This window comes from Lithobates pipiens, unplaced genomic scaffold, assembly GCF_037356315.1.
Source record: "Lithobates pipiens isolate NorthernLeopardFrog02 unplaced genomic scaffold, aLitPip1_a1.2 Scaffold_19, whole genome shotgun sequence".
NCBI classification, from domain to species: Eukaryota; Metazoa; Chordata; class Amphibia; order Anura; family Ranidae; genus Lithobates; species Lithobates pipiens.
In genome coordinates this window covers 204,142,848-205,100,159 of record NW_027507764.1, presented here as the reverse complement: position 1 = coordinate 205,100,159, position 957,312 = coordinate 204,142,848, and the positions used below count along the sequence as shown (strand labels likewise).

The window sequence follows — 957,312 nt, the reverse complement described above, 5'->3', positions numbered from 1 at the left end:
GGCGAAGACATGGAACAGTGGTGAACCTTCCCAGGAGTAGCCGGCCGCCCAAAATTACCCCCAGAGCGCAGCGACGACTCATCCAAGAGGTCACAAAAGACCCCACAACAACGTCCAAGGAACTGCAGGCCTCACTTGCCTCAGTTAAGGTCAGCGTTCATGCCTCCACCATCAGGAAAAGACTGGGCAAAAATGGCCTGCATGGAAGAGTTCCAAGGAGAAAACCACTGCTGAGCAAAAAGAACATCAAAGCTCGTCTCAATTTCTCCACAACACATCTTGATGATCCCCAAGACTTTTGGGACAACATTCTGTGGACCGATGAGACAAAAGTGGAACTCTTTGGAAGGTGTGTGTCCAAGTATATCTGGCATAGAAGGAACACTGCATTTCATAAAAAGAACATTATACCAACAGTAAAATATGGTGGTGGTAGTGTGATGGTCTGGGGCTGTTTTGCTGCTTCAGGACCTGGAAGACTTGCCGTGATAAAAGGAACTATGAATTCTGCTGTCTACCAAGAGATCCTGAAGGAGAATGTCCGACCATCTGTTCGTGTACTCAAGCTGAAACGAACTTGGGTTCTGCAGCAGGACAATGATCCTAAACACACCAGCAAGTCCACCACCGAATGGCTGAAGAAAAACAAAATGAAGACTTTGGAGTGGCCTAGCCAAAGTCCTGACCTGAATCCTATTGAGATGTTGTGGTATGACCTTAAAAAGGCTGTTCATGCTCGAAAAAAACCCTCTAATGTAACTGAATTAGGACAATTCTGCAAAGATGAGTGGGCCAAAATTCCTCCAGGACGCTGTAAAAGCCTCATTGCACGTTATCGCAAACGCTTGGTTGCAGTTGTTGCTGCTAAGGGTGGCCCAACCAGTTATTAGGTTTAGGGGGCAATCACTTTTTCACACAGGGCCATGATGGTTTGGATTTTTTTTCACCTTTAATAATAAACACCTTCATTTACAAATTGCATTTTGTGTTTACTTGTGTTGTCCTTGACTATTGTTTAAATTGGTTTGATGTTCCGAAACACTTAAGTGTGACAAACATGCAAAGGAACAGGAAATGAGGAAGGGGGCAAACACTTTTTCACACCACTGTATATAGCAGTGATTACTGTATAAATGACAATGGTCCCAAAAATGTGTCAAAAATATCCGATGGGTCCCCCACAATGTCGCAGTCACAATAAAAATCGCTGATCGCCGCCATTACTAGTAAAAAATAATAAAAAATTATTAATAAAAATGCTATAAAACTATCCCTATTTTGTAAACACTATAACTTTTGCGCAAAAACCAATCAATAATCGCTTATTGCGATTTTTTTTACAAAAAATATGTAGAAGAATACGTATCGGCCTAAACTGAGGGAAAAAAACGTTTTTTTATATATTTTTGGGGGATATTTATTATAACAAAAAGTAAAAAATAATGCGTTTTTTTCAAAATTATCGCTCTATTTTTGTTTATAGCGCAAAAAATAAAAACCGCAGGGGTGATCAAATACCACCAAAAGAAAGCTCTATTTGTGGGAAAAAAAGGACGTCAATTTTGTTTGGGAGCCACATCGCATGACTGCGCAATTGTCAGTTAAAGCGACGCAGTGCCGAATCTCAAAAATTGGTCTGGTCGTTGACCAGCAAAATGGTCCGGTCGGAAAGTGGTTAAAGACCGGTCAAAATCAATAGTGGCTTTGAGAGATTGGTACATTTGTAAATGGAATGAGCTGAAATAAGCCAAATTTGGAAGCTACACTAGGAACATGGACATTTTTATTTGTATACATAATCTTTGATGTGTATGTATTGGCCTTTTTTCATGTTATTGGAGGACCACACATATGAGTTTATGTATTATCCATTGTCTGCTCATCACGTTATTAATTTCATTTTTAATGTATGGGGAATTTTTTTGGAGCACGCTGATTGGAGTATACTAAGCACATCAGTACTTTATTGATTTAGCACTTTTGATTAATTATCAAGTTTTTGGGAGCTCATTAAGCACATCAGCACTTTAGCACATATTGGATTCATTATTAAGCACCCAGCACTTTATTATATTATTATTAAGCACATACGGTAGTACTTTTATAGGAAGTTGGGAATATTCTACATTGGATTACTAATGGCAATTTCAAGCACTTAGCACCTTATGTTTGCAAATTGGACATGGTCACTTTTATAAGAATTGTTATGCTGTCTATTTTGCACTACTGATGCACTAGGTGGGAAGTAGGGATGAGCTTCGTGTTCGAGTCGAACGTACGTTCGACTCGAACATTGGCTGTTTGTCCGTTCGGCGAAATCCGAACACTTGGTCCGTTCGCGTCAAAATTCGCATGGCGCTCACGGCCCACAATGCACTGCGATGGCGCAGTGCATTACTGGCTCATGATTGGCCAAGCATGCACTGTGACCCCGCATGCTTGGCCAATCGCAGCGCCAGCAGCGAGGAGAGCCATGATTGGCCACAGGCAGGATGCCTGTGGCCAATCATAGCTGAGGCTGTGTAGTGCACGCCCCACACTATATAAGGCCGCCATTGAGGCGGCCTCGTGTAGTGTGTTAGCATCTGAAGCAGTGGGTGTTCTGTGTACCTTCAACACAGTACACACCGATCGTTTTTGGCTGATTTCCTATCTTGCTGTTGTGTAGTGGTTATTGTCTGTGCCCTGACTGCAGTATACACCACTATATTCACTATTCACTTCACTATATTTATATATCTTTAATAATAGAGCTTGCAGTCAGTAGTGTTAGGAGATAGTGCGTGCTGTCTGCGTGCTCTGTACCCAGTACATACCGCTATAATCCACCTACATAGCTGTTCTCTATTTGAGCCCAATTGCCATCTGCAGGAGTTATTGGAAGTTGTGTGTGCCTCCAGCACAGCACAGTATACATCTGTATATACCCCTTTATCTCTGCTGTTTTCTGGTTATTGTCTGCGTGCCCTGACCGCAGTATACACCGCGATATTCACCTAACCTATATAGCTAGTGATCTATCGTTAATAATAGAGCTTGCAGTCAGTAGTGTTAGGAAATAGTGCGTGCTGTCTGCGTGCTCTGTACCCAGTACATACCGCTATAATCCACCTACATAGCTGTTCTCTATTTGAGCCCAATTGCCATCTGCAGGAGTTATTGGAAGTTGTGTGTGCCTCCAGCACAGCACAGTATACATCTGTATATACCCCTTTATCTCTGCTGTTTTCTGGTTATTGTCTGCGTGCCCTGATCGCAGTATACACCGCGATATTCACCTAACCTATATAGCTAGTGATCTATCGTTAATAATAGAGCTTGCAGTCAGTAGTGTTAGGAAATAGTGCGTGCTGTCTGCGTGCTCTGTACCCAGTACATACCGCTATAATCCACCTACATAGCTGTTCTCTATTTGAGCCCAATTGCCATCTGCAGGAGTTATTGGAAGTTGTGTGTGCCTCCAGCACAGCACAGTATACATCTGTATATACCCCTTTATCTCTGCTGTTTTCTGGTTATTGTCTGCGTGCCCTGACCGCAGTATACACCGCGATATTCACCTAACCTATATAGCTAGTGATCTATCGTTAATAATAGAGCTTGCAGTCAGTAGTGTTAGGAGATAGTGCGTGCTGTCTGCGTGCTCTGTACCCAGTACATAGCGCTATAATCCACCTACATAGCTGTTCTCTATTTGAGCCCAATTGCCATCTGCAGGAGTTATTGGAAGTTGTGTGTGCCTCCAGCACAATATAAACTACCCAACTGCTGTTTTACCCAACTCCCTTCAGGCCATTACCATGTCTGGAAGGCCAGCAAGGAGAGGCAGACAGGCGCGAGCCGATAAAAGAGGGCAAGCAGGCTTTGTGTCTAGAGACAACAGTGCTGGTCGTGGACGCGGTGCATTGTCATCAGCACGTGGCCATGGGACATGCTTGTCCTTCTTTTCGGCAGCTGGACATGTTGAAACGCAACATGCCAACGACTTGGTAGAGTGGATGACCAAGCCCTCTTCATCCTCCTCATCCTCTCTCACCCAGTCTCAGGGTAGTCGCAAAGCAGCTGCCAACGCATCGTCTTCCCTCCTCTCAATGTCATCATCAGTGACTCCTTCCCTAGACCCACCACGTCCTCCTGAGGAGTCTCCTGAACTCTTTGAGCACAGTGTTGGGTACATGCTCCAGGAGGATGCCCAGTGTTTGGTGGGCTCTGATGATGACACTCAGCTAGAGGAAGGCAGTAGCGTGAGCGCAGAGAGAGGGCATGCTCAAGAAGGACAGCAATCTGGCAGTCATGTTCCACAAGCTGCAGCATAGTGCCAGGTTTGCTACAGCGATGAAGAGGGAGGGGATGATGAGGGCACTGACTCCACGTGGGTGCCTGGAAGGAGGGAGGAGGAGGAGGAGGAGGAGGAGGAGGAGGAGGCACATGTCCAACGAGGCAGGATGCCCTCCGGGGGCCAGCTTAGGGGCAGCACACCGACTGAATCACACCGCAGAGCTCCGCCTGTGCAGAGCGCTGCCTCTGCGCGTTATTCTAAAAGTTCTTTGGTGTGGGCCTTTTTTGAGACGAGTGCATCAGATCGCACCGCTGCTATTTGCAACATATGTCTCAAGCGTATCTCACGTGGCCAAAACATCAGCCGCTTGGGCACCACATGCTTGACCAGACATATGTTGACCTGCCATGCAGCTCGTTGGCAAGCGTACCTCAAAGACCCACACCAAAGAACAAAGCGGACCTCTCCTTGCTCCTCATCAGCTGGCATCTCCAACCCCACTAGACCTTCAGTGCTCTCTGAAACCTGCTCTGAGAGGAATGAAGGTGTAGAATTAGGTGTGTCACAGCCAAGTGCTTCCGGGAACTCTGCTAGCGGTACACCCACGTCCGATTATAGCAGGCAAATGTCCCTGCCCCAGCTGCTGGACCGGCGGAAGAAGTTTACTCCCAGCCATCCACATGCCCAGCGGTTGAATGCTAGCTTGGCTAAATTTCTAGCACTTCAACTGCTACCTTTTCAGTTGGTAGACTCGGCCCCCTTCCGTGAGTTTGTACAATGTGCGGTTCCTCAGTGGCAGGTCCCCAAACGCCACTTTTTCTCACGGAAGGCGATTCCGGCTCTCTACCGGCATGTGGAAGGCAATGTCCTTGCCTCGCTGGACAGGGCGGTCAGCGGTAAGGTGCATATTACCGCTGACTCATGGTCCAGCAGGCATGGACAGGGACGTTACCTGTCTTTCACGGCCCATTGGGTCACTCTTCTGGCTGCTGGGAAGGATGCAGGACAAGGTGCAGTAGTGTTGGAGGTTGTTCCGCCACCACGCCTCCAAAATGCTACTATTGGTTGTGACACACCTCTTTCCTCCACCCCCTCCTCTTCTTCTTCCTCCATGGCCTCTTCCAGTGCTCTGTCCTCAGAACCAGCGGTGCTCCATAGGCGTTGCAGGGGCTACGCAAGTACGCAGGCAAAACGATGCCATGCCGTGCTTGCGCTGGTTTGTTTGGGGGACAGGAGCCACACTGGGGCGGATGTTTTGTCAGCTCTGCAGGGGCAGGCCGAGAGGTGGTTGATGCCACGCCAGCTTAAGCCAGGAATGGTGGTTTGCGACAATGGCACCAACCTCCTCTCCGCCCTCCGACAGGGACAACTGACCCATGTGCCCTGTGTAGCTCACGTCCTTAACCTGGTGGTGCAGCGGTTCTTGGGCAGGTACCCCGGCTTACAGGATGTCCTGAAGCAGGCCAGGAAAGTCTGTGTGCATTTCCGCCGATCATTTAATGCCTGTGCTCGGCTGGCTGAGCTCCAAAAGGAGTTGAACCTGCCCAAGAACCGCCTTATATGTGACATGCCCACCAGATGGAACTCAACATTGGCCATGCTGCAGCGGCTGCACACGCAGCAGAGGGCCATCAATGAGTACCTGTGCGACTACGGCACCAGGACAGGGTCAGGGGAGCTTGGTTTTTTCTCACCACGCCAGTGGGGCATGATCAGGGATGCATGCACTGTCCTGTCACCGTTTGAGGAGGCCACAAGGATGGTGAGCAGTGACAGTGCATGCATCAGTGACACTGTACCTCTTGTCCATACGCTGCGTGGAATAATGGACAGGGCACTTGAGGCAGAACAGAGGCAGGAAGAGGAGGACTTCCTTGCCTCTCAAGGCCCCCTTTATCCAGACAGTGTTCCTGCTGTGCCACCCATCACACAGGAAGAGGATGAGGAGGAGGAAGAGGAGGAGGAGGATGATTGTGTCAGCATGGAGGTGGAGGCTGGCACTCAGCATCAGCAGCAGCAGCAGTCTTATAGGGATGATTTACAGTCCCAAGAAACACGTGGACTTGTACGTGGCTGGGAGGAGGTAGCTGCGGATCATGTTGTCCTTAGTGACCCAGAGGACTCCGGACCGAATGCCTCAGCTAACCTACGCTGCATGGCCTCCCTGATCCTGCAAAGCCTGCGGAAGGATCCTCGTATTCTTCGGATCAAGGAGAGGGACCATTACTGGCTGGCCACTCTCCTTGATCCACGGTACAAGGGTAAGGTTGCCGACCTTATCTTGCCATCGCAGAGGGAGCAGAGGATGAGACATCTCCGGGAGGCCTTGCAGAAAGCTCTGTGCAACGCGTTCCCAGAGACTGGGAGGTTACAAACTCCTGGTCCTGGACAACGTGTTGCTGAGGCATCGGTCAGAAGGAGCGGTGGAGAAGGTGGCCGTCTGACTGATGCTTTCAGACAATTTTTTAGTCCGCAGCCCCAAGGTATGATTGGTTCCAGCACCCATCGCCAGCGTCTGATTTACATGGTGCAGGAATACCTAGGGGCAAGGTCAGACTTGGACACCTTTCCCACCGAAAATCCTATGGCTTACTGGGTCTTGAGGATGGATCACTGGCCAGAGCTTGCACAGTATGCAATTGAGCTACTGGCCTGTCCTGCATCCAGCGTTCTTTCGGAACGTACCTTCAGTGCTGCTGGTGGCTTTGTTACCGATCACAGGGTGCGCCTGTCCACCGAATCAGTTGATCGACTGACCTTCATCAAGATGAATCAGTCTTGGATCACCCACAGCTACCAAGCACCTGAAGCTGATGTAACCGAATATTTTTTTTTTAAATACCACATCCCTTCAAGACTGCCTATGCTGATGCTGAGTGACTGTCCTGTTATGTTGATTGTCTATCCTCTTCCTCCTCCGCTGATATGTTGGAAGAACATTTTTGGTTCTGGGTGATGCCAGCAGCCCAATTTTTCTGCCCCTGTTTAACAGGGGCGTTTAATTACAATTTTTGATGCAATGCTTTGCAGCAGGGCTAATTCCTGCAATAAAACTAGAGTATATGGCAGAGGTTGCAGTGTGGTGGCACCAGCACCAGTGCCTAAGGCCCAATTTTTCTGCCCCTGTTTAACAGGGGCATTTAATTACAATTTTTGATGCAATGCTCTGCAGCAGGGCTAATTCCTGCAATAAAACTAGAGTATATGGCAGAGGTTGCAGTGTGGTGGCACCAGCACCAGTGCCTAAGGCCCAATTTTTCTGCCCCTGTTTAACAGGGGCGTTTAAGTACAATTTTTGATGCAATGCTTTGCAGCAGGGCTAATTCCTGCAATAAAACTAGAGTATATGGCAGAGGTTGGAGTGTGGTGGCACCAGCACCAGTGCCTAAGGCCCAATTTTTCTGCCCCTGTTTAACAGGGGCGTTTAAGTACAATTTTTGATGCAATGCTTTGCAGCAGGGCTAATTCCAGCAAAAAAACTAGAGAATATGGAAGAGGTTGCAGTGTGGTGGCACCAGCAGCAGTGCCTAAGGCCACATTTTTCTGCCCCTGTTTAACAGGGACATGTAATTACAATTCTTGATATAATATTTCACAGGAGGGCCCCTTCCTGTGCCCACCCAGAGTAACGGTGAGGACTTATAGTGTTGTGGCACCAGCACCACAACCACCAAAGGTCAATTTTTCTACCACTGTTCAACAATGGCATGTAATTACAATTCTTGATATAATCGTTCACAGCAGGGCGCTCCAGCGCCCACCAAGAGTCACTTTGAGGGCTTACAATGTTGTGGCAAAACCAACACCTTGTTCCGCCATTTCTGCAGAGCATATAGGGCAGGCCCCTACTTTCAAACATCCAACTTACAAACATCTCCTACTTGCAAACGCAAGGAGACAGCAGCAAGTGAGATGAAAAAAGATGGACGACAAAACAAATTATACAGGGGTGATAACCCTTCCCTATGTTTTCCAAAAAGCTTAAAAATTGTTTTTTTGACTGGAGCTAGACTTTAAAAATGTACCAGTTGAAAATTACAAACAGATTCAACTTAACACAACAAACCTACACAGTCCCTGTCTTGTTTGCACCGCCTGTATACTGCTGTTCTGAGTATATAGGGCCTGGGGGCCACACGCATTTCCTTTTTTTAATCTGGGTACAGGGTTCCCCTTAATATGCGTACAAGACCCAAATAGGCTGGTAATGGGCAGGGAGGGCTACCCATGCCAATTTTCTGAATGATTTTCAACCATATTGCAGGAACTAGATATAACATTAAAACCGCAAGCAGTTTTAAATGGTGTTATTTCCGTTAAATGTCATTTTGTGCAGGGACTGTTCTAAACACGGGAAACACGTGGCACTTCACAGGCATACTACAGACACCCCACAGGCACCATATTTAAAGGAATATTTCACTTTTTTTTTTTCACTTTAATCGTCATTAAAATCAGTGCTCCCGCAAAAACGGCCGTTTTTAAAACTTTTTTTTGCATTGACCCATATCCCCTGGGGCAGGAGCCAGGTCTCTAAACCCTTTTTAGGACAGTATCTTGCATATTAGCCATTAAAATTAGCACTTTCCATTTCGACCGTTCGAGTCCCATAGACTTCAATGGGGTTCTAACGTTCGTAACGAACGTGGGGTCCGTTCGAAAGTTCTGGTGCGAACCGAACTGGGGGGTGTTCGGCTCATTCCTAGTGGGAAGATAATTAGAGCGCATCATTTGGAATTTTCAAAGGGCAGCTTTACCATCTGAGAAGATAAAGAGCCTTATCCATAAAATTCCACAAAAGACTTCAAGCTGTCATGGATGTTAAAAGGGGCAATACACGGTATTAAGACCTGGGGTATGTAAACTTTTGATCAGGGTCATTTGCTTAGTTTCTGTTGTGATTATGATTTAAGCACTTCAATACAGGGCTTCCTTCCCAGACCAATTTTTATCTTTCAGCACTCTCACACCTTGAATGACAAATACTCAGTCATGCCACATTGTACCCAAACCAAATTTTGATCATTTTTTTTCACAAACAGAGCTTCCTTTTGGTGGTATTTAATGACCGCTGGGTTTTTAATTTTTTGCAATATAAGCCAAAAAAGAGAGAAATAAAAAAAAAATAAAAACTTTTTTTTAGTTTGTATTGTAAAATTTTGCAAATAAGTAATTTTTCTTCATAGATTTGGGCCAAAATGTATACTGATACATATCTTTAGTAAAAATAACCCAAATTAGTGTATATTATGTGGTCTCTGTGAAAGTTATAGTCTTCAAGCTATGGTGCAAATCATTGAAAAATGATCACATCTGATCACACCTGATGTACTGAAGGCCTATCTCATTTCTTGAGACCCTAAGAAGCCAGGAGAGTACAAATACCCCACAAATTACCCCTTTTTAGAAAGCAGACATTCCAAGGTATTTAGCAAAAGGCATGATGAGTTTTTTGAAGTTGTAATTTTTCCCCACAATTCTTGGGATTTTTTTTTTTGCACAAAATTGTCATAATAACAAGTTATTACATACAGAGGCCAAACATTAAAATAGCACCGTCAGGCATTCTACATGCATAAATTACACATCTCATTTCTCAACCACCTATTACAATTTTGAAGGCCCTGGAGCACCGGCACAATGGAAACGCCCACAAAATGGCCCCATTTTGGAAAGCTAACACCCCATTGTATAATCTATGAGGCATAATGAGTCCTTTGAATGGTTTATTTTTTTCCGAAGGTTTTTGGAATATGTGTAAAAAAAATGAAAACATTTTTTTTTTTATACAAAGTTGTCCATTTATAAGATATAAACGCATAGCATGTACATAGCAAAAATAACGCCCCTAAATACATTCTGCTACTCCTTCCGAGTATGGCGACACCACATGTGTGAGACTTTTACACAGCCTGACCACATACAGAGGCCCAACATTGAAGTAGCACTGTCAGGCGTTCTACAAGCATAAATTACACATCTAATTTCTCAACTACTTATTACAGTTTTGAAGACCCTGGAGCACCAGGACAATGGAAACGCCCACAAAATTACCCCATTTTGGAAAGCTAACACCCCAGCATATAATCTATGAGGCATAATGAGTCTTTTGAATGGTTCATTTTTCTCCAGAAGTTTTTGGAAAATGTGGAAAAAAATGAAAACACATTTTTTTTACACACTGTTGTCAACTTATAAGATATTTCCAACACATAGCATGTATATAGCAAAAAGGACACCCCAAAATGCATTCTGCTACTCCTCCTGAGTATGACAATACCACATGTTTGAGATTTTTGCACAGCCTGGCCACATACAGAGGCCCAACATCCAAGTAGCACTGTCAGGTGTTCTAGGAGCATAAATTACACACATAAATTCCTGCCAACCTATCACATTGTTGAAGGCCCTTCATATTTCTAACACATAGCATGTACTGTACATACCAATTACAAACCAAAATACATTGAATGAATGAATGAATGAAATACTTGTATAGCGCACAATGCAAACTGAATCGCCTAATTCTGCTGAGCAAAGCATAAAGAAAAGATTACCTGCGGTTTTAGTAGAGCAGTGGTCCACAGAGGAGAGCATCAGTCCAGGCAGCAGGCAGGAACATGGACAGCGACAGCAAAACAGGCAGCAGGCAGGAATAGTCAGTACAGGTAGAGATGTTGTCAGCACAGCCAAAGCATTGGTCCAGATAGCAGGCAGGAATACTGTCCATAGTACATGCAGCAGGCAGAGGTATAGTCAGCACAGTCAGAGTATTTGCCCAGGGAGCAGGCAGGACCATCAAGCTTAGGGCATTGGTCAGGAAAGAATGGGGACAGGGGTAGAGGCTTCTCCCACCCAAATTGCTTTGAAGCCTCCGGACAACCAGACCCTGTTCTGGGAACACAGAAAACCAATCACTGGTTTTCTGAACTCAGAACACTATTCTGGAACCCCTCACATTTGTGAGACCCCTGTGTAGCAGGGTGATAGATCAGTCCAAGATGCAGGCAAAAACATGGTCAACAGCCAGAGGTCAGTGCAGGTAAAAGGCAGAAATAGACAGTAGGCAGAGGCATAGTCGATACAGTCCAGGGTCAGTTTACGTGAAAGGCAGAAACATGATGGATAAACAATGCAGACGGTAGGCAGAGGCATAGTAGAGAAACAGGCCAGGGTCAGTTCACATGGAAGACAATAATGTGGTTGGTTGAGGCAGGGAAATATTCAGGAAAGATTTTGAAAATCGGGAAATGGCAGCATTAGAAACATGGGCTAATATTTTTCCAGAGTGTGATATTGCTTGAAGCATTCTCTGATGCAAAGGCGGTTGGGAGGGACAGTCAGGACAATGGAAGCTGGTGTCTTTCCTAACTCCTCTTTTGGTGCACACCCAACATTTTTTTTGGCATTGTCTTCTGAATCCTGATGGTGCAATATGATCTGGAAAATGACGCTCATGTAGTCTGCTGACACAATCGGAGTGAATGCTTTCTGGGGGGTGATACTTGCTGGTAGATCAAGGAAGTGACAATGTCTTTAAAAAACTTTATGAAGGTGGTGGGTGTTTCTGTTGATTTTTGGTAGATGATGAAAGAAGGGCCAAATGAAAAAAGTAAATTGCGACTTTTTTGTACCAGAAGAGGGATTTTCTTGTTGAAAGATAGGGCTGCAACATTTGATCATTTAAATTCACCCCCCCCCCCCCATGAATTTACTGTACTCGTTGATACAGGAAGGCTTGCGAACGGGACATCCTGCGAAGTTCCACCGAGGTGTCATCGTGGATGGTGGACATGATGTGTACATCTTTCCTATCCCTCCACTTCACAGCCAACAATTCCTCGTTCCTCAAGCTTGCCGATTCCCCCCTTTGAATGGTTGTGGTGACAAGATGCTGTGGGAAGCTCTTTCGGTTTTTCCTTGTTGTACCACAGGCCAAATTTTTTTTTTTTGGTGCAGGTGGCGGAGAAGGGGCAAACTGGTGTAATAGTTGTCCATGTAAATATGATACCCCTTTTGGAGGAGTGGGAATGCCAACTCCCAAACAATTTTTCCACTTATTCCCATGTAAGATGGACACTCAGGGAGCTGGGGCTGGGAATCTTTGCCTTCGTACACGCGGAACAAGTGCACATAACCGGTGGTGCTTTCACAGAGCTTGTTGAGCTTCAAGCCATACCTCGCCCTCTTACTGGAGATATATTGCTGGATTCCCAGCCGGCCTGGGAAATGCACCAGGGATTTATCCACAGATATGTTTTTGTCAGGGACATAAAGTTCGGCAAACTTTTTGGAAAAAAAATGAATTAGGGGGTGAATTTTATATAGTTTATCAAAGTTTGGGTGATTTCGGGGGGGGGGGGGGGGGGGGCAGTGTGAGTTGTCACTGAAATGCAGGAAGCGCATTATAATTTTGTATTGGGACTTGGACATGGCCGATGAAAAAATTGGCATATGGTGGATGAGTTTGGTCGACCAATACTTATGCATTTCATTTTTTTTTGTAAACCCCATGTTGAGGTTTAGGCCTAAAAACTATTTAAGCTCCACCACTGTTAGGGGTCTCCATTCAAAAGTGGGGGCATAGCTGGAGCTGGGGTTGGTTGCAATGAATTGTTGGCCAAAAAGGTTGGTTTGGTGCACAATGCCTTGAACCAATTAGTCGGGGGAAAAATAAATAGAAAAAATCAATTTGGGAAAAACCTGCAGTGTTGACTTGCACACCTGGCTCTGCTGTAAAAGGGGGGATCCTGGCTGACCCTGTGGTAGAAGGCAGCCACAATGGGTTTGCCAAGGCATCTGAAATCTGGGTTTGGGCCCTAATTCTTTGACGTGCACTTGCACTTAGCCTTTCCTCCTGGAGTCTAGCAGCGCTTGTACTGGGCCTCTCCTCCTGGGGTCTACTGCCGTTGGCACTGCTGGTAGCTACCTGGTGTACAGACCATCTTCTTTTTGGACGGACTGCTTCCTCTTCCAATTCGGATCCTGATGTGCTGCCTTTGGGGGGCTTATATTCCGAACCAGAATAAGAATCAGGACTGAGCAGTGAGAACTCCCCGTTGCTCAAATCAGTCAGACTGAGTATTTGGTATGCCCCTTCTGGGGTGTACACCTTTCTGGACATAGTTACTGTAGGTACTCTGGTGGCAGGTACTCTGGTGGTAGGCAGGGAGGTGGTGGGTATTCTGGTGAGGTGGCAGGTACTCTGGTGGCGGGTACTCTGGTGGCAGGTGGTGAGGTGGCGGGTACTCTGGCAGTGAGTACTCTGGTGGTGGGTATTCTGGTCTGGGGGTGAGGTGGCGGGTACTACTGATGGACAGGTACTAGATGACAGGTACTCCTGATGGACAGGTACTAGAGGACAGGTACTCCTAATGGACAGGCACTAGATGGCAGGTACTCCTGATGACAGGTACTAGATTACAGGTACTCCTGATGGACAGGTACTAGATGACAGGTAGTCCTGATAGACAGGTACTAGATGACAGGTACTCCTGATGGACAGGTACTAGATGACAGGTACTCGTTATGACAAGTACTAGATGACAGATCTTCTTTATTTAGGGGAGGGGGGGGGCAATCTGGGCACAGTAGTACATATACTAGGATACAGTAATGTGTAATGTGTCTGTTAGCTGATCTCCTCCTCACACTGGATCTGTGTGTGAAGAGGAAAACCCAGCAACAGCAGTTAAACACAGTTTGTTTACATTTAGTGACTGGCTGTCATTGGACACATTTCATTGGCTCTTTACACTGATTGAGGCTGGGTTGTATCCAAGGGAAAAGCCTCAGCCCCGATCGCCATGCTGCTCACCCCTGGGGGCACACGCGGGCGCCATGCGCGCCGCTACCCAAGCAGCTCTGCCAAGTGACCAATCACAGCCGGTCACGCTGCTCCGTTACCTGCCGCCACCGCTCCAATACCCCCATTGGGGAACAGCTGTGTCCCGAGGGACACACCAGATCCCTGATTGCCGCTCTGCAGTCCCCCGGGGGCCCGCAATAGCGGCGGAAAGCCGAGGACGTCATATGACGCCCACCCAGGATGGGAGATCCCATCTGTGGGAGTCATTTGACTATGGCTGGGTATTGAAGTGGTTAAAAAGAGTAAACACAGTTGATTGATAATAAATTGCTTCAGTCAAACACTAACCATAAGTGAAAGAAAAGGTATTCATATTCTCTGAAAAATGGCCAAGAAATCATAAATTCTGCCAGGGTGTGTAAACTTATGAGCACAACTATATATATATATATATATATATATATATATATATATATACACACACACACACACACACATACAGTGTATATATATATATATATATATATATTGTGAGGGGTTAGCTCGGCAGCGGGTGTGTGTGACCCCCTGGATGGGTTCACAACACAAAATCAGGCACAGCAGACAGCGTTGTAGGTATAAAAAAAACAAAAGATGCGGTTTATTCATGCTACATGCAGTAAAAAATATAACAGCCAAAACAAAAGGAAAACATGAAAATAAATCCTGGTCAGCTTGACCTCTAAATACACACATAGATTCCCTGTCTAACAACTGAATGCAGCCTTGTGCTGCACCAGTCCCTGTCTCTGTTGTAGAGGTTTGCCACACAGGCGTTAACTCACCGCACAGAACAGGTGTCACACTCCCCAGTCTATACAACACAAACTGGTTCCAGGATGGAGCATCTCCCTAAGCATGCTGGGGTTTTTTGTAGAGGTCTTAATGAGCCCACTTACTTCAGCTGGGCTCATTAACTCTTCTCCTCTAGTTGTACAAGTCTGCATAAAGCCTGAATCTAGGGCACACATATTTCCCATCCTGGATACAACCAGGTGACTTTACCTGCCTGCTGCCACAATATATATATATATATATATATATATATATATATATATATATATATATATATATACTCACCGACCACTTTATTAGGTACAGCTTGCTAGTACTGGCTTGGACCTCTTTTGGTCCTTTGAGCCTTACTTCTTTGTGGCATAGATTCTACAAGGTGTTGGAAACATTCCTCAGAGATTTTGGTCCATGTTGAAATGCTAGTATCACACAGTTACTGCAGATTTGTCAGCTGCACATCCATGATGCAAATCTTCCATTCCACCACATCCCAAAGGCGCTCTATTGGATTGAGATCTGGTGACTGTGGAGGTCATTGGAGTACAGTGGACTCATTGGCATGTTCAAGAAACCAATGGTGAGATGATTTGAGCTTTATGACATAGTACATTATCCTGCTGGAAGGAGCCATCAGAAGATGGGTACACTGTAGTCATAAAGGGATGGACATGGTCAGCAACAATACTCAGGTAGGCCGTGGCATTTAAATGATGTTCAATTGGTACTAAGGGGCCCAAAGTGTGCCAAGAAAATATCCCCCACAACATTACACCACCAGCCAGAACCTATAATACAAGACAGGATGGATCCATATATATTTACTCTATATACAAGTATGTTTTCTTAACTCAAAAAACACCTTCTTTTGCTCTCAGCCAATCTTTTTTTTTTCTTGCTAGTGTGATCCAACTTGTTAGAGGGTAGCTATATTCATTTTCCATGGGCTCACTGTATGTAGAAACAAAGCCACTCCCTGTTGTTCGCTCCTGAAACGAACTAGACACTATGGACTATGGGATGCGTAGTGTGCATAGAGCAGTGCACCTGACCGCAGCTATTGTACACCACTAATTTCAAACAAATAAAAGCGAGGGACAAGGAGGCGTAAGGGAGCTCAGGGAGGACATTACAAAGAGTCAGAAAAACACAGTAAGCTACCATTTGAAAAAAAGATTAGAGTGCATTTAAGTAGTGGATGCGTATGGGTTCATTTTAGAAAATAAAGATATTGTTTAGTGTCACTTCAAACTGTACGTAAGCTCCAGTAGGGGGTGAAACATGTTAGAGGAGTGGATCCTGGGTTGAGAGTCCCTGTCTGTGCATGTGCCAAATAATAAAGTTGATTTTACCCCTTTGGAGATGGTGTGAGGCTCCAGGACTTTGCTAAATGGCATTTGTGAGCAACAGACCACAGAGGAGTGAGCATCTGCGAGCATGGAGTAAGAGCTTAGATCCTGGTGAACCAGCTGTATCTCAACAGAGGATGACACTTTCTTTTTTTGTAAATCCTTTAGAGGATGACACTTCTAACGCATTTTGGCTTGGGTTCTACTGATTGTAAAACTTGAGTATATGTGGAACTACAACTCTCAGCATGCTTGATTGTTTCACAAACCCTGAGTGAGAGAGAAAGAGAAAGAGAAAGAGAGGCGTATACACAGATTAGACAAAAACACAGATGGCAGGGGGATACTGTCACAAACTGTCACCAGGGGGTTACCGGCACAGACATGTCAGATACACATCAGAGAGATAGGAACAAAGAAACCTCTAGACGTCAGGTTGTAAGTAGGATGTCAGCAACAAGAGTAACATTAAAATGTATTATTTTACTAAAAGAGAAGTGGATGCTTGAAAATGACTTCTAGCAGAGGTAATGAATCAATAGTGTATTTAAGCTTTCTTGGAAGGAACCTTCAGAAATGTAAAAGACATCTAGGAAAGTGTAGGCTCCCCTGTTAGAAAAACATATTTTTTTGGTGATGCACTTTGCTTTTCATGAATGTAAGGCTTACACTTGCCCTCCATGAAAACAGCTAAATGTACTGTTGTATCTAACAAAGATCTTTTATTTTGGGAAGACATTTTTGTGACACACCCTTGTTGGTCAGGCGGTCATTCTGCTAGTTTTTGGTTTAGCATTTTTGCTTTCTGGTTCACTTCTCTGCTATTGGATAAAGGTGATAATGCTGATTTATTGTCTAATGACAGCTGTCCCTGATTTCGAGGGACTCTCCCTGATTTGGATAGACTGTCCCTGATTTTGAGCAATGTCCCTCTGTCCCTCTTTCCTCCGCATTTGTCCCTCATTTTGGTCTGATCTATATAGTTGTATATAAAATGCACTTTTTATCTTTCAAAAAGTGTTTCCCAGTGCTAAACCTTTCATCCAATTTCTAAATGGCTGCATTTGTACATTTTAAAAGCCAATAAATAGGAATAGTAGTGGTAAAAAACGTCCTTGTGGATTTAATTATTAATTATGTCCTATGCCTACATACATCTTTTAGTAGGTGTTCCTCATTCCCATCTCAAAATCAAAATGTTGGGAGGTATGGGGATGTCAAGAGGAAGGAAGTTGCACAGATGAACCAGGAAGTTGCATTACTAAATCAAATAAAGAGTTAAAAAACACATGAGGCAAAATCCTGACTGGCCTAATAATTTGGGCCAATCAGTTGAGGAGCACTGTCTCACCTGAGTATAAGGTGGGGCCCCCAATATTGAACCTGGCAATGTACCAAAATAAAACAAGGGGAAAGAACCCAAAAAGTGGTTCCACAAGAAAAGGGGGGCACACTGGAGACACAGCAGCGGCTGTTTCAGGGCGCTTTGCGGTGCAATGTCAGCCTGTGCTCATCAAATTAGCAGAAGGAGCCCAAAGGGTGGTGCTAAACAGCTGAAAACCACATAGTACGTCACTACGTTCATGTTTGTTTGTCAACAATTCCTTGCCGTTTGTATGCAAGACAAAATATAGGCACAGAGATAGAGATATGCCCCAGTTGAGGATCTATAGTGTCAAAACACGTCTGTTTGCTTATCGTATGCCTTCCACATTGCTGTTTTACTATCTGTTCCTGATGTATGATCTTAATAATTTTTTTGATTGACCTGCATTGGGAGCCATTCTTTTTATATTTTTTCTGCATACTTGGCTATTGTTGAGAACATCTTCTTCCACGGCCACGCTCTGGATCGACTCATCGGCTGGTCCATTGACATCATCTGATCGAATGGTCTGGAGCCCAGGGATACATTGTCCTGTTCCGTTTGGCTTTCGTAGCTGCATTCCATCAGAGAGCAAGAAATCAGTGCTCAGAGCCTACTTGTCCCACTGCCGTATGGTATGTGTGTCCATCACATCTGGAAGAGTATTCCATCATTCCATTTGACTATTGTGTTTGAAGTTCTCTACTTCCATCTGAGTCACTCCATTTGGTATTGTCTTCAAATATCCCAGTTTTTCACCGTCTCTGGAAGTGGATTTTCTTCACTGCTGGCATTCTATAGACTATGGTGTTTATGCTTTCGGATATGCACATCATGTGTTTTTTGATTGCTTTACAGTGAAATGTTTTCATTTGTATACACTGTTTTGTTTACATTTTTTATTATTTTTTGCACCATTTATTTTGCTTTGCGGTTCATGTTATGTTCATTCACAATCATTCTAAGTAGATGTTACATCGTCACTTTCATGTTACTGTGTATTAGCCCTGTTTGAATACAGAGGCATTTCACTTTTTAGTGCTACACTATTTACCGTATAGTCACTCTTATTTGGACTTTGTTTGTTTGAGTGTTGACAGCTGAAAAAAAAGAGTAAATAAAAACACACACACACACACATTTTTTTTTTTGTTTAAGTCTCATGTTGTAAATGCACTGTCAATTACATCACCCAGAAATGCAGATCCTCGTCCTAATCAATCACAATGCTTGACACCAGCAGATCCTCATCCTCATAAATCACAACGCTTGACGCCAGCTGACCAGCTGAAAGAATAAAGCCTGACAACTGCCGACATGATCTCTTGATGACTGCTTGCCGCAAACGATAACTCCAGTGATGACGGGTGGGCAAGGTCTCTGGGAAGATTTCATAGGCCCAATATAATACTGTCCATAGAACTTGGGAGCAGACCCCATGCCATTTTGTTTTGTTTTTGACTACAGATCCTCATCAAGGATGGGCTATTTTTGCATTGTGTCCCCCTTTGAAATTTATACCAGAACTGAGGAGCCACACCATTTATTTTTATTTTTGCATGGCCGTTTTCAGGCAGCATATGAAAGGGGTCCAGGTGCTATTCCGGATCCCTTCCTTAACAACCATTGACAGTGGAAGAATGGGATGGCCATTTATTTTACAGAGAGACAACCCAATGCTACATATGAAGTTTGGCTCTTGCTGATCATGCTAAAAGTCTAGCTCTCAGACAAACGCCCAAATAAGCAAAATTTGATCTGGACTTGTTTTTGGACCAAATTGGTATTTCATCCCTATCATCCCTTCTTCAACATATTTCATGGTGTACATATAAATAATCTATTGTAACTAAGGATGAGCCGAACACCCCCTGGTTCGGTTCACACCAGAACCTTCGAACGGACCAAAAATTTGTACGAACTTTAGAACCCCATTAAAGTCTATGGGACTCGAACGTTCAAAATCAAAAGTGCTAATTTTAAAGGCTAATATGCAAGATATTGTCCTAATAAGGGTTTGGGGACCCGGCTCCTGCCCCAGGGGACATGGATCAATGCAAATTTTTTTTTTTTAAACGGCTGTTTTTTCGGGAGCACTCATTTTAATGACTATTAAAGTGAAAAAAAAAAAGTGAAATATTCCTTTAACCACTTCAGCCCCGAACCATTTTGCTGGTCAAAGACCAGACCACTTTTTGCGATTCGGCACTGCGTCGCTTTAACTGACAATTGCGTGGTCATGCGACGTGGCTCCCAAACAAAATTGACGTACTTTTTTTCCCACAAATAGAGCTTTCTTTTGGTGGTATTTGATCACCCCTGCGGTTTTTATTTTTTGCGCTATAAACAAAAATAGAGCGACAATTTTGAAAAAAACGCACTATTTTTTACTTTTTGTTATAATAAATATCCTCAAAAATATATAAAAAAAACACTTTTCTCCCTCAGTTTAGGCCGATACATATTCTTCTACATATTTTTGGTAAAAAAAATCGCAATAAGTGATTATTGATTGGTTTGCGCAAAAGTTATAGCGTTTACAAAATAGGGGATAGTTTTATGGCATTTTTATTAATATTTTTTTTTTTACTAGTAATGGCGGCGATCAGCGATTTTTATTGTGACTGCGACATTATGGCGGACATTTTTGACAAATTTTTGGGACCATTGTCATTTATACAGCAATCACTGCTATATAGTGATTCCTGTGTAAATGACACTGGCAGTGAAGGGGTTAACCAGTGGGTGGCAGTGTAGGGGGTTAAGTGTTCCTAGGGGTGTGTTACTAACTGTTGGGGGCTGGGCTTTCATTTAGTGAACACTGATCTCTGCTCCAATCACATGGAGCAGAGATCAGCATCACTAGTTGCTAGGCAGAACGGGGAGATGCTTTTTACAATGGCATCTCTCCGTTCAGCCGCCCCGTGAGACGATCGCGGGTATGCCCACGGCGATCAAATCCGCGGGACCCGTGACCGGACTCACAGGGGTCCCGACCGGCATGCGAGAGCACCGCCGGCGGCGCACTCGCGATGGCAGGGTGGCAAATTTAAAGGGACATACAGGTACGCCCATTTGCCTGCCCGTGCCATTCTGTCGACGTACATCGGCGTGCGCTGGTCGGGAACTGGTTAAATATCGTGCCTGGGGGGTGTCTATAGTATGCCTGTGAAGTGGCATGTGTTTCCTGTGTTTAGAACAGTCCCTGCACAAAATGACATTTAACAGAAAAAAAGTAATTTAAAACTGCTTGCGGTTTTAATGTAATGTCTGGTTCCCTGTATAATGTTTTTGGCCGTCCGTCTTTTTTCATCTCACTTCCTGTTGTCTCCTTGCCAGTAGGAGACATTTGTAAGTTGGATGTTTGAAAGTAGGGGCCTGCCCTATATGTTCTGCAGAAATTTGGCCCTAAGGTGTTGCCACAAGTTAACACTGTAAGCCCTCAAAGTGATTCTTGGTGGGAGCGCCCTGCTGTGAACTATTATATAAAGTATTGTAATTACATGCCATTGTTGAACAGTGGTAGAAAAATTTGGCCTTTGGTGGTGGTGGTGGTGCGGGTGCCACAACACTGTAAGTCCTCACAGTTACTCTCGGTGGGCGCTGGAACGGGCCCTGCTGTGAAATATTATATCAAGAATTGTAATTACATGCACCTGTTAAACAGGGGCTGAAAAATTGGGCCTTAGGCACTGGTGCCACAACACTGCACACCCCTCACAGATACTCTAGATGGAGCGCAGGAATGAGCCCTGCTGCAAAGTATTGCATCAAAAATTGTAATTACATGCCCCTGTTAAACAGGGGCTGAAAAATTGGGCCTTGGGCACTGGTGCTGGTGCCACGACACTGCAACCTCTCCCAGATAATTTAGTTGGAGTGCAGGAATGAGCCCTGCTGCAAAGCATTGCATCAAAAATTTTAATGACATGCCCCTGTTAAACTTGGGCTGAAATATTGGGCCTTAGCCACTGGTGGCGGCACCCAGAACCAAAAATGTTCTTCCAAGCTATCAGCAGGATCATTGAGGAGGAAGAGGATAGTCAGTCAACATAATAGGATAGTCACTCAGCATCAGCATAGGCAGTCTTGAAGGGATGTGACATTTAAAAAAAAAAGCTTCAGGTGCTTGGTAGCTGGTGGTGATCCAAGACTGATTCATCTTTATGAAGGTCAGTCAATCAACCGAGTCGGTGGACTGGCGCCACCCTGTGATCGGTTAAAAAGCCTCCAGCAGCACTGAATGTGCATTCCGAAAGAATGCTGAATGCAGGACAGGCCAGTAGCTAAATTGCATGCTGTGAAAGCTCTGGCCAGTAATCCATCCTCAAGACCCAGTAAGCCAGAGGATTTTCGGTGGGAAAGGTGTCCAAGTCTGACCTTGCCCCTAGGTATTCCTGCACCGTGTAAATCAGATGCTGACGATGGTTGCTGGAACCGATCATACCTTGGGGCTGCGGACTAAAAAATTGTCTGAACGCATCGGTCAGGCGGCCACCTTCTCCACAGCTCCTTCTGTGACTGACCGAAGCCTCAGCAACACGTTGTCCAGGACCAAGAGTTTGTAACCTCCCAGTCTCTGGGAATGCATTGCACAGACCTTTCTGCAAGGCCTCCCGGAGATGTCTCATCCTCTGCTCCCTATGTGATGGCAAGATAAGTTCCGCAACTTTACCCTTGTACCGTGGCTCAAGGAGAGTTGCCAGCCAGTAATGGTCCCTCTCCTTGATCCGAAGAATACAAGGATCCTTCTGCAGGCTTTGCAGGATCAGGGAGGCCATGCAGCATAGGTTAGCTGAGGCATTCGGTCCGGAGTCCTCTGGGTCACTAAGGACAACATGATCCGCAGCCACGTACAAGTTCACGGGTTTCTTGGGACTGTAAATCATCCCTAAAAGACTGCTGCTGCTGATGCTGAGTACCAGGCTCCATGTCCATGCTGACACAATCCGCCTCCTCCTCATCCTTTTTGTCCTTATCCTGTGTTATGGGTGGAACACTGTCTGGGTAAAGAGGGCCTTGAGAGGCAAGGAAGTCCTCCTCTTCCTGCCTCTGGTCTGCCTCAAGTGCCCTGTCCATTATTCCACGCAGCGTATGCTCCAACAGGTGGACAAGAGATACAGTGTCACTGATGCATGCACTGTCACTTCTCACATCCTTGTGGCCTCCTCAAAGGGTGACAGGACAGTGCATGCATCCCTGATCATGCCCCACTGGTGTGGTGAAAAAAAAACAAGCTCCCCTGACCCTGTCCTGGTGCCGTAGTCACACAGGTACTCATTGCTGGCCCTCTGCTGTGTGTGCAGCCGCTGCAGCATGGCCAACGTTGAGTTCCACCTGGTGGGCATGTCACATATAAGGCAGTTCTTGGACAGGTTCAACTCCTTTTGGAGCTCAGCCAGCCAAGCACTGGCATTATATGATCGGCAGAAACGCACACAGACTTTCCTGGCCTGCCTCAGGAGATCCTGTAAGCCCGGGTACCTGCCCAAGAACCTCTGCACCACCAGGTTAAGGACGCGAGCCCCACAGGGCACATGGGTCAGTTGTCCCTGTCGGAGGGCGGAGAGGAGGTTGGTGCCATTGTCGCAAACCACCATTTCTGGCTTAAGCTGGCATGGCGTCAACCACCTCTCGGCCTACCCCTGCAGAGCTGACAAAATATCTGCCCCAGTGTGGCTCCTGTCCCCCAAACAAACCAGCGCATCTTTCTGCCTGCGTATTTGCGTAGCCCCTTGAACGCCTACAGAGCACTGCTGGTTCCGAGGACAAAGCACAGGAAGAGGCCATGGAGGAAGAAGAAGAGGAGGGGGTGGAGGAGATAGGTGTGTCACAACCAGTAGTAGCATTTTGGAGGCGTGGTGGCGGAACAACCTCCAACACTACTGCACTTTGTCTTGCATCCTTCCCAGCTGCCAGAAGAGTGACCCAATGGGCCGTGAAAGATAGGTAACGTCCCTGTCCATGCCTGCTGGACCACGAGTCAGCGGTAATATGTACCTTACCACTGACCGCCCTGTCCAGTGAGGCATGGACATTGCCTTCCACATGCAGGTAGAGAGCCAGAATCGTCTTTCATGAGAAAAAGTGGCGTTTGAGAACCTGCCACTGAGGAACCGCACATTGAACAAACACGGAAGGGGACAGAGTCTACCAACTGAAAAGGCAGCAGTTGAAGTGCTAGCAATTTAGCCAAGCTAGAATTTAACTGCTGGGCATGTAGATGGCTGGGAGTGAACTTCCTTTGATGGTCCAGAAGGTGGGGCAGGGAAATTTACCTGGTACAATCGTATGTCAGTGTACTGCTAGCAGAGTGCCCGCAAGTACTTGGCTGTGACATACCTAATTCTACACCTTCATTCCTCTCAGTGCAGGTTTCAGAGAGGACTGAAAGTATAGAGGGGTTGGAGATCCCAGCTGAGGAGGAGCAAGGAGAGGTCCGCTTTGTTCTTTGGTGTGGGTCTTTAGGGTACGCTTGCCAACGAGCTGCATGGCAGGTCAAAATATGTCTGGTCAAGCATGTGGTGCCCAAGCGGCTGATGTTTTGGTCACGCGAGATACGCTTGAGACATATGTTGCAAATAGCAGCGGTGCGATCTGATGCACTTGTCTCAAAAAAGGCCCACACCAAAGAACTTTTGGAATAACCTGCGGTGTGATTCAGTCGGTGTGCTGCCCTTAAGCTGACCCCCGGAGGGCATCCTGCCACGTTGGAGATGTGCCTCCTCCTCTCTCCTATCAGGCACCCACATGGAGTCAGTGACCTCATCATCCCCTCCCTCTTCATCACTGGAGCAAACCTAGCAGTATGCTGCAGCTTGTGGAACATGACTGCCAGATTGCTGTCCTTCTTGAGCATCCCCTCTCTCTGCGCTCACGCTACTGCCTACTCACCTCTAGCTGGGTATCATCATCAGAGCCTTCAAAACACTGGGCATCCTCCTGGATCATGTACCCAACACTGTGCTCAAACAGTTTGGGGGACTCCTCAGGAGGACATGGTGGGTCTAGGGAAGGAGTGACTGATGACATTGAGACGAGGGAAGAGGACGCGTTGGCAGCTGCTTTGCCAGTACCCTGAGCCTGGGTGAGAGAGGATGAGGAGGATGAGGAGGGCTTGGTCATCCACTCTACCAAGTCTTCAGCAAGTTGCGGCTCAACACGTCCAGCTGCTGAAAATGAGGACAAGCATGTCCCATGGCCACGCGCTGATGACGATGCACTGTGTCCATGACCAGCACTGTTGCCTCTAGAGACAGAGCCTGCTTGCCCTCTTTTATTGGCTCGTGACTGTCTCCCTCTCCTTGTTGGCCTTCCAGAAATACTAAAGCCCGCAAGGATATGAGAACACCAGCAATTGGGGGTAGCTTCAGGTGTATACTGTGCAGGAGGCCCAATACACCCACTGTAACTGCTCCAGATGCCTGTGGTATAGAAACAGAACAACAACAGCAAATGGGGGTAGCTTCAGGTGTATACTGTGCAGGTTGGACAATACACCGACTGTAACTGCTCCAGATGCCTGTGTTAGAGAAACAGAACAACACCAGCAATAAGGGGTAGCTTCAGGTGTATACTGTGCAGGAGGCACACTACACCCACTGTAACTGCTGCAGATGCCTGTGTTAGAGAAACAGAACAACACCAGCAATAAGGGGTAGCTTCAGGTGTATACTGTGCAGGAGGCACACTACACCAACTGTAACTGCTGCAGATGCTTGTGTTACATAAACAGAACAACATCAGCAATAAGGGGTAGCTTCGGTTGTATACTGTGCAGGAGGCACACTACACCCACTCTAACTTCTGCAGATGCCTGTGTTAGAGAAACAGAACAACACCAGCAGTAAGGGGGTAGCTCCGGGTGTATACTGTGCAGGAGGCACAATACACCCACTGTAACTGCTGCAGATGCCTGTGTTACAGAAACAGAACAACATCAGCAATAAGGGGTAGCTTTGGGTGTATACTGTGTAGGAGGCACACTACACCCACTCTAACTTCTGCAGATGCCTATGTTAGAGAAACAGAACAACACCAGCAGTAAGGGGTAGCTTCAGGTGTATACTGTGCAGGAGGCACACTACACCCACTGTAACTGCTGCAGGTGCCTGTGTTACAGAAACCAAACAACACCAGCAATAAGGGGTAGCTTCAGGTGTATACTGTGCAGGAGGCACACTACACCCACTGTAACTGCTGCAGATGCCTATGTTAGAGAAACAGAACACCAGCAATAAGGGGTAGCTTCAGGTATATACTGTGCAGGAGGCACACTACACCTACTATAACTGGTGCAGATGTCTGTGTTACAGAAACTGAACAACACCATCAATCAGGGGTAGCTTCAGGTGTAAACTGTGCAGGAGGCACACTACACCCACTATAACTGCTGCAAATGCCTGTGTTACAGAAACAGAACAACACCAGCAATAAGGGGTAGCCTGGGTGTATACTGTGCAGGAGGCACACTACACCGACTCTAACTGCGCTAGGTTAACAAGCAAAGATGATGGCCCACAAAGTTTTGGATTCGCCGAACAAGCGAACAGCCGGTGTTCGAATCAAACATGCGTTCGACTCAATAACCAAGCTCATCCCTAATTGTAACAATACAATATCCCCTATCTAAGGCATTCTAGGAAATATGGTATTTGCAAGAGCATTGACAGTAAATAATACTACATACTTTGGCACATCCATCATATTCTACCTCTGTGGTGTTCAGGGGGTTACCCAACACAATCAAGGTTTGAAAATATGTTGTTCAGAGCAGTGCTGTGGTATTGTTCATTATTCAGACCCTGAAATGAGATTTGAGGTACCTTTTTTGTGTACAACATTCAGCAGCTGCTCATTAGAGCAGTCATAACTAGTGCACAAAGCTGAGCTTTCTTGCTAGGGTCACGCAGACACTAAGCCACTGCTCAATGTGACAACCACGCTTGATACTAATTATGTCAGTCACATCAATACTTAAAGTTCTTTCTTTACCTAGGTCAGATGCTGATCTATTTGTTAATGTGCCCTCCACACTAAACTGCTTAAAAGGATGACTCCACTTTCATTGAAAAAATAATATAGCATATATTATTACTACACAAATCATGTTGTAATTTAATGTTATTAAAAATGACCTTTCATTTTTCATTTACAGCTTTGTAATTTTCTATAACATTCAAAGCAACACCTCCAAAAATGTAATTCCCTGCTTGTGTGATCAGCTCACTGATTTTCCCAGAAGTCTCCACTAAGATACTAAGTCAGATTTTAGGCATTCCCTACAAGACAAATATAAGTATTCGTTAGAGATTCCCCAAGGATTTATGACTTTTAAAGGAATGCCAACCCTCTTCTACAGATGATGCACAAGAAAGCCCGCAAACAGTTTGCTTTAGACAAGTAGACTAAGGACATGGATTACTGGAACCATGTCCTGTGGTCTGATGAGAGCAAGATAAACGTATCTGGTTCAGATGGTGTCAAGCCTGTGTGGCCGCAACCAGGTGAGGAGTACAAAGACAAGTGTGTCTTGCCTACAGTCAAGCATGGTGGTGGGAGTGTCATGGTCTGGGGTTGCATGAGTGCTGTCGGCACTGGGGAGCTACAGTTCATTGAGGAAAACCATGAATGCCAACATGTACTGTGACAACTGTGTAACACCACCAAAAGTGTAATTCCCTGCTTGTGTGATCAGCTCACTGATTTTCCCAGAAGTCTTCACTAAGATACAAAGTCAGATTTTAGGAATTCCCTACAAGAGAAATGTAAGTATTGGTTAGAGACTCCCCAAGGGTTTATCACTTCTAAAGGAATGCAGACCTTGCAGCTGTCCTTGTTAGAACACAGAAAGAGAATCAGCTGATTAATAATGAACCAGTCCCTCCCATTCAGAACGAGTGTTCAATCAGCCTGGTCACAGCAACAAAAGTTAGAAATCTGCTACAAAGTTTAGGAGCTGTGATGATGTCTGATAGGAAGAAACAAGTGTTGGGCAGAGTTTGAGCTTGGAGACATCATACACTGCTCTCTGGGTCTGACAATGGTGTCTCTTTTAGGTCTTCCAGCTAATATCTGTATTTTATTTATGTGGACGTTTTTATGATAAACATTTTAAAACTACACTATGAGAGCCTCTCTTTATCCTGCATGTCTGCTGTGCTAATGATTGGCATATTACCAGTGAGACAAGTAGGCAACCAAGGGATCTCAGTGTGGGAGCTGCTTAGGTTTCAGCTGTTTTGTAATTTGAACAGGGAGAGATCCATCCAGAGATGTCCAAGGATTGCTGTGTGAAAGCGATCTAGGCTTCAGCTGTAGTGTAACCAGAGCAAAGGGAGATCCATTCAGCCCGGGGATATTTCATGCACTGTTTACCTCTGCTTTTGAGGTTACATTCTGGGTGTTTGGTTCCATGTCCCGCCATATGCAAGATTTGCATATTACAGTGTTTTGTTTTACTTTCTTTAGTAGAAGATATGCGCTATCTGGATGGATTTACTTTATGACATGCTTCCTTTTTTTTTCCTATTAGTTTGACATTTGTTACACATTGCTTGTTTATTTGGTCTTCTCTTCATATATGTGATTTGTGGTCACTGTGATTTCACTTAGTTGGTAGGTGCTGCATTTGTCCCTGATCTGAATTTACATATATTGATTCCTTGCTAGCTGCCCAATTACCGCAGACTGTGTTCTATTTCTTTTTTGCTGCAAAGTTTGTTAAAATCCTTACAATGTACATTGATCACCAAGAGGGGTTAGTTTTTTTCTCATCCAAAGTGGATAAAGCCTACTTTCACACCGGTGCAACTTGTCATGTGACTTGACAGATCCAAATCACATAAGTCACACTCTAATGTCGGCAATGGAGCCATTCAAATGAGTGCAACTCCGACTTTGCAGTGTCACACCGATTGAAAAAAAGGTTCCTGCACAATTTTTTGCAATTTCAGGTGCAACTTGCATAGACATCTGGGCATGAAGTCACACAGATATCAGGCAAGTAACACCTAAAATCTCACTGTTAGTTTACTATTATATGTTGGAGATCAATTTGAAGCGTGACTCTTGTCGTCTTAAAAAAAGACCGAGCATGTATTTGTGTATAAAGGCTGTTGGGTGTTAGAGCAGTTTTACAAATTCTATGTGCCTCCTGCCATTTTAAATCATTATTATTTCTTTCATTTTTTTTTTATTGCTTGTAACAGGTAGATCAGAACTTCAATGGGAAAACCCAGCTGTTAACAATGCAAGAAAATGTCCTCTTTGGGGAATGAAGTGATATTACCACACATGATAATGTTACTTGCTACATGTGGCATAAATATGATACTGGATCTGGAATAACATGGCCCAGTATGGAAGGATGTTAATGTGCTGGTTGATTATATATGACATTCTACCTGCATAGCAGTTATCAATGGCAGATATAAATATACAATACAATATAGAACTAAAATTTCCAAGAACCACAGTACTGGGGGACTAAATAGCTAATAGCTAAATTGTACAGTCCCTGTAAAGGTTAAACATAAGTTTCAGTTGGTTAAAAAGGTTGTCCCCAGACAGGAAGGGTACGTTTCTCAGCAAAACAAACAGAAGGTTTTTTTTTTAAGTTGAAGAATAATTAAACCCCCAAAAAATACAACATAACATATTGCAGTTTACAGTCCTTTATGTTCAATTGGCCACATGATGGTACAATACACAACATATATTGTCTCTACGCTTTTCGTGGTGTATAACCACTCGTCGGGAGCAGGCTTGTGATGAATATATAATACGAAAAATGAAAAAAAATGGGTCTAAATAGTCTGTCATATAGAATAATAGGAGAGGGGAGACCCCCCCTACCACATGTTACTTACAGTAACATCCATCACGTGCCTGCTCCTGACAAGTGGTTATACACCACGAACCGCGTAGAGCCAATATATGCCATGTATTGTACCATCATGTGGTCAATTGAACTTTTCACAATCATGCTTATTTATATCCACTCTGACTGGGAATAGCAAGGCCATGGGCCATGCAGGCAGTATCTTGAAACGATGTTGTGTATATACATTAATTCTGGTGGATTCTGGTGATTTATTATGTCATGCAATTGATATCAATATTATTATCATGCTTACTATGTGGGATTCATTTCCCTATTCCCTTATATATATTATGTGTGTATATCGGTGTTTTGTACCAATACATATCTTCTAACATGTCCACCTAATTACTCAGTTGCTGGTACGTGTTTCATTTAAAGTCCCACCCTCTCTGCCCCTTTTTTCTTCCAGGGTGCAGATGGTAGTGGAGGAGAGAGCTGGGACACAGGAAGCGACCAGGAAGTCCAGGCTGCTCGACATGGACTACACAGGAGGAAGTGACATCACTGGATGGGTGGGACCAAGATTGTAGAGAAGAAGGGAGGATGGCTAGCTACGTGCTTGGAGTTCACAGCTCCTTCTACTGTCCTCTCCACAATCTGGGTCCCGCCCATCCGCTTCCTGGTCACTTCCTGCATCCCAGCTCTCTCCTCCACAGCCATCTTCACCCCAGAAGACACACTAGACAGTGGCAGACTCTGAGCATGATGCTTTGATTAATACAATGCGTGTGTTCTGTCTACATCTTGTAAGTGAAATGTATCTTGTGGAAAAATCTGTGTTACTAATACTACACTTAGGTGCGCCTCCCTCTCCCCTCCTTTTCTACCAAAGAATATATTCCTACCTAGATATTTTCTGTAATCTACCAATCACTATGCCCCCCTTTTAATGGAAATGGAGCGATACAGACATGCTTGTAGTCTATATCAAGGGAGAAGCCTAGGGTGACAACCATAGTTACATAGTTACATAGTAGGTGAGGTTGAAAAAAGACATCAAGTCCAACCTATCTGTGATTATATGTCAGTATTACATTGTATATCCCTGTATGTTGTGGTCGTTCAGGTGCTTATCTAATAGTTTCTTGAAACTATCAATGCCCCCCGCTGAGACCACCGCCTGTGGAAGGGAATTCCACATCCTTGCTGCTCTTACAGTAAGGTTAAACCTCTTTTCTTCTAATGTTAATGAGTGGCCACGAGTCTTGTTAAACTCCCTTCTGTGAAAAAGTTTTATCCCTATTGTGGGGTCACCAGTATGATATTTGTATATTGAAATCATATCCTCTCTCAAGTATCTCTTCTCCGGAGAGAATAAGTTCAGCAACCTTTCCTCGTAACTAATATCATCCAGACCCTTTATTAGCTTTGCTGCCCTTCTTTGTACTCGCTCCATTTCCAGTACATCCTTCCTGAGGACTGGTGCCCAGAACTGGACAGCATACTCTAGGTGCGGCCTCCATGGCTACCGCCAAAGAATGAGTGGATGAGTGAGGTAGTCATTCAGGAATAGGAAGTGTTTTATTTGCAGGATTAAGCTGCAAAATATTACTATTTTTTCTTTGTTTTGAATGTAGATACACTTTAAAGAGGGATTCCACCTACAAAAAATATATTAAAAGCCAGCAGCTATAAATACTACAGCTTCTGACTTTTAATAAATGGACACTCACCTGTCCCGTGGTCCAGCGATGCCAGCAGCCGGGGCCGAACGATCGCTCGGCTCTCGGCTGCTGCCGCCACCATTCTAGGTGAGGGAATCAGGAAGTGAAGCGAATCGGCTTCACTTCCCGGTTCCCTACTGCGCATGCGCGAGTCGCGCAGCGCAATAGGAATTGTCCGCGCTGCCTCTGGGACCCGTGTGTGTCCCAGCAGGCAGCGCGGCAGGACAGGAAGAGGCATAGACTCCCACGGGATTCTATGCCCGGAAGTGGGTGTAAATACCTGTCTTTGACAGGTATCTCCACCCCCCTCCCCCCTGAAAGGTGCCAATTGTGACGCCGGAGGGGGGGAGGGTTCCGATCAGCGCAAGTTCCACTTTAGGGTGGAACCCCGCTTTAAGTAGGTAATGCTAGAACATTGTCATGCTTTAAGATATTTTTTGTTTCCCTGTTGCAGATTTTCACTCATTTTCTCTCTAGTACAAGGTTGTCCTTGTCCCCAGAACAGAAAGTGTGTGTGTGTGTGTGTGTGTGTGTGTGTGTGTGTGTGTGTGTGTGTGTGTGTGTGATCTCTGAAACAGAGCTCCGGATAGCAGTAAAGCCTGACGGGCATTGTAAACTTTCCTCCTTCTAGCCAAAAAAAAAAAGTCCTGGGTAAAGATACACTTTAACTCACTCTTTATTGTGTTAGTTTGAAATATGAATAAAGACTTTAAAAAGCAGCCATAGGATGAAGTAGCAACTCTACTTTTCTGCAAATGACTACATTTTGTAACTTACAGCTGGGGAACAATTGATGATTATGATTGGAATTCATATTGATGGTGACTGAAATGGTACACAGCATTATGGGTGCATCTGATAATCATTACATTGTCACTGGACATAGTAAGTGCTAAAATGTAAGGAAGTATTATTCTCCCACTGCAAAACTAAACTGGTAAGGAATCATAATCAAACCTAAACTAAGTGGATTTGTTTGACTGCCAGCTCATTGGCATTGCTTCCTGCAAAGTAGCTTGATCCAAGTTTTAGGAAAGCGCTCAACTTATCAGTACTTAAGGGCCCATTTACACCATAGGTTTTGGACTGCACTGGGCTACCATGCTCATTGGAATCCTAATGCATGCACGAGGCAATTTGGCCTCCAGATCTATCTGACTTTAACATATCCATTACTATAAATGGTCCAATATGGAGCAGTTTGCAGGGGGGCCTCAACGAAGCAGTGAAACACATATGTTTGCAAATTTGTTTTTAACTCAAATTGCTAGACAATGTAATTTTGTTTCTTTTGCAGGCTAGCAGGTAAATTTGCTGGGAAATCTTTTATTTGTGCAATTTGGACATGCTCTACTTTTTTAGTGCAGCTTGTTGTGAGACCGTATACTACACCGCAGCCCACTGTGGTGAATAAAGATGAATAAAATGTCATTTTGGGAGATTTCAATAAAGTTGAAAAAAAAAATACAGAGTTTAATATGTAATTTACAATGTATTGCCACAGCTTCATTCACAGCACACGCCAGTCCTAAGCCAGAATACAAACTGATACAAAATGTCCAGTGCTTCAGAAGTATGCCATAGACAACACATAGATCCTTGAACTTGTCACTTTAGTTTTTCCACTGAAAGCCATAAATCGTGGAAGGGAATGTCTTTTGATCTGTATTCCTGGTGGACAACCTGATTCTGCTTATTTCTTCATACTTGGCCTCATAATTGACCAATGAGGCTGCCTATCATACTAATGGGCCAATAGTAGAAAGAAACAGGATGGGACACCGACAGGAGTTAAGAATAATCGGTCAGTTTCCAGGGGTCAAGACACAGTACTCACAATCTGAAAATTTTAAATTTTTTTATCCTTGGCTACTCAAAATGTTTAGGAAGAGAGGCAGCTATCTTGTGAACATTTGGTTGAGCTAAATAATCTACCAGCATGTCTTTGGAGTGTGGGAGGAAACAGAAAACCTACAAAAGCACAAAACAAAACATGCAGATAGGGTCCATGTCAGGATTCAAACCTGAAGGCCCTAGTGCTGTAAGGCAGAAGATATAAGCACTGAGCCACTGTGCTGCCCAAATTGTTAGATTTATTTCAGTTTTAATTTCATTACAAATTATTTTTGAAACCACTGCTGATCATATCAGCTTTTTCAGGATAAGATACTGCATATCCTTGTTTGTCTCATTGGTTTTAAATGAATGTGCTATACTTAGAACAAATCAGAATGTAGCTCAATCTTAGCTGATAAAAATAGCTTTAACTTGGTCATTACACTGAGGCAAATCTTGCTGTATACATGAAGCATGTACAATGAGCGGTAATTGCTAATTAACAGCATTTTAATATGAATTGCTTCATTGAATATGTCACTATTGAGGCTTTTCATGATCAGCATATTCACATACTGTATAGTGATGTTCACTGTATCCATGATATATCTGAAAGTGATGGCAATATATAGTCTATAATTTAATAATAGCAGTGTTTTGTGAGTTACATTGTATCTTAGTAGATTCTAATGATACGATAGATCAATTACTGAATTCCTATTTTGATTTCTTTCTTGTTTGAATTATGATTATGTGTCAACGAGCCTTGGGCTTCTAATTAACCTAATTGATCCTAAAAGTTCACATTTCCTTGCCATAGATATGATCATTTAGAATACGAGTGAGCAAATTTTGCAAATACTATTCCTGATTGACTGTGCATTTTTAAATAAGATATTAGAGGTTGCAAGCTATTTTTTTTTACAATTACTGAAAGCTCCAAACAAAATGAATTGTATTATTTTATTTGCAAACAATTTGCTAACATGATTTAAAGCACTTTGGTAGTATGAGTGAACCAAACATCTCGAAATGGCAGAACTATCTACCAATCATATGTCATGTACCTGATGGTAGAGCCTGATGTGAAAAGGAAGGCCTCGCTTACATCTCTGCTTCAAGGGCCACTGGTAGTGAGACAGTGGGCACAAGAGCAAGGCGAGTAATGAGTGCCTGTTGGCTGGCATGGACCAGTTAGGTAGGATACCAATCCAGAAGCACTTGGCAGACAGGTAAAGGCAGGATGCAGAGACTAATGCAGCGTACACACGACCAGACTTTTTGACAGCAAAGGTCTGACGGAACGAGTCAGACAATTCGATTCAATCTTATGTGGGCTCCATCGGGCCTTTGCTTGCAAAAAATCCGGCGGACTTTAGAAATAGAAGATGTTTTAAATTTTTTCCACTTGAACTCCGCCGAACTGAGAAATACGTTCGTGTGTATGCTAGTCCAACGGACAAAAACCGACGCTAGGGCAGCTATTGGCTACTGGCTCTGAACTTCCTTATTCTAGTCCAGTCGTACGTCATCACGTTAGAATCCGTCGGACTTTGGTGTGATTGTGTGTGGCCAAGTCCGTTCATTCACAAAGTCCGTCGGAACTCCGCCGAAAGTCCGTCGGAAAGATCGTCACACCTTGTCCCTCAAAAAGTCCGGTCATGTGTACGTGGCATAACACCTCAGGTCAGAAACCAATGAGCATATCAGTCATAAGCGAAAGGCAGAGGAGTAGTCAGGACACAGGCCAGGGTCAGCAGTGGTGGAGAAAATCAAGTAAGGCAGGAGGCAGAGGCAGATTCCAGAGGCGGGCGGGTATCAGGGTAGTGTAGCGATGGTCCAGCGGGGTTGCTATGTGTTACAACATCCACACATTTCACCCTGCTCCCAGACCTCCATTAGACATACTTTTCAGTCAATGAACAGTATTTTGCTTATTTTTGCTATTTTTATTACTGGATAAACTTGGTTGGGGAAAGGGACATAGGCTAAATTGTGCTTGTAGAATAAAGTAACTGCATCACACTTCTCAGAAGAACAAGATGGCTGACCCTAAACTTGACAGACATTTGCCTCAGAACACTTCTTCCTCCAACACACTACTTTACTAGTCTAGTAATCCTGTCACGCCATTAGAACATGACTAGGCCTCACTCTGAATAAGTCCCAGTGTCTTTATGGGGCCTGCAGTACCCCTTTGTTATTTACATCTTTGTAACATATATACACTGTACACTTCAACATACAACCCTAATTATAGGTCCTTGCAGCTAGACACATACACTTTGGAGCCTGAGCATTGCTTCCGCAGGAGGAACACTGTAACTCACCACATTTATTGTCCTCCAGAGCAGTGGAGATGAACAGCCATCCCATCTCTGGAGTTCCTAAGAGAAGACAAAAATGCACAATATCCTATTCCTAAACACTATCTGTACACTTTACATCACTACTGGAAAGGGGTTATGATCATCCCAGCAGAGAAAAATCAGATCCACATTCCCACATATATTTACCAGCTTGCCATTGTTCTGTCAGAAGGGGACTATTTAACCCCAAACAGAACAATAAACAAACATATATGTGAAACCAATAACAGTCCTACTTTTGCTCCTGAATGAAGGGGCCCCGTCTCGGACAACAGACAGCAAAGAGGTAGGCAGGGACAGTACACCCTAGTGTCCATGATCAACAGTCCTTCTATCCGGCACCTTGGGTGGCAGGCAAAGATTGTCCCTGTAAAAGAAAATGTCAGTGAAGAAAACCACAAACAAACAGGCCTAACTCGCAGCATAGGCCTGTTTAAATTTACCTGCACTGGCAGCTTACACAAAATACCCATACAGTTAGCACCTACTTAAGGTAGAGGGTGCTACAGTAGGTACCGTTCAAGCATGGGCAGAGATAAGTCAGGTCAGCAACAAGGAGTAAGCACAGTAACTGGTAACCGATTACACAGAAATGTTGTACATCAGAGAGAAATGAGCTAGTGCTACAGACTCATTTAATAAGGTTCATTTGGCACAGCATTAGTCACAGGTGTGCGCACACCCAGGCATGCGTACGCGCATATGCACACTCCTGCACACACCTGCTGGCCTGCGCCTGTTCACACGTATGCACCTCAGAGCATCATGTGTACTGTACACAGTCAATCACAGTGGTCACATAATTTGGCAGACCCACCACCCCACCCCCATCCATTCATGCAGCTCTGCAATCATCAGTGTATTTTTCTTTTATATGGAGGAAGTAAAAGCACCCTTTTTAAATTTTCCTGCAGGCCTACTAAATAATATACATAAAAATAAATTATTATAAAGATCACAGCACTAATAATTTTTTTTTTTTTTTCTCCCCAGAAGGAAGGCAACTTTTTTGCTCAGGCATCATTCAGAATTGGCATTGGCTTCCTAGATAGTGATGAACGAACATCTAACGGGATGGTTCACAAACGCGATCGTGCGGACGCGCACAAATGTTCGCAAACTACAGGTTCGCGGCAGGTCCCATTCATTTTAATGGCAGGTGAACATTAAAAACCTCCAGGTCATATTTGCAGCCACAAAATACTTACTAGCTGTGCACACATAGTCCCACAACATGGACACTGACATACCAGAAGTATTAAGCGAATCTGCAATCGACAACGACAAGCATTCTTTTTTTATCTGTGAAATTTCGTCAATTCAGGAGCGCATGAAGGCCATGGAGGAGAGGCAAGGCCAGGCCAGGCCAGGCTATGAAGGGGGTGCAGGAGATGATCCTGCTATTGTTAAAGTTGCCATCATTTTTTTTTAAGTTATTGTAGCGGTTATCCCAAATTTAGGGGTGACATGAGCAATAGTTGGCTCGGGTCTTCTAATTGTTTGGACTCTTCCTTGCTGCTGTTTCACCTGGCGTGCAGTTCCCCTTAGGTGTATAGGTGGTGCTGACACTTGTACCCAGGATTGAACCACAGGTGATGGAGTGGCTATTGGGTGTCCTCTTTCGGCAGCTGTGCAGTGGGCGTGGTCTACCCGCTGTACATGCCGGAAGAGGGTACAAAAGGGGCAGATGCCATTGTACTGGGTGCGAATACCCGGGGACCTGTACCCAGAGGAGTATACCCCCTCCTTGCTCCAGAGACTGCCTTTGCGGAGTGCTGCTAGCCTGCTATCTAAGGAGGGATCTCCTTGACTTTGTCCTTGGAGGGGACTAAGTCACTGTTCGAGCTACATGCCGGCTGCTAGTGCCATTGAGTGACTATCCGGGTGAGCTGTACCCACTTGGGACCGAGTGGCAATGAAGCCAAGAGTGTGCCTGAATCAGTTCTATCTGCTAACCCCTCTCTTTTCAACTCTCCGGTTACTGAAGCATAAAAGGAAAATAAACTCGTGTTGGAGTTGAAGCGTGATGTGAACATTGGCCTTCTTTGGGAAAGGTAAAGACTTGCCTCTAAACTCTAGAGGGGAGAACCAGTGGAAGGAAGCAACTCGCTGCAGGACCCAAAAATATGACACCGCTCAAGCTCTTCAAACAGGAAGGTACGGTCATATAGTACGGTGTGCTTTTTTTCTACAAGTGAGCCAAAGGTAGAAAAAAGTTCTGTGTGCTAGATTATATAAATCATTTATACAGTTATGCATATACATGGTCTACTGGCCACATGTGTTGAATTCCTCCGAGATCCATGCCTCATTTATTTTTATAAATGTGAGGTAGTGAACACTGTCGTAAACCTCCCTCCTGCGCTGAACGTCCTTTTGGACTGGACACTGGATGGGGGGAAACCCAACCGTTCCATTGCTAATTGTGCAAGCTCTGGCCAGAGGTCAAGCCTGCCCACCCAGTAGTCCAGGGGTTCATCACTTCTCAGGGCGTCCACATCGGCCGCTAACCCGATTTAGTCGGACACCTGTCTAGGCGTTCCCTGATGGGATCCGGATGACACCTGTCGATGGGTCGGCTGAAAGAATGATCTCATATCAGAAGTGACCAACACATCTTCAAACCACCCTCTTCTTGCAGGCGCTCTTGGATTGGTACCCGCAACTGTTTCTCTGGAGATGGAAATTCCTCTGCCAGCGTACGCAAAAGCAGAATGCAGCATTTCTCTAAGCAAGGCCTGGAAGTGCTCCATTCTGACAGCCCTCTGTGATGGTGGTAACATTTCCAGCATTTTTTGTTTGTACCGGGGGTCTAAGTACGCTGCCACCCAGTACTGGTCCTTGCCCTTTATATTTTTTATACGGTGGTCCCTCCTAAAACACTGGAGCATGAAGGCCCCCATTTGCACTAAACTGGAAGTGATGTGGTGGCCTGGCTCCTGCTCATCATCCAGGATAATGTCGTCCTTGTTCTCCTCCCCCCATCCACGGACAACAATGGGGATCCCAGAAAGGTTTAAAGCATGCTCTTGTTGTTCCTCCTCATCCGCCCTGGCACCATCCTCCTCTGACTCCTCTTCAGACTCCTGTTGTTGACTTGTCTCAGATAGAGTAGCCCCCCCCCCCCCGGGAATTCATCCAGCATTACAACTTCCTCATCTTCCTGCTCCTTGACGGCTTGATCAATGACATGACGCAATGCACACTCCATAAAGAAGGAGTAAGTTACGATGTCACTGAAGGCGCCATGACTGCGACTGACCAGTTTGGTGATCTCATCAAATGGCTGCAGAAGTCTGCATGCGTCGCGCATGAGCAGCCACTGGCGTGGTGAAAAAAAACCAAGCTCCCAGAACCTGTTCTGCCACAGAGTTTGTACAGGTAGTCGTTAACCGCGCGTTTCTGCTGGAGCAGACTATCAAGCATATACAAGGTTGAGTTCCATCGCGTCGGGCAGTCACAAATAAAACGTCTGACCGGCAGATAGTGTCGCCGGAGAATGTCAGCAAGGCGAGCCATGGCCGTGTAAGATCTTCTGAAATGGGCCAATATTTTCCTTGCCTGCTCAAGACGTCCTGGACCCCAGGGTATTTGACAACGAATCGCTGCACGACCAAGTTTAAGACGTGTGCCATGCATGACATGTGTGTAATTTTGCCCTGTTTCAACGTGCTCAACAGATTGGCACCGTTGTCGCACACCACTTAACCAACTGTCAAATTGAGTGGTGTTAGCCACTGATCTGCCTGTGAACGCAAAGCTGAAAGGAGTGCAGGGCCAATGTGCCTCTTGGCTTCCAGGCACAACAGACACAGCACAGCATGGCAACGTCTCACCTGGCATGTCGAATAGGTTCTGGGGATCTTGGGCGACGCAGTGGAAGAGACGTTAGCAGCGGAAAAGGACAAGTCAGCCAAGGAGGAGAGGGAGGATGGAGTAGGAGGAGGAGAAGAAGAGGCAGGCCTGCATGCAATCCGTGGCGGTAAAACCAAATCTACACGGGTGCCACGGGTTACATGCTTGACGGCCGTCAGAAGGTTCACGCAGTGGGCAGTAAAAGTTCTATACCTTCCCTGCCCGTGTTTGCTAGACCACGTGTCTGTGGTCAAATGTATCTTGGCCCCGACACTGTGTGCCAGAGATACATTCACTTGCCCTGAACATGGCCATATAGCTCTGGGATGCCCTTCTGTGAGAAATACTTCCTTCCTGGGACCTTCCATTGTGGTGTTCCAATGGCCACAATATTTCAAAAGGCCTCCGAGTCCACCAGTTTATATGGCAGTAGTAGGCGGGCTATCAGTTCTGACAAGCCAGTTGTCAACCGTTGGGCAAGAGGATTATCCGGCGTCATAATTTTTTTACGCTCAAACATTTGGCCCAGGGAAGCCTGCCTTTTTCCAGAAAAACATGAGGATGGCATTATGGAAGGTGGAGTGGAGGACAATTGTGAGAAGAGAGGAGAAGGAGAAGTAGAAAAGGCTGAACGGTGAGAGCCTGGAGTGTGGCTTTGTGGGTTCTGATGGCTTTGCTCTCACTGGGCTCGGTGATGGGAGTTCATGTGTCTTCTCAAGGCGATTGTCCCTAGGTGAGTGTTGGGCTTACCGCGACTTATGCGTTGACTGCAAAGGCTGCAGATGGCAACACTATTGTCAGCAGCAGACACGTTAAAAAAAAGCCCACACTGCAGAGCCATGTTCCGGTGTCCTGGGAGCGCCAGATGTGACCGTACATGGTTGATGGCTCGCTCCTGATACATTAGCAGTCTGGTTTGTCCCTCCTGTGCAATGTAATTTTCGCCTGCTTCTCCTCCCTATCTGCTGGTCCATCTCTCTCTCTCTGAACTCCCCTCCTCTTCCTCTCTGGTGGGCACTCACGTGATGTCCCTAGACACATCATCATCTACGTCACCTTCCCCACCACTATAATTGGAGATCTCGGAGTAGGCAGCAACAGCGGGGAACAACCTCCTTGGGCTGATCTGGGTACTGTCGTCAGACTGCTGAGTGGCGGTTGTTGCTACCTCATCTTCCTGATCGAGTGTCAAGAATGGCTGCGCAGCGGAAATGTCTTGTGATGGATCGGAAAATAATTCCCGTGACTCAAGTAGAGTGTATATGGTGGTGGTGGTGGTGTTGGTGATGGTGTCTTTGGGGGTACACAGCAGAGTGAAGAGGGTACAGATAGAGAGGATGAGGAGGGTGCAGAAGAGTAAGGCTGAGTGAGCCATTCAACCAAGTCTGGTGCGTCCTTTGACCAATCGAACGCAACCTTCTGCAACTTCCCACTTTAGCTCAAGCCTAGTGCTCCTGCCCTACCCTTACCACCCCTGCGGAAGGGCCCGCCTCTTCCTCTGCCTGTCATTTTTTTAAATGACCCTGTGACAAAAGTCTCTAGAGAAGTGCAGTATATGTGGAAGAAGGTATTTAAAGTGGAAGTAAACTCCCCTATCGTTTTCAGCCAAGGAAGCTGCCATCTTTGCCTCTGTTTAATCTTCAACTGCTATGGTGCTGCACATGTGATTCGTTATGACACCAGCCATTGGATGGTTTGATAGTTTGGCTGAGAGCACAGCCAATGTGCAGATAGCATTCCTGGCATGCCTTTTTTTTTAACTGTTTAAATCCATGGGTTTACTTCCACTTTAACACCCCACTTCAATCTGTCGTTTTGGGGGGTCACTGGTCTATCAAACCAGTTATAATACTTTTTTCTAATTGCGTTTGTCACTCTTTGTAGTATCGCTGCAGAACCGCCCAGCAGTCACAATGCTGCACAATAGAAATGCACTATAATATGCTTTCTATATTTGAAAGTATTTTATATGTGTATTACACCCCTATATGTTGCACACCTAATAGTACACCTATACCAGTCCTTCAAAGGACTTTTGTGGACCTATATTCGTTAGTGATTTGTGTCGCTACAGTCTGTCCCTGCAACACACAGCAACCTCTCCCTACACTGACAAAAGAGCTTCAGAACCGCTCAGTAGTCACAATGCTGCACAGTAGAAATGCACTATACTATGCTTTCTATATTTAGTTATTTATTTATTTATACAAAGTTACAATTTTGCAATCTGATTAATGGGGCAGAAGGAACAGAGGATATACTTTCTCCTGCCTGTAGCAGTTAGGTGACATCATCTCAGTGTAGAGAAATTCACTGGACTGGAAATCGAGAGTTGCTTTTTAATAATAAAAGCTAGAGTTCTGTAGCCACCCTGCCTTAAACAAGAATGTCTCTAAATTTAGTTCTGCATGGCTGCAGTCAGCCAATGGTAAATATACAACACATTATCAACAATGACAAGGACATTGCCTACAGGGTTGGAGTGCTGGACAAAAGACACAAGCAGTTTCTGCTTCCCTCAGCACTCCCTAATTCTACCACCTTCTGAAAGTGCATAAATCCCTAGAACATCCCCCAGGAAGGCCTATTGTGGATAGCACCAAGAGCTTCTTTAGTGGCCTTTCATAATATATAGATCTTTATCTTCAACCGATAGTGGCCAAATTACCTTTATACATTCGTGATTTGGGACACGTGATCAAGGCCATTAAGGCTTACTCATGGGAAGAGGACTACTATTGGGCCTCTCTAGATGTGGTATCATTATACACATCAATTCCCCATCAGGTAGGCCTGATGGCATTATGTTTCTCCCAGGTTCTGCCTGGAGCATAATTAATTATCCCGAAAAAATCTGATTGCCTCTCAGGATCAGGAAGGATTTTTTTCCCTGCTGTAGCAAATTGGATCATGCTTTGCTGGGGGTTTTTTTCGCCTTCCTCTAGATCAACTGTGAGTATATGGGATTGTATGATATTATATATATATATATTTTTTTTTTTATGATTGAACTAGATGGACTTTTTTCAACCTGACTAACTATGTAACTATGTAACTATATTTTTGTTTTTCTTGACCAATTCTCCCCACAAATACAAGGGACTGCAATGGGTGCCAATTTTGCTCCAGTATACGCCCAAATTACTATGGGCTATTGGGAGGAGATGTATATCTGGGCTAATCACATAGCCTTCTATGGAAGGTATATAGATTATATTATTATCATATGGGGTGTCCCTCCCCTAGAGGTCTTCCCACTGCAACAACAATCCCCAAGTTTTCCAGTTTACATATATGCTGGATACCGATAAACTTATTTTCCTTGATCTGTAACTGTCTCATGATGGTGGTGGATAATTATTGCAAACCAACAACAGGTAATTCTCACCTGCATTATTCTAGTTGACCCCCATCCAGCAACCACATCCCAGATACATAGTTCTAGGGAATCAGAAGAAATTGTTCATGTTGATTATGTTAAACATAGTAAATTGCTAACTAAAAAATTTTAAGAAAAAAGTTATCCAACATCGTTAATTAAGGAAACATAAGATAAGTACCTTTCCATTTCACCCAAGTTGCAGAGTAAGCGAGGCGAAAACCCCGCGGCAATTAGGTTGAGTACTGGATTTAATCACAAATATAAATCCATCTCCAATATCTTTTACAAACACTGGAATATTTTGCAACTTCATCCAAAATTGGGTCCAGTGTTACCCCAGCTTTCATGAACACCTAGATGGGCAAGTTCATTAAAAAACATCTTGGTTCCTATAAAACTAACTTCTCAATCCAAACATACATATTTTGACAATAGAACAGGGATATTCCAATGTAAGGTGTTGTTTGACATGTCATTTGCCATGGCCAGTCCAGTATTTTAGATAGCAAAGATAATGAATATTTTATTAGGCAATTTATCACTTGCTCAACTGAATTTGTCATCTATGTTTTGTGTTGCCAATGCAATTTGCTTTACGTTGTTCATACCAATCTTAAGCTATGAAAGTGTATAGGTGAACATTACCGGTCCATCAAGGATGGCTGTGACAAAATGTCCCTCGACATTTCCTTCAATACCATAATAAATATATTTATCTTATAAAAGTTATGGTAATTAAAAGCATCTGTGATAGGTCATTAACTTCCAATAAAAGACATTCCTTTCCAGGGCCACCATCAGGGGGGTACAGCCGATGTACCAGGCCCGAGCATCTAGAGGGGTCCGAGGCCCGGCACCCAGGAAGTGTGCAGGAGAAGGAGCCAGAGGAGAAATAGTGCAGGAGAGGCGCCAGAGGCTAAGCACAGTAAGATCGCAAGGCTGGGATTCGGTAGACATTATGAGGGAGGGACTTTCAGTTGCACATTGGCTGAGGAGGCAGCAGGAGGCGGACCTGCTGCCTCCTTAGCCAATAGTCACACAGAATGCACAGTCCATCGCTGCAGAGCCTCATGCTTCCTGTGTTGGTGGGAGGGACAGAATTCCTCTGCAAAGAAGCTGCTGCAGAGATTGAGGTGAATGAAAAAAAGTGTTTCCCTGAAGCTGCTAGAAGACATGTACAGTGCACAGCCTGTGCTCTCTGTTAATATCGGTCACTGTTAGGGATGAGCTTCGTGTTCGAGTCGAACGCATGTTCGACTCGAACATCGGTCGTTCGTGCGTTCGCCGAATTCCGAACGTTTGGGCCGTTCGCGGCAAAATTCGTGTGGCCCACAATGCACTGCGATGGCGCAATGCATTGCTGTCTCACGATTGGCCAAGCATGCACTGTGACCCCGCATGCTTGGCCAATCGCAGCGCCAGCAGCGAGGAGAGCAATGGTTGGACACAGGCATCCTGCCTGTGGCCAATCATAGCTCAGCCTGTGTAGTGCACGCCCCACACTATATAAAGCCGCCTTTCAGGCGGCCTCGTGTAGTGTTTGTTAGCATCTGAAGCAGTGGGTGTTCTGTGTACCTTCAACACAGTTACACACCAATCGTTTTTGGCTGATTTACTATTTTGCTCTTGTGTAGTGGTTACTGTCTGTGCCCTGACCGCAGTATACACCACTATATTCACCTCACCTATATAGCTAGTGATCTAGCTTTAATAATAGAGCTTGCAGTCAGTAGTGTTAGTGCGTGCTGTCTGCGTGCTCTGTACCCAGTACATACCACTATATACACCTACATAGCTGTTCTCTATTTGAGCCCGATTGTCATCTGCTGGAGTTATTGGAAGTTGTGCTGTGCTTCCAGCACAGCACAGTATACATCTGTATATACCCCTTTAACTCTGCTGTTTTCTGGTTATTGTCTGCGTGCCCTGACCGCAGTATACACCGTGATATTCACCTCACCTATATAGCTAGTGGTCCATCTTTAACAATAGAGCTTGCAGTCAGTAGTGTCACTCAGGAGATAGTGCGTGCTGTGTGCGTGCTCTGTACCCAGTACATACCGCTATTATCCACCTACATAGCTGTTCTCTATTTGGGCCCGATTGTCATCTGCGGGAGTTATTGGAAGTTGTGTGTGCCTCCAGCACAGCACAGTATACATCTGTATATACCCCTTTAACTCTGCTGTTTTCTGGTTATTGTCTGCGTGCCCTGACCGCAGTATACACCGTGATATTCACCTCACCTATATAGCTAGTGGTCCATCTTTAACAATAGAGCTTGCAGTCAGTAGTGTCACTCAGGAGATAGTGCGTGCTGTGTGCGTGCTCTGTACCCAGTACATACCGCTATTATCCACCTACATAGCTGTTCTCTATTTGGGCCCGATTGTCATCTGCGGGAGTTATTGGAAGTTGTGTGTGCCTCCAGCACAGCACAGTATACATCTGTATATACCCCTTTAACTCTGCTGTTTTCTGGTTATTGTCTGCGTGCCCTGACCGCAGTATACACCGTGATATTCACCTCACCTATATAGCTAGTGGTCCATCTTTAACAATAGAGCTTGCAGTCAGTAGTGTCACTCAGGAGATAGTGCGTGCTGTGTGCGTGCTCTGTACCCAGTACATACCGCTATAATCCACCTACATAGCTGTTCTCTATTTGGGCCCGATTGTCATCTGCGGGAGTTATTGGAAGTTGTGTGTGCCTCCAGCACAGCACAGTATACATCTGTATATACCCCTTTAATTCTGCTGTTCTATAAAAAAGGCATCTGCAGGAGTTAGTGGGTGTTGTGTGCCTCCAGCACAATATAAACTACCCAACCACTGTTTTACCCAACTCCCTTCAGGCCATTACCATGTCTGGAAGGCCAGCAAGGAGAGGCAGACAGGCGCGAGCCGATAAAAGAGGGCAAGCAGGCTCTGTGTCTAGAGACAACAGTGCTGGTCGTGGACGCGGTGCATTGTCATCAGCACGTGGCCATGGGACATGCTTGTCCTTCTTTTCTGCAGCTGGACATGTTGAACCGCAACATGCCAACGACTTGGTAGAGTGGATGACCAAGCCCTCTTCATCCTCCTCATCCTCTCTCACCCAGTCTCAGGGTAGTAGAAAAGCAGCTGCCAACACATTGTCGTCCCTCCTCTCAATGTCATCATCAGTGACTCCTTCCCTAGACCCACCACGTCCTCCTGAGGAGTCTCCTGAACTCTTTGAGCACAGTGTTGGGTACATGCTCCAGGAGGATGCCCAGTGTTTGGTGGGCTCTGATGATGACACTCAGCTAGAGGAAGGCAGTAGCGTGAGCGCAGAGAGAGAGGATGCTCAAGAAGCACAGCAATCTGGCAGTCATGTTCCACAAGCTGCAGCATACTGCCAGGTTTGCTACAGCGATGAAGAGGGAGGGGATGATGAGGGCACTGACTCCACGTGGGTGCCTGGAAGGAGGGAGGAGGAGGAGGAGGAGGAGGAGGCACATGTCCAACGAGGCAGGATGCCCTCCGGGGGCCAGCTTAGGGGCAGCACACCGACGGAATCACACCGCAGAGCTCCGCCTTCACAGAGCGCTTCCTCTGCGCGTTATTCTAAAAGTTCTTTGGTGTGGGCCTTTTTTGAGACGAGTGCATCAGATCGCACCGCTGCTATTTGCAACATATGTCTCAAGCGTATCTCACGTGGCCAAAACATCAGCCGCTTGGGCACCACATGCTTGACCAGACATATGTTGACCTGCCATGCAGCTCGTTGGCAAGCGTACCTGAAAGACCCACACCAAAGAACAAAGCGGACCTCTCCTTGCTCCTCATCAGCTGGCATCTCTAACCCCACTAGACCTTCAGTCCTCTCTGAAACCTGCTCTGAGAGGAATGAAGGTGTAGAATTAGGTGTGTCACAGCCAAGTGCTTCCGGGAACTCTGCTAGTGGTACATCCACATCCGATTATAGCAGGCAAATGTCCCTGCCCCAGCTGCTGGACCGGCGGAAGAAGTTTACTCCCAGCCATCCACATGCCCAGCGGTTGAATGCTAGCTTGGCTAAATTGCTAGCACTTCAACTGCTGCCTTTTCAGTTGGTAGACTCGGCCCCCTTCCGTGAGTTTGTACAATGTGCGGTTCCTCAGTGGCAGGTCCCCAAACGCCACTTTTTCTCACGGAAGGCGATTCCGGCTCTCTACCGGCATGTGGAAGGCAATGTCCTTGCCTCGCTGGACAGGGCGGTCAGCGGTAAGGTGCATATTACCGCTGACTCATGGTCCAGCAGGCATGGACAGGGACGTTACCTGTCTTCACGGCCCATTGGGTCACCCTTCTGGCTGCTGGGAAGGATGCAGGACAAGGTGCAGTAGTGTTGGAGGTTGTTCCGCCACCACGCCTCCAAAATGCTACTATTGGTTGTGACACACCTCTCTCCTCCACCCCCTCCTCTTCTTCTTCCTCCATGGCCTCTTCCAGTGCTCTGTCCTCAGAACCAGCGGTGCTCCGTAGGCGTTGCAGGGGCTACGCAAGTACGCAGGCAAAACGATGCCATGCCGTGCTTGCGCTGGTTTGTTTGGGGGACAGGAGCCACACTGGGGCGGATGTTTTGTCAGCTCTGCAGGGGCAGGCCGAAAGGTGGTTGACGCCACGCCAGCTTAAGCCAGGAATGGTGGTTTGCGACAATGGCACCAACCTCCTCTCCGCCCTCCGACAGGGACAACTGACCCATGTGCCCTGTGTAGCTCACGTCCTTAACCTGGTGGTGCAGCGGTTCTTGGGCAGGTACCCCGGCTTACAGGATGTCCTGAAACAGGCCAGGAGAGTCTGTGTGCATTTCCGCCGATCATTTAATGCCTGTGCTCGGCTGGCTGAGCTCCAAAAGGAGTTGAACCTGCCATAGAACCGCCTTATATGTGACATGCCCACCAGATGGAACTCAACATTGGCCATGCTGCAGCGGCTGCACACGCAGCAGAGGGCCAGCAATGAGTACCTGTGCGACTACGGCACCAGGACAGGGTCAGGGGAGCTTGGTTTTTTCTCACCACGCCAGTGGGGCATGATCAGGGATGCATGCACTGTCCTGTCACCGTTTGAGGAGGCCACAAGGATGGTGAGCAGTGACAGTGCATGCATCAGTGACACTGTACCTCTTGTCCACCTCTTGGAGCATACGCTGCGTGGAATAATGGACAGGGCACTTGAGGCAGAACAGAGGCAGGAAGAGGAGGACTTCCTTGCCTCTCAAGGCCCCCTTTATCCAGACAGTGTTCCTGCTGTGCCACCCATCACACAGGAAGAGGGTGAGGAGGAGGAAGAGGAGGAGGAGGATGATTGTGTCAGCATGGAGGTGGAGGCTGGCACTCAGCATCAGCATCAGCAGCAGCAGTCTTATAGGGATGATTTACAGTCCCAAGAAACACGTGGACTTGTACGTGGCTGGGAGGAGGTAGCTGCGGATCATGTTGTCCTTAGTGACCCAGAGGACTCCGGACCGAATGCCTCAGCTAACCTACGCTGCATGGCCTCCCTGATCCTGCAAAGCCTGCGGAAGGATCCTCGTATTCTTCGGATCAAGGAGAGGGACCATTACTGGCTGGCCACTCTCCTTGATCCACGGTACAAGGGTAAGGTTGCCGACCTTATCTTGCCATCGCAGAGGGAGCAGAGGATGAGACATCTCCGGGAGGCCTTGCAGAAAGCTCTGTGCAACGCGTTCCCAGAGACTGGGAGGTCACAAACTCCTGGTCCTGGACAACGTGTTGCTGAGGCATCAGTCAGAAGGAGCGGTGGAGAAGGTGGCCGTCTGACTGATGCTTTCAGACAATTTTTTAGTCCGCAGCCCCAAGGTATGATTGGTTCCAGCACCCATCGCCAGCGTCTAATTTACATGGTGCAGGAATACCTAGGGGCAAGGTCAGACTTGGACACCTTTCCCACTGAAAATCCTCTGGCTTACTGGGTCTTGAGGATGGATCACTGGCCAGAGCTTGCACAGTATGCAATTGAGCTACTGGCCTGTCCTGCATCCAGCGTTCTTTCGTAACGCACCTTCAGTGCTGCTGGTGGCTTTGTTACCGATCACAGGGTGCGCCTGTCCACCGAATCAGTTGATCGACTGACCTTCATCAAGATGAATCAGTCTTGGATCACCCACAGCTACCAAGCACCTGAAGCTGATGTAACTGAATAATTTTTTTTGAAATACCACATCCCTTCAAGACTGCCTATGCTGATGCTGAGTGACTGTCCTGTTATGTTGATTGTCTATCCTTTTCCTCCTCCGCTGATATGTTGGAAGAACATTTTTGGTTCTGGGTGATGCCAGCAGCCCAATTTTTCTGCCCCTGTTTAACAGGGGCGTTTAAGTACAATTTTTGATGCAATGCTTTGCAGCAGGGCTAATTCCTGCAATAAAACTAGAGTATATGGCAGAGGTTGCAGTGTGATGGCACCAGTGCCTAAGGCCCAATTTTTCTGCCCCTGTTTAACAGGGGCGTTTAAGTACAATTTTTGATGCAATGCTTTGCAGCAGGGCTAATTCCTGCAATAAAACTAGAGTATATGGCAGAGGTTGCAGTGTGATGGCACCAGTGCCTAAGGCCCAATTTTTCTGCCCCTGTTTAACAGGGGCGTTTAAGTACAATTTTTGATGCAATGCTCTGCAGCAGGGCTAATTCCTGCAATAAAACTAGAGTGTATGGCAGAGGTTGCAGTGTGATGGCACCAGTGCCTAAGGCCCAATTTTTCTGCCCCTGTTTAACAGGGGCGTTTAAGTACAATTTTTGATGCAATGCTTTGCAGCAGGGCTAATTCCTGCAATAAAACTAGAGTATATGGCAGAGGTTGCAGTGTGATGGCACCAGTGCCTAAGGCCCAATTTTTCTGCCCCTGTTTAACAGGGGCGTTTAAGTACAATTTTTGATGCAATGCTTTGCAGCAGGGCTAATTCCTGCAATAAAACTAGAGTATATGGCAGAGGTTGCAGTGTGATGGCACCAGTGCCTAAGGCCCAATTTTTCTGCCCCTGTTTAACAGGAGCGTTTAAGTAAAATTTTTGATGCAATGCTTTGCAGCAGGGCTAATTCCTGCAATAAAACTAGAGTATATGGCAGAGGTTGCAGTGTGATGGCACCAGTGCCTAAGGCCCAATTTTTCTGCCCCTGTTTAACAGGGACATGTAATTACAATTCTTGATATAATATTTCACAGGAGGGCCCCTTCCTGTGCCCACCCAGAGTAACGGTGAGGACTTATAGTGTTGTGGCACCAGCACCACAACCACCAAAGGTCAATTTTTCTACCACTGTTCAACAATGGCATGTAATTACAATTCTTGATATAATCGTTCACAGCAGGGCGCTCCAGCGCCCACCAAGAGTCACTTTGAGGGCTTACAATGTTGTTGCAAAACCAACACCTTGTTCCGCCATTTCTGCAGAGCATATAGGGCAGGCCCCTACTTTCAAACATCCAATTTACAAACATCTCCTACTTGCAAACGGAAGGAGACAACAGCAAGTGAGATGAAAAAAGATGGACGACAAAACAAATTATACAGGGGTGATAACCCTTCCCTATGTTTTCCAAAAAGCTTAAAAATAGTTTTTTTGACTGGAGCTACACTTTAAAAATGTACCAGTTGAAAATTACAAACAGATTCAACTTAACACAACAAACCTTCACAGTCCCTGTCTTGTTTGCACCGCCTGTATACTGCTGTTCTGAGTATATAGGGCCTGGGGGCCACACGCATTTCCTTTTTTTTAATATGGGTACGGGGTTCCCCTTAATATGCGTACGAAACCCAAAGGGGCTGGTAATGGGCAGGGAGGGCTACCCATGCCATTTTTCTGAATGATTTTCAACCATATTGCAGGAACCAGATATAACATTAAAACCGCAAGCAGTTTTAAATGGTGTTATTTCCGTTTAATGTCATTTTGTGCAGGGACTGTTCTAAACACGGGAAACACGTGGCACTTCACAGGCATACTACAGACACCCCCCAGGCACCATATTTAAAGGAATATTTCACTTTTTTTTTTTTCACTTTAATCGTCATTAAAATCAGTGCTCCCGTCAAAACGGTAGTTTTTAAAACTTTTTTTTGCAGTGACCCATGTCCCCTGAGGCAGGAGGCAGGTCGCCAAACCCTTTTTAGGACAGTATCTTGCATATTAGCCGTTAAAATTAGCACTTTCCAATTCGAACGTTCGAGTCCCATAGACTTCAATGGGGTTCTAACGTTCGTACCGAACGCGGGGGTCGTTCGCAAGTTCTGGTGCGAACCGAACCGGGGGGTGTTTGGCTCATCCCTAGTCACTGTATTGCCAGCCCTATTGTTGTCCTTTTAGCAGAGTGAAAGTAACTTTACACATGTGTAGCATAGTTGTCAGCTTATGTCACCATGTTAAAAGGACAACAATATGGGTAGCATTACAGTGACTGTTATTAGTCCAGGTTCACTAAACTAGCCAATGCTCTGAAAATCAATCCATGCAGATTCTTTTTCAGGCTCCTTTGACATGAATGGTCCGATCGGGTCCTCCTGTCCATTTTTGAGGCAAACCCGATCGGACCACCCAGTTGTTCTCTATGGAATGGCATATTTAAATGGAAATGTATCCGTTTACACCTGCCTACCTCAAATCTGATCTGGCAAATAAGAAAAAAGATGGAAGGGCCGCCATTCCCCTCCGTCTGGCCAGATCAGAGGGTAATTGGGGTGTAAACAGCATGAGTGTACACAGACCTGTCAGTTGCCCATTCAGCTCAGCAAGGGAACCATGACAGATCCCCAGATTGGGGATTGCAGCTAGAGTTAAGATAAGGCCAGCCATAGACGGTTTGAATCTTGGTCTGTTTAGCAGAGACTGGCTGAGATTCAAACTATGTATGGGCAGGCTGAATGTACCCAAGTTGATTGATCGTTCAACTTGAGTACAACCAGCCTGTTATATTTTACATACAATTATTGCTAGCAGCGCTTGTAGCCACTAGCAATAATCACTGTGTTTTCCTGGCAGGGGCGGTTTTCCTGCCCTCCCTCGAAGAGAGTACAAAATCTCCGCAGCAGGGATTCCCCCATCAACACTGTCTGTGTTGATGGGAGAATCGAGCAAATCTTTTTCCTGCAACTTGTGGGACACAGATGGGGGGAAAAATATAGGGGTTTTAACTCTTTCATAATTTGGCTTGCTTTATATATATTTTAGTTTTATACATAACTAGAACATCTATAATCATCATTTTTAAGCATTATGATATTAATGTGTGTTTTTTACTATAGAGTTGAAACTTTTTATGAGAATATATTTTTGCTATCAGGGCATTTCTGCTGTTGAGTTATTGTTATTTTTATTATTTTTTATTATTTTGTATTATTTATCATTCATCTTTGTTTTTTTTTTATTTTTTTATTTCTCATGTAAGGTTTCAGCTGCGGTGATTAATCATGTATTGTTTAAATGTTTTACTTGACATATTCACAGTATTATGGGTAAAGATGACAAGGGTAGCTTTAAGAAATTTCAAGCCCTCTTGACATCATTTCCTGTTAGCCCCTATAACTAGTCTCCCGTCAGGTTGCCAGGTGATCATCTCTCCAGCTGATTTCAGCCTCTTCCTTAAAGTCACCTGTTTATTCAGTGGTTCTCGTGGTGCCTAAGGCTGGTATGCTATAACTGTCATCTTTACAGTGTCACAGTGAGCTCTTTACCACAGCATCATGTATTTTAACCAGTTGCCGACCGCCGCACGACGATGTACGTCGACAGCATGGCACGGGCAGGCATATGGGCGTACATGTACGTCCCTGCCTTCCCGCGGGTCGGGGGCCCGATCGGGCCCCCGCCCGGTGCCTGCGGCGGTCGGTTTTCGTCCGGGAGCGATCCGGGACGAGGGGGCGGCCATTCATTCATGGCCACCCCCTCGCGATCGCTCCCGACGAATAGAAATCCCCCGTGACATCACTTCCTCTCCTGTAATGTAAACACAGGAGAGGAAGTGATGTATTCTCTCCTCCGTGTCGGTATTTTTCGTTCCGACACGGAGGAGAGCGGATCGGTGAGTTGCACCAACACTCTACACACACAGTAGAACATGCCAGGCACACTCACACCCCCCCGATCACCCCCCCAATTACCCCTGCCCCCCAGTCACAGTGACACCAATGTCATTTTTTTTTTTTGCATTGGTGTCATTTGTGACTGTAATAACTGTTAGGGCAGTTAGGGTTAGCCCCCTTTAGTTCTAATGTACCCCCCTAACCCCCCCAATAAAGGTTTAACCCCGTGATCACCCCCCGTCGCCAGTGTCACTAAGGCTGGGTTCACATTGCAGCGGTTTATGAGAACGAATGTGATTCGCACCGCACTGCAGTGCAAATCACATCCGATCTCTGTGCGATTCGAGTTCAGCCATTCGCCGCACCCGCCACACCCGCCGCACCCGCCGCAAATTCGCACGGGACCCTTTTTTTGGCCCGCAGCAGAATCGGATCGCATGGGTGTTCACACCATGCGATCCGAGTTTGCAGATCGCACTGCGGCCGCAGCTTTTTATAGCGCCAGGGACCCCCATATACTACCGCATAAAGCCCCCTGATTGCCCCCTAGTTAACCCTTTCACCAGTGATCACCATATAACTGTTACAGGTGACGCTGGTTGGTTAGTTATTTTTTTATAGTTTCAGGGCACCCGCCATTTATTACCTAATAAAGGTTTAACCCCCTGATCACCCGGCGGGTGTCATTTGTGACTAATAACTGTTAGGGCAGTTAGGGTTAGCCCCCTTTAGTTCTAAGGTACCCCCTAACCCCCCAATAAAGGTTTAACCCCGTGATCACCCCCTGTCGCCAGTGTCACTAAGGCTGGGTTCACATTGCAGCGGTTTATGAGAACGGATGTGATTCGCACCGCACTGCAGTGCAAATCACATCCGATCTCTGTGCGATTCGAGTTCAGCTATACAGATAGTATGGCTGAATTCGTGTCGCACCCGCCGCACCCGCCGCAAACTCGCACGGGACCCTTTTTTTGGTCCGCAGCAGAATTGGATCGCATGGGTGTTCACACCATGCGATCCAAGTTTGCAGATCGCACTGCGATATGCAAACTGATCTGGGGGTGTCATTAACATTTCACTGACACTCCCAGCAGTTCGCATAGGGCAGTGTGAACTGCCGCCGGGAGGCATGCGATGCGGGAACCCGCCGCGCATTCGTGGCGTTCCCGCATCGCTCCAGTGTGAACCCAGCCTAATAAGCGATCGTTTTTCTGATCGCTGTATTAGTGTCACAGGTGACGCTAGTTAGGCAGGTAGGTATTTAGGTTCGCCGCAGCTTTTTATAGCGCCAGGGACCCCCATATACTACCGCATAAAGCCCCCTGATTGCCCCCTAGTTAACCCTTTCACCAGTGATCACCATATAACTGTTACAGGTGACGCTGGTTGGTTAGGGTTTTTTTTATAGTTTCAGGGCACCCGCCATTTATTACCTAGTCTCACTAGTGTACCCCTAAATTTAGGGGTGTCTACTTTCCAAAATGGGGTCATTTGGGGGGGGGGGGTTTGTGCCATCTTGGCATTTTATGGCCTTCAAAACTGTAACGCCCTTAGAAAGCCTGAAGGCGGTGCTTGGTTTTCGGGGCCCCGTACGCGGCTAGGCTCCCAAAAAGTCCCACATATGTGGTATCCCCATACTCAGGAGAAGCAGCAGAATTTATTTTGGGGTGTCATTTCACATATGCCCATGGCATGCATGAGCAATATATCATTTAGTGACAACTTTGTGAAAAAAAAAAAAAAAAAAAAAAAGTTTGTAATTTTCCCGCAACTTGTGGCAAAATATAAAATATTCCATGAACTCAACATGCCTCTCAGCAAATAGCTTGGGGTGTCTACTTTCTAAAATGGGGTCATTTGTGGGGGTTTTGTGCCATCTTGGCATTTTATGGCCTTCAAAACTGTAATAGGTAGTGAGAAGTGAACTCAAAAATTTACGCCCTTAGAAAGCCTGAAGGCGGTGCTTGGTTTTCGGGGCCCCGTACGCGGCTAGGCTCCCAAAAAGTCCCACATATGTGGTATCCCCGTACTCAGGAGAAGCAGCAGAATTTATTTTGGGGTGTCATTTCACATATGCCCATAGCATGTGTGAGCAATATATCATTTAGTGACAACTTTGTGTAAAAAAAAAAAATTTTTTTTTTTTTGTCATTATTCAATCGCTTGAGGCAAAAAAATAAAATATTCAATGGGCTCAACATGCCTCTTATCAATTTCCTTAGGGGGTCTACTTTCCAAAATGGGGTCATTTGGGGGGGTTTTGTACTGCCCTGCCAATTTAGCACCTCAAGAAATGAGATAGGCAGTCGTAAACTAAAAGCTGCGTAAATTCCAGAAAACGTACCTTAGTTTGTAGATGTGACAACTTTTGCGCAAACCAATAAATATACAATTATTGACTTTTTCTTTACCAAAGACATGTGGCTGAATACATTTTGGCCTAAATGTATGACTAAAATTGAGTTTATTGGATTTTTCTAATAACAAAAAGTAGAAAATATCATTTTTTTTCAAAATTTGCGGTCTTTTTACGTTTATATCGCAAAAAATAAAAATCGCAGAGGCAATCAAATACCATCAAAAGAAAGCTCTATTTGTGGGAAGAAAAGGACGCAAATTTTGTTTGGGTACAACATTGCATGACCGCGCAATTACCAGTTAAAGCAGCGCAGTGCCAAAGTGTAAAAAGACCTCTGGTCATTTACCAGCAAAATGGTCCGGTCTGAAAGTGGTTAAAAGCCATTTTATCTGTTCTTATGTGCTGAATAAACCTTTTTTTAGGAACCCTATGGATACATGCCTTGTTTCATGAATTATTCACATAGTGTTTTAAGGTAGAATGATGTTTCCATAACTAAATATAACCCTAGTGGTCTCTTCTGTTACAAATCCCACTCCCTATCACTCAGCGCTTGTGTACACTGACCCAATCATGCTCAGCTTAACCGCTTAAGGACCACCTCCTGCACATATACGTCGGCAGAATGGCACGGCTGGGCACAAGCATGTACAAGTACGTTGCTCTTTAAGTGCCCACCGACCTGGTCCTGAACTCCATGACCGTCGCCCAGGACCAGCGGACCCGATCGCCGCTGGTGTCCCATGATTGGGTCACAGAGCTGAAGAACGAGGAGAGGTCTGTATAGACAAACCTCTCCTCGTGCTTCCTACTGAGCCTGTCACTGATCGTCTGTTCCCTGTTATAGGGAAAGACGATCAGTGACGTCAGATGACAAGCCATGCCCCCTACAGTTAAAAAAAACACACACACACTTAACCCCCCCCCGCCCTCCTTCACTGCCAGTGTCATTTACACAGGAATCAGTGCATTTAAATAGCACTGATTGCTGTATAAATGACATTGGTCCCAAAAATGTGTCAAAAAATGTCAGATGTGTCCGCCATAATGTAGCAGTCACAATAAAAATTGATGAATGCCGCCATTACTAGTAAAAAAAACAAATATTAATAAAAAATATGTAGAAGAATACGTATCGGCCTAAACTGAGGAAACAAAATGTTTTTATATATATTTTTGGGGGATATTTATTATAGCAAAAAGTAAAAAATATTGAATTTTTTTCAAAATTGTCGCTCTATCTTTGTTTATAGTGCAAAAAAATAAAAACCACAGAGGCGATCAAATACCACCAAAAAAAAGCTCTATTTATGGGAAAAAAAGGACACCAATTTTGTTTGGGAGCCACGTCGCATGACCGCGCAATTGTCAGTTAAAGCAACGCAGTGCCGAATCGCAAAAAGGGGCCTGGTCCTTTGGCTGCAAATTGGTCCGGGGCTTAAGTGGTTAATGTATATTTATGGCCATGACTGTGTTTCGCAGTCTTGCCACTTTTTCAAAGTCACCTGGCAACCTGGCCATGATGATGTGACCCCTGTGCAGGGGTGTGACATCATCATTGCCAAGCCAATCAGGCAACTGTAGCGTTCAGACCCCTGAGGAAGAACGAGAAAATAAGGAAGCTCTCGTGACAACTCAGGGCTGGAGGAGATTACTTGGCAGGTAAGTCTGCCATAAAGTGCTAAGATGCTGGGCATAATACTACCACAATATGGCAAAAAGCTCCCGGGGGGGGGGGGGGGGCATTTTTTCATTTTATATGCTTTGACTGCATTTTGGCCATTTCTTATATTAGCAGCTCTCTACTTCTGGACACAAAGCATGTGTTTGTGTTCATCCTCTCCTCTGCTTCTATTGGCGGCATAGTGGTGTAGTGGTTAGCACTCTCACCTAGCAGTAAAAAGGGTTGCTGGTTCAAATCCCAAATCCCAACCATGACACTACCTTCCTGGAGTTTGCATGTTCTCCCTGTGCCTGCGTGGGTTTCCTCCCACACTTCAAAGACATGCAGGTAGGTAAATTGGCTTCTGTTCAAAATTGGCCCTAATATATGAATGGGGACCTTAGATTGTGGGCTTCTTGAGGGTAGGGACTGATGTGAGTGAGTAATGTACAGGGATAGGGACAATGATTGTAGACACTCACTCAGGTTGAACTGGAAGGACTGGTGTCTTTATTCAACCTTACTAACTATGAAACTAATGATGCTCAGGAACAAACAGTGAGCTGAATGTGAAGGATTCACTGCATCTTGAGCTTTTTATTCCACATTTCATACCTTCCCCCAGTAAAGCTGAGAAAGCAGGAACAAAAATGAAAATGTATGCATATGTAGCTGTAAACCCTTACAACCAACTTTGACCTACAGGTAAGCCTAGATTAAGGCTTACCTGTAGGTCCAATAAATATCTCCTAAACCTACAAGGTTTAGGAGATATTTGGCGAAAGACAGGCACTGCTGTCTACGGCGCATGCGCCATAGACAGCGGCGCGCAGGCGCACTGAGCGCGCCGCGGTCAACAGCGATATGCTGCGAGTGGCAGCTCCCGTGCGCATGCAAGAAGATGGATGCGCCGTACTACATCGGACAGCGGTGACTTCGCTGGCTCCTGTGTCAGGTAAGTGACACATAATGGACTACTATGTGATGCATAGTAGTCCATTATGCTTTACCTTTGCAGGGAATGAAAGAGGAAGTAAACCCATCAGGGTTTACTTCCTCTTTAAGAAGCAAAGGGATATTATTCTTTTTTTTTCCTCTGAAAGATTCATAGGTTTTATAAGGGAAAGTGCTTGATAAAAATATGCATTTGTAAACCGCTTTCCCAAAAATGAGATCGAAGAAATCTCACATTTATTGTAACACTGCTGCAATACCATTTATTAATACTGAAATTAAGTATATTATATTCTCTACTTTATTTGATATGGCCTACTGTAAATCAATGTTGCTTTCATTTGTTTCACAAACAATATCCGTCTGCCATTGCCTCATGTCTGATGTGTTTGTTCTAGAGTTTAGTCATCTTTACAACACAATGTACATAACACTGAGATGTATAAAAGATCAATAACAATAACTTTATGAACAGTGCATAAGCAGCTGTCATTATTTGGTATGCATTTTCTTTTTGCTGCTAACCGGCACTACACAAATATTTGTGGTATATTATTTACATTGCTAATGTCTGATCTTTTTTTTTTAGTTTATGGTGGCATGAATCCAAGTAATACAGTACAACTTAAAGACCACAGAGACAGACAAAAAAAATCACATTAGCTTGTTACAGTGTTGCTAAACCCACAACAGTGAAATCTGTCTGTATGCAGTGAAGCATGCGCGTTATGCTCACTGTGAAACCTAAGGGGTTAATCCTATGCATTGTGTATTGCATTATGCATTGTGTAAAAATGCTGTTTGATCCAGTATTCTTTGATTCTCCTCTTCTTCCACTGTCCCCAATCCATCTCTTGATAATACAAAGCCTTGGGGGTACTCTGCACCTGTTCAGTTTGGTGTATATTGTAGAGAGTTTTTTTTTCTTCGGACGGTGCATGTGACTGTGCCCAGACAGAGTTTCAGGTGTCATGCAGCCTCATAGGACAGCCAGTGCAGTATGAAAACTCCTCCTACAAGCTTTAACCAGACACTGATAGAAGTCACAAGACTGCTATATACTGCTGATGGAAAGGGGTATTTAGCAGTTTATATTTACTAAAAAATAATTGCATTTCCATGTTTTATGTATTGTGGGAGTACAGATATAGTGAATGCAGGGTCCTGGGTTTAGTAACGCTAACACTTATAAGAAGGTATATATACAAGTTCCATAATATTATGCATAGTATCATACGTTTTACTTATATATATTGTTTGTGTTCTGGTTCATCAACAACAAATCATCAATAACAAATGAAGTCTATTAATCAAAGAAAAGGGTAATATAAAAAAAAAGGGATTAGAGATGAAATTCAGTGTCCCAATCAAATCCAGCAAGCGAAGGGTGAAAACGGAAAATAAAGACGCACATAGGAAAAAAACTGCTTCCCCAGGTTCTCCATGTGAAACACCTCCAAGGAAAAAAGATAGCAGCTTACCACAAAGTGTTGGCCTCCAAACTATTGGAAAAGCCAACAACGCAGTAGGGAAGATCGTTTCCCAGGACATATTACCTGGATGGCTTTTACCATCCAAGCAGGAACATCTGCCAAGTTTGAGAACCGATTACCCAGCTCATCGATCAAACTCTGATCATCCCTCAGACATAAATTGCAAGTATTCTTCCTCCCCAATTCTACCTTATTTCTTTGTTGGCTGTATATTGTCTTTATCTCTTTGAAACCTCTTTTTTCTGTAAATGTTGCACTGGCACCAACTTTGACCTTTTCATAATAAACCCTTCTGTCGAAAAGTGTTAACCTTGTCTCTAAAGCTCTTAATGCAAGCTATAAACGAACCTGCCTTTTAAAAGAGCTCTACTGTTTTAGAGCAAGACCTCTGAGCAGACCTGTCTGTGGCGGCAGTGTGTGTTGCAGAGGTTTAGTCTGAAAACATAATTGGTATTGCTAAATTCATGGGAGTCCTGACCCTTCCTAAACAAAGGTCAGTGGTGGCAGTTAAAGGGATAAATGCGTAATTAGCCCAGTGACGTTGCTCTTAAGCTGTTGGCACCTAGATTGTAGTCCTGCAAGCTGGAAAATCTTTGTGCTGGGTGCAGCAGAGAGTGGCATTGTTACGCAAGTGACAGCGTGGTGTGAGGTTGGCCAGTCCTTTGTCACAAGTTAGCGAGGAGGACAGGGATCTGACACCCATGTTCGTCACATATTGGGCCCAGGTAATATGTCCATGAAGGTACTGTTGGTATTGTAAATCCTGCATCACAGCCTCACACAGATGCATAAGCTGTACTGATGACACTGGCTGGGAAGGGGTTAACATCAGGGGCGATCAAAGGGTTAACTGTGTGCCTAGCGTGTGTTTTCTCACTGTATGGGAGGTGCTAGGGGGAAGACGTTGATCCATGTTTCTGCTTTGCAGGAACACAGGATCAATGCCTTCCCAGCTAACAGAATGGTAATCTGCCTTGTTTACATGGGCTGACTGCCGTTCTGCCTGTGTAACTAACAGTCGGCAGGTGCCGGTGGACATTGAGTCTGCAGTACCCGCTGATCGGCTCCCACTGTGGGCCCCCAACCGGGAAGTGCTGGATCATACTAAGTACGTGATCCAGTGCAGTAGAACCGTCTTGTTGCCATATATCTAAGTGTTACAGGTGGCAAGCGGTTAAATAACATTCCTGGGAGATACCGTGACCCTGCCTTTGAAATGCAGCATCTGTGTGATGTATACAATGTACTACTGAAAATCTGACTTTTACAAAGAAAAAAGTGTGTTTATCTACTTGTGCTCCTCAAGGTTTTACTCCATTCATAACCAGAGCATTTTTTGCTATTCAGCACTGCGCTACTTCTAACTGGCGATTGCATGGTCATGCAACACTGTATGCAAATTAAATGTATATATCTTTTTTTTTTCCACACAAATAGAGCTCTCTTTAGGAGGCATTTGATCACCACTGGGTTTTTTATTTTTATTATCCTCTTCAGCTCCGGAAGGTTTAAACCCCTTCCTGACCGGAGCAATTTTTGTTATTCGACACTGCACTATTTCAACTGGTATTTATATGGTCATGCAACGCTGTACCCAAACACAATTAATATATTATTTTTTTTCACACAAATAGAGCTTTCTTTTGGTGGTATTTATTTTTTATTTTTTGCGATATAAACAAAAAAAAGACCAAAAATGTTGAAAAAAAACTATATTTTCTACGTCCCGTTATAAAAAATATCCAACACACTTTAGTCATAAATTTAGGCCAAAATGTATTCTGCTACATGTCTTTCGTAAAAAACAAAAAAGTGTATAATAATTGATTTGGTGCTAAAATGCCAAGATAGTACAACCCCCGCTACCCCCCCCCCCTTTCAAATTACCCTTTTTGGAAAGTAGGGCCCCCAAGGAATTTGCTGAGAGGATTGTCGAGTCCATGAAAGGTTTTACTTTTTGCCACGTTTTTGGAAAATGACAAAAGAAATATATATTTTTTTTCACAAAGTTGTCACTTGAATTATATATTGCTCACACATGCCATGGGTATATGTTGAATAACAATCCATATATTGATCCGTACAAACACTATACCAGTAATGGCAGTGATCAGTGACCTATAGCGTAAATGCAATAGTGTGCGGGCAATCTAATGCTAACTGACCCTGACGCTATCTGATGTCGCTAGTGGCAGTAATACAGTAATACAGTGATCAGGTCTGGTCTCCCGGAAGTGGGGACAGGGTACCTGTAAAAAACAGGTATCTGCTCCCCCCAAAAGGTGCCAAATGTGGCACTGGAAGGGGGGAGGAATCAGATAAGCGGAAGATCCACTTTGGGTGGAACTCTGCTTTAAGGAAATTGCTCTCAACCACCTATGCAGTTACATGCTTTTCCAATGCAGACATTGTCACTGAGCACTATTCTCGCTCTATTCACAGTCAGGGTTTCCCTCTACTGATCAATAATTTTGTATGTTACCTTCACCTTGCATAGATAGTTCATTAGGCAGAGTGTGCAGGAGCTGGGTGATCACATAATAGGCTTTGTGGAGAAGAGCCATAGTACTGAAAGGGGGAGAAGTGTGTCCCTGGAAGTCTGTAAAGCGCATAATACACTGTACAATCTAATTTTACAATCTCCTTTAGATCCACCATTAACTAACAGTATGTAAAGCAATGGCCTATCAGATTGGATACAGAGTGATTGAATAGATAGGTGTGTCCTCCTATTATATAGTTTTGGGAAATCTAAACGAGATTGAATAATCATACTGTATTGTGTATGGCCACCTTTATACACCTAGCTTTCTGTGCCGTTAAGGGCACCCGGAAGGGGGAAGCAAACATGCATTTTGTAGAGTGCAAAAATGCAGGACAAATGTGCAGTAAAGAATGTGCAAACCAAACATGCCAAAATGCTTCAGAAACTACTTTGCTGAGTTTGTTGCCCGTAGGGCAGCCCATTGAAATCAATGGTTATGTCACAGTAAAAACTCTGTTTGCATGAGGCCTGAAAGTGAAATTGGTGTGTTTACACCCTTTCTCATCCCTGAGCTGGACACAGAATGCAAAAACATTGACATCTGAATGTCTCCTTCCCATGTAGTTGTATAAATCTGACCATACACTATGCAATCTGATTGTACAATCTCTGTACAATTTCCTTTAGATTTACCAAAAGTATGCAATAGTAGGACCCATCTGAACAATCCATTATAGTTGTATTAAATCAGGCAGGCTGTTGCACTGCATAGTTGAGGATAGATCTAAAGGAGATTGTACTGGTTGTATGGTGTATGGCCACCTTAAAGAACGAAGTAGAAAAGTGGGTGGAAATAAAAAAGAGGTCATAAATTAATAAAGGAGGTGTGATCCATAGTGGTAAAACACTCCCTATTCTGTGATACACTAAGGTGTCCGTTTATGAAGCAGTGATCAGTGGAGATCCAGAGGATCGCCACTGATCACAGCCCATAAACAGTTTATAAACCAGCGATAATCGGGGGAGAAGTGTTTGAACTTGTTCTCCCGCCGATTATCTCCACACATGGAGAATCCTCATAGACTGACACAGTAACGGCCAGTTTATGAAGCTGCGATCTCAGCGCTTCACTGGCGATCTGTGTCAGAATTCACACTCTACGATTCCCCAGCTCAGAGGTGGAGAACCGGGGAGTGAAGAGAGAATGTGGGGGGATCTGAGGAGGAAAGAGGAAGATGATTAACTTCCTTATGCCTCGTTCAGACCCCCCAACACTGTAACCATGTCCCCCTGTCATATGTATTTGTATACATATATATACATATATATATATATATATATATATATATATATATATATATATAATTGTATATGTATATATATATAATGTGTGTGTATATACATGTATATATAATGTCTGTGTGTGTATACATGTATATATTATGTAGGGGGACGCTTTATTTCACTAACATTAATCATACCGTGTGTCAGTGTATTGAGCTGTGATAATTTATCACTGCTTAATAAATTGACATCTCTGTGTATCGGTGAATTTCTAGTACTGTAATCTCGTAAAGTCTCACGAGATTCCAGTATTATGGGCTGTTCTCCAGTGTTAGAAGCGTTTGTAGATCGCTTCACTTCTCCAAGGGTGAAGCGATCTACTCCGCTTCATAAAGTGGCACACAGAGGAGAAAGATCTCCTATGTGAATGCCGGAGAATGAAGCAGTGAATAGATTTCACTGCTTCATAAAAGGACACCTAAGGCAGTGAATGATGGAATGTGATGTTTCCTGGATTGTCACATGATGATACAAGAAGTCAGAGCTCAGAATGCATTTTTTTTTCATTTTAACTGAAAGGTGAAGATTCAAAGCTGCCATAGACTAGGTAAGTGAGAGATAAGCACATTGGGATGACTTGGGCAGAGAAGACATTAGAAAAGGCTTCTATTTATTGTGAAAAGTGAAATTCTGCCTGAAAATGTGAACTTAGCTTTAAGGGTTCATGCACACTGGGCTTAAAAAAAAACGCTGCTCCTACAGGGTCAGAAGATAAGTGGGAGTGTTTCACTTTTTGCAAAAACAGGTCGATGCAGTCAAGGGGCCCCCAATAGATGTAAATGTGTAAATGTAAATGTGCCATGTTGTGAAAACATCTCTTGCTTTATGCCCTGTACACACGGTCGGACTTTCCAACGGAAAATGTGCGATTGGATCGTGTTGTTGGAAAATCCGATCATGTGTGGACTCCCTCTGACTTTTTCCGTCTGAATTTCTGACACACAAAGTTTGAGAGCTGGATCTAAAAGTGTGTAGACAATTCCGACGGACAAAGTGCCACTCATGCTCAGAATAAATTACGAGACGAAAGCTATTGGCTACTGCCCTCTTTATAGTCCCGTTGTACGTGGTTTACGTCACCTCGTTCTGAACGATCAGATTTTCCGACAACTTTGGGCGACCGCGTGTATGCAAGACAAGTTTGGGCCAAATTCCGTCAGAAAAAATCTGACGGAATTTGTCGTCGGAATGTCCGACCGTGTGTACAGGGCATAATGGACCTTTCATAGATGTTTATTATTCATTTTGGACCTTTATGTTTTGGTTTTGTTCACATTCAATTTTGCATTGCCTATTTTACCCTTCCAGTTGCATATCTGTAGGCCATGTTGGTCCCCTTGAAGTCTTTCTGTTTGCTGTCTCTCCCTGAAGAGTTCATCACTGGGAGAGGGACCTCTGGGTGAATCTGTGATGGAAAAGATGGGACCTTGGACTGTAGATCACAAAGCTGGCAAAAAAAAATGTTGCAATAAAAAAAAGACAGGTTCCAGAGATTATTCCATCCCTTTATAAAACACCGATTTTGGTCTTAAATATGCAGTTCAGTTGTTACCAATTCAATAAAAAGAATGTCTTCTAAATAGATAGAGTTCAGGGAGGGGCAACGAGATTGGAGGATCTCAGTTACAAAGATTGCATGTATACTAGGGAAGCTATGTTCACCATGCATAAATATATTGAAGGTGATTAGAAAAACTGGAACAACCTGTTTACGTTAAGGTTCCTAAAGGAAGACATGTGGCTACAATATACGATTTGATGAAGAGGTCAGAATGTTTACTATTCGTGAATACATTACATACTAGGATTGCTGAGCATTATGATGATACCGGTACTCCCATTGCAAAGAACATTTCAAATGTTTCTAAACATTTTAGGGATGTGCATCTTGCCAACATGAGCTCATTTTGTTTCAGTGGCAACATGTTGATACACCATGAATTCTCATTATAGCTCTTGTATGCTACTCATATCCTTTTTAACTATTTCATACCTTTTTTTTCAATAACTGATCTGCGTATATGTTTTACTCTCTTGTAATTCAGGAAATGACTTCCATCTTGATCAGAAGTGTTAAGCTAAATTTTCATTGTGGGCCGCATCAGCATTATGGTTGCCCCAAAAGGGCCGGTTGTATCTGTAAGACTAGATGTCCCGAGCATCCCACCTCTCCTTACATCAAATGTCAAGAGCTCCCCCACCATCAGAAGTCAAGAGTCCCCCATCCTCCTTTACATCACAGTGCACCCCCCTAACATTGTGCTGGTGTCGGGAAGAAGCTGGGGGGTGGAGCTGGGAAGCAGAAAGTGCTGGGTCTGGAGGAGGCTCAGAGAAGGTCTGGAGTCAGCTGGCTGAGACCAGGGGAGGTGGAGACGAGGGGATGCTGTGGCTGTACAGAGAGAAGCAGGATTTGTAGGAGGAGTCCTGTCTTCCTCTCCACTGTCGGCTCCTAAAATAGTGGGGTGTGGCAGAGACGAGCCTTTCCGGGTTGCATGGAGAAGCGCAGGATCTGGTAGAGGAGGTCTGTACTCATTTCTGATGCAGACTGTTGGGACAAGGTGGGGGTACAGATGAAAGGGGTGCCTCAGCTGCAGGAGAGGTGTGAGGGCCACATAAAATGGCCTGGCCCACAGGCCTTGTGTTGGACACATGCAATCTAGATACTCATACATATTAATTTCTTTGGGATATATTCCTGTACAAGCTTTTTTCTGCTGTTCTTTATTTAACTTTCAATGTTTTCTCTTTTTCATTCCTTGTCAGTCCTTTTTCATTCCCCTACACCTGTCAGGGATACTCTCAGATCAAGCTAATTGATCAACTGATTTGCCTAATTAATTTCATGAGCTATTGACAGGAGAGAGGTCCCCCCCCCCCTTTTACTTTATTGTATATACATGCTGTGTCCTGAGATGGCTTGTATGGCGATGATTAAGGCTTATTGCCGGAAAACGTAAGCCATTGTACTTTGTATACTCCACTCGACGTAATAACTAAAACTTCAACCGAAAAATAAGTTACTGTTAGACCAACAAAAATGTAGAACTCTGGTATTGGAGAAGAGTGTTGAAAAATGAAAAACTTTTAGATTCCTTATTTATCATAATATATTGGACTATTGGATCTACTAAATTTAATAGAACGTTTATCCAGGGGTTTCGATTTTTTCTTTATCCTCTTACAGCAAATTGGCCACTGCTTGTAGGGGTTGGGTTTTTTGCCTTCCTCTGGATAAATCAGACTCAAATGCAGGTTAAGCTGAATGGACCCTTGCCTTTTTCAACCTTATCTACTATGTACCTTTGTTAGAATGATTGGTGAACCAATCATTCTACACCTATAAATGTTCCTTTGTGTTGTGGCTTTGTATTGTTAAATGCTGCATTTTGTTAATGCTGAAAGGGTACTTCTACAGGGGATCTCAATTCATGTGTATTTGATTTTTTAAATAATGTAGTATGCCAGAGGCACTGCTTCAAAATCACACAGTATGCATAGGGATTGTGCACAGCAGATTGAGACATTCTGATGGAATGGTGGCAAGGAGAATAATACATTTCTTGAGGCAGAATAGTTGTACAGTACAGTGCTCATTAGGACAACATTAATTACTGTTCTTTGCCCTGGTGCTGGCATACACATACTGCTTAGTACTTTACAGCAATTCCAACTTTATACCTGTGATACCAGTGAAAAACATTGTTTAACCACCTAAGGACCGGAAAGATTTACCCCCTTAATCACAGGCCATTTTTTTGCAATACGGCACTGCGTTGCTTTAACTGACAATTGCGTGGTCGTGCAAAGTTGTACCCAAACAAAATGTATTTCCTTTTTCCCACCTTTTGGTGGTATTTAATTTTTGCGTTTTAAACAAAAAAGAGTGACAACTTTGAAAAAAACAATATTTTTAACTTTAACTTAGCTAGAATAAATATCCCCCCCAAAAATTCTTCATCAGTTTAGACCAATATGTATTCTTCTGCAATTAGCAGAAGAATTGATTTTCGGAAAAGTTATAGCATCTACAAAATAGGGGATAGATTTATGGCATTTTTATTATTTGTTTCTTTTTTAATAGTGTAGCGGCGACACTTTTGACAAGGTGTCCGCTATGTACAAATTTCTTTTTCCTCAGAGCAGTAAAGGGGTTCTGACGGTTGATTGTGCAGGTTTAACTTTGGCATCAGTTTGGCTGGGCTGTGTTAGGGTTCTGCCTGGTCATGTGCACAGTTAGGTGCACATGACAGGCCCAGAACCAGGCCTGGTTGGACGCTTTGAGTATCAGCATTCCCCGGAGCCAATCAGCGGGTGCGTCTGGCCCTCCTGAGGAGTCTGGGGAAGGGTACTTAAGGTGCTGAAGTCACATGTTCGGGGTTCTCTGCTCCTGAAGCAGGCCTGGGGTAGCCCCGCCAGGGGTCCCGATCACGGGAGAGTATGCCGCCCCGCAACATGGTCAGTTTGACTAGCCCCATTAGACCTGCATGGTCTGGGGTAAGGATCCATCTGTTCCCGAGTCTCGGAACCAGCTGGTCCGAAGCGAAGTAACTGAGGGAGGATTCAAGGCATCCAGGTGTGCTCTCGGCTTGGAGGGGCACCGCAGCTCACGAAAGTGACCGGGGTAGGACTCTTCAGAGGAGGGCCAACAAGCTGGCATCCCAAGAAGTGCCTGGTTGCTGGGTTGTCAAGGACACTAACGAATCCACGCTTTTCCGGTACTGCCAAGGAGACAGAGAACATTCCAGGTACTGAGGAAAGGTTCCTGTTCATTTTCGGTTGCAAATTTATTCAAGGTCAGAGACTTTGCAAGTTCCGGATTAAAGTGCTCACTGCCATAATCACTGGCTAGAGATTTGTTCAGCTTTGAAGTGCCCAGCTGCGAGTGGCTACTCTCTGGGTTGCATTAGAGACTTTCTATTGATTAGCAGTTCAAGGCGCCTGAGTTTCTTCACCCTTGTCCTCTGTTCCCATACGAGACTGTGTTTGTTGGATGTTACCCCTGCAAATAAAAACCTTTTTAAAGGACTTTTATCATGTCAGCGTCCAAAGTCGTTGGGTACTAACCCTCGGAACCCCTAGACCTGGAAGAACAAGCCAAGCGGAGGTAACCGGTAAGCCCAAAAATCAAGGCCTCCCCAACGAGGGTTATAACCGCTACACTAGTAATGGTCTGCAGTAATGATCTGTGATCATTATCAGGACTGCAACATTGCAGCGGACAGATCAGACACTTTTGTTGGGACCAGTAACATTTATAAAGTAATCAGAGCTAAAAATAGCCACTGATTACTGTATAAATGTCAATGGCAAGGAAGGGGTTAATACTAGGGGGTGATCAAGGGGTTAAGTGTTCCCTAGGAAGTAGTTTCTAACTGTGGGGGGAGTGTACTGACTCGAGGAGGAACGATCGCTGTTCCTGATCACTAGGAACAGCAGATCTATATTCCTCTATCAGAACGGGATCTGTTTGTTTACATACATAGATCCCCATTCTGGCTCTCTGTAGAGTGATTGTGGGTGGTCGGTGGACATCGCGGCCGCCAGCCACACTTATCTGCTCTGGCGTTGTGCACTCCCCTATCGCGGCCAACGTACATCTATGGAGATTTGCGCAGCCATGCCAACCTGCCGCAGTATAATGAGGTACTTGGGCACTTCCAGAAAACACATCCATTGTTGTGGTGGAAGTGATACAGATAATATTTTACAAGAAAACATCTTGCAATATTTAGCAATTTTCTGGAGGATAAATGGTTAGAAAGTCTCAAATGGCTCAACAAATAAAGTAAGCGTACCACTTCCCTACCAGGCCATAGTAAAATGATGTCCTTGACTTGTGGGGGATATCTGAATGATGCCTGCAGCTAGAGGCATCATTCAGATATCATTATTTTCAACTGCCGATTCTGTGCACGATAAGAATGATCATAGCGGCAGTTCCACCGCTTGATCGTTCTTATAGGCGACGGGAGGAGACAGCCCCCCTCCCGCCACCATCCAGTGCTTCTCCGTGCTCTCCCATGCCATCGGAGGCTCAGAGAAAGAATCTGCCCTGCGCTGGATGAGGATGATAGAGATTTCCTGGTCATCTCTATGAGCATCGGAGGCCTGGGAGCTACGTTATGATGTCACGCCTGGGTACCTGGAAATAAACGAAGCCGCGATCACCTAATTCGTAAATAGAGTCCACCTGTGTATAATTTAATTTCAGTATAAATACAGCTGTTCTGTGAAGACCTCAGAGGTTTGTTATGTTTTTGGTTGTAACATGACAAAATGTGGAAAATGTCAAGGGGTATGAATACTTTTTCAAGGTACTGTATATTACATCCGTGTATTTAGCTGTCAACCAAAATCATCTTGCTTATATTTCATCACATTCTCTTTAATTCCACGATCCCTCCAACTGCAGATGTATATCCACTTTTAAGTCTATTGTATGTAGCAAGGTCCCAGGCCTCCTTTAGTCTAATTAGAACCCCCAGAGCCAGGAACAGCTGACATCTTTCCATATAGAGTGGGTTGCAAAGTATGGCGGGTGTAATGTAAGGTAGATTCATGGGTGCCAGACACTTTTTGAATGCAAAGAGATTTTTTTTTCTCTTGAACAGAAATGTGGGAGAGAGGATTTAAGGCCAGGACACCCTTAGGTAGTTGCAATGTCATTTGGCAGACTCTGAGACTCCGTAGACAAACCATGCAGGGAAAGGAGCCCAGCAAGGTACCACACCCGCGTGTGCAGGAGCACTGTCTCCTATGGCAACAGTCTTAGAACAGTTCCTAACACAAATTGTAACAAACTCCTTAACTTTTATACAATCACTTCTTGTAGATTATCAGCTCACTGAGCTCCCAGTCTCTCTCACTATACTTGCTGATTCACTGCCACTGAATCCCGTGAGCTCTTCTAATCCTCTTACTTTACTATCTTCCTCAAGCGTCATCCCTGCATCTCTGCTGGGTCCCTGGTTTGGAACTCCATACACTCCTCAAGCGTCACCCTACTGGCTGGATCCCTGGCTTGGCTCCTGCTGAAGTTTGCCGACCCTGGTTGGTGAGAATACTGCTCCGGTACTTGCTTCAGCTACTCACAGCGATCCCTGGAAACAAGTTGGTTGGTCCTTAAGTGGCAAAACATATAGAGAAGGAAGGAGGGCACACCAAACTTGTGCATTACCAAAGATAAAATGTATTTAAAAATGTAACAGCAATAGTAATACTCACAAACAAACGTGATAAAAAAGGCTTGTCGGTACTCCAGCAAATGGAACCTGTCTCTAGACACCTGCAACCCGAACCCAGTGCTAGGGGGGACCAGATGGCATCGCAAACAGCTTACACATTACGAGGGAGGACCCTCTTCCTCATTGCCACAGCGGTAAAAGACTGGCCTTCTCCAGTTTTCTCTGTATATATATATATATATATATATATACGTTTACAGCGCGATCGGCGTGTCCAATGTGAGATGATCTCATATGTAAACATATGAGATCATCTCTCAGCGCTGCTCTCCCTCCTCACACAGACAGCGTGTGAGAGGGGAGAGATGAACAGCTGCAGCGGCCGTAAGTGTAAAAAAAAAAAAGTTAAAAAAAGTGCCATCCTCCCCCAGTGCCATCCTGCCCCAGTGCCATCTGCCCCAGTGCCATCCGCCCCAGTGCTACCTGCCCCCAGTGCCACCTGTTAGTGCTATCTGTCCCCAGTGCCACCTGTTGTCAGTGCTATTTGTCCCCAGTGCCACATATAAGTGCCATCTGTCATCAGTGCCATGTGTCATCAGTGCCACATATTAGTGCCATCTGTCAGTGCCACGTATCAGTGCCATTTGTCATCAGTGCCACCTGTCAGTGTCACGTGCCATCTGTTGTCAGTGCCACGTGTCATCAATGCCACTTATCAGTGCCATCTGTCATCAGTGTCACACGTCATCGGTGCCATGTATTAGTGCCATCTGTCATCGGTGGCATGTATTAGTGCCATCTGTCATCAGTGGCATGTATTAGTGCCATCTGTCATCAGTGCCACGTATTAGTGCCACATGTCATCAGTGCCACATATTAGTGCCAGGTATAAGTGCCACATGTCATCAGTGCCACATATTAGTGCCATCTGTCATCAGTGCCACGTATAAGTGTCATCATTGCCACGTATCAGTGCCACGTGTCATTGTCCTGGTGCTCCAGGGCCTTCAAAAGTGTAATAGGTAGTCAACAAGTTAGATGTGTAATTTATGCTCCTATAACACATGATGGCGCTCCCTGCATGTTGGGTCTCTCTATGTGGCCAGGCTGTGAAAAAGTCCCATACATGTGGTATTGTAATACTCAGGAGTAGCAGAATTTTTTTGGGGGTGTCATTTGTGGTATACACATGCCATGTGAGAGAAATAACCCATTACAATGACAATTTTGTGGAAAAAAATAAAAAAAATGAAAGATCTTAATTTTGCAAAGAATTGTGGGAAAAAAATGACATCATCAAAAAGCTCACCATGCCTCTTACTAAATACCTTGGAATGTCTACTTTCCAAAAAGGGGTCATTTGGGGGGGGGGGGGTATTTGTACTTTCCTGACTTGTTCGGGTCACAAGAAGCAAGATAGGCCACCAGTACATCAGATGTGATCAATTTTGTGCGATTCGCACCACAGCTTGTAGACTCTATAACTTTCACAAAGACCAAATAATATCCACTAATTTGGGTTATTTTTACCAAAGATATGTAGCAGTATAAATTGTGGCCAAAATGTATGAAGAAAAATTAATAATTTGCATAATTCTGTCACAGAAACAAAGAAATATGCGTTTTTTTTCCAAAATTTTCGGTCTTTTTTAATTTATAGCGCAAAAAATAAAAACGCCAGAGGTGATCAAATACCACCAAAAGAAAGCTCTATTTGTGGGAAAAAAGGACAAAAAATTAATTTGGGTACAGTGCTGCATGACTGAGTAATTGTCATTCAAAGTGTGAGAGCACCGAAAGCTGAAAATTGGTCTGGGCAGGAAGGGTGTTTAACCACTTCAGCCTCGGACCAATAAATACCTTAAGGACCAGAGGTCTTTTTGCAATTTCGCACTGCGCTGCTTTAACTGGTAATTGCGCGGTCATGCAATATTGCACCCAAACGAAATTTGCGTCCTTTTCTTCCCACAAATAGAGCTTTCTTTTGATGGTATTTGATTGCCTCTGCGATTTTTTTTTTTTGCGATATAAATGGAAAAAGAGCGAAAATTTTGAAAAAAAAAGATATTTTCTTCTTTTTGTTATAAGAAAAATCGAATAAACTAAATTTTAGTCATACATTGAGGGCAAAATTTATTCAGCCACATGTCTTTAGTAAAAAAAATGTCAATAAGCGAATATTTTTTGGTTTGCGCAAAAGTTATAGCGTCTACAAACTAGAGTACATTTTCTGGAATTTACACAGCTTTTAATTTATGACTGCCGATCTCATTTCTTGAGGTGCTAAAATGGCAGGGCAGTACAAATCCCCCCCAAATGACCCCATTTTGGAAAGTAGACACCCCAAGGAAATTGCTGATGGGTATGTTGAGCCCATTGAATATTTATTTTTTTTGTCCTAAGGGATTGAATAATGACAAAAAAAAAAAAAAATGATATATTGCTCACACATGCCATGGTTATATGTGGAATTGCACCCCAAAATACATTCTGCTGCTTCTCCCGAGTACGGGGATACCACATGTGTGGGACTTTTTGGGAGTCTAGTCGCGCACGGCACCCCGAAAACCAATCACCACCTTCAGGATTTCTAAGGGTTCAAATTTTTGATTTAACTCCTCACTACCTATCACAGTTTCGAAGGCCATAAAATGCCAAAATAGCACAAAACCCCCCCAAATGACCCCATTTTGGAAAGTAGACACCCCAAGCTATTTACTGAGAGGCATGTTGAGTCCATGGAATATTTTATATTTTGCCAAAAGTTGCGGGAATATTACAAACTTTTTTTTTTTTGCACAAAGTTGTCACTAAATGATATATTGCTCACACATGCTATGGGCAGAAGTCAAATTACACCCCAAAATAAATTCTGCTGCTTCTCCCGAGTACGGGGATACCACATGTGGGGGACTTTTTGGGAGCCTAGCCACGTACGGGACCCCGAAAACCAAGCACTGCCTTCCGGATTTGAATATAAAATGCTATAAAAAACAAACTAACCAGAGTCACCCGTAACACTTATACGGTGATCAGTGGTGAAAGGGTTAACTAGGGGCAATCAGGTGGTTCAAATTTTTATTAGGTAGTATATGGGGGTCCCTGGCGCTATATAAAAACCTGACGGGGAACCTAAATAACTAACTGGCTAACCAGCGTCACCAGTGACACTTATACTGTGATCGCTGGTGAAAGGGGGTGAAAGGGTTAACTAGCAGCAATCAGGGGGTTAAAACCATTATTGGGTAGTATATCGGGGTACCTAGCGCTATAAAAACCTGGCGGTGAACCTAAAAAAATAACTAGCTACCTAGCGACACTAGCGACACTGATGCAGCGTTCAGAAAAATGATCGCTTAGTGACACTGGCAAAAGGGGGTGAAAGGGTTAACTAGCGGAAATCAGGGGGTTAAAACCATTATTGGGTAGTATATCGGGGTACCTAGCGCTATAAAAACCTGGCGGTGAACCTAAAAAAATAACTAGCTACCTAGCGACTGTAGCGACACTAATGCAGCGATCAGAAAAACGATCGTTTAGTGACACTGGCAAAAGGGGGTGAAAGGGTTAACTAGCGGCAATCAGGGGGTTAAAAACATTATTGGGTAGTATATCGGGGTACCTAGCGATATAAAAACCTGGCGGTGAACCTAAAAAAATAACTAGCTACCTAGCGACACATGCAGCGATCAGAAAAATGATCGCTTAGTGACACTGGCAAAAGGGGGTGAAAGGGTTAACTAGCGGCAATCAGGGGGTTAAAAACATTATTGGGTAGTATATTGGGGTACCTAGCGCTATAAAAACCTGGCGGTGAACCTAAAAAAATAACTAGCTACCTAGCGACTGTAGCGACACTAATGCAGCGATCAGAAAAATGATCGCTTAGTGACACTGGCAAAAGGGGGTGAAAGGGTTAACTAGCGGCAATCAGGGGGTTAAAAACATTATTGGGTAGTATATCGGGGTACCTAGCGATATAAAAACCTGGCGGTGAACCTAAAAAAATAACTAGCTACCTAGCGACACATGCAGCGATCAGAAAAATGATTGCTTAGTGACACTGGCAAAAGGGGGTGAAAGGGTTAACTCTAGGGGCAATCAGGGGGTTAAATCTTTATTGGGGGGTGATAGGGGGCTACCCTGGACCTAACACTAACTGTCCTGACAGTTTTTACTGTCACAACTGACACTGAATGCATTGATCAGTAAAGAAATGATCAATGCAATCAGTGACACTGTGACTGGGGGGGGATCGGGGGGCGATCGGGGGGGGGATCGGGGGGGGTTTGTGTGCCTGTGTGTACCTACATGTCAGTGTAGTGTTGGTGCACACTTACTTTTACTGTTCTCCTCGTAGTCCGGTCAAAAAGACCGCCCCGAGGAGAATGACATCACTTCCTCCTTCCTGTGTAAACAATACACAGGGGAGGAAGCTTCTCATTGGCCAGGAGCGATCCAGAGGGGGTGGCCGAAAACCAACGGCCATCCCCTCATCACGGAGCGCTCCTGGACCGAATCGGACCGCCGTAACCAGCGGGAGGGGGTCCGATCGGACCCCCCACCCGCTGGAAGGCAATCACGTAGATGTACGTGATTATGCCTGCCTGTGCCATTGTGCTGACGTACAATGGCAATACGGCGGTCCTGAAGTGGTTAAGTGCCCAGTAAGCAAGTGGTTAAAAGTACAATTTATTCCAGACAGTATTTAATGTACTGTAAAGTGGGTCCTTTTAGTTCGGCAAGAGGAAAAGGTCTTTTAGCCGATGTGTTCAGGACCATCTGTACTAAATTGACATTTGGATGTTGACGCAAATCGACAGACATGTAGGTTTGAGGCACAATTCTCAACCCATGATTATTTTGTTTATCGCTTTGAATCGTATTTACCAGGAACCCTTTGGTGGGGATTTTAAAAATAGATTTTGGATCCACCACTGGATCCGGGTCTAAACAAAATAATATGCTAAGCTACAAACCTTTTCTGCAACAATATATATATATATATATATTTTTTTTTTTTTAAGATAAATGTGCCTCAAATCTTCTGTGTCTGTTGCCAATTGGTGAGATAATACATTGCCTGTAGTGGCTGAAATACTGAAAACTTTAACAAAGAGTTGATCATTCAGGGACAAAAATGTCCTCCCCTTTTTTCTTTTTTGTATACATGTTATTTTGTTTAATTTGTTGTGCTTTTTAATCGTATGCTATTTAATGTGTGTGACTAAGCTTCTTATGTTGCATGTTAACTCTTTTGTGTCTACTATATGTTTTGCTGCCTCCTTTTTGTGGAGCTGACATCCAGGCACCCAGCTGAGGTTTGGGCCCTATGTGGCCCCCTTATAAATGGAGGTTGGATTTGCCGCCTCCATCCCTGTGCAAGCTTTTTAACATCTCTATAGCCCCCTTCCCCCCTGGCTTGCAGGGCAGGAGATTACAATGATTGTAAAGGTAAAAGATTATTTAACTTTATGCAGCCTGTGGCAGTCAGCACTCAGAGAAGAGGAGTAACCAAGACTGGTTTGGCTCCTGCTGCTGTCAATCAAATCCAGTGAGCCCATCAGGAGATGTTGTCCCATTCTTGCCTGAGCATAGGCTAGTCTAAAGGATATATCTTTTAGCATTAATGATGCCTTTTCAGATGATGCAGGATTTTGAACTGAGAGATGTTAATAAGACCCCTTTCACATGGAGGCGGTTTTAAGGCATTTTAGCGCTAGACATAGCACCGGTAAAGAGCTTGAAAACTGCCTCCCATTCATTTCAGTGTGACTTTTCACACTGTGGTGGTGCACTTGCGAGACCCGAAAAGCCCTGCAAGCAGCATGTTTGGGGTGGTTTGGGAGCGCTGTATACGCCCTGTCCATTGAAATGAATGCCCAGCGCTTCTTCGGCCGCTAGCGGAGGTTAAGCTCCCCGCTAGCGGTCGAACAGTGGAAAAGCGCTGCTAAAATGAGCAGAACTTTTCCGCTAATGCTCGGCAGCCCCAGTGTTAAAGTAGTCTAAGCAGGAAGGTCCCTCTCCTCTTTAGTCCATAGGCCATGGTTACCAAAAAGAGAAAAATGTTGATTAATCTGACTATAGAAGTTTTCCACTTAGGATGAACAATTTTAAATGAGCTTTGGCCCAGAGAAGATGGTGGCTTTTCTGGATCATGTTCAGATATGGCTTCTTTTTTGCATGATAGAGCTTAAACCTACATTTCTCAATGGCACGCCAAACTGTATTCACAGACAGTGATTTTCGGAAGAATTCCTGAGCCCATGCAATAATGTGGATCACAGAATCATGCCTGGTTTTAATACAGTGCCATCTGAGGGCATCGACTATTATGTTTCAGCCTTGTCCCTTACACCCAGAGTTTTTTTTCCAGATACTTGGAATCTTTTGACAATATTATGTACTGTAGATGATATATTTTAAGTCTGGAAGAACATTATTCTGAAATTGTTAGACAATATTTAAGTGCAGCTTTTCACATCTTTCTTTTGAGATATTCTAAGATACTTTTTATACCCATATTACTGACCTGATGCCAATTAACCTAATTAGTTCCAAAATGTTATTACAGCTCTTCCTTGCTAGAACAACTTTGTCAGCTTTTTGTTGTTCTATCTCAACATTTTTTTTAGAGATGTGTTGCTGCGATCAATTTGAAAGTTAGCTTATTATTGTCTTAAAATGGTACATTTTTTAAGTTTAAACATTTGATATGTTTTCTATTGTGAACATATGGGTGTACGAGATTTGCAAATCATTGCATTTTTTTTTATGCAGATTTTTCACAACGTCCCAACTTTTTTGAAATTGGGGCTGTATATCTTCCTCGTTATTACCATGATACAGGATCACAATTTAAACTTCTTTGAGTAACAGTTGGTTTTAATCATTTGTTAATCATTTTAATCATCATAAACTTTGTATTGTATTTTAACCACATCATCTCCAGAATGTTGTTACCCCTATACAGAGTCCTGTGTTCCCTTTGTACAGGTTCCTTACATATACATGCATACACATATGTATATATGTTCCTCTGACTTTTTGTCATAAATATGACCATTCTGCCAGGTATTATTATTAATATATTATACCTGGTGTTATTAGTATTTAGGTTTTTCCTTCAGTTTTCTTTATTGTTGGTCATGGGCGGTTTAGCTTGGGTGACTTCATGAGGTTATTTGATATTCCATCACAAGAGTACAGTATAATGGATACATTAAGTAATGTGATATTTGTAACTATATAACTGTATGGGTATATGTTATTTGGTCCCTTTCTGGCGGATTTAACATTTATTGAGCCTCATGCACCAACATAAATACACATGTATTTGTCAATGCATGTGAGTTTTTTTATACATCAAAAAAACTTTTACATATGTTGCTCTTTTTTTCTAGGTTGCACCTGTGCCTTTCTTCCTAAACATAAGATCGATCATGTCTTTTATCATCATTACATGTATTTTCAATATGTTAGTTTTGAATAGGTGGAGAAGGTTCTTTCCATCCACTTAAATGTTAATTTTCAGACTTTGGATGTTCACAGGTGCGTTCTGTATTATTATTCACGATGCACGTGTTTTATCTATTTGTCTAATTATTCAGGTGTGCATATAGCTTTGTATGTATATTCTGCATATTAGCTATGACTAAGCACCGTGTTTGGTGTGAAACATGTCAGCGGCTGTGCAGTTAGTCTGTACCTAGCCTAGATGTCTTGATCTTTAAAAAAAAAAATTCAATAAAGGTGACTATCTGGAGTGCGGCTATCCAGCTACATATTTTCTCTATTCCCTTTATGCATTGCCACAAGTAGTTAAGCAAATTGTGTTTTGTAAGTTTAACATATGGTGCCTTAAAAAAGTCAATTTATTCCTTTTGGTAGTCTTCATTTTGATCAATTTAGGACATGACACCCATATTATTATTGACCTATAGGTTTAGTATATACGGTTTTAACCCTATTCAATATATTATGTCATAAGCGCTTTTTTGTCATTGTTATAGTTCTAATTTACATCAGTATCAATGCTTTGCATGTCTAATATACAGAAAACAAACTTTGTTTTCTCAGAACTTAATACGTTCTGGTCTGGGTCCTGGAGTCCAGAGACTTTGAACAGTTTTCGATGGCATAACACCTCCATACCTAGGTTCACATTTTACCTGCTAGCCAGACTTCCTTAATTAGCTGTGCACAGGCCTTTATATATGTTAACTGAGGTGCAGTGCCCCTCTGTCTGCTTTTGGGAGAAAATTGAAAGAACTCTAAAAAGGTAAATGTGCTGTTTGTTTTGGGGAACTAATGGGGGCAGCCTGTTAGTCACAAAAACATCTGCTCATGAGAGCTACTAATTAAAGAGGAAGTAAACCCTGATGGGTTTACTTCCTCTTTTTTTCCCTGCAAAGGTAAAGCATAATGGACTACTATGCATCGCATAGTAGCTCATTATGTGTCACTTACCTGACACAGGAGCCAGCGAAGTCGCCGCTGTCCCCTGTAGTCCGCCGCATCCATGTTGCTTGTGGCGTCTCGCAGCTCCGACGAATCACAGCGGCGCAACCGCGATGACGTCACTCCCGCGCATGCGCACGGGAGTCGCGCCTCACAGCTCCGCCGCTGTCATACGGCGAAGCCGCGATGACGTCACTCCCGCGCATGCGCACGGGAGTCGACAAATTTGGCAAATCCATTCTTGGATTTGCCGCATTTAGTGCGCCTGCGCGCCGCTGTCTACGGCGCATGCGCCGTAGACAGCGGTGCCCATTTTCGGGCAAATATCTCCTAAACCATATAGGTTTAGGAGATATTGCTTGGACCTACAGGTAAGCCTTAATCTAGGCTTACCTATAGGTCCAAGTTGTTTGGAAGGGTTTACTTCCTCTTTAAACATGTTAGTTTAATTAGTAGCTCTCATGAGCAGATGTTTTGTTCAGTTTTATGCTAAGGACTTGCTGTAAAAAGCCCTCCTAGATTGAACTTTGCTGAATAAAAGTGCAAGACACGCCTGCTTGGACTGTTCCTGGGTGTCGCTGTCTTGTGCATGCTTACTGCTGCTAAAACCAGTTGTCAGGGGTGACTTGTAGTCAATTCATTTACAGATCTCTGTTAAAAAGGGACATATGCCATCTGGAAGAACCACCTCAAAACCCTGCCTTAGGGATAGGGGAGGGGGTGATGAGTGGCTTGGTGACATGTTACACACTAAACGTGGGTGTAACATGTCACATGGTAAGAAAAGTGGAGTTAGTCTGTAACGATTACAGAATGGCATTAATTTGTGTATTTTATATCTTTCTAAAGTGCAGCCTTAAAGTAGTTCTAAAGCCAAAACATTGTTTACCATAATACATTTCCTGTATTAAGGTAAAAAACATGTTATAACTTTGTTTTCCCCTTCCCTGTGTGAGGGGGAAGAGGGGGGAGAAGTGATTCAGGATTGTGCACGGCTGCATCTCTTCTCTCCTCTCTTCCTCTTCACACAGTGACTTGGGAAGCAGCAGGAGACATTGGCTCCTGCTGCTGTCAATCAAATGCAATGAGGAGGAAGTGGGGATGGGGCTAAGCCCCACTGTGCATGTATGGAGGGCGGCTCCATAGACACACACAGCTTGGGAACGAGCACACACACACAAAGAAGAGCAGGAGCCAAGATCACCAGTGGGGGACCCCAGAAGTGGAGGTTCAGGGTCACTCTGTGGAGTTGCACAGAGCATAGTGAACCCGCAACACCTGGTGCCCCGCACAGCCTACAGAATTTACATATCTTGCCTTCTGAACTACAGAGTTGCTGAGAGGAAAGATATCAGGAGGAGGAGTCAGTACAGTAATCACTGCCTGCAGGCAGCAAGATACGTGGGATTTCCAGTGACCTATCCTAAGCTTGTTTGACTTACCGCCACTGGTGTGTGGGTCCACAGTTTCTGGTAAGAGTACCTACCCTCTCCTTTGGGTGGCGGATACACAGTCCCCGGTGTTCCTTCTACAGATGGGTTGCTCACCATTATTCTCATTGCACAGACTTTTGCCCCTATCTACTTATTCCCATCAGTGTGTTGTGAGATTTATCCCAATATGGATGTTGGTGGACTTTCCAATTTTAGTTGTATTCTCCAATTGTTGTCCAAATTTTGCAAATTTTTCCACTTATCACGTGCGCACTTTATTATGGGTACACATCATCTTCACATGTGTCTATTGTGTTGATATATTTTCTATATACCCCTATTCTGGATGTACCATTTTTTTGTTTTTAATTTGCACTTGTATTACTAGTACGTTATGCACTTTATTGTTGATATATAATATATTGTGTTTATACACACATGCCAATCTAGCGCCATACTTTTTTATTCATACTGTACCTTTCACACAATTTTGTCACATTGTAGTGTCAGCGGCTGTTTTTTTGGTAGCACAGTAAGTTTTACACATTTCCGAGTATAGCTTTAGAAATACTTTAATAATAATTGCATTTACTCTTTATAACAATGCTATCATATCTATACACATTTTCTTCATATAATCTGATTTTGTGGAATTGCAATAAACATTATACCATACCACAAATAAAAGCAATAAGACAGTTTGAGACTTGTGTTTATATAGAATTTAATCAAAAATACATACAGCCTCAGACACTGTTTCTGTAACAGCTCCTTCAAGATTTTAGCAGAATAGCTACTGGAAGTTGTTTTTTGTCAGCCAGTCAACAGAAGAACATTTATAGCAAAAGTAGAATACATCTCACACACATAGCAGCATCCTGAGATGCCGAAAAAGGACAAATTAGAGAAATGCTTCATAGCTCCAGGGTGTAGGGACATCATGCTACTTCTTAATGTCTAGGATTGCACTCCCAGGACCACGATGTTTTGCACTACAGATATTGCAGAAGTAAACAGGAGACATCTAAAAAAATAAAAAAATAAACACACAATCAATACCTAAAAATTTAAATAAAGTTTTCTAACTGATATATATTTTCCTTCCCCTTGATATTCAGTCTTTGAAGGTTATTTACAGTCCTTTACTTATACTTAATATTGAGCAAAGGGTCTGCCTGTCACACTTTGTAGTCAATAGACAGACGAGACCCACAGCACCAGAATGAGCGCTCTTGGTCAGTATTTGCCTTAGGGGAGCCCTGGAAATAAACTATGCAGACAGTTAGGCACCTGGGAGGTGCTCTTTTATCATCCTGCATCCATATTCATTTCGGTACAATTGATTGGACAACCTCTCATTGTTCAAAGTGGAAATAGTGACGTCCTTTATGGGCAAAGCACAGGCTTGCTTTAAAGTAGGTATAAAGTCGAAAGTTTTTTATTTTTACCTCAATGCATTCTATGCATTAAGGTAAATAAACCTTTTAGTAGTGGTTCCTTCATACTTCCTCCCTAAACACTTAACTGAGTCCTACATTGATCCAGCACTGTGCCCGTCCTCTCTCCCCTCTTTCACAGGCTTGGCTAAGAGCAGCAGGAACCATTGGTTCCTGCTGCTGTCAGTTGAATACTGTGAGGTGGGAGCAGGGGACGGAGCCAACCCTACACATGTGCAGCTTTCTATGGGGTCACACACAGAGTGGAGACAGCACCAGAAAGGGACCCCATAAGAGGTTAAAAATTGACTTTACAATTGCTTTAAAGAAATCAAAAATGTAGAAGGTAGTCAGTGGAAGACTGACAGTCAAGATACTGCTATAAAAACTGCCCAACCATTATTTTTGCTGCCATGTTCATGATTTTAAGGATTTGTATATACCAGAGTAGCTGACAAATGCAAGCTTTTACATTTGAAAATTGAGCAGCTCAAATTCAAATGCTTTTAACCTGCTTTTCCTGCAATGCAAAAGCATCTCCAATAGGGTATGCTGCATTTAGAGAAACACAACACAATGCAAAGCAGGTCAGATACAGGCCCAAAACTGTCATCCACATTGTACCATTGAGGTAAATGGAAACCTGCTGACCTGTGTTTAATATGAGCTTATTTTTCAATCATTTTTATTAAGGTTATAAACCATACAGATATAAAAACCATACAATACAGTATACAGAGAAGTGTTCTCAGACAATATTATTGACCTACAGCATTGGTCATTAAGGAACTGTTGTAGGGCTTTTTTGGGATATAACTATAGTTCTGAAGAACAGAAGATTGATCCTCTGAAGAAGAACTGCATGGTTGAAGGCACCTCCATCTAAGTTGAGGGGCCATCTCAGCCATGACTGATTACGTAGATAGTCATTATGTTTGAGTACACAGCTCACAAACTAGGAGTGGGCTAATGGCAACTGACCGGCGGTTACAGAAGACTCCTCAAACTGTCCAACGGTTTAATAAGTAGGGAGAAGGAGAAAAGAGGAAGAAAAACAAGGGATGAATGAAGGGGAAAGAAACAGAGAGCCTCTCCTGGGGCACTTAGAGTGTAGCCTCATATCTGACAAAGTTGACCCCGTCAGGTATGTAATCTAGGGGTCCTGGGTGTTCCATATGAGTTTCAAACTAACATCAAACAATGCTCATTTACAGAAGCCTTGAATTACTTAAACCTTTAGGAGCACATTAAGAGAATACTGTCACACCTGTAGAACCCAAATTATTCTTATAGGAATGTATAGAGCAACCATCACTAAATGACTTTGGTCCTGACCTGGAATGAGAAATAGGTCTGTACAGACTGCAGCGACTGCCTGGGTCCCCGATCTTTCCCACACACTCCATCCAATCTTGTCCCAAACACTCCCTTCCTCTGCCCTGCTGTGAAGCTGACACTATAATCTTTACTGCAGGGCAGAAAAGGGGAGGGCTGGCTGATCTGGATAGAAAATGGGAGCAGCCCCACTTTTTAGGTTAACTAGCCTTGATTGGTTGCTATGAGGCAGGGTGGTCCTAGAAACCAATCACCCACTAGTATTCAGGAAAAGTTGGAAAGCTCCCACTCTCCATTCAAGCCATCACAACTCCCCCCCCCCCCCCCCGACCTTCTATGTAAGGTAGGGCTGGGTGCAATGTAAAGGGAAGGCTGTAATTTAAAGGTGGGTTGTAATATAAAAGCAATACTGCAATATGAAGGGGGCATTGTAATGTAGGAGGGCTCCCACATAAAGGGGTAGCATGATATGTAAAAGGGGGACTGCACTGTAAAGAGTGATGCTGCAATAAATATAAAGGGACAGCGCCTAGAGGCGATTCAGTTCGCATTGTGCGCTATATAAGTATTTCATTCATTCATTCATTCAAGGGACATGCTGTGATGTATTTGGAGGGACTGATGTAAAGGTGGGCACTGTAATGTAATTGAGTTGTACTTTAAAGGGGGGCTGAAAAGTAAAGGGAGCTGTAAATTGAAGGGGGGGGGGGGTCTGTAATGTAAAGGGGAGCTGTATTGTAAAGGGGAGCTGTATTGTAAAGGGGAGCTGTATTGTAAAGGGGGGACCTTGATATAAAGAGGAGCACAGTGTGAAGACAGGCTCCTATGAAGTAAATAGGGTCTGTGATGTAATGGGGAGGACACTGATGTGAAGGGAATGACTGATGTAAAGAGGGGACTGTGATGTGAAGGATTTGAGTCATAGAACGTTACTGATCAGACCTCTGAATTTTAATTCATTACCCCTGGTACAGAGGTTAAAATACATGGAAATATGACAGCTCGCTAAACTCTTGTTCAGTACACTCTAATATTTTCTGCAGGAGAGAAACTTTCGAAATCCTATGTATCCTCTTTAAATGGGGGGGAATACACTCAAAATAAATATATGCTAATGTGTAAGGGTCATCTAACTCATTCTGGCTAGACATTCTATACACATACAAAAGCTTCATAGAAATAGTGCAGTCATTTAATCTCCTCTATTAGATGCTGCCTGATTGCGATGCCATCCCAGGGGTCATGTAAAGCACAGCAATTCTCTCACTGCCTATATCAGCTTATTTGAGATATTTGAAGTAGATTATGAGAGCTGCTTACTGTGTTACCAACAGGCAGACACTCTCTATGGAACATGTGTCTGCAGTGAAATACCACCACACCAAGCGGCTTAGAAGTATCTGAAAAGCAAAGGGAAAATATTGCATATTAAAACAGTGGAGCAAATGTTTCATTCAATAAGCATACACACTACTAATTTTGAAATATACAGAGATTTGATAATACTGTATCAAAAAGTGAAATAGGCATCTTTAAAGGGTTATTTCATATTTAGCAAAAACTGCCTAAGCATGCAAGGGGTGTTTATAGATAAAATCAAACTGTGCAGCTTTGACTGAAGTTGGATAATGCCCTTGCTATAGGAGTAGGTCATCTACACACCTCCCAAAGCCTGGTTGAAAAGCTTCAAGTAATACCATCTTGCCTTGTTGCTAGGATGTTACTAAACACTTCCAGCTGTTACTGTTCACCACCAGATCACAAGAGTAATCTCTTACACCACTGCACATGTGTGGTCCACTATCTCTTCCATTGCTGCTCTGCTAGGCTCAGGCTCAGGGCTACTGCAATGGGAAAGAGAGAGAGAGAGAGAGTGCATGGGGGTCAGTGGCAGCCCGTGCATTGTGTGCGAGTGTATGGGGGTCAGTGGGCGGACATGGCACAGAGCAGAGGAAGCTGAAAAGAGGAGAGGAGACGCCGGAGAAGAGGATACCTTACCAAGGTAAGCACCGGTCCTCCTGCATGGGGTGTCCCGTGATCCATCCACGCGTGGGGGGTGTGTTAGCGGACCGGGGTGTCCCTCGATCCATCCGTGTGTGGGGGGGGGGGTGCTGTGTGAGTGGAGTGTCACTGGCAGCATTTGATGGGAACACTGGCAACATTTGATGGGCACAGTGGCAGCGTTTGATGGCACAGAGGCTGCAATTGATTGCACAGTGGCAGCATTTGATGGGCGCGGTGGATGGAATTGATGATTTTTTTCAAATTTTTTTGCACCAGCTACCACTGATGGGGGTTGAATCAGATAAAGAGCTTGCTTTGATGGTGGGGGTGAGCAGTAACATCTGGGAGTGTCTTAGCAGTGTTGTAGCAAGGCTATGGGAGGTACAAAAATGTCCTACACCTATAGCAAGGGCATTATTCAACATAAGTTGATACAGCACAGTTTGTAAGTATCTACATGCACCCCTTACCAGCACAGCTAGTTTTTGGTAAAGGTGTACTAGCTCTTTAAAAGCAATTGGGCTTATGTAGGTGTCTAAATATTCAGTCTGTAGTTTTTATAACTGTGCTGGCTCATTATTAAAATGATACACGGACTCCATATTTACCTTTGCTACATGTCCCTGCACCTGACTCTTCATCTTCAAAAGCTTGCAAAACATAGCGACCTAGAGCAGCCAGGATTCACTTTACTAACTTGATACCAGTGCAATATGGTTTTCTGCTTGGTTGCTATGGGTATTGGCCCTTCTGTGTGCCTCTCACTTTTTTTTATCCCTTTATTACCTGAAGGAAAAAAAAAACCTAAAATGCTTGAACATAGGGTTTTGTAACTTTGACAGGTGTTAAAAAAAATATCTTTGCAACTATTTAGTGTATCCAGGTAGAATATATATTGTTTTTTTTAGGGCAAATTGGACCTTCTTTGGGTGGAAAATGGTAATGGATATTTTATTATCATCAAAGAAAAACTGGGCTAAAATGGTAAAATATTTTTTAAATTTTAGTTTATGATCATCACGACCCACCACCAAATAAAAGCCCAAAGAAATTATCCTAGTTTGTACAGGGAAATCAATTACATGTACATTATTTGTTATTTGTACCTGTAGTAGAACCGGAAAACAATTGTGCATTTTTGCCTGCCATGTGTGGGCAGGCTGAATGTACCAAGTTGATCGATCAATCAACTTGGGTACAACCAGCATGCTGTATTCCCATGTAATTTATCCCATTGCTAGTGCGTCCTATAACCACTAACAATAATCCCTGTATTTTCCCGACGGGGACTGCTCCCCCCCATCAGGAGCAGACTATTGCTCCGCAGGAGGGTTTCCCCTGTCAAAGTTAATGGGGGAATTGTGCGGATTTCTTTACTGCAAACCGTGGTTGCAGGAAAGAAATTTGCACCGTCTATGGCCTTCTTAATACTGACTTCAACACTAAGATCAACCCCTGATTTAACCATTTTGTCTTTACTTTAACAGATTTCTACTGTAAAAAGTAGCCTGGGGAGAAGATGACACCTGCTGGAAAGGGATGTAACATCCTATCCCCGAAAGGTGACTACCTTACAGAGTTTAGTTCTGCTTTTAGAAGCGATTACTGTGACAGACTCCTAAACAATTACTGCCACTTTGCAGATTAGGAATCTGGCAGTAATTAACATCAGCTCTTAGGTGGTGAACATAACAGAACTGGTGCTCAGACTGGGGCATGTCTATGCCACATGAATCACAGCTTCCCACACAGGGCTCTATTCCAGGCAAATTTAGCCATTGGGTGGGAGATTCCCTAATCAAAAGGTGAATGTAAATAAAAGGAGGGGGGAGACCGGTGTCCATATTTAGTAAATAATGAGTCACAGAGTGGACAGGCATGAAGGGGATCTGAAAGACCAGTCAGTTCCCCCATCAGGCCTGCATTGCTTCTGATTAACAGTGGGCAGCAGTGGGTGCCATAGATGTAAGAAAATACAAAGGGGACCCAATGTGAACTAGTCTCTCAGTTCCACCCCGCTACAAACCCCTGATGTGGGACAGGCGCACTGCCGGGGGGGGGGGGAGAGGAGGATACTGCAGAAGGGTTATCTATGCTGGACACTCCAAACTGAATGTCAGCCTCTGACAGAAACAGGTACATGAATCTGGTGCAAATGCTGACAATTTTGGTGCGGAGGCCCAATGGAATTATAAGGGGTGTCTATTACACATCCTGCTGTGGACATGCCTCATATATGCGGTGTCATGGAAGCAATCCCACCTGTGTGATGTTGCATATATTGCATATAACGTTGGTGTCAAGGGGTTATTGAATACGTTAGAAGTTGGTCCTGTGCACAGGGCAATGTAAGAACTACAACCCACTCCATGGGAATTAAAACTTCCTATATGAGGAAGTAAACAAAATTATTGTCATGTTCTTGACTTTTTCCTTTTTTTCACCGGAATAAGTAAACATACATTAAGAAAAAGATCATGGCCGTGTTTTATTTGCCACTTGTATCTACAGAAGAAAAAACACATCAATATGTGGAGAGAGAAGTGTGAGATGAAGTGTTTTTAACTGCATTTATAACATGAATACCAATAAGATGGTTGATAAACAACCTGCTTGGCAGTCTCACAGTATATTATGTTTGTGTTATCTCTCTAGAAAAAGCCCTACGGACAGTTTTTACTTTGGCAAGGCTTTCTTAATTCCTTTTCCCAATCTAATATACAATTGTGTTGCATGCTCGTCATGGGATGATGAATGCTAATTCTTCCAGACTGCAATGACAATGAATAAATACAGAAAAAACATTCTCTGCATAATTTTTATCCAGGGGAATAATCCCCACTTGCCAGATATTCATGTCATGAGCAGCAAAAAAAAAAGCTGGAGATCATTAGAGAGAATTAATTATTTCTATGCATGTCAAACACCAGTACAGGCAGACATGCAAGTGAATTACACACATTAGCTGACATTCACAGTGCTTAGAATGTTAAGATAATCATGTACCACTCACCGTTTATATAGACACAAAACCAAGAATGTTATGTAATGTAATATACTGCAGCTTACTAATCATTGGTGTGGTGGCTGCATTTGTTTTCTTTTTCCAACCTTCTTTTGATTTTCACCAGGTAACACACTTCCTGTTCCATGGTGCCTACATCACTCCTTTCATTTATGGAGGGAATCATGGTTGTAACCCTATGCTGCTATCCTGATATGGACTAAAAACATTTTCATATCTCTTCCTCTTCACTATCTACTAGGCAGGGCAATTGGCATGTTACAGAAGATGGCTAGGAAGGAACATGGAAGTGACAAGGACACTGCCTTTCTGGTATTTTGTGTACTTGCTAAAAATGTTCTTAAGAAAAAAGAAATGCAGAAACCACATGTATGCTGCAACATATGGCATTTTTTTATTCTTGGGTTTATTTATCCTTTATCTACATTTACTGATATTTTTCAATCTGTGAATGATCACAGAGTGGTAAACGTGATATGATTTGTTAACTATAAAAGGACAGGAAACACAGTACCTGTTGGCAGAATGGGTGACAAACACACTTCACAAATATTGTCCTCTGAAAAAAAAAAAAAAATAGAACATGTATTAAAAAAAAATCAATGAGCAATAACATATGCTTACTGGAGTAGATGCATTCTGCTCTACCTAACCTCTGAGTGTTACTGCTCCCACACATAGCAAATTACTTCATTAGTTATAAATGGTCAGGACTAAAAAAAAAAATAAAAAAAAATAAATGCATACATTAGGGGTCCCTTGGAGGGAAATACTTATTCTCCCGACAGAAACTCTTGGTATCAGCTGCTATCTCTCTTTTTGAGTCAATGTTTTGTTCTAATCAGGAGAGAATTTTGTATAATGGAAGTGTCTTGAGGCTGTTTGAACTGAACAGTTGAGAGTTGGTGCTGGGCTGTGAGAAGAAGACACTTTCATTGCCCCACACTAGAAGAGAATGGTGTCACCATGTAGGCCCAATTTGGGAAGTCCCCCACTCAGTGGAAGCACAAAACCATTCACGTGTTCCCCTGGTCTATCTAGATCAGGCCTAATATAAAAACACTTGTTTCTGATTGAGGTGATCTATATATGGAATTCAGACAGAGTGCAACAATGTCTCTAGAAAGAATAATATAACTGAGACTTGGATATTTATTGCTGTTCTTGTTGACATGAAACCGTTGAAATAAAACACACGTTTTTAAAACTGATGTTGCATTTCCAAATGTGTTGACAATCCTCTCATTTCACAGCACCATTAAAAGAACCTTTGTAAAGACAATACTGGAACAAGGTGGCAGTGTACATAGAAGGGTCTGGGGGTACAAGGTGGAGTGGATTATTAGTGGAGAATTACTGGAACCTGCCTCATGAAGAGAAATGAGTGGGAACTATGCAAAGATGTGAACGGTGTCATAACTTTTACCTGATGAATTGGGGATGAGAATCTGGTGAGGCGCTAGTTAATAGAGCAAAAATATTCTGACAACTAGTGAATGCCCTATCCACAACAAAAGACAGCATTCTGATTTGGGTTCATGAGTAGAGAGTTACTGAATGAGTCAGCAGATGAGTGACTTGTCCCTTTTTGGATAGTTTCAATCAGATATGCAATTTGATGTCTCATCAGCTAGTCCATAGTGCCTTTAGACTGCTGACCCATACTGCTTTACTCATTCATTTTGTTGCCCTTCTTTGGACCCTCTCCAACTCAAGCACATCTCTTTTGAGGACAGTTGACCAGAACTGGACGGAATACTCCAGATGTGGCCTAACTAGAGTTTTATTAAGATGGCAGGATTATAGTTTTATCTCTGGAGTATATCCCCTTTTTTATGCATGCTAAAATTCTGCTGGCTTTGGTAGCTTCAGCTCGACATTGCATGCTATTATGGCTCAGTCTGTCTTCTACTAGGACCCCCCAGGTCTTTCCCCATCGTTAATTCCCCCAAAGGTCCTCCCTCTAGTGAGTATTTTGCGTTTATGTTTTTAGCCCCCAAGTTCATTACCTTACATTTGTCCACATTAAACCTCATTTGCCATTTAGTCGCCCAACCCCATTATTTTGTTCAGGTCTTTCTGCTAAATTTCTATATCCTGATGTGTAGTTATTGCCCTGCTTATTTTTGTGTCGTCCGCAAAAACTGAGATTGAGCTATTTATCCCAACCTCTATATCATTTCTGAATAAATTAAACAGAATTGGTGCCAAGACAGAGCCTTGGGGTATCCCACTTACTACTCCAGACCAGTCTGAGTACACGTTATTTATCACCACCTTTTGGACACGCCCCTGTAACATTTTTTTTTGTATCTAAAAACAAACCTTATGGCCCATGCTTGCAGACCTCAGCTTGTAGATTAAGCTTTTTTGGGGAACTATCAAATACTTTTGCAAAGTCCAGATACACCACATTCACAGGTCCCTTACTTATCTAGATGGCAGCTCACTTCCTCATAGACTGTCAACAGATGAGTCTATCAGAAACGACCCCTCAAACCCATGCCAATTACTACTAATGATACAGTTTTCTTCAGAAAATTCTTGGATATAGTCCCTTATCATCCTCTCTGCCCTTTTTTGAATATCGGTACCACATTGGCTTTTCTCCAATTAGCTGGTACAATTCTGGTCAGTATGCTGTCCACAAAGATTAGGAATAATGTTCTAGCTATAATCTGACTGAGTTCTTTGAGGACTCCCGGGTGTAAGCCATCTGGTCCTGGTGATTTATTTGTGTTAAGCTTATCTAGTCTTTTCTTGACTCTGGCCTCTATTATCCACAGGGGTACGTCCTGTAATGTGTTACTAACAATACTGTCCTGGTCAGTATACCCCTCCTTTTCCTGTGTAAAATCTGAGGAGAAGAAATAATTTAGTACAGTTGCCTTCTCTGTGTCATCTGTAACCATCCTCCCATCATTTTATGTATGCAATGTGCTCTGATCTTGCTTTTTTATGGTTAATATATCTAAAATATGAATTGGGATTTTTTTACTCTCCTCTCCATCTCTTGTAGTCTCATTTTGCTGCACTGATTTTGTTCTTACACTTCTTATTGCATTTTTCTCTTCAATAAGACTTTTTACATTACGGTTTAGCCACCAAAGTTTAATCTTCACTCTTCTATATTTATTGCCCATTGGAATGCACTCTGTGATACATTTGTTTAATATGTTCCTAAAGTATTCCCATTCTTCTTCTGTGTTCAATGTTTCTAGGATTTGGTCCCAATTGATGTCTTGTAGTATTGAACATAGTTCAGAAAAGTTTGCACATTTTGAAATTTAGTGTTCTTGTGCTACCCTTGTGCCTCCTTTTCCTATGATTTATGCTAAATCTGATCATCCTGTTATCGCTAGATCCCAAGTTATCCTCTATTGCCACATCCGAGATCAGACTTGGATCGCTCATAATAGGAATCTTTCATCTGGACTTCAACAAGTCCTCTGGAGAGAACGCTCAGTGTCAAATGCACAATATACTGATGTGTTAAGCACTACACAGTGGCACTCATTACCAGTGGAGGCTCGTCCATAAGGGCTCCTGGTACAACACCCTCAACAGTTTGCAGGAAAAAAAATAAAAATAAACTATATATTTTTTCTGTCTTGTTTTTAACTATGTATATGTCTATTTTATATATGTGTCTCTCTCCCTCTCTGCTGTTGCTAGGCAGATTAGAAAAAAAAAAAAGGTCTAATCATGATTTTTTTCCTAGCCTGGCTTTTAAACTGTCATTAAGAAACACAGAGAAATTGTTTCTCCATGCTTATTTGTTCCTTGGCAGCTACCTATTGCTTTCAATGGAGTTCATTAGGACAGGCCGATATGTCGACCTAGCCCACCTATTGAGCTCCCCAATTCACACTAGGGGGCGTGGAGATCCGCCAGGTCCACCCCATCACACCAAGGCCGAGTTCTACATCATCCAGGCACTAGTGGCAGGCGGTGCAACCAGCACCCAGGTGACACCCGCAGAGGGGTCCTGGAGGCAGGGCTCTTCAACCGGGAACATGCTAGCCACGAGTGGAACTCCTCACTTTCACTGCTGCTGCAGCTGCCTTGACTTGGCTCCTTTCACTGTACACAAACCGACCACCCGGAGAGTGACAGAGTCTGAGCAACTCTCTGGGAGGCTGCACACTGAATTCTCCACTGCCCAGGTGCCGGAGGTGAGGGAGGACACAGCTCCTTTAATATTGGACCTTAGGGACGTCCCAAAGCAGTGTCAAAAAACGGGGGATGGAAACAGCAAAACATAACTTCACCCACAACAAAAGGAACTCCTCAACAGAGGAGTTGCCATCTTAAATGGCCGCCATCAAAACCAGCGGCCAACTTATGCATCAAAAGGTGCGTTTACAACAAACTTGTAACTTAAAGAAAGTGAAAATTGCAACCTTACACAGCCGCCTGCAAAACCTTGCAGCCAAAGCCAGCATCTGAAGATGCACTTACGTCAACTTTGTAGAATTTAGTGAAAGTGTCAACAGATGACCAAGTCGCCCCCTTACACACCTGGGAGACAGATGCTTAATGTCGGAAAGCCCAGGAGGTTCCAATTGCTCTGGTGGAATGTGCCATGACAGGAAAAGGGGGCCCCTGTCCCTTTAAAGCATAGGCATGAACCACAATCTGTCTGTCCGAGGGCACTTTACTATGGTGTGGCTCCTTACTCTTCCTGGACTGTGGGAGCAAAGTGCTCTTCCCACCGGTAACATTTTTAATAATGTCATCCAGCGAAGCTCCAAAAAGCCTCTCACCTTGGAAGGGCAAATCTTCCAGTGCTTTTTTAGATGCCTGGTCTGCAGACCAGCATTTCAGCCAAATCAGGCGCTGTAGCACCATTGCTGATATTGATGCTCTAGAGAGTGGGGGGACCATATCCAGGGCCGCATCACAGACATACTTAAGGCCATGCACCAACTGGTTTGCCAGCTCTATGCAGACCGGGGAGACTGTTGCTTCTCCAATTCAAGGTGCAACAACTTTGCCCATTCAGTAAGCGTCTACAACACCAAGGCCGTGGCAAGCACAGGTCATAACGCTGACCCCACTACCGTAAACATGGACCAGGCCACTGCCTCAGCCCTCCTGGCGGTAGGGTCCTCGAAGACATGAGTCCCTTCTACCGGAAATGTGGTTACTTTATTTAACATGGATACCGGAGGGTCAACGACCGGAGGAAACATCCATTTTTTCAGGAGGTTCTCCTCAAAGGGATAAGGCAGGCCAATCTTCTTGAGACTGAAAAGGCCCGCTGCGGACTTCCCCATTCCTGGTAGACGAACTTATCAAAATAAGTCAAATACGGAAACACCTTAGGCGCACGGGCCGGTTTGCGGGACCCAAAAGGGACCGCCACCTCAGCAGAGGTTCCTGCTGCATCCTGTATCTTCAGGGTATCCGACAGAGCAGTGATACGTGCTTCTACTAGCGCTTTTTCCCTTGCTAACCTAGACATTCTCACTGTCCTGGTCCACATCCTCTGACATGTCAGAACAGGGGCCCGCCAGTCACCGTGGGACCCGAGTCTGAATCAGAGCTCTCTCCAGAAGACAGGGAGGGGCACCCCCCTTGCACCCGCATGCTGCTTCCACATTGGCAACAAAGGTCTCCAGGACCACTGACAAAGCACCCATAGGCACCGCATTTTTTGCAGGTGAGCCGGTTGCAATAGCAGGGATGTCTGGGGAAGAAGCGCCAGCTTCTGATGCCATGCTGACCCTCACTCACCTGCCACAACTTAGGGACTTAAGGCAAGGTACACAAATCGCACCCTCCTAGCTGCTCACAGACTGAGGGGCCGCTCCGCAGGACTCACCACCCTGACCGAGTGCTGCGCTGTGCTCCCGCCAACCGCTCTGCCCTGTTTCAGTCGCAAAGTGCTCAAAGTGAAAAGCACGCTGTTCTCAGGTACACAGACCCAGCACTAGAGGTAAAAACGCACTGAGGCTACAAGAAAATGGCCGCCGGCCTTCCTTAGCACAAAAATCACCAAGAAAACGTCCGCCGGACCTTCTAGAAAATGGCTGACAGCCCATACACTGCATAGACTACAGGAAAATAGCCGCGGCCTCAGCAAAATGGCAGCGGCCTTTCCTGAGGTAAATTTTTACTCAGGCACCTCACAGCGAAGGAAAAATGTACAGAAAAATTAAAAATGGACCCTAACAGCGCAGCCCCGCGCCAAAGCCCCCCCGGCCTAGGTACATACACCGCACCTCATGCCCAGTCACACAGCGGCCCCAGCAGGGGGAGGAGGGAATGAGGGATAGGGAGAGAGGAAAGGGAGAGTGAGAACCTCCTACTCGACCTCCCAGGGAATGCCCAGCTGCTCTATCCTGCCGAGGCAGAGAGAGAGCCGTACTTACCGTTCCTGTCGGGATTGCTAGATTCATTCCACCACAGACCCATCACCCAAGCAGTACGGGGTGACTGTTGGCCACGGCACACAGCAGTAGCCCGGTTATATGTGTGCCCTGGAGCATATAGCTCTTTTGGCTGCCCCTGGAGCAGAAGGGGCATGTCGTGACCGACCCAGCGCGTAGCTAGGGTCTGCTCATGCTCAATGGCCAGGCTGGGGAGACTACAAGGATCTATGTTATCCAGCCTGTCACCCAGCCGCCTGTTGATTGTTGATCACAGGATCAAAATTTTTAGAAAAAATGAAAAAAATACCAGGACCAATTGTCCCCTCATGGAGCTAGGTCCTTCGCCTACACTAGGCACAAAAAAACTAATCTGCAGGAAGCAGGGTGAGGGCTTATAGCCAGAGGGACCACCCTGTGCTGTGCAGTCTTGCTGTTTTACATGTGTTACATATTCTGCCTAGTCCTCTCCTGAAGGTGGCGTGATAACCCAATGGTCAAGAATTAAAGGAGCTGTGTTCGTCAATGAACGAAAAAGAAAATTCCCTTTTGCAGAAAAGCTTAAAGACATCTACCCCTCTCTTGGGTGTAACAATCCTTTCAATAACTTGGGCCCCCACCACAGAAGTGTCCTCATCATGGTACTGGTTAAAATGTCAAGCGACATTAGTCCATGCTATAAAGATGCTCTTGAAATTTATCTCTAAGTCGCCTGGTGGGGTGCCCTATATACTGCACATTGCATAATTGATGACATAAATCACGTATTTGGTGTTAGTTATAGAATGATTGGATCCTATGTTCTCTTTCATTCGAGTACAAGTGTACCACATTACACACCCTGGTGATGTGTTTACATCAGGGGCAACTACCCCCTCAACACCCATAATTGCCCTTAAAATGTAACCACGTAGTGGACCTGATGGTACTAGAATTTCAGAGGCCGGGGGACAGGGAATTACGCAATGTGGGCTCGTCTTGAAATAAAATTGATGCAATCCTTTATGAGGTCTGCACAAATGTTTTCCAAAAGGATAGGTAAATATTTATGTACATTCTTGCGAATATCCCCAAATTCTTCACTGAAAGGCGTACTTGTCTGGCATATGACAAAAATTTCTGTCAAGCAAACTTGCCCTGTCGAGCATCCACTTGGGACATTCTCTTTGTATAAAACGTGAATACAAAGCCCGGGCCTCTTTCTCATGCCAATTTTCATATTTTTTTATTTTGATTTTATATATATATATATATATATATATATATATATATATATATATATATATATATATATATATATATATATATATATATGCACACACATGTGTGTGTGTGTATGTGTTCAGTCCATATAGCTTCTATACTCCATTGGTCTCTGTGATCAGTGTTTTTATCTGTTTGTGTTTAATATTTTTTATCTCAGGTGACACTGTTTATGTTTTTTTCCTTTCCTTTTTTTCTGAATGTTTTTATTTGTAAGTTTCTTTTTTTGTTATTTAGACTATGAAATATTTTTAACCCACTTGTACGTGAATGTTTATGTATATCAGCTGCTTCTTCTACATGGGTGGTTTTGGGTGTGGCTCAGTTTGGGAGTACCCTATAAATAACTGAAGTTGAAGCTATACCAATGTTGTGAACAAGCACGGTATACCCTTGTGAAAAGTTAACCTTGGTCCTGTATCTTTTGTCTAGCATACAAGAAAAATTTACGTCAAGCAAACTTCTCATTCCAGTGTGCAGCCACTTTCTTCTTTCCATATACTTCAGCAACGGTGGTGAGCCGGGAAAAGCACCTAGAGAGATATTGCACCCCCATGGCCTGAGCGGTGTATGTTTTGTGTTGTGGGGTCTGTACTTATGGAGGAGGGGGTGGTTTATTAGTGTATATAGTATTACATTACATTATTACATTATAGTGTATATAGTATTACACTGTACTATACACTAGACTATACACTACTATATACTATGGGTGGAAGCAAGTGGAATACAGTGGGCAGAGTCTATAAGGGGTGGGGCTTATGAGAAGTGTGAGGGGTCAAAAAGGAAGGGTGGGGTCTCTCGCCCCACCATCTTAAAATGTCGTCAGCCACCACTGCTTAGAATTCAAAGTACTCAGAAAAGAGCTATGATGTTCAATGCCTCGCTCATTTCTTATTTGTAAATGAAACAAAGTACATGACTCTCCTATAGTTCATGAACATCTTAAAATTATTTTTAATAGCAAGTATATGCTCCATATCCACTTCTGATCACCAGTTGTCTTCAATGTTGAATGTCCAGATTGTCACATCCTGCGAGCCCGGGTTGCCATGCACACACGCACTTGGGGTTCATCATTATGCAGCCCGGGCTTTTGAAAGAACGCCGCATAGAAAAGTCTTTGCGCATCCTAACATGAGCATTGTTTTCTGCAGCACTGAGGAAGGCTCACCACTGATGCTGGTGGAAAAGAATGACCCCACTTGTCACCTGAGTGACCAGAAAACACCTACAGTTTAGGTATGTAGGCAGAAAATGGTTTAAAATGCTGAAAATTATTAATTATTCTTATGCTGAAAATCAAAAAAAGGCATTTCAATTATTCAAGTCATAAACATGTTAAAAAAAAAATTGTGCACTGTACTTTCCGCAATGTGATCTTCAATCCATATAGTATTTTACCCCCTGCACATTAAAACTGAGAATATTAATAAAAAATGAACATACCATCAACCAGCATAGATCTTGACTGAGTTCTGTGCATTTTATTTAGCAGTGATAAGGAGTCCGATACTAATATTTTTTTGCACCCTTCCCTTAGAAGTATCTAAAGAAAAAATAACAAAAGAAAAAAAGACACAAACTATATAACAATACAATTCAGAAGAATATATTAACACATTTATTATATTATCTGATTATCATGTTTGTAAATAATAATAATAAAAAAAATGTAATTCAATATAATTTTCAATTGCTCCCCACTTCCCTATAAAAAAGAAAAAAAAAAAAAAACATTGGAAATAAATTAGATGTAACCCCCAACTAATTGAAATTTGGTTGGGTACATTATTTTATTATTGGGTATATTATTTTGTATCCTCTGTTGCATCTCAGTGGTGCTGATCTCCTGCAGCTTCCATCTTTCTACATGCGTGTACTCACTCCAGTGATGGCTGGATGGAATTAATGGTGACAACAGTGGATTATGCCTGCATTATTTGTGTTTAAATAACAACTTGTAGTCTCCCTATGGAGAGTGTGTGGGAGAGTAACAATGCAGAAAAACAATTCAGAGACAGGCACAGAGTGTAGCCACTTTATAACAGGAAGTGTTTGCACAAGAATCTTTATTGCAAGATTAAAACATATTTTGATGAAAGCTGGAGATTTTAAGATATTGAAAATGACTTTTGAAATTATGTTACCATGTTAAAATGTATATAAAATATAGTAATTGGGGTTATATATATATATTTTATTATCTTTCTGCACTAACTTCCTAAGTTTATACCATCAAGACTCTTTGTGCTTGCTCCCTTCCCACACAAACATGATGGTAATTTAATGGCTACTAAAACTGGTACTATAAAGTATTCATCTGTTATAGACAAACTATGGGGTTTGCTCTTGACAAATTGGTTAACAGGCTTTGGCATGCTTATTATATGCTTCTCCTATAAATATTTTGGTGATTATGCCCAGATTTCAGTTACTGCACTTTACTGACACCTCTCAAAAAGTTTCAGATTTTCTAATGTAGTTTTGTCATTAAAAACATATTTCATCTACTGTACATCCTAAAAATGTAAGTAGGTGATGTTGGAGCAGGTAGAGGAAGGGACTTTTCTATTATGGACTGGTGATCAATACATACAGGTGTATATCATAAAATTTGAATATCATCAAAAAGTTAATTTTAGTAATGCAATTCAAAAACTCATATTTTATAGAGATGTGTTACACACAGAATGATATATTTCAAGCATTTCTTTCTTATAATTTTGATGACAATGGCTTACAGCTAGCGAAAGGCCAAATGTCAGTATCGCAGAAAATATTAAAATTACATAACAATAAAAAGATTTTTAATACAGGCTTATTGAAAAGTATGTCCATGTATGGTACTCAGGGCTCCTTTTGCATGAATTATTGCATCAATGCGGCGTGGCATGGAGACGATCATCCTATGGCACGGCTGAGGTGTTATGGAAGCCCAGGTTGCTTTAATAGTGGCTTTCAGTTCATCTGCATTGTTGGGTCAGGTGTCTCAGCCGTCTTTTGACAGTACCCCACAGATTTTCTATGGGGTTTAGGTTTGAGCGGTAGCACGCTTCTTTAAGCTGTGTTTCCAGTGTTGTTATGCTGGAGACGGTGGCTGAGGGAGGAGTCGTTTTGGCACCAATTCTACCCTATTTAAACAGGGTGGAAGTCCACTTATCCCCACAGGCCATCCATGCAAGGACACCATCTCTTAGGACTGTTGCTTAGTGAACAGCAGATTGGATTTGAGGACATCTCTGCGTGTATTATTTTTTGGCATGTTCATTATCTTCTTGGGGAGATCCCTGGTGTTTTAGTTTGTATGGTTTGAGATTTGCATTGAAATCTATACATAGTAATGATGGGATATTTTCCATCTTTTCTTGCCTATTTGAATGGTACATGCCTGCTGTTCAGGTTGGTATGTTGACAGATGGTTTGGGTTGGCGGTTTTAGCAGGGGAATTGGAGTGGAGTCTGTTTTGGCTGGATAAGGTGATCTGAAGGCATCTTTTATCGCTCTGTTGGTATCTTAGATACATTATTTAGTGGGGGTGGTACCGCCTTTTTTCTTCCCCCTTCTGGGACACCGTTTGGTGGCCCTCTGGTAGAACACCTTGGTCTAGGCAGCCTTGAATGTCCTGGTCCATTTGATGCCTGGCCACAGGAAGTGAGAACCCTTGTTGGATCCTCGTTATCAATTTTAGAGTTGTAAGTCAATCTGTTGTATATGGGTATGAAATAAGGAAAAATACGTGAAAAAGATATGATGATGAACATGTTTTGTGATTGTATATTCTGTATGCATGTCCTTTTTCAGTAACCCCTGGTCACTACACCCCTTCAAGCCCTTGAAGTAGCCGATAAAGGTGAAACGCGTTGGTAAGAGTTATTCCCTTTTTGTGTGATATCATACATATACATAAAGTTAATTCATTAGTATATTGTTTACATACATAAAGAGGGGTCTCTACATTTTGGGTGCTATGGGCTTCTGACAATATGCTGATACTATGTTTTTACCACTAAAAAGGGGTATATATAAACCACCGTTGTCATAGCTTTTAACTAAATTGTACAATAAAGATTTTCTTAACTCAATGAATATGTTTTGACAATTATTCTGAGGGGAGGTTCAACACCCTTAAAGACCCATTTGTTGCATTTATTTTTTTTCTCACTGACTGTGGAAAGTTCACACTGGACCTCATACAACTTGGATTATGTGCCTCTCCACTCTTCCTCTAGACTCTGGGGCCTTGATATCCAAATGAAATGAAAAATTTTCTATAGTCCGTGATGATTTAGGGAGCCATGTCATCTGCTGGTGTTGGTCCACTGTGTTTTATCAAGTCCAAAGTCAGCGCAGCCCTCTATCAGGTAATTCTAGAGCACTTCATGCTTCCCTTTGCTGACATACTGATTTAATTTTCCAGCAGGACTTGGCACCTGCCCACACTGCCAAAAGTACCAATACCTGGTTTAATGATCATGGTATCACTGTGCTTGATTGGCCAGCAAACTCGCCTGATCTAAACCCATAGAGAATCTGTAGAATATTGTCAAGAGGAAGATGAAAGACACCAGAACCAGCAATGCAGATGAACTGAATGAAAGCCGCCATCAAAGAAACATTGGCTTCCATAACACCTCAGCAGTGCCATAGGCCGATTGCCTCCTTGCCATACTGCATTGATGCAGTAAATCATGCCAAATGAGCCCCGACCAAGTACTGGGTGAATACTATACTGTACATGGACATACTTTTCAGTAAGCCAACATTTCTGTATTAAAAAATAGTTGTATCGTTCTTGTGTAATATTCAGATTTTAAAATGTAAGTATTTACAATGGCTGCATTTAAAAATATATTTATTCTTAATATATAACTGCATAAACTACTGTTTTATTTATATCTAACCGGTGTTTGGCTTTAAATGCAAATCTGCTCAATAGCTACAGAACACAATGTTGCATTTCTCTGTAAAAATTTTAGCACCGAAGTCAAATATGAACACCAAACAGCTAAAGAGTTAGAATACACATATGTGAAGCATCCTATTTGCCAATGGATTTGGAATTCTGTCCAGCCACTTTGGTGATTCATACACTTCTCCTAGACAGCACAGCCAGGAAAGTGGTGACATGGTGGGGTTGATTTACCAAAATAGGCGAGTGCAAAATCTGCAAAATCAGCTTACAGTTTTTTTTTTGTCAAAGCTTAATGGAACAAACTGAACTTAGAAACGGATTGGCTACAAGGTACAGCTAAACCAGATTTTGCACTCTCAAGTTTTGTAAATCAACCCTAGTCTTCCTTACAAATAAGGAATACAATATTCTCACCTCCCAACCCATAGTCTGCTAAATGACAGGGACAATAAAGGATGAGCACGCTGATAAGTTATCGACTCTGCTCTCTCCCCTGTTGGCACATGTGCATGCAGCAGAACCTAGCTAACTATTAGTATTGTCTCGCCTTCCTGCCACTGAATTCATATTTAAAGAGATATATAACTTAAATGCTCTTTCAGTATCTGTCTAGAGTATAGTTTTATGTTATAGCTCAAGAAGAAAAAAGAACCCTTGCAGTGGAGGCCCACACGCTGCAAACGCTAAATGCTCCTTATGTCTAGTGGGAGATGAAAATTTGCTGGTTTGCTTGCGTTATCCCTGTTCTAGCCAGTTCTGGTGCTGTCCTCTTCTCCCTCTGGTGCTTAATGCTGTGGCCAGTCCTTCAACTTCATCACGTATAATATATATATATATATATATATATATATATATATACCGTATAAAGCATTGTAGGTGGAGGAGTGGCTAGCACCACCTTAGAGAGGAGGCTTTGTGGGACCAGTCACCAGACTGTGCTTGAGGGAGAACTAAGGTAAAGTTGTATCTTATTCCCCAACCCCTATGCAAAAACTTGCATTTAACCCTGCAGTGTGGAGGCCCAACTACAAGGGTAGATTTTTTTGTGCAAATGGTTGGGCTTTTAAAAGCTGAAAAAGTTGTCCTGAGGCCCTTTCACTCCAATGTGCATTCTGTAGTCAATTTATATTTACAAGGAGCAGCCGACATATTCTTAATATCAAAAAAACCTTGCAACTTCAGTTGTATTCTTTGAACCCCCCACCACAAAAAACAAAAACAAAGATGTGCATACAGGAATCTCTGAAGCATTTTGTTCACAGAAGGAACTGACGGTGAGAGAGACGGCCTGCTTATGTTTCCTAAAACATATAGTACTATTGGGTGGAAGTGCAATCTTTTGTCACGTGTTGTGCAACCTCCCTCTCTGAGAACTACAGAGGAACTGCTCTGGACCGGGGAACTCACTAGGCCGAACTTTCACAGGCCCAGTTCTGGAACCATTTACACGAATAGCATAGAATTTATTAACTCTGCAAATCCCTTGGCAGAAGATGAATACCAGTAGAAAATGCAAATGCAAAATACTTATGTCTGGCTGGAAAATAGCTTTAATTAATGTGGTTGGAATAGGCACTCATACAGTTTCTTTTCCCCAATCTGAGCAGAGCAGCTTCTTTGTAACATACTTCAAAACTTAAAGAATCTACAACATTTTACTGAAATATATTAGAAACTATTTGCCCAGATCTCATGATACAATGCATCAAGGTCCTACTTGAATAACTGCATTTCAATGAAGGAGGTCTGGAGTCCTTAGAGGCCTTTGCCCAGGCTATCACTCTAAATATGTGCATTATATTTTACAAGTGGCTTTGTGTGCCCCAGCGGTATTTTATTTTTTCATCAACTCGCTGCTATTCATCTTCTGACATGCTGCTATGCTTGCCTTGTACAGATAAGGCAAACATAAAATAATTAAATGGAAACAAAGTTTATTAGCGAATGTCTGATGTGAGTTAGAGAAGTTTCATGGCTAATTATATAGAACGTTATCTAAGAATATATGAAACTTTAGTATTATAATGCATAATAATGCATAATTTGCACCCACTGATGTTGAGATATAGATATTAACAAGTACCTATGTCACCTGTGTAACATAGTATATGCTTTCTCTATCTATACACACACATACACAGTTGTACTCATAAGTTAACATACCCTGGCAGAATGTATGATTTCTTGTCCATTTTTCAGAGACTATGAATGATAACACAAAAACATTTCTTTCACTTGTGGTTACTGGCTGAAGCCATTTATAATCAATCAACTGTGTTTACTCTTAAAACATAACGGCAACAGAAACTACCCAAATAACCCCGATCAAAAGTTTACATACCCTGGTAATTTTGGTCTGATAACATGCACACAAATTGACACAAAGGGGGTTGAATGGCTATTAAAGGTAACCTTCCTCACCTGTGATCTGTTTGCTTGTAATTACTGTGTGTGTGTATAAAAGGTTAGCAAGCTTCTGGACTCCTGACAGACCCTTGCATCTTCCATCCAGTGCTCCACCAATGTTTCTGAATTCTGAGTCGTGGGGAAACCAAAAAGAATTGTCAAAGGATCTGCAGGAAAAGGTAGTTGAACTGTATAAAACCGGAAAGGGATATAAAAAGATATCCAAGGAATTGGGAATGCCAATCAGCAGTGTTTAAACTGTAATCAAGAAGTGGAAAATGAGGAGTTCTGTTGAAACCAAACCACGGTCAGGTAGACCAACTAGTATTTTAACCACAACTAGCAGGAAAATTGTTTGGGTTACAAAGAAAAACTCAGGTGAAATACAGAACTCTCTGAAAACATGTGGTGTGGCTATTTCAAGATGCACAATAAGGAGGCACTTGAAGAAAGATGGGCTGCATGGTCAAGTCGCCAGAAGAAAGCCATTACTATGCAATAGTCACAAAGTATCCTGCTTACAATAAAGCCCCATACACACTATCAGATTATCTGCTGAGTTTTTCCTTCAGTTTTACCAAAACCATATAATATGAGGACAAACCTTAGGAGTTTCAATGTTTATGCAATCAGGCAGGCCCTTCTACTACATGGTTTTGGTAAATCTGAAGGAAAAACTCAGCAGATAATCTGATAGTGTGTATGGGGCTTAAGCTAAACAGCACAGAGACAAGCCTCAAACCTTCTGGCACAAAGTCATTTGGAGTGATGAGACTAAAATTGAGCTTTTTGGCCACAACCATAAACACTTCATGTGGAGAGGCGTCAACAAGGCCTATGATTAAAGGTACGGAGGTGGATCGTTGATGTTTTGGGGATGTATGAGCTACATAAATAGCTAAAAAAATAGGACTTTTATAACAGCTTACCTATAAAATCATTCTCTTGGAGTACATCATGGGACACAGAGCCTAGGTAATAACTTAAAGGGTATATAGGCACCTTCAGGTGATGGACACTGGTATACCCAATACAGGAATATCACTCCCCTATATAACCCCTCCTCTTTCCAGGAGTACCTCAGTTTTTGTAGCAAAGAAATATACTTAAACCCCAAAAAGAAGGGAGGGACCTCTGTGTCCCATTATGTACGCCAAGAAAAGGATTTTACAGGTAAGCCGTTATAAAAATCCTATTTTCTTTATTGTACATCATGGGACACAGAGCCTAAGTAATAACTTAATGGGATGTCCCATAGCAATGCTATTTGAGGGGAGGGAGACACAACCTGCAGGGTACCCCCAGACTTGAGGATCGCTGCCTGACTCAACTGGGCCAAAAGGCAATATCCTCATACCTCCTTACATCCACTTGATAAAACTTGGTGAAGGTATATACTGAAGACGAAGTTGCAGCCTTATAGATCTGAGCCATGGAGGCCTGATGGCACACGATCCAAGAAGCACTCACCGACCTGGTAGAGTGCGCTGTGACTTGGAAAGGGGGAATCTTGCCCCTTAAATTATAAGTCTGAATTATAACTTGACGAATCCACTTTGCAACAGTGGATTTTGACGCTGCCTGTCCTTTCTTAGGACCCTCTGGCAGAATAAATAAGACATCAGTCTTTCTAATCTGAGCAGTTGTCTTTAAATTGATTTTCACTGCTCTCACCACATCAAGACACTGCAATGACTTCTCTTCCCTGGAATATGGTTTTGGAAAAAAACAATGGCAAGACAATATCTTGGTTCAGGTGAAAACCTGAAACCACTTTTGGCAAAAAGTCTGGATGAGGGTGTAACACTCTGTCCTCATGAATAATCAAGTATGGCTCTTTACAAGAAAGAGCAGCCAATTCCAAAACCCCTCCTTGCTGGGGATATAGCAACCAAGAACACCAGCTTCCTTGTCAGGACGACTAAAGGAATATGCTGTATTGGTTCAAATGGCTGTTTTTGTAACACTGACAAAACTAAGCTCAAGTCCAAAGGGTTCAAAGGAAGTATGACTGGAGGATTAATCCGCATCACCCCTTGCATAAAACCCTGCGCTAAAGAATGTGTAGCAAGCGGTCTTTGAAATGAGACTGATAAAGCTGAGACTTGGCCTTTAATAGTACTCAAGGCCAATTTCATCTCTATCCCTAATTGTAGAAAGGCAAGAATTCTGCCTATGATATACCTCCGAGGGTGCTAACCCTTGGATTCACACAAGGAAACATAAGCCCTCCAGACTATGTAATATATAGTCCTAGAAGCCTGCTTCCTTGCATTAATCAAGGTAGAGATAACTGACCCGGAAATCCCATGTTTCTTTAGAATGTGGGTTTCAATAGCCTAGCTGTTAAATTTAGCATTCGCAAGGTAGGATGGAATATCGGCCCCTGTGAGACTAGGTCTGATCGTAGTGGGAGGGACCATGGACCCTCCACTGCCATCTTTACGATTTCTGCATACCATGACCTTCTCGGCCATGCTGGTGCTACCAGAATTACGGGCTTTTTTCCAGCTTGATTCTGTTAAGAAGTTGAGGCAGCAACTGAATAGGGAGAAATGCATAGATCAGTGAGAACTGATCCCACGGGGTCACCAACGCATCTGTTCCGCATGCGAGTTGATCCCTAGTCCTGGACACAAAGTTGATTAACTTCATGTTGAATCTGGACCCTAGAAGATCTACATCCGGAGTCCCCCATCTTTGGCAAATAGCCCAAAAAATGTCAGAGTGAAGAGACCATCCCCCCCTGGAAAAACTGCTGGCGACTCAAGTAGTCCGCCTGCCAATTCTCTACTCCCGGAATGAAGACTGCCGTTAGGCATGGAACATTCCTTTCTGCCCAAGTTAGAATATGGTTCACTTCTCTCTGCGCTTAGAGAATCTTGGTGCCCCTTTGGTGATTGATAAAGGCCACCGCTGTAGCATTGTCAAACTGGATCTTGACAGGACAATCCCGTAACCTGGAAATCCAGGCCTTCAGAGCAAAACACACTGCCTGAATCTCTAGGATATTGATGGACAAGGTTCTTTTGGCTCTTGACCACTGTCCTTGGACAGTTGTCTTTTCTAGTACTGCTTCACAACCTGAAAGGCTGGCATCTGTCGTTACCACTTTCCAGATAACTGGTCTGAAGGATTTTCCTTTCAGCAGATTCTGGGTTAGTAACCACCAACTGAGGCTTTGGGACACTCTTGGGGACAGCCAGATTGGCAAGTCTAAAACTTGAATTGTTTTGTTACAAGTAGACAGGATACTGTTTTGCAACAGTCTTAAATGGAACTGGGCATACAGAACCGCTTCGAATGAAGCCACCATTTTTCCTAGCAACCTCATGAAAAGGCGAATGGAGGGATCTCCTTTTGACCTGACCATCTGCACAAGCTCTCTTATGGAGTTGATCTTTGCCTGAGGCAAGAACACCTTTTTCTGGGCTGTGTCTATGATCAGACCCAAGTACACCAGCCTTTTTAACGGATTTAAGGAAGATTTCTCTAGGTTGAGAATCCAACCCAAACTTTCCAGGTAACTGGTTGAAATGCGCATGCTTTGCTCTAAACAAGCCACGACTGGTCTATTAGCAATAGATCGTCTAAGTACGCCAAGACTGTTATGCCCTTAACCTGGCTAAAGATGGGGCCAGAACTTTTGTAAACACAAGGGGTGCTGTAGCTAGCCCGAATGGCAAGGCTATAAACTGGAAATGCTGCTGTTCTACCTCGAACCGCAGAAACCTTTGGTGAGCGGGAAATATAGGAAGGTTTATGGCCTCAGGACTTCTTTTGAGCCTGGGCCTGACCCTGAGGTTTTCCTTTAGAGTCTGAAGGTGAAGGCCATCACCACAGCCTAGAGGCGGAAGTCCCTGGTGCAGGAGAAACAGCCTGTTTAAATGAAGGGCGTTTATACTTTATTTTGACTGGCAAAAGAGTACTTTTCCCACTAGAAATTGCTTGGATGTTTCCATTTTTTGGTGAATTTTTCCTCCATGGGATAGAGAAATGCTTGTCCAGGTGATCCCATTCAGCATAAATAACCTGTTCTATTAATACATGAACAGGAAACGCATGCAAAGGCTGTGAAGGTTTTAAGGAACCCAAGGAAGAAACCAAGCTTTCAGCAGACTCCGTTAGGGGTAGCATGAAAGTAGAACAAACCATCTCCGTAAGAGATTCTATCAGCAATTTCTCAGATTGTGAGGCTGAAAAAAGTTCATCCTCCACAGAGGAATCATTGGTTTGTCTTTTGTCCTGATCACTTGAGGGTACCACCTCATCTGATGCCCACTGTTCCCCTTGCAAAGGGTCTAAAGTGGGGGAGGGGGATCTAGCATGCTTCCTATCCATTTGAATCGAGGATGCCATTAAAGCTGCTAATCTTCCTTCCAGATCCTGCAGGGTGGAGGAAAAGACATCTTCAGTCACATATACAGGGGCTGAGATGTGAGAAGCAGTTGCACCATCAATCTGTTCCAATGGCTCACCCTGGCTTGCCATAATTGGCATTTCAGGAGAGGATGACAGTGTGGAGACACGACTGAACTCCTAACGCCTGGGTGTGAAATCTTGTTTTTTTGGTATGCATAGTACTAAGCACAAAAGCAGAGGCACTATTAAGTTGTACTAATCGTTGAACATAGTCATGACAGTGATGCCGCTGTTAAGTTCAGCCTAGTGCTGGAAAAAATCTTCCTGTATCAGGAATGCCACTTGCAGCCCTTACGTGCCCCACCGATCCTGTGTCCCAGTGTAGGCTGCTTGTTTCCTCCTCTCTACAGAGGAGTGACTGCTCCAGCGGATCATTAAGCGTCCGTGCATCCTCGTGGATGTTGCATGGCGCCGCACCTTGGCCCTGCCCCTTCATAAACCTGCCACCTCCTTTTCATTTTAAAATTATTCCCACGCTGACAGCTTTCAAGTCCGCAGACCCAACACAAAGGGAGGGGGGGGTCGGTGAGGGAGAGGCAGAGACCATGACAAAGCAGGCAGAGGAAAACAACTATTGAGGTAGAAATACGGGACCACCACACCCTCTGTGGAGGGGAGGGTATTACAAGTGGGGTACAACCACTACTGTTTCCCTAACCCTTCTGGTCCCTTTGGGGGGGGGGGGAGAAGCATGGCAGATCTCTTACCTTGAGAGGAATCCCCCTGGCACAAGCTGCTGCAGCCTTAGGACACTGGCAAAAAAACTGAGGTACTCCTGGAAGGAGGAGACGTTATATAGAGGACTGTATTGGGTATACCAGTGTCCATCACCTGAAGGTGCCTATATACCCATTAAGTTATTAATTAGGCTCTGTGTCCCATGATGTACGATAAAGAAAGGCACAGGAAATTTGGTCAAAATTGTTGGCAAGATGAATGCAGTACACAGTATATCCAAAAATACTGTGAGGAATATTTGAATTCATGAGGCAGGAAGTTGCGCATGGGATGTACTTGGACGTTCCAACATGACAATGATCCAAAACACAAGGCCAAGTCGACCTGTCATTGGCTGCAGCAGAATAAAGTAAAGGTTCTGGAGTGGCCACCTCAGTCTCCTGGCCTCAATATCATTTAGTTCATGCAAGATACCCCAGGAATTTACAGGAACTGGGGGCTTTTTGCCAAGAGGAATGGACAGCTTACCCTCTGAGAAGATAAAGAGCCTCACCCACAAATACCACAAAAGACTTCAAGCTGTCACTGATGTTAAAGGGGACAATGCACGTTATTAAGAACTGGGGTATGTAAACTCTTGATCAGGGTCATTTGTGTAGTTTCTGTTGCCATTATGATTTAAAAAGAGTAAACAGTTGATTTATAATAAATGGCCAAAAACTAGCAATGAGTGAAAGAAAAGTTTTTGTGTTATCATTCATATTCTCAGAAAAATGGGCAAGAAAGCATAAATCTTGCCAGGGTATGTAAACTTATGAGCACAACTGTATATGTATATTATATAGTCTCACACAGGGTGCTTATTATTAAACGGACTTATACTTAATAGTGATTTAAAAAATAAATAAATAAATCTGTTTAAAATACACACTGCTTTACCAAGTTTAATGCCATGCAGTTAGGGTGTACAACTACTTTACCATGCCTTTCTCTATCTAAAACAAAAATAAAAAAGCATGGCCTATAAATATACCTTAAGCTTGTCACAGCAGGCTTGGTAATCCCATTTGCCTTTCTATGAATGTATAAATTCACATAGCTGCGCTAATTCTAAAAACACACAATCAATTATTGTGACAATAAGTGCTCATGCACACGGACGTTTTAAAAAACTGGCTGCAAAGCTAGCTCCGATGCCTGGAAAAATCGTTGTTAAAAACGTGATTTTTACCGCGTTTTGCATTGGCGTTTTTGCGCGTTTTTTTAGCGTTAGCGTTAAGTAGCGTTTTTTAAAAAACACATCTCTTGGCTATAGCACTCAGAAAACAAAGAAAATATGTTGCGCGTTTATGCGCGTTTTTTTAGCGTTAGCGTTAAGTAGCGTTTTTAAAAAAACACATCTCTTGGCTATAGCACTCAGAAAACAAAGAAAATATGTTGCGCGTTTATGCGCGTTTTCCCGCGATTCGCGTTTTTACAGCTCTAGCTCCACGCCACGGAACGCACTGGTCCTGGGTTTTTTTTACAGCTTAAAAACGCCTATGCCATTTGCAGCTCAAAAACGCCTAGGTGGGCATGAAGCCATAGACTAACATGGACAGCCGTTTTTAAGCTGCAAAAAAAGCTCAAAAAAGTGGCTGTAAAAACGTCCGTGTGCATGAGGCCTAACACAATAAACATAAAACAAAAAAGAAAAAAAAAAAAGAAAAGAAAAGTATAAACAATAGTCCCAATGTGTTCCAATCAGTGTGCAAATAAAGAAATATGTCTTGTGAATCTGCATGCTTTTAACACCACCGTGCACCACCACCTGAGGTAAACAGGACTCCTACCGGAACACCAGGATCCTTTATATAAAAATAGCCAAATGTGTATGAGATATTGGTGTATCCTTTGGGGGATCTGATTTCACCTCCAGATCTCCATACACAATCAATGGAATATCCCATCAAGTGTAAGTGTAATCAACCACATCATAAAAGAGAATCAGGGAAAAATCTCATGAAAACCGTATGAATCTTTTTATTAAAAAACACATAAGTGGCCACTCGTAATTTTAAAATATAAAAGTGCTTAGTACAAATACCAATCTCGGGAATCATTCGAAACACTCCCTACTTTCCATGAACGTGGTGCTGTCACAAGCGTAAGCTCCCCCTACGCATTTCACCATAACTGCCATCATCAGGGCTGTAGGGCGGAGCCAACTCTTGTGACGTCACTACATGAGTTTATTTTTTAATAAAAAGAGTCATATGATTTTCACACTGCGAGAGCTTTCCCTGATTCTCTCTTATAATATGGTTGATTTCTCTGAGCCACTTGATGGTCTGTTCCATTAATTATGTATGGAGACTTGGAGGCGATATCAGGTCCCCCAGAGGAATTCTGTTTTGACACAATTTTCTATGATTGTAAAATGTTGGAAAAAGGACTATAACCACTGAAAGTGGACTCAAACGTTAACATGATCTGTTGAGGGGGGTGATGCGTGTTTCAACTTAACTGCCTTTTCAGATAACTTTTCCAATTGACTTATTTTAGTCATGTGACAAGTGCTAAGGGGAAGCCATATTCTGTAGAAATCATAACCATGAAATCTATTCAGTGTTGCTGGCTTCCCAACAAAGCCCTGCATTAGGCCATACCCCCTCTGATGCATTTCACCCCAATTTGGTCAAAGTTATAATAGGGACGTAGGAAGAGCTTTTGAAAGCCTGCACCAGATGCACAAAAGAAACAGAGAAGCAATATCTCTGAACTTGAAGCTGTGCAGTTTCTCTTTGAATATCTAAAGTGCTAAAGGGAAATTAGATTTACTACATTTTTTACCATTGCATCCTATTTTTAGGCCTCCAGTATGTACTGCTGATCTCCTCCAACCTGCTTCAGCCACTCTCTTTCTCCATGTATAGAGTGATGCATGTATGATAGTGACAATAAGGGACAATTCCTGTGCAATTTGTGTCAGCTTGCCTGCTTGTAGTCAGTTGTAACACTATAACAAAGTGCTTAAACAGGGCATTCATGGCAGAATCAACTTTTATTCTTTTAATGAAGGCCACTGACATGTTCATGTTTATATAATATTTTAGTGACTGGGTTAATATCCACTTTAAAACCCACGTAAGTTATTTTTTCCTGCCTGTGTCCTGTAAGGAATGATTTGCTTTGACTTTCTGTCCTTCAAACATAACAGACATTTTAACTTCTGTTATTGTGACAACCTTAAAGTAATTGTAAAGTCTTAGCTTTTTTTTTTACCTTAATGCATTCTATGCATATTTTAATCCTGGGTGAGACAAAATTGACAATCAGTAAAATTAGTTGTCATTCACGGATTGTACATCAGTGAAGTGCATTTTGCATAAACAATAAAAAGAGTAAACAAAGTTTCCAAAAATAATAGAATAAAAAAACAAAAAAGGAAAGGATGGGGTTTCAATCAGATTTATTGAGCATAATATTTCAGTTTTCAAAACCATAATATTAGGGTAAAATATTAACCACATGCCCTACAGAAGATTTACCCCCTTTATGACCAGGCCATTTTTTACAATGCAGAGCTGCGCTACTTTAACGGACAATTGCGCGGTCATGCAATGCTGTACCCAACAAAATGTATCTTTTTTTCACACATATAGAGCTTTCTTTTGGTGGGATGTGATCACCACTGGGTTTTTTTTTTATATATAAAAGAAAAAAGATTGACAATTTTGAAAAAAACTTTTTTCCCTTTCTGCTATAAAACATATTACATAAAAAAAAAAAAATAAGTTAAAAAAAAAAGAGTTAAAAAAAAAAAATCAAATCTCTAAATGATAGGTTTGTGTGAACGTTCTAGTGTCTAAAACCTATGGGATATATACTGGAATTTAAAATTATTTACACTAGTAGTGATGGCAATGAGCAACTTGTAACAAGACTACAATACTGCGGCAGTCAATCTGACACTAATTGGCACTGGGGGGAACTAGCTAACTGCCAATGACATAAAAAGTGGCATTATTACAGCGATAAGTGCTAATAATATGCACTGCCAATGTATTAATGACACTGGGCAGGAAGGGGTTAGCATCCACCTGCCTAACTATGTGTAATGTGTGTGTACTGTGTGCTTAGCAGGGAATAAAAAAACAACTAGATCCCCTGTCACTGAACACAGCTCTGTGTTGTTTACACTAAACAGAGCTGTGTTCTGTGAGACTCAGAGATGATCGCTGGCGGTCAATCCTACCCAGGAATGCAAATCATATACATGATAGATATATATCTATATATAGATATGCATCTCTCTCTCTCTAAAATCTATATATATCTATATCACAAAAGTTAGTTGAAGAATTTACATTGAAGAAATTACACTTTGCTACAATGTAAAGTAGTGAGTGTACAGCTTGTATAGCAGTGTAAATTTGCTGTACCCTCAAAATAATAAAACACACAGCCATTAATGTCCAAACCGCTGGAAACAAAAGTGAGTACACCCCTAAGTGAGCATGTCCAAATTGGGCCTAATTAGCTATTTTCCCTCCTTGGTGTCATGTGACTCAGTGTTACAAGGTCTCAGGTGTGAATGGGGAGAAGGTGTGTTACACTCACACTCTCATACTGGTCAATGCAAGTTCAACATGGCACTTCATGACAAAGAACTTTCCACGGATCTGAAAAAAAGAATTGTTGCTCTACATAAAGATGGCCCAGGCTATAAGAAGATTGCCAAGACCCTGAAACTGAGCTGCAACACGGTTGCCAAGACCATGCAGTGGTTTAACAGGACAGGACAGGACAGGTTACACTCAAAACAGGCCTCGCCATGGTCCACCAAAGAAGTTGAGTGCATCTGCTCAGTGTCCTATCCAGAGTATGTCTTTGGGAAATATAGACATAGGAGGGCTGCCAGCATTGCTGCAGAGGTTGAAGGGGTGAGGGGTCAGCCTGTCAGTGCTCAGACCATACACTGCATCAAATTGGTCTGCATTGCTGTCCTCCCAGAAGGACATTGAGGGAACCATGAATGCCAACATGTACTGTGACATACTGAAGCAGAGCATGACCCTCTCTCTTCGGAGACTGGGCCACAGGGCAATATTCCAACATGATAACGACCCCAAACACATCCAAGACAACCACTGCCTTGCTAAAGAAACTGAGGGTAAAGGTGATGGACCAGCCAAGCATGTCTCTAGACCTAAACCCTATTGAGCATCTGTGGGGCATCCTCAAACGGAAGGTGGAGGAGAGCAAGTTCTCCAACATCCACCAGCCTGGTGATGTCATCATGGAGGAGTGGAAAGGGACCCCAGTGGCAATCTGCGAAGCTCTTGTGAACTCCATGCCCAAGAAGGTTAAGGCAGTGCAGGAAAATAATGGTGGCCACACACAATATTGACACTTTGGGCCCAATTTGGACATTTTAATTTAGGGGTGTACTCACTTTTGTTGCCAGTGGTTTAAACATTAATGGCTGTAAGGAGTTATTTTGAGGGACAGCTAATTTACACTGTTATACACTCACTACTTTACATTGTAGCAAAGTGTAATTTCTTCAGTGTTGTTACATGAAAAGATATAATAAAATATTTACAAAAATGTAAGTGGTGTACTCACTTTTGTGAGATTATATATATATATATATATATATATATATATATATATATATATATATCTATACACACACACACACATATACACACACACACAATTCTGCACAGAGTGGCTACACTATAGCAGTAAAGCTACAATGGGTCGCTAAATTAACTGCTAGCCGACCAGCCGCCGCAGTTTTACTGCGGCAGCTTGGCTCGGCTGCGCGAATCGCTGTTATGCTACGTCGGTAGCATAAATGGGCACTAGGGGGCGCTGTAAACACACAGTTTCTGGTTCTCTGAACAGTTTCCCTGCACAGTCCCATCCCCCCTTCAGTTAGAACACTCCCTAGGATATATATTAACCTCTTCACTGCCCCCTAGTGTTAACCCCTTCACTGCCAGTGACATTTTTACAGTAATCAATGCAATTTTAATCACACTGATCGCTGTATTAATGCCAATGTTCCCAAAAATGTGTCAAAATTGTGCGATGTGTCAGCCATAATGTCGCAGTCACGATAAAAATCGCTGATTGCCGGCATTACTAGTAAAAAAAATTATTAATAAAAATGCCATAAAACTATCTTCTATTTTGTAGACGCTATAACTTTTGCGCAAACCAATTAATATAAGTTTACTGTGATTTTTGTTTACCAAAAATATGTAGAAGAATACATATCGGCCTAAACTGAGGGAAAAAAATTTTTACATATTTTTTGGAAATATTTATTATAGGAAAGTCAAAAATAATGTGTTTTTTTTTCAAAATTGTCGCTCTTTTTTTGTTTATATAGCAAAAAATAACAAATGCAGAGGTGATCAAATACCACCAAAAGAAAGCTATATTTGTGGGAAAAACAGGACGTCAATATCCAAACCGTAGAAAACACTCAAAGGTTAAGCGTTGAATTTTGTGCCTTGGTCGGAGGTGATTGTGGAGAGGTTGAATGTCTTGACTATGAAACTGTATCCAGATTGCCGATTAGCATAAAATGTATCACATTGACCTTTCTGAGTGAAGCACTACCATTCAGCCTCATTAATGCATTAACTTGCTAATCCATTCCCCCCATGGTGGGTGGGGCATTTTTCATAAGGCTGGAATGAGCCTTTTTTCCAGCATTAAGGAGATGTTGCATTATACTTTATAGACTTTCAATGACCAGAATATGTTATGAAGTATGAAGGGTCATTAGGAAGGGGATTTTCCAGGATTTGGGATATATATGTTTTAACATCAGTCCAAAACTGGGCACATGTAGGACACTTCTACCAAATATCCAAGTACCCTTTTCCCGTAACCTCTCAAACAAAGGTTTGATAGCATACGAGTACGGTAGATCTTTTATAATTTTGTAGGAACTCTATATTTGGGTCATTAAACTGCAGCAAGATTCCCGGGTTCTTGTGCTAATGGAATATGTGTGCTTGTTTGATGTAGGCAGAAAGTATGCGCCAATTCTCTTTCCATTCTTTAAGTATAGTTTAGAATCTGAAGAGGAATGCTAGAGCAGTGTATACATCTCTGAAAGTTTGCAAGTTATTTGCCTTTTATTACAGTCTTAATAGAGCATGTGAAAGTGCTCTATGTGATGTCACTGATTATGATGGAAGAGCTCCCAGTAAGATGGGACATAAATCACTCATAGCCAAACAAAAACTTAAGTATCTTAAGGTAGGTCAAATATGATGCAGCTTCCCAGCACTTGGGCCCTGGGGATAGACCTGCTTTTTTTTCAGAAAAAAAATAGCTGAACACGTGAATATATTTTTATTAGGTCTTATTTTACAACCCCGTTATGTACTTTAGTCAGCTTTTCATCTAATTCTAAATGAATTAATTTGGTTCAGTTGTAATTGGGAAGCATAATTTGTTAATTATCTAATTTCTTTATGGTTGGTAATTGTGAGGTCACCATTTATAATCTCAAACTAATGGTAATACAGCATTTTAATTCACGAGTTTCTGATTCTAAGGGAATTCACAACATTCAATCTTATAAAACATTTTTCATCTTATGAACTGGATGATCCATTGTGACAAAATGCCAGTACTCACCTGGAGGTTGTAGTCTTGCAGGATTTTTACAAGCGAGTCCCTCAGATTAGGAATCTCCATTCCTTCTTTAATGCGGTGAATCAGTAAGATTGGATCAACATGGGTCCCAATGTTGTTAAGTAATCCAGTTATGAATGCTATTATAGCAAAAGAAGGTAATTTATGTGAATGAATGTTAGTGGTGAAACAACAGCCTCATGACAACAGGGAGTTTTTTTTTTTCCTACCAAAATCCGGATGCACTCCCAACAATTCCCCATAATCCATGCAGTATACATCATCCACAGAAACTGCTTTGATCTGTTTCAACAAACGTAAAATGGTAGTAAAAGCTAATACTGTTTTTAAAAATGTCCCCTTCCCCCTCATCCTACCGATCCTGCAATGCCAGTATAAAAAAATATTTCTGTACTTACCCATTTAATTATTTTTTTAAATACTTTTTCTTTATTTATATATTCATATATTATTACACAAATAGCAAAACAATTTTAACAAAAATATAGCATCTCAAGCTATGATACCCAGTATTATGATATAACATTCTAATTTTACATTTAATTAACCACGCCCTCCCTCACCACCCATGCCCATCTCAACCCCCCACACACCCCATCCCCCCCCCTCCCCTCGGTCTTCAACCCTACAGCACCAAGCTATAGCAACCATTACATTATAGATATATTATTAAAAAAAAGAAAATAAAAGAAAGGAAGGGGGCGGGGAGGAGGCATAAAAGAGAGAAAAACAATCAGGAAGAAGGCAAGGGGAAATGCAATAAGCCTCACTCATCCTGTAAAGGAAAACCCATCTTATCCAGCCAAAGGCTCCACATTCTCACATTCTCTTAAACTTTCTATAGTTACCTTGTCTAATAAGAATCACTCTCTCATTCCCTACTACTGAGTTGACAGTCGCAGCCCAGTTCTCTCTACAAGCTGGGGGCTATTTGTTGCCACTGCTAGGAAATTAATTTCCTTGCTTGAAATAGGCATCTTAGCACTGCTTCAATGATGTCCTTCGGGACATCACCCCTCTCCACATTCCCCAGCAGGCAGGTTTTGACCGTCAGCTCAATTGAAATCTTGACTGTTTTATTTATCCTGTCTACAATCTCTATCCAGTATCGGAATAACTTCGGGCATTTCCATAGCATGTGGACAAAATCACCAGAAGCCCTACATCTGGGCCACTGGTCATCCTGTCGCACCCGAGTTTAAACATTTTTGTGGGGGTATAATATACCCTATGGATTAGGAACAGATGGGATACCCTCTGTGAGGGAGAGATCGAGACAAGAGTTCCTCTTCTGAGGATCTGATCCCATTCCACTGTAGTCATTGTGTGTGTAATATATATATATATATATACATATATATACACACACACACACACACACACACACACACACACTTGACCTCAGTCTTGTGGCTTACAAGTTAAAATGAGTGTATGTTAGTGTATGGTCATTGAGTTCTGCATGAGAACAGACTGTACTCCACTGGCACTGTAGTGTAAATAAGCTCTCACTGCCCATATAATCAGTGCATACATCACAAAAATTACCTTTGATTCTTACAAGCACATATAGTACATTTGAAATATAGTTGTACTTTATTTTATGTATTTTGCAATGTGATTGTAATATCACAGAATGTTGCATAAAGCAGCCATAGGAATGGGTTCATTAAATTTCTGTCTGTCAGGTTATTTATTACTAACAGGGCATGTCTAAAGTAAAATGACAATGCAGCACTTCTTACTGGCCTAAGTAAAGCTGGAAATGGCCCAAATTAGGTATTACATTCCTCTCTGATGCAGACTATGTTTAGTTAGAGATGCCCTTGACTGTCCTAATGGAAGAGCACACTGCAGGAAGCCACATGCATTGTTCACTGCTCTTACGTGGTTTATCAATAGAGTACAGAATAAGGTCCTCCCAAAGCTCAGCGTCATCCTGTTCTTTGGCAAACTCAATAGCTTTATCCACATCACGTAGTTCCTCCATAATCATCTGCAAGGCCCTGCGACTGTTCCCCATTCTGCCTATAAAACACAAAGTCTATGTGTCAAAATCATTGCAATAGCTATATACAGTGCAACAGTTGGACATATACAAGTCAGCTAACAGTAAACCAAGGTACAATATCTGATGTGATCTGAAAGAAAAGCATTTCAGTTACAGAACATCCGAGACTAAGTTTTGTAAAACACTGTAAGTTAACCAGGATAGCATCTGTATTAAAAATATGATTTTTATAACAGCTTACCTGTAAAATCCTTTTCTTGGAGTACATCACGGGACACACAGCCATAGTATTAACTATATGGGTATATAGGCACCTTCAGGTGATGGACACTGGTATACCCAATACAGGAAGTTCACACCCTATATAACCCCTCCACCTACCACGAGTACCTCAGTTTTTGTAGCAAAGCAATATACCTAAACCCCAGAAAGAGAGGAGGGACCTCTTTACCCGTGATGTACTCCAAGAAAAGGATTTTACAGGTAAGCTATTATAAAAATCCTATTTTATTTATCGTACATCACGGGACACAAAGCAATAGTATTAACTATATGGGATGTCCCATAGCAATGCTATTTGAAGGGAGGGGGAGACAACCCATAGGACACCCCCAGACTTGAGGTCCTATACTGCTGCCTGCAGCACACTGCGCCCAAAGGCGATATTCTCATGCCTTCTTACATCCACCCGATAAAACTTGGTGAATGTATGTACTGAAGACAAAGTTGCAGCTTTACAGATCTGAGCCATGGAGGCCTGGTGACACACTGCCCAAGAAGCACTATCTGCTCTGGTAGAGTGCGCTTTGACATGAAAAGGTGGAATCTTACCTCTTAAATCATAAGCCTGAATTATAACTTGCCAAATCCACTTAGCGACAGTGGATTTTAACACTACCTGCACTTTCCTAGGACCTTCTGGCAGCACAAAGAAGACATCAGTCTTCCAGATCGGAGTAGTTGTCTTTAAATAGACTTTGACCGCTCTCGCCACACCAAAACAATGTAGTGACTTCTCTTCACTAGAACATGGTTTTAGAAAAAATGATAGCAGGAAAACATCTTGGTTCAGGGGAAGACCTGAGACCACTTTTGGCAGAAAACTTGGACGAGGAGGAAACATGACCCTGGCCTCGTGAACAATCAAATATGGCTTAAGTAAGAGCAGCCAATTCCGAAACCCCCCTTGCTGAGGATATAGCAACCAATAAAACCAACTTCCTTGTCAGAAGGAGTAAGAGAATATGTTGTATTGGTTCAAATGGCTGTTTTTGTAACACTGACAAAATTAAGTTCAAGTCCCAAGGGTTCAAAAGTCTGACTAGCGGATTAAGCCGCATAACTCCTTGCATAAATACGCAGACCAAAGAACGCGAAGCAAGCGGTCTTTGAAATAAGACAGATAAAGCTGAGACTTGGCCCTTAATAGTACACAAGGCTAGCTTCATCTCTACCTCTACTTGTAGAAAGGCAAGAATTGTGCCTAGGTTATACTTCCGAGGGTGCCAACCCTTGGACTCACACCAGGAAACATAAGCCCTTCAGACTCTATAATATGAAGTTCTGGAAGCTGGCTTCCTTGCATTAATCAAGGTAGAGATAACGGACGCAGAAAGCCTACGCTTCTTCAGAATGTGGGCTTCAATAGCCAAGCTGTTAAATTTACAGTTTGTAAGGAATGATGGAATATCGGCTCCTGTGAGAGTAGGCCTGGCTTTAGTGGAAGGTTCCATGAATCCTCCAGGGCCATCTTTACGGTTTCTGCATATTAGGACCTTCTGGGCCATGCTTGGGCTACCAGAATTACCGGCTTTCTTTCCAGCTTGATCCTGCAAAGAAGTTGTGGCAGCAACTGAATAGGAGGGAATGCATACATCAGTGAGAACTGATCCCACGGGGTCACCAACGCATCTGTTCCGTATGCGAGTGGATCCCTTGTCCTGGACACAAAGTTGACCAACTTCATGTTGAATCTGGACGCCAGAAGATCTATGTCCTGAGTCCCCCATTTTTGACAAACAGCCCAAAAAAATATCGTGGTGAAGGGACCATTCACCCGGGAGCAACTGCTGGCGGCTCAAGAAGTCCGCCTGGCAATTTTCTACTCTCGGAATGAAAACTGCTGATAGGCATGGAACATTCCTTTCTGCCCAAGTTAGAATATGGTTCACCTCCCTCTGTGCTGCGAGACTCTTGGTGCCCCCTTGGTGATTGCTGTAAGCCACAGCTGTGGCATTGTCGGATTGGATCCTGACAGGACAACCCCGTAACCTAAATGTCCAGGCCTTCATAGCCAGACCCACTGCCTGTATCTCTAGGATGTTGATGGGCAAAGTCTTTTGGGTTCTTGACCATAGTCCCTGGACAGTTGTCTTTTCTAGCACTGCTCCCCAACCTGAAAGGCTGGCATCTGTCGTTACCACCTTCCAGATAACCGGTCTGAATGATTTTCCTTTCAGCAGATTCTGGGTTACCAACCACCGACTGAAGCTTTGGGACACCCTTGGGGACAGCCGCATTGGCAAGCCTAAAGTTTGAACCGTTTTGTTCCAACCAGACAGGATACTGTTTTGCAACAGTCTTGAATGGAACTGGGCATAGGGAATTGCTTTGAATGAAGCCAACATCTTCCCTAACAACCTAATGCAAAGGCGAATGGAGGGATCTCCTTTCCACCTGACCATCTGCACCAGCTCTCTTATGGAGTTGATCTTTGCCTGAGGCAAGAACACATTTTTCTGGGCTGTGTCTATGATCAGACCCAGGTACTCCAGCTTTTTTAGCGGTTTTAAGGAAGACTTCTCAAATGGGTCTGATGTCTTCATTCGGTTTTGGATTTGAATAAAACCCCAAACATGGTCTTCTGTGGGGAGTTGTATGATCACCCCCTGAGCCAGTAATCGGTCCAATGCCCGAAACAGAGATTGCCTTTTCCCTGGATCTTTGGGAACGCTTGACCTCAGAAAACGAGACAGTGGAAACTCCTGTAACTCTAGCTTGTACCCTAGAGTTATCGTGGAGATGACCCATCTGTCCTGAATTTCCTCCTGTAAGATTTCTAATTACTGCAGAAGCCTTCCCCCCACCCTGGCGAGCAGGGGCGTCCCTTCATAATGAGCCATAAGAATTCTGTTTTGCAGGTTTCCGCCCCAGGACTGCTTTTGTGCCTGGGCCTGACCCTGAGACTTTATTCTAGACTCTGATGGTAGAGGTTGTCACCACTGTCTAGAGGTGGATGCCCAGAGCGCTGGAGAAAGAGTCAGCTTAAATTAAGGGTGTTTGTTCCTTCTCTTAACTGGCAAAAGAGTACTTTTTCCCCACTTAAAATCTTTTGGATGTATTTGTCCAAATCATCCCCAAATAACCGATCCCCATGAAAAGGAAACCCAGTCAGGAGCCTTTTGCATGGTCCTTCGGCTGACCAATTTTTAAACCACAGGATCCTACGCATGTGTACTAGCACAAGCGCAAGGCGGAACGCCTGGTGAACAGAATCTTTAATGGTGTCTATGGCAAAACATAATGCCTTTGGTAGTTTGGCCAAATCCCGGGCTTGCTGTACAGGAACCTCCTTAAGGGCCTGTCTAAACTGGTCCTTTAGGGATTGACAGATTCCTACTATTGCAGCGACTGCAGGCTGAGTAACCACACCTGCCAAGGAAAACAAGGATTTTAACAGGAGTTTCAACCTTTTGTCTGTTGGATCCTTAAGCATTTGTGCATTGTCTACTGGACAAGTTAGACTTTTATTCACACTGGAAATTGCAGCGTCAACTGCTGGTACATTCAATCTTTTGGTGCATTTTTCCTTCATGGGATAGAGAACTGAAAATCTCTTTGGAGGGAGAAAATGCTTATCCGGGTGATTCCATTCAGCATAAATAACCTGTTCTAATAATGCACGGACAGAAAACGCATGCAAAGGCTGTGAAGGTTTTAAGGAACTCAAAGAAGAAATTGAACTTTCAGCTGACTCCATTAGGGGTAGCTTGAAAGTGGAATGAACCATCTCTGTAAGAGATTGCACCAGCAATTTCTCAGATTTCAAGGCTGAAAAAGGTTCATCCGTAGTTGTTTCCTCTGCAGAGGAGTAATCGGTTTGTCTTTCTTCCTGATCGCCAGAGGGTAACACCTCATCCTCTACCCACTGATCCCTTGATAAAGGGTCTAAGGTGGGGGAGGGGGATCTAACACACTTCCTATCCTTTTGGATGGAGGATGCGATTAAAGCCACTAATCTTCCCTCTAGGCCCAGCAGGGCGGAGGAAAAGGCATCTTCAGTCACGTATACAGGGGCTGAGATGTGAGAAGCAGCTGTGCCACCAATTGGTTCCAATGACTCACCCTGGCTTGCTACATCTGATATTTCAGGAGAGAATGACAGTGTGGAGGCACGACTGGAGTTCCCAGCGCCTGGGGGTGAAATCTTTGGTACCTTTTTTTTAGGTCTTTGTGGTGTCTTTTTTGGGAGCCACAGTGATAAGCACAAAAGCAGAGGCACAAAGTAAATGCACTACTTGCTGAACAGTCTAGCAATACAATGCCGCTTATAAAGTTCAGCTTGGTGCTGAGTAAAATGTATTTCCTATACTGGAAATTCCTGTATGCATTGCCTTACGTGCCCCCAGCGCTCCTGTATGCCAGACATCCATATTTTCCAGCTCCTAGCTTAGCAGAATCTGTTTTTCCCTGCTTGGCGTCCCCAGCGCCTGCACTGTTTGCTCCTTGTGGGCGATATGTCCCGCACACGGTGCCGAGCCTAAACCACGCCCCCTCCGCTCATTAACCCGCCCCCCCTTGTTTAAAACTACCAATAGTCCATGCGCGTGGCATTCGGGTCTGTCAGTGCAGACTCATTGAGAGGGTAGGAAAAGGGAAGGTTGGGGAGTCGGGAAACTAAGTTTGACAATTATGGGCTTCTGTGGGGACATAAAATCAACATAGGGAAGTACAAACTACTGTTGTACCTCCCAGCCCCCTAGTTCCCCCAGGGGGACAAGAACATGCTGTTGCAAACTTTGTTCTAGATCAGAGATATGCAATTAGCAGACCTCCAGATGTTGCAGAACTACAATTCCCATGAGGCATAGCAAGACTGACAGCCACAAGCATGACACCCAGAGGCAGAGGCATGATGGGACTTGTAGTTTTGCAACAGCTGGAGGTCCACTAATTGCATATCCCTGTTCTAGATGAAGAATCCCCGCTGGCTGTCTGAGACCACACACATGCTGTTAGCTGGGACACTGAGCTAACTGAGAAGCAACATACTAGGTATGTGCATTTACTCCCACTAGTGGAGACTTAAGGCATGACAACATTTTACTCATGGAAGAAAAAAATCGTAGGTGGACATTTACACTTCCTAGGCTTCTTCCTTTGCCTTATCCTCCACGCAGGATACTGCTGAAGACAGACAGATCCAAACTTCACCCATCGCGGCAGGCTGTGTTAGCAAACATTCAAGGACCGGATATCTTTTTTATCTGGGTTCCACTCCCTTAGACCTGTATTAGCACCCCACCAGAAAAAAAACTTTAGGTAATGTAAGCATGACCAAAAGCCCTGGGTCTCAGGGTCCAGCCCTGCAAGGAGAGGCGTTACAGGCAAAACCTCGTTCTTCGTATATGAGGCCCGGGTATCATCCACCTTGACCTCAGTGGCACTTTAGATGGATCTCGTCTGTGGAGGCTGTTTAAATCCAGCAAGGATCCCTCCAGCGGAGCTCTTCAGAGCACATCTTCACTCGTGACCAACACCTTAGACACTGGCGAAAGAACTGAGGTACTCCTGGTAAGAGGAGGGGTTATATAGGGTGTGAACATTCTGTATTGGTATTGGGTATACCAGTGTGCATCACCTGAAGGTGCCTATATACCAATATAGCTAATACTATGGCTGTGTGTCCCGTGATGTACGATAAAGAAAATACAATGTTTTCCTTTGACTTTATACATGCATTCTCTCCCTGTGCTGCTTAAATCTGTGCATGTTTTGCATGAGCTCTTTGATCATATGTGCACACTTCAGTGGTGGTCTAACATCCCAGTTTTGATGGGGTGACTAGAGAAGAATGTGCCAGCGCAATGGGCATTGTTGCCATGTAGTGCGATTCAGAAGTATGTAAGTAAAAGTATGGTTGCCACCCTAGGAAAGGAAGTGTCTATAGATGCACCCTGCTAGTTTGATTTTAAAAAGGAACCCAGATAGCAAGCAATTGATCTGCAAGTTTTAAAATTGACTTGCTAAGCTATTGCTACACTTGCCAGGCTTCACAAATTTGTTGCACAATTGCAGCAAGTCAGCATTGCATGACTCCAGATCAATTTTCTTTGGAAACATTCCGCAAGTCTGCTGCAAGTTCTGGTTCAATTATGTTGTGAAATAATCATCCCACCACAGGGGTCACTGTGGCTGAATTTTCATGCTGTAGACTGGCAGAACTCTTGCTGTAGAATTATCACTGCAACTTTGCTCTTGCTAGAGACTTGCCAATGAAAATGTGCAGCTAGTTAACAGACTTACAATTCAACACTGCCACAAATGTGTGGTAAGTTATTCTTGCTATCTGGAACTTCTTTCTAAAATACCCCCCCCCAAAAAAAAAATGTATTACTTGTCACTCTAAAAGAAATTGAAAAAACACACACTTACTAAAAAGAGGAGTCCATTGTTGCCTTGCATAAAGCCAAAGTTCCCATTTCACCCCCTTTCTCTTACACCACCATCTTCAATAGAGATATAGTGCATGTATAGAAACACCAAGTCTCTGTTGGTCTACGGGACCCCGCAGAAGGTCTGTGCATGCGCCGGATCCCTTGCTCACGCACAGACATTCCAGGGGTCACTGCCAAAGAGCTCATAGGTCAGCACTGTCATGTGTCACGCGACCAATGAGTGCTTGCTACTGCAAGCGTTATGACTGACACTCATTCTGGGGTTGTGTGGAGAAAGCTACATCAGCGAAAAGGGGCATCGTGGCTGCTATGTGTAGCGGGGTCTGGAGAGGTGTTCAGAATATTTAGAATTAACACACTTTTATTTTTCACTACAGGTATCATTTCTGTGTATTCAGAATTATAGAATAGTGTCCATCCAATTAAAGTAATCGCCCCCCCTCCCCCCCAAGCCTGGAGGAACTCACAGCCATGTACTGAATATATTGTGTTAAGTATGAAGGTACTGGAGGTAGGCAGCACTGTCCTGTCTGCTTTGTTAGCTGCCTACTATTACCATTTATAAGATTTATTGCTCCATGCTCACAACAAATATTCTTCTTAGCTAAAAATATGCCTAAATATCTGCTAATCCCTTATATGCAAAACGCATCACTTTATTCTTATAAATCTTGTTCATATTAAGCCGAACACGTGAATGTACTTACTTAACAAAAAAACTGTCTCTTCAACAAAATTTCTCTGAAGACAGATCTCAAGAGCCTGTAATTGAGGGGAAAGGAAATGAGATTTCAAATTTGATGATAAGAGTCTATTATAAACCACAAGGACAACCTGAAATTAAGTTACATAACAAGAAAAAAAAAAAAAGACAGTTTCTGTACCTGTAGATGGTGAAAACAACACTTATTCTTTTTGAAGCTTCTCTAAAGAGATTTCTTGAATCAGAAGGTATATTTTAAACAATTCATTTTTTGTACAAGATCAGTACTGATTATCTTTAATTGGTGGTGAAATACAATACAGGGGTGCAGCTGTACAGTCACAATTTTTGTTTCTGAGAATTACTGCATCTAATGATGAGACTTCAAACTTCTGAAGGATGGAAGTAACAATGGCAAGAGCTGCTAAGAGAAGGCTGCAGGAGGTGGAGACTCTCTGGATTGATTTACTAAAACTGGGGAGTGCAAAATCTGGTTCACCTGTGCATGGTAAACAATCAGCTTCTAACATTGGCTTTTTCAAAAAAATCTGAAAGCCGATTGGTTTCTATGCATAGCTGCACCAGATTTCGCACTCTCCAACCCCTCTGTGTCACTATATAGAGGAATCACAATGAATCGGGGGTTTCCATTTGCCTTTCTCTGCTCTGCATCATCCTATGTTTTGGGCACTGCCACTAGAGAAGTTGGTGTTCACGCAGTACATAGAATATGGACGTGTGTCAATGGGACTGAGGCCTCCCAGGGACAAGACTGCAAGTTCAAGAAATGTAGACTTGCTCTTTAGGCTAAAGCGGTGGTAAAGCATGTGTTACATTCACAGAAATCAATATAACCTGACTGTAGTGCAGACATATGGTGGCTGTTTTGTGTTATAATTTATTACATGGTGACCTTTGACAATAGTTCCACATTAAAGTGTATGTTGAGCTAAAAACCTTTTATCTAGGTATGAATAGAACTGGGAAGAATTAAAACCCTTGTTGCGTTTTACTGCTATCTGGGGCTGTGCTAGAAAGATTTTCCTTCCTTTTCAGTTTGGCGGACAATGACTCGCAACGGCAAGCACTTATGAGAAACACATCTGTGGCTTCTTGTGAGTTCCAGAAAAAAAAAAAAAAAGAAGCATTTCTTATTAGTCAGTGCGGTCACACTCATTCTGAGGCTGTGTATTGCAGTGTATGGAGGTAGCACAGGGAATCGGGGTCTGGAAGGGAAGAAAGCAGTGGCTGAACTACCAAGGTCGCACTTGTGATCAGTCCCTGGTTTTCCGCCACCATGGGGGGAGGGCGAAGAAAAAACGAAGGGGGCCCGCTCTGCAGAACATGTGAAAGGGTCTTGCTGCGGGAGCGTAATAAAGGGCCCTGCAATTAATATATCATTATTATCATTAGAGGAGTTCAATATGAAGGAAACACAGGGACAGAACTGGGAATTGTAGGTGTGGTCACTGCTCATGAGCCATGTGACTATGGCATGTCCTTACCCTGCACATGCTGTACTGAGGGGTGTATTTGGGAAGTTGTTGTTATTCTCCAATGAGGGGGATGATGGAAGCCTTGTAAAATTCTGTATATTGCCATAGTAACTGCATAGCAGCTCGCACACCCAGCCTCTCCACCCATTGGATAGAAGTTCACCAACAAAGATGGCAGAGTTTGCTGCTGCAGGCAGATGGGGCATGGCCATCATGGGGCGTAAACTGGAAGAGAAAGAATCTGATGCAGTACGGTCACCGATACCAACCCCTCCTCCCAGCACTGCCACTGATGCTATTCCCTGCCCCCCTTTTAGCACTGCCACTGATCCCATAAACCCTCCAGCACTGTCACTGTCTTGGTTTATGTTATTTTGCAGGTCCATTATCATCATTGTGACCTGTCGTGTGACCAAGTCATATCCTAAAACTACCTTTGTTGGCAATTACAGTTTGAAATTAGAAACAGAACTGTTTTACTGTTTTATATAATGAATTTTTTTTATTTGCTAAAAATCATGCTTTTTTTTTGAAGGGGGGGGGGGGGGGGGGCTGCATGGTTTCTTGCACCAGGGTCCTGCAGGTTCTAGTTATGCCTCTGGTAGAAAGTGGTAGAAAGGCTATTTGGGGTTAGTTTGCTCATACATTTTTCACAAAACTTACCCTTTGAGTAAATCCCTTTAATTGAGCTCTGTATAGCAGCAAAAAACAGACAGGGGTCAGGTTGCTTCCACACTTTTGGTGGAACATACACTTTAGGTACAACCTAGAGCTCAGTGATTTTAGAGTAACTTCCTAGGAAAGCATGAACGTGTGTTGGTACAATGTACAGCACATTTGGCTTTGTAAATACTGACATTCTTGCTTCATACTGAACAAACTGAGGTCTGTTAAAAGGCTTAATACACTTAGCTTGAGTTGACACTGATTGGTCACGATGGGTATTTCAATTTCAATTTTCAAAATGCTTTTAGGCATCTTTCCAAGTAGCAAATTTTATTATTTCTTCCAAGCACTTAATCAGAGGAAAAGCTACCGATACATAGCTGCCAAGTACTTTACCGTAATTCAGAATGCGGCTAGTTTCAAGTTCAAATAATACACTTGTTTCAGGTCTTGTAATGTAAACCTACTTTTGTCTTTGTAAAGTAGAGCAAATAGGATATCAACTACTACAAATATGAGGTGAATGCAGTGAATCTGACATTCACCAAACATTCTCTTCTGCATGTGAATCGTGCAGGTGCATACGTTTTCAAATGACAGTGATTGATTGACCATCAGTGAATGTTTGGTGAATGTCACATTCACTGCTTTAAACATGCCCCATATCGTCTTGTCAGAAAAAGTGCCAGCACGCGTACCGTAGTAGCAAATACAGTTAGTTATTCGCAAAAACTGCAAATCCAATGTAAATAAATTGCTTCATTTAGGACATAATGTTTGAATAAAAAGAACTGCTATTAACTCAATGCCCCCAGTTAGAGACAAATTTTCAATTTCAATTGATTATAATTGTTTTCCAGGAAATGATGATGGTCCTTATATTGGAACTTCACTCTCTCAATCAACACGATTTGTAATCCTCATGCCGCTAGCATTAGTAAACAGTAAAGTATTTCATATTTACTTGTTTTAATTTTTGTTTTTACAGTTCCTCAGTTACTTCCTGGTTCCCAGACCTGGGCAAATGATGTCATATATCCCAGGAGTCTTCAGGAGGGGAAAGGTTTTCTCAGCTAAGCACACACCCTTGCCTGAGCTAAGGCAGATGGATTCCAGGAAGTAAATGCTTCATGAATCAGCTGCCCTTTCTCAAGATAGCCATGGCCAGAAATATTAGGGGGCAAAATTAAATATGGAGACATGGATGGGTGAGTTTGTTTTGAATATTAAAAAAGGGATTAAAAGGAAAAGTATAGCCAAAGCTATTTTAGCTCACTTCCCCTATCAGTTAGTTCTGCACTCCTGTAACCTGTTTTCATCCAACAGACGGCTAAAGTCCGCTGTCGGCTGACATCACTCAACCGGTACAGGCTCAGGATCGATCCTGACTTTACAGTCAGTCTCGACCAAGATGCCTGGACCCGCAGCTGGCTCAGCCTCTTCGCGAGCTCCTGGGAGACTGAGCCAGCTGCTCCACCATCTCCACAGCCCAGTGCTCTAGTGAGCCGCTGAGTGACAGTCACCACACTCTGCTCAGAGCAGATCAGAGAACTGAGCGATCAGTGGCGTTTGATCGCTCAGTTCTCAGTGCAGATATGACAGGGGACAGATGCAGCATCAAATCGATGCTGCATCCACATGGGTGAGTATAAATGCTTATTTTTTTCCCAACACCTTACTTCTCTTTTAAATTATTTTAGGTTTGTGGTGCTCAGATGCAGTGTAGTTTTTCTTTCATGCTGATACCTGTATATATGAGATCATAGCAACGTGTTACTCATTGGCGTGAGTTCACTAAACATTCGGAGTTAGGGCCAGTTCACACCAAATGCAGTTCCGGTCAGTTTCCGCACCAGAAACTGACCGGAAACTCACCAGAAACTGACTGCTTCGTGTGAACTAGAGCCATTGGAATACATGGAAAACACTGTGCATGCATTTTTAATGCAGAACAAAAGCACACGGAACTGAACGGAACAGCGTCTGGTGTGAACTGGCCCTTACTTTTTTTGAGTTTGGTACTTTAACTAATGATCTTTTTTTTTTTTATATCAAATGATTTGTTTACACATTTATATTTAATGGCTTTTTATCTACTGAAAGCTTTTATTTCAAATGAAAAGTTAAAGTAGTTGTAAAGGCAAAAGTTTTTTTTTTTTTTTTATCTTCATGCCAATGGCTCCTGCTTCTGCCAATCACAGCCAGTGCGTCAATCAGGAGACGGAGCGGTAATCTACCAACTGCCCTGCGTTCCAGGTGATGAAGAGACATGAACATGTTTGTAGTCCATGCAGCACACTACTCCCTGGGTGCTGCAAAGTTGTTCATTACCTTTACATTAACAGGCCATGTTCTTCCTTCCCATGCAAAAGTTTCACAAACGCCAGACAGTCTTTATATTCTGTACAACTTTATTCTTGAACTTGAGTAGGTGTTACAATTGTGTAGAGGATATGAGCTGCCTCTATTAATTCTGCTTCCTGACTCTGATCCTGCGTACTTCCCTTTTGTGAACTGACCAGCATCACTCTGAATAATACTGTGGGTTGTAGATTCCAAAGTCCCAGGCCTCACTGCCTAAGACCCCATTCACACCTGAGCGTTTTGTAGCCCTACGCCTGAAGCTACAAAACGCTGGAGGGGGAAAAATACATTATTCTTAATGGAGATGGTTCACATCTCCACTCCAAGTCGCCTGAAGCCCTACGCCTGAAGCTCAAACAAGTTCCGGACCCTTTTTTGTTCGGGCTGATTTGGGCGTTTTCATTCCCATAGAAACTAATGGAAACGCTCGATCCGAGCGTTTAGCGCGACAATGAGCGTTTCTATGGGCGTTTTGACGCTGTATCTGCTCAATGCTTAACATTGGTGACCTTTTGCCCTGCACAAATTCGCGACAAAAAACGCAGCGAATCGCGGTAAAAACGCTGCAATCGCGGTAAAAAACGCAGTGAATCGCGGTAAAAAACGCAGTGAATCGCGGTAAAAAACGCCGCAAATCGCGGTAAAAAACGCTGCAAAAAACGCTTGAAAAAGCTACGCTCAGGTGTGAATGCAGCCTAATTCCTTGACTCTTGCAATCAATGTCAGTTCTGGAAAGTGTCTCTCACTAGGTCCTTGGACACATAGCAAGTTTACAGATAAGCACCACTGGGTTGCACTCCCTTTGCTCACTCCCAATCGACAGTCCATGTTTCCCACAGAAGGTCGATTCCCAGTTTCCCCCGTCCTCTTTACTCCTACTTCCTCCTCCGCATGGTCCAGCGCATCCCTGGCTGGGAAACCCGGTTTCTCCTCCGGACTACATAGCGACATCTGTTCAGGCTATCCGGCGCTGGGGTCTCTGAACCCCCAGGCCTTTAAGCCTGCTCCTGTTATCCAGCACTGGTGTCTCTGAACCCCAAGGCCTTCAAGCATGCTCCTGCTGCACTCTCTACATCTTGGGTTCTCGCCTCCTCCCCTGAAGCATGTGACCCCCAGCTTATATGAGAGTCCTGCCCCTGCCAATACAATTTAAAGATTGGTCCAGAGCTCTCCACATAAGCTGCCTGCCACTCCAGTCCCAAATCCTGCCTCCCTTCCATAATGTTTCCACTGAAAGGCTGAGGGGACTTCCTTGAGCCAGAGTGTAGGTGGCCACACCCCCCTCTATTCTAGCACTACACTCTCCAAAATAAACAACCAGGCCTAGAAAAGTGCAAAGCCCTGGCTAAATTTGCCTATCACTATTCACAAAAACCCTATTAAGCACCCACCTAAATAGGGTGGGTGGGCGCTACATCCATATCAGGAGAACGGTCTAGTGTGACAACTATGACTCCCTGCATAGATACAGTGAAAAAGTTACATAGCCACAAAGGGATAGGAAATGTGTTATTTGCAGGATCACAAGCTGATAAAAGCAAAACAAGACTGAAAAATGAATGCAGCCTCCATACCAAGGACTAGTAAACTGCAATATATGACATTTTTGCTTTTGTGTTCAGATACACTTTAAATTAGAACTAAACTCGCTACTTCGTTTTATAATGCACTGTACCTTCAACATGATTGCGTTATAATTTTGTTTAAATGTACAGTTTTTAACCTTCTTTGTTCATATTTTCCCTCTCTTAACTGTGGGCATCTTGAAGACCAGGGATATGCAATTAGTGAACCTCCAGCTGTTGCAGAACTACAAGTCCCATGAGGCATAGCAAGCCTCTGACAGCCACAAGCATGACACTCAGAGGCAGAGGCATGATGGGACTTGTAGTTTTGCAACAACTGGAGGTCCGCTAATTGCATATCCCTTCAGTAGACTATTTCTTATGAACTTCCTGTGCATGCAAGTGTGCTCCAACAGCAGCTGAAAATTACAGTTTTGCTGCAGCAACTCTCTGTGCATAGGCCAATTGTAGTCCAATTCAGGAGAATGCAGAAAAAGATGATAATGACGCAACTGAATTGAGAAGAGTCTAATTCACATGGGCAATACAGAGGCAGTAACAAGAGGCAGTTTAGCTTCGCTTTTAACATACCTCCCCTGACCTTCCACCTACAATGGCTGTATTGCATTCGGAATGCCTGAAAACCTTCACAGTCACCTCTGAAAAGCAACCCACATTGGATCGCTTTTAAGGGGTAGCGTTAACACCCATGTGAAAGAGGCCCAAATGTTACCACCCTAGGAAAGGAAGCATCTTTACATGCACTTTGCTTTTGGGATCACCGATATGTTTTAATTGAAAGCAGTAGATATGTTAAAATTCACCTTTTATCATTAAAATCAAAATTGTAAAAAATACCACTGATGTTTTCATAAGACTATGTATAAAAGATTAAAAAAAAAATGATATATGTACTGTACATCTACGCGTGTTTATGAAGTAGAATTATGCATGTAGAATCTTTTTGAAGCCTGTTACGTTCTTTGTTAGTTACACAGGCAAAGCAATTCACGTCTGAAAAAAAAGACTTATGTAGCCCATGGCCCTTGAAAAGTTTTGACATCCCCTGAAGAGTTGCAGAAGATGAGTTTATGCTACCAAAAGAACTGTCTTGCTTACCTTTTCTAGTGGGCAGTGAGTGCTGTCTCGAAGGAAAGGCAAAAGATTTGGTCTGTCAAATTCTGCATACAAGCTGATTTGTTTCTCATGGTACTTCTGTCCTTTGTGATGGTCCCTCTTGAAAAGTCTGTGCAAGTACTGGAAACAGAAAAAAGTTTTACTAAAAAAATAAATGTATAAACCATACTAACTTTTATAGAGAATCCATAGTCATTTTAATGGGTTTAGATATATAAATAATTAAATTATTGTAAAGTTAAAAAAATAAAAATAAAATAAAAAAACACAACTTGAGAAACCTGAACTGTGGAAGCTGTTCTGTGCTGAATACATGCAAGAAGACAGAGAAGTCACCTGTATTGACTAATCTTTCACAGATTACTGACATTTTATGTCTCATTGCACACTGTGTGTGGGGGACAGACATTTTGGTAGAGGACTATAGCTTTGCTTCTGCAAAGAGCTTTCCCTTCTAAATGCTGGTAAACAGATGCCTGGTGGGGGATGTTCAAACGAAAATAAATAAATAAAATTAGGAAAGGTTATAATACATTTCCTCAAAAAATATAAAAAAAATAATATTTTTTTCTGAAAATACATTGAATATATATCGCACTAGGCGTATATTGATTCGTTTGTGCAAAAGTTACAGCGTCTACAAAATAGGGGATAGATTTATGGCATTTTTAAAATTATTTTTACTTGTAATGGCGGCGATCTGGGATTTGTAGCGGGGCTGCGACATTGTGCCAAATCGGACACTTGACACTTTTTTGGGACCATTGACACAGCGATCATTGCTATAAATAGCCGATTACTGTGAAAAAAATTCACTGGTAGGGAAGGGGTTAACACTAGGGGGCAATCAAGGGGTTAAGTGTGTTCCCTGGGTGTGTTCTAACTGTAGAGGGGGATGGGCTGGTAGGGACATGACAGAGATCACTGTTCCTGATCACTGGGAAAAGTAGATCCCTGTCATGTCACCTGTCATAACGCAGAATTTCCTAATTTACAAAGGCAGTTCTGCGTACTGCCTCTGTAATAAAATAAGGTGATCGTAGATCGCGGTTGGAGATTGAGTCTGCCCAACCCATGGGCATGCACCTGGGCGAGGCTCCTCGTCGTCGTATAACTACAGCGGCTGGTCGGCAAGCGCTTAAAGAAGCAGATCTGTTGTGGTCTTAGGCTGCTACCTCTCTGATAGTGACAAAGTACTTGCCAGATGGTGTGTTAATTTTTGGATGAGTATGGAGAGCCTGGTACAAAAGTTCATCTTACTTTAAGACATTTTTGAAGCATTTATTAGTTAACAGCATCAAATACAGCCAACTCGTTTTTAGTGCCAGCTGCCTTAAGCGCAATCATGAGATGCTTGTTTTCATCAAGCCTTAACACATTACCGTTGTGATTTTAAAAACATGAAAATGCTTAAGCCCTGAAAAAGGGGGAGACTTTTCCCCCCAAACACATTGGCCGTATTTGATGATCTTAACTAGTAAATGTTTCAAAAAGACCTTCGAGTTAGATGAACTTTTGTACCAGGAGCTCTGTATACATTCAAGAATTTGCAGTGCACATGCAACACAGTTAATACTTCTGGCCCACTCCCAGAATCTGTAAAATGTTGGAGTTGGGTGCTGGGATAATGTAATTCCAGCTTGCATGCACAGGAGTGACATGAAAAGTAGCTATCCACTCCAGTGGTATATTTAGATTTTGTGCTGCCCTAGGCCTGGACTAAGCTAGTGCACCCCTAATTTAAATATGACCCACCCCTTCCTGTCAAGGACACAACCCTTTCCTGTTTAAGATCCACACTGTCATTTGTAAACCACACCTTCTTCTTTAGACTCCAACACAGCGGCTGGTGAGAATGGACCCTAAGCTTCTGTGTTGAGGGGCTTTTGCTTGCTTCAAGTAGGTTTACCATACCTATGCAAGTCTATTGGAATACAAAATCTGCACAAAGCACAGGTAAATGCAGGTAAGAAGGAGGTTGAGTGCACCTGTCAATGAATTCTAAATGACCACTGAACCATCAGTAATGCCAGAAAAAAATGAGAGTGCTAAGTGATAACAAAGGCACTTCCCAGTGGTGGAAGTGTTCATATTCACCTGCTAAAATCTCCCTAAATGACATCACATTGGGCCAGCAGATAGGATTGGGCTAAATCCATATTTGAGGATTATTGGACATACAATTCTGAGCTGACCACACAGGTACCGCTCTTGGCTTGGCCACTTATTCCAGGAGGAAGTCCGGGGATGGGGACCTGCCCTACTAATGTTCCATTTGATGGTGGTCATGTGACATTCACAAATCAGTTTCATATTTAAAGTGGTTGTAAACCCTTACAACACACTTTGACCTACAGGTAAGCCTAGATTAAGGCTTACCTGTAGGTCCAAGAAATATCTCCTAAACCTACACGGTTTAGGAGATATTTGCCGAAAGACAGTCACCGCTGTCTACGGCGCATGCGCTGTAGATAGCGGCGCGCAGGCCCACTGAGCGTTGCAGTCAACGGCGATATTCCGCGAGTGGCGGCTCCCGTGCGCATGCACGGGAGTGACGTCATCGCGGCTTCGCCGAATGACAGCGGCGGAGCAGCGAGACCCACCGAGAAGATGGATGTGCCGGACTACAGGGGACAGCGGTGACTTCGCTGACTCCTGTGTCAGGTACGTGACACATAATGGACTACTATGCGATGCATAGTAGTCCATTATGCTTTACCTTTGCAGGGAATGAAAGATGAAGTAAACCCTGATGAGAATTAGGACTCAATCAGGCCAAAAATGACCCCAAAATATATCAACACAGACTGAAAAATCTTTAACATGTATATGTTTTATTTAGCAAAATGTATTGTACTTAAACAGGATTAACTGGTATAAAGATGATCCTATAGAGAAAAACCTAAGACAAATCAGCAGGTTGCAAAAACCATGAGAAAAAAAAAAGTATACTTTCCAGGTTTACTTTTTATCCAGAAGACTACAAAAGCCCGGTATTTTCATTACACCAACACCAGAGCTCTCAAGATTTAACCCCATTAATTCCAGGACAGCAGGGAAAATTCATAAGACCCCTTTCACACCACACCGCCCATAGCGTCGGCGGTAAAACGCCGCTATTTTTAGCAGCGTTTTACCGCCGGATTTGCGGTGCATTTTGGCCACTAGCGGGCCGCTTTTACCCCCGCTAGCGGCTGAGAAAGGGTTGAAACCACCAGCAATACGCAGCAATAGCGGCGTTTTGCCAGCGGTATTACAGCGCTGTCCCATTGATTTCAATGGGGAGCAGCAGTGGAGGATCGGTAAACACACCGCTCCTTCACCGCTCCAAAGAAGCTGCTGGCAGGACTTTTCCCTGACATCCTGCCAGCGCACCTCTGTAGTGTGAAAGCTCTGTAGTGTGCAGCTTTTTTAGGGTGGATTGCAGGCGCTATTTCTAAAGCTATAGCGCCTGCAAAACGCCCTGGTGTGAAAGGGGTCCTAGTGCTCAAAGTATGACTCCCAAGGAAATAATCCCATAATCACTTTATAGATCTCTTAAAAGTTGTCCTGCTGCCAGTGACACACATACTAGTATTGGCGGTCACCAGTTGTATTAAGTGCGGCCCTGGTCTGTCCGAACATCAGGCCAGTCGCTGGCCGGTATTATCATACCAGCAGCAGTGCAGCTGCTTAATGGGAGCACCAGACTGATTTGCCTCCTGGACCCTGCCCCCCAACCTAGTCCACCCCATAAGACTAGCGCTACACTAAAAGCATAGCACAAGCTGGTAGGGACTCTTTTCATGCGTGAGCCGGGAGGAGGTTGTTTTTTTTATGTGGGGGGTGGCTTTTTTGCCACCCCCCTGCAAAGATACTGCATGGCATCCACTGGCTGAAAAGAGTAGACACCGAATCAGAAGAAGCAGTCAAGATTATTTTAGCGCTGGCAAATGGAGAAGCATCAGGGGTAGTGGGACTGTCAGCCATTCAGGAAGAGGAACCCAGAAGTAAGCCTTTCACAAAGTGCAAGTGTGCTCTGCAAGAGGCATCAACAATGCTTTAGTGTCTAGCTTTTTCACTGCCAGAGCTGTTTTTGCATTTTTTTTAAACCTGAAGATTTGTTAAAACCCCCAGAGAAACCCTGCAGAAAAAAAAGGTTGCATTCATGACAATACCGAAATATATGTGATGCAGTTAATTTTACTACTTAGGTGTACCTGACACATGTGTTTATTGTTTGTATGTGCCTGTATGTTGGGGTGGATGGCTTTAAAATAATTATTTCTATTGATTTACTGTACCTTCATTTTAAACTTTTTTTTTAACTTAACTTTATTTTTAATATATTGGAGTCTCATAAGCTCCCCTATGTAATAGTACAATGGTCATTACAGTTCCTCTCCAAGGAGACTTTAAAGGTATATTGATCAGCTTCTTCCCAGCCACAACAGCCAGTGAATGACCGCTATGAAACTGGAGTGGGAAGGAGCTCACTGCTTCATTTAGTGCAGTGGTGATCAGAGAACATGTGTGGAAATTATTGGGAATCTTCATAGTTGCCTGCCCTCCATGGTAGCAAAGCTGAATTCTGGGATAAGGAGATATTACCTATTATAAGTGACCTGTTCTCAGCTGCATAAGAGCTAGGGGAGGATAAACAGCATTACACTGAATGGACAAGTCTGATCATTGGAGGAGAGGCAATGAATTGGCAGCATAGCTATAGAACTGACCACGGTGTGTTCTCCTGCTTAGTGTAGTCAGTTTTAAATAGGGAAGCAGAGGAACTGGCAGGAACACCAGGAATTTCACACAAAGGAAGCAATACAAAGAGAACAGGATACTTGTTCATATAAGTACATGGTAGAGCAGGAACATGTCTGGAATACGAAATGTTGGGTTTACATATTCTTTAATTGTATCTTGCTGTCCTTTATGTAGTTTTTACAGATCTTTACAGTAATTTAGTGTAAAACTTTGCCTCTGTGCAGGGCAATTGGTCTTCCTTTCCCCCTTCCAGTCGTTTTGGGCCAGCCTGTAGTAGATGGACCTGCTAGGTCCCTTACAAAGAACTGCACAGGCGATGTTCAGCACAGTGGTAATGTTTCTGCCACTTTTACATGGTAATATTTGTGTTTCTAAAGGCTTTTGGTGCACACAAAGTGGATTTATATAATTTGTGGCTAATGAGAAATATATTTAAATTAAGGTTTTTATGTATGAAGTTCAGCTCTCTTTCTATGCAATGTTTATGATTATAATCAGTTGGATACCTATCCAAATGAGATATCCCATTTGTACAGGTACAGTGATATGTATATACTAGAGCTTGAAGCTACAGTAGGTCAGGAAAAGATGCATGGTAATAGCTGCTCTAGATAAGCCTAGTTCACACAAGCTGGTGCTGAATTATGTGTTATTCTGTGAATTTTTGTAGCTCGTTTTTGCATTTTTACATGAGTTTTTAATGTGTTTTCATGCTTCATGTTTATTTATGTTTTTTATTTTTCAAAGGGGAAGGGGACTTCATTTTATACACAAAACACTGTCAATATTGCACTAAAAACACACGTACATGCATTTTAATTGGGCATTCTATGCATTCCCATTGAAATCTAAAAAAGGACAAAACATGCCCTACACTGCACCAAAAGAAGCACCTGCACCTTTAAAAAAGAAAAACAAATGCACTTCGCTGGATTGATGTGAACAGGTACCATAGACAAGAATATCATTTCTATTGTCATGCAAAACCAGCGTGACAACACAGGAAAAAACACACTAGTGTGAATGGGGGCTTACTGTACTGTACAAATGTTTTGGAAGATCTGAAATGTTTTAAAGAACTATTGTGCTAGACCCCAAAAACAGTTTCACCCGTGTTTTGAGATCCAAAATACGTATCTTCCATTGTGATACTCTGCACATTTGACTATCTGAGTATTACAATTTTTACTAGCTCTTTAATCTAGGCATTAAAAACACAGCACTTTGTATAGTCTTTCTTGGATTAATGTTAGCAGTCTGAACATTTGATCGGCTTGGTTTATGAGTAATTTATTTTTGATTCCGGAAAACTACAGTGAATATGTTGCTGCTGCATACTGTTAATTAACTGAAATTGATGAAGCACTGGTACACTGTGCTATACAAAATGTATATAAAGTAATTCTGAGCAACCTCTCCATTAAAGCCTAATCCAGCCCCCAATTTTTTTCTGTTAATAGTTTTGATATTTGTAATTTACAAACAGACCAAGGTTATTGTACACCAGATTAAACTGAACCCCAGTCAAATGATGGCAGGGGATGCTTTTATTTGCGTCCCTGTTGTGTAGATGTACCCTTACTTCCTTGTCCTATTATGGTGATTATGGGGACACGAAACAAAGGAAGATCTGTATATTAGGGACAGAATATCCTAAAATTCGGTACTGCATATTTCACCTACCCTGACATTTCATCTGGTTTCAACCAATTCCAGAAGCCATCGATTTCCAGACTCTAACTTTCCAACCTAGTGCCACCATTCATCTTTTTTTTTCAGTAATTTTTGTAGTAATTTTCAGGTAACCTGCCTTTTTTTGCATGCATATGCTCCTTTACACAATAACCATTTTCACCCATTGCCTTCACCATTCATATTGATGGCATGTGACACTTACTGACCTTTAAAATTTTCCTCTTTACTTCACTTCTACATCACTGATTCAATCCCAATTTCACTATCTGGCACTATTTATCACCGTATGAATAGTGCAAGTGTCCTGCTTGCTTTACATTAAAACAGTTTTATTCAATTTTTTAGTAACAAAATCAAAACCATTATTCAATAAAATAAAACGATAGGTTCAGTACTACTGTGTTTGATGGTTCTAGTTCCCAGCATATAACGCATTGTATAGTACAGTTTGCATTCAATCACAATTACCATAAATTACAAGCTCCTAAAAAAAGAAAAAACATAAGAATTATTCAATTTTAAAATCAAAACTGTTTCAATCAAATGGTTCACATACCCCTATAATATGAATTATATAATGAATAGTTGCAATCATGCCAACAGGAATATTATATTGATATTTGAGCTTTTTTCCCCTTTGGAAAGAGTAAAAAGCGTTAAACAATAAGGAATTTAAGGCTGCCTTAGCAAGTAGTAAAGACACATTGTGAAAAAGCAATTTCATTCAGCTTTCCAGTGGATGATGAGTGACATCTAGAGACTTTATTCAAGAATGCACTACAGCAGAGAATCTTAGATGATAACTGTTATAAATGATAAATCTCAAAAAGTATGTGGGGATCCGGAGGAGAGAGAGAGATTGAGATATGTTTTTATTTCTTGTAATCAAGTTAATGAAGGGTATTTAAAAAAAAAAAAAAAAATCCTATAATTTATAAAAGCTCAATAGCAGCCATACTATTGTTTGTTTAATATTACAATGGGGAACGGTTATCGGTCAGATTTGTATCAGTTTGTCCCCTTGGAGGAATCTGCAATTACTACAACTCTCCAACATATACTTCTAACCAAAGCTAGATAAACGGTACATACTAGAACAATACAGGTAACCGACAGACATACTAACCCTGGCCTGTTTATTGATCACATTTGTGCTTGTTGCCTGAACAGATCCTTTGCCTATTTGCTGATCATGTCTCTGCCTGTGGATGGTGTTTGTGAGACACCAGTCCCAACCATCCCCTGCGACAACTGCACTCCTGAAACCACAGAAACGGTTTTGTTCCTCTTCCTCCTGTAACTCCTGCTGAACATTCCCGGGGGCATCTATGTACCAGTAGGTTAGGCTTGCTTGGCTTATAGGAACCTGGGATTGCAATACTGTAGTTGACACTACACTGAGCTATATTCCTAATCACTCCTATAGAGGCAACCTTTACAAAACATTGATTTTGATACAATTGGTTGATTTTTGTGATACACAAGATACAATGTCTGGTACATAACCAATCCAAAAATTAAAAGTCTCACACATGTGGAATCTCCATACTTAAGAGGAGCAGTCAAATGTGTTTTGGGGTGTAATTCTAAGCATGCCAACACTGTGTGTGAGAAATATCTTATTAAAATGACAACTTTGTGTACATTTTTGTATCAATTTTCATTTTCTTTCTGCATTTCCCAAAAACGTGTGGCAAAACAATGAAGTGTTCAAAAGACTCACATGCCTCATAAAATACCTTGGGGGGTTTGCTTTCCAAAATGTGGTCATTCTGTTGGTGTTTCCACTGCCCTTGTGCTCCGGGGTCTCAAAAAATTTGATGATAGGTAGTCAATTAGGTAGGTAAATAGGTAGGAAATTAGATGTGTAATTTATACCCCTAGAATGGCTAAAAGTGCTCCTTTAATCTTGAGCCCCTCTATATAGCTAGGCTGTGAAAAAGTCTCACAGAAGGGATACCGCCACACTCAGGAGGAGTAGCAGAATATTCTGGGGTGTAATTCTAAGTATACCTATGTTGTGTGTGAGAACTATCTTATTATATTTTCAACTTGGTGTAAAAAAATCATATACATTTTTTTTATGCATTTTCCAAAAACTTGTGGCAAAAAACAATTAAATTTAAATCCCACCATGCCTCTGCCTTTGGGAGTCATGCTTGTAATTGTCAGCCGCTTGCAAAGATCACAGGCAACAGCTGGAGGGCCACAGGTTGAGCATCCATGCTCTAGAATCACAAGGGTCAAGGGGTGACCCAGGGTGCTCTGAAGCCACAGGGGTCATGAAGCAACACTGAATTCTCAGGGTGCTCAGCATGAAGCATTGCTTGAACGCAGAGACACATGTTGCTTTGCAATTTAAAACTGGCATCAATTAACCACTTAAGGACCGCCGCATGGAGATGTACGTCGGCACAATGGCACCGACAGACACAAGTACGTACATGTACATGCTTGCCTTCCAGCGGGTGGGGGGTCCAATCGGACCCCCTCCCGCTGGCTGCGGCGGTCCGTTTTGCTTCAGGAGCGATCCGGAATGAGGGGATGGCCGTTGGTTTCTGGCCATCCCCTCTCGATCGCTCCTGGCGAATGAGAAGCTTCCCCCGCCTGTGTAGTGTAAACACAGGCAGGGAGGAAGTGATGTCAATCTCCTCGGGGCGGTCTTTTTGACCGGACTGCGAGGAGAGCAGAGATAGTAAGTGCACCAACACTACACTGACACGTAGGTACACATAGGCACACAAATCACCCCCCCCCCCCGATTTCCCCCCCCCCCCTAGTCACAGTGTCACTGATTGCAGTGATCATTTATTTACTGATCACTGCATTTAGTGTCAGTTGTGACAGTAAAAACTGTCAGGGCAGTTAGTGTTAGGTCCAGGGTAGCCCCCTACCCCCCCCCTAATAAAGGTTTAACCCCCTGATTGCCCCTAGAGTTAACCCTTCCACCCCCTTTTGCCAGTGTCACTAAGCGATCGTTTTTCTGATTGCTGCATTAGTGTCACTGGTGCCGCTAGGTAGCTAGTTATTTTTTATGTTCACCGCCAGGTTTTTATAGCGTTAGGTACCCCCATATACTACCTAATAAAGATTTTAACCCCCTGATTGCCCCTTGAGTTAACCCTTTCACCAGCGATCACCGTATAAGTGTCACTGGTGACCCTGGTTAGCTAGTTAGTTATTTAGGTTCCCCGTCAGGTTTTTATATAGTGTCAGGAACCCCCCATATACTACCCAATAAAGATTTTAACCCCCTGATTGCCCTAGTTAACCCTTTCACCAGTGATCACCGTATAAGTGTTCCGGGTGACTCTGGTTAGTTAGTTTGCTTTTTATAGCATCAGGGCACCCACTATTTATTACCCAATAAAGGTTTAACCCCCTGATCACCCGGCGGGTGATAACAATTAGGTTTTAGGGTCAGGGTCTGCAGTTTAGGGTTCCAAAGAAACGCATTGTTAGCGGGATCAGCCCAGATACCTGCTAGCACCTGCGTTTTGCCCCTCCGCCCAGCCCACCCAAGTGCAGTATCGATTGATCACTGTCACTTACAAACACTAAACACATAACTGCAGCTTTCGCAGAGTCAGGCCTGATCCCTGCGATTGCTAACAGTTTTTTTTTGGTAGCGTTTTATATTTAAATCCTGAAGGCGGTGCTTGGTTTTCGGGGTCCCGTACGCGGCTAGGCTCCTAAAAAGTCCCCCACATGTGGTATCCCCGTACTCGGGAGAAGCAGCAGAATTTATTTTGGGGTGTAATTTCACTTATGCCCATAGAATGTGAGAGCAATATATCAATTAGTGACAACTTTGTGCAAAAAAAAGAAAAAGTTTGTAATATTCCTGCAACTTGTGGCAAAATATAAAATATTTCATGGACTCAACATGCCTCTCAGTAAATAGCTTGGGGTGTCTAATTTCCAAAATGGGGTCAATTGGGGGGGGTGTTGTGCTATTTTGGCATTTTATGGCCTTGGAAACTGTGATAGGTAGTGAGGAGTGAAATCAAAAATTTGCACCCTTAGAAATCCTGAAGGCAGTGATTGGTTTTCGGGGTCCCGTACGCAGCTAGGCTCCCAAAAAGTCCCACATATGTGGTATCCCCATACTCAGGAGAAGCAGTAGAATATATTTTGGGGTGCAATTCCACATATAACTATGGCATGTGTGAGCAATATATCATTTAGTGACAACTTTTTGTAAAAAAAAAATTTTTGTGTCATTATTCAATCACTTGGGACAAAAAATCAAAATAAATATTCAATGGGTTCAACATGCCCCTCAGCAATTTCCTTAGGGTGTCTACTTTCCAAAATGGGGTCATTTGGGGGGGGGGGGGGGTTTGTACTGCCCTGCCATTTTAGCACCTCCAGAAATGAGATAGGCAGTCATAAATTAAAAGCTGTGTAAATTCCAGAAAATGTACTCTAGTTTGTAGACGCTATAACTTTTGCGCAAACCAATAAATATATGCTTATTGACGTTTTTTTTACTAAAGACATGTGGCTGAATACATTTTGGCCTAAATGTATGACTAAAATTTAGTTTATTCGATTTTTCTTATAACAAAAAGTAGAAAATATCTTTTTTTTTCAAAATTTTCAGTCTTTTTCCTTTTATATCGTAAAAAATAAAAATCGCATAGGCAATCAAATACCATCAAAAGAAAGCTCCATTTGTGGGAAGAAAAGGACACAAATTTCGTTTTGGAATGGTAAAGAGGAGATGCTGTTTGCAGAGACTAATTCTCAGTATCGGTTTTAATCTATATGTACCATTTCCCTGTATAATATGTGTAAATCGGTTTTTTTCTTTTATGTCCATCACTGAAGGCTAGGTAAAGGCTGTGGAAACTGTGGAAACTACTGGTTGATACAATGGTGCTCTACATAAAATTACTTTATGAAAAGTTCAAAAGCAGAAAAAATATTTTTCTACAGCTTTGTGAAATAGCCATTTTTGAAGAAAAGCAGTTATATAAGTCAAGAAGGAATGTGACTTACCACATGTTGCAGTTCTGGTCTTTCTTTCAATTCCACCACAACTTTATCAATCTACAATAAACGTAACAATAACACATTGATTATTTGATTATAATTAAAATACCCTCCTTATGACTATATTATCAAAATGTCTTTTAGGGGAAACAAATCTCAGATACAAGTTATCGGTGCGCTGCCATAGTAGCCCGTTTGCTATTCTTTATTTGTGTATTGGTATGTTTTCCTGTTGGTACAGCTTTTACCCAGACACTCCCAGCCTCACCATGCTGTTCAGCTTGCTTCACTTTACCCACAGAGATAGGCTTACAGGTAAAAGACTGATATAACACGCTGTTGTGCATGGAGTTTAAAGTGATGCTAAACATCCTCTTTATTCCCAAAAAATAATTCATACATGACCAATACTTAGTGGCCCTAAAATCTATTTTTCACGACGTTGTTAGTTACTGTGCTTTTCTGCCTCCGTGAGCTCTTGAACTTCTACCCCCTTTCAGCACTTCTCTATGCATATTACAAATCCCATAATTCATAGTCTACAGTTCTTCTCAGGAGCAAGCAAGAGAAGGTGGCTACATTCTTACTTACAGTGGAGCCATGGAGAATGAACATAGCCAGACCACAGCAGCAAAAAAAAAATAATTTGCAAAAAGCTGAGAACAATATAATTTACTTTTTTGGAGTAAAGAACACATTCTTGACTAGAATATTTTGAAACCAGAGTTTAGCGTCACTTTGTAAAATTACAATAATTCAACTTCTGCATCTTCTTGAACAGTTAAACTGCCTTTGGATCAGGTCAATCTGGCTAGTGCCATACTGTTTATGTAGACTGGGACTCAGGAGGCTTATCTTTGCATATATTGACATATGACACAGAACACAAAACAATGGGCAATTTCATCCTACCACATGCTTTTGGTCCTTTTGACACTAGCTTCTATAGGTGTGGTGTAGAGATTAAGCTGGTGCGATGCATCTGTGTGTTATGTAATATGGTATCTGACCAGGAGTGGGAGCATGTACCCATCAAAACCAGGTACACACTCCCCCGACCCACCCAAAAAGTGCAAATAGTTACTGTATGTATGTATATATATATATATATATATATATATATATATATATATACACACAGACACACGAAGTATATATATATATATATATATATATATATATATATATATATATATATATATATATATATATATATACACACACTATATTGCCAAAAGTAATGGGACGCCTGCCTTTACACTCACATCATAAACTTTAATGGCATCCCAGTCTTAGTCCGTAGGGTTCAATATTGAGTTGGCTCATCCTTTGCAGCTATAACAGCTTTAACTCTTCTGGGAAGGCTGCCCACAAGGTTCAGGAGTGTGTCCATGGGAATGTTTGACCATTCTTACACACACACACACACACACACACACACACACACACACACACACACACGTCACGTCACCCATTCTTTAAACAGGGAAAAGGTATAATGTACAAATTTACAAAAGGAGATACTTACAGAAATCTTGTCTTCATTGTCCAAAAGCATATCAACAGCTTTCTATAAAAAAACAAACAAAAAAAAACAAACAAACACACAAGACAGATTATAATTTCAATATACCTTACTTATACATATTGTCATGAGACCCTAGATAAAGCAGACCTAAACTCCTGAAGTAAAATTTTCATAAACCTGATTACACAGTTTTTATTTTAACATACGTCTCCACCTTGTACTAGCTTTATTAATACAATACAACAAAAGTAAATCACCAAAGCTCCAGGCCATTCCAAACCCACTAGCCTCATGTTGGACTATTCTTCATCTTGATCTGACATATCACTTCCAATGCGGCTGTCACATGACATTAGACAACCCTGGCATTCTCTAGAGGTATCAATTATCACCTTCTACAGCAGTGTTTCGCAATTCCAGTCCTCAAGGCGCACCAACAGGTCATGTTTTCAGGCTTCCCATTATTTTGCACAGGTGAATTGATCAGTTTCACTGCCTTAATAATTACCACAGCCATTTCATCTGAGTGGAATCCTGAAAACATGACCAGTTGGTGCGCCTTGAGGACTGGAATTGAGAAATACTGTTCTATAGCAATATATTATAAAATACAAAATGGTCATTAAAAGTTTTCTTTTTTTTTAGCTTCATAATACATTTGCACCCAATATGATTGTATACAAAATGATGGAGATTAGAAGATGCAGCTGTTGGGCCAACACGGTTTTGGTGACTTCTGCATTCATAAAGACTTTTTTTATTTGAACTCTTTTCTGATAGTATCCACATGTGCAAGTATCAAGAAGAAACAACTGGAAAGGAGTCAGGGTATGCTTAGTTTCAGGAAAGGCCGTTTTCAGTTGTCTAAGCCCACGTACACACGGTCGGAGATTTTGCCAACCAAATCCGTCGGATTTTGCCCGTCGGATTTAGTCCGACGGATTGTATCTGAAACTGTTGCATACACACGGTCGGGCCAAGTTGGCGAAAAATCCGATCTTTCAGAACGTGATGACGTAATTTTGTTACGATGGGACTACATTCAGGCTAGTAGCCAATAGCTTTGATGTAGGAATTTGATCTGAGCATGCGTGGCACTTGGTCCGATGAAAATGCTCTACACATTATCGGATTAGGTCCGTCCGGCCCAGTTGGTCGGGAAATATTTCCAACATGTTGGAAAATTGGGTTGGACGGAGATTCGGACGGAATCAGTCCGATGCATACCACACACAGTCGGATTATCCGACGACATGGTCCGATAGGACACATTCCGACGGATTCTCCGACCTTGTGTACAAGGCTTAACACAGTAGAGAAGTAAGCTAAGCTACATCTAATGTTTGCAAGCAAGAATTGGGTAACTACATAGTCATTGCAGGTTTCTTTAATCTGACCAACATGCTTAACCACCTCGCGCCCGCCCTATAGCCGAATGACGGCCGTAGAGCAGGCGCTTTCGTCCGGGTGGACGTCCCTGGACGTCCTAATGTTTACTTCCGCAATGCGCGCCGCCGCGGGTGCGCATCGGGGAAGTTCTGTGTTTGCCGTGTCCCCCGGGGACACGCAAACACAGATCGCTGTAAACGGCCAATCACAGCGGCCGTTTACAGCGCGATCGGCGTGTCCAATGGGAGATGATCTCATATGTAAACACATGAGATCATCTCTCAGCGCCGCTCTCCCTCCTCACACAGACAGAGTGTGAGAGGGGAGAGATGAACGGCTGCAGCGCCGTCAGTGTAAAAAAAAAAAAAAAAAAAGGTGTAAAAAAAAAAAAAAAGGTGTAAAAAAAAGTGCCATCCTGCCCCAGTGCCAATCCGCCCCAGTGCCACCTGTTAGTGCTATCTGTCCCCAGTGCCACCTGTTAGTGCCATTTGTCCCCAGTGCCATCTGTCATCAGTGCCACGTATAAGTGCCATCTGTCATCAGTGCCACATAGTGCCATCTGTCATCAGTGCCACGTATCAGTGCCATTTGTCATCAGTGCCACCTGTCAGTGTCACGTGTCATCAATGCCACTTATCAGTGCCACTTATCAGTGCCATCTGTCATCAGTGTCACGCGTCATCGGTGCCACGTATTAGTGCCATCTGTCATCGGTGCCACGTATTAGTGCCATCTGTCATCAGTGCCACGTGTCATCAGTGCCACGTATTAGTGCCACGTGTCATCAGTGCCACATATTAGTGCCATCTGTCATCAATGCCACGTGTCATCAGTGCCACGTATAAGTGTCATCATTGCCACGTATCAGTGCCATCTGTCATCAGTGTCACGTGTCATTGTCCTGGTGCTTCAAAAGTGTAATAAGTAGTCAACAAGTTAGATGTGTAATTTATGTTCCTAGAACACATGATGGCGCTCCCTGCATGTTGGGCCTCTCTATATGGCCAGGCTGTGAAAAAGTCCCACACAAGTGGTATTGTAATACTCAGGAGGAGTAGCAGAATTTTTTTGGGGGTGTCATTTGTGGTATACACATGCCATGTGAGAGAAATAACCTATTACAATGAAAGTTTTGTGGAGAAAAATAGAAAAAATTAAAAATCTTAATTTTGCAAAGAATTGTGGGAAAAAATGACAACATCAAAAAGCTCACTATGCCTCTTACTAAATACCTTGGGATGTCTACTTTCCAAAAAGGGGTCATTTGGGGGGTATTTGTACTTTTCTGACTTGTTCGGGTCACAAGAAGCGAGATAGGCCACCAGTACATCAGATGTGATAAATTTTGTGCGATTCGCACCACAGCTTGTAGACTCTCTAACTTTCACAAAGACCAAATAATATCCACTAATTTGGGTTATTTTTACCAAAGATATGTAGCAGTATAAATTGTGGCCAACATTTATAAAGAAAAATTAATAATTTGCATAATTCTGTCACAGAAACAAAGAAATCTGCGTTTTTTTTTCAAAATTTTCGGTCTTTTTTCATTTATAGCGCAAAAAATAAAAACCCCAGAGGTGATCAAATACCACCAAAAGAAAGCTCTATTTGTGGGAAAAAAAGGACAAAAAATTCATTTGAGTAAAGTGTTGCATGACTGAGTAATTGTCATTCAAAGTGTGAGAGCACCAAAAGCTGAAAATTGGTCTGGGCAGGAAGGGTGTTTAAGTGCCCAGTAAGCAAGTGGTTAAATACGAAGCAGCATTTGAAACTCTGGCTGAAAACAAAGCTACCTTTAAGAACATTACATGCTGCATTTTATCTAGAAATGTACATCACTTTACAGCACCAACAGAATGTTTTAATATAGTGCTGTTAGCAAATAAATGGTTACCTGGGTATGGCCTGGCTCCAGGCTTACTGTAGGTAACCCATAAAGAGAGTAACATATTTGATTTTTATGAAGAGGACCCCTTAGGCATTAGGACCCTTAACATGTTTAAACATTTTCACCAAAAATACAAACACAAAATACTAACGCTTTATGATTTTTTTTATGCTTTTGGATCTTTGGTAAGAGGTAAAGGGTGTGTTTCAAATGCCTACCAGCTGATCTGTTTAATGAATAATACAGCATTTAGACGCTGCTGTACTTGTAACATGCTGACACCATAGTTAATTTCTTTATTTTATATTTTAATATGCTGTTAGCAAGGAAAGGGTTACTGGACTGTGGCTTAGATCAGATACTGGTAACCTTTATAAAGCATCACTTTTCTGTGCTTTGGGAACAGTAAAGTACATATACACACACAAACACACACAAAAGTGAGTACACCCCTCATATTTTTGTAAATATTTTATTATATCTTTTCATGTGACAACACTGAAGAACTTACTCTTAGCTACAATGTAAAGTAGTGAGTGTACAGCTTGTATTACAGTGTACATTTGCAATAGGTTTTAGGTCTGGAGACATGCTTGGCCAGTCCATCACCTTTACCCTCAGCATCTTTAGCAAGGCAGTGGTCGTCCTGGAGGTGTGTTTGGGGTTGTTATGTTGAAATACTGCCCTGCAGCCCAGTCTCTGAAGGGAGGGGATCATGCTCTGCTTCAGTATGTCACAGTACATGTTGGCATTTATGGTTTCCTCAATGAACTGTAGCTCCCCAGTGCCGGCAGCACTCATGCAGCCCAAGACCATGACACTCCCACCACCATGCTTGACTGTAGGCAAGACACATTTGTCTTTGTACTCCTCACATGGTTGCCACCACATCATGCTTGACGCCATCTGAACCAGATAAGTTTATCTTGGTCTCATGAGATCACAGGACATGGTTCCAGTAATCCCTGTCCTAAGTCTGCTTGTCTTCAGCAAACTGTTTGCGGGCTTTCTTGTGCATCATCTTTAGAAGAGGCTTCCTTCTGGGACAACAACCATGCAGACAAATTTGATGCAGTGTGCGGCATATGGGCTGACCCCCCCCACACCTTCAAACTCTGCAGCAATGTTGGAAGCACCCATAGGTCTATTTCCCAAAGACAACCTCTGGATATGATGCTGAGCACTTGCACTCAACTTCTTTGGTCGACAATGGTGAGGCCTGTTCTGAGTGGAACCTGCCATGTTAAACTGCTGTATGGTCTTGCCCACTGTGCTGCAGCTCAGTTTTAGGGTCTTGACAATCTTCTTATAGCCTAGGCCATCTTTATGTAGAGCAACAATTCTTTTTTTTAGATACTCAGGAAGTTCTTTGCCATGAGGTGCCATGTTGAACTTCCAGTGACCAGTATGAGAGAGTGAGAGCGATAACACCACATTTAACACACCTTCTCCCCATTCACACCTGAGACCTTGTAACACTAATGAGCCACATGACAGCAGGGAGGAAAAATGGCTAATTGGGCCCAATTTGGACATTTTCACTTAGGGGTGTACTCACTTTTGTTGCCTGCAGTTTAGACATTATTGGTTGTGTAGTGAGATATTTTGATGGTAAAGCAAATTTACACTGTTATACAAGCTGTACACTACTTTATATTGTAGCAAAGTGTCCTTTCTTCAGTGTTGTCATATGAAAAGATATAATAAAATATTTACACAAATGTGAGGGGGTGTACTCTTTTGTGAGATACTAATATATATATATATATATATATATATATATATATATATATATATATATATACACACACACACACACACACACACTTACAAACTTGTGTAAAATGTTATGCTATTTACATTTAGCTATTGTCCTAAAAAGTGTTTGGGGACCTGGGTCCTGCCCCAGGGGACATGTATCAATGCAAAAAAAACTTTTAAAAACTGACGTTTTTTCAGGAGCAGCGATTTTAATAATGCTTAAAGTGAAACAATAAAAGTGTAATATTCCTTTAAATTTCGTACCTGGGGGGTGTGTATAGTATGCCTGTAAAGGAGTGCATGTTTCCCGTGCTTAGAACTGTCCCTGCACAAAGTGTCATTTCTGCAGGAAAGAAAGTCATTTAAAAGCAGTCGCGGCTATAATGAATTGTCGGCTCCCTGTAATACAGGTTACAGTCATTGGAAGTCTTTGATAAAAAAAAAAGCGTGGGGTTCCCCCCAAATTCAATTACCAGGCCCTTCAGGTTTGCTATGGATGTTAAGGGGAACCCCGCATTAAATAAAAAAAAATGACGTGGGGTTCCCCCCAAATATCCATACAAGACCCTTCCCCCGAATTGTACCAGGCTACATGTCCTCAACATTGGGAGGATGCTTTGGGGGTCTGTGACCTCTCAAAGCACCATAGCCCCGTGTTGATGGGGACAAGGGCCTCATCCCCACAACCCTGGCCGGTGGTTGTGGGGGTCTGTGGGTGGGGGGCTTATCAGAATCTGGATGCCCCCTTTAACAAGGGGACCCCCAGATCCCGCCCCCCATTTGAAATGGTACGGGGGTACAAAAGTACCCCTACCATTTCACAAAGAAAGTGTAAAAAATTGTTAAAAAAACACACAAAAAAGAAAAAAAAGGATTCCAGTTGTGGTAATCCAGCGATGGCTGATCTCTTCTCTGGGGTCCAGCAATGGGTGATCTCTCCCGATTGTCCAGCGCAGCGCATCCTGTCTCCACCGGAGACACTGCAGGAATCCCGGCAGCCTGACAGGTCTTAGCTGAGGAGGACAGGGCCACCCGTCACCTGACCCCACCCCCCAGGCTTCCCCAGTGATGTACGGGAGATGGGGGTTTCCGTTACATCAGAGGGGGGTGGGGTTACCCGCATGTCACTGGGGAAGCCCGGGTTTTTCTTGCGTCAGAAGGGGGTGGAGTCAGGTGACGGGTGGCCCCGTCCTCCTCAGCTAAGACCTGTACAGCTGCCGGGATTCCCGCAGCATCTCCGGTGGAGACAGGATGCGCCACGCTGGACCATCGGGAGAGATCACCCACCACTGGAACCCAGAGAAGAGATGGATTACCACCGCTGGAATCTTTTTTTAAATTCTTAATAAAGAACTTTTTCCAACGGTGTTTGTGTGTTTTTTTAACAATTTTTTACACTTTCTTTGTGAAATGGTAGGGGTATTTCTGTATCCCCTTACCATTTCAAACAGGGGGGGGGTCTGGGGGTCCCCTTGTTAAAGGGGGCTTCCAGATTCTGATAAGCCCCCTCACCTGCAGACCCCCACAACCACCGGCCAGGGTTGTGGGGATGAGGCCCTTGTCCTCATCATAATGGGAACATGGTGCTTTGCGGAGTCACAGACCCCATGAGCATCCTCCCAGTGTTGAGGGCATGTGGCCTGGTACGGTTCAGGGGGGGGGCGCTCTCGCCCCCCCCTCTTTTCCTGCAGCCTGCCAGGTTGTGTGCTCAGATAAAGGGTCTAGTATGGATTTTTGGGGGGAACTCCACGCCATTTAAAAAAAATAAATGGCGTAGAGTTCCCCTTAAAATCCATACCAGACCTGAGGGGTCTGGTATGGATATTTGGGGGAACCCCACATTTTTTTTTATTTGAAGCGGGGTTCCCCTTAATATCATACCAGACCTGAAGGGCCTGGTAGTTAAATTTGGGGGGGGGGACCCACACGCATTTTTTTTTTTATCAATGACTTTCAAGGACTGTTCTCTGTATTAAGGGGAGCTGACAATTCATTATAGCCGCGAGTGCTTTTAAATGACTTTTTCCTGCAGAAAATACACGTTATGCATGGACAGTTCTAAGCATGGGTTAAACCTCTTTTCTTATAATTTTAATGAGTGGCCACAAGTCTTGTTAAACTCCCTTCTGCGAAAAAGTTTTATCCCTATTGTGGGGTTACCAGTTTGTATTTGTATATTGATATCATATCCCCTATTAAGCGTCCCTTCTCCAGAGAGAATAAATTCAGTGCTCGCAACCTTTCCTCATAACCAATATCCTCCAGACCCTTTATTAGCTTTGTTGCCCTTCTTTGTACTCACTCCATTTCCAGCACATTCTTCCTGAGGACTTGTGCCCAGAACTGGACAGCATACTCTAGGTGCAGCCGGACCAGAGTCTTGTAGAGCGGGAGAATTAACATTTTATCTCTGGAACAAATCCCCTTTTTAATGCATGCCAATATTCTGTTTGCTTTGTTCGCAGCAGATTGCATGCCATTGCTGAGCCTATCATCTACTAGGACCCCCAGGTCATTTTCCATCCTAGATTCCCCCAAAGGTTCTCCCTCCAGTGTATAGATTGCATTCATATTTTTGCCACCCAAATGCATTATCTGGCATTTTTCTACATTAAACCTCATTTGCCATGTATAGTGCCTTGCGAAAGTATTCGGCCCCCTTGAACTTTTCAACCTTTTGCCACATTTCAGGCTTCAAACAAAGATATAATTTTTTTTTTTTTTTGTGAAGAATCACTAACAAGTGGGACACAATTGTGAAGTGGAACGAAATCTATTGGATTTTTGAAACTTTTTTAACTAATAAAAAAATGAAAAATGGGGCGTGCAAAATTATTCGGCCCCCTTGCGTTAATACTTTGTAGAGCCACCTTTTGCTGCGATTACAGCTGCAAGTCGCTTGGGGTATGTCTCTATCAGTTTTGCACATCGAGAGACTGAAATTCTTGCCCATTCTTCCTTGCAAAACAGCTTGAGGTCAGTGAGGTTGGATGGAGAGCATTTGTGAACAGCAGTTTTCAGCTGTTTCCACAGATTCTCGATTGGATTCAGGTCTGGACTTTGACTTGGCCATTCTAACACCTGGATACGTTTATTTGTGAACCATTCCTTTGTAGATTTTGCTGTATGTTTGGGATCATAGTCTTGTTGGCAGATAAATCTCCGTCCCAGTTTCAGGTCTTTTGCAGACTCCAACAGGTTTTCATCCAGAATGGTCCTGTATTTGGCTGCATCCATCTTCTCCTCAATTTTAACCATCTTCCCTGTCCCTGCTGAAGAAAAGCAGGCCCAAACCATGATTCTGCCACCACCATGTTTGACAGTGGGGATGGTGTGTTGAGGGTGATGAGCTGTGTTGCTTTTACGCCAAACATATAGTTTTGCATTGTGGGCAAAAAGTTCGATTTTGGTTTAATCTGACCAGAGCACCTTCTTCCACATGTTTGGTGTGTCTCCCAGGTGGCTTGTGGCAAACTTTAGATGAGACTTTTTATGGATATCTTTGAGAAATGGCTTTCTTCTTGCCACTCTTCCATAAAGGCCAGATTTGTGCAGTGTACGACTGATTGTTGTCCTATGGACAGACTCTCCCACCTCAGCTGTAGTTCTCTGCAGTTCATCCAGAGTGATCATGGACCTCTTGGCTGCATCTCTGATCAGTCTTCTCCTTGTCTGAGCTGAAAGTTTAGAGGGACGGCCAGGTCTTGGTAGATTTTCAGTGGTCTGATTCTCCTTCCATTTCAAAATGATCGCTTGCACAGTGCTCCTTGGGATGTTTAAAGCTTGGGAAATCTTTTTGTATCCAAATCCGGCTTTAAACTTCATGATGCTCTCTGCGCTTTCAACAGAACCCTGAGACTATCACAGAGCAGGTGCATTTATACAGAGACTTGATTACACACAGGTGGATTCTATTTATCACCATCAGTCATTTAGGACAACATTGGATCATTCAGAGATCCTCGCTGAACTTCTGGAGTGAGTTTGCTGCACTGAAAGTAAAGGGGTCGAATAATTTTGCACGCACCACTTTTCAGTTTCTTATTTGCTAAAAAAGTTTAAAATATCCAATAGATTTCGTTCCACTTCACAATTGTGTCCCACTTGTTGGTGATTCGTCACAAAAAATTAAAATTTTATAGCTTTATGTTTGAAGCCTGAAATGTGGCAAAAGGTTGAAAAGTTCAAGGGGGCCGAATACTTTCGCAAGGCACTGTAATTGCCCACTCCATTAATTTGTTCAGATCTTTTTGCAAGGTTTCCACAAAGTTATTGCCCTGCTTAGCTTAGTATCGTCTGCAAACACAGAGATTGAACTGTTTACCCCATCCTCCAGGTCGTTTATGAACAAATTAAATAGGATTGGTCCCAGCACAGAACACTGGGGGACCCCACTACCCACCCCTGACCATTCCGAGTACTCCCTATTTATTACCACCCTCTGAACTCGCCCTTGTAGCCAGTTTTCAATCCATGTATTCACCCTATGGTCCATGTCCCTCCTGTCAGGAGTTCCCTGTGCCTCCTGTGTCGCTCGGTCACCATGTTTTGGTTAAAAAAATATTCATATTTAAAAATAAAGACGGTCGCTTCATTCTGCCCCCTTGCATTTGCACCTGCACTGAGGACAACACACCACTGATCTGTTTGTCTCCAAAAAAAATGGCCACTCGTTACTCCACCTCTCTACCTATGATGCTATCGGACAATCGAACATGCGCGGTCAACGTCACCAGGGAAGATGGTGGCCGTGCAGCCACAAGGATGCTTTAAACAGAAAAAAAACAACGTGGCAAGAGCGTACATGCGGTCCTGGTGGCCGGGGCACAATAGCAGGCCACGCACAGTGAACTCAGACTGCCTAAAACAAATGCAGGGGAAAAAAGAAAGGGCACACAGCCAGCTCTAGCAGAAAAAACTGAACACAGCAACTCAAAAAAACTTCCTCCAAGGCACACATGAATTTAAAGTAATAGTAAACTTTTTTTTGGACTCCTACCTACACAGGTAAGCCTATAATAAGGCTTACCTGTAGGTACAGTGAATATGTCCTAAACTTGCGGTGTTTAAAAAATATTCACACAGCATGCAATTCGTGACGTCATTGGCGCATGTGCTCTGAAGGAATGGCATACCCATGCTGTTCCCTCAGAGCTGTGTGTCATGCCCGTGCGATGCATACTGGCACATTATGCCTTTACGTTGAAGGTTTTTTTTTCTAAACATGTTCAATTTTACTACCACTTTCAAAGCAGCAATAAAATGGATACCAAAAGCGGCTTACAGGAACTTGCTAAGCTCACCGCAGGATCTGTCTGGGAAGACCAAGATCCAACCTTCACCCATCATGGCAAGCAATGTCAAAGTAGACCCTCAGAAACTCGATCCCCTTTTCTTGGGGTCCTCTGCCCTGGAGCATTTTTCGGGAACGGAGCATTGTGTGTGCAATTCTACCACCATCAGTACTAATATTACAGAATATCTATTATCATCTGCTATAATAACTGCATTTTTTTTTATATATGTAAAATATTAAAATGTTAATAAATATAGTCATTCCTGAATAATTCTTACATACCTCAGTATCAAAATCCATGAGCAAGACAATTTTGTCCTTGATACAGTTGAAGAGGTTATGTTTGTTTATAAGTTCAAAGACCTCTTTGTGCCGAAGTGTTAAATAAATTTCAAGAGCTTTACTGTAACACTGATCATATACATGTCTGTGAAAAAAAGACATTAAAAGCTCATGAGCATAAGAATGAAAACGCTGCCATCTCAGAAAAAACAAATTAGTTTACTTTGGAGTTACTGAGCTTAGGCTCTCTGGTAAGATAATGGCACAATTTTGGAACATTGGCTTTGTATCTTTCAACTGAAAGGAACCATTTTAAGCTGGTTTACAGTAAATATGACTGTCCCCTGAAGGCCCCAGATCAGCTGTTCTAAACACAGCAAAATAAGAACAAGCAGACCTAGAGCACCTCAATGGGCTATATACACAAGCGCATGCTCCCAATCCGCCAGCATTTTGTCACATGACCTTGGCCAAAGGAGATTACAAAAGTGACATTCAGGCATAGCTAAACGGTTAATGGCTCTGCCTGAACTATAATCCTTGCCATCAGAAGAGGACACATCAGTGGACACTCGGACATGTAAGGAAGAATTTGCAAAAAAAATTGTCTCAACCTTTTCTACACACTACTAAGGAGGCTGCTGTTCTATAAAGTGTTCTATAAAGTACTAGGTCGCTCTAAGGAAAAGGGTCCACATTACATTATAAGCCATTATTCATTTATTACTATCCCTTCTTTCTCACAGATGAGCATCATTTTCCATCTTCCAGGAAATAAAAATGTTTGAAAACCCTTTCATAGTGAAGTATTTGGTTCAATCACATTATTTCATACTACAATCATTGCATTCATCTGAACAAAGGAACATATACTTCTTAAATTAAAGCCTAAAGAGGAACTGCAGTCTGCTCACATAATTTGTAATAAAAACATCTTTGCCATTCTGAAGCTTCCCTCCAACCACTTTGCATATTATTTTATATATACTGTGATTCTGTATTTGCCAAATATGCTTCAGAAATCTCCCTCCACTGAGTCTGGCTGCAACCATTTTAACTGTGGGCAGCTGAAGCTGCTGCCTGTTGACTTCCTGGATTTACACAGAGGCGAACCTCCAGCTGTGCAGCTCTCATTGGCCCTCTTAAGACTGACCCCCCCCCCTTCCTCCCAAACTCACGAGAGTGAGAGAGCTGTGCATGATGTCATAAGCCTAGGCTAGTGACCAGACAAGAAAGAGGAAGTGAGCTGTATAAGGTATTTACTGGTAGAAAGTCTGCTTTAAATGCAGCCAAAACCACAAATAGAGAAATCAGAGACATTGGTTTTCCAAAGTGAATGATATTCTTATATTCACGAGATGGAGGACCTTACAGCAGTTCTCAAAGACAAGATCTCTGATCAAATCAAAAAATATTATTGGAATGACCTTAAAGTGGTTGTATCCTCTGCTTGGTGATTTTTAGCTACAGGTAAGCCTATAATACAGCTTACCTGTAGGTAAAATGAATATCTCCTAAACCTGCATGGTTTAGGAGATATTCGCCCTGCATGCAGCCAGAAAACGATGTCAGCGACACATGTGCCCTGATGGTCTGGTGGATCATGCTGGAAATTAAGAGCTCCTTGCTGGAATGAAGGACTCCTGGAAATCTCCCGCGCATGCGTCATCACGGCTCCGGCCACTCACAGCGCCGGAGCCACGAACCCTGGAAGAAACGCAGAGGGAACATGTCAGCTCCCTCAGCAGTGAACGGGAGGCGGTGCAAGCGCTTTGTTCTAAGGAAGTATTTCATAATGAGCTAGTATGTGGTGCATACTAGCTCATTATGCCTTTGCCTTACAGGTTTAAAAAAAAAAAATTGTCAGGACATACAACCGCTTTAAAATTTATCTCTAGATGCCCACAATTACTTGGCTAAAATCGGCTAGAGATGTTGGGTCGATTTCCTGGCTTCTGGCCTTGTTACAAATTAGGATTGGGCTGGGATGACAGCCTGGGAAATGTTCTAGACACTGTTGATTTTTATTTATGTATTATTTTTATTTTATTTATTCGTTTATTTTTCCCTTTCCCCTATTATTGACAGTTTCCCTTGGGAAGAAAGCCATGTACCTCTTTCTTTTTCTTCTCAATTCTGTTCTTATTTCTCGCCATTCTAGGGTATTCCCCTTGGACACCCTATGTTTGCCCTCTCTCTGTATTTAAAAGCTGGAAAATGCTGGGTAGCATCATACTAACATATATTTTGCCACACTGCATGCTATCAGGCTGCTTGGTCCAACATGGGTGGTGGTGAATTTCAAGACCTCCCTACTGAAAGACACTATATGATCTTGCCAGCATTCTGTGGGTTTTCTTTCAGCTGGGTGTGCCTTCACAAAGAAGTATTCATTAACTACTTCAGCCCTAGAAGGATTTGCCCCAATAATGACCAGGCCATTTTTTGCAAAATGGCACTACGTTATTTTAGCTGACAATTGCATGGTCATGCAAAGTTGCACCCAAACAAAATTGATGTTCTTTTTTTCCCACAAATAGAGCTTTCTCTATGATGTGTGACATACACAGAATGCCTCTTCCACACTCGTGCATGAGATGAGGAAAACACCTGTAACTCACAGCAAGGGGAAATGGAGATCTGCCTTGTTTACTATGGCAGATCCCCATTCTGTCATTGTGGGGAATGATTGCAGAAGGCCGGCGGACATGGAGTCCGCTGGACCCGCTGATGGTTTCCTATGGGAGCTGTCTTAACTGGCCTGACTTGTGTTGGTCCAACACTGAAAAAGTTCCTGTACTACTTTGGTCCAACTGGGGCACCATTTCAACACATTGATTTGAATGCAAGTCGCATCTAAGTCGGATCATCATGTTAACTGATCCGACTTGTGCTCTGAGGATCTTGAAGAGGAACTCCACGCCAAAACGTAAAAAATAAAATGGCATGGGCCCCCCCACCCCAAAATCCATACCAGACCCTTATCCAAGTACGAAGTGTGGCAGGTCAGGAAAGGGTAGGGACGAGCGAGCGAGCGTCTCCCCCCTCCTGGACTATACCAGGCAACATGCCCTCAACATAGGGGGGTGGAGGAGGGCTCTGCACCCCCCACCCCAAAGCAACTTGTCCCCATGTTCATGGGGACAAGGGCCTCTTCCCGACAAGCACGGGCGGTGGTTGTAGGGGTCTGCAGGCAGGGGACTTTTTGCAATCTGGAAGCCCCCTTTAACGTCGGGAGAAGACATCAGCAGAGGGAGATGAACCAGCAGAAGCACCGGAAGAAGAAGACAGTGGAGGGAGATTAGCCCAGAGGAAGTAGACATCAGCGGAGGAAGAAGATATCACTGGAGGGAGAAGAACCAGAGGGAGAAGACATCACCGTAGAAAGAAGACTGGTTGGAGCTACAATGGGTGACATTCTTAATTTTTAACCACTTGCCGACTGGCTCATGCTGAAATACATCGGCAAAATGGCTCTCCTGCACAAACTGATGCATCTGTACGTCAGTCCGCAAAAGCAGGATGGCGCACCCGAGGGTCCAGCAGACCCTATGTCTGCCGGAGGCCCGTGGTCGCGTCGAGGAGAGGCAGAACAGGGAACTATGTAAACAAGGCATTTCCCTGTTCTGCCTAGTGACATGACAGATCTTCTGTTCCCTGTCGTTCACACTTTGTGGATGCAGCAGATTAAAAAACTTGAAACAAATAACATTTATCTCAGCCAACATAGCAGATTAAAGGTCAGGCATATGGGGGGGGGGGGGGAGTAGTCAATTACGCAAGTACAAGGCACTTATTTAGGTAAGTAACATGAGTAGTATATAACAAAAAGGTAAAGAAAGGCATTTAAATGGTATCTGGGCATCCTGGAATCTAAGGTGGGTACCAAGAGGTCCACGGTCCCCAACTGAGTTCAAGGGCACGGAAGGATCTTAGATATGGAGTCAAGGATTTTTCGTACAAGTAATGTTGTTGGGTAGTGAGCTCAGTTTTTTCACACTACATGGGCAACAGAGGAGGGACAAGGTTTAACAGCAAGAAGGACTGCAGATGTACAGAGGAGGAAGCCGATATGTGGGCCCTGTGCTCTCTCCTCCTCTGTGTCATTAAGCACTCCATCTTCTTTCTCCAGAGAAATTGGATAGCGGTGCAGGGAGAGAGGTCGAGCTATCTTACCATGCAGCTTAGCAACCCCTGAATACATTTTTAATAGGGACAAGTGCTATATGCACTGGGTCCCCTGGGGGTTTAACGTCTAATCAGACTTCCTCTTTAATATACCAGCCCTACTGTGCTATGATTCTACTGTTCAGTGTTACAACAGAATTGGGCACATATAAAATGAAAACAATCTTTTAAATGTCATAACCTCCCAAACCTTTGCTGAACACAAACTTCAGAAGTAATAAAAAGATTACTTTATACAATGTAATGAAGAAACATCTGTATATGTGAAGACTTAACTTACAATTCTGCCAGAGCCTCCAGAAGTATTCTGTTGTTTGGGTCTTTGTTCAAATGCCCCTTTAAAGCTTTTACTATGGTTTTGTTATTGTACAGGTCTCCAGGCCATTCTCTTATTAGTGTTGCGAATCCCTGTAAAAAATGAAAGATATCTTTTTATAAAAGGTTCGTGGCCTAGAGCTGGTTGTATAAAACATTTCAATATAGCAAAACTTTCACAGGTAGAGAATTTGCAACATTACAGTAACACAGACTTATAGTCAGCATTTAAACAGACATTCTGCTCCTGGAGTTGCAGTTATCGATTTAAAAAGAGTAGTAAAGTAATGAAGTAGTGACTCACTCCCCACTTTTTCAACGGATTTTACTTCTTTACAGTTCCCTGTACACATTTCAAAGAAAACACTTTGCTCATGTTATTCTCAGCTGCTGGCTCCAGGTTCAGTGTTATTTCCCCTGAACTTCCAGGTACGGGTAGCAGAGAAACTATGACAGTGCAGGAAGTCGAAGGTGTGCGAGGAGGGGGAGGCAGGGGGTACCTTCCCAGGACTCTGTGGTGCTGTAGATGTAAACAGCTTTATCTGAGCTGCCAGACAAGAGTGCGCATGCAGTAGTGTCACCATGCAACCCTGGAAGGAGATGGTGACACCAGAGAAAGCACTCAGGGGAATATTGACAAAATGTATTTCCAGCAATAGCAAGTCTAAAAGTAAAACTTTTTTTTAACTTTTGGATAGAGCAAGGGAGGGTTATAACCCCCATGGGGTTTATTTTTTGCCCTCCTTGTTCCATTGGGGAGATTTACCTTCACTTCAGTCACATAGCTAAAACTGGAAGTGAGAGGAATTTCCTGCAAAAGGTCACCAGAACTAGTGTCCCCATTGGCAGATTTCCCCTCTTACTTTTCTGGGGACAACCCAAAATTTGGGATTTTCTTTAACTTTCACCCAGGTGTTGAAAAACTTCTCCCCTCTAAGGAAAAATGAAAAAAGTTCTGCCTTTAGTTATATTTAGGAAGATAGAATGATAAAATAGATGTAAACCGCACTTTTCTCTAAGGCTTAACAACACATTATTCAGACTTCTGTAGTGAAACAGCACATTTTCAGATGCAAACATTTGTTGTGGTGACAGTAAACATTGCACCCAAGGTTCTGCATACGGGAGTTGGGGAATGCATTACCATAGGACACTACAGTTCAAATTTCTGCAGGTTCATGTAAAGTACAGTGGACAGGTGCTGTATATTTCACTGCAGTAAACTAATTTAAACAAGGTCCTAAAGAGAACCTGCGGCAAGGAGTTTTAATATTATTCAAGTATATTCTTAATTTATTCTTAATAAGTAAAAGAGTTTTAAAGCCAAATTTAAGTTTTGGATGCTGTAATGTAGTCAGGCCTAATACATAATAATCAATCGGTATGCTTTTTTTATATCTATGTACTATTGTGCTACAACTATGGTTCAAATGTGCTGGCAGCAAGCTAGATAGCCAGGCACCTACTAAACACAGGGAACAGCAGTCTGAATCTCCAGTGCCATGACAGCCCCCCCCCCCCTTCAATTAGCATAATTCTTGCTCCCTGAGCAGCACTGTTAGTTGAAAAACTGTGCAGGGAAGGCGTTTGACCGTTGCGCTTTGTGTTGAGCATCAGTTAGGATCTGTAGCATTTTTTAAGCCTAGTAGTGCATTAAAAAACAAACGTTTAAATTCAGGCTTCCTTGACTTAAGTGGCTGCAGTTTCTGGATACCAATGCATCTTAAAAGTTCACAAAATTCTCCCAGTAGCTTAGCTCACCCTGTTACAAACAGCAGAGACTTGGTAGCCTCCTAATCTTTGGCAAAATAGCTAAGGGCACATGCACAAAGGAATCCTTGCTTGCAGTGTTCAAAGCGCCACACAATATTAAACCCAAAAACAAAAACTAAAAATTTAATTTTTAGATGTTGTGGCTGCATTAGTTGTCTTCCGTTATTTTATTTTTTTCATACATTTTTATTGAAGCAAGAGAATAAACATGTAAGGCACATGTGGCACGTTAGGCAATTATGTATCAAAGCGCATAGATTACAAAATATTGTAGGAAGAGACAAAATACTCTTGTAAGATAAAACAGATATATATATATATATATATATATATATATATATATATATATATATATATATATATATATATGATTTCCATCTCTCTCTGATTTACGTCTTATAGGATGTGGACCACAGCTGAGAAATAAAAACAACCCTATAGAGGTATTAGCAGTAATATATATTTTAATGTTTTTTAATCATTGTCTACCTATATAGGGTGCTATTAGTGTCTATGACGAGGGCAAAAAGAGTTGGAAGAGGGAAATTGGGTAGAAAGGGGAAGGAAATCAGAGAGAAAAAAAAAAAGGGGGAGGTGAGGGAGAGGGAAAATGGTGGGGGGAGGGGTGAAGGATGCCCGCATTCCCTTTCTCCTCGCACATAGAGCTTATTGGAGTAATTGGTTTATTTTGCTTATAAGGTTTAGTGTAGCAAGTTATTGTATTCCTGGAGGAAGACGGAAGAAGGGGAAAGTGGGTATATATATGCAGAGAAGGCATATAAATGTATGATGTTATCACTCATACTGTGAGTAATCAGGTGTTCTTTTAAAGCGTTGTCAGCAGCGCCATGTTTGAGAGAATTAAGAGATCTTTTCTTGTGAGATGCTGATAAGCTCTTGTATTTTTTCTATATTGTTTAGTTTGTGAACCCATTCCTTTTTCTTTGGTACAATCATTGAACGCCAGTGGTTTGGTATGCAAATATCTGGCAGCATTCATCATAAACAGCGACTTAAGATATTTCTTTGGGATAGAGGTATGCTGAAGCAGATATTGAGCAGGAGGGAATTCAATGTTATCTGATGTAACTTGTAGTATAGACTTGTGTATAATTTTCCAGAATAATTCGATTTTGGGGCAAGACCACCAAATGTTGAGCATTGACCCATCAGGTGCATCACAACGTCAACATTTATTTGTGGTTGAGTTTGAGAATTTGTTTAGGAGGGCGGGGGTCCTGTACCATCCAGTGAGAACTTTGAAACAGCATTCTTGAGTGGCGACATTTGTTTATGTGTTTATGTGTGTGTTCATGTGTTTATGGGTGCAAATGGATTCCCATTTAGAGGCTGAGAAACTTACTGTTTAGGTAATTTTCCTATGCTGTGAATGCGGGAGAGGAGAAAGCTAAGCCCTCCTAAAAGAGAGAGGGGTAGACACACGATATAAGATGCCTTTGGGGTGACTTTTTGGAACATAGTGTCTCCAGTGTCATTAGTGGCCTTTTCCAATGGTGAACAAAATCCCATCTGGACAGGAAGTATTTCACCTGCATATATATCCAGAAGGGGATAGAGTGAGGAGGCTAGTTGTGCGTTGAGAGCCTCCCAGGATAAGAGAGAATCTCCCTGGTAAAAGTGAGTTGCTAAAACATCTCTATATGGCCAGATCCTCTGTAGAAAGTCATCATTTGTGCAAGGGGAAAATTCTAGATTTGAGCACAGAGGGGTAAGCAGACTAAACAAGGGAGTTGGGTTTGAGATCATCTTCATGTGTTTGAACACTTCCAAGGAAGGGCCGATGAGCGTGTGAAGTTTGATCTCAGGAGGAATGTGCCGTGGGTGCACCCATGATAGGGTTCTCAGACAGAGCGGGGTCATTCTGTGTTCTAATGTGACCCAGTCTTTGACTTTATGGTGGATATTCCAATTGACTATTCGGGTGAGGTATGTGGCCCAATAATATCGCCGTAAGTCTGGAAGAGCTATTCCCCCTTTATTTTATGGTGGAGTTAGTTGATCTAATTTAATTCTGGGGGCTTTGCCTCTCCATATAAAGGTTGTGCAAGCATGACAAAATTAAAAAAGTAATTTGGAAGGCAAATAGGTATTGTCTGCATTACATAAAGGAAGCGGGGAAGAATTGTCATTTTATGTAGAGAAGCTCTGCCGAACCATGAGACGTGTAGAGAGGACCTGAAATGCTGGAACTCTCGTTTCCTTTAGGATAGGGGTAAAATTGTGTTAGTAGAGATCCAATAGAAATTTGGGGATTTCAGTTCCCAGATATGTTATTTTCTCCTTGGCTCAGGAAAAGGAGAATTTTTTTTTGCATAGAGTGACCATGTCGGGGGTAGAGATATGTTAAGGGCATATCATTTTGAATGGTTTATTTTTAGATTGGAGAGCAGCTGGAATTGTTCTAGGTCTTTAAGTAAATTGGGCAGGGATAAGTGTGGTTTCCAATAAAAAAAAGAGAAGGAGGTCATCAGCAAAAGCAGCAAGTTTATATGATTGGTCCCTAATGTTGATGCCACTAATGTGAGGGTTTAAACATATTCTATTTAGCAATGGTTCCAGGGTTAGGACAAATAGTACTGGGGATAAAGGTAATCCTTGTGCAGTTTCATTGTGTAAATGAAAGGCGTTCGATAGGTGGCCGTTAATGTGAACCCTAGCTGTAGAGTTAGAATATAGGGCTTTTATATATGCTCTCATTGAGGCAGGAAGTCCAATGCAAGAGAGGAGAGCATCCATATAATCCCAGGCCACTCTGTTGAATGCTTTTTCGGCATCTAAGGATAGGAAGAAGTCTTCTTTTGCATTAGAGCTAAGCTAGTGATGGATGTTAAGGGCTTTTATTGTGTTATCCCTACCCTCTCTACCCGAGATAAAGTCAACCCTACCACTCCTCTCCTCTTTGTACTCTACCCGGGATAAAGCCAAAGTGGCTCAGCGAGATTAGGGAAGGGAAAAGTGGAAGAAGTCGGTTTGCTATTATTTTAGCATAGATTTTGATATCTACGTTTTTTTATCAGAGATATAAATTAATTTGTGATGAGTGTGTTCTCTTTTCCTTCTTTTGGGATCACAACAATGTGTGCTTCTAGGTGTTGGGAAGAGGGTAATGTGTCAGATTGGAATGTAGGAAAAGCTGAGAGAAATCTGTGTTTTAACACATCTGTTAAAGTTTTATAATATTGCAATGGTAAGCCATCTGGGCCTGGAGCTTTACCAACTTTCTTATCTAAGTGCTTTTTCTAATTCTTCTTCTGAGAGGGGCGAGTCGAGTTTTCAGACTGCTTCTGGTGAAACAGGCGAAGGGCCATAGATTTTAAGGAAGTCTTGGATACGTTTTGATCTTTCTGGAGCCAGTATGACATTTGGGATTGGAGGGAACGTTGTAAAGAGAATGGTAGTATTGTTCAAACTGGGTAGCTACAGTAGGTGCCGCCGATATTGTGTTTCCAGCACGATCCTGTCGCGCTGGTTCCCGGCGACAGGCTTCTCTAACGGCGTGGGGGCCCCCCAAAATCCATACCAGACCCCTATCCAAGCATGCAGCCCGGCCGGTCAGGAAAGGGGGTGGGGACGTGCGAGGGCCCCCCCACTCCTGAGCCGTACCAGGCTGCGTGCCCTGAACATGGGTGGGTGCTTTGGGGGAAGGGGTGCTCTGCGGCCCCCCCACCCCAAAGCACCTTGTCCCCATGTTGATGAGGACAAGGGCCTCTTCCCGACAACCCTGACCATTGGTTGTCGGGGTCTGCGGGCGGGGGCTTATCAGAATCCGGGAGCCCCCTTTAAGAAGGGGGCCCCCAGATACCGGCCCCCACTCTATGCAAATGGGTATGTACCCCTACCCATTCACCTGGTGAAAAAAAAGTAAATAAAACCCAACACACAAGGGTTAAAAATAGTTTATTGCACAGCTTCGGTGGTCTTCCGTCTTGGGGGGTCTTCTTGCCGCTGTCCGGGGGTCTTCTTCCGACTTCGGGGGTCTTGTCCCCCTCTTCGGTTCTTCTTGCCGGGCCTCCGCTTTCTTCCTTTAGCTCTTTTACTAGCAGAGGCCCGGTCTTCTGTCGCCGCCGCCCCTTCTTCCGACTTCGGGGGTCTTGTCCCCCTCTTCGGTTCTTCTTGCCGGGCCACCGCTTCTTATTCCAGCTCTTTTACTAGCGGGGGCCGGTCTTCTGCCGCCGCCTTCCGTTTTTCTGTTCTTGTTGTTCTTCTTCCTTCTTGAGATGTTGACTCAACGCTTTCTCTGGCCGCAATGGCAGGGATGCGGTGTGCGGCGACTTATATAGGGACAAGGGGTGGGGTCACCGGTTGATGTCACATGGTGACCCCGCCCCCTTATGATGTCACAGTCCCAGCATCCTCCGGGAAGAAGAAGAAGAAGGAGAAGAAGGAGGACAAGGACAAGGAGAAGAAGACCGGGCCACCGCTAGTAAAAGAGCTGGAAGAAGAAGCGGTGGCCCGGCAAGAAGAACCGAAGAGGGGGACAAGACCCCCAAAGTCGGAAGAAGACCCCCGGACGGCGCCGATGAGAAGATCCCCCCAAGACGGAAGACCACCGAAGCTGTGCAATAAACTATTTTTAACTCGTGTGTTGTGTTTTATTTACTTTTTTTTCACCAGGTGAATGGGTAGGGGTACATGGTACCCCAATACTCATTCACATAGGGTGAGGGGCTGGTATCTGGGGGCCCCCTTCTTAAAGGGGGCTCCCGGATTCCGATAAGCCCCCCGCCCGCAGACCCCGACAACCAACGACCAGGGTTGTCGGGAAGAGGCCCTTGTCCTCATCAACATGGGGACAAGGTGCTTTGGGGTGGGGGGGGGCGCAACTACTAAGCCACGAAAAACACTACTACCCAAATGAAAATAAACCAGAACTAATGCTTGAATTCCCCCATCAACACTGACTGAATCTCTCCCATGGAGCATTATGTGCTCGCTTCATGAACCAGCAGAGATTTGAAGGCAGATCTTGTTTTTTATCTTAATGCATTATATGTGATAGACACAGGGAGCTGTGGCTTGGCTCGGGTGCCCCAATAGCAAGCTGCTTGTTGTTGGGGCACTCAACAGGAGGAAGGGGCCAGGAGAACCAGTGAGGGACCCGAGAAGAGGAGGATCTGGGCTGCTATGGGAAAATCCACTGCTTAGGACCGGTAAGTATGTTATACATGTTTGGTATTTTTAATAAAAAAATAAAATAAATCATGACTTTACAATCACTTTAATTGTTTTATACCTGAATGCATTTCTTTGGATGCCTCTTTGGCTCTCCTGGCCCCTCCCTCCTGTTGAGTACCCCCACAGCAAGCAGCTTGCTATGGGGGCACCTGAGTTGAGCTGCAGCCCTGTATCCATTCAAGCAAGGAGCTGCCCCCTCTCTTTCCTCATTGGCTAACTGACTTTGACAGCAGCAGGAGCCAATGACGCTTCACTGCTGTCTGATGTCCAATGATAAGGGAGAGTCCCACACAGCCAAGTCTATCTTGAAACAATGCTGTATCGAGATGGGGCTCAGGTAAGTACTAGGGGGGCTGCTGCACACAGATTGCTTTTTATCTTAATGCATAGAATGCATTTGGATATAAAAAAAAAAAACACCTTCTGCCTTTACAACCACTTTAATATTTTGGGCACTTTTTAAGATACATGATTTCAGAATAAAAATGCAAGAGTCATGAAAATATTACATTTTTGGTTTGAAAGTAACAAAACCAATCAACATAATTAGATCTAGTGCTAAGTGGACAAACAATAAAGCAGTGGTGGTCAACATGTTACATTTAGGGGAACTCAACTGCAGCCCCTGATATCATCAAGCTTCTGCTTATAATATCTGACATATGTAATACTACAAAAGACCATCAGTGATGTAGATATGAAATCAGAGATGGTCCCAGACTGCATGAAAAAAATCAGGAGATAATAAGAGTCCGTGAACATACTAAAGGAGATGATCAGAGACTGCAGACATACTACAGGAGATGTTCAGAGATTGCAGATACAGTATACTGCAAGAAATTTCAAACATACTAAAGAAGATGATCAAAGACTGCAAATATACTACATGTGTGGGTGGAGATTGGAGACAACCAGCGACTTGGGACATATAACTTGATCACTGTCCTTACCGATGATAAAAATCAAAGCTCCCACTTCCAATACTGCTTGTGACCTGAGGACCACAGCGTAAAAACCAAAGAACTGCATTTGGCTGTCAAGCCACTGGTTGGGCACCAGGGCATTTCAAATGGTGCCTGAAGCAACATATTTCATGATGTATGCTCATGTGTAAAATATAGAACAAGATTAGATTGTACTGGGACAAAAAGTCTATTTTCACAACTATTCATATATACTAGCAAATATTTTTTTTATTTTAACGTAAACTTTAAAATCTCTATGGTAAGAATAACAAGATCAAAACTACAAATCAGAAATAACAGGGAGTTGAAATCCCATTGATGTGAAGATTCTGCTCCACAGAATTTCCTGTCTGAATAGAAATCTAAAACCTCTGTGCATTGTAGGTTAAGCTATCAAAACATAATCACAGTTGTGCTCTCAATTGCCGAAGGATCCACGGCTAGTTGGCTGTAAACCCCACTGGCTTTTAATCCACCTGGAAAGAATTCTCGGTATAATAACTAAGCCTCCTACTGAGTTACCCAAGAAAAACACATATGCAATATATATACATATATATATATATATACATATATATATATACATATATATATATATATATATATATATATATATATATATATATATATATATATATATATATATATATATATATTCAAAGAAAAACATAAAAAGGAAAAACTTTATTATTTCACAATAAAAAAAAGAATAATGTGTAAGCTTTAAGATATAAACTAAACATAAATAGATCTCTGGACTTTTTATCAGAGGGATGTTGTTTTAGTATCCACAGTAAGGAAAGGAAATCATCAAAGAAGTAGGTGGTCTGCATCTAGTGGTTCACATAACCAGTGTTATACAAGGACATCTAATACAATCAATACATAGAGACTGTAAAATGTAACTACAAGCATGCACTAGTTTTTTTTCAAAGCTCACTCCTTATTTACCTTTTATTATGCCTTGTATATGAACTATAGGAAATCCAATGCATTATTTAATCAAAACCTTTCAATGTCTCCAGTCTTCATTGTGTCCATACATGGGTATCTTACTGTTAATAAGATGGCTTCTTAACTTTTCCCAAGGCAACATAAGCGTCTTTGCCACCGCTTACGTGAAGACATTACTAGGAGAAATAAAGGCTGCCTTTCCAAACTTCCTTATGAAAGTACATGCTGTCTGGCTGTCTTTGACATCACTGCTCTCTGGGTCACTTATCAGGAACAAGAGAAGTCAAAACTCCTGTGCTGCACACTTGGATTAGCTACCCCCCACATAGGTCCCGCAAGCATATATATATATGGTGATTGCAACACCTATGTGAGGTCAGAGTAAGATCAATAACTCTAGTGCCGAGGCTTATGTTTCACTCTAAACTGGTAACCTGTGAAAGGCTTTTAAAGTGTCGACTATGGAGAATTTTTAGGTACTGCAGTTGCCATTTCATGGGCGTGTGACATAAAAAAAAAATTGCAGTAACCAACATTTTTATTTAACAGGGCCTCTGCTTTCAGAAAATATATCATGTTTGGGAGTCCGGAGTAATTCTGGCAAAAAAAAAAAAAAAAAGAAGAAGATTTTTACATACATGTGAGAAATGTCAAAATTGTTAAAGAGCCAAAGGTATTGGATCAGCATGAAAGACAGGTCATTTTCAAAAACAGAAAACAGCAATGATTTCCTGTATGTCTTACAACTACATTAATGAAAAACTGCATGAAAATCTGACATTTAAAAAGCCTGACTACTTAGTGTAAAATTAGTGAAGAGTGTAAAAACATGAAGAATCATTAGATCTGGCCACTGCATATTAAAAGGGCTACCATCTTAACACTTTAAAGTCAACCCTATATGCAGATAACTGAATGCAGGTAAGGCAGTGAGAGAATCTAACTACAATTTTAATCAACCACAAAACCTTTGTAATTTATTTGCGTTCAGTTTAAGGTGGAGTACAGCCTAAAAAAAAAATTTCAAAGTCAGCAGCTACAAAGGCTGCAGCTGCTGACTTCTAAGATAAGGACAATTACCTGTCCAGGGCGCCCGCGATGTCCTCACCTGAAGGCAACCCATCCCTCAGCTCCAGGTGGCTAGTAAGGGGATCAGGAAGTGAAGCCATGTTGCTCCACAGCCTGGTTCCCTACTGTGCATGACTGTCGCACTGCGCGTTCTGAGTGGTCCTTGCTGTCTTCTGGGACCTGCGTGGAGAAGGGGCCAAACATGGTGTAGATCGCCACGGTTACTGCTGCGATCTTTCGCCGTAAGTGGGGCAAATACCTGCCAGACAGGTATCTGCTCTCCCCCTCCCTCCTGAAAGGTGCCAAATGTTACACCGGAGGGGGGGGGGATCTGGACAGAAGTTAAATTTTTGGATGAAACGCCTTTTTAAGGCCTCATTCACACGAATGCAGACAGTGCATTCGGGGATGGCGACACGCACCCGTATGGCTGTGAAAATGGGACCTGTGGCTTTGTCCATGTAGCCATTGTGTCACAGTGGATATGAATAGGAATGCCTGCATACCAATGCACAGAACACCTGTGCATCCCATGCAGGTAAAGATGGTTCTTTGCTTGGGTGTACAGATAGGTACATAGGTACATCTGTGTGATTTAGACCTAAAAGGTATGAGTCGTCAGCTTTAGGTGGGAATAATCTCATTGTGGAAAAAAACAAGTGCAATTTTACATGTATTCTGGTCATATGATACATGATGTCAACATTCTCAATATTTACACTCTGATGCCATGGTGTCTGAAGTTTGTTGAGTACCGGTACATGAAATAATGGATCACAAGGACACAAAAAATAGTTTTGAATTACCTTTTTTTTTGTCATAGCAATAATATGGAATGTTTCAGGGCCAAACAGCCCTTAATCAAGCCAATAACTCTTAAAATGGTTGTAAACCCTCCAAGACAACTTTATCTTTTAGTAATGTAGATAGCACAGGCAGCTGATTTCTGCCTGTGAAAGTGTACTCACTGTTTTAGTTTCCATGAAAGTTGTCCTGCAATCAAAAGTGACGTCATGCGCTATTACGTAGTAGGCATTTTCATTAACGGCACTTAAAGCGTGCCGTTTCTATCTCCCCTGCATGCCGGGACATTTGTATGGATGAGCTTCCCCTCAGAACGGCACACAGGGAAGTCTCATTCTCCTTCCTGCTACTCTCCGAGATAAATATAGATATAGATAGATTGAGATAGAGGCTTGGTTATGGCGCATGCTTGAGATTTCCAAAGGGAAACAGCGTAAGGGCGGATGTGATGTCCAGAAAAGATTCAGAAAGCAGTAGAAGCAGTGGCGTGGCCAATACCGGAAATAGAGATATTATAAAGACGCTAAATAAGGTATTTACAGACCTCGTTTTAGACCAATTTTCATGTATTATCCTTTGTAACAAGCCGCTGAGACAGCCGCCCCGCCCCTCCACAGCTCAGTGCTCCAGTGAGCGAGGACTGGGCAGAGCAGTGAGCTGTGACTGACAGTCTACAGCTCTCTGCTTACAGAGCTCTGAAAACCGAGCGATAGGCGGTGTTCGATTACTCGGTTCTCAGTGTAGAGGCACCGGAGAACAGGTGCAGCATCAGACCAATGCTGCATCCACCGAGGCAAGTATGATTCAGGAAAAAATAAATCCTTTACTTCTCTTTTAAAGAATATGTTTAGGGGAAAAAAATATATCTGCAGCACATTTTCCTATGTTTTATCTCTACCCAAGACCTCGCAAGTATAGAAAAATACCTGTTGATCTACAAGAAATGAAATTGGCTCCTTATTTACTGCTGTGTCAACCCTGCCATTTTGTCTTCAGTGAAAGCAGACCTTCACCCATTAGCTATCACTTCTCTCCTCCCTTTCTCTACACCTGATGACCTCAGCAACAAAGATGGCTTTACGAGATCCAGGTAGTAACAGCGGCTCACAGAAGGACAATGATAGCTTCACTGACCGGGTGACTTTGAGAATTTTGCATAACACCGGCAAAAAGGTAAGGGGGAAAAGGAAAATCGGGGGGGGGGGGGGGTGTAGAATTGAGTGAAGTTCCCCTTTAACCCCATATGGACGCACCTGTATGTCCTTGGGTTGAAGTGGCTGTACCAGAATCACGCTTCACATGCAGCCATGATCCTGGTACCAAAATTGTAAGCCAGCTATGGGCTTTCTTGCAGAAGTGATCAAAGCAGCTCTATAGATATCCACTGTCACTTCTACAGGGCAGGGTGGACCCCTACCCCCGCCACATTTACTGGGCTCTGCTGTGTGATCGAGGTGCCCGGAACTGCTGCAGCTTGGTGAGCTTGTAAACTAAGCGGGGAGAAAGGTACATTTATATGCGCCTCCTCCTTGTCATGTAAAAAAACAAAAGCAACAAGGATTTTTTCACTTACTTACGGTTTGTTGTTTACAAGCTGTTACTGGCTTGTAAAGCATCTAATGCTTTTGAGGACACAAGATTTGAGGTCTAATAGAGCTCAGATCTCTCAGTAAAGAGTACCTGTTACTGTCAATGCTATTACAAGGGATGTTGTTCATCCCTTTTGATAGAAATAAAGTCAATAAAAACAATAATAAAAGGAACAGTGTTAAAAAAAAAGTTTTATATAAAAAATAATAATAAAATTATTTATGAAAAATAAAAAAAATCTAAAGTGCCCCGTTCCTCCATGCTCATGTGCAAATACAAATGCATATGTAGTTCCCGCGCACATATGTGAATGGTGATTGCACCACACATACACTGCATCCAGAAAATATTCACATCACTTTACTTTTTTCCACTTTTTGTTAGGTTACAGCTTTTTTCCAAAATGGATTAAATTAGTCATTTTCCTCAAAATTATACAAACAATACCCCATAATGACAACGTAAAAGAAGTTTGTTTGAAATCTTTGCAAATGTATTAAAAAAATAAAAACATTTAAAAAAAAATCATGTACATAAGTATTCACAGCCTTTGCCATGACACTCAAAATTGAGCTCAGGTGCATCCTGTTTCCACTGATCATCCTTGAGATATTTCTACAACTTGATTGGAGTCCACCTGTGGTAAATTCAGTTGATTGGGCATGATTTGGAAAGGTATACACCTGTCTATATAAGGTCCCACAGTTAACAGTGCATGTCAGATCACAAATCAAGCCATGAAGTCCAAGGAATTGTCTGTAGACCTCCAAGACAGGATTGTATCGAGGCACAGATCTGGGGAAGGGTACAGAAACATTTCTGAAGCATTGAAGGTCCCAATGAGAATAGTGGCCTCCATCATCTGTAAGTGGAAGAAGTTTGGAACCACCAGAACTCTTCCTAGAGCGTGCTGCCCGGCCAAACTGAGCGATGGGGGAAAAGGGCCTTAGCCAGGGAGGTGACCAAAAACCCAACGGTCACTCAGAGAGCTCCAGCACCTCTCTGTGGAGAGAAAAGAACCTTCTAGAAAACCAACCATCTCTGTAGCACTCCAACAATCAGGTCTGTATGATAGAGTGGCCAAACGCAAGCCACTCCTCAGTAAAAGGCACATGACAGCCTACCTGGAGTTTGCCAAAAGTCACTTGAAAGACTCTGAGACCATGAGAAACAAAATTCTCTGGGCCGATGAAAAAAATATTAAACTCTTTGGCGTGAATAGCACGCATCATGTCTAGAGGAAACCAGGCACTGCTCATCATCTGGCCAATACCATCCCTACAATGAAGCATGGTGGTGGCAGCATCATGTTGTGGGGATGTTTTTCAGGAACTGAGAGACTACTCAGGATCAAGGGAAAGATGAATGAAGCAATGTGTGGAGACATCCTTGATGAAAACCTGCTCCAGGGCACTCTGGACCTCAGACTGGGGCGAAGGTTCATCTTCCAACAGGAAGACAAGACTTGAACCTGATTGAACATCTCAGGAGAGATCTGAAAATGGCTGTGCACTGACGCTCCCCATCCAACCTGATGGAACTTGAGAGGTCCTGCAAAGAATGAGAGAAACTGCCCAAAAATAAGTGTGCCAAGTTTGTAGCATCATACATACTTGAGGCTGTAATTGGCGCCAAAGTTTCAACAAAGTATTGCGCAAAGGCTGTGAATACTTATGTACATGTTTTTTTAGTATTTTATTTTTAACAAATTTGCAAAGATTTCAAATAAACATCTTTCACATTGTCATTATGGAGTACTGTTTGTAGAATTTTGATGAAAATAATGAACTTAATTCATTTTGGAATAAAGCTGTAGCATAAAATGTGGAAAAAGTGAAGAGTTGTGAATACTTTGGGGGTGCACTGTATGAGGTATTGCCATAGCTGTCAGCGTGAGTGCAATAATTCTAGCAGAAGATCTCCTAACTGCACAATTCCAAACTGGTAACTTGTAAAAGGCATTTAAAGCGTTGCCTATGGAGATTTTTACGTACTGTCATTTGTACAATTTCCAAATGTGACAGGTAAGGTATCTATTTACATGCCATAACATCAACTTTTATATTTTACAATTACTTCTGTAAAAATGTCACTTCTGTAACTAGAGCACCCCTTAATCAAGTAAGGTTTAAAGACTACAGAGTGCAGTTGGTGCTCTTTATTCTAGAATGACCAATACAAACGTTTTACAAATCCTTTCATGCTAGCTCTGCCCATGTGCACCTTTTTTCGTTAAATGCTAGTTTTAAACTGATCTGGGTAGTTGCCATTGTTTCTTTAGCCTATGTAGTCTGTTGAGACCTTAGTGGCTCTACAAGCATTTCACATACACCAAAAAAAAAACTAAAATTTCCCATTTTGTAATTTTTTTTTTAACACATTCAGGTAGGTATATGTTATTGTCAAGAGCAGGTGTAAAAAACAAAAAAAAGAATACGTGATTTTTTAATAAACAAGTCATTTTAAAAAAAAACAATATTGATATACCTCATAATCAGTTATCAAAAATTCATCCAGGATCATTTCATAAATCGCAGGTCTTAGCCGTAAATCACCTCTTGGCAAATACTTGCTGATTGCCTGTAATAAATGCATAAGAAAAAAAAATGAAAATGTAAAAAACTTTTCATAATCTTATAACTGCAATAAGCTAACTGTTATACCAGTCTTAAAACACCTTCAACATTCAATAATATATGCCAAATTTAGCCTACCCATGGATTTATATACATTTAATGTAGAGTTATAAACAGTTAATATTACTCTAGCTAGCTATATTAAGTTTCTTATACAGTCTTGTCACATGTCACACTGCCAGTGAGGAAACAACGGAGATTAAAATGACATTGCCCTTAATGGAAGTCATTATGTGACTAACTAAAATGCTGTAGAAGTCACTAACCAATGAAATACCATTAGCTCAGGCAGAAACTTCATACAACAATGTAATTTGAAATTCAGTGGTAGAAAGATGATACAGAATCACACTATGACATAAGCCTAAGGGGCTTTATTAAAGCTAAAGGAAAAGAGTCATAGCATACTGAATAGGACACACTATCATCATAAAAAGCTACAGTCCAATTATATTTACTGTAGAGCTACACAAGAGAAGGTGCCATTGAAAGTAAAAAGAAGTTTAAAAAAGTGATATCAATGCAACCTGGTTATAGGCTAAAAGAATTTTGCCTTAAATTTTACAACTTATCAGCCAGCAGCATCCGAGCAGGATAAGGTTCTATAGGTCAAAGATTGTTTTTGTATTGTTATTAAAAAAGGAACCCAACGCATCTGGGGAGTCTACACATTCTGTCATTAGGAAAATCAATTATTACAAAACATTAAAGCAGAACTATATCTCTCCTAATCAACATTAACTCTTTTTAATCTTTATGCTGCTAGCATTAGTAAATAGATAGGAAGGTATATTATATTTACTTGTTTCAAACTTTTTCTTTTACATTTCTTTAGCCACTTCCTGGCCAAAATTATTATTATTATTATTATAATACAGGTTTTGTATAGCGCCAACAGTTTGCGCAGCGCTTTACAACATGAGGGCAGACATTACAATTTGGTACAAGAGGCATCAGAGGGCCCTGCTCGTTAGAGCTTACAATCTAAAAAGGAAGGGTCAATTGATACAAAAGGTAATAGCTGTGGGGGGATGAGCTGATGGAGGAAGTAAAACAGTGAAGCAGGATAGGCTTCTTTGAAGAGAAGGGTTTTCAGGGATCGTCTAAAGATGGATAGATTAGGGGACAGATTGGGGTAGGGAGTTCCAAAGGATGGGAGAAGCTCTGGAGAAATCCTGGAGGCGAGCATGGGAGGGAGCTAGAGAGCAGGAGGTCTTGGGATGATCGAAGAGAGCGGCTTGGTTGGTATTTTGGGACTAGGTTAGTGATGTAACTAGGGGCAGAGTTATGGATGGCTTTGTAAATTATTGTTAGTCCTTTGAATTTTATTCGTTGGGTGGGTGGAAGCCAGTGGAGGGATTGGAAAAATGTCATCATACATACCAGGAGACCTTGCTTTGTGCATTGATCCAAATCATTTGGTGGAGGGGGGATTATGGTGTGGGGCTGGGCTTGGCCCCATAGTTCCAGTAAGGGGAACTCTTAACCACTTAAGCACTGGACCATTTTGCTGGCCAAAGACCAGAGCACTTTTTGCGATTCGGCACTGCTTAATTTTAACAGAAAATTGCACGGCCGCGCAACGTAGCTCCCGAACAAAACTGACGTCCTTTTCCCCCCACAAATGTAGCTTTCTTTTGATGGCATTTGATCGCCCTTGTCGTTTTTATTTTTTGTGCTAAACAAAAAAAGAGCGACAATTTAGAAAAAAAATACATTATTTTTTACATTTTTGTATAATAAATATCCCCCAAAAATATATAAAAAAATGTTTTTTCCCTCAGTTTAAGCAGATGCTTATTCTTCTACATATTTTTGTTAAAAAAAAATCGCAATAAGCGTTGATTGGTTTGTGCAAAAGTTATAACGTTTACAAAATAAGGGATAGTTTTATGGCATTTTTAATAATATTTTTTTTCTTACTAGTAATGGAGGCGATCAGCGATTTTTATCGTGACGGCGACATTATGGCGGACATTTTTGGGGTCATTGTCATTTATACAGCAATCAGTGCTATACAAATGCACCGATTCCTGCGTAAAGGACACTGGCAGTGAAGGGGTTAACCACTAAGGGGCAGTGTAAGGATTAAGTCTGTCCTGGGGAGTGTCTAACTTTGGTGGGGGGGGGCGTGGCTACGTGTGGCACGTCACTGATCTCTGGTCCCGATCACAGGGAGCAGAGATCAGTGACACTGTCACTAGGCAGAACAGGGAGATGCTTGTTTACATTAGCATCTCCCAACTCACGGAGCTTGGCGCGCATGCGCCCGCAGGCTGCCTCTTGAGGGGCACCGTACAGGTATGTTAGTTTGCCTGTACGAGCCCTTCTGCCGACGTATATCGGCGTGAGGCGATCAGCAAGCGGTTGAAGGGTCATTCCACAAAAAACAAATAAAAACTGTTACTGGAAATTAAAACGAAGGCCTCATGTATACTGCTGCTGGTAAACGGATGATCAGAGGCAGTTGAATGCTTTTTTCAGCTGCCCCTGAACTCAGTGTTATATCATGTGTATATGTACACAGGTTCGTTTAATGTCGTTTTTAGGCAGTTGAGTTTAGAGGCCTTTCTTGGAAAGCAAAAAAAATTAGTTCAGATGCCGAGTTTAGAGGCATTTCAAGCGCCGGACGCTTCTAAACGCAGCAACTCGTGTTTAGCTGTGTTTCGTTTTTGGCAATTTCTAAAAAAATAAAAAATAATAATTTTCAAACACTTCTAAACGTGGCTAAATGTGGCATGTAAACACGGCAAAACGGACGTTTAAAATGTGGGTTACTATCTGTCAAGTTAAATCATTCAGGAGAAGTTGTAAAAATGTCCCGTGCACACTAAACCTAAGATTTCGCAAATACACTTCTCCAAGGCTGTTTCCAGTCCTCAAGCAGTGTCACTGTTTTCCTGATATAGAAGGGTTTATTTACTGTTCCTGCTGCAATCTTTTTAATGTATTGTAAAATAAATCAATGATCTCATCTAGAATATGTTGTTCCATTTTGGGCACCAGTTTACAATTTCCAAAAAGGATATCGGTGAACTGGAGAAAATACAGTGAAAGGCAACCAAACCAATAGGGATATGGAGGAGCTCAGGTATGAGGAAAGATTAGCTAAACTCAACTAACTATCTGGAGAAAAGGCAATTAAGGGGGATATGAACACAATGCAACAGTGGTTCAGTGAACTTGGTGTAGAATTATTCATTTTCGGGTCATTCAGTGGTCAAGGGAACACTCTCTGCAATTTAACCTTCACATAGGGAAAGGCTTCTTCACAGTAAGAGATATGAAAACATGGGATAGACTCTCTATCGGTTACAAAAATAATGGGATGCCTTTTCAAATGTACATAATATAACTGACTATTATAGGTAATAACACAAAGAAATGTTGATCCAGGGAATATCTGACTACCTGCCTCCCCTGCTGGAGGTAATTGGACCATGCTTTATTTGGGGGGGGGGGGGGTACCTTCCTCCTAACAGCTGGGTGTAGAATTGTGTACATGGAGGTTTCCCTATGTGTTTATTTGATGAATTAGATGGACTGTCTTTTTTCTTTTTTTTTTTAAGGTTTACAACATCTTAGTTATATAGACAAAAGCAATACAAAGATATCACAGAAGCGACGAGTGGAAATGATCAGCAATATCAGAAGTAGGATATTATCTAGTTCATGTTATTGTTAGTCGAACACGTCAAAGGCCTGAGGTGTAATTGTCGATGGTCTAGTAAACATTTAGGTCCATCTGTTGCTTAGAACTGCTTGTGGATAGTCAGCATGTTCGTTACGAGGATCTGATTGGACAATTGCTGGATCTGAGAATATTAGCCAACTTTGACTAGGTAGTTGTATCTAGGGGCTAAGCCGTCAAAGTCGGTTACATGACATTGCTTGGGAGCAGGGAGTTTTGTCAGATGGGGGAGATAGATGGTGGTGTAAACCCAGAGGGGGAGGAAGTACAGAGGGGGGGAAGAGAAGGAGAGAGGGGGAAGAGTAAAGATAGAGAGAAAAAAAAATAAAAAAAAGGGGGGGGGGGGAATGATCAGGGGGGGTTGGTTGAGGTTTGGGGTACCTCACAGTCTCCGCCACCAATCCCGGGGGATAGAAATAACGTAGGTAGAGGAATCTAGTCTGAAGATACTTGGATGTTCTTGAGGATAATTTGACAAGGGTCCTCCCTCTGTCTCCCCTTTTTTAGCTGAGGGAGGTCACTTGTCTCGTGTTTTGCTGCAAATACTTTCTAGATAAGGTGAGGAAATCATTGGGGGTCGTCATCATTTTGGGATGTGCTGTTGGAAGTGGTTTGGCTTGTCAGTAGTTTGTATTGGTCAGTAGTACGGAAATGGGTCCAAAAGGCCCATGTGCGGGAAAATTTAGTTGGACAGTCCTTAGCTATGGAGATTAATTCCTCAATTTCCGCAATTTTCCCCACACGTTTGAGCCATTCAGGGATGGTTGGGGTATGCGTTGTCCCCCAATGCAGCGGGATACATAGTTTGGCTGCGTTCAATAGTGGAGGAATTAGTGTTTTACGATAGTGGTGTGTCGGTATATCTGAATGGTGTAAAAGAAGTTGTGCTGGGGTGTGTTCTAGAGTGTATGAGGAGATTGTGGACATCTTACTTGAGTCCAGAATGGTTGGATAAGAGTACAGGACCACCAGATGTGTTCTAAAGTACCTGTAGTTCTGGCACATCTCCAGCATTTCTCCGAAAGGGCAGGGTTATATTTGTTGAAAATTGCTGGGGTTCTGTACCAGCGCATTAATAGTTTATAGTTGTTTTCTTGAATTGAGACATTTAGGGATCCTTTATGCGTTATCTGAGAAATACATTCCCATTGCGCTTCTGTCATGTCTATGTGCAAGTCCCTTTCCCAGCTTAGACAGGCTTTGTTCGATTTCATGAGACTATCAGAGGAGAGTATGTGATATATATTGGAAATCATATGTTGCTGGGGTGAAGATTGGGAACATAGCTGCTCGAATGGTGTTAGTACTCGAGAGACAGAGGCTACGCGATTAGTACTCTTAAGAAAATGTCTGATCTGGAAATATGTCCAAAGTGGAAGGGCATTATTGTCTGCGATGATTGGCAGGGAAGAACGTTCTAAGAATGAACCTGCGTGGAAAAAATGGTGGGCTAGCACCTCTGTGTGTTGCCAGGTTTCTGTAAGGAAGTTGGCAGTCATGCCAGGTGGGAACGCTGGATTAAATTTTACAGGTGTAAGGGGCCCGGGGTTGGACTGTCTTTTTTCAATGTGACCAACTATGTAAGGTATGTCTGTCCCATATGTTTATAACAGTTTTGGTCTCAGTTTATTTAATTTAATTTTTAGAGCTTAACATTTTTCAACAAGTCTTTTTATTATTAATATATATATATATATATATATATATATATATATATATATATATATATATATGTATACTATCTTTGTTCTACAAAGAAGATTCCATATATGACAAAGGATTCTGGGACCACTACGGGGCATATAAAGAGACAGCAGTAGCTGTCTGCCTTTTGGGTTGCTTTGTCTTAGAAGAATTTGTTTGACAAAGGATGAATCTGATTTAGGGCTGAAACAACTAATCGATTCATCGACAACTAATCGATTATGAAATTAATCGATTACCATTTTCTTATACGATTAATCGGCCAGTAACATAATGAGGTTAAAAAAAACTAAAATGAGCCCTTTATAGTACAAAAAGAGCAAATAATCGCTACTGTAAATATTACTTTCACTGTTCTACAGTAAAAAAATTAACCCCTTATAGTAGTGATTATCTGTTTTTTTCTACTATAAAGGGCTAATTTTAGTTTTTTTTAACCCCATTATGTTATTAAACGTCTTATGCCTTGTACACACGGTCGGACATTCCGACAACAAAATCCGTCTGATTTTTTTTCTGATGAATTTTGTCCTAAACTGGTGTTGCATACACACGGTCGGACAAAGTTGTCGGAAAATTTGATCGTTTGGAACGTTTGTTCGTTACGACTGGACTTTTCCTTCGGAATTTCCAACCGTGTGTACAGGGCATTAGACCTGGTTCACATATATGTGTTTATTGGTGCTTTTTGCAGAAATGCACTACAGTTCATTTACTTGGTTTCCTATGGGACACATTCACATGTAAAACGGTCAGGGAATTTTAACGCAAAATGGTGCTTTATTGGTTCAATATACTTCAATGGAGAAGCTGCAGAAAAGCATGTAATGCGTTTTTGCACCAATTTGTGTTTTTTAATCTGCCCAAAAAAAAAGCAAATTGCAGTAAAATCAGGTGCGCAAAAATCAAAACGTACCGCAAAAAGCACTGCAGAAACAGATCAAAAGCAAACTGCATAGGTGTGTACCGAGCCTTATGCTGGTCACACAGATCCATTTTCAGATGAGAATATTCAGACGAAAAATCTTTGTACATTCGCTGAATGAAAGAATTTTGTTTGAAATTTTCACTTGTTTTTAACATTCTGTTTTTAAAATGAATGTAATTTATGAACGAAAACCACATCCACTGTCTGAAAATTCCTTTGACTAAGAAGTTTTCTATTATTTCCAAATTTTCCCGTCACTGTGGTTGAAAATGAACGTCAATTTGACCTACTTTTTTTTTTAAAGGTTATTAACCAATTAATCGAAACAATAAATCGGCCAAGTAATCGATTATGAAAATAATCTTTAGTTGCAGCCCTAATCCGATTTATTCAAATATATACCAGTATATAAATGTCAGCTTGAGTAGTTAAGCTTAGTAAAATACTTAGTAAAAACTAACTACAGGAAAATATGTGATAATGAGCCAAAATGCTCCACCTGCTGGTTATGAATAAAAACATAAAAATGTTATTTTGCACAATTTTTTATATATTGACATATATATATATATTTTATACATGTATATGAACAAGAAAAAACATGGTTACAATGGCATCTGAAAGTTGGTAAGATGTTGTTCTTGAAGTTGATAAAAGCAGAAAATGGACATTGAAGTTTGTTGTGTATGGGTCTGTATAGTTGCAGATCTATCAGGTTACCCATACTGACCAGTGTCCCCAGCCAAAAGTGCCTACAATGGACACATGAGCATCAAAACTGGACCACAGAGCAATGGAAAAAAAGGTGGCCTGGTCTGATGAAATCACATTTTCTTTTACATTGTGTGAGGTTATGGCTGATTGGCGTACATTTTTTACAAGTGATTTATTATTTTAATATTTATTAAAAACTGAAATATAATTTTTGACTGGATCAATCCATTAACTGTTGAGGACACTGATTCTCAGGTAGTGTAAAAAAAAAAAAAAAAAAAAAAAAGACTGGTAAAACCTCCAAAAAATGTCTAGGGTATGAGACAGCAAACACAGTGGACATGTAACTCTGGAGCTCCACTGCGGCCCTGGCACATTTTCCCTCCTGCACTTCTGATTCCTCTTTGTAGCATGGGAGGTGCCTGTTTCACCTGCCTGTAACACAGCCATTCCAGAGGTTAATATTGGCAAGGAGACACTTGTAGCTACACTGTAATTGGACCCACTGTATAAGAACAACAATATGCTGAAGAGATTTCTGACTCAGTCAGCCTCTTCGGCACTTCCCCATCCAGCCTCTCCCTATGTGATCTTCTTGAAATATGTAGAGGAATTGTCATCAGATGATTCCATACCTGCACCATTACCAACTACTCCTCCTTCACCATACCTGATGGCGTCCATGCTGGATAAAAATCTACAACTGCTTCTTTAGCATAACTTGCAGTCTTCATGAAAAACTAACCTTGAAAAGAACTAGGCTTATCCTGCAAACCTTAACCCCATAGTCTTATTCAATTCTAAATTATAAGATCTTTACAAGAACCTTGGCCAATAGACTGACATTCATTTTTACCATCCCTCGTTGATAAAAATCAGGGAGGTTAGTTTAGTGAGCAAAACTTGCACCTTTGCTCTGTTATTAGGGATTTATGCTTAAAAGACAGGCTCAGCTGGCCATAAATAATTCACATCTTACAATACCTGAAATTTAAAAGTCATTCCTGAAAGCCATACAAGCAATGTACTCTCACCCTGAAAGCTCAGGTCAATTTACACAGGAAATGTCTAATCGTTTTTCCCTGCTCACTGGTACCCACCAAGGTTGTCCATTATCACTATTATTATTTATTTTATTTATTTCTCAAACCCCCGGTAGAGGCCATTAAAACAAATGTCAACATTCAATGCATTTCACGCCAATATAAGGAATATAAATTCTTTTTGTTTGAAGATGACATCCCAATAGAGCTTCCAAGCCCTCATCTGACCCTCCCTGGCCTACATGTTGAAGAACCTAAAATTATATTAGCCTATAAAATCCATTCTACCAAGACAGAGGTCCTGCTATTACAGAGATCTCCAAACTTTTGAAACAAAGGGCCAGTTTACTGTCCTTCAAACCTTAGGGGGGGGGGGGGGGGGCTGTGGCCAATGGGAGTGGCAAGTGCCCTGGCATCAGTGGGAGTAAACAATTCCATAGGCTTGGTGGTCAATGGGAACCAAAACATTGCACCATTGGTATCAGTTGTGAGAATTAGTTCCTCATCTCTGGTGTCAGTGGGAGGAATAGTGCCCCAAGGGCCGGTTAAATGAAAGCAAAGGGACATTCGGCCTGCAGTTTAAAGACCCCTGTATTATTACATATCTCCCATCCTAATTGATTAGGCTTAAAACAAAAGACAAATAACTACTCACCATACCCCTACCTATCAAATTCTGTATAAAGCTTACTTCCCCCTGCTTTTTCAAGAGATTCAAAAATTGCTCAAGGATTCTTACAATAATTCCACAATCACAAAAAAGATTCTTCCAAGAATCTTCTATTTCCTTGAGGCCCTACCTGATCTGGGAGAATGCTTCTAAATCCTGAAGAATTCATACATATATTGTCATGTTCTGGTAAAAATTACAATAGAAAAGACATGTCCAAGAAATAGAACTGACCATACCAAACACACGTATTTTGGACCTGACTTTGTCTTCTGACATGTATGCTTCAAGTATGAGATTAAGTAAAACATACAAAAAAGCTTTTCTGACATACTAAACACAATAAGCACATTTCCTAAAATAATATAAACTATTTTATAAATGTTCAAATAAATGTGCTTTCAAACTGTGTATAAACTTCCAGATTATAGACTGGATAGGGAAAATAGCAAACAGATAGCCGGGGCAGGTATACAAATGCACAGCAGTCAAAACAAAAACATGAAGGGAGAAAACAAGAAAGGGCTAACAAGCAGCCACGAAGATGTATTCTGCCTGCTTTAACTGGCAAATGAAATGGATACCAGGCCTGGAGGGGCATGCCTCCCTGATGCCTTATCACTTCAATAGGAAAAAAGACATTTAATCTCCATAGGTGAATTATTCATTTTCAGATGCTCAGCGCTATGAGCTGCATGTGTTATTCATAGAGACCGATATCTCTTCTTTGATGACTGCAGGCCAGCCTTAAATCTGGACATTAACTAGACAGAAATTACCTATCCACTTGTTACTATGGATTCTAGGACATTCAATAAAGAAAATCCACCATCTACCTGAACATTACTTTGGCTAAACAGGAATAACAAGCATAAACATATAAAAATAAAAAAAAATACTATACTTTCCAATACAAGCTTGTAAACCTTTATACAAATATTTTCAGAAATTTTGAAAACAATAACATTCACTAATATATATATATATATATATATATATATATATATATATATATATATATATATATATATACACACACACATACATACATACACACACACACACACACACTTTATTGCCAAAAGTAATGGGACACCTGCCTTTACACTCACATCATAAACTTTAATGGCATCCCAGTCTTAGTCTGTAGGGTTCAATATTGAGTTGGCTCATCCTTTGCAGCTATAACAGCTTCAACTCTTCTGGGAAGGCTGCCCCCAAGGTTCAGGAGTGTGTCTATGGAAATGTTTGTCCATTCTTCCAGAAGCACATTTGTGAGGTCAGGCACCGATGTTTCTATAGAGTGGGTATAGAAAAGAATCACCCCAATTTAAAAGGGGTTGTAAACCCTTATTGTTTTTCACCTTAATGCATTCTATGCATTAAGGTGAAAAACTTTCTGTAGTGCTGCAGCCCCCCAGCTCCTCCGTTTTACTTACCTGACATGGATCTTTCTCTGGCTGGGAACGAACACACCATCGGTAACTGGTGTCTCATGTCCCGATTGGATAGATTGATAGCAGCACAGCCATTGGCTCCCACTGTTGTCAATCAAATCCAATGACGTGGTGCCGAGTCCTGCATTCTGTGTGAATGGACACAGATGCGGGACTCAGGAGTGCACATGCACGGGTGTCTGCCAAGGAGAGCACTTCTCCAACGTGGACATTTGATGTGGGGAGAAGCCCACCGGGGGACCCCAGAAGAGAAGGTTTGGGCCACTCTGTGCAACACAAACTGCACAGTGGAGGTAAGTATGACATGTTTGTTATTTAAAAAAAAACAAAAAAAAAAAAAAAACAAGGGTTTACAACCCCTTTAAAATAATCACATTTTGTTGCTTTGCAGCCTTAAATGAAGAGACACAGTGTTTGCTTTATCCAGCTGTATTTAGTCAGTGCACCTTACAACATCCAAGTGAAAGATAGATCACCAACATGTCAGAAAAAAACAAAACAAAACAAACCCCGAATCACTGAGTTCAAAAAAAGAATCACCCCCCCCTCCTAAACATGACCTGGCATTATCAATGCCTAGAATCATAGTGAGGTCTATTATTCAGAAGTAGAAGGTACTTTGTACAACACAGACCCTCCCTGGATCAGGATGTTTCTCCAAACTGGATGAGAGAGCCAGGAGGAAACTGGTCAAAGAGGCTACCCAGAGGCCTAACTGAACTTGAGCAGTTCTGTAAAGGGGTGGGCAAATATTGCAACGTCTATATATGAAAAGTTAGTAGAGACATATCCCAACAGACTAAAGGCTGTAATTAAAGAAAAAGGTGGTTCATTAAAATACTGACACAAGGGGGTGATCCTTTTTCCAACTCAGTGATCTGTTTTTGATTTTTTTTTTTTTTTTACATGTTGATGTTCTATTTTTAACTTGGATGTTATAAGTTGCACTGAGTATATACAACTGGATAAAACAAACTGCGTGTCTTCATTTCAGGCTGCAAAGCAACAAAATGGGATTATATATATTTTTTTTTTTTTTATATACCCACTGTGTATATATCTAAAACACTCCATCCACATTTTAAATGACTGTCAAAAGCAGAGTAGAGAAAATGTACATCTTTTAGTAAAAGAAAAACTGTCATGTGTTTAAGGCCCAGACATGTGAGCAATGCTGAGCAACAGGTCACGTCGCCTGTAGTTAGGGATCACTATTCAGCAGATATATCAGCTAGCCAGTCACATTTGCCAGATACCACATTATCACTGGTCACAATAACCAGGCACAAAATTACAGTAAGTTTTCCACAACAAAAAAATAAATATTTTTTAATTTCAATCACAGCAAACACTGGGATATGAATACTTATTAATGTGGTATAGAAAGATGCATTTTTTGAAAAAAAAAGCATATGCCATAATTAAAGTATTAGATAAAATTACCTTCAACTGTCCAATACTCTTAAAGCGATACACCTCATCTTCCCAGAGTTTCATATTTTTACCGAGTATTTTCTGACATTTCCTAATAATAATCAAATTAAAAACTTTATTAAAATAACAAAATTATCAAGGCTTTTAGTAACGGAGTACCGAATGCAACAGTGCAAAGTTATTCCTGCAAACAATTGGGGGTGTATTTATAACAATTTGCAGCGCTATTTTTCCTGTGGAACTGCATGTACATCTGTGCTCTGTGGATGGGGGCAAAAACAAAAGTTATTAGGCTATTGTCTCTTCAGGTTAAATGCTCTTCATACAGTGAATCAGGAAAATATTGTAATATGGCCGCAAGATCACAACAGTAAAAATGTTACAATAATCATCAACTCCTGGCTATAATGCAGTATTTCCCTCATTCACTGTATTATGTAGGCTGAATAGAATTTTTCATGGAGAATAAACAACCTAAGATTCCTTTCACACTGGAGGCGTTTTTCAGGCAATTTAGCCAAGTAAAAAAAAAGCTCTGCAAGCAGCTTCTTTGAGGCGCTTTAGGAGTGGTGTACACACACTCCTAAAGCGCCACTGCCCATTGAAACCAATGGGCAGTGGTATTTTGCGGGTGTTTTCAACCCTTTTTTCACACGCTAGTGGGGATTAAAAGCACCCCGCTAATGCCCAAAAAGTGCCACAAAAATTATGGCCAAGGCGCTGGCAGTGTGAAAGTGCTCCATCATAAATCTTTACCCCCACAGAACAAATGTACAAGAACCTTCACAGGATGAATAGCTCTGCATTTTTTTTTTATAAATATACGGCATGGTTTACAACTGATTGGCTACGCTAAGCTGCAATGAAATTGTGATAGGCCGACATAAGCACAGGATGTTCGTTAGTACTGTTAGTAAGGATTTACTGACAACAGAACTATACTAACAAATAAATATGTGCAGCACTTATCACCTTCAATTCATCATCAATTCCTATACAGACACTATCTTAGAATAATAATATTCAAAACAAATATTCAAATAGTGAATGAATTAAGGTAAAAAAAATGTTTAGGCTTTGGAACCACTTTAACTGGCATGGTATGGTTGTATTTGCTGATTAACACATTTGGAAAAGCATAGTATTTTTGGTACTGGCCTTTAAAAAAAAGGCTCTTCCTACACATTGGGATAAATGTTCACTTTGAAGTGACCTTTACATGGAGCATCTCATTCTCTGCCCATAGAGTACAAGATCCTTAAACTGTGCTAATGATGGGATAGGTAGCCTCCTGCTGAGGACAGCATAGCCTGCAGTCAGGCAATTTACTTTTCTTAAGTGGACTGCACAGTCTAACAATTTAAACCTGACTTCAGAGTATCTGATTACATCTTTTATCAATAAGGACAAAGTTATGTTTAAGGTATAACAGCGAGAAGGAAAGCTTGCTCAAGCTCATGTTTCCAAAATGCTTAAAACTTGCTCCTAATTTACCAATCTCTATTCCTTCAGACCATAGCAAGTATAACAGAAGACATGGAATTCCATCTGTAAAACAAAGAACTAATACCATCTTTTACTATACCCCTTGTGGCTACGTCAATTTGTGTCTGGACAGCCAGACGGATATCAGAAGTGTGTTGGGAGAAGCACCGCTCATTAGTACATCTTATATACGCTGAAGATGAGATTATTAGGTCTGAATGAGTATTATTGTTAGATGTCAGCAGTGCTGTCATGGCCACAAAGGCACCATTACCCAAAGATATACACAACTCACTTTCTCTTAATAATCTAAAAAACAAAAAAAAACTGCAGAACACAACTGGCAAGAGGCTTCGTAGCCTAAAAGGACTAACACCACAGGATAACAGGCTGCACAGTAAATTAAAACACTAGGTAAAATATTCAGCTATTGTATAGGTATGGATTGTCACAGTGTGTTAAATATATGTAGAAAGTCATTTAAAAAAAAAAAAAAAAACAATTGCTAGAAGGTAAACTATTACTGCAGAAGAGACAGTCACCCCTACCAAAACAGATTCCGCCTTGCCTGTTAGCAGCACAAATTCAGTCAGCATCTTTGGTTCTTTTCCAAAGTACCATTTATTGGATCCCATTGACAGGATGACAAAATTCAGACTATTTGCAAAATAATAAACAAAAGCCTCCAAAGCCCCACTGTTGTGTCATGTATCGAGCGTATAGGTCCTCCACCCATACTGTAAAGAAAAGGCGGCTGGACGGCCACACTCCTATGCAATTTCTTTATTCAAGTGCCGCATACAAATATGAACTACAGGTATCAGCTTACATGTTTCACACCAAGGTCAGGTGCTTACTCATAGGGACCTTAAAAAATCCCCCAAAAGACCAGTTTTGCGGCACTTTTAAGGCACTGTGAAAAAAAATTAGATAAATAAATGCGGCGCTACCTAAAAAATGTATGAATAAATAAATAAATATTAAATAAATATTAATATAATATGTGTACCGCTGTATACCGCTGTGTATGTACAGTTATTTTTCTCCCAATTTCTGATACAACCGAATAATGTGGGGGTGGCAAAGCATTTTCATAATCTGCACCTCACGGAATATTTTTTTCAGATTTTCCCCATCTAGCTTGGTCTTGTCAATGATTTTTATGGCAACCTGGCTTGTTCTGGTCGCAAGAAATGAGATAGGCCACCAGTACATCAGGTGTGATTTATGCAGCTTGGCAACTCTTACTGTCCTCCATTTATGATTCCACCCCCACATTATTCGGTTGTATCAGAAATTGGGAGAAAAATAACTGTACATACACAGCGGTATACAGCGGTACACATACAGCGGTAGAATACTGAGGCTGGGTGGATAAGGATTCAGCAACATTTGATTACATACAGCGCTCTTTTGCCATTCATTGGAGGTGAGAGGCTGGGGGAAATAGGTGGTGCACATAATAGGCACTGAAGTTTGCAGTGGATTGTCACCTTTGGAAATCACTTCAACTCTTTTGCATGGACTTTGTTTAATCAATAATTTATGCATGGTTTTTTGGACAATCACTTTTTAATATTGCATTTTTTGCACATTGTCACTGGATTGGTATATATTTTCTCTATATATTTTTTCACTTTGTACTTTATATATTTTTTCCTGTAAGTATTTGGATCATGTATGCAGGGTTATAACTATAATTTATTGCATAGTAGATGCATCATATTTATTCTTTACTGTGTCACAATTTACCACTGTAGTGGGACAGAATCTTATTTGCACTTTAGCTTTATTTGGATATTGCACTTTATTTATTTATTTATTCATACATTTTTTAGGTAGCGCCGCATTTATTTATCTAATTTTTTTTCACTAGCTTTTGGTGTTGAGATCACCTTTTTCGTGCTGGCTGCTTCCTTTGCATTTATTTTAATATTTTTAGTCATTTAGTTATTAGGTAGGTGGAGCGCATTAGTATTTCTCATTACACTTTAACCACTTTCAGACCGGACCATTTTGCTGGTAAATGACCAGAGGTCTTTTTACACTTTGGCACTGCGCTGCTTTAACTGGTAATTGCGCGGTCATGCAATGTTGTACCCAAACAAAATTTGCGTCCTTTTCTTCCCACAAATAGAGCTTTCTTTTGATGGTATTTGATTGCCTCTGCGATTTTTATTTTTTGCGATATAAACGTAAAAAGACCGCAAATTTTGAAAAAAAATGATATTTTCTACTTTTTGTTATTAGAAAAATCCAATAAACTCAATTTTAGTCATACATTTAGGCCAAAATGTATTCAGCCACATGTCTTTGGTAAAAAAAAAGTCAATAATTGTATATTTATTGGTTTGCGCAAAAGTTGTCACATCTACAAACTAAGGTACGTTTTCTGGAATTTACGCAGCTTTTAGTTTACGACTGCCTATCTCATTTCTTGAGGTGCTAAAATGGCAGGGCAGTACAAAACCCCCCCAAATGACCCCATTTTGGAAAGTAGACCCCCTAAGGAAATTGATAAGAGGCATGTTGAGCCCATTGAATATTTTATTTTTTTGCCTCAAGCGATTGAATAATGACAAAAAAAAAAATTTTTTTTTTTTTTTACACAAAGTTGTCACTAAATGATATATTGCTCACACATGCTATGGGCGTATGTGAAATGACACCCCAAAATAAATTCTGCTGCTTCTCCTGAGTATGGGGATACCACATATGTGGGACTTTTTGGGAGCCTAGCCGCGTACGGGGCCCCGAAAACCAAGCACCGCCTTCAGGCTTTCTAAGGGCGTAAATTTTTGAGTTCACTTCTCACTACCTATTACAGTTTTGAAGGCCATAAAATGCCAAGATGGCACAAAACCCCCACAAATGACCCCATTTTAGAAAGTAGACACCCCAAGCTATTTGCTGAGAGGCATGTTGAGTTCATGGAATATTTTATATTTTGCCACAAGTTGCGGGAAAATTACAAACTTTTTTTTTTTTTTTTTTTTTTTAACAAAGTTGTCACTAAATGATATATTGCTCATGCATGCCATGGGCATATGTGAAATGACACCCCAAAATAAATTCTGCTGCTTCTCCTGAGTACGGGGATACCACATATGTGGGACTTTTTGGGAGCCTAGCCGCGTACGGGGCCCCGAAAACCAAGCACCGCCTTCAGGCTTTCTAAGGGCGTAATTTTTTGATTTCACTCCTCACTACCTATTACAGTTTTGAAGGCCATAAAATGCCAAGATGGCACAAAACCCCCACAAATGACCCCATTTTAGAAAGTAGACACCCCAAGCTATTTGCTGAGAGGCATGTTGAGTCCATGGAATATTTTATATTTTGCCACAAGTTGCGGGAAAATTACAAACTTTTTTTTTTTTTTTTTTTTTTTCACAAAGTTGTCACTAAATGATATATTGCTCACGCATGCCATGGGCATATGTGAAATGACACCCCAAAATAAATTCTGCTGCTTCTCCTGAGTATGGGGATACCACATATGTGGGACTTTTTGGGAGCCTAGCCGCGTACGGGGCCCCGAAAACCAAGCACCGCCTTCAGGCTTTCTAAGGGCGTTACAGTTTTGAAGGCCATAAAATGCCAAGATGGCACAAACCCCCCCCAAATGACCCCATTTTGGAAAGTAGACACCCCTAAATTTAGGGGTACACTAGTGAGACTAGGTAATAAATGGCGGGTGCCCTGAAACTATAAAAAAATAACTAACCAACCAGCGTCACCTGTAACAGTTATATGGTGATCACTGGTGAAAGGGTTAACTAGGGGGCAATCAGGGGGCTTTATGCGGTAGTATATGGGGGTCCCTGGCGCTATAAAAAGCTGCAGCGAACCTAAATACCTACCTGCCTAACTAGCGTCACCTGTGACACTAATACAGCGATCAGAAAAACGATCGCTTATTAGGCTGGGTTCACACTGGAGCGATGCGGGAACGCCACGAATGCGCGGCGGGTTCCCGCATCGCATGCCTCCCGGCGGCAGTTCACACTGCCCTATGCGAACTGCTGGGAGTGTCAGTGAAATGTTACTGACACCCCCAGATCAGTTCGCATATCGCAGTGCGATCTGCAAACTCGGATCGCATGGTGTGAACACCCATGCGATCCGATTCTGCTGCGGGCCAAAAAAAGGGTCCCGTGCGAATTTGCGGCGGGTGCGGCGAATGGCTGAACTCGAATCGCACAGAGATCGGATGTGATTTGCACTGCAGTGCGGTGCGAATCACATCCGTTCTCATAAACCGCTGCAATGTGAACCCAGCCTTAGTGACACTGGCGACGGGGGGTGATCACGGGGTTAAACCTTTATTGGGGGGGTTAGGGGGGTACCTTAGAACTAAAGGGGGCTAACCCTAACTGCCCTAACAGTTATTAGTCACAAATGACACCCGCCGGGTGATCAGGGGGTTAAACCTTTATTAGGTAATAAATGGCGGGTGCCCTGAAACTATAAAAAAATAACTAACCAACCAGCGTCACCTGTAACAGTTATATGGTGATCACTGGTGAAAGGGTTAACTAGGGGGCAATCAGGGGGCTTTATGCGGTAGTATATGGGGGTCCCTGGCGCTATAAAAAGCTGCGGCGAACCTAAATACCTACCTGCCTAACTAGCGTCACCTGTGACACTAATACGGCGATCAGAAAAATGATCGCTTATTAGGCTGGGTTCACACTGGAGCGATGCGGAAACGCCGCGAATCCGCGGCGGGTTCCCGCATCGCATGCCTCCCGGCGGCAGTTCACACTGCCCTATGCGAACTGCTGGGAGTGTCAGTGAAATGTTACTGACACCCCCAGATCAGTTCGCATATCGCAGTGCGATCTGCAAACTCGGATCGCATGGTGTGAACACCCATGCGATCCGATTCTGCTGCGGGCCAAAAAAAGGGTCCCGTGCGAATTTGCGGCGGGTGCGGCGGGTGCGGCGAATGGCTGAACTCGAATCGCACAGAGATCGGATGTGATTTGCACTGCAGTGCGGTGCGAATCACATTCGTTCTCATAAACCGCTGCAATGTGAACCCAGCCTTAGTGACACTGGCGACGGGGGGTGATCACGGGGTTAAACCTTTATTGGGGGGGTTAGGGGGGTACATTAGAACTAAAGGGGGCTAACTCTAACTGCCCTAACAGTTATTACAGTCACAAATGACACCAATGCAAAAAAAAAAAAAAAAAAAAAAAAAATGACATTGGTGTCACTGTGACTGGGGGGCAGGGGTAATTGGGGGGGTGATCGGGGGGTAAAGGGGGGGTGTGAGTGTGCCTGGCATGTTCTACTGTGTGTGTGAGTGTTGGTGCAACTTACTGATCCGCTCTCCTCCGTGTCGGAACGGAAAATACCGACACGGAGGAGAGAATACATCACTTCCTCTCCTGTGTTTACATTACAGGAGAGGAAGTGATGTCACCGGGGATTTCTATTCGTCGGGAGCGATCGCGAGGGGGTGGCCATGAATGAATGGCCGTCCCCTCGTCCGGGATCGCTCCCGTAGGAATTCCGACCGCCGCAGGCACCGGGCGGGGGCCCGATCGGGCCCCCGACCCGCGGGAGGCAAGGGACGTACATGTATGTCCTTATGCCTGCCCGTGCCATTGTACCGACGTACATCGGCGTGCGGCGGTCGGCAACTGGTTAAGGCACTGTGGAAACGCTCAATGGACAGGGGCATTTTTGGAGCGCTATTTACAGAAGTGCAAACATGCCCTAAAGATGCTGCTTGCAGGACTTTTTCTATTGTCCCGCAAGAGCCCGAGTGTCAAAGCACACATTCAAATGAATGGGAGGCAGTTTTTAGGCACTTTTGCAGCATTATTTTTAGCGCAAAAATGCCTGAAAACTGCTTTAGTGTGAAATGGGTCTTATAAAACTGCAAAAAACTAATTTTTCTTCATACATTTTGACCAAAATTTGATAAAGTGTCTACAAGCTATGGTGCCAATTATTGAAAATTGATCGCACCTGATGTACTGATGGCCATCTAATTTCTTGAGGCCCCAACATGCTAGGACAATATAAATACCCCCCCCAAATGACCCCTTTTTGGAAAGTAGACCATCCAAGGTATTTAGTAAGAGGCATGACACGTTTTTTTAGAGGTCTTGGATTCTTTGGAAATGAAGAAAATAAATATATATTTTTTTCTTCACAAAATTGTCATATTAACAAGTTATTTCAAGTTATGCTTGCAACTACACCCCAAAACACATTCTGCTACTCCTCCTGAGTATAGTTATACCAAGTGTGAGACTTCACAGCCTAGCCACATAGAGAAGCCCAACATCCAAGTACCTTCAGGCATTATCCACTTTAAGACCAGGCCGTCTACCCACACTGTTTACAAGTAAAAATCTGTATTTAGAAAATTATTTAGAACCCCCAAACATCATATATTTTTGTAGCAGAGTACCTAGAGAATATAATAGTGTTTTTCAAATTTTTGCGTCACACTGTATTTGTGCAGCAGTTTTTCAAACACAATTTTACACACTACAGCATGAATACAATTTACTGAATTTCAATGCACACGAAGACAATATAATACCCAAATCTTTGGTAAAACATAAAACATGGTGCTGCGCTGGGTAATTAGATACCAAACATGTCACGCTTCAAAATTGCGCAGGCTTGTGAGATAGCGTTAAAACTTTGGCATTTGAAAATCTCCATAGATTAAGCTTTATAAGCTTTTATTGGTTACCAGTTTAAAGTTACACAGGGGGTCTGGTGCTAGAATTATTGCTCTTGCTCTGACATTCTCGCCGATACCTTACATGTGCTGCAATTGTCGTTTACATACAGGACCTAAGTGTACATTTGCACCTATGCACAGGGGGATGGGACACTTTATATATTTTTTTGTATTTATTGGTGGGATGCTGGTACATTGACAGATGTTTTTGTGCAGTTGTACAGATGTTGATCGTTCCCCAGTGGATACTGACAGATGTTGATGCTGCAATGAAACACTACTGCAGATGTTGATGGGACACTGTGACAGATGTTTTGAGCACTGGTACAGATGTTCATGTAGCAGGGACAAGGACAGTGGTGCTTGTTGAAGTGTGTGGGGATGGCTGCAGTCTGTGTGATCTGTGACAGCTCTCTGTGTAAAATCATCCCTCACACAAAGAGCTGTCAGCACAGGCTGCAGCATCCCCTGCTTCCCCCTTCTACACTGAGCTATTACTGAGCTCAGCAGGGAGAGCCGACACAGACACGTGTCTCGGTTTACAGTGTAAAGGCTGTGATTAGACACAGCCATCACGTGATCAGGAGGGCCACTTAGAGCCCATATCCCGATCTGTAATGGGCTGTATCCAAAAATAACAGCCATCACAGGATCATGTGGCAGCATGCGGGCACCCATTCTGAGCGACGGGAACATCCATTTAGAACGAGGAAGCTCCCACCCAGCTGTTTATGTACAGTGGCTGGGTGGGAAGTGGTTAATCAACATTCATTAATTTTTTCACCAACACTTTTGAAAAAAAAAAAAAAATCTGTTATAAAATGTAGTAAATAAGTAATTTTTCTCCTTCACTGATGTGTGCTGATGAGGCTGCACTGATGGGCACTGATGAGGACGCACTAATATGCAGCACTGATAGATGGCACTGACAGGCATTACTGATGAGCACTGATTGGCTTACCAGCTCTCCTCATGCACTGTCAACACGAGGAGAGGAATGGCGATAACCGGCATTTTCTATTTACACTTTGATCAGCTGTGATTGGACACAGTTGATCACATGGTAAAGCACCTACATCATGGGCTCTTTACTGTCATTTGTGATGCGCTGGAGAAAATGGGAGGACACCATATGAAGTCCTCCCTGAACAAGGGAGCTCCTGTCTGTTTTCTTATAAGACAAACTGTGTACCATATAGTATTTTAAGAAAACAAGACAGGAATGAGTACATTCTTACATCAACCTTCCACCACCAAAAATGGATAAGTATTATAACCAAAATATCAACTACTGAGAATTGGGCGGAATTGCTGATATAACACACAGGCCGAAATCCTAGTAAATATATTTGAAGAGAAGGGATATAGTAAGTGTATGCCGAATAAAATAAAAAAGATATTGTATTGATATTTCATGAAACGCCAAAAAAATGTACGGTATGAAATAAAAAAAGGTGGATAAAATTAATATGGAGCAATTGGTAGCTGATATTTGCAAATGTAAAAAAGCAGAGGGAAATGATCTAGCATTCCATACTAGATTTAACAGACAGTATAAGGACATTGAAATAATTGTTACTAGACATTGGCCAGGGGGCGTGACTTGACGGCGCTCAACGAATTGCCGCCTAGAACGAGTGCTCCGCCGGCCAGGGGGAACTACGGAGTGACATAGCCTCACATCCACTTCTTAACCACGGCCATCCACTTTTCACACAGCACTGGATACTCAAAGAGCGATGTCAGGCAAGCGGAAAGGTGAATACCGGCCGAAAAAGCTCACGGCCTTCTTCCTGAAGCCAGCACCACAGGTCAGTGGAAATCAAAATGGCACCGGCATGGACGCCACAAATAACTCATACACATACCTCCCAGACGCCATCCCTGATGATACTGATGACATCTAGCCTCTGCCATCTGGCTGTGTCTGTACCAAGAGATGTGCTTAAGAGAGTGCACTTTTTCCATGCTAAGGAAAGCAACAACCAGACACAAACCTGCTCTCCCAGCTCCATTCGAAGGGATTCCCTTACCTCTTTAAATACACACTCCAACTGCAGCGACACCTGAACCTGGTGATGAAACCCATGAATAACCACAAGATTCCATACAAATGGAGATACCCTGTGACCATACTAGTCACCGGGAATAGAAATTCTCATACTATTTCCATCCTAACCGGAAGAATGAAACTACTCCTCGAATGGGGAATCATAGTAGATCCTCCACAAAGCAACAACCCATTCTCAGCGACGAAACATCCCCTACAGCAAAAGGAAAGGTACTCTGACAAACAACAAAGCAAGCCAGGCTAACATTAATGCCCAAAGGGCTTCCACGTTTGCTAAGAATGTTCTCTCTGGCCTCAGGCTCACACAACCTGTTACACCTGACTGTTTACCCCCTCACAAAGAATTTGCTGCTTCAGCCTATTTCTCCGTTGATTTCCACACTACGTTACAAATCATTGCCCAGAAACCTGTTCTTTAGTTTTTTTTTTTTACCTTTATTTTTACTTGTTATACAGTTTTTCTTCTAGACACATCTCAGCTGTGACGACCAAAACCACGGAAGAGCAAAGCCAATGTACCTCATCTCAAGACAACATCCTTTCACAACTGGACTTCCTACAGATCAAACTGTGAGTGACTAAACCCCACACACACACCACCAAACACAGTGAATATGCCACTCAATTTACTGTCTATCAATGCACACGGCCTCAATCATCCCGCGAAACGTCATTCTCTCTGGAAGACTGCCCAAGAACACAAAAGCAATATTCTACAGTACGTGTTCAGGAGACACATTTCTCTTCCGCAAACCCCACCCAAATATTCAAACAAGAGCTTCCTGCACATTTTCCAAGCCTCATTCTCTTCTCCACTCGGTACTAGACCCTAACGGCTGGTATGCAATACTACTCTACACCATCAACATAAAGTACACCTTACTAAATATATGCCCCTAACACCTACCTAATGCAGTTCTTAAACAAAGTCATGCACACACTCAAGCCTATTCAACAAGGTCACCTCATTGTGTGTGGTGACTTCAACCTGATACCCGATACACACCTGGATTCCACATCAACAGCCAAAAGGAAGGAATCCCCCCCTACAAAAAAATTTCTTTACACAAGAACTCTATGATGTCTGGAGATGTCACCATGGCTCTGAAAGGGACTATACGTATTTCTCACCTGCGCATAATTCCTATAGACCTCTTTCTGGTTGACAAATGGCTCTTAAAAAAAAACCCAATCATCTGATATACACACCATGACTTGGTCGGACCACACACCTATCAGCATTTCCATTGCAGATGCATCATTAAGTCCCCCAACATTCATATGGCGAGTAAATAACTATCTTCTGCAACAACCATCTCACACCTCAGACATTACAAATCACAGACAGACTTTTTCTCTCAACATGGGATCTGTGTCAGATCACTCCACGGTGTGGAACACGCACAAGACGTATATCAGAGGGATTCTGATACAGTTGGGTGCAGGCAAAAAGAGGGAGAGGACAGCGTATTGATTCACTTATGTCCCAGATCACAGATCTGGAAAAACAAAACTAAACCCCAAGATACCCACTCATTAAAGATCTTAAATCTTAGACAGGAACTACAGTTACTTCTCTTAGACTCATTCGACAAAATACAATGTAAAATAAAAGCAGTGTCATACGCTGCATCCAACAAAGCAGGAAAAACATTAGCACGCCATATTAAGGGTAGCTGCACTAAGAGTAAAATAGCCTACCTTTATCACCCCCACACTAAAGAAAAAGTAATAGACCCTCAACACATAGCAGACACATTCAGTGCATACTACAGTGATATATACAATCTCAGTCAAGACAAATCTACTCATCAACCTTCCCTAGATGATATTAATGCCTTTCTCAACCATGTTAAACTTCCCAAGATAACTAATGAACAGAAAAAATACTTAAACACACCCTTCACAACCTAAGAAATACAATCTAGTATAGCACAATTACCTACAGGCAAATCTCCTGGCCCTGACGGCTTAACAGGAGAATACTACAAGTAGGGCTGAAACAACTAATCGATTAATCGACAACGAATCGATTATAAAATTAATCGACTTCTATTTTCATAATCGATTCATCGGCCAGTAACATAATGGGGTTAAAAAAAAAACAACTAAAATGAGCCCTTTAGTACAAAAATATAATCACTACTGTAAATAGTACTTTCACTGTTCTACAGTAAAAAAAATGAACTCCTTACAGCAGTGATTATCTGCTTTTTTGTACTATAAGGGGCTAATTTTAGTCTTTTTAACCCATTATGTTACTAAACATCTTAGGCCTGGTTCACATCTATATGTTTATTGGTTCTTTTTTTTTTTTTTCAGAAACACACTACAGTTCATTTACATGGTTTCCTATGGGACACCTTCATATCTGTGCTTTTTTCAGCTGCTGCATATTTGGAAAGGGTCGGGGACTTTTAACGCAAAACGGTGCTTTTTTTGGTTCAAAATACTTCAATGGAGAAGCTGCAGAAAAGAATGTAATGTGTTTTTGCAGCAATTTGTGTTTTTTAATCTGCCCCAAAAAAATGCAAAAAACGCAAATTGCAGTAAAATCACATGCACAAAAATCAAAACGCACAGCAAAAAGTACTGTAGAAACAGATCAAAAGCAAAAACTGTAAATGACACTAAGGGGCTGATTAACAAAGGGTTTGTGCCATGAGTTGCAGCGCATGCCGATGTGCAGTGGCCGTTTTCGTATTCACAAAGCATTTGCGCCTGCAACACAGCGCAATTCCCCATTTACTATTAGCATGCCGGCGCATGGGAGGCGGCGATCTGTGCGCCGCTATAGACATGGCTCATGCATTCTTCAACTAAGAATTAAAAGAAGCTGGAAGTGCCAATATTTTGGGGGTGATCTGAGGAAGTATAGTTATAACCTGGACATAGAGTGCTCCAAGTTGAGGTGCACGGAAAGGAAGTTACTAAACATTAGGCGGTACTCCATTTCAAAATTTGGAAGATTAAGCTGTTATATAAGGCTCTGGGAATGTTATAATATTACTCCTTAGGAGTTACCAGTCCAACTCTACAGATGACCCATATTAACACTGGTAATTAGCGACAAACATCATACACTGTTTAGCGTTCCTATTAATTGCACTGTTTGACCGACCCTCTTTTTTCATAACTGCAAAAATGTATATTAGACTAGTGTTTAAACAACAAATGAAGTAAAGATCGGCCGTGTTGCCTCCCACCCTCGGACACAGCTTGATCCCATATTATTACATTTCTATTCTAGTTTAAAACGTAACTTCTGTGTTTCATTGTAACCAAACAACCTTCAATGTATAACAGGAATTGTTATTGTCTACCTATTTTTCTGTAATTCTTTTTATGAAACGTAATACAAATTATTGAATAAAAAAAAAAAAATAGACATTGGCCAGTGCTGAAAAGAGTTAAAGTTTTCTTTTAAGATGCTACTTAACAAACCCAAATTTATGTATCAGGAAGTGCCCAACCTCAGAAACCAATTGGTCCAATATGTGATCAACCCTCCAGTTAAGAGGGTCACATTTTTAGACCAAAAAATGGTTCTTGAAATTCAAAAGATGTAAGGCATGTAAAGTCAGCCATGGGAAGGGTAGAAAGAAGACTAGCTTGAGATCTTACATCACCAAAAGAGAGTACAATATTCGGGAATTTATCCCCTGTAAGAATAGGGGAGCATATAGATCATATCAAAAAAGGTTTTAAAGGACATAAATTTGTCTAGACATTTTAGAGATGATCATGATAGAGATCCTAGAGGTATCACTTTCTTCGTCATAGATAAAAAGTCACTGGAGAGGAATTAATATCAAAAGAGAAATACCCAAGAATGAAACCTGATGGATCTATTTATTACAGATGCTAGTACCATGTGGCCTTAACATGGACATAGATCAGAGAGGATTACTCATTTAAGTGAAGATTCCCTTTAATTAAGGGTGGAATCATTTCTTCCTCTTTAACCACTAGTCGACCAACCGCCGTTATACTGCGGAGGTTGGCATGGGTGCGCAAATCGCCGTAGCTGTACGTTGCTTCTTTTAGACGTCACAGCTTACTCGTGCGCATGCTTTGTGTCCCCAGAGCCGATGCACGATGACCGCTGGGCACCAGCGATCGCTCATGACAGAGTGAGAACTGGGATCTTTGTGCATAAACACACAAATCCTGGTTCGCTCAGGGGTGAGGAGACAGATCAAGTATGAACACCGATCTCTCTCCTCCCCTAGTCAATCCCACCCCCCTACATTTAGAACACACCTAGGGTACACAGTTAACCCCTTGATCAACCCCTTCCCTGCCAGTGACATTTATATAGTAATCAATGGCTATTTTTAGCTCTGATCGCTGTATAAATGTCAATGGTCCCAAAAGTGTCAAAAGTGTCCAATCCGTTCGCCTTAATGTTGCAGTCCTGATAAAAATCGCAGATCGCCGCCATTACTAGTAAAAAAAAAATAATAAAAATGACATAAATCTATCCCCTATTTTGTAGACGCTATAACTTTTGCGCAAACCAATATAAGCTTATTGTGATTTTTTACCATAAATATGTAGAAGAGTACATATCGGCCTAAACTGAGGAAAACTTTTTTTTTTTTTTTTTTATTTGGGATGTTTATTATAGCAAAAACTACAAAATATAGATTTTTTGCAAAATTGTCACTTATTTTTTTGTTTATAGCGCAAAAACGAAACACCGCAGGAGGTGATCAAATACCACCAAAAGAAAGCTCTATTTGTGGAGAAAAAAAAAAGGACATAAAATGTTGTCTGGGTACAATGTGGCATGACCGCACAATTGTCAGTTAAAGCAATGCAGTGCCGTATCGCAAAAAATGGCCTGGTTTGAATGAGGTAAATCCTTCCGGGGCTGAAGTGGTTAAGGATTTTATATATGAAGTTTGTAGAGGTATTTTTTAACAATGGGACTACCTGGGACTCCCAGTTTTGCTCATAAGTTTAAATACCCTGGCAGAATTTATGATTTCTTGGCCATTTTTCAGAGAATATGAATAACACAAAAACATTTCTTTCACTCTTGGTTAGTGTTTAGCTGAAGTCATTTATTATCAATCAACTGTGTTTACTCTTTCTAAATCATAATTACAACAGAAACTACACAAATGACCCTGATCAAAAGTTTACATACCCCAGTTCTTAATAACATGCATTGCCCACTTTAACATCAATGACAGCTTGAAGTCTGTGGTATTTGTGGATGCGGCACTATATCTTCTCAGATGGTGAAGCTGCCCATTCCTCTTGGCAAAAAGCCTCCAAGTTCCTGATGTTCTTGGGCTGTCTTGCATGAACTGCAGGCTTGAGATCTCCCCAGAGTGGCTATGATATGGAGGTCAGGAGACTGAGATGGCCAATCCAGAACCGTCACTTTATTCTTCTGTAGCCAATGACAGGTCGACTTGGCCTTGTGTTTTGGATAGCCACACCACGTTTTCAGAGACTTCTGTATTTCACCTGAAGTTGTATGTGGGTTATTCTTTGCATCCCAAACTATTTTCCTGGCAGTTGTGGCTGAAACTTTAGTTGTCTACCTAAACGTGGTTTGGTTTCAACAGAACCCCTCATTTTCCACTTCTTGATTAGAGTTTGAACACTGCTGATTGACGTTCTCAATTCCTTGGATATCTTTTTATATCCCTCTCCTGTCTTATACAGTTCAACTACTTTTTCCCGCAGATCCGTTGACAATTCTTTTGCTTTCCCCATGACACAGAATCCAGAAACACCAGTGCAGCACTGGATGAGAGATGCAAGGGTCTGTCAGGAATCCAGAAACTCATTGACCTTTTATACATACACACACACACACACACACACAAATTACAAGCAAACAGATCACAGGTGAGGATGGTTACCTTTAATAGCCATCCAAGCTCCTTTGTGTCAACTTGTGTGCATGTTATCAGGCCAACATCACCAGGGTATGTAAACCTTTGATCAGGGTTCATTTGGCTAGTTTCTGTTGTGATTATGATTTAAGAGTAAACACAGTTGATTGAAAATACATGGCTTCAGCCAAACACTAACCGTGAGTGAAAGAGAAGTTTTTGTGTCATTCATATTCTCTGAAAAATGGCCAAGAAATCATACATTCTGCCAGGGTATGTAAACTTATGAGCACAACTGTATATTGTAAACTAGGCATCATTTCACCCCTCCCTCCCTTTCTCAATCCCACGTAATATAAAAAGCGTAAAAAAATGTTTTTGTTGTTTACCAATTTTTTTTTTTTGTTAACATTCTAGGTAGGTTCTGCTCCTGGCCACCTTTCTGGTTTAGGACCGAATGACACCTGTGCTCTGAACCCTCCTCCCAGCAGTGGCAGAATTACCAGGGTAACAGTAGTTGTCCTTGTGACTGGGCCCTGGTGTTCTGCCATCGTGGGGGGGCTCTGGGTCCCTCAACCACCAAAATCAGTTTTAGACAGGCTGTGCTAATTCCCACAGCACAGTGCCAGGGAGCAAGCTCTAGCATTAAGCTCCAGTTCTCTGGCTAACTGGGTGCACCAGTGTGGGCACTTGTGACATCTGCCCCACATCTCTTGTGGGGTGCCTCGTGTCCCACATGCAGCGATCACCCCCCCCCCCTGTGGCAGCCGGCATGTCTCCACGCTAACTGGCTGCATATTTCACAGACCTCGCTGAAGCAGGCTCCTCCTCCTTGTCTCTGATGGTCTCCTGTACGTACACAGACAGGAAGAGCCGGGGAGGAGTAGTATAGAACTGGAAGAGCCACGCTGGTGAGGTATGTGTTTTTATGTATTCAGAGGGGGACAATAGAACTGGGGGGGGGGATTAACAAAAACGCACCTGGGAGTAGTGATGAATGGGCAGTAAGAGGATACAGTACGTGCTGGGTGGTGCATTAGGAAAGCAGAGAACAAGGTGCTGGGGAGTCAGATTAAGTCCTGTCCCCTCCCAAAGCACCCCCCCAGTACATATCCTCTTAACCCCCCCAATCCAAGATGTGCCATCTGTCTCAGAGGGGGCAATTGCAGCATCTGGGACCCCTGGCACCCTGTAAGAGATGCGGGGCAAGTGCCCCGGGTGCCCACTCTGAAACATTGGGGGGAGGGGGTGTGGTGTTGCGCTGGGAAGGGGGATTTAGAGAATGTGCCCTGCAGAAGATTAGAGGAGTGGAGACGATTTGTTCCAGGATGGAAAGGACAGGGGCGTATGTACAGGGTTTAAAATTGCAGCGTATAGAGGAGGGGCAGTCGATGTGGCATATAAAGCAACCAATCCCCTCAATTTTCTTCCTGCAGCCTCTGAAAGACACATAGCTGATGTCAACACAGCCTAGTCAGTTAATGGAATGGAGCTCAGTCTGCTCTCCCTCAATGATTAGACTGCAACACTGTAGCTCAAACGTCTTTCTTTTATTATTATTTATAGTAATTTAACAAAGAATTGCAAAGTACATTACAGGTTTATAAAATGCATCCTGTGTTACAAAAAAACAAAAATACAAACGCCTACATATAAATAAAAGGTGTGTCTCCCTGAACCTTATCATAATTACCAAGTACAAGACTTTTTCCCCCCGGAGGAGGCAAGAGATAGCATATGGAGGAGAAAACACCCTACCCGTAAATGCAAAAACTCTGGCAGATCTCCACATCCCCCCCAAGAACAAATCCAGGGGAGTTACGCGACTTCTCCATTTGATCTCTGCTCCCCCCTTTCATATATTCCCTAACCCTATTCACTATTCCAAATTACAGTGAGACGATAAGAAAAAAAAAATGGCTCCACCCTCCTTACAGTAAAAGCTGGTTGTGCCATTGCTGGGCCATTGAGTCGGTCCAAAAAAGTAGATGCTGACCCTGTATAGAACCTAAAAAAAAAAAAAATGGTTCCACCCTCCTTACAGTAAAAGAAAAGCAGGGACAATATTGTGGTCTGACAGATAATAAATACCTGTGTGTGCTTGGCATGCACTCACTAAACATGAAAAATACATTTGATGTTAAACCTAAGTACTTTAACTCCAGATAGACTGCTTAATACACAATTACATTTGTATCTTCAAACTGTTATTAAAGGAAAACTATAACATATGTTCAAGTGAGTACACATTCTGAATTATTAACATGTGAAAGAAATGTAAATGTGACATTTCTTCTTTTTTGCTTCTTAATATTTAATTACTGTATTTCAAATAGAGAATTGCAAAAGCTCCCTCTAGTGTTCTTTTGTATGGCTGGAATGTGATACGAATGTCTGTGTAAAGCAGCCTCTCTCAACTGGTTACTGGTCTTACTGGATCCTTGAGACTAGAGCAGTGGCAGATTGATCACCTGCCTACAGTGATCATCAGTGTAAGGGCACTCTAAAATGTTCACTGTCTGCATTTCTTCCCTTTATATTTATGTATTTCATTTTATAATTAAGGAAACCCCACTCATTTTAAACTTTGTGCATCCTGCTGCTCAGGCTAATGTACCGCATGTAGGTCTAAAAATTATTGTGTGGGTCCCTTAGACTCAAGAACTATTTTAGGGGTTTACTCAAGTTTGAGAAATACTGGATTAAAGTCCATCCTTGGATCATGTTACATTAGACCTGTACTTAGAGAGTTCAAGCAAATCCCCCCTCAAACCTTCCACTCCCACACAGCCATGTCATTCATTCACAGGGATCTATGAATGAAGACTACAAGTCCCAACTACCACCGCGGCAGACAGACTTGTAGTTCTCAATGTAAAACAAAGATAGGGGCATTGTTGAAGTAAACTGCATAACATGCATGCTTTTATGCCTTGTTTTATTAAATGTTATACAGTTTACTTCAGTGGCGCCTCTATCTTTGTTTTACATGTTCCTGGAGTTTACTTCTACTTCCCTCAAGAGGCTTGCCCTAAGTTCAGAACTATCCCTCATCACCATCACCGGATCACCATCTGCTTCCTGTTTTAGAGACTTATTCCCCCTATCTACATCTTCCACAGGTCTTACTCAGACTACTGACACCTGTATTGAGGATCCCTCGTCTCACAACCCCGGCCTCGTTTTCCATCATTTTGATTAACAGCTTGAGCCAGTATTACCCCATTGTATGTCTAATTGTAGTTTTCAATGGACTGCTGATGAGCGCAATCGTAGTCCACTGACACCTCCTTTAGCTTTCTAGTAGAAAGCCCATACAAAGCAAGAAAGCCGAAGGACGTGTAAGAAAAAATTATCGGTGCACATTTGGTTCTGCAAATATATGTGCAGTTATTATTTTTTTCTGAAAGGTGAACTTACCCTTCAAAGACTGGTTTGGTCAGCTTAGCCTTGAGGAGAGCTTGTTGTTTCCAGTTAGATCTAACTAGACACACAGAGAAGTTGCAGCCCATAGGGGGCCCAAAGCTGGTCAAAAAAAAAAAAGTCCTATAAGTGCACTGTGTACGGGCGCCGGATGCAGTGCACTATGGGTAGAGTGACGTCTATGCAATCATGTGCTTGCAGGCGACACGCTTCATTTGGCAGGTTTTGTGAGTGCTTGCGGTGCAAAGCTGTCCACCACAACACTCCCATCCTACAGTCATTGTCCTAGTTGTGGAGATTTCTATTGGCACCGCAGTAAGACATGGGCAGTGCTTTCCCCAGAGGCGTGTCGTCATTTCCACTTTTTCCTGGCCCCGCGTCCGCACTATGGCGGAGAGTGCAAGCACAGGAGGATTTGCAGCAGATCCACAGCCCAGTAAATGCCGGACCTCCCACAGGGGGTTCTTGTCCTCAGTGCTACAAGCCCTGTGGGGAGTCTGTGGTGACAGAGCCGCAAGTTCTGCAGGTAGGGGGGTCGGGGGTTGCTGTCAGAGCCGCTGTCTGGGGGGGGGGGGGCACCTGGTTACAGTGGCAGACTTAACATTTTTTCATCAATAAGTGCTCAAGGGATCTGGTTGACAATTCCCAGGCCACCCACCTGTTGCACCCTTTGGTGTCTTATTGGTAGCAATAGAGCACTGTATGGTTGCACCTGTTTCAGAGAGTTCTCTGCGGGGGTTGTGACAGGACAGGTGAGGGGTGGTTTTTGCTGCTGAACACAGCCATATTATCTGGAGGGGGGTGCTGTACTGATAAAGGGGGTAGTTTGTTCTGGGGGGGGCTGTACTGATAAAGGGGGTAGTTTGTCCTGGGGGGAGGTATCTGTACTAATGGAGGGGGTGTTTCTACAGGAGAGTGGTCTGTACTAATGGAGGGGGTGCTTTGTCCTGGGGGAGGGGTATGTACTAATGGAAGGGGGTGCTTTGTCCTGGGGGAAGGGGTCTGTACTGATGGAGGAGGGTCTGTACTAAGTGGAGGGCATCTATACTGAGGAGGGGGGGAACTAGACTTTGTGGAGGGAGGGAGTATACTCATTTGCTCATGCAGGCGCATGCCCCTGATTACTCAATGGGTGTGATCTCCCTGTACCATGAGGGTTCATGCATCTGGGCTCTACTGAACCATTGCTTTTTTTTGCAGTGCTGTTATAGCTTTGCAGGACTGTCTGCATGCCTAGCCCAGAGATGCAAGTGTCAAAAGGTACTCTTTTTCCCCTCATTGGATGCTAACTTATATACCCCTATCTGTAATGCTGAGCTGTATACCCTGTGTTGTGATGCTGAGCTGTATACACTGTCCTATGAAGCTAAGCTGTATACTCCTGACACTATGGGTGGAAGCAAGTGAAATACAAGGGACGGAGTGGGTGGATTCTATAATGAGTGTGGCTTAAGAGAAGTGGGAGGGGTCAAAAATGAAGGACATAGTCTGGCACCCCCCATCCTAAAACTTCACCAGCTGCCACTGGCAGAGTGTACAAAGTGTATTTAGTGTAAGGGAGAGGAGACTGTCACAGACTTTGGGCTGCAGGAGAACCATGGCCTGGAGAACTCTGTGTTATAATGTGTTCTTAAGTTATCCAGAGCTGGTCAATAATTGCTTGTGGCTTCTTATGCAAGTTAGTCCGGGGAGCCGGAATGTCTAAGACGGTCACTGTTATTATAATAGGACTAGCTCCACTGTGTGAGATAATGGGTATGGGGATAATTGTCTGAGATAATGGGAGTAGCCCTTATCTGATGGTTTGCTGTATAAATTCAGTGTGTTTCTAAAAATAAAGCAGTTCATTTTCTGGAGTACTCCAAGACTGGTGTTCTTTGGTCCTTGGGGTTTCTATAGCCAGATCCATTGGTCTTGTGTTTCAGAGGTTGGGAAGCAGCTTCCCAAGTCTTGGAAATGCCCAATAGTTTTTAGTTATGCTTTTTTTTTTTTTTTTTGAAAAACAGGTCCATGGGAGGAAGTCAGGAGACTTGTGACGAAATCGGCAGGAGGAGCCCGATTGTCTGACTTGTGGGAAGTAGGAAGTAGTCTGGAGAGTAGGTATAGGATATACCGAACGCTGTGTAACTGGGGCTCCAGATCCGGGATACAGATGACCCTATCCCCCCTCACTACTACAGCACTTTACAAGCAATGTTTTTATTATGCAAATTAGAGTTCAATGCATATTAAGTATTTTTCAAGATTTAATATTTTTAGACGGTATTACACTATTGTATGCCTCTATTATTTTCCTTATGTGGCATATGTTAGGAGGCTTGGTGGAAGTGACCAGGAGATACTGATATCCTTATAAAGCTGGGCTATTATCAGGAGCAGGAGTTGACCAGTTTGGAGCATCAGCATACAGCAGCCAGTATACAGGCCAGCCAGTAATAGGATACATCAGAAAGACCCTATCTGCTGATAACCACTTTAGGCTCAAATTTTCAGCCCTTAAAAAAATAAAAATAAATTATATATTTTTTTTAATTCACTTTTATGATATGCATTATATTTTATAGCACAGGTATTGATGGCTATTTATTTATAGCACTATGTATTGATGGTTAGTAGTAGCGTGGCACTAATAAATATATATATATATTTATTTTTTATTTTTTTCACATTGTGGGAAAGTGTGGGAAGTGCAGGCAGCTGTTTTTAGTTTCCACTTCACGGTAGTTTTGGCAGCTCATAAGGTTTCACCCATTTTGTTTTGCCTATAGATACTAAGGATGGTATGCATTTCTCTCTAAAGGATCTTCATGAAAGCGAGGCATTGATCCGTAAACCTAGGTCCTCTGCCTATTCCTGAGGAGGACCTTCGGATTCCAATTAGATTGCAAAGCTGCCCCTGACACCGGCCAAGATCTGGACCCCAGTACGCCAGAGATGGAAATCAGAGATGGAAATCCGTGGAAAACATCTACTACACCTCAACGGGTGGCTCCTTCCAGATTCCCTACCTGACAACTGAATGAAACTGAAAATTCTTCTACTTTTCCCACAAACATTCCACAATTGATTAGTCTGTGTTTGGGACTCTATTACGCGACTTCTTCATTTATACCTAGAAGATCCTTTCCCGCTCTCCTGAAGTTTTTTCTTCTGGTTAACTTCTCATCTCCTATTAAATCTGGTTATGTGCTCCCTACAGAAGACGGGACCCCACCGTTGGATCTTGCAGGTAGCCATGCACCTCACCAAAATTCAAGGCAAACGCCTTGGATCCCTGAAGATGTTTGTTTTTTCCTTCAGGCCTTCTACAATGTTTTTATTTCCCTTAATGTTGTTATTAACTTTTTAGTTTTTTATGTATATATATTGTTTTATATCTTTTGATATCTTTTCAGCAGGCTTTTTTTTGGCCTTCTCTGGGTTACTCGATGCACCCTCTTGTTGCATCATTTCAACAAACTAACCTCAATGTATTTTCTGTTCAATGCACCGTAGATTTGTGTCTATTTCTTATTATCTGAGCTAACATTGAAACTTCTAATGATTATGGCTCTTAAAGTAAAGTACTTTCCTGTAATGTGAAGGGCTTGAATTCCATTTAAAAAAGATGGATAGCTTTGAAGGAATTCAAGGCCTTAGGAGCAGATGTAATTATGGTCCAGGAGACCAATTTCTGACCTGGGGGCTCCTTTAACCACTTGCCGACCAGCGCACACCGATATACGTCGGCAGAATGGCACGGACAGGCAAATGGGCGTACAGGTACGTCCCTTTAAATTTGCCGCTGTGCCATCGTGCACGCGCCGGTCGGAAACTCTGAGTCCAATCGTGGGTCCCGCGGACTCTATCGCCATGGGGATACCCATGATCGCCTCACAGGGAGGAAGAATGGGGAGATGCTAATGTCAACAAGTATCTCCCCATTCTGCCTAGTGACAGTGTCACTGATCTCTGCTCCATGTGATCGGAGCAGAGATCAGTGACATGTCATACACAGCGACGCCCCCCACAGTTAGAAACCCCCCCAAGACACACTTAACCCCTTCACTGCCAGTGCCATTTACACAGGATCAGTCATTTGTATAGCAATGATTGCTGTGTAAACGACAATGGTCCAAAAAATGTGTAAAAAATGTCCGATGTGTCTGCCATAATGTTGCAGTCATGATAAAAATCACTGATCACCGCCATTATTAGTAAAAAAAAAAATGAATAAAAATGCCATAAAACTATCCCCTATTTTATAAACGCTATAACTTTTGCGCAAACCAATCAATCGCTTATTGCGATTTTTTTTAACCAAAAATATGTAGAATACGTATCGGCCTAAACTGAGGAAAAAAAAATGTTTTATTTTATACATTTTTAGGGGATATTTATTATAGCAAAATGTAAAAAAAAATGCGTTTTTTGTTTATAGCGCAAAAAATAAAAACCGAAGGGGTGATCAAATACCACCAAAAGAAAGCTCTATTTGTGGGAAAAAAAGGACGTCAATTTAGTTTGGGAGCCACGTCGTACGACCACACAATTGTCAGTTAAAGCGACACAGTGCCGAATCGCAAAGTGCTCTGGTCTTTGGCCTGCAAAATGGTCCGGGGCTTAAGTGGTTAAGTTTGCTTCCAAGCAATTCCCCACTACTTTTGTTGTGTCTGACCCCTCTGGGAAGGCCGGCGTAACGGTTTTAAAATGCTCAAGCCCAATTCAAATACTTTCTTCAATATTGGATCCCCACGGTTGTTTTGTGCTCCTGAAGTGTACCCATCTGAATATGTCCTTTACTCTGGCAAACATATATGCTCCTAATTCATTACAGATTGGTTTTCTCACAAAAGTTTTTGAAAAACTTCAGACTATTTCACAGCCCTTTATGGTTATAGGTGATTTTAATATGTGCATGTCCCCGGCCAAAGATAGATTTGCCTTATTTCAATCTACTCCACCGGCCCAAGCTCAAAAGCTATCCACCTCTTTTTGCAAATTGGTTTGCTCTTACAATCTTTAGGATACGTGGACAGTAAAGCATCCTACTCACAAACAATATACATTCTTTTTCCCTCCTCACAAATTATACTCTAGGTTAGACCACTTCTTTGTGACTGTGCCTTTGCTGCCATATGTAGTCACTTTGGAGATAAATTCTATCACATGGTCGGATCATGGACCTATTAACCTAGATATCATATTATCTGCCCCGACGTGCCATGTCACTGGCGTCTCAATGAGAAAGAAATCTGCTAAAAAATCCTGACTCTAAGATTTGTCTCCCACAAAAACTGTCAGAATTTTTTCAAATAAATGAGGGTTCAATGTCAGAGGCCTCTACCTTGTGGGAAGCTCATAAAGCTTTTTTTCAGGGGTGAGTGCATCTCGCTTGGTACTCGCTTAAAAACGGGACGCTGTCAAACTGAAAGCCGAGACTGTCTCTCAGCTACGAGCTGCTGAGACGAGCCTACTCCATTCCCCCACGGTCAAACGTCTACGAGTTGTTGTCTCTTTCTGGAATCGTATCAAGTCCCTGGATTTCAATAAGATTTCTAAATCATTGTTGTGGTCTAGACAAAAGTTCTATGAGTACGCTAATAAACCACACAGAAAGCTAGTGAATAGACTCAAGCCACACCCATTTCTGTCTATACTTAATCACTTAATGCAATCGAATGATACCTCCACTTATTGTCCTCATACCATGTCAATGGTGTTTGGGGATTTCTAGAATTGTCTGAGCTCAGGTCCTACCTCACATTTCACACAAGGTAAATTCAATGACTTTATGTCATCTCTACAACTGCCGAGATATCCCGTGAGCAACGCTCTAAACTTAATTTGCCTATTACGGCCAAGGAAATTGCTGAAGTGATCAACCTTTTGCTGTCCCATAAGTCTCCGGGACCTGATGGCCTCCCCTATTCTTACTACAAAACTTTCCTGTCAACATTAGGCGACATATACTGGCCATATTCCCATCATTGTTCGAAGGCACTCTTCCACATTCCCAATTTTTACATGCGTACATTACTGTTATACCAAAACCAGGCAGAGACCCCTCACTAACCGTTAACTATTGTTAAATTCAGACTATAAAATATTTACCAAAATTCTAGCCAACAGACTCTTGCTATTGCTGCCGTCTCTAATACATAAAGATCAGGTGGTCTTTGTTTTCCGACTAGACACACAGGAAACGCAAGACAATCCTCTGAAACAAAACGAGCTGCTATAGTTTCGAGCTTGGATGTTAAAAAAAAGCATTTAAATGCTTAAGCTGGCCATACATGTTCGCAGTACTATCCCAATATGGGTTTTCAGGCGCTTTCATTAATGCTTTAAAGGCTATATATTCACATCCCTCTTCCCAAGTCCAGCTGTCCTCTTACCTGTCGCAGTCCTTCCCCTTAAGTAACGATACCAGACAGGGTTACCCTTTGTTGCCATTGCTTTTTATTTTAAGTCTGGAGCCTTTAGCTGAGGCCATTAGGTCTCATCCAGACAACCGCAGTTTCGCAGCGACAGCGAGATTATAAGCTCTCGCTCTTTACAGACGATACCCTGCTAATGCTCACCAATCTCCACATTTCACTGCTTTCCCTACACGATACCCTAGCATCTTTTAGTTCCTTTATCATGGTTTAAAATTAATTTGACCAAAACAGAAGCCCTACCTATAAATGTCCCCCCAGAGCAACTCACTTCCCTCCAACATAAATTTTAAATACCACTGGTGTGCTCATACCCTTAAATATAGGGAATATTGGGGCATCCACATCACCCCCTCTTACTCTACTCTCTATCAGGCCTTTCCCCCCGATGTTCACAGAAATTACCCGACTGTTAAATCAATGGACCGTTCCTTTCGTTACTCCCATCTCTTCTTGGGAGATTTATGCTCTGTACACACGGTCGGACTTTCCAACGGAAAAAATGTGCGTTCGGATCGTGTTGTCAGAAAATCCGATCGTGTGTGGGCTCCATCTGACTTTTTCTGTCAGAATTTCCAACACACAAAGTTTGAGAGCTGGATCTAAAATTTTCCAACAACAAAATCCGATCGTTTAAATACCGATCGTGTGTAGACAATTCCGACTGACAATTCCGACTGCCACACATGCTCAGAATAAATTACGAGACAAAAGCTATTGGCTACTGGCCTCTTTATAGTCCTGTCGTGCGTCACCTCGTTCTGAACGATCGGATTTTCTGACAACTTTGTGCGACCGTGTGTATGCAAGACAAGTTTGGGTCAAAATCCGTCGGAAGAATCCAACGGATTTTGTTGTCGGAATTTCCGACCGTGCGTACAGGGCATAAATGTTCTCAAGATGTCAATATTTCACAAACTTCTTTATTTGAGACGCTCCCAGTGGCAATCCCAATTTCACATCTAAAGGCTCTCAAAAGTACCTACGATTTGTATGGAATAATGCCTCCCTACGCATCGCAAATTCAGTGGGTCTTGCTCCAAGAACTATGGGGGGGGGGGGGGGTCTAGCTGCTCCAGACATCATTAAATATTATTATGCATATCATTTGTGGGTACTGATATCTTGGAAGGCTCCAAAGAGATGGGCTGAAATCGAAATGGGGATTACCTCCCCTGTCCACCAATGCTACATATTGTGTCCTTCCTCGAGCAAACATATGCCACAATTGAGATCCATATGCCTAGGCCCAATGTTATGCACGTTATCCATATGGAGGAGATGCTCAGAACGGTTTTCTCTTTCCTCCCTCTGTTCTTTTTCCAATATGCTCTTTAACCAAGATATTCCCGATAGTTTATCCTACGAGCGGATGCTACCTTGGACTCAGGCAGGGGTTTTTCAGCTTTGACATCTTGGGAAACCAGTGACACGTTTGTCTTTTTCAGATCTTCAAGCAAAACACCAGGTCCCCAAGACACTTTTTTATTCCTACTTGCAATTTAACCACTTTCAGACCGGACCATTTTGCTGGTCAATGACCAGAGGTCTTTTTACAATTTGGCACTGCGCTGCTTTAACTGGTAATTGCGCGGTCATGCAATGTTGTACCCAAACAAAATTTTTATTTTTTGCGATATAAACGTAAAAAGACCGCAAATTTTGAAAAAAAATGATATTTTCTACTTTTTGTTATTAGAAAAATCCAATAAACTCAATTTTAGTCATACATTTAGGCCAAAATGTATTCAGCCACATGTCTTTGGTAAAAAAAAAGTCAATAACTGTATATTTATTGGTTTGCGCAAAAGTTGTCACATCTACAAACTAAGGTACGTTTTCTGGAATTTACGCAGCTTTTAGTTTACGACTGCCTATCTCATTTCTTGAGGTGCTAAAATGGCAGGGCAGTACAAAACCCCCCAAATGACCCCATTTTGGAAAGTAGACCCCCTAAGGAAATTGATAAGAGGCATGTTGAGCCCATTGAATATTTTATTTTTTTGCCTCAAGCGATTGAATAATGACAAAAACATTTTTTTTTTTTTTTTTACACAAAGTTGTCACTAAATGATATATTGCTCACACATGCTATGGGCATATGTGAAATGACACCCCAAAATAAATTCTGCTGCTTCTCCTGAGTACGGGGATACCACATATGTGGGACTTTTTGGGAGCCTAGCCACGTACGGGGCCCCGAAAACCAAGCACCGCCTTCAGGCTTTCTAAGGGCGTAAATTTTTGATTTCACTTCTCACTACCTATTACAGTTTTGAAGGCCATAAAATGCCAAGATGGCCCAAAACCCCCACAAATGACCCCATTTTAGAAAGTAGACACCCCAAGCTATTTGCTGAGAGGCATGTTGAGTCCATGGAATATTTTATATTTTGCCACAAGTTGCGGGAAAATTACAAACTTTAATTATTTTTATTTTTTTTCACAAAGTTGTCACTAAATGATATATTGCTCACACATGCCATGGGCATATGTAAAATGACACCCCAAAATAAGTTCTGCTGCTTCTCCTGAGTACGGGGATACCACATATGTGGGACTTTTTGGGAGCCTAGCCGCGTACGGGGCCCCGAAAACCAAGCACCGCCTTCAGGCTTTCTAAGGGCGTAAATTTTTGACTTCACTCCTCACTACCTATTACAGTTTTGAAGGCCATAAAATGCAAAGAAGGCACAAACCCCCCCAAATGACCCCATTTTGGAAAGTAGACACCCCTAAATTTAGGGGTACACTAGTGAGACTCACAGGTAAAAAAGCACCTAGGCTGTCAGCGACTGTATCAAAACGCTACAAGAAAAACTGTTAGCGATCGCAGGGATCAGGCCTGACTCTGCGAACGCTGCAGTTATGCGTGTTGTGTTTTGTAAGTGACAGTGATCGATCGATACTGCACTTGGGTGGGCTGGTCTGGGCTTGGCGGAGGGGCTAAACGCAGGTGCTAGCAGGTATCTGGGCTGATCCCGCTAACAATGCGTTTTGGGAAACCTAAACTGCTGGCGACGCTAATATAGATCTGATCAGATACTATATTACTAAGGGAGGTGTATGCTTTGTGCGTGGGTGTTCGCGGTACTGGCACTAACCTGACACTGCCTGGGGCGACGCAGACCTCATCTGACCCTCAAACTTATATCACCCGCCGGGTGATCAGGGGGTTAAACCTTTATTAGGTAATAAATGGCGGGTGCCCTGAAACTATAACAAAATAACTAACCAACCAGCGTCACCTGTAACAGTTATATGGTGATCACTGGTGAAAGGGTTAACTAGGGGGCAATCAGGGGGCTTTATGCGGTAGTATATGGGGGTCCCTGGTGCTATAAAAAGCTGCGGCGAACCTAAATACCTACCTGCCTAACTAGCGTCACCTGTGACACTAATACAGCGATCAAAAAAACGATCGCTTATTAGGCTGGGTTCACACTGGAGCGATGCGGGAACGCCATGAATCCGCGGCGGGTTCCCGCATCGCATGCCTCCCGGCGGCAGTTCACACTGCCCTATGCGAACTGCTGGGAGTGTCAGTGAAATGTTAATGACACCCCCAGATCAGTTCGCATATCGCAGTGCGATCTGCAAACTCGGATCGCATGGTGTGAACACCCATGCGATCCGATTCTGCTGCGGACCAAAAAAAGGGTCCCGTGCGAGTTTGCGGCGGGTGCGACGTGAATTCAGCCATACTATCTGTATGGCTGAACTCGAATCGCACAGAGATCGGATGTGATTTGCACTGCAGTGCGGTGCGAATCACATCCGTTCTCATAAACCGCTGCAATGTGAACCCAGCCTTAGTGACACTGGTGACGGGGGGTGATCGCGGGGTTAAACCTTTATTGTGGGGGTTAGGGGGGTACCTTAGAACTAAAGGGGGCTAACCCTAACTGCCCTAACAGTTATTACAGTCACAAATGACACCCGCCGGGTGATCAGGGGGTTAAACCTTTATTAGGTAATAAATGGCGGGTGCCCTGAAACTATAAAAAAATAACTAACCAACCAGCGTCACCTGTAACAGTTATATGGTGATAACTGGTGAAAGGGTTAACTAGGGGGCAATCAGGGGGCTTTATGCGGTAGTATATGGGGGTCCCTGGCGCTATAAAAAGCTGCGGCGAACCTAAATACCTACCTGCCTAACTAGCGTCAACTGTGACACTAATACAGCGATCAGAAAAATGATCGCTTATTAGGCTGGGTTCACACTGGAGCGATGCAGGAACGCCACGAATCCGCGGCGGGTTCCCGCATCGCATGCCTCCCGGCGGCAGTTCACACTGCCCTATGCGAACTGCTGGGAGTGTCAGTGAAATGTTAATGACACCCCCAGATCAGTTCGCATATCGCAGTGCGATCTGCAAACTCGGATCGCATGGTGTGAACACCCATGTGACCTGATTCTGCTGCGGACCAAAAAAAGGGTCCCGTGCGAATTTGCGGCGGGTGCGACGCAAATTCAGCCATACTATCTGTATGGCTGAACTCGAATCGCACAGAGATCGGATGTGATTTGCACTGCAGTGCGGTGGGAATCACATCCGTTCTCATAAACCGCTGCAATGTGAACCCAGCCTTAGTGACACTGACGACGGGGGGTGATCACGGGGTTAAACCTTTATTGGGGGGTTAGGGGGGGTACATTAGAACTAAAGGGGGCTAACCCTAACTGCCCTAACAGTTATTACAGTCACAAATGACACCAATGCAAAAAAAAAATGCAATCGGTGTCACTGTGACTGGGGGGGCAGGGGTAATTGGGAGGGGGTGATCGGGGGGTGAAGGGGGGGTGTGAGTGTGCCTGGCATGTTCTACTGTGTAGTGTCGTGTTGGTGCAACTCACCGATCCTCTCTCCTTGGTGCCGGAACGAAAAATACCGACACGGAGGAGAGATTACATCACTTCCTCTGCCTGTGTTTACATTACAGGAGAGTAAGTGATGTCACTGAGCATTTCCATTCGTCGGGAGCGATCGCGAGGGGGTGGCCATGAATGAATGGCCGCCCCCTCATCCCGGATCGCTCCCGAACGAATATTGACCGCCGCAGGCACCGGGGGGGGCCCGGTCGGGCCCCCCACCCGCGGGAAGGCAGGGACGTATATATACGCCCATATGCCTGCCCGTGCCATTCTGTCGACGTATATCGTCGTGCGACGGTCGGCAAGTGGTTAAACATTATTTATCTATAAAATCACCCTCACTGTCTCTGGAGAAACCCACTACTTTTGAACTCCTTTGTGCGAATGGTCCTTAAGAACCTCAATTAATTTTGTCTATATACAAAATTCTACATGACGCCCTCCCCCTAACTGAGTCCACCCACACATCTATGAAAAAATGGTACCATATTTTACAGCAACCTATCTCTTTAGAGGATTGGGGGAAAATATGGGAATCCACATCTAGAACCTCACGTTGTGTTGTGCAGAAAGAAACCACAATTAAGATTCTTCTTTTCTGATATAGGACTCCTGAAATTTTGCACGCTCGAAACCTAGAAGCCTCAAATTTATGCTGGAGATGCCAAGCATCCACAGGCACCCACTTTCATATATTCTAGGAATGCCCAGTTATTAGTTTGTTTTGGGGCCAGATTCAGGATTTTCTGCTAATCTACTGAATACCCCCATACCTCTCAACCCTATACATTACCTATTGGGTCTTCCTCTACCAGGCATCCCTAAAGCCTCAAGGAAACTTATGTCCTTTATTTTATTGGCTGCAAAGCGGGTCATACCTAGATGCTGGTTGTCCAAATCTCCCCATACCTTCCCACAATTTTTAGCTACAGTGACAGACATACAAAGGATTAAACATTTTACTGCATTCATTTACGGTTCATTACCTAAGTTTCTATAAAATCTGGAAGGCATGGAATGAATCAGTTCTCTCCGGAACCGATCCCTTCGGTGCCTTAAGAGTCCAGTGCACCTCTCACACTATGGTTCGGTAACGATTGTGACTATCTCCCTTTCCCATTCTGAGCTATTTTTTGAAATGAACAATTTCTTTCATTCACACAAACGAGGTGGATGGAAGAATCCTCCTGCTGGGGAACTGAATTCCGACACTGGAACTCTCTGTTGCCAGAATAAATGATATCTATATATATATAAAAATTAAATATAAAGAATATTACATTATAATGGTTTTCCAACATGCCTGTTGAACAAAAGTCAAACTAAAGATCGACTTCTGTTGAACAGGGACTAAGTCATTATAGTAAGGTATTCTAACACACCCTGCCTTACAATTAACGCCATTTGCATGTTTCTTACTCTTTTTAGTGGTTTTAAAATTCTTGCTTCCTGGGATAAGCCAGTGCCATGTTAGTATTGCCTTCTCCCTTTCGGCTAGGCCTTTCTGTTATCTCGCACATGTGCAATGGTTTCTTAGCCAAGCCTTGTTTTAGTTCCAGGATTACTATGGCAACCGTAAACAAAGAATAGTGCTACTACCCCAAGTTAATGAAACTCCTCCTGAGCTGTCAGGTGCAGGAAGTGCAGTTGCTCAGCTGCCAATGTGATGAATAGTTAAAGGACAATCCGCAACTCCATACATGCTCTTTAAATCAGTCCAAATGTATTGTATCTCCATAAAAAATAAAAGTAGAGCAGAGTTAGACGAGTTTCAGTCGCAACAGCCCTGTTTACTATGGCAACCGTGTCTCGCAGATCATAGCTGACCTGTTAGACACCATGATCCAGGTATAATATAAGGGGAAGGAAAGCTCTCTTTCCCTATATTTATACCTTGTGGAGTAAACAGGTGAGGTAACAATGCCACACATAATTTTCCTTGCTAAACTTATTTTGAGATTTAAATCATGCTATGCTGATATTTAACATTTAAAGTCACATGGGTTATATCAGAAAATTATGAATGAGACTGTAATCTGGAGGTATCTCAACGAAGTGCTGCAGAAAGTGGATATGATGGACATGGCATATTTTAATGGTCTGACAGCACAAAGAGCATGCCGTGAATCAGGGAAAAGATGCACATGCTCCAATAATGCCAATAAAAGAATGGGATAGATTACAAGCAAACGGAAATAGTAAGGTGACAACTACAAACAGTAATTTGAACTGTTTTTACTAATTATTGATATGTGCAAAAATGATGAGGGAGAGCTTACTACCACTTTAAAATGTGTGTTGGAGCTTATACAATGTTTTCTCTCACTAACATGAAAGTCTATGGGCCTGATCAACAGCTACTAAGATCCTGACGACTGAAGAACAGGTGGTCTCCAGACTAGAGGTCGACCGATATATCGGCCGATATTTGCCGTTTTTTAAATAATCGGCATCGGCCGATTGTGCTGATAAAAAGCCGATTTAGAACTACAGCAGGACTTTGAAATTACTTCTGTATAGAAGTCAGTGTGAGTTGCCTGAGTTGTCATAGCAACACTTTCCTCCTCTCTGGGCAGACTGCCAAGAAAAGAACTAAATGATACAATGTTTACACTTGAATGAATGAAGTCATCTCTGTGTGTAGAAGTTCTCAGTTTAACCATTTAAAGACTAAATCTTTTCTGACACTTGTTGCTTACAAGTAAAAATCCTGTATTTTCTGCCAGAAAATCACTTAGACCCCCCAAAAATTACATATATTTTTTTAGCAGAGATCCTAGGGAATAAAATAGCGGTTGTTGCAATATTTTATGTCACACGGCATTTGCACAGAGGTCTTTCAAATGCATTTTTTTGGGGAAAAAAATACACTATTTAAAAATAAAATAAAAACAGTAAAGTTAGCCCATTTTTTTTTTCGTCCAAAAGTTTTGACTACCTGTTTTTATTTAATACATAGGTTTTTTTTTATTTTTTTTATCTAAATCATACATACAAGTAAACTGATTGGAGGTTTTTTTTGTTTAATAAATGTTTAAATGTAAGAAATTTTCTGTATCACTTATGAAGGCTGCTTTCACACTGGAGCGTTGATGGTAAAACGCAAGTTTTAGCGGCTCTTTACCATCATTTTAGCGGTGCTATTTGGCTGCTAGTGGAGCACATATAACCCAGCTAGTGGCCAAGGAAGAGGTTAAATGCACCCATGAAGCACTGCTGCCAAATCGCATTGCATGCGCCGGCAACACGATCTGTCAGCCCTTCGTAACTCCACGCTAGTGTGTGGGAGGTCCCGGAATCTCGCGAAGTCTTCGGCTCCTCTCGCTGGACTCTCCGCTCTGGTGCTCCGTCACCCGCTCTGTGCCGCTCGACCCCGCCGGTCCACCAGTCCCAGCAGCCGGGCACCTCTCGGATGTAGGGGATGAAAAGGAGCCTCAAGAGGGGAGGAGAGGAGAGGATATGAGGATGGAGGCAGCAAGAAGGTAAGGCCTTTCCAGCCTTATGGGGGGTATCCTCGGATTTGCAGCTAGTTGGCCGTTCCGTCGTCCCCTTCTGAGGGGTAGGGAAGTCGGTCGTTCATCCCGCTGAGACTTCTTCCTAGCAAGGGAGGGGGGAGCGGCGTCGATCACTCACTCACTCGCACGCTCCTCTCCACCGGAAGTCCGGGGTTAGGCTGGATGCACGAACGGATCTTGTGGAGTAGGTTTGTGAACCCCATGCTAGCCTGGATTGCTGATATACAAGAGAATAGCCTGGAGAACAGCCCGGAGAACATCAGAAGAGAGGGTGAGAGAACTATTATTATATTCTCTATGGAAAAGTAATTTTGAACTCTGAATGAAGTAACTCTGAATACAGGTCTGACTCACCCTGAATACATATATAAAGGCTGTATAAATATATAAATATGTGTATAAAGGTGCATGGACTTTTGTGATACAATTTATAGGAACCGGGTAGCAGAGAACCCTAGCACATATCATTATATATATTTGTATGCTGAAAATCGTTTTCGGTTGTAGACATAGCTTGGCTATAAAAGAGGCTGGTGAGCAGTTGGAGAGCCCCCTCCCCCATACACCCGGGCTTCTTAAAGACCTGATAGAAGCACGGATGCATAGTATGGGGTAGCAAAGAGACCGGACATTAATATAAAGAAAATTAAAGAGATAACAAAGAATAAAGGAAGAGGGGAAGAGTAAGCAGCAGGAATGACAACACGCAGACGTGCGGCATTACAACCAGCAGCAGGCGGAAGCAGGAACTCGGCAAGTGTATTGCGAGCCTACCTGACGCCGCAAAAGGGAGAACGTCTAACAACCCGGAGCCAAGAGGGGAGACGGGGGAGCCTGGAGATGGCAAGCGGACATACAAAGGCTGGAAGAGGAGTATCAACATTGAACCATAATGAGCCAATAGGGTATGGCCGGGGGTTACAAACCACAGGCAAAGAGGAGCGGAGAGTAAGCGGAAATTACTTGGAGGGAAGGCAAAGAGAAGGAATACAAACCCCAGGAAGTTTGAAAGAGGATTGGAGGGATGGAGGCATAAGGGAGGAAAAAAAAAGACTCTCAATAATGGAAGGTACTGCAACAGACCAGGGAGTGGATTTACAAAGATCCCCTGACAAGGAAAGAACAATAATTAGTGAAGATAAGGTAACCCAATATACAACTGACAATGGAGGTAATACACATGAGGAAGAGCAAACAGAAAGAAGGGTGAAGAGTAAAGACCATAAGGGACCTCAGGTTGACACAAAAAGAGGTTCTGAGGGGACAGAGACGGAAAGCATAAATATAGAATGGGATCTAAGAGAGCATATAAAGGCCCTCCCTACGAAGGCGGACATTCAACAGCTAATAGCAACAGTAGAGAAATCATGCAAGCTAGCAGTAGAAGAACTAAGGGAAGAAGTGGTGGCAATAGGTAATAGATTGGAAGGAATTGAGAACACCCAAGAAGATATGGCACAGGCAGTAGCAGAGAACCAAGACACTATTAAACTCCACGAGGAAGTAATGAATAATTATAGAGATCAAATGGATGAATTTGAGAACAGGGATCGGCGACAGAATATACGCATACGAGGACTACCGGAAAAATATCATAGCAGCGACTTGCCAATGGTAGTCCAAAAGCTATTCTGCCAAATTATGGGAACAGCTGCGCCGGAATTCATTGAAATGGATAGAGTCCACCGTGTTACCTCTTTCGGTATTCAAAATAAAGACAAGCCTAGGGATGTGATATGCAAATTGCATAAGTACACAATAAAAGAAACAATAATCAGGATTGCACGAGATACCTCCACAATTGAATACGAAGGAGCTCATATCCTTTTGTTCCCTGACATATCCCGTCGTACATTAATGCAGCGCAGAATGGTCCGACCGTTATTGGAAGCTCTACAGGCAGCAGACATTAAGTACCGATGGGGGTACCCTTTTCGCTTAATAGCATCAAGGAATGGGAAAACAGCAGTACTACGCACCAGGGATGATTTAAAAGAGTTCTTAGAAATACTAGAACTCCCATTTGTGGACTTTCAGGATTGGAGAATAGCTAATATCAAGACACTAATTCAACGACCTGAGCCATGGTCCCAAGTGGGAGGAAAAGGCTAAGGAAAGACTATAGTACTCTTTAGTATAAAAGACCGAAAGCAGGGAAGAGAAGAGAGACTTAGGAAGTAATAGAAATGAGTAAAGCAAAGGGGGAAGGGGGGAAGTACGGGTTGGTGCTTAAACTTGTCACTTAATTTTATTGTAATTTTTGGTGTTTGTTTTTTTTTTTTTTGTCTTTTTTTTTTTTTTCCTCCAATTAGGCAGGTCCCGTGGAAAGGGATCGATAAACCTGCAATATGCAGGAAGGAGGGAGGGCTCGGGAGGAACAAGGAGCAACCAAGCGGGCCCACCCTACCGTTAGTTGGTACATTTTACAAAGTAAAGTGTTAAGTTGTGGATGGGGTCAGTATGGATTTTTTTTTGAAGTTTTTACCGCAGGTGTACATGGAGGCGGGGAACACGAGATGTGCAGCAACAGATTAAGAATGGTACATATTTACTCAGATTAAAAGAATGGCTAAAACGTTTAAAATAATGACTTATAATGTAAGGGGACTGTGCTCACCTCAAAAAAGGGGCCGCCTTTGGCAAGAATTAAATCATCAAGCTGTAGATATAGTATTTTTACAGGAAACACATTTCACGTCAGGATCTGTACCAAGGCTACCATTATTCCCATACAACCAGTGGTTTCATGCAGTATCGCCCATTGCGAGAGCTAGAGGAGTATCGATAGCCTTTGGGAACACGTGTCCTTTGACATCCATAGTGGTGAACACAGACTTAGAAGGGAGGTTCCTTTTTATTAAAGGAACACTGCAGGGACAAGTGTACACATTCGCTTCAATATATGCCCCCAACACACACACAGTTGATTTCCTGGGAAAAACACTAAAAGCGTTAGAAAAATTTAGGGAAGGGTTTTTGATTCTTGGAGGGGATTTTAATGTTATTGTTGATACTAAACTAGATACAACTACAGGGAAAACACCACTATCATTTAGAGCACTTAAACATGTTAAAAAATTATTTCAATCCTCACACTTGGTAGATAGCTGGAGGGCATTAAACGGAGAAAAAAAAAATTATAGTTACTACTCAAAGAGCCATAATACCTATTCCAGGTTGGACTGGATCTTGGTAGATCAATATTATTTAGAATATGTAAAAACAGTAAGCATAAAGCCAATAACGATCTCGGATCATGCCCCGGTGGTGGCGGAGATCTTCCCTATACACGCGGGTCACAAGGAACGAACGTGGAGATTAAACGAGTCATTACTGGATAATAAAATAATACTAGAGGACCTCCAACATAAATTAGAGGAGTATTTTGATTTAAATACGTCAGAAGAAGTATCGGAGCAAACAGTGTGGGAACCCCACAAAGCGGTAATTAGAGGAGAATTAATAGCACATGGAACGCGAGTAAAGAGGGAAAAAAGAAAAGAGATAGAAGATCAGTTGGAAAGAATAAAGGAATTAGAGAACAAACATAAAAGTACTTGCGAACTAGAAGATGCCAGGCAGCTGGGAATTATGAGGGAGGAGCTCTCCAGGTGTCTGGATAGAAGGGTCAGGGATAAATATAGATTTATAACACATAGATTTTATGAGCATGGGAATAAATGTGGCCGATTACTGGCTAGACAACTAAAAAAAAAGAGGGAATTATCCCATGTACATGAAATTAGAATAGAAAATAAACAAGTAAAAGATACAAAATCAATAGCAAAAGAATTTCAACAATATTATAAGAAACTATATAATATCCAACCCATTCTAGAGCAGGCAGAAGATAGGGGGAGGATAGAAGAAATGAGAGACTATATTAGTAGCTATACAATATCAAAGTTCCCCTCTAGGTTAATAGAAAAATTAGAAGAACCAATAACCAAAGAAGAAATAAGAAAAGCAATTGAGAACCTGCCGAGGGGGAAAAGCCCAGGACCCGATGGGTTAACCAATGCATACTATAAAAAGTTTGCCCAAATTTTAGAAATACCTCTGTGCAGATACTTCAATAATATTACTGCCTCTAACCCAATGTCCTCAGAAGCACTGCTAGCATATATAACAGTTTTACCGAAACCAGGGAAGGACCCACAGGAATGTGCTAATTACAGACCCATATCATTGCTTAATTCAGATACTAAATTAATGGCAAAAATCATAGCTACTAGAATACAAGAAGAGGTAACACAATTGGTCCATCGTGACCAAACGGGTTTCATGAAAGGCAGAGAAACCAAAGATAACACCATTCGAGCCCTACACATACTTTATTGGATGCAAAATGGCCCAGATAAATTACCCAGGACAATGCTATCAATGGATGCCGAAAAGGCATTTGATAGAGTGGACTGGGACTTCATGAAAGAAGTACTGAGAGCAATAGGAATGGGAGAGCGAATGATGGGATGGATAGAAGCCCTATACGCAAAACCCAGGGCAAGAGTGAAGGTAAATGGTATTCTATCAGGATGCTTTGATATACGAAATGGCACAAGACAGGGGTGCCCCCTGTCCCCAATACTGTTTGCCTTGACTCTGGAACCATTTCTGTGCAGGGTGAGAGAAAATAAGGGAATAAAAGGGATAAGAATAGGATCTGAGGAGCATAAGGTATCAGCATATGCTGATGACCTATTATTCTATCTTTCAGAACCACAGGGATCAATAATGGCACTAATGGAGGAGGTCCAGAGATATGGAAAAATGTCCAATTTTAAAATAAACATGGAAAAATCTATAATACTACCATGTCATGTACCCCCATTATAATAAGAAAATGCTAGTGCGCTCCACCTGAGATAACCTACAGGAAAGAAATAATGTATCTAGGAAGCAGCCAGCATAAAAAAGTGTTCTCTGCACCAGAATTAGATATATAAATTAGTAAAAATGCGGCGCTACCAAAAAATTGCTAAATAAAATCAGTGTATAATAATCTCAAATAAATGTGAATCAAATAATATACACTAAATATAAATACAATAAGTAATGAATAAATATCAAAAAATGTAAACAAATATACGTGTATACAATAGACGTGCAAAGATAGTGAATAGAAGTCCGTGACAAAATATTCAGACACCTAAACAGTCCACATAGACAATCCAGATGCAAACAAACATAATAGAATATCCAAAAAAATATTAGTGAAATAACGTGAAAAATAAATAGATATTTAGTCCATAATTAAAGTGCATTAGTGACTGATGCCATTGCAAAATTAATGGATAAAGTTCATGCAAAAATGTGATCAGACGATTCCCACAAGTGCCAAATCACTGCAAGCTTCAGTGCTTAATGGGTGCACCACCTATTTCCCCCAGCCTCTCACCTCCAATAACTGGTATACAGGCACTGTATAAAGGGTAACTGCTGGCTTCTACTTTGTTCACACTGCTTCACCGCTGATTAAGTTTTCACTGTGAGGATATATATTACTTGCCCTCCCAATAGCTCCAGGATATCCAGGCCATACAGGATAGAAAAACACAGAGGGCTCTCATGTGCAGTAACTTCGCTATTTTATTGAAAGAAACAGTAAAATCCACACTTACATTTAAGATATCAGCAAAATGTGCAGCAGACGCGGACTTCCGGTTTCGGCCGAAAACCGGAAGTGATGGGTCCGACACCGAATTCCTTCCCTAAATTTATTTGAGATTATTATACACTGATTTTATTTAGCAATTTTTTGGTAGCGCCGCATTTTTACTAATTTATGTACCCCCATTGATGTCAATGGTAATGAAGGATAACCTCCCATTTAAATGGGAAAAAAAATCATTATACTATTTAGGAGTACATATTACGGCGGAAACTAAATCTTTATATGAACTTAATTATGGAAATCTAATAATAGAAATAACTAGAGATCTAAATAGGTGGAAGGGTCATTCACTGACATGGTTTGGAAGGATAAACACTTTGAAAATGAATATACTACCTAGAATAATATATATTTTAAATACCGTACCTATAGCAGTGCCTCAGGTCTTTTTTAAGAGAATTCGTAAAATGTTTATATCCTTTATATGGAACGATAAAAACCCTAGAATAGCATATGATATACTGCGTATAAATAAGAAGGAAGGTGGAATAGGGCTCCCAGATGTCTTCATGTATTACAAAGCAATGTCTATGGTACGAATACTAAACTGGTGTCATGACTCCTCAAATAAGGCATGGGTTTCGGTAGAAGAAAGTATGGCGGGCAGAAATCTAGCAGGGGCGCCATGGATACAGGCCGCGAACAGAGCTTTAGCAAAGTGGACATCACCACTAACACGGAATACATTAGCAGTATGGGATAGAATGAACAAGAATGGAAAATATGCTCCACGCACATCACCAATGGCCCCATTAGGGGGATATCCATGGTTTCCACCAGGGGAAGAAAAGGGAGCATTAGGTTCTTGGGGCTCAGGGGGTAATACAAGGTGCCTAAGATATGCTCCATCGGGAAGCTTACTTCCTTTAACAGAATTAATAACATCACAAGGAGAAATACATATGTCGAGATGGAGATATTACCAAATGAGAGACTTCTTTAATAAATTAGAACCCCAAGTAAGACCGCTGAGCTCCCTTACGACATATGAGAAGATGTGTATGAAAATAGAAAAACCAAATAACTTACTATCCCAGATGTATAAATTAGTCCTTAGTGAACAAAGTAGCACAATCCCTTACTTTATAAGAGAGTGGGAGAAAGAACTAAAATGCACATTTAGACCAACACAAATAAAAAAAATTATGGAAATGACGCATGAGACATCAATAAGCGCAGCAATACAAGAAATGTCATACAAGTTTATAGCTAGATGGTACCGAACCCCGGCCAGAATAGTAGAGATATATCCAACAGCGGATGGGCATTGCTGGAGAGGATGTAAGGATAAGGGGACATACCTTCATCTATGGTGGGACTGCCCAAAAATTAGGATTTTTTGGGAGGGAGTGGCTAAATGGACAGGGAGGATAACAGCAAAACCAATAGAAATGACACCCCTACAATTTCTGTTTCATGGGACAGAAGGATCCATTAAAGCTTATAAAAAAGGAGTCACACCACATCTGTTGAATGCAGCCAAAATATTAATACCTAGATATTGGAAACAGATAACATGTCCCACTCTACTGGAATGGAAGGGGGAGGTAGATAAAATAATGGAAGCTGAAAAATGGATATACGATATAAAAGAACAACAAGAAAAATATAAAAATATATGGGCAGGCTGGAAGCATTATTCCCGAGAAATAGAGAAAGAGTAAATTATACCAGATTAAAAAACCCCTCCGGAGTCTCCCAGAGATCCCTGACAGGGAGAGGGAGAAAGGAGGGGAAAGAGAAAAAATTAAGAAGCTGCTGTGCAACCCGTGCACTCCAAAGGTACATCGTACAAGGGGTAAAGGGGTAATACGAACCCAAACCACAACTTATAAATTTTGTTGTCTGTAGTATGGTTGAAGGTATATGGGAAGTGAATAAATGATGGAAATGTAATTGGAGGGGGGGCCTGAGGGAAGGGGAAGGGAGGGGAGACAACCAGTGGGGGAGACACCAAAATAAACAACACAACTTTTAGGAAACATAAAGGAAAGCCGAGGACTCTCCTAAGCACAAAGCACAAACAACACACCAAGGGGTCACAAACGGAATAAAAGCACGCAATAATGACTAAATAAGAAAATAATATATATTTTTTTTTTTTATTATTAAATATATATATATATATATATATATATATATATATATAAATAAAAGGAACCACAAAGGCACAAAAAAAAACACATAAAGAAGGGAAATAACACTGGGGAGAAATTTAAATCCCACACCCACCTCTTCTTATTTTTTTTTATTTTTTTTTTCTATCCCTCTCCTACACACCGGTTGACTCCACTCCAAAATATCCCCTCCTCTCGGGCCACCACCTAATATTGTTATAGATAAGCAGTGGAAAGTACATATGTAAATGTGAAGACATTGGGGGACTTGTGTAAACCTCAATGCCTCAGGACTGAATGTAATTGTAATTGTCTGGTGAATTTTTTATATATAAGAAAATAATAAAGATGATTTAAAAAAAAAAAAAAAAAAAATCGCATTGCATGCGCTTCGGCAGTGGTGCCCATTCATATCAATGGGCAGGAGTGGTGGCGGAGCGGTATACACCACTCCAAACGTGCTGCTTGCAGGACTTTTTTTTAAGATCCTGCCAGCGCATCGCCTCAGTGTGAAAGCACTCTGTCTTTCACACAGACTGCAGGGGAGCCATTTTGCAGGCACTTTACAGGCGCTATTTTTAGCCCAAAAGCGCCTGAAAAACGCCCCAATGGGAAAGGTGTGTTAGATTAAGGGGGATTAAAAAAAAATAATAATAAATAAAAAAGGAAAAAAAATAAATAAATAAAATAAAATCGGCCTAACATATCGGGCCAAAAAAATCGGCATTATATATCGGCTATCGGCCGTCATGATTTCTAAATATCGGCATCGGCATCGGCCAGAGAAAAACCCATATCGGTCGACCTCTACTCCAGACCAAAAAGTTTTGGGTATTTCCAAAGACTCTGACAGATGAACTGAGTAAAGGTAAATAGGCAAACTGACAGATTCCATTTAAGAATCAATGTCAGCAATGGCAGCTCTTATATTACTATTTTCACAAGATCACTTTAAGCATGAATAAATATCTGAGAAGAAATGTTTGGAAAATACAATGCCCTATATATTTTTTATTAAAAATGAAACTAAACTGACCAGGTTATTTGTATGCCAGTATTAATAAACCACCCAACTATCACTGGTAAGCAATAAAGTCACTGTTTTGACATTGTGTAAAATGCAGAAGTCTGTAATAGAAATACATACTGTATATACATTTACCTACCTGGCAGCATTATCATAATCTTCTTTTTCTACCAGATGTGTTATATAGGCTAAACCAATATCCTAAAAAAAAGAAAATAAATAAAAAACAGATAAATGCAAACACATAATCTTACTGTTTAGTAGAGAAAATATACAATATTAGCAGTTGACCAAAAAAGTCATTATTTTTGAATGGTGTTTTAATTTAAAGGATGGAATTAATTTCATATACATTATTTAACCACTTCCCACCCGGCCAATGCACATATACGGCCGGGTGGGAGCCGTCTACTTCTGATAGGACGTTCAGGAACGTCCTTCAGAAGGAGCGGGATCGCGCCGCTGCTCGTGTCACCCGGACACGGCGCATCTCAGATCGGCAGGAGGGCTCTGTGATTGGCCGTGTCCAATCACGGCCGTCATGTGATGTAAACAAACAGCCAGTTGCTAGGCAATCGGCTCCTCCTCTCCTCACACAGAAGTCATCGCTGAGGAGAGAAGAGCAGATCGCTGCAGCCGGCTGATGATCAGTGAGTATGAGCTGCTTTTTACAGCTTTTTACTCACTGATCATCAGTCTAGTGTAAACACACAACACACCACACAGTATAAACACAGTCCCCACATATGTCCCCAAAACACACATGTCCCCAAAACATACATGTCCCCAAATAATAAAAACACATGTCCCTAATAATAAAAACATGTCCCCCACATATGATTATCTGCACACATATGTACATGATCATTTGCGTACATATGTCCGTGATCACACAAACCAATTATTATACACTTAACGGAATTTTTTTTACCAAAAACATGTAGCAGAATACATTTTGGCTTAAATTTATGACAAAATTTGATTTTATTGGATTTCTTTTAAAATAGAAAAAAGAAAATAGTTTTTTTTTTCCAAATTTCCGCTTTTTTTGCGCTTATATCGCAAAAAAAAAAAAAAAAAAAAAAAAAAAAACGGAGCCGTGAATAAATACCACCAAAATAAAGCTCTATTTGTGCGAACAAAATGATAAAAATTTCATCTGGGTACAGTGTAGCACGACCGCGCAATTGTCACTGAAAGCGCTAGAGCGAGAATAGCTGAAAATTGGGCTGGGAAGGAAGGGGGCGAAAGTGCCCTGTATTGTAGTGGTTAAGACTTTAAGAGGTGCTGGCATTTTTAGATACCTTTACCGTGGCCTCATGCTCTTCCTGCAGCGGAATTATGAAGTCACAATCTTTATACCATATTCTCCTTAATGAAAATAAACAAAAAAATCCAACATACTGGAATTTCACCAAAGGAGTCCTCAAAGTATACAAGAACCTGGTATTCAGCCAATCAACATGTAACAAAAAAGGAGCTTTGGGCTATTTGAAATCAGATGCATGATTCTGTATCGTCTATATTGTTTTATGAAGAACTAAGCAGCCGGTGTCATGCAAACCATATAAAGCACTTGAACGTTTCAGTGCTCCATCTTGTTTCAAAAAACACCTTCCTGAAAAAATCTGGAAGCTGACTTTGCAGACCTAATATTCTGCAAATGTTAATTGCCTGGCAGTGATGCTGAAACTCGTGCTTCTATACTTTCAGATAAGGATTTTTTTTACTCGTTTTACTTTAATAATATGCATAACTGGTCTAGGTGGGTAGCTCGGGCTGACTTCAATACCGACACATAAATCAATAGCACATATATCAATTTATTTATCAATATTTTAAGTTAAAAAAAAAAAAAAAAGTACCCAAATTATACCATAAATAAAAAATTCTACTTCCAAGATCTTTCAAATCTAAGCAAAGACTAGCATTGTTTGGGTTTTATAATACAGTATGCAGAAAGGTCTGTTTGGAATTAGACAGATCCTGACTAGCAGTGAGTTGGAAGGGCACAAACATGGCACAACAGTATTGAGCATAACGAAGAGCCTGAAAATGTAAAGAGACAACATGGATTCTCCCATATACAATTAGAACTGTTGAAGGAAATAATTGTAAGATTAATTGCAAAGCTGGACACAATAACGTGAACACCAGTATTATAGGGCTTCATTTTATTTGTGTAGGTTACACTTAAAGCAGAACTAAACCCCTTTCAGCAATGTGACAGTTACATCCCTTGCCATCTGCTGCCATCTTTTTCTTGGTGGCAGGTTTTTGGCATTTTGATTGGCCAGCAGGGGGTGCGGTCATGCCACGCATGAGCATGAAAGTCAGACATTCTGGCACATCCAGAATGCACACATGTGGTGGAAAATCTTGTATTATTGCAGAAGAGACATACAGTAGAATTTCTCTTCTGCAATAAAAAGATGCCCGCTCACAGTTTAACAAAAAAACAAAAACGTTTTTGTTTAAATGCGATTATCCTTTGCTTCATCCCATCTTTGCCTTTGCTCAGCTTCTAGCCTCAGCTTGTGCAGTTGAAGCAGTATAAACCCCAAAAGAAAACATTTATTATACTGCAGCTTACCAATTATACCAATTCTTAAGGCCGCGTACACACGGTCGGAGAATCCGTCGGAATGCGTCTTATCGGACCGTGTCGTCAGATAATCCGACTGTGTGTGGTATGCATCGGACTGATTCCGTCCGAATCTCCGTCCGACCCAATTTTCCAACATGTTGGAAATATTTCCCGACCAACTTGGCCGGTCTTACGTAATCCGATCATGTGTAGAGAATTTTGATCGGACCAAGTGCCACGCATGCTCAGATCAAATTCCTACATCAAAGCTATTGGCTACTAGCCTGAATGTAGTCCCATCGTAACGAAATTACGTCATCACGTTCTGAAAGATCGGATTTTTCCACAACTTAGTCCGACCGTGTGTATGCAACAGTTTCGGACACAATCCGTCAGACTAAATCTGACGGACAAAATCCAACGGATTTGGTTGGCAGAATCTCCGACCGTGTGTACAGGGGCTTAGAGGTGATGTCTGTATCCATTTCCTTATTTTAGGCATTCTTTCTTCTATTTTCATCTAGTGATCTGGCCAGTAAGTCTGTTTTTCACTCTAGCTTTCCAGCAGAATGTATCAGTTTATATGGAGGAGACAAACCACTTAACACTGGCAGGGGTGATTCAAATTATCAATCTATTTTTATCCATTCAAAAGCCTTTATCCCAAAAGGGAAAAAAAAACCTGTTTGCTGCAATATATTATAAAGTATGAGCTAGAGTTTGTATTCATTTAACACAACCCCCCCCCCCCCACCCAATACTGACAATGTTGTTGCCTGCTTTGTCCTCTGTGCTCATTCTTCCAAAGAAGGGGTTAAAAGCTCCCATGTTGCGGCACTTCGGAAGCGGTGTTTAGGTGCTTCGGAAGGGCTGCCCATTCATTGCAATGGGCATGGGCATTTTGGGAGCACTATATACAGCGAAGGGACTTTTTTTTTTTTTAATGACCTTTAATTATTTTATTTTATTGTATTGCATTTTAGTGTACATATGAGATCTAAGGTCTTTTTGACCCCAGATCTCACATTTAAGAGGTAATCATGCTTTTTTTTCTATTACAAGGGATGTTTACATTCCTTGCAATAGGAATAAAAGTGACACTTTTTTTTTTTTTTTTAAAGACCAGTGTAAAAATAAAAAATAAAAAGACAAACTAAATACCGGTAAGAAAAAAAATATTTATTTTTAAACGCGCCCTGTTCCACCGAGCTCATGTTTGGGAGTGAATGCATACCTGAGTAGAGCCCGCATATGAAAACGGTGTTCAAACCACACATGTCCAAGGTATCACCACGAGAGCAATAATTCTAGCCCTAGGCCTTCTCTGTAACTCAAAACATGCAACCTGTAGAATTTTTTAAATGTTGACTATGAAGGTTTGTAAGGGTAAAAGTTTTCTGCCATTCCACGAGCGGGCACAATTTTGAAGCTTGACATGTTGGGTATCAATTTACTCTGTGTGTAACATTATCTTTCACAATATAAAAAAGAAAAAAAATTGGGCTAACTTTACTGTTGTCTTATTTTTTAAATTCAAAATGTGTATTTTTTTTTTTAAAGTGTGCTTGTAAGACTGCTGCACAAATATGGTGTGACAGAAAGTATTGCAACGACTGCCATTTTATTCTCTAGAGTATTAGAACCCTCAAACATTGTATATATTCTTTTCTAAGTGATTTTCTAGCAAAAAACCAACAGTTTTTAACTTATAAACAGCAAATCTCAGAAAGAGCCTCGGCCCTTAATTGGTTAACATCAAGTTTGAATGTGATTGCTTAATTCTGAACACAGCTACATCCTCAGTATATGTGAACCCTTACCTTGTAAAACAACTCAGTTTAGGCAAACATTTTTGCCAATATCTCTCTCTCTATCTATATTGTATATATATATATATATATATATATATATATATATATATATATATATATATATATATATATATATATATATCTCGCTCTCTCTCTCTATATATATATATATTCTTCTTTTTTTATATTTATTTGCCTCACGTATTAAGCTCTGGAGCAACTGCACAGTATATTTGCCTTTAGTAAATCAACCCCGCAATCTTTGTTCTTAGCTGCATAAACACTGGAGATGGAGACTGCAGGGGTGTATGTAGGCAGGAGACAGAGAAATAGCAAAACACTGATCTTCCCAGTGAATGGCTGTGCAGAGGAGCATGTCAGTACAAGTCCATTGGAGGATAAGCAAGCTTTGCTATCAGTACAGCCAGAAAACTTACCATGCTGGGGAGGAGAAGAATGTACTATCATGCCTAGTGTGGTCAGTTTGAAATAGGAAAGCATGAGGACTGGCAGGATAACCAGGTATTTCACAAAATGAAAAAATACAAAGAGAAGAGAATACCTTTAAGTGCAAGTACATGGAAAAAAAAGACATCTAGCTGGAAAATAAAACACTGGTGTAACAAACACTTTAAATTTCAGTTCAGCCACGATTCTTTACCAGTGAAGCTTTTCTTTCATGCTTTATAGATGCAGTCACAACTATGGGTACTGTTGCTCTTGAAACACTGCTGAACACAATATGTAATACCCTAGCATGCAGCCCAAAGAGCATAGACAAGGAAAAGATAAACAAAAGATTTTTACAACTTTTTCATTTTCAGAGTACCCTACACAAATAATAATTAAAAAAAAGTCCTATGATACTGGTGTTGACATTATTGTGCCCACTCCCTGTACATTATGCTGACCAATTGACATAAAATCTTTAAAAACGATTATAGCTTCCTTCCACATGCTGCTGCAGATTCTGCTTTATGATTGCCCAGGGCAATAGCCCATACGTAACTCAACTTACCAAAACTTCATGTCGCTTAATATTTTTCTGACTGATTTCTGCAGCCATAAGAGCTTCCTAAAAAGCAGAAAAGGTATACAAAAAAGGTAAACAAGTAAATAACAAAACACAACATTAAAATAAAATAAAAATGTGAGGCCTGCTACAATATAACATCTTGGAGATTTCATATCAATTTTCCAGACGGAAAAACTTTCTACCAGTAATTCCGATTGTGTGTATGCAATTCCGACACGCCAAAAATCACGCATGCTCAGATTCAACTACAAGACGCTATTGGCTACTGGCTACTGAACTTCCCTTTTCTAGTCCCGTCGTACGTGTTGTATGTCACCGCGTTATAAACGATCGGAATTTGATGTGACTGTGTGTAGGCAAGACAGCTTGAGCCGAATTCCAACAGGAAAACAGCTTTTTCCGACGAGAATTCTGATCGTGTGTACGTGGCATAACAGTACCAATAAGTGGACTTATGCTCAGATTCAGGCCATTAAATTATGTACATATTCTTAAAAGAAAAGTATGTTTTTTTTTTCAGACTCTTACTTACCTAGGTGGATGCGGCATCGATCTGACTCTGACTCTGCGACTTTAGCTGACAGCAGGCTTCAGCACTGCATTCCTGTGACCCACAGGAGAAGTATAGCCAAATGAACTTTGGCTGTACTTTTCCTTTAATAAGCAGTAAAGTAAAATAGATTTAAAACATGTCATTACAGCCCTACCTAGCTGCTTTTAATTTGTTTTTAAGCAATTGCGAACGATTTATCGATCGAAAATCAAAAATTCCTGCATTTTGTGATGCCATTGATTTCGAAATTTGACCGACCAAGCCAAATTTGTGACTGGGAATGTTCTTTTCTTTCCAGGTCACAGCTGATTTTTCAATTATATTTGTGTACTAATATTAGACTGGCAGGCTGACAAGATCTGTTCTCCTATATAAAAACTAAGATTTCAATAGCTGCGTTATGAACTTTAGAACTTAATTTCTCCACAATGCTTATAAATACAGTGATGAATTTGTTTTAATGTGCTTTCAGCATCCAAACATCAACCAGGCCAATTTCTGCTAATTGTTTTACAAAGCTCATTTCTGTATGCATCCCGGCACTGCTGGCAGGGTGGAATCTATCCATTTAAAGTGTTTCCACTGCTTTTCCAGAATATATAAGTACTTTGGTGTGCATGGTCTGAGTACAGCTTCAGTTTAGGTAAGTTAACCATTTGCCACTCTTGTGAGCAGTCCTGAGAGTGCAACTGTTGGGGCATACTATTATTCCAGTCTGAGAACCATGAGCCAAACAGAGCAACAGTGGCAACCAAGTGCACAGGCTGAGCCAGCTGCCTGTAAGGCATCGCGGTGGATCCCGACATTGTATGGGTCCCCTCCATAGTCTGGAGTGGGTCTATGACTTCAGCTGATAGTGGACTTTAAGCCTGCTGTAAGTTGATTCTGCATCCCGGGAGAGTACAAGTGAGAATCATAGATAAAAGAACTTTGGCTATACTTCTCTTTTAAAGAAGGTGAAGTACCTCATATTTCTTCCTCCCAAGCAACCAGTCAATATGGTCATCTTGGTCTCTTTCTTTTGCCACAACAACATCTCTTGGGCTGATTATATAAAATAGGGATTCCCCTTCAGCATATTCTGGGAAAAAAGAAAACCAAAAAGAAAAAAGTTTGATACATTTTGGAGAGTCAAATGTCAGTAGAAGATCTCAAAGGCTGAATCATAAGGTACAAACACTGCTAGATGGAGCTTAGTTTTTAGCTTTTTACCTAAGCGATAGTCCCGACACTCATTTTCTTGAAATCCCCTGACCGTTATGGCATCTGAGGACACTTCTTCACAACAATCTGGATTTGGTTGAATTATATCAAGACGTGGTCTGGCACAAAACTCCTTATTCTGGAAAAAAAGAACAGCTATTAGAACAACTGAAGCGTTACTAAACCCACAACAAAAAAAAAATCTGTCTGTAAACATAGCATGCTTGTTATAATCACTGTGGAACTTAAGGGGTTAATCCACTGCATTGTGTAAAAAGGCTGTTTTATCCTGCATGCATAGATCCTTCCTTCCGGTCTAACTGGGGAAGGCCAGCTAACACACAGGAAGTAGCCAACCTGCACATGCTCAGTTGTGTCTTTTATGCTGGAGAGAACATTTACTTGTTCTCAGTGCTAGCCAGGTCACGATATTGACATCACACATGTGGGCATGTATACAGGCTGCAGGGGAAATCTCCTTCTATCTGAACTCTCAGCACTGGAGAAACTGATCATGGTATACAGATCATCAGAAAAGGTATATAGTGGCAATATTTTAATGTAAAAAGATTTATAAGCTGTGGGCACTGGGGGGGGGGGGGTAGATTAACTATTTTCATATTACTGGGTTTAGTAACACTAAGCTTATAATCACGTTAAGCTTTCAATTATATGCACACAATCAAACAGTAAGGAGCCTTCCCCTTAATTATTGTTGAGGTGACAGTGATTTTGACTGGAGTGTACCTCTAAATGGAAACCTGAAATCTATCCCTGAATTTTCCCTTCTTTCCAACAGAGATCAGGAGCTAGGAAATATTTTCTCAGGCAGAGTAAGGCATTTTCTGTTTTTGATACATCTAAACTGACAACTGTCCCTAAGGCAGGCCATGTATTATGTGATTTTCTTTCATGCGAAAATCGTTCCATTCCCCCTTCAACACAATCAGTATTGATTGGGAAATCCCTCCCGTGGAGCCAGGGATGTTGCTAGGTCTGCAAAAGATGTGGGGCAATTTTTTGCAGTCAATGGCTGGTGTTGGCTTCAATCATCATGGCATCAAGGTTGATATGGTGTTAGGGCTATTGAGGCACATTGTTTCTATTGTTACATTCTAATATATAATGAAGTGGTTCAACTCCACAAAATGCATAATCAGTGGGAGCCCTGGTGGAAGGCTGGCAGCACTGGTCCAATTAGTGAGGGCACAAGAGCAGTGATGCAGGGTGGGTAGTGAAAGATGATGTCATCTCTGCTCATCCAGCCGCTTGCTTCTCTCCTCTTTTTTAGAGTAGCCTCTGTGGCTGGGTCATCTGCTGCAGGGAAGGCAGAGAGGGAGTCGGTGTTGTTCTCTTCATGATCAGCAGGCTGTGCTGAGAGTGAAGCCCAGTTCTGCTTTTTAGCTGAGGGCAGCTTAGTGGGTGATGAGGCTGGGGAGACTGCAGCTCTCTTTGAGGGAGGCTTCAGCTGTGGACTTGTCCATGTCAGAGTCTGGGTGACAGAGTCTCTGGGCAGTGGCTGTGGTGAGGCAGGGCAGATGTTGTCTGCGGCGCCATCTTGGACTGCTGTGTGCGGCAGCTTCATGAAGAAATCTGTGAGGTCGCGGGCACCCGATGTCTAAGCGCCACTGGGTCATAGTCCACTGGTGTGCAGGGATCTTCTCCTCTATGGGAGAGACAGAATTGGTGGGCTGGGATGCAGAGAGCTGGGTTATTCACCCTGTGAAGCTGAGCAGCAGCGGATCATGCAGCCATACTGCCCGGCGACCAGGACACATCTGCCTCTCATGTAGCCCATTCGCCCGCTGGTTAGGCAGGGACCATGCGGCAAGAGACTCGAGGCTATGAGCCCCAGATTTGAGGCTATAGCTCCAATAGCCACCCCCTACAGATGCCACTACGCGGAGCCTCCTGTGTGCTTGCAATAACTATTGAGTACTTCTGGCAGGGGCAGTTTTCTGGACCCCCCCAACCCCCCCTGTCTAGCTGGTTGAAATAATCGCACGCTAGAGATCCAACATGCTGGTTGTATCCAAGTCCACTGATGGATTTACTTGGGTACAATCAGCCTGCCCATAGATGACTCAAGTCTTCGCTGGTCCCTGCTGAAGCGGCTGACATTCAAACCATCTATGGCCGGATTAAAAAGGCATGGTCACCTAAACCAGTATAGTTTTAACAGTGAAAATTTGACAAAGGACTAACTAGTAAAGTTATTGTTATCTATAAAGCTACACCTTGTCAGACCTATTGCCATGCTGAGAAACAGAATCCAAGAGGCAGAGGTAGCAAAGAAACAGTATAGCGGTGGATACCCAGATAATGGGCCTGTAGATGAGCAGACCTTCGAAAACCCTATCTTTTTGATTCTGACTGTAAATATAAAGTTATAGTTACCCCTTTATCTGAAGTCTCCTTTACAAAGAAGAGCATCACAAACTGATCACAGAGCGGCGCAATTCCACTGATGAAGAATTCTGTATCAAACTGTGAAACTAAAGCGAAAAAAAATTGAATCAAATACATAGTCACTGTGTATATCTAGCAGACTTTAAAAAATAACCCAGGGAAATGTAAAGAAATAATGTACTGTTCATTTATAATGAGTGCTCTGTGTAAATAGTTTTTTCTTAAATACATTTACATAATTCCCTGCACATAAGGTCAAATTTCAAACCAAGTAGCAGTTTACATCCAAACTCACTTTGGCAACTTTTTATGCAATACTCACCTTTAATCTAGAAGCTGTCCTTTGCTGTACTTCTTTTCCACCAATAGATATCTTCAGTCTTCTGACAGCATTGTTTAACCTACTTCCTCTGAGCCCTGGTTCCCACGGACCTGGCCCACCTGGTGACTGGACAGTGAAAGGAGAAGCAGTGTGGTGATGTGCACACCTCTGTCAATCTGCTTTCATCTCCTGTCCACATACTTCTTGACAAAACATGAAATTGGCACCTTGCATTGCTTCTTCCTCTAACATTGTGAGCAAAGTATATAAAATTCGGATACTTCTGCAGCTTGTGTAAAAAATAAATTTAACAATGTATTAATTGTAGAGTTGCATTAAAGGGGCCAATCCTCCTTTTCTGCCCTCCCCCGGCGCTTTAGGCTCCTCCTCTTCTCCGTGTGCCCCCATAGGAATCCCCTTCCTACGGTGGTGCACTCTCGTCCCACAAAGCCAATGGCTCCTGCTACTGCCTCTCTTTCCTGTGAGAGAGGGGAAAGAGGAGAGAGCCGCTGGATTGAGTAAGGACTCAGGTAAGTATTTGGGGGGTCTGCATTACAGTGGATGTAAACCCCCACATATACCCAGTGAAGTAAACAGCCTCAGATGATACACAGGGATGAAGCAAGTCTCCCTACATAAGATTTACATGTAGAGCTGGTGTCTTCAGCTTTTTATATTCTTTAGAAAGTGTACATAGTGTTACAGATTTACTCATCCCGCTGAGCACTGGGAGTGGATTCTAGGCATACAGCCAAGACAGCTGATTGGAGGAAAGGCACACCCCCCTCCCCCCTCCACATAGGCAAAGGAAGGAAGGAAAGAATGTGCAGAGCTGTGCAGTGACAAGACCAGCTCTCTGCTAATCTATGTATAGCAACCTCCCACAACACAAATTTAAGGCTGGTTTTATCTCAGTTGACTGAGAACTTGTCAGAAGTTATCAAGCTATCATGATAACAGAGAAACTGAACAGGAGAAAGACATGGGACTTAGTTCTTTGGAGAGGGATAAGAAAACACCACAGATATAAGTGCTTAGGTCGTATTTCATGAATTAGGTTCATATTCACTTTAAGGTAAAAAAAAAGTTTTCCTTCAGAATCACTTTAATCTGTGTATTTTATATCTGCTCATACTTCAGGTGCAATGGGTGAGAAAGCAAAGTGCTTGAGTGACCGACTTAGATTGGGTATATACACTAGTAGATTTTTGTTCAATATTTTTGGTTTTAAGTAGTTTCAAATTTCTAACTATTAGTGGGAGTAAATTGACATTTGATGGATCAAAATGTATTTTTTTTTTTTTTTTTTAACAAATTTCTATTTTTTATTATATGTAGCTTTAGTTTAAAAAGTACATTCACTCCAAAATCAAATGTTAAAGAAGAAGTATAGCCAAAGCTTGTTTGGCTGTACTTCTGTGGATCACAGGAGTGCACTCCTGTGATCCATTTTCAGCAGACAGTGGGCTGAAGCCTGCTAACAACTGATGTCATAGAGCCAGTCCAGGCTCAGGAAAGATTGCGACCATATGGTCAGGATCTGCCCACATGCCTGGACCGGCACCAGACTCAGCCTCTCAGTGAGCCACTGAGATCCTGAGCCAGCCTCTCCCACCGCCTCCACAGCGCAGAGCTCAAGCGAGCGCTGGAGGGGCAAAGCAGACGGTGGTGACAGACGGCACTAGCTCTCTACTCAGCCAGCTTTGAAAACCAAGCAATTAGCGGTGTTTAATCACACGGTTCTCAGCCTTAAAGCCGGCAGGGAACAGATGCAGCATTGGACCGATGCTGCATCCACCTAGGTATGTATGCTTCTAAAATAAAATAAAAATTCCCATACTTCTCTTTTAAAAGCAAACTAAATTTTTAACTACTTTTGATCAAAATTCATCTGTCTTTTATTTATTTATTTTTATTATTATTTTCCTGTATGGTTAAACTTTTCTTTTTCAGTGCCCACATTTTATAACCTTGTTTTTACATTAAAGGAATGAATAAAAAAAGAAATTCTCCCTTGCAGGAGAGAAGATTTTCAAACCAATGTCCCTGCAAAAATTCTGTACGAATATTTATAGGAACATTGGTTCGAAAATCTCTCCTGCAAGGGAGAATTTTTTTTTTATTCATCCTTTAAAGGTTATAAAATGTGGGCACTGAAAAAGAAAAGGTTAACCGTACAGGAAAATAATAAAAAATGATTTTACAGGTGAAGCAGCGGAAATGTTAAATGCTTGAGAATTTTATTTTATTTTTTTACTTTTTAGTTTTTTTATACAGAATCCAATTTCTAGGGTATAAAAATTAAGTTAATTTGCAAGCTGGCAACCCATGGTTCTGGTTATTGTAGAAATACAAATCACAGCGAGCATGCAGTAGTTCCCCAATAACCGAGAAGCCACAGGCATTCGACCTCTGAGCAAATGTAAAAATTAGCTGGAACTGTTCACAAACATTAAGTCAATCAAATCCTGCTGTCTTCAGTCAAACATAAGGCATAGTGGTGATTACACGCAGTATTACAGCATGAAAATAGCTATGTAGGAAATTCGACACCATTTCTTTTCATCATATTAGAAGGGCAGACATCAGAGCCGAGTCTTCTAGAATATTATTTATCCAGAGGCAATATTATACGGAGAAAGCTTTCTGACATACTATTTCACATACAGAAAATGTGTCTCACTTTCCAAATATTGCTTACAGACCATGAACAAGATATGATCGACAAAAGAATGTCAGAATCAAACCTCGACATTGTTCCAGCACAACAATACACACATAAGAATTTTGTCAGACTTTAAAAAGCAAAAGCTAAAAGCTATATCTATATGTGCAATAAAAGTAAATTTTTTTGGTTATAGTTTGAGTTATTTTGTAATTTTTAATATTTAAAATTATAATCTATACACAGATATAAATGTTATGTAGATATGGCAAAAAATAACAAAAAAATAAAATAAAAAGTATATGCTTCCGATGAGATAACAGGGCTTCTTTAATTCACCCTTGCCATCCAGGCCAATTTTGACATTTTTTACAGAAATACAATGGCTATAACAGGAGCATAAAAAATGATGCACATAATGCATCAGAAAGGGCTATATAGCCCTCAAACAGCTCTCAAACATCAATATAAATGTGTAGGAGTCCACTGGTCACAAAGTCCATGTTCAAACGAAACATATAACAAGGGAGAACATGCCAGATCTGGAGAAGAGTAGGGTTCAGAACCCGACTGAGGGAGGGCGTAAGACCACCTCCGAACAAAGAAGTCTAGGTGTGATAGAAAAAGGAGTATGCACCGGCACAGTAACGCTCTGGTGTAACTATAAGATGAATGGAAAAAAAGGGGGAGGGGGAAGAGAAGGAAAAAGCCAAAAAAGGAGAGAAAGAAGAAGAGAGGAGAAAAAAAGAAAACAAAAAGGAAAAAGGAGAGCGGGGGGAAAAAGGAGCCTTGAAATGCCACAACCAGCATAAAACCACAACCCCACACCCAATAAGGAAGGGGGAGTCACAGATAGTCTATCCATGGAGACCAGATTTTCAAGAACATGTCATACTTATCTTTCAACACAGCCGTCAAATTCTCATTAACCATGATGCCGTTCAGGCAGGTTTTACCATCCTGGAAGTGAGTACAGGAGATTTCCAGGAGTGGGCAATAGTTTGCTTAGTTGCAATGAAAAGAAAAGTGATGTTTGGTCTGCTTTTCGTGCACCGCCTGAATAGGCTTGGCTAACAGATCCTCAAACAGGTCTTTCCTAAGATTACAGTGCAGAAGCGTGTCAATCAGTGTGTATATCCTAATCCACAACCTTCAGACTTTCGGACAAGTCCACCATATGTGAGCACATTTTGCCATTTTTCGCATATACGTTAAAATCATCATTTTTTTGCTGGAAAAATACTTAGAACCCACGAACATTATTTATTACATACATATTATATGTTGCACAATATATGACAAGAAAAAATACACTTAAATGCATTCTACTGTGCACAAACAAACATAATACCCCATGTTTTGGTATATATATATATATATAACTCACCAATCTCCACATAACGATTTGGAAGGTCTCTTATTTCACTGGGATGTCGCTCTTTCACAGCACAAATCTGCAAAACAAAACATAGTAGCCTATTATTCCATGAACACACAAGATAACACTGTTGGACTACTGTACATGGCATCTGGAAAAACGACCATTATTTGTATCATTTAAACTTTTGTTGAATTAAACCTTTTTTTTTCCGTGTGAAGGTCTTTTCTCATTTAAATCACCTGGCTAAAAACGCTCCTTTAAAAAGAAGCATAATGTGTAAGCACAACTATGTCAAATTGTAATAACATTTACACAATAATGTGACAGTAGTAATTAGTCACAATCAAGTGAACTTGTTCTGTAATGTTAACGAGGTTTCATAAATACTATAAATACAAGTAGCTTTCTTAGGTCAGGTAATTTACTTTTTAGAACGGAGGAAATTAATTACTTATAAGAACAGCTAACCTTAAATATTACATTGGAATTAGTCCATGTGACTAACTACTATAAGCTATGATGTAGACACATTAATGTGTTAGATTTCCAAGGAATGTAAGATTAAGATGATACAGTTGGGAGTGACTATCAACACAGAACTGTTTTCCTGGCCAGTAGTTCCGAAGAAATACAGTCCTTTTGAAACCTAGTATAACCAGGTATGGGAGTGTATGAGTTTGTCAGATGTCTTCACCGTGTATCTTGTCACTTTGAAACAAAAAAGCAATGCCAAACCTACCATTCTGTAATGTACGTGTTACTATGCTAATAATATATAAAATAAATCACATACTAGTGAATTATTTGTACTGGTATAAAGTCTTTTTTTTTATCCATGTAGTACAACTCCTGAAATGTGAACTTTTAAAGCTATAAAAATCACTCAAATGGCAGAAAATAGTTTTGTTTTTTTTGGACTTTCTTTGATATTTGAGTGATACAATGTTTGATGGACTGGTGGGTATATACTGCCACCTTTGGGAGACTGAAAAAAGATTTTGGGAGGGGACAGTTCCACTCCTCCACTGCTATAGAGCTTCAGTAGTAGCAAGAAGTAAAGGGAAAAAAATGACTAACAGCCCAAAAAAACTAAAATAAGAGTGGAAACTGTGTCCAAAAAAAAATTAAGGGACACGGAGCTTAATATACTGATGGGGTGTTCACAAGCAAAACCCAGTGATGGACCCTGATGGAGTGGACATGACAAGCAAATGCAGATCCTTATGCTACAGAGCATAGACCTGAGGGATAGTCGCACAAATCAAGCTGGAGATGATCATCGAGGCTGCCACAAGAAATAGAGAGAAAAGAGAAATAAAGGAAGGCATAAGGAAGAAGTATCATTTAGGAAAACCCTGACAGCTCTGACTACATCCAAGGATCCAGGGGCATTTGTTATTGGCCATCTCTCCTCTCCCCTGAAGCCGCCGCTGGGAGACTATCATGTCACTTGATTAAAACACTCTGAGAATAGGTAAATATAAGAATCTTTCCTCCACAGGTGCAAAAATATGCCCTCTAAGTACATTAAGTACACTTCGCAAGAGGACTTGCATCAATATAGGAGAACCAAGTTCAAAAGCCCTTAATTAGTACCTCCTTTGCTTCAGCAGTTGAGATGCAAAGTGCAAGAATTAGTGTCTGCAAGAATATGAACCAGATCCAAGTGCCAGGCCTCCAGTACCAGGCAAGCACTTTAGGCAGGCCATCGTTCTGTCTGAAGTAGGGCTGTGGCACTGAAACACCTGATTTTCAGAATGATTAAGATGACACTGCCCTTGCCAGTTTACTGGGGAAAACACCAATATCTATATTACCTGCCCCTAAATGACCAAATTGTTGACTGAAAAGTAACCAGCAAAGTTGAAGACAAAACTCCCTTCTTCTCCAGGTCACTTACCAAAACTGATGGCTGTCTGTCAGGTTGGGGGGGGGGGGGGGGGGGCTATAGACGCCAGGAGGAGCTGGCCCTTCTGCAGGTGGCAGTGCAATTTATCAGACTGTCCCGTGTTGTGTCTTTCAATGAATGCTGGTGGAATGAATGTAAGGGTGCAATTGGAGCGGCTAAGAAAGACACATAGCGGAGGAGAGCCAAAAAAAATAAAATCCCCATACACACTATCAGATTTTCTGCTGATTTTTGTCTTCAGATTTACCAAAACCATGTAGTGCAAGGGCCGCCTGATTGCATATAAATTGAAACTCCTAAGGTTTGACCTCATATTACATGGTTTTGGTAAATCTGAAGGAAAAAATCAGCAGAAAATCTTAGTGTGTATGGGGCTTAAGTATATAAACAGTAAAAGAGGGAGGACAGACTATATTGGGCCCATAAAGAATGAGGAAGGGAATCTGGTTACAAAGGATGTTGGGATGGCAAAGGTATTGAATTTATTCTTCTCCTCAGTCTTCACAGGGTAATCAGGGAGCTTCGGTAACCTAAACTGTGGTGCTTATCCTCATGACACACCACAGGAAGCACCCTTATGGCTAACAGAGGGCAGAATTAGTAATAGACTTGAAAAACTTAACATTAATAAGTCACTGGGACCCAAGGGAACTCAGTCAAGTAATTGCCAGACCACTGTTCCTAATTTTTACTGACAGTCTACTGACTGGAATGGTACCAGCTGATTGGAGAAAAGCCAATGTAGCACCAATATTTAAAAAAGGGCCAAACTACATCCCTGGGAATTATAGACCAATTAGCCTAACATCAATAGTATTGCAAGCTCTTGGAGGGGATGATAAGGGACTATATATACAAGATTTTAGTAATGGAAATGGTATCATTAGCAGTAATCAGCATGGATTCATGAAGAATCATTCTTGCCAAACCAATCTATTAACCTTATATGAGGAGGTGAGCTGCCATCCAGATAAATAGGAGGCCTGTAGACGTGATGTATCCGGATTTAGCAAAATAATTTGACACGGTTCCCCATAAACATTTACTGTACAAAGTAAGGTCTGTTGGAATGGCAACAGGGTGAAGTACATGGATTGAAAACTGGTTCAGAGGGTAGTGATAAATGGGGAGTACTCAGAATGGTCAGGGTGGAAAGTGGGGTCCCCCAGGGTTCTGTGCTGGGACCAATCCTATTTAATTTGTTCATAAATGACCTGGAGGATGGGGTAAACAATTCAATCTCTGTGTTTTCAGATGATACTAAGCTAAGCAGGGCAATAACTTCTCTGTAGGATGCGGAAACCTTGCAACTAGATCTTAACAAATTAATGGGGTGGGTAAGTACATGGCAAATGAGGTTTAATTTGGAAAAATGTAAAATAATGCATTCGGGTGGCAAAAATATGAATGCAATTTACTTACTGGGGGGAGAACCTCTGGGGGAATCAAGGATGGAAAAGGAAAAGGGTACTAGTAGATCAGAGGCTCAGCAATAGCATGCAATGCCAAGCTGCTGCTAACAAAGCAAACAAAATAATGGCATGCAATAAAAAGGGGATTAACTTAAGAGATAAAGTGATAATTCTCCCGCTCCAGAAGACTCTGATCCGGCCTCACCTGGAGTACGCCGTTTAGTTATGGGCACTAATCCTCAGGAAGGATGTGTGGGAAATGGAGAGAGTACAGAGAAGGGCAACAAAACTAATAAAAGGGACTGGAGGACATTAGTTATGAAGAAAGGTTATGAGCACTGAACTTATTCTCGCTGGAGAAGAGACGCTTGAGAGGGGATATGATTTCAATTTACAAATACTGTTTTGGTGACCCCACAATAGGGATAAACTTTTCCACAAAGGGAGTTTAACAAGACACGTGGCCACTCAATAAAATTAGAACAAAAAAGATGTTTAACCTTAAATTGCATAGAGGGTTATTTACTGTAAGAGCAGCAAGGATGCGTAATTCCCTTCCACAGACGCCGGTTTCAGCGGGGAGCATTGATAGTTTCAAAAACCTATTAGATAAGCACCTGAATGACCACAACATACAGGAATATACAATGTAATACTGACATATAATCACACACATAGGTAGTCTCCTTTGCCGGGAGTACGTCTACTGACTTCGTCCCGTGCACGAGCTTCCTGCGCGCCCCCTAAAGGGGCACGCGCGGCGCGCTCTGTGATCGGCGAGTCAATGAGACTCGCCTGATCACCGATCCGAGCAAGGGGTCGATCCCGACCCCTTACCACGTGATCAGCTGTCAGCCAATGACAGCTGATCATGTGACAAAACAGAGCCGGTAATCGGCTATTTTTCCTCCTTGCACTGACAGCGCGAGGAGAGAAAAAAAAGCCAATCACCGGTGGCCGTGATTGGGACATCAGTCCCGATCACGGCCAGTGTATCAGTGCCCACCTGCCCCCTGCCAGTAACCCCCAGAGCATTAATAAAGTGCCACCCATCAGTGCCCATAATGCCATCCAGCAGTGCCATACATCAGTGCCCACAGTGCCATACATCAGTGCCCACAGTTCCACCTATCAGTGCCCACAGTGCCACCTATTAGTGCCTACAATCTGCCTCAACAACATTGCTGCACCTCAGTGCCACATATCCGTGCCCATCAGTGTCATCTACCAGTGCCCATCAATGCCCCTTAGTGCCACCCATCCGTGCCACCTATCAGCGTCCATCAGTGCCACCTTATCTGTGCCCATCAGTAGTGCCTTATCTGTGCCTATCGGTGCCACCTTATCTGTGCCTATTAGTGTCGCCTTAACTGTGCCTATTAGTGCCCACCAGTGCCGCCCATCAGTGCCGCCTCATCAGCGCATTTCAATGAAGGAGAAAAATGACCTGTTTGCAAAATTTTATAACAAACTATTAACCACTTGCTGACCGCCGCACGACGATGTACGTCGACAGAATGGCACGGGCAGGCATAAGGGCTTACATGTACGTCCTTGCCTGCCCGCGGGTCGGGGGCCCGATCGGGCCCCCGCCCGGTGCCTGCGGCGGTCGGTATTCGTTCGGGAGCGATCCCGGACGAGGGGACGGCCATTCATTCATGGCCACCCCCTCGCGATCGCTCCCGACGAATGAAAATGTCCCGTGACATCACTTCCTCTCCTGTAATGTAAACACAGGAGAGGAAGTGATGTATTCTCTCCTCCGTGTCGGTATTTTTCGTTCCGGCACCGAGGAGAGAGCATCGGTGAGTTGCACAAGCACTACACTACACAGTAGAACATGCCAGGCACACTCACACCCCCCCTTTACCCCCCGATCACCCCCCAATTACCCCTGCCCCCCCCAGTCACAGTGACACCAATTGCATTTTTTTTTTGCATTGGTGTCATTTGTGACTGTAATAACTGTTAGGGCAGTTAGGGTTAGCCCCCTTTAGTTCTAATGTGCCCCCCTAACCCCCCCAATAAAGGTTTAACCCCGTGATCACCCCCCCTCGCCAGTGTCACTAAGGCTGGGTTCACATTGCAGCGGTTTATGAGAACGAATGTGATTCGCACCGCACTGCAGTGCAAATCACATCCGATCTCTGTGCGATTCGAGTTCAGCCATACAGATAGTATGGCTGAATTTGTGTCGCACTCGCCGCAAATTCGCACGGGACCCTTTTTTTGGCCCGCAGCAGAATCGGATCGCATGGGTGTTCACACCATGCGATCCGAGTTTGCAGATCGCACTGCGATATGCGAACTGATCTGGGGGTGTCATTAACATTTCACTGACACTCCCAGCAGTTCGCATAGGGCAGTGTGAACTGCCGCCGGGAGGCATGCGATGCGGGAACCCGCCGCGGATTCATGGCGTTCCCGCATCGCTCCAGTGTGAACCCAGCCTAATAAGCGATCATTTTTCTGATCGCTGTATTAGTGTCACAGGTGACGCTAGTTAGGCAGGTAGGTATTTAGGTTCGCCGCAGCTTTTTATAGCGCCAGGGACCCCCATATACTACCGCATAAAGCCCCCTGATTGCCCCCTAGTTAACCCTTTCACCAGTGATCACCATATAACTGTTACAGGTGACGCTGGTTGGTTAGTTATTTTTTTATAGTTTCAGGGCACCCGCCATTTATTACCTAATAAAGGTTTAACCCCCTGATCACCCGGCGGGTGTCATTTGTGACTGTAATAACTGTTAGGGCAGTTAGGGTTAGCCCCCTTTAGTTCTAAGGTACCCCCCTAACCCCCCCAATAAAGGTTTAACCCCGTGATCACCCCCCCGTCGCCAGTGTCACTAAGGCTGGGTTCACATTGCAGCGGTTTATGAGAACGGATGTGATTCGCACCGCACTGCAGTGCAAATCACATCCGATCTCTGTGCGATTCGAGTTCAGCCATACAGATAGTATGGCTGAATTCGTGTCGCACCCGCCGCAAACTCGCACGGGACCCTTTTTTTGGTCCGCAGCAGAATCCGATCGCATGGGTGTTCACACCATGCGATCCGAGTTTGCAGATCGCACTGCGAAATGCGAACTGATCTGGGGGTGTCATTAACATTTCACTGACACTCCCAGCAGTTCGCATAGGGCAGTGTGAACTGCCGCCGGGAGGCATGTGATGCGGGAACCCGCCGCGCATTCGTGGCGTTCCCACATCGCTCCAGTGTGAACCCAGCCTAATAAGCGATCGTTTTTCTGATCACTGTATTAGTGTCACAGGTGACGCTAGTTAGGCTGGTAGGTATTTAGGTTCGCTGCAGCTTTTTATAGCGCCAGGGACCCCCATATACTACCGCATAAAGCCCCCTGATTGCCCCCTAGTTAACCCTTTCACCAGTGATCACCATATAACTGTTACAGGTGACGCTGGTTGGTTAGTTATTTTTTTATAGTTTCAGGGCACCCGCCATTTATTACCTAGTCTCACTAGTGTACCCCTAAATTTAGGGGTGTCTACTTTCCAAAATGGGGTCATTTGGGGGGGGGGGGGGGTTTGTGCCATCTTGGCATTTTATGGCCTTCAAAACTGTAACGCCCTTAGAAAGCCTGAAGGCGGTGCTTGGTTTTCGGGGCCCCGTACGCGGCTAGGCTCCCAAAAAGTCCCACATATGTGGTATCCCTGTACTCAGGAGAAGCAGCAGAATTTATTTTGGGGTGTCATTTCACATATGCCCAAAGCATGTGTGAGCAATATATCATTTAGTGACAACTTTGTGTAAAAAAAAAAAATATATATTTTTTGTCATTATTCAATCGCTTGAGGCAAAAAAATAAAATATTCAATGGGCTCAACATGCCACTTATCAATTTCCTTAGGGTGTCTACTTTCCAAAATGGGGTCATTTGGGGGGGTTTTGTACTGCCCTGCCATTTTAGCACCTCAAGAAATGAGATAGGCAGTCGTAAACTAAAAGCTGCGTAAATTCCAGAAAACTTACCTTAGTTTGTAGATGTGACAACTTTTGCGCAAACCAATAAATATACAATTATTGACTTTTTTTTTTACCAAAGACATGTGGCTGAATACATTTTGGCCTAAATGTATGACTAAAATTGAGTTTATTGGATTTTTCTAATAACAAAAAGTAGAAAATATCATTTTTTTTCAAAATTTGCGGTCTTTTTACGTTTATATCGCAAAAAATAAAAATCGCAGAGGCAATCAAATACCATCAAAAGAAAGCTCTATTTGTGCGAAGAAAAGGACGCAAATTTTGTTTGGGTACAACATTGCATGACCGCGCAATTACCAGTTAAAGCAGCGCAGTGGCAAATTGTAAAAAGACCTCTGGTCATTTACCAGCAAAATGGTCTGGTCTGAAAGTGGTTAAACGTGATTTTTTTTTTTTTGCATCTTTTTTTGTTTGTTTAGCAAAAAATAAAACTCCCAGCTGTAATTAAATACCACCAAAAGAAAGCTCTATTTGTGGGAAAAAAATGATAAAAATTTCATTTGGGTACAGTGTTGTATGGCCGCGCAATTGTCATTCAAAGTGCATCAGCGCTGAAAGCTGAAAATTGGTCTGGGCAGGAGGAGGGTTTAAGTGCCCAGTAAGAAAGTGGTTAAACGTCAGAGGACAAAAAACGGATATAAACAGAGTATAACTAAACACAGGATGGATATAAACTCAAATCTGTTTTTTCGTAGCAAAAACATGACAGAACGGATGATGCCCATGTTAAAGAGGCTTGATTGTATTGTTTCCATTTAAAAAGTACCCAGGTTAATTTTCTTCTAATAATGGACTGCACATCTTGGTTGGAAGTGTTGGAGAATGCTCACATACAGTTTAATTGTTTTGCAGGTGCAAATAAGGGAATTTAACATAATTAAAAATATAACAGTAGATTATGTCCAGACTGAACAATGTGAGAGTGTCCAATGTCACCAACATCGATCAGTAAAAAATATTAATTGCAAATCAGCAGAAAAAGTTTGAAAGTACTCGGTTACACCATAAATTAGAACGAGACCAACAAGAAAATTTAAGTCATACGTTACACAATTACCTTAACAGATTTTCCCCATCCAATGATGAGAGTCAGACTGTTTTTCCAAAAGAGACTGCAGGGGTACATGTCTGGGCGTAAGCTCGTATCATCTCTGGGCACATTAGTTATCCTTTGCCTTGTTATTATGTCAAGTATCTTTACACCCTACATACAACACACAATGATAAAACAGATGTCAAAGTTATTCAGCTATAACAAATTATGCACAAGAAAACTTCCATTTCAGTTTGGTATACTATATTTCTATTCAAATCACTTATATGTAAACCTCCCACTTGCAGATAAGCTAAAAAGCTACTTTACATACTGAAAAGACAGAACTACTTGGTAGAACTGCAGTTAATAACAGGTGAGGAGGAGGAAAGCAACAAAAAACATTTAGTTCCATTATTTACAAAGTACCGGGCAGGCTTTCAGCAGAATGCATGTTTTTAGACACAAAACTCTGGGATAAAAAAAGTTACTCGCTTGTTCTTTTTATATTTCAATGTGCTTCTTGATGATAACAATTTCCAGTTGGAAACATAAATGCAGCCACTACGGACTTCACTACGGACTTCACACTCTACTCACTCACTCACAAAATGCTAGTTGCCTGGCAGTCATGCTTTCATACTGTATGTTTAGTCTTTAAAGAGGCCCTGTCACCAAATCAAGCCTATTAAAAAACACTCACATACACATATTCTCTGTATTCTAAAAAAAAATGTATGCATGTGAAACGTGACACATGTCAGATGTAACTAAAAGGTTAGTTAAGGGGGGGGGGGGGTGCAATTCTTCCCTGACCACTAAGTTCAATGCATTTTCCCACTAATCCCCAATTAGCTTTAGTATTTGGTTCCTTGAAACATACAAATTTTTTTGTTTAAAGGGATCCTCTGAGGTAAAAAGGTTAAGAATGTTTATCTACAGCAGGGGTCTCCAAACTTTCTAAACAAGGGGCCAGCTTACTGTCTTTCATAGTTTAGGGGGGGACAGACTGTGGCCAGTGAGAGTAGAAAATCAGAATAGCGCCTTATTGTTGGTATCCATCCGAATAAAAGTGCCCCATTGTTGATATCACTGGGAGGAAAAGCACCCCATCATTGGTGTCTGTAGGGAAAATATTGCCCCACCACTGGTGTCAGTGGGAGGAATAGCACCCGATCATTGGTGCCAGTGGGAGGAATAGCGCCCCATCATTGGTGTCAATGGGAGGAATAGTGCCCTGTCATTGGTGTCAGTGGGAGGAATAGCACCCGATCATTGGTGTCAGTGGGAGGAATAGTGCCCCGTCATTGGTGTCAGTGGGAGGAATAGTGCCCCGTCATTGGTGTCAGTGGGAGGAATAGTGCCCCGTCATTGGTGTCAGTGGGAGGAATAGTGCCCCGTCATTGGTGTCAGTGGGAGGAATAGTGCCCCGTCATTGGTGTCAGTGGGAGGAATAGTGCCCCGTCATTGGTGTCAGTGGGAGGAATAGTGCCCCGTCATTGGTGTCAGTGGGAGGAATAGTGCCCCGTCATTGGTGTCAGTGGGAGGAATAGTGCCCCGTCATTGGTGTCAGTGGGAGGAATAGCACCCCATTCACTGGTGTCTGTGGGAGGAAAGGTTAGTTAGTATCAGTTGTAGTGCCCCAAGGGCTGAATAAAGGGTGGCAGTTTGGAGACCACTGATCTACCCAGTCTTGTTGTCTCTGGGTTGTCCCTTGCATTTATTGTATTTCAGTTCTTTCAATCATGTAGGCATTTCCAATACAAATGCAGCCTGCCTAATGGCCTGTGTACACAATTCAAAAATCTCCCTTTTTTTGGGTGCTAGTCTCATTTTATAGTTTACTAGAGTGATGAAAACTCTTGTACGACAGAATAAAAATAAGGATGTGATGTAATGTGTTGCAGTGCATTTGTATTGTATTTTCGAACAACTGTGCTGATTAAACAAAAATCGTACGAACCGGTATCGCACAAGAACAATTTTTGTTCTTGTCCCATCGGATAGTAATCGGCTCTCAAAAGCTGTGTAATAACAATCAGATTACTACGATCACTTCGAAAGCGGCAGTTGGAACGCGTGTACAGGTCATAAGAATGGCCACTTCTCTGGACTGAAATCCACTCGTCAAAGCATTTTGATAATTGCCAGCTCACAAATTGTATCAGGCAGCCATTATCCACCTGCATTGTTTAGAAAAGCACAGAGACCCAGTAATAATGCCATTGGGACTAAATTAAAGAGTAGGTAAACCCAGGCATTTTATATGCCTACTGTACCATGTACTTTTTAAGAAAAAGTGTCCTGTTCTCTTTCTATCGCTTTCTTTGTGTGAAATCCCTGGTGTTCTTGCCAGTCCTCCTGCTTTCCTAATAAAACGACGACATACTAAGCAGGGGAACACACCATGGTATGTTCCTTTTGCTGTGACGGGAACTCTCCACCAATGATCAGACTTGTCCTAACCCCCCCCCCCCCAAATGCACAGCCATTCACTGGGAAGATCAGTTTACTCTTACTTCTCCCCTCCCCAAGCTCTTATGCAGCTGAGAACAAGGGGAATGTGATCACTTATAAAAAAGGGGGGAAAAAGATATATTTTATTATATATATATATATATATATATATATATATATATATATATATTGTGACAGAGCGAGGCTCTGTCCCTATGAAATTAGAGGTAAAGGAGACACAGTTTGCATATCTGCGGACTGCAGGACTACAGAGTGTAGAGTTTAAATGGAGAAAACTGCTCTGTCAGTTTTCTCCAGGTTTTGCTAGCTCCAGATGGGATTCTGTAGTTTGGAGATCCCTGAGAGTTATGGGTGGGACGGGATCTCCAACCCTGTGTCCGGGTCTTGAGGCTAGCGAGCAGGGTGTGTGCCCAGCTGCACACAGCCCATATAACGAGGGGATTTTTGTAGGATGGTGGTGTGTGAGCAGCTTGCTGCTTGAAGCTGTGCATGTCCAAAGCTGTGTGAAGGACTTGAAGCTGTGTGCGTCCAAGGAGCCGTGTGCTGTGTGTCGAAGGGTTGGAAGCTGTGTGCGTCCAAGCAGTTTCCAGGACGGGGCAAGTACCTATAGCAGCAGTACTGCTGAAGAGTAGCCAGGTGGGCTAGCATTTTCGTTCTGATTTTGCTGTATTTAATTTAAGCTTGGACCCCTGCGTGGGATTACTGGATGGACTAATATTTTGTTTTCTTCTAATAAACGTGGGCTACCAGGCCCTTAACCATACACGCCTGACTGATGTGGACTAAAAAATGCATCTACCAATTGAGCTAATCACCCCAATGTCACAATATATATATATATATATATATATATATATATGCACAGTGTGTATATACATTAATTATATATATATATACACACATAAATATATATATATACACACACACATATACATTATACACACACACACACACACTATATTATATATATATATACACACACACACACACATTTGAGATTTTATATATATATATATATATATATATATATATATATATATATATATACATACATTACACACACACTTTTTTTTAGATCTATACAGAAATCTTAAGCTGAATGCATTGTTTTACAAGGTGATGAGTTAAAATCCTTTTAAGGATTTTAGTGAAAGGTATGTTTTATTTCATTTAAGAATTTCATTAGCATTTTGGTGCGGAAGGACCGAAGGAACCAGGGAAAGCAAAATATAAGCAGATTACAGCTTTAAGCACAATCAGTTCATAAAATATATAAAAAAAATATAATATTTCCAGTAAAAAAAAAAAAAATAGAAATGAAAGAAATAAAACTTTGTTGTTGGGCTCTTTGAGCCCTGTTTGGTGGCCCTAGCTTCAACATATGGATTCAATTTATTATTCAAACACTTTGATATAAAGGTAGGAGCCAAGATAAAAAAATGATAATGTATTTGAGCCAATACTTGAAAGTTTTTTCTCGGTCATTGAAGCAATCATAGCTGAATTATTCATGTAGAGGCAACCATGACTGTATAAATCATTTACTTAGTCATTGCCCATCATGAGGTTGTGTTGCTATTTGTGATTGAAGTGGAGACAAAGGGTACTGGCAGTGATCAGAAAGTGATCCATTATAACAATATTTATTTTGACTCAACATCACACTGTCATGTAAATAACAGCTCGTTCCCACAGCACTTCAGTAAATACTAATAAATAATTACTACTCAACAACTCTATAAAAAAGGTTCTGCATGAACCTGCAGACAATAAATTACTATAGTATTTGGAATAAAATGAAGACATGTAAACAGAGAGACTCCTCTAAACAAGCAGACATTATACATGTACAAGTGCTACTTATTAGTTGACAGCGTATTAACCAAGAGCCCGGGGGCTGCTTCCTCCCTTATTTCTTGAGTCCCAGAGTGGTTTTGGAGTCTTTATACCACATGGCATTTGCAGGCTACACGATCATACTACTATTTTTTTTTTTTAACAGATCTGTAGATATATTTTCTTTTTTTTCTAAATAGTGCAAAACTGGAAAATAAAAGTGTTTTTTCCTCTACTTTTTTCCCCAGACACATTTGTGAAATGTGTGCACCCCCAGATACTTACCCCCAAATCAAAAGCCTCAAAGTCACATTAAGTGGGATTTTTAGCAACATAGTGAAATGTTAACGCTCAAAGTGAAAGTTTGCATATTATTTTAATTTGTTCCCCTTTAATACTGCATTTTAACATACACAGAGGAAATAAATGATTTTACTGGCAACAAAACATTAAAGTGTTTGTAAAGTCTTAATTTTTTTTCCCTAACATATTATACTTAACTGCTCTGGAAAATGGAACTGCAGTGTGGCCCTGATCCGCCACCTTTGGGGTCCCACTGGTGCTCCTGGTTCCTCCACTTTTCCAGGCACCCCTATAGGAAACAGCTTCCTATGGGGGCACACATGTGGGCCATGCTGCCTGCATCCATAGACAAACACAGGTTTGTGATGACTCGAGTGAGAGCAGATGAGGGTACAAATTAGCACAATAATGACCTTCATTATTGATATTGCATTGCATCACTTGTACAGTAAATGAAAATATCATCCAGATCATCAACATGTCATTGCTGGGTCCTAGGTAATATTCTGGGGGGGGGGGGGGGGGGGGGTTAAATAAATATCTATCCATGGTATATTTCACTTTTTTCTACTTTTTATGTCACTTAACTCCCAATATAAACAAAGTACTGAAGTACTGTGTTTACAATGATCTGCTACAAACACTCCAGTAGAGCACTGTGTAGTAAGCTAACAATAGATCACTATGGGCACGATCTGTTGCTGCAGGGAGAGACCAGTAACAGCTGCTTCAGCTCTATCCCAAGCCCCCATACTTGGAGAAAGTGCTGTGGAATCACGTGTGATATCACTTTACTACACTATAAAGATAAATGAATTGTTACAAAAGCTCCTTTGGATCAGTGTGTAGCAAGATCCAAAATCTAGGAGCTGAAACAATTAGCTGGTAGTTCCCGCCTAAAGTTGTGCTCAGACCCTCCAGAGCCACCGATTCCCAGTGCCATTTTAAAATGGCGCCGGGACGAATACCCATTGCACCAGTGCCATTTTAAAATGCCCCCTAGGGCTCAAGTGTTTTTTTTTGTTTGTTTTATTTGTAGAAATTGGAAAGGTTACAACTTGCTTTTTTTTGTCCGTCTGAGATTCACCTTCACTACTAGTTTATTGTCTCTGATATAGAAAGTGACGGAAAACCAAAGTGTTAAAGTAATCGTGAGAATAGGAATTGGAGATCAGATGTAAAGGTAAGTACCCAAAGGAAAACGGAGAATAACAAAAAAAGTTGTTGTTTTGTATGCAAGCGCAGGTTTATTGTTATTTTATATAAACAATAAACAAAAAAAAGGAAAACATTTAATAAATTACCATTTAATATTTTGCTCCCCCCCCCACCACAAAAAAAAAAAGGGATGTTTAGTTGACATGCATTTCCATGCAGTAATGCAACAGTGTTTACTACAGGAAGATGGACTCTACTAAAACACAGCTTCTGGGTCTAGCTTTGCTGCTCCCATCATGCCAGTTTTATATTTCAAAAATTTCTCTTTTACTTGGCATAATCAAAAATGTGTTTTAGAACACACAAAAACTTGCATAGATGCCTGTTAAATTACATAATATGCATAAAATATGTTTGTTCTGAGTGTAGTGTGGGTAGTAAAAGGGTCATAAAATGTATTTGAAATTGGGGGTTTCCAGCATTCATGGACATACTTTTAAAGTGATTCTAAAGGCAGAAGGTTTCTTATCTTAATGCATTAAGATATAAAAAAAAAAAGATTGTGTGCAGCAGCTCTCCTAATACTTACCTGAGTCCGATTTTGATCCAGTGATGTTGCAGGAGAGACTTGGCTGTCCAGGACTCTCCTTCCCAATTGGCTGAGACACAGCGGGTGCCATTGGCTCCCACTGCTGTCAATCAAACTCAGTGAGGAGAGATAGGAACCAGGGCTGAGTTGTGGCTCCTTGTCTAAATTAACATATAGGAGCAGCGGTTCAGCGTGGGTGCCCCCATAGCAAGCTGCTTGCTGTGGAGGCACTCAGGAGGGAGGGGCCAGGAGCGCAAGCGAGGGACTCGAGAAAGGGAGGATCCGGGCTGCTCTGTGCAAAACCACTGCACAGAACAGATAAGTATGACTTGTTTGTTATTTTTAAGCAAAAAAAAAACAATACTTTAGTATCACTTTAAAGAAAACTATATACCAAGGTGAATAAAAACAAAAAAGAAACTTTGAAAAAAGAAATGTGCATAAACCAAAAGTAAAAATAAAAATGACAATTATTTATTTGAATTACAAGAAGCAGTAGCTCTACCGTGAGATATTTTTCACAGTAAATCCAAAATCACAATATATAATTTAGCACAGCTCGATGTATTGAGATCTAGTCAGGTACTTTGGCTGTCTTCTTTGGCCAACATGAGCAAAGTTTGTATATAAAGATAATCAATATCAGTAATAAAACATTGCAATAATATAAACTGAACAGAAAAAAAGATAAGCCTTTAAGAAATGTATAGGTGTCCACATTTTACCATATTATTGGCCCAAGCAATGAAATTCCCTCTCCACTTGATGTTTGTTATATTCCCTTCTCCTTCATGTAGGACAGTTGTTTTCCATCGGTTCAGCCACGTTCTTTCATATAAGAGTAACTAAAACAAATAGAGATAAAATGCATGAATCTGTAACACAATATAACAATGTTATTTTTGTCTGGAAACTTCTCAATCACAACTATGTCACATAGGGAATGGTTTAATGTTTTAGCTAGGCCCTGGTTCTGAACATACATTCTGTCAGCCTTAACCCAAATTTCAAATGTTCCTCATCCAAACATATTTTTTTGTCATGCCTTTAAAAAGCATAAGCTGGCACACAGCAGTAATCCTTGTTTACCTTCCAGTGCTATGTCAATGCTCCTCCAAATGTAAAAAAGTGCACCCATAACTTTCAGTCCCCATCCAAGCAGGTATCAGTGTCTGAGTCAGACATCACATCCAGTCATCAAAACTGACTGTGTATGATACCTTTATATTTGCACTAAAAGTGAATTTATCAGAAACAATTTCAGGGGTCTACTCCCTTTTTCTAGGTCCTAAACCTCTGTGTATTATTTGGACCTAGAATAAGGAGATGCTCCTAAGAAAGCATGTCCAGAAAGATGAACCGTTAGTGCATATGAAAAAGATCTCACATCCAATATTCAACTGTATTATTTTAAGTGTGCAAAAATGGCTACATTCAGCCTAAAACAGCAGAATCAAACATCCTGGACTGCCGTGATTAGGTGATATGGCGGAGTCCAGGGACCACACCAAATATACGTCATACCACCCAACCACGGCAATCTGGGACTTACAAGTATACCATAGTCATTGCCATGCCATGTTGACTTTTATGTTATTCTGCCCTTATCTTGTTTACATGTACAGATTCCTCTTTTATAATATATGTATTTAATAAAGTGATATATTTTTCTACAATTTTTTCTTATTATAACTTGTGTATTGCATATTGTGATTGATTCTTCAATCACTAGGGCCATTAAAGTCCCATTAAGGAGGAACATCTTTTCCACTCTCTTAGGTATAAATAACACTGTAGACAGAAATACAGTAAAATACACATCACAGCATAAATCAACTAAATGCCTCAATGCCATCGTGTCTTCAGAGATATTTGGTTAAATTAAGTAGCTTATTATGGTTCTTGGCTTTTCAATAAAAAGATTGTACAATATCTTTTACTCATCTTCTATACATGTACAGTGGGGGAAATAATTATTTGATCCCCTGCAGATTTTGTAAATTTGCCCACACACAAAGAAATTAAGGATCTATATTTTTTTTTTATCATAGGTGTAATTTAAATGACAGAGACAGAATATCAACCAAAAATCCAGAAAAGAAAAAAAAAACACAACATAAATGCTATAAATTAAGTTGCAGTTCTGTATGTGGAGGAAAAACAAATTGCGGATGATAAAAATGAAAATATGACATTTTGCCACAAGATGGTGCCAGAGTACAGCAATTAAAATCCACAATATCACTTGAGCAAGTAACAATACACATTTTCTATGCAGCACATAACACGGCAAACCTGCAAGGGTAACATCTTGTAATTTTGTCTTTGTCCAACTGTGCTCATCTTGTGGGTGTACTGTAGACAGCACTTACACCCATGGGTGCCTGAGCAAAATCATTACTGTGCAAATGACTTTTGGTCAGATCTTGTGAACTAAAGGTTTTAAAATATTGGTTCCATTTCACAGGGGTCATGGTCAGAGGACATTTCATGCAAATTGCTAAAGTGTTACAACTCCAGAAATACAAACTGATAGAGAAGAAAATTAGTGGATGAGAACCCATATTTTACACAGAGGAAAAAAAAAAAAAAACCTTTAGCCATTAACCTATAAAACGGTCATTAAAAAAAAAAAAAAGCAAAAAAAAAAAAAAAAAAAAAGTGTTACAAAGGCTTCTAGCATTCTCTGGGAGGGCTCTGCTTGAACAGCAAGTTTTTTCATAGCATGCAGAGAGAGTTCTTTAGAACATGATGAAAGGCTCTTTTTATTGCTACTTGTCGGACGTTAATTACTGGTTTAAAAAAAAAACAATTGGTATTTTTTCTAATATTAAAACACCTTTTATTTCCAAAATCGTGCATCTTGCCTGAAGAGATAATCACACACACCAAATTTCAACCTTGTACTCATGTCCATCTCTTCACCTAGATTTATATACAGGGGGTTGGACAAAAATATGGAAACACTACATCAGGGATATGCAATTAGTGGACCTCCAGCTGTTCCAGAACTACAAGTCCCATGAGGCATAGCAAGACTATGACAGCCGCAAGCATGACACCCAGAGGCAGAGGCATGATGGGACTTGTAGTTTTGCAACAGCTGGAGGTCCGCTAATTGCATATCCCTGACCTACATGATTTGCAGGTGTGAAAGTGAGAACGTTTTGCGTTGAAATCAGAAGCGATGTAACATTCTTTTGCTTCCTCTGTGTGATAAGACATCTAACTAATAGGTTGGATGCCTCACGTTCATCATTTACTGCGTGCGCTACTAGTAATACAGCAGTATCATGTCAGTTTCAAAGAAAGTTTCAAAGAGGGCAAACTATTGGTGCCCCCTTAGCTGGTGCCTCTGTGACTGAAGTTGCCAATTTGTTTGCAAAGGTTATGATAGCATATGCAGTTTCTGGGAAATGCTGTCTGATAAGCATAAGCACGGTCGATATGGTCAGCTGACCAGGATATTGTGCAGGATTTTAACCTGACATAAGAAAACAAATGCTGCTAAAGTGACTGCAGAGCTCAATCTCAGGCTTCAAAAGCCCATATCCACAAAAACTGTGCGGAGGGAACTCCTTAAGGAAAACATTTATGGGTGAGCTGCACTTACCAAAGTGACTGATATTAATGCTCAGAAGAGTAGAGAATGGTGCAACTCCCATAAATCATGGACTATCGATAAATGGAAGACTAATATGGTCCGATCGAAATTCACATTGTTCCCAACTACCAGATGTGTTTACGTTTGGCAAACACCATCCCATGCTTACGACCAGGACTGTCTTGTGCCAACAGAAAGCATGATGGTGGAAAACCATGGTTTGGACAGCCATATCTTGGTTTTCTGCAGGCACCATCATCACCTTGAAAGGTAGAGTCCCTGCCAGCAACTATGTATACATTTTGGCCAACCATGTGCACCCCATGGTGCAGACATTCTTTCCCGAAGACAGCACCATTTACCAAGACAATAATGTTCCAATTCACACAGCTAGTGTTCTTAAATCACAGTTTGACAAGCATGTAGATGAAGTCTTGCACCTTCCCTGGGCGCCGCAGGATGAATATCATAGAGCCATTATGGTCAATTTTGGAGAACAAGGTTCAGGCTCATTATCTGACTCTGGCATCTCTGCGAGATTTGGAATGATTTTTGCATGAAGAGTGGTATCAGAGTCTATTATCCATCATGCAGGACTTCTATTTGTCAATTCCCAGGGCAATTCAGGCTGTCTTGGATGCCAAAAGTGGTCCAACACCATATTAGATAACAATTTTGCTCTTTTACCTGGTGTTTCCATATTTTTATCCAACCCCTGTAACTCTTACATAACATGGAATCTTTCACAGAATACATAGAACTGTTCACTGCCAGATAACCCAAATGTGATATTTGAATTATATTTTGAGCATAGTGAGATGGGATAGACCCCCGACTCTACCTGGGAGATTTGCGTGCCCCTGCCCACCACTGTGTGCCCAACACCTCCTGTTGCATTCTCCAATATAGAATCTTTATTCTTATAACTAATCATTTGCTCTTTAAATGAGCTTGTGATGTGCTGACACTTTATGTAGAAGAATATCTTGAAGACTCCGGATGGTGGCGCTATTCACCTTTGGTTCATTTCAGTACTCACTTCTACTGGGCTACCACGTCATTTCCAGTGCACCATCCTCTGCAACTTTTCAGTTGTGTAAAGTCCTTGGTGTTAAATAAATCTCCAGAATCTACCAAGTCTTTAACATCCTGATAAAGGAACGAGTCAGATTACAAAGATATAATGTAGGCCTATATTCACTCTTGTGTCATGGACTCTTCAAGAACCCTCGGAGATGGCTAAAACAGGAAACTTGGAATGTTTTCTGACATGACCATCTGGCAACATATGTTGAAGGTTATCTGCAACTGATTTGTTGTTTATCTATAGTGTGACATACCATACCTGGAAATCTATCCCAAATCAGTTAGTATCTTGAATTTAATGCATTGGTTGAGTGGCAACCAATGGAGGGGTTTGCAGAAAAGACGCAGAGCGGTTTGTAAGGTGTATGAGCCTGGCAGCAGCATTCATGATGGACTGAAGGGGAGGTAGCCTATTTAAAGGTAAGCCAGTGAGTTGAGAGTTGCAGTAGTCGAGGCAAAAGATGACAAAGGAGTGAATTAGAAGCTTTGTGGTGACATTGGTTGAGGTTGAGATGGCAAGCTTTGGATAGTGATTGCATGTGGGTCCGAAAGGATAGTTCATAGTCCAGGAAAACACCCTTAGCTTGGGGGGGGGGGGGGCGATTTGATAGTTCAGCCATTGATTTGACAGAGAAATCAGGGGAAGAGGTATGTGGGGGAGGAAATATCATGAGCTCTGTTTAACCACTACAATACAGGGCACTTTCGCCCCCTTCCTTCCCAGCCTAATTTTCAGCTTTCATCGCTCTCGCACTTTCAATGACAATTGCGCGGTCATGCTACACTGTACCCAAATTAAATTTTAATCATTTTGTTCGCACAAATAGAGCTTTATTTTGGTGGTATTTATTCTCGACTCCGGTTTTTATTTTTTGAGATATAAGCGCAAAAATAGAGGAAATTTGGATAAAAAACAATATTTTCCTTTTTCTATTTTAAAAGAAATCCAATAAAATCAAATTTTGTCATAAATTTAAGCCAAAATGTATTCTGCTACATGTTTTTGGTAAAAAAAAATCCGTTAAGTGTATAAATAATTGATTTGTGTGATCACGGACATATGTACGCAAATGATCATGTACATATGTGTGCAGATGATCACGTACATATGTGCGCAGATAATCATTGGAACATGTGATTTTAGTGGGACATATGTGGGGGACATGTGTTTTTTTATTTGGGGACATGTCTTTTTATTATTTGGGGACATGTGTATTGTAGTGACGTGTGTTTACATTGTAGGTTTATACTAGACTGGTGATCAGTTAGTAAAAAGCTGTAAAAACAGCTCATACTCATTGATCACCAGCCGGCTGCAGCGATCTGCTCTCCTCTCCTCATCAACGACTTCCGTGTGAGAAGAGAGCCAATTGCCTAGTAACCGGCTGTTTGTTTACATCACATGACGGCCGTGATTGGACACGGCCGTAATGTGATCAGGAGGGCCACTCACAGAGCCCTCCTGCCGATCCGAGATGCGCCATGTCCAGGTGACACAAGCACATCTGGATCGCGCCGCTGCGCGGGCACGCGCGCGATCCCCCTCCTTCTGAAGGACGTTCCTGAACGTCCTCTCAGAAGTAGAGAGCTCCCACCCGGCCGTATATGTACATTGGCCGGGTGGGAAGTGGTTAAGATAGGTTGAGTTTTAGGAAGTGATGTGACATCCAAGCTGATATGTCTGTTAATAAGTTGGTGATGCATTAGGAGACAGATTGAGTGAGCTAGGGGGTGGAAAGATAGATTTGGGTGACGTCAGCGTAGAGATGATATTGAAAGCCACAGGAGGCAATCAGCTGACCCAGGGAGGAGGTGTAGATTGAGAAAACGAGAGGTCCAAGAACAGAACCTTGAGGGACCACGATGGAGAAAGGAAGAAGAGAGGAGGAAGTAGAGTTGCAAGTGACATGAAGGTACGATGGGATAGGTAGGATGAGAACCAGCGAAGAGTACAGTCACGGAGACCAAAAAAGTAGAGTTTTTTTGAGGAGGAGGGGGTGGCCACTGTTTCTAAGGCAGCAGAGATCTCCAGAAGTAGTACAGAGTAGTTGGTTTTAGCTGTTAGTAGGTCGTTGGCAGGTATAAGGAGAGCAGAGTCTTGAGGGTGAAATCCAGACTGAAGGGGATTAAGAAATTTGTTCATAGTCAGATGGTCGCTCAGTCAGTTGTAGACCAGTCTTTCAAGGAGTTTGGAGGAGAAGGGGAGTAAGGGGATGTGGTGTAAGTTGTTAAGATTGGTGGGGTCCAGTGAGGACTTTTTAAAGTGATTGTAAAGGTTTTTTTTTTTGTTTGTTTTTTAAACAAATGTCATACTTACCTGCTCTGTGCAAGGGTTTTGCACAGATCATCCCGGATCCTCCTTTTCTGGGGTGCCCCAGCTGCGCTCCTGGCTCCTCCTATTCATCGGGTGTCCCCACATAGAGCCGCTTTCCATAGGCGCACCCTTGCGGGCACTCTCACGAGCCCCGATGCTGCGTCCATTGACGCAGACAGTAGGACTCAGCCCCACCCCTGGCTCCTGTTTCACTGGATTTTATTGACAGCAGTGGGAGCCAATTGCTGCTGCTGCTATCAATCTATCCAATGAGGACCTGAGACAGCGGCTGGAGCCACTGGGCTTGTGCTCACTCCTGAAAAGATCAGGTTCAGGTAAGAAAAAAAGGGGGGGGGGGTCTGAAGCACAGAAGGTTTTTCACCTTAACCACCTAAGGACCGGCTCACGCCGATATACGTCGGCAGAATGGCACAGCTGGGCTCTTAAAGGGCAATGTACCTGTATGTGCTTGTGCCCAGCCGTGCCATTCTGCTGACGTATACCGGCGGCGCACTCGTGACCCAGTCCTGAGCTCGTGACCGTGCCTGTGGGACCTGATCGCCGCCAGTGTCCCGTAATTGGTTCACAGAGCTGAAGAACGGGGAGAGACAAGTGTAAACAAACCTCTCCACGTGTCGGCCATAATGTTGCAGTCACAATAAAAATTCACCGCCATTACTAGTAAAAAAAAATATTAATAAAAATGCTATAAAATTATCCCCTATTTTGAAGACGCTATATAACTTTTGCGCAAACCAATCAATAAATGCTTATTTTTTTATAATGGCAAAAAGTTAAAAATATAGCATTTTTTTTTCAAAATGGTCGCTCTATTTTTGTTTATAGCACAAAAAATTAAAACCACATAGGTGATCAAATACCACCAAAAGAAAGCTCTATTTATGGGAAAAAAAGGATGCCAATTTTGTTTGGAAGCCACGTCGCACGACTGCGCAATTGTCAGTTAAATCGGCGCAGTGCCTAATCGCAAAAAGGGGCCTTGTCCATTAGCTGCAAAATGGTCCGGGGCTTAAGTGGTTAATTCATAGAATGCTCTGTTCTGTGTGACTGCTGGGAATAAAGAGGACCAGTGTAAGCTATGTGTCAAGACTTAAAGTGACTGTAAACTTCAGACATGGAATATGAACAAAGCATATCCCTCTATAGTATGTACTTGTCTCAGTTAAGAGTAAGTATACTTCTTACTATTTGTACTATACTATTGCTCCCATCCTCCTCCAAATCTCCTTTTGCTGTCATGCCAGCTTCCTGTTAGAGTGTGGCTACATTTAGTCTACCTGGTCCCACTGTACGGAGGGAAAGTCATCCTCTCTTGCTCACTGCTGAGAAGGACTAGGGACTATGGGTTCTGCAACCTGTACAGAGCAGTGCATATGACCACAAGTAAGGTACATTGCTTGCTCTAAACAGGAATGAAGGAAAAAAAATAAGAGATTTGGAAGCTCACGGAGGATGTTACAAGGATGCAGAAAAACACAGTAAGAATTTTTTTCAAAATAGCTCACAGGATCATTAAATAGTGAATGTGAATGGATTATTTTTAGTAATTAAAATATATTTAGTGTCACTTTATCCCAATAATGCATTGCTTTGTAGACCAATACCATGGTGCCTTTATTATTGCCATAACAAGCAATGTCGGCATCGTTCCCAGCTCGGTAGGAGCAAACAGATTCACAAGCCAGGGGAGACTGACAGTTTGGATAAACCTGATCCTCAACTAGTCGGCGGTGTTTTTTTGAATTTTACCATGCACAGCAGATTCAGCATTTACAGCAACAATCCTGACTGCCTCTTTTCATAAATTGGATGATTCTGTGTAGACTCTTCAAAACCAAATACACGTGTTTAAAGAATCAGAGACTCTCCCTAGTCTGCCAGATTCATAGATTGATTCACGTATCTCCGTTCTTGACATCTCATATTAAATATGTCCCTGAGATAAAGTGATCTCTACCGTCTTTAAAGGAAACAAAGCAACTAGCTAAGAAAACACACATCCAAACCCAAATCCCATCCCCCCACACACACACACACATTTGCATTATCAGTTGACGATGGTGCCCATGACATTGTGGTGCAATTTAGGCACTTTTTATGTGTTTTAATGTGCATTTTCTGTATGCATTTTTCAGGTGGAGAAAAGTTCTCTGTGCAGCTTAAGGCCCCTTTAACACGGGACGGATCAGTGATCCGCTTGCTCAGCGGGGATCGCTCCATTGTCCCCGCTGAGCCGACGGCGGACTGGGCGGTCCCGGAACACTGTGCAGGGACCGCCCTGTCAGCTCTCCACTCTCCTCTATGGGCATTGGATGAGCACGGACGATCTGTCCGTGTTCATCCGATCCGCTCTGCAGACGGATAGAAAAATAGGATTTTCCTCCGTCCGGGGAAAAAAGAGAAGGCGACCAGTGTAAGCTCTGTGTCAAGACTTAAAGTGGTTGTAAACTTCAGACGTGGAATATGAACAAAGCATATCCCTCTATAGAATGTACTTGTCTCAATTAAGAGTAAGTATAATTTTTGTCTGTTGCTTCATTCCTCTGCTATCAGCATGAATCACTTCCGACAACTTTTCCTGACACCAAGAGAAAAATGGTGACAGGAGAGGGATCTCCAGCACACAGCCTGTGACTGACAGCCTCTGTGATCGACCTGTGAGAATAGAAATTAAGGAGATGTCATCGCTAACTTAAAGAAGCCGACTCTGGGTATCTCATGCAAATCTTGCTTTTCCTTATTTTGAACAAACATGCCACTATCACCAGTGAAATCTGTGAACTCCAGTCCTGTATGTTTTTTTTTATTTATTTTTTTTAATCAAGGACTCTCTGGGTAGATATGTTTATTGCTCATTCTTGTAGCCCTGATGAAGGAAGAGTGGTGTTGCCCCAAAATGTGTCAGCTGTTTTTTTATGACTTTTTTTTTTAATCCACAATTAAAATGACCTTGGACTCTTATCCTATTTTGGTTTGGCACTGCTTTTTGTATTTCTATAGTTTGAGCTCTCGGGGTAGTAAAGCCAGGATCATGATAAAGGTCCTTGGCTCTACAAAATGAAAAATCAAGTCAAAGAAGGCAGCAATTTTATTTCTATTATGATAGGCTCCCTTTAATCACACATGGATCTGCACATTGTAAACGAATAATGGGACATGTGGGATATACTTAAGCTATAGAATTCATCTGACAGGTGACCATTTAAATGTAAAGGATGCTTTAAATAAATTATGAAGCAAAGTACTTATAATGATTATCCAGGTTTACCAACCTACATTACATGGACACGCTGTTGTATAGGAAATTGTTTATGAGTTGTTAGAATCCATTTAAACATTCTAACCTAATGGATGTTGACTGGACACAATTTATATAGCCTGCTACAAGTGGTTAATGTTTTATTCCCCATCTAATGGGATCTATAGATTTTCTGCTTATTGATATTTCAAAACAGCTACATTATCAATTCATTTTCTACATAGATTTTGGTGCATTTGCGCAGCAGCAAAAGTTACACAATTGTATTTTTAGTTTATGATTATGCATATTGATGTTAGTCATTTTCCCCAGAACAGCAAGAAAAGCAGCTAGTTACCCAATAATAAAAAGGAAAAAAAATAGGCCTACATAGCACTGACTGATCCTCAAAATTTTTTCTAAACATCATTTTCCTTGGCTCACACTATACAGTATGTTTATAGTTGCTGCATTTACATACTTTCAGCTAGAGTTGACATGTAACCACTTTACTTCTCATACTAATAACTAGTCAAGATCCTCCAATAAACCTGATATAACAGTTAAAAGTACTGGAAGTGTGGATAAAACGACTGATCCAGAGATCCAGTGACAAATTGCATTCATCCATTAAATCCTGATTTTCGCACATCAGCACAACAGCACTGCAGCCAGATGCTGGAAGTGTACATCTTGTGGCACTGGAGAGATTAAATTCAAGCAGTAGGTGTGTTTACAAGGAGTTGTGCCAGGCCAAGACTGTATTTATGGGCATGGCAGCCCACTTTTATTACCCCCATCCCTAACCTGCTACAAGGCCTTAATTGCCAGGAGGGCGCCCATGTACGTCCTCCCGAGCATGCACTGTCGGGGAGACTCGGCTGATCAAGGATCGGAGTAAAGGGCTGATCCTGACCCCTTACCACATGATCAGCAGTCAGCCATTAATTTCCCACACAGGGGATTACTTTCACACAAAATACAAACAATAAAAATGCAGAGGCACCTGGCTCTCTTGTTGATAGCACTGCTGCTCCTTTTACCATTCCTTCTGTCCAGAACTCCTGGATCACTTGGCTCTCTTAGCCTTTATTCACAGTGCCCAGCTGCAGGGTCCACTCCTGGCCTATGAATTGGGGTTCTCCTGACATCCCGATAAAAGCCAACCTTGCTCCTGGAATGAGACCTCCCATTTCCTAGCCACTGGGGCACCTCTGCCCCCTCGGTGAGCCCCTCTGTCTCTTGGCTTCTGGCTGGGGCCCTCTGACCCCTTGGTGAGACCCTTTGTCTCGTGGCTTCTAGCTGGGGCCTTCCAGCGTGGGACACCTTCTGTCTCCCGTACTGGAAGTGGTTTCAAAACCAGAGGCTCTAAGCCACTGATGACAAACCTTGGCATCCCAGATGTATTGGAACTAAATTTTCCATGATGCTCATGCATGCTGCAGTGTAGTTGAGTATCATGGTAAATGTAGTTCCAAAACATCTGGGGTCCTAAGGTTTGCCATCACTGCTCTAAGCTATCCTCAGACCTGAGTATATAACGACCCTGCATACCTGTGTACTCACACAGATTCCAGGCATCTTGCAAAACCTGGACACAGAATTGAAAGTTCCGAACCAGAATTACAGAATCTGGAGAAAGTCAAAGATACAGCTTTCTCTGCTCAGAAATGATAGTCTTGATCTGCGCATTAACCCTAAATGCAAATCCTGCGTAACGTTTTCTTATATTCACACAGTGACAGGGCCTCAATCACAATCTGTATAATACTGTAAACGTCAAATACAATTACAGCATCAAAATAAAATCACTCTTAAATGACCGGGCCATTTTTTGCGATAGGGCACTGCGTCGCTTTAACTGACAATTGCGCGGGTGTGCGGCATTGTACCCAAACAAAATTGACGTCCTTTTTTTCCCCCACAAATAAAGCTTTTTGATGGTATTTGATCACCTCTGCGATTTTTTTATTTGCACAATAAACAACAAAAAAAAAATAGTATTTTTTACTTTTTGCTATAATAAATATCCCCCCAAAAAATAAAAAAAAGTCTTCATCAGTTTAGGACAATGTGTATTCTTCTACATATTTTTTGTAAAAAAAAAACAAAAAAAATCACAATAAGCGTATATTGATTGGTTTGCGCAAAAGTTATAGCGTCTAAAAAATAGGGGATAGATTTATTGCATTTTTTTTTTTTTTACTAGTAATAACGGTGATCTGCGATTTTTGGTGGGACTGCAACATTTCGGCAGACAGATCAGGAACTTTTGACACTTTTTTGGGACCACTGACATTTATACAGCGATCAGTGCTATGAAAATGCGCGATTACTGTGTAAATGTCACTGGCTATGATTAAGCACTACAGTTAGTGCGAAACGTCAGCAATTTTTCCTTGTTCGCTGTGTTTGTTGAGCTGTGATGTGATTTTCCAATAAAAGAAAGTGGTTTTCTGAAGAGTGCGGCATTCCAGAGCTTGCTTTTCGTCTTTCTCCCGGACATCGCACCTGCCAGCCACGCACATCGGGTCCCCCACCGTGCAGCGGCCATGCGCCTGCTATGGATCTTAAAGCCGATGTAAAGCTATGACGATTCATGGGAACGAGCCGACCTGCTGCCGAATGATGGCAACTGGTCGGCAAGTGGTTATAATAGACATCAAATTTCCAGAAAGATCATACAGCACCAACAGAAGTCCCGCAGTCATCAGCTACAGACCGGGTTACATAGATATGCAAATTCATCACATAATTGTCAAGGATACATGCAGCTGCTGGTAAATGTGGCCTCTGAGTATTTAGAAATCAATGAATTCTGGTCATCAGGAATTAATTTCATCAATGACTAAGCATGTAAGAACAGTAACCTTCCAGCACTATCTATGTGCAGAATTACTAGAGCCCCAACAGTAAAGACAAGGAGACCATGCTTCTGAAAGTTAGCCCCAGATGGAGCCTTTAAGAGACATAAGTAACAAACTGATAAAATGGAGAATTGAGGCCAAGATTTGACATTTTATTTATTTAATATGCTTCACCCCAATGTCTTTAAATGTGTATGGAAGTGTTGAACACACATCAAATTTTTAATCGCTAGACCTTTCCCTGAATAAAAAAAATAATAAAAAATCACGCAATAGCCCACTAATAAAGCAGGGACAATACACAGAATATTTTTCATTTGTTACGAAGAAACCTTTCAAATGTGAGTTTTTTTCTTGCTGGTGTTGTGACAGCATGCTGAGAATGTTTAAGTGGCCAAACAACCTCCAGATAAATTTACATCATTGTAGCACCGAGGTGCAGACATGGTTAAAAGCATGCTGCTTTATTTATATGCCTATCCACATTATAAAATGTTCCTTGCTATCTTTTTGACCCACTAATGCTAGAGGGCCAAGCATACCCAAACGCACACAACTGTTCATAATAATTACAGGAAGAAAATGTATTTTGCTTGTAGCTTTAAACAGGTCAAGCTAAATCAGCCCACTCAGTGGCATGTAATTCCAAAAGCATTTACACACTGACATTTCTAAGTTTACAAAACACGGCGTATTTCTTCTCTGGCATTTTTGTGTCCCTACATACCACAAAATGCCTGATTGTCATTATTTTAAAAATATAGTGTTGGTCCCTCTTAAATGCCTAGTATGCAGGAAAAAAGGTGGGGTGGGATGGGGGTTACTTGCCGAAAGGAATGGGGAACTATAAATCACTCCACTGGATCTCTATTTAAACTATGCTGTTCTATAAATGAACAGTTTTATATACTAAGACAGCAAAGACTCATATCAACCATTCGACAGCTCATTTGCAACTAAACTAGAAAAAAAAAAAAAAGAAAAGAAATACACCCACAACCCCTTTTCTCCAAGTAAACCCCTGTTTCTTGAACATGTCAGGATCCACGTGAAGCCAATGTTCCTTACAAGCATGTCAGAGCTAAAGTAGTGGGAGCATTACAAAAAAATAATAATACAGGTAAGGGTTTCAAATTAGTTGCTCTGCCATTGCAATTAAATTACATACACTGTTAAAATGTAAGTGGCGGGTGTATATAAAGGACCCTCATTTAAAGGGGTTGTGAAGTCAGAAGGTTTATCATCTTAATGCATTCTATGCATTAAAGAGGAGATCCACCTAAAAAAAAAATATATATATATTAAAAGCCAGCAGCTGCAAATACTGCACCTGCTGACTTTTAATAAATGGACACTTACCTGTCCCAGGGTCCAGCGATGTCAGCAGCCGAAAGTGGTCAACCGCTCGGCTCTCGGCAGCTGCTGCTGCCATCCTCAGTAAGAGAATCAGGAAGTGAAGCATTGCGGCTTCACTTCCGGTTCCCTACTGCGCATGTGCGATTCGTGCTGCACGTCCGAACTGGTCTCCGCTATCTCCTGGGACCTGTGTGTTTTCCCAGGAGACAGTGTGGGGGGGGGGGGGGGGAGTGGGGTGTTTGGGGAACGGGAGTCTATTCCCGGAAGTGGGTGCAAATACCTGTATTATACAGGTATCTGCAACCCCCTCCCCTCTGAAAGGTACCAAATGTGACATCGGAGGGGGGGAGGGTCCTGAAAAGCAGAAGTTCCATTTTTGTGTGAACCTCCGCTTTAAGATAAAAAGCCTTCTGTGTGCAGCAGCCTCCCCAAAACCCAATGCTTACCTGAGCCCCCTCTCTGTCCAGCGATATCCACAAGTGTCTCTGCCGTCCGAGGCTCTCCCTCCTGATTGGCTGAGACATAACAGTGGTGCCATTGGCTCCCGCTGCTGTCAAAGTCGGCTAGTCAATCAGAAGGGGGGGGCAGGTTGCGGCTGCTTGCTGTGGGGGCACTTGACAGGAGTGAGGGGCCAGGAGCACAGAAGAAGATGGACCTGAGAAGGAGGAGGATCCGGGCTGCTCTGTGCAAATCCACTGCAACAGAGCAGGTAAGTATATCGTGTTTGTTATTTTTATAGAAAAAAATTACACTTTACAATTACTTTAATTTAAACAAATATAATAAAGTGAGCCTGCATGGCCATATAGGGACTATGCTAATTTCAATCTGGCATTAGCTTTAAATATTGGCTGCTGCGATCTCCATCACAAGGTACAATATATATTTTTAATAATTATAGATACATGGTCACATTGAAATGTTTAGCACACTGAGTATAGTGGTAGGATTTGTTTTGAATATTTTTTAACACCTTATCATACTCACTTTTTCATAATTACATCATATTCAACATGATGCTTTTTGAGCACTTCATTTTCTAAATAGGTCCTCTATTTTATGGCCAACGCACCAGTATTTACACATTTACACATTACCTACCCATTCGTATTCATCACTTTTAATTATTTATCATTTTTTCACTTTCGATCCTATTTTTATTTTCTCATATTGACTGTGGTTTTGTCATTTATTTATAAGGATTATTCTTTTTTTATCATCTTCACTTTTTAGATTATTACCTCACATTTCATAATCTTATTCATATCCTTTCTCATTACAATTCGTAATTTTCATATGCATATTACTGCACATATTCACATTTATATTTTATACCATAATATATATATATATATATATATATATATATATATATATATATATATATATATATATATATATATATATATAAGATACCTCATTGATACCGGTGATAATTAATACACTACAAATTTTCAATCAGTTTATGAATCATGGCTTATCGCTATCTATTTGGATACTCATTCGGACCTTTGCCGCAGGTGTCCGGACCTCTCTTTCTTCCCCCATTCTTCGTTGGTTGCATTTCAGCGTGACTCATTGTTAGTCACATGGGAGCGAACTTCTCCCCTGGCGTGTGTGTGACACGAATGCACGGGATCATTGATTGACTTTTAAAGGAACTCTGGTCAGGAGATTGTCGATTTACACCCTTCATTGCTAACTATGCTACATAATTCTACAATCTCTCCTTGTGAACACAAGGTATTTTGTTTGTGGAAATGTATACTGTTAATTGTATATAAACAATGCTTGTATATTCTTTGACAGCAAATTAACCCCCTGAGGAAGACTGACCATGCATGCAGAAACGCGTTGGTAATTTGGATACCAGACTAAATAACATATACAGTGGTGTGAAAAAGTGTTTGCCCCCTTCCTCATTTCCTGTTCCTTTGCATGTTTGTCACACTTAAGTGTTTTGGAACATCAAACCAATTTAAACAATAGTCAAGGACAACACAAGTAAACACAAAATGCAATTTGTAAATGAAGGTGTTTATTATTAAAGGTGAAAAAAAATCCAAACCATCATGGCCCTGTGTGAAAAAGTGATTGCCCCCCTTGTTAAAACATACTATAACTGTGGTTGTCCACACCTGAGTTCAATTTCTCTAGCCACACCCAGGCCTGATTATTGTCACACCTGTTCACAATCAAGGCATCACTTAAATAGGAGCTGCTTGACACAGTAAGGTCCACCAGAAGATCCTTAAAAGCTACACATCATGCCGAGACCCAAAGAAATTCAGGAACAATTGAGAAAGAAAGTAATTGAGATCTATCAGTCTGGAAAGGGTTATAAAGCCATTTCCAAAGCTTTGGGAATCCAGCGAACCACAGTGAGAGCCATTATCCACAAATGGCGAAGACATGGAACAGTGGTGAACCTTCCCAGGAGTGGCCGGCCGCCCAAAATTACCCCAAGAACGCAGCGACGACTCATCCAAGAGGTCACAAAAGACCCCACAACAACGTCCAAGGAACTGCAGGCCTCACTTGCCTCAGTTAAGGTCAGCGTTCATGCCTCCACCATCAGGAAAAGACTGGGCAAAAATGGCCTGCATGGCAGAGTTCCAAGGAGAAAACCACTGCTGAGCAAAAAGAACATCAAAGCTCGTCTCAATTTCTCCACAACACATCTTGATGATCCCCAAGACTTTTGGGACAACATTCTGTGGACCGATGAGACAAAAGTGGAACTCTTTGGAAGGTGTGTGTCCAAGTATATCTGGCGTAGAAGGAACACTGCATTTCATAAAAAGAACATTATACCAACAGTAAAATATGGTGGTGGTAGTGTGATGGTCTGGGGCTGTTTTGCTGCTTCAGGACCTGGAAGACTTGCCGTGATAAAAGGAACTATGAATTCTGCTGTCTACCAAGAGATCCTGAAGGAGAATGTCCGACCATCTGTTTGTGTACTCAAGCTGAAACGAACTTGGGTTCTGCAGCAGGACAATGATCCTAAACACACCAGCAAGTCCACCACCGAATGGCTGAAGAAAAACAAAATGAAGACTTTGGAGTGGCCTAGCCAAAGTCCTGACCTGAATCCTATTGAGATGTTGTGGTATGACCTTAAAAAGGCCGTTCATGCTCGAAAACCCTCTAATGTAACTGAATTAGGACAATTCTGCAAAGATGAGTGGGCCAAAATTCCTCCAGGACGCTGTAAAAGCCTCATTGCACGTTATCGCAAACGCTTGGTTGCAGTTGTTGCTGCTAAGGGTGGCCCAACCAGTTATTAGGTTTAGGGGGCAATCACTTTTTCACACAGGGCCATGATGGTTTGGATTTTTTTTCACCTTTAATAATAAACACCTTCATTTACAAATTGCATTTTGTGTTTACTTGTGTTGTCCTTGACTATTGTTTAAATTGGTTTGATGTTCCGAAACACTTAAGTGTGACAAACATGCAAAGGAACAGGAAATGAGGAAGGGGGCAAACACTTTTTCACACCACTGTACTGTTGTATGGTTATATCATTGTAAAATTGACTGGTGGTACATATCTCTGACCAGAGCTCATATTTTAAATGTTTATGTGTTTATGTCTTGTTGCTATTTTTTCAATAAAAAACTTTTTTAAATCAACTTTTAATGATTGTAATTTCATGGCGGAAAACACCCACATTGTGACCCATTTGGGGCAGCAGCAATTATATCACTCATATTCATGTGTCCTTCCCATGCTATATAAAGTGAGCCTTTTTAGTAACTTTACAAGACTCAAAATCAGAGCACCCCACCCACCGTCATTTGTCTATACCACAGGTGGGAGGTGGTTAAAAATAAGTGCTTGAGCTCCCATCAAATTATTTTGCCAAAAGGAGATGATGTAATTAAGTTTGCTGCAGGCATAGGAAGCACTTCCTCAGTCTCCTCTTCCCCCAGTCACAAGGTGAGGGTACAACATGTCTGATATGTATCAGAACAACATGAATTTACATGACCGTCATCTCTGAGCCAGTATTTCAGCCCAGGGAACAGAGGCTTATCCTGGATGATGCCTGGACAAAGAGGATTCTATCTTTTTAGAAATGAATGTAGAAAAAGGATAAAGGAAGGAAAGGAGTACTGTAATCTCTAAAGGTTTATAAATGTTACACTTTCATATTGCTTAGCATGCATGCCTTGTGGAAACTAAGTCAGATGTTAGTTCCATTTTAATTAAATTTAGAAAAAGTCCTAGATTCCTCCAACTTCTTCACAGCTGCATTCAGCCTGGGAAGAGGAAGCGGCACCACTGTTAGCCAATCACATTTTACCGCATTGAATGTTGACATACTGTAAATCCAGCAAATAGAGCTTGGTGACTGGCAGGGGGGGCACAGAGGTGACCCTAATCATGCTCTTGCAGTTCCTTCCTTATTCATTCACATTCCTGACATAGCTGTACTGCTTTCATGACAATAGAAAAAAGTACATAGTTAAGACTTCATATGGTGTCTAGAACGGGTGTATGAATTAAAAAACTGACTAAACAGAAGTACATACTGGGGTTGATTTACTAAAACTGGAAAGTACAAAATCTGGTGCAGCTGTGCATGGTAGCCAATCAGCTTCTAACTTCAGCTTGTTCAATTTAGCTTTGACAAAAAAAACACCTGGAAGCCGACTGGTTTCTATGCGGAGCCAGAGTTGCTAACCGTCAGCAAATTTACTGACAGTTTGTAAAAATAAATGATTTTTATAGCCGTCAGTAAATGTCCATTTTTTATATCAGTTAAATCAGTCTTATTTTTTTTTTTTTTTTAGGGAGGTTAGTGTTGGCTTTGCAAGGGTAAGAAAGAACCCCGTGACAGATTGATGCAGCACCAGCAGCCACTTATGCAGAGTTTGGAGCCCGTTGGGATTATTTTTTAAATAGAAGTAAGCTGGAACTGGTTGTGGAAGAAGCAAGCGACCGCAGATCCTACTCCTCTAGTTCCTGCCGCAGAGTGATCTCAACTGGGCTCCCCCTGCCGCCTATCCGCATTGATAGGTAGTTGGAACCGCATACTTGTCTGCTGGCAACAGCCCCTGAACCCTGTTCCCATGGCTACACTAAACAGTCCTCCTTAGTAATTTATCCTGCTCTTCTGCAGCCCCAGTTCTCTATCAGGTACTGTCAAGGGGGGAATTTGGGGATGGGAGTAGAATGCTGTACTGGGGATGGGGTGATTTGGGGGAAAGGGGGGCACCCCTGTACTCTGTATACAGCACACTCTGGAAACCTGAACTCTGTATGCAGTGCATCCCTAAACCCTGCACTCTGTATACAGCCCACTCTTGAACCCTGCACTCTGTATGCAGGGCACCCCTAAACCCTGCACTCTATATGTAGCGCACACTTGGACCCTGCACTCCATACGTAGCGCATGCCTGAACGCTACATGCTGTACTTACCTCACACTCCTGGCATTTAATATCCCTTTAAGACCCTCCCACTGTTAGTGCAGGAGGGCATACTGCTGTCTCTTGAATGTGTTTTTTTTTCCCCCAGGGAATTAATCCAATAGGGCACACTGTCTAAGATGGCAATGGCCTTCACTTTGGAAGATTTCTTCTATCCTCCTTTTGTGTCTCTGGGACAGGAAGTAATAGAATATTGGAAAAGATGGTATACAGACAGAAAAAAAAAATATCAAGGTAGTAGTTTTAAGTTTTTCCTACTCTATCCGAAAAACAAAACCAAGAATTGTGACTATATATACACAGTATATATATATATATATATATATATATATATATATATATATATATATATATATATATATACATATATATATATATATATATATATATATATATATATATATATATATATATACACACACATACATATACACATATACATACATACACATATATACATATATACACACACACACACACACACACATAATGATTTCTTGTGTGATCCAGCAGCAAGACAGGTCCCGCTCTACCTACTGCTGGTAGAATTACTTGCAAAAAAAAAAAAGAAAACCCAGTAGCAGACAATAAGAAAATATTTTTCATCAGATGATAATATTGGCCAACGATGTATTACTTTTGGGTCTGTTCACTCACTAGGAACCCAAAACCACATTAGCTGTAAACACAGAGCAGTGTGGCAGTTGAACCCCCCATATTTAAAATGTTCCGTGTTGCATAAAGTATGATTATAAACTGCCCTTGAAGAAGGTTAAAAGCTGATTTACAGCAAGTGCTTATAGCTTACTATAATGCGTACCTTGTTATCTTTACCTTGCTTGACATTTGCTTGTCAACACATTTATGTAGTTTTATTGAACATTCTGATGGTTCTTGTACAGATAATTTAAGACCCACTGAGACCGACCATATGTTACATTTCTGGCTTTTTATTTGTGCTAGGCGTTATGTACATTTATCATGGTTTGGAAGTGACGTGATTAACAGCAGCAACAAAAATATTCTATTATACATAATAAATGGAAAAACAACTTTAAGCAGAATATGTTTATAGATGACAAGCGGCTGAATAGAAATACCAACACATACAAACAGCATATGAAAGCTTTCATAAAGAACATTTTTACACACTTACATAAAATTTGAATGTTCAGCCCAAAATGTTTTTTTTTTTTTTTTTTTTTTTTTAGTTTTGGATAGAGTAGGAAGGAATTAGAACTACTGTATACATTTTACTGCTATCTTGGGGAACCATTAGGGAGGTCTCCCCTCACCTATTGTCACAGTTAGAGCAATACAAAATGCTTTTACAATAGGAGATGGTTAGTACCCCTGTCAATACTTTATTGCTGCATTTCTGTTGCAGATATTTCAGACAAATCCCCTTAACAGAGCCCCAGATAGCAGTAAAATCCTGACAGGGGTTCCAATTCTTCCCTCCTCTTTCCAAAACTTAAGGGCTCACTCATACCACGCCAGTCCATTACAACGTGTTAATGTGTAATGCATTCGGATTGCTCATTCATTTGAATGGGCAGCCAATGCACAATAGACCAGAAAATGGACCTGCACCATTTTTAGCAACACATTGCTTTCCACTGAAAAAAGATTGCACTTAAAGCGGGAGTCCGCCGTTTATTTTTTTTTTAAAAGCCAGCAGCTACAAATACTGCAGCTGCTGACTTTTAAAATAATGACACTTACCCGCCCAGGGCGCCCGCGATGTCAGCACCCGAAGCCGATCTCTCGATCGTCTCTCAGGTGCTGCCGCTGCCATCTTGGGTATGGGAATCAGGAAGTGGAGCCTTGCGGCTTCATTTCCCGGTTCCTTACTGCGCATGCGCGAGTCGTGCTGCGCAATAAGGATGGTCCCCGCTGTCTCTGGGATCCGTGTGTTTCCCAGCAGACAGCGGGGGACCTTCGGAAAGGGGCGTAGATTCTGCAGAAAGGGGCGTGGCTTCTGCAGATATCTACGCCGGAAGTGGGTACAGGTACCTGCACCCCCCCTCCCCCCTGAAAGGTACCAATTGTGGCGCCAGAGGGGGGGAGGGTTCCAATGAGCGGAAGCTCCACTTTAGGGTGGAGCTCCGCTTTAAGCACACTAATTCATGCAAAGCATTTAAATGGAACCTAAAGAACATGTTTTGAGTGGGCATACACTTTTAACCACTTGCTGCCACAGTACATTTACTGTGAGTGGGCAGCACAGCCAGGTACTGCAGCATACGGGTAGATCACAATGTACCTACACCCTAGCCCCCTTCCCCCCCACCATCTCGCTCACCTTTGCTGTGATTGGACACAGCACAAGACTGTCAGCAGGTTACAGACAATTATGGCTGTATACCTGCTGATTGGCTGTGGCCAGCTACAGCCCAGATCTCTGTTTGTAAACACAGGCTGTGGATGGATTTCTCCCTGTCATTTGGAAATGAAAGCAAGAAGAGAAACCCAGCCAGAACAGTGGGTACAAGTAGCACAAATACAGTTGCATACAGTTGTTAGGCACATAGTTATCCCCTTGATTGACCTCCTGATCATCCAGCCAGTGCCATTAGTATGGTGACAGTATACAGTATTATCACTGTATTCATATCACTAGTCAGTATCCCCCCCCCCCCCCCCCCCACACCCGGCCATTGTCAGATTGCCCTCCACACTATCACAGTCACACTATAAGTTGCTGAACAACGCCATTATTAGTATAGTGTCTGTATGTATCAGTATCTTGATCACAATCAGAACTATACTAGTGTCCCCAAAAACGCAGTGCTAGCAGGATCAGCTTCAATCACTGCCAACACTTGTGATATGTAGAACAATACGTTTTGGCCTACATTTATGAAGACATATGCATTTATTGGAGATATTTTTAATAACAAAGTAGAATTATTTTTTACATTTTCTGTCTTTTTCGTTACATAATAAAAAATAAAAACCCAGTGGTGATTATGCCACCAGAAGAAAACTATTTGTGTGCAAAAATATAAAAATATATATAAATTTAATTTGGTTAGTGTTTCATGTCCAAGTGATTGCCAGTTAAAGCAGCACAGTGCTGATTAGCAAAAAATGGTCTGGTCACAAAGGGGGTAAAACCTTTTAGTGGTCAAAGTGCATTCACAGGAGAGCTGGATGTAGAATGGTATCCATAGCCCTTGTTCCTTACACTCCATTCAAGCCAAGCTGTCAGTTCTTTTTGTACAGGGGGTGATGGTCACTATGGAAATTGATTGTGAAACCCCAGTTCCTATGCCCATCCATTCTTTATAGCCAATTAACAGTTGTTTGAAGGGAAATGTTGAGATTAATAAATGAAAAATGTAAAGAACCTACCTTGTTTCCTCCAGTGACAAACTGCTTACAGTTAGATTTTCCAAACTGAGGATGAACGGCAACAATCTAAAAAGACAACACGTTGAGAAAATTATAAACACAGAGGCTAAAATTAGCACAAAAAATTGCTTTGCTTTGTGCTGCACTACCTGATTTGAACCACTGCTAACACATTTAACCCAAAAAATAAAAAGAGGAGAAATCTAGTGACAACTGTCTAGGTAGGGGTTTCCCTCACTTTGGAGAGATTTGTACTTCCTGTGGTGCAAATAAGACAAAGAAGGCCCCTTTCACACTGAAGGCGGTGGGTGCGTCAGCAGTAAAGCACCGCTATTTTTAGCGGCACGTTACCATCAATTTTGCAGCGTTATTCGACCGATAGCGGGGCACTTTTACCCCCCGCTAGCGCCCAAGAAAGGGTTAAAACCACCGCAAAGCGTTGGTGCAGCAGAGCTATGTCGGCAGTATAGCCGTGCTGCCCCATTGATTTCACCGCACCAAAGATGCTGCTAGCAGGACTTTTTTTAGTGCCCTGTCAGCGCACCGGTCCAGTGTGAAAGCCCTCGGGGCTTTCACATTGGAGAGACAGCATTATAGTGCCTGCAAAGCACCCCAGTGTGAAAGGGGTCGAAGTGAAGTGAAATTGATTAAATTAGGACACACCTGGCAAACAAAAACCTGACAGTGGAGGTCAAATCTGCCTCAGTTCAAGTAAGAACTAGCAAGCTTTTCTGGAACCCGGGTTGAAAATGGCTGCCCTACGCTAATCCAAAAAAAAAGAGAAAAAGATATGCTTTACATACACTTTAGTTTTTCAGTCTTGAATACATTTTGTAAAGTGAAACTTCACTCTCAATCAATATTGACTATTTGTAATCCTTAATTTGCTATTATTAGTAAATAGATAAGTAAATATGATATACTTTCCTATTTAAAACATTTTTTTACATTTATTTAGTTACTTCCTAGTTTCCATGCCTGGGCACATGATGTTATGCATCCCAGGAGTCTTCAGAAGGGGAGGAGGGGGTTTTCTCAACTAAGCATACCCTCCTGCCTGCATGTCTGTGCTAAGGGCAAATGGATTCCAGGAAGTAATTGCTATATGAATCATCTGCCCTTACTCAAGTTGTCCACAGCCAGAAATGCTAGGGGGTGTTTATCCAAGTGATTTCTCAGCAAAATAAAGCATAGAGACATGGATGGATGGGTGGGATTGCTTTAAATTATGGGTGCTCAACTTGTGGTCCTCCAGCTGTTGCGGAAGTCCCATCATGCCTCTGCCTTTAGGAGTCATGCTTGCAACAGTCAGCCTTGCAATATACCTCATAGGACTTGTAGTTCTGCAACAGCTGGAGGGCCACAGGTTGAGCACCCATGCTTTAAATGATAAAAATAAATTAAATGGCACTTTTAGTTTGCAGTAATGAGATACAGTGTAGTGTCACTTTAAGGCACGCGTCGTCTTCGCTTAATATAATTAGACAACAGTCAAGCTGATGGCAAAACACAGAAGATATCTTCAGTGCAATAAAAGGCTACTGAGTAGGTGAGACATCTTTGACCAACATCTTATATTTTTCCCATAATACAGTGTATGCCAGCCAAACTTTCTATTGATTTCATTTTGCATAGAGCCTAGTGCATTATTACCATTAGAATGTATTGAATAACAATCTGTAGCAGGGACACAGACAACAATGACAGGAAATCTAGCTTCCTCTACTCTGCAAAAAAAAAAAAAATATTTATGCTGTGTTGCTGTTGGAGATATTCCCTAATGCATATCTGGTGAGACTATGGGTTCCAACCTTTCCTCACTCTAGCATGTACAGTGCCTTGAAAAAGTATTCATACCCCTTGAAATGTTCCACATTTTGTAATGTTACAACCAAAAATGTAAATGTATTTTATACTGATCGTATGTGATAGACCAACACAAAGTGGCACATAATTGTGAAGTGGAAGTAAAATGATAAATGGTTTTCAAATTTTTCTTTTTACAAATAAATATGTGAAAAGTATGGCGTGCATTTGTATTCAGCCCCCGAGTCAATACTTTGCAAAACCCCCTTTCACTGCAATTACAGCTGCAATTCTTTTTGGGGATGTCTCTACCAGCTTTGCCCATCTAGAGAGTGACAGTTTTGCCCATTCTTTGCAAAATAGTTCAAGCTCTGTCAGATTGACAGGTGAATTCTTGCCACCGATTCTCAATTGAATTTAGGTCTGGACTTTGAATGGGCCATTCAAACACATGAATGTGCTTTGATCCAAACCATTCCATTGTAGTTCTGGTTGTATGTTTAGGTGCGTTGTCCTGCTGGAAAGTGAACCTCCGCCCCAGTCTCTAGTCTTTTGCAGACTAACAGGTTTTCATCTAAGGTTGCCCTGTATTTGGCTCCATTCATCTTCCCAACAACTATTTCATTGGGCAGGGCATTTTGGGAGCGGCGTATACACCCCTCCTGCCTCGCCCCAAAGATGCTACTTGAAGGACTTTTTTTCCCACCCTGCAAGTGCACCGCCCCAGTGTGAAAGCACTCAGGCTTTGACACTGGAATGGCTTGAGAGGTGCTTTTCAGGCACTATTTTTAACCACTAAAATGTCTGAAAAGCGCCCCAGTGTGAAAGGGGTCTTAAAGAGTAACTCCGAGGTCAGCATTTTAGCACCGATGACAAAGTGAAGCAAGCTGTCCTAGGATAGTTCAGGCGTACTGACGAAGCTTTCCAGGTATTAAACACTGGGATAAGTGTATAAATGAAGCAGGGGAGTATGTTGAAAAATAAATGCAGTTTCCATTCCTTGAAATTGTTTCTTTTATAATATAAATTCAAAAGTCCTAGGTTTGTCTTAAACACCATTCATAAAAAATAGGATTATTTGTACTCGCCATAAAATCCTTTTGTATCCTTCCAAGAAGATTTCTGTGCCCTCAACATAGTTGGGATCACAGAGTCTGATAGACCCCAGTTCCTCAACACCTGGCTCTCAATAGCCATGCCATTAAAGCCAGCGATGGTAAAGCAGGATGGAGAATCGGACCTTGAGACAGAAGGTCCTCTCGTAACGGCAGTCTCCATGGGGCGTCCGCCACCAGGCGTACCAGGTCTGCGTACCAAGGACACTGAGGCCAATCTGGGGTAATCAGTATTACGGGGATCCCCTCGACTTTCACTCTGCGAAGCAGACGTGGTAACAGTTTTAGTGGAGGAAAGGCGTAGTTCAGCTGGTATTGATCCCACGGAGCCACCAGCGCATCTGACACATTTGTCCACGGATCTCTTGTCCTGGACACGAATCTCGGCACCTTCTGATTGAGACGGGAGGCCAGAAGACACATGTCTGGTGTGCCCCACCTCAGGCACGCTACGCTACTGAGCTGAATACCACCTGATGTAACACCCATTCTCCTGGGTCCAGCATCTGGCAACATAGATAGTCCGTCTGACAGTTCTCCACTTCCGGGATGTAAATGGCCAACAAGGCCGGTACGCGTCGCTCTGCCCACCGAAGTATGTGAGCGACCTCCCGTGCAGCGGCTGAGCTTCTTGTTCCCCCTTGGTGACTGACGTATGAAACAGCTGTGGCGTCTGACTGGAGCCTGATCGGACGCCCCTGAAGTCTCATCGACCATGTGAAGAGGCACAGTCTGATCGCTCTTAGCTCGAGCAGATTGATCGGCAACTTGGATTCTTCCGCCAACCAGAGGCCTTGAGCCGACTGAACCCCCATCACTCCACCCCAGCCAGATAGGCTGGTGTCTGTTGTGATCACTGTCCACTTCAGAGGTAGGAACGACTTCCCGGACTGAATCACCAGGGACCTCAGCCATCAGATCAGTAAGCCTCTGACTGACTGGTTCACCTGGATCTGACAATCTAGAGACAACTGAGATTTGTCCCATTTTGTCAAAATCTCCTTCTGCAGGACTCTGGTGTGGAACTGGGCATATGGTACTGCCTCAATAGAGGCTAATATGAGCCCCAGGACTCGCATGCAGAAGCGGAGCGACGTCCACTTGCGGTTCATCAGCAGTTTTACCGTGAATCTGAGAGTCTGCAGTGTGTCTGAAGTCCAGCAGCAAGCCCAAGTACTCCAGACACTGGGTCGGTACAATCACCGACTTCTTTAGGTTCAACAGCCACCCAAATTCTTGCAGGGTCTGCAAGGTGATTGCCACATCCTCCTCTAATTCTGGGGTGGAAGATGCGCTCAGGAGGAGATCGTCTTCTAGATATCCCACGATCGCGATCCCACGCTGCCGCAGCAACGCCAAAACTGGAGCCAATACCTTGGTAAAGACTCGGGGGGTGATGCCAGACCAAAAGGGAGAGCCACAAACTGGTAGTGGGCTTCCCCGACTGCAAATCGCAGAAACATTTGATGCCGAAGGCATATGGGTATGTGCAGGTACGCATCCTGGATGTCTAAGGATGCCATGGAGTCCCCTTGATGGAGTGCAGCGACTACTGAGCGAACTGATTCCATTCTGAACCTCTGCACTTTCACAAAAGCAATTGAGGGCTTTTAGGTCCAAGACTGGAGTGGATTCTTGGGAACTACAAAACATATTTGAGTAGAATCCCTGGAAATGTTCCGATTCCAGAACCGGTACAACCACCCCGCGAATCAGCAGGTCCCTTACTGCCCCCCAAGAGGGCCTCCCCGGCGAGCCGGGGATATGGGTATGCTGGAGGGGAAGAATCTGTTTGGCGGTCAAGAGACAAACTATCTTGTAGCCGGAGTAAATCAGATCATAGACCCATTGGTCTGATAGTCGAAGGCGTCCCGAATGCGACCCCCCACCCGAAACATGGGTGGGGGCAAGCCTTCATTCGGTAGCACTTTTGTTCGCAGGCTTGCTAGGCTTGCAGTTCCAGGGACGTTTTTGTCCTTCCGTGGTCGTCCTGTCGGGCTGAGGACATTCAGCCGAAGCTCCGGGCAGACAAAAAAGTCGCTTGTGAGCAGAAAAAGAGGGCCCTTGCCTAGGGCGTGGCTCCTTAGCCTTCCTGGCCTGTGGGAGTAGGGTACTCTTACCACCAGTGGCATTTTTAAGAATGTCATCCAAAGAGGCTCCAAAGAGCCGGTCGCCAAGGAAGGGAAGATCCGCCAGGGCTTTTTTGGATGCCTGGTCAGCAGACCAGCATTTTAACCAAATCAGGTACCTCAGCACCACTGCTGACACTGAAGCCCTGGATAACAGAGGAAGAGTATCCAGGGCCACGTCACAAATGTACTTAAGGCCTTGCACTAGTTGATCTGCTAGGTCCACACAGACAAGAGAAGCCTATTGCTCTCCCAATTCGCGGCGCAACAGTTTTGCCCACTCAGTTAGTGTCTGCAACACAAGTGTGGACGCCAGTACTGGTCACACGGCGATCCCCACATCTGCAAACATGGAACGAGCCACTGCCTAGGCCTTCCTGTCCGTGGGATCCTTAAATGCAGGAGTCTCCTCTACTGGGATCGTGGTTACTTTATTTAACCTGGATACTGGGTGGTCTACGACCGGAGGAGCCGACCACTTCTTGAGAAGGCTTACCGAAAAGGTCCGTTGTGGGTGACCCCATTCCTTGTAAATGAACTTGTCAAAATAAGTCAGATACGGGAACACCTTATGTGAACGTGCTGGCTTTGCGGGACCCAAATGGGACCGCTACATCCGTAGAGGGATCTGCTGGCTCCTGAATCTTCAGGGTATCACGCACAGCTGTGATAAGTGTTCCAACAAGCGCTTTGTCGCGCACGGACCCAGACGGAGACTCATCCTCACTGTCCTGGTCAGTGTCATCTGACAAGACAGAGCAGGGGTCACCAGCCTCAGCAGGACCCGAGTCTGCGTCAGAGCTCTTCCCAGAGGACAGGGGGCAGGGGCCGCTTTTTTTCATCCTTTTTCTCACGTGCTGCCTCCATCTTGGCAACAAACGAATTGAGGACCGCCGTCAGGTTGTCCATAGGCACTGCGCAGTCCGCAGGCGACCCAATTGCAATTGCCTGGATTTCGGGGGAAGAAACACCAGTTTCGGAAGCCATGCTGACCCTACCCTGTCTGTCACCCGAAGGGGACTTAGGACAGTGAGTCCCACCCTCCTTACTGCCGCTGGCTGAGGGGCTCTTTCCTGCTGGACTCACCACCCTGAGGAGTTCTACGCTATTCAGCAGGTAGTGCCTGTAGTCCCTGTTGGTTCCCAGGTGCAGAGGAAACAGTGCTGTGTCGGTGGAACCAGCTGCAAATGGCGCTAAAACCGCTCTGAAGTGTGCTCAGGCTTCAAGAAAATGGCCACCCAGCGTCCAGCACAAGGACATAAAACACAGGGAAAATGGCTGTGAGGGCACAGGAGCACATGCTGCCACTAGAGAACACTCAAAAAGCGTGTTCAGGCTACAAGAAAATGGCTGCTGGTGTTCTGAAATCACCAGGAAAATGGCCGCTGAAGCCCAGGAGAGCATGCTGCCTTTGCCCACACCTAAAATGGCTGCCGAAAGCAGCTCCATGAGGTACAGGGAGAAATCAATGGTGGTGAGCACAGAGCTGCGCAGGACATCAGCATGGCCTCACAGACACCTTCCAGGGGCATGAAGAACAGGACCCAGGACACAGCTAGCCAGCGCAACCCCCCCAGGCGAGAGCCCCTGCATAGACACACACACACACACCGCTCAGCAGCCACATGCAGCATCCCCCACAGGGGGGGGGGGGGATAGGGACAGGGAGAGAAGAGAAGGAGGTAAGGGACCCCCCAGGGAATACCCAGCTGCTCGGCCCCGCTGAGGCAGGGAGACCAGTCCTGAAGAGCTGGAAAACATTCTATCACAGACCCACTCACTGATCAGTACAGGGTGACTGCTGGCCCGGCATACTGTGATGCAGACATCAGTAGCCGGTCATATGTATGCCCCGGAGCATAAAAGCTGACGACCACCTCTGGAGCTGGAGGTTTAAATTGTGGCCTGCCTAGCGCGTAGCTGCGGCCTGCACACGCTCACTAGCTGGACTGGGGAGACTATAAGGATAAGAGTATCCAGCCTGTCACCCAGCCGGCTGTTTATAGTAGCTCACAGCATCAATCATCTTGCGCAAAAAGTCAGGCTTCTGCACAAAAAAGCACGGATCGATGGGCCCGCAGGGTTCCTAGGTCCTTCTCCTTCACTAGGCAAAATAAAACTGATGACTGCTTGGCAGGCTGGAGGGTTGTTGCCCAAGGGACTGCCCCCTGGATGGAACTAAGAGTTCTGACTGTTGTATTACAACTAATGCCTAGTATCTCCTAGTAATAGGGCATAACAACCCAATGGCTAAGAGAGGAGCTGTGTCGGTCGGTGAATATAAGAAATAAAGTTTTAACTAGACATACTTTATTACGACTGACTTTATTATGCTGTTGGTGTTGTGGGAGTACATGCTTATAATGATAATAAGTAAATACTCATCACTCACAAGCTAGTGCGATTGGTAAAGCATTCAAAATTGAGTCAAGCTATGTAATTTTCTGTTTGTGTTGACCGCTACACTTTTTTCCTTTTTTTTCTTACAAATGGCTGCATTTTGAATGCTTCTCTGGACATAAACATTATTAGAACAGGTGTCTTTTCAGAGTAAGGTACTGTTAGAAATGCGCAACTCTATTCACCAACTCTCAGCAATAGAAAAAGATATCAAAACAGCTGCAATCATTATCGAGCAATGCTGTATTTATGGAACAGCATTATGTTTTATTGGAAATTTAAGAGCTGGAAATAAAGCAGAAAGAGCAGTACAATAACTAATGATTTTCTGTGATTATATCAGCTTATAGTTTTACATGTAGGAGATATTTCCATCATTTTCAATCAAAGCCTAATGTACTTGAAAGTTATGCTACAAATGATATACAAACTATTGAACAGCATTTGAGGAATTACATCTAACTGACATCAGCAAAGAACTATGAATTGTCTGGTTTTAAAACCTCTTAATGTTATACCTCCTTGCATAAAGGGAACACAAAATAAGATATAAATAGAGCATGATTCAATGTTCAACTCTATTAACTGTGGCACTAGCTGTCATCTAGCAGAGTATGGTCCCCTAATAATCTATAGATTGCTGCCACTAGACTAGATAGGTGAAAAATAATAATTTATAAATGTATATTCTAAAGTTTTGAGAATGGTGTTAAATGTTCTAAATTGCTCTGAAACAAATGTCATCACATCCTTTTTTTTCTATCAGAATTAAAATTACATTTTTTTTTTCTAAAATGATAGCACCATCATTTAGGTTGGTAATTTTATATATTCTTTCAAATGTTTTTCTTGTTTTAGCTAGGAATTCTTTTCAAAAGTTTTATTGGTAATGATCAAAAAACAGAAACAGTTACTGTTACACATAGTTTTGCTTAGAATGAGAATTTCTAACAGGGCAAGGCAAACGGCAACATACAGAAATACAGGGTATATATCTCGAGAGAACAGACAATCATGTATAATGAGGTAGATGGCAATGGTTCTATAAATGTTGGGGGCGAGGGCCCGATAATAACATTTCAACAGATCTAAGGGGGTACTCTGCTTGGGTCGGAAGGGGTAACAGCAACGATTGCATAATACACATTACAGGCGTCATTACTAGTGAGGTGTATCAAGTTGAGAAAAGGGATGGTGGGAGGGGATAGTGGGGTAGGGGGCAGGGAGGGAGGATAGTGGTGAGAGAGAGTTAGATTAAGAAAAGAATAGAAGCAGAGGGGGGAGGGTATTGGTCAGGTGGCTCGTGCATGCCGTGAATATTTGGGGTCAATCTCGGAAATATATGGTAGAGGGTCAGGGTTCCAAGAGGTGCCCATCAAAGTCAGGAGGGAAAAACTAGTCTATCCATGGGCGCCAAATTTTGAGGTGCCGGGGGATTTTATCCAATATCGTGGCTTCGATTTTACTGTGCATCATCGCCTTGGTAACTATTTTTTGTAAAATATATTAGTGCGCTAAGGGGGGCGTGGCCTGGCTGAGCTTGATGGCGGTCGCTTAAGCTCTTAGCTCCGGCATCCCAGGACGACAACCTCTGAATATCGCAGGTTATCCCCGCCACTGTGTTTCACCCAACGATGGGCACTGCTTCCCGCTCGTCCTCGGCATCCCGATCGCGTTCCCCGAGGGAGAATACAGCCGGACAACCGCCTCATAACATCCCGGAGATGTTCAGGTCACAGCGAGGGAACATGGCGCCCTCCCGCCACAACTCCTCTCAGGCCTCAGACTCTCGTCCTAACTCGCAGGGAACGATCACCCTATCTGACACCCTCCCGGCTGGGAATGCAACAACTCACAGGTCGAGCGAACCTGCGGCACAGGGGATGCCCTCCGCACAACCGATTAACATGCATGACCTGCGTTCAATCGCCTCCGACATCAAAGACACGCTTTCGGCCGCCATTGCGGAACTCAGAGTGGATATCAGAGGCCTGTCGGATCGTATGCATACAGTGGAAAAGATTACAGACCAACATGAGATAACGCTCCGTAAAGCCACGAGAAAACTGGACACCCACACCTTGCAAATGAGGGATATCCAACGCCATTTAGAAGATTTGCACAACCGAGGGAGGCGTCATAACCTGAGGGTTAGAGGCCTACCGGAATCAGTGGAGAATGACCAAATTGCCTCAGCTATCACCTCCATCTTTAATGAGGTACTGGACAGACAGCCTAACTCTACCATTGAATTCGAACGTGTCCACCGAGCTCTGAGACCCAAAGGTAGAGACACTGATCCTCCAAGGGACATTGTATGCTGTCTGGTCAACTATCGTCTTAAGGAGGATATTTTAAAAGCTGCCAGATTGAGACAAACTATATCGTTCGGTACTACATCTATTCAAATATTTCAGGACCTCTCGGGTATCACCCTACAGCATCGTAGAGATCTACGCCCCCTGCTGGACGTCCTGAAAACACGCGGAATACTGTACAAATGGAAATTCCCTTTTTGCCTCGCAGCTTCACATTTAGGTCGCACAGCACATCTGAAAGTACCAGAAGACTTGCCGAATTTCTGCTCCATCTTGAATATCCCCATGGTTGAAGTCCCTAACTGGTACTCCTCTTTCCATCCACTGATACCCAAGGCGCCTAGGCAACGCACGGACCCGATGGAAACTCAGGATTCTCCCTTCCGCAGACGGAGATCCCCCTCTGGGCCCAGAGGATTTCGCCCACCTGACATTGCTCGCTGGGATCACAGCCCCTCTGCATCTCCACGTGCTCGGCGAGCTAGAAGAGACTATTGAGTGAACTACTGCCGTGTTTTCTACTTCACTGCTGTGACGAGAATTCTACACTAGACTCTACGTCAGCCTCCTTTCCACCACGGTGAGAGACCTTCCTTATACTCCAGTGAAGTAAGTTGGCGCTGGCCGCACATTACCGGTGCCCTTGTTTTGGTTACTATTCTTTATTTTGCATTACGTTCGTTATGTTTACTACTTGACGCCATCCTTGGTTTCGGGGATCACTTACCTCAGCGTGGGTACGAATTTAGACCAGACCTGCTCTGTGAGACATGCTGCAGGTAACTTGACAGAAGGCCTGTCGTCATTCCCCGAACTGGCCCCCAAGCTGAACATGGAAATCTGCCATCACATACAACGCAACAGAAGGTCGCTTCCTTCGTTACGATAGACAACATTCTCTGTCCTGCCTGCACGACTCCCTGGTAGCTCTACGACCTTAAGAACTCCAGTTACCGTCAAACCTGCTCTTGGATACCCTGCAGTGCTTAACTACGCTCCAACGACACGCTCGCAGGATGCTGCACAGTTCGACATCTCGGCCTTGGGACAGCTAGATGTACTCTCCTTCTCACTGAACTGCGGATTGCCGCAACTCCAGGAGCCATTCGTAGACGTGCTCTGTATAACACAGACCCCCTCTGAGACACCGCAAAAACGAAGGATAGACTTGAATCACCGCAGGTCCCTCCCTGCGCCCATTTCCTGAGGCTGGTTCTTTGAGGGTTCCTAATAGATGAGTACCATTAATATGTTTGGCTGTTATGCTCTTTAGATTTATAGATTGCCTTTTTCCAGTTTGCAGCTCCCGGAGGTCTGATTTTCTAGGTGATTTTGCTGTTCTTATGTTCTTCTGTCCTCTGATGCTTCTGATACCCACACCAAACAGTTTGGTCTTCCCTTTTTGTCTTCGACACGTCTTAGGCTACATATACCACTCTTGCTTCTTATAGGTTACAACTGTCTGTAATGTAATTTGATTGTTGCCCATATGTTTGACACACTGTTGGTAAGCCTTGGTAAGCCTTGGTAAGCCTTGCGCAATTTTCCCACGCAGTGGGAATCTCTGAAGACTCTTATCCCAGTGTTAGTTTACTTTTTTTTTTTTTTTTTGCTTTGCCCACCACTGCAATTGTATACCTGCGGCTGCCAAACACGTCTCGACGTCCTGGGGTGCCGTACGGACACCCTCTAGACAAACTCTTTGTGATCCGCTGTTGGGCTGAGTTACAGCCAACCCCACTGTAGGGTGACATTCGGGACCCCCTCGTATAGAGCCATGGGCTCCCCAATTCATCTTACTCTGCTCTACTTCTTGTACCACTGAACTAGTGGTCTGCCACCTACACCCCCTCCCCATCCCACAGTACCATTAAGTTCACCTCTCTTTCCAGTAATTTTACAAATACAGGCCAGTCCCACTCTTTTTCTCCTCATTCCCACCCACGCCCTCCCTCCCCCCCCCCCTTTTTTCTCTTCCTCCCTACTCCTAACTTGCCCACATTACCCTGACTATGACGGACATGCACCTTTCACGAGATGACCACACACCTCTATCTGATTTGACCACAGGTACTAAACTCTATTCGATCAATATTAGAGGTTTAAACACTCCAGAGAAAAGATCAAAACTGCTCCACACCCTACACAGAGCACGCGCGCAAATAGCTCTCGTACAAGAAACTCACTTTAGGACCGACTCCATCCCCAAACTACAGGACTCGCGTTACCCTACTGTTTACCACGCCACGACGGCCGATTCGAAGTCCAAAGGAGTCTCTATACTAATTTCAAAGCACTGTCCTCTCACTGTCACGGCAGTCCAATCAGACCCACTGGGCAGATACCTCTTCCTCAAAGGACACCTTCACAATCGACCTATCACTGTAGCCAACATATATGCTCCAAACACAAGACATGTATCATTTTTCAGGGAGACCCTCTCCCAACTTACCGCCTTCCAGCAAGGGATGCTCATACTTGGGGGGGACTTTAATGTTCCATTTTTCCCGGCCCTGGACACATCCAACGGTACCTCCTGTATTACGTATAAGGCACTGCGGGCCATTAAGGTGGAACTTCAATCCCTTACCCTACACGACACTTGGCGTGTACTACACCCAAACACCAAAGACTTTACGTTTTACTCCCCTCCCCACAACAAATATTCACGAATAGACCACCTCTTTCTCACGCAAGCCGACATAGGCCACTTGACACGAGCCACTATTGAACCTGCGTTTTTATCGGACCACATCCCGATCACTATAACCCTTAATCTGACATCTGCACCTCAGCGCTCGTCTATCTGGAGGCTAGACGATTCGCTGCTTTTGGACATTGACAACAAACAAGCCATCCTAGACTGCTTACAACATTATTTCTTAGACAACTCTGGTTCGGAATTCTCTAAAGAAACCATCTGGGCTGCGCATAAATGTGTAGTGAGAGGTTTGTTCATCTCGATAGCCGCGAAACAGAAGAAAATTAGAGAGGCACGAATCGCAGCTTTGCACCGTCGAATACATACTTTAGAGCGGACACATAAACACACCCTTGCCAACTCCAGTCTCATTGAACTTACAACAGCCAGGGAAGAGCTCTTAGAGGAATTACAATTATCAGTTAAACGCAAATTTGCTCTCACGCACAAGTTGTATTATGAATTTGGAAATAAAGCTGGCAAATTCCTAGCGAAAGCTCTAAAGAAACGCAGAATGTTACACACCATACATAAAATTATGACCCCCTCTGGAAACTCTATTGTTGCACCTGATGCCATAGCGAAGCAATTTGTTCAGTATTTCCAATCATTATACAACTTACCTCAATCCTCCCATACCACAGATATATCGCTTAGGGCTGATGTTATACGTGACTTTCTATCGAAATATGCCCCATCACCCTTACCCACTCTAGACACGTCCTCGCTAGATGCCCCTATCTCATTAACGGAGATCACAGAGACCCTCAAACAATTGAAATCGGGCAAAAGCCCGGGCCCAGATGGGCTTACAACTGCATACTATAAGACCTTCCCTGATTTACTGTCCCCACACCTAGTCGAGACCTTTAATGCCCTGCCACAATCTCATAGAAACAATTCAGACCTTTTGGAAGCACATATTACTTTAATACCCAAGCCTGGTAAAGATCCTGCCTTAGTCACTAATTATCGCCCTATCTCCTTACTCAATGTTGATTTGAAAATATATGCCAAAATTTTAGCGAATCGCCTATCACCCCTACTCCCTGACCTGATATCCACCGATCAAGTAGGTTTTATCCCTGGCAGGGAAGCCAGGGATAACACCATTAAAGCTATAAACATTCACCATTGGCTCCCCACATCTCACACAGAAGGCTTTTTCCTTTCCCTGGATGCTGAGAAGGCGTTCGACAGAGTGGCCTGGGACTATATGATCTCCACCTTACAATATATTGGAATCCCTCCTCGGATGTTACAAATGATACAACTTTTGTACTCATCTCCCACAGCGAAGGTGAGGGTTAACGGCCGCCTGTCGAAACGCCTTCTCCATCACCAATGGCACGCGTCAGGGGTGCCCTCTCTCCCCGCTCATCTTTGTGCTCACCTTAGAACCGCTCCTTAACATGCTCAGGGAAAACCAAAACATTGTTGGGGTGTCGATTGACAACAAGACATACAAACTCGCAGCGTACGCAGATGATATCCTGCTTTTTCTCTCCAACCCTATCATTTCCATTCCCAATCTCTTACAGGATTTGGACACTTTCCGCACAATATCAAATTTAAAAATCAATTTCGATAAATCCGAAGCATTACCGGTCACACTATCAGATGGGCTTGTAACACAATGTAAAAGGAACTTTCCTTTCAAATGGGAACGTCATGCTCTAACGTACTTAGGTATTAAACTCCCAAACGCTCTCTCCCACTTATATGAATGCAATTTCAGCCCAATGCTCCTGAACATCAAAGAGGATCTCCTGAACTGGCATAACACGTCCTTTTCGTGGTTTGGGAGGATTGCCATTTTAAAAATGAATGTGCTCCCAAGATTACTATATCTATTGCAAGCTATACCTATTGACCTCCCTAAAACATTTTTTAACGCTTACAAACAGATGTGCAGAAACTTTATCTCGTCTCACAGATCCCCACGCCTAAGCTGGGCGAAACTCATCCTCCCCAAGGCAAAAGGGGGCCTAGGTGTGCCGGACATTCACACTTATTATTACGCCAACCTTCTACAGAGGATTGTAGACTGGCATTTGCACCATCACTCCAAAGCCTGGGTTCAGTTAGAGCAATCAATGGCTCCCCTCCCTCTAATCAATTTACCATGGATTCCTCAATCCTGTATCCCTGAGACGTGCAAAACACACCCCTTAATTGCACCCTCGATTCGTGCAATTAATCGAACATCAAACACGCTTGGCCTACATCTTCCGAATGGTCCAATGACTCCTCTATCTGCCAACCCCGACTTTCCACCGGATATTGTACCCAGAGATCCCCCTAGATCATCACAACGACAACCTCAGCCCACCTATAGAGCACACCAATTTTTCCATCATAAGACTTTGCTCTCCTATTCGGAGATGGTGACTAAATTCCCGGAGTTGAAATTACCGTTTTTTAAATATCTCCAAATACGACACTTTTTCCATGCGTCCAGACCACTTACGTGTTGGTGTAGGGACGTTACCTCCTTTGAAAACCTTTGCAACAGTACAGACCCCCAAACACATATTATCTCCCAGATGATTTCGATGCTCACTGCAGATAGTTCATTACACACCCCCATGCGGCAACTATGGGAGACTGAGCTTCGCACTACATGGTCAAATGAAGACTGGCTATCGATCTATAACCACACACACAAGGGATCTCTTAATGTTTCCACGCAGGAAAACAGATACAAGCTCTGTTCGAGATGGTACCGCACCCCCGACAAGGTCCACAAAATATTCCCTGATATATCTCCTATTTGTTGGCGTTGCACGTCAGCTGTGGGCTCTTTCCTCCATATATGGTGGGACTGCCCGATGATTCAAACATTCTGGGCACAAGTTCACGACAAAATCACACAAATAACAACATGTCAACTAGAATACTCTCCAGCCCAATATCTCCTACACCACACTCCCATACCTACCCGCAGTTATAAGCGTTCACTGGCTCTACATATGATTAATGCAGCTACACTATGTATTCCCAGACGATGGAAGTCGACATTGGCCCCCACACTAGACGACTGGTACCGACAGATCAACAGAACTGAGGAGATGGAAAGACTCATCTTCCAATCACACGACAGGCATGACAAATTTTATCAGATATGGGCATGCTGGATTCATTTTCGGTCCTCTTCTACCCCCTCTTCTCTCATTAACTCTGACCTGAGACGCTCCACACAAACGTAAGTCTGTCACCCCCTGCCACTATATGCATCCCCCCTAGTTCCCACGTCCTCTCTCCCCCCCCTCTTTTCCCGACACCTCCCACTATAGAAACCTGTTATGACCTTGAACACCTGTGTACTTTGATCCTTATTACTTTGTTTTTTAATGTTGCGTATTGGGTGGTTCACAAACCCACCAACCATTGCATAGAGACCCTGTCTTACGACCTACGGTTCACAGATGGTATACCTCTCGCCTCCACAGTGAGTTCCCATTAGGGGTGGATGGCTGAAAATGCACAATTTAACTGTTCATCTGTCCCGTTTCTATCCCGTTATTCTATTTTATTCAGATCACCCCATTAGTACCTCTAACCCCATACTTGCCGCCCCAAACGGGTTTATCTTACTGTACATGGTACTGGGGAAAATGTTTGCCTAGGATGATGATATTGTTAAACCTCGACTGTTATTCCCAATATATATTTGTACATGTTGGTTTATACACATGATTGTGCGTGTATGAAGCTTATTATTTTGAGCTTATTGTATTGACCTTGATTGTATTGCTCATTATATTTCAATAAAATGTTTGAAACAAAAAAAAATATATATTAGTGCGCTAAATTCAATCCTGAGCATACAGATCAAATCAATTATTATTGTATTTATACTCAATATAAATACTCAATGATCCAAATCTTCACAATAAAATATTATATCCCTGTGCATATAGATGCCTTAATAATAAATAAACCAAATTAATACCTGTGATTAATTTACATATAATGATGCCAATAAAAAGTGCTTACGTGCATAAGGATATGTGCAAAAACAAATTAATCCATATAAAGTGCTTGCGTGCACGGGGATATGTGCAAACCAAATTAATCCTTGTAATTGTATCGTATTTTTTTCTGCATCAGCACTTGAGTATTCTGTATATAATAACAATTTTTTTACTTCCACGATATTCAGGGTTGGAGTCTTCCAGGCTCTCGCCATCGTCTGCTTGGCAGCAGTAGTAAGTTGAAGGAGGAGACGTAATTTCGCCCTAGTATAGCCTTGTGGGGAATGGAGAGGTTCTCGTATTAGGGCAGAGGCCATTTGGAATATTGTCGCCCAGAAGCGGACACGTGCACCGTATGTGAACATGGGTGCCTTTCTCGCCGCAGCCTCTGAAGCAGTCAGGAGAGTAAGTTGGTAAGAATTTGGCGATCCTAATCGGGAACAATACCAATAGAGAAGAGTAGAACTTTATAGCTCGCTTCTGATGCGATAATATTCTGTGACGACAGCTTGGTATTTTCCCATATATTCAACCAATCTCCTGTGTCTAAATCAATGGTTAGGTCCTTAGACCATGCTGAGACATTCGATGGGAGTGAGGCGGGGGGAGATGTGAAGTGCGCATAGAGGCAAGATATACCCGGAGCATGTGGGTCTGAGTCGCATACACCCTCAAATATATAGACAGGTATTTATTTGATCCAATAATAGTTTGGGTGATGTTGGAGATTTGGAGGCATCTAAAGCACTCTGGGGGGGAGTTGGGTTTGTGCCTGTAAGGCTGGGAATGATTTAATGGTGCCATTTGAGATTAAGTCATGAATGCGACTCAGGCCAGCCTGGGTCCAGGCTTGGAAGGAGGCAGGTTCAGTATAGGCTGGATAGAAAAGTGGATGACCAAGAAAGGAAAGTAGGGGTAAATGTGGGGAGGCTAATTTAAATGGCCTACAAATCTTGTCCCAAATTTTTTTTTTTTTTTTTTTTTTCAAATATAAATTTTTATTAATTTCAAACAATGCCCAACATGGGCATGGACATAACATATAACATAGAAATGGGATACACAAAGGGGAAGGGAGGGAAAGGGAAATACATATTAAATATATTACCGAAAGCAAGAGGAAGGTAGGTATACAGTACACACTTACATGGCATACTAATCATAGCTCTATGGAAGACCGAAGTCAATCTGCCATCTGGTGATTACCGCTTATCCAAGCATAAAATCTCCATTAAGAAGCCAGAAGCGTATCCAAGAGCCTAAGTCCGTTCAGTTCCCTCATCTCTTGCCCTCGTCAGAATCTCAGTACCCCGGCAAAAACCCAGTGCCAGAGGGGAGAGGCCATCGGGAATGGGGGAAAGGGACATTGAAGGGGAGATAATGAGGGAAAGGGAGGGAGAGGGGGGAAGAGAAAAAAAAAAAAGGGGGGAGAGAGGGGGGGGGAATTCTGGTTAAATCAGGACTGCCCCGACCCATACGTAGTCTATAACGCTGACCATATTACACGGTCCTTAAGGATACTCCTTCGGATGAGAATATGAACTAGTGCCAGAGTGCCCATGTTTTCCTAAATTTTTCCTGCTGTTGCCTCCCCGTAAGCACCAGGTCTTCCAATTTACTAACGTCCTCCACCCTACGAATCCAGGACGCCACCGATGGAGGGGTCTGGCTTTTCCATTGGAGTGGTATACATGCTCTAGCAGCATTTACTAGGTGACATAGGATGGATTTTTTGTATCTTTTAGCGGACATGGTATTTACGTGCAGAAGGAAGAAAGCCGGGTCATTGGGGACATTGTATTCCGTAAACTTTTGAATAACGGTCCTGACCGTGGACCAAAAATGAGACAACTTCGAACATGACCAAAATATATGTAACAACGTGCCCTGCTCTTGTCCACATCTCCAACAAAGCGCAGAGACGCTCGGATAGAAGGAGTGTAGAGCCTGAGGGGTTAAGTACCATCTCGTTAGGAGTTTATAGTTAGTTTCCTGTATATTCGTGCAGATGGTAGACTTTAGGGCCAATGTTAGAATACTTTGAGTCTGACTCGGAGTAAATTTACAGTTCAGTTCCCCCTCCCATTTTGTCAGGAAGGTCAAATGGGCGTCGTCCACGGGTGTGATAAGAAGGTTGTACATTGTGGACAGTGTTCGCGGAAGCACCCCGGTACCAGAGCAGTATTCCTCAAAGTCGGTCAACGATTCGTCAAATCGCAGGGGGTTCTGGAGAGCCCTAAGAAAGTGTCTGAGTTGGACCGCGGTCCAAAAGGCTAGTTTATAGGGTCCCGATGTGTTACAGAGCGTCTCTATGGACGGCCAGTCCCCATGCGCCCGGAAGTGTCGTGCTTGTGTGCACTGTCTACTGGACATGGCCTGCAAAAGTTGGGTGTCTAGCCCTGGAGAGAATTGCGGGTTCCCTATAATAGGATATAGCGGAGAAGTAGGTGTGGACAGTGACTCTTTTGAGTATAGCTGTGATCCCACCCGGAGGGTCGTCCCCATCAGGGGATGCCTCTTCATATGGGCTGGGAGATGCTTATAACACCAGGCAGCTGCCCGTAGTGGCACCTGCGTCTGGGCCTGTTCCAGACGTATCCACAGCTTCAGATCTTGGTGTCGGCACCAGTCTATAATTCTACCGAGATGAACCGCTTGATAGTATTTTTTGACATCCGGAACGGCGAGGCCGCCATAGAGTTTGGGCATGGAGAGTAAAGTCCGGGCTAGTCTCGGTTTTCTATGTGCCCAAATAAAGCCGGTGAACAGAGCCTGTACCTGTCTAAAAAACATCGTAGGGACCGAAATAGGAAGTGCTTGCAGCAAATATAAAAATTTGGGCAAGATGCACATCTTAAGAAGATTACACCTGCCAAACCAAGAGTGAAGGCCCTTACTCCAGGATTCTAATAGGGTCTCGGTTCTGGCCAGCAGGGGAGGGAAGTTAAGTTTAAAAATATGATTTAGGTTTGCAGGGATAAAGGTCCCTAGGTATGACAGAGCTGTGGATGTCCATTTAAAATTAAAGCTGGAACGGAGCCTCCGTATGGTCGCTTGCGGCAGTGCTACCCCCATGGCCTCCGATTTAGAGTAGTTAATTTTTAGATTGGAGATCTGCCCGTATTCCTCGAATTCCCTGAGGAGATTTGGTAGGGATATCACTGGATTGGAGAGGGAAAACAGCAGGTCGTCCGCATATGCAGAGACCTTGAACTGGGCATCACCCCCGACAATGCCGCGGATATCGGGGTTATTCCTAACTTTACATAGAAAGGGTTCTAAGGAGAGGGCAAAAAGGAGGGGTGACAATGGGCAGCCCTGCCTGGTTCCATTTGTAATTGCCAAGGGTTCCGACAGGATCCCATTCACCTTAATTTGTGCCGTTGGGGCAACATATAATTGGGCTATCCACCTAGTCATTTTCTCACCTAAGCCTATATGGCGGAGGACAGTGAACATATACTCCCAGTTAACCCTATCAAAGGCTTTTTCTGCGTCTGTATTTAAGAAAACGGAAGGGGTCTGAGTCTGGTTCGCGATGTGGATCAAATTCAATACTTTAGTTGTGCTGTCTCTGGCCTCCCTAGTAGGGATGAACCCCACCTGATCTAAATGGACTAGGGATTGTAAATGTCCGGCCAATCGGGTTGCTAATATTTTGGTGAATAATTTAAGGTCAGTGTTCAACAACGAGATCGGTCTGTAGCTACTACAGGCCATGGGGTCCTTGCCCTCCTTAGGAATAACCGTGATATGGGCTCGAGTGGTATCGGTGGCGAGGGTGGCTGCATTCCCTATGTCATTAAAAAAGGTCACCATATGGGAGCTAAGGGTGGGGAATAGGGTCTTATAGTACGGGAGAGTAAAGCCATCCGGTCCAGGAGCCCTCCCGGGTTTAACCGTTTTAAGCGCCAACTCCAACTCTTCCGAAGTTATTGGGGCTTCTAACTCGGCTACGCCATCAGGTGATAATGTAGGGATCTGGCTGGAAGCTACATACGCCTCCATCAGAGGTCGTCCTCCCGGTGGGGATGGTAGGTTGTAGAGGGTATGGTAAAAGGTTTTGAATTCATCCGCTATCTGATGCGGGAGGCCGACATTCACATTTGCCGCCGACCTAATTTGGGGGACATAGGTCCGTGTCTTAATGTCCTTGACCGCCCGCGCCAGAATACGTCCGCACTTATTTCCGGATTCATAGGCTACCAATCTGCATTTTTGTAACGCTGCCTTGGCCTTGTAGCCAAGGAGGTCATTAACCTGGCTCCTAAGAGAGGAAAGTTCAGCCTCCACGGATGGATCCAGGGAGGCTTTGTGTTGCAGCTCCAAAACCTGGAGTTTGGCCAGGAGCGAGTCCAATTGTTTCCCGGTTGCCTTCTTAATGCGCGAACCGTGTTTAATCAGAACACCTCGAATAACTGTTTTGTGTGCTTCCCATACCGCCCCCGGAGAGGAGTCAGCCGTTGTGTTTGTCTGAAAATAGAAAGTAAGTTCCCTATTCACCTCTTCCAGTATCTCCGGTTTCTGTAACAAACTTTCGTTAAGACGCCAGAAGCGTGCCCTCCGTGATGAATCGGCGGACAGCTTGTAGGTCAATATAGTGGGGGCATGGTCCGACCATGTCCTTTGACCTATAGAGGAGGCCTGAACCGCATACAGTTGTCTATGGGGTATTAGAAAAAAATCTATTCTCGTGTATATTCTATGGGGAGGGGAATAGAACGTATAGTCCCGTTCACCCGGGTGTTGTAAGCGCCAGATATCTACCAGTTGTGACTCATGGAGACACTTGGTGATACGTTTACGGGCACTAATAGGTAAGGAGGACGAACCCGCCGAAGTGTCCACGTGAGGGGACAGAGGCACGTTCCAGTCCCCCCCCAGTAACAGTTGGCCCTCCTGAAAGTCAGTCAATTTAGTCAAAACACGTCGCACAAACGCGTCCTGGCCTTCGTTTGGGGCATAGACATTCGCTAGCGTCAACCGTACATCTCCCACTAGACCTTTAAGAAAGACATAACGCCCTTCCGGGTCTATCCTAGAATCCGTAAGAGTCCAGGGCACTTTACAGGAGATGAGGATGGAGGCTCCCCGGGATTTCGTCTTATTAGTGGAGTGGTATGTCAAAGGAAAGAATCTGTTCTTAAGGACTGGCAACCTATCCTCTTTAAAGTGAGTTTCCTGGATATAGGCGATATCAACTTTTGCTCTTTTCAAGTCGTGCATCAACATACGGCGTTTCTCTGGAGTGTTAAGACCTTTCGCATTCAAGGAGTATAGAGTTAGGCTGTCCATCCTCAACCAGAGAGGGGAAAAAAAAAAAAAAAAAGGGGGGGGGGGAAGGGGTTGGAAGGGAAGGTCTGAACAACGGGGGATAAGGGAAGGTTAGAAACTAAAGACAAGCCAGATGCTTGTTTGGCAAGTCTCTACCAGAAACGGCAGAGAGCGTGCCGGCCTAAGTGGGGAAGCGACCTGGAACAGCCAAGGAGGGGAGCCCCCGCCCCCCCCCCCCCGACCTCCCGGAGCCCTTGGAGATGTATGGGCACGGGCCGTCAGTATCCGCAAGCCCCCCCATCCCATCCCCCCGACCCCAAAACGGGGTGGCAGGGGGGAGGAGGGAAGGCAAACGGCAGGAGCCGCCCACTCCGCCCCAGAAACAGCCAACCATGCCCCCCCATCCCAGGGGTCACACAGCCGAGACCAACCGGGTCTATGTCATCAGAAAACATAGAGGACCACGGCAAATTTCCCACCTCTAGCCCCACAGTGAAAAATCCCCCGTTCCAGCAACCGAGAAGTCCCCTCTCGGTCTCTCAGCAGGCACGGGGGGGGGGATAATTTGCAGCGGCGTGGCAGGTACCAGGTGCAACGCACCCGCATCTGCACTCACCACCCCGCTCAGCTGGGCTTACTGCCTGGCGACCAATCCCCCCCAGTCATATATAGAGCAGTATCCGGTACATTCAGGGTTATAAATATGCGGAATCAGAACCCAACAGAAATCTATAAAAAACAGAGGCAAAACATAGAGGAAATCAATATAACATTAGGCATGAATCAGTAACAATCAGTTAACCAGGGGAACGCCCCAGCCAAAACATCCCCGTCCCCCACCAGCCGGGGGGGGGGGGCAGCCATTCCACCCGGAAGGAGGAGGGGGACCAAAAATAGCCCCCCCACCACCCCAGGAGGGCCGCCCCCCCCCAAGGCAAGAGAGGGGGAACCCGCACCCCCGGCACCCCGCATGAACAGACACAAAGTCGGGGCAACCCCCATAGTACATCAGCAGGTCCAGTATCCGGAATGTCACCTCAGTTGGACGCAGCCCGACAGTCCCTCCAAGGCGCCGGAGGCAGTGAGGGGGCAACATCCCACGGTCAGGGGGGGGGGCCCACGAGGCAATCCACAGAGCACAAGGGAAGAGGGACTCCCCCCCAGGGGCCCAGGTCCTCCAGGGAGGCGGGGCGGGGGGCGGATGGGGCAGGGGCGATCCACGGCACCCCGCCCTCTCGTGACGGGCAGCTATCCGTAGATAGTGGTATCACCCTGCCATCTAAGAAAAAGTGTTGAGGAAAGTCTGGAGCCAGCCCCCACCCCCCCCCCCCCAGCAATCATACATAGTCAGGACTCCAATGCATCCATGCCGGTATAAATGAAACCATCTGTGGGAAAAGTAGACTGGGCTCAAGGGGGACCGAGCACTATCCTGGCAAGGCTAACACCCGTAGCGAGGGTCCGGTCCGCAACCTAGAGGGAGAATCCCTCACAACTCACGTGTCCCCTCCGGAGTAGCCGCCCGTGACCTCCGGCGCTGCCTCTGAGATCTCGGCTGGATGCCTCCCCGCGTAGGGTGCGAGCCTGAATGCCCCCCCAATGGAGGCAGAAACGCCAGCCAGTTCTGCACTCTGATGGGCTCAATGTCCAGAAAGGCGAATAAAGCCGGCAGGTCCCGCGGCGTCCGGAGATGAAACGACCTTTGATCCCTCCGGAATATAACCGACAGCGGATATCCCCAGCGGTAGGTAGCACCTCTCCGGCGGGCCGCTTCCAGCACCGGACGGAGCACGGCTCTCCTCTGTAGAGTGGCTCTAGATACATCAGGAAGAACCTTGACCGTTGCGCCGTCAAAATCCGTCTCCCCCGCCTCCCATGCTCTGCGAATAATCAGTTCCTTATGCGAGTAGTGGTGGAGGCGGCAAATGACATCTCTCGGTCTGCTGGGATCCTGTGACTTCGGACCTAGCGCACGGTGAATCCGATCGAATTCCAGGGTCGGGGGTAGGGGATCACCCGGGAGCGCGCGGAAGATAGCAGTGGCAGAGGCCGCGAGGTCCTCCGGTCCGGTCGCTTCTGGAAGACCACGCAGACGGAGGTTGTTCCGCCTGCTCCTGTCCTCCATCTCTTCCTGGTGCAGCTGGAGCATCGTCGCGGCGTCGATATGGGCATCTTGCAGACGTTCCAGCGCGCTGACTCTGGTCTCTAGGTCTGCTGAAGTGGCTTCCCCCACCGCCAGCCTAGCAGTCACTGAGCCCAGTTCCTCTCGCACCTCCTGCATGTCCTTGCGGTGCTGTGTCTCGAGGCGGCCGATGAGGGACTCTATGTCAGTCTTTGTGGGGAGAGCCCTGAGAAGCGCCCACATCTCGGCCATACCCTCGGGCTCCAGGGAGCCCGCCCGCGGGGCTCCCGATCCCGATTGCAAAGCAGGGGGGATATCAGTAAGAGAATCCGACTCCACGGAGGCCGCTGGAGACGCCGGCTGACTCCGCCGATCAGTCCCGCCCACTCCACGCGGGTCCGCCATTGTAGATGCAGCGGGGGGGGGGGGGGGTCTGGGATCGCCGCAGAAATTGGTCAAGGGAGCCTCCTGAGTCCCGCAGTCTCACTTGTCCGATCCTTCCCCCCGTTCTCCGCTTCTTAGCTGGCATGCCTCGATCAAAGTTAGTAGGTTAGAGCATGGTAGGCTCCGGTGTTCAGGAGGAGGACGGGAGCCCGAAGCAAAAGCGTCCTCACTCAGCCATGTCCAGGCCACACCCCCTGTCCCAAATTTTTAGGGAATGTTGTGTTATCGGTTTTGTAATAGGTCCCCAAACTGAGGTGGGAAGCCAAAATAAATTGGTTATTGTAATAGGATGTAGATCTATCGATTCCAGGGCTACCCATAAAGGTGTTTCTGTTTTTGTGTGATAAAGAGTCAGTTGGGCTAACTGGGCTGCGTGGTAGTAGCGGAGAAAATTGGGCACTCCTAAACCTCCATTAAGTTTGCTACGAAGCAAGGTAGGTCTTTCATTTCTGGGGTTTTTAGTGCCCCATATATATTTAAACACTCAGCTCTGGATTGCCCTATGAAAATAAGGTGGGATTGTGACTGGGAGGACTCTATAAAGGTGAAGAAGTTTAGGTAACAAGGACATTTTTACAGCTGCGATTTGCCCAAGCCAAGAGACACAGAGGGGTAGCCAGGAATCAAGTAACGAAGATAGGTGTTTTAGCATTGGGAGGGTCATTAGTTAGTTTAATCCCCAAGTAAGGAATTGATGAGGTGGACCACGAAAAGGAAAATTCATTTGTAGGAGTTTGAGTTCTGCTTGGGGAAGGGACACTTTGAGGGCCCTAGATTTTGCTTGGTTAACCTCTAGTCCAGAGACCCTCGCAAATTTGTGTAATAGTTGCATAAGATTAGGCAGGGTAATGTGCAGAGAGGTAACAATTAGTAATGTGTCGTCAGCGAAAAGACATAATTTGTGGGATGTAGTGGGTATTTCTAGACCATGGATACTCGGGTTGGTTCTGATTAGGGCTGCAAGGGGCTCAATTACTAGGGCAAATATTAATGGGGACAAGGGGCAGTCCTGTCTTGTCCCTCTTTGTACCTGGAAGCACTCCGAATGAAACCCGGAGTACTTCACGTATGCCTGGGGTTATGTATATAAGCCATTCACCCATTGTAAAAAGTTTGGGCCAAAGCCCAAACGTTGCAAAATGTAGTGTAAGTAGGGGTTTTAGCTAGGTATTAGTGTAGTTATATTACCTGTGTCAAATGTTTGTCTTGCCTTGTAATGATGGACTCACAGATTGTGGCTGCAGTTTGTAATGTCATGGCTGATTGGTTCCCCTATCTATGTATTTATTCTACTAGCTTGTCCCTATTTAATTCATGGGACAGGCAACTTCTTGCCCTGAGTCGCACAGCATCCAATCCATGCCTTACCATTTACTCTGTGTTGAATCACAAATATGGGAGTGCTAATGTAATGAAAACCCCTATTCCCTTCACATCTGACCATTTATGGCTGTGCCAGATGTAATTACTATGCAGATTGTACCTGCAGAACACTAGACCAGAGACCCAGGAATTGCGGGATATTTGGTTTCTTCAAGGGAAGTGTCAGTTCGCAGACTACAGACAGAGGTCATGCATTACCTTGCACATGGTCTCATGTTTGTACACAAACTGTAGACAAAGGAATGTGCAGATTTACTCGACTATAGGCTGTTCGTACAAGACAATAAATAGTACCATCGAACTACATGATCACTGTACATATTATGTAGGTGAAAAACACAAGGTGTAGATAGTTAGGTTTACCACGCCTTTACATTTGTGTTTGTATTTTATCACCTGGAGACATATGTTTTACTATCCATATTTGTCATATGTACATTATGAGTAGGTTACCATACAACCATTCTGTGCCCTTGCAGAACAAGTTCAGGATGCCAAGATGGGAATCAAGATTGAATACACCCCCTGGTTATGTCTTACAGACACAGCTTTTCTAAATTGTCCCATTCAAGCATCCATCCAAGCCTACATAGACCAACTGACAAAATCACAGGGTTACAGGACAGATGTCCCATTTAGACATGTGTATTTATGCCTAAAATACAAGGGATAAGCAATAATGTTTTAATCAGCAGATTGATCATGTGGATTTTAGAGGTCATAACAGCACTCACCTTTATTGGACAGTCAAAAATTTCATGCAATCCTTCTCTTGAATACAGTCCAAACACTTGCACCTATAAACAGGGATAAAACATTGGCATTTACTGTACATAACTGGTACATATTACCGTAATTCACTTTAGCTTACCATAAACAAAAAAAACAAAAAAAAAATGTATAAATGGGATTTACAGATATGCATTTGACAGCATTAAAACAGTCTGTAGTGCACCTTTGAACTAAATTTAGACTTAAACTTATTCATTTAAGTAAGAACTTCATTCAGTTAAAATGATCATCTATATTTAAAGACTACTTTTAATTTCCAGGATTGAGAGTGCAGATAGGATGTCATCCATTAGAGATCTAAATACTTGTACACTAAGGCCGCGTACACACGCGGGGACTGTTCGCCCAACTTTGTCCGTCAAACAGTTTCGGCAAACAGTCCGCTCAAAATTAGCATGGACGGACATGGCCACACACGACGTACGAACAGTTTGCTGAAACCGTGCGCGATGACGTGAACGGCACGTACGACGGGACGAAAAATACGACGTCCTATACACTGCATTATAACTTTCGGCGTGTAAATCCTTTCTGAGCATGCGCGGAACTTAGTTTGACGAACAAGCCTACACACGAGGGGACTGTTCGCTGAAACCAAGTTTCAGCGGACAGTTTTACGGAAATTCCGAAAAACTTTGTTCGTCAGACTGTCCGCTGAAACTGTCCGCTGAAAGCCCACACACGAGCGGACTGTCCGCTGAAACACTGTTCAGCGGACAAAGTTGGGCGAACAGTCCGCCCGTGTGTACGCGGCCTAAGAGAGTAAGACACCTTGTCCATTTTGAAAAATAGTTCAGCAAACTTGGGTCTTCTCCAAATCATATACTTCCTCCTTTAAAAAAAAAACTTGTCCTGTAAACCCTGGTTACTTGTGTCAGCTATCCTCCAAACCTACATTGCTTGGACCAGCTGTCCTACAATTATTGGTCACTTGCTATTCAAATCTAACAATCCTCCTACGCATTTTAAAATGTATGCAATTTTTCCCATAACCTCTCATCTAGAAGAACAGGTCTTCCAAACCTTATTCAGACATCTGTGTGTATTGTGTGTGTATTGGAATTAAGCTATACTTCTGAAGGGATGGGAGGGGAGGGAGAAGGTATCTGTGTAAACTCTGGCTTTGGCTACTAAGCCCTGTAAACAGTCTTTTTTTACAACAAAGGGGCTACAGTAGCAAGCCTGGAAAACATTAAAGAATGTAAGGGCTTTGCATGAGTGTTGCATATAAAACACAAAATATTTTGATGACAGTCATTGGGAAGACGTATAGGACTACCCTTTCAAGCAGCTAATCTCCCTTATGGCCTGTAAACACGATCCAAAAATCATATGAAAAATACCGCTTTCAAAGCGATCGTACGATAATCAGATCGTTAGTACAGAGCTTTCAAGAGCCAATCACCTCAGTTCATCAGATATTCTCTGATTGGACAAATGTGAAAATTTCCAAATTACCAGATCGTACGATTTTCGTTTAATCAGTACAAGTGTCGCCCGAAAATACAATAGAAATACACTACAACACATGACATCACTTCCGATTTCCAAGTCTGTCGTACGAGATTTTTTTTTTTACTTTAGTAACCGCTCCATTTTTAATATGCGATTACAAAAAAAAAAAAAAAAGACGATCTGTCGTCCGATTTTCAGATCGTGCGTATGGGCTATTAGAAATAGGTAAATACAATTTAAAGAATAGCACAGGGCCTACTATACTCCATACAGACTTTATCAATTTGACCGGTCAGCCTCTCTGGCCTTTTGGAGGTGTTATCACTCTATGGGGGATTATTTACATATTTTCTGGACTTAATACAATTACCAGCACCTCCTTTTCCCCCACTCCAAGAATTTGGCTACTGGGTCTGGTGGATGATTTCGTCTCCATGATGGTGGAGAGGACTCTTCTGGGACTCATGCTTTTTTACGCAAGAAAGGCAATAACCCTCAGTTGGAAAAAGCCTACTCCACCTTCCCTTGGCTTTTGGCAGCAATTGGTGAACATTACTTTGCTTTTGAAGGATACTTATTTGAATAGAGGTTGTATAAAGAACTTTGACAGGGTATAGTCAAGATGTATTGAAAATGCTGCTACTGCTATGCCATAAGTATGTGTCTAACGTTTCTACAAAAACTTAAATAAATAGAATTGGAAACAAAAAAAGCATAAAATATTTATTGCCCATATTTAATTTTCACCAAATAAAAATAAAATAATTTTTAAGCATATTTTTTAGGCCCAACCAAAATAAAGAAAGCACATACAAAGGATGACTTATGCCGCGTACACACGACCGGACTTTGAGGGACTAGGTCCAACGGACTTTCGGCAGAGTTCTGACGGCCTTTCCGAATGAACGGACTTGGCCACACACAATCACACCAAAGCCCGACGGATTCGAACGTGATGAGGTACGTCGGGACTAGAATAAGGAAGTTCATAGCCAGTAGCCAATAGCTGCCCTCGCGTCGGTTTTTGTCCGTCGGACTAGCATACACACGAGCGGATTTCTCGGTAGGAACTGGGTCCGGCGGAAAAATTTGAAACATGTTCCATTTCTAAAGTCTGACGGATTTTTGCAAATCAAAAGTCCGCTGCAGCCCAGACACGATCGAATGGTCTGCCAGAATCGTTCCGTCGGACCTTTGATGTCGAAAAGTCCGGTCGTGTGTACGCGGCATAAGACTTAGCTCTGATGGTTTTGTTTAATTGTTTAGTTTGACACTTGAATAAGCCTGTGATACCCAACAAAGGACGTCGATACTAAACTCTGAAAACTCAACTAAATTTTATTGCAGACTCACAGTTACTTGATCTCTACACTGCAATACATGAAGTCATAGTCAAGATGTGCCAATACAATTTAGTGGTACTATGCTTCAACAAAAGCATGTTGGAGGAAAATTGGTATCACACAAATGTTGAATCAGCAAAGCAGTTTAATCACGTCAAGTGTGACATAGTTTCATGTGTATTCAAGACCAACATTTTACGCCCCTCGCCTCCATTTAGATAAAAGTAACCTTTAGTGGTCTGATGGTTAACTAGGTTTCCAGGAGACAAAATTCTATGAAACAAAAAAAGGAAAACTGAGGACTAGCTTTCACTCACAATGAAGAAGGACTGCATGTTAGAAAAAGACTGACAGTGTTTTGGAGCAAACTGCTGGAGGTCTGGCGTAGAAATAAGTAGCATGCTGGGATATGTGCTAAAACAGATGTCATAAGTGTCTGTGCTTCCAGGTTCAAGTGTCAGGATGACAAGCAGCAGTTCAGTGCAGTGAAACAATTAGAGAAGAGTTTGAGTTTTGTAAAATTTGGCACCATCATTGTCTCTACTAAAAACAAGCATATCTGATAAAAATTATAAATTGCAGTTAGATATTGCAGTAATAATTATTGCATTTTTTATTACATTAAGGCTTAATGTACACGAGACGTTTTAAAACCTCCCCTTAACTTGACAGATAGTAAACAATGTTTAAAACATCGGTTTTCCGCGTTTACATGCCACATTTGTGATTAGAAGCATTATTTTTTTTTTTTCAAATAGTCAAGAACGTATCTATATTAAAAACTACTGTAAACGAAACATGGCTAAGCACAAGTTAACACGTTTACAAGCTGTTACAGGCATTTGTAGTTTCAAATGCCTCTGAATATCTGTCCTGAGTGTATTTTTTTGCTTTCCAAAAAATGCTTCTAAAGGAAACTGCCTATAAACCAATAAACCACCCTGTGTACATGTACTGATAAGATAACATAGGAGAGTTGAGGGGCAGCTGGAAAAAAAAAAAAAACACCCAATTGCTCCTAAACCTCAGTTTACCAGCAGCAGCGTTCAGGAGGTCTTAGATTGTAAAATGGTGTTATCTGCAGGAGACACATTACTTGATGGAGGTAAAGTTCTTAAAGATTAATAAATATCTGTACTTTCCTAAAACTATCCCTTTAAATAGCCCAAATCTCTTATGCCCCGTACACACGGGCAGATTTTCCGATGGAAAATGTGCGACCGGATCATGTTGTCAGAAAATCCGATCGCGTGTGGGCGCCATCTGACTTTTTCTGTCGGAATTTCCGACACACAAAGTTTGAGAGCCGGATCTAAAATTTTCCGACAACAAAATCCGATTGTTTAAATTCCGATTGTGTGTGGACAATTCTGACGAACAAAGTGCCACGCATGTGCAGAATACATTATGAGACGAAAGCTATTGGCTACTGCCCTCTTTATAGTTCAGTTGTACGCGAGTTACGTCACCTCAGTCTGAACAATCGGATTTCCCTACAACTTTGTGCGACGTGTGTATGCAAGTCAAGTTTAGGCCAAGATATGACAGATTTTGTTGTTGGAATGTCGACCGTGTGTACAGGGCATAATACTTATTTGTGCACAATCACAGTAGATCGTAGTGTATATTCATTAAAAAAATAATCAAACGTATTTATAAATGGAGTACTTTATATACCAGGCTCTTGTCATTCCCTGTACAAAAGGCTAAGAAAGTGAGGAGCATTCTGCATCATGTGCTGACAAAAGGAGAAAGTTGATTTCATCTGTTCCTTCATTATCATCTAGGTGAGGAAGTAGTTAAAGGAATTGTAAACTTTAATCCAAAAATCCTATTAATGTATTCCGCCATTCATACTAAGTTATTTACATGTTCCTTTTTAATAATGCAAGTTTCATGATTAGCAGCAAATACCTACTGATCCTGAGAGTCCTATTTTTTTTTCTTCAAAGCATTTTTTCCATTTGGGTACCTGTCCAGTTTCTTTTATTGCTGTCCGTTTCCGCATTATGGAGATTCACCCTCTTGATTTGTCTTATCACAGAAAGTGAAAGTAAAAGAAAATTCAAAATTTTGGGTTGTCAAAAGCAGTAACAGAGGGGAATTCTCCCAATGGGGACACTAGGGACAATCAGGGATTCCCCCCACTTATGAGAGTATTTCTCTCAGTTCCTGTTTTGGCTATGGGGCAGGAAGTGAGGGGAAATCTACTCAATAGGACACAGGTGGCAAAAAGCCCTCCCATACGCCATTCAAAATAAAAAAAAATTAGAATTAATTTGGACCACACTAATCCTATAATCCCTGCTGACACGATAGGTTTGTGTCTTTTAGCTCCTAATTGGAGCTACAGGAAGCTGTGACAAGGCACGGTGCGCCTGTAGATCTATACTCAGCTTGGTTGACATGTCCACCCATCCAGCCCTGTTCAGGGTGATCAAAAGTGGCTCCCAGTAGCAGCCTTGCCATCAAACAACAGCTGCACTATACTATTGAGCAAGGGGAGCCGAAACAGTGAGACAGGTGGGCCGAAGACTATACAGGAAGAAACAAAAAACACTCTAGTAATGTATGTCACTCGGTCCTACATGTCACGACACTGTGCTTCCTCAGTTAGTGTAGCCATAGAATCCTTCCCACCCTCATTTGGGAAGATGAATGGGCAGAGATCCTGGGCAGTCAAGTGACTTCTGAATATAATTATAACTCTAATTGTTATATATATATATATATATATATATATATATATATATATATATATCACAGCCAGGTAATTAACCTTGTACTGGAAATGGAAACAGAGGTGCCACTCTAAGTGCAGTATTAAAAGGGTACTTTATTAAAACGTAAAATTCGGTACTCACAAAAGTACACTAGCAATAGGCGTGTAAACAAGAAGCTGCCAGTCATCCATGGAGTGGGTTCATTCTGTGAACTGGAGGATGGTGGTAATCGGTAAAAAGCAAGCTGGAACATGCACTGCTGACACTTCCAGTTGGTAGAACGCACGCCGACAACCAGGGGAATGACGTCACTTCCGGATGCTGGAGCGGATGGACGATTAGGCGATGCATTTACGGAGCTATGCTCCTTCCTCAGGCCTAACGTGGGGAGTGATTGGACCAGAGTTATATGGCCAGGGGAGGGCCATGATTGGACAAAAACCAGCGTTCGGATGCATGCTGATAAGAGCCACACTGGGTCACTCATGGATGGTATGCAAAATGGGAAAGCAGTAAACAGTCAATATGCAAGTGTGATTTACATGGAATACTTGACAATTATCTAAACAATTGTATATATTTATAGAAAATATTATATAAAAAGATGTGTACAGCGGATTGTTTCTACTTTATCAAATACAAATGATTGAAAACAAAAATGAAAATAAAAAAAAATAAAAATAAAAAATGTTTAACGATGAATGAAAGAAAATTTTTTAAAGTGAAAATGAAAATGAAGATTAATTGTTGAAACTACGATAAACATAAGAATGGACATTCATCACTGCACTTAGAGTGGCGCTTCTGTTTCCATTTACAGTGTTCCTAGAAGATTGCTTTGCTGCTTCTTAGTCTTCAAACGGGGCTGCCTTCTACAGTTGCTGGTTTTTCAACTACATGATATGGACTCTCATAAGCTATGACTTGTTTTCTTGTCATTATTCCTCTTGTGACTGTTCACATGCTATTTTAATTTGCCCCACCCCCTTCCTTATGAGCAATCTGATGGTGAAAAATACAGTATAAGATTTAGCGCTCATTCTACCCACCTGTAATTAACCTTGTACACAATGGGTCTATAACTAGATGTGATAAATCAGCACTCTGGGTCTTACTTTCTGCCTTATCGATTATAATCATAATCGGACCACCACTGACCACAACCTGGCTTGGTAGGTCTCTGCAACTATAAGGCTTAATGTGCACAGGACGTTTTACAACCCCGCCTAAACGATTTAACTTGACAGACAGTAACCAATGCATTTACATGTCGCATTTAGCCATGTTTGCGTTTTTTTTTTCAAATCATAAAAAAATTAAAAACGCCTGTAAACGAAATGCGGCTAAATGCTTTATACCACGTTTGCAAGCTGTTACAGGCCTTTCAAATGTCTCCGAACATCCGCACTGAACACATTTTTTTTCTTTCCAAAAAATGCTTCTAAACTCAACTGCCTAGAAACTACTATAAAACGACCCAGTGTACATGTACTGATAAGATAACAGAGGAGAGATCAGGTGCAGTGGAAAAAAAAACGCCCAACTGCCCCTAAACCTCCGTTTACCAGCAGCAGTGTACGTTAAGCCTAACCCAACCTCCTTTAGACATTTAAACAAGTGTACATTTCTGAACTACAATATATCCAGGCGTAAAAAAAAAAACAGCTCATCTTTCTGACAACCACAAAGCACACCATAAATCTCAAAATAGACTTGCAAAATTAAAACCTGGTAGTGGTTTTGTTTTACCGTTACCAGTCTAATTACAAAAGAAAACATTTAGTGTTTAGACAAAGACATATGTGCATTTAAGGCACCGATATCCAGGAAAACAATAAATATGTTTCTTTCTTTCCTTCCTTTTTTAATATATAAGCGTTCAAGGTATCTGCCACCAAAATGAATTGGAAACAAACCCCTCCATTCATTTTACCAGCAATAACCTGACATTAATATCTGCTTTTTTCCTGGCTGATTATGGCAACTGTCTGAGTAATGTCACTTTCCGTAACAGATTTAATGGGAAAAAAAGTTTAACAAGAATGGGATTTTTGTTTTTGAAAGAAAACAAACAAGGACATATGTGCTATGTTTGCACTGCTGTGAAATGTGGGATACATAGAGAAGCAATGTGTAATGCAATGCCATCAACTTCCAGGACAGATTATCAGCATTCATATTTTTCCACAGAGCTGCACTGCAAGTTACAACAAAATGGGCAACAGAGGATTGCTGAAGCCGGGCCATATATACAGCGGGTAAAATAAGTATTAAACACGTCACCATTTTTCTTGGTAAATATATTTCTAATGGTGCAATTGACATTAAACTTTCACCACATGTTAGTAACAACCTATGTAATCCATACATATAAATAAACCAAAACAAAAGTACAGAAATTATAATAAGTTACGTGTAATAAAACAGAATGACACAGGGAAAAAGTATTGAACACGCTAACTGAAATGTATTTAAATGCTTTGTACAAAATCCTTTGTTGGTAATGACATATTCAAGATGCCTCCAAGATGGAGAAACTAGTCGCATGCATTGCTCAGATGTGATTTTGGCCCATTCTTTAACACACAGTATTTAAATCTTAAAGATTCCGTGGGCCTCTTCTATGAACTCTGATCTTTAGTTCTTTCCATAGCTTTTCTATTGGATTCAAGTCAGGTGTTTGACTGGGCCATTCTAGCAGCTTTATTTTCTTTCTTTGAAGCCAATTGAGAGTTTCCTTGGCTTTGTGTTTGGGATCATTGTCTTGCTGAAATGTGCACCCTTGTTTCATCTTCAACATCCTGGTAGATGGCAGCAGATTTTTATCAAGAATGTCTGGGTACATTTTTCCATGCATTCTTCTCTCGATTATAGATATTGAAGTTTGCCCATACCGTATGCTGAAAAACAGTCCCACACCATGATGTTCCCACCTCTAAACTTCACTGTTGGAATGGTGTTTTTTGGGTGATGTGCAGTGCCATTTGACTTCCAGTGTGTATTATGGCATCTAAAGAGTTACATTTTGGTTTCAACTGACAAGACTAGATTCTCTCAGTATTTCACAGGCTTGTCTGAGGCTGGGTTCATACCACAGCATGGAGCAGCTCAAAGCAGGGGTCCGGTGCGTCCCTATTCACAGTTTCAAGTCAGATTCAGACCTGAAATGGACCAGACGATACACAGGACTCCTGTGCAATTTGCACCAGAGCCGCTCCAGAGATGTGTGGACTGGCTCCATAGAGAGCCCTTCACAATATCCTGAAACCCGCATACAATTCACAATAATGTGAACCAAGCTTAAATGGTGGACAGGCAAAGGGGCATATAGGTACGTCCCTTTAAATTTGCCGCCATGCTGGCGCGTGCGCATCGGGACCTCCGTGAGTACGACCGTGGGTCCCGCAGTCTCGATCGCCGCAGGGATACCCGCGATCGTCTCACGGGAGGAAGAATGAGGAGATGCTAAAGTAAACAAGCATCTCCCCATTCTGCCTAGCAACAGTGTCACTGATCTCTGCTCCCCGTGATTGGAGCAGAGATTAGTGACCTGTAAAACACAGCCATGCCCCCCACAGTTAGCAACACGCCCCCTAGGACACACTTAACCCCTACACTGCCACCTAGTGGTTAACCCCTTCACTGCCAGTGTCATTTACACAGGAATCAGTACATTTGTATAGCACTGATTGCTGTATAAATGACAATGGTCCCAAAAATGTGTCAAAATGTTCGATATGTCCGTCATAATGTCGCAGTCACAATAAAAATAGCTGATCGCCGCCTTTACTAGTAAAAAACAAAAAAAATAAAATAAAAATGCCATAAAACTATCCCCTATTTTGTAAACGCTATAAATTTTGTGCAAACCAATCAATAATTGCTTATTGTGATTTTTTTTTTTACCAAAAATACGAAGAAGAATATGTATCGGCACAAACTGAGGAAAAAATGTTTTTTTTATACATTTTTGGGGGATATTTATTATAGCAAAAAGTAAAAAAAGAATGAATTGTCGCTCTTTTATTTATAGTGCAAAAAATAACCTCAGGGATGATCAAATACCACCAAAAGAAAGCTCTATTTATGGGGAAAAAAAGGACATGAATTGTGTTTGGGAGCCATGTCGCACGACCGCACAATTGTCAGTTAAAACAAAGCAGTGCAGAATCGCAAAAAGTGGTCTGCTCTTTGGCCAGCAAAATGGTCTGGTCTGAAAGTGTTTAAACAATTGTACCTATAATTCCAGGTCTTCCTGAAGCTCTCCACAATTGGTCCTTGGCTCTTGGGCAACTCTTCTAAAAATTCTTTTCACTCCTCTGTCAGAAATCTTGCGAGGATTGTGGCAGTTCATGGTAAAATTATGTTCTTTCCACTTCCAGATTATGCTCACTGGAATATTCAGAAGTTTAAAAATCGTTCTGTAACCAATGCCATCAGTATGTTTTGTAACACTAAGGTTGCAAAGGTCTTGAGAGCTCTTTGCTTTTACCATTAGATGTTTCTTACATGACACCTTGGTAAAAAGACACCTTTTTATAGGACATCAGTTGAGCCAGTTTAGATTATTTGCACTGACAAGGGGCAGGGTTGCTTTCTAATTACTGATAGATTTCAGCTGGTGTCCTGGCTTTACATGCCTATTTGCACCTCCATTTATTCATGTGTTCAGTACGTTTTCCCTGTGTTATTCCATTTTATTACACATAAATGAATTTCTGAATTTATCAGTTTTTGTTTCTCTGTATGTATGGATGGTTGTTACCGACAATATGGTGAAAAAGTCATGTCAATTGCACCTTTAGAAATAGATTTACCTAGAAAAATGGTGAAGTGTTCAATACTTAATTTACCCGATGTGTGTGTGTATTATATTTAAATATACACACAATGAATGTTTGCTGTGGACCCTGAAATATGACCATGATCCGACCCTACCCTATAAGGACAAAATACAACACATTTTAAACATTTTTAGGTTTTAAACCAACCCTATTTGAATGCAAACATAACCGCAAAGCCATGCCTAATGGTGATCTCCAGGCAAACGGCTAAATGCATTGTAAAAATGTACATATGGAACTATATGATCAGCAAAAGTATTTGTACAAGTGTGCATTCAGTCCCAGGATTTACACAACCTGGTAACCTAGTTTTTCTTTAATGCATTTAGGCAATCAAGCAGGTCACTTCCCAACCCCCAGCATGTGATTGGACAGTGACTTATGACTGTTGTGTTTTCTCCTTCTGGTTCCTTCTGAGGCAACATTGGTTGCTTCTTTCTTCTTCATGGCATAAAATGAAGCATTACAGTAATGTATTACTATACCAAGGATATGGAAAATGCATAATCCACTTTGTTCAAGTCATTCTAATATTGATATAATATTTTTAAACCAGAAAATCTCCTGCTCCTAAAATTCAGTGGTACACTAGTAATTTACATTAAGTCTGGTTAGCAAATAATGCAAAGAAACATTTCACTTTGTGTCAGGGAACCAAGAACCTACCCGAATATCTGCAGATTACAGGTTAGTATGCAAATACGGATTCAAAAGATGTGCTGCACACTGGGTAAAGCAATATGCACACCCAAACAAATACATGCACTGTTAAACCCTTTAACTTTTAAAAAAATAGGATTTTTATACTCACCGTAAAATCCTTTTCTCTGAAGTTCGACGGACACAGCTCCATTAATCTTGGCCTTAGTGTTATTACGCCACCTTCAGGAGAGCACTAGGCAGAACATGTAATACATGTGAAAAACAACAGAACCATACAGTTCCACCCAGGGGGCGGTCCCTCTGGTAATAACCCATCAGCCTGCTTCCTGCAGCTCTGTACATCAACAAGCAGTATAAAATAAACCAATAGGAATGGAGGATGCTGTATCAGTCAATGAACTTCAGAGAAACGGTTTTTACGTTGAGTACAAAAATCCTCTTTTCCTTTCGATCATTGACGGACACAGCTCCATTAATCTTGGCCGTAGGGACGTCCCCAAGCAGTGTCATAACGAGGGGTGGGAAAAGCAACATAACTTCACCCACAACCAGAGGTGCTCCATAATGGGGGAGTCACCATCTGAACCAACCTTAACAGAACTTGCGGTCAACATATGCAGCAGAGTGCATTGACATTCAAAAGGGTAACTTTCTCTTAACAAGAAGAAAGAGTGTAAAATTGCAACATTACACGGCCGTCTGCAAAACTTTGCAGCCAAAGCAGGCATCAGAAGATGCACTTACATTCACTTTGTAGAACTTTGAAAAAGTGTGAACGGACAACCAAGTCACCGCCTTACACATCTGAACAACTGACGCTTGATGTCAGAAGGCCCAAGAGGTCCCAATTGCCCTGGTGGAATGGGTCGTGACAGGAAAGGGGGGCACATGCCCCTTCAAGGCATAAGCCTGGACCACGATCTGTCTGATCCACCTGGAAATGGTGGATGGCGAGACGGCCAGTCCTTTTTTCAGACCAGCTATCGAAGCAAACAGAGAATCTGACTTCCGTAAGGGAGCCGTGGCAGACAGATATACCACAAGAGCCCAGACCACATCCAGGGAATGGAGGGCCACCTCCTTAGGATGTGTCGGTTAGGGACACAGAGATGGTAACACAATGTCTTCATTGAGGTGAAAAGCCGAAACCACATTCGGCAGAAAAGAAGGTTGCGGACGCAACACCACCTTATCCTTGTGGATAACTAGATAGGGCGACTTGCAAGACAAGGTCACCAGTTCAGAAACCCTCCTGGCAGATGTAATAGCCACCAGAAAGACAACTTTCAGAGAAAGAGTCAACAAGGGAATTTCCCTGATGTTCTCAAATGGCGGTTTCTGAAGCTCCGATAGCACCAGGTTCAGATCCCACGAAGGTAGAAGCGGACGCACCGGAGGGACTACATGCTGGATCCCTTGTACAAAAGGTGCTCACTAAAGAGGGGTCATTGGAAAAAAGACAGCCAAGGCTGATATATGTCCCTTGATGGTGCTTAAGGCCAACTTCTGGTGTATTCCATGCTGTAAGAACAGCAGGACTCTGGACGCTGAGTAGGTGCGTGGACGCCACCCCATCTCCTCACACATGGAGATACAAGCCTTACACGTACGATAGTATATCTTCCAAGAAGAAGATTTTCGTGCCCTCAAAATAGTGGAAATCACAGAGTCAGACAGACCTCGGTTCCTTAGCAACCATGCCATTAAAACCAGCGATGGTAAAGCAGGATGGAGTATAGGACCTTGTGACAGAAGATCTTCTCGCATTGGTAACCGCCAAAGAGCATCCGCCACCAGGTGTACCAAGGACGCTGAGGCCAATCTGGGGCAATCAGTATCACTGGAGCAGACGTGGTTACAGTTTTAGTAGAGGAAAGGCGTATATCAGCCGGTATTGCTCCCATGGAGCCACCAACGCGTCCGACGCATCCGCCCAGGCATCTCTTGTCTTGGACACAAACCTCCACACCTTTCGATTGAGCAGAGAGGCCAGGAGATCCACATCTGGTGTGCCCCACCGCAGGCAAAGAAGCCTGAACACCTCCTGATGCAGTGACCACTCTCCTGGGTCCAGCATCTGGCAACTTAGATAGTCCGCCTACCAGTTTTCTACTCCCGGGATGTATATGGCCGACAGAGCCAGTACGTGGCGCTCTGCCCACCGAAGGATGTGAGCGACCTCCCGTGCTGCAGCCGAGCTTCTTGTTCCTCCTTGATGGTTGACATATGCCACCACCGTGGCGTTGCCTGACTGGATCCTGATCAGATGCCCTTGTAGTCTCATCGATCATGTGGAGAGGCATAGCCTGATCGCTCGAAGTTCGAGCACATTGATCAGCAACTGGGATTCCTCCCTTGACCAGAGGCCCTGGGTCTCAGCCACCAGAAAAGAGGGTCCCTGACTAACTGGTTCACCTGAATCTGCCGATCCAAAGGAGATTTGTCCCATTTTGTCAATATCTCCTTCTGCAAGCGACAACCACCTGCAGTTCATCAACAGCTTCACCGCGGCTCTGAGAGTCTGCCGTCTGTCTGAAGGAAGAAACAAACACTCTCGCTTCCACGGAGTCCAGCAGTAAGCCTAAGTACTCCAGGCTCTGAGTCGGCACAAGTACCGACTTTTTGAGGTTCAACACCCACCCAAATTCCTGAAGGGTTTGCATGGTAATCACCACATCTTCCTTTAATTTTGAGGCAGAAGCTGCCTCTCAGAAGGAGATCGTCTAGGTAACCCACTACTGCAATCCCATGTTGTCGCAACAAAGACAAAATTGGAGCCAATACCTTGGTAAAGACTTGGGGTGCTGAAGACAAGCCAAAAGAGAGAGCCACAAACTGGTAGTGGTCTGCCCCTACTGCAAATCTCAGAAACCTCTAAAGCTTGGGGCATATGGGTATGTGCAGGTACGCATCCTGGATATCCAGAGACACCAGGAAGTCCTCTTGATGGAGTGCAGCAACTACGGAGTGAACTGAATCCATTCTGAACCTCTGTACTTTCACAAAGCAATTGAGGGCTTTTAGGTCCAAGATTGGACATACCCCTTCCTTTTTGGGGACAACAGATTGGAATAGAATCCCTGAAACCTTTCCGTTTCTGGGACAGGCACCCCATGCCAGAGCAGGTCCCTTACTGCCCCAAACAGGGCCTCCCGCCGAGCCGGGAGTAAGGGTATGCTGGAGGTGAAAAATCTGTTTGGTGGCCAAGAGAGGAACTCTATCTTATAGCCCGATTAAATCAGTTTGCAGACCCATTGGTCGGACAGCCAAGAGGCCCACTGGGCTGCAAACTCCCAAAGGCGACCCCTGAGTGACGGGCGGGGGCAAACTTTCATGCGGTAGCACTTTTGCTCCTTGGCTTGCGAGTCCAGGGACGATTCTGTCCCTCAGTAGTCACCCTGTCAGACTGGGAGTGTTTTGCTGAAGTCCCGGGTGGAAGAAAAAGCCTCTTTTGAGTGGAAAATGAGGGCCCTTGCCTGTGGTGTGACTCCTTACTCTTCCTGGACTGTGGGAGCAAAGGTCTCTTCCCACCTGTGACATTGTTAATAATGTCATCCAGCGAGGCTCCAAATAGCCGGACACATGATTCAAAACCTGAACTGTCCGAGTGAATCCCGGACAGGTGGCAACCCTACTTCAGTGATTGATTTTTTAATTGTCCCTTGACCACACTGCTTGATAGCCACTCACTCTGTGCCCCCTATGCTGCCAGGATCTGTGGAATCATGTATGAGTCTTTGTTACGACTCTGTACTCTGGGTTTATGTGCAGCCACACACAGCCAATACAAGATGGATGCACAGCGGAAGAGTTTCTGTCCTAGGGTGAGAATGCTTGCTCATGAGGTTTCCATGAACTAACAGCATTATGGCCCTAGGCCAGTGATGGCGAACCTTGGCACTCCAGATGTTTTGGAACTACATTTCCCAGGATGCTGTGGCACTCTGCAGTGTAGGTGAGCATCATGGGAAATGTAGTTCCAAAACACCTGGGGTGCCAAGGTTTGCCATCAATGCCCTAGGCTGTTTTCTTCATTTGGACTATTAACACCCCCCCCCCCCCCCCCCTCATCTTCATTACATAGGAAGGAGAGGTTGTTTCGTTCACAGGTTCCTGGCTTTTTTTTTTTCTACCGGGATGGTGGTTACTTTATTTAACCTGGATACGGGGGGGGGGGTCCACGACCAGGGGAGCTGACTATTTTTTAACAAGGCTCTCCTCAAAGGGGTAACGCACCGCCATTCTCTTTGGGACCGAAAAGGTCTGTTGCGGGTTTCTCCATTCCTTGTATATGAACTCATCAAAATAAGTCAGATATGGAAACACCTTAGGTGTACGGGCTGGCTTACGGCACTCAAAAGGGACTGCTACCTCAGCGGAGGATCCTGCTGCATCCTGTATTTCTAGCACTTTGTCTTGCACGGACCTGGAATCATCCTCACTGTCCAATCGGTCCCAGTCAGCATCCTCTGACACATTAGAGCAGAGGCCGCCAGTCACTTCGGGGCCCAAGTCTGAGTCAGAACTCTCCCCGGAGAACGGGGGGGGCAGGGGCCACTTTTTACCGCCTTTGCGCCCGCACACCGCCTCCACCCTGGCAACGAATGTTTCAAGGACTGCCGACAAAGCTTCCAAAGGCCCTGCACTGTTTGCAGACGAGCGGGTTGCAATTGCAGGGAGGTCTGGGAAGAAACGCCAGTTTCTGACACCACACTGACCCACCCTGTCTGCCACCCTTGGTGACTTAGGACAAGGTGCTCAATTCCACTCTACTAGCTGCTGCAGACTGTGGGGCCCCCACCGCAGGACTCCCCACCCTGACCGAGATCTGCTGTTACAGATGCCTGTGTCCAGTGTCAGTTCCCAGGTGTCCAGAGCAAAAAAAACGCGCTGTTCTGAGGTACAGGAACCAACGCTGTGGAGAAAAACCGTGCTGAGGCTACAAGAAAATGGGCGCCGGGCACCCTGTATAGGGAAAAAAAAAATCACAGGGGAAATTATCATGCTTCTCACAGAGACAAACAGAAAATGGCAGACGAGTCATGTGTGTGCCCAGGAGCATTGCGCTCACCAGCCACCCCTGGAGCCTGAGGGGCATGTCATGGCCGACCCAGCGCATAACTAGGGTCTGTACACGCTCGATGGGCAGGCTGAGGAGACTACAAGGATCAATATTATCCAGCCTGTCACCCAGCCGGCTGTTGATAGAAGATCACAGGATCTTAAAATCTTGCACAAAAGGCAAAAATCCAGAAAAAATCCCCAGGACCGATCGTCCCGGCAGGGAGCCTAGGTCCTTCTCCTTCACTAGGCAGAAAAAAACTGAGCTGCAGGAAGCAGGCTGAAGGGTTATTACCAGAGGGACCACCCCCTGGGTGGAACTGTACAGTTCTGTTGTTTTTCACATGTATTACATGTTCTTCCTAGTCCTCTCCTGAAGGTGGCATAATAACCCTACGATCAAGATTAATAGAGCTGTGTCCGTCAATGAACGAAAGAGAAAATCATATTCTGAGGCTAGAGGATCTTTGGCATAGGTGTACCCTTTTTGCTTTTGACCTGTATCATGTCCTTTGGTGTTCAACCCAACCTGTGACCTTTACATCCTGGAAATCTTGCTTGCATTCTGACCCACAACCCTATGCCAATTGTGTTAAACCAGTTGCTTTTAACTATAATGAGCCTCTGTATTTGGTTCAAATCTTTGTTAACTTCCTCTCCCCTATCCACACTGTCATATGTGGTGCAAATCAGAGGGCCAACAACTTGAGTATATCCTGACAGTCAACTTTCAATTGTGTTTAGTAGGCAAAGTGAAATTTAGTTGCTCCTTAGACTTCATGTCTACCTCAGAAATCTTCACAGGTAAAAATATAGCTTTCAATACTCTTATCAAAAAAGAAATATCATGGGAACTTAAGAACTGCACATTGCAGGAGTTTGAAATATGAAATGATGGGTGTTCATGCTTAATTCCCTAAATTCTTTAAAAGCTATCATCAAGCAAAAATGAAATACATCTATAGATAACATTTTAAAAATTGGTCGATTAAAATGGTATACTAAAGAAATAAACAATTCTAAGTTTCCTTAAGCAATTTGCCCCTAACATCCTACTTGAACTTTCTATTTCTTTGTACACCTTTCATACACACATTGCAAAATAATGGCACCTTCTTATAAGTGGAAAATCAATCATTAGATCCCTGACATGTCAGAGCCCCACATTCCCTCGAAGCACTGATAATTGTTAGTTATATAGCATCCAAGATAAATGCACTCCAGCTGTAAAGGTAGACACCATTTTTTTGGCCATGGACTGTACATATATTGATTTTACATCTATTTAATGTGGCTGTCGCAAGATACTTTAATAGGCTGATAAACTACAATTGCTCATCAAAAGTCTTAATAATTCAAGGGAAACACACATAAGTGTTTGCCTGTGTCTTAATGTAAGACAGAGAACCTCAAGTTCAAAGAAATCCAATTTTGCAGATTTATAACAGGCAAGGCACAAGTCTACTATTGTATAGAAGCACAGAGCTCTGCAGTGCAATGCAAGGGGAAAAAAAATTGGATAATGGCTCAAACTAGCTATAACCTCTTATTCTTACTTTTCCTTTTTTCTACAGCTGTTAATCAACCTAATACAAATAACAATATTGACATTCTAGTAATTACTTTTCCTGGGGCAGATTTGAGGAAAAATATATTTAGATATAATCGGGGAAATTTCTGAGTGGAGCTCACAAGGTCTGATAATAACAGAGTCGTGGATTTAGGGAAGGTTGTCGCAATATTTCACTTCCTATCGGGTTGGTAGGTCAACTCATTGGTGCTGCAGAAAGCACAAGTACACATTTGTGTGAGTACTGATAGGGAGTAAGATGGCCTAGCAGTAGAACATTAAAATGTTTAAGTCACAGCTTAAAGGGGCACTAAACCTAAACCATAGACTCTTAATTGATATAAATTAAGAGATATTTCTGCTTTATGGAATTAGACCTTTTTAATAACACAAAGGCATTACCAGGCTGGCCCAAGACATTGTGCTGCCTGGGTCCAAGCATGAAACATCACTTCTATTGGAACAGGCACCTGCGTGTCATATAAGAATACAGTGGCTGTGTCCTTGCAGCCTCATGTCCCAGTAGAAATTAAAGGGGTGCTGGCTCAGGGATGTACACAACACCTATGTACCCAATCAGTGGCAGCTGATGCTCAAACTGAAAAATACTGGAGAAAAAAAAAACATCAATTGCAGTCTCACTGTGCCCATCAAATGTAGCCACTGTGACCCCCCCCCCCCCCCCATGTGCCCGCTGTTTGCCGGCAGCAGGTGACAGCGGTGAGCTGTGGGACGGGCAGCGGGTCAGGAGGAGGCTCCTGTGTCCTCCATGCTTCCCACCCGTCTTTGTTACTTCTGCTAGGCATCCAATAGGATCGCCAGTGCCTTCAGCCAATCAGGTAATGGGTTTTTAAGACCTGCGCTTCCTGATTGGCGGAGAGGCGATTCAGGGTTAGAAAAGCAAATATTTATTTGCTTTTCTAACACACCTGGGTGGGCTCCGATATTTATTTGCTTTTCTAACACACCTGGGTGGGCTCCAAGCACAGTGCTCTGCTCGCCGAGTCCACTTTTTTGAAGCCTATTAGAGCCTATGGCTCTAATCAGGTGCTTCAAAAAAAAAAACACCCCCACTGCTGTAATTCAGGCAACCAACATCTGAAAAGGGGCCGGATGTCTGAATAGGGGTGGCCATGACAGCCATTGATAGATTCATGTAATGCATGAATCTATCTATTCTACATATAGGGGGGTGGTGTGATAGAGGTTTTGTTTTGTTGTGATAGAGGGGGTGGCGCCCATAATAGACAGGCCATGCCTGTACCCTGATAAAAGACAGCCCTGTATGGGAGACAGGTTGTTTGCAACTCTTGTGAATGTGCATGTACTAAAAATAGAATCTGAAAGAACAGTTGTCTCCACAGCTATATCAGAGATATGAAGCCTGAAAGTGTGTTACCTGTTGATAAGTTAGTGCCAGCCTCAGCAGCACAGAGACAGAGGAGAGAGCACCACTCAGCTTGGTAGTAGGGCTGGAGAGGAGGGGGTCGGAGGGAAAGGGCACAGGAGGAGGAGTCACTACACTGACATGGAATGGGCTCTGAGATCGTCCAGATCAGGGAGAGGGAAAAAAAAAACAGGAGGCTAGTTATGTCACACGGACATTGGGACACAAAGAGAAAGTAGGAATCAGAGATGAAGGGAGAGGGGAGGGAGAAGGCAAGCAGAGGAGCAGAAAAGTTGTGTCCATCTAGAATCACTCAAGAAAGCACTAATAGCCAATGCCTTTCAAACCTCATGTGCTGTTCCACTCTACTCTTGCTAAAGGACCTAGTAGTACAGTGCACGGTGCAGGCAGGGGTGGGCGTAGTGCTAAAATCTAGCCTTCATGCAGGGACAAAGCCACTCACTGTCTACTATGCTGTATTAGGCAGTGTATTCTGTGCTGGGCATGGTTGTACCTGGCAAATTGCGCCTTCTTCCCACATTACCCTCATGTCCACCCTGGGAAATGTCCTGGCCCGGATGGGTTTTCACCTAGGTTCTATAAATCGTTCGCCCTTTTCTTGCCCTATTACCATCAGCGGTATTCACTTCTATAGATGATTCCCACTTGCCCTCTAAGGATCTTCTATCTGCCAACATCTCTATAATTCCTAAACCAGGCAAAGATCCATCACAGTGTAGTAGCTATCGCCCAATTTCCCTCCTTAACTTAGACATTCAATTATTTACAAAAGTTTTGGCCAACTGATTATCCCCAATTTTAACTGCAGTTATACATAAGGACCAGGTGGGCTTTGCGCCCCGGACGAGAGGCACAGGATAACACCATTAAAACCATCCATCTCATCTTTTACATACAGAGACACAACTTAAAAGCATGCCTTCTCTCCTTTGACGCCAAGAAGGTGTTTGACCGCGTGAATTGGCATTTCCTGCGTCTTTCTTTGTAGCAGATTGGTTTAGGCGATGCCTTTGTCACTAAGGCAATGTCATTATAATCCAGGCCCTCAGCATCTGTTCTGGTTAATGGCTCCTCCTCTGTACCATTTAATATATCTAATGGAACCTGACGATTCTATGGTAGCTATTTAGACACCCTCTCTACACCCTAAACTCTTGCATTATGCGGATGACCTACTAGTTTATATCTAGCAACCGCACATATCATTACCTTCCTTAATGCAGGAATTCTGTAGATTTGGGGAATACAGCAAATTTAAATATGTCTAAGGCCGCGTACACACGGGCGGATTGTCTGCCCAACTAAGTTCGTCAGACAATCCTACAGACAGTCCGTTCAACTTTTGAATGAACGGACTTGACCACACACGATGAACAGACAGTCCACTGAAAGCTTGCGCGATGACGTATACAGCACGTACGACGGGACTAGAAATACGACGTCCAATACACTGCAATGCAACCTTCGGCCGTGTAAATCCTTTCTGAGCATGCACCATACTTAGTCCGTCCAACTTGCCTACACACGAGCGGACTGTCCACTGAAACCAAGTTTGGACGGACAAAATTACGGAAATTCCGAAAGACTTAGTCCGTCAGACTGTCCGCTGAAAAAGTCCGCTGAAGCCCACACACGAGCGGATTGTCCGCTGAAACACGGTTCAGCGGACTAAGTTGGGCAGACAATCCGCCCGTGTGTACGCGGCCTAAGAGGGAAGCTCTTAGACATAAGAGTTTCCCTGATGAAGTCATGTGACACATGACGATACGCAACGGAATAGGAGGAATCAGGACACCGGAAGTGACGTCCGAGACACGAACGGAACGCTCGGCTGTGTTTTTGTGAATTACCTATCTGTTGTTGGTGAGTACCTCTCCACTCTTCTAGTTGTATTAATAAAAAGTATATATGTACTTCACCATTGGAGCCTCCCTTTCCTTTTCCTTACGAGACCCTGTTATTCCAACAATTGATGTGGGTATAAGATCCATGATCCGGGAGTAGGGACACATCGCCTGGATTGTTTGAGATTCTTTTTCTCTGCTGTTTACCTTACAGCAGTAAGGTAAGGGGCCACTTCACTTGATGTGTGTGGAACACTGAAGAGGCACAAGAGTGTGTACACACTGGTTTTCCTGGCACCCTGTACCTGGAGAAGCACTTTATGAATCACGCGTCACTTTATATATATATTTTTTTATAATTTTTTTAAAGAGACTTTGCGATTCTACTTTATTCAGGTGTTTCAATTGCACTGTGTGATTCACGTGTGTGTCATTATTGATACAGTTTTCTAGTTTGCTGTGTCAACTTTTTTTGAGGAAAGAGTTTGCTTGCACTATATACCCTCACTGGTTTATGTGATTGTGAACCTATGAAGCACTGGACACTTTAATATTGTGTATATATTGTATGTTTTATTTTAGCACCTGACACTTTATTCACTGATTACGTTTGGTCACGATAGCTGGGTTACACTATTGTTTAGTTATATGCAATTTGGTATGTAATTAATAGTAAGCACCAGGCACATTAGATTAATTTATTAATTTACTTATTTTAAGGTAGTGCAGCACCACTCATTTGATTTTGATACACGTCTTTCAGTGGTAGGGTCTATACCTCTGTCAGTGTTCTGCTGCAACCCGCCCCTAGCATTTATTCAGGTTATATATGATAGCGTGGGGATACTCCAATTCTATCTTAACTTATCCTTACCCCAAGGGTAGCTGGGGGTAAGGGTATCTCTTATATGGGGATAACGATTCCATCTAAACTATCAGACCTTTATGCCTTGAATTATGTCCCTTTACTGGCTTGCATTAGGAAGGATTTGAATACCTGGGTTTCGTCTTCCCTACCATGGTTTGGGCCGCATAAATATGCTTGCTCAAAATGGACACTCTCCCTAAACTGCTTTATCCATTTCAGACGGCTCCAATAACTGTTTCTAAACAATGTTTTAGCTCCTTGCAATCTATGTCTATCCGTTTTGTCTGGCATCAAGGCCTATCTCGTATCCGCCACATGTTACTCACTTACCCAAAGCTTCAAGGAGGTGTGGGTTTACTTGACTTTGAGCTTTACCATAAGGCGACCCTGCTGGCTCTGTTTTTGGAGTGGTTCCCTCGTCCTTTCACTAAGGCATCCACCATGGTTAAACAGGACCTATCCACATCCGATCTACGGGCTCTTTTTTGGGGTTATAGCCAAGGGCTACAGAGGCTATCCTCTTCCTCTCCCCTAACCACCGCTGGCCTCCACTGACCCTTCACTCACCTGGTTGATAACACGCGTTGCCTAAGGGTGTGGGTTCTTAAATGGTGGGTCCTTTTGTACGTTCCTCCTGGCCAGTGGCTGGGTCTTTCGTACACCCCAGCTCATGTGCGCCTATCATCCCGGATGGACAGGGTAATTTTCTTACTGCGCTCCGCCTGTCTTTCTTTTGTTCTGTTTTATTCTCTTGCTCTCAGACCCACAGGCCTATGACGGGATACAGGCAGCTGTGCTCTCTCTCGGAAACACCCAGACACCTACTGTCTTCCATTTATAAATTATTATATGCATTACTACATGATCAACATTCCCCATACACCCAGAGGTGATCCATGGAACTGGGGAAGGAGCTTACCTTGATTGACTGGCAAAAGTCGTTAATTTTACTTATAAATCCTCCATATCTTGTTATACACAAGAGAAAATCTCCAGATGGTATAGGGTCCCCCAACTCCTTACACAACATTTTCCCGTCGGTTCCCCCTACCTGTTGGTGGTGTGGAGCAGCTGAGGGGAGTCATCTCCACATATGGTGGAATTTCACAAAAATTCAACTCTTTTGGTCCCAGGTTTTTCCCATACACAGCGGCCTATATGATTGGCCCCTGACACATACCCCAGAAATGGCTCTTGTGTCTATGATTCCAGGTTCCATAGAATCCCAGAAAGGTAATTTACTGCGTTTTTTCCTGTCATCGGCTAGACAACTGATCCCTTTATTCTGGAAAAGGACCACTACTCCCCTCCCAGATGTTGGCTCTAGATAACGACACATTTGACAAGTTCAAGGTTCTTTGGCTTGTTTGGATAGACTTCTCCACTTCGGACTCTTGCTTTTACCCCTGGACTAATGTTACTCTCCACTGTGACCACCCCTTAAAAGGTTAAACCTATCATATTCCGTCAAACCTTCCTCTTCTCCACCCCCCCCCCCCCCCCCCACATACCTTTATTGATACGTTATCCCTGTTTGTATTGTACTCTTCCTACTTTTGATATAAAATGTATACTGTACCATTTGTAATGATGGATATAAGGATGTACCTCAACTGTTCTTATATTTTATTATGCACAATAAAATATATATTTGTCTCTCAAAATACAGCATAACATGTAACAAAAAGGTGTTGTCTACTTTTAACTTGACAATTGGGCTTTGACAGTTTTATTCATTATTGTTTACCAGTTCTGTTAGCCATAAAAGTTAGCAGCCATTCAAAACAAAATACAAGATGTTATACTGTCCTTCACAATAGTAATAGTAATTAAACATGATATACCTTGCCATCCTCTGCACAGATGCCTACATGTTCCCCGCTTTCATCCAGGCTAATCTGATTGATTTTCACAGAGCTCTGCAAGACAGAATACAAAATATAAGATCATAAAAAAAGGTCTTGCAAAGTAAAAAAATAAAAAATAAATAAAATCACCTATGGACACACATTTTAAATCTTGTGCCACCAATTTTAAATTGGAATGCAGATTTTTTTATATTTGTACAATTTTAACACACAAACACAAGCTCTAATGCACTGTCTATGACATAAAGAGGTGTTCAGACTCCAGGAAAGTAGGATACACTCTCTGCCAGAGTAATGGTTAACTGGGTAACTTCTCATGTATCCTTAATATTCGGTCAGTGCTTTCATGGGCACTTACAGAGATCAGAAACATTAACAAATCATGCCTTTGAATTGTAGTATAGGTTTAAGCTCAAATTAAATCACAGACATACTGTTTCTAGTCTTAAAGTGGCTTTAAAGGCAAATGATTACAAAGTCTTTTTTTCAATAACAAACATATTATACTTACCTGCTTTGTGTAGTGGATTTGCACAGGGCAACCAGGGTCCTCCTCTTCTTGGGTCCCTCTTCGTTGCTCCTGCCCCCTCCCTCCTGTCGACTGACCCCACAGCAAGCAGCTTGCTATTGGAGAAGCCAAGATGAGCTGCATTTCCGTGTGTCCATTCGGGCACAAAGCTGTGGTTTGGCCCCGCCCCCTCTCTCTCCTGACTGGCTAACTGACTCGTGGACATCGCTGGATAGAGATGGTGCTCACGCAAGTATTAAGGGGGCTAGGGGGACACAGGATTTTATCTTAATGCATAGATAAAAACACTTCTGCCTTTACAACCCTTTTAAGGTAATAAACCTTCATGTGTCTATGCCACCCATCCCCTTAAAGTGGTAGTAAACCCACAGCTTCTGGGGAAAAAAAATCCCTGTAAGGCAATGGGCATAATGTGCTAGTATGCATTACAGCTGCTTAGAGGGCTGACATCTGCCCCGTCTTCCTTTCGGGTTTGCGGGCCCTGGCTACACGAGTGGCTGGGGGCACGATGACGTCAATTCCGTGACTGCGTGCAGGAGCTGCTGTTTCCAGCAGGTGCTCTGAAGGTCCGGCACTGTAAGCTGGACCTTCAGAGTGCATGCGTCCTGATGTCACCGGCTGCATGCACTCTGAATATCTCCTAAACTGTGCAAGTTTAGGAGATATTTTACAGTACCTACAGGTAAGCCTTGTTATAGGCTTGTTATAGGCTTACCTGTAGGTACAAATGGTGTAACAGAGTTTACTACCAATTTAAATACTTACCTGAACCCAATCTTGATCCAGCACTGTATCTGCAGCAGCTATTTTTCCCTCTCTCTCTCTCCCTCTCTTCAGGATACTCGACAGCAGCTGGAGCCATTGGCATCTGCGGCTGTCAGTCAAATCCTGCGAGGAGGGAGTGGGGGCAGTGCCGAGTCCCACTGTGTGTGTCTAAAGATGCACACAGCCCAGCTTGGGATCAAGCCCACAAGTTTGGGGAGCAGACACAGAAGAGAGGGAGCCAAGATTGCTGGCGGGAGACCCCAATAGAGGGGGTTTGGGGCATCTCTGTGCAATACCACTGCACAAAGCAATGTAACATGTTTGAAATTTTTATTAAAAAACAAAACAAAAAAACCCCCAAAAAACAAGCTTTACAACAATCACTTGAAATCTTCTTTGAGATGCACAATGTGTTTAAACATGACTTTTAGGTTGAACAGCCTTTGACCACGCTGCCCAGAGTACCTCATAAGTTAACAGACCTGGTCAGACGCACCTCTTCCCTCATCAGCATACACTTTGTGCCTGTTGATTCTTGTGACAGAGAAATTTGGGTACTGTCCGTGATACTTTTTTTTTTATTTGCACTAACATACAATTTTTCAGGACAAGCTTTCGGGGTATGTCCCCTTCTTCAAGGTCCAAGCAGTACTGAGTACCGCTTGGACCTTGAAGAAGGGGACATACCCCGAAAGTTTGTCCTGAAAAATTGTATGTTAGTGCAAATAAAAAAAGTAGCACGGACAGTACCCAAATTTCTCTGTCACAATTGCACTAATACGGCTACAATCACATCAAGTGTGATTCATGTGATAAATGGTATAGAGGTTGCTCACTTGTGCCAGCATAGAAACCTGAAGTGGGAGAACAGGACATGCATTTTTTTCTTTTTTTTTTTAGAGCTATAAGCATTTTAATGTATTTCCTGTCAAAAATCAGCTAGAAATCATATTGTACTACAGTTCCAGAATGCAAAACAAAGGTGTGGGTTGTGTTACTCCGTCTCTATTGGATTTACTGTGGGAAAAATGTAGAGAACTGACTATCATAGCTGCAGGACATATGAGTTCCAGAGACCCTTGAAGGGAATATTTGGCTAAAACAATTTCTGATTACTCATGTCTGGATTTTTTTGTAATAATACGGTGAGCCTAGTGATTTATTTATGGTGTAGATCTAAACATACAGTAAGGGCTTAAGGCTTATCGCAGCTCCTTTGTTCTCTTAAGAATCATTTTATTTTTGCGCTGCCATTACACAAATAAAGCTTATTCAAATGCAACGTAAGCTTACTTTTGAAGAAGGCAATTCCTAGGTTCACTCCAACAGCATATGAATGACAATTCAATTGAATGAGGGAAAGCCTTTCCGCTGGGGTGCAGAGTAGGACTTTAATCTGCAATCATACTCTGAAAAGCAGGGACACAAAGGGACTAGAAGGTAAGGTATCCCTGCTGTTCATTTACCTTGGTGGATAGTAAACCCTACAACAGCCCCCAGGAAGTAGAATACTGAAATAACTGTTAAAAAAAAAAAGAAAAAAAAAAAGTAAACTGTACATACTATAATCACGCTGGATTAGCATGGTGGCAGTATCCCTTTAAGAACTTGGGAAATAAGAAGAGGGAGCAGAGCATTATATAAAAGTTTACTTACTGTACACATCCAGCATTTTACCATAATGGGTTATCCAAATGCAGCCTATATTAAATCATCCAAATGGTTAAAAATCACAGAAAGTAATAGAACCCAAACACGCCAGGCCTTCTGCCATTTTTTTTAATGATTTTGTAAAGGCTGCTATTTGATAATTCTGAGTGAACTCTATTCTGCTACAATACAGAAACAGAAATTCACTTTCTGTACAATACCTTTGAACTTTTACTATTCCCATCCAAAGTATAGATTTTTATATAAGAGGTCTTCTTGTTCCAAATATACGTCTCTCCTGAACTCTGAGGATTTATCCTCAGACTACTAAAAACATGTCTGCTGGATTATACAACAAACAGAAAATACATTGCCTTCATTTCTTTTAATGTGTATTTTTAGGCAAATGTTTTACTATTTTTACTTTAGGACACAGTGAATAAGCATTAGAGCTTTGACCAGGTTTTAAGGGTCTGTTTACACCAATGTGTTGTGGTAACACCTAAAAGTGGAACATCCACTGTAAGCACTCCCCGCCACCTTTGGCATGTCATTTTTTTTTGGGGGGGGGGTTCACATGTACTTCCTTTCCCACCTCCTGTTTATGTTGCCGCGCCCCCCCCCCCAGATGGCCCCTTTCTCTTTGCAATCTTCTGGGACACGTCACAGGTCCCAGAAGATTGCCTGGCCCCAGCTCCCAGAAGATTGCCTGGCACAGGGCAGTGCCCATCCATCTGTGAAGCCGTTAGCTGTCACAGCTGAGCACCCACACCTGCAATGATGGCGCCGCAGAGTGGAGTAGGGAGAGGTGCGAGGCTGCGGGTGGCCGCATCACTGGACTGTGGGACAGTGAGTGTCTTTTTATTAAAAGTCAGCAGCTACACTTTTTGTAGCTGCCAACCTTACAAATGAGTGGAATGCCACTTTAAGTGTGCTGCTGCACTGGGGTGCAAAGAATTGTGAATAGCGCCCCAAAGCTTCTTCCTTACAGTTGCAGCACACCACAACATGCGATTAATCACTACTTTGTGTTTCAATCCGCTGTTCTACTGAAAATGCTGCAGGAGCAACTTCTGACTCACTGTGGTGCATTATGCTATTTAAAAGAATGGATTGCCTTAAAGTGAAAGTAAACTTTCCTAACATTTTCAGCCAAGGAAGCTGCCATCTTGAAACTGTTAAATTAAAGAGAAAAACAAAAAATACAAAAAAAAGAAAAAGGTACAACGTACGTAAAATAATATAGGTAGGTTGATTTACTAAATGCTAATATACAGTGCATTTGCTCTAGATCATAGTGGAAGCTCAAATGAGGGGAAGCTCTGCTGGTTTCTATCACCCAATCACATACAAGCAAAAATGCTGTTTTTTTTTAAACCTTCCTTGCATGTGAGTATTCTTAGCAAAGTGAGGCTTTACCTCATTTACTAAGCTCTGGAGCAAGTGCACTTACACTGCACAATATATTTACCTTTAGTAAATCAACCCCATTACATCAGTAGAGCGGTCTGGAAAAATTTGCCCATATAACAATCCACAAAAAACTACCAAAGTTTATCTTAATGGAGGTGGGAGTGCTGGATAGTAGCCATCAAGAAAAACAATGAAGGCACTGTATTGTTGCCCAGGATGTATATACATTCATACACACATACAGTGGGGAGAATAATTATTTGATCCCTTGCAGATTTTGTACGTTTCCCCCCCGGGGCTGGCTCCCACGATGGGGCTTGCAGGGTGTCAATCTCGCCGATAAAAGTGGCAAGAATGACACAATATCGCTGGCACCTACTGTAACACCTTATCCTTGTGGATAACCAGGTAGGGCGACTTGCAGGACAAGGCCGTCAGTTCCGAAACCCTCCTGGCCGATGTAATGGCCACTAGAAAGACCACTTTCTGGGAAAGAGTCAACAGAGGGATCTCCCTGATATTTTCAAATGGCGGTTTTTAAAGCGCCGATGACATCAGGTTCAGATCCCATGGGGATAACGGTGGACGTACCGGAGGGACTACGTCTGTCACCCCTTGAACAAAGGTACTCACCAGTGAGATGCCAGGGGTCACTGAAAAAAGACAGCCAATGCTGATATGTGTCCCTTAATGGTACTTAACGCCAATTTCTGGTCTACTCCTTGCTGAAGAAACAACAGGATCCTGGATATAGCAAAGGAACGCGGATGCCATCCTTTCTCCTCACACATGGAGATGTAGGCCTTCCAGGTATGATGATAGATATTCCTGGAAGAAGATTTCTGTGCCCTTAGCATAGTGGGAATCACCGAGTCCGACAGACCCCTGTTCCTCAACACCTGGCTCTCAATAGCCATGCCGTTAAAGCCAGCAATGGTAAAGCAGGATGGAGAATTGGACCCTGAGACAGAAGGTCCTGTCATAGCGGCTGCCACCAGACGCACCGGGTCTGTGTACCAGGGACGCTGGAACCAATCTGAATTACTGGAATACCTTTGACTTCCACTCTGCGAAGCAGATGTGGTAACAGTTTCAGTGGGGGAAAGGTATAAATCAGCTGATACTGACCCCACGGAGCTACCAGCGCAGCCTGAATATCTCCAGATGCAACGCCCATTCTCCTGGGTCCAGCATCTGCCAACTTAGATAGTCCGCCTGCCAGTTCTCCACTCCCAGGATGTAAATGGCCGACAGGTTCGGTACATGTCACTCTGCCCACCGAATTATGCGAGCGACCTCCCGTGTGGTGGCTGAGCTTCTTGTTCCTCCTTGGCAATTGACAAATACCACTGCAGTGGTGTTGTCTGACTGGATCCTGATTGGACGCCCTTGTAGTCTCATCGACCATGTGGAGAGGCATAGCTTGAACCACTCTGAAGTGTGCTCAGGCTCCAAGAAAATGGCCACCCAGCATCCAGTATAAGGACATCAAACACAGGGAAAATGGCCGCCAGAGCATAGGAGCACATGCTGTCGCTAGAGAACACTGAAAAACGTGTTCAGGCTTCTAGAAAATGGCCACCGATGTCCAGTATAGGGACAACCACAGGTAAAATGGCCGCCGAAGCCCAGGAGAGCATGCTTTCCCATATCCAAGAATGCAAAACCAAGAAGGACAGGGAGAAAAACAATGGCGGTGAACACAGTGCTGCACAGGACACAAGCCAGCCTCACAGGCACCTCCAGGGACATGAAAAAAACAGGACCCAGGACACAGCCAGCCAGCGCCACCCCCCCCCAGGTGAGAGCCCCCCGGAGAGCCCCTGCACAGACACACACACACCGCTCTGAAGCATCCCCCCAGGGAGGGGGGAGGGAGAAAGGGACAGGGAGAGAAGAGAGGGAGGTGAGGGACCCCCGAATCGACCTCCCAGGGAATGCCCATTACAGACCCACTCTCTGATCAGTACAGGGTGGCTGCTGGCCTTGCACACTGACACAGACATTAGTAGCCCGGTCATATGTGTGCCCCGGAGCATAAAAGCTCACCAACCACCTCTGGAGCTGAGGTTTAGTTGTGGCCGGCCTAGAGCGTAGCTGCGACCTGCACACGCTCGATGACCAGGCTGGGGAGACTACAAGGATAAGGGTATCCAGCCAGTCACCCAGCCGGCCGTTGATAGCAGATCACAGGATCTATCATCTTGCGCAAAAAGCCAAGCTTCTGCAGAAAAAAAAAAAAAAAACACAGAACGATGGGCCCGTCAGGGTTCCTAGGTCCTTCTCCTTCACAAAGCAAAATAAAACTGATGACTGCATGGCAGGCTGGAGGGTTGTTACCTAAGGGACTGCCCCCTGGGGCGGAACTGGAGAGTTCTGTGTGTTACATAACAAGTAATACCTAGTATTCTCCTAAAGGTGGGCGTAACAACCCAATGACTAAGAGAGGAGCTGTGTCCGTCGGTGAATATAAGAGAAATAAAAATATATGGTTGCAAAAGTGTGCACACCCTTAAACTAGTACTTTGTTGAAGTATCTTTTGATTTTATTTTGATTTTATTACAGCACTCAATCTTTTTGGGTATGAGTCCAGCAGCATGGCACATCTTGACTTGGCAATATTTGCCCACTCTTCTTTGCAAAAAAACACTCCAAAACTGTCAGATTGCAAGGGCGTCTCCTATGCATAGCTCTCTTCAGATCGCCCTACATATTTTCAATTGGATTCTGGTCTGGGCCATTCCAAAACTTGAATCTACTTCTGGTGAAGCCATTCCTTTGTTGATTTGGATGAATGCTTTGGGTCATTGCCATGCTGAAAGATGAAGTTCCACTTCACGTTCAGCTTTCTAGCAGAAGCCTGAAGGTTTTGTGCCAATATTGACTGGTATTTGGAACGGTTCATAATTCCTTTTACCTGTTCCAGCTGAAAAAAAAAAAACAGCCCCAAAGCATGATGCTCCCACCACCATACTTCATTGTGGGTATGGTGTTCTTTTGGTGATGTGCAGTGTTTTTGCACCAAACACATCTTTTGGAATTATGGCCAAAAAGTTCAACCTTGGTTTAATCAGACAGAACACATTTTCCGTGCTTGTGGGAGACTTACAAAATTTAGCCAGGCTTGGATATTTTTTTTCGTACGAAAAGGCTTCCATCTTGCCACCCTATAGCCCAGACTTATGAAGAATACGGTAGATTGTTGTCACATGTACTACACAGCCAGTACTTGGCAGATATTCCGGCAGCTCCCTTAATGTTGCCATTGGCCTCTTGGCAGCCTCCCTGACCATTTTTCTTCTCGTCTTTTCATAAATTTTGGAGGGACGTCCAATTTATTGTGAAAGTGTTGTGCCATATTTTCTCCACTTGATCACTGTCTTTACTGTGTTCCATGTTATAGCTAATGTTTGGAATTTCTTTTGTAACCTTCTCGCGACTGATAACTTTTAACAATGAGATCCCTCTGATGCTTTGGAAGGTCGCTTTTGCTGTAGGATGCGACTAAGGAAATGTCATGAAAGACCTACAAGAACAGCTAAAAACTTTATTTGGGGTTAATCAGAGGCACTTTAAATGATGGCAGGTGTGTACTGGCTCCTATTTATCATGAGTTTGAATGTAATTGCTTACTCCTGAACACAGCTACATCCCCAGTTATAAGAGGATATGCACACTTATGCAACCACATTTTTTTTTTTTTTTCATTAAAGAGTTTATTGAGGCAAATAATAATACAATAGGAGCAAGAAACACAATGTGATCCACGGTTATACAATCAGATAAACTAAAGATTATCTACAGAACCATAATACAACGTACCAGGAGCTGGCACCAAAGTAGTAAAATATGATAGCTATCAACTTAGCCAAATAGTTCCACTTCAAGCGAGAATCCAAAATACTATAACAATGCTACTGAATAGAGTTAGCAAACAGAATTTGAATACCTCGTGCAGATTTAACCAGAAAACATGTTTCCATTGTGTTTGACAGAGATTAGGAGAGTTAGAGAGCCTCAGAAGAGAATTACAGATAGAATAGTTGACAGAGAATAGCAGAGAAAAGCTTGGGAAAGGGGGAGGGTAGGGGCCTTGGGGGGGAAGAAAAAAAGAAAAAATAAGACAAAGCGAATAAGTAAAGGAGGGGTGAAAAGAATAGAAGGGGAAAGGGGAAATCGGAAATTAGAAATTAAGGGTCAACCCCTAGAACCAGAGGGTTCGCCACCATGTAGCTTCGAGAGATGTGGATCTGTCCTTTAGGGCAGTGTACTGCCCCGACTTAGCCTGAGACAATCTCTGCCAATGTCGCAGAGTGCCTGAAAATAATCCATGGTTGCCAAGTTCCCAGGAAACTCTCCACCTTTTCATTTGCTTGAGCTCTTGTGTTTTCCATTTCGTAAATGTCTACAACTCTGTGTAGCCAATCCTTTACGGAAGGGACCAAGGAGGACTTCCAGTGCACTGGAATTAGGGACTTTGCTGCATTCAGTAGGTGTATGGTGAGGGAGTGCTTGTACTTCTTCAGAGACCAGCTGGATATGTGCAACAAGCAGCCAGCGGCATCCAGGGTCAAAGTGCTTTCCGCTATAGCTCTGATGTGCTTCCTCACTGCACCCCAAAAGGGAATAATCAGCTGACAGTGCCACCAGATGTGCAGTAAGGAACCCACCTCTCTCTGACACCTCCAGCAAATTTCGGGAACCTGCGGATTCCATTTATGTAACTTTTGGGGTGTCAGGTACCATTGTGTCAGTAGTTTAAAGGCCGATTCCTGAATCTTAGTGCTGACTGAGCACTTATGAGCTAACACACAGGCACTCCTCCACTGCTTCACACTGATTGTTACCTGTAGATCCTCCGACCATCGCCTCCTGGGCCGTCACCTGCTGGCTGTTTAGCCTCCTGCAACCACTCATAGGCTATTGAAGTAGCCTTGTTAATTTGTGTACCAGAGAGACACACCGACTCAAAGCTTGTCAAGCGCCTAGTGAACGTGCCTAGCTTCCCGTGTTTCTGGAGATAGCTCCGTACTTTCAACTCGTTGTGTGTGTAACAGTCCTTGGCTAGTAAGGGTCTACCTCCATTGGTGGTCTGAAGCTGTGGGTTACCTAACCCCGGTAAGAAGTCCGGGTTGTCGTGAAGTGGTGTCAAGGGTCCTCTGCCTGAAGTAATTTCGGTCTTTTGGTAGAGGTCCTGTATCAGTTTAAGTGTCGTCCCGGTTAGCAGGTGTCGTTTCAAGTCATCCGGATATGTCGCCCAAGGGATCCAGAGTGTGAAAGTCAGTGGTATTGAGATGATTGACATTTCCAGCACAACCCAATCCTTAATGTCGCCATGGCAGTGCCAATCTATGATTCTCGCTACATGTGCAGCCACATAGTAGTTGTGAAAGTCAGGTATTCCCAGTCCTCCATGTTCCTTTGACCCAATTAAAGATTCGTACTTAATTCTTGTTTTTTTATGCGCCCAGATGAACTTTATGATCAATGAGCGGAGAGCATGAAACCATCGCCTCGGGATCTTGATGGGGAGTGTGCGGAATAAGTAAAGAAGCCTGGGAAGAATTGTCATTTTAACGATCGCCGCACGACCAAACCATGAGAAGTTTCCTGTATGCCATCTCGTAAGGTCTTGTTCAATGGACTTAAGTATGGGTGTAAAGTTTTGATCATAGGCCTGGGAGACCCGTGGAGGCAATCTAATTCCTAAGTATTTCAGGGAATGGGATTCCCATCTAAAGGGTGAATTGGCTTTCGTCAAGATAAACGTCTGGGTCGGTAATGTCACGTTCATGGCCTCAGATTTCGTGTAATTTATTTTTAGGTTGGATATGTATCCGTATTGTTTAAAAGCTTTCGTCAAGTTCGGGAGGGACGTGTGTGGGGAGGTCAGAAAAAAAAGCCAAATTTTTTTTTACTCCCCACCCCCCCCCAAAAAAAATTTCAGATCGTTTTTTTTTAATTGAGTTGTACAGTTTATATGTCACATTAAAACGTGGAGAAATGATTTATCTTTGTCTCATGTTTTCACAGCCACTGCTCCAGCTGCACCTTCCTCTTTATTCTGCTCTCACCAGCCCCATGTTATATGAGCTGTGTGCACCTGGGCATACACCCTGATGGCTGTCCACAAGACCTGGACACAAGGCTGGAGATCCTGTCCCACCCAAGACCCAAGCAATATCCAGAGAAAACTGCCAGAGCAGTTTTCTCTGTTTCAAATCTATGCTCTGTAGCTCTGCAATCCGCCGATATGCAGACTACGTGTTCACTTCAACCCCATTTTCATAGGGACAGAGCCTCCCTCTGCCACATACACCCCCCCCCCCTCTTTTTTCGATCCTGAGGGAGAAACACCTGCACCCACCATAGCAGTTGGGACACCTCTGTGCTGGCCATCAGCCGAGTAGGCCCAACCCTTTTTTCAGGTGTGCTTCCAGGTACATCCCACCTTGGATCTTAACAGGGTCCTATAATTCTGCATACTCTGCCTTCCCTCTCTTCTCTTGGGGTCCCTGAGCACACTCTCCTCTCTTGGGTAAATTGTGCCTTCCCTGATCCTACCTTTCAGCTTACAGAAGTCAGTTTTATCTTTCACCACAGGTATTTCAGGTTCAAATACCTCTCTCTGGTTACCCACGGCAACCACATCACTTTTAACAGCACCAAACATTAGCAGATCATACATTTCAATGACACCCTGTCAAACACAATCAATGCCATCTATCTCAGTACTTGTTAGAACCAGACCTGAGGAGGGACAAAACACAAGCAGGTGATTACACCCCACGGGTCCATAGCACAGCTTCACCTCACCCGTTGGCCAACACTCCATGGGTAACTGATCTAACAAAGACACTGATCCAAGCACAAACTACTTCTTTCTGATGTACACATTACATTGTTGCAGCAACCAACATTAGCACTTTCCTTTACAGTGTCTCCGGATACTTTAAAGTGTACCTCTTTCCGAGTGATAGAAAGCATCTATGCTAGTGCTGCATCTATTTTGGGCCCTTCCTTCTCATGAGGTTTAGCAGATGAGACAGTATCCACGCCCTACTGACCACTGCTCAGCCGCACCTTGGACCATACCAGCAGAGGTTTCTAGTCAATGCACAAGTCAGAGAGACCTTTGATATAATGTGTGTGTTGCACTGCTATTGGTGCTGATACTAAGCATTTGCATGAATACTCGTGCAAATGCTCTGATACTAAAACCAGTACCTTCAAGTCCACAGATTGTAACCGCCACCTTTAAACCTGGTTCACATATATGCGAATTTGATGCGTTTCGAACCGCATCTGATTTGCATGACATGTGATCCTGCAGCCTTTTCAATGGAGCCAAGAACATTTGCGGGCTGGCTGCAGCATGCTTTTAAAGAGTCCAGTATGATTTTGATCACAGTTAAGGTGTGATTTTCATTGTCATACACTGACAATTTGCTCCTGAACCACACAACAAAGCGGAAGGCTGAAATCCCGCTGTCAAAGCTGGACCACACAGAACCCGGTCTTATGGAGAGAAGCTGTCACATGACAATAAAATTGGTATCGGTAATTGGTGAGTACTTGAGGAAAAGTATTGGTACTCGGTCTTAAAAAACTGGTATTGGTGCACCCCTAATATATATGTGAACATAAGGCACTTTCTTTTTTATAATGTATTTATTTTTTACATTGTACCCATATATATATATATTTTTTATCAATTTTATTGCCATCATAAGGGATGTGACAGGTCCTCTTTTATGAGATCCTGGAATCTATTAGACCCCAGATTAACTTTCTGGCCTCCAAAGCATCGGATCAAACCAAAATCAGTTTGATCAGATGCTGTTACAAGCCAGCTTGCTTATATGAGACCAAAATTGGAAGTGACTAATCTTTGTTGTTTCTGGTATCTGACATCACAGTGGGAGAAACATCAGTTCCTCTCACTGCGTCCAAAGATCAGACAGGAGAGCCTGCTAAAAGGTAATTTGAGGCGGGAGGAGTGACCCCTTTCTGCAAAGTGATCGAGCAGCTTTATATCTGCTCAAATAACTTTTACATTGTAGAGAATCATCCGCCGAAAAAACAATACCAGGATCGTGGTTGTAGCCGCCCTAAACCATGATCTCAGCATACCCACTTCAACCCTAGGCTGCTTAGAAATGGCCAAAGGATGGGAAGTGGTTAAAGTCAGAATCTGGACCAGCTCTGTGACATCAGCCATTAGCAGACTTTAGCCCACTGTTAGCTGAATATAGGTCATGGGAATGCAGAACTAATTGTACTTATGTGACCCACAGAAGTACAGTCAAAACAGCTTTGGTCCTACTTCTTTAAAGAATATAATTGACTCTTGGACAATATTTACTTATCCCGAAGTTCAGCTTTGAAGCACATTTAGGATTAATGCCCATAAATGTACACACCTTTGACCCAGCAGCAGCACAGCTAGCTTTCAGTCTGTGTATGAAGGTGTTTCCTTCTTAAATAATACTGTGATCTGTGAGGTGGGACTTGGGAGGTTTGGACTCTTTCTGTAGGTGTGACTGGGTGGAATTAAAACCTTTTTAGGATGTATTCATTCCCACTCACCATCAGATCTGTGAAAGAAATTACATAATTTACAGAGTCTGAAAGTCTACAAAGGGGAGTGTTACAGACTGTAGCTGCTGCAGGAAGTGACTGTGGAAGGTACAAAGTCTATCAGCAGGATATACATGACAAAGCCACAACTAAACCCAGATCACCAGGGGATCTGCAGGCAACAGAGTGACCTGGTACAGAGGAATGATCTATGCTGGGATTGATCATTCCATTCAGTTCTAGTGAAAAGAAAGTTAGAATTCTGCTTTAACTATAACATTGTTTCTAAACATTATCCAATGTAATCCTTTATAGGACCAGGTACCCCTTGCTGTGAATGTTTTCATCTTAAAGCAGAACTCCTGGCAAAAAACTATTTAGCATGTTCTCGTTGCTGATCTCCTATATTCACCAACTATGTCAGCCATGTTCTGTAGTGAGCTCTGTAGTTCCTCTGCAATAGCCTGAACTTGCTGAAAAAACGTTATTGCCTGATTATTTCCTGTTTGCAAGACCGCTGAATGAATGAAATTAGCGCACAATGCGAACTCTAGGCCTCCAGTAACCTCAGCCAGCAGTCTGACTCCCCCCCCCCTTGTAGTCCTTTGAAAGCAAGCAGGGAGTTCTAATTCTGCCTAGCTCACTGTAGTGGACGGAGGGGGTCTCACAACCCCTGGTCTGTGCCGCCCATAGATATGGCATCCTCCTCCTCTTCTACCTCCTCCACTCCACCCCCCCACCCCCGCCGGCCATCTGTCTCCAGTGCGGGGAGAGTTACAGATCATCGTGATGACAGAGCACATCTCTGGCTGAACACCGCTCGTGGTACAGCCCCACATCCCTGTACATTGGAAGAATGCGCTCTGCATTGTCCATCACAATTCCAGTACAGGGAGGCGGGTCTGTGCGGTGAGCGGTGTTCTCACATACAGACCTATCAGCCCGAGATGCGCTCGGTCATCCTGATGATCTGTAACTCTCCCCACACTGGAGATGATCCCGATGATCTGCAATAATGGGCACTGATAAGGCACTGGTGGCATCATAATGATGACACCGCAATGATGGGCACTGATAATCTGCACTGTCACACCGTACTGATCAGCACTGATAATCTGCATTGGTGGTCCCTGACATGCGGCACTGGTGGTGGACCCTGACATTCGGTACTGGTTTGCATTTATATTAAAATGCTTTGCATTTATAAGGCTGTAACCTATCATATTGTGTGTTATGTATGGCTTGCTGGCTGCAGAGTGAGGGGTGTGATTTATGTTGACGTGGGTGAGTTCACATTTACATGTACAAGACTCATGTACCTAACACATTCACTCCCATGCCAAGAAATCATGGGAAATGAAGGCCGATTACAGATAGAGAGAGAGAATAAGATAAGATGCAATCACAAGAGATCCTCCCTGCCAGAAAAGAGGATACATTTTTTGAATTACAGAGCTGACTTCCTGAAAATTAAATCAGTCATATCTCTTAAACGGTAAGAAATTTCACAAAATGTAATAACTGTTTAGTGTTGGGGGCGTGGCCTGGATGGCTAACTGAGTGGACGCTGAAGCTAGAGCTCTGCTGGCTATCCGGCAATTATCCTGAGTCCCACTGGATTTACATTTCCAAAACCTCCTCGGCTAGCCTCCGGATGTCCCGCAGGACCAGGCACAGGGGGAAAAAGCTTTATTTTCCTCTCGGCTTGTTGGAAACTACTCCGCGGGCGGATACCCACGCGGCGACCCCCTCTAAGGGAGCGCACAATATGACGTCGCAAACCGAGGTGGAGGAACAGTCGGGGGGAGACAAGGCTGGGCTTTCAGGAAGTGATGGCGGCAATTGCTACTTGCCAGGCCACGCTGACGAACAAGCTTGAGGCAGTTCAGCTGGATGTTGGGCTGATATGGCAGGACTTAGATAAGCTACTTTCTCGGGTCATGGAGGTGGAGCAGAGAGTGGGCCATGCGGAGGATGCCGTCCAGGAACTGGAGGAATAACCTTCGGATTGTCGGCTTGCCTGAGGGCGCGGAGGGGAGAAACCCTACTGTGTTTGTGGAATACCTGTTGAAGAGTCTCCTCCCTGCGGCACAACTTTCTCCGTACTACACAGTGGAGCGCGCCCATCGGATTTCCCTCCGGTTCCAGGGTTACCCGGGTCCCATCCGCACACACTGATCTTTCGTTTGCTCAACTTCAGGGACCGAGATGAGATACTTAGGGCTGCCTGGAAGGCCGGTGAGTTGAAATTTCAAAACTGCAATCTGCTTATTTTCCCGGACTACTCTATGGAGATGCAGAAACTCCGCCGATCCTTTGACCACATTAAATCGGGACAGAGCACGGGGCATTAAGTATAGTGTCCTTTTCCCGGCTAAACTGTGGGTACAGGACGGAGAGGCGGTACACTTTTTCACTGCTCCCCGGGATGCAGCAGTGTGGCTTGAATCCCTGCCGCCCCTTCGCTGATGTCTGGCTGTGGCTTATGTCACCCTATCTGACTGTGTGATCCTGCTGCCAAGTGAATTGTATTGAAATGGAGCCGAGTTTGTTAACTATATTGGAGCCCCGGTTGCCTCGCTTTTGGGATGGGCCTGTGTGGTTGTCTTTTGGAGGGACCCCATCCTGTCTGAAGATGTCCTGCGCCCCCCGCTTGGTTGGACAGCGGGGAACTTCTGCCCTGATCCGGGACAGACCCTTTTTTTGTTTCTGTTTTTTTCCATTTCCCGTGGAGAGGTCAGGGACACGGTTGCCTCCTGTGGCTATGACACCCAATGACCATTGAAATCCTTGGAGGGGGACAGAGTGGTAATGTGCCTGGGTGGAGTGGGGGGGAGGTTGGGAGGGCCCTGTATTATCAAGATATCAGGACTTTATTTCGCCGTGAAGGTGTCTCATCCGCATTTTGGGGTGGTCTCGATGCTACCCCCTCTCCCTTGGGGGGCCCCCTCCTTCGCCTAGCTCTAGCCCCCCGGTGGTTGAACTTCCCATCTCAGAGGATGACTTTTCTGCGGGGGAAATCTGGTGCCCCCCCCCCCCCCCGGGGGGTATGGGTGCTGGAGCTCGGGGCAACAGGGACATATAAGCAGGCTCTGGGGTGGGTGGTTTGCTTGGCGGTCCTGGGGGTGGGGAGAGGCAGACCTGGGCATGGACATTGATGACACCAGCTTGGCTGCTCATGGTCATGTGGTAAACAAATTCTGAGCCCCTGAGACTTTTCAGGAGACTGTTCAAGATGGCTACTACCAGCATTTCTATTGCTTAGTCAGAGGTTTTAGTTGCGACAAGCCTACGCTCTATCAGACTGTTCTAGTTATGGTTGGGGTAAGAAACGCCTCCTACGGTTGTTAGGGGTGCAGTTTCTGCCGTTGCAGGCAAAGGGGTACATTGTTTACAGGTTTTTAGAGGTCAGGAGATAATATGCTGCCTTCAATGTTTATTTCTTGCATGGTATACTGTTCACATGATGTTTTTCATGCTACCACACCTAACTTTTAATGACTCTGCCCGCCGGGCTCTGGGTGTGTCGGGGGGGGGGGGGGTGCCTGAGGACTACAACAAATTCTAATACTAGAGATTTATGGCGTCCATCTCTGTCGTCTCATGGAATGTGAGAGGATTGAATTCGGCCCCTAAGCGCTCCATGGTTTTTAAATACTTACAGAAATATAATCCCCATGTGTGCATCTTGCAAGAGACACATTTAACGGGTAGTATGATTCTTGGTCTTCGTAGAAGCGTGGGTAGGATCCCATTATCATTCTACGTACTCTACTTACGATAGGGGGGTGAGTGTTTTGGTCCGCAGGTCTCTACCAATTCAGATAATGGATGTCCGTACGGACCCGGGGGGTAGAAATGTGATTCTACATGTAATATTGTATGAACAGAAAATGGTGTTGGTGGGTCTCTATCCCCCCCCCCCCCAGTGGAGGGGCAATTACTATATGACATTATGCAAACTGTGATGAGTTTTGACACTCCGGGTATTTTTCTTTTTAGAGACTTTAATTTGGTGCCATCCCAGGACCTGGACAGACTGCACACGGTCGGCCGGCCTTCCTTGGTTTTTATACCTTTCATCTCACAGATGTGTGGCGCCACTTCCATCCCCGGGAGCGGCAATATACCTGCCACTCTGCCTCCTATCGAGCACTATCCCGCGTAGATTTGGCATATGCTTCTTCTGGGGCTTTGCGGTGGACAAGGGAAGCGGAGCATTTGCCTCGTGGGATATCGGATCATGCCCCTCTGCAGATCACGCTCTCTCTGGCTAAGCCTCCAAAATTTGAGGCTGTGGCGTCTGTCCAGGTTTTGGGGCGATGGATGATAGATTGCAATAAAGGAGGCCATATGTAACTACTGGTTGGTAAATGGGGAATCCGCAGCTCCTAATACAGTGTGGGATGCTTTTAAGTCGTGGTTAGGGGGTGCTATGTGTCCGGTATCTCCTCAATTCAGAGGGAGGCGGCTACTTCATTGGAGACGCTGGAGGGGAGGGAGCTTGGTTGTGAGGAGGTGTATGTTCGCTCTCGTTGCGACCCTGCTTATTCTGAATGGCAAAGGGCCCTGCGGGACCTGAATCTGCATCATGTTGAGCAGGCTAAAAAGGGTATGGTGTACTCGAAACAAAAGCTTTTTGAACATGGCAACAAGAACGGAAGGCTGTTGGCTTGGCTGGCGACGGCTCGGGGGGGGGGGGGTCCCACATTGCGGGAGTGCACACCGCCCAGGGCCAATTGGGGACTTCCCCGGAGGTCATCAATAATAGATTTTCAGAGTTTTTTCAGGGGCTTTACTCTTCTAGGGTGAACTATTCCTTGGCTGAACTACAGGAGTATATGGATAGGGTCCCCTTTCCTACCCTACCTGATGCAGATAGGATGGAGTTGGATAGGGATATCTCCTTGGAAGAGATTCAGGCAGCGATAGGGGGACTACAGGGTGGGAAGACTCCCGGGGTGGATGGTCTGCCCACCGAATTCTACTCCCAGCATGTGGATCTCCTGGCACCCAGGCTTGTGACTCTCTTCTCTGGACTCGCGGGGGCCGAGGCCATGCGCGAGTCCATGGAGGAGGCTGTTATTGTTTTAATACCCAAGCCTGGTAAGGACCCACAAGACTGCGCATCATACAGGCCTATCTCCCTAATCAATGTGGACGCCAAGATTCTGGCAAAGATATTGTCTACTCGCTTGTCGTCGGTCATATCCAAATTGGTTCATGTGGACAGACATAAATATTAGGCGCCTATTCCTTAACCTCTCTATGCCGCACGGGAGCTCTGGCTCCTGTTCCATTGCTTCATTAGATGCCGAGAAGGCATTTGATTCAGTGGAATGAGACTACCTGTGGGGGGTTCTGCAGCGCTTTGGGTTTGGCCCTGGTTTTATACACTGGATCCAGCTACTTTATCGAGCACCAAGGGCCAGGGTTCTTACCAATGATTGGCTCTCCGAGTCCTTTGCTCTGCATAGGGGCATGCGGCAGGGTTGTCCTTTATCCCCTGCCCTGTTCTCTCTTGCATTGGAGCCCCTTGCGATTTTGGTTAGGGAATCTCGGGAGGTTCGGGGGTTGTGGGTCGGCAGTGTGGAGGAAAAGATCTCCCTCTATGCTGATGACGCGCTGTTGTACCCTGGCGACGAGGGCCCGTCCCTCACAGAGGTCCTAGACTTGTTCGAAAAGTTTGGATCCTGGTCGGGTATACGTATTAATTGGGCGAAGTCGACCATTCTGTCACTGGACCCGCAGAGCCCCGCGGGGTCTGGCCACACTCCGCTTAGGAGAGTTGAGGAGTTTACATATTTTGGGATAAGGGTGACCAGATGTCCCTCCCAGTACTATCAATTGAACATCCTTCCCCTGCTCCGGTTCCTGAAGGAACACTGCCGATCTTGGGCTGGTCTTCCACTGAATCTGATTTGGCATATTAATCTTGTTAAGATGGTTGTTTTGCCCAGATTCAATTATTTTTTCAGGAATAGCCCAGTTTGGATACTGGCGGCCTTCTTTCAGGAGGTGGATGGGTGTATAACTTTGTTTATATGGGGGGGGGGGGACGGTTCCGCACTTGGCTAGATCCACTCTGCAATGGCCTGTCCATCTGAGGGGGTTAGCCCTTCCGAACTTCAGGGTGTACTGTTGGGCAGCAATGTTGGTCACAGTATACCGGTGGTTTGGAGCCAATCGCTCCAATGCAGCGGTGTGTGTGGAGGCGGCGAACCTAGGTTCCTTGCTGGAACTGCAAAATCTACCCTATCGGGGACTGAGAGCCTATGATGATTTGCCTGGCCCAACTAGGGCGACTCTTAGAGTATAGGGTGCTGCAAGGCGTAGGTTTTCCTTGGACGGGCGCTGGTCTCCGGTCCAGCCCCTCTGGGGAAATTTACCCCATTTTTGTTCAATACCGGATCCACAGGTGTGGGCTAGATTTGGCATTAAGGTACTGAGGGATATTATGCTATCCGGGAAGCTGCTGACATTCTCTCAAATGACTCAGACTTACTGGCTGCCTGGATGGATGTTCTTCCGTTATGCACAACTTAGACACGCTGCACGGGCCATTTCCCTTAGCGCCGCTGATTCAGCTGGACCCGATTGAGGACTTGTCTAAGCCCTTGTCTGCCTTATATGCCCCTCTGCTTCCTGTCGATTCGGGCAAGATGGATAGACTTTGGAGCATGTGGAAGGAGGATATCCCAGCTTTAGAGAGGGAGGACTTGGAGGACTGCTTAGATAGGGGACCTAGGTTGGTTATTTCTGCGGGAGACAAACTCATCCAAATTAAATTTCTCCATAGAGTCTATTTTACCCCGGTGCGCTTGGCCAGGATGTATCCTGGCCGGGACCCGGGCTGCCCAAGGAGTGGGGGATCCCCTGGGGCTTACCTGCATATGTTATGGACGTGCCCGGCCCTGCGGACCTTCTAGTCTGGAATATTTGGACAGCTAAACACCCGCTTGGAACTCTCTGTCCCCGTAACGCCTGAGTTGGCTTTGCTGGGGGTGGTAGATGATGACCAGAGGTCCCATCATAGCAAACTATTAATTTTTTACCTTCTGTTTTATGCAAAGAAAGAGATACTGTGTGGGTGAACATCCCCGAACCCCCCCCCCCCCCGTGTCCTGGGAGAAAAGAATAAATGCTGCCTTGCAGCTCTATAAACTCACATACATTAATCGTGGGTGCCCCTGGAAATTTGAAAAAATATGGTCACCTTGGACGGAGGGTTGAGCTGCCTCCCCTTTCCTCCCCCTCCCTTCTTTTTGTCCCCCCCCCCCTTCTGGGCTTAGTAGACAGGCTGGACCATCCGCTGCTGGCTTGGGTAATTCTTTGTTATAATGAACAGTTTCCTTGATGAGTGGGGTGTGAACATGAGGGGCAGTGGGTAGTCTTGGTATGTGTTATGTATATTTGATACATCATGCTATGTGCATGATTTAAGTCTGTATTGTGGATCTGTATTTTGCATTTTTCTTTTCCTTCAATAAAGTACTCCTGACTGTTAAAAAAAAAAAAAAAAAAAAAAAACTGTTTAGTGTTGTGCGGGGGTGTACTAATGGGTTTTTTTTTAAACTCCCAGAGTTCTGCTTTAAGTACTGTCAGGATTAAATGGATCACAATTAGAATTCCTTCCCCCCCCCGTAGCCCTTCTTCTGTAGTCTTGCAGTAAGCCATTATTCCTTGGCATGGTGCAAGACAAGAATGGAACAAGAGGAGATATGACTCTTTTACACCATTCACCGCCTAGATGAAGGCCCAGAAACACCCACATCAACTCCCAGAATTGGTTCAAGCGACTCCCATAGACCACCCTGAAGCTACAGAGGCTGTAAAGGATTCATGGGAGATGTAGTATCAGGACTGGAAAATGAAGGAAACAGGAAGTCATAGAACACAGAAATTCAGCCAGGAGGAGGAGGAGTGACATCACAGACACAGAACAAGCTAAAGGAGGCAAGTTACACAAACTGACAGTGGGATTGTGATGCATTTACACGCACAATGCAGCTGTTTTGTGGAGAAAAAGCTGCAGTTCATATTTAAAATTAACATAAATGTTCTGCATATTGGCACAGTGCTGCATTATGCTGAGGTTTTCTAATTTGATATCATTTTTTATGGCATCACTGTAATCTGGAATACCAAAAACCTGAACATCTGCAAGTGGATTATATGTAATCTACATATATAAATTAATTACGGATAGCTGCCCAAACAATGAAAAATCTCTTTATAGTTCTATGAGCAAAAAGATTCGACGGACACTGTGATGGCTATGCCATAGTAAAAATCATAGTTGTCCCCTCCCATCTACTTAAATCAGCACTTTAACACGATGGATTGACTTAGTGACCAGTGAGGCTTTTTTTTAATAACTATGCAATGTATCTGTTTAAACACGTTCTAGTGGAAGACTGTTCTATATTTTCAGAGCTCTAAGGGTCATCTCTTATGTCACATGAGGGATTATATAGCAGCAATTATACTAAACCTAAATGGTGTGTATTGCAGTGATTCCAGCGATTTTTTTTTTAGCTTTGTTGCGCAGAAAGTGACTCTTTGGGGGTAATTTACTAAAGGCAAATCCACTTTGTACTGCAAGTGCACTTGGAAGTGCAGTTGCTCTAAATCTAAGGGTAGATCTGAAATGAGTGCAAGCTCTGCTAATTTTATCATCCAATCATATTCAAACTAAAATGCTGTTTTTTTATTTATTTTCCTTGCATGTCCCCCTTGGATCTACAGCGACTTTACTTCCAAGTGCACTTGCAGTGCAAAGTGGATTTCCTTTAGTAAATAATCTCCTTTGCAATGTTTGGAGCAGCGTCAGCTCCGGTAGCTACTTGCATGTCATAGAGAAACATCATTGTCAGTTACAGCAGCAAATCTGTTGCTATCCACAAATCACCAGAGAAAAAAAAGCAGATTATGGCAGTGGCTTTAGGTCTCTGCTATAAAGTTGCTGGTAGTGCAAGATGCTTAGAGTAAAGAACTTTTCCTTTTTCCAATCCCAAGGGGTGTCCTTGTGTCTTTTATGGACTCACTTGAGTCTTCGTTTCTTTGAACGCAAAAACCCTTGATAATTTTTTTTGGTGCAGAATGGCACTACATGCTGATGTTAGGTTCATGGCTGTAAAGGGTAAACAATATGGGCAAGCATAAATCAGTGCCTTGAGCATCAAGGCAGAGTGAGCCCTCAGAGCAAGGCATTTTTTCAGAGGGAATCACTATAGCCTGGGCTGAGGGTTGTAAACCTCTGCAGAGTGTAAACCATGAAAGTCATCCAGGTATCCCAGAAGAGGAACCCCTTGGGTCTGCAGAAGGTCCAGGACCAGAGCTTACCTGTACTATAGGCTTAATTGCAAGTAAAAATCAACCACCCGACTTTACTGCCACTTTAAAATCAAACAGCGCTGCACAGCCGTGACTTACACTTCACCTTCACATCACTTAAGGACACTGGCAAAAAAAAAAACTTGAAGTTTTTCCTTTTCCTGTAGGAACCTGCAGGTAGCACATAAACCTGTTCGTAGGGATAACCAAGTTGCTCTGTGCTTGGTGATGTACAAAAAAAAGTACAGTTTTGTGCTGAACAGATAAGAATATAGTACATCTGACAGGGCAGTAGAGAGCCTGTTAAACTGTTTTACTTTATATAGACATGACCTATTTATAACTCACAAACCACATATCAGTAGATCAGATGGTATATTAAAATACGTTCCCAGTTTAAGAGAGTAGCTGGTATGCATAGATGTTCTAAAAGTTTCATACAATGCATTAGAACAGTTTCAAAATCTTGTGGGCATGGCATGAAGGTTAAACAAGTGACACAGAGAAGCAAGACTTTATTCCCTAGCCTGCCTATTAATTCTAATTCTATCATTTACAAAACCTTTAACATGGAAGTTCTGCTTGTTCTAACTATAGTGAAACTTGGTGACAGTACTAATACATAGCCCAAGACTGTATTAATAAATATCTCTCAAACTATAATTAGCACTGGAACCTACTTCCAAGATAACCCAAAGGGACATTTTCTGGCTTAGGTAGGCAAGTCAAACTTAAACAGAAAATAGAGTAGAAATGGGTTGGAAAACTTAGTAAAGGGTTGCATTAGTTCTACTGGGGGTTACACCTTGGAAGTTGGAAAAAAAATACTACATCAGTACTTTATGAATATATATATCAGTTGTAGAAAATGCAATTATTACAAGTTTACTAAGGCCCCTTTCACACTTGTGTGACTTGTCCTGCAACTTGGGACAAGCCCATAGACCTCAAGTTTACACAGGCATTCCCAGAAATTGTGTCAAAATCACGGCCACAAAATCGCACAACTTTTAAGTGTGAAAGGGGCAACACATTAATAACAGACATAAAGCACACATTCACTCTTAGGCCCCTTTCACACTTGTGCGACTTGTCCTGTGACTTGGGACTGCAAAATCGCATGACAAGTCGTTCCCCATGATTCCCCACGATTTCCAATGATAACCATTCATATATGTGCGACTTCAAGTCGTGCCGACTTCAAAGTTGCCCCTGTTCTACTTTAGTCAGACTTTCATGCAAGTGGAGGTCCCTAGACTTCAAGTTTACACAGGGATTCCCTAAAAAAAAAAGCATCAAAATCATGGCAGAAAAATTGCGGTAAAATCACGCGACTTAAGTTGTGGCAGTGTGAAAGGGGCCTTAGTAACACTGTCCTTTAACCACTTGCCTACTGGGCACTTTCATCTCCTTCCTGCACTGGTAAATTTTCAGCGCTGTTGCACTTTGGTCATGCAACACTATAAACAATTTACATTTTTATAAATTTTTTTCACAAAAATAGAGCTTTCTTTTGGTGGTATTTAATCACCACTGGGTCTTAAATTTTTTGCTAAACAAACGAAAAAGACAGAAAATTAAAAAAAAAAAAAAATTCATAGCTTGTTAAATTTTTTTCCAAACCAGTAATTTTTCCCCTTCACGGATGTGTGCTGAGGCAGCTGCACTGATAGGCAGCAATAATGAGCAGCACTGGTGGGCACTGATGGGACTGCACTGATAATCGGGACACTGATAATCAATGCCAATGTCACTTTAACAAAAGCCATATAACTGGTTTGTGTTGACATCCATGATCAGCTGTCATTGGACACAGCTGATCACGTGGTAAATCACAGAGCGCTGCTGCAGTGGGCGTGCGGGAAGCGTGATCACAGGAGGACATCAATAGTTGCCCTCCCAGCAAAGTAAGCCCACTCTGTAGCCATCATTCTGCTATAGCGCCGAAGGAACGGTGTCAAAGTTGAACTAAATGCAAAGCTGTTTTTTTTTTTTTCCATTTTGGATAGCGTAAGAGGATTATGACCCCTGTAAGGTTTATTTTTGCCATCTGTGTCCCATTGGGGAATATTTCCCTTCACTTCCTGTCTGATAGTAAAAACAGGTAACGGAAGAAACTCTCTCTAAAGTGAGGTAATCCCTGGTTGTCCCCAAAACGACTGTCCTTATTGGAAGTTATCCACACTAGGGATGAGCTGAAAACCCCCCGGTTCAGTTTGCAGAAGAACATGCAAACAGACTAAAAATTTGTGCGAACACGCAAACCCCATTAAAATCTATGAGACTCGAATGTGAAAAATCAAAAGTGCTATTTTTAAAGGCTAATATGCAAGTTATTGTCATAAAACTGAAAATTGTATCATACTTACCGTAATTTTCCTTTCCTGATGCCAATCCATGGCAGCATACTAGTGATAGGCTCCGCCTTTCTCCCCAACCTCAGGACCAATGAAATAGCATAAATTAAAGGCCAGTTAAGCCCCGCCCCATTCTTCGTAATTAGTTAGATACCGAAATGCACAAGGGTGGGTCCGTATGCTGCCATGGATTGGCATCAGGAAAGGAAAATTACAGTAAGTATGATACAATTTTCAGTTTTCCTGACGCCACCATACTAGTGATATCCTAGCTGACAGGGTGGGTTCTACTTAACAAACCAAAATTATATATATATTATATATAATTTTTTATTTTTTTAAATGGGACAGAAGACTGAATAGTCATTCCTCCGAAGCCCACTGATGACAAAGGCACCCAGATCTATTCTGTAAAGGTTGAAAATTTCTGCTGGGAACAGCATGGCACTTTCCTGTAGAATGAATCTATAGATGCTTTCAACTGGGCCGCCTATGAGGCCTCAACCCCTCTGGAAGAGGATGCATCCTGCCACTGAAGGAGGCTCACAACCCATCTCCCATCTGCACAACCAATCTTGCTAAAGTCCAGGAGGCAACCTCTCTTGCCTAATGAATTCCAGCTGGAACAGTGAAAGACTTATCATATGAACTGAAAAGAGCAATTGTGGACAGAAACCTCTTTCAAGCTCTGGGAATGACCAATTTGTGTGGTTCTCTTGCTTGAACATCTGGAAAGTTAGGCAATGGACAGATGATTGATAGATGGAGGGCTGTCGCTACCTCTGATATAAGCTGAGCTACAAAAGCAATATGGTTTCCTGAAGCTCTAAGGGCTTGAAACTCAAACAGACGCCTGTTTGGATATTTGTGCCAAATACTGGTTAGTAAGTGATGTCTTAAACCGAACACTGCCCTGTTGGAGTAAACAGTTAATTTGAAAACTCCAACGGTGTCAAAAGATTTTAAATATGAAAGATTCTCTCATACGGTTGACAAAATCTCTTGACTGTCTTCAAAATGTTCAAACTAAAGGGCTTTCAGCCAAATTAACCTTTGTTATTGCCGACACTTGCAACCTCAAAAGAGTATAGGGAAAGGTTCATGTCCAATCCGACCTACAAGAAGACCAGAATAGCTGTCACCAGAGGTGCAGTATGAATAATATCTTGCCATGCAAAATAGAAAAAAAAGACACGTTTGTTCCAGATCTTGGCATAGAAGTTGTTGGTAGAGTTCCTTTCGCACCCCTCAAAGTAGAGCTCACTCTTGGAGCAACTCTGGAGCAAGCTAGGTTCTGCGGCTTCCCCTCTGGTGTGTGCATGTGTGAAGGGGAATCAACTTCTGTATTCTGAAGCAGATAGCCAGGAAGCACCAAGACTCCTATGGTCAGAATGGAGGGGTGGTCATGACTACCATGCTCATTCTTAACAGCTTTAAGAGGAATTTCATTACGAGAGGAAATTGGGGGGGGGAAAAATAAATAAATACTGTAGGCTTGATTTCAGTTTCATGGAGAAACTCAGCATCTGTTCTCTCTGTTTTGGGGTGCGTAAACTGAGTCAGACCTCTTCTTAAATTGGCATTTGCTGTGAGAAGCAAAGAAACCTGTCTGTGGTAGGCCACCTGTGAACAAGCCACCCCCTCATGCTCTAGTAAGCTCGCATGATGGACAGTATGTCCATGTATTCCAGTCCCCTAGAAGGTAAATTGCTTCTGAAATTTGCTGGTGATCTTCCTACCCAGACATCCTAGGTTCTACCTCTCTCAATAGCATATTGCCACAAGATCCTCCCTGGAGCTGAAAAATATGCAATTGCTGTCCTGTTGCTCACTGCATGATGACTGGTCACCCTTGATTCTGTGTAGAAAGGTCAAAGTGAAAAAAAAAAAAAGGTTGCCTGACTTCCCAGCACTTTCGAGCCTACCCTCCTTGGCTAGCAATCTCTGCTTGCCTTGACCGACAGACCCTTGCCGTGCACCTTCCAGGCTGTCTTGCCTTTACGATTCGTCACATTGCTCTAGTCCAATTGTTCGTGACATCCTCAAGGTCTTTCCATCACCGCAGATCGCTATACATGCTGCGTGACACTGACTATAGTTGCGCCGGATCCTGTTTCCTCTGTTGAAGTTGAAACTGGCACAGGTGCCCATGCACCCAAGGAATCATTGGTATGAATGACAACATTACGGCCAGGAGGCTGAGACACCTAGAAGTCGTCCAGGAAGTAGAGGCACCTGACCTCAGAATTCTCCTCCTGACCATCAGCATCCTTTTCTGATGGAAGCAAAACAGAAAAACCAGTAGAGCCCCCATAGGCACTTTAACTGTTGAAAAGCCAAAGTTGGCTTTTTTTTGTAGAAAGGAATGACGCCCAGGTAATGGTGAACCGGGGGACCCTGTCCTCCAAGAGGAACCGATACGGCACTAAAGCCTCTGTGAACATTCTTAGAGATATTCATAGGCTAAAAGGTAGGCTGATAAAGCGGAGATGTGTCCAACTGATCGCCAAATTTACTTACTTTGGAATAAAAAAAGAAAGGAAACAATTTTAGGAAGGATAAGAATCCTGATGATCTAGCAAAAGCCTCTAGCCATTTGATGAAAGCAAATGCTCATCTCCAACCCCTGTGACCTAAAACAGGGGTGGGTAGGAAACCTACAATCCCTCCTGCGAGATGGGACCAGGACAGCTCTTCCCTGAATCTGAAGTGTCTAAGTATTTTAACCGCTGTGGTTGCGGTGGATCTGGCAGCTCTGTGGGAGAGAAAAAGGTCCCGAAGGAATAGTGAGGAATCCACCGAAGTGACCATGAGTGCCTATCCTCCAAGGATGTGCACAATACACTGTCCAGTAACACATGAAGTGTGCCATCTGGGACTTACCTTAAAAGTCTGTGCATGCGCCCGGAAAAAGGGTTTTGTGGGTACCTGCGGTAAACCCAAAGATTTTCATTTATGATAGTTTGCCCCTAGAGAAGTGTAACCTAGAGGGAGAAACACATTTCTCCCTTTATTTGTATTTATTTTTTTACTCTCCTGTTATGGGAGAAAAATGGACCCCCTCCTGTCATTTCCGACATGGCTGTCTCTGGTTTCATATCAAACCGAGATCTTGAGCTATAAAGTGACTATTCCAATTTGGACTCTAAAAAGTCAAACACAGCCCCGGATCTCAACCATAGGGTAACCCTAGCCATAACCGAGTATAGCATTGACTTGCCAAGGCACCAGGTTGAGACTATTGCTGCTTCCCCGTGAAATTTGCGGATACATCTTGGCCAGGACCTGAAGATATCAGCCCTAAGGATTTCCCCCCCAACGACATCCTGGGAGCAGAAACCCAAAATAACTGTCACCAAGGTAAGGGTCACTGTTGAGTGGTAGGCCCTTTCTTTTTTTTTTTTGCAAAGGACAGAGAACCTGTCTAGGGGGAGTAATGTACCCCGAACAGTGCCACCGCAGGAGGAAAAGAACAGGAGGTGCAGAAAATGACAGGAGACAAAGGCTCAGAGGGTAAAGGTAAGACGGATGCATAGCTGGCCTCCCCAAAACACAACAAGCATTACAGTCACCAACCTTAAAGGCAGATTTCATTCCTAAAGAGGAAAAACTGCACAGCTCCATCGAGACCCACAGAAAGAACTCCCAAGCTACTCTGGTGCATTTAGCAGCCTGATACTGGGACTTCACACTGGGAGAGGATTAACCCAGAGGACAGCTGCCTGGAGGCAGAGGGGGAAACATAGTACTGCTTACTCCTCACTGGTGCGTGGAGGTATGAGGATGAAAAGAAGAATGGGGCGGGGCCTCACTGGCCTTTAATTTATGCCATTTCATTGGTCCTGAGGGAGGGGAGAAAGGCGGAGCCTATCACTAGTATGCTGCCATGGTGGTGTCAGGAAAAAGTGTTTGAGGACCTGGGTCCTGCCCCAGGGGACACGAATCAGTGCAAAAACAAGGTTTTAAAAATGTTTGTTTTTTCGGGAGCAGTAATTTTAATAATGCTTAAAGTGAAACAATAAAAGTGAAATATTCCTTTAAATGTTGTGCCTGGGGGGTGCCTATAGTATGCCTGTAAAGTGGCACATTTTTCCCATTTTTAGAACAGTCCCTGCACAAAATTACATAATTTCTAAAGGAATAAAAGTCATTTAAAACTGCTTGCGGCTGTAATGTAATGTTGCCCTCCCAGCCCATTACCAGGCCCTTTGTGTCTGGTATGGATATTAAGGTGAACCCCGAACCCAAATTTTAAAAAAAGCCGTGGGGCCCCCAGGCCCTATATACTCTGAACAGCAGCAGTATACAACACTGCAACCCCCCACAGATACTCTTGTTGATCGCAGGAACGAGCCCTGCTGTTAAATATTTTAGGTCCTAAACAACTAATCGATTAATCGACAACTAATCGATTATGAAAATAATCGATAACTATTTTCATAATCGAGTAATCAGCCACTAATATAATGGGGTTAAAAATAAAAAAAAAATAAAAATTAGCCCTTTATAGTACAAAAAGAGCAAATCGCTACTGTAAATATTACTTTCACTGTCCCATAGTAAAAAATTAGCCCCTTATGCCGCGTACACACGATCGCAATTCTCGTCGGAAAAAGCTCTGATGGTTTTCCCGACGGAATTCAGCTCAAGCTGTCTTGCCTACACACGGTCACATCAAATTCCGATCATTTATAACACGGTGACGTACAACACGTACGACATGACCAGAAAAGGGAAGTTCAATAGCCAGTAGCCAATAGCTTCTGTCTCGTAGTTGAATCTGAGCATGTGTGATTTTTAGCGTGTCGGAATTGCGTACACACGATCGGAATTACCGATAGAAAGTTTTTCCGTCGGGAAAATTGAGAACATGCTATAAATTTTTAGCTGGCGGAAATTCGGACAGCTAAATTCCAATGGAGCGTACACGCGGTCGCATTTTCCGATGAAAAGCTCTCATCGGTCTTTTTCTGGCCGGAATTCTGATCGTGTGTACGTGGCATTACAGTTGCGATTATTTGCTCTTTTTGTACAAATATTTGTTTTTTTTAACCCCATTATGTTAGGCCTGGGTCACACCTCTGTGTTTTTTGGTGCTTTTTGCTGAAACAGTTCATTTACATGGTCTCCTATGGGACATGTTCACATCCATGATTCTTTCAGCTGCTGCGTATTTAGAAAAGACAAGGACTTTTTTTTTTTTAACGCAAGATGGTGCTATTTTGGTTTTTCGGTTCAATATACTTCAATGGAGAAGCTGCAGAAAAGCATGTAATAACACAATTTGTGTTCTTTAATCTGCCCAACAACAAATTGGCCAAAAAAAAATGTAAAAATGCAAATCGGATTTTGTTTTTTGTTAAAGGTTATTAACCGATTAATCGATTAATCAAAACAATCAACCAACTAATCGATTATGAAAATAATCGTTAGTTGCAGCCCTAAAATATTTGATCAAAAATTGTAATTACATGCCCCTGTTAAGCAGAAAAATTGGGCATTAGGCAGCGGTGGTGGTGCCCTGAACCGAAAATGTTCCTAGAAGCTATCATCAAGATTGAGGAGGAATAGGATAATCACTCAACATAATAGGATAGTCAATCAGCATATGCAGTCTTCAAGGGATCCCACATCCATAGAAAAATCTAATTGTTTACATCAGCATCAGGTGCTTGGTAACTGGTGATCCAAGACTGATTCATTTTTATGAATGTGAGCCGATCAACAGAGTCTGTGGACAGGCGTACTCTGTGATCAGTTACAAAGACTCCAGAAGCACTGAATGTGGGTTCAGAAAGAATGCTGGATGCAGGACAGGCCAGTAGCTCAATTGTATATTGAGCAAGCTCTGGCCAGTGGTCCATCCTCAAGACCCAGTAACCTAGTGGATGCTCTGTTGGAAATGTCTCCAAGTCTAGTTTTGCCCCTATATATTCCTGTAATTCAGATGCTGGCAATGGTTGCTGGAACTGATAAGACCTGGGCGCTGAGGACTGAAGAATTTTCTGAAGGCATCGGTCAGCCGGCCACCTTCTTCACCACTCTTTCAGTGACTGCACAAAGCCTCACCAACACATTGTCCAGCACCAGGAAATTGTAACCTCTCTTGCTGTGGAGCATGACACCTGCACAATTGAAGGGACGTTTCACGCCCCGCACATGCGCACTGGCCTCTTTCCTCCATCTGCCAGTAGGTGCCACCCACTGGACGTCTGATGTCATCGCGGTGACACTGGACGCCGCGCCGGCCGAGGGGCCACTGTTGGAGGGTCTTGTGTAGGAATAAATGGACGCCAATATGACACCAAGGTGCGGACATGATGTCTTCACATTTGGTGCATTATCCTATTACACCTGCTGACCCTTTACACTCCCTCTTTATACGCCCTTTATCTTTTATGAGCTGCAATTGGCTGCCATCCTCTGTCCATCTTTACTCCTCAGCTACTTTATTCTTACAGGTGCAGCACATGATTGCTGCACAGCCTAGGTGGTCATTTCAACTGCAAGAATTTGAGAGGAACAATACCAAAGGTAAGAGACAAGCCGTGTGTTTGTCTGCCCTGTATATACACTTTATATACTCCACCACTCTCTTTCTGTTTTAAATTCTAGCTTTTTGCTATATACTTTTGAAGTCTCTCGATCACTTTTCTGCTTTCAAGCTAGGAGATGATTCTTGCACAGCCAATTTCTGAGCACCTCTATAGATATGAAATGAAAAAAAAAATGAAAAACCCAGAGTTGATCAAATACCACAAAAAGAAAGCTCTGTTTGAGGAAAAAATGATAAAAAAAAATCATTTGGGTACAGTGTTGTATGACCACGCAATTGTCGTTCAAAGAGTGACAGCGCTGATAGCTGAGAATTGGTCTGGGCAGGGGCCGGGGGCGATGGTTAAGTGCCCAGTAAGCAAGTGGCTAATTATTCTTTTCTTTATTTTTGAACTGTCACTTTAATTTAATTTTTTTAATCACTTTGATTGCTGTCACAAGGATATTGACATCTTTACGGAGGCATCTGGAGTCCAAATCCTTCCTTTGAACTTGAAAGCATTCAAAATGTCATGATCTTCGTTTTTGAATACTTTAAATTTTCAAAAAATGTCACCGTAAAGATGCCATCGCTTCTGGGTTAACATAACGATCCCAGTGAGATGGGAGAGCCCGAGCCACAAAAGGTGGTGGTGGTGGTGGTGGTGGTGGTGGTGGTGGTGGGGGGGGGGGGGGGGGTTATAGCCGCTCTGGTTGTTATTACAAGAGAGCCGTCAGCTCTAAAACAACGGTAGCGGGGTGATAACTGAAGCCGCCAAAGATAGCAAATCAGGGTTGCTGCAGGTACACAGAGGGCTGGAGGAGAAGTTCCTGGGACTCCGTGGGCATAGGAAGGAAGTGATGTCAGCTTGGGTGCAGACCGCCTCCCCACATATCTTCCAGCCCTGTGAGCACCTTCAGCAGCCGCAATCTGCCATCAACGGCAGGCCCAGGACACCAATGTACATTATTTTGCATGTGGTCAAATATGTACTGTGAGCTATAACATTATTTAAACTGCCCACTAGATGCTTTTCCCTTTCGATACACACACAGGAGTAGTAGAGGAAAATGCATGCAATTTAGACTGGAATCGCACCAAATTCATGTTGAAACTGCATGCAATTCTTTGCAGTGCGAAATGCACCCATTTATTTTGTATTGATGCAAATCGCACCGCAAAGTATTGGTTTTGGTATGGGGAGCATTTGGGCAAGTACCAATACCCGGGCAAATGCTTGCAATCGGCACCGATGCCTATACTGGTATTGGTCCATCCCTAATTTAAAGTGGTATTTAAACTTAAAATTATGGTCTGCCACAAAGCAAATGTGTGGAAGATATAGGGCGACAGGCAATTAAAGTTCAACACCTTAGTAGGGAGCGTGAGCGCTGCTATTTGCAGCGTTATAGTTGACATAATGTGACAAGGCCAGGGGATTAGGGTGTTGGACCACTACAGAGAGACTATTGCTCTCACATAGAGTACAGGGGTCTTGATTTAAAGCCTAGTAGACTATTGCCATGCACAGACTTTTCCACGGGCCTGGGAGTCCTTTACCCAGAAATGGTGAGACAGTTTAGCATTACTAATTTGCTGCACCCAGATTTTTTTATTATTATTTCAACTTAAACTACAGTTGGACTCTAAAGGAAATTTTTCATTAGAGAAAATACTATAGCTGCTTATGTTGACATCCTCCAAAAAATGCCAGCTGCCTGGCTGTCATGCTTTTTTCTTGATCCTTTTTTTTCCCATAGTTCAGTTTCGTTTTCAACAGTTGCTCAGTTATTTTTATTTTCCAAACTTAAAGACAAGAAAATCAAACATGTAACAAATCCACCTTGTGCGATATTCAATTACCTAATGTATAATGCTGAAAACAAATACACTTAGTATAGATTCTGTCAGCTCTTCAATTAGGAATAAATTTAAGACTTGTTGAGGAGGCCTCTTTTAATTGTGTTCTTTTGTGGCAACTTCATCTCCCAGGAGGATTATCACCATCCTGCTTATATCCTCCACCCCCCAATGGTGAACTTGAGAAATCAATCCACTAATGTATAATTTGTAAAGCTTCCCTTACTAACAAATGGATAATTGATTCTTTCACAAATGTTGCATCCCAGCGGAACTGAAGTAGAGTGGATAAGAAACAGAAGATGGGAATGCACTTTGAGACTGACACAATGCAATATTTAAATTTAAACAATGTAATCATTTGTTTACAAATTACACATTTTATAGGAAAGCCAAGGCAATTTAACAATGTCCTGCATATATAAATCAACTTTTCTAAGATGTAAATCAGTAGGCATGTTACAGCAGCAGAAATTACTACTAGGCCAATGGGCCTAAAAGGACAGACAATTATAATCGAATGTTAAAAGGCTGTTTTTTTTTTTTTCAAACTATTATTCCAAAAGAGGAAGCATAATGAAGTGTTCATTAGCCAGAAGTGGCTTTCACTCTCACATTTGCTATACTGCATGAATAATAGGTGTTTTTACAAAAAATAATGTGCTAATGTAGTTTCTCAACTTTGTAGGTTAGTTGCTATTCAAAAACACCTCTAAACTCACCCTGCCACTATACGCCTGAAAAAGCCAATAGTGTACATGGACACACAGGCTAACATTGAGGGGAGTTTACAGGCTGAGAAAAAAAAAAAAAAAGCTTAAAGCTTTTTGAGCTGTGGTGTGCATGAGGCCTTATTGAATTCCCCTCCATTATATTAAAATGCTCCACTCCCCTACTGTTTTTAGAAGAACCTACTGATACATCCCCCAGGAACTGTACTTCTGTACATGTAAGCACCTGCTTAGTCCCATTATCACATTGTGATTGGACACAGCAGACCATAGATGAAAAGGTACAGAGTCAATTAGAGTGGCTTTGTACCAATGTGATCTCTGTGACCAATCACAGTGAATCACAAAGGTAAACAATGGCTGCAGTTGGTAGCTGGACCTCGGTTTCCTCTCAAACACACCAATCGTGCTGAGAGGAGATTGGAAGAAAGTTGCTAACTGTAGCCATTGATCAAAGTGTGCCACAGTGTCTGATCACGCTTTTACCAGCCAACTGACAGTGCCTGATTGCGTACAGTCAGTACAGTTCAAAGAGTGCCCAGTACCTGATTACATTCAGTCCCAGCCTAAAACCAGTGCCCGATTGCCGCCAGTATAAATATATTTTCATTGTCATTCTACATTTTCAGAAAACGTGTGACAAAAAAATGAAATCTTTAAAAGCCTTACTATGCCTCTGCGCAAATACCTTGGTGAGTCTGCTTTCTAAAATGGGATCATTTTGTTGAGCGTTTCTACTGTCCTGGCACTGTAGAGCCTGTAAACTTGTGGTAGGTACTCAGGAAATCAAATACATAATTTATAACCATTGAAAGCCTAAAAGTGCTCCTTGGATGTTGGGAAGAAAAAAAAAAAAAAAAAAAAACTCACATCCCCATTTTTCCAAAAATTGTGGCAAAAAATTAGATTAACAAAATATTCACAATGCCTCTTACGAAATACCCTGGTCTGTCTACTTTCCAAAAAGGGGTTGTTTTGGGGCTGTTTATACAGTCCTGGTATTTTAGGGCCTTAAGAAATATGATAGGCAATCAAAACATCAGGACTGACTAATGTCAGATATATACATCACAATTTGTAAACTTTATAGTTTTTACACAGAATAAATATACACTTATTTGGGCCTAAGTTTATGAAGAAATTACAAAGCTTATTTTTTGGACATACTTCTCTTCTGAGTCACAGTGCACTTATTTCTGCAGTCATGTGACCTGCTGTTGGCTGATGTCACAGATCTGGATCCACCCAGACACTCAACAGGCAGCTGGCTTAGCCTCTCAGCATGCCACTGGAAGCCTGAGTCAGCCACCCCTGCCCCCTCCACAAGCCGATGCTCCAGTGAGCACTGGAGGGGCAGAGCATAAAGCCAGTGACTGAAAAGTCACCACTCTCTGTTCAGTGAAGACTGAGAACTAAGCAATTAACAGATAAATACACATTAGCCAGCACATCATGAATCTTGAATTGCAGTCCAAAACTTTTATTGCAGAAAGATCACATCACAACAGGATACATTGCACTAATCCTGTTGTGATATTTCTGCAATACAAGTTTTGAAATGCAATTCAAGATCCATGGTGAGCTGGCGAACATATGTATTTATTTGTGATATATCCAGTGTCCAGCTGGTGATCGCTGCAGCACCCACTACAGATGAGTCTCTAACTCAGAAATGTGTGTAATAAGAATATGAACAAAGGTGAGCAATCAACAGTCATGTGATCACTCGGCTCTTGGTCCTAGAGCTGGTGGGGGATAGCTGCAGCATCAGACCAATGCTACAGTCATGTAGATGATTATGCTTTTTTTTTTTTTTTAAGAATATGCCACACTTTTTTAATACTGAAGGTAAGAAAAACAGTGTTTCCTTCATATAGAAAAAAATAAAAAGCCAAGTGATTATTAAATAATACCAAAAGAAAATGCTATCAGTCTTCGAAAAAATTCTATAAAATTCACTTAGAGCTTTGCAATTGTCAGTCAAACGATCACAGAACTGAAAACTAAAAAACGGCCTGGTAATGAAGGTTTTTATTTAATTTTTTTTTTAACAAAAGAATAGTTTTGCAAAGTGTTCAAATATAAGATTATTGTTGCCTAGAAACATTTTTATTTTGACTGAACCAAGTGCAGTTTACTTTTCTTTGGGAAAAGAAACAATTTATCAAACTACAATAAAAAGGAAAAACATAAAAAAAATTAAAAAAAGTTTTCTTTATGACACCTGTGTTGTCAATCTAAAAATGTTTAGGATCTTCCCAGCATTGTTTACTGTATATTATACATTATTATATACAATGTTCAACAAAATTATTTGACCTTTTTTTTCCCCCCACAGTTTTCAAGTAGGGAAGAAAGCCCCACGGATAAAAGTTAGAAAAAGTTTAAGGTAGATTTGGGGGAAAGTATAATCAACTTCATCCCAGCCTTGGTGGCTTTCCTGGATGCCCCTGGTGGAAGGAGAGGCTGGTTCCTCTTTGCAGGGAGCATCAGAAATAACAAAGAGGAAATCTAATGGAAGCAGTGGCTGAGAGGATGACACACAGAGCACAAACTATATCTAAACAATGAAGGGTTATCTGTTCGATGTACTGTACTGTGTATATATATATACACACACACACACACACACACAATAAATATATACAGTATATTATAGGTTATTAATATACATTATTATTTCTATAGGGCTAACAGTTGGAACTGCACTTTACAAAATACATTTCCCTACTCACGAGAGCTTACAGTCTAAAAGACTGATACAAAAAGTAATGATTGTAAGGGATGAGCTTGAGTTAAAGTAAGGCCCCTTTCACACATGCGGATGGTATGTCCGTATTTCATCCATCCGTTTGCGGATGAAATACGGGCCATACATTCATCCCTATGGGATAGCGGGTGTCTGCGGATGAGCATCCGCAGACACCCGCTATTGTCCGCCTCCGCAAATGTCCGATTCTGCAGACGGAGGAAAATCCTATTTTTCTGTCCGTCTGCAGAGCGGATCGGACGAACACGGACACACGGTCCGTGCTCGTCCGATCCCCATAGAGGAGAGCGGAGAGCTGACAGGGCGGTCCCTGCACAGTGTGCGGAGACCGCCCTGTCCGCAGCCGGCTCAGCGGGGACAACGGAGCGATCCCCGCTGAGCGAGCGGATCTTCACGGGGCGGATCTTTACTGATCCGCCCCGTGTGAAAGAGGCCTAAAGCTTATTAGCTGGAGGTGCAATAGGCCTCCCTGAAAAAACGAGTTTTCAGGAATCTCCTAAAAGTGGACAGAGTATGAATTAGTGACATATATTGGGGAAGGGTGTTTCAGAAGATGGGAGAGGCTCTGGTGACATCCTGGAGGTCAACATGGGATTGAGCTAGAGAACAGGAGGTTATGGGAGGATAAAAGGACGGTTTATGTTTACATCTGAGATGAGGGTGGTGATGTAGCTCAAGGCAGAGTTGTGGATAGCTTTGTATGTTGTTGTTCGTATTTTGAATTTTATTTTCTGGATGAGTGTAAGCCAGTGGAAAATTTGACGAGTGGGGTGTTGAACACTGTATGGCCGGTAAGGGGGATGAATCTGGTAGTGGCATTCATGATGAACTCAAGGCAGGATAGGCTATTCAACAGTAATACTAACTTGTCTTTCTGTAAAATTGCAAAAACCCAAAGTTCCCCAAATGACAGGTAACACCTGAAAAACACCACATACACACTACATTTCCCACCACTGCCCTCTGAGGGCAGTGGTGGGACATTCTCACAGCTAACTGGAGTGGGATCCTTGTTTGGTGAATGAGGAATAAGGAGAGAGCTTACACCGAGAAGGTAAAACCAGCTGTGATACAGTTATTACAGCCTGCATACTGCTGGCTGCCACTAGAGAGACCCAATGTTTAGCTGGTGGGACACACACACACACACACACACACACACACACAGGCAGATACAAATCTAGCAAACAATTAGGAGCAATCTAAGGGCTTTGGGGCAGCCAAGTGATTCCCACAGACGTCTTAATCTCCCCCCAGCTGTCCTGCAAGCTAGAATCCTGGCATTATCACTTTTGCTACTGCCTACACACACAGGGTAGCTTGCCACCACCTGCAGTTTGTCAGCTGACTGAGCTGCTAGGTGACCATATGCCAATACGCAGATCCTCATCTGGCAAATCTGCTAGCTTGGATACATTGACACCAATTTAAATGAAATCAGCAGCCACACAATTCATACAGATGAATAGTGAACTTATACCAAGCATACAGATACCAGAAACCAGATCTCTCTAAGATTATGAATTCTAAGCTTACTACACAAAAGACACGTTTTAATTTTAAAATGCATTTGTTCTAGGTGGGCAGAGCATAGAAATATGTACAAAAGGTAGAATTACAAAAATACAAGAATGAAAAAAGGATATACAAAAATTGGGTTATGTGCTAAAAAGGAGAGGAACAATAGAAAAAAAATATTGTTTTATTCGGTTGGTGGAAACTTTCAACATTCTGTAAACATGAGTCTTTGAATACACTCTCCCAGGGACATACAATGTTTGTTTTTCAGACTATTTCCTTCATATTGGAAAGATGTGGGAAGGACTCATCCACTATGGACAACCTCCTTACTGGTATTACCTCACCTTATGGACAAGAGACTTTACTTTCTGAAGTAGCATTAGGTTACATTGGCCAGCTGCTTCCTATGGCTAGGTCACATTAAGGATTTCTTATATTAGCGCATCAGCTGGATCACAAGTCAACACACCACATGGCTGCAACAATAAAGCTTCATATAACCAATTTCTTGTTTCCTAGAGGTTCGGTACAACTGGCACATACGGTTTCATATATGTACATAGGCTATAATGCATACTATCAGATTTATCAGTTTAATTGGGTCTAATAAACTCCCATTGCTTGGCCTATATGGCCTTTTCATTAAAGAGTCTTCTGAGACTGGGTCACAAAAGAGTCTTAGGCCATGGGTTCTGGACCTGTAAGGTGCCTTGCAGCTATTTAACACAGTACACAGTATTGAGAGCATCACAAGCAGAGCTCAGTGCCTGAATGTCACATTCTAGACAGACCCCACTACTATCCAGTCCAGTGGGGTCCAGGTATAGCCTTTAAAGCTGTTGCTTAGGATATGCCTCCAAAGATATTGCTGAGGCTACCCTGATAGCTACATAAAAAGACCAGCTCAAGCAGAAAGTATTGACTGAAGAAAGATTAATCTTGAGAAGTTTGAGGAATCATCATCAGCATTCAAACTGTATAAAGAATGCAACAAGCAATGCAAGGATGGAATTAGGGTGGCTAAGATAGAACACGAAAGACACATAGTGGAGGAGAGCAAAAAAAAAAAAATCCCAAGAATTTCTTTAAGTATGTAAACAGTAAAATAGGGAGGGCAGACCATATTTGCCCCATAAAGAATAAAGAATGAGGAAGGACATCTGGTTACAAAAGATGGGGAGATGACGAAGGTATTGAATTTATTCTTCTTCTCACTCTTCACGAGTTAAATTAGGGGGGCTTCAGTAACCAAGACTGCAGTGTTCATCCTCATGACACATCACATGAAGCACCCTCATGGCTAACAGAGGACAGAATTAGAATTAGTCTTGGGAAACTTAACATTAATAAATCACTGGGACTGGATGGCTTGCACCCGAGAGTACTTCGGGAACTCAGCCAAGTAATTGCCAGACCATTGTTCATAATTTTTACTGACAGTCTACCGACTAGAATGGTACCAGCGGATTTGGAGAAAAGCCAATGTAACAACAATATTTAAAAAGGGCCCAAAATACATCCATGGGTATTACAGGCCAGTTAGCCCAACATCAATAGGCCGCACCTGGAGTATGCTGTCCAATTCTGGGCACCAGACCTCATGAAGGATGTACTGGAAATGGAGTGAGTACAATGAAGGGCAACAAAGCTAATAATGGGTTTAGAGGACATTAGTTATGTAGGAAGGTTGTGAGCACTGAACTTATTCTCTCTGGAGAAGTGTCCAAATCCTACAATAGGTGGCAGTATAACCCAGTTGTTTCTGAATTCTTTGGCCCTCAATTAACAAGAAAGAAAATTGTATTTTAGAAAAGTAATTGAAAGTTTTTGTTTTTAGGATTAGATCTATGTTCAAGAAAAAAATAATAGACTTTTTTGCCAGCGGATTAGGCATTAATGGCTGTGTGTTGAATTATTTTGAGGGGACAGCATATTTACAATGCTATACAAGCTATACACTCACTACTTTACATTGTAGCAAAGTAATTTCTTCAGTGTTGTCACATGAAAAGATATAAAAAAAATATTTACAAAAATGTGAGGGGTGTACTCACTTTTGTAAGATTATATATTACACACACTATATATATATATATATATATATATATATATATATATATATATATATATATATATATATATATATATATATATATACACACACACACATATACACATATACACACACACAGTATATATAAACAAAGTATATCTATTCCCTTTTATAGCTATGATATAACAGGTTCATGACAGTCTACAGGGGCAGATGTTGCATATCTAAAATGGGCATTATATTGAAGGGTTTAAAACTCAAAAGCTTTTAGACATGCTTTATGTAAGTAATGCTCACACTAAACGTGTGAAAAGCAAAGCTGTGTACAAAATGTGTCGATTCTATTTATCATTTCATTTGGAAACATTATTAACAGTGGTTGTTTCTAAACCACATTCAATTCAAGGATAAAAACGAAGGACAATACAGGACAAGTACTAGGGGTAAAAATATTCACAGGAGAGGTGTCAGCATTTACTTAAAGTGGCCGTAAAGGTAGAAGGTTTTTTAACCTAATACATTCTATGCATCAAGGCAAAACACCTTTTGTGTGCAGTCTGCCAGCCCTCACTTATTCTTACCAGAATTCGATCTTAAAACTATGGAATCAGGTGGGAATGCCTTGCTTAACCAGGTTAACCACTTAGGCCCCATACCATTTTCCAGCTAAAGGACTAAGCCCCTTTTTGCGATCGGCACTGCGTCGCTTTAACTGACAATTGCCCGGTCGTGCGACGTGGCTCCGAAACAAAATTGACATCCGTTATTTCTCACAAATAGAGCTTTCTTTTGGTGGTATTTGATCACCTCAGCGGTTTTTATTTTTTGAGCTATAAACAAAAAAAAGCGACAATTTTGAAAAAAACAATTTTTTTACATTTTGCTATAATAAATATCCCCCAAAAATATATAGGCCGATACGTATTCTACAGATTTTTGGTAAAAAAAAAAAAAAAACACAATAAGCGTTTATTGATTGGTTTGCGCAAAAGTTATAGCATCTACAAAATAGGGGATAGTTTTATGGCATTTTTTTTTTTTTTTTACTAGTAATGGCGGCGAACAGCAATTTTTATTGTGACTGCGACATTATGGCAGACACGTCGGACAATTTTGACACATTTTTGGGACCACTGGCATTAATACAGCAATCAGTGCAATTAAAAATGCACGGATTACTGTAAAAATGTCACTGGCAGTGAAGGGGTTAACCACTAGGGGGCAGTGTAGAGGTTGTGTGTGTGTTTTTTTTTTTAACTGTAGGGGGCGTGGCTTGCCGTCTGGCCTCACTGATCGTCTTTCCCTATAACAGGGAACAGACGATCAGTGACAGCCTCAGTAGGAAGCACGAGGAGAGGTTTGTTTACACTCGTTCTTCAGCTCTGTGACCCGATCATGGGACACTGGCGGCGATCGGGTCTGTGGGTCCCACGGTCACGGCCATGGAGCTCAGGAACGGGTCGCGAGTGCGCCGCCACGGCTGGGCACTTAAAAGGGAAATGCACCTGTACGTGCTTGTGCCCAGCCGTGCCATTCTGCCAACGTACAGCGGTGTGAGGCGGTCCTTAAGCGGTTAAAAAAAACCTACAGGATGGGTTGGGGGGGGGGGGGTAAGAGGAGTTGTGCCAGAGTTGGCTATAAATAAAATATAAAGCTACAATATGAGGACGGCCAATTTGATAGGCCGAAATGCATAAAGACTGAGTCACGTTACTGTGACACACTTACGCCCACATGTCCAAATCCAGAAATCAAGCCTTCTCATGAAGTGGTAGCAGCTGTATGACTTGACGGGGCAGATTTCACAGACCTACTTATACCTGCTGTTCACTCCAAGTGCCAGGAAATCAGGCACTTATACATGCAAGTTGAACACCCTTTATTTTTTGGAATACACAGTTCTTTATTAACGGTACTGCGCAATGAGGCTTTCTCTATTATATTTATCTATATGAGGAGCACTTACCGTAGCCAACCACCGGTCCAGGGGATATCTACAGGTCTCACCCCACATACGCATTTGACCTAACTAGCGATAGTTGGCCCTTTCCCAAGGGTGAGTGCACATCTATCAAGGGGGCACCCTATCTAAGCACCTAAGAAGCACAGAATTATTCATCTTTAACCCAAGTCACAGCACTGTATATCAGATCTCCAACATTGTTCCACGAGCACTTTCTCACTGGGGACTGTTTTATTTATTTTATTAATTGCTGTTAGTATATCATATATACTTCATTACAGTACGTTCAATTTCCTAGTAACTAGCGAGGTACATTTTCTACCATTTATCAATTGTTTACACCAATTTCACACTGCAGCTGCTACAATCATGTGGTAAAGTAATGAGTTTTCCTTATCCATGTTAATAACACATACATGAGGTTTCTTTTCTGCTTTTTTTTTTCACTTATTTTCATTCTTTGTCGCTTTGGTCCTATTTTGTATAAAATCTATATTAGCCAAGCAGATTTTGGCTTCCATTACTAAAGGAATGACAGTGGGTTGTTCAATGGGACATGCTTCCTAAAATATATGCCAAACAATGCAAAAATGTCATTTAACCACTTCCCGACCAGCGCACGACGATGTACGTCGACAGAATGGCACGGGCAGGCATACTGGCACGGGCAGGCATATTGGCATCCCCGCGATCGTCTCACGGAGAGGCCGAATGGAGGAAATGCTGTATAAACAACATTTTCCCATTCTGCCTAGCAACTAGTGACGCTGATCTCTGCTCCATGTGATTGGAGCAGAGATCAGTGTACACTAAATGAAAGCCCAACCCCCCCACAGTTAGTAACACACCCCTAGGGACACTTAACCCCTACACTGCCACCCACAGGTTAACCCTTTCACTGCCAGTGTCATTTACACAGGAATCACTGCATTTATATAGCAGTGATTACTGTATAAATGACAATGGTCCCAAAAATGTGTCAAAAATGTCCAATGTGTCCGCCATAATGTCGCAGTCACAATAAAAATCGCAGATCGCCGCCATTACTAGTAAAAAAAATAATAATAAAAAATTATTAATAAAAATGCTATAAAACTATCCCTATTTTGTAAACGCTATAACTTTTGCGCAAACCAATCGCTTATTGCGATTTTTTTTACCAAAAATATGTAGAAGAATACGTATCGGCCTAAATTGAGGGAAAAAAATGTTTTTTTATATATTTTTGGGGGATATTTATTATAACAAAAAGTAAAAAATAATGCGTTTTTTTCAAAATTGTCGCTCTATTTTTGTTTATAGCGCAAAAAATAAAAACCGCAGGGGTGATCAAATACCACCAAAAGAAAGCTCTATTTGTGGGAAAAAAAGGACAGCAATTTTGTTTGGGAGCCACGTCGCACGACCGCGCAATTGTCAGTTAAAGCAAAGCAGTGCCGAATCGCAAAAAGTGGTCTGGTCTTTGACCAGCAAATTGGTCCGGTCTGAAAGTGGTTAAGATACACTTAAACTCAAGAATTACACCAGGAAATCATATGATTTTTATCTGTTGACCCTGACTCTCAACATTTATATCTACCAGGCATGACCTCCATCTGGCAGCAAGAGAAATTTTTGGGTTACGAAAGTCAATTTCCATCCTGGATATTGATGGATCTAATAAGTGTAAAAACACATATGTATCTGCGATCACTGATAGCCGTTTTAGTTCTCTGTTGGGTTGTTCCCAATAAATTTTTTTACACTGTGCTAAGTTCAATAGTCAGGTTTATGGAGGGGGCCCTTTGGCTGCATTGAGTAATTCCTGATGCAGACAAGGATCAGATGACCAGGAGCCTTTGCCATGGGTCTGCTGGGACATATAGCAAATACATTTTATTTTCTGATTCTAAGATAGATATAAAAATACACCAATGAATGCAGATATGCATTTATAAAAACACAATTAAATGTATTTTGAATGTAACTAGCATGCTTGAATTTGACATTTTTTTTTTTTTGGTTTGTTTTCAGCCTCTTGTAATCCCTTGTACAGGAGCATTCACAAGAGGAATGTGAAGTACTTGGGGTCAATCAGGTGTTGTGTATACATAAGGATATGGAGTCTGGTAACAGGTAGAAAGAGCAGTGAGAAGACCTCATGCAGTTGCTGTTACTTCAATGTCCAGTCACCTAACTTAAGCAACCTGCATGCAGGCAACATAAAGTGGTTCTGCACCTAAAAAAAAAAAAATATTAAAAGCCAGCAGCTACTAATATTGCAGCTGCTGACTTTTAATAAAATCACACTTACCTGTCCCAGGGTCCAGCGATGTCGGCGGCAGATGACGAGCGATCGCTCGTCTCGCTGCTGCCACCACCGCCATCCTCTGTCAGGGAATCAGGAAGTGAAGCATAGCGGCTTCACTGCCCGGTTCCCTACTGCGCATGCGCGAGTCGCGCTGCGCATCTCTTCAGATCCCCCACTGTGTCCTGGGAACTGTGTGTTTCCCAGAACACAATGGGGGGGGGGGGGGGCGTGGCGTCTGCCCGGAAGTGGGTGCAGATACCTGGATTATCCAGGTAACTGCACCCCCCTCCCCCCTGAAAGGTGCCGATTGTGGCACCGGAGGGGGGGAGGGATCAGATGAGCGGAACTTCCCCTTTAGGGTGAAGAACCGCTTTAAGGAGGCTCCATTCTGCCCCTCCCAACACAGCGGACACATCATTCCATTCTTGGTGCTCTAAATGTCAGAAACCATGAAATCAGACCATGACAGAAGTACAGTTAAATCACACTTGTTTAATAATAAAAGTAAAAAGAAAAAACCTAGCCAAAGTTCAGTAACTGTAATGGATCATCAGCCAAGCCAGGGATAAAAGTAGTGGAACAGCAAGCAGCATCTGTAGCCTGAAGGGATGTCAGCAAAGCCAGTCTTTAAACAGGAACGCAGGGGATAGTTTCTTGTGATGTGACCAAGGCAAAGGCAGAGCTCCTCCGGACTGGACGGCTGAAGTAGGCAGGACTGAAGAACAGGATCAACAACAGCTGGGTAACTGTGGAGAGAGATGGGAGCTGGCAATTAGCCGACAGCTGAATGGACAACTAAGAGAAGGAAGGGCTGAGCACAACCCTGACAGTAACCCATCCTCAACAACCCCTTCCCCTCAGAGGGCCACCAGGCTTGATGAGAAAATATCTATGGAAATCACGGAGGAGGACAGGGACATGTACGTCCGAGGATGAGACCCAAGAGCGTTCCTTCATACCATACCCTTTACGATGCACCAGGTACTATATGTGCCCATGGAACCTACGGGAGTCATCAATGTACTGTACTTAATACTCCTCATGGTTCTCAAACTGTACAGGGTGAGGATGTGACACCGAGGTGGTAAAGCAGTTGCAGACCAAAGGTTTTAATAAGGAGACATGAAATACATAAAAAATATGCATATTAGAAGGAAGGTCTAATGTGTAAGCCACTGGGTTAATCCTGCAAAGAATATGGAAAGGCCCAAAAAACCGAGGTGCGAACTTCAGTGAGGGAACACGAAGTCGGAGGTTGCAAAATGACAGCCAGAACCTGTCCCCAAACTGGTAGGAAGGTGCAGGCAGGCGTCTCCGGTCAGTATAGAGTCTATACCTATCATTAGCATGACGCAAAGCCACCTGGACTTGTTCCAAAGTGGAACGAAGACCACAGAGATGCTCCTCTAATGCAGGAATACTCTGCGGAACAAACAAATCAGGCAACATGGAAGGTTGAAAACCATAATTCGCCATAAACGGGGACAATCGGGAAGTAGAATTCAAGGCACTGTTGTGAGCAAACTCTGCCCGCGGTAATAGATCTGACCAGTTGTTATGATGGTCAGAAATATAGCAATGTAGGAATTGCTCCAAAGACTGATTGACTCGTTCTGCAGCCCCAATAGACTGCAGGTGATATGCAGAGGAGAAAGCAAGTTGAATTCCCAACTGCGTACAAAATGCTCACCAGAACCGGGACACAAATTGACTACCCCTGTCCGAGACAATCACCTTGTGTTGCCCATGTAAGTGAAAGATCTCCCGAGCAAAAATGGAAGCCAGTTCCTTAGAAGTGGGCAACTTCTTAAGTGGAATGCAATGACGCATCTTTGAGAACCGGTCAGCCACCATAAGGATAACAGTGTTGCCTTGGGAGTTTGGTAACTCCACAATGAAATACATAGACAGGTGGGTCCAGGGCCTCTCTCCAATGGGTATGGGTTGTAGGAGGCCCACTGGAAGGTGTCGTGGAGTCTTACTCTGAACACACATGGAACAGGCAGCTACAAAGGCAGTTACATCAGCAAGTAGACTAGGCCACCAGAATTGTTGGGAAATTACCCAAACGAGTTGATTATTCCCAGGGTGGCCGGCTGCCTTGAGAGAATGGTAAGTCTGGAGCATGACAGTACGGAGACTCTCTGGGACAAAGCAGCAGTTACAAGGTTTCTCAGGAGGAGCGAACCGTAGCCAGAATACGATCAGGAGGAATCACAGGAACCAGAACCAACTCCAACTTGGAAGTGGAGGAAAACTGTTGTGACAAGGCGTCAGCCCTTACCTTCTTAGTACCGGGTAAGAATGAGACAATGTAATTGAAACGTGACAAGAAAAGAGCCCATCACGCCCTTCTGGGAGAGAGGAGTTTAGCCTCAAACAAGAATGTGAGATTCTTATGGTAAGTAATAATGAGAACCAGCACAATGATACCTTCGAGGTACCATTCTTTCAGGGCTAAAATTAAAGGTCTCCATTCTTTCAGGGATAAAATGATCGGCAACAGCTCTGTCACCAATCCTGTGATTGCACTCCACAGGTGACAATTTCTTGGAAAAGTAGCAACAAGGATGCATAGTGCTCTCAGAGGTAGGACGTTGAGACAGAAGGGCACCAACACCAGTCTCAGAAGCATCAACCTCAAGGATAAAAGGTAACTTAGGATCAGGATTTGCCAACACAAGAGCAGAAACAAAGGCAGCCTTGAGAGTCTCAAAGGCCTTAATGGACTCCGGAGACCAACTCTGTGGGTTACTGCCCTTTCTGGTAACATCAGTCAGGGGCTTGACCAGAGACGAAAAGTTCCGAATAAAGTTCCGATAATAGTTGGCAAAGTCCAGGAAACGCTGCAGAGGATGTAAAGCCATGGGCCGGTCCACTGTAGGACTGCCGAAAACTTCTCTGGGTCCATCGAAAAACCAGCAGTGGAATGACATGCCTAGGAATTTAACCTGTTCACGATGGAACTCGCACTTTTCCAGTTTACAATAGAGATTGCTTTCTCTTAGTTTTTGAAGCATATGATGGACATCTCTGTGGTGGCTCTCCAGGGACTCGGAAAATTTTAGGATTTAATCGAAATAAACCACCACACAACTGCAACAAATCTCGGAGGACATTGTTAATAAATTCCTAGAAAATTGCCAGGGCATTGCAAAGACCAAAAGGCATTACGAGGTACTCATAATGGCCTGTTCTGGTATTAAATGCAGTTTTCCACTTGTCGCCCTCCTTGATCCTCCAGAGATTGTATTCCCTTCTCAAACCAAGCTTCGTGAAAACCGCTGCTCCCTTGAGGCGGTCATATAACTCTGTAAATCAACAGAATCAGATAGGCATTCTTAAATCGTGAAACGATTGAGATCCGTATAATCAATACAAGGTCTCAGTTCATCGCTCTTCTTCACAAAGAAGAAACCAGCACCAGCAGGAGACGAGGATTTGCAGATGAAACCTTGAGAAAGTGCATATACAACATACTCCTCCATGGCCTTATTCTCCAAGACCGACAAAGGGTAAACCTGGCCATGAGGGGGGTATGGCACCAGGTTGAAGGTCAATTGCGGAATCATACGACCGATGTGGAGGCAAACTACTGGCTGGACCTTTGTCAGAGACATCAAGACATCGCTAAAATTGTGGTGCTCCTCTAGCAGGGAGGAAAGTGAAGAGATGCACAGGACCTTGGCTACCTTCTGGAAGCATGTCTCACTGCATTGTGGTGACCAGGAGAGAACCTCAGCACGGAGACAATCAAGAGAGGGGTTGTGCCTCTATAACCAAGGATAACCAATAACCAGTGGAAACCTAGTTGAGGAAATAACTCGGAATTGGATTATCTCATGGTGAAGTTCCCCTACGGCCATGGACAACGGAACTGTCTTATGAGTCACATGGGCAGGCTGTAGAGGTCTCCCGTCAAGAGCCTCAATGGCAAGTGGAGTGTCATGAAGCTGCAGCAGAATCGAGTGCTTCGATACAAAGGCAGCATCAATGAACAGGCATGCAGCCCCAGGTCAATTAGAGCCTGAATCTCGATGGACGACTCAGCCCAAGAAAGGGTTACCGAAAACGGGCTTATCCTTCTGGATAACGAGGGACGAAACAACGCCACCTAAGGTCTGTCCGTGACAGGACCTTAAGGCTCAGGCGTTCCCTGGACAAGTAAGACAAGACTTTAAAAAGTGACCTGCCTGGCCACAATAAAGGCACAACCTCTCCCTCCTCCTAAAGGTTCTCTTATCCGCAGAGAGATACGTGAACCGACTTGGTACCAGGAGGCATGGGAGGTGAGGGAGGCATGGGTGGGACTGCAAAGCTCAGAGGCAAATGTACAGGAGGCTTCAGCAAGGATTCCTCAGAGTCTCTCTCTGAGTCTGGAGTCAATGAGGATGGCAAATATGATCAACTTCTCCAGCTCAGTGGGTATACCTCGGGCTGCTATCTCATCCTTGATGGAATCCGAGAGAACATGAGAAAAAGCAGCCACGAGAGCCTCATTGTTCCAAGCAACCTCTGCTGCCAGAGTACAGAATTCAATGGCGCAGTCGGCAACAGTTCTCATACTCTGTTTGATGGACATGAAGCACTTGGCAGCAGAAGCGCAGCGTGCGGGAATGTCAAATACCCTTTTAAAGGAGGCCACAAACTCAGGGTAACTCAAGACAACAGGTTTTTGCGTCTCCCATAGAGAATTTGCCCAGGCCAAGGCTCTCTCAGAAAACAGATATCACAAAACCTACTTTGCTACTGTCCATGGGAAATGCCTGGGGCAGCATCTCAAAGTATATCTCAACCTCACAGGGCTGTTTGCGGGGGATGGGAGGAGCCGTGGACACGTAGCGGCCGTCGGATCGCGTCCTTTCCCCCCGCCGCACCCGCCCATGCCTCCTGATCCACCCGCCCCGCCCACCCGCCGTCAGCTGTTCGCTTCCACGAGGCGAGCGGACGCCCCGGATCAAGCCAGGAGAGAGAGCGAGCGGAGAATGCTTCCTGTGAAGCGGAGACACAGCGGTGGGAAGGTGGCTCTGTAGGAAGCCTTACGCCCCCCCCTCCTTTCAGCGGAGCAGGCTTGACGGCACGGACCTTCTCTACCCTCCATAGGTCGGTAAGGCAAAGAATTAGAGGGTCATTGACAGAGTGGAGGAGCAGTGAGAGGTGAGCAACCGTATGGATGAGTGGAGGGGAGATGGCCCGCTGGAGATTTGGTCATTATCAGTGATCAGAAGTTATCATTCTAAAGACCTCTCTTTGAAAGCGGTAAGGTACATACATGTATAAGCTGGTTAACGATTGCTGCTAATGTGACGTCTACTACCTGTCTATCAGTGTACTACCAATATCGCCTGATTAGCCGGACACGGACCTTTCCACCCCTGCACAGGCCGGCAAGGCTATGAATGAGATAATCAGCGATAGAGTGGAGGAGCAATGATAGCTGAGCAATCTGTGTGAATGAAAGGAGGGGTGATGGTCGGCTGCATATCTTGTCATTATCATGGACTAGAAGCTGTTATTGTAATAACTTCTCTTGGAAAGTGGTAAGGCGGATATATACATAAGCACGCTAACAACTGCTCTTAATGTGACTCCTTCTCTGGAACTATCAGATTGTTACCAACACTGCTTGATTAGCTGGATATAAACCTTGCAGGGGGAGGAATGATGAGAGGTGAACAGATGGACATTTGAAGGATTGATAATCAGTAATGCTATGCAGAGTTTTTTCTTTTTCTTTTTTTCTTTTTTTGGTCCTCTATTTACAATGTTAGATAGAGGCATAAAATAGCGGTCGGGTTGGGGGCTCATTTCACAATTGTTGGTCCTTCGCCCATTGTGCACCCAGCACTCCCTGACAGCAATTTTGTCTTGTAGTTGCCTGCAGGCATACAGATACAAGGGAGTGAGGTATCCCGCCCCCAGAAAGTGATTTGAGCAACCCGGACCCCATAAGAGTCATAGGGAAAGGGACAGGGCCTGGATCTGGGTGTTAACCTGCAACAAAGGAGAATGCCGGGGAAGATGAATAAAAGGGGGGGTACGGGACCTGTTAGCCCGGGGGGGATACAACGATACTTAGTGGGGGAGACAAGTGTGCTGGAAAGCAGCCAGGAAACCCCTAGCCAGAAGACATCAAGAAAATCAGGTGCAGGCACGAGTAAAACTATAGACACGGGAGAAGTGCGGGGAGCAGGAAAACCTAAGGACGTAGGCCCAACTCGTACCAGGACGGGGGGGGTAAGCTCCCGAGAGGAAGATAAAGGCAAAAAAAGGGAAGAACTGGGGAGAAAAGGAGAGGCTACCCCCTACCCGAAATTCAACCTGAAATCCAACCCGAATTAGAAGGAGCCCTAGTGCTGGCAGACCCACAAGTGAGCCTGAGCATGCTGAGAGAGGTATTTACAGAGGCATTGACCAAGGTTGAAACATCACTTAAATCTGATATAGCCGGGATTAAGACAGATATTGGCCGAGTGCTAGGAAGGGTGGAAGAGTTGGAGGAAAGAATGAATGGATATGAACAAAATATGAGGGATCTAAAAGAACAAGTGAAATTAGCCCAAAAAACAAACAGAACGATCCTATATAAAATCGAGGACCAAGAAAATCGCGGAAGAAGGAAAAATTTAAGGATAAAAGGCCTAGAAGAAAAATTTAAAAATGAAGAGCTCCCTAGGGTGATGCAGGATTTGTTCAATCCCATTCTAGGCAGGGCGGAGAAGGACAAATTAAAAATAGACAGAGTACATCGAGTCACGGGATACCGCGCCCAAGCCACAGAAAAACCAAGAGACGTAATAATTAGATTCCATTTTTACGAGGATAAAGCGTTAGTGTTGGAGAATATCCGAAGGTTGGATAAAATTTTGTTTCAGGAGGCGGAGATACAGATATTCTCGGACCTAGCAGGGGAAACATTGAGGAGAAGAAGGCTCCTTAAACCTCTGACAGATCTGATGAGGTCACTAAATGTCCCCTATCAATGGGGGTTCCCAGCATGCCTTAGGGGAAGGAGAGATGGCCGCTCCGCAGTACTAAGGTTCCCAGAGGATTTAACGGACTTTTGTAATAAGTTAGAAATCCCCCCACCAGCACTACCAGGATGGGAGGAGGTGTTGGGGAACGAAGGAATTAGTAGGGTGGTGCAATGGTCTCGGGTCCAGGACGGGGGGGGAGGGAGGGGGTATAATTACCATCATTGGCGGGTGAGGGGGGGAGGTGTGGGCACGTGGACAGGCCGTGAATGAGGCGGTCCTCCCAAAGAATGCTAGGTGGGCAAAAGGTGACCTGTGGGTCACCGGGACACCTAAGCGAGGAACAAATGTGGAAATTGTTCACTCCTCCGAATGGAGGAGGGGGAAGGGGGGAGGGGGGATGGGAGGGGGGTGGAGGGGGGGTGGGTTAGGGGGTAATCTCTCTCTCAAACAGGGTTTAGGTGCTCTCTCTCCTGCTCTCTCGCCCCCCCCTTCTCTCTTCCCCCGCGTCGACCTCCGGTGGGGGGGGGATGTCTCCCTCCCGGGGGGGCGGGGGAGGAGGGGAGGGGGAGGGGATCAGTGAGATATGACAAGACTGAAATTGATAACATATAATGTAAGGGGTATAAGTACTCCCCAAAAAAAGTTCAGAGTTAATAGGGAGTTGGAATTGTATGGAGCGAATGTGGTCTGCTTGCAGGAAACACATTTATCACACGAGGCTACAGGGAGACTGACGTCCCGGGAGTTCCCAACATGGTTCTACGGTGACTCTACAACATGTAATGCCAGGGGGGTAGCAATAGGCTTTGAGAGAAGTGTGAGGTTTGAAGTCGAGAAACAGATGGCCGACCCAGAAGGGAGATTCTTGTTTATAAGAGGGAAACTATCGGATGGAATATACACCTTTGCGAATATATACTCCCCAAACAGGGACCCAGATAAATTTTTAAGGAAGGTTTTGGAACTATTAGCGGAGTTTAAAAAAGGTAAACTGATAGTAGCGGGAGATCTGAATATGGGCATCGACCCTCGGGTGGACTCCTCAGCCGGGTCCCCGCGTTGGCCGGAGCTTAGATATAAAAAAATAAAGGCCCTGCTCTTAGAATTTCAGTTGGTTGACGCTTGGAGGATTAAACATCCGAACAGCAGAGACTATACTTTCTACTCTTCGGTGCATGGGACATTCACCCGAATTGATTATGTTCTGATTGAACATCAAATGCTCCCAGCTCTCAAAGATACAGTAATAAAATCTATCTCCTTATCTGACCATGCTCCAGTCATGGTGCAGCTGGAGCTAGTAATAGATCAGGCTAAAAGAGAGACATGGAGATTAAATGAAGCTTTGATCCAGGACCCAGAAACTAGAAGCAGAATTGAAATAGAACTAGAAGAGTTTTTTATAAGAAATGATTCCCCTGGGGTTACGAGGAGTACGATATGGGAGACCCACAAAGCATATATACGAGGAATCCTAATAAGCATTGGGACAGGGAAAAAAAAGGAAATGGGGAAAAGGTTACAAGATCTAAATAAGGAGATTTGGGAACTGGAGCAACAAACTAGATCAAAGGGGATCCCAGAGAAAGTAGAGCTAAAAGATAAGAAGCTACAATTAGAAGAACTTATGGAGGAGGAAAGGGTGCGAGTTAACCACTGGGCAGAGAGCATAAGATACCAGGAGGGGAACAAACCTGGGAAATGGTTAGCGAGAGTAGTGCGGGAGAGAAGGAATTCGTCTTTCATACCCAAAATTAAAAATGAAAAGGGGGAAATGAAGCACTCCACTCCTGAAATAGCGACGGTCTTCCATAAATATTATAGTCTGTTATATAAGGTAGGACAGGGAATGGAGAAAAACAGAGATAAGGAGGATACTATTGAGTATTTAAAAGGGATAGATCTTCCTAAAGTCCCGGAGGAAGAGCTGGAAATGTTGGAGACCCCGGTCACGGTAGACGAGGTGGCGAGGGCAATAAGAGGGATGGCAATAGGGAAAAGTCCAGGCCCGGATGGGTTTCCAATTTTATATTACAAAAAGTTTGAAAAGATATTGGCCCCCAAATTATGTGAGTATATGAATGCAGTTGCAGAAGGGGAAGATCTGAGGGAAGAGGCATTGATGGCTTACATAACTTTGATATTAAAGGAGGGGAAGGAGCCAACAACCCCTGGGAGTTATAGACCAATCTCTCTTCTGAACACGGATGTGAAGATATTCTCAAAAGTGATAGCAGAGAGATTGAAACCGTTGCTCCCCCAATGGGTCCATAGGGACCAAACGGGGTTTGTTACGGGCAGGGAGGGGAGGGATAATTGTCTTAAAACCCTAATGTTGATTCATGGGGTGGAGAGCAGTGGACCCCCAGTCGCCCTGTTATCGGTGGATGCTGAAAAAGCATTCGACAGGGTAGACTGGGGCTTCATGTTTGAGACCTTAAGATATTTGGGGTTAAAAGAAAAAATATTACGATGGATAAAAGCATTTTATTCCCGCCCGTCGGCAAAAATTAAAATTAACGGTAATCTCTCCCCGGTAGTGAAGCTATACAATGGAACTAGACAGGGATGCCCCCTGTCTCCAATGCTGTTTATACTCGCCTTGGAACCCTTGTTGGCTTCAATTAGGAAGAATGGAGACATAAGGGGGGTGAGAATGGGCGGAGAAGAGTATAAGATCTCTGCGTATGCGGATGACATATTATTTTACGTTTCGGATCTCAGGGTGACTTTGCCAAATATAATCAGGGAGATCCATAGATATGGGAAGCTGACAAATTTTAAGATTAATATGTCAAAAACTGAGATTCTGAACATAACGGTTCCAAAAAAAGAACAAGAGGAACTCCAGAGGTTCTTCCCCTTCATCTGGTGTAGGGAAGATTTGAGGTACCTGGGAGTAAAAATCACACCCACATTGTCATCCGCATACGCAGCTAATTATACAGATATATTAAATAGGGTGAAAGAATGTATTAAACGCATGAGATATAAACCCCTGTCGCTAATAGGAAGAGTAAACGCGTTGAAAATGTTTATTTTACCAAAACTGATATATGTGTTCCAAATGATCCCAATAAAAGTTCCGCAAGAGTTCTTTAGGAAACTCCAAACCCTAATTTTAAAACATATATGGGGACGTAGGAATCCTAGAATCTCATATGCGACTCTGGAAAGGGGGAAAGTAGAAGGGGGATTAGCCGCCCCGAACTTTAGAAGATATTATCAGGCAGCAGTAATTTCACGGGTGGTGGATTGGGTGTATGATAAAGGCGATAAAGGGTGGGTAAATATAGAGAAAACACAAAGTGGAGTTAATCTAGGAAAAAGGATCTGGATACCTCGGGACTACCGTGACTTGGGGAGAAGCACTAACCCACTAACTACTAATCTGTTTAGAATATGGGATAAAGTGGGCGAATTAAATCACTGGCAGCACAATTCACCTTTAATTTCTTTATTAGACACAAGTTTTTTTAAACCAGGGAAGGAAGAATATGTTTATTTCACAAGATGGGCAAAAAGGGGTGATATTTTTTTGAAAGATGTGATGAATGGGGACAGAGTTTGTACTTTAGGAGAAATAAGACAAAAATGGGGATGTAGGAAATTAGACAGCTGGAGATATGCACAAATTAAACATTTTGTTCAGGCGCTACCCCGACCACTTCGCGGGGAAGGAGATCTTAGACCTATGGAGAGAATGCTTTCAGACCCGAGCTGTAAAAAAAAAAGTTTGTCCAAAATCTATAAAATTCTGGAGGAGGAAAAGGAACCAGGAGAACCACTGTTTTTGAAAAAATGGGAAGAAGAGTTGGGTACTCTGGGAGATAAGGAACGTAGAAAGAAGATTTTAAGAATAGCAGGTACAATATCTAAGGACAATATGTCAGCGGAAATGTCATTTAAATTAATGGCAAGATGGTATATTGTCCCACAAAGAGCGCATAAGAGAAGGCCGGACATATCAGCACTATGCTGGAGGGGTTGTGATAAGGTGGGAACTTTTGCACATATCTGGTGGGAGTGCGGTAAGATTGGCCCTTATTGGGAGAAAATAATAGGAAACATCTTCCAGATAACAGGGGAACAGGTAAAGAAGGATCCTTGGACATGTTTATTTCATGACACAGATAAAACAATAGGGGAATATAAAAATTCATTGATACCTCACTTATTGATTGCTGCAAAAAGCCTGATCCCAAAGAGATGGGGCTCTGTTGAACCCCCATCCATGAGGGAATGGTTAGCTAAAGTAGAGTGGTTAAGATCAATGGAGGAATCAATATTTAAAAGAGGAGATCAAGTGGAAATTTATCATAGCAAATGGGGAAAATGGTTGGAGTTTAAGAAACAAGGGAATGTCCCAGAATGAGTGGTCCCGAGGGGAGAGGAGGGGGAGGGCGGGAGAGAGAGACGGAGAGAGAGAGGGGGGGGTTGGGGAGGGAGATCTGAGGGGGAGGGGACGGGAAGATATAAGTTTATGGAATAGGAAGCATATTTTTGTAATATTCCTACTTTTTCGCAATTCTTATAAAATAAATAAAAATAAAATGGAGGAAGATGTTAAAAAAGAAAAAAGGAAAAAGGATTGCATGTGATGTCAAAGTAGCACTGTCAATAGGCAAAATAGTGGCGATGAGAAGAAGGGCACCAAAAATCACAAGGGCGTAAAACTTGCCACAAATTTGTTGACGAGAGATTATGGCGTGCTATAAACTGATGCAACTTAAAAAAAAAAAAAAAAAAAAAAAAAGTATATCTCAACCTGGTTGAGAAAACCCTTTGCATTGAACTGGATTGCCCCAAAATCACTGGGGAAGTGGAGCGAAACCAGGCATACCTCTTATAGAGGTAATACTTAAGGCGGGTGCTTGAACAGAGACTGGCGCAGCAGAAGGGACTGCCAGCAACTTAGGTTGTACTGGAGAAGCTACAGTGGGAAATTCCAGGTGAGCCGTGCGACTCAGGAGTATTTGTAACGCTATGGCAAACTGATCCATGCGGTGATCTTGCTCATCCAATATGGAAAAAATATTACCAACAAGTGGATTGACTGTATCTTCTGAATTCATGGCCTTCGCCTACTCTCAGAAACCATGAAATTAGACCGAGACAGAAGTACAGTTAAATCACACTTGTTTAATAATCAAAAGTAAAAAGGACAAACATAGTCAGAACATAGCGAAAGTTCAGTAAACTGAACGGATTGTCAGCCAAGCCAGGAGTCAGGGATCAAAGCAGTGGAACAGCAAGCAGGATCTGTAGCCTGAAGAGATGTCAGCAAAGCCAGTCTTTAAACAGGAAAGCAGGAGATAGTTCCTTGTGATGTGACCAAGACAAAGGCAGAGCTCCTCTGGACTGGACGGCTTAAAGGGGTTGTAAAGCTTTGTTTTTTATTTTCTAAATAGGTTCCTTTAAGCTAGTGCATTGTTGGTTCACTAACCTTTTCCTTCGATTTCCCCCCTTTTTTCTTTGTCTGAATTTCTCACTTCTCCTTAGTAAACTTCACACCATCATCCGAGTGGTGTTTAGTCAGCCAGAACAGCTTACTGAGGAGGAACAGGGAGTGAGAAATTCAGACAAAGAAAAAAAAACATTTAGAAGGAAAGGGTAAGTGAACCAACAATGCACTAGCTTAAAGGAACCTATTTAGAAAATAAAAAACAAACCTTTACCACACCTTTAAGTAGGAAGGGCTGACTAGCAGGATCAACAGCTGGGTAACTCTGGCGAGAGATGGGAGCTGGCAATTAGCCGACAGCTGAGCGGTCAAATCAGAGACAGAAGGGCTGAGCCCAGCCCTGACACTAAACACATCTGTTTGGGATTCTTCCCCATTTACCATCAGCAGTAGCCCTGAGAAAGGGGGATTCTTTGTTCCCCAGAAACAGATTGGCTTGTTAACTTGTAGCCTCTTTCCATAAGCTACAATTTCACCTTCCTACTTGCATTTCATTGACTATCGGCACCCCTTTCCACTTACCGTCACCAATACAAGCAGAAACAACCCTGAGGGGGTACCCAGGGGTAGCAGCTCAAGCACCTAAATAAAGAGCTCATCACCATCTTCCTGGTAAACTGGCAGAAATCATTGTAAGGGAACTCTTCCAACCAGCCCCAACCATCACTTACCCATTGACCTACTACTGATCGAGTCAGTCCAGTGCAATGTCCAACCCTAAAGAGCTAACTTAAGCAAGGAATAGCGAGGTCACCAGCTTGGCTAGGCTGTATGGATTCGACTGGATGGACAGAAATACAAAAAATTATAAAGTAAGAAAGTTCACAACGATGTATTTCAACTGTGTGTTTTGCAGTTCGGCTTTAACGGTTTATGTCTAGGTATACAATGCACTGACGGTAGGACCCTGTGCTACCTGGAAGATTGCTGGTTTACGCCAGATTTTGGAGAGAAAGGCACGCTGATTACACAGCTGTGTGCTGGGCTATTTAGTTTGACCTGGCTATGGCTCAGGGTTCCACCCCAACAGACAAAGTCTGTGCATGGGAGTCAGGTGGACTCCCATTCCTCAGAGGAGTCAGAGGCTGCATGGTTGTAGCCAGAGCATGCATATCTGCAGGAGGCAGATGTACTTGGTGACAGAGCAGCAAGACGCTGATCAGGAGTGAGCCAGGAGAAAGCTTAACTCTAGGAAACTCTTTTGGGTCTGAGGAGCAGACCTAAGGCCTAGGTTAAAGGCCTGAATCAGCCGTATGAGAAAAATGTAAGCCAGGAGGCTAAAGTATTGAGTGTGCAAGATACAGTAATGGTGGAACCCTCTGCGTGGGTACTGATGTCTTTGTGAACTTTTCTGTGCTTTTAAATAAAAGTGGGCTACCAGGCCCTTAAAAATACAGTTTTGCACTGGCGTACTCCCTGGAAAACGCACCTACCGTTTGATTCTGATCACCCCAATCTTACAGCACACATAGGTAAGTGTGACTATAGCAACTGGCATTTTGAGATTTTTGACAATTTTGATTGACAAGAACAGATTTATACAAAAAGAGACAAGTGTAACAATTTATGGCCATTTACTACTACTAAATAGACTCGCGGACTGATGGATGGACAGGAAGGCAGCAGTGGCTATTAACAATATTTTAACATTGTCAAAGAATGTCAAAAACATCTAGGTTTAGCAAAAGCGAGGTTACATAATTTGGCCCCTACGAAAAGGTGGCGGTTTGGACTTTTGATATATTAATATACAATATCTCATACTCGCTCTGTAGAAGATAAATTGTATGAAATAACGATATTGAAATATTTATTTGAATGCACTTGCCAGCAAGAAAAGTGTCATACATTGTCACTGCAAAAGTACAATACATTAATAACAGTTTGACAATGTTAAGAAACATAACTTTTTAATGGAACTTATTGTCACTTTTGCTTTGTTTGTGCATTTCACGCAGAAATAACAAAGTATACAAATTAATAATGGTCTAACATAAAAATTATATATAATATGTATTAGATGTCATGTTAAAACTGTCTAGCAATGTGTTTTGTATTTCAAGCAGTTCTAAAGGGTCCTTTTTTTTTTTTTGAACTTACAACATGTTAAACTTACCCCGAACCTTCTCTTCTGGGGTCTCCTGTCGGCGCTCTTGCCTCCTCTACTTCTCTGTGTGCCAGCACCTTTGACACAGCATGTCCAGGCCCCACTCTCCCTCCTCAAGGATTTGATTGACAACAGCAGAAGCCAATGGTTCCTACTACTGTCTCTGAGTCTATAAGCAGACAGAAAGTGTCCGGCACCGCTGCAGACGGGCAAAGTGCTGGATAGCTAAGTATAAAGGAAGGTGAGGAGGTGATACAACTAGTAGGACATTTTTTAACTTAAAGAGGTTGTAAAGGGAATTATTTTTTTTTTCTTAAATAACAAATATGTTATACTTACCTCCACTGTGCAGCTCGTTTTGTAAAGTGGCCCCAAACCTGGTCTTCGGGGTCCCTCAGCAGCCGTCTCGGCTTCCCCCCAAGTACCTCACGTTCATGCGAGCTACCTCGCATGGTGAGAAGAACTTGCGGGCGAGCTCCCGTGATACAGCCGGTGGCTATGGCCGCTCACTGTATCACTCAGCCCTGCCCCCTGGTGCGCCGCGTCACTGGATGTGATTGACGGCAGCGCAAGCCAATGGCTGCGCTGCTTTCAATCCATCCACTCCAGTCAATCAACGGCCAAGCTGTGCGGCGAAGAGGATGTCGGAGACGAGCGTGAGACTTTCGAGGGATCAGGTAAGTAAAAACGGGGGGCTGGGGGTGCCGGCACTGTCAGATGTTTTTTTTTCCAAAAAACTTTTACCTTTACAACCCCTTTAATGCAGAGAATTAAAGTGGATGCAAACCCTCACATATACCAGGTAAACAGCCTCAGATGAAACAAAGGGATGAAACAAGTCTCCCTACAGTTGTACTTGCATATGTGTAGTCTTCAACTTCCTAGACCAGTGATGGCGAACCTTGGCACCCCAGATGTTTTGGAACTACATTTCCCATGATGCTTATGCACTCTGCAGTGTAGTTGAGGATCATGGGAAATCTAGTTCCAAAACATCTGGGGTGCCAAGGTTCGCCATCACTGTCCTAGACTGTTTAGAAAGTGAACATTGTGTTAGAATTTTCTCTTCCTGTTTCAACACTGGGAGTGGATTCTTGGCATACACTGTGTGACAGCTGATTGGAGGAAAGGCACACACCCTCTCTCCACATTAGGCAGAGGAAGGAATAAATGTGCAGAGATGTACTGTGAATAGACCAGGTGTCTGCTAATCTATTTCTATGCACCATCCCCAACACAAATTTCAGGTTGGTTTTATCTTGGTTGTTGGAAAACATGTCAAAAGTTATAATGCTAATAACAGAAGAACCGAGCAGCAGAAAGACATGGGACTCAGGGCTTTGGAGAGGGATACACACTACAGATAGATGTGCCTATGTCAGATTGTATGATTTGGGTTTACATCACCTTTAAGGTAAAATAGGTCTAGTCTTTAGAACCACTTTAAAATACTTTAACATGCTCTTTTATTAATACATAACTCTCCTTTCATTAGTGACACTTAGGCTACATTCAGATTAATAGGCTTGCAATTTCGTTTTTAAAAAGGCACGTGTATGAACTTTTTTAACCATGGTGCCTTCTGGGTTTTTCAGGGGTGTCTGGCAAAATACCTAAAAATTGCCCCAAATTGCCAGTCTGAGCAAGCTTGCCTTTTGGTTAAACAAAACCACAGGTTTTTATTGTACAGCATTACAACCAGCTGCTGGTGTCCTAAATAGGGATGAATTCTGGCGTATTTGTATACTCCATGTGCAGAGCCCGCCAGGAAGTCAGCGCAGCACTGCGCTAATCACAGGCTGTGAGACATTGCCGATCTCTGTAGCCGCGCATCGGGGCAATGTCTCACTGCCTGTGATTAGCGCAGCGCTGCGCCGACTTCCTGGCAGGCTCTGCACTTGGAGTATGCAAACACGTAGGCGCTCATCCTTAGTCCTAACAAGCAATGACATAATTGGTTAAGAAGCTCGTAGGGTGCTCCCTGTTTTCCCCTCCCCTGTCTCTCTCTGTTAGCACTGGGGTCACATTAGCTGAATGAAGGAGATAAACTGAGGGAGAAGAGAATCACTGCAGTAGTAGTCAGTAGTGTGCAAATGTGTATTTTGCTTTGTAACAAAATCTCTAGGGTGTCTTGAGATTTTGTAGAATTTTAAAGGGTGCCATAACTGAAAAAAAGAAACATTGTACTAAGAGCAGGGAATTGCTTTGTAGATTAATTGTATTTATGATGTAAACCTGCGATAATTGTTGACAGCAAATGCGACTAGAATGTGTTTGCCAGGCCAACATAACTACTGAATGCACTTTATATTTATGCCAAAAGTTTTGATGGTTACCTGGTGAAGAATAAACAATGATTAGTTGCTTTCGAAATATGTCTCTGTTATTAAAGCTAATCGGCAGTATTTATAAAAGATAGATATTTTTACCTTTCTAGTGCATAATTATTTTGTGAAATATATTTATAACCTGTGAGATCCAAGGCTTTTCATAACTTCCCCCACTTACAGCCCATATAGGACAGCAGATAAATGCCAGGGAAAAGCTCCTGTGAAATAGATCATTGTAGCCACCAGCATCGACCCCCCATCTTTCAAAATCATTACAGGTAGAGAGACCTTATAGTAAGTGTCCCCGAGTCAGCAAACCACAGCCATGTGTTTTCCTGAATCCCTTCCCCAAACCAGTGTCTGTATTACTATTCTGCAACCAGACAACTTAGTAGGTGCCAATACTTGGAAAAAAAAACTGATGCGAGAAAAAGGTTGAAAAAATATAACACAGGAATGGCACTTTCTGAAACGAAAACACCAATCATCTCTACATAATATTTTTTAAATGGCTACAGTTTATATACTAAATCAAATCTGTAAAAAAAAAAAAAAAAAAAGCTTTTTAAACTGCAACTTGATGGACACTAGCTTAAAAATTAGTTATAAATGCACTCACCGCCCACTTTATTAGGTACACTGGTGCAATTGGTAACACAAATTGCTAATCAGCCAATCACATGGCAGCAACTCAATGCGTTTAGGCATCTAGACGCGGTGCAGACAACTTGGTGACATTCAAACTGAGCATCAGAATGGGGAAGAAAGGGGATTTAAGAGACTTTGAATGTAGCATGTTTGTTGGTGCCAGATGGGCTGGTCTAAGTATTTAAAAAATTGCTGATCTACTGAGATTTTTAGGTACAACCATCTCTAGGGTTTACAGATAATGGTCTAAAAAAGAGAAAATATCTAGTGAGTGGCAGTTGTATGAACAAAAATGGCTTCTTGATGTCAGAGGAGAATGGGCAGACTGGTTTGAGATGGTAGAAAGGCAACAGTAACTCAAAGAACCACATGTTACAACAAAGGTATGCAGAATACCATAGACCACACAACACATCGAACCTTGAAGCAGATGGGCTACAACGGCAGAAGGCCATACCGGGTGCCACTCCTGTCAGCCAAGAACAGTAAACTTAGGTTACAATTCTCACAGCCTCACCAAAATTGGACAATGGAAAATTGGAAAAACATTGCCTGGTATGATAAGTCTCAATTTTAGATGCAACATTCAGATGGTAGGGTCAGAATTTGACGTAAACATAAAAAAGCATGGATCCACCCTGCCTTATATCAATGGTTCAGACTGGTGGTGGTGGTGTAATAGTGTGGGGGATATTTTCTTGGTACACGTTGGGCCCGTTAGTACCAATTGAGCTTTGTTCAAATGCCACGGCCTACCTGAGTATTGTTGCTGACCATGTCCATTGCTTTATGAATAAAGTGTGCCAATCTTCTGATGGCTACTTCCAGCAGGATAATGCATCATGTCACAAAGTTCAAATCATCTCAAACTAGTTTCTTGAACATGACAATGAGGTCAATGTACTCCAATGACCTCCACAGCCACCAGATCTCAATCCAATACAGCACCTTTAGGATGTGGTGGAACAGAAGATTCACATCATGCATGTGCAGTCGACAAATCTGCAGCAACTGCGTGATGCCATCATGTCAATATGGACCAAAATCTCTAAGGAATGTTTCCAACACCTTGTTGAATATATCCATGAAGAATTAAGGCAGTTCTGAAGGCAAAAGGGGGTTCAACCTGGTACTAGCAAGGTGTACATAATAAAATGGCCGGTGAGTGTATATTTAATTAAATTTCTCAAACTATTCAGGACACAATGTGTTAACCCTGCTCTATAGCCTCATTCAAATTGTAATATATTCTCCTAATGGCTTTAAATGGCATTCTCAAAAGAATTGACAAACGAGTGTTTCGCATTGACGATGCACCAGTAAGAATACACTTTGAGATGGTTTGCTCTTGGCGAATATTAGCCACCTTCCCTTTGCATAAGAAAGTAAACTAACATAATATATACATAGCTGCCTGCAGTGATTTATTCACTGTAAGAATGAGTAAAACTCGAGGAAATGAAAATACAGATGCTAGCCATATCAGATTATAGTTTTCATTGTTCAAATATAGTCCATATAGGATGCGAATGTGGATTTATTACTAAATTGACATGGCATCGCTAGTTTTCTCTCTCTCCAGCTTAAAGTATAAATATACCCAATCACCAACATGTTGAAAAAAATATAAAAAAACACTTGCTGATCCTGCCATGAGGATCCTTGTCCAGGTACCTCATGTTATTGGCCGACAACTATCTTCTAATGTGGTGTGCCTAGCCTATTTGACACCTACATCAGATATTTTGCTACCAACAATTACAAAATTATTTGTAAATGAGTAAAATTCTTTCAATTAACTAAAACTGCAGAAAACAAAGGCAGATGATAAAAAAAATGGTATATCCCTTTAAACCGAGCATACAATAGAGAATTTAGGTCAACACCTTTCATTGTAAGGATGCTGTAAGAACATTTGTGGGAAAATCCCCCCTTGGTGGGATTTTAAAGGCCACCACACCACTGATATGAAGTAAAAAAAAAGCATGTATTAATACATGTAAAATTGGATCACAACACACCTTATGATCAGTTAAAAACATGACATAACAAAAAACAAAAGACAAGAACACAATGTGAATTCATAGCAAGCGTACAAAATGTATATATAAAATTGTATTGGTACTCTCCAGACTCCGAAACAACTCCTGTACCCGACGCATATCTGGTTCAAGCCCTTCGTCAGGGGTATTGGATAGGAGATTATGTAGTCATATTCATCTAATGAAGAAAAATCAAGAAAGGAAGACGACATAGCAATGTGACATGGATGGTGGCAACCACATGAAACATGGACACAAAACTGCTAATGGGACACCTACCAAAAGGTAAGCAAAACGCTGGTTCAAATGTATACTGCGCTATGCAAGCAGGAATGACAGTGGACACTGCAGAAGATGGCATCAATGGAGGTCTACTGACACTGCCCCTAGAAAATAAAAGGAGGAGTGTCTTACGACAGCCCTCCACACACTGGTTGGTCACAGATCAGGGTGATATAGGAGATACAGCAGGTTGTTATGTGAACTGCATATAAATGGAGAGAGGGGAGGAAAGAGAAGGGTATTGATAAATCTCTTTTGCTTAAGCAATGTGAAGACACATTCTACAGTAGGTGATTTAGCTGTCCATACATACAATATGGCGTAGCCACACAATGCTAGAAAATTCCTAAATCAGTATGCAGCTATAAAAGATCACAATGTTTACCATATGTTCAATGTGATGAATGTCAGAAGGTGTCTGAGCCTTGATGCCCCTCTTGGTCCATTAGTTGTGCAGTCAAAAATAAGGGATCTGCCCCCTTTTCCTAACATTAAAAGGCTCCATAGCCTGCATATAAATACATTTAGTGCCTCCACATCTATGGGGAACCTAAAGCACCCTCACTGTACCTATGGTCACCAAGAGAGGCTGCATCAAGGCTCAGACACCTTCTGACATTCATCACATTGAACATATTGCAAACATTGTGATCTTAGATTTTTATAGCTGCATACTGATTTAGGAATTGTCTATGCCATTGCGTGGCTACGCAACATTGTATGTATGGACAGCTGCATTGCCTAGAATGTGTCCTTACATTGCTTAAGCAAAAGAGATTTACCAATTCCTTTCTCTTCCCTCCCCTTTCTCCATTCATATGCAGTTCACATAACTACCCCGGTGTATTTCATATATAATACTGATCCAGTCTCTCAACCTTTTCAACACAGAGGTACCCTTGAAAATAGTTCTCCGGTCTCGAAGAACCCCTGCTAAAAATGAGAACTCTACAACTCCTGATACATTAGTGTGATGGTCAGTGAGAGGAATGGTCCTTACACTTGTGGTTATTGGGAAGAATGGTCCTTGGCAAAAAAAGATTAATGGTGTCAGTTGGAACTTATCTGAGAGGCAGAAATTGCCAAATGCTGTAGGAACCCCTAGCAACCTCTGAAGGAACCCTAGGGTTGCACGGAACCCTGGTTGAGAATCACTGCCCTGATCTGTGACCAACAAGTGTGTGGCGGGCTCTCGTAATATACTCCACCTTCTGATTTTCTAGGGCCAGTGTCAGTAGGCTTCCATTGATGTCATCTTCTACAGTGTCCCGCTGTCATTTCTGCTTGCATAGTGCAGTATATATTTGCACCAGCTTTTCCCTTACCTTTTGGTAGGTGTCCCATTAGCAGTTTTGTGTCCATTTCTCATGTGGCTGCCACCACCCATGTTACATTGCTATAATGCCTTCCTTTCTTCATTTTCTTTATTAGACAAATATATGACTACATATTCTCCTATTCAATACCCCCGACGAAGGGCTTGAACCAGAAACCGTTGGGTACTGGGGTTTTTTCGGAGTCTGAAGAGTACTAACAATTGTATATACATTTTATTTGCTTGCTATGAATTCACGTTGTGTTCTTATTTGTCTTTAGTTTTTTGTTATTTCATGTTTTTAACTGATCATAACGTGTGTGTGTGTGATCCAATTTTACATGCATTAATAAATGCTTTTTTACTTCATATCAAGTGATGACTGGGGGGGGGGGGGGGGGGTCCTTCCTTTTCCTATATACTAGGGATGTGGCACCACTTTGTGACACAGTGAAAACATTCATAAGAACATTTGTTTATTCTTTCTAATCATTAGTGAGTCAAACTGCCGCTCTTTTTCAATAACAGGTATGACGAAATTCAAAAGAGTAGGATGAAATTTTTTCTTGAATAGACACATTTTTAACAGAGTGGCTTTCATTTGGTAAGATCCAATCATTCCGAAATTGAATGTTAACTGCTTCCGGACCAGCCACTGCAGTTTAACTGCAGCAGGTTGGCTCCCCTGCGCGAAACCACATTAATGTTCGTGATCTCGCGGGTTCTGGATAGCAGGCGTGCGACCGGCACCAGAGGCACCGGGGGGTGCGCATGCTCGTGGCGACGGTCACGATGACCACTGGCCATGAGCGATTATGACCAGGAGATACAGAACAGGGACGAGTGTGTGTAAACGCACACTTGCCTGTTCTGTTATGACAGGAGTGACAGATTGTGTGGCCCTATTAGCTAGGAACCATAATCTGTCACTTGCTGTAGTTAGTCCCTCTCCCTTCAGTTAGAATCACCTCCCAGGGAACACAGTTAACCCCTTCACCGCCCCCTAGTGTTAACCCCTTCACTGCCAGTGACATTGTACAGTAATGAATGCATTTTTAAACGCACTGATCACTGTATTAATGCCAATGGTTCAAAAAATGTGTCAAAATTGTCTGATGTGTCCGCCATAATGTCACAGTCACGATAAAAAAAAAATTTAAATAAAAAAAAGAAAGATCACAGATCACCGCCATTACTAGTAACAAAAAAAGAAAAAGGTTATAAAGCTATCCCCTATTTTGTAGATGCTATAAACTTTTGCGCAAACCAATCAATATACGCTTATTTTTATTATTTTTTTGTTTTGTTTTTTACCAAAAGTATGTAGAAGAATACATATTGGCCTACACTGAGGGAAAAAAAAATAGGTTTATATATTTTTGGAGAAAGTAAAAAATAATGTATTTCAAAATTGACGCTCTTTTTTTTATAGCGCAAAAAATAAAATACACAGAGGCCATCAAATACCCCCAACAGAAAGCTCTATTTGTGGGAAAAAAGGATGTCAGTTTTGTTAATTTAACTAATAAAATTGTTACACTACAATAAAATCTTTCATCCAGGTAATTTCATTTCTTGTTTTAACTACTTCCAGCTCAGGCCAATTTTGGCATTTCTCCCAAACATGTGAAAATCATTTTTTTTGCTAGAAAAATTACCCAGAACCCCCAAACATTATATATATAAGCACAATATATAACCCAATTTTTGATAACCTATAAAAAAATTGTGCTACGGATACCAAACATGTCGCGCTTTATGGCGCCAAACTACGGTACTTAAAAAATCTCCATAGGCATTGCTTTAAAAAAATGTTTATAGGTTACCAGTTTAGAGTCAGGTCTAGTGCTAGAATTATTGCTCTCACTATAACAAATCACAACAACAATACCTCATGTGTGGTTTGAACGCCATTTACATATGCAGGCTTGACCTACCTATGCGTTTATTTTAATAATTTTTTTTAGAATTACACTTTCCATTGTGAATGTAAACATCCCTTGTATTAGGAATAAGGCATGATAGGTCCTCTTTATGGAGACATCAGGGGTCTGTAAGACCCCACATTTCTCCTCTATGCTGAAAAGCATTAGAAAAAAAAAAAGGAAGAACCCAGGCTTTCCAGCAAAAAGTCAGTGTTTACACCTGCTAGAGACTAAAGTGAAGTCACTTCCGGCCTCCCAAGGTCACAGAGATGGCCGGGGACCATCTTGTTCACGGCCAGCTCTATAGTAAACCAGCGGCAGCTCCCCAATCCCATGGGAGAGCCCAGAGAGGCACCCGAGGCCAGTGGGAGGGGTCATCCCCTCCCGCTGCCTATAAAAGCAATCTAGCGGCTAAATAGCTGCTAGGACAACTTTTACTACAGAGGGAATTGTCAGCTGAAGAAAAACATTTAGCTGCAGGCATCAAAATCAATGACGTCATATGATGTCCACCTAGGGACAGGGGTTAAAAGGTAAAGCTAAACATTAAAGGTAAAAAAAAAAAGCTTTTGTGGGTTTAACCAATTGCTTTTCAAGAATTCATTATTCCTGGTCTGCTTAACTGGGGGTGTGGCCTTTGCCTACACACGGCGCTCTTCTTCCCTTTGAGAAAGTTATGTGCATGAGGCGTCAAGACCCATTTTGATACTCCTTTGCATAGGAGTAAATAAGGGAAGTAATATAAAGGGTGAAAACAAGGCGAAGAAACATCACTTCCATAAAGCTGCAAAGTTTTATAAAAGTAAAGGAAGTGTTTAAGGGTCAAATACATTTTCCAAAAACTATTTATTTTTTAAAGCCTATTACAATTACTATGGCTTAAAAAAAAAATTATCTAAATTTTATTGTAAATGTTAATTTCATTCAATTAGTTCAATGAAATTCTTAATTCGATATTAAAATACATCACAGTTTTCCCTGCATTATCGGTTGAATAAAGACTTTCAGCTTATTTAGGCCTGATTATCCAGGCCAAAATGCAAGCCAATGAAGCAATATGATTGAACTTGACTGTAGCTTGCAGAAGAAGGTCGGCTTTGACTAAATAACATTGTGAAAAATGTCTGAAGGGCTTTTTCCTTGTGAATATTTGAAACAAGACAAATAATTAGATCTAGGAAACTTAACAAGTAAAACCTTTGACCTTTCACAAACCAGGCCAGCTGTGTCAGCGACCTAGCATGCGTCCTATTTCAGAGACAACAGATACTCCATAATAGATGTGGAGTATATGCTGACAGAAGCAGAGCAGCTGCCCACAGAGTGGATTTTAGCTAAGGTGCACCAGTATCATTGTACATAATGTGTAATTATCTCAAGCGCTCTCTTTATTTTAGTAGGGTATAGTCTATAGCCATGAAAAGACTTGAATTTCGTGATCATTTTTTACTGTTCTATCAGTATTTTTTTTGATACTATTGCTAATTTTAAAATACAGCCTTTCGCCAACAAAAATTCAAGGTAAAAGCACAAAAAGTCAAGTATTTTAAATGCCTACTTACAGTGTTTCCATTTTCCAAAAATTATTTTTATTCAATTATTGCAATGTGCCTTTGAACCTGATGGAAAATAGGACTACTTCAGGAAGAGTCAATTCTCTAGTCTCACAATCACTTTGCTCTATGCACGTTACAGCCTTCTCTTCTTTTGGAAGTGTTACTCTTTGGTCAGACAGCTCCTCCGCCCCTTCCCTCACCTCCTTAAATAAGCTTTAAATTATATGCTGCCATCACATACAAGGTAGATGTTCCTAGCAGCAGTTTTAGACCTTGGGGGTGTCAATGCATGGAAGGTTTTAACAGGTAAATAACGTGCATTAGAGCTGTACGATTCTGCCTAAAATAAGAATCACAATTATTTTGCTTAGAATAAAGATCACGGTTCTCTTACAATTTGCGCGGCGTAACATCTTTCACATTATAAAAAAATAAAATAAAAATTGGGCTAACTTTTCTGTTTATTTATTATTATTCATTGAAGTGTATTTTTCCCCCAAAAATTGCGTTGAAAGACCGCTACGCAAATATAGTGTGACATAAAATATTACAACGATCACCAATTTATTCCCTAGGGTCTCTGCTAAAAATATATATATAATGTTTGGGGTTCTAAGTAATTTTCTAGCAAAAAAAATACAGATTTGAACTTTGTAAGAAACAAGTGTCAGAAAAAGGTTTAGTCTTTAAGTGGTTAAACTGACCTCCTTTACACACAGAAGTGCATCCCTTTGAGCTAAGAACGAAAAGTTACAATGTTTCTAGTTATCTACCAGTACTGACAATGTTGTGAAAAACTTGGCAGCCCATCTTTTTTTTTTTTTTTCCTTCTTCTTTTGACAGCTGAGTGAGCAGAAAACTCTACACTTGTTACATGAATGAATCAGGAAATTCTACATAGAGATTGTGAGGGGGGTTGAATCGAGATCACAATTTTTCAAGGATTAATCGTACAGCTCTAACATGCATAAACAACAAGTTTCATCCGACACTGCGCCAGATGGCTTGTAGTTCACAATGAATTGCGAGGGTGCTGATGGTGCCCCCATAGTTCATTAACACTTCCTCCAGCTTCTAAACTGACAGCCCAAATGGAGGTATGGGCAAGAAATCTGAAGGCAGCTGCAGGAGGCCGATGGGTCTGGTTACCTACCCCTGGTTTACACAATCACAATCATGTACATTCTGGTGCCTATAAAGTAATCTTTAGAGTTAAACTCCAGGCACGCTATGAGTTAAGTCTAATGAGGTGCATGACATCTCCTTAACCTATCTCTATTAGTTATATCTACCATTATTTGGTTCTGCTGGAGCATTGGGGCTGTGAGAGGCACACAGAGCAGCTACGTCCGTCCTCACCTGCCCACTCAGAGAAGCCTGTTTTGCGAATGAGTTCACGTAGTTTCATAGTTTGTTAGGTTGAATAAAGACACCAGTCCATCCAGTTCAACCTGAGTGAGTGTCTACAATTGTCCCTATCCCTGTACACTTCACACTCACATTGGTCCCTACCCTTAAGGAGCCCACAATCCAAGATCCCCATTCATATACTATGGCCAATTTTTGACAGAAGCCAATTAACCTACCTGCATGTCTTTGGATTGTGGGGGGAAACCGGAGTACCCGGAGGAAACCCACGCAGGCACAGGAAGAACATGCAAACTCCAGGCAGGTAGTGTCGTGGTTGGGATACGAACCAGTGACCCTTCTTACTGCTAGGTGAGAGTGCTAACCACTACACCACTGTGCTGCCCAACACATACTACACAGGCTTCTGTGATTGGGCAGGAGGAGGGGAGGGGCAGGAATAGATGCACTGGTTCTAATGTTGAAGATGCTCAGACCTAAAGCAAGAGCGTCGGGCTCCCGGAAATACAGCGATAGCCGTCGTCTGGGAATGCGATAAATCTGTCAGATGTAAATAATATATATATGCCCAAGAGACGTCATGTGGACATCTCTTGGGCTTGGACTAACTCATAGTGAGGCTTCACTTTACACTTACAAAAGAGCTGAATTCCGCTTTAAATCTTAGGATCAGCCACCTGCTCTCACTATTACATAAAGTTAGGCCTTGTTCAGAATCTACCAGAGGGTGGTAAAAAACAGAAAATGTACCACTCTCTGGCTGCCTGCTAAAAAGATAGACAAGATAGCATTGCGGTCGGAGATGTGCTGTACACATTGCCACATACAGAAAATGAAAATGAAGTGCAGCACCACTGCTAAGATGTCCAGATACAACTTTATGCCAATACAAGTCAGGGGGTCAAGCAAAAGAATACCGATTTTGGAGGTCCAAAATTATCCCCTTCATTAAGGCTTGATTCAAAACAATGTGAATGGACCGATAGTGAACTGGACTTTTAAAGTTATTTATTCCAGTGTGATTACAAGCACAGGCCTGGTCAGCAGCTGGTTTGGATGCCAGGAAAGGAAAAAGGTAAGTATATTTAGTTCTCTAAAAGGTAATCGTCAACTTGAAATTTTATTTAGGAGACAGGGTCACTATTTTGATAAAAGGTGCCATTTTTTTTTTTATTATGCACAGGACTGCAGAAGCAAAATAGGTAAGCCACGGTTAAAAACTAGAGCATGGTTAGTAAACATTTTATGTAATCTGTGGGTATGTGATTTCACCCTTTGTCTCAATATATTGTGCAGTGCTACCTCTTATGTCCCAGACTGTGGGTAAGGATACAGTGGGCTCAGATATAAGATGCTACAAGAACCAGGAACTGGTTCGCATTTTTTGCAGTTTTCTAACTCAGGGCCATTCAAGAAAGATACTAGAAAGATGAATGCCAATACGAAGATTTAATTCAGTGTTTTTTTTTATCACCTGGAGTGTGCTTTTCTGTTCCAGAGCAGTTAACATTTACAAGTTTATGAAAAAAAAAATCATTATTGTGGTGACCGTATAAGGCAAACAAGACCGGTCGTACAGATTATGCATTTTTGTTAACATTATATAAATGTATTAGAAAGATTTAGGTTTATAATTCGTGTTAATGTATTGCATCATATTGTAACATGTTCACATGTTCTGTGCTGATTTAGTATTGGACTTCTACTGTTCTATCTTTGATAAATTCAATTAATGCATTTTGAAGCTTTAAAATAAATAAAATAAAAAAACAAAAAGAAAAAAAAATCTTGCAAACCCCAAATCACTGACTGAGGCCCTTTTAGCTACAGGTACAGACAAACCACACACTATCTACCACATTTCATTGTTATAGAAACAAGAAGTTAAGAAGGAAATCTTCAAAAAATGTCCTATAAAACAACAGTAGCAACAGCATGAGAAACATACCCATTGACCATAAAAGCAACTGTGTTTCCCTTCAATTAAGAGACAGTTCATTAACCAGTGTTAAAAAAAAAAATAGTGCAAAAAGCTCTCTCAAGCAATCAATACATAATGTTCTTATAATATAGCATTAAACACAGCACTTGGGAGCAGGATTTAAATAAAGGCAACCAGACCTGTCAAAAGATTACTTCTTATCACATGCCCATCACAACATATGCTTAGAGAACTATGAATAATTAAGTAATGATGGGCCTTGAAGCCGGTCTTTTGTGAGATGTGCATATTTAAAAAAAAAAAAAAGAAGGTGGTCAGTCTTTTTTTTTTAAACCTCATCAATAAAAGACATGGCATGTCTAGCAGTAATAAATACATAAGCACACATTTGTTTAATTAATGTGCAGAAAATACGTAGGCTACCAATGCTGACCTCCGTTTCTGATAATGCTATCATATACTGATCTATCATGCCTGATGCTTTAGCTTTAAGATCTCAGTGATCTGGGCCAAGTATAAATATAAGGAAATTTGACTTTTCGCCAACTTTGGTATGGAAGGTGATCTTTTCTAATTTTGAGTCTGTATGAGGACTCTAAAGAAATCACAGTGCATACTGTGCTGGAAGTATCATGGCATACAGTACATGCACAGAACACAGCCAGCGCACATACACAATTATTTATGTTATTACCATTGAGCGAGTTTAAAAAGGTAAACACCCATTTATATTCTGGCATTTTTGTTCCAACAGCACAGCTTTCAGGTATTTTTGACCTACTGCTTGGAGAATTTCATTGATCATTTTTCTATTTATTTTTTATAATTAAAAGTAAAATGCTGAGTTCCTCAGTGCACATGGGAAACAAAGTCTGCACTGTATGTAATGAACATCTGTTTTAGGTGTAAAGCAAGGACTGAAACACAAGAAAAGCAAGGTAAACATGTTGTCTATATCAGCGGTTCTCAACTACCAGACCATGGCCCACTGCCAGGCTGCAGCCTCCCTCCTTTCTGGACCTCAAGCCAGCTGCAGATTGTCTAACCTGCCACAGTGCCTCCCAATTCCAATAGTGAACCCAGCCTCCTATATTGGGCTACAGTCCACCTCAACTTCCCACAATGCCCCCCCAGGCCCCTGATAGTTCAACCCCATAGTGCTGTCCAACCTTCAACCTTCTACAGTGCCCCCAGCAAAGTACCCTAGCTTGCTATGAAGCCCACCCACGCCCACCTCCATATGCCCCTTAATTCCAACAGTGTCCCACAGTGCCCCAGCAGTGCTCCTACAAAGTCCCCAGCCCTCTCCAGAGACATATCCTCCACAGTTGTCCCCAACTCCCTTCAAACCCACCTCCCTGAGGGCCACCAAGGCAGCTAGAGCGTCCCTCATCTCCCACAACAAACCGCACCCATCACAATGACACCCAGCCCCATCTAGAGACTTTCAGAATTTCAATACATTTTTTTTTATTTCTATACCTTTATTGTGTCAGCATAACCCCCCCTTTACTGTTGAAGAAGGAAGATGGAAGATTTTGAAAGAAGTTACCTGGCCCTTGGCTCAAGGTTGAGAACCACTAATCTATATTTTTCTAGTGAGGGGTGGTTTATTTGGCATGCAAAAAGATATTGTGGAAAAACTTTCCATGCTTTTATTGTAAGATGGTGGCAAGTACATTTTTTCTTTATCGAGAACTTTTTTTTATTATTGTTCAAATATTTTATTTGGCAATTAAATAAAAGACATCACTTATACCATTTAAAATTGCATTTATTTAAGCAATTTTCCAAAAAGCTGCCTTACTTTGTCGTGTGGTGAGCAAGCACTCACATCCTTTCATGCTGTGAAAGTGTTTACCTTCAAGCTACTTCTGAAGTTCATCCTTAAGTTCACAGGTCATTGAATAAAAGCCTGTGTTTTGCCCATTTAACAGTACTGGTGCTTTTAGGTAAGAAGGGGAGTCAACCACACACTCCTCCATAACCTGATGCGCTGGCAAGTTACAGGGGAATGATAGAAAGGCGAGTATGTGCTGCTGGCAGGGGGCCCCAAAACAAATCTGTTGCTTTGCCTTGCAAGAGGAAAGTCTGTTTTTTTTTTACTTAAATGTATTCAATGTGGTTTATAGAATTTGGAAAATAGTGATAATAGGATTTTTTGTCATACTTATCTTTAAAATCCTTTTCTTTAAGTACATCATGGGACACAGAGTTAGGCTAATATTCATTACCTACTGGCTTATACGCAATCTCTAGGTGAATGGACACTGGTAGACAAAGTTACAGACAGGAGGTGACCCCCTATATAACCCCCCCCCCCCCCCCATACAGGAAGTACATCAGTTTTGTAGCAAGCACTGAATCCTCAAAATCTCTGTATCCCATGATGTACTCAAAGAAATGAATTTTACAGGTAAGTATGATGAAAAAATCCTATTTTTTTTCCATACATCATGGAACACAGAGTTAGACCAATATTCATTACCTACTGGTACATTCCAGGGCAACAGCCTTGAGGGGAGGAAGGCACCCTGCCAAACAAAAGCCATCAGACCTTATACGGCTACTCGAACATCTACTTGATAAAATTTTGTGAACGTATGCACTGAAGACCAGGTGGCAGCCTTACAAATCTGAGCCACAGAGACCTGATGGCAAAAAACCCAGGAGGTTCCTACACCCTGGTAGAGCGAGTTCTCATCCTAAAAAGGGAGGAGCTTTATGTTTCAGACCATAGGCCTGAATGACCAAATGACCAAATGACGGACCCAATTGACAATGGAAGCATTGGAAACTGCCTGCCCTTTCTTGGGTCCTTTGGATAAAACAAAAAAGGAGTCTGAATCTCAGATCACCACAGATCTAGACAAATAAATCTTGGCTACCAAGACAATGTCCATGCAATGCAGTCGTCTCTCTTACACCAAACGAGGCTGAGAGAAAAAAAAAAAAGGCAAAATACTGGAATTTCCTTGATAGGCTCAAATGGTTGTTTCTGTAACACAGACAGCACAAAGTTCAAGTCCCAAAGACAAATAGGTGACCTAATGGGGGGAAGCAAAAGGAGTTGCCCCCTGCATAAAGGTTCGGACCAGTGAATGGGAGCCTAAAGGCCTTTGGAAGAATACTGACGGGCGAAATCTGACCCCTGATTGTACTCCAAGCCAATCTGATTTCCACAGCTGACTGTAGAAACTAGCATTCTCCCAATCATGTATATCCGAGGATGCCCTTTTCTGTCTTCATACCAAGCAATACAAGTCTTCCAGACCTTATGATTGATCTTCCTAGTGACAGCTTTTCTAGCATTCACTAGGGTAGACACCACTGGTCCCAAGATGCCACGGTCTTGGCTTTGGGCGGCACAGTGGTGTAGTGGTTAGCACTCTCACCTAGCAGTAAGAAGGGTCACTGGTTCAAATCCCAACCTGCCTGGAGTTTGCATGTTCTCCCTGTGCCTGCTTGGGTTTCCTGCGGGTACTCTGGTTTCCTCCCACAATCAAAAGACATGCAGGTAGGTAAACTGGCTTCTGTTCAAAATTGGCCCTAGGATATGAATGGGGACCTTGGATTGTGGGCTCCTTGAGGGTAGGGACCAACATGAGTGTGCAATGTACAGGGATGGGGACAATTGTAGACACTCACTCAGGTTGAACTGGATGGACTGGTGTCTTTATTCAACCTAACTATGAAACTATGAAACTATGAATAGCCATGAAGCAAATTTTAGAAAGATTGTAAATAAATTGGGGTGGAACATAGGACCTTGAGACAGTAGATCGGGGTGACGTGGAAGTGTCCATGGCCCGACTATTGTCAGTCTCAATCTCCAGGAACCAGGGCCTTCTGGACCAGGCTGGTGCCACCAGAATAACTGGACCCCGCCCTCCCTCTCCAAATCCTGCGCAAAAAATGTGGAAGGAGAGGGATTGGAGGGAAAGCATAAATCAGGGAGTACTGGCTTCATGGAAATACCAAAGCATCTGCTCCAATTGCCAGATGATCCCTTGTTCAGGACAAAAACTATTGTAGCTTGTTGTTGAACCTGGATACCAATAGGTCAGCCTCTGGCCATCACCAATGCTGGAAAATTTCCTGGAACACCCCTGGTGTGTAGGGATCAGTCCCCCGGCAGATCTTATGGAAGCTGAGATAATCTGCCTTCCAGTTCTCTACTCCCGGGATATGGCTTGCCGAAAGAATCAGCACATGTCCCTCTGCCCTGGCTAGGATGTGCTTCACCTCCTTAAGAGCTGATCGACTCCTGGTACCATCTTGGTGGTTTATATAGGCCACTGCAGTGGCATTGCTGGACTGAACCCCGATAGGGCAGTCCTGAAGCTCCACCGTCCAGGACCATAGGGCCAGACGTACTGCCTGTAACTCCAGGATGTTGATGGGCAGTATCTGTTCTGTCCTTGACTATTTCCCCTGAGCCTTGAGCCCCTCTAGGGTTGCTTCCCAACCTAAGACTGGCATCTGTGGCCAGTACTCTCCAAGATACCAGGAGAAAGGATCTTCACTTTCGCAGGTTCTGATCCTGCAACTACCAGTTTAGGCTTACGCGTGCCTAAGGAGATAAAAACATTGGATAATCCAGGGCTTGTCCTCTCCTGTTCCAAGCCAACAAGATGTCTTGCTGTATAGGTCTGGAATGGAACTGGGCATAGGGCACTGCCTCTAAGGACACCATCCTTCCTAGAAGACTCATCCAGAGCCGAATGGAGGGTTGTCTGGTGCCCCTTATCGACGCACCTGATCCTTCAGGGCACAGATCCTTATGGGTGGCAAAAATACCCTTGCTTGGACCGTATCTAGGATCAGACCTAAATACTTCAGACTTTGAGCTGGTCTGAAGGCTGACTTTTCAGTATTTATGACCCAGCCTAAGCTTTCCAAATACTGCATTGTTATGCTCTGTTCTAGAGCCTGTAGGTGAGTGATCTCTGAGCAGGAGGTCATCCAGATACCCAAGCACCAAGATCCCTTGGGCCCTTAAAAGACCCAATACTGGTGCTAGGACCTTTGTGAACACCTGGGGAACTGTGGCAAACCCAAAGGGTAAAGCCACAAACTGAAAATTATGTTCCTCTACTGTAAATCGCAGGGACCTCTGATGAGGCTGAAAGATAGGCTTGTGTCCTTTATAGCGGTGGAGGATAGAAAGTCTCCCATCTAGAGCGAGTCTACAACTGAGCGGACAGACTCCATCCGAAAGGACTGGATTAGTAGATACTGGTTCAGGGATCTTGAATCTAAAATAGGCCTTGTGTCCCCGTTTTTTGAACCGTAAACAGGTTTGAAAAAAAAACTCTGTGCCCCTCTTGGATACAGGAATGTGTACAATCACTATTTGATGCACTAAATGATGTAGTGTCTGAAATAATATGTTTCTTTTCGGAGCATCCAAGCAAACGCTGGATCTTATAAACCTCTGAGGAGGAACCTCCCATAACTCCAGCTTGTAACCGCGGGATATAGTCGAGGTGAACCACTCGTCCTGAACCACTGTTCTCCAAATGTCCGCAAAAGTGCAGCACCCTACTCCCCATCCGATAGAGTAGGGGCATCCCCTCAAATGGGGGTCTTGGTGCCAGGTTTAGAAGAGCTTTCGACCCAGGGCTTTTTGCTGGCCCTGGCCTTGCGGCTTGCCCCTGGCTCTAGCGGCCTGTTGGCGGCGGACCTGCCTTACCGCTGAGACAACGGAGGAAGCAGTCCCTGAGATGCTTCTCTTTACAGGAAGTAGAGAGCTCTTCCCTCTGGAAATCTTTTGGATATATTTGTCCAAATCATCACCAAACAAAGGTTCCCCCTGCCAGGGAAACCTGCCAAAAACTTCATACAAGGAAGCTCGGCTGACCAGTTCTTAATCCACAAAAGTCTGTGCATATGTGCAGACAAGAGGGTCAAATGAGAAACCTGCTGTATTGAATCCCTTAAGGCATCAACAGCAAAACGAAGTGCTCTAGGAATATCTGTCTTATTTTCAGCAAGATCATCCTCCTGGTTAGGCCTGTCAGGTCGTCTGACCTGATCCTTTATGAACTGGCAGATACCAATTGCTGCAACAGCTGGCCAAATAGCTGAACTGGGCTAATAAAAGGAAGCCTTTAATAATGACTCCAGTTTCTTGTCAACAGAGTCATTTAACCCCTGTGCATCATCTACCAGACAGGTTAAGTTTTTGTTTTTGAAGAGACTGCTGCATCTACTGCTGGCATGCTCCACTTCTCAATTAACTTTTCATCCATGGGATATAAAAGGGAAAACCTCTTAGGAGAAACAAAAATCCTACCAGGATGTTCCCAATCAGCATACACCACCTGATCCAACAGTGGGTGTAAGAGGAAAGCATGTGCAGCCTGAAGAGGCCTCCGGGACAACAAAGAGGACCAAGGGGGCTCAGTAACCTCTGCAAGAGGCAACTTAAAGGCAGAACAAACCATGCCGGTAAGAGTCTGGATCAAAAGCCTCTGCAACTGAGTCAGACACCAACTGGATATCTTCTTGTCCAGATTGCTCAGAAGCAGACTCATCCGCCAGGCCCTCCACAGAATTCTGAGCTTTTAACGGTTCAACCTCAACTCATTCCTGCTCCAAACTAGGAGGCTCAGGGGAAGTAGATCCGTCACGCTTCTTGGCACCCTGTGAGATGGAGGCAATCACGCCAGCAATCCTGTGCTCTAACCCAGCTAGGGCTGAGGACAGTTCATCCTTGATAAAGGGTGAAGCAGCAGCGTTGACTGTAGGCAACATATAAGATAGGCGCATTGGCTCAGATTGCCCAGAAGCCTCTAGTACTTCAGGGGATACAACACTAGGGATACGACTAGGTTTATCAGGAGATACTGACGACATAATTGTGCCCTTCCCTGTAGTGTTAATCCCGCTCCTCTTTCTAGAAGACATTTATAAGCCACGAAAAGGGAGTACCTGGGTGTAGTATTAAAACAGACCCTTTAATAGGGCTCCCCAAGCTCCTATGCAACAATCCTGTCAAGCAACACCTGGTGACTCACGTGATCCAGGTAAGGAGAAATGAACTGCTGCAAATGTCTGGTTCAGAGCCTGCTCTGTGTCCCACAGCTGCCTTCTGAATGCACTGCATGCTTGGGCATACACAGCCTAAATAAGCTGGTTGTGCGCCGGGACATTCTGTGCATGCATGTGGGGCCCGGAGAGTGTGCGGCTGTATTCGCATATGACACAAATCTCCATGCGCCCAGATTAGGCTACGGCGCATGCATGGCTCCAGGTGCGCCAAACGCCTATGGCGAAGCTGTGTGCGCCATGGCCGCCAAACAAACTGCTGAGCTCAGCAGCGCTCTTGCACATGCACAATGGCGATCGAGGTGAAATGGCGCACCGTTGTGCCATCATGCAGGTAAAAAACAAGCAAAAAAAAAAAAAAAAAGGTACACTTTGCAAACACCCACAGCTAGCACAAAACTCCCCCGTATAGTCCCCGCACACAGGTGTCCAGCCTCTAGCTAGCTTGACTGAATGTTACAATCACTGCTACACCCCACAATAAGTAAATAAGGGGGTTTCACTTACCTGTTCAGGCACAGGGCAGCTTCCTGTCACTTGAGGACCTTCAAGGACTGGGTATCCTTTTCATGTTTAGGGTCCACCCCCTTGGACCTGTACAACACCCTGCATGAATGCCTTAGCGCTGTGGTGTCCAGGATTCAACTTCACAGGGTCCAGTGCCCAGAGATCACATTACAGGCAAAACCTTGCAGGATCTTATGTCCTCTTTGCGAGGCTCGGGTACCATTTATCTAAGTAAACAGAGCATGTGTCAAATGGATCCAGAAGGTCAATTGCTTAATTTAAAGCGGGAGTCCGCCGGGACTCCGCGTTTTTTTTTTTTTTTAAAGCCAGCAGCTACAAATACTGCAGCTGCTGACTTTTAAAATAGTGACACTTACCTGTCCAGCGCGCCCGCGATGTCGGCACCCGAAGCCGATCTCTAGATCGTCCTGTCGGGTGCTGCCGCCGCCGCCATCTTGGGTATGGGAATCAGGAAATGGAGCCTTTCGGCTTCATTTCCCGGTTCCCTACTGCGCATGCGCGAATCGCGCTGCGCAATAAGGATGGTCCCCGCTGCCTCTGGGATCTGTGTGTTTCCCAGCAGGCAGCGGGGCACTTGCGGAAAGGGGCGGCTACTTGCAGAAAGGGGCGTAATCTACGCCCCTTTCCGCAGAGAGCTATCCCGGAAGTGGGTGCAGAATACCTGTACTGTACAGGTATCTGCACCCCCCTCCCCCCTGAAAGGTGCCAATTGTGGCGCCGGAGGGGGGGAGGGTTCCGATGAGCGGAGGTCCACTTTAGGGTGGACCTCCGCTTTAAGGAACGTTTGTGGAACTAGAGACCGAGAGCTCAAACAAAACGTGCCCATCCACCTTCCAGACACTAGTAAAAAAAACTGATGTACTTCCTGTATGGGAGGGGTTATATAGAAGATCACTTCCTGTCTAAGACAGTGTCCATGCACCTAGAGACGGCGTATAAGTAATGAATATTAGCCTAACTCTGTGTCTCACGATTTATGAAAAAGAAATACAATCATGTCAAAAAGTAAATGCATCCTATTGACATTGTTGACTTTTTGTTATATTTGAATAGGAAAACATATCTTAATAATAAAGCAGAATAAATAAAAAGTAAGTACAACCTTCTCTTCATTAACTGGAACTGCAAAATTCGTTTCGTTTTAAGATTGTTGTGGGTATCTTACATGGACTCTATGTTTTAAATCCCCCACAAATTGTCAATGGGATTCACTAGACTAGTTCACAACCCTTCATTCTGTTTGAGTTATTCCTTGCTGGCCTAGCCATTGTGCTTTGGATCACTACTGTGTTGAAAGATCCATTTATGTTTCCACTTCAACTTTTGGACAGATAACCTCACATTCAAATCAAGTATGATTCAGAATTTGTAGCGGATTTGATGACAGCAAGCTGCCCTAAAGCAGCAAAGCAACCCCAAACCATACCATTTACATCACCTTGCTTCAAAACTGGTATGAGGTTCTTTTCCTAAAATGCTATTTTCCATTTGTGCCAAACATGTCTACCATTTATGGAGCCAAATGTCTTAACTTGTAATTCATCAGTCCACAGCACAATGTTCCAGAAGGACTGGTCTTTGCCTATATGATGGCAAACTGTTCTTTTTGGACAGCAAAGGCTTTTTTCTGGCACACCCCCATGCAGGCTGAATTGATGTAATCTGAAAGTAAATGCATGCACTTTGTCTCTAACTGTTGCAAGAGTTACTTGCAGATCCCATAATGACATTTTGGGGATCTTGAAGACTTATTTTCACATCGGTCAGCTCTTGGGCTGAACTTGCTGGGTCCGTCGGTTCTGGAAAAATTAGCAGTTGTTTGAAATCTACTCCACTTGTAGACTATTTTCTTAGACCACACTATGAGCTTAAAAATGTTCTTCTCTTACAAGAGTTCACAGCATCAAAAACATGGCAAAAAGCCACGTTTTTGCATGGGCAGCGAATGCGCATTTACACAACTGGCATTATTGTAGTCTATTGGACAGAATACTGCCCTTTAGAATGCATTAATAAGAACATTTTTTGTGTTTAAAAGCTCTTCCCTTGAACGCACAAGTGATGTTTTCTTTTTGCCTGTAGATGCCCTACCACTAAACTCCTGAAAAACAAATATAGTGTGCATGGACACAGACTAACATGGGGGATAGTTTACAGGCAGAGAAAAAAACAGCTCAAACTCTTGAAGAAAATAATTTTTTGAGCTACAGTGTGCATAAGGCCCTAAAGTGAAAGGACAGATTTAAAATAATTGGTCAATATTTTAAAACCTTTGTTAGACTCATGGGCATCCACACGCCTTTTTAGGGCCTTAGGCTGGCCATACACTATACAATTTGATTCTACCATCACCTGTGCAGTAAAAGGGTCTGCCTTTTTTTGATACAGGTTGAATAAATTGTTCAGGTGTGTTCTCATTTTACATGGTTTTGGTAACTCTAAAGAAGATTTAGATACATTGTACGTACAATCCGATGTATAGGGTATTGCCAGATAACTTTTTTGATCTTGGCATAATGATATCACCCACAACAATAGCAAAGGGAGCACCAGATCCTAGATATCTGAGTGTTTACCTGCATACGCCCTAAGAAGGTTCTAATCATTGGCATCTATTCCGGAACATCGCATTTTAAACTCATGAATTTGAAGTGGTGGTTAATGTAGGGGTGTATTTGCTTTTTTCATATGCCCAGTGTTAATTTTGACATCAAATATCGATTCAGGTTTAGTCATGGACATTGATTTACTAAAGGCAAATATACACTCCATTACAAGTGCAGTTGCTCTAGATTCTAAGGGGAACTCTGAAATGAGGGGAAGCTCTGCTGATTTCTATCATCCAATCATGTGCAAGTAAAAGTGCTGTTCTTTCTTTTCCTTGTACGTGATTGAGTATTCTTTGCTAAGTGAAGCTTTACCTCATTTACTAAGCTCTGGAGCCACCGCACAGCATATTTGCCTTTAGTAAATCAACCCCATAGTCTTTTGAATAATAGGCCATTTTAGATTTAGTCATCTAAATGGTTTTAGTTTTAGTCGTATTTAAGATACTAAAATCTCCAGTACCCACACAAACGTCTGCTTTCCCCAGAGCTCCTCCTGTCTGGTAAAGCCCCAGCCCCGACTATTGGCATTAGAGTTGCCACCTCATCCCTTTAACCCTTTCATGACTAAGTCTATTTTTGGAATTTGGTGTTTACAAGTTAAAATCCATATTTTTTGCTAGAAAATTACTTGGAACCCCCAAACATTATATTTTTTTAGCAGAGACTCTAGAGAATAAAACGGCGATTGTTGCAATATTTTATGTCACACGGTATTTGCGCAGTGGTGTTTTAAACGCAACTTTTTGGGAAAAGGGACACTTTCATGAATAAAAAAAAAGAAAAACAGTAAAATTAGCCCAATGTTTTTGCGTAATGTGAAAGATAATGTTACGCCGAGTAAATAGATACCAAACATGTCACACTTTATAATTGCGCGCACTTGTAGATTGACGACAAAGTACGGTACCTAAAAATCTCAATAGGCGACGCTTTAAAAAATTTTTACGGTTACCAGGTTAGCGTTACAGAGGAGGTCTAGTGCTAGAATTATTGCTCTCGCTCTGACGATCGCGGCGATACCTCACATGTGTGATTTGAACACCGTTTACATACGCGGGCGCGACTTCCGTATGAGTTTTCTTTGTTTCGCGAGCTCGCGGGGACGGCGGGTGCTTTAAAAAAAAAAAAATTTTTTTTTTATTTATTTTATTTATTTTAAAATGGCTAAATTGTTTAAAAAAATAAAATAAAAATTGATCACTTTTATTGCTGTCACAAGGAATGTAAACATCCCTTGTGACAGTAATAGGTGGCGACAGGTACTCTTTATGGAGGGATCGGGGTCTAAAAGACCCCCCCACCCCTCCTTTACACTTCAATGTATTCAGATCGCCGAAAAACGGCGATTCTGAATACCGGATATTTTTTTAAAACCGGCGCCATTGGCAGCCGAGTAAACGGGAAGTGAGGTCATGACGTCGCTTCCGTGTTTACGATGAGGAGACTGGAACGAAGCCGATTACGGCTTCGTTCCAGTTCCTCCGCAGCAGCCGGAGGCGTCGGATCTCTGATCGGTGCTCCCGATCGAGCGGGAGCACCAGTAACAGCGGCGAGAGGCGGCGGGAGGGGGGGACGTCCCCTCCCGCTCCTCCGGCATAACAGCCGAGCGGCTTTTAGCCACATCGGTTGTTATGCCTGGATAGCCAATCGCCCGCTGCAAAAAACGGTACCGGGATGATGCCTGCAGGTGCGGGCATCATCCCGGTATAACCCCCGGAAGCCAAGTACGCATATCTGCGTACGCTCGGCGGGAAAGGGTTAAACCAGAACACCTTTGAATTACACAAGTTCTGAGGCTAATTAAATGCACACAAGGCACCGAGTTTAAAGAATCACTAAAGAATTTTATTTTTTTAATAACAAACATGTTATGTTATACTTACCTCCACTGTGCAGCTAATTTTGCACAGAGTGGCTCCGAACCTGGTCTTCCGGGGTCCCTCGACAGCTGTGTCAGGCCCCCCTCCAAAGGACTCCACACCTTAATTCGAGCTCCCTCATGGTGTGGAGTGCTTGCGGGCGTGCTCCAGTGATACAGCCGGCGGCCATAGCCGCTCACTGTATCACTCGGCCCCGCCCCCGGTGCGCCGCGTCACTGGATGTGATTGACAGCAGCTCGGGCCAATGGCTGCGCTGCTTTCAATCCATCCACTGTAACCAATCAACGTCCAGGCTCAGCGGTGAAGAGGATGTCGGGGGCAAGCGCAGGACTTTCGAGGGGTCAGGTAAGTAAAACGGTGGGGCTGGGGGGGGGGGGGGGGCAGTATTGTCAGACGTTTTTTTAGAATGGAACAGAAAAAAACTTTTTACCTTTACAACCCCTTTAATTATCACCTTAATCAGCCACAGTACCTATGTAATATGTGTTTGGGTTTAAAGGGATGAGGCGACAACCATAATTGGCAAGCTGTATTGGTTGAGAGACACAAGCTCTCTCCCAGCAAGGTAGCAGTGCTTAGCACTGTGTAAAAAAACACCCTCCCCAAACTGTCCAGTTCTCTACCCTGTGTACTCCTTCGTTCCCATTTACTTTCCCATGTCCATTTGTAGGTCACCTCCCCATCCCCAAAGTATAATGCACGTGGCCCTGGGCACTCCCTCACTCCCATTTACCTCCCCATCCCCACCTGCAGACTGGCATTAAAGCCACCAAAGTTCACAGGTTTTTCTTTGTTTTTGTTTTTTATATTTTAAAGCTGCACTTATGTTTGTCAAAAAAAAATAAAAAATTTGTTTATGAAACTTGGTTTTATGTATAAAGACGTTATATATCACAACGGCTAAATTTGTGTCTGTAGTCAAACCTTAATACCATAAATAGTAACAATGTTATTAGGTTTTTACTCCTATATCTAAAAAGTTTGAAAATTCTAGAGAAATGCTTAAAGAATACATTATAACACAACTAAACCCATTCGATTTTAGTTGATGAAATAAAAATTTAAATTGATGTTCATCATAGTTTTTTGTTAAATGACAAATTTAAAAAAAAAATGTTTTTTTTTTTGTCTAGCTTTCGTCACTGTAAACATGCAGCTGATGAAAACTATGGCGAAAATATCTTTGATAACGAAATGAACACTGCATGTGACAAATCTGCATTTTCATTCATTTAGATTATGTAAAATTCAAGCAGCAGTAAAAGGCAAAACCGGCATAAGAAAAGCCCTTCCGAAAGAGCTCTATAGACCCAGAAGAGGATTCTTGTAAATCCTACTCTATACATACACTTTCATGGAATACTTACAATATCAAACTTCTGAGTCATGTTTCCTTGGATATCCAGCAAATAAACCTTTCCATTGTGAGTCCCCAAGGCCAGGAACTGAAAAAAAAAAAGAATAAAAAAAAAAAGGGTTATTACTTTTTTTTTTTTTAAACTCATTCCCCCAAGAATGGAAAGGTGCAGCATCTGAATTATTATTAGATGTTGGCGAGTCATATTACCATAACATTATCTATAGACACATAATGGCATTTTATTTGTTTAAATATTGCCTGCTGACAAATCATTAAAAATGCAAAGTGATCCCGGGTTCGCACTAAAGCGATGCGGGAACCAGCATGATTACAGTGCCGGTTCCCTCATCGCTCCTCTCCCGCAGGCACTGCCTTGTGCCAACCGCTGCGGGTGTCATTAACAAAAAAAAAGTTAATGACACCCCCAGTTTAGTTTACAGATCGCAGTGTAAACTGTGAATTCGCATAGGAATTGGATCGCAGAGAGAGAACACCCATGCAATCTGATTCTAGTCTGGGGAAAAAAAGTCCCTGCACTTTCTGTGCGACTCCAATGTGAGAACTCGCATTGCTCAGAGATCGCATGTGAAGGGCACCTGCAATGCAAGTGCGAATCCCATGCAATCTCTGAGATTGTGCTAGTGTGAACCCGGGCTTAATGTAGTGCTCTGGAAACAGATGCGAGTTTCCCCACATCCAATTCGCATGGCAGCAGATTGTGACCGTCTCTCTATGGAGACGTTTGCGAATTTGCACAGGGGTCATGTGCTTCTTTTGGTCCGATTCAAGTCTGAATTCGGCCCAAAAATTTGTGCTGAAATCAGACCTGAAACAATGAACGGGGACGCACCAGATCCCTGCTGTGAGCCGCATGCAGCAATAGCGTGAACCCAGCTTAAATATTTTGGCCAGGGCTGTAGTATGTTAATTATGGTATGAGTTTAGTAAAAAAAAAATATATATATATATATTTTTTTTTTTATCAAATTTCTTCATCAATTTAAGCCGATATGTATTCTGCTACATATTTTTAGGTAAAAAAAAAAAAAAACCCCAATAAGCGTATATTGATTGGTTTGCACAAAAAGTTATCGCATGTACAAAACAGATTGGACACTTGACACTTTTTTGGGATCAGTGACATTACAGTGATCAGTGCTAAAAATAACATTGTACTGACACCGGCAGGGAAGGGTTTAACATCAGGGGTGATCAAGGGCTTAACTGTGTTCCCTGGGTGCGGTTACTCACTGTATGGGGGATGGGCTGCCTGAGAACACTCAGATCCATCTTCATGCATAGCAGAAAGATAAGATCTCTGTGATCCCCTGTCAGAACGGTGATCTCCCTTGTTTACGTCCACAGAACCCTGTTCTGTCACTGCGGGGAACAATCCCAGGCGGCCGGCGGACAGAGTCCGCTGGACCCGCTGATTGGCTCCCCCACTCCCACAGAAAGCCGAGCTGGCATGTGACAGGAAGCAGCAGCACAAGGACCCACTCACTTAATTTGCAGACAAGAAACATGCTGATCAAAAGAGAAAGAGTGAGAGTAATGAGCTCAGAACTGTGCCGCTTTTCCTTTCATTGTCTATTCACAGGATGGGTACTGGTTGACGTGGGCTCAGAGGAAGTGGGTTGAATAAGTCTGGCTATCAGACTGAACATCTAGTAAAAGAAAAAAAAGCTGCAGAGGACATCTGTGGAGTGAGGCTAAATATTGCAGGTTTTATTTTCTCTTTAAATGGGCTAATTATTTTAACTTGTTATTTTGGCTGGATCTCTGCTTTAACTTAAAGCATAGTTTAATTCCATGTTGAAAGTCAAGGCCTAACATTGTGGAATGTTATAATTAATCTGCAAAATACCATAGTTACATAGTTAGGCTGGCCATACACTAGATTTACCAAAACCACATAATATGAGGTCAAACCAAAACCCTTTCCATTTGTATGCAGTCAGGCAGGCCCTTGCACTACATAGTTGAAGGTAAATCTAAAGGAAATTGAAAAAGAAAATTGTATAGTGTATGGCCAGCCTAAGTTAGGTTGAAAAAAAGTAATCTAGTTCAACCAATAAAAAAAAAAAAAAAAAAATCATACAATCCCATATACACAATCCTATACCCACAGTTGATCCAGAGGAAGGCAAAAAAAAAAAAAAAAAAAAAAACAGAAAAGCATGATACAATCTTCTCCAGCAGGGGAAAAAAAAATCCTTTCTGATCCCCCAAGAGGCAATCAGATATTCTCTGGATTAACTTTACCTATAAATGTTAGTATCCAGTTATATTAAGTGCATTAAAGAGGAAGTAAACCCTGATGGGTTTACTTCCTCTTTCATTCCCTGCAAAGGCAAAGCATAATGGACTATCGCATAGTAGCCCATTATGTGTCACTTACCTGACACAGGAGCCAGCGATGTCACCGCTGTCCCCTGTAGTCCGGCGCATCCATCTTTTCGGTGGGGTCTCGCAGCTCCGCTGCTGTCATTCGGCGGAGCCGCGATGACGTCACTCCCGCGCATGCGCACGTGAGCCGACACGCGCGGCAGCTCCATTGTTGGAAATGCCACGCTCAGTGCGCCTGCGCGCCGCTGTCTACGGCGCATGCGCCGTAGACAGCGGTGCCTGTCTTCGGGCAAATATCTCCTAAACCGTATCGGTTTAGGAGATATTTCTTGGACCTACAGGTAAGCCTTAATCTAGGCTTACCTGTAGGTCAAAGTGGTTTGTAAGGGTTTACAACCACTTTAAGCAAAAACTCAAGGCCTTTTTAAAGCAATCTAATGAGCTTGCCAGGACCACCTCCGGAGGGAGTATATTCCACATTTTCCATTTTCACAGATCTTACTGTGAAAAAACCTTTTCGAATTTGGAGGTGAAATCTTTTCCTCTAGACGTAAAGAGTGCCCCCTTGTCCTCTTTGATGACCTTAAAGTGAATAGCTCAACACCAAGTTCACTATATGGACCACTTATGTATTTGTACATGATGATCATATCCCCCTTAATCTCCTCTTCTCAAGAGAGAATGAATTCAGTTCCTCTAATCTTTCCTCATAGCTGAGCTCCTCCATGCCTCTTATCAGTTTGGTTGCCCTTCTTTGGTTACACTTTCTCCAGTTCCCCGATATCCTTTTTTGTGAACCGGTGCTCAAAATTGAACTGCATATTCCAGATGAGGTCTTACTAATGATTTTTACAGGAGCAAAATGATCTTTCTCTATGGGATCCATACCTCTCTTAATACAAGAAAGGACTTTGCTCGCTTTGGAAACCGTACCTTGGCATTGCATGCAATTAAGCTTATGATCTACCATGCACGGTACGCACATTATAGGGTGGCTTCCACCCACATTTTAAACTGCCACCAAAAATAAAAAAACAGAGTAGCCCAAATGTTCGAGATCTGGGATAATTAGAATTCACTGGGATCTTGCCTGAAGAATGGTGATGTTGGCCCTGCAGTAAAACACCATGATTGTGATTGGGCAACAACAATCAGAGAGCAAGAAATTCAAGAACAGTATTACTTTCCTTTTTATTCAGCTGTAGAGAAACAAGATGCGTACTCCTAATATATTTCTACTTTTTGACTGTGATTTAGGCGAGCAGCTCAAACATATTGGGGTTAGTTTCCTCAAAAAGAGCAGAGACTTAACTTTAGCAAAATGAATAATCACTTTTAAAAATTTCATTTTCATTAAAGCTCCACCCAAAAAGGGAAGCTCTGCTTGTTTGCACAATCACCCCCCACCCCCACTGCCACATTTGGTACTTTTTTTGGGGGGGGCGATGCCTGTTTTTGAAAGGTACTCACTCCCACTTTTGGCTCAGATCATAGTGAGGAACTAAGCCAGAAGTTTAGCTCCCCTCTTCCCCCCCAGAGTCTTCTGGGACATATCACAGGTCCCAGAAAACGACAAGACCATTCAAAAGGCGCAACACAGCTCAAGCACGCATAGTAGGAAACCGACTGTTAAGCTGCAAGGATTCACTTCATGGTTTCTTTAGTTCAGATGCCAGGACCTGCAGAAGAATCAGCTTAGATGAGGACATTGCTGGATCCAAGGGCAGGTAAGTGTTCTTATACTAAAAGTCAGCAGCTACAGTATTTGTTGTTGCGGAGTTTAAATTTTGGGGGAAGCCTGGAGCTCTGCTTTGATTTAGTGTGTAAAGTAAGGCTTCGTGTACACTGGCTGCTCCTAACTTGTGTTATTTTGCCAAAAATCCTAAACTCGAGTCCATAAAAGTCTAGGTGTCCAAAGGCTTTTAGTTTAGGAGCTTCTACATTTAGGTGAGGTTGATCCTCCCTCTCTTGAACGCAGTTCAGGATAGGAACGTGTTGACTGCCGGCCACGGGAAAACACAAATCATGGCAAAAACGCGGTTTGTGTTTTTTCAGTATTTCGCTTTATTTCCCATGGCAGCGGTCAGGGTAGGTTAGTGTGCATGTAGAATTAATCCGTGTTCACTCTGAAATCATGAATATATTTATTTGTTTGCACGTCATTGCATAATTAAAGTGAACACAACTAAATCACTCAGTTTATGCAAATTTGAGTTCCAAGTAAATGCACTCCAGTGTATCGTTCTAGCTGTTATATATTTAAATATGAAAGTCTTATTCTAAGGAAAAAAAAAACAACTACAACCTGTCCACTACATGTCCAGTCAATGTGCCATTTGCTATACAACAGACTGTAAAGAAAAAAAAAAATCTTTATTTGTAAATTCTTTAAATCTAGAAACACCTATTGCCGAGCCTCACAGATTATATTTAATTCACTGGTTTCAAGCATGGTTCATTGCCATCTATAATGAAATGCTCAATTCTTCAAAACTGCTAGCAGTGTCTCAAACACATAAATAAATGACCTTTAGAAAAAGACAGCAATGCACTTATACAGTAGAAATGGAATAGCTTTTTAGTGCAGAAATGGTTAGATATCCATTATATATAAAAAATAAAAAAAATCATAGATATAAAACATAATTATAATCATCATAATAAAATAAAATGTGTGCAAGCTGTTCATTATAAATTCATACCTTGCATTGGCTTTTTCTCCTGCAAGGTTGCCCTTTTTTTTCCCCAAGAAGAAAAAAAAGCAAAGTCCCCCGGGTAAAAAAATCAATAGTTGTTAATAAAACATCAGGTGTGCTGACATAACTAGGTATGACTATTCCAGAGCACAGGCCTGCTTGAATGCACCGGGTGCCATGACGATTATTCATCCGCGGCAGACAGCCAGCCTGGTGAAAATATGATGCTCTACAGCTCAAAGAAGAGGGGTAAGTGGGTAAACACAAACATAAAAATAATGCTAATTTGAAGACAGTATTACCAGCAAAAAGAAAGCAATCATTAAAAGAGAACCTGTCTTAATAGGTTTAAGCTACTGTGAAGTGAAATGATTCTAAACTCAGATGGCCTCCCGACAGCCATCAGCAGGCACACAAACACACCATATAAAATATTATAATATAGTCAAACTTCGATGTGTAAACTGCAGCCACCAATGACGAGCTATGATCTTCAACTGGACAATTTAGAATTACCTCCAGCCAATGATTAGCTTACAGAATTGATAAAAGCACATATGTAAAAGACATTGGACCTGTGCCAAAACGCTGTACATTAAACTATTACCAGATTCCTGATAAGCAGTAAAAACATTTTAAAACAGATCCTTATTCAACTCTGTAGCTCAAATCATTGTGGAGAAATGAATCTTCAAAATTCAAAACAAAGCTACTGAAGTCACATCTGTATTTTTTATGCAAGCAGAATCTTGGTGGCCTGCCAAGTGGTTCTAAAGCTTTATGGCCCCACACACCGTCAGAAAATCGTATGAAAAATAGTACTTTCAAAGCGATCGTACAATAATCTGATCGCTAGTACACAGCTTTCACCTTTCACGACAGTTCATGCTAAATTATCCGACGGGACAAGCACGAAAACTTTTATATGATACCGGATTGTACAATTTTAGTTTTATCAGTCCAAAAATACAATACAAATATATATTATACATATATACATTACTTTATCTTTTTTTTTTGCTCGCCTTCAAAACTTCTCCAGAGCCTCTCCTATCCTCTGGAATTCCCTGCCCCAGTCTGTCCGATCAGCCCCATACCCTGTCCACCTGTAGGAGATCCCTGAAAACTCATATATTCTGGGAAGCCTATCCCACACCCACCTAACTGTCCCTGAGCCACCCCCATCAAATCATTTTCTGCAGCTATTACCTTTTGTACCACCACCCCCTCCCTTTAGAATGTAAGCTCTACGAGCAGGGCCCTCCTGTACCTTTTGTATTGCACTGTACTGTAATTGTGTTGTTCCCCCCTATACATTGTAAAGCGCTGCATAAACTGTTGGCGCTTCCGAAATTTTATTCTGTTGTACGAGAATTTTCTTAAAGTGGTTGTATAGTCTTTTTTTTACAACTTTTACTTACAGGTAAGCCTATAAGGCTTACCTGTAGGTTAAAAAAAAAAAAAAAAAGAAGATCTCCTAAACCTGTACGGTTTAGGAGATATCCCCCTGGCAACATGCCGCTGACGGCAGCGGGGCATGCCGACAGGGGTTTCTCGGCTGAAAGTCCGGCAGACACCGGACCCTGCCGGAAAGAAATCTCCCGTGCTCATGCACGGGAGTGACGATATCGCGGCTCCGGTCACTCACAGCGCCGGAGCCGCGATAGCCGGAATACACGCCGAGGGAACATGTCAGCTCCCTCGGCGTGGATCGGGTGAGATGTCGGGGGGGCTCGTTCTAAGGTAAGTATTTTGAAAATGAGCTAGTATGCAGTGCATACTAGCTCATTATGCCTTTTCCCTTGCAGGTCAGAAAAAAAATAAAAATAAAAAACACGTCAGCGGGTTTACTCCCGCTTTAACTTTAGTAACCTCTTTTATTTTCAATATGAGAATAGCATACAATCATTAGTCCAATAACCTCATCGTGTGTACCGGGCATTAGGCTCCATGCACACAAAAAATGCTCCTAGCGCAGCAGCTTTTTTTTTTTGCTCTGCTTCTAGAAGCAAATAGTGTTATCCTTATATGTTCATGCACACCAATTTAGTCTAGAAGCCTAGACTAAATTGTAATAGTCTAGAAGAATTTTCAAAGCTTTAGCTTCTAAGAGCATTAAAAAAAAAAAAAAAACTCTTGTTTTTGCATTTTTTAGGATGCGATTTGCCAACAGAAAAAAAAACTGAAAGCTTTTAACTGCTGCTAACTGAGTTTTTCATCTAGCATTTTTCTGGCATTTTTTTTTACCTTATAGTGTTCGTGGAGCTTTAAAAGTTTTTTTGTTAAATGCATTCTATAAATTAAAGAGGAACTGTCTGCTTACATAATTTGTAATAAAAAAACATCTTTGCCATTCTGAAGCTTCCCTCCAATTACTTTGCATATTATTTTATATATACTGCGATTCTGTACTTGCCAAACATGCTGCAGAAATCTCTCTCCACTAAGTTACATAGTTATACAGTTAGTAAGGTTGAATAAAGACACCAGTCTATCCAGTTCAACCTGAGCAAGTGTCTACAATTGTCCCTATCCCTGTACATTGCACACACTCATCCATCCCTACCCTGCATCTATTTTAACTGCGGGCAGCTGAAGCTGCTGCCTTGATCACTTCCTGGATTTACACACAGAGGCACGCTTCCAGTTCTGCAGCTCTCATTGGCCCTTTTATGGCAATTTAGAAATCATTATTTTTTTACATTTTGCTATAATAAATATCCCCCAAAAATATATAAATAAAAACGTTTTTTCCTCAGTTTAGGCCGACACGTATTCTTCTACATATTTTTGGTAACAAAAAAACAAAAAACGTAATAAGCGTTTATTGATTGGTTTGCGCAAAATTTATAGCATTTACAAAATAGGGGATAGTTTTATGGCATTTTTATTAATTTATTATTATTATATTTTTTTTTTTACTAGTAATGGCCGGCGGCATTACAGCGCTGCCCCATTGATTTAAATGGGGAACAGCATTGGAGGAGCGGTAAACACACCGCTCCTTCACCGCTCCAAAGAAGCTGCTGGCAGGACTTTTTTCTGACGTCCTGCCAGCGCACCGCTGTAGTGTGAAAGCCCTCGGGGCTTTCACACTAGACACAATGGTGCAGCTTCTTTAGGGCGGATTGCAGGCACTATTTCTAACGCTATAGCGCCTGCAAAACGCCCTGGTGTGAAAGGGGTGTAATACACTAATCAGTGCTATATAAATGCACCGATTCCTGTGTAAATGACACTGGCAGTGAAGGTGTGAACCACTAGGCGGCAGTGCATGGGCTAAATGTGCCCTGGCGAGTATTTCTAACTGGGGGGGGGGGGGGGGGTGGCTACATGTGACACATCACTGATCTCTGCTCCTGATCACAGGGAGCAGAGATCAGTGACACTGTCACTAGGCAGAATGGGGAGAGGTTTATTTATATTAGCATTTCCCCGTTCTTCCTCCCTGTGAGGTGATCGTGGGTATCCCTGTGGTGAGCCGACACATGGAGCTTGCCGCGCGCGTGCTGGCCACCTCTTAAAGGGCAATGTACAGGTACGTGATTCTGCCTGTACGAGTCCTACTCCCGACGTATATCAGCGTAAGGCAGTCGGCAAGCGGTTAAGTGGTGTTCCGCCTGGGGAAAAAGGAATTAAAAGTCAGCAGCTACAAACACTCTAGCTACTGACTTTTAATATAAGGACACTTACCTGTCCAGGGATTAGAAAAAAATAGAAGACAAGCTGATTAGACTGACATAGGCAAACACTAGATAATTGGCACAAGTGAATACAATGAAATAAAATGCAAAATAAAAAGCAGGGTTGCCATACAGTGGCTATACTTTGATAATTACTTATTATAATGGACTAAATGAAAAGAAGCATCAGAGTGGAAGAGTTTACTTCCTCTTTAAGGTCTTAGGTCTAAATCCTTGTATCATCCTTTACATTTCAAACATGATACCGCTAAGGACCCTGTGTGAGTACTAGAAAATGAAAATGTACTGTATAAACAGTGAGAAAATTAAAAATAAAGATGTTATGGTAAATGCTATGTTATGTGCCTGTACTAAAGCATTTTACAACAATGGAAGGATGCTGAAAAATTTAGCGTGTATAGCAGAGAGAAGTGTAGCAGGACTTTTTGCCGTTGGCAAAATTCAGTTTACAACTACAAAGTGTAATGCATTTCCTGGTATTCCATTAACATTGTTGCTATTTTATTAAATATAAGCTTCCATTTATATTACAAACTGATGTACTACGCACAAGATGCACTTAACTAGCATAGATAAAAAATCCTCTTCAAATAAAATTGGTCTTGTACAATTTAAATCTGCTAATACATTCCATGTGCATTAGGAAAAAAAGTGTGCAAAGTCTTATAGTTGGTTTTCTGCAAAAAAAAAAAAAACTGTCACAATTGGAATAGAAAAGCCTGTCCCTGGCTAGCATGCTGCAGAGAAGAACCCTTGACTGCTGCATGTAAACAGCCGCCTCTCTGCAGAGCCCTGACACACACCCTCTGCTGAGTCCGAGCTAGTACTCTCTAACCATCATGGAGCATGAGCTTGGCTGATTATACAGCTATAAAGTTTGACTCTGTAGAGGACTTGGACCTCTGCAGAGAGGGTCCCGCTTCCAAGCAAAGAGAAGTGTACTAATCTGTAGCATTCTAACAGAGGATGGGCTTTTCTACTTGTGTGGTTGATTTCTAAAGAAATCCTACACTTTTTTTATTCTGCATTAAAAAGCATATGTACATAATACCAGTGCAGAGCTGTACGAGCATGTTATTATTCTAAATCTTTTTTTTTTTTTTTTTTTTTATTTGTTAGTATTGCTTTTATGTTTGCATGGTTTCTGTGTTCAATATTTAAAATCATATATTCATTTCCACATTGGATTTTATTGATTTCTAGCCTACTCCTATTATTCTGAACAATTCTGTGACACATATTCACTATAAACTGTGAGTGGGCACTGCTGTGTCAGACATTTCACAACCTGGCCGCTGAACATCAGAGGTGCTGAGAGGAGAAGTTTCAGGAGGCGGAGTCAGTACAGGAACTGCTGCTTATGGGTAGAAAGGTACCATGGGATATGTAGTGCTTAGAAATTGAAAGCAGAAGGGAAGCTGCAAAGCATGCATGGAGTACAGAACGTTAAGGAAAGAGATGTTCAGTAGACGGGCAGCACTCACAACATGAAAACATTTGTTTATATTGCTAAAACAATGCTGAGGTTATAAAATTGAAGTGCATGCAGTGGCCATGAAACTCCTTTAAATCATTGCATAAGTATCCTGTACTTATAAAAATCTGGCCCTACTTTCAAAGAACCCGTTTCTATTATAAACTGTAACATGAATGGTAGTGCAACACACAGCATCAGCCATCATATTCCCCTCAGCGGGCTCCCCCATCCTTCTTCATGGATAAGCCTGGAGGAGGAGGAAAGGAGGAGAGGAGAGGATAGGAGATCCTGTTGTGGGGAGCAGGACAAGGACTGAGCCACCCTAATGTCTTGGATCATTTATGCTCCCCAAACTTAAAGGGATTGTAAAGTTAATAATTTTTTTTTTTTAAATAACAAACATCTTATACTTGCCTCCACTGTGCAGCTTGTTTTGCACAGAGTGGCCCCACCAAACCTGCTCTTCTGGTGTCCCTCGCCGGCTGTCTCGGCTTCCTCCCGCTGGTACTTCTCACGTTCATGCGAGCTCCCTCGCATGGTGAGGAGCACCTGCGGGCGTGCTCCCGTGATACAGCCAGCGGGTATAGCCACTCGCTGTATCACACGGCCCTGTCATGGAGCTGGTGGATGTTAGAGACCTTGCGTTCCCCCACCTTCTGTTTGAGGATGTCCTACAGATGCGCCATAGTGTTTAGGTCTGGAGACATGCCTGACCAGTCCATTACCTTTACCCTCAGCTTCTTTAGCTAGGCAGTGGTCGTCTTGGAGGTGCGTTTGGGGTCGTTATGTTGGAATACTGCCCTGCGGCGCAGTCTCCGAAGGGATGGGATCATCCTTTGCTTCATGAAGTATGTCACTGTACATGTTGGCATTCATGGTTCCTTCAATGAACGCTAGCTCCCCAGTGCTGGCAGCACTCTTGCAGCCCCAGACCATGACACTCCCACGACCATGTTTAACTGTAGGCAATACACACTTGTCTTTGTGCTCCTCACCTGGTTGCCGCCAAACGCTTGACACCATCTGAACCAAATAAAGTTTATCTTGGTCTCATAAGACCGAAGGACGTGATTCCAGTAACCCATATCCTTAGTCCGCTTGTCTTCAGCAAACTGTTTGCAGGCTTTCTTCTGGGACGACAGCCATGCAGAGAAATTTGATGCAGTGTGTGGTGTATGGTCTGAGCACTGACAGGCTGACCCCCCACCCCTTCATCCTCTCAGCACTGATACGTTTATTTCCCAAACACAACCTCTGGAAATGACGCTGAGCATGTGCACTCAACTTCTTTGGTCGATCATGGCGAGGCTTGTTCTGAGTGAAACCTGTCCTGTTAAACAAAAAGGACTCTGAGGAAGCGCATATCGGAGCACATGTATAATATAGAAATTGGATATAATGACCATAGTGTGTCTCTTCATTTTAAGAAAACGCCACAATAGAGACCCTTCTTTACTAAATTTTTGGGGGATAGACAGAGTGTACTCAATCTGGCGTGGATCAAATATGGTCCAAAAAATTTCCAAGAAAGAATCCCAATGGATATACCGAATGAACACTAACTCCCAACGGATTGAACGTTGAATTAGACGTGAATTTTTTCATTAGTGATTTTTAATAAAACAATAAAATATTGTCGGTTGACTTATAAAAGTTGCGTTAATTAGTGGCAGATAAACATTTAAAGTAATAATGCGATTCAACTTAGCAAAATAGATTCCTGTTGGGGAGGGAGGGAGGAGCCTTATAGATCATTTGGGGAAATATATAGATCAAGATAGTAAGTGCAGTATAGCCTCTGTGAGTATGTGTTTAGAGGTTCTATCCAGTGGAACATTGGTGTTTTTATATACACACATATATATACACATTTTTTAAATATTTTTTTATATCTTTTTTACATATTTCTTTCTCTATATATATATTATATATATATATATATACACACACACACACATATACATATACACACACATACACACACATATGTATACTTTATAGAATTTGTGTTTAATATTGCTGTTTTATTGTGGTTTAGTATAATTGTATTATTACCCTATATATTTTTTTGATGTCTAATGATTGTTTTTACGAATATGGCTATATGTATGCCAAGGGTAGCCAGCGAATTATCGAATCATGTTGGCCTTTTATGTAATTAAGATGTTTCTTTCCTTTTTAAACTGATGCTAAATGAGGGAGGTTGTTCAATATATGAATAGTTCCGAATTTAATCCTTCCCTTTTAATATCTTTTATTTTGGGTGGGTGATCAAGATAAGTGGGGTGAATGCAGAAATATCCCGATTTTATGTAGTTTTAAGTATTAAATTTGAGATATACTAGCTAGGTAGAGCTATTTTAGAGAAATATGTAATCATCATGGCCCTCTGCTTGCAAAGAAATCTAATCTAGGATGAGCGATTAATATGAGAATTGATCCGGTCTCATGTAGTGTCTATAATAGACCCAGAGGAGAGATGTATTTATATATTAGCGGATTTACATTTAAGGTGCAGTTTATTATAACCGCTATGACTGCTAGTTGGGAACCTTCACTCACGATTGAGATCGTGTGATGTATGGTCTAACTTCAGAGAAGATGAATGTGGGTCCAGCGGAGGGGATTTTGTGCAAGCTAGGTGAACCTTTCCGTTGATAGGAAAAGGTGAAAGAACCATTTACTGAGCATGGTTGGATTTGATTGTCACCAAATAGTTGTAATCTTGTGCCTAGCGTTAAGCTGGATGATAAGCGGAGCATAATCATGGCCGCCTTCCCTATTGAGATTTGATTGAGGTGAATACTTTCCTATGTAGAGATTTTATATTTTTTTGAGGTGAATACTTTATGTAGAACATCTTTTTTGCATGACACACTCCAACCGCATTTAACCGGCAGCATGAACGGTATATCTCCGATTGTGCGATCCGATACCCCCGCACTGGTTAGTGAGGACATAGGATCGGGATTAATTGATATAATTGATATAAACGAGGATTGCATATTTTAAGTGAAGTTTGGGATGTTCTGTGTTTGTTAGTTAGTGAGAGAGCTGAATATGGAGTAGCAAGGTGCAGAGAATAATTAATGACAGAAGTCTATGAAGGGTTAATAACATTGGCCCTAGGTATATATAAAAAGGTGATGGGAACGTATGACTCCACCCTCAGATGATGTCAATACGACGAAACGCGTCAGTGTGGAACCATACGATATGAGCATAGCAGGACTGACAGGAGAGAAGAAAGACAGACAGCCAGACCGTGAGCTATTAGCGTGTAACAACTCATAGCTGTGGGTGGTAGGACTCGCTTTCATCCTGGTTGATTCAACAAGCTGTGCATTTAGAGTGAACCAATGCTTTTAAAGATTTTACGTTTGTGAGTGCAATATTTGTGTTTTTTTTTTTAAATTAAATAAAACTTTTGGTGTATGACGGAATTACACTATATGTGTTTTTTATGATTACCCTTCTCTGAGATTTTGAACACCTGGTATCTATGACGTGGATGGAACCCTGTACTAGGAGCCAGCAAGAGTGAACTATAAGGCTTGTGAAACCAGCTGAGTCTGGTAAGAGTAATACCAAAGGGGGATCTTTCACTTTCACATATCCTCCGGCGTGGCTTGTGTGTATGTCAGTGCACGTGTGGAGGTGTATTTCTGGCAGAGGGGCAATATACACCATATACCTAAAGAACTGTGGCAGATTTTTTCCCTGACTGGATTGACCATTAAGGGAGAATTATTGAACATTTGAGTTGAACCACAAGTTTGGATATATGTGCCGTTTTTATGAACTGAATGCACACTAATGACTCATGCATGATTAGTATATATAAATGTTTTATTTTGAACAGATTATTGCACTTAATTATCATCAATTGTAAACGCAGTATTACGCGCTGTTTCTCTATTGGTGGATTGGTCTATCGTTTGATGCACTGATTCCTTTTATAGATTTTTTATGTCCTGTTAAACCGCTGTATGGTCTTGGCCATCATGCTGCAGCTCAGTTTCAGGGTCTTGGCAATCTTCTTATAGCCTAGGCCGTTTTTATGTAGAGCAACAATTATTATTTTTTTCAGATCCTCAGAGAGTTCTTTGCCATGAGGTGCCATATTGAACTTCCAGTGACCAGTATGAAAGACTAAGAGCGACAACACCAAATTTAACACACTTGCTCCCCCCATTCACACCTGAGACCTTGTAAAACTAACGAGTCACATGACACTGTGGACGAAAAATGGCTGTTCGTTCCGTCGCGGGGAGGGGGCTTTCGCCCGCTGAACTGAGAAGAGGCTGAGACTCAGAGAGACTGTCTGGACCTCCCCATCCAGCTGACTCCAATCGAGTGAAGGGGAGGGTCTCTCTCTCTCTCTCTCTCTCTCCCCATGAGGAAAGGCATCCCTGGAGGCATTCAAGTAAGTGACTGACTATTCGAATTGCAGTGCAATCGAGCCATCCCAAGTCCTCCACCACCTCTGCTTCTTACTGATCCCATCCCTACCCACCCACCATCACTTCTAACACAGAGGTGATGGGGTGGGGATACAGTAGGGATGAGATCAGTGGTGGTGGGGGATGGGATCAGTAAGAGGCAGAGGTGGTGGTGGGAGAGGCTGGCACTACCACCGCTTACACACCCCCCAAAGAACAGCACCGCTGCCACCCCCCACCTCTGCCACCCGCTCCCCCCCAGTACCACCGCTGCCACCCCCTCAAGTACCACCGCTGCCACCCCTGTCACAGTTACTTTGCTGAGTAACTATTTTTCCAATGTAGTAACCGAGTTAAAAACGCAATTACTTTTTGGGAGAAGTAATTTGTAACTTAACTAATTACTTTTTTTAAAGTAAGATGACCAACACTGGTCACTAATAATTATTAATAATAGAAAGTAGAAAATACTGGGGGGGGGGGGTTTCATATTTTTTTATTTACCCAGTGGTGATCAAATATCACCAAAAGAAAGCTCTATTTATGTGAAAAAAAAAATTATACTAATTTAGTTTGGGTACAGCGTTGCATGACCGTACAATTACTAGATAAAATAGCGCAGTGCCAAATAGCAAAAAATAGCCTGGTTATGAAGGGGAAACAATCTTCTAGCGCTCACGTGGTTATTACAATGCTTATTCTACAGAAAATAAATAAAATAATAAAAAACACTATGGTATGCCTATAAATTAAATATGGATTAGATATATTACTGCAAAATATTTTATCCGGGTAATAGTGCTCCTGCAATAGAAAATCTAAAAATTGCCCTACCTGGCAACATGAAGGACATCTGTGCACTCCATTTTATACCTTTCTAAACAGAAGATCAACGAAAATAAAACTTTGCTCGTCAACAAAGCCACATCGCTGTTTCTGATGTTACAAGACCTTCATACTTTTAAGGAAAGAAAACTTTCACAGAGTGCATTAAACGTAACAAACAAGAATCACGCACTTACCACAAGAAACAATCTTTTCTACAGACAACCTCAATGGCATTAACAGACCGCCTCATATACCAAACCTTCCATGTCAAATCACAAAGAGTATTTTTAAGTTACAAGACATATTTTTAAGATATGAACATCCTTTTATTCGAACAGAAACAAACAAATGGCTGCTTTGAAAGCAAAGTCTTTCTATCAGTCAAGAAAACATAAACTGTTCATTTCAAGGTGACTAAGTGTCCTGGAAGACAGCCGATATCACACGGAAAAAAAAAATCCAAAAACAAGTGGAAAAGACAGGGCAAAAATAAAATTAATTTCAAAGTAGAAATAGCTAAGGGACAAAGAATGGGAAAAGTAGGTAGAGTAACTCAGAAAGTTTTGAGCTATTTATTTTTGGAGTGGAGATTTAAGATCTCTTTCTCATTCAGTGAAAGGCATTTTATCTCCCTTACTCTCCACCCAATAAAACATAACAGTAAGTAGAGCGGTACTGTAACATTCTTCCTTCTTGTCTATTAAATGAAATTCATCAAACGTTCAAGACATGCCCAGATGAAGCCCTCTAGCTTTCTGGGATTTTACTTTTTGCACTATACATTTAAAGTACAAGTGTGAGTTTATAGTTTGTTTATATTTTTTATGCAGGAAAATAGGAATTTTGCACTCGTGGTAAAGTCCAAGGACACAGAAATTCAGACACTGGCATTTTATACTGGCACCTACAGGAGATTTGGACACTCCTAAAAAAAAAAGTAAGCCATAGGAATACCTCCCTCTAACCAGCATGCCCCAGTTTGTAGCAAGGTCAATGCCCCCCGAATGTCCCAGAGTTGGGCAAATCAAGGAAACTACAAACTCCTCTTTAAGATACTGTCTTAAGCAAAAATAACGTACAAGGTCTCAAAACCATCTTTTGTTGTGTAACACCAGGGCAGAAGGTTTAAATTACAGGTGGCCACTGAAAGGCTACTTTCTGACACAAAGCCTGAACGGGGAACTCCAAAATGTTCTCAAATTAAGGCATATTCAGGGCCGCTAATAACTGGAGAGGAAACATGCATCACTCCCTGGATAAAGGCAGGTACCAAAAACGGTAAGAATGCTTGGCAAAACAAAACAAAACAGAATGGCAGCAATGGCCTTACTAGATTGTGTCAGTAGTACGGTCCAGCAATAAATAAGGCTGCCCAGCAGGAAAAAGAAGGCTAAACAAGGGGGTCTAACACAAATGACTACCTTTCCACCCACCTACTCAGTACAGTGAAGCCACAATCACTTACCCGTGGGGAATACGGAAGGCTGGAGGAAGTCCAAAGCCTTACTGCCTCAAACAGAATACTGGGGAAGGCAGTTGGGAACCACTGTACAAGTGTAATCTGGTGCAAGCACTACTGTATTTCAAACAAGGCTGTAGATCTTGATCAACTGTCCTTGTGTGCTCAATGGCTGAATTGGGGAAACTACAAGGATCTAGGCTATCCAGAGTGTCACCCATTGAGCTGTTGATTAAAGATCTTGGTAATAAAAAAGAAAAAAAATTACAATTAAATTAAAAAAAAGTCTCTAACCCAGGAGCTGGGTGAGGGATACCCTTCATTTTTGAATGCTAGGAAAGAAAAAGCTTTCGGACAAAAAGTGGCCAAGCTATGATTCTGGCCCATCAGGTTGCCTTTTTATGCACCTAGTGTCCTCCTACAGATGGTGATATAAATCCACACATCTAAGGCATCTGTGTGAACAATGGAGAAAGTCTGAATTATACTGCAAACAGAATCCATTGCTAGAATTGCAGATGCTGGAGTAGGTCTTTAAACATTGTGAAAAAAGTATATGATAATTCCCCAATAATAATTTGGAAACATTGGCAAAATATGCAACATGGCAGCTCTAATATGGCAGTGGTAAGTGTGGGTTTCAAAAAAAATTTCTTGCAAGATGTCAGACACAGGTTGCAGATGCCGACTTCACAAGTCGGCAACTGAAAACAATTTGAAAAACGCAAAGACTGTGTCCACCTCATAGGCCATGTTAAAGGTGAGAAAAAAATTAAAAATACACAAACATCCAGAATCAGGGAACACCATTGTGAAAATAATCAAGCAACCTGCATTGGGCCTCAATATCATCTTAGTTTACTATAATCAGGCCAGTGAAACACAGTGGTGGCATTTTGGGTTGGGGGAAGCATATGGCCAAGTCTTATACAGAGTGCTAAGAGTGGCTCATAAGGCTCCAATTGCCACACCTTCACATTTCTATTCACCAAAATAACTTGTTATAGAACTTAATCTTCTCTTCCTTCTCTGTGTGTCTTTGGAACTGCCAGACCAATTAAAGTAGGGGACAGATTTCATGGTTATCAAATAGTACAGTACACTTTGCACCAATGAGTCACTGCAGGCAAATTACTTTGCCTTCTAGTAAGTCTGGTGAATTTTAGGTTATTGTTCTACACAATACAATGTGTTATAATTTACACAGCAAGCATGGTGTGCTCTGTAACAAAACCTTAATTATTTGATCACAGCGTATGGCTCAGAGCAGTGGGAAACAAAGTCTTTGGAAGTTTGCAGTCAGGGTGTCCAAACTGAGGTGTCCTCCCACACACCAATAGACAAAACGGTCATCGAATAAAAGAAGCACCCGGCAACTCCATAACATCAAGCGTATTTATTTTCAAGTCTTCACAGTGAGTACAATCAGCAGCAGACTACTTTCGGCGATAAGCCTTGTTCACAGCACTCCTGTGAACTCCTGTGCTGTGAACAAGGCTCATCGCCGGAACTAGTCTGCTGCTGACTGTACTCACTGTGAAGGCTTGAAAATAAATAGGCTTGATGTTATGGAGTTGCTGGGTGCTTCTTTTATTTGAAAACCTTAATTATAACTATTCAGTTCATTAAAGAGGAGTGCCGGTTTAAAAAAAAAAAAATTAAAAGTCAGCAGCTGCAAACACTGTAGCTGCTGACTTTTAATAAGCACACTTACCTGTCCAGGGCGCCCGCGATGTCGGCCGCCCAAGGCTGACCCGTCCCTCGGTCTCGGGTCCCAGTGCCGCCATTTTGGCTAAGGGAAACAGGCAGTGGAGCCTTGCGGCTTCACTGCCCGTTTCCTACTGCGCATGCGCGAGTCGTGCAGCGCTTTGTGAATGGGGCGCGCTGTGTTTTGGGACACACAGTTCCCAGAACACAGCGCGACCCATTACCCAGAAGACGCCGCACGGAGGAGAGAAGATAGAAGATCTCCGCAGAGGAGGAAGAGGCAGATTAGGATGATGTGCCTAGCAACAGGCATTTCTGGTAAGTTAAAAAAAAAAAAAATTCAATTTTTTTTTCCAGATTTTTTTCTAATTTTTAATGTATTTTTTTTTTCAGGGTGGCCCTCCACTTTAAGAAAATTCCACAAGCAAGACTTACAGCGGCGGATACAAGTAGAATTACACTACTATGAAATTGCCCATAGATGTATACCAATCATCAATATAATTGATGAAGTTATCATTTGCTTACACTCATCTCTGGCAGTGCTGTTGCTTTAGCAGAAAGGTTTACTTCTGCAATAAGTGACCTTTCTGGCAATAATATAGAATTCAGCAAAAGCGCCAAACATCAGAATCCAAAAGTTTCATTGTTAATGAAAAAAATTGATTCATATCAGAAAAAAAACAAAAACAAAAAAAAACAAATGTGTTTTGGGGGCCAAACAGACTCCTCGGCAAGTCTTTCTCAGCAAGTATTTCAGCCTATGGTTCCTCTAGAGGTTGTTAAGGTTCCTGGCAGATTGATTTCCCGCCTGATGGTGCCTGTAGAGCTCTGGCAGCAATGGCATTTGGCAGAGTCTAACCTCTTAATTCTCGTTTAAGTAGCTACTGACAAAGATCTTTATAGTGGTTTGTGAGTGGGGCATTTTACTACACCGAGTACCAATATAAAAGGCATTTTTTTTCACTGCATTCCCCAATGCAATTGTGCAAATGCCTCATTAAACACTAATGTAGCAAGGCATTCTTTCAACTGACTACCAGTGTAACGTGGTCTTTGTCTCAATGACTTCCAATGTAAGAGAAACTTTTCCTACTAACCATCGATGTAGGGGAGCATTTTGCCAGTGACCACCATGTCAGCATCCCATTTTGATTTAACAAACAATGACCACCAATGTATGGAGAGCCGTCTCTACTGACATCAATGTAATGAGGCATTATTGTGGTCAATATTATGGGAAAGACTAGCCTGGAGAGTGTGCCATTATTGCATGCAAGCAGGAGAGAGGTCAGCATCTATAGGGGGCTTACATATGGACACTGAGCATAAAGGACAACTGTGCCTTTGGTACAAGCTGTCCTTTATTGAATACAATATTTACCTTGGTCCTTTAACCAGCAATATTCACTGTAAGGTCCCACTGGGGCACCACAATCTTACCTCTGAAAATATCCTGCTGGGTCCTCTTCAGCCTTTTCATGCATGCCATGGCCCTATTCAATCCTACCAAAAGAGCAATACTATGCAGGATGGCAAGAGGCCACAATAAGTGCAGCTACCAATAGGAATAAAAAGGCCACGGCATGGGGGGGGGGGGGGGGGGCGAGCCGGCAGCCAGAGCAGATGGAAGTGTGAGAGGAGAGCTCTGCCACAGCAGGTGACATACAGTGGCTCACCGCTCACATCCACAGAAAAAAAGCATACCTATAGACAGGGGATGGCGAGGGGCACACACCGATCAAGACGTTTAAGAGGAGGACCAAGAAAACTCATGGATTTGTTCCCTCCAATCCAAGATGGCGCCTGCACCGGGAACCATTCAACAGCCTCCACAGCACATGCGGCCAGCCATCCATCACCATCCATGAGTGAGTCAAGCTCCACTGTGAAACAGAAAAGGAGAATTGGGGAGGTGGGAGAGACCCGGGATGGCCCAGGAACAGTGGGGGAAGAAATGGAGGAATCCTCCTCATATGCCCAGCAGCTAGATGCATTCCCCACAGTAGGGCAGCCAATCATGGACACCACGATAAAAGAAATGCTGCTAACCCTGCGGGAGGCCCTCCAACATGGTATGGCAGCGTTTATGCAAACTACTAAATCAGAAGTGGCTGCTGTAAATAGCAGAGTGTGGAGCAGAAAATTGAAGAATTCACATTAGCACACAATGAGCTGGTAGATGCGCACTTTGAAGTTAAGGAAGAGATCAAAGCCATGCATCTGAAAATGGCGGATATCGAAGACAGGGCCCGCAGGAACAATGTCAAGTTTAGAGGTGTTCCTAGGTCGATCAAACCAGCGAAGCTTACTGCGCTCCTTCAAAAGCTCATGATGACAGCCCTACCATCTCTAGGCCCTGCGGATATTTTAATTGACAGGGCTCACAGGATACCTAAACCATCCGTCCTCCGTGACCAGATCTCAAGGGATATTATAGCGAGAATTCACTTTTACCACGTTAAGGATCAACTTATGCACTATGCCAGACAACATCCTGCCCTTCCTGATCCCGTTGCTGGAATCTCACTGTACGCTGATCTGTCGCAAGCCACACTAACGGCAAGACAAAACTTGATACCGATTACCAAGATCCTGTGTAATCACAAAATCCTGTACAAATGGGGCTTCCCTGGCAAATGAATAGTGGGAATGCACAACAAATCGCATGCAATCACATCACTAGAAAGGGGAATGGAGCTTCTAAGGAAATTATGTTTACTGGCAGCGGATGGGGAACCGGTGGAACCAGACCCCCTCCACGAAAAGACGCAACAACCACTGCCATAATAGGAGAAGCAAGTAGTTCCCCTGCCCAGGAGTGTACTACTATCTAGCAACTTCCCAACAGCGTAACCCCTGTATCAGGCCTGATACACACTTAGTGCCCTCAGTCTGCACAGCAAGTATAAGTTCTGGATCAAAAACTCGTTGTTGGGTTGTTCTTAACCCTATTTTTCTTTTTCCCCCTACGTAAGTTACGAGATGTCTTCTGTAACCTGTTACCCACAAAGGATGTGGCTTGTTTGTTTACAATTTCGAATTATTCAGTTTGTTTAGTTTCTGTTACTCTGAGTTTTCTGAATAATACAAAGGAAATACTACATCGGAGTCCCTGCATACTAGGCATACCAGGCCCCACTTAAAGGTCCTGGACCCTCCACCAGATGATGATGTTGCGCTTCCTACCACAGGTAAGGCTGAGCTCAGGTGTGTTCGCAAACAGCACGTGCAGAGCCTGCCAGGAATTCTGCACTGCACAGCGCTAATCACAGGCAGTGAGACATTGTCACGATTGGTGGCTGCAGAGATTGGGAAATGTCTCACTGCCTGTGATTAGCGCTGTGCAGTGCCGAATTCCTTGAGGGCTCTGCACGTGCTGTTTGTGAACATGCCTGAGCTCATCCTTAACCACAGGAATGAATCTTAAAATGATGACACTGGTTTACAGCCAGTGACACTTCTAAGAAAAATGGAGTACTGATTGCTATCAGAGACACAACTACTGTTTCTTTACTACAGGAACATACTGATTCGAGGACGCTTTATCATCCTGGTTGCAGAAATGGACCATTTCACCTACACCTCGGTAAACTTGTATGCACCTAATGTAAGATCAATGAAATTTATCCGCAAGGTCTTCCAAATGGCTAAAAGAATGCAAAAAGGTAGTTTACTTATCTGTGGTGATTTCAATATAGTTATGAATGTGGAGTTAGAAACGTCACAATGGGGGATGCTCCCCGACGATGATATGGTGTTCACATAAAGCGTTCGCTAGGGGTACCCTCATACAAATAGCCTCGAGAGAGGGGGGGGGGGGGGAAAGGCAGCGTATGTCACAAATCCAAGAAACAATAGCAGTCTTGAAGCAAAACACAAAAGTCCCAACACCAATTCCGCAGAAGTACTTAAACAACTCACTTCTTGTAGGGAAGAACTGCAGCAGGAACTCAGGGCAGATTATGACACATACTTTAAGAGACTGAAATTAAAATTACTACTCCTAAAATAATAGAGCAGGTAAATCTTTAGATTCCCAACTTCGGAAAAGACAGGCACACTCCAACCTCACGCAAATTAACCACCCCCATACTAACACCCTATTTTCGAACCCTAAAGATATTTCTAATGCATTTAAAGATTACTATGAATCCCTGTAAAAACATAAATAGAGATCCACTCACAAACCAGCCCACAGACAAGGAGATCAAACAATTCCTGCAAGGAGTTTGTCTACCCTCCTTGGACACACTATCACTGCAAAAGCTGAATACTACTATCACTTACCAGGAAGTTGAAGCAGTTATTAAATCCCTACCTATACATAAATCCCCTGACGCAGATGGCTTTTCCACTGAATATTACAAGGCATGAAAGTGAAAGTAAAATATTCAACATGACAGCCTCTTCGGGTACTTTCCCCAAAGAGATGCTCCAAGGCGTAATAATCACTCTAACAAAACCTGGCAAGGATGCGTTAATCCCCCAAAATTTTAGGCTCATATCACTCTTGAATTCGGATCTTAAAATCTACGCCAAAATTTTGGCAAATAGGCTAATGGATATCACCCCCTCCCTTATAGGGTTGGATCAAGTTGGCTTTGTAAAGGGCAGACAAGCACCACATGGAACGAGAAGAATGTTGAATCTCTTGCGACTGGCAGAGGACAACAGGACACCAAGCATAGCCTAAAGATAGATGTAATCATTCCCAAAGTAATTGATAGAATAGACTGAGTTCACAACACTGGTATGCTTGGTATGTAGGAGACACTCTGTACTAATAAAGAAATTACCTCTTGTTCTTAGTTAATGACAAACGCTCTGATAGAACTTACTATGCAATATACCTCCCATGACCCTGACCAAGGTACAGACGGGCTACTTTTTGACGGTGCAGCGGAAAGCCTGCTCACAGTGTGAACCCAAGTGGGGTGACAGGCCATACCTCCATTGAGGTCAGACTACTTAGATATATTTGTAGCTCGAGCACCTATAGTACTGTTAATGTGGTAAGATCTGAAATTACTGCTCACTTTGTACAATAGCTGTGCTGTAATTGCTGCTTGCTATGTTGTGTACATTGTGAAATTCAATAAAAATCTATTGTTAAAAAAAAAAAGGCCACGACCTGCATTAACTGACTAAAGAGGACCCAAGAAGGAGGTTTTCATATCTAAGGAGGTGTAACGCCCGTCAGGGTTACAGAATGAACATTGCTAGATCCAGGATGAAGATGAGTATCCAATCTGGTGGGCTGCACTCATCGGTCTACATTCATTAAAGCAGTGGTTCTCAACCCTGTTCTCAAGTACCCCCAACAGGCCATGTTTTGGGAATTTCTCTTTGATAAAATAGCTGTTCAAAATACCAAGCCATTTACTCTGATTTAAAGTACCTGTGCAAGATAAAGGAAAACCTGCAAACATGGCCTGTTGTACAATGTGTACCAAAGATACGGTTGTGCTTTACGATTAGAGATTTTGATTCTTGCAAATGCCTATTTTTCCACTTTTTTTTTTTTTTATTTGTTTTAACTGCATGCCCCTATGACACCCCCACCATTTGTTACAGCATGCTGCAATAGATAACAGATAACTGCCACAACGTGCCACAGGTCTTTCTAAAGCCCATCAACATGGCTAGTAAAAGACAAAAGTTCTATCTATTTTATCAGAATATGAAGCATAAATTGATGAGCTGCTAGGGGTTACTGCAATAAGCATTATTCAATCTTTTGGTAATTAGTAAGGGGCAGTTGCTCCTGACAGCCTGTTATTACTCCCAAACAGAGGAAAATACCACCGATTTATTTCACCTGCATCTTATATATAGGTTTTCATTGAAAATTTTAATCTAAACCAGGGATATGCAATTAGCGGACCTCCAGCTGTTGCAAAACTAGAAGTCCCATCATGCCTCTGGCTCTGGGTGTCATGCTTGTGGCTGTCAGAGTCTTGCTATGCCTCATGTGACTTGTAGTTCTGCAACAGCTAGAGGTCTGCTAATTGAATATCCCTGATCTAAACAATAATCAAAATAACAGTAGTGAAATGTTATTTCCACATGTTCTAGTTACCGTACATAAAAACATTAGTCAGGATGCAGATCTTGTGCAAATAACTTCACAGTAGCACTAGACTTAAGTCACTGTTTCAATATCCTTAAGATAAATGGTCAGTGGGCTTCAGGTATAAAAGGTAGTCATATCAGTATTTCAAATAACCTGTTCTGTTTTAAATTTACAATTGTTTTTCAATCATTTTCAACAGTCATATTGAGGGGAAAAAATGCCATCACCTATGCATCATAATCATTTCCTGTCTGTCAAGTGCAGACAACAGGGGCCCTTAAAAATACTGATCTCTGTAGCCCATTATTTGGATCTGCAATTTGTTAGAGCATTTTGTATAGGTCAAACCTGAAAGTGATACAAAGTCTGGAAAAGGCAGATGATGACAGCACTCTATTAATAAAGGTTTCAATGATACAGCCAATGGAAAATGGATTCTGTGAGCTCAGATTGAAGGTTTCCAAGAACAGACTCCATAATCCAAAAAATTACTGGTGAGCTTCTGCATTCTACAATTCACAGGCTTTTCAGTTTCTGATGAAATAAAAGGAATAGAAATGGAAAATGCTTTACTTAAATATAAGCCGTTACAAAAAAAAAAGAAAAAAAAAAAAAGGAAGAGTACTACAGTTAAACACCAGCTGCGTTTTCAGTGTCTGTACAAAGAACCAAAACGCTCAACTTTCTGCAGGATCTTAGGTTTATAATTAGAATAATAAGGGATTTAATGATTTCCCTTTCAAGCTGTGCTAAAAATTTACCCAGTTCAGAAAATAACAAATAAAAGAAAGTATCTTATGTCCTTACAACTTATTCTGTAGGCCGAGGCCAAAACACACCTCAATTACACAAGAAATGTAGTAAATCAAGATAGGTGACAGCTTGCTTGCTGTTCTTGAAAATATACGCCCAAGTGCTCGATCATCACACATCGCAAGCAGTCTGGCACATCAAATAATCAACACATCAGGAAAAAAATGACATTAAAAGCCTCTATTAACTTCTCTTGGATAACATTTAAAAATTAACACAAGATTTTTGGGTGCTTTACTTGTTACAAATAGGAGAGAAAGTGCTTGATACTGTTATATTTCAATGCACCATGATTAAGGCCATGTGTTGGCCGAAACGTGTTTTACATGTTTGATTCGTTACATCAGACAAGAAAATAATGAAAAGAAATACTATAAAAAGCCGCGCTAAGGTTATAGAGTTGGTTGCTGCCCCCTACAAATCCACAGCCCCCTAAAAAGAAGGCAGTGGATAGACAAGCATTTTAGAAAGAATATAGGGCCCAGGGCGCTACCGCAAAATTGTACACACCCAGTCGTGATAGAAGGGATTCCCAAAGACCTCTCTACCCTCTAAGAAGCGAGGGAGACAAATTTACAATATTATATGTCTTCTCTACTAGTTAGAACATGCTACTAATATTATATTAGACTATAGACTCCAGTAAGCCCACAATCATACACTCAGGGTACCACCCTTTTTATACGTGCACATGCACACCATACACTCAGAACCGCCGCTGAAGACGCCAATGACGAAACCCGTACGACGGAGCCACACACACTACGTCACTTCACCGTCACCAACTGGCTGCGTACAATTTTGTGGTAGCGCCGTGGGCTCTATATTCTTTCCAAAATTCTAAAGAAAATAATGAAATCTTACTTAAAGCGGGAGTAAACCCATTGATTTAATAGTTCCTGCCGGCATGCCGGAAATGCTAACTGTCAACCAAACTGTCAAACCATCCAATGGCTGGTGTCACAACTGATCACATGTGCAGCATCATGGCAGTTGAAGCTTAAACAGATGCCAAGATGGCAGCTTTCATGGCTGCAAAACGAAAGGAGGGTTTACTTCCACTTTAATACCAAATCACTTCCAATGTGGGATCCCCACATTGGAAGTGATTTGGTATTAAAGTGGAAGTAAACTGAATCTATACAGAACTGTATTACTACATACATTTACCAATACCGGTTTTTCTTTCTTTAATATTGGTTTTAAAGATATTCAAAAATCATAACAGGACATATACAATGATTAGAATAAAATTAAACTGTTCACAGTAATATAAAAACAGACTCTGTGCAACATTGTTCTATACTTGTACTGATCTTGGAATTTAGTTTTCATACGGGGTTTACACAACTATCACATATGATTCACATTTTTTTTTTTCTAATCTAATTAAAATTTGTGGATCTTGCCTGACTTGTTGCATAAATCTTGGAAAAAAAAAAAAAAAAACACACACACACAACAATAGACAGAACACAGTTTTATTTATTTTTCTTCCAGTCGCATGTGTTTAACCACTACAATACAGGGCGCTTATACACCTTCCTGCCCAGACAAATTTTGAGCTTTCAACGCTGTCACACTTTGAATGACAATTGCGTGGTCATGCTACACCGTACCCAAACTAAATTTCTATCATTTTGTTCCCACAAATAGAGCTTTCTTTTGGTGGTATTTGATCGCCTCTGGGATTTTTATTTTCTGCTAAACATATAAAAAAAGACCGAAAATCTTGAAAAAAAAAAAAAGTTTTTTTTTGTTTCAGTTACAAAACTTTGTAAATAAGTACGTTTTCTCCTTCACTGATGGGGCTGCAGTGATGGGCACTGATAAGGTGGCACTGATGGGCACCGATGAGGTGGCACCAATAAAGTGGCACTGACAGGAGGCACTGATATGCGACACAGATAGACACTGATAGGTGGCACAAATAGGCACTGATAGGCGGCACGGATGGGCATGGATAGGCAGCACGGATGGGCATGGATGGGCACTGATAGGCGGCTAGGATGGGCACTGATAGGCGGCTAGGATGGGCACTGATAGGCGGCTAGGATGGGCACTGATAGGCGGCTAGGATGGGCACTGATAGGCGGCATGGATGGGCACTGATAGGCGGCATGGATGGGCACTGATAGGCGGCATGGATGGGCACTGATAGGCGGCATGGATGGGCACTGATAGGCGGCATGGATGGGCACTGATAGGCGGCATGGATGGGCACTGATAGGCGGCATGGATGGGCACTGATAGGCGGCATGGATGGGCACTGATAGGCAGCATTGTAATTTAAAGTTTTGTAGGGATGGATGCCAGTGCCAAACAATAATGCATGCCAATCAGTGATGCCCATTGTGGGCACGAATTGACACCCATTATGGGCACTAATTGGCATTCATTATGGGCACTGGCTGGCATCCCTGGTGGTCTAAGGAGCCTACCTGGTGCTGGGCATCTCCTGGTGGTCTAGTGGCATCCCTGGAGGTCCAGTGTGGGCATCCTCGGGGGGGCTGTGCTGATAATCGATCAGCACAGACCCTCCCTGTCAGAGGAGCAGCCGATCGGCTCTCCTCTACTCACGTCTGACAGACGCGAGTGAGAAAAAGCTGATCACCGGCTCTTCCTATTTACACTGTGATCAGCCGTGATTGGACACGGCTGATCACGTGGTAAAGAGTCTCCGTCAGAGACTCTTTACCGAGATCGTAGTTGCAGGGTGTCAGACTGACACCCGGCAACAACGATCGCCGCAATGCGCGCCCCCGGTGTCAGACTGACACCCCGCAACAACGATCGCCGCGATGCGCGCCCCCGAGGGCGCGCAGCGGCTTAATATCCTGATCACGTCATATGATGTCCGGTCAGGATATTACAACCACTTTGCCACTGTCATTTTGCTATATGGCGGGCGGCAAGTGGTTAATGAATATTTTATGGAAAAAGTCAAGTTTTTCTATTTTTCTTTATGCCTCTGTTAAATATTTGGATATATGTTTATGTACACTATTAGTATATGGCCAAAGATTTGTAGACGCTTGACCATCACACTATATAAGCTTGTTTGTCATCCCATTCCATTACCATGTGCATGCCATAACCAGTAGTACTAAATGCTAGCCTGTCGTGTACTCTATTTACACCTAGTTAGGCTTAAAGGCTAAGTTCACCTTTTCCAGAATACAGCTAATGCAGTCAAGAGACCCCAGTAGATAAAAACTGTGCAGCTCTGTAAAACGTTCATTACATTTTTTTGTGAGCCATTTGGGTAATCTCTGAAACCTGATCGAAAAGCACCCAGTTGGCAATACCCATGTCTTGCCTTGTTGCTAAGACGTGAAAAATTTTTGATGCTCATTTCCAGCATTACAGGAGTGAAAAACTATTTTTTTTTTTGCATCTTTGCAACAGGACAGGATATGGGGATTGCAAACTGGTAATTTTTCAGCCATGCTTTAGATTTAGTTAAACTCAAAGAGGCACTGGGAACCTGTAAACTTGCAAGTGTAGACAAATGAAGGAAAACGTCAAACAAGCTTAACCAGTTCCCGACCGGCGCATGGCGATGTACGTCAGCAGAATGGCACGGGCAGGCATATTGGCGTACAGGTACGTCCATTTCTATATGCCGCCCTACCATCGCGTACATGCCGGTCGGGACACCCGTGAGTCTGGTCGCGGGTCCTGCGGACTCAATCGCCGTGGGGATACCCGCGATCGTCTCACGGGGAGGCTGAACGGGAAGATGCCGTTGTAAACAGGTTCTGCCTAGCAACAAGTGACGCTGATCTCTGCTCCATGTGATTGGAGCAGAGATCAGTGTTCACTAACACAAAGCCAAGCCCCCCACAGTTAGTAACACGCCCCTAGGAACACTTAACCACTACACTGCCACCCCCTGGTTAACCCCTTCACTGCCAGTGTCATTTACACAGGAATCATAGCACTGATTGCTGTATAAATGACAATGGTCCCATAATGTCACAGTCACAATAAAAATCGCTGATCGCCGCCATTACTAGTAAAAAAAAATATATATATATTAATAAAAATGCATTAAAACTATCCCCCATTTTGTAAACGCTATAACTTTTGCGCAAACCAATCAATAATCGCTTATTGCGGGTTTTTTTACCAAAAATATGTAGAAGAATACGTATCGGCCTAAACTGAGGGAAAACAACTTTTTTTATATATATTTTTGGGGGATATTTATTATAACAAAAAGTAAAAAATAATGCTTTTTTTCAAAATTGTCGCTCTATTTTTGTTTATAGCGCAAAAAATAAAAACCGCAGGGGTGATCGAATACCACCAAAAGAAAGCTCTATTTGTGGGAAAAAAAGGACCTCAATTTTGTTTGGGAGCCACATCGAACGACCGCGCAATTGTCAGTTAAAGCAACGCTGTGCCGAATTGCAAAAAGTGGTCTGGTCTTAAGCCAGCAAAATGGTCAGGTCTGAAAGTGGTTAATAGCTCTGGCAAGGCATCTGCCGAACAGCAAGGCTTCCCATGGTGGGCACCCAACAGTAGCCCAAACTATAGCAGTATAGAAAGTAGCGTAAGATGCAAGAGTCCAAGATATTTTTAAATGTTGATAGAAGGCATAAAACCATCCAATCTGTTTCAGGGGCAAACGTGGTGTTCTCCCGAAACACTTTGACTGTTTTTATATGACTAATTATCAACAATTAAAATGATCTAGGACTCTTATCCAATTTTGATCTGGTGCTTATTTTTGTATTTCTATGGGTGAAAGAAATTACACCACGTAAGATCCCTTCTGGTGAAAAAGCTAGAGCTTTCTTGTAAAGCAGGCATCACTAAATGGCGGCCCACCGTCTGCGTCTGGCCCAAGCTACCGCTCTTTCCAGATTGCCACGATCGCGCCATTTGGCTGCCACTTTTTTCCCCAGCCCAACGCAAACTTTTCACGTTAACCAGGCGGTGATTGGCTGCTAGGAGGTGGTCCTAGCAACCAATCACCAGCTTGCTAATATGAAAAGTTACCTGGCAGCTCCTGCACCCCATCCAGTGATGCTGTACCTTTGCCTTCAGTTTAGGATTGCCCCACCTACTGCTCCCTGCTCTGTTAAAGATAGGAGAGTGAAGGGAGGAAAGGACATGTGAACTTGTGAAGGATGGGGAGCAGGGGTTATGTTGTGTGTGTGTGTGTTGGGGGGGGGGGGTGATTTAAAGGAGGCAGTGCTGTGAGGGGAGTGTGAAAGGGGCAGTGCTTTGGGGGTGATATGTGAAAGTGGACATGAAGGGTGACAGTGCTGTGGGTGGGGGGGGGGGGGGGATGTGAAGGGTGACAGTGCTGTGGGCGGGGGGGATGTAAAGAGAGACAGTGCTGTGGGCGGGGGGTGAGGGTGTGAAGGGTGATAGTGCTGTGGGGGGGTGTGAAGGCTGACAGTGCTATGGGGGGGATGTGAAGGGTGACAGTGCTATAGAGGGGGGGATGTAAAGGGTGACAGTGCTATGGGGGGGGGGGGGGTGTGAAGGTCGACAGTGCTATGGGGGGTGGTGATGTAAAAAGGGGCACAGTGCTTTGTGCGAGGGAAGTGAAAGTGGCAGTGCTGTGGGGATAATATGTGAAAGGGGACAGTGGTGTGTGTGTGTGTGTGTGGGGGGGGGGGGGGGGGGGGTGATATAAGGGGGCAGTACTGTGAGGGGAGTGTGAAAGGGGCAGTGCTTTGGGGGTGATATGTGAAGGTGGACGTGAAGGGTGACAGTGCTGTGGGCAGGGGGGGGATGTGAAGAGTGACAGTGCCGTGGGGGTAGGGGGGTGTGAAGAGTGATAGTGCTGTGGGGGGGGGTGGGGTGTGAAGTGTGACAGTGCTATGGGGGGGATGTGCTGTGTGTGTGTGCGCGCGTGTGTGTTTTAGTGATGTAAAGGGGACAGTGGTGTGTGTGTGTGTGTGTGTGTGTGTGTGTGTGTGTGTGTGTGGGGCTGGTGATGTAAAGGGGGACAGTGCTGTATGGGGGAAGTGCTGTGGTGGGGATGATGTGAAGGGAGGTGTAACAAAAAGTAAGCGTAGGATAGTTTTGCCTTAGCGAGATGTGATGTGATCTGTAGAAGTAGTGTAATTGTAGATTTAGTTTAATTCTGGGTTATTAAAAATATAGTATTCAATAACAGTCATGCACATATCTTCTTTCATTAGCATTTGAAAAGGACAGAGCCAGTTTCTAGGATCAAAGTGACACCTAGATGCCAATAACAGTTCCCATTAGAGTAAACAGATTGCCACCTTCCTGAGGCTTCAAAGAAATCTGCGAGTCATCTTGGCTACACGGATCCGCATGGGGCAGTCGCAAGGCCCCCGGCTGGTCTGCAAACTTTGATTAATATCAACAGATCTAAGGAACCTATTTTATCTCTCACAAAGCTAAAATATTAGTGGCAGAGAGATGAAAATAATCCCTTTTGATCGTACGCGTGATGGGTTAGGTGTACATGTAACTCTGCATTTTTAGCATGCGCGAAATGCTAGAGAACCACACAAAACTGTTATATGACACCTGATTGCAGCAGGCAGGCAGTGATTGGTACTCTTGCGATCGGACTGATGCGCTGGTTTCGGAAATCCTATCCATGACCCAGCAATCGGCGCTGTTCTGGGCCAATTCCACTCTGGTAATTTCAGAACACAAAATATCCTGTGGGTTGAGATGGGAACCCCCCCCCAGGGTTGATTGGCCAAAGGCTAAAGTTCAGCCCACATCCATATTACAATAAATTGGGTAGCCTGAGATATGGACATCGTTCTTCCACTAAGCCAGTTCGAAACGGGGGAGTTCCCACATGTTCCAGGATGCTTCTACAATAGGATAGATTTCGGTAAAGTTTATTTCTGTTTTTCTCCCTTTTTATTTTCATAGCAAATTGCCAATTTGTGTGTCTTTCTGTATTTTTTGTATATTTTCTTGGTAAATCCTTTTTCTTTGTATATATTTTATGCTCTGCCCACTTTCAGGATATTAAATGATAAAACTAATAAGTGCCTTCTGTGTACTAAGCTAGGACTCATATCTCTGGAGAGGTTGGTGCATTTTAGTGCCGAAGTACTCGGTCTAAGTTACGTGCCAATTGGTATGCAATTGCACTGCATGTTGACAGACTGCATGCAGAGATCTGTGTGTGTGGTGGCTCAGCAGACCAATCTGCAGACAAACTGTTGGGTGATGGCAGGCTATCATTTGTGTGTCTGGTGTGTGGGGAGAGTGGGAAGAGTGATTAAGACCGGGGTTCAAGCTTGCAGGATAGCTGGAGGAACCCTAGAAGCATGTGCCAATTGCTAGACTGCTCCCCAACCCTTAGAGTGCACCAGATTGTATGTAAGATTCATATCTGCCTGTATGTGGTCAGCTAGCTGGATTGGAGTTGAGTCTCCCTCTAGTGGTGGCCAAAGGTATTGCGGGTTTTGAAAGCACCACAGCCAGTCTTACATGCTCAGTATAAGTTCCCCCTTATTCCCTTAGTTCCTCATACACCTGGTCGTGTAATACATGTCGCGGTTAGCTAGTCACCATGGGCGTGCGTATCCATGACAGGGGACAAACAGCTGCACACAAAATGAGGTGCTGCACAGAAAACATGCAGGGGTACCATTGACTTTTAAAAACGCACTGAAATACAAGGTGCAGTTTCCCGCACATGGAAATAGCATGGTACAAACGCAGCATGCAGTTTCCACGTGGTTGCATTTTTAAAAAAGGTACCAGGACCTTTTCACAGCAGAAAACGCAGGCACAGCAGCCCATTCAAATGAATGGGCTGTTGTGCCTGCACACCTTGGCTGTGATGTAAAGAATCATCGCACAAAAATGCGATTCGGATCTCTCTCTGGAAGCAAGTTTTACTAATCGGACCACCATGAATTTTAATTCAATACCCGTTGTAAAGGGTATGTCATTACAGATCCATGGAAAACGGACAAAGTACATTTGAAAACATCACAAAAATGTGTCTACCAAATCGGTAGAAGGGGAGATTTTACATACACTCCCAGATGCTACAGCAGCCGGTAGTATGTGTATATCTCACCATGCATTCTGTGTTGAAAAATCAATTCCTGCTACTTAAAAACATATGGACATCCACCTGAAAAAAAAAAAAAATGTTTGGTCAAGGTTGGCATAGGGGTGTAGTGGATAGCATTTTCACCTAGCAGTAAGAAGGGTTGCTGGTTCGAATCCCAACCACAACACTACCTGGCTGGAGTTTGCATGTTCTCCCTGTGCCTGCGTGGGTTTCCTCCAGGTACTCAGGTGTCCTCCCACACTCCAAAGCCATGCTGGTAGGTTAATCGGATCTAAATTGTTCCTAGTATGTATGAATGTGAGTTAGGAGCCTGAGAGTGTAAGCTCCTTGATGGTAGGGACTGAATGTACAGTGTATATGTAAAGCGCTGTGTAAATTGACAGCACTATATAAGTACCTGAAATAAATAAAAGATAAAATAAAAGGTCAGATTCACTACTTTAAAAATATCACTCTCCTAAAGTGGACATTCCGCTCATTGGAATCCTCCCCCCCTCCGGCGCCACAATTGGCACCTTTCAGGGGGGAGGGGGGTGCAGGTACCTGTACAGTACAGGTATCTGCACCCACTTCCGGCATAGCTATCTGCGGAAAGGGGCGTAGATTACGCCCCTTTCTGAAAGTCCCCCGCTGCCTGCTGGGAAACACACGGATCCCAGAGGCAGCGGCACCATCCTTATTGCGCAGCGCGACTCGCGCATGCGCAGTAGGGAACCGGGAAATTAAGCTGAAAGGCTCCACTTCCTGATTCCCATACCCAAGATGGCGGCGGCAGCACCCGAGAGACGATCGAGAGATCGGCTTCGGGTGCCGACATCGCGGGCGCGCTGGGCGGGTAAGTGTCCTTATTTTAAAAGTCAGCAGCTGCAGTATTTGTAGCTGCTGGCTTTTAAAAAAAAATAAAAAAATGGCGGAACTCCCGGCGGACTCCCGCTTTAAGTATTTTTTTACTTACTGTGTATATTGCATGTCTTTAGCATACTATATTTGGTAAGCATTTTTTACTTTTATTTGCCATGTTTAGGATATTATGCGTTTCTTCTTAGACCCATTTAGCAATCCAGTTTGGGTATTATTGCCACCCTTGCTTTGCCTGCCTCTATGATGGGTTTGTATATCAGGGACTAGAAATCTAAACGTAGTTCGCTACAAGCCATTAACTAAGATTGGTCGAAAGACGCCAACAGCAGTATGGCTTTTATCTTGCACTTGCTATAAATACATTTATACCGTGGATTTAAGAGTGCTGGCTACTTACGTTTAACCACTTTCAGACCGGACCATTTTGCTGTTAAATGACCAGAGGTCTTTTTACACTTTGGCACTGCGCTGCTTTAACTGGTAATTGCGCGGTCATGCAATGTTGTACCCAAACAAAATTTGCGTCCTTTTCTTCCCACAAATAGAGCTTTCTTTTGATGGTATTTGATTGCCTCTGCGATTTTTATTTTTTGCGATATAAACGTAAAAAGACCGCAAATTTTGAAAAAAAATGATATTTTCTACTTTTTGTTATTAGAAAAATCCAATAAACTCAATTTTAGTCATACATTTAGGCCAAAATGTATTCAGCCACATGTCTTTGGTAAAAAAAAAGTCAATAATTGTATATTTATTGGTTTGCGCAAAAGTTGTCACATCTACAAACTAAGGTACGTTTTCTGGAATTTACGCAGCTTTTAGTTTACGACTGCCTATCTCATTTCTTGAGGTGCTAAAATGGCAGGGCAGTACAAAACCCCCCCAAATGACCCCATTTTGGAAAGTAGACCCCCTAAGGAAACTGATAAGAGGCATGTTGAGCCCATTGAATATTTTATTTTTTTGCCTCAAGCGATTGAATAATGACAAAAAAAAATTTTTTTTTTTTTTTTTACACAAAGTTGTCACTAAATGATATATTGCTCACACATGCTATGGGCGTATGTGAAATGACACCCCAAAATAAATTCTGCTGCTTCTCCTGAGTACGGGGATACCACATATGTGGGACTTTTTGGGAGCCTAGCCGCGTACGGGGCCCCGAAAACCAAGCACCGCCTTCAGGCTTTCTAAGGGCGTAAATTTTTGAGTTCACTTCTCACTACCTATTACAGTTTTGAAGGCCATAAAATGCCAAGATGGCACAAAACCCCCACAAATGACCCCATTTTAGAAAGTAGACACCCCAAGCTATTTGCTGAGAGGCATGTTGAGTCCATGGAATATTTTATATTTTGCCACAAGTTGCGGGAAAATGACAAACTTTTTTATTTTTTTATTTTTTTTTTCACAAAGTTGTCACTAAATGATATATTGCTCACGCATGCCATGGGCATATGTGAAATGACACCCCAAAATAAATTCTGCTGCTTCTCCTGAGTACGGGGATACCACATATGTGGGACTTTTTGGGAGCCTAGCCGCGTACGGGGCCCCGAAAACCAAGCACCGCCTTCAGGCTTTCTAAGGGCGTTACAGTTTTGAAGGCCATAAAATGCCAAGATGGCACAAACCCCCCCCAAATGACCCCATTTTGGAAAGTAGACACCCCTAAATTTAGGGGTACACTAGTGAGACTAGGTAATAAATGGCGGGTGCCCTGAAACTATAAAAAAAATAACTAACCAACCAGCGTCACCTGTAACAGTTATATGGTGATCACTGGTGAAAGGGTTAACTAGGGGGCAATTAGGGGGCTTTATGCGGTAGTATATGGGGGTCCCTGGCGCTATAAAAAGCTGCAGCGAACCTAAATACCTACCTGCCTAACTAGCGTCACCTGTGACACTAATACAGCGATCAGAAAAACGATCGCTTATTAGGCTGGGTTCACACTGGAGCGATGCGGGAACGCCACGAATGCGCGGCGGGTTCCCGCATCGCATGCCTCCCGGCGGCAGTTCACACTGCCCTATGCGAACTGCTGGGAGTGTCAGTGAAATGTTACTGACACCCCCAGATCAGTTCGCATATCGCAGTGCGATCTGCAAACTCGGATCGCATGGTGTGAACACCCATGCGATCTGATTCTGCTGCGGGCCAAAAAAAGGGTCCCGTGCGAATTTGCGGCAGGTGCGGCGAATGGCTGAACTCGAATCGCACAGAGATCGGATGTGATTTGCACTGCAGTGCGGTGCGAATCACATTCGTTCTCATAAACCGCTGCAATGTGAACCCAGCCTTAGTGACACTGGCGACGGGGGGTGATCACGGGGTTAAACCTTTATTGGGGGGGTTAGGGGGGTACATTAGAACTAAAGGGGGCTAACTCTAACTGCCCTAACAGTTATTACAGTCACAAATGACACCAATGCAAAAAAAAAAAAAAAAAAATGACATTGGTGTCACTGTGACTGGGGGGCAGGGGTAATTGGGGGGGTGATCGGGGGGTAAAGGGGGGGTGTGAGTGTGCCTGGCATGTTCTACTGTGTGTGTAGAGTGTTGGTGCAACTCACTGATCCGCTCTCCTCCGTGTCGGAACGAAAAATACCGACACGGAGGAGAGAATACATCACTTCCTCTCCTGTGTTTACATTACAGGAGAGGAAGTGATGTCACCGGGGATTTCTATTCGTCGGGAGCGATCGCGAGGGGGTGGCCATGAATGAATGGCCGCCCCCTCGTCCCGGATCGCTCCCGGACGAAAACCGACCGCCGCAGGCACCGGGCGGGGGCCCGATCGGGCCCCCGACCCGCGGGAGGCAAGGGACGTACATGTATGTCCTTATGCCTGCCCGTGCCATTCTACCGACGTACATCGGCGTGCGGCGGTCGGCAACTGGTTAAAGAAAAGGAAGTCTGCAGCAACAGAATAGGGAGACTACCACTGCTAATCTCTGCTTCTGAAAATGTTTCTTGCCTGGTTGTCGATTCTGTTCAAAAGGCTTCAGTAATTTTTTATTTATTTTTTTCCATAAAATGTTTATTTATTTTCAAAGAAAAAGTATAACAAGCTGGACTTGATGTACTAAATAGGTAAAGTACAGATCGGTATCACAGACAGTTACAGTGAGAATAATAATACAAGTGAATAGTCAAACAGAACTTAGAGTCAAAGTTAGGACCTGAGGTGAATTTGTCCCAGCATCTCTTGTTCAAACTTAAATCAGTGTTATTCCCCCTACGTCTCTACACCTTTTCGTTTCCTCCCCGAGATTGCAATTACAGTAAGTGTTAAGGGGTGTCTTTTCAGGGGTAAGTCTCGTGTCTCGGGGATATTCAGTCGCCTATAGAAATCGGTCTGCTCCCCCGAGACGCAATGTAAGGAAGTGGTGAGTGGGCGGTAATGCATCAGCTGGAAGGGAGGCGTAGGGGACCAGAAAGGGGTTCACCTAGTCAGTAGGAAGCCATCAACCGTTCGAGGGGATGGGCGTCTGCGTCAAAGGTCGGCCCCCTGCGAGGGGGGATTCAGTAATTTTTTGTGCAACGGACTCAGAATAAGTACGCAAATTAGAACTTTTGACATCACTATGACATCTGCATCCTTACTTCAACTAAGCATGAGTACATAGAAAAATAGGACTTTTGTACTCACCGTAAAATACTTCTCTGAAGTTCATTGACGGACACAGCATCTTCATCTTGACATTAGGTTTATATCGCCCCGTTAGGAGAGGACTAGGCAGAAAGTGTTAAAAACAGCAAAACTGCACAGTACCGCCCAGGGGGCAGTCCTTCTGGCTATAACCCCTCACACTGCATCCAGCAGCTCAGTTCGTCAAAACCAGTACAAACATAAATAGGAGGGGTTGGAGATGTGGCCATCAATGAACTTCAGAGAACAGGATTTTACGGGGAGTACAAAAATCCTATTTTCTCTTTTGTTCATTGATGGACATAGCAACTTCATCTTGACCTTAGGGACGTCCCCAAGCAGTGTCAAAAAAAGAGGGGAGGGAACAGCAAGAAAATAACTCCACCCATAACAACCAGAGCTCCTCAACAGAGGAGTTGCAACCTTAAACAGCCGCCTGCAAAACCTTGCGGTTGAAGCAGGCATCCGAAGATGACTTCCATGCCCTCAGCATAGTGGAGATTAGCAAATTCGACAGACCTCGGTCTCTTAGCACCTGGTTTTCAACAGCCATGCCATCAAAGCCAGTGACGGTAAAGCAGGATGAAGTATTGGACCTTGTGACAGAAGGTCCTACCGCATTGGCAGACGCCAAGGAACATCCGCCCCCATCCGTACTATGTCGGCGTACCACGGACAGCGAGGCTGATCTGGGGCAATCAGACCCACCGGAATCCCCTAGGCCTCCACTCTGCGAAGCAGACTTGGTAGAAGTTTGAGCCGGAGGGGGGACGTGTCCGCCCAGGGAACCTTTGATCTGGTCGCAAACCTCTGTACCTTCCGATTGAGTCGAGAAGCCAGGAGATCCACATCTGACGTGCCCCACCTTAGACAAAGGAGCCGCAATACATCCGGATGTAGCGACCATTCCACTTGGTCCAGCATCTGACGCCTTAGGTAGTCCGCTTGCCAGTTTTCTACACCCAGAATGTACACGGCCGACAGAGCCGTCACGCGCCACTCTGCCCACCACAGAATGTGAGCGACCTCCAGTGCTGCAGCCGGCTCCTTGTTAGTTGACATACTCCACCGCCGTGGCATTGTCCAACTGGATCCTGACCGGACGCCCCCTGCAGCCTCTGTACCATGTGGAGAGACACTGCCTGATCGCCCAAATTGATCGGCATGCGGGATTCTTCCTGGGTCCAGCGACCCTGAGCCGGCTGTACGCCGCAACCCGCCCACCCCCCCACAACCGATCAGGCTGGCGTCCATTGTGATCACCGTCCAATGAAGAGGAAGGAACGACTTCCTGGACCAAAGGGCCAGCCACCTCAGCCACCAGAGCAGGGAATCCCTGACTGCCTGTTTCCCCCGAATTTGACAATCCAGGGAAAACTGAGATTTGTCCCATGTGGACAGGATCTCCTTTTGCAAGACTCGAGTGTGGAATTGAGCGTACGGTACCGCCTCGAAAGTGGCTACCATGAGATCCATGACTCGCATGCAAAAATGCAGCAACAACCACCTGCGGGACACCAACAACTTCACCGCTGATCAAAGAGTTTGCAGCTTGTCCGAAGGGAGAGAGACTCTTGCCTCTGAGGAGTCCAGAAGCAAGCCAAGGTACTCCAGACGTTGAGTCAGCACCAACACTGACTTCTGTAGGTTCAGTACCCAACCAAACTCCCGAAGAGTTTGCATGGCAATTGCCACATCCTCCCTTAATTCTTAGGCGGAAGTTGCGCTCAGAAGGAGGTCATCCAGGTAACCCACGATTGCGATCACTCGCTGCCTTAGCAAAGCCAATATTGGGGCTAGAAACTTGGATAAGACCCTCGTTGCCAACGCCAGGCCAAAAGGGAGAGCTACAAATTTGTAGGGCTCATCCCCGACCGCAAATCGCAGAAACTTCTGATGCTTGATGCATATGGGGACATGCAAGTATGCGTCCTTGATGTCCAGAGAGACACGAGAAAAACCCCCTGATGGAGTGCAGCGACCACTGAGCAAACTGATTCAGTCCTGAACTTTTGTACTTTCACAAAGTTGTTGAGGGCCTTGAAGTCAAGGACCGGATAGACCCCTTCCTTCTTTGGGACTACAAACAGATTGGAGTAGAATCCCTGAAACCATTCCAGCGTCGGTACAGGGACTATCACCCTGCGCAGCAGCGGGTCCTATACTGCCCCGAACGGGGCTTCCAGATGAGATGGAAGATGAAGGTTGGAGGGGAAAAAAAAAAAAAAAAAAACTTTTGGTTGGTGAATTACAGAGAAAAGGATTTTACGGTGAGTACAAAAATCCTATTTTCTCTTATATTCACCGACCGACACAGCTCCTCTCTGTAACTAAATGGGACGTCCCCAAGCAGTGCCAAAACGAGGGGTGGGAAAAAAACAGCATAAAAAACGTCATCCGCCATGGCAAGTGGAAACTAGTGAAACCAAACCCACAAAAAAAAACTGCAGTGTGTGGACAACCTCCACCATATAACCGGGCATCCTCAACAGGAGTGATCCCCAAAACCGCAACAATGCGGAAGTAATGCAACAGTGCATTTAACAAAAAAAACAGTACTGCATTTTCATTGAAAAACCAGGAGAAAAAAAAAAACTCAATTGCAACTACATGGCCGCCTGCAAAACTTTGCGGCCAAAACAAGCATCAGCTGTGCACTGACGTCTACCTTGTAGAACTTGGTAAACGTATGGACAGACGACCAGGTCGCCACCTTACACACCTGAGCGACAGACGCTTGATGTCGGAAGGCCCAAGACGTTCCGATTGCTCTTGTAGAGTAGACCGTGACTGGAAAGGGGGGCACCTGCCCCTTCAAGGCGTAGGCTTGGACAACAACCTGTCTGATCCACCTGGAAATGGTGGCCGACGAGACCGCCATGCCCTTCTTAGGACCAGCCATCGAAACAAACAGTGAGTCCGACTTTCGAAAGGGAGCCGTGGCAGACAAATACACCTTCAGAGCTCCAACCACAACGAGAGCGTGAAGGGCCACCACTTTGGGCTTAGGACACAACGATGGTAATACAATGTCCTCATTGATATGAAAAGCCGAAACCACCTTGGGTAGAAAGGACGGTTGCGGACGCAACACCACCTTATCCTTGTGGATGACCAGATAAGGCGACTTGCAGGACAAGGCTTCCAATTTCGAAACCCTCCTGGCCGATGTGATGGCCACTAGAAAAAACACCTTCTGTGAAAGGGTTAACAGGGGAATCCCCCTGATATTCTCAAACGGCGGCTTCTGAAGCGCCGACAATACCAGGTTCAAATCCCATGGGGATAACGGAGGACGCACCGGAGGGAATACATGTCGTACCCCCTGAACAAAAGGTACTCACTAATGAGTGAGACGCCAGGGGTCGCTGAAAAAAAATAAAAAATAAAAAAAAAGACAGCCAAGGTTGAAATTAGCCCCTTAAAAATGGTGCTCAACGCCAATTTCTAGTCCACTCCATGCTGAAGAAACAGCAGGATCCTCGATATAGAAAAGGAGCGCGGATGACACCCTTTCTCCTCATACATGGAGATGTAGGCCTACCAGGTACGATGGTATATCTTCCGTGAAGAAGATTTCCGCGCTCTCAGCATAGTTGGAATCACCGAGTCCGACAGACCCCGGTTCCTCAGCACCTGGCTCTCAATAGCCATGCCGTTAAAGTCAGCGATGGAAAAGCAGGGTGAAAGATTGGACCTTGAGATAGGAGGTCCTCCCGCAGTGGCAGTCGCCAGGGAGCATTTGCCACCAGATGCACCAGGTCTGCGTGCCAGGGCCGCTGAGGCCAATCTGGGGCAACCAGGATTACTGGAATCCCCTCGGCTTCTACTCTGCGAAGCAGACGTGGCAACAGTTTAGTGGAGGAAAGGCGTAAATCAGTTGGTACTGAGCCCACGGAGCCACCAGCGCATCTGACGCGTCTGCCCACGGATTCCTCATCCTGGAAACGAATCTCGGCACCTTCCGGTTGAGACGGGAGGCCAAGAGATCCACATCTGGTGTGCCCCATTTCAAGCACAGCAGCTGGAATATCTCCGGATGCACCGCCCATTCTCCTGGGTCCAGCATCTGACGACTCAGGTAGTCCGCCTGCCAATTTCCCACCCCCGGGTTGTAAATGGCTGACAGGGCCGGAACGTGTCGCTCTGCCCAACGAACTATGTGAGCAAACCTTCCGAGCAGTGGCTGAGCTTCTTGTTCCCCCTTGGGGATTTATGTACGCCACAGCCGTGGCGTTGTCTGACTGTAGCCTGATCGGACGCCCTTGAAGACACGTCGAGCACGTGTGGAGGCACAGCCTGATCGCTCTCAGTTCAAGCAGATTGATCGGCAACTTGGATTCCTCAGTCGACCAGAGGCCCTGAGCCGACTGAATCCCCATCACTCCACCCCAGCTGGACAGACTGGCGTCTGTAGTGATCACTGTCCAGTTCAGAGGAAGAAACGATTTTCCTGACTGAATCACCGGGGACCTCAACCACCAGATCAGGGAATCCCTGACTGGTTGGCTCACCTGGATCCGCCAATCCAGGGACAACAGAGATTTGTCCCATTTTGTTAATATCTCCTTCTGCAGGACTCTGGTGTGGAACTGGGCATAAGGTACTGCCTCAAAAGGAGGCCACCATGAGCCCCAGTACTCACATGCAAAAGCGGAGCAACGACCACTTAGGGTTCATCAGCAGATTGACCGCAGACCTGAGAGTCAGCAATTTGTCCGAGGGGAGAAAAACCCTCGCTTCCCTGGAGTGCAACAGCAACCCCAGGTACTCCAGACGCTGAGTTGGTACAACCACCGACTTCTTTAGGTTCAATAGCGACCCAAATTCTTGCAGGGTCTGCATGGTGATCACCACATCCTCCTCTAATTTTGAGGCGGAAGATGCTCTCAGGAGGAGATCGTCTAGGTAACCCACGATCGCGATCCACGGTGCCTCAGCAACACCAATACTGTAGCCAGTACTTTGGTAAAGACTCCAGGGGCTGATGCCAGACCAAAAGGAAGAGCCACAAACTGGTAGTGGGCTTCCCCTACTGCCAAACGCAGACATTTTTGATGCCGAAGGCAAATGGATATGTGCAGGTAAGCATCCTGGATGTCCAAGGATGCCAGGAAGTCCCCTTGATGGAGTGCAGCGACAACTGAGCGAACAAATTCCATTCTGAACCTCTGCACCTTTACAAAGTGATTGAAGGCATTTAAGACCAAGATTGGATGTACCCCTTCCTTCTTGGGAACCACAAACAGATTTGAGTAGAACCCCTGGAAGCGTTCCGATTCTGGAACCGGTACAATCACCCCCTGATTCAGCAAGTCCCTTACCGCCCCTAACAGGGCCTCCTGGTGAACCGGGGACACTGGTATGCTGGAGAGGAAGAATCTGTTTGGTGGCCAAGAGACAAACTATCTTGTAGACTGTGGAAATCAGATCGCAGACCCATTGGTCGGATAACCGGGAGGTCCACCGGGCTGCAAACTCCCGAAGACGCCCCCCCCCCGATAAGTGGGTGGGGGCAAACCTTCATGCGGTAGCACTTTTGGTCGTAGGCGTGCGGTTCCAGGGATGCTTCTGACCATCCGTAGGCATCCTGTCGGGCTGGGGGCATTTTGCCGAAGCACCGGGCGGACAAAAAGCCGCCTGCGAGTGGAAAAAGAGGGCCCTTGCCTGCGGCGAGGCTCCTTGGCCTTCTTGGCCTGTGGGAGTGGTGTACTCTAACCACCAGTGGCATTCTTAATAATATCATCCAACGAGCCTCCAAAGAGCTGCTCGCGAAGGAAGGGAAGATCCGTCAGGGCTTTCTTGGATGCCTGGTCAGCAGACCAGCATTTCAGCCAAATTAGGCGCCTCAGCACCACAGCTGACACTGAAGCCTTGGATAACAGGGGAAGAGTATCCAGGGCCGCGTCACAAACGTACTTAAGGCCTTGCACTAGTTGGTCTGCTAGCTCCATGCAGACAGGGGAGGCGTTCTGCTCTCCCAATTCGCGGTGCAAACGTTTTGCCCACTCAGTCAGTGTCTGCGACACTAGTGCGGATGCCAGTACAGGTCGCATGGCTGACCCCCCAACCGTAAATAAGGAACAAGCCACCGCCTCGGCCTTCCTATCCACGGGATCCTTGAATGCAGCAGTCCCCTCAACCGGGATCGTGGTTACTCTATTTAACCTGGATACTGGGGGGTCCACGACCGGAAGAGCCGACCACTTTTTGAGAAGGTTGTCCTCAAAGGGGTAACGCACCGCCAAATTTTTGGGAAATGAAAAGGTCCGCTGCGGGTGACCCCATTCCCTGTAGATGAATTTGTCAAAATAAGTAAAATACGGCAACACCTTAGGTGAACGTGCTGGCTTGTGGGACCCAAAAGGGACTGGTACATCAGCAGAGGGATCCGCTGGCCCCTGAATCTTTAGGGTATCACGCACAGCTGTGATGAGTGCTCCAACAAGCGCTTTGTCGCGCCCGGACCTGGATTGAGAATCATCCTCACTGTCCGAATGGTCCTGGTCAGCCACATCTGATAAGTCAGAGCAGGGGTCACCAGCCGCAGAAGGGCCCGAGTCTGCATCAGAGCTCTCCCCAGAGGATGGGGGGGGGGGGGCAGGGGCCTCTTACATGCACCTTTCCTTCCATGTGCCGCCTCTATCGTAACAACAAAGGAGTCAAGGAGACCGCCGTCAGGGTGTCCATGCGCACCGCGCTATCCCCAGGTGACCCAGTTTCTATAGCCTGGATTTCAGGGGAAGCAACACTAGTTTCTGAAGCCATGCTGACCCTAGCCCGTCTGCCACGTGCAAGGGGACTTAAGACAGTGAAGGTCCCACCCTCCTGCTGCCGCTGCATGGGGGGGTGGGGGGGTACTTAGCGCGAGACTCACCACCCTGGGGCGTTCTGTGAATGCCACTAGCAGTGCCTGTAGTCCCTAGGGGGTTCCCAGTTGCAGAGAGGAAAAAACTGTGTCAGCAGCAGCTGTTTATAACAGCGGTGAAACGTTCTGCAAAGCTAGCTTCAGCGTTCAGCAAGGAGCCATCCAGCGTCCTGTTCACACAGTGGACACAGGAAAAAGCAAGTGAGAGCACATGTAATGTTGCCACAAGAGAACTGCGGTGAAAAGAGCGCTCAGGCTGCAAGAAAATGGCCACCAATGTAACTAAATAGGACATCCTAAAGACAATGGCTGCTGAAGCTCACCAGGGGAATACAGGCTTTCCCACATCCAAGATGGCCGCCGGACAGTGGCATCCAGTGACAGAACAAAACTAGATATGTGCTGCCTGCCCACAGCCAGAACAACCGCCACAAACAGTTTTGGGATCCCCAGACCGGGACCAGGACCAACACCAGCCGCACAGAGCCCCCACAGGTGAGAAACTAGCGAACACACACACACACCGCCCGCAGCGCATGCAGCCACCCCCCTCAGAGGGGGGAAGGAGGGGAGATAGGGACTTGGGAGAGAAGATAGGGAGGTGAGGTGGCCCCCAAATCAACCCCCCCAGGGAATGCCTAGCTGCTCACCCCACCGAAGCAAGGAGAACCGTACTTACCAGTCCTGAAGAGCTGGGAGACATTCCATCACATACCTACTCCTGCGCAGTTACAGGGTAGCTGTTGGCCCGGTATACTGTGATCCAGACAGCAGTAGCCCAGTCATATGTATACCCTGGAGCATTGAAGTTCACAACCACCTCTGGAGCTGAGGCATGTTGTGGCCTGCCGAGCCTTAGCTGCGATCGATGGCCGCACTGGGGAGACTACAAGGATATAAATAACCAGCCTGTCACCCAGCCGGCAGTTGATGAAAGATCCTGGAATCTTCTATCTTGCGCAAAAAACATAAAACCTGCAGCAAAAACATGGACCAAGAGGGCCCGCAGGGTTCCTAGGTCATTCTCCTTACTAGGCAAAATAAAAACTGATGCTGCTGGGAGCAGTGAGGAGGTTTGATAGTACAGGGTCCGCCCTCCTGGGGCAGGACTAAAAGTTCTGTGTATTGTGTAACAATTTTGCCTAGTTCTCCTAATGGCAGGCTATACAACCCATTTAGTTACAGAGAGGAGCTGTGTCGGTCGGTGAATATAAGAGAAAGCTGGTTTTATTAAGCAGCAGGCCGTCCACGTCCTTAACAAACACGAGTCATCATCTGTCAGCGGGCTTCCCCACTGACAGATGAATGTAAAGATAACAATTCCGGCAGTTGCCCAGCAATAAAAAAAAAAAGTTACTTTTTTTTTTAAACGGCGTGGGAACCACACTAAGTGCAACAATAAAAGTCTGCCTGTAAGGTGGCACATATGTAGGATGAACAGAACATGCTGCAGAAAAAATTACATTTCTAAACAAAAACAAAATTTGTGAAATCACATTTAAATTGACTCGCGATTGCAATTGCCGGCACTTCGGGTATGGATTTTAAGGGAAACACCACGCCATAATAAAATGGAGTGGGGTCCCTCCCAAACTCCATACCAGACCCTTATCGGGGCATGTAGCCTGGCAGGTCCTGACCCATACCAGGCAACATGCCCTCAACATGGGGGGTGGGTACTTTGGGGCTCTCATATTGATGGGACAAGGGCCTCTTCCCGACAACCTGGGTTGTGGTTGTCGGGGTCTGTGGGCAGGAGGCTTATTGGAATCTGGAAGCCCCTTTAACAAGGGGGCACCCAGATCCCACCCCCCGCCTATGTGGATGAGTAACCCAAGCACCAAAAAAAAATGTCAAAAAAGTAATAAAACACAAGAGACAAGTTTTTCACAATTCCTTTATTAAAAAATAAAAAATAGTGGCCCTCAATTTAAATCCATCTTCAATGGCGCCAGAAAAAAAAAACATTTAGAAAACGCATCTGACTGGTTCTCTTTTATGGGGGGGGGGGGGGGGGGGGTGGACACTAAAGTGTGTAAAAAAAAAGCACAGTTAAGCCCCGTACAGGATTGTATTTTCGCACGGGAAATTTTGGATGTCAGGCTGCTGGCGGAAAATCCGACCGTGTGTATGCTCCATTACTGTTGTAAACTAGCATTCATAATGGAGAATTAACATTCTTGACGTGTCAAATTATGAAATCTCCAAATGCAGCGCATATTTTCTTCTTTAATGGGATAATAATGAAGCGGCTTTGCTGGTGATGCTGATGGAGTTATTGCAAACTAATTTTCAAAGGCTTTTTTTCTCTAGTGATATAAAGAATAAAATATATATATATATATATATATATATATATATATATATATATATATATATATATATATATATATATATATATATATATATATATATATATATATATATATATATATATATATATATATATTTTTTTTTTGGTTTTTTGGTTTTTTTGTGCAAGTTACCACAACACCATTATCCCGTAGTTTATAAGATCAAAGATACAACTATGTTGGTGTCCAATGTAAATTTTACATTGTATTTTTTAACCACTACAATACAGGGCACTTTCACCCCCTTCCTTCCCAGCCCAATTTTCAGCTTTCAGCGCTCTCGCTCTTTCAGTGACAATTGCGTGGTCATGCTACACTGTACCCAAATGAAATTGTTATCATTTTTTTCGCACAAATAGAGCTTTATTTTGGTGTTATTTATTCACGACTCCGTTTTTTTTTTTTTGCGATATAAGCGCAAAAATAGCGGAAATTTGGAAAAAAAACTATATTTTCTTTTTTCTATTTGAAAAGAAATCCAATAAAATCAAATTTTGTCATAAATTTAAGCCAAAATGTATTCTGCTACATGTTTTTGGTAAAAAAAATTCCGTTAAGTGTATAATAATTGGTTTGTGTGATCACGGACATATGTACGCAAATGATCATGTACATATGTGTGCAGGTGATCACGTACATATGTGTGCAGATAATCATTGGGACATGTGATTTTAGTGGGACATATGTGGGGGACATGTTTTTATTATTAGGGACATGTGTTTTTATTATTTGGGGACATGTATGTTTTGGGGACATGTGTGTTTTGGGGACATATGTGGGGACTGTGTTTGTACTGTGTGGTGTGTTGTGTGTGTACACTACACTGATGATCAGTGAGTAAAAAGCTGTAAAAAGCAGCCCATACTCACTGATCATCAGCCAGCTGCAGCGATCTGCTCTCTTCTCCTCAGCGGTGACTTCCGTGTGAGGAGAGGAGAGCCGATTGCCTAGCAACCGGCTGTTTGTTTACATCACATGACGGCCGTGATTGGACACGGCCGTCATGTGATCAGGAGGGCCAATCACAGAGCCCTCCTGCCGATCTGAGATGTGCCGTGTCCGGGTGACACGAGCACATCGGGATCGCGCCGCTGCGCGGGCGCGGGCGCGCGCGCGATCCCGCTGCTCCTGAATGACGTTCCCAAACGTCCTATCAGGAGCAGGCGGCTCCCACCCGGCCGTATATACGCAGTGGCCGGGTGGGAAGTGGTTAACGTGTAACTGCCTACCCACAAACGGTCATTTGAAGTAAAATACATAGCCGAGTATTATTCTACACTATTTTTTTATTGTGCATTAAAAAAAAAAAAAAGTAGCATGCCATCTGCCAATAGAACTTAACCAAAAAGTGCATTCTATGCATCCAAAAATATAGAAACTATACTAAATCAAATCATTCAACCAAAAAAAAGTCAAAAGCAATAACTGCAAGGCCAATAAAAAAATAACACGTTATCTCCTCCGATTCCGCAACATGTCTGGTTGACGAACAGCCGTTCAGAAGCGAACTGAAAAACGTGAAAATAAAAACGTGAATCACCACTCACCAAACTTCTAACACAAAATTAGCAGAAGGACCCCAAAAGGTGGCACTAAAGAGCTGAAAAACTACGTAGTATGTCACTACATTTGTAATTGTTGGCCAAAATTTGTTTGAGCCAACACCGTTCGGACAAAATTCCACGGTTTTGTTGTCGGAAAGTCCGATCGTGTGTACGTGGCACAACAATTAACTCTCTGTTCTCTGATTCTCCTCTTCACACAAATGGTGTGTGAGGAGAAGAAGCCAGGAACAGCAATTGTGTTTACAGCTGTGACTGGACACAGCAGATCACGTGGCAAGCAGCCAACTTCATTGGCCATTTACCCTGATCGGGGGATGGATCGAGGGACACGCTTCATCTCCATTTGCCGCACACTCCCAGGGGCACGCACTAGCAGCAAATCTTGAAGGATGTCATATGAAGCATGATCAGTCTAGCTGATCCACCTCACAGCCGTCATTTTGCTATTGGCTGGGCAGGATCTGGTTAACAGTGGACAGAAATGGCAATACCTGTATCCTTCATTTCTTCCTTAACCACTTCAGGACCGCCGTATTGCCAATGTACGTCAGCACAATGGCACAGGCAGGCATAATCACGTACATCTACGTGATTGCCTTCCAGCGGGTGGGGGGTCCGATCGGACCCCCTCCCGCTGGTTACGGCGGTCCGATTCGGTCCAGGAGCGCTCAGTGATGAGGGGATGGCCGTTGGTTTTCGGCCACCCCCTCTGGATCGCTCCTGGCCAATGAGAAGCTTCCTCCCCTGTGTATTGTTTACACAGGAAGGAGGAAGTGATGTCATTCTCCTCGGGGCGGTCTTTTTGACTGGACTACGAGGAGAAGAGTAAAAGTAAGTGTGCACCAACACTACACTGACATGTAGGTACACACAGGCACACAAACCCCCCCCCGATCGCCCCCCGATCCCCCCCCGCCCCCCCTCCCCCCCAGTCACAGTGTCACTGATTGCATTGATCATTTCTTTACTGATCAATGCATTCAGTGTCAGTTGTGACAGTAAAAACTGTCAGGACAGTTAGTGTTAGGTCCAGGGTAGCCCCCTATCACCCCCCAATAAAGATTTAACCCCCTGATTGCCCCTAGAGTTAACCCTTTCACCCCCTTTTGCCAGTGTCACTAAGCGATCATTTTTCTGATCGCTGCATGTGTCGCTAGGTAGCTAGTTATTTTTTTAGGTTCACCGCCAGGTTTTTATATCGCTAGGTACCCCGATATACTACCCAATAATGGGTTTAACCCCCTGATTGCCGCTAGTTAACCCTTTCACCCCCTTTTGCCAGTGTCACTAAGCGATCGTTTTTCTGATCGCTGCATTAGTGTCGCTACAGTCGCTAGGTAGCTAGTTATTTTTTTAGGTTCACCGCCAGGTTTTTATAGCGCTAGGTACCCCGATATACTACCCAATAATGGTTTTAACCCCCTGATTTCCGCTAGTTAACCCTTTCACCCCCTTTTGCCAGTGTCACTAAGCGATAATTTTTCTGAACGCTGCATCAGTGTCGCTAGTGTCGCTAGGTAGCTAGTTATTTTTTTAGGTTCACCGCCAGGTTTTTATAGCGCTAGGTACCCCGATATACTACCCAATAATGGTTTTAACCCCCTGATTGCTGCTAGTTAACCCTTTCACCCCCTTTCACCAGCGATCACAGTATAAGTGTCACTGGTGACGCTGGTTAGCCAGTTAGTTATTTAGGTTCCCCGTCAGGTTTTTATATAGCGCCAGGGACCCCCATATACTACCTAATAAAAATTTGAACCCCCTGATTGCTCCTAGTTAACCCTTTCACCACTGATCACCGTATAAGTGTTAAAGGTTTAACCCCCTGATCACCCGGCGGGTGATATCAATTAGGTTTTAGGGTCAGGGTCTGCGTCGCCCCAGGCAGCGCTAGGTTAGTGCCAGTACCGCTAACACCCACACGCAAAGCATACACCTCCCGTAGTGGTATAGAATCTGAACAGATCAATATCTGATCTGATCAGATCTATACTAGCGTCCCCAGCAGTTTAGGGTTCCAAAAAAACGCATTGTTAGCGGGATCAGCCCAAATACCTGCTGGCACCTGCGTTTTGCCCCTCTGCCCAGCCCACCCAAGTGCAGTATCGATCGGTCACTGTCACTTACAAAACACTAAACACATAACTGCAGCGATCGCAGAGTCAGGCCTGATCCCTGCCATCGCTAACAGGTTTTTTGGTAGCATTTTATATTCAAATCCGGAAGGCAGTGCTTGGTTTTCGGGGTCCCGTACGTGGCTAGGCTCCCAAAAAGTCCCCCACATGTGGTATCCCCGTACTCGGGAGAAGCAGCAGAATTTATTTTGGGGTGTAATTTGACTTCTGCCCATAGCATGTGTGAGCAATATATCATTTAGTGACAACTTTGTGCAAAAAAAAAAAAAGTTTGTAATATTCCCGCAACTTTTGGCAAAATATAAAATATTCCATGGACTCAACATGCCTCTCAGTAAATAGCTTGGGGTGTCTACTTTCCAAAATGGGGTCATTTGGGGGGGTTTTGTGCTATTTTGGCATTTTATGGACTTCGAAACTGTGATAGGTAGTGAGGAGTTAAATCAAAAATTTGCACCCTTAGAAATCCTGAAGGTGGTGATTGGTTTTCGGGGTGCCGTGCGCGACTAGACTCCCAAAAAGTCCCACACATGTGGTATCCCCGTACTCAGGAGAAGCAGCAGAATGTATTTTGGGGTGTCATTTCACATATGCCCATAGCATGTGTGAGCAATATATCATTTAGTGACAACTTGGTGCAAAAAAAAAAAAAGTTTGTAATATTCCCGCAACTTGTGGCAAAATATAAAATATTCCATGGACTCAACATGCCTCTCAGTAAATAGCTTGGGGTGTCTACTTTCCAAAATGGGGTCATTTTGGGGGGTTTTGTGCTATTTTGGCATTTTATGGCCTTCGAAACTGTGATAGGTAGTGAGGAGTTAAATCAAAAATTTGCACCCTTAGAAATCTTGAAGGTGGTGATTGGTTTTCGGGGTGCCGTGCGCGACTAGACTCCCAAAAAGTCCCACACATGTGGTATCCCCATACTCGGGAGAAGTAGCGGAATATATTTTGGGGTGCAATTCCACATATAACCATGGCATGTGTGAGCAATATATCATTTAGTGACAACTTTTTGTAAAAAAAAATTTTTTTTTTTTTTTTTTGTCATTATTCAATCCCTTAGGACAAAAAAATTAAATATTCAATGGGCTCAACATACCCATCAGCAATTTCCTTGGGGTGTCTACTTTCCAAAATGGGGTCATTTGGGGGGGATTTGTACTGCCCTGCCATTTTAGCACCTCAAGAAATGAGATCGGCAGTCATAAATTAAAAGCTGTGTAAATTCCAGAAAATGTACTCTAGTTTGTAGACGCTATAACTTTTGCGCAAACCAAAAAATATACGCTTATTGACATTTTTTTTACTAAAGACATGTGGCTGAATAAATTTTGCCCTCAATGTATGACTAAAATTTAGTTTATTCGATTTTTCTTATAACAAAAAGAAGAAAATATATTTTTTTTTCAAAATTTTCGCTCTTTTTCCATTTATATCGCAAAAAAAAAAAAATCGCAGAGGCAATCAAATACCATCAAAAGAAAGCTCTATTTGTGGGAAGAAAAGGACGCAAATTTCGTTTGGGTGCAATATTGCATGACCGCGCAATTACCAGTTAAAGCAGCGCAGTGCGAAATTGCAAAAAGACCTCTGGTCCTTAAGGTATTTATTGGTCCGGAGCTGAAGTGGTTAAGGACATTTTAGAGCAGAACTAGGTAGGGTAATCTGAATTCGTCAGTGTTTTTAGAAATTAAAACTGTTGCTAGAAACTGCAAAAATGCACTCGTCTCTTTAACCACTTCAGCTCCGGAAGGTTTACCCCCCTTTCATTACCAGGCCATTTTTTGCGACATGCCACTTTGTTATTTTAACTGACAAATGCGCGATTGTTCGACGCTGTACCCAAATAAAATTGATGTCCTTTTTTTCCCACAAATAGTACTTTCATCTGGTGGTATTTGATCACCTCTGTGGTTTTTATTTTTTGAGCTATAAAACAAAAATAGACCAACAATTTTTTAAATAAAAATTATATATATTTTTTTAACTTTCTGCTAGAATACACAGCCAATTAAAAAAAATAATAATAATAATATTCCTTCATAAATTTAGGCCAATATGTATTCTGCTACAAGTTTTTGGTAAAAAATAAAAAATAAAAAGAGAGAGGGTGTATAGTGTTTTTTTGCGCAAAAGTTACAGTGCCTACAATATATGGAGGATTTTTAGTTTTGTTTACTAGTAATGGTGGCGATCAGCGACTTATAGTGGGATGGTGACACTGCGGCAGACAAATCATACACCAAGTGACACTTTTTGGGGGCCAGTTACACTAATACACAGTGATCAGTGCTAAAACAATATGCACTGTCACTGTACTAATGACACTGGGAGTTATCATCAGGGGCAACCAAAGGGTTAAATGTGTCCCTAGGGAGTGCTTTCTGTGTGGGGGGAGTGTTTGTACTGTGGGAAGGCAGGGATCAGTGTTCTTGCATAGCAGAAACACAGGTTTTGTCTTCCCTTGTCACAGAACAGTTGTTTACATAGGCAGACAGTCGTTCTGCCTGTCAGGAACGACTGGCAGGTCCCAGTGGACATCAGGTCCACTGGACCCGCTGATTGGCCCCCCGCTGTGTCCAATCACAGTGGGAGCTGGACGCTGGCGGTGCGCATTACAAACAGGGAAGATCATGTACAAAAATATGCAATTTCGCCTGTAGGAGCCGCCGCCCCGTAGTACATATATGTGGGGAGGTCGGCAAGTGGTTGACTAGGCCATTTTCCGTTTTCAGTTCTGCAATAATTTGACCGAAAATTACGTCATGCAACGCTGTACCAAAATTAGTTTTATACCATTTTTTTTAAACAGATAGAGCTTTCTTTTGGTGGTATTTAATAACTGCTGTTTTTTTTTTTTCTTTTTTACTACTATAAGAAAAGACCAACATTTAAAAAATAAAACACTTTTCCCTACTCACTGTTAAAATGAAAAATTCCACAATAGTACTAAAACCTCTGAAATTACCCTTTTTTGGAAAACAGACACTTCAAGGTGATCTCCTTTTTTTCTATACTTTTTGGAAATGAAGAAACATGCTGGTACTTCGGGAGTTAAACATGGAGCTTGAGAATAGTGCACTAGATACAATAATGTAGCCACAGAAAGAGGCAGTGAAGGGATTAATGTACTGGTAACATACAGGGGCAATGGGGATGAAGGGGTTAACGATCAGATGGGTAGGATAAGGGAGGGGAGGGTTAATTTTACAGGAAACTAGAAACAGCATTATAGATAGTATGCATTAGAGAGGAGGGGAGCAGGAAAAGGTTAAAAATAAATAAAATGGATCACTGCAACAGAATTAATGGATCAGCACCTGCATGCAGTCGCTGATCTATTCAGTTTGTGCCTGTTCATATGCACTGATCTTTCTCCTTACCCTGTTGAAAGGGGAAGGGAGGAATTTGCACTGTAAGTAACACCATGTAGACTGCAGGGTACACAAAAGACACTGTACCCAGCCGATCCAATGACCATGATCACCCACCCAACAGCTGGTTTTCCAGTTCTTGGTAAATGAAGGGCTGACAATTCTTCAATGATAAATATACAATACACAACAGTACACAAGTAGATAAAGAGTATCTCTAGCCTAATCTTTTATGGAAGAGCTAGAATGTGTCAGCATGTTTGCTAGCTGTGCTTGTTTAGGAGATTTCCCTTTATTCCCTGCCCCATCGTAACATTGGCACTGTGAAGGAGCGTAAGGGGATTTGACGGAAATGTCCATCACCCAGCTTGGGTGCATCCGTCAAGATATAGCTTCCTCCAGTCTGGAACCAGGAACAAGGTATTGTAGCTGAATATTGCACCGAAGATACTAGAAAACACTAGCTTAGATGTAAACTAGAACTTATTTTATCACAACTCAGACACATACAGTACTTTATACCCTCCAGATGGACATCCGCCTCTTGGGGATATTAGCATGACAATGCAAACTGTAAACAGTAATGAACAGCCAACATAAACAATAACCTAATATACCACAACAGTTCGATAACAAGGCAAATTGGTCACAATATTAGTCAGATCTCCAAGAGATGATCAGACAGACAGAAACAATAGGCGAGTCAATTAACAATGGGAATGCACACTTAGAAGGCACACAATGGGAGAGACATACCTAACAATAAACACAACGCCTCAATAACCAGACTAAAGCAGGAGACCCCAGATCAGACTGTCAGGCATCAGTCTATGAGATCAACTCATACAATGTTCCAGCAGTCTGAAATGGTGGAGTGAATTTATCTTCATAGATTTGAGGGATATTGTTATTATTAATGTCCCAAGTGGTAAAGCCTCTACGATCAAATCTGCAGGAGGGCCCCCATATTCCCTCTGACCATTAACCTATACAAGATTAATGTTACACCTGTCCATCCACTCCAAAAGGAAAGCTATATTGTCCATATTCAAAAGAATTATTCTAGGCCTCGCTCTCAACGTTCATCATGTGGTTTTCCATCATTAGAGAATGATCTGCTCTCTCAAACGCCAGGGCCCTGTAGTCCCCTCCAAATGCCCGTCCTGGTTGGGTCTGTCATAGGTAATATCTAAAATGAGGTTACATACAAAACAGATTTCCCCTGGTGCATTGGGACAGAAATTATGGAAATTCCTGAATGGGACAAGAGAATAGACTGACCTTCGAAAAAGCCATTGATGTGATGGGGTTTACTTAATAACTACTTTGTCCAAACCTAAAAAGAATAGTTATTTGTAAACAGACGGTGCTCACTAATATTAGGAAATATGATTATGTTCAAAAGGATTTGTAAAACATGCTAAAAAGAATGAAGCCTCAATAGCTAAGCTATACCTTCTCGTGGACTGTCATGCAACTTGCTGCATCTTCCTGTAAGATGTCACTCACACCATTAGACAGTCTTTCATATTTCAACTTGGGTTCCTCTTCGCTCTCATCCTCCTAAATACAGAACAAAAGACATCATGTAAAAAGGATTGTCCTATGGGCACTACAATAATACAATTTACATTGTTTGGGGACAGAAACAAGGATCAAAAGTGGTAATTAATCCAAAAATTTTCTATACAGTATTTTTTATTATTAAATTTCACCTGGTAATCCAACCAGCAACACACTTCTTGTCATAGAGTGGCTCCAGACAATCTGGAGAGAGGGTAGAAAATAATCAAACAGTGCTGCGCTATAAAAAAAAAAAAAAATCATCAATAATAAAAGTGTAACTAAAAATGGTAAAATCAACAAACATATATTGCTGAAAGTTCATATATAGTATCTGTGACTGATTGAAGGTAATTAAAAAAAATCAATATATCAATGGTGCAAAAAGAGCTTGTACTTTCCTCCACCAGTCTCGCAGGCTGCTCACCTCTCATCTGCATAAAATCAGCAGTGGTCCCCTCTGGGGATAGAGAGGGCTGGTGTGGTGCTGGTAATCACTTTACTGCTTCAAATCGCTTATTCCCATGTGATAAACACCCGGATCATCTCACCAGATATGATGGATATGCAAGAAGGAAGGCAGAATCTAGTGCTCTCCCTTTAAAATGTTTAATTAATAAAAAAAGGTAAGGTATAAAAACTCACAAAAATGGCACTGTAAGCTGAAAACATTTCAGACACAATAGGTCTCAAGATGGCTGCGATGTAACATCAATACGCAGGCTCCGTCCCCTAGACACGTATCGTCAAATCATTGACTTCTTCAGTTGGTACCCCCACCAGCACCACGCCAGCCTTCTCTATTATCCCCAGAGGGGAACACTGCTGATTTTATTCAGATGTGAAGTGAGCAGCCTGTGAGACTGGTGGAGGAAAGCACAAGCACTTTGGATTTTTGCATCGTTGATATGTTGATTTTTTTTAATTCACGTCAATCAGTTACAGATTCTATAGTTGAACTTTCAGCAATACATGTTGATTACCATTTTTAGTTGAACGTATTATTATTGATTTTTTATTTAATTTTTTATAGCGCAGCACTGTATTAATTATTTGCTGCACCTTTTAAAGTGAAGTGAGTACACTTGCTAGTGATGGCAGCTATTATAAAAAAAAAAAAAAAAAAAAAAATTTACACAGGTTTACACAGCTTTACTTCACAGATTGATATTAACTTTATACACTTGGAGAGACGGTAGTGTTAGGATTTAGGCCCCATTCAAACCTGCACGTTTTGTAACTTTAAGGTCCAAAACGCTCAACATCCAAAATCCCATTAATTTCAATTGTGACTGAAGGAACTAGTAACTCGATGCTTAATGCTCCAAAAACTGCATGAGCTACAGTACTTTTCAGGCAGATATGGGCATTTTTGGCACAGACTTCAAAAGGGAACACCTGAAAATGCTTGAATTAAGTGTATACTTTTTTTTTTTTCTGGTGTATTTCAGGCATTTTAGCATGCAAGAACTGGTTTCCTCCCGCTAGCGTTTTCCATTGGCTAAAACAAAAACACCTGACGCTTGAATACGCTTTAAGCACAAGTAGAACAATTGAAAAACACTTCTAAAAAGGCTTAGATATGCACAAAAACACTTACCGGTAAATAGAAAAATACCTGAAAAACATTCTGCTCAGGTGTGAATGCCACCTTATATAAACTTTACTAATAAACTAAAGCAGAACTCCAGTTAACATTTTTTAAGCAGTTACAGCTTCCTCCGGATAAAGGTTTTACATTAATGAATTAAAGTTGACCATAGTAAGTCCCCACGAGTGCTTTTTTTTAATTTATTGATTCCTTTTTATTTTTATCATGCTTATTCCATACATAAAGCAAAAAGAAAGTTATTTTTAAGTAGCAGTGCAATATTATATATATATATATATATATATATATATATATATATATATATATATATATATATATATATATATATATAAATTACCATCATTTCACTTCTTTTTATACATATACCGTAAAAAAAAAAAAAAAAACAGTACGATCACCGAAAACCAAGATCCAAAAGTATGCTAACTGGACACAACACCAAACTTACTTATTTTCCAGTCTGTTTATATTATACACTACTCATCACTTTAATTTGTTATAGATAGATCTCCTCACCCCCCCCCCCCCTCCCCTTCACATGATCCATCATACAGTAAGTTACTAGATTCAAGCCAATAATACCAGATTTTAACAAATTTTTGAGGGGTTCCTCGATGTTTATATGCTAATCTTTTCTTTCTTAAAGTATAATTTATTACCCTATTGTTTATGGGTTGGAGGGGTATTAGCGACCCACTTTTGTAGAATAAGTTTGCAAGCTATATAAAGAAATCTACTGGTAAAACTCCATCTGGAATTATTCCCAGTAGTGATAACTTGGGGGTAGTTATTTCTGTCTGTGATATTGTATTTAAGGTCAAAAACATTTTCTCCCAATATTTACGGCAGTGTTTCTCAACTCCAGTCCTCAAGGCGCCCCAACAGGTCATGTTTTCAGGCTTTCCATTATTTTGCAGAGGTGATTTAATCAGTTTTACTGCCTTAGTAATTACCACAACCATTTAATCTGAGGGAAATCCTGAAAACATGACCTGTTGGTGCGCCTTGAGGACTGGAGTTGAGAAACACTGATCTATGGAGCTTAGGGCATCGCCATAGCATATGAATAAGGGAGCCATTGGATACAGAGCATCGTGAACATAAGGGCGAGGTGTATTTTTCCCAAGCAAATAATATTTGTGGGGTATAATGGGTTCTGTGTAGAATAAAAAGCTGGGGCAGTTGCTGGCAAGGTGAGATAGATACCTCAGGAAAGATTTCCATAGCTCGAAACCATTCATCTTCATTAGGATCAATCAGATCTTTTTGTCAATGAACAAGACTTTTAGCTTGTCCATCTGTCTTCACTATGTTTAATAATATATGGTAGATCTCTCCTATTAATCCTTGTTTAATAACCCATACTGAAGTAGCTTTCATTAAGATCTCTGATGGCTTGTATTGTAGTTGGAATGTTAGAGCTTGACTTTGTAAAGTATGGCGAATCTGAAGATATTGATAAGAGTTGCTCTTGATAGTTGGAAACGTTCTTTCAGTATACTGAATGGTAATAGGATATCCCCTTCAAATAATTGCTAGAGAAGAGTTAGCCCAGCCCTTTTCCATTCCAAGAATTCTGATATTTTGTTCACCTCAGGTAAGCAGTAATTCTCCCATATTGGCATATGTCTTGTATAACCCTTATGCTGCGTAAGCATGCGTATTGTTTCCCAAAGGCACGGGTAGGCACGGGTAGGCATATTGGCATACAGGTACGTCCAATTTTAAATGCCTCCCTGCCATCGCAAGTGTGCCGTCGGCGCCACGCTCGCGTGCCGGTCGGGACCCCGTGAGTCTGGTCGCGGGTCCCACGGATTCCATCGCCGCAGGCATACCCGTGATCGTCTCACAGGGCGGCTGAATGAGGAGATGCCGCTGTAAACAGCATCTCCCCGTTCTGCCTAGCAACAAGTGATGCTGATCTCTGCTCCATGTGATTGGAGCAGAGATCAGTGTTCACTAAAACAAAGCCCAGCCCCCCATAGTTAGTAACACGCCCCTAGGGACACTTAACCCCTACACTGCCCCCCACTGGTTAACCCCTTCACTGCCAGTGTCATTTACACAGGAATCACTGCATTTGTATAGCAGTGATTGCTGTATAAATGACAATGGTCCCAAAAATGTGTCAAAAATGTCCGATGTGTCCGCCATAATGTCGCAGTTACAATAAAAAAAAATAATCGCTGATCGCCGCCATTACTAGTAAAAAAAAAAAAATTATTAATAAAAATGCTATTCAAAATGCTATACCCCTATTTTGTAAACACTATAACTTTTGTGCAAATCAATCAATAATCGCTAATTGCGATTTTTTTTTACCAAGAATATGTAGAATACGTATCGGCCTAAACTGAGGGAAAAAAGTTTTTTTTATATATTTTTGGGGGATATTTATTATAACAAAAAGTAAAAAATAATGCGTTTTTTTCAAAGTTGTTGCTCTATTTTTGTTTATAGCGCAAAAAAAAAAAAAATGCAGAGGTGATCAAATACCACCAAAAGAAAGCTCTATTTGTGGGGGGAAAAAAGGATGTCAATTTTGTTTGAGAGCCACGTTGCAACGACCGCGCAATTGTCAGTTAAAGCGCCGCAGTGCCGAATCGCAAAAAAAAGTGGTCTGGTCTGAAAGTGGTTAAACAGGTGTCCAGCAGACAGTTGATTATAAAAAGGCATTAATTAAAGAAAACCCTATAAGGTAATAAAGGAACCATTTTGTTAAGAGACATCCATTTTGGGTAATGGAAAATTACTGTTAGCGTGACCCCGTGGAAACCTATTGCTTAAGGTCATATGTGTTTTTTAGAATTATCACAAGGTTAGTTGTTTGTACAGAACAGATGGATGCGGTTAAGCTACTTCCCTTTCCAAGAGCAGAAGTAACTTCATGGCGTTAGACCACAGGCCTATCTTGCATCACGCCTAAAGGACATTCTAAACCATATATATATATATATATATATATATATATATATATATATATATATTTAGCTTTTGCTGCTAGGCAGAAATATTGCTTGTGCAAAGAACCATGATGACGTAGTAAAATATACCATCTTGCATATTTTGTGTGGCGATCCCTGATTGGCTCAAACCACAGGGCTGTGCTTTAGCTCAAACTGCATAAAACTACTGTGTGTGCTCCAATAAACTCACAATCATTGTTCACGTACAATTGTGTGTATGTGTGGTGATTGTCCACCGGTGACCGGGACCTCCGCTAGGGTATATACACGGAAGACGAGCACCTAACAGAGCTGGTACCAGAAGTGGGGTCATCTTGTGATAGGTAAGTCATTTTGCTCCTTCTTACCTTAATGGTGAATAGGTGTAGATGCTTACTCTGTCCAGGTGACTACCATACAAATAGATTAGTTTAAAAAGCTACTGTGCCTTCGCGGCGGACTAGGCTGGTCCCTCGGAAGGTTAAAAGGGCTCGCAAGGAATTTATAGGTTTAGGAAAAAGTCCGACTAGGTGGGTCTGACTATAAACTATTGGTGATAGTTTTATTAACACGGGAAGTAAAAGAATACGCCCGTGACAAAGGGATTGGTCGAGCGGACGCCCACTTGAGAACTTTTAAAGTGCACTATAAATAATGAAATGCATCATGATGTGATTACTTGATAATGTACATGTAAAGTTTTAAAACTGAAATCCTAAACCATAAAAATATGTCTGTTTCTCTTTAGGTGCAAGCGTAAGTATATAGAGTATTAACGTTGTATAAGATATTATTATATAGAGTGGATATCTGTTTGAATAAACCCAACTGTTGTTAAATGAATACAGAGTATGAAGAACCAGATTGTAGTGAGGTAGCACCCGCCTGTTCACGCTGCACGCTAGGTTTACTTTTTCTTAGCATTGACAAAAGGTGGATTCTTTTGACCACCAGACCTACAGGCTTCTCTTGCAGACTTGGTGTAAGAGGGGTATATCCCGCCACCAGGAAAGGTACCCTTCATCGTATATTAAGGGTAAATCTTCACAGTTTTATTAGTCCATCTGACCTGGAAGATCAGGGAACTTACCCCCGCATTAGGGAACAAATTATTGACCAAACAGGCTGTTATCACCTCTGCCCACATACCAGGCATACTTTACCCAAATTACTAGATGGGGAATTCTGCAGCCACAAATAATGCACCCTCAGGCCCCCAATAGACCACCACCCAGAATTCCTATGCAGTGGCCATCCAATCGGCAGCCACCACCCCAATAGGGATGCCTAGAGTATGTCCCTTCCCTCAGCCTAGTGTGTTACAATCCCTCATGGAGAAGTCTTCCCCAAGTTGTATTACATGTAGATGGACAACGTGTCTGCTTTTTGATAGACACTGGTGCCACCTCTAGTTCAGTGAACGATGAGATTTTTAACACACCACAATTCACCGAGGGAAACTCTATTGGTATTAATGGGACACCTGTCACCCATCCCATCACTCCACCACTGACTGTAGCCACTCCAGAAGGACAGAAATTATGTACCCAAACTTTTGCCGTCTTGTCCTCATGCCCTGTGCCCCTTATGGGACGGGACCTCTTGGCACAACTGTGTATTACCATTAAGTTTAATAGAGAAGGTTCCCTTACCGCTAGTTCACCATTATGTGACTTACATGGCCCTAAGCGACATGCACACAGAGGTTTCTTTATGCTACTCCCCGCCTCTCTCGAAACACATGCTATCTGGGCGGAAAACAAAGGTAGCGTAGGTTTCATTAACTGTACGCCTTACTCGCCTCAGATGCGCCCTGACGCAGAAGCACAATATCACAAACAATACCCCCTGCCCCCCGAAAAGACCCAAGGCATTGCCCCCCAGATCAATGACTACATATCTAAAGGTATCCTAAAACTAATCATTAGCCCCTGGAACACACCCATTTACCCTGTAAAGAAGGCCAGTGGCGAGTGGAGACTCGTCCAAGACCTCAGAGCAGTAAACAAACAAGTGATTCCCCTCCCACCCCTAGTCTCAGACATCACTTTTATTTTCTCATGCATACCAGCAGACTCTCTATGCTACACAGTAATTGATTTAGCAAATGCTTTCTTTAGCATTCCCATTGCAGAGGAAGCCCAACCTATGTTTGCTTTCTCCTGGGCCGGGGGCCAACTAACCTGGACACGCCTACCGCAAGGGTATGTAGACAGCCCAGCCGCCTTCTCTATGGTACTCAACGAGACTGTCAAGTCTTGGACTTCTGAGCGTGGGTCGGTACTAATACAGTATGTGGACGACTTGCTCCTGTGCAGTCGAACTGCTGAAGATTGTGCGGTCGATTCGACATCACTGTTACAACACCTAGCTCACGCCGGGCATCTGGCCTCAAGGAAGAAAATACAATGGTGCCAGCCACAGGTAGAATACCTAGGGTGCATTCTAAAGGAAGGGACAAGGCTAGTGTCCCCCAAACGTGCCGCAGCCCTTCGAGCTCTCAGTCCCCCAAAAGACAAAGCTGCCCTACTCTCGTTCTTGGGTGCAATGGTATATTGCCGCCAATGGATTCCTGACTGTTCTCATTATGATAGTATTCTAAGAGAGGCTACTGGCTCGACAGCCCCTAAATTAATAGATTGGACTGAAGACAGACTACAAGCTTTTCAAGCTCTATTAAACAGTCTGTCATGTGCACCCGCCCTGGGATTGGTAGACTATGGTAAAGCTTTTCAGCTGTACTGTGTAGTTTCAGGGAACTCTTTTGCCGCGGTTCTCACACAACAACATGGAACAGGATACCGCCCGGTTTCTTACCTATCCAAGAAACTCCCTGTCCAGGTTCAAGGCATGCCGTCATGTCTCCAGAATTTAGCAGCCTGTGCTATGGCAGTACAGGACGCTAACAAACTGGTCTTCGGCCACCCAATGACACTTTTCACCACCCATTCTGTCACCCACCTCATACAGAACATGAACACCCAACACATGACCTCACAAAGGCTCAGCGGTTATGAGATTACCCTTATGAACACTGACAATCTATCTCTTAAATATGTTCCCGCTAGCAACCCTGCTGTCCGCCTCCTGCACTCCATGCTGCGTCTACCACAAGACCCAGACCAGCTTCATGACTGTGTGGAAAAAGTGGAATCCATCACATCCCCTAGACCTGATCTCACGGATACACCCATTATAGATGCGGAAGATGTTTTCGTTGACGGTAGTTGCTCCCGCCCCTCTGATTCCACTTTCCTAACAGGTTACGCGATAGTCCAATTACCAGACAAGGTGCTAGAAGCCAAGCCGCTACCTCCCTCTTCGGCCCAAGTAGCAGAATTAGAAGCTCTCACTAGAGCCTGCATTCTATTCACTGATAAAAAGGTGAACATTTACACCGACAGTAGATATGCTTTCGGAGTGGTGCATGACTTTGGTGTGATATGGGCTAATAGAGGTTTCAAAACCGCAGACAATAGACTAATTGCCAATTCCACACATATTATGGCTCTTCTCCAGGCCATCCTCCTTCCAAAGGAAATGGCTATTATCAAGGTAAAAGCCCATTCCTCGGACGACAGCAAAATATCCAAGGGTAACGCCCTAGCCGATAGAACTGCAAAGCAAGCTGCCGCCTCCTCCCCTAACCCCCCTGCCCCCACAACAGTTTTCTTTAAAGAACATTTCACTTCATCCAACTTCAAAACAATTGTAGCACAAATACAAACAATGGCCACAGACCAGGACGTTCATTTCTGGGTCGCTGCAGGATTGACCAAAGACCCCGAGGGTCTTTGGACAAAAGAGGGGAAGGTACTGGGAATACCTGAAGCAAGTTGCATTCTCATACTCGCATACCTCCATGGCCCAGGACACATAGGAGCTGCCCCTTTAACCAACCTGTATAACAAATCTTTTTGTACAAACAATTTGAATAAACAAATCCAACTTCTGACTAAAAGCTGCCTGACCTGTGCACAGAAAACTCTGACATTAACATTTATTCCCAACAGGAAATGTACGTGAAAAATCTGGTAAGTATGCTCCACGAAATAAACAAACAAGTTTCTGTCACCTTTTCTCCTCTTCCCACAGAACCAACGCATCCCTTCATCCCTGGGGATAAAGTGCTGATCAAACAATTAGCACAAAGAAAGAGTATCGGACCGGCTTTCTCAGGACCATGGAAGGTGGAAAAGGTATCAAGAACAGCAGTACTGACGGATATGGGGAACACCTGGATCCATGCCAGTCGTCTTAAAAGGTGCCCGCAGCCCCCCTCGACTCCGGACCCTCCAACCGAGACGTCAACATCCAACCGCCTTGTCCCTATCTCATCAGCCCGGGAGGAAGACAGCTTGTTCGAAGAAAGTGCATCCTTACTCCCTCAAACCCAAGAACAGCTCCAACTTACCTTGGATCAGAAGTTGCGAGAAGCCCAAAAAGGGATAGAACAAATATCTCTGACAGACTCTGATCCCTTCCAAAAAGACAAAACGGAGCTGGACACCCCGACAGGAAACGATGAAGAAGGACAAGACCTTAGATAGCCGGACACAATGATTCCCCTGTCAATGTCCATGAAGGCCTTGTGCCTCTTATCTTGTACAGCTTTAATTGTGTTCTTACCCACCTGGTTGATATCTAACTGTATCTATCACCCTGAAGATTTGGGACCCCTGTGCCAGCCTAAGCTTTGGCCAGGGAATACTTGCATGGTTAAAAAACACCGCCATGACTATAATAATGATACTCCTTTTTATTTTGTTCCTATATGTCTGTTATAGGTTTATAATGTGTATAATTGTTAAAGCCTCACATACCAGAAATGAAACTATTAAATTAGACGCATTTTCCCATGATCCTAAGGTATGGTACCAGGAAGAATGCGACAAATGGGATAGATGATATGTGATCTTCCTGTTTTCAACAGGATGATCAAAGGGAGGATTATAAGGTAATAAAGGAACCATTTTCTTAAGAGACATCCATTTTGGGTAATGGAAAATTACTGTTAGCGTGACCCCGTGGAAACCTATTGCTTAAGGTCATATGTGTTTTTTAGAATTATCACAAGGTTAGTTGTTTGTACAGAACAGATGGATGCGGTTAAGCTACTTCCCTTTCCAAGAGCAGAAGTAACTTCATGGCGTTAGACCACAGGCCTATCTTGCATCACGCCTAAAGGACATTCTAAACCATATATACAGTGGTGTGAAAAAGTGTTTGCCCCATTCCTCATTTCCTGTTCCTTTGCATGTTTGTCACACTTAAGTGTTTCGGAACATCAAACCAATTTAAACAATAGTCAAGGACAACACAAGTAAACACAAAATGCAATTTGTAAATGAAGGTGTTTATTATTAAAGGTGAAAAAAAATCCAAACCATCATGGCCCTGTGTGAAAAAGTGATTGCCCCTAAACCTAATAACTGGTTGGGCCACCCTTAGCAGCAACAACTGCAACCAAGCGTTTGCGATAACGTGCAATGAGGCTTTTACAGCGTCCTGGAGGAATTTTGGCCCACTCATCTTTGCAGAATTGTCCTAATTCAGTTACATTAGAGGGTTTTCGAGCATGAACGGCCTTTTTAAGGTCATACCACAACATCTCAATAGGATTCAGGTCAGGACTTTGGCTAGGCCACTCCAAAGTCTTCATTTTGTTTTTCTTCAGCCATTCGGTGGTGAACTTGCTGGTGTGTTTAGGATCATTGTCCTGCTGCAGAACCCAAGTTCGTTTCAGCTTGAGTACACGAACAGATGGTCGGACATTCTCCTTCAGGATCTCTTGGTAGACAGCAGAATTCATAGTTCCTTTTATCATGGCAAGTCTTCCAGGTCCTGAAGCAGCAAAACAGCCCCAGACCATCACACTACCACCACCATATTTTACTGTTGGTATAATGTTCTTTTTATGAAATGCAGTGTTCCTTCTACGCCAGATATACTTGGACACACACCTTCCAAAGAGTTCCACTTTTGTCTCATCGGTCCACAGAATGTTGTCCCAAAAGTCTTGGGGATCATCAAGATGTGTTGTGGAGAAATTGAGACGAGCTTTGATGTTCTTTTTGCTCAGCAGTGGTTTTCTCCTTGGAACTCTGCCATGCAGGCCATTTTTGCCTAGTCTTTTCCTGATGGTGGAGGCATGAACGCTGACCTTAACTGAGGCAAGTGAGGCCTGCAGTTCCTTGGACGTTGTTGTGGGGTCTTTTGTGACCTCTTGGATGAGTCGTCGCTGCGCTCTTGGGGTAATTTTGGGCGGCCGGCCACTCCTGGGAAGGTTCATCACTGTTCCATGTCTTCGCCATTTGTGGATAATGGCTCTCACTGTGGTTCGCTGGATTCCCAAAGCTTTGGAAATGGCTTTATAACCCTTTCCAGACTGATAGATCTCAATTACTTTCTTTCTCAATTGTTCCTGAATTTCTTTGGGTCTCGGCATGATGTGTAGCTTTTAAGGATCTTCTGGTGGACCTTACTGTGTCAAGCAGCTCCTATTTAAGTGATGCCTTGATTGTGAACAGGTGTGGCAATAATCAGGCCTGGGTGTGGCTAGAGAAATTGAACTCAGGTGTGGACAACCACAGTTATAGTATGTTTTAACAAGGGGGGCAATCACTTTTTCACACAGGGCCATGATGGTTTGGATTTTTTTTCACCTTTAATAATAAACACCTTCATTTACAAATTGCATTTTGTGTTTACTTGTGTTGTCCTTGACTATTGTTTAAATTGGTTTGATGTTCCAAAACACTTAAGTGTGACAAACATGCAAAGGAACAGGAAATGAGGAAGGGGGCAAACACTTTTTCACACCACTGTATATATATTTAGCTTTTGCTGCTAGGCAGAAATATTGCTTGTGCAAAGAACCATGATGACGTAGTAAAATATACCATCTTGCATATTTTGTGTGGCGACCCCTGATTGGCTCAAACCACAGGGCTGTGCTTTAGCTCAAACTGCATAAAACTACTGTGTGTGCTCCAATAAACACACAATCATTGTTCACGTACAATTGTGTGTATGTGTGGTGATTGTCCACTGGTGACCGGGACCTCCGCTCCTCCATCCTAGCCTAGGCTACCAGGGTATATACACGGAAGACAAGCACCTAACAAACCCCTTCCAATTTCATGCTGTCACCAAGAGCACCACATGGAAGAGAAATGAGAAATAATTAATTTACACAAGGTGAAGGCTACAAGGTGGTCAGCAAAGCTTTAGAGTCCATTTACACAGGGGCAACTTTGGATCCGACTTGAAGTCGTCCCAAGTTGCCTCAAGTCGCGCAACATGATAAAATCAATGTAAGTGAATGAGAGCCTTCTTAATGTACACTACTGAAGTCTCTCCAGCTTCAGAAAAGGTTCCTGTACTACTTCAATCCGACTTCTAGGCAACTTGTACACATTGATTTCAGTGGAAGTTGCCTCCAAGTCGGATCCCCTGTTTTAACTGAAGCAACTTTCCAGGAAGTAAAAATTGTTTACTAGGCAAACCCCTCCCTCCCATAGAGCTGATTATTATGTGATTGGCCACTGACAAAGTCCCCTTTCCTGGAGGCAACGTCAAGTTGCCTTGTAAGTTGCCTTAAGTCATGCTGCGATTCATATTCAAGTCGTGTCCAAGTTGCCTCCCAAAGTCTCCCCGGAAGTCATGTTGTCTCGCTGTTCCTGTGTGAACGGACTCTCACTCATCAGTCAGGATACAGTAGCAAAAGTGATACAAAAATGTAACAAAGATGCAATTGCAACCATTTCCCAGAGACGCCCAGGCCATCCACGTTCAAAACTAGACAAGAGCGTCTTCTGATGAAAAGGGTTGAAGAAAACTACCATGCAAGTACACTGCAGATAGCTAAAGTAGAAAGCCAAACTGGGCTGATTGTATCACGGGGGAAACAATACGGCATACACTGCAGAGGAATGGCATGCATAGGTTCTGTCCACAAAAGGAAACCTCTCCTAAAGCCCATGCACAAAAAAAAAAAAAAGTGTGCCTAGAATTTGCCAGGGCCTATGCTGAAAAAAATGACTACTGGGACTCTGTACTGAGTGATGAGATCAAGATAAAATGTTTTTTGGAACTGATGGCTTCAAAACTGTATGGCGTTGGAAAGGTGAGGAGTACAAAGAAAAATGCATGGTGCCTACAGTGAAACATGGTGCTGGCAATGTCCTTCTGAGGGGCTGCATGAGTGTTGCTGGAGTCAGGGGGCTGCATTTCATTGATGGTATCATGAATTCACAGACTTACTGCTCTATATTGAAAGAGAAGATGCTACCATCATTCTGTGCCCTTTGTTGTAATGCACTTTTCCAACATGACAATGATCCAAAACACATATCTAAGGCCACTGTTGCATTTCTGAAGAAGAACAGGGTGAAAGTGATTCAGTGGCCAAGTATGTCTCCTGATCTGAACTCAAACACCTATGGGGAATTCTGAAGAGACAAGTTGAGAATCACTCTGCATCCAGCATCCAGGCTATAAAAAAAAAAAAAAGAAGGTTGTTCTTGAAGAATGGAAAGAGATAGATGTTGCAATATGTCAGCAACTTATTCATTCCATGCCTAGAAGACTTGGTGCTGTCCTTACAAATCATGGAAGTCATACAAAATACTAGATGTAGTAGTTTTTTTTGTGGGTGTATTCATTTTTGCATCAACTAAATTTGAGTAAAACTAATGATTTTGTAATCGAAGTTATATTATTAACCTTCCTTACATGTAATGAGCTAAACAAATGTTCTATAAAAAAAAAAAAAATTTGGGCATTTGTTCATCGAGATATTGATTAAAGTCGTGCTTTTCAAAAGGGGTGTACTCGTTTATGCTGAACACTGTATTTACTGTACCTACAGGAGAGCCTCATTATAGGCTTACGCATAGGTAAACATAAACCACGTGAGTTTACTACCACTTTAACTGTATTATAGTGTATGTATAGCCAGAAGGGTATCTTTCTTGGATGGAAGAGTAAAAAGAGTTAAAAACAATATCAGGTTTATTTTTGCTGTATGCAATTCAACGGGAAGACTTCCCTTTACTTCCTGTGCTGGCGCAGGGAAGGGGTTAGCCCTTCCTTCACAGAGCTGGCTGCTCAGCTGTTGGCTAATTGCCAGCTCCTATCTCTCCACAGGTACTCAGCTGTTGACGATATCCCGCTTGTCACTCATGCTTACTTAACCACTTTCAGACCGGACCATTTTGCTGGTCAATGACCAGAGGTCTTTTTACAATTTGGCACTGCGCTGCTTTAACTGGTAATTGCGCGGTCATGCAATGTTGTACCCAAACAAAATTTGCGTCCTTTTTTTCCCACAAATAGAGCTTTCTTTTAAAAGGTATTTGACTGACTCTGCGATTTTTATTTTTTGCGATATAAATGTAAAAAGACCGCAAATTTTGAAAAAAAATGATATTTTCTACTTTTTGTTATTAGAAAAATCCAATAAACTCAATTTTAGTCATACATTTAGGCCAAAATGTATTCAGCCACATGTCTTTGGTAAAAAAAAAAAGTCAATAACTGTATATTTATTGGTTTGCGCAAAAGTTGTCACATCTACAAACTAAGGTACGTTTTCTGGAATTTACGCAGCTTTTAGTTTACGACTGCCTATCTCATTTCTTGAGGTGCTAAAATGGCAGGGCAGTACAAACCCCCCCCCCAAATGACCCCATTTTGGAAAGTAGATACCCTAAGGAAATTGATAAGAGGCATGTTGAGCCCATTGAATACCGTATATACTCGAGTATAGGCCGACCCGAGTATAAGCCGAGGCCCCCAATTTACCCCCAAAAAACTGGGAAACCTATTGACTCGTGTATAAGCCGAGGGTGAGATATGCCTGTCCATCCCTGTGTGTGTGTCCATCCATCCATCCATCCCTGTGTGTGTGTGTGTCCATCCATCCCTGTGTGTGTCCATCCATCCATCCATCCATCCCTGTGTGTGTGTCCATCCATCCATCCATCCCTCCCTGTGTGTGTGTGTGTCCATCCATCCATCCATCCCTGTGTGTGTGTGTGTCCATCCGTGTGTGTGTGTGTGTGTGTGTGTGGCCTTGTGTGTCCAGCCTACCTGTGTCCCGAGCCTCCGTCCGGTCCCGAGCCTCCGTCCGGTCCCGTCCCGTCCCGAGCCTCCGTCCGGTCCCGTCCCGTCCCGAGACTCCGTCCGGTCCCGTCCCGTCCCGAGCCGAGCCTCCGTCCGGTCCCGTCCCAGGATCACCGCTCTTCGTCGGCGCCCATTCCCCTGTTCAAATGCCGCGCCTCCCTGTCTGTGATAGGCGGAACACAATTTCCCAGCAGCCTGTGTTCCGCCTATCACGGACATCGTCTCATCCTCGTCCGTAGTACGAGGATGAGACGATGTCCGTGATAGGCGGAACACAGGCTGCTGGGAAATTCAGTGTTCCGCCTATCACAGGCGAAGGCGGAGCCGGAGGCGCGGCTTTTGAATTATAGAATGGCCGCTGTCTGTCTGCTCGACACGCTGATCGAGCAGGCAGACAGCGATGACTCGAGTATAAGCCGAGGGGGGCACTTTCAGCCTCAAAAAAGAGGCTGAAAATCTCGGCTTATACTCGAGTATATACGGTATTTTATTTTTTTGCCTCAAGCGATTGAATAATGACAAAAAAATAATTTTTTTTTTTTTTTTTTTTTTTTTTTTTTTTTACACAAAGCTGTCACTAAATGATATATTGCTCACACATGCCATGGTTATATGTGGAATTGTACCCCAAAATACATTCTGCTGCTTCTCCTGAGTACGGGGATACCACATGTGGTCGACTTTTTGGAAGCCTAGCCGCGTACGGGGCCCCGAAAGCCAAGCACCGCCTTCAGGATTTCTAAGGGCGTACATTTGTAATTTCACTCCTCACTACCTATCACAGTTTTGAAGGCCATAAAATGCCAAGATGGCACAAAACCCCCACAAATTACCCCATTTTAGAAAGTAGACACCTCAAGCTATTTGCTGAGAGGCATGTTGAGTCCATGGAATATTTTATATTTGGCACAAGTTGCGGGAAAATTACAAACTTTTTTTTTTTTTTCACAAAGTTGTCACTAAATGATATATTGCTCACGCATGCCATGGGCATATGTGAAATGACACCCCAAAATAAATTCTGCTGCTTCTCCTGAGTACGGGGATACCACATGTGTGGGATTTTTTGGGAGCCTAGCCGCGTACGGGGCCCCGAAAGCCAAGAACCGCCTTCAGGTTTTCTAAGGGCGTAAATATTTGACTTCACTCCTCACTACCTATTACAGTTTTGAAGGCCATAAAATGCCAAGATGGCACAACCCCCCCCCCCAAATGACCCCATTTTGGAAAGTAGACACCTCTAAATTTAGGGGTACACTAGTGAGACTCACAGGTAAAAAAGCACCTAGGCTGTCAGCGACTGTATCAAAACGCTACAAGAAAAACTGTTAGCGATCGCAGGGATCAGGCCTGACTCTGCAAACGCTGCAGTTATGTGTGTTGTGTTTTGTAAGTGACAGTGATCGATCGATACTGCACTTGGGTGGGCTGGGCTGGGCTTGGCGGAGGGGCTAAACGCAGGTGCTAGCCGGTATCTGGGCTGATCCCGCTAACAATGCGTTTTGGGAAACCTAAACTGCTGGCGACGCTAATATAGATCTGATCAGATACTATATTACTAAGGGAGGCGTATGCTTTGTGCGTGGGTGTTAGCGGTACTGGCACTAACCTGACACTGCCTGGGGCGACGCAGACCTTATCTGACCCTCAAACTTATATCACCCGCCGGGTGATCAGGGGGTTAAACCTTTATTAGGTAATAAATGGCGGGTGCCCTGAAACTATAAAAAAAATAACTAACCAACCAGCGTCACCTGTAACAGTTATATGGTGATCACTGGTGAAAGGGTTAACTAGGGGGCAATCAGGGGGCTTTATGCGGTAGTATATGGGGGTCCCTGGCGCTATAAAAAGCTGCGGCGAACCTAAATACCTACCTGCCTAACTAGCGTCACCTGTGACACTAATACAGCGATCAGAAAAATGATCGCTTATTAGGCTGGGTTCACACTGGAGCGATGCAGGAACGCCACGAATCCGCGGAGGGTTCCCGCATCGCATGCCTCCCGGCGGCAGTTCACACTGCCCTATGCGAACTGCTGGGAGTGTCAGTGAAATGTTAATGACACCCCCAGATCAGTTCGCATAACGCAGTGCGATCTGCAAACTCGGATCGCATGGTGTGAACACCCATGCGATCCGATTCTGCTGCGGACCAAAAAAAGGGTCCCATGCGAATTTGCGGCGGGTGCGACGCAAATTCAGCCATACTATCTGTATGGCTGAACTCGAATCGCACAGAGATCGGATGTGATTTGCACTGCAGTGCGGTGCGAATCACATCCGTTCTCATAAACCGCTGCAATGTGAACCCAGCCTTAGTGACACTGGCGATGGGGGGTGATCACGGGGTTAAACCTTTATTGGGGGGGTTAGGGGGTACCTTAGAACTAAAGGGGGCTAACCCTAACTGCCCTAACAGTTATTACAGTCACAAATGACACCAATGCAAAAAAAAATGCAATTGGTGTCACTGTGACTGGGGGGGCAGGGGTGATTGGGGGGGTGATCGGGGGGGGTGAGAGTGTGCCTGCCATGTTCTACTGTGTAGTGTCGTGTTGGTGCAACTCACCGATCCTCTCTCCTCGGTGCCGGAATGAAAAAAAACGACATGGAGGAGAGATTACATCACTTCCTCTGCCTGTGTTTACATTACAGGAGAGGAAGTGATGTCACGCCTCACTTCCATGCGTCAGGAGCGATCGCGAGGGGGTGGCCATGAATGAATGGCCGCCCCCTCATCCCGGATCGCTCCTGAACGGATACCGACCGCCGCAGGCACCGGGGGGGGGGAAATCGGGCCCCCCACCCGCGGGAAGGCAGGGACGTATATATACGCCCATATGCCTGCCCGTGCCATTCTGTCGACGTATATCGTCGTGCGGTGGTCGGCAAGTGGTTAAGCTGTTCAGCCCAGTGGATCTCTGCCTTCGCCTTGGTCAACATCACAGAAACTATCTCTTGCAATCCTGTTCAAGACTTGCTTTGCCGACATCCCTTCTGGCTCCAGATCCACTATATTGATTCCTGACTTCTGGCTTGGCTGACTATCTGTTCCGTTTGAACTTTGGCTGTTTTGACTACGTTTTTTCTTTTTACTTTTATTATTAAACAAGTGTGATTTAACTGTAGTTCTGTCTCTGACTTATTTCATGGTTTCTGACAGAGCCTGAATAAAATGTCCCTCAAAGTGAGACTCTTAGTTGTCACTGGAATGTCTGCCCAGTTGAGAGAACTTCCCCTTTCTTTGTCTTGGTGACACTGGTCAGCAAAAGAGGTCAACAGGGTGAACCTTTCCAGTAGGAACACAATCAGCAAAAAATATTTGGTCTTAACCCTTCTTTTCTATATCCAAAACTAAAAAGAAAAAAAGTTTTGCCTTTATATACAACACTAACGCAAGGTGTCCTTGCTTTTTATAACATTTTTTTTTATTTTTTATTTTTTTTATACATGTCACAAGCTGAAAAAAATAAAAAAATAAAATAAAAAAACACCTTAAAAATGAAGGCACTTTCCATCTACTTAATGGCAGCCAAACAAGCTATAATCTTAAAAAATTGTCATCAGGAAAACTTGAGAGCTGTATTACTTAGTGATCCTCGGTAACGAAACCAGAAAAAAACCTACATGTCAATTTTCAGTAGATTCAGGAGGTATAGACAGATACAGTTACATTGACATCTGAACCTTTCAAAAAAAGTAAAGCTTGATTCTGTGGATTTATGCTTTAACTGTAGTTAACCTTCAACACTTCATTTTTTTTTTTTTTTTTTATAAACCCAGTCTAAATTACGTAGGTTTGTGTCAGGTCAAATACATGTGTCTGCTTTGTTTAACAAAAGCATAAAATACAAAAGTATGAATATTTTTAAGCTATTCTTTTAAATAAGGAAGAAATGCAGCAGCAATTTGGTTCTCAGGCCCTATCATTACATGAGTCCAATATTGCCATTTATTGTACCATCTGCAAAGGGAGAGACATTGCAGGACTAATATAAATCGCCTAATCAAGAGGATAAACCTGTACCACCAACGTTGATGTTTGTCATCATTGTTGAGCCACTCATGTGTTATGGAAGTTAAAGTGGTTGTAAACCCTCCCCCACAACTTTGTCCCATGTAAATCAGCATAAAAAACCTTAATGAACACTGCTTGTAGATATCTCCTTACTTGCTTAGTATTGTTGTAATCCTTGTTGTTCTGTAGAATGAAGTCACTGAGCATGCCCAGATCTCCCCTGATTTAAGGCACACTCTCTATGTCTTATCTATCGGTTATCAGGACTTCCTACGGCACAACACTGAACTCTGCTAATCACTCAGAGCTTCCTCCTACACACCATGTGACCATGTGACATGACACACAGTCTAAACTTGGCCATTACTGCAGTCTTATCAGCTGAAGCTGATAAGTCTGACAAAGGGAAACATTAGACATCAGCACAAGTAAATACTATGAAATAAAGTAAGCTATGAACAGGGAAGCAGGGTTGCCATAGAAATGTTGGATTGAGAATGAGGCTTGGTTAACAGTACAGGAAGTGCTCAATGTAAGGGCGGAAATACACTCCACTGTGGACTCAGAAAACAATACTTAAGATGGTGCTGCCTAACCCCTGGAAGCAAGTTTTTTAAAGTTTCTTTAAACAGTAAGTAATATGCAATTTGGGCTGGATTACAGTGGCTATAGTCTGATCAAAATCAAAAATCGTATAAAAAAAAGTTCCAACTTTAGTTATATGTTAATATAATACTTTTTTTTTATTTTATTCTAGGATTTTGTATTACCCATCTGATCTCCTGAAGAAGCTGAACTTGATTCATGTGTTGGGATTGGGGTTTGTCTCACCCCCAGCTGTCAGATCTTGGATATTACTTATTCATAGTTACAGTAATTGATTATTACATTTATGCATGGGCTGGGAGTGCAACATAACCCTTCTAGATGAGGTTGAGCCATTTTGCACTAGGAGTTAAATAGTCTTTGGTTTTATGATCTGTGGGTATTTTAATATGTGCATCAATTAAAAAAAGCAATTGTTACTTTAAGGGTCTGTGAACACTGGGCATAAACAAACAATGCTGTGTATACAGTTTTCTTTTGGTTCAATAGACATAGGCTGACATTTAGCCCATGCGTACTTGACTCAAAGGGGGCACGACCAAAAAAGGTCCACTGATCAGCGCTCACAGCCAATAGCTGTGAACTAGTGTGTACTAGGCTTAATTGTCCTTGCACATTCGAGAGTCTGCAAGCACATTTGCAGAACAAAAATCCCATCAGAATCACGTTTCTGAGAAGAGCTTATGGGCAGAAAAAAAATAAATAAAATATTTTAAATAATGATCCCACTTGTACTCAGCAATCAGTAAGTCAGAAAGATGTAGAATCACACAAATAGCTTTTAATGAAGAACCCCATAATAAACAACTTCACTATCATCTGCTACTCATGAACTAGAAACCATAGACAACAGTGTTGAGCAGTGGCTCATAATGGGGGTGTCAGGGGAGTGGGCTGAACTGTTTCTGCTTACACATAAATTGGATTATCAAGTGCAAGCAATGCTTTTGATGATATGCAAACTTTGTGAGGGTTGTTAGATTCTGAGAAAGGGGACACAATCTTGAAATATGTAAATCTGAGACGCATGTTAGAAGGCATGAATTAGGATACAATCTTAAGAAAAACGAACACGGAGGAGAGATGGGTTTGCTTTGAGAGCATATTAAATATGGGCGTTAGCCAATGCATCCCATTTGGTAATAAATTTAAAAGAGCAAACAAAAGTCCTGCATGGCTTAACTCCAATGGAAAAATGCATATAAAAGCAAAGGAGAAGGCCATCAAAAAATACAGGGTTGAGGGATCATCATCAGCATTCAGATATTATAAAGAATGCAACAAGAAATGTAAGGGTGCAATTAGGGTGGCTAAGATAGAACATGTGACACAGCGGAGAAGAGCAAAAAAAATCCCAAGTAATTTTTTAAGTATGTAAACAGTAAAAAAGGGAGAACAGACCATATTGGCCCCATAAAGAATGAGGAAGAACATCTGGTTACAAAGGATGGGGATATAGGAGAAGAATAAATTCAATATCTTCGCTGTCTTCATGAGGGAATAGGGGGGCTTCAGTAACCAAAACCTCTGTGTTTGTCCTCATGACACATCACAGGAAGCACCTCCATGGTTAACAGAGGACAGAATTTAAAAAAATTAGACTTGGGAAACTTTACATTAATAAATCACTGGGACCAGATGGCTTGCATCCGAGGGTACTTGGGGAACTCAGTCAAGTAATTGCCAGACCATTGTTCCTAATTTATACTGACAATCTACTGACTGGAATGGAAACAGGTGAATGGCAAAAAGCCAATGCAGCACCAAAATGTATATATTGCTAACAAAGCAAACAGAATATTGGCATACATTAAAAAGAGGATCAATTCCAGAGATAAAACAATAAGTCTCCTGCACTAAAAGACTGTGGTCCGACCGCACCTGGAGTATGCTGTCCAGTCCTGGGCACCAGTTCTCAGGAAAGATGTACTGAAAATGGAGCAAGTACAATGAAAGGCAACTAAGCTAATAAAGGGTCTGGAGGATATTAGTTATGAGGAAAGGTTGCGAGCACGGAATGTATTCCCTATGGAGAAAAGACGCTTGAGAGGGGATATGACTTCAATTTATAAATACCGTACTGGTGACCCCACAATAGGGATAAAACTTTTTTGCAGAAGGGAGTTTAACGAGACAAGTGGCCACTCATTAAAATTAGAAGAAAAGGAGATTAACCTTAAACTACGTACAGGGTTTGTTACTGTAAGAGCGGCAAGGAGGTGGAATTCCCTTCCACAGGCAGTGGTGTCAGTGGGGATGCCTCGATAGTTTCAAAAATCTATTAGATAAGCACCTGAACGACTGCAACATACAGAGATATACAATGTAATACTGACATATAATCACACACATAGGTTGGACTTGATGGACTTGTATCTTTTTTCAACCTAACCTACTATGTAACTATGCATGTAATATGTTGTGGTAATGCTGGTTGTTCATGAGGTTTAGACGTGCACTTTCCTGGCTGTTGCAACCACAGTATATGGAGTTAAACTTTGCATATATCAACAATCATTCTACAAATGTGAGTGTTTTTAATGATTTTCTCTTAATGAGCTTTATACTTAAATAACGAGGCATTACCGGTATTTGGTATCTACTCATGATTTAAAATCTGGCAACTAAAGTATGTTGGTCATTATAAAAATTAAACAATACCAGGTCCAATTAACTAATTAGAACCGGCTTCCTCATGGACTATAAAAAAGATCCTCTTGATATTTTTGCTGCTCTACCCCTCTTTTTCATGTCAATATATGAGTTCATCACACTGATTGCAGGCTTTCTTATCTATTAATTTCCTTATTCAATTAAGAGAAGATGACACCAAGCCTTGGATTCTTTGTCACTTGTCTGGGTACTGCTTGGCATTGCTCTCGTACTGCTCTCTCCTGGATACCCACTCTTTTAAGAATGGTAATGGAATTTATATCTTTCATTTGTAAAATATTTGTGTGACTGTGGAAAATGGTGGCCCATGCTGCAAGAAAACATTTGGAACCCTTTCCAGTCATGTATGCCAAAACAATTGTTCCTATTAGCTACTCCACAATCCATTTTGATTGCCCTACGAAACACTTCAACAGACTTTTGTTATAAAGAGCAGGTAACCAAAACTATTTTTTTTTATTTATTTTTTTATATATAGTAGAGCAGGTCAAACCCCACCTGAACAGAATGGGACTCATGATTCCAATTACCCTATTTTCAAGATGTCATCATCCTGGAGGTTCACACATTTTTTTTCCATCATTGACCTTGATTTTTTTCACAAAATGTCAGTACATAGGTGATATATGGGAGGTGTGAAAGAGTCTATGATCATTTTGTGCTTTAATGGCACTTATCAAGACTCAGTCTTGACAAAGTGCTATTAGAGCATGAAGCAATTGTATGACTCCCATATATCTCCTCTGTAGTAGTGTTTTGTGAGCATGGCTTTTTCAAAAGCATAGTTTGTTTTATGCTGGGTGTCTTTATATGAACATTTTAACGATGGCATAAATGTTTGGAAGTAAGTGACATAAAACACTTCCCGCCAAAACTTTTAAACATCATCGTTTGTTAAAGGATAGATTTTTAATACTGAATCTATTAAAAAGTAATACACGAGATAGACAAAATAGAAACAGATTGAGAAACTAAACAAAAAAAAGTGTGTGGCACATACGTTGGATAAATATCCGTTTACAACGGATGCATATTTTTACAGGATTGCCGGCAATTAAAAAAAAAACTTACATAAAACTACCAATAACACTTCTTATACCAAAGTTTTAATCTTAAGTGTTTATTTGCAAGTTATTGGAGAATCAGAGCTTCAAACATGTCTATCTCCATCAAAGTGATGTAATTTTGCATCCCAGTAGGGAATTCAACTACTTGATCCCAGACTCTAAAAAGTTTGCAAATGTAACTCAGGACAGGTTTTTAGAATGCGTACTGTATATCTCAAATACAAAGGTGTTTGTACTTTTGGGGACAGTGTTTACGGAAAAAAAAAAATCATTCTTTAAAAAAAAAAAAAAAATTAAAAATTTAGTCAAGTCAATCTGTTTTTCCATCCAGAAGATTAAGGAAGCAAACAAGGAACGAATGACAACCGCGAGTTGCCATGGATCCTGCACCAGAGGCAGATTGTACATATGGTGTTACTCCAGGATAAGCACTTTTCAAAAGAAACAGATACCATCTGAAAAATTACAAAACTGCTTCCACTGTTAAGCAAGTTTGCTTAATGCCAAATTTCACAAGACCCAACTGTGCGTCCAGCAAATATGCTGCAACAGTAGTTCCCTTTGGTGCCTCACATGTTGAATCTCATCTCTTAAATGCTGTCCCCTAATTAAAATAATGTTATATGTGACCATCAATTAAACCACTAAAAACAATTCATATTGATAAAAATAAAAAAAATTACCAAAACATGTCTAAGATTAAAATTAATAATGCACATTAACTTTAAACATAAAGTAACCATATGTAATGAACACAAACATGTGAATGAAAACCACACTTTGAAATGCATTTTCAAATTTAATTGCACATAAATATTAGCAGGAAACATGCTGTCTACGTATGCGAGATGCTCTAATGAAGCCGTACACGAGTCGAAAAATTGTTTGAACGCATTTTCAAAAAACAAATAGTCATGAGAGCAAACGATATTGACATGATGTAATTTCGAACAATAAATTGTTCAATGAACATAAATTAATTTGTTTCTCATTCTTTTTTGCTTCTGGGTCACATATGCGCAATACCAACAGTGGCAAGAAACACATTGATCTTTCAATAAACATTGACCTTTCAATTTATTGTCCATTGGGAAGAAGTTTTCCAGACTTTTCCTTTGATTTTTTTTTAGGCTCAAAAATGTCACAACCGATTTTTCGATCTGTGTCGACGTGTGTGACGAAAAAAAATTACCAAAACATGTCTAAGATTAAAATTAATAATGCACATTAACTTTAAACATAAAGTAACCATATGTAATGAACACAAACATGTGAATGAAAACCACACTTTGAAATGCATTTTCAAATTTAATTGCACATAAATATTAGCAGGAAACATGCTGTCTACGTATGCGAGATGCTCTAATGAAGCCGTACACGAGTCGAAAAATTGTTTGAACGCATTTTCAAAAAACAAATAGTCATGAGAGCAAACGATATTGACATGATGTAATTTCGAACAATAAATTGTTCAATGAACATAAATTAATTTGTTTCTCATTCTTTTTTGCTTCTGGGTCACATATGCGCAATACCAACAGTGGCAAGAAACACATTGATCTTTCAATAAACATTGACCTTTCAATTTATTGTCCATTGGGAAGAAGTTTTCCAGACTTTTCCTTTGATTTTTTTTTAGGCTCAAAAATGTCACAACCGATTTTTCGATCTGTGTCGACGTGTGTGACGAAAAACAAACAAGCTGTCCATATGACAGATTTTTGGACGATTTTTCATCTAGTGCATGGACACAATTAATTCACAAAGGGCTTGCCCTTTCTCTGTCCTTATCCCTGTGTGAACCACCCATGCTGTGTATCCAACCTTCAGTCTTGTCCCTTTCTGGCAACTCTGTCAATGCCACATTCTACCCAAGCCATTTCCCCCCCACTACATCTATCTGCATAATCGTCTTGCTTACCTTCTGCATTACTACCATCTGTCCACTTTCAACCTCTGTCTAATTCCATTATGTATGGCCACTTTGCTTCTGTTAACATTCTTACAACAAACATTGTCCCAATGACAATTGTTTTTTGAAAAAATTGGTTTGTTGTGGAAACAAGCCTTGGTGATGAAGTATCAGTGGTGGAGACTCCTTTTTCCCTTGATAACTCTTACAGGAGTGAACTTCCCTTCCTAGGGGTAGATTTCCTCTCACTTCCTGTTGTGTCCCACTGTTTGTAAGTAGGAGCCCTTTGGGTGTCGGATGTTTGTAACTTGCCTATAAAACTCTTGTAATCAAAAACTTTAAAACTGTAAACCAAAAACAGCCAAAATCAGTGGGGCACTCTTCAAACATCCCTCTGGGGATTGGCAAAGACCTTCCTCAGCCTCCTGCTTAAATAGGGGTCCATGGGAGTTTCCAGAATGTTTTTTTGTTTTTGTGACCATAAATTACCCATCCAAGAGGACCCCCCCAGAACATTATAAAACAGATAACCCTTTTTGACCCATCACAAAACCCCACTGAAATCAATGGGGGGGGGGGTTGGCGGTTTGAAACTCTGAACACCACCATACCATGAGGGAAAACTTAAAACAGGCTATCCCCCCTTTCTTTACATTCTTTTGCTTCCACTGTGTTATGAGACACCTAGCCAACAGAACAGGTAGGAAGCCTTGTTAGTTTCCGGGAAAATGTTTGATAAGCAAAAGCACAGTTGGCCTGGTCAAATGCTCAGGATTGTGACCCGGAATATTATTTGTTCATTCCCAGGAGAATACAGGCAGTCCAACACCATGTTAGGTAAAGATTTTGTTATTTTACCTGGTGTTTCCATATTTTGTCCAACTCCTAAACACACACGCACCTTCCTTGCAGCACTTCTGTCCACAGTTTTAATTGAAGGACACTATCTGCATGGAGTTCATATGTTCTCACTGTGCTTGTGTGGGTTTCTCCCTTTAATAGTGAGTTTGTGACATCATCAGTCTTATGACATCATCAGTCTGTCTCCACCTTAGCCAATGTTGTTCCAGGAGCAGGAGGGAAAGTTCCCATCTCGCTGTTGGAATACAGTGCTGCATACAGCTTATACAGCACACACAGCCACTGGACCAGCTTGACCAGCTTGATTCCAACAAACTAAAGTTAACCACTTCAATATCAGACACTTAGACACCTTCCTGTCCAGGCCAATTCTCAGCTTTCAGCACTGTCGCAATTTGAACAATTGTGCAGTCATGTGATATTGTACCCAACAAATTTTTTTATCATTTTGTTCCCACAAATAGAGCTTTCTTTTGGTGGTATTTGATCACCTCTGCAATTTTTAGTTTTTGCGCAAATAAAAAAGAAAAAACATTTTTTTGGGAAAAATTGCACTCTCTGACCCTCTCCTGTAGTATGTGTATTGTGCTCCTTTACTTGCTCAATTACTTTTCAGTTAGAGAAAGGGTTTGCCTTTGCAATTTTGTTGATACACTTTAATATTAAAGTCACAGATTTTTTTTTTTTGGGGGGGGGGGAATCGCCCAGCCCTACTGATGACACTGATGGGTACTGATTGGCACAGGCTGGCCATTCATTTGAACATGTGGATGACCATGGGGTACATACCTGGCCATCCACATGTTGGCCCTTCCCTGGTGGTCCAGTGTGGTCATCCGAGGGGGGGGGGGGCTGTGCTGATAAGACGTCTGTCCATCAGAGGCTCTTTACAGAGATCAGTGTATCGGTGTGTCAGACTGACACACTTCACCACCGATCGCCGCAATGCCCACCCCACAGGGGCGTGGCGGCTGTTATCCTTAAGGACATCATATGACGCCCAGTCAGGATAACTGAACCACCGCCCGGCCATCATTTTGCTGGCCGGAAGTGGTTAAACAAAACATGGAGATCAGCTTTAAAGCAGGCAGACATCCATAATTTAGGTTTAAAAGGTTCCAACAGACAGACAAAGCTCCCCAGCCCCTATGGAACATCCATGATCTGAATTTGGATCATGATGCTCAAGATGTCTGCACAACAATTTTTCTTTGCAAGGCTTCATGTACACTTGGCACTGTGGAAAACCGCAAAGTGCGGCAAAATTGTGTAGTGGTTTTGCCACGCTTTCAATCTTCTCATGGTCGGAAGTTGAAAAGCTCCCACTCTGAATGCGATTCTTCTGCGTTCAGGAAAAAGGAGGTTGAACTCCTAAAGTGTGCTAAAAGGCTGTGTATACACTGACACATAGCCTGTAACGCAGTAGAGTGCAGCAGCAAGTAGAGCTGCACGATTAATTGTTAAAAAATCATTAGAGATTCAACCCCCCTCACGGTCTTAATACAGCATTTCCCCGATTTGTGTTATACAAGTGCAGAGCTGAGCAGAGCTGCAAATGTTTATCAACAGCGATAGAGAGAAACAATGTAGCTCTCGGTTATTTTAAATCAAAAAGGAATCTGTAAATCAAGTCAATTTAACAACTTAGAGACTAAATCTTTTTTGACACTTGTCGCTTACAAGTTAAAATGTATATATTTTTTCTAGCAGAGACCCTAGAGCAGTGATGGCGAACCTTGGCACCCCAGATATTTTGGAACTATATTTCCCATAATGCTCATGCACTCTGCAATGTATTTGAGCATCATGGGAAATGTAGTTTCAAAATATCTGGGGTGCCAAGGTTCGCCATTGCTGCCCTAATAAAATGGAGATCGTTGCAAAAATATACTTCAATTAATTAAAAATTAATTAAAAAACACTAAACTGTAAAGTTAGCCCAATCTTTTTGTATATTGTTAAAGATGTTACGCTGAGAAACGCGATCTTTATTCTAAGCAAAAAAGTTGCGATTCTCATTTTATCCAGAATTGTGCAGCTCTAGGAGCTAGGCAAAAAAAAAAAAATAAAAAAAAAAAGCCAAAAAGCTCCTAAACTCAAGTTTAGGAGCTGCTAGTGTACATGAAGCCCATTGCCCTGTACACATTGTCGGACATTCCGACGACAAAATCTGTTGGATTGTTTGACGGATTTTGGCCCAAAATAGTCCTGCAAAAACAGTCGCACAAAGTTGTTGTAAAATCCAATCATTCAGAACGAGGTGGCGTAAAAAAAGTACGTTGTGACTATAAACGGGCCAATAGCTTTCATCTCGTAATTTATTCTGAGAATGCGTGGCACTTTGTGCGTCAGATTTGTCTACACACAATCGGAATTTAAACAATCGGATTTTCTTGTCGGAAAATTTTAGATCCAGCTCTCAAATATTCTGTGTTGGAAATTCCGACGGAAAAAGTCAGATGGAGCCCACACACGATCGGAATTTCCGACAACAAAATCCGATCGCACATTTTCCGTCAGAAAGTCCAACCGTGTGTACAGGGCATAATAGTAGATATTCCCCATATCATTCAATCACAAATTTACTGCAAAATGATCAGAACATAAACGTTATTATCTTGGTTAAAGTTGACTACATACAAGCAAATTGTTTTTTTAAAACATTTTTCACTATTTACTCAAAATTTTAAATACAAGGACGTTCTTCATTTGTATATGTCAGAGCGTGTCTAGGTCAGAACAAATACTTTGTTGCCAAGGAATATAACGAGATGTCATGACCCAAAAAAGATAGCATAACAAAGCAGATGTTTGAAGGACAAAATACAGTATCAACCACATTCAACTACCCACACTGAATGATTATCTTATTTTAAAATGTATTAACTCCTTCAGTAAAAAACAAAAAGCAAAACAAAAAAAACATTAATAAGTATATCTAAAAAGGAAACCGCTGGCAACAAAAGTGATTAAACACCTAAGAGAAAATGCCCAAATTGGGCCTCATTAGCCATTTTCCCTCCCAGGTGTCACGTGACTCATTAGTGTTACATGGTCTCAGGATTGAAAGGGGAGCAGGTCTGTTAAATTTGATGTTATCGCTCTCACTCCCCCATACTGGTCACTGGAAGTTCAACAAGGCACCACATGATCTGAGGATCTGAAAAAAATAAAATAAAATTGTTGCTCTACATAAAGATGGCTTAGGCTATAAGGAGATTGCCAGGACCCTGAAACTGAGCTGCAGCACAGTGGCCAAGACCAAACAGCAGTTTAACCGGACAGGTTCCACTCAGAACAGGCCTCGCTATGGTCGCCCAAAGACATTAAGTGCACATGCTCAGCATCTAATCCAGAGGTTGTCTTTGGGAAATAGACGTATGAGTGCGGTCAGCATTGCTGATGAGGTTGAAGGGGGGGGGGGTTGGGAATCACAGGCTGTATACTGGAGATCCCTCCCCTGTCACCTTTTTTTCTCTTGGTGTCAGGAAAACTTGTCAGAAGCTACTCATGCTGATAACAGAGGAAGCAGACAGGAAACAGAAATTACACATAGTACTTTGGAGCAAGGCAAGTTAACACTATAGAAATATGTGCTTTGTTCAGATTTCACGTCTGAGGTTTACAATCGCTTTAGGGCTCCATGCACACTACGTTTTTTTAAGCTGCTAGAAGCTAAATCAAATAGTGTTAGCCTATGTTTCCATGCACACCACTTTAGGCTATTAGCGTTTTTTGAACTCAGCAATCTATGCATTAAGATATAAAAGAAAAAAAAAAAAACAGTGTGCAGTAGCCCAAGCAAGCCCCCCCCCCCCCAACCCCAATACCTACCCAAGCTCCTTCTCGATCCATCAATGTTGCACGAGAGCTACTAAAACTCTCCCTCCTGATTGTCTGAGACACAGCAGCAGGTGCCACTGGCTCCTGCTGCAGTCAAAGACAGTGAGCCATTGAGGAGAGAAAAGGACCAGGGCCGAGCCAAGGCTGTGTCTGAACAGAGACACAGAGCAGCAGCTCGGATGCCCCCCTTAGCAAGGTGTTTGCTGTGGGGGCACTCTGTAGGAGGGAGGGGCCAGGAGAGCCGGCGAGAGACCCGAGAACAGGAGGATCACTTTAACCACTTGCCGACCAGTCGCTGTCATTATACGGCGGCAGGTCGTCACAATCCCGCGAACCGTCATGGGTGTACAGCGGCTCCTTTAAGCGAAATAGCAGATGCGCCCATGCTCATGGCCGATGGGCACGAGAGGCAACAGGGACGTGTGTGTGTAAACACACAAATCCCTGTTCTGTGAGGAGAGGCAGATCGGGAGCTCCTAATAGCTAAGAATCACGATCTGTCATCTCCTATAGTCCCCCCCCCCCCCAGTTAGAACACACAGTCAGGGAACACAGTTAATCGTCAGTGACATTTACACAGTAATCAATGCATTTTTATAGCACTGATCACTATATAATTGTCAATGGTTTAAAAAATGTCAAAAAAGTGTTTGATGTGTCCGCCATAACGTTGCAGTCCCAATTGCAGATTGCCGCCATTACTAGTAAAAAAATAAAAAATAAAAATGCCATGAATCTATCCCCTATTTTGTAGACGCTATAACTTTTGCGTAATCCAATCAATATAAGTGTATTGCGATTTTTATTACCAAAAATATGTAAAAGAATACACATCGGCCTAAAATGGAGGAAAAAATTAGCTTTAAAAAAAAAAAAATTGGGGATATTTTATTATAGCAAAAAGTACAAAATATTGTGTTTTTTTTTTTCAAAATGTACGCTTTTTTTGTGTATAGCGCAAAAAAATTAAAAATGTAGAGATGATCAAATAACACCAAAAGAAAGCTCTATTTGTGGGGGGGAGTGTGCAGTTGTCGGTTAAAGCGGCGCAGTGCCGAATCACAAAAAAACGCCTGGTCATTGAGCAGCCAAATCTTTCGGGGCTGAAGCGATTAATATATGAATAAGGCTCCCTCAGGTTCCCAGTGTATGCTGGAGGTGCGGAAGGAACGATGAGGAAACGATGCTTCATATTTTTTGGAACTGTCCTAAAATTGGGCCCTTTTGGCATGAGGTGGTCTGCACAAACACCTTACAAATGTTGATTTGGAAGGGAACCCTATGGCCGGTCTACTGCACCTTTCACAGAGACCAATCAAGAAGCATAAGGCCTCCCTTACATTCCAGCTGCTGAATGCGGCCAGGGCATACATCCCCCTCTGTTGGAGATCGAAGAACCCTCTATCAAAATCTTTGTGGTTCTAAGGCTGGTTTCACATTGGGGCACTCAGCGCGCTGGTGGTAAAGCACCGCTTTACCGTAGTTTAAGCGGCGCTGATCGGCCGCTAGCGGGCAGTTTTAACCCCCACTAGCGGCTGAAAAAGGGTTAAAACCGCCCGCAAATCGCCTCTGCAGCAGCACTTAGCAGACAGGTTTGGAGCGCTGCCCCATTGTTTTCTGAGCGCACTGAGAGTCTCCTTCAGTGCGCTTTGCAGGCGCTATTTTTTAGGGATACACCGAATGGGTTTTTTGGTGCCGAAACCGATACCGAAAATAAATCTTCCTTGATCCGAAATCGATACTGAAACAACACTGACACCGAAAGTGACCGTTTTAAAAAACATTTTTATACAGGAGATGGTCAGCGACTGGGGACATGGTACATGGGATGGTCAGCGACTGGGGACATGGTACATGGGATGGTCCAAGGCTGAGGACATGGTACAGGAGATGGTCCGAGGCTGAGGACATGGTACAGGAGATGGTCCGAGGCTGAGGACATGGTACAGGAGATGGTCCGAGGCTGAGGACATGGTACAGGAGATGGTCCGAGGCTGAGGACATGGTACAGGAGATGGTCCGAGGCTGAGGACATGGTACAGGAGATGGTCCGAGGCTGAGGACATGGTACAGGAGATGGTCCGAGGCTGAGGACATGGTACAGGAGATGGTCCGAGGCTGAGGACATGGTACAGGAGATGGTCCGAGGCTGAGGACATGGTACAGGAGATGGTCCGAGGCTGAGGACATGGTACAGGAGATGGTCCGAGGCTGAGGACATGGTACAGGAGATGGTCCGAGGCTGAGGACATGGTACAGGAGATGGTCCGAGGCTGAGGACATGGTACAGGAGAAGGTCCGAGGCTGAGGACATGGTACAGGAGAAGGTCCGAGGCTGAGGACATGGTACAGGAGATGGTCCGAGGCTGAGGACATGGTACAGGAGATGGTCCGAGGCTGAGGAGATGGTCCGAGGCTGAGGACATGGTACAGGAGATGGTCCGAGGCTGAGGACATGGTACAGGAGATGGTCCGAGGCTGAGGACATGGTACAGGAGATGGTCCGAGGCTGAGGACATGGTACAGGAGATGGTCCGAGGCTGAGGACATGGTACAGGAGATGGTCCGAGGCTGAGGACATGGTACAGGAGATGGTCCGAGGCTGAGGACATGGTACAGGAGATGGTCCGAGGCTGAGGACATGGTACAGGAGATGGTCCGAGGCTGAGGACATGGTACAGGAGATGGTCCGAGGCTGAGGACATGGTACAGGAGATGGTCCGAGGCTGAGGACATGGTACAGGAGATGGTCCGAGGCTGAGGACATGGTACAGGAGATGGTCCGAGGCTGAGGACATGGTACAGGAGATGGTCCGAGGCTGAGGACATGGTACAGGAGATGGTCCGAGGCTGAGGACATGGTACAGGAGATGGTCCGAGGCTGAGGACATGGTACAGGAGATGGTCCGAGGCTGAGGACATGGTACAGGAGATGGTCCGAGGCTGAGGACATGGTACAGGAGATGGTCCGAGGCTGAGGACATGGTACAGGAGATGGTCCGAGGCTGAGGACATGGTACAGGAGATGGTCCGAGGCTGAGGACATGGTACAGGAGATGGTCCGAGGCTGAGGACATGGTACAGGAGATGGTCCGAGACTGAGGACATGGTACAGGAGATGGTCCGAGACTGAGGACATGGTACAGGAGATGGTCCGAGACTGAGGACATGGTACAGGAGATGGTCCGAGACTGAGGACATGGTACAGGAGATGGTCCGAGACTGAGGACATGGTACAGGAGATGGTCCGAGACTGAGGACATGGTACAGGAGATGGTCCGAGACTGAGGACATGGTACAGGAGATGGTCCGAGACTGAGGACATGGTACAGGAGATGGTCCGAGACTGAGGACATGGTACAGGAGATGGTCCGAGACTGAGGACATGGTACAGGAGATCAATGCAGCCTCACCAGTGCCCATCATATGCAGCCAGTCAGTGTCCCCAGTAGTGCAGCCAGTGTCCCAGCCAGTGTCTCCAGTAGTGCAGCCAGTGTCCCAGCCAGTGTCCCCAGTAGTGCAGCCAGTGTACCCATTAGTGCAGCCAGTGTCCCCATTAGTGCAGCCAGTGTCCCCATTAGTGCAGCCAGTGACCCAGCCAGTGTCCTCAGTAGTGCAGCCAGTGTCCCCAGTAATGCAGCCAGTGACCCAGCCAGTGTCCCCAGTAGTGCAGCCAGTGACCCAGCCAGTGTCCCCAGTAGTGCAGCCAGTATCCCAGCCTCTGATATGTTTCGGCGGCCAAAATGTCGGTGCATCCCTACTATTTTTAGCACTTTAGCGCCTGCAAAGCACCTTAGTGTGAAAGAGGCCTAAAGTAAACTTATTGAGAGACATGGAGGACCTCACCGCTACCTTGCGCAACCTTCCGAGAGACCTGGTTTCCTTGGAACCATTTTGTGTACACTGACTATCATCTTCAACAAGGTAGCACAATCGACCTGACCTCTTGAATTCAACTTCACTCCCTGGGCGAGAGGCCCTCCCTCTTCCCTCCTTATCCCTTTTCTTACCTGCTTTGGGGACATTCAATCCCTTAATCCTTTCCCCCTCTGGCTGCTTTCTCTCCTCCATCTTTCAGACTCCGTAATGGACTATATGTTGTTCTATTGTGTATATCCCTGCCTACATTTCGCCTTTTTACATTATCCCATTACAGGGCAAGAAAGGCCTTAGGGAAGCACCATCTCCCGTTATGTTAAAATGATTCTAATCCAAGTTACTCCACTTTACTGTATCTGAAGTATTATGTATTGGGTCTTCCATATAATTGTTTGTTGGGCTCCCCAGCACGATGCACTGACCCCTATTCGCACAACCTTAAAATCCCTGTCACACGGAGGTGCTTTCAAACTAAAAAAAAAAGTGCCTGAAAAGCTCAAGAAAACCTATTTCCATTAAAATCAATGAATGCTTTCACATGCTTTGGGGCAGTGCACTTGCAGGGTAGTAAAAAAAATAAAAAAAAAATAAAAATAAAATGCACCTCTCCATTGAAATTAATGGAAAGCTCTTCAAAAGCGCCTGAAAAGCTCTTCAAAAGTCCCCAGTGTTTTACTGGCAGTTTAAAAGTACCCCCCGCTAGCGGACGAAAAAGGGTTAAAACCGGCCACAAAGTGCCGCTGCAGCGACGCTTTGCATTGCTGCCCCATTGTTTTCTATGGGAAGCTGAGCTTTAGGAGTGGTAAATACACCGCTCCTACAGAGCTCCAAAGATGCGGCTGGCAGGACTTTTTTGACTGTCCTGCAAGCGCACCGCTCCAGTGTGAAAGCCCTCGGGCTTTTACATTGGAGACACAGCAGCGCCTCTCTCAGGGCACTTTGCAGGTGCTATTTTTAGCGCTGTAGCGCCTGCAAAGCGCCCCATTGTGAAAGTGAAGTTTCTTTATGACCAACTGTAATGTGCAGCACTGGGCATGATGTTCTATGTCTATGCGACCCTTCCTGTGCTTTTTTTGATTGTGATATTTGTTATTACATACCGCATTTATCGGGGTATAACACGCACCCCAAGTTTAGGAGGGCATTTTAAGGGAAAAAGTTTTAGGAGGGAAGTTTAAGGAAAAAAAAAATTACATTTAAATGCCCGTCAGTGCAGCCTTATCAGTGTGCATCTGCAGCCTTGTCCATCATTGCAGAATGATCAGTGTCATTTGCAGCTTGCCCAGCACTGTTTGCAGCTTTGCAGTGTCATTTGCAGCTTGGCCAGCGCCGTTTGCAGCCTTGCCCATGTTTAAATTTCCCGCCGTCGAGACAGACCGAGCGAGCGCCGCCGAATGAGACCGATCCGACTTGCTCGGCTCCGCTCGTAGTCCCACCTCCCTGCTGTTTCTCTAGCGAGCGCTGCCAAAAAAGACCGAGCCGTCTGTACTGTGTATTCGGCAGCGCTCGCTCCAGAAACAGCAGGGAGGCGGGACTACAAGCGGAGCCAAGCAATCGGCTCGGTATTTTTCGGCAGCGCTCTGTATTTTTCGGCAGCGCTCTGTATTTTAGACTCGCAGACAGTGGGGATCGGCGTATAACACCCACGACTTTCCCCCGATTTTAAGGGGGAAAAAGTGCGTGTTATATGCCGATAAATACGGTAATTTGATTATAACTTTTTTTGGTAATAAAGCAGCTATTAAAAAATAAATAAAAATAAAAGGAAGAAGGAGTTATGAATGCGGCATATGCCTATAATAAGGCTTACCTGTAGGTAAAAAAAAAAAAAATCTCCTAAACCTGTACAGTTTAGGAGATATTCCCCTCGCAATGAGCCCCCGATTCTCGGGGATGTGCACCGGGGATTCTCGGCTGAAAGTCTAGCAGATGGCAGACTCCAGACCCTGCCAGGAAGAAAGTAATGACATTGCGGCTCCGGCCTCTCACAGCGCTGGAGCCGCGATACCCGGAAGACACGCCGATGGAACATGTCAGCACCCTCGGCGTGGACCGAGTGAGATGCTGCGCCTCGTTCTAAGGTAAGTAATTCATAATGAGCTAGTATGCTGTGCATACTAGCTCATTATGACCTTTCCCTTACAGGTGTAAAAAAAAAAAAAAAAAAAAAAAAAAGTAAGCGGGTTTACTGCTGCTTTAAGGCCCCTTTCACACTGGGGTGCTTTGCAGGCACTACAGTGCTAAAAATAGCACCTGCAAAGCGTCCTGAAACAGCCGCTGCTGTGTCTCCAGTGTGAAAGCCCAAGGGCTTTCACAATGGAGCGGCACGCTTGCAAGACAGCCAAAAAAGTCCTGCAAGCCACATCTTTGGAGCGCTGTATTTACCGCTTCTAAATCACCCCCTTCCCATGGAAAACAATAGTGCAGCGCTGCAAACCCGCTTGCAAAGCACCGCTGCATCGCCACTTTGCAGGAGGTTTTAACCCCTTGTTCTTCCGCTAGTGGGGGTTAAACATGCCCCGATATCGGCCGAATAGCGCTGCAAAAGTGGCGGTAAAGTGGCGCTAAATATATCGCCGCTTTACCGCCAGCACCCGCAACGCTTCAGTGTGACATTCTGCAAATTTTCAAGAAAAACAAGCACTTCCAGTGTTAAGCCATACACGGCTTGACTGCGACAGGTGATCCTCATATCAAAGATTGATGGGTGAGGTAAGCACAACAGGTGCCTATGACAAAAACATAAAAAAAAAAAAAAATATTTAAAAACACCACGTGAGACATAATCAACTGCTTCGCAATTCACCAATAAAAATATGCGACCAGAAACTCTAAGGGAACTAAAGCAATTTCAACAAAAGGACCTTTAAAAAAAAAAAACGTCAACATATTCACTTTGAACATAAAGTCTGTTTTGGACACGAAGCAAAAGAGCGCCATTAATACAAATAAAAGCAACAATAAATATGCAATCTGTGATTTTGTAGAAATGCTAAAATGTTTTGTTTTGGGTTTTTTTGTGCGCACTGAAAGGAAAATTCTCCTCGGCGTGTCATTGTAATAACACTGCCCAGTTGATGCTTTTTAAACACGAAGGACTAATGCGCAGCCGATGTGAAAACTTAATTCTAGTCTTTGGGCTACTTTGCATAAAAGCACTCATACAGGCCATTAGATAAAGTTGATGTAAATAAGTTTTTTCGCTGGTCTCATTTATAATAAAGAAAAAAAAAAAAAATAAGGTAATAGTTTCTTTTACACAGACGAAAATATATGCTTTCAGAACTTAGTGCACTGAAGCATTTCGCCAGGCTGTAGAGCACATAAATACATTGAAGAACTTCAACAATTTGCCATGCTGATGCGCCATTTCATGTTCTGACAGGTATCTTTTATGTTAAGTTAAAGTCTGACTAACTGTGATTTTGGGAGGCATTTTATCTTGCTGTAAACAAAGGAAATGGAAAATGATTTGTAAAATACAATTCACTCAGAGTGCTCAATTGCTGAGGACAATACATCACATTCGAAACAACCAGAGGATGAAAAAAAAAAAAGCCAGAGTGAAAAAATATTTCTCTCAGTTAAAAAAAAAAAAAAAGAAAAGAAAAACCCTTTGTGGGCAGCATCCCCTTTATGGATATATTTATTTTATTTGACAGGAAAAGGCTTGCTTACACCGAGACTTCTCGGGTAAACTCAAGCCAGCATTAATAAAAAGAAAATCAATAATTTTTGTTAAATTTTAATAATCCAGAAAACCTACAAATAAAACCATCAGCGGCTTGAGTTGAGATGACAGCCCCGTTTCCATAGAAACGTGATGAAATAGTACAAGCCCTGACTTGAAGCAAAGCTCAGCCATGAACAGAGTGACATTTACGCAATACAAGAATACTCGCAGCTTTCCTTTCGAAAATCAATTTCTTAAAGTAGTTTTTTTATTTTATTTTTAAATTATATGGCAATTTTAATTAACCACTTCCGGACCAGCCGCCACAGTTGGCTCGGCAGGTTGGCTCGGCTCGGCAAATAGACTTTACCTTACGTCGCTTTTCCTTTAGGCCACTAGGGGTGGCATGCGCCCGCAGTGTGTCCGGAGCCAATGTGAGTGCCCGGTGGGTGCGATGACTGCCAGGCACCCGCGATCACTGGTGACAGAGCAAGAATCGGTTATTTCAGGGAGGTAGAGACAGATTGGTGTTCATACTTAGTATAAATACACATTCTCTCTCTCCTCCTAGACCAGTGGTTATCAACCATGTCCTCAGGGCCCACTAACAGGCCAGGTTTGCAAGATAACTGAAATACATCACAGGTGATATCATTTGCTGCTCAGTGATTGCAGTATTCTAGTCTCTCCAAGGTAATGCATAAAACCTGGCCTGTTAGTGGGCCCTGAGGACCGTGTTGATGACCACTGTCCTAGACAGTCTCATCCCCCCTACAGTTAGAACATGCTAAGGGAACACAGTTAACCCCCTTGATCGCCTCCTAGTGTTAACCCCTTCCCTGCCAGTGACATTTATACAGTAATCAGTGCCTTTTTTTTTAGCACTGATCGCTGTATAATTGTCAATGGTCCCAAAAATGTGCCAAAAGCATCCAATTTGTCCACCGCAATATCGCAGTCCTGATAAAAATGGCAGATCGCCACCATTACTAGTAAAAAATAATAATAAAAGTGCCATAAATCTATTGCCTATTTTGTAGACGCTATAACTTTTACACAAACCAATCAAGATACGCTTTTTGTGATTTATTTATTTTTTTACCACAAATATGTGGAAAACAAAGTGAGGAAAAAATAAGTTTTTTGTGAAAAAAAAAATTGGGATATTTATTAAAGCAAAAAGTAGTGTTTTTTTTTCAAAATTGTCGCTCTTTTGTTTATAGTGCAAAAAATAAAAAACGCAGAGGTGATCCAATAAGACCAAAATAAAGCTCTAATTGTGGGAGAAAAGGGAAATTAATTTTGTTTGGGCACAGTGTCGCACGACTGCACAACTGTCAGTTCAAGCGACACAGTGTTGAATCGCAAAAAATGGCCTTGTCATTGAGCAGCCAAATATTCCGGGACTAAAGTGGTTAAAGAAACAAGTACTTTAAATTTTATGTGAGATAACAAAGTGAACATAATTTTAAAGGCCCACTACCCCTCTTATAAAAATAATTATATGTATGTGGGAATGTATCTAATATATACGAATGAATAAATGGATGGACAGCATATATGACAGTTTTCTTATACAAAAAATTCCCTACATAACCATAGTTCATTTATACAAGCAGATTGAAAGTCAAATACCTTACTGAAAACTCCTACTGCAAACAATGCAATGCTCTGTTTTTCATGCTGAAAGTCTGAAATAAAAAATGTTATACTAAAGTCTATTTTATTTTCTTTAAAAATACCAAACATGTTACTTGCTTGCTCTGTGAAATGGTTTTGCACAGAGCAGCCTGGATTCTCCTCTTCTCAGATCCCTCTTCGGTGCTCCTGGCCCCTCCCACCCGTCGAGTGACTCCTCAGCAAGCAGGTGAATACAGCAGAATGGACAGTAATATAATCTATTGAGGACTGCCCTGTAAATACTTTGATTCATCAATGGTCTAGATGGGCCAGTAACGGGGTTGGGTCTGGGCGATGTATGACTGAAGTATAAAAAAGGCTGACCGAAACAGAGAGCTCTCTTTGTTACAATCGCCCCTTTTCCGATCTTGGCTCGCGCCTGATGGCTCTGAACCTCATGGCTCTCTGTTACCATCTTGAGCCCAGCTGATGAGACCGTGTCTAGGGGACAGCCCTTGCGATAAGTATCTTTGATGTTATTTTGTTGTATGCTCTATAGTATTTTCCTATTTTCTTGGGGAAATAAATAAGATGTTGTTTTATTAAGCAGTGTGTTTGTTTTCATAGCTAACCTTTTATTATTGTGCTATCAACAGTAACATTATCAGTGTTTTAATAGACTAGCCTAACTATAGAAATAGACAAATACATATATGGAATAAATAGAGGGAATCTGTAACCATCCTTGGTTAATATTTATTTTAGAATTTAGTTCACTGTGTGGGGGGTGGACTGACAGGAAGAACACAGAGATCGCTGTTCCTTATCGCTAAAAACAGAAGAAGATCTTCTGCCCTGCTGATTGGCTCCCCTCCGTGCAGTGGGCACCCACAGTATTTATTGCATGAAACAACATACAGGTACGTGGTTTCAAGCAATAGACCCGACCTGCCGCAGTATATATGCTGTGGGTGCTTTTTAAGTGGTTAAAGAGCAATTAAAAGTTTAGCTATCAATTATTTTGTGAAGTGTTGTCAAGCTTGGACCAAAGTATGTACAATATCTGGCCGATTATTGTGGAAGCTGGATATCACTGTAGTAGGCACCACTGCTACTGATCTCCACTGTCTTCTGGTTCCTTAACAAACACAGGATGTTCACTTAGCAAAGGCACCATGTAAAGAACACTTAATTTTCTCAATGAATGCAAAAGTCGGAGAATACCAACCAGCCGTTTGGCTAATAGAAATGTGCATGCACAAAGACGTTTGGCTAATAGAAATGCGCATGCGTGCAAAAATCTTGCAAGAACTGCTAACAGGAGTGCGCACATCCAAACGGGCGCATGCACAATGTATGTTGGCACCAGGCGGAGTATTTAAGGATGCTTCTGCCTCTGCTCTAATGCCGACTGGTCTTTAGCTGTTCCCTGTGTCGGGTATACCTCCAGTGTTTTCCCTTGGTTTCAGACCCAGCTTAATCCTGACCTGAGCGCCAATCCTGCTTCTGTCTTGTCGCTAGTTCCTGACCCTGCTCGTTCCGGACCTTGGCTCTGCTCTTGATATGGTACCTCATTGCTCGCCTGTTGATGACCCTGGCTAATCCTATGACCAAGCTTCTGTCTCTAATTCTGGCCTACAGCCCCGTTCGAGTGTGCTGCTGCAGTAGTTCTACACCCCACTGAATGTTCCTGCTGCAAGTCTGCTGAGAGATCTGACAAGCCGCATGTCCTGGCCCCCGTAGCGCAAGTGGAGTGCCTCCTTAGCTGCTGATGAACTACTGTGCATGGCTACTGTTCCTGATCTGATGGTTCTCCTGCTGCCTTAGAACCACATCTCCTGCTGATAGTTCCCTGATCTACATCTGCAGGCACTCATGTTCCTCCTGTCCCTCGGCGTCCTCTGTTTCACTCCCAGTGGGGCCTGGACTGGAGATAGAGAGGTCGACCTTGTCATTTCAGTCTCGTCTCAGGTACATGACAGCAAAGCTTTCGCTTACTGGAGGAGGAGGAGAGCCAGGGAAGCGATGTCAAGATTTCCACCACAACCAGAGAATGTTTTGCATTTATGGAGAAAATGCAAGGTGTTCTCTGAATGGTGTCCATACTGAGCAAACAACCTCCTGTGTTTACCAAGATGAGTCCCCAGAAGACAGCTGATATCACCATATTAGTAGTGCTTACTACTGTACACCAATTTTCAGCTAGCAGGCTTCTATGGGAGTTCCTGCATTGGAGTGTGGTCTCTTACCTCATTGGTGTGCATGTTCCAGTGTGTGGTGGAGAGGCTGCATTAGGTTTGGGGAAAGGAAGATGCTTGAACCAAGGAATATATTGGGTTGCCTTTGCACAGGATCATATACATGTCTGTTTGGAATATAATACCACCAAACCACCAGAACAGAAAAGTTGGACTGCCTCGCAATGTGCTGTACTTTTCTCAGTGCACCATGCCTGCACACCCCCACAATGCAGTGGTGGAAAACAGACACATACTGTAGGAGACAAGACATTTTAGCCGCCCAATGCCATTCTACTGCGCGTGGTGTGGTGGGAACGTAACCTAAAAGTCCTCCTAAAACGTGTGTTAAATTGTTTAATAAAAAAAAAATAAAAATTCAAATCTAATCTGAGCAGCTGCCATTGTTGCATTTACAGCGAAGGTCCGCCCACTGCTGCAAAAATTAAAAGCTAGCAGCTACATATACTGCAGCCGCTGGCTTTTAATAATAGCATACTTACCTGTCCTGAAATCCAGCAATGTAGGCACTGCAGCTGGCGTTTCCATAAGCTGTCAGGTGCTGCCGTTGCCATTGCAGGTAAGGAAACACGGCAGACTAGCCTTATGGCTCCATTCTGGGAACCCTATTGCGCATGCACGAGGCTCCACTCCTCTCCCCTACTGGCCCGGCGTCTGGGGGAGGAGGAGGGAGCCGAGCGGTGACGTTGTCAATAGCCGCGACCGTGGCTCCCGGAAGTGGGAACAGGAGATAAACCCCCCCTCCCTAAAAAGGTGCCAAATGTGGAGGAGTGGAGGAGTGGGTGGGGAAAAGACAAATGAGCGGAAGTTCCACTTTTGGGTGGAACTCCGCTTTAATGCAAAAGCATGATGGAAATCTTCAGCTATAATGCGAGATGTTGAGCTTCTGGTGTGATGTAACTTTAGGGCTAGTTTTTTCCACACTGGATCAATGTCAGTCACTGCTAGGGCACATAGAAAACAATTGTTTTCTTAGAAGAGGAAAACATGCTGCTTTCAGCTGGGAACGCAGTTTTGATTTAGGGACCGCACTCGACATGGTAGTGTGGCTTCTTAAAGTGATTGTAAAGGCAGAAAGCTTTGGATCTTGATCTATGCATAAAAATAAAAAAATAAAAGCCTTTTGTGTGCAGCAGCCCCCCCCCCCCCTCAGCCCTTGAACACTTACCTGAGCTCCCTCTAGATCCAGAGAAGTTGTACAAATGTCTCAGCTGCCACGACTCCACTCCTCATTGGCAGAGACAGCAGCAGGGAGCCAAAGTCAGTCAGCCAATAAGAAGAGAAAGGAGGCAGGGCCAGGCCATGGCTCCTTGTCTGAATGGACACACAGAGCTGTGACTCAGCTTGGATGCCCCCAGAGCAAGCTGCTTGCTCTAGGGGGCACTCAACAGGAAAGGAGGGACCAAGAGCAGCGAAGAGGGACACGAAAAGAGGAAGATCTGGGCGGCTCTGTACAAAATCACTAAATAGAGCAGGAAAGTATAACAAGTTTGTTATTTTTAAAATAAAAAATAATTAGACTATCATTTTAATTTCAGACTTGCAGCATGAAAAATAGAGTACTCCATTGTTCGCAGTAAAATATTTGACTTTCAATACGCGTGTATACATAAACTATGATTTTATGGGGAAACTTGTGTCTAAGAAAATTGTCATATATGCCATTTACCCATTCATATATATTAGTTACATTCACAAATACATATCATATTTTATTTTTTTTAGGTTAAAATAACAGAGAGACTTTACAATCAGTTAAAGTATTTGAGAATGCAGTCAACAAAAACGTACATTTTTAAAGAAGAAACCGAAAAACCAGTTTGAAATACCGTGGTTTAAAAACACAACAGTCGGCAACATAAGCATTCTAAATGAAATGCAGAAATGTCAAAATACAATTATCAGAAACATAAGCAGTCTGAACAGAATGGATGGCGGGAATGTAGAATACAACAGTCAATAATATAAGCATTCTTAACAGAATGAAGAGCTTTAAAGTACAAGTATTCTAAATGAAATGCGGTGGTTCAAAACACATCAGTACCATAGGAATTTCAAATAGAATGCATCAAATAGTATCCTTTAACATGTGGTCATAGATACAGTTGTGCTCAAAAGTTTACACCCTGGCAGAATTTATGGATTTCGTGGCCATTTTTTCAGAGAATATGAATAACACAAACTTTTTTCCCACATGGTAAGAGTTTGGCTGAAGCCAATTATTATTAATCAACTGTGTTTACCCTTTTTAAGTCATAATGGAAACGGAAATTACCCAAATGACCCTCATCAAAAGTTTACATACCCCAGTTCTTAATATTATGTTTTGTCCACTTTAACATCATCAATGACAGCTTGAAGTCTTTTGTGGCATTTGTGGATGAGGCTCTATCCCCTTAGATGGTAAAGCTGCCCATTCCTCTTGGAAAAAAGCCTTCAGTTCCTAAATTCTTGGGCTGTCTTGCATTAACTGCACATTTGAGATCTCCCCAGAGTGGCTCAATGATATTAGAGACGGAGATGGCCACTTCAGAACCTTCACTTTATTCTGCTATAGCCAATGACAGGTCAATTCGGCCTTGTGTTTTGGATCATTGTCATGTTCGAATGTCCAAGTACGTCCCATGTGCTGCTTCCTGGCTGATGAATGCAAAAATGTTCCTCCAGTATTTTTTGTTATCATACTGCATTCATCTTGCCAACAATTTTGACCAAATTTCCAGTGCCTTTGTAGCACACATCCCCAAAACATCAGAGATCCACCTCTGTGTTTTACAGTAGGAATGGTGTACCGTTCATCATAGGCCTTGTTGACTCCTCTTCAAATGTAGTGTTTATGGTTGTGGCCAAAAAGCTAGATTTTGGTCTCATCACTCCAAATGACTTTGTGCCAGAAGGTTCGAGGCTTGCCTCTATGCTGTTTGGCGTATTGTAAGCGGGATACTTTGTGTCATTTGCGTAGTAATGGCTTTCTTCTGGCAACTCGACAATGCAGCCCATCTTTCTTAAAGTGCCTCCTTATTGTGCATCTTGAAACAGCCACACTACATGTTTTCAGGGTCCTGTATTTCACCTGAAGTTATTTTTGGGTTTTTCTTTGCATCCCAAACTATTTTCCTGGCAGTTGTGGCAGAAATTTTAGTTGGTCTACCTGACCGTGGTTTGGTTTCAACAGCACCACTCATTTTCCACTTCTTGATTAGTTTTAACACTGCTGATTGGCATTCTCAATTCCTTGGATATCTTTTTATATCCCTTTCCTGTTTTATACAGTTCAACTACCTTTTCCCGCAGATCCTTTGACAATTCTTTTGCTTTCCCCATGACCCAGAATCCAAAAACTTCAGTGCAGCACTGGATGAAAGATGTAAGGGTCTGTCAGGAGTCCAGAAACTCACTGACCTTTTAATTACACACACACACACACACACACACACACACACACACACACACACACACACACACCAATTACAAGAAAACAGATCACAAGTGAGGATAGTTACCTTTAATAGCCATTCAAACCCACTTGTATCAACTTGTGTGCATGTTATCAGGACAAAATCACCAGGGTGTGTAAACTTTTGATCAGGGTTGTTTGGGTAGTTTCTGTTGCCATGACGATTTAAAAATAGTAAACACAGTTGATTGATAATAAATGGCTTCAAATGTTTGTGTTATCATTCATATTCTCTGAACAAATGGCCAAGAAATCAAATTCTGCCAGGGCTTATGAGCAAAACTGTATAGCCCACATAACCTCATTTACCATGCATTTTCAAACTCCTAAGTAGAGATGGGCCGAACACCCCATGCTCGGTTCGCACCAGAATTCCAGAGAAAAATTTCTGACCCAAACCAAAATTTAAGTTTATGGGACTTGAATTTTGAAGGCTTATATGCATGTAATTGGCCATAAAAAGGGTATGGGGGGTCTGGGTTTAAAAATATAATCCCCTTAGTCTGCCTGTAAAGTGGCGTATCTGTACCGTGTATAGAACCTGTTGCATTTGCTGACATTTCTAAAGATAAAAAAAAAACCTTGCATGAAAGGACTTTTAGACTGCTGGCAATAGACACTTCATGTATGGTATCAATTTTAACGGGAACCACATGCCATGAATAAAAAGGGAAGAAAGGAGGGCACAGGGTGTCATATACACAGTAATCAGTGCATTTTTATAGCACTGATGGCTGTATAAATGACAATGGTCCCAAAATGGTGTCAAAAGTGTCCGATGTGTCCGCCATAATGTTGCAGTCATGATTTTTGGGGAATATTTATTATAGCAAAAAGTAACTTTTTTTTGTTTATAGCGCAAAAAATAAACGCAGAGGTGATCAAATACCACCAAAAGAAAAGTATATTTGTGGGGAAAAAAATACAATTTTATGTGGGTGCAATGTCGCACAACCGCGCAATTGTCAGTTAAAGCGACGCAGTGCCAAATTGCAAAAAGTGCTCTGGTCAGGAAGGGGTAAAATCTTCCGGGGCTGAAGCGGTTAACAACTTCTTACCCAGCCTATAGTAAAAATGACAGCCGAGCGCAAGCACTGTTTTGGGACAACATCATATGACGTCCTACCAGAACGCGCCACTCGCAGGGCTGCACGATCTGTCACCCACTGTGTCCACCAGAGACAGCCGATGACTGATCACTACACCGGCCCGCTGTCAGTGTCATGTGATCACTGTGACCAATCACAGCAGATCACATGATAATTGTAAACAATGGATGGCTTCCTTTCATGCTATCCATTGTTTACAACTGTGTTGCTAGCTGTGATTGATCACAGGGATCACATGGTACAGACACGGCCAATCACAACCCATAAAAACCATGTGATTAGCTTTGATCAATCACAGCTAATCACAAAAAAATACACTGAATGAGCCAGTTTCATTCAGTAAAAATGCTGCTTATAACAATGAAATTCATTGGTATATGCAATCATAATGTGTCAAAGTTTTGCATAAACCAACATACTCGTTGCTATTTTTTTTTTTTTTATAATTATGAAAAAATATGTAGAATATATTATTGGCCTAAAATGATGAAAATATAAAAAAAAATTTTTGGGGATATGTATTATAGCAGAAAGTAAAAATGTATTTTTTCAAAAGTTTTTTTTGTTTATAGCGCAAAAAATAAAAAAAACTGTAGGAGATGAAAGAAAAGGAGATCAATTTTGTTTGGGTAAAACGTTGCACGAATGCACAATTGTCGGTTAAAGTGCCGTATCGTTAAAAATGGCCTGGTCATTAGGGGGCAAGTCCTTCCAGGGCTGAAGTGGTTAATTTCTTAATTTTTCAAATAATAATTGTGACAAAAGATTGCCATGCCTTTTACTAAATACTTTGGACTGTCTACTTTCCTAAAAGTGGTAATTTGGGGGTATTTGTACTGTCCTGGCATTTTCAGGCCTTAAGAAACTAGATAACGTGTCAGCACATCAGGATTGATCAATTTTCAGCTATAGAGTGGGTATAGAAAAGAATCACCCCCCTTTAAAATAATCACATTTTGTTGCTATACAGTCTGAAGTGAAGACTGATACAGTTTGTTTTATCCAGCTGTATTAACCAGGTAACTTATAATATCCAACTGAAAGATAGAACACGGTCAGAAAAAAAGTCGTCGGTAGCGGCGGAGATCATCGGATCCTCCTTGTGTGGTATGGAGCAGAGTGAGGGGAAGATGGGCCTCACCCAGCTCCATACCATTGCAGGGCGGAAGCGACGTCAAAAATGCTCTTATAAAGGGACATTTTTTTTTTTTTTTTTTTCAAAAAATAATTTTTTTTTTGCATTTATGAGGTCTGAGGTATTTCTGACCCCAGATCGCATATTTAAGATGTTTACATTCCCTTTAATAGAAATAAAAGTGGCACAATTTTTTTTTTAAAGAACAGTGTAAACATAAAAAATAAAAAAGTAAAAGAAATGAGGAAAAAAAAAAAAAAAAGAAAGGAAGAAGGAGAATCTTCAAGGTATGTTTTGGCAAAGCTCAGTCAGGACTGCATGTGGCCTTTCTCGAGAAGTGGCTTTTTTCTTCCACCCGTCCCATACAAGTCAAATTTTTGGAGAATTTGTGATTATTGTTGTCAAATGCAGAAAATGACCACTCTTTTGTCAAATTCCTGCAACTGCTTCAGAGTTGCTGTAAGCCTCTTGGCAGCCTCTCCTCCTGGCTCTCTCATACAGTTTGGAGCGGAGTCCTGATCCAGGGAGGGTCTATGTTGTACCTTCGAAATACTTTCATTTCTTAATAGACTTCACTGTGCTTCTAGGCATTGATAAAGCCTCTGAAATGGTTTTTGTATCCATCTCCTGACTTCACTACCAGGGACTGAAATGCTCCAGGAAAGCCCTTTTCATGCTGAGCTAACCACAATAACCACAGCTGATTACCGTTTAAAGTCAAATGGCTTTGTGTGCCATTGAGAAGGTGATTCTCTACACCCGATTGAATCTACAAGTCATTTTTAGGAGGGGGGACAATCCCATTTCCAACTCAAGAGATTCCGTTTTGAATTTTTTTTTCTGACGGGTTTGTGTTCGATCTTTCACTTGGATGTTATAAGTTGCACTAAATACAGCCAGATGAAACAAAAACTGTGTCCGTCTTCATTTCAGGCTGCAAAGCAACTAAATGTGATTATTTGCTATACCCATTGTATATACTATAGTTTGGGGACGCTATAACTTTCCTACACACTAAAAAAATGTAGCAGAATACATTTGGACCTAAATTTATGAAAAAAAAGATTTGCTAAATTTTATACAGAAACAAATAAAATGTTTTTTTTTTTTGTTTGTTTTTTTATTTAGCAAAAAATAAACCCAGTGGTGATTAAATACCACCAAAAAAAGCTCTATTTGTGTGAAAACAAAAATATAAAAATGTTATATGGGTACAGTATTGCATGACCGCATAATGGTCATTCAAAGTACCCCCTTGGTCCGTTGTTATAGTCCTGGCGACAGTCTTTCAATAAACCTGTTGGACGGATATTGGTGGGCAGCTATGTCTTCTACTTGGTCTACATGTTCACGGTTGTGAGCCAGAGCTAGCATCCTTCCTTCCTGTGGAATATCATACTCGCCTTGAGCAGCGATCCGTTTCATTGTTCCATTCAAAGTGCGACAGCACTGGATGCTGAAAATGTGCCTGGGCTGGAAGGGGGTGAAAGTGCCCAGCATTCAAGTGGTTAAGAACAGTATGATTGAAAAAAAAAAAAAAGGGGAAAAGTATCTAAGAGCCAGTTCACACAGGGGCGACTTTTCAGGAAACTTAGCCGCCTGACAAGTCGTGTCCCGTTCTGTACAATGGAACCGTTCTAACAGGAGCGACAGAAGTTTCTCAGACTTAGAAAAAGGTTCCTGTACTACTTTTGGGGCCACTTCAGGTGACTTGCATTGATTTCTATACAGAAGTCACTTTGCAAGCCGCCACTGAAGTCGGATGCAGGTCACCTGAGGCGGTCACGCTGCAAGTCGCGCTGCCTCAGTGTGAACCGAATCTTATGCCCCATACACACGCTCGGATTTTCCACTGGAAAATGTGTGATCAGATCATGCTGTCGGAAAATCCGACCATGTGTGGGCTCCATCTGACTTTTTCCGTCAGATTTCCCGACGCACAAAGTTTGAGAGCAGGATATAAAATTTTCCAACAACAAAATCCGATCGTTTAAATTCCGACAGACAAAGTGCCATGCATGCTCAGAATAAATTAGCAGACGAAGGCTATTGGCTACTGGCCCGTTCATAGTCCCATCATACGTGTTCTACGTCACCGCGTTCAGAACGATCGGCTTGTCTGACAACTTTGTGCGATCGTGTGTATGGGGCATTAGAGTCATTTTATGACCCTTCTTATAGAATTGGTATGAGTAGTAAACAGTGGTGAACACAAATGCACTGGAACCAAACTGCAACTAAATGCTATTTTCCATAAACAAATAAAAACCAGCATATTCTTTATAGACTGTAGCATGTTTTCTCTATACACCAAATGAATCTAAGGTCCTGCAATCTATACCCCTCAATACAAAATTGCTGGAATTATATGAAACATTATGCAGGGAGAAGGTCACACAAAGTTAGAGCTGTAAACGTAAGGTGTTGAAATATTCACAGGAGTGACACCCAGTGTCACAATTTGTTGTAGCTGTCATTAGATAAAGAGGAAACAGGCTCTAAGGGACTTTTGTCATACAACATAAAAAGAAAACGAGCCTGTTTTTAGCCACAGGGGTGAAGGACATCCTGCTTTTTACCACTGCTGTTCAGAGATGCTGAATGGATTGTGACTCACAAAGTTATTATGTTACTCTATCAGGTTTATAGAAATTGACCTTAACTTTGTAATTTCACATGCATTATTCTTTAATCCCTTGCAGTTTTATGCAAGATAATGGGAAAACTAGGCATCTATGGCAACTATTTGTGAAGTGAGGTGTGGGGGCCACATTAACTTGTCTATAGCATTTGTTAGCGCTAGGAAATAAACACAAAGCAACGTTTTTAACCACTTGCCTACTGGGCACTTAAAACCCCCTCCTGCCCAGACCAATTTTCAGCTTTCGGTGCTCTCACACTTTGAATGACAATTACTCAGTCATGTAACACTGTACCCAAATGAATTTTTTGTCCTTTTTTCCCCACAAATAGAGCTTTCATTTGGTGGTATTTGATCACCTCTGGGTTTTTTATTTTTTGCGCTATAAATGAAAAAAAGACCGAAAATGTTGAGGAAAAAAAAAACGCATTTTTCTTTGTTTCTGTGATAAAAATGTTCAAATTATAAAATTGTTCCTTCATAAATTTTGGCCACAATTTTTACTGCTACATATCTTTGGTACAAATAACCGAAATTAGTGGATATTATTTGGTCTTTGTGAAAGTTAGAGAGTCTACAAGCTGTGGTGCAAATCATACAAAATTGATCACATCTGATGTACTGGTGGCCTATCTCATTTCTTGCGACCCGAACAAGCCAGGAAAGTACAAATACCCCCCTAATGACCCCTTTTTTGAAAGAAGACATTCCAATGTATTTAGTACGAGGAATGGTGAGCTTTTTGATGTGGTAATTTTTTCCCACAATTCTGTGCAAAATTTATTTCTCTCACTTGGCATTTGTATACCACAAATAATGCCCCAAAATAAATTCTGCTACTCCTCCTGAGTATTACGATACCACGCGTGGGACTTTTCCACAGCTTAGCCACACAGAGAGACACAACATGCAGGGAGCACCATCATGTGTTCTAGGAGCATATATTACACATCTAACTTGTTGACTACCTATTACACTTTTGAAGGCCCTGGAGCACCAAGACATGGACACCGACGTGGCACTGATGACAGATGGCACTAATACATGGCAATGATGACACGTCACACTGATGACAGATGGCACTGATACCTAGCATTGATGACATGACACTGACAGGTGGCACTGATGACAGATGGCACTAATTAGTGGCACTGACACGTGACACTGATATGGCTCTGATGACATGTGGCACTGACAGGTGGGCACTTTATTTTTGTTTTTATAAAAAAATAAAAATTCCACTAACCGCTGCATCTCTCAGCGGTTCATCTCTCCCTCCTCACACACAGTCTCTGTGTGAGGAGGGAGAGCCGGCGATGAGAGATGAACTCATATGTTTACATATGAGATCATCTCTCATTGGACACGCTGTTTGCGCTGTAAACTGCCGCTGTGATTGGCCATTTACAGCGATCTGTGACTGCCTGTGTCCAAGGGACATGGCCAGCACAGAATTTCCCCAATGCGAGCCCACGGCGGCGCGCAGAGGGGAAGTAAACAGGAGGAGGACATCCAGGGATGCCCTCCCGGCAGTTAGCGTCCGCGCTGTAGCCGTTTTTTGGCTATAGCGTGGGCACAAAGTGGTTAAAGAGGAAGTAAGCCCAGAAGAAATATTCCCAGTAATCATATGGCCACTAAGTATAGCATTTATAAACTCAGCAGGATAAGAATAATGCCGCGTACACACGACTGGACTTTGAGGGACTAGGTCCGACAGAGTTCTGACAGAGTTCTGACAGAGTTCTGACAGAGTTCTGACAGAGTTCTGACAGAGTTCCGACAGAGTTCCGACAGAGTTCCGACAGAGTTCCGACAGAGTTCCGACAGAGTTCCGACAGAGTTCCGACAGAGTTCCGACAGAGTTCCGACAGAGTTCCGACAGAGTTCCGACAGAGTTCCGACAGAGTTCCGACAGAGTTCCGACAGAGTTCCGACAGAGTTCCGACAGAGTTCCGACAGAGTTCCGACAGAGTTCCGACAGAGTTCCGACAGAGTTCCGACAGAGTTCCGACAGAGTTCCGACAGAGTTCCGACAGAGTTCCGACAGAGTTCCGACAGAGTTCTGACGGACTTTCCGAATGAACGGACTTGGCCACACACAATCACACCAAAGTCTGACGGATTCGAACGGGATGACGTACGACGGGACTAGAATAAGGAAGTTCATAGCCAGTAGCCAATAGCTGCCCTCGCGTCTGTTTTTTTCCGTTGGACTAGCATACACACGAGCGGATTTCTCGGTAGGAACTGGGTCCGGCAGAAAAATTTGAAACATGTTCCATTTCTAAAGTCTGTCAGACTTTTGCAAATCAAAAGTCCGCTGCAGCCCACACACGATCGAATGGTCTGCCGGAATCGTTCCGTCGGACCTTTGATGTTGAAAAGTCCGGTCGTGTGTACGCGGCATTAGTGTTCTAGATGGTTTCTTACTGTTTCTGCAGCTTTATTTCTTTTTTCTCTGCTTCTGCCTTAGCCAGCGCCATGTTTGTAGCCTTCGGCCTCATCTGTACTTCCGTCCTTTTCTCCCTCAACGAGCCAGAATCTCGGGCATGCTCAGTAAAGAGTAACAAGCCTTGTTTTAGTATACCATTACCATGGCAATGGCCCGGCAAGCCAATAAGAGCACACATGCAAATTTCCTCCCAGTGTTAAACATGAATGTCCTTGTTCACACCCCTGTGATGTAACTGGTCACATGGGGTGTTTCAAGAACACCAGGATCTCATGGGATTGTGATGCCGTGGGGCTCTGCTATCAGAGGCACGGCACAGAGGAATAGACTGACATCATTCTGAGTGTGCCGTAAACAAGGGACAAAAGGAGCATGCATGAGTGACGTCACTGAAACATATCTACAATATCTCCTAAACAGCACAGTTTGACATTTTTAAAGCCACCTACAAGTAAGTGATTGCAAATAGCTTTACATGCAGTAAAGTTGGGCAGGGGGGTTTACAACCACTTTAACCACTCATTCTGAATAACACAGTCAACATTAAGCAATAACAGGATTTTTAAAAAAGCTTACCCGTAAAATCCTTTTCTTGGAGTACATCATAGGACACAGAGCCTCAAGTTTTTACTTGGTGGGTTATGGGCCTACCTTCAGGTCTTGACACTGGTATAACCAATACAGGAAGTTGACTCCCCTACATAACCCCTTCTCCTTCCAGGAGTACCTCAGTTTTTGTAGCCAAGCAATATACCTAAACCCCATAAAAACAAACAGAGGGGTAAGAGCTCTGTGTCCTATGATGTATGCTAAGAAAAGGATTTTACAGGTAAGCCGTTTTAAAAATCCTATTTTCTTTATGGTACATCATAGGACACAGAGCCTCATGTATTTACTTGGTGGGACGTCCCATGGCAATGCTACTTGAGGGGAGGGAGACAACCTGAAGGGCACCCCCAGATCTTGAGCTTATACTGCTGCCTGCAGCACACTGCGCCTGAAGGCGATATCCTCATTCGATCTTACATCCACTTGATAACATTTTGTGAATGTATGCACTGAAGACCTGGTCGTGGCCTTGCAGCGCACTGCCCAAAAAGGATCCAACCGCTCTGGTAGAGTGCGCCTTAACTTGAAAAGGGGGAATATTTCCCTTTATAACATAAGTTTGAATTATAACTTGCCAAATCCACTTAGCGACAGTGGATTTTGACGATGCCTGTCCTTTCTTAGGACCCTCTGGCAGAACAAATAAGACATCAGTCTTACGAATCTGAGCAGTTTTGTTTAAATAGATTTAAACTAAATTCTAGTCCCAAGGGCTTAAGGGTGATTTAACTGGCAGATTAATCCTCTTCACTCCTTGCATGAAATCCCAGACTAAAGAATACGTAGCAAGCAGTCTTTGAAATAAAATTGATAAGGCTAAGACTTGGCCCTTAATAGTACTCAGGGCCAACTTCATCTCTATGCCTAATTGTAGAAAGGCAAGAATTCTGCCTATGATATATCTCCGAGGGTGCCAACCCTTGGATTCACACAAGGAAACATAAGCCTTCCAGACTCTATAATATATAGCTTTGGAAACTGGCTTCCTAGCATTAATCAAAGTAGAACGTTGGTCTCAATAGCCAAGCCGTTAAATTTAGTGTTTGTAGAATAGAATATCTAGCCTTAGTGGGAGGGCCCATGGGTCCTTCGCTGCTAATTTCACGATTTCTGCATACCATACTGGTGCTACCAGTATTGTCGGCTTACTTTCCAGCTTGATCCTGCAAAGAAGTTGAGGCAGCAATTGAATCGGGGGAAATGCATAGATCAGTGAAAACTGATCCCATGGGGTCACCAATGCATCTGTTCCGTATGCGACTGGATCCCTTGTCCTGGACACAAAGTTGACTAGCTTCGTGTTGAATCTGGACGCTAGAAGGTCTATGTCTGGAATCTCCCATCTTTGGCAAACAGCCCAAAAAAATCTCAGGATGAAGAGACCATTCCCCTGGGAATAACTGCTGGCGACTTAAGTAGTCCGCCTGCCAATTCTCTACTCCCGGAATGAAAACTGGCAATAGGTATGGGACAGTCTTTTCTGCCCAAGTTTGAATCTTGTTCACCTCTCTCTGAGCTGAGAGACATTTGGTGCCCCCTTGGTGATTGATATATGCCACAGCCCTGGCATTATCGGATTGGATCCTGACAGGACAATTCTTTAACCTAGAGGTCCATGTTCTCAGAGCCAGATAGACTGCCCGAATCTCTAAGAAGTTGATGGGCAAGGCTCTTTCGGTTCCTGACCACTGTCCCTGGACAGTCTTCTTTTCTAGTACTGCTCCCCAGCCTGACAGGCTGGCATCTGTCGTTACTACTTTCCAGAAAATTGGTCTGAAGGTTCTGAGTTAGTAACCACTAACCACTTTCTTCAGGTTGATAATCCAGCCCAGACTCTCCAGGTAACTGCTTGTAATGGCTACATTTTGCTTCAAGCGAGCCACTGACTGGTCTATTAACAATAGATTGTCTAAGTAAGCCAAGATAGTTATGCCCTGTGCCCTTAATCTGGCTAGAGGCGGGGATAGTACTTTTGTGAATACCCGGGGTGCTGTAGCAAGCCCAAAGGGCAAGTCTATATACTGAAAGTGCTGTTGTTCTACTTAGAACCGCAGGAACCTCTGGTGAGGAGGAAATATAGGGACATGCAGATATGCATCTCTGATGTTGATGGATGCCTGAAGTTCCCCTTGTAGGATGGAAACAACTGACTTGATTGACTCCATGCGAAAGGAGCGGATCTTCAGGAACAGATTTAGATTCCGTACATCTAAAATGCATCTGACATCCGCATTTGGCACCGTAAACAGGTTTGAGTAAAACTCAAAACCTTGTTCTTTTGTGGGAATCTGTATGGTCACCCCTGGAGCCAATAATCGGTCTAATGCTTTCAACAGGGGATTGCCTTTTCCCTGGATCCTTGGGAATGCTTGATCTCAGAAAACAAGATGGTGGAAATTCTAAATTCTAGCTTGTATCCTACAGACACTGTGGAGAGAGTCCATCTGTCCTGAATTGCCAGACTTCTGAGTACCTCAGAAGTCTTCCCCCACCTTGGTGAGGGGAGATGCCTCTTGATGGCGAGGCCTTGGTATTCTGCTTTGCAGACTTGCGGCCCCGGGTCTTCCTTTGTGCCTGGGTTTGATCCTGAGGTCTTCCTCTAGAGGCTGACGGTGGCGGCCATCGCCCGTGCCTAGAGGTGAATGCACCTGGCATGTGAAAAAAAAAAAAAAAAAACGAAGGACGTCTATCTTTTCTTTTGACTGGCAAAAGAGTACTATTTCCGCTGGAAATTGTTTGGATGTATTTTTCCAAACTTTCACCAAAATAGTCGTTCTCCCTTAAAGGAAAACTAGTTAGAAGGTCCTTGAACTGCAGCATAAAAAGGTCACCTGACTGTTGTGGGGACCGAACTTGCTCATCTCAGTCAGCAGATCTCTGACCTTTCCCTACAAAGCTAAAGCAGCACTACAATTATTGCAAGAAGATAGTGTATGAACCGGGGGACAAATGTGGAAAATGCCTAGCCTGGGCCCTCAGAGACCAACATAAGGCTTCTTATATCCCATATATTAAGGATTCAGAAGGGCGAAAACTACCCAAAAGATATCGCCCATACGTTTGGGGAATTTTATTCCTCCCTCTACAACCTTCCATCCTCTCCTCCTCCATAGAGGAATACCTCTCTTCGGCACATCTATCGGGCCTCCCGTCCCCGATTCTGGTAGAGCTTGAGGTCCCCATCTCCATGGAAGAGCAAAGTCAGCAAATACGGCAAAGCACCCGGCCCAGATGGGTTCACAAAACAGTACAAGACCCTCCTCCCTTTGTTAGGTCCACATATGTTAAAGTATGGCCTAGGTCAGGCTACTTCATTCCCACCGGAATCAATCTTAGCACACGTCTCAGTTATCCCAAAAGAACGGAAGGATCCCTCTGTTTGCAGAAGTTACCGGTCAAACTCTTTGCTTAATGTGGACTTGAAGCTCCTCACCAAGATACTTGCCTCTCGGCTGCAAACCTTGCTACCCCAACTAGTTCATCTAGATCAAGTGGGCTTCATCCTTACCCGCGAAGCAAGAGACAACAATCAAAGTGCTCAATTTGGTTCACTTTGCCAAACAAAAGGGCTCTCCCTGCATCTTCCTCAGCACCGATGCGCAGAAGGCCATGGATAGAGTGTACTGGACCTTAATGTTTGCGGTCCTGGGGCACATGGGTTTTAGAGAGCAGATGCTCTGCTGGGTATTTTGTGTATACTCTTTGCCTGGAGCTGCGGTGAAGGCGAATGGTGTTATCAAAGCAGTTTCCTATCCTTAACGACACACGTCAGGAATGCCCACTCTCCCCCCTCCTATTTGCCCTCTCGTTAGAGCCCTTCCTAAACAGGGTTAGATTGAATCCAGATGTCTCTGGCATTCAGGTGGGCGACCTTTTCCCTAAAGTCTCTGCCTATGCAGAAGACCTACTATTTTCTCTAACCAATCCTCACGTCTCCTTGCCAAATCTACTGAAAAAATGTGATTATTATGGAGCACTATCAAATATGAAAATTGTTTATTCCAAAATTGGAGGCAATGGGAGTCGCCTTGCCCTTCCAGCACACCTTCAAACTTAACTAAACTTTAAATGGACTTTCTCAGCGTTGAAGTATCTGGGCAGCCACATCCCACCAAACTTAGCGGATATGTTTAAAGTGAACTTTCCACCCCTGCTCAGTGAAGTCCACTCCCTTCTAGACAGATGGAATCGAGGATTGCATTCATGGTTTGGATGCTGTATCATCATCAAAATGAGCATCCTGCCAAAATTCCTGTACCTTTTTCAGACTCTACCAATCTCCATCCCTTCATCCTTCTTTTGCCAAATCAATTCCCTCTTTACCAAGTTCATCTGGGCACACAAACAGCCTAGGATCGGCAGATGCCTCCTGACACCGCCTAAAATCTATGGGGGGGGGGGGGGGGGTAGCTGCCCTGGACGCTTTCAAATGCTACCTAGCAGCCCATCTGGGCAGAGTAATCGATTATTATTATTAAGGATTTATATAGCGCCAACAGTTTACGCAGCGCTTTACAATGTATAGGGGGGAAAAACACAATTACAGTACAATACAAAAAGGTACAGGAGGGCCCTGCTCGTAGAGCTTACATTCTAAAGGGAGGGGGTGGTGATACAAAAGGTAATAGCTGCAGAGAATGATTTGATGGGGGTGGCTCGGGAACAGTTAGATGAGTGTGGGATAGGCTTCCCTGAATAAATTAGTTTTCAGGGATTGGCGCAGACACAGGGACCTTAAACTATGGACACATGAAGAACAGCAGTTTAGCCCCATCCCTCTGAACACGGCACCATGCTGCCTTACCAGCTTTTCTCAAGTCTCATCTTACTATAGGGCCTACTCTCTATGCAGGACACATGGCTTGCATGAAACCGGAGCTTTCCTCCACCCATTCCCCACCATTTCTCATATTGGGAAAGCCCGGATTCCCACCAGGTGTGGAACATTCTGGTACCTCTGGGAAGAGACTGCTTTCAAGCTTCCCATTTTTTGATTACTAATGCCTGGCCCACGCTCTACATGTAGATGCTGCTGGATGGTCAGTATAAACTACCTTTCATCACTTCTTCCGCACCCTGGGTCCCCCGACTCAATTCTGCAACCAGCGGACTGTTTGAATCGTACTGTGAAGAGAAAGACCCCCTTCCTCATATCGAAGATCTCTCATCTCCCCTCCAGATGACTTTATCATGCCGAGTCTTAGTAAATGGGAAAAGGACATCGATTGGACCTTCACAGCTAACCAACGCCAAATCATCATCCACCTTTTCCTGAAGTCATCCATCTGCATGCGCACACAGAAATCCAACTATAAAATACTGACGCGCTGGTACCTTACCCCGTCGACTTTGAGTAAATGTTTTCCAGAGCATTGTTGAAGATGAGAAGGGGACCTTTCTTCATATCTTCTGGTCCTGTTGGAAGCTCCAAGCGGTATTGGTCAGGTGTACAGAGGATTTCCCAACAATTTACGGACTTCCCCATTCCAAGGGATCCTGTCTTCTTCCTGCTCCACTGCTCACAAATGCCAATTTGGACATACAAAAAGAATCAATCCTCCGTCACTTAATGCTGCCAAAGCCGGTGTCACTTTGTGCTGGAAAGACCCAAATCCCCCTTAAATTGCCATGTGGCTCAATAGGGTTAGGCGTGTCAATACCCTGGAAGATCTGGTACTTACTGCTCAAAATAAAAGAGAATGATATTCAAAGACATGGGCATACTAGAACATGTTTGTATACTTAGGACGAAGGAAAGTTCCTCTTGGAGAATTGCTCTGAGAATTAAAGTCCTCCCATCATTCACACTGTTGCATTCATGCGTTCCATCACCCTGGCCCTCCACCCTGCCCCTTCTTCTCTCTCCTCTTCCCCCCAATCCACTACTTTCTGCCATGACATTCCTATGGGAGACTCTATGCCTCTACAATATAGTTCTCTCCTACACAAAACTGAAATGTCTGCTTGCACACTGCGAGCGAAATGCACATGGTTACCACCTAATCTGTTGAAGGGAGAAACTTACTTGACTGCTAGTACTGTCATACCTACCATCGAGCAACTCAACCTTAGACTGTTAAGATAGCTTATACCTATGTCTGTTTTGCAATGTCACCCTCTTTGCTTTTGGTTGCTATGTGTTGTGATGGTTATATTATTCTTCTATACAAATAAAGAATTCGATAAATAAATAAATATTGAAACTGACTGGAATGAAAGGACATTAAAAAAAGAAATATTTAATGTGCAACGTATTTCAATTCAAACTACTCAAAAATGGTGATTTACTCTTACACTACATGAAAGTTTAATATATTAGTCTTAAAGGATAAGTTTACCTTTTAGAACATGCTACAAGTAATATGTTCCAGCTCCTGCTGTCTTTCTCTCTCCTTTAATGTGACAGAGAGCGGGGGGGGGGGCTTCTTCACCCACATGACAGCATCATTCATTTCATTCACAGTTTCCTGTGAATGAGTAAACTACAAGTACCACCACCACCGCAGCAGATGGCTTATAGTTCTGAATGAACATTTGGGGGCGCTTATAAGCACTCTTGTAGATCATTCTCAAGTTCTGAAGCTTTCAAACTGACAGCTTTCGTGTTGGTACAGGCTAAAAGTTGCAAGGCTTGTTTGCAGAGGCTCGACATTGCACCCCTAATCCACTGATCATGGGTGCAATGCTTTAATAAATGTACTTTTTTCCCCCTCTGCAAAAATATGTGCATTTATTATTTTTCCTAAAAAAAGGCAACTTATCCTTTAAGACATGAGAAATTGTAAAATTATTTTTAATATCTAAAGGCAATTTTGATGCATAAACTAAATTGTGAACAAGTATTAACAACAAGTGATTGTAAATGATTACATGAAAAAAATAAAAGTAATATTAATAGAATATAAATAGCATATTCACCTCGGATTCCTCAGTAGACTCGTCAGGAGTCATACATTCCTAAAAAGCAAATATAAAAACACGTCGTTAGCAAAAAAATAAAGATTCATGCACAAAAAACAAAAAAAAAAACACATAAATAAAAGGTGTGGCTAGCTACTATTATTTATATGATCTGTTAAAGCAGGGGTGTCCATCTGGGGTCCAAAGAGTTGAGCATGAGAAGGAAAAATAATATGCTCACTCAGTTTTTGCCATCATCCCGTTTTATAATCCAGAAAACAACAGTTCCTCTTTTTGTTAGGACTTTTATACAGCAACCAAACTACTACATTGATTATATAAAAGTATACATTTTTATTTTAGTAAAAAAATAAATAAAGGGAAACCTCCATGAGGCTCCAATATGTTAAACACAACAATGGATCTTACATTATTTTTCAAAGGTGGTGATACTCAATACCATATATTACTGTAAATTGTGCGATTAAGCGTTTAGCATGGAAAGTGACAACTTTCACATTTTAAAACTTATGTTCTTCAGGGATGTTTATTGCCAAACAATTTGACTGTGCCAATGCCTAAAGCCTCGTACACATTGTACGATTATTGGCAGGAGATTGCCTGTTGACAGACTGTTGTCCTAAAATCTCACCGTTAGTACGCTTTTGACAAATATTGTCCAATTTTCCGCCAATAAAAGGTTGGAAGACAGGCTAGTAAATTTTCAGCAGACAACAGTTTGATGTCAGATTTTTGTATGGTCAGTACACAAATCCGTCACACAAAAGTCGAAAGTACAAACACGCATGCTCGGAATCAATGCTCAAATACGAAATTAGCAGAATGGGCCCAAAGGGTGGTGCTAAAGAGCTGAAATTCCTCGCAGTACGTCACTGCGTTCCTGTTTGTTGCACGACAATTATGTACCATTAGTATGCAAGAAAAGATCCTGGCACACGCCTTTTTGACAAATCAGATGCTCGGTTGGTCAACAATCTTACCGTGTGCATGAGGCTTAAGAGACCGCAGAGGAAACTCCCACTTCCCGGAAACCACAAAACACCCAACAAAAAAAAAAGACCACAAAAAATGTATATGTATGTATGTATGTATGTATGTACAGTATGTATGTATGTATGTATGTATGTATCCGGGACAGCAGCTTTTGGAGAGGATTGAATGCTAGCCTCTAGCCTTCTGATTATGGGCCCTGGATTTTAAGGGAACAATACTCTTTGCGAGGTGAATGAGAAATCCAGTCTGATCGGTACTAATCGGACTCAATTTTGTATATATGTGTATATTGTCTCATTTTGTTGCGGACTCTTTGCTGTGGTCGTTTGGGGTGTGGCCGTTTTCTATTGTGGCTGTCTGCCTCAACTATTAGGGGATGTGAAAGTGTCTTGCTGTGAGGGTAGAGGGAGGGGGGGATTCCTCCATCAGCCTCGCTGCGGATAAGTCTGTTTACTGAGGAGAAGTTTGAACACACCTGACCTGTGTGTTCATTGTCATTGGACAGTTTAACCCACCCTGTTTTCCAAGGGTGGGAGGGAAGTGTTTTGAAGTGTGATAGCTGTGTGTCCATGTGTGTGATAATAAACGGGTATGTTGTTTGCCAATCCAAGACTGGTGACTGGGTGGGCTAAAGGGTCTTGGATAGTGCTGGTATATTATATTATAAATAAAAAAAAACAGACCTAGCCGGGACCAAGGAGCTTGGAGGGGACTGAATGCGAGCCTCTTGCCTTGTGATTATGGGCCCTGGCATTTGGGGGAACAATGCTCTTTGTGAGCTGTATGCCTGGGGACCCCTGAGGTGGTTTTACTTGGATTCAGGTCCATGCCACCCCCCAAGACACACAGACAGGTGGCTGGAGGTGGTGACATTAGCATCTAACAGTTTGTGTCCCAACAGTGTGATTCAGTCTAATGCCAACATGGCATTTACATATCCAATGTCTGTGTGTCTTGGGGGGGTGGCATGGACCTGAATCCAAGTAAAACCACCTCAGGGGTCTCCAGGCATACTGCTCACAAAGAGCATTATTCCCCCAAATGCCAGGGCCCATAATCACAATGCAAGAGGCTTGCATTCAGTCCCCTCCAAGAGCCTTGGTCCTGGCTAGGTCTATACCCGCTGACAACGAAAGGTCTCCCCAATGGTACAGCACTAGCCAATTCAAAAAGTAGTAGGTGTAGTGTCACCCTCCATGTCCTGGAGGGTTCTGCTGAACTCTCCAGGAGAGGGTTGAGCATGAAGCCCAGGCACACCTGGAGGGACGGCATGGATGCTGTGCCAGTACAGCTGAGTCACTGAAAAGTCAAGGAACAGGCACATCTGGGGGGGCTGGGCTGCCGTGTCTGCAAAAGCATCGGCATCAGCAGAAGCAGGCACTCCCGCCAGCACCAGGGAAGTAAATGACACACAGCTGGATATAGGGAGGTGCTGGGGGGGCCGTGCCCCCCCCCCAAGATTTCAGTTGCCAAAACTGAGGATCAGCAACTCTGTATATGCTCATTAAAATCTTTTAATTCAAGAATTCCACACAAAAACACAGATGTAGATACAGAGATGTTACATCTACTGTACCATATCTGTATTTAAGGCTCTATTATTCTGTGGTATGCTTGAACAAAAGAAGATTTTAATGAGCAGATACACAGTCTTGCCAATCTTCTGTTTTGGAATATGTGGTGACAGTGCTGTGGCTGCAGATCGGGCACCCATTTGCCCTCAGGCTTGGTTCACACTTGGTGCACATTACATCTGCACATATGAACTACGTCCGATAAGAAATTGTGAGAAGCAGGAAAAGAGTTCCACTTTTGTTCACGTGGGAATACAGTAAAGAAGGTGACAATTGCCCTTTGTTACCACACAGACAGGTCTGATGCAGAAGTTCACTTTTAGCTTCATATGACTTATCTACATCACTATAGATCAGATTTCATAAATGTCCACAAAGCTATTAAATATGTCAGCCCATTCAAAACAGATATATAATCGGTGGGATGAACCATCCTCAGGTAACTTTTCAAACAAGGCAAACTCCTCTTCAAAGATATTTGGGCTTTATAAAAAAATTGTCATTCTCTGTGCCGTTTCTCCCCACACTCCCTATTTATCTTATATTATGGAGAATGTAACAAGAAAAAAAGAAACTGATGCAGAATTTTAAGAGGTAGGTAGCAAGGTACATGTTACTATCCAAGACCCTAAAAAGGCCAAGGGATAAATTGGTCTAGTGGCAAAGTTCCTAACCAAATCATTTATAATACAGTATAACCTTAGATTGCGAGCAAAATTTGTTCCAGAAATATGCTTGTAATCCAAAGCACTTGTACATCAAAGCAAATTTACTCATAAGAAATAATGGAAACTCCAATGATTTGTTCCACAACCATTTATTCATACGTCCATCAGTTTATAGTCCATATAAAAAGATTATAGCAATGCGATAGGTCAGGGGTTGACAAATTTGCTTGGAATCTAGGAGCCAGCTAAAAAAGTTAGGAGCCAGGTCCGTGACGGCGATCTGGACCTGTCCCTGGCCTGACATGGAGACGAGTGAGGGGAAGATAGCCCCCAGCCCCCCACATATGAGATCACCTGTCATTGGACACACCGCTCGAGTGCTAAATGGCCGCTGTGATTGGCCATTTAGCATGATCTGTGATTGGCTGTATCCAAGGGATACGGCCAACACAGAACTTCCCCGATGCGCGCCCATGGCGGTGTGCAGAGGGGAAGCAAACAGGAGGATGTCCAGGGACGCCCTCCCGGCAATTGGTGTCCGCGCTGTAGATATCCTTCGTCTATAGCACGGGCACGAAGTGGTTAACAAAAGAATGTGACTTCTTTTATTCCCGCTTATTTACTGCCATATCCCTGCTAAGGGTTCGATCAGGTCCGTCTGAAAAACTGACAGGTGAACCTAATCAGACAGCCCTTGTGAAAGGGGCCTAGCAGGTAGGATTACAAATAATCGTTTTTTTTTTTCCTTAATTAAAATGTCATTTTTTTACTTTTAAAAAATAAAAATAAAAGCTATTATGGAAAAAGAAAAAAAAATAATTATATATATATATATATATATATATATATATATATATATATATATATATATATATATATATATATATATATATATAGATATATAGATATATAGATATATATACACATATACACACCAGCCACCACACTCATCGTTGGGCAAAAGGTGCCAGGCAGGGCTTTGAAGCTCCATTAGGATTAGCATTATTGGATGGGTTGTAATGTCAACATCCACCACAAGATGGCGCCAGACTACGGACATACTTTAGAAGGCTGCAAAGCCGCGGCCTCAATTACTGGCCGGCGCGGCCCGATGCAATCGCACGGCGGAGTTCGGGGTCCACACGGAGACAGGATACCCCAGCTGTGTTGCCCCAGGACGCGAATTCTAGTCGCAAATGCGACCTGGCGCCCGGGGTTTGTTGAGCCCTGCGATAGGTTGTGTAACCATAAAATGTCCATCCACAAAATGGAAGCCTCTACAAGGAAGCAAAATCCAGCAGGAGCTACAGAGTAGAAAAGAGAATAAGAGGCACCTCTAAGTGTAGCAATATGGTTACATTTAACTACTTCCCACCCGGCCAATGTTCATATACTGCTGGGTGGGAGCCCTCTCCTTCTGAATGGACGTTCAGGAACCTCCTTCAGAAGGAGGGGAATCCCAATGCGCTCGGATACGGCGCATCTCCGATCGGCAGGAGGGCTCTGTGATTGGCCCTCTTGATCACTTGAGGGCCGTGTCCAATCACAGCCATCATGTGACGTAAACAAACAGCCGGTTGCTAGGCAATCGGCTCTCCTCTCCTCACACGGAAGTTGTCACTGAGGAGAGGAGAGCAGATCGCTGCAGCCGGCTGGTGATCAGTGAGTTTGAGCGTTTTTTTTTTTTTTTTTTTTACAGCTTTTTACTCACTGATCACCAGTCTAGTGTAAACACACATGTCCCCAAATAATAAAAACATATGTCCCACTAAAATCACATGTCCCAATGATTATCTGCACACATGTCCATGATCACCTGCGTACATATGCACATGATCACACAAACCAATTATTATACACTTAACGGATTTTTTTTTACCAAAAACATGCAGCAGAATACATTTTGGCTTAAATTTATGACAAAATTCGATTTTATTGGATTTCTTTTAAAATAGAAAGAAGAAAATACTGTTTTTTTTTTATTTTTTTTATTTCCACTTTTTTCTCTCATATCGCAAAAAATAAAAAACCGAGTCGTGAATAAATACCACCAAAAGAAAGCTCTATTTGTGTGAACAAAATGCTAAAAATTTCACTTGGGTACAGCATAGGATGACCGCACAATTGTCATTGAAAGTGAGAGAGCGCTGAAACCTAAAAATTGGTCTGGGAAGGAAGGGGGCGAAAGTGCCCAGTATTGTAGTGGTTAATGAAGGTACAACATTTAGCAACTCACATGGTTATCCACATAGACCATCCCAGGCTCTCACCTCTGTCAGTCTGCCATAGTGTCCGGGAAGACTACCCTGCAGTAGAGCAATCTAAAAGCAAGGCTTGAACCCAGTGTGGAAGGGATGAGTCAATGGCGGTGTGGAGGACGGTCTATGTGGACAACTTTACCCCAGATGCCCGCATACTTAGATGTGCCTCTTTTAAATCAACCATGTGAGTTTCTAAATGTTGCACCTTCATTAAATGTAACTGTATTGCTACACTTAGAGGCGCCTTTCTTCTCTATACTCAGTTGTGACACTACGCTACTTGTATATCAAGCCATTGCTTGTATATCAAATCAAAATGTATTTAAAACATGTTGCTGGTCTTGCAAAACGCTCTCAAACCAAGGTTTCACTGTATATCAAGGTCTGGGTAGATTATTAGCTCATGTATGCTGAGGCATAACATTTTTATCATACACAGGGATACGAAACAAACTTCCTAAAAACATAGGTGCTACAATAGGCCCGGGGGGATTGACCACAAAACTGACATTTTATTGAGTAACAAAATAAGTTGTAATTATATAGAATAAAGAAGCAAAATAAAAGAATAATTACCTCCAACCCATTAAATTAAAAGAATTTGACAAGATTGTCAACTACATTTGTAACAGTTTTTTTTTTTTTTTTCTCATTATTCTATATAGTAATTGTATGATTTACATAAATATGCATGCACGTTTGTAAGTGCATGGCCCACTCCTGTATGGATGGTTGAGCCAGTGGACCCTTTTTGGTCCTTACTAGGACCATTAATTATTATTCTTTGCAATAAAATTTCTTAGTGTTTTCTGGCACCTAGGGAGCCACGTGTGCTGCATACAACCACCATTAAAAGGAAATGACTGTAAGCAGTCAGAGTTGAGCAAACACCAATGGCTTCTGCATCAGCATTTACCCAAGCATACTTGTACAGCACTTTTCCCCAAATTCCATAAATGCAGAGGAAGAAGCCTTCGATGTTAACCGAAACACAGCCCTGTACAGCCATTTACTTCTATCGGCAGCCGCATGTGCGATTCACTGGGCTCCAGAAAATGCTCAAGCCAGGGGTTGACAAATTTGCTTTGAATTTAGGAGGCAGTTTGTTTTGTTTTTTTGTTTTTTTAGAGTGGTATGGATTGTCAGCTCCCGGGGTAAGGCCACTCGTTTTCACCCCCTATCCCTAACTCACAATGGAGAACCCAGTCAATAACTCCATTGAAACGCTGTTACATCAGGGTTATGGGCTGACCAGAAAGAGTAAGGCTGGCAACAGATGGAACTGGCTGGCACTGGCAGGTGACACTGGTTGGCATTGGCAGGTAACACTGGTTTGGAACTGGGAGGTGACACTATTGGCACTGGCAGTTGGCACTGGTGGTGGCACGTGGCACTGATTAGCAGGTGGCACTGGTTTGGAAGTGGCAGGTGGCCCTGGTTGGCGATGGAAGGTGGCCCTGGTTGGCGGTGGCACTAGTTGTCACTGGCAGGTGGCACTGATTGGCGGTGGCACTGGTTGGTGTTGGCAGGTGGCACTGGTTGGCGGTGGCACTAGTTGGCACTGATTGGCAGTGGCACTGGTAGGTGGCACTGATTGGCAGTGGCAATGGTTGGCGGTGGCAGGTGGCACTGGTTGGCATTGGCAGGTGACACTATTGGCGCTGTCAGATGGCCCTGATTGGCAGGTGGCACTGGTTTGGAAGTGGCAGGTGGCTCTGGTTGGCGGTGGCACTGGTTGGTGTTGGCAGGTGGCACTGGTTGGCGGTGGTACTAGTTGGCACTGATTGGGGTGGCACTGGCAGGTGGCACTGATTGGTAGTGGCAGGTGGCACTGATTGGCGGTGGCAGGTGGCACTGATTGGCGGTGGCACTGATTGCGGTGGCAGGTGGCACCGATTGGCAGTGACACTCGGCACTGGTAGGTTGCACTGATTGGCGGTAGCACTGGTTGGTGGCAGGTGGCACTGGTTGGTGGCTGCAGGTGGTATTGATTGGCGGTGGCACTGGTTGGCACCGATTGATGGTGGCACTGACAGGCGGTGACAGATGGCACTGGCAGGTTTCACACGGAGCACTGTTACTGAGATATAACAGAGGAGCTGTCAGAATTGAGCTTAATGTCGGAATGGGCGGGACCCAGCCGAGGTGTGAAACTGACAAGTAACAGAGAGGTGGATCTGTCAGATTTGAGCTTGATGTCGGGATGGGCGGGACCCGGCTGGGGTGGGCGAGACTCAGCAGCTATGAAACACCAGCCAACGATTGGGCTACTTAAGAAAAGGGCCCACCCAGATCCCATTGGCTGGTGTTTGATAGCTGCTGGGTCCCGCCCACCCCGACATCAGGCTGAAATCTGACAGATCCTCCTCTGTCCGTTGCTTGTCAGTTTCACACACTTAGCGCGGCGCCGCAGAGTGTGGAGGAGGGAGGGGGACGGCAGTCAGTATTCATGCGCTGCATGTCTGGGGCATCAATAGTGAGTGGGCTGGTGGCAGCTTAGGCGCCAGGTTGCGATTTCTGGTCGCATTTGCGACCTGGCGCCTGGGGTTTGTCGAGCCCTGGCTCAAGCATTTACGCCGCAGCACACAGGCTCTGCTAAGCATTCCATGTGCATGAGGCCCAACATGTTTTCACCACCCATCTGACTTTTAAAAGGCCACTGTCATGCATTTTGCTCCATATTCCAGTGCAGACAAACTATATGGACATGAGTAAAGCTACTGCTTGGAATTTTCTCTCCATTGACTAGCATTTTAATTCAGGTCTAAAGAACAGGATCTTTAAAAATTTACCAAAAAAGTACATGTATTACTGTATGCTAATTATATAGGATATAGCGTAAAAGTGTAACCGATTTATGCATTAAAAAAAAAAAAAAAAAACTCAAGGGGAAGCACTAATACAACCAAATTACCCTATAAACTTCTACTTTTAGAGAGCATAAGGTATTATTTGAACATAATGCCCTACGCATTTCCTCAAACAATAAAACTATGCCATGTAAGCAACTACTAATCCTTCATATTCCCAATGAAAGAAAAGTTGCTGATGTGATGCCTTCTCAAGAGGTCAGCAAAATGAAGATTTACTTACTCCATTTATAGTTATCAAAAGCAATAAAAGTTTACAACAAAGATGCTCATAGTGTGCATAAGTGTTATTTAGCCACAGAGGAAAATAATGGGTAAAAATAAATAAATAAAAGTGGCTTCTTAGATACCCATATTAGGATCATATGTACATGTGACTAGTAAGAAAAAATAAATAAAAAAATTAAAGACACTGCAACAAGATTTTGAAAGTCAGAAACAAAAAACATCTATTTAAAAAAAATTAAAAAAAATAAAGTATCCTTTAGCCTTTAAAAATGAATATATTTTTTACATAAAACTAGCCTTTTTATTCTATCTTGGTATCAGCAGCCTGTAATCCCCTGCACAACATTGCTCAGACTGCAGATGGGAAGAGCAGCTCTAGATTCTAAACAGGTTACTGCTATATGCACATATGCTGACAGGAGGAGAGAACAGAGTTGATGGCTCATCAATAACTGAACAACCACCAGGCAGACCTCCCTGGTGTAATATCTAATGAGTGTTTGCCAGCAAACACGTGCCCCCACATCAAATGCATAAACAAAAAATAAAAGGTAATGCGGTGCTACTCCAAACCAAGTGACCATAAAGTGTTGGTGCAAAACACCCTATAGAAAGATTTGTTACATAAAGTGGGAAAAATAGGATTTTTGTACTCACTGTAAAATCCGTTTCTCTGAAGTTCATCGACGGACACAGCTCCATTAATCTTGACCATAGGGTTATTACGCCACCTTCAGGAGAGGACTAGGTAGAACATGTAATACATGTGAAAAAAACAACAGAACTATAGAGTTCAGCCCAGGGGCGGTCCCACTGGAATAACCCCTCAGCCTGCTTCCTGCAGCTCAGTATGTCAACAAGCAGTATAACATAAACCAATAGGAGGGGAGGATGCTGTGTCCGTCAATGAACTTCAGAGAAAAGGATTTTACAGTGAGTACAAAAATCCTATTTTCTCTTTTGTTCATTGATGGACACAGCTCCATTAATATTGACTGTAGGGACGTCTCCAAGCAGTGTCATAACGAGGGCTGGAAACAGAAACCATAACTTCACCCACAACCAGAGGTGCTCTCCAATGGAAGAGTCACCATCTGAACCAACCGCATCAGAACTTGCGGCCAACATATGCATCAGAATGCATTGACAATCAAAATGCAACTTCTGTAACAAGAAGAAAGAGTGTAAATTGCAACATTACACGACCGCCTGCAAAACTTTGCGGCCAAAGCAAGCATCAGAAGATGCGCTTATATCAACTTTGTAGAACTTTGTGAAAGTGTGAACGGACGACCAAGTCACCGCCTTACACACCTGTGGTACTGACACTTGATGTCAGAAGGCCCAAGAGATCCCAATTGCCCTGGTGGAATGGGCCGTGACAGGAAATGGGGGCACCTGCCCCTTCAAGGCGTATGCCTGGACCACGATCTGTCTGATCCACCTGGAAATGGTGGTCGACGAGACCGCCAGCCCTTTTTTCGGACCAACCACCGAAACGAACATAGAATCTGACTTCCGGAAAGGAGCCGCGGCAGACAGATATACCCTTAGAGCCCGGACCACATCCAGGGAATGGAGGATCACCTCCTTAGGATGTGTCAGCTTAGGACACAGAGATGGTAACACAATGTCTTCATTGAGATGGAAGGCCGAAATCACCTTTGGCAGAAAAGAAGGTTGCAGACGCAACACCACCTTATCCCTGTGGATAACCAGATAGGGTGACTTGCAAGACAAGGCCGCCAGTTCCGAAACCCTCCTGGCTGATGTAATGGCCACTAGGAAGACCCCTTTCTGAGAAAAGTCAAGAAGGGAATTTTGCTGATGTTCTCAAACGGCGGTTTCTGAAGCGCCGATAGCACCAGGTTCATATCCCGCAGAGGTAGGGGTGGACGCACCGGAGGGACTACATGCCAGTCCCCTTGCACAAAAGGTGCTCACCAATGAATGAGACACCAGGGGTCGTTGGAAAAAAAAAAACAGCAAAGGCTGATATCTGTCCCTTGATGGTGTTCAAGGCCAACTTCTGGTCCACTCCACGCTGTAAGAACAGCAGGATCCTGGACACCACATAGGTGCGTGGACACTGCCCCATCTCCTCACACATGGATATATGAGCTTTCCACTTACGATAGTACATCTTCCAAGAATAAGATTTTTGTGCCCTCAGCATACTGGAAATTACAGAGGCCGACAGACCTCGGTTCCTTAGCACCTGGCTTTCAACAGCCATGTCGTTAAAACCAGCGACGGTAAAGCAGGATGGAGTATTGGACATGGTTACAGAAGGTCTTCTCGCATCGGCAACTGCCAAGGATCATCTGCCACCAGGCGTACCAGGTCAGCGTGCCAAGGACACCGAGGCCAATCTGGGGCAATCGGTATTACTGGAATCCCCTCGGCCTCCACTCTGAGGAACAGACGTGGTAACAATTTTAGCAGAGACCCTAGGGAATAAAATGGCAATTGCTGCAATATTTTATGTCACACTGTGTTTGCCCAGCAGTCTTTCAAATGCAATGGTTTGGGAAAAAATACACTTCAATAAATAAAAAAAACAAAACAGTAAATTTAGCACAACTTTTTTTGTTTTAATGTGAAAGATGAGGTTACGCTGCAAGAATCATGAGAGAATCGTGATCTATCTTCTAAGCAAAAAAATCGTGATTCTCATTTTTAACCAGAATCATGCAGCTCTACCTAAGACCTCTTTCACTTTGGGGCATTTTTCAGGCGTTTTAGCGCTAAAAATAGTTCCTGTAAAGCTCCTCTCAAGCCACCCCAGTGTGAAAGCTCGAGTGCTTTCACACTGGGGTGGTACGCTTGCAGGACAGGAAAAAAAGCCCTGCAAGCAGCATCTTTGGAGTGGTGTAGACACTGCTCCTCCGCCGCCCCTGCCCATCGAAATTAACAGCGCTCATCTTAAGCCGCGCATTAACCCCTTCCTTGGCCACTAGTGGGGGTTAAAATTTCCCCGCTAGTGGCCAAAAGGTACTGCTATAACAGTGGTAAATCGCCGCTTTACCACTAACAGGACCCCGTCCCAGTGTGAAAGGGGGCTATGCGATGTGAGAAACTTGGCAGGGGAAGGGTTAAAATCGTGATCTCAATTCTTTAACAATTACTCGCGCAGCGCTAGCATGTAGCCTTACTCAGAATTTTTTCTGCCAGCAAGATCCTGTGAATAAACATCAAAAAATATTAATGAAGAGTCCTTAGTGATCTCTAATGGCTCATAAGTCACACCCAAGTACTGCATAACACATTGAACCAAATATAAATTAGCAATATATTAGAATATGGAGGGGGGCCCGTGAAGAGGAGGATTGGGGCTGCGCTGTGCAAAACCACTGGACAGAGCATGCAAGTTTTTTTTTTTAAATAAACAAATTTGGAGCACTTTAAGTAGTCAAGGAGTTCTACACAAGATTGTCTATCTCTGATACAGGCATATTAAAACACTGTCTTTATGGGGGGCGGAGCCGGCCGGCGGAGTGGATGGCTGTGTAAGCGAGTAGCTCCCGCCGCGTCTACCTTCCGGAGAGCAGCCGAACGACGTGGGGCACCGACTTTTCCCATAATCTAGCTACGGAGGTACTGCTGAACGTCCCGACCATGCCGCGGAAACGTAAAGACCGGAGAGAACCCGGTAAATTAACGAACTTTTTCGCCCGAGCAGGCCGCGCCGCCAGCCAAGATGGCGCCGGCCATAGTTCCAGCGCGGCACGTCTGTCCTCCCCGCAGACCAGAGGGGGATGGAGAGGAGATGGTTCTCCAGAAACAGAGCGTAACCAGCGCTCTCCGGATTCCAGAGTCTCCTCTGCTTCCAATAGCCCAGCCAAAGCAAGGCAGAAGCTGACAGATGCATCCCCAGCAGGCTCAGACTATGAAGGTAAAGATGCAGCATTTGATGATACTTTAGAGTTTAAAGACGCCATTGCGGCCTTCCCCACCACTAATGCCCCAGTTATGGACTCCACCATGAAGGAGATGTTACTAACTCTGAGAGGCGCAATACATACTGATATGTTACAACTAGTCCAACAGTGTAAATCAGAGGTTAAAAAGGTCAGCAGCAGAGTATCTCATATTGAGAATAAAATGGGCGAATTCACTGACACTTTCAACGCAATGGTGGACGCACATAATGATCGTGATGACGATATTCAATGGCTGAAATCAAAGGTAGCGGACCTCGAGGACCGCTCTAGAAGGAACAATGTAAAGATAAGGGGGATCCCCGAAACAGTTAAGCCGCAGGAGCTGGTATCCTTTTTTTGCAAAGTGATAAAAGATGCACTGCCAGATTTAACCGAAGAAGAGTTCATAATCGACAGGATCCATAGGCTACCGAAACCCCGCCATCTTCCTGAACAACTTCCAAGAGACACTATAGCCCGTATCCATTACTTTCATGTTAAAGAGAAATTTATGGCAGCGACCAGAAATGCAACTCAAATGCCTGACACCATGCAAGGTCTTTCCTTTTTTGCAGATCTTTCAGCCCATACAATGCAGCGCAGACATAATTTGGTGACATCTACTAAACCTTTAAGGAATCACAAAATTCCGTATCGTTGGAGATACCCGGCGAAATTGGTGGTGATGAGAGGAGACCGTGACTACACGATCACAAATCTGGAAGAAGGCATTCAACTGCTAGAAAAGTGGAACATCGTTCCTCGCCAGAACGAAACTCAACAAGAGGTTATGGACGGTAAGAACACCCCTGATCGCCACACTTGAACTTGCTTCCAGTTGGTGCCCACAATTTTTGTTTCATTTTCCTGTTCCGGAGGGTTGTACCGGAGTTATGGTCAAGTTCCTCGTCCCCCAGAGAAAAGCAGGAGTATACCTGTTCAGATTTCATTGGAAATCGCATCTTTTTACTCCGAGTGCTAAGGCACATCTCTGTGTTTAACTCTGTTCTTCAGTTTTTCTTTTGTTACTCATCCTTACTTTTTCAGACATTTCTGGATCGTGATTTTTTTTCTCTTTCTTTTTGGCTTACTGAGACATACCTGTCAGTCTACTTATAAGGCAAAATATTATTATCACCGTGAATAGGTGTTACATACTCCTGGGGCTGATATTCCTCAGAGTAAAGTGATAAGACTCACTGTTGTTACCTTTAACATTGTTCTCTCTCGCTAAGATTTTACTGTTTACACGTTAATTTTAGCGTTTCCTTTCTGAGTATCAAGAGTTTGGCTCCCTTACTGGCTCTGTAGCCCGGTGCAAGAAAATGGCGTTTAAAATCACGTCCCTAAATGTTAATGGCCTAAATATCCCCTTTAAACGGCATATGGTGTGGAAAGAGGCTAAACTCCAAAAATGTGATATATTATGTCTACAAGAGACTCATTTTAAGGACAAAGGGCACCCTCTCTTGACTCATAGTCAATTTCCCCATTGTTACCTTGCCTGTGCCAAATCAAAATCAAAAGGTGTAGCTATACTAATCAAACAGTCAGTAGAATTTAAATACAAAGCTCATTACAGTGATGAAGAGGGCAGGTATAATTTTATTGTGTGAAATTGGGGGCGTCGCCTATACTATCGTTAATGCATATGCACCTAACAGCCACCAGTTACCTTTTTTGCACAAACTGTGGAAAAGGGTGAAACTACATTTGTATGGTCATCTGATACTATGTGGGGATCTGAACGTCGTTGCCGACCCCCAGATGGACGTGTCTAGATCTGGGGGAGGAGGGGCGGTTAGATCTTCCTTAAACGACTTTATGTGTAAAAATGACCTGTTCGATGTCTGGAGGTGTCAGCATTCGAATGAGAGAGATTTTTCCTTTTATTCGAAAGTGCATCTGTCATACTCTAGAATAGACACCTTTTTAGTGGACAAGTTCCTACTGCAAAAAATATCTTACTCAGACATAGGTCAAATATCGTGGTCCGATCACGCGCCGGTATCTGTGACAGTGGGCACTCAACAGTTCACTACTAGAGCAAACAGATGGCGTAATGACACCCTGCTGTTTGCAGACCCGGCGCTTGCATCGGACTTGGAAAACTCCATCAAGGAGTTTTTTCGCTTTAATGACAAACCTGATGTGAATCCATCCACCTTGTGGTTATCTCACAAGGCCTTTATGCGGGGAATCCTGTTGAAACATAGTGCAGATCTGCGGAGGAAAAGGAGGCACGGTCTGGAAGCATTATTGAATGAAATTAAGAGTTTAGACTCTCTAAACAAGCTGTCACCTTCGGCGGACACCAGCTCTAAACTTTATAAAGCGAGAGAGGAGCTCAGGAACCTACTAATTTCCCAACATACCAGAAATATACATAAACTTAAAGCGAATTTTTACATGCACGGCAACAAAGCAGGCAAATTATTAGCTAACCCAGGGGTTGACAAATTTGCTTGGAATCTAGGAGCCAGCTTAAAAAGTTAGGAGCCAGGTCCATGACGGCGATCCGGACCTGTCCCTGGCCTGACATGGAGATGAGTGAGGGGAAGATAGCAGCGCCGTCGCCGCCGCCCCGTCTCCAAGTCATTGCCCATAGCTCTTAGAGGGACATTTTATTTATTTTTTTCAAATGACAATTTTTTTTTCAATTGCATTTTAGTGTAAATATGAGATGTGAGGTCTCTCTGACCCCGGATCTCATATTTAAGAGGACCTGTCATGCTTTTTCTATTACAAGGGATTTTTACATTCCTTGTAATAAGAATAAAAGTGACACAACATTTTTTTTAAAAGAACAGTGGAAAAAAAAAAAAAAAAAGTTAAAATAAGAAGAAAAAATAATAATTTTTAAACGCGCCCTGTCCTGCCCGCATATAAAATCGGTGTTCGAACCACACATAGGAGGTAGCGCCGTGATCGGTAGAGCGAGAGCAATAATTCTAGCCCCAGACCTCCTCTGTAACTCAAAACGTGCAACCTGTAGAATTTTTTTAAACGTCGCCTATGGAGATTTTAAAGGGTAAAAGTTTGTCGCCATTCCATGAGCGGGCGCAATTTTGAAGCGTGACATGTTAGGTATCAATTTACTCGGCGTAACATTATCTTTCACAATATAAAAAATAATTGGGCTAACTTTACTGTTGTCTTATTTTTTTATTAACTAAATTATTTTTCCCAACAAAAGTGCGCTTGCAAGTCCGCTGCACAAATACGGTGTGACAGACAGTATTGCAACAACCACCATTTTATTCTCTAGGGTGTTAGAATAAAAAATATATATAATGTTTAGGGGGTTCTAAATAAAGGGAAGAAAAGGCAGGTAATATAAAACACTCAGGGAGCTTCATTAGCATTGCTGGTTTGTCATACCAACGGCGACCACAAGAGGGCGCCAGATTCCATAAGGAATCATAGGACCGCAGAAGGCCTCAAAGCCGCGGCCTAAATTTTCGGCCGCCGGCGGAACGGCCCGACGCGATCACGCTGGGGGGGTCCACAGAGACAGGATACCCCCAGCTGTGCTGCCCCAGGCGCGAGGTCGCTATTTCTAGTCGCCAATGCGACCTGGCGCCCGGGTTTTGTCGAGCCCTGAGCTAACCAATTGAAAGATAAAATTGTTAAACAAAAAATTCCTTTTTTAACTCACCATAAGACCAAGATTAAACACATTAACCCTAAAGAAATAGCTGACACTTTTAAAGATTACTACGAGGCCCTATATAACATTGGAAGTGATCCTAGTGCTGTTCAACCGTCTTCGACCTCAATTGACTCTTTCTTATCGAATATCAAACTTCCGGTGGTTCAGCCTGAGGATTTGGACATGCTAAATTCCCCATTTACTGAGCTTGAGATTAAAAACGCTATAGCTAAACTTCCCAATGGGAAATCGCCAGGACCAGTTGGTTATTCTCCCGAATATTACAAACAATTTAAAGACTCATTGGCCCCATACCTTCTAAGGGTCTTCCAGGACGCTGCCTCCTTAGCCTCCTTTCCTGAAGAAATGTTGCAAGCAACAATCATTACTCTACCAAAACCAGGAAAGGATCCAAACTGTGCCCAAAATTTTAGACCCATATCACTATTAAATACGGATGTTAAGTTGTATGCAAAACTGGTCGCGAATAGAATGGCAAAGGTTCTCCCTCATCTTATCAATCAGGATCAGGTGGGTTTTATAGAAGGCAGACAATCCACGGATGCTACGAGACGCATTCTTAATATTATACACAATGCAAATGCTGTTAGTCAACCCTCTGTTCTCCTGTCATTAGATGCCGAAAAGGCATTTGACAGGATTCACTGGGGGTATATGTCGAATGTGCTAGATAAATTTGGTGTTAAGGGGCATATAAAATCTGCCATCACGGCACTATACTCAAACCCAGCGGCCATGGTGTACACAGAGGGTGTTTTTTCTGAATCATTTTCTTTAACAAACGGCACGCGCCAAGGTTGCCCCTTGTCGCCTTTAATCTTTGTGCTTATGATGGAACCGTTAGCGGAAGCAATTAGACAACATCCACAAATTAGCGGTATAACTATAGGTGGGGAAGAACATACTATCACATTATTTGCGGACGATATTATACTCTCACTATCCAATCCTATGCTATCACTCACGTACATTCAAGACATTCTTTCTCAGTTTCATGCAATTTCCTATTACAAAGTAAACGAATCTAAATCCAATATTTTGGGTTTAGCTCTGCCCCCGGAGATGGAACTCGCATTGAAAGACTCCTTGCCATTCACATGGGTGGAGAAATCCTTTCCTTATTTGGGTATCTCCATTACAAAACATATTTCCCAACTTTACCTTACCAATTTTGAACCCTTAATTGCGGAATTTACACAAGAAATGGAGAAACTAAAACGTTTCTATCTATCGTGGTCAGGAAGACTAGCGGCATATAAGATGATTTTACTTCCTAAATTATTATACTACTTTAGAACACTCCCTATCCCGGTGCCAGCCTCATTCTACTCTAAAATGCAAAATGCTCTATCTCACTTCTTATGGGACGGTAAAAAGGCTAGATGCCATCGTAAGTTACTTACAAAGCATAGGGAGGCGGGGGGTATGGGAGTCCCATTATTAAAGGATTATCATGTGGCGGCTATACTTTCGCAAGCCGCAGCATGGTATGACTCTTCGGACCCAATGCACTGGTGCAGAGCTGAGCGAACGTATGTGCAGAAGGGGTCAATACACAATCTCTTGGGGTCCACTACAATTTCACACCTATCTAACTGTGTTAATCACCCCTTGATTCAGGCTACCCATAATGCGTGGGTCTATTTCCTGAAAGTCAAAAATCCCTATGTCAAACATGTTCCACCACAGCTCCATATCAGTTCTTTGCTTTTAAATATGACAGACTTGAATCTCCACAATTGGGAAAAGGCAGGGATTTCTTCGGTAGCAGATCTTTATGATAAGCAATCATTGAAATCCTTTACTCAACTACAAGCTGAATATTTTTTGCCGCCCGCAGAGTTTTTGACTTTCGCCAGAATATCATATACTCTGAGAACATCTTCCTCCGCTGTAACTAGTATTCCTTGGGAAATACACAAATTTTGGGAAACTGGCCCCCTTAGGAAGAAAGGTATCTCATGCTTTTACACCCTGCTCAATAGTAAAAAACTCTTAGAAATTCCTAAACAATATCAACAATGGGAATCAGATTTGAAAATCAACATCTCGAGAGAACAATGGCTTCAAGCCATAAGATACAACAATAAACTTACAAAGTGCGCAAATTATAAAGAAACCACGCTAAAGTTATTACTCAGATGGTACAAGACACCGTACATAATTGCAAAATTCGACAAAAATCAGAATAATCTCTGTTGGAGAGGGTGTGGATTAGTAGGTAACCTGGAACATATGGTATGGTCTTGTTTATCTTTGAGAAGTTTCTGGGCGGTAATATCAAACCTGATAGCGGGTGTAACAGGTATACTAAACAAGCTGACCGCGGCACAAGCTCTTCTAAGTGTTGGTCTAGACATTTAGCCAAGTAGTTGTCGATTTATAGTTTTGCATATATTATGTGCTGCTCGGTTAGTCATAGCCCGTCACTGGAAAGCATCATCCCCCCCAATGATCAGAGAGGTCTTACAATTGGTCACAGATTCATGCGCATACGAAAAAACAATGGCATGGAAGGAGGGCAATCACAGGAGGGCCCTTGAACAGTGGTCCCTTTGGGATAGATATGGTAAAATTACCTAAGTCAAATACATCAGTAGTGCTTAGGCCTTAATCTAAAATGAGAGTACTCCCATTTGTTTCTGTTTCTGTTTGATGTTTCTGAAAATGTTTAAAGTCACTGAGAATAATAGAGTTCTTGGCTTTGCTAATGTTTATATTGATTCATGACTGACGTAATGGATTCTATGGAACTGCTCTGTTTCATTGTAGAACATACATATGTAGTCAACAGTAGATGTATGATTCCATTGTTTGTGTTATACATTCGCATGTAGCGACAGAAATGTCTACTTTTCTTTCTATACTATCTTGTTACTCAACTACTATTTTTGTACTTATTCTTGAAAATTTCAATAAAAAATATTTTAAAAAAAAAAACACTGTCTTTATAATGTATGAAAAAAAAAAAAAAAAAAAAAAAAAGAAGGTTCTCCCGAGGTTGAAAATCTTTTTGAAACACTCATTAAAAAAAGGGTAGAAGACGGTGGCCAGCTTGCTTTTTCAGTTTATTCCAAACTCATATTAGAAGTCTATTCATGATTCTTAAATAGAGAAGTATGTCAGGAAAAGTGCATTAGCACAAAAGTGCACTTGCCATGTACTTGTCCTATTAAGTAACGTGGTCCATTACATTTAAAAGCTATGATGCTGCTGAATAAAAAGTAAAATGTTTCACTGACAAAATGCAAGCAGGAGAAATTGCACACCAAAATGTGCAATATTGCAGCATTTCCAACCCTCAGGGAAAACGCGCACACCCCTAAGGGAAGGATAGCTTAATCTTCACTACATTAAGTTTTTGTCATTTCCACTTAAAAAAAAATAAAAATCAATTTCTTAAAATGTTATCTACTTTTGTAGAAGAAATAACCTGCCACAATCCTGGAAATGATCAGAAAATCTTAAATACACAAGTGTTTCCAACATCTTCCCTACACGTAATGATAACAGCTAAAGTATAGCTTATAAACTTACCCAATTTCTGCAATTGCAGTATTGAAACCCAGTCACAAGGTCCATCCCACCATCATGACTGTAGGTGATAAGACTTCAAATATCAGAGGTTCAAAAAAAAAAAAAACATACTATCCTCTGAAGAGCCATTCGTAGGAATCTAGCTCAAATGGTCCACACACATAACAATCTGATTGTATGATCTTCTTTAGATTTAGCAAAATTATGCAGGTCTACTGAAACTAATTTATGTCATTTAGGTCATCACAGTACATAGTTGATAATAAATCTGCAGGAGATTGTACAATTAGATTGTCATAAAATCGCTTATTGTAAAATCATGTAACTGACTGCTGATACCCAAATAATCACTGTTGGCAGGTTTCACCAAGAATACGTATAAAAGACACCTCTCCACAGAAGCAATCAGATTCCAGTCTCTCTATGGTGACCAAAGAGCTGTCCAAGGATATCAGGGACAAGATTGTAGACCTACACAAGGCTGGAATGGGCTACAAGACCATCGCCAAGCAGCTTGGTGAGAGGGCGACAACAGTTGGTGCAATTATTCGCAAATGGAAGAAACGCAAAATAATTGTCAATTTTCCTCGGTCTTGGGCTCCATACAAGATCTCACCTCATGGAGTTTCAGAGTTCGTGAGAACGGTGAGGAATCTGCCCAGAACTGCACAGGAGAATCTTGTCAATCATCTCAAGGCAGCTGGGACCATAGTCACCAACAATTGGCAACACACTACACCCTGAAGGACTGAAAACCTGCAGCATCCGCAAAGTCCCCCTGCTCAAAAAAGCACAAGTACAGGCGCATCTGAACGATTCCGAGGAAAACTGGGTGAAAGCGTAGTGGTCAGATAATGTCAAAGAGCTCGACTTTGGTCTCAACTAATTTCTACGCGTTTAGAGAGGGAGGAGAAATGCTGCCTATGACCCCCAAGAACACCATCCCCACCTTTAAACATGGGAGGTGGAAACATCATGCTTTGGCGAAGATTTCCTGTTAAGGGGACAGGACAACTTCACTCACTGCATCAATGGGACGATGGACGGGGACATTTGCCATCAAATCTTGGGTGAGAATCTCCTTCCCTCAGCCAGGGCACTGAAAATGGGTCATGGATGGGTATTGCAGCATGATAATGACCCAAAACACATGGCCAAGGTAACAAAGGAGTGGCTCAAGAAGAAGCACATTAAAAGGTCCTTGAGTGTCCTAGCCAGTCTCCAGACCTTAATCCCATAGAAAATATGAGAAAGGAGCTGAAGGTGCAAGTTACCAAACATCAGCCTCAAAAATCTTAATGACTTGGAGAGGATCTGCAAGGAGGAGTGGGACAAAATCCCTTCTGAAATGTGTGCATACCTGGTGGCCAACTACAAGAAACGTCTGACCTCTGATTGCCAACAAGGATTTTGCCACAAAGTACTAAGTCGTGTTTTGGGAAGGGGTCAAATACTTATTTCACTCATTAAAATGTAAATCAATTTATAACTTTTGAAATGTGTTTGTCTGTCTCTCACTGTTAAATAAACCCATCATTAAAATTATAGACCGGGGCGTGGCCTGGATCCGTTCCAAGATGGACGTGTAAGAACAGCGCTCCCGCTCCACGAGGTCCAGCCTTACCGATAACCCGCAGCTCCGAGGGTCAGTTATGGTGAGAACAGCCCGTAGCAACTCCGCCACCCGCTCCCGATCCCCGCTGGGTCCCGAATCCGCGCAAGGCCGCCACATCCCCGCGCTCTTCGGACCGCGGCCTAGAGACAGCACGCCAGCCTCTTTGCCACAGGCCTCTCAGCCGGATGCACCTCAGGGCACACGCGCTCCCAGCCGCAGCCCGTCCCGCTCAGGCGCCTGTAGATCTCTGGGAGCAGAGATGGAAGCTCCTAATCCCCCACCTGTCAGCATAGAGGATCTCCGCAGCGTAGCGGCGGACATTAAATCCACCCTGATGGCAGCAATCACGGATATGAGAGCTGATATGCAAGCTATAGCCATCAGAGTGGAAGAGGTGGAGGAAGCACAATACCGCCATGACACTGCGCTGTGTCAAGTACAACAAGTGACTGAATCTCACTCTATTCATCTGAGAGAGATCAATCGCCACATGGAGGATCTTGACAATCGTGGGAGAAGACGAAATCTGAGGGTAAGAGGCATCCCAGAATCCATTGATCCCACTCAACTGTCGCAATCAGTCACGGCTATATTTAATGAGCTGCTGGAAAGACCCCTTGAAACACCAATCTCATTTGAGCGTCTCCACAGAGCCTTGCGCCCGCGTGGCAGAGACACTGATCCACCGAGAGATGCGGTTTGTTGCCTCATTGATTATCACCTCAAGGTGGAAATACTCCGTAAAGCGAGAAGTCGCAACCAGATATCCTTTCAAGGGGCCTCCATTAAAATATACCAGAATCTATCCAGCATTACTTTGCAGCGCAGACGAGAACTGAAACCTCTCCTAGAAGTTCTACGGGCCAGATCTATTGTCCATCGCTGGAAATTCCCCTTTTGCTTGTCCGCAACCAATCAAGGCCGTACAGCGAACCTGAAGGTACCAGAAGACATCGACCACTTCTGCGAGCTAATGGGCATACCACCGGTTGACCTGCCGGATTGGTATAGCGATTTCCGTCTACCCATACCCAGAAGAGCAACCTCTATGGATGGTATCCACGAGGAGGGCAACGCTAATGGCGGACGCAGGAGAACCCACCCACCACTGCCTCACACTCCACCGAAGGATCTGAGTGCACCAAGAAATGGCAGTCCCTTTGCCTCACCAGCACATCGCAGAGCACGTCTCCACTAACTTGACACTAAGCATCGTCTGATACAGGGAAGTACCCAATTTGTGTCACTTGCTTATTGATTCCCTCTACACATAACAGGGCTACACCGATCAGTTTTGACCCATATTTTATCTCTGTCCTCATCCACATAAATGACATGTACTGTGTCCTCCCCAGGTGGAATATGACCCAGTTTACCTCAGGAGTAACGACTTTGAGTTTCTCCCCTATGTGGACATACGAGATGAGCTGAACAGTTCCATTAAGAAAAATTATGCACTCTCTCAAAAACTATTTTATGAGTTTGGCAATAAAAGCAGCCATCTCCTCGCACAAGCACTACGCAAAAAAAGAGCCAACAACACAATCCACCATCTACAATCCCCTGTAGGTACCCAATTGACCCATAATAGAGACATAGCTACAGAATTTGAAAGATATTACTCCTCGCTGTATAACTTAAACGGTTCTGAACCCAACAAGCATCCAAATCCTCAACGAGCTTCCGCTATTAAAGCGTTCCTGGAACTCTTTGCCCCGGATAAAATCTCTGCTGAGGTGGCCACCAATCTTGACTCGCCGATCACGGAGCAAGAATGGAATGACGCCCTAAAACAATCGAAAGCAGGCAAAAGCCCAGGCCCGGACGGCCTCCCTACCACTTATTATAAAACCTTCTCAGAAATTTTAAAAACCCCATTTTTACGAGCATTCAACTCCATCTCCCCCTCTAGCCCTTTCACGCAAGGCATGCTAGAAGCCCACGTTGTAGTTATCCCTAAAGAAGGCAAAGACCCCACCCTCCCATGTAACTACCGCCCGATTTCGCTCTTGAACGTAGATTTAAAAATATTCTCCAAAATATTAGCCAATAGATTGCTGCCCTGCCTCCCCTCTCTCATATCCTATGACCAAGTAGGCTTTGTCCCTGGTAGAGAGGCCAGGGATAATACCCTTAAAGCCATTAATCTACACCAACTTATTTCCCGGACCAAACAGAAGAGCTTTTTCCTTTCGCTAGATGCAGAGAAGGCATTCGACAGGGTAGCATGGGACTATATGGAAGCAGTACTAGCAGCGACAGGTCTCGGACCACGTATGACAGAAATGATTCTCTCCCTATACACAAACCCAACAGCTAAGGTAAGAGTCAACCGTACCCTGTCGAATGCCTTCCACATCGGTAATGGAACGAGACAGGGTTGCCCTTTATCCCCCATTCTTTTTATTCTCACACTTGAGCCTCTTCTTAGGCAACTAACACTCAATACTAACATCCAGGGCATCCAGGCACCCACCAGGGAATATAAATACGCTGCTTTTGCAGATGACATTTTACTTTTCCTAACGAACCCAATCATCTCTCTCCCGAACCTTTTACAAACGTTTCAAAAGTTCCAAGACCTGTCCAATCTCAAAATCAACTTTTCGAAGTCCTTTGCCCTTAACATATCCCTCCCACAACACATTGTAGAACAATGCAAGATTAATTTCCCCTTCATATGGAAAAAGGAAACGATCACCTATCTAGGGATTCAACTTCCCACGCAACTCACAGACTTATATGCCAAAAATCACCTCCCCCTCCTGTCCAAATTGGAATCTGACCTTAAATTATGGAATAAGTCCACAATCTCTTGGTTTGGTAGGGCCGCTGTTCTAAAAATGAATGCGTTACCTAGATTGTTGTATATCTTGCAAACTATCCCTATAAAGATCCCCCCCTCATACTTCCGCACATACAACAGTATCTGCTCTAAATTTCTCTGGGGTGGCCGCTCACCTAGAACAAAATTTCTCACGCTTACTCGTCCGAAGCATCTCGGAGGCATTGGCCTTCCTAATCTCTCTAATTATAACATAGCAGTACATCTCACAAGAATTCTTGATTGGAACCTTCACTCGGCTCGAAAAGACTGGGTAAATCTAGAGGCCTCTTTTACTGACTTACATCTGAACACCCTCCCTTGGATACCCCTGAAACACGTCCCAAGAGATATACTAGTACACCCATTGATTGGCCCGACCCTGCAATACTTCCACCAAACATGTCGAAAAACACCCATATCCTCGACTCCAGGCCCAATGACTCCAATAAAACTAAACCCTGACTTTCCCCCGGGCATGCACAACCGCTACTTGACTAAACACTGGCCGGAAAAATACCCCAGAGCACACCAACTGTACCGTCGAGGCAAACTCCTTTCAGCTCATCAATTATCTTTAACAGTTGAACGCCCACCCATTCCTCCATGGGACTATCTCCTCATGACACAATACCTTAAATCCACTGACAAAGATGCACAATACTCCAGACCACTGACCTCTTTTGAAAGGCTATGTATGCAAAGAACGCCCCAAACCCATCTTATCTCTTTCACCCACAATCTCTTATATGAAAACTTAAAAGCTAATAAAGGCAAAGCCTGCAAGCAATGGGAAAATGACCTAGCGATCCCGATCTCAGAAGAGAACTGGGGGAAGATTTTCCTAAACATCCACAAAGGCTCGAGAAATGTGTATGCACAGGAAAATGGATATAAAATCCAGTCCAGATGGTATCGCACGCCGTTTATCCTTAACAAATTTAACCCGGAGGTCTCTGCTGCTTGCTGGCGTTGCCATCAGTCCAAAGGCACCCTACTCCACATATGGTGGGAGTGCCCAGCCCTTCAGACGTTTTGGAAAACGGTTCATCAAACTATCTCCACTGTCACTGGTCTTGACATCCCATTCACACCAGCACAATTTCTTCTTCACCTCTCGACACTCCCTCATAAACGATATCATAAGTCTCTAACGATGCATTTAATTAACGCGGCAAAGCAATGTATACCCCCGCACTGGAAATCCTTGACCACACCGTCAATCAAAGAATGGTTCGCCAGGATTCAGAAAATTGCAGACATGGAAAAACGTATTCACACTGCTCACGATACCCCTGCCAAATTTAGCAAACAATGGGCGGATTGGATATCCTTCCAAGCAACAACTACATTTAACACCCTCAGTAACCCCGCCACCTAGATCTAATAGGCCACCCAGGATATAATAGACAATCCACCGAATACTGGTTTATTTGACCTCATCAGCTACATTTAAAAGATATTGATATCCTTCTCTATGCACCCACCCCTTTTTCATAGAACGCCAGGTGTCTGGTTCAGATTTGTACTCCCTTACGACTACCGAACATAAGAATCTATCGGATAAGCACATCTGCAAGGGAGTCGGAGACGAACACTCTCCACCCTCCCCCCTGGTCCCCCTTTCCCCTTTATATTTATTTGTCCATTTGTTTTATTTTTTTTGGTTTATGTACTCGTGTCACTTTTTCGCTTCTGTTGGCTTTTGTATTTACTGTTTGAATAAATAAAACACTATCTGGAAAAAAAAAAAATAAATAAAATTATAGACCGATCGTTTCTTTGTCAGTGGGCAAAATGCACAAAATCACCAGGAGAGATCAAATACTTTTTTTTCCCTCACTGTAAGCATACTTGAGGGACCGCTACTACAGTGATAGCTGCGATCTTCTGGGAACTGCTCAGGTTTGGTGCGAGTGGCTTCCCCTCTGCCCACTGCCCAGGGTACAGTGATGCCACTATTTACAAAACACTTTCTTAATTTTTTATTTTTTTTTTAAGACAAGGCTTGCTCTGGATGAGGTGAAGAGCTTGATGTCACAAGATCCAGAAGATTGTGGCCATTACTGTAGTAGCACCCACTACTGCTACATTAACCACTTGCTTACTGGGCACTTAAACCCCCCTCAGTCCCAGACCAATTTTCAGCTTTCAGCGCTGATGCACTTTGAGTGACAATTACGCGGTCATACAACACTGTACCCAAATGAAATTTTTATCATTTTTTTCCCACAAATAGAGCTTTCTTTTGGTGGTATTTAGTTACAGCTCGGAGTTTTATTTTTTGCTAAACAAAAAAAAAGATGCAAAAAAAAAAAAAAAAAAAATCATGTTTTAATAGTTTGTTATAAAATTTTGCAAACGGGTCATTTTTCTCCTTCATTGAAGTGCGCTGATTAGGCGGCACTGATAGGCTGCATTGGTGGGCACTGATGGGCTGCATTGGTGGGCACTGATAGGCATAGTTAAGGCGGCACTAATAGGCACAGATAAGGCGGCACCGATGGGCACAGATAAGGCGGCACTGATGGGCAAAGATGGGCACAGATAAGATGGCACGGATGGGTGGCACGGATAAGTGGCACGGATGGGTGGCATGGATGGGCACTGATAGGTACCACAGATAGATGGGACTGATGGGCACTGATAGGTGGCACTGATAGGTGGCTCTGATAGGTGGCACTGCTGGGCACTGATGGGCGGCACTGCTGGGCAGCACCTTTGAGGCAGATTTTGGGTGGCACTGTGGGTGGCACTGCTGGTGGCACTGTGGGTGGCACTGTGGGTGGCACTGTGGGTGGCACTGTGGGTGGCACTGTGGGCACTGCTGGGTGGCACTGACAGGGGGGCACTTACTTTATTTCAGGATGGCACTGCGGGTGGCAGGTGGGCACTGGCAGGGGGCAGGTGTCCGTTTAAATTGCTGGCCGTGATCGGGACTGATGTCCCGAACACGGCCGCCGGCGATCGGCTTTTTTTTTTTCTCCTCGCGCTGTCAGCGCGAGGAGGAATACTAGCCGATTACCAGCTCCGTTTTATCACATGATCAGCTGTCATTGGCTGACAGCTGATCACGTGATAAGGGGTCGGGATCGACCCCTTACACGGATCGGTGATCAGGCGAGTCTCACGGACTCGCCGATCACAGAGCACGCCGCGCGCGCCCCTCAGGGGGCGCGCAGGCCGCTCGTAACCGGGACTACGTCAATAGACGTAGTCCCGGAAATGTGGGTCCGCGCTATTGCCGTCATTTTGCAATAGCGCGGATCCCAAGTGGTTAATTGTCAGCTTCATCGATTTCCAGCTTCCAGGGGCATTTGCCAGGCATGGTATATACATAGTGACTTTGGTCCAAGCTGGACTAATGTAATGATGTATAAAATAGTATAGCTTAGCCACTTCAGTCAGAAAGGGATTTACCCCTTTAATGACCAGGCCATTTTTTGCAATACAGCACTGCGTCACATTAACAGACAATTGCTCAATCATGCACCGCAATACCCAAACAAAATTGATGTCCTTTTTTTTCCTCCCACAAATAGATCTTTTGGTGGCATTTTTACATTTTTTGTTAAATTCCTATTTTCTGCACTATAAAATATATATATTATATATATATATATATATATATATTCATCGGTTTAGGCAAATATGTATTCTACTACATATTTTTGGTAAAAAAAAAAAAAAAAAAGATTTGCAATAAGTGTATACCAATTTGTGCAAAAAAGTTATACTGTCTACAAAATAGGGGATAGATTTATGGCTTTTTTTTTTTTTTTTTTTTTAACTAGGATTTTAGCAGAACTGCGACATTGTGGCAGACAGAGTGGACACTTTTTTTGGGACCAGTGACATTTATACAACGATTAGTGCTATAAAAAATGCACCGATTACTGTATAAATGACATTGGCAGGGTAGGGGTTAACATTAGGGTGCTATCAAGGGGTTAAGTGTTCCCTAGGGAGGGGTTTATAACTGTGGGGGGGGGGGGGGAGTGTGCTGACAGCAAGTACAGATCGCTGTTCCTAATCACTACGAACAGACAATCTATCTCTACTCCCCTGACAGAACAGGGATCTGTTTGTTTACATTGACAGATCTCCATTCTGCCACTCTAAGGAGCTATCCCGGGTGGCCGGCGGGGCTGATGCGTGCGGCCGGAGGCAGTGACGTCCGCTGGCCGCCTGCTGTAGCTCTTAAAAGGAACTGCCATACCGGTATGGTGATTTGCACAATAGAGCCTCCGGGGACCCCAGAAGAGGATGTTCAGGGCCACTCTATGCAAAACGAGCTGCACAGTGGAGGCAAGCATCACAAGTTTGTTATTTTAAAAAAATTATCCTTTACAATCACTTACAGAACAATCACCATTCAGTTTAAAAAAGAAATGAAAGGCAAAAACGTGTAAAGATATAAAAAAACAAAAACAAATCCACAGTATCTCACAAAAGTGAGTACACCCCTCACATTTTTGTACATATTTTATTATATCTTTTCATGTGACAACACTGAAGAAATGACACTTTGCTACAATGTAAAGTAGTGAGTGTACAGCTTAACCACTTGCCGACCGCCGCACGACGATGTACGTCGACAGAATGGCACGGGCAGGCATATGGGCGTACCTGTACGTCCCTGCCTTCCCGCGGGTGGGGGGCCCGATCGGGCCCCCCCCCCGGTGCCAGCGGCGGTCGGTTTTCGTTCAGAAGCGATCCGGGATGAGGGGGCGGCCATTCATTCATGGCCACCCCCTCTCGATCGCTCCTGACGAATGGAAGTGAGGCGTGACATCACTTCCTCTCCTGTAATGTAAACACAGGAGAGGAAATGATGTAATCTCTCCTCCGTGTCGGCATTTTTCGTTCCGGCACCGAGGAGAGAGGATCGGTGAGTTGCACCAACACGACACTTCACAGTAGAACATGCCAGGCACACTCACACCCCCCCTTCACCCCCCGATCACCCCCCCAATCACAGTGACACCAATAGCATTTTTTTTTTTTTGCATTGGTGTCATTTGTGACTGTAATAACTGTTAGGGCAGTTAGGGTTAGCCCCCTTTAGCTCTAGGGTACCCCCCTAACCCCCCCAATAAAGGTTTAACCCCGTGATCACCCCCCATCGCCAGTGTCACTAAGGCTGGGTTCACATTGCAGCGGTTTATGAGAACGGATGTGATTCGCACCGCACTGCAGTGCAAATCACATCCGATCTCTGTGCGATTCGAGTTCAGCCATACAGATAGTATGGCTGAATTCGCGCCGCACCCGCCGCAAATTCGCACGGGACCCTTTTTTTGGTCCGCAGCAGAATCGGATCGCATGGGTGTTCACACCATGCGATCCGAGTTTGCAGATCGCACTGCGATATGCGAACTGATCTAGGGGTGTCATTAACATTTCACTGACACTCCCAGCAGTTCGCATAGGGCAGTGTGAACTGCCGCCGGGAGGCATGCGATGCGGGAACCCGCCGCGGATTCGTGGCGTTCCCGCATCGCTCCAGTGTGAACCCAGCCTAATAAGCGATCGTTTTTCTGATCGCTGTATTAGTGTCACAGGTGACGCTAGTTAGGCAGGTAGGTATTTAGGTTCACCGCAGCTTTTTATAGCGCCAGGGACCCCCATATACTACCGCATAAAGCCCCCTGATTGCCCCCTAGTTAACCCTTTCACCAGTGATCACCATATAACTGTTACAGGTGACGCTGGTTGGTTAGTTATTTTTTTATAGTTTCAGGGCACCCGCCATTTATTACCTAGTCTCACTAGTGTACCCCTAAATTTAGGGGTGTCTACTTTCCAAAATGGGGTCATTTGGGGGGGGTTTGTGCCATCTTGGCATTTTATGGCCTTCAAAACTGTAACGCCTGAAGGCGGTGCTTGATTTTCGGGGCCCCGTACGCGGCTAGGCTCCCAAAAAGTCCCACATATGTGGTATCCCCGTACTCAGGAGAAGCAGCAGAATTTATTTTGGGGTGTCATTTCACATATGCCCATGGCATGCGTGAGCAATATATCATTTAGTGACAACTTTGTGAAAAAATAAAATAAAATAAAAAAGTTTGTAATTTTCCCGCAACTTGTGGCAAAATATAAAATATTCCATGGACTCAACATGCCTCTCAGCAAATAGCTTGGGGTGTCTACTTTCTAAAATGGGGTCATTTGTGGGGGTTTTGTGCCATCTTGGCATTTTATGGCCTTCAAAACTGTAATAGGTAGTGAGGAGTGAAGTCAAATATTTACGCCCTTAGAAAACCTGAAGGCGGTTCTTGGCTTTCGGGGCCCCGTACGCGGCTAGGCTCCCAAAAAATCCCACACATGTGGTATCCCTGTACTCAGGAGAAGCAGCAGAATTTATTTTGGGGTGTCATTTCACATATGCCCATAGCATGTGTGAGCAATATATCATTTAGTGACAACTTTGTGTAAAAAAAAAAAAATTTTTTTTTTTTGTCATTATTCAATCGCTTGAGGCAAAAAAATAAAATATTCAATGGGCTCAACATGCCACTTATCAATTTCCTAAAGGGGGTCTACTTTCCAAAATGGGGTCATTTGGGGGGGTTTTGTACTGCCCTGCCATTTTAGCACCTCAAGAAATGAGATAGGCAGTCGTAAACTAAAAGCTGCGTAAATTCCAGAAAACGTACCTTAGTTTGTAGATGTGACAACTTTTGCGCAAACCAATAAATATACAGTTATTGACTTTTTTTTTACCAAAGACATGTGGCTGAATAAATTTTGGCCTAAATGTATGACTAAAATTGAGTTTATTGGATTTTTCTAATAACAAAAATTAGAAAATATCATTTGTGTTTGGGGTTGTTATGTTGGAATACTGCCCTGTGGTCCCGTCTCTGAATGGATACAACCAGAGTGGACCTTGCACTTGCAAGCCGATGCACTTTAAAGTTGGGTTCACATTAGAGCGGCTCACAGCAGGGGGTCTGGTGCATCTTCATTCAGTGGTTCAGGTCCTATTTCAGCCCCAATTTTTTGGCCGAATTCGGACCTGAAATGGACCAAATGACACACAGGACTCCTGTGCAATTTGCACCGGAGTCGCTCCAGAGATGTGTGAATTGGCTCAATATAGAGCCGGTCACGATCTCCTGCTATGCGGGGAAAAAAAACATATCCAATTCGCAATCGTGTGGTGAACCTAGCCTTATACTGCCATTTTATTGTTGTTGATATACAGATTCATATTATATTTATTATAGGTACTTATCAATTTTTTTGGTTATAACCTATTAACTTGATGTGGAAACACACAACAGTGGCAATATTTATATATATAATTTTTATTTAGTATAAAAAATAAATAAAAAAGTTCCAATAAAACATGTACTGCCCCCTCCTCACCCCCCCAATACTTACCTCACCTGATCCAGAGCTGTGCCTGTCTGCAGTGGCTCTCTCCCCTTCCTCATAGGGACTGAGGCAGCAGGGGTAGCCATTGGCTCCTGTTGTCAATCAAATCCTGTGAGCACCTTGAGCGTGGCTATAGACGCACACAGCTCAGCTCGGGATCGAGCCCGCACATTGGATTCCTATGGTGGCACATGGAGAAGAGAAGGAGCCAGGAGCACTGGGGCCTAAAGGAGGATCGAGGCACAGAGCAGTAAGTAGAACATGTTCATTATGTGAACTAAAAACAAGGTTTAAAACCCCTTTAGAGCCCTTTCACACTGAGGATTTTTTCAAGCGCTTTTGCGTTTAAAAAAAAATAAATAAAAAAAAAGCGCCTGAAAAGTTCAAGAAAAATACTTCCCATTATAATCAATGAATGCTTTCACACTGGGGCAGTGAAAAATATGCTGCATGCAGCATCTTTTGAGCAAGCAACCCCAATGACGCCCCTCTCCATTGAAATGAATGGAAAGTGCCTCATATTTGAGCCACGTGTCCTTTAACCACTTCACCCCCGGGAAGATTTTACCCCCTTCCTGACCAGAGCATTTTTTGCGATTCGGCACTGCGTCGCTTTAGCTGACAATTGCGCGGTCGTGCAACGTTGTACCCAACCCCCCCACAAATAGAGCTTTCTTTTGGTGGTATTTGATCACCTCTGTGTTTTTTTATTTTTTGCGCTATAAACTAAAAAAAAAAAAAAAAACAGCAACAATTTTTGGAAAAAAAAAGCATTTTTTTTTTACTTTTTGCTATAATAATTATCCAGAAAAATATATATATATAAAACTTCTTTCTCCGTTTAGGCTGATATGCATTCTTCTATTTTTTTTTTTTTTTTTACCCAAAATAACGCAATAAGCGTATATTGATTGGTTTGTTCAAAAGTTATAGCCTCTACAAAATAGAGGATAGATTTATGCCATTTTTATTTGTAATGGTGGCGTTCTGCGATTTTTATCATGACTGTGACATTATGGCAGACACATCAGTCACTATTTTGGGACTATTGTCATTTATATAGCGATCAGTGCTATAAAAATGCACCGATTACTGTATAAATGACACTGGCAGGGAAGAGGTTAAACACTAGGGGGCGATCAAGGGGTTAAGTGCGTCCTGGGGAGGTATTCTAACTGTGGGGAGGATGGGCTACCACTGAGATGACAGAGATCACTGCTCCCGATGACAGGGAGCAGTAGATCACTGTCATGTCACTAGGCAGAACAGGGAAATGCCTCTCCACACCGCAATCGTGGGCCGCCGGTGAACATTGAGTCCTCGGGACCCGCGGGCAAGTGCCCGATAGGCAACAAATTTAAAGGGAAGTACAGGTACGCCCATTTGCCTGCCTGTGCCATTCTGTCGACGTACATCTGTGTGTGATGGTCGGCAAACAGTTAACCCCCTTCTGGGCCGCCCCACACAGATATACTGCGGCAGGATGGCCCTCCTGTGTGAAATCATGTACCCGTGCCAGCGACCCGCTGTGACTGAACACCCGCTGATCATTCTGAGGAGAGGCAGAACGGCGGTCTGCCTATGTAAACAAGGTGAAAGGGGAAGATGGAGATCTTGTGTTTCTGCTAAGCAGGTACATGGATCTCTGCGTTTCCCCAGTCAAAGCACCTCACCCCACATAATTAGGAAGACATTTAATCCTTTGGTCGCCCTTGATGTTAACCCCTTCTCTGCCAGTGGCATTAGTACAGTGACACTGCATTTGTTGTTTTATTTATTTTTATTTTTTAGCAGTGATCACTGTATTGGTGTCACTGGTCCCCAAAAGTGTCTGGTGTCTGATTTGTAACTGTGCAATGTCACAGTTCAAAAAACAAATAAAAAAAACAAAAAAATACAATAAATAAAAAAATCGCTGACCACCACCATTACTAGTAAAAAAAAAAAAAATTCCATAACTCTATCCCAGAGTTTGTAGACGCTATAACTTTTGCGCAAACCAATCAATTTACACTTATTGTGTTTTTTTTTTTAAACCAAAAATATGTAGCAGAATACATATTGGCCTATTTTTACTGGGTGTGTTTTAGGCCCCTTTCACAATGTCGGACCTGAACGGGCTCTCCATGCTAGTTTACGGAGCGACAGATGTTAGCTGGGACATGTCCACTGCCATCTGACCCGGTCCGATCCGCTAAAATCAGGTGGATGGCCCTACGTTCACATCCATCCCTGGCGGATCGGATTGAGTGAGACCTGATGAAAAACGGAAAAAACCAGTGCCGTTTTTTGTCCGATCTCTCCATAGTAACTAGTTCGCAGTGATGGACCCGTCATCCGCCGGCTCAGCTTAGATCAACGGAGATATCTCCTGCTGAGCTGGCGGAGACAGAGGCGAACTCCATGGCAGCGGATTTGCCTCACGAGAATGAAGCCTTATAGCGGAAAGCAAAAAAATAGCGCAAAATAAAAAAATAAATGCTCTATTTGAGGGAAAATAAGGACATCAATTTTGTTTGGGTAGTGTCACAAGACATGCGCAATTGTCAGTTAAAGTAACACAGTGCCATATTGCAAGAAATGGCCTGGTTATGAAGGCGGGGGGTAAACCTTCTGGGGCTGAAGAGGTTAAAAACCGCACGCGCCTCAAAAGCGTCATAAAAGCGCTCAGCGTTTTACTGGCAGTTTTGAAGCGAACCAGTGAGAAAGGGGCCATACAAAGAACCTTTTACAGAGGTCTATACACTAAAATAGAGAGAAGGGTGTTCCAAACGATGGACACATGAAGATCCTCCTCATACTACATAAGATGAATACACTACCATTTATTTATTGCCTAGGGTCTATCTGATCAGCTGTCTGCAGGCATCTGCTTCCTGCTACAAATACAGCCATAGTTCTATACTAGAGGACACACCCGAGCCTGTATTATTCCTCTGCACACAGGCACAGTAAGCAGTATGTATAGGAGAACATCAGCTAACCTGCTCTGCAGACCCAAGGAATCCCTGCGTTTCAGCCATGACCAGGAAGAAGCCAATCACATGACTTACACCGAACTACATTACCCGGCATGCTTACCACTCAAATCTTTGTAACTTTATTAATTTTCTTGCGGAGAAATACAATCTATCGAGCGAATTGAAAGACAAAGCGAGGCACCAACCAATGAGCTCGTATACACACATAGCCCCGCCCACTCCAGGAGGCTGCAGTCTGTGGAGCTCATGTGACTGTGTGCAATGACAGTGACAGCTGCTATCTCGTATATGAGGAGGCGGGGAAATAGTATCTCGGCGTCTGTCCTTTCAGGACAAAATTACCATACAAAAAAAAGAGGCAGGCGTGTTAGGCTGTGCTGTGTATACACAAAACATTGAGGGAGATTTACTAAGACTGGTGCATATGTGCATGGTAGCCAATCAGCTTCCAACTTCAGCTTGTTTAACCTCTTCTAGTCCGCGCTATACCCGAATGACGACTACAGCATGGACTTGCTTTGCCGGGAGGGCGTCTATGAGACTCCGCTGATCACAGATCGGAGTAAGGGGTCGATCCCGACCCATTACCACATGATCAGCTGACAGCCAATGACAGCTGATCATGTGATCTAAACAGAGCCGGTAATTGGCTATTTTTGATCGCCAGCCACTGTGAGAGGGACATTAGTCCCGATCGTGCAGAGTCATCCTTGCCACCTGCCAGTGCCACCTACTGGTGCACAATAGTGCCGCCTACCAGTGTCCACAGTGCCATCCATCACTGTCTACAGTGTCACCTATCAGTGCCCACAGTGCCGCCTATAAATGTCACAATCAGTGCCTCATCAACAGTGCTGCCTATCAATGCCACCTACCAGTGCCCATCAGTGCCACCTACCAGTGCCCATCAGTGACATCTATCAGTGCCACCTACCAGTGCCTATCAGTGACATCTATCAGTGCCACCTATCAGGGTCCATCAGTGCCATCTTATCAGTGTTACCTTATCTGTGCAGCCCATCAGGGCCCATCAGTGCAGCCTATCAGTGCCCATCAGTGCAGCCTCATCAGCAAATATCAATGAAGGAGAAAAATTACCTGTTTACAAATTTTTATAACAAACTATGAAACATGTTTTTTGATCTGGTCTGCACAAACGGGAGAGGACGTGGTCGACAGGTGTAAACGGACACAAGTCTGTTTACACTCGCCGGTCCATTTGATTGCATGGACCATCTAATCAGGCCTCCTTAACCACTTCCTGACCAGCGCACGACGATGTACGTCGACAGAATGGCACGGGCAGGCATATTGGCGTACAGGTACGTCCAATATTCAATGCCGCCCTGCCATCGGGAGCGCGCCGGCGGTGGCGCACTCCCGCGCTGGTCGGGACCCCCGTGAGTCCGGTCGCGGGACCCGCGGACTCGATCGCCGCGGGCATCCCCGCGATCGTCTCACGGAGCGGCCGAATGGAGGAAATGCTGTGTAAACAAAATTTCTCCATTCTGCCTAGCAACTAGTGACGCTGATCTCTGCTCCATGTGATTGGAGCAGAGATCAGTGTTCACTAAATGAAAGCCCAACCCCCCCACAGTTAGTAACACACCCCTAGGAACACTTAACCCCTACACTGCCACCCACTGGTTAACCCTTTCACTGCCAGTGTCATTTACACAGGAATCACTGCATTTATATAGCAGTGATTACTGTATAAATGACAATGGTCCCAAAAGTGTGTCAAAAATGTCCGATGGGTCCCCCACAATGTCGCAGTCACAATAAAAATCGCTGATCGCCGCCATTGCTAGTAAAAAAAAATAATAAAAAATTATTAATAAAAATGCTATAAAACTATCCCCATTTTGTAAACGCTATAACTTTTGCGCAAATCAATCAATAATCGCTTATTGCGATTTTTTTTACCAAAAATATGTAGAAGAATACGTATCGGCCTAAACTGAGGGAAAAAAATGTTTTTTTATATATTTTTGGGGGATATTTCTTATAACAAAAAGTAAAAACGAATGCGTTTTTTTCAAAATTGTCGCTCTATTTTTGTTTATAGCGCAAAAAATAAAAACCGCAGGGGTGATCAAATACCACCAAAAGAAAGCTCTATTTGTGGGAAAAAAAGGACGTCAATTTTGTTTGGGAGCCACGTCACACGACCGCGCAATTGTCAGTTAAAGCGACGCAGTGCCGAATCGCAAAAAGTGGTCTGGTCTTTGACCAGCAAAATGGTCCGGTCTGCAAGTGGTTAAAAACTGACAGGCAGACCTGATTGGATCACCCAAATGAAAGAACCCTAAAAGCATCTCTATGTAATCCTACGCATCCATGCACACATAGGCATTTACAGCTGTATAAGAAGAGGAGCATTCACAGGCTGAAGAAAAAAAAAAAAAAAGAACCTCATGTTCTGGAGAGGATCTTTTAAAGCGGGATTCTACTGCTGTTTTTTTTTTTTTTTACCTATGTCACTGGTGGGCGATTCCTAAGGTGTCTTTGTAGTCACGATTGGCGTCTTTTTAACCCCCGGCGTGACGATTTCATTTCTAAGGATAACTTTTAAAAATGCAGTCCGGCGGTTTCATTTTCACTGTGGGCGTTTGAAGCCCACAAGCATTTACTTCCTGGATGCGATGACGCTGTGCTCCCAGCATCCACCGCTCCATCTCGCGCATGCTCATTGATAGCAGTGAGCAGCGCTGTAAAAGATTCTGGTTGCCATCGCAACGGGCGGCGCCCTCGGAAGTTCCCGTCCTGTTGTGATGGCAACGAAAGTAACAGAAGACGTCACGTCACGTGACCGGCGTCCTCCTTCCGAAATATCACGAGATTTCGGCAAGACTGTGTCCCCCACGGATTCTTGGGAAATAGCTAAAAAAGTTTCAGGGACCATTGCGAAGCCGATAAACACGCCTACTCCCACGGGAGGAAAGCCCGGAAGTCAGCATAAACATTACAAATACAAGGTAAATACTGCATATTATTTTATTTCAATGCTCATAACTGCATCTATGTTCCAAAGCGATTTGGATAAGATGAGCTTGAAATTTTCTGTACAAAACCGCTTTAAACAGAAAATAGGACGTGATGCATCTAAACACTAGGCGCAATTGATCGTTGATGCATTCCAATGATTTGAATAAATTATTACTCTGGCCAAGGGAATCCATTAATGCTCAAATGCTTGTGCAATAGGTGGCTTTACCCTAGGTTCACACCTATGCGGTTTTTAGTGCGTTTTGCAGTTTGCAGAAACGCACTACAGTCCATTTAACATGGTTTCTTATAGTATAAGTTCACGTCTATATGGGAAAGGGTCAGGGACTTGCCGATTTGCGGACTTCAATGGAATTGCACTAGAAACGCAAGTGTTGTGTGATGCAATTTTTGATGTGTTTTGCATTTTTTATTAGAACATTGCATATAGCTGGTAGCTAAGCAGGGGGCCGGGAAGCCAGCCGCCACATCCTTAACAACAGCGTGGAACCGAAATTTCCAGCAAAAAAAAAAAAAAATGCAAAAAGAACTGCCTGCCCTCCCCAGGTCCATACCAGCCCCTTTGGGTCTATTATGGATTTGGAGAACCCCCCCATGCCAAAATGTAAAAATAATGGCGTGGGGTCCCTGCCAAATACCCATGCCCATACCTTATCCAAGCATGCTGCCTGGCAGTTCAGGGTTCAGGCAAGGGAGGGGAAGAGCGAAAAATTGGTCTTTGGGTGTTAATTGTGGCCATGAAACCTATACCAAAAACCTTCTTCCAGATGAAATGATTGAACACCCTCGAAGCCTCGAAGTCCTGCAGAGATTCCACATCCCAAAAAGACTTAATCAGTGATATCGGCATCAGGGGCTTCATAGCTGGTAATCCAGGACTGATTCATTTTATAAAAGTTAAACGGTCCACAGAGTCTGTGGACAGACACGTTCTATGATCAGTAACAAAAACCTCCTGCAGCACTGAATGCTTGTTTTGAAAGCACGCTGGATGCAGGGCAGCCCAAAAACTCAATAGCACATTGGGCAAGTTCTCATGACCCAGTAAGTCAGTGGATCTTCAGCTGGAAAGCTTTCCATCTCAGTTTTGGCCCCGAGGTATTCGTTCACTATGTGATGCAGACGCTGCCAATGGGATGTGGAAGCTGACAGCCCCGGGCAGCGAGGACCAAAAAAATTCCGAAATTCATCACTTAGGCGGACGCCTTCTCCAACGGTCCTTTCTTGACCAACAGAAGACTCAAAACATTTTCACCTCACTGTAACCTACTGGAGTCAGGAAAAACGTTCAATAAAATCCTCCTTAACATGTCCTCAGGAGATTTTATCTTCTGTACTCTCTGTGGGGACGGGATGAGTTCTGAGACCTTCCCCTTATAACAGTCGTCAAGGAGGGTTGCCGAGCAGTAATCTTCCTGCTCCTTTATGCCACATATTCTTGGGTCCTTTCACAGGCTTTGAAGCATGAGGTTACCCATGCACCTCAAATTTGCAGAGGCCTGAGAAGCAGACTCTTCTGGGTCACTCAGGATGACAGCATCTGGAACTTCCTCCTCCCAGCCATGTACTACTCCCAAGGGTCCTGGGGTTGGAAAGCCATCGCTTACAGATTGACTCATGTCTTCCTCTTCTTCAAAGCCTATGAAAGTGCCAGAATCCTCCTCCTCCCGTCTCTCCTGTGTTTTCTGCTATTGGATGCCTATCAGGAGGAGGGGAGGAGATGCATAGAGGACACAGCTCGCTGATGTCTGACCTGCTGCAAGGTTCCACAGCTCGCCGCCGTCACTTGCTGCCTGACCCACCACCGAGATATGGTAAGTGTCGGTCAGAGGGTGAGCAAGTGGGGGGGTCACAGTGGCAACTTTTGATGGGCACAGTGGCAGCATTTGATGGGCACAGTGGCAGCATTTGATGGCACAGTGGCTGCATTTAATGGACACAGTGAGGTTGCAATTGATGATTTTTTTTTCAGTATTTTTCAGTTTGTTTGCGGCCTCCCCAAAATTTTGAGCACCACCCGCCACTGGTCACAAGTAGTTACAGAATAGCAAACACGACAGCCTGAGTCTCACTTTAATAGTGGAAAGAGTGTCAGCAGACAGTGTGTGTGCTTCTAGAGTGAAATGTTAAAATCTGAGAGGCTGCAGGACTTGTTCAGTGCACATTTATGTGAAGTGGAGAGCAGAAAGGAACAAGAGAAAGTGAACTGGAAAGGGGAGGGGACAAGGATCTGTGTGAGTGATTTACTGCATGGTCTTACCGGGAAGATGTATAGCCATGTAGTACAGGGAGGGAGGGTAAATGAAGCAGGGGTGAAAGATGCAGATGAAATGAAAGTAAACTTGTGAAAGTAACTTTTATCCTCTCTCACTTGTGATCACTGTAGGAAGTTCACTAATTTCATGCAGTTCTGCAGCTTCTGTTCACCCTTCTCCCTGCATCAGAATTGCTTTTTCCCACACCCACTAAGACAAGAGGCCTGCGGGATGAATTTGGAGAGAAGGACAATGCACTTAGTTTACCCATTGGCTGAGGAGGCAAAGGCACCTCCCCCTGCTGCCTCCTTAACCAACAGGTAGCTGAAGCTCATCATAAGTGCCTTCCTCCCTCCATTCTGAGATCATACAGAACGTCCCAGGTTCGGGCAGATGTGGTCAGACCGGGAACAAACATACTGTATTTTAACTGGTCTTCCCAGTGGCATTGTGGCTCCTGCAACTGATAGGCCCCGACCCCCCCTTATCTACGTCCCTCTGTACCAACATAAATGTCATGCCTATATGCCTGTATCTCATGTCTTTAAATTCCACAGGGCAAACTAGCTGTTCCTATTGTATATGTTGAATAGGGATGGAGGTATTAACATTTTTTTTTGATTGAATTATGATTAGGTGGCAAACACCTTTATAGCCCATTGTGACCTGATACCTATTAAATTGTATATTAGGTGAAAAGATGCGTTATATTTTTTAATTATTAAGGGCTATGTACTTGTCTTTGATAGGATCTTGATATTTCAATCTCTCCTTCAAGCAACACATCCAATCACTGTCCAAATCCTGCCGCCTCCATCTCCAAAATATGTCCCTTTCTAACCAATAACAACAAAGCTCTTAATACACTCGCTGGTCATCTCTCGTCATCTCTCGCCTTGACTACTGCAACTCCCTTCTCATTGGCTTACCTCTACATAGTCTATCACCTCTTAAATCCATCATGAATGCTGCTGGCAGACTCTTCCACCTTACCAATCACTCTGTGTCTGCTACTCCACTCTGTCAATCCCTCCACTGGCTTCCGTTCGGCCAAAAAATTCAATTCAAAATACTACAAAGCCATCCGCAATTTTGCCCCCAGTTGCATCACTAGCTTAGTCTCTAAATACCAACCTACTCGTTCTCTTCGTTCCTCTCAAGACCTCCTGCTCTCTAGCTCCCTCATCACCTCCTCCCATGCTCGCCTCCAGGACTTTTCCAAAGCCTCTCCAATCCTATGGAATGCCCTACCCCAATCTGTCCGCCTATCTCCTACTTTATTAGCTTTTAGACGATCCCTGAAAACCCTTCTCTTCAACCTAACAATTGTATTTTCATTTTCTCCATCAGCTCATCCCCCACAGTTATTACCTTTTGTTTCAACTTGACCCTCCCTTCTTGATTGTAAGCTCTAACGAGCAGGGCCCTCTAGTCCCTCCTGTATTGATTTGTATTGCAAGTGTATTGTCTGCCCTCATGTTGTAAAGCACTGCGCAAACTGTTGGCGCTATATAAATCCTGTATAATAATAATTATCTGTGTAGCAGGGATATAATGGCGTATTAATGCAATGAATGTGAAGTACAATGTATTCACTAGTATTGGATGCCATCTAGTGACCAAAAACTGGAACTGGACCTTAGCTATTTTTCTTTTCTATGGTGTTGAAAGATAACAGGAAGTGACTGTGTTTACTTTGGTAATTTTGACCTTATCTACCCAGGAGTTTGTGTGACCTGCCCATGAACACTTTGATATGCAGTGCATGCTGGGTAGGATATAAAAGGGACTGCAGCGGCCATATTTGGTCTCTTGGAACCACGTTGCCTGCCTGTGCGGAACTGTGTGTGAGGTTCTCGGACGCATTGGTAGATAGTCACTGCGGAATGCAAACCAGACTGTTTGCTGGTTGACTGGATGGAGCCAAGAGCTGGTGACCAGACCGATGGGGATCGGTGATGCTTGTTGGAGTAGCAGAGGGCCGGATCAAGTCGGTGGAGTGACACAGAGTATCTGGCCTAGTCAGCGGAAGCAAGCTGCAGCTGTAGGACTCAAGGCATCACTCAGAACTCTGATCCAATTGGTTAGCGGGTTGCGGCCCGCCGTTTAATCTATTACACGTACTTAGACTTACTAATAGGCCTTGCTGGAACCTGTTGTTCCACGGACGTGCAACTGAGCAACTAACACTTAGTAGGCCCAAGGCCCGTTACACTTTGGTATCTAAGTGTGATTACAAGTTTCTGGAGTTACACCTGGAGTGTTCTAAGTTAACTTTCTCTACTTACCCCTTTGGATTACAATTATTTGAGAAACTATTTAAGCTAGCGAAGAAAGAAGATAAAGGAGGAAATACATTAAGTGAGGCCTGACATTAGACTTTAAATAAGGGGAGCTCCCAGGTCTAGATAGTAACATACCTGCATGCTGTTTATTGTACTTGACTGTTGATTTATGTAGTGCTGACGTTCTACGTTGGAACGACAGTGCAAACTCTGTAACCACCTATTTGTTATATTTTCAGTAAAAGTATTCCTGTTTAAGAGTACAAGTGTGTGGTTTACTGTCTTTCCCCACCAGGTGGAGCCAGAGGATCCTGATGGATAGACACAGGTACATTATATTGTTTACACTGTATTGTATTATTATTGCACCACAGCTGTGCCAAGGGGACAGAGTCATTCAGAAGGGGGGTTTCTCAGTAGAGTGCTGGCCCAATTTAAATCAGCAGCTCCTTCGGGGGTCAGTGCTACTGTACATCCATAAATTGGCATGTGCTGCATCTGGTTGTTTTGTTGGGGTGTCATGACCCCCTTCCATAGGTCAGACACCCTGCAGTGGTTGTCATTTGGAGGTGTTACACCAATGCTATTTATATCAATTATCAAGTTGGGTTCTTGCAGACAGTATATGGAAGGCATCTACTGAAGAAGTGAAAATAATGTTCACAAAACACATTGAGCTTTAGAATGCATTCTCCCTTTTTTTTATTGGATGTGGAACGATTATTTTAGGAATTGTATACTTTTTGTTGATACTTGTCATGATTAAGAACCAACGTCTTATTTTTAACATAAAGCAACTCCTCTCTCAGGAAAAACCCACTCTTTTATATGTGTAAATGGGTACATTTACTGCAGCAGCCTATCCCCCACAATTATAGGAAAAGATCTGCAGTTCTGCTTTTAAGTCTTCTAAATGCTAGGTGCAGAGGGAGACAGCTCTTAAAATACTGATGTTTTGATATAGGACCCCAGAGGTCATACACCACCAAGACCCTTCTCATTCAGCCTTGTGTTGGTCCTGTGGTCTTGAAGTGGGCTCACACTTTCATATATTTTGGAACTGTCCCTGAATATGGCCTTTCTGGGCTGATGTGATGTTGTTACTTCAAAAGGTGTTAGGTTTGTCTCTCCCGCTTGACCCTGTTCATTACTTACTGGGTCTTCCCTTCTCTGATATTGTAAAACTCGTTAAGCATTGATTTCTTATATCCTCCTGGCTGCCAAGAGAGCCATTTCACTATGTTGGTTGTCAACTGACCCACCGTCTCAGCCTCAAATTTTATATCTTATAGCTGGAACCCGGAGAATGGAATACCTAACTGCTACTGTAAATGACACTGTTCTGCGATTAATAAAATCTGGGAAATATGGGGCAAATCTGAATATGGAGACCCATTATCCTGTCAGCTTTAGCTGTATTGTATTCAACCGATACATGTCATTTCTGGTGTGTACACTTTTCTCATGACGATACATGGGTTAAGAAGCTGTTCTTGCCAGTAGTTTGTTCTTTGGCTTTTATGTCACAATCCCTTAATTATATGTCTATGTAATGCCTACGGCGATTCTACTCTCCTTTTGTGTTTTTGAAATGACCATTATTGACTGTTTCTTTTACTTTTTACTTTTTATTTTTTATTTTTGCTTTTTATATATTGTCAACATCCTATTTAACCTAGCACAGTGTAAAACATTTATTAGGAACAACCCATCATGAGTACAACCGATAAAGTTGGGTCTCCAGCAGCCCTATAAAATATCCTTTTCATGAGAAAAATATGGGAGTTGCCATTCTTGCCATCTTTTGTTACTACCTTGACTGTTATGCTAACCCACTGTTTTCAATTGTTCTTTTGTGGAAGAACAAAAAAATGATACATATCCCGGACTTTGCAGAAAAGCTACCCTATCTTTTACTGATCATTTGAAAAAGTCAAAGGAAAAAGGTGTCCCTTTCCTACATATTATCACTTTACCTAAATTATCTCCCTTCTCTTTTTATATAAATTAGGATACATGTGGGTGGGGCTTAAGGCACCCTAAAGGGGAACTCTAGATTCTTCACTCATCCAAGCCCAGGAGTGCAGGCGGAGGCCACGGTCATCAGAAATCTGCATTAAGGTGGCACTCCAGCTTAGAAGCGAGCACACTTCATGACACAATTAACTCTTCAAATCTCATTCACTTCGTGCAACGTTATGCTTGACCAAGTGTGCACAGCCTTCCTTCCATGGTGCAGCACTTCTGAGGGGATACCGGAGATCCTTCATCCCACTCTCCAGCCAGGCTTTGATATCACCCCACCCCCAGTAACATACTGCTAGAATTAAACCAACGGTTCTATACTCTCAAGGATCTTCTTCAGACTTCTTTCCCCATAGCATATGGCTAGATACATAGGGGCTCTGTGACACGGGTCCAGTCTTGGGTACAAGCAGACACCCCCTCGCTACCAGATCATACTGTCCTCCATGCCAGTCACCAATTCACTACTGGTTACTAAAGGCAATGGCAATTAGATTTTCTCTTGCAGCATTTTCCACTTGTAGACCTTTAGTAGTACACATCCCCTGTTGTAAGCCCTGTTCTTTTCAGCCATAGATGCACCTTTTTGAGAGACTTCAGACCATGCAGTGAGTAACTTTATAACTTTTACTGAAGTTTCCTGCAAGTACAGGGTAACAGATCACATTATTTCACAGTTCATTGCTGACACAGTTCCAGTTCATTCTAACTAACTAACTAGCTAATTTAGGCTTCCCATGTCATACCTCTAAATAAGAGAGAGAGAGTCCTTGTCTAACATCCATGTTCTGGTTCCAGTACTCCAACTGGGTACCCCAAGGGGGTGGCCATGTGTTCCTAGAGGAGCTACATCTTGCAGCACAGCTTACTGTCAGTTCCCATGAGGAAGAAAAAGCAAACTGAGAGACACAAGAAGCAGGACCACAAACACCTGTGAACAAGCAGACGTTACTCCTTCCTAACTCCCTGGGCAGCTTGTTCATAGAACCCACTAACCCTTCAGGAGGGACAGCCGACAGATGAAAAATAGTAAGACTTTGAGTGATGTCATCACACAGACATTGCAGCCATTGTCAGTAATCTCTCCTCCTGAAGCCAGTTGCTGGGGAGATCATGTACATGGGCCAGAGTTCCTTTACAGGGTAGTTAGTACAGAGTTTAGAGTGGGGATTCAAGCATGTTTTTTTTTTTTCAAATATCATTTTTATTCAAGTTCAAGAAGGGGGGGGGGGCAGGTCCCAACATATCATCATAAACATTTAAGCAGTTGAGGTCGCAGCCTCTAATACTTTGATACTATGAGGACAAAATGGCAAGTATTCCATATCTTGGCACACAGACCTCCTACAGGTCCTCTTACTTTATAACATGAGATAACATAACTTACATTGTAGTGGTACATAATTGGGTAAGGCTACCCCTCCTTACTATTTCAGTGATCAGGTTATTAGGTGGCCCCTGTTTCCAACAGGGCTTTCCCTTCATCTGAGAAAACAAACATGTCCCCGAATCTCTATGTGTTTGTGTAAGACTTGTGTTTGTCGTGCGCCGTTAGGATCAGGTCTTCCATTTTTTTTATATCTTCCACCTTCCTCAGCCAGTTTGCTGTGGTCGGTGGGTATTGTTGTTTCCATAGTAGATGAATACAGGACTTGGCTGCGTTGATTAGATGTCTGAGAATTGATTTTTTTGTATAGTCTAGCTGGGATGGTCGATATATGTAGTAAAAAGAACGCAGGGTCGTTAGGAATTGTATAGTCTGTAAATTTTTGGGAAATGGTATGGATACTCATCCAAAATTCTGTCAGTTTAGGGCAGGATCAGAAGATGTGTAGTATCGTCCCTACTTCTCTCTGACATGTCCAGCAAGTATTCGATGTGTCAGGGAAGATAAGGTGTATACGGCTCGGTGTCAGATACCATCTCGTCAGTATTTTAAAGTTGGTCACTTGAATTTTGGTACACATTGATGATTTGAGTGAAAATCTTAACATGTTCTTTTTCTGTGAGGTCGTGAAGGTGCGGCCTAAATCCGTCTCACATTTGTCAATGCACGACAAGCGCGGTTGTTCCTGAGGCGTGTTCAGTAATGTATATGTTGTGGAGAGAACTTGACATAGGGGGCTAGTGCCAGAGCAGAGCTCTTCAAAAGTGGTTAATTGGCGGGAGTAGTGTTGAGGGTTAGGAAGGGAGTGGAGAAAGTGGTGTATTTGCGCTGCGGGCCAGAATGCAAGTTGGAAGGAGCCTGCAGCATCCATCAACTCTGCAATGGTGGGCCATCTCACCTCTATCACAAATCTGGAGGCATGTGTACTGTTGGTAGCTCGCAATGTCTGAAAAGCCGTTGGTGACAGTCCCGGAGGAAAGCAGGGATGCCCCAGTATCGGGGCCAGTGGTAATTCTCTGGTCATTAATGAGGCTTTCAGGGAGGCTCTGGAGCACTGTGTTAATGTATTTCCTATTAACGGATGTAATCTAACTGCCTGAGGTAGAGAATCATATCACCATAGCACCATATACTCTATAGGGATTACTGATTGCTTCCTTTCTATTTGCGCCCAGAGTTTAAACTCTGAATGGCGTCCCCAATCGATGATTCTGCTGAGGTGAATCGCCTTGTAGTATCTGCGGATATCTGGAAGTGCTAGGCCTCCGTATTGCTTTGGGAGATATAGTTGGGCGCGGGCAACTCGAGGCCTTTTATGAGCACATACAAATCATGAGAACATGGCTTGTACCTGTGTGAAATAAGAGGGCGCTATTCTAATCGGTAGGGCTTGGAATAGGTATAGGAATTTCGGTAAGATGCTCATTTTTATTAGATTACATCTCCCAAACCAGGAGTGTAGTCCCTTGTGCCATTTCTCTAATAAACCCCTAGTCTCAGCTAACAATTGAGGAAAGTTGTGTTGGTATATTCGTGAAACATCGGTAGGTATGGTAGTACCCAGGTACTTCAGAGTAGAGGATGTCCGTTTAAAGCTGAAACTAGTTTGTAACGTTCGGAGGGTGGACGGTTTTAGCATAATTCCCATTGCCTCCGATTTAGTAAAATTGATTTTCAGATTGGAGATTGTGCCATAGGCTTCAAATTCCCTAAGGAGGTTGGGGAGCGACACCATCGGTTTTGTCAGTGTAAACATCATGTCATCAGCATATGCAGATATTTTGTGCTGGATGTCTCCTACTGTTAGGCCCTGGATGTCTGGATTTAGTCTGATAGTGGATATGAATGGTTCAAGGGACAGTGCAAATAGAAGAGGGGATAGAGGGCATCCCTGTCTCGTACCATTTTGTATGTAAAAGGGTTTAGAAAGGACCCTGTTCGCCTTTACTTGGGCAGACGGATTAGAATAGATCCCGGCTATCCGACCAAGCATCACCTTCCCCAGACCTACATGTCTCAGTACGACAGACATAAACGGCCAACTCACCCTGTCAAAAGCTTTTTCGGTGTCGGTGTTCAAAAAGACACATGGGGTGTTTGTGGATTGTGCCACATGCAGGAGGTTTAACACTTTTGTCGTATTGTCCCTGGCCTCTCTAGAGGGGACAAAACCGACCTGGTCTAGATGGATCAGCTGTTGGAGGTGGTGTGCCAGTCGGGTAGCCAATATCTTAGTTAGCAGTTTAAGATCCACATTTAGAAGGGAGATTGGCCTATAACTGCGGCAGGACGTAGGATCTTTTCCCTCCTTATGTATTACGGAAATGTGGGCTCTTATGCCACGTACACACGAGCGGACTTTTCAACATCCAAAGTCCGACGGACTGATTCCGTCAGACTATTCGATCGTGTGTCGGCTGCAACGGACTTTTGATTCGCCAAAGTCTGACGGACTTTAGAATATGGAACATGCTTCAAATTTTTCAGACGGAACTCCGCCGGACCCGGTCCCTTACAGCTCGTGTGTATGCTATTCCGACGGACTAAAACCGACGCTAGGGCAGCTATTGGCTACTGGCTATGAACTTCCTTATTCGAGTCCAGTCGTACGTCACCACGTTCGAATCGAGTTTAGTGTGATTGTGTGTGGCCAAGTCCGCTCAGTCGAAAAGTCCGTCAGAACTCCTTCGGAAGTCTGTCGGACATAAGTCCTCTCGTGTGTACGGGGCTTTAGTGTGTCCCTTGTAAGTGTCCCCCCTGACCCAACTTCATTATAAAGGTTGACCATGTGCGGGCCCAGTATTGGGAGAAGTGTCTTGTAGCATTGAAGGGTATAGCCGTCCGGGCCCGGGGCCTTCCCCGGTTTCATCGCCCCAACAGCTTGTTGGAGTTCCTCCATAGTAATGGGGGAGTCTAATTTTTCCCTAGTTTCGGGAGAAATAGAGGGGATCTGAGATGATTTTATATATGCGTCCATTGTCATTTGGGATGGGGAAGTCTGTCATAGATTATATAGATGTGAGTAGAAGTCCTTAAATTCCTGTGAGATTTGATTTGGGAGTGTTACTTTTTGGCCACTGTTTGTAACATAGTGAGGTATGCAAGTGGATAGCTTATGGTCTCTGACCATTTTCGCCAGAAGTTTCCCACATTTATCTCCTGACTCGTATCCTGTTTTACAACAGATTTGAATTGCAGCCTTTGCTTTATACTGTAGTAGATCTGGGTATGCGCGAGCATCAGTTCGGACTCAGAGGCAGTAGATGGGGCATGTTTGTGTCTGGCTTCAACCACGGATAGTCCCCGCAGCAACTGGGAGAGTTGTTCATTGCGTTCTCGCTTTATGCGGAAGCCATGCTTGATAAGGACCCCTCTAATCACCACCTTGTGTGCTTCCCAAAGAATATTGGGGTCACATCCTGGTGTATTGTTCGTTTGGAAGTAAAAGTTTATCTCCTTTGTCACGTCCGCCAGTACCTCTGGAGCCTGCAATAGGTTCTCGTTTAGGCGCCAGAAGCGGTGTTTTTGTAATAGCGCCTGGGTTAGCGCATAATTCAGGAAAATAGGCGCGTGGTCAGTCAGACCAAGTTATCTTCCCGATCCTTGTGTCCTGTACCCCATGTAGTTGCGTGTGGGGATCAAAAAAAAAAATCAGTTCTGGTGTATGTTTTATGTGGGTTTGAGTAAAATGTATAATCTCGTTCCCCAGAGTGCTGTAGCCGCCACACATCAATTAGATGGGCTCTATGCAAGGTCTTGGTGATACGCTTCAATTGTCCTATCTGAATAGATGAGGTGCCTGCAGAAGTGTCTACTGGGGGTATTAGGGGGACGTTGAAATCCCCTCTAAAGATCAGTTGTCTGGATTTAAAGTTCATACATTTTTCTATCGCTCCTGCAATATAGGTGACTTGATTTTCGTTAGGAGCATATATATTTGCAAAGGTCACCTGGGTGTCGCCCAGTTGTCCCCTGAGGAAGAGATATCTACCTGTTGAGTCTACCAGGGATTCCTGACCTGTCCAGGGGAGCCTACCAGACAGCAAAATAGAGACTCCTCTCGACTTGGCTGACGGATTGGTAGAGTGGTGTGTTGTGGGAAAGAATCTGTTTTGAAGAAGAGGGAAATTGCCGGTCCTGAAATGGGTCTCTTGTATAAAGGCGATGTCTGTTTGGGATCTTTTTAGATCGTTCAATAGCATCCGTCTCTTCTCAGGTGTATTCAGGACCTTCGCATTAAGTGACATTATTTTAACATTATCCATGGTCGTAGCATGCGTGGGGGAAGGAGGGGGGGGGGGGAAGTGAGAAGTGCAGCGGGTTAAGATAAGGAAGAGAAAGAGGGGGTTCCTCAACGGTGGGACACCTCACAAAAATAGGATAGTAAGGGAAGCAAGGCATTAATGCAGTATGGTAACAACTTGGGATCCGCCAAACTAATGCATGATATCTTCAAAAGGCGTGTAACTTAACCATTAGGTAACCTAGGTAATGACCCCCCATCTCAGCTTCCGGCTATGTGCAGTCAAAGATGTCCGTCCTACTCCGTATCTGGAGTCTGGGCATGTGCAGCCGACCATCCCCCCGGCACAATATGTGTTAGAACTATTCGGGCCTCCCACCCGGGATCCTCCTGTTGCCCAGTATAGTCCCATGCTCTTAATGTATGGCAAGTGTATGCAGCAACCTCTGACCCCTTCCCGTCCATCAATGTTAGAGTGTACCCAACGGGATGCATATCATGGACAGAGCTGGACTGAGAGATCCCCCGTCGCTGGATATGATCATCCATCGCTGGACCCCGGAGATCCGTCGCTGGATAGCAAGAGTGGATTAGCACCGCTGGAATCTTTTTTTTATTTTTAATAAAGGAATTTTTCAAAAGTGTGTTTGTCTTATTTAACCATTTTGACACTTTCTTTGTGAAATAGTAGGGGTACTTTTGTACCCCCTTACCATTTAAAACAGGGGGGGGCGGGATCTGGGGGTCCCCTTGTTAAAGGGGGCTTACAGATTCTGATAAGCCCCCCGCCCGCAGACCCTCACAACCACCGGCCAGGGTTGTGAGGATGAGGCCCTTGTCCTCATCAACATGGGGACAAGGTGCTTTGAGGGGTCACAGACCCCCAAAGCATCCTCCCAATGTTGAGGGTATGTGGCCTGGTACGGTTCAGGAGGGAGGGGAGGCCGCTCTCTCGTCCCCCCCTCTTTTCCTGCGGCCTGCCAGGTTGCGTGCTCAGATAAAGGGTCTGGTATGGATTTTTAGGGGGACCCCCACGTCAATTTTTTTTTAAATTTGATGCGGGGTTCCCCTTAATATCCATATCAGACCTGAAGGGTCTGGTATGGATATTTAGGGGGACCCCCACGTCAATTTTTTTTTTTATTTGACACGGGGTTCCCCTTAACATCCATGTCAGACCAGAAGGTCCAGGAAATTGAATTTAGGGGAACCCCCACGCTTTTTTTTTTTTTTTTTGTTTTTTATCAATGAATGAATGAATTGTCGGCTAATACAGAGAACACTCATTGAGTGTTCTCTGTATTACGGGAGCCGACAATTTAGCCGCAAGTGATTTTAAAAGACTTTTTTTCCTGCACAAATGACACTTTGTGCAGGGACAGTTCTAAGCACCAGAAACTTGCGCCCCTTCACGGGCATACTATAGATACCCCCCAGCTACGAAATTTAAAGGAATATTACACTTTTATTGTTTTACTTTAATCATTATTAAAATCACTGCTCCTGAAAAAATTGCAGTTTTTAAAACTTTTTTTTGCACCCAGGTCCCCAAACACTTTTTAGGACAGTAACTTGCATATTACCCTTTAAAATGAGCACTTTAGATTGTGAACGTTCGAGTCCCATAGACTTTAATAGGGTTCTAAAGTTCACACGAAGTTTAGGTCTGTTCGCAGGTTCTGGTGCGAACCGAACAAGGGGGTGTTCAACTCATCCCTGGTGACTGCATATAATACAGCATTTATTGATAGTTTTTTTTATTATGTGAGTTTAGTGACACTTTAACCAGTGGCCTCTGGTCACGTGAGTTCTGTGCTAAGCTACCATTCATTAAAAAAAAAAAATATATATCTAATTTTATTTTGACTGAGCAACTTTTAGGTATTCATCAGTTACTATATTAGGGTAGATGTTGTTGTTAGGTGTTTTGGAACAGTCAGGTTCCAGCTTTTAGCAATGAGGTATCATTAAGGAGTATCTGCAATAGGTTATGTTATTTTGGATATAGCTGGTTTCATCAAAGAATGTCAATGTAATGTTTTCTCTTGTGGTTTTTCCAGTTGCTGCTTGAGAGTGTTAGTCACAGTAGTAAAATTTATCCTGAGCATAGCCTGTGTCAGCCCTTATAGTAAAGGAGTCTTTGTGCAAATAATTTCCCATGGTGTTCTTAAACTAGCCATTACAAGCTTTAGCTCAGTCCTGTTATATCTAAGGTCCTCCAGGGATAACTTCTTAACACAAAAAAAAAGATTGTTAGATCTAGTTGTTTGCAATCCACTGAACAGTTGCACCAGCAATTTCAGTAAAAATTGTTACATAAAGAATACATTTCATATCTGACAAAGCCATTGTTATTTGTTGCTGTATTCAGCCACTGAAAATGTAGACTTTTGCAGCAATAAGTGATACGGTTATTGCGCTGAAGTTCAAATCTATTGAAATAGTGTCATTTTTTTTTTTTTTTTAAGAATACCATTCTTTGTGCTGGCTGCTGATAAAATGAAAGGGAACATGAGAAAATGGCTTTTGTTGTTGGGGTTACAGAACAAAATCACTTTTTTTATGTGTTGTCAGAGTATTTTTGTCTTTGATCTTTTTAAAAATAAGAAGAGCTGAATTTTTTGTGAAGTGGTAGAACCGTCATTCGCAAGGCTGAAAACCTCAGGACAATTGTAATTTAAATAGTTGAAAAATGCTATAACCTTTAAACAGTAATAATTGCTTTACATAAATTTATAGAGTCGGACTTTTATATACTGGCATATAGTGGTGAAAACTGAGCTAAGTGTAGGGGCAACCCAACTTACAGTGCGACTTTGCAAGGCGATTTGGAGGTGACTTCAGAGTGACTTTGAGCAACTTACAACACGACTTAAAGGCGCCTTAGTTTCAGTGAAGGAAAGACTTAAGGCATCAGAATACCAAGACATGTTGGACAATTTCATGCTCCCTATTTTGTGGGAACAGTTTGGGGATTGCCCCTTCCTGTTCCAACATGGCTGCGCACTAGTGCACGAAGCAAAGTTAACTGGTTGCCGACCGCCAGCTGTCAAATGACAGTCAAGCGGCGTGACTCTTGTGGCAGGAGGGCGTCATATGACGTCCTCCCATTTTAACAGGGAATGCGCGTGATCATGCGCATGCATCCCTGTTCCTTCGGTGGCAGCATGTCACGGAGACACTGCTCGCCACCGAGGGGGGAGAACAGCCATTGGGCATGGCTGTTTACCATGTGATCGGATGGTTCCACCCCCACTGTGCACGGCAAACTACGAGCGCGCTGTGCATGCACGTCGGTGGCGGTGTGTTCCCGGGAACACTGCTTGTCACTAACGCTGGTAAACAGCCATTGGCTGGCTGTTTATCCAGGTCATTGGCTGTGATCCTTTCACAGCCGATCAATAAATGTAAACAAACCGCGGTAACGAGATGTTACCAGGTTCTCCTCCTCACACACTGATCATTACCGCTTAAAGTACACACCAATCACACTGACCCCCCCCCCCCTAATAAAGAGGACCTGTCACCACTCATAGTACCTGTCACAGTCCATCAAAGTACCTGTCACAGTTGATATGAGTACCCAAGTACCTGTCATAGTCCATATGAGTACCCGAGTACCTGTCACAGTTCATCAGAGTACCTGCCACAGTTCATCTGAATACCTGAGTACCTGTCACAGTCCATATGAGTACCTGAGTACCTATCACCGCCCTTCAGAGTACCCGAATAGCAGTCACCAGGCCATCAGAGTACCCAAGTACCTGTCACCAGGACATCAGAGTACCCGAGTACCTGTCACCAGCCCATCAGAGTACCCGAGTACCTGTCACCAGCCCATCAGAGTACCGAGTACCTATCTGCAGCCCATCAGAGTACCCAAGTACCTATTTGCAGCCCATGCCTCATAGAATATATGTTGGGGTGTTTGCTTTCCAAAATGGGGTAATTTTGTGGGTAATTCTATTGTCCTGGTGCTCCAGGACCTTCAAAAGTGTGATAGGTAGGAATGAAATGAGATGTTTCATTTATGCTCCTAGAACGCCTGAAAGTACTACTTCAATGTTCGGCCTCTCCATGTAGCAAAATGTATTTTGGAGTGTAATTTTTGCTATATACATGCTATGTGTTAGAAATATCTTATAAATGGACAACTTTGTGTAAAAAAAAAGAAAAATTCTACATTTTCCAAAAACTTCTGGAAAAAATGAATCATTTAAAAGACTTATTATCCCTCATAGATTATACTTTGGAGTGTTTGCTTTCCAAAATGGGGTAGTTTTGTGGGCAATTCCATTGTCCTGGTGCTCCAAGGCCTTCAAAAGTGTAATAGGTGGTTGTGAAATGAGATGTGTCATTTTATTTCGTAGAATGCCTGAAGGTGCGACCAATTTTGGTCCTCTTTATGTGGCCAGGCTGTGTAAAAGTCTCACACATGTGGTATCGCCATACTCAGAAAGACTAGAAGAATGTATTTTGGAGTGTAATTTGTTTTATGCATGTGCTGTTTGTGAGAAATAGCCTGATAATATGACAATTCTGTGAATAAAAAATAAAAAATTAAAAAAATCTTCATTTTGCAAAGAATTGTGGGAAAAAATGGCAACTTAAAAAAACCCACCATGCTACTTACTTAATACCTTGGAATGTCTACTTTCTAAAAAGGGGTAATTTGGGGGGTATTTGTACTTTCCTGACTTGTTAGTGTCTCAAGAAATTAGATACATCTGATGTACTGAAGGCCTGATCAGATGTGATCAATTGTCAGTGATTAGCACTATAGTTTGTAGGTTCTACACACAAAGACCAAATAATATACACTAATTTGGGTTATTTTTACCAAAGATATGTAGCAGTATAAATTTTGGCCAAAATGTATGAAGAAAAATTACTAATTAGCAAAATTTTATGACAGAAACAAATAAAAAGGCATTTTTTTCACAAAATGTATGTTTTTTAAAATTTATTTATAACACAAAAAATAAACACTAGTGATTAAATACCACTAAACGAAAGCTCTATTTGTGTGGAGAAAAAGGGCGCAAGTTTCATATGGGTACAGTGTTGCATGACTGAGTAATTGTCATTCAAACTGTGAGAGGGCTGAAAGCTGAAAATTGGTCTGGACAGGAAGTAAGTGCACTGTATTGAGGTGGTTAATAAAGACATGGATGAGCGAGTTTGGGGTGGAGGAACTTGGTGCAATGTAATTTTTCTCTTAAAGTTGATCATTGATCTAGTAGGACACAGAAATGTCTTGGTTTGATTATTAAAGTTTGTGTGCAGCCAAAACTATTTTTTTTTCATATTATATAGAGTACAGAAGGGAATGCCTGGATCCTCTGAAATAAAACTTCTGTATCTATGGTTCGGTAGCTTGGCCCTCCAAGTGCTTTAAACTGTCATTTTCTCACAGTACTCATTCAGCAAAGATCCCGAATACAACTTCTGACAAAGATTTAGTTGCTAGAGAGAGTTTACAGATATTTATTAGAAATGGCATAAAAAAAAATGAATAATATAAAATATGAAAATCATGTCAAAATATTTTCATTACAATTTTACAATACAGAACAAATGCTTGCTAAAAACACACACACTACACTTGATTAAAAAATTCCTGTCTAATCCTTTACATATTTGTCTTAATGTTATAACATTAAGTTACTATCCCTAAAGAAATCCTTAAATGCTTTCAGTTGTATCTAAAATCCATAGCACAATGTTAATATATTTTCTTATCTTTGAAAATGAAAAACCTCACATCATTCAAATTCCACTCCACAGGATCAGCCCCGGGAAAGAAATAAAACATACATAATTATAAAATACATTCCAACTTATGTCAATAGGTGGAAGTGATTCACATCATAAATATGAGTATTGTGGCATCAGGTGATTTAAAAAATAGATGAAACATTTTAGAAAGGATTAGAAATAATTCCACCAATAAGAAATGCTAGACAAAGAATTATCATTTGATGGCTGGATAGTGATTATAAAATATTTATGTTAAAAAAAAAGCTGAGGGACAATGATCGCAACTTGTTTTTTCTTTTTCATGAAAGTAGATAACAGACATTGTTCACATTCTTTATACAGAAGGAACAGCCATTTTTAAAGAGCCCAGTAAACTTGCCAGGCCCTCTTTATATTAGATCAGTCTATTTGCTAAAAAACAAAAGTTCAGTACCTATACAGAAAAACCTTGGATTGTGAGCATAATTCATTCCGCAAATATGCTTGTAATCCAAAGTACTCGTATATCAAATTGAATTTCCCCATAAGAAATAATAGAAACTCAGATGATTCGTTCCACAACCATTTATTTGTAAGTCCTTCAGTTTATAGTCCATATAAAAAGATTATTGCAATGTGATAGGTTGTGTTACCGTAAAATGTCCATCTACAAATGGAAGCCTCCACAAAGGGGTTAGAAGCAAAATCCAGCACAGTTTACATATAAATAGTATAAAAGAGAAGAGATGTGCCTCTAAATGTAGCAATATGGTTACATTTATTGAAGGTATAACATTTAGCAACTCGCATGGTTGATGATTAAAACAGGCACATCTAAGTATGCAGGTAGCCGGGGTAAAGCTGTCCACATAGTCCATCCTTCGCACCGCCGGCTCTCACCGCTGTCAGTCTGCCATTGTGACCGGGAAGACTACCCTGCAGTAGAGTGATCTGAAAGTGAAGCTTGAAGCGCTCCTGGAGCGCAGCGTGGAAGGGATGACACTGATGGCGGTGCGGAGGATGGTCTATTTGGACAGCTTTACGCCGGATGCCTGCATACTTATGCCGTGTACACACAATCGGAATTTCCTGACGGGAAATGTTCGATATGAGCTTGTTGTCAGAAAGTCGGACCGTGTGTATACTCCATCGGACATTTGCTGTCAGAATTTCCACCAAGAAATTTTTGAGATCAGGTTCTCAAATTTTCCATCAACAAACTTTGTTGTTGGAAGTTCCAGGCGTGTGTACACAAGTCAGACGCACAAAATCCCACACATGCTCTGACTCAAGTACAAGACAGAAGCGATCGGTCTCATAAGACTAGCGATCGTCATGGAGATAGCACATACAGTACGTTGCGCTGCAAATTTTTTAATCTTTCAATGCAGCACATTCTCTTCTTCTTTATAATGCTAGAGTAATGAAGTTGCTTTGCTGCTGATATTCCCCTCTGACAAACTGATACTGATTTCTTATTATTTCTCGTGATCTCCTGAATAATCTTTGTTTTTTTTGGGGGGGTTTTTCGCAAGATTTCCAGAATAATCTTTATTTTTTTTCTCAAGAACTCCTGAATTTTTTAAATAATTTTTTATAGTGATCTCCATAATATTTTTTGTTGTTTTGTGTGTCAAGTTATCACTAGGTATGAGCCCGATGTTCGAGTCATACGTAAGTTCGACTCGAACATTGGGTGTTTGCCTGTTCGTCGAATAGCGAACAATTTGGGGTGTTCGTGGCAAATTCAAAATCGCGGAACACCCTTTAAAAGTCTATGGGAGAAATCAAAAGTGCTCATTTTTAAGGCTTATATGCATGGTATTGTCATAAAAAGTGTTTGGGGACCTGGATCCTCCCCCAGGGGACATGTATCAATGCAAAAAAAAAGTTTTAAAAACTAAAGTTTTTTCGGGAGCAGTGATTTTAATAATGCTTAAAGTGAAACAATAAAAGTGATATATTCCTTTAAATTTCATACCTGGGGGTGTCTATAGTATGCATGTAAAGTGGGCATGTTTCCAGTGTTTAGAACTGTCCAAGAGCAAAATGACATGGGATTTACCCACAGTCCATTACCAGATCCTTAGGGTCTGGTGTCAATATTAACCTCCCTGGCGGTACGATTATTTCGGATTTTAGGTGCTAAAAGCGGTACCATTTTTTTGCATGAAAATTTGGCGTTTTATATTGTAGTCCTGTAATTCTTAGGAATAACTCTCTTAAATCTGTCCAAACCAGAGTCTAGCAGACATCCCGGGTATGATAAAGTTTGAAAAATGAAATCATAAATTATAATATAATAAATAACTATAAATAATTGTACCAAATAATAATAAAACAATAATAAAAATTATTCAATAATGTAATCAAATCAAAAAAACTGAAATTTGCTCAGTTGCAGAATTGTCACTGTCATTACTTTTCAGTATTTGATGACGGATCTCCCCACAAATCACTATCGCTCAATTCTGCGAGTGATTCCAATTTATTATCGCTGTTTTCTAGCTGGTCTAAAACCATTTTTGATGTAAAATGACAGTTTGGTTGCTATGGACAATCTCCAGTTTCCAGGCATAAAGAACAGTTTTTATTATATAAAACTGCATGCAGAGCACTGGACAGACCACTAGGGACAAAGGGGATGTGAAATATTTACATACAGCAATGTAATCTGTAAGATTACATTATACTGTATGTATACTGTGTGTTTCACTTTTTGAATTTGGCGCCGATCCCCATCCCCATGCATCGCAACGCTCGCAGGGCACGGAGATCGGCTCCGTGATAGATCGAGCGAGACACGGCTCGCTCGTACAGCGGGGAGACAACGCTGGATCCGAGGGAGAAGGTAAGTAAGCATCTTCCTGGATCCAGCGATGCGGTCCCGAGTCTGGCTCAGGGTTACCGCTCTTGGTATAAAAATTCCACCCCGAGCCAGACTCGGAAATACCGTCAGGGGGGTTAAGGGGAATCCCAAACCAAAATGTAAAATTGCGTGGGGGTCCTCCCAAATTCCATATCAGGCCCTTCAGGTCTGGTATGGATATTAAGGGGAACCCTGCACCAAAATTGAAAAAAATCAATACCAGACAGAAGGCCCAAAAATCCATACCAGACCCTTATCTGAGCACGCAACCTGGCAGGCCACAGGAAAAGAGAGGGGGGCGAGAGAGCACCCCACCTGAGGGCATGTGGCCTGGTACGGTTCAGGAGGGGGGCGCTCTCTCGCCTCCAGGTTCCTCACCTTCCTGGTCCTTTTTGTTGGAAGGTGGAGGGAAGGAACCTGGGATTTGATCTGTCTATTGGACACGGACACCTCCTGGCTGCCCCTTTCCATGGTCACCTCCTGGCTGCCACTTTCCATGGCCTTCTCCTGGCTGAGACTTTCCTGTGTATGAAAATGGGACATAGTTTTATTTATTTTTTGTCATCAATCACACACAATTTTGAGCTCATGACTGTTGCAAATTCAATGTTAACAAATAGAAAAGACTATCATTCTGACCCCAGCATTTTTCATTCTTGTCCTAATGATTTTTGGCTACTAACGTCTATTGATATGTAAACCACTTTGTTAAATCAGAAATTAGTGATCAATAATAACAAGGCCTTTCTCTTTAATTTGTTGTTATAAAATTGGCGTTTTACATTCCACAGACAGGGCATCTCCCTGTACTTATCAATGAAGTTGGGAAGGAAGTCATGGTCATTAAATGTATCCATTTTATCTGCAAGACACAACACAAGACAAACCCTAATGTCAGGCTAAACTCTCCTAATCTTGTCCCAAAATAGGCCTCAATCTATAAGCAGTATGGACCACTAGCCACTGATGCCCCTAGTTAAAATTGTACCTTAGTTTGCACGATTGGCACTTACGCTACTCCGTCCTCCACCCACAGATTGTACATACAAAGCACGCATGTTATGCTTTATATACACTGCACATGCGTGAAACTCCACAGCTGACCTTCTTTCTAGTGTATTCCCCGCCCCTTCACTTTTGGTGCAGTGGGAGAGCACATGGCGGAGAGACAACAGGTGCATGATAGTAGCAACAATGATGAGGAAAGCCTGGAGCTACAAACAACCCAATCCAGGAGATTTAAGGCCTCAAATATGCCCTTTGTAGAGATGGTGGAGATGGTGGACATCTTTAAGAGGGCCGACTATGATGGACCGTACAGAAACCCAAATGTGAGAAAGGCCAAGATCATGACTAAAATTGTGAGAAGTCTGCACGGGAATTTTGGTGTATGACGATCCAAGGAGCAATTTAGGAAATGCTAGTCAGACTTGAAATTGAGGGAGCATGGTCAGTACAGAAGGATCAGGAAACTGCTGCAAAAAAGTAAGTATTTGTCCTGTGTTCCTATTATTATTATTATTATTATTATTATTATAACTTGCATACTGCTCCATGTGCTTTTCTTTACTGTTGTACAGTTTAAAATGACGTTTAAAATGCCAAGTTTCAGGTTTGTGGGGACAGTAATTGTTTGTAGTAAACATCATTCATTCTCACACTAATACAATGTTTTTGGCAGATGCAGGTTAACTACATTTGTTCATGCCTATTTGTATTAAAAGAAGTTTAGTACATTGTTGTCTAGATAGGTTTGTAACTAGAATGAAATGCAAACTTGATTCAGTGTATAAGGAGAGGACACTCAGCAGCTGTTTACATATGTGGATGCAGGAGCACTAGTACGGGACACCAGAACAATCTTTTAATGGTGTCCCACACAGGTGCTCCAGTGGATACTAGGGGTCTCTCCATGTGTGATACTTTACCAAAAAAGGTAAGTATTCCAGCTTTAAAAAAGGAAAAAAATCATGTCTTCAGCTTGGAACTCTGTCAAAACAGACAATTGTACGACACTTCAAAGCAATGTTTCATATTCCTATTTCCTGCCTCAAATATCTGTGGACTGCGTATACCTTTTTTGTATTCAAATAGGGGAGAAAAGATTCGGGACATCTGAGGACACCAGTAACCCCACACCTCCTGATGAAGGGGAAATCCCCACACACCATGAAGAATATGTGTATTCTGAGGTTCAGGAACTCGTGTGGGATGTGGGTGAAATAGTAACCACAACAAGTCGGTGTCTGAGACCACAGCTTCAGGTAATAGATGTATGCCTGCAGATTTATAATACATGTTTTTTTTTTGTTTTTTTTTAGGTGATGTGGATGTTGTGGAAGAAGAAACTAATTTCAACAGTGCAAGTTCACAGATCCTCTTTAGGGAGATAATGGTGTGCAATCGGGATTTAGAGAAGGTCAAGGAAAACATCATTGATCTACAACAAAAAATTAAGAACATCATTGATGTTTTAGCCCTTGTACACACGGTCAGAGATTCCGACAACCAAATCCGTCAGAGTTATTCTGACGGATTAATGCCGGACGAGGTCCGGAAGTAATGTTGCATACACACGGTCGGACCAAGTTGTCGGAATTTCCGGTTGCCAAGAACGCAGTGACGTAAGCCGCGTACGGTGGGACTAGAAAAGGGAAGTTCAGCACCATGTCCGGCACCCTTTGGGCTCCTTCTGCTGATCTTGTGTGTATCACATGTTAGTAGAAGTTTGGTGAGAGACGATTCACGCTTTTCAGATTAGTGATTCTGTTCGCTACTGCTCTTCAGTTTCTGCTTGTCTTTGCGTATCTGATAATCAGTGCGTGTAGTCAGTAAGTATTTGTTTCTCATTGCGGACTATATCTTGGTATAGTATGCTTTGATTTGCATTGCTTATTGTCTGCTTGCTTCTGCTATTCAGTTAGTTCTTTCAGGCATTGCTGTTTATCGGTGCTTACTGGTATCCGTTCTGACCAGCCGACCGTTTTCAAACCATGTTTCGTCGACGTATTCGTCGTAGAGTTTGTGCTGTGCAGGGGCTTCGTGTTGGGGTTCTTACTTTGACACAAGCCCGGTCCATGAACAGGAAGCTGAGGCGTTTGTGGACCAAGAATTGGTTGGGCCAGCGTGACCAGTTCTCGCACATGGCTTTGCTCCAGGAGATCCGGGAGAATAATCCTGATGATTTCAGGAATTATCTCCAGATGACGGACCCCGTTTTTCACAGTCTGCTGGCTTGGCTGACCCCTTATATCACCAGGCAGGATACCTGCATGCGGCAAGCCATCACTCCGGAGCAGGGGCTCATCGCCACGTTGCGCTACTTGGCGACTGGGAGAAGCCTTCAGGACCTCAAGTTCTCTACAGGCATCTCCCCCCAGGCTCTGGGATCATTATTCCAGAGACCTGTTCTGCCATCATTCACGTCCTGCAGAAGGACTATATGAAGGTACGTTTTCTCCTTTAACATCACATTCTATGTATTTAATGCTTGCTAATGTCTTGCATTTCTTTCCTCATTCCCTAATTACCATTATTGCAATATGCTCTAATTGATATACTCTGCCCCTTTGTCCTTCATGCATATTTGCTTCACTAACTTCCCCGCCGTGCTCTTCTTGGCCCATAAAACTATAGTCTAGTCACTTACCAATGTCTTTTATAAGCTCCATATTATTGCTTTCCCCTAAACACCCCCTAAAATGTCTACAAATGTGATGTGTGTGCTTCAATTTATGCAGAGTGACATTTTTTTTTTTGGTTGTGCCAAACTCATTAGGAACCCCCTCCCCCCAACTGCTAGCTCAGCTGCTAGCAATCCTCTATCTGCTGACTTTACCAAACCCAATACACACTATATCTACCTTTTTGATGGTCACATTTATGGATGAATTCACCAAAGCATGTAGTCCAAGGGCCTGCCTCAATACTTTCAAATGCTATCATTTTTTAATTTTTTTACCCTATTATTATCTTGCTATGTAATAGCAGAATGTCAAAATGTGCTTCCATTTTGTTTTCTTTTTGGTATTATGACACTTATTACCTGTCCGGTGGGCTACCAATAGTGTAAGTAAGGAGGGCTTCCCAAAGTATCACACATTATTTAGGCATTCAGCTCTCAATCAAGTGGAGAGGGTTACCTGTCCAAAACATCCCCCCCTCATTTTTTTAGCAAGGGCTCATCAGATGGGGGTGGAGGAGGGATGGGGGGGGGGGTGATGACTCTGATAAGAGGACCTTATACTTTAGGCTTTAAATACTCAGTTCCCAAAATGTTATACTAATCTTGGCCAAAAATGTTTGTGTCTAATCTGCTTGCAATGTTGATTTGTAAAATTACAAATTTTTGGTCTTGTTTCACTCCACAGTGTCCTTCAACGCCACAGGAATGGCAGACTGTGGCCTCCCACTTTGCCAGTCGTTGGGACTTTCCCAATTGTGGAGGTGCAATTGATGGGAAGCACATCCGCATCGTCCCACCACCCAACTCGGGGTTGTACTATTTTAATTACAAGAGGTTTCATAGTATCGTGATGTTGGCGGTGGTGTCTGCGACCTATGACCTTTTGTATGTGGACGTGGGGCAAAATGGACGGATGTCGGATGGTGGAGTGTTCTCACGGATGGAGTTCTACTGGCATCTCTGAAGTGGCAGTCTGGGCTTGGCACCCCCAGAGGAGAATCAGGAAGGACTCCTGTTCGTCTTCGTTGCGGATGAGGCGTTTGCCCTGGTGAACCATCTGATGTGGCCTTTCCCGATGAGGACCCTCACCCCGGACCAGAGGATTTTTAATTTCCTGTCCAGAGCCCAAAGAGTGGTGGAGAACACCTTTGGAATACTGGCCAGCCGGTTCCGCCTTTTTTTAATGCCTATCCACATGGCGGAATACAAACAAAATCACATTGTGCTGGCCTGCTGTGTTCTTCACAATTTCCTAAAAAGACATTCTGTAAACTATGCGGTCTCAGTTGTCCAAGAAGCAGACTTGCTGGAAAATGATAACCTCACGGGCCTTGAAGCTGCTCGTCCTGGCTTGCCCCCCCAAAGCGCCCGTGAGGTTAGAACCCAATACATGGACTACTTTGTGGGTAGGGGGGCCATTGATATGCCAGACAATGTCTGAGCGGCATTTTATGAATACATTTTTCTTTGAAACTCCAATATTTGTTTACATTTACTGCTTGGCTTGGTTTTAGGTGTCTCCTAGGTAAATTTATGTTTTTTCTTGTTGTGCCTTTTTAACCAACAGTGCAAACCCAAGTTCTGAGCGAGATGAGGGGACAGTCTCTTCTTCAGATAATCTTATTATGTTGTGGGTCTGCTACACACACACCTTGTTTTTGGTAACTAATGTATGTAGTGCATTACTGACCAAAGTCGTGCTCATTTTCAGCACCATGGCAGGAAAATGGCATGATTGGGAAAATTAACACATCACTGTGGGTGTTATTTACTAAAGGCACATCCACTATGCCCTACAAGTGCACTGCAAAAGTGCACCTGAAACTGCACTTGGAGTGCAAAGTGGAGTTACCTTTAGTAAATAACACCCATTGTCACCGAAAACAACAATTTTACTCCAAATACATCATTTGCACAATGAAAAAGGAAGGCACACATTGTTGATCATTTAAATTTTTTATCAAAGCACACTCACATGTACGTTTAGAAAAGGGTTTTACAACAAACCAACAAATTGGGTGTATCAAAAACATTATTTCAGGTAATTTTTGTTTACTTGGTGTTTTTGTGTAAACAGGCATGTATCAAAGCGTAACATACAGAACACAGGAACTTACAAAGTTCAACTTTGAAAAGTGAAGACAATATCAAACATGAGTATGTACAAACTGGGCTGATATTGCCTTCATCCCATGGGGTGTCACCCCTGGAAAATCCAAATTTGTAAGATGCACACAGTGTGTCAACATGTGCTATCTCCCATCATGGGGGATCAATGTACATGTTTTGGGGCTGCAACCCCTTCATCTCAGCCACTTTCCACAAAACACGTACATTGATCCACCATGATGGGAGATAGCGCATGTTGACACACTCTGTGCATCTTCCAAATTTGGATTTACAAAAAATACAAAAGTTGTGGTTTAAAAGCCAAAAAAAAAAACCCTAGCTAGTTTGGGCTGTTTCACACTCTCCCCAAAACATCAATGATGTTCTTCATTTTATTTTTAACATCATTGATGTTTTGCTGTATATTTTCTAAATCCCGATTGCACCCCATTATCTCCCCAATCAGGATCTGGGCACTTTCACTGGTAAAATGGGATTCTTCTTCCACATAACCTACAAAACAAAGCAAAAAAACACACCATGTATTATAAATATGGTGACATACATTGATGAGCTTACGGGAAGCTGTGTTCTCCGACACTCACCTGTTGTGGTGACAATTTGTCCAACTTCAACGATCTCTCCTTCCTCCTCCTCCTCCTCCTGCTCCTCTGCTTCTGGTTTTGGAATTTTGCCTTCTTTGGGAGGGGTGTGGTCCCTGGTGTCCTCATACTTGCCGAGTCTTCTCTCCCCTATGAGAATGTAAAAAAAGAAAAATTAGCACACAGAGGGCAGAAATAGGAATATGAAACATTGCTTGGAAGTGTTGTACAATTGTGTTTTTTGGCCGAGTTCCAAGGTGAGAACATTATTGTGGACACTTTGTTAAGCTGGAATACTTACCTGCATAACGATGTTTCTTACGAACGAATGAAATCATGAACTTGAAAGTGGCCATTTTAAAATGCACAACATGAAATCAAAGCACATGGAGCAGTATGCAAGCAAGAATAATGATATGAACACACGACAACTACTTACTTTTTTGAAGAACCCGCTTGATCCTTCTGTACTGATCGTGCTCCCTCAGTTTCAGGTCTGACCAGCGTTTTCTCAGTTGATCCTTGGATCGGCGTACTCCAAAATTCTTCTGAAGACTCTTCACAGCTTTAGTCATGATCTTGGCCTTTCTGATATTTGGGTTTCGGTAAGGTCCATACTTCCCATCATAGTCGGTCCTCTTCAATATGTCCACCATCTCCAACATCTCTCCAAAAGACATATTTGAGGCCTTAAATCTTCTCTTCCTGGATCGGGACATTTCAGGCTCCGGGCTTTCCTCACCCTCCTCCTCGTTAGTGGAACTGAATTGTGCACCTGCGTTCTCTCCGCCATGTGCTCTCCCCAATGCGCCGAAGGAGCGGGGAATAGTCCAGAAAGAACGTCAGGGGCGGGCGGAGTTTTACGCATGCGCATTGTATATAAAACGCAACACGCGTGTGTCGTCCGTATGATTTGTGAACAGAGTGAGGAGCTGACGCGACGATCGTGCAAACAAAGGTAACATTTTGAACTTGGTACATCACTAGACTAGACTGCTTCTATCTAGGCTGATGTTGGGACAAGATTAGGAGGGTTTATCATGGCATTATTAGTATTTTAGGGTTTGTCTTGTGTTGTGTCTTGCAGAGAAGATGGACCCATTCAAAAACCCCAATTTTATGGGTCTATTCCTGGAACTGTATAGGGAGATGCCCTGCCTGTGGCAGATCAACAACCAGTTTTATCACAACAGAAAAAAGAGGAACACAGCGCTGGAGAAACTTCTTTCTTTGGTGCGGATCATGGTCCCCACGGCAGACATGGCCTATGTGAATAGGAAAATTGGTGTAATGAAGAGTATATATCTCAGGGAGAGAAAGAAGTACCTGGAGTCCTTGAGATCAGGAGATCCAGATGCCATTTATTACCCCAGGATGGTTTACTTCCAGAGGCTGCATTTTCTGGTAGACCAGGGGGTACCCAGGCCACCACTCTCCAGTCTTCCTTCAAGGCTTCCTTCACCCCCAGCTTCCAAAGTCCAACCTGGGCCTTCCAGGCAGAAACATGTGGTGGGGCCCAGCTTGAGACAGATATTGCATTGTTGAACATTTCCTGTGGTACATTTAATGATGTTAATGTCAGGTACTCACCAAAGCCGAAGTGCTGAGAGCGGCTCCCCTTGCAGCTGGGTGCACAGTACCCCTGAGGATGGAACAGTGGGTACAGGGCACAGAGAGGCACGGGTTACCAGCAGGTGACTGGAATGCAGCAGGTCTACTGAAGGAAGAGATGCCCGTGCAGAAGATCTTGGAACTGGTAGAGGTAAACGCTTGCCAGGGGTTCCAACACCTGGAGTGAAGGCCAAGGGTCAAACACAGGTACAGTCCGTGAGACAAAGGATATTCCAGAGGCAGGCCGAGGGTCAAGCACAGGTATCAGTCCGTGAGATAAAGGATATTCCAGAGGCAGGCCGAGGGTCAAGCACAGGTATCAGTCCGTGAGATAAAGGATATTCCAGAGGCAGGCCGAGGGTCAAGCACAGGTATTAGTCCGTGAGCCAGCAAGGCTAAGTGCAGAAAGTCCGTTTAAACAAGCCAGGGGTCAGATCAGGAGAGAAGCAGAGTGGTCTTCAAACAAGCCATTTCACAACAGGAAGTGGTCAACAGGAACAGGAAACAGGAACACAGGTGAGCTGAGGAGACAAACCAGCAAAGACACAGAGCACATTGATGCCTTTTATAGGACTGTCAGGCCAATCAGGTAAGGCCCATAGCCGTGTGCATAGGCTTGCACATGCGTGTACGCATTGTGTCGTACGACGCATATGCATGCGTCGTTGTGCAGCTCTTCCCCGCAGGCGCACGGGGAAGTGCCGACGTTGAAGTCTGGTGATTCTCTGACAGTTAACTAGATGTTCTTATTGATCAGTAAGTTGTGATTTAGCAAAGTGGTTTACATATCAATAGACAGTAGTGAACAAAAATGATTGGGACGAGAATGAAAAATGCTGGGCTCAGATTGATAGTCTGTTCTAATTGGTAACATTCAATTTGCAAAAGTCATGAGCTAAAAATGGTGTGATTGATGAGCAAAAAACTAAAACTATGTCCCATTTTCTTACACAGGAAGACCTCAGCAGGGGGGAGGCTGTGGCAAGTGGCAGCCAGGAGGTCGACCATCGCCCTCCTTCTCCTCCTGCCACAACTACAGGAGCCCAGCCACAGCCTCGAAGGATGCCTTGTGGGAAGTGCCTAAGGAAGCCGAGAGAGTGTTGGCCTGGGCTCAGTCTGGTCTGAAAGAAGATGCAGCCTCTTGAAGAACCACATCCTGGGGACATAGATGGCATCTGATTTTCTTGATCTCTAGGACTTCTGGATCTGGACTAGGACTCCCTGTGATATGTACTCCTCAGGCCACCAATTTTTCTTTTTCGAATTAGTTCATGTCTGCCCTGGGGGCCAAGTTTCTCCAGCGCTGCCTTCCTCTTTTTAGTGGTTTGAGACCTAAATAAAGGTTTTTTTTGTTTGAAGAAATACTTGCGTATGTGTTTTCCTTCCAAAAGGACCGTTTATTTGTGAGCAGGCAGGTGCATTTCAAAAATACAAAGTGAAATGAATAACAAGGGGCACCAACACTAAACAACCTCCTGTAGATTAAAAAAGAAAAAGAAAATAGAAAAAATATAATAATGTTGTTGTGGTAAGTTTACGCACAAAACACACCCCAAAAAATGGAAAGATGAGCAAACTGTCAAAAAAGGAGATGTTTATGAAAAACAAACAAACACAAAATTCACCCAAAAAACAATAAACAAAAAATTAAATTGTGTAGATGTGACGATTTAAAAAATTGTATTGCTGAAATGAGTAAAAAAGAGTCAGGAAATACGTTCGGGAGAAGTGTGTGTGACTATGAGCATCACAAGAAGTTCCTTCTTGCAGCATTGTAAAGAACAATAGAATCCGCTTCATGAAAGAATTTTTAACATTGCATCGTGACGAATGTGCTATATCGATTACGAGCAGTAGTTTTACCTGAGCGAGCGCTTCCGTGTCCGAATTGGATTGTGAGCATGCGTGGCACCTTGTCCGTCGGAGTAGGCTACACATGATCGGAGTATGTCCGATTGGAGCATTTTGTCGGAAAATATTTCCGGCAAGTTGGAAAAGTTGGTCCGTCAGATATTCCGACGGAAACAGTCCGATGCAGACCACACACAGTCGGAATATCCGACAAAACGCTCCGATAGGAAACATTCTGACGGAATCTCCGACCGTGTGTACAAGGGCTTAGGCTGAATCTAAAACCCACATTGAACAGTTTGTCATTGAATTTTTTATTTTTTAAAAAGTTTTAAAGTAATTTGAAAGCCAAATTTTGAAGATGCACAGAGAGGGGTTGATTTAATAAAGGCAAATCCACTTTACACTACAAGTGCACTGCAAGTGCACTTGGAAGTACAGTCACTGTAGATCTGAGGGATTAAATATGACCTCTAATGGTAAAAATCTGAAATAGAAATATATAGCAATTTGTACCTTCATCCAGAAATCAAATAGTTTAAAAATTGGTAGCCTGATCCCCAACCAGGTTGCCAGAAAATGTGGGCAGTTTGGACTATTACGGTACAATAAGAACAGTGTAATGAATAATGTAACAAAATTATAATTATAAAAAATACAGATGATTTTATTGATGCCAAAAAACAATTCATCCTTTAAATGTTAAAAACAATACACGTATATCATCAATGGGTAGTCACAATAAAACTGTTGATCACAGATATCAGTTTCCTCGACTAGTTTCGCGGACATTTGCCGCTTCGTCAGGAGGTTTATCTGTGATTAGATCAAGAAGACAATAAGGTAATCAAAACATTGAATAGATGATAAAATATTAACATACAGCATCATAAATGGGAGGATCTTTAAAAAGGGGTAAAGATGGGGAAAGAGCGGTACAGCTTACCCATACTCCAGCAGGTTTCAAGCTCATGATGCTACCACCTAATAATTGGTCCCCCACGGCAACTCGGGGAAGCCACATAGTGTAGTGATTGGGATCTAGATAAATAAATTAAACTAAAATAAAATAAAATAAAAGAACTCAGTATACTGTCAGCTTTTCGGAGTGAAACAAGTGAAGTGAATGGATATGGATGCGAAAAACACATGAGTGAAACTAGTGGGAAAAAGAGGAACAGTTACGCTTGTGTACTAAAATATGTGAAGGAGAAGGAATAACAAATGAAAAGTGATGGTAGAAAGTGAAAATTAGTGAAATAAGGAGTGGTAAAGGTGGTGGAAGAAATTGAGAAGAAATAAGGTGGTCACTATGTGGTAAAGGGGTGAGGTTAGAAAGGGGGAATGGAGATGGGGAAAAAAGGGGGAAACATGAGGCAAGAAAAAAGGGGGGGGGGGGGGGGAAGATAGGGGAAGAAAAGATGGGGGCAGGTAGGGAGAGGGGGGGGGGGGGGAATGGGGGCAGTGGGGACCAAGAGTGAAAAACAAAAGTGTGTGAAAAAAGAAATGAGTGAAACAAGTGTAAAATTAAAATAAGATGAAGTGAGTAAGGAGAAGCAGGGTATACCTGAAATTATAATTAATGAAACTAAAAGGGTCCCGGGCGGGGCGAGTCCACTAGGGAAGATAATGCCAGTGTGTGGCCCCAGTGTATAGCTATAAAGACCCCAGGTCCAGAGTGGAGGCATGATAAAGCCTATCCACCCATGCCTGAGTCTCCTGTAAAGAAAATAAACGGTAATACTATTAATTAAGTTCACAAAGCCCATAATAGTGTCTGAAAATACAAGACACTATCTGGGGATTAGGGAAGGTGTATATGGTTTGAGATCGACACTTACTAAAGGCTAGCTGGAGCACACAATCCCGGGAGCTCAAGTCCAAATCAGCACATCACAGGCAGATGCCTGTGTTATGTAGCTCCCGATCCCGTGACGTTCAAACAGCGCCGTGAGGCGCCGGTGCGCGACGTCACAGGGCCGGCCAACACATAGCGCATGCGCATGCGCACCGGCCTCGCGACGTCAAACACGACGTCACAGGGTCAGAGCTCCCAACAAAGCACATGCGCAGAGTAATTGCGCACACGTATGCGCACTGGCCCCAAGGCCAAGGGGACATAGTCCCTGCCAGTACCAATGCAAGAGGGGGAGACCACCCAGCAAGTGGGATAAGCTCCACCACCCGGAAGCTCACCGAGCTGCCATAAGGGAACATAGATGGAGCAATCCGAGCGAACGCCTGATCTGGAGGGGGGAAAAAGGGAAAGCTGAAGCTCATTTATGATTGTAGCTTAGGGGGTAAGGAGGGAAAATCATTAACAAAAAATAAAAAATATTTAACAACAAGTAAATATATTTGTGTATCAAGGGTATAAACAAATAATATGGGTAATTGGGATAAACATCCCATAAAGCCAATGCAAGCTATAAATTCAAAAGAGGTCTAGGGTACCAGAGGGGTAGACGATTAAAGGCCATGGTGAGGTACATCATGGTCGGGGGTGGCGGGTAGCCTATGGTTAAAGAAAATAAATATATATTGGACCCGACCCATGGACGTCTAGAATGAATAGTTGCATGAAGGCTAACAATAATAATGAATTAAATTGATGAAATAAGAATAGTTATGCAGAGAAAGAGGTCAACCCCCACAAAACATAGAGTCAGTGGGGGAAGTTTTGTAATGCTGGGAAAGGGGTTAGATGGTGGTATCAGAGTGGGGGAAGGGCAAAGGGGGAGCCCGTCCCACCTGAATCGTTCACCAGGGAACCCTACCCAGCAACGTGCCAGGTGTGTTATCCACCAAATGAATATAAGAAGGATTAAATATGACCTCTAATGGTAAAAATCTGAAATAGAAATATATAGCAATTTGTACCTTCATCCAGAAATCAAATAGTTTAAAAATTGGTAGCCTGATCCCCAACCAGGTTGCCAGAAAATGTGGGCAGTTTGGACTATTACGGTACAATAAGAACAGTGTAATGAATAATGTAACAAAATTATAATTATAAAAAATACAGATGATTTTATTGATGCCAAAAAACAATTCATCCTTTAAATGTTAAAAACAATACACGTATATCATCAATGGGTAGTCACAATAAAACTGTTGATCACAGATATCAGTTTCCTCGACTAGTTTCGCGGACATTTGCCGCTTCGTCAGGAGGTTTATCTGTGATTAGATCAAGAAGACAATAAGGTAATCAAAACATTGAATAGATGATAAAATATTAACATACAGCATCATAAATGGGAGGATCTTTAAAAAGGGGTAAAGATGGGGAAAGAGCGGTACAGCTTACCCATACTCCAGCAGGTTTCAAGCTCATGATGCTACCACCTAATAATTGGTCCCCCACGGCAACTCGGGGAAGCCACATAGTGTAGTGATTGGGATCTAGATAAATAAATTAAACTAAAATAAAATAAAATAAAAGAACTCAGTATACTGTCAGCTTTTCGGAGTGAAACAAGTGAAGTGAATGGATATGGATGCGAAAAACACATGAGTGAAACTAGTGGGAAAAAGAGGAACAGTTACGCTTGTGTACTAAAATATGTGAAGGAGAAGGAATAACAAATGAAAAGTGATGGTAGAAAGTGAAAATTAGTGAAATAAGGAGTGGTAAAGGTGGTGGAAGAAATTGAGAAGAAATAAGGTGGTCACTATGTGGTAAAGGGGTGAGGTTAGAAAGGGGGAATGGAGATGGGGAAAAAAGGGGGAAACATGAGGCAAGAAAAAAAGGGGGGGGGGGGGGAAAGATAGGGGAAGAAAAGATGGGGGCAGGTAGGGAGAGGGGGGGGGGGGAATGGGGGCAGTGGGGACCAAGAGTGAAAAACAAAAGTGTGTGAAAAAAGAAATGAGTGAAACAAGTGTAAAATTAAAATAAGATGAAGTGAGTAAGGAGAAGCAGGGTATACCTGAAATTATAATTAATGAAACTAAAAGGGTCCCGGGCGGGGCGAGTCCACTAGGGAAGATAATGCCAGTGTGTGGCCCCAGTGTATAGCTATAAAGACCCCAGGTCCAGAGTGGAGGCATGATAAAGCCTATCCACCCATGCCTGAGTCTCCTGTAAAGAAAATAAACGGTAATACTATTAATTAAGTTCACAAAGCCCATAATAGTGTCTGAAAATACAAGACACTATCTGGGGATTAGGGAAGGTGTATATGGTTTGAGATCGACACTTACTAAAGGCTAGCTGGAGCACACAATCCCGGGAGCTCAAGTCCAAATCAGCACATCACAGGCAGATGCCTGTGTTATGTAGCTCCCGATCCCGTGACGTTCAAACAGCGCCGTGAGGCGCCGGTGCGCGACGTCACAGGGCCGGCCAACACATAGCGCATGCGCATGCGCACCGGCCTCGCGACGTCAAACACGACGTCACAGGGTCAGAGCTCCCAACAAAGCACATGCGCAGAGTAATTGCGCACACGTATGCGCACTGGCCCCAAGGCCAAGGGGACATAGTCCCTGCCAGTACCAATGCAAGAGGGGGAGACCACCCAGCAAGTGGGATAAGCTCCACCACCCGGAAGCTCACCGAGCTGCCATAAGGGAACATAGATGGAGCAATCCGAGCGAACGCCTGATCTGGAGGGGGGAAAAAGGGAAAGCTGAAGCTCATTTATGATTGTAGCTTAGGGGGTAAGGAGGGAAAATCATTAACAAAAAATAAAAAATATTTAACAACAAGTAAATATATTTGATACACAAATATATTTACTTGTTGTTAAATATTTTTTATTTTTTGTTAATGATTTTCCCTCCTTACCCCCTAAGCTACAATCATAAATGAGCTTCAGCTTTCCCTTTTTCCCCCCTCCAGATCAGGCGTTCGCTCGGATTGCTCCATCTATGTTCCCTTATGGCAGCTCGGTGAGCTTCCGGGTGGTGGAGCTTATCCCACTTGCTGGGTGGTCTCCCCCTCTTGCATTGGTACTGGCAGGGACTATGTCCCCTTGGCCTTGGGGCCAGTGCGCATACGTGTGCGCAATTACTCTGCGCATGTGCTTTGTTGGGAGCTCTGACCCTGTGACGTCGTGTTTGACGTCGCGAGGCCGGTGCGCATGCGCATGCGCTATGTGTTGGCCGGCCCTGTGACGTCGCGCACCGGCGCCTCACGGCGCTGTTTGAACGTCACGGGATCGGGAGCTACATAACACAGGCATCTGCCTGTGATGTGCTGATTTGGACTTGAGCTCCCGGGATTGTGTGCTCCAGCTAGCCTTTAGTAAGTGTCGATCTCAAACCATATACACCTTCCCTAATCCCCAGATAGTGTCTTGTATTTTCAGACACTATTATGGGCTTTGTGAACTTAATTAATAGTATTACCGTTTATTTTCTTTACAGGAGACTCAGGCATGGGTGGATAGGCTTTATCATGCCTCCACTCTGGACCTGGGGTCTTTATAGCTATACACTGGGGCCACACACTGGCATTATCTTCCCTAGTGGACTCGCCCCGCCCGGGACCCTTTTAGTTTCATTAATTATAATTTCAGGTATACCCTGCTTCTCCTTACTCACTTCATCTTATTTTAACTTTACACTTGTTTCACTCATTTCTTTTTTCACACACTTTTGTTTTTCACTCTTGGTCCCCACTGCCCCCATTCCCCCCCCCCCCCTCTCCCTACCTGCCCCCATCTTTTCTTCCCCTATCTTTTCCCCCCCTCCCCCCCCCCCTTTTTTCTTGCCTCATGTTTCCCCCTTTTTTCCCCATCTCCATTCCCCCTTTCTAACCTCACCCCTTTACCACATAGTGACCACCTTATTTCTTCTCAATTTCTTCCACCACCTTTACCACTCCTTATTTCACTAATTTTCACTTTCTACCATCACTTTTCATTTGTTATTCCTTCTCCTTCACATATTTTAGTACACAAGCGTAACTGTTCCTCTTTTTCCCACTAGTTTCACTCATGTGTTTTTCGCATCCATATCCATTCACTTCACTTGTTTCACTCCGAAAAGCTGACAGTATACTGAGTTCTTTTATTTTATTTTATTTTAGTTTAATTTATTTATCTAGATCCCAATCACTACACTATGTGGCTTCCCCGAGTTGCCGTGGGGGACCAATTATTAGGTGGTAGCATCATGAGCTTGAAACCTGCTGGAGTATGGGTAAGCTGTACCGCTCTTTCCCCATCTTTACCCCTTTTTAAAGATCCTCCCATTTATGATGCTGTATGTTAATATTTTATCATCTATTCAATGTTTTGATTACCTTATTGTCTTCTTGATCTAATCACAGATAAACCTCCTGACGAAGCGGCAAATGTCCGCGAAACTAGTCGAGGAAACTGATATCTGTGATCAACAGTTTTATTGTGACTACCCATTGATGATATACGTGTATTGTTTTTAACATTTAAAGGATGAATTGTTTTTTGGCATCAATAAAATCATCTGTATTTTTTATAATTATAATTTTGTTACATTATTCATTACACTGTTCTTATTGTACCGTAATAGTCCAAACTGCCCACATTTTCTGGCAACCTGGTTGGGGATCAGGCTACCAAGTAGATCTGAGGGGGACGTGCAAGGAAAATAAAAAACAGCGTTCTTTCTTGTACATGATTGGATGATAAAATCAGCAGAGCCTCCCCTCATTTCAGATCTTCCTCTCAGAGCTAAAGCGACTGCACTTCCAAGTGCACTTGAAGTGCACTTGTAGTGCAAAATGGATTTGCCTTTGGTAAATCAACCCCAGTGTGTCAACTTGTGCTAATGTGTCAACATGTGCGGGATATCAATATATGCATTTTGTGGGTGCAACCCCTTCCTCCAAACTAAAGTAGATAAGAGGAATGGGTTGCACCCCCGAAACACGTCCATTGATCCCCCATGATGGAAGCTAGCACATGTTGACATTAGGCATGGGATCAGGAGGGAAATCCACATTTGACTCCCAATTGCTTGACTCCCAATTTGTGTGCATCTTCAAAATTTGGCTTTTACAAGGGTGACATCACTCCATCTGATGAAGGCAAGTTCAACATAGTTTTGACATACTAATGTCTCCTATTGCCTTCACTTTATCAAAGTTGAACTTTGTAAGTTCCTGAGTTGTGTATGTTATTGTTTTAAACATGCCTGTTTAACCAAAAAAAAAGGCTATTTCTACTGTCACACATAAATGTTATACACCAAAGATGTTGGTTTGTTAAATAACCCTTTTCTACCGCACATGCACAGAGTAAAATGTTTTATACTCAACAATGTGTGGCTTCTTCTATCCATGCTCAATACTAGTTTTTGTAGTAAGTTGGTGTTTACATTGACAATGGGGGTATTTAATAAAGGCAAATCCACTTTGCACTACAAGTGCACTTTCAGCACAGTTTCAGTGTACTTGCAGTGCACTTGTATTGCAAAGTGGATTTTCCTTTAGTAAATAACCTCCACGGTGCTCTAAAATTATACCCAATCAGGCCATCTTAGGGACTCAAAGCAATTAATTAATGGAGCTGAAAAGGATGTTTATTTTTATCATTAATGCATTACATACATTAACAACAAAAACATTGTGTGTGCCTCCAGACACAGTTAGTTCCCAGATGGGGTGTCTGGAGTGGCATGACACCGTTCTCAGCCTTCCTCCCAGCAATTATACTGTGCTTCACTGTTGAAATAGTTCGCAACTGTTTGTATTCTGATAACAAGTATGTATCGGTAACCGATTTTCAATCTACTGATGTATGACACCGTTCAATACTTATTGTTATTCTGTAAAACTACAATAAAAACCGTTAAAAAAAAAAAAAAAAAAAAAAACATTGTGTGTGTGTAAAAGACCCACAACATACTGTTAGCTGAAGAAGAGATTGTCACCTCATGTATCAAATAAATTACGTTTGCACTATTGAAGAAAATAGCCAAAAATAAAAGGCCATTGGAGAACCTAGGAGACAGCTAAAAGAAACACAAGCAGTAAATCAAATGAAAAATTAGTTCAGTTTATAAAACAAAAATTTGTTTTAAAAATGTTTTACACATTGTCTGGCAGTGGCTCCCCTACCGGCAAAGTACTCTACATACTTTTGTATTACTTCGAGGGTGCTTTTGGGTCGCAAGCCAGGACGGCCAGCTTCAAGAGCCGTCAAGGTTGTTTGATTTTAAAAGGCGGCCTCAGTCCCAACTGAGGCCACATAGTTTGTTGCATTTTTCCTTAAGAAATTATGGAGTATGCAGCATGCAAGGACAATATGATTTATTTTATATTCCTCCATGTTGATCGCTGTGAGAAATAGGCGGAACCGGCTGGCGATTATTCCAAACGCATTCTTCACCACTCTTCTTGCTCTGGCCAGCCGCTAATTAAAAACCTTCTGGTCCGGGGTGAGGGCCCAATCTGCTAGTAAGAGAAGAGCATAAAAAGCCAGATGGTTCCAAAGACAGGGACAGAATAATGCACAAAGAGTGGACTCAGTGCCAAAGAGAGGAGCCAAATATGAGCTACAGAGTGCACCAATCAACGTGGACACCCACCTGGAAGATAGTCCAGATATGAGACTGAGAGATTGTCCACAATATTTAGCCTGATGGTGGTGTAATAGAACCGGTTTCCAGTCGGATGGCACCCTCTAAACCAGTTTCCGGATACTTATAGGTGAGACTTATCTCTTTGTAAGACAGTGAGGTCCGTTCTCTTTATTTGCTATCTGTAGAACCTTGACTGTATCCCGAAGAAGCCTAACGGTGAAACGCGTAGATACACAAGGGCTCACTACACATTATGTATCAATATACATGATTTTTTATTTTTCTGTACTGTTCTATTCATATTGTATATTTTTCAATAAATAGTGTTTATTTTCATACCTCTGCATTGTTTCCTATGTTTTCAAAGTCCGACCTAGGTTTACTGTTATGATAAAAGTTCCTTGTCTTCAGTTATTCTTCAGCTAGCCTATGTTTTGAACTGCAGTATTTATAATCCAAAGGGGAACAGGGAGAAAGCAAACTGTAGAATAATTGATGTGTTGATAACTGTTTTAAATGAAGAGACAGAACACTTGTAACACTTCCTTCTTATCTGTGAGTGTAATGCAGTACTGACTTCACAGCACAGGGAATAACAAACCCCAGAGTTCCACTGTATGTGGCCTGTGAATAAGTAGAATCACTTCTATGGAACTACAAGTCTCACCAGCAGTCTGTAAATAACTCACTCAGCAAACAATGCACTTTACTGGACTGGGAAAATGCCCTCTCACCACAATAGACCCAGAACTGTAAGCCCTGTATACACGGTCGGAAATTCCAATGGAAAATGTCAGATCGGACCGTGTTTTTGGAAAATCCGACCGTGTGTGGGCTCCATCGTACATTTTCCATCGGATTGTCCGACCAACAAAGTTTGAGAGCTGGATATAAAATTTTCCGACAACATGATCCGATTGGACTTTGTCCGATCGTTTGTAGAGAATTCCGATCGGACAAAGTGCCACGCATGCTCAGATCAAATTACAAGACCAAAGCTATTGGCTACTAGCCTGAACGTAGTCCGGTCGTAACGAATGAACGTCATCACGTTCCGAACGATTGGATTTTCCGACAACTTTGTCCGACCGTGTGTATGCAACACCAGTTTCGGACAAAATTAGTCAGAAAAAATCCGACGGATTTTGTTGTCGGAATGTCTGACCGTGTGTACAAGGGCTAAGACTCCGTCCAGACTCCATTCCTGATGTCTCAGTCTGATCCAAAGATGGCGCCACCACACTGCACCACACCTTCGGATTGCTGCTAGCTGAAATGCAGGAAACCTTCAAAGACCCTGGTACCTCAACTCTATCCGCTCCTAGGCCAGCCGGCTATACTCTGGATCGATTCCGTTCCATGCCGTACAGGCCCCAAGTCTCCCGGTAATACCCACACAGACCTCACTGCAGGCAGACATTGATTGGCGTCCCAAAAATAAAAAGGTAAATAGAGTAAGCGTAGTCAAAGCATAGCCAGAGTCCAGTATCTGGATCGAGGAGTCAGCCAGTCCAGAGTTCAATAACCAGATTGGGTAATCAGCCAGGCCAGAAGTCAGGGATCCAAGTAGAACAACAGCAAGCAGGATAAGGAGCCAGAAGGGATGTCAGCCAGTCTTTAAGCAAGCCAGTCTCTTGCCCACCTATGAGTGCCCATCAGTGCCACCTATGAGTGCCCATCAGTGCTGCATACCAGTGCCACCTATCAGTGCCCATCAGTGCCACCTATCAGTGCCACCTCATTGGTGCCCATCAGTGCTACCTTATCAATGCCCATCAGTGCAACCATATCAGTGCCTGTCATTGAAGAAGAAAATGTACTTATTTACAAAAAAAGAAAAACTTTTTTTATTTGTTGCGCAAAAAATAAAAATCGCAGAGGTGATCAAATACCATCAAAAGAAAGCCCTATTTGTGGGAACAAAATGATAAAAAATTTGATTGAGTACAGTGTTGTATGACTGCAATTGTCATTCAAATTGCGACAGGGCTGAAAGCTGAAAATTGGCTTGGGTAGAAGGGGGTTACTTACTAAAGGAAAATCCACTTTGCACTGAAAGTGCACTTGAAAGTAAAGTCACTGTAGATCAGAGGGGGACATGCAAGGAAAATAAAAAACAGCATTTTAGCTTGCACATGATTGGATGATAAAATCATCGGAGCTTCCACTCATTTCAGATCTACCCCTTAAGCCGCGTACACACGGGCGGACTGTATGGCCAACTTAGTCCGTCAGACAATCCGACGGACAGTCCGTCCTACTTTCGAATGAACGGACTTGACCACACATGATGAACAAACAGTCCGTTGAAAGCTTGCGCGATGACGTGTACAGCACGTACGACGGGACTAGAAATAGGACGTCCAATACACAGCAATGCAACCTTCCGCCGTGTAAATCCTTTCTGAGCATGTGCCATACTTAGTCCGTCCAACTAGCCTACTCACGAGCGGACTGTCCGCTGAAACCAAAGTTGGACGGACAATATTACAGAAATTCCGAAATACTTAGTCTGCCAGACTGCACGCTGAAAAAGTCCGCTGAAGCCCACACACGAGCGGACTGTCCGCTGAAATGTGTTTCGGCGGACTAAGTTGGACAGACAGTCCGCCCGTGTGTACGCGGCTTTAGATTTAGAGCGACTGCACTCCCAAGTACACTTTCAGTGCACTTTCTAGTGCCCTTGCAGTGCAAAGTGGATTTGCCTTTCGTAAATAACCCCCAAGGTGTCTAAGTGCCTGGTATGGAAGTGGTTAAGAACCTAATGTTCTCTGGCAGGACCTTCATTGAAACTTACCATGGCCATGATGTTAGTCTGTCAAATGCTGATTCTCTGTTTGTGGAGAACTTAGAGCTGGAAGCCCTGTACTACTGGGTAATTGGGTTAGTGGAAGTCTTCGTTCTATTTTCCCATATGATTTTCTTGTCAGTAAACATGCAGAGAACTTTTTGGTATAAATGTTGGACTACAGAGCAGACATAAAAAAAGGTGTTGGCAGTGTATGCCGTTCAAACAAGGTCTTTTTGGAACTGCTTTGGATCCCCTTATCAAGGATGTCATGGGGGTTTAACTGTTTGCCGATCAGCCGCCACAGTTTCACTGTGGCAGAATGGCATGGCTGGGCGAAACGATGTTATGTTACGATACTTCGCCTTTTGGCCACTAGGGGCGCGCGCACCCACAGTGTGTACCCGGCCCTCGATGTGAGTGCCCGGCAGGCACGATGACCGCCGGGCTCCCGCAATTGCTCGTGACAGAGCGAGGAATGGGATCTGTGTGTGTAAACACACAGATCCCGGTTATTTCAGGGGAGAGGAGACAGATCATGTGTTCATACTATGTATGAACAGAAGAGAACAAGAGCCCTGGGACTTTGAGTGAGGTGGGAGAAATTTGGCAAACGTTCACAAAAAAATGCAATATAATCGTGCATAAGGGAGGCTCTTTTGACCTCCTGCTGTCCCCGCCTGTCTTTCTGATGGGCGTGGCCACCTGCACTTCGGCGCCATGTTTTCCACGCCCACACTGTGATGTCTTCTGACCTCACATTACTGTGGGCTGTGTGGAACAACTTGGATGGACGTCAGGTGATCGCAGATGCACACCCGCTGTGATGGCTAGCGCCATTGATGCCAGCTCATCACCATCCCTACATGACGCTGGGGACGGAGCTCGTGGACCTGCCGTGGGTATATCCTGATGTCAGGCGCGGCTGCAACTTGCATTTGCGGGATGTCGGTCTGACATAGTGGTCACAGGTTTAGGCATGCACTTCCCGAGCTGAGGGTCGTTTAGCTTTTCAAGGTAATACATCAAGCAGACTCATTATTTTACTTTAACACTACCTATCCACCCATATTGCATTGTCTGTTTGCTTACTTTAATTCAGCACAGCCCCCATACCACTTGTAGTATTGACTATTATAAGTATACAGAGATATGGAGCATATTAGGCTGCATGAACTTAGACAAGTATGTTGATTCCTATCACTGGAGTTTATTATCTTATGTTCTCTCTATGGTTTCATTCTGTCTCCCTAGACATGTGTATATCTATACATACTTTATACATCTATATATAAACTTTCTAGATACGTGCTTGATATATTAGAGACCGCTGACCGAGTGCTTTTTGCAGTCTGTGCTGGACGTCCTGGTTCTTTCCTGCTGCGGTTCATTTGCTGCGTCCCCTCAGCCCCCGACTTGGACACTCCTATTGCCGCCGTCTTGTCATCAGTGTTTGGAGACCTAGCCCAGTGGATTGGTAAGTAGGAGGTTTTTCTCCTTTTGACCCCTCCTACCAACCAAACCTCCCCCCCTTTTTTCTTCTTTGCCCTTACTCTTTCAATTATTAATATATACCAATTTTGCATTATACTTTTTGTTTCAGATAATAATGCATCTGCCCCTGAAGAGCGAGCAATAGACTTGTGAAACGGGAAGGGGGCACCATCGATGCTTTCTGTTATGTCTACATTGCTGGGCACTTTGGCAGTGTGTTACTGTTGCTCACATAGTGTTTCATCTACGCATTTATAACTTCTACCTCCTATGATGTATATATATATCAATTGTTTTACCAATTTAAATCAATTTTATTATTTAATGGATGTGTATTCAATGTAATGATCTGATATTTATCTTTGCTTGTGTTCTTAACTTGGCCACTATGCCGGGTAACGCACATTTACTGCTGTTCCCATTTGGTTATGTAACATTTTGTAATTAATAAATTGATTTTATTGCATTTTTATGTGAATGTTTGCTAAATTTCTCCCACCTCACTCAAAGTCCCAGGGCTCTTGTTCTCTTCTGTGCATTTTAGGGATGGAGGTGCTAGAATGGTTTTCCAGACCCTAATTTGTCTTTTTCATACTATGTATGAACACCGATCTCTCTCTCCTCCTAGACAGTCTCATTCCCCCACAGTTAGAAGCACACATAGGGAACACATTCAACCCCTTGATAGCCCCCTAGTGTTAACTCCTTCCCTGCCGGTGACATTTACACAGTAATCAGTGCATTTTTATAGCACTGATAGCTGTATAATTGTCAATGGTTTCAAAAAAGTGTCCGATGTGTCCGCCATAATGTTGCAGTCCCAATAAAAAAATGCAGATCACCGCCATTACTAGTAAAAAAATAATAATAATAAAAATTGCATCCCCTATTTTGTAGACGATATAACTCTTGCGCAAACCAATCAATATACGCTTATTGCGCTTTTTTTTTTTACCAAAAATATGTAGAAGAATACATAGCGGCTTAAACTGAGGAAAACTTTTTTTTTTTATATAAAAAAATGTGGGGTATTTATTATAGCAAAAAGTTAAATATATTGTGAGTTATTTAGGAATGGAAAATCCACATTGCACTGCAAGTTCACTGAAGGTGCACTTGGAAGTGCAGTCACTCTAAATCTAAGGGGTAGATCTGAAATAAGTGGAAGCTCTGTTGATTTTATCATCCAATCATGTGCAAGCTAAAATGCTGTTTTTTATTTTCCTTGCATGTCCCCCTCGGATCTACAGCGACTTTACTTCCAATTGCATTTTCAGTGCACTTTCAAGTGCACTTGCAGTGCAAAGTGGATTTTCCCAAATAGTGGTACTACCCAAACCTGGTAAAGATCATTCTCATTGCAGTAATTACAGACCCATTTCCCTCCTTAACGTCGATCTCAAACTTTTTGCCAAAATTCTAGCAACCCGTTTAGCCCCTCTCTTGCCATCCTTAGTGCACAGCGACCAGGTTGGTTTTATCCTGCACCGTGAGGCTTGTGACAACACTACTAAGACATTGCATCTCATTTCATACGCCCAACAACATAACATCCCGACGTGTCTCCTGGCGTGTGACGCTGAGAAGGCATTTGACCATGTAGACTGGTCCTTCCTTCGAGCAACACTAGTACAAATAGGGATGGGGCCAAAATTACTATCTAAAGTGATGTCCTTATATTCTAATCCCTCTGCAAAGGTGGCAGCGAATGGAGACTCCTCGGAAACGTTTACAATTAGAAACAGCACCAGACAGGGGTGCCCATTGTCACCCCTGCTATTCGCACTCACGATTAAACATATCGCACAAGTGATTCGGGGCCAACCCTGCCATTCACGGGATCCCGACCTCGAACAGAACCCAGCAAACTCTCCTTATACGCAGATGACCTGCTCCTTTACATCACTCAACCACTAACTAGCATCCCGGCATTATTACACAAGCTTGACCGCTTTGGAACGCATAGTAACTTTAAACTGAATATAACAAAAACGGAGGCCTTGAATGTATCTCTAAAACCACATACAGTATCTTTACTAAAGCAGAGGTTCCCATTTAAATGGCAACCATGCTCGGTTAAGTACTTGGGGACAGAGATACCTAGGAATTTTACAGACATCTATGCCCTGAATTACAGCCCTATGTTGGCGAAAATTCGTCACTCGCTGGAATCTTGAGCATAACCTCAAACTATCTTGGTGAGGCCGTATGAATGTGCTGAAAATGGACATCCTGCCTAAGTTGCTGTACTTGTTTCAGACACTACCCATAACTCTTCCCATGGCCTTTTTCCATACGCTTCGTTCCTTAGCGGTCAGGTTCATCTGGCAGAATCACCCACCTAGACTAAAGCATAGAATCTTATGCACTCCTAAAGACAAGGTGGGCATAGGTCTCCCGGACTTTCAGTTGTACCACCTATCAGCCATTTCGTCATGACTCCTTGAATGGTTCCCACGCCCTCTAACTAAACCGTCTACAATAATTTAACAAACCATGGCTCAGGTTGACCTTAGAGCCCTCCTGTGGGGCTATCACACGAAATTTCGCATTATGCCCGGACTATCCCCATTGACGATAGCAACACTTACCCTCTGGTATCGCAAACAAACATCTCTTCTCATCTCCACGGATCCGAGCCCATTGTCACCCCTATTTGACAATCCGGCAATCCCGACACTTCACACGGGGAGACAATGTGGTCTTACTCTAGGGACCAGTGGCCTACTGCCAAACAGTATGTACAGGCTTCCACTGGTCTATTTTGGCCACCAACCTTTGAACCAGATAGACTGGCTCTCCAGACTAACCATAACACAATACTGTAAGTCACTCCATCTCTCTGGACATGTACATAGACCTCTCACAACCTTTGAGGATATGTGTGGTCTCTCTCGAACGCTTAAACACTCATTATCTCTGATATATAAGGACATCCAACTACATTCTTATAACACACTACCAAATTTCATGGAAAAATGGTCCAGGGACCTCGGCACTGAAATATCCACGACACAATGGAATACGTCGTTTATGATCACTCACAGATCCTCCATATCCGGTTTCACGCAAGAAAAAAAATTACAAACTCCTGGGGAGATGGTACAGGGATCCAGTCACGGTGAGCAAAATGTATCCTGGGACCTCGGACAGGTGCTGGCGTTGCCACGGAGAAGAGGGCACGTATGTCCATGTGTGGTGGGATTGCGACCGAGTACGCCCATTTTGGGACAAGGTATTTAAAATTCATAATGACCTGTATGATGTTTCTGTGTTGCCGACACCACAAATAGCTTTACTTTCCATACTCCCAGGACCCCTGAGCTCACATCAAAAGAGCCTGTTTCGGTTCTTTCTGTCTGCAGCTCGTCACGTCATTTCGCAGTTCTGGAAAAAGGATGTTGTCCCCCGATTACGAGGTAGACAGATGCCATGAATGATATTATGCTCATGGAAGAACTACACGCCAAAAAAACTGACAAATGGGATAAGTATATGTCCCTCTGGTATCCCTGGCTCCATCACTCCTCATCGGCCCCCTTTCTCAATAGTGTGGCTTTGTGAAAACGAGGCCTTGTAAATGTGGAGCACGGGCGGACTGTTCGTGATGGTCCCCCAGACCAAAGGGCTCAGAGCAGACCCCCGGGTGGACAAGCCGAGAGACCTTCCTTGTTGAGTCCCCCTTGCCTACACCTTGCCCCCCCCCCCCACCCAGGTGACCCAAGAAGTCGCGCAAACAACTAACTCATCCCATGCTGCATAGGCTACCATTTTAGGCTTACAGGCCCCTTGACTGCATGGACCTCCCACACAGGGTCCTTGTATAGACAAAACCGCGGGGGGAGTTTTATGATAATTTCTTTCTGGGTTTCACTGTATGATTTGATGTGCGAATTCTGCAGATGCCTGTAAGTTGTTTTATATGCAATGCACTCCCTACCCCTTCCCCCTCCCCAACTTTCTTTATTCTGTACCCCCCTTCTCCTCTCAAATCTTATTGTATTAAACGGTTACCTGAACTGTAACAATAAACAAATATTCAACCTTAAAATTCTCAGCTTACCCAACAGAAGAAGCCTAGGCCTCAAGCTGGGATGACTCATCTGTCTTGCTTCCAGGTGCAGAGATCCTCTAGTGGAAGAATAATATACTGTGGAGTCTCTGTGGCATTGGTAAAACCTGATCTACACCATTCCTCCACTGAAACTCCTTCCAAATCTGCTCCAAGATTGAGATGACAGGCATTCCAGTGAACCCTATAGTTCTGAATTGGCCCAGGTGGATATGGTACTCTAATCTGATTAGACTACTAGCAGACATGCTGCGGGCTCTTCCAGATCATCCAGATCTTCTGTCCCAAGGATCAGTTTACCACCCTGCTTCACAGCTCAAGTTAGAAATATTCCCCTTTTTTTTACTCTTGTGCTACTTTCTGCTCTTACAGCAGGAGAAGACGGTATTAGGGCCTAGATCTGCCCTCTATCCTAAGGTGATTTCATCCTTTCATCTCAAGGAGGACATTGTGCTTCCTTCCCTCTGTCCGACCACATTACATCAAAAGGAGATTCTTTAGATGTAGGTCAAGCTGTGCATATCTACCCCACAGCCCCTGCTTCCATTATGTAGATCTCTTTATCATGCCTGATATTGCCTGCAAATGGGAACTAGCTTCCCGTTCTCCCATTTCTCAGTGGATCATGCAAATATTCATTAGACTTTGTGGTCTTAAGGATTGGATATGCCCCCTTTTCTGCATCAGGTAGTCCCCAGTCAGTAGTTTATAGTGGGTCTGTTGGAGTTTTGTTTGCTGTGTTGCCCACCTCTTAGTTCGACCGCTTTTAGACATTCCAGTTGCCTCTAAATTCTGGGCACCTTAATGAATGAGAAATAAATTTTTTCTCAGGTCCCACCCTCTGTGCTTATGGTTTTATTCTTGATACTGCTTGTTACATAGAGAAAAGAGAAAAAGAGGGCATACCAGCCTTGTGCATTATCCTTTAGGTACGTATTTATTGTTACGATACTGACGAGCACGGGCTATAATGTTTTTGCAAATTAATATTCCTAAAGCCACAGTTGGGTTTTAGGGCTAATTTTGCCAAATGATGGTTTCAGTACCAGTCTAGCTGGATTGCACTAGGTTCTCTTTGGCTGCAGGTGTCGCTGTCACCGCCAGCAAGTGGTAGTACGCAGTCTAGTTGGATGTATTGACTGCCATCCTTGTCTTGGAACCAGCCCAGTGGGAGTGTTGTCCTGCTGTGCATTCTGGGAGGTGATATTTAAGGTACTGCGATCACGTGCTTCTGAGTTCCGGTCCAGAAGAGATTTTCTGTCTGTTCGGTCCTGGTCCTCCTGACCAGCCCCCATGGCCCTCCTGGCATGGAACCATGCAATTCCGAGCCTCGGTGTCAGAGCTGGCTTAGCCCTTCCTCCTCTGGGCTGGCCGCTCAGCTGTCAGCTAATTGCCAGCTCTCTTCTCTTTCCACAATTACCAGCTGATGTTACCCGATAATGCTCATCTGACCTGCCTATTTAAAGCCTTCCAGCTCACTCTTTCCTTTGCCTTCACGTTGGTCACATCACAAGGAACCATCACCTGCTGTTTGTTTCAAGACTGTCTTGCTGACATCCCTCCTGGCTTCTTATCCTGCTTGCAGTTGCTCTCCTTGGATCCCTGACTTCAGGCCTGGCTGATTACCCGATCTGATTAATGAACTTTGACTCTGGACTCTGACTATGCTTGACTACGCTTTTTTCTATTTACCTTTCTATTTTTATTAATAAACAAGTGTGATTTGATTGTACTTCTGTCTCAGTCTGTTTCATGGTTTCTGACACTCGGGGCTGGATAGCCCGGGGCGAAGCAACTGCAGGGACAGGCCTGAATGGATATGAGGCCCTAATGATTCAAAGGTGGTCCGGGGCCTTCTCATCTAGGGAGAGGCTCAGGAAGTGGAGAAGCATCCAGGGGAGGACTCTTCGGGAGAAGGCCATGCGTAAGGCTAGTTTCTCAGAAGGAGACTGGAGGCTCAGTTGAAGGACACTTTGTGGATCTATATTCATACAGTATCGCTGGACCGCCTGAGAGATACTGGTACCGTATCACAGTTCTCTAAATTTGTCTACGACCATCAGTTACATCCAAGTCTGTGGCAGAGACTTTTATTTCTCAAGTGTTCTACATTCAAGTCTGTGGCAGAGACTTTGCTTTACTTAACACCCTGCCGGCTGCTAGGCCTAGTGAGAGGAGGTCTATCCGGAGGTTGTGAGAATCCAGCTGTGAAACGTTTACTCTCTGGATTTTGCAGTTCCAAAAGTACCTGAACTTCCTTTCTAATTCTCTACCTTTACTAAGAAACTGTGTTATCTACTAAAAGAAATAACCAAAAAGAGGATCCAGTGTCAGTTTCTGCATTTCTTTGGGCCATCTACCACGGGAAACCCTAGACGGAGGCGAGGTCAAGAAGGTAACGATAAGCCCAACAAAACCAGCAGCTCCTTCGGGGGTCAGTGCTGCATGTGGGGGCTCATCCTGGATTTACCGTTACCCCTTGCAAAGAAAGAGAATTGTCCACCATGTGGTATTTACATGGTTGAGGTAGAGTTACAATTTTTTGGGAATACGCCAAAACTGTGGGCGGAGTTGGAAAAAGCCTGCGAGTTGCATGACCAGAGGAACAAGTGGGAGGAGTCTTGCCTGTTTCTTTTCCCTGCACGAGGCACTGCGTGAGTGTGTCATAGGAGAGAGAGGAAGTAGGTTGTGCTTTGCTGAGAAAAAAAAAGTGAAAATGTTCCGCGTGGGACATCATCCATCTTGGGACTCAGGATGCCTTCGGTGGGAAATCCCACGAGTGTGAGACTGCCTGGGACTGTGCTGACTGATATGGGAATTCATCTGTTAGTGCAGGGGCGTTTTGTCCTGTATACGTCGGGAGACGTTGCAGTGTCTCCGGCTGACTGGCCCTTAATTCGGGGAGTGCATCGCCTCGGGTGGGAACCCCTACTACCATAGACTTAACTGAACCAAAGAAAACATCTTTTGCATTGGTGCGCAAATCTCCAAATTCCTGTGTGCCTCCTGGGGATGGAAGTGCTCGAGCTCTGCCCAGGCTCGCACGGTCCCAGCGCCTGCTCAATAAGCGGTTGGCAACAGAATATGGACTGGAATTCCGTTATGTTCCTAAGGAGATTAGGAGGGAAATTGAGGAGAATCGAGAGGATTGGTACGCAAGTGATGTGTGGGACTACTTGAAGGTTCCTAAACCAGTTCAGAAGAAAGTGTGTGCCCCTGATATGTATGAGCGATTCAACGGCTGTCTCCAGCATTGGAGTTATGGAAGACATATTTACTCTGATAAAATTGTGATCTGCTGGCTGGGAAGGGACAATGTTGTCTACTTCATTACTACAGTAGACGCTCAGGGAAAAACACTTACTTTACCTGACCCAAGGTTTTATTGGTAGACTAACTATCAGGACTGTTGTTTTTTTTTGCTCAAAATAATTTTTTTCCTTCTTTTTTTCTTGTGGGGTCTGTGGGGTAGCTAGTTAGTGTTAGTTTCCTAAGTAAGTTCCGTGTCAAGGCTATCCATGGGTCACAATACTTGTTTAAAGAAGGACTTGCACTTCATGACTCTTACCACCAAGTGGTGTGGGTCTGCACAAAAAAATGTCTTGGTCTTCTTCGCTAGCATGTAAATTCTCAGCACTTGAGGAGAGAGAGTCTCATTGTCGGATGAGGATGAGACTCTGCCTTCTAAAAATATAGCAATAATGTGCATTGTATTGTTGTTTGCATGTTTTTTTCTTTACAGGATTCACTAAGAGCGCCTGTCACGCTACCGGAGAGTGGGTGATGTAGATAGTCAGAAATTGGGGTGTGTGATCTGTAAACTGCTTGTATCACCCGTTAAAAGTATTATATTGTTCAATGTTTTCTGTGTTCACTTTCCACTTTCTATTTCAACCTTAAAGTTCAGGGACTTACATTTTTCTAGGATTAAAGTGTTTTTTTTTCTTCTTTCCCAGACGATAAGGACATCATCTAAATGGGAGGGGGAGTATGTAGCGCAGGCTTCTGACAAGCATGGGCTATATGTTTTTGAAAATTAATATTCCTAAAGCCACAGTTGGGTTTTAGGGTTAATTTTGCCAAATTATGGTTTCAGTACCAGTCTATCTGGATTGCACTAGGTTCTCCTTGGCTGAAGGTGTCACTGTCACTGCCAGCAAGTGGTAGAACACAGTCTAGTTGGGTGTATTGAGTGACATCCTTGTCTCGGAACCAGCCCAGTGGGAGTGTTGTCCTGCTGTGCATTCTGGGAGGTGGTATTTAAGGTACTGCAATCACGTGCTTCTGGGTTCCATTCCAGAAGAGATTTTCTGTCTGTTCGGTCCTGGTCCTCCTGACCAGCCCCCATGGCCCTCCTGGCATGAGGTGCGGATCCATGCAATTCTGAGCCTTGGGGCTGGATAGCCCAGGGCGAAGCAACTGCAGGGACAGGCCTGAATAGATATGAGGCCATAATGATTCAAAGGTGGTCCGGTGCCGTCTCATGCGTAAGGCTGGTTTCTCAGAAGGAGCCTGGAGGCTCAGTTGAAGGACACTTTGTGGATCTATATTCATACAGTATCGCTGGATCGGCTGAGAGATACTGGTACCATATCACAGTTCTCTAAATTTCCCTACGTCCCTCAGTTAAATCCAAGTCTGTGGCAGGGACTTTTATATCTCAAGTGTTCTACATTCAAGTCTGTGGCAGAGACTTTTATTTCTCAAGTGTTCTACATTCAAGTCCGTGGCAGAGACTTTGCTTTTAGACTTGTGCACAACGATCGCTTTGTTTCGGTTCCTTGTCATTCGTAAAATACATACTTTCTTTCTGTTATATTCGTTATGTTACGTTAATATGTTTTCGGATAATTCGTTATTATTCGTAGAGTGTCAAATTCATTTGTTCGTATTCGTTGAAATTCACTATTTATGTATGTATAGACACTCGTGATAATGATTCGTAGTTTGGAAAGTCGTTTGTTTATTGAATCTTTTAACACACACAACGTCTCTTCTCCTCGGATCAAATACAATACAACACCCTTCTAACTCAGTTCTCAGGAATGCACTTTGCCAGTAATCCAACCTCCAGCACAAAATTAATTAGCTGATTGGACTATAAGATTTACTTTGAGCTGACCTTTTGTTTCATTAGATCTTTAAAGAATTACCAAATTCATTTGAATTAATTCGTTATATTTCTTTCGTATTTGTTGTTATTCGTTATTTTTTATTCAGACATTCGGATGCATCCGAATGTCCGAAAGATGCAAAATTCATCCGAATTTCGATTCGTTACGAAACTAATTGCACAAGCCTATTTGCTTTACTTAACACCCTGCCGGCTGCTAGGCCTAGTGAGAGGAGGTCTATCCGGAGGTTGTGAGAATCCAAATGTGAAACGTTTACTCTCTGGATTTTGCAGTTCCAAAAGTACCTGAACTTCCTTTCTAACTCTCTACCTTTATAGCGATACCCTCACTTAAGAGGGCCGCAAGTTTGGTTTGGGCCCTGAGCACAGCTCCGCCAACCCCCCGGCAATCTGCTCTACCCACTCTGGCACAGTTAGTATCTAGCAATACACATTAAATCATTTATACTCTAAATATGTGTGTGCGTGGGTGGATAACTCAAGCTCATAGACAATCTTTAAAAGTATATAACTGACTTTACTTGTTGTTTTATAAAAGGAATAACATGAATCGAACATTTGGTTTGCAACACATAAGCAGGTCCCTGCAGTAACCAGTAATAAAGATAAACAGAGTAATCAGCATAATAAAGTATTGCTATGCAACTCTAGCGCTGCCCTTTTTCAGCTACTTCCCCGCATGGGTAAACTAACACCCAGCACTATCTACCTATGCAGTCAGGCCTGACTGATCTAGATGGAAGTCCAGTGAAACAATATTCGCTAGCAATCTTTCGGTGGTGCACTTGAAGAACAACTTTGTAATCCAAACGAATAATAAAGATAAAGTATCTGTCTTTAAACAGCTCTCACCACCTGGACAAGTCCAAGTCCGTTTTCCTCCGCCAATTCATCTAGGAACAGGAATCCACCGACCTCCGAGTCTTCAATCCTTCTGATGTACTCCAGCAAGGATGAGAAAATGTCTCTCAGGAGCAGCTAGGCTGGCAGAGGGCTCTTTGGAAAAGAGCACAAGGCCCAGGCTTCAGGCCTTGTGCCTCCAGCAGTTCAGCACAGACCTCCTCTTGCTAGGAGAGGGGGGGGGTGTCCAAAGAGAAAGAACTAGGCCTCTCCCCCTCCTTATATGCCCTCCCCCATGAGTCTCTGGGGCATAACTCCAAACATCCTGGGAACCAGCGGGGTTCTGGGAACAGTAGTTTTATAGTCCTTAAAGAGACCCCGCTACACACTCCCCCCACTTAAACTCTTTGGTCCCCAAAGATAAACTTTTAACACATATCCTGTACCAATTTTGAAAGTGCTGGGTATGATGTTGGTACAGGGAATTTCCACCAGAACTCAGAGGTGGGATTCCCTGTCCCACAGGTCACACTGGCATGAGTGACCTGCCTAACTGTGCCAGAGAGTGAGCTGGGGTTGCCCTCCACCAAATGATCAGTGGAGGGATTAGAGCGTTCAGCACTTCTTCCTCAGAGCTCTCCCCCATTTGAGAGTAGATTAGCTTCTTGGGGGGTCTCACAACTCGGCGAGCTCTCTGTTCTCTTGGGACTTCAGGCTCTGGTGCCACAGGCTCTACTTCAGGAACACACTCTGACAGCATCACTGGTTCTGGAACATCGGTCCTTTCCTCTTCTGAGTAAATGCTAGGGAGGTCCTCCCAGCCTTCAGACACACCACTAGTTGGAATGAACTCTGTAGCTTCTGGGTTCAGTGTCCCATCCTGTGTATCCTCAGTAGGTGGGAGATCTATGGCAGAATTTCCTGGAGTTGATGAAGGCCACAGCCACTCAAGCTCTCCTCCTTCACCTTCACCTCGTTGGGAATCTTGTCCATCTCTAACCCGGGAGGTCTGAGACCGAGTGCTAGGTCCCGGGGTATCCAGAATGGAAACAGATTCTGGTGGATTTCTCACTGGAGGTATTCTGACTGCTTCAGTAAGCGGGAGCAAATGATTCCTGTGCCAAGTCTTCAAGGGCCCCACTTTCCCCTCTGGTTTTAACTTATACACAGGCAATCCAGGTAGCTTTCTGCAAATGACATAGGGCTCCAATCTCCATCTATCAGCAAGCTTGTGCTTCCCAGGGATCCCCAGGTTGCGTAGCAGTACACGGTCCCCAGGCTGCAGGTCTTGCACTCGAACTTTCAGATCAAAGTTCCTCTTGTTGCGGGCTCCCCTTTGGTCCGAGGCCGCCTGAGCTCGTTCATGGGCCACTTTCAAATTGTGTCTAAGTCGGTCCACATATCCCTTGTGGGAGGTAGCAGAGGCATGGTCTAGGGAAATGCCAAAGGCCAGATCCACCGGCAATCTTGCTTCTCTCCCAAACATGAGCCGGTAGGGGGAGTAACCCGTCACATCACTTGTGGTGCAGTTGTAAGCGTGCACCAAAGCTGATATGTGTTGGCTCCAGTGTTGCTTCTTCTCTGTCTCTAGAGTTCCAAGCATGTTTAGTAAGGTCCGATTAAACCTCTCAGGTTGGGCATCTCCTTGTGGATGATAAGGTGTAGTCCTGGTCTTCTCTACTCCCAATGAGTCCAGTAGGTTCCGGATCAGACAACTCTCAAAGTCCCTTCCTTGGTCTGAGTGGATTCTCTGTGGTAATCCATAGTGGACAAAGTATTTTTCCATGAGCACCTTGGCCACAGTAGAGGCCTTTTGGTCTTTGGTGGGGAAAGCCTGGGCATAGCGGGTGAAATGATCGGTTACCACCAGAACATTTCCCAATCCACTCAAATCGGGTTTGAGGCAGAGAAAGTCAATGCACACCAGATCCATTGGACCCTGACTCTGTAGGTGGCCCATTGGGGCAGCTTGATGGGGTAGAGTCTTCCTCTGGATGCGCCGTGCACAAGAATGGCAATATTCCTCCACTTCTGCCCTCATACAGGGCCAATAGAACCGGCTTCTGACAAGCGGGAAAGTTCTCTCCGCCCCTAGATGGCCATGCTGGTCATGTAAGGCAATTAGCACCGTCTCTCGGTGCTTCTCTGGGAGAAACAACTGCCACTTATCTTCTGAGTTATCAGAGGGGCCCCTTCGGTAGACCACTCCCTGGTGTACTTGTAGCTTATCCAACTCTTTCCTCAGCAGGCGAGCCTCCTTGGAAGGGTGATGTCGAAGTCCCTCTGGATTCTCGTTCTCCAAAGCTTCAAGGACCAATCTCCCCATGGGGTCTTCCAATTGGTCATAGCTCAGCTCCTTTCTGGACAGCTTTGGCAGGAGTTCCTCTGATAGTTGAGTTACCCCACAGTAGGGTTGAGGGACTCCCACTGCGGTGACTCCTATCTCCTCTGCTCTGGAGCCCCCTCTTGCTTGAAACTCAGCACCCTGACAGAGTGCTCGCCCTCCTTCCGGTGCTACCTGGGTCCAGTCTTCCCAGTCATTGACCATGACATGAGATCTTCGGGACAGGGCATCTGCATCCCTATTTCCAGCCCCTGGTCTGTACTTTAGACTGAAGTTGAATCCGGATAATGCAGCCAACCATCTGTGTCCGGTTGCATCTAACTTTGCAGTAGTGAAGAGGTAGGTCAGAGGATTGTTATCTGTCTTTACGGTAAACTCCGCCCCGTAGAGATAGTCCTTCAGTTTGTCTACTACTGCCCATTTGAGGGCCAAGAACTCCAATTTATGAGTGGGGTAGTTCTTCTCTGAGGGAGTCAGGCTCCGGCTCACATAGGCCACTGGTCGCAGCTGCTCTTCTTACTCTTGATAGAGAACTCCGCCTAGGCCCTCATGACTGGCATCGACATGTAGCTCATATGGTCTGGTGGGGTCGGCATAGGCCAGGACTGGGGCCGTGGTAAGGCTCCTCTTCAAGGTTCGGAAAGCCTCTTCACACCTGGGGCTCCACTGATCTCGAATCGACTCACCGGCCCTCCTAGGTCCTAAGCCATCCTCTTCTCCTTCAGTCTTGAGCAATTCATTTAGTGGCTTGGCAATCCGGGCAAACCCATCCACAAATCTTCTATCATAGGAGCAGAACCCCAGGAAAGATCTGAGCTCTGTGACTGTTGTCGGTCTTGGCCAAGAGGTAACTGCCTCCAACTTCTCAGGGTCTGTAGCCACTCCCTTTTCAGACACTATGTGTCCCAGATAGTTCACAGAGGATTGGTAAAACCGGCACTTCTGGGGAGAAAGCTTGAGTCCCTCTTCGCTGAGTCTTCTCAACACCTTCTCCAACCTGGCCTCATGTTCTTCCAAAGTCTTCCCGAAGACAATGACATCGTCCAAGTACACAAGGACTTCTATGAGGTTCATGTCTCCAACGGTCTTCTCCATGAGGCGTTGAAAGGTAGCAGGGGCTCCAGACAGGCCCTGAGGCATTCTGTTGAATTCAAAGAATCCCACTGGGGTTATAAAAGCTGTCTTCTCTCTGTCTTCCTGGTGCATGGGGATTTGGTAGTACCCACTCTTGAGGTCCATTACACTGAACCACTTGGCACCAGACAAACTCTGTAGGGCATCCTCTATTCTCGGTGTGGTATACTGGTCGGGGATGGTCCTCCTGTTGAGAGTCCTGTAGTCGATACAAAGCCTCAACGACCCATTCTTTTTCCTGACCACCACTATGGGGGAGGCATAGGGACTTCTAGACTCCCGAATCACACCAGTCTTCTTCAACTCCGCAAGCTGCTCCCTCAGATCCTCCAGATCAGCTAGAGGGACCCGCCTAACCCTTTCCCTGAAGGGTTTGTCTTCTTGGAGGCGGATTCGGTGGGTGGCACTCCTGGCACATCCCACATCAAACTCATCCTTTGAGAAAATCCTCTCCCATCTAGTCAGCTGGGCCTTGGCTCTCTCCTTCCAGGCTCCAGGTAGGTCCGGGTTCTCCATGGAAAGTTTTTCCCAAACATCTCCTCCTTCACCCGTTCCTCTTACTTCTGACCAGCTGACTGGGGCCGCAGGACTCACCTGCCCCAACAGCATCCTGGCAGGGATCTCTATGGGTCTCTCCGTAGGGTTTCTCACACTCACTGGGACTCTTCCTCGAGCCTTCTTCAGGGCCTTGATTGGAATCACTTCCGGTATCACTTCCAGGCCTGAGTGGTCCTCCCTTGGATCGGATTCCAGCATGACAAAGGGGCCAGGCTGCTCCCAGGTAAGCTTCACCGTGGCCCTGAGGCAGGCTACCTCTCCGGGCTGCAGCACCACTCCTTCTCTCCCAAGTCTCCACACCTTCCCTATCCCCTCTCCTGGGGTCTTCTGCTCTAGGACCAACCGTTGGTAGGCTGTCTTCAGCATGGGATGGATATTGGGATCTTGATGGTTTCTCGTCTTCACTAGAGGGGTCAGAAGTCTTCGCACCAGATCCGTATTGGTCCCTATGATGAGGGACATCTTGCTGGCCCCGGAGCGGTCTAGAACACACAACGGCCAGGGTGTCAAACACCTCTATTTTCCCCGCCACAGATGGATCGAAGGTCAGTTTTATGGGCAGGTAACCATCGTAGGGGAAACTCTGAGTTCCCAGGCCCCATATCTCCAGCTCTTCTATCTTCTGTATAGGCAAATGGCTCAAGTGCCTATCATAGAAGTCTCTGTACAACAAAGTCACTTGAGCTCCAGTGTCCAGGAGGGCCTTCGTGTAGACTCTGTCAGGAATCCGTCCGTTCCTTGCGATCGGCTTTCCGTACGCGCACGCGCGTTCGTGCCGCGGGTCATCGTGGGCACGAGCGTCTTCCGACGCGCGCGGGTGCACGTCGATCGTATTTGCGCGCGGTACACGCACGCACGGGCGAGCGTTAGCTCGATTGGCGCCAGTGGCCCTTTTTAAAGGCACAGTTGCAGGGGTTCTGTGCTGTCTCGTCTGCAGCTTGTGCCTGAAGTAACCTGCTTATCTGCCTGCTACCTATCTGATACCTGACCCGGCTCCGTCTGACCTTGTTGACCTCTCCTGCTCCGACCCCGGCTTGTTTGACCCTTCTTGGACTGTTTTCCTGTTGCCGAACCTCTGCTTGTACCTGATACCTCTGCTGACTCCTGCTTACTTCTGTGTCTGCTACCTTCGCATCCAGAAGATCCATCCATCCTGATTCCACGGTCTGCAGTCTTCTCCTAGCTGCTTCCCTGCTACAGAGAGTTCCTGCTCCAGAGGATCCTCATCTACCCAGCACCTGCTGCTGCACCTGGCTGGACTCTCCTACCCCGCTGCGCTCCGGTCTCCATGTTCCCATTCCAGTGAGACCAGAACCAGAGCCGTAAGAGAGGTCCCCTTCCACTAAGTCAGACTCAATATCTGAAGTCCCTAACAGACTCCTTCCACCTGGATGGAGACAGTAGGGGATGGGCCGACCAATTCTTCTGGGTAGGGCCGGGTTGAGGCCACCCTCTTCTGGGGACCCGTCTTCATCCAGTTAGTTTTTGACTTTATTCTTTTTCCAGCCTGTAATGCATTGACCCTCCCCACAGTAATGGGAGTACAAACCCGCTGAGGCCGCGTACACACGGGCGGACTGTTCGCCCAACCTTGTCCGCTGAACAGTGTTTGGGCGGACAGTCCGCTCGTGTGTGGGCTTTCAGCGGACAGTTTCAGCGGACAGTTGGACGGACAAAGTCTTTCGGAAATTCCGAAAAACTGTCCGCTGAAACTGTGTTTGAGCGAACAGTCCGCCCGTGTGTGGGCCTGTCCGCTGTACTTTCGAAATGAGCGGACTGTTCCCGCTCGGAAAGTCCGCCCATTTCGAGCGCGTGTACAGGTAGGCGGGGCCCGCGAAGGAGACGTCGCGGGCTCCGCCGCCTGGAATGGGCTTAAAGGGGAACCCCAACGCCGAAAAAAATCGGCGTGGGGGTTCCCCCAAAGTCCACACAAGACCCTTGTCCGAGCACGCTACCCGGCCGGCCAGGAAAGGGGGGCGAGCGAGCGCGCCCCCCCTCCTGAGCCGTACCAGGCCGCGTGCCCTCAACATGGGGGGTGCCTTGGGGAAGGGGGGGCCGCGCGGCCCCCCCACCCCAAAGCACCTTGTCCCCGTGTTGATGAGGACAAGGGCCTCTTCCCGACAACCCTGGCCGTTGGTTGTCGGGGTCTGCGGGCGGGGGGCTTATCGGAATCCGGGAGCCCCCTTTAAGAAGGGGGCCCCCGGATACCGGCCCCCCACCCTATGTGAATGAGTATGGGGTACAATGTACCCCTACCCATTCACCTGTGAAATAAAGTACAAAAAAAAACACAACACAGGGAAAAAAATATTTTATTGCACAGCTCCGGGGGGTCTTCCGTCTTCGGGGGTCTTCTCGCCGGACTCCTCCGCTATCTGTGTGTAGCTCTTTTACTAGCAGAGGAGTCCGGCTTTCTTCCTCCCCGCCGCCGGCCTCTTCTCCCGACTTCGGGGGTCTTGTCCCCCTCTTCGGTTCTTCTGCCGGGCCACCGCGCCTTCTTGTAGCTCTTTTACAGGCGGTGGCCCGGTCTTCTGTCACCGCTGCCTTCCGTTCTTCTGTCGCCGCCTTCGGTTCTTCTGCCGGGCCACCGCGCCTTCTTGTAGCTCTTTTACAGGCGGTGGCCCGGTCTTCTGTCGCCGCTGTCGTCGCCGCCGCCGCCTTCCGTTCTTGTTCTTCTTCTTGTTCTTCTTCTTCTTCTCCTGGAGATGTTGACTCGACGAGCTCTCCGGCCGGAATGCCAGGGACACGCTCCGCTGCCACTTATATAGTGACAATGGGGCGGTGTCACATGGTATATGTCACATGGGTTGGTCACATGGTGACCCCGCCCCCTTACGATGTCATAGTCCCCATGTGACATCAACCCATGTGACCAACCCATGTGACATATACCATGTGACACCGCCCCATTGTCACTATATAAGTGACCGCACAGCGCGGCTCTGGCATTCCGGCCGGAGAGCTCGTCGAGTCAACATCTCCAGGAGAAGAAGAAGAAGAACAAGAAGAAGAACAAGAACGGAAGGCGGCGGCGGCGACGACAGCGGCGACAGAAGACCGGGCCACCGCCTGTAAAAGAGCTACAAGAAGGCGCGGTGGCCCGGCAGAAGAACCGAAGGCGGCGACAGAAGAACGGAAGGCAGCGGCGACAGAAGACCGGGCCACCGCCTGTAAAAGAGCTACAAGAAGGCGCGGTGGCCCGGCAGAAGAACCGAAGAGGGGGACAAGACCCCCGAAGTCGGGAGAAGAGGCCGGCGGCGGGGAGGAAGAAAGCCGGACTCCTCCGCTAGTAAAAGAGCTACACACAGATAGCGGAGGAGTCCGGCGAGAAGACCCCCGAAGACGGAAGACCCCCGGAGCTGTGCAATAAAATATTTTTTTCCCTGTGTTGTGTTTTTTTTTGTACTTTATTTCACAGGTGAATGGGTAGGGGTACATTGTACCCCATACTCATTCACATAGGGTGGGGGGCCGGTATCCGGGGGCCCCCTTCTTAAAGGGGGCTCCCGGATTCCGATAAGCCCCCCGCCCGCAGACCCCGACAACCAACGGCCAGGGTTGTCGGGAAGAGGCCCTTGTCCTCATCAACATGGGGACAAGGTGCTTTGGGGTGGGGGGGCCGCGCGGCCCCCCCTTCCCCAAGGCACCCCCCATGTTGAGGGCACGCGGCCTGGTACGGCTCAGGAGGGGGGGCGCGCTCGCTCGCCCCCCTTTCCTGGCCGGCCGGGTAGCGTGCTCGGACAAGGGTCTTGTGTGGACTTTGGGGGAACCCCCACGCCGATTTTTTTCGGCGTTGGGGTTCCCCTTTAAGCCCATTCCAGGCGGCGGAGCCCGCGACGTCTCCTTCGCGGGCCCCGCCTACCTGTACACGCGCTCGAAATGGGCGGATTTGCCTCCTCCTTACGTGGGCCAGTCCGTTCATTTCAAAAGTTGAGCGAACTGTTTGGCAAACAGTTTGCTGAAACAGTCCGCTCGTGTGTGGGCAAGTCCGCTCATGCAAATTTTGAGCGGACTGTTTGCCGAAACTGTTTGACGAACAAGGTTGGGCAAACAGTCCGCGCGTGTGTACGCGGCCTGAGAGATGTTTTTGTTTCTTATTTGTAGACATTCCTTCTGAGGGGTCTGGTTTTCTCTCTTTCTCTTCCTTCTATTCAGTTTGGAGTTCACTGAAAGGCATGGGCACCCGGTTGACTCCCTCACCGGGGCCCTCTGGAGTTTCCCGCCGGCTGGCGGTTATCTATCTTCTTCTTCTTGGGACTGGAACATCTACTGGCGAAGTGGCTACTGCCCCCGCAGTTGTAGCATAGCATCTCTTCTCGGTCTCGAGTGGGGCTTGGTGTTGGTGTATCTGGAAACAACTCCTTCCTAGGACTTGGTTTCTCGGCTCCCCCTTGACCTTTCGCCATCATAGCAGTCAACATCTCCATCACCTGGGACATCTGTAACTTCAAAGTGTCCACCTCCTTATCTCTAGCGGGAGTCATGGCCGGTGTAACTATTGCTACCGGTTGTTCGATGGGCTCGATGGGATGTTCTTCCCTTTTCTCTTCCAGTAGGGCCTCTTCCTCTCTGATCATTCGGATGAGGTCAGTGTACTCCAGATTCTTCCCATCCTGTCGGGCACGCAGTGTCCATGCAATAGGATCCATGGGTTGAGCTCCCCTCAGTACCTGTTGAGCACGGGCCTCATCTACTTTCCCTGGGCTGATCCCCTTCCTTAGGACCATCGTATGCAGGATTTTATCTAAACGTCCCATGTAGTCTGATAGTTTTTCACTTTTCTTCTGGTAGCAATGCTCTAACTGATAAGCAAGCTCAGAGATTTTCTCTGTCCCACCAAACACATTCTGTAATACATCTAGGTACTCCTGCGCATTACAGTCTGTCCTGCTCATCTTCAGGTTGCGTATGGCCTCTAGAGCAGGCCCCTTTAGACTTTCCACAATCCTCTGCTTCTTTCTGCACTCTGGAACTTCCCATTCCTCTAGTGCCTGAGTTGCGCTATCTAACCACTCTTCAAATCCCTCTTCTTCCGAAGGTACAGGTTTCCTCCCTGAAAACATCCGGAGTTTTCTGTACCCCGACATCGGGTAATCTGTGGGATCCTTCTTGCACTGGGCCACAATCTCCCCCAGGACAGCACACAGTTCTGCGCTAAGGGTGGCCGGTGCTGGTCTGAGACTCTCGGGTGAGGTACGGGCCGCAGCCTGTGGTGATCCCGTTGGCGATGGCTCCTCCTTTGTTGCGTGTGTCAACCTATAGGATCTGTTGTCTTGTGTCCGTACACAGTTGCGCTTGCAAGCCTCCGGCATCCCATCCCAGTATTCCAATAGCGCGTACTGATATGAGATGTCTGGGTCTGATTTTATCTCCATCACCCATGGTTCATGGTCTAGGGACACTGACTTCATTAACTCCTCTACGGTCTCAGTCGACCATTTCTCCCCTGGGAGGCTAATGACCACTGACTGACTTGGGTCGGCCTTAGCCGCTTCACACCACGCTCTGACTCCCTGTGGGTCCATGCCGGTACCTCTGGCGTGTTCACCGCTGTCTCAGAAATCCCAGATTTACGAGCCCCCACGTATAGCGATACCCTCACTTAAGAGGGCCGCAAGTTTGGTTTGGGCCCTGAGCACAGCTCCGCCAACCCCCCGGCAATCTGCTCTACCCACTCTGGCACAGTTAGTATCTAGCAATACACATTAAATCACTTATACTCTAAATATGTGTGTGCGTGGGTGGATAACTCAAGCTCATAGACAATCTTTAAAAGTATATAACTGACTTTACTTGTTGTTTTATAAAAGGAATAACATGAATCAAACATTTGGTTTGCAACACATAAGCAGGTCCCTGCAGTAACCAGTAATAAAGATAAACAGAGTAATCAGCATAATAAAGTATTGCTATGCAACTCTAGCGCTGCCCTTTTTCAGCTACTTCCCCGCATGGGTAAACTAACACCCAGCACTATCTACCTATGCAGTCAGGCCTGACTGATCTAGATGGAAGTCCAGTGAAACAATATTCGCTAGCAATCTTTCGGTGGTGCACTTGAAGAACAACTTTGTAATCCAAACGAATAATAAAGATAAAGTATCTGTCTTTAAACAGCTCTCACCACCCAGACAAATCCAAGTCCGTTTTTCTCCGCCAATTCGTCTAGGAACAGGAATCCACCGACCTCCGAGTCTTCAATCCTTCTGATGTACTCCAGCAAGGATGAGAAAATGTCTCTCAGGTGCAGCTAGGCTGGCAGAGGGCTCTTTGGAAAAGAGCACAAGGCCCAGGCTTCAGGCCTTGTGCCTCCAGCAGTTCAGCACAGACCTCCTCTTGCTAGGAGAGGGGGGGGGTGTCCAAAGAGAAAGAACTAGGCCTCTCCCCCTCCTTATATGCCCTCCCCCATGAGTCTCTGGGGCATAACTCCAAACATCCTGGGAACCAGCGGGGTTCTGGGAACAGTAGTTTTATAGTCCTTAAAGAGACCCCGCTACACCTTTATTAAGTAACTGTGTTATCTTCTAAAATAAATAACACAAAAGAGGATCCAGTGTCAGTTTCTGCATTCCTTTGGGCCATCTACCATGGGAACCCCTAGACGGTGGCGAGGTCAAGAAGGTAACAGTAAGCCCAACAAAACTAGCAGCTCCTTCGGGGGTCCGTGCTACACGTACCTAAAGGATAAAGCACAAGGCTGGTGCGCCCTCTTTTTCTCTTTTCTTTTTTTGACTTTTAGGGTTCCCCACCCTTGAGGGCAGCAAGGCCAATGTATGCTTTTTCATAGCCGGTCTGGTGTTCCGCCTATGCGCAGGAGTGCTTTTGTCTTGTTTTTTTAATACTGCTTGTTACATGCTGGAAGTTGGGGGTGTTATAACAGGCTGATTGTTATTTTTCCTTTTTTTCAATCAAAAAAATAAATAAATCTTAATGATCCCTTGAAGGTGTTTCCAAATAGATGCTTAGCTACCCTTTCAGATATAGAACAACATGTAACCTCTTATGATGCAGTGCTCAGGCTTGATTGTAGACAGCAGGAGTTTGTCAGCAGGCCGGGACCTAATGAATGGCTGTGTCCAATCACAGCCCAGAGCCCTGTGTTGGCAATTAACACAGGGCTATGTACAGAAGGAACTATGCCTCTGTTTCTTATTTCTGCAAAACATTTACTTTTTTTTAACTTTTTTAATATATGGGCATATTTGCGTAAATGGCCAGGGAATCCTGACCCTGTAAGTGAATGAAGCTAGTGAGGTCACTGTTTGCTAAAGACTTGGCAGTGCCTGCACCTGCCAGTGTCCAACTATTCAGTGAGAAGCTGTCATGTATAAAAGCGGGAGTAATACCTCTATTATACATGACATGTAGAATAGGTAAATGTTTGGTTGTTTGGACTTTGGACTGAACCATAAGCTCACCCCTAAATGAGTTGGGGCTCGCTGTTCCAATTGAGAAAGTGAGTTTCAATGGGCGGATGATGGGGGATCTAATTGCAAATGGATAAGCTAGCAGGATCTCCTTAATAGTTAAGTAAGCAGAGAATTCTAAGATGATTACCATGATGAACATTTGTATGTGTATCAAGTGTGTAGTAAATAGGTTCAGATGCACAATATTCAAGTTTAATTAAAATATACTAGTAAAATGCAAAATGCCACATTATACTCTATGCTTTTAAGCATTTCAATCATTTTGAAAATACAGTGGGGAGAACAAGTATTTGATACACTGACGATGTTGCAGGTTTTTCTACTTACAAAGCGTGTAGCAGTCTATAATTTTTTATCATAGGTACTCTTCATCAATTTTATTGCATGACATAAGTATTTGATCACCTACCAACCAGTAAGAATTCCGGTTCTCACAGATCTGTTATATTTTCTTTAAGAAGCCCTCCTCTTCTTCACTCATTACCTGCATTAACTGTCTGTTTGAACTCGTTACCTGTATAAAAGACACCTGTCCACACACTCTCAATCAAACAGACTCCAACCTCTCCACAATGGACAAGACTATAGAGCTGTGTAAGGACATCAGAGATAAAAATGTAGACCTGCACAAGGCTTAGATGGGCTACAGGACAATAGGCAAGCAGGTTGGTGAGAAGACAATAACTGTTGGCACAATTATTAGAAAATGTAAGAAGTTCAAAATGACGGTCAAGCTCCCTCAGTCTGGAGCTCCATGCAAGATCTCACCTCGTGGGGCATCAATGATCATGAGGAAGGTGAGGGATCAGCCCAGAACTACACAGCAGGACCTGGTCAATGACCTGAAGAGAGCTGGGACCACAGTCTGAAAGAAAACCATTAGTAACACACTACGCTGTCATGGATTAAAATCCTGCAGTGCACGGAAGGTCCCCCTGCACAAGCCAGCGCATGTCCAGGCCCATCTGAAGTTTGCCAATGACCATCTGGATGATCCAGAGGAGGAATGGGAGAAAGTCATGTGGTCTGATGAGACAGAAATAGAGATTTGTGGTCTAAACTCCACACGTCGTGTTTGGAGGAAGAAGGATGAGTACAACCCCAATAACACCATCCCAAACGTGAAGCATGGAGGTGGAAGCATCATTCTATGGGGCTGCTTTTCTGCAAAGGGGACAGGACACCTGCACCGTATTGAGGGGAGGATGGATGGGACCATGTATCGCAAGATCTTGGCCAACAACCTCCTTCTTTCAGTAAGAGCATTGAAGATGGGTCATGGCTGGGTCTTCCAGAATGACAATGACCCGAAACACACAGCCAGGGCAACAAATGAGTGGCTCCGTAAGAAGCATGTCAAGGTCCTGGAGTGGCCTAGCCAGTCTCCAGACCTGAACCCAATAGAAAACGTTTGGGGGGAGCTGAAAGTCTGTATTGCCCAGCAACAGCCTAAAGGATCTGGAGAAGGTCTGTATGGAGGTTTGGGCCAAACTCCCTGCTGCAGTGTGTGCAAACCTGGTCAAGAACTATAGGAAACAGTATGATCTCTGTAATCGAAAACAAAGGTTTGGCATGTAATTTTTTTGGGGGGGATTGGGGGCTTTGTTAGAAATGGGACTTCCTGTCCCACTTCCTCCTTCCACCCAGGGACCGCCAAGGCGACTCCTCCTTTTGCCTTAGGCGACTCCTCCCTCTAGGCAATCTCCTGGGACACGTGACAGGTCCCAGGAGATCGCCTGTCCACTCCAGGAGCGCAGTGCGACTTGCGCATGAACCATGCGTGCCCAGCCATGAAGCCAAAAGCTCTCTCGGCCGGGTGCCCAGAGTGGCAATGGAGGCATCGGCAGAGAGTAGCGACGCTCCATTCGGCTGCATCGCTGGACCGTGAAATAGGTAAGTGTCTGTTTACTAAAAGTCAGCAGCTACAGTTTTTGTAGCTGCTGACTTTTAATAAACATAAATAGCCTGGAACTCTGCTTTAAGTTCTGCTTTTCTGATGTATCAAATACTTATGTCTTGCAATAAAATGCAAATGAATTACTTAAAAATCATACAATGTAATTTTCTGGATTTTTGTTTTAGATTCCGTCACCCACAGTTGAAGAGTAGCTATGATAAAAATTACAGACCTCTACATGCTTTGCAACATCTGCAGTGTATCAAATACTTGTTCTCCTCACTGTAGCTAGTATTTTGGTTGAAAATATCTTTCAATATTAAAAAAGCTCAGGATTATTGAAGAAAATATTTTTTACACTTGGATTTTTTTTTCTAGTGCATTGCACAAGAATAAAGTCCCAGTATCAATATCAATATATTATCAATGGGTATTATGTTTCTATGAGGCAATAATTATAACCAAAAGCCAAAACCTAATGTAGTTTACCTTTCAACCCTTTTTTCCTTTCCCCACCCCCAAAATGTCCTTATGTGACTGTAAAGGTTTATTTTTTAAATTAAAATAATAAACATGTAATCATGTAATACTTACCTGTTCTGTGCATTAGTTTTACACAGATCAGTGACAATCCTCTTCTGGGTTTCTCCGCTAGTGCTCCTGGCTCCTCCTCTTCAGGCAGTGCCCCCATAGAAAGCCAATTACTATGGGGGCACTTATGCAGACTTAATTCCAAGCTTCCTTGTCCATGTCTAAAGACACAGACAGCGTGGCTCTGCCCTGTGGGGAGGGAGGGTGGAAAAACATAGAGAGACACTGCTCTCGTGTGTACAGCGCTGGGTCAAAATTGGGCTCAGGTAAGTATAAATGGGACACGCAATAGAGGAAATCAGCTGCACTCTAGTGAAAAATGTATTCATTGAAAAAAATCAGTCCATACAGCAATCATGGACAGTGGATGAATCAGCTGACACGTTTCACACCCCCTACTGGTGCTTAGTCATATATATATATATATATATATATATATATATATATATATATATATATATATATACAGTATCTCACAAAATCTCACAAAATTGAGTACACCCCTTACATTTTTGTAAATATTTTATTATATCTTTTTACATGACAACACTGAAGAAATTATACTTTGCTACAATGTAAAGTAGTGAGTGTACAGCTTGTATAACAGTGTAACTTTTCTGTCCCCTCAAAATAACTCAACACACAGCCATGAATGTCTAAACTGCTGGCAACAAAAGTGAGCACAGCTCTAAGTGCAGGTTCACACATGTGCGTTGCAAATTGAAGCTACGGTTTCGCTGTGCAGATAAAAATCAGTTGTTCAGCGGTCCCTCTGCATTTTAGCTGCGGATCAGCTACAAATTCAGAAGTAACCCCTGAAGTGTTTAATTAGAGCTGCGAATTTTGAGCTGGCCAATCGCTTGTTATCTATTTGTGAGGCTGCTAATAAAAAAATTGATTTTTGTGGACACTTCCTGGAGTCAGTAGTGTGTGTTTTTTTTTGGTTTGCAAAATGTGTGCTGCTCTGCCCATGATAATTTCAACAGTTGTTGCTGCAATAGCAGCAATCTTGCTGGAAGTAGAGAAGAGGAGATGGAGGAGGAGAAGATACTGGGTTCATCCCATAATTGCAAATCGGGAGGAGAGAGGCCAGTTTTTGATCCTGTATGAAGACCTCCATGTGCATGATGAAAAATGTTTTAATTAGACGCGCATGCCAATAACTAGGTGAGTCATTTACCTGCCAAACAATAAAAAATGTTCATGCATATTTCTATAGTAGGGGATGTTTGAAAAAGACACAAGTCCATCAAGTGTAACCTTTGTGTGTGATTATGTCAATCTTATTTTTTTTTTAAATAAGCGTTGTCCCCCCAATCCATACCAGAACATTATCTGAGCATGCAGCCTAAAAGGCCATGAAAAGAGAGGGAGCGAGCACCACCCTCCTGGACCAAACCAGGCCATATGCCCTTAACATATGTGGTGTGTTTTGTGCCCCCCCCCAAAACACCTTGTCCCCAAGTTGATGGGCACGAGGTGCTTTGTGGGGGGGGGGGATCCCACAACGCTTTGTTGGTGTTTGGGACCAGACAATTGTTATTGTTAAATTCAAATGCCAGTGGCTAAATCTATGTCCAAATGATGTCACAACTGCAAATGATGTAGGATCTTATTTTTGATGCCACTTCTTTAACCTTCATTTTGATGCCCCCGAGCCACTCCTTGCTTCTTTGAGGTGAGTTATATATTTTCTATAAGAATCACGCTTGGAACGCCACCTTGTCTGTAAGTAGTGCACTGAAAAGCAAAATTTATAATTTTATGTATGTTTGCTTTTAGGTACCTAGCAACAGGAAATTTTTTTGGAAGTTTGCACTATGAATTTAAGGTTGGGAAATCAACTATTTGTGGCATCATTAATGAAACATGCCTAGTCATATGGGAAGAACTGAAGGATTTGGTTATAAAGAAGCCAACAAAAACACGAAAGGTTGAAAATAGTGGAGCTATTCTGGGAGTGTTGCAACTTCCCCAACTGCCTGGGAGCCATTGATGGGAAGCACATCCGCATCCTCAAGCCTCCAGCTAGTGGGAGCCAATATATATATATTTTTAATATCTCTTTATTCGTTTTTTTACATATCCATTATACATTTCACCATTTAGATTCATCGCTCTCTTATGAGCTTCCATAAAATCCATTCATAGTCATGTCCTCAAATACTATAAAATTGTACATATACATTTATTCATTCATATCCCTTTTACTCTACTCCTTTTTTTTTCTCCCCCTTTTGGTGTGGCTTGCCCTATCTCCATACTGTTTTATCCTGATGCCGTTATGGAATTTTCTGTCCAACTTGCCCATACTCTCTCATATTTCTCTCCATGTCCTCTACTCCAATATGCTTCCCTTTATAGTGGTAGATTACTATTTACAAAATGTTTCCACTGTGTTAACGTTGGAGCTCCCACCTTCTTCCAATTCAGCACTATTGTCTTTCTAGCATAAAAAAGCAACAGACCCATCTGTATTCTCCTTCCTGTAGGGGTGATATTATTCCCTACTAGTCCTAATAGGAAGATCTCTGCCTCTTGATTTAAAGAGACTGATGTTACTATAGTAATTACTTTAAAAACCTCCCTCCAGAATATCACTATCTTTGGACAAGACCAGAATATGTGGATGAAATTTCCTGGGGTGCCTGCACATCTCCAGCAGTTTTGAGAGTTTGTTGGAAATATTTTGTACAATTTGTATGGCGTATAATAACTTCTATGTATTATTTTAAATTGTATTAATTTATCTCGCAGAGATACTAATATTTGGAGTGGAGATCTCCATATCTCTTCCTAGTTTTTATCTGCTAATGTTGGAACATCTCTCGTCCAGCTTTCACATAGCTTACTTATATCTGAAAATGTAGTTTTGGATAAGTAGCTATATAAAATTGAAATTTGCTTTTTTTTTGGTCTATTTCCTTACCATTTGCTCTAATTCTGTTTCTATCAATTGTGGGATCCCCTTCGGGAACTGATCCAATAAAGCATGGACCAACTGCATGTATCTAAAAGTGTAGTTCCCAGGTATATTCCAACATTTCCTTTTTTTGGCAAATGAAATAATTCTCCCATCGGGTACAACTTGTGATAGTTTTTAATCCCAAATCTAGTCCATGAACCTGGATCTTGGATGGAATCCAAATGTGGGAGCTCTGGATTTCTCCATAATGGAGTGTTTGGGGATAAATCCCCTCTCAAATGATCCTCTTTTGCCATGGCTGCTCTCCATATTTTACCTGTTGTAATCATCGAGGGAGTCAGATCTGACCTATATTTTAATCCGTGGAACGGCAATGACTGCAGTGCCTCCCGCGACTGGACCACTGCGGCCTCTACCATCATGGCAGAGTCAAATCCATCCGGATTCAGCCATTTTCCTATCGTCCCCAAATGTGTAGCCATATAATATTTATAAAGGTCTGGGAAACCCAATCCCCCTGTACCGCCGGATGCATAAGTACGCTTAGTTTAATTCTATCTGGTTTGCCTTTCCATATAAATGTAGAAAACATACCGTGTAGCTGTTTCAAAAAACTTCTTAGGCAACCACTGCAGAGAATTTCTAAATAAATACAGAAATTTAGGAAGAATCTTCATCTTTATTAAATTTATACGTCCCAGCAGCGACAGGGGCAATGCCTCCCAGATCTTTAACTTTTTCTTACACTCCTGTATTACTGGATCTTAATCAGCATTTTAAAGTCTTTGACCTGCCGAGATATTATTATACCTAGATACTTAAATTCGGATACCCATTTTAAGGGTAGATCTGGGAGAGCTGTGTCTTGTGCCCCTTTGTCAATAGAGAATATCAAAGACTTATCCCAATTCACTTTAAGCCCTGTAAACACTGAAAAAATATTCAGTAGTTCTAGAGCTCCTTTCAATGAAGGACCTGCTGTTCTCAAAAACAGCAACATATCATCGGTATACAGGGCTACTGTCAGGAAATGTTCCATCCGCTGACAATATCTGTCTTTTGGCGTGCAGTACTGAGGTCCACCAGCAGGTGTCTCCTGTCAGTTTTGAGCTGTCAGGAGAGCTTTTCCCTGCTGATGCTATATCATCTTTGGGCCGCAGTACTGGCGTCCACCAGTGGATGGATCCTGGCAGTATGGAGCAGGCAGCACCTCCTGCAATCAGGTGTCACTTGAGGCCAATCACAGGCCTATAAATAGCTGGCAAGCAGTCATATGTTTGCCACGGTATTGTTCCTTGTGCCCTGACCTGCTGCTTGCCATCCTGAACCTGTTCCTGTACCCTGAACCTGTGACCCGTAGTTCTGATCCTGTTTCCCTGTCCTGGTCCCAACCCTGTCCCACCTGTTACCATTATTCCTGTCCTGAAGTCTGATCCATCCATCCTCTCCCTGTCCTGTGTTCCTTACCCCATTTGCTGATCTCCCCGTGTATGACCTTGGCCTGGCTTGTGACTCTGATTCTGGACTGCCCTTGTTTATTTGCTGATCCTCTGTGTATGACCCTGGCCTGCCTATCGTTTACGGTACTTGCATTTCCCTTTTATTGTACATATCAGTCTGTTGTTGTTTGGGGGTTTTTGTTGGTTTATTGCACTGTGTGGTTGTATTCATATTCACCTTCTTTAATAAATGATATTTCACTTATACACGTTTGGGTTTCCTCTGTTGCAGTCCACACAGTTCTGGTCTTATCTGATACGTGACAGAATACCGTGGCCAACCCTGACCAGAAGTGGCTACACAGAGGAACCATCTTGGTTCACTTTGCTTACTGAAATTAATTTAGAGGTAATCCGTTATTATGCTTTGTTGGCATCTGAGAGTGGAGACTATCTCCGCCAGACACTGAAAGGGTGGACCAGTGATCAGCTGTTGGAAACCATTCGTTTAGCTCACTCCTGGGTTGATCAGGGCTGTATGTTGTTTGGGGATGTTCAGCCGTTAATTAAAATCTGCACAGAGCTGGCCCTGCCCTGCATCCCAGAGGGCCAGGATGATTTTTCTCCCCCTTTCAGTATTAATCAAGTCACATCACTGGTATGGCTTCTGGAAGATGATTCCCCTTACTTTTTTGAGCATTACACAGCCTGTTCCCAACAGATGATAATAGACTGTGTTGATTCCGTACAAACCCTTGTTAGACAGGCAGTATGTAACCCGCAGTTTGTACAACCACTACTTTTAGCATGGTCTGGTATTTTGCAATCAGCCACAGCCAGCCCACAACTAACCCTCTCTGCTACCAAACACCTGCCTGCCCAAGAGTCTCTTCCTCCATCACCTATGGCAACCTCAGTTTCAGCCCAATATACTCTACCCCCCACCAAATATCAATACCCTGTTTCTTCCTGCTGCACATATCCTGCCTTTAATCCAACGGCCTCTTTACTGTGGCCCACTATCCCTCAAGAACTTCCCCCAGCCACTGTTACCTCTTCCCTGCCATATTCCAACCCTTCTCTCCAGTCTGCTTCATCCCCTACCTATAGATCTGCAGCTACCTACAGGCCTTCAGTAGCTAAATCTAAAAAGAGACGGAAGTTCTTTCCTACCCATTTGATCCTGCCAGTAACGCAACCTGCCTCCACACCAACCAACCTGCTCCAGTCTGCCTGCATGCCAGCTGAACCTGATCACCCACCTGATTCTGCCAATCATCTGCCTGCTATCCAGCCTGACGCCTTGCAGCCTGATGTCCCGGCCTTCCAGCCTGACGCCTTGCAGCCTAATGTCCCGGCCTTCCAGCCTGACGCCTTGCAGCCTGATGTCCCGGCCTTCCAGCCTGACGCCTTGCAGCCTGATGTCCCGGCCTTCCAGCCTGACGCCTTCCAGCCTGACGTCCCGGCCTTCCAGCCTGACGTCCCGGCCTTCCAGCCTGACGTCCCGGCCTTCCAGCCTGACGTCCCGGCCTTCCAGCCTGATGTCCCGGCCTTCCAGCCTGACACCTTCCAGCCTGACGTCCCGGCCTTCCAGCCTGACGACTTCCAGCCTGACGTCCCGGCCTTCCAGCCTGACGACTTCCAGCCTGACGTCCCGGCCTTCCAGCCTGACGACTTCCAGCCTGACGTCCCGGCCTTCCAGCCTGACGACTTCCAGCCTGACGTCCCGGCCTTCCAGCCTGACGACTTCCAGCCTGACGTCCCGGCCTTCCAGCCTGACGACTTCCAGCCTGACGTCCCGGCCTTCCAGCCTGACGACTTCCAGCCTGATGTCCCGGCCTTCCAGCCTGACGACTTCCAGCCTGATGTCCCGGCCTTCCAGCCTGACGACTTCCAGCCTGATGTCCCGGCCTTCCAGCCTGACGACTTCCAGCCTGATGTCCCGGCCTTCCAGCCTGACGACTTCCAGCCTGATGTCCCGGCCTTCCAGCCTGACGACTTCCAGCCTGATGTCCCGGCCTTCCAGCCTGACGACTTCCAGCCTGACACCTTCCAGTCTGATGTCCCGGCCTTCCAGCCTGACGACTTCCAGCCTGACGCCTTCCAGTCTGATGTCCCGGCCTTCCAGTCTGACGTCTTGCAGTCTGATGTCCCGGCCTTCCAGTCTGACGTCTTGCAGTCTGATGTCCCGGCCTTCCAGTCTGACGTCTTGCAGTCTGATGTCCCGGCCTTCCAGTCTGACGTCTTGCAGTCTGATGTCCCGGCCTTCCAGTCTGACGTCTTGCAGTCTGATGTCCCGGCCTTCCAGTCTGACGTCTTGCAGTCTGATGTCCCGGCCTTCCAGTCTGACGTCTTGCAGTCTGATGTCCCGGCCTTCCAGTCTGACGTCTTGCAGTCTGATGTCCCGGCCTTCCAGTCTGACGTCTTGCAGTCTGATGTCCCGGCCTTCCAGTCTGACGTCTTGCAGTCTGATGTCCCGGCCTTCCAGTCTGACGTCTTGCAGTCTGATGTCCCGGCCTTCCAGTCTGACGTCTTGCAGTCTGATGTCCCGGCCTTCCAGTCTGACGTCTTGCAGTCTGATGTCCCGGCCTTCCAGTCTGACGTCTTGCAGTCTGATGTCCCGGCCTTCCAGTCTGACGTCTTGCAGTCTGATGTCCCGGCCTTCCAGTCTGACGTCTTGCAGTCTGATGTCCCGGCCTTCCAGTCTGACGTCTTGCAGTCTGATGTCCCGGCCTTCCAGTCTGACGTCTTGCAGTCTGATGTCCCGGCCTTCCAGTCTGACGTCTTGCAGTCTGATGTCCCGGCCTTCCAGTCTGACGTCTTGCAGTCTGATGTCCCGGCCTTCCAGTCTGACGTCTTGCAGTCTGATGTCCCGGCCTTCCAGTCTGACGTCTTGCAGTCTGATGTCCCGGCCTTCCAGTCTGACGCCTTGCAGTCTGATGTCCCGGCCTTCCAGTCTGACGCCTTGCAGTCTGATGTCCCGGCCTTCCAGTCTGACGCCTTGCAGTCTGATGTCCCGGCCTTCCAGTCTGACGCCTTGCAGTCTGATGTCCCGGCCTTCCAGTCTGACGCCTTGCAGTCTGATGTCCCGGCCTTCCAGTCTGACGCCTTGCAGTCTGATGTCCCGGCCTTCCAGTCTGACGCCTTGCAGTCTGATGTCCCGGCCTGCCAGTCTGACGCCTTCCAGTCTGATGTCCCGGCCTGCCAGTCTGATGCCTTCCAGTCTGATGTCCCGGCCTGCCAGTCTGATGCCTTCCAGTCTGATGTCCCGGCCTGCCAGTCTGATGCCTTCCAGTCTGATGTCCCGGCCTGCCAGTCTGATGCCTTCCAGTCTGATGTCCCGGCCTGCCAGTCTGATGCCTTCCAGTCTGATGTCCCGGCCTGCCAGTCTGATGCCTTCCAGTCTGATGTCCCGGCCTGCCAGTCTGATGCCTTCCAGTCTGATGTCCCGGCCTGCCAGTCTGATGCCTTCCAGTCTGATGTCCCGGCCTGCCAGTCTGATGCCTTCCAGTCTGATGTCCCGGCCTGCCAGTCTGATGCCTTCCAGTCTGATGTCCCGGCCTGCCAGTCTGATGCCTTCCAGTCTGATGTCCCGGCCTGCCAGTCTGATGCCTTCCAGTCTGATGTCCCGGCCTGCCAGTCTGATGCCTTCCAGTCTGATGTCCCGGCCTGCCAGTCTGATGCCTTCCAGTCTGATGTCCCGGCCTGCCAGTCTGATGCCTTCCAGTCTGATGTCCCGGCCTGCCAGTCTGATGCCTTCCAGTCTGATGTCCCGGCCTGCCAGTCTGATGCCTTCCAGTCTGATGTCCCGGCCTGCCAGTCTGATGCCTTCCAGTCTGATGTCCCGGCCTGCCAGTCTGATGCCTTCCAGTCTGATGTCCCGGCCTGCCAGTCTGATGCCTTCCAGTCTGATGTCCCGGCCTGCCAGTCCGATGCCTTCCAGTCTGATGTCCCGGCCTGCCAGTCCGATGCCTTCCAGTCTGATGTCCCGGCCTGCCAGTCCGATGCCTTCCAGTCTGATGTCCCGGCCTGCCAGTCCGATGCCTTCCAGTCTGATGTCCCGGCCTGCCAGTCCGATGCCTTCCAATCTGATGTCCCGGCCTGCCAGTCCGATGCCTTCCAGCCTGCCGTCCCGGTGCCTGCCCTGCAGCCTCCTGGTCTGATGTGCCTGCCTCCCGGCCTGAGGTGCTCCTGCCCGCTGTCCAGCCTGAAGTGCCGGTGCCTGCTGCACCAACTTGAAGTGCCTGTGCCCTCTGCCCAGCTTGATGTACCCGCTGCCTCGCTTGATGTGCCTGCTGCTAAACCTGTTATGACTCCGCCTGTTGCCCAGCTTGATGCCATGGACTTGTCCCAGCAGCAGCTAGTTGGAGCGTCCGGAGGCCGCTCCTTTGAGGGGGGGTACTGTCAGGAAATGTTCCATCCGCTGACAATATCTGTCTTTTGGCGTGCAGTACTGAGGTCCACCAGCAGGTGTCTCCTGTCAGTTTTGAGCTGTCAGGAGAGCTTTTCCCTGCTGATGCTATATCATCTTTGGGCCGCAGTACTGGCGTCCACCAGTGGATGGATCCTGGCAGTATGGAGCAGGCAGCACCTCCTGCAATCAGGTGTCACTTGAGGCCAATCACAGGCCTATAAATAGCTGGCAAGCATTCATATGTTTGCCACGGTATTGTTCCTTGTGCCCTGACCTGCTGCTTGCGATCCTGAACCTGTTCCTGTACCCTGAACCTGTGACCCGTAGTTCTGATCCTGTTTCCCTGTCCTGGTCCCAACCCTGTCCCACCTGTTACCATTATTCCTGTCCTGAAGTCTGATCCATCCATCCTCTCCCTGTCCTGTGTTCCTTACCCCATTTGCTGATCTCCCCGTGTATGACCTTGGCCTGGCTTGTGACTCTGATTCTGGACTGCCCTTGTTTATTTGCTGATCCTCTGTGTATGACCCTGGCCTGCCTATCATTTACGGTACTTGCATTTCCCTTTTATTGTACATATCAGTCTGTTGTTGTTTGGGGGTTTTTGTTGGTTTATTGCACTGTGTGGTTGTATTCATATTCACCTTCTTTAATAAATCATATTTCACTTATACACGTTTGGGTTTCCTCTGTTGCAGTCCACACAGTTCTGGTCTTATCTGATACGTGACAGCTACCCTCCCCTCCAGCCCTCCAACCCGAAGTCCCTGAATATTTGGCGAGGTCCTAAGAGCCTCTGCCACTGGCTCTATTGCAATCGCAAAGAGTGCTGGAGAAAGAGGGCAGCCCTGCCTCGTGCCTCTATGCAGCTGAAATGGGGACGAGAGCCTTCTTCCCAATTTTACCCATGACATGGGTTTTTTATATATTGTTTGTATCCATTTAATAAATATTAATGGAAATCCCATCCTTCTAAGTATTTCCCAAAGAAAAGGCCACTCGACCATATCAAAGGCCTTCTCTATATCCAGAGAGGCCACCGTTCTAGATCCCTCATATACGTGGTGGGTATGTGTGTTTGTTTGTAATCTACGTAGATTAACATCTGTCGTTCTCTCCTGTCTGATGCGAATCTATGATATTCTTTAATAAAGGTTGTAATCTCAATGTTAATATTTTCGTCAGTATTTTTAGATCTATATTTAATAAAGCTATCGGCCTGTATGAAGAACATAGTTTCGGGTATTCCGTTTCCTTTTATAATAAGGTTATATGTGCATACCTCATTGAGTCTGGAAGGACTCCTTTCAATAGACCGCTTGTGAATACTTCTGCTAATTTTGGAGCTAGTAAAGCTCCATATTTCTTATAAAATTCCATAGGAATTCCATCTGGGCCTGGTGCTTTCTCCCCTGGGAATGTATGTATGACCTTTATGACCTCCTCACCTGTAATCAGACATATCAATGCCACTCTCTCCCTATCCGACAACCACCCGAGGGCTACGCGGTCTAAAGGGTCCGTCATAGCCGTCGGGCGGAAATGGGAGGGGAGAGAAGAGGCATACAACTGACCATAGTACTCTCTGAAGGTCTCTAAAATCTCCTCAGGTTCTTTTACTCTCTTTTTCTGTAGGGTTTTGATTTTTGATATAGTTGTAGTTTGATATTCTTGTTGCGCTAAGCTTGCTAGAAATCTCCCACCTTTATCTCCTTGCTAAAAAATATTTTGTCTATTTTTATGTAGTTCCAACCTTTCTACCATATGTAAATGGAGATCTCTTTGTGCAGCTGTCATTTGCTCAAAATTTACAACACTAGAGTCTTGACCATATTTCTCCTTTTTTTATTTCTATCTGTTTTTGCAATTCCTGTATCCTAACCTTCTGTTTTTTATTAACCGCAGCGATATTTGAGATGTATTGTCCCTGTGAATACGCTTTAAACGCATCCCAGACAATGTCCATCAAGGATGACCCTGCATTATTTTCCCAGTACTCCATTATTAGGGATGCCATCTTTCCTTCTATCTCGGGGTGTGACACCCACTGCGGAGTTAACCTCCACAATCATGCACTCCTCGGGGTGGGGACACGTATTGACAAAAATAAAGGAGAATGATCTGATAGGCCACTCGGTAAGTATGTTACTTCTGAAATATCCGTTAGCATTGTTACATCTGCAAATGCTAAATCTATTCTGGGCGCTGTTTTATAGGAGGCAGAAGAACAGGAATAGACTCTTTTTTTCTGGATTTCTCCATCTCAAAATTTTCGTTACTCCTGTCACCTGAGCCCAATTATACAAGTCCTCTGAATATTGCTTAGAAGGTTTTGGTCTATCCAGCTCAGGCAATAGAATTGAATTAAAATCTCCAATAAGTAATAACTTTGCTGGGAGATATTTGATTATTTTCCCCATTATCTCATTCAAAATTCCCACCGCAAATGGGGGTGGTATATAAATTGCTACTGCAATGTATCTTTGCTGCCCAATTGTAAAGAATAAAATAACACATTTCCCTTGTATGTCTATAAAGGCCTTCTCTATTTCTCCCAGAAAAGTTTTATTTACTAAAACGGATACTCCTCTAGCATAGGAGGAATACGTGGCATGGTATGCTTTTTTTATCCAGGCTTTTTTTAAAGTTGTTAATCTTTTACCCATTAAATGTGTCTCCTGAAGTATGATCAATTGAGGACTATATTTTCTTATATATTGAAACATTAATGCTCGCTTAAACTTTGAGTTCAATCCTCGGACATTCCATGAGAGTATTGAATAGCTATTATTTGTACCTGTCATTATATTGGAAGTGTGGGAAGGTTAAACACCTCCACCACATCATAGAGAACGTCCATAGGGTTCTTAAGCCACACCCTTGTTGCACCCATCCATACTTCCCCCTTACACTTCCTTCACCTCTCTCCCCCCATCCTGCCCCATCCCCTTCCACACCTCTCTCCACATTCACTTCACCCCCCCTCCTCCCACCCCACCCTGTCCTTTTCCACTCCCTTCCCTGTTCTGCAACCCCATCCATTCATGGATGGGAATGGAGAGGAGCCAATATTTTAATTATAAGAATTTTTTTTTTCGTTGCTATTAATGGCAGTGGCAGATGCCAATTATAAATTGATTTATATTGATGTGAGTTCTTATGGCAGCAGCTCGGATTCTAGTATATTTTCCCATTCCTCATTTGACCACATGCTGCATGAGAATACACTAGACTTGCCCAATCATTCTCCCCTGCCCGGAACAACAGAGCCTTCTCTCCCACATGTATTTGTAGGAGATTAAGCGTTTTCACTTTCAGAGCACATTCTCAGGCCTTTTTCAAGTCGCTCTCTGACAACAGAAAAAAGAGTGTTCAATTATAGGCTCAATGGGGCACGACGAGTAGTAGAATGTGCATTTGGTATATTATGCAATAAGTGGAGATGTTTGCATACTTCAATAAACCTCAACATTGACCATGCTATCAGTGCTGTTAAAGCAGCCTGTGCACAGCATAACTATGTGCGTGAACAAGATGGATATCTAGTTGAGGATTCCCTGAGCCATAACATGGAGGCGGCACGGTGGAATGTTACTAGGGGCACCACTACTGGCACACATATTCATGGTGAATTCCAAAAATTCTTTATGTCCCCAGCTGGGGAGGTGCATTGGCAGATGAATTCTATCTAATCCTAAAAAGTGTGTATTTGTTTGCATTATATTATCAGGTAAATAAATATGTGAAGTGTAGCGCTAAAAAATAATTGAAATGATGGCCTGGCTAAATAAAGGCCACCATACATGCAGAAGTGAACAAATAGATAGTGATTAATGCTAATCATATGCTAAGATAATGTCCAATCTGAAAAGCACAATAAAAAAGTGACCAGTGCAACCATTATCACACATACATAAACATGAAATAAACTTGTAGTGAACTTGTGCAGAAACAAGTTTTTGCAATAAAACTTATATACTGAACAAATTGTGCAAAGATCTTTAAGTGAAAAAGTCCATCGTGCAAAAATCCCAAGTGTTTGATCAGAAGTTTGGGCGTTCTTCAAACAACCAAGGATATGTATTGACTCGCAATCACCAGTGTGATAACACCACCTATAAAGATTTGAGCTTACCAGATAGCTCAGACCCAAAAGTACCTACGTTCTATGAGCCAATAGAGCTTAAAGTGTCAGCTGACAGTGTGGAATACGATCTCTGGAAATGTGTACCAAAACTTTTTGAAAGAGGTCTGTCTCTGCACAAAAGTATGTAATGTTACATTTCAACCGGTAGATAAGAAAGGATAGAGAAGACCATATAGTGTAATTCCATATGACAACAAGAATTTATTAAAAAGTAACACACTTACATTTTAAAACAGTTTTTTCATGTGCTTGTATAAAAAAATGGTGGCAGTGGAGTCCTCCCGACGTGTTTCATCTCAGTAGACTTCATCTGGAGTGTCCCTCCACTGCAGCCTTACTCACATGTATAGAAATATTTGACCCCTCTGATGAGAATCCAGCTCGTTGTGTCACCGTTTGATTGTGACACATACTTCTGGGTTGCACCAAAATGGCCGACCGGCGTGTGTTCCACGCCTCCATGTCATGCCATGACACATACTTCCGGGTTACGCCAAGATGGCCTCTGGGTGTGCGTTCCACGCCTCCACATTGCGTTATGATATGCGTTCCACAGGGCGCTCAACTTCCGGTTTCTATGGAAAAGACGGCCAGAATGTGTACCAAGCCTCCATATGAGAATAGGGCTTTCTTTCCAACGGCCTATCTATACATAAAGCTGTGTACTGCACCCCACCAGTCCACAGCAGAAAAACACACAGTGTCCATAAAGCGATCTTTGCGCAGTCTCCAGGCTCTGACCAATGTGCTTTGTCCAACAAAATGGACTTTGTGAACTGACAGCTGGTTATAATTAAAACCTGCAGGGCAAAATGTCAAAAAATGTTGACAAAAAAAAGGAGACTTTCACTGTGTCAACAAATGTAGTGTGGTGGTCCCATCCCTGTATTTTAATCAAAAAGTGAACCCCCTTAATGGGACTTTGTCAGACCACCAACACAACCAAGTATAAGAATAAAACATAAAATTTTATTAATACAGAATAATAAAAAAGAGACACACAAACAGCTTGTGTCTCCAATAAAATATACAGCAAAAAATACACAGTAAACTATATATACAAAGACCACTTGTACTCTCATGGATATTCCATCTCAGGTGTGAATGGGGAGCAGATGTGTTCAATTTGGTTTTATCGCTTTCACTCTCTCATACTGGTCACTGGAAGTTCAACGTGGCACTTCATAGCAAAGAACTCTATGGGGATCTGAAAAAAAGAATTCTTGCTCTACATGAAGATGGCCTAGGCCAGTGATGGCGAACCTTGGCACTCCAGATGTTTTGGAACTACATTTCCCATGATGCTCAACTACACTGCAGAATGCATGAGCATCATGGGAAATGTAGTTCCAAAACATCTGGGGTGCCAAGGTTCGCCTCCACTGGCCTAGGCTATAAGAAGATTATCAAGACCCTGAAATTGAGCTGCAGCACGGTGGCCAAGACCATACAGCATTTTAACAGGACAGGTTCCACTGAGAACAGGCCTCGCCATGGTCGACCAAAGAAGTTAAGTGCATGTGGTCAGCATTATATCTAGAGATTGTCTTTGGGAAATAGATGTATGAGTGCTGCCAGCATTGCTGCAGAGGTTATTATTATTATTATTCAGGATTTATATAGCGCCAGCAATTTACGCAGCGCTTTACAATATAAAAGGGAGACAATACAGTTACAATACAATTAAATACAAGAGGATTAAGAGGGCCCTGCTCAGAAGAGCTTACAATCTAAAAGGGTGGGGCAGGTGGTACAGAAGGTTATAACTGTCGGGAATGAGTTGATGGAAGTGGTAGGAGATTTGTTTGAAATGTGATAGGCTTCCCTGAATAGATGAGTTTTCAGGGTTCGCCTGAAGGTAGCAAGAGTAGGGGATAGCCGGACCGGTGGAGGTAGCGAGTTCCAAAGGATTGGAGAGGCTCTGGAGAAATCCTGGAGACGAGTGTGGGAGGAGGAGACGAGAGAGCTTGAGAGTAGGAGGTCTTGAGAAGAACGGAGGGGACGGTTTGGGTGATATGTAGCTCAGGGCAGAGTTGTGAATGGCTTTGTATGTGGTGGTTAGTATTTTGAATTCAATTCGCTGGGTGATTGGGAGCCAGTGTAGGGATTCGAGGAGAGGGTTGGCAGACACTGAGTGGTTGGTAAGGTGGATAAGCAGCATTCATGATAGACTGAAGAGGAGATAGCCTATGGAGAGGCAGGCCAATGAGAAGGGAGTTGCAATAGTCAAGGCGGGGGATAACAAGGGAGTGAATGAGGAGCTTGGTGGTTTCATTTGTTAAAAAGGGGCGAATTTTAGAGATGTTACGGAGGTGAAATCTACAAACTTTTGACAACGATTGGACTTGGGGCTGAAATGACAAGTCAGAGTCTAGGGTTAAACCTAGTACCCTGGAGTGAGGGGAGGGCCTGATGGTTGCATTGTTAATTTTGATGGAAAAGTCATGGGGGGGGCATGTGCAGGGGGGATTATTAATAGCTCAGTTTTAGAGAGGTTTAGTTTAAGGAAATGGTGTGACATCCATGCTGATATGTCAGTTAGCAGGTTAGTAATGCGAGAGGACACTGAAGGAGTGAGGTGAGGAGTAGACAGATAGATTTGGGTGTCATCGGCGTATAAGTGGTATTGGAAGCCGTGGGTGGTTATCAAGTGACCAAGGGAGGAGGTATAAATGGAGAAGAGAAGGGGTCCAAGAACAGAGCCTTGGGGGACCCCCACAGAAAGAGGCAATGTAGAGGAGGATACAGAGTTGTAGGTGACACTGAAGGAGCGCTGTTATAGATAGGCAGAGAACCAGGAAAGCGCAGAATCTCGGAGGCCAAGGGAATGTAGTTTATTGAGGAGGAGCGGGTGGTCAACAGTATCAAAGGCAGCAGAGAGGTCAAGTAGTAGGAGTATGGAGTACTGGCTGTTGGTTTTAGCAGTTAGTAGATCGTTAGTGAGTTTTAGTAAGGCAGTTTCCGTGGAGTGCTGAGAGCGAAAGCCAGACTGTAATGGGTAAAGAAGGTTATTTTCACTGAGGTAGGAGCTAAGGCGGTTGTAGACTAGGCGTTCTAGAAGTTTAGAGGTGAATGGGAACAATGAGATAGGTCTTAAGTTGTTCAGGTTGGTGGGGTCCAGTGAGGGTTTTTTAAGTATGGGGGTGATCTGCACATGTTTTAGAGGGGAGGGGAAGGTGCCACTTGAGAGGGAGAGATTGAAGATGTGAGTGAGGGAGCATAGGATAGAATTAGAATTAAAGGAATACCGATAAAGGGCCATACTTACAAATTAGCGGCGTTCACAGACGACATCCTACTCTTCCTAACTGATCCCCTGATATCAATCCCCAACCTACTTAAAGAATTTGACCTCTTTCAGCGTATTTCAAATTTAAAGATTAACTTTTCCAAATCTCACGCTCTCAACATCTCCCTTAACAATGACGTAATAAACCTATGCCTTCCCATTTGTTTGGAAACAGGATGCAATACCATACCTAGGGATACAACTACCCACACACTTACCGGATCTTTTCTCTAAAAAATTCACACCCCTGGCCCAATCCATCTCGGCGGATTTACGCAGATGGGACAGACCGCAGTTTTCATGGATGGGTCACGCAGCCATACTTAAAATGAATATCCTCCCCCGTGTCCTTTACCTACTTCAGACAATCCCCATCAAACTTCCTCTCTCGTTCTTTCAGTCCCTAAAGAGCCTATCCCTGCAGTTCCTATGGAAACACAAATGCCCTAGGATAAGCTATGCCCAACTCTCCAAACCGAAAACAAAGGGGGGCATCGGGTTACCAGACCTAAGAAAATACTCACAAGCTTGCCACTTGGGGAGAATCATAGATTGGGCTGTACACCGTGATACGAAGGAATGGGTACAAATAGAAGACTCCTTCTCCGTCCTTTCAATCGATACTACCCCTTGGATACACTCACACCTTATTCCTAAAACATTAAGAGAACACCCGCTCATTGATGCCACTTTACGAAGCTTCAGGGAAGTGAACAAACTAGGCAATCTATCTTCTAATCCAGGACCCCTCACTCCTATCCGTCTTAACCCAGCTTTCCAGCCTGGAATGTCCAATAATTTCCTCAGGGCAGTGTGGCTACTCAAAGACATGCAAGCTCGACATTTTTATCAAAACGGGAAAATCATAGACCGAAGCGCAGTGCCCACAGGTCCTGATGGTATGCCCATTCCATTCTGGGTTTACCTCCAGATCAGACATTTCCTACAGAAATCAAACTCTGCTTCTTCCCTATCCCGAGCTCTATCACCATTTGAGAGTCTCTGCTCCCAAACATCTCCACAACAACACTTAATGTCCTGCACCTACTCACTGTTCTTTTCGTCCATATCACCTAAAGAAGGGAAAGCATGCAGAGCTTGGGAGAGAGAACTACAAACAGAGCTTTCAGAAGAAAATTGGGAGAGAATATTCACAATCGCACATAAAGGTTCCCTTAACGTTGCAATACAGAAAAATAACTACAAAACATTATCCCGCTGGTATCGAACACCCGAATTGATAAATAAATATAATAAAGACATAACCGACAAATGCTGGAGATGTGACGGTGACATAGGAACATTCTTACACATCTGGTGGTCCTGTCCCAGAATACAGGCTTTCTGGGCACTCGTACATGACATCACATCCCAAGTTAGTGCTGAACAGTTAGACTTCACACCTGCAAGACTCATCCTCCACCATTCCACCACACCAGTTCATAGATACAAGAGATCACTAGGCTTACATATGCTGAATGCAACCAAATTGTGCATTCCCGCCCATTGGGGTACTACAGATCCTCCATCTATTTCGGAATGGTTACTTCGCATAGAGAAAATAGCAGAAATGGAAGAATTAATCCATATCTCCAGAGACACCCCACACAGATTCGCCCAAACTTGGACGCGTTGAAATACTTTCCGCTCTTCCGAAAGATATAAAATTATCTTGAGCCCTGAAATTTAACACTGTCACCACAAGAGTCGATAATATAGCTTATTTATGCTACAATAAAATGAGAGACACATACTACCTCTGGGTTCAGACACTCACCCAAAAGTGACGGGGATATACCTATACCTCCCCTACAGACAATGATAAAAAGCCCTGACCCACTTTATTTCAGTTTTAACGCACGGCGGAGCCCAGAGGGGGAGTTCTTGATCCCTTTCCCAGGAACATCCCCTTCGTCATCCCTCACACTTCCCTCTCCCCCATGCCTTCCCTACCCCCCCTCATTTCTCTATTTCTTCTTTTCCCTCTTCTTTGTTCTTACACTCCCCTTTCTTATTAAGACCCTGACCTGATTACTTTACATACCTCTCCACCACGGACCATTAGAAGGACTACCCAACGGTCTGTCACAACTCTTAAGACCACATACCATTCATATCAACATGACCAGAAGCTAGGTCGGAAACACCTCTAGTCGACATCCTAAAATTGCCTATGGTCAGACAAATTATGACTCCCACCTTGGCCTACTACTACAGATAAAGTCTAGGACAAAAGCACGGTTTAACTGGCCAAAGAGATATATCTGTTTAACACGAACCTGATAAAGACCACATAGGAAAACCTTAGCCTACATTTCAGAGCAGGGGGATTAGTTTTATATTTCAACTGAATATGCTGATTCCTGATCATTACCTCCGGTTTAGAGTGAATTTGTATAGTCCTCCACTGCATGCATGTATAATGTCTGTGCAAGGTCTTTGTATTTCCATTATTTTTTCTAATAAACGTTATTATGGAAAAAAAAAAGAATTAGAGGGTGACCTTAATAGTTGTGAGGGGACAGGGTACAAGGGACAATTGGTTAGGTGAGCATCTGAGAAAAGTTTTGCAACCTCTTCAGTAGTAGCCAATTCAAAAGAGGAGAGTGTTGAATGTGCTATTAGGCCAGGTATGTTGGGTGGGGTAGATGTACGCACAGCGGAGGTGTCCTCGCAAATTGCATCAATCTTGTCTTTGAAGTGATTGGCAATCTCTTGGGCAGTGAGTGAGTTGGTGGGTAGAGGGGGTGGGGGACGAAGCAGAGAGTTAAAAGTTGAGAAGAGACGACGGGGATTGGATGGCAAAGTATTAATAAGAGATACAATGTAGGCTTGTTTGGCAGCATGGAGGCAGGAGTTGTATTTTAGAAGGGCAGATTTATATATGGTGAAGTCTTGGAGGCATTTGGTTTTACGCCACAGCCGTTCAAGAGCACGGCAACGTCTCTTGAGATTTCTAGTGTTGTCAGTTTGTAATGGTCGGGGCCTGATTCTGCGTGTGGTTAGAGGAGCAAGTGCATCTAGTGATGAAGAGAGTGAACTGTTGTAGACAGAGATGGCAAGGTCAGGACAGGACAGGGGAGAGATTATTTCATATAGGTGGTCAGTAGCAGAATAGAGAAGAGAAGGCTTAAGGTGGCGAGGGTTCCTACAAGCAATTGTTTTCTGCTTGGAAGGATGGGTGGTTGGAGGCAAGGATACAGTGAAACTAATGAAGTTGTGATCAGAGAGAGGAAATGGGGTGTTTGTGAGGTTGCCGGGGTTGCAGAGATGGGAGAATACAAGGTCAAGGGTATTACCATTAGAGTGAGTGGAAGTATGTGTCCATTGGGTTAGGTCAAAAGATGAGGTTAAGTCAAGAAGTTTAGCTGTAGTTGGGTTGTTAACGTTGATAGGAATGTTAAAGTCACCAAGAATGATGGTGGGTATTTCAGAGGAGAGAAAGTAGGGTAGCCAGGCAAGTCATCAAGAAAGCATTAAACAGGTCCAGGAGGCCGATAAATTGCTGCAATCCTCAGAGAAATAGGAGAAAACAGGCGAATACAGTGCATCTCGAAAGAAGAGAGGGAAAGAGAGGGAGGGATGGGAAGGACTTGGAAGTTGTATTGTGGGGATAGAAGGAATCCAACTCCACCTCCTTTCTGTCCATTGGGTCTGGGGGAGTGAGTCCAATGGAGACCACCATGGGAGAGGGCAGCAGGAGAAGCTGAGTCCAAGTTTTGAAGCCAGGTTTCAGTTATGGCGAGTATGTTAAAGCCATGAGAGACAAAGAGGTCATGTACAGATGTTAGTTTGTTACAGATGGAGCGGGCATTCCAAAGGGCGCATGAGATAGGGGGGCTGCTTTGAGGAAGCAGGGGGATAGAAACTAAATTAAGTGGATTGCGGTGGTTGCCAGAGGGGGAGGGGTATTGAAGATGTGGCTTGCAGTTTGAGAGTGGAGGCCCAGGATTAGGAGAAATGTCACCTGAGACTAGGAGAAGGAGGAGGGTGAGGAACGCAAGATGGGAGTGAGATGAGCATGAGCGCATGTGTCTAGTGGCCTTGGAGTTTATGCCAGCATATGGATGCAGCAAATGCAGGAGATGATGGGTGCAGTAGTAGGGAGAGGGTAGGAGTGAGGGTGATATGTGCATGCTGCAGGGTAGAGGGGAGGGATAGAGTAAGGAGAATTTGAGGATAGAAGACACTGATGTGAGAAGGAAGAGAATGAGGAGCATCGTACTAGATAGAGTTGGAATCTGACTTGGTACAAAATAAATGAGAACTGCTGGTTTGCTTGTTGTCTTGCAGAGTGGAGCAGAGTTCTTGTTGTATCTTCATCCTGCTTTCGTTAAACTGCGTCGCTGAAACTGCGCATCACTCGTGACAGAGCCACTCAGGAAAGAGCCTAGATGTCTGCGCCTTGCCCCGGTCTGCGCCACCCCATAGACTGATTTAAATTTATAGGGAGAGTAAGAAGGCATGCATTTCTCTATTGGTCATCATAGGGTCTGATTTAAGACACCTGAATATGGGAGAGAAGATGTCCAATACCAGACACAGGCTAGGGTCGTAAAGCTAATTACTTCTCTTGATCACTGAACCCAAATGGGGTTTGGAATCAGTCACCAGTAATGTTGCTATTGTAGTGTGGTTGTTATATAGCTAGCATTAAGTATGGAAGTTTAAAGATATGACAGTAGAAGACATTTACCAAATATGTTACAGCAATGTCAGTTCAGCAGAGTAGAGTGTACAGATGGATAAGACATTTCCCTTGCAGAAAGCAGGTAAATGTCTTATCCATCGTTTAAGATGAGGTTGAAAGGGTATGGGCTCAGTCTGCCAGTGCTCAGACCATACACCGCACACTGCATCAAATTGGTCTACATGGCTGTCATCCCAGAAGAAAGCCTCTTCTAAAGATAATGCACAAGAAAGCCTGCAAACAGTTTGCTGAAGACAAGCAGACTAAGGACAGGGATTACTGGAACCATGTCCTGTGGTCTGATGAGACCAAGATAAACTTATTTGGTTCAGATGGTGTCAAATGTGTGTGGCAGCAACCAGGTGAGGAGTACAAAGACAAGTGTGTCTACAGTCAAGCACAGTGGTGGGAGTTTCATGGTCTGGGGCTGCATGAGTGCTGCCAGCACTGGGAAGCTACAGTTCATTGAGGAAACAATGAATATCAACATGTACTGTGACAACTTGAAGCAGAGCATGATCCCCTACCTTCAGAGAATGGGCCGCAGGGCAGTATTCTAACATAATAATGACCCCCAAACACACCTCCAAGATGACCACTGCCTTGCTAAAGAAGGTGCGGGTAAAGGTGATGGACTGACCAAGCATGTCTCCAGACCTAAACCCTATTGAGCATCTGTGGGGCATCCTCAAACAGAAGGTGAAGGAGCGTAAGATCTCTAACATCCCCCAGCTCCGTGATGTCGTCATCGCGAAGTAGAAGAGGACTGCAGTGGCAACCTGTGAAGCTCTGGTGAACTCCATTCCCAAGAGGGTTAAGGCAGTGCTGGAAAATAATGGTGGCCACACAAATTATTGAGACTTTGAGTCCAATTTGGACATTTTCACGTAGGGGTGTACTCACTTTTGCTGCCAGCGGTTTAGACATTAGCTGTGTGTTGAGTTATTTTGAGGGGACAGCAAATGAACACTTATACAAGCTGTACGCTCACTACTTCACATTGTAGCAAAGTATCATTCCTTCAGTGTTGTCACATGAAAAGATATAATAAAATATTTACAAAAATGTAAGGGGTGTACTCACTTTTGTGACATACTGTATATATATATATATATATATATAAAAAAAAATATATATATATATATATATAATATTCAAAGAAAAAAAAGATTGTCAATTTTGAAAAAAAGCATTATTTTTTACTTTATGCTCTAATAAATTTCCCCCAAAAATATATAAAAAAAACATTTTTTCCCCTCAGTTTAGGCTGATATGTATTCTACATATTCTTGGTTAAAAAAAATCACAATAAGCGTTTATTGATTGGTCTGCGCAAAAGTTATAGCGTCTACAAAATAGGGGATAGTTTTATGGCATTTTTATTCATTTTATTTTTACTAGTAATGGCGGCGATCAGTAATTTTTATTGTGACGGCAACATTATGATGGACGCATTGGGCATTTTTGGCGCTATTTTGGGACCATTCACATTTATACAGCGAACAGTGCGATTAAAATGCATTGATTACTGTGTAAATGTGACTAGGCGGTGCTATAGGGGTTACGTGTGCCCTAGGGAGTGATTCTAACTGTGGGGGGGAGGGGATGTGTGTGACACATAACTGATCATCGCTCCCGATTACAGGGAGCTATGATCAGTGACAGTGTCACTAGGCATCTCCCCATTCTTCCTCTCTATGAGGCGATCGCTGGTATGCCCGCGGACATTGAGTCCACAGGACCCGCTGTTGGAATCACGTAGCTCGTGGTGGGCTCGCACGCACGCGCGCTAGCCAAACCTTGCGAGATCACGTACAATAACGTAATTTAGGGCAGCGGCTGGTCCGTAATCGTTTAAGATGCACATCCAAGAGTCTTTACAAAATATCCATACTCCCTGCAACCACCACCAGTTGTGGAAGAGAGTTCCACAGCCTTATTGCCCTGACAGTGAAAAACCCCTTGCGCAGTTTAAGGTTAAACCGCTTCTCCTCCAATCTCATTGTGTGGCCCTGTGTCCTCTTACACTCCCTGAGACTGAAAAGTTTTTTTCCTATGCTGGGATCCCCATTGAGATATTTGTAAATCGCTATCATGTCCCCTCTCAAGCATTGCTTCTCCAGCAAGAACAAATTTAGTGCTTGTAGTTGTTCCTCGTAATTGAGGTAATTAAGGCCCCTTATTAATATTGCTGCCCTTCTTTGGACTCTCTCCAGTTCCAGCACATACCTTCTGAGGACTGGTGACCAGATCTGAATGGAGTACTCCAGATGTGGCCTTACCAGAGTTTTATAATGTAGCAGGATTATCGTTTTATCCCTGGAGTTTATCCCCCGCCAATGCATGCTAAAATTCTGCCGGCTTTGGGAGCTGCAGCTTGACATTGAATAATATTGCTCAGTCTGTCATCTACTAGGACCCACAGATCTTTCTCCATCCTTGTTTAGTTTGCATTTATGTTTTTTGCCCCCAAGTGCATTACTTTACATTTCTCCACATTAAACCTCATTTGCCATGTAGTTGCCCACTCCATTATTTTGTTCAGGTCTTTCTGTAAAATTTTTATATCCTGATGTGAAGTTGTTGCCCTGCTTATTTTTGTGTCATTTGCAAAAACTGAGATTGGAATTGGTCCAAAGACAGAACCTTGGGGCACCCCACTTATCACTCCAGACTGATCTGAGTACATGTTATTTATCACCAGCTTTTGGACACACCAATTTTTTACCCAAGAACAAATCTTATGGTTCACGCCTGCGGACCTCAGCTTGTAAATTAAGAGTTTATTGGGAACTGTATCAAATGCTTTTGCAAAATCCAGATATACTAAATCCACAGGCCTTCCCCTGTCTAGATGGCAACTCACTTCCTCGTAGAATGTTAGCAGATTGGTCTGGCAAGTACGACCTTTCATAAACCCATGCTGATTTCTACTGATGATATTTTTTTCTTCAGTACATTTTTGGATATAGTCCCGTTTCATCACCTCCAATAATTTACCTACTGTTGATGTTAGGCTGACTGGCGTGTCATTTCCAGTGATTTGTCTCTGCCCTTATTTGAATATTGGTACCACATAGGAATTGTACCAGCTGATTGGAGAAAAACCAATCAAAGTTTAGGAACGATGATCTGGCTATAACCTGACTGAGTTCTCTGAAGACTCTCGGGTGAAAGCCATCCGGTCCTGGTGATTTATTTGTATTAAGTTTATCTAGTCTTTCCTTGACTCTGGCCTCTGTTAGCCACAAGGGTATTATCAGGTCACCTGAGGCTAGGTGACAGGTGCACACCACTGGAGTTAGGAGCACACCGCTAGGGTTGTGGACCCTTCGGAAGGCTGACTGCTGTGGATGATGCTATGGGTGGTTAAGGAAAGCAGCTCCACCTGAGCACGATCAAACAATCTGGTGGAAAAGTCTGGCGGACTAAGATTGTAGTTTTGCACATCAATCTGTCCGCCGGACTTGCATTTCGGCGGACAATATGGCTGTGTGTGTGCTAGTCCGCCATACTTTTGAAATGAACTGACTTTTCCCGCCCGGAGAAAAGTCTGCTCATTTTGAGCGTGGCTCCAGGTAGCCGGGACCAGCGAAGGAAGCGTCGCTGGCCCCGTCACCTGGTATGGACTTAAAGGGGAATCCCTACGCCAAAAAAACGGCGTGAGGGTCCCCACTAAGTCCATATCAGACCCTTATCCAAGCACGCTACCTGGCCGGCCAGGAAAGGGGGTGGGGACGAGAGAGCGCCCCCCCTCCTCAGCCATACCAGGCCGCGGCCCCCCCTTGCCCAAAGCACCTCCCCATGTTGAGGGCACGCGGCCTGGTACGGCTCACGGGGGGAGCTTGCTCGTCCCCACCCCCTTTCCTGGCCCGGCCGGGTAGCGTGCTCGGATAAGGGTCTGATATGGACTTGGGGGGGACCCCAACGCCGTTTTTTTGGCGTAAAGATTCCCCTTTAAGCCCATACCAGATGACGGGGGCCAGCGACGCTTCTTTCGCTGGTCCTGGCTACCTGGAGCCGTGCTCAAAATGAGGGGACTTTCCTCCATGTGTGTGGGCAAGTCCGTTCATTTCAAAAGTACGGCGGATAGTCTGTTGGACTATACTGCAGATAGTCCGCCGGACCTAGTCTGCTGAAAAAGTCCCATATGTGGGCAGGTCCACTCGTTCGGACAGTCCGGTGGACAGTCTGGCGGTTTGTCCGCCAGACTAAGTCCACCGGATAGTCTGATCGTGTGTATGCGGCATAAGAGCCAGCAGGTTTTCACCAGAGCCTTCGATGGTGAGGATGGACTCCAGGTGGTGGCCCCCAGGGTCTCCCAGCTCATGCTCATGGCTGGCTCTGGTGGATGGAGAGGAAGCAGAAATTTAGGGCAACAAGGAATAGTCAAGAGGAAAGCTAAGGGTCGGAGCAACAGACAGGTATGGTCAGAAGAACATGCCAAAGGTCAGGGCTACAAGCAGACAGGAATAGTCAGGATAAAAAGCCAAAGTCAGTACACAGAATCAAACGTAGAGCACAAGGCAAGAAACACAAAGGGAAGCCTTAACACACTATTGCTCAGGCAAGGCTGGCTTGCAGTGCATGGAGTTAGGTAGTGTTTCCTGTAGAGGCTTGGGTGGAGCCATGCTGAGAGAAGATTACATAACATACAGGTGTGAGAGCGCTGTACTTAACCTGATACACAGACCAGGGAGGTAAGCGGACAGACAGGGCATGAAACATTACTGCAGATTCATGACAGGCATGTCCTGTGATGTGTCACTAACAGTACTGTTGCGGTCAGTATAGCCCTCTTTTTCCTGCATAAAAACTGAGGAGAAGAAGGCATTTAGTACAGTTGCCTTCTCTGTGTCATCTGTAACCATCCTCCCATCTTTCGTCTTTTATGTGGGCAATGTGCTCTGATCTTGCCTTTTTATTGTTAATATATTGAAAAAAATTCTTTGGATTTTTTTACTCTCCTCTGCTATGTGTTTCTCATAGTCCTTTTTAGCGGCCTGATTGAGTTCTTACATTTCTCATTGCATTCCTTGTAGTGTTGGAATTCTGATGATGACCCATCTCCTTTATATTTTTTAATGGCCATATTTATCTCTTTTTTTTTTCCAACAAAGTTTATTGAAGTATATTGAAGCATTACAATACAGAAAGTATGGTAGTGAAGCATTCAACTGATACAATACAGAGAAGAACAGTTGTTACCTAATAATACAACACAAAAATCATATCATATGAGTCCATTTAGGCCTTTACTTGTCGAACAATGCAGGGTTTATATCTTCAGAATTTGTTGGGAAAAGTACAACGGGGTAACGAGCACAGAGAAGTAACCGTGAAACTTTGTGTAGGATGTTAAGTTAACCTTTGGATGTAGGCTGGGAGCAATTGCTTGCCTAAAGGTTGCAGGGGCAGCCCTGTTGTTTTCCTAGGGACAGTTGTGTGGTTGCAGTACAAATTGGGGTTAGGCAATCGCTGTGCCTGGATTGGGGTCCACTGAGGTTCGTGTACTTTGCTGTTTTCTACGTTCAAAGATATGTAGGGAGATGGTTGGTTCCTGAAGACAGGGTAAGAGATTTGATAGAGGAAGCGATAGCCATGGATCGTGGTAGGCTATACTGCTTTTTGTGTTAGGCGTGTGGGAAATGTGACACTGATGATATGGGATAGAGGGGAGAGGGAGGGAGTTCCCTGAGTTGGTAAGGTTGTTAGAAGTCAAGCTAGTAGGAGCTCACATTCTTCGGAGGTATTGAAGTGGTGCCAGCACGACCATGTTTTCCAATATTTGGTAGGAGTGTCATGTGAATGATTGATCATTTCTTCCATTTCCGCCACTCTTGATACACGGTGGATCCAGTCCGCTATGGTGGGCTGTTTGGTCGATTTCCAGAGGGGAGGGATGCACATTTTTGCCGCGTTTATTAGAGGAAGGGTTAGAGGTCGAAGGTATTGTCTGGTAGGAATAGTTGTGTGATGTAGCAACATTTGTGCGGGCGAATATTCTAAGTGGTGGGTAGTGATTTTTGTGACTAGGCGATGTATTTCTTTCCAAAGGGGTTGGATAAGGGGGCAGGACCACCAGATGTGGAGCATGTTATCTTCCCCCTCAGAACATTTCCAGCACGTGGATGGTATGTCAGGGGAGATTTTGTGCAGTTTGGTAGGGGTTTTGTACCATTTGGTAAGTATCTTGAACCCATTTTCCTGTGCAGATATGTTAATCGACCACTTATGGATGTGGGTATGGATGGTTTCCCATTCCTCTTTGGTGAGAGTCAGTGCTAGGTCTCTTTCCCAGCTGAGGGAAGCTATGTTGGATTTCGGATTGTGGCTTGCGAAGAGGAGAGAGTATATTTCAGATATTATGTGTCTTTGTGGTTCCGCTTTTGCACAAATGTTTTCAAATGACGTGGTTTGTCTGGAATAATCATGGAGGGAGTGTGGGGAGGTTAGAAAGTGCCGGATCTGGAATTAGGTCTATCGCGGGAATGACTGGCCTGACCTATGTGTGGGTAGGTTCGACAAGGGAAGGAAGGTGCCATCCGAAAATAATTGGTTTGCACGAATATCAGTGGTGGGCCAGATTTCTGCCAAGAATGTGGCGGTTTGGTCCACTGGAAATTCTGGATTTAGGCAAATTGGGGTCAGTGGGCTCTTGGGGGAAGAGATGTGGTGTGTTTGGCATGTTTTCCGGAAGATTTGTAACGTGTTGCCTATAAGTGGATGTGTTTTACATGCTGTTGGTGTATGTTTTGGGTCTATCCAAGGTAAGTATCTCGTTGGAGTTTGGGAAGTCTCGTTCTCTAAACGTGTCTATGCTTTAGTTTGGGTATGAGTGTTCCAGTCAACCACTCTAGATAATTGGCAGGCCAAATAGTATTTATGAACGTCAGGGAGACCTAGACCTCCTTTTAGTTTGGGTATGGTGAGTCTATCAAAGCTGAGCCTGGGGCGGCCAGGGCCCCAGAGAAACCTGTTGCATGCGCTGCGGTCATATTTATCTCTTTAATGAGACTTTTTACATTATGGTTTAGCCACCCAAGTTTGACCGCCGCTCTTCTATATTTATTGCCCATTTTTATGCACTATGTGATACCTTTGTTTAATATGTTCATAAAGCATTCCCATTTTTCTTCCATGTTCAATGTTTCTAGGATTTGGTCCCAATTGATGTCATGTAGTAATGACTGCAGTTCAGAAAAATTGGCTCGTTTGAAATTTAGTGTTCTTTTGCTACCCTCATTTCTCCTTTTTCAGCATATTTATATTCAGCAAAGAGCCATTTCCATAAATTCAGCAAAGAGACATTTCCATAGAGCAAAGAGACATCCCCATATAGTAAAGAGACAGCCCAATCCAGCAAAGAGACATCCCCATATATATAGGAAGGAGACATGCCCCCTCCACCAAAGAGATATGCCCCCTCCAGCAAAGAGACATGTCCCCTCCTGCAAAGAGACATGCCCCCTCCAGCAAAGAGACATACCCCTCCAGCATAGAGACATGTCCCCTCCAGCCCCCTTCTGCAAAGAGACATGCCCCTCTTGCAAAGAGACATGCCCCCTCCAGCAAAGAGACATGCCCCCTTCAGCATAGAGACATGTCCCCAGATAATGAAAACCATCAGCTCACTACTATATGTACGCTGCACCATACAGTAGATGTGCATATCAAGTACAGGGTCCCTATATTGCAGACTCACCAGTTAAGGTGTAGACATGTGCATTTGTTTTCGTTCTAATGCATTTTCGTCCGAATTTCAGGTATTTTCGTTTTGACAAACGATAACGAAAGTGCAGAATCCGAAAAACAAAAGATCCGACATAAATAAATGCTTTATTTTCCTTTTCGTTGTTACAACAGTTCGATATAGAATAGGAGATTCAACGTGACTCTGACAATAACAATCTGTGTCTATTGAACCTGTGGTCGAATGTGCCTAGCCTTACCTCTATTAGTCCAAGATTATATAGAGAAAATATTCGACAGAGAGAAAATATTCGACATAGAGAAAATATTCGACATAGAGAGAAAAGATTGGACAGAGAGAAAAGATTTTAAAGTGCTAATTTTAAAGGCTAATATGCAAGTTACTGTCCTATAAAGTGTCTGGGGACCTGGGTCCTGCCCCAGGGGACATGTATCAATGAAAAAAAAAAGTTGAAATTTTTTTTTTTAGGTAATTGAATTTGGGGGAACCCCACGCTTTTTTTTTTTAATCAATGACTTTCAATGAGTGTGCTCTGTATTACGGGAGCCAACAATTCATTATAGCCACGAGTGATTTTAAATGACTTTTTTTCCTGCAGAAATGACACTTTGTGCAGGGACAGTTCTAAGCACGGGAAACATGCGCCCTTTCACAGGCATACTATAGACACCCCCCAGGTACGAAATTGAAAGGAATATTACACTTTTATTGTTTCACTTTAATCATTATTAAAATCACTGCTCCCGAAAAAACTGACGTTTTTAAAACTTTTTTTTGCATTGATACATGTCCCCTGGGGCAGGACCCAGGTCCCAAAACACTTTTTAGGACAGTAACTTGCATATTAGCCTTTAAAATTAGCACTTTAGATTTTGAACGTTGGAGTCCCATAGACTTTAATAGGGTTCTAAAGTTCACACTAAGTATGCTATATAGAGTTTAGCAGCTCCGTCAAATCTTCTTTATACATTCGACAGACACCATAAGCCTTCAAAGACAGATTCGACCGTAATTCATGTGGATTTTCGGACAAATGCAATTTTTGAACGAAAAACTAAATAAATAAAAACGAATTACAGGAGTAACTAAATAAATGCATTTTTCGGACGAAAACGAAATTCCGAAACAAAATATTTCACTCTGCACATGTCTATTAAAGTGCGGTCTCAGAGACTTGGAATCCGGTAAAACTATTAATACAGGGGGAAGAAGGACCCCCTGAAAAAAAAGTAATGGATGGACCCAGCTGCTTATATCAGGGAAAATGTTTATTGCACAATAAAAAAAATACAAAACTACACAAAAACAAGGTAAGCACCACTAACACCTAGACAACATTAAAATAAGACAACATTTTCTGTGTAAAAGCAGCTGCATCACGTATACAACAAGCACACATCATATACCCAAATAAATGTAATATAAAGTGCTAGAAGTGGAGCTAGGTAGGCACACATATCCTAGTGTAGATCACCATAAATCAAGGTGCATATTCCGTCACTGTAAATAAATAGGCCCCCATCTAGGGGATACCCGTGTATTGATTCTAAAGTCCACACACTTGATGAATAAACCCCATAATGAACATAACACTGGGTTAGCTGAATTGCTGTTGTTTGGCTGATAATTTAGCCTGTATAGAAAGCAGCATATAGCCACTGACAGTTGGTGGTTCCGTTATTCAATATCAGACCATTTAGCACAGCTAATCCAGTATGGGGTTTTAGTGTTGAACAGTGTATAGAGGTTATCTGCAGGTGAACACAGGCCTATTTATGCAGAGATGTAGGAAGTCTAAGGACCAAAGGTCCGCTCACCCGACCACAATAGACAGACACATCTGGTCTCCCAAGTGTGTCCACAAAGTTCAGTTTGTTGGAAAGGGATCTTCCCACTGCAGCAGTCTTATCATCCAGGATGCTCTGTTACCGCATGGGAGTCCCGTAGTCTTCACTGCGTAGGTCTGCTGATGGCAATGTAACATTGTAGTGCCATCCAAGCACGCCGTCCTTATACCTCAGCCAAAGATGGCTCCCACTGGCTTCAAGATGTGTAGTGCGCGTGTGCTAGCATGACGCGGTGCGTCATCTATGATGTATAAAGCGTCACTGCCGTGGTGTTGTTGCCAACCTGGATGATAAGATTGCTGCAGTGTGAAGACCCATCCTGCAAAGAGACATGCCCCCTCTAGCCCACTCCTTCAAAGAGACATGCCCCTTCCTGCAAAGAGACATGCCCCTTCCTGAAAAGAGACATGACCCCTCCAGCAAAGAGACATGACCCCTCCTGTAAAGAGATATGCCCCTCCAGCAAAGAGACATACCCCCTCCAGCAAACAGACATGCCCCCTCCAGCAAAGAGACATGTCCCCTCCTGCAAAGGGACATGCCCACTCTAGCAAAAAAATATGCTGCCTCCTGAAAAGAGACATGTCCCCTCTTGCAAAGAGACATGACCCCTCCTGTAAAGAGACATGCCCCGCCATCAAAGAGACATACCCCCTCCAGCAAAGAGACATGCCCCATCCAGCAAAGAGACATGTCCCCCTCCTGCAAAGGGACATGCCCCCTCCTGCAAATAGACATGCCCCCTCTAGCAAAAAAAATTGCCTCCTTCTAGCAAAAAAAAATACCCCCTCTTGCAAAGAGACATGCCCCCTCCTGCAAAGAGACATGCCCCTCCAGCATAGAGACATACCCCCTTCAGCAAAGAAACATGCCCCCTCCCATAAATAAACATGCCCCTCCAGCCCCCTCCAGCAAAGAGACAAGCCCCCTCTAGCAAAAAGACATGCCCCTCTGGCAAAAAAATGCCCCCTCCTGCAAAGACACATGTCCCCTCCTGCAAAGAGACATGTCCCTTCCTGAAAAAAGACATGCCCCTCCAGCATAGAGACATACCCCCTCCAGCAAACAGACATGCCCCCTCCTGCAAAGAGACATGCTCCACCAGCACAGAGACATGTCCCCCCCTGCAAAGAGACATGCTCCCTCCAGCAAAGAGACATGCTCCTCCAGCCCCCTCCTGCAAAGAGACATGCCCCCTCCAGCAAAGAGACATGCCCCCTCCAGCATAGAGACATGTCTCCAGATAATGAAAACCATCAGCTCACTACTATATGTACGCTGAACCATACAGTAGATTCACATACCAGGTACAGTGTTCTGTCCATCAGATGTTATACTTACTATTTGTACCTGTGTTGTTAAAGTTACATGTAAAGTGTGTAATTTACATAAGACAATCATAAGTGGTGTGCAGGCTCCATCTAGCGTTCCTTTTTTATATTGCTGCAGTTGTTCTGTTTATTTAGAGTTACTATGTGTAGTTAAGGAAGTTGTCAATAAGCAGGGAATTCTGGGTAGAATTTTCACAGGAGGTGAACCAGTCACCATTTCTACAAGACATTGCAGGAAAGAAAACATGTATTTCTCAATCCATCACCATCACCCCTTAGAGAACTTAAAAAGTAAGTTTTTACTATCTGATCCTATATTGTATGTAATATTGTACTTATTGAGGTCTATTTCTGTTATTTTGTTTTTTGGCTTGTTCTAATAAAACTGAGATGTGTAGCGTCGGGCTCCTGAAGAGCGCACGCTATGTTTTTCAAAGTTAAAGCTTTACCCAAACTACAGTTTGGTTTGGGCCTATTTGACTAAATTTGGCTTCTGTGTCAGTCTGACTGGACTGTGAGATGTTCAGCCTGACTCTGGTGGCAGGTGGGGAACTATGGCCTGGTTAGGTGCTTGAATTATTCCCTCTCGGAGTCAGGTCAGTGGGAGTGGCCCTCCCACTGTGCCCTCTGGGAGAGGGTATTTAAGACACGGACGTCACGTGGTTCTGGGTTCCGGTCCAGTATGCTGTGCTGAGTATATGGTCCTGGTCCTCCTGACCATCTCCCGGGAAGGCTATGGCCTGGGGTGCAGTTTCACCAACCGACTTTGATGCCTCTGGGCTGGCTAGCCCAAGGCAAGGGAACTGAGGAAGGATTCCAAGGTGGATGGGTGCTGTCTCCGGGCCGGGGAGAGACCCAGTGTACTTCGAGCATTCCAGGGGAGGACTCTTTAGAAGAACACCACGCATGAGGTTTGTTTTCTTAATAAGAGCCTGGAAGGGCTGAAGTAACTGAGAGAATCTGGTCTTGGGGATATCGCCAAGTTTGCCGAAAGATCCAGGTATCCTACAAGTGTTCTACCTCTTAGTTTCCCTACATGTTCTGCAACAATGTCGTGATAAAGACTTTGTTCCTGAGCAAGCACCTTGTTGGCTGCTAGGCCTTATGAGAGAGGGACTGTCCAACCTGAGTGCTCATCCAGCTGTGAATGGCTATTCTATGGATGCAGTCAAAGTAAGCAAGTTCCTTAACGTTTATAGACTTTGACATTGAGAGTACCTGAACTTTCCTTTCCAACCCTCTGATCAAGTTAAAAGTTAAAAGACTGTTCAATGGTTGACGTTTGCAAATAAAATCCATTCAACTGGATCTATTGTCAGGCTCAAGTTACTGGGCCATCTACCACGGGACATCCCCTAGACGTGTCACAAGGAGAACGAAAGGTAACAGTAAGCCCAAAAATAATCAGCAGCTCCTTCGGGGGTTAGGGCTACAAAAGAAATATGGTATATGAAGTTATTAGGACAAGAATGTTAGCTATATGTCCTTGAGACAGAACAGTGAAATTTTTAAGATGACCTCTGAAGGAAGGTAAGCTGACTTTGGGGCTACACAGTATCCATCCAGTCAGAAGCCTTAAAGAAACAGGCCTACGCCAGGTGAAGCAAGCAGCCACGCTATGCAGAGACGCACTCTGTCAAGCAGCATTGACACTAGAATGGTCTCTATACAGCAAGAGAGCTTCTTCCCTGCAGCCATGTCAAAACACAATCACGAGCAAGCTCATCTAGGTCATCTTTCGCAAATGCAGCAGCTATCGCCCGTTCAAAGGCTGAAGCAGCAAGAGCCAGGGCCGCATTCACAGACCAAGACCTGCAGATGAAAAAAGAAAAGGCCCACCTTGAGGCAGAAAAGGTACGCATGGAACAAGAGAGAGAGAGAAAGAAAGAGTACGCATGGAATAAGAGAGAGAGCAAGAAAGAGTACGCATGGAACAAGAGAGAGAGAGCAAGAAAGTGTACGCATGGAACAAGAGAGAGAGAGCAAGAAAGAGTACTCATGGAACAAGAGAGAGAGCAAGAAAGAGTACCGTATTTGCCGGCGTATAAGACGACCCGGCATATAAGACGACCCCCTAAAAACCTGCACAGTTAAAATGTTTTGCCCGTACTCACCGTTTAAGACGACCCCCGATTCCGAGGCTTCCGACGCTTCATATCCCTCTTCTTCTTCGTTCTTGCTGGAGCCATTTCCTTCTTCCTTCTGGTGCTGGAGCCAATCACAGCGAGCAATGTATTCTATTAATGAATACAAAGCCTGCTGGGATTGGCGGAGGCTGTTACATCATCAGCCCGCGCCTCACTCTCAAAGCCAATCGGAGCAGGCTACTGTGTGTAGCCTGCTCGGATAGGCAGAGATTGCTGCTCCAATCCGAGCAGGCTCTGTATTCATTTGAATACATCGCTCACTGGGATTGGTTCAGTGGTATATACTGTATGTAGCCGAAGCTACATACAGTATTACCGGACAGCCAGAAGGCATCCCAGCAGCGGACCCGGCGTATAAGACGACCCCTCCTTTTTGCTCAGTTTTTTTAAGTGTAAAAGGTCGTCTTATACGCCGGCAAATACGGTATGCATGGAACAAGAGAGAGAGCAAGAAAGAGTACGCATGGAACAAGAGAGAGCAAGAAAGAGTACTCATGGAACAAGAGAAAGAGCAACAAAGAATACACCTGGAGGTTGAGCTAGCTCAGCAGGAGGCATCTCTGAAATTGCAGCAAGCTATCTTAGAAGCTAACATGGAGAAGCTGGCAGTGGACCAAGACGCTGCCACAGCCATTGCTGAAGCAGAAGATTTAGAAGCAGCCGTCTACGATGAGCCAAAAGTAGGCAGCAGCATACTAGGTCTAGAGGAGGACCAACAAGATTCTTTGCAACACATGCCAGATTATGTTTACCAGCACTGTGACCCAAGCAGCATCCCACAACAAGAAATTAAATATAACGTCAGTGAGTCACATCAAATAAAGCAGCAACAAGACAACCAGTGCTACAAGCAAGAAAAATCTGACAAAGTTCCAGACTTTCCAGTCCCAACCAAACCTTGTACTCAACAAGGTACCCAGCCTTCATACAAACATCAAACACCAGTCTTCACTCCAAAGGTGTATGCAACGATCCGGTATGAACTGCCAACCTTATGCAAGTTAGAACCCAGCGCAACTAAAGAAGAGACTTCTACAAGGTATGCCTTTACACCGCACCACAATTCCCCAGCAGCTTACCCCAATGCCAATCAGGCTACTGTAGACTTTGCCAAGTTCCTGGCCAAAAGAGAGTTAGTTACTCAAGGACTTGTCAAATTCAGCGATTGCCCCCAACACTACAGGGCATGGCAATCCTCTTTCCAGAGTGTCATTCAAGGCCTAGATCTATCCTGCAGGGACCAGATAGACCTCCTCATAAAGTGGCTTGGCAATGATTCTGTTGAACATGCCAAAAGGATCAGAGACATTAACATAAACATCCCTGAGATAGGCCTTGCAAACATCTGGAACAGATGTAATGGCTCACCAGAGGCTATAGAGAGTACACTGTTTAAAAGGATAGAAGACTTCTCAAAAATTACCAAAGACTCAAAGAATTCAGTGACCTGTGTATGGAGTTGCAGATTGCTAAAGCAGAAGGAGACCTACTTGACCTTTCTTATCTTGACTCTGCTAGAGGTATTAACTCCTTAGCACAAAAACTTCCTTATGAGTTACACAAAAGATGGATTACTCATGGCTGTAACTACAAATGAAAACACAATGTGCCTTTTCCACCCTTTAGTGAGTTTGTGGACTTTGTAGACAGACAAGCAGGAATGAAAGATGACCCCAGCTTCATCTCTCCAGTGTCTTATACCACTTCTTCTGGCCCTAAACAACTCAGAGCTCCAGTAGCAGTGCACAAAACTAACATTTCTTCCCACAGATTTGCAGAGTCTCAGCCAGAGGATCAAGAAAGCGACCCTAATAAGTTCTGCCCTCTACATAAGATGCCACATCCTCTTCTGAAAAAAGCAGATCCTTCAGAACAAAGACCATGCAGGTTCGCAAAGCTTTCCCCAAAGAGAACATCTGATACATATGCTGCTCTTGGTCCACACATTTCACCAAGGACTGTAAGGTCAGTGCTAAGAATGTGACAGTACAGAGCACAACACGGCTCTACACCCAAGGCCTACTCCAAGAACTTTCCCACCTGTTCATAGGGACAAAGAGCAATGCAGGGAGACCAAAGACTCTAGTACAGATGCAATAGCAATCACTTCACAGTGCATTGAAGTCTGCAAAGGAAGTACAGGTGGCAGATCCTGCTCTAAAATCTGTCTCGTGAGAGTTTACCCAAACAGACGCAGAGACAAAGCAGTCAAGCTCTAGGTCATCTTGGATGATCAGACTAACAAGTCACTAGCTAGATTTGTGTTTTTTTGACATTCTAAACCTTAAAGGCCCCAGAAACTCTTACTCCCTTAGGACTTGTGCAGGTACAGTGGAAACGGAGGGGAGAAGAGCTGACGGCCTACAAATTAAATCTATGGATGGTAAGACATGCCTACCCTTACCGACCATAATAGAGTGCAACCAGATGCCAAAAAACAGATCAGAGATTCCCACGCCAGATGCAGCAGCTCATCAGACTCGCTTGAACCACATAGCACATCTCATACCAGAACTAGATGATCAGGCTCAGATAATCTTACTCCTAGGGAGAGATATCTTGCAAGTCCACAAAGTAAGAAAACTGATCAACGGTCCTCAAAACGCCCCATATGCCCAAAAACTGGATCTCGGGTGGGTCATTTTAGGTGACGTTTGCCTGGGAGGTGCACACAAACCGGCATCTGTTAATAACCTGCTTACTAGTACCCTCGAGAATGGTCGCCCTTCTCTTTTCCAACCCTGTCAAAATCACATCCTCATAAAGGAGCTACCACACAACAGCCCTGTACCTCTTTCCTTCCTAAGTCCCCTCTGTGACAGCAATACCTATGACGACTACCAAAGCGACTTAGGAAGCACAGTGTTGAAGAGAACAAAGGAAGATGACCAGGTAGGAATGTCCACTGAGCATAGGCTCTTCCTAGAAGTTATGGAAAGGAGTATGAAGAAAGAAAGGACTAACAGCTGGGTTGCACCTCTTCCCTTAAGACCACAAAGACTACGTTTGGCTAACAACAGAGAACTAGCATATAAATGTCTCACTTCCCTAAGACACAATCTTCAAAGGAAATCAGAGATGAAAGAACATTTCCTTTCCTTCATCGAGAAAATATTCCAGAATGTTACATGCATACATACAGACATACATACAGACACATGCACACACATACATACAGACATACATACATACACATTCATACACATACATACAGACATACATACATACAGACACATGCATACACATACATACAGACATACATACAGACACATGCACACACATACAGACACATGCATACACATACAGACAGACACACATACAGACACATGCACACACATAGAGACAAATGCGTACACATACATACAGACATACATATAGACACATGCACACACATACATACAGACACATGCATACACATACATACATACAGACACATGCGCGCACACATACATACATACAAACACATGCATACACATACATACACACACAGGCATACACATACATACAGACATACATGCACACACATGCAGACACATGCATACACATATATACAGACATACATGCACACACATACAGACATACATACAGACACATACATACAGACATACATACACATGCACATACATACATACAGACATACAGACACACACACATACATACAGACACATGAATAAAGCCCTTTTTAACACTAATTTGGCTTTTAGCATAGTACAGTACCTTTCCAGCTTCCTTATTCAGCCGGGTACGGCGCTGTAGGGGGAAGCAGAGAGCACAGCACACTCCTCTGCACTTTACTTTCACTTTTGAAGCTGACGGAGCTTCTCACAGTGCCGGGATTGGGCTCATCTGACAGCCCTGATCCCGCGGCACACTGGTTGAGAGAGGGATAACCAGGCGGGCCGTTCAAAACCGGGCTGCGATTGGCCCACGGGCCGGACTTTGGACATGCCTGGTGTAGAGGCTAAGTTTATTAAATTGTATGTTGACTTGGGACAGATCCACGCTAACATTGTTAAGAAAAACATTTGCCATGACACCTCCTCCTGAGAAACATTTAAAAGGTAAGAAATATTGCATGGGAACACATAACAAACATATAGTGGGCTTTTCTCACATTTGACTGCAAAAGTTGAAATCTGCATCAAAGTTGCTTTAGCACCTAATAACATAAAGTGCATTAATGTTACGCTACCATAAAACTGCATTTGTCCCTAACAAAAAGTTTCCATTCATTTTGTACCATTCCAAAGCCTATTTGTCAAGCACAACATCTTTTCAGTTGCTTCATAAACACAAGTCTGACTGCTTTATTGTCACAGCAATACAATTTACACTTCATTTATGTGTGACTTTCATTTCACTGTAATCTTTTTTTTTTCCTTTTTACATTTGTTAAGCACGTTATTTTAAAGCACATTGTACCTATAATATAAACGATAAAAGTAATAATAGTTTGACAATGCCAAAATTGCTGAAATTGTTATTTTTTTTTTCATTTCAGTCCAATCATTCCTTTATAAAATGCACAATGCCAAATTGCTAAATCTAAATATAGATGAAGTATAATCAACGTGGACCGAAAAAAAAAAAATTCACTTATCATTTTCAAATGATTGTTTACATATTTAGATTAGATTCGATGGTATGTGATAAGTGAAATCACTGTTATCAATAGATAAAGGTAAAATCTCAGTAAAAAATGTTTTAAAACGATATCTATCTCATAAATCACAGGACATGAAAACTCGTACTGTGCTCTAAAGCTATCAGCAAGATTTATACCAGGACAGACAAAGTGTTCTAAGAAAATGACATTTTGCTTGTAATTCAGCAAAACACTTAAAAAAAAAAAAAAGAAAACAAAAAAAAATTGGGGTGGTAAATTTGCTTGTTCATTTATTAAGCTAAACAGTCTTTTATTTTCTCTCAAGCATATTGTGATCAAGATAATTTTTCTAATCAATATTTTTACACTTAGGTTATGATCATGGAATGCTCTTATTTTTTCCTCAGGAACTGCTGGACGCCTTTTATGAGACATCAGCTGCACAGCTACTCTAGTCACTCACTGTTTAAGTTAAATCTTTCCCACTTTATTATGTTGTACTATTGTGCAGTTAGTCATAAGAAGAGACATTTAGCTACAAAAGGCTGGATATTTGGCAACTGACTTCCATTTTCTGGTATGCACATTTTTGGTACAGCCCAATGAACTCTCCAAACCACTATAAAAATATTAATATTGTTGGAGGTGTTTTTGATTATGGTATATTTAATTATATATCCTAGCTGACCTCTCACCCAGCCTTACAGCTTTGAGTCATACTACAACTACATATGATCTTCTGGATAATCAAAGGCTGATAATTATTCCCGTTAAATAGTTTGGAACTGCTCGGTCTTTATGCTGCAAGCACTTAGTGAGTGCGCTCTCAGCACATAAACATCTGCCACCCACTGATGCATATGTGCGGTATGTGGGCATTATAGCCCACCCTTTTGCTGCTGTACATATGTATGGGTGGGCCATAAAGGATTTGATAATGAAGAGTAAACATGACGCTTGTCCTTTGCTGAAATTTTGGTGAACTGTCTTTTTGGTAAAGACATTCACTGTGATAGGCATAACTAAGGTGGTTTAGGTAATTTTTGGTACTTCTTAAAGAGATAGGTTTTTCATTTTAATGCACTCTATGCATTAAGATAAAAAGCCTTCTGTGTGCAGCAGCCCCCCTCAGCCCTCTTAACACATACCTGAGGTCCCTCTCTGTCCAGCGATGTCCACGAGTGTCTCAGCTCTCCCAGATTCTCCTTCCTGATTGGCTGAGACACAGCAGTGGTGCTATTGGCTCCCACTGCTGTCAATCAAAGTTAACCAATCAGGGGAAAGAGGGGGTGGGGACGAGTCGAAGCTTCATGTCTGAATGGACTCAGCTCAGGGTGCCCCCATAGCAAGCTGCTTGCTGTGGAGGCACTGAACAGGAGGGAGGGGCCAGGGTCATAGAAGAGGGACTCGAGAAGGGGAAGATCTGGGCTGCTCTGTGCAAGTCCACTGCAACAGAGCAGGTAAGTATAACATGTTTGTTATTTTTATAGGGAAAAAAAATGAGACTTTACAATCCCTTTAAGGGTGTAACTGCTTTAACCCATTCATGACTAAGCCTATTTCTAACATTTGGTGTTTACGAGTTAAAATCCATATTTTTTGCTAGAAAATTACTTAGAGCCCCCAAACATTGTATATATTTTTTTAGCAGAGAATCTAGAGAATAAAATGGCGATTGTTGCAATATTTTATGTCACACGGTATTTGTGCAGCAGTGTTTTAAACTTTTTGGGAAAAGGGACACCTTCATGAATTTAAAAAAAAATGAAACAATAAAGTTAGTACAATTTTTTTGTATAATGTGAAAGATGATGTTACGTTGAGTAAAAATCTCCATAGGCGGCATTTCATTTTTTTTTAAAGTTACCAGGTTAGAGTTATAGAGTAAGTCTAGTGCTAGAATTATTGCTCTCACGCTGACGATCGCGGTGATACCTCACATGTGTGATTTGAACACCGTTTACATATGCGTATATTTCGTATGCGTTTTCTTTGCTGCTCAGACTTGCAGGGGGTGCTTTCATTTTTTTTTCTTACTTTCAAAAGATTTTATTTTACGATAAAGGCACTTACATACATATACCAGAATATAAACAATCTGCAGCAGGGAGGGCCCGCTGACACAATGTAAGTAATGAAAACAGGAGACATTAGTGAAAAACAGACAATATCAAAAGGGTACAGTCGGCATGCCCCTCCTCAGCGAGGGGCTAAACAAAAAGAGAGGTAAACAAAGGGTGACCCCCCAGGGAGAGCCCACCCAATAGAACCGTTAGGGGTAGCACCCAGGGGCCCCCATCCCGACACCCCTAATAGGGAACTTGCTGTGCCAGGATGGGGGAGTATCCTCCCAGGCCCCCCCCTCTCAGAGGGACAAAGAAGTTGATGGACCGTCCGCAGCGGGCACCGCGACATTAAATTGGACTGTACGGTGAACCTGTCAATTACAGCTCTGTTGAGCAAACCAAAAACTTAGAACGTCTAGAAGGACAGAGGAAAGAAGAGAGGAGGAGAAGAGGAGGACAGAGGGGTAAGGGGATGTAAGCTATGTCCTAAAAGGGTGGAAGGTTATAGCGGGAGAATGTTTAGCATTCAATGTAAGAGGGGGTGCTTTAGGGGTGAGGTCTGGTCACTAGAGGAGAGCCTGGGGGTACCCCAGGCAGCAGAGAGATTCCCATGTAACGGGCCCAAGGGTCCCACACCTTTCGGAATTTAGGTGTGGTATCTGACAGAATACCTGACAGTTTTTCTTGGGACATTATCCACGATATCTTCCTCTTAACTGCGAGGAAGGAGGGTCTGGGTTGCTTCCATGCGGAGGCAATCGCAATTTTGGCTCCTAATAGGATAAAATAAGTTAGTTTCTGAGTGTTACCTGACAGCAAAGGAACAGGGGCATTGAGTAACGCAACCTCTGGAGTTCTCGGAACCCGGCAGCCTGTGACTAAGTAAATCAAGTTAAAGATTTTAGTCCAGAACGATCGAAGCCTAGGGCATTCCCACCAGATGTGGATCATGGAGCCACGAAGTTGGCACCCCCTAAAACATAAGGGGTTAGCCGTGGGGTATATTTTGGCTAGCCTGACTGGAGTGAGGTACCACCTGGTTATCAATTTGATGCTAGCCTCCATTAGTGAGGTGTTTTGGATCCCACGAAAGGATCTGGCTAGGGCTAGCTGCCAGGTTTCAAGACTGCCAGAGGTCTGGAGATCAGATTCCCATGCCGTCATATAGGGGGATTTGCCCGTTGGGGAAGTGAGAGCCGCATAGATCACTGAAATACCACCCCTCTGCTCCCCGATCCTACCACACCAGGCTTCATATTCAGTAAAGGGAGGAGGAAGGGGTTTGTTTTTCCAAAGTGAGTTCAAAAAGTGAGATATTTGTTGGAAGCGGAACCTCTCTGAGTCTGGTAGCTCTAAGTGTTCAATACAATAAGCCAGGGAAATCGGACCCCTTGAATTGAAAAAGTGACCTATCCGGTATAGTCCCTTGTCCAACCACCATCTGAAGGCCTCAATGTCCAGACCAGGGGGGAAGTCATGATTACGGAACATGTGAGCAAGGGGTCTTAAAGTGGAGACTAGGGAAGGCTCTTTGCGAAGACCGTCCCATAGGGCGCAGGAGTGAGATAGGGATGGGGACATGATGGGCGGCCTAGCTTTGGGCGGGCACCACAATAGAAAATCTAGTGTAAAAGAGGGTACGGAACAGCGTTCTATGGACTGCCAATCCGGTTTCTCGTATTTGGAGTAGATCGAGGAGAGTTGGGCTAGGCGAGCTGCAAGGTAGTATTTGTGAAGGTTAGGTAAGCCCAGCCCCCCCCTGCGTCTGTGCAGGAAGAGCGTGTTTTGCGGTAGACGGTACCCCTTATTACCCCAAATATATTTCAGTATTTTGCTTTGCAGCGAGCATAGGTGGTCCTTCCGAACTGGTATTGGAAGGGCTCGAAAATAATAGAGGATTTTGGGGAGAAGGGTCATTTTTATGGAGTTAATCCGGCCAAGCCAGGATAGTTCGTGTTTAGACCATGAGGAGAGATCAGTTTCCAGCTGTCTGTATAATTTGGGGTAATTGTGGGCATACAACATCTCTATTTTAGGTGTAAGGGAGATACCCAAGTATTGGATGGCAGTGTCACTCCATTGGAACGGAAAGAATTGTTTGAGTGAGAGGACTTGGTGGGTGGGGAGAGAAATATTCAAAGCCACAGACTTAGAGTAATTAACCCGCAAGCCTGAGACCTTGGCAAAGTCGTCTAGTACCCGGGATAAGTTGGGCAGGGTTGTGAGGGGGGAAGTGAGGAATAACAGTATGTCGTCCGCGAAGAGTCCGCATTTGTGCGTTTGACTACCGCACTGGACACCTCCAATGTCTATGTTGTGGCGGATTGCGATCGCCAGTGTTTCAATGGCTATTGCAAAAATGAGGGGGGATAGGGGGCACCCCTGTCTGGTCCCCCTGGTGATGGGAATTGGAGCGTAGAGGTATCCCTGCATTCGAATTTGGGCCCTCGGCTGGGAGTATAAGGCCCGTAATAAGCCCAGGAAACGAGCCCCAAATCCCCACCTGTCAAAGAGCTGGAAGATGTACTGCCATGAGACCGAGTCGAAAGCCTTCTGAATATCTAAGGAAAGGAGGAAGCCAGATTGTTTGGGTCCCCCTTCCCAATTAGACTGCAGAATGGAGATAATATCGATCGCCCTCCGAATTTGATCAGGTCCCTGTCTGCCGGGGATAAAACCAACTTGGTCCTTGTGGACGTAGCGTCCGATGAAGGAGGCTAGCCTATTGGCCATAACTTTCGTGAGAATTTTGAGATCATTATTAATAAGGGAAATCGGTCTGTAGTTGCTGACATCTTCCAAGTTCTTGCCAGGTTTGGGGATGACCGTGATATACGCCGTGTTAAGGTGGGGATCCAGGGGGCCTCCATTAGCTTTATGATTACCGAGATTGGCCAGGTGAGGGGCTAGCGTGTTGGCAAAGGCTTTATAGTAAGGGATCGAAAGACCGTCGGGTCCAGGGGCGGAGCTTTTTTTAAGATCCTTTATGACTCCCAGTATCTCCTCTACCTGGAAGGGGCCTTCCATGACTTGTTTGTGAACGTCCGATAAGGCAGGGATGGGGAGACCCTCCAAGAACTTTGGAAGGAGGTTATCCTTGGGAGGTGGGGGGCTACTGTAGAGAGAGGTGTAAAAGTTCTGAAATGCATTCAGAACTGTGACCGGATTAGACGTGGGCGGGTGTCCTGCGCTTCTGATCCGAGGGAGGGTGCTTAGCTTGGTTCTAGGGGAGAGTCTATTAGCCAGGAGTGTGCCTATTTTGTCCGCCTGTGAGTAAAACTTGTGGCCAGACCACCTAACCGATTTTTCTGCTTTCGTGGTGAGGGCGAGATTGAGTTCTAAGCGAGTCTTGTCTAGTATGGAGGTGGGGGTGCGGAGGGGGTCCTTTTTGTGAAGAGCTCTGAGTTTAGAGTATTCCTCTTCTAGCTTCAGGATGGTTGATTGCCTTTCCCGTTTTATTTGAGAACCTAATTGCATGAGTTTTCCCCTAATAAACGCTTTGTGCGCCGCCCACAGGGTTTCGGGGGAGACATCAGGAGTCGCATTAATAGAGAAATATTCCTGCAGTGCTTTGTCGAGATCCATAACTCGTGAAGGCTCTGAAAGGAGAGATTCATTTAACCTCCAATGCCTGGGGTGTCTCCCACTCGAACCCCCCAGGGCTGTCACAATTACCAGCGAGTGATCCGAGATCACTGTGTCAGTGATGGAGGCTTTGAGCATCCTGGGAAGGAGCGAGGAGGGGACAAGTATGTGGTCTATCCGTGCATATGATTGGTGTGGCGCTGAGAAGTGAGTGTAGTCTCTCTTTGTGGGGTTTAATTCCCGCCAGACATCGGATAACCCATGAGCGTGAAGCAATTTGGCGATCCGTAGGCTTGCCTTCGTGGGCCTGGTTAAGCGGGAATGTGAGGGGGAGGATTTATCAAGTCCTTGATCAAAGGCGACGTTAGAGTCCCCTCCGACAATAACCGTTCCCTCTAAAAGAGGCGTTAAGGTGCGCAACAGGGATTCAAAGAATTTGGCCTGACCCGTGTTCGGGGTGTAGTAGGAGACCAAGGAGTAAAGTTGGTCCCCCACAGTGCCCTTTACAAGTAAAAACCTGCCCTCCGGATCCGCTTTTACAAAACTTTTATTGAATTTGCATGTTTTGGCAATCAAAATGGCCACCCCCCTGGTCTTGGATTCCGCGTTGGCTAAGTAGAACTGAGGGAAGTGGGCATGTAGGAACTTGGGACTATACCGGATAGGAAGGTGCGTTTCCTGAAGGAGAATTATATCTAGTTTCAGGGATTTGTAGTAATCAAGGGCTTTTCTCCGTTTGATGGGGGAATTAAGACCCTGAATGTTATGGGTGGCTATCTTAAGCCTAGCAGCCTGTGGATCAGCCATGGAGCAGAGGGGGAGCCCAGCTTCTGAAGGCGACCTCACTTACCCAATCCATAGCGGGGTTCTCGGTAAGAGCATTGGGATCGGTGGCCCGTGGTTGTCTCCCAGGATACCATGCCGACTGGGTTAGCTCAGCCAAACCTGAGGAGAAAAAAAGTAGTGTCATGTAAACATTCAACAGGGGTAGCTTACCATCAAGGGGGGAGAGAGGAGGAGAAAGGGCAAGGAAAGAAAGCGTTCCTGAGAAGAGAAAGAGGAGATCAGGGCAGGAGACACCCCCCGAAATCCCAAGAAAGAACAATGTAGACAACCGACCCATAAGGTCAGAAGTCCCGACCCTCAGGCGCCCGGGAAAGGCCGAGGGAGGGAGAGTTACACATGTGGTCCCTCGCGGAACTGGGGACCCCTAGTCGGGTAACTACCCGAACTGTTAAGTCAACATTAAATAACAATAGAAGATAAGCAGCAATAAGAAAAAAAAAAACTTTAAGGCACGGCTAAACATAATGATTAGAAGACACTGGGGCTAAACAATGAATGCTGGTCATTAGGCAAAAGGTAGGATGGTATAACCAGGGAGGGTGCTGGGGAATGCAGCCCCCCTGAAGAGTCCTCAAAGCAGCCCTAGGGCCCATTTCGAGGGGGCGCAAATAATATGAGGGGTTACGGGCAGTCCAGTAGATGGACGAAGTACTGCATAGCGTCCCGGGATATTGAAGGCAATGGGGAAAAGGGTAGCACAAGTCCTAGGCAAGGGGAGGGCAAAAAAAGGGGTGGAGGGCCAAACTTTCAACGTTTGGGGAGCAGTCCTCCGGCCCTCTCCAGGACCTCGGACGGTCAGTCACAGAATGGAGAGTCTGAAAAGGGGTCTGAATGTTGCTCAGGTAGGTGCATTATCCTTGACCTTCTTGGCTCTTCCGGAGGTCCACAACGGGGATTGTGGGCTGTTAGGAGTGGGCCGTTTGTTGGAGCTTTGGCTAGGGTTAGAAGTGTCCATATCAGCTTCTTGAGAAATGATTTTCAGCCTGGTGAGGAGCTTTTCCCCCTCGGGGAAAGTGGAGAAAGCAAAAGACTTCCCTTTGTCAGTGAACCTGACCGCAAATGGGAATGCCCATTTGTATTTTATGTCTTTTTGCGACATTGCAAGCAAGAGGGGTTTCAGAGCTCTCCGTCTCTGTATAGTGGAGGGGGAGAGGTCCGCAAAGATCTGAACCTGGTGGCCCTGGTATGTGACGTGTTGCAGGGATCTGGCTCTCTTCATAACTTCTTCTTTCACAGAAAAGTGATGTGGCTTGGCCAGAACATCGCGCGGAGTGCCATCCTTCCTAGGGGGGCCGAGGGTTCTATGGACCCGGTCAAGTTCAAGCTTAGTAGCTGGGATGTCAGGGATTAGCTGTTGAATGAGGTCTTGCACCGCCCTGGACACATCAGTTATTGATTCTGGAAGCCCGCGAATTCTGATGTTATATCTGCGTGACCTATTTTCGAGGTCATCGATACGGGCCATGGCTAGGTCTAATTGCTCCTGTACTGAATAAATGTGCCTGGAGTTTTGGATGGATCTGGCTATGGTGTCCTCCATTTTATGTTCGATCGTTTCGATCCGGGAGCCTAGGTTAATAAAGTCAGCTTTCAATTCCCCCGTGATTTGCAAGGCAGTTTGGGAGAGGCCCCTTTCTAATAGTTCAGAGAATTTGCCAAACAGGGCATCCATGTGGGAGACTGGGTCTGCATGAGCAGCCTCATGGGAGGCCATGACGGCCTGGGTCGCCCTGTAAGTCCCCGCTGGGGAGGGGGAGAACTCCTGGATGGTGCGTTCCAGCAGAGAGACCGTGGAGGCCGGGGACGGTGTGGCTTCCTTGGGAAGACCCCTGGGGTTGCCTGGGGTGGCGTGGAGAGGAGGAAAGTCTGTATCTGACCTGAAATCCACTGTGCCTGCGGATCTGTGATCCTGAGATAGGAGCTGTGCTGCGGTGGCCATCTTGGATTTCTCCCACACGTCCAATGAAGCGAACAGCGGGCCCAGATTGCGTTTAGCCAGTCCACCGGTCATTCGGTAATGTGCCCCAACTCTTCGGGAGTCCGTCCCTATAGCTCGGGAAGCGGAAGGGTAGCCGTGTCGTGCGGTAGGGGTTCCGTCGTTCCGCGAGGCAGCGGGGCTTTAGATGATCGCGGCCATCTTGGAAGCCTCGCGCATGCGCACCTCTCATTTTTTTTTTCTTATGTATTTTTATATTATTAAATTGTGTTTAACCACTTGCTTACTGGGCACTTAAACCCCCCTCCTGCCCAGACCAATTTTGAGCTTTCAGCGCTGATTCACTTTGAATGACAATTGCGTGGTCATACAACATTAAATTTTTATCATTTTTTCCCCACAAATAGAGCTTTCTTTTGGTGGTATTTAATTACAGCTGGGAGTTTTATTTTTTGCTAAACAAACAAAAAAAGATGCAAAAAAAAAATCATGTTTAATAGTTTGTTATAAAATTTTGCAAACAGGTAATTTTTCTCCTTCATTGAAGTGCGCTGATGAGGCGGCACTGGTGGGCACTGATAGGCTGCACTGGTGGGCACTGATAGGCATAGTTAAGGCGGCACTAATAGGCACAGATAAGGTGGCACCGATAGGCACAGATAAGGCAGTACTGATGGGCACAGATAAGGAGGCACTGATGGGCAAAGATGGGCACAGATAAGATGGCACAGATGGGTGGCACGAATGGGTGGCACGGATGGGTGGCACTAAGGGGCACTGATAGGTACCACTGATAGATGGTACTGATGGGCACTGATAGGTGGCACTGATAGGTGGCTCTGATAGGTGGCACTGCTGGGCACTGATGGGCGGCACTGATGGGCACTGATGGGCACTGGTAGATGACACTGATGGGCACGGATATGTGGCACTAGGGTGCAGCGCCGTTGTTGAGGCAGATTGTGGGCACTGATGGGTGGCACTGTGGGCACTGATGGGTGGCACTGTGGGCACTGATGTGTGGCACTGTGGGCACTGGTGGGTGGCACTATGGGCACTGATGGGTGGCACTGATGGGGGGCACTTTTTAATTACTGAGGTGGCACTCGCGGCCGCCGGTGACCGGCTCTTTTTTTTAATGAAAAGCGCGAGGAGGAAAAATAGCCAATTACCGGCTCCGTTGTATCACATGATCAGCTGTCATTGGCTGACAGGTGATCACGTGATACAGGGTCGGGATCGACCCCTTGCTTCGATCCATGATCAGGCGAGTCTCATAGACTTGCTAATCACAGAGCATGCCGTGCGCGCCCCTCAGGGGGCACACAGGCCGCTCGTGCACGGGACAACGTCAATAGACGTAGTCCCGGCAAAGGAGGTCCGCCCTGTAGCCGTCATTTGGCTATAGCGCGGATCTCTAGTGGTTAAAAAAAATAATTTGATTGCTTTTATTGCTGTCACAAGGCGTGTAAACATTCCTTGTGACAGTAATAGGTGGTGACAGGTACTCTTTATGGAGTGATTGGGGGTCTAAAAGACCCCAAATCCCTCCTTTGCACTTCAAAGTATTCAGATCACCCGTTTTGGTGATTCTGAATACTGTATATTTTTTTTAAAACTGTGCCATTGGCACCCGAGTAAACAGGAAGTGATGTTGTGACGTCGCTTCCGTGTTTACAATCAGGAGACTGGAACAAAGCCATTTCCGGCTTTGTTCCAGTCTGTCACTAGGTGCCGGAAGAGCCGGATCGTTGATCAGGTCTCCTGGTGGCACAGGAGGTCCATTCAGAGAGGCGGAAGGGGGGGACGTCCACTCCCACTCCTCCGCGATAACAGCCGAGCAGCTTTTAGGGGTGCGGGCATCATTCTGGTATAACCCCTGAAAGCAGAGGCCGCACATCTGTGTATGCTCGGCGGGAAGGAGTTACATTACTGTTTTTCTGGTACAGAGGAATGTATTTGTGTTTTTATATGTATTAGTTTTATTTATTTTCTTGTTATGTGAAAGAAAACATAAATTAAAAAAATAAGGACAAAGTGCACATTCATTCTTCATTCTTTAAAACTTTTTGTCAACATTTTTTCCTTTTGTCTTTTTGTAAAAGAACTATCAAGTAAATAAAAAAAAATCACAAAAAAAAAAAAAACACAAACACTTTGCAGGGAAACATGGTTTTTGTATTTTATTTCTGAAGCAGATTTTGCCTGAGCAGGCAGCATAGCACAATTTCAGACAGATTTTGGAAAAAATTACAGGAAAGGTAAAAATGGTAATTTAGTTGCAAATTTATTTCTCCCAAATAGGAGACTCTTGCCTGGTTATTAAACAAACACAAGGATGCAAGTTTACATCACTCAACCATAGTTTGTAGTTCTGCACATTCATCTTGATAAGAGTATTAAATATACTTTATATTTGTATCAAAAGTGCATTGAGGAGCCACTGGGATTCAGCAATGTTTGCCCTCCACTTTCCCCTTGAAACTCACCAAGGATTTCCTGGGTGCCCAGTAGGGACAGCAAAGCTCAGAATACATGACAGGGGGTGGGTGGTGCAGCATGTTGCTGTACCTGTGGAAGTGATTATGTTCCTTTATAGCTGCCTAAATTACTCCCATAAGGATGCTGACATTAAACTGAGGGAATATGCCCACAATCTCTGTGTACTTGTATAGAAATCAGGAATGCCACTATTGATGCTGGTGGGAGTGAAAGGGTTAAAAAAAAATATTCAAAGCAACATTTGCTACAATTTTCAGCTTCAAATCAGAAATTTCTCCCACAGTACTTTTTTTATTTGCTGCTATACAATTAGTCCTCAGTCTCATGGCAGAGCATCATTCAACCTACTTCCTTTGAGCCCTAGTCATCCTGGACCCAACTCTACATGTTACTGAAGGGTAAAAATAGAATGATTACAGTGATGGGTCCATCCCTCTATCACTTTGCTTTATTTTCTTATCAGCATGCATGTTGTCAGCACATGAAGTAACTGGTTGTTTGTGTGGCTGTTGATGTTTAGACTGCGTGAGTTAATAAAATACATTTAATGATGTCAGAACTGCATTGATTAATTTTTTTTTATATCTCTTTAGAGTTTCGCTTAAAGTAGTTGTAACCCTAAAAAAAAAGTTCTTGTCCCTCTATGAATGAATGAAATATTTGTATAGCGCACAACACGAACTGAATCGCCTCAAGGCACTGTGACGAGCTTTGATCATCAGCTAGAAGAGGAAGGTCTTGAGTTTTTTTCTAAAAGCCAGGTGGTTTTCTTCCAGGTGGATGTTGATTGGTAGAGCATTCCATAGTCAAGGTCCTTGGACAGTGAATCTCCAATCCCCCTTAGATTTGTCCCGGGCTTTGGGCACAAGGAGAAGGTTTTTGTTGGCTGATCGAAGACTGCGGATTGGTGTGTAATGAGTGATTTTTCTCAGCTAGGTATTGAGGAGCTTCTCTATGCACCCATTTGTGGGTGAGGCAGAGGGTCTTGAATGGGATTAGATTTTTTACGGTTAGCCAATGTAGGCTCCTTAGGGAAGGAGAGATTGATTCCCAGGTTTTTTTTTCCTGTTATCAGCCTTGCCGCCGTGTTTTGGATCAGTTGTAATTGCGCAAGTTGATATTGTGGTAATCCTATGTAAAGCGAATTTGCGTAGTCCAGTCGTGAATTAATGATTGTTCCAACTACCACTGCTTTATCATTCTTTGGAATAAAAGGGATGAGTCTGCGTAGCATGCGTAGCAGATGGTGAGATCCACTGACTACTGCTGCTATTTGTGCATCCATTGACATTTGTGAGTCTAAAATAACCCCGAGACTCTTGGACTTGGTCTTTGGGGAGATGGTCGGCCCAAAGACGGTGGGTGGAGTCAAAGAGGTTTTGGTTACGGAATTATGATTTGGGTGTAGGATAAGAAGCTCTGTCTTTGATTCGTTGAGTTTAAAGGAGTTGGTGGTCATCCAGTCTTCTACTGAATTGAGGCAGTTTTCTAGTTGTTGGTGGTGATCTTTTTGTCCAGTGATACGGAAATAAAGTTGCGTGTCGTCAGCGTACGAGTGAAAGCAAAGGTCTGAACATCGATGATTTGGAGGAATGGGCGGATGTAAATGTTGAAGAGAACTGGTGACAAAGGTGATCCTTGAGGGACTCCGCAGGTGACTGCCCGGGATTCAGAGAATAATTTTCCTAGTTTCACTGTCTGTGAACAATTTCCTAGGAAGGATGCGAGCCATTGGAGATCTGTGTCTTGAACTCCTGCTACTTTTGTGAGGCGGACTAGTAGAGTATTGTGGTCTACTGTATCAAACACTGCGCTGAGGTCTAACAGTACCAGGAGACATGACTCTCCATCATCCGCTGCTTCGAGGGCGTCGTCCCAAATCTTAAGGAGTGCTGTTTCTGTTCCATGACCCGGGCGGAAGCCTGATTGCAGCGGGTCTAGGAGTTTGTGTATATCCAGGTGGAGTTGTAACTGTTGTACTACAGCTTTCCCCATGATCTTCGAAATGGTGTTAAGGCTTGTAATTGGCCTACGGTTGTTTGGGTCCTGAGGGTCAAGGTTAGGTTTCTTTAGCAGAGGTTTGACGATGCCTTGTTTGAAGGTGCTAGGAATGATTCCTTCTTGGAATGATCGGTTTATGAGGTGTGTTATAGTGGGAGCCACGATGTCGGAACATTCTTTCAGTAGTTTTGTGGGGATGATGTCAACTGGTGAGGTACTGTCACAAAGTTTATTGATGATGTTTTTTGTGGTGTCCGCGGTAATTGGGGTCAGTGAAAATGTTGGCGGTTGTGGAATGCCGGTGTAGATATCCTTTTTTTGTTTTTGATGGCTGAGGTTGGCTGTTTTCTTCTGACAAATTGTTTTCCTGATGGTTTCGACTTTATCGATGAAAAAATCTGACAGTTTGTCACAGTAATCTTGTGACTCATTTGGTTGGGGTTCTAGGCATACCAGGTTCATTGATTGATTGACTATTTTAAACAGTTCCCGCGGTGGTTTAAGGCCGTTGAGATTGTATATGAGAAATTATCCTTTTTAGCTTTGAAAATTGCTTTGCGATAATTCTCTGTGAGACCTTTGTAGTTTGAGTGGTTTTCCTCGGTGGGCATGATATATAGCATAGCACCTTCACAGTGTAATTTGTCCCTTCTCATGTTGTACAATGCCTGGTTGATCCTGATTGTTCATGTGTTCCCTTGTGTAAACTAACCAGGTTATTCATGGCTACTGATCCATTATAGTGCGCTCAGTTTACGTCCCTCCATTATACTGCTGTGTATTCAGCTTTTCTGAATCTCCCTCTCCCCCGCTTCCTTTTATTTGTATAGTCTGTGTGAAGATGATCTCCTCCCTGCCCCTCCCTTCCTGTCTTGATTGAGTATTCCACTGCAGTTGCTCCTCCCATTTGGTAAAGTGGTTGTAAAGTCACATCTATTATATACTTTCTTCCTCTATGTTTTAGGAGCATATTAAATGTGTAATATCTTCTTTGCCCAGCACTGCTGTGTGGTCACATATCCTTCCTCTGCTAGCTTGCATACTTCAATAGGGAATCTCAGCTCCTCCCAATGTACACCCTTTGATCAGGAAGGAGAGCAGCAGGAGGACATGTGATCACACAGCAGCCCTGGGTAATGAAATTACTTAGGATAATATATATTTTTTGAAAAACACACACACACGCACTGTGCTTAATATGTTCCTAAAACACAGAGGATAAAAGTATATAATAGATGTGACTTTACAACCACTTTAAATTCTAATATGTGAATTTGATGTTACTTTGTGGATTCATGGCTGGAATCTAGAACCAGTGATGTCTATCTATATTTCTATTTCAATCACAGCATAAGTACTTATCAAAGTGCTACTATCCAGACATTTTAAGAAACTAGATGAAACAGGGCTTAGTGCACTCAAAAGTAATGTTTTGTGTTCATAACAAGCCCCACTCTTACAGAGGATACACATAGGGATGCCTTCCAACTTTCTCAGTTAAGAAAGACATCCTTTTAGCACAAAGTGTGTTGTAAAGAGCTTGCCTTTGCCATGCCCTCAGTTATGTGGATGAACTAACACACCAAAAATGCTCGGTGAGGTCCATAAGTACTTTTTGTCAGTACAATTTTTTTTTTCATTCTGGCTTTTAAAAATAAAAAATGCAATTTTATAGTAGTCCAAACATCATACCAAAAAGTACAACTGAGATTGAAAGAGGGCCCTTAACAAAGGAGGGATTGGGAGCTACATATGCACATAACATAGCCTAGCCTGCCTATGAGCCCAATGTATATAATAATGCAGGTTGGTATAGGGTAGGCAATGGCATAGTTGTCTAGTACACAGCATGTATCCTAATCTCAGTGGTGAGAAATTTAACTGGATTTCATTCCTACTGGCGCTGCCACCCCTTTTTTGGTAATTCGTTTAAAATTACCATTGCCTTATGTTACTAGAAATCAAAAATACCCCTACATTATTTGGCCTACTATTACATCTAGTAGATCATTTTTGCACCTAATTGGTTCCTTTTTCTCATTCAATATTTTTATTTAAAAAAAGAAAAAAATAGAAAATATTGTATATGCATTACAAACTATAGCATATAATGAAGGGAGAGAAATCTAGTCTGTTCCTTTTTCAAGTTAGATCAATATTATACTGTATTATTATCTCTAATAATTAGAATTAGCTATTATTACAGTCTTTACAATAAGTATAGATACTGGCTTTAACAGAGTTTGAATGTTTCATTATTTTAAAAATATTAAAACATTGTTCAATGTACAAATCATTTTTGACAGTTTATAGATTTTTTTTCTTATGTTGTTTTGTTGAGAAATATATATATGCATGAAATGTGTCTGTATAATACATTCCTTTTAGTAAACATTTGGTAAAATGATAGGGGTCTGCCGCTATAATCTTTGCTCTGGGCCACCTGACTGAGCTGTGAATGGTGGTTTTACATTGCTGCCCCAAATGTTCATATTATCTTGCTTCACCTTCACAGCTAGACTGAAAACAAGCTGGAAATAACACAGACATTTTTTTTTTCATGCAGACTGAATCAGTTTTAAAGAGGATGCATGACACATCTAACATTGTAACCTAAAATATTGATTGCATTACTGTGGCTGACTTAAATATTAGATTTTGATTGCTTTGTTTGTGACATAGTTGATCTGCATGCTTGCAGTCGTTTTACTTTGGGTAAGGTTCTGTATTTCCTGAAGGTGACAACTGTAAAATACAGATATAAATGTTTCTAAGCGAGGCATATTGTCAGAGAAGAAGAAGAATAGAACAAAAAAACAAATGGGAAGCAGGGAGGAAAGAGTAAAAATTAATAGAAAACAGGGGATACAAACACAATTGATCTGCATCCATTGATGATGGCAATTGCAAGTATGATCTTTTCAGTATAGTATTTGTAGCACAACCTATCAGCTTATTTAAATAATTAAATTACAGTAGAGTATATCTGTATAAATAAGAATGAGAAAGATTAGACTTCGAATTTCAACACTCTAGGCAGACAATCATACTGTCTTTCCAGGTATCTGACATTAGTTTCCATCACTGTGATCAGCTGTGATTGGTCACAGCTGATCACATGGTTAAGAGCCTATGTCATAGGCTCTTTACCATGATCGGAGATGCGGTGTGTCAGAGCGACACACAGCACCACCGATCACCACGCTGTGTGCCCCCATGGGTTCGCATGAGCGGCTTAGCCTGCTGGACATCATATGATGGCCAGTCAGGATAATGGAGCCACATTGTGGACCTCAATCTACAATGGGGGGGGGGCAGCATGTGGCTAAAGTGTTACTAAACCAAGGACTCTGAATTAAATATGTCTGGCCTCCCACAGTAAACAGAACATGGAAATGTAATACTTTTAATAAATATAAACTGCTAAATAGCTTTTGTGATTAGCAGTATATAGCAGTCTTGTGACTGATAGCAGTGTCTGGTCGAGTACTGGTTAAAGCTTGCAGGAGGAGTTTTCTTTCTCCTCTGATTATCCTATGAGGCTGCAATACCCCTGACCCTCTCTCTGGACAGTGATGTTTGGCGCTGTGCACTAGACATGTGCATTTGTTTTCGTCCGAATGCATTTTCGTCCGAATTTCAGGTATTTTTTTTATCGTTTTGACAAACGATAACGAAAGCACATAGTCCGAAAAATGAAAGATCCGACATAAATAAATGCTTTATTTTTGTTTTAGTTTTGACACAGTTCGATACAGATAGGAGATTCGACGTGACTCTGACAATAACAATCTGTGTCTATTGAACTTGTATCATAACAGTCCATTTACACAGGGGCAACGGGACTTCCAGCATGACTTTGGGAGGCAAGGCAGCTTGGACATGACTTGAGTGTGAATAACAGCGTGACTTACAACACGACTTTAATGTAAAAAAAAACGGCATGGGTTCCCCTTCAAGAGCATACCAGGCCCTTCAGGTCTGGTATGGATATTAAGGGGAACCCTGTGCCAAAAAAAAATGGCATGGGGTCCCCCTCAAAATCCATACCAGGCCCTTCAGGTCTGCCATGGATTTTAAGGGGAACCCCGCGCCAAAAAAAAATGGTGTGGGGGTCCCCCTCAAAACCCACACCAGACCCTTATCTGAGCACGCAACCTGGCAGGCCACAGGAAAAGGGGGAGACGAGAGAGCGACCCCCCTCCTGAACTGTACCAGACCACATGCCCTCAACATTGGGAGGATGCTTTGGGGTCCCCAAAAGCACCTTGTCCCCATGTTGATGAGGACAAGGGCCTCATCCCCACAACCCTGGCAGGTGGTTGTGGGGGTCTGCAGGCAGGGGGGCATATCGGAATCTGGAAGCCCCCTTTAACAAGGGGACCCCCAGATCCCGGCCTCCCCCGTGTGAAATGGTAAGGGGGTACCTATCATTTCACCAAAAAATTTCACCAAAAAAGTGACAAAAGTGTTAAAAATGACAGGAGATGGTCTTTTACAAGTCCTTTATTAAAGTCTTCTTTCATCTTCTTTCTTCTGGTCTTCTTCCTTCTTTTCTTCATCCTTTGGTTTCTTCCTCCATCTTCTTCCTCCGATCCGCTTCTTCTTTCTCCGGTCTTCTCGTCCGGCATCTTCCTCCACAGTGCCTCTTCTTCATTCTCGGGCTGCTCCGCACAATGAGAGGCGTCCACTGTGTGACGCTTCTCTTCTTCTGACATCTGGTGACTCCGCCCCCTCTGAAGCATGGAACCGTGCGTCAGAGGAGGCGGAGTCACCGGGTGGCTCCGCCCACCATTATATAAGAACTGTCAGAAGAAGAGAAGCACCACACAGTGGGAGGAAGATGCCGGACGAGAACTCCGGAGCAAGAAGAAGCGGATCGGAGGAAGAAGAAGATGGAAGAAGAAGATGAAGAAACTGAAGGATGAAGAAAAGAAGAAGTAAGAAGACCAGAAGATGAAGAAGATGAAAGAAGACTTTAATAAAGGACTTGTCAAAGACCGCCTCCTGTCATTTTTAAAACTTTTGTCACTTTTTTGGTGAAATGGTAGGCCTTACCATTTCACACAGGGAGGGGGCCGGGATCTGGGGGTCCCCTTGTTAAAGGGGGCTTCCATATTCCGATAAGCCCCCCGCCTGCAGACCCCCACAACTACCGGCCAGGGTTGTGGGGATGAGGCTCTTGTCCTCATCAACATGGAGACAAGGTGCTTTGGGGGGGACCCCAAAGCATCCTCCCAATGTTGAGGGCATGTGGCCTGGTACGGTTCAGGAGGGGGGGCTCTCTCTCGTACCCCCCTCTTTTCCTGCGGCCTGACAGGTTATGTGCTCGGATTAGGGTCAGGTATGGATTTTGAGGGAGACCCCACGCCATTTTTTTTTTGTCCCTGGATAACAAGGGAATTCCACCAGAGACTTCCTCACAAACCCAGCCCTAAAATGTCCTGGGTCATCCTGGCAGGAGAGGAGTACTGTCAGGGCCTGGATTTGAATCTAAAACTTTCTGAGTCACCTGGAATGCTGGAAAGTTCCATGGACAATTCCTTGAATGATCCTGCCTTGAATTGTGTTGACTTGAACCTTGAACTCTCACATGAACTTCCTGATTTAAGCCATGTCTCTTCCTGTCTGTCAAATTATTGTGCTTCTTCCAGCCAATATCTTGCTTTAGTCTCTCCTGCTGCCATCCGTATCTTTGCTGCCATTCGTTAACGACCTTTGGCTTGTTCCTCGACTATGCTTCTGATTAATCCCAATCTGCAACTATTCATTACTGACCTTTTAGCTTGTTTCCGGACTACGCTTCTGCTTGATTCCTAGCTGCTATATCTGCTACTTGACCCCGAGTTGCTCAACTCCTGGTGGGGTGATCCAAAGGACCGCAAGCTGGTACTAACATGCAGCAAAACCCATGTCCACCATCAGGAGCTCTGGCTAACAGAGGTTAGTACTTAGACCCCCGCACCCAGGTGAACCGTATCATCAGCCAAGGTCACCTGCTTGTATACATGTTCCGTTTGTCGTGGGTGCTGCTCCACTGCTATAGCTACTGGCCCTCGAGCCTGACTCCAGACCGTGACAGCAGGTCTTGACTTTTCTTTTTAACAAGCTGATGATTGGTTGCTAGGACAGCCAGCATCCTAGCAACCAATCACCCACTTGCAATGTGTGCCCTTTATCCACACCTGCTGTCTCTCCTATTTTCTACCCTGTTATGAGAAAGACAGCATGGCGGCTGGGGAAAATAAACTGTAGAGGGATCTACAGGGGATTAGGCAAAAGAGAGCAAGAGACCAGGTTCCTAAGTGGTATGACCAGGGCTGTCCGTATGGGACTGTCACTAGGTCCGTATCCAGACAGCAGTCCGCGATTTAGTGATCCCAATACATTATGTCCCCAAACATCTCCAGATACTACAGATTCTAGGAAGGTTTTCATCTGTCTCTGGTTTAGAACTAAACACAACTAAGTCAAACTAAATCAAAGGCTCTCAGCGTGACTGTCTCTACACACAACCTCTCAATCCTACCATCATCTTTCCCTTTTTAATGGCACAATTTAGTGATGCTTGTCCCAATACATTACGTCCCTGCACATCTCCACTCCAAATTTACTACAGCTTCTAGGGAAGTTCTCGGCTGTTTCCGGTCTAGAACTAAATCAACAAAATCAAAAGTGCTCACCCTGACCCTCTCTACACAAAAATAGACGCTGTGAAATTCGACCCGATTGCTATAACCAATCTATTATGGCTCACACCACAGGCTCGCAGAATTATAACCAACCCTATCACTTGCATTTCCTCACTCTTAAGGGGTTACCTTAAAATACACATTGGGACTCCGCTCGCCCCATACCCCCTCAAATCATTTCTGTTTTAACCAGCTTATGAACCTGCCATCTCTTTCAAACACTGGGAAACACTTCATCTCACAAAATTGTACCATTTAGTGAATGCTGATGTCTTTTTCCCCTTTTCTGTACTTTTCATCTACTTGTGTCAGAAACAGTTCGCTACAACCAAATAGAACATTTTTATACATCCAGTCAGGCCTCACTTTTGATTTCAAATAAACCTCACAACTGCACAATTTAAACTTTTCCTACAAATCACAACCACAGCTACACAAAGGATAATGCTGTATCAAATGCTGTTGGATACAGTGGTAACTTAATACGGTTGTTGTATTCAGTTAACGGTTTCAGCAGGCTATTGTTTCTATAGCTACAGTCAATATGATACAGTTAAAAAACTGTGTTACCCATGCCATAATTCATGGCTAAATCAATGCAACCCTTCACGACTGCATTACCAAATATACAAAGCCTGGCAACCCCGGATAGATTGTTTCTTGCCAGCTGACTTTGACTCAACTCTGCTCCAACCTTAGTGCCATGGCATTATCCCTCCATCCACAATCCCCCAGAGATCTCCTTCCCCTTTGTGTTGCGTTTGATATAAAATTTATTATATGAATTATTTTTCTATAAAACTGTAACAATCTGTTTCACAGATACAGAAAATCAGGTTGTGTTTGAGTGGATACTTCTCAAACAAATGCCGTTGGATACAGTGGGAACTTAGATGCCATTGTTGTATTTTCAGCAGTTTCAGCAGTCTATTGTCTCTATAGCTACAGTAAACAGGTAATATATAACCTATGGCATGTAACAGAGTACCATCTTGAGGTAGAATTTGAGAGTGCCTCTCTGATTGAAAACTACAGAGATGTTTTTCTGTTGTTCGGTAACTATGGTAAGCAACCTGACATACATAAAGGTTGTCAGGCGTAAGCTGGACAGGGGCTTCATAATGAATTAACACCAAGGAAGGAAAGTCTGTACCAGCCAAGGCGGTTTCGCCTGATTTCCAACAACTGCTTTAGAAGTCTGAATCCTAGTTGTCAATGGAGATCACAAACACACAGTAACCAGAGTTAAGTACCTTTTAAGTGTATTTCTACTGTTACAGACATAGTTTCTGCTTATTTGGCATCTGGTACGGCATCTTGCTTGATATATCTGTCAGTCTTAATTTGTATTCCTAATATTGTAATAGTTTTGTATGTACAGCATTTTTGTTCAGTAAAGGACACATTTACACATTGCAGAGGTCTCAGCTTCCTTGCTTATACCGCAAAGTAACCTTGCTAGATAGATGGAAGCAAAGCACCCTCACCTCCTTTTCCCTTTCCATCCCCATTCCCCCTCTGCTTCCTCTTTACTTCTTCTATTCCTCTTTTTCTTTCACCTTTTAACCACCAACACCTTTTGGATCTACAGTATGACAGTCTTTCACTGGTCCATCATGCGATTCTTAGTTTCAACCTGTTTAATTGTGTGTAAGCACTTCTGATTGGACTAATATGATTCCATAATTATGAGCCTACTTATCATTGTTTCGTGTTCTTGTGTATTACAAAAGCTGATGTGTCAGCTGATATGCCTGTAATCTTTTTCAACCTTGAATAAAGCCCTTTGAACAGAAATCCTTAGTCTGGACAGTTTTGGGAAGATGTTTGGATATAATTCAGAAGAGTTAACCTTCCTGTCAGGCATTTATATCTGTCTGATCCTAATGTGGAGAGATCTGGGCCATGAAGATTGACACAGCAATAAAAACAGAGGTCAGAAGTTCTAACCCCTCTGAAAATGTGTTCTTGTATAGTATTTGTCTCTATTGGGGAGATCTTCTATCACTTCCTATCTTGACAGGAAGTAAGGAGAAATCTACCCTATAGAGAAACAGACAGCAATAAAAACATGAAAAAGGCACTAATTTCCCCTCTGTTTGAAATAAAATAAATAGTTTTGCCTGGAGTTGGGCTTTAAGGCAAAGAGATTGCAAAAGCTCATATTTTTTATCTTCTTTGGTATAAACTAATTTCAAGAAGAGTAGCATATAGAAAAAAAAACAAAAACAAAAAAAAAAGAAACAAAAAAACCCCATCAGAAAATAAAAAGATTATTTGCTGCCCGATATTTTTGTGTCAGAGTTTCTGGAAAATTGTGATAAATACCATGGATGCACCAATTGCCTTTAGAGCTGCAGTAATTTTTCCTTGCACGTTATAAGGTTTAATTTTCGATCAGGGCTCCAATACGCAATCTTAACTGAGACATTTCAACTCATAAGGGAACAGGATTATGAAACGCTTTGTCCGCATTTCATTTTGCACTTTGTGGGAGAAGCATCGCATTGATTTTTATCTTTTTTTTTCACTTTGACATGGGCACATTACAGAACGCAGCACTTAAACTGCTCGGCTCTTTCAAGAGAGAGAACAGCAAACTTAGAGTTTTGTGTTATTTCTCTTTTAAATACCATTCTTTCTCCCTGTGAACACAGACCCTCAGGAAAGTTTGAGTATAAAAAAAAACAACAATTTTATTAACCATTTCTAATAAATCTAAGTCAGTACATGTTCTGCACTTTGGGAGAGTGTCTCCCTGTCTCAGTTTATTTAGTTTGTATTGGGTATTTGTCAATGTCATTCCATGTCTGCAGAAATTTCATACATTGTATTTCTAGTGTAAGTCTTTGTGTGTGCGAGCGTTGAAGGTCACATGACTGCTTCATCCTATTTTGTTGATGTAGCTTGACTTTTTTCCCTCTTTTGCTTCTACTGATGGCTGCAAGTGCAGAAGTTGATTGACAGATGCATGGCAGAAACCCACATTCTACGTTTCAAAGGCTACATATGACGGATTACGATTTACCATCTGAGCAACAGAACACAGGGACCATGCACGCTGTAATTGGCCAGGTATTGTGTCAACCATTTCTTGACTCCCCTCTTTATTAATAAATTATTTCTTATCCCCAATCCCAGGAAAGACTCTTTCCATCTGATTCTCATAATTCACGTTTGCATGTCTGTTTTCCTGTGAATCCACAAACTTGACATGTAAGCAGGAATATTTGACTTAAATATACAGTAATCATGCTTTGATCATTTGTACTTTTTAATGCAGCCTTAAAACATTCTATCTATCTATCTATCTATCTATCTATCTATCTATCTATCTATCTATCTATCTATCTATCTATCTATCTATCTATCTATCTACATCACAAAATATTTGCCCAGGATCTTGCTTAAGCAAGTAATTGTAAGTATAGTAAAGCTAGTGGTCTTCTATCGCTGCAAAAGGGGGTGGCAATCAAATTAAATCGTGCCAGCATCTTAGAGGTCCAGGTGGTCTGCTCAAGCTTCCTAATGCGATCCAGCACACCAGCTTTAATAAACAGCTCTATTTAGTTCTCTCCTCCCTGTACGCAGTGAGGTGAACAGGTCTGGGTCTGCTGTGATGAAATGCTGGATGAATATCTCTGAGGCCTCAGAAGCTGATTTTAAAAGCTTTACCATTTCGCCGTCTTTTGTCTTCCGAATGGGTCAGTGAGTCCTTGCCTTACTTCAGAGATATTTCTGATAAGTGTAATGTATGATGTCTGTATTTGTATTAGCTTGTGTCTGTTTATATTATACCTTTTTACAAAAAAAGTATATTACATTCCTTTGATTTGGAATGCTTTTTTATACAGTAGCATGCACAACAAAATCACATATAAACGCCGTGGCTAACAAATCAGTATGTGAAGGATTTAAAATAGGATTCAAACATCAAACTTGTAAGAAACATAGATTTTATTTCTCATATGCCATTAAATGTATGGCTGTATGGGAGATTGAGCTGGGAAGCTGTACAGCAAAGTGTTTTCATTTATTTATTTATTTATTTTTTACTTTTTATGTAGTTGATGTTTTCTGATTGTAAGTATAGAAGTCTGAATTCCCCTGCTGTAGGCTGTTAAAATCATTGTTACAAATGGTCACAAATTGATATAGAATAGCCTGGTATGCTGGATGCATTTGATTTGTGTGTGCTGAAAATTATGGCATTTAGGCATTTAAAGTAATATTATTTGACTACAGAGTCTTTTTGGCTGTTAACACAATGTTCTTTTATAACAAAAGAGAGTGGGAAAAAAAACTCTCTGCAGATATAGACTTTATGTTGTAACTGTTCTGAAGCAGTTAACTTTCTGCATATATTTTCATGTATTTTAAAATTATTTTCTCATCAGCAAAAGTAATCTATTGCATATGCAGCAATTTTCTAATTTGATAAAATATTCTTTGAGTAAGGAGATGTTGAATAATTGTTTGCTACGTCCTTTGACTAGTGTCACGTGATCCAACCACAAGCTGACTCAGCTGATTGGACATTCTCTACAAAGTGTGCGACATTTAAATAAAAGGCACCAAAAACAATGCTTTTCCATTGCTGCTTACTCGGCAAGGGCATCAAGAATTTAAAGGCTTAACTCCATGGGCAGTTTTAAACCCATGCTTCTCACTACTTAAACCTCTTTTTGACAACCTCTCTATATGCAACACGCTTTACTTGAAATACACTGACATTTAGTTCTGCAAATGAAACAATTGCACACATGTGTAAAATGAATTTGATTAAAGTCGTTAGCAATTTTGCCTAAAAAGGAAAAATCTACAATTGTGTTTCTGCATTGTTGTAGAATGTTCTACAACTTTGTGATATTACCAAACATCTGGGATATTTGTTTCAAAAGGAAACATTTGGATAATGTCCTGTTTAGAACAATTTAGTAGAATTTGATCTATTATATGTTGCAAAATGCCAAATAAAGTGTACACCAGATAGCACTTTTTTGAATCTCAATATCATAAACGTGTTAACATTTGCATTGTTTAAATTGTAATTGCAGACACCTTTTGTAGTTGTGGGTAGCGTAGGAAAGGTTTTCAAGCTATGTGTTTTTATTTTTTTTTCTGAAACGATTTTCCATTTTTACTCTTCTGGGTACAATGTTGTGACCAGGGCAAGAGCTAAGGAGAATCCCCTAAACTGGACACAGAGAGCACATTAAACCTACTCCACGACTCCCCTATTTCTGTCTGTACTCCTGCTGAAAATATCTCCTTATTGGTCATGATGTTGTCACTGGCATAAAAAGTGAAGGCAAGTCTACCTCACTTCTGGCTGTAAATTCACATCAGTGCACATACTGAAAACATGTATGCAATGAAGTACACAAGCATATACTCTGAATACAGAAAATTTTGCAAACCGTTATACCTATTATTACATTTAAACAGCCAGTGCGCCTTAAAAACTTTTAAACTCTTTTCTGCTACTTTAAAAGTTACATTATTACTTATTCATCACATGTCTTTAATCTCACATCCTTGCATTATCAATATATTCATGTTTAGGCTTAAAATAATTTGCCTACATTGATGTCACTAGACAACAAAATCTGCCATAAAGCAGGTATACCAATTAATGTTGACGAGAATACTGCCACTGACATGCTATCATTTATAATTTAAGTGTGTTTTACAGAAGATTTGTCTTAATAAAATATAGGATAGGATAGATTTGTTTCTTGGCAACATACGGAACATTCTACAACCCTGAGCTATATAAAGCAACCAATTATAATGAAATGCAAAGGAAACAATGTATCATTTGATTAAAATAATACTCCATAGCTAAATGCTTATCTATTAGGGCACCATGTGACTTATAATTTCCTAAAGTTGTAGAACATTCTTTAAACCACCTCAATTCTATTGACCAATTAATAGTTTTACACATAACAATATAAATTAATGTAATTTTCAAATTGTTAATTTCTAGCAACATAATTTGGTGCATTACATTTATTTATTAAGATAAAACACAATGGTTGTTTAAAAGGATATGATGATGAATAAAGAGCAGTAATGTAGTAATTAATCCCATTTTGATTTATAGAAAGTCAGACCGGTGAATGTAAAATCTCAAAAATGTTATTGGTTCTTGTCCTTTTTATTGTCATTTCTAATTAAATTGCATTAAAAAATAAGTCGATTTTTGTTCATGGCAGTTAATTTTAAATAGTGTTTTCGTATTTAATAAAAGATACACATGAAGGCTAGAAAGTCTGAAGCTTGTACATAGACTTTACGAGCATGTAAAAACAAACTAGGGATTCCTTCACTTCTCAGTAGAGAATGGCTTGTGAGATTACGCTTCCTGTGCAGAAGTCAGGCTAGCATATTCTCTGTCAGGACACAAACTTTTAAAATATTTATAATGCTGAATCAAATAGCACATTGGGGTAAGTATATCAATGTTTACACCTATGATTGACACATCTCAATTTGGTAAAAAAAAGAGTAAATGTTGTGGGAATCTTGGGTGAAAAAAATCACTACTGGATAAGAATGAAATCCTGGAACTGTTTTGCTTAGCAAAAGGTATGGGTAAGGCAGTGAATGTAAAATATAACAAACATTCACTGCATGTGCATCTTCGTGGAGCATTTGTTAAATTACAGTGATTGATTCAATTACAGTGAATATTTAATGAATGTCAGTCACTGCATTTAAAGTTTATTCCGTTATCCAAGTTTATGACTCAGTGAAGCAAGCATGTATTGCAGATATTAAGTATTTCACAAAAGTGAGTACACCCTTCACATTTTTGTAAATATTTTATTATATCCTTTCATGTGACAACACTGAACAAATTACACTTTGCTACAATGTAAAGTAGTGAGTGTACAGCTTGTATAACAGTGTACATTTATTGTCCCTTCAAAATAACTCCATACACAGCCATTAATGACTAAACCATTGACAAGAAAAAAAGATTGCCAAGACCCTGAAACTGAGCTGCAGCACAGTGGCCAGGACCATATAGTGGTTTAACAGGACAGGTTCCACTCAGAACAGGCCTCGCCATGGTAGACCAAAGAAGTTGAGTGCACATGCTCAGCGTCATATCCAGAGGTTGTCTTTGGGAAATAGACATGTGTGTGCTGCCAGCATTGCTGCAGAGGTTTAAGGGGTGAGGGGAGTCAGCCTGTCAGTGCTCAGACTATATACTGCACACTGCATCAAATTGGTATGCATGGCTGTCATCCTCTAAAGATGATGCACAAGAAAGTCCGCAAACAGTTTGCTGAAGACAAGCAGACTAAGGACATGGATTACTGGAACCATATTCTGTAATCTGATGAGACCAAGATAAACATATTTGGTTCAGATGGTGTCAAGCATGTGTGGCGGTAAGCAGGTGAGGAGTACAAAAACATGTGTGTCTTGCCTACAGTCAAGCATTGTGCTGGTAGTATCATAGTCTGGGGCTGCATGAGTGCTGCCAGAACTGGTGAGCAACAATTCATTGAGGGAACCATGAGTGCCAGCATGTATAATAAACTATCCACTGCCCTTAGTGTTGGCAAATTAATGTGCGCACATATAAACAGTATCTTAAACAGTCCCAAATGGTGATGATATAAGGGAATTTGTGTGCAGATGTGCTCAGACTGGGTGCCCTACATGGATGTGCACTCACCCCTAGGAGTTGACCACCTATCACTAGTGTGATCTTTCGAGCGTGTGGGGATACCCCTGTGAAAGTCCGTTGGCTGATGTCTCATGTAGAAAAATGCCTCAAGAAGATGGATGGAAATTAAAGAAATCCTCATTGCGCAATGCCATTTTAAACAATTTATTTTTTAAAACAATATTAAAATTCCATTTACATTTTAAGATGCCTGTCATCCTGGCACCCGGCGTGTACATGCCAATATGTACTGTGACATACTGAAGCAGAGCATGATCCCCTCCCTTCAGAGGCTGGGCCGCAGGGCAGTATTCCAACATGATAACCACCCCAAACACACCTCCAAGATGACCACTGCCTTGGCCAAGCATGTCTCCAGACCTAAACCCTATTGAGCATCTGTGGGGCATCCGCAAATGGAAGGTGGAGGAGCACAAGGTCTCTAACATCCATCAGCTCCTTAATATCATCATGGAGGAGTGGAAGATGACCAGTTTCAACCTGTGAAGCTCTTTTGAACTCCATGCCCAAGAGGGTTAAGGTGGTGCTGGAAAATAATGGTGGCCACACAAATTATTGACACTTTGGGCCTAATTTGGGCATTTTCACTTAGGGGGGTGTACTCATATATGTTGCTAGTGGTTTAGACAATAATGGCTGTGTGTTGAATTATTTTGAGGGGACAGAAAATGTACACTGTTATACAAACTGTACACTTACTACTTTACATTGTAGCAAAGTGTCATTTATTCAGTGTTGTCACATCAAAAGATATAATAAAATATTTACAAAAATGTGAGGTGTACTTACTTTTGTGAGATATTCTAACAGCGGAGCACACTCATGGCATTCTTCCTTTAATGGAAATTAGATATTGTTCAGAAAGTTCTTCCCACTGTTGTTGCAGAAGTTCCCACAAACATGTTGTACTTATAGGTTGCTTTTGTTATCAACCATTCCCTCTAGTTTACCCCAAATCATCTCAGTGGGGTTTAAATCTGTAGACTATGCTGGATTCCTTGGTCCATAAGACTGTCTTTTTGTCTTCATTATTTACTGCCAGTTGTTCCTGGTCCTAATTAGCCCTTTGTTCATTTAATATCAATGGCTTTCTTCTGGCACCTGACTTGATAAGCCTGCAGCTTGAAGTATTCTCTTTAATGTTGAAAGTGGACTTGGACTGCTGATAAGCCGTGCTTTAAGCTGTTGTCCAGTGAGATGCTTATCACTCAAGATGTTAACCTTCAGAAACATATATTTTGAATTTTTTGTAATCTGCCAAACCAGTTTCTGTAAGAGTCTCCTCCACTTTTCAAGTGCCCTTTGATCAGGGCTGGCACAACCATAAAGTGGCTTAGGCAATCACCTTAAGATGTCAGGTTAGGGGATTGGTAAAATCTTAATCCTCAGCCACTTGCTTTACATGTACTTAAAGCCGACTCTCAGCTTTCAATGTAGAAGTGATACAAGTGACTGTGAAGCCGCTGATTGCTTCTACAACCACCACAATGTGCTACCCCCATCATATTTACCTGGTTCCACTGTCCCAATTACGGGCTCAGTGCAGTCATGGTGGATGTCCCTGGGAAGGGAGGCGGGAGTTCAATGGACATCCGTCTGCTGGGCTTCTTTTCAGTGCACAGTCCAGGACGTGACCTGTATGACATCCCTTCTTGGTCCTGAGCTGTCAATCACCAGGATCAGTGCTCGGGGAAGCAGATGATGGAGCTCCATCTGTGTTCCATCAGCTGCTGTGAAGTACATAGAAAACATTCAGGGTCTAATAGACCCTGCATGTCTCATAAAGAGAACCCGTCACCTATATGCAATCACATAGGGGGGAATTGGTTCCCTATGTGATAACAATAATGCCATGTAAAAAAAGAGAGACATAAAAAAATAAAAAATAAAAATAAGAAGTTTTAGAGCAACCCCCCCCCCCCCACACATACACACACACACAAACAAAAATGCATGCATGAGGAAACGTGATTGCCCTACACATGTTATATACCACAGTGCATGTCAGAGTGAGAGCAATAATTTTAGCACCAGAGCTCCTGTATAACTCTAAACTGATGACCTGTGGAGGGCTTTTAAAGTGTTGCCTATGAAAAAATATAGGGTACTGACGATTTTCATTGTTTCACAGGCACATGCAAATTTTAAGGTTTGACATGTTAGGTATCTATTTTCTCAGCACAACCAAAATATTGGGTAACAAATTACATTTATGTCAAAAATTAACTTTTGTGTATCTTTTACTATTGTGTAACATAAAAAAATTATACTACCAACATTTTTTACTTTAGGGTGTTTGCTTTCAGAAAATATATCATGTTTTGGGGGTTTAAGTAATCTTCAGGCTTAAAATGATTAATAAATCATGTAAAAAATGGCTCTATTACACAAGTGCTTAAAGAGGGATTCCACCAAAAAAATAAACATTAAAAGTCAGCAGCTATAAATACTACAGCTGCTGACTTTTAGTAAATGGACATTCACCTGTCCCGGGTTCCAGCGATGCCGGCAGCCGAGGCCGATCGATCGCTCGCCTCTCGGCTGCTGTCGCCACCATTCTAGGTGAGGGAATCAGGAAGTGAAGCGAATCGGCTTCACTTCCCGGTTCCCTACTGCGCATGCGCGAGCCGCGCAATAGGAAATCTCCGCGCTGTCACTGGGACCCGTGTGTGTCCCAGCAGACCGCGCAGCAGGGCAGGAAATGGCGTAGACTCCCACGGGAGTCTATGCCCGGAAGTGGGTGAAAATACCTGTCTTTGACAGGTATTTCCACCCCCCTCCCCCCTGAAAGGTGTCAATTGTGACACCGGAGGGGGGGAGGGATCCGATCAGCGGAGGTTCCACTTTAGGGTGGAATCCTGCTTTAAAATACCTGTCTTAAAGAAGAAGTAAACTCTCCCACTCTGATGCTTCTTTTCATTTAGTCCATCATAATAAGTAATTATCAAAGTATAGCCACTGTAATCCAGCCGAAATTGCATATTACTTACTGTTTAAAGAAACTTGAAAAAAATTGTTTCCAGGTGTTAAGCAGCACCATCTTAAGTATTGTTTTCTGAGTCTACAGTGGAGTGTATTTCCGCCCTTACATTGAGCACTTCCTGCACTATTAACCAAGCCTCCTTCTCAATCCAACGTTTCTATGGCAACCCTGCTTCCCTGTTCATAGCTGACTTGTTTTATTTCATAGTATTTACTTGTGCTGATTACCTAATGTTTGCCGGTATGGGTCCTATGACTACAGTACTGCTGTCCCATTCCTTGGTTTACACTGTATGTCATGTCACATGGTCACATGGAGTGTAGAAGGAAGCTCTGAGTGATTAGCAGCCTCCTGGGATATCAGTGGTGTGCTGTAGGAAGTCCTGATAACAGATAGATAAGACATAGAGAGTGTGCTGTAAATCAGGGGAGATCTGGGCATGCTCAGTGACGTTTTTTTTTAAGGACAAAAATGATTACAACAATACTAAGCAAGTAAGGAGATATCTACAAGCAGTGTTCATTATGTTTTTTTATGCTGATTTACATGGGACAAAGTTGTGGGGGAGGGTTTACAAGCACTTTAAGTTCCCTAAAGCTGCGCCCTTTCTCCTACCAGGTGCAGTGTGGACGTTTTAGTTTTCTTCACCTGCCAGCTGCTGTAACTAGTGAGGGGAAGCAGGGAATGCACCCCCCTATCCCATTACACATAGCCATTGTGGAGGGAATGGTGGGAAGAGGATGGAGGAGCGACAAAATACATATTTGCCTGAATAGACAAAAAAATCCTTGCACCCTCCCTGACTTTTATGGTCTCACTGGTATTCACTGACTCACTTTTAAATCTCTGAGATGTACTGTATATACTTTTTCAGTCTTTTATTTACAGCTTAGCTTTGTGCCATTTCAGGTTATTCACTGGACTGCATATATCTGAATATATACTGGAAAATAGGGGTGTGGGTGTGGGTGTGTGTGTGTGTGTGTGTGTGTGTGTGTGTGTGTGTGTGTGTGTGTGTGTGTGTGTGTACCATATAAATTCCCCTGCAGGGATAAGAATCATAGTCCAAAAAAAAAGTCCAACAGAAATTGTTATTAAGCCTCCTGGCCAGTAGATAGACCCCACTGGGTCTGCTGAAGGTCCAAAGACATGTTTCCTCACAGCCCGCTTTTGTCCTTTCCCAGCAACAAATTATTAACACAGGGAAGGACAAATTCTACCCCAGATGGGGAACAAGGTGTGTCCAGTGATTAGCCTCTGTATCCTGCTACAGACCTTTCACTATTTATCCTATGAACTGCAAAATATATATATATACGGTATATGTGTGTGTGTATGTTGTACATTTATTGTGCTTAACCGCTTCCTGCCCGCCCTATAGCCGAATGCCGGCCTTAGGGCGGGCGGCTTCCCGTGCCTGGCCGTCCCTGGACGGCCTGGTGTTTACTTCCGCAATGCGCGCCGCCGCGGGCGCGCATCGCGGAAGTTCTGTGTTTGCCGTGTCCCCCGGGGACAGGCAAACACAGATCGCTGTAAACGGCCAATCACAGCGGCCGTTTACAGCGTGATCGGCGTGTCCAATGGGAGATGATCTCATATGTAAACATATGAGATCATCTCTCAGCGCCGCTCTCCCTCCTCACACAGACAGCGTGTGAGAGGGGAGAGAAGAACGGCTGCAGCAGCCGTCAGTGTAAAAAAGAAAAAAAAAAAAAAAAAAAGTAAAAAAAAAGTTTAATAAAAAGTGCCATCCTCCCCCAGAGCCATCCTCCCCCAGTGCCACCCCCCCCCCCCCCCAGTGCCATGCCCCCCCCCCCAGTGCCATCCTGCCCCAGTGCCATCCTGCCCCAGTGCCATCCGCCCCAGTGCCATCCGCCCCAGTGCCATCCTGCCCCAGTGCCATCCGCCCCAGTGCCATCCGCCCCAGTGCCATCCACCCCAGTGCAATCCACCCCACCCCAGTGCCACCTGCCCGCAGTGCTATCTGTCCCCAGTGCCACCTGTTGTCAGTGCCATTTGTCCCCAGTGCCATCTGTCATCAGTGCCACGTATAAGTGGCATCTGTCATCAGTGCCACGTGTTATTAGTGCCACATAGTGCCATCTGTCATCAGTGCCACGTATTAGTGCCATCTGTCATCAGTGCCACGTATCAGTGCCATTTGTCATCAGTGCCACCTGTCAGTGTCACGTGCCATCTGTTGTCAGTGTCACGTGTCATCAATGCCACTTATCAGTGCCATCTGTCATCAGTGTCACGTGTCATTGGTGCCACGTATTAGTGCCATCTGTCACCGGTGGCACGTATTAGTGCCACGTATTAGTGCCACATGTCATCAGTGCCACGTATTAGTGCCACGTGTCATCAGTGCCACATATTAGTGCCACGTGTCATCAGTGCCACGTATTAGTGCCACGTGTCATCAGTGCCACGTATTAGTGCCACGTGTCATCAGTGCCACATATTAGTGTCATCTGTCATCAGTGCCACGTGTCATCAGTGCCACGTATAAGTGTCATCATTGCCACGTATCAGTGCCATCTGTCATCAGTGTCACGTGTCATTGTCCTGGTATTTCAAAAGTGTAATAAGTAGTCAACAAGTTAGATGTGTAATTTATGCTCCTAGAACACGTGATGGCGCTCCCTGCATGTTGGGCCTCTCTATGTGGCCAGGCTGCGAAAAAGTCCCACACATGTGGTATTGTAATACTCAGGAGGAGTAGCAGAATTTTTTGGGGGGTGTCATTTGTGGTATACACATGCCACGTGAGAGAAATAACCTATTACAATGACAATTTTGTGGAGAAAAATAAAGAAAATGAAAAATCTTCATTTTGCAAAGAATTGTGGGAAAAAAATGACAACATCAAAAAGCTCACCATGCCTCTTACTAAATACCTTGGAATGTCTACTTTCCAAAAAGGGGTCATTTGGGGGGTATTTGTACTTTCCTGACTTGTTTGGGTCACAAGAAGCGAGATAGGCCACCAGTACATCAGATGTGATCAATTTTGTGCGATTCGCACCACAGCTTGTAGACTCTCTAACTTTCACAAAGACCAAATAATATCCACTAATTTGGGTTATTTTTACCAAAGATATGTAGCAGTATAAATTGTGGCCAAAATTTATGAAGAAAAATTAATAATTTGCATAATTCTGTCACAGAAACAAAGAAATATGCGTTTTTTTTCAAAATTTTCGGTCTTTTTTCATTTATAGCGCAAAAAATAAAAACCCCAGAGGTGATCAAATACCACCAAAAGAAAGCTCTATTTGTGGGAAAAAAAGGACACAAAATTCATTTGGGTACAGTGTTGCATGACTGAGTAATTGTCATTCAAAGTGTGAGAGCACCGAAAGCTGAAAATTGGTCTGGGCAGGAAGGGTGTTTAAGTGCCCAGTAAGCAAGTGGTTAAAGATAGCTATACCCTTTGGTATAGAGAAATATGAGAATATTGATGGGACCATACACAATATATACATTTACATGAATACATAAATTAAGAAAAAATAATTCTAAGAATATACATATTAAAACTACACTTAAAAAAAATTCTCCAAAAAAGGACAAAAACAATTAACTCTCGTGGTCTTCTTATCTGTTCAAATGCAGAGCCCTGGTCCTGTGAGTGACAGGTTACTTCATCAGACTTACATCCCTCCCGTTTTTCTCTCATCTCGTGCAGACAGGTCACTGTGTCCAATCACCCTGCTGGCTCTTAATTCCCTAGGGACACCACAGCCTGCCTGCCATCTTGATCCAAAGGCCTTTAGGGCCTAGGCAGACTGCACATTTATATGTTCACTGGCTTTAAAAAAAATATATAATAGAACAAAGGATACTAAATTAACTAGTGAAAGAAACAGATGAGATGTATTAGGTACAGTATACAACATTCAAGAGGCATGAAGACAGACAACTTATTCTATAAAGGCATTTAATGTGTGAGTGTGTAAATGTTTGTGTGCACATATAGTGTGTGTATACACAGTGCGTGTGTATATATATATATATATATATATATATATATATATATATATATATATATATATAGAGAGAGAGAGAGAGAGAGAGAGAGAGAGAGAGAGAGAGAGAGAGAGAGAGAGAGAGAGAGAAGCATGCTAAATAGGTGGCCTCTTAATCAAAAATCTTTTCAACTATTTGGCTTACATGATTGTACCATTTATAGTTCATAGTTACATAGTAGGTAAGGCTGAAAAAAGACAATAGTCCATCCAGTTGAACCTGTGTAGGTGTGCGTGTGTCAGTATCTATAATTGTCTCCTATATCCCTGTATGTTGTATAGGGATGAGTCCAGTATCAAAAGTAAGTTTGACTCGAACAATGGGTGTTTGCCGAACAGCGAACGTTATGCGGTGTTCGTGGCAAATTCGAAAGCCGTTGAACACCATTAAAGTCTATGGGACATTCAAATGAAAAACCAAAAGTGCTCATTCTAAAGGCTTATATGCAATTTATTGTCATAAAAAGTGTTTGGGGACCTGAGTCCTGCCCCAGGGGACATGTATCAATGCAAAAAAAAGTTTTAAAACTGCCATTTTTTTGGGAGCAGTGATTTTAATAATGCTTAAAGTGAAACAATAAAAATCAAATATTCCTATGTCCGGTGTCTATAGCATGTCTGTTAAGTGACACATTTTTCCCCCGTTTAGAACAGTACCACAGCAAAATGACATTTCTAAAGCATAAAAGTAATTTAAAACTGATCGCGGCTGTAATGAGTTGTCGGGTCTCTTCAATATAGATGAAATTCATTAAAAAAAAAACAGCATGGGTTCCCCCCAGACCATTACCAGGCCCTTTGGGTCTGGTATGAATATTATGAATATTAAGAGGAACCCTAAACCAAAAATTAAAAAACAATTGCGTGGGGGTCCCCCCAAAATCCATTCAAGGCCCTTCAGGTCTGGTATGGATACTAAGGGGAACCCTGAGCCATTTTTTTAAATGGCGTAGGGGTACCCCTAAAATCCATGCCAGACCCTATCCAAGCAAGCTACCTGGCAGGCCACAGGAAAAGAGGGTGAAGCGTACTCCTGAAGCGTACCAGGACACATGCCCTCAACATGGGGAGGGTGCTTTGGAGTTGCACCCCCCCAAAGCACCTCATCCCCACAACCCTTGCCCGGTGGTTGTGGGGTCTGCGGGCAGGGGGAATTTTGAAGCCCCCTTTAACAAGGGGACCCTAGATCCCAGCCTCCCCCCATGTGAATTGGTAACGGGTACATTGTACCCTCTACCATTTCACACAAAAAGTGTCAGAAATAGTAAAAAAGACATGAGACACTTTGGGACAAGTCCTTTATTAAAAAATAAAAATATAAAAATGTCCCACGATGGAAATCCATCTCATGTCGCCCGACGAGCCGACAAAAGAAAAAGCCACAACAGCTTTGCCTCCATGAGAGGCTCCGTCGAGTCACGCTTCCTCTCAGTGACAACTGTTATATAGCTGAGGGCAGGGCCGCCTGGTAAAGTAAACGAGTGATGTCAGAGGAGGCGGGTCACCCGTTTATGTCACCAAGTTGCCCCGCGCTCATCTATATAACAGCTGTCACCAAGAAGAAGCTTCACTCGGTGGGAGCCTCCCATGGAGGCAGAGCTGTTGCGGCTTTTTCTTTTTTCGGTTCGTCGGTGAGGGGAGATGGATCTACACTGCGGGACATATTATTTTTTTATTTTTTAATAAAGGACTTGTCCCAAAGTGTCTGCTGTCTTTTTTACTATTTTTGACACTTTTTTTGTGAAATGGTAGGGGTACAATGTACCTGTTCACATAGGGTGGCGGGCTGGATCTGGGGGTCTCCTTGCCCCGATAACCCCCTGCCCACAGACCCCCACAACCACTGGGCAAGGGTTGTGGGGATGAGGCCCTTGTCCCCATCAACATGGGGACAAGGTGCTTTGGGGGGCGACTCCAAAGCACCCTCCCCATGTTGAGGGCATGTGGTCTGATATGGTTCAGGGGGGTGCTCTCTTGTCCCCCCTTTTTTCCTGCAGCCTGCCAGGTTGCGTGCTCGGATAAAGGTCTGGTATGGATTTTGGGGGGACCCCATGCCATTTTAGAAGACAAATTGGCACAGGGTTCCCTTTAAAATCCATACCAGACCTGGAGGTCCTGTTCAACCCATTTTAATTAATTTTCGGAATTTGATTTGTTTATCAGTATTTGAATCAATTAAAATTTTTAGGCATTCTAATCAACTCAAATAGCTTCTAATCAATTTTGAATAGTTTTTAAATTCAATTTTGAAAAGTTTTCGAATTCAAAAAGTTTTTGAATGCAAATAGTTTTCCAAATTCCATAGACAATAAAATACAATAGAAAAGAAAGGAATAGAATAGAATAGAAAAGAATATAACAGAAAACAAAAGAATAGAATATAATAGAGTAAAACAGAACAAAGCAGAATAGAAAATAAAAGAACAGAATTGAATATAATTGAATAGAAATGAATAGAATAAAATAGAAATAATATAACCATCTTCTAATCTATTCTTTTATATTCTATCCTATTCTATGTTCTATTCAAATTTATTCTATTCAAAATTCAAATTTCAGAAGATTGTTTTATTATGTCTAGTGTATTCTATTATTTTCTATTATATTAAAATTGATTATATTATTTTCTTCCACTTCTGGAGGGAATAGACTCCCTCCAGAAGTGGTTCTGGCCAGCTCAGTAGATTTATTTAAAAAAGGTCTGGATTCTTTCCTAAATGTACACAATATAACTGGATACTAACATCTCGGGGGATCAGGAAGGAATTTTTTCCCCTGTTGTAGCAAATTGGAGCATGCTTTGCTGGGATTTTTTGCCTTCCTCTGTATCAACTGTGGGTATAGGTTTGTGTATATGGGATTGTATTTTTTTTGGTTGAACTTGATGGACTTGTGTCTTTTTTCAACCTGACCAACTATGTAAGTATGTAACTATGAATGCTAATATTCTGCCTGCTTTGGTAGCTGCATCTTGACATTGCATGCTATTGCTCAGTCATGTACTAGGACCCCCAGATCCTTCTCCATTTTTGATTCCCCCAGAGGTTCTTCCCCTAGTGAGTAGTTTGCATTTATGTTTTTTTGCCCCCGAGTGTATTACTTTACATTTCTCCACATTAAACCTCATTTGCGATTTGTCTGCCCACTCCATTATTTTGTTCAGATCATTCTGTAAAATTTCTATATCCTGATGTGAAGTTATTGCACTGCTTATCTTTGTTTCAGCCACAAAAACGGAGACTCAACCATTTATCCCATCCTCTATATCATTTATAAATAAATTGAATAGAATTGGTCCCAAGACAGAACCTTGGGGTACCCCACTTGCCACTCCAGACCAGTCTAATGCCGTGTACACACGGTCAGATTTTCTGACGGGAAATGTTGGATGTGAGCTTGTTGGCTGAAAGTCCAACCGTGTGTATGCTCCATCGAACATTTGCTGTCGGACTTTCCGCCAAAAAAAGTTTGTTGTCGGAAAGTCCAATCGAGTGTACACAAGTCCTCGCACAAAAGTTTACGTATGATCGTAATCAAGTATGAGCTGGAAGCACTCAGTCTTGTAAAACTAGCGTTCGTAATGGAGATATCACATTCGTCACGCGGCAAATTATGAAATCTCTCTATGCAGCGCATTCTCTTCTTCTTTATAATGCTATAATAATGAAGTCGCTTTGCTGATGATATTCACAGAGTTCTGATAAACAAATTTTTTATTCTTTATAGTGATCTCCCGAATAATATTTGTTTTTGTTGTTTTTTTTTACTCGTGATCTCCAGAATAATATTTTTTTTTTCTAGTGATCTACATCATTTTTTTTTCTCATGATCTCCAAAATCTTTTTTTTTTTAGTGATCTCCATAATTTTTTTTTTGTTGTTTTGTGTGTCAAGTTACCATTATTATCTTGTATTTTTTAACCTCAAAGATACAGCTTTGTTGGTGTCTCTTGTTAATTTGTCATTGTATTTTTGAAATGTACCTGCCTTCTCACAAACAAACTGTCCTTTTTGAAGTAAAACACATAGCCAAGTATTTGTCCAGACAAAAATTAGAAATTTAATAGGGAGCACAAGGTCCTAACAAAATAAAGATGAAGGCAACGCTGGAGAAACAGTTGGAATTGGTGAAGCCTTTGTACCCCAGGGCAGACATCAATTATTTGACTGTCAAAATTGGTAACCGGAGGAGTCCATTTAATAGGTAGCACAATACAGTCCAGGACTCCAAGAGATTGGGAGCAGCAGCAGGTGACATATATGTTCCGAGGATGTGGTCTTGCAACAGCCTGCATTTTTTGCCACAAAAACTACACCAAACCCAGGCCATCACTCTTAACACTTACTTCCATGCTTCCTTCCATGCTGCTGTGGTGGGTGGGGTGGCTGTGGTGTTGGTGGTGTTGCTGGAGGTGGTGGAGGAGTATGGTCCAACTCACACAGGTGGGTTTGAGTTGTGAGTTTGCCCCTCGTCCCCTTGTTCACAGATTGTGCGTTGGCCCTCCTCCATGTGTTCTAGTGTGCTTGTAGTGACAAGTCCAAATTCCATGTGGCCACCAAGGGTCATGTTAAGAGTCGCATTAGCCTGTTTTAAGAAAGCAGCCACAGACTTCTCAAAATTTCTTGCCTTCCTTGTCCTTTTGGTTGGAAGGTAGAGGGGAGAAACCTGGGATTCCATCAAGCGGCTTGCCACTGCCTCCTCCTGGCTGAGACTTTCCTGTGTATGAAAATGGTACATAGTTTTAGATTTTTGGTCATCAATCACACACAATTTTGAGCTCGAGACTATTGCAAATTGAATGTTAACAAATAGAAAAGACTATCATTCTGACCCCAGCATTTTTCATTCTTGTCCCAATCATTTTTGGCTACTACTGTCTATTGATATGTAAGCCACTTTGTTAAATCAGAAATTAGTGATCAATAACATCTAGTTAACATCATTCAATTTGTGACAAGAAATATGTTAAACGATTCTATACCTGGGTCAAGCTGAGCTCCTCCACATCTTCTTCCTGGGTAGAAGGCCCAGGTTGGACTTCAGGAGCCTCAACTGATGTGGAGCATGTGTTAGTGATGGCTTGGGTTCCGTCTGGTCTGACAAAAAACTCAGTCTCTCATAGTACCACAGCCTAGGGACATATACGTCATCTGCTGCTGCTACAGATCTCAGGGAATCATGGACCTTCTTGCCTCCTCCCTATTATATGTGCTCCTCAGGCTACCAATTTTGGCATTCAAATAGTTTGTCTGCCGTGGGATATACAGACTTTACCAATTCCAACAGTTTATCCAGCGCTGCCTTCCTTTTTGCTTTTTCGAATAGTCCTTGCATTGGACTTGTCAGAGACATGGCAGCTCTCTGTGATTGTCTATGAAGTTGGGCAGGAAGTCAGGGTCTGTGAATTTATCCACCATTTTATCTGCAAGACAAACCCTAATGTCAGGCTAAACTCTCCTAATCTTGTCCCAATATAGGCCCCAATCTCTAAGCAGTATAGGCATTGCAATTGTACCTTCGTTTGAACGATCGGCGCTAACGATTCTCCGCCCTCCACTCACAGATCGTACGTACGTATGTCGCCCGCGTGTTATGCTTTATATACACTGCGCATGTGGGAAGCTTCGCCCCTGTCCTTCTTTCTAGTGTATTCCCCAAATGTACCCCTAACATTTCACAAAAAAGTGTGAAAATGCTAAAAACGACAATACACGCCTTGGGGCAAGTCCTTTATTAAAAAAAAAAATAAGTGTCCCACGAAGTCCATTCATCTTCCTCTCTTGCTCTGATGCACATGGCCACAGATTCACCACCATGGGAGGCACCCACGGTAATGACCGACCTCTCAGGTGACAGTTCTTTTATAACTTAGGGCGGGGCCACCCAGTGACATCATCGGGTGACCCCACCCCCCTCTGACACACGGGGACATCCTTATGGCTTCCCCGTAGTGTCAGAGGGAGCCGGGTCAATCGGTTATGTCACCGGGGGGCCACGTCCCTCTGACATTACAGGGAAGCCATAGGGATGTCTCTGTGTGTCAGAGGGGGTCGGGGTCACCCGGTGATGTCATTGCGTGGCCATGCCCTCAGTTATAAAAGAACTGTCACCTGAGAGGCCAGTCATTATGGCGGGTGCCTCCCATGGAGGCAGATTGGTTGCAGCGTGTGGCTTTTTTTTTTTTGGTCCGTCGTAGCAAGAGAAGAAAATGAATGGACTTCGTGAGACACTTATTTTTTATTTTTTAATAAAGGACTTGTCCCAAGGCGTGCCATTTTTACCATTTTCACACTTTTTTTGTGAAATGGTAGGGGTACATTTGTACCCCATTACCATTTCACACAGGGGGAAGGCTGGGGGTCCCCGTGTTAAAGGGGGCTTCCAGATTCTGATAAGCACCCCTGCCCCCAGACCCCCACAACCACCGGGCAAGGGTTGTGGAGATGAGGCCCCTGTCCCCATCAACATGGGACAATGTGCTTTGGGGGGATGCTACCCCAAAGCACCCTCCCCATGTTGAGGGCAAGTGGCCTGGTACGGTTCGGGGGAGTGCTCTCTCATCCCCCCTCTTTTCCTGTGGCCTGCCAGGTTGTGTGCTTGGATAAGGGTCTGGTATGGATTTTTGGAGGGACCTCCACGCTATTAAAAAAAAAATTGGTGTGAGGTTCCCTTTAAAATCCTGATATGGATTTTGAAGGGGACCCCCACGCCATTTTTTTTTTGGTTCAGGGTTCCCCTTAATATTCATACCAGACCCAAAGGGCCTGGTAATGAACTTTGGGAGAATCCCATGCCGTTTTTTTGAATTACTTTTATGTGTATTTCCGGGACCGAAAATTCATTATAGCCGTAAGTACTTTTAAATTACCTTTTTTCCTTTAGAAATGTCATTTTGCTCTCGGACTGTTCTAAACACTGGAAACATGTGCCATTTTAGAGGCATACTATAGACACCCCCAAGTACGAAATTTAAAGGAAAATTTCACTTTTATTATTTCACTTTAAGCATTATTAAAATCATTGCTCCCGAAAAAACAGACATTTTTAAAACTTTTTTTGCATTGATACATGTCCCCTGGGGCAGGACCCAGGTCCCCAAACACTTTTTATGACAATAACATGCATATAAGCCTTTAAAATTAACACTTTTGACTATTCATGTTCATGTCCCATAGACTTTAATGGTGTTTGCGTGTTCGAAAAAATATTTTGCCTGTTTGCACGTTCTGCTGTGAACTGAACCGGGGGGTGTGCGGCTCATCCCTAGTACTCATCAGTGAAATAATGGTGTGCAATCAGGATTTAGAAAGGTCAAGCAAAATATCAATGATGTTCAAAAAAGACTGACCAACAACCATTGATGTTTTAGGCAAAATCTGAAACCCCCCAAAAAAGTAAATTTTGTCATTATTGTTGTACGTTTTTAAAAGTTTTAAAGTAATTGCAAAGCTAAATTTTTTAAGATGCACACAGTGTGTCAACATGTGCTGTCTGCCATCATGGGATATCAATGTACGCATTATGTGGGTGCAACCCCTTCCTCAAAACTAAAGTAGGTGAAAGGAAGGGGTTGCATCCCCGAAACATGTCCATTGATCCTCCATGATGGGAGCTAGCACATGTTGACACACTGTGACTTATTTCCAAAAAGCAAAACCACTTGGCACTGCAAGTGCAATGCAAGTGCACTTGTAGGGCAAAGTGGATTGTCCTTTCCAAAATAAGGACCGATGTGTCAACATGCGCTAGCACACATCATGGGGGATCAAGTGACGTGTTTCGGGGGTGCAACCCCTTCCTCTCACCTACTTTAGTTTGGAGGAAGGGGTTGCACCCACAAAACACGTACATTGATATCCCATGATGGCGGATATCACATGTTGACACACTGTGTGTTTTGTGGCTTTATCAAAATAGATGTAGGGAAAAGACACACATTTTAGGCATGGGATCATGAGGGAAATGTACATTTTCAGTCCCAATTTGTGTGCATCTTCAAAATTTGGCTTTTACAGGGGTGAGATCACCCCATCTGATTAAGGCAAAATCAACACAGTTTTGAAATACTAATGTCTCATATGGCCTTTACTTTATCAAAGTTGAACTTTGTAAGTTCCTGAGTTGGGGATGTGTATGCTATGGTTTTAAACATGCCTGTTTAGCCACAAAAAAGGCTATATACTGTCATACATACATGTTATACACCAAAGATGTTGGTTTGTTAGAAAACCCTTTTATAACGCACATGAGAATGTGCTTGGAGTAAAATGTTTTATACTCAACAATGTGTGGCTTCTTCTTTCAATGCTCAATGCCAGTTTTTTTGGTAAGTTGGTATAGTTACAAATACAATGGGGGGTATTTACTAAAGGCAAATCCACTTTGCACTATAAGTGCGCTTTAAGTGCAATTTCAAGAGCACTTGTAGTGCAAAGTGGATTAGCCTTTAGTAAATAACCCCCACTGTCAAAATCAGGCCATTTTAGAGACTTCAAGCAATTACTTAATGGAGTTGAAAAGGATGATTATTTTTATCATTATTGCATTACATACATTAACAACAAAAACATTGTGTGTGTGTGTAGCAGACCCACAGCACAACATAACATAATAGTTAGCCGAAGAAGAGATTGTCACCTCATGTATCAAATAAGTTACGTTTGCACACTTGAAGAAAATGGCCAAAAATAAAAGGCCATTGGAGAACCTAGGAGACAGATAAGACAGAGAAGCAGTAAATCAAATGGCATGCAGTTATGTTATCTGGGGCTCTCCTGGCCATGCAGTACATGTAATACTGCAGTGTGGAATGTGTCCAATGCTGCAAAATACCTGCTCGGAGGTATCCAGGACCAGCATGGGGCACAAATGCCCAGCATTGTGGCCATTCGTAAGTAGGAGTCATACGTAACTTGGGTGTTCGTAACTCTGGGACTGTCTGTAGTCCCTTATCATCCCCTTATCATCCTCTCCAATAATTGACCTACTATTGATGTTAGGCTGACTGGCCTGTAGTTTCCAGGAATATATCTCTGCCCTTTTTTGAATATTGGTACCACATTGGCTTTTCTCCAATCAGCTGGTACCAATCCTGTCAGTATGATTTCCACAAAGATTAGGAACAATGGTCTGGCTATAACCTGATTGAGTTCTCTGAGGACTCTCAGGTGTAAGCCATCTGGTTCTGGTGATTTATTTGTGTTAATTTTTTTAGGTCTTTGTTAACAACGAGGGTATATCCTGTGTTGTGTCACTAACAGTACAGTCTCAGTCAGTAAATCCCTCCTTTTCCTGCGTAAAAACTGAGGAGAAGAAGGAATTTAGTACAGTTGCCTACTCTGTGTCATCTGTAACCATCCTCCTATCATTGTCTTTTATGTGTGCAATGTGCTCTGATTTTGCCTTTTTACTGTTAATATATCTAAAACATTTCTTTGTTTTTTACTCTCCACCGCTATGTGTCTCTTGTAATCTTTTTTAGCTGTCTTGGTTGCATTTTTACACTTCTTATTGGATTCCTTGTAGTGTTTGGAATGATGACGGTGACCCATATACCCTTTATATTTTTTAAAGGCCATATTTTTCTCTTTAATGAGGCTTTTCACATTAAGATTTAGCCACCCAGGCTAACCTTCACTCTTCTATATTTATTGCCCATTGGAATGAACTGTGTGATACCTTTGTTTAATATGCTTATAAAGCATTCCCATTTTTTCTTCTGTGTTCAATGTTTCTAGTATTTGCTCCCAATTAATGTCATGTAGTAATGACCGCAGTTCAGAAAAATTGGCCCATTTAAAATGTAGTGTTTTTGTGCTAACTTCGTGCCTCCTTTTCCTATGATTTACACTAAATGTGATCATCCTTTGATTGCTAGATCCCAAGTTGTCACATATCACTACAGCTGAGATCAGATTTGGATCGTTTGTAAATTATAGATCTAACAGGGCATTCTTTATAATTGAGACATTCATGAAATGATGGGCCTGTAATGAGTAGGGATGAGCTTCGTGTTCGAGTCGAACGTACGTTCGACTCGAACATTGGCTGTTCAGGCGTTCGGCGAAATCCGAACTCTTGGTCCGTTCGCGTCAAAATTCGTATGGCGCGCGCAGACCACAATGCACTGCGATGGCGCAGTGCATTGCTGGCTCATGATTGGCCAAGCATGCACTGTGACCCCGCATGCTTGGCCAATCGCAGCGCCAGCAGCGAGGAGAGCCATGATTGGCCACAGGCATCCTGCCTGTGGCCAATCATAGCTCAGGCTGTGTAGTGCACGCCCCACACTATATAAGGCCGCCTTTGAGGCGGCCTCGTGTAGTGTGTTGGCATCTGAAGCAGTGGGTGTTCTGTGTACCTTCAACACAGTTACACACCAATCGTTTTTGGCTGATTTCCTATCTTGCTCTTGTGTAGTGGTTATTGTCTGTGCCCTGACCGCAGTATACACCACTACACTATATTCACCTCACCTATATAGCTAGCTAGTGATCTATCTTTAACCACTTAACAACCGCCCATTGCCGATTAACGGCTTCAGGGCGGTTGTTTAACTCTGAGAGGCCGTTAATTAACGGCCTCCCAGAATTCTGCTCTTGCGCGCCCCCTGGGGCGCTCACTCGAGAGCATCCGTGACCGCCGGGTCCACAGGACCCGGCGCATCACGGATCACGGTAAACGGCCGCTCGTCGTGGCCGTTTACCACGTGATCGCTCCGTTTACCACGTGATTGCTGACGCCGGTTCCTCCCTCCCCTCTCTGTACCGATCGGTACAGCGGAGGGGAAAGAGATCGGTGTCAGCAGCGATGTGGGCTGCATCTGCAGTGCCCACATCGCTGCTCACCGAATTTAACCCCTCAATTCCCTGCCAATACTCTGCAATACCAGTGCATACTCTGCAGTACCCCCCATTACTCTGCAGTGCCCTGCCTTTACTCTGCAGTACCCCCCATTACTCTGCAGTAACCCCCATTACTCTGCAGTACCCTGCCATTACTCTGCAGTACCCCCCAATACTCTGCAGTACCCGCCATTACTCTGCAGTACCCCGCCATTACTCTGCAGTGCAGTACCCTGCCATTACTCTGCAGTACCCCGCCATTACTCTGCAGTGCAGTACCCTGCCATTACTCTGCAGTACCCTGCCATTACTCTGCAGTACCCTGCCTTTACTCTGCAGTACCCTGCCATTACTCTGTAGTACTCCCCAATACTCTGCAGTACCCTGCTATTACTCTGTAGTACCCCGCCAATACCCCGCCAATACTCTGCAATACCAGTGCATACTCTGCAGTACCCTGCCATTACTCTGCAGTACCCCCCATTACTCTGCAGTACCCTGCCTTTACTCTGCAGTACCCCCCATTACTCTGCAGTAACCCCCATTACTCTGCAGTACCCTGCCATTACTCTGCAGTACCCCCCAATACCCTGCAGTACCCGCCATTACTCTGCAATACCAGTGCATACTCTGCAGTACTCTGCCATTACTCTGCAGTACCCCCCATTACTCTGCAGTACCCTGCCTTTACTCTGCAGTACCCTGCCATTACTCTGTAGTACTCCCCAATACTCTGCAGTACCCTGCTATTACTCTGTAGTACCCCGCCAATACTCTGCAATACCCTGCCATAAATTGCCATACCCAGCCATACTCGGAGATACCCAGCCATACTCGGTGATACCCTGAAATACCCAGCCATAGATGCCCCCCACCCCTCACAGCCCTCCGATGCTTCTACCAACTCGCCAGTACGATCAAAGCCAGAATCTTTTTTTTTATTTTTTATTTCAGGCTTCCCAGCCTAGAGGTGAGATGTGGGGTCATATTGACCCCCAGATTTCACTGTAAAGAGGACCTGTCATCCCATATTCCTATTACAAGGGATGTTTACATTCCTTGTAATAGGAATAAAAGTGATCAAAAATATATTTTTGGGGAAAAAAATGTCAAACTAAAATAAATAAAGTAAAATGAACAATAAAAAAAAAAAAAAAATTAAAGCGCCCATGTCCCCATGTGCTCGCATGCAGAAGCGAACGCATGCGTAAGCCCCGCCCACATATGAAAACGGTGTTCAAACCACACATGTGAGGTATTGCCGAGAACGTTAGAGCGAGAGCAATAATTCTAGTCCTAGACCTCCTCTGCAACTCAAAACATGTAACCAGTAAAAAAAAATTTATGAAGAAAAAATTACTAAATTTTATAACAGAAACAAAGAAAAATTCATTTTTTCGCAGAATTTCCGGTCTTTTTTCTTTTATAGCACAAAAAATAAAAAAAACTGAGAGGTGATTAAATACCACCAAAAGAAAGCTCTATTTGTGTGAAAAAAAGGACAAACATTTCATATAGGTCCAGTGTTGCATGACTGAGTAATTGTCATTCAAAATGTGAGAGCACCAAAAGCTGAAAATTGGTCTGGTTATTAAGGGTGTTTAAGTGCCCAGTGGTCAAGTGGTTAATAATAGAGCTTGCAGTCAGTAGTGTTAGGAGATAGTGCGTGCTGTCTGCGTGCTCTGTACCCAGTACATACCGCTATAATATAGGGCAGGCCCCTACTTTTAAACATCCAACTTACAAACATCTCCTACTTGCAAATGCAAGGAGACAGCAGCAAGTGAGATGAAAAAAGACGGATGGCAAAACAAATTATACAGGGGTGATAACCCTTCCCTATGTTTTCCAAAAAGCTTAAAAATAGTTTTTTTGACTGGAGCTACACTTTAAAAATGTACCAGTTGAAAATTACAAACAGATTCAACTTAACACAACAAACCTACACAGTCCCTGTCTTGTTTGCACCGCCTGTATACTGCTGTTCTGAGTATATAGGGCCTGGGGGCCACACGCATTTCCTTTTTTTAATATGGGTACAGGGTTCCCCTTAATATGCGTACAAGACCCAAATAGGCTGGTAATGGGCAGGGAGGGCTACCCATGCCATTTTTCTGAATGATTTTCAACCATATTGCAGGAACCAGATATAACATTAAAACCGCAAGCAGTTTTAAATGGTGTTATTTCCGTTAAATGTAATTTTGTGCAGGGACTGTTCTAAACACGGGAAACACGTGGCACTTCACAGGCATACTACAGACACCCCCCAGGCACCATATTTAACCACTTGCCGACCGCCGCACGCCGATGTACGTCGGCAGAATGGCACGGGCAGGCATAAGCACATACATGTACGTGATTTGCCTCCCGCGGGTCGGGGGCCCGATCGGGCCCCCGCCCGGTGCCTGCGGCGGTCGGTTTTCGTTCGGGAGCGATCCCGGACGAGGGGACGGCCATTCATTCATGGCCACCCCCTCGCGATCGCTCCCGACGAATGGAAATCCCCGGTGACATCACTTCCTCTCCTGTAATGTAAACACAGGAGAGGAAGTGATGTATTCTCTCCTCCGTGTCGGTATTTTTTGTTCCGACACGGAGGAGAGCGGATCAGTGAGTTGCACCAACACATCCCACACACAGTAGAACATGCCAGGCACACTCACACCCCCCCTTTACCCCCCGATCACCCCCCCAATTACCCCTGCCCCCCAGTCACAGTGACACCAATGTCATTTTTTTTTTATTTTTTTATTTTTTTGCATTGGTGTCATTTGTGACTGTAATAACTGTTAGGGCAGTTAGGGTTAGCCCCCTTTAGTTCTAATGTACCCCCCTAACCCCCCCAATAAAGGTTTAACCCCGTGATCACCCCCCGTCGCCAGTGTCACTAAGGCTGGGTTCACATTGCAGCGGTTTATGAGAACGAATGTGATTCGCACCGCACTGCAGTGCAAATCACATCCGATCTCTGTGCGATTCGAGTTCAGCCATTCGCCGCACCCGCCGCACCCGCCACACCCGCCGCACCCGCCGCAAATTCGCACGGGACCCTTTTTTTGGCCCGCAGCAGAATCGGATCGCATGGGTGTTCACACCATGCGATCCGAGTTTGCAGATCGCACTGCGATATGCGAACTGATCTGGGGGTGTCAGTAACATTTCACTGACACTCCCAGCAGTTCGCATAGGGCAGTGTGAACTGCCGCCGGGAGGCATGCGATGCGGGAACCCGCCGCGGATTCGCGGCGTTTCCGCATCGCTCCAGTGTGAACCCAGCCTAATAAGCGATCATTTTTCTGATCGCCGTATTAGTGTCACAGGTGACGCTAGTTAGGCAGGTAGGTATTTAGGTTCGCCGCAGCTTTTTATAGCGCTAGGGACCCCCATATACTACCGCATAAAGCCCCCTGATTGCCCCCTAGTTAACCCTTTCACCAGTGATCACCATATAACTGTTACAGGTGACGCTGGTTGGTTAGTTATTTTTTTATAGTTTCAGGGCACCCGCCATTTATTACCTAATAAAGGTTTAACCCCCTGATCACCCGGCAGGTGTCATTTGTGACTAATAACTGTTAGGGCAGTTAGGGTTAGCCCCCTTTAGTTCTAAGGTACCCCCCTAACCCCCCCAATAAAGGTTTAACCCCGTGATCACCCCCCGTCGCCAGTGTCACTAAGGCTGGGTTCACATTGCAGCGGTTTATGAGAACGGATGTGATTCGCACCGCACTGCAGTGCAAATCACATCCGATCTCTGTGCGATTCGAGTTCAGCTATACAGATAGTATGGCTGAATTCGTGTCGCACCCGCCGCACCCGCCGCAAACTCGCACGGGACCCTTTTTTTGGTCCGCAGCAGAATCGGATCGCATGGGTGTTCACACCATGCGATCCAAGTTTGCAGATCGCACTGCGATATGCGAACTGATCTGGGGGTGTCATTAACATTTCACTGACACTCCCAGCAGTTCGCATAGGGCAGTGTGAACTGCCGCCGGGAGGCATGCGATGCGGGAACCCGCCGCGCATTCGTGGCGTTCCCGCATCGCTCCAGTGTGAACCCAGCCTAATAAGCGATCGTTTTTCTGATCGCTGTATTAGTGTCACAGGTGACGCTAGTTAGGCAGGTAGGTATTTAGGTTCGCCGCAGCTTTTTATAGCGCCAGGGACCCCCATATACTACCGCATAAAGCCCCCTGATTGCCCCCTAGTTAACCCTTTCACCAGTGATCACCATATAACTGTTACAGGTGACGCTGGTTGGTTAGTTATTTTTTTATAGTTTCAGGGCACCCGCCATTTATTACCTAGTCTCACTAGTGTACCCCTAAATTTAGGGGTGTCTACTTTCTAAAATGGGGTCATTTGGGGGGGGGGTTTGTGCCATCTTGGCATTTTATGGCCTTCAAAACTGTAACGCCCTTAGAAAGCCTGAAGGCGGTGCTTGGTTTTTGGGGCCCCGTACGCGGCTAGGCTCCCAAAAAGTCCCACATATGTGGTATCCCCGTACTCAGGAGAAGCAGCAGAATTTATTTTGGGGTGTCATTTCACATATGCCCATGGCATGTGTGAGCAATATATCATTTAGTGACAACTTTGTGAAAAAAAAAAAAAGTTTGTAATTTTCCCGCAACTTGTGGCAAAATATAAAATATTCCATGGACTCAACATGCCTCTCAGCAAATAGGTTGGGGTGTCTACTTTCTAAAATGGGGTCATTTGTGGGGGTTTTGTGCCATCTTGGCATTTTATGGCCTTCAAAACTGTAATAGGTAGTGAGAAGTGAACTCAAAAAATTACGCCCTTAGAAAGCCTGAAGGCGGTGCTTGGTTTTCGGGGCCCCGTACGCGGCTAGGCTCCCAAAAAGTCCCACATATGTACTCAGGAGAAGCAGCAGAATTTATTTTGGGGTGTCATTTCACATACGCCCATAGCATGTGTGAGCAATATATCATTTAGTGACAACTTTGTGTAAAAAAAAAAAAAAAAATTTTTTTTTTGTCATTATTCAATCGCTTGAGGCAAAAAAATAAAATATTCAATGGGCTCAACATGCCTCTTATCAATTTCCTTAGGGGGTCTACTTTCCAAAATGGGGTCATTTGGGGGGGTTTTGTACTGCCCTGTCATTTTAGCACCTCAAGAAATGAGATAGGCAGTCGTAAACTAAAAGCTGCGTAAATTCCAGAAAACGTACCTTAGTTTGTAGATGTGACAACTTTTGCGCAAACCAATAAATATACAATTATTGACTTTTTTTTTACCAAAGACATGTGGCTGAATACATTTTGGCCTAAATGTATGACTAAAATTGAGTTTATTGGATTTTTCTAATAACAAAAAGTAGAAAATATCATTTTTTTTCAAAATTTGCGGTCTTTTTACGTTTATATCGCAAAAAATAAAAATCGCAGAGGCAATCAAATACCATCAAAAGAAAGCTCTATTTGTGGGAAGAAAAGGACGCAAATTTTGTTTGGGTACAACATTGCATGACCGCGCAATTACCAGTTAAAGCAGCGCAGTGCCAAAGTGTAAAAAGACCTCTGGTCATTTACCAGCAAAATGGTCCGGTCTGAAAGTGGTTAAAGTAATATTTCACTTTTTTTTTTCACTTTAATCGTCATTAAAATCAGTGCTCCCGCCAAAACGGCCGTTTTTAAAACTTTTTTTTTGCATTGACCCATGTCCCCTGAGGCAGGAGTCAGGTCCCCAAACCCTTTTTAGGACAGTATCTTGCATATTAGCCGTTAAAATTAGCACTTTCCATTTCGAACGTTCGAGTCCCATAGACTTCAATGGGGTTCTAACGTTCGTAACGAACGTGGGGGCCGTTCGCAAGTTCTGGTGCGAACCGAACCGGGGGGTGTTTGGCTCATCCCTAGTAATGAGTGTGCTGTCCCCTCTGCCCAGTCAATATCAGGATAATTGAAGTCTCCCATTATAATTACAGTTCCCTGTTTCACTGTTATTTCTAACTGTGTGGTACAACTCCCCCTCCTCCTTCAGGTTGGGTGGCCTAAATCATACCCCCACTATTAATTTCCCACTTACTTCTCTTTGAAGTTCTACCCAAACTGATTCCACTTCCCCCCTCCTCCCATTCATAATATCACTCCTTTCTACCACTCTTGTATCATTTTAGACATATAGACACACCCCTCCTCTCGTCTACCTTCCCTGCCCTTTTGATACAAGGAATACCCCTGTATATTGGCCATTGAGCTGTCAAACCAAGTTTCAGTTATTCACACAAAGTCTAAGTCATCCTCGTGTGATAACAGCTCCAGGTAGTTAGCTAGGCTCCTAGCATTTGTGTAGCCTCTCAGTGTTGTATGAATCCATATTATTTCCTCCTTATGTTTCCTCTGGCCTTGTTTTCGAATTGTCCACTCATTTACCCCGGCATTATATGTCACCGCTGTATTATCACCGCTGAGTCCGCTATTATCCTCTGTCCTTTGCTCACTGCTGGCTATTTCTTGCTCTGACCCCCCCCCCCCCCCCCCCCATACCTAGTTTAAAAGCCCCTCCAACTGCCATCTTTCTTTCCAATAGAACTGCACCATCCCCATTAAGGTCCAGCCCGTCCTTATTAAAAATCCGGTAACAGACTGCGAAGTCAGCCCAGTTCTCCAGGAACCCGAGCCCCTCTTTCCTACACCAGTTCCTCAGCCACTTGTTCAGTTCCCTAAGCTCCTGCAGCCACTCTAGTGTGGCTGGAGGTACAGGTAATATTTCAGAGAAAACTACCTTGGAGGTCCTTTTCCTCAATCTGTTACCTAAGTCCCTGAAATAATTTTTTAGGACTCTCCAACTTCCTCTCACTTTGTCATTGGTACCAACGTGTACCGTGCCGCTGGGTCCTCCCCAGCCCTGCCCAATAATCTGTCCACCCGATCCATGATATGCCGAACCCGACTGCCCGGTAGGCAGCATACCGCTCGGCGACCACTGTCTTTCTGACAGACTGCCTTCTCTGTCCTCCTAATAATTGAGTCCCCCACTGCCAACACTTGTCTAGCCTTTCCTGTATCTCTGCCCCCCTCCTTACTGGAGCCTTCACTCCCCTCGCAGCTAGGGGAGGGCGCCTAGCTTATTTCCCCAGTATCATGCAACGCAGCATATTTGTGGGGGTTTACCAACAATGCTCAAGTACTCAACAATGTTCAGGTACTCATAATACTCAGGTACTCATAATACTCAACAATACCCAGGAACTCACACTACACCCTCCTCAGTCAGTGTCCCCACTACATACAATCAGCCTGTCAGGCAGTCTTTTTAATTAGTTGCGTTTCATTGTGTCAGAAACCATGAACCAGACCGAGACAGAAGTACAATTAAATCACACGTGTTTATTAATAAAAAATAAAAAGGTAAATAGAGTAAGCATAGTTAAAGCATAGCCAGAGTCCAGTAACCAGATCGAGTAGTCAGCCAGTCCAGAGTTAAATAACCAGATCGGGTAATCAGCCAGGCCAGAAGTCAGGTATCCAAGTAGAGCAACAGCAAGCAGAATAAGGAGCCCTCTCCCTCGGAGGGCCACTGGCTTCAGGGGAAAACGTCTATGGAACGCACGGAGGAGGACAGGGGCATGTACGTCAGAGGAAGAAAACCAGGAGCGTTCCTCCGGACCATACCCCTTCCAATGCACCAGGTACTGTATGCGCCCACGGAACCTACAGGAGTCAACAATGGATTGTACCTCATACTCCTCATGGTTCTCAACCTGCATAGGTTGAGAACGTGGCACCAAGGTGGTAAATCAGTTGCAGGCCAACGGTTTCAATAAGGAGACATGAAACACATTTGAGATGCGCATACTAGGAGGAGGGTCCAACGCGTAAGCCACTGGGTTAATCCTGCGAAGGATACGGAAAGGCCCAATAAACAAACTTCAGTGAGGGAACGCGAAATTGGAGGTTTGCGAGATGACAGCCAGACCCTGTCCCCAACCTGATAGGAAGGCGCAGGCAGGCGTCTGCGGTCAGCATGAAGTCTGTACCTATCATTAGCATGACGCAAAGCCTCCTGGACTTGTACCCAAGTGGAACGAAGACCACGGAGATGCTCCTCTAATGCAGGAATACTCTGCAGAACAAACGAGTCAGACAACATGGACGGTTGGAAACCATAATTCGCCCTAAATGGAGACAATCGAGAGGCAGAATTGTTATGGTGGTCAGAAATATAGCAACGTAGGAATTGCTCCAAGGACTGATTGGCTCGCTCTGCGGCCCAACTAGACTGCTGGTGATACGCAGAAGAGAAAGCAAGCTGGATTCCCAACTGTGCACAAAAGGCTTGCCAGAACCGGGAGACAAACTGACTGCCCCTGTCCGAGACAATCACCTTGGGTAGCCCATGTAAGTGAAAGATCTCCCGAGCAAAAATGGAAGCCAGTTTCTTAGAAGTAGGCAACTTCTTAAATGGAATACAATGACATATCTTCGAGAACCGGTCAACCACCATAAGGATAACAGTGTTTCCTTGGAAGTTGGGCAACTCCACAATGAAATCCATTGACAGGTGGGTCCAGGGCCTCTCTCCATTGGGTATGGATTGTAGGAGGCCTAGTGGAAGGTGTTGTGGAGTCTTACTCTGAGCACACATGGAACAGGCAGCTATGAAGGCAGTAAAATCAGCCCTTAGACTAGACCACCAGAATTCTTGGGAAATGGTTCAAATGAGTTGATTCTTCCCAGGATGGCCAGCTGCCTTGGGAGAATGGTAAGTCTGGAGCATAGCAGTACAGAGACTCTCTGGGACAAAGCTGTGATCACAAGGTTTCTCAGGAGGAGCATGGACCTGAGCAGCAAGAATTTTGTCACCCAAAGGAGAAGTAAAACTAGTGCGAACCATAGCCAAGATACGATCAGGAGGAATCACAGGAACTGGAACCGACTCCGACTTGGAAGTGGAGGAAAATTGTTGTGACAAGGCATCAGCCCTTAATTCTTAGTACCGGGTAAGAATGAGACAATGTAATTAAAACTCGACAAGAAAAGAGCCAATCACGCCCTTCTGGGAGAGAGGCGCTTAGCCTCAGACAAGAATGTACGATTCCTATGGTCAGTAAGAATAAGAACCGGCACAGTGGTACCTTCAAGGAGATGTCTCCATTCTTTCAGGGCTCGAAACTGGTGTCGCCTTATATAATATTTGTTATCATAAAAGGTACCATCATCCCATAATAGTATAGAGATCAAAGGATAGCTCAAAAATGGGTAACTCCAGAAGACACACTTGAGCAAGAAGGAAAGGGACTATTACGGTACCCATATATAATGAACCATGTTAAAATACAAATTAATATTTATTGAAGAGATTAAAGTAACAATGACATAAATTTAGAAAGAACAAGCAAAATTCAAAGAAAAATAGACATAATAAATGAACAACATGTTAAATACACGATGTTGAGGTTTACAATTTTATCAGACGCCCCTCGAACAGATCAGGGGCCATGGATAGAGGGTTAGAAGCATTCCTCGACCGGTTTTGTGACAAAAAGCCGCTTCCTCAAGAGGTGTCACCCACAAAATCTATCAAGTAATATATAGCATTTATTTATTTTAAAAGGTATAAAGAATACATACAAAAAATAATATATATAACATTGTTACTAAAAAATGGTAATGATAATAGAACTGGAGTGTTGCAAACAGGACCAGGTGACTCACCCACAAAAAAGGTAATCTTAAATGGCAGAGACAGCACTTTCTGAGGTACCCTAAAAGCGGGCACCTCCCTGGGGGCGGACACAGGGGGTAAAAAAGATGCGGAGGAGGCAGAACCAACAGAAAATAAAATGTAACAACATCTAAATTCGGTTTCAGATCATAAAGCCAATACTCAAAAGGTAGAGGAATAAAGAAAAAAAATTTGAAATTAAACCAGACCCAGACATCACAGACCAGTTAGAAACACCAGGGTGATATAGGTCAGATTTGGTTGTGACTGTAGCAATGGTCTGTATTGGCACTTACATACCCCACAGGTTGTCTCAGATAAAAATGCTAGCCAGGAAGAAGCATATCCTCTAGGACAAGGTATCCCCGGGGTCTCAAGGAACAGTCCGGGGTATCCAAAATAGGTCTAAGATAGAGCCCAAGTAAATATAGTTAGCAAATAGCCTGGAAAAAATATTGCCATTGCTTATAATAAAATAAAGACGCAGCCTGTCCATTGCGATTAGGGCACCATTCAGGGCTAAAAAGGTCAAAGGAATCAAGCCAAAAGAAGAGCTCATAGTAATAAAAAATTGTACCTGTCATAGTGCTGTTGATCACAGATTCCCAGCCGCTGCCGCTCCGTCATTGCGCCAAACTTGGCGCCATATAAACCCCCAACCCAGAAGTCAGGGAGCGTCATCATTATGCTCCCTGATCACCGCATCATGAGTTTGTGCGCCTGCGTGGGTGACAGTCTGCGCGCGCATATACCCTCCGATGGGAGCCAACATCATCAGCTCACAACGGGGGAGGGACCAGGTGGGACGGCATCCCCAAAACGGGAACGCCCACCCGCCTATCTCAGACACATAACGCGGCATTACCAGGTCTGATAACCGTGTGCGCGCGCACCCTGTCAAGTCTGCGCGCGCGCATTCCCTGCAATATGACCCATTGGTGAGACAAAATAGGGATAGACCACAAGCTCACCACCCAATTGACCTGGGCCAGAGCTCGGGTCTCAGGGTCATCACATGCCCGCTCACTGGGGGGAGCACAAGCTCCTCAGACCGCCTCCGCCAGGATCCCTAACAGGGGGTAGTCAAAAAGTGTCCTTTAAACAATAAATTACACAGATATTCAATGAATTCAAGGAAAACCAACATAGTTGATAAGAGGAGCGGGGATAAAACATCACCGGTGCTCAAAAACATCGTGGGACCCCGGTATAACACATATTAGTAACAAAAGTACTAGAATTATTTAAAGAGATACCCAACGTTGAAGGGAAGGGGAAGAGAATTAACAACCACAGGACCTACTGTCCAAAAGAAAAACATTTCTGGTACAGTATAGATTAAAAGGAGTTCACATGCAAGCAGCAGAAAGGGTGGGGATGGTTGAATACAGTACTCATTATAAAAAATATTTATAAGAGTGGGCCTCATTTAAGCCAGGGGGGCTGAGGGCATTGAGACTCAATCCACAGGGTTTCATGCCTAAGGATTTTGTGATCCCAATTGCCACCTCTCGGGTCTTGTGGAATTACTTCTAGAACCATGAATTTGACGTTCTCAGGTTGGAATCTGTGATGGATCCCAATATGTCGGCCAACAGTAGTGAGCTTCCCATTAGTAGAATAATATAAGTGAGACGTTGTCGTAGTTCCCTGATGGTCTTGCCAATGTAGAAAGCGTTACAGGCACAGACCATCAGGTAAATTACCCCTCTAGTTCCGCAATTGGCATGTTGTAAAGGTGAAAAGTGTTCACTATTTGGAAGAATAAAGAATTGCCCCTCCAGTATCCAAGGGCATTTTGAACATTGTCCACATTTGTAAGTGCCATGGGGTCCGTCCATCTGCCGAGGATGGGCCTTGTAGTGGCTACTAGTCACTTTATCCCTAAGTGAGTTGGCCTTTCTGAACACCAGTTCAGGAGAAGGTCTTACATATTTGCACAAAATTTGGTGTTCCGTTAGTAGATGCCAGTGTTTTCCGAGAGGAGGTTTTGCAACTGTTGGTGATGACTGGAAAATTTGGTCACAATTTTTGTAGTAGAAGGTTGTTTAGGACGAGGGAGGCCATATAAAAGAGATAACCGCGTGCGAGAAAAGGCTTTTTTAAACGCCTTTCTCAAATTCGTGTGGCTATAGCCTCGAGCCAAAAGTTGTGTACGTAATGCATTGGCCTGAGCTCGGAAGTCCCCGTCCTCTGTGCAGTTACGCCTTAATCTGAGGTATTTGGCGTACAGAATACTGCGAACCAGAGGACGGGGATGTGAGCTAGAGGCATGCAAAATAGCGTTGCCTGCAGCGGGCTTTCGAAAAAAGATCTGTGGTCAGTTTACCTAATGCGTTCTTACTGATTTTGAGATCAAGAAATTAAATATTCATTTCATCAAAAGTATAAGTAAAACACAGATTGAAATGATTACAGTTTAAGATGTCCATAAAGGCATCCAAATTCTGACTGGTGCTGGTCCAAACTACAAAAAGATCATCTATGTACCTGTACCAGCACAAGATGTGATCCAAGAAGTGTTGTAATGTTTCATCACCAAAGATCGCCCTTTCCCATCCTCCCAGATAGAGATTGGCATATGAGGGAGCACAGGCTGTGCCCATAGCTACTCCTTGGACTTGTAGATACAGCTGGTCCATGAACAAAAAGTAATTTCTGGTAAGTATAAATTGTAATAGCTTCAAAATGAAATTGTTCATGGGCCATGTTGTATTCTTTCAGGGCTAAAATGATCACCAACAGCTCTCTGTCACCAATCTCATAATTGCACTCAGCAGGTGACAATTTCTTGGAAAAGTAGCCACACGGATGCATATGGCTCTCAGAGTTAGGATGTTGAGACAGAAGGGAGCGCCAACTCCAGTCTTAGAAGCATCAGCTTCTAGGATAAAAGGCAATGTAGGATCAGGATGTGCCAACACAGGAGCAGAAACAAAGGCAGCCTTGAGAGTGTCAAAGGCCTTAATGGACTCTGGAGACCAACTCCGTGGATTACCGTCCTTTCTGGTCATATCAGTCAGGGGCTTGACCAGAGATGAGAAGTTACGAATAAACTTCCGATAGTAGTTGGCAAAGCCCAGGAAACGCTGCAGAGGACGTAGACCCATGGGTCGAGGCCACTGTAGGACTGCCCAAAGTTTCTCTGGGTCCATCAAAAAAACAGCAGTGGAAATGACATAGCCCAGGAATGTAATCTGTTCATGATGGAACTCGCACTTCTCCAGTTTACTATAGAGATTGTTCTCTCTTAGTGTCTCAAGCACACGACAGACATCTGTGTGGTGGCTCTCCAGGGACTTGGAAAATATGAGGATGTCATCGAGATAAACCACCACACATAACTGCAAGAAATCTTGGAGGACATCGTTAATAAATTCCTGGAAAACTGCGGGGGCATTACAAAGGCCAAAAAGCATTACCAGGTACTCATATTGGCCTGTTCTGGTATTAAAACGCAGTTTTCCACTCGTCACCCTCCTTAATGTGCATGAGATTGTATGCCCCTCTCAAGTCAAGCTTCGTGAAAAACGTTGCTCCCTTGAGGCGGTCAAATAACTCTGTAATCAATGGAATCGGGTAGGCATTCTTAATTGTGATACGATTGAGGCCCCTATAATCTATACAAGGTCTCAGTTCACCACTCTTCTTCTTCACAAAGAAGAAACCAGCACCAGCAGGAGACGAGGATTTGCGGATGTAACCTTGAGAAAGTGCGTCTGCAACATACTCCTCCATTGCCTTATCCACCAAGACTGACAAGGGGTAAACCCAGCCACGGAGAGGTATGACACCAGGTTGAAGGTCAATTGCACAATCATAAGACCCGTGTGGAGGCAAACTACTGGCTTGACCTTTGTCAAAGGCATCGCTAAAATCACGGTACTCTTCCGGCAGGGAGGAGAGTGAAGAGGTGCACAGGACCTTGGATACCTTCAGGAAGCATGTCTCACTGCATTGTGGTGACCAGGAGAGAACCTCAGCACGGAGCCAATCAAAAGAGGGGTTGTGCCTCTGTAACCAAGGATAACCAATAACCAGCAGAAACCTGTGTGAGGAAATAACTTGGAATTGGATTATCTCATGGTGAAGAGCCCCTACGGCCATGGACAATGGAACCCCCTTATGAGTCACATGGGCAGGCTGTAAAGGTCTCCCGTCAAGAGCCTCAATGGCAAGTGGAGTGTCACGCAGCTGCAGCGGAATCGAGTGCTGCAAAACAAATGCAGCATCAATGAACAGGCCCAGAGTCGATTAGAGCCTGTGTCAGGAAATGTTCCATCCACTGTTAATATCTGTCTTTTGGCGTGCAGTACTGAGGTCCACCAGCAGGTGGATCCTGGCAGTGTGGAGCAGACAGCACCTCCTGCAATCAGGTGTCACTTGAGGCCAATCACAGGCCTATAAATAGCTGGCAAGCATTCACATGTTTGCCTTGGTATTGTCTTTGTGCCCTGACCTGCTGCTTGTGATCCTGAGCCTGATTCTGAACCGGTTCCTGTGCCCTGAACCTGTGACCCGTGTTTCTGATCCTGTTTCCCTGTCCTGGTCCCTACCCTGTCCCACCTGTTACCATCATCCCTGCCCTGCAGTCTGATCCGTCCATCCTCTTCCTGTGCTGTGTTCCTACCCCATCGGCTGATCTCCCCGTGTATGACCTTGGCTTGGCTTGTGTCTCTGATTCTGGAATGCCCTGTATTTACTGATCCTCTGTGCATGACCCTGGCCTGCCTATTGTTTATGATCCTGGTATTTCCAATTTATTGTACTTATCTGTCTGTTGTTATTTGGGGGTCTCTGTTGGTTGATTTATTGCAATGTGTGGTTGTATTTATATTATTCCCTTTCCTTAATAAATCATTATATTTCACTTTTACACGTTTGGGTTTCCTCTGTTGCAGTCCACACAGTTCTGGTCTTATCTGATACATGACAGCCTGTATCTCGATGGACGACTCAGCCCAAGAAAGGGTGACCGAAACCAGGGGTTTATCTTTCTGGATAACTGGGGAAGAAACAATGCCACCTAAGGTCTGTCCATGAACGGACCTCAAGTTTCGGGCGTTCCCTGGACAGGTAGGACAAGACTTCAAAAAGTGACCTGCCTGGCCACAATAAAGGCACAATCTCTCCCTCCTCCTAAAGGCTCTCTTGTCCACAGAGAGATGCGTGAAGCCCAGGTGCATGGGTTCATCTTCCCTGACCGATTCGGTACCAGGAGGCATGGGAGGTGAGGGAGGCACGGGTGGGACTGTAAAGCTCGGAGGCAAACGTACAGGGGGTTTCCGCAAGCACTCCTTAAAAGAAAGACTTTCTCTAAGTCTGGAGTCAATGAGGATGGCAAATGAGATCAAGCTCTCCAGCTAAGTAGGTATATCTTGCGCTGCTATCTCATCCTTGATGGAATCCGAGAGACCATAAGAAAAAGCAGCCACGAGGGCCTCATTGTTCCAAGCAACCTCTGCTGCCAGAGTACAGAATTCAATGGCATAGTCGGCAACAGTTCTCATACTCTGTTTGATGGACATGAGGCACTTGGCAGCAGAAGCGGAGCATGCGGGAACGTCAAATACCCTTTTAAAGGAGACCACAAACTCAGGGTAACTCAAGACAACAGGTTTTTGCATCTCCCATAGAGGGTTAGTCCAGGCCAAGGCTCTCTCAGAAAGCAAAGATATCACACAACCTACTTTGCTTCTGTCCGTGGGAAACGCCTGGGGCAGCATCTCGAAGTATATCTCAACCCGATTGAGAAACCCTCTGCATTGGACTGGATCACCCCCAAATCGCTGGGGAAGCGGAGCAGAACCAGACATACCTCTTATAGAGGTAATACTCGAGGTGGGTGCCTGCACAGAGACTGGCGCAGCAACAGGGATGGCCTGCGACTCACATTGTACCAGAGAATTCACAGTGGGGAATTCCAGGTGAGCCATGCGACTCAGGAGCATTTGTAACGCCATGGCAAACTGATCCATGCAGTGATCTCATCCAATCTGGAAAAAATATTACCAACAAGTGGATTGACTGTATCTTCTGAATTCATGGCCTTGGCCTACTGTCAGAAACCATGAACCAGACCGAGACAGAAGTACAATTAAATCAAACTTGTTTATTAATAAAAAATAAAAAGGTAAATAGAGTAAGCGTAGTTAAAGCATAGCCAGAGTCCAGTAACTGGATCGAGTAGTCAGCCAGTCCAGAGTTCAATAACCAGATCGGGTAATCAGCCAGGCCAGAAGTCAGGGATCCAAATAGAGCAACAGCAAGCAGGATAAGGAGCCAGAAGAGATGTCAGCAAGCCAGCCTTTAAACAGAATGAAGGAGATGGTTTCTTGTGATGTGACCAGAGAAAGAAGCCAGCCCTGACACACGGCTCCTGCTCAGCCACCCTTATAACTTATAGCACCTTCAGTCTTCCCGGTCAGCCTACCTCTTTCTGCCATCTCTGCTTCCCTGGTTTGCCTGTCACATTCCCCCTCTGGTCCGTGATTACACTTACTCGCCGCCTCAGCCAGTCCACCTGTCACACTCTCAGTCTCCCGGTCCTGCTGGATTTTCACCCGCATCCTCTGTCAGAGTCTGTGGGGTGACACAGTCCTCAGTCACTCCTGCTCCATGCTCTCAGTGGCTCGCATCTGCTGCCGCCGCTCACTATCCCCGGGTCACTCGGTGCTTCTCCTGCTCACAGTGGGGGGGGGGGGTGTCATAGTCCGCAGCTGCCTCACTCCACACACACACCACGCTGCTTCAAGTCTACAGCTCTGAACTTCTGTGCCAAAAATGTAACAGCACCACCTGCTGGATAGGGCCTTTTATAGGTTTCTTTATGTGAAAATCATTCCTTGCTTTTAGATTTTTCAAATAATATCCTCTCTCTTCCCTCTAGTACAGGGGTCTCCAAACTGCAGCCCTTTACTTGCCTTTATCTGGTCCATGGGGCTTTTTCCTTCCACTGATACAAGACACTGACACCAACAATGGGGAATATTCCTGCTACTGACACCAACAATAGGGCAATATTCCTCATACTGACACAAACAATGGGGCACTATTATTCCCCATGACATCAACCATGAGGCACTAATTGTTCTACTGACACCAATGATGGGGCATTATTCCTCCCACTGACACCAATGACGGGGGACTAATTCTCTCACTGACACCAATAATGGGGCACTATTTTTCCCATTGACGCCAACGAAGGGACACTTTTTTTCCCCACTGACACCAGCGATGGGGCATTATTTCTCCCCCTAATACCAAGGATGCATTGTTTACTGCCACTGATGCCAGGATAATTTCTACTCCCAATGACCACAGTCCGGCCTCTGTAAAGTCTGGAGGAGAGTAAACTGGCCCTTTGTTTAAAAAGTTTGGTGACCCCTGGTCTAGTACAAGCTCTCATTACTTAGGTTTAAATGTTATGCAACAAATATGAATACTTATTCCTAATTCCTGATTTAAAATGTGGTGAACAATTTGCAGGACTTTCTTTTAACCTCCACTTATTTACAGAATTCAAAAATGTAGCCAAATCTTGTATTTCTAGTAATCAATTTATATGAGATTCAATCTGTGCACAATGTCCTGACCAAAGTTGGCCAGCAGGACATTGATGATTGATCTGGCTAATGAAAAACAAATTCCCAATGGAAGTTTCAGCAAGTCTAATAATGTCACCAACAGGCCAATCACCATGTCATCCAGTCATATTTATAGGTATTAAGTAAGGCTAATCTCATATCTATGGCTACTGAAATTTGCCTCACAATTATATATCTTTTAATTGGTTCATACTCTATCATCTAGAAGAAATGAATTGACAAACAAATTTATGTAAGGAATAAGTACTAAAAAAAATTTAATAACAAATTTACCACTCCTTCCCCAGTCTTTGCGGGTCTCAGCAAGAATCCTGGCGCATAATTTAAGAGTCAAATCAGTCAAATCGGTATGCAAATCATGTTTATGCTTCAGGGGTACAACATTTGTATAATGTACAATGTGAACTTTTATGTGAACAGACGGCTTTTCTGAGCCTTTCATCCAGAACTACAGATCTGATCTTCTGCTGTTAAATTCACACAAACAAAAAAAACAAAGTAAAGGTTGCCTCCTTGCATTGGCTATGTTTATGAACTTTGACTTAGCAAAAAACACAAATCTTTCCTTTAACTTGAGGTTTCAGGGCTTTTTATTTATGGTTGCTTCTCACCTACCTACACAACACTTCTATGTCTTAAGGGACCCTTTCCAAAACATTTCTGTGAGTAAAGCTGCCAAAAATCACCTATCATTGCTAATGTACTTCACCCACTCATGACAAATTCCTTATGTATGTGAAAAGATGAAGATAAGTGCATGTCTGTCAGTTTTCCAATTCATCTGTACATCAGTTTAGAATATATACAGTGCCTTGAAAAAGTATTCACACCCCTTGAAACTTTCCACATTTTGTCATGTTTCAACCAAAAACAAAAAAAAATATTTTATTGGGATTTTATGTGCTAGACCAACACAAAGTGGCACATACTTGTCATGTGGAAAGAAAATGAAAAATTGTTTTCAACATTTTTCTGTGAACAACAATTTCCAAGTCTTGCCACAGATTCTCAATTGGATTTAGGTCTGGACTTTGACTGGACAATTCTAACACATGAGTATGCTTTGATATAAACCATTTCATTGTAGCTCTGGCTGTATGTTTAGGGTCATTGTCCTGCTAGAAGGTGACCCTCCGCCCCAGTCTCAAGTCTTTTGCTGACTCTAACACGTTTTTTTTCTAAGATTTCCCTGTATTTGGCTCCATCCATCTTGCCATCAACTCTGACCAGCTTCCCTGTCCATGCTGAAGAAAAGCATCCCCACAACATTATGCTGCCACCACCATATTTCACCTTGGGGATGGTGTGTTCAGGGTGATGTGCATTGTTAGTTTTCCGCTACATATAGCATTTTGCTTTTAGGCGAAAAAGTTCAATTTTGATCTCATTTGACCAGAGCAGCTTTATCCCCATGTTTGCTGTGTTCCCGACATGGCTTCTAGCAAACTGAAATGAGACTTCTTATGACTTTCCTTCAACAATGGTTTTCTTCTTGTCACTCTTTCATAAAGGCCAGATTTGTAGAGTTCATGACTAATAGTTGTCCTGTGGACAGATTCTCCCACCTGAGCTGTGGATCTCTGCAGCTCCTCCAGACTTACCATGAGCCTCTTGGCTTCTTCTCTGATTAATTCTCTCCTTGCACAGCCTGTCAGTTTAGGTGGATGACCATGTCTTGGTAGGTTTTTAGTTGGGCCATACTCTTTCCATTTTCGAATGATGGATTGAACCGTGCTTCGTGGGATGTTCAAAGCTTGGGATATTTTTTTATAACCTAACCCTGCTTTAAACCCTGCTTTAAACTAAAACATTATCATTGACCTGTCTGGTGTGTTCCTTGGCTTTCATGATGATTTGTTCTCTAACAAAACTCTGAGGGCTTCACAAAACAGCTGTATTTATGAGATTAAATTACACACAGGTGGACCCTATTTACTAATTAGGTGACTTCTGGAAGCAATTGGTTCCACTTGATTTTAGTTAGGGATATCAGAGTAAAGGGGGCTAAAATAAAAATGCATGTCACACTTTTCACATATTTATTTGTAAAAAATGTTGAAAACCATTTATCATTTTCCTTCCACGTCACAATTCTGTGCCACTTTGTGTTTGTCTATCACATAAAATCCCAATAAAATACATTTACATTTTTGGTTGTAACATGACAAAATGTGGAAAATTTCAAGGGGTATGAATATTTTTCAAGGCACTGTATCAGCTCCATTTACAATTCATGCAGGACTTCCTTGCCTCTCAATTTGATTGGCTGTGTGAATATCTTTAAAATGATATACCTTCCTAAATTTCTATATGTATTTCGGACATCCCCAGTTTTCCTGTCAAAGAAACTGTCCAAAAAACTAGACTCTATTCTGACCACCTTTCTCTGGCAGGGGGCCCACCCACGTATTGCTAGGGCATCTCTCCAAGCTATAAAATATACTGGACCTGTCCAGGTCTTAGGTACTATTTCTTGGTGTCACAACTTACCTTTGTTTATGATTGTTTTCTGGAGTCTGCCTCAAATTCTTCCACTGCCCTAATATCTGCATTCTATTCTATGGGTCTAAGCTTAATGTTCTTGATGCAGTGCATAGATCTAGTATTATATGCTGCTCACGAAACTCTCTAATTGATGTTAGCTGGCTGGCTTGGCATGAGGGAGTTAAAGTGTTGTCACAGATAGTAACTGTATCTCCCAGTGCCCCACTGTAGCATAACCAAAATTTCCACCCAGACACTTTGTGGTGGTCCTGTCTTGGGGTCACACATGCCTCAATTTTTTTTGGTAACAATCTTTTTGTATCATTTGATGACTTGTGGATGGAGTGACTAACACATTTTTCTACAAATATCAATTGCTATGTCATGCTGTTTGGGCACAGTTTGGGGGCTTGACTCAGGAGCTCTCAGAATCACCAATTGAGGTGCTACTGTCAGACCCTGATATTACTGGGTGCAACCCCTTCCAACTTGCTCAAAAGAGCTGGGAGGTGCTGATCCCTGGGCTTTCTGAGGAGGGCTGGGAGGAGGTCTCAGAGGTCTGTTTTTAGGACCTCATCAGTTCCAATGATCAGTTTACACAGTTTAAGTTATACATCTATTGTATTATACTCCTGCTAAATTAGCTGTGGTTCTGTAGGTGCAGAACTTCTAAATATGTTCTGGACTTGTCCAAATATCTCTCTTTACTGGAAGAAAATATACTCTTTTTTGATATTACTCTACATTTGCCTGTGCCTCATCTCCCCAGAGGTTGGACTGCTTGGTGTTTTGAATGAATTTATATTACGGACCCATGCTCGAACTCTAGTTCATGTGTTACTGTTTTATGCTAGGAAATTGATATTGTTAAGATGTAAAAATGATGACGCACCCTCAATACAAAACTTTTATTGTTTGGTGAATAAAGATTTACCTGTTTTCAAGTTGATATATAAGGGTAGGGCTTGCCCTAAAAGGTTCTTTAAAATCTGGCAGCCTTGGCTTGCTATAGCAGACTCCTTTTAGAAAGATACTCCACTATCTCAACAATCGTAATATGGTAGACATATTTTGATGCCTTCACATGGGTTTGTTGGAAGTGTAAGCTATGGGCTTCGTGGCCTCTCCTGTTCGATTTAAAGAGTGGAGGTGGATGGGGTGTGAGTGTTGTTTGAGTGTTTTGGTGTGGCTGTATATGATTCTTTCACTTTTAGAAACTAATAGAGCAATATGTTAGGCTCTGTTTTGTTCAACCAATTTGTTTAGAATTGTTACTGTATGCCCTATTGCTCTCTATTGGTAGATTTGTGTCACCATTTTGGCAACTAGTCAGCCTTTTATGGCTTGTTTATCATCTGCACATTCCTGTAAAAAAAATTCCTGCTGTTGAAATATGTGAAAAGTATTAAATAAACACTTTGAAAAAACTTTGAAAGGCACATAACTAGGCACACAGTCAGTTAATTTCACTGCTCTCTGATCAGTCAGCAAAAGTGATCAAATAGTCAAGGGCTGTCCCTTCATTCCTATAGCATCACAGGCTTGAAGTCAGTCCTATTACAGTTTCATAAATTGCTAATACAGTAATGTACTGTAATGATTGTTATAGCAGTCTTTATATAACCATTAAAACTATGTGGGGATCCCTAGCTTTGACACCAAGGGCTTAATTTATTAAAGCATTAATATAGGTAGTATATATATATATATATATATATATATATATATACCCCGCCCACTTACGATGTCATTGTCCCCATGTGACATCAACCCATGTGACCAACCCATGTGACATAAAGCCATGTGACACCGCCCCATTGTCCCTATATAAGTGGCCGCGCAGTGCGTCCCTGGCATTCCGGCCGGAGAGATCGTCGAGGCAACATCTCCTGGAGAAGAAGAAGAAGAAGAAGAAGAAGAACGGAAGGCGGCGGCGACAGAAGACCGGGCCACCGCCTGTAAAAGAGCTATAAGAAGGCGCGGTGGCCCGGCAGAAGAACCGAAGAGGGGTACAAGACCCCCGAAGTCGGGAGAAGAGGCCGGCGGCGAGGAAGAAAGCCGGACTCCTCCGCTAGCAAAAGAGCTACAAGAAGATAGCGGAGGAGTCCGGCGAGAAGACCCCTGAAGACGGAAGACCCCCGGAGCTGTGCAATAAAATATTTTAACCCTGTGTTGTGTTTTTTTTGTACTTTTTTTCACAGGTGAATGGGTAGGGGTACATTGTACCCCATACTCATTCACATAGGGTGGGGGGCCGGTATCCGGGGGCCCCCTTATTAAAGGGGGCTCCCGGATTCCGATAAGCCCCCCGCCCGCAGACCCCGACAACCAACGGACAGGATTGTCGGGAAGAGGCCCTTGTCCTCATCAACATGGGGACAAGGTGCTTTGGGGTGGGGGGGCCGCGCGGCCCCCCCTTCCCTAAGGCACCCCCCCATGTTGAGGGCACGCAGCCTGGTACGGCTCAGGAGGGGGGGCGCTCGCTCGCCCCCTTTCCTGGCCGGCCGGGTAGCGTGCTCGGACAAGGGTCTGTTGTGGACTTGGGGGGGACCTCCACGCCGATTTTTTTCGGCGTTGGGGGTTCCCCTTTAAGTCCATACCAGCCGGCGGGGCCAGCGACGTCTCCGTCGCTGGCCACGCCTACCTGGATAGCCGCTCGAAATGAGCGGACTTTTCTCCGGGCGGGAAAAGTCCACTCATTTCAAAAGTACGGCGGACTGGCACACACACGGGCGGATTGTCTGCCGAAATGCGAGTCCGACGGACTGTATTACGGAAATTCCGAAATACTTAGTCCGCCAGACTGCACGCTGAAAAAGTCAGCTGAAGCCCACACACGAGCGGACTGTCCGCTGAAATGTGTTTCGGCGGACTAAGTAGGCCAGACAGTCCGCCCGTGTGTACGCGGCTTTAGATAAAATAGCTGTCCAAAATACTAAGCCATTAACTCTGTGCAAGATAAAGGAAAACCTGCAAACATGGCCTGATGGAGGCACTTGAGGACAGGGTTGAGAACCACTTTTCAGTACTCATTGAGGAATGTTTTAAATACTGAGAGTATTGGAAAGGTCTTGCTCTAAAATACCATGGCACCAGAACAGGAGGCTGCTCCTCTAGATGGAGGGCATCAATTAAGTTTTAAACAACTCCTTGTAATTCTAAACCATATGGAACTTCTTAAATACAATCTCTACCATCTGAATCAGGGATGGCAATAGGGGCCTCAGGCAGTGCCATATTTACACCTTGGGGGGCCCGGGGAACTTCAAGTTGGGGGTCACTCAACATACAAATAAAAATGATATGACAGATAAAAAGTAAACTGAAATGAATGATAAACTGCATTTGTTCTGAAAAAAATTAAGTTGGGTTCTGAAGAAGACACTTGTCTGTTTTTTTTGACCGTAAGAATACAAAGTACACAGGTTATTGGAACTGCCAATTCATACATCACACTACTATATTAACAAAAAGTCTTTCTTTCTGCACTTAGCATCTACAAAATCTTTAACTTAATACATATACCATACATAAATTGAATCTTGGCCAGTTCAGCAGGGACCGGTCGAGATTCGATCCACATATGGGCAAGCTAGTTGTACCCAGGTTGATCCATCGATTAACTTGGGTACAACCAGCCTGTTGGATGTTTTTACATGGGATTACTGCCAATGGCTATAGCAGTATTCACTGTATCCTGCCTGCTGGAAAGCTCTCAATACTCCCTGCCCAGCAGGCAAAACACAGAAGCACTGCGGGAGGTATTCCCCCATCAACTCTTACTGTGTTGATGGGTAATCAAGGGATTTTCTTTCCTTTCACCCAAAATGGAAGGAAAGAAAACCACATAATCAATGGGCTGGCTGACTCATAAAACTGTATCGTGAAGACACTGCTCTCCACAGCCAGTAGGCACGGAGCACTTCATTTTCATGGGTCATTGTAAAGTTCAAATAATTCTTCAGCAGTTCCAACTTGCTGAATGACCCTTCTCCCAAGCAACTAGTGACCATTATGCTCAAATAAATTCTAAGAGCTATATTATCACCTGGAAAGGTATCAGAAAGCCCTTCATCATGTAATAAAACTGCCTGTTGAGATGGAGTGAGACATGACCACAACTTGGCAAAGGCTGCAAACTGGACAATTTCCTCAATGAACACATTAATGAAGTTTTGTGGGAAAATAAATAACATTTGTTTTATGAAGAAAGTCTGGGACCCTCTCTGTCAGGGGGTTCTGGGCAATTGTGGGCCTTGTAGATCTGTGAGGTACTGCTCATTCCTCTTTCTCCTGTGTTTTGAACATATGCTGTTTTCAAAATCTGCACATTGTCAACTTCAAGCCTACAACAAGGTGTGTTTTTCATTGGACTAATCTTTTTCTATAGTAGATTACACAATTCCATCTTGAAAACATTTTGTATTCATAAATGGATATTCCTTCTGATATTTTTCCTTCATCCCTCATGTTTTTTACTACAGGCCATTAGAGGGTTTGCCCGACTCACTGCACGGTCAAAAAATACCCCCCCACTTTCTTGGTTGGAGGTTAGACGCCCTCTGTGTGTGATCTTTTTTGGCTTGGGCCCATCATTTCTGACCTCCCAGGCTTTTCCATCTTGGCTGATCTGGGGCAGCAGAATACTTCCCCCTGTTTCTTTTAACTGGATGCATTTTTCCTGACATCTCAAGAAACTTGGTTAGTTGTTCTATTATATGTTCAATATGTAATGCTTATCCCTTTCCCGCCGAGCGTACGCAGATGTGCGTACTCGGCTTCCGGGAGGTATACCGGGATGATGCCCGCACCTGCAGGCATCATCCCGGTACCGTTTTGTTCAGCGGGCGATTGGCTATCCAGGCATAACAACCGATGCGGCTAAAAGCCGCTCGGCTGTTATGCCGGAGGAGCGGGAGGGGACGTCCCCCCTCCCACCGCCTCCCGCCGCTGTTACCGGTGCTCCCGCTCGATCGGGAGCACCGATTCGCCATCCGATGCCTCCGGTCGCTGGGGAGGAACTGGAACAAAGCCGTAATTGGCTTCGTTCCAGTCTCCTCATTGTAAACACGGAAGCGACGTCATGACGTCACTTCCCGTTTACTCGGCTGCCAATGGCGCCGGTTTTAAAAAAATATCTGGTATTCAGAATCGCCGTTTTCGGCGATCTGAATACACTGAAGTCTAAAGGAGGGGTGGGGGGTCTTTTAGACCCCTGATCCCTCCATAAAGAGTACCTGTCACCGCCTATTACTGTCACAAGGGATGTTTACATTCCTTGTGACAGCAATAAAAGTGATCAATTTTTTTATTTTAAACAATTTAGTCATTTTAAAATAAATAAAATAAATAAAAAAATAAAAAAAAATTTTCAAAGCGCCCGCCGTCCCCGCGAGCTCGCGAAGCAAAGAAAACGCATACGGAAGTCGCGCCCGCGTATGTAAACGGTGTTCAAATCACACATGTGAGGTATCGCCGCGATCGTCAGAGCGAGAGCAATAATTCTAGCACTAGACCTCCTCTGTAACGCTAACGTGGTAACCGTAAAAAATGTTTAAAGCGTCGCCTATTGAGATTTTTAGGTACCATACTTTGTCGCCAATCCACAAGTGCGTGCAATTATAAAGTGTGACATGTTTGGTATCTATTTACTCGGCGTAACATTATCTTTCACATTATGTAAAAAAATTGGGCTAATTTTACTGTTTTTTTTTTTTTTTATTCATGAAAGTGTCCCTTTTCCCAAAAAGTTGCATTTAAAACACCGCTGCGCAAATACCGTGTGACATAAAATAATGCAACAATCGCCGTTTTATTCTCTAGAGTCTCTGTTAAAAAATATATATATAATGTTTGGGGGATCCAAGTAATTTTCTAGTAGAAAATATGGATTTTAACTTGTAAACACCAAATTCCAAAAATAGGCTTAGGCCGCGTACACACGCGCGGACTGTTCGCCCAACTTTGTCCGCTGATCAGTGTTTGGGCGGACAGTCCGCTCGTGTGTGGGCTTTCAGCGGACAGTTTCAGCGGACAGTTTGACGAACAAGGTTTTACGGAATTTCCAAAAAACTGTCCGCTGAAACCTTGTTTCAGCGAACAGTCCGCCCGTGTGTAGGCTTGTTCGTCAAACTAAGTTCCGCGCATGCTCAGAAAGGATTTACACGCCGAAAGTTATAATGCAGTGTATAGGACGTCGTATTTTTCGTCCCGTCGTACGTGCCGTTCACGTCATCGCGCACGGTTTCAGCAAACTGTTCGTTCGTCGTGTGTGGCCATGTCCGTCCATGCTAATTTTGAGCGGACTGTTTGCCGAAACTGTTTGACGGACAAAGTTGGGCGAACAGTCCGCGCGTGTGTACGCGGCCTTAGTCATGAAAGGGTTATTCATATATATTTTGTATGATAATTGCTTATTATGTTTGTTTTTGCTTTTTATTTATTTTTTTATTTTGCTTTTTTTATTATAGAATTAGGTTATAAAAATTATCCCAAGCTTTGAACACATAGAAGAGAAGCAGCCAAGAGGCCCATGGTAAGTCTGGAGTAGCTGCAGAGATCCACAGGTCAGGTGGGAGAATCTGTCCACAGCTATTAGTCGTGCACTCCATAAATCTTGCCTTTATGGAAGAGTGGCAAGAAGAAAGCCATTGTTGAAAGAAAGCCATAAGAAGTTCCATTTGCAGTTTGCAGAAGCCATGTAGAGGAGGAGGTTTAAATAGCCCTCTCAGGCTCCTCCTACGGCCAGCCTTTCAACGTGTTAGAATGGCACAGTCAAAGTCCAGAGCTAAAGCCAATTGAGAATCTGTGGCAAGACTTGAAATTTGCTGTTCACAGATGCTCTACTTTGAATCTGACGGAGCTTGAGCTATTTTTCAAAGATGAATGCGTAAAAGTGTCACTCTCTAGATGTGCAAAGCTGGCAGAGACATATCCAAAAAGACTTGCAGCTGTAATTGCAGTGAAAGGTGGTTCTACAAAGTATTGACTCAGGGGGGCTGAATTCAAGTGCTCACCACACTTTTCACATATTTATTTGAAAAAAATGTTGAAAACCATTTATCATTTTCCTTTCAGTTCACAATTATGTGGCACTTTGTGTTGGTCTATCACATAAAGTCTCAATAAAATACATTTGTTTTTGGTTGTTATACGACAAATGTGGTAAATTTCAAGGAGTATGAATACTTTTTAAAGGCACTGTAAGTAACGATAACACACAACAATAGATGCACATTGTTGGTACCATTTAATGCCCCAATAAAGTTTTTGCCCAGAATGATCTGCATTCAGAGAGCGCCTCAGAGGCTACTGACAGACGGTAAGGAAGCAATATGACATTTTAACCCCACTTTTGCTGACAAATTTGCTGCAACTGCATACATTGCATGTGGTTGCTGGGCATTTGCAATGTCTCCCTATTTATTGTAAAAATCTTATTTAAAATGAATGTTTTTTTCAGGAGCAGTGATTTTAATAACGCTTAAACTGAAACAATAAAAGTTAAGAATTTATTTAAATATCGTGTTTGGGGGGTGTCCTTAGTATGCCTGTAAAATAGTGCATCTTTCCTATGTTTATTACTGTACCGTGGCAAAAATACATTCCTAAAGGAAAACATTTATTTTAAAATTGCTTGTGGCTGTAGTGAATTGCCGGTTCCTGGCAATATAGAGTAAAAATAAAAGACAAAAACAGTGTAGGTTCCCCCCACCAGTACATACCAGGTCCTTTGAGTCTGGTATGGATATTAAGGGGAACGCCACACCAAAATGTGAAAAAAATGGCGTAGGAGTCCCCCCAAAATCCATACCAGACCCTTATCCGAGCACGCAACCTGGCAGGTCAGGAAAGGGGGGGGACGAATGAGCCACCCCTCCTGAACCATATCAGGTGCTGTGCCCTCAACATGGGGATGGTGCTTTGGGTTTCCCCTAAAACACCTTGTCCCCATGTTGATGGGGACAAGGGCCTCATCCCCACAACCCTTGCCCTGTGGTTGTTGGGGTCGGGGGGCTTATGAGAAAATATGGAAGCCCCCTTTAACAAGGGGGCCCCCAGATTCCGCCCCCCTATGTAAATGGTACATTGTACCCCTACCCATTCACCAAAAAAAGAAGTGAAATGTGACAAAAAACAATAGCTGGTTTATGACAATTACAAGAGAGATATACACCATCACTGAAAGCCAGATCCTGGGAACTCAGAGATAATTGCTCCAGGTGAAGGGATCCGGGTGCGAGCAACAACATGCAGATAATGTGGATAATGACAGAACTCTGGACGGCCACACTCCAAGGCTAAAATTATGCTTTATTCAAATAATATTTAGAACACAGCAAATGACATCAATGCAAAAGATGCTAACAGCTGACGCGTTTCAGTTTTTGAGACACTTTTTAATGATATCGCTTTGATTTCTTATGTGTGAACATGTCCCTATGGTACCACACACTTTCGATGTTTATTGTTTAGTTTTCCGATGTTACAGGTTTGTGTGTCCCATACACTTTCAGACCACATCGGTATTGTTGCTGCCTAGTTTAGCCTAGTTTAGTTTTGTTTATGGCCTCAGTATTACCTGCTTGGGTTTAATATGGTATGTTGATTGAGTTCACATAATTTATTCATTTACTTATTTATTTTTAGGGCATTTTTTAGAGAGGCTTTTATGCAATTTTCATGCAATTTTGCTTTTTCTTATTTAATCAATGTATGGGCCAGTTGGTTGCCTGTGATTGTGTATGAGGCATGCTTGGGGCGGTTTCAGTTCCTCACTTTTTTCACATTATTTTTTCAAATTGAACCTTGGTGATGCCTAACATTGTCTTGTCTGGTTTTTACTATTTGACATATACTATATTAGTGTTATGTTACATAGCGATATTATGTATTATTATTATAATGTCATATTGTTCCAACTGAGGCTGATTCCGACTGAGACTGACTTATTTTGTCCCTGCACCAGGTGCTCATCTAATTAGCACTCTTCTCTGCTTTAGACTTCTTTTTTAACCTCTTAGGTGTATGCAGGGAGATTGCTATGTGTATGGTCTTCACCAGACCTTAATTGTATGCCCCTCTTTCTTGATTGGTTTGTGTGGGATCCCAGCATTGTCATTTTTATAAGCATGTTATGGGGTTATATATAGCCACATTACAACGCACAGATCGCCGGTCCACATACCGCACATTACACTATACATGTACATGGGCTGCGGCAGGCATTCGGATGCGCTTAGATACTTATATATTTTCACATGCGCCACTGCCTGCACATATATATGTGCTGCGGCAGGCGTTTGTATGCATTCTGATGCTTGTGCATTCGCCGCCGTTTGCACATTAATGCTTTTGATTATTTTGATTGTATACACGTTTATGTACTTCATGTTCACATCTTTTAATCATTCTTGTTTTATCTTTTTAATCACTTTTTCACAGTATATACTTGCATGGTTATTTTACCATGCTTATACTTACAATCTCATAACTTTATTTAGTTTTTATAATTCAGCATTTATTATGACCACATACACATTTTTTCACATACATTTATATTGAGGCATATGTATTCACTTCCAATGATTTGGGTTTTGCACACCACTTGTCACTTCATATAAATAAATTTCTTTGTACATTTTTTTATTTATTCATTTTTTTACACTGCTACTATATGTGTCCTCCTCGATCCATCCCTGCTGGGATGTGGCCGGAGGTTTTGCTTTTGTGTTTGCAATGCACTGTAGTTCACATAGAACTTACACTGAGAGCTTTCATCGTCTTGTATTAGGATTAAGAGGTTCAGATGGACAGGCACCAGGTGATGTCTCTTTTGTTTGATTGATTCATCGCCTGGCCCTGCCCACTGTCATATTGCAACACTCTATATATTTGTCTGCCACCATGTTAACCAGCTATGAGTAAGCACTAGCCTTAGTATGAAACGCATCAGCTGTTAGCATCTTTTGCTGTGATGTAATTTGCTGTGTCCTAAATATTATTTGAATAAAGCATCATTTTAGCCTTGGAGTGCGGACGTCCAGAGTTCTGTCATTATCCACATTATCTGGTTTATGACAATTCCTTTATTGCAAAATAGCTCTGAGTGGTCTTCTCCCCCGAGCCATGTCTCCCGCTGTTATCTTCTCCTGGTGCTGTCTCTCTTGCCGCTATCTTCTGTAGCCGTCTCTCCTGCCACCGCCTACTTCTCCTGCTGCTGTGTTCTTCCACGTCGCCGTGTTCTTTTTCGTCCGTCGTCTTCCTCCATTGTGTTGTCACCCGCTTCCTGGTATCTCTTACACAGCCATGGGGCGTTACCATCAGTTGAAGTCACACGGAAAGCCCGCCCCTTTATTCTTTGGAAAAAAGGGAGCGGGCTTTCCATGTGGTGTCAATTAGTGCTACTACATTTAGCCAGTGGGCAGCCTCACACATATCATTTGTATATCTGTGGTGTGAACCAGTCCTAAGTCCATAGCCATGCTTAGTGGCATAAACAATATACAATATATTGTCCGAAGTATTGGCATGCCTGCCTTTATACGCACATGAACTGTAATGGCATCCCAATCCAGTCCGTAAGGTTCAAAATTCATTTGGCCAAGCCTTTGCAGCTATAACAGCTTCAACTCTTCTGGGAATGCTGTCCACAAGGTTTAGGAGTGTGTCTATGGGAATGTTTGACCATTCCCATAGACACACTCCTAAACCTTGTGGACATCCTTCCTAGTCTTCCCAGAAGCTGTTCTAGCATCTAAGATTGGGCTGCCATTAAAATTCACGTGTATATAAAGCCAGGCATCCCACTGATGGCTAGATAGTGTATCTGACAAGATTTACAATGATGGTGGAACCCTCCTACAGATAAATACTACATTTAGACATCGTTTTAGGACCTGGGAGATGAGACAACTTCTCTACATGAAGCGACATGTTTGGGAATTAGGACCCAGATGCTCAGGGGTGCTAAGGATAAGTTCTAACCACTAAGCCACAGAGCTGTCACATGTGGAAACCTCACATAAATACTCATAAATACTGCATTTCTTTGGACATACAGGTGATGGAATTACATTACTCAAGAGTTATTCTTCTTGATTCATTCTGTTATATTTGGTGGTTCTTTTTGTGTTAGTGTAGAATAGTGATGTTACCCTCAAATTATTGGCAATTACATTTTGATTCCTGATGTTGGTATAGATATCATTTTTTTGGGGCTCAAATTATGATTATTTGGAAAAAATAAAAAGCATAAAAAATTGTGACTCATATTAAAATTTGCATCAGCAATGGTATTGTTTGTGCTTTGTAAAGACACCTGTGTGAGTTTGGGTAAAGATTGTTGCGAGATGGTTTTCTTTCACACTGGAGCATTTAGCAGCGCTTTTAACACCTGTTAGTGGCCAAAAAAGTTCGCTCACAAATCGCTGCTGCATCGGAGCTTTGCTGGAGGTTCGGCGGCGCTGCCCAAATAATTTCAATGGGCAGGGGCGCTTTAGGAGCGGTGTATACACTACTCCTACAGCACTGCAAAGATGCTGCTTGTGGAACTTTTTTTTAGCGTCCTGCAAGCGCACCGCTCCAGTGTGAAAGCACTCGAGCTTTCGCACTGGAGAGAGAGGAGAGGCTCTTTACAGGTGCTATGCAGGTGCTATTTTTCGCGCTATAGCGCCTGTAAGGCACCTCAGTGTGAAAGCAGCCAGAGAGTAACAAGTGAAAGTGACAGAGAAAAATATATTTTACCAAAACATCAAAACATTCCACATTCTAGCATTCTTAAAAATAAAATAGTTGAAGTAGAAAAAACAATGTTGCAAAGGATATTTAATTTCAGAGAAAGATACATTTCATCTCAACATTAAAAGGATTTATTTGGGGAAGTTACAATTGTACCATTAGAATCAATGGCTAAAACTTGCAATGGACTATAATAGTGCTGATTTTCACTCCCAAAAAATGCTCTTTAACACAGCGCTCATTCTGGTATTTACTATAGCGCTCTGTAAAAAAGACATTGGAGCTAAAATGAGAGCTGTTTGAAGGTCTGAGCTTGCTCAGATGTGTTAGCACCTAGTTGTACAAAAATGGGGAATTTATCTCTTCTCAGACTTTTAAAGATATTTCAGTGTTGAAATCACCTTTTCATACAATTTAAAAGCACATTATCTTTAAATAATATACTGCACATTTCAGTACGATTTAGGCAATTATATCATGTTCTAAACATTATTTCCCTGTGCACTACTCCAGGTTTTAGCAGAGTAAAGGTTTGCGCGCTATTTGTTTTCAGGGAACAATAGTAAATTTGATTTTGGGAGTATTTTTTTTACCAGCACTATAGTGAATACCATTTGTTTGTTTGTGTGTTTCATAGTCTGGCTGGATGCTATATAGTTTTAAAATCTTTTCATCACTAAAATTGGGTTATCTTCACAGTGCTGATCCCACAGCACAGCTGGGGCTAACAAAGGTGCAAGTGTGTAAAATTTGTGCCGCTTGTCCACTCCTTTCTACTTGCTACTTTATTCTGAGAACTTGTAGTATTATTCTTCAGTATGCAAGCTCTTCTGTGATTGACATAGATAGATCTTGCCTTTCACCTGCAGGCCTTGTTCTGCTAGTACATGCCAGCATATGCCCTTATTCTTAGATTTTTAGGTACCATAGTTTGTCGCCATCTCATGGGTGTACAAAATGTAAAATCTTGACATGTTTGGTATCTGATTACTTGGCACAACATAATCTTTTCTATTTTGCCCATAAATGGGCATTGAGCTTGTATGCACTAAAATGTATTTAAAATGCAGCCCCACCCAAAAGGGGAAGCTCCACTTGTCTGTCCCCCGCTGCTACATTTGGCACCTTTGGGGGGGATGAGGGGGAGTAGGTACCTGATTTTAGCAGGTACCCGCTCCCGCTTCTTGCTCAATTCACTGTGGCAGACTGAGCTAGAAGTTCGCCCCCTCCTTCCTCCACAGCCTTCTGGGACACTTCATAGGTCCCAGGAGACTGTGGCCCCTACACAGAGTGCAGCGCCCTTCACACATGCACAATAGGTATCTGTTGGTAAAGCCAAGTGAGGTCAAGATGTCGGCGCCAGCACCTGATAGTCGATTGAAGAAATGACTCAGGTGAGGATACCACTGGATGCCTGGACAGGTAAGGGCCTTAATATTAAAAGTCAGAAACTAGAGTATTTGTAGCTGCTGACATTTCATTTTTTTTCTGAAGGAGTTCTTTCTTGCAAGTTTTCTGTCTCAAAACTGACATGATTTTTGTTGTACTTGTTTCTTGGTAATCAATAAAATACTTGAACAAGAAAAATTTGTGTTTGATACAGGGCGTCACAAATATTGTGATATTAATAGTAATAATATATATTCTCCAGGGCCCCAGCTTTCAGAAAATATATAACGTTTAGGAGTTCTAAGTTATTTTCTAGCGAAAAAAAAAATGCTGATTTATCATTTTAACATGTATATGAGAAATGCCAGAATTGGCCTGGGCCGAAATTGGTTTAAGAGCAACTTCAGCCCCCCTTTATTTTTTTATATATTTATTTATTTCTTTATTGCTTTCTCTCTTACGTATACTTCTGGGTTATCCTCCAAAAACATATTCAAACACTTAGGGGGTTATTTACTAAAGGAAAACCCACTTTGCACTGCAAGTGCATTTGGAGGTAAAGTCGCTGTAGATCTGAGGGGGACATGCAAGGAAAATAAAAGACAGCATTTTACCTTGCACATGATTGGATGATCAAATCAGAAGAGCTTCCACTCATTTCAGACCTACCCCTTAGATTTAGAGCGACTGAACTTCCAAGACTCCTGGGGTGCAAGTATCACAAGAAGCTTAGGATTGGGTTGGGAGGGGGGTATAAAGTAATTTTTTCTTAAGCAAAGAAAGCCAGAAGCGCAGGGTCATGTCCTGCAAATTAATAATTGGTTGGGGTGCATATATTGACAAACTTTAGTTTGAAATCTGCTGAAAAGAGGATCATGGGAACATAATAATTAATTAATTAATTTTTGATAGGGCAAAATGGTATTTTCTATTTATTTCTTTTTTATACATGTCCTTTTTATATGTTTTATCTTTATTTAGTGTGTTTTGAGCTAAAAAAATAAAGGGTTTATTTTTTATTTAGGTAACTATAAAATATGTTACATTTCTCATCTTCAGCCCACAAGCATCAAAATCCAATCAAGAGAAACCAGTATTCTCCATCTTTTTACAGACATGTTGTGAATCAGATCTATAGAGTAGGAGATATCAGATTACTAGCAGACTGCTGATAGATTTAGAAAAGGCACATACCCCACTCCCCCTCTCCTAGCAGAGACAAGTCTCTCTGATTTAGTCAGTTATATAGAAGCTGCCAACAAGCATTTTCTGAGAGTGCCCCATCACACCAGCTAAAGCCTTTGTATTTGCCTGCACTGCTTAGTGAACAATATGGATTTGCTTTTAGAAGCTAGAGCTAACTTGCATTAGAAGAAGTGGAAATACACTTACACATATAAGCACACATGGTTTTGTGTGGGCTCAGTCAACATTGATGTATTTTCAAACGTGTCTGTTCTTTATATTAGATATATCTTTAATAACTGTAGTTACACATGACTTTTGCACCTCCATTGCAGGCTTACAGTGAATGGCTAGTCAAAACTCAGACCACCTATTAGGTTTTTATTGTGGTTCATATACCCTGAATATCCTTTCCATTTTTCTTAGTGACTGCCACAGGGACAGGGACATACTAGATCACTTCAGGCTGGCTCCTTATCACTGGTGTAGCTATGTAAAACATAAAAAAATAAGTGCCTATACTGTTTAACCACTTGACCACTGGGCACTTAAACACTCTTAATAACCAGACCAATTTTCAGCTTTCGGTGCTCTCGCATTTTGAATGACAATTACTCAGTCATGCAACACTGGACCTATATGAAATTTTTGTCCTTTTTTTCACACAAATAGAGCTTTCTTTTGGTGGTATTTAATCACCGCTGGGTTTTTAATTTTTTGTGCTATAAAAGAAAAAATACCGAAAATTCTGTAAAAAAATGAATTTTTCTTTGTTTCTGTTAGAAAATTTAGCAGATTAGTAATTTTTTCTTCATAAATTTTGGCCAAAATTTATACTACTACATATCTTTGGTAAAAATAAGTACAAATTGGTGGATATTATTTGGTCTTTGTGAAAGTTATAGAGTCCACAAGCTATGGTGCCAATATCTGAAAATTGATCACACCTGAAGTACTGACGGCCTATTTCAACTCTTGAGACCCTAACATGCCAGAAAAGTACAAATACCCCCCAAATGACCCCTTTTTGGAAAGAAGACATTCCAAGGTATTTAGTAAGAGGCATGATGAGTTTTTTGAAGTTGTCATTTTTTCCCACAATTCTTTGCAAAATCAAGATTTTTTTTACTTTTTTTTTTTTCACAAAATTGTCATATTATCAGGTTATTTCTCACACACAGCATATGCATACCACAAATTACACCCCAAAACACATTCTGCTATTACTCCCGAGTATGGCGATACCACATGTGTGAGACTTTTACACAGTGTGGCTACATACAGAGGCCCAACATGCAGGGAGCACCATCAGGTGTTCTGGAGCACCCAGGACAATTCTGACATTTCTCTCCTACATGTAAAAATCATCATTTATTTGCTAGAAAATTACATAGAACTCCAAAACATTATATATGTTTTTTTAGCAAACACCCTGGAGAATACAATGGTGGTCTTTGCAACTTTTTATCTCGCACGGTATTTGCGCAGTAATTTTTCGAATGCTTTTTTTTGGAAAAAAAACAGTTTTGTGCTTAAAAAAAAAAAACACAGTAAAGTTAGCCCAATTTTTGCATAATGTGAAAGATGAAGTTACGCTGAGTAAATAGATACCTAATATGTCACTCTTCAAAATAGCACAGGCTCGTGGAATGGCGCCAAACGTCGCTACTTAAAAATCCCCATAGGCGACGATTTTTTTTTTTTTTTACTGGTTATATGTTTTGAGTTACAGAGGAGGTCTAGGGCTAGAATTATTGCTCTCGCTCTAACGTTCGCAGCGATACCTCGCATGTGTGGTTTGAACACCGTTTTCATATGTGGGCGGGACTTACGTATGCGTTCGCTTCTGCATGCGAGCACATGGGGACAGGGGCGCTTTAAAAAAAAAAAAAATTTATTGTTCATTTTACTTTATTTATTTTAGTTTGACATTTTTTTCCCCAAAAATAAATTTTTTGATCACTTTTATTCCTATTACAAGGAATGTAAACATCCCTTGTAATAGGAATATGGCATGACAGGTCCTCTTTACAGTGAGATGTGGGGTCAATAAGACCCCACATCTCACCTCTAAGCTGGGAAGCCTGAAAAAAAAAAAGATTCTGGCTTTGATCGTATTAGCGATTTGGTAGAAGCACCGGAGGGCGGCGGGAGGGGGGGGATGTCTATGGCTGGGTATTGCAGGGTATCACCGACTATGACTGGGTATCTCAGAATATGGCTGGGTATCTCAGAGTATGGCGTTGCAGAGTATTGCGTTGCAGAGCATTGCAGGGTATTGGCGGGTGTTGCAGAGCATTGCAGAGTGTTGCAGGGTATTGGCGGGTGTTGCAGAGCATTGCAGAGTGTTGCAGGGTATTGGCGGGTGTTGCAGAGCATTGCAGAGTGTTGCAGGGTATTGCAGAGTGTTGAAGAGCATTGCAGAGTGTTGCAGAGTATTGCAGAGTGTTGCAGAGTGTTGCAGGGTATTGCAGAGTGTTGCAGAGTGTTGCAGGGTATTGCGGAGTGTTGCAGGGTATTGCGGAGTGTTGCAGGGTATTGCGGAGTGTTGCAGGGCATTGCGGAGTGTTGCAGGGCATTGCAGAGTGTTGCAGGGCATTGCAGAGTGTTGCAGGGCGTTGCAGAGTGTTGCAGGGCGTTGCAGGGTATTGCAGAGTGTTGCAGGGTATTGCAGAGTGTTGCAGGGTATTGCAGAGTATTGCAGAGTGTTGCAGGGTATTTCAGAGTGTTGGCAGGGAATTGAGGGGTTAATTTTCGGCGAGCAGCGATGTGGGCACTGCAGATGCAGCCCACATCGCTGCTGACACCGATCTCTTCCCCCTCCGCTGTACCGATCGGTACAGAGAGGGGGAGGGAGGAACCGGCGTCATAACATGACGCCGGTTTGTTTACAAGTGATCACTCCGTCATTTGACGGAGCGATCACGTGGTAAACGGCCGCAGCGGTCACCCAGCGGTCACGGATGCTCTCGTGTGCGCGCCCCAGGGGGCGCACGAGAGCAGAATTCTGGGAGGCCGTTAATTAACGGCCTCTCAGAGTTAAACAACCGCCCTGAAGCCGTTAATCGGCAATGGGCGGTTGTTAAGTGGTTAAAATCCAGTAATCTCACATGCTCAGTTGCTCTCCATTTTTGGCATTGTACTGAAAATTAAACCACTAGAGGCTGATCTGCTGACAGTTGAAAGATTTACTGCTGCGCAGGGACTCTACAGCAAAATGGCTTACACTTATTTTGGTAGTATAATTATTAATACGGAATGTATGTTCCTTGCTTAAGAGCATTTTTTTTTTCAAGTTGTTATGGGTAAAGTTCCACTTTCAGTGATAAATATTAGCCCCATATAACTGGATCCATTGCATTTTTTGTATTTTGTATCTCAGTATTCACCATAGCACATCATTTTGATTTATTATATGCTCCTGTTCCCCTGACGACGTGCTGTGACATGAAACGCGTTGGTGGGACTATGAACCTGTGAAGTCATTATGCCTGCCGATTTCGGCTTTTGCAAGGCTTTTTGTTACCTGACTACATATGTTTGACTTGAATTATCTGAGTACCCTTCATTTTTAACAATAAATGTACATTAGCAGTATTTACGCTATGTGCGTCTTATGTTCCCTTTGTGAGTCTGTTTGGATTCAGGGGTTGAGGCTACTATGTTGGTGAACATTACATTCCGGGACCCAGTGAACTGTATTGGCTTAGCTAGGAGACAACTGAAGGGGTCGGTTGTTCTGTATGCGTGTTTGATCTCTGTAATTGTGGATCATTACCATCTGGTAAGAGGCTTATATTTCAGTGGAGGGCACATGTGCATGGTTTTCAACTTTTTCACGTGGCTTTGCATTCAGTGGAGCGCATCACTATCCTGAGAAGCATTTGAACCCATATCTCACCTGCTTACTGCATATGGACTAATTACTTTCTTTGAATGATTTGTTTCACTATTTGATTATATATTCTGTACACTCATAGTAATGTTTAACCTTTTTCATGATTAGAAGCGCACTATCATTGTGTATATATGTTTGTACATCACTGTGGTTATTTGGGTGAGATATAGATGCAGATCTTGAGTAAGATATAACTAGCACATAAATATTTATTATTATTATTATTATTCTATTGCATAATTATTCATGTAAGATGTCAGTTCCCACTATGCTTGGAGTGTGAGCTGTGCTAGATGGCAGCATCAGGAATTAGAAGTGCACATAAAGCTGTCATAAATGCTTTCTAGATGGGAGGACAGGGTGGGCTTAAGGGTAAAACAACCTAGGAGGGTTGTAATGATGCCATACTCTGGATACTCATTGTGGTCTATTTCTCACCTTTGCAGAGATATCACTTTCATAGATATTGCAGTGTTTAATGTCTGCCACTAAAAGCAATTATTTAAAAACCATGGGTTGTAACACCCATGACCTTGCAGGAACCAAGCACTAATGCCGCGTACACACGATCAAATTGTCCAGCGTACTTAGTCCGCCGAAACGCATTTCACTGGACAATTCGATCGTGTGTGGGCTTCAGCTGACTTTTCCAGCGTAAAGTCCGGCGGACTTAGAAAGTATTTTTGCAGTCCGAACTTTCCGGACTTGGGTTTCAGCGGACAATACGTTCGTCAGTATGCTAGTCTGGCGGACTAAGAATGACGCATGCTCAGAAGCAAGTACGAAAAGGAAGCTATTGGCTACTGGCTATTGAACTTCCTTTTTCTAGTCCCGTCGTACGTGCTGTAAGTCATCGCGCTAGCAAACGCCGGACTTTCTGTGTGTCCGTGTGTGGCCAAGTCCGTTCGGTAGAAAGTCCGCCGGACTATCCGTCGGATTGTTTGCCGGACTAAGTACGCCGGACAATTCGCTCATGTGTATGTGGCATTAGTGGTACAGATTGATGAAACAGATAACCATTGCATAGATAGTCGCTACTTTTAAACTTCTTAGTCTAACCTCCTCATTTGACCTGAAGCAATGGGTACAGGCTTCTACTTACTCTGATGGCAATACCCTTGCTCTTGTATTCTCCTACCTATGTGCTCCATGCAACCTCTCCAACAATCCTTTTCCTCTCTCTGATCACCACCTTATTGGGTTCTCTCTCTCCCTGTCTTCCATCGCCTTTCCATCCAATCGCCTAACCATCACCCATAGAACTTCGCCACTTAATCCCTTTTCTCCTCTATTATGCTACTGACCACCTCTATGACAAAATCTCACCCCTGTCCTTCCCTGACCAAGCTACTTCTGTCTAAAATAATTCCCTGTCCACAAGCCTGGACGAGCTCACTCCCCACTACACACAGAATCAGGCCTCAACCCCAGAACCCTGGCAAACAGATGACACCAAAAATCTCAGAAAACGTAGCCATGCTCTTGAACATCTGTGGCATAAGTCTCTCAGAGACTTCAACCAATACAAATTTGCCCTCCAAAAATACAGTTATTGCCTCCATACTGCCAAGCAGACCAATTTTACCACTCATTACCACCTTCTCATCCAGTCCCCGTCAACTCTTCTCTACCTTCAACTCCCTACTTCGTCCCCTGCCCCCCCCCCCACTAACTCAATCACTGCCCAGGAGATTGCTAATCATTTCAAAAATAAGATTGATATAATTTGTGATGAAATCTCCACTCTACAGGTATCTACCCCAGTTAATACCCCAAGTCACCAGGTACAATTGACACTCCCCTTATTCAAACCTGTCACTATAGACAAAATTGCTAAACTCCTTTCTAACACCCACCTAGCGACCTGTCCCCTGCACCCTATTCCCTCTCAAATACTACGGTCACTCTTTGACTCTATCCTACACTCGCTAACCCACATATTCAATCTTTCCCTCTCTTCTGGCATCTTTGAAAATGCTCTAAAACATGCACTGGTCCCCCCCATACTTTAAATTTGTCTTGGACCCTGCCAATCCTAACAATCTATATCCTATCTCATTGCTCCCCTTTTCCTCTAAACTCCTAGAATGCCTGGTCTACAACCAACTGCGTGACCACCTCATAAAGGATGAATTTCTTGATCCCCTTCAGTCTGGATTTCGCCCCTCAACATGCCACAGAAACTGCTCAAATGACTTACTAACCGCAAAAACCAACGGACACTATTCTATACTCCTACTTCTGAAACTTTCTGCTGCCTTTGATACGGTTGACCACCCCCTCCTCAAAAAACTTTACTTCCTCAGTCTCCGTGACTGCACTCTTCAGTGGCTCTCATCCTACCTATCCCAATGCACCTTCAGTGTCACTTACAATTCTACTTTCTCCTCTCCTCTTCCCTTCTCTGTCATGGTCCCCCAAGGTTCTGCTCTTGCAGCACTCTTATTTTCAATCTACACCTCTTCCCTGGGTCAGCTGATTGACTCGCACGGCTTTCAATATCATTTCTATGCTGACGACACCCAAATCTATCTCTCCACTCCTCAATTCTCTCCATCAGTCTCCTCACGTGTCACTAACTTACTAACAGACATATCTGTCTGGATGTCATCTGTCTGGATGTCACCACTTCCTCAAACTCAACTTGTCCAAAACTGAGCTTATAATATTTCCTCTCCCCCGTGCCTCTTCCCCTGACTTCTCTGTCAAGAGCAATGGCACAACCATCCACCCATCCCCACATGCCAGGGTGCTAGGTGTTATCCTGGACTCTGAACTCTCCTTTTGGCCCCACATTCAAGCCCTTTCCAAAGCTTGCCACCTCAACCATCGCAACATTTCCAAACTACGTCCCTTCCTAACCAATGAAACCACAAACCTCCTGATTGACTCCCTGGTTATCTCTTGCCTCAGCTACTGCAACTGCCTCCTCATTGGCTTACCTTTAAATAGACTATCCCCTCTTCAGTCCATCATGAATACTGCTGCCAGCCTCATCTGAAAGCTGGGCCACACCTTACAAACCGCTCAGCTTCTACTACTCCTCTCTGCCAATCCCTCCATTGGCTGCCGCTCACCCAACAAATTACATTTAAAATACTAACAATAAGTTACAAAGCCATCCACAACTCTGCCCCCAGCTACATCACTAGTCTAGTCTCAAAATAACAACCTATTCATTCCTCCCAAGACCTCCTTCTTTCTAGCGCCCTCATCACCTCCTCCCATATTCACCTTCAGGACTTCTGCTGAGCCTCTTTCATCCTCTGGAATACCCTACTCCAATCTGTCAAGTCTCCAAATCTATCTGCTTTTAGGCAATCCCTGAAAACTTTTGTCTTCGGAGAAGCCTACCCTGCCTCCACCTAACAACTGTTCTTTTTTTTTCTTCATCAGCTCATGCCCCATAGTTATTAGCCTTTCATATCACTTGACCCTACCTCCTAGACTGTAAGCTCTAACGAGCAGGGCCCTCTGATTCCTCCTGTATTGAATTGTATTGTAATTGTATCATCTGCCCTACTGTTGTAAAGCAATGTGCAAACTGTCGGCGCTATATAAATGCTGTATGATAATAATACCCCAAGAAAACCTACTTGATACACTACCTAATCTTGGCTTGGCTTTCCCTGCCCTATGCACTGTATCATGATGCACAGGGTAGGGAAGGCTTCTTTCATAAGAAGGTCTGCACGCAGAAAGCCTTGCATTAAAAAAATATGACTACCATTGAATGATTTTACTTTGTTACCCTGCATTAATAGAACAGGGGAAAGAAAATCTTGCCAAAAGAACACCCCAGGCACTTATTGCTTGTCTGCAGTGAAGTAGTTTAAACCCTCTCATATACCCAGTGAAGTGAATAGCTTCAAATAATACACAGGGATAAATCCTCCTACATTGGTTTTACTTGTTTATCTGCTGTCCTCTCTTCCCTATCTATATACCTTCAAAAGTACAGATTTGTGATAAAATCCTTCTTCATCTGTGAGGAGCAGAGAGGAGGGGCTGGTGAGCTGCAGTTATAGTGTGTAAGAGTTGATTGGAAGAAAGGGATACACCCCCCTCAACACATGGCACAGGAACAAAGGAAGGATACAGAGCTGTGTTCTGAATAGACAAGCGGTGTGCTGAGCTTCCCCCTTGTCACAAATTTATCTCATGTGTTGGGAAAACTTCTCAGAAGTGAAGCATGCTGATAACATGGAAGGAACGAAGCACCGGAGAGAAATTACACTTAGAGCTTTGACGATAGATACAGTAAGTAAACACTACCGATATATGTGCTTAGTTCAGATTTCATGACTGAGGTTTACAACCACTTTAAAGTAAACTTCACAATTTAAATACCTGCCCAGCATTTTAAGCTCATATTACAGCCCCAGGGCTTCAATTTCTAAAAGAAGAAAATCCCTCCTTTTCGCAATACTTTTTTAGTTCTGTTCCAACTTAACTCTACCTCTTGCTATTTCTCACACCTCCCCCTCACCATTGAGGTCAACCACCACAGTAATATGGTAATAAGAACGTATGGTTAGAAGAAAGTCATTCTGAGATTACCCAAGTGGTGTTGGCAAATGCAAGTATGTGACAGCCTGGGGGAACTGTATGCTGTCAGTTTAAAATAATTATTTAGTTGTTAGCATGCTGGAATTGCTTCAGTGTGTGTTAGCAACCCTCATTGCTGGAGGTCAAATTACAAAAATTACTTATTCAGGCCCCACACCAGAAGGATAACATCTTTTCTCTTGCCAGTGACACCTGTCACAGCCCTGACTGCAGAGTTATTTTGAAGGAAATAGTGTAGAAAACTGTTTTTCCTCCACCATCTTTTTTATACACATTACACACTAGTATTCAGCCCAAAAGCATGGAGGGATGCTGCTGTTTAGTTTGCGTGGTTTCGCACACCTATGATGCAGGCCCAGATTCTAGGAGGTGCTGTTATGCCGCAAACCCAAAAGTAGAGACCCTACCACTTAGAAAGGTAGACGCTACAAATCTATCCCTTGGATGGAAACTCCTTTACTGGGCAACACCACAACCTTTCCTGATTGCTCTTCATAACTTTTACCTCTTACTCTGCATCAGGTTATAAAAAGGTTTATACTTCGTTCCCCATTACCATTCACTGTAGTTGCTCATCTACATTCTCTGTTCAAACTAAATCAGACCAGTTACTGTTATTAAATCAGAACTTTCTTTTCTTGAACAAATGTATTGAGTAATGCCCCGTTCACACGACCGGGCTTTTTGACAGCAAAGGTCCGGCGGAACGAGTCCATCAGACAATTCGATCATGTGTGGGCTCCATCGAACCTTTGCTTGCCAAAAATCCGGTGGACTTTGGAACATGTTTTAAATTTTCCCACCGGGAACTCTTCCGGACTGAGAAATACATTTGTGTGTATGCTAATCCGACGGACAAAACCCGACTTTAAGGAAGCTATTGGCTACTGGCTATGAAATTCCTTATTCTAGTTCGGTCGTACATCATCACATTCAAATCCATCAGACTTTGGTGTGATTGTGTGTGTCCAAGTCTGTTCATTCATAAAGTCTGCCGGAACTCTGCCGGAAGTCCGTTGGGAAGACTGTCGGACCGATCCGTCGAAAAGTCTGGTCATGTGTACACGGCATAACTGTTCCTTTTCCTCTCCACATTACAGTTTCCATTAGTTTTAAAAGTGATGTTACAGTTTAAAAACTTAATGGGGTTCTTGCTTTCCCGTTTAAACACTAAGCTGAACTTGGGCTAGGGTGTGGCGTTCATACCTCTAGTTTGCAGTAATTGCCAATAGATGGTACATTGTTTGACCATACAGTCCCATTTCAGGGTCTCACTAAGGACAACTCCACTTAGTTTAACAACTATATCTTTACATGTATGATCCTTCTTACTCCGACAATTCATTAAACTAACTTACTCCCTGGCCAAACCCCTTCCGCTTACATATCCCCAACCAGGGTTTTTTTTTCCAGAGAAAAGGTGCAGGAACTCACCTTTTTACACTAGGTCATGTCTGTCTCCGCCCCTACCCACCCCTTGACCCATCCCCCCTTTTCTCCACCCTTACACACCTCCTAGCACTCCCCCCCCCATTATAGAACAGGGAACCAAGTATAATTTTTGGGGGGAGGGCTGTTCATGTAATTTGTATGGAATTTGCTAATACAAAAGCAATGTAGTAAGAGACAGCCCATATCTAGCAATAAACAGCTCATATCTAGCCATAGACAGCCCATATCCAGCAAGAGAAAGCCCAAATCCAGCAAGAGAAATCCCATATCCAGCAAGAGACAGCCCACATCCTGCAATAGGCAGCCCTTATCCAGCAATAGACAGCCCTTATTCAGCAATAGACAGCCCATATCCAGCAAGAGACATCCAGACAGCCCTCATATCTAAGCAGCTTTAATAGACAGCCTCCCTCCAGCAACGTTGAATAATTAACTAAACAGAAAAGCAATGACTCCACAGGAAAGTAGGCTAGCACATCATACCACAGTTCTTCCTGACAGCTGCAATTAGCGCCAAAAAGGAGTAAGCATTCCGGTCTGTAAAGAGGTGGAGTGATATCACCTCGCATTCCACTCTTGTAAGGACTGCAGCTGGTGCTACAGAAGCTGTTTCGGCTTATGTGGTTGCCAGTTTACTCTGTGGCTGGTGACCTAGTAAAGTAAATGATAAAGAAAAAAAGTTCTCTCTCACTACCTTTGCCAGAGGTGGTGGAACACCGTTCTGGTGCGTTCTTCCAGAAAAAAAGCCCTGTCCCCAACTATGGGAAGCACTATAGGCCAAACAGCAGACAAACCATAGCATGTTAACCCTAAAGTCCCCAGACGTTAAACCCATAAAAAACAAACATACATAACATTTTAGGCAAAGGAACACAAGGGGCCGCCTTTAAGTGTAACAGTTTAGTGGGTTTACTTATAAAGGAAATATATATCGACTCACACTCATACTAAATGGAGACAGTGTGTTGAAAAAATAAAAAATAAGTACTTTTTTAATTACATTTTTAAAATATTTTTCTCTTTTTGTTTTTAAACGTTTTTCTTCTTTACAATTTTTTTAACATCCTGTCATCAGAGTAGTTCAGTGTCACCATAGTGATACTGTACTACTATGAAGGTGGGGTGAAGAGAGAATTATTTATCATGTAATTGCTGTGGGACATTTACAGGTCACAACCGTAAGCAAGCTGTTCATGGCTGTAAATCCATTCATGACAATTTGTTTACATTGTTATCATGTCATCACTATGACCAATCATAGCGATCACATGATACCTGGTGCCAGATTACTGGATATGTAAGTCTATCCAGGATGTGCTAGTCCTGTCTGAAGAATCGAGAAAATGGCCTAAAATGCATTAAGATAAAAAAAACATTCTACCTTTACAACTCCTTTAAGAAAAAAATTTCATCTTCTCTTCTTGTCATTTTGGTTGGATACAAATGCTGATTTGACCCCATTATCGATTACAAAATTAAACAAAAGTTATTAAAATGAAAATTTTCTATCAAAATGTTACCATTGTATGGCTAGCTTTAGCCAATCAATCAATTAGCTTTTTCTGTTGAGCTACCATTGTGAAAGAGAGGCAGGCTGATTTATACCTAATAGATGCCTGATTCTTTCAGTTATTGCTTGATGAATCTCTCTCTGTGTATTTTAATTATGTTTTATAAAAAAAAAAGAGAAAATATTTAATGTTATAACAGTGCAACATTTTTCTTTAAAAGAAAATATATACTTTTTATAAAGAATTATTTCTCTTTTAATATGTTACCGAATAATATAGATGACATATTTTAAATATATATATATATATGTGTGTGCAATTCTTCCCGGGGATGAAAAATAATATACTTTTAATTTACCCTAAAGTGAAAGACTGATTTAAAGTCACTTTGGCTGCAAGAATGAGAGAGTTATTTAAGATTGTGGAAACAATTTTTTCTGTGTCACTGGTACAGGTAAATGTGCTGTAGCTTGAGGCCTTTTGTTTTATCATTAGCTTTGAAACCTCTCTGATATGTAGGACTATTTTTTCAAAAGAAAGATTAGCTGTTGATATTTGCTGCCTTCTCTCTGTTGTCTGGAAGTGCTGTTCTGTAGGTGCATTTTATCTAACTGCTAGATCAAAAACAAGGGCTTAAAAGAGAAGGCAGCATTTCCTGTTATTTAGAAATTGGATGTGATTTTGTTTCTTGCTCTGCACATTGCTAATGTGAAATATTTGTCAGATGTGGCAGCAAGTGAGGAAACAGTAATAATGTTCAGTCATTACTTACTGAATTTAATGAGTCTTTAACAGCAAAGTAAAATAGGAGGCAGCACAGGACAGCTTATAAAAAAAAGTTTTGATAGGCTTCCAATACTGCCTTGCAAAAAGTAGGTGATGGTAATGGCAGGCTCTAATCTTGTAGCACTTGGTAGCAACAATTACCAGTCTCTTATTTCAGTACATAAAAGGATCACACCAGCCAAAACTAATATTTCTGTTTTTGTAGATGCTAGAGAGTTTAATGGGTTCTTAGGAATTCCAAGGGCTCCAATGCTGTGATCTCTTCCCTTTTAGCTCATAATTTGCATGCCTGTTGTAGCGTAGGGAATTCCACTCATCCTATTCCATTTTAATTTATTTTATCCTATAAAGAAGGTAATAGTTGCGATGGAAAGGGTGGTAAAAGAGCAAAAAGCTAATTTTGGTGGTAAGAGAGCCTGGGGGTAAGGCAAGGTAATCATGTAATGGTGTCCCCAATAGATAAAATAATCCAGAAGGTGACTTAACTTCACTTGACAGGGTATTGGTGGGACCTCTGTGCATGTCACGATTCATCAAAGAACTTTGTAGACAGCTAGTGATCGATAGGTTTAGTAATTTAGATTGTAACCTCCATAAGCAGGGCCATCCTATTCCTTCTGTTTTGAACTGTTTTGTAATCATACTGTCCACCTTTACATTGTAAAGCGCTGTGTAAACTGTTGGTGCTATATAAATCCTGTATAATAATATAATAATAGTAATTGCTGAAATATTACTGATTCATTGGCCATGACCTGCTCATTTGAAGTGTTACACACATTTTTCAACACAAGGACCTGAATCTAGCAATGATCACCTAAATTAAAGCGTGCCTCTAATATATATAAACACAGAGATCTGCATGCCTTCTCCTAGCAACATGCATTTTAAAATGTGTATGCAACCTCTGAAAAGTACAGTTCTTCACAAGCTGACACAGCTATATATACTTCATAGAGTCTATTATACCCCTTAAAAAATGTTCTCTTGGGGTTGTCGAACTTCGCCTAATTGACCGTGTTGTCATTATCTATGGTACTGTCCTAATCTATTACAGTGGAAAGTTATATTTAAAAATTTATCCACACATTGTTCAATTCAAATGACTCCTGATCCTTAGCTTGCCCTGTTGGGTATATTTCTGGGGGGGTTGGCCATTATTTTCTCAAAGTGCAGTTCTTAAGGTATTGCACATGGCTGCCCAGATAGCAAGGACAACTTGCCACAAATTGTAAGTCTGTTAACTTGCTGCACATTTTCACTGGCAAGTTCTACACTTGCACAGCACTTGAAGCAGAAGTTATAGTTGACACTTTTCCAATTTGTAGCAAATTTGCATGGCATGTCTCTAGCAAGAGCAAAGTTGCAGCGGTGAGTCTACAGCAAGAACTCTGTAAGTCTACAGCATGAAAATTTAGCCAAAGGAATCCCTGTGGTGGGATGACTATTGCACAACATAACTGAACCAGAACTTGTAGCAGACTTGCAGAACGTTTTCAAAGATTGTAATTGTGCAACACACTTGTAAAGCCTGGCAAATCTAGCAATAGCTTAGCAAGTAATTTACAAACTTTCTGCACAATTGCTTGCTATCTGGGTGTACATTAGGGCTTAGAAAATTATGCCTGTTGCTGGGATATCCAGGAGCCACAACTGCAGCCTAATTGTATCCATTAAATTTTTTTAGAGAATACGATGTTCACGGCTATATGCATATAACCAGCGGCACTCTTGTTTACACATGCATGTGTATGGGCATATTTTCCATAATGTAAAATTTAACTTAAGTGCATTTACTATAAAAAATGTGAACAGGTAGCTTTCTATAACAGAAAAAAAAACTCTCTATGTCTTATCTGCCAAATTTTCATCCCCTGCCTGCCAGCATCTTTTATTTAATTGTAAACTAAACCACACAAGCGCAGTTGATTGTACATTTTTGGCACGTCTTTGGTGCCAGTTACGTGATTCTGGTCTGGCCAATCAAGACAGCTGAACCTAGAAGAAGACCAGAAGAAGATGGAAGTTCTAGTGGTATAGGGGAGTTTAACCATTGCATTATTGGAGGGGTTGCATTGAAAGGTAAGTGTGCCATAATGTGCAAATATGCACATCATGGCAAGAACTCCTAGAGGCCCCACAATCTTTGTTCTGTTTAGTTCCAATTTGTTTAAATAAAGAGCTGCATTCATGTGTGACTTTTATGTCTGCCTGGAGTTCAGCTGCAGAGGGGGAGGCTTCATTATTCACTAATTTGTAACTATGAACTACTAGTTTATTATGGACCCAGAAAAAAACATACACAAAGGGAGTTCAGACTTTCTAGTCTTCTCTGGTTGCATGTTTATACTGGGTTAGGGACTCACCAAGTAGTTATTCCAGGATAAGAAGACAGCTCTAAAGCCTGCGCCTGTAAAAGTAAAGTGAGTAATGGCAGTGCCCATATTTCTATCCTCACAAAGTCTACTAGAAATCTGCTATGAAATTGATGCCTCCAAAGACATCAAGGCATTGTTATAAATATTAAATATCATTAAATATCAAAGTATATTAAAATCAAAATTATTTAGCTGATTTTGCTAATTTAATTTCTTAAATAAATTATGACCGATTTTTAGGACAAGGGAGCAACTTTGTAGTTGTGACCACTAAAATATCTGCGCAGCTGAAATCTACAAGGAAGATTTTGCTTGTATTACATTTTTCTGTATCTGAGTTTAAAAAACTCACGTTACAGCATTTTTTGTTACCTGTCTTGGGTAAAAGTTCATCAAGTTTAATCTGATGCACAAATACCATACCTCAAAGAGAAAACATACATTTAGCAGACACCTTAGTCTTTCATCTACTGGTTTCTCTTGATCACATAGATTTTCTTTGGGTTTCAAAGTCCTGTTTTGAATAGTAAAGTACTTAAAATAATCAATACTTTTGTCGTCTTCAATATTCCATATACAGCTAATGAGGAATAAATCTTGAAAAAAAATGCAAAAGAGTAAGACGGGCAAATACTGAAAATTGCACTCTCAATTAAAAATGATACATTTTATTGAAAATAAATAATATAAAAATAGAACAGGTTCGAAATCTGTAGTAAAATATGAAATACATCAAAAGGTATTTTGCACCAATGTTTTATATATTTACTGTAAATAATGCTTATAGAGAACTTTTAGATTCCCCAAGCAGAAAATTATACCACAAAAAAATCTGTTCTGTCAGCTATTTCACAAAAGTCTTAGTTCTCATTCTCTAGAAATGGCCAGTCCACCTGGCCTCTGACGTATGCAAAAAGCAGTGACACATAATTGTTACAGAATGAGCAATTTAGGCATGCTATCTGTGACTGAACAGCCTGGTTACACAGTGTTTATGCTGTGCTAGAGGAAAGATGGCAGCACCCAATGGGAATGTAACTGGATCTCAGGTGACAGATTTAACCATAGCTTTTATTCATTGACTTTGCACAGGTGAACTTTTAGGCAGGTGAAGATAGCTTGCCCGGCACTAGATGGCTCTGTTGCCCTTATGGTCTGGTAAAGGGGAAAGTTATAAGTAGGTGTTAGCTCCTCTTGTGGAGAAATGCCTTCTCTAGTGATGTAATGAGTAGAGTAAGTGCACATATAAATGCCTATATAAAAGCTGTGGGTGGGGCCCAGTGAGTCCATGATATGGGAGCAGGATAACCCAGAGCTACAAAATGTGATCCTGAACTTAGCTGATCTAAAGGGTCCTATGCAGAGCTGAATTCCCAGGTGAGGTGGTACAGACAATGGGAGGAATAGCTATGGTCGCCCTGTTTTCCCTGCCTTTCTTTGTCAGGTTTTGTAGCATGGTACACAAGGCCCTAAGGGCCTGGACAGAGTCCTCGTATGTGAGTAATGTGGAGGCCTGGAAATGAGATTGCCATCTGGAAGTGTGCCTGACTGGGCAAGGCTATAAAAGAGATATTAGGAACGGACTGGCATACTAAAGGAAACACCTTGTTCCCCTGACCCTCAGTTGTGGGTCCTGTGACTTGATTGATGGAAGCCTAGGGCTGTGAACTTATTACACATGAGGAAGTGCTGCCAAGGGGAATGGAGGAGAGGGAAGATGGCTTAACTAAAAGAAGTGTACTTGTTCTTTGCACTGAAGTGACTGCAACAAAATGTTTAACCTTGCACGTGGCTTTTCGTGCCAAAGATTCTGATAGTATGTCAAATGTGAAATGTCATAGGAAGTTAAGTAAAGATGTGAAGTTGCAGTTGAGTGCTGGAAATGCATTTGTGTGTGGAAATTCTGGCCAGGGATGCCATGTAGGGGACTCTGGCCAGGAGATATATGTCCAATCTGCTGGATACAAAGGCAAGCAGGAGGGTGCTTTATCCAAGAAGAAGAGGGGCGAAGACTATATTTTAGCACCAAACATTTTGGCCATAAATTATACTGCTACATATCTTTGGTAAAAAATAACCCAAATTAGTGGATATTATTTGGTCTTTGTGAAAGTTAGAGAGTCTACAAGCTGTGATGCGAATCATACAAAATTGATCACATCTGATGTACTGGTGGCCTATCTCAATTCTTGTGACCCGAACAAGCCAGGAAAGTACAAATGCCCCCCAAATGACCCCTTTTTGGAAAGTAGACATTCCAAGGTATTTAGTAAGAGGCATAGTGAGCTTTTTGATGTTGTCATTTTTTCCCCACAATTCTTTGCAAAATTAAGATTTTAAATTTTTTTAATTTGTTCCACAAAATTGTCATTGTAATAGCTTATTTTTCTCACATGGCATGTGTATACCACAAATGACACCCCCAAAAAATTCTGCTAGTCCTCCTGAGTATTACAATACCACATGTGTGGGACTTTTTCACAGCCTAGCCACATGGAGATGCCCAACATGCAGGGAGTGCTATCAGGTGTTATAGGAGCATAAATTACACATCTAACTTGTTGACTACCTATTACACTTTTGACAGATGACACTTATACGTGGCACTGATGACACGTGGCACTGATGACAGATGGCACTTATATGTGGCACTGATGACAGATGGCACGTATACATGGCACTGATGACAGATGGCACTTATACGTGGCACTGATGACACGTGGCACTAATGCGTGGCACTGATGACAGATGGCACTAATACGTGGCACTAATACGTGGCACTGATGACAGATGGCACTAATATGTGGCACCGATGACGCGTGACACTGATGACAGATGGCACTGATAAGTGCCATTGATGACACATGACACTGACAACAGATGGCACGTGACACTGACAGGTGGCACTGATGACAAATGGCACTGATACGTGGCACTGATGACAGATGGCACTAATATGTGGCACTGATGACAGATGGCACTATGTGGCACTGATGACACGTGGCACTGATGACAGATGGCACTTATATGTGGCACTGATGACAGATGGCACTGGGGACAAATGGCACTGACAACAGGTGGCACTGGGGACAGATAGCACTAACAGGTGGCACTGGGGACAGATAGCACTAACAGGTGGCACTGGGGGCAGGTAGCACTGGGGTGGATGGCACTGGGGGAGGATGTCACTGGGGGAGGATGGCACTTTTTTTAACTTTTTTCCACTTACGGCCGCTGGAGCCGTTCATCTCTCCCCTCTCACATGCTGTCTGTGTGAGGAGGGAGAGCGGCGCTGAGAGATGATCTCATATGTTTACATATGAGATAATCTCTCATTGGATAGACCGATCTCGCTGTAAACGGCCGCTATGATTGGCCGTTTACGGCGATCTGTGTTTGCCTGTCTCCGGGGGACACGGCAAACACAAAACTTCACCAATGCGCACCCGCGGCAGCGCGCATTGCGGAAGTAAACACGAGGACATCCAGGGGCGGCCTCCCTGACGAGAGCGTCCGCTCTATAGCTGTCATTTGGCTATAGGGTGGGCGGGAAGCGGTTAATGAATAATTAGACTCATTTGTAGTTGAATTCTTGTTAATTAGGATTTTGTTGTCTAAAATGTAACTTTGGTCCTAAGAGTTTCATTGGGGTCTATTCATTTTTGCAACATGGTCTTGAATGAATTTGTTTGAAAAAATATGTTTTTGTGTGGGCAAATTAACAAATCTTGGTTGCAATCAATGTCCTACATTCGTGGGAGTATTTTGTAGTATAGTGTCCCATAGAAAATGTTTATTCTGAAAGTAAAGTAAAAGTTTTCTGACAAATCTGTTGAGGTGTAGTCATTTACGCTGAGTACTGTCCATCTTTTTATTTAATTATTAAAGATATCACTTAGGTAATGCGCAAGGCTAGTGCGCTCTCTTTTCTTTGTTTTAAAAGTGACTCACCCAAGTATTGTCATGTTCCACCCTTCTCTATTAACTAGGATGTTGCAGTATGTCTATTTCAACCTGTCCCAGTAAAGCGTCATTATGCCTAATGCTCTCAGTTCATAGTATTCCTTATTTGACACTATAATAATAAATGCCCCATATAGAATATATTAAATTTAAATTATGCATGTCTAAAAAAACTCTCTAGTACCTCTTTTGTAGGTGCTATACTTATTCCAGACTGTATTACTGCCACTGGTAAAGTGTGAATTGGTTTGAAAAGCAGTTTACATTTTTGACTCTCCTGAATATATGCATGCATATATCTGCAATATGCCACAAATCATACATGGCTTCTTAAATTGCATGAATCATCTGAAGATGGCAAAGATCTATAAATGCAGATATTCCAGAGAATCAAAAAAGTGAAGAATCAGAGAATTTTCTATATTCATTCATTCCCAACAACCACAAACACACAACATATTGTATATGCATATTCCAACTTGCCATTTATGTTTTGAATTAATACCTACCTCTAGATTCTTATACAATTAAATTAATAGTTTTATCTTAGCAGAAAAAAAAATGTGGCCAGAGAGTAAAACTGAAAACTTGAAGTGAGTCCAGTCAGCAAAGGTCATTGGAAAGTGACACAAGTCCTTAAGCAAAACACGAATGCTTAAAAAAAGCATCTGGCTAGTCAGCAGTCCCATCAGACCTTTTCATTGTTATCGAAACATTTTAAGCCAAAACAACATTATTCCAAAGATACAATCAGCCGGTTTATGGAATTACAAATCAAGCACCTCACAAAGGCTGTTCTTTTGTTATATATGTTTTCTTTTATGAAAGGCCGATTTGCAAAAATTCGAATAAAAACATTGGTAAATATTTACTAAAATAATAATTGTAATGCCATAAAAATACAATGACTCTATTGGAATATAAAAAAAAAAATATCTATATGACCTAATAAGAAATTATAACAGTAAATGCTATTAACCTTTTGGGCTTATGCTCTGTCTATTAAAGCCAGACTAGTTTCACTACAATATATATGAAAAGCTGCTTGATAAAGAAATAAATAAAGTACCTTTGTCCTATAACTGAAAAAAAAAAAAAAATTGTGGAGGCAACATGGACTTTCATTGTACAGTATACACTTGCATGGTAGGGTTACAAAAATAGAAATTTAGTATATAAAAACATACATTGTTAGAAACATAGACAAGTAGATACATAGAATAGAAACACTGGATGCTACTTAAAGCGGAGGTCCACCCTAAAGTGGACCTTCCGCTCATCGGAACCCTCCCCCCCTCCGGTGCCACATTCGGCACCTTTCAGGGGGGAGGGGGGTGCAGTTACCTGGATAATCCAGGTAACTGCACCCACTTCCGGGATAGCTCTCTGCGGAAAGGGGCGTAACTTACGCCCCTTTCCTGCAAGTGCCTGCCCCTTCCCGCAAGTGCCCCGCTGCCTGCTGGGAAACACACAGATCCCAGAGGCAGCGGGGAGCGTCCTTATTGCGCAGCGCGATTCGCGCATGCGCAGTAGGGAACCGGGAAATGAAGCCGAAAGGCTCCATTTCCTGATTCCCATACCCAAGATGGCGGCAGCAGGACCCGACAGACGACCTAGAGACCGGCTTCGGGTGCCGACATCGCGGGTGCGCTGGACAGGTAAGTGTCACTATTTTAAAAGTCAGCAGCTGCAGTATTTGTAGCTGCTGGCTTTTAAAAAAAAAAAAAAAAACGCGGAGTCCCGGTGGACTCCCGCTTTAATAGAGAGCACCCAATTCTCTGAGCGCAATCTGGGAGAAAGAGATATCAAACAAGTTCCGCGATGGTGGACACGGAAACAATTCTCCAGTTGCAAACTCTACATGTTTTGTGGTTACCTGATTCCTCAGGAGTATACTTGTCAGAAAACGATCTACAAAAGAAAGACAGATAAGCCAACGTGTCCAATGATCATGATCAAATAATAGACATAAAACTAGTCACCAACCATCATGGTGAGGCGTTGTATATCTGTACGTTAAGATTTACATAAAAACCATAATATATCCACCCAGGATCATCCCCAGTGTTAAGGATAAGGCCCAATAGAAATCTACTTATAGAAGCAAAAAGGACTCATCTAAATAGCCAGCACCAAGATGCTTGGGCGTCACAAGGCCTGTAAAAGCAGTCTCCCGGGCGAGTCCTGGAACCAGGTAAAATAAAGATGCGTAAAGCACTGTTTCAAAAGAAGACAATTTTGAATATATACACATATCATATTAGAACTGATTCCCAAAATGTAGGGGTTTATGGGGCGGAAATAAAGATATCTCACCCACTCTTATCAGAGTAATTAATAGTGAAACCATTTATTATGTAGAGACTATATAAAAGTGGTAAATAGAATGGAAAAAGAAAAGGTTTTGTAATACGAACCTATAACATCTTCAAAAGGATATAAAACCAGGCGGGAGTATAGATTATCCAGGTGGGCACTATATTCCAAAGTGGATGGTAGTTGCCCAAAATCCACATAAATGACAAATATGGCAAATAATCCCATATAATTACATATTTATTTTAACATTGGGTTAATCAATCAATAGATATGTTTTTTTTATGTAAATCTTTACATACAGATATACAGTATGATGCCTCACCATGATGGTCGGTGACTTGTTTTATGTCTGTTACAGTATTTGATCATAGTCATTGTACATGTTGGCTTATCTGTGTTTCTTTTGTAGATAATTTTCTGACAAGTATACTCCTGAGGAAGTGAGTAACTGCGAAACATGTAGAGTTTGCAACTGGAGAAATGTTTCTGTGTCCACCATCGCGGAACTTGTTTGATATCTCTTTCTCCCAGATTGTATCAGGGAATTGGGTGCTCTCTATTAAATAGCAACCGGTATTTAGTATCTAATTGTCTATGTTTCTAACAATGTATGTTTTCATATAATAAATTTAGATTTTTGTAACCCTAGTGTGTAAGTCTATACTGTACCATAAAAGTCCACAATTTTTCATTTTTTATTTAGTTTCACTACAAGGTGAGCTGTTATAAATAGAAAACAGTTGATAATTTACAACTAAATCACAAAAGGCTCGCATTTGCTTTACCTGGCGAAACCCTCAGTTTCCTTCATGCAGCTTTCCCAAACGTATGGTCAGGGTGTCCTATCCACCTTCTTGGGACTACATGTCCCATCAATCCTAGCACTATCATGCAAGTACACTGTGAGTATACACTAAAGGAGGTCTCTGGCAGGGCTCCAAAGGACCCTTCAAGCCAAGGTGCCCCATTTACAATGGAAATCAAGGCCAGTAATAGCCAATCATTTGACTGGGTGAGTGAAATGATTTGTATTGCAGAAGTTTTAGCAGAAGCAGTACACAATGTAAATGTTACCAACACTTTAAAACCAAACTCCATTATTCCTTAAAAAAATACTTTGCAGTGGGGCTTCCACGCACTGCAAGAATCACATGGTCATTTTGTCTAAGTGGACATGAAAAAAGGTGAAATAATGACCTTTTCCTGGTTCATCATGAAGCCAGTGCTCTTCTCTTCTTTTCAATTCTCCCAAAATGTGGGCAGGCCCTTGTGTTCTCAAGAACAATGCAGGACAGCTGGATCTACATTGTACATGAGGACATCGGATTGCTGTGACCAGTTGATCAGCAAAGTAAAGCAACTTTAGGGGAGCTGGAGGAACACTATACTAACACTATATTACATTCTTATCCCCCTAAACTGTTTAGTAAATTAGCCTCTCTGAGTCATTGATGTAGAAAAAGCTGAAAGAAATAAGCAGTAGAAAGTTTCTTAGCTAACTGAATATTTGCGCACTTCAAATACCAAATTATGTGCAAAAGAATAGAAAAATAATTTAATCAAGATTGGAGTGAACAAAGCTGCACTGGGGTAAGGGATTATTATATTAATTTAGTAAATCAACCCCTTTGATCTAATTGTTTGGGGATAGCAGCCTAGGCTGGCCAAGCATGGCTCATTTTCTCTTATTCAGTCTGCTGACTGAATGAAAAAGCTGAACCAATTTCCCTGTCCATGCATTCAAGGTGGATAGAGGATTCCTCCCCGTCAGAAGACACTGATCAGTGCTTCAGCCCATTGGCTGCATGCACTGATCCAATACTAGTTTTCTAGCAGGAAAGTTCTAACTAAGCTGGTCTAATGACCAGCTTCTGTTGAACAGTGAGGGCTGCACAGAAACTGAAATTTGTCTGGTTCCTGCTGAACTGGCCAAATTTTGATTCTTGTACAGTATGGCCAGCTTTAGACGTTATAGTAGTGGAAACTAGTATTTTCATAAAGAATTGATTAGAGGCAGCCTACGATTAGCAAATTTTTCCAATTGCATCTGATAGGGATGTCATCTTGACAAATACGCCTGTACTGCACAACTGTACATCATGTTAATTATACTAGTAGTTACTCTTAACCTGAAAGTGCTCTGTATTTTTCTGGCTACATTCAGGACGATTTTTAAAATAATAAAACATAAACATGAGGATTTAGTATGGGGGATGAGGCAGAAATTAGAAGTCGTGCAACTTCAAATGTTGTATTTTGCCTTTGCACCATTTTATTGTAAAAACAAGGGCTTGTTCACTCTTGACTACATTTCTAATAGTTAAAAAATAGCATTAGTATGGGGTTTAGACTGGTGTCAGTGAGCTTTAGTATGGGTGTTATGCCCTGTAAACACAGTCGGACATTCCGACGACAAAATCCATTGAATTTTTTCCGACGGAATATGGCCCAAACTTGTCTTGCATACACAAGGTCGCACAAAGTTGTCGGAAAATCTGATTGTTCAGAACGAGATGACTTAAAACACGTACGACGGGACTATAAAGAGGCCAGTAGCCAATAGCTTTTGTCTCGTAATTTATTCTGAGCATGCGTGGCACTTTGTGCGTTGGAATTGTCTACACACGATCGGAATTTAAGTGATTGGATTTTGTCAGAAAATTTTAGATCCAGATCTAAAACTTTGTGTGTCGGAAATTCCAACAGAAAAAGTCAGATGGAGTCCACAGACGATCGGAATTTCCGACAACACAATTCGATCGCACATTTTCCGTCGGAAAGTCGGACCGTGTGTACAGGGCATTAGACTGGCATTTAACAAGCATTAATGAAGAGTTAAAAGGGCTCCCCAAATGCCCTATGCACAGTTGTGAAGCGTTTGATGAGCGTTAAGGCATGTTAAAACTTCTCCACAAACACTTATTCTATTACAGGAAATATACCAATCTTACCGCCCCTCAACCACACAGCAAACGCCTGCCAGAGCGTTTGCAAAGTGTTACCATAGACTTGAATTGGAGGAGTTGAAAGGTTTCAGACACCTCCTGACTCAACAAGAGGCTTCAATTTTGAAGTAAAGTGACACAACACAAAGCTAACACTTCATGTATTTATAATGTGAACAGCACTTTGTGCTGTCCATTGTATCATTGGCATAGGCATTTGAGAGGTGTTTTAACGCCCCCTCAAACATCTGCTTTTAATGCCAGTGTGAACTTATCCTAAGAGTGGTCAGTTTGGTTTATCCTGAACATTACATGGCTGCTCATATTCCTTTTTGGTAAACACTTGCTTGATCACAACTATTGTGTCTTCTTTTTCTGTTATTTATCTTGAACTTCCTAAATACATTTCAATTTAAAGCGATTCTGATAGGAAGGAGTCATGTGCAATGTCCACTATTTATTTAGTTTGTATATGGTAATCAGCATTACTCGGCATTGCCTAGGGTTGCCACTTGACCAGTGTTTTATTAGCCTGGGTGTAGAAAAGTGAAAAAGTAGCATTGGAAAAAATGAAATCACAAACCTTGTGTGTGTGTAGAAAAAAGTGAAATGTGTTGCACTACCATTTAAAGTGGTTGTAAACCCTTTAAAAAAAACCCTGCAAGACAAAGGCATAATGAGCTAGTATGCATAGCATACTAGCACATTATGTATTACTTACCTTACATCGAAGCCCCTGCAGCCATCCTCACCCCCACCTCCTGCCACGGGCATCTCTTTTGGAGCTTACTTCCGGGTGTCACGGCTCCGGTGCTACGTTTGGCCGCAGCCACTATGATGTCACCTCCAGGCATGCGTGCGGGAGCTGGCTGTAAGGGCACATCTAACTGAAGCAACAGCATGACGTGCCATTGCTTCAGTGCGCATGTACCGATCACTTTGGCACATGCAGACACAGGGAGATATCTCATAAACAGTACAGGTTTAGGAGATATCCAGGGTAGCTACAGATAAGCCTTAATATAGGCTTACCTGTAGCATAAAGTTATAAAAATGTGTTTACAACCACTTTAAAGAGCATACAAGTGCCTTATAAAAAGTGAAGAATAAATAAATATAGTATCAAACTATACACAGTACTGTATATACATGTGGCATACAAATCATGCAAATTCATCATAGCACATAATAATTCAATATATTAACCAACAATAATCCCATTTCATAAAGACCATATAGTGTCATACAGAAAAACTAAGAAAAATATAATAAAAAAATAATAAAAAATAGAAAGTCCCAAGCTGAATAATAATGAATTGTATGGGAAAATAACAGTGCTACACTTGTGCACCTCTTAAGGCTTTTGTGCTTCTGGAGATCAACCAACAGTGCTTCATCAAGTACGGATAAATCTGCCTCTTACCAGCTATTAAGACCCCATTAAAGGGTCTAACTTTGCTTTTGTGAGAACACTCCTCACTTAGGGTATAGCAACACTGCTCCCATCCAACCATCATTCAATGTATCAGATAGAGGTTTTGGCCACTTAATGCAGATCTCCAAAACACCTTCCACAGCAAGGCTAAAACAGCATACTTTTACCAATTTTTCAAAGAAGGCTGCGCTATAGTGATTCAATTCAATATCTATGAATATAAATTAATTTATCGTGCAGGAAAGACAATAAATAAATAAATTAATAAATAATTTGTGCAAAAATGAATATACAAAATATTAGTCCATCTCCAGCTAAACAACGCTTTTGCTTGTGATCTCCACCGTGATGAACCACACCGCACCAATGAAAAAGTGTCACCAAAAAAGCAGAAAAGGACTTTCCACCACCAAAAGTACTGACGCTTACCAGCTAAACAGATCTCATCTCAGAGATCTAATATAGCCACTGTCATATCCCTCCTTCTGGACCTGAGCTGCATGGAGGATGTATCCCTTTAGGCACTCTATTCCAATTGCTAGTGTATTCCTACGGCCACACCGCTCATTGCCAGCCACATAAATAAAGAAGTGGAATCGCCATTGTGTAATATTGCCAGGATATTTTAATAAAATTAAAGAATCACACTTACATAAATCATAAAAGAACTCGCATCCAATAAAAAAAATTCTGCCGGCCGGCTACATGTAACGCTGCCCGTCGCTTCCAGGTTCAACATAAATTGCGGTGACGTCAGCACGCCGCTCCTCCGTTTCGTTAGAGATAACGTCTTCCAGGGGCACCTTTTACCACATGGAGCAGGATTTGCATAAAGAGAGGAAGAGGGATGCCTATTGTGCAGTGTTCCAAAAAAAAAAACCAGACATATACACACAAGCACAATATGTAATCAGTCATCAAGTACAGAAAACTCATCCAACAGCCCAGTGGGCACGCTGACTTCACCCCTACAACTTCTGCCCTATGTACGTTTTGTCGTATTACATGTCGTCACTGGGGCAATGAAGATAGCGGTGCTCACAGGTGGCAGGACTATATAGTCTCATAGACAACTACCACAAGAGGCCCATTCATCACTATTCAGCTTGGGACTTTCTATTTTTTATTCTATTTTTCTATTCTATTTTTCCTTGTTTTTCTGTATTACCATATATGGACTTTATGAATGGGGATTATTATTGGTTAATATATTGAATTATTATTTGCTATGATGATGAATTTGCTTTATTTATATGTCACGTGTGTGTGTTTGTGTGTGTGTGTGTATATATGTGTATATACACACATGTGTATATATATATATTATATATAAATATATATATTTATACACACACACACACACACACACACACACACACACACACACACACACACACACACACACACACACATATATATATATATATATATATATATATATATATATATATATATATATAGATAGACATAGATAGATAGATAGATAGATAGATAGATAGATAGATAGATAGATAGATAGATAGATAGATAGATAGATAGATAGATAGATAGATAGATAGATTGATAATATATTTATTTATTCTGCACTTTTTTTTATAAGGCCTTTATATGCACCTTAAATGATAGTACAACACATTGCACTTGTTTCTATATAAATGTATTATGTGTAATACAGTGAGTGCAGCTGTCTGAATTGTTGTTGATTATTATAATTTGAATAATAATTTATAATTTACACTAAGCTCAGAATATTCCCCTTACAAATTGTGTGTAGGTAGGCCTATGGAACACAAATGTATTTATTATAGGCAGTGCCCAAGTTTTGAACACTTAAGTTAAGAATGACTCATACTTACCAACGGAGAGAGAAACAGGAAGTGAGAGGAAATCTACCCATAGGAAGGGAAATCCACTCTTGTAAGAGTTATGGGAAAAAGGTGTCTCTACTGAAGGTTTATCACCTATCTTTGTTTCCACGACAACCCAAAATTTTCTAAATCCAATTGTCACAGAGGCAAAAAGTGAGTTGAAATTTTCTGAATAGGAGCACAGACAGCAAAATATACATTACAGGGGTGTTAACCCTTCTCTATGCTATCCAAAAAAAAGAAAAGAACATTTTTGCCATGAGTTACACTTAAAAAATGTACCCATTCCAACTGACACACAAATTCAGCCTAAGAACAAACCTACTGTTCATAATCTTGGGACTGCCTGTAAGGTAAAGCGACATAAATAGAATTCCACAACAAAGAGCAAAAAATTGCAATTGTAGCACTGACCCCCGAAGCAGTGGCTGAATTTATTGGGCTTACCATTACCCTCTTCACCTCGTATGTGTCTAGGGGTTTCCTGAGGTAGTTGGCCCAAGAACTGCGGAGACTGACGCCAGATCCACTTAAAGGGATTTTTATTTGCGAAAAGTAGTTAATAACACAGTCTCTCAGCATAGGATTAGAGGGTTCAGGTACTCTTATTGTCAAACTCAGTATAAAACAAAATCTCTCACTTCAGTAAATCCAGAGAATAGCCATTCACAACTGGATCCCCACCCTAATTGGATAGTCCTTCTCTCACCAGGCCCAGCAGCCAACAGGGTGTTTGAGTCAGGAACAAGTCCCTGCCACTGACTTTGCTATAGAACATGTGAGGGAAACTTGAAAGATTATAGAACACTCGTGTGGTACCAGTATCTTGCAGCCAATCGGATGATACCGCACAAGATTGGATTTGCTTAGGTCCTTCAGCTTGTCCAGGCTCTTGTTGAGAAGCCAACCTTTGCGTGGCCTTCTCCTGAAGAGTCCTCCCCTTGATACCTTCACAGTTGCTGGGCCTCTCCACTAACCGAGACAGCACCGAACCACCTCCGAATCCTTCCTTCAGTTTCCTCGCCTCGGGTTAGCAAGCCCCGAGACGTAAAGTCAGGTGGATCCGCACCCCAGGCCATGGAAGTCCTGGGGGCTGGTCAGGAGGACCAGGACCATGCAGTCAGAACATACTTCTGGACCGGAACCCCGAAACACGTGATATCAGCACCTTAAGTGCCCTCTCCCAGCAGGCACAGCAATAGCGACAGTCCGACTTGGCTGGTTCCGAGAGAGAGTAACCTTAATGCACCCAACTAGATTGTGGTTCAATACCTGCCAAAAGCGACAGCGCCACCCATTGCCAGGCAGAACACCCTGCAGTCCAGCCAGACTGATGCTGAGGTCAAAATTTAGAACAATTAAACCCAAATCAAACTGCAGTTTAAAGGTGAAATTAAAATAGAAAAAACATATAGCGAGTGTTCTTCAGGAGCCAGCGCTACACAATCATTTTTAATTGCCTAAATAATTCATAAAAGTGACATATAAAGCAAGAAAACCTCAGACTTAAAGGGAATATGTATATATATGTATGGTCAGAGCCCTCCAACCGAGATAGACGTGAAACCACATAATGACGCCACAAGACTCACAACATAACATATACCTGAGGTGTGCTCTGGTCAGCTGGTTGGTATGCCAAAAAGGGGGCATTCCCAAGATAAGTTATGGTTATGCCGCGTACACACGGTCGAACTGTTTGACGTACTTAGTCCGTTGAAACACATTTCAGTGGACAATCCGCTCGTGTGTGGGCTTCAGCTGACTTTTTCAGCGTGCAGTCCGGAGTACTAAGATTTTCGGTTTTTCCAAAAATCTGTCCGTCGTACTTTGGTTTCAGCGGACAATACGGTCGTCAGTATGCTAGTCCGACGGACTAAGAATGGCGCATGCCCAGAAAGGATTTACAGGGCTTTGCTGTGTCTTGGACTTCCTATTTCTAGTCCCGTCATACGTGCTGTACGTCATCGCGCAAGCTTTCGTCGGACTGTTTGTGTATCCGTGTGTGGTCAAGTCCGTTCAGTGGAAAGTACGACGGATTGTCAGTCGGATTGTATGACGGACTAAGTATGTCAAACAGTTCGACTGTGTGTACGCGGCATTAGTGTTGAGCGAACCCGAACTGTAAAGTTCAGGTTCGTACCAAACTTTTGACTTTTTGGGTCCTGAACCCAAACCCTAACAATTGACTGTATGTTCGGGTTCGGGTCCGGTGTTCGGCAACGTAATGGCGCATTTTAAAAAGCTCTGCAGAAGCCAATCAACATTCGTTTAACTGGTGTGCCCTTAGAAGCCATCACAGCCATGCCTACTAATGGCATGATATATAAAGGTGCATACAAACTAGTGCTACAGATACAATTAACTAATTGGTTGCACGTGGCGCTGTTACCTGTGTGCCTTTCAGTCAACACTCCCTAATCTTCTAACAAATCCTATCCCACATCATACAAAATGTGATAATTAGTAAACACTTCAGTAAATACCCAAATTTACAATTAGATTAAGTGTACAGTGACATAAATGAGCAAACGTGAGTATAGTCCATCCACCGAATACAAAAAAAAATTTAGATATATAAAAAAAATTAATTATAAAGATAAAGCAAAAAAAATATATATAATATCCAAACAATAAAGAGTCTTTTTATAGAGGCGTGAACAAATCTCCAGTGTTTAAATCTCCTTATTCACGTGACTCCTTCACCACACCATCCCTGCTTAATGGCCCCCCTTCGTGAAAAAACTCACCAAATGCTAAGCCTTACACTCTCGTGTGAGGCAAAAGGGCTTGCAACAGATCTCTCAAGATGTAATTCAGATATCAGCACATCCGATTTTATCTTCTCCAATTGCGTACTTCAATGTGTATATATAAATACCTCAAAGAAAAATCACAGAGGGAGACCCCAATAGTGTAATACTGCAAACACTCTTTAATGTAAAAAATCGCACTCTTTATGCACTCACATGAACTTAAAAGGATAAAATCACTTCAAAAGGATAAAGAAACTTGCTTCACACATCTACTAATGGCATGGTTGTGATTGGCCAGTGCAGCATGTGACCCAGCCTCTATTTAAGCTAGAGGCACACAGCACAGCACGTCACTCTGCTTTAGACCGTGTAGGGAAAGGTTCCTGGCTGCTGTTAGGGAGAGTATAACATAGGAGTCCTGATTCTGAAATCTATTCTAATTAGTCAGTGATTTTACACAGCGCTGAGAGAAAAGATAGACAATGTAGGGCAAGGTTCCTGTTGGTGCTTTGAGGGAGAGAGAATTATCTAGGAGTCCAGATTCAGAAATCTATTCTAATAATTCAGCGATCTACACAGATTTACCTGGTTGGGTTGCAGTGCACAGTCTTTTTACACTGCCATGAGCCCAGTGCCATAGAAAATTTAACTTTTATCTGCAAGCTCAGTGTACCAGCACTGCATATGTTACTGTGACATACACCCTGTACATACTCTGGGTGTATTCTGCTATTGCAAAAACACCCATTTAGTGCAAAAAACAACAACTTTGCAGTGTTTTCTGCATATGTGGAGGTGTGTGTTACACAATGTATGTATTTTTCTTCTATTGTGCTATTTAAAAAAATTTTTTTAGGCCAAAAACATTTTTTTTGAATAGCATTTTCGCCATTTCTGCAGCTCTAAGATACACTTTACATACTCTGGGTGTATTCTGCTATTGCAAAAACACCCATTTAGTGCAAAAAAAACAACTTTGCAGTGTTTTCTGCATATGTGAAGGTGCGAGTTACACAATTTAAATATTTTTCTTCTATTGTGGTATTCAAAAATTTTTTTTAGAGCAAAGACAATAGCATTTTCGCCATTTCTGCAGCTCTAAGATACACTTTACATACTTTAGGTGTATTCTGCTATTGCAAAAACACCCATTTAAGGCAATATCCTAAATATGGAAAATATGAGGATAACGTCAAAGAAGGGACGTGGCTCCGGTTGTGGTGCTGCTGGTGGAGCTCCTGTTGCAGGAAGAGGACGTGTGTGGCATCGTTCCGTTGAGTTTCTGAGGTTCTTAATCACTTCCTGTACCTCTTCTTCTGAGAAGGGGGCCTCCAGCATATATATATATATATATATATATATATATATATATATATATATGTTTTTATTTTTTTATGTTATTTTAAGTTATTTCCCTATCCACATTTGTTTGCAGAGCACTTGCCATGCTCTTAACAACATTTTGTTGCCATTTGCAGCCCTCTAGCCCTTTACATTACTTTTTTAGAGCCATTTTAGTCCTCAAAAGTTCGGGTCCCCATTGACTTTAATGGGGTTCGGGTTCAGGGTCAAGTTCGGTCCCGAACCCAAACTTTTTTCCGAAGTTCGGCCGAACCCCTCGAACCCGAACATCCAGGTGTCCGCTCAACTCTAGTTATGGTTGATTGTAGAAGAGGGATGTGGACGAAGAGCCCTGTTAAGGGGATTTGAGGGAGGGATGTACAGGGTAAGCAGGCGGATTTCCATCTGCCTAATCTTCTGATGACATGACATGGCACCTCATGCCAGGAGGTGGCCAAGGCTTCTCCAATCCGGAAGAAGTGCCCGGAAAACTGGTTAGAGTTGAGGCCTAGATTAGCCAGGAGGATGCAAACATGTCTGATGAACTTGCTAGCTGTTAGTGGGCTGGAAGGAAAATGCAACAATGGGCTTGAGCTAGACTCCCTCCACAGGTGTAATAACAACTGGTCCAGAACCACTTCTGGACACCATTAGTTGTGGGTCTGGAAGAATTTGATGTCGACCCTGTGCAGGACTGATGAGTTTTGGGCACTGCCAGATGTAGGACAAAATGGCACCTGCGTAGCACCTGGCACCCGCGGCCACTGTAAGGGATCTCACTGGGCCGTAAGAAGCCGTAGAAGACCAGGTAGATAGCTGCTTGGATGACCAGGCTGGACAGTAACCCAAAAGGGGACCATGACAGGATGGCTGGAATGTCCCGAAACATGGAACTTGATATGGGCAAGCATTTGCTACTGGCTATAGGCTGATGTTTCTAGATACCACACAGCAAGGCTTTGACCGCATGGGTCGTGAACAAGGAGGGTTTCCTAGGGGATTGTGGGATAAATGCTGAATGCCAGCTAGGTACAGTCTGACAGTGTTGTGGGACAGGGTCAGATGTGTAGGGCAGTATGACATGAAGGTCAGGTCGTGCTTGATGTTGCCTGCCCTGACCCAGGGCATGTGGCTAGATATTTGCGGTAGGTGTTCCAGGGTGCGTGGTAGGACTTCAGTGTGTTGCGAGATAGTAACCGGTTTATGAGTAGGGTTGCATTGTGAACTGTTAGCGGCAAGGTTGACACCTGCAAGCCCCATTGCGGGAGCCAGCACGGAGCTCTGTCGCTCCTCCCGCTTTCCGCCCCCAATAGAGTCCTATGGATACGTGGGCATCTCGAGGGGGGGGCAAGCGTGAGAAGCACAGCCTCGCAGCGGTGATTTCCAGCACGATCCCATCGTGCTGTAAACACAATATCGACGGCAGGTACTGTATTTTGTATGTATTGCACACTGCCCTCACTGTGCACACAGCACTAATAATGTTTTCATTACATGTTTGCATTCTTTTGAGATTAGAATTAGTCTGCCTATGTTACCCCTCCTTGTTACCATAAACATACAATTGTAATATTAATGTGAAAGCTACATAATCATGTGTATAAAAACCTTCAATTGCATCATAATAAGGCAGAACAGTTATTTGGAAAGATGCAGAGTGTATCCTTGGTGTCTGTTCCCTACCGCAGTAGTTATTCTCGAACGTACAGGCTCACGAACGCAAAGTGATCTGGGGAGAGTTGGCCTAGTGGCGTGTAGTATCGGGCACTGGAACCGACAAGAAGCACAGGTGAGTGGGCTGCTTAAATACCTTAAATACCCCCTCGGACTCCTCCCATAAATTCAGGCCACCATACTGGCCTTCTAATATTTATATATATATATATATATATATATATATATATATATATATATATATATATATATATATATACACACACACACGTTATAAATCAAGAAACAAATATAAAACATCAGTACATCAATTTAAAAACATATGCACTTCGAAAAGAATTGAAATAAAATTGACCCAAAACCATTATAGTTCTTCTTTAAGTAACAAATACAAGTTTCTTGTTTTGCAGTATTTTGTCAAGCAGGACATCACAATCATAAGTGGGAATATGTTAGAGCTGAGTGCTTTATCTTGAACATTAGACGGCCGCTCACTTCCCCTACTAGCACCATTCAAAAACAAAAAGCTCTTTTTTATTATTATTTCAAAGTTTTAGTACTGTCATTCCTCTTCAATCACATATCCATTTAGTGTCTCTTTGGAGGTACAGAATGGATTTAGCGATATTTGTGTGAATTGCTAAATCTATTTTACAATGGATCCATTATTAAAAATCATACCATTTGTGTGTTTTTTTGATAACTCTGAAGCAAGCAGACCGATGAAAATATACGAGCCAAGCTGTAAGATTTTATTATTGGCTCCAGTCCTCTTGTAATGCTTTCTGCAAACCATGTACAGGTGCTAATGCTTTAAAATAGTGTCTGTCTTTAAAGAATGTTATTGACAGAATCTTTGCCTGGTAATGTTTCCAGATAAATGATTAGCCATGGGTAGCAATATAACACTTAGGAGGCTATGTATTAGGCTCCCAAATCGGGCATTTTGCTGTTAAAAGAACCTAAAAGTGTCATTTACAATAAGTATATCTCTGCTTAAATATATAACGCAGCTTTGTTCTACTTAAAAATATTTTTATATATACAGTATACTGTATATATATATATATATATATATATATATATATATATATATATGACTAGTGTATAGATGTACTTGTGTCTGTGTCTTGAGGAATTTGATGCATTTTTAGTCAATCTATAGTATTAACCATTTGTTAAATGACTTTGCCCGGTTAATCCAAAAGTGGATCTTTGAGTGAGACACTTCCTCTTTGATAAAGCTGAGGGTCCCCTTTCATGTTTTCCTTCTAAGGCTGCTTTCACACTGGGGCGGGAGCGGCGTCGGCGGTAAAGTGCCGCTATTTTTAGCGGCGCTTTACCGTCGTTTTTGCAGCGGTCTGCGGGCGCTAGCGGGGTGGTTTTAACCCCCGCTAGCAGCCGAAAAAGGGTTAAACCCGCCCGCAAAGCGCCGCTGCAGCGGCGCTTTGCCGGCGGTATTGCCGCGGTGTCCCATTGATTTCAATGGGTAGGAGCGGTTTAGGAGCGGTGAATACACCACTCCTTCACCGCTCCAAAGATGCGGCTAGCAGGACTTTTTTCACCGTCCTGCCAGCGCATCGCTCCAGTGTGAAAGCCCTTTGGCTTTCACACTGGAGTGAAAGGGGCCGGTTTTTTTCAGGCGCTACACAGGCGCTATTTTTAGCGCTGTAACGCCTGAATACCGCCCCAGTGTGAAAGCAGCCTTAGACCGGTTTCACGCCTTTCAATGCCTGTTTTCAAGTGCATTTTTAAAAACAGTGCATTTTAATGCACTGCCATTAATAGGCTCCATAATGCAAGCCAACATGTCAGAAAATGGGCATAGCATGTCAATATATTGTACAGATGTGAACTAGCACAATTTAAAGCAATGGCTAACTTGTATATGTGTTGACTTGCATTAATATGCATTTTTGTGAATGGGCCCTAAGCAATACCTTTGTTTCTTACAGTTGCAAAGCCTTGAGCAGGGAAGCTTGAGGGCTTAATTACACCTATACATATTGACGGCACAACGTTTAGAGCCTGTTATGTATGAGCAGAAGTTTGTCATTGTTTTTAATGGCACAAGTTCAAATACTGTATAAGCACTGCATTTCCATGCATTGGCCAAAAAAGGTAATGCCTGCTTTTTCATCTATTAAAGCGGTTGTATACTCATTTTTTTTACTTTTACCTACAGGAAAGCCTATAGTAAGGCTTACCTGTAGGTAAAAAAAAATCTCCTAAACAGTATATTCCCCTCGGTATGCGCCGCTGACTGCAGCGGCGCATGCGCACAAGGGGATTCTCGGCTGAAAGTCCGGCAGTGGCTGGACCCGGCCGGGATGAAATCTCCCGCGCTCATGCGGGAGTGACGATATCGCGGCTCCGGCCACTCACAGCGCCGGAGCCGCGATACCCAGAAGAAACGCTGAGGGAGCATGTCAGCTCCCTCGGCGTGGATCGGGCCAGATGTTGGGGCCTCGTTCTAAGGTAAGTATTTCATAATGAGCTAGTATGCTACTAGCTCATTATGCCTTTTGCTTTGCAGGTGGTAAAAAAATTTTAAAAAATGTTGCGGGTTTTCTACCGCTTTAAAGTGTTTGGGTAAGAATGGCAATGCATGTCAATGCTTAATGAAGCATGTAATGGACCCTACCTTTCCCATTATTAGGCCCTTTCTAATGCCTATTGTGACCGTCTAATGCTTGTAGTGCCACTTTAAGCAAAATGAGAGTGTATATAGTCCCGCTGGTACTCACCCCCTTACATGTTTTGCTCCACCCACTGGGGGCTTAGTCTCAGAGTTAAAGGGCAGAGGCAGATTGGAAGAACTTATGCATTACTGACCCTGAAAATAAGAAGATTAACATCTACAAATTTTTATGGCAATGAAGTGAATGGATAAGAAATGGGTAAATAACATTAACCACTTCAGCCCTGGAAGGATTTACCCCCTTAATGACCAGGCCATTTTTTGCAATACTGCACTGCGTCGCTTTAACTGATAATTGCACGACTGTGCAATGCTGTACCCAGACAAAATTGATGTCCTTTTTTTCCCCACAAATAGAGCATTCTTTTGATAGTATTTGATCACCTCTGCTGTTTTTATTTTTTGCGCTATAAACAAAAAAAGAGAAACAATTTTGAAAAAAAAACAATATCTTTTACCTTCTGCTATAATACATATCCAAAAAATATATAAAAAAAAATGATTTATTCATCTAGTTTAGGCCAATATGTATTCTGCTACATATTTTTTGTAAACAAAATTGCAATAAGCGTATATTGATTGGTTTGCACAATAGTTATAGCGTTTACAAAATGGGGAAAGATTTAGGGACTTTTTTTATTTTATTGTCTTTACTAGTAAAACAATCTGCGATTTTTAGCAGGACTGTCATATTGTGGTGGACACATCTGAAAGTAAGTGCACTGATCAGTGTATAAATGACATTGGCAGGGAAGGGGTTAACACTAGGGGCGATCAAGGGGTTAAGCGTTCCCTAGGGAGGTGTTTCTAACTGTGGGGGGGGTGAACTGAATGGGAGAAGAAAGAGATAGCTGTTCCTGATCACTAGGAACAGCTGATCTCTCTCCTCCCCTGACTGAACGGGGATCTGTTTGTTTACAATGACAGATCCCCATTCTGGCTCTCTTTCCTATGATCATGGGTGGCAGGTGGCGAGTGCGCACCCGCAAAAGTTAGTGCACGGACCGACATTCAGGTACAGCAATTTGCCCAGGGAAACCAACCTGCTGCAGTATATCTGCGGCAGCTGGTCGGGAACAGGTTAAAAATTGAAAGAAAGAATGAGAATGAGAGGAAGATAAAAAGGAATGAGTGAATGTTAAGGAATATCAGAAATAATGCTGAAAAGTAATGCAAAGTGAAACATTTAAATAAGGATTAAAAAGTGAAAAAAGTGAGGATTGAGAATAAGGATTGAGTAATGGAGTTTCAGTCTCCAATAAATTGCCTATTGATACATCCAAAAAAGGACACTGAACCCACTAGCAATAAAACAGCAATAAAAAGAGAAATGGAATTTGTGTTATCTATGTAAAGAGGTTGTTATTCGATAGACAGGGCTGACATATCCACTCTATAATTGGAGCTTATGACTTCTGGCTTGCAGCTGGATGACTGCAATAAAATAAATGATTTGCACATATTTCCTACTTATTTTGATTGAGCAGAGCCCAATAAATTGAAGAATTTTACTGCAAGTAAAACTTGCAAACTACTACCAGGTTTATACATGCATTTCAAGCAAAAATTGCATTCTGCCCTATGTGACTGGATACATCTATGTGCCAGAGTGTTTATAAATGGAACTTCAAAGGGGTCATTAGAACCTAGGTGTATGCATTATCCCATGTACTGTATTGCTTATTTACTTTAGGCTGGGTTCACACCAGTGCAAATTGGATGTGGCTTTCCCTACATCCAATTCACATGACAGGAGATTGTGACCGGCTCTCTATGGAGCCAGTTCATGCATATCCGTGAGTGGCTCCGGTACGAATTGCACAGGAGTCCGTGCGTCTTCTGGTCCGTTTCAGGTCTGAATTCAGCCCAAAATTATTGCTGAAATCGAACCTAAAATGGTTAATGGAGACACGTTTGACCCCTGGCGTGACCCGCCCTGATCCTCAGTGTGAACCCAGTTTTAAGCCCCATACACAGATTTTCTGCTGATTTTTGTCTTCGGATTTACCAAAACCATATAATATGAGGTCAAACCTTAGGAGTTTCAATTTGTATGCAATCAGGCAGGCCCTTGCACTACATGGTTTTGGTAAATCTGAAGACAAAAATCAGCAGAGAATCTGATAGTGTGTATGGGGCTTAAGTGTGAATGGACTCGACTCATAAGAACCCCTAATTAAAGTTACATGGATACTCATTTTTAGGCTTGCTTTACACCTGTATATTGGGTGGGTTTTACTATCCATTATTGTAACACATGTTAACACACAGTAGTTGTGTGATCTGTCACTGTGCTATTTATTTAGGTCTGATTGTTATTATCCATTTCCAATGCATTTCAAATAAAAATACAATTATGTTTAATTTGACTGGTTCACACCTACACTATGTGCTACAGTCTAATGTGAAGCACAAAGGAAAATCACATGGGTCTGTTTACAAATAGGCATGTGCATTATGACATGTTTACAATGCACACAGTGTAAATCTAGCCTGAGTGGAACCATATTAAACATACAATAACTGGCAACAGATCAGTTCTGGGTTACAATTACGGTGCAGATACATTTGTTGTCCATTGCCATGGGTTGGAAGCCTAAAATTATTCTTCTGCTTTGACACAATGCACATTAATGCACAAAAAAAAATAAAAAATCATGCATTAACATGCATACAGTCATACACTGCAATGAAGCAGAAAAGTTTGAAGGATTACTTAGTATTAATGGGCTGCCAAATCAGAGCAATTGACCTTAAAAATACAGACCTTAAATTGTTTATGACCCCCTTATTTTTTCAACATAGCGCACAACAACACACAGTATGTGCTTTGTGATGTGCTGTGGTGTGTTTTGTGTGTGCGTGTGTGTGGGGACTGCACAGTGCCTTTGGGCACCAGTCACAATGAATTTAGATCAATAAAATCAATAAGAAAACCCTTAAAGCTGAACTCCAGGGAAAATAAAAAATGCCTTTACAGTGGGGCTCTCCCTGCCCTGAAATATGCCTAGGGTACCAATTAAATAGACTTTTACTTACCTAATCCCTGGTTCCTGCTGTCTCCCTTCACGTCTCTTCTTTAAGGTGTTCTAGCAGTCGCAGGTACTCTTTTATTAGGGGAGCAAGGGATTAGGTAAGCAAAAATCCCTTTTCCTGGTACCCTATGCATAAATGGGCTGTTAACCCTTACAGTAGGGGGGAGCCCCATTGCATGGGTATTTATTAATATTTTTCCTGCAGTTCAGCTCTAATATCTATTTTACACAACTCAATTTTAACACACCTCAATGCCTGTACGCAAGTTAGCCATTGTTTTGAATGGTGCTAATTTACATGTGTGCGATACATGGCATGGCATGTGTTGTTCATTTATGGATACATTGGCACCTATTATAAGGATTATTGAAGGTAATGGCACTGCATGAAATCAAGCCATTGTTAATGCAGGTAAACATGCATAAAACTGTTCATGGTAGGATGTGAACCCATCTTTAAACCTCTTTTAGTCAATTGTTAAAATTGGAAAATCCCTTTCTCCTATTGGATAATAAATCGCTAGTAAGCTCTCTTACTGGCCCACCAGTGTGTCATATTAGTCAGTACTGTTTAGCTTCCTGCATAGGAAAGGAGCATGGAATGGAATGTGTAATGTTGTGTACACATGACCAGACTTTTCGGCAGAAAAGGTCTGACAGAATCATTTCATCAGATATTCATTGGATATTCCGATCGTGTGTGGGCTTCAGCTGACTTTTTTTTCCCAAAAAGTCTGACGGACCCAGAAGTAGAACATGTTTTAAATCTTTCCGACTGAATCAACTCCTATTGGGAAAACCGTTTGTCTGTATGCTAGTCCGACCAAATATGATGCAAGGGCAGCTATTGGCTACTGGCTATTGAACTTCCTTTTCTAGTCCCGTTGTACGTCATCACGTTCGAAACGAATGGACTTTGGTGTGATCGTGTGTAGGCAAGTCTGTTGGGTCGAAACTCTGTCGGAAAGACCGTCAAAGTTTATTCTGACGGAAAGTCCGGTCGTGTGTACGCAGCATAAGGTGCATATTACATAACGTTGGGAATATCGTGTTACTTAAAGAGAACTGTTGTATTTAAAACAAAAAGTTCAGGCACTCTTTCTGCAGAACTACAAATCTATCTTTGAAACTCTACTATATCCTGTTGTTGTTTTGCACTTTCTTGGTTTTCCTTGCTGTTCACTGAACTATTAATGAGCCGCCCGTTGTTGAGCTCCAGCAGTAAAAGGCATAAAAACTTCCTTGTCGAGTTTCCAGCAACTGAAAACATGCCAGATACTAACCATTACATACAACTACTGTTCAATGCAACAGTGCCATAATAGTCTCGGTACAGCAAAACCTCTCGATCACCAGTTTTGTTCCTGTTGTGCAGACAATGGTAGGAAGATAACACAAAGATATATTTCAGAGTTATACATATACATTACAATACCTTTAGTATTTTAATGAATATATTGCTGAAGTAAACATTGATTTATCTTTCTCTGAAGTTTAGTTTTATACTCCAAAGCATAATCCAGCACAGCAGCATATACTATCAATTCTGGATAACTGTTCTGGCAGCTTCACGAATTTACAGTCAAAGGATCTGCTTTACATGTGATGGAAACCTTGACAGGCTGCCAATCCCCCGTGAAGCTGCCAATTCAATACCACATTCACTAAATAAAAAAAATTGGAATGTATGTTCACATCGCATATGATTAAACACATATATTTCCTTAAGCCTGTGCATTACAAATGTACTAAAAGCCTTATGCCCCGTACACACGAGCGGACTTAAGTCCGAAGGAGTTTCCGCCGGAGTTCCGCCGGAGTTCCGACAGAGTTCTGACAGAGTTCCGTGGAAACGGACTTGCCTATACACGATCCCACTAAAGTCCGCCCGTCTGGTACGCGGTGACGTACACCAGGTCCGACGAGACTATAAAACGGAAGTTCAATACCAAGTGCGCCACCCTTTGGGCTCCTTCTGCTAATTTCGTGTTTATCTCGTGTTAGTAGAAGTTTGGTGAGAGACGATTCGCGTTTTTCAGACTCGTATTTTTCAGAACGTTTTTCACTGCTTTTCAGTTTGTGCTTGTGAGGTTTGTATCTGTTTTTTAGTGCGTGTAGTCAGTTCGTCTCTGTATTTTGCAGTGCGATCTAACTGCGCTCGCTGACTTTCAGCTCGCTCTTCACAGGCCTTGCTGTTCTTCAGTGACGTCTGTTAAGTTCGTTCTGACAACCCGACCGTTTTGAAGCCATGTTGCGTGTACGTACTCGTCGTCGAGTTCGTGCTTTGCTTGCGCTTGGTGTTGTAGTTCATTCTGCAACCCAAGAACAGTCCGTGGACGGGGTGTTGAGGAGTTCATGGACAAAGAATTGGTTGCTCCAGCGTGACCAGTTCTCGCACATGCCTTTGCTTCGTGAGATCCAGGAGAATAATCCTGATGATTTCAGGAATTATCTCCGGATGACGGACCCCGTTTTTCACCGTCTGCTGGCTTTGCTGACCCCTTATATCAGCAGGCAGGATACCTGCATGCGGCAAGCCATCACTCCGGAGCAGAGGCTCGTCGCCACGTTGCGCTACTTGGCGACAGGGAGAAGCCTTCAGGACCTCAAGTTCTCGACAGGCATCTCCCCCCAGGCTCTGGGGATCATTATCCCAGAGACCTGTTCTGCCATCATACAGGTCCTGCAGGAGGACTATATTAAGGTAAGATTTATCATTTAACATCACATTTTATTGTCTTCAATGTTTGCTAATGCCTTGTATTTCTTTCCTCAATCTCTAATTACCATGATTGCAATATGCTGTGAATGTCCCCTTTGTCCTCATGCATGCTGCAATCTTTTAATGCTCCTTTTTTGTCTTTCCTGCATATTTGCCTTCATTAAACCTCACCAACATGCTATGGTAGGCCCATATCCACCTAGTCTAGTCACTTAAAATGTCTTTTGTCAGCTCCATTCTATTGCTTTATCCTAAAACAAAACATTTAAAGATTATTCCAAATGGTCTGTGTCCCCTTAACTGAATCCCCCCCCCCCCCTTAATAGTATCCCAAATGGTCTGTGTGTCCTTTAACTGGATCCCCCCCCCCCCACACTTAATATAATTCCAACGAGTCTGTGTGTCCTTAAATTAATGTTGAGTTATATATTGAATTTTTAACCCACTTCAACCCTGGAATGATTTTCCCCCCTTCCTGACCTTCATCACTTTTTTGGGTGATTTGGCAGTGCGTTGTTTGAATTGACAATTGTGCGTCCTTGTAACATGGCTCCTCCTAGTAAATTATCTTCATTTTATTAGCACAAATAGATTTTGTATTTGGTTGTCTTTGATCACCTCTGCTTTTTTATTTTTGGTGATTAACCACCAACAAACCCAAAATGCATTTTTCAAAATATGCATTATTTTTCACTTTTCGCTCTAATAAGAAATATAGGCACAAAAATATATCACCATGATTTTTTTGGACATCATTTGATGCCGATACGTATTCTTTTTGTAAACAAATGTGTTAAAATGAATCACAATTAAGCGTTTATTGATTGTTTTGTGCAAAAGTTATATCGTTTCGTAAATATGGTCTATTTTGCTGGCATTTGTAAAATCTTGCAATTTTTGAAAATAGTAATGGCGTTGCTAACCGTTTTTTTTTTTTTTTTTTTCTGGTGACTGCCACATTATAGCGGACACATTGGCCAATTTCCATACATTTTTGTGACCATTGTCATTAATACAGTGATCAATGCTGTAAAAAATTGTATGGATTACTGTAAAAATGTCACATGCAGTGAAGGTGTTATTAAGCACAAGGGAGCCGAGGAATGGTTTAAAGTGTGTTCTGGGTGAGTGTTTATTAACTGTCTGGGGGATGGGCTAGCAGTGACATGACCCTGATCACTGCTCCCAATGACAGGGAGCAGACGATCGGTGTCCTGTGACTAGGCAGAAGCGGGAAAGAAAGTTTGTGTTGTAATGTACAATGTTTAATGTGCAAAAGTACTTATTTTTGTTTTTTCTGCTTTGCCTCCCCAGTTTCCTTCATCGCCACAGGAATGGCAGACTGTGGCATCCCATTTTGCCACCCGTTGGGACTTTCCTAACTGCGGTGGTGCGATAGATGGGAAGCACGTCCACATTGTGCCACCACCCCATTCGGGGTCATACTATTATAACTACAAGGGGTTTCACAGTATTGTGTTAATGGCGGTGGTGTCGGCACAGTATGAATTTCTGTATGTGGACGTGGGGAAGAATGGCCGGATGTCGGATGGAGGAGTCTTCGCCCAGACGGAGTTCTACCGCCGTATACAGACAGGTGGACTGGGATTGCCACCTGATTCTGAGAATGTGGACGAACTCCCCTTCGTGTTCATCGCTGATGAGGCTTTTGCTCTGGACAACCACATCATGAGGCCATTCCCCCAAAGAGCCCTCACCCCGGAGAGGAGGGTTTTCAACTACCGGCTGGCCAGAGCGAGAAGAGTTGTGGAAAATGCGTTTGGAATAATGGCCAGCCGGTTCCGTGTTTTTCTGACTGCTATTAACCTAGCCGAATACAAACTGAACCATGTCGTACTTACGTGCTGCATTTTGCACAATTTTTTACATAAAAACTCCACAAATTATTTATCGGCAATAATGCCTGAGGCTGGACTTGGTCCGGAATCGCTGACAGGCCTGGATACTGGCCGTACTGGCTTGGCCCCCCAAAGTGCCCGTGAAGTTCGGCAAAGATATGTCACTTATTTTAACGGTAGGGGGGCCATTGCAATGCCACAGATTATTTAATTTTTAAAAAGAGTAAAATAATAAAAGAACCTCAAATCTGAAATGTGTTTTCTTGCTTGCTTTTGGTTTGTGCTGTCTCCTATGTTATCCTAGTGCACTTGTAGTGCCAAGTGTATTTTCATTAATTCAATAAGGCCCATTGTCACTGGATACACAAAATCACTTTTCCCAAACTGGTATTGAGCATTGAAAGAATACGCCACACATTCTTGATTCTTCAAAATTTTAATTTGGCCACATTCACATGTGCCATTGAATATTTATTGATATAATTTTTTTTTGGTTAATTTAACTTTCTTTACCAAACATTTTTTAGTTTCCTTTTTTTTATAATTTGTAAAAACATTTTTTTTTTTGGTGTTTTTTCTTTTTCTTAAAAAAATATGAAAAATGTAACAACAATCAGCCACAATCTTAAAAATTTTGGAAGTAACAATCTTTGAACTAAAACAAGGGAAATGAAGAACATGATCGATATTATGGAGAAACGGATTATATTCTCCCAAAAATATCGATCATGTTCTTCATTTCCAGCTGCATATTGTCAATCTGAGTCTTCATGAGATCCAGGCTAGTTCGCATGTCATCTAGTTCCCCATTCCAGCCCATTATCTGGCCAATCAGCCTATGTGCGCTGTCACTGGAAAATGGGGCCCTTTCCACAACCAGAACATCACCTACAATAGATGGTAAAAATTGGGTCAAAAATTATGCAGTCATACATGGATTTCAACAAGCTGGGGTGTCAGACACTCACCTGGTGGGGTGCCCATCTCCCCTACTTCCTCCACCTCTCCTTCCTCAACCTCTCCTTCCTCGACATCCTCGGGGGGGGGCACTGGTGCTTGGAAATGTGTCGCTTTCCACAACCAGAACATCACCTAAAATAGATGTAAAAACATGTGTTTTGAAATATGCAGGTATACATCGATTACCTGAAGCTGTGGTGTCAGACACTCACCTGGTGGGGTGCCCATCTCCTCTCCTTCCTCCACCTCTCCTTCCTCCACATGCACATCCACGGGGGGGATGGGGCTAACCTCACATTCATGCTGGCAAGGGTGGCGGTCCCTGGGATCCTGCTTTGTGAGTCTTTTCTCCCCTATGAGAAATTAACAAACAAAAAGGTATACTTTAGCACACAGATATTTAAGGCCAGAACTAGGAAGATGAAACCTTGATTAGAAGTGTTGTACAATTGTCGGTTTATGAAGAGATGCAAAATGTGAAGACATGATAAATCAATTGACTTTGCCAAAAACTACAATAATTCGCTTTTTGTGCCAAGTTTCACACATGCCCAACCCCCCCCCCCCCCCCCAAAGTATACCAGGGAACCCCGTGTGGTTTACCCTAATAAATGTTCTCTGGTGTCCCACACTTTTGCTCATGAGTGCAGATGTGTTTTTACCCAGCTGCTGCCAAGTGTCCTCTCCTTCAATTCCACTGAATGTTCTTTTCTAGTCATTGTATTTTGAAACACAGCTAAACCACAATGTCCTAATCTTTTTTTGTGTCCTAAAAATTACACAGCCAAAAAATGCTGTTTAAAGCCTGTATCATAAACGAGGTTTGCCACGAACAATTTACGAGGGTTTGTTAAGAACGATACGATTCTTTTACTGTATCCACAATGAAAGCAGCAATTCTTTACATTGTACAAAGGTAAAGCATATGGATCTGTATGCAATAATCATAAAATAGGAACACACGACAAGTACTTACTTTTTTTCAGAACTTTCTTGATCCTTCTGTATTGATCCGGCTCCCTCAATTTAAGGTCGGACCACCGTTTCCTCAATTGGTCTTTTGACCGTCGTACCCCAAAACGATTGTGCAGGGTCTTAACTACTTTGGCCATGATTCTGGCCTTGCGCAAGTTCGGATGGGTGTATGGTCCATGCTTGCCATAATAATCCTTACTTCGCAAGATTGCCACCATCTCCACCATCTCTTCAAATGCCATATTTGAGGCCTTAAAACTCCTCTTTCCGGATCGGGACGTTTGTGGCTCCGGGGATTCGTGACTACTGGAGTCGTTAATATCAAGCACCTGTTGTGTTTCCGCCATGTTTCTCCTACTGCGCACCGTAGAGAAAAGGGGGCGGGAAATATTCTTGGAAAAGAACGTCATGGGCGGGCAACGCAGGCGTAGTTCTACGCGTACGCACTGGATCTTACGCCAAAATGCACATGTCGTACGTACGTTAAGTGTGCAGAAAGGGCGGGAAAACAAGAACTTGTCTAAAAGAACGTTATGGGCGGGCAAAGCAGGCGTAGTTCTACGCATACACACTGTATACCACGCCAAAATGCACATGTCGTACGTACGTTAAGTGTGCAGAAAGGGCGGGAAAAACAAGAACTTGACTAAAAGAACGTCATGGGCGGGCAAAGCAGGCGTAGTTCTACGCGTACGCACTGTATACCACGCCAAAATGCACATGTCGTACGTACGTTAAGTGCGCAGAAAGGGCGGGAAAAACAAGAACTTGACTAAAAGAACGTCATGGGCGGGCAAAGCAGGCGTAGTTCTACGCGTACGCACTGTATACCACGCCAAAATGCACATGTCGTACGTACGTTAAGTGCGCAGAAAGGGCGGGAAAAACAAGAACTTGACTAAAAGAACGTCATGGGCGGGCAAAGCAGGCGTAGTTCTACGCGTACGCACTGTATACCACGCCAAAATGCACATGTCGTACGTACGTTAAGTGCGCAGAAAGGGCGGGAAAAACAAGAACTTGACTAAAAGAACGTCATGGGTGGGCAAAGCAGGCGTAGTTCTACGCGTACGCACTGTATATAACGGCAAAAATCACATGTCGTATGTTCATTTGCGAAAATAGGAACGGAAGTTGGGAGCAAGCAAAACGAAGGTAAGTTTAAACAATTTCCCCAAATAAGTGGCAGATCCTGGAGTCTATATTGGGCTAAGATTAGGAGAGTCTGAGCTAACATTATTGTTTTTGGCTTGTGTATTGTTTTTCAGAAAAATTAATCAGAAATTCAAGGATCCGGAATTTTTAAGTCTATTTATAGACAAATATAAAGAGATGACAAATCTGTGGCAAGCCAAGCACAAGGATTATTTTAATAAACCAGTAAGGAGGGCAACACTGGAGAAATTTGTGACATTTGTGCAGACTTGGATCCCAGAGGCAGACGTGGACTTTGTGGAAAAGAAAATTCAATTATTGCGAAATATGTACCGAAAGGAGAATAGGAAAATCGAGAAATCCACAACATCAGGAGCAGCACCAGGTGCTGTGTATGTACCCAGGCTGTGGTACTTTAACAAGCTACGGTTTATTGGCGACCAGTGTAAAGCCAGGGAGTCGCTTTCAACTCTTCCCTCCACCCTTCCCTGCAGCATTCCCTCCACCTCAGCAGAGGCTGATGAGCAAGCGGAGCCTTCCATCCTGGAAGAAGCGGATGCACCCAGCTGGAGCCAGGTATTTTGTTACAAAAAATAGTGATATTCATAATATTAATGATGTTAACTAGATGTTAGAATTTTAACGCTATTATTGATGTTAAAAAAACCTAAAAATTTGGACATATCAATTTACAGTAGTGGCCACAAATGTTTGTCACCAGCAGAAACAAGAAATAGTGGTGTCATAATGATACTCTTTTATATGTATTAACAGAATTTTGAAGTCAGGAGCTGAAAAATGTTTATGATTGATGAACAAAAAACTAAAACAATATCCCTTTTTTATACACAGGATGAGCTCAGCCAGGAGGAAGGTGGGGAAAGTGGCAGGCAGGAGGAGGCTGGGCCCACTGTCAGCCAGGAGGAGGCCGTGCCCTCTGTCAGCCAGGAGGTGGCCGGGCCTAGTAGAAGCCTGACAACATCACAGGTGCCTCCCCTCCGTCTTCCAGCAAAAAGGGCCAAAAAAATTTCACTATCACAGGAGGAATCCCTGCGCCTAATTCGAGAGGCTACTAATGTCTTAAAGAGCCCCCCTGAGGCTGAAGAGGCCTATGGCTGCTACATCGCCAGCCGTCTGCAGCAATTAGAGATGGGCCAACGTCTCCAGTGTGAAAGGCTAATTTTCTTGGCGTTACAGAAGGGGCTGAGTGGCGAATTAACTGCCAACAGCAATATTGTGGAGCAAGTTCCTCCTGTTCCTCCTCCTCCTCCTCCTCCTCCTGCCACAAGTACACCACCGGAGACACAGCCTCCCAGGAAGGCTACAGGGAAGTCTGCAGGGAAGGGTGCAGTGAAGGGTGGAGCGAAGAGAAGAAGGTGCTGACCTGGCTTCACTCTGGTCTGACCAAAGACGCAGCCTGTTGTACCACAGCCTGGGGAAATATATACCGTATATACTCGAGTATAAGCCGAGATTTTCAGCCTCTTTTTTGAGGCTGAAAGTGCCCCCCTCGGCTTATACTCGAGTCATCGCTGTCTGTCTGCCCGATCAGCGTGTCGAGCAGACAGACAGCGGCCATTCTAGGATTCAAAGGCCGCGCCTCCGTCTCCGCCTTCGCCTGTGATAGGCGGAACACTGAATTTCCCAGCAGTCTGTGTTCCGCCTATCACGGACGTCCTCTCATCCTCGTCCGTAGTATGAGGATGAGCGGACGTCCATGATAGGCGGACCACTGACTGCTGGGAAATTGAGTGTTCCGCCTATCACGGACATCCGATAGGCGGAACACTCAATTTCCCAGCAGTCAGTGGGAAATTGAGTGTTCCGCCTATCACCGACGGAGGCGCGGCTTTTGAATCCTAGAATGGCCACCGACGAAGAGCTGCGGGACGGGCCGGGACGCAGGCCGGGACGGGACGCAGGCCGGGACGGGACGCAGGCCGGGACGGGACGCAGGCCGGGATGGACACAGGCTGGACGGACACAGGCAGGCTGGACACAGGTAGGCTGCACGGACACACACACACACACACACACACACACACACACACACACACACACACACACACACACACACGGATGCATGCACACACAGGGATGGATGGACACACACGGATGCATGGACACACACACACACACACACACACACACACGGATGCATGCACACACACAGGGATGGATGGACACACACACACACGGATGCATGGACACACACGGATGCATGGACACACACACACACACACGGATGCATGGACACACACACACACGGATGCATGGACACACACAGGGATGGACGACACACAGGGATGGACAGGCATGTCTCACCCTCGGCTTATACACGAGTCAATAATTTTTTCCAGTTTTTTGGGGGTAAATTGGGGACCTCGGCTTATATTCGGGTCGGCCTATACGCGAGTATATACGGTACCATCTGATGCTGCTCTTGATGTATGGGATTCTGGGACCATATTCTATTTCGGAATATTTGAATTTTCTTTTCCACAGAGTTTAATGTTTGCCCTGGGGCCAAAAGGCTACACAAATGTCACAAGTTTCTCCAGTGTTGCCTTCATTTTTTTTGTTTGTTGAACCAGAATAAATGGATATTTTTGTTTGAAAATATAATTGCCTATGTGTTTTTTGGTCAAATACATTTCTAAAAGACAATGTGAAATTAACAAGGGACACTAACCTCCTTGAGGTTACAAACAAAATAAAAATGTTATTGTGGTAACTTGTCACCAGAATAAAAATAAAAAGGTTATTGTGGTAATGAAAAACACCAAAAAAAAAAAAAAAAAAAAAAGGTTTTTGGTGTTAACTTGACAGAATAATTAAATATGGAGATCCCAAGAAAAAAAATGGTAAAGAATTCTACCAAAAATATGGAGGAAAAAAATTACTCAACACCATTTTTTTTTTTTTTTTTTTTTTGGAGTAATTTTTTACTCCATATTTTTTTGGGAATTCTTTACCATTTTTTTGCTTGTGATCTCCATATTTAATTATTCTGTCAAGTTAACAACTTTTTTTTTTTTTCTTTTTTTTTTTAACTTGACAGAATAATTAAATATGGAGATCACAAGCAAAAAAATGGTAAAGAATTCCCCAAAAAATATGGAGTAAAAAATTACTCCAAAAAAAAAAAAAAAAAAAAATGGTGTTGAGTAATTTTTTTCCTCCATATTTTTGGTAGAATTCTTTACCATTTTTTTCTTGGGATCTCCATATTTAATTATTCTGTCAAGTTAACAACTTTTTTTTTTTTTCTTTTTTTTTTTAACTTGACAGAATAATTAAATATGGAGATCCCAAGAAAAAAATGGTAAAGAATTCTACCAAAAATATGGAGGAAAAAAATTACTCCAAAAAAAATAAAAAAATTAAAATAAAAAAATATTAATGAGATGGGGCTTTAAAATAAAAACAAGATCATTCATGAGATGAGGAGAAATAAGACAGAAATGTGTTTTGTGAGAACTCTGTGAGTGAATATGAGCAGCAAAGCAACTTCGTTCTTCTAGCATTATAAATAAAGACTTCGTTCTTCTAGCATTATAAAGAAGATGCACTACATTTAAACGAGCACAGAATTTGCAGCATGACGAATGTGCTACTTCCAATACGAACTGGAGTTTTACAAGACCGAGCACTTCCGTCTCGTACTTGCTTCAGAGCATGCGTCGTTTTAGGTCTGTCGGAACAGCATACAGACGAGCGGACTTCTACATCGGACCTGGGTCCGACGGAGTTCCGTCGGAAAAATTTGAAGCATGTTCCATATTCTAAAGTCCGTCAGACTTTGGTGAATCAAAAGTCCGTTGCAGCCCACACACGATCGGATAGTCTGACGGACTCGGTCCTTCGGACTTTGGATGTTGAAAAGTCCGCTCGTGTGTACGCGGCATTAGAACCTATTTACATTTTAGTGGTCCGGTAATGCGCATTATGTTGCACGCTGATGTGTGCTGCCTTAAAGCGGAAGTTTCATTTATACTACCCCCATCTCTACTACTATTGGAACAGTTTTTTTGATTTTTTGATTTTGGGGTGCAGGTACCTTTTTCTGACAGGTATCTGCTCCCACTTCTGCTTTTCTCACCTAGGTGAGAAGATCAGAAGTTCAGTCCCACCACTGCCCACTCACAACCTCCTGGCACAAGTTACATGTCGCCAGGGACTACAATTCTGAAAATGCAGCATGTCTTGCGCATGTGCAGTGAGGAGACGGCTGTTAAACAGCAGGAAGTCACAGCTGGCTTTACACTGTCAAACTGGCGGTGCAGGACCAGAACATTGGCGAAGAATTGGCCTGGGTGGATCCCTGGCCTGGTAAGTGACTGTTTATTAAAAGTCAGCAGCTACACTATTTCTAGCTACTGATGTTACATTTTTAAAATATGATTAAAGTTCCTCTTTAAGTCAGCACAATTAATTGGCAAACACCACACCAAAACATCCTAAACATTGGACATGTCAAAAAATCTATAATGCAATGAGTCGCAATACACTATGGTGTGTTGCAGTGTGTGCAATGTATGTGTGTTGCCTCATTGTATTGGGATTTTTTTCATGATAAATGGCACCTCAATGCATGCTACATGCACTGTGGCATGCTGCAGTAAAGCGTGCATCATTACAATGCAATAGTCTAACTGGACACTTATTCCACGTACACACGACCGGTTTTCCCTTCGGAATAAACTCTGAAGGTTTTTCCGACAGAGTTCCGACGGAGTTCCGCTGGAACTGTCGTGCGTAGACATGATCACACCAACTTCCGACCATCAAGAATGCGGTGGCATACAACACGTACTAGAAAAAGGAAGTTCAATAGCCAGTAGTCAATAGCTTCCATCTCATACTTGCTTCAGAGCATGCACCATTTTTGGACCGTCGGAACAGCATATAGACGAGCGGTTTTCCCAATAGGAATTGGTTCCAGGAAATATTTAAAACATACAATACAATTTTAGTAAAAAAAAGTCTGGTGAGGCATTCACACAATTGGAATATACGATGAAAAGCTTCCATCTGACTTTTTCTGCCTGACATTCCGCTCGTGTGAACGCGGCATTAGTGAGTCTGTATCAAATACAGAAAACCAAAAGAGGGCAGCTGATCAGATCAGTTTATAATTGGTAGAAAGGTGCACATCATTAGGGCAATTAACAGTAATGAACAGTACAAGTATTGCTCAGCACTCCAGTTAGCCAACACATACTGTATTTCAATTAGTACCACAGGGTTTGTTTTTGATTTTTGTATAAATGTTAAGTTGTATGGACTGTCAAGTGAAGGTATCTCTGTAAAGGGTGGTCCTGCAGTTTATGTGAGCACCAAAAAAGAGACAGATATAACAATGAATACCTTAAAGAAGGACTTAATTAAAACAATTGGTAACTACCCAGCAACTGTTGAATATACATGCTTTGGTAAGGTGTGTGTAATGTACAGCACAGCTTACAGAGTAGAGTGGTCAGCACTGTGTAATGTATAGCATAACATAAACAATGTAGAAGACATCAGTATGTGTCAAAATCGGTTTCTGTACCTGTGTTTTATTGTTGATCAGTGGGTGGAAATATGCCCCATTATGATTGGTGTTTACTGTGTGTGTGTGTGTGGTGGTGGTGGTGGTGGGGGGGCAGGGCTATTGGGTAAAATACATTGGGGTTCAGTGGTCATTTACCTCAGCCCACACTGTGTGACTAGCACCTTGCCCCACAGTGCCTGAAAGATGTGTCTGGCAGTGGGGCATATCCTGGACCCATGGGAAGCTGAGAGCTTGTTCTCAAGACATTTCTGTGAGATCTGGGAAGTTTGGGGGTTATGCATATGCTTAACTGCTGATCTTTTTTCACTGTGCTGTACAATGCATACTCCTGATCAACCCAGTCTGCACACCTTATATACTCAGGACTGCCTCACTTTATTACATGTACAGTATCTTACAAAAGTGAGTACACCCCTCACATTTTTGTAAATATTTTATAATATCTTTTCATGTGACAACACTGAAGAAATTACAAGGGTTGTCACATGAAAACATATAATAAAATATTTACAAAAATGTGAGGGGCGTACACACTTTTGTGAGATACTGTATATTAAATGCTTCAGACTGCTCCATTCTCATTTTTAAAGGTTTTATTATTTGTTTTACATTGCTGAAGCAAAAGGATCCAGCAACAGAAAAACTTTACAGTGCAGAAGTACAATGATCACATCAATGAGGAGCCTCAGGTTGGTTTTGAGGTTACCAAGAGATGCCATTTCCCTTTAGCATAAGGGCTCATTGACATGGGTGCACAGGGTCATAAACTGTAAAAAAAATAGTGGATTATTGTGCCTGGGAGTCAAGGGGGTGTGCAAAAATCAGCCTATTCAAATCAATGTCAGGCTGCATTTGTATGCAGATGTGCACCCATGGACTCAGACAGTTTGCATTTAGGGCTGTTCATCTACCCCCAGACCCTCCACTCCTGAGCCTATGTGGAGCATGTGAAGGTAACTATAAATGAGTAAAACCTGGAATCAATAATAAGATTTTCATAAGAGATAAAAACTATAAAGGGGTAAAGAAAAGGCTAATAATGAAAAAGGGGAGACTATGTTGAAGGGGGAGGTGAATGAGGGGGAGGGGGGAATAAAGACAGGGGTAGCAGTCCATGTCAGAGAACAAAGGCTTATCTGTCGATGGAGAATAGCAAAGTTGGGTCCATTATCGTAAGTTCATAAGTAACCAATGGAGACCATACCTTGAGGAAGTTTTCATGAATGTTGTTTAACCACTTCAAAACAGGGCTGACACTTCTCACATGCACATGTAAATATCATTTTTTGTTTTGTTTTGTTTTTGCTAGAAAATTACTTGGAACCACCAAACATGATAATGTTTTTTTTTTTAAATCAGAGATCCTGAGGAGTACAATGGTCATTGTTGTAATTTTTTATATTGCACAATATTTGTGTAGCAATTTTGAAAGCACAAACTTTTAGGACAAAAATACACTTTAATGAGTTTTAACATAATATCCATTTTTTGTCAACTTTATTGCTATCACAAGGGATGAAAAAAAAAAATCAAGAGACCTTGGATCTATAGACCACAGATCTCTCCTACCGACACTGGTTTGATCAGATGCTTTATAAATTGGCAATGACTTGTAAACATCAAACCAAAACTCAAAGTGACAAAATCCTACATCACAGAGGGGTGGCGGGTACAGATGTACCTTCCTGCCCTCTCAGTCCACAAAATCACAAAACAGTGGTTGTCCTGGGTTCCCTGGTCATGCAGGAGAGCCCAGTAAAGACAACAGGGAGCAGCGGGAGGGGGGCTGTGGCTGTAGAGCCATTCAGATCACTGTTAAAATAAATCACATTGCCAATGCTGAAACTTTTGGTATTGGGATTAGGACTGCTCCTGGTACATCCACTTTAACCTGAGGCCGTAATGGTATGTCCTAAGAGCTGTCCTAAGAGCTTAAAGTGGTTAAGATGCTAGATAACTTTTCATTAACCATAAAGTCATGAAGATGGGTTTTGACCTAATAAAAAGAGTATGACGTGTACCCTCCAAGCTAATGCTATGATTAGTTTAGCTACTAAGAGAGTACATTTCACCAGTTTGCAATGGTGTTTATGTAGGCACGGTCATATAGTTGAGCCATTCACAGACTAAGTTGTATGTAAATGCAGAGTAAAGTATGCAGGAATTGATATACATTGGAGCAAAAGATAGCAAGAAAGGAGCATGTCTACCAGATGTATTAAACGTGTATCTAAACCCAAAGCAAAAACTGAATGTATTGCAGCTTTCCTTTGATATGTCGGCTAAATTCACTTTATTTATTTTTTTTCATCTAGTGATCCTACCAGAAACACATTTCCTGTCCTAGAGTGACAACCATACTGTTTTAAGGTTAAGGAGTGTTGTCACACTAGGAGGGGAGTGTGTTTGGGCTTTATAATACCTTCTGCTTAACAATATCTCGGGGAGATGTGTTTTGTTGTAAGTATAGACAGCTAGGAACAATGCTAACCTACAGTATAACTGTCCACAGAGAAGAGAGCACAGGAAGTTATCAGAATGAACAGCATTTATTTTTTTTGTACTTGACGAACAAATATAACAAAGCATAACAAAATGCTTTCAATGGTGTATTGCATAGATCATAAGGAAGCAAATAAGATAAATGTCTTACTAGAGTTTACATACACTTTAACTTTGCTATTCTCATTACAGTCCCTTAAACATTTGTTAGATGCTGAAGGATGTAGATGGGCCAGCTTGGGTAAATATTGAGTAAAAGCCTTGCAAGCCACCTCCTGATAGGTGATACAGTATTAGAAAATCTTTTGGATTTGTTAAGACATATACAGACACTCGTTGACAATGGAATCATCTGTAGAGAAGAAGATAGCACTGAGGTGTGCATATAAGATAGGGATCAGCTTAGGTGTACATGGATTGTCCAGGCATTCAAAATATGTAAGAATATTCATTGTAGGGGACCTGGGAATGAGGGACCTGAGCAAATGTGGTATTTGCAAATAATAAGAATGAAAATCTGAAAATTGTATAAGGCTATATATATTGTTAAAAATATTATCTTACCACCATTGAATGGCGCGGGGGGGGCTCCTTCTATGAAAAGGCAGGGAACTCCACCTGCGAAGTAGATGGAGTTCGGAAGTCAATGGACTGTATGACTAAACAGCTCGGAGGAGGATAGGAATGCTTATTTATAACCCAAAGCTCTCAATCCGCATTGCTGTCTGTTCTGAGGACTGTAGAAGGCATGGTGGGAGGGGGGCTTTTGGAAATAAGTTAAATTAAAAGAAAAGTATGGGAAAACGTTTTTTTCCAAATACTTACCTTGGTGGATGCAGCATTGGTCTGCTGTCTGCATCTGTCCCCTGGCAGCTCTAACACTAAGAACCGAGCGATCAAACACCACTGATTGCTTAGTTCTTACAGCTTTGTGAGCAGAGAGCTGGTGACTGTCAGCCACCAGCTCTCTGCTCTGCCCCCCTGATCACTGGAGCACTGGGCTGTGAAGGGGGTGGGAGCGGCCGGCTCAGACTCTCAGTGGCTCGCTAAGAGGCTGAGCCAGGTGCCGGTCCAGGTATGTAGGCAGATCCTGACCATATGGTAGTGATCTTGCCTGAGCCTGGACTGAGTCTATGATGTCAGCAGACAGCGAATTTCAGCCTGGTGTCTGCTGAAAATGGGTCACAGGAGTTCAGAACGAACTGCACTCCTGGAATCCACAGGGGAAGTACAGCCAAATGAGCTTCGGCTGCACTTCTCCTTTAAGGCACTTTTATCCTTTAAATGTTCTTTACAAAGTCAACTCTTTTACTGACCTTATAGTGTCAGATTTGACTGAAATTTAGAACTGGGTTTTAAATGATCCCAATCACAACTAGATTTTTTGTGAAGCTAAAAACATCCTTCATTTCATATTTCTTAATTTTTAACAAAATAATGGTAATTTGTGTAGATATATATTTAACCAAATGCAAAGTGCAAGTATAATATACTTTAATAAAAGCACAGTGCTAGTTAAGAAATATAAAGACATTGAACCGCTTCACATACACACATTTTCACCCAGCAAACTATTCTTGAACTACTTCAATTCGACCACAATCATGTCAAATCTGGCTGTGAGATTAAGTTTTCTGGCTTTGAATTTAATAGCGCAGCCCTAAGGATATAAGATCCACACTGGAACATTCAGTTTAAAAAAAAGGGAAGAAAAAAACGAAGAAGCTAAAATTGTTTCACCTTTGAGACCACTGCTTTTCCAGACTTCGATGATAAATCATCATGAATGACACTAACCGAAATGAGTCTGATATTCTTTTGTATATTTGTCAACATTTTAAAGCATTCTACATCTAACAAAACTTTTGGAGTGTTCCTTGAAAAGATTGAATGTCCTTTCTTTGGCTGATAATTCACATCATTTGAGTCGTACTGTAGAGTATTGCTGAAAGTTTGTATCTCTCTTGGCCTTAGAAGAATAGATGCTCCCTTTACAGGCTGGTGGTAATAGCAAAGAATACCATCCTCCATACTCCCTGATGCAATTCTCTTGACTATGGAGACACAAAAGCCATATGCTTTACAAATTAAGGTCTTATTCTCTGTGTTTTCAAACTGACCATAACTTTTTTTTTTTTTAAGAAATTGACCTACAACATGAAGTGTCTCTTCCTAAGTCTACATTTTGTTAAATCACAAATTTAAATAGGTGATAGGACATAACAATATACTTTTATAGTTGTAACTGCAGATTAAAGCCAGCCATAGATGGATCAAAATTTGGCCAGTTCAGCAGGAACCAGATGAATTTCGATCCATCTAGGGGCAGTCTGGTTGTACTGAAGGCGATTTATCAATCCCCTTCAGTGCAACCAGCCTGTCAGGTTATTTTTTATACAATCACTAGCCATAGCTGACAGCAGTGATCATTGTATTCTGATTGAGGGGAAACCTCAAGCTTTTAGTAAACAATGGGGCATCGGGAAGTATCCCCCCCCCATCAACACTGACTGTGTTGATGGGGAAATCAAGTGATTTCTTTCCTTCAACTCGTGGTTGAAGGAAAGAAAATTGCATTAAGAATTAAAATTATTGCTAAAGTTAACCAGTTACTCCAGACCATATTTATCAAACAATGAATTTACAGATCTGACTTGTGGCCCTCGGAGCCCTCTGATGTGGCTCTTGACCTCAAATCAGGGAAGCACATGCCCATGTTCTGGGACTATGGGTCGGCAAGACCAGATCATAATCAATGGGTTGTCAACCCACCATCCTAGAGCATCAGATTGCATGGAGCTTTGCCGACAGCAGAGAAAGCAGGTGGCCACAGAGGGAGTAGGAGCTGCATAAGCTGATGCTTCCTCTATAGCACTGGCTCCTGCCCCAGGAGAAATAATGCCAAGTGCACTTTGCCTGGGACCTTTCTAGCAGCCTGGAGAGTGATGCCAGCAGAAGCAAGAAGAGGAAAAGATCAGTGTATTAAATATCACATACAATTCACTTTGCAATGGGGATATTAGCACTTACAGTATAAAAAAAGAATTATTAGGCTGCTTTCACACTGATCTGTGGGTGAAGGGAAGCGCACCCGTGGCTTTCCTGTAGGTTAGTTGCACTGGGCCATAGATTTCTATTATATCTTGCAGGTTTGGTGAACTTATATTAGAACTTAGATATAATAAAAGTCTATGGCAAAGCGCAGATTCATTGAAGGCAACCCTATAGGGGACCCAGGACAGTAAGGGCTCATTTACAGTTGCGGTTTGAGGGGTGTCAAAAGTCCCATAGTTCATTGTGACCCGCGATTGGTTACCAAATCACTTAAATGGCCCTTGCTCTTCAAAAGGTTAAGCACCCCTGGTCTAGTCCAAACCCTAAAAACAGCCTTACATTAGAAATAAAAGGAAAGGACGGCATGAATAAGGAGCCAATGGGCATGCTCCAAAATGGGTCCCACCTCTTCTGATGTCACTTCAGGGTCCAGGGCTCCACACTGGTTCTGAAAGCGCCACTAGCTCTTTCTGCTTCCACCCTCCATGGTTCTCCACTGCTGGCCTGACAAGGATCTCTCATATCAGCGCTGTCGCTGACACCGATACTCCTCACATAGATAGAGCCCGCTGGATACCTGCTGGACACCTCTGTGACACAGTGACTTCAATGACTCTGATGAGCCTTTACTGCTTCCAGTAAGTGTTTTTATCTCCTTGAGGCAATACATGACCTGTAGCTACTGCACTTAAAAGTGCCATCTGCTTTTCTGTTTGTTTCCATTAGAGAGCTGCTTCCCTCTCATTGAAGTGCTGCTGAAGTGTCTATCTTCTGGAATACTTGCCTCTCCACACCCCCCCCCCCCCCCTTTCCTCCTCAGTGTGGTCCAATGCCAGCCAGTTTGTTCCCACAAAGAGCCTAGTTTTATCTTGTCTATACTTTATATTAGGCACTATGCAGACCAGAAGGTAGCACACTGCTGGCATTTGTCAAACCCAGATGAATCTATCAAACTGTCCAATAATGAAGTGTGATATATCCCACCAGCAAACTGATTACTATCGCTCCTGAGTTCAATGTCAGCGTGCTCTACACTACTCCAGCTGACACTGGCATTGTATACAGTGGTGTGTTTTATACAGCTGCTTGGCTATAGAAACCCAATGTATGGGTCTTGTGCTTATGTTGTTTACAGAGGCAGTTTGAAACTCTGTTATGTTTGTTTGTCCTTGCTGTCATCTACAGTGACCTGGTGAACCTCTACTGCTCCGAGCAGCTGGTTCGTGAGTACCCAAAGTTTTTACCTTGTGTTCTCAATTAAGTTGTCTCTGTCAAATAGTGCAACATGTTGCATCCCAAGTGCAAGGGGAGCTCTCTGTGTTGAGTCTTTCCATCTTGTGATACACTAGCAGTTTCAATGCAGCCTGCAATGCCCCAGTTACCCATTAATTATATATTTAAGATTTATTATCTTAAAGATATGAGGTGGGATAAATGAGAGTTCTTTGACCAAGAGCGAAAGCTTTTAACACAATAACCTTTATTAAGAAGCAGTTGACAGTCTATCTAATACACAAACATCTATCTATAGTCTTACACCAAGGAAGAAAATATTAGGTTAAAACAAAATATTTACATGAAGGAATACAGAGTATATTCCTTAAAACATATTTAGTTACAAGTAAAAGGGCATAACTTTCCCATAATTACCCATTCTTACCAAAGTTCATTCTGATGGCTGGTTTCCCAGAAAGAGAGCATTCCCTTCCCCTCTGAGTATATCACTTCATGCTGATGCCCCATAGGTTGGCCTAGCTTGGATCATGATTGGATGGCTTACTACATAAGTCTGCCCCCTTTCATGAAAATCCTTGTGACTATTCTGGGCTGGAGATTTAATTGAATTTCCCCAGGAAGTTAGGTACTGATTATGGGTTGGGCTCCCTTAATTGCATACCCCATGGTTGCATGGGATCCTTTGAAGTGAGTAGGTGTAAAACAATGGAATTGGCTCTCCATTGTTTGTCTATATAAGCCTCGGCCCCGCATTGAAGCCCTTTTTCCCGGCTTTCATAGATGCAAGCTAAATTAAATATATTCATAGTTACAATATTTTACAGCTATTAATGGAGATTTCACATGAACCCATAAGGCAACACCCCTCTTTATGAGCCTGATAGCCACAGCCTGAACTGCTGTCCACTGCTTAAGTCCATACATTCCACAGAGTCTTCCTTAGCCCCGTTGGGTGTTGCCCCCTCCACAACCTTATTCAAGGAGGAGTTTATGGGCCAAACTGCAGTTTTTATTACTGACTCTGAATACAGAGTCTGTTTCTGAAATATCTGCAGCTGTAGCTGAGCCTTTTGCCACAGAGACTCTTTATTATGATGAGTCTCACAAATCCTTTCTGGACAATACTGTCCCCCAGGAGTAGCAGACAGCTGCTATAGCTCCCAGACTTAAGAAACCATGTCACAATGTCACAATTGACACAATGGGGGTTATTTACGAAAAGGAAAATCCACTTTGCACTGCAAGTGCACTTGAAATGCACTTAGAAGTAAAGTGACTGTAGATCCGAGGGGGACATGCAAGGAAAATAAAAAACAGCATTTTAGCTTGCACGTGATTGGATTATAAAATCAGCAGAGCTTCCACTCATTTCAGATCTACCCCTTAGATTTAGATCGACTGCACTTCCAAGTGCACTTTCATGTGCACTTGCAGTGCAACGTGGATTTGCCTTTCGTAAATAACCCCCAATGTGTGCTACCCTAAAAATGGAAGACAAACCTGTAGCTTCTGCTGGTACTGTTACAAGGCTCCAAGACTATCAAAGCCTTTCTGGTGTACACCTCACTCAAAGGTATTCTGTACAGAGACTGGAAAACACTCGATAAACTATCTACATCTCCTGAATGTTTTGCAGACCAGTATCTGTTTGAGGAGGCCTTTACTGGGGTGTGGGACATTCCTGCTGTATATCCCACCTTAATAAAGAACTTACCATTCCTGCTAAGGATGCACCCATATTTAAGAATCCCATTGACAAGTTTTTGGAAACTTTTTCCAAACCCTTGTTTTCTCTAGCAGGCCCATTGGGATATCTGGACAACCGCCAATGGAACCTTCAGGGAACATTCGGCACAGATTCTGACTGGCAATGTAAATCAGACAGTCCATACCTTACAAAGGACCAGTGGATCCTGAACCTTCATAAATCTGCTGACTACTGCATCATGGAGTTTTTGGGTATCGTCCTACATACTGCTCCAGAAAGAGTTTTTGTTATCTAATAAAAAACCTCTGACACTCTACTTCCTAATTCTACAGTTCAGGAACTTTCCAAACTCTGGGATACTGCATGATAATTCTGGGCATGACAGGATAGCTGAAAAGAATCCGCTAAAGTTCACTTTTAATTACTAAAGCAAATTTACCAAAATTAAAATAATTGATCAAAAAAAGGAAAATAAATAAAAATTAGGATGGAGTAAATCAGGCATCCTTCAACTCCTGCATCCTTGAAAGTAACATAAAATGTTTTGAAGAAAACCAGCCAGCTTTATAATTTGTAATTACATTTGCAGCATCACACAAACATAAGCAGAATTTCCACACAATAAAAAAATGCAAAACAAAAATAAATGCATGCTTCTACAGAACTAACTACTAATTCCAAAAACCTCTCTGACTGTGGTCCTTGTGTTCAGCGCCATAAAACACAGGGATGCGATCATAGCCACTCTTCAGGGACTTAAATCTGAGCTTTATAAAACTCCAAAATTAGGTCAGTGGGGGATTTTTTCAAAACTCACTTACTGATTTTTTAAATATATGAATGTGCATACCCTGCCCACAGTACTGAGTATCCAACTACTATAGTTATAACTGCATTCATATAGATTTAGAGCTCAGCTGCAAGAGTGACCAGAACAAGAAATCACATGATCCAGTATAAAATCACGATTATTTACATTTTAAATAAGCTGGGCTTAATTGAATGAGCAAAATTATCGCCATGAACTGTCTAGAGCTGCCAATGTTGCGATCCAGTCTACTGGTTGTTTGTAGCTTACCCCATTCAGTACAATTGTTTCACGTTTAGCACTAGATGAAAGATGATTTTCATACTGCCTACCCAGTACTCACTATTTTCAGTTCTACGGTAGTTCTAATAAAAAGTGTCCATATATATATATATCAATACCCTGAAAGAGAATAATCTGAGAAATATCTTGAGTCTTGGGGAAAATAGCACACTTGGAAGCCCTTGTCTATCTATGTGCAAGAACTTCACTCCAGAGATTAATGTATGAGCCCTAATGATTATTTCCAAGGATTCAGACATTTTCAGCTTATAACAAATAGTTTCATTTCAAGCTCATATCCTATGTATAGAATTTAAAGCTCCATTTCTCCCTAGATCTTTTTTTGGCAAAGTAGCAAACCAAAATACCCTTGAAATATTGAGCTCTGGAATTGTTTGTAGAAATTGTGTAATGAGCCTTGGGGTTTTTTATACGCATCTGTTTGAAGGCAATTTTGGCAAAACTGAAGATTTAAATCATGTGTCAAATACATTAAAGCACCTTTCTGGCTTTACATAATTTAGGAGCAGTGATGTATAATAAGGTGGAGAGCCGGTTATTGGTGCACAGAATTGTATAAATTATTGTTTCACACTTATTGTGCCAAACCCTTTGGCATAAATAATGGATGTATTCCAGCTCAGTTGCAATTGCAATTGTTTCATGACAGTAAACACATTTTAATACGTAAACAAAATAATACTTTGAAATATATAAAACAAAATATAGTTGATCTTTACACAGAGGTTCACTTTTAAAAACGAGATAAGTGCCTTACTAAAATATAATTATAAAGGGCATTGCATAATTGCATATACCTGTAGTAGTAAAAAGAAAAAAAAACTTTTCAACTTCACTTCTTTGCCTTTTCATTAGATTTAAAAGGTATCTTAGTGAGTAAAACATGAAAAAAACGATCTCTATTCAAGCTTAATGATGAATTCCAGGTATGGATATTTTCCACATTGGTCCAGCTTGGTCCACATGTAACTATGCATATGCCATAACTGGCTGATGCTTTGGAAGATGGTAATCACTAAAATAGGCCCTTTGCCAAACTGCTGTCCTGCTGCATTCTGAACACAGGAGGTCAGCCGCTTGCCATTCAGAGAATTCTTTGCATTTTCTAAATGAATTCAAAGCATTCTCTGATTGGACGAAGTGGAGAGTGCGACACCACCACCCTGCCTCACCACCTAGTCCAATCAGAGAACACTTTGCATTCATTCAGAAAATGGAAAGCATTCTCTGAATGGCACCCGTGCCAAGCAGTTGACCTTCTGTACTCAGAATGTAGTAGAGAAGCCGCATGGGTCCTGGATGCAAGTAGCGGTGTCTACGTAAAGCATAACTGCACTTTTGTTGATAATCCCCCCCAGAAATATATGCACATTGCAAGGATTTTACCAAACTTTGTTGCAGATTCCTACCTTTTGTTATCCTGTCGAAATCCCTGTGTTTCTCTGTGCCCCTGTGGGAAAGTGAATCTAATGGGAGTGGTTTCAAAATTATCAATCAGCTGTGCACCTGCAGGACACTAATAAGGAAAGCTTCTGGGCCTGCATCAATTTAGACATGTTCCCTATAGAGAGTATCTAACCAAAAATGTAATTTTTGTTGCAGGGGATGCCTGAAATCTGATTTGTACTTTAGTGCAGACTTCTGGGAAAATCAGTGAGCCAATCACACAAACAGGAAATTATATTTCTGATGTGCATTCTGTACACATTCTGTGTACAGAACACCCCCAGGTAGCCATATTGCATTGCATTTTCAGAAAATTGCAGCGGCTGCAGACTGAAAAGGAAAGGTAATTGTTAATAATACTCAATTACAATATGATTTTTTTCAGTATTTGCTATTTTTTTTCCTACTAAAGTGGAGTTAACCTTTAAGTGATTAGCAGCTTCCAGGGCCATTGACCAGGTATGGTATATGCATAGTTACATTGGTTGAAGCCGGACCAATGTGACTATGTATTTTGTGTAACATATCCTTACCTGGAGAGGTAAGACAATAGCGATGTCTGAAAATTCCCAAACTGTGTTGAGAGAATGGGGGGGGGGGGGGGGGGTTAGTACTGAACACAGTTCCAGCTTGTTTCATTGATAAAATCCACAAAGGTCAGATTGAAGTCTCATTCCTGTGCTTCATACCATAGGACAGCTATAAATAAATGCAAGTATATTATAGAGTATATCATAGTTTGCAGACAGCTTAGTAGTACTCTGTGGTGTTAGGGTCAGACAGAGAGCTAACACTTCTGATATAACCCCCCCAACCCCCAACACACAAACACACACTAGACACACACAGCTTTTGTAAATCAATTTGAATAAAAAAAAACTTCCAGTAGGGCTATAAATCCCACTTAGCTAGGGTCAATAAACCCATTAGCAGGATATCTCTTAAGCAAGCCTACTAATGTCCTTGCAAAAATTGCCATTACAACTTTTTAGCAGGAACATGAACAACACTTGGCAGAGTCTGCCAAGATAGCCATTGTGGAACAGCATCAAGAACCGACTTTATTAGGCCTTGTGACGGAACCGCTTGGGCACCCTGACTAGGTGCTTCCATCTGCCAAACAATTCCTCCTACCCTCCAAACCGTTCCGAGCAGATCAAGAGCTAATACCAGCCCTTTTTACCCCAAACATCGTACACAGAAAAGATGTGAGGTAAAATCCAAAGGAATGACTGTTTATTGAACAGAAATACAGGCTTTTTATACACTTGAAAAGCAGGTCAGTCACCACATGAATAATAAAACCAAATGTTTACCCAAAACATCACACAATGGTTTATGTAATGAGGTAGAGCTGACTCATGGCTAATCCCATCATAGAGGATTCTCCAAGAATTTCTCAAATTAACCAACTAATACTTGTCTGAAAATTCCCAAAATTCCCAAACTGTATTGAGAGAATGGGGGGGGGGGGGGGGTTAGTACTTAACACAGTTCCAACTTGATTCATTCTTAAAATCCCCAAAGGTCAGGTTGAAGTCTCATATCTGTGCTTCATACCATAGGACAGCTATAAATAAATGCAAGTATATTATAGAGTATATCACAGTTTGCAGACAGCTTAGGAATACTCTGTGGTGTTAGGGTCAGACAGAGAGCTGACAGTTCTGATATAACCCCCCCCCCCCCCCCCCCACACACACACACACACACACATCTTTTGTAAATCAATTTGAATTTAAAAAAAAACTTTCAGTAGGGCTATAAATCTCACTTAGCTCAGTGTCAATAAACCCATTAGCAGGATATCTCTTAAGCAAGCCTACTAATGCACTTGCAAAAATTGGCATTACAACTTTTTAGCAGGAACATAAACAACACTTGGTAGAGTCTGCCAAGATAGCCATTGTGGAACAGCATCAAGAACCAACTTTATCAGGCCTTGTGACGGAACCGCATGGGCACCCTGACTAGGTGCTTCCATCTGGCAAACAACGCCTTCTACCCTCCAAACCATTCCGAGCAGATCAGAGCTAATACCAGCCCTTTTTTACCCCAAACATCTTACACAGAAAAGATGTGAGGTAAAATCCAAAGGAATGACTGTTTATTGAACAGAAATACAGGCTTTTTATACACTTGAAAAGCAGGTCAGTCACCACATGAACAATAAAACCAAATGTTTACCCAAAACATCACACAATGATTTATGCAATGAGGTAGAGCTGATTTATGGCTAATCCCATCATAGAGGATTCTCCAAGAGTTTCTCAAATTAACTAACTAATACTAGAAACATTAAGTTTATTAAACAACTAGCCACCCAGACAATGGGATGACTTCCCGGCCTCAAGGTCACAACAAAGTACATTCCACATTAGTTTGCTAGCAGAGACAAAAGGTCTTAATTAATACAATTAACAATGGGTGAAAGACAGGTGGCTTGAGATGATGACATCAACATCTGCTATGAGTCTCACCGTTTAAAGCAGTCATTGTTGGTTGTTCTGGGGAGATATGAACTTGATATCATCAACAAGACAACTCCAAGGATCCCCCAGGCACCCACCTTGCAAAGAATAGTTTTCCCTTAAAAGTCAGGGCTCAGGGTGAGTCTATCATAGACCTGTCATAAAATTGCTCTGCCATAAAACCTATAGCAGAATCCTAAACAGTGAGAAGGTATATGCACTGAAGTCAGTCTCTACTTGATCTAAATATTCCTTTTTCATACAACATAGCTATCAAACTCTACAAATATGTATTACATCCTGATTTGATACATTATTAACAAGCATCTATCCAAATTAAATCATGATTATGACTATGCTATAGCGTAGAGCTGGCAAATTGGTCACATTAAATGTCCTAAAAGATATATATATATATATATATATATATATATATATATATATATATATATAAAATCTATATATATATATATATATATATATATATATATATATATATGCTATCCCCTCCCTTCAGAGAATGGGCCACAGGGCAGTATTCCAACATTATAACAACCCCAAACACACCTCCAAGACAACCACTGCCTTACCTTGCTAAAGAAGCTGAGGGTAAAGGTGTTGGACTGACCAAGCAAGTCTCTAGCCCTAAACCATATTGATCATCTGTGGGGCATCCTCAAACGAAAGTTGGAGGAGTTCAAGGTCTCTAACATCCACCAGCTCCGTTATGTCATCATGGAGGAGTGAAAGAGGACTCCAGTGGCAACCTGTGAAGCTCTGGTGAACTCCATGCCCAAGAGGGTTAAGGCAGTGCTGGAAAATAATGGTGGCCACACAAAATATTGACACTTTGGGCCCAATTTGGACATTTTTACTTAGTTGTGTACTCACTTGTGTTGCAAGCGGTTTAGACATTAATGGTTGTGTGTTGAGTTATTTTGAGGGGACAGCAAAATTACACTGTTATACAAGCTGTACACTCGTGTATATGTATATATATATATATATATATATATATATATATATATATATATTATACAATAATATGTTGGTTGCTGGACTGCAGCACGTTGCATATTTATTATAGAGTCACATCAGTCCCTGTCCTCAAGCAGTTTACAATTTAAGGTCTCTAACTCACATTCATGCATACATATACTAGGATAAACTTTGACAGGGGCCAATTACCCTACCAGCAGGTCTTTGGAATGTGGGAGGAAACTGTAATACCCGGAGAAAACCCATGCAGGCATGGGGAGCTTTATGCAAACCCTGTACAGGTAGTACATATGTATACGGTTAGAAAAACTGGCATGAGGGTAGTGTCTGCTAAACAATCACAAAACATTCTGACTGCCCCTCAGCCCTTTCCTCATTTCTCTAACCTCCCTCCCAGGGACCTTATAAGATGGATGCATCTGCCGCTCATGAGCCTTCGGTGTTTTATTTAAAACCATGAATGCTATGACTCACCTCTGAGGGCCAGTGATTCCGTCAGAATTGGACTTGATTTTGGTTGGTGTGTTTTACATATCTTTTAGGCGCCTTATCATTGAATTCTATATAATGTGCATTTTCATGAAAGATGCAGCAAGCAGGATTTTTTGAATGCACTTCACCTAAAGTGTACAAAGATGTGAAAGCAAAGACCAGGTGAAATCTGCTAAGCAGGTTTAATTAGAATTTCTGATTTATTTTCTGTTTCTTATTGTTAGTTTTTTAACGTCTTTTTCTGTAAATATTTTTCATTTAAATTATAATTAAAATTTGTTAAACTTTATCTCTAAGTGCTTTAAAAAAAGACAAATTGAGTTTTCATTTGGCGGTGTTTGATCACCAATATATATTTTTTTATATTTTGCTATATCAATGTAAAAATACTAACAGTTTTTTGATAAAAAAAAACACTTTTTCCTTTCTTAGTTGATAATGTTTTTCAAATAAACAATCTTTCTTCATGAATTTAGGCCAGAATGTAGTCGACTACATTATTTTGGTAAAAATAACCCAAATCAGTGAAAATTATAGAGTCTACAAACTATAGTATATACAGAATATTTGAAAATTAATCAAGCCTGATGTACTGACTGCCTATCCCATTTCTTGATGCCCTAAAATGCCAGGACAGCACGATTACCGGCAAAATTACCCTTTTTGGAAAGCAGACAGTCCAATGTATTTAATAAGAGGCATGGTGAGTTTTTTGAAGTTGTAATTTTTTGTCACAATTGTTTGGAAAATGAAGAAATTTAATAAAATGTGTTTTTTTTTTCAGGTTTCTCTTTTTTTAAGTTTTTCTTTCTTTCTTTTTTTATTTGTTTTTCATACTGTCATCAGAGTAGTTCAGGATTTATTTATTTATTTTTATACTGTGATTGCTTGTTATAGTGATGATCATGCAACAGCAATAGTTTGAACTGTCATTAATTACTTTTATTTATGATTCATTGTTTACTAGTGTGATGCTGTGATTGTCACAGTCATCACATGGTATAGGGTGCTGTGATTGGCTCAGGTACCATGTGATAACTGGTGACCTATCACAGATCACAAACAGTAGTAAACAATGATGTTGTGAAAGAATTGACTCTTGTTTACTACGTGACATGAGATAGCATAGTGATCACGTGGTTTCTGGGCTGCTCACAGTGGGCCGATACTGAGCCTTACAATTTGCTGTGTCCAGTGGAAACAGGGGTTGCAGAGTTCAATGTTGCACACCTCAGGTGAAGCTTACAGTGCACGTGAGCACTGCAACATATGGGTACTTCACAATGCCTGGAGAAGCCACCCACTGCTGTACTGCTGGTGGTTGGCAAGAGGTTATATTCCTGTCTGAAGTGGCTGTGCTTGTCACAGATATGTTCTACGATCAATATTGTTAAAGCAAATACTGTGAACAGCGCGTGTAACTGTTTGAATACATGGTGGCAGCTATTGTTTGTGTTTGAAAAATATTTAACTGAAACCCCAGTGTCAATCATTCTCAGTCTGCTGGCATTTAGAATGTTGTCCCATGAGGTAGAAAATCTCTCTGCAGGGTGAGGCGAGTAAGAGTGCCATCATCACAGTATTGAAATATAGATGTACTGTACCAAGAATAGTGGGCATTAAAGTTGTGCCTGTTGAGCATAAAAAGATACTTCAGCAAACCTTCAGCCTTCAGTGGTAGTAATACTGCTGCTAAATGTTTCACTTCACATTGCAATGGGGGATCATGAGCCATACACCTATTCGTTTGTTCATTCACACAGGAATCTCTATAGACTGTGTTCACTGTGCAGAGGTCTCCCTCATATAATTTTCCCTTCTTGTAGAATGTTCTTAGCCTATAATGTTAAACTATTTTCTCCATTGGTGAATGTTGTTTAACTCTTATAGTTGAATGTTCTTATGGCTATTTTCTCCTAAGATCATATGATAAGGGAATGCTACATTTGCCTGGAGAAATGCAACAAACAGAAACTGGCATTACATACTATACATATAAAAACATATACTATAGTATACATAACTATACTATAAAAAACATTACATGTAGTATTCACAACTTTTGTGAGAATTATGAGACATTCGCCAATTTTTTTTTTTATATATAGAGTCACAAATAAAGTATATATATATTGTGGAGATGCAACCCCATGTCACAGGTGCATATAAGCAGTATATGCCTGATTGCCTGGTTTTGGCAGGAATACTAATTACACACCTGTGGGCTGGGTTCATAAACATGCCGGGAAAATAAGTCAGTGCTCAGACTTGGAGACAGCTCCGCCAGGCAGACAGGAAGTCTGGCCAGGAGGGTTCTAGTAGGAGACAGCTCCAGGAGAAAGAGACAGGAGGTCTCGGAGTCTAAGACTGCAGGTGGCAGTCTGTGTGTACGTTTGAAGCAGACAGGTGTAGCCTGTGACCAAAACAGCACAAAGCTGACAGTGAGTAAGCCAGGAGGCTATCGTTTGGTTATACAGTGATGGTGGAACCCCCTGTGAGGGAAGATTACTGTTTGTTTGAACTTTTTCGTTTCCTTTAAATAAAAGTGGGCAGCCATGCCCTAAAATCAGTCTGGAGTGGCACGTTTCTGGATAAATTGCATGCACCACTTGAACCTAATCACCCCTGATCGCCACAATATATATATTTATATATATATATATATATATATATATATATATATATATATATATATGTATGTGTGTGTGTGTGTTTGCTAGTGTATATGAATTATATCTTTTTTTATACTTACGACTTAGAAAATCCTCTTCTGGTCATTGCCATAATGATCGTGGATATGCGAGGTCCAATCGCAACCTCTTCCTGGATTAGCGATAGAGAGGTGCAGCAGAAGTTCCTGCCCCAGTGTTATGGCATTCTAGATAGATCTGCCTTAAATCACGCCATTTCCTGTCGGCAAATACCACAATTGTTTTGACACACTCCTGCCCACTGACTCGTGGGAAATGATGCCTCACATTTCCCAGGAGCGTTGGCAAGGGAGGAAGTGATGCAGATCGCCGCAGACCTTAAAGTGGCAGATTAGAAGCGATCACATAGCAACAGGGCAAAATCCAAATGCAAATATTTCTTAATACTAGTAAAGGACTTTGATAATGTAAAAAATGTTTTTCAGGGACAAACTCCGCTTTAACTCTGCAGTTGTTCACTTTCTAAACCTTTTTATTTTACTGGTGTTTATATCTGTTTGTATCTGTTTTGTGATATTTAGTTGTAGGGGTCTGCAGGCAAGGGGCTTATTGGAATAAAGAAGCCCCCTTTAACAATAAGGGGGCCACTGGATATCAGCCCCCCATGTGAACAAGTAAGGGGTACCCCCCACTGATACACAAGTGAGAATTAATTACAAACATTAACAGCCCATTAATAAAACAAAGCAAAAAGCCCCACAATGTAAATCCACCAGTAATCACATTTATTTGGCCAATGACATCACAGGAATTATTGTGATATCGTTGACCAAATATGGCCATTTGGATAACTTTGGTCAGCAATGTCAGTGCTATCCCAGTAACTTTGTTTACAAGACCAGGGACTCTGAGCCAGTAAATGAATGGGACTGGGCGACATCACTGGTTGCTGCTTCCTTAACAACCATTGACAGGGAACTGTCATATATAGCAGTAGTACAAATCCTACGACTATACATGATCCTCAGTTCCCATCCAATGAGCAAAATGCCTGGCAGGCAATGTTTGGTCCAAAAATTTATCTAGAACAAACCTTGAACTCATCGCTGCCTATTACTCCTCATCACAGCCTAAATGCAGAGAGTCTTCATACAGCTACAATATCTTCTATCTTTGTGCTCTGGCTTGGTTTGATTCAGGTAATAGTGTTGTAACGTTTGGGGGTTGTTTATTTCAAGTGTAGCATCTGCTAGTGAGAACAGTCCACACAAATGATTTCTTTTCAGGGCATGTTGGTCCACTTTTATTAAAGAAAATCAAACAAAGTTGCGGAAATGAAAACAAAAGTGGTTTCCCTTGCAGGGAGTTTTCACCATCAGCTTTAAATAAAAGGATATTCAGCCTCCTGGCTTACACATGCAGCCTTGCAAACAAAAATATAGAGCCACCTTGCTCTCTTTAGCAGCAGACGCACCACTGCTTAGGCTCCCACACGGAGCTCTCCTGACTACTGTCAGCGACCTCAGACACAGGTCTCTGGCTTTCACCATGCAGCCTGCACTCTCTGGCTACTTCAGTACACACCGGCACTCTCTGGGTTCTCCCTTGCAAGCCTGGACTCCTCGGGAGGGTGGAGCCCAGAACCATGGTCTGAACTCTATTATCAAGCCCACACACACCTGAACAATCAGTGTGCCAGTGAGTCTCAAAAGCCAGACCCAGGAATGGGGATTTCATCCCACCAGGATCTCTAAGAAATCCCCGGGCTCCAGGTCCCAAAGTGGACCTTACTAAATAATGAGGAAACTGAAAAGCCAGTTTCCTCCCAAACAAGCAAATACCCTGGAGCCCCTCAACCTACCTGGTTGAGAACTGGGCTAAATCTGGTCCCACCAGGTGACTTTCTCCATGTACCCCTGCTACATCTACTCCAGCTCTACAAAGACACCCCCATGCCTTTTTACGACTGCGCTTCAAAAAGCGATGTCTTCCCACTTCTCTTGGGCCTGAAGTAGTGCTTTTACCAATCTTGGTACCTTTTTGCACATGAGGTTGATTTCTGAGTTTTACAGGTCCAATACCATTAAGGTTATAAAGTGCTCCCTCGATTTACACTAGACCACCCTTTTCTCTTTACTTAATTTAGAAGGAGTTACATTTTTAAGCGCTGGTTTAGTGATAAATGGGGGCTCTGTTATTGGGGTGACACTGGTCACTCTCTGCACTCTATGTACGGGCACCTTCTTACTGTCCAAACTTGGCGTCACTTGTTTCCTGTACACTGCATGCTTCCTTTTTTCAGTTTCATCACTAACATCCTCATATGACTGCAGTCTCATCCTAGACTCCCTCTGAAGGATATCCTCATTGTCTTGCCACTTTGAGGATTTAAAGTCATGTGACACCTTGCTGAGCTTTGGGCCATTTCCCTCTGACCATTGTTTACCACGATCCTTCTCAGACCTTAGAAATTTCTTAAACCTCAGGAAATCTTCCCCAGAACTACCCTCCTGAACCTGTAGGGGGCCTAATTCTGCTGTACCTTTTACCTCTTCTGTGTCAATCGTACCATTCCCTATCTTATTACAATTTTCAGGGTTTGCTACAACTTGACCAAGATCATTAGGTCTACCACTATTTTTGTTGTTACCCATGGTAACCAAACCATCAAAAATTGACAATGCGCTGCATTTTTCATCATGGTCAGAAATAGCAATGCATTTGTCATTTTTCATTTCACCCATGTTAAACAGGGCAGTATCTGGAGAGGAACTGTACCCAGTGGCAGCTTCACTATACATAAACTCCACTGGCATGAGATCCTCTGCCAACAACTGTCCTGACCCCTGATTATCATTGCATAAAATAACATTTGGACATGTGACTACAATCACTTCATGTATTGATGTGCCATCTGGCACTTCCATCAACACCAGCTCATTTGGCACGGCATCATCCATTACCACATCATTAGGCCCTTTGTGGATAGCAGACATGACCTCTTCTGTGTGTTCGCCCTTACTTGGTGTTTACATCTCATGAGCAACATCGTTTGCAGTAGCAAGTGCATCATTGCATATAAGTTGCTCTGCAAGTCCTTCATCTGGCACCGCAGAAATCATGTCTGCTCCACTTTTACCAACAGCGGCCTTTTCCAATAAAGTCAAGAGGCTTTTTGCCCACCTGTCCCAGTCTGTTATCTCTGTGCTCCCAGAGGTACCACGCAGTACCGCTCTTACTGCACAAGGAGACCCAGAGGGACAGAGTGATTCAGCAACAGACACATTGCACATATCACTTTGGTTCAAATAAGATTGTGGCACTACATTTTTAACCATAGCAGATTGCAATGACACACCTTCACCACCTTGCTCTGGTGGAGCTTCATTAAAAGCATGAACGCTTTCATACCTGTCATTGCCAGACTGCATTAACCCATTTCCACCATCAGTGTGTTCAAATATTTCAGTTTTAGCATTTACTGTAATGTCATGTTATCACCATGTTCAGGTACTCTCTTATCCCTCAGAGTGGCACCATAGCTGTCTCAGGCAACCTCCGGCTCCAAAACGCAGAGCTCCCTGGGGGTTTCTAGGGACACCTCTGTGGCCTTCGTCACAGTTGCTAGGGGAGATAGCACATCTTTAACCACATTCACAGCAATCTTTTTATTGATAGGAAGCTGCACTAGCCCATTAGCACCTGGACCATTCACTTTAGCTAACACAATATTAGCAGTTTTACCCATCATATTTTCACATATTTTTACCACTTGCCTCCCCATTGGGCAGGGCACTGTAGCAAGGCAAGTCCTTTTCCACATAGACAGTGGATCTCCCATTTGGGGTCACCTCCACTCCAGTGTGCACAGCCACATAGTCAGTCTTCTTCATGCATTTAGCCATCTCTGTAACAGGGGTTGCCATGTTCACTTGTGTACGTGGTCTATCCTTTGTTGCACTTTCACTGGCCAACTCTCCCTGGTGGTCACGGGATGAAATTGCAGCAGCCATTTCTGACTCCTTAGCACCCCCTGCAGGCACAACAGGTACTTCCTCACTGTTGCCAGGGGTGACTGCAAACATTTTTAAACAGGAACCTGGGCTTGCAGAAAAATACTTTTGACCAGTAGCACCCTCACCAGCTATATTACACAACCTGGGACAAGAATATATTCCATGCCCCAGTTGACCACATTCCAGGTATGGTACATTTCTGCACATATCTTTAGTGGGTTGCTGCTCCACATCTGCGATGTAGCTCCTCCTTCCAGTTAACACTCTAGCTCTTGTTGCTAAGGGAGATGGTACTCTTTAAGAGGTACTTTGCTGACTCTCCCAAACGCAGTGACTTTGCTCTCCTTGAAGCATCCAAGCACCACTTGTAACATTTGGGGCTTGTTTAGCTCAAGTGTAGATCCCCCTCTAGCGAGAACAGTCTACACAAATGATTCCTTTTCAGGGCTTGTTGGCTCACGTTTATTAAATACAATCAAACAAAGTTCCAGAAACTAAAACAAAAATGGTTTCCCTCACAGGGGGTTTTCACCATCAGCTTTAAATAAAAGGATACCCAGCCTTCTGGCTTACACATGCAGCATTGCAAACAAAAATACTGAGCCACCTGGCTCTCTTCAGCAGCAGACACACCACTGCTCAGGCTCCCACATGAAGCTCTCCTGACTACTGTCAGTGACCTCAGACTTGGATATCTGGCTTTCAACAAGCAGCCTGCACTCTCTGGCTACTTCAGTGCACACCGGCACTCTCTGGGTTCTCCCTTGCAAGCCTGGACTCCTCAGGAGGGTGGAGCCCAGAACCCTGATCTGGACTCTACTATCAGGCCCACACACACCTGAACAGATCAGTGTGCCAGTGAGTCTCAACACCCAGACCCAGGACTGGGGATTTCATCCCACCCAGATCTCTAAGGAATCCCCGGGCTCCAGATCCCAAAGTAAACCTTACTAAATAATGAGGAAACTGAAAAGCCAGAAGATCCTCAACCTACCTGGTTGATAATCCTGGACCCATATACTGGTGGGGTACCACACTACCACAGTGTCCTTTAAATCAGTTATGGGAAATTGATTTAAATGGTGTGCTAACCTCAGATAAGTGCCAAGCTGATGCTGCTACTGCACAGACAAAAGTTCCATCTGGGCAACAAAGTCAGCCACTTGGAGGTGTTTAGTAGGGATGGGCCGAACACCCTCCCATTCGGTTGACACCAGAACATGCGAACAGGCAAAAAATTTGAAAATTTGAACACGTGAAAACTGTTAAAGTCTATGGGACACGAACATGAAAAATCAAAAGGGCTAATTTTAAAGGCTTATATGCATGGTAAAGCCTTTAAAATTAGCATGTTTGATTTCTCCCATAGACTTTTAAAAGGTGTTCTGCGGCTTTCGAATTTGCCGCAAACACCCCAAATTGATCACTATTCAGCAAACAGGTGAACACCTGATGTTACGTTTGACTTACATTCGACTCGAACATCAGGACCATCCCTAGTTTTTAGTATGCCTTCTGGTGCATTGTGACAACTTTATATACGTCATTGTGACAACTGTGACAACTTTTGCAATGACATCTTTCTCTTCTTGCTTCCACTGATGTTTGCAACTGTTGCAACCTTTCCCAACATGTTGGTCAAAATCTTTTACCTTCCTTTCGCATCCTGATTTTTTCATTTTGGATTTGGTCAATATTGGAATGTTTATTTGTCAGTGACCCTTTGGCTGGCACCCTTTGTTCTTGATAGCGAGGCTGATGTTTTTTCTAAAGACACCTGCTATGAGAAAACTACGCTTTGATTGCTTAAATAATTTCTGAAAGATCATCAAGGCCAGCTATTTCATTCTACAGTTTTCTCTCATGACAGATTTTCCTTTGAAATGTTCCACAGAACAGTAAAATCTTTCAAATGAAAATATATAGGGTTTATACATGTATGTGTGTTTTCAAATTGAATGTATGACGGCATACCTCCCAACAGTCCCGTATTGGGTGGGATTTTCACGCATTTTTAACCTTTTTCCACTTTCCCAGTGTACAGGGGCTTTGTCCCGCATTACTCCATCATATGCTAACAGCTGAGCAGGACCTGCAGCAGTGTGAACATCCAGCACACCCATGGACTGGCGGGCAAGCCGGCGGGGGTATACAATGAGAGAGAGTGCAGCTGTCAAATCCAGTCTGTGATGTCGTAGAAGGGTGCCACAAAGTACTGTGAGGAAATTCATTGCCAGAAAGTTTGGCACATACAGTATGTTTGGGTCCTGTCCCTTCAAACAGATCCCTTGGTCACTGTGACTCCAGTGCCTCTATTATGAGATTTAAATATGAATTTTTCTGCAATTGCCTCACTACTTGTTCAGAGAATGTTAAAACTTTAATGTGCATACTTTGGTCACAAGTTCACTTTACCTAAAATATTGAAACACAGTTTAAAGTAAGTCTATTTCTAAATGTATGCTAGGTTATACAAGTATGGGATTTGCTTGTCCCTATGTGTGATTTCCTGTGGGACCGTTATATTCTGCAAACACTTGGGCATGAGTATACATATACTGTACAAGTATGAACCTTTTCATGGGTACAGAACACAAGTAGCTAATACAGTTGAAGGAACAGTTGATTAGACACTTAAATATTAAAAAAATTTGACCAATAATTTTGAATTATTTCTTCATTAAGTTGCAAATAAACACACACTCAAAATATCTTACATTATTTTCACCTTTCCGAGGTCTGGATGATGGATAATATCAGGAGAGATTTTTCTCCCAAGAATATATGAGAATATGTGCTACATGCTACCCAGGGGAATTCTGGGAAAACTGACAAGCCTCTGCTTTTAAAGCTAATTCTTGTGAAAAACAAACTAAAAACAGGTAGTGGGATGGAGATGCCGAACATTAAGTTTTTTTTACTCTCTAATGTATTCTCTTTAATCCTTTACTTAAAACAGACTTCAAATTTGTGGAGTGCATTTGTGGATGTTTGAGGTCAGAGCACAAATTCCTGGGATCCACAGAAAATGTGTAACAAAAACCGCATAGATATGATACTTAATCAACGTGTGCACTGAAGGCAGAAAAAAAAACTGTTGAAGTGTAAATCTTATTCTCGGTGGACCAAGCCATATGCCAACCAATTGAAATCTCACTAATACAGGCACTAGACTTCATCAAAAATTTAAGAAGACTTCTACCCAGTTGCACATACTTAGAGGAAAATGTCTCCCAAAACTTGTTAAACAGAGAAAACAACATAAAAGGAAAAAGATAAGATCATTTTAAATCTTTCTTAGACAGATCTTTATTACATTTGTCTAACTTACAGAAGACAACTATTCTTAGATTAGTACAAACATACACACACATACATAAAAGATTATATATACAGTGAATATATATATATATATATATATATATATATATATATATATATATATATATATATATATATATATATATATATATATATATATATACTGTATATTGAGAGAGAGAGAGAGAGAAAGCGAGAGAGAGGGAGAGAAAAATTCAGCAGAGCTTCAAGGACTCTGGCTCTCTGAGGTCAGACACTCTTCTAGTTTCTGTTCACATCTACTCAAGGGAGCACTGTCTTGATAGTCTGATTCCCTTTTGTAGGTTCAAACCCACCTGACACAGATGAGTCCAACACCTGGAGAGGCACCTCTTCACTGCTGAATCTTCAGTCATACCCAAGCTATTTTATCCCTATTGCATATACAAGAGGACAGCAATATTTGTCCACCTTCATGTGACACCTATGCAACCTACTACCCTCATGGGCACTCACTTGACTGGCACAACTCCCATACCTGGAAAATACACTTAAATGGCCTCCCTCCTGAATCATTTCTCCTGAGACGTTTACATTTAGTGACACTTCTGCTAGCGCCACCTTCAAAATGTACCTTCTATACTTGCCTATTACTGCTCTGGTGTTGTTCTCAAGGGACACTTTTTATACTGCTTACAACTACATTTCCACAATAGATGTCTGACTATTTTGATCAAGGTCACACCAGCCATATTACAATCAGGGCATTTACCAGGCCTGGTATCTTTTGGGCATGTAAGAAACGTCTAGGCAGTGTTTTTGTTGTACCGTATATACCCTTCCAGCTATACAGAATTAGTCTTGCAGTAGCTTGACTCCACACGTACCCAATGAGCTTTGAATGCTTGGGATCAATATACTTGCAAAGCTTGCCTGGGGAGGTTTTCTCTGCACCAAAACTTGTTTGATTTATGTTCATACTTTCAAACACTTTGCTGCAAGCAGGTATTAGCCATTCTAATTGGGAATGAACTTCCATTTTTTTCATTGCCACTAGCAATGCTAAGGGGGGTAAAATGCTCAGTACATTAAGACATTTCATTATTTACATTCTTATTACTGCCAAATCTCCCCTTTCGCTATGCTCTATTGAGCCCGGAGATAACTACCATAACTTTTTGTCTACATGACTCCTGTTTTACTCTTCTGGATTTCAAAACTGTGGGAAACACTTCAGCAGACTAAAATCCTGTATTCGTGCAGGGCCCACCCCCACGACACCTGATAATGTACCACCTGGAGTTTTTAACTCTGGTTTTGCTAAGGGGCAATCACATGGCTCAAAACAAATGACAATCCCTTCTATAATCCTAAACTGATATTTACTACAAGAACTACAAGAACCTTTGTTTTCTTCCTTGGTAACTAAAACATCTATACTTTTATCATTCTCAGAAATTGCAATCATTTGTATTTTTTAACTCTTTGTGAGCTTGCAGCAGAGCAGTGGCTGTAGAGGCAAAGAGACACAGATAAGTAGCTATCTCCCATGGAAACCCCACAACACACTACATCCTCCATTATTTGATCCTCTTCAGGCAAAGGTCCTGAAATTAGATATAGCAATCTACTGTAGGTCTCTATCCAGCTCACCATTAGTTGAAAACTCTGATGATCTGGCTTCCTTAGGATACTTATAAGCATATGAGTTACTGTTCAATTTAGTGCCAGGAACCATGGTTTGGCCACATCTGGAGTATGCTGTCCTGTTCTGGTCACCAGTCCTTAGGAAGGATGTGTTGGAACTGGAAAGAGTCCAGAGAAGGGCAACAAAATTAATAGAGGTCTGCAGCAGTGTTTCTCAACCTTTTTCCAGTCGTGGAGCCCTGAAAAAGTATTTTCAGTCTTGAGGCACCCCTGCACAAGGCTTAGTTCGCGTTACTGTGTGTCGCTGAACATGCACAAAATCACGCTTGTCCGTGACACACAGACAAATGCTCTGCTTTTTAGGGGTGCCATTAATTCTTAATGGTATACCACATATTGGAAAACATGGAATTCTTTTGGTGCAGCGCAATCTAAAAAAAAGATCTGAGACTTCTTTCCCTGCATTTCTGCGGGTAGGAAAGCAGATTGAAATTAATGGGCTGCCCTACACGCAGCATGCAGCTGCAGGGCTTGTTCACATGTCAAGTTGAACGGCCGTTAAAAGACACACACACACACACACGTACACATACACACACACGTACACACATACACTCACACACACACACACACACACATACACATGTACACATACACACACACATATGTACACACATACACACACATGTACACTTACACACACACAGTAGTCAGTGGCTCTCACCATCTGCTCCACCTGTTACGCAGACTAATCCCGTTCATCCCAAAGAAGGACAAAGCAGTGGTAGTTGGAACAGTCATTAATTCACGACTTGACTACGCAAACTCCCTTTACATAGGATTACCCCAATATCAACTTGCGCGCTTACAACTTATCCAAAATATGGCGGCAAGGCTGATAACAGGGAAAAAACCCTGGGAATCAATCTCCCCTACCGTGAGGAGCATACACTGGCTAACCGTAAAGAATCGAATCGCATTCAAGACCCTCTGCCTCACCCACAAATGCATGCATGGAGACACTCCTCAATACCTATTCGAGAAAATAAAACACTACACTCCCAACCGCAGTCTTCGATCCTCTAACCAAAACCTCCTCCTCATTCCCAAATCTCGGTACAAATCAAAGGGGGAACGGAGATTCACTGTCCAAGGACCACGGCTATGGAACGCTCTACCAACCAACATCCGCTTGGAAGAAAACCTCCAGGTCATCAGGAAAAAACTCAAGACCTTCCTCTTCTAGAAGCTGGACAACAAAGCTCTGCACAGTGCCTTGAGGCGATTCAGTTCGCATTGTGCGCTATACAAATTATTAATTCATTCATTCACACACATGTACACATACACACACACACACAGACATGTAGACACATGCATAAAGCCTAAAATCGAGTGCAGTACCTCAGCAGGGGATCAGGAGATTGGGCTCATCTGACAAATCTCTCTCATAATCCTGCGGCACCCCTGACAACCTCTGGCAGTACACCAATGTGCCGCCGGCACACCGGTTATGTAGAACGGGGGGGGGGGGAATGATTATGTAGAACAGACGGCTTAGTTGAAACAAAAATTTGCTGAGAAAAACTTCCCAGATTAACTATGTAACTGGTTTCTTTTTGACCCGCCATTTCAATCTTGCGGTCATGGGCCAAAATACTCCACCCAAAGGTCTACAGATCTTTTGGGCTCCAGAATCCCCAACCATAAAATTTTCTATAAATTTGTCCCTATATTTAGAATAGTTGTTTCTTAAATCTTAATTTCTATCCAAGTTCATTACAGAACTATATTGAGAGCTTAGTAAGTCTGACTGATTGTAAAGTAAAGACCTACCCTATCCAAACTTATATTTTGACAAATACATTGATAGTCTTATTGGGAACTCCAATGCTAATAATTCTCCAAAGAACATCTATTATCTCCCAACAACGAATAATTATTTCTCCAATATATTATCCATCACTGCCATCAGGGGAGTGTAGCACTAATTATTAGGTTTGCAAAGGATATTGTACTCAAGAGGACAAAGAATTCTGGTGGGAAGACATTGACTGTGAGTTGTTTCAGTAAGCGAGCAAACTTGTTTAGAGAGCTTAGATAATAATACCTTACTGACATCACTAATAAGCATGTAAAATATAGTAGATGTATGAAAAACTTAATTTTATCAATCGGTTGTGATTATCCTGCATTTTATAGCATAAAGCATGGACTTAGAAAATACAGGAGCCACTCTCTACTATCTTGGTTATGAAACATCAACTTTTAAATATGGCAGCTGACGCTAATTATAATGCTGAAGATTTGCTAAAAATTGCTAAATTGAGAAATTGTATGCAACTTCCAATTTGTTGACAAATAAATATATAATACTTGATACTTGTCCTAACCTTCAGACCTTACATTTGATCCCCAGGATACAGCATATGATTTGCCTTGCAAGTACTCCACATATATATTGGTTTCGGGTGTAACAGACCATTAAAGCTGAAAGAGGAACTGCTGTCTGCTCACATCATTTGTAATAAAAACATATTTGCCATTCTGAAGTATCTCTCCAACCACTTTGCATATTATTTTATATATACTGTGATTCTGTACTTTCCAAATATGGTGCAGAAATCTCCCTCCACTGAGTCTGGCTGCAATCATTTTAATGGTTGAAGCTGCTGCCTGTTCACTTCCTGGATTTACACAGACACAGGCACACCTCCAGCTCTCAGCTCTCATTTTCCCTCTTATGACTCATTCCCTCTCTCTTCCTGGCAAACTCTCTCTCTCTCTCTCTCTCTCTCTCTCTCTCTCTCTCTCTCTCTCTCTCTCTCTCTCTCTCTCTCGAGAGAGAGAGAGAGAGAGAGAGAGAGAGAGAGAGAGAGAGAGAGAGAGAGAGAGAGAGAGAGAGAGAGAGCTGTGCATGATGTCATAAGCCTAGGCTTTTTACCAAACAAGAAACAGGAAGTGGGCTGTATAAGGTTCTTACTGGCAGAATTTTTTTTTTTTACTATTGTTTACTTTAAAACAAGGGTAGAGGATTTAAAAGATGGAAAGATGAAAACATTACTGAAGTTCCGCTTTAACTAAATGATAATATATTGCAGCGTACTAGTCCTGAGATGTTGTGACTGCATTGTTTTTTTTTTCAGACTAAGTATGTTTTCAGAAAATACAGAAAACACCTGTTGGTCTTGCCAGAAATACAGTGTCCTTGCCATTTCCTGTCCCTGCTGGCCTACAAGTATAAATTAATGTTATCTTATTTGTTTAATCCCATCATCCCTCATGTAATTGAGATGAACAAATGCAGAAATGTCTATACTCCAGTCGTGACAATCATGGCTTCCATAATAGATAAAGTGGATGAGTGAAAGTAGGCACTTTTAGACAAGACATGTTTAATTAACAGGCTTATCATGTGCAAAAAAAGGAAAAAAAAACAACCACCTAAAAAAAACAACCAATCAAAGGACCAGTAAGCAGAAATATATTACATTTTTGTTTCCGAGTTTAGATACTCTTTAAAGCACATTCTACATATTTTGTAAGATGCTCATTAGGTAGGTTTATTGGACAATAATGCCGCATACACACAACCAGACTTTCCAGCAGACTAGGTCCGACGGTCCGACGGTCTTCCCGACAGACTTTTGGCGGAGTTCTGACGGACTTTCCGAGCGAACGGACTTGGCCACACATGAACGGTCTAAGTCCTTTCGAAAGTCCGTTCGTTTTGAATGTGATGACGTAAGACGGGACTAAAAAAGGAAGTTGAATAGCCAGTAGCGAATAGCTTCCATTGTGTCGTAGTTGGTCCATCAGACAGATTTGAAACATGTTCTATTTCTCGGTTCGTTGGATTTTTTTTATGAAAAATGATTGGATTAGCCCACACATGATCGGATTGTCCAATGGACTTATTCAGTCGGACCTAGTCTGCCGGAAAGTCAGGTCGTGTGTAGGTGGCATTAGCATTGATATTGCTTCATATCATAAAAGCTAAAACAAAATCCAGAGGTTTATTTTTATTGTTCAAACCAGCAGTTATAACAATACAGAAACACCTATTATTCAGATCTGATTGGGCAATGTACAGGATAGTAGACATGTGCAATTAGTTTGGTACAAAACGAAAATTCATACGAATTTCCGAAAACTCGTACATTCGTACGAATCCGAAATACAAATTGTTATGATAATACGAAATACGAAATTTCGTTTATGAATTTCGGATCCAAATTCCTAACGAAAATTCGTAATTAACAAAAAGTTAAGGAACCTGAAAGTTAAAAACTCAGGAAGTCAGCACAGCACAGGGATGGTGGGAACCCCTCATAATGATAAATTCGTAATTGTTACGAAAAGTTAATGAACCTAAACGTTAAAACCCCAGGAAGTCAGCACAGGGATGGTGGGAACCCTATGGGAATTTCTATGCTTACGAATTTCATACGAAATACGAAATTTCGTTAACGAATTTCGGATCCAAATTAACAGAAACATGACTAGTGTTTTGTTCACCAATCAGAGGAAGTCAGCACAGCACAGGGATGGTGGGAACCCCTCATATTGGGCACAGTGGGTATACACTTAATATATATAAAGGTAAAAGAGAATAAACTGCGCTCTAAAGCAAATTCTAAATAAAAAGCTGCAATGAAAACCAAAAAATATCCATATGGTGTCAAAAATATAAAAAAATAAATTGCGCTAATTATTGTGACCACTCTAAACCCCATGTGACATAAAAAAAGAGTGATACGAAATAGTAAATTCATATATGTGCATATACAAAAAGCACTGACATAAAATTAATCAAAGTATATATATATATACTAAATAAAAAATATAAAATATAATTATAAATAATACAAAGTCCATCAGCAGTCCAAGTCAAAAGACTGAGAAAGTCCAACAATATCCAAACGGAAAAACAGGAAATCTGAAGTTTGAGGGGAGAACCTTCACCAGAGCTTGTAAGAAGAAAGAAGATGAAAGACGAGATGGGGGTAGGTCAAAATGAAGCAGCGCAGGAAACCCGGATGCCACTCAGAACAGCCACTCATTCACCTAGTAGACCATAAATAGGAGGTAAAAATAACTCCAATAGTGTAATATTGTAAATAAAAAGCATTTATTGCTTAAAAAGACAAGAGCTTAGTTAAAACATATTTGCCGGCAAGCAATAAAAACAAACAAACAACTGTATTCCAAAAAAACACACAGGGCGTGATGGTGTCAGTACGTAACACCGCCCTACATGTTTCGTCAGAGCTGACGTTTTCAATGGGGCATGGGCGATACCTTAATCAAAAGCAGTCGTACGAATACATTTAAAATACAGAAAAAGTCAATCCACATGTAATTTAATCCAAAAGCGGGGGACCAAAAATAGCAAAAAAAAAATAGTAGAAAACACATCAGTGCCAAAAGAGTAATATGACAGGCTGCATATCAGGATGGGTGCTCTCTCAAACCCCCATCCATAAGACATATAAACCTTTATTTATTTATTTTATAGGCAACATTTCTACATACCCTGTTTCCCCGAAAATAAGACCTAGCGTGATTGTCGGTGATGGCTGCAATATAAGCCCTACCCCCCAAATAAGCCATAGTTAAAGTCCTTGTAGGTCTTATTTTCAGGGTAGGGCTTATTTTAGGTGAAACAGGGTAGGGCTTATTTTGGGGGTAGGGCTTATATTGCAGCCATCACCGACAATCATGCTCGGTCTTATTTTCGGGGAAACAGGATAGATGTCAAAATCTTATGCATTATCAATAAACACATTTATTTCGATATCAACATTTAACCCAAGGGGTCTGAGACATCTGATTTTATAAATCCACCCCATTTCGAGCTTTGAAATAGCTTGTCTTTTTGGGCCACCTCTCCAAGGTAATTTTAATCGGTCAATGCCAACAAAACTAGTCCCCGTAGGGTTCTGTTTGTGGCACTCCACATAATGCCTTGATACAGGGTGCCCCTTAAAACCTCTCCTGATGTTCCCGATATGTTCGCCCAATCTCACCTGTAATGGTCGAACAGCAGGTCCCATGTATTGAAGCCCGCATGGGCAAGTGAGAAGATATACGACTCCATGAGTGGAACAGATGATTAGCGATTTTATCGGGAACTCATGAGAGGTACTGTTAGATTTGAAATATGTGATTTTTCTATCTATGATCGCATTAACAGTAAAAACTGCACATTTCTTACATCTATAAAAACCCACCATATTCTGAAAGAATATTACCTTCTTATCGGGGGGATCACAGACATTAGTGGCCACCAGGGACCTAAATGACGGAACCCCTCTGAAAACCACTTGAGGTTTCTCAGGGAGTACAGGCGCAAGAATCCAATCATTTTTTTACAATATGCCAATGTTTAAGTAGTAATTTTTTGACATAAAAATGTTGGTGAGAATACCCTGTGATAAAGGGGCACAAAAAATTACTATTGTCATTATCCTCATCCCGAACCACTTTTTCAGACAGCAAAGAGTTACGATCCAATCATTCTACCTCATCCAATTTTTGTTTCAAAAAATAACTCTCCTAACCTTTCTCTATAAACCTATCTGTGAGTACCTTAGATTGAATCTTAAAATAATCCAACTTAGAACAATTGCATTTGATTCTAATGTATTGACTCTTGGGGACCGAATCAAGCCAGGAGTTGTGATGACAACTGTCCCTGGTATAGATTAACCACTTGCAGACCGGACCATTTTGCTGGTCAAAGACCAGACCACTTTTTGTGATTCGGCACTGCGTCGCTTTAACTGACAATTGCGCGGTCGTGCGACGTGGCTCCCAAACAAAATTGACGTCCTTTTTTTCCCACAAATAGAGCTTTCTTTTGGTGGTATTTGATCACCCCTGCGGGTTTAATTTTTTGCGCTATAAACAAAAATAGAGCGACAATTTTGAAAAAAACGCATTATTTTTTACTTTTTGTTATAATAAATATCCCCAAAAATATATAAAAAAACATTTTTTTCCCTCAGTTTAGGCCGATACATATTCTTCTACATATTTTTGGTAAAAAAAATCGCAATAAGCGATTATTGATTGGTTTGCGCAAAAGTTATAGCGTTTACAAAATAGGGATAGTTTTATAGCATTTTTATTAATAATTTTTTATTATTTTTTTTTACTAGTAATGGCGGCGATCAGCGATTTTTATTGTGACTGCGACATTGTGGGGGACCCATCGGACATTTTTGACACATTTTTGGGACCATTGTCATTTATACAGTAATCACTGCTATATAAATGCAGTGATTCCTGTGTAAATGACACTGGCAGTGAAGGGGTTAACCAGTGGGTGGCAGTGTAGGGGTTAAGTGTTTCTAGGGGTGTGTTACTAACTGTGGGGGGGTTGGGCTTTCATTTAGTGAACACTGATCTCTGATCCAATCACATGGAACAGAGATCAGCGTCACTAGTTGCTAGGCAGAATGGAGAAATGCTGTTTACACGGCATTTCCTCCATTCGGCCGCTCCGTGAGACGATCGCGGGGATGCCCGCGGCGCTCGAGTCCGTGGGTCCCGCGACCGGACTCACGGGGGTCCTGACCAGCGTGGGAGCGCGCCGCCGGCGGCGCGGCATTGAATATTGGACGTACCTGTACGCCAATATGCCTGCCCGTGCCATTCTGTCGACGTACATCGTCGTGCGCTGATCGGGAAGTGGTTAATTACGATCTGTAGTGTTGAAATAGGTAGAAGTTAATATAGAATCCCCATCACGCCAAATCTTAAGATCCAAAAAGTTGACAGTTTGTTGCCTAGCCTCATATTTATATTCAATGCCCTTATCATTGTTATTTAAACCCTCCATAAAGGCATGTAAGGACAAGTGTCATTCCATAGGAGGCGGGCGTAATCTATATATCTTGCCCACAAGACCAACTCAGGTCGTTGTTGGGCATAGATGACGTCCTCCTCCCATTTCCCCAAAAAGAGGTTGGCCAAGCTGGGGAAAACTTTGCCCCCATGGCCACACCTCTTGTCTGGAGAAAAAACTGATTACTATGCCAAAAGAAATTATGAGTAGTGGCATATTCAAGAAGCTGCATAATAAAGTGCTTTTGTTTATTCGGTAAAGACAAATCCTTATCCAGAAAATATTTTACCGATGCAATACCCCAATCATGGGGAATAATAGTGTATAGGGAGGTGACGTCGGCCGTCACCAACTAATGCCCCTCCCTATACATATAGTCACTTAAAAGTTTCATACTATGTCTACTATCCTTAATGTAAGCTGGTAGTGATTTGACTAGGGGTTGAAGGAACCCATCTATATATTTCCCTGCCCCTGAACGAATGGAATCAATTCCACTAATAACTGGATGGCCTGGTGGACAGACCGGATCCTTGTGAATTTTCAGACGGTAATATAAGATGGGGATCCTTGAAGTACCGTATTTATCGGCGTATAACACGCGCCGGCGTATAACACGCACCCCAAGTTTAGGAGGGAAGTTTAAGGGGGAAAAAAAACTTACATTTATATGCCCATCAGTGTCATCTGCAGCCTTGTCCACCATTGCAGCCTTATGCAGCCTTGTCCACCATTGCAGCCTTATGCAGCCTTGTCCACCATTCCAGCCTTATGCAGCCTTGTCCACCATTGCAGCCTTATGCAGCCTTGTCCACCATTGCAGCCTTATGCAGCCTTGTCCACCAGTGCAGTCTTGTCCCCCATTGCAGCCTTATGCAGTCTTGTCCCCCATTGCAGCCTTATGCAGCCTTGTCCACCAGTGCAGTCTTGTCCCCCATTGCAGCCTTATGCAGTCTTGTCCCCCATTGCAGCCTTATGCAGTCTTGTCCCCCATTGCAGCCGTGTCTATTTTATTTTTTTTAAATGCCGCCGCCGAGATAAAGAGCCGGATGTGTATCTCGGCGGCGTGCGGTAGTTCTCGGCGGGCCTCCAGCCGCCTTCGGCTCTTCTCGGGCAGCTTTCGGCCGCCTTCGGCTGTTCTCAGAAGCTTTCGGCGGCCGAGAAGAGCCGAAGGCGGGCGGAAGCTTTCGGCCGCCAAGAAGAGCCGAAGGCGGCCGAAAGCTTCCGAGAACAGCCGAATGCGGCCGAAAGCTTCCGAGAACAGCCGAAGGCGGCCGAAAGCTGCCGAGAATGGCCGAAGGCGGCCTAAAGCTGCCAAGAAGAGCCGAAGGCGGCCGAAAGTCACCTTGAAGAGCCGAAGGTGGCTGAAAGCCGCCCAGAGGCTCAGAATTTCGGGGGATCGGCGTATAACACGCACCCACGATTTTCCCCTGCTTTCAAGGGGAAAAAAGTGCGTGTTATACACCGATAAATACGGTAACTGGAATCAAGAACAGCTTCTCTTTTTTATTAATTATACCAGACTCAAAGCCATGATCCACAATTCTTTCCAATCCTTTCCTGTACCTGAATCATGGATCAGATCTGAGCAAGGCATATGTATCACGATCACCAATGATTTTATTTAACTCCTGAAGGCAATCAGCCTTATCGAGAATGACGATCCCCTGTCTGCTGGTCTAATTATGAGGTCCTTTTGATTACAAAGTTGATCAAGTCCTAATTGTAAGTTTTTGGCCATCCTCACTTTTTTAATTTTCAACTCGTCTAGATCTCTGAGCAGAACATCTCTGAAAACTTTTTTTTTACATTAAATATTCTTTATTCAAATTTTATAAATCGTTTACAAAAGAAAAGAGAAATTCATACAGACTCATATATAGCAAAACAATCGGAGGGCAGACATTTTCTTATGCCATTTATGTTATCTCAATTATTATCCATTCCTTTTACCTGTGCATCTCAGACCCCCCCCCATCACCCCCTGTTCCCTATCATATAGTGAATTTGAAGTATTATCATATTCTCTTATTATTTATGAGGGTTTCCTACTTTACTCCTACTTTATACCTCACATGGGGTAACCCATCTTCTCCATCCATGGTTTACAAATTTTTTCAAATTCCTTGAAGTTCCTCCTTTGTTTCTATACTACCTTTTCCCTCCATACGGTTTCTGTTACTGTACTAATCCATTCTTTTACTGAGAGGGGGTTTCTTTGCTTGCCACCTCTGTGCTATCACTTTTATAGCCTGGAAGAGGCATCTCATCACTACTTTAATTATACTTGATGTACCACTAATTTCCTCTCCCAGTCCTAGGATACACAGTCTTGGATCCATTTCTAACCTAGTTTCGTAAATTATATTTATGGTGTCTAGAACCCCTGTCCAATAACAAAATAGTTTTGGACATTTCCATACCATATGTAGCAAATCTCCTGTATCCTGACATCTGGGGCAGTTGGCATTCGTTCTCCATCCAAACTGGAAAAGTCTCTTGGGGGTAAAGTATGCTCTATGTATTAGCATTAGGGCTGAAATTTTCTGTGCCGGAGATACCGATACCAAGTGCCCCCTCTCTAATACCTTCTTCCATTGCTCTACCGTTATTGGCCCTAAGTCTGCTTCCCATTTTCCCCTGCTCTTGAGACTTTCCGAACCTTTAATACTTCCACTGCATATGTATGGATATAATTCTGATATAAATCCCTTTTTCTTGCTCAGCTTAAATATTTTTTGAAAAATAGGGGTTTTATTCCATTACGGGCCTTGTTTATTGAACTGAACGTTCAGGGCATGTCTGGTTTGTAAATATTTATAGAATGACTGGTTAGGGATTTAATATTCTGCTCTCAGAGCTGCAAATGTTTTTAGGGTATTTCCCTCATATATATATGGATCAACTTATCTATCCCCTTTATTGCCCACTGCTTATTTTTTTTTCCCATGGAGGCAATCTCATGGAGATTCCTGTTGTTCCATAATAGTGTATATTCAGTTAAGTCTCCATGTCCACTCAACAACTTCAGAACTTTCCATACCTTTATGGCTAATTTTACTGTGGGTTCCTGTTAAAAAAGGAATTTGCCTCTAGTACCTCTATTAATGTCTTATGGGGTGCCCCTAATGTCATTAATCCCCCATCCTCTAGATCTTTACTGCCCCATAAATGTTGCAGTTGTGCTGACAGGAAGTAACACTGTGGGTGTGGTGCTGCCATTTCCCCCTCCCTTATTGGTAGTTGTAGTGTTTGCAAACTTATCCTAGCCTGGCCTCCTTTCCAGATCAGTTCTCTAAACAGTGTGTCAATTTTTTTGAAACATTTCTTATCTATCCATAGTGGCGTATTATGCAAAAGATATAATAATTGTGGCATCCACAGCATTTTAATAAGATTGCATCTCCCTGCCACTGATAATGGGAGATGTTGCCATATTTTAGATTTCCTTTTAAATCTGGCCAGAAGAGTTATTAAATTATTGCTTATAAACTTATTGGAGTCTTTTGTTAAGTGTATTCCTAAATATTTCATTTTCTCCACAACTTCCAGTTGGGGTATCTCTGACATTATTTGATTCTCGATGGGATCGATCAGCTTAAGTGCCGATTCCTCCCAATTTATCACCAGGCCCGAGAGACTTCCAAATTTTCCGATGATGTCCATCAGCTGCCCGAGGGAATACCCCATATCCCCCAGGAAGAGGAGAACATCATCCCCATATAATGCGATTCTCTCTTCACTTGGTCCTCTCAAAAACCCTTTCATACATTGGCTTGATCTTATTGCTATAGCCAGCGGCTCCATAGCAAGTGCAAAAATGAGGGGTGACAGTGTGTACCCTTGTCTTGTCCCTCTTTCCAGTTGTATCTAACCCGAATAGTCATTGTTTACCCTAATTCTAGCACTTGGTCCATTGTACATCATTTGCATCCACTTAATGAACAAGGGGCCAAAGCCAAATTCCTTCAGTACCCGCTATCAAAGGGCTTAACCACAACCAGGGACATGACCGCTCTTGTTCCCATATTTTTTCTGTGGGTGTCTGCAGATTAAGAAACACCCTCCTAATGTTCATACTGGTTGACCTACCAGGAATAAATCCTGTTTGATCTGGAAGTATGATTTTAAAAATAATTTTATTTAGCCTGGCTGCCATTACCTTAGCAAGGCTTTTAGCGTCTGAGCAGAGTAGGGAGATTGGTCTATAAGACCTGGTATCTAAAGGATCTTTCTCCTCTTTAGGCAGTACTATTATTGTAACTTCTATCATCGATGTAGGTAATTTCCCCTCCACTTCCGCCCACTTCAGCACTTTAAGGAGCTCCGGGAGCAGTACCTACCCATAATGTTTGTAAGTTTCCACCGGCAGGCCATCAGGCCCTGGGGATTTCTGATTGTCCATCTCCATCACTGCTTGCTGAATTTCCTCCAAATTTATCGGGGCCTCCATTCCCTCCATTCCCTCCCTATCAGCATCCGTAAGAACCGGTATTTCGATATTTTCAAAGAATGCATCCAACTCCTCATTCTCTGCAGCCCACCGCGACCTATACAGTCCTTCATAATCCTTCATTATCCGTAATCTCTGATACTTGTTATGAAATTTCTCCCCTTGCTGTCATAATCGCGGGGACCACAAAGGGGGAGAAGTTAGCTCTCACCAAGTGGGCCAACATCCGTCCTACACTTTTCCCCTCTCCAAATGCTGCTTGTTTCTGAAAGTGTCTCTTATTCTCTGATTTCCTAGTCACTGCTACTTTATAATCCTGTTGTTTGTTTAGCCAAACTCTTTGTTTCTCTGGAGATGGGTCTACCACATATTCCCTTTCTGCTTTCAACAACTCCCTCCTAATCCCATTTTCCCACTCTCTTGATGCCTTTTTAATCTTTGCCACCTGTTGGATTAAAATACCCCTGAGAAATGCCTTCAATGTGTCCCACATCACACCCCTTGTTACGGTACCTTCATTAAACTCCACAAACTCTTTTAACTTACTATGTACCTCATCTGGATTCTCCATTAGTTCAAACCAAAACGGGCTCATCTTCCATACCCTAGGTGATTTTTTTCCCATCCAGAATCACTGAAACCAGCATCAATGAATGATCTGAAACCCCTCTTGGTTGATATGTTATATCTCTTATTATCTGTGACGTTTCTCCATTACCCAGAACCAAGTCTATTTTAGAGAGTGATGAATAAGAGCTCGAAAAGCAGGAATATTGCTGGTCACCTGCATTCCACACCCTCCATATATCGAGTAGCCCTTCTTCTTGTGAGAAATGGTATAACTGTCTCTCAGACATACTGTGTACCTGTATTCCTGGAGGGAACCTATCCAGATTTTTATTCATAACCTCATTAAAATCTCCACATTGCTATTACCGGTACCCCATTTTTTCCCAGAATTAATTCCATTAATCTATACATTACTTAAACGGTGGAGGAATGTAAATATTTGCCAGAACATATTCCCTATTCTCTATTACACAATGCAAAAAAATGTACCGCCCTTCTTCATCAATGCTTATTTACCTGCAGGAGAACATCACTCCACTTCCCACCATCATACTCCCTCACCATGAATAAGTGGAATATACAGAGTGATATTGATATTGAAACTTTTTGGTTCAAAGTTGTACCTTAGTAGATCTTTTTAAGTGCATCCCCTGCAGGCAAACCAACTCTATCTTGTATGTTTCCAGCGCACCAAATACAGCCGTTCTCTTAACTGGGCTGTCCATCCCTCGAACATTCCATGATCCTACATTTAATACTCTGGACTCCATAACTGATAAGAAAAAATAAGCAAAGGGGGGATAGTAGTTCCTTTGAATAAACATCTCCAGTGTACCTTATTATAATCAAATATCCTCCCATGTGTAATCTTTCCTCTATATACAGTAGTACTACATTTTTGTCTACCATTTTGTATTGTGAATCTACATTTTCCACCTGCTTGTGTTTTAAATTATTTTATCTTTAGTTTTATCCTATTTCTTTTTTTTCCCTTTCAACTAACATATGTGTGATACCTTTATTCAATTCCTTTAGTGACCCCCCACCCCCCCCCCCCTTCTCAGCTGTCCTCCCTCCCCACCCTCCCTACACCTCACTAGGTTACCCCTAGGTGCTTTTCCCTTGACTGGTGCATACATTCCCACTATACTCTCCCCCACCCCTAATTCACTCTTCACACCCTCCCCCCTCCCCCCCCACACAATCATTACTTCTGTGTTCTCCTGTGTATCTCCCTCCTACCTACCTTTTTATGTAGTTATTTAGTGTACTTGTTGTACTCATCTCCCAACACCACCCCACAGATCCTATCAAACAATTCAAAATCCAAATTCAAATAACCTAGTCTCCCTTCCTTTTCCCTTTATTTTATCCTCAGTTGATCTTTTTTGTCCTTCAGGCCTGCTGTTACTCCCACCAGGGTGTCAAAAAACTGGGTTCCTCCCAGTGCTACCACACATAGTCTGGCTGGATATAATAGCTCATATGTAACATAAAATTTTTGCAGTCAACGTTTAATTTCTGAGAATTCGGCCCTGCGCTTCTGCAGGTCATGCGAAAAATCTGGGTACATTGAAACTTTAACGCCATTGAAATAAATATTTCCTGCCTCTCTGGCTCTGCGCAGCAAGGTTACCTTATCCCTATAATTTAAAAATGTCAGCAGCATTGCTCTAGGATATCCACCCGAGGGTGGGGGCCTGAAAGGAATTCTATGTTGTGAAAACGTATCTCTTCCAAACAGTTCAACAAACCACTTTTCCAAAAATTCAATCAGATTAGGCCCTTCACTTTTCTGGGAAGTCCCACCAGCCTTACATTACACCTTCAGAGTCGATTTTCCATTTCATCTGTTTTTTCCACTATTTTGTACATCTGATCTTTCAAGGTTTTAACCTCCTTACTGGAGGTTTTACTGGATATAAATCATCCTCTATTTGGCTTATTCTCTCTTCAGTGGCTGTTATTCTTTTGACAGTTTTTTTGAGATCCTGTCATACCAAAGTTAATTCCTCCTTAATATCCTTCATTTGGCCACATAGGTCCCCCAATGATTGTTAACATGAATTAACAGCAATTAATACATCGTTCAATGTCGGTGCTCCCTCCCCAAGGGGGGTGGGTACTGATGTTATCTCAGGTCCTTTCACTGCTGGGGCTTTATTGCCCCCTGTTTTAACCACTACAGCTGCTATTTGCCCCCCTTGACCTTGTCTCTTCCTATCTTATGTTGTTTTGGTCTGGGACTGCTGGCCCCCTCTAGTCGTGGTATAATCCGGATTATGCGCATATTTCTCCAATTTAGATGCCATTGTTGCTGCCTGGGCCCTCTCTCTTTATCTTTTTCCTTTGTAGAACGTAGTGATTGCAATCCAACATTTTCCTGGGCTGTCTGTTCCTTCCCCTTTCGTCTTACTGACATTTCAACTCTTTATATATAAAAAAAAGGGGGGGAGAGGGGGTAGGATGGCTCATGTCCTCAAGCAGTTATGTGCAGCAATCAGGAGATGTAGATGCAAGCGGGGACAATGACAACGGCTTGACAAATCTTATACACTTTTCTACAGCAGTACTGGCCTATATACTAATAAATGGATATACCATAAGGAGTAGCAAAGTGCAATAGAAGTGCAATAGAAGTTTAATAGAATACAACAGTTCAGCATATATTCTGTCTCCTTTCTTTTAGACAGTCTCTCTCTCCCCTTGTACACTCACTTTTTTATACACTACTCAGTACAGGCCTCAGGAGACTATAAGAAGTTTACCAAACAATTTAATCCATGAGGATCCTTTACTCACGCAGCCTTTATTGGGCTCTCAGGTTTCTTTTGGCATCCGGGTTATAGGGCTCCATGCAGTAAATTTCTGGCTCCATCTAAACTCCAAGGTTCACTATGTAGGGGACTATGCAGAGGTCTTCAAAGATACTCACTCACTCCTTAAGACACTGGGTCCCGCAGCTGCTGCCTCGGTTATATGAGTTAGCTACTATAGCCTCCGGCTGTTACCTATGGTGTCTGGCCTGTCTCAGCTCTGTACTACCGAGCACAGCGCTCTCCGTCCCACAGCTGCTGCCGACCTCCTGTATCTTCCCCGTAGTTTGGTAGGAGTTCGCACGGGATCTCCTCCATCCTCCGCTTTCCTCCACTACTCCGAAGGGGGTACAGCAGGCTCCCCCAGCTAGGCACGATGGACAATGCGTGCAACAAACACAACAGCCAGGTAATACCACTACGTTCCGTTCCACATCGCTTGTTACATAGGGGATACAAATGTCTGGGAATACTGTAGCTTCATTGGGAGGAGAAAAATAGGGCCAGGGGAGAAAAGTATATGCCCTCACTCCTCACACCTCTCCCACACCTCCATCACCATCCGGTCACGCCCCCCTGTTCCCTCTCTGAAAACTTTAATCGAAGCAGGCATGCCCCCTGGGGGATTAAATAGGGAAGCATTGGCAAGGCCCGAATATCTAATTCTAACGGGGTTCGCACCCCCACTGCTAATAGAATTGGACAACATGTATCTTTTAACATTTAGTTTTCTCGTATATTTATGAATGTCCATATATGTCTGAAATTTATTCAGAGATTTTGGAGGTGCAAATTTAAGCCCCTTATCCAAAATTGATGTCTCATCGTGTGTAAGGGTAACTTTACTCAAATTAAAAATTCCTTGTCCCCTCATTCTCTCTTCCATTTGGCTTTTTGATCCCCGTCCCCCTCTGACTCCTCTCTTTTTTCTATGGGTCTTTGGAAGTTTTGTTCTCCCTGGGGAAAACCCCAATATTGGGGTTGGTGGCGCTCTTCCCATTGTGGATACTGGGGAGTACGCCACCCTCCCAATTCACTTCGCTGGGGGGGGGGGGGTTGAAACCAAGGGAGTCTATCTGATCGTTTTCCACTCTGAGGGGTACGATAACCAGGATGAGAGTCATCCTTAATTCCATATCGATTATCATATTGAAAATTCCCATCCCTTAAAGGCTGGAATCTATTCTTGACCGGGACGGTGTAATTGGAATATTGGTATTCCTCATACATTCTCCCGGGGGGGGGGGGGGGGTGGCATACTGGTATTCATCAGCATAGGTCCCTCTGGGGAAGGAATTCCGATACTGATTATCAGAGTGTTGACTATAACCATTCAAATTTTTTCTATTATTAGGAGATTTGAAGGAGGAGCCCTTCGGTGGATAACCAGATGCCTTTGGTTTGATTGTGAAGGTTTACTCTATCTATCTGGTGAACGATAAGATACACACCTAGGAGCGACTGGAGGTTGATTCTGAACAGGGAGCTCTCTAAACTTATGATTCCCTGCATGATTTATACTAGAATCCGGATGAGGGGCATTGGAGACCTCCATATGGGTAGAGGGTTCAGTTCCGTCTGACAGTATTTTACTCTGCCATTCCAAGACCAGCCCATTTTTGTAATCTCCAACATCCCGATTAAACTTTTTCCTTTTTTTATTCTTTTGCTCAGTTTCTTCCTTTTCAAGTATTTTTTTTTTAAATTAACAGAGCGTTCTTTATATTCTTCACTACTAGTGTGGCAAGAAAGCTTATCTTTAATTGACTTGATTTCTGAATCCAACCGCACTAGTTTGCTATTTTTAATTTGTATCAGAAACTCCAGTAACTCATTAAAATACTTGAACCAATCATGTCCCATTTGAGACTTCTCAGGACCATAGAGTCGGCTACATACTGTTCTAGGAATGCTATGTCCCATTGCGTATGTATCTCCGAAATCATGAGGTTTTTCAATCTCATAAAAATACCTCCCAAATCTCCATCCTGTTCATTATTGGTTTCAAAAACTCCGTCTTTTTTAATGACTCGTGAGGATCGGTATTCAAAGACATCCATTTTTGAACAATAAAGGGAGAAAAAGTATATATATACACAAATACAATACGAATTAAAAGTGTGTGAGCACAAAAAATAAACCAAGGAAACAATAAATATCACTATGTGATGTGATATATAAGGTGCTCAAGCTGCAAGTTCAAGGTATTTCAAAGCAGAATATATAAAGAAAAAGAGAATAAACTGCGCTCCAAAGCAAATTCTAAATCAAAAGCTGCAATGAAAACCAAAAAATATCCATATGGTGTCAAAAATTTTAAAACATAAATTGCTCTAGCTATTGTGACCACTCTAAATCCCATGTGACATAAAAAAGAGTGATATGAAATAGTAAATTCATATATGTGCATATACAAAAAACACTGACATAAAATTTATCAAAGTAAGTATGGGTGTGCACTCAGACTCTGGAACTCGTACAGAGATGATAGGAACCCCTCATAATGGACACACAGCAGGTGTACAGACCTGGGAACTCAGCACAGGGATGATGGGAACCCTGTGGGAATTTCTATGCTTACAAAGTTCGTACAAAATACGAAATTTCGTTAATGAATTTCAGATCCAATTTAACAGAAACATGACTGGTGTTTTGTTCACCAGAGGAAGTCAGCACAGCACAGGGATGGTGGAAACCCCTCATCATGATAAATTCATCATAACGAACATTCGTAATTGTTACGAAAAGTTAACAAACCTAAAAGTTAAAAACCCAGGAAGTCAGCACAGTTATTTTTACGAAAAGTTTATGAATCTGACAAAATATGATTTTTTTATTTCGTACAGATCGAAACAGAGTGAAACTAAACACATTTTTTGACCGCGCTCATGTCTACAGGATAGTCAATAGAACTTCAGAGGCCCTTGAACTAACCAAAGTTAAACTAGAAGTTATTTTTTGAAGATCCACCTTCAGGGTAATAAGAATGTGAGGTTAGTAGAATTCACAAACTTTTGCTGATATGATATGGGTACACCCTCATAATGGATCAGGGTGTGGAAATGGCTGCCATTTTATGTATTGTGACAGGGAAATAACGTGGCTCGGAGGGTGTTTGCTGTTAACAGCGACTTTCAGCACATTAACGCCACTGACAATTGACACATGGGTGACTATCGTAGTGCTATGCACAAACACAGTGCCACAGAAGACGCTGTTAGCTTTGCATTTTATTGTATTTTGTAATTGGTAAATTTTGCTGAACTAACAAGCAAAATATAAGGGACATCTATTCTCATAGATGCTTTACCACTTGCATTGCTGTGCAGGTGTGCATTGGCACGCCTCTTGGAATATGTAGTGACGTGATCCCATGACCAATGTGTCCAATCATAGTGATCACATGATTACATGTAAATAAACACTCATAAATGGAAGCCACATTTTCTTTTCTTTTTGTAAGATTTTTTATTTTATTTTTATACGCTCTCATTAAAGTAGTTCAGTGTCAACATAATGACACTGCACCACTCTGAGGGATGACAAGGGATTTTTTTTTAAACCGTTATTGCTTATAACTGATGATCACTGTTATAAGCAATTGTTTTAACTGACATGAATGGCTTCCATTCATGTCAGCTTACTTACTATTGTGATGTTGTGATTGGCCCACAGCTATCACATGATATCTGGCACCCTGTACCATGTGATTAGCTGCAACCAACCATCAATCACAATGGTAAGCAATAGAAAGCCATTAATGACAATTAAAAACATCTTATCCCCCCCGCCCCCAGAATGGTACAATGTCACTAATCTTAAAAAAAAAATCAAAAAAAAAATCTTACAAAATGTTTTTTACATTTTTTTTTTTATTGTTTTTGCATACTGTCATAAGTCAGTATCCCTGATCACCCCCACACCAGTCATACAGTATGATGGTGTTTTACTGCACTGTAGAAAGTATGTAAAAAGTAGTGGACAAAAATAACTAAATTTATTAAATTTCTTCCCAAAAAATTGTGACAACCAATTACAACTTCAAAAAACTGGCCAGGCCACTTATTAAATACCTTCGACTGTCTACTTTCCAAAAAGATTGTATTTGGGAGGGGTGTATTTGTACTGTTGTGACAATTTAGGGCCTCAAGAAATGAAAGGCTGATCAATATTCATATATATATATATATATATATATATATATATATATATATATATATATATATATCATAGTTTGATAGTTTAGTAGTATTGGATAGTTTAGTAGTAGTAAGCTATAACTTTCACACAGACTAATAATATACACTGATTTTGGTTATTTTTACCAAAGAAACGTAACAGAGTCACTTTGGCCTACATTTATCAAGAAAGATTATTTGTTTGCAAAATTTTATAACAGAAACTAAGAAAAATATTTTTTTTCAATGTTTTCAGTATTTCTTTTTATTTATATAGCAAAAAATACAAAACTCAAAAAAAAAAAAAAGAAAGCTCTATTTGTGTGAAAAAAGCTATATAAATTTAATTTGCATACAGTATTGTGTGACAAAGCAATTGCCAAATAGCACAGCGCAGAATAGCAAAAAATGCCTTGGTCATGAAGGGGGTAAGACCTTCCAGTGGTCAATTGGTAACATGTTAGTATGATTTCTAGTGTAATGTTCAATACTTTTAACCAGCATGCAGGATGTTTTTCAGGCACTTCCTGTAACAGGATAGCAACCATCTGTCACCTAATAGTGCCCCTGTGTTGTCATTATTATACAGGATTTATATATAACGCCAACAGTTTATGCAGCGCTTTACAACTTGTCATGTTGTAATCCAGTGATACCCCTGTGTTGTCATTCTGCCACCCTGTGGCGATTTCAAAAGACTTTACCTAGGCATGATCCACTGTTCTCGTTTTAAGGAAACCTGCTCTGAGAATTGCCATGGAGCCACTGCTGAAGTACATATGTAGCACAGGCTTAGTATTGCCTCTGTAATATATGCAGAATATTGCTCTCTGAAACATTGCATTGCATTTTCTGGCTAAACTGATAGCTGCAGGATTGAAGGCAGATTGGGTCCTGCTGTAGCTAAGAAAGAAGCCCACCCCTAACAACAAAAACAATGAAAGACAGGATTGGATAGCTGCCAATGAGAGCTGTGATTTGGGGAGAGAGACAGAAGAAAGTATCCCATGTGTTTATCTTTTGAGCACTTCCAGAGCCTGTGACTCTCCTAAAGGAAGGTGCACACTTGAGAGGGGAGTTTGCAGTGTGTTATTCTGCCTGATTACTGAAGATGTGATAACAGTGCAGAGAAATCTAGAGACCAATTTCAGTGCTGCAGCAATCATCATCATTATCCTGTTTGGAGGTTTCTGTGGCATGTGTTGCTCCCATCACCATCCAGTCAACTGAGACAGCGATCAATCTACCAATTGCTGGAAGGAAGATATATCAAGTGCATCTAATGGTGAGAGATCTTCTGCCATCCTTGTGTATGTGGATCTAGTTGCTAGGTCCTATTTACTGTTAATGCAGCTTTATCTGAAGGTGGATCTCCACATCTGTTAATCTTTGTGACACTTTGTGAAGCTATCCCTTTCCATTCTGTGGATTACAAATATTACTTCACAAAAGTCTGAGTACTCAAACACAGGATTTAAAGGACCCCAACGCTGGCAGACTCTGTGTGTGTTTGTGTGAATAGAATTCCCACTGGCCAGTGGTTAGCTAGAACCTACAAGACCTAGGTAGGATCTTATAGTCAGTAATATCACTTTTGGGAAATTGTTGAACATTATTCTTTGTATTGTATTGTACAGTTTGTTCACCACTTGTTCAGTGCATTTCAGGCCTCCCACTGGCGGTTAAATTGAATGAACACAAATTCTGTTTTCCTTTACTGAGAAGTTGTAGTATATTATTGCACTTAATATTTGTATTCTGTTAATCAGTTTATCTCTTTTCAGGGCTTTTTGCTAGTTCTAATAAAGCCCAGCTAAAAGTTTAAACTGTGTTTTGGTGTTACTGCGATCCTGGGGAGGGTGAGCCATCACTGGTGTGGGACAGAAGACCCGTATATTACAGTGGCCCTTGCAGGGGTGGCGCTACACATACATGTATCCAAAAAGTCAGTGCAAATAGGCTAAAGGAGATTGGCTGCTCTGAGATGCAATGTAGAATGAAAAAAAAGGTGAAAGCAAGAGCTTTGTTTGCAAAAAGGCAGTTGTCTATCGTATATAGTGCTCTAGCAAGCTAAATATTAATTAGTAAAGATTTACATCTACAGTACTTTAACTTTGGACTGGCAGTGGGTTTAAAAATAAAATTGGTTTTGCATATATCTCGTCTAAACGTTCACCAAACAATCAGTTACATAAGAAACCCTTCTTCTTGACTCTTTTTCAAGGACCTACACAATCCTAAAAAGTCTTAAAACTTTTTTGAAATTTATTATGCAAACTTTAGAAAGCAAAACTTGACCCGTAATTCGATATTTCAAAATAGTAAGGAGAACAGTCTTGGAAAAATTCCCATGTGCTCTTCTTTAAAAAGTTGGAAGAAAAGGATCCACATTGTCCTTGAGGAACACACATTAAACATGAAAATAAAAGTTGTTTGCCAGCTTTGCTGACAGCCAGTGAAATGTATCGTTCATGACCTTCCTTGTGAACACTTAAAGATTACAGCAAAGCTTGACACCAGAGAAAGGATTGTGGATAAGGAAAGAGAGACGAATACAATATGCCACATAGCGAAAGGTTGTGCCTTTTTATCCTCTTACAAAACATTTTTCAAGTCTTTCACTGTAACTTGTATAAAAATGAGTAAACAGTTGTGCAAAACAATTAGTTATACAGTACATTTAATGGTTTACTGTGCAGATGTTAAAACTGAAATTTTCAAAGTGACCTTTATACAATGAAGGTTTTGGTTGTCAAAAGATGTAATATAAGCATGAAGTTTCATAGATAGATGTTACATGCTTTCTATTTAACCACTTAAAGTCTGGACACTTTCACTTTCTTCCAGTCCAGGAGTTAAAGGTGTCCAGGCCTTTTTTTTTTCATACTTTGAATGATAATTACTCAGACACACAATTTTAGCATTTTTTGAGAGGTGGTGGTATTTATTCACCCCTTTTTAAAATTTTAAATTTTTTTTACTTCTTGCTATATAAACGAAAAGAGACCAACAAAACATATTTTTCTTGGTTTCTGTTTTAACATTGTGCACATGAATTTAGGCCAAAATATATTCTGCTACATTTCTTTGGTCAAAATAACTCAAATCAGTGTATATTATTTAGTCTGTGTGAAAGTTATAGAGTCTACAAAACTATGGTGTATATCCAACCTACCAACCAACCTGGCATTGGCATTGGATGACGCCTGCTCTTCCTCCTCACATGCTGGTCACTGAAGTTTGCAGGGAGAAGAGTCAGTGATATCAGATGTGAGCAGCATGCTGATTGCTTGTCGTGCTGTCTGCTGCTTTGGGAATGGCGCTCAGTTGCTGAAGACAGTTTATTCCTCTGACTTCCTCAGGTTTTCCACTGCCGGAATTATGTCTCCAAGACACAGAAATGCTAAACGGATTCAGGGAATTGACGGCAATGTATGAGAAGCAGAGAAAGTGGAGAAAGAATGTCTATATTGAAGGGCTTTAATATTATTGGTATCTGGTGAGTGCATCCCCATAGGGGAACTTTATTGCTTCACATGGTGAAATTTGGTGGAAGCTTCATACAGTTTACAGCAAGGACTTTCTTACAGAGCCACTCTTTTACTTCTCCTGATCTGCGACTTTAAAATTTTTATTGTTTCACTTTAAAATCACTGCTCCTGAAAAATGGCCATTTTAAAAACGTATTTTTGCATTAATACATGTTCCCTGGGGCAGGACCCAGTCCCCAAGCACTTTTTATGGCAATAATTTGTATATAAGCCTTTAAAATTAGCACTTTTGATTCTTCACGTTCGTGTCCCATAGACTTTAACGGTGTTCGCATGTTCGCACAAAGTTTTTGTCTGTTCGCAAGTTCTGGTGCAAACCAAACCAGGGGGTGTTCGACTCATCCATAATTAGCAGTAATCATCATGGATTCATAAAGAATCGTTCTTGCCAAACCTATTAACCTTTTATGAGGAGGCGAGCTGCCATCTAGATAAAGGATGGCCCGTAGATGTCAGTGTATCTGGATTTTGCAAAGGCATTTTATACAGTTCCCCATAAACGTTTACTGTACAAAGTAAGGTCTGTCAGCATGGATCAAAGGGTGAGTACATGGAGTTCAGAGGGTAGTGATAAATGGGGAGTACCCCGATTGGTGTGGTGTGTAACGTGGGGTCTCCCAGGGTTCTGTCCTGGGTTCAATCCTATTTAATTTATACATAAATGACCTGGAAGATGGAATAAGAATCTCAATCTCAGTATTTGTAATTACAATTGTTTAAATAATATTCAACAGCAGGGCCCATTCCTGCACCCAACAAGAGTAACTGTGAGGGGTTACCTCATACAAATGATGCACTTGTCTTTGTGATGTGACCTATCTGCAATAAAAACCTTTGGAAGACAACTGAAGATTCCTGGTGTGCTGGCGAATAGGTACATTGACTTGGTGCTTCCAGTATCCAGTTGGTAATCGCTGCAGCACCAATTACTGATGAGCCTAGTTTCCAGAAAGGTGTGTGATAGGAATATAGGCAGAGATGCAGTCAGTACCTTCATTAACACAGTCTATGATGTTGATAAAACGAACATCCTCTGGGGACAGGACTGACAAAAAACATGGTAAGGAAGTGTTTATAGCATCATGCAGATGTACACAATAATGATTGGAATTTGAATGCTGAAAGAACGACCAGAGTTTGGACCTTGGTGATCTTTTAAAGAAGTACAGACCATCAGGAGGTGTTCACTTGGCCAACCATGTGTGCTTGCACTGGGGCACAGAAACAGTGCCTGAAGTGCAGGAAAATCTAGTGTGAATTTCCAGAGAGGGAAAAGCCAGAGAAGCACCAACAAACCTACAACAGGATCTGGAAAAGCAGGAGTACAAGCAATAGCAACAGAAGGACTGTAGAACACAGGAAAGTCAAAACTAAGTGACAACAGAAGGGGAAAACTGAAAAATAAGTAGGAGTGACTCCACCTCACATTCCCGACAAAGGGGTCCTGTGTGGCTACGAAATGATGCACTTGTCTTTGTGATGTGACTTATCTGCAATAATTGATATTTAAAATGGAACAAGTGTGTATCTATCACAGGGTGGTGTCTGTGGATACACTGATAAATGAAATGCCACGTCCTGGTTATCACTTTGTAAATGTAAATATTGACAAGGAAAAGAGGGAGTAAGGGAGAAAAATAAAAAATAAAAATAAAAGAACCTTCACATAAAAGACCTCAAAAGAAAAAATGTGGGTTCAGTTGGACTTTTTAGGCATAAAGAAAGTTGTAAACACAACCAGTATATTCAAAAGGAATTATTTCTATTTATTTTTAAAACAAAAAATAAAACCAGAAAATAAAGAGTTCAATTTCCTTTTTACACACAAAAAAGAAATGTTTCCTCCTTATAACTACACATTTAAGACCTAATTGACATCCTATCAAAAGTAGTAAAATCCATTTCAAATTTCCAAAAAGGAAAAAAACAAAATATATATCTATATAAATATAGGATCAAGGATATCAACCATACAGTCAGCAATTACATATATTTTTGGTGCTCTACATGTTTCGCGTCTGTGATGACGCTTCTTCAGGAGCTGATAACAGTGTTCTAAATTGTAAGGAGAGAATATAAATAAATAAAAAAGAAAAAACATATATGTATATAAAATACAAAAAAACACATATATAAGCATACATATAAAATACATATATCCAAATATATATAACATATTTCATTATATCACCCATCAGAATACTGAGGTGTTCCAAAAAGGGATGAAAGAGAAAAAAAAAAAAGGGGATTTTCTGAGACCACAGTGTGGGGGCGGATATAACATTCCTATTTCGTATCATATAATGTCAAGCCAACAATACTTTATCTGCAATAAAAACCTTTGGAAGACAACTGAAGATTTCTGGTGTGCTGGCGAATATGTACATTGACTTGGTATTTCCAGTATTCAGTTGGTAATCACTGCAGCACCAATTACTGATGAGCCTGGTTTCCCGAAAGGTGTGTGATAGGAATATAGACAAGAGTGACTCCACCAAACACAAGCCCAACTGTGTCTAAAAAGAGTTGATTTCTGATAGTATCTAGACTAGGTAAAGACTGCTCTTGCGTGGACCTAGAGTGTGATTGTGAAGTAAAATGAGCATTTAAAAACATAATGTCGTATTAGGTTGTGATAAATGGTATTGGGAATGTAAACAACACACTTGGTTTAGATGTATAAAGTTAGATAAACAGTTGGAAATTTAAAGACTGGTGACTGAAAGATTGGAGCAATATTCTTCATTATAGAAACCATTACGGTAAATGAGATTGCCTGTTATATCAAGTTCTATATTGACCAATTGACACTCTGATGAAGATTAACCCTGATCAGATCTGCAAAATTATGATCCTGATTACTAGGGATGCAGTTGACTTTTGTGTCAGCTATAGTTAATCACCCCAAGACCCCCACCATGCCTAAAATTGAGGAGTTAATACCTGCTAGTATGTACACTAAATAAAACTTACACTTCAAAGACTCATACGGTAGTTTCGGAGGAAGATGAACATTCAAACACATCATTTCAGATTTGATTGTGAGTATTTGTCTTCGGAATATAACATGCATGCTTGATTAAAGGGTATAAAATTAGACCGTCGGTCTGGTTACTGAAAAGTGTAAATAATATAACCTTTGTATAGATACCATTATGGCAAATAAAGAGTAACCCTGATCAGCAAATTGTGATTCTGTTCACTATTGAAGCAGCTAACTTTTGCTTTAGTTATATTTATAATTTGATTTAGTCCAGATAGATAAAAATACGAGTGGGCAAGTTTAGAAAAATAGCCAACTGCAAATTATTTGATCACAACATAAGCATTACTTTCATAAAAAAAAAAAAAATGAAAAGCTTGCCTTAATCTTCTGTTGCTTCCCACCGGTCCTTTAAGAACCACTATACTGTGTACAAGTGCTTGAATGACACATGGGCACTAGAGCTAAGATGTTTGTGGTGGTCCTATTGATTTTCATAGGAGGGCTTGAAAAAAAAATTAAACAAAGTGCACAATAACTTCACTAAAGAATATAAAATAAGAATATCTCATATTTCTAGCACGCTTTGGAAAGCTTGTTTTTGCTTGAAAGCATTCAAGGTGAGACAGAGTACAAATTGTGTAAGTTAATTCTGTCACTACTCATCTTCATAATCTTCTCCTGCCTCCCCCTGCCTTCTAACCCTTGGTATTGATCCTGTCATTGGCCACAGCAGACCAAGGCAGGGGGCTGAAATCCTTTCCAGAAGCAGGCATAAGCAAGCCTGTTGTGGTTTTGGGAAGAGAGGCATGCTGTGAAAACAATCTGTGCATTTATTTCAGATCTAAGTGATTCCAACTAGGTCGATGCTTCATGCTGATATATGCTCAGAACATTTAAGTTTCACTTCAGGTGTAATATATGCAATGTGCCTTATTCTGTATGATTATCATTGCAGTAAAATTGCATGTTTGGTACAGTATGCCTTTGTAAAGCAGAAAATATTTACACTTTATGTCCTATTACACCGATCTAAAAAAACAAAGAGATACAGTACATCCACATTTTGGGCAGAGCTATGCAGATTGATCTCCCCTGAGGCTAACTGCATACAGCAATGCAGGTTTAAAGCATAGATTCTGCACAAATTATACAGCTATTTATTGTAACTTGCATACCACAGCATTTTAGAGTTTTTTAAAGTAAGGTTTTTGTATCCTTTTCTTCTGTTTCACCTAAGCTGACTGGCTCACCAAGTTGGGTATCTCCAATACCCACATCACGGATTCATGAGTTTAATGCCTCAAACTGATAAGTGCCAAACAGCCTGAAGCAACTATTTGGCTATATCTGTACTATAAAGCAGCAGTTCTTGATGTACTTCAGCTTACATTAAAGTGGAACTATAGGCAACACTTTTTTTTTGGATAGAGTAAGGGAGGGTTATATTTTTTGCTATCTTTTTCCTATTACAGAAACTTACCTTCACTTCATGTCCCGTAGCCAAAACAAAAATTCCTGCAAATTAAGGGAATCATTTGGGGTTCCCCAGGTCAGCAGAACTAGTGACCCCATTGGAATATTTCTCCTCTATTACTTTTCTGGGGACAGCCCAAACTTTTAAATTTCTTTTACTTTAAATTTTAAGGATAATGGTAAACAAGACAAATAGAGAGGGGGAATCTCCCTAATGAGGGCAGAGGTAGCAACACAAACCTGGTGTTCTAATTACTCTCCGCTCTACATACAAAAAAAAAGTTTTGTCTATAGTTATACTAGTTTGTATATTCTACTTCTTGTCCTAAAATGAGGAATAATTGATGACATGGAGATGCTATCAGTTACAAAAGGCATGCTGTACATTCTAGTATTTTAGACTGAGCGATTTGGGGGTTTCATCTGGTTTATCTCAATCTACTATGGATAACTTTCCTACTTCCTTTAATTGTAAAGCTTTCCTCATTCAGGGCTCTTTTTGTAATTAACCAATAAACCAATATGTGTTTAGAACCTTGCACTTGGGTATTAAGATGTGTGTGTGTGTGTAGGACTGCTGTACCTTAGAAAAATCCTGAATACTGGATTTAACCACTAAAGCCCTGGATCATTTGGCTGGCCAAAGACTGTAGCACGTTTTGTGATTCAGCACTGCATCTTTGTAACTGACAATTGCTCGGTCATGCGACGACCAAACAAACTTGAGGTCCTTTTTTTCCCACAAATAGAGATTTCGTTTTGTGGTATTTGATCACCTCTGTAATTTTTATTTTTTGTGCTTTTGTGCTTTTGTGCTATAAACAAAAAAATAGCGACAATTTTGAAAAAAAATCATTATTTTTTACTTTTTGCTATAATAAATATGCCCAAAATATATATAAATTTTTTCCCCTCAGTTTAGGCTGATACGTATTCTTCTACATTTTTATGGTAAAAAGCCCACAATAATAGTTTATTGATTGGTTTGCGCAAAAGTTATAGCATTTACCAAATAGGGTATAGTTTTATGGCATTTTTATTAATATTTTTTTAAATTAGTAATGGAGGTGGTCAGCGATTTTTATCATGACTGCGACATTATGGCAGACAGATCGGACACTTTTGGCGTGATTTTGGGACCATTCACATTTACACAGCAATCAATGCAATTAAACATGCATTGATTGCTGTGTAAATGTGAATGGCAGTGAAGGGGTTAACCACTAGGTGGTGCTGTAAGAGGTTAAGTGTGTCCCAGGGAGTGATTCTAACAGTGGGGAGGAGGGGCTGTGTGTGACACAACACTGATCACCGCTCCCGATTACAGGGAGCGGTGATCAGGGACAGTGTCACTAGGCAGAACGGGGAAATGCTTGTTGACATTAGCATTTCCCTGTTCTTCCTCTCCGTGAGACAATCGCGGGTATCCCCGCAGACATTGAGTGCGCGGGACCCACGTTCATGGTCACAAAGCTCCCGGGGGGTGTGCCCGTAACCTTCCGCTTAAAGGGCAATGTACAGGTATGTGATTCTGCCTGTACGTGCCCTTCTGCCGCAGTATATCTGCGTGAGGCAGTCGGGAAGCGGTTAAAGTGTAATAAATGCAAACGAAAATTTCTACAGTATCACAAATGTTTCACTAAATTTCTACAGTGTCACAAATGCTCATACTTAGCAAGTTAGACAGAATGTGTATCTAAAAATAAATTACATATAGTCCATCCACATGTTTTTGAAATGTGCTCAGTGCTTGGTAATAAAAGTACTCCAGTACCAAAAGTGCTGGTTCAAACAGTGAAATCTCTTACCAGGCAGGATTGATCTCAGAAAACGTGCACTTTATTACAAGAGAAGAGAGCCGACACTCACCATCGGATCGTAAAGCAGCTCCATGACCCCGTTAGCAAGTTTTCAGCGCTAATGTCCTCATCATGGAAAAATATATCTCAGTTCATCCACCAACAAACTCCAGCGGAGGTACATAATAAATACAAGGAGAAGTCTCATAATGCCATACTAAATGCTGTTTAATAAAAAAAGTTTTGCACTTACAATAAAGAAGAACTCACAAGCTGTGTTGAGAATCCACACAGCTCTAGCTTTGCCCCAATCTGTTTCTCAGTAACAGGCATCCTCTGGGATTGGAGACTGCCATATATAAATTATTTAAATTACCTTCCTCAGAGATCTCCCCCTGACAATGCCTTCATTGGCTCTTTTCTCTAGAATGACAGCACTAGCCAGGGTCATCATCCACTTTCTGGACTGATATGCTGCAGAGATGATAAAATTATGTAAATTCTGGTGCCTGTACAGTTCTTGGCTGGTTTTATCAATGTCTGAAACTGATTGCCCTCTGCTGCAAATTCATACATTGTGACTCACTACAGTTACAATGTTGTAGTTTGATTAACCACCTCAGTACTGCACCATAGCCTAAAGATGGCTACAACACTGCTCTCTTGTTTTGGGAGGGCGTCCATGGATGTCTTTTCAGAACATGCTTCCTGCATTCCCCCTTGGGCACGCATCGGTTTCACTCTGTGACCGCTGTGTCCTTCAAACACAGATGATCACAGCTTGTGGTAAAGGGCCAATCACAGAGGCTCTATACCATGTGACCAGCCGTGGCCATTAATATATGATCACATGTAAACAGACTTGCCAGTTATCAGCATTCCTTTCCTCACGTGCTGTCACTGTGTGAGCAAAGGAGGACAGATAACTGGTGAGGCTGACAGGGCACATTTACACTGATAATCAAGGCATTGATCATCAGTGCCCTAATTATCAGTGTAGTCCAATCAATGCCAATCAGGGCAGCTTATCAGTGCCCATCAGTGCCACCTATCAGTGTTCATCAGTGCCTCCTATACAGTGTTGCATGCCCACGTCATTCAAAGTGCAACAGCTCTGAAAGCTGAAAATTGTCCTGGGCAGAAAGGGGGTAAAAGTATCCAGTATTGAATTGATAAACTGCTTCCCGACCACCTCATGTTGATATACGTTGGCAGAATGACGTACCTGTACGTTGCCCTTTAAAAGGCGGTGGAAGTGCGCCGCCGGTGGCGCGCCCGGGCGCCCGCACGCCCACGCGCCCACGGAAAGCTCCGTGAGTCAGGTCACAGGTCCCACGGACTCGATCGCGGCGGGGATACCCGCAATCACCTCATGGAGAGGAAGAACGGGGAGATGCTAAAGTTAACAAGCATCTCCCTGTTCTGCCTAGCAACAGTGAAACTGATCTCTGCTCCCTGTGATTGGAGCAGAGATACGTGATGTGTAAAACACAGCCACGCCCCCCGCAGTTAGCAACACGCCCCTAGGACACACTTAACCCCTACACTGCCACCTAGTGGTTAACCCCTTCACTGCCAGTGTAATTTACACAAGAATCAGTGCATTTGTATATATATATGTATATTTGACAATGGTCCCAAAAATGTGTCAAAAATGTCTGATGTGTCTGCCATAATGTTGCAGTCACGATAAAAATCGCTGATCACGGCCATTTAAAAAAAATATATATATTGCGATTTGTTTTGACCAAAAATATGTAGGAGAATACGTATTGGCCTAAACTGAGGAAAAAAAATGTTTTTTTATATATTTTTGGGGATATTTATTATAGCAAAAAAGGTAAAAAATAATGCATTTTTTTCAAAATTGTTGCTCTTTTTTTGTTTATAGCGCAAAAAATAAAAACCACAGGGGTGATCAAATACCACTAAGAAAAAGTTCTATTTGTCAGAAAAAAAGGACGTTAATTTTGTTTGGGAAACACGTTGCACGACCGCGCAATTGTCAGTTAAAGCGACGCAGTGTTGAATCGCAAAAAGTGCTCTGGTCAGGAAGGGGTTAATTCTTCCGGGGCTGAAGTGGTTAATAGAGATGTCTGTAGATATGCTTTTCTATAATATCAGCCTTTTACTTGAACTTGATGGACATGTCTTTTCTTACCCGGGCTAACTATGTAGATATCTAAAAGGCGCAAGGTGCCCAAGAATACTCCAAGAAAGCCAACCCATCCTTTATCCATTAATATATTATACTGGGACAAATGACCTTAAAATATCCCTTAAACTAAAATAAATGAGGCAGATGACCGTAACACCTTACACAATGATTAACATTGTTTATTATGTGAGTTTATTTATGCAAGATATTTCCCACTGAGGTATGTGAGAACTTCTATATCGCAACACATAAGTTACAATTTAGATTTAATTAACCCTTACCTCCCTACTGACACATAATCAGTACTCAACTTTAACCCATTTGTACTAGAGGGGCAGGGTTGCTTGATGACATCACTGGCCCTTGTGGCTTCATCAACCTGGGCATAAACCCAGGCATAAATTAAATGACGCACGTTTTTCCTACCACATCACTTCAACAAATAACGCATTTGTGGTTTTTAGTAGCTTTTTTAGTGAATTTAATTTTTTTTACCGCTGATCTTATAGCGGTAGATAGCATTTTGTGAATTGAGCCCCATCTCTTTCTATTCCTTGCTAAGATTCTAGAATGTGCTGTCATATCCCAATTATATAACCCCTTGACTGTAAATAATCTGATTGAACTCCTCCAATCTGGTTTTTGACAACTGCACAGCACAGAAACTGCCTTGGTCAAAGTCACTAATAATGTTTGATAGCTATTGATTCTGGCTCTCTATCTGTTCTTATTCTTTTTGACCTCAGTTCTCCGTACACCTTGTAGACCACTATCTCTTAAGCTGGGTATACACACACCGAAAATTGGATTGGATTTTCAGTCTTTCTGTACTGCTGTCTGTTCAACAGAAACTGGTCTAACGACAGACTTCTGTAATAGCCGATCAATATATTTGTATTCTCCTGACTTGACTGCTATAATGCTTTACCTGTTGGGGTAACGAAATCCACACAAAACGGACTACTGTCCAAGGTAGAGAGTGTCCCAGGAGCCACACATCAAATAAATCCTGCTGTGTGATAGTGATTGGCTTAGCCTGGACCTCCACTAGATTTAGTGCAAGTGATCAAATTACTCCTATCCCCGATTTATTGCACTGGATACCTGATGGGTTTTTGCATTCTCCTTGAAGTTCTTCTCCTCTTATTTTCCCAAAACTCTTCTCTTCCCAAGAAAATCAGTGTCTTCTTTAAAAGCTTTCAAAAGCAAAACTGAAAACTTTCTTCATCAGACAAGCCTTCACCTAGCTGTTTTATTTTTATTTATTTTCTTGTGTATCATTTCTAATACCAAACTTTTTACAGTAATAAATATAAATCTCAACATTTGTCATAACTTTCATGTTGAATGGAAAACTGGTTCTGATGGCTAAAAAATTGTACTAGGGGAAACAGTTAAATTGTACGTTTATGAACATCCCAGATGCTTAGTGCGGAAAGGCCATCAGCTGAGATATCTCAGAGATAAATTGATGAGGGTAGTTTCAATGGTCTTAATTGTAGTAGGGATTCTAAGTAAGGTTGGGTTTAGACACCATGCCATTGCTTGATAGCTTGGATACCTACTGTACATCTATGGGGTTCAGTTCTTCCAGATTTTGTTGGGAGATTATACGATCAATCCATACATATTTATTGTGGAATGCACAATCTTATACATGCAAGAAGCCAATTGCTTTTTTGATCTTCTTTTGAACTCTGTATGCAAGTATAGTTTTCTTACTTGAAGTGACTACCAGAGGGTTGAAACCAATATTGAAAGACATTCCTAAGATAATAATGCCTTGGGTGAAACCTAGAAGTTCAGATAGAAGGTGTTCATGAAATTCTACTTGTTTTGTGTTTGGACAGTGATGTTTTATTTTTTGCTAAATAAATGAAAAAAGACTGAAAATTTTGAAAAAAAACCCCACACTTTTCTTTGCTTCTGTTTATAAAATTTTGCAAATAAATAATCTTTCTTCATGAATTTAGGTCAAAATTAGTCCACAAACTTGGTATATACCGTATTTATCGGCGTATAACACGCACTGGCGTTTAACACGCACCCCAATTTAGGAGGGCATTTTAAGGAAAAAAGTTTTAGGAGGGAAGTTTGAGGGAAAAAAAACTTACATTTAAATGCCCATCAATTTCTTTGGGTCTCGGCATGATGTGTAGCTTTTAAGGATCTTCTGGTGGACCTTACTGTGTCAAGCAGCTCCTATTTAAGGGATGCCTTGATTGTGAACAGGTGTGGCAATAATCAGGCCTGGGTGTGGCTAGAGAAATTGAACTCAGGTGTGGACAACCACAGTTATAGTATGTTTTAACAAGGGGGGCAATCACTTTTTCACACAGGGCCATGATGGTTTGGATTTTTTTCACCTTTAATAATAAACACCTTCATTTACAAATTGCATTTTGTGTTTACTTGTGTTGTCCTTGACTATTGTTTAAATTGGTTTGATGTTCCGAAACACTTAAGTGTGACAAACATGCAAAGGAACAGGAAATGAGGAAGGGGGCAAACACTTTTTCACACCACTGTATATATATATATATATATAGATATATAATAATTTAGTGCAGATAAATCATTTCCTTGAAGTTCACAATTAAAATGGGTCTCCTGTCTCATTGGCTCGAGAAGAGCAGTCAAGTGGGTCAGGAGAATCTTTTTTGTGAGCTGGTCTGTTAACAGGGATAGTAAACACTGTAAAAAATGTATTAGCCAACCCACAATCTCAAGCAATTGGCAAAAGAAGGCATAGTAGTATCATGCCACCTAAGGTTTGATAAATACATTTTGCAATATTCCAGGTTCCCAACTTTCCTGTGAAGAGAAACAGACATTCTGCTTGGTTCCCAATGGGAGATCCATTATTGCTGGATAGGATTCACTTATGGAAAAGTGTTACATTAAGCTATAGGTATCTCATAAGGGATATGTTGCAAGCATGAGGACATTAGTTTGGTTCCACAGGTAGCAGAGTTATTCAAGTGAAGCGTTAATATTACAGTGATAGTTGAGTGGGAACCAGCATAAGATCAACATGAAGAGTGTAAATGTTCCAAGCAGGGAGTTAATTTGCATCAAGGTAGTAGTAAAATATTTAATGAATAATCAAAGCATTTGAGTGGTTGGACGGCAAGAGCTGAAGCAATCTCATATTGATAGGGCTTCTATAGTAGTAGAATGTCTTTACGCCTCCATATGTTTATCGTAGACTCATATTTAGTGAAATGTTTTACAATGTGTTATTGATGAAATTGAAGTTAGCAGTAGGCTGCCCCTCTAGAGTAAGAGGATTTCACCTAAAATAAAGTAGGTGTGTTGTAAATTATTAAAAAGGTAATTCAGATTCACTTGAAAACACTATCTGATCATTATACGTTGTGTGAAGAAAGGCTAGTAATAGTAATGAAGAAATAGCAATAAAGTAATAAGAAAATACAGTATTACCTGAATCATATTGTTGCATATGTAACAAGATCTCTGGTGTTATCGACGAAGAACAGGGGATGGGCACCAGACCATGGAAGGAGGCCTGATAGGGACAATTTGGAGCTATAGGAATTTGGTCATTATTAAACCCCCTTCAGAACATTGGTCATTATTGGACCTTACAGGTCCAGGCTACCTACAGTTGCTGAAGGGACTTAATTTAGGAGATTATGCTGCTGTGATCTGATTTGAAGCCTGTACTCTGTCCAGATGCTTCTGCTTTGCTTAGGCGCAGCTTTTAGCTTTTGACGACTGACCAAATCAGCTGTGGCTATTGGAGTTCTTAAGGAATTTGTAGTCTTCTTATCATTCTGGTAAATCTTGTAATGGGATCTTCAAGGAGCTACCGAATGGCAGGAGATCCTCAGTATTTTTTAACAGGTATGTTCTGACATTAAGTGGTGCACAGAGGCAGAAAGTAAACCTCCAGTGGTAAGAGGTTCTCTTCTCTCTAGGGAGACCCTTTAGCAGTTTAAACACTTTTCTTTCTGCAGGGTTATCAGTGATCCCTGCACTTATAATGTTGCTATGCATTTTTCTCCATATAAAATACATTCATTTTTGCAAGACAATATTGCCAAAATTAAGCCTAGTTTGCCCCCCAAATACAATATATGTAGTACTTTGTTTTCTAAGGTAGTGATGAGTTGAACTCCCCTGTGTTTGGTTCAAACAGGGTTTAGCAAACTTCAAGGAAGTTCAGATCTCAAACCGAACCCCACTGAAATCAATAGAAGCTGAATTTGCCAAATTAAAAATGCCCATGTTCTGGACTAATAGCCAGAACATGGGCTATTAGTCTGCCTAGAACAGAGTTTTACAATGTCTACATCAAAGACCTCTGTGCTAGACACATAGTTTAAAGTCCATAACACTCTATGGAAATGCAACTTCAGTTAAGATGTTTTTTATTTTTCTATTGATTGTACGTCTCATTGGCATTTGGCCACTTGCTGTCCTAAGCATAAAACATGTCACAGGTAAATTCACTATAGTAAATCATTAGCCCCATAATCAGAGTATACTGTCTTTTAACTTATCTGTTCCCCCTCTTTCTGTAGAAGCAGAATAATATGAACAATTCTAGGCAGGAGTGACAGAAGTGATTTCAGTCAAATTTATTGTTGATTTATTTGCAAAATTGCCAGTTTAACAATTAACTTTTTTTGCTTGAGATGCCTAGACCAAATGTTCCAAAAATAAAGGATTTTTTTGTTGTTTACTTGTTTTATTGGTGTATATAGGGTACCTCAATTTATGTTTCTGTTATTATTCTATTTTTATTCAACACATATTATAATTATTGATTATAGTGGCATATTTAAAAATAACTGCATTTACATTTTCTGATCATCAGTTCCATCTTGAGACCATAATGCAGTAGTATCTTGATTTACTCTGCTCTATATGAATGAAAAATTTTGGAGAATAAAAATACTTTGTAGCACATGGTATGTTTCCTCTTTATTAAAAGGCCTGTCTGTTCACAATTTTATTTTTGAGTAAAGTTCCACTTTAAGTTCCCCTCCACACTTAGCGAAAACATGGGATTGATAGGATAAAAAAACTAAACTACTCACCATTTCCCCAGCTTCTGCTCACAGAGCACAGGCAAGGCAAGCTTTCTGCTGAAAAATGGGGAATGTAGAGTTTTCCAAATCATACTGAGAGCATAAAGTAGTGTTGCAGTAAGTCTTATGCATTTCCCTTCAGAAGATGATCACATCATCTCCCGCACTATTGAAGCTGGAAAAGGGGGACGGGACATACAAGGCAGACCTTGTGCTAAATACAGAATCTGGTTTAAATATTTAAAAGATAATTTATCTGTTTTTCTTTCTGTCCATGCTTCCATTTAAATTCTTAACTAATAAAATAATCAAACAATGGGCAGGGCATTTTACGTAGAGTTATAGAAAACTGTATACACTAAAATAACACGATGCTTTGAAAACTGTTACACCTGCTTCAGCACTTTCTAAGCATTTTCTCAGGTTCCCCTAAAGCAGAACTGCACTGCATCTGACCAACAAACCAAAAACGCTATCCAACTGCTTCCTGTTCCTGCCAGGCCTATAGATGAATAATGGCGGAGCTAGAGATCTCCCATCCTGAGTGGAAGTCATATGACATCCTCCAATGTGTAATCACATTATGTAGATCACAGATTCACAATAGTATATAAAGAATGAGTTAATGCCATTCAAAAAAAAATGACTGCTTATAATACTGATCACTGCTATAAGCAGTTATAGTATGTACAAAAAAACTGATCACTTTCCCAGGATAGTACAGTGTCACTGCCGTCAGGGCCATCTTTAATAATGATTGGACCCTGGGCAAAACTTTCCTTGGGGCCCCCTCCATGCAGTTTTGCTCTCCACCTGCTCTGAGACATACAAGAAATAGCAGATAGACTCAAAATCAGTTTACTGAATCGAATCAGGTATCTATTGCGATTGGTTGCCAGAGGTTACATTGTGTCATTACCGCTCACTGACTGGTTGCTAGAGGTTACAGCACACATTACATCACACTGGTTAGTTGCTAGAGGTTACAGCACATGATTTCTGCTTGTTGTTTAGTTTCTAGAGATTACTGTGGATATGACCTTGGGGGGCATGATATACATATCAGTGCCGCCGGCCGCCGCTATTTACATATGAATGCTTCTGCTATTTACATATGAATGCCGGTAATTTACATGTAAACAGAGGGTCTGCAGGTGAGTCATCTGTACACAACAATAGGGCACAGGTGGGCAGCATTAGTGGCGGCACTTCACACTGAGATATTGGGACACGGCACAGTACTAAAACCTCAAGGGAAGAGGGAATTTAAACCAGGGTAGTTGCCAAGTATGAGGCAGTTGCTTTGGGCCCCACAACAATGACAGGGCCCAGGGCAGCTGTCCCTTTTGCCCTGCCTTAACCCTTTCATGACTAAGCCTATTTTTGGAATTTGGTGTTTACAAGTTAAAATCCATATTTTTTGCTAGAAAATTACTTGGAACCCCCAAACATTATATATATTTTTTTAGCAGAGGCTCTAGAGAATAAAACGGCGATTGTTGCAATATTTTATGTCACACGGTATTTGCGCAGTGGTGTTTTAAACGCAACTTTTTGGGAAAAGGGACACTTTCATGAATAAAAAAAAAACAAAACAGTAAAATTAGCCCAATTTTTTTGCGTAATGTGAAAGATAATGTTACGCCGAGTAAATAGATACCAAACATGTCACACTGTATAATTGCGCGCACTTGTAGATTGACGACAAAGTACGGTACCTAAAAATCTCAATAGGCGACGCTTTAAAAATTTTTTACGGTTACCAGGTTAACGTTACAGAGGAGGTCTACTGCTAGAATTATTGCTCTCGCTCTGACGATCGCGGCGATACCTCACATGTGTGATTTGAACACCGTTTACATACGCGGGCGCGACTTCCGTATGCGTTTTCTTTGCTTCGCGAGCTCGCGGGGACGGCGGGCGCTTTGAAAATTTTTATTTTATTTTTTTATTTATTTTAAAATGACTAAATTGTTTTAAAAAAATAAATAAAAATTTGATCACTTTTATTGCTGTCACAAGGAATGTAAACATCCCTTGTGACAGTAATAGGTGGTGACAGGTACTCTTTATGGAGGGATCGGGGGTCTAAAAGACCCCCCACCCCTCCTTTACACTTCAATGTATTCAGATCGCCGAAAACGGCGATTCTGAATACCGGATATTTTTTTAAAACCGGCGCCATTGGCAGCCGAGTAAACGGGAAGTGACGTCATGACGTCGCTTCCGTGTTTACGATGAGGAGACTGGAACGAAGCCGATTACGGCTTCGTTCTAGTTCCTCCCCAGCAGCCAGAGCCGACGGATCGCTAATCGGTGCTCCCGATCGAGCGGGAGCACCGGTAACAGCGGCGAGAGGCGGCGGGAGGGGGGACGTCCCCTCCCGCTCCTCCGGCATAACAGCCGAGCGGCTTTTAGCCGCATCGGTTGTTATGGCTGGAAAGCCAATCGCCCGCTGTAAAAAACGGTACCGGGATGATGCCTGCAGGTGCGGGCATCATCCCGGTATACCCCCCGGAAGCCGAGTACGCAGATCTGCGTACGCTCGGCGGGAAGGGGTTAAAAACAGCCCAGACTGCGGTAACACTGCACTGCTTTGGTCACAGTATGTAAAATAATGTATACATTTTTTTTTTGTTTTTGTTTTTACAGGTCTTTTCGTAAAAAAATGTACATGTAAAATCATGTTTTTACATGTTTACAGTCAGTGTCCCTGATCACTAGTTATATGGTGACGTTGTACTGCTCTGTTGACAGTATGTAAAAAAAAATGCCTCTTACTAAATAACTAGGACTATCTACTATCCAAAAATGAGTCATTTGGGGCGTATTTGTACTGTTCTTGCATTTTAGGATCTTTAAGAAATTAGATAAGCAGTTTGGTTTTCAAATATATATATATATTTATATATATACCATAGTTTGTAGACTTTGTAACCTTAATACAGACTAAATAATATACAAAATGGAGCAGAATACTATTTGGCCTAGATTTATGAAGAAAGATTATTTATTAGCATTATGTTATAAGAGAAAAAAAGAAAAACTAATTTTTTTCAACATTTTTGGTCTTTTATTTGTTTTTTTAGCAAAAAAAACTGTGGAGATTAAATACCAAAAAAACAAAGCTCTCTTTGTATCAGAGAAAATATACATATTACATTTATGTACAGTACCGAGTTATTGTCATTGAAAGTGTGACAGAGCTGAAATCTGAAACATTTGCCTCTAGAGGAAGGAGGTGAAAGTGTCTGGTATTGAGGTGGGTAATTAATGTTCCTGGTTCAATAGTTTCTATTAAATTTTCAAAGAATAACAAGGTGAACACCAGTTCCACCCATGCTAGGGCTTAGCCGTAAGGCATTAAAAAGCTCAAAGTATACTATGATGCCAAAAAAAACTAAACAAAGACAATGTAGGTACAAACAAGTGAATAGGAAGGCCCAAATAGAAACCTTGTGAAGTACTGCATCAAACATTAATGAACAGGCTTCCCAGCAATAGTGCAGTTCACTACACAAGAAAGGAGGAGTTTGGGGTGAGAGACCCCATAGGATATTTTTTTCCTCTACAGCTTTAGAGTCTATTCAGACTTGTGCGACTTGTCATGCGACCTTGGACCCCAAAGTCGCATGACAAGTCCCATCCCATGTTTGCCAATAATAACTATTCATATCATATTCATATCAAGTCGCAGCGACTTCAAAGTAGTTCCTGCACTACTTTTGCCTGACTTTCATGCGACCTCAACGAAAACCTTCAAAAGTTGCATCAAAGTCGTACCTGCATGATATAGATGCTGGCAGGCGGAGGAAGCCTTTGTCGGGGCCAGAGATTTTTTTTTTGGAGTCGGCTGAATGATGATGGATCTACACTGGGGGTCTTTTTTTTATTGTTAAAAACTGTTGTGTTTTGATTTACATTTTGCACTTTTTTGGTGAATGAATAGGAGGGGCCAGAATCTGAGGGCCAGATTCCAGATTCTAAGAAGTCCCCCACCAGCAGACCCTCATAACCACCGGTAAGGGTTGTGGGGAAGAGGCCCCCCCCTCAACATGGGGACAAGATGCCTGGGGGGGCAGAGCCCTCCCTGCCCCAAAGCACCTCCACGTGTTCAGGTAAAACTACTGCTCGTAAGCGATATAGCACATTTGTCACGCTGCAATGTTAAAAATTAATTCATCAAGCGCATTCTCTTGTTCTTTAACAATGCTGCAAGAACGAACTTATTTTGATGCTCATAGTCACACACACTTCTCCCGAACGGATTTCATTACTCTTTTTTAACCATTTCAGCAATACAATTTTAGTTTGCGTCACATCTACACAATTTTTGCTTTGGTTTTTTATTTTTTGGATGTTTTGGGGGGGGGGGATTCCCTAAAAATCTCCTTTAAAGACACTTTGCTCATTTCTCCTTATTTATTTATATATTTTTGTGTGTGTAAACTTATAACAACAACATTATTGTATTTTTTATATTTTCTTTTTCTTTTTTAATCTACAGGAGGTTGTTTAGTGTTGGTACCCCTTGTTATTTAGTTCACTTTGTATTTTTGAAATGTACCTGCCTGCTCACAAATAAACTGTACTTTTTGAAGGAAAACACATTACACAAGTATTTCATCAAAGAAAAAAAAAATTATTTTGTTCGCTAGAAACTAAAAATAGGAACGCAGGACTGGAGAAACTTCTTAACTTTGGTGCAGCCTTTGGCCTCCAGGGCAGACATGACTAAATGAGATATTAAAAAATTGGTGGCCTGAGGAGTAGATAGCTCAGGGAGAGAAGTCTGGTCCCGAAGTCCTAGAGAGCAGGAAATTCAAATGCCATTTCTATCCCCAGGATGTGGATCTTCAAGAGGCTGCATCTTCTGGAACACCAGACTCAACCCAGGCCATCACTCTCTGGTCTTCCTTTGGGACTTAGTATAAAAGAGAATATTCCTGCGCCTAATCAAAGAGTAATCTAATTGTTGCACCGCTGCACACACTGAAATGGGGTACTTGAACCCCAATTGGAGAAGACAAAAGGTGAAAAGGTAGTGGTGCGCAGTACTATGGTGAAGAATCTAGTTAGAACAGGTTTAATATATTCAATAGGTACTCAAAAGATTAGAAGATAAATGTAATATCGTCTCCACTACAGGTAATAAATGGAACGTAGAAAAAGAAAAGACAATATATGTATATAAAAAATATAAAAAAAATATATATATATATGTATATATAGTGAGGGACCCTCACTCCTATGCGTAGTAGTATTTTGAGTGGTGGACAAATGGATAAGAAAAACAATTAATGATAAATAAGACTAGTGGTCCCAATGCGATTTTTTAGGTAGCAGAGTTGCATAAAGTGGCAGTGCTGAATATAAAGAAGGTCCGTGAAAATAACTACTACTGTATTTGTTTCAGTGACTAAAGTACTATACATAAAATTGTGGACGAAATAAAAAATATATAAAGTGAATCACCATGCGATTTGTTAAAAATGACGAAAAACGCATACAAAGTGCTAGTGCTGAATAGGGATGAGCTTCGAGTTCGAGTCGAACTCATGTTCTACTCGAACATTGCCTGTTCGCCTGTTCAGCGAACAGTGAACAATTTGGGCTGTTCGCAGCAAATTCGAAAAGCCGGAACACCCTATACAAGTCTATGGGAGAAATCTAAAGTGCTCATTTTAAAGGGTAATATGCAGGTTACTGTTCTAAAAAGTGTTTGGGGACCTGGGTCCTGCCCCAGGGGACATGGATCAATGCAAAAAAAAGTTTTAAAAACGGCCGTTTTTTCAGGAGCAGTGATTTTAATAATGATTAAAGTGAAACAATAAAAGTGTAATATTCCTTTAAATTTCGTAGCTGGGGGGTATCTATAGTATGCCTGTGAAGGGGCGCATGTTTCTGGTGCTTAGAACTGTCACTGCACAAAGTGTCATTTGTGCAGGAAAAAAAGTCTTTTAAAATCACTTGCGGCTAAATTGTCGGGTCTCCGTAATACAGAGAACACTCAATGAGTGTTCTCTGTATTAGCCGACAATTCATTCATTCATTGATTAAAAAAAAAAAGCGGGGGGGTTCCCCTAAATTCAATCAAAAGGCCCTTCAGGTCTGACATGGATATTAAGGGGAACCCCGTGTCAAATTTAAAAAAAAAATTGACGTGGGGGTCCCCCCAAATATCCATACCAGACCCTTCAGGTCTGATATGGATATTAAGGGGAACCCCGCATCAAATTTTAAAAAAAAATTGACGTGGGGGTCCCCCTAAATATCCATACCAGACCCTTTATCTGAGCACGCAACCTGGCAGGCCGCAGGAAAAGAGGGGGGGACGAGAGAGCGGCCCCCCCTCCCTCCTGAACCATACCAGGCCACATACCCTCAACATTGGGAGGATGCTTTGGGGGTCTGTGACCCCTCAAAGCACCTTGTCCCCATGTTGATAAGGACAAGGGCCTCATCCTCACAACCCTGGCCGTTGGTTGTGAGGGTCTGCGGGCGGGGGGCTTATCAGAATCTGGAAGCCCCCTTTAACAAGGGGACCCCCAGATCCCGGCCCCCCCCCTGGTTGAAATGGTAATGGGGTACAAAAGTACCCCTACCATTTCACAAAGAAAGTGTCAAAATGGTTAAATAAGACAAACACACTTTTGAAAAATTCCTTTATTAAAAATAAAAAAAATAAAAAAAAAATTCCAGCGGTGCTAATCCACTCTTGCTATCCAGTGACGGGTCTCCGGGGTCCAGCGATGGATGATCATATCCAGCGACGGGGGATCTCTCAGTCCAGCGCTGTCCATACCTCCTTCTTCTGTCTCCACTGCGGAGACACTGCAGAGAGCCGAGCGCTGACATTTCTTATATTGGGAGGGCGGGGCCACCCGTCACCTGACCCCGCCCCTCTGACGCAGGAGAGGGAAGCCAGGGGTTCCCCAGTGACGTGTGGGTGACCCCGCCCCCTCTGATGTAACGCAGGTTTCCGTTACATCAGAGGGGGCGGGGTCACCCACACGTCACTGGGGAACCCCTGGCTTCCCTCTCCTGCGTCAGAGGGGCGGGGTCAGGTGACGGGTGGCCCCGCCCTCCCAATATAAGAAATGTCAGCGCTCGGCTCTCTGCAGTGTCTCCGCAGTGGAGACAGAAGAAGGAGGTATGGACAGCGCTGGACTGAGAGATCCCCCGTCGCTGGATATGATCATCCATCGCTGGACCCCGGAGACCCGTCGCTGGATAGCAAGAGTGGATTAGCACCGCTGGAATTTTTTTTTTATCTTTTTTATTTTTAATAAAGGAATTTTTCAAAAGTGTGTTTGTCTTATTTAACCATTTTGACACTTTCTTTGTGAAATGGTAGGGGTACTTTTGTACCCCCTTACCATTTCAAACAGGGGGGGGGCCGGGATCTGGGGGTCCCCTTGTTAAAGGGGGCTTCCAGATTCTGATAAGCCCCCCGCCCGCAGACCCTCACAACCAACGGCCAGGGTTGTGAGGATGAGGCCCTTGTCCTTATCAACATGGGGACAAGGTGCTTTGAGGGGTCACAGACCCCCAAAGCATCCTCCCAATGTTGAGGGTATGTGGCCTGGTACGGTTCAGGAGGGAGGGGGGGCCGCTCTCTCGTCCCCCCCTCTTTTCCTGCGGCCTGCCAGGTTGCGTGCTCGGATAAAGGGTCTGGTATGAATATTTAGGGGGACCCCCACGTCAATTTTTTTTTTTAATTTGATGCGGGGTTCCCCTTAATATCCATATCAGACCTGAAGGGTCTGGTATGGATATTTGGGGGGACCCCCACGTCAATTTTTTTTTTAAATTTGACACGGGGTTCCCCTTAATATCCATGTCAGACCTGAAGGGCCTTTTGATTGAATTTAGGGGAACCCCCACGCTTTTTTTTTTTTTTTTTTTTTTTAATCAATGAATGAATGAATTGTCGGCTAATACAGAGAACACTCATTGAGTGTTCTCTGTATTACGGAGACCCGACAATTTAGCCGCAAGTGATTTTAAAAGACTTTTTTTCCTGCACAAATGACACTTTGTGCAGTGACAGTTCTAAGCACCAGAAACATGCGCCCCTTCACAGGCATACTATAGATACCCCCCAGCTACGAAATTTAACCAGTTGCCGACCGCCGCACGCCGATGTACGTCGGTACAATGGCACGGGCAGGCATAAGGACATACATGTACGTCCCTTGCCTCCCGCGGGTCGGGGGCCCGATCGGGCCCCCGCCCGGTGCCTGCGGCGGTCGGAATTCGTACGGGAGCGATCCCGGACGAGGGGACGGCCATTCATTCATGGCCACCCCCTCGCGATCGCTCCCGACGAATAGAAATCCCCGGTGACATCACTTCCTCTCCTGTAATGTAAACACAGGAGAGGAAGTGATGTATTCTCTCCTCCGTGTCGGTATTTTCCGTTCCGACACGGAGGAGAGCGGATCAGTAAGTTGCACCAACACTCACACACACAGTAGAACATGCCAGGCACACTCACACCCCCCCTTTACCCCCCCGATCACCCCCCCAATTACCCCTGCCCCCCAGTCACAGTGACACCAATGTCATTTTTTTTTTTTTTTTTTGCATTGGTGTCATTTGTGACTGTAATAACTGTTAGGGCAGTTAGAGTTAGCCCCCTTTAGTTCTAATGTACCCCCCTAACCCCCCCAATAAAGGTTTAACCCCGTGATCACCCCCCGTCGCCAGTGTCACTAAGGCTGGGTTCACATTGCAGCGGTTTATGAGAACGAATGTGATTCGCACCGCACTGCAGTGCAAATCACATCCGATCTCTGTGCGATTCGAGTTCAGCCATTCGCCGCACCCGCCGCACCCGCCGCACCCGCCGCAAATTCGCACGGGACCCTTTTTTTGGCCCGCAGCAGAATCGGATCGCATGGGTGTTCACACCATGCGATCCGAGTTTGCAGATCGCACTGCGATATGCGAACTGATCTGGGGGTGTCAGTAACATTTCACTGACACTCCCAGCAGTTCGCATAGGGCAGTGTGAACTGCCGCCGGGAGGCATGCGATGCGGGAACCCGCCGCGGATTCGCGGCGTTTCCGCATCGCTCCAGTGTGAACCCAGCCTAATAAGCGATCATTTTTCTGATCGCCGTATTAGTGTCACAGGTGACGCTAGTTAGGCAGGTAGGTATTTAGGTTCGCCGCAGCTTTTTATAGCGCCAGGGACCCCCATATACTACCGCATAAAGCCCCCTGATTGCCCCCTAGTTAACCCTTTCACCAGTGATCACCATATAACTGTTACAGGTGACGCTGGTTGGTTAGTTATTTTTTTATAGTTTCAGGGCACCCGCCATTTATTACCTAATAAAGGTTTAACCCCCTGATCACCCGGCGGGTGTCATTTGTGACTAATAACTGTTAGGGCAGTTAGGGTTAGCCCCCTTTAGTTCTAAGGTACCCCCCTAACCCCCCCAATAAAGGTTTAACCCCGTGATCACCCCCCGTCGCCAGTGTCACTAAGGCTGGGTTCACATTGCAGCGGTTTATGAGAACGGATGTGATTCGCACCGCACTGCAGTGCAAATCACATCCGATCTCTGTGCGATTCGAGTTCAGCCATTCGCCGCACCCGCCGCACCCGCCGCAAATTCGCACGGGACCCTTTTTTTGGCCCGCAGCAGAATCGGATCGCATGGGTGTTCACACCATGCGATCCGAGTTTGCAGATCGCACTGCGATATGCGAACTGATCTGGGGGTGTCAGTAACATTTCACTGACACTCCCAGCAGTTCGCATAGGGCAGTGTGAACTGCCGCCGGGAGGCATGCGATGCGGGAACCCGCCGCGCATTCGTGGCGTTCCCGCATCGCTCCAGTGTGAACCCAGCCTAATAAGCGATCGTTTTTCTGATCGCTGTATTAGTGTCACAGGTGACGCTAGTTAGGCAGGTAGGTATTTAGGTTCGCTGCAGCTTTTTATAGCGCCAGGGACCCCCATATACTACCGCATAAAGCCCCCTGATTGCCCCCTAGTTAACCCTTTCACCAGTGATCACCATATAACTGTTACAGGTGACGCTGGTTGGTTAGTTATTTTTTTATAGTTTCAGGGCACCCGCCATTTATTACCTAGTCTCACTAGTGTACCCCTAAATTTAGGGGTGTCTACTTTCCAAAATGGGGTCATTTGGGGGGGGTTTGTGCCATCTTGGCATTTTATGGCCTTCAAAACTGTAACGCCCTTAGAAAGCCTGAAGGCGGTGCTTGGTTTTCGGGGCCCCGTACGCGGCTAGGCTCCCAAAAAGTCCCACATATGTGGTATCCCCATACTCAGGAGAAGCAGCAGAATTTATTTTGGGGTGTCATTTCACATATGCCCATGGCATGCGTGAGCAATATATCATTTAGTGACAACTTTGTGAAAAAAAAAAAAAAAAAAAAAAAGTTTGTAATTTTCCCGCAACTTGTGGCAAAATATAAAATATTCCATGAACTCAACATGCCTCTCAGCAAATAGCTTGGGGTGTCTACTTTCTAAAATGGGGTCATTTGTGGGGGTTTTGTGCCATCTTGGCATTTTATGGCCTTCAAAACTGTAATAGGTAGTGAGGAGTGAAATCAAAAAATTACGCCCTTAGAAAGCCTGAAGGCGGTGCTTGGTTTTCGGGGCCCCGTACGCGGCTAGGCTCCCAAAAAGTCCCACATATGTGGTATCCCCGTACTCAGGAGAAGCAGCAGAATTTATTTTGGGGTGTCATTTCACATATGCCCATGGCATGCATGAGCAATATATCATTTAGTGACAACTTTGTTAAAAAAAAAAAAAAAAAAAAAAAGTTTGTAATTTTCCCGCAACTTGTGGCAAAATATAAAATATTCCATGAACTCAACATGCCTCTCAGCAAATAGCTTGGGGTGTCTACTTTCTAAAATGGGGTCATTTGTGGGGGTTTTGTGCCATCTTGGCATTTTATGGCCTTCAAAACTGTAATAGGTAGTGAGAAGTGAACTCAAAAATTTACGCCCTTAGAAAGCCTGAAGGCGGTGCTTGGTTTTCGGGGCCCCGTACGCGGCTAGGCTCCCAAAAAGTCCCACATATGTGGTATCCCCATACTCAGGAGAAGCAGCAGAATTTATTTTGGGGTGTCATTTCACATACGCCCATAGCATGTGTGAGCAATATATCATTTAGTGACAACTTTGTGTAAAAAAAAAAAAAATTTTTTTTTTTGTCATTATTCAATCGCTTGAGGCAAAAAAATAAAATATTCAATGGGCTCAACATGCCTCTTATCAATTTCCTTAGGGGGTCTACTTTCCAAAATGGGGTCATTTGGGGGGGTTTTGTACTGCCCTGCCATTTTAGCACCTCAAGAAATGAGATAGGCAGTCGTAAACTAAAAGCTGCGTAAATTCCAGAAAACGTACCTTAGTTTGTAGATGTGACAACTTTTGCGCAAACCAATAAATATACAATTATTGACTTTTTTTTTACCAAAGACATGTGGCTGAATACATTTTGGCCTAAATGTATGACTAAAATTGAGTTTATTGGATTTTTCTAATAACAAAAAGTAGAAAATATCATTTTTTTTCAAAATTTGCGGTCTTTTTACGTTTATATCGCAAAAAATAAAAATCGCAGAGGCAATCAAATACCATCAAAAGAAAGCTCTATTTGTGGGAAGAAAAGGACGCAAATTTTGTTTGGGTACAACATTGCATGACCGCGCAATTACCAGTTAAAGCAGCGCAGTGCCAAAGTGTAAAAAGACCTCTGGTCATTTACCAGCAAAATGGTCCGGTCTGAAAGTGGTTAAAGGAATATTACACTTTTATTGTTTCACTTTAATCATTATTAAAATCACTGCTCCTGAAAAAACGGCCGTTTTTAAAACTTTTTTTTGCATTGATCCATGTCCCCTGGGGCAGGACCCAGGTCCCCAAACACTTTTTAGGACAGTAACTTTCATATTACCCTTTAAAATGAGCACTTTAGATTGTGAACGTTCGAGTCCCATAGACTTTAATAGGGTTCTAAAGTTCACACGAAGTTTAGGTCTGTTCGCAGGTTCTGGTGCGAACCGAACAGGGGGGTGTTCGGCTCATCCCTAGTGCTGAACAATAAATAGATCTGAAAAGAAAATCTGCTAAGTCAAAGTATATGTGTAACAGTGTACAAAAGTAATCATTAGCTAGATAAGGCAAAAGATGTAAGTAATGCTTGCCTTGTGACTAAAGAAATCGCATATGGTGTTAAAGCCAAGGGAGGGTTAAGCAAAGTGACTCTGTGCGGGTGTCTTTATACCATAGACTTAAATATCGGTGCAGTGCACTAAATTGAATCATACAATCAAAGAAAATAAATCAAATTGTTGAATCAAAACAAAAACGCATAAACGATCCAAGTGTTGGTGAGAGGGAAACAACCCTCTGGGAATAATCCAAAACAGAAGGAAAAAGGTGCACAGTGTTTGAAGCTATAAAAAATATAAAAAACAACAATGGAACAGTAATCCTAGTTAAAATTGTCCATTCAGCTGGTGCAACAACAAGTGGCGATTAGCCCAAAATCGCATGTAACAAGACAGTCGCCTGCAATGCTGGTGCTTAAAATATATGTGCACTATAAGGTAGAGATTTAAACAGTGATAATGGTGATGGTGGATATCTCCCACGTGGTCCTGTGTAATCAGAATATGGGTGTCCCCTTACCTTACAGCTGTAAGGTAACAGCATATGGTATATGTATCCTCAGGGTTCCTGGTGGTCCTTATCCCTCGAGGTCCGATTCACGTGTCGCCGGGTCCTGGCGTCTCCTGCCTGCTGTGCCGTATTGGGCTCTGTAAGTGGTCCCTCAGCGGTACTTCAGCGTGGGGGGGGGGAATTGGTGGTATACCTCGGCGGTTTTATGCAAGGGGTTAAACAGATAAGGAGGAAGGGAGCCCCATAGTATAGTATTTTTCAACAGTATTGAAATTTATTTATAAAAACAGCTTTGGTACTCACAAACAGACAGAGTTTTTGTATGGTGTATAAACGAGCCTCGAGCTCGATTGCGTCACTTCCGGTAGCGTCCCGACTAGTGTTCGTCACGGTCACGTGACTTCATCAGGGGATGTCTAGTGCTCAGGGAAGTGTCTTTAAATAGAGCCATTAATTGCTTATTTGGCGGCCATTTTGGGGAAGACCCGGAAGTATCCCGGCAGCCATTTTGCGGTGTATCAGGTCGCCGGAAGTGTGCGGACGGCCATTTTTTTGGTGGTCACACCGGGTTTGTTGTATTGTTAGCCAGAAATAAACAAGTGGCCATTTTTTTGGAGGTATCTCAGACGGATTTGCATATGGATATCACCGCCCGACTTAAGCAGCATATTCACTCGTAGAGAAGGGAGAGGCAGGCGGAGTTAATCAGAATATACCTCCAAAAAAATGGCCACTTGTTTATTTCTGGCTAACAATACAACAAACCCGGTGTGACCACCAAAAAAATGGCCGTCCGCACACTTCCGGCGACCTGATACACCGCAAAATGGCAGCTGGGGCAGGAGGAGGAGGGCGTTGGCCAACCTCCTGGCTGCCACTTGCCACAGCCTCCCCCGACTGAAGTCATCCTGTATATGAAAAGGGGACATAGTTTTCGTTTTTTGATCATCAATCACACCATTTTGTGCTCCTGGCTTTTGATAATTGAATGTTACCAAATAGAACAGACTATCATTCTGACACCAGCATTTTTCTTTCCCGTCCCAATCATTTTTGGTCACTACTGTCTATTGAGATGTAAACCACTTGGAGAAATCTCAACTTACTGATCAATAAGAACATCTAGTTAACATCATTAAATGTAACACAAGAAATATGTTCAACAATGCAATACCTGTCTCAAGCTGGGCCCCACCACATGGTGCTGCCTGGAAGGCCCAGGTTGGACATCAGAAGCCTCAGCTGGGGGTGAAGGATGCCTTGGAGGAAGCCTGGAGAGTGGTGGCCTGAGTGGTGGCCTGGGTACCCCTTGGTCTACCAGAAAATGCAGCCTGTCAAAGTGCACCATCTTGGGGTAATAAACAGCATCTGTATCTCCTGCTCTCAAGGACTCCAGGTGCTTCTTTCTCTCCCTGAAATATGTAAGCTTCATGGCCACAATTTTGCGATTCAGATAGGTCATGTCTGCCGTGGGGACCATGATCTGCAACAAAGCAAGCAGTTTCTCCAGTGCTGCGTTCCTCTTTGATCTGTCATTATAAAACTTGTTGTGGAACTGCCACCGGCAGGGCACCTCCATGTACAGTTCTATGAATAGCCCCATAAAGTTGGCATTGCTGAATGGATCCATTTTGTCTGCAAGACACAACACAAGACAAACCCTCAAATACTAATAATGCAATTAAAATCTCTCCTAATCTTGTCCCAACATCGGCCTAGATACAAGCAGTCTAGTCTAGTGAAGCACCAAGTTAAAAATGTTACCTTCATTTCCACGTTCGTCGCGTCCGTGCCTCACACTCTCTCCCCAGATCGTACGGACGATACACATGTGTTGCGTTTTATATACAGTGCGCATGCGTGAAACTCCGCCCGCCCCTGACGTTCTTTCCAGACTATTCCCCGCCCCTTCGCTTCCCGCGCAGTGGGGAGAGCAGATGGCGGAGAGAACGCAGGTGCGCACTAATAGTTCCACTAACGAGGAGGAGGGTGAGGAAAGCCCAGAGCTTGAAACGTCCCGATCCAGGAAGACAAGATTTAAGGCCTCAAATATGTCTTTTGGAGAGATGTTGGAGATGGTCGACATATTGAACAGGACTGACTATGATGGGAAGTATGGACCTTACCCAAACCCAAATATCAGAAAGGCCAAGATATAATGACTAAAGCTGTGAAGAGTCTTCAGAAGAATTTTGGGTTACGCCGATCCAAGGATCAACTGAGAAAACGCTGGTCAGACCTGAAACTGAGGGAGCAAGAGCAGTACCTAAGGATCAAGCGTGTTCTTAAAAAAAGTAAGTAGTTGTCGTGTGTTCATATGATTATTCTTGCTTGCATACATGCTCCATGTGCTTTGATTTCATGTTGTGCATTTTAAAATGGCCACTTTCAAGGTCATGGTTTGGTTCGTTCGTATGAAACATCGTTCTGCAGGGAAGTATTCCAGCTTAACAAAGTGTCCTCAATAATGTTCTCACTTTGTAACTCGGCCCAAAAACACAATTGTACAACACTTCCAAGCAATGTTTCAGATTCCTATTTCTGCCCTCTGTGTGCTAATTAATCTTTGTTTACATTCTCATAGGGGAGAGAAGACTCTGCAAGTATGAGGACACCAGGGACCAAAGAAGGCCAACTTCCAAAAGCAGAAACAGAGGAGCAGGAGCAGGAGCAGGAGCAGGAGGAGGAGGAGGAGGAGGAGGAGGAGGAGGAAGGAGAGATTGTGGAGGTTGGACAAATTGTCACCACAACAGATGAGTGTCGGAGAACACAGCTTCCGGTAAGCTCATCAATGTATATCACCATATTTGGATTACATGGTGTGTTTGTTTGCTTTGTTTTCTAGGTGATGTGGAAGAAGATTCCCGTTTTACTAGTGAAATTGCCCAGATCTTGATCGGGGAGATAATGGGGTGCAATCGGGATTTGGAAATTGTACAACAAAACATCAATGATGTTAAAAATAAAATGAAGAACATCATTGATGTTTTGGGGAGAGTGTGAAAACTAAAAAACTATATAGGGTTTTATTTTTGCTTTTTAACATAAAAATGTTGTATTTTGCATAATTAAAAATTTGGAAGATGCACAGGGTGTGTAAACATGCACTATCTCCCATCATGGGAGATCAATGTACATGTTTTGTGGAAAGTGTCTGAGATGAAGGGGTTGCAGCCCCAAAGCATGTACATTGATCCCCCATGATGGGAGATAGCACATGTTGACACACTGTGTGCATCTTCCAAATTTGGATTTTTCAGGGGTCACACCCCATGTGATGAAGGCAATATCAGCCCAGTTTGTACATACTCAGGTCTGATATTGTCTTCACTTTTCCAAGTTGAACTTTGTAAGTTCCTGTGTTCTGTATTTTATGGTTTGATACATTCCTGTTTACACAAAAAAAAAACAAGTAAAAAAAAATATGATTAAACTCTGTTTTGGATACACAAAATCTCTTGGTTTGTTGTAAAAACCTTTACTAAATGCACATATGAATGTGCTTGTATTAAAAAGTTGAATTCTCAACAATGTGTGGCTTCCTTTTTCATTGTTCTTAAAATGTATTTGTAGTCAAATTTGAGTTTGTGCTGAGAAGGAGTGCGATTTACTAAAGGCAACTCCACTTTGCACTCCAAGTGCAATTTCAGGTGTACTTTTGCAGTGCACTTGTAGTGCATAGTGGATGTGCCTTTAGTAAAAAGCACCCACAGTGAGGTGTAAATTTGGACAATCATGCCATTTTCCTGCCATGGTGCTGAAAATGAGCATGATTTTGATCAGTAATGCACTACATACATTAGTTAACAAAAAGAAGGTGTGTGTGTAGCAGACCCACAACATAATAAGATTATCTGAAGAAGAGACTGTCCCCTCATCTTGCTCTGAACTTGGGTTTGCACTGTTGGTGAAAAAGGCACAACTTTAATAAAACTGGCAAAGTGGGAGGCCACAGTCTGCCATTCCTGTGGCGTTGAAGGACACTGTGTAGTGACACAAGAACAAAAACGAGTAATTTGACAAATCAACATTGCATGCAGATTAGACACCCACATTTTTTGACAAAATTAGTATAACATTTTTTTAACTGAGTATTTAAAGCCTAAAGTATAAGGTCCCCTTATGAGAGTCATATCCCCCCCATCCCCCCCATCTGATGGGCCCTTGCTAAAAAATCAGGGGGGATGTTTAGGACAGGTAACCCTCTCCACTTGATTGAGAGCTGAATGCCTAAATAATGTGTGATACTTTGGGAAGCCGCTCCTTAGTTACACTATTGGCAGCCCACCGGACAGGTAAGAAGTGTCATAATAACAAAATGGAAGCATATTTTGACATTCTGCTATTACATAGCAGGAAAATTTATGTGTTAAAAAAATAAAAATAGCATTTGAAAGTATTGAGGCAGGCCCTTACACTACATGCTTTGGTGAATTTGTCCATAAATGTGATCATGAAAAAGGTATTTAGAGTGTGTATTGGGTTGGGTCAAGTCATCAGATAGAAGATTGCTATCAGCTGAGGTAGCAGTTGGGGAGAGGGGGGTTCCTAATGAGTTTGGCACAACTCCAAAAAACAAAAAAAGGTCACTTTGCATGAATTGAAGCACACACATCACATTTGTAGAGATTTTAGGGGGTGTTTAGGAGAAAGCAATACTATGGAGCTGCCAAAAGACATTGTTAAGTGACTAGACTATAGTTTTAGGGGCCAAGAAGTGCATGTTGGGGAAGTTAGTGAGGCAAATATGCATGAGGACAAAGGGGCAGAGCATATGAATTAGAGTATATTGCAATTATGGTAATTAGGGAATGAGGAAAGAAATGCAAGACATTAGCAATCATGAAATACATAGAATGTGATGTTTAAGGATAAAACTTAGCATAATATAGTCCTTCTGCAGGAGCTGAATGATGGCAGAACAGGTCTCTGGAATAATGATCCCCAGAGCCTAGGGAGAGATGCCTGTAGAGAACTTGAGGTCCTGAAGGCTTCTCCCTGTCGCCAAGTAGCGCAACGTGGAGATGAGCCTCTGCTCCGGAGTGATGGCTTGCCGCATGCAGGTATCCTGCCTGGTGATATAAGGGGTCAGCAAAGCCAGCAGACAGTGAAAAACGGGGTCCGTCATTCTGAGAAAAATCCAGAAATGATCAGGATTATTCTCGCGGATCTCACGAAGCAAAGGCATGTGGGAGAACTGGTGACGCTGGCGCAACCAATTCTTGGTCCACAAATGCCTCCCCTTCCTGTTCATGGACCGGGCTTGTGTCAAATCAAAGTAAGAACCCCAACACGAAGCGCCTGCACAGCACAAACTGTACGATGAGTACGTAGACGAAACATGTTTTGAAAACATTCGGCTGGTCAGAACGGATACCAGAAAGCACCGATAAACAGCAAGGCCTGAAAGGACGACCTGAATAGCAGAAGCAAGCAGACAATAAAAAATGCCTTTCAAAGCGTACTATAACAAGATATAGTCCACAATGAGAAGCAAATACTTAATGACTGCACGCACTGATTATCAGATACGCAAAGACAAGCACAAACTGAAGAGCGGTAGCGATCTGAATCACTAATCTGAAAAGCGCAAATCGTCTCTCACCAAACTTCTACTAGAACACGAGATCAGCAGAAGGAGCCCAAAGGGTGCCGGACGTGGTGCTGAACTTCCCTTTCTAGTCCCGCTTACGTCACCGCGTTCTTGGCAACCGCTAAATCAGACAACTTGGCCCGACCGTGTGTATGCAACAGTTTCGGACACAATCCGTCGGACTAAATCCGACGGACAAAATCTGACGGATTTGGTTGGCAAAATCGCCGACCGTGTGTACGTGGGCTAAGTCACACTCATCCAAAGTCACATCAAAAATGGAACAAAGTCCAATCAAATTACGTGGTAAAGTTTCAATGGAAAAGTAGGAATGGACTCTTAGTTAGATTGGTTACTTGTAATGAAGTATGCTCACAAATAGGGATGAGCCGAACACCCCCCGGTTCGGTTCGCACCAGAACTTTCGAACGGACCCCAAATTCGTACGAACGTTAGAACCCCATTGAAGTCTATGGGACTCGAACGTTCGAAATGAAAAGTGTTAATTTTAACGGCTAATATGCAAGATACTGTCCTAAAAAGGGTTTGGGGTGAAATATTCCTTTAAATATCGTGCCTGGGGGGTGTCTGTAGTATGCCTGTGAAGTGCCACGTGTTTCCCGTGTTTAGAACAGTCCCTGCACAAAATGACATTTAACGGAAATAACGTCATTTAAAGCTGCTTGCGGTTTTAATGTTATATCTGGTTCCTGCAATATGGTTGAAAATAATTGAGAAAAATGGCATGGGTAGCCCTCCCTGCCCATTACCAGCCCCTTTGGGTCTTGTACGCATATTAAGGGGAACCCCGTACCCATATTAAAAAAAGGAAATACGTGTGGCCCCCAGGCCCTATATACTCAGAACAGCAGTATACAGGCGGTGCAAACAAGACAGGGACTGTGTAGGTTTGTTGTGTTAAGTTGAATCTGTTTGTAATTTTCAACTGGTACATTTTTAAAGTGTAGCTCCAGTCAAAAAAACAATTTTTAAGCTTTTTGGAAAACATAGGGAAGGGTTATCACCCCTGTATAATTTGTTTTGCCGTCCGTCTTTTTCAGAGCACGCAGACAGCATGCACAATCTCCTAACACTGACTGAAAGCTCTATTTAAAACGAGCAAGATATTTAGCTATATAGGTGGATATAGCGGTGTATACTGTGTTCAGAGCACGCAGACAGCACGCACAATCTCCTAACACTGACTGAAAGCTCTATTTAAAACGAGCAAGATATTTAGCTATTAAGGTGGATATAGCGGTGTATACTGCGTTCAGAGCACGCAGACAGCATGCACAATCTCCTAACACTGACTGAAAGCTCTATTTAAAACGAGCAAGATATTTAGCTATATAGGTGGATATAGCGATGTATACTGCGTTCAGAGCACGCAGACAGCACGCACAATCTCCTAACACTGACTGAAAGCTCTATTATAAAAGATAGATATATCGCTAGATATATAGGTGAATATAGCGGTGTATACTGCGGTCAGGGCATGCAGACAACAACCACTACAGAAGAGCAAGAACGAAAAATCATCCGATAACGATCGGTGTATACTGTGTTGAAGGTACACAGAACACCCACTAATGGCTACAGATGCCAACACACTACACAAGGCCGCCGCGCTGGCGGCCTTATATAGTGTGGGGCGTGTACTACACAGCCTGAGCTATGATTGGCCACAGGCATCCTGCCTGTGGCCAATCGTGGCTCTCCTCGCTGCCGGCGCTGTGATTGGCCAATCATGAGCCAGCAATGCACTGCGCCATCGCAGTGCATTGTGGGCCGTGAGCGCCACACAAATTTGGTGCGAACGGCCCGTAACGTTCGGAATTCGCTGAACGGGCGAACAGCTGATGTTCGAGTCGAACGTATGTTCGAGTCGAACACGAAGCTCATCCCTACTCACAAACAGTGGCGGCCCGTCCAATTGGGGCACAGGGGCACCTCCCCCCTAATGCATGCCTCCGGACCCTAATCTGTATGCAGGGCACCAGACACATGGATTCCAATGTTTTTTTTTTTTTTTAGAAGCACATCATTAGAGCCAGAGGAACCCAGTTGTGTGACATTAGCAAATTAATATTCGCTGACGTGTTCCTGTTTCTCCTCCTGGCCAATCAGGAAGTGGGTCCTGAGTCCCAATTGGCCAGGAGTCCTAAGATCTGATTGGCCGTGAGTCCTAACTCCTGATTGGTCAGGAGAAGAAGCGACCGCCGGGACTCGGGAGGAGACACAGGGGGGAAGCTGCCATCTGGATGGGGTAAGTGCTGGGGCTGGTGGAGGGCCCGACGGGTGACGGGCAATCGATCAAGTGATGGGGGAGCGGCGATTGAACGAGCACTGCGGGGCTGTGGGAGTGTTATGTAGTTGCCTAGCTGGGGGGATGGCCGGCTGGTTGGGGGCTGCCCCCCAAGACAATTGAGCACCAGGGGCAAGGTACAGGCTTCTGGATTCTTCACACCAGGCTGCCCTGTCCTCTTCCTGCTGCTGAACTGGGGATGGGGACATGCTCACTCCTCCATTAAGAAAAGATATGATTTCACTGCCTGTAGTATGATATTTGAATGACGAAGAGTATCCCGTGACTAATCAGACTCTTGCCAATTCATGGATCATGTTACATTCAGTGATCTCAGCGAAAAGTGGATAAGCGATACCCACTGGGTCATCTTTAGTGTAGCTGTGTCTGAAACCACAGTGACAGAAGTTCAACAACAGGAAGAGGACAGGACAGCCCTGCAGTGAGGATTTCTGCAGAATCTATCAGCATGCACATTGTTGGAAACACTTCTGTACAGGCTAGTAATGTAATTAAAGCTGTAGAGTAAATGTTTTTAGCTAAGCTTCAGCTTTAATGATTTTGGAGTTTTGTAGAACAATGCACTATATACAGAGAATGCAGAATGAGTGTAACATAACTCATGAAATCTCTAAAGAAGAACTTAGCTTAGAGTATACCTATTGTAAATACAGAGTCAACAAGAACATTTCTTCATGACTTCACATACATAAGTACTGCATGATGATTATAGATTATTAAAACAAAAAACTATATATCTGTAGTGCAAAGAAGCTCTGGGAAAAATGGAATGTCTTTAGTTTATTGAGATTGTTTGCAAAGCCCTAATGCACTGTCACCACAAGAATAATTTTTTCCTTTACAATCTACTTAGCAAAGATTTATCGATCTTTGTCCCCTTCATTGAGAATTACTGATCCATTTTAGAAAATCTGATTTTCACACCCTTCATGAGAATGTGCACAGCACAGTTCCCAGGAGACTGCCTGAGAAGTTGACTTTGACATGAAATTCCTCAGCAGCAGCACACGGGAGTCCATGGTCTCATTCCCGATTTGTTGCAAAGGGTGGTAAAATACTTTTATACATCTAGAGAGACATGATTGCACTGCAAGGACCTATTTCTTCCATCCTGCTGGATGTATCTGGGTTACTATTATTTGTGTAAATAGCATTTTTTCCCTTTCTTCTCTTTTTCACTCTCCTGCTCAGTAGATATGCTTTGAACACCAAGGTAAGATTTACATTGTTTAAATTCAGGTTTTCAAACCAGTGGGGTTTTTTGGATGAAATATGTATTGTGTGCACAAATAACTTTCTTGTAGATGTGTTTGCTTTATGCTTGCTAGCTGTTCTGCAGCAACTACTAGGAACAAGACTTCTTTACCAGACATAAAACATTAACCCATGTTTGTGTAGAGGGATTTTTACTCTCTGTATATTAATGATTCATTTTAAGCATTTCGAGGCATCATCTGAAATTCCTAGCTTCCTGCACACATACATTAATACAATACTTCTAGCTATTGTCTAATAAGGCATCTCTGACATTCTCATAGACTACTGATTTTTGTAAAATAAACTGCAGTTTTAATTTTTTACAATTACATGTTTTTGGAAAAAAAAAAATTTCTGTAAAATATTTTACCTGTGTATTTTGCATAATTTGTTAATTACTTCATAAATAAGTGAAATTTCACAAATGACCGTCATTAGATAAACGGTTTACCTGGCGGAAAATGACTGGATTGGACAGAACTTATTTCAATGTAGTCTTTATTTAACTGAAATGATGTTGATTCTGGACAAAGTAAAACAAAACCACTAATGAAAACAATTGAACATTCTCATAGGGAAAAAATCTCCTTCTTGACCTTAAATTAAAAGGGTTAACTTTGTGGATCACTTGAAATTGTATTTTTCTAGTAGTAGACTCACAGAACAGTTCAAAGAATTGTGTCCAGCCATTTAAACTATTTTAAGATCTGCTATCCTGTTATCACTTCTCTTGGTAGGGAAGTCTCCAGGATATATAACCGTATCCGACTTGTTCTATGGAGATGATGACATTTCATCAATCTAGGCACAATGACTGTGTACAGGTCACATGTGCTTTTCTTTAAGGCTTGTTTAATAAGGCAATGTTCAAAATCTGGTAACCCTGAGTAGCCAATCAGCAATCCTCTTTCATAGCTCTAATTGCTGGACTAATGATAATAAGAAATTATTAGGTGTTATAAGTTACTGCACTTCCTATATCATAGTTAAGACATATATATATATATATATATATATATATATATATATATATATATATATATATATATATATATATATATATATATATATATATATATATATATATATACACACACATATACAAATATTTGATGCCTCAGTCTTCTGAAAAGACAGATTCTAAAGCAGGAAAATAGGCGTTTTAAGATCTTTTCTATATAAAGAGCAAAGAGATAGTACATGCACGATGTGTTCTCGGCAGAAGCAGTTCTAGAATTCTTTATTATACATCCATGGAGACAATAGCATGGACTGTAAGTAGCTCCTGTCTCTCACTATAATAATGCACATAAAGCCAGGGGTCAGTTTGGGTTCGTTCTTGGCTTTGATGCTGCGAGAAGGTCACCAGGGGAATCGATGGGCAAAAATGAGACCTGCATTCCATCCAATCAATGAATTTTTTTTTCTAAAGTGGACCCTGCTGGGTGTAAGTTTTACTGCTTTAAAATGCTTTTTTTTTTTTTTTTCATTTTAAGAGGCTGGTAGTATGATGTACTATATACTTTTTTATACATATATTTTATGTTATGATTTCCAAAGGCACAAAACTAACTTTGGTACATGATTTTAACAGGGAGTTGCAACACAGATATAAAATACACTCTGTTTTCTTTTCTGCATGTTTTCTCACACTGTGGGGTTAATTTACTAAAGGTGAAGTTTTCACTTTAATTACCCCTTTAGGTGCAGAGGATTTTTAAAGTAGAAATTTTACTTAAACCTGTTAGTTTGCACAACATTAACATAGTTAGAGTAGTTATCAATATTTTAGTACATCCGCACCTGTGTATGTATATATATATGTACCAATTTGCCAAATTTTATTATTCTATTAAACATTTTTGCCACCTATCCTAAAGTACTATTTCTTTATCTTAACTTTCATATCTTTTGAAACTATTGTTATTTTGAAAAATGTTCCTTTTTTAAAAGACAATTCACTTATATTTTTAAGACTTTGTACCATTTAGAATGCAATAAAAGCAGTAAATTAAGTGGTAAAAAATAATATTTGGTTAATTTTTACTCTAAAACTGCAAATTCTTTTGTTCAGTTTTGCATATAAAAAAAATTTAAATGTGTGCAGTCATATAGGTAAACTTTTAAAAACGCCAATTTCATTATAATTATAATGTAAATGTTATAAAAACCCAATGCCTGTTAATTTGCCCTACAGCAGAGATTCATTCCAAAGCATCACATTTTGATGGGTTATTTTACCCTTCATATCCTCATTACATCCCATATTGGCAAAAAATTTGAATCTTATTAAAAGTCAGCAACAGATGTTAAAATTTACATTAGAAAATCTCTTTTTGGTTTAACAACAATTATGGTTCCTGTGGGCCTATCTGACTGAATATAAATCATCTGGAATATTTAAGTAAGTCCTTGCATTATTTAGCTGCTGGTTAAATGAAAAGATTGTACAGAGATAATACAGTCATAATGTAACACGTTTGCTCAGTTTAAGGCTGATTTCAAACTAGTGTGATTTGAATGTGGGTTTCACTGTATCCAATTTGCATGCCAGGAGTTTGTGACCGGCTCTTTATGGCCCCAGTTCAGACATCTCCGGAGTGACTCCGGTGTGAATTGCATAGGAGTCCTGTGCAACTTCTGGTCCATTTCAGGTCCTAATTCAGCCAAAAATTGGACCTGAAATGGTGAATAGGGACACTGTACTGTGGTGTGAACCCAGCCTTAGACTTCTCCATAGCTCAGCTTTCTTTTGGTAATACCAGCAGACAACTGGGCTTTTAAGATGGCCACATATGTTACAGTATAATTATACAATCAGCTTTAGGCATGCCATATATCAGGGATATGCAATTAGCGGACCACCAGCTGTTGCAGAACTACAGTTCCCATGAGGCATAGCAAGACTCTGACAGCCACAAGCATGACACCCAGAGGCAGAGGCATGATGGGACTTGTAGTTTTGCCACAGCTGGAGGTCCACTAATTGCATATCCCTGCCATATATAGTTGCATTTCATCTGATTCCTGCTAAATTAGCACCACCTGGCTGAACAAACTTGTCAGCTGGACAGTGACTGCATCCCAGCAGATAAAGCAACTGTTTTGACACAATGTCGAAATACAATAACCAGCGAGAGAGAGTCATCCATCCACACTCCATCTATCTATATAATTCACTTGTTCAGCCTGTGGATCGGACAAGAGAAATTGATGTTCTGGGCCTATCCTTAGAGGTGCCAGTAACGCCAGGGGCTTCCCTACAAAATCCATTTAGTTTTGATCCAATCAGGTCAGTCCTCAATCCACCTAGCTGATAAACATAACGAATATACTGTCAAAATGCATTTTCTGTGGCCTTCATTAGTTAAGTTTTAATTTCAAAGTTTGCATCTCCCAAAAATTTGTCTAGCAGGAAAGAATTACAGTTGTCAGACAATAACATTGTTAGAATATAATGGTGAACTTTAGTTGCTTGGTTGTAATCCCATTTACACTGTGTAAGTACAGGATAGAAGCCGCTCATAAAAATATGGTACCAAATTCCTAAATAATCAGAAATAAACTAAGACCTTAATGTGCAAGTCCAGCCAAAACGTTTTTAGTTTCAGGTACAGTAAGGAAGAGCCAGAACTCCTGTTGAGTTTTTACTGCTGTCTGTAGCCCCATTAGAAATATTTCCCCCTCTCTTCCTGTTGACAATGTGACAACGGTTTATTCAGAGAAGTCATGGGGAACCCCCTGCCAACAACAAGAACAGAAACAGAGATAATAGCTTTTAAAAACAGTAGGGGAAGGCTAGAACCCCTGTCAACTCTTGGGGGGGGGGGGGTGAGAGAGAATAAGCACAGAGGGGTATACAGAGGTCACTTCCAGTGGTATCTACACAGTAGTTACTCCTTCCATGGGAATCTGCAGTATTGCTTTTTTCTTATTCAGGGCTCTTGAGCTGTGTTTTTTCTGCTCCCTTTTAGCTGACAAGACAGTGGCTGGGTGTGTGAACATGGTGGAGCTAAAATGCTTTGCTTCACAGCTGTGACAGGAATCATCCACCCTGTCGCATTCTGTAGGCACTACTGCCTGCAGAATGTGACCCATTCAAGTGAATGGGGCTGCACTGCAATTGTGTGCAATCCATGTGGTTGCGGTGTGGTGGTGCAGCATTTAGAGGGTTAAAACATATTGACTCCTCACTGATAGATGACATATCGACTCCTCACTGCCTTCCAAATGTCTCTGAAAAGAAATCCTAGCATGGCTCATTTTTCAGATGAGTTGCAATCTTTGCTGCACATGTGAATGAGCCTTAAGAGCAGCAGAGTAAATGAATGAATGACTTGTATAGTGCTACCTATGCGAACTGAACTGCCTCAGGGCGCTTTCTTGCTGAGAGTGAGGGTTGGTTCAAGGCGCCTGCTTACTCACCAATTACGGCTCCCCCAGCTAGTCCCCTTGAGGTCTGGGCAGCCAGTGGGGGTCAAATTGGTAAACACAGAGGGTCATAAGTGCAGCTCCTGACATGTCAAAAGGGCCACATAATGGCATTGGTACGTAAAGATAGATAGACCTAAGTGCAACAAAAACCAAACATGTGCCATTTTTTCAAGGCAGCATACCAACAATGTTATTATCTATGTGCTGTGATGCACTAAACATACAGATATGTTTTAGTGTTCTGTGTATGCACATTGTGGTGCCATTCCAAATAAATGCCATTATAATGCACTGCACTTAGTTGTGTGTGGTGCAGCAATGCATGGTAGAATGTGCATTTTAATGCATGTTACTGGAACTCATTGGTCTGAAAAGCTTCCAATACAGAAAGTTTAACCACTTCAGCCCCGGAAGAATTTACCCCGGTTCGGCACTGCATCGCTTTAACTGACAATTGCACGGTCTTGCGAAGTTGCCCCCCAACAAAATTTACGCCCTTTATTTCCCACAAATAGAGCTTTCTTTTGGTGGTATTTGATAACCTCTGCGATTGTTATTTTTTGAGCTATAAACAAAAAAATTGCGTTACTTTTTGCTATAATAAATATCTCCCAAAAATATTTAAAAAAACTTTTTTTTCTCAGTTTAGGCCAATACGTGTTCTTCTACATATTTTTGGTAAAAAAATCGCAATAACCATTTATTGATTGGTTTGCGCAAAAGTTATAGCGTCTACAAAATAGGGGATAGTTTTATGGCATTTTTATTGATCATTTTTTTTACTAGTAATGGCGGCAATCAGCGATTTTTTTTGTGACAGCGACATTATGGCGGACACATTGGACAATTCTGACACGTTTTTGGGACTATTGGCATTAATACAGCGATCAATGCTAAAAAATTGCATTGATTACTATAAAAATGTCACTGGCAGTGAAGGGGTTAACTCTGTATGGTGCTGTAGGGGTTAAGTGTGTCTTAGGGAGTGTTTCTAACTGTGGGGGGAGGGACTGTGTGTGACACGTCACTGATCACTGCTTCCGATTACAGGGAGCGCTGATCAGTGACAGTTTCATTAGGCAGAACGGGGAGATGCTTGTTTACATTAGCATCTCCCCGTTCTTTCTCACCATAAGACAATCGCGGGTATGCCCGCGGACATCGAGTCCAAGGGATCCGCGATCACAGTCATGGAGCTCCTGGCGGGCGCACGCCTGCAACCCGCCTCTTAAAGGGCAACGTACAGGTATGTTAATCTGCCTGTACGTGCCCTTCTGCCGCAGTATATCTGCGTGAGGCGGTCAGGAAGTGGTTAAAGCCTGCTTTACAAATATGTGCTGTGGCAAGGGGGGACATTTATGAAAACTGGAGCAGCTGTGCATAGTAACCAATCTTATTCTGTCTTCAGATTGTTTAGTTAAGCTTTGAAAATGAGATAGAAGCTGATGTGTTGTCATGCACAACTACTCCAGATTCTGTCTACTCTGTTTTGATAAATCCCCTCATTACCACCACATATATGCACAGTGGACAATCAGTTGTGCAGGGTGCTATGGTGCCATTAATTTTGAGTGACACCCTAATGCACCTGTATGGAAGTGCACCACAAACTCCAGCACCCCTAAGACAACCCCTGCGGATGGGCATGGATAGTGGTTAGTAGTCCCCCAGACAGCAAAAATAATCAGAAGTCAGAAATCTGGGATTTACTGCCCTTGTACTTGACTTTATTATAATAGTAGGCTGCTTGTTTCCAGGCATTCCAGGGGAGGTTTGTGTAAGATTTGCTGTCTTTAAAATTCCTTTAGAGAGTGCTGTGTAACTGTGCCTCACACACTACAGCTACCCTGTTTCCCCTAAAATAAGACCTAGCATGAGTGTCGGTGATGGCTGCAATATAAGCCCTACCCCCCAAATAAACCCCATCCTCTTTCCCCAAAAATAAGCCCTACCCTGAGAATAAGACATATAAGGACTTTAACTAGGGGTTATTTGGGGGGTAGGGCTTATATTGCAGCCATCGTCGACAATCACGCTAGGTCTTATTTTAGGGGAAACAGGGTATATTCCCTCTCTTTAGGTGTAGAGTGTACAGGCTGAATAAAGCAGGACTGCCAATGGCAATTGCCTGCTGCAGCATCTCTCTTTCATCCTTAGTGCAGTTGTAGAAGAAATTCTTTCACATGCACTCCATGGGGAAGGATGTAGGCAGGTGTAGTTCAGCCTCCTTGTGCCGGTGGTCCTTTTACAGCAACTGCCAGGTAGAGAGTATGGAAGACAGAAGGAATGTTATTCCCTCTAAAGCCTTTGTACACCTCTAGGGAGCAGCCGTCTATTTAAGCACTGCTTCTCTGGATAACCTTGGTGGCCATCTTTAGTGTGGACAGAGCTAATATATAGCACTATCCCACTGCAGTTGGTGCACATTTGCGAAGTGGCTAAGTTAGGGACAGGAACCTGCTGGTTAGGGACAGTGTGTCTAGCACAGGGAGAGGTTCCAGTGAAGGAAGGATGGAGTAGGGGCTACATATCTTTGCCGCCAGCTAGGAATTCTTCCTGCCTTTAAGTGCTTTATTGCCAGACCGCTTCCAGTCATCTCCTTTGTCAGATGTTTCCAGGCATCATAAGCTGTTTAGAATGCCTTCTATAATATACTGACACTGTGCTTTTCAAGACCTTCTGTAAAGTACTGCTGCGTTGAGTTTGGCCATGTTAAGGCCCATACACACAACCAGACTTTTTGACAACAAACATGCAAATTAACTGTTTTAAGGCAACATCCAACCGTATGTACGCTCCATCGGACAAACTTTTCTGCTTTTCATCTGACTTTTGTTGGCTGTCCAAATGGACAAACTTTCCAGCAACAAAAGTCAGATGGAGCAAAGTCCGATCGTGTGTACAGAAAACACGCATGTACAAACACGCATGCTTAGAACCAATGCAAAAGATCAGAAAACAATACATAAGTTGACCAAAGGTAGTGGTAAAGAGCAGAAAAACCACGTGATTTGGTGAAAGTTGGCTGAAAAAGTCCTGCTGTGTGTATGCAATACAAGTTCACAACCGACACCCTTTGTACAAAAATCCAGGGAAAAGTTTGAACAAAGTCCGATTGTGTGTATGAGGCTTTACACCGATCCTGTTGACATTTTTTGGAACTTTATTGTTATACACTTTGCTGTATTCTTTGATCTCCTTGTGCATTCTCTCCACTCCAAACATCTGACCCCACCTACAAGGGGGCATGGCAGGGGAAGCCTGAGATACATCACTACACTAGAGTGTTTCTACCTCTAAAAGAAAGAGATAAATGCTTATATACAGTGCAGCCTTGCATCACAGCTATGCATGGTTGTATAACGCAATATTAAGAATTTATTAATGATGATCTGTTTTTCCGGGGGAGAAATTCCATAGGGCAACAGCACTCCAATCTTATTTATTTCAGTTTCAAAAAGACTTTTTTTTCAGGTTGTTTTAGCAGTGACACGTGTGGGTTGATTTACTAAAAGTTGACAGTGCAAAATCTGGTGCAGCCCTGCATAGTATTCAGCTTCCAGGTTTTTTTTTTGTCAAAGCTTAATTGAGCTGCAACAGATTTTGCACTATCAACTTTTAGCAAATCATCCCCATTGTTTGTAATCAAGCAGTAATAGTCTCACTTTGATTAGCAGATAGAAATTGGCCAGTAGCTCACTAATGGCCCATACACACGATCAGAAAATCGGATGACAGATTGTCTGTTTTTTTTGCATGCTCATGCATTTTCTATATTGACGGGATCCAACAATTCATTACAGCCGCGATCAGTTTTAAATTGCATTTTTTCCTTTAGAAATCTCATTTTGCCGTGTTCTAAACACGGGACAACTGTGCTACTTTACAGGCATACTAAGGACACCCCCCAGGCACGATATTTAAAGGAATATTTCATTTTTATTGTTTCACTTTAAGCATTATTAAAATCACTGCTCCTGAAAAATCAGCAGTTTTTAAAACTTTTTTTTTGCATTGATACATATCCCCTGGGGCAGGACCCGGGTCCCCAAACACTTTTTATGGCAATACCTTGCCTTTAAAATGAGTACTTTTCATGTTAGTGTTCCATAGACACTAACAGTGTCCCATAGACACTTTAACGGTGTTCCCCGGCTTTTCAAATTTGCCGCGAACACCGCATAGTGTTCGCTGTTCAGCGAACACCCAATACTTGAGTCGAACTTACGTTCGACTCAAACATTGGGCTTATCCCTAGTGAGGAGGGCAGAACAGCTATCTGCTCAGGGAGCTGTGAGAGCCCAGCAATCGGCAGTGTTTCATCGCTTGTTTTAGAGCTGGAGAGGGACATCCACCTAGGTAAGTATCTTTAAATAAAAAAAAATATTCCTATACTTCTCTTTTAATGAGCAGGGCTAGGTTCAAGTTTGCTCAAGACAAAGTCACGGACTAGGGTTTTTCTTCAAGAATTAAGATACTGCAGAGGATAATGCAGTATAAAATTGGTCATCAGCAGGACAATTTTACTCGGGTATAATAAGCTGAAATCTACTAAAGATAAGCAGCACAGGCACGGTTTTTCTACAAAATTAAAATGCTGGATACAGCAGTGTAAAAATGGTGAACGGTCTCACAGATTTAATCAGGGTATTAAGCTGATTTATGCCTAACATTTATTTTATCTATAGGGATGGGGGTATGGTGACGGTGAGTAATGTAATGAGGTGGTTTAATTGCACCCTGTTCATGAGTGAGAGAACAAAATGCAGTCCAAGAACAGATAGTAACAAGTGGATGATGCGCTTTGAGTTCTATTAACTCAAAACAAGTCCCATCAACATGAAAAAACGATGACACCCCCGCGAAAATAAAAACTTCAAAATACCACCCTTGTAACCAAGCACCATTTATTTAAAGGGAAGTCCTGCAGTAGTATAATAAGAGAGGATTTTCAGTCACTTTAGAGAAATTTCCTAACACTTCATGTTTTATGTGACAGAAAGTAAAAGGAAATTTTCCCAATGGGACACAGATGGCATAAAACCACCTCACATATGTTAACCATTCCCATACTCTATTAAAAAAAAATGCTTTGGCTTTATATGTAATTTTTGTAAGGATTGGATACACGGCTAAACAGGAACCTTGAGAACAACCTGTTTGTTCAGCATTGCTGCGTTCAGATAAGGAAGAGTTGTCCTGTCCTTTATAATGGACAGAAAAAACAACTATCATTAGCAGAAAGGCTCTAATATAGAGATTTCAGGCACCTACAGATAATAACCCACTCCAGATGATAGATATGGGTTTAGTGAATAAGGTTTAAATAATAAGATACAAAGGGCAGGGCTGCTAGTTTCCATGTGTCTATGATCTGATTGTATCCATGGGGATAACCACCTCTGGGCCTGCCCATGTAGGGCTGACACAATCTCTGTACCAGTGTGGCTCCTGTACCCAGGATATCAGGATATTTTTTTCTCTTTTTCTTTTTTGATTTAGTTAGCAGTATGGAAGAGTGGCTTACCCACCCACTGTCCTCCTGAGGAAGCAGGCATTGGTTCCTGTGAAACATGTTGTGGAACAACCTTTATTTTCAAAATGGACATTAACACTTTTGTAGGGGATTTACTATCCCATAGCTAAATAATTATTTGGTTGCTCAGAATTTGTATGTCATATGGTGGAGTTGCCATTCAAGTATTTTTGTCTTTTTTATATATCTGTAGTTGGATCTATGCATAGTTTTTAACATTTATATTAATAAAATTGGTAAAAGAGGAGTATACTTTTCCACCCCTATTACTAATTTTGTGTTGGTGTGACTTTCTTCTAGGCCACCTCAATAACTCATTATGGGTTTAGAGGATTAAAATCCCTGCAATTTATGTAGATCACCCAGATGGGATTGCTTTTTTTTGTTTTCAACAAAAGTAGAGTTACGTTTTAAAGCTTTTTTAGGAAGGGTGATATGGCCCCATCTTTTTCTAATTAAAATGAGCTAGAGACCAGCAGGTAAATACCAGTTGCTATTAGCATATATAATCTGTTTTACCTGTGGAAAGATATATTATTCTGTTCTGCCAGTTGCCTGTGTCACATTCCTCCTGAATCAACTTTTCAGCTTGCATTGATACCTCTCCTCCACCCTTGTCACTGGTCAATGAATCTGCATAGTTACCTCTAATGAATAAGTAGGTAACACAGGCAATTACAAAGCTGAAGCAGCGATAGTAGAGGCATATTTTTGACTGCAATAATGCAAAATTATGGGACTCACAGGACTGGTAAAACAGCATTACAAATCCTACACCCTCACATATTCATACAGTATATCTTTATACAGTAATACTGTGTATATATATATATATATATATATATATATATATATATATATATATATATATATATATATATATATATATATATATATATATATATATATATATATATATATATATATATATATATATATTCTAAACCATTGGACCTCAGTTTAGAGGAACTATGTAAAATGGTTTATCAGAGTCCACATAAGCTGCATTCAAAGCCATTGTCTCTGAAGTTATTACTCATCCTGGCTGTCACCTATTTTCTTTTTCAATACGTTTTTATTAGGGTTTACCATGTATAAAGGTATACGTATCAAGGTCAAATTTTGCATAACCCAGCCATGGAGCAGTTTGAAGCTTACACAGTGAATAATGGTAGCAGAGGGGAAATTAATATGTTTGAAGAAAGCCAAGTAAAATGACATTCACAATATCATTTGGACAATATGAATTTATAAAAACTGCTGAGTTAGTTAATAATATCAAGGAACAAAAATATGGCACAGGCCTTATTTTCATTAACTCATCTAAAGCCAGAGAGTTGGAAAGATTGGGAAAAGAATAACAAGAAATGAAGTAGAGTGAGAAGGAGAATGAGTTATGCCGCGTATACATGATCGGACTTTCTGGCAGACTTGGTCCGGCGGACCAGAGTCCGGCGGACAATTTGATTGTGTGTGGGCTCCAGCGGACTTTTTCTTCCCACTTGGACTCGGCTTTTAGTGGGCAATCTGTTTGTCTGTGTGCTAGTCCAACAGACTAAAGCCGACGCTAGGGCAGCTATTGGTTACTGGCTATGAACTTCCTTATTCTACGTCATCACGTTCGAATCCATCGGACTTTTGGAGTGAACGTGCGTGGCCAAGTCCATTCGTTTGAAAGTCCGGCGGACCTCAGCGGACCAAGTCCATTGAAAAGTCCAGTCGTGGGTACGCGGCATACGTGTTCCCTGTAGCCAGAAGACAAGTGACCCATGTATGATATGTCACCAAGGTAAAGAAAGAAGGTAGAAGAAAATGCTTCATCCAAGAGTCCGAGATCTTTTTGAAGTTAGTCATCTCAGCCTAAGGCTTTGCCAGCAAGTCAGAGTCCACTTGTTCTGTCTCTTAACCTTACAGAAATCTAGGGATGGATATTTACAGGATTGAAATGAATGAATGAATGAAATACTTATATAGCGCACAATGCGAACTGAATCGCCTCTAGGCGCTGTGGCGAGCTTTGATCATCTGCTAAAAGAGGAAGGTCTTGAGTTTTTTCCTAAAAGCCAGGTGATTTTCTTCCAGGCGGATGTTGAAATGTTAAGAGCTTGAAATTATTTGTGGAAATAGCTTTTTGTTGAGATAATTTACATGGGTCCAGAGCTACAGGGAGACCCAGTATTATAACTATATGCCTATATACTATGTGCATGAATCACAAGACATACCAACACATATGTAGAAATGTCCCAGTTATCCAATGAAGCATGCTGGAGAATTCTCCATGGGAGAATTTGATGATCCTTGCATGTACAGGGTACTATCTAGAAATAAGTTTAAAATTGATCTCAAGTGCGTATGTGTTTTTTGAGAGCAAAATTTGATGGTAGACCACATTTGTGCTCATGTTTACATTGCTCAGAGGGAAACCTGTTTTCTTTCTGTTTTGCAACATATGCTGAAGGCATCTTGGAGGGAGAAGTTTAAAATTGAGTGAAGACTAAAGAGATGGATCATGTAGACATTTGAGCTTGAACTGTGCGTAGGTACCATAGAATGTCTGTGATTTGGATATGGCAATGGTAAAGTTCCTAATCTGAAGGTAGGGAAAACATTCCTGAGGCAGGATGTCACATTTATTTCTGAAATATTAAAAAGAAAATGATACCTTTTACACTAGTAAATTAAGATTTCATCTATATGCTATTAAGTTAGTTTTTTGTTTTAGTTTTTTTTAATGCAGTTATCCAGATCCGCATACCTTCAGCATTAGCTTTGGAAACTGTACATGGACCCTGCTAGGCCAAATAATATGATAACACTGGGATCTGCTTGTGGTGTTTTCCAGACCTAAGTGTTCTGTATGAACTGCAGAGCACTCTCTAGGTCCAGAGCTGTGGTAGTTACTAATGTGACCCAGGCTATGAATACTCTCTATTAGTAGTCTGTGTAGGCTGAGCATCAGGACCTACTACATTTACTGTATTCATTGGGCACTTCATCACACCCCTTTCTGTTGTGTTCTATAGATAAAGTTAACATGCTGGACAATTAGGTGCTGTGTCACTAACTTAAGCATTGTACATGTTCACTCCATACTTTCAGAACTCACACACTTAGTAAGAGGTACCGTATATACTCGAGTATAAGCCGAGATTTTCAGCCTCTTTTTTGAGGCTGAAAGTGCCCCCCTCGGCTTATACTCGAGTCATCGCTGTCTGCCCGCTCGATCAGCGTGTCGAGCAGACAGACAGCGGCCATTCTATAGTTCAAAAGCCGCGCCTCCGGCTCCGCCTTCGCCTGTGATAGGCGGAACACTGAATTTCCCAGCAGCCTGTGTTCCGCCTATCACGGACTTCGTATCATCCTCGTACTACGGACGAGGATGATACGATGTACGTGATAGGCGGAACACAGGCTGCTGGGAAATTCAGTGTTCCGCCTATCACAGACGAAGGCGGCGGCGCAGCTTTTGAATTTTACAATGGCCGCCGAGGCGCCGACGAACGAAGAGGGCACGGGACGGAGGCAAGGCAAGGCACGGCACGGGACGGGACGGGACGGGACGGAGGCAAGGCAAGGCACGGCGGCGAGGCACGGAGGCAAGGAGGCTCGGCACGGGACGGAGGCTCGGGACAAAGGCTCAGGACACAGGTAGGCTGGACACACACACACACACACACACACACACACACACACACACACGGATGGATACACACACACACACACACACACACGGATGGATACACACACACACAGGGATGGATGGATGGATGGAGACACACACACACAGGGATGGATGGATGGATGGATGGAGACACACACACACAGGGATGGATGGATGGATGGATGGAGACACACACACACAGGGATGGATGGATGGATGGACACACACACACACACAGGGATGGATGGACGGACACACAGGGATGGACGGACACACAGGGATGGACGGACACACAGGGATGGACGGACACACACACAGGGATGGACAGGCATGTCTTACCCTCGGCTTATACACGAGTCAATAAGTTTGCCAGTTTTTTTGGGGGTAAATTGGGGGCCTCGGCTTATATTCGGGTCGGCCTATACTCGAGTATATACGGGTAACTGCTTCCTGCCAATGCTTCTATTTGCAAGATACAGTACATGTGGTTCCACCTGGGTTAGTCCTTACTGCTGTCTGCAGTGGCCTGGTCTCATTTGCCCATGTTAACCTCTGCTGCTCTTAGCAGCAGAGGTTCACATGTAATTAGTTACAGCTTTTGGCCGGTGTTCTCAATTAAGTTGTCTATGTTAAGCAGTGCAAAAATCTGATGCCAGTGAATTGGGCCTCTCCAGCTTATGATCCAGTAACAGTTTCCGGCTGCCTGCAGGGTTCCTTCTTAGGGACTTGACACTGATAACATGGATCATTGCCCTCTGCTTGAACCAATTCCCTCCTAGGTGTCTTCCTTAGTTCAATCAGGTGTGGCCCTCTCTTCTGTTTTATCCAGAGAGATGTTCTGAGCAGCTATGCTTGAGTTTATAGGCCAAACTGCAACTATGTTTTCTGATTCAGAATGCACTTTTATGGCTCCCCCCAGAATCTGTGCCTGACATACCTGCAGGTTTAGCAGTGTCTAAGCTTTTTATTGCAGAGGCTCTGTCTAACAAAAAGTTTCACAAATCTTTGATGGACAATTTTGTTCTTTGTTATATCCTAATCAACACCAATTATCTCACTAAATACAACCAGTACATAAAAATATGCTGCAGCATTAATAAATTAAAAAGTGTAGAGCGCTCATGCAGGCAGAGAAGCGTATAATATTCCTATATCAACCAGAGAAGGGTAATGGCAGATTACAGTCCATAGTAAATTGATTTGTGATCTTAGATTCACATATACTCATATGCACATATAAGCTTGTAGAGTAGTCAGGCACATAGAAACCGCGCTGTAGAGTGACAAAAATATGTCCTTATCCAGAGGAATCTTCATCAAGCTCAGGCAAGCATTATTATCAAACAGACCCTTCGTAGATCTCACTACACTGGACACAGCTTTAAATCATCTAGTTAAGTTTGAAACAGTTGCATTCCTATTGTGAAAATGTATCCAGTATCCAGGCAGACTTCACAGTGTCACATTCTTTAAGAAATATATAGTGTCAGGTACCTAGTGGATGAGCCTGACCTGCAGGGAGTCACCTCTCTTGTGGCTCCGACTCGAGGGCCCTGGTAGAATGAACAGGAAGCACAAGAATCAGGAGTGGCAGAAGTGTGTGACAGAATCAACAGCATAAGATGGATCAGGAACCCAGGAAGCACTGTGTAGCCAGCCCTCGGACTGGATCAAAAGATAAGCAGGAGCCTGGGAGGAGCTGGATCAGCAGGCAGGTGTGGCAGACAGGAACTGGGCAGCAGGCAGGTACCAGGAACCCGGACACCAGAGCAGGACCTCAGACTGGAACTTGGCTGCAGACAGGAGCTGGTTAGCGAGCTGGAAGCTGGGCAGCTGACAGGGACCTGGAACCAGGATACCGGAGCTGGACCTCAGACTGGAATTGGACTGCAGGCAGGAGCTGGACCACAAATTGGCAGCAGAGCAGCAGGCAGGTGTCAGGAACCAGGATACAGGGAGCTGAGAGTCAGACAAGCTAGGTCAGTTATCAGGCAGGCAGCGGAGGTACCAGAGGATCAAGCAGAAGAGTGGTCAGACAAGCCATGGTCAGATGCAGGCGGAGGACAGGGATGGTCAGAGACAAGCTGGGTAAAGTTCAGGCACAGGAAACTGGTTTTCAAGATCAGAGCACACACACGCTGTAGATTAGACAGCAATATCCCAGAGTGACAGTTAGGTTTAAATAGCCTGTCTGGCGCCAACACGCACATTGGCGAGCACAGGCACACATGCGCGCATGCGCACAGGCAGGCGCAAATGCGCAGCGGCAAGCCCAGGACGCCTGTTACTGGCAGGATCTTCCTGACATTGCTCCCCTAACCGATCTCTTAAAACATTGAATTAGGCTTTTCGGGTGAATGTTCTCCTCAAGTTCCCAAGAGTTCTCTTCCAGGCCATACCCTTTCCATTTAATCAAGAATTGGGCTTGATTATTCCTTTTCCTGCAATCCAAGATAGCTTTGATTTTGAATTCTTCCTCAGCGTCCACTATTACAGGATCCGGAGGATTCGAGTTATGGCCAGGAAAATGGCTAGAGACAAAGGGTTTCAACAGGGAGATGTGAAAAACAGGGTGGATCGTGAGTGAATCCGGGAGTCGTCGCTCATAAGCCACCTCGTTGATTTTCCTTTTTTACGGGAAAAGCACCCAAGAATTTGGGACCCAACTTCCTGGAGGGACAAGTCAACTTCAGATTTACAGTGGACAGCCATACAAGGTTACCCGGTTCAAGTACCAATTCTCCTGTCAAAGGTTTCTTTGTTGTGCTCTTGGGACTTCGCACAGAAGCGTGAATGCGCAGCAGCAAGCTGGGACGCCTGTTACTGGCAGGATCTTCCTGACATATAGTTGCTGAAATCAGACCCAGAGCACACCATATAGTCTGACCTGAACAGATGTAATACTGAATAGCTTCACCGCTGAGTGTCGTTGATACTTATCACAAATCAAATAGAACAGCAGCACATAGAAACGCTGAGTAAGCAACAAGCGAAAGGGCTGCCCTGCTGGGATCTCACCACTCCAATCACTGCAGGTCTTCAGACTCACTGCTGTCTAAAGCTGGCCATACACCTATAGATTATCTGCATATTTTGTATGGTTAGATGGAAAAAGTGCAACAGATTTCTCCATGATCGCTAAACTGTGCGGATGGAGGAATCACCCACTTTTTCCATCTAACCATAGAAAATCTGCAGATAATCTATAGGTGTATGGCCAGCTTTACTGTATGGCGCGGGGCTGTTCCAGAGCAGTTCTCATAGCTTTCCATAGGTATAGCCCAAGCCCGCCACTCCACTTGGTGAAGAGCGTCTCTAGTCCTTCCACATGATGTGCAGTCACATGACCGGTCAGGTCTATTCAGGGGCAAACCAAGGAAGTTGGATTTGATTCCTTATACAGGAATGGACTGTAAATTGCAAAGCCAAGTGCAGGTCATAGAGAAATTGCTCCCTTCCATTACTGGGTAAGGAAATACGATGGGCGCCTGCAAACCAGCCCTGCACAGGCTGCGTTAACATTTTGTGCACCTCCGTGCACTTCTTCAGAATAAATTGCTATGGAATATAGTCCTTCCTTAAATGACGGACAATGTCCAATCAGATTAATCCATGCCAAAAGTTTGTCTTCTGCCATCTTGTGGTCAGATTAATAATGCAGACAATTAAAAAAAAAAAAGGTGCCCATTGTATACTCACTACAATTCCCTTCATTTGCAACAGAAAGAGGGGAAACTATTTCCCCTCTATTTTTACCCTGAGATGTGGGTACACTACTTATAACTATATACATCTATTCACAGAATGAAATGATCCCCACACATTCTATCAGAAAAGTCCAAAATAGGGACCAAAAAGATAAAATGACCTATACATCTAATGGAGCATTATATAATCAGGATTTGAAGCACAGTAATCATGGTTTGTTTAGGGTTCGAGAAACACACTCAGACTCAATTCATGATTTAGGTTGGAGAGTGTTGAGCCTAAAAATCCAGCTTTTTTCTTTGCGTAATAGTACCCTGTCAAACTCACCCCTGCGGTCTGACAGAGACAGGGCAAAAAAGCCCTTCACCATGAGACCTACAGTTTTGCCCTGATGGAAATTCAGAAAGTGTTGGGCCACAGGGGTTTCTTCCTTCAACCTAATACCTTTCAGATGCTCCCCAAATCTAATGCAGAGCTGTCACTTGATTTTGCCTACATACAATTTGTGGCATGGGCACTTCAAAATATAAAGTATTCTTGTTGTGTGGCACAGTTGATAAAGGACCGAATCTCAAACACTTGACTACTGTCAGAGTTCCTAAAGGCTTTAGATCGATCCACATACTTACATGTGCCACAATGGCCACATGGGAACATGCTGTTGACTCTGGGCAGATGTGTGAGCCAGCTTCTAGGGGAAGGCCTCACAAATTCCAATTGCACCAACATATAGTTAAGATTTGGTGCTCGTTTAGCTACCATAGATGGTTTTTCTCCTACGGTCTGTCCTGAGTCAACGACACGCATTAGGACTGGCCAATGCTTGCTAAGAATTGGAATACCTGGTGCCATTGGGCTCCATAGGGAGTGATAAATCTCACTGGTCCCAAGATTGTTGTGTCTTTCTTTGGGAAAGAAGTAAATCCGATCACTTCTTTTGGCCTGTGATGCTCTTGACTCGCTTCAGAATGCTATGTGTATATCCTCTCTCTCTAAAACTCTGAGGCCGCGTACACACGCGGGGACTGTTCGCTCAACTTTGTCCGCTGAACAGTGTTTCGGCGGACAGTCCGCTCGTGTGTGGGCTTTCAGCGGACAGTTTCAGCGGACAGTCTGCTGAACAAAGTTTTTCGGAAATTCCGAAAAACTGTCCGCTGAAACTCTGTTTCAGCGAACAGTCCCCTCGTGTGTAGGCTTGTTCGTCAAACTAAGTTCCGCGCATGCTCAGAAAGGATTTACACGCCGAAGTTTGCATTGCAGTGTATAGGACGTCGTATTTTTCGTCCCGTCGTACGTGCCGTTCACGTCATCACGCACGGTTTCAGCGGACTGTTCGTTCGTCGTGTGTGGGCAAGTCCGTCCATGCTAATTTTGAGCGGACTGTCCGCTGAAACTGTTTGACGGACAAAGTTGAGCGAACAGTCCCCGCGTGTGTACGCAGCCTGATAGAGCTGTTTTGATTCAACTTGATAATCCTCATCTTTCGGGAATTTTCTACGGATTCTCATGAACTGTCCAACCGGGATACCACATATCAACGACTTGGGGTGATGGATATCAGCCAGCAGCAGTGTGTTCGCCACTGTTTCCTTTCTAAAGGTTCTAGTAATTAATTGTCCACCCTTAAGTTGGATAGAGAGTCCAGGAAGGACACCTGATGAGGATTAACGACATATGTTAGATGTATATTCCTAGTATTATCCTCAAGCTCTGCCATAAACTCCTCAAGTTCAGCACAGGTTCCTGCCAATATCAGGACATCATTGATGTACCTCAGCCAAGAAAGTACATGGCTGAGGTATATCACTTCCTCCTCCCACCAGCCCAAGTGTAAACATGCGTAGGCCGGTGCCCATGGGGCCCCTATAAACACTCTCCAGAGCTGCTGGTAGTGAGCCCCCGAGAACTGTAAGAAATTATTCTTAAGTGTGAGTTCTAGGAGCTCTATGACAAATTCATTCTGTATCCCCATCTCTGGAAAGTGTTTATCCAGAAAGTGGTAAACTGCCAAGATGCCCCACTCGTGGGGGATAGACGTGTAAAGCGACTCAACATCAATCCCCACGAGGAGGGCACTATCAGGAAATTCAAGGGCATCAATTATAGTTAACACATCGCTTGTATCTCGCACATAGGAAGTTAGAGACTGGACCATCTCTTTAATTAAAGTGTCAATATACTTTACAACCCTTTCCAGGGGTCCCCATATAGCGGATATAATAGGCCTTCCTTATACAGTAAAAACAGGGGTGAACAGCGGCGCTAGATATGGTGATAACATAAAATTATATAGCAACTGGAATATAGGTATACATGAAATGTGTGAATAAGAACACATAATATTAAAACATTTGTTTAAAACATAATGTCCATACATGATCCGAGATCTAGTATGATTAGCACCTGGAGACAGTTCCCTTAGAGTGAAGGGATGGGCTCTGTGTAGAAATGGGAACAGAGGGGCGCCAGACTGAGTGCAGTATAAATCATATATTTAATAAAAACAAGTAGTAACTCACAGGTTAGATTAGATAAGTTCAGTATGTGGTGAAAATCGCCAGTCCTGGAGTCTCACAAATGTCTTCTCTTTGCAGCCTGGGGCATTGGGGTGATCTTAAAGGGATCCAGAGAATGCTGGGAACCAGGAGGCAGGAAACAAAAAGCAGCTGTGCGTGACATCACAGGAACAGGAAATGTGATTATTCACAGTGGCAAGGAATGGTAATGCATTTCAAAGCTACAGCTTTTTCAGCTGCTTCTTTCTGACCAAAAGGTTGTGTTAGGGAGATATATAAAAAAGCCCTCCTCCTACTGTAAATAAAGCCAAAATGGGGAGGATATCCAGACTATAAGCCCCTGTACACACGGTCGGACATTCTGCCAACCAAATCCGTCGGATTTTGTCCGACGGATTGTGTCCGAAACTGTTGCATACACACGGTCGGACCAAGTTGTCTGATTTTGTGGTTGCCAAGAACGCGGTGACGTAAGCCGTGTATGGCGGGACTAGAAAACGGAATTTCAGTACCACGTCCAGCACCCTTTTGGCTCCTTCTGCTGATCTCGTGTTAGTAGAAGTTTGGGGAGAGACGATTCGCGCTTTTCACATTAGTGATTCAGATCGCTACTGCTCTTCAGTTTGTGCTTGTGTTTGCGTATCTGATAATCAGTGCGTGCAGTCATTAAGTATTTGTTTCTCATTGTGAACTATATCTTGGTATAGTACGCTTTGAAAGGCATTTTTTATTGTCTGCTTGCTTCTGCTATTCAGGTCGTTCTTTCAGGCCTTGCTGTTTATCGGCGCTTTCTGGTGTCCATTCTGACCAGCTGACTGTTTTCAAACCATGTTTCCTCTACGTACTCATCCTACAGTTTGTGCTGTGCAGGGGCTTTGTGTTGGGGTTCTTACTTTGACACAAGCCCGGTTCATGAACAGGGAGGGGAGGCGTTTGTGGACCAAGAATTGGTTGCGCCAGCATCACCAGTTCTCTCACATGCCTTTGCTCCATGAGATCCGCGAGAATAATCCTGATCATTTCAGGAATTTTCTCCGGATGACGGACCCCGTTTTTCACCGTCTGCTGGCTTTGCTGACCCCTTATATCACCAGGCAGGATACCTGCATGTGGCAAGCCATCACTCCGGAGCAGAGGCTCATCGCCACGTTGCGCTACTTGGAGACAGAGAGAAGTCTTCAGGACCTCAAGTTCTCTACAGGCATCTCCCCCCAGGCTCTGGGGATCATTATTCCAGAGACCTGTTCTGCCATCATTCAGGTCCTGCAGAAGGACTATATGAAGCTAAGTTTTATCCTTAAACATCACATTCTATGTATTTCATGATTGCTAATGTCTTGCATTTCTTTCCTCATTCCCTAATTACCATCATTGCAATATGCTCTTATTCATATACTCTGCCCCTTTGTCCTCATGCATATTTGCCTCACTAACTTCCCCACCATGCTCTTCTTGGCCCATAAAACTATAGTCTAGTCACTTAACAATGTCTTTTGGCAGCTCCATAGTATTGCTTTCCCCTAAACACCCCCTAAAATGTCCACAAATGTGATGTGTGTGCTTCGATTCATGCAAAGTGACCTTTTTTTTTATTTTTGGAGTTGTGCCAAACTCATTAGTAACCCCCCTCTCCCCAACTGCTACCTCAGCTGATAGCAATCTTCTATCTGATGACTTGACCCAACCCTAGATACCACACTCTAAATACCTTTTTCATGATCACATTTATGAACAAATTCACCAAAGCATGTAGTGTAAGGGCCTGCCTCAATACTTTCAAATGCTATTTTTATTTTTTTAACACATTAATTTTCTTGCTATGTAATAGCAGAATGTCAAAATGTGCTTCCATTTTGTTATTATGACACTTTTTACCTGTCCGGTGGGCTGCCAATAGTGTAAGTAAGGAGGGACTTCCCAAAGTATCACACATTATTTAGGCATTCAGCTCGCAATCAAGTGGAGAGGGTCACCTGTCCTAAACATCCCCGCTCATTTTTTAGCAAGGGCCCATCATATGGGGGGGGGGGATGACTCTCATAAGGGGACCTTATACTTTAGGCTTTAAATACTCAGTTCCCAAAATGTTATAAGACTTTTGACCAAAAATGTGGGTGTCTAATCTGCTTGCAATGTTGATTTGTCAAATTACTATTTTTTGTTCTTGTTTCACTACACAGTGTCCTTCAACGCCACAGGCATGGCAGACTGTGGCCTCCCACTTTGCCATTTTTTTTAAGTTGTGCCTTTTTCACCAACAGTGCAAACCCAAGTTCAGAGCGAGATGAGGGGACAGTCTCTTCTTCAAATAATCCAGTAATGTTGTGGGTCTGCTACACACACACCTTGTTTTTGTTAACTAATGTATGTAGTGAATTACTGACCAAAATCGTGCTCATTTTCAGCACCATGGCAGGAAAATGGCATGATTGTCCAAATTTACACCTCACTGTGGGTGTTTTTTACTAAAGGCACATCCACTATGCACTACAAGTGCACTGCAAAAGTACACCTGAAACTGCACTTGGAGTGCAAAGTGGAGTTGCCTTTAGTAAATCACACTCCTTCTTAGCACAAACTAAAATTTGACTACAAATACATTTTATGTGCAATGAAAAAGGAAGCCACACATTGTTGAGAATTCAACTTTTTAATACAAGCACATTCACATGTGCATTTTGAAAAGGTTTTTACAACAAACCAAGAGATGATTTTGTGTATCCAAAACAGAGTTTAATCAGAATTTTGTTTCCTTGTTGTTTTTGTGTAAACAGGCATATATCAAACCGTAAAATACAGAACACATGAACTTACAAAGTTCAACTTTGAAAAGTGAAGACAATATCAGACATGAGTATGTACAAACTGGGCTGATATTGCCTTCATCACATGGGGTGTGATCCCTGAAAAAAACAAATTTGGAAGATGCACACAGTGTGTCAACATGTGCTATCTCCCATCATGGGGGATCAATGTACATGCTTTGGGGCTACAACCCCTTCATCTCAGACACTTTACACAAAACACGTACATTGATCCCCCATGATGGGAGATAGCGCATGTTTACACACTCTGTGCATCTTCCAAATTTGGAATTTCGATAAATACAACATTTTGTTTTTAAAATAGCAAAAATAAAACCCTATCTAGTTTTTCTTGTTTCACACTCTCCCCAAAACATCAATGATGTTCTTCATTTTATTTTTAACATCATTGACGTTTTGTTGGATAATTTCCAAATCCCGATTGCACCCCATTATCTCCCCGATCAAGATCTGGGCACTTTCACTGGTAAAACTGGAATCTTCTTCCACATCACCTACAAAACAAAGCAAACAAACAAACCATGTAATCCAAATATGGTGATATACACTGATGAGCTTACCGGAAGCTGTGTTCTCCGACACTCACCTGTTGTGGTGACAATTTGTCCAACCTCCACGATCTCTCCTTCCTCCTCCTTTTCCTGCTCCTCTGATCCTGCTTTTGGAAGTTGCCCTTCTTTGGGAGGGGTGTGGTCCCTGGTGTCCTCATACTTGCCGAGTCTTCTCTCCCCTATGCGAATGTAAACAAAGATTAATTAGCACACAGAGGGCAGAAATAGGAATATGAAACATTGCTTGGAAGTGTTGTACAATTGTGTTTTTGGGCCGAGTTACAAGGTGAGAACATTATTGGGGACACTTTGTTAAGCTGGAATACTTCCCTGCAGAACGATGTTTCATACGAACAAACGAAACCATGAACTTGAAAGTGGCCATTTTAAAATGCACAACATGAAATCAAAGCACATGGAGCAATATGCAAGCAAGAATAATCATATGAACACACGACAACTACTTACTTTTTTTAAGAACACGCTTGATCCTTGGCCTTTCTGATATTTGGGTTTGGGTAAGGTCCATACTTCCCATCATAGTCGGTCCTGTTCAATATGTCCACCATCTCCAACATCTCTCCAAAAGACATATTTGAGGCCTTAAATCTTGTCTTCCTGGATCGGGACATTTCAGGCTCCGGGCTTTCCTCACCTCCTACTCGTTAGTGGAACTATTATTAGTGTGCACCTGTGTTCTCTCCACCATGTGCTCTCCCCACTGCGCCAGAAGCGAAGGGGCGGGGAATAGTCTGGAAAGAAAGTCAGGGGCGGGCGGAGTTTCACGCATACGCACTGTATATAAAACGCAACACGCGTGTATCGTCCGTACGATCTGGGAAGAGAGTGAGGCACGGACGTGACGAACGTGGAAACGGAGGTAAAATTTTTAACTTGGTGCTTCACTAGAGTAGACTGCTTCTATCTAGGCCGATGTTGGGACAAGATTAGGAGGGTTTTTAATGGCATTATTAGTATTTGAGGGTTTGTCTTGTGTTGTGTCTTGCAGACAATATGGATCCTTTCACAAATGCAAACTTTATGGGGCTATTCATAGAACTGTACATGGAGATGCCCTGCCTGTGGCAGTTCCACAACAAGTTTTATACTGACAGAAAAAAGAGGAATGCAGCACTGGAGAAACTGCTTTCTTTGGTGTGGATCATGGTCCCCACGGCAGACATGGCCTATCTGAATTGGAAAATTGTGGCCATGAAGCTTACATATCTCAGGGAGAGAAAGAAGCACCTGGAGTCCTTGAGAGCAGGAGATACAGATGCTGTTTATTACCCCAGGATGGTTCACTTTGACAGGCTGCATTTTCTGGTAGACCAAGGGGTACCCAGGCCACCACTCAGGCCACCACTCTCCAGGCTTCCTTCAAGGCATCCTTCACCCCCAGCTGAGGCTTCTGATGTCCAACCTGGGCCTTCCAGGCAGCAACATGTGGTGGGGCCCAGCTTGAGACAGGTATTGCATTGTTGAACATATTTCTTGTGTTACATTTAATGATGTTAACTAGATGTTCTTATTGATCAGTAAGTTGTGATTTCTCAAAGTGGTTTACATCTCAATAGACAGTAGTGACCAAAAATGATTGGGACGGGAAAGAAAAATGCTGGTCTCAGAATGATAGTCTGTTTTATTTTGGTAACATTCAATTATCAAAAGCCAGGAGCACAAAATGGTGTGATGATCAAAAAACTAAAACTATATCCCCTTTTCATACACAGGAAGACCTCAGTCGGGGGGAGGCTGTGGCAAGTGGCAGCCTGGAGGTCGACCAATGCCCTCCTTCTCCTCCTGCCCCAACTACAGGAGCCCAGCCACAGCCTGGAAGGATGCCTGGTGGGAAGTGCCCAAGGAAAACGAGAGAGTGATGGCCTGGGTTCAGTCTGGTCTGCCAGAAGATGCAGCCTCTTGAAGATCACATCCTGGGGACAGAAATGGCATCTGAATTTCCTGTTCTCTACGACTTCTGGACCAGACTTCTCTCCCTGAGATATCTACTCCTCAGGCCACCAATTTTTTCAAGTAGAATTTGTTCATGTCTGCCCTAGGGGCCAAAGGCTGCACCAAAGTTAAGAAGTTTCTCCAGTGCTGCGTTCCTATTTTTATTTTATAGCGACCAAAATAAAGGTTTTTTTTGTTTGATGAAATACTTGTGTAATGTGTTTTCCTTCCAAAAGTCCAGTTTATTTGTGAGCAGGCAGGTACATTTCAAAAATACAAAGTGAAATGAATAACAAGGGGTACCAACACTAAACAACCTCCTGTAGATTAAAAAAGAAAAACCAAAGATAAAAAATAAAATAATGTTGTTGTGGTAAGTTTACACACAAAAAACACCCCAAAAAAAGGAGAAATTAGCAAACTGTCTTTAAAGGAGATTTTTAGGAATTAAAAATAAAAAAGCATCCAAAAATGAATAAACCAAATCTAAAATTGTGTAGATGTGACGCAAACTAAAATTGTATTGCTGAAATGGTTAAAAAAGAGTAATGAAATACGTTCGGGAGAAGTGTGTGTGACTATGAGCATCAAAAGAAGTTCGTTCTTGCAGCATTATAAAGAACAAGAGAATGCGCTTGAGGAAAGAATTTTTAACATTGCAGCGTGACAAATGTGCTATATCGCTTACGAGCAGTAGTTTTACCTGAACGAGCACTTCCGTGTCGAAATTTGAATGTGAGCATGCGTAGCACCTTATCCGTCGGAGTAGGCTACACATGATCGGAGTATGTCCGATCGGCCCAGTTGGTCGGGAAATATTTCCAACAAGTTGGAAAATTGGGTCCGACAGATATTCCGACGGAATCAGTCCGATGCATACCACACACAGTCGGATTATCCGACAACACGGTCCGATAGGACACATTCCGACGGATTCTCTGACCGTGTGTACAAGGGCTTAGCCCCTGTACACACGGTCGGAGATTTCGACAACCAAATCCGTCGGATTTTGCCCGTCGGATTTTGTCCGTCGAATCTTGTCCGAAACTGTTGCATACACACGGTCGGACAAAGTTGGCGAAAAATCCGATCTTTCAGAACGTGATGACGTAATTTCGTTACGATGGCACTACATTCAGGCTAGTAGCCAATAGCTTTGATGTAGGAATTTGATCTGAGCATGCGTGGCACTTGGTCCGATCAAAATTCTCTACACATGATCGGAGTATGTCCGATCGGCCCAGTTGGTCGGGAAATATTTCAAACAGGTTGGAAAATTGGGTCCGACGGATATTACAACGGAATCAGTCCGATGCATACCACACACAGTCGGATTATCTGACAACACGGTCCGATAGGACACATTCCGATGGATTCTCCGACCGTGTGTACAAGGGCTAAGAAGACCAAAAGATGGTCAGATAAGCCATGCAAAAATAAAAATAAAGGAGTCCTAGAATCCTCTCTCACTCATATATATATTATTAATTAATAAGGTATCAGCTGATTCGCCTATAACAGACGGGATCCTGCCATGTAAACAAACACCATATAGAAAAACAAAAGGTAGGGACAAGATAGTCCTGAGAAAGCACAAATGGAAGGAATCAACTATGGCTTGTGATACACATTACTAAAAAGGCTTTATTCAAACGTGGGGGGGGGGGGGGAACATACACTGTGATTTAAATATATGTCAAGGAAATATATATATCCTAATCAACACTAATTATCTCACCAAATACAACCAGTACATGAAAATATGCTGCAGCATTAATAAATTAAAAAGTGCAGAGCACTCATGCTGGCAGAGAAGCATATAATATTCCTATATTCCTCATCATCAGGTAAAGCTCTTTGAGTCCCTTGGGTGGAAAATTGTTTTAAAAAGGGCTCCTTTACCTCCTTTCATTACTCCCAGGTTTTAACCACCAAGGCCAAACCCAAGCTAGGAGCCCTTTTCAAACCATGGGGCTCCAAATCTTCAAAACCTTGAGACAAATTACTGTTTGGAATGATGGGATCATCTGTTGGACTTTATGGACATATTGTCAGAAAGCATTACTGATGCATAGGTAAAAAAGTGGTTTGCAGAGGCTACAAGCAAGATTTCCACTTTCTGCACCTGCCTTATTTTATGCTATCCAATCTGTTTTGTGTCCATTTACAGACTGCTGATTTTGCAGATCGCCTGAACCAGGGAGTAATTTCCATTGTTCCAATGGCAGAAAAGTGTCAGGGGTTTTACGTGAATATTTTTACTTTTCCAAAACCAAAACAGGGTGTCTGCCTCTACTTGGACTTGAAGGCTTCATTTGAGTCCAAAAAAATGCACAGAATGCATAGGTCTGTCATGGCCTTCTTCTATCAGAGAGGTTTTCTAGCCTTTATGGACATGATGGATACACATTTACATGTCTCCATTTTTCCAGTGTATCAGAGCTATCTTCATTTTGCTGTGGTTGCTCAACACTACCAGTTTGTAGCCTTGTCATTTGTTCTGGCTGATGCTCGCAAGTGAGTATCTGGATTTCATCTTAGTAACAGTTCAAGCCAGATTTTTTTCTTCCCTAAAGACCCATACACACTATCAGATTTTCTGAAGATTTTTTCCTTCAGATTTACCAAAATCATGTAGTGCAAGGGCCTGCCTGATTGCATACAAATTGAAACTCCTAAGGTTTGACCTCATATCATATGGTTTTGGTAAATCTGAAGGAAAAAAATCAGCAGAAAATCTGATAGTGTGTATGGGGCTTTAGCAAAACTTCTAACTGTCTGCTCCCAGACTCAGGCTCTTCTGTCCAAGAGGAGAGCCTGCTTGTGAGCTTTGGGTCTGACGGTGGTCCTCTTCAAGGCAGAGACATTTTCTAAATTCTACTTAGACCCCTATAGCACAGGATTCTGTTGGGTCAGCCTCTAAGCAAAGGAATCTAATATGTCCTCTAAGCTTTAACGGGGGATATTCAAGTCTGATGCCTGTCCTTCCGACAGTGCTTAGTTTATTTTTTTATAAAATAATACTTACCTCTTACCTCTGTGCAATAGTAAATTTGAAGGATCGGGGCTCCTCTGTGTAATACTATTGCATTTAGCATTATATGCATCCTTCTCTTCTGGAGTCCCCATTGATACTCTTAGCTCCTCCGCTGAGACCTCCTTTTGTGCATCCATAGACACAAACAGCTGTGGCTTTGCCCTGTTCCTTTCTCCCTGCTCACAGGATTTGTTTAACTGCAGCAGGTGACAATGGCTCCCGCTGCTGCCTCTCTGTCCTGTGAGCGAGAAGAGAACTTTTGCAGGTGTGCAAAGCGCTGGAAGTATTAAGAGGAGAGGGTGCAATACAAATAGGATAAAAAGTTTTCCTTTAGAAGCACTTTAAATTGCAGGCTGAGGCTTTCACCAGTTTTTTCTTTTTTGGTATATGGGAGTGTTAGTGCTTGATTACTGTTGCTTACCCTTCAGTTTTGACTGTTTTTGGACATCGAAATAGTCTCAGAATAACTGAATGAATCCAATGTACCTTGAATAAGAACGGAAACAGGGCTTTTGTACTTACCGTAAAATCCATTTCTTGGAATTCATTAGGGACATAAGTCCCACCTCTCTGTGTGAAGAGGAGGAGTTGTGGGAAGAAGCCGAAGTTGCCCGCGACCTAGATGGTGTAAGTGCAGGGCAGACCTACCGGGGCGGCTGCTCCCAAAATATACTGCCACTATAAGAACTAGTCAAATATATATCCAGGTATTGAAATTTATAGCTTACTATTGAATTGCAAACTTGTTTGGGAGAGGGATATTTTAAGGGCATTGGACTTATCTATATTGACCCTACTATTGTGTATTCTCTCCTGAGCTAGGGGCTCTATGGCAAGGAGAAAGAGTAGGGGAAACAGTGAGAAACTGTCAGAAACTATGAATCAGACTGAGACAGAAGTACAGTTAAATCACACTTGTTTAACCACCTCAATAGAGTGCACTTACACCCCCTTCCTGACCAGACCAATTTTCAGCTTTCAGCGCTCTCACAGTTTGAATGACAATTACTCAGTCATGCAACACTGTACCCATATGAAACTTGCGTCCTTTTTTCCACACAAATAGAGCTTTCTTTTAGTGGTATTTAATTACTAGTGGGTTTTTATTTTTTGTGCTATAAATAAAATAAAACGTAAATTTTGTGAAAAAAATGCCCTTTTCTTTGTTTCTGTCATACATTTTTGCTAATTAGTCATTTTTCTTCATACATTTTGGCCAAAATTTATACTGCTACATATCTTTGGTAAAAATAACCCACATTAGTATATATTATTTGGTCTTTGTGAAAGTTATAGAGTCTACAAACTATAGTGCCAATCGCTGAAAATTGATCACATCAGGCCTTCAGTACATCAGGTGTATCTCATTTCTTGAGACACTAACAAGTCAGGAAAATACAAATACCCCCCAAATGACCCCTTTTTACAAAGTAGACATTCCAAGGTATTAAGTAAGTAGCATGGTGAGTTTTTTTAAGTTGTCATTTTTTCCCACAATTCTTTGCAAAATTAAGATTTTTTTTATTATTATTTTTTTTTTACAAAATTGCCATATTATCAGATTATTTCTCACACACAGCATATGCATACAACAAATTACACCCCAAAATACATTCTGCTACTCTTCTTGAGTACGGCGATACCACATGTGTGAGACTTTTACACAGCCTAGCCACATACAGAGCACCAACATTGATGTAGTACCTTCAGATGTTCTACGAGCAAAAATTACGCATTTCATTTCTCAACCACCTATTACACTTTTGAAGGCCCTGGAGTACCAGGACAATGGAATTTCCCATAAAATGACCCCATTTTGGAAATCAAACACCCCAACGTATAATCTGTGAAGCACAATGAGTCTTTTGAACGGTTCATTTTTTTCCAGAAGTTTTTGGAATATGTGGAAAAAAATTATAACGCATTTTTTTTTACACAAAATTGTCAATTTATAAGATATTTCTAACAAATAGAATATATATAGCAAAAATTACAACCCAAAACACATTCTGCTACTCCTCCTGAGTATGTCAATACTACATGTGTAGGACTTTTACACAGCCTGGCCACATAGAGAGGCCGAACATTGAAGTAGTAAGTTCAGGCGTTCTAGGAGCATAAATGACACATCTCATTTCATTCCTACCTATCACACTTTTGAAGGTCCTGGACCACCAGGACCTTCAAAATACTAGATAGTTAGATGGGTTGTGACAGCTACTCGGGTACTCGGATGAACAGTGACAGGTACTCGGGTACTTTGATGGGCTGTGACAGCTACTCAGGTACTTTGATGGGCTGTGACAGGTACTCAGGTACTTTGATGGGCTGTGACAGGTACTCGGGTACTCTGATGGACCGTGACAGATACTCAGGTACTCTGATGGACCGTGACAGATACTTGGGTACCATGATGGACTGTGACAGGTACTCGGATACTCTGATGGACCGTGACAGGTACTCGAGTACCCTGATGGACCGTGACAGGTACTTGGGTACTCTGATGGACCGTGACAGGTACTCGGGTACTCTGATGGACTGTAACAGGTACTCGGGTACTCTGATGGACCGTGACAGGTACTCGGGTACTCTGATGGGCTGTGACAGGTACTCGGGTACTCTGATGGGCCGTGACAGGTGCTCGGGTACTCTGATGGGCTGTGACAGGTACTCGGGTACTCTGATGTGCCGTGACAGGTACTCGGGTACTCTGATGGGCTGGGACAAGTACTCAGGTACTCAGATGAACTGTGACAGGTACTCGGGTACTCAGATGGACTGGGACGGGTACTCGGGTACTCTGATGAACTGTGACAGGTACTCTGATGGACTGTGATTGACAGGTACTATGAGGGGTGGTGACAGGTCCTCTTTATTGGGGGGGGCAATCGGTGTGATTGGTGTACACTAGGCGTTAACGAGATGTTACCGCAATCTCCTCCTTACACACAATCGGTGTGTGAGGAGGAGAACCCGGTAACATCTCGTTACCGCGGTCTGTTTACATTTTAGTGATCGGCTGTGAAAGGATCACAGCTGATCACGTGGGTAAACAGCCGGCCAATGGCTGTTTACCAGCGTCGGTGACGAGCAGTGTTCCCAGCGCGCTCGCGATCACACGCATGCGCCGTGCACAGTCGGGGTGTGACCATCTGTGATCGGCCGTGACTTCATCACGGCCGATCACGTGGTAAACAGCCATAACCAATGGCTGTTCACCCCCCTTGGTGGCGAGCGGTGTCTCCGTGACACGCCGCCACCGAAGAAACAGGGATGTGCACGCACGATCGCGCGCATTCCCTATTTAAATAGGAGGCCGTCATATGACGGCCTCCCGCCACAATAGGTGCGCGGCCTGGCTGTCATTTGACTGCCGGCGGTCAGCAACCAGTTAATAATAATAAAAGTAAATAGAACAAACGTAGTCAAAACATAGCCAAAGTTTGGTAACCGGAATGGATAGTCAGACAAGTCAGGATATCAGGAAGCCAGGATTCAGCGTACTTCAGGCCAGGATATCAGGAAACCAGAGATTCAGTGAGCAGGATCTGGAACCAGAAGGGACATCAGCCAAGCAAGTCTTTAACAGGCATGCAGGAGAGAGTCTCTGTGATGTTGACCAGGCGAAGGCAGAGAAGATCTGGACTGGATGGCCTTAGTAAGCAGGACTGATGGTCAGGATATCATCAACAGGTCACCGTGGAAAGATAAGAGCTGGCAATTAACCACAGCTGAGTGGCCAGCTCAGAGAAGAAAGGGCTGAGCCAAGCCCTGACAGTACCCCCTCCTCAATGACCCCTCTGCCTCGGAGGACCACCAGGCTTGAGGGGAAATGCAGAGGAGGATAGGGGCATGAACGTCCGAGGATGAGAACCAAAAGCGTTTCTGCTGACCATACCCTTTCCAATGCACCAGGTACTGTATGTGCCCACGGAACCTACAGGAGTCAACAATAGATTGTACTTCATACTCTGCATGGTTCTCAAACTGTACAGGGTGAGGACTTGGCACCAAGGGGGTAAAGTGGTTGCAGACCAAAGGTTTTAATAAGAAGACATGGAATACATTTGAGAAGGAATGTCAAAAGTGTAACCCACTGGGTTAATCGTACGGAGAATACAGAAAGGCCCAATAAACCGAGGTGCCAACTTCAGAGAGGGAACACGAGTCGGAGATTGTGAGATGACAGCCAGAACCGAAGGCAGCTACACCAGAACGTAGACTAGGCCACCATAATTGTTGAGAAATGGCCCAAAAGAGTTGATTCCTCCCAGGATGACCAGCAGCCTTGGAAGAATGGTAAGTCTGGAGCACGGCAGTATGGAGACTCTCAGGCACAAAGCAGCGGTCACAAGGTTTCTCAGGAGGAGCATGGACCTGACCGGTAAGAATTTTGTTACCCAAAGGATAGGTGAGACTGGTGTGAACCATAGTCAGACTATGATCAGAAGGAATCACAGGAACCCAATCTGACTCCATCTTGGAAGTGGAGGAAAATTGTCGCGACAAAGTGTAAGCCCTTACATTCTTAGTACCGAGTTAGAATGAGACAATGTAATTGAAACTAAGAATGTAATGCTTACTTTCAATGTAATTGAAAGTAAGAATTAGAACCAGCACAGTGGTACCTTTGAGGAGATGTCTCCATTCTTTCAGGGCTAAAATGATCGCTAACAGCTCTCTGTCCCCAATCTCATAATTGCATTCCGCAGGTGACAATTTCTTGGAAAAGTAACCACAAGGATGCATAGCACTCTCAGAGGTAGGACGTTGAGAAAGAAAGGTGCCAACTCCCGTCTCAGAAGCATCAACCTCAAGGGTAAAGGGTAACCTAGGATCAGGATGTGCCAACACAGGAGCAGAGACAATGGCAGGCTTAAGACTCTCAAAGACCTTAATAGACTCCGGAGACCAACTCTGTGAGTTACTGTTCTTTCTGGTCATATCAGTCGGGGGCTTGACCAGAGACAAAATGTTATGAATAAGCTTCCGATAATAATTGGCAAAGCCAAGAAAATGTTGCAGAGGACGTAACCCCATGGGTCAGGGGCCACTGTAGGACTGCCAAAAGTTTCTTTGGGTCCATCAAAAAAACAGCAGTGAAAATTACATAACTCAGGAATTTAACCTGTTCACAATGGAACTCACACTTCCCAATTTGCAGTAGAGATTGTTCTCTCTTAGTTTCTAAAGCTCACAACAGACATCTGTGTGGTGGCTCTCTAGGGATTTGGAAAATATGAGGATAGCATTGAGATAAACCACTACACATAACTGAAACAAATCTCGGAGGACATCGTTAATAAATTCCTGGAAAACTGCTGGAGCATTACAAAGGCCAAATGACACTACGAGGTACTCATAATGGCCTGTTCTGGTATTAAACACAGTCTTCCATTTGTCGCCCTCCTTAATCCTCACAAGATTGTATACCCCTCTCAAATCAACTTTGTGAAAACTGCCGCTCCCTTGAGGTGGTCAAATAACTCCATAATCGAGGGAATCGAATAAGCATTCTTAATCTTGAAACAATTGAGACAGCTATAATCAATAGAAGGTCTCAATTCACCACTTTTCTTCTTCACAAAGAAGAAACCAGCACCAGCAGGAGACGAGGATTTATGGATGAAACCTTGAGAAAGTGCATCTGCAACATACTCCTCCATGGCCTTATCCTCTGAGACCGATAAAGGGTAAATCCGGCCACTAGGGGGTATGGCACCAGGTTGAATGTCAATTGCGCAATCATACGACCGCTGTGGAGGCAAACTACCGGCTTGACCTTTGTCAAAGACATCTAAAGAGGGGTTGTGCCCCTGTAACCAAGGATAACCAATAACCAGTGGAATTGGATTATCTCAAGGTGAAGAGCCGCTACGGCCATGGTCAACGGAGCAGTCTCATGAGTCACATAGGCAGGCTGTAGAGGTCTCCCTCAATGGCAAGCCTCAATAGCAAGTGGACTGGCATGCAGCTGCAGTGGAATAGAGTGTTTTGATACAAAGGCAGCATCAATAAACAGGCCTGCAGCCCCCGAGTTGATTAGAGCCTGTATCATGATGAATAACTCAGCCCAAGAAAGGGTAACTGGAATGAGGGGCTGATCCTTCTGGATAACTGGGGATGAAACAATGCCACCTAAGGTCTGTCTGTGACAGGACCTCAAGGTTTGGGCGTTCCCTGGACAGGTAGGACAAGACTTCAAAAGTGACCTGCCTGACCACAATAAAAGCACAATCTCTCCCTGCTCCTAAGGGCTCTCTCATCTGCAGAGAGATGTGTGAAGCCCAAGTGCATGGGTTCACCTTCACTGACTGACCTGGTACCAGGAGGCATGGGATGTGAGGGAGGCAAGGGTGGGACTTCAAAGCTCGGAGCCAAAGGTACAGGAGGCTTCTGTAAGCACTCCTTAAAGGAAGGTCTCTTTAGGAGTCTGGAGTCAATAAGAATGGCAAACGAGATCAACTTCTCCAACTCAGTGGGTATGTCTCGGGCTGCTATCTCATCTTTGATTTTATCTGAGAGACCATGAGAAAAAGCAGCCACGAGGGCCTCAATTTTCCATGCAGCCTCTGCTGCCAGAGTACAGAAGTCAACGGCATAATCGCCAACAATTCTTGTACCCTGTTTAATGGACATGAGGTAGCAGAAGTGGAATGTCAAATACCCCTTTAAAGGAAGCCACAAACTCTGGGTAAACCAGGACAGTGGGTTTTTGCGCCTCCCATAGACAGTTTGCCCAGGCCAAGGCTCTCTCAGAAAGCAAAGATATCACGAAACCTACTTTGCTTCTGTAAAAGGGAAATGCCTGGGGCAGCATCTCAAAATATATCTCAACCTGGTTGAGAGACCCTCTGCATTGAACTGGATCGCCCCCAAATTGCTTGAGAAGCAGAGCGGAACCAGACATACCTCCTTACAGAGGTAATATTCGATGTGGGTGCCTGCACAGAGACTGGAGCAGCAGCAGGGACGGCCTGCAACACAGGTTGTACCGGAGCTGCCACAGTGGGAGATTCCAGGTGAGCAACTCAGGAGCATCTGTAACGCTATGGCAAACTGATCTATGCGGTTATCCTGGTCCTCCAAACTGGAAAAAAATATCAACAAGTGGATTAACTGTATGTTCTGAATTCATGGCCTTCCCCTACTGTCAGAAACCATGAATCAGACAGAGACAGAAGGACAGTTAAATCCCACTTGTTTAATAATAATAAAAGTAAATGGAACAAACGTAGTAAAAAGATAGTCAAAGTTTGATAACCGGAACGGATGGTCAGACAAGCCTGGTAGTCAGAAAGCCAGGGATCAGCATACTTCAGAACAGGCCAGAGATGCAGCGTAGTGGAACAGCAAGCAGAATCTGGAACCAGAAGGGTTGTCAGCCAAGCAAGTCTTTAACAGGCATGCAGAAGAGATTCTCTATGATGTTGACCAGGTGAAGGCAGAGAAGATCTGGCCTGGATGGCTTAAGTAAGCAGGACTGACAAGCAGGATATAATAAACAGATGAGTCACTGTGGAGAGAAAGGAGCTGGCAATTAACCGACAGCTGAACGGCCAGCTCAGTGAAGGAAGGGCTGCACCCAGCCCTGACAGAAACCCTGCCTAGTGTCTTACATAATAATAATAATAGGAGCAAATTTAAAGCTCAAGTATCAGCGGTCACGTATTATTTTTCAAACCATGACATTTAACAGGAATATTTAGTGTAATTTAGATTTTGGAAATAAATTCTGGTTTTCAGTTTTGTAGGAAACTTAATGCTCTCTAGTAGTTACCTGAAAATGGATGGAGGTGCTTTATCAATGTCAACCCTTCATGTTAAATACTAATGTACATGTATTTTACTACAAATATTATGGCAAGAAGCTGCCATCCTACCCTGCATTTTAGAGACCCTGTGAAAGTTCTACCTAACATGGCACCAAGAAGTCCCGGGAATGTTTTTTTTTTATTAAGCTTAAATTAGGATACATTATCAGCTTCTAGGACTTTAGCATATTTATAATCTTTACTGAGTTTTATAAGCAGTTCACCAATTTATTGTATTGCTTTTTTTATGCTAATGCTTTTTAAAAAGCTTCAAGGAACATCTACTAAGGAAAGCTTACTACTTGCTGATCTGTGTAAAGCTTTATAGTTATGACTCAGAATTCCCATCAACCTGATAGAAAGGAGGTTTTTTTATGTCTCACATGACAGCTCTTTCCTAAACATGTACAGTATATATACTGAACATTATGAAATAATCTTACGATTAAGGATACATATTTTCTTATTTTCTAACATGTTTTTATTGTATATTTTACAAATATTGTTATTATTTCGTATTTCTTTTTGGAAAATAGTCAATTTGTTTGCTTAATGTGTAACATTCCTTGAGGCTCCCGTGGTGACTGCATTTTGAATAGTTTGTACCTCATTGTGTGCAGGTCTACAGGCTATATTGCAAACAATTGTTTCAGCTTGTTTGCTCAACAGTATCAAACTGTGAAATATGCTTTTCAGCTCACTAGCACATTGCAGGGAGACATCAGATGCTGTGTTCTGTACTAGAAATTCACTGGACAGCACAGTGTGAATGCAATGCTTAACCTTTTCATTGCCCCCTGTATTGCTTTACGCATCAATGAAAAATGTGTCCAATAATCATACCTCATTCACATGAAAAGTAATTTTTCTGCTACAATGACAGTTTGAAATAAGAAAAAAAAAAGTGCTGTCAAACTTTTATTTCAGTAATTAAGAATATTTAAAGATCTAACAATCATATTTAAGGTGTCTGTTACTTCAGATTTCCCCTTGAAATGGCTCCACAATATGAGTAAGGCCCTATAATTACTTGTGGTTGTGCTTGTTATAGTAAGGAGACCGCCAGACAAACATTAAATTAGATAAGGTTTGGACAAGATTGAGACAGGGACAATATTTAGCAAGTTTTTCACCAGTGAGTATTTAAGAACTACACAGCTACCAATTTATTGTATATTCTTCTAGGTTCAACCTAACGGTGGAGAAAAGGTTGGGTTTATAATTTCTGGACTTTATGCATTGTGTTTATGCACTTAAAGCGGAGGTCCACCCTAAAATGGACCTCCGCTCATTGGAATCCCCCCCCCCTCCGGCGCCACAATCGGCACCTTTCAGGGGGGAGGGGGGTGCAGTTACCTGGATAATCCAGGTAACTGCACCCACTTCCGGGCTAGGTCTCTGCGGAAAGGGGCGTACGTTACGCCCTTTTCCGCAAGCTCCCGCCCCCTTCAGCAAGTGCCCCACTGTCTGCTGGGAAACACACAGCTCCCAGAGGCAGCGGGGACCGTCCGGATTGCGCCGCGCGGCTCGCGCATGCGCAGTAGGGAACCGGGAAATGAAGCCGAAAGGCTCCATTTCCTGATTCCCATACCCAAGATGGCGGCGGCACGAGCGAGCGATCGACTTCGGGTGCCGACATCGCGGGCGCGCTGGACAGGTAAGTGTCACTATTTAAAAGTCAGCAGCTGCAGTATTTGTAGCTGCTGGCTTTTAAAAAAAAAAAAAAACGCGGAGTCCCGGTGGACTCCCGCTTTAATGCATTACTCAAAGCTGTGCATTTGAACATGTACACACACACACACACACACACACACACACACACACACACACACACACACACACACACACACACACACACACACACACACACACACACACACACACACACACACACACACACACACACACACACACACACAGTCTATGTGTTTCAGTTACCTGTTGATGATAATACATTTACCTATACTTTAGTTCTAACTGTTCTTCTCAATTGTTGTCTTGTGGATTTTGATTTACACTGTTGGACCCACTACATGTGAAGTTCAATGGGTTTGTAGGCTTTCATTTAGGACTTTACTGTTTCAACAAAAGGGAGATTACCTACCAATAAGGTCACATCAGTGGAACGGTTGAATAAAAATAATTTATTGTAGAAAAAAACACCATTTTAATAACCACCAAACAAAAATGTAGTGAATGACCTTCCAAAACAATGTTAATATGACAACGTTATCTTGATTGGGGAAATCGCAGCTGCGCAGGCACCCATTCATTCAATCTAACACACTTCTTATTGGTCAGATAGTCTTGGAATGTAAATGATTGGACTTCTTGTACATAGATGAACAACTTAACAGTCCAAAAATTCCTTTAGGACCAAAAACAAGAAGTGTGTGTTTGATAAATATGTTTAATTATGGGTGCTGGCTTGCAGGTTCAATGATATTTGAGTAGCCCAGTAAAAAGTATTCAGTCACAATACATCAGTTGCTTCCCAACTATAATAAGCTGGGGCTATGCTCACTGAGGCATAGTAAATTTCTGGCTGATGCAGACTGAATGTGTCTAAAATCAGTCAGAAGTCACCCATACTGGACTGGATTGCTAGGAGAAAGTTCATCTGTTGATAGGGAGGAGAGTGGGAAGGGAGAGAATGGAAATCAGGGGGAAGAAAGCGGCACCACTTGTTTGGTTTCTATTGGTGTCCTATAGATATGGATCAGGAAATTGAAAGATCTCACCACCTCCGCTGTCTCCAATGTTCCTCCAACTTTCACTCCTATCTCCACTTCGCAGGTTTCCAGATGTTCTGGGCTGTGCGCTGCTATGAGCCATGGTATCACTGTTTCCAGATTTGCCTTCAGGGGTTACTTCACCTCAGCATCTCAAACCTCACTTCCCATGTCCACAATCCCATGGACATCACATCACTTGCATGCTGACATCCTGCTGACGTCACGTTGGCACGCTTCGTTAGCCAATCACCGCTAACTTTTTCAGAGCTAACTTCTTCCATTTGGGACTTTGCTGTTTGGTTTGATACCTAATTTTATTCATTTAGATATTGAATATAATTACTGGCACAGGAACTCAGATGAAATGGTTAATCCACGGAATAGTGAGATTTAGTTATGCTAGTGGGTTGAATCGCTCATTTTCATCTTCTATATATCTTGAACTTCGGAAGTGTTTATCCGCCGTAGCTCTTGTTGTTCTTGGTTTTGCCCCTCCCTTCAATTTTTATGTTGCAATCTCTGTAATGACTAATCAGGGAAGAAAACCAGAGTCCGTTGTATTGACTGTGAAAGGTAGAGCGAACTTGGTTGTGAGATCTCCCAACCAGAGTGCCCAAGAGATGCATTACCACATTTATTAGTCTTGCCAGCATATATTATGCTACTTGTAGAGTAGACTATAACTAGCAAATACTGATATGAAAAGCCACAGTGGTTCAATAGTGGTTTCAAACTGCCAGTATCCATCTACTGAAGTATCGGTTTAGGAATACTAAGCCATTAAAGAACAATGTTTGCACATTTAGGAATGCCCATTCCAAGGTTTATTAATGTTTAGGTTATCTATGCCTATCCATTTCCAAAGGTTAATTGCCTGACACCACAGATAGTTTTAGATTGTATGCTACAATACTAACCCACTTGACAAGTAATGATCCCACTATTGCCTTGTGTTTTTTCAATTTTAGAACAGCATTGCCAAAACAAACTTTAAAGTGCTCAAAGGACATATCCAAAATCAAACATTGTAGAAGTGGAAGAGTAGTGCATTAGGGCTTTTGAGACTACAATTGTGTTTTCAAGCTAGGATCGTTAACACAAATGTGCTTGTTTATGACAGCTGGAGAGACATTGCACAGATGAACAATCATAAAGAGTAACTGGGGAAGCCAAAGAATATACAAGTAAGAGTATCTTAGATGTGTGTCATATACATTTTTGTAAGTGCATGTGCATTGCAAACACTGCTTGTTCAAATTTGGTACAATTTCTGGGCAAAGCACATCTTCTAGAACAGTGGTGTTCAACTTAGAAGGGCCCAAGTCTAGTCTGTATAGACTGCCTAGGCTGTGAGAAGCCTCTAGCATCCAAGGTAAGGACGCAAAAGTGCCCGCCATCCTCGTTAACAAGTCAATTATAGTATTGGTATTTAGTAGTCAGTATAAGTGATGTTCATTTATTGGAACTACGGCCTATGCATTTTCATTCTGGAGAGTCACATCAGCGCAAAACACTGGTAAAGAAGCTAGCATATATAGTAGTTGATAGATATATAAAATTATCAGTTCAGGTCTGCACTTCAGTGTGTTAATTTGTGATCACTAGCCTATGATTTGGTTTTGACTGCTTACTTTTTATATCCTAGACCTATTTATTGCATCTCGATGTCTGTATTTGTCCATTGCTTTCCTTTCATTTTTTCTTTATGATTCTTGTGTCTGACCATGTACCTCTGAATTGTTACTGCTAGTTTACTGACTTCTCTCTTACTTTGTCATTAGTCTATAACTTATTTTTGTACCATGCCTCATATCTTTTCTTGCCTTGTTGTGGGTGGGTGTAGCTACGCCTGTGCATGTGGGGTAACACATCGCCGAATGTGTGCTTACCAATGCCTTGGACCAGGCGGATGCTGTGGCCATGTGAAGAATCAAACATCAAGGCAGTCCCTGATTTAGAGATGAGCCACTTGTGTGTAGAACTGATTTACAGAGTTCCTCCATAAGATGTTTCACCCCATGACACTGCACACTTGTACTGATGTATGTGTTGCAATCGAAGGGACATGCAGAGCCCACTCCACCAGTCCAACATACCTTTCCTATCTAACTCCTAGTAATGGAGTGAAACCCCTTTGGATTTCATGCATGTCCTTAGTTAACCCTTTCCTTTTTCCATACCCAGTGATCAGGCCTTAGATCTCTGTCACACTAGTCTGCTCCTGGTAACCAAAGAAGATGAACACCTTGGGAGGGAGTCATATAATGACCCCCTCGCTACCAGAGGACCTGTCATCTAAACAGGTACCATGCTGATGACTAGTTGCTGTAGCTTTTCTTCCTTTGCAGTCACCCATGTCAAGGCTCTTCTGAGCCTTGCAGGTTAACCTCTTATAGTGGTGTTACACATACCCCAGTGCTATTACAGACCCCAGGTTCTTTAGAAATACGCAAAGACTCAACATGCAACTCATGAATGTCTTCAGACCAAGGTCATGGTGGTTGTAAAAACCTTTTACTGAAAACTTGGCACAACATGTATAGCATGTGTAAACGTCTTTCTCCTGACTACACCTACCAGTGGCTGCCCCAGTGTACCTTCACAGGTGAAGTCCTTAAAGCAAAATTCCATATTTGGAAAAACTTGAATGGAGAAGTCCATGGTCTTAGGTGTCCCGAAGTATAGGCGCTCCAAAGGTGGACCACTGCTCCCAGTAAGCCTCTGCACATGTCCTGTTCTTTCTCTAGCCCCAAGCCCCTGAGCCCCCATAGGACTCTAACCTCTTGCCTTTTATAACACACATGAGGGAGGCTGGACCCCAGAAAAAGACCAAAAACACACTTAGGGAAGGTGGCAAGAAAAAATAACCCCTTTCTCATATCTTGGCCAGTTAGTTAGCCAAGTGCTAACTAACCATACCATACAATGCAGTAGGCCACCTGCCCATAAGGGTACCTTCACATTTCCTGACATTGGGATCGTTCATTGATCATTCATTGATGATTCGATTCGTGATTACATCCGAGTACTGGTAGGTTCTATAGCTTTGGAAAGAAATCCCTACATAAAGGCTTGTTCCAAAGTGGCAAAACTGTATATTAACTTGTTCTTGGGTTACTAATTTGTATTTAGCATTGTCTGTCTTCAATCTGTGCCTCTGATATATTTTCAAGTATTGGCTGGCATGCAGCTTCCTTTGCTATTTGTTCCTGGATCATCTAATTATCAGCCCCTGGCATCTGGTTCTCTTTCAAAATTGTCCTCATCATTCCCATCAAGTTATCTGCTGTCTTCGTGCCTACTTTTGTAGCCTTCAAATGCTTATTACTTTATTAATTGATGCCCCTTGTGGTTCTATATAAAACATCATGTGACAGAATAGGCATGACTGGTACTATTTTCTCTAAGAGCCAGTAGCAAACAAGTAAAGTAATATATGAAATCTCCAATAGACCAGTAAATACAAGCATGTTTACTATGGAGAATACATTTTATCTACAGCAGTTGCAGCCTAATGTGCTCCAAAATGTGATCATTTATAACGGAGGCACTTGTCTTATTTCCTGCTGACCTGAAATGGTTTTTCTGCTTTCTTTTTTACTTGTGTCCCAACTGGAAAATACTTAGCTTTAAATTATCCATACTACAAAATGTGTACTTTTAATGGTCTGTGGACTTTCAATTTCTTATAGACTTAAATAGCTTTTACAGTCCAGATGTATTCAGGCACTACAAAGCACTATATTGAATGATTTAATTTATTAAACACTGCTGCTGGGAAACAGTTTCACTAACCTATTGGGCTTGCAAGGGTTCCTGTGAAGTGCACAGGACTGTGTTCAAAATATACTTACTACTAGCAAAATTAAGTTCAAATGTTAAGTAGGTTTCTCAGTATACCCAAGTGAGCTAGACTACAGCATAGGTCAAAGAAAGGGGCTTTTCGGAAACCTTTTCCAGCAGCTTTGGCCTTGACTGGTACTTTTTATTTATTTATTTTGTTATGACTCAGAAACATGGTAGTAATGCATTATCACATGAAATAAATTGCTTAATACGGTGTTCTCCATATGTTAGAACAATAAGATTTTCAACATCATTTTATTTGTAAATTGTAGAACTAGTCCTTCAGGTTTACACTAGCAATAAAGTTCCAAACTTTGTATAATCTATGGTTAGTACAATTGTAAAAAGGGGTCTTGCATAACAGTGGCCTCTTTCTTTTTTACCGTAAGAGAACTAGCAATTTTTTATTAGCAGTCAAAATCATGTTCCACCTATTAAATAAATGACATACTTTTATAAACAAACAAAGGAATACTGTTGTTAGCTTGAATCTATAAAAATGGAAAAATTCACTTAAAGTGTTACTAAACCCAGGACCCTGCATTCACTATATCTAGTCTCCAACAGTACATCAAACATGGAATTGCAATTATTTTAGTAAATATAAACTGCTAAACACCTTTTCTCATCAGCAGTTCAGCACATTACTGGACACTCACTTTACGTACACTCGTGAGTACAGACATAACTGCGAGTGTAAGTAAAGTGTCTCACAAGTAGGGATGGCCGAACTGTTCGCCCAGCGGTCGTTTCGAGGCGAATTTCGGCTGTTCGCCGTCCGCCCGATCGGTGGACTATTGCCGCCGTTCGCCCGGCGGACTTCCGTGTTTACTGTGTAAAAGAACTTTGACCTATGATGACACATCCATCATGGGGTACAGGACAGCCAATTGAGACATTAAAGCACATGGACACTTGGACATTCCCCCTAACTTATAAATAGACCCGATCCGGCGGCCATTTTACATTCTTTTATATGTCACTATAGGGAGAGGTTGCTGTGTGGAGCAGGGAGAGACTGCAGTGACCCAAATCGCTAGCTATTTGGTCCACAAAAGTTCTTTTCAGGACTGGTATAGGTGTTAGGTGTAGTTCAGGATATAGGTTTGAGGCACTGCTGTGCTACTGATTTTTGCAGCAGCCTGTCTTTTGTCAGTGTAGAGAGAGGGACAGGACGCTGTGTGCTGCAGGGGCAGTCAGTTTAATCCTTAGCTGTTACTATTAGGTCCACAAAAGTGCTATTCAAGTTATTGTTCCAGCAGCCTCTGTTTTGTCAGTTTAAATAGGGACAGGCAGGAAGCTGTGTGTGAGGCAGTGAGGGACAGTCAGTTTAATCAGTAGCTGTTACTATTAGGTCCACAAAGGTTCTTTTCAGGACTGGTATGGTAATAGGCATGTACACGTATAATATTCTTTCTTCCAAATATAGAAAGAATATTATACTTGACTGCTGCCCTTCTGCTGCAGTAGTCCTTTATCAGTATAGGGACTGAGATACAGTCTGCTAATCATTCACAACCTACTTGTTCCACAAAGGTCCTTATAAGGACTGGTAAGGTATAGGGTACTACAGTACATAGGGTTGAGTGAGGTACAGTCTGCTATTCCATAAGGACTGGTATAGGTCCACAATACATAGGGTTGAGGTGCACTACTGCTGACTGCTGCCCTTCTGCTGCAGTAGTCCTTTATCAGTATAGGGACTGAGGTACAGTCTTTCTAATCATTCACAACCTACTTGTTCCACAAAGGTCCTTATAAGGACTGGTAAGGTATAGTGTACTACAGTACATAGGGTTGAGTGAGGTACAGTCTGCTATTCCGTAAGGACTGGTATAGGTCCACAATACATAGGGTTGAGGTGCACTACTGCTGACTGCTGCCCTTCTGCTGCAGTAGTCCTTTATCAGTATAGGGACTGAGGTACAGTCTGCTAATCATTCACAACCTACTAGTTCCACAAAGGTCCTATTAAGGACTGGTAAGGTATAGGGTACTACAGTACATAGGGTTGAGTGAGGTACAGTCTGCTATTCCTTAAGGACTGGTATAGGTCCACAATATATAGGGTTGAGGTGCACTACTGCTAACTGCTGCCCTTCTGCTGCAGCAGTCCTTTATCAGTATAGGGACTGAGGTACAGTCTGCTAATCATTCACAACCTACTAGTTCCACAATGGTCCTTATAAGGACTAGTAAGGTATAGGGTACTACAGTACATAGGGTTGAGTGAGGTACAGTCTGCTATTCCTTAAGGACTGGTATAGGTCCACAATATATAGGGTTGAGGTGCACTACTGCTGACTGCCGCCCTTCTGCTGCAGCAGTCCTTTATCAGTATATGGACTGAGGTACAGTCTGCTAATCATTAACAACCTACTAGTTCCACAAAGGTCCTTTTAAGGACTGGTAAGGTATAGGGTACTACAGTACATAGGGTTGAGTGAGGTACAGTCTGCTATTCCTTAAGGACTGGTATAGGACTACAATATATAGGGTTGAGATGCACTATTGCTGACTGCTGCCCTTCTTCTGCAGCAGTCCTTTATCAGTATAGGGACTGAGGTACAGTCTGCTAATCATTCACAACCTACTAGTTCCACAAAGGTCCTTATAAGGACTGGTAAGGTATAGGGTACTACAGTACATAGGGTTGAGTGAGGTACAGTCTGCTATTCCTTAAGGACTGGTATAGGTCCACTATATATAGGGTTGAGGTGCACTACTGCTGACTGCTGCCCTATACTGCAGCAGTCCTTTATGAGTATAGGGACTGAGGTACAGTCTGCTAATCATTCACAACTTACTAGTTCCACAAAGGTCCTTATAAGGACTGGTAAGGTATAGGGTACTACAGTACATAGGGTTGAGTGAGGTACAGTCTGCTATTCCTTAAGGACTGGTATAGGTCTACAATATATAGGGTTGAGGTGCACTACTGATGACTGCTGCCCTTCTGCTGCAGCAGTCCTTTATCAGTATAGGGACTGAGGTACAGTCTGCTAATCATTCACAACCTACTAGTTCCACAAAGGTCCTTATAAGGACTGGTAAGGTATAGGGTACTACAGTGCATAGGGTTGAGTGAGGTACAGTCTGCTATTCCTTAAGGACTGGTATAGGTCTACAATATATAGGGTTGAGGTGCACTACTGCTGACTGCTGCCCTTCTGCTGCAGCAGTCCTTTATCAGTATAGGGACTGAGGTACAGTCTGCTAATCCCTAGCTACTAGTTCCACAAAGGTCCTTAAGGACTGGTATAGGTGTACTATTTGGTGTGCAGTATATAGTTGTGTAATACATGTATAAAATACTTGCACATACTTGACTTCCTCCTGGGGCTGCTTTTTTATGAGGGTCTCCCACCATCCCTGTGCTGTGCTGACTTCCTCCTGGGGCTGTACCTCTGCTGTGCATATTATGAGGGGCTCCCACCATCCCTGTACTATGTTCATTATGAGGGGCTCCCACCATCCCTGTGCTGTGCTGACTTCCTCCTGGGGCTGCTTATTATGAGGGGCTCCCACCATCCCTGTGATGTGCTGACTTCCTCCTGGGGCTGCTTATTATGAGGGGCTCCCACCATCCCTGTGCTGTGCTGACTTCCTCCTGGGGCTGTACCTCTGCTGTGCATATTCTGAGGGGCTCCCACCATCCCTGTGCTATGCTCATTATGAGGGGCTCCCACCATCCCTGTGCTGTGCTGACTTCCTCCTGGGGCTGCTTATTATGAGGGGCTCCCACCATCCCTGTGCTATGCTGACATCCTCCTGGGGCTTCTTATTATGAGGGGCTCCCACCATCCCTGTGCTGACTTCCTCCTGGGGCTGTACCTCTGCTGTGCATATTATGAGGGGCTCCCACCATCCCTGTGCTATGCTCATTATGAGGGGCTCCCACCATCCCTGTGCTATGCTGACATCCTCCTGCGGCTGCTTATTATGAGGGGCTCCCACCATCCCTGTGCTGTGCTGACTTCCTCCTGGGGCTGTACCTCTGCTTTGCATATTATGAGGGGCTCCCACCATCCCTGTGCTATGCTGACTTCCTCCTGGGGCTGCTTACGGTGCAGATGTCAGTGCTGTATATCACGGTGCTGGTGTGAGTGCTGTATATCACGGTGCTGGTGTGAGTGCTTTATGTCATGCTGCTGATGTCAGGGCTCTCTATCACGGTGCTGGTGTCAGTGCTGTATATCATGGTGCTGGTGTCAGTGCTTTATGTCACGCTGCTGATGTCAGTGCTCTCTATCATGGTGCTGGTGTCAGTGCTGTATATCACGGTGCTGGTGTCAGTGCTTTATGTCACGCTGCTGATGTCAGTGCTCTCTATCACGGTGCTGGTGTCAGATCACTCTATCACGGTGCAGGTGTCATTGCTGTATGTCACGCTGCTGATGTCAGTGCTCTCTATCACGGTGCTGGTGTCAGTGCTGTATATCATGGTGCTGGTGTCAGTGCTTTATGCCACGCTGCTGATGTCAGTGCTCTCTATCACGGTGCTGGTGTCAGATCACTCTATCACGGTGCAGGTGTCATTGCTGTATGTCACGCTGCTGATGTCAGTGCTCTCTATCACGGTGCTGGTGTCAGTGCTGTATATCATGGTGCTGGTGTCAGTGCTTTATGCCACGCTGCTGATGTCAGTGCTCTCTATCACGGTGCTGGTGTCAGATCACTCTATCACGGTGCAGGTGTCATTGCTGTATGTCACGCTGCTGATGTCAGTGCTCTCTATCACGGTGCTGGTGTCAGATGACTCTATCACGGTGCAGGTGTCATTGCTGTATGTCACGCTGCTGGTGATCATCTCCTGTACCCTCTTCTTTGCCTACCCTGACCTTCCCTCTCCTCCATTGCCTTCATGCGCTCCACAGTCCTGATTGTCACAACAATTTCACATATAAAAAAAGAATGCTTGTAGTTGTCGATCCCAGATTCACCTCATACATGTGTTATGTCATTGGCCATGTGGTGGGACTATGTTTGCACAGCTAGTAATTATTTTGTGGCTGCAAATTTGACCTGTAGGTTTGCAAAGTTCGCCTCCCATTGAAGTCAATGGGGCCCCCCGCGAACGTTACAGTTCGCGAACTATTGGCCGCGTTCGAAACGTCCCGTCGGAAGTTTGTCCATCACTACTCACAAGTACGGACAGTAGCGTCGCAGTACTGGGATCCCTCGAGTCACCCCCCATTCCCTCCTTTGCACAGAGCCCTCTGGTGCATACTTCTGCTGGATAAACTTCCAGAATGCTAGTGCAGCCTATGTGAGCCGGCTTCACAGAATGACGGAGGACACCACAGGCTTGTCTACCCAGCCCTGCCACTTCACAGAGATCTCCCTCAGAGAGCCCATGGAGTGGAGATGCGGCCTCCCATGCTGATCATCGGCTCTGTGCTGCTGCTGAAGGGAGCTGAAGCAACAATAAACAAGTGCTGGGAGGGCAGCCAGCCACAGCACTCTATGCTTTCTCAAGAGCTACAATGGTCAAGTGGACACAAGTGCCATAGGCAGACCTTGCTGGCCAGAATCTACCTGACCTTGCACCATGGGGCGATTCAGTTCACATTGTGCGCTATACAAGTATTTCATTCATTTCATTCATTCATGGTCACGGTGAGGGAGACCACCCCACCTCCCCTGGGGACAGCGACCACCCCATCCTCCCTGGGGACAGGGACCGCCCCATCCCCTCTGTCACGGAAGCACCGAGAGGGACTCAGTACAAAAGCATTTCCAATTTTGAGGTCAGCCAGCTTGCCTAGGTAATCAGTTATGCCTAATAGTAAATGACTAATGCAATGCAGTACATGCATTGAGAAGTGAAAAAAAGTATTGCTTCACTTTAAGTACATTTTTGTTTTACATACATGTTCTGGTCTTATTGTGTACTTAAAAGTGGGGTTAGCCTGTATATAGCAGTTTTGTGACTTCTATCAGTGTCTGGCCGAGCACTGATTAAAGCATGTAGGAGGAGTTTTCATTTTCCTCTGACCGTCCTATGAGGCTGCATGACCCCTGATCCTTTGTCTGGACAGTGCTGATTGGCCTTCTGCCAATCCCATGCACCCTTCCCCCCAAAAAAATCTCATTAGCAATACACACCAAACTGAGCATGTGCAGAGTGCCCCCAATGCTTTGTACTATCAGCAGATGGATTGGGGACTGTGTTTTTACACAATGCGGAGGATTAACCCCTTAGGTGGTTCCACAGTGAGTATGTAGCAGAGTCTTTAGCCTTTTCCAGTCTAATGAGAACCTTCAGGGCAAAAGATAGTGGACATCCTTCTGTATGTGGAGGGTTGTGAGGCATAGTGCGTGCAAGGTGGATAAAGTTATTGGGCTCCAGACACTTCTTGGATGTAAAAGAGGTTTTATTTCTCTTAACAGTCCTTTTTATAATTTTAGAGGGAAAGAGGGTTAGGGCCAGGACACCCTTAAGCAGCTGCAATTTCAATTGGCAGACACTGAGACTTCAATAGGAATACATCCATACAGGGCATGACCCCAGCAAGATGCCAAATATGCACATGCAGGATTGCTGTCTCCTATGGCAACAGGCTTTAACAGTTCCTAACTCAAATCGTAACAGTCCTCTCAGCTTCACTACAACTTGTAGTTCTTTGGCCCCTTGAGCTCCTGGTCCCTGGACCCTGATTCACTGACTCTGAATCCCTGGAGCTCCTCAAAGCTTTGCAGTGGTATCTCCCTCAAGCGTCACCCATGCTTCCTTGCTGGGTCCCTAGCTTGGCACTCCAGATACTTCTCAAGCTTCACCCCTGCTAACTGGCTCATTCACTGGCTTAACTCACAAGGCTGCTCTGCAAGCAACACCTCCGTTAGTTGACTGACTTGATCACTGCCGGAAGTTTCCTAATTCTCCACTATGCCTGTTCGGTGAGAATGGTGTTCCGGTACTTGCTTCATTTACTCACTGTGGTCCCTGAAAAGGTGGTTGGTCCCTTTAGTGGCAACAGCTCCCCTTCTACCTCCGATCACTGACAGGTTCTCAGGCTGAAAGGAACCGTCACTTCTGGTTGGACTGCAAGCCGCAATCCCAACCCTGCACTGCCCTCTTACTTCTGGATCGGCCCTCACACAGCCTGGCAGCCAGATGCCCCAGGGATAAGCCCAATCTCCGACCTAGCAGCTCGGGGTGTACAAGACACGTCCACCCAGACAGCTGCCAGGAGGCACAGAACAGAGATCACCTGACCTCACCCAAATATATAGGTTCTCCCAGCAGGCCAAGGGATTCAAGAAAACCCCTCCCCATTGGCTGAGATACCCCATATACCCATAACATGGCCTTATGTTGACCTTCTCCTATCTAGTACCACCAAGTGCCCGGCCACCTAGCAGTAGAAGAGAAAAGTGCAACCAGGCCAAACTTAGGGAGAAATCAATGGATCGCTAGCAATTGACCAGGGTAACTACTCCTGGCAAGTAAGTTTGTGAGTAGCTCCCTGACTAAACCCCAGGGCGCTACAAGTACAATAAATAAGCATGCTATACTGCATATGCAGAATGATTTTACTGTTCTGGGTTTTATAACACTTTAATATTGCTCTCTCTTTGCTGCTCAGTAGCAGGTAGAAAAACTACTATATCTATTAAACAAAGCTCCATATCAAATAGGTGCTACCCAATATGGCTGGGCACAGAGGAGGTAACAATATCACATTTCTTTTCTTGTCAGTCAACCCCATGCTGTTGGCACTCATTGACAAATTGATTGAGGCAAAAGATTTTTCATGAGACTGTATGTGCAGTTTTTGGTAAATTACATGGCATGAAAAGAAGCCAGGACGAGTTTGATAAATAAAGACAATCCCCATTTTTGGAGTACAAAATTATATGTGTGCCCTATGAGTATACATTAACATATGACAAGCAGCCTTACTTAGAAACACTCCCAGCACTGCCACAGATGACAAACGGGTACTAAATAAAAACATGTAGTTAATTTGAGTTTTTTAGCTTCATTTGTGAGTGTCTTTTCTTAACCTCCCTAGCGGTATGATTATTTCGGATTTTAGGTGCTAAAAGCGGTACCATTATTTTGCATGAAAATTTTGCGTTTTATATTGTAGTCCTGTAATTTTTAGCAATAACTCACTTAAATCTGTCCAAACCAGAGTCTAGCAGACATCCCGGGTATAATAAAGTTTGAAAAATGAAATCATAAATTATAATATAATAAATAATTATAAATAATTATACCAAATAATAATATAACAATAATAAAAATGATTCAATAATGTAATCAAAACAAAAACACTGAAATTTGCTCAGTTGCAGAATTGTCACTGTCATTACTTTTCAGTATTTGATGACGGATCTCCCCACAAATCACTATCGCTCAATTTTGCAAGTGATTACAATTTATTATCGCTGTTTTCTAGCTGGTCTAAAATACTTTTTGATGTAAAGTGACAGTTTTGGTTGCTATGGACAATCTCCAGTTTCCAGGCATAAAGAACAGTTTTTATTATATAAAACTGCATGCAGGACACTGGACAGAACACTAGGGACAAAGGGGATGTGAAATTATTACATACAGCAATGTAATCTGTAAGATTACATTATACTGTATGTAATGTGTGTGTTTCACTTTTAGAATTTGGCGCCGATCTCTGTCCCCGTGCGTCGCAACGCTCGCAGGGAGCGGAGATCGGCTCCGTGATAGATCGAGTGAGACACGGCTCGCTCGTACAGCGCGGGGACATCGCTGGATCCGAGAGAGAAGGTAAGTAAACCTCCTCCTGGATCCAGCGATGCGGTCCCGAGTCTGGCTCGGGGTTACCGCTTTTGGCATAAAAATTCCACCCCGAGCCAGACTCGGGAATACCGTCAGGGGGGTTAATGCTGTACATTGTAGACCAGCAATGTTTAACTCAGTTTTCAAATACTGGAGTTCTAAACAGATCATATACTCAGAGTTTACTGTAGATTGCAAAGCCGACTTACAGTAAAGGTAATGTATAAACCGCCACAGTGGAGTGGTAACTGTCATCCTATCTTTTATTCCAATATTGCACAGACAACTTCATCTAATGCCGCATAAACACGATCAGACTATCGGGCGGACTTAGTCTGGCGGACTGTCCATACGAGCGGACCTGCCCACACATGGGACTTTTCCGGCGGACTAGGTCCGCCGAACTATCCGCCGTACTTTTGAAATGACACACACACACACACACACAGGAAAGTCCGTTCATTTTGAGCGCGGCTCCAGGTACCCAGGACTAGCAAAGGAAGTCAATGTCGCCGCCTTCGGCAGCGATATTGACACGTCGCTGGCCCCGTCACCAAGTATTGACTTAAACAACCGGCCGGGTAGCGTACTTGGATAAGGGTCTGATATGGACCTAGGGGGGACCCCCACACCGTTTTTTCAGCGTAGGGCTTCCCCTTTAAGTCCATACCAGGTGACGGGGCCAGCGACGATTCCCTCGCTGGTCCCAGCTACCTGGAGCCGCGCTCAAAATGAACAGACATTTCTCCATGTGGGAAAAGTCCGTTCATTTCAAAAGTACGGCGGACTAGCACACACACACGGCCGTATTGTCCGCCAGACTGCGAGTCCGGTGGACAAATTTTGGTGCAAAACTACTTTCTAAGTCCGCTGGACTTTTAGGTAAAAAAGTCCGCCGGAGCCCACACACGGGCAAATTGTCCGGCGGACTCGAGTCTGCCGGACTTTTCCCCCGGATTGTTTGATTGTGTGTACGCGGCATAACATTGCATAGAAAAAAACCTTACTATGACCATGCACTGCAATCAAAAATTATCATGGTTTCCTGCAATCATCAATACGAAAATAGAGGGAGGGTTGAAAGAAGCAAAACAATCTTCCATATACTTTAGAACGTACAGGGCCTATCATGACCAGTGACCATTCCCCATGGTATAATCAGCTGTCTGGAAAATGTCATAGGCAGTTGTGGGAAAATGACAGGACAGGGAACAATTTCCAGTTTGCAGTTTAGTGATACTTGAAGACTAAAGGTGGAAAACACACCCAAAGATTGTCTGCCATCTGATCCTGTTGAAAATACATAAATTGCATAATGAGCATGTGATATATAAATACCCAACATCACATGCAGTATTTTGATATTGAACAATAAAAAATGCCACACCTAAGATAACAATAAACAGCATGTAATGAATACATCAATCTTATTTAATCAATATTATTTATCACATTGGAACCATCAAACATTTCTGTAAAAATTTATGGAAATTCTTGTAGTAAAAGATTCAGTTCACATAATTTAACTGGGTGGTGTGGCCTTTTGGGTCATTCCCAAAGGCTGCAACACTGATTTTCATCAAGGATTTTGTGAATAAGGCATTTCTGGGACCTGTACTTGTATGACGTGTCAGAGATTTCATAGACTCTGTAGACCAGATGGAATTCATTACTCTATAAAATGAAAGACTACACTCCCCCATGACATTAACCAAAGAAACAGGCTATTGTAAATTTACAATACATTTTATCAATGACATGTCTAGTCCATACAAGATAACAAAGCTTTTGCTGGTACAGTCAAGCAAAGATGAAATCAACGAGGCCAATGGGCACAGCACTGAATGACATATCACATGATAACTAACAATATATCAGACATTTAAAACACGTGACTAGATGTCAGACTATATCATACATACATCTATCATAAGATTCCTTGCAATTTCATTTTAACAATGCAGGGTGATAACGACATCACATAGAACTGGGTGAAAATGATCACTAAGTTTGGTATGTTTTTTCTCAGTTAAAAAAAAAGTAATATTAGCTTGTGTTTTATTAAAGCATGCTGTTAAAAACCAAAGTGCAGTGCAGAGGTGGCTCTAGGCGTTGTGAGGCCTTAGGTGAAACTTACACATGAGGTCCCACTCATGCCCATAATGGGAAAAATTTCAAGCAATAAAAGTGGCTGCAGAAAGATGCACGGATCTAGCACACAGTTCATCAGCACCACTTCCAGGGCACCCACCTCACCCATCAGACATATGCAGCCAATAAAACATCTGGGACCAAGCAAGGTGGCAACCCACCCCTCTAAGAATTTCCCATGCCTTTGGAGGAGTGGGGGATCCCAACACAGTGCAGAGAGAGAGGGAGGAGTGAGGGAGAGAGACGGGGATAGAGAGAGGGGCTAGAGGGGGGGAGGGGGAGAGAGGGGGAGGGAGAGAGACGGGGATATAGAGAGGGACAAGAGAGGGGGGGAGAGAAGGGGGAGAGAGGGGGAGGGAGAGAGAATGAAGGGGGAGAGAGGGGAGGGAGAGAGACGGGGATATAGATAGGGGCAAGAGAGGGGGGAGAGAAGGGGAGAGAGGGGTAGGGAGAGAGAGAAGGGGGAGGGAGAGAGAGGGGGGAGGGAGAGAGAGGGAGAGGGGAGGGAGGGAGAGAGAGGAGGGAGAGAGAGATAGGAGGGAGAGAGAGGAGAGAGAGGGGGGAGAGGGAGGGGGAGAGAGGGAGGGAAAGAAAGAGAGAGAGGGGCGGAGGGGGAGAGAGTGAGTGGTGGGAAGGGGTAAGTGGGGGTGTGAGAGACTGAGGGTGACACAGAGGAAGGAGGTGAGAAAGAGAAGGGGTGAGGGAGAGAAAGAAGGGTAGTGGAAGAGAGGGGTGGTACGAGAGAGAAAAAGACGAGGGGTGGAAGAGAAGGGAAGAGGGGTGGGAGAGAAGGGAAGAGAGGGGGAGTGAGAGGGAGAGAGAGAGAAGGGGGGAGAGGGGAGAGAGAGGGCGAGAGAAAGAGGGGGAGAGAGAGGAGGAGAGAGAGAGAAGGGGGTGAGAGAGAGACAAGGGAGATGGGGCAGGGAGAGAGGGAGGGGGTAGAGAGGGGTAGAGATGGGGGAGAGAAAGGGAGAGAGGGGAGGATAGATGGGGAGGGAGAGAGGTAGAGAAAGAAGGAGGAGAGAGAGAGAGAGAAGGGGCGAGAGAGGGGGAGAGGGAGAGAGAGAGAGGGAGAGAGAGGGGGGGAAGAGAGAGAGGAAGGGAGAGTGAGTGGTGGGAAGGGATGAGTGGGGGTGAGAAAGACTGGGGGTGACAGAGGAGGGAGGTGAGAAAAAGAGGGGGTGAGGGAGAGAGAGAAGGGCTGTGGAAGAGAAGGGTGGTGCAAGAGAGAAAGAGACGAGGGGTGGGAGATAAGGAAAGAGAGGGGGTAGAGAGGGGGAGGAGAGAGGGAAAAGAGGGGGAGAGAGAGAGGGAAAGAAAGAGGAAGAGAGAAGGGGGGGAGAGGGTGGGAGAGAGGGGGAGGGAGAGGGAGAGAGGGGGAGGGAGAGGGAGGGAGAGAGAGGGGGAGAGAGAGAGGGGGAGAAAGGGGGAGAAAGGGAGGGAGAGAGATAAGGGGGGGGGGAAGAGGGAGAGAGAGAGAGAGAGAGGGGGAGAGGGAGAGAGAGAGGGGAAAGAGGGGGAGAGAGAGGGGGATAGAGAGAGAGGGGTGAGAGGGAGAGAGAGAGAGAGAGGGGGAGAGGGATCGAGAGAGGGAGTGAGTGGTGGGAAGAGGTGAGTGGGGGTGAGAGAGACTGGGGGTGACACAGAGGAGGGAGGTGAGAAAGAGAGGGTGATGCTAGAAAGGAGGGTGAAATAACGAGGGAGAGAGAAAGGGGAGAGAGGGTGGGAGAGAGGGTGGGAGAGAGGGGGAGGGAGAGAGAGGGGGGAGAAAGAAGGGGGGGGAGAGAAGGGGGAGAGAGAAGGGGGAGGGAGGGAGAGAGAGGGGGGGGGGAGAGGGAGAGAGAGAAGGAGGGGGAGAGGTCAGGGGAGCACCGCAGGCTGAAGGAGCAGCCCAGCTGTGGCTCCCACATGGACATGCCGCCGCCCGCACACACACCTTGTACAGATGGCATCTGGAGCTGGGTGCTGTCATCCGGCCGCTGTCACCACCTAGAGGCCTCAATTGTCCCGCTCCCTGCACCTGCTGCCACCAGCTCCGTGCTGGGGCCGCTCTTCCTTGGGCAGTTCCCGATTTGTCAGTCAGTCCCTGGGCCACAGAATCCCAGCAGGGGTAGGCGGAGCCACCGGCGTTGACATCAGTGATTGAGCAGAAGCAAATTAGGCAGCCGTGAGGCCCCTGTGAATGCGGGGCCTTAGACAGCCACCTAATTTGCCTAATTAGAGAGCCGCCTCTGGTGCAGTGTTTTGTAGATATGTTGAACCTTACTGTGAATACCATGTATATAATTTCATAGTCAGTCAAATAACTAAAACCCCCTAAGGGCCCATTCACACCTGCCTCAATACTTTGTGTTTATGCTGCATTTATTCAGCATTTCTTATAGCCTCATAACCACCCTTCAAATGCTGCCATGAATATTACAATGGTGCCATACAATGCTATACACACAGGAGTGGTAGTATTGTATCATGCTGTGTTAAAAATTAAGAATGTCGCTTGCATGATGCATTGACGCTTGTCAGTCTCCTCCATTGATTTCACTGGTGATGCTCTGTAACCGCATCTTAACAGCACCTATAACATTTATGGTGTGCTAGTAAAGCATTTATAAAGTGTTAGCTGGGCATTAGGGGAGAGACCAATGGCTTCTGTATCCCAGAATACACTGGGAAATAATAGAGAACTAGGACAGAAAAGTCACTTCCTGGTTGTAAAGCGCACCTCTGCGGTGACAACATTTGCTTCTGTCTGCAGACAAAATCATCAGGCCAGCCAACAATACTGTCAGTGCCAGGTAGGAGCAGAGGTATTGAACATTATTGTCAGAGTGAAGCTTTTTGTTTTAGCAAACCTGAGCTGGACCAAGCCAAGCATCAAAGAGATCAAAGTATACAAATCCATTCTGCAGAGAATTCACAAAAATGGCTGCTATCACACCGCAACTAAACCACACCTCAAAAATGATCATTTTTCTCTAAATCACTTCCACTTGCCACTAGAAAAGCAAAACTTCCATGGGCATTTATCAAGCATTCTTGAAGTGTTTTCTATGCTTCATAAACACACCAAAAAAAAAAATGTCATAAACACATCATAGATGAGTGTTTAGTGAGCATTGCTTCATTCTTTATAATCAAAACACATGTCAATGAGCCCTAAAACCTAGGCAAGCAATAGAAAAAAAAACTATGATTTAATGCAGTGTACTTTGCTCTAACAGTGAAAAAATGCCAAATAGGGAGGCATGTCCAGAAGTCTCAGGAAATCTAAGAGCTGTACTGCATGCAGATACCATAGCCTCAAACAGACGGGAAGTTATCTACATATCAACCTCAACCATATTATATATAAATAACTCATTCATCTCTACCAAGTTTTTTGGTAATAGTAGTAGCACTGTATATATCAATGAAGCCATGGTGTTAGTACTACTGACAATCTGCCAAATCTTCCCACTACCAGACTTCATGCATCCTTTCTAGACACAATGAACAGTCATTTGCGAGCTTTGTTTCTGTTGTTTTATTGGGGGGTACAACTTGGATAGGGATTGGGATAGGGGATGCCCATAAAATTAATCATTGCCATCATATTTACAGGTTTTAATATGCTTTGATCTGTTTAGAGCCTGAAGATAGAATGTGCACACTTGACTAAGTAAAAATCTTTTCCTGCAGCTCCCTGCAGACTGTTACTCCCTCCTATGCAGACTATTACTCCCTGCATCTCCATGGTGAAGACTCTGCTAGTGATCGTGTAGAAGCAGAATTTCCTTACAGGCTCCCTGGCACATCCTCCAGCCATCCATTGTGGTAACACCCACCGACCTTCCAACCTTTCAGCCCTGAGTCCTTGATGTGGAACTTTCCCGGACCATGCATTCCGACAGCGTCTCCTGCCCCTTCTGCTCCAGGTGCTCCTTGCCACTGACCGTGTGGTGACAGAGACATTGCAAATGACCGTGTAAAGGCAATGTTCCCTCACAGCTCTCCCCCGGCCTCCTCCTGTGATCACACACCCCCCCAGATGGGGGTGTGATCCTGTGGCTGTCTAGCACTCCATTCTACATGTCAACCAGTCGACTTCTCCTCCCCAGCAGCATGTGACCTCAGCAAGCATATATAGGAGCCCCGCCCCCTGCCAATGCCAGTTAGGGATTGGTCAGAGCTCCCACATGTGCTGCCTGGATCTCCAGCTCTAGGCCCAGCCTCATCTTCCAGAACATTCTCCCTGGAAGCAGGGGAGGTGCCTCAGAGTGGATCCCAGGTGGTCACACCCACTGCTACTCTAACCACTCCCAGCCCCAGAATCAAAACAGACAGGCCTAGCTTGCAGCATAGTCCTGCCTAAATTTTCCCGTGCTGAACAAACCTAATAAAACAACCCTTACTAGCATCTACCTCAGTGGTGCCCAACTAGTGGCCTCGGGGGCAACATGTGGCCCGCAGAGCCCTCTGATGTGGCCCACACCCTCCTGCTCTGGGATGGCTGGTTGGCAAGCCCAGATCGCAGGTTCCCGACTCACCATCCCAGAGCATCAGTGTTCTGAATGAAGCTGGTGGTAGAGGAAGCAAGCAGTTGTGTAGCAGAGCCACATAAGACAATGCTTCCTGTATAGTGCCACATCCTGTCACAGGCGGAGGGATACCAATTGCACTCTGCCTGGAACAGCAACAGCTGGCGATACCCGAATTGAAGACTGTTATTAAAGGTATGTTTAATACTATAATCACAGTGTATGAATGGGCATATCTATTCAGCAGTGGTTACTCGGCTGCTTTCAAACTGCACTGAGCCATAGACCTCTGTTATTACCTACGACTTTGGTGCGCTTTCACAAAGTGCACAACACCTGCAGGATATAATAGAATTATATGGCAAAGTGCAGCTAACCCCAAGAAAAGCCAGAGGTGCACTGCTCTGGGTAGACCACAGCACATCAGTGTGAAAGCAGCCTTAGACCCCTTTCACATGATTGGTTCCGACCCAATCAGACCCTCCATTCAAATGTAAACAGACTTTTGTCCGTTTAAACCTGCATACCTTCAATCCGATCCGCTAAAAGAAAAAAAACAGAAGGGGATCTATCTGCTTTTATCTGGGCTGATCGGATGGCCCTATAGAGTAGAGTGAGCTGTGTCCACTCTGCATATGCAGAGTGTACATGGGCTTGTCATTCGCCCACTCAGCTCATTGTGGCCTGCAGCTCGTTACCAAGTCGCTTAAGTGGCCCTTGCTCTTCAAAAGGTTGGGCATCCCTGACCTACCTTCTGGTAGAGGGTGCTACATCAATTTCATCCAAAGTTACATGCAAAGATACAAATCATGAAGGTTGAAAAAAGACAATTGAAAAAAATTGGAAAGGACAACTAAGAAAAAAAAAACTCAACACAGTGTAACCCTGTCCACAACTAGTGCTGGTAAATTTATACCAGATATGTTAAATTATGTAACTTTATTCAGCCAGTCTATGTGTGCAGGTTTTCCCAGTTTATGCAGATTTTCTTTCTGCGACTAACCAGCATTTTAGAAAATGCCCCACAATGTATGGAATTCAGCAAACGGGCAAACACCTGACGTTCGACTCGAACCACGGGCTCATCCCTACTCACTAAAGACACCCCCCCCTAAAAACGGAAAAAATATTTCAAAGTATAAAAACAGAAAAAAAAATGACTTTTTGGGGGGCGGCAACCCCCCTAGGTCTGCCTGCACAGGTCCGCCCTCCCCTCCCACACTCATCCCTCCATAGTGATGGTCCCCCCCCCCCTGCACTCACCCCTCTTCAGTGGGGATCTGTCTGCTGATCCCTGCAAAGCAGGTGGATGACAGGTCTGTGTCCACTCCGCTGATGCAGAGCGGACATGGAAACAGCCGCTATGGGGCTCTATGGGGTAGTCGGATGGAAACAACCGGCTGTCCATTTCCATCCAATACCATCCGATCTGTTTTTAGCGGACCGGATTGGATCGGATGCAGGCGATTGTAAAAGGACACATGTCCATTTACATCAGCCTCTTCATAAAGAACAATAGGTGATCCGATTGGGCCCACCTAAAAACCTGTCATGCAGATCTGATCAGTGTGCTTGTTCGAAAGGAGCCTAAGGCTTTGTTCACACAGGGCATACAGAGCATACTTTTACAGGGATGCACAGGTGTTCCATGCATCCCTGTGCAGGCAGTTCCATTAGTGTCATTTGGGATGTAGCAATTGCACAAACAGAGCCGTTGCTCCCAATTTTACACCCATGCATGCATGTGCCTGAGCTCACACTGACTGCGTTCACGGTCATGTACCCACACCCACACGGATGTCAGATTGGGAACAGCAGCTATGCCTGTGCAGCCATAGCATCCCAATCGACACAAATGGGACTGCCTGTACGGGGATGCATGCAACACCCGTGAATCCCTGTGCGGGTAAACATGGCCCCCCATGGGCATACACCTTAGTATGCCACATGTGAACAAGGCTTTAGTAGTAATTTAGCAGGAATTTTGTAAGTTATGTTGTGTTTGTGTGCTCTATTAATGATTTTAGTGTATGTTTTGCGAAAATATTGTTTTGATAAACATTTGTGCAAATATCGTGCTGCCTGAAAAATCAGTAGCACCTTCTTTTTATTCTACTGCTATGTGCTTTCAGAAAATGTATGCTTTGGGGGGTCTTTTACAAACTCTGAAAGCTGTAAGTGAAAAAGGAAAACCTCCAGATTTTCAAAGAAACTTTTGCATACCTCAGATTTTCACTATTTCTCAAAAATATGCAATTTAAAATGTACAAATATTTGTTATTTATTAACTCAATATAGGTTACAGGTTTTGCTCAAGAGTATCCCTGTATTTAGCACCATCCATCTTTCCATCATCTCTGACCAGTTTCCCAGTCCGGACTGCTGAAAAACATCCCCACAGCATGATGCTTCCACCACCATGTTTCACTGTGGGATTGGTGTTCTTTGGGTGATGTGATGTGTTGTGTTTGCGCCAGACATAGCGTTTTCCTTGATGGCCAAAAAGTAAAATTTTGGTCTCATCAGACCAGAGCACCTTCCTCCATACATTTTGTGAGTCTTCCACGTGCGATGTATGTGTGGAGTGCTGCGCAAATTGAAGGCACTATATGGGTACCTTAAATAAATAATATATAATAGAGGAGTATCTTAATGAGACACAATGTACAGGGGTAAGGACAATTGTGGACACTCATGCAGGTTGAACTGGATGGACTAGTGTCTTTATTCAACCTTATTAACTATGTAACTATGATTTTTGCTGTGCAGCCATCTCTTGGCAGGTTTGCTGTTGTGCCATGTTCTTTCCATTTGGTTATGATAGATTTAATGGTGCTCCTAGGGATCATCAAAGATTTGGATTTTTTTTATAACCTAACCCTGACTTGTACTTCTCAACAATATTGTCCCTTACTTGCTTGGAGAGTTCCTTGGTCTTCATGGCAGTGACACTTATGCCACGTACACACGATCAAACAATCCGGTGGAAAAGTCTGGCAAACTCAAGTCCGCCGGACAATCCCCCCCGTGTGTAGCCTCCTGCGGACTTTTTTTACCCAAAAGTACGGCGAACTTAGAAAGTAGTTTTGCACTCCAATCTTACCGCCGGACTCGCATTTCGGCGGACAATCCGGTCGTGTGTGCGCCAGTCTGCCGTACTTTTGAAATGAATGGACTTTTCCCGCCCGGAGAAAAGTTCGCTCATTTTGAGCGCATCTCCAGGTAGGCGGGGCCAGCGAAGGAGGCATCGCTGGCCCCGCCACCTGTATGGACTTAAAGGGGAACCCCAACGCCGAAAAAATTCGGCGTGGCGGTCCCCCCAGGTCCACATCAGACCCTTGTCCGAGCACGCTACCCAGCCGGCCAGGAAAGGGGGGGACGAGCGAGCAGCCCCTCCCTCCTGAGCCATACCAGGCCGCGTGCCCTCAACATGGGGGGGTGCCTTGGGGAAGGGGTGCCGCGCGGCTCCCCCACCCCAAAGCACCTTGTCCCCATGTTGATGAGGACAAGGGCCTCTTCCCGACAACCCTGGCCATTGGTTTTCGGGGTCTGCGGGCGGGGGGCTTATCGGAATCCGGGAGCCCCCTTTAATAAGGGAGCCCCCGGATACCAGCCCCCCACCCTATGTGAATGAGTATGGGGTACAATGTACCCCTACCCATTCACCTGTGGAAAAAAGTAAAAATAAAACACAACACACAAGGGTTAAAATAGTTTATTGCACAGCTCTGGGGGTCTTCCGTCTTCGGGGGTCTTCTCGCCAGACTCCTCCGCTATCTTCTGCTAGCTCTTTTGCTAGCAGAGGAGCCCGGCTTTCTTCTTCGCCTCCGCCCTCTTCCTCCGACTTCGGGGGTCTTAGATTGCACACAGGTGGACATCATTTCAATAACTATGTGACTTCTGAAGGTAATTGGTTGCACCAGAGCTTTTTATGGGCTTCATAACAAAGGGGGTGAATACATACACACATGCCAATTATGAGGTTTTTTATTTCTGAAAAATAGTTTTATGTATATATCTTTCTAATTTTACTTCACCAACTTAGATTATTGGGTTCTGATCCATCACATATAATTCAGAATGAAAAAACATTGAACTACAATAAAGGCTGTAATGTAACAAAATAGGTAAAAAGTCAAGGAAGTGAATACTTTTGCAAGGAACTGTATCTGCTAATCATGATTTTAGTGGATTTTTAGCCAAAATATTGTTTTGATAAACATTTGTGCAAATATCCTGGGACCTTAGAAATCAGTAGCACCTTATTTTTATTCTACTGGTCTTGTGCTTTCGGAAAATATTTTGAGGGTTTTTTTAAAAAAAAACTCTGAAAGCTATAAGTGAAAAATAAAAAAAGCTAAGAAAAAATTGCAAAAATGGTCTGGCTAACTGAGTGTATAAAATGGAGCACAGGGCCTGGCAGAAAAAGGGTTAAAGGGGGGTGCAGAAGTGAACTGTGGACAGGGTACAAATGTGAGCTGTGAACAGAGGTACAAAGATGAGCTGTGGTTAGGAGTGCAGATGCGAGATGTGGACAAGGGGTGCAGAAGTCAGGTGTGGAGGTGAAGGGGAGAAGAGGTCATGCAGGAGAGGAATAATAGCAGTGGGAAAAGGGTTCATTCACTAAGCTGTATTAATTAAACTTTGTTATTTTATCTTGTCGTCATTTAATTCTCATACATTTAATTCTCATACCAAAATATTGCTTAGGCATTTAACCACTTCAGCCCTTTCCTGACCAGAGCACTTTTTGCGATTCGGCACTGTGTCACTTTAACTGACAATTGCGTGGTCGTGTGACATTGTAAAATTGACGTCCTTTTTTTACCACAAATAAAGCTTTCTTTTGGTGGTATTTGATCACCTCTGCGGTTTTTATTTTTTGTGCTATAAGCAAAAAAAGAGCGACAATTTTGAAAAAAAGAATGCAATATTTTTTCTTCTTGCTATAATAAATGTCCACCAAAAATATATAAAAAAAACAATTTTTTTTCCCCACAGTTTAGGCCAATATGTATTCTTCTACATATTTTTTGTAAAAAATAAATCGCAATAAGCGTATATTGATTGGTTTGTGCAAAAGTTATAGCGTCTACAAAATAGGGGATAGTTTTATGGCATTTTTATTATTTTTTGTAATTAATAATGGCAGCGATCTGAAATTTTTTATCATGAGTGCGACATTATGGCAGACAAATCGGACACTTTTGACACCATTTTGGGACCATTGTCATTTATACAGCGATCAGTGCTATAAAAATGCACTGATTACTGTGTAAATGACACTGGCAGGGAAGGGGTTAACCACTAGGGGGAGATGAAGGGGTTGAGTGTGTCCTAGGGAGTGATTCTAATTGTGGGGGGATGGGCTACCTAGGACATGACAGCAGTCACTGCTCCCGATCACAGAGAGCAGTGATCTCTGTCATGACACAAGACAAAAAGGGTAAATGCCTTGTTTACATAGGCACTTCCCCTTTTTACCTTTCCACACCGAAAATTGTGGGCCGCCGGAGAACATCAAATTCCCAGGACCTGCTGGCACATTCCTGCGGTGGGCGCGCGTGCCCTAAAGGTGGAAAATTTAAAGGGACGTACCTGTACACCCATTTGCCTGCCTGTGCCACTGTGCCAATGTACATCTGTGTGCGGCGGTCGGCAAGCGGTTATTTGCTGTTCCTAAACATGGACATATTTAAATATTGCCATTTTTTATTACCCATAAATTAGTAATTCTCTATGAAGTGTTATGTTATACCCACCTTTAATAACTCCGGATTCTGCTCTCCTCAAAAACACATCATAGAATCTGACAAATAATGTCAGCCAGAAGCTAGTGATATTTTAAGGTGTCA

The 957,312-nt window shown here is 43.0% G+C and overlaps 1 protein-coding gene across 1 annotated transcript; it reads right to left on the bottom strand.

Moving 5' to 3' along the window:
• Positions 1–80,756: 80,756 nt before the first annotated feature.
• On the bottom strand, positions 80,757–567,960 carry VPS41 (VPS41 subunit of HOPS complex). The gene is made up of 29 exons (XM_077491629.1): positions 567,852–567,960; positions 533,316–533,354; positions 473,789–473,896; positions 417,928–418,005; positions 332,157–332,231; positions 308,476–308,538; positions 282,073–282,138; positions 259,514–259,633; positions 252,449–252,595; positions 244,067–244,133; positions 239,681–239,778; positions 237,293–237,422; positions 237,046–237,161; positions 235,510–235,566; positions 230,233–230,294; positions 186,923–187,004; positions 175,124–175,216; positions 160,252–160,379; positions 155,784–155,928; positions 145,165–145,206; positions 143,643–143,693; positions 132,177–132,314; positions 124,971–125,025; positions 117,463–117,603; positions 115,558–115,694; positions 96,936–97,035; positions 88,364–88,408; positions 84,141–84,220; positions 80,757–81,073 (listed from the first exon to the last, which is right to left on the bottom strand). Exons 1-29 carry the CDS (start codon positions 567,888–567,890, stop codon positions 80,993–80,995), a joined length of 2,583 nt encoding a protein of 860 aa, XP_077347755.1. The 5' UTR covers positions 567,891–567,960; the 3' UTR covers positions 80,757–80,992.
• Positions 567,961–957,312: the final 389,352 nt, after the last annotated feature.

Bases quoted from the DNA above. Each gene is read 5' to 3' on its own strand.
- VPS41 (XM_077491629.1), bottom strand. From the start codon at position 567,890: ATGGCTGAAACGCAGGGATTCCTTGGGTCTGCAGAGCAG. The intron at 175,217-186,922 runs GTAATTTTATCT...CATTTATTACAG, and splicing joins AGAGTATTGGACAGTTGAAG to GCAATCAGCAAGTATTTGCC. The intron at 143,694-145,164 runs GTAAGTATCTCC...CGTTTATTGTAG, and splicing joins ACAATGAAGACAAGATTTCT to ATTGATAAAGTTGTGGTGGA.